The following is a 1,153,433-nucleotide window of genomic DNA, read 5'->3' on the forward strand; positions in this document are numbered from 1 at the left end:
ACAAATCAGAAGGAACTTGAATTCAACAGATGGCATTCAAAAGACACAAAGCAGTATAACTTTTACTATCAATAAATATCAGATCAGATTTATTACATACCCTACCCAAAGAATATAAGTCAAGCTACAAATCCTAGAATTGCACTGAAAATCCTTTCAATTCTTCATACATGGTTATGTGACTGTAGTATTTTACAATTTCTTTCACATCTTAAAATTCTTCACTGTTTCTATACAACATTGTGAATTCATTCAGTTATGAACAAACCAAACTTTTGGAGATCTTCCACCATTTTGTCTTCGCAAGTTGGACTTTATCAAAGAACAAACCATCGGACGTGGAGTAAGAGAGAATTTCCTTTGATATTTCAGCAGACTTTGCAAAAACAGATCCGGGACATAGGCCACTCTCGCAGACTATCTGCATTAATCATAAATTAATTATTAAACTTTATGTTGCTCTTAATGATATGAAAACCAATGTACATTCAGTTCAACATTTTCCAATATATATTTCAACATGATACTAGGTTAAAAATATACAATTATGGATTCCTAATCTCACTTTACAAACTGGGTATCAGCTTGAAAGTAGAATTTAACATTTCTCTCACATCAATCTTTATACTCAATTAAGACATGTTAAGGTAGCAAAGATTTATCCACTTTGTGCAGCCATTGGAGGTGCACTGAGCACCTTGGGCACAGTGGAGAGTGAGAGATATACTGCAGAAACAGGCCCTTTGGCCCACCATGTCCCTGGTGACCATCAAGTATCCATCAGTAAACTAATCTTGGTGGGGCCAACCATGTTAATCTGTTTATCCCATCTCCACTGACCAATCCAACTGCAGAATCCACATCATCTGATAAAGGACTTTCAAACAAGCAGGCCGAGAGCACCTGTAGATGGGTGGAGTTCATTATCCTGCAAGATAATTGTAATTAAAAGCCCTCTTCCTCATTATCAGGTGGCTCCCATTGTATAATTTAAATCATTCTCATTTCTACAAATTGCTTGGGATTGATTTCCAAGCATGAGATATAAATTGAATTACCATCTGCTCTGACCAACAAATCTCAATATGTATTTTCTATTCTCCGCACCATCCCTTCAGCGTGGAACTTACAATCAATGGCAAAGTATGGGCATTAAGGACTCCATTCCTACAACCCACTGAGATACCTGCAAACCTCTATTTTAGTCTCCAAAGATAATACTTTCAGCTGTTAAAACCAAGTCTTCCAGCTTCCAGCCCAGTCCCGACAGCCCCACCAACCTTAGCCTGGTCCTCACCACCGTGCAGCAGCCCATTGCAACTCCCTTTCCCCACCAGCCCCTTTGGTGATCTGACTGGACCAGATCCCACCCAAATGAGACAGCAATTCTCCCTACCAAAGAACATAGAATATAGAACAGTTCAGTGCTGAAACAGGCCCTTCAGCCCATCATGTCTGCACTGACCATGATGTCAATCTAAGCCAATCCCATCTGCCTGCACATGGTTCCTGCCTGTTCATATGTCTGTCTAAATGCCTCAGATTTTGTTATTGTATCTGCTTCTACCACCTCCCCTGTAAGGGTGTTCCAGGCACCTACCACCTACAAACTAGCCTCAGACATCTCCTTTAAACTTTTGCCCTCTCATCTTAAACCTCTGCCCTCTAGTATTTGACATTTCCATCCTGGAAAAAAAGACTCTCACTGTCTACCTTATCTATGCCTCTCATAATTTTCCATATCTCTATCGGGTCACCTTTCAGCCTCCAACATTCCAGGGAAGACAATCCAAGTTTGTCCAATGTCTCCTTATAGCTAACGCACTCCAATCCAGGCAACATCCTGATAAACCTCTTCTGCACCCTCTCCAAAGCCTTCACACCCTTCATGGAATGTGGTGCACTAACAACCCACCTTGCAGACATCATAGATCACATGAGACCCATTCTGCAGCACTCAATACTCTGGGTCTCATGCACTGCAGAACTTTATCCTGGAGGACTCTCAAGTAAAATCTTTGTTAGCCTGCTGTGCACTGTCCTGTAAACATGCACATCATGGCACCCTACAATTTGTCAGCCACTATGTAAATATGTGGCATTATGAAGCACTATTTTTATACTGAACTGATGAACTTGAGGTGAATTTCAGTTCACAATTATGAGCAGGAACGTTCTATCAATGGAATATTTTGTATTTAGTAAGAGCTTTACTAAAAATGTAAAGCTTTTAGTGTCCTGTGTCTGTATTTTAAAAATCCATTCATAAGCTATTAAACCCATTAGGTGTCACTTTTCGAATGTTTTTCCATGCCTCTGCTCTTAACCTTCACCTGTTATTCCCCTTACATTGGGAGCTTCCTTACTGATGTTTCTTCCTGACCGTATCAACTCCAGCAAAATATTTCAGCCAATCTTTATTTCTCTCTCCTCTCTTAAAGGGCAAACTTGGCCATTATGTTTTTCCCTCAAGAGATTTTATTTCCATTTTCAAGAAGGTAAATCTGACTGTGTGAATGAAACACGTGGAAAGGAAGTGAAGCTTTTTCTTTCAATGGCATACAGACACCAACATTCAGGGCAGCCAATGACAACTGAAAAACTGCAGATGCTGGACATCTGAAGCAAAAACAGAAAATGCTGGAAACACTCAGCAGGTCAGGCAGTATCTGTGGAAAGAGAAACAGCTAATGTTTTAGGTTGAAGTGTTTTCATCAGAACTGGGATGGAGAGAAAATGTTAGTATGAAGTTGCAGAGAGAGTGAGGAACAGATGGATAAGACGAAGGGAATATCTCTGATAGGATGAGGCCAGGGTTATTCATCAATGAGGTCATCTTATAGATAGGTAAATGGGAGCTGTTAGGGAGAGAGAATATAGTCTTATGTTCATAAAAGTTATGGAATGAGGGCATTTAGAGAGTGAGAACATAGCCAAAGGATTGTAAAAGTTGCAATATGCAGGGCTGTGGGACATGCCCAGTAGGTTAAGTTGAGCTAATAGAGAGAGCAAACCTGAGCTGATATCACAGAACCTGACCCGTTCTGGTACAGACATGGAAAGCAAGTGATCTGAAGTTGTAGAACTTGATATTGAATCCCGAAGGCCGCAATGTGCCTGAAAGGAAGATGATATGTTCCTCAAGCTTATGTTAGGCCTTGTGATAACAGTGCAAGAGGTCTCCAACAGATAGGTCACAGAGGGATGAAGAATTAAAGTGACAGGCAACAGGAAGATCCGAGTCAACCTCATAGGCTGAAAGCAGGTCTTCTGCAAAGTGGTCAACCAAACTGTGTTTGATTTCTCCAATGCAGAGAAGACCACATTATGAACACTGAATGCAGTGCACTGGAACGAAAGAAATGCAAGTGAATCACTGCTTCACCTGGAAAGACTATTTGGGCCCTAGCTGGTGGGAAGGAAAGATATGGAAGGATGGGTTTTGCATCTCCTGCTGTTGCACTGTAAAGTGTCATGAGAAAGGGAGTGGTTGGTAGAGATGAAAGAGTAAACCAGGAAGTCATAGAAGGTATGGTTGCTTCAGACTGTTGAAAGGGGAGAGGAGGAGAACATGTGTCTGGAGGTGAAATCTTATTCAAGATGGTAGAGATTGTGAAGGATTATTTGTTGAAGCTGAGTTATTCTCGTGGTCTTTGTGGAGCATCGGCACTCAGTTCAGGTGGGTGAACGAGCTTGCTGTTGCCTGCCACTCTAATTCTCCAGCCCATTGCACTCTGACATAATGGTCTGTGACCTCCTGCACCAAGTGTTTTCCCAACATTTTCTGTTTTTACTTCAACCAAGCAGTTGATATTAGCACAAATATGTCCCTTTTCCAAGGTTTTATGTGTTCTTCAATCTGTAGACTAACTACAGGTCATACAAATAACTCCCTGGGATTCATTCAGCCACTTCAGATTCATTTAAGACTTTTCTTATTTTAATAAATTAAAAAGTGATTAGCTTTTGGGCATCACTGGTAAGGGCAACATTTATTGCCCATCAACATGTGATGGTGAGCTTCCTCTTGCACTGCTGCAAAACTTCTGGTGAAGCTGATCACACAGTACTGGTGGTAGGGGTTTAAACCCCGTGATGATGAAGGGATGACAGTATATTTCTGTGTTTTACTCTGTTCACTTCTGTCAGTGAAAAGTTAGACGTGAGTGTAAAGTAGGGAATCATCACATATGCAAAATTCAACCCTCTGAATTCAATCATTTGATTTGCCTGGGCTACAAAATGTATCAGTTAAAACCACTCCATTGTCAGATGTTTTACTTTGAAAAATAAACAATTATTTGTCAGCTATAATTTAATATTGTTATGCAATGGGTGACATCATATGGTTTACTCTGTTGGAGAAGCCTTTCTAACAGGTCAGTGCTTTAATGATGTGACTCCATCCACTCAGCACTCTGGATGAGTTAAGCAGTCTACTGGGAAAGCAAGACTGTTAAATTCACCTTTTGGTGAAATACAAGCTTGTTCATGCTAAACCTCCTCACACACACCACGTTTAAACTTAAATTCCTGATCTTGCTTATAACTGCTGACTTTCCATTTCCACGATCAGGATAAGGAGTTGAGGATAATTTACGATTCTGTGCTCCCAGCGGAGAAGATGGTCAGGAAATGCAGGCAATGCACACGCGAGTATCCAATTGTAACGTTACCCCCAGAGGCAGACATAGCGCATAAGAAGAACACCATGACAACAGAAGAATCTATCACCAACAGTCAGAACTGTACAGGGAGTTCAGTTGCCGTTTGTTCTCAATGTTGCTTTGTGACAGATTCTGATAGTGAGAACGCAAGCTTATTTTTAAAAAAGCTTGCTACAGCAAACATGTCAAATAATCACTTATGTTTATTTGTTTGTTTCTGGGATGCGAACATCATTGGCAACACCTGGATTTATTTTCTGTCCCTAATTTCTGCTAAATTGAGCAAGGCAGTTTGGAGTAAACACATTCTTGGTTCTGAAGTCAGAGCATAACAGAGCAGTTGAGGATGGGAGATTCCCTTCAGAGAGTATCATAGTGTCATAGGGATGTGGAAATAAGCCCCTTGGCCCATTGAGTGTGCACTGACCAGGCAACATCTATTTACATTAACTCTACACTAATCCCGTTTCATTCTCCTTGCATTCCCATCAACTGCCCCCAGATTCTACTACATCTGCACACCAGGGGCAATTTACAGTGACCAATTAGCTTACCAACCCACACACCTTTGGGATGTGGGAGGAAACCGAAGCACCTGAAGGAAAACCACACAGTCGCAGCAAGATTGTGCAAACTCCATGCAGAGAGCATCAGAGGTCAGGATTGAACTTGGGTTGCTGGAGCTGTGAGGCGGCAGCTCTGCAAGTTGTGCCACTCTGTTCTCCTTCTCTGATGGACACGAGTGAATTAGGTGGGTTTTCCTGACAATCCAATGGGACCATTGCTGAGACAAACTTTTAAAATTCAAATAAACACAAAGTGCTGGAAATACACTGCAAGTCAGGCAGCATCTGCAGAGAAAGAAAAACAGAGTTAATGTTTCAGGGCAATTACTGTTCACCAGAATGGGAAAAGTGAGAAAACAAGTGTGTTGTAAGTTACAGAGAGGGGGAGGCATAGAGAGAACAAAGGAGGTGGAGACTAAGGTTGTCCAGGTGATACAGCCATCAAATTAAGCGAAGAATGAGAGCTGGGGAGAGTGAGAATAAAGAAAGGGCATGCTGGTAAAAATGAGAGGGAGAACACAGCAGCTGCTAGGAATATGAAACCAAAGAGAATGCTGGAAATACTCAGCAGATTAGTCAACATCTGCAGAGAGAGACAACCCGAGTTGAAGTGGATGACCTAACAACAGAACTGGCCATTTCCGACACAAACAGGAAAATTGGCTTTCTGAAGTAATCTACGGAAAGGTTTTCAAACTAAAAATTAACAAAGTTACGTTGATAGTTGTCGAGACTATAGGGAGCATAAAAAGGTTGTCTTGGAATTCTGACCAGGCCAGCTTTCCCAAAAATGCATTAGGCCCCTTTTTTGTATATTTGGGAGTCAAATTCTTCTTCATGCCTGCTAAATTGGCTGATCCGTTTTTTGGTTGGATGTTTAACTGTGACCTGGAGGTGCTGCATATTGGTCCATAAATACTGGGCCTAATTTATCTCCATAAAACTAGCACAGCCAGGTTCATATTATTCCTCTTTATATGACAAAGATACTGTAGAAACTTGCCCTTTGTTGCATGTACTGCATGCCTGATGTAGCAAAGTAAACATGTTGACTGCCCTGTTTCAAATGTTTCCACTGAATCTTATCTTATAAAAAAGTTCATATTTCATATTTATCATATTTCCTTACAGCAAAAGGAGACCATTCAGCCCTTTGAGGCTAAGCTAGCTCTCAGAGCAATCTCATCAATCCTATACTCCCACTTATTTGCCTGTCTTATTCTCTCTCACATGCCGTTACTCCCTCCCCTCCTCACTACCCACCTACACTAGGTCTAAATTTTTTTGGTAGCCAATTAACCTAATAACCAGCAAGTCTTAGGGATGTGGAAGGAAAGTGGATCAGCTGGGGGAAACACACACGAGAATGAATGTGGTTATAGACAAACTCCATACAAACAGGATTGAGCCTAGGTCGCAGGAGCTGACAGGCTGTGTGCTTGCCGTGCTTGCAATAAATTATATGCCTACCCCCACCTCCCCCCTCAGTTCTTTAGAAAGTTCCTGAAGAAATGAAACATCTTGAAAAGGTTGCCTCGTGGAATTATTATATCTGTTACTCCAGCTGTGTGGACTACTTCAGCAGGATTTTCTTACATAATGATCCATCAAGTGAGAAATGCCACTCATATTATCAAGTCCATCCCCACCACAATTCATTTGCAGATTGAATATCTATACATCATATGGATTTTTCCTCATTTCCTTAAATGCAGTAGCATACCCATTCACTGAATATACCATGGGAAAATGCTGTAGGAGGAAAACTTCCAGATTCCCAAAAGTATTGTGCAAAGTTCAGAACATCAATACATCCTTACATCTGTACAATCCAAGGTACTGTCCAATCTTTCAGTAGTACAACAACACTGGTGCTTATGGAATGCTTCATCATTTCCTCATTCTAGAGCCTTCTCCTGACAGCCCAGCCAAAATCAGAAGCTTACAGAACTATTTTATATATACTTGTGTGTACTAATTGCAAACAGCATATATCGGACATTATAAATGTGTTATGGCTTTGCATGGAGCTTTCTGAAATATCTGTATCATAACATTTTAATCTGTTCTATTCTTTAGATATTATCTTCCTTAGAAAGAGGACATTGACACAGGGGTATGCAGACACACAACGGATCAGTGCAAATGTTAGTTGAAGGGAAAGATATCTGACAAAAAAGTTTGTGTAGTTTTTGTACTTTGGGCGCTCTTTAAAATTGCAAACTGTTACAAAATGCTGACTGATGGAAGATGATTCAGGGTGGTTTTTTTATTTGGCAATTTTTCTCTTAAGTTCCAACTTGGGTGTAATTTTCATTCACATGACCATGGAGAAAAAAAATCATATGCAGGGTAGAAATTCACTCTCTGCTACCTGCTGCAGATTGTACACAACTTCCAAAAATGCTCATTTTATTGAAGTCTGTATTGAGGAAGCACAGATAACCCATTGCTGACACTGCATTGTGCACTTTGTGTATGGGGCTGTGGATGCTTTTCAACCAGGCTTTCAGATGATGTGTGTGTGGGTTGGAGTAAGGGGAGTGGTGGGGGAGGATTGTGGGGACTGCAGGAAACTGAGCAATTTAAAGATTTTGCTCCAAAATATGTAGAAACTTATAATTTTGGTAATGCTTGTAAAGGAGAGAGCTGCACATGGGCTTTCCTCAATTTGTTGAAAGCCTGAAGAATTCACTTCCCTTGGAAAGTGGGTGTCCTGTCTTAGATGGATTTCATTTAACTGCCTTAGTTCCTGTTTTAAACCATCAAAAGGCACAACTGTTTTTGGTACTGCGTAACAATATGGCACATAGAAGTGTATAGTTCAGTGTACCAAATACACGCTTTTGGTATGTCATCTGAACTATCTAATACAATTGTGTGCAAGTTCAGAAGCATGAGCATTTAGTCTGAAAGTAAAACAAATTGTGGAGCTCTGCAGGACTTCAGCCAATTGTGCAAAAATTGCAAGAGAAAAGTGAACGTACTGTGATGTGAACACTTCACGTTGCAGCAATCAGCCAATGAAATATAATAAATTAAGTTGGGATTTGAAAAATCGTTCTCTACTTCTCAGCTAAATTTTTAAAAGGGCAGCCTCAGTCACTTTTGGTTCAGTTGGCATTTTCTTCCAAGTTATCTTAATTTCTTATAACAGAATCGCACACTGAGGTGCTGCGATAAATAATTCATGGGTCGGGCTCTTTGTTGCACATCCCCGATATTGCAAGCTGGAATGCTGACAGCTGTGTCTGGACAAACACTGGAGATTTGACATGACAAGCAACTAACAAGTTTCTTTTCGTTTGTTCTTTTGGAACACAATGCAGTGAGCGCAAAAGCTCAGAAATCAAAAAAAGGGTCCCTTTATTTTTGCACAAGTGTTTGCCACATTAGCTAATATCTGACCAGTAACCTCTGGTCATTTACCACCCTGCCCCACCCCCTCATGCTTCACACATGCCCGCGTCCTTCACGCCTGTCGACCGATCAATACGAACAATTCTTGGAGAAATACAATGTATCCATGGCAACAAAGCCACATATTCTCGATGGAAGCCAATGAGACCAGTAGTGAAATCTCAGGAGGGTTTCAGTCTTACAAAGCAAGACATATTTTGATATAGGAATGTCTACTCACAAAAAAGCAATAATATTTTTTTCACATCAGAACCTGCTGGGTACAAGTACATTACATTAAACAGACCTTTAATTTTGGGTGTTTGAATCATTATGATCGACTGACAATGCAAAATGAAAGATAACATTTTTAAAAGGGATGCACGCAAGTTCGTCATTCAAAACCACCCTCCAGTTTACAGTTATAGGAAAAGGATTAGAGGAATATGCACTGAAACTCGGCAGCAATGCAGCCATCAAACTCCCGAGGAATCTAGGTTGAGTGGAGTAGCTGAAAGATAATCCTGGTGCCATGAGTCCAATCTGGGTTTGGAGATGACCTCAGGGACCTGACATGGATTTCAAACTGCACCCTTCCACTGAAAATTAAATCTCAGCAGCTCTCTTGTGAGATGGATCAGGGGACTGTTCGCAGCTGCCCCTGTCAGAGCTGGCTGGAAGATTTGGAAACCTCTTAGCTCAGTTGACAGGCCTCAGAGAGAATGAATCAAAAAAAAATGATACATGAATTGGCATACAGGGACTACCCAAGAAACTTAAGAAAGCAAGTAAAGAAATGATCACACAGAAACCCCAAACTGAATACAGAATAGAAACTCAAAGGGAGAGTAAAACGAGGAATTGCATAAAGAGTTTTCCTTTAAAAAACATGAAGAATTATAGGTAAACATTCTCAGTGTGGAGTGTGTGTTGTACTTTAGTGCAGTCATCGGGACATGAAGATGTCAAGGTCCTCTCTGCTTCCACAGCCACACAACCTCATGTCATATTCGTCACTGTACATTTCCCACCTATCTTTCAATGACTTTCACCTGGACTGTCAGACTCTTCAAAGGCACATCCATCAGCCACATCCTTGGGTCCTTGGTGCTTTGCCAGGTCTGGGCTGCAGTCATGTGTGACCATGTTGACTGAAGCTGTAGAACAATAGAAAGAGAAAACTATGAAAGAGCACCAGTAACAAAATATTTAACATCTTTACCAGGGGTAATCTTAACTCTGAACAACATGGATTGATGTGTTGAGTTATTTTAAAGAAAAATAAAAGTTGGAGCTGAAGCAAATATTGGTATACAATTAACACATTCCAACATTAACAGAAGAAAATCTGTGTAAATACTATCATAATTCTCACAGATGAGAAGTTATATGATACTCAAGAATGGTGCTTAAAATGTTGTCATTGCTTTTATCTTGCTTATTGCTTACTGAATGTGACCGTACATTTGATTGAATTTGTTGAAGATGCCCCATACACCCACATCTGAAATGTGACAAAATAGGGATATTTAAAGTTCAACCTGCAATTGATTAAAAATTGCATTGAGATTCTGAACCAAAAAATGAAAAGCAAGGCTGCTGTATTATGAAAAGAGATAACCAATCATAGTTTGGAATCTTTTATGCAGCTCATATGGGTAATTGGTGTAAATAATTCACCTCATACTCGAAGGAAGGAATTACTGTGATCAATTTGTGCAGTCAAATGATACAAAAATTGCTTTTGAATGCAGTTGTGACACTGCTGCCCACAGGAATCAGTGCAATTCTATCCTTCAATTCTCTTTCCATACACACTACAGGGAATGGCATAGAGTGTATGTCATGAGGTGTGTAAGACCTATCCACATTAAAACGAGCCACTCGTGTTTCATGAGCATCTCAGTGCAGGTACTTACAGATGAATATTAATTTAAGAGAAAAACAGTCCAATGGCTAGGAAAATCTGGTGCTACAGTTTTTAATCTCCACTACGTTACAAAATATGAATCATTTTCCCATGCTCTCTCACTAATTCTGAACCAAAATGCCATATCAGTTGTGGAGCAGAGGAGTGTGATTCTCCACATTGTGACAAAGGTGGGTAGATTAGAGTTATACCACAAAGTTGAGTCAGAGAGCAGTGGACTCTGCTCTATAAGAGTGGCAGAAACTGAAGCGTTCCATTCTCCCAGGCTGATAACAATTCATCTCAGCACAACAAATCACTGGCGGGGGAATGAGTCCTCTGAAAAGAAAGCTAAAAGATATAATACCAGGAAGTTGGAAACAGTTCGAATAAAGGATCAAGGACTGAAGGAAATGTATGATTTTTATGAATAGAAGTATGAGATTAATAAACTATAAATTATTAAGACGAAACAAAAATATAACATGTGAATATAAAACCGATACAATGAAGGCCAACTGTGTCCGTCGAATACCAGCTGTGTCCGTCAATTACCAATCCTATTACCAATCAACTTGGGAGCATTTACTGTGGGTGAGAAAAGTGGGAAGTGAAGCAAGCCAAAGAGAGGGAAGCAGTGAGAGGGCACAAATTAATCTTGGGTAAGTCTTAAAACTTTAAGCTCGGCCTGGCATACCCAGAAATACCACAAAGCTTGGTACTATGGGGGAATATATTGGTGCTGATGCTGCTTTGATCCAAGATGATGATTGGAAGAAATCATCTGAAACTCTAGACTTCCGTAATCACCTTCCAGTGGAATGTAATTGAATTAAACTGGAGAATTGAACAATGCAGGAGGATTTCTAGTTTGTCATTTATGGTGAAGTTGTTAGCAGGTTCTTCATATTCACATTTAGAACTCTACTGCCAAAGAAGGAAATGACAGAAAGCTTCTCAGGATGTGGGTGCTAATAGTATCAGTTCTGGCAAGATCTGGACCACTGCTCATGCTGAATCCACATGTTATTCCTTGCCACATGGGCTTTTTATGGTGCTATTGGCCCAAACATCCCGTATTCCCTCACTGATATTGCTGCCCTGTGAAGTGGAGCTGTCTACAAGCAGCAAATAGGCCTCAGGCAGTGGACCCTCCAACCCTGTCCTTGTACCAGTTGGTGGCCTTTTGACAGCTTGCAGCTACAAAAATCTTTTTAACTGTTTTTAAATGTCGCTGACGAAAACAGACATTTAAAATAGTTAAATAGATTGAAGTAATTTAAAATTATTCCAAGATGTTTAAAAAGTACATAAAACACTACACTTACCTTGAGAATACAAGTTGATAACCCCATTCAATTACATACAGTAGCTATGGTTGGTGCAAAGCTGAGGGGCCAGATATGAAGTGCAACCAAACCTTGGCTCAGCTTGCCCGAGCTCTGCCCCTGGTCTCAGTGCTGAGTTCAGCAGCACAGGTTAGATGCCTAACTGCTACACTACAAATCACAGGTATGGAAATAAGGAAACAATTGACCCTTGCACTTCAATTGGTGTTAATATTTCATATCAAGGTATGACAAATTTATGAAAATATTTCATTTTTAGATCACATTTTATTTCAACCATGACTACAAAGTGTGTACTGTATCAGCAGAATAGCCCGTCACCAACATCATGTGATACCCTTGCTGTCTTTTTCATAAGAGTGGCCTGCAATGCACAATGTTGGTTATTGGCAGTTAGTATTTGGAAATCTTGAATGGGCTGCAGGGGAGAAAGGCTCCCTGCCACCAGCATGATCCCCTTTCAATTAATTCTGGAAACAGATTTAAATCCCAGGACTTTGCACCAATTAATTAATGGACAAAATGTAGCTAAACATCACATAAGCACAAATACTGGACATTCAGAATGTTGGAAAGGCATCACTCTATTCATGGCAAAAATGACCAAAACAAAATGAGGACTAATAGGACCGCAATAAAAGATGATTGATTATTTAACTAAGGTGAGCAATGCGGAAATTCTGTTCAGATGGACGCTGTTTATATAATGACATTCAGAAAGTGATAGTATTAGACTGTGCATTCTATAGATAGCCTCCCTTGACAAGAGCTTTTTCCCATTCCTTCCTGCACTCTCTCTCTCTCTCTCTCTCTCTCTCTCTCTCTCTCTCTCTCTCTATGTATCTCTCTCTCTCTCTCTCTCTCTCTCAATCCTCTCATATGCAGAGGCACAGATGTGGAACTGAAAGCTAAAAACCTCACTTTTAAATGATCAGTTACCATTACATTGACAAGGAAACAGAGTTTGTTTCACAGAGTTGACATTAATGGTGACAAATTACACTACAGTGAATTAAAAAGAATCTGCACAAGGAAAACAATGCATTTGATCTCTGTAGAGTCAATTTTAGAAAAGACCCACTATACAAGGGTATATTAAAATGCAGACAAACAACTAATCAAATCCCTTCAGTTATTTAAAGAAATAATTCCAAAATAATGTAACTGCAAAGGTATGGAATAAAAATCTACTAATTATTGCATGGCATTCCAAATTAATGACTTCCAACCTGGGGGGAGCTGCAATATCAAGCTCCATATTTTGCAGAGAAATCCAGAGGGCAGTCTGAAGGTTGGCTAGAAGCTACCAGGATGAGAAACCCCAGCTGAGCATGCAGTACACTCCTGACATAGATTCCACTAAGTGTGTCACTATCTATTGGTGGTCAGGTGAGTCTATTATGTCAGTACATAGGAATTCTGAAAAGCCAATCCCTACTGAAAAAGAAAACATAAAAAACAATTCTTCAGAGATTAGCACATCTGTGATTAAATTGTCCAGAAGGAAAGAAATTTTAAACAATCTTTCGGTGTTGCACTGTGTTGTATTTTACACAGTAATATTCTCCGTGCTGTTGTTCTGTGACAGATGTGAGTTGGCTTGATATGAAACTGAAGTAAATGAAAAACAACTCAAATATGCCAATGTTTAGTTAAAGGAATTCTTTCCTTATCCAACAAGTGAGTCAAAATACAATTAATCACATCTAGGCACTTCCATGCATCAGTTCATCATCTGCACAGAAACAGTTTGGCAAACTTTGTAAGAATTGCAGAAGTACAAAATGAGTTTATCAAAAAATGCTATTGTTTAGTTCATATAAACATTCCACCACATGTATTTTAGGCCCTTAAGCTCTCACAAACTTCACTGATTTCCATTGATAAGGGAAGGCTGCAAAACAACAGAGCCTGGAGAGGAGGGGTGAATCACCAACAACAACTGCAGGATTTGCCTGTTAAACATCACAAAGCAATCGTTAGTTTTACAGTATGATGTGGCAAAAGTTGAGAGCTTCACTGTAATCACAGAAGTCCAGCTCAATATTTCCAGATGATGAAAGGTAAGCAACCTGAAATACTAACTCTCTCTCCAGATGCTGTCAGAATTGTTGAGTATTCCCAGCATTTTCTGTTTTTAATTTTGATTTGAGATCCATGCTGACAAGATGACATATTGCAATGGATCAAAACTTCCCCATGATTAGTATTCTACATTCCAAGATAAAGACACCTGGAAGATTTGTTCCAATCTCTTAGCACTGTGATTTAGATTGTGAACAACCTTTGAAATGTTTTGTCAAGGGTTCAGTTAAATTGGCCACAGCAGTTACTCCAAACAATAAATATAACAAGGTACTTCTGAATCAGCATTCATACCTCTGAAATCTAACCATTGGTGAAAGGATTTAACTTCCTTTTGTCTAATTTAAATGCAGGTTTTAAGTTTGATGAAAGGAAGTTAAATTAAACACAGGTTAGGCCTCAGTTGGGCCACTCTGCCCATTTCTGACCACCACATTTTAGGAAGGATGCCAAGGCCATAATGAGTATGCACAGATTTACTGGAGTGAATCCAACAATGAGGGACTTGTTGTGTAGAGATTGGAGAAGCTGGATTGTTCTCCTTGACACGAAAGAAGTTAAAGGGAGATTTAATGGAGCTCTTCACTTATATGAAGGGCTTGACTGAGTACATAAGGAGAATTATTTTCTACTGGTAGGATTTGCAGATTTAAAAGTATTGACAAAAGAACCACTGACAGGATAAGAATTTTTTTAAACAATGCAAGTTACAGAGTTGCAGTGGGAAACAGGATAGGGTCAGATTCAAAAGTAGATTTCAAGAGAGAATTTTAGTTGAACTTGTAAATGAAAAGAAAATTTGCAGTCCAAGGGAGAAAGAGCAAGGGATGGAGACTTATTCAACAGACCTCTCAAATTATTGACACACGCATGAGGGACTGAATATTCTCCTCCTGCACAGTATGATTCTATGGTCCTGAATGAAGCTCAAAGAGATGGAATAAAGGACAATAAGAGGATGAATCTTTCCTGAAAATAAAAGATTGAAAAAGGCTCAAAGATCCACCATCAGAATTTGACAAGAATGGAAGTGGAGGGGATGAGGAAAAGGAGAGTAAAGGGGAAGAGAAGGATGCTCAGCTGTCTGAATGCTAGTGTTGCAATGGATCAAAACTTCCCCATGATTAGTGTTCTACATTTCAGAATAAAGACACCTGGAAGTTATCTTGCATAAGACTGGCTTGCTGTGTGCTATCCCAAGGCCCAAATTAGCTGCCCTTAGTGCAAACATAGAGCAAGCTCCCACAGACTGCAATGTGCTAATGACCAGATTGTCATGTTTGAAAATGTTGATTGATGGCCAAGTACTGGGTAGTACATCAGAGAGAACTCTGCTCTCTTCTTTAAAATAGTGCCTTAGGATCTTTTCCTTTACTTGAGAGAACAGATAGGGACACAGCTTAAGAAAGACATGTAGCAAGTCTACAGAACCAAAGTTACATATAAACAATGATCTCTTCTGACTGAGGCGCAATTGGGTACCCATGTCATTTCTGCCATCGGCAATTTGGTTGATGTCACCGTGCCATAGTGCAAATAAGAGTAGTTAATTCATTTCCCATTATCATTTCCAGCTATCAGTGCAGTTATCAATGCTAAAGTCTACTTCAAAAAAATTTAGACCGGTGTCCCATTCAATAAATTCAGCATTAAGAAGAGGAGGATATCCATAAAAGAGCATTATTACTACATGAAGCAATGAAAGATGCAAAATAGAAAACTATTATTTAACAAGTTCCATCTTTGTTTCTGTGCCTTCTCAGTTTTTGGATGGGACCTTAAATCAAGATCTTATTTACCTCAACAGGTGTACATATAGAAGTGCCCGTGGTAATTGATGCTACAGGAAACAATTTGCCCAATTGACAATTCTCTTATTAATTTTTAAAATTCAATTTACATCATATTAAAATCTTCCTTTTTTTTCAAAAAATACAAGTCCAACAGTCAAAGTGTTGGTAATAAATACAGCATCCAGATGCACACTTGTCCACAATTGACCATTACAACAGAAAGCAATTAAATATTGGAAGGGGTTTTGCATGTGGTCACAAATGTATTCCTTTGGCTCAGAGGAGGCAAATAATGAAGTATCAATGAAGATTTTCACCTAATTTCTTAAAATCTCATTCACATGCTGAATGTAAATTTATTGTAAGTTTATATTTCCAATATTCATGTTTATTATTGTTAGATGTTCCAATAAAATTGTCACTAGGGTGGTCCTGAGCTCATTTTTTTCTGAAAACCTAATACAGCAACCAGTTCACTTTCCTGTGAGATCAATCATTTCATTATAAAGTCCACACCTCATGGATTGTATCCTGTGCCATAATGATTCTATGAACCTATTAGCTTGCATCAAAGAACGTTGAAGGGCATCAAACTTTATTGTCATAAAACAAAAGAGAAGTCCAGAAACTAATGATGACATCGTAACAGGAATGCTGAGTATCAAGTTCCTCTCTCCACTATTTTAATGGATGTAGTAACCTCTTTTATTTTAAAATCTGCTAATCCCTCTGTGATAATAAGATATTTTTATTTATTCACTTTTATTTATTCAGGAGCAGCATTCATTGCTCATTCCTAATTGCCCTTGAGAAGGTGGTGATGAGCTAATTTCCTGAACTGCAGCAGCACAGTGGTTTGCGAGACCATTCCAGAGGGCACTTCAAAGTCAACTACATGTGCCCTGGAGTCATATTCAACCAGACTGAGTAAGGATGGCAGATTTCCTCCCCTGCAGGATGGCTGAATGTAATATTTTGTGGTCAGCGTTACTAGTTGTTCTGTTTTACCAAATTACAGATGATCATCTTAGTTTAAATTCCACTGTTGCCATGTGGGATTTGAACTCAGATCTCTGGATTATTAGTCCAGGCCTCTGAATGGCTAGTCTGGTAATGTAACCACTATGCCACTACTGCACCAAATTAGTTCACACTTTGTTAAAACCTTGCTGACCTAATATTGAATACTTGCTGTCAATCCAGTATTTGCTCCAAATAAATATTTAGAATAAACCAAATACTTTGTTCTAGTTGGTATGCACATCACTGTTGGGCTAAAAAACAGTAAAGAGCCAAAGGGCTGATAAACTGCAGGAAGAGGTTAGGGCTATTTTTGCAGGATTTCACACTGGCAACAGCTACCATTAGTTAGGGCATGCCTGCTGAGGGTTACTGAATTGTCTGCTACATGTCTAGGATGATGACAACCAGATGAAAGATAACATCCAAGGTACAATAACCTCACATCATTGCACTGAACCTATCAGCTTATGTTTTTTTAGAAGGAAGAATGGACCTCTTAGCTTTGATAGTTATAAAAATGTGGAGAAGATGAAATAATTTAGCCAGTCATAACTCCTTTAAATGAACAAATATCGCACAAGAAGTGCCATGGACATTTTTTTTCAGACGGAAATTAATGGCTTTTCTACTACTTAGATTTTTTTCATTGAAGGGAAGTGGTGAGATATTATAATTAAGTATTTTCCATGCAACAGCACTGGAGAAAATCTTACAGTCTTAATATGCTTAATCTGTAGTTTTCTCAATAAGCTTATTGTTGAAAAATTTACAGGAGTTAAAAGAAATTCCTGAGAACAACGAAAATCAAATTGGTGGAGAAACACTTTCTCACCATTCGACAAGGACTCTGCTCCGAGCTCACAGAAAAATCAAAGATTTGAGCAAATGATTAGGAGCGACCAAAGATGACTTATTGCTAGTCATTGCAATTTTATATTTCAAATTTCAGTCACCCCTCTTTTTTTTTCCTGAATTCTTTTATGGCAATAGTTTCTAAATATCCATCTCACCTCAAGGCACCTCTATTAATTTTGAATCTATTGGGCTCTTGAAAAGCTATTTCTGTGAATAAGCATTTTTCTAGATTTGATTTAACCAGTTTAACTCAAATTCTGTGGCAATATCTTCTGGATTTGGGATTTTTCTAAAAGACAGGTTCAAACAAGGTGGTCCAGGAAAGATGGACAGGACCCTGGGAGACTATAATGTACCCAGGGACATTGGAGGTGAGAAGTAGATGCAAGGGTCAAGGTTTGAATTTTTGAGGAGAGATGACAGATTTTAAGGACATGCGGGCTCTGTCAATGAAGGGAGAAACTTTAACAGGGTTAAATAGTGAGGGCTTTGGAAATCCAAAAAGGAGCTGATTGAGCAGCAAAGACATTAGAAATTTTTCCTTTTCTGGATATGTACAATCAACATCGGAAAATGGTCTCTATCACTACCAATGGTTAAAAAAGATTTGCTGTGACCTCAAATGTTCCTCTTGCAGACATGGACATCAGTCCTCTGGAAGGCATGATTTTACACACCAGTTATCAATGGGTTCTTGGGCATCATGTCCAAGTGAATGTAGCTATGCAAACTAAAATATTCATTCACCACATTTTTAAAAAATGTGGTGATAGCTTTGATGATAATCGGACAAGTGTGTCCCAGGGACCTTCTTCTTGGCTTACTGGCTCTTTAGGAATTTGGTAAGTGTTATGCTATATCTTTTCCTCACTGCTTCATTTATCAAAAATTAAGACCCTAATGTCACCATAGAAAAGGGACAGATAAATGGGGCAGAATGTCAATGGGATAACCCTTAATGGAACAATCCAAATATAGTTGCAAGTGGGTTTGGACCACAGCACAAAATTGAGTTCACCAGAACTGCCTGTCTTAGCTTAGAAATGTCCAGTGAGTGAAACTTCATCCAGGTTCAGGGGAAAGTATGCTTTGAGCCTAAAGCCAAGACATATTACTGGAGTAAATTAAAGGAAGCTTCTGTCTGAATCTGTGTCTAATATCCCTCTGCAGGAACAATGAACAAATGGATCATAGGAATAAGAGAAGGGCATTCAGACCCTCAAATGACATGAGCTGAATGAAATGTGCCCCTGAAGTACCCTCCTTCATCCTGAGTATTGGGAAACCTAGAGGATAGTAGGAGAGCACAAAGCAGGCCATTCAATCAAACTGGCTCATGTTTCATGTAAGCCTCCTCCAACCCTGCATCCTCTAAATTTACCAGCATAACTTTCTATTCCCTTTTTATCCTGGAGATATGTTCATGCAACTTATTGATAAAACCAGCTAATCTTGTTATGTGTATCACAGTCTGACCTCTTAGAGCTTAAAGTTTCTCCCAAGATCTCCAATGGGTTTACTAGTGACTATTTTATATTTATACTAGTGAATGCATGATTTCATCTTCCTGGTTGGGTAAAGCAACTAGATGGCCTACCTACTGGAAGATAAAGAATATACCTTAAAGCAGAATGAAGTTTACACTGCTCCTGAACAAACCTTGCTTTTTTGACTCCAAGCCATATAATATTTTAGCAAGGAATGCATCAGCCGCAGGGAAATATTTTGGCATATGACGCAAGTTATGAAAGATGATTCCATAATTACGTGATTACAGTTTATTGACCTTGATACCTTTCAGGCTGCAGTCTACAAATGGTCTCATCTTCAGCCCCAAAGTTGGGTGCATTTATCTGGCTTTGGGATTGTATGGGTGGGGGCAGGGGAGTTGGTTCGTGGACATATCAGATTGAAGTTCCTCAGAGCTTGCCTTGCATATTTAAAAGTCCTGCTAAGTTGCATAAAATACCACAGAGTCAAACCCCTTGAGTTTCCAGTGATTTGAAGAAGTCCCCTGAAATATAGAAGATTTGTAAGTAAATATGTAAATAAGTAATGTGAGAATGCAATGTGATGCTGTCATCCATGTGATGTAAGTGTACATATGAATTGTTAGTTTACAACAAAGCACACACCCTTGTTCTAAAGCTCTTTGTTATAGATATGGACAGAATCTACTAGAAATGCTAGGCTAGCTCAGAGACACCTCTAAATACACTACAGCTGGCAACAAGGAGAGTAATGATCACCAATGTGGTCTGAAGAAACTCTTCAATCCAATTACTGAGCATTGTCGATCAATGACACACACCACAGGACACTCCACAGCCAGGGAGGGAAAATGGGTATATAGTGAGTTGAAATATCTGCGTAGGCAGCAGCAATTAAACAAAAGAGAAAGGTTCTACTGTTTAGTATAAAGCACGGAGAGAAACAATGAATATTGGAGACCAGATTGCAGCGGAGTCATTGTTTATGCAGGAAATGGGACAAAATGGCAGCTCAAGCGTAGGATACGTAGACAGCATTGGGATATACAACCAAGCATGTGAGTCAGTGGAAAGGATGGAAGTGTCAATGGCTATCATTATTGTTGAGGTAGAAGATCATGTTGAGAACGTTCAGGCATGAATACTTCTGTGGGAGAACATACGAAAGCTAGTTAATTTACAGAAACTGGCCCTGAGTTTCATGCACACTCACTAAACTGGTGGTTCCGCAAAAAGCTAAAGATCTTCCAATCATAGAAGTGGTGTAGAAGTTGGAGGGATGGTTTCAGCCCATAGTCTATAAATTCAGCAAAAGGAACTCTGGAAAGAGGAAAGCAGTGAACGACAATATTGTGCCATTGAAAGAGCTCTTTAGACATTGCAATTTCAGTGAGTTTGTTGACTGTGCTGTGGGACAGGTACGTGCGTGGCTTAAATGATAAGTGAATCCATTCCAAGTTGTTAGGCTTGCAAGATTACAACCTTGATGGAAGTGCCAAAGAATTCTGTTCAAAGCCAGGCACAAACCTGATGGTAGCCTTTAGTCAAAAAGCAGCAGGGAGAGTTCCATTTAGAAAATAGGGTCAAATCACGTGCGTGTGGGATGTAGATTATTGTTCCAGATATAATAGTAACTATTCACTACAATCCGTTCCTTTTGCTATATAACATGTGCCAGAAAACATGTCATATAGCAACAGGGTGCAAATCCAAAACAGAACAAGAAGTAGCAGTGTTACCAAAGCAACAAAATCAAAAAGTCAAAGTCGAGTTTATTATTATATGCACAAGTACGTGTATGCACAGGTGCAATGAAAAACTTAGTTGCAGCAGCATCACAGGCACAGAGCATCAGATAGGCAGCATTCACAAGAAAATCACAATTTAAGCATGAATTATAAACAATTTTTACAAGCAAGAACACAATTAAAACATAAAACGAAGTCCATTGTAGTGCAAAGTGGTCACAGTGTTGTTATATTGAGGCAGTGACTAGGGTTGTGCAGGTACATCCACACTGAGAGGAAAGTGCTCTAATAAGAAAATGCAGAGAAATATGCAAAACACCAAAAATGCTGTAGGCAATGCAGAATTTAATTTGTATGGCATCTATAAGCAGCAGTGACAAGATGGAACACCTGACATAGGGTCGCGACCCAAAATGTTGACTCTTCCTTTCCAGCCACAGATGCTGCTTGACCCACTGAGGTCCGCTAGCAATTTGTTTTTGTTTTGCTCCAGTTTTCAGCATCTGCAGTCTTTTGGGTGTCTGTCACCATGTTAAAATCATGGTGTTGATCAACGGTCAATGGGTGGAAATGCAGATTGGCACAGTTGTGATTGCTCTATCACTGGGAGAAATACTTACTGCATGACATTCAATCATCCACCATTAGCAGGATGTGTAGTCAACCTCAGATCCATTCAGGTGAAGTTCTGGTAAATGGAATCAATGGTATATTATAATGGGCAGTGATTAGAATTTCCTTTATTCAGAGCTTACTGAGTGACCAACTTTACCAAGCAACTTTAACTAAAAAAAACTAAAGCTCAAGTGAAAAGGTATATTCAGCATCCATGCACGTACTCTGAGATTGGCCTGGTAAAACTTTTATGCAAATATGATCAGACCTTTGAAAATGCCTCCACTATTATTGAATACAAGGCACATGTATGCAGCAAACCTGGTGCTTTATCAGTACATTGCAAACCTCAAGCACTGCCACATTCAGTAAAATGCCAGGTGGAATTAAGGTAAACAAAGTAGAAAAAGAAAACTGAATATGAATGGACAAATCCAACCATGGCAGTATCCAAGGGTGACAAGGCAGTTAAGTTATGCAGGCTCTACAAACTAACTCTCAGTCAAAGAGAGTTGACTGAAACTCTCAGAACAAGACTCTTCGCTGACATTTCAAGAAACATATGAGAAAATGACAGGAGTGCAATTTTTTTACACGGAGTTAGATGTGTTACACACATATGCATAGTTAAATGTAAATGAAGAGAGTCAATGACACATCATCATAAATATGCATGAGGGTTAACACTCTTATCCTGCTACACTGAATCAAGTCCTTATCGAAGATGACGCAAGATCCTGCAAGGCAATGCAACCAGGATGACCTGTTCACTGTTACTGCTGATGCAGAATTCAGAGGAGGTTCTTTTAGTTTGTGGTATATTTGCATGTAAACATGTAAATAACTCATCCACATAACATGCATGTCATGAAGGCACACATAGTAATTGTTGTTAGTCTGCCAAAATGTACACTCCCTTGTGCTACAACTTTTAGTGCCTCCCAGATATGATTATAATAAGGACTTACCAACTAAACAACATTGGCTCACAGACAACCTCCCATTACAGTACAAGTATTAGCACATCATATGTAAGAATATTTGTCATGGCTCCCCTCTACCAGAGCAATTGATGCTGGAGGTGTGGAAAGAAGTTGATGACCAGATTGGAGCAGCACTCTTTCAGCACACAGTAAGGAATAAAGACAGATTAGAAAAGCTTCATGGTTTCTCAAAATCATGTGCAATGCATAGGAAATAATGAATAAAGAACTGAGGACACCTGCTGACCACATTTAAGTATTTAATTAGGAGTAACTTCATTTTGAATCCACAGATTTTGCACAGAGATCAAGTTCTCTGCATGTCTTGCTTCTCAGTGACCTGGTTTTACTTTTAGGATGATAATGGGCCTTGTTTAAAAATGGTGACATCATCTACCCATAATCATGTATAAGGCTAAAGATGTGATGACAAAACCAGGATGACCAACCATGTCAAAGGTAGTGATTTGAAGACTTAAGTATCAACTAAATCAATTCAGTGGCTAGAATCTAAACATTGCTATTAAATATTATTATAAAATAATAAATAGTTCAATATATCAGTTAAAACATTAAAAATTGCACTGTTTTAATATTGCAAATTATGAATGAACAATACTAATAGTTACAAGTATAATTTGCTTTTAGGTACCCCATAATTTTCACATGCTGAACTGGCTGATTGGTTGAATTGGTTTATATTCTAAGGGTGCTTGCACTGCATGATCAGTATAAGCACAAAATCAAGCCCAACCTAACCACTGGAGGAGGAATCTCCCACCAGTTTGGCATGATGGAGTGTAAAATGAGTTAATGGAAAATTTAGTTTGGAAATACAAGTACGACAAAAATCTTTCTGATGTCATTTAACTGTTTATAGGACAGATGGTTTCTCCACACACCTCCCCCCCCCCCACCCCCCATACTGAGCATTACACTGAGCATTAAGCTTCCTGATAAACAAGATGACTGATGATAAAACCAGGTTGGAACTTCACAACATGCACAAAGCTCAGTCTGTCTTCATGTCCAGTTCTCAGATCAGCAGTGACAGTAAAAATGGAGCCGAGAAATCCTGAGGCAAGCAAAAGCCCCAGTTGTTGCTGATCAAAAGGTCACGCTTGTTGGTTAATCCTGCATGGTTCCAAGAAGCTAACATGGGTAAGATCTGCTTCTAGGTGGTTGACTGTCAGAAGTCAGAGGACTTATCAGCCAAGAAGCTAGTTACGCAAAGATATGGCTCAACGCTGACATACAGATTGACTGCTTCACACTAATTTACTTCACACAGTTTCCATTTATCTCCTGGAAGGTCCCCTGGCAGCGGCTGATAATGGTGTCTCCTAGGTTGCCTGCCTGCATGAGGTTTTTTTTTTGAAAAAAGCAGCAGGGTTTGATGAATCCAGATCCAGAAAACAGTTCACAGATTGAAGACTTGTGCAATCAGAAAATATCAGGCAGCACAGCTGGGACTTGCTTCACTGGCTGAACCAGTTGAGCATTAACTATGCTGGCTGTGATGCTGGCAGCCCCGTGTCACTGTGATAAACAGAGGCCCCCTCACGGAAGGAAACAATATAGACCAAAACCTGCAGAATTTGTTGAACTTTGGATTTAAACAGCAGCAATATATTTGATAAAAAGAACGACAATTCATTTTAAGCCATGTTCCACTCCACTGAAGTTTACATCAAGGAGTCACAGAAATTGATAGCTTTGAAGGAGGCCATAGGAGCAATTATGGACAAAAAGAGCTACTCAGACCAGGCCCACTTTCCAGCTCTCAGTCCGAGTTCCTGTAGGATAAGGCACCTTAAGTATATGTGGTCATAAGGCACCTTGTTCATCCTGGTGCCTTCTAAATGTTTTGATGGTTTTTGCCCCAACAGACTTTCATGCCGTAAGTTTAGGAACACCATCATTCTTTGGGCAAAAAATATTTTCTCAAAGCCTCTTCAATCCTCTGCCAGTGCCTTTCTTCTATACCCCATGATTTTTTTACCCTTCATGGAGAGAAATAAGTTCCTTCTACTCACCCTGTCCAGGCCTCTCATGATTTTATACACTTGAAGTCCCCCTTTAGCCTCTATATTTCAAAAACACCCCCAGCCTAGCCTATCATTCCTCATAATTGACGTTCTCAATCCTCAGAACATCCTCATAAATCTTCTCTGTATATTATCTCCTGTTATCCCCTCCATGTTATCTCCTCCTTCCCGTGGTATTGCAACCAGAGCTGTACAAAGCCATGGCCCAACTATTAATAGTTTTAACCCGACTGCCTTGCCCTTATATTCAGCACCTCAGCCAATAAAAGCAATTATCTTGTATGCCTTCATAATCACTAACTATTAATATGAACAATTATCCATACTATAAAAAAGCCAAAGACTACAAGAAGAACAGTACCTCATATTCTTCCTGCATAGTCTACAACCCAATGGTACGAACACTGAATTTTCCAATTTCATTGCCCTGGTTCCATCTGTCCCTCACCCACATATTTAACCCACTGGATCTCCTATCCCCTCCCCCACTGATTCCATCTACCCACCATCCCTCCCTTATCTGGTTCCACACATCACCGTCCTTACTTTTCAGATTCCAGAATCTGCAGCCCCTTATTGTCCCCACATTAATTTCCAACCACTGTTCAACCTCTGCCCTCCCTTCCCCCTACGTAGCTTCACCTGCCTATTTATCCCCTCCTCATCTGGTTTCACCTATTGCCTGCCAGCTCCTGCCTCACCACTTCCCCTCCCCTCTTTATATTGGCTGCGCTCTCAGTCCTGATGCAGGATCTTGACCTAAAACATTGACCATCCCTCTGCCTCCACAGATGCTGCCTGACCCGCTGAGTTCCTCCAGCAGTTTGATTTTTTTTTACTCCAGATTCCAACAGCTGCAGTTTTTTCTGTCTCCATTCTAATGTTTTACAGAATAGGCCTCATATAATTAATGTGGAGAAAGGCTATTCCTTTGAAGGTCTGAAATGGGTTTGGTTTGTGGCAAGTTGTAAGGGGCCCAGGGAGGAAAGAGGCCTTGAGTGTTAGCAAGTTGGGGGAGGTTAAAACCAGGACCCTGGGTGGGATTGCGGTCAATGGCATCTAATTCGACAGGGAGATTGGGCTGGTAAGGTTGCAGATTAGGGTTGGGTTTAAAGGCAACAGGGAGATTGGGGTGGTAAGGTTGCATGTAAGGGTTGGGTTCAAAATCAGATTTGGGTGTGAGGCAATCATGATTAGTGCGGGTTGGGATACCAATGGAGAGCCATTATGAGAGGTAAGTCTTTAACTCAGAGGATCTACTGAGTTCCAGTGCCAGAGGCCAATACGGGCAGCTCCCCTTTAACTAGTACGAAGTAATCATGAAGCAGACCTCGTGTATGGTGTGAAGGATCCCTCAAGAGTGACACTCAAATATGGACACAAATCACAGAAGTAGCATCCTGGTATTCATTACGTGCCATTAGATGCCACTGCACCTGCCCAGAAGCCTCCATTAGCATCTCAGAAGTATAGAAAAACATAAGGAAAAGCCCAAACCTCACCTGCCATAGTGCTCACTAGTTTCCTTAAAATAATTTTTTTCAGACAAATTATATGGTATAAACTCATGCAGTGCACTAGACTTTGCAAGCAATAGGTTATTCTGTTAAAATTTCAGCATCTTTTAGTATGTTTATTTAAAAAAGGACCATATTTAAATGACATGTAAACATTATTTTATCAATTTTAGTATTTACAAACAGGCAGCTCTAATCAACGTGTCATTAAAGTATAGCTTATGATTTATGATTTCCACACGTAACCCCACATCAAATTAAAAAACATTGCAATAAAAAACATTTATCTTCAGTATATTTGCAGAAATATTCTGTGCTGTTCACACGCAAGATCAAATCCGTTGAGAAAACAAATGCCATTATTAGATGCATGAAACAGACTATAATAATTTAAACCTTGCGTCTACTTGATTAAAAGTGGGATTAAACTCAACCTGATCATTTTGTCTGTCTGCACTTTAAGCTTTAAAACAGCCGAGAATCATCTTCTTACAAGCTCTAACCAAAAGATGATTAAGAAGATCTAAGTTCAATTAAACTCAAGCAAATGCTTGCAACTGTTGTGCTGATCCTCATCAAGTCATCATTAATGAAAAAAAACATAACTACGGGTTGTGCAGCTTCTTAATCTTACATTTTTAAAATGAACAGGCTGTTGTCCTCCAAGGCTGGACCAGGGGAGTACAAACCAGGTTGTGCTTCTTCAATGTAGGCCCATTTTGATACTATCGTAGATTATATAGCCTTGAATCCCACAGTCCCAATAGTATATTCAAACATTTGGCAGAGGCCCTGCCTAGACGTTTAAGAACTCAGTTCAATATCATCAAAACTAAACAGTTTAATCTGTGCACAGTTTAATCTTGGTTCTTTTATCTATTTTCTAGAACTAAACCAAAACTAACCCAGATGGTCAACTTTCAATTTGTTTTATGTTTATCATTAATGAGTTAATTCTACCTTTGTGAAAAAAAATCAATTATCTCAATGGATAAGACAGTAAATGAAAATTGCTGGTGCTATAAATCTTGAACATATCTGCTAAATATACTTTGGTGGGCAGGATCCACAGAGGTTAGTTGCTACATTAAGATTCAGTACTGAGGTATCACTCAGTAATTACTTTATAAAGGCATGGAATTTTTTCTTAAGTAATCATGCTTTTGGAATTTGGTATTAAATACAAATGGCAAAGGCATCAAAATGTGTAGAGAGCTTATAAGAGAGAATATTAATTAAAGAGAGGGAAAAGATGCTGGGATAATGGTACATAGAGCAGAGCAACAGTGCAAGTAACAACAAACCAAAGAACAAGAGCAACACACAAAAAGCTGGAGGAACTTGGCAGGTCTGGCAGTATCTATGGAGGGAAATAAACTATCGACGTTTCAGGTTGGTCTCAAACCGAAACATCAACTGTCTCCAGAATATGCAGACTCCTCTGTCTCCAAACTAAAGAACAAGTCCAGAACAATGAAGCCAAATGACAACAATGTTAAAAGTAAAAAAAAACAAGAATATAAAGGGATTAAAGGCATACAATGAGAGCGTCTAATCACATTGCTGTAAAATATTCCTCAGGGGCATCTCATAATGGTTCACACTTTAAAGAATAATTCAAATGCTACATTCATTTTGTGCACACTGCAATCCCATAAACTGCATTAGGAAGTGGTCTCAACAGAGACTGTACAATGGCTGGGCCTGAAAAAACATTTTAAGCCCAATACTGGTTGGAATAGATGGGACCAAGACACCAACTTCATGAATCTCTTATGTGGCCCTAAAAGGACAACGAAAGATCCATCAGTAAAAGGAAATACACAGTTTGTGAGAGGATATAGAGTCACACAGCACAGAAACAGGCCCTTCGGCCCAACAGGTCCATGCTGACCAAGACTCACATCTAAGATAGTCCCATTTGCCTGTCTAAGTACCTGTCTAAGTACCTTTTAAATGTTGTTAATGTACCTGCCTCAATCATTTCCTCTGGCAGCTCACTCCATATAATGACCACCCTCTTGGTGAAAATATTGCCCCTCAGGTTCTTATTAAATCTCTCCCCTCTCACCTGAAAGCTCTGCCCTCTAGTCCTTGATTCCCCAACCCTGGGAAAAAGACTGTGTGCATTCACCCTATCTATGTGCCTTGTAATTTTATACACCTCTATAAGATCACCCCACATGACTACGCTCCAATGAAAAAATTCCCAACCTGCTCAACCTCTCTCCATAACTCAGACCCTCAAATCCCAGCAACATCCTTGTAAATCTCCTCTGCCCCCTTTCCAGCTTAATGGCATCTTTCGTATGGTAGGGTGACCAAAACTGAACACAATATTCCAAATGCGGCCTCACCAACATCTTGTACAACTGCAACATAACATCCCAACTTCTGTACTCATTGTGCTGGCTGATGAAGGCCAGCGTGCCAAAAGCCTTCTTCACCACCCTGTTTACCTGCAAAGCCACTTTCAGGGAACTATGTACTTGTACTCCATGGATATGAAAGAAATGAAAACAATACCCTGAGGAGGGATGTAAGCCAAATACCTTGTTTCGGCTGCACAACAAGACAAAATTTCTGTGCACTCTGGAACCTCAGTTTCATTAAATGATGCCAGTGTTGTGAATTTCTCACCCTGTGGCTGTCTTGCATGATCCAATGATCACGTTGCCTTCGCTGTTTCTCCTTCCTCTTCAGACATTTCAACAATGTAAACTCAAGCCTTGGAAAGTGACTTCCAACTAGGATTAGGGATCAGGCACACATCTCTCAAGAGGAATTCACAAGCCAGCTGAGATTCAGCTGAAGTGAAAGTGTTTCTTCATCTTTCCATGAAGAACCTGCTCAGCCACTTTCCTAGTGCACTCCGTCTCCCCTTCCACCACACCACCTGACCTTTCCATTCCTCCTTCACCATCTTCCCTCCAAACCTGCCTCCCCATCTATCCACACGTGCCCACCCTTCCTACCTTCACACCCACTCAACCTACTTACTCTCAAGTCCACCTCTTTCAATCACCCTCAACCCCGACAACTTCAGCATCCTCCACCCAACAACACCTCCATTCTCTCTCCAAGCTCGCTCATTAACTGCCATCCCATCAGCACTCCGACCTGCTCCTCACAAACTCAACTCTTCCTTCTAACCCTCCCCATCACATTCCATTATCATGACAACAAACTACTTTTGAACTAATTCTAATGATTTTCGTTCTGGAATCAACCTGTCAATTTTCTTTCTTTATTGGAATGTTGCTATCAGTGACAAAACTGGCATTTATTGCCCATTCTTAATTTCCTTTGAGAAGGTGATGGCAAGCCACCTTCTTGAACCACTGAAGTCCTCCTGGTCGGGAGTTCTAAGATTTAAACTCAGCAATTCTGAAGAAACAGTGATATAATGTCAGTTCAGTCTGGTGTGCAAATTGGTTGGGAATCTGCAGAGTTGATGTCCCCATGTGCCTGAAGCCCATGTCCTTCTTAGGGTAGAGGTCATGGCTTTGGAGGTGCTGGTGGATTAGCCCAAGTGAATAACTGCAGTGCATTTTGCCAATGATCCACACTGCAGCCACTGTGTACCTGTAGTGGGGGGAATGAATGTTTAGATTGGTGGATGAGGTCTCAATTAAACAGGCTACTGGATGGCATCAAGCTTCCTGAGTGTAGCTGGAGTTGCAATGATCCAGACAAGTGGAAAGCATTCCATTACACTCGTGACCTTTAATTTGTAAATGGTGGAAAGGCTTTAGGGTGCTGCATGCAGGCTTTCACTGCTTTATTTGCTTAGGAGTGTGAATGGAATTGAACATTGTGCAAACATCCCCACTCATTATGGAAGGAAGTTTATTGAAGAAGCAGCTGAAGATGTTGGGCCAAGAGGATGACCCTAAGAAGCTCTCCCAGTGATTTCCTGGAGGTGAGATGTCTGACCTCCAACAACCACAAACATTTTCCCTTGTGCAAGGTATGACTCCAGTCACTGGAGTGTTTTTCACCTGATACACTTTAGCTTTAGTTTTTGACAGGGCTTCTTGATGCTGCAGTCAGTCAAAAGCCAGTCACTATCACATCACTCCTGGAATTCAGCTCTTTGGTCCATGTATGCACCAAGGTTGTGATCAGGTTTGGAGTTGGGTGGTCCTAGCAAAACCCAAACTGGGCATCGGTGAGCAAGTTATTGGTGACCAAGTGCTGCTTAATGAGCATTATCTCTTTGCTGATGATTTCCTGATGGTTGAATGTAGACTGACTGACCAGAATGGATTTGTTCTGATTTTTGTGAACAGGATGTACCTGGGCAATTTTCACATTGTCGGGTAGATGTCAGTGTTACAACTGTGCTGGAATAGCTTGGCTGGAGCACATATCTTCAGCGCTACTGCTAGATGTTACCTGGTCCCAAGGCCAGTGCTCTTGGCCATTTCTCGATATCATGTGGACCAAATCAAATTGGCCGAAGTATGGTATTTGGCGGTGGAAGCCAGAATAAATCATCCACTCAGCACATCTGGCTAAACATAGTAGCTTGAACCCTGCCTTCAGTGAGGATGTTCTTGGAGACTCTTCTGCCCTTTAATTGTCCACAGCTATTCACAAATAGAAGTGGCAGGAGTGTAAAGCTTTGATCTGAAGCATTGATTGTGAGGCCACTTAGGTCAATCTATTGCATGCTAATTTTGCTGTAACTTCACCAGATTGGCACCTTATTTTTTAGTTACACCTGGTGCTGCTCCCTTCTGCATTAGGTATTGAACCAGGGTTGATCTCCTGGCTTTATAGCTTTGGTACAGTGAAGAATATACTGAGCCATGAGGTTGTGCTGGTGTATGTTTCAGCTGTTCTATAGCATCTTATGGACATCTAGTTTTGAACTGTCAGATCTGTTCTGATTGTCCCATTTCGCATCAATGTACCACCAGTTCTACATGGGATATGAAGATGGGACTTTGTTCCCAAAAGGATTATGTGGTGACACTTCTACCAATTATATCATAGAAAGTTGCATGTTCCACAAGTAGAATGGTGAAGATGAGGTCAAGTAAGTTTATCTTCCTATTGATTCACTCACCAGCTATCCCACAACCAATCTGGTAGATACATCCTTCAGGGCTCAACAAGCTTGGTCAGTGGGAGAAATATCAAATCACTCTTGGTGATGGACATTAAAGTCTCCAATCCAGAGTATATACTGTGCCCTTGGCACTTTCAATGGTTCTTCCAACTATTGTTTGGTATGGAGGAGCACTGAGGGAGGAGGGTAGATGGTAAACAGGAAGTTTCTACCAAAGAGTAACATTATGGCATAAGACTTCATGTGGTCCAGAGTCAATGCTGAGAACCCCAGGGACTACTCTCTCCCACCTTTACACCACTGTGCCTCCACCTCTAGTAAGCTTACTAGAGATGGAGGCACAATGGTATAAAATGGGACAGGATGTACCCAGGGATTGTGATTGAGTAGTCTGACGCATAGTCTATAGGGTGAGGATGGCCATGTCAGAGTGTTGCCTAACTAATCTGTGCAACAGCATTTCCAATTTAAACATCAGGCCCCAAAACATTTGCAAGGTCAACTGGGCTGGAAGCAACTTTATGGTATCCAAACTTGGTGCCTAGGTCAACGCCAAGTGACATCAGGTCACTCACTTTTCGGGAAACCTCCTCCTGTTTCCCATTACTGTCCTCCTTTGGCTGTTTACATTTCTGTTTTTTTTTCAATGTAGCAATTATGGTGCAGCTGAGAGGCTTGCTGGACCATTTCAGGGGGGATTTCAGAGTGAACCACATTGGTGGGTCTGGAGTCACATGAAGGCTAGGCCAGGTAAGGATGGCTGATTTCCTCGACTGAACAACATTAATGAACCAGACAAGTTTTTAACAACTATCTTGTAGTTTGGTGGTTGTCATTATAAATGACTAGTGTGTTTTTGTCCTCTTAATCCTGAATTTAAATTCCACACCTGCCATTTTAATTACTGTTACATGGAGATTTCTGAGGAAAGTTCAACAGTGAGAGTGTCGAGTTACAATATGTTTCAGCCACCGCTCTTTGTGAAAAGTACAAGTCCGGACCTTGTATGATTTTTATCCATTATCAGTTTTCCTTATTCTCTGGGAAGTTATAATGTGAACTGTACCTGTGCCAATATTTTTGTTAATAACTACATCATTAATAAATTCACCATTATTCATTAAGCATTTGATAAAACATGCAAGTAATCGTTCTTATAAAATGTCAGTAAATATATTCCTCTATTTGGTTCCCTTCACTCTCTCGGCCAAAGCATTATTAAAGAGCCTTTATTAAATTATAATTCCTGGGCTATTCATCATCTGGACTGTCACGAAACACATGGTCACATCTCTTACAGATTGCTTGAAGGTTGAGACCTATACTGACCTTTGGCTTTTTGTTTCTTCTCCGAGCTTGACTCACAGTGCATCAATACAACCCAACTGCGAGGATAATCAAACCCATTCAGAATCATTTGATAGGTATTTGCGTTCCTTCCAAACTCTACAGATTATTTAAAATCTACAATATTTCAAATTTAGCTCAGTCAAGTTCCTGCTATAATGACCATAACTGCACAAGAATTTGTTGCTTCAGGTATCAAGGTTAAAGGTGATTTGCGTTCCCCGTTTTAGTTGTGCCGGTTTAATCACAGTTGTTTTACCAATGAAATAATTATGGGAAAACACTTAATTTGCTCTATTGGCAATTTTGGTATGATTTATTTATGAAATACATTGTTAATAGAATAACTATAATTCCAGCCATAGCATTGTTAATATAATTTAGGTTTGTCCAAAAAAATCAAGTTTCAAATTAAATGAATCTGTTGTTATTCAATTAATAACTCATTTTCCAATAAATTCATTACAAAATGAAAGCGCGTGAGGAAAATTATGTAAAGCTGCACCTAATTACACCAACCAAATATATTCATATTAAATCTCCTTGCAACTCTGCAAATCATAATAGTAAATCAAACTCTTTATGTTATAGAAAAATATATATACTTTTGACAATAATGTGCCTGTGCCCAAATTCGAGCTTCAGCTTTAAATCAAGCCCTCTGTCCCCAACTGATAAGTAATCTATTTTGGACAGCTCTCTATCATGTTTGGAGAAAAATGGACTAGCTATGTCCATCTTTTCCCATTTGCTCCATTAATCCGGTCCATTGGGAATACTATTCAGCTAACCGTTGCTGAAAAAGTGATGCAATGTACAGATAATTTTTTTAAAAAATAATACTTTTAGGCAAAGTCTGCTGCTGCTCTATATATATCACAAAAAAATCTATTTTATAATCTGTCAATCAGAAGGACCCATAAGATGAAGGGTGTAACACATCCGAACAATGAGAAGGTGTAAATGTTGTTGGAGAGCCTCGTTTGCCATTGTTCCTTAAAAGAGAGAATGTCAAAATAGATTGACCTAGCTCTCATAACAAACATTTCCAGTGAAGGGCACAAGAAGACAAAAGCTATTGGATTCAGTTCAAAAATTTCAACCAACAAGAATGCTGAATTTTCTGACCCAGCTGGAGAAAGGTCAGGGAGCAATTTTGAATAATAAATGAGAACTCCTGACCTTGCAACCTAAATCTGGCAGGGTCAGCAGCCGTCCTTTCACCAGATGTTGAAGGCAGATATTGAAGAACCAACATCCAAGCTAATGAGCTTCCCAATAAGCTACAGTTACACAGATATTTTTGTGTTGATTCATGTAGAACAGAAAAGCATTAACTACACAAGGATTAGATGTAACATGGACATTTAATTTATTCTAAATATCTACCTGCATCTTATAATATCAGGATTGTGGCTAATTATCCTATTGTTTGATTAAGCATTTTATTTCTTAATATGAGACCACCATTCATTATTTTGGATTTATCCATAAAGACACAAACATTTCCTTCTTGTTTCACATTAAAGTGCAAACTATCAGAGCCAGGTTTCAGAACACAATTCTGAATCGTCGAAACCCAATTTCTCTTCCATATCAATTAAAAGACTGATTAAATACTGAACTAAGCTTCTTGTCGCTTAAGCTAACAATGGTTGGGTGTAACAATGTGTGAAGTGGCACCAGGTAGTAAAGCAGAATATAATGACAACAAAACAATAAATAGCAGGATCTCAACAGGAATAAAATCAGCAATCTAAAAACCAATCAATGAAATACTTGCATGAAAAACTCAATGACAGGAATTAAAAGTTCATTTAGCAAATAGGAATTTCAGAGTAAATGATGCTTTGTGCTCATGCTGATTTTATATTGAAACATAATCCTACATCCATGCTGTCTCCTCTTGAATCCTTTTTTTCATTTTTATCTATTCTTTCCTGAAGATACTTAGTCTATTACTCTGACAAAGCAACTAACAATATTTCCATAAGTTACGGAGGTCCTGAGAAGTTTACGTTTTTAAAATTCCTTTTATGTAGAAAACTGCAGAAAGGGCGAAATCTTAATCTTTCAGTGAGGGAAACTGGCTACATTGGGCCAACAAACATCTGTTTATTTCCTTAACCAGTCAAATCGAATGATTGTGAAGTTCACAAGAAGAATTGACAGGGAAGTGTGAACTGGAATTCTATGGCCAATCAAGTCAAACATAAGAAATGCAGAGAGTGAAAGCAGGACAGTATTAAGAGTGTGATAGAAAAGAGAAACAAAATATGCATATATCTTCAAAAGTATACATTTTTAATATCTGCAGCAACAATTAAAACCAAAGAAGTGTAACCCCATAAGGCAGTATTCAGTTCTAGTGAAGTTGTTTGGCACACACTAACATTCATCTTAACATTGAAAGGATGTTTAGACTGAAGTAGACAGAACTTAACTTTCTGTAGTGACTCCAGAATGTAACTATTGCAGAAATGGAGCCATTCAATGTGTTTCAACAGTGAGCCAGATAGCCAGTTGCAGTTGTTGCTCGCTTTGTATTTTGGCTTTAATCACATTTTTGTCTTCATCTAGATCTGTTGCAGATTTCAAGCAGAAGTAACATTAAGCACTATTTACTATTTGCCGTTATCAAATTATGGCCCTGTATTGATTGGGCTACAAAAATGGGGACACAAGAGATTGCAGATGCTGGAATCCGGAGCGACACAAAATGCGGTGGAGGAACTCAGCAGGTCAGGCAGCATCTATGGAGGGAAATGGACAGTCAGAACTTTGGGTCGAAACCCTTCATTTGGACTTCTAATTAAAATGCTGATGAAGTCCAGATGAAGGGTCTCAACCCAAAATGTTTACCGTCCATTTTCCTCCATTAATGCTGCCTGACCAGCTGAGTTCCTCCATATTTTTGTGTGTTGCTACAAAAATGGGGTCCTGGAAATGCATCTGTGTCATTTTGCAGTGTTAATATTGTGTTAGGAATCTCCTGAATGCTCTTTATAAAAGCCACAAAAAAATTCCTGAGTTTGTTGGCATGAGTTCCAAAATAGCAGTAACAACTTCCTTCAAGTTCCTTCAGGAACAGCGTGCATTACGGGTTAAATTTCCAAAGTGAATGACACTTTTCCTCACAGGTCAGGATGTAGCTCTTTGAGATTCATATCACAGCGCAACAAGCACTTTTTTACCTGCTGGAGAGCCTTAGTAAGGAATGAATGCATGCGACAGTGATGGGAGGGGACGGGAAGATCCTCCCCAGGTAGAGGAACCTGCACAGGCTTCTGAAAAACAGTGGAGCGTCCTTATGCTAAGGGGAAGTGTTGAAAGCTATTATTAAAGCAGGCGCTTTCAAGGTCATTAGGGAAATTTGACATGGTTTTTTGAAAGGGAAGTTACATTTGGCCAATATATTGGAGTTCTTTGAATAAGCAACAAGCTGAGGATAAAGAGGAATCATTGGATGCACTATATTTGGATTTCCAGGAGGCATTTGTTAAGGTGTCATATTTAAGATTATTGTGGGAAGTCCTTGGGTAAGAGATACCAGGGTGAGATTGACTGGTTCACAGGAAATAGGGAAGAGGCATAAATGGGTCTTCTGCTTACCGGCATGATGTGATGAATGGAGTGCTGTGGCTTCAACGTTTTGCAATTTAAATGAATGACTTGGATTGAAAGCATTGTTTGTAAATTCACTGTTGAAACAAAGATAAGTAGGAAAGTAAGTTGTGGAGAGGACATGGGGAGGCCACAACAGGACATAAAAGGTTAAATGAGTGGAAAGTAGAATAGAAAGTGAAGAAATGTGAAAATGTCTGTTTTGTCAGGAAAGATAAAAAAAAAGCAGCATAATAATTGATTGGTCAGAGATTGAAAAGCTCTGAGCTACATAGATCTCTGAGTGCTCTATTGTATGCTTTATAAAAGGCCGTGTGCTGTTACAACAAGGAATAAGGAAAGCTAAAAAAATGTTGCCATTTATTATTTGGGCAATTGAATTCAAAGGTAGTAAGGTTATGTTTCAGTTTTATAAGGCACTGGGAAGACAACATCTGGAATATTTTCATTATTTAAGGAGAAAAATTGATGTTTTGGAAGCAATTCTGGGAAGGTTTACTAGAATAATACTTGGAATAGGCAGTTTATCTTATGAGGAAGGGTTGGACAAGCTAGGTATATCCACTGGAGCTTAGAAGAGTAAGAAGCAACTTGATCCTGTGGGGTCTTGAGAGGATGGATATGGGGAAGATATTTCCTCTTGTGGGAAAATCTAGAAACCGGGGTCATCATTTAAAAATAAAGGATTGTCTTTTTGCTCAATCAAGGTAACTTTTTTCACTCTCGAAAGGTCATGATTCTTTTGAACTCACTTTCTCAAAGGGCAGTAGAAGGAGAATCATTGAATATTTTTAATGTTGAGCAGACTGAGCAGATTGATACTTGATACACAAGGCAGTGAAAGATTTCAGCAGGTAGACAGGCATGTAGTGTCAACCAGATCAGTTTTAACCTTACTGAATGGTGGTGCAGGCATGAGGGGATAAGGCCTACTCCTGCTCCGAATTTGCATATTCATATGGCATTTCTGGCAAGACATTGTCAGGAAGGGGTCTAGCATTAGTGCCCTTTGTAAATACCTGTATTTTTCTAGGTGTGAATGGAAAAGTCACTTGTTTGCCACTTGAGAATTGTCTGTGACCTCTGAAAACACAGTACAAGTTCACACAAGTACCTGCAGTGCTCTCAGAGCCAAAATCAGGGTTACCTCACTCTCAGAAACCATGTCTGATATGCTGCCTCTGCTGATATTATCTATGTACAAGACTTGGCTGCTTACTGCCTCACAGTGGAATTAAAACAAAACTCATCTGGCCAAATGGGGAATCTTGGACTTTTGATCAATGCAAATTTTGCTCCCATTTTGTTTTGTCAGTTGATAAAGAAGTTTGTAGGCTTCCTCTAAAAACAATTCCTGCTGTGCAGAACATGTGCACTGCTTGAACCATGATGTCACTGGCTATTCAAAGGATGCTGACGAAAATGTGCTAAGGTGAGTCATGCCTGGATGTACCAGATCAATTTCCCCACAGTTGCTAATTTACCCGGAGATAATCTCTACTGTAATCTAATTTGCACAAAATAGCTTTTATACACAATTTGTACATTAAATTTAGGCACAACTGGGTCCAATTCCTCGGCAATAGCATTTGTTGCTTTCATTTCACGGTGCATACAACAACTTTATTATCCAATTTAGGCCATTTCTTTACAAACCTACATTGATTGCCTCAATCAGCATATATCATTCCAGTTGATCGATACTCTTAGCTCTTAATATAATCTCTAGCAATTAATGCAAGACTAAGAGGACAATACTAAACTTTTTTAAGGTGGCGATCTCTCGATGGTTTCCGATGCCAAAAAGATGCTATGTTATTGGTAAACTTCAGTAGAAATCAATGGAACTGAGTATTAAATGGGGAATGCAACAAACAGCTGATACTATAGTACCCTGTTTGGTGACCAGAGGTGAATTTCTATTTCTAAACAGTTTCACCTGTATACAGGGAGGACACTTTCCATTGTGTTAGCACAATGTATTTTATTTTAAATATGGATAGGTTTTCAGCTCACCGTGAATGGTCTACAGCAATTTAGTCATCTGGGCTACAATTGTGGTGGGTTCACTGTTATTCATGAGAAGGGGTGAGATGTCCAGAGTTTCCGTGTCTTGATGGGCATCTAACAACTCCTGCTGGAAGTACGTGTACCCAGAGAGGGTAGGAATGAGCTTGAATTTATACATCAGCTGAAAGTAAGATACTACATAGTGGCTACCTCATGTGGAACTATCCATCAATACTATTTAATGTCTTCAGTGGAAGAAAATTGGAACAGAAAGAAAAATAAAATTGCTTTCCACAATAGCTTTGCTGGTTAAGCTAGCACACAGCAGAAGTGCAAAGAATAAGAAGCATCCAGGTTGCAATGTAACAGTGACCACTTCCAATGATACAGTGCCTTTTTTGTGACAAAATGCCTCAAAGTGGTTCATTGGAATGTTATCAAACAAAATTTAACATCAAGCCACATCAGAAAATATTATGGCAGATAATAGTTTGTCCAAAAATATAAGTTTTAAGGAGCGACTTAGAGGAGACAAGAGAGGTTGAACGGCAGAGAGGTTTAGAGAGCACATTCCAGACCTTAGGTAGCAAATGGTGGAATGATTAACTTTGGGAACAAAAAAGAAATCAGAACTGGAGGAGAGTAGATTTCTCAGAGGATTATCAGGCTGGAGGAGATTGCAGAGACAGAGCGATGAGGCCATAGTGAGATTTCAGAAAATGGAAACAACTTTAAATCTTTTCCTCTTGACTTATTTATAAGAAATGTCAACTTTAGTCAGGGAAAACAAAACTTTCTGAGTTCTTCCGATAAGTTGATAATGTTTAATATGTAAAATATCCACCTACACTGTGAAAACGCATTGCGCAAACTTTGAAATATCACCATCTTAGTTAATTCACATGCTCTCCCTGTTGTCATAATATTTTGTATTAACACTTCATTGAGGCAACACAGTTGAGCATCTAATAAAAGATGATACTGAGAAACATTTGATTTTATCAAAATTGATAAATGTTTGAGTGTACATTGGTTCAGGTGCTTTTTTTCAAGTCACGAGCACTATTGTAGGACTTTATACCATTGAGCTAATGTTGAATGACTGAAGCAGCAGGATATGGAAATTCTTAATAACTAAAGACCACAGAGGAATTGTTCCACTGAGCCTTCACTGTGGCTTCCAGTTGTGGTATGCAGACTTGAGAAAATTATTTATTTAAACCTGTTGCTGTCAATAGGAGATGTGTTTGATCATATGCAATTATACATAAGGTATGAGAATTCCAAAGATCAGAGATTTAACCTGTAAAGTCAACAAAACTATAACAATGACAGAATTTTCTGTGCATTTCAACTTTAAGCAAAAATTATTAATTCTCTTTATGCTCAAATTAGTAGATTGCTATTCAATTTATTTGTTCATACAGTTCCTTTCCCCTTCCAGTTTATTTTTTAAATATATTTTTAGCAATTTAATGCCCACCTCCTCTCCTCAGTGAACCTGTCAAACTAAAGGCCCTGAACAGCCACTCTGCATATTCTCCACCCATTTCCCACCAATACCTCCCCTAGCATCCCTCCCCACCAGGAGGAGTTATTTGGCCTATCATACCTCTGCTGACTCTTGAAAGTGCATCCTATCAGTAGTACTCAGACACCCTTTCCCCATAGCCCTCCGATTTTTTTCCCTTTGATTGTTTATCTAATTTCCTGTTGAAATTATTCTTGAATCTGCAGGCACCACACTTTTATGCAGAAATTGTTTACCTCAGTTAATATGAAATGGCTGTAAAATGCTTGCAGAACAGGGTGCAAGGAAGTTCATAACCATTATTACAGAAAAGTTTTTAAGAATTTATGAACCCATCAGTAATGTTGTTGAAGGCTAATAGCATACATTAGTAAACCTATTACCGACAACTTGGAGATAAAACATTATGGTATTATGTCAGGGAGCATTTATTAACAGTGGGTAGCTCCAGGTCCCTAATTAAACATAGTTTCAGTGGTATAGAATACATTGATTGTTTTTGATGATCAAAATTAATATTGTTTTGTATTTTACTAAGCACTATCAGAAAGAAAATAATATTACAATCAGTTGAATTATAGTTTTGGAAATAGATTCAATCTCTCAAAGCTGGTTACAATGGAGAATGTGCTTAATGTGTGTTGAGAATGGAAATGAATTTTGAACAAGGAGGACAACATACTGTCATTACTAAATCATGCATCTTCCACCTGTAACTCCAAAGGAATTTCTTCTCCAATTATTAGAAGTACAATCTAAGTAGATGTAAAATATATATTAAAAATTCTCACAAATCAGTGTATACTTTGCCCTTTGTACTTCAGGCCTCCTGTCCATTCATCCTTTTCAATGGAAAAACAGCCAGCCATGAAAATTTCCAAATAAACCATTTCTAGGATTGTGAAATTTATTGGAACAGTTAAGGTAAAGTAATACAAGTTAGATAAAATACCAGGTAATTTTTCTGAAAAAATATAGGTTACTTCCTCTAACTGGTCTTGTACAGTAGATTAGCTGATGTTTTAAACAATATACTATAATTCCATGTAATCCTGACAGCTTTCATTAAGTACGCCAAGAGCACAGAACATGAGGTCAGGAGTAGGCCTTCCAGATCATGTGGAATGCTGAAAGGGGAGGGAATGGTGCTTAATATCAGTCAGGTAAAACATTAATGATGAGTAACACTATGACTCGTAAAACTCTTGGGTAAAATGAAGATTCAAAAAATTCCTCCCAGGATGTGGCCTCTATCAATGAGACCAGTATTTATTGCCCACCCCTTATTGCCTTTGGAATAGTGGTGGTGAGCACAAGGATTGCAGTCTTTGTGGAGATATTCCCACAATGCTATTAGGTAAGGATTTTCAGGATTTAGATTTAGCATTGATGAAGGAAGGGCAAGCGGCACGGTCGTGTAGTGGTTAGCGTAACGCTATTACAGCACCAGCGATCCAGGTTCAATTCTGGCCGCTATCTGTAAGGAATTTGTACGTTCTGCCCGTGTCTGCGTGGGTTTCCTCCGGGTGCTCTGGTTTCCTCCCACATTCCAAAGACGTACGGGTTAGGAAGTTGTGGGCATGCTATGTTGGCACTGGGAGTGTGGCGACACTTGTAGGCTGCCCCCAGAACATTCTACGCAAAGATGCATTTCACTGTGTGTTTTGAATTACATGTGACTAATAAAGGTATCTTATCTTATCTGTATGACTTAAAGGAGAGGAACTTCCACATGTAGCTGCTAGCCTTCCAAATGTAGAAGTCATAGGTTTGGGATGGTAGATTCTGTAACCATGCCTCACTGGTAGAGGAGGGATGGCAAATGTTTAAGCTAGTAAATGGGGTGACAATCAGGCAGGCTCTTTTGTCTTGGATGTTGTCAAGTTCCTTGAATTTTGCACTTATCCAGTACATCTTATTTTTCCATATTCCATTATAACATAGAAGGAGGCTATTTTGACCCATGGAGTCCATACCAGCTCATAGAACAATCCCATCCCCACTAATTTTCATTATAATCTATTCTCCACATATTTCCTTCAACTCCTCCAAGATTCTACCACTCACCTGCAGGGGCAATTTATAGTGGCCAATTAATCTACTAACTCATGTGCCTTTTGGACATGCGAAGAAACTGGAGTACCCAGAGGGTACCCACGCAATCACAGGGAGAACATGCAAACTCCACACAGATAACACCGGAGGTCATGATTGAACCTAGTTTGCTGGAACTGTGAAGCAGCTGCTCCTACCAGTTGCTCTATTGTGCCACCATTAAGTGGAAAGTATTCAATCACAATCCACCTTGCAGATAACAAGAAGAGTTTGAGGAGCTAGTGGATGAGCTTCACACAGGAGAATATCCAGCTTCTGACCTGCTCTTATAGACATGATGTCTAGTTTAGTACAAGCAAATAATGCTCCCAAAGTTGACCTTCAGAGTGTTGATGGTGGGGAAATTCATTCATGTAATTGTGGTTAGACATTAGGAAGAGGTGGTTATATTCTTTTCAATGGCTATGGTCAGAGGCTGGCATTTGTGTGGTCACTTACCAGTCCATGCCTGGTTGCTTTCTATGTCTTGCTGCAGATAGACATGGACTGCCTCATGTGGAATTGCAATCTGTTTGATCAGCACTCATGTATGTAACACAAATCAGATAAATTGATATTTTATGTTATATCCAGAGCATATTGCAAACTTGATATTGAAATTATCAAATTTTGACTCTGCTGATGAAACCTTTTTGACTGACTGCAACATTGTTTTAATCACTTTTGGCTGATTGCTGTTGTCTAACTGTAAAAGCAAGCTGGTTCAATATGTCAGTGACAGTATAATCTCCTCTCTACAAACCATGTAAGATGCCGTAGATCTGGTACACAACTGTTCTACTCTACCTGTTCTTTGTTACAAATGTGAAGATATCAAAATGTAAGGAAAAGGCAAAAAGACATTACTTGTAGTCTGAGATTAAAAAGCATATTCAATTTGTAATTGAACTCTAAATGAACCTAGCTTGCAACTCTAAAGAGACTCCAATTTTTTGTGAAAAACCTAGGTAATGTGGAAAAGAACAGATTTTTTAAAATCTGAAATTGTGTTTTCTTATTTGTGTTTAACGCATCATTATTCAAACTGATGGGGAAAAAAATTCATTATTTGAGCTGATTATAATAGCATCAGAGGGTGGTGAATCTTTGGAATTGGAATCATTGATTGGATTCAAAACGGAGATTGTTAAATTTCTGGAAAATAAAAGAATTGTGTGATGTGGAGTTAGAGCAGGAAAATAGTTTTGAGGTAGATGATCAGCCATCCTCTTATTGAATGGTGGAGCAGGCATGAGGGGCTGAATGGCCTTCTCCTTTTTCTAATGTTCACATGTTCTTATTATCTATTTACATTAGCTATAAATAGAAAATTATATGAGCAGAATAAATCAATGTTTGGACCATGGTGGCTTCACCTAATTACATTGATAAAGAGTCTATCGAAATAGGATAAAACTAGATGATAATGACGCTTTGCCACATGTTGTGATGATGAGAGAGAGAAAAACATCCCAAAGGAAGAAATGAATGAAGGGATATATTTATGTAAAATATCTAAGTACATCGCATGATATGGAACATAATGATATCATCATGCATGTATCTGATACAAGTACCGTATGTTGACATGCCAAGAAGTCAAGAATGAAGTACCCAGGCTTGTTTTGAGGCTCCTGTGTCCTGGAGATATTACCATCATTGGAACTTTGCAGAAGACCAGCAAAGTACCAGGCACATCCCAAATACATTACAAATGACAGCTTGTCATGGATATGGAAAAGCTTGTCATTGACATGCCCTAAAAATGAACTATTTGTATCAGACCAGTGACTGGGGAGATCTAGGCTCAGGAGGGAACCATGCTGGTGACATGTGGGGCTACAGCACAGTTTTTGCAAGGAAGTCCAACAACTCCAACTGCTCAGACTGTGAACTTTCAACTGATAACAACCATACATTTTGGAGGCCAGGGGTCATTCCAGCCACCAAGGAGAGCATTTGGCACTAATCAGATCATCATATATCCACTTGCACTCAGAAAGTTACTGAAGATTGGCTGGTAAACCCATTCTTCCAGGAATTCTGAAAAATGCCTCATCGAATAGTTGTATCTATTGCTGGACTCCCCAGAATTCTGAAAGTTATACCCATTGTTATTCCAGTGATGTATGTTAGGGTGATGGCATACAATTCCCACAATATTCAAATGGTTTAAAATGCTGAACAATTCAACCTTGTGGTGATCTGCAAGACTCTGTTCAGTAAAAACTAGTTAAGATCACCAGCAGTAATCATCCCCCAGGCCAGGTTTACGAAGGACAAGAATTATACTCAAACCTTTGGCTGCTAACAGTTACCCAATCCTCAATTTCAGTGAAACACTGGTGCAGACAATATATGACATACAAAGATCTGACAACAGGACTGTAAAGCTGACTACTGTTTCACTGAAAGAGAGGGCATCCATTTATTATGGTGTGCTGAATCTGCACAACATAGCCAACATAGGAAAATAGGAACAGGAGTAGGTCATTCAACCCCTCGAGCCTCCTCCACCATTCAATTAGGCTGTGGTGATCTGTGCCTCAACGCCATTTATACAATGGAACATAGGAAAACTGTCCTTCTGGATATCATGAAAGAACACACATCATGGTAGAATACATCTGTGCCCTGACAAGGGATGACAAGGAGTTCTGAGAGCCTGCTTTAGGGCAACCTCATTGAATAACACTTTGGTTGACAGGCAATTTTTTACAATGTGCTTTGGTCCATTAGGTATCTAAACTAAAAAAAAACTGTATGGTGTGACCTATAGTGAAGTATTTGCATGTTGTTTTATCAGAAAGTCAATAGATAACATAAGCTAATGCAATTTGCAGTGAGGTGCTGCTTCAAATTGGACTTTGCAATTCATTCTTTTGTCTCTCCATAGATGCAGTATTCTTTTCATTTTTAAAAGATGTATTTATTGACAAGTATTTGCTAATAATCCCTTGTAAAATGAAAGAACTGCCTATGCTGGAAATCTGAAATAAAAACAGAGAATGCTGGAAACACTGATCAGGTCAGTCAGCATCTGCAGAAGGAGTAATAGAGCTAATGTTGAAAACCCTTCGTCAGAACTTAAAATTAACTTGTTTTCTCTCTTTCCCAGTTCTAACTTTAACTCTGTTTCTCATTCCCACAGGTTGCTGTGTGTATCCAGCATTTTCTGTTCTTATTATGTGTTCCTGCTTGCCCTGAAATGAGAAGGTAGTTAAGGGTCAATTACATTGGTGAATTTGGAGTCACATATAGATCAAACTGGGCAAGGGCAGCAAATCTCCTTCACAGAATGACACAGCATGGAAACAGGCCCTTTGGTCACCAAATCTTCATTGACCATCAACCACCCATTGACACTAATCCCACATTCTCATCAATGCACCCTAGATTCTACCACTCACCCAAACATTAGGGACAACTTATAGTGGCCAATTAACCTACCAACCTGCACATTTTTGGGATGTGGGAGGAAATCAGAGCACCCAGAGGAAACCCATGCAATAACAGGGAGAACATGCAAATGCCACACAGACAGCACCCGAGGTCAGGATTGAACCCGAATCTCTGGCACTGTGAGGCAGTGGCTCCACTAAATGCAGCACCGTGCTGTCATTAAGGACATTTCTTGAAGTACATTGGTGAACCAGATGGTGTTTAACAACAATCTGGTGGTTTCATGGTATTTGTTAATGTTAAATTCCAGATGCATTTAATAACTCAAATTTAAATTCCCCAGCTGCCATGGTGGGATTTGTATTTGTGTATCTGCATTAAAGGTCCAGTATACTGGATGCTCGTCCAGTAATTTTACCGTTTAGCCGCTTAACCCCTGTTGGTATATTTTTGTACCACATCTCTGACGTTTAACAAACAACTCACATATATTTAAATCTATGTTATTAAGATATCTTTATTAGTCAAGTGTACATCGAAACACACAGTGAAATGCATCTTTTTGCGTAGAGTGTCCTGGGTGCAGCCCACAAGTGTTGCCACTCTTCCAGCGCCAACACAACATGTCCACAACTTCCTAACCCGTACGCCTTTCGGAATGTGGGAGGAAACCGGAGCACCCGGAGGAAACCCACACAGACACGGGGAGAACGTACAAACTCCTTACAGACTATGGCCGGAATTGAACCCCGGTCGCTGGCGCTGTAAAGCATTACGCTAAACGCTACATGACCGTTACTAGCTGATGTGGTATCCTGAAAATTTATGCTTTCCTTACGTGAGCACACCAATATTTATTGATGCCATTTTAAGCAGAGACTTAAATGCAACAAAACATGATGGTGATCTTCCCAATAAAGTATTACTTAAAAAAATTGCAATACTTTTTCTGCAGCTTTTTGTGGAATGGCCCAAAAATTAAGACCTGGAGACCACCGAGGGGGGCTGCACAGCACTGCAGCTAACGGAGCTACTGTCTCACAGCTCCAGCAACCTGAGTTCAATCCTGACCTTCTGTGCTGTCTGTATGGAGTTTGCACACTCTCCCTGCAGATTTTCTCTAGGTGCTCCATTTTCCTTCCATGTATGGGATGTGTGATTACTAGCTTAATTGGCCACTGTAAATTGTCCCTAGCATGCAGGTGAGTGGTAGAATCTGGGGGGAGCCCATGAGAATGTAGGGCAAATAAAGTGGGATTAGTGTAAATGGATGTTTGACGGTTGGTGCAAACTCATTGGCCAGGAGATCTATTTCTGTACTGTATGACTCTAAGCCTCCGCAAATCTTTAACTCTGCAGCAAGCATGTGCCTTCCATTGTATTTTGTATAATACCCAAAGAATCTCTGGGGAAGCAGCAGAGCTGCCTGACAGGATCTGCACATCTCAGTCCACAAACCAGGACCAGATTAGATTATTTCAACTATTTTTGAATAGCCTGATGCTCTCCTTAGCAAGATGAATTTAATATTAAGCATTTCTATCTGTAGAGGCTTGTTACAGGTCATTAAAATCAGCGGTAAAATATCATAGTACCTCTTATTATAACAGCAAAAGAGGAAAATATGGCTCTAATGCCTGATGGTGTGATCAGCAGCATTATTTCACAGATTTCCCAGGCCTGATGAAGTTGTTAAGTGATGTCTAATATCTCTGCATCTGCACGAATATACTTAGCATACAGCCCAGTACCTTTTAGACCCTCATTCTCTAATGGCCCTTCAAAGCTCGCCTTTTGTACTCAAAAATCCATTAAAAGGGTATGTTTTTTAAAATATGCAGGATGTTAGTATTCCCATTATAATAGTGCAAATTTTGGAGTGGGGTCATCTATATTCCAGCTGTTTAAGGTAATACTAGGGCAGAATGCATTGGACTGAATCACCATTGAGTCTATGTTACATATGCATATAATGCTGGGAATGGAGGAAGAAATACTTTAAGGTATCAATAGCTACAGAACAAATCCCCAACCTAAAATCCTGGTGTAAAAAAAAATTTTGTTAATGATGTAAAGGCACTGACTCTCTCAGTGGTGGACAGTGGGACCTTTAGACATTCAGGAATAGGGAGAAGGGCAAGGATTCATCAGATTGTGAGGACTCAGATACTAAAACATCCTCTCCTGTGGAAAGTGAAAGCAGTAACATGCATACTTTCACTGAGTCTAACCTCAAATCAATTAAAATTGAACGTTTTATTACAAGGCTAGTAATAGATAAACTCACTTTCTGACGACTACATGATTTTGTAAAGAGCACTATAAAGCATGTGCACACATTTCATGAAGAATCAGCCATCATTCCCTAAATCCCTCTAAGATGCTACTCCACTTTCAGCTTTAACTGTCCATCTTCAATTATTTCTTCAAAAAATTCCAATGTCTATTTCTGCTCTACTTATGGACTGTGGAACATCTTATGTTCCAGTCATGCAAAGTTTATAAATGAGCTCTTTGAAAGAGCTATTAAAGGAACAATGAGCTGAATTAACTTCAACAGTGTAAAGTTTAATGGTTCTGCCAAACTAAATTTTTAATAATGAAACCCCTCTCACTAGTGTTTAATTTTAAACCTGTTGCATCTTCTAAAGTTGTTGGGAAATAAATTTCGAACATGCTGGCACTCATTTGCAAGTATTCCACCAGGCAATGTTGAAATACTACATTTTTAATCAAAAAAATAGCAGTAGCCCCTTGAGTGTGTACAACCACTCAAATAAATGGGGGAGGATTCTACCTTTGTGTCTGTATTTGCTTCATACACCTTAGAACAAATCCAATGATCTCAGTCTTGAAACCTTCAATTGATCCAATGCCTGTGGATTTTCAAAGAGCATTTTAAGATCTCTGCTACCCAGTTGTGTGAAGTGAATCCAATTTCAGTCCTGAATATCATTTTAAGATTATGCTCATGGCTTTGGAGTCCTCCATTGTCGGGAAATAGTTCTTGTTATCCACCCTCTTCATCTATCCCTTTTATCATTGTGAACATAGAGATTAGACCATACCTGGAAAACTTTCCCCCTATAAAACAAAGCATCAGTTTATAAAATTGCCCATCCACTTAATGTGACTGTTTGAAAAATAAGTCTGGAGATAGCTGTTTACCCCACTTGTATCCTTACAATTGATGCAGTTGTACATGTCTCTGCCTGCTTTTTCACCGGAGCAGTAAACCAACTAAATCAGAAATATCATAAGCATACATAAGGTATTGTGAAAAGTCTTGCTGTACTGGTCCATCTGAGCTCTGCTCAACATTAAAATGTCAATTCAGTAAATGTGCCTGCCTCACAGCTATTGAGTTGTCTGAAAGAGAAAAGCACAGCCAAACGTAAATTTCAGCAATAGAACAGTGGACGAAGCTTTTGATTGATGGGATTAGATGATGCAAAACTGCCTGATAGCCTTCCACAGAATATAGTAAAGGAACTCAAGGTCTTTCATGATGATCTCTGACAACAGATGAACAGCTATTTTATTACAATATAAATGGAGGTTGCACCAAGTCTATTTTCTTGGATGCAGCCTACCAGTTCTTTTCAATCTAAAGGATGTGTATGACCTTCTGCCATCTTCACCATTCCAAGGTTACTTCACTAAGAATTAAAATACAGCAACTTAATAAAATGCTACCATTCAAAAGTGGGCTGAATCCTAACACCTAATATCAAAAATAACGACATAGTCTGTTTTTGTGGTGTTAGTTGAGGGAAATAATGTTGTCAGGGTACAGAGACATTCTTCCCTTTTCTTTGGTGACACTGGAATAAAGGGCTATCATCTGTAATGACCACAGAGCAGGAAATAAATAGCTGCTTCACTGATTTCCCATAAGGAAGTAAGTCTGCCACCCCAACTGTTCTGGCCTAAATGTGTCTGTGGACACACGGCACTATTGTTGACTCATAACTGCCCTCTGAATTGCTCATGCAAGCTATTCAGGTTAAGAGGCAATTAGGGCAACAAATGCTGTCACTGCTGGGATGGCCACATTCCGTTACCATATAACAACAAAAAGTAAGCAGGAAAGACATTTGATGGAAAAGGGATAAAATGACAAAAGAAACAGATCAAAACCAGTTTTTGAATCTGCACATTATTACGCTGTCACCAGATGACATGAAAATACTGCAAAATTACTTGTCTTACTTGTTGCCCTCGTCAGGTGGTGAGCCTGCAAACCTTTGGATTGGCCCATTGCACAGATTACTTGATGCAACAGCAAGCTACTTTAGTGAATTGCACTCTTTCCATTTTTTCCAATCACTTAGGATTGGGCATCAGTGAATATCATCAATCATCCCATGTGTTTTGAACAAATGCTGATCCTTCAGCTATCTAAAGCTTGGACTACAGCTGATACATTTCATGCTCCAAGATACAACCGTTGAATTACAGATTTATCTGTTGGGTAGCAAGCGTACTGAATTAAAACACAGATAGAGTTAGATATGATGCAACAGGACATCCTTTAAAGGATTCCAAATTGCATTACCCATCTGATAGAACAGCAAGAGGAATCAATCCGATTGGCCAGTAAAAGTCTGGAAATTTATATAAAGCATGAAATTTCTTCAATGGCCTGCAAGACACTGAATTTAAAATTGAATTCAAGGTTCACCTGTGATGTATAGTTATATGTGTTGGACTTTTTAAAAGAATGTCTAAATAGGGACAACCAATATTGAGTTGATTTGTGTGCTTTAATCTGCTGTCTATCCTCTACTGCTGGACAGGATTCATTAATAACAAAAGACGTACAAGCTCAATTCTCAATTTTGTAGATCCTCTCACCAGAAACATGATATATCACTGCAACTAACAAGCAATAAGCTAAGGTGCGTTAATCACAATCTAATGGCCATTATCTTTTACACAGGAGCTAAGCAACATTTATATTCTACTGTTTTCTTCCCTGACCTCTGAGTCTTGAGGTGCATGGTATCTCAATGCTCCTATTCATGGAAGATCCTCATAATATTATCAGTTAGTCTGAGAGTTCTGGCTGAATGGCAACTCTATCTTTGGAATGAACTTCATGACAGAGTTCAATGGCCTGAAGGTTGTTGTGAAAAATAATGGCAAGATTATCAGCACTCACTGATATTATGGTGAAAATGTGACCAAAATTTCTGATGTGTACAAAAGCACAGGTAAAGACAGAAATTCAAAGGTTTTTGATCCGCACCTGCAAGGTGTTCCAAAGACAATTACAAAACTTTTATGCCATTTTCTTCAATGTAATCTGAGGACATCAGTGAACCTGTGAGAACTTCACAGCTGAGAAATTCACAGTTAATCAGCAATACTAATTGTGCTATATGGTGCATCAATGCATTTTTATTTGCCTCCGAATTATGATTGAATTACAATTGAAGTGAATGCAATTAATTTTAGAGACAGATGTAACTATGAAATTTTACAACTACTAAGCAGCAAATGAACTTCTAAACCAACATTCCTGTGTGATGCTTTTCCTCCTCCTGCTGGACATTAGCTCTCAGGTATTTGCTAACAATCTTCTTGCTTAAGAAGAATGAAACTTTTACCATTTGTTACATGAGATTTAATTGATTTTACAGGCAAGCTGAGCCATAATAACTGTTTAACAACTTATCTGATTTTAAAGGAGTATTTTATATTGTGTATTTTCATTCCCTCAGATAATAAGAGCCATAGAGCATGGAAACAGGCCCTTCGGCCCAACTGGTCCATGCCGACCAAGATGCCCGTCTGAGCTAGTCCCATCACAGCCTGGTATGGAGCCTCCAATGCACAGGATTGCAAGAGGCTTCAGAGGGTTGTAGACTCAGCCAGCTCCATCACAGGCACAGCCCTCCCCGCCATCGAGGACATCTTCAAGAGGCAGTGCCTCAAGAAGGCAGCATCCGCCACTAAGGACCCTCACCATCTGGGACATGCCCTCTTCTTGTTACTATCATCAGGGAGGAGGTACAGGAGCCTGAAGACCCACACTCAATGATTCAGGAACAGCTTTTTCCCCTCCATCATAATATTTCTGAACAATTCATGACAACTACCTCATTCTTCCATCTTTTGAACTAATTATTTATTTTAGTAATTTACAAATTTTTATGTCTTTGCACTGTACTGCTGCCACAAAACAACAAATTTCATGTTATATGTCAGTGATGATAAATCTGATTCTGATTTGCCTGCATTCGGCCCATAACCTACTAAACCTTTTCTATTCAGGTACCCTTCTAAATATCTTTTAAATGCTGTAATTGTACCTGCCTCTGCAGCTTCCTCTGGGAGTTTGTTCCTTATACCCACCACCCTCTGTGTGAAAAAGTTTCCCCTCAGATCCTTTTTAAATATTTAAAATTTAAAAATTCCATGCTTCATAAAATAATTGTTTCTTGCAACATCCTTTTGCTGTTTTAATTTTCATGTTAATCACTTTTGTATGACTCAATTATTATTTCTTGGTCTGTAAAATACTTAAAAAGATAGCAGAAAAAGATTGTGCTTTCATTTTTTTTATTTGCTGGCCCTGCAAATTCCTTGATATGATTGGCTGCTTAACCTGCCTGATGACATCACTGTTGCTGGCTGTCACAAATCCTATGGGGCTGATGTCCTTTTCAACAGACATCTGGAGAGATGAAATCCACTTTACAGAGATTGCTAGATCTTTGTGGATGACGTTTGTTTTAAATACATGCAGAAATGGGCGATAATACTTTCACAAAATCAGGGGTAGAATGTAATTGGCATTGATAAGGAAAATGAAAGTAGAATATGAGTGTAGGTTAGCAAGAAGCTTAGAAACATTTTGTAAAAACGTCCATAAATACATACAAAGGAAAAAAAATTAGCAAATGTTAATGTGGGTCCCTTATAGATTCAGACGGGGAAAAATATTTCGGGGAATAAGGAAATAGCAGAGAAATTAAACAAATATTTTGATTCTATCTTTACAATAGGAGACACAGAAAATGTCCCCAGAATAGTGGAGGACTACAGGTTAATGAGCAACTTAAAGAATCAGTATTAGTAAATAACTAATATTGGGAAATTAATGGGTCTGAAAGGTAATAATTCCCCAGGACCTGACAATTTAATCCTAGGATTTTGAATATGGAGATAATGGCTGAACTATTTATAATTTCCCAAAATTCCATAGATTTCAGGATATCTGGGGTGATGTCCTCAAGCAAACTTTTATTTAAACTAGTGTTAGATCTAGAGCCTGAATGAACATGGTATTGCACTGATTACAATGATACTGCGAAAAATATTAGTCCAGATTTTGCTGCATTTTGCCCAGCAAAACTGTCAGCATTTACCCTCAAACAATTTGCAGCTTCGACACTTCCACATGAATGCTGAAATCATAAATCTTCTAGCTGAGCTCCACCAATGATTTCCTGGAAGTGGTCTGCCATTGAAATCAGCATGGAATTGGAGCTTGCTGAGATCCTCCTGCATTGATACTGAGATGTGTACTCTCAGATCCTTGATGGGATCCTCAACCCATTCATCAGAATGAAGATTTTATGGCTGCAAGGAAGAAAGATATGAATAATGTGTGATATTTTATTCTAATTATTTCTCTTTGCTTTTAATTATTTAAATTGTTTTAAGGTTTTTCCCAAACTCTTTTAATAATATCTTTTTTGAGATTTTATTTCTTTATAACAGTTTATAAACTATGAGGGACATTCAGACACATTGATAAACCTTAAAAGCTTTGGTGGAGAGCAAAATTGAGGCAGGGCTGCCTGTCAGTCAAAGCCTCTCAGAATAATGCTGCTGGAGACTGCAAATGATGGAATCTGGAGCAACAAACAATTTGCTGGAGGAACTCCTCCGGATGCTCTGGTTTCCTCCCATATTCCAAAGACATACAGGTTAGGAAGTTGTGGGCATGCTATGTTGGCACCAGAAGCGTGGCGACACTTGCGGGCTGCCCCCAGAACACTCTACGCAAAAGGTGCATTTCACTGTGTGTTTCAATGTACATGTGACTAATAAAGACATCTTATCTTATCTTATCAAGCAGCCTCTGTGGGAGAAAAGGAATTGTCAATGTTTCAGGTCGAAACCCTGCATCAGGACTGAGAGTGGAGAGGCGAAGTGGCTGGTATAAAGAGGAGAAGGGCAGTGGTGAGAAAGGAGTGCAAGGCAATTGGTGGACTGAGGAGGGGTAGAAGATGACAGGCAGGTTGTGCCAGGAAGGGGAGAGGAGCAGGGGTGGAGTTGGGAGACAGTGGCAGGGAAATGATAGATGGAGGCAGATAAAGAGAGAGAGGAGAGAGGAAAAAGGGGGAGTAAACACAGATGGAGCAAAGGTGAGGGGAGGAGAGTGTGAAGATTGGAGATCGTTGCTGGAGGGAGATAAGCAGGAACACAAAGGGCCACCAGTACTGGACTCTGATAAGTAAAGGAGGTGAGAATGGGAACCAATAGGAAGGAGGTGAATTGCAGATGGAACCAGCACCGGATAGGGGGGAGCCTGTGGGTGAACTGTGTGGGTATGGTGGATGGGTGGAACCAGGAGTCATTCTGCTTTTGGGGGGGTGAGTGGAGGGTCATCTTGTTCTGGCCTGCCAAGTATCTCAGTTTGAGGCACAGAGTCACACACCACAGAAAGTGTCTCTTCGGCCCACCATGTCCATTTTGACCATCAAGTGCCCATTTATATTAATTGCATCTACCAGCACTTGCTCAATATCCTCCTCTGCCTTGGCAATTACTTGTCTAGATACATCTTAAATATTGTGAGAGTGCATGCCTCCACCAGCCACTCAGGCTGTGCGTTCCAGATTCCAACCACCCTCTGGGTGGAAAATTGTTGTGAGAAATCCACATGGCTGTCACGTGACAGTAACGACAATGACCCCCGCTGACCGGAGGACAGCATTGCTCCTCTGATCGGAAGTGATACTACTGTCAATCAAGGTGCGGCTCCACCCACCCATCACGTGTGAGAGTACCTTTTGCCTCTGAACCTGCCTGACCAGTACCCTTTGTCTCTGAACCTGCCTGACCATTGGCTGTGGCAGGAACCTTTGTCTTTGAATCCCACACCATTGGCTCGTTCAAATCACAACAGTGAGGCTCCACCCAGCCTCCTAGCACCATAAAAAGGGCTGCATCCCCTAGCCCTTCCTCTTTTGAAGACCCCAGGAGTAGTAAGACAATGCTGCAGAGATCATTGGTAAGAGTGCATCACCACATGGTCAGGGAGCGTTTCACTCAGACTCAGGGAGCGTTAAGGGCCAATGCTAGTGTGGGACAGGCGTTGAAGTGTTATATCCTGAAGTTGTACATTGTTATTGTGTGCTTGTTTGTATCAGTGTGTGTGTGTGTGTGTGTGTGTGTGTGTGTGTGTGTGTGTGTGTGTGTGTGTGTGTGAGTGTATTTTACCCCAGCTGCAATTCCCCTCTCATGTTCATGGTATCCTGTGCGTGAGTGAGCGTGTGTCTGTTCCCATCCATTCTGTCCCATGTTTGCCTTTGTGATTAAACTAGTTTTGGTCGACAAAGCTCGTGTCCAGAGTCCTTGATCCTTAAGACAGAAAAGAACGATTTCACACAACAAAGATGTTCCTCAAATCCTCTCTAAATCACTTACCCCATACCCTAAACCTATGCCCTCTAGCTTTAGATATCTCTGCTATGGGGGACAGTTTCCTAATATCAACCCTCATAATTCTGTACACCTCCATCAGGTCACCCCTCAGCCTCCTCCACTCCAAGGAAAATTAACCCAGCCTATCCAATAAGTGAAACAGTCCATCCTGGGCAACATCCTGGTGAATCATCTCCGCACCCTCTACAATGCAATTACACTCTTCCTATAATGTGGTGGCTATACTTCAGCTGTGGCCTAACCAATGTTTTATTCAGGTATATCATGACCTTTCTGTTCTTATATTCTATATTCTGGCAAATGAAGGCAAGTATTCCACATGCCTTCTTCTTTATCTACCTGTGCTGCCACCTTAAAGGATCCTCAACTGGTACACCAAGGTTCTTGCGTTACTCAATACTCAATAAGGCCCTACCATTCACTGTGTATACCATACCCTTAATAGTCCTCCCAAGGTGCATCAAGATTGAATTCTATCTACAGTAGCTCTGTCCATCTTAATAACTAAGATAATATAAGATAACTTTGTTAGTGACGTGTACATAAAAACACACAGTGAAATGCATCTTTTTTTGCGTAGTGTTCTGCAGGCAGCCGGCAAGTGTCGCCATGCTTCTGACACCAACATAGCATGCCCTGCTGGTCAATATTACCTTGCAGCCTACAATTCTTCAATATCAACACTACTGAATTTTGTGTCATCTGTTGTGAAAAGCCCGGGTTCCTTGTGAGGCCTTGTCCCTTGCCACCAGGACAGTCTCGGCCAATCCTTCTGAATGCAGATTACGTAGGTGTGTGATATCAATGTACTTTGGTGATGAGTGTGAGCAGTGGCCCACTCAACAACATCCAGGACCTTGTGTCAAAAATCACACGATTAAGTGGACGTTTTAGATTTCCTCAGAGTATTTCTCAATTTACAAAAGGGATTTGCTGCTGGAAAATATCTTTGTTAAATTAAATATTGTAAATCAAAAAGGCTGAATGAAATGTAATCTGGCTATTTCAGTACACTGCAAGAAATTGGTTGGTAAATCGAGGACACGTATCATTAAAAACTCAGAGGCATTATGCTGAAAATTTGGAAATTAAACATATGTAAATTGAGGAATATCTACAATAAACTTATGAGTAGAGCAATTAATACATTACCACTTATTGGACATTGGGGACACTTTTGTTTGACTGTGTTAAAGTGTTAGAGAAGGAACCAAACTGGCAGAAACTCCCAGTGGTTGTGGGGTTTAAACTGAGAAGGCACAGAATGAAAATTAAATGTAATCGTTTCTCTTAACTCAGAATTTGATCCTCTCTGAGGTGGAAAGCACTACTGGATATGATTGAAACAGGGGTCATGTCAATATTTCAGGATTGGTTCAAAGGGGGATAAAGGGACATGAGAAAAGGCTGGATATATAGGATTAGGATTGCTGCTTGTGTGGAAAATAAACACCAACTCAGACTGATGGACTTTCCTTCTTGTATTTTTTTGTGTAATTCTAATAAGCAGGAAAGTCATGAATAGGAGCATGTTGCAAACTCTTTCAAACATTTGGTTTATCTAAAAACTGAACAGTAGCTATCTAATCACATACCATATAAAACTGGTATAAAACAAAAATGCTGTAAATACTCAGCAGGTCAGAGTTGATGTTTCAGGTTGATAAACTTTCATTAGAATATAAGAGGATGTAACAATATAACTGGTGATCAGCTCAGTCAAAGAAATTGGGGGAAAAGGGAAGATTTTCTCTCCATGATTTGTGTAAGAAAACTGTAAACTTGACCGTTAATGATGAAAGGGGTCTCCTACCCCTCACATTTCCACCCTAAGCTATGAAACTGGAAGGATTATTAGTATTCAGTAGAAGAAACACAGGAAGAAATTTGTCTTTGGCTGTTAGGGCGAAACGTGTGTGAGAATATTGGACAATGGTTGTACTTACATCTGCACGTTCAAAGATATTGAAGTTAGTGTAACTACGTGCCAGGTGTCCAGTGGAGCAGGCAGACGAAATTCTTCCACATGTTAAGTAGTGGTAATCATAGACGAATTTCTCCTATTTATACTACTTAAATGTTAATTTTTTAATCAATATAACCGAAAACAACATAGGCTTAAGTGGGGACAGATATTTTTCTTTGTTACTTGACATTAAGTAGAGACTGGATACAGTGCAGAAAGGAAAATCTATTACAAAACACAATGGGCTGGCTTTCCAATCATTTAAATGGAAGAAGTATCAGACCAGACAAAGTAAGGATACACTCTCCATCCCACCAGACTTCCCTCTTCATTCTTCACCCAGATAATGCTGAATGACTGGACACTAAAGTCAAAAAGGCATGGCATGTGTACATTCTGTCATAACAAGCTAACCACATACATTTCTGTCTCAGTTTTATTTTATTTGGATCAGTCATTGTGTGTTTGCAAGGCTAAGATTTTTGGACAAAAATGAAATCAAAGGATACAAAGATCAGGGAGGAAAGCAGATGTTGAGGTACAGGATCAACCGTGATCTTAATGGAACAGTCAAAGAACCTTATGGATTAATTCTGTTCCAATATCTTTTGATCATTTAGATTTTCCTGTAAGATTATAAATTAATGAAGATAATTAAGGAACACACAGATGCCTAGAAATTCAGCTGCTGTTCCAGTGATAAACATGCTATGTAGTCATATCAGCATGCTGTACTCTGCCTCCAAAATACATTCCATTGAATTCAATACAATGAATTTCAAAAGCAGAATCCAATTTACTCTACAACATTAGCAACACATTACACAGACAAAGGAGCTTAAATGTCCATTCAATGGCTACATCATTTCACCCTGTTACAGACATTCCCTTTATTCTACCCACTGCTTTTGCCCACCTTCTCTGCCACTTAGACCATTGCTTCTCTCTTTCCCAGCTCTGATGAGGAGTCTACGACCTGAAACATTAACTGGTTTCTCGTTCCACAGATGCTGCCTGACTGCTGAGTTCTTCCAGCATTACTGTTTTTGTTCTGGCTTGCTTACACAGTTATGCAGTGCTACCAACAGTGGGTTAAAGTCTAGGCAAGGATTGTGTTCTATGAAATAAAAATAGAAAATGCTGGAAGTACTCAGCAGGTCAGACAGCACCTGTGGAAAGACAAATCAAGTCAACATTCAGTTCCAAGAACCTTCACCAGAACTTTGTCTTCCACCTGAAACATTAACTCGGTTTCTCTTCCCACAGACGCAGCCTGACCTGCTGAGTATTTACGGCATTTTCTGGTTTCATTTTGGAATTCCAGCATCTGTAGTTTTTTCTGATTTTCATTTGTTTCATATGAAGTACTGCCAAGCCACTCTGGCTGGTGATTTGTTTGGGCTACTGTTTTATCTTTATCCACTCTCCTCTCCCTTTACCATCTCCCTCACTGACCTTGACCTGAACCCAACTCACAAATTAACCTGCTTTCCTCTACAGTGGAAGAGCACACGGTAGCACAAAGTTGCAAAGCCCGCGCTGTGACCTGTTGCACCTTGGGCCTTGTGCACAATGGAATGTTGCTGCAATGGACCCTTGAACAATATTTCATTCCTAGGGCAAAATTTCCCACCCTGAAAAATATACTGGGAATAGCTCAATAATTTACAATCACTGTTTTTCAACAAATCCAACTCCCTTTTGAATGCATCTGGAATTAGCTCCCTTCTCTTGAAATCTTTGATACACATACACAGTTCTTTAGTGCAAAGTAAAGGCTCTTCAATTTGTTGACTATCCATGAGGCTTGTATGTTTTGTATCTGTTTTTTTATTCCAGTGGTGATGACTAAATTGAATATCTTGCATAATTATTGCAAATTGAATTATTATTGCAAATTGAATATCTTGCATAATTGTTGTTTTAAAGATGTATATAATGCCTCATTTCAATCATTTTCCAGTAATAATTTTACTCTTACATCACAAACTAGATCTCCTGAAGCCTGTGTTCAGCCTTGTTGCTTTTTTTCTGAGACAGAGCAAGAGAGAGTGTGAGAGAGAGAGGGAGATTGTGTGTGCATGAGAAAGAAAGAGAGAATGTATGTGTGTGTGTGTGTGTGTGTGTGAGAGAGAGAGAGAGAGAGAGTCAGAGAGATAGAAGGGCAATCTGAAAAACTTGGAATAGAAATGCTTGGAGGTTGATTTTCATGTTGCTCTTCCCAGACCAGGATTAAAGATAAAAGGATCTATAAAGAGATAATGCTGAGGGGGATAGCAGCCAGCAACATCTCTGGATGATTCCTTTAGATCTGGGGTACCAGAATATCCCAGTGGCATCTGGTTGCCTAAGTGCCTGGAGCAAATGATTAGGCAGAATAAGCCTCCGGGCCACTGAATCCAGACAGCATCATTGTTTTTGCAGTTACTGAAGCAGGGATTTTCAAGTAATCTTGTGAGCCTATAACATAAACTTGTGATACAGAAAATAGAAATTAATCCCTGGAAATCCACACCGCATTAAGATTTAGTTTACCTAATCAAACACTGGTGTTGGTGAGCGAGTGAGCGGACCTGACACAAAGCTGCCTTAACCAGGTAAGGAGAAGCTAACCATGTACTGGGACTGCAGCTTCATGGTTGGGAAACCTATTTGTTAAAAACTTACTTTTTTAACATTTTCAAGCTAAGAAGCTGATGGCTTCCTTATTTTCTTTACTTCAAGTCCACAGGGAAAGGCTTATCCAAAGGCAGGCATTGTACTCAAACTTTCAAACTATGCAAACATTCAAGCAATGAATGTTCGACTTTTCAAAATTGCAGGCCAAACTACTTTTCACAGTCATCCAGGTTGTCAAATTCAACAGCTTCAGCATCCTTATCTCCAGTTTCTTTTCCTCCTCTCAAACTATTAACCATCCAGAGATAAAGTAGAATACTTCACCAAAATCCTTCAGCAGATTTTACGCTCCATTACACAAGATCCACAGTTCCGACAAACAGTGAGAACTGCTTTTTCATACCTGAGGGATAGCCCTTATTTCTTTTATAGCTATTGTGAATTCAAAACCTTATCCCTGCATTGAATTTATAAGAGCAATAGTTAGCTCCAGCTAGGTTGCAAATTGAAATCATTACTGCTGCAAATTCTTACCCCTAAACACTTCAAAAATTTCCTTTACTGAAGTGAATAGATTGCTGAAGATAAATATAATGGAGATTCACTAAATATTAAACATTCAGTGAAGGATTCCTCTGCTAATGCAGCCCAATATTTCCATATGTAATCTAATCCATTTGATCTGTTCTAATGGGCTGGTCCAGTTATTACTTCTTTCATTAATATTGAAGGGTTGATGATTTCTCGGTTGAAACCCCCTCAAGTTATACTGAACAGTTAGAAATTGATTCTTTCATGAGCAGTGCTTATTTCCTATGTCAAAGGGAGAAGAAAACTATTAAGTCTCCAGTATCAATTAAGTAAACTACAGTTACCCATCGCTTTAAAAAGTCAGAAAATACAATATCACAAGTTAAAATACATCCAGCAACAGTATGAATGAGGACATTTTCCAGATAAACATGGAGATTTTCCACATTTCTCTGTTGGATTTAATCATGCTGAAATAACAGTTAGTGCCTCCACTGAAGAACCAGCTAGAAGAATATTACATGAAGATTTTAAGTCTTTATCTAACAACTTCACCCACTTACAATTTCTTGATGTACCATTTTATTCCATGCACTTTATTCCAACATGAATCTGGCCACCTTACAGAGCTGACTGTTTGTCAAAACAAAATAGATCAGTCTTGCGATTCAGAAACAAGGGAATGAATCACAGCTACAGTCCTCTCTTGGTGTGATTGACATTTGTGCCAAAGATAGTTCGGCATTAAAATTCCATAGATCTGAATATTCAGAAATGCCGATTGATTGGCATCCAGCTCTCTTGGTGATATTTCCCATGATCCATTAAAACTCCCAATGACCCCAGTTCCCGTGCTCCCTTTAAAATACACCATGGTCCTAATTTCCACACTCCTTTTAAACTAACCAGGACCCTAGTTTCTGTGCTCCCTTTAAACTGACCAGAACCCTTTTTCTGTGCTCCCTTTAAATTGACCAGGGCCAACCTTCCACGTTCCCTTTAACCTAACCAGGGCTCTTTTTCCACACTCCCTTTAATATGACCAGAGCACTAGTTTCTGTGCTCCCTTTAACCTAACCAGGGCTCATTTCCCAAGCACCCTTTAAACTTACAAGGTTCACTGAAAAATTTACTATAATACTCTGTAATAGCAAAAAAAAGTGTATCAAAAATGTGTTGGGGTTTTGATAGGAATATCAGCCAATAGTCCAGAAAATATGCCAGTCTAGCACGATCAAAGTCTCGAGCATGTTGGATTATGGGAGATTTACTGTTTATGTGTGCAATATATTGCAATGTTTATGTGTGCAATATATTGTGGCAATTTTGTTTTGTTTAAGCTTTTAAGCACCTACAATTGAACTATGACATTTCTTCACAAACAAATCTATTAATTTGCCATATTAAACACATCTGAAAAATACATAATCTGCTGAGCAAAAGTACATTCAACATTTTTAGATGAGGACCTTTTATGCAACCATATGATTTACTTTCTATATCTGGCTCTTTATATATTTCAATATTATAAACAAATATTGTGTCTCAATGAGATGAGAAAGTAAACACAAGTGATTGAAAACTGAATGGTGCAAGTAAAGGAATATACTGGCTGAAGTGAAAAGTTCAGTAATACGCAAGCCTGAGTTTCTCCATCTGTCAGTAAGTCAGATGGGAAGAGGACCTAGAAGGAAGATCCTGGGCTTTGTGGAATTCACAGCACGTGTCGGTTTCTCCTTTTCATATAAATGGAACCAGAAAGTGCACAAAATCTTGGTGCTTTGTGATCTAGCTGCCAGGCAAATACCTTTCCATGGCAATCATAACATTCTTATAATGTACAAGAAAAAGAAGTGTGGTGTGGAAGATATTGATTGCCCATTGCACGTGGTGAATCTGGGGGCCGGGGGTGGGGTGGGTGAGATCGAGATTGCGCTTGTGCTTGTGTGGCGAGGGAAGGGGGGAGGCCAGAGAACAAGCAGTCAGGGACGTGGCTGTGGTCTGATGAAGGGTGATGAAGGATTGAAGCCCTGGGTAAAGTGGGTGGAAGAGCTGCCTAGAGAACAGCGCCTGTGGGTGGCCATGGGTGGGTGTGAGAGTATACGTAAGATCGTGGGGGGGTGAAGGTTAGCACATAACAGGTCCCCCGAGGTGAGCAGGTAAGACTGACATGAAAGTGCTTGGCTGGGTCAACTTGAAAAAAGTCTGAAGTCACAAAGGTAGAAGAATAACGAATAGTTATATGGGGGCTAATACCCTATTGTTATAAACAACCCATCAGAACTGCTATGTGAGGTCTGCAGTTGTCATGAAAGTGGTGCACCTTCATTTCCTGTTCATTATATAACATGCACTCAAAGTTCTGTGGGATACTTGTAAAAAGAAACAAAAACTCTTCAGGAGCAGAAAATAAAGTATGCAACTGAAATTCTGTTCACATGAACTCATTTAATGTTCTGTCCCTAATGGTGAGCAGATTCACATTCAACAGCATGGTACATTTTTTAATACATAATATGATACCAATGCTCTTCTAAAACAGCAGACCATCTGGATTACCGTGAATAAGTCTATGGAAGATCTACTCATTGGGTATATTGGCCCAGATTTTCCAATAAGCAGCAAGCTGCCCATATTCAGCATTAATCTGTGCACTCCCACACCAGCCCCACTGCCAAAGGCGAAGCATTGTGTGGTGACAAGGTCTTGCATGCATGATTTTGTGGAGGTGGGGGTGGTGAGCAGCACAAATATGTCCCTTTACACAACTGGAAATAAAAACTGGCTTCGTCTGCTGTCAAAAACGTTGAATGTTTCTGAATGACTCCAAAAATGAATCATGGTAATTATAAATATTTTTATAAAAATGGGAATAAATTAAGACATACTGTGGCCCCTCATAGCCTTTGCTGAATGGAGTTATTGTTCCTGCGCCAAATCTAACCTAACACAAGTTGTTTAGGCAGCTTTCCCATTGTAAGTGCTGTACTGCTAGATCCAATGTGGAATCCAATATCATTGCACGTTCTTGAAAAATATCCACTAACAGCTGACAACAACTTCGAAAGTTCCCAGCTCACACAAAAATCCCGAAGCTGCTGTCAGTTACCATTATAAATTTATAATGGAAGAATAAGACAAAAACATCAGTTACACGGGTAACTAATGATATCTTCCTGAAAAATATAGGCTCTTAAAAACGTTGCATCAGTGTGTTACATTTTAGACATTAACCCTTTTTGTGACAGAGCATTCAAAGCTGAGCAACAAGACCTGGGCTTACCAGCAACACCGATGCCCCAGGAGGAAATTTTTAAAACAAATGTAAGACTGTGGAGGCTTTTCAACCACAATCTAAAACTAATGAACATATATGCCTTGGAATTAATTTGCATAACATTGATTCTTTCACTGTTATGTGAATGAAAATTGATTTTTCAAGAGTGATGCACAATAATGAAGAATTCCAGGATGTTTCACATCACTCAAAGAATTCAGCCAGACACTTCCATGTACAAGTCACCTCTGTGCCTGGAAATAATTTTCATGTTAGGGCCAAATGCAATGACTTCTTTCTTGGGCAATGCTCCCATAGAGCACTGGAGAGGAACTTGGACTTTACTGGGCAATTGTGGCCAAACCAGCACATTGCCAGGCTGGGGCCCTGGTGGCTGATGAATAAACCCAGCCATGACGGCACATTTTCATGCATCGGCTGATGTGTTGCACAAGGCCTCAGTTTTATACCGTGGATCAACAACCAAAACAGTCAATGTACCCCATATCTCGGCCATACAAATGCACCATATTAGTTGCACTATAACTTCCAGGCAACAGTTTCCTGTTGAAATGATTGAGGCCCTAATCACTTTTAGAAATAGTTAGGAGTATACTGAAGCTATAAAAAGCAAATTATTTAAAATGCAATCAATAAATTATATCCTGCACATTTAAAGGGACAGACACCTCTAGTGGAAGATTATGCAGCAGATTACATTATATAATCAACCTACCTTTATAAAACAGTGCATCCTTTAAATTAATATGGGCTACACTTTGAGGTTGGAAATGTCCATATCTGTGCACCATTGTCAATTCTTTATTAATACCACACTCTTTGTTTACTCATCAGTCTTTGAAATGATGATGATCATTTTGACTGTTATGTATAATTAATAAGGGTAGATTCTTCAATACACAACAACTACTTGTCAAGGTGAACAAGCATCAGCCAGACCTGCCCACTGGGGCAAGTGAAATCGAAACAACAACAAATATGTCAGATCTCACTGAGCACTGTTAAAAAGGATCTGCATAAAAACATCCAATCACTTGTCTATTGCCAGTTTAAGGGGTGCTAAAAATTAAATGCCTTTTGATCAAACAGTTGATAAGTATGGGGTTTGAAATCAATTGAAAGCAACTTAATATAGATGTAATGCTGGTATTATGAATACAGTAAGCCACTTTCAACAACATTTTTAATGAAATAATGTCCTTACAATCAAGCTAGAAATTGCACGCATTAGAAATCCTGGAAAAAATTGACAGAAAATTCTATTTTATGCAAAGCAAACTCAAAGTAGCAATAGTAGCACAGAGAATAAATTTCTGGAAACAGACATTCCAATGAGTGGTCTATGATTTACAAATAGCATGGCCAGATATTAATAATTTTAATAATACTGTCTGGAACCTGACCAGTTTGTTTTCATATTTCCCTAAGAACATAACAACAGGATTATAACTGACTTTCATTTCAACACAATTTTCCCTGCTTTGCACCATAACAGACAAATATCCTCGCATGCAGAGTCACTGGGTATCAGAGAACTCGATCTTCCTACTAACCTCTGTGTGGAAGAAATTTTGCCTGATTTTGTCATTGAATAGCCCAGCTTTCATTCTAAGTTTCTGCTGCCTTGTTCTTGATGCCTATATCATAGGATGTACCCAATTGCATACTTTTAACACTTTGAGGTCACCCAAACTTCCTAAGCTCAAGGCAACACAAGCATTGTTATGTTACCTGAAAGTTTAACTCTTTTATGCCCTAGGATACACCCGTTCTGCTAATAAATGCTTCCTGGAACGTAGAATAATAAGAAAATGTAATGCTCTCTTCCCAATGAGAGAGACACTTATGCATTTGAAGTATAATTCCTTCCTGCTTATAATCCTTGAGATAAAGGCAGATGGAGACTGTGTGAGCTAGTCCCATTTGCCTGTGTTTAGCCCATATCCTTCTAAACCCTTCCTATCCATGTACCTATCCAAATGTCCTTTAAATGTTGTTATTGTACCAGCCTCAACCACTTCCTCCGGCAGCTCATTCCATTCACACACCACCCTCTGCTTGAAGAAGTTGCCCCTCAAGTTCCTTTTAAACATTTCCCCACTCACCTTAAATCTCTCTGCCTGTGGTCTCTTGCACCGTTTTGAGTGCCATTTGTACCTAGTGATGAGCCTTAAATGATTTTGCAGTGGGCTCCTAAATCCCTTTGTCCCTCTACAGCCCTGGTGCTTCTCTATTTTGATAATGCTCTGATTTATCTTTTGGAGACCAAGGTAAGCAACCTCATACCTGCCCACAATAAGCTTCACCTGCCACAGTTTTGCCCAATCACTTAATCTGTCCACGTTCCTTTGCAATGTCTTGTACTCATCTGCACTACTTACTGGCCCTCCAAATTTAATTTCATCTCCTGGCATTTATTCTGTTGATACAGCATGTTGCAATTGCTTTCAGCTTTTTTCATATCTTTGATCAATTTCAGTTGAGTATCAGGATGTATACTTTGAGAAGATATGGCAGCGTACATGTTGCGATTGTATGTGAAGTGGTTTTATGTATCCATTAGTATTATTACAAATGTTGAAGCTGAATTCTGAAGGTAAGCTACCATTTACAATTGTTCCAATTACTGAGTTTTTAAGCCTGCTGAATAACATTAGTGCTACCAAAATTTTACTTACATAAATGAAACAAACAAAGGGTATTAGAAGAAGGTAATAGTTTTTCAAATACCCGTAGGTCAGGACACGTGGAAGAAATCTATCTTAAGTTGGCAACACTAAGTACAGGTATTTGTTGCTGCTTGTACACAAATATAAACACAACCCAATTTCAAAGACAGCACAGGAACAGAGGGAGCTGGATGTGTTTGGATAGAAATCTTTGAAAATGGTAGTACATGTTAAGAAAATAGTTAGTAAAGGAATGGAATCCTGGCTTCATAAATAGAGACAAAGAGTAAAGTAGCAAAGAAATAATGTTGCATCTTTATAGAACATTGATAAGGCTGCAACTGGACCGTTGCATCCAGTTCTCATCACCACACTTTAGGAAGGGTGTGAAGACGTGAGAAAGGATGCAGAAGGGATCTGCTGGAATGGTTCCAGAGATGAAAGGTTTTAGCTGTAACGATAGCTTGGAGAAATGTGGTTCTCCTGGGAGCAAAGCACAAAATCATGATGGGTTCAGATAGGGTAAGTTGAGAGGGAAGCTGTTCACATTAACAATCTGATAAAGGACCTGTGGATACAAATCCAAAGTGGTGGGCTAAAGATGCAGGAGGGATGTGAGGAAGACATTCATCTTTGCACACAGAGAGTGGTAATGATCTCGAACTCACAACCTGTAAAGGTGGTGAAAACAGAGTCAATCAAGGCTTTCAAAAAGGAATTGGAAAGGCATTTCAGAGAAAATCATTTATAGGACCATAGAGTCATAGAGTTGCAGCACAGAAGCAGACCCTTTGGCCCAACTGAACCGTGCTGACCAAGGGCCATGGGAAAAGAGCATGGAATTAAACTGAATAGATTGCTCTACCATCAACTGACATGGACTTCATGGGAGAAAGAGCCTTCTGTGTCATTGTGGTTCTGTGATTTAGATCCATTTGGAACTCAACGGGACTAGCGGGTAATGTTGCGGCTGATCCCACACAGGTATTGCTGAGCAAAGCTGAATTTCTCTCCATCACCCTTTTATTTACCTATTGTGTGATTTAGTTATAGTTTTAAAACAGCAAAGATATCTTAAAGTGAGGCTGTGTGAGGCACCTAAGCAAGTTGGTGTCAGGTCCCTCCACCAACCCTCTCCCAGTAGCAACATTGTCTCACTAGGACCATTGTGTTCACCAGAATAGTTCACCAGCAAGTATAAATGTGCAGAAAAGTCTTCAGTACATTTGTTCTGTTGTTGTGGAGTTGGTGGAGGTAGGCTGCAGATTATGGTGGATGGGGCTATTTCAGTAGGATCAGAGGTGGAGAATCAGAGGTTGAAAGACAGACCATCGTAAAGGAGGGTAGGAGGATGAACACATGGGGGCTCTAACTACAAAAGCAGCAATGGGAAATGGGGAGTAAGTTGTCTATTCAAAGTGAGTACCAAAGAACATTCTTATAGGAGAACTGACCTGGAAGATGATAGATGCCCTGGACTCCCTAACAGTGGAACAAGCAAGCTTGGTCCCCTTTAACTGTTCCTAAAGAAGGGCTCAGCTTTTCAGTTAAGGTCTGCTTCGGTGTGAGTGGTCCACACTACTTGCTGGCCCTGAATACACAAAAGAATCTGGTGAAAATAATGCCTGGATCAAATGTCTGGAAGTGCACCATCCACACACAAAGAACCTGATTATGTTTAGTACCTGGGTTTCACATAAAACTCAGGGGAGAGTTCTTCAAACAAAATATAAAAATGATAGACATTTTTTCACAAGCCATCATCTGCTCACTTTTAATGATCACTCTTGGTAGAAGTTGCACCGTTTTAAACAGCTGGGAATGCAAGTTCAAATCAGGCAGAACATTGAACAATAAACTAGAGTATTCTTTCAATGGCAAGAGGTTAGCAACTACAGAAGAACAAAGGAATTTGGCTGCACAAGTAAAACAAATAATCAAAAACTAATGGAATGTTGGGTTTAAATCTCAAGGCAACTGGAAAACAAAGCCAGTTTATATGATTGCACAAAGCCTTGGTCAGACGTCTCCAGAACTCTGCATGATGGGAGGCTTTTATTGACCGCAAAGTGGGCTCAGTGCAGATTCATCAGTACAGCACCAGCATTTAAAGTGTTAAGTTATAGGAACAAATTGTACATGTTTGTACTTTGAGCAAAGGTTTATGCTCACATGAAACAAAGCATTGCTTAGAAGTAGCAGATTTTTTCATCAGTCAAGCCAGGGACAGGACTGATGCAGCTGCATTAATTAATTCTTTCCTTTCTGGTCCTTTACACTCACAAAATTAAGAAATAACTTGTGGGGCACAGGTGAGTTTGGGGGTGGGACAGTAGAACTCCGTGGGTGCCAAGATGTATACATGTACAGTTTCTTTGCCATTATGTTCAGTGCAAGATGCAGTCAGTCGGGAACTTGGGATGTTCTGGTAGCAGAACTTATCCCATTCTAGTTTCAGACATCTCCCGATTACCTTAAGGACTGATGCAAAAATGATATGCTGTAGCAGGCTAGAAAAAAGCAATTAACTGTGCATTTAGTTCAGATATGATCTAAATGTGTAGAAGAAATACAGAGCTCCAGAAACGTAACTGAATTCATAGGTTGCCTGAACTTAATGTTCAAGTGCTTTCCTGCACTCTGCTGCATCGTGAGGTGTAACTATTGGAAATTTATCCTTTGCAAAGCTATGAAGGAGGCTGAAGTGGCGCCTGGAAAATTTGATTTTGTTTTAAAAAATACAGACAAAATCTGATTTCTGTTGCATTAGGGCTTCCCCACTAAACATGTACACCCAAGATTTGAAAGAACAAAGACTTTAGTAAAGTGTATTAGAAATGCTCTTTCCTTGCTTCAGAATAGTTGCCATTAAAGCACTCTACAACAAAGAATACCTCTAATTGAAATATTAAATCATAAAACTGAACTCATCACCATAGTATTTTAGAATTGGCCTTTTACAGATAAACAAACCAGTATCAATGCTGCTTGTAGCAATATCCTTTCTGAATATATAAATATAAACGGAAGAATGCATCAAAGAGCAATGTGCATCTTAAAGGGAAGTAATACTTTAAAATGTCTGAGAGACTTTTATATATTCTGTGTATTTACTGTTCAATTATGTAACTTCAAACACCAGCTTTTCGTTTGATTTCTGAAGGGCAGTTAGTCATCTAAACAAGTCCAAAATTTTGAAATAAAAATGTAGTTAAACCAACTATAAAACTACGAGTGTCACTTGATAGGTGCATCAGTTGTTTAGTTTCAATATGTATTCACTGGCTGGAAGTCCCAGAGTTGCCCAAAGGGTGTGGTGTATGGTCACTGCAGTGATGTAATTGCTTCTGGAGTTGTGATCTCACTGCTACAAATTTCAGTGATACCCAGGGGTGGAAAACCAATAACCAGTTTAGGGACCTTCAGGAAAATGGAAGTTGAGACTTCAAGAGAGTATAGAGAACTTTGGTAAATCATCGGTGGTTGTGAAGAAGTTGGGCTCAGGCCTGTGCTAATCCAAGAGTCAGGGGAGAGAGCATGAGTGCTGGGGGTGGTGTTGGGACCTGGACTGATTGGAGAGTGTGTGGAGAGAATGCGGACCTGGAGTGATTGGAGGGACACGGTGGGTGATGGGGTGGTACTATGGGATTGCTGGGATAAAGGATTAGTCTGGGACTTACCTCAGTGGAGTTTCAGTCTGGTACTACAATTGCAAGAGCCCGGTTGTCCAAGGAGTGCACGGTGACAGCGTTACATGGACAAGACATCAACTGATACTAAAACCACATCAGACCCATAAACGCAGCTCATGACGTGAAATACAAGGCCAAATTTCCAGAGTGAGGAATAAACGGCCCAGATGTAATTGTGAGAACATTTCACTTCATGGTGAGTATACTTGCAACTGCATATCACTGAAATAAACAGGACTACTCCTTCCAGCAAATCAAACCCAATTTCCTCCATGGTGAAGTTGGACTGGGTCCTTGGCCCCAGCTGGCTCCCCATGGTGATCATTAACAAAACACTCTGATGTAAAATGAGGAACCCTGTCAGTGTGTCCCTTTGTAAAGCAATAAATCTGCAGAGGCTGGAAAACTGAACTAAAAGCAGAAAATGTTAGGGATACTCTGCAGGGCAGGCAGCATCTTTGGAGAGAGAAGCAGTTAAAGTTGATGACCTTTCATCAGAACTGGAAAACAAGCATGTTTTAAATTGCAGAGGGGGAGAGGGGCAGAGAGAACAAAGCTCATGTTTGTGATAGGATGGAGACCAAAAGAGTCCGGGTGACCAGATGCTTTGGTGTCACCATCTGGACAGTAAAGACACCTACGTTAGACTATTGTTTATTGACTACAGCTCTGCCTTCAATACAATAATCCCAAGCAAGCTTGTCACCAAACTCCGAGACCTAGGACTCAACACCTCCCTCTGTAACTGGATCCTTGACTTTCTAACAAACAGACCGCAATCAGTGAGGATAGGCAGCAGTACCTCTGACATGATTATTCTCAACACTGGTGCCCTAAAAGGCTGCATCCTCAGCCCTCTACTCTACTCCCTATACACTCATGTCTGTGTGGTCAGATTCTGCTCTAACTCCATCTACAAGTTTGCAGATGATACCACCGTTGTAGGCCGTATCTCAAACAGCAATGAGGCAGAGTACAGGAAGGAGATCGAGAGCTTAGTGGAATGGTGTCATGACAACAACCTTTCCCTCAATGTCAACAAAAGAGCTGGTCATTGACTTCAGGAAAGGGGGCGGTGTACATGCACCTGTTTACATCAATGGTGCTGAGGTCAAGAGGGTTGAGAACTTTAAGTTCCTGGGAGTGAACATCACCAACAGCCTGTCCTGGTCAAATCACATAGATGCCATAGCCAAGAAAGCTCACCAGCGCCTCTACTTCCTCAGGAGGCTAAAGAAATTTGGTCTGTCCCCTTTGACTCTCACCAACTTCTGCCGATGCACCACAGAAAGCATCCTATCTGGATGTATCACGGCTTGGTACAGCAACTGCTCTGCCCAGGACTGCAAGAAACTGCAGAGAGTTGTGGACATAGCCCAGCGCATCACGGACACCAGCCTCCCCTCCTTGGAATCTGTCTTTACCTCTCATTGTCTTGGTGAAGCAGCCAGCATAATCAAAGACCCCACCCACCCAGGACATTCTCTCTTCTCTCCTCTTCCATCGGGTAGAAGATACAGGAGTCTGAGGGCACGTACCACCAGACTTGAGGACAGCTTCTACCCCACTGTGATAAGGCTATTGAACGGTTCCCTTATACAATGAGATGGACTATGACCTCACTATCTACCTTGTTGTGACCTTGCACCTTATTGCACTGCATTTTCTTTGTAGCTGTGACACTTTGTACTGTTATTGTTTTTACCTGTACTACATTAATGCACTCTGTACTAACTCAATGTAACTGCACTGTGTAATGAATTGACTCGTACGATCGGTACGCAAGACAAGTTTTTCACTGTACTTCGGTACAAGTGACAATAATAAACCAATACCAATACCAATAATAGAAGAATAAAGACACTTAAAGAGAGAAAAACCAAAGAAAAAGTACTGCTGGAACTCTGGGATGCAAAACATGGCAGTTGATAGAAATCTGAGATAAAAAAGAATGCTGGAAAAATGCTTCCTTTTAGGTATCAACTGTGCAGAGAGAAAAACTGTGATAATGTTAAAGGTGGATGACATTACATCAGAACTTGACAGTTCTGACACAAACAGGAAAGGCTGGTTATCTGAAATTGTTGAATTCAATGAGTTGCAAGGTCTGCAATGTGGTTAGACAAAAGATGAGGCACTGCTCCACAAGTTTACATTGGAATAGTATAGAAGGCCAAAGGCAGAGAGTAGGATGGAGACTTAAAGTGACAGGAGACTGGAAAATCAGGGTGACCCTTACAGAATGAACAGAGATTTTCAGCAAAGCAGTCATCCAAGCTGTATTTGGTTTCTCTAACATAGAGAAGACCACACTGCAAATGCCAAATGTCGTACACCAGAGTGGGGGAAGTGTGAGTCAATCACTGACTCACCTGGAAGGATGGCTTTGGTTTGTGGATGCTAGAAAGAGGTAAAAGTTCAGGTGTTGCAACTGCTGCAGTTGCATGGGTATATACCCACTGAGTCATTGAGGATACACTTGCTCTTGTAAATCTGGAAATGTCAGGGGATTGCACCGACAGCTGGCCAGGAGTTCCATGGCATACTGTCAACCACCTGCAATGTGTAGTGTGCTCTGGGCTTCTTTACCTGTGCACTGCTATGTGGAAGTTTGGAACATGCTGGAAGTCATGTATGGGTGCATGTGACCGCTTGCTCCACTAAGTCTGCGTTGTTCTACAACTTAATGAGGCAATGGGCCAGATGCACTTCCTATCTGACCCCTTCAGTTTCGTAAGCTGTAGCAAACATAAAAAGCAGTCACGTTCATTTGAATGGTGTCACCAACGTTCACTGGTGCTTTCCTAAAGAACTAAGGGAAACTATGTGATTTTTCTTTCATTCATTTATGCCAGTGACATTTGATTTTAAGTAAATTTATCATTTTTTTCAAACATTTAGTTTTTATTCGACTGTTTCTAAATATCTCCAATCATCAGAGGCACTTAGAAAGGCACGAGCCAGCAGAGGCCCATCAGGGCAGCCCATGGACAGGGTAGGCCATGGACGGTGCCCTATAATCCACAGGCTGCAGCCGAGTCACCTCTGACCTGCTCCACCTCACAGAATGACCGAGGCAGCAACACCAGCAGGACCACTGGAGCTGTACAGATACAAAGGATTATTGTGGGGACCTCACTCAGGCATGAGCCAGGTCTGTTGAATGACCAATGCAATACCATTAATAAAAAAGAACCTACTTTGCTGTATCCCTGCTAAAAAGTAACAAAAACTCCAAACGGATAAATGGATCTGGGATTTATTCCACTTTTACTGACCATAAAAAACGACCTTCCTCAGATTTCCTGATGTTAGCTACAAAATCTGGGAACCATTTGCGATTTGGGCATTATTTCACGAACAGCACAGTTACCCACACCAGCCTGATTTTATAACTTTTATTTATCTGCTAGTGGGAAAATGTGGTGGTCCTAAGTGAAACAAACATCTAGAGAGAGGAAGAAGGTAACAATTCTTCACATTCAATTATCCTGGGGCGTCCATTGTGATCAAAATAATGCTTAATTCAGCAGCATCATCAGGGGAGAAAGCTGGTGAAGCAATTCAGTTCGGTTAATCATTGCGTCTTTCAATAAAATTAAATATGTAACATTGGCTTGGGAGGCAGGACTCTCACCTCTGGGCCTGGAGTTTGTGAATTCGAGTTTATAATCCAGGCTGGCATTGCATCTTCACAAGTCCTGGCAATGCCATTCCCTGCCCTGGACTGATGCCAGAAACATACTTTTGTCTGTGGTTGGGGGGGGGGAGGGGAAAACACCATCATCATGTAACCCAAACTGTACTGTGACTTGGTCAAGGCTAGAAATCTGTATCTGTTAGATCCAATTGAAAAGGATAAAGGGAATGAGAGGCATCCTGTGACAATACAGTCCCGCATATTTGTCATTATTTCTTCTCGACATTTTTCATGCTAGAAATGCGATGAAGAGAGGAATTCTGAGAGTGAGCCCTTATGTTACGGAGAAGGGTGAAAACAATGGACGTGGTGGGCCGAAGGGCTTGTTTCTGTGCTGTACAACACTATGAATCTGTGACACTAATGAGCTGACCAGTGTGCCCATGGACACTTGCTGAAGTGTGTCTTCATGGGCCCTTGCAACTCCAGATCACAAGGGACCATTAAACATTAACTACTGGCTGGCTACTCAAATGTGAAGCATCATATCTGAGTCTGATACCATCCACACCTGATGATTTTAATATGCAGGTTTCCCACAAAATCTGTGATGTGCTATCTGGACCCTAGAAGTAATTTTAAATTAGTTTTGCCTCCTTGTTTTGAATCTTAATCCAATTTTAGTCATGATCCTCCCAAGGCACCAAACCCTAATAATTCTTCATTGAAAAGTAATTTTATTAATGACTATTTTTCATCTTGTTTCTACCAGTAAAAGCAGTGGGAAGTTTGCAGTTTTCTCATTCATTACTCATACAGTAATTGGAATAACGAATAACTTTCATCTTCACTGTTCGAGTGGGGAATGAGCAGAGTGGATCACCAGTCTAAGTGAGTTTCATTTACAAACATCCTACATACAACCCATTTGAGGTCAATTATCTCAATATAAACTGAGATCAAACCTTTCTGGTCTGTAAGGCGTAATTCCAGTCTAAAAATATATATTTATAATCTGTGCAACTGAAAGAGTGTATCCGGCCATTTTAGTTCGATCTTTGAAGGGATTTTAATGAAAGTATCTGGAAATTTTGGTCTGGCAACTATCATAGTCAGAATGAATGGTTGCTAAGGACCAGTGAACCTGCTTAATTAGAGTTTGCAATTTGGTCCAATCATAAAACCCCACGATGCTCAATTAAAAGTCAGGCCAGAATTTGTTGCGCCTGTCAATGGAACAAAAAGGGGGATTAGATGGCACTGTGGTTAAGCACATTGTCCCTTCACCTCTGGGACTGGAGCTCAGGTCCAACCTGGACTAATGGGATGAAAGTTTCATTTTTTTCCTGCTTGTAAGGATCTTGAGCAAAGGCAGTTTGGCCTATTCATCCTCGTTGCTTGTGGATATAAGCCCACAGTACAAAACTGCCCATATTCCATCTCTAATTAGCAATCTCAGTCAGAAAGGTCGGAAGTATGGCTGGTGTATGACAAGAGAATATTATCAGTAGGGGGTGTTGTAATGAGGTTGAGGTTAAGGTACATTGTTGGGGCAGAGCAAAGGGAGATGAAGTCTACAGCTGGTTTTGCTGTACCTAGTGTGTGATGGCCAAGTGCTGACACCAGATGCCAAAAGATGATAAGTATTCCATTCTCCAACACTGACACTCTTCATTTTGAACAGCAAGGAAGTCATAAAAAATCTGAATTTAAAAGAACATTAAAAACATACTTGGTTATTTCTCTCATATCGTCAAAGATCATTCAAGATTTATTTTACCATTTTACAAAAAAATCAGAAATATTGTTAAAACATGCTGACAAATTCATGCACTTTAACCAACCGCATTCTTTTGAGAATGTCTCTGTACTAAAGCTAATTGCTTCTGATAGTTCCAATTAATATTAAGTTTTGATCATTTCACATTGGCAGGTAGACATAAAAAGACACTCAGATACAAACACATAGACACAGATGGATGCATGCACACATGCAAGGATGCACAAGGACACATAAATGAATGCACACATATGAACACTTAGTCTTATAGACATATGAGCATACATCCTTAATCCTACATTTCCCTAATTTGGATTGGAAAACCTGCTTCAATCTGCAACAAATGCATTTGAACCCTGAATAGGAAAGTTGCACCATCCTGTCTGAAACTGTCACTCTTGTCAGTTTCACACATTCAAAGTCAGCCAACCAGAGCTTTGTCCTCTGACTGATCTTTTTAACAGGTCCATCTGAAAATACTGTGCTTGGTTGATTTTAAATGTTGTGGATTTGATGAGCAGGTCTGTTTGGAAAGGGATACAGCAGCATTAACGCAATCCCTGTACACCCAAGCTCTGCTGAAGTGTTATGAACCTGAAACAGAAGCCTCTAAATATTTTACTTCTTTTAGTAGGATTAGTCTCCAGATTCTCAAACACTCAAAGGATTATGAACAAAGAGCTTAAATTACTCCCATTGCTGTTCTTTTGATATAGACACTATCGATTCACATATAACACCATGTAATTACAGTCCGTTTTTACGTGCTGACTGTTAACCCAATTACTATATTTATTAGCTACAACAACGGCTTCTCCTGTAAACTTCACAATATAAATGTTCTCACTCTGGAATGTAAAACTTTTATGTTCATTGTCAACTTAACCTGTCCCAGCTGCTAATTCAACTGCATTTCTTAATATCCCAATAAAAGCTTAATCGAACCCAGAAAACCAAGGCTCACAAGTCATAAATCACTGTGTTCACTTTAAGATGACACCTTTATGGTGCAGAGCTCCAATTACAGTCAGCGGGATAACACTTATCAACCAGTGAACAACTACAGTGATCTGTGAACATCTTCTATCTCAGTCTATGGGGGGTGTAGATTATCAGCATGAATGGTATCGGCTATTCTAAACTAAATATAAAAATAAGTAGCATTTATTTTGTGCCTTTCAAGATTGCAGGACATCCTAAAGTACAGGAAAATAGAAAAAAACTGCAGATGCTAGAAATTTGAAACAAAAACAGAAAATGCTGGAAACACTCAGCAAGTCAGACAGAATCTGTGGAAAGAGAAACAGAGTTAAAATTTCAGACTGAAGAAGTGTCTTCAACCTGAAACATTATTGATATTCGTATTGGTTTATTATTGTCACTTGTACCGAGGTACAGTGAAAAACTTGTCTTGCATACCAATCGTACAGGTCAATTCATTACTCAGTGCACTTATATTGGGTTAGTACAGAGTGCATTGATGTAGTACAGGTAAAAACATTACATAAACAATACATTAACTGTATTTTCCAGGGCTACTGCCTGACCTTATGAGTGTCTCCGGTATCTTCTGTTTTTGACCCTAAAGGACAACGTGACAATGACCAGATAATATGTTATTTTGTCTAATGTTGACTGACGAATATATTGACAATTAGAGCTCTCCTGCTCTTCTTTGAAATAGTGCTGTGGAATCCTGAGGGCTGAGACCACAGCAGGCTCTCAGTTTAACACCTCATCTGAAAGACCATATCCTGCTAACACTCCCTCAAGTTCTTCACAGGACTGCCAGCCTGTTTTTTTTTAATGCTCAAGTCTCAGGAATGTATCTTGAACCCAGAACGTCAAGCTTTGTGGCAAAAGTGTAACAAACTGAACAAAATATTGTTTTTTTTCCCTTAATTTTAGAACATAGAACAGTACAGCACAGGAAGAGACCCTTCAGCCCACCTTGTCTGGGCCAACTATGATGCCAAATTAACTCATCCCATTTGCCCACACATGGTCTGTATCCCTCTATTCTCTGCCCATTCATATGTCTGTTTAAATGCCTCTTAAATGTTGCTATCATATCTGCTTCTACCACAATCTCCGTGTTAAAATAATTGCTTTACAAATCCTTTAAACTTTCCCCTTCCCACCTTTAACCTATGCCCTCTAGTATTTAACATTTCCACCCTGGGAAAAAAGACTGTCTACCCTGCCTATGCCTCTCATAATTTTATATATTTCTATCAGGTGGCCTCTCAGCCTCCGATACTCCAGTGAAAACAATCCAACTTTGTTCAACCTCTCCTTATAGCTAATACTCTCCAATCCAAGCAACATTCTTCTCTTCTGCACCCTCTCCAAGGACTCCACATCCATTCTGTGGTGTGGCAACCAGAACTGCACACAGTACTCCAAATGTAGCCTAACTAAAGTTTAACACAGCTGCAACATGACTTCCTGACTTTTATACTCAATGCCCAAACTGATGAAGGCAAGCATGCCATATGCATTCTTTACCACCCTATCCACATGTGTTGCCACTTTCAGGGAGCTTTGGACTTGCAACCCAAGATTGCTCTGTACATCAATGCTCCCAAGGGTCAAGGCTACTATATACTTTCCTCTTGCATTTGACCTCTCAAAATGCAACACCTCACATTTGACTGCATTAAACTCCATCTGCCATTTCTCCACCCAAATTTCCAGTTGATCTACGTCATGCTGTATCCTTTGACAACCTTCCTCATGATCCACAACTTCATCAATTTTCGTATCACCTGCAAAGTTTAGGTTTCAAACATGCTGGCACTATTATAATTATTTGGATACAAAAATCTTAAAACAAGTAAATTATATTCATGATAGCCTCCCTGATGACTGTCTTTCAGCTCTTAGTAGGTTGTAGCTTATTCTCCAGCTATTTAAGAACAACTCCTTTATCAAACATAGATGACTTTGCTTAAAGTCTTTTGCTTGAAGAAGCCTCCTGAACAATGTATGATTCATGCATGGACCAATCCTATATAAACTGCAGACTTGTCACATTCTATTTGATGGAAATTGTCCACAGAGAGAGAGCTACTTTATACATTGACAGATTATTTTCCAACTGGATCCCATTGAGAAAGAAAATGTAAAAGTAAAGAGCTGCAATATAAAGAATGATGAATTTCAATTCAAATCAAGGAAAAGTGTGTCAAAATAGCCAACGCTAATTGTTATCTATCCTCCACTAAGTACACAATAAGAGCAGGAGCATCACCCCTTGGAGCTTGTTCTGCCATTCAGCAGGATCATCGGTGACCAGATCTTGGTCTCAGCTCTACTTCTCTGCCTGTTCGCAATGCACAAGACTCACTTGCTATTACTCTTGCCTTATAGTTGTAAGGTTATGTATTCATTTCTCATTGCAGACCCAACCATAATGCTTCATTGTTGGAGGTACCATCATTTGGATGAGGCATTTAACCGCTCTCATTGTTGGATGTAACAATCTTATGGCATTGTTCCAAAGATCTGTAGGGAAGTTGTCTGAAATCTCAGAAAATCTGTTTTGAGCAGTATTGAGTGAGAGATAAATATTGATCAATACACCATGGATTCAGCTCTGTTATTTGTCAAAATGGTGCTATAGATAAGACCCTACCTAGGTTGAGGGACTTCAAAAAACTGGGCTTTACTGACTGACAGGAGGCACAAGAGACTGAAGCTGCTGAAATCTGTACAAAAAACAAACTGCTGGAGGAACTGAGCAGGTCAAGCAGCAGCTGTGGATGGAGAAGGGATTGCCGATGTTTCAGGTCGAGACCCTGCATTAGGACTGAGAGTGTAGAGGGGAGATGGCTGGTATAAAGAGGTGAGAAGGAGGGGCAAGGCAGGGGATAGGTGGAACTTGGTGAGAAGGGAGATTAGAGGCAGATGGAGCCAGTCTAGGGCGGGAAAATGAAACTGGGTGAGGGGTGGGGGCCCAGAGGAGAGATAAAAGGGGGACAGGGAGTGTGGGTTACCTGAAATCGAAAAATTAAATCTTGCTCTGCTCTTTTCTCTCCCCTTCTGGTCCCACCCCACCCCCAACACCCTATCACCAAATTTCATTCCCCTCCCCCACTTGCCTATCACTCACATACTACACCTTCTGGTCCTACTATATCCTGTCTCAACTGTTTCCATCTGCCCCTCATCATTATCTGTTGCCGCTTAACACCCTCCAGCCTCTTGTCTCGACCTCCACCCTCCCTCTCCCCCACCTGACTTCATCTGCCTATCATCTCCCTCCTCACCTGCCAGCCCCTGCCTCACCCCTCCCTCTCACTGACTATCTCTCCTCTGCACTCTCAGTCCTGATCTGAAAGGTCGACTATTCTTTTCCTCCACATATGCTGCTTGACCAACTGAGTTCCTCCAGCAGTTTGTTTCTCACTGACTGACAAAGTGTTGAAATGTATTATTTCCTTTAAATAATTGTGGCAATTTGCAAAAGTCAAGAGCACATTTGGTTCTGGAGGGGAAAACAACTTAGGGGGCATAAACACTCTGTACCTTTATAAAACACAAATCATACAATTAAATCACATCTGTGAAGAATTTTACCTCAAGAACTATCATTTTTATTTCATTACTCATCCCCTGGAGTTCATTGCTCCAATCCAGGGACATGAAAGAGTCTGTGGTCTGAGACTGGATGGGCAGATAGCAAACCCTGGGAGCACCTAAAACCCCAAGAATGATTGCAATGATCAGCCCATTGCAGCAGAGGGCTGATAATACAACTTCCATAATAAGATCTTTTATGGACACCCAAGACACTGCAGATAGAACCATAGAACCATAGAACACTACAGCACAGAAAACAGGCCATTCGGCCCTTCTAGTCTGTGCCGAAATGGGATTCCGCTAGTCCCATTTCCCTGCACCCAGTCCATAAACCTCCAGACCTCTCCCGCCCATGTATCTATCCAAATTATTCTTAAAACTCAAGAGTGAGCCCACATTTACTACATCAGGTGGCAGCCCATTCCATACTCCCACCACTCTTTGAGTGAAGAAGTTCCCCCTAATGTTCCCCCTAAACTTTTCCTCTTTCACTCTAAAGCCATGTCCTCTCATACTTATCTCTCCTAATCTAGGTGGAAAGAGCCCACTCACATTAACTCTGTCTATACCCTTCATAATTTTGTAAACCTCTATCAAATCTCCCCTCATTCTTCTGCGCTCCAAGAAATAAAGTCCTAACCTGTTCAGTCTTTCCCTGTAACTCAACTCCTGAAGACCTGGCAACATTCTAGTACATCTCCTCTGCACTCTTTCAATCTTACTGATATCCTTCCTATAGTTAGGTGACCAGAACTGCACACAATACTCCAAATTTGGCCTCACCAATGTCTTATACAACCTCACCATAACATCCCAACTCCTATACTCAGTACTTTGATTTAAGAATGCCAGGATGCCAAATGCCTTCTTTACAACACTGTCTACCTGCGACGCCACTTTCAGGGAATTATGTATCTGAATTCCCAGATCCCTTTGTTCCTCTGAACTCCTCAGTGCCCTACCATTTACTGTGTATGTCCTACCTTGACTTGTCCTTCCAAAATGCAACACCTCACACTTGTCTGCATTAAATTCCATCTGCCATTTTCTGGCCCATTCTTCCAGTTGGTTCAGCTCCCTCTGCAAGCTTTGAAAGCCTTCCTCACTGTCCACTACGCCTCCAATCTTAGTATCATCAGCAAACTTGCTGATCCATTTTACCACATTATCATCTAGATCATTGATATAGACAACAGACAACAATGCCCCAGCACAGATCCCTGAGGCACACCACTAGTCACAGGCCTCCATTCTGAGAAACAATCATCCACTACCACTCTCTGTCTTCTCCCACACAGCCAATTTCGAATCCAGTTTACAACCTTTCCATGGATACCTAGTGTCTGAACCTTCTAAACTAACCTCCCATGTGGGACCTTGTCAAAGGCCTTACTAAAGTCCATGTAGACAACATCCACAGCTTTCTACTTTTTTGGTAACCTCCTCGAAAAACTCTACAAGATTTGTTAAACATGATCTACCACGCACAAAGCCATGCTGACTATCCCTAATCAGCCCTTGGCTATCCAAATACTTGTATATCCGATCTCTCAGAGCACCTTCCAATAATTTACTCACTACTGATGTCAGGCTAACTGGCCTGTAATTACCTGGTTTACTTTTAGATCCTTTTTTAAACAACAGAATTACATGAGCTACCCTCCAGTCCTCCGGCACCGCACCCATGGCTAAGGACATTTTAAATATATCTGCCAGGGCCCCTGGAATTTCTACACTAGTCTCTCTCAATGTCCGAGGAAATATCTTACCAGGTCCGGGGGATTTATCTACCTTTATTCGCTGTAAAGCAGCAAGCACCTCCTCCTCTTTAATTTCTATATGTTCCATGACACTATTGCCTATTTCCCTTCCTTCCATATCCACTATGCCAGTTTCCTGAGTAAATACTGATGCAAAAAAACTGTTTAAGATCTCCCCCATCTCCTGAGGCTCCACACATAGACGACCACTCTGATCTTCTCGGGGACCAATTTTGTCCCTTACTATCCTTTTACTCTTCATATACTTGTAGAAACCCTTCAGGTTTACCTTCACATTATCTGCCAAGGAGCTCCAGATGCTAGAATCTGGAGCAGAAAACAAACTAACATCATGGCTGGCCATCTATCACTTGCCAGCTCTTGCTCTACCCTTTCCCCTCACCATTTTATACTGGTTATCTCCCTTCTATCTTTCAATCCAAATGAAGGTTCGTGACCTGAAACGTCAGCTGCCTATTTCCCTCCATGGATGCTGCCTGACTCACTGAGTTCCTCCAGCAATTTGCTTTTTACTCAAGAGAACGGACCTGCCTTCAGTTTAAAGACCTGACCTCTGCCAATGTGGGACTCCCTCAGTACTGCGCTAGTATGCCAGCTTAGATTTTTGTGGGAATTGACTGCATAACTTGACTCAGAGCAAGAATGCTATGGAGTGAGTCAGCATTGATAAACACTTGTGACTTTACGCTGGTGTTCAGCTCTCTTCTCCATGTCTGGATCAAGGCTGTGATGGGGTCTGACAGGATCTGAAGTGAGCATTGGTGAGAGTAAGTCAGTGAATGGCACTATTGATTATTTTTTTCACATGTCAAGAGTCCAGTTTACTTGGATAATGATGTCCTGAGGTTGATGCAGGGGAGAAGGTGATCCAGGAAGTGTGCACTCTGGCTGATATGACCTTGTGGTTTATGATATAAATGTAGAATATACAGTCAACAAGTGATGGCCTCTCAATATTTCTTCAGACTGGTTACATCCGAAGTCTTAAGGTTAACTAAATATAATGCTGTTCATGTCAGTTTTGCTCAGGTTGGAATTTTACTTAATATCAGGAATTGACTTGTGAACTGCCATTCTAGTGCAGTACCAAGAAAGTCCTGTATTAATGGACAGGCTGTTCTTTAAAAGAGATTTTAAATTTAGCTCCTATCTCTTTGTCTATGCATTATTTAATGAAGAGCAAGGAGTGTCCTTCTACACTGGCCAAACTTCCTTCCTCAACCAGCACTACCAACAGATAAAGAACAATTAATCTGATTTGGTTTGTGGATTTAGTTTGCAATAATAATAACAACAACAATTTGCATTTGCAAAGCATCTGGAACATGGCAAAACTGTCCAAGTCAATTTTCAAGTGTATTTACAAAATGTTACATCAGGCTATGCACCAGGATATTAAGGAAGATGACCAAGGTATTGGCCAAAGAGGGAGATTCTAAAGAGCATCTTAAAATAGGGAGAGAGAGGTTTACGGGGGAATCAAGAACATGGAGTCAATGCTGTTGAAAGCAAGACCACCAATGATAGAGGAATAAAATTTTGAGATGACCAAGAGATTTGAATTAGAGGAGTGCAGATATTTCAGAGAGCTGCAGGGCCAGAGATTACAGGGATGGAGAATTGGATGGGTAAGTCACGAAGGGATGTAAAAATAAGGAGGAAGGTTTAGCATTTGAGACTGTAAATCAACAATCTGCAGATGCTGGAAATCTAAGATAAAAACAGAAAATGCTGGAAATAGTCAGGAGGTCAGGCTGCCTCTGTGGGAAGAAAAACACAGATGAAACATTCGCTCTGTTTCACTTCCCGTAAATGCAGCCAGACCTGCTGAGTATTTCCAGCATTTCCTGTTTAAATTCGAGGCTCCTTGATTGGGAACCAATGTGGGTCCAGGAGGTTTGGGAACACATGATGTGTGAGGACACAAGCAGTAGGACTTTGAGATAATAGCCCCTGGTGTAGAAACATTCTCTGATACATGTACTAAATGCAAAATATGGTAACCTACAATTCAGTTGCATTGACTGGGGATGCATTTTTTTACCCTTAGGTTTACAGAGAGTTCAGTAAGGGAGGCCCTCCAAAAGAACATTAGAACAGTAAAGTCTAGAAATAATGAATTTCATGGTCAAGATGAAACCAAACAGCTTACAAGGGAGACGGAATCAAACTAGAACAAATGTGAGTTCAAGCTGGGACAGGAGTAGATGTAGAAGTCTGTCCGAGTGGTGTTCTGGGTAGGATAGGTAATCAAATGGTCTAACTCTTGGCTACAATTAAGTCCACTTGTCCCTCATTCTTGTCATTGGAGGTTAATTTGGAGGAGACAGAGGTAAAAGGTTTATGAAGATGAATTGCAGGAGAGGAATAAAGATGAGTCTTTGCTTTTTAGGATGATTTTGGAATAGCAAGCAGTTTTCACAGAGGAGTCCCCATTTAACTGTTTTATGTGGTTCAGAAAAATATAACTGTTGTTTATCTTCAGAACAAGTCACTGAACTCCAAAAGAAGAATTCATCATGTGAACCACTAGGGTATATTTTGGGGCTATAATCATGCACAAATCCATGCAACTATCTCCTCTTTTATTTTAGCATGACATCATTCATTCGTAAAGGGTTTAGCATTAGAACAGTTGAGGAGCCGTGGAGTTGTAAAGCACAGAAACAGGTCCTTAAACCCACCACATCTACGCCGACCTTTCTGTCCATCTGCACTAATTCCATATGCCCACATTAGGATCATATCTTTCTTTGTCTTACCCTGTCTATTAAACATAGTAATTGTATTTGATTCCACCATCTCCTCTGGCAGTGCATTCCAGATATCAACAACAATCTGCGTAAAAAAACTTACCCTTCAGATCCCCTTTCAAACTCCTTCTTCTCACCTTAAACCTCTGATCTCTTGTTTTTGATACTCCTACCATGGGAAAAAGATTTTGACTATTATTACCATCTATACCTCTGATAATCTTATACACATCACTCAGGTCACTCCCCACTCTCCTTCGCTCCAGGGAAAACAAGCCTGCCTATCCTATCTTTCTCCATAACTAAAGTTCTCCAATCCAGGCAACATTTTGGTGAATCTCCTCTATGCTGTCTTCAGCACAGTTATATCCTTCTTATAGTGTGATGACCAGAACTGCACACAATATTCCAAGTGTGGCCTAACTGGTGTTTTATAAAGTTGCAACGGTGCATCCCAACTTTTATATTCTGTGCCCCAACCTATGAAGGCAAGCATACCATATGCCTTCTTCACCGCCATATCCCCACACGTTGCCACTTTCGGGGAACTATGGACTTGGAACTGTTGGTCTCTCTGTTCATCAACAATCCTTAGTGTCTGACCATTTACTGTCCTACCTCCACTTGACTTCCAAAAATGCATTACCATGCACTTGTTGGGATTAAATTCCATGTCCCAATGTACTGCCCAACTTTCCAACTCATCTATAGCCTGCTGTAGCCTTAAACAACCTTCCTCTCTATCCACAATGCCACCAAATTTTGTGCCATCTGCAAACTTAGTAATCATACCTTCTACATTCACATCAGAGTCATTAATACATATCACGAACAGCAAAGGTCCAAGCATCAATCCCTGAGGTACACCACTGGTCACAGACTTTCGATCAGAAAAGCATCCCTCCACCACCACCTTCTGCCTCCTATCACCAAGCCAATTTTGGATCCTCTAGTCTTCTGGTAGCTCACCTGTGGTTACCGAAGATGCAAAAATCTCCAGTAACAAATAATATGCTGGAGAAACACAGTAGGTTGAGCAACATCTGTGGCAGGATAGGAAGTGTTGACATGTTGGGTCAAAACACCGTATCAGGACATGCAAAAATCTCCATTAGGGCTGAGCAATTTCCTCCCTTATTCCCAATAGCATTCTGGGATAGATTTCATCTGGCCTTGGGGATTTACCCGCTCTTATGCATTCTAAGACTTCGAACACCTTCACCTTCTTATTACAGACATACTTCAGACCATCAACATATCCCTCCCTGAACTCACTATCCTCCATGTCCTTCTCCTTGGTGAATACAGGAGAGAAATATTAATTTAGGACCTCATCCACATCCCATAGCTCCACACATAGATTACCCTTTTGGTCCCTAAGGGGACTCACTCTTTCCGTGTCTACCCTCTTGCTCCTAATATACTTATTAGGTTGACTGAAAAGGATTACAATAGCTCGGCATTGGTCTGCTGCATGGAAATTAGGTTGTTACAGTCATTCTAATTGTTCCCCTTTGTGAACCACAGCAATGCAATGAGACATTTTTAAAATGGATGATGCACATTGTCACAGCGAGTGAGTTACTCACCCTCCTCTCACAAAATGCCACCAAGGCTGGCCAAGTAATAGCACAAGAATCACATGAAGCAGATTGTATTGAATGTCTAACGGTAAAAATAAAGCTGTTTATGAATGTTCTCTAAAAATTAAAATGTGAACAATATCAGATTTACAACAGAGAGCAAGTACAATTAAGGGAAATCAAAGCTTGCATATGTTCACCTACTTGACATGCCTGTTCTGGTATTTTTCTTTTTTTCCTGTAGTTCTATTTGTTCAAGCTGTGGCCCTGTCTGTGGCTCGCTGTTTCCATTCTGGATTCTGATCACAGGTTGGCTGCTGATTGATTTCTTAGTCAAAGTTCTCAAAACCCTTTGAACTTCAGCTAGTAACATAGCTTGTATTGCTTCTAACAGCTGTCAAAAGAGTCAGGCCAGATTTGCATGTGAATAAACACCCAAAAAGAATCAACAAATGTACACATTTCGGTTGATTGCAGTAACTTACCTCCACTGATTGGAATTGCCAACTGGTGATCAAATTGGCAAGGCTATCATAACTTGCTTCCTTGCTTAAGCTCCAATATAGGCAAAAGGATCTATCTATGGAATGGGAAAATGAAATTATGATATTTGGAAATCATTCAATTGATAAAAATCTGTGCTATATTTATATCAAGGGGAACATCAAGTTATATTTCAAAGATTTCAAAAGTATCTGCATATTAATCATTCACAATGATGCATTTTAATTTATTCACAAAAAGAATCATCATCAGATTTCTTGAATGTTAAATAAAGGAGTGAAGAAGTTAAACTTGTACAGAATACTGTTCGCCTTGAGGGCAGCTTGGGCCCAAGCAATCTGCAGGTACACCATGTTGAGCTAACACCTGAGATGTGCCAACTCGACTCTAATGCTTAATTACAGTGCTTTGCACTACTTTTCCAAAACAAAAGTAAGGGAATGAACTGACAGGAATGCTCTACAGAAAGCTGCCATTGACTTGATGGGTCAAATGGCCTCTTTCTAACTATTCTATGATTCAAGGAGTGCACTATTCAGATGTGCTCAGTTTCAGAAGTCTTCAGTTTAAACTTTATAATCCTCATGGTTGAGATAATAGATAATGCTCCATAAAAATCTCGAGTAAAATGGCATAGAGGAAATAGTTCCACACAATGGAGAGTGGGAGGTACAAAGTCAGCAGTCATAAGTACACAGGCACCATTAATCCAAAGAAGAATTCAGGAGAATTTCTCTTACACAAAGAACAGTCAGAATGTGAAACTTACAACCACATTGAGTAGCTGTGGAAAATACCATCTGGAAAATAGTATAGATGCATTTAAGTGAATGCTGCATAACGATAGGAGGAAGAAATAAAAAGAAGGATATACAGATGGAGTTTGATGGAAATAGAATAGGAAGAGGTTCAAGTACAGATAATAACATAAGAACACAGGAAATAGAAGCAACGGTAGACCATTCTGTCCTTTGTGCTTGATCCGTCATTCAATGAGATCATGACTGATCTTTTATCTCAATACCACTTTCCTGCACTAACCTCATATCCTTTGGTTTGCTTAATATCTAAAAATCTTTCAATCGCTTTCTTGAAAATAGAGAATCCTCTTAGGTGGAAAGTTCCACTGCACCCTGGGTGAAGAAATTTCTCAATTATGCTCTGAATGACTAACCCCTCATTTTGAGACTGTGACCATGGTTCCGGATGTCCCATCAAAGGAATCAACATCATCCTTGCACCTACACTGTCAAGAATTTTGTGAGCTTCAATGAGATCACTTCTCATTCTTCCAAACTCAAGGGAATATGGGCCAGGACTTGTACAAAAAACTCACCATCCCAAGAAACAATCGAGTCAAACTTTACTGCACTCACTCTGTCACAAGTATATTCTTCCTTGGATAAAGACAGCAGATCTGTACACAATATTCCAGGTGTGATCTCACAAGGGCTCTATATTATTGGAGCAGATCTCTCAACTCTTTAAATCAAATCCTCCTGGAATAAAGGCCAACATTTTGGGTTTGCCTTCAGAATTACTGTACTTGTCTGTTAATGTTTAACCACTCATGTACAAGGACATCTCTGTGATCACCGGCACCTTTCAAATCTCTCACCGTGTACAGAATATCCCACTTTTGCATTTTTGTTACCTCACAATTTTCCACATTACATTCCATCTGCCATAGTTTTGCCCATTCATTTCACTGTCTATATTCCCCATGAAGCCTCTCCATGTCCTTCTCACAATAACATTTCCAACTATTTTTGTATCATCAGCCATCATGGACACATTGGACTTGGTAACCTCCTCCAAATCATTGATATAGATTATGAACTCCCACCAGCACTAGTCAGCTCTCAAGCTCTCCAGTAGTATTAAAGCATATGGCAGAGAATGTAAATGAAAAGATTCAAGGTTTAACTGTTGCTTTGAGACAGTATGGGTGAATCAACTACACTGCCTCAATGCCAAGACTGCAGGGGTAAGTGGTCTTTCAGAAGGATCCTGTGTGTCTATATGTCTCTGCCACCACGCATTGTCTTGATTCACACACAAAGAATGACCATTGGACTAAGGTACCTGAGGCTCCCCATTCCCTGCGGAGCCTTCCGCTCACCAACCATGAACACCTTCAGGAGGAGAAGGGGAAACATAGGGAGGGAACACTTATCATGTTGCAGCCAATACCTCATCCAAACTGGCCATTCTTCATGTGTGAGCTGGAGCAGGGATCATTAGAGCTGGACAATACCCTCATCAGGACTATATTTAGCAGCACAGGACATAATCACAGCTAAATAATTAAATATCTTGGAAAAAAACTAGATACAGAGGTAATGACACATACATTACTGAAGTATGATGCTAACTTTAAAAAAATGCATATTATTAAACAGTGAGGAAAACCTTATGACCTTATTAACCTAATCACAGCTTATTGTATTGTTTGATTTCACAAAGAAAATAATATATAAATGCTTCTGAAATTATGACCTTATTAACCTAATCTTTGCTTATTATGTTGATTGATTTCACAAAGAAAATAAGATATAAATGCTCAGAAAGGTTCAAAGATCTTGTTCACACCAATTTAGTATTTTCCTCCAAAGTGTAATGAACTTCACAATCTTTCTGCAGAAAGTTGGTTCCTTCAGCCATTTCCTCTTTGTGAATCTGCACTTACTTTGGGAAGCTTCTCCTGTAAATGGGGAGATTAACATCTGTGATGTATCCCCTCCTTTTCCTCGCAGGCAATCCACTTTCTGCTGTCTGCAGAATAATAATATATTGCTAGTTACCAAAGAAGATCTACATGTGTACTCCACATTTTGAGGACACAACAAAGGAGATTTCTTATTTGAAATAAAATTGTCAATTCAAAGCTTTGCAAACATTTAACTGTCAACACAAGTGCAAGTTCACAACTTAAGTAATACAATCAATGAAAGACTATTAATACTTGTACTATAGAGTAAAAGAAAGCAGCCAACATTCAGTTCATACTCAATTCATACAAACAGAAATTCTATAATTTCATAATATTTCCAATTTTTCTCAAGTGTTTTATATTCCAAGTGTTTTATCATCCCCATCACTAAATAAAAATGATGAGTATCCCATGTTTCAGCATGAAATTGAACAAATAGCTTTTTCTTTGAAGTCAATGTCAGGATCTGACCTGAGGAAGCACAATTTATTTGACCACTTTTATTCACAGGCTTAGTGCAATGGAAGTGGGTGGGGGAATGTAGCTGTTGAAATGTATTAGTTTTAGGAGTCACCACAGTCTATTTTCTTAAAGTGTCAAAATGGAGTTGGAACCTTTGTCCTTGAAAGCAGCACCACTCTCCCTCTGACACAAAAATGCAGTCGACAAGCAGTGTGCAAGCCAGATCTTATTTCTACATCCCTGTACAATCATTCTGTGAGCCAGCTCACAAGCCTGCCATTACCAGAAATATTAGAAGCAAATACCACAAAACAAATAATGATCAGTTCCTATTCATGGAAGCATTGTATAGTCACGTGCAATGGCAAGATTGAGGGAACACGTTTTCAAATTATCCATTCACAATAGATCAACTAGATTTTCCCATCATTGCCTGAATATCTTAACAATGCTAAATAAAGTGTTGTATTAAATAATCAATTATATCCATAATGGAGAAGTAAAGCAGGCAAGAAAATGAACTTCTGTCAGTCAGCTCTGAGTTTCTGAAAATGAAACTATTTCCACACATTGTAAATCCTCTGAGCTCTGTAGTGAGAGAGTAAAATTAAACATTATGGAGTTTATGCTTCCAGCACAGATGGTGTATTAAGACATCATTTCCTCTCCTTGGCTTTCTTCCACCATTTGAAGATGGATCATTAGTAATCTTCAAGTCAATGATATATACAGAAAATATGATTCATTGTAACAGCAATGTTTGAACATATAAATATGATATAGTGCAACAGCTAATTTCATGCATTATGAAATGCAGTTTGGTGATCTGAGTGACAAATGAGCTGTAGTAAAGGGCCTGTCTCAGAAAATTAACCTGAACACCTTGATGCAAATTTGCAGAATTAAGTTTTTGTTACAAATATTAAATCCTGGTGAAACAGCCAATGATATTTGCAATTCAGCAAAGTGGCACACAGTTGTTGGAAATTGACAAACCTGCTGCATATGTCTGATTGTACAGGAAATCCATACATGTAACTGCAAGCCAAAACCTTGCGAATTTCATTAATATTTCTTTATTTTACATAAATCTTTCCAAATATACCTCAAATCATAAAATTTGGGAGGAATTTAATACTTGGTCTCGTGTTGTTACTGAAAGGCTGTGCTTGAACCAACAGATCAGTTTGTCTTAGAAACAACCACTTCAAGAATTCTGCAGGTGCAAACCCAACGTTAATGACAGAAGGAGTGCATTGCCTCTCTCACTGGCCATCCCATCAGGCACCTCCTTTCCCATCCAAGCCAGAATCTGCACATTAGCCTCATGAGCCATCTCAGAACCTACACAACTGGAGTAGAAGCAACTCATCCTTGATCCCGAGATAGCCCCTAATGATCTGAGTGTAATGTACAATCTGGTACTGGACATTGAGGGAATTCAGGGACATTGTGATAGCGTTGGAAAATGATGCTGAGACAGAAGATCAGTCATGATCTTGATGAATGGTGGAATAGACTCAAGTGGTCAGATGGCCTACCCCTGCTCTTTTTTTTTATGTTCTTATGATTATCCTTTGGGCAGTATGAGGATCTTCAGCACCTTTCCATCATCATCCACCTAAAACTCCATCCATCCCAGCACACACTCACAAATAATGCTAATCCTTGACCAGAATGACAAGTTAGATGGCTTGAAACTTCAACTTTCATAATGAAAGGAAGAATATTTGGTGCATGCAATAATTAATTTAAAAATGCAAGTCAGCACAGAAAGTAAATGGATCTTTTCCAACTATCATATAGATTTGTGCTACAGTAAATTGCATTAATCTGAAGCTAGACAATTTAGTGTGTACATAGCTTAAGATGCCAAGTACCAAGATATTAACTACAGCACAACACAACAGAAACGGGAACTGACATTGTTTAATGGAATATCTGCTGACAAGAATCATTGAAATTTTCAATGCCACTCAAAAATTGATTGGTACCTCCAACAGCTTTGCACATTACTATCAAATACAGAGGCAATGTTTATTTTCAGATTACCTAGCAGCCTTGGAGCTTCGAGTCTATCAGATAGCAAACACTGCAGAATCCATAAGGTGGTTGTTGCTAAGACAGCAGCCTGGTTTGTTGGTTCAGGCTCAGCCCATTAAAAATAACACTATTAAATATTAAATTTCCCCATAATTAGATGATTCAACATTATTTTCTTGGAAAGACACTATTTATGTTAAAGTTAGAAATGGTTATTAAATTATCAGTCACTCATAAAGCTTCTAGCCCACAGTTACATGTATAGATTTTCTGTCATAGTCTGGATAAAGGTGAATACTTAATGTCCCAGGATGTGCTTTTATGCAGAAGTTACTGTTTATATAATTTGAATCTGACCCTTTTTCTGTTCTGCATACGAATTTATTTAGTGCTTTAAATAATTAGCCTTGAAACCATAGTTATGTTTTCAGATTAACCAGTTACATAATTAAAAGTATGAGCAAACTGATATGGACTTTGTTGGTAAATGCTGGCAGTTCTGCTTGGGAGTTCCTACATTTTTCCAATGTAGGTGCCCAAAAGTTTCAGGACTTTTGGTGTAAGTGTGAAACTCCCAATCATACTGCCTGAGCTCTACCAGCCATGTCCTGGCTGCACTTGGCTGCTGCTCTCCGCATATCCTGGCAAAAGAGAATGATCTTACTGTGGAATGTGCTTTCAGATCCCGTGGTTCAGGATTCATGAGCTTATTGATCAGGCTATGGCAAAGAAGGGGGAAAAATAAAAATTTGTCGTAGTGAAATTATATGTGCTTCCAGTAATGTTCTTAATTATTTGCAATTGATTTAAGTTGATTTTTAAATAACATTTTCATTATTTTAATGTTTTTAAATTCTGTATTTCATTTTTATAGTTTTTAAAATGATTGCAGGTGGAGTAACATCATCAATAAATTGCAATCTCACTACTTAAATGAATGAAATGTTCACCCAAATTCATACAGGATATACAGGCAGCTTTGGAGTGCACAACAGAGTACATGAGTCCTTCACAGCATATGTAAAGAGAATGGAAATGTTTGTACTGCTGATAATATTCTGGAAATAGAGGACCACACAGAAAATGCACAGGCACTGAATTCAGTCTCAAGGGAGTACAAGGAGCCTATTCAATAGGCAGAAATCAGCCCTGAGACTCATTACATGCTCACTAATTCGGTAGCCCCAAAGAAAGATGAAGATATTCCACTCAGAGGTAAAGCAGAAATTGGAGGGTTATTTCAATTATACAGCCATTTGAAATAGCAGCAAGTTGCTTATTTGGCATGAAGATGAGAGAATAAGTCAGCAATCATATCGTTGCATCACTGTGTGTGGCTTAAGTGACAAACAGATTCAGACCAAGTTATTAAGCACCACAGAACCCTACATTCAACCTGGCTTGCAATATCGCAACCTCAGTGGAAATGGCAGGGAAAATTGTCAGGGAATTTCATCCATCACCAGGCACAAACATGGCTGTGGTTATAATGAGAAGGAGGCAGTGAATGCTCCATTTCTGAATCAAGGGCAGCTGCATGGGCACAAGTGGTGGGAATTTTTGTTATAGATGCAATGGCAGCCATTCACTACAGGTTTGTTTCTTTATGAAGGGAAAGTGTTATCTGTGTCAACATAGGGGATATATAGCAAAGGCCCTTAAATCCAAGCCCAGAACAATGAATCAGAGCAGCTCTACAAGTCTAATCTCCTCACAGAGAGGAGATTTGCCCAACATAAAAATACAGAATATGAGTCTGCATAACATTCAAGTTGATTCAGATAGAGCAGGACTAGGCTTGTGTGGCATCAACACTGCTGGTCGAAACGGCAGGAAGCAGCAAGATGTCAATAAAAATGTAGATGGACAAGCAATAAGTACAAATGAATGTAGACGTCATAGCAGATTTTGGGTAGAGGTATCTATAGCAGGAAACTCAGTCACCTACTTTTGAAAAACAGTACCATTAGTCTCTGGTGAAGTAGGGAAGGCACCAGGTCCTATACAATGTATTGGGAGTTATAATGGGTCATGATTACACAGTCATGGAGTCAACATGGGACAAACATGGGTCAACATTACAAAGCAAAGGTTAGCTTATGAAACTAAAGATCAATCAGAAAGATGGGTTTAGTGTCCATGCAGAGACTGCAAAATCACACTTGGAAACGTTACACAAATATGGAGATATCTTTGAAGATGCTTGTGCTGGCACACACACACATCAAACTTGATGCTAAATTGGTATATTGTAACCTTCAACCAGTGTTATATTGCCCAAGAAGCTAGGTGAACAGAACACCAAACAAGGCAAAGAAGAATGCAGCCTTGTGAAAATGAATGAATGTAGATGGTAAACCTCAATTGTGGTACTACACAGGGCTGACAAGAGGGTTAGATTAGGTGGAAACTATAGTGACCTCAGCTAGGCCCCTGATTATGAGCAATACCCATTATAAACATGCTGTGTCACAAATGTACAGAAATAACAAAGACACTCCGACAGAAATCGAATGGCAAGCATGACCACCTCAGGGAGCCCACGTTGATTTCTATCAGAAAGGCAATTTCTCGTCCTTGTTGATTTGAAGTGGATTGAAGGTTGACATGTGGGATCATGCAAGCCAGTGGAATATACAATTGAGGGAGTGAGATGATTTTTGCAATTCAAGGTATTTCTAAAAAATTAGTATTGGAAAACACACCTCAATTCACAGCATGTCTATTTGAACATGTCAGGAGGTGCAATGGTATCAAGCATTTATTCATTCATTCCCTTGCCACCCAGCCTCTATCAGTATAGCCAAAAGGTTGGTATATATTCTGAAGAAAGCTTGAAGAGACCAGTTTTCCAAGGTTGTATGAGTCTAGCCATGAAACACTGTTCAGTTAACTTCTTATTCAAGTATTATACATTCTACCAAAGGACTCACCCCAGTACAGTTGTTGATGCATTGCAGAGTTTGAATGCATGTGAGCTTAATACAGCCCAGCTTGGAGCAAAATGTGGTGGGGCAGCAGTTGAAATAAAAGCCAAGTTATGATTCACATCCTAATAACTCATTGGGAAGAGGCAAAAAGAAGCAGTTCAAGCAACGTGAGAAGATGGGAGCATTAAGACCACAAGCAAGTACAGCATCAGAAGTGGGATATTGGCAAGATGGCATCGCTCTGAAGTACAAAACAATATTTTATGCAACTCAGAGGTAAAGTCAGAAGTGTCCACCACACCAGAGGACATTGGTGAAAAACGTGATGATAAATTTACTCTTGAAATAGATACAGAACCAGTTACTGAAGAGGAGGCACAAGTCAATGATGAAATGAATCAGAATGTCACATATGTTTCAGATCCAGAAGTAACTACAGCACCAGAGAGCTCAAAACATTGAAAAGGTCCAAGAAGACAGTGTATAGGCTGAAGCTGTAATTGTACATATGTGAAGGGAGAGCAGTGTAGTATATTTGCCTGTAAACATGTAAATGAGTCATGTGTGTGATAAATTGTCATCACACATGTGAAGTAAGCTTAAAGAATTAACACATGTTCTGAAACTCCTGAAGTCTCATAGAGGTTGGCAGAGCTCACCAGCTCTACAATAGCAACTGACAGACCACCTCCTAATATTGTGTACTTATTCAATAAGGCCCATGTTTGTTTCCAGATCTGTAGTTATGAGGTTAATTCCTAACTGGCCTCTGAAATGACCTGTCATGACCCTTGGGGACAGACAATATATGCTGACCTTCCCTGCCAAGTCTACAGTCTTTGAAGAAGTAAAATAAAATGCAACTAGAAAAACTTTGGGCCAACTTGTCTTGGACCCAGACTGCCAAACCTGCCATCCACAGTGCCGATCATTTCAAAGAGCTGAGCATTCTGTATGGAAGACTCCTCCACATAGTGGAGTGGGTCACAAGTAGTGACCAAGTCTCGGGGTTTGTCAAAATAATAAATTTAAAATCAGTTTGAATAAATTTAAATAAACATCATTTTAAAAAAGTAAAATATAAAGATAAATAAAGCACTTTACTGCACTTCAAATGGTTTACATAAACTTTGAATTTGGTCTCTCGCTCAGCTCATTGGTGCTTCTTCAGTTCAACTCTGACTCTCACATTTCAACATATTGGCAGAGATGAGCTGTTCAGCAAGGAGGAGGCAGGCAGCAGTTCTCTATGCAATACGAGCTAGAGATTGGCACAATCTAGCCCGTAATGCACATGCGAATGATTTCTGGCCATCATCATCTAAACAAATAGATGTGTCCTGCAGACTCCATAATTCTTCCAGAGACTAAGGACTTGTCCGTGATTCTGTAACTGCCCCAATTCCCCACACTCACACCCAGCCCCAACACCTCTCCTCCTACCAGTAGGGCAAGTGTTTGCAGGAAATATTGGAATTTGAATTGCAATTCCTACAGGAGATACAGGACACAACTATATTTTTGGGAGGTCAATTATGTTTACAAAATAGCTTGAATTTTTTTGAAAATAAATCAAACATTTAACTTTTTAATTGCGCTGTTTTTGAATGTTTATTCCCTATAATTAAAGCAAATGTAGCCTTTCTTCAGAAAATGTATTCATGATTTACTACATTTGAAAAAAACATGAAAATCTAAGAGGCTGTATAAAATCCCTATGATCTTATGTCTATTTTAATTAAAAGAGCTGTTAGGAGGATTTATCCAATGAGTAATTATAGTAATGGACAACTATAGACTAATCTCTGAAGACATGACAACTGAATAGGAGGCTACACTTATTGAAATTATGATGGAATTTAGTTTGCCTAAAACACATTAACACTCCCCTGCATTATTTTGACTGAGGTAGATCATTTTCAAGGGAACACACCCCTCTCATTTTTAACCAAATCAGTAGTTCTACCTATAACAGTAATCTCTAAATAATAAAATGAACTTGAAAGGGTTAATTCACAGCATTTTCTAAGTTGTTAGCTGTTAGCAGGACCGCACATTAATGTTCAATATTTAAAATGACAAGCAAGTGGTAAGGTTTAGTTGGCTTTTGTTGTACAGTTAGATGATTAAACTCAACTGTTCTTACCTCACTATGTTATGCATTTCATTCCCCTTGGACAGGGAAGGCATTCTCATCTGTCGGTTGACTAACAAGATGACAGATAACAAATAGGATGTCATTTCTGACTGAAAGTTTCCATCTGCATCATCATTCAAGGTCTCCGCCACAGAAATAGTACAAGCCTGGGTAATATTTGAGACTTGTTTTGCAAGTTCCACAACTTTATTTGATATCTTGCTGCAGAATACATGGTCCTTTGTCACCTCTCGATTGAATTGATACCATCCCGGTAAAAGGAGAGACAAGTAATCATCCTGTGACAAAAGGCCAAAGGACACTGGACAGCGAGGCTGAAACATGCCCAGATGCTTAATGCAGAGTTCATCTAGCTCTCTATCCACACCCCAGGGAAAGAGACAGGAAATTAGTAACTTAGCTGCGTCTGTGGCCATATTAACATCCACTTTTTTCACTGCTGATGCTGTAACCTTTTTAGTACCTTTGGGTTTTGTTTTTTGTTTGCTACTTCCAGCTCCTTCCCTTCCAAATCCACCTGCATTGTGCTCGTTGTAAAATAAATGCTCACGGACCAAATCTTTTACTGAACCATTTGTCTGACTGAGATTTGTCGGTGTTTTGTTTCTTTTTAAAGACATTGGTGGTTTTTTGCTGTCGATGTTAGCTAGTCTTTTCAACACCTCATAGCTTTGGACAGTATTCGGTAATCTGGGTTCCTTTTCTTGATATGAGAGCAGCTGCTCACAGATGGTGCTGACATCAAACAACAAAACGTGGATGGTGCTGTCACTCCATTTTGCCTTCACTGGTCGGATAGTGAACGCCTGCGGAATGGGGTCTGGAAATGCAAACTGTAATTTAAAAGCAAAAAGTAGTGGTTAATGAGACAAGTTAGAAGCATGTGCAAAGAAAAAGATATAGAAGAAAATAATGGTGCAGCACATAGTCACAACGTATACGGTAACTCTGTAAGGTTTGTGAAAGAAGTTACCACAAGTGAAGAGGGTTACCCTGATCAGGTGTTCTATGTTTGAACTCTGTTCTACACTGAATTAGCTGATTTCAGCCAGGGGCATTATGACTGGCTGCAGTGCCCCAGGTTTAAGGAAGGATAACAAAATTAAATGATTGGCCAATGCTCACACTTTGCTCCCAACTGCTGGAAATATATACCATTGGATGAGGTACATGGACAAATTCAGATCCAGTTCTGATGTTCCTCACAGTTGAGTGAAGGATAAACACATTCAGTGTCTTGGGTTAATAACTTCATCTTTCAGTGAGATAGACACTTAGCAAGGAGTCAAGGCCTTCAGCCAGTCTTAGAAAATTGATAAAATTGAATTGGTAAAATTGGTTTACTATTGTTACATGTACCGAGGTACAGTGAAAAACTTTGTTTTGCATGCTGTCCATACAGATCATTTCATCACATCAATACATCGAGGTTGTACAAGGAAAAAGCAATAACAGACTGCAGAATATAGTGTTACAGTTACAGAGAAAGTGCAGTGCTGGCAAATAATAAGATGCAAGGCCATGACAAGGTAGATTGTGAGGTCTAGAGTCTATCTTATTGTACAAGAGGTCTGTTAAGTAGTTTTATAACAGTGAGATAGAAGGAAAAAAGGTAAAGAAATAAAAATAAGAATAATTGTCAGAGACTTAAAACAAAACAACACAGGAAGTTTACCAGATATCATCTACCTCCACTGGCTCACACAATAATCTTCAGAAAGAGAAGGTTGCCTTCACTGTGCAATTTGGCAGTTTATTATCATGCTTAAATATTAGTGCTTTGGGTTTGCCTGGGGCAAAATACCAAATTTCTGAAAACTAAATTACATCAACATAAGAAATAAACATTAAGAGCATTGTCTAAATCATTTGACAATCAATTTTGCTTAAAAAGTCATATTGTAAAATTTTTAAATAATTAAACTGTGAAGGTTTTTCTTCTTTTGCACAATGGTGATTACTGTTCATTTCTGTCACTTGTTTTGGACGGAGCAGGACTGAGTCATACTTCTTCATATGAGTCACTCTCTCCCCTGCAGCTCATGTGAAATGCTTCTGATATGCTTTGATAAGCTTTGGCTTTGAAGCTCATTAGCTTTATTTTTTTCTTATTTTCATAGCCACCTGAAAGTCTTTTCAATTGCTATAATGACTACCATAATAAAGGTAAAACATGTAAAACATTGATATTGGATTATTGAATTAAGAGTGAAGCAAACAGTATGTATTACAGTTTTTATTCTATTACTCGTGTAGCAGCCACATAACTTTCACCGATTCAAGTCCCACTTCTAAGAATTGAGTACAAGGATTTCGGCTGATAATTCCAGTGCAGAGATTAGGGATTGCTGCACTATTGGAGGTCCTGAATCAAAACTATTCCGTATCACTACTGTAAGAAACAGCAAGGGAATTATCCCAGGTCAATATATTCCCCTCAATTGAATTCACAAAAGACAAATTATTTGGTTCCCATCATATTGCTGTGAATGGTCTCCTGTATGTAATTTGGTTCCCTTGTTTTCTACAAGTGGTTACACATAAAAGTGCTTAAACAACTGCAAAGCATATTGGGACATCCTGAGAAAGATATGAAGGATGCTATGCAAGTGCGAGCCTTTCATTTCAGACAGCTTTTTCAAACACTACATTGGAAAAACACCAGCCTTGAGAAAGGTGATCAGAAACTGAAATAGGAAGGTAAACAGCAAAAAGAGGTAGTTTCCAAACATTACAAAGAAAGGCATGGTAATTGAACAAGGCCAATGCAAAAAACTAGTCAAGGGTAATTTAGGGCCCAATGGTCAACATGTGGAATGAGCTTCAGGTAGTGAAACAAGGGCAAAATACATGATAACTAGATCAAGCGATGAGGAAAATTGGTTTATTTCCAGAAAGGTGACAAGGTGAGATGAATGTTCTTGCTTATTTTGTGATCAAATACACATAGCAAGAAGTCGTAAACGCTCAAGTATTTTACACTGATTTATGAAAATATAGGAATAATCTTTTAGAATTAGAGCTGTAAGCAGGAGAGCTATCAGCAGTTGGGCTTTCACCAAGATTTGCCAAAGAAATCAATGAGGAATTAGGAATGTCCTTGGTTAATATTTTAGCAGCACTGTAAATGCAGGGCTCTAGCTAAGGAACATTATGGAATAATACTAGTTCAATATGCAAAAAGGAATGACACTTAAACCAAAAGATTAGGGACCAGTTGTTCTAATGTTTATACTGTGCAGCAGTTCAAGAGCATTGAACAGGAAATCATCAACATTTACTAGAAATGATCAGGGACCCAAAGTAATGGTTAATGAGATTTTTCAAACCGTAATCTCCCTAACAAATTAGGGTGTTCTTTGAAGAAATAATTCAGTTTAATGCTTCATGCTATCCTGGGAACTCTTAATAACTTTTAATAAAGTTCCATACTCTTGGAATTAGTGAGCTGATTTGGCAATCGAAAGCATGTGTCAATAAGCAGAAAAAGGCCACTTTGAAGGCTGATGGTCAGCAGTACTGTGGAAGGAGCTAATTATTATCATATTGTTATGAACAATAAGAGGAAAGGTACTTTTGGCAGTAATAGAACTGATCTATCCTGATAACAGAAAGATTACCAGTGTTTGATAGCCTTTGCAGTGAGGATGTATCAGTAGGATATATGGCAACTGTAAATTATCCCCAGTGTAGGCAAGTGTTAAAAGAATCAAAGAGGAGTTGATGGGCATATAAATGAGGATAGATTACAGGTAAATAATAGGAGTGGAACTGATGGGATTTCCCTTCTGGAGGCTGGCAAGGACCCAGTGGGCTGAATGGCCTCCTATAGCCTAATAAGTAAGTAAGTAGGATTTTAGTGTAGGTTAAAATAGCAGACCAAACCCTTGGGACATGGTTGGACAGCTACTTTCAGGCAAGTGAGGAACACATTGATGCAGCTTCACACCAGTCCAGATACAAGTCTGGAGCTATGGCACATTATGGAATATAACTCTTGCCTGGTTTTCAGCCAGATATTCCGATAAAAATTGTTTAGATGATTAGTTGGATGTTCTAAGCATTTAATATGCTGACTTCAAAGCCTGTGTGAACTTTACATGTTCTCCCTTTGACTGCAGGTTTCCTCCAGGTGCTCCAGTTTCCTCCCACATCCCAAAGATGTGCAGATTAGTGGGTTAATTGGCCACTGTAAATTGCTCCTAGTGTTTAGGTAAGGTGTAGAATCTGAGGAAGCTGATGGGAAAATGGGGAGAATAAACTAGGATCGGTGTAGGATTAGTGTAAAAGGGTGCTTGATCGTGGGTGCAGGCTCAGTGAACAAAAGGCCTGTTTTCATGCTGTACATCCATGACTCTTCTATAATGATTTAAGATGATGGATGTTTTTGTCTGACACTTAGATTTACAATTATTGGACAGAAACATAATACTTGCATGTTTCTAAACCAGACTATGCAACAGGGCTCATGCCATGATAGGATTCTAGATCCCTGGTCTTCTGGTAATACAGTGAAGATAGAGCCTTAAAAATGAAAGCCCTTGTTATAAAATTATTTGCAGTAAGGCTTATTAGATTCTTTTGAGAGAATTTGACAATGAGTCAGAAAGATAATTTTTATCCTAAATGAGTGATTGGTATGAAATATAATTCTTATTCTGGCTAGTGTCACTTTGTATTGGATTCAAACTAAATTGACAAGGGGAGTTTTGAATGTAGGGCTCAGCCTTATTAGTGGTAACTCTCAGAATGGGAATAACACTCATTGCAGAAAGGAAACAAATGCCATTTAAATTCCAGTTGAAGCAGCAATTACAAAACTCCTGCAAACTCGAAAAGCAGCCAGAGATTAATTTTGCTAAACATTAGATTGTTTTCATGAACTGCAACATTACAGCATATCTGTTCTGTAAATTTGCAGAATTATAAAGCACATACAGTGACCAGCAGAGGTCATCAAGGAGCATTGGGTCAAATGGGTGTGCAAAGCAGACCTTGAATTTCCTTGCACCAGAGGTAAGTCTGGTGCCAAACACTGCCAACAATTGTATTGATCATTAATATTGCAGAGGCTACAACAGACATTTAGCAAAGGAAATGCCTTCAGGAACTTCTGCTGCAGATAAAACCAGGGAATTCACTTACAACAGAAATGGTACATATTTTTTGATTGCCTCAGTGACTGCATTCTATGTTCAAGTATGGACGTTTATGTTCCAAGTGTGCAAGTTAAAGACATCAGCAATGGAAATGCAAGCAACATTTCTTGACAATCTAAGCTGTGATGGTGCTGAAGGTGTCAGTGTTTGCCTCATCTAGCAGGTAGATATAGCAATGCCGTGAATTGGATAAATGCTGCAAGTCTCTGGTATAAAGCCAATAGTGCCCCTGTACACAGCAACCCTCACAGAAAAGAGAGTAACAGATGTCCATCATTTTATTGATAAGAGCAGTTTGCTAATAAATGTTAAAGTTAAATTTCACAGAAACTTTCTGTTGTTTATGCCATTTTATTTATTCAATTTAGTATCTGTCCCAGGAGACTATTATCCCTCTGCCCTACTTACCTGCAGCTTCACACCCCTACAAAAGCTGATCATTAATTTTCTCTTACTTCTAAAAGTCAGGGTGGGGAATGATTTTTTTCTGAGGATTAATCCTCAAATGGGTTATTAAACCTCAGAGAGTATGGGGCAATGAGCACCACCACAACATGTTGCTTTTTACTTGATTTCACAAAACCTGGCTTTTTTTTATGTCAGCAATGAGGTTGTCCCCATTAAAAAAGGTCATTCTCGGTCTCAGGAAAGGGCAATCTTCCCCTGGGTGTTTTTCCCTAAGCCATATGGGCACCCAAGGTATTGGCTTAATCAATACTTGAGGATGGACCTCTATTGAGCTCAAGGGGATCTGGAGTCCAGCACTGCCAGATGTCATGCTTGGCCTGGCCTTTCTACTTCTCCTTAGCAGATGGTTCTCCAGTGGCCTGTGCCTCAGGCTGACAAGTATAAAGAAACTGAAATATAAATGCAAAAAGAACTAACCCACATTGGAAAGGTTGAGGGTTCTTTGCCAAACTCACTAAGAAACAATAAAATTAAGAAGTTTGGAAGACCGAGTACCTTATGCAGAAATCCCAGAAGGCCAACCATCTACATTGTAGCACTCCCCGTAAGATTATGTTTCAGCTTGCTTATCAAACCTCAAAGCTCCTGTTGCAAACTTTACACAATTATATGCCTTCATGTCATTTAGAAAAGTTCACATAAAGCAACATACATTTGTGAGGACTTCATTGCAAATAGCTAAAGTGGGCTATATCCAGGTGTGGTTTTAACTTACTCCGAACATTCAGGGTGTTTTAGTTCTAACATTTGTTACTGATTCAGGCAAAATTATGTTTTAGCTGCTTCTGTAGGTACCAGTTTTCCTAAATTCTAAAACAAGGGTCTGTTCCTCGAAGGCAGAAAGCAAAATTTCTAAACACAGAGAGTTGCAAAGGTCACTAAGTTTGTGCAATATCACTTCTTGCAGGTTACAGGAGCAGTATAAAGCAGCTCCTTAAGCTCGTTTATATTTTATTGCAACATATATGCTTCTCAGTCAAATTTAACAGAATGTGTTTGCTGCAGTCTGTTTGACCCTGTAGTGCTATATTCTGACCCTGAACCAGCACACAAAACACTCTTGCTAAGATCAAAGTGAAACTAACAGTAACAATAAGGGAAGTTGAAAAGCTCTTTCAGGTTTAAAACATGAACTGGACAGGCAATGGAACCTCAATACCTTTTCAGGCAGTAAAATGCCTCAGAGTGATCTGCTGCACCACTCAGCTCTTTTGTTAATTAGATGCAAAAGGGGTTACTTGGTGACAAAAAAACAAAACTCCCCCTTAATGACAACCGTGACACTAAAGAATGAAAGCTTCGGGTCGCCTCTTCTGAAATCCTTTCTCCTGAGGTGTGGTGCAGGACTGAGAATATTTTGAACGGTAACGATTGAATTCACAAATACACCCAAAGGACAGCAGCTCAGTGATTGGCAGCACAAATAGAAGAGAGACGAGAAAGCCCTCAATTTGCAGCTGATGCACAGGAAGAACATGGTGAGTTCGGTTTACAATAGAGAAAACATTACCAAGCTAATGGCACAGGCAATCTTCTGACCATCATGCATCTCTGTTAGCAGCAGGGCATCTATTTTCAGTTAAGTGCTGGAGTGCCTTTTTGCTTTCTTGAACCACGGCAGGGGTATACAACCTACTGCACAAAACCAAGTGACTGGTAATAAATTACTATATTGGATACTTTTGTTGCCTCTCGCCAATGATTTCACTACATATTCCTGCTATCGTTACTAATTAAAGCAATGACAGCTTTGGCAATTTTTATCCTGCTGTAGATCACGCCTTCACGTTCCAACTGCTTCAGTAGGACCCAAAGGGTCAAGAGGCCCTTTTGACCTCTGTCAGTTAATATCCATTGACCACTTGCTACTTAGTGCAATCTCAAATGAACAGATGGACACCTTACTGCAAGCTACTATAAAACCCAGAAAATAAAGATGAATGATATTGTTCTTGGGTTTGAAAATGGTTTGTGAGGGTAAAATTGGGAAGGATCTATTTAATAAAATCCTATTCCCTTCAAAATGCATAAAGTAGTCAAACCTGTTCCAAGGCTGCTGCAGTTAAGGGTCTGTATTGAAGGATTTTATCTTTACATTCAAATATAACTTTGTCCCTTTCATATCTTCTAAATAGCAGGCAGTAAACCTCATAACTGAATTACTATAAAACTCTGACTCATGTTCTAATTTGACATTTGAGCAATCTTGATGATCTTTCAGTCCTCATTTTATGTTGACCTGCACTGCAGGAGAGCCAGGTCTAATTTCCATAGTAAAATTAAATTTCAGTCCGTTTCCACAGAATTTGGGCACCAAAGCTGTTACTTTCTGTGTCTGTGGAGAAGAATAGGCTCTGAAGACAGTGAGCCATTTTAGCATTCTCCACGCATTTGAAGAAACAAAATTGTGTGTTCTTCAAGAGTTAAGATGTAAGAATTTAGTGACAAAACCATTTCTGATTATACATTTGTTCTAAAAGCAAATCAAATTGGCAGTGTTATGGTGTGGTTGTATAACAGAAAGCATGTCTGAAGAAAGTTGCTGAAAAAAAGTGATTTTGTTTTTTTTTAGTGTTATTCAAAGGCTGATATGTTCAGCCAGAAGGCTGCTGTGTATGCTGTATCACTTTCATGGCAACAAGCACAAGTTCATGTTTTTAAAACTTTGTGTGTTTTACTGAGAATAACAGATGGCTCAATGTATTAGAAAGAGACTTCAATATATTTTTCAGCTTTGAATTGGTTTGGGACTAGTTTTTGAACAACAGACAAATACATGAACAAAGCCAACAAACAACTCCAATCACTAGGTTATTTTGTTTTAAATTGTGTGTATTATTTTCTGTCACTGATAAATAAATCTGAGGTGGTATGGTTGAAGAACTAAAAAAGGCAGCAACCCTGTTTTAAGCATGACATATTCTTAAAGCTCATTTTACTGAACACCTTTTACCCAATGAGTACTTCTGGATTTGCACTTGCTTTTGCACCACTGCTTTCTTCTGGTAGGTGAAAATGTGAATCAGTTGAAGGGAGGAAGAGGAGCTTCAGGAAAAAAAACACTGAATTTGCTGGAATTAGATTGCTGAACATGAACATTAGCAATGATATAACTCATCTCTGCTGGTTTTGCTAAAACAGAGTTTGTGAAGCAAAAATCAGTTGATTAGCCCACATGATAATTTCACAGTCTCTTTGTACAGCAACAACTACTGCAACTACCTTCATTTATATAGCACCTTTAACTGACTAATTCTCCTGAAGTAATTAAAAGAGCAGGAACAGATTGCCACCTGTAGTTTAAGAACTGGGAGAGATGAAGAAAACAAAAGTGCAAAATAAAGTGCAAATCAATAAGTATTACATTCAATGAGTAAAAAGTGTTCATTGAAATGAGAAGAGCTTTTAAAAAGATGGCAGCTATGGGATAATTGCAGATTATCTATCAGAGATATGGTCACTTTACTTCCTAAAAATATCATTGTAAAGCAGAGAACAAACCCTTTCATATTAATTTAAAAGAGCTAATCAATTAGTATCACATCTTACACTTTCTCATTGCCCTGTAAGTATATATTTTTTAAATATAAATCCCAAATTCCTACTGAATGTTACCATTGAAGCTGCTTCTGTCACCTAATGTACAGTGTCCAGTTATAACACTTCACTGCATCATCTATATTTAAATGAATTTACTATAATAAGTGCTTTCATCTTTCTGCAGAAGCACAGAGGAAGTGTCTTCTTAAGAAATTCCCAGCTGATGCAGGCAAAAGAGCATCTCTCAAAGGTGAAATAAGTTGTGTGGAGCATACACACATAGAAGCAGGAGTGGGACTTTAGCCCCTTGAGTCAATTACATCATGGCCGATCAATGGCTTAACTCCACCCCATTTTTTTCATATCCGTTAATACCTCTGATTAACAGAAATCTATCAGTATCAGATTAAAAACTGACTGAGCATGAATTGCCATTTGTATCCAAAGATCCAAAGTTCCACCACCTCTATCCATTTCCTACCTTCACTCCTGAAAGGCCTAAAATCTTTAAGGCTTCGAAATTGGTGGAAATAGTTTATCCAGACGTTTTCAACACTTTCCCTTCTTTTCTTGTTAACCGTCTCAGTTCCAAAAAACACAGCCATGATTTGTGTCACCTCACATCATGATTTAACACTTTAGGTACCACTGTGGTATATCTGCACTGTTCTCCCTCCAAGGCCATCATATCTTTTCGAACTGTGGTGCCCAGACCTGGTCATGGTGCTTCATGATCTTGTACTGCTGCATACAACTTGTATATTAGTGCTTTAGACACAAAGACCATCATCTCAAAAGTTGTATTGGTTATTTTGTGAGCTGGTCAATGTCATTCATTTGATTCAGGTAAATGGACACCACAGTCTCTTTGTACCACTGTTGTTTCTAGCTTTTCACTATTTAGTAGGTAGCTATTCCATCCATTAAGACCCAAATTAAGATGACAATACATTTGCCTATATTTCATATTATTTTCATTTCAGATTTCCTTATGGAAAGAGGCAATTTGGTACACTGAGTCTCTGTCGGCTCTCTGAATAATTTTATCAATCCCACTAATCCGCTTACTTCCCTGTAACCTATTCTTTCTCACATGTGATCAACTCCCTAACCGCCTACACTATGGGTCAGAACTAGAATCAGAATCAGGTTTACTACCACTGACATACGTCATGAAATTTGTTGTCTTGCGGCAGCAGTACAGTGTAAGACATAAAGACATAAAAATTACTACAAGTTACAAAAATAAATAAATAGTGCAAAAGAGGAATAATGAGGCAATTTACAATAATGGGGTGATTTACAATAGGTAATTAACCTACCAACCACAACATGTGGGAGGAAGCCAGAGGTCAGGCAGAATCTATGGAGAGGGAAACAAGGTTTCAGGTCAACGACTCTTTGTCAGAACTGGAAAATTGCTGAGCATCTGTGTTTCAGATTTCCACCATCTTTAATTTTTTAAAAACTTTTCAAAGAAGCTAAGGGCTGGCTGAGAACCCTTTTTTTCCTTTGTGGATAAGATGAACAATGTGCCTAGGGTAAGCGATTTAGAGGTGCACTAACTGTACCACTGTGGTGTCATTATTTAGCAGTTTTGCTCTGTGTCACTGCTGTATGGATAGATTTTCCATGACCAACCTAATGGTGATGTTCCTTACCTACTCTATTAGTGGGCACTGGCAAATAGCAGGCACAATCTCTCAATGAATTTGAGATTTGCGGCCAACAGTGCCTCACCAGTAGCAGAGTTTTGGTAAATTTACCTTGCACTATGAAATGCAGCTTAAATGAGCGATGTGGAGTGGAAATGCCCTCCAGAGAGAAAGAAGAAACAAACTGTACCAGTCTCTTTGGATGGTTGATGAGCAGCAAGACAGAATTGGAAATCAGCTTAGAGAGATCACTGATCAAATGGCTTTGCAAGTCCTCAGCTCAAAGCTTTCGGGCAAATTAACTTGGCTGATGTGGTTTACTGGTTGAGATTCAGCTCCCCTGGTAGGCGCTCAAGTGTCACTGTTAGAAGGTCTTAGAGAATCTTTTACCAATATCAACAATTCATCTGATGACACTTTGATCTTCTAGCTGAGAGAAGGATACACTTGCTTTATAGCAGGTTCACTAGATTGATTCCTGGTTTAAGAGGGTTATAAGGAGTTTGAGCAGAAAGGATACATGTTCTCTGGAGTTTTGAAGAATGAAACGTGTGAAGTGTTTGGAAGGATTCCAAGGGTAGTTGCTGAGAGGCTGTGTTCCCTCACCCAAGAGCCTAGAAACTGTGTTAATTTTAAAATAAGGAGCCTTCCCTTTACCATTGAGATGAGGAGAAATTTCTTCACTCAGAGGATGTGAAACTTTGGAATTCTCTATCCCAGAGAACTGAGACATCTAGTTCTTTTTTTTTATTTACAGCATGGTAACAGGCCCTTCCGGTCCAACGAGTCTGCGCCGCCCATTTTAAACCCACGTTAACCTACCCGTACATCTTTAGTTTGTTCAAGGTAGAGACTGATGGAATTTTCACCTTTGCCTGGCAGTCAATAAACAATCTTATGTTATAAGATTAATGTTGCTGGTCAAATGGGATGAATGGTCAGCGATAATGACCTTGGATTCCTTGAGAAATTTGCACAATCTTGTTTGCTAGTGGAATCAGGTACTGATGATTGTGTGATGTGATGGCTGATGATTGTCTGTGCACAGGAAATCAACAACTGAGACAACTAGGCTGTGGCAAGACACAAACCATGTAACATCTTGCCAATGACTGCCCGCTGATGCTCAACACCAGACTGCACAAACTGCACACAGCTACTGTAGACACATCACATGGCTCAGGAACTACTCATGGTACCTAAATGAGGGCCAAATTAAAGAAAGAGTGGATAGTGGAGGAAATAGAGTGGATATAGAAGACTAGTTAAATGGAGGAGGTGCAAGTAGTCCTACCATCTACTCCACATCTGCTACGTACTTCTGTAAAATGCCCTTTCTGTATAGCATGCCATTGGCAAAGGTGAGAAGGGTCAACTAATGAAAATAACAAGAGCGCCCAAAATTACCCAGCAAAAATTTGGAAATGATACATTGTATGGAAAAATATTGGGAAAAGAGGTAGGGAAATAGATCCCTCCCAGCCATCTCATCTCCCAGCAAGGGCAAAGCAGATGCAATCAGAGATCCTAATTTAACTGCACAACAACGGCATAGTCTCTTCTGAAATGGCTTCCTAGTTCCCTGCTGCACATTTATCCAGACTGATTGATCTACAGTAGTAGATGCTGCTGATTAAGTTCATACCAGCCTTTGGTCTAGAAAAAGATGTAAATGTAGCACCAACTACCTCGGGGAGACTAATGATGTCAATGGCCACTTTGGAACTGGCAGTGGCAGCAGTTTGTACTGGCCACACATTTAGTCAATAGCAAACATGAAGATGACACAAAGGTTGGAGGAGTTGTGGATAGTGTAGAAGATTGTCGTAGGTTACAACGGGATATAGACAGGATGCGGAGTTGGGCGGAGAAGTAGCAGGTGGAGTCCAATCTGGAAAAGTGTGAAGTGATACACTTTGGAAGAACAAACTTGAAGGCGGAGTACAAGGTTAATGGCAGGATTCTTAGCAGTGTGGAGGAATAGAGGGATCTTGGGGTCCACGTCCATAGATCCCTCAAAGTTGCCGCGCAAGTTGATAGGGTAGTTAAGAAGGTGTGGTGTGCTGGCCTTCATTAGTTTGGGGATTGAGTTCAGGAGCCACGAGGTAATGTTAGACCACACTTAGAGAATTGTGTTCAGTTCTGGTTGCCTCATTATAGGAAGGATGTGGAAGCTTTAGAGAGGGTGCAGAGGAGAATTACCAGGATGCTGTCTGGATTAGAGAACATGCTTTGTGAGGAAAGGTTGAGCGAGCTAGGACTTTTGTCTTTGGAGCAACGCAGGATGAGAGGTGACTTGATAGAAGTTTATCAGATTATGAGGGGCACAGATAGAGTGGACAGCCAGCACCTTTTCCCCAGGGCAGCAATGGCCAATTCCAGAGGACATCAATTTAAGATCAGAGGAGGAAAGTTTAGGGGAGATGCCAGAGGTAGGTTTTTTACACTGAGAGTGGTAGGTGCCTGGAATGCACTGCCAGGGGTGGTGGCAGAGGCTGATACAATAGGGACAATTAAGAGACTCTTAGAGAGGCACATGGATGTAGGAAAAATGGAGGGTATGGGCTGTGTAGGAGGGAAGGGTTAGATTGATCGTGGAGTAGGTTTATATAGGTCGGCACAACATCGTGGGCTGAAGGGCCCATACTGTACTGTACTGTTCTATGTTCAAACTCAAGTCATTAGTTTTGATTTTCCCTACTAAACTACACATTTTCTGCAGCGAGCTACCTAACTCAATTCTGGTTCATGTTGGCAATTGGTTGTTAAATATTATGTGCTCCCCTCACAGCAAGTGAGATGGTGTAAAGGGACAATGAAGGCTTTAGAAAGAAAGTGAACTTTGTATTTCCATGGATTCTTTCACAATCTCTGTATTTCCCAATTAAGTATCTTTCAACATTGTCTCTCTGGTATTATGTAGGAAGTGTGGCTGTCACACTTGTATGGCAAACACTCCCAAACAACAAGATTAAAATGACCAGGTGATCTTGTTAATGATGTTGGTTGAAGGATAAAAATAGGTCAGTACCCAGCAGCTAGGTTCACTGCTGTGTTTTGTAATAATTCCATTGGATCTTTTACATCCATAGAGAGAAGGGTGTTCAGTGTAACATCTCATCTGAATGGCAACATTGCCAATAGTGTGGCACTCCCTCAGCACCAGATCAATGAACCAGCATAGATCTTTGTGCTCAAACCTGTCAAGTGAAGTGAGAAGGCAGTGAAAGCAGTGGACTTTATTTCCTTTCCCAGATCCTGTTAACCACTCGCTCCAAGCAAAAGTCACCAATAATCTAAAAGTTAACTGTTTCTTGGCTCATTAATCAACCTATCACTCTACTTGCTTTCATGGACCCAGAGTTTCCACTAGTAAAGATCATTCAGGTTCCTACAATTTTGCAGTGACAACTTGGTGTATAGGCATCATTGGACCTAACTGTGATGTCTTGTGAAGAGAAACCACTATTTTAGCTCACACATACAGAATGGCTAATCAACAAAGGTCCTGGAAGGGTGAAGTGTCTTTGGCACCATCCAAGCTGGTCGGCTCTGAATTAAAGCAGGAAAAGGAAGAGCAACTTTTTTTATATTTGGGAAAGCACTGCTGAGTTGGTTGAAGAAGAAGGCACTCTAAATAGCTTTCAAAAGAAAACTGTACGTACACTTGAAAAAGAAGAATATGGAAGACAAGTAGCAGTGTGGGGCTAATTGAGCATTTCTTTCAAAAAGCCAGCAGACACACAATGGGCTGAATAGCCTCCTGCATGTGATTCTACAAAAGCAAGTGAAAATTAAATAATACTTAATGATGGACGTTCTTAGATGTTGAAAAATGAATTTACATACAGCATAATACAAGAACCTGAACATTCAAGATCAAATTTCAAAGCAAAGCATTGATTTAAAATGGCATTGACAGTAGTTCGTAAGTCTAAACCCCGTGGATCCACACAAGTTCCTGCTGGTAGAATCTGTTCGAATCTCACACCCTGGCACGTAAACTCTGTGCTTCAGACTTGATCCAGATGGTACTGCCCTTCTCCCTTGCTCCCGGTAACGATTGGTGGTTCCTCTTTCAGATACTACACCCCTAGACTCTGCAATACTCTCCCAATCTTACTCTGCTTTGTAGTCTTTCACCTTCACAAGTCTCTTCCCTTAGGCATTTTATTTAACTTCTCTTTTTCTTCTTGCATCGTCCAATCTCCTGCAATGTGCCTCGAGCTATTCACAATAGGAAAGGAAACTGTATACAATTATATTTGTGATTTGATGAAGGATTGAGCAGAAGTATATTTTTCTACACTTACTCAATGCGACACAGAAATTTGAATAGTTCCATCAGCAGTTATGTAGCAAAAATACATTGAATCAAACAAAATAGTTATAAACAATCCATCCTCTGATCTGTGTACAAAATGTTGGAAATTCCTGGATGCAGTCAACTGCCAATGCTTGTCACTCCCCTAATCATTGGGTCTGTGTTTACTCAGAATGGATCTTCATTCAGCAACTTTGTCCATGAAGCCAACTTTAACTAGTTGGCAAGTCCTTCTGATCATACGTAGCATCACATGCCAGAGCCTCAGCAAGTCCTGCCCACTGAAGAACAATTGGCTAACACACTCCCACAGACATACTGGCTGTCAAAACCGTTCAGTACTTGGAATGTTTCTAAACAGTCAAAACAATTAAAATTAATCACACTATTAAAGAATGTTAATGCTGATGGAAGAACTAAAAAAATGAAATCGCATACAACCACAAGAAAACACTGAAATACAATTAAATACATTTAAGTCAACTCAATTAACTCAAATTACCTAATTTTACTCATACCTGGTCCTCGCCATTAAAATGAATGGAGTTACTAAACCTGTGCAGGAAGTTGTCTCTCTGCAGTTAGGCTTCACATCTAATATAGGAACGCTGCTAGTAGATGGCCAGTGAAGGTTTGGGACTTCTACTTTTCTGCACTGTTGTTTGTGATATATTTAAATGACTTGGATGAAACTGTAGATGGGTGAGTTAGTTGGACCTGATGCAGAGTTTTAAGTCAAAGCGTCGACAATTCCTTTCCTCCCCCGGATGCCTCTCAACCCGCTGAGTTCCTCCAGCAGATTGTTTATTGCTCCAGATCCCAGCACTCTCATGTGCTCCTTTTGAATGTTAGGTAATAACCCTGTTAATGGCCTCCTTCTTTACACAATGATTGGCTCATTTTCATAAGCATTTCATTATACAGTACAGTAGAAAGAGCTGATGTGCATTATTTTAAATTACACACAAATGGCTGTGAGTCATGGACTGCAATATAACTGAGATTTCTGCAGAGTACAAAAACTGTCCAGTATTCATTCTCCTAGTTTATGGTGTCACTGTAGCCTTTCAGTTGTTACAATCATGCAACACATTCCAACTCAACTGTTCATCTGTGCGTGGAATGATGCCCACAGGGAACAAAGCTGCAACTCAAGGAACGTTCAGGTACAAGAAAAACTGAACCACACAGAGTCAATGCATCACTGTGGTAGAGATGCCTATAGGCAAAATGTACTTCTCACAGTCCAGCAACTCTCTGTATTATAACAGTGGTTTGGTACTAGCTCTGTCCCGCTTTTAGAATGAAAAACAACAATTTGAAACACCAATTTGGTTTCTAATTAGCACCAGCAGGGCACTTCTGGGAGAAAACAGTTTGCTCAAGACAGCATTTAATCTCCAGTGTTTACTCAAGGACATTAACTATCTGTTATTGTGATGCCAGACCATCTCAGCCATAATAATCACATCCAGTAAAAGTCTGTTAATGTTTTTTTGAAGAAAGGTTGAATAATTACTACAAGAATAAGAGATTCTTAATAAAACTTAATAAAGTAAGTTTTATTTAAAAATAAAATGTATTGATAAAATAATTACTTTATTTTATCGAATTATTTAATTTAGTAATTGTTAATTCATGTTTAATTAATATAATCATAAGTTACTATTTAATAGACTGGTGATTTATTAAATTATTTGCTTTATTATACACTATATTATACATTGTACATACAATATACATTATTTATCACAAATAATATACATTATATACTATGCAGAAAGTATTTTATCAACTTACACATAAATGGCTGCACGTCCTTCACTGCAATATAAACAGATGTGTGCACACCTTGGACAACCAGAACTCCACAACACAACACTGGATTCAACCTCTAGAAGTAAGGTCGGGCTAACTTTATAAGGCTACCTACCCCCAACCTGAACTGAACCTCTGATATGACTAACCACCTCCCCACTTGCCCTTAAATTCCCTTGTGACCGCGCCCCCCCCCAATCAATCAAGACCTATGACCCACTGACTGGCTGAAGCCGATGATCCCTCATTTACCCTTGCCTATGACACCCCTAATGGAACAATGGAGGCCACAATTTCCAAACCACATCCCAACCATGCCACTTTCCAAATCATTGCCCCATTTCTCCACCCTCTCGCTCCTAGCTCTGATCTTGCCCACTGACACATACATCAATATTGCTTCACCTTTACATACCCCTCCCTAGCCCACAGCTTCCATCTTGCTCACCAACACTCAACTCATTCTCTGGCTCCTGGTAGCAAATCAACAGCCTATACCTGCTCAAGTACCTATCCATCAAGGGGTAAAGGTACTGGAGGGTCAGATGTTATATTGTGGGGATACTTGAATCAGAACACCATGGAGATATTGGTCAGGAGGTTTGAAGGGTTGGGTTGTAAGGTTATGATTTAATGTTGGGGAGGGAAAATTCAGTGGAATGCAGGGTATTAGTTGGGAAAAGTAAGAAAATTGGAGAGTTGGGGGGGGGGGTTGCTTGTCAAGGAATTTCATAAGACAGGACCTGGCTAAAGTAGACTGGGAGCAGCTACTTACAGATAGGTCTATGTGGGGCAAGTGAGAGTCATTCAAAAGTGAAATAATGAGAGTTCAGGGCCAACCCATTACCATAAGAGTGAAAAGTACTGACAAGTCCAAGGAACCCTGGATGTCAAAGGATGTTGAGGACTGGATAAAGTAAAAAAGGGAAGCATATAACGGAGCAGTCCTTCAGGAGAGTAGAAAGTGTCAGAGGGTACTTAAAAAAGGAATAAGGGCAAAGAGGGGGCACAAAATATCATTGGCAGACATTATCAAGGAAAATACCAAAGCATTTTCTAAGTATTTTAAGAGTAAGAGGTAACCTGAGAACGAGTGGGGCTCATTAGAAAACAAAATGGCAAAATGTGTGTGAAGACAGAGGATGTAGGTGATGCTTTAAATGAATACTTCATGAATGCTTCTCATCTGTATTCACTAGGGAGAAGGACATTGTAGTTGGAGAATTAGTGGGAGGGACGGATGGTGGTGAAGTTATAAAGTATGTTATCATTATAACGGAAAATGTATTAGTGAGCTTAACGGTGGATGAAATCACAAGGCCTGATGCAATGTTTCCAGGCTGTTGTGGGAGCTGTTAAGGGAAGCGATTGCTGGGGTCCTGACAGGGATTTTTAAATCATTGCTGACCAAAGATGAGGTGCTAGGTGACTGGAGGACAGCAAATATGATACCCCATTCAAGGAAAAATATTCTGAAGGACAGGATTATTCGGCACTTGGAAAGACAGGAATTGATCAGGAATAACATGGTTTTGTTGGGGGAAATACTATCTGACCAATTTGATTGAATTTTTTTGAAGAGGTACAAAATATATAGATGAGGGGAGTGCAGTTGACATGGCCTATATGGACGTCAGAAAGGCCTTCAACATGGGAGATTATTCCATAAAGGTTAGAACCCATGAGGATCCAGGGCAAGTTGGCAAATTGGATCCAAAACTGGCTTGGTAATAGGAGACAGAGGGGACTGTGGAAGGTTGTTTTTGTGATTGGAAGGCTGTGACTAGTGAAGCACCACAGGGATTACTGTTTGTTGTACATATTAACCATTTAGAAATGAATTTAGGAGATTTAAAAGTAGGAATTTCATGCCGGAACTATTTAAAGCATTAGTTTGGGCACTGCTGTTGTACTGCTCTGGTCACCATACCATAGGAAAGAGGTGATACACCAGAGAGGGCGCAGAGTTTATGACAACTGGAGAATTCTACTTATGAGTAAAGAATGGCTTGGCTGATGTTATTTTCTTTGGAATGAAGGCCAACGAGAGAACATAAATAAAATAAGAGCAGGAATAGGCCACTTGGGCCCCTAAGCTTGCCCCACCATTCAACATCATCATGGCTAACTACCCCAAGCCTCAACTACTTATTTGTGCCAGATCCCCAAAGCCCACAATCACAAATCTTTCAAAAGTTTAAATACTTTTAAGGAGCTGATCTCCACAACTCTCTGGGGTAGAGAATTCCAGAGATTCACCATCCTCTGAGACAAGAAATGTCTATGTACCTTGGTTTTCAATGACCGGCCCCTTATCTTGAACCTATGCCCCCAAGTTTATTCCCACCAGTGAAAACATCTCAACGTCTATGCTGTCATGCCCACTTATGATCTTGGATGTTTCAATAAGATTGCCACTCATTCTTCTAAACTACAAAGAACACAGAGCCAACATACTTAGCCTCTCTTGATAGGACAACCCTTTTGTCCCAGGAATTAGCCTGGTGCATCTCTTTTGGACTGCTCGCAATGCTACCATATCCTTTTTGAGCTAAGAGGACCAAAACTGTATGCGGTAATCCAAGCGTGGCCTCACCAACTTTCTTATTTCTAAACTCCCCCTTTTCAATAAAGGGCAATATGCCATTTGCTCTCTTAAGTACTTGGTGCCCGTGTCTGATAACTTTTGTGATTCATGCACAGAACACCTAGATCCCTTCATTTGCAGTTTTTTTTCCATTTCAATAATAATCTGCTCTTTGATTCCGCTTATGAAAGTGTATGACCTCACACTCTGCCACATTAAACTCCTTTTGCCAAGTTTTGACCACTAATTCAACCTATCAATATCCCATTGCAGAGTCACAATATCCTCATTGCAACAAGCCCTTCTACCTATTTTCATGTCATCAGCAATCTTGGATAAGTTACATTCTGCCCCCTCCTCCAGGTCATTAATATAAAGGGTAAATAACTGAGGGCCAAGAACTGATCTTTGGGGTATTGCGCTTGCTACATCCAACCTGAAAAAGATCCATCTATTCCAACTCCTTGTTTTCTATGTGTCAACCAATTTCCAATCCATGCTAACACACTTTGTCCAATACCATGAGCTTTCAACTTGTACACCAACCTTTCATGCGGCACCTTGTCAACTGCCATTTGGAAGTCTAAATACACTACACCTATGGTTTCCTTCTATCGACTTTGCTTGTTAAATCCTCAAAGAATTCAAGCAAATTTTTCAAACATGATTTTCCTTTCATGAAACCACATTGACTTGGTTTGATTAGATTAAGCTTTCCTAAGTGATAAGTTATTTCTTGTTTGATTATTGACTCTAGCATTTTGTCAACAATAGATGTTAAACTAACTAGGTGATAGTTTCCTGCCTTTTGTCTTCCTCGCTCCTTGAACAAGGGAATCACATTTGCAGTGTTCCAAGCCACAGTCAACATCCCAGAATTTAGTGAGTTTTGAAAAACTTAAAGCCAATTCCTTCAAGAGGTTTAAGTTTGATACATTTAATTATGGGAGGCCTTGGGAGAATAAGCAAAAGGATCTCTTTCCTTTCACAAACAGATCAGTAACTAGGGGGCAGAGATTTAAGTTCAGGAGCAAGAAACAATCTGCTGGAGGAACTCCTGATGCAGGGTTTTGACCAGAAATGTCGACAATTCCTTTCCTCCCACAGATGCTGCCTGACCCCCTGAGTTCCTCTGGCAGATTGTTGGTCCAGGTTCCAGCATCTACAGTCTCATGTGTCTCCAGAGATTTAAGTTAATTCATAGAAGGATAAGAGGAAAAATTATTTCACTCAACAAATGGTAAGGGTCTGAAAATTTAGCTGAAGTGGTACCAGGGATAGAAATCCTTGGCACATTTAGAAGGTGCTTAGTCGAGTTCTTATAAAACTACATGCTGAAAATCAGGAAGTGGAATTAAACCAAAAGTCTATTTTTACCTACTATGGACATGACGGACTGCTTGGTCTCCTTCTGTGCCATAAATTTGTGTGATTCTGATTTGGTCTGGCATGCCTTCAGCCAGCAGGTACTTCTTTAGGGACATGCAAGAGGCAAATTTGGGGGAGCTGCATGTCAGTGAGTGTGGACAGCAGGCAGTAAAATCTGAGCCAGTATTCCAAGCTGTGCCACAAGATGGATGATCCGTGCCACAAAGTGCCTACTTGTGGCACATCACAAGATCAAACAATATCTCCGGAAGTCATGGTAGCAGGAGCAGAAGTGGGCATCATTAGTATAATTAAGAAATAAAGAAATGCAGTTCATAATTTCTAGCATCAATATTTATAATTTAAATAATTAATGGAGATATTTAAAGCGAGACAATCTGGGGTTTTACCTCACATTTAAATTCCACGTTTCTTTTGCTCTTCACTCTCAAACAGCCAGTTTCATCATTCCCTTTGCAAGCAATGACATTAAACAAGTGGGACAACAATTTAGACCGTAAATTGAACAGAAGCCTGGTTTAATACTTCTGCTGTGAGAAAAATTTGAGGGTTACTAATCCAAATGCAAGCATTTCAATGGCATTTCCATCATGCCCCCTGCATTAAAGACTGTACCATTTACTGATGTGGTGAAGGAAAAGCTGTAAAAAGTGTCACATCTGAAAATGATCCTTTTAGTTCAGCTCTTTCCAGTGGCTGAGATCCATGATTCCTTACTTTTTTTATTATTATTCATGATTCCTTAATGGAGTACAGTCCCTGCTTTATATCGTAGCAATGGTTAGCTAAATGGAAATATTAACATTAATTTGACTAAACAATGTCCAAAAGAAGATGGAATAAAAATTATGTGGAGCTCCTTTCTCAAAGACAATCATTATTGGTTGTACCGGATGTTTTTTGTTAAAACAAAGCTTAATTGCAATGATCTATTTACCCACTGAAGGCCTTGCTTCTGCGCTCTTCGTCTTTAATTTCTGTGGCAGTCAAATGTGAGACGAAGTGGGGAGGTGAAGAGCCAAATGGGAGATGTGACAGGGAGGCAGGGAAAGTAAATTCAAAATGGGAGCCATGATATCTTGAAAGAGACTATAAGAGTTGTGATCCTTTGGTTTAATTCCCTCTACTGATTGGATGAAGGCACAGAATTAAAATGGCTTTGTGCAGAAAAACATATAGTGTTACACTGCTGAATTGTGAGTATTATCTTGTTTTTATTGAATGCTCGCACACTCTGAGAGGTCACGTTGATTATAATTGACTACTTAGGCATCACTAACTGTGGTTATGTAGATAAACATAGCTTCCACTTTGTGTACACCAAGATCACACAAGGAGAACAAACAGGTTAATTTCTTTTTAGTGCCAATGACCAAAGGAGGAATATTGGTCTCAAATTCCTCCTTTTGTTTCAACAATAACACAGAAAAGGCCAGAAATACTCAGCAGGCCAGGCAGCATCTGTGGATAGAGGAACAAAAAGGTTTATGAATATTCATCACTTCTGATGAAAGGGAGCTAGTCTGAATTATTACCTCTGTTACTCTCTCTCTGCAGACACTTTCTGACCCACTATTTCCAACATTTTCTGTTTTATTTCAAGTTTTCTATATTTTGCTTTTGCCTGAAACATTATGATGAACAGAGAAGTTTAACATCTGTCCTTAAAGGAAAGCAACACTTTCCATAATAGTGCTCTCCCTATGTACTGAACCTAAGTGTCAGTCTACATTACCCACTCAAATAATGCAGTCAGCTGTATACCTCCTTATTAGTGATAACATTTGGTATATTCTAATTGTACCCTTCCTTAATACTCCAAACCGAACATCACAGTGAGTCACAACAGAGTTTTAACATCAAAGGCTGTCATTCCATGATTCAGTGTAAACTTTTAAATATTCTAAATCAGCTACTGTGCAGTGATTACACTGCTTCATTCACCTAAGCCAGATGGCAATTATTTGTTTCTGATTATTTTATATTTCTCCTTCAGTCATGACATAAATGCTCTCAGACTAATTTCAACAGACACAACAATGGGTGGAAAGCAGTCCAGTAAATGTCGGCCTCACTGAGACTTTGAAGGGTATGGCCAAGGGTGAAATAAACCCCGATCAGCTGCCTGAGACTTCAGAGGAACTTCCACTGCAATTTTCTGATAATGGCAGTGGAGCTTCCCTGGAAAATTTAGGTCATGAAATTCATTTCAAAATAAAGAAAATAAAATGAATCAACACATAAACAATTCAGTATTAAAGCTGTTATGCCTACAATCCCTAAATGTTATAATCTATTAGTTACTGCAAAATGAAATGCTAGAATAAAACATAGAGTCCCTAAAAATCCAAATCTTCCATAGTAACAGCACCTGTGCAGCTTGTATCTGTAGGAGAAACATCCTAAGTCTCCCAGCGTTGGCTGAAGCAGTCTCAGCTATATCTATGGAGCCGCCGCCACCTGGCTTCCAATTGCCTTTACAGCAGGCCTTATTTACAGTCCCATCTTTAATTTATAGCTTTGACATTTTGTCAGGTGATGCCAAATTGGTGGTTACTGCACACTGGAGATTTTCATGCAACGAATGAAGGTCTTTAGTGCTGGAAACTAAAATGCAACCCTCCATCTTCATTTACATTACATGACTGTCTTATAAAGACTGTGGGCTCGCTTCATGGGAAGATCAATACAAAAGAGCTGCACAGAAAACCAGAATCTGGAATGTGAGATTGTGAAGCATTCACTGTGTCAATGCTTAACTCCAACTCCATTCTTGTTTAATTGCACATTTGGGGAAATTAAACCATCACCTTCAGTTGGTGCTGTGTATCTGTAAAACTGTTTAAGAGGCCTCTGATTATCATTCCACCCACTGATCGCAACTAATAGAGCTGACTTCAGCACATGTATTAATAAGTATCAATCAGCTGGGACAACATTGCACCCTACATTGAACACACCTTCAAACACTTCTCCTCAGTGAAGAAGTAATTAGAGACATCGATTAGTCAAATATTCACTGTTTCTGTGCAGGAATCACCTTGGATTTTAAGTCACATAAGAAATTTGATTGCGTAATGCTGCTTTTTTCAGCTTTATACAATTGGAAATTGACTTTATCTGGAGTGAAATATAATAACTAATTCCACATCATTTAATGTCATTCTAGAGATTCACCTGGACACTTTCTGGTGGTAGTTATCCTTGTCTTCAGTCATTCCCTTAGAAAAACTAGAGCACTGCAGGAGAAATTATGGAATACTCCCTGGACAATCATACTTTAGTGCAAGTGCTATATTAGCACCCCTGCAAGGTGAGTCCCTTACTTACCATTGATCCTTCTGGTCTACACCACATCCCCGACCCTCCCCAACCCAATAATATTTTCCACAACTCCCTGAAATTCTAAATGAGCCAGTGACTTCCAATGCCCTGGTTCCCCGAAGCAATGAACCCCCTTCCCCCTCCCCAACCATTCCCAGGCTCCAGCCCAGCAGTCTCTCAAGTCCCCCATTAGAGGCCATGATCTCCACTCTACTTAGCTGAGCACAACTCTTATCGCAGGCCCTGATCCTTCCTAAAGACTGCCCTCCCAGCCCCCAACTCAAGGCCCCAACTCTCACTGAATATTCCCTGCAACTTCTCTTCCTTGGTTACCTGACTCCAGGTCCCTTTCTCAGCTTTCAGTCATCTCCCTGCTCTCCAACGCATCCCCACACACCCCTGTACCTGACCACCTCTGCCCTCAATCCAAATATATACAATTAAGTCTACAACAAGGGCCCCACAATCGAGATCACTGTTAGCATCCCACTGCAAAGTCATCTAGTGCACATATTTAGGTCCACTGGATCTTCTAGGTCATATAGTGCTAGCTTTTCAAAAACACCATCTAGCAGTAACAAGGTGACATGAGATGAATGACATGCAGAGTGAGACAACACAATGGGCAAATAAGTTTCACAGCGGATAGTTTTAAATATTAAACCAGCACAGTTATTCCTTTATGCTCAGATATGTCTATATCTCATTACTCCATGTTAAAACAGATCTATGAGATTGCTTGTGGTAAGCCAAGCAACATAAAAGGAGGAATATAGCATTTATTGCACAATGCATAAACGTGCTGCTCTGTTGCTACTATCTTTACACTGTAGAAGTAACATACAACTGTTGCCAGTGGAGAGAAAAGTTTGCAGACGACAAAGGCAAGTCTATGGGTAACATTAGGGTGTAATATTTATCCCAGCCTCCCTCCAACCCCAGCTCTGCTGCAGGTTTTCTGTACTTTCTGCTTTTATTACAGATTTCCAGCATCTGCAGGACTTTTCCTTTGTTAAAGGAAGTAATTGGCTTTTTTGTTGTGTACTGCTGGCACACTGGACTGGTTATATTTCCATGTATTTTGTCATTATTGTACAAAATTCATTTTAATGAATTCCACAGACTGAAGGAGGAAAGAAGTTTGTGTCAATATCAAGTGAGGTGCAGCTTGTTAGCATCCTGCTTTACTAAGTTGCATAATGTGGAGCTCTCCTTCATAGCCAGAGCTGGTGGCAGAGCTGTGAATGGGCAGAGTGAAGATGATCAGCCTTGTCTTGGAATTTAGAACAGAGAGATTGTGTTAGAATTGCATATAGCATTAGTCATACAGCAATTGCATACAGCAATAGTCCTGTCATTTAAACAGTGACCATGCTATGCAAATGGCTGAAATTGTTTTTATACATATAACTTATGTCTAACTCATAGAAAGCATATGATAAATAAGGAGACCATTCACCCACTGTGTCCATGCCAGTTATAAAAGAGCTGGCACATCTAATCCTACTGTCCAGTACTAGTCTGTGGCTCTGTAGGTCACTGCTCTTCAAGTACACATCCAGGTACCATTTAAATGTTTTCTACCTCACCATTCTTTCAGACTGTGATTATCAGCCTCTACCATCCTCTGGGTAAAATCAATTTTCCTCCTCCCCTCTGATCCTTCCACCAATTACTTTCAATATATGTCCTCCCCCACCCCCTCCCACCCCCAGCCCCTACTGCTCCTGGTTTTTGTTCTATCTGCTTGGGAAAATGGGTCCTTTCTATTTACTCTTAGTAGGCACCTTATAATTTTATACATTAATTATTGCAATAGCTAAAATTCTCCAGTCCTGGCAATGTCCTTGTAGGTCTCCTCTGCACTATCTCTGATGCAATCACATCTTCCTATTATGTGGTGACCAGAACTGAACACAGCACTCAAGCTGTGGTCCAACTAGTGCTGTCTGCAATTCTAGCACAACCTCTCTGTTCTGAATTCCAAGACAAGGCTAATAGAGGAAAGCATTCTGTATGGTTCTTTAACCACCTGCTTGACCTGTCCTTCTGACTGTGAGCATACAGTCCCTTTGTTCCTCCATACCTCTCAATGTTCCCCCATTTAGTGTACTTTCCCCAACGGCACCTCCCTAAATATATTACCTCACACTTTGCTAGATTAGATTTCTTTTGCCATTTTCCTTCCCAAATAACCAGGTCCCCCTCCTTCAGTATACAATGTTCCTCCTCATCTCCTCGCTGTCAACAACAGCCAATTTCTGTATCAACTGCAACCTTCCTTATAGTACTGCCTACGAAGTCTAAATCTTCTATAAATACTACGAAAAGCAAGGGACTGAGTAATGAGCCCTGTGGAACCCCACTGGTAACAGGCTTCTAGTCACAAAAATACCCCTCAACCATTCGCATTTGCTTCCTGCCACTGAGCCAACTTTGGATCCAATTTGACATTCTCCCTTGGATCCCATGGAATTTTCCTTTTTGACCATTTTGCATGTATTAATTTGTCAAAAACTTCAATAAAATCCACACAGATCAGAACAAACACATGGCTCTCATCCACTTTTCTTGCTATCTCCTCGAAGAATTCAATCAAGTCAGAGGTTTAGAGGCATATGGGCCAAACACAGACAAGTGGGACCAGCTGAGGTAGGCAACTTGGTCAGCATGGACAAGTTGAAGGGCCTATTTCCATGCTGTTTAATTTGATGACTTGAAGTTAGTGAAGCACATCCTTTCCTTGACAAATCCATGCTGATTGTCCCTCAATAATCTGTGCCCTTCTAAGTGAAGGTTTATAATGTCCTTCAGAATGAATTCCACCTAACTGTTCACTTAGAGTCATTGAGTAATACAGAATGGAAACAGGCCCTTCGGCCCAACTCATGCATGCTGACCAAGGTGCCCACCTAAGCTGGTCCTATTTTCCTATGTTTGGCCTGTATCCCTCTAAACCTTTCCTATCCATATACTTATCCAAATGTCTCTAAAATGTCATTATTTTTTCTGAAGAAATTTCCCTGCTTTTTTTTGGGAGAAGTTGCTGATTATTCTGTTCTTTAAAGAAATTCTGTTTTCAGATTGAATTCTCTTTGTTGTGCATTTAAGTGTTTGCTATACATCATATACTGAAGGCTGCCCCCATAAATACCCCATAGGGAAAAGCAGCAGTTTGTTAATCTCAGCCACACAGTTAGGAAAGCAAGAAGTGCTATCTTCTCACTGAATGGGGGACCTGGGAAATGGAGGGAACAATCCGTAGGAAATTATTTTTCCTCTGCCTGATAGCAATATTGGCACTGGACCACTCCAAAGATGGTAATTGGTTGAGAAAGGGGATAAGGTGAGGGTGAGAGGGCATCAGATAGTGTGAAATAGAAGAATGACAAAGAGAGTGTGAAAATCAGAAAACTATTATGTTCAAAATATCACCTGTATTATAAGCATTTTGCAGTAACCTAAAGAGTCAATATCATGTGCAATGATGTGGGGGTTCTCTGTTGCATCACCACAGAACACAGGGAACTAGAAAGTTGTATTAGCAGGTAGCCTGAAAGACCACTGACTAAATATGCCACTGTTCTCAGGTAATGGGTAATCTGCTGACCCAGATCATCCAAATTCCCTTCTGATGCACAAGGCTGCCAATCTCAGTTTTGTTTCCTACACTCTTGCTGCAAGGGGATAAATCTGCCCTTAAATTTTGGTTGAGTAAGGCTGTTTCCCTTCAAACCCCAGTCAGATTCCCAGCCTTGGCCTTGAAAGCAAATCAGACATGGGGCACAGAAGAAAAAAATACAGATCCACTTTGTAACACTAACCTTGGCATGAGGCAATTACGTTCCTTTCAGTGCAAATTTTTCCATGACACAGAAACAGAACAGACGGCTGAAACAAAGTTCTTCCCATCTGAGGGGATGGGGGGGAGGGGGAGGGAAGATCTCTTTTGTTTACATTTCAGTACAACTATCAGGAAAGACATTTTCCTGTCAACCTCTCAGTTGATTGGATGAGTGACCAGTTAAGTTATATGAACACATCTCCCCAAGTCATCAGTCTGGTCTGCAGGAAGATTGTCTAAGGACAGATGCAAAATAAAAGTCTGAATGGAGTTTCACTACTGCAGTCCTGCTAAATGGCTCACTGCGATGTACCTTTTCAGATGTCAAGATTAATTTCTAATATCATCATAAAGTAGAACTGCCTTCTGTGATTCCACATAATTAAATATAGATTATGAATGAGAATGAAGTGATAACAAAGCACCATTTAACATGCAAGGGAGAGTAGTCAATCTTTGTCTGCTTTCTTGCAGAATTTCAATCGCATGCTTTGAATACTGAAAGAGGTATTTAAATACATTGCAGATTTGCTTAATGCTCTGTTCCCTGTGAATGCCGAGGCAGTGCTCAGGATTTCATGGCTTAGCTGATAGTTCAGCCTCAACTAAGACAGCGAGGGAAGGATGGACCTTCTGTAGGTACAGTGATGGAGGCAAGGGCCTTCTGTATCTATAGGAAGGGAGAAATGGATCTTCTGAACACACAAGGGATGAATGGACCTTCTGTACCGGTAGAGAGGGAGGAATGGATCTTTTAAACACAGCAAGGGAGGAATGGACATTCTGAGGGTATAGCAGGTACTTGAGAGGGGGATAGTGAATTGAAAGGCTGTAAATTTACAACCCACATTGATTCAGCTGGCATAACAAATCAATTCTGATCACTGAATATTTGAAAGCAACATTTCTGCTTTTGAAAAATGCCTTCGTGCAATACTGCAAAGGTGTCTTGGCAGGAATGCCACAACCCTTTTAGATTTCAGTACTACAGTTGAAACAGTTTTTAGAAATATCTGCTTTCCATTTTTCATCAAACTCTATTAAGGGAGCTACGTTATGAGATATGCAGTTAATATCAAATAAAGTGAAATAAGAGATTGGATTTTAAGGTTGCTCTCAAATTCCACTCTGGGCTACATGATCTACAGATTAGATCTTCCTTAGTTGCAGCAACAATTACTTCTCACAATGTTGCTGCTCAGTGTGTGTCCTTCACAGCTACTGTGTGAAAGCCATATCTTTGGTTAGACTCATATAACACAATAAGGATTCTAGAGAAATCAAATTTAGGAATTGACATCCTCCAACTTGTGAATCTCCAAAACCCATTAATGCTCCTTGTTAGCGAGGACCAGTCAAAGGTTTCTGTTCAGCTACATCGCATTTATTCCACTCAACCCAGGATAAAAGCCATGCATGTTTCTGGCATCCACAGCTTAAAAGGGAAATTTTATGTTATTGAGTAAATTTTTAAAAGGTATTTGCTGAGAAATTTGGTCAGAGAGTGCAAAGTTTACTTCCAATGTACAGTGGAATTTCAATGAAAAAATATATTGTAAAGGTTTTCGGTCTTACCACGTGGATTGAGAAGTCCTTGATTTTTCCTCTGTTCCTACATGCATCTAACAGACCAGAGAACAGAGGCACCCGGACACATCTTATACTATGTAACATTTATAATGACATAGAAGGAGGACCCTCAGCCCTTTTGCTCCATGCTGCTCCCACTAGTTCCATTCCCCCTCTTCCTATTTCTCTGTCACCCTGAAACTTATTCCCTCACACATGTACCCACCAACTCCTCTTTGATTCCATTTTGTCATTAACCCACTCTAAGTGTAATTTACAGCCAATTACTGTCTTTGGGATGTGGGAGGAAACCCACTTAGTCACAGGGAGAACGCGCAAACGCCACACAGACGGCAGCCAAGGTCAGAATCAAACCCAGGGTCTGCCACGAGCAACCACCTTGGACAGTTCCTTCTTCAAATTAAAGTTCATCCCTTGTGATGGTTCTGCTTCGGGACCACTCTAACCACAACCCCTTGGTGTTGGGTGTCTCCGTGCACCAATCTGTCAAATGCGCAGTGGTCACCAGAAGAAAAGTCGAAGACTTATCAATCCATGTTGTAACGCAGCAGCCATTCATAAACCCTCCAACAATCTGACCTTATCCTCAGCTTCACCCCATACCTCTCTCACACGGTATAATCCCTTTCCCCCACCTTCACATACACACCATGTGCCCCCTCCTCTCCTCCTCGATGCACGCTACTTCCTCCTTTAGCCTGCCACCATTTGTTTTCCATCATATACTCCACAATGAAGCCCTGGGCCTCAGACATTGAAGAATTTTGCAGTTGCAGGCCCTCATAAAAACACATCTGCTGGCCCACTGCTGGGTTTATTCATCTTTCCAGAGCCCACATGATTTCCAGGCCATTGTATTTTGTGAATAAACCCGGGATAGGCTCCTTCAAGAGTACATTTTGGACTTCACCAGCCACTGTCCTGATGATTCAGAAGTAGCATTTTTTATTAGATATCTTTATTAGTCACATGTACATCGAAACATGCAGGGAAATGCATCTTTTGCATAGAGTGTTCTGGGGCAGCCCACAAGTGTCACCACACTTCTGGCGCCAACATAGCATGCTTACAACTTCTTAATCCATATGTCTTTGGAATGTGGGAGGAAGTCGGAGCACCCAGAGGGAATCCACGCAGACATGTGGAGAATGTACAAACTCCTTACAGACAGCGGCCAGAATTAAACCCGGGTCGCTGGTGTTGTAATAGTGTTACGCTAACCGCTACACCACTGTGCCTGCCCCTTGGGAAGGATTTTTCTTTTTTTTCGGTTTTTCTCTCCTAGATGCATTTGGAGAGGTTTTTTTTCTGAACCAGCAGTGGGTCTGATATTTGTACTTGGTTCTCTTACAGGAGATTCTTGGACCACATTAGTGTAGAGTATCTGAGCCGGCTGCCTATTGCCATCCTCAGGCTTTTAATCCTTAGTAGCATCCCCTAGGTGGGCTGCAGCCAAGTCAAAAGAGCCCACAGGTATTTGTCCACATTGAGGTTGGCTGTGATGGGGAGAGGGGAGGGGCAGTCACACTCAAACTGTCCTCACCGCACAGCAGTCCATGGCAGCCTGGAGTGGAGTGCCAGCCTATCCCCTCCTGAATCAGGAATACTAACAGTGAACAAGTGCTCACTCTATCCAGATGAGAGTTCTGAGCTGGAGGTCTGAAGTGGGACTCCAGCCCTTCACTTTGCACTCCGAGGCAGGAGTGATACCGTTAAATCCAAGGCTTATGCCACAAAAATAAATATTAGTAGCTAAGTTTAGGTATCAAATGACATAAGTCACACTGTGCACTCTCTCTTTCTGAGTTCACAAAGAAGATTGAATAGTTAGCAGATTCAGCTTGAATTTATAAAACTGATCTCTTGCAGCTTGGAAATGCAGCCTTCCAGTGTAAATTATTCCAATTACTGCCTGCTTTTGGAAAACCCGAAAATGGCAGAAGTGAAAAAATTATGGCACGTTAATGTTAATATTTAACACAGAAGTGTGGGAAGTCCTACTTATGCACTGAAATAATAATCTGCGATTTTACAAACAGCTAGAGGCAAGCAAAAGCAAACATTTACCTCCCCTGCTCACTGGAGCACTGCAAAAGATCTTATTTCTGTTCTTCAGTATAATCATTAGTTTTGAAGGAGTAATGCTGCAGTTTAATTTGGAAATATCCCTTCTTAATTTAGAAATATCCTTTTAGCTTGGCCTTCACAACTTTCTATAAGCTTTATTCTTAAATGTACTCACTGGGAACTGGAGCATTCTCAGATGCAAGAATGGCTGAGGCGGCAGCCATATGTTACATTGGAGCTGAGATTCTAAATATCAGTGGAAACTACACAGCAGCAGAATGGCCCAGCAAGGGGTTTAATTCAATGATAAAATTAGAGCATGAGAACAAAACCATACAATTACAGAACATTCCAAAGGAAAATGAAAGATTTTCTTATATAAATCATTACAACAAAAAGCAGGTTGCCGAGTACAAGAACCAAATATTGATTTTTTTTTGTGGTGCAGTAAACCATCTCCTTGCTATTTGGTTGTTGTCAAAGACACAGTTTAACAGCTGGAGTCAAATTGCACCATTTACAACAAGAGCTCCTGTCAAGTGGACCATAAGTATTCTCTCAACATGCTATTCAAATGGTGCTTCACCACAAAAATCATCGACTTCGCTTCGGTCGAACCTCAGTCCACACAAGACACATTTCACAGCCCATCAAAGTACTAAACAGGTTGCATATTTTCATGAGTGAACTGAATGGCTATCTCAAAATGTTCACGTTTAAAATCCAGCACAAAAATTATTCAAGTCAAATCGCAATAACCGTACAGATGTACTGCCACTGTAATTCAACCAAATTTGTTACACTGCTTAAAAATCGCTCCACTACCACTACCCCCGACAATAGAGAGTACAACGGCACACGCGCCAACAAAGGCAGAGTTGAAAAAGTCAAAGCAGCATGAAATCAAAGTTTTCTCCTTTGTATTTCCAGCCAATTGTTGGGAAAATGACTTCAGACAAAAGTATGAACACACAATGAAAGAGGGGATCATGCACTGTTCAGGTTGCTTATGTCGAATGAAAGCTGCTCTTCGATATCCCATTATAGTAACGTTTAAATAATCAGACAATTGTCCACATTCTGCAGCAATCTCGCTACTAAGTTCCAAGCTTAATCCTTTCTCTGGTTACCACATTTTGTGACACAGTTTCTTTTATTCTTCTATAAAGTTGATTCATTGACTAAACCCTTCCCCATGGCAGAGGTGTCTAAAACCAGGGGGCATAGGTTTAAGGTGAGGAGTAGGTGGTTTAGAGGGGATCTGAGGAAGAATATTTTTACCCAGTAGTTGAAATTGGGAACACACTGCCTGAGAAGATAGTGGAAGCAAGTACTCCCACAACATTTAAGAAACAACTGGATGGGCACCTGAATTACAAAGGCACAGTAGGCTAAGGAGCAAGAGCTGGAAAATGGGACTAGGTACTTGATGGCTAGCATTGGGCTTGTTTTTGTGCTATATGACTTACTGAGAATGCTCTTCCGTGATCCAAAGAATTGGATGTAAGAGGGACTAGTAGAATTTACAATGAGGTCATTACAGTGACAAGGGTGAAAAAGCAAAATACTGCAGATGCTAGAAATCTGGAAAAAATCTGATGCTGGAAATACTCAGGTCAGGCAGTCTGTCTCTGGGTAGACAGAAACAGAGTTAATATTTTCAGGTCAATGACCTTTCATAGGAACGTGAAATATTAGAGATATTACAGGTTTGAAGCAATACAGAATTAGGAAAGAGCAAAATGGGACTGTCTGTGATGCAGTAGATATCTTGAGTGATTAAAAAATAAAAGAGCTTAAGAAGAAATGACAAGTGGCTATTTACACTTCCCCTACCCACCTTCTTATTCTTATCCTACTTCCTCCCCAGCACTTCATCTGTTTTACATTGGTTAATCTCTCCTGCTCTTCACCTTTCATTTTGTTCTTTCCTCCCCCCCTTTGTACCACCCACTGCCACCCCCATCTCCATTCCCTGCACTTAGTTAAAACTTGCTACATCTCTTTCATTTTCTAATGAAAAGCCCATCATCTTAAAACACAAACTCTCCTTTCCTCACCACAGTTGTTACCCAAGCTGTTGAGAATTTCCAGAATTTTCTTTTGCTTTTATTATAATATCAAGGGTATTTTATTTTTCCCAAACAAGGCAGTGGCACATTGCCAGACATCACAATGTGGTCTTTGCACAGGCACAGTTCCAGTAGTTACACTTTTCCCCTCACCCTTCAGTTTCAAAGGATTTTGGCTTGTAAGTTGCTGGAGTTCTTTTTCACGCTAAGTCACTGGAGAATTCACATACGTTAGGGTAAGCACTATTAAACTCACTAATGGTAGAAAAATCTTGGCATGCAGGAAAGGAAGTCATACAGCTTATAAGCAGAAATGGTATGATTACAAGAATAATGTTTATCGTGGAGCATAGGAGCAGTCTCTCAAGCACCTGAAAATTGCAATCACAGTATAATGTGTCCCACATTCAGTATCCTATCTTGTGTCAAAGTGGCAGCAATACACTATGTTACACCATAGTTTACATTATCTACAGAACATTACCAGAAATTGTAATTTTATATAGCTGTAATGTTTTAGATTTGTAAAGTATGGCACAATATCATTGTACGTAACTAAACAAGCCTATGAAAGCCAGGTTTGCATTTTGCATAAAAACATAACTTGAATCTAAAAATACCACTGATAATCCCATGACACCTAACAAGTTAATTCATTCAATCATCATAAATCCATAACCTTAATAATATATTATACATTTAGCAGCACAAAATATGAACGTTAATATGCAGGTACAGCAAGCAATTAGCATGACAAATGGCATGTTAGCCTGCATAGGAAAGGAGATTATGACATAAAAATAAGGAAATCTTAGTGCAGTTATATAGGGCTTTGAGCACAAACCTGGATTACTGTGTATAGTTTTGGTCTCCTAATTCAAGGAAGGATATACTTGTTTCGAAGATGGCAACTTGAATGTTCATCGATTCCTGAGATGAGAAGGCTGTTCTCTGAAGAGAGACCTAGATAGAATGCACCTATATTCTCTGGAGTTTAAAAAAATGAGAAGTGCTCTCTCTGAAACATACAAAATTACTTAAGGGCTTGATGAAGTAAATGCTGAGAGCCTATTTCTGTCAGGTGAAGGGTTTACAAATGAGGATCACGGTCTCGGGAAAAGTGGTTAGACATTTAGGACTGATGAGAGGGTAAATGTTTTCACTCAGAGGGATGTGAATCTCTGAAGTTTTCTACTCCGGTGTGCTGTGGATGCTCGGTCAGTGAGTACATTTGGTTATGAGATCAATAGATCTTCTGTGCACAGAGTTAATGTACAAGTTCATCCATGATCTTACTGAATAACGGAGCACCCTTGAGAGGTGGTATAATCCACTCAGGTTCCTTCTTCTTGTGTTCTTTTGTTCTAAAACAGTGCATCATCTGATGCACTACAAATCAAGGCACAGAAGGCTAGTTAGCAATAGATTTTAAGCATCTTTTAATGGTAGCAACACATTGCTCTGGTGCTTCTGAACTGCATACAGAAATTGATAAATTAATAATTTCAATAAATAATTCTGGAGAAACTTCACCTAGAGGGGCTAGAATGGGGAATTGGCTACCACAAGGAGTTAGTTGAGGTGGTATCAAAAATGTATTCAAGAGGAACCTAGAAAAATATGAGACAGAATAAAAGGGGAGGCATTGATGAAACTAGATGTGAAAGGGTGGAAGGAGGCTCACATGTATGGTACGAAACTACATGGCTGTGTTGAGCAACAGGGTCACTTTCTGAGATATAAACACTTCGTAATTTTCAATTTCCAAAATTTCATGACTGACCAGATACTCTACTCTGATTGACCTTTGCAATTTATCACTTTTAAGTATAAGATCGGAAAAACTGTAACAAACCCAGGTCTTACCTGAATTCAGAACTATTGTATACTTTTGCCTTAAATAGCCATACACTTACATTTCAGTGATTTTTAATAGTACGAGGCTTCTGTTCACGTGTATTCTGATTTACAATGAACAATGCCATAGGCTATCAGCTAGTAAAAATATAAATATGGTGCAATTGCTATGAGTCACATTTTGCTGTATGCATTTCAGGTACAACTTAATTAATTATTTTAAAGATCAGATGAAGGAAACTATTAGCAATGCTTAATGGCCCAGATTTTGCATTCACCAGTGAATCAATGGCACATCACGTTTAGGCACAGATTCTTTGGGGGGTGGGGGGGTGGAGTTCTTTAAAACTGTGACCTGCAGCCATAATAAAAATTTGTGCTCTATAATGATCAAAGTTTGGTCTCAACAGCAATTGTCTGCCCCTACAAAAGATAAGATTGAAGAGTCCTTACAGAGGTACAATATCTAAACCAGGAGGAGTGAATTGGAGTACTTAATTCAGTGCCATATCTTGCACAAAAAGCAAAATAAAAGGGAAGAAAATAGGTTAAGAGGTAGATATTTAACATTTAATTTTTAAGAATTTCCAGTAGTAATTAATTTTAAACTATTTTACACCTTTAAACTATTTTAAACTATTTTACACCTTTTTTACACCTTTGAAACAATTTTACACCTTTAAAAGTAAATTTTCAGTGCCAGAGGGATTGTTTAACAGTAATTTCACTGCCTTTACTAATTCACCTGTACTTGAAAGAAAAATCACTAACTTTTCTTGCATATATGGTGGTTATCTGGCAGTAAGTGCAAGAACCACCTAATTTCAGTATTGAAGGGGGAAATCCTGGGAAGCTCCTCAAACGAGGCCATGTGGGTGGATTTTAGAACAAAAAGGGTGTTGTCATTTTGCAGGGAGTATATTACAGATCTCACAATCAACAGGATATACAGGAACAGATATGTAGGCAGATATTAGAGAGACGCAATGAAAATAGGGTATTGTACTGGAGGATTCCAATTTCCCAAATATTAACTGAGATTGCCTTAGCGTTAAAGGCTCAGAGGGAGCAGAATTTTTGAGGTGTTCGCAAGAGAGATTTTTGACGCAGTATATAGGTAGACCAATGAGGAAAGGAGCATTATTGGACCTTGTTCTGGGCAAATGGCCTGTTTCCATGCTGTATGATTCCATGATTTCTGTTCTATAATTTCACCTCTTTATGTATCTAAATTTCAAGTCTTTTGGTGAGATATTGTTACAGTGAATCTCCTGTACAAATTTGTCAATTCAGACAACAGCTGGATTTCTGTAATTAACTACATTGGGGTGAATGCAAGAAACTGTTGTTGATTTACTCCTAAATAACACTGAGGACCAACAGCGTCGTTATTTTTGACACTAAGTCTAGGAAATGAAACACTCAATGCTACAGAATTTTGAATATACACAGCCTCCAATTGAGCCTATCATTCACCCTTTTAATAAAGAAAAGTGTGACTCTTAAGGGACCTGACCAAATACCAATGGCCCAGGTGGAGTTGGTGGGGGAGGGTGGGAGGGAGATGATGAGGAGTCTGCAGAGTGATGGAGGTGGAATGGTGTGGAGCATTAGGGATGGGGAATAATATTATTATTTTACTTTGATTTAAGATACCACCACCAGGCTCAAGGACAGCTTTATCCCACTGGTATGAGACCTATTGTAAGTTAATGATGAACTCTTGGCCTGACCATCTACCTCACCACGGCCCTTGTATCTTATTTCTATCGGCATTGCACTTTCTCTGAATGTGTAACTGTAGCACGGTGTTCTGCATTCTGCTATTGCTTTTCCCTTATGCTACCTCAATGTACTTATGTTTTGAAATAATCTGTATGGATGGCTTGCAAAACGATTTTTCACTGTATCTCAGTACATGTGACAAAAATAAACCAACACCAATACTACAAGGTCAATGTTGAAAATTAATTGGTGAAGATACAGTCAACATCTTGGCATTATGCTTTCGGTCATTCATCTTCTGATTCAAACAATAAGATCCTTTATTATGGAAGGGTGAGAATGCAAGTTACCTCTGCTGTGTGGAAAGTAGCTGGAGATGTGCTGAATTTGAAGGATCCATATTGCTTGCAACTCTTCTTTTTGACTGGATCAAGAGGTCTGGTTCCCATGGATAAAGAATCCATTGTGTTCATGAATATAGATAGTGAATCATCACAGGAACCAATGATCGCCTTTGCTACCTCACCAGTCTCATATCGATCAAGTGTTTCTGTCAAAGAGAACATAAGAACATGAGAAAGAGAAGCAGAGATAGGCCATTCAGTCCTTTGTGCCTGTTCAGCCATTCAATAAAACCATGGCTGATTCTTCCTATATTACCCCATGATCGGATATTCCCTTAACATCTTTCCATTGGCAAAGCAGAAGCAAGTAGCAAATGGTAGGGCCCTGGACAGTGTTGTAGAACAGAGAGATCTAGGGATACAGGTACACAGTTCCCTGAAAGCAACACAGGTAGACAGGATGGCAAAGGCGGCGTTTGACACAATTGCCTTAATTGGTCAGGGCACTGAGTACAGGAATTGGGGTGTCATGTTGCAACTGTACAAGTTGTTGGTGAGACCACACTTGGAGTATTGTGCACAGTTCTGGTTGGCCAGCTATAGGAAGGACGTCATTAAGCTGGAAACGGCGAAGAAAAGATTCACAAGGAGGTTATGTAGGACTGGAGGGCTTGAGTTATAAGGAGAGGCTTGGATTTTTTTCCCTGAAGCATAGGAGACTGAGTGGTGACTTTATCAAGGTACAGTATATATAGTAAAAACAGGAGGACCATAGATAAGATGAATGAAGGGTAGGGAAGTCTAAAACTAGATTTAAGGTGAGATGGGAAAGATTTAAAAGGAACCTGAGGGGCAACTTTTTCATAGGGGGTGTTGGGTAAATGGAACAAGCTGCCAGGGGAAGCTGTAGAAGCGGGTACAATTAAAATATTAAAAGACATTTAGACAGGTACATGGATAGAAAATGTTTAGAGGGATATAGGCCAAGTGCAGGTAAATGGGTCTTGCTCAGATCGACATCTTGGTTGGCAATGATGAGTTGGGCTGAAGGGCCTGTTTCCATGCTGTTTAACTCTATGACTCCATAAGACGCTGACTGCTCTTTTTCACTTTCTTCCCATTGAATAAGCATGCACAGAAATATATTGTTTTGGGCAGAGCATGTCTATAAATCATGACCATGCAAAAAATAAACAGAAGTGTTGAAAGTATTTCTAAAGATTCATAAACAAAAAATCTCTATTCACATTTAAAGTACACTCAACAAATCTCTTGTCATAGTAAGGTAAGTTTTGTGAGTTTGTATTCCTTTTTGATCCCACAGAGCTCAGAAAGTAAGGGGCATAATGCTCTAGACCTACTTCTGCTTGTGAAGGTCTGTACTGGGAAATGTCACCCTGTTTTCAAACAGAACATCAAGTTAAATGTGTTTGTTATAGGTTGTCATGACAAAATTAAAACCTAATTCCTTTCCTCTCTTCCCTTTATGCATCATGTCCCATTTCAGGCTAACAAAGTATATCACTGAGCTGTCGTATTTCTCTAGTTATGCATGTGGTAATATGGTAATATATTTTCTTTTAAGCTATTGGTTTGACCCAGAGTGAAATATTCATCTGTCAATTTGACTGCATTGATGAATGATTTCCTCACTAAATGATATGCTTGAAAACCTGAATAACCACCATGACTTCTTTAACTAAAATTGATAATGACAGGAATTTTGAACCAAATGTTTTGGAGAAATATGAGCAGCTCAGAGATGTATGAGATCTGGTAAAATGTCTCCATTCACTTGCAGCAAACCCTCTCAGATCATAGAAATGCAAAAAAAGAATACCACAAGGAAGACAGATTACAACAGGAATTTATTGGTTAACTAAAGAATGCTACCACTGGACCTCTGGGAAAAGTCAGAAACATTAGACGATGAACGCATCATATCTGGGCACAGTGCCAGCCTCGTCGGATATAATGTGTCTCATTGGTAGATCCTAGAGGATAACTGTTACAAGAAGTATAATAGAAACATGGTGGCAGTCTTTTCACTCAATAAACATCTTCCAAGACACATCTGAATTTAATAACATTTTAAAGCTCTAGTTTATAATGATGCTCAATTTCAGTGTTCTATTTTTCTGCCATCCCACCAAAAATCATCTGGTATTTGAGGTTGAGCAGGCCTATAAATACTGCACTACAATTGCAATGTCATACATGCAGCTTCCAAACTCCTGGTATATTGTCAAGAGTTAAAATGTTAATGTTATTTTTTTAAATAAAGTTCTGTCTTTAATGCATTTAACAGTTATTCCTACTTTGTGATGATTATTCTTTTGATTAAACTTACCCTCCTGTTCTTTACACTTTGGAAATAAGTCTACACATCATCTTGCATTGATACCAGCAAATAGTATCAGCAGACAATCTGATCACAGGATATCATAACCCAAAAACAAGAGATAGTTTCAGCAGTCATGGAGTACGAATGAGGGTGGGTTATCATGTTAACACTGTACAGTTCATACCTCAGGCAATGTTTAGTTCACTGAGCTTCAAAGAAGATATTCAAGCCTTGAAGTTGGTGTGGAGGAGAAGCACAAGACTAATGCCTAGACTGAGTTATGAGCAAACAGTGCAGCCCTTACACTGACTGGTAAGTTTATTGTGAGGATAAAATAAACCCTATGCAAATTGGGAGCAAGTCATAGCAGGATGAGACTTATTGTTGCAAACTAAAAATGACACTATTCTTTCACCAATCAAACACCTTTGCCCTCATTAATGGTAAGAGTTAAGAGAGCTTCAGAATTCTTGTGCTAATAAATACTCTTTTAAAAAGCTGGGGAATCATTATTCAATGCACCTATCACAGCTATGTTTCCCTTTCCCTTATTCTAATGCCCTTTTAATGCCAACCTCCCCAGCCTAATGGTAGAGAATATATTTTCTTTTGATTTTTTTACTATAAGTTTTAAAATGATTTATTTAATTAAACAGTGTTTAATGTAGCATAGCATCATCAAAATGTAATTATCTATTTAACAGATGACACAATGGGATAATAATCAGCAAGTGATACTTCACTTTTTTTTCCACCAACATCACAAAACATTTAATTGAGGAAACAATGAAAATGATCAAATTACAGCAGGGCCTGCCTGTTCCTCGATCAGAGTCCACTTTGCAGAACAAAGTATGTTTGACAGTTACCAAAATAAGAATGCCATAGATCACCTGAAACATTAATTCTATTTCAATCTTCAGAAAAAGTCACCGATTTGCTAAGTTTTCCCAGCACTTCCTGCTTTTACTCCAGATCTCCAGAATGCACCATATTTCACTTTTGTGGCCCTCAGTACGTTGTTAAAAGAACAGGTGAGAAGATGGTTAATCTCAGCAAGTACAACTTTTAAAAGTTGCATCACTTAGCTTTTTGTAAAAAAAGAATGTTTTTTCTTTCAAAATATATTTAAAAGTCCAAAATGCACATTCAACCTGAGCATGGAATAGAAATGTACAAAATAGTTGATCCCAGTCATGTTGGAAAAACTATTGCCCACAATTTGGATTGCTTAGTTCCACATTTTTCTGCAATATTCAATTCAATTTGAATGAAAAATTAAACATAATTGAAAATCTGGGACTTACTGCATGAATTGTAATTTTTTCTTCAGTGTTCTCTGCATGTCTGACATGCTAATACTCAGAGAAGTCAGATATGCAACGTACCTGGATGCCACTTCTTTAATTTTCATCCATGAGTCACTCATGTAGATGTAGGCCACAACTGCTTAAAATTTATCTCAGGTCGGTCCCCTTAGCCACATCTCCCTCAGGCCTCCCCACAATCCCATCCTTGTTAGCAATATGCATCATCACCCTTCCAAGCTCATGACCCTCCTTAAAACCCCTTCAGCTCATCGATCTGTCAACTGGACCTGGTATCCCTTCCATCTACTGATCAGTCTGTACCCTCTTGAACCAGACCACCTTCAACCCCACCCCTCAATCACTGACACTGACCTCCTTCTATTTCCTCATCCCAACGACCAACCACCTTCCTCCTCTCACACCTACTGGGCATCTCTGATTATCAAATGCATCTTTCAGCAAATGATCTTCACCTCAATCCCACTCAGTAGTGTAGTTTACAGCCCCAGCAACCCGGGTTCAATTCCGGCCACTATCTGTAAGGAGTTTGTACATTCTCCCCGTGTCTGCATGTGTTTCCTCTGGGTGCTCCGGTTTCCTCCCACATTCCAAAAGACGTACAGGTTAGGAAATTGTGGGCATGCTACGTTGGTGCCGGAAGCGTGGCGACACTTGCGGGTTGCCCCCAGAACACTACACAAAAGATGCATTTCACTGCATGTTTCGATGTACATGTGACTAATAAAGATATCTTAATACCATTTGCACTGACCTCTATTCTACCAATCCCAATTGTCCTCACTCTTCATAGACCTCTATTCCCATGACCCCGGTCTTATCCAATTTCCTTCACGTTCTCCACCATAGTCAAATGGATAAAGGACAAGCCCTTCCTCATGATCAGGCCCATTCAGCAGTTTGGCATGCCTTGGTCCTCATCTACCATTGAATGGCCCAGCAGCTTGCCCAGGAACAAAATACTTGATGGCCCTCCAGGAACTGACTGATGCATTTTCACAGGTGCTCACCATAGTTGTCCATGTTGTTCTATTGGACTATTTCATGTCCAATTAGTTTTCCTAACTTTTAAATATCTGACCAGAAGTTTTATTCAGGCTGCCAGTGTTTTAGATAAGGAGTTGAATGATGATGGAAACAGCTGAAGAAACCGAGGCCCATGTCAGTGAGGTAAAACAATGATTCAGTTACCAATTATTTGAAACTGTATGAGTCAAACAACGGCCTGAATTTTACAGGGAGGGAGAAATGCACAGTGCTCAGCATTCATGACTCTGCCTTTGCCCACAGACTTTCAGGGTGGTGCTTCCTTCAAGGAATCTGGGACAGGTCTGAGAAGGCCCAAAATAAATGAAGAGTCCATAGCGAGACAGGGAGGACCTGATCTTTACTGGGAGAAGGGAGAGTACGTTCATATTTCTCTGAGTGTGGTGGGCATTGATAGATTGGTGATACAGTTGGAGGGGGAAGGGAAGAGAAGAGGGTTTTCAATTGCAGCAATGGTGGGAGATTCATGACATAATGAGACAGGTTGGGTACCTCCAGGAAGGGAGGAAGGTTAGCAAGCAGGTACTGGGTAGAAACACTTCTGCTCCTACTGTACCAAAAACACTTAACTTTTGTTTGCGTGCATGGATGTGCAGGATGTGCATGCCCATGTGTATCTGTGTGTGTCTCTATATGTATGCATTTGAACATGTCCATGCCTGGACATGAATGCAAGTATGTGCATGTGTGTCTGGGTATTTGTGCACACACCAGTTTGTGTATCTGCACATATGAGTACCTACATGTGCGCAAACCTAGATGTGGCTATATGCGTGTGTTTGGTAAATTTTCTGTTATGAACCTGGTAAGAAGGTAACTGAACCACTGCTCTGTTGCCATGCTGAGCATTGCAATACTGTTTACTCCTCTAAATCACCAAGAAGCTATTGAACAATGTCACAATCAAATTTCAACAGCCCAACATATAAATTATTCACTGGAAGTGAAGAACTGGACCTAAGGTTGGTGTGTGTATAATACACCTTTGAAAGTCATACAAATTGGCAAGTGGCAGAAATGGTGAAGCAGTTTTGATGATTTTTATTCATTTACAGCCTTAGGCATCAAATCAGTGAGCAGCTACAGTTACTGAAAGGCTCCATTTTCAGGGTAGTATTTTGCTGACATTTTCAATTTTAACTCATCAAAACAAACAGAATAATATCACAAAAACAATTGAATACAATCAGTTCTTATTTAACAGTGAGCCACACTGTCATTCAGAGGGTGTTGAATGAGTCATTAAAGCAAGGCTCCATCCACCCTCACAGGTGGGTGTAGAAGATTCCATGCTGCTATAACCAGGACAACCAGGGGTGGGTACACACACTAGTGCCTGGGACAGTACTTATCCCTCAACCAAAATCACTCAAACAGATTAGCTGAGAAATTCAATTTCATAAGAGATAAGATATCTTTATTAGTCACATGTACATCGAAATACACAGTGAAATGCATCTTTTGCGTGGTGTGTTCTAGGGGCAGCCCGCAAGTGTCGCCACGCTTCCGGCACCAACATTGCATGCCCACAGCTCCTAACCCGTACATCTTTGGAATGTGGGAGGAAACTGGAGCACCCGGAGGAAACCCACGCCGACACGGGGAGAACGTACAAACTCCCTACAGAGGGTGGCCGGAATTGAACCTGGGTCGCTGGCACTGTAAAGCGTTACGCGAACCACTACACTACCATGCCTGGCTTTTTTGTCAGTAATATGCAATTGAGAATTGGCATTACCTGGAGTGAATCATATAAAGACCATTCCGTTTTTTTGTGACATTCTGGTACATCCCACAGTGATTTGCATTTGCTCATCTGAGGCAACAAAGCAGTAGTTCATCTTTAATTAACTTTCTCCTGTATCAATTGTTCGCATATTGTGCTACGTCAGGGAGAGCTGGATCCACCAGCTAGCACCACCATGTGGCTCAGCAATTAGGGAAGCTTTAGGTTGAATTGGGCAACATCTGCTCACTTTTTCTCTTCTGATAAAAGCAATGGCTGGTATGGCGCTCATGTTTAGTGGGCTCAGCTGTTAGTTAATATTCGGTATTTCACAACTAAGCTAATTCTGTTCTCAAACAATCAACTAACTTTTGCCTTTTCTAGCTTAGCAGCACCAATGGCAATGTAGTCTCTTCAATAATACTCTCTCCATTAAAACCGCATCATTCCAGGATTGAATGCCTTGTCTTTCAGCAGTTCCATGATTCATTTTCTTGTCAAAAGAGTTCAATTGCAATTAATTACAATTACATATTCACACTTCCCTGATCTTTGGCTGCATCTGAGGACGTAACACAAGTTACAACTTATAGCACAACCATTGTACTAATAATACTAAAACAGCAAATGCTGGGAACACTCAGCAGGTCAGGCAACACCTTTGGAAAGAGTTAGCATTTCAGATCAAAGCCCCTTCATCAATACTGTTTAACCGCCATTTAACTTAATCGGGAATTATATGGACGGTCGGGTGTGATCAGATAACAGTATAAAGGAGCACCATTACACATGCATTGTGCTGGCCAGCTTTCTATTGTTCTTTTTAATGGATTCATGGCAAAATTGTGCACACCTCAGAATTGGATCTTTAAATTAACCCTTCATTAAATAAAGCATTCAGCCTCCCTGGCAATTGTGCAAATGAACATAAACAAATCAATGCAGTAATATCCAGAACTTTAAATACTTATCCTAAACTTTGCAGCTCTGTAATCTATTCTAACTTGCACATTTGAGAAGTGATTTATATGTACATATTTTAAAAGTCAGGGTGCTACAATTTAAAACAAGGGAAATGTATACAAATTTGGAAAGCACTTTAACCGCTTTTAACAATATTGCTATTTTCCTCAACCGATAATGTTACCACAATAGTCCTGACACACAGCGACACACCCATGAATGCCACATACTTTAAAAGCTCATATTTTATGCTTTTGCAAAAGAACTCAGGTTTGGGAGAAAATAGTGTTGGACAATGATTGGAAACAAAAGTAACATTTTTATAATAATAATGTTTCCACAGCCTAGGTTGACAATCCCACAGTTTTCTCTTGAAATCAATAGAATCATGGGCTTGTATCATAATCATCAAATCCTCTGTAAGAAAGTATCTGGTATCTATTTAAAATGCAGTACACAACTTTACACATGCTGCTTTCAACGGTGGCAATAAGCCACAAAATGATCCAAGGTCTCACAATCAATCCTATCGCGGAAGAATCTTTCAGAAAAATTAAAAAATGCAAGAAAAAGAAGACAGTTTGCAATAGCCAGTAGTCAATCATGGATCCTGGTCACTCAGTCCAATTGAACAGGCATCGTTTATCATCAGTTACTGATGAAGTTCATTGTCTGGGCAGCAGAAACTCAGCACGCATCGACCTATTGTGCCCTTTCTAACAAAACCATTTCACAGTTACTGCACCTTACTCCTGCAAATATATAAAAAGGCTGAAAATCTGAGCAAGCCTCCAGGACCCTAAGGTAATAGAGTTAGTTATCTAGAAAATATGAACCCAAAACATGAAAACAGACACATAAATGCAAAAGAAACCATTATAAGATTTTGTTTTAATACAACTACACTGCATTTCACACACAAACTCAAAATTTTGAGAAGGCCCTGACTATTTCAGTTTACACGCTCTTGGTTCTGGATTAAGCATACTTTCAGGAGGTGGGTTATTAAATACATACCCAATCTTTGCATTCAGAAAACCCGAGGCTACCAAGAACATATTTAGAGAAATCAGTGACCACTACGACCTTGACCTGAGCTACACCATAGCCTCCAGCACATGAAAGGCAACTACAGGATTTATCAGCAGGGCCACATTTGCCCACTCAAATCTAATTCTGACCAATGACCTGGAGAAAAATAGAGGGAGAGACAATGATAGCAACAGTAAATCACTAATATTTGCAAGGACAAAAGGGTCAAAATGAAGGAATTATGATGGTATATAACAAATAAGTCATGGACGACACAGGGTGAGTTTTAAAGAAAATCTTTAAACCCTTAACATGTTTGATCTCTGAAACAGTGCACATTCCAGGGTTAGTAAATTGTCCTTTGCATGCACTAAAAACAGGAACAAGCTACATTAAGTGTTGTGCTCTCGTTCCAAAATTCCGCACCACAGATGTCAATGAAAGTGAATTTCGGACACGGCGTTCAACACACACACACACACACACACACACACACACACACACACACACACACACACACACACACACACACACACACACACACACACACACACACACACACACACACACACACACACACACAGAGCTCTCTATCCCTTGCATTTTATAACCCTTTCTTAAGATAGCCAGGGTTATATTTTGTTCTATATTTTTTTCCAGATCTATTGCATTCTGTCATTCCAAATACAAATTTATTATGGGACATGCTTATTGATGAAAAATTACTCAGGTGCACACAGGCTCAAAAGAGGCAGTATAACTCTCATCAGTCGCTTGATCAAGCTAACCTTAAGCAGTACAGGGCCTCCAACTCTCCATCCCACAGAACTAAATCACCGTCTCACACTGTTTTAAGTTTATGCCAGGTGCCTTATGACTGAAACTTGTTGCAAAGGCAGAATGTAAGCGTGATCTTCAGGCCTTTTAGGAACTTGTCAATCAGATTCCTCAATGTTTTGAATTGTTAGGAAAATGAGAATGTACACCGCTAACATCAAATGTTGGTGCTGCAGTTAGCGCTGCTGTCTCACAACCTCTGGGTTCAATCATGACCTCTGGTGCTGTCTGTGTGGAGTATGCATGTTCTCTCTGTAGTCCGTGGTCTCCTCCTATATCCCTAAGATGTATTGGCAAGTTAATTGGCTACTGTAAATTATCCCTTAGGGTAAAAGGAATCAGAGGGCAGTTGATGAGCATGTATGAGATAGAATAAACTTCGGGGTTATAGGGGAGGGTGGATGGGATCAATGGAATCGCTCTCCTTGGAGCCAGCATTGACCTCTTGGTCAAATGACCTCCCTTTGTGCCTTTATAAGTATAAAATCCGCTACCAGGACTGAGGAGCTATAGAAATTTAAAACTCACAACCTTCAATTAAAAGGTATAACTCTGGTCTGTCAACAACACGAGACACTTCACAGCTACGACTTCACAGCTCCAACAAACTGCAACCAATGTAATGTGGCACATCAATAGTCCTGGGGGAAGCCCACACTCAATTAAAATCCACATACCAAAATCTTCTTAGCTTCTTTTTAAAAGTAAAATATCACTTTTTTGTCTTAGCTCCCAAAAATGTTCTCCATATTAGCATGCAGTTTGACCAGAACACTGTAAGATTTTGGTTGGGGAGAAGGTTGTGGAGGGGTGGGGGTGCTGGGCTGGTATTCAGGAGCTGTAATAAATGGACATTTTACCATCTGCAAGAACAGCCCCTCATCATTAAGCCTGCCAACAATTTTACAGTGGTAAATTCTCATGCATGTGCCAATCTGCAATTGTATTTAGTTAGGAATTTATAAGATTCTGAACGTCCATAGTGGCCATAACCTCAGTTCTTTCTATTTAATAGAAACTGGTGCTTAAGTTTTCATATATATATATATAAAAAATCTGTTGAAACATCTGGGAGCAGGAGTTATGTTAATTATACCATTGCTGATCCCACCCATCTCGGTCAGTGATCTGTTCAGTAATTAAAAGTTAAATGGATAAAATCTTATCAATGCTACTGCACCTTGAATTTTATTTACAAAGCTCGGTGGTATTATTTTTCCTTCTGTCTCTCTGCTGAAACATGAGTACCTTTCTAAGCCCTTCGCAGGACTGAATTTCCAGGTTGCTGTTTACAGATGAAACCATTAAATTGAGGCTGTCTGCTCCCCAGGTAGATACAAAAATGCCGCAGCATTATTTGAAGAGCAGGGAGTTCTTCCTGATGTCTTGGTCAACATTTACTTCTCTACATATATCACTAACGTTTGACTGAGTGACTGGTCTAACTGCTGCTTGTGAGACTGTGCTCTGTAGAAGGTTCTGCAACTCTAATCTTCCACCTTTGTGAAGGATGGAAGTAAATTGGGAGGGTTGCAAGGGTGTGGGATTGGAGATAAGGTTTGCAGTTGGTTGGGAAGAGGGGGACAAGAAGAAGGGTTAGTAGGATCAGGCAGATGTTTGAGGGAACTGGGGCAGATGATCATGCGGAGATGCTGAGGACATCATTGGTGAGAGGGTGAGACTGGAGCAACCAGTGACATAGTAATTTAAAGGCAGCATCGGCCCAGGGATGTTTAATGCCTTAGACTCTCTGGCAGAAGCCCAGGCACTGTTGGCTCCTTTAACAAACACTGAAACATGCTTCTGTTTAATACCTTCCATAGTGTTCTCACAGGTCACAATAAAATTTTGCAGTGACATTGTCGGATCTGGTTATTTTCGAATCCGCAGGTTCTTTCAGGAGTCCAGGAACGAGTTGAAAACAACTTGGTGCTTCACAAAGTTTTATTGGAAAAGTTTAAAACAAAGAAACAGTCACAGAGCACATGGCATTAGCTTTACTACTGGGAGATGAGCTGAGACAAAAGGAACTAAAGATGAGCTAGGGCCAGGGTTGGGAGGGGGGGTGGGGGTGGGGGTGAAGAGAGCAAGAGAGAGATAGAGGCATGAGAGGGATTAACAAAAAAACGACACCTTTTATACCTGAGATAAGAGGTACTCGTCAGCTAACAATAGTCCAATCAAGAAACCTATTAGACACCCGTGGCCAAACCAACCAGTGAGAAAACATGTATTCACCTGATGGACAAACCAACAGGCTAGGAAGCAGCCATTCCTTGTGCAGCCACCTGAGGTGTATTAAACACTATACATGTTAAAAAACTACTTAAAACAGTCTAATCCAACAACATCAAACAAACACAGCGTCATAGAGTCATACAGCACAGAAACAGGTCCTATGGTCAGACTAGTCCATGCCGACCGAGGTGCCAGTCCTGCATTTGGTCCACATCCCTCTATTCCTTTTCTATCCATGTTCCTGTGCAAATGCTTTTCAAACACTGTGATTGTACCTGCCTCTGACACCTCCTTCGGCAGCTTGTTCCATTTACCCACCACCCTCTGTGTGAAAAACTTTTGACATCACTGTATGTGCCCAGAGGACCCTGTGCACTAACACATCATGCACGCAGGATCATCTTCTGCTCTGGTCTGAAAACAGCCCTCCAAGCCCAAAGATTTGGGAATCACTTAAGTACAAGACGCCACATAAAGTGTAAACCACTGATATTCCAGCATCACATGACTAGCCCTTAAAACATTGGGGTGTTAATTATTGCCAGTCATCCCTCATCAGTGCAGCATTCAACAGGATGCTCTCTGTTTTTCCATGATTTAAAATGGCTTTATACCAGCAGCAAAAATCTGTCAGCTGCATTTACCACTATTATCCAATCAGTGGAAAAGTAAATTATCCAGTGGTTCACTTTGTATTCAGTAGGTTAGAGTTGAACACGCATTTATGGTATTATATTTAAAGTAATATCAAGGCTGACACAGGAGGCACTTGGTAAAACTGCCTCACATCAATACAGCATCAATGGTACGAGTTAGCAAATCAAGCTGGCAACCTGACTGTAGAGCACAATAAAAGGAAGTGGTGTGAAGCCCTTCAATGAGGTATTCTCATACCACAGCGACTTACATCCAGTGCAAATTCTCCGCGATGTGGCACACAGCGAAGTTTTAAAAGCACTTTCTTTTTTAAAAAAGCACATTGTTCTTCATTTTAGCAGAGTCTCATAATCCCTCCAGCACTCTCCAAAAATCAAAAGTGTGACAAGCTTTTGGGAATGTGCGCAGAGTATTGCTATCGGGTGACAACAAAGCTGAAAATATAATTCAGCCCTCTCAACCCATGTCAAACGCTCCTGGCACTGCACCTTAATCACACATCCATTTAACAGCATTTGTAAAAGCAAATCAAAGCCCAATTACAGAAAAAAGACAAGCTTTATGTGTTCTTTAAATATGTGCATACTGTATATGCTACTTCATTGCACTGCAACATGTATTTGCCATGCTACTGAGCAATCAGAAAATCACTACTTCACTTGCTAAAACCGCAAGTTTTATTTCAAGGTTTTTTACTTTACACAGACCAGATGAAAATATACATAAACAAAGTAGCACAGAAACAGACCATTTAACCCAAGGTATCTATCCTCCACAATAATGTCCTTCTGCCCTTGGACTTCACATCCTACCATGCTATCCTTGCCCCTCATGTATCTATCCAGCTCTCTATAAGGGCAACCATATTAATATCCTCAACTATTCCTTGTGCAAACAAGTTTCACATTCTCAACAAGGGCAAAAAAATTTGGAAAAACTATCCCACAGGACTGACATCACAAAGCAACAGCTAATTTTCTGGAGGTGAACAATCATACATGTATTTTTTTCATCTGAAAACCGAGTGTTGCAAACACAAGATGCCACAGTAGCCCTGGCACTTAAATACCTCTACTCCTAGACAGTCATTACTCACTTGTGACTTTGTCACTCATGAATTATCTTGTCGGCATCACTCGTGAAACATCCATCATTTGTATTATGACCACCCCTGACATATCCTTAGATTCTTAATTTAAAAATTCCTGAAGGCCACATAAAATACAATTCTACTATGAAATTAATTAAATGTTAAACAACTAATATGACATGCATCAGTTTCAGAACATAAAAGCACAACAGATAACATCCATGTTAAAATCCCTAGAAGTAGATTGCACTGCTCAGAGCATACAGGAGTAGGCAATAAATCAAGTACTAGTATTGACTAATGTAACTGGTTACATTACAAGATGTCACACTTCTTAATTGGATGGGGATAGAAAATCATCAAAGAGAATTTGCACAAATGACTCTCTGTACTCAATCTTGATAAACAGTTCAAGATGCTTTCAGGACAGAAACTGAATACACTACTTGGAAAAGTAAATCATTCAGTTCTCAGGTCCCTGTGTTGAAACACCATCCATTTTGAAGATACACACGATGCCTGGAATAAGACAGGTTGCATCCTGTACTGAGGCTTTTCTTTTATTTGTCCACATAATGTGGGCAGTGCTGACGTGCCAATATTTATTATGCGTCCCTCATTGCCCCTGAATTGAGGAGTCAGTTAAATAAGAAAATGCTGGAAACACTCAGCAGGACAGGCAGTACCTGTGTAAACCAAAACATGTTTAAAGACTCTTCATTGGAACGATTCCTCTTTCCTGGTCAGCTGAGTGTTTCCAGCATTCTCTATTTTTTTCAGGTTTCCATCATCTGCAGTTTTTTTGTTTACAGACAGTTAGGTCAGCAGCAATGGTGAGTCTGGAGTCACATAGATGTCAGACTGGGTTCGGATGGCAGATGTCTTTAGTAAACCTGATACGTTTCTGTAACAACCTTGTAGTTTCATTGCTACCATCACTGAGACTATCACTATTAAAAGATCTACATTTATACAATGAATTGAATATAAATTGTATTGTTGCTGTAGTGGGATTTGAACATACATCTCTGAATTAGCATTCTAGAAATCTGTTAGTCCTGTATCATAATCACAATGGTGCCTCACACATCAAATTAACTCCACTGCCTACCATAAAAAATGTGCACAAATTGTACCTTCTTTTGTGGACTTCAGTTTTAGGAAAACAGCTTCTTTGCCTTTCCTCTAATAAGCTTTAGGTCAGTATTAGAAAAGAAAATCAGTTCAAGTGTTGAAACCTTATTCATTCCATTAATAATGTATTTGATACCCACAATTTCATTGCTTCAAGTTCAATAAAATATGAACAAACATGAAGATAGATTCATTTGCAAGCAGTGGTGTGAAAAATAAATCCTTAATTTTGCTGATCTTAATGTTATTAAATGAAGAAAACTGGCATTCAAGACACCTGGTGTATGTCACCAGCTCATTTTAATCCCCTTCAAATATACCAAGAAAGTAGACTTATGAGTTTTTACATTATACGTTTGGATTGCTGGGTTACATCGACACTAAACGATATAGAAAGAAAAACTTGCATTGATGTTCTATCTTATCACATATCTCAGAAACACCTCAAATACTTCACAACAAATTATCTTGAAGAGCAATTATTTTTTCGCAGTCAACAAGTAATGAGAAGAATGATCAGTTCATCTGCTTGATGGAGTGTTAGAGTTAGTGAAGTCCTGCTTGTTATTAACATCCACTGAGCCGGGGAAAAAGCCCTCTGTTTAACAGTTCTTTTGAAATGTAGCAACTCTGACAGCCTAGTACCCTATCCTTGTGGTTCCTGATTCAAAAGAATTTGCAAGAAGAGAGAAGTGGGGGAGTGGGACTAGACAGTAGAGACTCAACAGGCTGAATGGCCTTCTTCCCTCCTTCCTTGCTGTAACTATTCTATAATTATGCCTAAGTTCATCTAATGCAGCCACAAGACAACTCCTAAATGAGCCAGGCAACAGCTAATATAAGAAGCCTGTGATTCAATAACCAAGCGAATCATAATCATTCCTCTACAAGTCTTCCAAGATATACAATAATCTGAAACTTGTCTTTGTTTTTCACACAATGTCATTGTACTTCACTCTAAACTATCAACTGTCTGTATTGCAATAGAACGCCATCTTATTCAAGAACATCAGTATTTCTACTTAAAGGGAAGAAATTCTTTAAGTATTGTTGTAATTGTCAGGTTAGCAGCCATGCCAACAATTTCCTAATTGAAGGAACAAAACAAATTAGACAGGAGCATTCCTATTTCTTTGCTGAGCCCAAACATAAAAGAGTGTTGAATAAAAATTGCTACCCATCAATAATCAGGCCTGATTTCTTCAATGGCTTGTGAGATTGTTTTATAGTTTGTCAAACAATGATAGCTATGCTAGTTTATTTGGAGAGCATAATTGTTCTAGAGCAATAGGAACAAAATGTTTTGTGTACCCATACTTCCAACAGGGAGCCACATTCATAGGAATAATGAGATTAGGGAATTACACCTAAACAGTTCTCCAGAGGTTTCCCTCAGGCACTCTACTTTCTTCCCACTTTCCAGAGATGTGTGGATGTGTAGGTTAATTGGCCATGTAAATTTCTCCTCGTGTGTAGGGGAGTGGCAGAATTGAGGGAGATTGATGGGAATGTGGGAAGAATAGGTTACAGGGAAAATGAGTGATATGGCATAGACTCAGCGGGCTGAAATGGCCTCTTCCTACATCGTAGGAAACAGGGAATTTGCATGTAACAATGCTACACTTGACCTGGGAATACTTAAGGCTGATATTGATGGCCTGAACAGGACTGAAATCAGTATGAGTACTGTCCACCAATATCCCCCACTTCATTAACTCAAAGACAGGATTGTTTTTAACAGGCAAAGGACATCTCTACTTAACATTTCTTTTGAAGAATATCAGCTCCAACATCATTGTGTATTATCCCATCATTGCCTGGCTTAAGTACAAAAACTCCAGATAATGCTTGAATTCACTGAGCTCAGTGGTAAAAGAGCTCCCAAATGAGCCAAGAAGAAAATTAATATCAGTTGTGTGAAGTTCAAATTCTGAGTGAATAATGTCATTCCTCTAAAAATCTTCCTTGGCATACAGCAGTTCAAAATGGTTTTGCTTATCACACTAAGGCATTGTACTTCACTGCCATTTTTCCTTTCAATCTAAACGACTAATTATTCACATTGCAGCAGAGAAATATGCCAGTTCAGAACTTCAGCATTCCAAGCTGAGAGAAAACTTCCCTAATTACCATTGTGTTAGGATTCCTCAGTGGTGACTGGAAAAACAAAGAATTATTGCCTAGAAATTTATCCCTGGTCAGTAGCACTTAGTGCACATTATAATCAAGGTTATGCTTTCTACTCCATTTCCAAAAATCAGTTGAATTGAAGTCAATGCATGTGCTCCTGAGCACAGACTTCCTGAGCACATGTGGCCAAGAAGTAATAAAAGAAGCATTAATGAGGTGGAGGTGTGATGTGGAATGCAAAGCTATATATATCATTTTTATATATAAAACACTTTTCTGTACTGGCAGGCTATCCTTGTCCTAAAACAGCATTTTGTGATCAGAATGAGGAATTGGTATTAATGCCCAAACCCCTGTTTCAAATCCCAAAGTAATGAAAGTTGGAGAAGTCCAAAATGCATTGACATATGCACTAAATTATAACAGAGTATTACAGTGCACTGACCTCGAATGCTTGTCATACGGCTAAACTAATGATCAGAAGAGAGGGCAAATTCATTCTTTCATAGACCTCACTTAGGCTTAGTGTGACCTTGTGTAACATTTAGGCTTGACACTTTTATTGATTAGATCTAGCAGCTAATGCACTGAGCAGTGCTGTACCTGGTCCCTTCCTGAGGCATTTTTGCTCGACATCTCAATTTAAACTGCACTTTCTAAACCAGCAGCGAAGAACAAAAGAATTGGAGCTAACCAATATGGCTAGTGTGACTAACGAAAAGTATATCATCCTTTGCTGCAATAATTTCCACCTTCTTGATCCCTTTCATAAATCATAAGGGCTGCTAAAAATGATCACCTTATACACGTACACTACTTACCCCTTCACACCAATTCAGCCTAGGTCTGACAGTATAAATGAGCTTCAGATGGAAAGCTCACAAGAACTGTACATGGAGAGGCTGCAGGTCTGACACCAAGGATTAACAGTACAGAACCTTGCTTACTTTACAGATAGATCAGCAGCTTTGTTATGCATATTCTCTGTTTTGCAAAGTGGCAAATCTCCCACCATCCAATTAGCTGCAATTGTCTCAGATCTGGAATGGTAACTAGTCCAGTTGCTTATGAAGGACACAGATTTTTGAATTTTGAACTCCATTTATGCTCAAGAGGTCTATTGGACAATGTAAGATTTCCCGGGTTAATGGGGAAACAAAAAGACCTGCATTTATGTGGAATCTTGCCATCCTAAGATTTCAGAAAGAAATTCACAGCCAACAAATTGCTTTCTGTTTAATGACATTCGCTGTTGTTAGGTCCATAATGAACAATTAGTTTAGCAGTGACAAACAGAGTGCCACCATGCAAGGCACAGCAAAAAAGTTATTTCAACTCAAACACAACAAATTGGGGATGCTGGAAATCTGAACAATGCAACACAAAATGCTGGAAACACTCAGCTGTTCAGACAGCATCTGTGAAGAGACAAACAGTTCCTTAAATTTCTTCAGACGAGCTGAACATTACTGTAAAAAGCACCTGGATTGAAACTGCTGTTGACATGGCTATTGTACAAAAATATCTGCGTTTGCTCATTTTTAGAGTTATTGACAGATGAGGTAAGGCTCACAGTCCCCTGACTTGGGGAAATGCAACAATTGGGCCACATGACTAAGGATTCCAGAAGTTCCAGGCTAAACTTAGACACGTGTCTCATTGCCAACCTAGGAGGTCAAATAACTCGGCACAGAATCAGACCTGAGGGGAGAATCGATATACCACCATAACAATACCTTGAATGCAACCAATACCAGCATGAATCTGAACAGATCCAAAAGCACATCCTTCACTTAGACTAGTCAAAGTAGCTGATGTTGCATCAGTTCACATGTAATAATCGTTCAAGTCCATTCAATGTACCTTCGCTACTGAACTCTTTCTCGATGAATCATAAACTGCAGAACCTCAATTATTTGGCATTGGAGAGCGAACTCTGCAGGCAAAGAATGAAATTCTACACAAACTAATAAATTACAGTTGAAATTGAGGGATTAGATAACTACTAAATTAGATTTCAATCACCCATACATCTTATGGCCATATCAATTAGTAACTTGTTTAACCCTAAAGATATTACGTCTGAAACTTTATCACCAATTCCAATGTCAGAGGCAAGGAACAAAGAGCTTTGCTTTAGTGAGAAGTTCCCACGGTCACGAAATGCAACTGCAAGGCCACTCTTGGTGACTTCTGTCATTTTATTTCAACTAGTGCATTGAGAAAACTTAGTAGTGAGAGGGAAAGAAATGGTTTGAGGAGGAGAAGGAAGAGGGAGGTGAAGAGAAGGGGAGAAAGAAACAGATGATAAGGAAGATGAGGAACAAGGATTAAAAAAAGGAAGGAAAGATGGGGTGGAGACAGGAATGAATAGGAGAGGGAGGGGAGGGATAGAAGAGGGAGAGGAAGAAGGGAAAAGCAATGAAGAAGGGGAAGGAAAAGGGGAAGGGAGAGGAAGAGATGAAAAAGGGGAGGAGACTCAGGAAGTGACAAGGCAGTGAAAAGAAGTTCTGCTGGGAAACGGGTGGAGGGATGGAGAGCAATGGCAATGATCATGACATTTAGAAAGTCAGGGTGTGGATGCAAGAATGAGCACACAGATGATTGGCGAGTATAACAAGAAAGAATATTGAGGCATGCAATCTCAAGTCACCAGGAAAATAGGACACAAAGAAATGGGTGGGGAATGCAATAGAGCAAGGTTAATGAAAAAGGAGACATGGGGCAGATTAGATCATAGCTTCTAAAGGGGGGGCTGAGGCTAGGGAGCAAGAGCATTATTGGCCAGTGAATGAGTACTCAGTAGATACACCTGGTTTAAAACAATGGGACTGGTGGAAGCAAGGAGGTGGTTGATGGGGTAGAGTGGGGATCAAGGGAGATACAGCCAAAGTTCAACAAATAGATCCTTTAATTTGGCAGGTGCAATTCCCACCTTATTGGTCAAAAAAAGAAAAGACACCTGCTCTGCTGAGGTGTGATAATCTATATTCCAAACAGTGTGAGTATTCCAAACAAGTGTTGATGAATAACATTCAATTCAAAGATTGGTGATGGGGTGTCATTGGTGAAAGATTCACAATGTGATGGCTATAAATTAGGTCACTGGATTTTCTCCCTTATATAAACATGCATTTTCATTACTGCTATATTCTCTACTTACACTGAGGATTTCGCTGAGATGTCACTTGAGGTGCCAGGTAAACTGAGATGGAACTTGTGCTGTATTTCCAAAGGGTTCTACAACTTGACATTAACATCGTCACCTACAGGTTCAATTAGTTTACGATTCCGGAACCACCTGCCATTTGCAACACCCTACGGATAAATCTTACAGTTTTTTCCAGTTTAATACTGCCAACCCTTCCTTCTTGGTTATCACTGATTCTGATCATTGCTCCATTGGAGGCCATACCTTCATCTGCCCAGACCCAAGTATGAAATTCCGTCCCAAAACTTCTTCACCTCTCTAACTCACTTCCTTCCTTCAAGATACCACCTCCTTGGCCACTTTAGATAATATGCCTCAATATCTTCTGATGTGACTTGGTGTTAAGACTTGATAATGTTTTCATGAAGGCCCTTCTGAACTTTTACCTACAATGAAGGCATTATAGAAATGCAAGTTGTTGCAAAATTCAGAAAAGTGATTGCAGAATGTTACAATTGTAATTACAGGAGACTAGAAGACTAATAAACTGTGGTGGTATCACAGCTGAGATAAATTCTTTCCTAACCTAACATCCCTGCTGTGTTTACATTTCACATACTTTCCTGTGGACTTTCAGCACACCAGAAGCCTTCTATAAACAATCTCTCATGAAATAGCACAAACCTTTGTTCTGGAAGCAGTAAATAAAATATTTCACTAGGTGGTGTTCAGAGCTACAAAACAAGCAGATTTTTAGCAGTTACAGACTTAACTATTTCTCCTTGAAAACCAATAAAGCACAGTTAATCTGGTCCATAAAACATCCTGTATCCTGACGAGTACACAGCTCTTATATATTAAAATCTTTATTTGGCAGATTGTTACTGCTTGTCCAAGAAGCCTTTGAATTTTCCATTCATTGATTCATATAGGTTGTTCAATCGGAAGACAAGTTGAGAATTTTTTTTTTAAAAATTTGACCAGGAGAAAGGAAATTTAAGCAGGTGTTGCTGCCAATCACATGAACAAAACTACGAGTCACTCATTGAATAGAATAAAAGAAATGTATGGCTCTTAAGGAGGCCATTCAGCCCTTCATGTTTATGTTGGCTGAAAGGTGGTGTTGAGGCACACTCCACTTTACAGCTCTCAGTCCAGAGCCCTGTGAGTTACAGCACATCAAAAGCTCATCCAGGTACTTCATAAATGTGTCAGGAGTTTCTGCCCCCAACAATCTTTCAAGCAATGAGTTCTACCAGACTTTGGATGAAAAAATATTTTCTTAATTTCTTCCTAATCCTTCAACTAATTTATAAGAAAATGGGCCTTTGTTATTGATCTCCCAAATAAAGGACACTGTCTTCCTATTCACCCAGTTTAGACCGCTCATAATTTTATAATAAAATTAAATCACTCTGCTCATCCTCCCTCACTGGTCTCACCATTCACACTTCATGACTAAACATCTCCAGCCTTAGAAACATCCTCGTAATTCTTCCTTGCACCCTCTCTGTTGCTAACACATGCCTCCTATAGTGCAGTGATCATTATGGTACTCTGTACTTGAGCTATGGCCCACTTCGTGGTTTATAAAGTTCTACCCTGATCATCCTGCTCTTATATTCTGTTTCTTGGTCAATAAAGTTAAATATTCCTTATGTCTTTCCTCACCACATTATATACCTGCATTATTATCTTCAAGGATCCCTGGGCATGTATTCCAAGACACTCTGTTCCTCTACACGTGTCAGTTTGCTACTATTTATTGCATATCTTTTGTTTGTTTGCCCTCTCCAAATACGTCAATTCACACTTCTCCAGACTAAAATCCATTTCCCATCAAACTTTTCTGCTCACACGACTGGTTTATTGATATCCTCTTGCTATCTATAGCTTATTTCCTCACTATTAACCACGTGGCCAATTTTATATCACTTAACAATCTTTTTACGGTTTTCAATGTACGCCAGGGGTGGTCAAGCTGGGCCTCTTGAGCTGCATGTAGCTCTTTAATGTTTCAATGTGGCTCTCTGAGACTCAAACCAAACACACTCTTTGGTAGTCCTGCACAGTAACTTTGGTGGAATTGTCTTGGGGAGCTCAGATGTCTAATGCACGTTGCCCTTGAATCCTGGTAGATTGGCCATAAAATTCATCCCACCATCTTCTTCATTCCACAGTCTCCTCTGATTCAAAAGTGACTTCCACCAACTTGCAGGTAACTAGTGCCTCCCATTTAAGAGGTTCAGGCTCAGCTTCAATCACAGTAAGTGGATTCAACTGTTCTGACCACTCACAATGTCAGACATTGCGGATACATGTTGAGGCATGTTGCAGACATCACCATCTGGATTCTGAGAATATGACAATGAGATGTAAGTAGAAACCTCGTGTGAATCCTACATTGGTCAAGGTGATTGTGAATTGTGATTCCTGTGCTTGTTTTCCAACACCATCCAGTATAGTCCTTCAAGTATCTGTCAACCAGCAGAAAGACGCACCAAAAAGAGGATTACCACTTCAATAAATGGACAGAACTGAAGAGAGACCCAAGGGAGAGATGTAGTGCAAGGTTTCAGGCCAGACAGGTTAGGGTCTGTTGTTTTTTTCTACATAAACAGCAAAAGGCCAACCGTGGCACATATTTAGCATGTAACCAACCTTGTTATGAGTAAGTGAAAGGATAAACAATTTTTCATGAGGATATATACTGCTTTATAATAACAGCAATATTATACAGAGAATTACATGGGATATAGAAATATATCATTTGATCCTAAAAGGCAGTGTCACAGAACAGGATTATGTAAAAATGACAGCATTTAAATGGACTGATACAAGACCTTGCTTTAATTTTCATCAGGGATTTTTCTGAAAAAAGTTGGTAAAATGGTTTGCCCCTCACAACTTGTAGAGTGAACCACCTTCAACAGTGTAACTGTTGTCATAATATTGGCATGTGCGTTACTCATAGATAACCCCACAAACTGAGATGTGTAGATGGTAACATTATGGCCAAGGATTATGGAGACCATCTGGAGTGTTGCTACAGTGTTAGATTGAACGTGCTACAGAGGTTGCTAAGCAATAATCAGAGCTTCTTACATCGTTAAAATCTCACTTAAATCTCATGCAACAATGCATTACATTTTCATGTTTATGAGAACATACAAAACAGCGGCAGAAGTTGGCCACATGGCCACCACAGGAAGCCTGCTCTGCAATTGAATGAGACTGTGTCCGATCCCATGCTTTAAGTCCACTTTCCTGTATGATTCTCATATCCCTCGATTTCCTCAGTGCCCCTTAGTGCTTAGCATACTTTAAAGTGAGAATCCTTCATAAATATCGGAAATTCTAATCAATTCACTAATTTCTGGAAATAAAGTTGGTGAAGGCTACAACATCACACCCTGCAGAGGAGCAGAGGTTTACTTAAAGCAACTTCTGGTCGTTAACTGTCCACATACCTCCTCCTGAGGGTGTAGTTGGTTTCCCAAGTAAAGGTGGGAAATATGAAATATTTTGTCATTACTGCACCTGCAGGTTCTGGACCAATCACATCACAAAGAATACTTCAAATGGATTGGTTGAAAAGCAATGGAACATTGGAGATAAGTTGTCCAGAGAACTGTCTCAGCTTCAAGGGGGCTAATGACTTCCTTTGAAGTAATTACCTCAATGGCCCTCTTCTGCAGTGAAAGGTGGTAGTGACTATTTCTGGGACTGCAGTGAGTCACCCTTTCACCCTACTGCAATTTCTGCATCTGGAGTGCATGGCATGATGTCATTCCCCATGCAACTCTCATTTTGCAGCACTGAAGGTGGACATGGACTACAGTATCCTGGGGTTACCCACAACTGGGCACTCCTGGGGCAACCTGATCTTACTAGCCTGACCAGGAGGGATATCAGGTTTTGATCTTCATTTCCCATGCTGTACTAACCCCCACCCCCTCTATCTTTTGGTGACCTCAGGCCTCCCCTGAACACACATTACACTCCCACCCTGACCTACCAATCAGTTCCATGAACCCCAATTACCCCTTCCAAAAAACTATGCCACTTCTGGTCCCCATTTATACTGAGACAATTTCCCCCCATCCCACCACTCCCAACTCCCCTGACTACAATACAGGCCTAATCAGGCCTGTGGCCATTAACAACTTGAACCCAGCCTTAGGTAGGAGGACCAGGCAGCGAATTTTCAGTAACAACGCTTCATGTGAAGTTTCCAGTGGGGGAGAACTACTGATCAAATCACTCGTTTTTATCCTGCTGCTGTAACCATCTAGTACATCCATTAAAATGCACTAGAATTTCTGGTCAAATAAAATTCTTTGCATTTATGTTTCATATTTCTTCAATTCTGACTTGTTGTTGCTTTTGAATTTGAGCTAATTATATTCAATAAAATTTCATGAGAAGCAAGTTACATCATGTGAATAGCAGTAAGTGTAAAGTGTGAGCTTTAAAATATACCAACAGGAAGGATTTCCATTGTAAAAGCACCCTTCCCTTCTTCAGTGCATCGTGAAGGTCATGATGCACAAATCCCCTGAGAATGGAGCAAAGGTGTACCCAACGTTGCCCTTATCCTGATGACCACCTTCGTGTGTGGCTGCATCAGTCGGTGTGTGGACCCAAAGTACATGGGCACCAAGTGTCACTACGTGCTGAAGTTCTACCTGTCCCTGGTGTTGCGGAAGGTAGGCTTGGCCCCTCTACCATGCAACGCCCAATCAACTGGAAGTTCCCACACTACCTGTCCTTTGTAGAAGAGCTCTTCTAAGTAAACACCTTTGACCACATGTCCACCACACAGTGGTCAGCGCGGAATTACTGCAGACACTGCGGGACAGGGACACAACAGGTTCTGTGGGATTGTTCCCTAAACAAAGTCCAAACAATCTGGCAGAATGCCTCATCGCCAGATCTGACCAACAAGCACCAAGACCTCGCTTAACTGGCAGTGAGAGGTGCCCTCCCAGTCAGAGCCTTCCTCTACAGATGACACATCACCCCAAATGTACACTGTCCTCAGGACGGCTGCGGTGGATAAGAGGCAGTCACTCACCTCTTTGCAGACTGTGGATGTGCTAAGAGGGTGTGGAGAAGGATGCAAGGGTCCGTGCCCCGGTTCATCCCCAGCAGCTGCATAATAGAGGGCTCTCTGATCTACAGGCTGTTCCCAGGGACACACACTGAGACAGACATCAACTGCTGCTGGAAGGTCATCAATTCGGTGAAGGATGCCCTTTGGTCTGCACGAAACTTGTTGGTCTCCCAGCACAGCGAGATGTCCATAAGGGAATGCTGCCGAGTGGCACAGTCCAGGCTGCAGGAGTACGTGCTGAGGGACGCGCTGAAGCTCAATGCAGCCAATGCTCAGGCTCTGTGGGGAAGGACCACAGGCTGGGCTCCTTCCACTACTGCACATAGAGGGGCAGAATTCGGTGAGGAAGCCCCTCGAACAATGAACAATGAACCTCAGGGAGCCACATAAGTGGCAATGGTGCTATTCTTATTTATGTGTTCTTTTCTTTAAAATCTACACTACTGAATGTAACAACCATGAATGTTAAGGCTTTGTTTTTGCACTGTTTCTTCCTCTGTATATATTTTTTATGTATAAAGTTTATTTTTGAAATTAAAAAAAATTCACTTCAAAGTGAATTTCTTCTAACATGTAGTCTTTGTGTTCTAAATAAACATGGTAGCTAACTTGCACACAGTGCTGAGGATTAATATGCCTGACTCAAGCAAAAACATATACAGCAGCTGAACAATTTTCAGATGTTTGAAATATTTGAAGTACCAGACTATTGAGATGGAGACATGGGTATTAATCCATCTAATGGATTACTAGTGAGTTTAAAATGAAGTAATTATAAAAAAAAATCTATAATTAAAATGTTAGTCTCAGTATGGGTGACTATGAAACTACCACAATGCTGTTAAAAACCCATCTGGTTCACTAAAGTCATTCAGGAAATGAAATCTGCCTGGAGACACTGGACCACATCAGTATAGTTGAAGCTAAACAATGCTTTCAAATGATACTCAGATAAAGGGCAAATGGAAATGACGAATAAATGCTGGTCTCGCCAGTGATGCCACAACCCATGCATAAATAAATTAAATTAAAATGAAAGAAAGCACAGATGATCTAATCACAGACCATTTATCTTTGATTCAGCACTTATCTCTCCATTAGTACAGCCTGACTTGCTGGGCAGGTCCCGCACCCCTGGTATTAGCAAACAAAGTAGCATAATCACCCTCTAATTAATCCACTTGGCCTGATCTCACCCTATCACAGATAATCCCTTTGTCCTATCCAGTCCTCCTGCCACTCTCTCTGTAACATAAAATTATTTTTTATCTCTCTTTCCCAATTCTGACAAAGGGTCTCTGACCTGAAATATTAACTCTGTTTCTCTTTCCACAGATGCTGCGTGACCTGCTGAGTGTTTCCAGTATTTTATGTTTTTATTTCAGATTTCCAGCATCTGTAGTTTTTGGTTTCCAATTATCCTGTGTTTATCTCTCAGTGAACCTTCTAGATTCAATTTTTTTAGTTTCTTAAGAAACTGATATGTCACAAGACAATCCCATGCTAAGATGCTGAGAAAATTTACACATATACCAGAAACATTTAAAGTTCCTTTCAATAAATCATTCTAAATCGTAACAATCTCTAGCAATAATTATACCTTTAGTCCCTTTGCACACTATGAAAAATAAATTTCTTAGTTTATCCTGAAAAATTTCTTGATGCAGTATGCTTTGGAATAACTTGGAAAATAAAATAAATATTATTACAGAATGGCAAAAAGACTCTTGAACGTACTAAAAAGATCACACCAACATATCTGGCATTTTGTCAATGTTGCATATGAGTATAAATATTGATCAAGCCTTGTGTATAAATGATTTGGATGCAAATGCACAAGGCTTGATCAGTAAGTTTGTGGATGACACAAAATTAGGAGGCCTGTTGACAGTGAAGAAGGTTGCCGTAGATTACAGGAGGATCTTGATCATTTGGGGAAGTGGGCCAAGGAGTGCCAAAATGGATAAGTGTGAGGTGATGCATTCTGGAAAGTCAAGCCAGCATAAGACTTATACTGTGAATGGTAAGGCACTAGGGAGTGTAATGGAACAGAGGGCCTTGGGAGTACAAGTGGATAGTTCTTTGAAAGCAGTGTCAGAGGTAGACAGAGTGGTGAAAAAAGCATTTAGCATGCTGGCCTTCATCAGTCAGATCATTGAGTATAGGAGTTGGGACATTATGTTGCAGTTGTATAAGTCTTTGGTGAGGCTGCACTTGGAGTACCTGATCAGCTTGTTATAGGAAAGACATGGTTAAACTGGAAAGAGTGCAGAAAAGATTTTTGAGGATGTTGCCAGGATTAGAGGGCCTGAATTATAGGGAGAGGTTGGCCAGGCTAGGTCTTTATGAGAATGAGGGGCAGCCTTATAGAAATGTTTAAAATTATGAGAGGCTTTTCTCCAGGGTGGGGGGGTCCAAAACTAGGGGGCATAGATTTAGGGTGAGAGGGGAAAGATTTAAAGGGGACCTGAAGGGCAACTTTTTCACGTAGAAGCTGGTGAGTATCTGGAATGAGCTGCCAGAGGAAGTGGTTGAGGCAGGTACAATAGTACCATTTAAGAAACACTTGGATAGGTACATGGAAGGGTGGGGCTTAGAGGGATATGGGCCAAATGCAAGAAGTTGGGACTAGTGGAGTGGGCATGGTCGGCATGGACTGGTTGGGCCAAAGGGCCTATATCCATGCTGTATTGCTCTGTGACTCTATGCTTGGAAAACGCAAATTCTACTCAGAATTCTTCCATGTTATGAATGGGCAGAGAATTGGCTTTGGTTGGGGAAGGAGTATAATCCAGAACACCGGCAAAGCTTCCCCTTCTACTTCAAATTGTGTCATGGAATCTTGACTATACATTTGATGCACATTGCAAGCAAATGAAAATCTGGTTGAATCTCTCTTCCCAAAATGTTTCACCTGGGTTCTTATCTGCCCCACTGAGAGTGCTCTAAAGTATTGACCAGGGTGTCTGTGCCATTCACAATTTCAAATCCAAAAATGGCCATGTCCATAGAAATCAGCTTGGACATTGAATTTTATGCATTGCATGGACTGCTTAATGAAACATTTTGTGTATTGGCCTGCTAACTGAACAGAGCAGCTTTATGCTTGTACCAGGGCAATGTTTAATGTAATATCACCAGCTTTCAGACACAGAAGGAATTAGCTTTACATCAGTACCCCTACACTTGTACAGTGTGTGGTATGATTGCAACCGTACCAGTCCAACAATCATAAGAAAAATGAGCCTGCACACATGAGCCAGCTTCAAACAGCACTGAACAGAAATAGTGGTGAAAAACTGTGATTTTAAAATCCTCAGCTTTGCTTCATCAAATCCCCAATGGACTTGTCAGTTCCATTGCTATGAACCTCCTCCAGGCCTATAATCCTTTGAGATTTCTGCCCTCCTCCAATTCTGGCCTCTTCCACATCTGTGGTTTTATGGCTGTTTCACAGGCAGTAGCATCTTCAGAAGCCTTGGCCCTAAGCCCTGGAATTCCCTCCTTAACCCTCTTTACTTTGTTATCACTTTCTCTCCCTTAAGATGTTTGTTAAAATTTCTTTGACCAAGCCATCGATCACCACATCCTAATATCTTAGCATGTGGCTCAGTGTCAAAGGTTTTTAACTGGTGTTCCAGTGAAAGACATTTGGAACATTTTATAACATAAGAAATGCTATATAAATTCTAATTGTCGCTATTAAATAAAGATGGAGGGTCTCTGGCTCAGGATTGGAATGTCAATGTGCATTTGCCAGTATTAGTTTTCTCTGCAATGCAGCTACTCAAAATAAGTGTCAATAGCCCACTGTGTATTACTCTGCTGAAAAATGCACAGGAAATTAATAATCCATCATAAATAAACATTCAATGAGAGATTTTGCAAAGTACATAAGTGTTTGGGAGATATTTGCATACCAGTCTCAATGTCCCAGACATAAACTGCTCCATCTTTGCATCCCACTATCAGGAGGTCTTCTGCTGGGCGCCATTTTATTACCTTCACAGGAGAGAGATGCTTCCTTGCATGCATTATGCATGTTCGACACTGAAGACTCAGCAATGCTACAGAGTTATCATTTGTTACGCAGCAAATAGTCTGGTGCATCTCTGGCTAATGGAAGAAAAAGGGGGGCATGTTTAGTTCTTCATTAAATGCAACTCAACAAACATTCTTACCTCACATGTAGAAGAGCAAATAAGCATTATATTGTACATTATTTGGAAAGAGAATAGTGAGTTACTAATAAGTTGCCTCAACCACTGATCTGGTGACAAAAGCACAGAAGCTGGAGAGCCCTAAATCCAACTATTTACATAACTCTGGAATAAAAGGCAAGTATCACTATCATGACCACCACAAAACAAATGGACTGCTATGAATGCTATTCTAGTTTACTAAAGCCCCTCAAGGAAGGAAATCTAAACAGAATAATATGGTTGATTCTTAACTGTGCCCTAAAATATCCTTGCATGCCACTTAGTTAGGGGCCAATTAATAATGGAAAATAAATGCTTGGCTCACCAGCAATGTCCACCCATTAATGCAAACAAACTTGATCAAAAACAGCATAGAGGAGCAATCCTGGTTTCAGTTCAGACATATTGCTCTTTAATAAAGGAAATTCCCTGTAGGATAAGCACCTCCTCAATGGCCTACAACACTCATCTTTGTTAAAGATGATCATTGCCTTGGTTAGCCGTGGTTCCAGGGATAACCTTGAGTCATCTTCCAGTTCCTCACGTTTCAGAGACTGAATCTTCCTGTGAGTTGTGACAGTGCAGACTGTAAGGTTCTCATCACCATAAGGGAGCCTGACCCTGTCCTGGCCCAACAATGCACACATCCAGCAAGGGCAGCTGGAGAACAATTAGAGGCAGGGATCCTGCTGCTGTTCTCTTCCTCAGCCCAGATGAGGTGCTGCCAATTAGAGCTCCCCTACTGTGCCCTGACTGAAATGTCTAATAATAAAATTAATCTGTAATTGTCTCAGTTTGGTAAGGTAGTGCAGTTGGGGGGTGGGGTGGGGATGGGGGTGGAGGATTAGAGGAGGGGAAGAAGTGGGGTGATTAGGAAGTGACTATGGACTTTGCATGGATAAAGGTGAACCTGTGCAGAATCCTGCACTGGGACACAGCTCTTGTTACATTAGGCACTGTGCCAGCAAATATATTGATGTGCTCTTCCATAAGTATATCCAGCTAGGAAATGATTATAAACACCCCATTACTGCATGCATTACATCCATTTAGAACCTATTAAAATGTTAAATACAATAATGAAAATGTTTAGTCCATAACATTTTTATATCAACATCAATATCGTGATTTTTTTTCATCACTTAATCAATGGGTTATTATTGTCCCAATATGTCATAATGGAGCTAAGGACTCAATGGGAGAACATTCATTTACATACATCTTATCATTACTTACACTGCACTCTTCTGGGCACACAGACAGGTTCAGAACTGGGCCTGCATGCAGCACAAATTTGTGCAGAGCTTCTCCTTTGAACATATCCCACAAGATCACACACGATTCTTCGTCTCCTGAGACCAACCAGCTGGGGTCAAAGGTTGCAGATTTACTGTGTGGGTGGAGGAGGCAGGTAACTCGACCACAATGTCCGACCAGAATCCTGTGGGGTAACCAGGCTGAGAGAACAAAGGGTGATAGAGACATGGTCATACAATACGAAACAAGCTCTTTGCCCAGCTGAGTGTGTGCAGACCATAAAGCGCCCATTAATTCTAATCCTACACTGATCCCATTGTATTTCTCTGCACATTCCCATTAACTCCCTCCAGATTCCTCCACTTACCTGTACAGCAGGGACCAATTTACAGGACGACTTACAGTGGCCAATTAACCCACACAACTTTGGGATATGGGAGCAAACTGCAGCATCGGAGGAAACCCAGAGGGAGAATGTGCAAACTCCACACAAACAGCACCAGAGATTGGGATTGAACCTAGGTCACTGGAGCCATAGGACTACAGCTTGACTAGCTTTGCCACTGTGCCATCCCTGGATTATATAACTGCATTTTCTGGGTTTGAAACTCAGGTCCCTGCTTTGCAGTTGGAGGTCCAAATATCAAAACTACAAGGAGCAAAAAAGACATGTTTTTCCAAGTTAAAATCTAAATTTCATTAATACTCTGAGTTTTGCTAGTAAATAGTGGCAGTTTCACACACAAGACTCTGAATGGTGTCCATCTGTGGACACCATGCAGTGTTGCTGAGATTCCCAAGCACTTGCACTGTGGAATCAGCTGTTGGAGCTGGCCCCAGGATCCATGATCCCAGTAATTTCAATGGTAATTGCTGGCCTGCAGGGAAGGAAGCAAATGAAGCAAAGAAGGAAAGTTAAACAACAAACAATCTGCTGGAGGAACTCAGCGGGTCGAGCAGCATCTGTGAGAGGAGAGGAATTATCGATGTTTTGGGTCGAAACCCTGCAGTAGTACTGAGGGTGGAGAGGGGAGGTGGCCAGTATAAAGAGAAGAAGGGGCGTGGTGAGGCAGGAGTCCAAGGTGATTGGTGGACTGAGGAGGGATGTAAGATGACAGGCAGGTTCCACCAGGTCAAGGAGGGCAGCAGGGGTGGAGATGGAAGACAGTGGTAGGTGAATGATAGATGGAGGCAGACAAAGAGAGAAAAAAATATATTGAGAGGCAGATGGAGCAAGGTAGGGGAAGGGGAGTGTGAGGGTTGGATACTGCTGCTGGAGTGTGTATGTGTAGTGTGTGCAGTGGGTGGAAGGAGTTAGGAGGGGGAGACAGACGGTGATGGGGAGCTGAGTAGGGAGTGAGGTTGAGGGAAAGGGGACAAAAATGGGAGGACTGGAAGGAGAGAGAGAGAGGGAGGTAGAAGGGGGACAAGGGGGGGGAACCTACTGAAGGGGAGGGTTACCAAAAATTGGAAAACTCAGTGTTCATGCCATCGGGTTGTAGATTACCCAGACGGAATATGAGGTGTTGTTCGAATATGAGGTGTCATTCCTCGAGTTTGCATTGGGCCTCACCCTGGCAGTGGAGGTAGACAGATCGGTGTGGGAATGGGAAGGGGAATTGAAATGACATGCGTCTAGGAGCTCAGGATGGCAACTGTGGACCGAGCGTAGGTGCTCTGCAAAACAGTCGCCCAATCTGCGCTTGGTCTCGCCAATGTAGAACACTGAATGGAGGAGATGAGGTTGGAGGAGATCCACGTGAATCTTTGCCTCACCTGGAAGGGCTATTTAAGCCCCTTGATGGTGGTGAGGGAGAAGGTGTAAGAACAAGCGAGACACCTCCTATGACTGCAGGGGAAAATGCCAGGGGCCAGGGAGGGGTGGATGGGAAGGAATGAATGGACCAAGGAGTCACGGCAGGAGTGGAAGGAGGAAGGCAGAAAGGGCTAGGGAGGAGAAGATGGTGCTGGTGGTGGGATCTTGTAGTTGGTGGAAATGGTGAAGGATGATATACTGGATGTGGAGGCTCATAGCGTGAAAGGTGAGGACTCGAGGAACTCTATCTCTGTTCTGTCTGGGGGAGGAGGGAGGTGAGAGCAGAAGTATGAGAAACAGAGGAGATGCAAGATGCAATGTGGTTTCATTAACCACAGCAGAAGGGAAGCCACGCTTCCTGAAAAAGGAGGACATTTTAAGTTGTCCCGGATTGGAAGGCCTCATCTTGAGAACAGAAGGAAAGTTTCCTTTACTTAAACTTTGGTTTCGGCTGATATTTTGTGACTTTAAGTATTTATCTGTTTTAAGAGATTTTTAAACATTTTCTTCAATTTTAATAGTTTTTAAATACCCCTGAATGTTCAAGATATTCAGAGACATTTAGATTTCTCATGGCTTTGACAGCCAGCAAAGCTGGGAGTGGAATTTTGTCGACCGTCAAAACCTTTGGGGGAATTTCAGGGACAGCGCTTCTTCATTCAAGACTGCTGCTATAGGAGTCTAATAGCTCGAGTCTAGGGTGATTCAGACCACCTACGCATCAGGAGCAGAAAACTAGGGGTGTGGATGATCATGGGTTGTCATTGCAGGAAGCAGACACATTGCCTTGGGGTGACCATGGGTGGCATTTACCAGCCGTGGATCGATGGGTATGGGGTGACCATATGTGCGATTGCAGTCAGTTGCCCATGTCAGCAAGATTGGCCCAAAACATTCACAATTCTTTGGATTTTTTCTTTCAGTGAAGATACTACAGTTTGCCAGCTACAAATAACATCAAAGTATCCACTTTATAACTCCCTCTGGCAACAAACTGGTGCACCCTGCAAACATAAATCCTTTTATTCTTGACAACGTGAAGAAAATTCATTTAACAGGTCCCATGGCGCACACAAGGATAAAAGAATCACTGTGAACGTTGCTGAATTAGGTTAACACCTCATGGCCCCAAATGGGATTTTCTTGGAATATAGTACCTACTGATAAGTCCAGCAGTTTTTGCCCCTTTCTAATTGCTCTTCAGAACGTGATGATGAACCTTCTTGGATCGATGCAACTGATATGATTCCGTAGACAGCTTCAACAGACTCAACAGGAAAGTGATATATTCCTAATGACGGATTGTGTGCAACTTGGGGTTGCCTTTGTCCTTTGGATTATGAACTTTGTGGGCTTCGGATCTGCTGTCAGAGATGAGGTGACCTGCTGGAGGGTCTCCTGTAAATAGTGCACACTGCAGCCACAGTAAGCTGATAGTGGACGGACTGTTCTGTCTTAGAAGAGGTTAATTTCATCCACCCACTAAATGTAAAGTATTATACCCACAGGTGTGCAGAAGCGGTAGAGAAAAACACACCATAAACTCTCAAGCCACTCAGCTACTCTTTCAGCCCCAGTATTTATGTGGCTATTCCATAACAGCTAACCCTGGATTTTTCTTTGTTTTAGTGCAAACTGGCATTGCTTGCTTCAGTTACTGAAGAACCACAAATGGAGTTGCACAGTGTGCACTCAAGAGCAGACAACCCTCCTCCTAAAGGTCACTGATACAGTTGCTGAAGATAGTCAAGTCAAAGGCATTACCTTCAGGACGTCTTTCATCAATATGCTCAGTTTGAGATAATGTCCAATATTCACAACCAAAGTAACTGTCCTTTATGCTGGGTATGACTCCAGCCACAGAAGATGAATTTTCTTTTTCATCCCTTTTAATTCAATTCCATTTGGAGTCCTTGATCCCATATTCCAACTTGGTGTAAGGGCATTACCACTGGAATTCACCTGGCATCCATAGAGTCATAGACCTATACTGCAAGGAAACAGGCCCTTTGGCCCAAATGGTCCATGCCTACCAAGATTCCCATGTAAGCAAGTCCCATTTGTCTGTGTTTGGCCCATATCGCTCTAAACCTTTCCTACCTATGTACCTGTCCAAGTGCCTCTTAAATGTTGTTAATGTACCTGCCTCAACCACTTCCTCTGGCAGCTCATTCCATATGCTGATCACCCTCTGGGTGAAAAAGTTGCCCCTCAGGTTCTTATTCAATCTCTCCCAGACCTGGGGAAAGACTGTGCTCATTCACCCTATCTATGCCCCTCATGATTTTATACACCTCTAGAAGATCACTCCTCATTCTCGTACGCTCCACAGAGTGAAGTCCCAACCTGCTCAACCTCTCTCCATAACTCAGTCCCTTGAGTCTCAGCAACGTCTTCACAAATCTCCTCTGCACTCTTTCTAGCTTAATGGCATATTTCCTATAGCAGGATGACCAAAACTGAACACAATATTCCAAATGCGCCCTCACGAATATCTTGTACAACTGCACCATAACATCCCAATTTCTATACTCAATGCCTGACTGTCAAACTCTAGCAGGCCAAAAGTCTACCTGCAATGCCACTTACAGGGAACCATGCACTTGTGCTCCTCGATTCCTCTGTTCTACAACACTTCCCAGGGCCCTACCATTCTATGTTTGGACGAAGTTTGTAATAAGATCTGAAACTGAGTGGCGCAATGCCTCTTATAATTACTAGCTTTCTAGCTTATCATTTATCTTTCTGAATAACTGTGGAGGGGTCCTTTAATTATTTGCATCTCATCTGCATTTTAACACACATAAAACTAATTATTTTGTTACTTACATTGTATTTGTTTTTAAATGCAGTGCCTACCACCAATCTGTTGTCTACAGAGAAGGGTTGGTGTTTGGAGTAAACTGCTGTTTGAGGGGAATTAATTAAGGTAATCAACTGAGGGCTCAAAGCAGATTAGATCAAGATGGAGTAGATGACAGGTAGAAGTGAATGCATTTCAGATTCTGAAAATAACCCAAAATATTTTTAAACATATCAGTATAACAAAATATGTAATACATATAATAAAAAAAAGGTACCTTTCAAGAAAAAATGTTCTACTAGGAGTTGAGCTCGTGCTGCATGCAAACCCAAGGTAATTATTATCCGCCCGTTTTCACATCCACAAACAAGTTTTTCTAGATTTGGAATATAAACACTGGCTGTAATCAAACCAGCCTGAATTCCATTCACATGTACACCCAACTGGTCCGTTATTTCTTCTGTTGTGGTCTTGTGCTGTTCAAATGCTCCTTGAAGGCTCAATGTTCCAACCATCTTAATCTCTGAAAGTAGTACATATAATCAGAGCAAATAAAAGATCTTCAGCCACCTAGACTCCAAAACAGCAACTCTGTCTTCTCCTTTTAGGTTTGTCCTTATACAACTGTGACATGTCTAAGTGGCAACGACAAGTCATGAGTGTACTCAGCTGCCTTCAACAAGTCTCAATATTACACAGAAAAAACTTATCCGCAAGCTTAAAAGCTGAGTTATGCAGCTAGAGTTAACAGTGCAGCCTAAAGGCTGTGCTAGAATTGTACATGCAAAGGCTAATGACCATTTTGGTTGCTTGTCCAACTGCATCAAGTTCAGTTGCGACCACTGCCTTGTCATAGAGCTGGGCTCAGAAGATTGACCACATGTGAGGAGAACAGGACCTAGCAATGTTCTGGGGGACTGCAGATGTAAGGATCTGGGGAAGGGTGTGGGAGGGTGAGGAGGGATGTCCAGGTTCATGATGATGATGGACTGGGAGGCAGGTGGGTGGAGGTTGGTTGGGACTGGGTATGGAGGAATGATTAGAGGCCAGGAAACGTGGTGGGAAGGATTGTAGGGTTGGAGTGATACTGGAGATCGGAGCATGATGCAAGGTTGGTTTAAGGCAGGGGAAGGAACAGTGGGCAAGGATTTAAGTGAGGATTATACTTACCTAGCAGCTGTCCTCCAGCTTGATACAGCAGGAATCAGATCAGGTTGCTGAGGAGCTTAGTTCAAGTTAAAAGACATGCCCTGGATAACAAAAGGATTGCCTGGGAATTCATGTCATCCCATGTGCCCTGACACAGAGATCAGGTGGGCTTGCCAAGTGACTCATAACAGGAAGACCCCAGTCCAATTTTCCAAGAGCACAAAACAACCCAAAAATATTCAATAGCATGCCTCACCTACAGAAAAATCAATTTTCAATTGCATACAATGAAAAATAATTATTAAACTATTGTATTTCCAGGCGGTAACACCTAATGAGCAGTGGAAAGTGAATACATTTTTACTGCTCTTCTTCTGAAGCTGCCATTTCATTCATTAATGGACATAACAAGTCCACAGTTAGATGCCCTAACAAAATGGTGAAAGAAGATCAATTAAAGAAAAGAATACAGCAAACTTCACTTTTACCTTGCGGGGAGCCATCACGTTTGGCCATCGGAACATCAGGAATATGCCACATGGAAATTTTTCCTGATGCTTCACCACAGAAGAGAATCTTATGAAAAGGCTCCTTACGCTCATTGATGAAAATCAGAATTGCCTGAAGAAACTAAAAAGGTAGAATGTGGGGAAAAATAATTCCTTTTAATTCCATTTTCCAACACTAATTTTGCCAACTTCTTCAAAGTGAAAGTTGATCTTTTCTGTCTAATTTTGAAATGTATCAACCATTTCAAACTTAAATAAGACAGAACTGCTGTTAATACTCAGCATGTCAGGCAGTAGCTGTAGAGAGAGAGAAAAAAACGAAGATAACCCTTCAGGTCAATGACTGTTCGTGAAAACTGATCAAAGTTTTGATGAGAGGTCGTCAATCTGAAATATTGGCTTTTTTCTCTTACCACAGCTTTTGTCTGAATATTTCCAGTAAATTTCCTTTACTTCAGATTTTCAACATCAATAGTATTTTGCTTTTGAACCTTGCCTGCAATTTCATGTTTAGCTGGAGTTCTGCATAAACTGAACCCATAAAATCCCACTGTTCTGTCTTTCAGTTCATCAGATGTTGAACATATCAAAACCCGCAGCAATTATCAGTTCACAGGTTTGAGGAGAAAAAAATGAACAGACACTCCACATGAAGACATTTCAATCAACCTGCTCTCTCTCCCATCTGGTCTACTCGCTTTTTTTTGTTCAAAGAATAATTTTTAATAGAATTATAAATCCTTTCTTCATCTCCTGTACACTCAGTTTGGACTTGGAACCCAACACAGAAAGAAAGTACTGTTTGACCTGTTGTAAACTGCCTTATTAGGATTGTTTGCTCAGCCATTTTAACCCAGTTTAACCAAATGAAGAATGATCTTCACTTCCATTGTGCCACATCAGAAATGTTTGTTTTGTGTTAACTAATTTATACATTTGCACAGTTTTCCACTGGCCTCATGATCCGAGGCAAACCAGTGGGATAATTGTCATGATATTGTATTACTATATCAGAGAAAAGCATGTTAAAAACATATAGTTCTGCAGATTGATCATGCAAAAAAGGTAAATTGTCACTGCTCCCAGTTCCATTTATATAGTTAAGACTATATTAGCCAATGTTGTAAACTCATAAACACTCATACAACCTAACAACCCAATATAGCATGAGTAAAAGATAGATAATACTGGAAGATTTGTGGCTAGGTGGCAGCCCACTTTAAGTAGTGAGTTAATGAAACAGAAGATGGTAAGGATGCAGGGTCTGTGTTTGAGATACTCCCATATGGTGAGGTTTTAATCTTTGCCAGGTGCTTGAAAGCAACAGTGCTCAGAGGGAAAGGGGTAAATTCACAAATGAACTCCAGCCAAGATCTTCTGCTGTACCTCCTAATTACTGTTTTAAGTGTATTCCTAGAGGCTCAGCAAATTCCAACATTTTTAATTGCATCCAAGTGCCAAAATCAGGATTGTGCATGGGAAAGATGCCAAGCTCTATTCTATCTAACAAAAGGAAGTCAAAGATCTCTCCCACATGTCAAAAGAGGTGGTTTTTTCTGGCTAGGAGGCTTAAGTGTGCAAATCCTCTGTAAGAACTGGTGCTTTTTCTTTTAAAATCATAAGGTGAAATCATTCAAACAAGGAACACCTGTATTAAAAAATATTCTGCTTGTTGTTTATTTCAGTAGAAATGTTAAGATGAAAGAGATGCATCAGACACAACTAAACTGCCATTGCACTGTATCTTAACATAAAGATGAGTCTTAGTGATGAAATTCTACAAATATGTAAACAAAATTATCTGTAATTTCACCATTCATATTGTAGGATTTGGTCATGATGGATATCAGTATAAATACGTCTGTAAAAATGTGTTTAGACTGTTCTATTGTGATTTGGGAATGTGGCTCTTATCAATATTCAAATGATCTTTTAATTGACTGAGCTGTGCTCTTAAGGTTTATGTCATCTGAACCCTAAATTTATTGTGGCGTCTTTGATATGTTTGGTCTCCATTACTGTACATATTACAATGGTTACTGCATTTGGCTACACTCCATTCTCATCATACTATAAAAATGTCTCTATAAAATACTTCCTCACCCAATTAATTCCATACAGAATTTTACAGATAAGCACTCATACAACATAACAATCCAATACAGCATGAGTAAAAGATAGATGATACTGGAAGATTTGTGGCTAGATGGCAGCCCACTTTAAGTAGTGAGTTAATGAAACAGAAGATGGTAAGGATGCAGGGTTTGTGTTTGAGATACTCCCATATGGTGAGGTTTTAATCTTTGCCAGGTGCTTGAAAGCAACAGTGCCCAGAGGGAAAGGGGTAAATTCACAAATGGACTCTAGCCAAGAATACAGAATTTTACAGAAAGCTCTATTTATAAGAGAGGAGTACATTTGCTGTCAATAGTGGAAGCTCATCATCATTCTGACTTAGCAGTCAGATTCTACAGAAATAAACACTTCAGATATTTTTAGTCTATAAAAAATCAAAATATTTAATAAAACCTGCACTGCTTCAGTGGGGCTACCTAATGGTTTGATAGCCATTTTTTCTTACAGCGAGATGGAACTAGCAGATTGGAGTAATACTGTTGGCTCTGCATCAGGTAACAAGAGTGGAGCTCCTCATATTACAACTTGCATAAATGGACAGAGCACCATGTACAAAAGTTGAGTCTACAAAGCATTTAACCTTAAGCCAGCTCACCAGTTTAAAAAGAATAGCTGAGAATTTGTCATCATACATGTGTCTTTCTACTATCCCATGAAGGAGGGCCTGGGTCTGTTTTAGAGGAAGACCCCAGACGGTCATAGTTGAACACGAGCCCCAAGTTGTTGTGCGTCATAGAACACTTTTCCACCAGGATTTCCTGCCATTGCAGAGATTGAAGGTCATGGAGCAAGTGAGTTTGGGAGAGAAGTGGGGTGAGCAGGCAGGTCGGATTGAGGATCTGAGGGAGAAGATCCATGAGGGGAGGAGCTTTCCAGACTGGAGAGAGCACAGCACAGATGGAAGCGGCACTGCAAGTAGGAGGCAGGCAGACACAGATTTCACTTTTAGTTATTCAATTTTTGGGCTCTAGATGGTGGTGATGGGCCACCTTCTTATACCGCTGAAGTCCTGATTAAGATACAGAAATTAGACCCAATGCCAATAAATAAACACAAAGATACTTCAAGGTCAACTTAGTGTGCAACACGATGAACCTATATACTGTACATTCTGCCCTTGTCCTTCCTAGTGGTAGAGGATGCAAGATTGGGAAGTATTTTTGGAGTAGCCCAGGCGAGTAATTCTAGTACCTTTTGTGGATGGTACACACTGCAGCCACTAATGGAGGTAATAAATGTTTAGGGTAATGGATGGGACCAATCAATCAGCTGCTTTTTCACAATCATAGAGTTATAGGTCACACAAGAACAGAAACAGGCTCTTCCTCTCACCATGTCCATACTGACCAAGTACCCATTTCTCTTAATCTCATTTACCTGTACTTAGTCCATAACCTTCTTTGCCGTGGCAATTTAAGTGCTCATCCAGATACTTTTTAAATGTTGTAAAAATATCTGCCTCTTTCTCAGGCAGTGCATTCCAGAAATGGTGTCCTAGTTGGTGTCAAGCTTCTTAAATGTTGTTGGAAATGTACTCTTCAAGGCAAGTGAAGAGTATTCCAACACACTCCTAGCTTGTTTCAGGTGGTGAGTTACTTCACACAGGATTCCCAGTCTAGGACCTGCTCCTTAGTCACAGCAATTTTATGGCTGGGTCCTTTGAGTTTCGAATCAATGGTAGCCCTAGGATATCGATGATAAGAGATGTGATGGCATTGCCACTAAACATCAAGGATAAAAGGAAAGACTCTCTCATGTTGGAGGTGGTCACTGGCTGACCCTATTATGGCACAAATGTTACTTGCCACTTATCAGTCAGTCCATGCCTGAATGTTGTCTAGATCTTGCTGCATGCAGCCATGGACAGCTTCCCTTCTGAGGAGTTGCAAATGAAACTGAATATCCCCACTTCTGATCTTATGCTGGAAGAAAGGTCATGAAGCACCTGGAGATGGATGGGCCTCAGACTCTGCTTGGAGGAGTTCCTGCAGTGATACCTTGTGACTGGGATAATTTAGCATGATTGTAGTGCTGCACAACAGGATGCTTTGGTGTTAGACATTGAAATGCCCCATCCAGATATATTCCGTGCCTTTGCATCTTTCAGTGCACCTTCCACATATTCTTCAACAAGGAGGAACACTGAGCCATCAGCTCAGGGAGGACAGTAGGTAGCAGTCCAGAGGAAGTTTCATTGCCCATGTTTGACCTGATGCCATGGGATCTGGACTTAATGCTGAAGACTCCCAGAGCTACTGCCTCCCACCTGTATACCAATGTATTACTACTTCTGGTGGCTTGTCCTACCAGTGGAATAGAAGGTACCCAGGGATTGTGGAGGGTGAGTCTGGCACATTCTCTGTACAGAGAGACGCCCACATCAGGGTCAAGTCTCTGAATTTCAGCAACAGTCTCCAGATGTTTGTGTGGGGGACTTGAATGAATTGGTGCTAACGTCAATGTCAGGTGGTCCATCTGTTTTTTTCTCCTTTCACTGTTTCAATGTGGTAGTATAACTGAGTGCAGAGGTGATCTACCGTATTGGTGGGTCAGAAGTCACATATAGGCCAGACCAAGTAGGAATAGCAGATTTTCTCCGCTGAAGTGCATTAGTGAATTGTGGGATTTTATGGCAATCTAGTGGTTGTCGTGACTAATACGTTGTGGGTTTTGTTGTATTCCATATTATTAACTAAATTTAAGTTCCATAGATGCCATAATAGGATTTGAACTCTAGTCTCAGGATTGTTTGTCCTGGCCTCTGGATTACTCCTCCGAAAATTTACCTGCTACACCATGAATGTTCCTTCAGTTGGGGAATTGGTGGTGGGGTTTTACAAATGTGTTGATGCAGTTATTACTTATACTGTACGTAGCAATTTTGAGGCATATTTTAAAAGATATAAATGAAAGCTGCATGAAATATTAAACTTTCTACTGAGAAATATGCATTACCTTATTGCTAATATCACTTGACGTGTAGCAAAGCAGACGAGGTGTAACAGTCTCACTTAATGAGTGTTCACGAGAGATAAAGATGCCAGTTCTGAACAAACTGCTATAAAGACATTGAAAAAGTTTTGTGATCAAGTGTTGTGAACTGGATTTGTAACAAAATGTAAACAAAGCTAAACAGGTTAGTAACTTTTATGAAAGAAAGGCAAACAAATTGAAGATACAGTCAGCATTATTAATATTATTGTATATACTTAAGTTCTGCATTCTACTGTTTTATATTCTATTTAAAATTCAATTCTCCACTCACTTAAAATCACCAAATGATTGTAAAATTCTCTTTTGTGAAGGGAAGATCCTGCCTGACCAACCTATTGGAGTTTTTTGAAGAAATCACAGATAGGGTGGATAAGAGAGAGACGGTAGATGTTGTGTATTTAGACTTTCAAAAGGCCTTTGACAAGGTGCCGTATAAGAGACTGATTAATAAGATGAGAGGTCATGGAACTACAGGTAGGATAACAGAATGGGTGGAGCATTGGCTGGTTGGCAGGAAGCAAAGGGTGGGAATAAAAGGATCTTGTTCTGGTTGGCTACCAGTTACTAGTGGTGTTCCACAGGGGTCAGTGTTGGGGCTGCTTCTTTCTACCTTATACATTAACGATTTGGATGATGGAGTAAATGGTTTTGTGGTCAAGTTTGCGGATGACACCAAGATAGGTGGAGGAGTAGAGAGTATTGAGGAGACAGGAAGGTTGCAGAGAGACCTAGATAGTTTAGGAGAATGGGCAAGGAAATGGCAGATGAGATTCAATGTTGAGAAATGTGCAGTTGTGCACTTTGGAAACAGAAATAAATGGGCAGATTATTATCTAGAAGGAGAGAAAATTCAAAGTACAGAAGTATAAAGGGACTTGGGGGTACTCGTGCAGGATACCCTAAAGGTTAACCACCAGGTCGGATCGGTGGTAAAGAAAGCAAATGCTATGTTGGCATTCATTTCTAGAGGTATAGTGTATAAAAGTAAGGAAGTGTTGATGAGGCTCTATGGGGCACTAGTGAGGCCTTATTTGGAATACTGTGCACAGTTTTGGGCCCCATATCTAAGGAAAGATGTGCTGATGTTGGAGGGGGTTCAGAGGAGATTTACGAGGATAATTCCCGGAATGAAAGGGCTTACCTATGATGAGCGTTTGTTGGCTCTTGGACTGTACTCACTGGAGTACAGAAGAATGAGAGGGGACCTCATAGAGACATTTAAAATGTTGAAAGGAGTGGACAGAGTAGATGTGGTCAAGCTGTTTCCCTTGGTGGGTGAGTCCAGGACCAGAGGGCACAATCTTAGAATTAGAGGGTACCAGTTTAAAACAGAGATGAGGAGAAATTTCTTTAGCCAGAAGGTGGTGAATTTGTGGAATTCCTTGTCACGTACAGCAGTGGAGGCCAGATCATTGGAGGCGTTTAAGGAAGAGTTAGATAGATATCGAAATAGTCAGGGTATCAAGGGATATGGGGATAAGGCCGGAAATTGGGGTTAGGTTTTTTTTTGCCCCCCCCCTCCCAATTTCTCATTTCTTTTTCTTTTTCCTTTTCTTTGGAGCAGACTCGATGGGCCGAATGGCCTACTTCTGCTCCCTTGTCTTGTGATCTTGTGATCTTGTGAAATGGCAAATAAAGGATTCTCAGAAAAAAACAATCCACATATCTGACACCACTTTTGCACAGCACAAAATGCTAACACCCCCATGTTAATATCATAAAATTAATTTTCAGTAACTCAAACTGCACATATTTAAATTATTACTTTGCCCTCCTGAATGTTCCATTATTTTACATAGAGCATCGTAAGCATTTTCTCATGTTAATAAAACAAACAGATTTTATTTCTTAAGATAATCTTCATAACTGTGCCAGGAAGTTCTGGCCAATTATTCCTCGTCTTCAGACACCCACTGTGTGAGACAAGGCCCACAGCTGCCAAGTTCCTGACAAATGTCCCACTCTGTAAAGGCTTTGTCTGTGCTGGTCTTTTTATCATTTGTGACATGCTGTGATTTTCGTTGTGAACGAAGTGTTTGATGCTCAGTCCATACCTGAACTTCTCACGGGGTTTTCCCACCTGAGCCCACCTGTCAGGCAGCTGGTAAATATAGCTCTGGCCATTCTCAGTCCAGACAATTATCTTGTTCGCAGCTAAAACTTCGCCACCTGCCCAGTGATGACCATCTTTGCTGTTCACAAAGCTCAGCAATGAAAAGTCACAATAATCAAAAACCTAAAGGAGAATAATGAGAAAATAAGATGTCTGTAAGAGAAACAAAAAACAGCATTATACAGAACAACCTGCATTTGTATTGCATTTCTTATTAGTGTTGAATTTCTCAAGATGATTCATACCAGCATTTTTGGAAACGTATTGATAATGAGCCAAAACAGATGAGGTAGGTTATAAGTGCTCTCTAAAAGGAGGGAGGGGTGGAAACACGGAAAAGAATTTTGGAACTTAGGCTCCAGGCGATTAAGCATTCAGCTAGCACTGTCAAACTGAAGGAAGTGGGGACAAGATATTCCACTTCAAGTAAAGCGGGGGAACTTGGAGTGTTTGGGGCTGGAGTAGACAACAGAGAAAAGGAGGTGTGAGATCATGGAAGGATTGAAACAAGGGGATGGGAAGCTTAGATCCAAGATGTTAGTACAATTTAATTTGGATTAGATACCATTGCTTTCCTTACCCACCAGATGTATCAATTAATTTAATAGCAGGTTGACAGATAATTAACCTAATTTTAATCAACTGCCAAGCAGAATTAATTATCCCAATAACTACTTTTCAGGAATCGTTTGGAATTAAAAGACAAATAAGAGTTTATACATCGTGTCTCTTCAATTCTCAAAAAAATTTTTCATCCGCACATGCCACACTAAGTACAGTTACTTATGTTACATGGCCATATTTGGCTCCCTACAAACTACATCAAGCAGAACAATGATGATGGTCAAGTTAATCTGGTGAAGCTGATATTGATTGTTACTTGGATACCTGAAATCTCTACTGTTCATTGCATGAAGTCAGGAGATCTTCATCATCATTTGTTACAACTGGACGAGGCTTCAGTTTATCATCTGATTCAACTGATAGTTACTTTCTTAACGTAGTGTTTTCTTAACATTCCAGTGCAATGCCACCTAGTATAATGTGGTCTAATTCTGGAATGGGCTTGAGCCCATAACCTTCTGCTGCATTGGCCAGCTAACAATATTGTTCATTATACTTCATGGCATTTCCAGTAAGATGTTACCAAGTTACTTCAGCCTGACAAAAAACATACCTTCCAGCAATCAGAGCAAACTACCAACAGTAAGCGTTCTGTGTACGTGCAAAAGCAGACAGCTTGACAATTGAAACATTGAAGTGACTTGGACTCTGCTTCATAAACATTCTCTCTGGCCTGGAAAATACAGAAGAGTTATTAGAACAGGCAAAGGGCTGCCTGCACTGTGATAGAAAGATGAATTTCTGTAGTTTTGGGGCCATTTCTTGCAATGAACTGACCTGGACTCCATTGACTGATGATGACAAGTCCCACACCTTGAGCTCTCCTGTCACTGAGATGCCAACCAGCGAATCCTCTGCAAAATATAGAAATGCTTATAAGTAACAAAAAGACTAATGGCTCTCAACAAAGATGTTAGTCTAAAAGTGTAATTGTTTTCATGTTATTTCAACAGGCACATTTAAAAAATTAAATTAACAAGATTTAGGAAGTTACAAACCACCATTTATTTATTCACTGCACACACTCAAAATATGGTGTTGGGAATCACAGAAAATCCACCAGCGGCAATCAGATGTACTAAATATGTAGTACCATGTGCGTGCTGGCCTCCACTTCGAAATTTTGCTCCAGTGACTTAAATGTAACCATTTCTTGGAAGTGGAGTACAGTTCACATATGCTACTGTTCACGTTGATGAATGAATTTCCACCTCTGTTACAGAATCGCACAGCACAATGGAAGCTTTTCAGCACCGTGTGCCTGTTTAAAGAGTTGTACAGTTATTTTTGCTCTTCTTCTCTCACCTCATGACCTCATAAATTTTATTCTTTTCAGGTATGTATCTAATTACCTTTTGAAAATTGTTACTGAATTTGTTTCCATTGCCCTTTTCAGACAATGCATTTCTGATCATTAAAAAAAACTTCATATCCCCCTTGGTTGTGTTTGCCAGCTACCTTGAATCTGTGATGTCTGATCTTCCTGCAGCATTAAGAATGGAAGGAATGAACAATAACCCAGGAATGCAAAGTGTTCGAAGGCTTACACAGATAGGGAGGGCAGGTGGGGGAGGAGGTCAATTACCCCATTAAAATCCCTCCTGGTTATGAATTGCTTATTTCAGAAGATGGTTAGTGACAGTGAATGGAATCTGGAATGCTCGTTGCATTCCAGATAATCTTTGAACAGCAATCAGTTTCAGCAATGAAGAGCTGGGCCAGATGACATTGAATATGGTCTTGCCAAATCTGGTGATGGGTTCAACCACTTTCTGCTATAGATATTCCAACCTGCGGTCCTTGGACAGAAAGAAGCAGAGACAAGGGGTAGTGAGGATCCTGGGAAGCTTCCACTTTGGACTTAGTTTGCAATATGTCAAAGGCCATAAGACATAGGAGTAGAATTAGGCCAATCAGCCCACCGAGTCTGCTCCACCATTCAATCATGGCTGATTTTCTAAAAAGGGGTGATTCTCTGAATTGGAATTCTGATCATTTTTTGGATTTCACCGATATTTGATTGCATTTCTAACCCTGTTGTAAGATGCCTTCGGTACACAGTTGCAATGGAGGAGTGGAAAGCCCTGGGTCTGCCCTGATCAAAGGATAGAGACACCATTAGTAAACCCCAAGGACGGCATCTGTTGTTACCTTGAATTCTCTGGGAGCGGACAATGCACATCGAGCTGATCCAATCTGGAGTTGTAGATGAAACAAGAGCATGGAGAAGCTCCAAGCTACGTGCATCAATGACCAAGATGTCCTGATACTGTCCACAGCAAAGCAACCAGCCATCACCTGACATCCGAAAGGAACGGTAGTAGTACTGGAGGATGATCATACCAAAACAGACATTAATAAACTATGCTGAGTCACAAAGTATTAATGTGCAATTTAGAATCATGGACTTTTATAACGAGAAGTGGGTATTTATAATTATTAGATTAATTAATATCCTAAATAGATCCTCATTATTTCTTTCACATCATATTTTACAATGGTGTATGTGGACACATTTAAAATAAACTAAAAACCGGTAAGGAATCCTCCAAGCTGTAGTCTCAGAATCAGTTACAGAATTATCAAATATTACAATACATCAGGAGGCCCATTGAGTCAACTCTGGTTTGTTCAAAGAGCAATCCAGTTGTCTCACTCCCATGTTTATGCAATATTTTCCCCAATGCCCTTTTGAACGATACCATTGAATCTGCTTCCACTGCCCTTTCGGACAGTGGATTCTGAATCTGAACCACACTGAATCTGAACCACATTTGGCATTGAAGTGTTTCTCCATACATCGTTTCAGGTTTAGTTGCTAGTAAACTTAAACTTGTGCACTGTGGTTATCAACACTTCATACTGGAATTTGGTTCTCTATATTTACTTATTCATATGCTTGAATACCTTTCTCCAAGCACTGTACAGTCTTTTTTCCCTAAAGAGAACTACATTCACTTCTCCGATCTATCCACCTGTCCATAATCTCATCCTTTTAACCATTCAAGTAAATATCTCTTCCATCTTCTCCAAAGCCTTCACATTCTTTCTGAAGAATGGTGCCTAGAACTGGTCAGAGAGGCATTTGTGCACATTTCATTGAGGGTGAGAGAAAAGGACATTGTAACTTACCTTACACGCAATGGGTTTGATGGGTAAATGGTCAATTATTACAGTCAATATTCTAACATGCATCAGTGAAGCATCTGAAGCAGCTATCAGAAATGTTGTTATTGGTATTGGTATTGGTTTATTATTGTCATTTGTACCAAGGTACAGTGAAAAACTTGTCTTACAAACCAATCGTACAGGTCAATTCATTACACAGTGCAGTTACATTGAGTTAGTACAGAGTGCATTGATGTAGTACAGGTAGAACAATAACAGTACAGAGTAAAGTGTCACAGCTACAGAGAAAGTGCGGTGCAATAAGGTGCGAGGTCACAACAAGGTAGATCATGAGGTCATAGTCCATCTCGTTGTATAAGGGAACTGTTCAATGGTCTTATCACAGTGGGGTAGAAGCTGTCCTTAAGTTTGGTGGTACGTGCCTTCAGGCTCCTGTATCTTCTACCCAATGGAAGAGGAGAGAAGAGAGAATGTCCCAGGTGGGTGGGGTCTTTGAATTTGCTGGCTGCTTCACCAAGACAACAAGAGGTAAAGACAGAGCCCAAGGAGGGGAGGCTGGTGTCCATAATGCGCTGGGCTGTGTCCACAACTCTCTGCAGTTTCTTGCGGTCCTGGGCAGAGCAGTTGCCGTACCAAGCCGTGATACATCCAGATAGGATGCTTTCTATGGTGCATCGGTAAAAGTTGGTGAGAGTCAAAGGGGACAAACCAAATTTCTTTAGCCTCCTGAGGAAGTAGAGGCGCTGGTGAGCTTTCTTGGCCATGGCTTCTATGTGATTTGACCAGGACAAGCTGTTTGATGTTCACTCTCAGGAACTTGAAGCTCTCAACCCTCTCAACCTCAGCATCACTGATGCAGACAGGTGCATGTACACCGCCCAGTTTCCTGAAGTCAATGATCAGCTCTTTTGTTTTGTTGACATTGAGGGAAAGGTTGTTGTCATGACACCATTCCACTAGCTCCCTATCTCCTTCCTGTACTCCGACTCATCGCTGTTTGAGATATGGCCTACAACGGTGGTGTCATCTGCAAACTTGTAGATGGAGTTAGAGTAGAATCTGGCCACACAGTCATGAGTGTATAGGGAGTAGAGGGCTGAGGATGCAGCCTTGCGGGGCACCAGTGTTGAGAATAATCGTGCCGGAGGTGCAAATGAATCCAAAGTTCTCACAGCCAAAGTTCTTCTCCCATTCAAGGTTTTCCACATGACAGTGACTTAGCCGTTCTCAGGAGCACTGTAGTTTCTCCTATCTCACAGCTCCAGTGATTGGATTTCAATCCTGACCTCTGTTACTGTTTGTATGGAGTTTTGTCCTCCTTGTGACTGTACGGGTTTCCTCCAGATGCTCTAGGTTCATTCCACATCCCAAAGAAACTTGAGTTGGTAGGCTAATTGACCATTGAAACTACCCCCAATGTGTGGGCTAGTGCTAGAATCTGGGATGAGTAGATGGGAATATTGGGAAAATAGGTTACAGGGAAAATTAGTGGGGAATAGGATTGGTTTGTGAGCTGGCAGTGACTCAATGGGCTGAATGGCCTCCTCTATGCCACAAGGAGATATGGAAATAGGTATTGGCAAATTGTACCTTGCAGAAACAAAATAGTTCAGCTTTCTAGTCTTAAATATTCCACAATGTGGTCCCAAGACTGCATCCAGCAGATGTTTCCTTCCCCAGATTGGTATTGTGCAATCAGATGCAGCTGCCGAAACTGATGCTCCTATGCGTGTTTACCACTCAAATTGGGATGAAGGCATCACTGGCAATCTAGCATTTATTTCCCACCTCTAAATTTGCTTACAAAGTTAGTGGTAAGGCCCTTCTTACAGCATTGCGGTGAGCGTGGATCCAGCGACAATGAAGACACGATAATTCATTTAACAGGGTCAGGATTATCTGTGAATTGAAAAGCAACAGGAAGGGGGAGGTGCTCCAATATGACCAGTGCTCTCCTTCTAGAGGTTGCAGGCTTAGATCGTACTGCCGAAGAAGAATTGGTGAATGACTGCAACGAATTTTGTAGGTGGTAGACGTGGCAGCCATGATAGATGTGATGGAGTGAATGAATATTTGCTATGGTACATATGGTGCCCGTCAAGTTGCTGCTTTGTTCTGGATAGCATTGTGTTTATTACATCATCCAGGCAAGTGGAGACTATTTCACTATTCATATGAAGTGTTGCCTTGTAGATGGTGGAGAGGTCCAAGCGAGTCTTGAGGTAAATTATTCATTGCCTCAGACCTCTCTTGTAATCCCCAGTATTTACGCAGCTGGTTTAGTTAAGGTTCTGGTCAATGGTGATGCCCAGATCGTTATGATGAGAGATTCAACAATGGTAATGCTGTTGAGGGGAGGTCATTGGACTTGCTGGGGATGATCACAGACGGGCATTTACCCAGTATAAATGTTATTTATCAGCCTATGTGCCATGCAGCACAGTCTAATGAGCTACAAATGGAATAGAATGCTGTGTGATCATCAGCAAACATTTTCAGTTCTGACCTTATGATGAAAGAAAAGTCATTCATGAAGCAGTTGGAGATGGTTGGGTCCAGGACACTGTCCTGTACTGAGGTCCTGGGCCTGAGATGATTGGCTTCAACAACCACAAAAACATCTCTTTGTGCAAGGTATGGCTCTGGTTAGAGCAGTTCTCCTCCATTGACTTCAAATTTTGCAATAGTGCTCAAGTCAAATGAAACCTTGAGATTAAGGCCTGTCACTCTCAGCTCATCCCTGAAGTTCATTAGGTATGTTTGAACCACGAGGTCTGGGGCTGACAGGTACTGTAGGGCACTGCTGATTCGGTTACTGGTGAGTAAGTGCCATCTAACAACACTGTTGATAACATTTTCCATTACGTTGTTGATGACTGAGAGCAGATTAATGGGGTGGTAATTAATGGATTGGATTTGCCCAGCTGTTTGTGGACAGGTAATCTGGGTAATCTTCCACTGTTTGGCTGACGTCAGTAGAGCAATGCAGCTCAGCTCAGCTAGTGGAGCACTATAACCAGGAACCATGACCCTGGTCACATCTAGTGCACACAGTCATTTCTTGATGTGTCATGAAGTGACTTTAATTAGGTGAAAAATGGCTTCTTTGAAAGTGGGGACTTCAGAAGGAGCCTGTGATGGATGATACAGTCGGGAAGTCTGGCTGAAAATGTAACCTGCCTTTGGTTTTCACTCTCGTGTTTTGGCCTGCACCATCACCGAGTATTCATGAAGACTCCACCTCCCATTGTTTATTTGTCAACCACCAATCATGACTGGATGTGGCAGGAGCGAAGATCTTTGACCTGATCTGTTCACTGTGGAATTGCTTAGCTCTGTCTGAAGAATGCTGCTCTACAGTGGCATTTCAAATGAAACTCAACATTGGTTGAGTGCGACATTATAAATTGTGAACTTCCGGAATTACATCAAACCTTAATCTTTGGCCATATATAGTAAACTAGCTCTGTGTTTATAAGAAACAAGAAAAATAACTATAGGTTATGTAGATACTCCCAAATTAAACTGGACATCAATGTCAGTTTCAGACCTTTACAGTGATCTGGTGTTCTTTCTAAGCTCACCATGCTTTCACAGAATATTAAAACAAATGCTTTTCAAATCAGTAAAGTTAATACCAATCTTTCAAAAACTCTTTAAAAATCACAGACTTCAGTTCTGCACTTTCAAAATTCAATGCATGACAGCAACATATGTAAGTGGATTAGATGCAGAAGTGTCACATCAAATGTCGGAGTACTTACATAGATTGCAGTGTGAGTGAAGGGCAGTTTTGTATGTTCAATGCATTGGCCACTGGTGACGTTCCAAAGGCACATCTCCCTGAAAAGTGAACCTCATATTTTATTTTTTACAGCATTTCCAGTCAATCAACCAAAATCATTTTATAGCGTCAAGATTTTTTTAATACTGCAGTTAAAAGTGGACAAAGTATTTATTTTTTTTGTTATAAATTACTGGGCATGAAGGTGTTCTGGCCATTACTTAAAGGTGAGACATATCTGCTCCTTGCTGTCGAAGTAATTACATCCCGCAGCTCAGTTTGAAGCCTAGTAACTAACCTACATGCAGCCTGTAGCAAATTGCAGGTAAACCAGCAATATGGGTTGTCAGTGATTTAGATTGTTCATCATTTGTATGAGTCACATCCAATTAACAAATGCTGCCTTTCATCCAAATTAAACCTGATATTCTTGAAAGCACCATGCATCCTAGAGACTTTCAGTTTTATTTATCTTTCAGCTGTCTGGTTGCCAGGTTTAGGTTTTCCTATCCTTCTTTAAAAACACACTGCCACCCCCTGGAAAATCTTTTACAGTGCATGTATTTCTTTAAACGAGAAAGCTTGCATTGTCTTCTTCATGTTGTAAAAGCAATAATATACGGTCAAAAAATAAGATGGAATCTGTGTTCTAAACCAGGTCATGATACACCAGTTTACTCTTAGGTAGTGGGAGGCATAATATTTGAATAGAACAAGCCCCATTGATGATCCAGTGAATTTTTATTTTCTCCTTCATTTTAATAATCATCTGAAGTTGTATTGCAAAATTTAACATTTGGAAATATTTTCATGCCACAAGCAAATGACATTGTTAGTGGGCACCAAGCTATCTTGCAGTTCTTTCCCTATCCCTCTTCCCCTCCAGTTGATATTCTACCCTGTTAAATGTCATTCCTTCCTCTCAATGTTGTGGGTGATAAAAGAATTGCCAATGATAGAATCGATCTCCAATCAAATCAATGGTACCACATCCACATGGAATAAAAGGGAAAGATCAGGTGGAGACACCTGGGGCACACAAGAATAAAGCTGGTGGAAAAGGGAAACTGTGAGAAGCTGAGACTGTTGCATCTTCAATGAGTTGACTCGTGAGATTCAATGATGAATTAGCCACTGTAAGTTGCCCCAGTACATATAGGTGGCAGAAGAATCATGAGGAGGTGGGAAGGGAGGGGTTGGTGATGGGCATGTCAGAGAAAATAGGTTGCAGGGAAATTCATGGGGGAATGGGACTGGTGGGAATGCTCTGAGAGCTGACATTGATTAGATGGATCAAATGGTCAGCTCTCATAGAGTAATACAGCAATACAGCATGGATACAGGCCCTTCGGCCCAATCAGTCCATGTTGACCATAGTGCCCACCATGCCAGTCCCAATTTCCTGCATTCAGCCCATATCCCCTGAGTCATGCCCCTCCATGTACCTATCCAAGTACTTCTTGAATGATACTATTATAGCTGCTTGAACCACTTCCTCTGGCAGCTCATTCCATATACTCACCACCCTCTGTGTTAAAAAGTTGCCTCTCAGATCCCTTTTATATCTTTCCCCTCTCACCCTAAACCTTTGCCCTCTAGTTTTGGACTCCCCTACCCTGGGAAAAAGACTGTTACCATCCACCTTATCTATACCTCTCATAATTTGAATCATTTTTCATGTTGTAAGAAAATAAAAAAACAAAGAAAATTTAATGGGTAGAAATGTATCTTTGGTTATTATAGGAGAATGAGAGCTAATGGTACTGACTCCATTCTATCCACCTCCCAATATTTGGTTTCGTTTAGAGAACAGGATTCAACTTGGTGACTCCGAGATGAACTTTAGGCCACGCCACCAGAACATTGCTGAGCCACCCATAACCACTTCCAAACATCACTCAATTCCTCCCCTGCCACAGCTCATCTACAACAGAAACCCTCACCAAACTTTGTTATCTCTGGGCTTGACTATTTCAACCCACTTCTGACCAGCCACCCTCTTCCTGATGAAAGGTCAGTGAGATGAAACATCCCCTCTCATGACTGCTGCCTGTCCTGCTGAGCATTGCTAGTGTTTTCTGCTTTTATTTCAGATGTCCAGCATCTGCAGCTTTTTTTTTTGACTTTCACTACCTTATTCTACCCTCTGTAAAAAGCACTAAATAAATATAAGTTGTTATTAAGACTAGATCCACTGGGTAACCTTTTGCTGATGTGACATGATATTCCAGTGCCATAAAATCCACTTGCTTAATGAAGCTTAAACTTTAATTAGAGAATGTTCGGCTGATCATCGGTGAGGGCAGGCTCTGTGAAACGTGGTCAATTGCTTGCTTACATTCCTGAAAGTGATCAAAGCTCATATTCATTCTCCATGTGTTACTGATAATTGAAAGAAAAATTAGCGAAAACTTTCCAAACTGGACCATCTTAAGAAGTAATTGCAGCTGACTTCATTGTTTTAGTTGGTCATGATGTATTACCTTACTGAAGGCCTGTTCCCTTATTGTGCCACTGATCTATTATTTAACTCTTGCTTCCTTCATTTACTTACTGAAACAAAAACAAGAAAAGCTGGAAATACTCAGCTGGTCAAGTGGTATATGCGGAGAAAGAAACAGAGTTAATATTTCAGGTCAAAATGCTTCAAATTAAAGGTTATTGGCCTGAAAAATTCACTCTCTTTCCACTATAGAGGCTGCCTGACCTGAATTTATCCAGCACTTGCTATTTGTAGTCATAAGGTCATAGAGAGATACAGCACAGAAACAGGCCCTTCTGCCCATCAAGTCTACACCAACCATTTACACTAATCCTGCATTAATCCCACTTTTTTTATTCTCCCCACATTCTCATCAACTCCCTCCCAATTCTACCAGTCACTGGTGCCAATTTGCTGTGACCAATTAGCCTACCAAACCGCATGTCTTTGGAATGTGGGAAGAGACCAGAGCACCTGGAGGAAACTAGCATGGTCATAGGAAGAATGTGCAAACTCCAGACAGACAGCACCCGAGGTTAGGATTGAACCCATATCGCTGGCACTGTGAGGCAGCAACTCTACTGGCTGTGCTGCTGTGCCACTGTGCCGCCCACAATTTTAATTTCAGATTTCCAGCAGCAACAGTATTTTCATTTGGATTCTTCATAATTCCAGATTCAAAATATATGGACGTTATCAATAATCAATAATTGCATTTACATTTCAATTCATTATGGAATCTCTAAGCAACATCTCAAAACTCCGAGAAATTTCTTTAAGACATTTTAATGATATTGAAGCAGTAATGCGGGTCTCCCTTACACAATTTTTAAAAGACAATTGCCAGGTTTTTCCAAGTGGTGTCATGCTGTGTTAGCTTCAACTATTGCAGTTCCAGATTTTTCCAAAGATCCACAATTCCACATTTTTCAGACTAGGGAGCTGATGCTGCAGAAAAATTTTGGACTATGCACCACTATTGATATAATTTAGCTCAGTTTTCTATTGGCATAAAGGTGCTAGCATTTATGAAAATCCCATAGAAAATTAGAACTTGAAGTCCTTAATGTGCATTAATGCACCAAGAAATGGTGTAGTGTTGTCTACTCTGGATTTTCATTTTCAGAATAGTTTAAGGGTTGCTGCTCCTGTGGTTGCTCTTTGAGAAATATTCAGGGGATTTATTTGATATTGGATGAAGTGTGATTAACGTGGCACCAGAAGCAACACACTTCAATAATCGCATAAATCAAGCAACTGCCAGTTCTTCCAGTGCTATTGATTTTCAGCCTAAACTACAGCGGAGTGAGGAGTGGCTTAAATATAGCAAAGTAGCTATTGCCTTTCTCAATAAGTGTTTCTACAGACTAACACCCAAGTCTCAGGAAATTATAGAGCAGTTAAAGCACTGTCATGAGGTCACTCATACCATAACTTCCTGGAACTGAACAGTAGAATGGTCAATGGTGTACCATTTCTCAGCCAATTCAAATGCATAAACTCATTCCTAAAAAGAACTGGTTTTACAACAGTATCTGGTCTCTCCATCTGCACCTTCAGGTTCATCAGTGTACCATCCTTCACCTCTACACAGAAGCTCCAGATCAGTAACCTGGACCCAAACCACTATTAGGAATCCATCAATGTATAATTGTAAATATTTTACATAATGTAAGTTTAAAATGCAAGATTGTGATTGGATCTTGAAGTCTAATCAAACCTCCCGAATAAATTAATGCTTCGCTCCTCCAGATATCTACATCCCCACATATGTGGTGACCCCAGATGCAAGCTTATAGCAGAGTCTGTGGCAGACTGGAGTGATGTGGTGTGGCTTCATGTTCGCAATAACCTCTTTTGTTGAGTTCTCAAACAGAGTTGACGTGCTTGCTAACAGGATAGGAAGGAAGTTCTTGGAAACAGAAGCCATCTAGGAGCATGAGAAAAGCTGGCCTCTTTTTGTCACATTTAGTGCACCATCAAAAGTATCTATATGAGGTGCTGCCTCAAGAAGGCAACATCTATCCAAGGTCCCTACCATCCGGGCCATGCCATCTTCACAAAGCTACCATCGGGCAGGAGGTACAGAAGCCTGAATTGCCACACCACCAGGTTCAAGAACAGCTACTTCCCTTCAACCATTCGGTTCTTGAACCAACCTGCACAACCCTAATCAGCAACATTATGACCACTTTGACAACTTGCACTGAAATTGGACTTTGATTTTTTTTTGTTTTAATTGTGCTCTTTCTTGTATAATTTTGTATAATTTATGTTTAAGTTATGTTTCTCTTGTGAATGTTGTGTCTCTAATGCTATGTGCTTGTGATGCTGCTGCAAGTAAGTTTTTCATTGCACCTCACATACATGTACTTGTGCAAATAACACTAAACTCGACTTTGACTTTGATCTTCTGCAATGCATGGACTCCTCATGCAGTGCTCAATGAATCCATTTAGTCAGGAAGACTCACCCATTTTCAGCTGCACTGACGATGTATGGTTGTTTCTCACTTGCTTTACCAAGGGAAGTAATTGAAGCAGTGTGACCAAACAGCAAGATCCGAGGTAAAATCTAATGAAATAAAAAAAGTGCTCATACATGCATGTGAAACAAACTTGATTTTTCTTTTTAACATATGTGACTAGAAATCAGAGTTCACTCTTTTTGGTGTGCTAAACAGATCATGAGTAAAGTGCCAGCATCCAAATGGGTAATCTACAAAGTATCAGAAAATTGGCAAAAAGACACAGTTGAAAGGTCTTGAGGATGGTTTTTAATCTTGAATAATGCATTAAAACTTTACCTGCATAAAGCATGTCAGAGCCTTAAAGAACCTCTCTCCACAGTAACTGCTTGAAGGTGAGAGAAAACATGGGGGAGGAGAACATAGGCCTCAGGTATCTGGCCACCACCCCACCTCATCCCACAATGCACACAGATCAAGTCCCATAGCACTGCAAGACATGGGCACATCACACTGATGGAGATGGCATTATGTATCTGTGTAGTGAATAATGTACAAAGGCTGCAATCAGTAATGGGACCTCAGTAACGCTATTCAGAACATTCTGGGCGATAAAATTAGAGAGGAGCAATGGACAGATGGGACTTTGAGGTCCCTTTAATTCTCATTTGTCATGGCGGGTGGCTCCTTGTATTTTTGTAAGTTAAAAATGCAAGACGTGGATCACTCCTTTCATAGCCAATTTCTGTCGGTAAATGTGAAAATGGTCACAGCACACTTGCTGACATCATTTGGATGCACATCTGGCCTTGGGCAAACATCAGACTTAAGGTAAACATAGCCAGGCCATTTCCTCAATGATCATCAATTAATTGGCATCATACATGAGCAAAATAGCTTTCATGCACAAACTATGCATAAAAAATATGCACAAGTAGCTGCAACTTCTCAACAATCGAGTTTAGGAAGCAGAAGGTTAAAAATTAGTCCAATTTCTGTATGTTTTTACACACTATCACTTCTGGGTGAGATAGTGCCCATTGTGAAATTGACTGGGATACCTCAATACACGATTCATTCTGGCGTAGCTGAGATTTTCCTGGTCTCAGGTGCACACCAAAATGACTTCAAAGGCGACGCACTACATCTTTCTTCCTATGGCAGCATAATCAGGAGCTCGTGGTGTGTACTATGATCTTCGTTGACCACACACAAAAACTAGTAGCTCATCACACTGGGGGTGGCAATCAGATATCAACTAAAGGGTCTGCACTTTGATGTCAATATCCAGAACGCAACTTCTGCCAGCCTTGGTTTTCAATGCTCAGGATAATGGAAACTGCATCAGTGGTATTCCTTTCACTACTTGTAGCCCCTTCTACAATTCAAATCTGAGCTGCATAATGTGATCACTGTCCTATCAGCGACAGTCATGGTATGAGGCTCAATTGGTGTAGACCATTGCTTGAGGGGCATCCAAACACAGAGGAGATCACCATGTCCCCTCTTCCCTGCATTTCTCTCAGCTCCATGGCACCTGCTTAGTACTTTAATGTCTGATTGTCTTCCCAGTGATTAACAAGGTAATTACATAGCAGGTACAAACTCTTCATTGAGCTCCAGATGGAAATACACTGACCCTGTTTGAGCATTTGCTTCCACATGCAAAACATCTTTTTCTTAGCAAGTTCCTCAAAATTAAGGATGACTTGTTTCCACTCCAGCTTTGTGGGTTCAAAGGTGACTGATGAGACCATTGTGGGAACCGCAGACAATTCCACTGATGGAGTAAAAGGTGCCTGACATACTGGGCAGGTGGGTAGTTTGTGAGGTGATGTATTCCTTCTATCATTTATGTGGGGCTTCTGAATGGCCCCTGTGCATGGAGTTGATGTTATCAATATGATCACAAATTTTCCTTCTCTACTTTGTGTGGTCACAGGCCATGGATTTCCAAGAATCAGTGAGGACGTTGCATTATTCGAGGAGGCTATGAGCATACCCTTGAATCTTTTCTTCCATGGCACCACTTTTAACATATTTGTCCCAATACCACCAATTTTTGAAGGGGATCAGCCACGTGATTACCACAGCAAGAGAAGTAGAAACCTAATTTCTGGGCAATAGGCTTAGATTTCAGAGCAGGAAAGATATGGATGAGATTCCTAAGAATTAGCTTTATTAATATTTCCAACCTGGTATCGATGTATTCCTTCCATCTGAACCAATTGCAGGGCTCAGATTAAGGAAAAGATTATTTGAGCAGGAATGGGAGTTAACTGGTGAAAAAGTCTAATTTCTGAGAATCATTCATGAACACAGAGACCTTAAGATGTTTGCAATCTCTCTAGTCCAGAAGTGGGCAGCAACATTGAAAAGGATGGCCTGGGATCAGTGATTCCAGTGATTGATGGTAATTAAGCCGTAGCTGGAAGAGCAGGTTGGTTGGAATGCCATTGATGTTATTATAAATTTACTTTGACTTTAAATGACACATGCCCCTGTGTTATGATCACAGCAGAACTACCACCAGAAATATTATTATGAAAGCAAAACAAAAATGAGTTAAAATGTTTTAAAAGAAAACAAAGATCTTACATGCCATCCACAGAGTATTCAAAGCAAACACTTAAAGGACCAAGCGCATGATATCTTCTACTTGAAAGGATGACTTGTGAAATAATATTGTTCTGAATGATCTTTGTTCATATAAGTTCCCAATGTTAACTCATTTATTAAACTGGCATAAATGTTACAATGCAATTTCCCATCTTTCTTACTAAATTATTTCAAGAAATGATAAGAAACCTTAAATTGAAGAATTTTTTCCTCCTTTTGCAATGGGTTGCTGTCGGTCCACCACAGCTATCAATAACTATCATAGATTCCTGACCAGAAACAACATTTAACTGACATTTCAGTCATGTCAACATAATGTGCCTGCAGGTCACTTAAAATTATTTCAATGCATTTTCTATATAGAGGGAAATTGCACAGCTTTATAAAAAGCTGGTGTATAATGGTAGCCTTTTGCATCTAGAAACACTAAATTATGAGCTTTTTATGCTTCATAAATCCAATTTATTTTCAATTGAAAATATAAAACATAAAGCTATAGGTTTCTCTCTCTTGCCCCTATATCTTGTATTTATTTTTCTACTCTTTCTGATTTGTACAAAGTAAATGAATAAATCAAACATTTTCAAGAAACTTCTACATTCACAAACAGAAGCAATGAGAAGTTTTCATGCAAAATACTAACCTTGAAATCAGGTGACAGATTCCAGAGGCAAATCTGTCCCTCCCAACTTCCTGTCACTATAGTTCCCTGGTCATCAGTGAGCATTAGAGAACAGATTGAATGAGACGGTGCTTTCCTTCCCCACACAGCAATTGGCTGCACAATGCTCTTCATGGTGACCAAACACCTGGAAATGATATAAATGTGTCAACATGTTCCTTGTACTTCAATACAGCTTAACATGGGATATATATTACAATAATTAATGAAGAGGTATATTTAAATATCCTGTCGATGGCTTCCCCACTTCATACCTGTCAATCTATGAGATTGTCATAGTGAATAATAAACAATCTGCTGGAGGAACTCAGCAGGTCGAGCAGCATCTGTGGGGGGAAAGGAATTGTTGACATTTCAAGCCAAAACCCTGCATCACGACTGGACAATTCCTTACCCACCCACCCCCACCCCATCCCCAACAGATGCTGCTTAACCCAGTGAGTTCCTCCAGCACATTGTTTGCCGCACCTAATTCCAGCATCTGCAGTCTCTTGTGTCTCCATTGTCATAGTGAACAACTGGTTAGGGCGTTTGAGGTTTTATGAATTCACCTAAAATCACATTATCCCCTAAATGTGATTTCATCTGATTGTGGAATGCTGATCTGCAGACAGAGAGATGAAAAAAAACCTTGTTAAAGGCTTGTTAACCTCATGACAACCAGAAATGTGCTTGCAGAATATTCTCACTGCAGGTGCTTTCTCTTCTATTCAGATAGCTTTTGAACCAAGCTGCAACCCTCCACCAGACCTGCCTGGAATTGAACAAGGACCATGGAATTCTACACTGCCGGAAAGCACATGTTAAACGTGCAGCATGAAGTGGTCAAGCAAATGCTTTTTGGGAGGACCCAATGCTACAAAATTCTACTGCACTCTTGTTTCAAGACCTTGCATGTTTAACACACTCAAAATTTTTTCTTCTGTTCACTATACCTTTGTTAAGTGGTGGGAGAAAACATGTTCATCATGGGAATGGCTCACAGATTTGTAGGTTTGGACCAGAGTGGAGTGGCTTCAGTGGGAAATCAGCAGCTAGATTTCAGGTTGGAGCAGCAGGTGGAATATCACTGCCAGCTGCTGGGAGCAGAGTTCAAACTTATGATAGTTGGGCATTACAGGACCCAAAGAAGAGTGAAAGCAAGGAGTAAGTTTTTTGCTCATTTCCCAGTGCTAGACTCCCTGCCCTTGTTCAGCCTTTAACTTAAGCTGCAGCTGCCCTCACATCTTCTGTGAAGACCTGTTTCTGTGTAAGTGCCCACAGAGAGTTACAGCCACAAAGAAATATCGAAACAGTGTCTGGGTGCAGGTTGCTCATTGTTGGACACTACTATGCCTGTTCAGGTGTCTCTGTGCACTAGCGTATTACACAAATGGAGAAAACTGATGGGCTTTGCACACAAAGCAGTAAGTACTGGATCACACTTCGTGATCGGTTTTCCAAGAAGTTCTTTACGTTACACATTTGAATTTTATGGGCCAAAATATTTTCCTTACAACATAAACCATCACCATAAACCAGCAAAATTAGTTGAACATCACTTAAACTGTATGCACTCTAGAAGACATATGTCCAATATTTAAAAAAGGTCGCACCACCTGCCTGCTGTTGAAATACCACACACAAGTCCCCCCTGACCCCAGGGAGTTGCAGCTTTGTGTGAAATATTATTGTATTTTACTGCAGGACAAAACTGCATTCACAGCATTAAAAGCACATCTGTGACAAACTACACTTGGGAGCACACACACTGTAAATTACTCTCCTGGTCACACAAATAGTCATTGCCTTTAACAATATATTGTACAAAGTCACTAAATTGCACAGTCATAAATGTAACAAGTCGTGCTCTTCAACGTAATCGCTCATCAAGATTCAACTGTGTGCTTGCCCTAGAGTCATCCTTTGCTGTTGAAGTGTTAACTTGGTTGCAACCAGCCATGCATTAGATTGCTCAAATGTGACAATTATAACTTAGTTGACCAAATGAAAAGAGGAATAACCGACTCAGGATGAACAGACTGGTGAATCAGTGGGTGAACATTCATCGCTCTCCAGGATTCCCAATCAGTCTCTCTTTCAGCAATGTCGCCAGATTGGACAAATGGGGCAGCCTTGTGAACTTTATCAGATTCAAAAAAAATGGCAGTTACCAGGTGAAACTGAACATTTTCCAAATCACCTGCTGCCATTGTTGTTCATTGTTCATATGCCACAAAGCAGTAGAATTGGTCCAAGGCCAATTAGGTCTTTATGACCCGGTCAAAGATCCATTGGGACTATTTTCAGAAAGTAAGCAGAGAGAACATGTTAAGATGGTTCGTACTAGTTGCTTCCACTGAGCAGTTTCTAAACAAGACAAAGATACAAAGAAGGATCTGATAGGATTTGGATTGGACGAGAACAACAATACAACTTGTGTGCTTGGTTTGGGAAGAACTGTCGCAAAATATTACATTGTCGGGTAGTTTTCAAAAAGGTAGCTTCACAGCTAATATAAGTGAGATAATTGTTAGTGACTTCTAGTTATTGGATAGACTGAATGGTGACCACTTCAACTTTGCAGAGTACTGGTTTGAAAACTGTAAGACTGTGATTTAGGGCATAAGCTAATCACTAAATGTTAGAATCACTAAAAATGTATCAATAAACTAAGTCAGAAAGCCAAAAATCAGATCATGGTATTATGCAAGACACAACTATTACTTATCAGAATAAATTTTGATTGGGTTTGCTAGAAACAGTATGTTCAGCCCAACTAGTCCACGGCCAGTATTCATGTTCCACACAAGTTTCTTCCTGCTTCTCTTCATCTAACCCCATTGGCATGGCCTTCTAATCCCTTCTTCTTTGTTTTTGTCTGCCAATTCCGTAAAAATGGAAAATAACAAATTATCACATGCTCATGGGACGGCATAATGAGCAGCTCGTAGAGGTGCTATCTCACAGTTCCAACAGCCCGGTTCAATCCTGACCTCCAGCACTGGAGTTTGAATGTTTCTCCTGCTGCTCCAGTTTCCTCCCACTACCCAAAGATGTGCTGGTTGTTAAGTTAATCAGCCACTGAAAATTACCCCTAGTGTGAGTGTGTGGTTGAATTTAGGGGAATTAAGGAGATGGGGATAGTGGAGCGGGATTAGTGTAAGTGGGTGTTTAATGGACTTGGTGGGCGAAGTGCTTGTTTCTGACTCTAACAATGAAACCAAGTCTCCAGTTGATCTTCCTCTGGGCTTCCTGCTATTCTTTCTCATTCTTTAATGGTGCCAGGATTGTTCAGTTGGGACAAGTTCAGCCAATAAATCCTGTTTAGAAATTAAACCAGGAACTAGGGAAAGTATGTAGATAACAATCCATAGGATGTCAAAATTAAATAGCAATGAGTTTCCTCAAAAGCTGTACCTAGGCTAATACTTACCCAGGTGTACTGGCCTGCATGTGAATAGCCTGTGGTAAATGCATACAAGCACATCTGATCAAAAAGCTAAAATGGACCCCTGCCTACTTAATGGGTGCTACTAAAACCTACTTATTATATAGTTGTGACAGCTCTTTGAAATCAATGAGCAAACCAAACAGGTAAATAAGGATAGAAAAAAATCAATGGCTTTGTTACAACTGCGACAAATGTCCTGTACCAGTTAAACAGGCTCAAAATAAATTCAGGGATGTAGCATTTATCCCATGGTGTAGGAAGAGACAAAAGAAGAAATTTGAGAAGCGCTGATGATCATTAGGAAGGAATCGCTGGTTGGCAGGATGAGGAAGCCAAAGAAGCTCGAAAATGAACTACTATGAAGGCTGTATTCAGACAGAGAAAATGTAACAGGCACTGCCCTATTATTCACACGGCTATTCTATGTAATGCAATGAAACTGAATATTAGGGTTACACTTGAGCATCGATCATAAAGGAAAAGAGAGATCTGGATTTATGTGGTGCCTTTAAATTATTAAACAACAAAAAGTGATATTAAAAAGAATTGGGTAGGATTAGAAGGGGAAGTGTGTCTGATCAATTCTTCAATACCTTGCAAATGTTGTGATGTGTTTTGATTTCCAGAAGTCAAAGTCCCACCTGAGAAGCTGTTAATTAAACTCAGTGCAAAGCCTGGGAATGAGTGAGAAATAGGCTGAAGTTTAGAAAACAATGAGTTCTTTTTATGGAAGGAAGATAGCACTACAGGTCGTCCCCAGGTAATGAATGCCCAACTTATGGATAGCTCGTACATACCAACGTTTGGGAGACCGGCGAGATCGATGGGGATGTATTTGTTGGTTGCTGTGGGGCTGCAGGCATCTTCTGTTGGATGGGAAAGGCGCACTTCCGCATGCCTTCTCTCCCCATTCCTACCCCCTCACCCACACAGCCACAACAATCAGGGGCTGGGTCGAGCCGAGCAGAGCTAGCAGTGCTGAGCAGACTCGCTCACTCACTGAGTCAGTGAGGCCAGCTGGTGGCTGCTCGTTCTCCCATTGCAGCTGTTCCTCTTCATTTGTGATGTACAACCAGTTCAGGTTATGAATAGTTCTCAGTAACTGAACCCTGTCATAGCCTGGTGGCTGCCTGTACCAAGTAGAGAGCCACAAAGCTCACTACTGGGACTACCAGAGTTTCCTAATTCAGACCTGGATTCTAAAACTCAAACTTCAAGTGTTTCAGTTTGTAGACAGTATCGAATGGTGCCAGATGGAAACTTAATGGGGGCAAATGTAAACTCTTGCAATAGGAACCATAAAATAGGTGGTACTTTACAGGTGGTATAAAACCAGCTAAGAATGATACTGTGATGAAGTTTCAGTAAACTTGTTTTTAGACAACTCCAACTTATGTAATGCATTAAATAACACAGACAAACAGCAGAATACAAGTCAGTGGAGGCAAATGAACACATTTGATAGTGCTCAAATCAAATCCCAACCTGATTACGACACCCAAAACTAGCCACCAAGAAACAGGACAGAAAAAATATATAGTATTGGAGGCAACACAGACAAGGTCACAAGATTGATCCATTATGCTTTGTTTTCTTATTGTTTCATTCATGGATGTCACTGGCAAGACCAGCATTTGCTGTCCACCTCAAATTGCCCCAATGCTGAGTGGCCAGCTAGCCCATTTCAGAGCTCAGAGATAAGATAAGATTTCTTTATTAGTCACGCGTACATCGAAACACACAGCGAAATGCATCTTTTGCGTAGAGTGTTCTGGGGGCAGCCCTCAAGTGTCGCCACGCTTCCGGCGCCAACATAGCATGCCCACAACTTCCTAACCCATACGTCTTTGGAATGTGGGAGGAAACCGGAGCACCCGGAGGAAACCCACGCAGACACGGGGAGAACGTACAAACTCCTCACAGACAGTGGTCGGAATTGAACCCAGGTTGCTGGCGCTGTAAAGTGTTACTCTAACCGCTATACTACCGTGCCTGTCACTTTGGTTGACTTTTGAGGATCAGTTGCAAAAGAGAAGGAAGATTCTCATTCATATAGCATCATTCAATTAGGGTACAATAAATAATGGCCTTTAATATCGATGACCAGGTAGATATAAACCAGGGAATGTATCGTTGACAGATTTTCCTTTCTTGAAACACATTGATGAATTTGATGGGCTTTCTCAATAATCAAGGAGATTCGTGCTCCCACCACTAATATTAAATCCAGATTTAATTTACTCACCAGAATTTAGATTCCTCAGTGATAGGGATGGGATTAGAATTTACATCTTCCAGATGAACATTCTTGGCCTTTACATGCTAGTCTAGTCCAGAAATTTAATCAGTCCACTGCCAGGAAAGAATGAAAAGCTCTGGCTTTTACAGTAGAGGAAAGAAGTGACCACAAGTTGAACTCGTATATAAAAGTACATAAGATTACAAAATGGGGCAGGTCTTGTTCTGTATATCCTATCCCACAATATCCAATAGAATTGTGTTTATATACTGAAGAGATTCAGCATGTTGTTTCTTTGTGCGAGAGACAAATAAGATTCAATGGACTTGGCACTGGTTTACTTCGGATCTTAGGCAGCTATTACTACGTGCCCAGGCATTACTAAATATTATCTTCCAGAGCCACAACAAGTTGTGAGCATGTTTAAGCAGCAAGAGAGAAGTTTAAACCAGCTTGATTCTTGCTAGCTAACCAGTAACTGTCCACAATCACTTGACAAAACTGCCACATAATTAAAATAGCATCAATCTGGAGTGTTCCATGAAAAACAAGATCTATGGGATCACATTTATTGATCATCAGCTGGTTGGTATCATTGCTGTACATGTTTGTGGAATGAAATTTTCTTACAAAATAGTAGGTACACACTTTGTTGTGATAAACAGACTGCCTGCAAATTAGTGCTGGTCAAGGAAGTAGTTGTATCTGATCAGATTGTACCTATAATAATTTCCTGAACAAATGAGTCAGCAAGAAACATATGTAATGAAGGACACTAGCTACCATGCTTCAGTAAACTTTTGAAACTGATAGACTTTGTAAACAGCCTTTAACATAGAAAATATCAAAAGACACTTTACAATGAAAAACATTTACATTGAAGGAATGATACATTGAAGGAATGATTGAAGGAATGATTACATTGAAGGAATCATAGAATCATACATAATTACAGCGCACAATGACACTCTTCTGCCTATTCTTTTCATGCTGCCCAGAAATGCACTAGGTTATTCCCATTTCCCAGCTCTTGATCTTTACTCCTGCAAGATATGATTCTTCAAATGCTCATCCAAGTACGTATTAAAATGTGATCTAGATTTCTGCCTCCATCAGCCTTTCAGGTAGTAAGTTCAAGATCTCCACCACTCACTGAGTGAAATAATGTTTTTCAAACTTCCTCTAATCTTTCTACCAATTAACATATTTATGATCCCAAGTTACTAATCTCTGTGCTAAGAGAAACAGGTGCTTTCCGTATACCCTATCTAGTTCTCTTATAATGTTATACACTTCAATCTCCTTTCGTACAAAGAAAACAACCCCAGCCTTAACCTGTCACTCCACTATGGCTCTGCAGCCTTGGCAACATCCCAGTAAATCACTGCCTAGTTTGATTGCCAAGAGCTTGATTGGAAGAATGGGTTTGAGAAGGACCTAAAAATGGTGGAGATAAGGTGGAAAGGTGGATTATGTAAGGATTTTCACAGGACCCCTGCAACCCACCAAATGAGGCTCCCCTTCAGTTAATCTGGGCAGATTTGACCACATCTTGAGATAAAAAGTCAGTCTTGAATCCTTTTGCTTCTTAAGTATGATGGATTAATTTGTTATATATCTTGATAACCTCTCATATGGGAACATATTCAAATCTAACCTTTTTATTAACAATTCTAACACTAGTCTTAAATGTCTCCATGCTAAGGATTCATTGACTAATAGAAATACAGTTTCCCCTTACCCTTACATAATCTTGCACCTCCCTGAAACCAACCCTGCTACAATTCTAGTTTTCAAGTCTCTCATCTCCACTATTCTCCCAACTCTGAGAAAATCCTCAGAGATCCCCATCCAAACAATAGTTTCAATACCATTTTCATATAGCCCAACACCACGCAGTGTACTCGAAGGCATTGGAATTTGGGTCATGCCTCATTAAGTACTCAGAATGCCAAGGGATGTTTCCATTCTAATGAATTACATCTGAAGTGACGTATGAAGCAAATGCTGCAGCCTATTTACACGCTACAAGATTCCACAAACAGCAAAGCAAACAGCAAAGTAATGAATAATTGATAAGGTATGGAGTTGTGGTGGGTGCAGTGTGTGGTTAGGTGGGGAAGGGTCTGAGAACTAGTGGTGCTGGAAAAGTACTTGGAAACACGAATTATATTATCCCAGGCAAGCCACAGACAGGATTAAAAGAGAAATCCTTTTACAGAAATTCAGAGCACTGTAAAGGTGAATGTGTGTTAAAAAAAAATTAAGAATATTTTTGAGGGTTAGTTTTTTTCACAAATATTACCCTTGAATTCTAGCTTAGCGTTGTTCGCTTTGAATGAATTACATTGTGATAGCAAAAGCATTTGCAGGAACCAAGCAGCTGAAAATGGGAGAGAGTGCCCCCACATTTTAATTATTACAGAAGTCATGGAGCATGATGGACAGAAAATGCACTACACACCTAAGCCCAGAAACTCAATTGCACTTAATTTGTATGTAAAGTCACTCTATACATCAAAATCTGCACTTTCTGACCAAGCCTATGATTCAGGCTTGCTGTTCAGTTCTGGTATGCTTGAAGGTTTGCCAATAGCTGTTAAGAAATATACTTACAAGAAATAAATTGCTCTTTATTGAGGAGACTGATTATTCTGATAGGTTAAGCATCACTCTTTGGTTCTTTTGTTCTCACATAAAAAGAAATCTCGCTACCTGGCTGCTGCTGAAAGTCACAGCTAACTTTATAAATCATTTGAGCTTTCACATTCTGTAAGCCTTTGTGTGTTAAAACTCAATATCCAACTCCAAGCCTGCTTTTGTATTTGCAGCTCCTTCCTGCATACTTGCTGTTTTATTTAGCACCTAATAAATTTTTAATAAAATTTCTTTTGAAGAAAGAACTGCCTTTTCTTCAGCCAACATACTCTGCCCATGTTGTTTGGTGTGTTTGCAAAATACTGTTTCATCCTGCAAAATTCAATGTTTTAGACTCAGAAAAGTTCAATATATCCAGTACTGCTAATTACTTAAAAAAATGCCAGGCTATTATTTTGGGTCAACTATTAATTTGATATGCAATGAGTACTGAGAGTGAGTTAGAGTCATGGAGTCATACAGCACAGAACAAAACCCCCCAGCCTCCCATGTCCATGTCAACCATTTTGCCCATCTACATGAACCCCATTTCCTTGCATTAGGTGCATACCCTTCTATGGCTTGCCCGCTCAAGTGCCTAAGTGCATCTTAAATGTTGTGATTGTATCTGCCTCCACCACCTCCTATGGCAGCATGTTTCAGATGTCAACCAGTCTCTGTGTGAAACATGTTTCTGATGGGAGTCTACCATGAATTCCACACTGGAAGAATTTGAGAACCTTCAAAGAATTGAATGGGTTCTATAACTTACAAGCTAACTGTCCTACAGAGAGTCGGGATTCAGCTCCTTAGTCTGCACCAGTACAGACCATGTCCTTCATCTCTTAACACTAATCGTTCCACATTTTGGTCATTATTATTATGGTGAGGGATTGTTACAAGAACCTCCTGTGAACAGCAGCCAAAACAATTTCAAAAAGCAGTTGCTCAATGTGGGAGTGGATGGAAGGAATTGTTGGACCAGGGATAGAGAATTGGGGTAAAAGATCAAGGAGAATGACGGAGGTGGTGGCACAGATAAAAGTAACCAGTAATACAGTGCTCCTAAATAGAATTAGATCTGTTAATTAGTACATCTACAAATTAAACAGGTACTCAAACTGGAAAACTATTTTTGTATAGAAGATTATTTAGAATGCAGATTACACACCGGGTGTCAATATGGCCAATCTGAGATATCAGGTGAAAGCTTTTCACATTAGTGTGGACAGGTCCCAAACAAGTCTTAATGGGCCTTCTTCAAGGTACCTCTCCCTACTCAATGTGCATGCGATAATTTGAAACCTCACATGACAAAATGGATTGCAAAATAGATTTAATCCTCAGCTCAAGTCATAACCAAGGAACATTTATTTCATACAACTCATGGAGGAGACACAGTCACAATGAAGAAAATTAACAGCTCAACACATTACAACAAACAATAAAATTGAAGGCTTAGTAACCAAAGTTCAATAATATGCTTTTGGCTTGGGGTATAACACTTGGCTTTGCACTGCAAAGTGTGTTTTTTTCTGTGTTTTACTTGAAGGATGAGAATATTCCCTTAAAAGTTAATAATAATTGATCTTTTGCAAAAGCACATCGCTGCATTATCTAATTGAGTAAATCAAACATTTACTGTAAAATCATTTGTCAAGGCTCCACACACCACTTGGCAAAAGTCAGCAAAGATTGTGCAACAACAGCAGGAAAGACCATTTAGTCCCAGCAGAAAGGCACAGTTTGAGTGTCATGGTAAATCAGAAAGGTAGAAGTTATAGTCAGCAATATCAAGTGGAAAACACATTCGAGAAAGGCCTATGGGCCAATTTTCATATAGAGCAATTTCAGCAAAATTATGTACCACCGGTCAGCCACCCACCATAAGGGACCTGTCCTTAAATAACCTCGCAATGCTGCAGGCGGTCATCAATAGCGGGAAAAACCATCCAGCAAAGCTGACTGGAAAAAGCAAAGCACAAAGGAGAGAAAGATACAGATGGACAAGGAGGAATGAAGGACATGAGGGCGAGATAGAGAGCAACAGAAAGAAGCAAAGTTTAAACAGAAGAACAGGCCCTTTACTATTCTATATTCCAATTTCATTCAGCTTTCTTTAATATTATAATCAGTCCTGATTTTCTGGAATCATAGTTTCTGTTTATGATTCCAGTCAAACCCTCAAAGGAGAAGTGCAACTATTCCACAAGCAATCTATCTCTGATAGTTTGGTTCCAGTGCAACCGCCACCCCCAGCCCTCAATAGTGGGTGGATGAGGTGAATTACAAGGTGAATATGTATACTCTCAGGTGAAGTGATTTGAATGGATTGAGTGGATATTCAGGTTCAAAAGATACAATGCATCTCTTTCCTGGGTCAGCAGCAGCCTTAACTTCATATTGCAAAGAAGTGGGAAGCATTTTCATGGCTCACATTCCTCTCAAACATTGGTGTCCAATATTACTGTTATTAATAGAAAGAAATACATCTCTGAATGGGTAAGTCAAAACTTTTACCTGACTTTGAAACAATCATGTAAAGCACTGGAACATAGGTAGACAGGGTGGTGAAGTAGGCATATGGTATGCTTGTAATCAATGCCCTGACCAAAGGCAAGAGGTGGGACATCATGTTACAGCTGTGCAAGACGTTGGTGGGACTGCACTTGGGGTATTGCATGCAGTTCTGGTTGGGAAGGATGTGATTAAGCTAGAGAGGGTGCAGAAAAGGTTCACAAGGATGTTGCCAGGATTGGAGGGCTTGAGTTATAAGGAGATACTAGATAGGCTGGAACTGTTTTCCTTAACCAAGGAGGCTGTGTGGTGACTATATAGAGGTTTATAAAATCATGAGGGGCATTGATAAGGTGGATGGTCACAGTCTTTTTCCCAAGATAGACAAATCTACAACTAGAGAGCATAGGTACAAGGTGAGAAGGGAAAGATTTAAAGGGGACCTGAGGCAGGTTTTTCCACACAGAGGATGGTGGATATATGAAACAAGCTGCTAGAGGAAGTGGAAAAAGTGGGTACAATTACAATGTTTAAAAGACATTTGGACAGGTACATGGATAGAAAAGGTTTAGAGGGACATGGGCCAAACACAGGTAAATGGGACTAGATTAGGTAGGCAGCTTGGTTGGCACGGACAATTTAGGCCAAAGGGCCTTTCTCTGTGTTGTATAACTCTATGACTGCTCAAAGCTTCAGATACTAATGTCTCTGCTGCACTAATCACCAATGATAGCAATGTTATATTAATAATTGCACATTTATCTTGGCTGATGCCATCATTAAAATAGCAGAGAAGGAAATTTGATAGACCCTGCCTTCTTTCCCTGTGACAGCATTTGCAAAAATAATTTTACACTTGATATTATTGTTTAATACCCTTGGGGAGATAGTAAACAGGCAATGCATACAACTAGGAGGTACAGAGCTCATATAATATGTTTGTGTATTGAATATTTTGACAAGGAGACATGCCAAGAAAGAGGGAGGAATCATCACCATGGTGATCATCAATGCTACTCCAGGCAACGGTAGGAAGTGGATTTTTTGTGTGCACAGCATATCAAATATTATCAGCTTTCCACAGAGCCTCACTGCAAGCTTCCTTTCTTATTATTTCTAGTCTGGTTGAAACATTGCTGAGGTACAACTTGAACAATCCTTCAAAATAACTTCCAGTAAATAATCAGCTGGTTGGTTACTCAACAAAAGGATCTTCAGATACTAGTTCATTTCTGTCCCTCCTCACCCAGCAACCACATGCACATTGCCACCTGGAGTTATTGGAAAATACTCGAACACATGTCCCCTTAACTCAACACAGGGGCTTGAGCTTCCTAAACCTTCTCCTGCTCAAATCAGTCAACACATCACAGACTGGGGCACAGGACATATGTGTGGCTGATCTGTATGCTCAGTGCAGTGGCCCTGCATGTAGTGCAGCGATCTCACATCTCCACCAATCTGGCTTTGATTCTGATCTCCTGTGCTGTTTGTGTGGCTTTTCTCAGGTGCTGCAGTTGCACCGCACACCCTCCCCATATCCCAAAATCTGCTGGTAGATTAAATTGCTTCATTGTGTGTGATAGGAAAATCAGAGAGGAGTTGATGGACATGTGAGACCGAATAGGTTACAGGGAAATAAGTGGATAAATGGGATTGATGGAATTGCTCTGAGAGCTGGTATAGACCTGATGGGCCAAATAGCCTCCTTCTATGTATTAAAAAAATATTAAAACATGAAAAGAGTCATCAGGTAAGTTAATATCGGTTACTTCCTACATTACCACAACGACTAAACTTCAAAAGTCATTAATCAGCTGTTTCATAGAGCACTTTGAAATAATTGGAGATTGTGAGAGGTGCTAAATAATTAAAAGCATTTTCTCTTTAATAGAAATACGACTGCAAAACCCATCCAGTGGCTAAGCAAAAGTTCAATTTCCTGCTCCATTCTGAATTATACCATCCAAGTAACACAGGTAAATGGCTGTAGCCCTGGGGGGCATGACTTAGAAGATGAAGAAAACAAATATAACCAGGCAGACTCCACTCCCGTCAGCTACCCAGTGGGATGTGCAATAATGTATTTGTAAAAAAGGGGAGGGGAGGGGAGATGATTAGGCAGGTCATGGTGACAGTGACCAGAATCTTATTTTTTTGTTTTTCAAAAATAAACTTTATTCATAAAAATATATATACAAGAAATACAAAACAGTATGTCTTTCTTTACATTCACAGTGACATTCAGTCTATACATTCATAGTGCTGTCATCCATACATTTTTGAACCTCTTTGAACAATACACCATTGCACAGGACCCAGCCCTTCGTGCCCAGTGGTGCAGGACCATAGATTGAAGTCCTTCCCCACAACACCTTTGCTTCAGTACGTCCCTTGCCACATACACCTGCAGCCTGAAGTGTGCCAGATGGCAGCGACTAGGATCAGATTTTTCCCAAATCTGCTATTGGGGCCTACGTAAGTGGGTCCAGTAACAGAGGCCTGGTGGTACCAATGGAACAACACATTCAAGAGAGCATTGAGGAGAATAATTAAAGATTTGTGATATGTTTTCTATGTATGTGCGCAAAATTAATTAAAATCAAATCGCAGGGCTGCCCCTGTTTTTAACTATAGAGTGATAACAATTTTCCTTTAACTTTATACAGGAAGGTAGACATTACACTTCTTGATAAACTGTGTGCTATGCAAAATCATACTGAATGTTAGTGAGGACTGGAGAATAGATTCAGAGGTCAATTAGGTTAACTGGCAACAATTCCAATTTCCTGGTTGTTAATTTTAATGATCAGAAATATTAAGAACAGCACAAAATGGGCACATTTATTTCACTAAGATTTTAAGTCAGGACCCCTCCATCAAAAAAGAAAGCCACCCTCTTGATCAGATTGGTTTCTGGCAATAAAATAACATGGACACAGGCATCAAGCTTTTTTAAGCACTATTTTTACAACTATATTCTTTGGTGGATACACAGAGTCCCAATTTGCACACCAAGTCTCAGCTACAACTTGCCAACACAACAGAAAAAAGCTTTCAACAGAAGCTGAACTTCCATCAACTAAAGTTAGGTGTAAAAGCAAAGTCTCTGTGATTAGTAGAGAGATTTGAATTTTGAACTGCACAAAACATAAAAGCTGTTGCAATTGTTCATTTACAATAGAGCACCCTCCACAATCCATTTGAATGGCTTTACAAATTGTCTACTTCATTATCAAATGCCTCATTCATCATCTACAATGAATATGGAACAATAACAGCACATATTTCTGGAAGTAACTTGACCTTGTCTGAAAAATACTGATGTATATGTTTATATTTTAGTTGCATTTTTCCTTGTAAGAGAAAACTTGACGAAGGAACACATATTTCAAAAACACCTAGCAAGCTATTGTTCAGCCTTCTGGAAGATCAAAAGTTCAGGAAATGGAACTGCATTTTGCAATATTGGCACTAAGAAATCACCCTGTATGCTGCTTCAGTCAGCATGTTAGCCTGGGTTGATGGTTTGTTAAAATAGTGCACTAAATGATTTCACCTTCATTGCTAGTATCTCACAAGAACATTCATTACCTTTTGAAAACTGCAACGAATTAAGGAATTACAATGAATTAAGAAATTACATAGAATACACAGCACATGAACAGGTTATCCAGCACAACTATTGTAGAATTACAGAATCACAGAAACTTAAAGCCATTCAACCAATCTCTATTCCAGCCAAATCAGATCTATGCTCTTCCCAGCACTTGGTTCATTACCTTGCAGATTACAGGACATTAAGTACGTATTCCATTATACTTCTACTATACCATCAGACAGTGACTTTCTGGTGGTGAATTCCAGATCTCCTTATCACTCTCTTGATATGTAATCCTACTTTCCTGTAAAACAATGGATTTGTTAAAAACAAGCTTCTCACTATTTTATGTGGCTCATGAAGACAGACTGTCAGGAGGGATGGAAGGTTTAGAAGGTATAGCACTTCATTAGCACTGCCATTACATGTACCATCTGAATTGAGTGGAAATGCATCAAGAGCAAAAAATAGTAATCTACCGGGGAAGGTCTGTTTACCACAAGAGTATGGATGTTTCAGACACAGCTGGGCAGATTATAGTCAGGCTGGAAAGGTCAGGCAGCAGAGCAGATGGCTTGAGTGACATAAACTCACAACAGGTAACATCTTGAACAGGTGGATAACTACAATTATCCAACTGAGTATGAAAGGGAAACTTCCGACAGGAGTCATAGTTTCATTAAGCCTGTTGTGTCTGAGGTGTGTTACCTGGGGCAGGGAGGGTTGGGAGAGAAACCCTTTTGTTTGCTTCTGTAACCACATGTGGGAGTATCAGCTGCTGCATGTACTCATTATCTACATATTCTGTTCTGAACCAATGGATTTAAATCAGTGGAAGGAACACAACCAGCAACCAAAGCCCTCTGGTGTGTTCAACATCTTGATCAAAAATGAATTTCCCCTCCCAGTTATTTTTGAATATATCAAGAACTATTGCTTCCTTTCACATTCATACACACTTTGTAATGCTTACATCTGTATCTTTCATTTGTAGTTTGTTATAAATTGTAAGACATCTCTCCAAATTTAAACAGTAGTCACAAATATTTAGCACTGGAAGCACTTTGCATCCAACATTAACTTTTCAAAGCTTTTGCAATGAGATGCATCTCTCTTTAGCCTACACCCTCCTCTCATTTGGGCCTATTTTGTTCTCTTTCTTTATCCTCCTTGCCAATCATGCCTATACATTTGGAGGTGACAGAGCTCACCTTACTAAATTGATGTCCTTAAGGCAGAGGTAGATAGATTTTAGATTTGCATGCACGGGAAAGGTTACTGAGGGTAAACAGGAATGCAGACCGAACATTCCAATCAGATCAGCCATGGTCTAATAGAATGGTGAATCAGGTTTGAGGAGCTGAGTGGTCTACTCCTCCTCTTAACTCATACATCATATATAATTTGTTTTTTTAAGTACCAGTATAGTTAACCAAATCACATCATATGTGGAAAATTCAGAAGCACCTAGCTGCTTCCAGTAAAATGTTGACTGTCAGATTAACACCATTGACATTATGTCAGAGAGAAATTTAACTTTGGGCCCGATTTTATTCAATGGATTAAATTACTTTATTTATTTCCTTCTGCCTGTGTTCTTACTAACTTTCAACTTTCTGAACCTTTTAAATTCCAATGCAGAACTAGACAGGGATGCCCTTTGAGCAGTTTGCTATTTGACCTGGTCCTAGAACCTTTAGCTATCGCTTTTCGAGAATCTACAGAGATTGCCGGTATCTTTAGGAGAGGTACCACCCATAAAGGTTCGCTCTATGCTGATGATTTACTGCTCTTCATTTCTAATCTTGAGACTTCGTTACCTTCTATGCTTTCTTTACTTTCCCGTTTTAGCCAATTTTCAGGACATAAACTGAATTTACACAAGAGCGAACTTTTCCCTTTGAACAATCTGATACCATTCGATATTAACCTTCCTTTTAAAATTTACCTATTTGGGTGTAACTATTACTAAAAATTATAAACATTTATTTAAAGAGAGCTTTCTTGCTTTACTGAATTATGTGAAAAGGGTCTTAGCAAATTGGTCACCCCTCTCTAGATCGCTGATTGGCCGCATTAATTCTATTAAAATGAATATTTTACCTAAATTTATGTATCTATTTCAGGCTTTACCTGTTTTTATTCCTAAGTCTTTTTTTGATTCTCTTGACTCAATTATATCTTCTTACATATGGGAAAATAAACATCCTAGATTAAATAAAGTTCATTTTCAGAAAGCTAAAAATAATGGAGGCTTTGCTTTACCCAACTTTAGGTTTTATTACTGGGCAGTCAATATACGAACTCTTACTTTTTGGTTACATTATATTAATCATGAGGCCTGTCCAGTATGGGTTTCTTTGGAAGCTAATTCTGTTAAAAAAATTTCTATTATTTCTTTGTTTGGCTCTTCACTTCCTTTATCAATAAATAAACTAACTGATAATTTGGTAGTTAAACATACTTTGAAGATTTGGTTACAATTTAGAAAATACTATGGTTTATTGAGATTTTCTTTGTCTAGTCCCATTTTTGCTAATTTTTTCTTTAAACCTTCTATGACTGACATAGTTTTCAAAGAATGGGATAGATCAGGTATTACTCATTTTCAGGATCTGTTTGCTGGAGGAAATTTCTTAACGTTTGAACAATTGTCAACTAAATATAATTTGCCAAAAACTCACTTTTTTCGATATCTGCAAATTAGAGATTTTCTCCGATCTCAAGTACATACCTTCCCTATAAGTCCTGATAAGAACTTATTAGATGTAATTTTTAATTTGAAGCCTTTTTATGATGCTTCAATATCTAAGATTTATGGTAGGTTATCAGGAACGAATAAGGTCCCTTTAGACAAAATTAAAAACACTTGGGAATGTGATCTGCAGATTTCAATTTCTGAGGAAACTTGGAATCAAATTTTTAAACTGATTAATACTTCATTATTATGTGCACGTCACTCTCTCCTTCAATTTAAAGTGGTCCATAGAGTTCACTTGTCCAAAGACAAGTTATCGCATTTCTATTCGGATATATCTCCTTATTGAGACAAATGCAATAATGGAGAGGCTTCTTTAATTCATATGTTTTGGTCATGTCCAAGTCTGGAAAAATACGGGATAGAGGTATTTCAAACTTTTTCCGTACTTTTTACAATAAATTTTAAGCCAAATCCTTTAACTGCATTATTCGAGATTGTTGGGAAAAAAGATACAATTCTGGAGACTTCCTACTTACACATATTGGCCTTCATTTCTCTTATAGCCAGGAGGGCTGTATTGCTTAAGTGGAAGGAAACTACTTCCCCCATTCATGCTCAATGGTTACGGGATGTTATGTCATATCTAAATTTAGAGAAGATCCGTTGCTCCATTTCTGGATCTATTCTGAACTTTCAAATATTATGGGGACGTTTTTTGAACTACTTTCAAAACCACTTATTTGGTGCTTAAAGTACAGATATTGGCCAATACTACTATGTCTTTAGGATGTTACAAACAGCTTCGGTTCTGGTAGTGGGGTTAGATTTTTTATATGATGAAATTATTCCAATTTATCAATATAATTGTTATCTTTTTTGTTTATCAATATGAAGCATTGTGATTTCTAGTGTGATTCAATATAACCTATTTTGTAACATTTTGTTTTTTTTCCCCTTTGTTTCATGCACTTAGTATTTTTTATTTGAAATTAGTAAAAATATTGAAAAAGAAAGAAAATTCAGAAGCACCTAGCTGCTTCCAGTAAAATGTTGACTGTCAGATTAACACCACTGACATTATGTCAGCCTGATTATTGCAAACTTCTTCTCAGAACAAACATTTCTCTTTGTTCTGGCAGGAGCTCTACAAAACTTAGTAAATTTAATAAATAAACACCAGGAAATACCAAGGAACTCTGGAAAACCTCAAGCAAAGTTCAAACAAATCCCTTGCATCGAAAGCTCTGAAACATAGTCTCGAACTGAAACAAGGCATTGTCATTGGCTTTTCACTCAAATGAGCAGGGCAGTTACATGCATAGCACCCCTGACTATGGAAACAGAAGGTTGTGAGTTCAAGTCCTACCCCAGAGATTTGCGTACAAAATTCCAGGCTGATATTCTGTGCAGTAGTGTGAGAGTGCCAAGTGTTAACTTTTGTATAAAAGACACTGTCCATCCTCTCAGAATTTTAAAAAAAGGCACAGTTCCATCTCAAAGAACAGGTGAGTTATCTCCACAGCCCTAACCAATATCTATCCTTCAAGCAATTGTACAGAAACAAGCTCTCTGATAAGCTCTCTGTTGCTTTGCATAAATTGGCTGGTCATCTTTCACAAGATCACAAGACAAAGGAGCAGAAGTAGGCCATTCGGCCCATCGAGTCTGATCCATGAGCTAAACTAATACTATTCCTATCCAGCCCCAATTTCTGGCCTTATCCCCAATTCCCTTGATACCCTGACTAATTAGATACCTATCAATCTCCTCCTTAAACGCCCCCAATGATTGGGCCTCCACAGCTGTACGTGGCAAAGAATTCCATAATTTCACTACCCTCTGGCTAAAGAAGTTTCCCCTCATTTCTGTTTTAAACCGGTACCCTCTAATTCTAAGATTGTGCCCTCTAGTCCTGGACTCACCCACCAGGGGAAACAGCTTAGCCACATCTACTCTGTCCAGTCCTTTCAACATTCTAAATGTTTCTATGAGGTCTCCTCTCATTCTTCTGTACTCCAATGAATACAGTCCAAGAGCCGACAAACGCTCATCATATGTAAGCCCTTTCATTCCTGGAATTATCCTCGTAAATCTCCTCTGAACCTTCTCCAACATCAGTACATCCTTCCTAAGATAAGGGGCCCAAAACTGCGTACAGTACTTCAAATGAGGTCTCACCAGTGCCCCATAGAGCCTCATCAACACTTCCTTACTTTTATACTTTATACCCCTCGAGATGAATGCTAACATAGCATTTGCTTTCTTTACCACCAATCCGACCTGGTGGTTAACCTTTAGGGTATCCTGCACGAGTACCCCCATGTCCCTTTGTACTTTGAATTTTCTCCCCATCTAGATAATAATCTGCCCATTTATTTCTTTTTCCAAAGTGTACAACTGCACATTTCTCAACATTGAATCTCATCTGCCATTTCTTTGCCCATTCTCCTAAACTATCTAAGTCTCTCTGCAACCTTCCTATTTCTCCAATACTCCCTACTCCTCCACCTATCTTGGTGTCGTCTGCAAACTTAGCCACAAAACCATTTAATCCATCATCCAAATCATTAATGTGCAAAGTAAAAAGAAGCGGCCTGAACACCGACCCCTGTGGAACACTACTAGTAACCGGTAGCCAACCAGAACAGGATCCCTTTATTCCCACCCTTTGCTTTCTGCCTACCAGCCACTGCTCCACCCATTCCAATATCCTACCTGTAATTCCATGACCTCTCATCTTATTAATCAGCCTCTTGTGCGGCACCTTGTTGAAGGCCTTTTGAAAGTCTAAATACACAACATCCACAGCCTCTCCCTTATCCACCCTACCTGAGATTTCCTCAAAAAACTCCAATAGGTTGGTCAGGCAGGATCTTCCCTTCACAAAACCATGCTGGCTTGGGCCTATCTTGCCTTGCACCTCTAGGTATTCCATAACCTCATCCCTGAGGATCGATTCCAATAACTTTCCCACCACTGATGTCAGACTAAGAGGTCTGTAATTTTCTTTATGCTGCCTCCCATCCTTCTTATACAGCGGAACTACACTTGCGACCTTCCAGTCCTCCGGAACAATGCCAGAGGCAATTGATTCCTGGAAAGTTATCACTAATGCCTCCGCACTCTCTGAAGCCACCTCCTTCAGAACCCAGGGGTGCACCTCATCCAGTCCAGGAAACTTATCTGCCTTTAGTCCATTTAGCTTCCTGAGCACCTTCTCTCTAGTAATCTTAACTGAATTCAGTTCTATCCCGAGACCCCTGACTATCCAGTATATTGCTGATGTCCTCCACAGTGAAGACCGATGCAAAATACTCATTTAGTTCCTCTGCCATCTCTTTGTTATCCATTATAATCTCTCCCACACCATTTTCAATTGGTCCTATATCAACCAGTGTCTCTCTTTTACTTTTCATATTTAAAAAAACTCTTGGTATCTTTTTGAATGTTATCTGCCAACTTCCTTTCATAATTCATCTTTTCTTTCCTAATGACCTTCTTAGTTTTTTTAAGTAAGTTTTTAAAAGTTTCCCAGTCTTCTGTTTTCCCACTAATTTTTGCTTCTTTGCATGCCCTCCCTTTTGCTTTTATTTTAGCCTTCACCTCTCTCGTTATCCACATTTGTGCCATTTTTCCATTCACAACCTTCTTTTTTCTTTTCTATGCTACAACAGTGCCTAGACTTCAAAATTACTACATTGGTTGAAATGTGTTGTTGGATGACCTGACCACAACAGGCAAAATACAAGTTCAAATCCTTCTCCTTTTTCATCCAGAAATTATTGGATGGAGATCGCCCCTATTTGTCCTTCTTCCATCAAGGAGCAGAGATGGTACCATTGCTTTCCTTTGTTCTTGAATATGAGGTTCTGAGAACCTTTGGCAATGTAGATGTGGAGAGGATGCTTCCTCTTGTGGGAGTGATCACTGTTTTAAAATAATCAGTGGATATGAGGTGAAGTTTTACTCTCTGAGATTCACAAGTTTGAACCTTTGATTGTCCATCTATTTAATTCCCTGCCTCACTGCTTCTCTGTCCTGGCCTTCTACACTCTTCCAACGAAGCTCAATGTAAGCTTAAGGGACATCATCTCATACTCCAGCCTTCTGGACTCCACGTTGAGTTCAACTCCTTTTGATAATAATTCCATTGTTTCCATTTGCACTTCCTCAAGATGCATCCTTTGTTTGGTTGCTTGTCACACCATCAGGCCATTTAGTTTGTACCAATCCCATTTAATCTCACCTGCCGTTTACCCTATCACACTCCGTTTGCTCTTCCCTACCCTCACCCTTCCTCTGAGTCATAAATTATGATTTATCCTTCTCCTATTTTTGTTAAGAAGTCATCAACTTAAAAACCAACTATTTCACTAGCCAAATGTTTCTTGACCCACTCTGTTTTTTCAGCATTTTCTGTTTTTGATGTTGATTGAAGAGTGAGTATTGGCCAATGCACAAGGAAGAATACTGTTGCTCTTCTTCAAAGTAGCTCAATGGGATTTTTATTTCATTCACATGAGAGGACTGGAGGATTGGATGGTGGTATCATTGACAGTGAAGAAGGTTATCAAAAATTACAGGGGGATCTTGATTAGCTAGGTAAGTGGGCTAAGGAATGGCAAATGTAGTTTAATTCAGATGTGTGAGGTGTTGCATTTTGGAAAGTCAAATCAAGGTAGGACTTTCACAGTAAACAGTAGGGTGCTGGGGAGTGTTGTAGAACAGAGGGACCTTGGAGTTCAGGTACATGGTTACCTAGAAGTGGAGTCACAGGCAGACAGGGTGGTGAAGAAAATTTTTGGCATGCTGGCCTTCATGAGTCAGGGTATTGAATATAGAAGTTGGGAGGTTATGCTACAGTTATACAAGACACTGGAAAGGCCACACTTGGAGTATTGTGTCCAGTTTTGGTCACGCTGTTACAGGAAAGATGTCATTGGACTGCAGAAAAAATTTACAAGGATGTTGCCAGGATTCGAGGGACAGAGTTATAGAGAGAGGGTGGACAGGCTAGGACTTTTTTTCCTTGGAGTGTACGAGTCTGAACTTATAGAGGTATATAAAATCATGACAGGCAATAGATAGGGTGAGTGCACTCAGTCTTTTTGGGTTGGGGAGTCAAGAACTAGAGGGCATAGGTTTAAGGTGAGAAGGGAAATATTTAATAGGAAATTGAGGGTTTTTTTTAAACACACAGAGGGTGGTATGTATATGCAATGAGTTGCCAAAGGTAGTGGTTGAGGCAAGTACAATAACAAGTTTTAAAAGACAGTTAGACAGATACATGAATAGGAAAGGCTTAGAAGATATGGGCCAAATGCAGGCAAATGGGACTAGCTTGGATGGGCATCTTGGTCAGCATGGACTTGCTCCTGTGCCGTATGACTCTATGCCTCTGTGAGCCATGAGTTAAAGTCTCAAATGAAAGACACTTTAACCATTTTCTCCCGCCATATCAGAGGATGGAGATCAATAGCATCATTCCTAATACTACCTTGAAATCTTCCAGCAACATAAGCTTTGGAGATCTACTTTGGAAGTTCACATATCAGCAAGAGAGCTACTCAGGATGTTCTCATTGAACCATCAGGGATGCTCATTATTTTTAATACATTGCAATCCTTGCAGTTTTACCTGTGCTTTCGCTTTTCTACCATTGGTTTGGGAAACAACAACTCACAGAATAACAAATGAGCAATGTTACACAGGGCTTCATTAGGGAATTTTGGATGGTCTTTCCTAAATGCAGAAATTTGTATTGCTACACAAGAAGTACCAGCACTATCCAACAGAAAGATTCATGCATAAGTTTCAAGTATGTTACTGCACATTTTGAACCTGGTTCAAACAGCTCCTTAAAAGAATTCTTTTCCTGCCTTAGAATGCAAGTTAAGTTATATCATATTGACCCAAAGAAATAAACTCACAATTCTTTTGCCACTGGAGTCGACTGCAAGCAATATGCCTGGTTAGAGCTGGCAGTGGGAGTGCACACACTGTGTCTTTAAAACCTTTCCAGGCTGCTCTTAAATCAAAGGCGGAACAAGAGTTGCAGGCTTGAGCTCCTGGTGAGATCCAAACTCTAGACAGTAAGCAGGAGCTGCCCCAGGCTGGTTCAACTGTATTGACGAAGCTCGTTGCCTGTTCTGCTGAAGGCAAGACTTCTTCCCTAAGCGGTCTGAATGTACACTTCTCACTATCCTAGTACAGGATGATGCAGCACCGTCAACTGCACAACTCCCTAGCTTAATGCTGCTCAAAGATTTGACTCACCTTCTCTGGTGGGGGGGGGGGGCAGTGGGGAGGTTACATAAATTGATGGTGTCAAACAAATCATTTGAAAGCTTTTGACCACATCACAGGTTTCTTATTTTCCCTCTCTCTCACTTATTGTCAACCTTGTGGTTAATTTTATCATTGAAAGTCCAGAAATTGACTCTGAAGAGCTGAAGCAAGGACCCAAGCTGATCATTGCCTGAAAATAGATATTTTAGACAAATATTGACAGTAGTTGAGGGATATAGCAGTAAACTATTGATGCAAGAACTTTACAAGTAGCCAAGAATGTGTTAGTGTGTTTGAATGCAATTATTATTACACAGTTGACTTCACATCTGTAACACCAGGGGCAATGTTTTACTTTGCAGTCTCATAACTTCACTTTCTGCAAAACCCTGTACTAAAGCACTGAACAAAGATTTCTGAATACAAGGAACTACCAGAAGTCTGGCATGAAAGGAGCATTGCCCAGAAATTTTATTCCTTTTGCGTTAACCTTAAACCCAGTCGCTAAATACAATCAGATCCCTTTTGTCCAGTCATATAGTTGCTACATTTTTTCCCCCACTTTCTCCAAACCCATGATGCACACACTCACACGGGATGCTTGGCATGTGCAGTGATGTCAAATACCACACAAGGCATGCTTTTACACCACTTGTACTACATTCCATTGAATGTCCATGGTTCTTTAGTGGTGTGTGCCCCTCACACAGCTCGAGGTCATATCAAGCCTGTCAAGGTCTGTTTCTGTATTACTTAAAGGAGACCAGCACTGTTGATCTGTCACTGTTGTGTGCGATGCATCGATCTTCTCTCGGGTAGATCTTAATTTAAGATCTTCTATTAATCTTTGCTCCTGTCTCACCCAACACACCACACTTGCTGTCAATGTCACTTGGATCACTTCTCCCACCACCTCCATCAAGCAGTTCATCAATTTACTTCTCAGACTCTTCCCCCTCCTCTTGCATTCATGACACCCATCCTCCACCACCCAATCACATTCACAGCCCTCAAAGTTCCAGCCCAACCCATTTCTCCCACTGCCCATGATTCCAAACCTCCCCATAGCATAGCCACTTACTACTAACCATGCCCCTCCCACTGGTATCCCCAACCTACCAACAGGGAGTCATTGCAGGTTATGTCTTTGTGTTTGTACAAGCAAGATCTGCTTATCATACACAATGTTTTGGGCTTATTATGCGATAGACTATAATTGACAGAAACCTTGCCCAATATTGATATTGATATTGGTTTATTATTGTCACTTGTATTGAGGTACAGTGAAAAACTTGTCTTGCATACTATTCGTACAGATCAATTACAGTGTATTAAAGAAGTACAGGGTAAAAGCAATAACAGAATACAGAGTAAAGTGTCACAGCTACAGAGGAAGTGCAGTGCAGGTAGACAATAAGGTGCAAGGTCATAACAAGGTAGATTGTGAGGTCAAGAGTCCATCTTATCGTATAAGGGAACCATTCAATAACAGCAGGATAGAAGCTATAGTGGTATGTGCCCTCAGGTTCCTGTATCTTCTGCCTGATGGGAGAGGGGAGAAGGGAGAATGTCCTGGGTGGGTGGGGTCTTTGATTATGCTGGGGGCTTCACCAAGACAGTGAGAGGTAAAGACAGAGTCCATGGAGGGGAGGCTGGTTTCCATGATGTGCTGGGCTGTGCCCACAACTCTTTGGAGTTTCTTGCAGTCCCGGGCAGAGCAGTTGCTGTACCAAGCTGTGATGCATCCACATAGGATGCTTTCTATGGTGCAACCATAAAAGTTGGTGAGTGTCAAAGGGGACATGCCAAATTTCTTTAGTCTCCTGAAGAAGTAGAGGCACTGGTGAGCTTTCTTGGTCATGGCATCTACGTGGTTGGACCAGAACAGGCTGTTGGTGATGTTCACTCCTAGCAACATGAGGCTCTCAACCCTCTCGACCTCAGTACCATTGATGTAGACAGGTGCATGTGCACTGCCCCCTTTCCTGAAGTCAATGACCAGCTCTTTTGTTTTGCTGACATTGAGGGAAACGTTGTTGTCATGACACCATGTCAATAAGCTCTCTATCTACTTCCTGTACTCCGACTCATCGTTATTTGAAATACGGCCCACTACGGTGGTATCATCTGCAAACTTGTGGATGGCGTTAGAGCCGAATCTGGCCACGCAGTCATGAGTGTATAGGGAGTAGAGTAGGGGGCTGAGGATGTAGCCTTGTGGGACACCAGTGTTGAGAATAATCGTGCTGGAGGTGTTGCTGCCTATCCTCACTGATTGCAGTCTGTTAGTCAGAAAGTCAAGCTTCCAGTTGCAGAATAAGGTGTTGAGTCCCAGGTCTCGGAGTTTGGTGATGATTGGCCCAGCTCCTGCTTAACTGTCCACTTGAGAATTTTTATGCCTATAACTGCACACATCCTAAGTCTGAGTTGCTGATAACTCTTGGATCCATGCCTCAGACAAACCTTCAGCCTAAGAATATCATTAATCAAATAATTGTTGATTATAGATACTGTAAGTGAAACATTGAAATTAGCTTTAAACTTAATAGGTGATGCATCTTGAGATGGATGGGAATTCTATATGAAAGTTTGACAACAACGGCAAACTTATCTAGTCTTAACCACCAATGCCAATAAAACAGAAAATGCTGGAGACACTCAGCACATCAGGTAGTATCTGTGGAAAGAGAAACAGAGTGGTCTCAGACCCAAAACATTAATTCTGCTTCACTTTCCACAGATGCTGCCTGACCTGCTGAGTGTCTCCAGCATTTTAGATTTTTATTACCTTAAACCATCCATGATGCTTCAAAGGAGTGTTATCACACACAATTTGAGACCAAGCCACAGGAAGAGATAAGAGGACAGGTACGGTAAATTTTAAGGGAAATCTAGAAATGGAATAAGAGCTGCAGAGAGAGATAAAAAAAAGAGTCTGGAGTATCATGCCTAGAAGCTGACAGTATAGCTGCTAATGGTGTCTAATAGTGGAGCAGTTAAAATAGAGGATGTACAAGATGCCACTATTAGGGGACTGCAGAGATCACAGAGGGCCCTAATAGAGGTAGAAGTAGATAGAGCTAGAATCCTGAAAGTATTTACATCAAGCAGGCACCAAGATATCTGTTCATTTGTTTCCCATGCTTACTGGTGTATTTTTGGTGTATATATTACGTATAGCTTGAAGATTAGTCTTACAGGCCACATAACTGGTCACAAGTTTGAAAGGTGAGGACAAAATATTAGTAGAACTTGTTCTCTCAAGTTTTAAAATTAAATGATAATCAGAACAATCCTGGTGGTCAATGTCTCTATGCCCTGAGAAGGAGTCATACAGGAATTCATGGATTTAACTCCCCAGGTCAACAGTGAACTAACAATTCAAATGAGAAGATCTCCAGCCAATCAGTGCAACAAAAGTCATCAAGATAACCAATGTTTTTCTAAGGGAAGAGGATTGAGTGAAGGAACCAGATGACGAAGTTGATGTTAAGAAAAATGGGACAGGATTTTGGGCCAATTTGTCTTTTCATCCTAAGATTTTCCCTGACTGTGGAAGTGCACCATTATGTATGATAGCAGGACCAACAACACTGGGCTCCGGTGTAGGATGTGGTAACACAGACATTAAATTACTGGACTGGTAATCCAGCAACCTGGACTAATGATCCAGAAACAAGACCTCAGACTCCACCATTGCAGCTGGGGAATTTAAATCAATTAGTTAAAGTAGTCTGAAACAAAAAAAAGAAAATACTGGTAATTATGTCCATGGAACAACGTGAACATAGAAAGCACTGATTTGCTGATGTCCTTTTGGGAAGGAAATCTTTCTTCTTTACCTTGTCTGGCCAAAATCAATGTGGTTTATTCTTAACTGCCCTCTGCAGTGGTCCAGAAAGTTACTCACTTCACAAGCAACTGGGAACAGAAAATAAATGCTGACCTAACCTGTGACACTCACTTTATGTAAAAGAATAAAAACAAGCTTACTGACATAGTTGAACAACCAAACCTACCATTCCTCTTGGGTGAGCATGTGTATTTCAGTAAGGCTCATTACTGCTGAGCAACTCACCATCAGGAAAGACAAAGTGGGAAAGTGGATAAAATAAAAAGGAATTTTAGAAAAATAAGCTTTATCAAGAAAACTTGACATTTAAATTTGAAGCCAAAATTGCTGTTGCCAAGTAATCTCATAAGAGTGGTAGCTCGTGGTGACTCTTATCAGTAGCACTCTCACTACTAGGTGGTGGATGAAAGGCCCACATTAATAAGTGAAATCAAACAAAGAAAAAGTGCTAGAAGCTCTCAGCAGGTCAGGCAGCATCTACGGAAAGAGAACCAATGTTCCAGGTCATTGATCTTTCATCAGAACTGGGAAAAGTTAAAAATCAAATGTGCTTTAAGTTGCAGAGAAGGGGAGGGGTGAAGAGAACAAAGGGCATGTCTGTGATAGGATGGAGATGAAAGACACAAGTGGTACTGCCAGCTGAGAAGAGGTGTTAACTGCTTATTAACTGCAGCTGATCTGACTGGGGGGGAGTGAAGGAGAACAGAGGAGAAAGAGAAACAATACCGGAAATGTTCAGCAGGTCTGGCATCATTTGTGGATAGAGAAAAAATGGCAACAGGTTACTGATCTTTTATCAGAACTGGTCAGTTCTGATGCAAAGTGGAAAAACTAAATTCCACAATTTCAGATACCCAGTCTTGAGTCCTGAGCAGCATAATGTGCCTGGTTGAAATCTGTACCTCAATCTTATGTTTATTGGAACCATACAAGATAATAAAGATAGAGGGTCAAAGCCAGGGACGGATGGAAAATTTAAGTCGATCGGAAACTCAGAGTCATGTTTGCAGGGTGTTCTGCAAAGTGGTCATCCAATTTGTATTTGCTTTTTCCAAAGTAGAGGCAACCACATTGTGAAAACAGAATATGGTGCCCTAGATTGGAATGAGCACATGAATGTTGCTTCACCTTGGGTATGGGAAGTGAAGAGGTAAGAATGCAGGTGTTAGACCCGCTGCAGTTGCATTGCAAGATGCCATGAGAAGGGGAGTGTGTGGTAGAGATGGAAGAGTGAACCAGGGACTCACAGAAGGTATAGTTCCTTCAGACTGCTGAAAGAGGTTAGAGTTAGGGTAGGGGAGAAGAAGATGTGTCCAGTGGTGGCAGCATATTGAATGCATCAGAAACTATGGAGAATTATCTGTTGAATGTGGAGGCTGATAGAATGGAAGATGAGGATACCGGGGACTAGGTGGGGGAAGGGGGGGATAAGAGCAGAAATGCCAGAAATGGAACAGAGGCAGTTAAAAGCTCTGTCAACCATGGCTGGGGGCGGGGGAACCACATTTAAGGAGAAAAGAAGGCATTTTGGAAGCGCTGGCATGGAAAGCGTCATCACCAGAACAAATACAATGGAGGTGAAATAACTGGGTAAGTGCAATGGAGTCCTTTCGAGAAGTGGTGGAAGACGAGTAGTCAAGGTAGATGCGCAAGTCTGTGGGCCTGTGAAGGACGTTGATCATTAGACTACTTTCTGAGATGGAGATAGAGAAGTCTAGATAGGGAAAGGAGGAGAATGGACCATGTGAAATTGCGAGCAAGGTGAAAATTGGCAGCAAAGGTGAAAAACTTTTAAAGCTGAAACTTTTGGCACTCCAGGGCAGTGTTTAGGCAGTGTTGCATTGTCATACTCTGAAGCCTCAGCTTATTATGCAGGAGATTCAGTCAAAATCACATATCCCTTGACAGTATCCAAAAGAAAACAGATTATTTGTTTATTCATCTTAAAGCTATTTTTCCAAACACTGCAATGGTTGCTACTACTGCCCTCACATCAGTGTACCGAATAAGCAAATCATACTGAGTTGTTTGAGACATTTTCGTGGTGATAGGTGCAGTAATATATTTTCTTTTTTCTCTGTTTATTTCAGCTATATATTTCCCTGGCAAGGCACAAAAACAAACATGCTTACACCCAAAACACAAAAGGCTCCAAAAGCAACAATAGAAAAAAGGCGAGGTAAATTAACTCCACAAGAATCTGGCCTACACTGAACTAGACAGTGACCAGCTCCAGCTGGCCTCTGCCTCTCCCCCTCTGAGAAATGAGAAAGGGTTTACACCACATGGAAAAAGAGAGAAGGGAAGAGCAGAAGTGGGTAATCCACATTCTAGGACTAGTTGTGTCTCTTTTTGATCAATATTGCAGGTTTTTCTTTTATTTACAGTCTTCCATCTATAGAATCACAATTTTCTCCATACAGTTCTCTGAACAGCAGTATTCCTGATAATAATTCTGAATCAATAAAGTACTAGAGGGAAGAACAAAGGATAAAACCACTAATAAGGCAAGGATTAATTTTTAATGAGGCAGATTTCAGTCTCAAAGGTTTCGTCTTTGCTGTTCTCACTGTTTTCAGGTTTTAAACCTGATATTCTTTCAGGTTAACTGCTATCCTGTTGATCCCAGCAAGTGGACCTCACATCCCCTCTGATCCAGAAGACATCTTCTCTTGTCCAGTATCTAGATTAGCAATATTGAGGCCCACAGAACAGAGTGTTGTCCAGACACTTAAAAATCTCCTCTTTGCTAAACATCACACTGTGAAGATGAAATATGACTTCAAAGCAATGAGATGTGAACAAATGGAATATAGTTGTCAGTGAGGTGTACTTCTTGCTATCTTCACTTAATGAAAATATCAAAGTGAAATGTGCAATAAGTCCAGGTGTTCTTTCAAGCATGCACTTTTGAATTAACTGGTTTTCAACTACAGGCTGTTCAGATTCACTGGTCCATTCTAATATTCTGATAGGGAATAAGAACAGAGTTCCCTCACCCAAGAATCTGCTTTAGGTGCTGGTGTTTGGCCCAAGAGCTAGCAGTCATTGACAGTGTCAAATTGGACCCATCCTTAAAACTCTGGGCAATGACATATTTGGCTTAATTATATCCGAACACCCACTCAGCAATCCTGAAATGGATGCTCCTTGATAGCCAATGTCTAGTCATTTCAAAGATTGGCATCATTCCAAAAAATCTTCAAAAACCTTCACATCGTGGGCCAAAGGGCCTGTTCCTGTGCTGTACTGTTGTATGTTCTATAAGCACTTCTGATGCCAGCATCGGTCTTTGTTATCCAGTTAACAGTCCAAGTTATGGTGACAATCAGTGCAATTTTGTGCCTGTGGCCTGATTATTCAGACATCAACTGAATTTAACAATAGACAGGCAAAAGTCAAGGTGTTATAACTCATATAATCCTCTGACTCTTCCTAGAATCTCTGAGCCTAATGGGCAAATGTTCTTGATTCTCAAAGTAAGGCTTAACAATGATCATTATCTTTTTATGGACGTGAAACCCAGACTTCTGTGTGCCACATTACAAAAAGCTGGAAACCTTTGAAAGGTTTCTTTACCATAGGTTTTGCATAGGCTGGGTACTTCATGGCAAATAGCTGTGTGCCACTGGGCAGGATGAAACAGAGATGATTATAATGGAAAACCACATGGAAATCACTAATAAATAATAGAGATAAAAAGTAGGAAATGGAGCAAGAGGAGGCCCAAGATAAATATAGGTTCCGCCATAATACAGATGGAGGGATGCTTGTCATTCAGACCATTGACTTCCAGATGAGACTTGATGTTGGGAGAAGTTCAAATGGTAATGTGAGACTTCTTAATGATTTTTGATTCAATCATAAGCAACCAGTCAAAAAATAATGATTGAATGTTAAATATCTTCAAAACTAATAGAGATTGATATTTATTGAAGTAGCACTTTATAAAATAAGTGGAAAACAGATTTTGTTATGCACCTTAAGTATTTGATTTCTGTTTCAGGAATCATATGTTTAGCAAATAAAGAGTTAAGTTTTTGAGAGTGCATTATCTCTCCTTGGATCTGAATCTATATCTGCATATGACACACTATAGCTTGTGATGTTCTGGGTTCACCGCTACATAAATTGCCAACAACATAACCTTCAAATTCCTTACAGTCCAAGAAATACAACATGGAAACAAACCCTTCCATCCACTAAGTCAACATCAACCATCAAGCACCCATTTGTGCAATAATCCTACCTTAACTCATTTTATTTTCCCCACATTCCCATCAACTGCCCCCAGATTCTACCAATTATCGTCACACTACAGTCAATTTACAGTGGCCAATTAACCTACCAATCTGCACAGTTTTGGACGTGGGAGGAAACCAGAGCACCTGTTGGAAACCCATGCAGGCACAGGAAGAAGGTGCAAACTCTACACGGACAGCACTGGAGGTCAGGAGTGAACCAGAGTCTACTAGCTGTGTCACTCTGCTGCTCCTTATGCTTTCTATATTGCAATCACCCAAATCCAGCTGTAAGTGAGCACTTTACAACATTTATTTGAGATCAGAAGGTGCACTCAGAAATTACACCTTGAAAAATCCCATGGAAATTCCACCCCTAGTTTGTATGTCACAGTTTCTGTCATTACAGAAAATGCTGGAAATTTTCAGCAAATCAGACCGCAGCTATGGGAATAGAAAAAGAGTTACATTTCAGGTTAACTCTGTTTCTTTCCACAGATGCTGCCTTTTAGCACTCTGTTTTTATTTTAGATTTTCGGAATCTACAGTTTTTTTGATTTTCAGTTCTTGTCATTGTTCAGCACTGATGAAACTACATATTGGAGTTCAAAGCACTGTGTTTCATTTAATGGCTAATGATGGTGTAAACTGTGGACTCTAATAGAACTAATTAAGAAGTTTTAGCTGGTTCACCAAACTGTTTCTCCCCCACACCTCATCTCATCCCTCCCCACCATCGGTTGTATCCACATGAGGTGCAGCCTCAAGAAAGCAACATCTAACATCAAAGATCCCCACCATCTGGGCCATTCCATCTTCTCGTAGCTACCATCCGGCAGGAGGTAGAACCTTGAAGTCCCACACCACCAGATTCAAAAACAGCTACTTCCCTTCAACCATTTGGTTCTTGAACCAGCCTGCACCACTCTGCCTCAGTATAGCAACACTATGACCACTTTGCACTACAATGGACTTTGTATTTTTTGTTCTATCTGCATTCTTTCTTGTAAAATTGTTGTATAATTTATGTATAATTCAATGTTTTTTGAATGCTCTGTATCTGATGCTATGTGCCTGTGATGTTGCTGCAAGTACATTTTACATTGCACCCATGCATACATGTACTTGTGCACATGACAATATATTCAACTTTGACTTTTGACTCATCAAACTGAATATTTCAGCTCCATCATAGCACCAGATTTCCCATACTTGCTAATTCCACCTTTCTGCTCATTTTTACCGCTATTTGCATCTAGTAATTTTACTCTGAACAACCTGTATTTGGTCTGCAGTTGACATTTATCTCATTTTAGCTGCTACCAGTTGTTATAACTCAAACTTGTTCCCAGTGCTCCAAAACGTTCCTGGGCAAAGCTGAATCTGTAATAGACTGAGGGTTAGTTTAATGCATGCAGTGAATGAGATGTAATGTGCCTTAGGCTAACAATCTGTGCTTTTGTTTTTGGGTCACACCAGATACAGTGGGGATTGCTCACTGTACATGTCTGTTCCCTCCGATAGTCAGGAAAATACTATGCTGACAGCCTATATTTTTCAAGCAACAGTGAGAATTGTTTATTTCAAGAAAGAAATATGAGTACTAGTTATCCCATCAGGTGGTTCCAAGTGAGAAATAGTGCTCATTGAGGGTACAGTTGTGAAATTACAGCCCTTAGTGAATAAGTCCAGAATAAAGAGCTGGTATCTGTAAACATGACCTTGAAGTGATCAGATTGTCAGAAACACTTAATTTAGTTCAGCAATGTCCCAGGAAAGTAAACTTGCCATCCTTATCCGTCTGGCCAATGCTTGACTCCAGTCCCACCCCAATATGGGTGCCCTGCTCTCTAAAGCAAGACACTCATTTGCACCAAACTATTAAATGAATGGAGCATAAAAGCCTGTGGGCCCTTAATTAGCCAGCCAGCACTCCCTGTGAGCAGCCAGTCAGGGAATCAATCCCAAGCATAGATATAACTTAAGGTCAGAAAAATGTCAACATGCTATTTAACTTACCCTGGTCCATTTAACAGTTTTCTGACAAAACAATTGTTTTAGAATGCCAGAAGTATTTGCCTCCAGAACTTCAGATGAAGCATCACAAAGTCACTACATCCCCAAAATGTTGGCAGTTAATTGACTTGGATAAACAAATTTCAAGTCAATTTAGGATAAGCAGCTAAATTGTGGCCAGTATGCAAATTTTGCTGCAAATCTGGTTTCCCCACATAATTCCAGGAATAATTTCATGGGTGAGTCGATTTCTCTGGAAAACTTTGTCTGGAACTAATTGAACCAATTTTGTCTTGTTTAGCATCTTTTTTCGAAGTTGGATCTTACTAAACTGGTCCCTGCACATCCACCACATCCTCAGGCCCAGCAGTGAGTTCTGGAGGCTGACTTGGCCACAGATAGCATTGAGCAGAGGCTCTACCTCCAAAGCCCTGCTGACAAGCTTTGACAGCTGGTAAATCTTAGGTGGAGCTTGGCTCCTCTCAATGTTGTCATTGCATTCAACAGTTTTTAAATATTTCTGTAATTAAGGGACTTTAACGAACCAATAGAAGTCAAAGTAATTAAAACTGAAACTTCATTTCTTTGCAAAATGAAAAATTAAGTTAGTTGAAAACAAACACAGAAATAATTAAACACATTAAATTAAAGCAAAATAATTAAAGGAGGAATAATTTAACTTCCCTTTAGCCTCCGAATATGCAGGTTTACAAACCCAATGAAAATAATAGGAGTTTGGATTCTATACAGATCTGACCTTGGATAGGATCTGAGTGTCGATTCTGCAGTAACACAGGGCTGCGCCACATCCCTTAGTAAATCCCACCTCAAAGCCGAGTCTGGGACTTCCTTCAGTTTGAACAGTTAAATGACAACAGGTCCATTTGAAAATGTTGTTCCCCAGCTCAGTACACTGAAGCCTGCATTTACACTGCACACTTTTCATTTCCTTATGACACAGAAGGCCATTCAGCCAATTGTGTCCACACTGGTTCTGAGAACAATCCCATCAGTCCCACTGCCCACTTATTTCCCACTAATGTATTCCCTGTCACATGCCTATCAACATCCTGATTCCCCAATCACCTACCTACACTTGGGTAATTTACAGTAACCAAGTAATCTATCAACCAGATGTCTTTGGGATGTGAAGTGCTATGGGAGTACCAGAGGAAACATTCACAGTCAGAAGGAAATTGTGCAAACTCCACACAGATAGCTCCAGAGGTTAGGATTAAGCCCAGGTTGCTGGACCTGTGTGGCATCAGCCCTCCCTGCTGCCCCACTTCTAAATTTTTCACTCTGAAATTAAATACTTTCTCCCAGAAAGCAGCTAACAGAAATCAGTTTATATCTGTTATCAGAACAGGTAAAATGAGTTAACAGAAACTGCTTTAAATTTGACACTAGAAAATGTAAACAAAACTGCACTATGTAGAAATGTTATAATTTGAAGCACACCACTCGACAATGCATCACAAAGTGGAGACATTTTCTGATATTGTCTACAAATTCCCAGAGCTCCCACGATAGATACTGCAGAATATGTTCTTCGTCATAACTAATTTGTAGGTAGTTGTGTGTGTGTGTGTGTGTGCGCGCGCGCTTCTGTGTGTGTGTGTGTGTTTCTGTGTGTGTGTGTATATATATGTATATGAGTGTGTGTGTTTCTGTCTGTGTGTGTGCGCATGCTTGCATGTGTTATATGTAGTGTTGTGTGTGTTTTGTGTATGTCACGTGTGTCTGCAGTATGAGTGTATGTATGCACATGTATTTGTGTGATATCAGTTTCTGTTTGGCTCTTGGTCCTTTCCCACAATCCAGCAACCATAAATAATTTTGTACAGCAGGAGGCTATTCAGTTCCTCATCACCGCACCTGCTCTGTGTTATCCATCCATTCCCCAGATAGGGAGCAGATACAATATTCCCTTTGGCTGGTGTAACCTTGCCTGCCTTTATAGAGGAGGAGCAACACAAGCTGCATTTAAGAGCCGATGAAGGTATATCCTCCTCCACTTGTACAGTGCATCTATAACGCTGGGAGCTTCCCACTGAGTTGACACTTTCAGGCTGATGGATACAAATGTCACTTGCCTCATGCACAGCCTCCCTATGACAGATGTGGGCATCGACTGGAGCCTATGACTTGCACAGGTCAATATTGGTCACTACAACGTATGCAAATACACACACACATATACCCCTTTCAAAGTACAGATTCCGTAAAAATACAGCAAGCATTGTCCATACCAATGTCATATAGGTTCCAGTTTTAAAAGTATAACTCAATCCATTGCTCTTCTACCCCTTCAGGAGAGAAATTTACATCAGCCAATAGCATTCATGTAACCACTTCCACCTGTGGAAAACATCACCAATGATTGTTCCAAACAGCCATGGGTAGGCACTTTAGTTTGGCACACACCTGCACAATATGATAATCTGGAGGACCAACAGGTTCCTGGAAACATCCTCTTGCTGCCTTGACAGGTGGGGGATGGGTGGGGGGCACTGAGGGATGACAATACTCCCAGGAGGTGACTGTCAGAAAAGTTTAAGCTTGTGCTCCCTCTCATCCAGGCCAGTCACAAGGACTGGGATATGTCACTGCTGGTGAGGACACTTCCTTCCAAGGCACCGAGAACACTCTCGTAATCAGATAGTGCAGTCTTTGTGGAAAAGGGAAGCAGATTTGGGAAGCAGATTTTTTCCAAAGGGGGAAGGGGGGAAAATGAGAAGTTTTATAATCAAGTTGGAGCTGCCATCTGATTCACTCTGCAGGACACTGATTAGAGTAGATGGAGCACAGAACACACGTGGGAACTCACCTGAAAAGGTTGTTCAAGAAACTGTCAGAAACTGTGGAAGAAGCCACACGGCCAAGGCAGCAAGAAAAGTCAACGATCTCAGCACACAGCCAGCCCTCAAGCTCCCATTTCTGCAGCTTCCACTTGCTCTTCCACTAAGAGTCCAGACTCCTGCTTAAATTCTGTGATTTCCCAACACCCCACATCTTGTGTAATCATCTACTACCTGCTCAACGATTTAAATTTGTGCAAGAGCTGTTCAAATTACCACAGCCCTGCAGGTGTCCCTTTCGCTGTAGTCTGGGCATTTCTGTCAAATATTTGTTGCAACCAAAACATGGAAAGGCAGAGCTGTGAAAACAGTGGGTAAGTTTTAACCAGATTAACTGCAGCACCTTGTAAACACTGGGTTGGTGAACAGACTCTAGCTGCAGTTATGGGTGAAACTAGAGATCATGTGTGTGTTTTAGTGATGGGCAAGGGTGAAGCATAACGGCCCATAGTTTTATCATTAAAGGTGCAACTACCACAAGAGTCATTTTCATATATAAATGAAATGCCTTCTTCTTAAAGGTGTTGACTCTTTCCTGGAAATATTTTGGCCTAGGAACACTAAAAGACCATAATGGGTCCCCATATGCCTAGCACTCCAACTGCAGTTCTGTTCATGAGGCCACTGCTGTAAAGGTCAGAGGCCCCACTACCCCATCCACCTCTACCCAACCAGGTCTTGAACTGCCATATTACTTTACCTGCAGAAAATGTCCTGTCTGAGACCGAGGCTGGGTCCAAGAGGCAGAAAAAGCCAGCAGTCAGAGCCTGAGGGAGAAGGACTGTTGCCAGTCAGAGGATCAAATCCATTGGACAGTCAGAGAGTCAGGAGACCAATGGCCTGGGGTGAGGGTAGGGAATTAACTGGATATCATTGGTGGAGCCCTAAGGACAGAAGATGGGTATGGTTGCTCCCAGAGCAATGTGGACTAACTTCCACAGCAATGTCTGAAAGTAATGTTGGATAGGAAATGGTGATATTTGACATGTAACACATGGCAGGAAGAGTCGGTAGAATTTCTGTTTCCAGACGTAGAAATGTACGAATTAGGAGCTGGAGTAGGCCACTCGGTCGCTCCTGCCTACCCCACCATTCACTAAGTTTGTGACCGATCTGATGTAACCTCAACTCTGCATTCTCATCTGTTCTTGTTAACACCTCATCTCCTTGGTTATTACAATCCTCTCTCGTGCATTTGATTTCATCCAAATTACAATTTTCAATTGTGTAGCGATGAAGTGCTACTTCATCAAATTCTTCTCCAATGAAGCCCCACAATTTCTGCCGCCTACACTCAGTGGGGAAATTTTGTGGGAAGACTTGGTTAACACTCTCTATCGGCCCTGGTAATAAATGTGTGCAAGGAACTTTTAGCTTCTGCTAAAAAGAATGCAAATTCCTCAACCCAGCATTCTGGATTGGAAAGGATGATAATTCCTTTTGCATCTGTTCAAGGTTCTTGCTGATTATCACATTCCAGTGCCACTGCTGACACTGAAACCCTCTGGACAAGAAGTTTAATGCCATCCAGCAAAAAAAGAGTCCAGTAAATTGGTTCCACTCTCTGAATTCAATATCCAATCCTCCACACTGTGGCTGTGGTGGTATATTTTCCTTACCAACAGGATGTGCTCTCACTCTTTCCTTAGCAGACTCTTACTTGTATCACTACCTCAGACTGCTTCACCAGCACCTGAACCCCACCCCTATCCACTAAGCAACAAGGTATGGCCAGTGCATATGTTCCAGACCCCATGCACATAAAACGGTCCTATTTTTCTCAGAAAATCCTGTTTTTTTTCCTCAATTCCTTGCTCAGGTTTAATGCAAGTTGTCATAGACATATAAACCCATGCATCACTTGACAAATTTTTGTTTTCCCCACTGCTTTAGGTGAGCAAAGCCCAGGTCAAATAATGAATCCAAAAGACATAGTGAATAGGCAGTTTACATAAAAATTGTTCATTTTCACATGGTTTACTTTCACTAAAGATTATTTTTGAAAAATATTCTACTGTATAAATTGCTTTAAGATTCCAATTTTCATTACTTAAAAAAAGGACAAAGTACTACTGTGTATCTTACTTTCATAGGTTTAATTGAAGATCTATAATTGGACAAAGAGAAAATCATTAACCTAGCACTGGTCAACACCACAAATCTGAATTCTGAACTTTATTAATGTTATCACCTTTGTAATGACTGGAGTAGGAAAATGCATGTGGAAAATTTTGGTTAAGTTTACGAAGTCAGTGATCTATTAATGCAAGTCTTGCTAATGTGGCAATCTCTAAAGAAATGGTTTTGTCCATTGACGTATGGTAGTATTTCTTTCACAACGCCTTTAAACAATAGCCCAATCTGAATCATTACTCATTGTACTTTAAAATCCTTTCAGAATGGTAATTTTTAGAGAATAAGCTGACAAAAAAGTAATCATTAACTTTCTTGCTGGGACTGCTTTCACACAATGTACTTGGATAGAAAGGGATATAGGCCTAATGCGGGCAATTGGGATTAATGTAGGCAGGCATCACAATCGGCAGGGACAAGGCGGGCCTAAGGGCCCACTCTGTGCTGTGTAATTCTATGATTCTATGAATGTTAAAATCAAGGCTCCATTCTTTCCTTCATTCTCTCCATGGATCTCACAAGTGGTGAGAATGTCCTATCCTTGAGTCAATTTAAAAACTGATCAGAAGGCTGTTAATATTAAGTTTTTAAGTTCAGTAAACACCCTAATAATATCCCATTCCCTCTCCCATTCTCTTCAAAGCTGGTGGGATCCTCTGTCTGTCAGTTTAGAAAATACACTTCGTAATATGAGGGATCACAATACCGGACAATGAGACCCTGCTCTTCCCACTGCCCTCTCCCAGTTTAATGGCACATTAGTCAATCCTTAAAGTTGAACTAGGCACAGTTTGGATAAGGGAAGGCAATTAATTTGTAGTTTTATTAATTATTACTATAGAGACATTTAAGATTTTATGTCTGGTGAAGATGATTATTCTTGGTAACCTTATCTCCCATGAAAGCAAATTCTTCCTCCCCTCCCTTCTAATCCACAGTCTATTCTCTCATTGCTGATCTTCTAAAGTCAAGAGGCGACAGCCTTTCTCTCACTATTTCTCAATATTTCTCTCACCTCTGCTCCTGTTTCTGTTACAATCTTCCTATCCTCTCACCTGGCCATAAATTCCTCCTTTACCAATAATCTAATCTGCCAATTATACAACTACCACTGGTTGTTATTTAAGTCACCATTATTTCCAATTTATCTTTACTCATGCAAGTTTAGGCTCTCATCCCCTAGATAACTTACACTACTTTCAACCCCAGTCTGAATTTAGAGACTTATCTACATAGTGCCATTCACCATCAGTAAATCAGCAGAAGCAGCACTATGGTGCAGCTAGCAAAGCTACCACCTCAAGCTCCAGTGACTTAAGTTCAATCCTGATATCTGATGCTGTCAGTATGGAGTCTGCATGTTCTCCCTATGACTACATGGGTTTCCTCCAAGTGCTCCGGTTTCTGTGTTATTATGTGTTATTATGTAGTTATAATAAAGAACTACAGTTCCCAGCAGGCAATGCAAGGGGTCACATGGGGGAAACAGGAAGTGGCTGAAAAGAGCGAGAAAGGTCAGCCAGCCTGTCTGTTGTAAGTCTGTGCAGTCTGTTGTTGTTTTAATAAATGTTCAGATGTTAAACCCACGCCAAGTTCGTCTTGTGATGAAGAACAAACATAAAAGTTTCTTCCACACCCCACAGACGTGCAAGTTGATAATTTACTGGTAATTGCAAATTCCTCCTGGTGTGTAAGTCAGCGGCAGAATCTGGGGCAACACACACAAAATGCTAGAGGAACTCAGCAGGTCAGGCTGCATCAATGGAGGGAAATAAACAGTCGATGTTTCGGGTTGAGACCCTTCATCGGGACTGGGGAGAATCTGGGGAGAGGTGATGGGAATGTATGGGATGATAAAATCGGGCTTACAGTAAATGGGTGCTTGATGGTTGGCACAGACCCAGTGGGCTGGAAGACCAGTTTATATGTTGCATGATTCCATGACTTTATAGCAGGATATAATGTCAATTTTTAAAAACATATTCAGAGACTGAGCAGATGTTATTTCACTTTTCACGATCTTCCTTAATAAGTTCTTATAACTTTGCCCATGGTATCAGTCTTGCCTTTGAGTCGAAAGGTTCTAGATTCCAGCCCCACTCCATGGACAAAAATCAAGGCTGATGTGCCAATGCAGCACTGAGATGTCATCATTTGAATGTGACATTAAACTTTGGCATACTTGTTCTCCCAGGTGGATGTAAAAGATCCCACAAGACTATTTTGAATAAAATATGGGAATATATCTGATACTCTGATCAATATTTAAACAATTAAAATTATATGAAGCCAGAGCTTGTTGGGAAATGCCATTAGTTTTGTACTGAATAGTCAGTATTAGTGGTCACACTACTGGACTAGCAGCCAGAGTTGTCAACCATTGATACAAGTTCAAATCCTACCACGGCATCTGGGGAATTTAAATGCAAGTAATTAAGATCTGGAATTTAAAGGAGGAAAAATATAGTCTCAGTACCTATACCCATAAAACCACTGAATTGTGTTAAGAACCTATCCAGTTTATGAATGTTCTTCAAGGAAAAAAATCTGTTGTTTTTACTTACGTGACCTGTATGTGACTCCAGACCCACCAATGTGGTTACCTCCTCAGTATTGGGGCAATTGGAGATGGATAATCAGTGCCAGTGATGCCCATATCCTGTAAACGAATAAGTAAAAATATATTTAGATTTCCACATGAATGCAGAACTTAGAAAAGTTACTCTGTGCAAACAAAGCTCTGATGTTCGCTCCTGGAAATCTGACTGCTGAACCAATGAGGGGCAAGATTAATATAAAGCTTAAACTTCTAAATATTAACATCTAATATAAAGTTCCAACATAGGTGAGTTCAGAGAATACAGAGTATGGTTGGATTACCACAGGCAGCAAGTTCTAACTCAGAATCATTTCATATAACTGTTCATGGAACTTGCTGTGCAAGTTGACTACTCCATTACTTAACTCTCAACAGTGACCACCCTTCAGAACTGCTTCATTGGCTGTAAAGTCCTTTGGGACGTACAAAGATCCATAGAAATATATTTTTATAATTGTGTACGTCCTGGTGCAAGTGTGAGAAACATGAGCAGATTCATTTTATTTCATTACATTAATGAACAAAAATGGAAAGTATGCAGATGTCATTCACAGCATCCTTGACTGAATAGTAATTGATGCAGTAAATCACCATTCATGTGTGTACCAGTCAAATTTCAGCACCAATTGGATGAGATTCAAAGAATATCCAGTGCCCCTCTAAAAAAGATGATTCTCTTAAAATATTTCATAGGCACAGAACTGATATTTTCTGTTCTTCCTCCTGTGCTTCATTTCCATTGGATATGGTAGCCTCAGCTCCATCTGTATCTGATGCAGCTGATGATTCATCTGACAGCCAGCTTTGATTTCAAAGTCAGAATAGAGAAAACACTCTTTCTGCTTCACAAGGTCTTATGTCACCGAATAAAATCAATGATGTTATTAAATCGCAAAGTAATTAGTTCCGTCAATTCTTTAGCATCTAGCATGAAGCTTCTTTACTTTGAAGTAAACCCTTAAACATGCATAAATAATTTCTGATTTAGCAAATGATAACAAAAAAATTAAAATTTCCCAAAAATTAAATCTTAATAATTTGTTCAGCAAGAAGTTTTCATGATGAACTCCGTTGAAGACAAACAGCTGTTTTCCTTATTGTTTCCTTAATATTGTTAGCATAATCCTGATCAAGAAATCTAAGTGGTTGAATCTCCTCTGCTAGTTTACCTGAAAAGAAAATTAACCAAAAGGAACATTCATTACAACGCACAAGTTACATTAATTGGCTTCAGCGATTCTCATTTCACAGAGGTACAGCAATATTTCAAGTGTCCTGTAGAGAGCAGTATAGCACCACTTTTTTGATGCACTGCAATTGTTTCTCCGCTTTGCTGTCAGCTTCCCTTCTTTGCAATTATGCATTTTTCTTGTTTAATACAGTAACATCATTTATCTGGCATTTGCCAAACTTAACAGGTGCCTATTTATCAAATACATTGGATCATCAGGAGTTGCCCAGCCGCTCCATTACGACTTTTCCCATGTCAGTCCAAGTGCTCTGTTGATGCTGACCCTCCATCGGTCTGGGCACTGTCCCTCCATTGGTCCAAGCACCCTGGGGTGCTGTCCCTTTCTTGGTCCGGGCATCCCTTGGTGTTGTCTTTACATTGGTGCAGACACCCCTTGGTGCTGTCCCTCCAAGGGCCTGGGCACCCCTCGGTGCTGTCCTTCCTAGGGTCTGGGCTCCCCTTGGTGTTGTTCCGTCATCAGTCTGGGCACCTCCCACGCTTAGTGCGATTCTGTTGTCCCTGGTATTCTCTTGGCACTACCCAAATGTTCCTTTGAATTGCCCTAATAGTAACCCTCTTCAACGCCAGGTATTGAAGGTTTCAATTTGTAAAATTCCAGATAATTAATCTTTACTAAGTTACTCTTTGTTTATTGAAAAAAACAATGATGACTTGAACTGTATGTATGTTATAACAAAGGAACTCACATCAAATTTTCCGGATAAATTTTGTCAGCATAAACCCCGATCAAGAAACCCAAGTTGAATCTGTTCTGCTAGTTTATCTTAGAAGAAAATTAACCAAAAGGCACATTCATTACAATATGCAAGTCACATTAACTGGCTTCAATGATTCACATTTCACACAAATATGGCAATACTTTACCAGCATGCTACTAGAATCAAGACTTTGTGCTGTTGTCTTCAGTATAATTACAATCCTGAGTGGCATAATGAAAGGTTACAGTTTGTAAATTTTCCCATTGATTTAAATAATATTTTGTGGCTCAAAACTTAACCCACCAAATAAATACATAAGAAGTTATTTGGTTACATTAAAACAAATAAAATTTTTAATGTCATTTCCCCCATTTTATTCCAAGGCATTTATGAAATGTGTTTCTTTAAGCAAGCAAGTCTGTTATCCGTGTGTCTATGTGTGTTCATATTGTTAAATCCTGATTGGACAGGAAATTCATGTGGTGTGCCTGCTTTGTAATAATGTTACAGGCAGAATCTTTGGCAACAGCTTAAGGACTCAACATACAAATAGGCAGGATATTCTGCCTTGCTAAATATACTACTACCTCTTTGGATACACATACCAAGTCAAAAATTACTTTGTGAAGACTTTACATGAGGTAATTCTTTATTTGAAACATGATTTATTCATACCCCAGCAATATGGTGAGATGTGAATTTTCATTTTAATAAAAACTGCAAAGTACTTGTTTTTCATCTGTAATTCATGACCCCCCTCCCAGTTTCCCCATCCACCCATGAAATCACAGCATTGTACAGAATTCATACATCAGATTGCTGACAGTGAGTTTGGATACACAGGTTGCTAATTGCAGAAAATAGATATTTTCTCATTTGTTCACGGAGGAACATCTACTTCCCAGGACAGTTGATTAGCTGTCACACACCTCTGCACTAACCTGTGAATTGGTGCATGCACTCTGGAGAGGGTGACGGGTAATTTGCATGAAGTAAAGACAGTCCATGGATTTGAGGGTGGATGCAGCAATGGGTGAAACTTGTTCACCATTGTCAGCTCATGGCATGAAATTCACCCAGAACTGAATACTAAATTCTGGCTTTCTTGGGGGGGGGGGGGGGGGGGGGAAGCCTCCAAGGGTAGGACGCGAAAAGTTTGGCTTCATTTGGTGAAACAATCAGTTTGTTCAGTAGAGCAAGGCTCCCAGTTTCATCGTTTACTTTTTGCATCCATTGAGTTAAAATTCAGGAGTGCAAGGCGAATCTGAATGTAACCAATTCAGTAAAAGTGAGATGAGTGATTATAAAGGCAAATTTAAAATCACAAACCTACCATCTAAAACTTGCTATGTTTTGAATTCAGCATCAATATTATAATCAGACTTAAGTCCTATGTAATTAAACTCTAAGAACCAGTTAGGCAGAAATATTTTATGATCTGATTTTAGTTTTAACAGAAGATAGAAGAGATAACAGATGGGATGAAAATTCATAAGGAGCTGGTACCAGAAAACTGACTATGCTTAAAGTTGATGTGTTACTCAGTCTGGATGGGACACTTCCCATGTTGGTGAAGAAAGTGGGGTTGGAGATGGCAGAAGGAACCACCACAATCTTGCAATTCTTTTCAGGTACAGTGAAGGTGCCAAAGGACTGGTGCCAAACACTACACCCTTTCAAAAGGATAAATCCGGGCCTATCGGTTCAATTTTTGTAGAAGGGAAACTTTCAGAAGCAATAATCAGAAAAAATAGTAGTCACTTTGTGAAAGCAAGTTAATAAAGGAAGCCAGTACAGATCTGTTAAATACAAATTGCTTTTGACTGACATGATTGAGTTTTTTGACAAGATAACAGGTTGACGAAGGTTATGAAACAACTGTCATGTGTATGGATTTTTAGATATTTGATAAAGTCTCACATAAGAGACTGATTAACAAAGTTGAACCCATGAATAAAAGGGTCAAGAACGGCATTGAAAACAAATCGAATTAAGGATAGAAAACAGAGTCATGGCCAATGATTATTTTTCAGTTTGAAGGGAGGTAGACAGTGGTATTCCCCAGGGGCCAGTGCTGTGACCACTGCTGTTTTTATTATACACTAATGACGTAGACTGTGGCATGTCAGGAAAAATTGAAAACTTCCTATTGACACAAAATTTGAAAGTGTGGTAAACAACAGAGGACAGAAGTCGACTGCAAGAGGACAAAGACTGTGAAATTGGCAGAAGCACAGCAGGTGAAATTTAACACAAGGATGTGCAGAGTGACAGATTTGGCAAGACAACTCTTGTTCTTATTTCTTCTGTCCTTATCATCTTAAAAGTGGTGAGGACTTGAAATACACCATTGAAGGACCAGTAGAAATATTCAGAAGGGAAATGAATAAGAAAGAGTAATTGAAGGTTATGTAAGAGTGTGTGTGATCAATGGTAACCAATCTTGCATAGAAATGGCACAGACTCAATAGGTCAAATGGCCTCCTCGGCTGTAACCATTCTGTACTTTGGCGATTTATGCAGTGAGTAAATTTGATCTGGAACTGCACTGACTGAAAATTTGGCAGACACAGATTCAATGGTGGCTTTCAAAAGGGAATTGGCTAGATATTTGTGTATGCTGGTCCAATGTTTTAGATCCAGGATTGGATATAAGGTTTCCTTCCTATACTCAATTACTTCACGATCCATACACAGGGACATGCATGGAAATTTAGAGACACAAGAGATTCTGCAGATGCTCGAAGCTGGATCAACACACACACAGTGCTGGAGGAACTCAGCGGGTCAGGCAGCATCTATGGAGAGAAATAAACAGTCGCTGTTTGAGGTTGAGACCCTTCATCAGGACTGGAAAGGAAGAGGGCAGAAGCCAGAATAAGAAGGTCGGGGGAGGAACACACGCAGGCAGGTGATAGGCGAGTGCAGGTGAGAGAGGGAAGGTAGGAGGGTAGGGGAGGGGGAAGATGTAAAAAGCTGAGAGGTGATGGGTAGAAGAGGCAAAGTGCTGAAGAAGAAGGAATCTGGTAGGAGGGGGCAGTGGACCATGGAATAAAGGGAAGGAGGTGGGGAATTGATGGGCAGGTCATGAGGGCGGGGGAGGGGGAAAGAGACAGGGGGGAGGGGGCCACAGGAATGAGGGAAAACAAATGAGGGGAAAAAATGGGGGGAGATGAGGGGAGGAGTTACCGGAAGTTAGAGAAATAGATGTTGAGGATGTCAGGTTGGAGACCAACAGGGTGGAATATGAGGTGCTGTTCCTCCAACCTACATTTGACCTCAACGTGGCAGTAGAGGAGCCATGGACAGACATGTCAGTATGGGAGTGGGATGTTGAATTGAAGTGGGTGGCCACCTGGAGATCCTTGTATCAGTAACGCTCCCCAACTCTTTCTACACTACATTGACGACTGCATTGGGGCCGCTTCCTGCACCTGTGATGAGCTCGTCAATTTCATCAACTTTGACCCCAACTTCCACCCTGCCCTCAGATTCACTTGGTCCATCTCTGACACCTCTCTCCCCCTTTCTGGATCTCTCTATCTCCATCTCCGGAGACAGATTAACCACTTCTACAAACCCACTGACTCCCACAGTTACCTTGACTACACCTCTTCCCACCCAGTCACTTGCAGGTATGTCATCCCCTTCTCCCAGTTCCTCTGCCACATCTGTTCCTGTTATGAGGCTTTCCACTCCAGGACATCTGAGATGTCCTCCTTTTTCAGTAAACAGTGTTTCCCTTCCACCACCATCAATGCTGCCCTCACCTGCATCTCCTCCATTTCCCACGTCTGCCCTCACCCATCCCCCGCGCCCCCCCGACATAACAGGGACAGGGTTCCCCTTGTCCTCACCCACCACCCCACAAGCCTCTGCATCCAATATATCGTTCTCCGCAATTTCTGCCACCTCCAACAGGATCCCACCATTAGGCACATCTTCCCCTCCCCCTTCACTTTCCGTAGGGATCACTCTCTCCGCAACTCCCTTGTCCACGTTCGCCTCCACAGATGACCCTTCCAGCACTTAACCCTGAAACCGCACTAAGTGCTACACCTGTCCCTACACCCCCTCCCTCACCACCATTCAGGGCCCTAGACAGTCCTTCCAGGTGAGGCAGTGCTTCACCTGTCAATCCGAGGGTGTCATTTATTGCATCCAGTGCTCCCAGTGTGGCCTCCTCTACATCGGTGCGAGCCGATGCAGATTGGGTGACCGCTTCGTCAAGCACCTTCACTCCGTCCGCCACAAAAGCAAAGATCTCCCAGTGGCCACCCACTTCAATTCCACATTCCACTCCCATATGGACATGTCTATCCATGGCCTCCGCTACTGTCACGTTGAGGCCGGATGTAGGTTGGAGGAACAACACCTCATGTTCCGCTCTGGGAGTCTCCAAACTGACGTCCCAAACTTCGATTTCTCTAACTTCCGGTAACCCCTCCTCTCCTTTCCCCCCTTTTTATCCCCTTCCTTTGTCTTCCCTCATTCCTGCGGCCCCCTCCTCCCTTCTCTTTCCCCTTCTTCCATCCTCCCATCTATTCCCCACCTCCTTCCCTTTATCCTATGGTCCACTGCTCTCTTCCACCAGATTCCTTCTTCTTCAGCCCTTTGCCTCTTCCTCCTATCACCTCTCAGCTTCTTACATCTTCCCCCCCTCACCTGGATACGCCTATCACCTGGACTTACCTACACCTGTCTGCGTGTGCTCCTCCCCCTCCCCGACCTTCTTATTCTGACTTCTGCCTTTCCAGTCCTGATGAGGGGTCTCGACCCAAAACGTCAACTGTTTATTTCTCTCCATAAATGCTGCCTGACCTGCTGAAATTTAAATTAGATTACTTTTGGAGGAGCACATCAAATATGCACATGTACATATGTGTATATGCGTGCGTCTTTAACATGGTATGGTTACTGTGAGACAGCCCCATGCCATATTTGCTAACCCCACCCCAACCCCCAGATAAATGTACACAGAGATTTCCCTATATTTTAATCTACCGCTTAACAGAGATACAACCAACTGAAAGGGGAAAAACAGAAAATCTAATATTGAATTTTAGTGTTACACAATTCTGGCTAATGTTGTATCATCACTTGATGTAACAGTATCAGACTCTGGTTCTAAATCCCAACTCTAGCAATTCATGGACAATCACTCAACGTATTGTTGGTTTTGTATCGTTACCATTTCAATTACACCACATGCAAACCTTGTATGCTTATCGTCAAGAGGCCACTCTGATTTTTGTAGTACATGGCTTAGAGAGAGAAAATAAGCTTTTAGTTCAGCAAGCCAGAAGCAAAAGGTCAATGCAATTAGGTTCTGAGTGAGTGTATGTTCAAATTTTTCAGATCTAATTACATATTTAATTAATTTAGTGAAGAATAAATGGCATGGTTGTTGGCTACAAAAGGGCAGTGAAAATAATTAAAATTATTCCATAAATATTGACTCCATAAAACAAGGTTAGGAAAACTTGTAGAATGATGACAGGAGATTTAGGAGCATGTTCATTGATATTCAAGGATTTGAAAACATGCCCCTGCAGTACCTTTGTGGCAAATGGTTTGCAATGTGCAACTGGTATGCTGCTTCAAAGAGTTTTGTAGATTATATTAGTTCACAGTCAATCACATTAATGTAATTGGAAATATGAAATGTAAAAAATGTTGTTTCTGTAGATGTTTGAAGTCAAGTAATACACTTATTTTTTAAAGTAGTTAATAATGGCTTTTATTGTCAAACTGTAGATAAAAAGCTAATAAATAATGCCCAAATGCCTAAAGTAATGAAACATGTATCCCCAGTTTTAAAGGCTTCATTCCCAAATTAAATGTCCTTTGGAAAATTGTAATCAGGGCAACAGCAATATTCTCATATACTTCCTTTAAAACCCAGTGATGGACTTGGCAGTCTGAAGTGCTATTATTCATAACTGTTTACTCATGTTAATTTGGGCAGGTCTCTATTCCTGATTTGGTGTCAGTTTCCTTGGGCTGTACGGATTGTTATTCTCTTCCTGGAATGGAAGTACTGACACAAGTCTACATTTTTATTAACAATGCCATTATGGTACCTTTTAGGAGACTTCCTTTCATTTACTAATACACGTTTTGTTTTTGATAATCCTTGCATCTGCTTGCAGCTTTTCCTCTCTCTTTTGTCGATTTTTGGTACTCCCTACATCTCACCTACTCACTAAAATTTGTGCTCGTTTGCCTTTTTGTATCACAGTTCATTTTGCTTTATTCTTATATCTTCAGTCATCCAATGTTTTTTGTTTAGCAATTAAGAGTTTTTAGTTTGTAGGAGTATATATATCATACCAAGTTATTTTTGAACAACCTCCTCTGCCTTGCTGTGGTTTTACCTTTCAGCAGGCTTGCTCTCTTGATAAGCCTCTTTTTCATGACATGGAACCTAACATAAACTAGAATTTGTATTTCTCCTTTTCAAAAACTCATTGATCTTGACTGCAAATAGATAAAGATGTTCACACACACCTTAAGTGGCTGTTAACTAAATTTGCCTTATTACCCATTACCAAATCCAATATGGCTTGCACCCTCATTGCTCCTCGGACTAAGTACTTCAAAGAGTGCTGTTATAGCATACTTACATGATTTGTTACTTTAATTGTTTGAACCCATCCCCTAACAATTTAATCAGGCACTGCTTTTATTCCGTAAGCCATCTAACTGTAGATTAAATGTTTTTAATATGGTAGGGCCTAGTAAAACAAATACACCAAGGTAATACTGAATGCTAAATTGTAATTAAGGTATCCTTTTCTTTCTTAGTTGATTTTCCCATACAACAAATGGATCAGAATCAAATTTATTTTCACTGATTTATATGTCATGAAATATGTTGGTTTACAACAGCAGTGCAAAGACATAAAATTACTATAAACTACAAAATAAATAGTGCAAAAAAAAAGGAATAATGAAGCAGTGTTCATTACTTCATATCCTGATGGCAGAGGGGAAGAAGCTATTCCTAAACCATTGAGTGCAGGTCTTTGGGCTCCTGTACCTCTCCCCGATGGTGGTAACAAGGAGAGGGTGTGTCCTGGATGGTGAGGGTCTTTAGTGATGGATGCTGCCTTCTTGAGGGGCCGCCTCTTGAAGATGTCCTCGATGGTGGGGAGAGTTGTGCCTGTGATGGAGCTGGCTGAGTCTACAACCCTCTGCAGCCTTTTGCGATCCTGTGCATTGAAGCCTCCATACCAGGCTGTAATGCAACCTGTCAGAATGCTCTCCACCATACATCTATAAAAATTTGCAAGAGTCTCTGGTGACATACCAAATCTCCTCAAACTCCTTATGAAGTAGAGCCGCTGGCATGCCTTCTTTGTGATTGCATCAATGTGTTGGGCCCAGGATAGATCCTGAGATGTTGACACCCAGAACTTTTAGCTGCTCACCCTTTCCACCACTGACCCCTCAATAAGGACTGGTGTATGTTCTCCCAAATTCCCCTTCCTGAAGTCCACAGTCAATGCCTTGGTCTTGCTGACATTGAGTGCAAGGTTGTTGTTGCGACACTACTCAACTAGCTGATCTATCTCACTCCTGTACACCTCCTCATCGCCATCTGAGATTTTACCAACAACAGTGGTGTTATCTGCAAACTTATAGAGGGCGTTTGAGTTGTACTTAGCCACACAGTCATGAGTGTAGAGAGAGTAGAGCAGTGGGCTAAGCACACATCCTTGAGGTGCGCCTGTGTTGATTGTCAGCGATGAATGATTTAGACTTACAAGAGTAGCTTTCTTTTAATTTACTTACATCCTCAAAGCATTCCATCAGATACATGAACCATGGATGATTGTTTCTTAAACCTCTTTTGTTATCTTTGCTGTTTGATTCAGCATTGATAGCCCATTGTAAAATGCTCTGGTGCATTTTGTCCCACTACTATTGTACCAGGCAGTCTAGAATTCATTGATTAGCATCTCACTCCCATGTTAAAAGATTTAAGCCAGTTCCAGAGTCAACAAACTGATGCAATTTATGCAAGAAATCTACATTTGGTGGGTGCCTTTTTGAATGTTTTAACTTCACATGAGAAATTCAGGAAGAGGTCTAATTTATCGTGAAGTGAAAGCTTTCAATAACATCTCAACAGTTCTCGGGGCTAAGTCGTGTAATTGTGGAGATCTAAACAGACCATTGGCTCCTTGGTTCAAATCTTCTGCACACTGGATCGCAGTCAATTCTCAGTGAACACAATAGCACAATTTTTGATTAACTAGCAATGTCATAGATCACACTGAGTCAGGCAGAGTTTTGATATCTTATGTTTTAAGCTTCCTTGAAATTTCTGGTCCACTTTGAGCTGTTTAAACACACCAGGGAAGATACAGGAACTTCATACACAGGTAGAAAATAACAAATAGCCCCAGGTGAAGTTAAGACTAGTCCAGTCAGAATATGGCTCATTGTTATTGTAAATAGCCCTTCAGTAGTGGTATAAAATCCAACCTGAAGCCAGAATGGATCCTTCATATCGACTTACAACTCTAAACTGCAGTTCAGTCTGAATCAAGCAGAAGAGCTCTTTAAAATATTACACGTTTTAGGGTTAATGGTTTATTTTCAAGGCAGAACATTTGAACTACTTACGTGCTGAAATTTTAAACTGACATACTGAATGCTCTGGATGTGTCTGGAACAATGTTATTTTGCAGTAAAACAGGCAAACATGGCTGTCCTGTCCAATCAGGATTACAGAATGAACACACAGATGCTCAAATAAGAACATACCTGTGCTTAAAGATACACTACAGGGGGATAGATGTGAAGTGATCCAGATTTTACAGAACTACTGTTTGCAGCACATCTTTTGATCTGATCTATACGAGTATTTTATAATGAAGTAAAAGGTAATTAAGCCTGAATAACAGGCTTAATTTTTCTCTCTTCTTTTTTTTCCCCCACCCCATTTCTTTTTCCCTTTTCCTTGGAGCAGACTCGATGGGCCGAATGGCCTGCTTCTGCTCCCTTGTCTTGTGATCTTGTGAACACTAAGAATAATGAATTGTGATGAAACCAGTGACATCCACATAATACCTGCAGCATTTTTATCTTCTCTCTAGGGTGAAGGGTCATGCTGACCAGGAATTCATGTTAACCACAGACAAATGAGCAAAGATTCTTGGAGACATTAGACAGCAGATGCTGGAATCCAGAGCAAAACAACAGGCTGCTGGAGGAACTCAGCAGGTCAGGCAGCGTCTGTGGAGGGAAATGAACAGTGGACATTTCAGGTCAAGACCCTTCATCTGGAGTGTCAAGTTTCTTGGTGGAGGAAAACAATGTTGAGCATACAACCAATGATACAGCCAACTTCCTTTATCCACAAGCACATGGAAATGCAGATATTGACTAGTTACCTCAATATATTAGTACCAACATCATCCAATTGTTTGACACAAACCAAGTTAATAAACTGACAAATTAAAATTGTATCCATAAAATTTTATGTGCATTGATCATTCTGACATCCACAATGTTAGGCTTGTTGTACAGGGAGAAAATGTTTGGAAAACTGATTAACTGATGTATGGCTGTTAGGAAGCTCTATTCTCTGGATGACACTATCAATCCGAAATATAACAAATTTCATATCACAGGGGTTTACAGCAGTGGAATGGCTATGTATGAAATGAATGTTATAAATCAAAAAACATTTTCAAGCCCTCGAGTTCACTGTTACAAATTAAAAATCACCATGAATATCCATTAATTTTGCTCAGAAGTGCTGATCCTATAGCCTGCCTGAAATATTCCTTGGATTAAATCTTCTCTTATTACTGGTGTGATTGGGGTGAAGGAAGAGGAGTTTGTCATTGGGAAAGTAATAGACTGCACCCTTGGGTTTTAAAGATTGAGATTCTATTATCTTGGCTCCACAAGGAGACAATGTGCTTTGCAATTGTCTGTGCCTATTTTAATAGATTCCACACTGTGCAGGAAGAGTCTGTGATTTAGTAAGTATCTCTGAAATCCTAAGCCCCTTGTAATAGATAAATTGAAAGGTGCGTGACCTGTGTTACAGCTTTAAAGTGTGAGCAAGTCTAAAGTGTGCACACATACAACCAGCAGCAATTAAAATGTGCCTCAAAATGGAGGGTGTAAAGGGACTTTGTTTAAGCTCAAGCAAGTTCATCTGGTAATCAACTGAGCCATATGAAGAAGGTGGAGACAAGAAAGATTGCAGATGCTAGAAATCTGGAGCAACACAAAAGGTGCTGGAGGAACTCAGCGGATCAGGCAGCATCAATGGAGGGAAATGGACAGTCAACATTTCAGGTCAAGACCTTCATCAGGACTGGAAAGCAGGAGAGAAGGAGAAGGTAGGCAGGTGGGGGAGGGGGAAAAGAGTGGGAATGTAAGAAGCTGGGAGGCAAAAAGTGGGAGTGACAAAGATGGAATCTGATAGGATCTACATCTTCTGGCTCTAAAAATTAAATTTATGCATCCAGATTAGGATTCTGAGATAGTGATGCACTTGTGAAATAATAATTTTCAATCCTTCAATAAAGCTGTCTGATATTTCAGCTTATAACTCAACTTAATTTGTTGTTCCAACATTTATCTTTGTCTCTGTAAATTGTTTACATTATTTTCTAAATTTATGTTTTTTTTTCCTTACCAGTTTGCCACTGGCAAAAAAAAAGCTTAAATGTGAATGGCTGCTTAACCTGACTGTTGATGTCACTTGCAGGATACAAGGGGTCCTCAAATTAAAGCCTGACAGCAATCAGTATTAAATAATATGAACCCATAGATGACAGGAACCCACACCAAAGCAAACATATTGCAAAGTGTATTTAAATTGAATCCTACTGCAAACTCTATCTGTATAGGCAGCTAACTTCAAGGTCATTGGTAAGCTGCAAAATCCAGGCCTTTGACCAGCTCTGTGACCAACATCAGTGACAGTAAAACTGCCTGAAAGTGTTGATTGAGCTAAAAACAGTACAAATGCAAAGATGCTACCTTGATTGAATAGGTTGTCAAAGCTCACATGAGCAATAACCAGTTAGATTATGAATAGGAGATTACATTTCCCATACCCACTATAGGAACGGTAGCATAGATGAGTTAAGTTTAAAAAAAAGTAACAGTTCTGTGAAAAGAAAATGAGCAAACATTTTATTGTAATAAGTGGACTAAAACAACCCATTTGGAACATGCCATTAAAAATATTAATTGAAGGGACTTTTGACCTTTCACCTTGATTTGTTGAAATATAGCAAAAATTAAATGATTAAACACAAAATGCTAAATTTTAGTATTAAATATTAAACATGAAATATTAAATATTCCATATAACAAAGCCATGAATTGTACATTACTTTTAAAAATCTTAAACAATATTTTTCTGTATTAAGTTAGTTAAATGTCACTCAGTTTTGTCAAAAATATAATCAAACATCTCCCACACAAAATAGTAAAGAAGCATAGGTGTTGCCTCATCCCCCTCCCTCCACCCAACTCCTTGAAGTTGCACATATTTAATGTACAGGCAACCCCCGAGTTATGACAGTTTGGGTAATGGAAATTCTCCCTTACAGAATTCACAAATCACTACCCAAAAAAATTGAGATTCACTCTCACAAAATTTAAGTAAAAAAAATAAACAAAATTCTCTTTCTTCAATTTGCATTGCTTTATGCATGCACAGATGACTTGGCTTTGCATTACAAAAAATTGATATGGATTGCTTACTAGGAATGTAACTCTCACCCCCTGCCACCATTACACAGGGGTCGCCAGTAGTAATATGCAGTTCAATGAATATAGTTGATATTTGTTCTCTTCCAAGCCAGCAGTGGTCATGATGCTTTTGGAAGCTTATCTTGTGTTACTGTTTTTGGTCTTTGGCAGGCTCTATTTTGGTTGATCTCAGCAAGGGCAGCATTTGCACACATGTGCACTCCTCATTTAGTTTGGAAGTTAAGATATAACATAAGTATATAAGTGTGAAGTGATACACTTCAGGAGATCAAATTTGAAGGCAGAATACGAGGTTAATGGTAGGACTCTTAGCAGTGTGGAGGAACAGAAGGATCTTGGGGTCCACATCCATAGATCCCTCAAGGCTGCAGCACAGGTCGACAGGGTTGTTAAGAAGGTGTATGGAGTGTTGGCCTTCATTAGTCAGGGTATTGAGTTCAAGAGCTGCGAGGTGATGTTGCAGCTCTATAGAACTCTGGTAAGACCACACTTGTTCAGTTCTGGTTGCCTCATTATAGAAAGGATGTGGAAGCTTTAGAGAGGGTGCAGAGGAGATTTACAAGGATGTTGCCTGGATTGGAGAGCATGTCTTATGAGGATAGGTTGAGCAAGCTAGGGCTTTTCTCTTTGGAGAGGAGGATGAGAGGTGACTTGATAGAGGTGTACAAGAGGCATAGATCGAGTGGACAGTCAGAGACTTTTTCCCAGGGCGACAATGGCTTACACGAGGGGACATAATTTTAAGGTGACTGGAAGGAGGTATTGGGGGGGGGGGGTGAGGAGATATCAGGGGTACTTTTTCTTTAAAAAACAGAGTGGTGGGTGCATGGAACGCACTGCCTGCAGAGGTTGTGGGGGCAAATATATTAGGGACATTTAAGGGACTCTTAGATAGACACATGAATGATAGAGAAATGGAGGGCTGTGTGGGAGGGAAGGGTTAGATAGATAGGATAAAATGTCAGCACAACATTGTGGGCTGAAGGGCCTGTACTGTGTTGTAATGTTCTATATTGGCAATGCAGAAAATTGTTCCTGAAGTCAGGCAAGATTGAAGATAAACTATTTTACAAAACAAATCCACAGAGGGAGAAATCTAACAACTATCTGCTTTCATAGAAATAGATAATGCAGTAACCTTGGGGGCTGCATTTGAATCTCAAACCCAGACAAGGGAGGAATTTTGGAAAATACTGTTAATTTTCTTTGCTGCAAACAACATTGATGATAAAGATAAAGGACGGTCTATCCTGATTAATGTGGTGGAAACCCCTTCAATAGTTTAATGACAAACTTACTCAGTCTGGAGAGGAGTGCTGGAAAATTAAAGAACTGGTGCATTTATTGAAGAATCACCTAACCTAAAGCCAAGCAAAACAGTGGCTGGATTTGTAGCTGAACTGAGGAAGTTATCACAAGATGGTAGTATTGGCAAGACAGTCACAGAAGCTAACAAACAGGTTCATCTGCAGAATCAGTGATGTCTGGATTCAGAAATGGCTATTATCAGAAGTGAACCCAACCTTTGAGAATGCACTGAAAATTGCCCAAGCAGCAGAAGTGTCAAGTAAAAACTTGCAGGTCAGACCAGCAGTTACTTGCAATAACATGCATGTGGGGCTGGAAGCAAAACACACTGTTCATTTTTAAAAGGTGAACAAAGTCTGCTACTGCTGTGAAGGAAAACATGTGGAGTCAGAATGTTGGTTCAGTAAGAACAGTGTCACATTTATGAAGCCATATTGTCAAAGCTTGTAGGAATAAGAGTAAAGCTGAGCAAACAAAGTTAAAAGTGCTCACAATTACCAGTTTCCACTATTCTCACCACCTGAAGATAGTAACTGAAGACTGTTCTGCAGAGGAAATGTTCAGAAAGTTTAATTGAAAACATAAATGGAAATGATGAGAGACAAGACAATTGAGTTTGACACTGGGTGTAGCATTACACTGATGAATCAGATTGAATATGCAGTTGGGTGGCCAATAAATACTGTATCCAAACAAAAAGATGCAGCTGAATCCAAAAACATATTCAGATGAATGGATTGAAGTATTTGGAGTTTCTGACATGACAGGGAAATACCATAAACAGGTTCAAACATTACCACTGGTAATTGTTGCAGGCTCTAGACCAAAACTGATGAGCCAGCCTCTCCCCAAAGAAATTCCCCTGGATTGGAGAAAGATTAATCATGTTAAGTCAGGTGAGGCTGGAACATTAGAGGAAGACCTAATGAAACTTGAAGTTTTCACAATGAGCTGGGCTTGAAGGGCAGCCAAACTTGAAAATCATGTTGATCCCAACTCTCTATACAATTTTCCAAGCCAAGGGCTGTGCCTTATTCATTGACACCAAATTGGAGAAAGAAATTGATGGACTTAACAGGTTCAATTATTATCTCCCTGAGAAGTATTCTGAATGGATAGCACGCATTATGCCAGTGTTAAAACTGGATGATTCATCAGGTTTTGGGGATATTACAGGCCAGTTGTTAATTGTGGATCATTTCTGGTCCCATTTCTAAACTTATTTGCAGTTTTGTAACAAGGGACTGGGTATCAGAAGTTTTGACTCTCACACACAAGGGCTTGTTTCCATATAACAGACTACTTTTGAGTTTCATCTGCACCTGCCATCTTTCAGAAAATCACTTAGGGGATACTCCAGGTCAGTTCCAGTGTCACTATATACTTGGCTACTGTAACAAGAATATTCCCCTCAAGGGAAGGACAGCAGCACAATCTGGAAGAATTGTTAACCAGACTGTTTTTAAGAAGAAGTGTATTTTCTTTGCAGTGAAGTAGAGTACTTGGGACACCAGTTGGAAGTTAAAGGACTACATCTAGTTCAAGAGAAGGTAAAAGTCATAACCAAATTCTCCTGTCCCAACTCCTAACTGAGCTGGAAGCATACATGGGATTGTTGAATTATTACAGAAAATTCTTACCTAATCCAGCACAGTCCTTATTTCCATTGCACAAATTGCTGCAAATGCATGTGGACTTTAGCTCCAACTAGGGCTTCTGCATCTCAAAGAATTTCTACAGTCTGCAGATATGCTAATCCACTGCTCAAAGGGTATAGAATTAATCTTATCTTGTGACACATCAGCATACAATGCTGGTGCTCTGTTGTCTCTTTGGATGGAAGATGGTTTCAAAAAGCCAATAAGGTTTATGTTGAAAATACTGACAGCAGTAGAAAGTACTCCACGTTGGATAAAGTATGTTCAGCCACCATGTTTGGAGTGCAATTGTTCCATACTACATTCATGTACGTCTCTACATCATTTATCTGCATTAGTTCACTCAGTTTCTCAGTCTCCCTCAGTTTCTGTTCCATGCCTCAATTGGTTCTCCCACAAGTTCAAAGATGAGTTTTGAGTTTGAGAGAAAATGAATACGCTATTGTTTTCAAAGTCAGGAGATACCATGGAAATGCAGTTGCTCTCAGTCATCCTCTGTTAAGCGAGACAACTCCTGCCAAAATAAATACAGGGCCAAGTCGTAATGATGGATCTTCTGGATACTATGCATGAGTACTATGTAAATCCAACAATGAACAGCAAAAGATCCTGTTTAGTCTCAATTTGAGTATGTCATGTAAGTGTGGCCTATAGAAGAAGTGCCATAATCAATGCTCTACCATTCCCAGAACTTAAAACTGAACACAAGAGTATGATGCGTCATGTGGGGAGCTAGAGTTGTCTTGCTCCCACGAGGTCAATATTTTTTCTGAAACAACTTTGTCAAGCACACCTAGAAATTACTAGAATGAAGACACTAGTCATACCTAAAGCGGATTCTGATATAGTGAAAAAAATGTAGCTTTCCACCAACTGTGAGGAAAACAGAAATACAACTGCTTCTGTTGTCTTGAACTCTTTGGAGTGGCACATGCAGCCCATGTTGATTATGCTGGACTTTTCATCAGGAAGATGTTCCTGAACTGATGCTCAGTGAAAGTGAATTAAGGTCGAGATTGAAAAGCTTATCCAAGTTCAGTACTTTACAGATTGTTTCACTTTAGCGTCAAACAACAGAAGTTGCTTCACAAGTACAGAATTTAATGAACCAAAATGGCATAAATCATGTGACATCTAACCTGTTCCTTCCTTCCTCAAATGGAACAGCAAAGAGGGCTGTTCTGACTTTCAAACAAGGAATCAAGAAGATGCAAGGAGGAAGAAGCAAAACCCATGTGTCTTGGTTCCTTTTCAGTTACCACATTACTCTGTAGACTACAATTGGATAGCCTTCTACAGAATTACTGATGGTAAGGGAATTGAGGTCAACTTTAGATTTCATCATTCTCAACCTAACCTGGATACGAAGCTTGTTTGTACTGTGGTTGATGGGAACACAGGCCCGTCAGGATGGGAGCACAGTAAATAGACAACTCATCCATTGGCATGTTGTCCAGGCAAGGGTCACTGGATTACCATGGGTCTCATAGTACATCAGGTCTTGAAAAGGTCTTTGAATAATTGTAGACTATGAGGAAGTTGTTCTGATGAATTCCTGCTGATGCATCTACTGAGATGGCTGGGTCAGAGGAAGTTTCCACATCAGACAAGGAGATTGAAAAACACCAATAGTATAAATAAAAGATAATCTGCCTTGTTATTTCTGTCGATCGAAAGTAAACATTAGCCAGGACACCAAGAAAAACATGGCCACTCCTTTTCAAGAAATATACCCGAGAATATTTTACAGTCACCCAAGGATATTAGGGCTTCAGTTTAACATCTGAACCAAAAGGCAGAAACTCCAACTAAGGGCGTGCTGAACTCTGGTGCCACTCGAAATGAAGTAAGTGTCAAGAGCAGAAATAAAACCCGTAAACTTCTAACTCAACACCCAACTCGGCCACAGCTACCACTGAACCACAATGAAGTAAATTTTGTGATCTGGTCTTTGGCTTGCAGTTACAGTTCCCCAGCCGAAGGAGAATACTGAATAAAGTGTAGTAGTATTTAATAGGTCTCTCTTACAACTAGCATTCCTTATGTCACGTCAACTCAGACTTCTGTAAAATTTTATCTTTCCCAAAGACTAGGATACCCCCATTTCTTTCTCAAGAGTAAATCCGGAACTTTCTCTATCCTTCCCCAAATCAACCAGGACAGCCTCAGAAAACATGGGAAAGTAGAATGGCGAGTCTCCCTACAGATTGCTTACCACTAAGAAAGCCGTCAACTACACTAAGATAAGTGATGAACAAACTTCACACACCATTTTCGTTCCTTACCGATGCTCACACTACCCATCGCAGGATTTTCAAAGAGACCTTAATCCCTGTCCGTATGAAAGGATCCTCAACCCTGATTGGATATTTTCCAGAAAATTATCACATGACGCTAGCTTTTCCCCCATTGGTCCTTTTATATGTTTCTACTTGTGCTGCCCACCCTTCGATCACCCCACCCCACCCCACCCCGTTGGATAGGGAACAGAAGTCTCGTAACTCCATTGGATGATCCCTGATTGTCAGACAGAGCCCCTTGTTCCATGTGCAATAAAATGTCTCGAGCTCCATATGTCTACTTTAAATTACTTCACAGTTAATACCTACATCTAAGTCCAGAGCAACCCTGGTGGGTTAGCATCACGGTATTGGTGGTAAGTCCTTTATGTTGTTGGCTGGGGGAGAGTGATTAGAAGCGATTTTAATTCAACCACAATAGCTTTAAACACCAACCTACGGAAAAATCTCTGACCTCTTCCAATAGCTCGCATTTACATTGTTCTAACCTGTGGCGGACTCCCTGTTCGTTATGCAATTTTTTTTCTGACAACTCTACCCACTAGGAGCCCACCGATCCATTAAGTGGGAAGTGAGTTGGAAAGTAGGCTGGAGTGATTGTGAGGTCTGCATGAACTTCTGAGGGGGAGAAGGGAAATCCAGGCCGTGTTTTGCTGCAAACCAAGATTCTTCCTGTCATCTAGACAAGTATATAATCTTAACTCTGTAGTTTACAGATGCATAGTTTAACTGCGGGAAAATGCGAAGGACTTGGCTTTAAGGCATTTTATTTCTTTTGTGCATTACTATTTCAAAATAATGCAACTCTGGGTGTGTGCAGGAATTTAAATTTGACTGCTTTAAAGGCAGTTGGGGGAAAAAAGACGTTCATGTATACACGTCTTTAATGTTTAATGATTATTATTGGGTGGCACAAGTCCCTTCTGTCACCACCCCCACCCTATGATGTCCCTGAGGCAACAATATTTTGAACAGTGGGAGGTATGTACCATCCAAATTCTTGAATGTGCTGCATCTTTAATTGCAGTCCTGTCACCATTCACCAACCTTCAGGCAAGAAAGGATTGCCGTTCCTCTCCATTCGAGTAGTGTGCAATTACCAGCAAAAAAAATAATGCAAGCCAGCACTTGTTTTACAGGGAATGTTCATGATGCAGACCTAAAAGCATCTGAGACTCTGGTACAGATTCAGGCCAGTTAGCATATTGTCTCTTTGTTGTTCTCCATATGAACCATTAATTCTAATGTCATTCCCGTGCTCATTTAATAGTCCTTTTTTTTCCTGTTCTTTCTTTTTTAAATTGAAAACATTCTTTCAACAAGAAAGAAGAAACCCTGAAGAATGTTGCTCCCCTCCCCTGAGGATTTCACCTGAAGTAGCTGAGACCAATCACATTCCTACTGCTGCCAAAAATGATATTGGCCCATTTAGTTGGAAATCAAAGCCTCAATGACTTGGGTATACTCTTACCCTCCAGGGCATTTGTAGAGCTCCAGAAGTAGTTATCTTGAGGGAATCCAAAGGTCTCCAGCTGTCAAAAAGTCAGTTGACCCCAGGGATACATGATTATCCACCTCAAATATTAGTACTTCAATAGGATCCCACAACCACTACAGGTAAAACCAAATAAATGTGGACTCATTAAATGCCTCCAATATTTAGTGCTACTTTGCAGTGTGACCCAGTGAGTTAGCAAAGTATTTGTAGATTACAGAGATGCTTGTGAAATAGTCATGCACTCCAAGCTTTCCCCAATAGGGAGAACAAGGGACTGTCCATTTTGTGAATATGTCTCATATTTTCTCACAGAAACCCAGATATGAACTCAAAGGACTTTGGACCAGACCTTTTAAATATTCAAATTAATTCCAAACTGGTCTTAGATAAAAGTTTATTGCTTTACAATATTCAACGTTTATTTCTCCATGGTGGGTTGAAAGGCCTGTTCCTGTGCTGCACTGATCTATCTTCTAATGCAAGTCTGCTTATCCCAACAGCATATTTCTATAATCCCTGAAGCCATCCACAATAGCCTTCATCAGATCATTAGGTTAAACGAGCATTGTTTTCTTTCTGCACAACACAGCACTTCTTTGTTGCACAGTAGTACTGCTAAACTGGCTAAGCTTTGCAGTCTCAAGTTTCCTTCACCTTTCAATTTGATGAGTGAACAGAAATTTGTTTCCATCTTGCTCCCACTTTCAAATGATCCATATTCAAGTCATCCCTTGCTTTTTTTTACTGTCTATTTCCATTTCAGGATAAGTTGGCAATTAGTGCCCATTACAAGACCACAAACTCCCACAGCTATCTTGATTATCCTTTTCACCCTGGTTTGCACAAGATCTTGCTCCATTCTGCCTTCCTCACTGCAGTCCTCCTGAGATGTCTTCCTTTCTCTTTAACTGCAGTTTATTCTCCATCAGGGCTTGCCACTCTGAATGTTCCACTTTTATACTTCTGCTTCCGTCTTTTGCTTCCATCCTGACAGGAGTAGGATCTCATTGTCTTCAGCTGCCACCCCATCAACCTCCATGTTTGGTGGCTCTTCTTCCATAACTTTTGTCACATTCCCCTTGGCATTCTGAAGGGACCATTCCCTCCAGGAGGTTCTGGTAAACTTTTCCATCTCCAGTGGCCCTCCATTCTCTTCTCATGACACCTTTCCACACAATCGCAGGCAATTCAATACGTGCCCTTTTACCTCCTCCCATCCCATTGTCTAAGAACATAAACACTCCTTCCAGATGAAGCAACAAATCATTTGAAATGATTCCATCTTGCTATAGCCTTCTAGTTTCTATTTGCGTGTTGCTTTAATTCTCCACTCCCACTCTGACCTCTGTCTTTATCTCCTACACTATTCCAACTGGAGCTAAATAGATACTTGAGGAACTGCACCTCCATCTTCTGACTAGGCATGGTACAAGCTTCTGGACTCAACAGTGAATTCAACAACTTCCAGGTAATCATTCATTTCAGACACTTCCTCTCTCCACTTCTGGTATTTCAGATTTCATTCATCTCCTTTTTTAGTGCCTCTTCCTTGCATACCTTTTACCACCCTTTTTCAGCTGGCACCACCATTACTTGTATCCTTGAATCCCTCACGGCTCTCATCATATCACAGGTCTTTCTTATTGTTCTCTGCTCCTCTGCCCTATGCCTGCAACTTGAAACTTGATATATGGAATTTTCTCAGTTCTGATAGAAGCTCACCAGCCTAAAACATTTTGCTCTGCATGGATACTGTTTGACCTGCTGAATACTTCCAAACATTTTCTCCTTGCATAACAGAAATCACATGTCAGAAATCACAAGCTTGTTAAGCTGCCACTCAATTTTAAAGCTTTCATTTCCCTGTTTAAGAATGTTATCCGGTAATTTGGTATTGTCTTGAGTATTTCCTGCATACTCAACTGTGAATTCGTAACATTGCCAGAAATACTCAGTAAGTCCAGCAGCCTCTGTGGTGAAGGAAGTAATAACATTTCTGCCCAACACATCAAATTTTCAACAATTTCATAGAATCTGCCTTTCCAGTTTGTAGCAGAACTGACCATTTCTAATGAAAGATCATTTTTCCCCTCTCCACAGGTACTGCCTGAACTACTGCATATTTCCAGCAATTTTGTTTTTAAGATTTCTAGGTAAGCTAAGAGGTGATCAAACCCTTGTTTGAACATCTGAGTGAATCACTGTGTAGAATCAGAGTTCACCTTAACCAGATCTGTTTTTATCCACTATGAAAATTATTTTTTTAATGATAATTGCTGACATGTTCAGACAATATGTTCTGTGGGTCAGAAGCATCTGAGACTAATAATGTGAAGAAAGCAAGTTAGCATGCACAACACAAATTATGCAATTACCAAAATATTTAGGCGTTAATTATTGTGTCTGCTAGCGTTAGTTCAGCTTTTGCACATCATCAGACTCTGGAACCCATCCCCCAAATGTGTCTTACTCAGTCTCTACAAAAACAAATTTACAAAGCCAAAATGGGAACAAATCTAAAGGATCTAGAATGTTGAGTGCTGGAAAAATGCCACGCAGGGTAGAAGCAGGGATTAGAGGACAGGCTTGGCTGAAGACTGAGAGACAGAGCCTGCAGACTGGGTGACAATTGGGTCAGGTGCAGTGATCTAGCAAGTGCCAGTGGAGAGGGGATCATGATTAGGGGGCCTTGTGGAATTGGAGAGTTTGGTGGGTGGAGTATTGATACTTTGTGGTGGAGGAGCAAAAGGGTTAAAGGCAGTTCTGGAACATCCTTTGGTGGGCTCCAAATGTGGTGCTGTGGTGACCAGATTATCCCAGGCAACTCCCAGATCAATATGGTCTAATTCCTCAAAGAGCATGATGCAATTTCTTGCACATCTGACAAGAAAATCACATCGAACATAGAAACACAATTCACATCAGCAAGTGCTCAGTGATGTCAAATAATAGGAAATGGTAGTTACTGTGTTACACTCCTCCTCCTATATTTACTTTCAGTGAAGTAGCACTGAAATTAACAGGACATGATATAACTGCTCACTAGATAACTTGAATGATAATTCTTTCCAAATGATCATGGTAAATGTTCCTTTCCCAAGCTTCATGAGTTCACCTTATACACAATCCCAAATGAACAAGTAAGTCATTGAACCATCGAGAAAATGTTTAATCCAAAGTTTTCAGGCAGAGTGAGCAGTAAAGCTGGCACTTGAGGGACAATCAGGCCCTGTAAAAACTAGGCAGAGCATGTGTTACCTCCTGGTCTCCAACGATTTAATTGCTAACAGACAGTGAGTTGGCAGACTCAGTGCTTTGTTGAAAGCAACTATGAATTTTTAAAATTTCTATTTCAAAAAGCCTTTTTTTGCTTGTATAAAGAAACTGAATTAAACTTGAATAAATAAATGAGTTGTTTATATTATAGGACTTGATACTCTCTAAAATTGTCTAAATTTCTAAATACAATGAAATTGCCTGGCTTGCATTAAAGAATGCACTAAACCATTAATCACACTGGTGTAGTTCATGATTGAGCTGTTTTGAATTCACTGATTCAGCCTGAGCAGAGGAGATGGTCGGGACATTTCAGTAGCCATCAAAGGTGTCTGAGGAAGTCATCAAGGTTCATCCTCCTGATCATTATATGGTGATGTTGCTGGAGACCATGCCAAATAAGTCAACAATTCCCAACCTGTGAGGCATGCCAAAGGTTATAGTGGGGCTTTAATAATGTTGGAGTAGTTTTGCTTGTTTGTTTACAAGAAATGTGAAAAATAAAAATATACTTGACAATGAGTGCCCTGCCATTGGGGCAGTGAACAGTCCATGGGACAGTCCCAGCTGCTTAAAGGAGCAACTTGGGTGATACTGAAGTTGGAGAGTGTATCTTTCAATTAAAGCTTTCACTCAAAGGTTGAAAACTCTGCACCAGGCAAGAACTAGATGAGACTGGACTATAACTATCAAGTGAGACCTGGATTGGCCTAAACGCTGACTCTATGTGCAATTTTAAAAAGTAGAAAATGCTGCAAACACCCAGCATGTCAGGCAGCATATATGCAGAGGGAAATGGAATTAACGTTCAGATTGATGACGTTTGATCAGAATTGTGGTTTTTCAGCAACTGCAACATTTTGACTTAAATAATCACGATGACTATACTATGATACTAGGTGAGAGATGGATTGGGCAGCTAAAAGAGTTAAAAACAGAATTCTGGAAATGCTCTTCCTGTGGCATCTATGGAGAGAGAGACAGTTAATGATTCAGGCCAATGATCTTTAATTAGAACCTCTTTTATCTCAGAATTCCAGCATCTGTTTATTTTTTTTGCTTTTCCATTTAAACAAGATGCTTTGACTGTAATTAAGCATGGATACATTGGCTTTATTGCCAACGCTGTATTGCTATATGGCAGTGTCAAAACATTAGCATTTGGTTTTGTTGCAATTTTTCCTTGATTCAATATATGAATTCACTGGATTGGAGCTGATGTCAGCTTCATAAATGTGCCAAGACTTATTAATGCTGATGGCAACATTTGTAAACTTGAAGGCTCCATTATGTCTACACAGTAGTGCTTCTGGTAACATGTAGCAGAAATATCAATCTACTTCCTTAGGAAACTGGAGGCTATTCAGCCCATCAAATCTGTGCCAGATCACAGGACAATCACATTACTGGACTTATTTCCCCATAACCTGTTCTCAAAAATGCCCATTCACACCCATCCTCACCCATTCTTCCATGAGGGACAATTTACAGTAGCTAATTATCCTACCAACAAGCACTTCTTTGTGATTTGGGAGGAAACAGCAGCACCTCGGGGCAATCTGTGTGCTCACAGGAGTACATGCAACCTTCATACAGACTGCACTGGTCAGGATGGAAATTAGGTTGCTGGATCTAAGAGATAGTTGCACTTCCTCAGAGCTGCTGAGCCAGTTTTAGATTATTGAAAGTATCCTGACTGGTTGCATCATGGTACGGCAATGCCAATACACAGGAATGCAAAAAGCTGCAGACAGTAATTGACACAGGCCAATCCATTACAGGCACAGCCCTCCCCACCATTAACAGCATCTACAGGAGGTGCTGCCTCAAGAAGGTGGTATCTATCATTAAGGATCCCCACCATCTGGGTCATGCCCTCTTCTCACTGCTACCGTCAGGCAGGAGGTACAGAAGCCTGAAGTCCCACACCACCAGCTTCAGGAACAGCTTTTTTTTACAACCATCAGGTTGTTGAACCAACCTGCACAACCTTCATCCTACCTCAGCAACGGAACACTATGGACCACCCCTTGCGCTACCACAGACTTGTCTCTGATTATGTTTTTATTTTGCATTAATGTTTTGTTTATGCAATTTTTTTTCTCTCTCTTCACTGTCTTGTATAATTTATATTGGGTTGTCTGTACCTACGTGCCTGTGATGCTGCTGCAAGCAAGTTTTTCATTGTACCTGTGTCTCACTGTACTTCTGCACATGACAATAAACTTGATTTGATTAAGTAAAACTGTTATATTTGGGAAGAAGGACAAAAATGCAAATCATATGGCAATAAATGAGAATGGAGTCTCCACAGACTCCCTTAAGAAAAGGAGGCCTGATACCAATAAATGCTTCACCCACATTGAAATTTAGTGAAGGTGAGGTCAAAATCAGAAGGCAATTCCCTTCCCTGGTTTTGGCCAAAAAGATTAGGAATATGCAAGTGGAGAGTGAGCTCTCTGGTTCTGATATGTCCCCATGGAATCATAGAAAATTTGCAGCACAGAAGGAAGATGTTCAGCCCATCACATACGATATGATCAGGAGGGAAAAAGGGCTATTTAAATTTGTCCCAGTTCCAGCCTCTCAATCACATCCATACAGGTTGCAGAACTTCAATGCTGATCTGGAAGCTTTGTAACTTTTGCATATTTCTGCCTCCACCGTTCTTTTAAACAATGAGTTCCAGACATCCACTTCTCATCATCTCAGCTCTAAAAGCAATTTGTACAAAGATTAATCAATGTCTAAGAAAATGGGTTACTCTGAATAAGCCTCCAATAATTTTACATGCCTCGATTAAATCTTCCGCTAACCTCCTCTGTTCCAAAGGGGGGATGATCGCTTCTCATAATGCGCATTTTCCAGCACTGCAGTTTCCTTGTAAAGCTCCTCTGCATCCTCTAGTGCAGCGGTTTTCAACCTTATTCATGCTGCGGCCCCCCAGAACATGTCCTTGTCAGATGGCGGACCCCCAAAGCCCACAAAATCAAACAATCGATAATTCATGCATACAACACTTAAATTACTGCACATAGGCCCTATTGAAATAGTGACTATTTTCAATCATCGATAATTACCAGTGGTGTCTTTCAGTGTTCAGTTCAATGTGAAGGTTGTGCCTGTTTTGCACTGCAGAATTTGTCCAAACGTGAGGGTATGTGCGACAAACATCCTCGCAATATTCAGTCTTGATCTGTATTAGGTTTTCATGGCAATGACTGCAGAAAATGCTATTTTGCACAAGTAAGTGGTTGCAAATGGTAACAGAACATTGACTGCTACTCCTGGAAACATGCTATCCAGAACGACAACAGTGACATTCGGTTGAACTGCAAGCGCAAAGTCCTGTCAGATGACAGTTCAGCCAATTCTTCTTGTTCACGTCCAGTTAAATCAGTAAGCATGCATTCAAATGGATTTTGAATCCAATCAAACATGCTCGTGTCATCGTCGCCAAAATACTCATGGAAATTATGTGACAGCCGTTGAAATATGGTTCAAAATGGTGCTCGCAATGGCCTCTGTCTTAGTCTCGTTCACTGTCAGAAAGTTAGCCAGCAACAGAAACATATCATAGACGCCTTGCTCGCATCTTCCCTTCCAGATACGGAGTTTTTTCTGGAAGGCATTGATTTTGTCATGCGTTTTCAGAACATTTGATCCAGGTCCTTGCAATGATAGATTTAAGCTGTTCAAAATGTTGAAAATATCTGCAAGATAAGCTAATCTGGCAACCCACGTCTCATCTGTCAAGAACTGTGCCAATGATCCGTTATGCTCATTTAGAAAAATGAGCAGTTCATCCCGTAATTCATATACACGCTGCACAACATGGTCTCATGACAGCCATCTGACTTCTGTATGTAGCAACAAATGCTTATGCTTGGCTTCCATTTCACTGCATATGTTTTCAAACAAACGATGATTAAGCGACCTAGCTTTGATAAAGTTAATGATTTTAATGCATGTGGAAAACACATCCACAAGATTTTCATTCATATCCTTTGCAGCCAAAGCCTCATGGTGAATCGTGCAGTGGGTTGCTGCTACATGTGGAGCTACTTCTTTCACTCGTGCAACTAGACCCGACTTCCGTCCCATCATTGCGGCAGCACCATCTGTGCATACTCCAATACACTGTGTCCACGTCAATGCCGATTGTACAAAAAAATTGTCAAGCACACGGAAAAGTTCTTCACCAGTTGTACGCCCTGGGAGCGCCTTGCAAAACAAAAAGTCTTCCAAAGCCTCTCCTTCTGGCAACGTCAGTACTTTCATCGAGCTGAATCGCAAATCTGACTTGCTGAAGACATGCTATCAGCTGGCTCTGTATATCTTCTGCTATATCGCCAATTCTTCTGCATACTGTGTTATCAGACAGTGGAATGGCTTTCAGTTTTTGACTGGATTCTTTTCTCAGTACAACTTCACACGTATCTACTGCTGCAGGCAATATAAGTTCTTCTCCAATTGTGTGAGGCTTTCCAGAACATGCTATTCATAATGCTACCAAATATGATGCGAGAAGAGCCTTCTCATTTACAGTGGCGCAGGCTGTCATTTTGCCTTTCTGCTTGAGGTACAGCTCCCTTTGCCGCTCAAAATATTCCTTCGGCTTACTGGCAATATCTGGATGCACTGTTGTTAAATGGCGCTTCAATTTCACTGGTTTCATTGCATCGTTGGACAGTGTTTGCAAACACACAACACAGAGAGGTTGGTCCGCATTTGTCCCCACTGTGATGAAGCCATATGAAATGTATTCAGGATCGTACTTGCATTGTTTTCTTTTTCGGTCACCCTTATCCCCTTCATCATCAGAATCTTCCGGTTTCTGGTCAGCTTTTCTCTTCAGAAATGTCTCCATACTCAGCAATACACACTGGACAGTTTAATTACTATTACTGATAAACAAAATTATCAAAACTAATCTAAAATTTATAGGCTTGTGCACTTTTCGTTTAACAGTGACGTCACTGTGGCGTAAATACACGGTAAGTAAGCAATATTATTAAGGCACACCAACAACGTCACTCAGTCTCGCTAACACTACAGTGCACAACAGCATAGTAGTGAGTAGTGAACACTACTGACTACTCTGACTACACAAATCGAATATGAAGCGGCAGCTTACCAGAAGGGAACACTGTCTAAGTCTCTAAGATTGTCGCCTATAGCAGATAGAATAGATATGGCCAATTCTCTGAATAGCGGAAAACTGGAGCAAGCAAGTAAGCTACGTCTTTGTAACAGGTCGCTTTTCCATTTTTTTTCTTGGCTTGCTCGCGGACCCTGTAAACCTCTGTTCTAGTGCTATCGCATCCTTCATGTAATGTGAGCAGAATGGAACACAGAACTATAATCATGGCCTAGGTGGTATGTTATGTTAGCATGGACCCCCTGCTGTTGTATCTATGACTCAGTCAATAAAGTATAATGTATCTCTTCTTAGCCACTTTATCTACCTGTCCTGGCACATGTGGAGACCTGTGGACATGCATGCCAAGGGTACTTTATACTTCTCATTGCCCTAACTTTAGCATCTTCTCTGTCCTAGTTTGTCCCACAAGTTTTATTTAGCCCTTCTATAAATTAAATTCCAATTGCCTCTTCATTGCCAGTCTATTCGTATCTTCCAGAAGCCTAAAATGTTCTTCCTCACTCTCATCTACTCTGCTAATCTTAGTATCAATTGTAGACATTTTGATCATGGCCTTTATCTTCAAGCCCAGATCTTTGACTTACACCATAAAAAGCAAGAGACATAGCCTTTTGGAATCCCATTGCTATGTTTCCATTGATTTCTATTGATCATTTCTGCCATTGATCCAATTTTGGATTCAACTTGCCATTTTCTTCTCAATACAAAGAGCTTTTACTTTTCTGATCAGCCTGTTATGCGGAACTTTGTTAAACACCTTGTTAAAGCCTATGCACATTATATCCAATACACTTCCTGCCATGGCTGTCAATTTTTTTCATTACTTAATCAAAAACAAAAAAAATTGTAATATTTGCATGGAATTAGAAAGGATGATCATAAATACATATTAAATAACTATGTTAATGCTTATCATTTTAAAAATTGAGGTTCTAAGGAATTGCGATTCTGAGGACTTGATCTTCCATGGTTATATATGGGACCAGAAAACTCTTTATCGGTAATTTAGGCTTCATGTACTGGTGAAAGTTGTTATTCCTCATTCAACAAGGCTGAAGGGTCTCAGTGTCTTTTTATATAAGAGTAGTCCATGTTAGATCACTGATTCTATCTTCATTGCATCTGTGGATACTGCAACTGTACACCCTATGAACAAGCAAAGTATTCTTCACAGCTTCCAGACCTCCATGCTCAGTTGAATGTGTGCAGGCACCAGAAGTTGCAATAAAGAATGGCAGTGAGAGCTGACAGTTTCAATACTTTGAAACAGCTGGTTGTAGCCATTGAATTTGAATGATCCACAAAATTGTTTTTAGTATTGTGCCAGAGGAACTTTCTCTCTAACCTATATCTGTCAAATCAAGAGTACTTTGTGAATTTTATTCTGTGATATGCATGTTTAACATAATCATAACATTTTTATACAAATTATATGGAAGTCATTCAAACATAAAATAGTCAGGAATTGATGAAGGAACTAAGTTTATTTTAGAAGTTTAAAGAGCAAAGTCATTCTGGTTCAGTGAGGAGGTGACAGAAATGAACGTGGATGCTGACATAAAACTGAAATATAGAGGGAAGGGGAAGAAAAACACAAGGCAGTGATAGGAGTGAAAGAATATTAGGAATGAGATTTATTACCAGCAAAAGTGACACTGTAAACCCTTTAAAGCTGTGTTTTAAAGTAGCATGTATCACAATGTCAGTCAAGTACAATGAAGATGTACAACCAGAGTGTGGGAAGAGGATATATACAAAGAGAAATAAACCAATGAGAAACAGCATCAATAGAAGCAATCTTCACAATGTTATATATACTGCACCTGAAGAAAAATTTAAAAAACAATTATCCTATTTATAATAAAATGACAAACAAATCACCTGGAGGAATGTAACCAGCATATTGAATAAGTTGAAGTTCATGATATTTTGAGATTTTTTCCAACCATGAGCCCACCAAAGTTTCTGAAGGATCCTAGAACATTTAAAATACCCAATCCTGGTGAAATAATCACTTACGTAGATTGAATTATAGTTGAATATGTTGTTCAATTGTCTCAATGAATAAGTCTGTGGAAAAGCATGTAGGTGCAATGGTTCAACAGTGCTTCGATTTTGATTCATGTTAGGATTCTGATTTCAGGCTTTCTGCTAAAAGGAGATACTGAGTTCACATATCAGGACTAGAAGTAAATAAATGAATGGACTCTGAATCATCCTTGACCATTGAATGTACTTCACAGAAACCTGGTGAAAAATGACTGCCTGATATCTGAATCATGAATGGTGCATGCAGTAAATTAGCAGAAAGAATCCAGAAGGCTATTGCTCTGTTGAAGAAATACTGCTGCATTTGTAACTAACAACATACACCCTTCTGTTTTATTTTCTTCTCCCTAACTAAAGATATAGATTACATATTTTTAAATTTTATGCTTTAACAATGTTTTATACTGTTTCTTCATAATTTCAAAATGAATGTGATCTGTGAAATCGCTTTTGCATGCTACATACTGTCAAAGTACCAAGAAATAAATAGATAATTAACAGAAAGTATTTTGGGAATACGAGAACCATCCTGAAGGGACATAATGTTTTCTTCCACTGTTGCAAGTACCAATAAAAGCAAAATGCAGCAGCTGGTGAAAATATGAAATGAAATTAAACAAAAATATGCTGGAAACTCTCCACACGTCAGCATCATCAGTTAATGTTTCAGATTTAACTGGATTGGAGATTTACCAAGTATTATCAAGAGTGGAAGGTTGTTGTGACTGAATGACACAAGGTACAATGGTATAAGCAAAAGATTTGTAATGGGAGAGCTAAGGATTCAACAATGAATAATTCAACAATGTTGGATCACAATGAAGATTTTGAACAGCAGGTGTGAGCAATGGTTTTGCTGTTGCCACTTACGGGTTCTCAAGACCCATCTATAATCTCTTTATTTACACCCCTTTTTGCCTTTGGGACACCATCACTCATTTAATCTGCCCTTCTTCCCACCTTGTCACAGACCTTCCATTTTGGTCTTTTGTTCCCTCACCACCCTGCTATTTGCTTAAAAACTAACAACAGGTCCTTAACCTCAAATATTAACTCAGTTTCTCTCTCCCCATAGATGTTGCCTGACCTGTTGGGTATTTCCAGTAACTTTTCTTCCTATTATACACTGACATGATCACGTTTGCCTGTCTTGCGAATTTTGAGGAGCCCAGAATGCTGAAAATGTTGATCTTTAAGAATTTTAATATTCTCTGCATTTCTACATTTTTAAAAAAAGGTGTGAACTTTATGGATCCTCAAGATCCAGGAAATAAGTTTTGAGTACTGGATATTTTTCCCCACTTCGGTTCACCCACCATGAAAGAACCGCAGCAAACTCAACTAGTCCATATCACTTGACCATATTTAAAACGTGGACTTCCACCCCACACTTCCTCTTTTACCCCAATGTAAATCCATCCAGTCTGCACCAGCCATCTTTAGGGTGTGTGGCTGAGATTACCAGTTTCTGCCTGCTTGAAAATAATTATTGTAGGTCCCTTGGCATTTTAATGTTTCATTTTCAGGAACGTAATAGTCATGATTCTGTACAGGGTCTGTGTTTGTGACAAAATGTGAAATCGAATTCACTAAACCCTTTTCTTGTCTAACCCTACAATTTACTTACCACACATTGTGAAATTGACTCCTCTTGGGGGGGAAATCTACTGCTGAGATCTACAGTCAAATAGGCCCATAACTGGGCTATACCTGAGCAAAAGCTGAAGTGCAGCCATTTTACAGCAGAGTACCAGCTCTGGAACACCTGCACAACAGTGGTGGTCACCACATGGAGTCCAAAAGGATGATGTGAACTTGCATGGTTAACCCAGCTCTCAGGCTGGGAAATGTACCAGCTGAGCTTGAACTGGGTTATACCCAGCACAAGTGCAGAGATCCAATTCAACTGGAAGAAAATGACTGCTGAGAGAAAGGTAAGGAGAGGTTTTGATTTAATTTTATCATTAAGGTTAAATGCTTGGGTATGTTTTATGGCCTTTCAATGTTTAAGCTTTTTTAAAATTATTTCAATGTTTTAACATTTTTATGTTTTAACAGGTTGTAGTTGATTTTGGAACCTGTTAAAACACAAAAATGTTTAAAATAAAAATTGTCATTCACAAACATTAAATATAATTGACAGCTTTGACAGATGATAAACCTCAGCTGGGCATTTGCTTACTTTCGGAGCCTTATCTGTGAGTGCAGCCAGCTGTCTGAAATAAGACTGCCTCTATACTCTGGTATGCCATGCAGGAAGATAATGCCCAGGATCAGGCTGGATGGAGCTGTCTGGCCATGGGAGGTGGCTTGTCATCTCGGAGCAGTGCTGGTTAGGGATTATGGCGATTGGGCAGGAAAGTGGAGTTAAGGGCAATGATCTAATTGAATGATGGAGCAGGTTCACAGAACCATATAGGCAACTCCTACCCCAATTTCTTATGTGTCTTTGAAGTGGACTGCAAACAACTCTATTAAAATAGATGTGGCAACGCTAGATGAACAAAAAGTAGAGCCTTTCCAAAGAACATAGAACAATACAGCATGGGAACAGGTTCTTTGGCCACTACATCTGTGCCGACCATAATGCCAATCCAAACTAATCCCATCTGCCTGCACATGGTCTATATCCCTCCATTCCCTGCCTGTTCATATGTCTGTCTAAATGCCTCTTAAACGTTGCTTATCATATCTGCTTCCATCACTTCCTCTGGCAGCGTGTTCCAGACACCTACCGCTCTCTATATATTAAAAAAACTTGCCTCTTAAATCTCCTTGAAGCTTTCCTCCTCTCACCTTATCCCCTCTGGTATTTGACATTTCCACACTGGGAAAAAATAATTTATAAAAATAAATTTTAAAAAATCAGCTAGCTTGTAGAGAGGGGAGATTTTCATTACGCCTCAACCATGAAGAAGCAATGTGTTAAATACAGCATGAGAGAAATTAAAAAAATACTTTCATTTATATTACACCATTTGTGATCTAATTCCCAAAGAACTTAAGTCAATAACCATTCTCTTTGTTATAGAGGCAAAAAGTAACATTTTGTTTGCACAACGCAAAATTCTACAAACAACCAGGATAAATGACCTCATAACCTGTGTTAGTGGTATGGTTTGAGAGATAAATGTTAGCTGGAATACCACGACAACTGTCCTTGCTCTTGGGATGTTTTGCCTCCAGCTGAGTCAATAAATAGGCCTGTAACTAATATCTGATTCAAAAGAATTAAAACAAAACACCACCAATATTGCAGCGTTCCCTCATTGCTGCAATGACAACTGTCAATCTTCATCATGTGGAGAGGGACTAAGAGTAAGCATCTTCTTCTGAAGGTGATCCTACCATTATCAAAAACAAGCAGTAAGCTTAAGAGAACATTTCAGAATTGGGAACATTTCAGAATTCAACAAAGGAGAAGCAATACATTGGAAAAAAAAAGGAGGTAGCAAGAAACAGAAACAGATTGCAGGAGCTTCAACAGTGATATAAAAAGGAAATGATTAGCCAGAGTAAATATGGCTCTTTTACAAACTGAGACAAGAGAAATTGTATTAAGGAAATGGCAGAGAAATGAAACAAATATTTTGTATCTGTCTTCATGGGAAAAAAGTGAATGGGAAAGCACAAGGAAATTTACATTCGTAAAAATAACAGTATTAAATAAATTAATGGGACTGAAAGTCAATTAATCCCTAAGACGATGACTTACATCCAATAGCTTTGGAATTGATGGCCATGAAAATAATGGATGCTCTGGTTTTCATCTTTCTTATATTCTAGAACGATTCCCACAGAGTAGAGGGTAGCAAATGTAACTCCACTATTTTGGAAAGGGAGAGGTGGAGTTGAAAGAAATGGACCAATTAGCCTGACAGAATCAAGAGGGAAAATGTGGAATCTATTACTAAGGAAGTAATAATAGTCTTGGAAAATAATAATAGGATTGGGCAGAGTCAACATAGATTTGACAAAGCTTGTGCAACTTTTGAGGATGTGATTAACAATAGATAATCACAAGTAAGTTGATATGGTGGATTTGGACTTTCAGAAGGCCTTTGCTCATGTGCTTCATGGAGATTATTAGACAAAATTAGAGCACACTGTATTGGGAGTGAAGCACTGGCATGAATTGTGGATTAGTTAACAGACAGAAAACAGGATAGGAGACTGACATCTGACCAGTTTATAGGGATTGCAATGTGGGATCCTGCTTACCACAATCTTTATCAATAATTTGGACAAGGAAATCAAGTGTAATATTTTTTATGTTCTTGATCACTGAACCAAGTACCAACTACCTGAAAACATAACTAAAAAAAAACATACCTTAAGGAATAAGATTTAAAAAAAAGTTCACAGTCATGGGAAAAACTGCTATGCAGCCTCAATTTTGTTTTAAAAAACTTACTGGCAGCTGGCATTGATGACTCATGTCCTAGAGTGGAGATGGGCATTGTTACAGAGGTGGAAGTGGTCACCTCTGTGGAAAAGATACCTCGGTGGAAAAGATACATGGTCCAATGTTCATCTTGGAGTCATAAATGCCTGAAGTCTGGTGTGCAGTTCTTTCCATTGTTCAGCTGGAGGAAAATTCTGCTCATTTATTATTAGGTGTGGACAACCAGGCTGACAATTTGGAGGTAGTGAAGAGGGTCGAGCAATGAGATTGAGCTGGGTGTTGTTAGCAACAGGAAACTGATGTGATGAAATCCATGAAGACAGTCCTGAGCTGAATGAACCTGAAATGGACGTTGTTCAATTTCTGGCTTCACCTCCGACCAGCTCTCCTGAACTTTGGCCACTCAGTGGGGAGGAGGAGGCAGGGACTTGCTGAGATGGCCAGCAGTGTGCCCAGGTTAGATGTAATCCGTGGGGGAATTCACTCTGATTAAGTGACCACCCTCTTCTGTGGTTTATGTCAGCTCATGCACAGGAACATGGAACGCCTGACAGAGAGCTTGACACCTTTTGTCCAAAATCAGCCAAGTATTTCCAGTATTTACTGTTTGTATTATTGTGCTTTCTGTGAATGGTGCTGCTGAAAATTCAATTGCGATCACAGCTACTTGCTTGCCTTCACTTTTTGTACTTTGCTGTTATTAGTTGTGGGCCTTTTGGGAAAAGGGTTATTGCTTTTACCGGACAACTTTAATTTGTGTTGATGACACTAAGGTAAAATAGGGGTTACCTTCACAGCACAATAAAAAGAGTAGATTGATTCTGATGTAAAAGGAATTGGGCAGGAATATAAAATATAGCAATAATAAATTAAGGGGTGGGACGGGCCAAGCCTGAACGTCTAAATTTGGGCACAGCCCTATTCTTAGTCACAATATAAACGCACCCACAATGAATTTGGAGGGCGAATGCCAACAAGGCATCGCCCACAGTTCAAGGAGCCGAAGGTGAACGGGAGTTTACAATGGGACTGTGACAGGAGGAAGAACTGTGTCCTGTCACTTTGTGTCTAATCTTTGGAGATCAAACGGACTTGCTCGGCGTGTAGCCCGTTTGGTGTAACTCTGGTCCGCAGAAGTGCGCCGGGCCGAGGGAGGAAATGCTTTCTTCCCCAAGTGCACTTAAAATAAACGAACGGTTCAAGAGCTCGAGTGCGACTTGTGGACGATGTACATTTGCGAGGCAACCTCCCCCCTCCTCCTCCCCTGCCCCCACTCACCCCCCACCCCAACCCCTCCTCCCCCACCAACCACTTCCTCATCCCCTCTTCCCTCCTCCTCTCCCTCCCCCCCTCCCCCCCTCCCCCTCCCCTCCCCCCCACTCCCTCCCTCCCCCCTCCCCTCCCCCCCTCCCCCTCCCCTCTCCCCCTCCCCCCTCCCCTCTCCCCCCTCCCCTCCCCTCTCCCCCCTCCCCCCCTCCCTCTCCCCCCTCCCCCCCTCCCCTCTCCCCTCCCCCCTCCCCTCCCCCCCCACCAACCACTTCCTCATCCCCTTCCCTCCTCCTCTCCCTCCCCCACTCCCTCCCGTCCCTCCCCCCCAACTCCCCCCCTCCCCTCCCCCCTCCCCCTCCCCTCCCCCCCTCCCCTCCCCCCATCCCCTCCCACTCCCCTCCCCCCTCCCTCCCACTCCCTCCCCCCTCCCCCTCCCACTCCCCTCCCCCCTCCCCTCCCCCCCCACTCCCCCTCCCCCCTCCCCTCCCTCCCACTCCCCTCCCCCCTCCCTCCCCCCCCTCCCCCCTCTCCCCTCCCCCCTCCCCCCTCTCCCCTCCCCCCTCCCCCCTCTCCCCTCCCCCCTCCCCCCCTCCCCGGGCACGACAGGATGTCATTAGCCGAAGGCCAGTGCTTCCCTGTTACAGTTCGGGGCTTTGTTCCTCTCCACATGGACGCCTCTTCAGCGCCCCCCCCCCCCATCAAGCCGATGCTCCTTCTATCGATGTCGAGCCCCCACCTCATGCAGTCCAGTTTTACCATTCCCGGACTGGCCCGTGCTTCCTTCTTCATCAGGCCAGTGTCTCACTCTCTCAGACAAGCCAGTTGCTTCCTTCCTGCATGAACCAGTATCTCCCTGATAAGCCAGCCTTTCCCTATGCAGATGCCGCTGCATGGTTTGTTGTACAAACCAGTGTCTCACACCCCTGTGTAAACCTGTAATCAACCACTACCTTCTGTGTAAACCAGTGTCTTCCCTTCCAGACCTGCCAGTGTCACCATCTTCTGGAAAACCAGTGCCTCTATTTCTTACTGTACAAGCCAGTGCTTCCTTCTTGGAGAGGCCAGTGCCTTTCCTGTATAAGCTAGGGCCTTGTTCCACTACTTGGACCAGCCAGTGCCTCCATTCCCTTTATACAAGCCAGCGTCTCCTTCTGCAATCCAGAGCCTCACTCCCCTGAACAAGCCAGTGTTTTCCTTCCCCCGACACCCTCCAGTGGAGGATGTCACTGTCTTGTCAAGTGGGGGGGAGGCCTGGATTGTACAGGGAAGGATTATCGCCTAGAGGGAGACAACGAGCGAGATTGGGGAGGGATGTACTCCCATCCTATCAGGAGGAAGGCTCCGACTTGTCCAGGTTGTGAGGTACTGGCCTCTCCCTGGGATGCTCGTGCCTCGCATCCAGTGTCCGTATCTCCCCATGTTAGAGCCAGTGTCCGTATCTCCCCATGTTAGAGCCAGTGTCCAAATCCCCCCATGTAAAGCCAGTGCCTGCATCTCCCATGTAAAAACCAGTGCCTATATTTTTCTCTTTAATTCTCCAGTTTCCACTGAGCAATCTCTCTGCCCTCCAGTGCTCCGAGAGCCGGAGTTTCTCTCTCGCTCTGAGCTGACTAAACCACGTTTGCAACAGCTCCGGTGAATTCCGCCCTCACTTCTGCACTGACTGGTGTGAGGGTGGCGAAGCGACGGGACCCCGGTGAGTATCACGTCGTGCTTGCTATGGGTTGGAGGAAGGGCGCATTCCCTTCCTGGGGAGGCAGAGCGGGGCGGGGAAAGCAGGAAATCCGCTCCAGTAAGAGTGGAATTGCAAACCTAGTCCTCAACTTCGCAGTCGAAGGGCTGTGCCTCTTGCAGTAAATGACCGCTGGCGACTGGTCGGGGGCGCAGAGTTACTGAAAGCAATTAACCACTTGACTGCTGTGTGGTGTGAAGAGGCAGGGGTCGAACACAGGAGGCTTGGATTGCTTCTCTGCTTGTGTAAAGGTGAAGGTCCTTGAAATCGAGGAGGCGAAGGTTTCCGTTGATCAGCGGGCTGCTCGCTGGTAAATATGTAAACACTTATAAGAATGTACTCATCGTTGTGGGGTTATGACGGCAATCTTACATGTCGCTTACAAATAAACAGGCAGAATATTACCCACAGTTAGTCAGTTTACTTGGGAACTACCATTTTTTTGTAAATCCCAACGTAGTCTGAGAACAGCCAAAAGAAAGGTAAGCTATTTTGTGAATGGGGCAGCTGTGTGTATTTTACAATGCACAGTAGAAAAGATGCCATGAATTAATACCAGGCTAGTTACAATTCTGGGAAGTTTGGGAAACCCAGGTTAAAGTTAAGTGAAGAATAGGAGATAAAATTGTCTGCATAATATTAAGATTATTTGCGTTCCTTTATCCAAAGAGTGCTGGGGATTGAGAACTGGTGTTTGAAAGTGTGGTCGAGGCAGAAACCCTCATCTAAGAAATACCTGGATGCACTTGAGATGCTCCAATCCATAGGGCTGCAGGCCATGGGTTGGGAAGTGGGATTATCGTGTTTTTCATTGCATAGCACCACATTGGGGTACCTTCCCAGGCTGTAAACTTTAATGACCAGTGAAGGAGATCAAAAGAATTTCTTATCCAGAGTTAGAGGAGATCAGATAGCAATATAACCAGCATGAGTTGAACCTGATTGCTTCATCAAAACAATCTCAACTCTTGGCTGGTTGGCCATATGCAGCCGAGTAAACCATTCTGTAAAACATCACAATTTTTATTTCTCATTTTTTCCTTTGTTTAAAACAGCCAGGGATATTGCTGACACTTAGCACGTGATCACATTACCTAGCTTGTGCAAAAGCGAGAGTTTGAGATTTTCCTTAAGTGTTTGCTTCTGCTTACAGTATAAATATGTGCATGCATTGTAATGCACATTTATATAATGTATAAAGGGGAAGAGACTGCGGGAATGTTCCAAAGCAGCAATGGATCTTGGGGTTTAACTTAGCTATACAACAGAAGCATAAACTGATATAACACAGAAAGGGTCCTTCAGCCCATTGTGGCCTGTGCTGCTTCTTGCAAACTAACCAATTAATTCCCTTTCCTTTTATTTATTATGTTTTATTTTGAAAGTTACCATTAATATGACACATTTGTGATTTTGTATCATCTCAAATCATATCATATACTGTGTATTAGCCATGTCTCCCTGCTCCCCATTCCTTCAGTCACACAGATAAGTTTAAATACCCAGATGACTAGAAGAGTCTGTGGTTATGTGTAATGTGTGAGATTTCTTTCAATTGTTTTGGCTGCTACTACTTTGTTTTCCTGGTGAATTTGCTCCTTGCTCTGGGACTTGTATATATTTTAAGAATAAAATTGCAAACTAAAGAAGAAAATCTGATGATTTTTTAAAAAACATACTGCTATCTGAGTTCTTGCAATGATGGAGCTTCGGACAAGGATCAAGGTAAAATACCCTTACAACAAACTTCAAAACAAAATGTTCTAAAGTTGTTGAGGTACAGAGCACTATACAATGACTAGCACAATTTCTTGTACTATCGCCTCAGTGAATAGACCTGGAAATAATGCCAAATACTGGTGTTTGATAATAAAAATAACCTGCTTTTTTTTCCTTGCATAGCATGCTTTGGGTCAATTGTAAGAATTAAGTTAAACTATATATAACTTGCAAAGGTTAATAGCACATCACTGATTTTCTTCAGTATGATGTGATCAAAACATGACTAAATGTCATTAACTTTATTGCAGTGAATACAATTGACGTTATTACTTTTAAATTTAGACCTCCTTACCTGCTGGACACTCAATTAACCTAATTTAGGTTTTGCAATAGAAATTGATAGATATTTGGAGATTCCATCACAAATTGCTATCTTTTTATTTATATTATACAGGAACTGAAGGAAGCTATTTTCATTAAATATAGTAGGCCATATTAGCTAGATTGTCTGTATAAGTGCAGAATTGCAAGTTGGCTCTAAACACAAAATCCATAGGGTGAAATAACATATTGCAGGTTTAAGATGATGTCACAGATGCAGTTTAATTGGTTCAACAGTGTCAACTCAACACTTTTTACTCCAGTCTAAATGGTATCATTTCTCACTTTAATTCGTGTTTGGTTTCAGTGTGAAACTGTCCAAAAACAACTTCCAAACTGTTTCTTTCTACCTTTCCATGGACAATTGATTGTCATTTTGCTGGAGGGCTATTATAGCAGACTGTGACAGATGGTCTACCTTTATATCTTGTGACTTGGGTGATTTGTACTTTATTTGGCAGAGTGATGTACTCTTGTGAAGAGTGAGTTTCCAAATATTTTGTTTCTACGCTGGTGCTGACTCTCAGAATTACACATCGTTGTTTCGAGTAAACATTCCCTTCATATCCAAAGATGAGGGAGCTTTTCCTTGTGTTGGGTCTTGCAAACTTGTAAATATGCTTCAAAAAATTGAATGAGAAATCACTTCTTCCCTCGAAGCCTAAATATGCCACTTCACAGGAAACAGTTACATTTCTCACTTCAGTCCGCTTTTGGTTTCAGTGGGATATTGCTAAACTGTCCATAGTTTTGGCAGTTAACTTGTGCTTGTTGGCATGGAATTAAACATATCTCAAGTGTTTTTTTTCTCATTACTGACTTTATTTTTGTGAATATAGGATCAGGATTAGGCCTTTCAGGGCTTCAAACCATTCTGTTAAGACAGAGCTTTTTATCTCAATTCCATAACTTCTGATTCCCTTTCCTAAACAAAAATCTACCATCCCAAATTTCAATTGATCCCGGGTTTTGGATATTTGAGTTCCTGGTTTCCACTATTCTTCATGTGAACAAGTCTTTACTCATTTCTGCTGGGCTGCTTTAATTAAGATTATGCCTGCCTTGTTCAGAGTTCTTGCGCCAGAGGGCATCTGCTGTATCCAGTCCCTTTTTCATTTCTAATATCTAAATTAGATCAACCATGAATTTTCTGAAAGTGAGATTTTTGGATGCCTGACATCATTTTTTAAGCCCCTGATATCATTTTAATGAGACTACAGTGAATCCCTTTCGAGGGCAATGTGTCTTTCAAGATGTGGTGTCCAGAACTCAAAATAGAATAAGGTTCTGTACAACTGAAACATAATTTCCTCCCTTTTGAATTCACCTTCATAATGTAAACTTGATGAAGTAGAGTCTTTAGAACAAACAGATCTCATTTTATTCGGCTTGGATGAATTCTTCCTCAGGCCCTAGAGGTCAAAATTCAATGTGTTAGTTTACTGTGCCACCTTGTTCCCCCTGTCCCCGAATGAAGGCTTTTAATTGTTTGTTGCACAAGTTATTTCAGTTTGTGCATGAAATGGGATGAATCATTTACAATATGTGCTGATTCCAGCATAAACAAAAGTCATTTCCTTAGTGCTGCTCTGCGACAGCAATGTCAAGTTTAAATGACTGACTTATTCGGTTAAACTACATTTATTGTTGTAATAGGCCAGGAGTGAACTTTTAACCCTTATTAACTTTTATTTGACTTTTTTTTGCCCAATTCCTAAATAAGAAAACTTTGAACAAAGCAAAGAGGAACTTGTAGCATTAAAAGACATATTACTCATTCTCCATAAATGCTGCAGACTCTGCTCCCTCTCCAGGGACACCCAGGCATGGACAGGTCTGTGCAATGGACTATATTAATTCAAAAGCCATTGGTATTTCATTTCCAAAATATAAGACAAAGTTTTGGATTTCTGATCTCTCACAGATTTACCTTTCCTCCCATACAGCAGCAAAGCTGGGATCTATCTTGGTCAGTGAAGTGACTCAGTGCCTTTTGGCATGTCATCATTGCAAAGTTTTATCTTCTGTTCCGGTAAGTTTGGAGCTTTTGGCATGTTATCAATCCATTGTTACAAAGTGATGGAAATCGTACAGTAATTAAATACAATCATCTATCTTGGGGACTGATTGTGCAATATTCAGTTGATGGATGTGGTTTGTACATGTATCTAAATTTGTATGTTGGCTTGGTGAAGATTGTACATGGGTGGTCATTGATGGAGGTTGGGAAAATTTCATGAAACTATGGTCAATGATACTTTTACTTTTTTGCTCGGCTAATGTGGCCTGCTGTTCAGCTTATTGCGTTAGAGCATGATGTTGTTAACATCAATATGATGGGTATGATCTCTGTCTGGCCCACGATACTACTTCCTTTTCAGTTATTAGAATTAGATGAAGAGAATTAGGATGAGGCTCAGGTGGAGCATGGACCAGTTTAGTTGAATGTGACACTTTTGCATTGTTAGTTTTGTATATAAAAGAAAGGCATGAGGGAACTATTCGTGCCTCCAGTGTGACATGGGGGGTGGTGGGGGGAAGATCTATGTAGAAGCTTTCAATGCCATAAAAATTAGGCCATGAGCAAACTCTAGGGAAACAAAGTCTCATGAAATGAGGGACTTTGTGAAAGTGTGCAAGGGACTAGAGGAATATGGTAAATCTGGATCTTGATGATAAGGAAAGTTAAAAAGGATTAAAGGGAATTCAATTTAGGACAAACATTTGGAAGAATGTCTTTGTATGAAAAAACATTTGAAATTTTTTCTCAATTACAATGATTCAGAGCATAATAAAGTGACATGACTGCCCAAAAATTAATTTCTGGTCAGTGGTGCTAAACATGCTATGCAGTCACGTTTGTGCATTGTACTCTGTCCTTGAAGTTAATTCCATTGAAGTAAATTGAATGAACTTCAGAGGCAAAGTACAATATGCTGAAGCAACCAGACAGTGTGTTTAACGCTATCAAGGCATATGGTCTTTCTTTTAATGGGTAAGAAGGGGGTTCAATAGAATTCCGTTATCTGTTTCATTTCATCATTGTCGACTAACATATAACCCTTTTTAAAACAAAATGCTGTTGGTAAAATTGCTGTTATATCATGAGCCACAATCTGCCACCTCAGATGTTTGACCATGGAGTTGTATTGTGCCGTTCGAACTTGGTGTGCACACAATACATTGATGATAGAGCTTTTTGTATCAATTGGAATAGTTCATGTAATTGAAATTTACTTGACAGTTCGTTAAGGCTGTTTTGCATTACCATATTTCAGAGTTTATACATTGATTGGAATGTCAGGCTTGATAGATGTCCCACCGTTATCATATTTCTGTCAATCTTTTGAATGTTAAAGTACCTATTGAATTACAGTAAAAAGATAATGTGTGCAGGTTGTGTTAAATGATGGGTTAATACGAGGGAGAATAATTTCCTTGTAACATCAAAGTCAGCATATTAAACGTCACTTTAGTATCTCATGATTTTAATGCTGAGGTTTCCAACTTTTTGTGACTTTTTACCTCATTAACATAAAAGTCTTTATCTTAGTTAAATAGCAGCTAAATGGGAATTTTGTTTGAAGATGATAAAACAAGATTTTGCTTTGCTTTCAAAATAAGTCATTGACTCAGAAACATTTAGAACAATTTTAACTATAATCAACAAGCATTGTCTTTGGTAATGTATTGTAGGATTAGATGTATTTAATGTAATTACATTAAAGGTTTTGCCCTCTCAAATTATTAGTCAATTGGACATGATAGCATTCAAAATATTATTGAGGTGTGTGATTGAAAGGCAGAAAATGTTGGTTTCCTGGATGTCATGAATTCAGTGTTGTGAATTGGCTTAGTAATAGAAGGTGGTGGGTGATGATCAAGGACTGTTTTTGAGATTGGAAGCCTGTGACCAGTGGGGTAATATAGAGATTGGTGCAGGTAATCTTGCTGTTTGTTATGTGCATGAATAATTTGTATATGAATATAGGAGATACTGTTCATATCATTCACATGATGTGAAGATTGGTAACGTTGTTGATGGTGAGGTGGGTAGACTTCAACTAGGGAATGATGTTCAGTAGTAGGTAAAATGGCTGAAAAATGGCAGATGGAATTTTAACCCTGAAAAATGCGAGGTTATGCATTTTGGGAGGACTAATAAGACTGGAATATGCACAATGAATGGCAGAACTGAGGAACAGAGGGACATTTTGTACATGTCCAAAGATCCCTGAAAGCAGCAGCTCGCAGGGTCCGCAGGTATTTATCATTTAAATAGCAAAAATGCAAAAAAAAACTTACTAATGAAATACAGAAAAAGCAAATTCATAGAAACATGAATATTGTTCTGTGAATTACCATTTTTGCTTTGTTGATATATTGCTCAGACTTCAATGAATCCTTGAATCCTATATTGAGTCCATTTGCTGTGTATTATGGGATAGTGGTCAATCACTGTATATAGCATAGAAATATGCAAAACTGATCAGTACAAACTGTAAAGAGTTAATTTAAAAACTGTGCATATTTCTTCACAGTTTAATGAGTTTAGTTCTCTTCCTTCAACCACAGGCTGACCATAAACTCAACCACCAACTTGTGTTGACTGGGAAATCTGAACTTCTGCTGCAACACCTGTGAGCAACTGTTGCCAAATTGTGGGCCTAGGCTTTGATTATTCAACTCTCTGAGCTATGATAACTCCATCATTATATGTGCCTCTATTTCTGAACTGAGGCTGCTTTGTTCAATGTGAACATTGTGGACCTGGAGCTTTGTAATAAGTTGGATTCAGTACTGTTGGTCACTAGTAGGAAAACCTGAGCACTGAAACTTGCTAGAAGCAGCAAACTGAGATAAGCAGAAGTCTCGTTTATAGTTTGTCATGGGTGAGATTGCTTTTGCAGCAGAAAAGGCCAAGAGACCTTTTGATAGAAATATTTATCAAGGGTCTGGACAGAGAAACTGTTTCCATTGCCAGTAGGAATAAGATCCACGGGACACAAATGTAAGGTGATTGGCAAAAGAACCAAGTGTAATGTGAGGAGATTTTTTTTTCCATGCAGCAAGTAGCCATGATTTGGAATTTACTTCCTGGAAAGGAAATTGATACAGATTCAATGGTTGCTTTCAGAAGGAAGTTGGGTAGATCCATAAGGGAGATAAAGTTACAGGACTCCAGAGAAAGAGTAGGGAAATGGAACAAAATGGATTGCTTGCAGAGAGCCAGCAAGGACACGAGGGGCCAAATGGCTTCCTTGTTGTAATGATTATGTGATTCCACTGTGAACATTAACTTAAACTTTATTTGTGCTCCCAAGCTTTTATAGCATACTCCATGACTTCATGGAACAGAGTTTTCAGTCTTATCATTGCTTGCTTTTTTAATGTGTTTTGGGCATTTTTCTATTCAGTAGGAAGACTAAACCACTAAATTCTTGAGAAATTGTAAGTTTGACCTCCCTCCAACCTGCCCCACACTTTGATTCCACCATTTGAAAGAAGCCTTGTGTAAATCTGCCTTTAGTTTTTTCTGCTGCACGGTTCTGAACAGATATAAAATGGCTGATATGTTTAAGAAGCTACTTTACTTCTCCATTTCAAGAAAGCCATACTGGGACAAGTTTTCTTTACTGAGTAGGTAGAATTCCAAAACCTGAGTATTTCATTTGCCCTTCAGCATCATTTTATTGCATTGCTGACAAAGCTGCATTATATTTTTTTTCAAATCTGCTCAAATTAAATGTGTGTAATACAAGACTATGTTTACTCAAGATGTGAAGGGCATTTAGTCTCCAGATGTTAACTTGCATATCACAGCAGCTTAATTTATATTTCATGCTCTTTTAAACGCCAGAACAACTTGAAGGATTATAATTTTTGAGGTTATTTAATGATATGAAAATTATTCATAAGTATGTGCTACCTCCCTAACAGTTTTGGATTTTACTGTTAGCTGTACTGAATATTGTCTGATTACATGGTTTTCTCTAAACTGAAAAATTTAACAGAGATGAAAATAATTTGGGAAAGTTCATGAGAACAGCGCTACTAGAAAATCATTGCAACCATAAGAGACATTGCCGTTTCGGTTTCTTTTTTTATTGGAGAAGATATTATAATTGTGTTTTTTTTACAGCCTGTCCATTTAGCTTCATTTTGTTGAGATTTTTTGTTTCATATATAATTTTGGGAAAAATTAGTGCTGATTCAGCCCACTGCCCGCCCTCACCCATCTCTCTTTTCCCCACCCCTGCTTTTCCCAAAACCATAATTTATTTGCAGCCCTAGATGATCATGAGTTCGCAATTTCTGAAGCAGGGTGGGCCGTGAATGACAACTTGACTTCAGAAGTCAGGTCATTAGGCCCTGATGGTATTTTGATAACTTGCTCCTGTGAAAGGACTTTTAAATTGCTTTTAAATTTCTCTGGTGACCAGACCCATTTTAAAGCAGTTCGAATAGATTTAAAAAACATAAAAGTACATTTACTTAAAAATATCTGAATGCTGTTGAAACTTTTTAAAAATATAAAGATTGAGTAAAATAAAGGAAATTAACAAACCTGTAAGCTGCATTTGACTCTTCAGTCAAGGAATGCCATTGCCTGCAGGTTTCCCTTCAAATCGCACACCATTCTGAACTGAAAAAAAATTGCTGGTCCTTCATTTTTCTGGGTCTACATCCTGGAATTCCCTATCCAACAGCACCATGGATGTACCTTCACCAGAAGGACGGAGTGGTTCCAGAAGCTGGTTCACCATCATTCACTCATGGACAATTGGGAATGGACAATAGATGTCGGCCTTGTCAGCAATGTCCATGTCCTAAAAAGAATTGAAAACAAAACTCTCTTAACTCAAATTTTTGAATTCCTTACTTTAAAGTTGAAAATAACCTTACATATTTCATAATAAATACTTTTATAGACCAGATTTAAGATTGAAAAGCACAAACCGGGCCATCCTGGAGCTTGTGTTATTGTTGTGGCACATCCAAGGTATAGGGACCATTGACCTGTGCAAAAGGTGGAGAAAATTATAGAATGAGGGACCAAAGCTAAGAAATTTTCCACTCCATATTTTTTCAGGATTTCTGTCATTCCAATTATTATTGGATAATTATTGAAAACATTCCTATAGTTCAACTCCCCTTCAGAACGAGGTTAGTGCACTAAATGGTGAGATTTAGTGTGTGTGCTACCAATCTTGCTGTTTTAGAAATATTTGTCAAGTACATAAAGAGCATTTTCACTTTCCTTGGCGAGTTTTCAAGAAAACTGCATCTCTTTAAAGGTTCAGCAGATTTGGAGACTGTGAAAAGTGGATGTTGATGGATATGTTCTTCCTTGGATCATTTAGAAGTTAAAATATTCATCAATTATCATGTGATGTTTTTCCTGTTTCCAGTTCAAAAAGCCTGTTGCTATTATAAGAATATTGCTGAATACAATCCCCTTTTAAAAGCATTGTTCTCATCTGGCTCACTGAAGATTTTGGAAATTCTTTAAATAAGCTTTGTATTTTGATTTAAGTAGAAATTCTCCTAAGGATATGACCCATGCAGAGCCTTAGGGAAACCTTACCTGTGATGGACAGAAATAAACATCTTGGCATTGGTTCACAACAGGCAAGCAAGAATTGTCCTCCTCTTAGTTTCAATCTCACGTTTTCAAAAGAGAGCACAGAATCACAGCTTTTTAAGTTTCTATCATTTTGCATGGTTACGGTGGAAGATAGTAAAGGAATTACAGTATATTCTTAGAGAGAAAAAAGTCCTAACAGCTTATTAAGACTAATTCTATTGCTAAAGATTTGGCAAAATTTCCTTTTCTTTTAAGTTTGGATTGATATTCAAAGTTTCAATTGATGTAACATCAAATACCCCACCAATATGTCATGCATTCCACCGCATACTAAGATCTGATGTAGCACAATGAAAATGCTCATTGCCTATCGGTAGTTAAGGGAACATATGTATTTTATTTTGCTGCATTTTTTTGTACAATGGCCCTTCAGTGGAGGGTGCTGGGGTTATTTCATGATAGTTATGTTCAATTTAAGTGTGGCATTGTTTCTTAAAAGTATATTGGATTGCTAAGAAGAGGTGAAGGAATCTAATCCTATCAACAAATTCCAGTGATAGACAAGGACCCTGCCCAAGTATTATGTGACGAAGGCATTTCTCAGCCATTGAATCCAAATAAATGGCAATGATCACTTTTATTTCCAGTTCCAGTTCTTGTTCCTGATGATAAATGTCAATTTTGACATTACTGATATGATGTTAATGTCCTGACGTCATTAATAGAGCATACTTCCCATCGATTAATGTGAATGAACAACAGCTTTAAAATATTTTTTCCAACCAAAAGCAAATATAGTATTATACAGGTCAGTCCGGAGACTCAAAACAGCTCTATGGCCTGTTGGAATTCTGACTCTACACTGTTACTAGCACAGGGGATGTTAGATAGTCATGTCAAATTAAGTTATCTGCAGTCTCTTGTGTTTCCTGCGAATGCTGGAATCTGGAGCAAAAAACAAGTGCTGGAGGAACTCAGTGGGTCAGGCAGCGTCTGTGGAGGCAGAGGGATGGCTGACATTTCGCTACATCAGGCCCAAAACATCGACCATTCCTCTGCTTCCACGGATGTTGGCTGATCCACTGAGTTCCTCCAGCACTTGTTTTCTGCTCTAAGTTATTCCCATATCTGAAAAGTCAAAAATATTCACTCCTAATTTCTATCATTCCCGGTCTCTTAACCTATCTCTGTAATACCACCATTAGATGTAAAAAAAACACCACCTCCATTTTTTTGAAAACAACCAAAGGAAATTATGTCACTTCAGAATCAATTTGCAATGCCTCTATTCTTTGTACATTGTTACTAAATAAATCTTGCTGCAATCTATCCCCTGCTTGTGTGACTTGAATCAAAGCAATTATGCAATTCTTTCAGCAATATTCAATTCCGTTGCTATCTGTATCACTGTTACTACAATTGACACAGTCCCTGTGCCTCAAAAACCTGCATTACAGCAATGCAATAGATACCGTGTGGAATGACAGCAGAAGTAACCACAATTGTAATTTTGCCATTGATTGTATTGTAAGAAGCTGTATGTTCCCAACATGAAAGCAGTACCAGTAGAAGCTTTAGATAGCGTCAGTAAGAAGAACAACATATTGGTGCAACACCTTTCTAAACATCAAAAATGCCAGAAACACTGAGCAAGTCAGAAAAAAGTCATCAATCTTTTGATACTGGGTGAATGGCCTGAAAGGTTAACTGTTTCTCATTCCCTGCAGATGTTGCCTGACCTGGATATTTCCAGCCTTTTCCATTTTTATTTCATGTCCACTGAAGCCTGTATGTTTATGTTTTATGGTTAATTGCCGACTTCTGCTTAAAGGATGAATTTGTTTAAGCAAAACTCTAATACACTTGAGGTGAGATCTTTAGTATCACGTAATGTTATAAACATTGTTTTTTTTTACAGCCAGACCAGTGGGCTATCTGGTTCCTTTTCAAAGCTGGTCTGGGATTGTATGACAACCTGTGCCAACCCTGTGTATGGTTGAATATGTCCCCAGGGTCAATGGCTCAAGTGGTACCTGACCCTGAAGTCATACTGAAGTTAACACACAGTGCTGGAAATGCACAGTCACTTTTGTCGATAGATTAGGGAAAAGGCAAAGTAACATTTATTATGTGTATCAGCCCAAAGGTACTGCTACCCTTGTATCGGAAAGTGTCTTGTATCAATACAATGCCAGCAGTAACTGCAGAATATAAACCACAACTGAGAATTAGGAGTTGTTTCAGTTACCATCTTTGTGAATCTACCTGCCTGTTCAGATTTTACAGAAAGAGCATATTTAACTAGGGTGCTCAAAATGTGTTAGATAGTAATTTGATGTCTTTGGTGGTGTGAAGCTAATATGCCTTACAGATTGACCATAGGTACTAAAAGGTGAGAGACAACACAATTTTCTCTCAACACAAACAATCCAGCAGGCACAACGAGAATCTTCTGCTTGAGGCAACTTGTGTTTTTGTTGCTGACTTGCAGCTGAATAATCAATCACTGGATTCCCATATATTGGAGCCTAGACAGTTGTCCTGCACTCTGTGCCACAGTTATAAAGTCATTGAGTAATAGATTCATACAGCATAGAAGCAGGCCCTTTGGCCCACCCTGTCCATGCTAACCATCAAGTACCCATCTACACCAATCCCATTCACCAGCATTTGGTCGATTGCCTTCAATGTTTTGGTGATTTCAAGTACTCAAGTGCCTTGCCTGTGTTTCTGCAGATGCATCAATGAGTTCTTGCCAGCAATGAAAATCTAAAGTGTGTCTTCAATTCTGTTTTTACTTTTATTAGTTAAATGGGTACACTTTGTATTTAATGATGAATACCATTAACATTCAAACTAATGGGTAATGGTTACTGATCCTCCCTCCAATCGGCATGCTCATTAGCTGGACATGATATAGAATACCATACAATGGTTGGCCCAACCAGTCCACTTACGCTACACCCATTTTTCTTCAGCTCAATCAATCAACATAGCCCTCTATTCCCTTCTCACCTGATGTACTTGCCCTGCCTCCCTTCAAATACATCTATACTAATCACTTCAAGCAATCTATTTGGTAGTGACATTAGGTCACTGTTTTCTTCAAGCACTCTGGGGTAGTGACTGTCTATATCACCAGTTCCCTTTTTATCTGCCACAAACTTTTAGCCCAGTCTAAAATCCATTCCCATAAAACATGCAGCAGCTGTTAATTAATCACCATAATTGTAATTCATGCTGTTCTCGAAACTTAAGTATTGCAGTAAATTTGATCACGTGAAATGAGCAGTGAGAATCAGGCCAGAACTAGATGGGGAAATAATTGCTCAATGGAGGATAGGTTGTAGTTATTTTTTCCTATGCTTGTTTGTATCTTTGTGAGGTATGTGGGTTTGCATGTATTTGTGTGTGGATTTGTACGAGTTTGTGTCAGTGTGAGGTGTATACGGTGTGTTGGTTTGTGTGTGTGGTTTTGCAACTGTGTGGGATGCGTAGGTTTGTATCTGCAGGAAGAGTGTGGAATTATGTATGTGTTTGCATTTTGTGAAATGTGTGGCTATGTGTGTGATTTTATCTGCAGGGTATCTGAGGTTGCATCTGAATTTGTGTTTGTGTGTGAGGTGTGTGGATTTATGTCCATGTGAGTTGCTGGGTTTTGTGCACGTGTGCACACATGAAGTTTGGCTGCATTTTATAACCAGCACTTCAAGCATGGAATATGAGATTTTGTTTAGGGATTCCAGTTTTGTACTCTTCTTTGGAGATGAACACGGGATGAAGACCATCATGAATATGGAACTTTGCATGGAGCTCAGTCCAATGCTGTCATGAAAGACAACCAAGGCAGGCCGTGCTGGTTCTTGGTGGGGAAGAGTGGGAAATTGAACTGAATGCTGATCTGCCAGAATCAGCAAGATCTCCTATGTGCTTCACACAAGTGCAAACTGACAAAAATGAACAAGACAGAGATATTAGGACAGCATTAGGGAAGCATAGTCAGTATAGATTTTTTCTCGAAGATGAAGGTAAAGCAAGGTGATTTGGAAAAGAAGTTCTAGAGCCCCAGGCTGAGATGGCTCTTGGCAGAGCTGCCAGTAGTGAGGAGGAGAAGGAATGGGAGGGCAGCACAAAATTGGAGGAGACAAAATGCTATAAATCTGGATCAACACAAAGGAGCTGGAGGAACTCAGTGGGTCAGGCAGCATCTATGGAGGGAAATGGACAGTCAATGTTTCGGGTTGAGACCTTTCATCAGGACAGATAAAGTTGGAGGAGCTCAGTTCTGGAGATGGAGAAGGTTACGTGTACAGAAGAACAAAGCTGGAGAGATATTTGAAATGATAAAGTGTGTTGAGATTGAGGTATTGATGGATGGCAATCACAGGGGTGGTGGATGAATGTGGCATGGTTTGGGGTGGGATACAAGGCACCAGATCTGGTGCTCAGCTGCAAGTAAGTTGTCTGGAAGTAGAGAGAGGGAGGGATCAGGGTTTGTAATGAGAGATAGAGACAATGTTTAATTGGAAAAAATTGTTCTAATCTAGAAATGGATATCAGAAGAAGTCTAACAACACACAGGTGGCAGAAGGGATAACCGAGATGGTGGGTGTTGTCAAGTATATGGGCAAAGAAATTGTTCATGTGCATTACATGATCTCCCCTAAAACAAAACAATTGTGGAATGCAATCAGGTTTTTAATCACACCTTTGCCACAACTCACGATTGTGCTTCTGTCTGTTCTGTGCAAATGGCATGTCAGGAGACAGAAAAACCTGGCATGTGCTCAGTGGGATTTTGACCTCCAACAAATTCCATTACAGAGTGTGCAGACTGAAACACCTGAGGCATGAGGATCTGAGATGGGCCAATGTAGTTCACTCAGGGGCTCTTCACAGACTGACCCTTGAACTTTCAGTACACTTGGTTGCAACCCAGAGAGCAGTTAATCACTGACACAGCCTTGAAGGGATGATGGCCTTCAAGCAATGATAATTGTTCACAACCATGTACCAACTCTGCACTAGTTTTCCTATTTTTAAAACAAAATAACTTCATATACTTACAAATATAATCAGGCCAAATTTTATTTTACACTCAGCAATCTTCACATTCACAGGTTTTGATAAAGTTGGAGATTCACTAGGGGCTGTTGAAGTGTCATCCACCTCCAGAGTAATGTTATTTTCAATCTCATCAAGACATAAATCGTTGGTTCTTCGTGAGTAACTGTGGAATTCAATTCATGAGCTTCAGTCTCATAGACTTTTTTTGCCATGCCCAGAGGTATTGTGTGATAGGATTAAATGGTCTGTGTGGATACTTCTGAATTTGCCACTGATGTTCAGAAGATTATTCTTAGAACTGCAAACCTATATTTCTCAAGTATCCCTTCTCACCACCAACCTACCAGGAAATCTTTGTACTTGAACTCTATTGTGCAGACTGAACTTCACCTTGTGGCTAGGTATCATGATGCTTATTCTATTTGAACTGCCTTTCCAACTCCTTTAGTCCCAAATCAGGCTGAACGAGACTTGACTGTATCTTAAGTCTTTGCAACAGCATTTCTGTAGAAATGTATCCCACTGTAACATGTGGCATTATCCAATAGCTTAGAAGAAATGCTGCAGGTCAATATTTCAGGTTGAAGTTCGCTTGAACTTCTGTGACCTTTTCTTCAATGCCTTCTTAACAATGTGAACTGATCTTTCTACTTTGAAGCTTGGTGTCAAGGAAAAGTAAAATGGTAAATGACAATCAACACCTATAGCTGCTGGAAAACTGAAATAACAAAACAAAAACATTGGAAACATTCAGCAGGTTAAGCAGCACTTAGTGAAACAGTTAACATTGCGCTGATCTGCTGAGTGTTTCCAGTAATTTCTGTTTTTATTATAAGAGAAAAAAATTTTTGTTCATAAATTATTCAAAACAAATGACCTAAACTGTGTTCTTTTATCCAATATTACTCCTTCCAGCAGGCTGTGTGTGGCAAAGATTGATGTTAATTCTTCTATTATGCATTCTGATTTGGCATATAATAATCCCATATGCTTTATTTCTAGCCACTTTGGCTGTTGATAAATGCTTAAAAAGTTGTCCCTACATTTTCTACAATAATCAACAGGGTCCCGATGAAGGGTCTTGACCCAAAATATCGACTGTCCATTTCTGACCATAAATGCTGCCTGACCCTCCACCAATCTGTGTGTTGCTCAACAGGGACCTGTAGGAATGGTTGTGTAAACCACTTCCACATGTGGAATGGTGCTTTAGTCTGCATTTTTGACTTCTGAACACTTACTGGTTAGGTTTCTATATTTTTGACTATACTGGCCGATATACAAAACCGCCAGTCACTGCCATTGTATTCAGCAAATCCAAGATTTATTCCATTGTTTTGTGGTTAGTTCTGTATCACTGCTCTGTGTCCCCATTTTATACACATTTGTTCGGTAAGATATTCACAACGTTCTTTGGTCCTGTGTTATCCACAACAGTCCATCTTCTTAACATGTGTTGGTATGTCAAAATCTTTTTGCATAGCTCTCATTATTTTCACAGGCAAATAATCTTGAGGTGTCCATAGAGTACTAGTTTTGCTCCCTGTTCATAAGCTGGTCCCAGCAAGGTCCAGCATAGTGATTTGTTTGGATGCTCCATATGAGATGTCATAACCAAAATTAGACAGTTGGATGGTTCACCTCTGTATCCTTCAAGTCGCCATCATGGGAATAGTAAACTTTGGCACCAGAATGGCCCACAGTTTTGATGTCAGCAACTAGCAATAATTGGTGAAACCTTGTAATTCCATTCACAATCCCCAACATCCCCTTCCCCACCCTTCTATCTGAGCATAGCCCTTTTGTCTTTCGGTTAGTGTTCATGTGTTGTATGTGATGCCCATTGCAACAATAACAAAGCTTCACAGTCACCACCCAGATGCAATTCAGATCTCCCACTGGTGATCCTGCTATTGGTCCATATTTTGTGTTCACACTAACATTCTATGCACAGTGGTGTTCCAGTTCCAGGGACCCAATTTCAATCCTGACTTTGGGTGCCATCTGTGTGGAGTTCTTCCCTGTGACGTGTGCATTTCCATGGGGTGCCACATTTCTTCCCACATGAGCTAGTAGGTTAATCGACAACTGTGAATTATCCCTCAGTGTAGGCAAGAGCGAATGAAATGGGAAGTGATGGCCATGTGAGAGAGAACAAGTTTTAGGGCTAAAGGGAAATAAGGAGTAAGGGAATGCAGCTAATGGGATTGTTCTGCTGGGAGATGGCATGGATCTGAAGGGCTGAATGTTCTCCTGCTATTTCATAACAATAAGTAAAAAAACAAAAATTCCTTAATATTTATAGAAGCCTTTCTTTACATGGGTGTTTAGTAATTTGGTCTGGATTTGCTCATAGGATAGTCCATACACAAACTTATTCCACAGGGCATGATCCAAGAACACTTTGAAGTTGAAAGGCCATGCCTGTGATATTGAGAATTATCTTTCCTCAACTCTAGCTATGGGTTCCAAACATGTAACTGTCCACAATCTCTGGCACTGGATTGAAATGGTTTGGCAGCTTTACTTTGTTAAATGTGACATTGATTATCCAGCAGGGAGCAAATATGTTTGTTGGAATGGTCCAGAACTAGATAGCATAGTTTCAGAATAAGGAGGAGCCAATTAAGATTGACATCTGGAAGAATTCCTTCTCTGGGGGCTGTGAGTCTTTGGAACTCCTTTCACAGAGACACCTGGGGACAGAGTCCTTGGGTATATTCAAGGCTAGGGTAGCTCTTCTAATCAGTAAGAGTTATGGGAAGAGGACAGGAGATGTTGAATCAGCCGTGATCCTATTGAATGGTAAGAGCTGGATGTCTGACTCCAGTTTTTCCTACTTCTGGTCTTTAACCCTTGTGATTCTATGATTCTGTTCCCCTCTTTTTCCAACTGCCCTCCCCCACCCCCCCTCCCCCCCCAGCTCATCACCTCAGCCCCACAGACCAGAACCCAAGCCTCCCGAACTCTGCAATCTGAAGCTGTGATATACTGTACCTGCCTACCTCCACTCACAGTGCAAAGGCAGAGCAAGGGTAGAATAGGCTGATGACGGTGTTATTCATAGAGGCCTGCTCTATTGTGCCTTGGCCACAAGCACTTCGGAATTTTACCGCAGTTAGCCCTAGGATAGAACATGTTGGTCTGCTGAGCATTTCTCACTTAACGATCCTTTCTCTGTGTGGCAGAATTGTCACCAGGGCATTGTAGAAATGAGACATGGTCGAAAGTTAGTCACTGGAATGGAGAGGGATTGAAGTTAGTTGGAAGATTGGATGCTATCAGCTTGAATCACTGATAGGCTGGCATTCAGTTTGGAGACTGATGTGGAGGGGGAGCAAGTCCTGTAGCCCTCTGATGAGCAGAATATCAAGGGGAACACAACCAGAGGTATACCTGTAGGAAGTGCAGAGATATGGGCAATGAACAGTTGATTTAGCTGAATTATGGCCTTAGTGATCAGTCTTGTCAGGATGAGTAATCGACCAAGGGCTATTTGTTTCTCCACTCAATAAAGTTATGGCTGATTCCCTATCTTAAGGTCACTTTACTGTCTGACTTTAACCTTTTGATTCTCCTTGCAACTAAAAGTAGATTGATCTTATTCTGAACGTTCATAATAATTGAGCCACTACAGTCCTTTTGCACAAGTAATTCCAAATATTGACAACCCTTCCAGTGGAAGAATTTCTCCTTGTTCAGTCCCCTGTGGCTCAACCCTTGTCCAGAGACTCCAACATGGCAACAGATTATGCCCTCTGCCCTGTTATGTATTCCAAGAATTATGTGAGTTTTCATGATATTGCCTCCCATTAGTCTCAACAATTTGAGCTCATTTTACTCAGCCTTTCCTTGTATCTTGCCCAGGAGTCAATTTAATATAATGTTCACTTGCACTCACTCACAAGGCAAATATGTGAAACCCAAACTGTACACAGTACTCCAGACGCCATCCCACCATGATCTCAATAATTGCAGGAAGACTTCCGTCCCATTTATACTAAAGATTAATACACAGTTTTCCTTCCTGCTTATCAACCATACCTGCACATAAGTGTACAAGAATGGCCAGATCCCGAACACTTGCTAGTGTCTTGCCTTTTTACCAGCAGAAGGATGATTCTAGTCAGTAACAGTGGTTAACAGGGGTAAACAAAGAACTGAGGTACAGTTGGGGACTAGTGATACATTTTGCAAGCATGTCACTGAGCTATTGTTGCTACCCATAAAGCTCTACTACTCATAACTCTTGTCTTTGCCTTTATTGAATTTCAAATTAATAAATAGTCTTCTGTTTCCCAAGGGCCCATTATTTGTTACACTAGGGATAAATTAAATTTTCCACAGACCTCGCTCTGCTCTCTCTCGCTCATGTAATTTTGGTTTAGCTTGTTCCCATCTTCCCTGTTTCATTTTGTAGCAGCCTTTCACTTCTGCAAAAATGCTTTCTTCAGATGTGAAGATTATGTATCTGAGTAGCTGATGTTAAGGTTATAATCAGGACCAATCAGTTTCTCTCAGAGCTGGTATCCTCCTCCCGATAAGGAGGAGATCTAATGTTAGATTTGCACTGTACAAAACTGGAGAACGGCTTTGCCCTCTGTTCAGTAGTTAGATTTTAAAACCATTAAAAAAATGTTCAATCAATAATACATTATTTGGCCTCCAGTGACATCATTCTGTTAATCTTCCTGTGTTAACAGTATATTGTTCTGTAAGACTTTCATGCAACAGGACAATTCTTATTTAATTTCAATTCTAAAATTCATCATATCTTGAGGTAACACAGAGGGGCAGATATTTAATAATTATGTTTATAAACTGCTGCTTATGTGGTTAAATGGCATGACTGATTTTCAACTGTTACAGAGTTTTCTTAATTTTTTTCTATTTTCAGATTTTTGAAAGGGAAGAAATTCCTGGTATTTAAGGAATTATTAAGACATTAATAGCCAATAATCCTGATTAATAGAGTTGAAACTGTACAGGTGCAGCTCTGTTGCTTTCAGTGTTGTTCCTGTTGATGTAGTGAGAGTAGAGAAAAAGCATGCTACTGCAGATGATCTCCACAGATGCTGCCTGATCTTATGAGAATTTCCAGCATTGTCTGTTTTAACTTTGTGTAGAGGTCAAATGGACACAAAATTAAATTGCTACCCAAACCCAACCTGACCAGAGCCATAGAACTAGCATTTTTTTAAAAATAACTCACCATGAAACATGGTATGCGACAGCTCACAAGCTGTGGCATGCATCCAAGTCAACCCAGCACTGCAAGGCTCCCATAAATGTCCAAGTTTTAAAACTTGGTTCCCATACTAAACCCTCGTGTTTTTTGTCATCCATCTCATCATCACATCATATTAGTCCACTCTGGAGTTCTCCCAACTGTGAGTCACATCTCCTTCCTCTTTTTATCAACAACTTCTTTTCCAGCACTTGGTTACATATGGCCGACTTGTTCCCGGAATCCTTGGAGACCACTTCATTCTGCTGAGCAGTGAGTCAGCACCAGGGATGAAAGTAATATGAATTCCTTGTGTAATCATAGTTCTAGCCATTTTCAGACTTGTATGTTGTCCCAGCCTCTATCAGTCTTTCAACTCTGCTCTGCACACTTGGTGCCAAACCCTCCCCCAAATAGCTTAGACAATATAAAGAAGCCCTTCGTCAGATTAACAGTATCTGTGAGTAAATCCTAATGACTTTATCTAACTTAATAACTTTGCTCTGGAAACTTCATTCACATAATCATTTATAAAGCGCCAGCTACTGCTGACCCATCCAAACCAGAGGGATTCCCAGTTTGAGGACCTGTGTTTTGTTTTCTAAAGCTGACCTGACTGGGACCTGATAAAGTCAGGCCCATGCCGTCTGGGCTTGGATTGCTTAGTCATTGATCTGGAGCAAGTCAAATCAGAAAGAGGTACTGAAGCAACAGGGAGAATCACAAAAGCAGAAATGAAAAAGTGCAAGGGGCTCCACCAGTTGTACTCTGACCTATCAAACTTTAATCATCAACTGGTCTAAAGTTCTCCCTTTTGGTGTTTTGCCAATTGTATTTCAGAGCTGCAGCTTTCCTTGATAATTCTGATTATTCTGACATTAAAAGAATGAGTTTCCTGCTGTCTTGTTGTCTTCCTTTCTCCTGAAATATGTTAAAACATTCCAGAAAATTGCTTAGAAGGAAGCCACTCAATATTCTGCATTTTTAAATGATGCTTCAACTTAACTAATTTTCTACAAAGTTTTCAAAACTGCTGTTGCACAAAGTTTTTGTACATTTTTGTGTTCATAATTTACCACACTGTTCAAACATTTGTTATAAAACTCAGTTAAAGGATCTGGATCCTGCTACTAGCCCCACCCATTGTCCTTTCCCACCAAGGTTAAGCAAGTTGCATCATCAGCCAAAATGACATCAACCAGCAACTCATATCATACCTAAAATCAATAATGTGATGAAATAAAGGATTTGTGTTTGAAGCATGGTGCACTTTACATTTCTTAATCTGATGAAAGACTTGTATGTAGTGACTTGGTATTACAAAGCAACAAAGGAAAGTGGTCAATTTATACCTAGTAAGGTCTCATAATTGGCAACTTTAGCTAGGATGTGAGGTGAACTCTTTTGTGCTTCGAAAAGAGCCACAGGATTTTTTGCATCTCATTTGAAATGCAGCACTCACTCATCATGGCACTAAAGCACTGGCCTAAGATTTATGCTCTCAGATACCCACAAACTTGTATACTCTTATAGCATAGAAGAACGACTTTTGGCCCATCATCCATGCCAGCTCTTGGAACAACCCATCAATTCCATTCTCCTAATTTTTTCCCCTGTCACCTATGCTTCCTGTCAAATGCCTGTCAACTACCTCACACCCCCTGAACCTCCTGCCACCTAGCAACACAATGGGCAATTTACAGTAGCCAGCAATGAACCCACTTGTATGGTTTTTTTTGGATGTGAAAGGAATCTGGTGAACCCAGAGGAAACCCACGTGGTCACAGGGTGGCTTCTGGCTTTGATTCAAGCATTTTCCCAACTGAGTTACAGCTAATATGTACTCCTTTTGGAAAGAATGCAAGTCACTTGACCACCATTTCTGTTAGCAGATGCTATGATACTTGATGAAAGAGTCTTTTTTTAGGAAAACAAATGATTATATATTGAATGAGCATTGCTTGAAGAAATAAAAATGATAATTCATGTGATATTAATAAATGAAACATGCATCTATTTCAAGAAAATGTGCCTTGTGTTGAATCACCAGACAGGAGGAAGCATGTTGGAAATGATATTTTATAATTTGAACAGTGCTGAGCTATAAATAAGTTAAAAGTGCTTCCGTAAGTTTTCTTATTGAAGTAATTATTGGAATATATTCCTCAGAAGCTGTATCTGTTACCTGAACTTCAAAGTTTACACCGTCAGTGTTATTTGCCTGTTCATATATTGTATGTTTTACCTACTTTTTTTTGCATCCCTACTCTGCTGACAAGTCTTGCAGTGGGGTTTTGGACTGCTGACTGACCAATGTAACCCACTAGTTGAGAGCATTGTTGGGATTCTGACATGTTGACACCCAGGCTATTCACTGGTTTGGGCCTACTGCCACTTGTGATGCCTACCAAAGTCAAAGTATCCCCCACAAAGTAACGGAGACAAATTCAAGGAATTAATAGTGGAAAATCCAACAAAAATCTGTTTATTTTCTCTAGCACTTATTCTAAGTTCTCTAGTGTTTTACTTATAATTTGGATGGTGATTCAGTAAAGTTTCTTTTCATATTTGGTAATATCCTGTGTGGAGTATGATGTAATTTCTTGGGAGTGTCCTAATATAATCTCTTAAGTAAGCAATAGGTCCTTTTCAAAAGTTGGGTGCACAGCAGCAAAGTGGCTAGTACTGCTGCCTCACAGCTCCAATGACCCAGGTTCGATCCTGACCTCGGGTGTTACCTGTGTGGAGTTGGCACATTCTCTCTATGATCACTTGCATTTACGTTTGTGCTCCAGTTTCCTCTGACATCCTGAAATCATGCTGGTCATTTAATGGGTGACTGTAAATCACCCCTAGAGTGAATGAGAGGGGAGTGTTAGGCAGGTGAGAGAGAATGAGTTGCACAGCTACAAGGAAATAAGAAGAGGGGGAATGGGACTGATTGGATTGCTCTGCTGAGATCCAGTACAGACTCAATGGGCCAAATGGCCCTCTCCTGTGTTATAATGTGCAAGTAATTGTATGCCAATACTTATGTGGTTATCCTGACATCTTTGGTCTATTATGTTACCAGGCAAGAATCCATGCATTTAGCTTGTTAAAATTTAGACTTCACTTCCGTTTCATTCTGTACTCTTCATATTAACTCCACAAACCTTAGTTGCTTAAACAATATTTTAGATGATTACAAGCTTGTTGTTTTGTTATTGCGCTGAATTTACAGCACTAAAACAGGTCCAAGTGGCCGATAATGTACTTCACGTGAGCCTTCTCCCACTAGCCCCATCTGCATATCCTATTTCCTTCTCCCACTTGTAATTATCTGCTTTTTTATTTTTCCATTTACCATAAAACTATACAACCTGCAATAGTGTCTTTGCATTTAAAGGATGCACCCGTCTTCAGCACCATTACTCAAGATCTGGAACATTGTGGGGATCTGTTAAGGTGAAGCTGTCCCTTTTAGGGCCATGTTTCAGGAATTCCCTTTGAAGAAATGATCTCAATAGTTACAACTGAAGTTGACCAAAGTTTAACTATTGAAGAAAGATCTCTAACACTGATATTAAGAGAGAGAGGAAAAATTGTTAGCAAATATCATCAAAAATTGGCTGACTTTCTCATGTATATTTTTCAATTTTTGGAGCATGACCTGTGTGCCAGATGGGTGGTATATCAGCTAATGTGTGTGCTTATCTGTGTTTCTTTTAGATCACCAAATCCAATTGCATCATGTTAGTTCAGCCTGCAGTCTAGTGGAGGCTAACTGCTGCTTGGCAAAGAATGTTTGCAAATCAGGAGCTGTTCATGTATTCCTGGCTTCAGGTCAAAAGAAACAGAATGAAATGGCTGGCTCTTTGATGTCTCTTTTACAGTGGTTTCTGTGGGTTGGCTGCTAGTGTGGAGAGTCACATACTTCGTGCATATTTTTAATTCTATTCTGGCTTCATCTTAAGTAATCCTTTGATGTTGTGACTTAATTCTGTTCCAGTTCTGTGGATTCAAAGGTCACTGATGAGGCCATTATGGGACCTGCAGACTCTTCCTCAGGTAGAGCGGGAGGTATTGTGGTGAGTGAATGGGTCTGCGATCAGGACACCTCCTTCCATTTTTTACACTAGGCTTTGTGTGCTTCCTTAACGCTGGATGCTCCTTCTCCATTTTGAACAGTAATGGGCCGGGGTTTCCCGCAATTCAGTGCAGATGATATACTTTTTCAAGGAGGCTTTGAGAACATCTTTGAATCATTTCCCCTGTCCAGCTAGTAATTTCTTACTATGACAGCTGTGAATAGGAGGTCTGTTTTGGGAGTCTAGATGGGAATGGGAATGACATGGCCTGCCTACTGGAGCCAACTGTGCATTATAGGGACACGGTGCTGGCACATTATTCTGGGTGGGGACTGTGGTTTTGGTTCATTCATCTTGCCATTGGATTTAGACAGTTTTTCAGAGATGGTATTAATGATATCTTTCCAGGGCTTTGAAATGTCTGCTATGGTTAATCCATGTTTCAGAGCATACAGAGGGCATGCAGAAGAACAGGATGAGCTGTCTCAATGACCATCTCCTGGTAGCACTTGCATCTACTGTGATGAAGTGCATTGAGAGGTTGGTCATGGCTAGAATTAACTCCTGCCTGAGCAAGGACCTGAACCTGCTGCAATTTGCCTACTGCCACAACAGGTCTACAGCGGACGCAATCTCACCGGCTCTCCATTTGGCTTTGGAGCATCTAGACAACAGCAAAACATGCGTCAGGCTGCTGTTTATCGATTACAGCTCGGCGTTCAACACTATCATCCCCTCAGTACTAATCAACAAGCTTCAAAACCTGGGCCTCTGTACCTCCCTCTGCAACTGGATCCTTGACTTCCTTATCGGGAGACCACAGTCAGTGTAGATCGGTAATAACATCTCCTCGCTGACAATCAACGCAGGCACACCTCAAGGATACGTGCTTAGCCCACTGCTCTACTCTCCCTATGCTCATGACTGTGTGGCTAGGCACAGCTCAAACGCTATCTTTTAATTTGCCAATTTCACCGCTTTGTTGGCAGAATCTCAGATGGCGACGAGGAGGTATACAGTAGTGAGATAGATCAGTGCCTCAAGAAGGTGGCATCAATCATTACGGACCCTCACCATCTGGGACATGTCCTCTTCTCGTTACTATCATGGTGGGGGGGGCAGGGGTGGTGTGGAGTGGAGGTACAGGAGCTTGAAGACCCACACTCAACATTTTAGGAACAGCTTCTTCCCCTCCGCCATCAGATTTCTGAACGCTCCATGAACACTACCTTGTAATTCCTCTTTCGCACTATTTATTTATTTACTTTGTGGCTTGTCATAATTTTTACGTCTTGGACTGTATTGCTGTCGCAAAACAACAAATTTCACAACACATGTCAGTGATAATAAACCTGATTCTGCTTCTGCCTGGTAAACCATGAACTTTGTGCCATGTTTAAGGTCTTGATCTTGAAACACTCCTTTCTGCAGACAGTGGTGAATTTCATCATTGTTCTGCCTTCGGTGAGAATTTGTTCTCAAGATATGGGAAATTGGTCCATGTTCTCCAGAATCCTATCATGGACCTTCATTTGTCAACGGGTAATGTTGTATGGCAGCTGGTAGGGCACCTTGAATTTGTGGGTGTTAAGTGTAAGTACCATTCTCAGTACTCTTCCAGTGGATAGGTTGACAACGACTTGGAGCTTAACTTCCCAACCTACACATAAGCAAGCATCACCTGCACATTGCAGCCTGGTGACTGGTGTGACTTTGGCTCTGGAGTGAGGCAGTATTGGTTGAACATTTTCCCATTTGTCCTGTAATTTAGCTCCTCTCCAAAAGGAATTTGGGTGGAAGTGAAACGCAGCATAGCAGCAAGAAAGGTTGAGAAGCCTTGCTTGACACCAGCCTGCACTTGAGGCCGGCTCTGTGGTGGTCCCATTAGTCTTGATCACAGCTTGCATGTCATCATGAATCAGACACAGAAGGATGTTACACAAACCCTCTGGACTGATGGAGTCAAAGGGTTTACCAAGTCATAAAAGGCCACACATAATGGTTGGTTCTGCTCCCTGCATTTCTCTTGCAGCCACTAGGATTGAGAAGGACCCTGTGACAGAGATACCCCAGATCAGTTGCTGCAAACAGACTTGTCTCCTTAAAGATTGTCAAGACTGCAATATCTCTGAGGTCCTCCTCTTCCCAGACGTGGAGGTGATATTGTGAATTTGTGTCTAAAAATTCCTGACTACCAAGTTTAGAACTTCTGCTTCTGAGGCCTAGTTATTTTACATTTGGCATGTGGCCTTTTCAGTTTCTTGTCAATGTGGTGTGCTGGTGAGGCTAGACTGGATAATTTGCTGTACTGTGGAGTCAAGGGCATCTACACCAAGAACAGAGTCATGGTTGAGGAGTTCTTTCAAAAGTTCCTTCCAGTGGATGCTGACTCTCTGTCCTTGAAAAGTTCACCTCCGTTCTTGGTTATCAGTAGGGTGGGTCATTGGATGTTTGGGCTGTGGGTGGCTTTGAATGCTGAAGAATCCATGCATGCCATGGTTGCAGTGAATTGCTGGATATCCTGTGCCCTTTCCACCCACCAGCTGATCTTATGTTATGGGTTTTTTGTTGGACCTCAGCTTTCAGTTGCCTGTAGAGCTGTTTCTTTTCCCTTGAGATCTGATCTTTTCCCTTGAGAGCATCCAACTGAGGTACGCCTTGCATTTGTGTTTAATTAGCTACTAGATCTCCTGGTCATTCTCATCAAACCTGTCCCAGTGTGTTCTGGGAGAGAAGGCAAATGTCTATTTACAAGCTCTAATTGTGGTGGATTTTGGGGCAGTTCAGATGTCGTGAACTCTCTTTGGTTTGTTGATTGGCAGTCATCAAATTGCCGTTGATGTGTTGTCTGAAAAGAGCTATTGTTCCAGGTTCCTTGAGATCGTTAAACACTGATATACTTTTGGCAATGGTTCCGTTGATGCTGTTGGTTTGGGACCAGGCTGATGGAGCTAACGTAGCAGATTGGGCTGTGGTTAGTCATTGGTACTTGTCACAGCATGGGTAAGACAAATAACCTGATACGTTGCTTGGATGATCGAGGATGTTATCATTAGGTCTTGTCTCTGAGGTCAAAAAAACAAACAGAAATGACAGGATTTTTGGTATTTCATAGAACGGTACAGCACAATACAGGCCCTTTGGCCCACAATGTTGTGCCAACCTTTAAACCTCACCTAAAAACTATCAAAACCCTTCCCCCCACATATCCCTCCATGTTAAGTTTCTCCATATGCTTATCTAGCAATCTCTTGAATTTGACCAATGTACCTGCCTCCACCACAGCCCCAGGCAGCGCATTCCATGCCCCAACCACTCTCTGGGTAAAAAACCTTCCTCTGATATCTCCCTTGAACTTCCCCTCCCATTACTTTAAAGCCACGCCCTCTTGTATTGAGCATTGGTGCCCTGGGAAAGAGTTTCATTAAGAGTATTCACTTTCAAATGGTTCTGTGGGTCTGCTATTGGTGTGAAGTATCTTTTACTCAATGGTGCAGGTTTTTAATTATACTGGAAACCTTACTTCCTCCAGAGCTATCGTTTGTAAATTCAACCTTCCCAGATCAGCATTTTGAGATTAAACAGTTTGAAGGAAAATATTGCAGGAAATCAGTTTCTGTTTGAAGCTTTAATATCTGTCTTGATAAAGTAAAATAACTAAGATATAAAGGTGGATTACAGAAGAAATTTTGAAACGTAACTGGAAAAGCTTGCCCATCATCGCAGATTCATGGCAAGATCTTTATGTGGAACTGGGCCTGTTTCCACACATGTGAAAAAGATCTCTTCAGGGTCTGGAGTAAGGTGCTCATTAAATCAAGCTCATTTTACAAATGTTGTGACCTTCATCATCTTCCACATTTACTCCATCACAAATGGTAAAACACTAAGTGCAGCTCCTCCCCATCTCCCCCCACCCCCCACCACAACTGGATGTGGTTCAGCTTTTTGAAATGCAAAGGTGGTTTACACATGCATTAGTACATACAATGAACCCGCTTATGATGACTAAAAACATCACAGAACATTGACTTCAAGAGTATCTTTTGTGTCTGACTGAAATACTGTGACAATCTGCTAGTTTATCAGTGCTCTTTTAGTTAAAGTAAATGTGAAAACAACCTTGTGAAAAGTGACTTATTCCCTTCCAAAAACCTGCTTTTATATGGGTGTTCAGTATAACTATTGCCCAAGGCACTTCAGAGGCACAGTAATTCAGGGCTTGGTCAAAGAGATGTCAGTCTTCAAAGGAAGAGAAGAATGTTCAGAGAGGGGGAAAAAAAATCAGGCATTAAATTTAAAGAGTATGAACTTGCATGATGGATTGAACTCCTGTTCACTGCTGTAAATAGGTGACCCAGTCCGATAGAATAAGCTTCACACATAATGGTTGTTTCTGGTTAAGTGAATGTTGGTGATTGTGTGCCAACAAGTTCTGCTTCATTTGACCTTTGCTGGAAATGATTGACAACAAGAACATCATCCTGCCTGTCTGAACTTGAAGAAAAAGGAACTTGTAAACAAGTGGTTATAATAGCCATGGGACCTAGTTAATAGGTCACAAATTAATAGGAAGTCATCCATTTTTAAAGCCATGCTGAATTTAAAAAAAGTGTAAAATGCAATGTAACAAAAGAGCAATGTGACAATAAAATCAATGTTTAAATATACTCATCAATTGGTTTGTGATGATGAGATACGCACATTCTTCATTACATCTGGGTCCCCGTCTTTCTTCTTTTCTCGTGACATTGATGTGGTTCCTCCCTTCTGTAAAAACTCCATTACGTTCTCCCAGTTTCTGTCTCTGTTGCATATGTTCAGACATTGCAAATTTCTATATTTATGCTTATGTTATTTTTTTCCTTAACCCACAGTTCCCCTTCATTAACTTGGACAGGGGCCTCATCTGGGACCATCCCAGTCCCCACACTCCAGCACGTGAGCCCTATTCTCCCGCTCCAAACTGTAGCAGAGACTGCTTTCCCCTTGCCTTTCACTCCACCAACCTCCAAGGACAAAGGTGCCTGTCTGCCACCTCCAGCGGGGTGCCACCACCAAGGGTCTCCCTCCAATGGGATCATTCCCTGTGCAACACCTGCTCCTTTCTCCTATCAGCACCGACTTTTCTCCCCTTCTCATGACACCTTAACAAGGAAGTGAAAGCAATGCAACACCTGTTCTCTTCATCATTTGGGGCTCTAATTACTACTTCCACATGAAACTGCAGTTTACTTGTAGTTCTCTGTAGCTAACTCAATGAACCAATAGCTTTGCATTTTTCTTCACTTCCATTGAGTCCACAGGAATGATCCTGAGCTACCCTTTGCTTGTGCTTTCAAGTCCTTGTCACTTTACCTCTCAGTTCATGTGTTTGGTTCCTGACAATCTCAACGACAGTTCCAGAAACAGAATTAATTTTCTGAGAAAGCACTTTACAACCTTCTGAGTAGTATAATAACTTAAGAACAATATTTCCACTTGATGATGGCAGTAATTGTTCTGCTGTTGCCACTTACACATTCTCTGGACCCCTTTCTTTTGTTTCTTGTCACAATACTGTGCAATTTTTGCCTTGCCCCATATTTCTTCTGTCAATCTCTTCTCTCTCCGCCCATCTCTTCTCCTCTTCCTCCTCCCACTCCCCTTTGTCTGCCTCTCCACTTGATTAAAATGTTTACATTAACTACTTAAGTACTGATAAAAGGACGTTGACTTGGAACATTAAGGCTTTGTAATGTGGGTGAACAGTGCTGAGTTTTTTTTTCAGCACTTTGTGGGTGAAAATTGATTTATTTCCCAGAGTGGAACGTGACTGCCAGCATTTCTAGATCAAAACATGCCCCCCAGCAACTCAACTGGCCAACACTCCCCACCCCCATCAAGATTCAGTCCTGTGTATCTGACACAATTTCCTCATCAGGCACATATTAAGTAATGTCATTCCCCATGGAATGCTCCTTACAGGAGTTAGTCCATGTTGTCCTGAGTGGCTGTTGTCAGGCATTCCTGGGACAATCAGGTGTTAATAACAATACATAAAGCTTGGATCCCATTCAGATCAGTCTCCTTACTTCTTAAAGTATCCCCACTCAGCACCTACCGACTTTTACTCACGCTGCAACAAATTGCCAACATCTAGCCAATCATCACCCCCTCAGTTCAACCAACCCTGACCATCAGACCCTCAGACCCTCCACCTCCCATCCACCCTCAGTCATTAGGCTTTAGGTGAAGCGGCCATAGGTATACCACAGCACACTGTTCAGGCTGCACAAGTTTCAGAACACAATTGTTTTCCCTCTTCGCAGATGCTGCCTGACTGCTGAGTACTTCTGGCATTTCCCTTTCTCACTTTACATGAAGAGAAACCACAATATTTTGCATTTATGCCTCTGTTATGTTGGTGAAGAATTAGTAACTTATTGTACAAATCTGATGAAAAGTCAATGACTTGAAATGGTTACTCTCTTTGTCTCTCACAGATGCCGCCTGATTGGCTGAAAATTTCCTGGATATTTCAGATGTTTTTGCTTCAGCAGTTTTGCTTTTATAAATGGGTTTGTGTAGATCAAATGGTTATTCAATTGATCAAACTTGGAATAAATGCACATACTCAGAGGTTCAAATAGAAGACTAAATTCTTCTAAACAAAAGAGTAATGAAGACTAGACATGAAAGCCCAATCTTAAACTGAAGTTATCTTTAGCTTACAACATTTGTAGTAGTGATTCAGATCAGGAATATAACTGTGAACTAGGTTGATGCTCTGACGGAGCACAAATGCAGAGAAAATCACTCTGGTTTCTCGCTTTCTTTCTCGCTCTGCAAGTACTCTTATAGCACTGATTTACCAGCGTTGAATGTACAAGGTGTCAAGTCTTTGAATATGTGATAGCAGAACTATTGTCATTGCTAAGAATTGTTGTTCAAACCAGAAACCCTTTAGCAAAAGACTGTTCCTTTACTTTTCAATGTTTGCTTTTAGCATGATGAATATATATGTATTCATCATATTAAAAGCATGTGGGTGTCTTATTATGTTGGCATTCATTATATGTGCATGCACTGGAATCTGGAATTGCCAATCAAATCACATCAAATTCTAGAAATTAGACAGCTGAGTTTGATTCCATGTAAGCACTGCACATTTTAAAGTGAATTGGTGCTTGATAAGCATGTTAGCAGGTGATGTGTTGCATTTCATAACTTTGTTTGAGTAGTTTCTCACTTTCTCAGTATAGTATTTAATAGGTTTTGCCTGTAGCGTAACATTTACTGAACAGGGTTATCACAGTTGGTTGCGTGTTGATAAGGGAACACTTCATTACATGTTCAACACGCCTTGGGAATGCCGGTTGGCTCTGAGTTAATTCTTGACTAGCATCCAAAGACATCACAGTGACAATCTTTGCTCGACACAGATGGTTTTATTTATTTTAAACCTTTCAAATTTGCAGAATCTTGAGTCTTGCATTGCTCTGCTGGAAAATTAGCACTAAGAGTGAATTCTGTGAACAGCCTGACAATATTGCTAAGCTTTATGCTTCAGGATATTAAACACAGTCAGTTTTCCAGTGTTTCACTGATTTACAAAATGTCTATTTCATATTTAGTCTGCATCTGGAAGTATGTCCATTTATATTAGATATTCTGGATCTAGTCCAGATTGGTGGTGATTGCTAGTTGTCCAAGAAGAATAAGGTAAATTCTTTATTTAATTGTGTCGCAGTGGTTTACTTTGTTTAAAAGGAATTGCCTAGACACTTCACATATTATAAGTTACCTTGAAGTGATTGTTCTGGTGCAACATTTTGCAGACAGATCACAAGTCCCGTGTAATATGTGAATGTGTAACAGCTGGGAGTAATTTTATAAGAGCAACACTCTGCAGCTTGATTAATTTAAATGGTCCTTCTCAAAATAACCATCACTTGAAAATGATTAGTAGCCAGTTACTGTATTGAAGTGCGACGTTGCCATTTTAAGAGCAGCCTGGGTAATGAGGCTGTTCTTAAAATGGCAACATCATACCTTATCTTTCTCATTCAACATTCATTTAAGCATCTTATTGGACAAACATGCCTAGAAATTCAAACACATGATACTCCTTTTAGCAGTTTGTGATTGAAAGTTTTTTTTGCTGAGAGTGAAATGTAATAACAACTATGTCAGATTTGTTTTGTGTTACTTGAGAAATTTGAACCCTTGCGCCTTGACATGATTTCCAAACTTACAAGTGCTGGGTGGCATCATACCCCAGTCAAAAAATCCTTTCAGAGCACCTTCGGGGAACTTGGGTCATGTTGTTGCTGGTATGACCATTGTTGAGTGCTCCAAGGACAAGCTGGTCTTCCCAGTGCTGAGCTGGACAGTGATCCTTGTGTGGGAAATCTTTTCCTTATCATTTCCCTTAAGCTGTCTTGGTCAGCCTGCACTGTAGCAGCCTGTCAACACCCCCAAGGCCCAGAACACAACCCTCCAACTCCTGACAAACCATCCCACTCTGCAGAAACCCCTGAAAGAAGCTTCAGTATCTTTTTTCATCTTTGCCGCAATCCCTCTCGCACCTTCTAATGTTACAATACAACTAGTGTGCCTCCCACCCAGCCCCCCATCGCCACGACCACAGAGATTCTGATGCCCTTCCTCTCCCTTCTAAGCCTCCACCATAGTGACAAAGCAAAATGCACCTTTTCACCCAACTCCCACCCCTCACCCATGTTATCCTACCACTGCAATGTGGTTTCCAATGGTTTCCCCCATATCCCTGGACACAGGACTGCCCTTGTTGGCCTGCATACCTTGTCCATTAAGACCATCATAAGAACCGAGCCTTTGGACTGACTACCAGGGAGAACATTTCCAGCTGAAAAAATTATGCAAAGTCTATTCAAACTCAAATGGTTATTGGTGCCCCATTGCAACATCCACATCATTCACCCTTTGGGATCACTGTAACTTTTCCAATACGCTCCATATCACAGATGACAAATTATCCATATTGCTAGTTTATGCACAAGTACTGACCAAAGTACTGTACAAAGCAGTGCAGGAGCAAGATGTGATGGTCCTTCTGTTCAACCACTAGCTTTTCACTATTAGATGACCTCAAGATTGATGCTTTCCATGAGCTGGGATCAACTGTCTTGATAATTGTTGTCCTTCACCAGTTTTTGAATAATTGTCACAAACTCTTTACACCATAGTGTAGAAGTATGTGCTTTGACAAACACGGTATCTTCTGAAGCAGAGTGATTTGCAAGCAACATCAACATCATTCTTGCTTAATCTTGGTGCTGAAGATTGAAGTTGTTTGTCAGTCTTCTGGTTCACTTTTTCTTCTGTCAAGGCCTGCATTCTTGCCCACAGCTGATTGTTCATGACAAAATGTTGGCGCTAGTGTGGCACAAATTAGTTGTCCATTTATCTGAATGCTGTTGACGTCTTGCTGCATGCAGTTGCTGGTGCGTCATTGTTATTAGGTGCTGCAAATGGAACTGAATCACTGGCAAATACCTTGCACCCATGATGGTGAGAAGGTCACTGACAAAACAGCTGAGGATAGCTGATCCTAGGGCATTGCCCTGAAGAAGTACTGCCCAGGAGCTCCTTCAGTGGGCATCCAGTAAACACAATCATTTTCCTGTATGTTTGACTTCAGTTTACTAAGGTTCTTTGATTCCACACTCGGTCAAATTCTGACTTGACATCAAGGGCAGACATTTTATCGCACCACAGCTCTGAAACTGAGCTCTTTTGTGCATGTTTGGACCAGGCCTGCGATGAGATCTAAGTGATCCTTGTGCGACACAGTGAGCAGACTATTGATATGTCATTGTCACTTGATAGCACTGTAACTTTGATGATGATATGGATGGGGCAGTAATTGGCTGGTTGGACTTCTCCAATATTTTATGAGCAGGACAAACCTCGACAGTTTTCTACTCTCTCAGATAGATGACATTGTTGCACCTGTACTGTTTCAGTTTGACTACAGTGTGGCTATTTATCACCTGCAGTGAATGTAATTGGCTGAAGACTGGCATTTTGATGGTATCCTCCTGATAGTAATTTAATCATAAGTGGTTATTTTAAATGGTAAATTAACCATCTGAAGAGATTACTGTCAACAAAATAATGATGGTCCACATGTCCTCGTTGCAAATGAGGAACAGTGTAGGGTCAGTGGCACTTTGATACAGAAAGGATATAGTTGATCACAACCCAGAGTTTTATCCTTTGTGGAAGTCAAATTTGCAATTCAAAACTCGTTTTGATGCACAGCTAGAGTTTAGATTTACAGTTCGGAATGGGACACTGTGCTTTTTACTTTGGAAGGTTGCCACTTGGAATTAAGAGAAGCTCAGAAATTGCTGCATCATGTTGTTGAAATTATTGACTATTGCTGGTTGTTTTTTTTTGTTGAGCTGCTGACTGGGCTGCACTTGAGATGGTTTCAACAACTTCTCAGTGTTTTGCTCCCATGTGCTTTCCATAACCTTTGATGTATTCAACATTGCACTCACTTACCTAAAAGTGTTAAGTAAAGTTTTGATTTCTTCTGGCAACAGGAATGGTATTTCCTTCCCAATTAGAAAAAAACAGTGAGAAAGCAACTAGTTCATCTAAGAAGCCTTTCAGAAACTGGGTTTTAAATCTCGTTTTTGGCCCAAAGCATTATTTTTCTAGGAAATTGGATTTTAATTTGGATGTGAACTTCCCTTCCCTGAACCTTATTTCCTGTCCTTACGAGTTACCGTCACAGTTTGATGTCAACATTAACAGTAAATGGAGTCGGAAATATTGAAATAACAATTTTATTACATCCATTGCCACACTGTAGTTGTGGCTATAGCCACTAGGTGAATCTGAAATGAGTTTCAGAAATCTTTCTCCCAACTTGGTTGCCATCTTGCTTGATTTATTGAGTTGCTACTTCGTGCATCCATGTGAAAGAGACAGTCAAAGGAAAGAGTTGATGTGTTTTTCTTTAAATTGCACAAACAAATTGCTTGTGATTCTATGCACAATCTATTTATGAGGGCAAAATGAAAACTTGTAAATGAATAAAATTGCAAGTCTTAGTTTTCTATGGGAACAATGAACCTTGTATTAATCAACTGAATCACAAAGCCTTTAGCTTGTACAATAAACAATGTAAATGTTTCAACAGTATGTGTGTGTATGTGTGTGTGTGTATATATATAATATCTCTCTCTCACACCATGCCAAATAGCCAGTACCTATCTTTGCGGATCCCCTTTTGCACTACTTGGTACGTAATCTTCTCTGCGTTGATGATTCAAGTGCTTTTCTAGGAATGTCTTAAATGTTGTGAGAGTAGCTGCTTCTACCTCCCACTCAGGCAGTTCGTTCCAGATTCCAACCAACCTCTGGGTGAAAAGGTTCTTCGTCAGATCCCCTCTAAACCTCTTATCCCTCACGCTGAACTTGTAGAACATAGAACAGCACAACGCAGGAACTAGCCCTTTGGCCCATGATTTTTCTGTCGCCATGATACCAAATTAAATTAATCCCATCCAGCTGCACATGGTCTGTATCCCTCCGTTCCCTGCCTGTTCATGTGCCTGTCTAAATGCCTCTTAAATGTAGCTATTGTATCTGCTTCTACCACCTCCCTGGCAGCACGTTCCAGTCACCTACCACCCTCTGGGTAAAAAAAAACTTTGCAAATATCCTTTAAAACTTTCCCTCTGTCACCAATTGTTCAGTTTTCCAATGACAAAAACAACCCTCCATCATCACCCTCCACCTTTTATCACTTTGTTAACTTGTCCTGGATCAATGCCTCTTTGAAAAAATTCACTCAAATTGGTCAGACAGGATCTCCCCTAACAAAACCATGCTGAATATCTTTGATTAATCCTTGCACTCTCAATTGCAGATTAATCCTGTCCCTTAGAATTATGAGAACCATGAACTGCGGTACAGGTACGTATGGAGACGGGTCTACTGTTGGTTATTCCCTTGACAATAGCTTCAAAATATAGTTTGAGGTTAAAGAATCCACTTTAGTTTAAAGAAAAACATAACTTGCTTTTGTTACACAAAAGAGATTTTCAAAGTCAAACTATATTTGACTGACTTTAAGCACTTGCTGGACTTTTCACCTTATCTCTGATGTTAGTAGATGTGAACTAAACATTACAATACTTCCATGAAGACTACCAAGCCATCAGTGAGGGTTAAATACATTTAATTTCACAATGTTGGTTTTTATGTGAGAAATTTTACTACAATTTGGCATTCCTTTCTTGCTGTGCTCAAAAATTGTTTTTGTCATGACCCAGATGTTTGGCAAACTCTTTTAATGAAGGCATTGTTTTATGTGAGTTTGCTATATGTAATTTGGCTAAGCTTTTCCAGACATTACAACAAAAATCTTCAAAGGCTTTTCATTAGCAATGATTTGCTTTGCAATATCGTGATACTCTGGTACTATGTAAATGTGAATAATTCATTTAAACCTACATGACACTGACTAATTTTCTTGAAATAAGTTAACGTTTCCATTGCTCAAGACACAGCTGTCTGTTTTCTACACAAGATTTCAGGAATATTTGTGTGGGACTGTTGTGATCGTGCTATGTTATTGGAAATTGTGAACACAATTAAAATACTGAAACTCCCTTCCCAAAGCATTTAACTTTTTGGTTTGAGTATTACATAGAAGACATTTAAATAATGGAACCTTCTGACTCAGACATCTGATTCCAGCGCTTAAAACAGCATTATAATGTGTATGTATGCTTATTGCTGGTTTCATGTAGATGAAAACAACTTGCATTTATATAGCTCCTCTTTATCATAATAGAGCTGCAGAATTTGACATTATACCAACAAGAGGACTTTAGGAAAGATGAGGTCAAAGAGATAGGAGTAACTATTTGTTTTGGAAAGGTGAAGAGTGGAAATGTTAGCCAAGGTGGTTCCAGAGCCACTTTGTTGGATTCCCTTTTGTCTGGCTTTTGCCTTGGCTGCAACTGAGATTGCAATGGTCAAAATGATTGTAAACCATTTTACCATGTCACCCACGTCAGTGTTATCAACCTACAGGCATTCCATGGGCATGGATATAATTGACCATTTATCACCTTCTTCACTGTTTCTTTATGGTACACGCTCATCGTTGTGCTCCACAATGCTCATCAATCCTACCCATTGCGGGTTAACTGCATTCACCTTTTGCACTTTGCTGACAAGTTCCCACTCCTTCTCTAGCCCACACTATTGACATGGTTAACCCATATCTATGTCAATGATGTTCAGCTTTACCTTCTTTCACCACACTCAACTCCATGAATATTATCATTTAACTCTTTGATGTGAAGTCATGAAGAATCTGGAACTCTTTCCAACTTGACTGGATCAAAGTCATCAATGCCACTTCCTTTCTCTGCTACTAGTTCAAGACGCGCCCAGGTGTGCTCAACCAGCTTAAGCGGGGCTCAGTTTCAAACTCCACATTTATTTCATAGCCAACATGATTTGCTTCAACCTCTGTGATATTCACTAACTGTATTCTGATCTGGCCTCTACAGGAAAGCTCATTATTCAATTGTCTGTAGTGGTCATCTGAGCTTCAAACCCTCTCATTCATCTGCATCCTATCCCATGCTGCCTGTCAGCCAATTGCACCTCACCTGACTTCCATTGGCTCCATGTTTTCTTTGCCATTGATTGAAAACCCTATATCCCTGTTTACCAAGCAATCAATCTGCCTTTTCTACATCTTGTTCCAACCCCATAATAACTACATTCTATCTCCTCTACATTCAGCAATCAGCCATTATATTTTTTAATCCTCTTCAAAATTAAGCCCTTCAAATTCCATTGGTCTATCTTCCATGCTTGTTCTGTGTTTGCTTTCTAAGATTTAGGTAAAAACAATCAAGTCCTCAAGTAGCCTAGGCTTTAACTTTGTTATTGTTGCAGTAATCCGGTTGCATCTTTTCCTGCTAGATGTGGGCTTTGTGCTACATTGATCCAATTCACTGATTCCACAGGGGAGTGGGAAAAGAAAGGAGAATGTTGTCCATTGCTCCCTTCTTGTAAAGGGAGGAACTGGAAGCACCCTCACTGGAATGGGGATGTTTGTTATCCCAGAAGCTTCCATGTAGTGTCAACAGTGGCTTAATAGGACATAATAATTGTTCAGTAGCAATAAATTATTGACTTGTTCTCTCATTGTTTAGAGTAAAAAAAAAATGTGCTTGTGAAGAAAACATTAATCAGGTTAATTATTGAGTCCAGTTGAACATTTATTTCTGAGGGACTAAGTTTTAAGACTGTTTCTCCAATAGTCAGTGTTCCATCTGTGGGCTTTTATAAATGTGAAACACTTGAGAATTATTTGAAAACATGAATTTCAAATAGCAGGCAGGTTTCCTCAGCAGCTGAAAAATGACTAACACAGTGATCTAATCTGCCATTTCCGTATCTCTACTTTAAATAGGAAGTTCCTATTTGTGAGCATTGTGGTCTGATCCTGTACAAATGACATTGCACTTTCAGCAGAATTAGAAACTAAGCGCCAGAACCCAAAAAGATGGCTTTTACAATGACCCTTGTTGAGTTGTGCCAATATTTTGTTTTATTAATTATCGTAAAGAAGGACTTTTAGTAGAGAGACCAGGTTCAGAAACAGCTACTTTCCTACAACCATCAGGTTCTTGAACCGCCCTGCACAACTCCAACCCTCCCTCAAGCAACGGGACACTACAGACCACCTCTTGCACTACCATGGACTTAATCTCTGATAGTGTTTTTTTTTTGCACTAATGTCTTTTTCTTCACTCTCTTGCAAAATTTCTGTGTTGTGTGTTGTCTGATTCTACATGCCTGTGAGGCTGCTGCAAGCAAGTTTTTCATTGAACCTGTACCTCACCATACTTGTGCACATGACAATAAACTTGACTTGACTTGGAGTGAAGAATAATTCTACTCCTAATCTCCAAATAAATAGATTTGAGCATGTGGAATGGTGGGAGCTTTGGTGTTGGGTCACTCAATGGTTATTGAATGTAGACAACCATGTTGCAGCTCTTTTGTTACCCTGCTTTGTTTTTTAACCACACCTCCCAAATCACCTAGAAAGGCAGGACTGGTCGGGGACATCATCACCTCCATACTCCTGCCCTGCCATGCACCACCCTAATGGAGATGCATAATGGCTGGGTCAAACTCATGGAACTTCACGCATTTTATTTCTTTTGCCTAGTAAGTCTCGGGGACCACTAGACATTAAGTGCCAGCTTGCCTATGTCTTGAGAATCTTGTTTTACATTTGAGGCTAATAATATCCTTCCTATAAAGTAAAGATTAAAGAAAAAGGGTTAGTGGCAAGAACCTGATTTAAAAAGAGCTGGTGTTTATTCCATTGATTTTTTTTTTTCATTTTAATCATTATTTATAGTGCAGGGTGCTGTCAGGATGCCTCAACGGCTGTGCACCAACCTGTGCTGTGGACTGGGATATCATTGCTAAATATCAGCAGAGTCAAGCAGCCAACTACTTCCTCACACATGAATTCTTATTGTTTTGAAATAATAAACATACTCCCCACTGGGATTTCTCAGTGCCCAAACAACACTCTTGAAACGAAAACAGCAGGTGGAAAAATGGATTTCTACCCTGTCCATTTTGAGCATTGGAGAGTGGGTGTATGGCCAATACCAATAACCAGTTCTGATGTATGTTGCCACCATTCTGTATCTGCAGATAGATAGCAAAATATCTTTGTTTTAATGTAATCTTTCTGGCTATAGAACTGTAACAAATACTTCATTTGAATTTTAAATTGCTAAAAGATTTATTGTGTGTTAATATAAAAGATCAGGATATAAGAACCCCATTCAGTAGGGAAGTCCTAATAGGCAGAGTAGATTGGCAGTTGGTGTGCAGTATTCTGGCTGCTGGCAGCCTTCACAGATGGTCTCTGTCTTTAGATGGGATACCCTGACACTTTCTGCACAAGGTGAAATGAGTGGATCTGCAGAGAGCAGCTTGCAATGAGTCGCCACGTTCTGGCGCAATCAAGGTATGTGGGAAAGGCTGAATAAAGAATGATGTCAGAGCAATAGCTCCAGTAAAAAGTTGGAATGAAATGAAACTCAAGAAAAAACTTGATAAAACTAACAGATTCCAATCCTAAGGAACAATAAATTGCTCCCTGACGTTAACTATTGTATTGCTGTATGTGCACAAGATTATGAGTGGAAAGAGAGAAAGGAAAATAATCCATTATTGTCAGTCATTGCAGATGGTGGATGCAACCTATGTCGGTCTGGTGCTATGTTTGTTGAAAGATTACACGATTACTGCTGCAAGTCTTTTATACCAATACTTGCAGCTGTTGCAAAATGATGTGCACAAAATTCTGTCAAGAATCTAGAACTGTTGGAGCATCAGATGCCATTTGGGAAAATTTCAGCTGTTCTTGGTTTATAATCTGAAATTCCCTGATCTATAATTTAAAAGCATATTATAAGTATTTGCTTTTTGCAAATTTGCCATTCATAGCCTCTGTTTCCTTGAGGTTATTGACTAAACCACATCACTGATATGGTGTAAATAGAGTGCTTTGGCTGGTAGTGGAGTACATACCGTAAGATAAATTGGGGTTTGACTTTTTCGGTTTTAACTGATTAAGAACAGCAAACAACCTGCAAAGGTCTACTTGGAAAAATGTTGGCAAGTGGGTCTCGACATGCAACAGGTTGCTTTCACAGTGCATATAGACTGTTGACCAATCCTGTTTAGGTAGTCTGTTTAAGCTAGTTGGTCACTGGCATCACGAAAAAAACTGATAGCTGGTGGAAAAATCTTAGGTAACTGGTACAAACTTTGTGTATATATTGTTATCTTTACCAACTTAAGTTTCATTATCCTTTATAAACCATGTCAGGGAAAATAAAAATTAACATATTGTGGCGACTCACCTTACCGGTATCGAACCGGCTCCCGAGATCGCGAGCGTCGTCGGAGCCCCTGACCCAAGATGGTGTGGGGCCCTCCTTCTTCTCCATCGTTGGGCTAGGAAAGCCCGCGCACGGGAAGGTCAAGTGACCCGCGTGTGATGTCAGTGCGGGAACTGAAATGCGGGAAGAGTTTCGATAATCAAAGGCGCACTGTTCCCCCTGTCGAGCAATCGACTTCTGACTCCAAGCAACTGACTCCGTGTCTTTATTCTATAGTAGTGTAGCTAGCCGCTACAACATCAGTTGAACAAAGTTATTTTTTAGTAACCAAAAACATTTGATTTTATCAAACACTAATGAAAAACGAAAAAAATTAGAGCAGAGTCAAAATTAAAAACTGAAAATGTAAACCCTGGATATATTTGACATTTCTGCCTTATCATGTGTTAATTAAATGCTTAATTTATAATAATTTAATGTTTTTTTTAATCTAATTAAACCCTTTTCATGGACTCTATAATGTTTAATCTTTTTGGTTTCTTCTCTGTGTACATTATTTTCATTTGCCAAGGCAAATTTTTCCAGGATCCAGTTGTTTTCCATGTTTTATACTCTATAATTGGGCCACAGTGTTTAGTACATGGTGTATATGGTGAGTAAATGTTGTGTGAGGGGCAAGTAGCATAAAATCAGAGAAAGTCATTTGTGAAGAGTTAGTGGTTTTCATAAGTACCTTCTGTTGAAATGTTTAACTTCTTTTCAGTCCTGATGCAGGGTCTCAACCCGAATCATCGATTGTCTCTTTGCGTCCACAGATGCTGCCTGACCTGCTGAGTTTCTCCAGCAGTTTGTTTTTTGCTCCAGATACTATCAATTTGTAGTCTTTTCTAGCTCTATAATTTTTCCCATGTATATCATTTTCCATGTTAATTAACAGCAGATGCAATTACTTATCATTTCAAAAGCAGTTTCTAAAGCTTTGGAAACATATTTTGGTTAACATCGGATGCCAAAGTTGCTCCATCTTTTTTGCCATCTGTTCTGAGAGTATTAGGCATACCCTAATACACAACCTATTTACAAAGTATGTGACAATAATATGTCTCCATCGTGATGCAAATTTGAGAGAGGTTTTAGTACATAGAACACTACAGCACAGTACAAGCCCTTCAGCCCACGATGTTGTGCCGATATTTTATCCTGCTCTAACATCTATCTAACCCTTCCCTCCCACATAGCCCCCTATTTTTCTATCATTCAATACAGTATCTGAGCAGTACAGCACAGGAACAAGCCCTTTGGCCCATGGTATCTATGCAAACCATGATGCCAATCCAAACTAATCCATCTGTCTGCACATGGTCTGTATCCCTCCATTCCCTACCTTATCATGTGCCTGTATAAATGCCTCTTAAACATTGCCATTATATCTGCTTCCACCACTTCCCCTGGCAGTGTGTTCCAGGCACCTACCTCTCTGTATGTTTTTTAAAAAAGCATACATGTAAATCCTCTTAAGTATTCCCCCTCACCTTTAAAGCTATGCCCTCTTGTATTTGACATTTCCCCCTGGGAAAAATACTATCTACCCTATTTATACCTCTCAGAATTTTATAAAATTCTATCATGTTGCCCCTCAGTCTCTGACTCTCCAGAGAAAACAATCCAAGTGTTGCTAATCTTCATAGCTAATCTTTTTTAATCCAGTCAACACCCTGGTGAACCTCTTCTGCACCCTCTCCAAAGCCTACATATCCTTCACGTAATGTGGTGTCCAGAATTGCCCACACTACTCCAAATGTGGCATCATCAAAGTTTTATACATCTACATCATGACTTCCCAACTTTTATTCTTGACACCCCGACCAATGAGGGCAATTATGCCGTATGCTTTCTCTTACTTTCCTATCTACTTGTGTTGCCACTTTCAGGTAGCTATGGACTGGCACCATCCAAGATCCTTCTGCACATCAATGCTCCTTAGGGTTATACCATTTACTGTATGCTTCCCTCTAACAATTGTCCTCCCAAAGGTGCAACATCTAACAATTGTCCAGGTTTAAACTCCATCTACCATGCAAGGCTGCCAATAGCAGAAAATGAAGAGAATTTCAAATTAAGCCATTGCCCTTGAGGACTAGTTATCAGTTAGCACCATCGAGAATTAAATGTTGTGTGTGCACTTTACAATGTCAACTTTATTTTGGCTTTATTTTAAGGCTGAAAGTAACAGGATCTATAATGTAGAAATTACCAAACATAATTAGCAGAGTAATGTCTGTTGTGTAATGGTGCAGACTAATTCTGTTACATTGGGTATGGTGTTCTATGCACATACAGTGGTTCATTATCATTCTCTACCTTTACTGTATTATCCATGACTTAAATAAGGGCAGAATTCTGTTGAAGAGGCAGCATCAAAATATTTGAGATACTGGAAACTGAAATAGTCACTGAAGATGTTGGAAACACTCCACAGGTCGGGATATGTGGAGAGAGAAATGAAGATAATAATATTTCAATTCAGTGATCTAAATGAAAAATTGCCATCAGTGTGGAAGTTTCCATTTGTTTCTCCACAGTTGCCCTCTGACATGTCAAGTACTTACAGCATTTTTTGTTTTGATTTCTGTGGAAGAGGTGCCTGTCAACAGATATTGCTGCAGCATGTTAAACAGGGCCTGGAGACTTATTTAGTTGTTCTGTTTATTATGTAAAGGCACACCTTTCACTACTTCATCAGCTAAATAGCCTTTAAGGTGCATTCCAAGTTTGTTTTGTTGGCATGCCAGAAGTCCATTCATATTGGAAGAAAAAATAGCCTTGAGCGGCAGACCAGAGATACTGAGGCAAATTCTTCCTAAAAGCTAAAAGCTGAATGATTGATAAAGTCACAGAAAGTAAAATGTTGCTGAAAGCGGCAAAAGAACCTAAGCAGTAGGTACCTCTGCGCTCTCGAGAGACCAAACATATAATCCTCCATTTCACCTTGCAATAGCTTAGTGTAATACTGAAAACAAATCAGTGATAATATGATTAAACTTCTATTAAAATCGATTTTTTTTCTCATCCAATGTGAAACGCAGTAATGGCTATTTCTATGTTGTTTTGCATGACTCAAATTCGATGTTCACTTCCAATGTTTGTGTTGGGGTGGAAAGGATGATGTTATTCTCCATGTAGTGTTTCCTTTGAGGCATTGTGGGGGAATGTGGGCTGTATTGGTCTGGGAGCCACTGCCTTTGTCACTCCAGGTACAACTAAGTCAGTAGTGTAGCGGTTAGCGTAATGCTATTACAGCGCCAGCGACCTGGGTTCAATTCCGGCTGTTGTTTGTAAGGAGTTTGTACGATCTCCCCGTGTCTGCGTGGGTTTCCTCCAGGTGCTCCGGTTTCCTCCCACATTCCAAAGATGTTCGGGTTAGGAAGTGGTGGGCATGCTATCTTGGCACCGGAAGCGTGGTGACACTTGTGGGCTGCCCCCAGAACACACTATGCAAAAAGATGCTTTCACTGCATGTTTCTCATGTACATGTGACTAATACAGATATCTTATCCTAATGTATGTTCTGTTGGGCTCCTTATCAGTTGGTCCCTACCATATCTGATCAGAGTTGAGTCTAGCTTTGGGAAATCCTAGTTGTGCTTGGACAAGTAAAGCTCCCAGTTACTTTTCATCCCTTGGGCACCCCTCCCAATCTCCATCCTGACACTGAGGCAAAGACCCTGAATTCTGGACCCTGTGATCTACCTAACAGCCCTTGATGGAGGCCTTGATCTCAACCACCCCAACTCCCAAACATGTCTCATCACCAGCCTTATCCTTGGTCTGTTTCACCGCCTTCTCCTTTCCCATCCTCAACCAGAACTCCCCACAGGCACTAGCCCTTGATCATTTTCCCTACCACTACCCACAACTCAAGGCAAAACTTCTGTTCCCTCTTCTCCACCTTCCTCTCCCATCACACACAGTATCAGCCATGATCAGATACCTCAACCTCATGAACCCAGCTACAGATCACACAACTAAGCAACACATTTGCAGTTCCAAAGACAGGCAGCAACTCTTCCTCTGTCCCAGGTGCATCTGAATTTTGTGGTGGGGGAGCCATGGACAGCTGTGCTTTTTGATACTTAAGAGTTGTGCCAGTCCACTTCAGACATTGAGTTGCACTGGAATTTCTGGACCAGCTTGTAATGTATCACCGGCTATTATTGGAGATTCTCTGACCCTTGGAAGAAGCTAAAACAAGAGGTCCTTGCTATTATAAATGATGGGTTGAGATAATACCTTTGGTTTGTTTTGTGTCACTAACAGAGCAGAGAGGAAACTCCTTTCTGATGATTGAGGCTTGCATAGAAACATAGAAAAACTACAGCACAATTCAGGCCCTTCGGCCCACAAAGCTGTGCCGAACATGTCCCTACCCTAGAAATTACTCGGCTTACCCATAGCCCTCTATTTTATTCAGCTCCATGTACCTATCTAACAGTCTCTTGAAAGACTCTATCGTATCCGCCTCCACCACCGTTTCCGTCAGCCCATTCCACGCACTCACCACTCTCTGAGTGAAAAACCTACCCCTGACATCTCCTCTATATCTACTCCCCAGCACCTTAAACCTACGTCCTCTTGTGGCCACCAATTCAGCCCTGGGGAAAAGCCTCTGACTATCTACCCGATCAATACCTCTCATCATCTTATACACCTCTATCAGGTTCCCCCTCATCCTCCGTCTCTCCAAGGAGAAAAGGCCGAGTTACCTCAGCCTGCTTTCATAAGGCATGCTCCGCATTCCAGGCAGCATCCTTGTAAATCTCCTCTGTACCCTCTCTATGGCTTCCACATCTTTCCTGTAGTGAGGTAACCAGAACTGAGCACAGTACAAGTGGGGTCTGACCAGGGACCTATACAGCCACAACAATACCTCTCGGCTCCTAAATTCAATTCCCCGATTGATCAAGGACAATACACCATATGCCTTCTTAACCACTGGGTCAACCTGCGCAGCCGCTTTGAGCGTCCTATGGACTCGGACCCCAAGATCCCTCTGATCCTCCACACTGACAAGAGTCCTACCATTAATACTATATTCCGCCAACATATTTGACCTACCAAAATGAACCACTTCACACTTATCTGGGTTGAATTGCATCTGCCACTTCTCAGCCCAACTCTGCATCCTATCTATATCCCTCTGTAACCTCTGACAGCCCTCCAAACTATCCACAACACCCCCAACCTTCGTGTCATCCGCAAACTTACTAAACCCACCCTTTCCGTTTCCTCATCCAGGTCGTTTATAAAAAATCACAGAGCAAGGGTCCCAGTAAAGACCTCCGAGGGACACCACTGGTCACCGACCTCCACTCAAAATACGACCCTTCAACAACCACTCTTTGCCTTCTGTGGGCCAGCCAGTTCTGGATCCACAACTGCAATGTACCCTTGGATCCCATGTCTCCTCACCCTTTTCCATAAAGCCTCGCATGGGTACCTTATCAAACGCCTTGCTGAAATCCATATACACTACATCCCTGCTCTCCTTCATCGATGTGCTTAGTCACATCCTCAAAAAATTCAATCAGGCCTGTAAGGCAGGACTTGCCCTTGACAAAGCCATGCTGACTATTCCTAATCATATTATACCTCTCCAAATGTTCATAAATTCTGCCTCTCAGGATCTTCTCCATCAGCTTACCAACCACTGAGGTAAGACTCACTGGTCTATAATTCCCTGGGCTATCCCTACTCCCTTCTTGAATAAGGGAACAACATCCGCAACCCTCCAATCTTCCGGAACCTCTCCCGGCTCCATCGACGGATGCAAAGATCATCGTCAGAGGCCTGCAATCTCCTCCCTTGCCTTCCACAGCAAACCTGGGGTACATCTCATCTGGTCCCAGAGAGATATCTAACTTGATGCTTTCCAAACGTTTCAGCACCACCTCTTTTAAAATATCTACATGCTCAAGCTTTGTATGTCCCCACTACAATCCCACAGATCCTTTTCCGTAGTGAATACTGACGTAAAGTATTCATTAAGTACCTCCGCTATTTCTTCCGGATCCATAGACACTTTCCCACTGCTGCACTTGATAGGCCCTATCCTTTCGCATCTCATCTTACTCTTCACATACTTGTAGAATGCCTTGGGGTTTTCTTAATCCTGCCCGCCAAGGCTTCTCATGTCCCCTTCTGGCTCTCCTAATCTCTTTCTTAAGTTCCTTCCTTTTAGCCTTGAACTCTTCCAGATCTCTAATATTACCTAGCTCTCTATACCTTTTGTATACTTTTCTTTTCCTTTTGACTAGATTTATTATAGCCTTCATACACCACAGTTCCTGTATCCTCTCGTGACTCCCCTGTCTCATCGGAACATGTCTATGCAGAACTCCACACAAATACCCCCTGAATATTTGCTACATATCTTCCGTACTTTTCCCAGGGAATATCTGTTCCCAATTTAATCTTCCAATTTCCTGCCTGAGAGCCTCATAATTCCCTGTACTCCAAAGTAAACGCCTTTCTAGTCTGTCTGTTCCTATCTCTCTCCAGTGCTAACGTAAAGGAGATAGAATTATGATGATTATCACCAAAATGTTCACCCACTGAGAGATCTAACGCCTGACCAGGTTCATTTCCCAATATCAAATCAAGCACAGCCTCTCCTCTTGTAGATCTATCTGCATACTGTGTCAAGAACCCTTCCTGAACACCTGACAAAACTTCACCCCATCTAACCCCTCACTGTCTGGAGATGCCAGTCGATGTTTGGGAAATTAAAATCCCCCATCACAACAACTGTTATTTTCACACCTTTCTAGGATCTGCTTCCCTATCTGCTCCTCAATAACCCTGTCACTATTGGACGGGCCTATAAAAAACGCCCAGTAAGTTATCGACCACTTCCTGTTCCTAACCTCCACCCACAGTGACTTCCGTAGACATCTCTCCACAATGTCCACCTTTTCTGCAGCCGTGACACTATCTCTGATCAACAGTGCCACTCCCCCACCTCTTTTGCCTCCCTCCCTGTCCTTCCTGAAAACATTTAAAACCCGGTACTTGAATCACCATTCCAGCCCCGGAGCCACCCAAGTCTCCATAATGGCCACCACATCATAGCTCCAAGTATCGATCCAGCTCTAAGCTCATCCACCTTGTTCACAATACTCCTTGCGTTAAAATAGACACATCTCAAGCCTGTCTGAACACTTCCCTTCTCTATCACCTGCCTATGGTACTTACTCCTAGCTTCCTCTATTTGAGAGCCAAACACCTCTTCCCCAGTCTCTCCAGTATGGATCCCACCCCCCCAACATTCTAGTTTAAACTCTCCCCGGCAGCCTTAGCAAACCTCCCCGCCAGTATGTTGGTCCCCCTGGGATTCAAGTGCAACCTGTCCTCTTTGAACAGGTCATACCTGCCCCAAAAGAGGCCCCAATGATCCAGAAAACTGAATCCCTGCTCCTTACTCCAATCCCTCAACCACACATTTAACCTCTTCCTCATTCTGTTCCTATACTCACTGTCGCTTAGCACAGGCAGTAATCTGGAAATTACTACCTTTGAGGTCCTGCTTCTCAACTTCCTTCCTAATTCTCTATAGTCTCTTTTCAGGACTTCATTCCTTTCCCTACCTATGTCCTTGGTACCAATATGTACCACGACCTCTGGCTGTTCTCTCTCCCCTTCAGGATATCTTGGACGCGATCTGAAACATCCCGGACCCTGGCACCTGGGAGGCAAACTACCTTCCGAGTTTCTTTCTTCACTTGTCTGCCCACCTAACTATAGAGTCCCCTATCACTAGTGCCCTCCTTACTCCTTCCCTACCCATCTGAGCCACAGGGCCGGGCTCTGTGCCAGAGACACTGCCACTGTTGCTTTCCCCAGGTAGGCTGTCTCCCCCAACATTACTAAAACAGGAGTTCTTATTGTCAAGGGGTACAGCCACAGGGGTACTCTCTAGTACCTGACTCTTCCCCTTCCCCTTCCTGACTGTGACCCAATTGCCTGATTCCGATGGTCCCAGTGTGACCACCTGCCTATAACTCCTCTCTATCACCTCCTCACTCTCCCTGACCAGACGAAGGTCATCAAGCTGCATCTCCAGGTCCCTCAGGAGCTGCAGCTCGACACACTGGGCGCAGATGTAGCCTTCCCGGAGGCAGGGAGACTCTGGGAACTCCCACATCTGACACTGAGTACAGGAAACTGCACTCATATTCCTTCCTTAACTCAAGTCACCTACCTTTCCTCGCCCCTTTAGCACCTTAGCACCTAAGCCCCTTGAGCCAAAGCCCAGAACACTCTGCTCCCTCTCACTCTGCTGCCCGCTGGATAGGGCGGATCGCTTTTTAAACAGCCTGCGCCTTACCTGCTGATGTCATGCACCTGCGCAGTCCAGTCCCCACTATTCCCGATTAAAACTTATTTAAAAACTTATAAAACAGAACCTTACTCAACTAAACCTTACAATAAAAACTCTATACAAAAGAAGGAAAACTTATCTGTCCTGAAGTCCTGACCTCTGCCGAAGCGAAACCCACGAAACCTCGTCTTGACCCATTTGATACTCCCATGGTTCAATGGAAATTTCTTCTTGAATTTACGCTTTCAGTGTGCAGTGAAAAACCCAACTCTTTACTCGCTAAAGCAAGTTTGCATAGTTTAAGATACGCAACAATAAAACAAAAGTGATGTTGGTGGTTCATTAAGAATAACATTGCATCATCCAGCTGTTTGCTGCGGAACAGTACTGATGTTGGCAAATGGACAACTCCAGACAGATCAACCTGAACAAAGGTGCTTCATAAGTACTTTCACCTTTTTAAAACAAAAACTGAATGTTGAATTATATCACCATTTGAAGATGAGGGATAATAAATCTTATTACATCGAGAGTATGTCAAAAGGAAATAAATATTCAAAAGAAACCTAATAATAAGTGAACTATTCAAGTGTACAAAACTAAGTGCAGAATACTGAAGGAGGTTGGAACTTACCAAGGATTTCCTAAGGTGTTTTGAAATTAGATTTGAGCCCAAAGACAAGTGATTAGCTGTCAGTATTGGAACTAAATAGCCAAGCAAGCAATTCAGTTATACCAAGCTATGACAAAATGTTACAATGCAGGCTACAGTGGTTTGAGAAAATGATCGATACCACCTTCTTATTGGGTAATAAATGCTTGTATTGCCAGTAATATCTACAGCACCTGAATGAAAATATTTTTTTAAAAATCCTTTTTCATCAAATGTAAGGAACGTAATGTGACAAGAATGTCACGACATGAACATGGGAGTGAGACCGCAAATGATACAGTAAGCAGGGCATAGAACAGTACATGATGCCAATTTAAATTGCATATCTGCCTGCACATGGTCTACATCCCTCCATTCCCTGCCTGTTCATGTGTCTATCTAAATGCCTCTTAAACATTGCAATCATATCTACCTCCACCACTTCCTCTGGCAGCACTTTCCAGGTACCTACCACTCACTACATATATAAAGAAAAATTACCTTGTAAGTCTCCTTTAAACCTTCCCCCTGTCACCTTAAAGCTATGCCCTCTGGTATTTGACATTTCCACCTTGGGAGAAACACTGACTATCTACCCTATCTATGCTTCTCATATTTTTATATTCTTCTATCAAGTCTCCCCTCAGTCTCTAATGCTCCAGAGAAAACAATCCAAGTTTGTCCAACCTCTCCTTCTCGCTAATACTCTCTAACCCTGGCAACATCTTGGTGAACTTCTGTACACTCTCCAAAGCCTCCACATTCTGTAATGCAGCAACCAGAACTGCACACGTACTCCAAATGTGGCCTGACCAATGTTTTATACAGCTGCAACATGACTTCCTGACTTTATTCTTGACAGCCTGACCAATGAAGGCAAGTATGCTCTACAACTTCTTTACCACCCTATCAACATGTGTTGCCATTTTCAGGGAGCTATGGACTTGCATCCCAAGATCCTTGAAAGATGTGTTATGGATTGATGTGATAAGGACAATGGTATTCCCCAGAGACTGATGCACTTTCCATTTAATATCAGACATATGCAGTTTCCTCTATTTGTGTTTGGAGGTTTTGGGGTGGATGCCAAACTGAGAAAGAATGCAGGAGTCATGGCTAGGTAAGTGTCGGGAGAGATGTGAAGGATAAAGTTTAATGCCAAGAAATGTAATCACTTTGTAATAAATTTAAGTGAAAAGAATTTTACTCTGAACAGTGAAAGGGCAAGAGAAAAGCATCAGATTAATGGTAGATGACCTTCCATCGGAACTTGGGTCGAGACCCTTCAATGTTTACAATGCCTTAAAGGGTTGGCTCTGTAATTCTTCCCACACGCTGTAGACACGAAAGGGAAAATGATAAAGGGCCAACGCTTGACCGGTGTGACATTGCTTTTCCGCCAGCAATGTCTTGCTGAATGGCATCATCCATAGGGCCCACTGGTCAGACATTTCTGGAAGTGTGAATTGGCACTACTCTTTGACAACACAGACTGCCTTATGATTCTAAGGTTTTTGTGATGCCACCTCCGTAAATGTAATGATCGCCGTCCCTTTCTCAAAAACACTACTAGGAGATTTGGCAGAAATGATGGTTAAATTGCTGGCCTTATATCCAGAGGCCTGGACTAAAGATTCAGAGATATAAATTCAAATCCTCCCCCATTGCTGCTGGGAAATTTAACTGTGATTATTCAAATGAATGTGGAACTAGAAAGCTAATGGCAACAGTTTATGAAAATTACCAGCTCTTGGAATTGTAAAGCAAATTTCCAGTCACTCTGGACTGAACAGCCCAACCTCCACAGCCATACACGCTCACCTTGCATCGCAGCTCCACATATGCCCAGATGAACGCTATAGCCTGATAGAATTTCGGGTCAGCTAACTACGGAAGTAGCTGGTATGCAATATTGGAAGATCCTTGGCTTCCAGACCAGGGCCACTGACACAGCAATGCCTTATATTAAAAAAAGAGACAAATATTTACTGGTGACTTAAAATTGGGAATCTGGGTCATTCATGTTGGTTAATCAGGGCAGGAAAACAAATATTGTGCTTTTTTTGAGTGAGATGTTATTGCTTGTATTGCTGTTTTATTTTAGATTAACAATGGATGCTTTCATGCAGTCCAACATGTTCTTGGTCATTCTGTGTGCTTTCTGCAGTGCTTTGCATTCAAAGTAAGCTTTGTTGATTTTATGGGGAATAACACATCTGACCTTTTGACAAGCCTCCATTATGCACATTTTTGATCTACATCCAGGAAGAAAGTAGCTCAGCATAAAGCTGCATTATTTATAGCCTTTATATTTTAAAACCAAAAGTTTAGTCAGTTTTTATCACCTGCAAACCTATGAACTAAATCATATTGAAATATATTTGCTGTGCCTTGTATACAACACCATTTAAAGCAAAGCCATCCGTAAAAATTAGAAACAAGAATACAACATTTGGTCCATCGAGTTTGCTGTGCCCTTCAGTAATATCAGGCTTGATCTTCTTCAAATCCAGCTCCTCTATTGTCCACATATATGATTTCCTTTATGTCCAAAAAGCTGTCATGGTTTGCCTTAAGTATAGTTAATGACTGATTTTTCACAGCCCTTTGATGAAGTCAAGGAATCACAACTGTTTTCGGTGAAGAAGTTTGTGTTCACCACAGACCCAAATGGCCAGCCACTTATTCTATGTCTGTGACCGCTATGTCTACACTCCTCAGTTAGAGGAAACATCCTTCTGCACCTCATCATACACAGAAGAATTTTCTATCTTTAAATGAAATTATCTTTCATTCTTCTAAAACTTGTTTAATTTCTCCCTGTGGGAAAGCACCCTCATTGCATCGAATTTGATATCCTTAAGGAATCATGCACATCCATCTTTAAGGTGCCAGGACTATACTTAGAACCGTACAAGACCCTGTATATTTGCAGTAAAGCTTTTTTATATTTATTGAAAAGGAAATAAAACATGCTGGCGACAGATAAAAGAAGAAAATGCTGGAATAACTCAGCAGATCAGGCAGTATTTGTGGAAAGAGGAACAGTTAATTTTTGGGATTGATGAAAGATTATCACCGAAAGTCATATTGCATTCCATTATAATAAAAGCGTTAAAATACAATTTTCTTTGCTTGCTGCTTTTGTATGTTAACTTTCCATGATTTACATGGAAGGTCACCTGAGTCCCTTTGAATACCAACATTAACTTGTCTCACACCTTTAAAATTGTTCTGCTTTTCTCTTTACCTGTCCAAAGTTGACTCTTAAAAATTGAATCTCGCAGTGCTTGTTTGTCAACTCTGTCCAATGCATAGTCGAGATGTGGCATCTCCTGTGGTTGTAGGGAAAAGTGTCATAAGAAGGGGAATGGTTAATGGGGGTGGAAGAGTGGAGTCACAAAGGGAACAGAGGTGGAACATTGTTGAAGTTGGCAAAAATTGTGAAGGATGATCCTTTGGATGTAGAAGCTGGTGGGTTGGAAATAGTGGGGAATTCTATCCTTGCTGTATCCAGGAGGAGAGGGGGTGAAATGAGATCAAGGGCTCTGTCAGCTTTGCTGGTTGGGAAGCAATGGTTAAGGAAGAAGGAAGACATTTCAAAGGCACCTCGGTGGAAAGTCTTACCACCAAAACAAAAACAATGGAAACAGAGGAACTGGGAGAATGGAATGAATTCCTTGCAGGAGGAAGTATAATTGAGGTAGCTGTGGGAGTCTATAGGGAATTAAAGGGTTCTGACATCACTACATGGAACACCACATCAGCTAGCCTTTTGTGCATTATTCGAGGTATTTGCAAACTCATTATTGTTTAGTCCTTCAATTTCTGCAGCCTTTCTATGTAATGACCAGATTTCAACATGCGGCACCTTGCGGTGTACTATCAGCCACTCACAGCTCGAGACTTCATCAGGACAGATCCACACGAATACACTGGGTCTGTAGTTGCCATGGTCTGTGTTCCTTTAAACACAGCAATTGCCAGCTTTTCATGCTGCTTCTGGTGGGAGGCACACAGCTGAAGACTTGTTGCTCCCTTTGAGTGAGAAAATGCAACAGTGCACTGTCAAAGAGCTCCTCATCCAATTTAAAGATTTTGCTTCGTCCTGAACTGGCATTAGCATTGCACAAAATCCTGAATCCCACAAGCTATGGTTTTCCATCACATTTCTTTTGCTGCACCTCTGTTGAATGTCTTTTGAAAATCCAAGTTAAGCTATACTCCTCTGATCCACTCTTATCAAACCCACTAGTCACAACCTCAAAAGGATTCCACTGGTGGAGCAATTAACCTCCAGGGTGCACAGCAGGCTGAAATTGGGAAGACGTAATGATTCCAAGGCTTGTAAGGTTGCTGGGGAGCTACAGGGGTAAGAAGAAGCACAGGCATATCAGGAGTTCAATCCGGAGAAGTGTGAGGTGGAACACTTTGGAAGGACAAACTCCAAGGTGGAGTACAAAGTTAATGGCAGGATCCTTGGTAGTGTGGAGGAGTAGAGGGAATCTGGGGGTTCATATCACAGATACGTTGAAAGTTGCCCCACAGGTGGATAGGGTAGTTAAGAATCTTATGGGATGTTAGCATTCATAAGTCTTGGGATTGAGTTTAAGAGCCGCGAGGTAATGCTGCAGCTCGACAAAACTCTGGTTAGACCACACTTAGAGTACTGTGTCCAGTTCTGGTCGCCTCATTATAGGAAGGATGTGGAAGCATTTCAGGGTGCAGAGGAGATTTACCAGGATGCTGCCTGGTTTAGAGAGTATGCATTATGAGGAGAGACTAAGGGAGCTAGGGCTTTACTCTTTGGAGAGAAGGAGGATGAGAGGAGACATGATAGAGGTGTACAAAATATTAAGAGGAATAGATAGACAGCCAGTGCCTCTTTCCCAGGGCACCAATGCTCAATACAAGAGGGCATGGCTTTAAAGTAATGGGTGGGAAAGTTCAAGGGAGATATCAGAGGGAGGTTTTTTTACCAGAGAGTGGTTGGGGCATGGAATACGCTGCCTGGGGTGGTGGTGGAGGCAGGTACATTGGTCAAATTCAAGAGATTGCTAGATAAGCATATGGAGGAATTTAAAATAGAGGGATATGTGGGAGGAAGGGGTTTGGTAGTCTTAGGGCGAGGTTTAAAGGTCGGCACAATGTTGTGGGCCGAAGGGCTGTTCTATGATTCTGTGAAGGTTCAGAATTATATAATGGAAGCCAATGTGCGTTAAGTATAGGGAACTGAGATCATTCAGTTGGAATAAGGAAAGCAGAGCCTTAGATGAGCTGAAATTCATATAAGGTGGAAGACAGGATGTGGGCAAGAGTTACAATGGTCAGCTGAGTCTCACAGACAAAGTCTTGTGTTTCATGCTCCTTACTGAGGCATCCCTCCCAGTGGTGAGGAGTTTCAGCTATGGGAACCCTACCGAATTTTTCCAAAGTCCTTGGCAGTTAATGAATAGTGTGCCTGTACCCGCTATGTGATATCGGTGATGAGTGTGCTGGTGGCTCTACTTCCATTCCTTGCCCTATCCTGTGGGCAGTTATAAAGAGCTGGCAGCTGAAGTATGCAGAGAAGTGAAAGTATACATGTGGGAAATTTGAAAATAAATAGCAGGTCTGTTGGCATCAAGAGATATTTATCTTTTCTCCTTCCAATGCTGATAGTTCCAGATCCGATTACACCTTTTTCCTTATGAATCCAGAGTTAGTCTAACAGTTTAAAGATTAGCTTCGTTTAATCTTGCAAAGATCTTGCTGTTTTCATTTCATAGTTTGATGCTGTTCTCTTCTATTACAAAGTCACATTTTTGTGGCTAAAACAATTAATATCATATTTACTGCATTAATCACAGAAGGTCTGTGTTGGCTACAGTTGATAGCTTGCTGAATCCATTGCCTTGTTGGGTCTCGCTGGTCCATCCTGTCGTAATTTTATTGGGGACGCAGTCCTGATGCAGGATTCGACCTGAAACGTTGACAATTCCTTTCCTTGCACTGATACTTCTCAACCCGCTGAGTTCCTCCAGCAGATTGTTTGTTGCTCTTAGTTTTATTACGGGTGGGAGGGGTTGATTCACAGCAGTTCAATACAGCTAAGTGGCTTGCTGGGCCATTCAGAAGACAGTTGAGTGTCAACCACACTGCTGTCGGTCTGAAGCCATATATAGGCCGGACCCAGCAAAGACAGAACACATAAGGACATTAGTGAACAAGGTAGATTTTTATGCCAGTCAAGTAGTTTTACCATCATCATTACCAATGCAAGCTTTAATTTAAGATTTAATTAGATAGATGAGATTTCTTTATTAGTCAGATGCACATTGAAACACACAGTGAAATGCATCTTTTGCATAGTGTGTTCTGGGGGCAGCCCGCAAGTGTCGCCACGCTTCTGGCGCCAACATAGCATGCCCACAACTTCCTAACTCGTACGTCTTTGGAATGTGGGACGAAACCAGAGCACCCAGAGGAAACCCACGCAGACAATGGGAGAACATACAAACTCCTTACAGACAGTGGCTGGAATTGAACACAGGTCACTGCCACTGTAATAGTGTTATGCTAACTGCTGCACTACCGTGCCTGGAAATAAATTTGTGGTAGGATTTGAACCCTGGGTTAATCCAGTAATTTAACCATAATGTTTCTCTTTCACGGTATGTATTCCTGTATCTAAAGAAAAGCTTAATGTTAGGACCTCCTTGAAGACCTGTAATTGAATGCACTAAGCAGGAAAACCTAATGGTGATTCATTCATTTGGGGGTGGGGCCAGTTTTCACGTAAGCACAGATGATCACAGGAACTAGATTTCTGGGCAAATGTACTTTGTGCCTGAAATTACATGACCTTTTACAAAGGTTTGGTAAATTTTGAGTAAATTGCACTGAAAATACCCAAGAAATCTTGCAGATTCTCTTGACCAATATGCTTGGAAAAGGCAATAATTGATGGTAATTCAGGTCTGCATCTGATGCGGGCGATTAGGAGCTCATTATCTCAATTCCCCTTGGAACTGTTACAAAAACAAGGTAGGAAAAACAAGTGGTAGGGATTCTTTTAACGCTGCACTGTATAGACACGTAAGACATATATAACCATTTTTTTTGGTATTTTTGCTGTAATGAGTAGTCAACTGGTTTAAGTTCCTGTGAATTTTGCATTATGTTCTGTACTGTTTATGCTTTGCTTACCTGTTGTTGCACACAGACTTACCTATTTGCTTGCTCTCTCTTTCTCTGACCTTGCACAATAAGATGCAGGGTCTCGACCCATAACGCTGACTGTCCCTTTGCCTCCACAGATGCTGCCTGACCTGCTGAGTTCCCCCAGCAGTTTGTTTTTCTTTTGCTCCAGATTCCAGCATCTGAAGTTTCCTGTGGCACAATAAACAGGTTGCTTGTATGAAAAAAGAATAAACTAATCTAATCCAGTTTTGTTTTGTGCCCCTACGTACACTTTTTCCTGACTGATTTTTGTTTAGAAGGAATTTCTTCCTGCTTGCTGATCCCACCTTAGATGCTGGTAAACGTAGTAATGGCCATGGTTGGTGTTTTCTTGGCTCTCGTACTTGTGCACCGAAACATTATTGACTTTGCTACAGTTATTGTTTGAAACAAATGCTTTGCTCCTCACATGTGAGAAGTAGATAAGGAAGTTAAGATCACATTGGGCTCGAAATCCCAAAGGTTTTTGGAGATCAGTGTGGAAATATCTCACATCCACATACTATTTGATAGGCTGATCAAAGAAAGACTGGCATCTATGTACCACCATTCACATCCCTTTCAGTGCATCTCACCGCACTTTACAACCAATAAAACACACCCTCCAGCGTAGTCATTGTGATAACAGAGGTAATGAGGCAGGCACAAAACAATGTGATAATAATCAAATAATCTGTATCGAAAGATTACTCGAGGAAGAAATATTGGCCAAGGCACTGGGATTACTCCCCTGATCATCTTCAGAATTGTACTTTTACGTGCACAAGATTACAGAAGATGCCAGTATAATTTGTCATTGGAAAACCTGTACCTCCAGTAGTGCAGTACCCCCTAAGTATTATCACTGCAGTGTGTTGGCTGAGAATTCTAAGCTTGTCATTGTAGTGGGATCCCACAAACTTCTGATAAAAGCGCTACACACCGTGCCACCGAAAGTGGAGTGGGTGTTGATGTTGATGTTGAATAAAAGGCACATATTAGCATGCTGCACTTTGAGCAAAATTTTCTTGTTTCGCATCAAAAAATAAACTGATTTTATTTGATAAACTCCTGGTATTTTTGACTTTTCAGGTATGGCTGTAAAGACTTGGTTTCTGCACGTTCTTTAGGTGATGTTTCTTTTGCTTCTTATTTCCCTATTAATAAACAAGAAACAGAACGTTTTTTTTGTAATGGGAAGATGAGACTCCATTAACCCAGAAATTGGGTGTTGTAGTGCCTATTTTCATGTGCAAATCACCCATGAAAATGACTTCATCCGGGCCTGACTACGGTAGTGATCATTTCTGGTTGAAAATGCACCCACTGGGAAACCTTACTCAGGCATTTCAATGCACATTAACCTTGACATGGCTGGCAATCACTTGTGTCGGTTTCACTCCTAAAAGCATCACAAGTGGAACGTGAGTCTTCCCAAAAAAATACTGGAGCTTTTGGTTACAACCTTAACCTTTGTTTAACAATCACAATAAAACTAGGGAGTGCAAGCCTGCTGAGGTTGCTGTGGAGACATTCATCAAAAGGTCTCCACCCTGGCACCAATGTTTTACACACAGCTCAGAATAAGTGAAACCTCAGCACTAACTGTTCCATCACTGACTGATCTTTTTATGCAACACACATCACAGCTCTGTGCTGTGATCCAGAAGATCATAGTGTTCCCATCCCTACATTATTCCTTGCCTCCTTGGCAGATTTTTATGTAACCGTTCCACAGCTATTTTTTTAGGGAGGCAAGATTATTTAAGGTCAAACATCTTTCCTAATGAACAGCACAGCAAAGGCATTGCTATCACAAGCTTTTCATGGAGCTCCCAGCAGGAACCACACAACTCCCATTTTATTGCTTCATTTTGGTGTAAGCCATCCTCACCACTGTTGTAAATGGCTTTTTGGCCAATTTCAGTTTTTGAGGTGACCTGAATGGTTGTTTGCAATCGGCACAGCACAGGTTCAGCACACCAAAAAAACACCAAAAAAAATGGTCCAATGTCTGCACATCAATTTTGCATTGGATTATTCAGTGTCCCAACTGAATGAACTCTAGTGATACAGCTTCAATCCTGAATCTCTGTCTGTGTAGAGTTTGCATGTTTCTCCCTGTGACTGTCGGTTTCTCCAGGCATTCTGGTTTTCTCCCATAATCCAAAAACATGACATTGGTCAGTTAATTAGCCACTGTAAATTGTCCCCATGTATAGGTGGTCTGTAGAATCAGGTGGTAGCTGATGGGAATGTGGGGAGAATAAAATGGGATTCATGCTTGATGGTTGGCTCGGACTCAGTGGGTCAAGGGGCCTGTTTGTATGTATGACTCTACGTGGCACTTTGTTGTGTGGCCACCATCCAACTCTAACAGCTCCTTTAGCAAATATATTGGTCAGGGTAGATCCGAAGCAGAGGGAGCAGGAAGGTGGATCATCATTTGGTTTGGAATCCTGAGTTAACTACTTTTGACTAAGGTAATAACCAGGGTTATTATTTGTCTGTGTCTGACTTGGCAATGGAAAGGGGCAAACAGTTGCAATTTCTGCCCAGTATTCTGCTGCAGGATGTGGATTGTGTGGATATTTGATGAAGGCAGCTTTGGGTTGTCTGTTGTGCTCACCATAAGCTAATAACACACAACCTCCTGGAGATCATTGTGGAGGAAGCTTGTGCATTACTCACCCAGACTACTCTGACAGCATCTCCCCAACCCACATCCTGTACCACCAAGAAAGAGGAGACCAGCTAGTACAAAGGAACATCTGCAAGTTTTCTACCAAGTCGCACACCATCCTGACGTGGAAGTACAATGCTGTTCCTTCATCATCACAGCACCTAATTTTACCACCACCTTCTCAAAGGCAATAAGGGATGAGCAGTAAATGTTGGCCCTGCCAGCAACGTCCAGGACTTAAAAATGCTTCTAAAATAAACCCAAAGTGCCATCTGGTCATTGATATCTCTAAAATAAATAACTTAAAATAGGTCCAAGGAAATGTACCAAACTGCTGTGTTATTTTTGAATATTCCAATTTAAAGAGAAGTTTCATCACTGAAAAATCAGTCTTAAAATTTAATAGCATAACACTTCTGCCCCAGCATTATCTAATGGAAAATAAAATTCGGACTGAAATGTTAATAACAGCCATTTTCCTGCTACCCTTGAACTTTGGATGCTTTAGCATGGAATGATGTCAGTCACCTCGCAACTCTCCTTTTGAAAAATGCAGGGGAACTTATTCCCAGGTTTTTTTTGGAGCGACCATCATTCGGCAGCCTTGGGAGAACTTGTTCATTACATCACACTGATAGACTGGGTTTATTTTCTATCCTCTGGCACTCCTATCTCCTCACTATACTTACCATCACCAGCATGAATAGCCAAAATCGGCTCGCACCAGTGGATTCTCCAGACCACTTGCCCCATCCTGCAGCCTCCTAACTCAACAATTTCCCCGAGTCACCAATCTCCAACCTACCCCTGCCTCCCCTTTGATTTTCCTGTACAAGTAAGGCTCTAAGTCTTCATGGATTGAAGCCTCAATCCCGGGCTTCAAGTCATGTAGAGACTTGATCGTACGACACTCCCCTGATCCCTGACCCAATGCACCAGTAGCTCCTCATCCTCAACCCCTCCCCAATAACCATCTGTGGAAAGAGAAACAAAGTTAATATTTCAGGTTAAAGACCCTTTTTTCTTTCCATCGATGCTGCCTGACCTGCTGAATGTTTCCACCATTTTCTGTTTTTATCTTGGAAGCCTTTACCCCTGTGTCCATATCCACTCTGCTCCTGCCGATCCACCTCTCCCTGTAGTTCAGTTTTGTGTCACTAACTGGGCCTGAGCTGCATCTGCATTCATAAGGAGAAGGAAATCTCTATCGTACTGGTGACTACCCAGTGTGACAAGAATCAAAAAAGAGTGTGGAAGAAAAGGAGGAGCAAGGGGGGCACATTGCAGAGAAGGAGTGCTGTGGAATCTTTTTAAATTGCAGGAGACAATTCAAGAGAGTGGGAGAGTGCCGGTCAAAGCAAGGGGAAAAAGTGTAGGGAATGGGGATCGATAGAATGCAGCAGGAGTGTGGGAGTATGAGAAGGATGGGCATGATCTAAGGAGGTATATAGCCCCCTTTAATTTTAACTTATCTACTTTTTAAAAAAAATAACAAGTCACAAAACAAGATATAGTCAGTGCAACATACTGGAGAGTTCCCTCAAGTTAGTAACATAGGGATGTCCTGAAATTACATAGCTGTTTGAGTGTGAGCAGACTGAAGTGGCAATTACTGGGTCGGAATGACTTAAATGGGGTGGGGGGGGGGGGTGCACTTGGGTGCTGGTTCTGAGACTTGCCAAAATTAGATCTGGGAGAACTAATGTGAAATCTGTGGGAGCTGAGGGTGAAGCAAGGGCTGGAGTCAGCAGGAATGGGGAAAGCAGGTGGATTCTGGAAAAAGGGCCACCGGTAGCTGAAAACGTCCACCTACATTCCCTTTCTGTCCTGCAGTAGCTTATAGAATGGAGGCATAAAAATCTTTAGCAATGGGAAGACTGCAGTAATCTTATGGTGTGACAGAGGGGGATAATAATCTGGAACAGTGGTGTCCCTCTTCCTCAGAATCATATGCAGATTCAGTATTCACTCACAACTTCTAAATCCTAGGTTTTCTCGCTCATTGCGATGCGCTTGCCTGCCCCGTGCAACTTCCCACATTATTGTGCGGTGCCCAGTAATGCCAGCTGCAGTGCAAACAGGAGGGCATTGGGGATGGCAGGAGTGAGATGGTTAATAAGAGCTGGGAGCCAGTGCCACATGAACCAGGTTTATTGGCAGCAGTGGTTTGTACTGAAAAAAAGTTCTGTATTGATGACAATACATGAAGCAAATATTGGAATAGTGTTTAATGTTCTGCTGCCTTAGAGTTCAACAAGTAATTCTTCATGCAGGATCAATCAGCTCTGCCTCTGGGTGCTTCCTTGTGAGATGAATCACCAGTTACCCTAGCCAGGTTTATTAATTTACTCAAATAACCGTAAAATTTCCTGTGCTGGCTTCTTGAAATGTGACTTCTCTCAGGCTCTTTGTTGTTTTGAATATTTCCCCTGATTTGTAAATGTGGGACCCAGAAAGAGAACTAGTGTGTGTATCCAAACACCTGCATGAACCTCAGAACAAAATACTTCCCTACTGCAGCTGGATCTGTGGTAATAATGACTGAAGTAAAACACAAAGCTCTGTGGTACGTTGCTAATAGGTTAACAGCTAACTGTTCGAGCTTTGGGCCCAGTTAGTTCCATAATGGTCAGAAACCAGAATTAGAAGGCTTGTTTGCTCCATTGTATTTTCTTGCAACTATGTTTAAAAGTTCTTTAAACAGTATTCTTGCTAGTAGCTGAAAGTGTCCGCCAACATTACTTTTCTGTGCTTTTGCAATATGATAGCAGTGTCTTTAAAAATTGCCTCAAAATGTTTTCTTGACAAATCCCTCTTTTTCTGTGAGTTGGCTGAAAGTGTATATTCGAATACTCAAATAAGTGTATATTCGCACGGCCAGAATATACTTAACTATTTTTAACAACATCCCCCTTCAACAAAGCAAAATCAGATATAAATTGAGGGTCTGAGTTATAGGGAGAGGTTGGGCAGGATAGGACTTTATTCATTGGCACGTAGGGACTGAGGGGTGATCTTATAGGTATGTATAAATTTAAGAGAGGCATAGATCGGGTGAATGCACATAGTCCTTTTCCCAGGGAAAGGAAATAAAGAACTAGAAGGCATAGGTTTAAGTGAGAGGGGAAAGATTTAAAAGGGACATGAGGGGCAACTTCTTCACGCAGAGGGTGGAGCACATATAGAACGAGCTACCAAAGAAGTGGTTGAGGCAGATACAATAAGAACATTTAAAAGATACTTGGACAGGTAGGTACATTGGATAGGAAAGGTTTAGAGGGATTTGAGCCAAACATGGGCACATGGGACCAGCTTAGATGGGCACCTTGGTCGGCATGGATCAGTTGGGCCAAAGAGAACCATAAAAGGAGAGTTAAGAGTGGTTGACCAAAGAGGGAGATTTTAAGGAGTATATTAAAGGGGGAGAGAGAGAGATATGAAGAGGTTTGTAAAGGGACTTCAAGACCTGAGAGATGTTTCAGCTGAAAGCCTAGCCACCAGTGATGGAATATTGAAAGTCAGTCATGATTGATGAAAGTAAGATGTGCACAGATGCCTCAGGGACACATAGAGCCGAAGAAAGTTACAGAGGCAAGGAAGCGCAGGAGCATGGAGGAATCTGTAAGCAACAGTTCTTAGAGCTTTATGCTCTTGTGCAAATGGTTTATGAATCCTGCCAGCTCGTTGGCATTTGAGCGTAGTTTATGCCTACATGCTTCCAGCCTTTAGAATATTCATTGACAGAACGGCTAATGGATTGCAAGTCTAAACTTTAAACTTTACTTTTAAACTTTATTTATACACCACAGTATCAGACTATTCCGGCCCAATGAGCCCGCACCGTCCAATTACATCCATGTTAACCTACTAACCCGTACATCTTTGGAATATAGGAGGAAACTGGAGCACCCGGAGGAAACCCACGCAGTCACAGGAAGAATGTACAAACTCCTTACAGACAGTGGCAGGAATTGAACCCCAATCGCTGGCGCTGTACTAGCGTTACACTAACCACTACGCTGCCGTGCCACCCTGTTCTTAGCTAGTGCAGAACCCTCTGTCAATGGAAAATCTGAACCTTCTAAGTAGTGAAGAAATGAAGTCGGCCTCCTCTCGGTTGAAGAGAAGGACAGACTCAGGAGGATATCTTATTCAACGTATTCCCTACTTTTAAAGGCGTGACACTTGGCTAGAATTGTACATTGGGCAATGTTTGTTTGTGCTGCACAAATGAAATGTTATTTAAAATGTGAATGGTAAATGTATTTGTTGTTCACAGTTTTGGATATTCATTCTGGGTGGACTGTGAGTTTAACTGCCCAGCAGGCACAGTGACATCAATTATCATGCAGAGTACACTTAATATCACTTGTACAAAATTCTTCCGTGCATTTGATACCAGTCAATAGTCTAGGACACTCACACTGGTGGTTTCATTATCAGTTAAAGGGGTTTCAATGCTGCTGTGGAATCTTTGGTACTGGTATTGGTTTATTATTGTCACTTGTACCGAGGTACAGTTTAAAAACTTGTCTTGCATACTGATCGTACAGGTCAATTCATTACACAGTGCAGTTACATTGGGTTAGTACAGAGTGCATTGAAGAAGTACAGAGTGCATTGATGTAGTACAGGTAAAAACAACAACAGTACAGAGTAAAGTGTCACAGCTACAGAGAAAGTGCAGTGCAATAATGTGCAAGGTCATAACAAGATAGATTGTGAGGTCAGAGTCCATCTCATCGTATAAGGGAACCATTCAAAAGTCTTATCACAGTGGGGTAGAGCTTTCCTTAAGTCTGGTGGTACATGCCCTCAGGCTCCCGTATCTGTGATGTCTTTGAGTCTGTGATGTCCACCGTCTTATAGCTAAGATCTTGGCAAATCTTGGCAGATTTTCTGTGTAAGTCTGTAGGCCAGACCTAAGGGCAGAAAAGCAGTGAATGTCCTGGGACTGGGTATAAACAGTAACCTTTGTCACTGCAGTGCTGTGAAGGGAGTAGAGGCTCAGAATGATGTTACCGCATGAATCTGGGTACATCCATTTCAAATTCCTTTAGAAGCATGACTTTAATTTACCAATTCCCTTTTGTTTCATTCTGGCCTTTTGTGCAATTTGAATTAATCAGAACTTAGTCTAAGTTGTCCATTGAGGAGAATGTAACACTAGTTAAAATTCAGTTGTACCTAACAAAATACTTCCCTTTCAATAACAGGGAAAGCATTTGTTTTCGTGGTTTTGCAATGGAAGCTCAGTTTGGTGCGCTTCAAAGAACTAGAACTTCATGTTTGAGTAAAATGGACTGGTAAACAGCTCAATCCTTCTGTTTCTTGTACTGCTGCAGGCTTCACTGCAATGAACAATTACCGCTTTTGAATGTCTTCGTAATATTCTGGTGCTTGATTGCAGTGACTGTTGGAAATGGGTCAGCTAAAACCACCTCTTACTTACCACTTAAATAGTCATATTAAGACAAAAGTATATTTAGAATCACCCAGAGGAAATTTAGCTCAATCATTCAGTGATCAAGAGTAAGACGTTGCTCCATTTAAGAGACAATTGACTGCAAACTTTAGCTTGATTTTGCTCACTAGTGATTTTAAAATCTCCTGTTTTCACAGTCTGGTGCAGTGTCTTATTTGGCATTAAAAGATACTTGTGTCCTTAGAAGTATCTTTGTTATAATGGTTTATTGCTTGCATCTTTCTTGCATCATACTCAATATTAACAGCTGGAACAGGTGATCGGTTTAGTACTCCAGAAATTTACTTGCTCTGTAGGGATATCAAATGCAATTTTCACATTGAAGTATTGTCTGCTGATGAATTATCCTGCAACATTTTGTGTTTTGCACTTTGTAGTTTAAGGAAGTCCAAAATAGTTTCTTTTTTTTATCAGATTATTTTGTATTACAGGTTGAAATAATCAAAGCGATTCTCATTTTGGAATTAAAATTCCCCAGTTCCTAAGGAATATCACGGAATGGTCATGCTGACGGCAATGTGGTTGATGCCTAAAATTGTATGTGATAGGAAAATACACTGTGCCAAATTAGGAATTCCTGCCTTTGAGTTTGGAGCTTTTAAGATGGAGGCTCTTTCTTAACTAAAATAGACAGAAAGGAAATTATAATGCTTTTTCTGGTGGAGTTTGGCCTAAGCTGGACTGCTCTAACATAATCATGTCTACTGAACAATGGGAGCTGCAAAACAAGTGTAACTGCAAGGTGTTCTGATGTGATGCTTGCATCATACATACATGTGATGATAATCATTGCATTCTACCACCATATGATTGATATGCATATTATGTATAAATATACCAGAGAAACTGTCCATAACTTGAGCCAGGATTTGCTTAACAGCACTGTGCTGATTTTGCTGTCAAATGAATGTAGAATGCTTTTTGGAATCAAGACATTGGGGTAAATTTGATTTACATTGTAAGTGCACAATGGGCTGCTAGCAAATCAGCAGTCCATTTTAAATTTAAATCTTGAATCCCTTCCTGCCCTCTTGTCTGTAACCACTCCCAACCCCATGAAAACCCTTTCCCTTAACTCTCCAGTTGTTTGAATGGCTGTATAGTGAGTCCCACTCCCCTTGGCCCACAATTGGCAAATTTACCCTCAGCTACCTTCACCAAATGGTCTGGCATTTCCTCCCAAAGTCTCAAAACCTCTCTACTTACCTCTGATTCTTCAGACCCTGCATAAATCAAACCCTTTTATTTCCTCCACCTCTTTATTTTATTGCCCTTTTGATTACTATTGCAGTTTTGTCAGTTTCCATGGAATGGTCATCTGCATTAAAGGCACTGTATAAACATGGGGAGCAGCTGATTAACTGGGTGATGGTGTCTATGGTGAGGAAAGGATTGTAGAATAGTAACAACCATTCTCTTGTTGTGCTACGTTTATTCTCCTTTTGAGTACAGATCCAGTTCCTTTCTAACTGCCGTGTTTGACTTGGCTTCACAGCTTGTCAAACAACACATTAGATGTCAACCAGTTTTAAAAAAAAGTTTTCCTTGTTTTGCTATTTTGTTTTTTTTTTCACCAATCACTTTAAATTGTAAAGCAGATTATGAATTAAGCCAGAGTTTTAGATAATAATTTGGAGCACTGTAGATGAGTAATTGAGATTCAATGTGTAATAAGTGTACAATGTTCGGAAAGCACAACTGACTTTGGCTTCTGAATTTCTTCACCATTGGGATTTCCCTTGAGTATATTTAGATCTGCAGTGGGATAATTGATAGATTTTAATTGCAATGATTAATCAGCAGTTCCATTATCATCATACCATACAACTACCAGAAAAGTAGATGGGGAACCAGAAGAGCCTTGGTCTCTTGTCAGCTCACAGTTCCTGTGGTACTTAATCACTTGAGATGATTGAAGATATGGAAAGCATCCTGAAGTATTCATTGCAACTTATTAATGAACTAACTATTTTTGTCAAGCTACACAAACTCAAACAAGCTGTTGGTTAATCGGAATCCTGGTTACAAAAGCTGCTGGCCCATCTACATGAGCAGGATGCGTTTCTGGTGTGTAAATATCTTTAAGTACTGTTGCTAAAAATTTATAAGAATAGATTTTTAAGCAAATTTCTTTTTTGATTTTGCTGCTCGTAAGAAAATGAAACAAGTTTTGTTTTATTCTTGTCAGTCCAGGTGTTACAGTGGTTTTGTGTATCTTTGTGGTACATTTGCCACCAAAAATGATAATTTTCCTCCAACTTTGCATTGAGTAAAGAATACTTGTGCCTTCCTTTTAATTCCAGCAGCCAAATTTCTGCCTTAGAATGCACAGGAGAGTAAGCTTTACTCTTCCACCCAGCTCAGTTCATGCCAGACCTCGAGATCTAGTTGATGCTTGAATAAGCCCTTGTCTTTTGCTGGAACTTTTCAAATTAGCTGAAAAATATGGTTAAACAGTTTCTGGATACATTTGGCCTAGTTCATTGGAGGCATTTTCCTTCCCTATTTCTTTGGGCATGTGGTGATGATGAGATTGGTACAAGTTTTGAAAAAAGAGTCCTCCATTTATTTCTGAAAAGTCTTCAAGTGGGCTAGAGGGACTCTTATTGATGTAATATGAAGTGCTATCTCCAACTCACCAATTCAAAAATGAACCTTGTTTTGTTTGGATTTTAAAATGGTCTCATTATTGGCCCAGAATGAGCTCCTGATTTTAAAGAAAATGTGTCAATGTACTTTGTAAATGTAAAATTGATAGAAAAACAGGGATCTGAATGCATTTATGAAGGGAAATAAACAGTCGACATTTCAGGTCAAGACCCTTCATCAGGACTGGAAAGGAAGAGGGCAGAAGCCAGAATAGGAAGGTGGGAGGAGGACCACAGGCTGGCAGGTGATAAGTGAGTCCAAGTGAGAGGGGGGAGGTAGGTGAGTGGGGGAGGATAGATGAAAGGGAGTGATGCAAGAAGCTGAGAGGTGATAGGTAGAAGAGGCAAAGGGCCAAAGGAGGAAGACCTGCTGAGTTCCTCCAGCATTTTGTGTGTGTTGCTCCAGATTCCAGCAGCTGCAGAATCTCTTGTGTATCTGAATACATTTGTCTTGCATTTCCATTAAGTACCAAGACTGAATACTTTGACCAGTTTTATCGTACTGTGAGGTACTCTTTTATGTTTGTTTGTAAAAGTTGAACTAAAGCTGATGATACAACTGGTTATTATTAGATTCCACTTAGGAGCTGCATGTTATCAGTGTTATTTAATGTCATTGTGACTTGCTGACATGATCTATTTTGCTTTTGTTTTCCCTAGGCCATCATCTGGGCCCAAATCTAAGGTAACCTGATGCTATGAAGCTCTGTAGGGATAAATTAGTAGGTGAGTAAATCATCTTCCATTGAAATATAAATAGACACTGGTCATGATTGTATGTTTCTGTCAATTGCTGTGATAAGCATAACAAACATCAGTGTGTGGACAAGAATGCTGTGCAAGTGTTGGAAGCTGTAACAACTCATCAAGGCTTTTATCTCTGGGACACGGAGCCCAATGTGACCAAGGTCTATTATGGCCCAAGCAGGCTGCTTTCAACTACACAACAAGCTGTGGCAAGAGATAAAAGGGATTATACGTTTTGCTATAAAGATTACTGTTCCATGTGGTAATTGGCATTCGACTCTTTCTAGCTCATCATCAGGTCCTGATACATTACGTAGTTTTGGCTACCTTACCACTTCACTTCAGTGAGCTGTAAAGTAACTTAAGAGAACACTCCTTGCTGCTTCATAGCAACCTTTTCATTTGTTGTTTGTGGTTTGTAGACTTCTTCAGTAAAGACTGTTGCCTTTGAAAATAAGGTGCTGCTGATGTTTTACCTATGTATATCCGAAGGGTTCGTGTGAAGCCTGCAGGTAGAATGCTTTATTGTTCAAATATATATCTATTCCTACCATGTAGAAGCATTAACCTACAAGTTTGATGGATTGTAGTGTTGTACCTGGGTAAGGCTAATAATGTTGCTTGATTGATCGCATAGGTCTGGTGATTTTATCATTATCAGTGCAGATAATGCTACTTTCGTGTCTATATTATCTAGCTATTGAAATAGTAAGTAGTTGAGTTGTAATGAATTGCATTTTTGGGGATTCCTCTGGCTCAGTGGCTTTTGCAATTATTGTTGTTTTTCAGATGTAATATTTTCTAACAGTCACATTTGATTGTTGAAGTTAACAAGAACATCACCAGTGCTACTTCTGCATCTGGGAGATTTTCCTCAATCCCATTGCTCAAAGATATTAAAATGCAATCAGGACTAATACTATTATGTTGGAATAGTTATTGCAGTACAGTCATCAAAGTCTAATATTGTTCAGAGATGAGATTTATGAAATGGGTGCATTAAGCATGATTTGTTTGAGCTAACAGAAGGAAAACTTTTTCTTGATCTCTGGCACTTGATAGAGATATGGGTTCAAATCCTACAAAGGTAGGTGGGAGATTTAAATTCAGTTAATCTGATAATATGAATTAAAAGAAAATGTGTTAGTGATTGTTACCACAGATTGTCTTTAACAATCTGTTTTACTGGTGCACTTCAGAGAAGGAGGCCTGCCTCCCTACCCAGTGTGGTCTACAGATGACTCCTGACCCACAACAATGTAGTTGACTTTTAACTACTCTCTGAAATGCCTCAGGAAACCAGCTAGTACAAGGGCAATTTGGGGATAGGCAATAAATGCCAGCCTTGCCAGTGATATCAACATCCTGTAAATGAATACAAATAAACGTGGACTCATCATTTCAGCCAAGTGTTATGCAAATATCAAAGTGGGAAGAGCTGAAAATTCAATTTGAATGAACTCCAGTCTAGGCTCTAAATAAGAGTTGTAAGCCTTCATAGAACATAGAACATTACAGCACAGTACAGGCCCTTTGGCCCATGATGTTGTGCTGACATTTATCTTGCTCTAAGATCTATCTAACCCTTCCCCCCTCCCCCATAGCAGTTCTTTGATCTGCCATTCCAAACTTAGCATGAAAGGCACTTGAGCACAGAATGATGGCCCCAATGTCTCTGACTGATTTTTCTGTAGCTCTGTTTCCTTTCGAATACATGTTGTACAGCATCATGTGCATTCTTAAAGTAATAGTCACATTAGGAAAAAAATTGTGTGAAAAGGTAGCCATTTCCCATTCATTAGTCTGCTGCCACACAAACTCAGAAAAGTTTGTCATATTTGAGGAACATCGTATTTAATATCTTTTTACTTCTAATAAATAAACAATCTGGTTAATTAAAGACATACTGTAGGAGTATGATGCATCATCAATGTCTTTGCACAATTAAAAGGACTGCATTCTCCCCAAAGGGTAGTTGTGCCCTTCCATAAATTTCATAATTTTTTTTGCAAATGTGGTTTATGACCAGCAATTTCTAAGGCATTTTCTACACACCTTGTTCTATGAAAGAAAGGATATGCAACCATAAAATACGATTAGTGCAAACTTTTCATATTGTCACTTAATGAAGGAACGAATTCTTGTTGGTAAAGAATGGCCGGAAACTTTAATGTGCTCATAGTACATGTAAGCTGTTCTTAAATCACTGAATGGGTTAACCGCAAGCACAAGGAATTGTTGGAGGAATATAGCTGGTATCATTAAGTATTTGAATGTGAGTGAATGAAGTTTCTTTGCCTAATAATGGCACTGGAGAGTGAGAACGAGTGGCCTGCTCCTTCATCACCTTGATGGCAGGCTTTAGGTGAAAATGTTCGGCTTGTACCTTCTTGACAATCAAGTAAGGCACAGAGACTTGAAACTTTGAAACAAAAGCAGAACATACATCAGAAGGGTCTTTGACCTGAACCGTCTTTCCACAGATGCTGAGTATTTGCAGCATTTTCTGTTTTTGTTTCAGATTTCCAGCATTTGCAGTTCTCTTGATTTTTCAAGACCCAGAATGTCTTGCCAGTTAATGCAGATTAAAGCCACATTCTTTGATTCCTTGTTAATGATCATGAAAGGTATTGATTACCAGAAGCACAGCCATTATGCAGTCTGAAATAATTTACCATTTCCTGTCATCATTCTTTTAATGGTTATTTATTCTCAAGCTGCATTTCTTTAGAGATGCGTAGCTTTATCCATCATATGCTCCTGCAAAGAGCCACTGGCCATGAACAGTACTTAACATTGTTAGAATATCTTGCATGGCAATTATCAGAATCATTCAGCTTTTTTTATTACTGATTCTTACTTCAGTCACTCTTTTTAATAAAGTTGCATTCTACCGAATAACCTTTTGAAAGTTTGCATGTTATTAAATGATTTAAAATCATACTCAAAACAATATTTGCCATACTTGCTGTATTTTGTCTTTGATAATAAGTCTGATTTCTAGTAGCAAAAATGATTTCATGCTGGGGATTTTGGATGCATAATGCATTTGTGAAATTCCTTTGTCCCATATTTTAAGAGGCCTTAAACTATTTAAAGTGGAGTTAATAATCACATAATTTAATGTTACTTGTTTTACTGAACTTCATCAAAAAAGTGACCAATTGAAGTCCAAACTAAATAATCTTGAAAATGTTACATTGCTTGAGAAACTTCAGCTTTGAATTTTTTTTTTCACTGGCTGATCTTTCAATTTATTTTGACCCCATGAAGAAGTCCGTTCACTAGTTTTCAGATGTTGTTGCTGAATTGAAGCCACATCTGCTCTCTCAGGTGGGTGTAAAAGCAGTCATGGATTCTTTTGGGGGAAAAAATAAACAGACGTGGGGGTATTATTTCCTGTGCCCTGGCCTCTTTTAATCCCTCAATGAAAATCACTAAAACAGATTATCAGGTTATTATCATACAGCTGTTTGGACAAGTTTGTTATGTGTAAATTGGCTGCTGATGAATTCCTTTCCAATGGTTACCACACTTTCGAAATACCTCATTTGAAGGCAAGTCTTTTGGAGGACTGAGACACAAAAAATTCTGCAGATGCTGGAATCTGGAGCAATATACAAAAATGGATGAAATTGGATGACTTTAGCCTGTGAAAAGCACTTCAAATATTTAAGTCTTTTAGAATGATTTCTTTATGTCCTGGTTTTTCTTTTAGCTTTTAGTCTCTCAACTACTTTTGTTTAAAACTTCGTTTAAAGCCTCCACATCCTACCTGTAATGTGGCAACCAGAACTGCATGCAATACTCCAAGTGTGATCTCACCAAAGTTTTATAGAGCTGCAACATAATTTCCTGACATTTGTACTCAATGTCCCGAGCGATCAAGGCAAGCATGCCATATGCATGCTTTACCACCCTATCTCCTTGTGTTTCCATTTTCAGGGAACTGTGGAGGCACCACAAGATCCCTCTGTACATCAATGCTCTGAAGGGTCCAACCATTTACTGTATAGTTCCCTCTTGCATTTGACCTTCCAAAGTGCAACACCTCAAACTTGTCCAGATTAAACTTCATCTGCTATTTCTCTACCCATTATTTCCAACTGATCTATATCCTCTGACAACTTTCCTCACTATCCACAACTCTGCCAATTTTTGTGTAGTCTGCAGACTTACTAATCAGCCCACCTACATTTTCATCCAATTATAAGATATCTTTATTAGTCACATGTACATCGAAACACACAGTGAAATGCATCTTTTACGTAGAGTGTTCTGGGGGCAGCCCACAGGTGTCGCCATTCTTCAGGCACCAACATAACATGGCCACAACTCCTAACCCATACATCTTTGGAATGTGGGAGGAAACCAGAGCACTTGGAGGAAACCCACTTAGACACAGGGAGAATGTACAAACTCCTTACAGACAGCAGTCGGAATTGAACCCAGGATGCTGATGCTGGTGCTGGTGCTGGTGCTAATCGCTACTCTACTGTACCTGTAAAGTATATATATGTTGCAAACAACAGAGGTTTCAGCACTGAGCCCTGTGGAACACCACTGTTCACAGGACCCCAGTCAGAATAATACCCCTCCACCTCTACCCTCTGTCTCCTATGGCCAAGCCAATTTTAAATCCAATCTGCCAAGTTACCGTGAACCCCATGAGCCTTAATCTTCTGGATCAGCCTACCACGAGGGACCTTGTCAAATGCCTTACTAAAGTCCATGTAGACAACATCCACTACCCTACCATCTTTGTCACCTCCTCAAAAAAACTCAGTCAGAATCTTAATGCATGATCTTCCCTGCACAAAGCCATGCTGATTATCTCACTGTGCTCTTATCTCGGGTAATAACCTTTTATGCAGCACCTCATCAAATGTGTTTTGGATTTCCAAAAGATTACACTTGCTGGTAGCCCTTTATTCGTCATGTTTGCTACATCCTCAAAGAAGTCTACCAGATTTATCAAACATGATTTCCCTTTTTATTTTAAACCATGTTGACTCTGCTTGATGGTCTTAACCGTTTCTAAATATTTTGCTAATACCTCCTTAATAATGGATTCTGACATTTTCCACTGCTTTTGCTATTTGAATGGAAACTTATTAATGGGAAGGCTTAGTTACTGGAAATCTTGAACCTCAAGTTGCTGTAGCTCTCAACTGGTTGTGATGGTGGTGGTTTTTCTTTGCTTGTGGTCTTGTCTGAGTGTGGAGTTTACTTCTGTGCACCAGAGCTGAAAATGTTAGGTTATTAGCTGAAATACAGCATCCTATTTATGTGAGTTACAGCATCCTATGTACTGTATGTGTTTCAGGTTCAATTGTGGCCACAGCATTTGGTAAAATGGAGCAATTTTGTCCCAACTAGTGTACCTGTCAAATCTGCCTCAGCCTCCTGCATGTGCCCAGTATATGCTGTGTTCTGTGAACTGGGATCTGTGAATAGGCACTTAGTAAGTTGTATCTCTACCTGAGAATTAAGCTCAATTTGAGCATGGCTTCCTAGTGGGATTTGGATAAATACCCTCAACGCTGAAAGGTAATGAGTAATATATTAATAAGAGAGTGAGAGGCAAATCTGGGCAACAACTGGTTGTGCATCATAGAGAATTGCAGTTGTACATTTATAGGCTGAATCCCTCATCGAACAAATTGTAATGGTGCAGATTGTGAAGCACTCCTTGCTGCAGTTTTAAATTTGGGCAGGAAAATTCCTTGTTGCTCATTGAGGAAAATCAGCATAGATATCTCCCCAGTGCCTATTGCAGGTAGTTTGTAACTGGAAGCCTACAGCCTATTGTTAGAACATAGGACATAGAACAGTACAGCGCAGGAACAGACCTTTCGGCCCACAATGTTGTGCCGAACCAATTACATTAGTAATAGAATGCCCAACTAAACTAATCCCTTCTGCTTACACGATGTCCATATCCTACCATTTTCCTCACATCCATGTGCCTATCTAAAAGCTTCTTGAACGCCCCTATCTAATTTGCATCCACCACCACCCCAGGCAGCGCATTCTGAGCACCCACCACTCTCTGTGGGGGAAAGAAAACATGACCCACACATCTCCTTTAAACTTTCCCCCTCTCACCTTAAATGCATGACCTCTGGTATTAGACATTTCAACCTTGGGGAAAATATACTGGCTGTCTATCTATGCCTCTCGTGATCTACAAACCTCTATCAGATCTCCCCTCAGCCTCTGTTGCTCCAGAGAAAACAACCCAAGTTTGTTCAAGTTATCCTCATAGCACATGACCTCTAATCCAGGCAGCATCTTGGTAAACCTCTTCTGCACCCTCTCCAAAGCCTCGATATCCTTCCTATAATGGGGTGACCAGAACTGAATGCAATACTCCAGATGTGGCCTAACTAAAGTTTTATAAAGCTGCAGCATAACTTCCGAACTCTTGAACTCAATGCCTCAATTAATGAAGGCAAGCATGCCATATGCCTTCTTTACCACCCTGTGTAGCCACTTTCAGGGAGCTATAAACTTGGACCCCAAGATCCCTCTGCTCATTAATAGTGTACTGTCTCTTTACATTTGATCTCTCAAGGTGCAACACTTCACATTTGGCTGGGTTGAACTCCATCTGCCATTTCTCTGCCCATACCTGCATCTGATCTATATATGACTGTATCCTTTGCCAGTCTTCTACACTATCCACAGTACCATCAATCTTCGTATCATCTGCAGATTTACTAGCCCAGCCTTGTACATTTTCATCCAGGTCATTTATATGCATCACAAACAGCAGAGGTCCCAGTATGGATCACTGAGGAATGCCACTAGTCAGAAACATCCAGCTAGAATAAGTCCCATTGACCACTACCCTCTGTCTTCTCCGGATAAGCCAATACTGAATCCAAATGGCCAATTCATCTTGGATCCCATGCATCTTAATCTTCTGGATGAGCCCCCCATGTGGACCTTGTCAAACGCCTTACTAACATCCATGTAGACAACATCCACGGCTCTACCTTCATCAATCACCCTCGTCACCTTGCCAAAAAACTCAATCAAGTTAGTAAGGCACGACTTGCCCCGCACAAAGCCATGCTGACTGGCCCTAATTAGGCTATAGTTTTCCAAATGCTTATAAATCCTATCCCTGAGTATCCTTTCCAGTAATTTCCCTTCCACTGACGTGAGACTCACTGGTCTATAGTTTCCAGGATTATCCCTGTTTCCTTTTTTGAATAATGGAACAACATTAGCTACTTGCCTATTCCTCCGGGACCTCGCCGGTGGCTAGAGAGGACATGAAGGTATTGGTCAAGACCCCAGCAATCTCACCTCTTGCCTTTCCCAATAACCTGGGGTATATCCCATCAGGCCCTGGGGACTTATCCATCTTAATGCTCTTTAAGAGACCTGACACTACCTCCTCCTTTATCTCAAAATGTTCTAGCATATTATCATGCTCCTATCCTCCACATCCTTCTCCTTGGTAAATACTGATGCAAAGTACTCATTAAGGACCTCACCCACCCCCTCCACTTCCAAGCACATGTTCCGTCCTTTATCCTATTGTTGTCCAGCAGTTTTGTGCTGGTAAGAGGTTTTTGTCTTTAGACACCTTTTTCCTCAGATGACCAAAGGCTTTACTGCCACATCCAAAGTGACATTGAATGTCCTTATCAATGACTACCTCTTTGAGAGGTAGCTCCTCAACATGTGGGAAGCAGTCCACATTTTCCAACATCTTATTGTGTTGTTGGGAGGTGCCTGGTTCAGATTGGTAGGTGACCTTTGTCTAAAGATGTTGAGTGTAAGGTCCATCTACTCATATGTTTCAGTGAACAAGTTGATGATGGCTTTCAGCTTGGCTGCAGTAGGGCTCTTACCAGCTACCAACCGAGGTTTGTGCTTGATGGTTTAGGGTGAAACGACGTGGAGAAGTTCAAGAACATCTCCAGACACATCTGCTTAACGTAGCTGGGGAAACAGTTACAATACCTGACCACCAAATTTAATGGGTCAATTTAAATAAGGCAAAATCTTGACAGAACTGAGATCCATCTCAAGCTTTTCATCTGTCCTTCCCTTTTGCAGAGTGAACTGTCAAGTGGCTGCACCTCTAAGTCAGAAGGTTTGTGCAGGAACAGCAGCCATCAGAAGAAAAATACCATTAACTTCAAAATATTTCCCAACAGCAAGCGAATTTAGTCCAACAATCATTGACAGTCATGCCTCAATGCCAACAAATATACCTCGCCTATCCCGGGGCCTGACGGAATATTCCCCAGGGTGCTCCTCGAGGTGAGGAAGGAGATTGCTGAACCGTTGGCTAGGATCTTTCAGTCCTCGTTGTCCACGGGAATGGTACCGGAGGATTGGAGGGTGGCAAATGTTGTCCCCTTATTCAAAAAAGGTAGTAGGGATAGTCCAGGGATTTACAAACCAGTGATCCTTACGTCTGTAGTGGGCAAGCTGTTGGAAAGGATTCTTAGAGATAGGATCTATGATCATTTAGAGAATCATGGACTGATTAGGGACAGCCAGCGTGGCTTTGTGAAGGGAAGGTCACGTCTCACAAGCCTGATAGGCTTCTTTGAGGAGGTGACCAGGCAGATTGACGAGGATAGTGCAGTAGATGTGGTCTACATGGATTTTAGTAAGGCGTTTGACAAGGTTCCACATGGTAGGCTTCTTCAGAAGGTCAGAGGGCATGGGATCCAGGGAGGCTTGGCTGTGTGGATTCAGAATTGGCTTTCCTGTAGAAAGCAGAGGGTTGTGGTGGAGGGAGTGGATTCAGATTGGAGGGCTGTGACTAGCGGTGTCCCACAAGGATCGGTTCTGGGACCTCTACTTTTCATAATATTTATTAATGACTTGGATGAGGGGGTAGAAGGGTGGGTTAGCAAGTTTGCAGATGACACAAAGGTCGGTGGTGTTGTGGATAGTGTGGAGGACTGTCGAAGATTGCAGAGGGATATTGATAGGATGCAGAGCTGGGCTGAGAAGTGTCAGATGGAGTTCAATCTGGAGAAGTGTGAGGTGGTACACTTTGGAAGGACAAACTCCAAAGCGGAGTACAAGGTTAATGGCAGGATTCTGGGTAGTGTGGAGGAGCAGGGGGATCTGTGGGTTCATATCCACAGATCACTGAAAGTTGCCTCACAGGTGGATAGGGTAGTTAAGAAAGCTTATGGGATGTTAGCTTTCATAAGTCGTGAGATCAAGTTTAAGAGCCGCGAGGTAATGATGCAACTCTACAAAATTCTGGTTAGACCACACTTGGAGTACTGTGTCCAGTTCTGGTCGCCTCATTATAGGAAGGATGTGGAAGCGTTGGAAAGGGTGCAGAGGAAATTTACCAGGATGCTGCCTGGTTTGGAGAGTATGGATTATGAGGAGAGACTAAGGGAGCTAGGGCTTTACTCTTTGGAGAGAAGAAGGATGAGGGGAGACAAGATAGAGGTATACAAAATATTAAGAGGAATAGCTAGAGCAGACAGCCAGTGCCTCTTTCCCAGGGCACCAATGCTCAATACAAGAGGGCATGGCTTTAAAGTAATGGGTGGGAAGTTCAAGGGAGATATCAGAGGGAGGTTTTTTACCCAGAGAGTGGTAGGTGCATGGAATGCGCTGCCTGGGGTAGTGGTGGAGGCAGGTACGTTGGTCAAGTTCAAGAGATTGTTAGATAAGCATATGGAGGAATTTAAAATAGAGGGATATGTGGGAGGAAGGGGTTAGATAGTCTTAGGCATGGTTTAAAGGTTGGCACAACATGGTGGGCCGAAGGGCCTGTATTGTGCTGTATGTTTCTATGGTTCTATGGTTTTTAATGAACAAATATGTTCCATCAACCAATAAATATATCCCAACAAAGAATTGTACCTTAACAACCAACAAGTGAACTCCAACTAACAAACATACTCCAACCTACAAATTTACTCCAACTAACAATGGTTCTCAAACCAACCAACAAGTATATTGTGTCAATCGCAAAATCTAGCCTGACAACTGACAAGCGTACTTCAACACCTGACATATACTGACCATATATTAATTATAACTCATTAACCAGCAAATATTTATACTTTATATTTGTACAAAGATATAAAAAATGGGATTCAGTAAGATCATAGCTAGTCCTCAAGGTCAGCTTCATTTTCCTACCCTATCTTTTTGATTACTTTGAGCCTCCAAAGCCTAGAAATTCGACTGAATTGACTTGAACTGAATTTTGGAAGCAGAGAACCACACACATCCTCCACTAGGTCTGCTCATTTGGTTGTCCTACTGCAAAAAATATATTAAATCTCAGTCATGTTTCTGCACAGTAACGGAGCAGCGAGCACTCTGGAGTAGAAGGATCCAAACATTCACAAATTTCTCCTTATCTCAGATCTAAATGGCGAACCTTTTTGCTGAGATTGTATCTGCCAGGGAAATGTCCCCTCAGCATTTGCCCTTTGAATTCCTCTCAGAAATTTATATTGCAATGAGAACAACTCTTATTCTTTTAAAGTCTCCAAATACCATTTTTTTTAAGTAGTTAGCATATTGGGCCAAAACACACTGAGCATGCAGTTTGGTTGAGATCCACCAGTGATGTCCTTGTTAGTGATGATCAAATAACTAGCTTTTTTCTGGTGAGATTGGTTGAGGTCCAAAGATTTATGGAATCTTTGGACCTCAACCAATCTCACCAGAAATTGGTGCTAAATGGGAGAGAACCAATAGTGTGACATCCCCGACTTGAGAGGGCATCAGAAAGGAGCTGAAGGTCCAGCATCTGTCAGTGCCTCTCCCCTCCCACTCCCTGCTGGTCTCTCCACTGAACTTGAGGGCAAAGCACAAATACACCGAGCTGAGGGGCTGGTTGAAATCTGTACCCAGCTCGTCAGCTCTCCATCAGAGATGGCTGGTATATGCAGCACAACCCCATTCATTCACCACTCACTGAACTTGAAAATCCAACACTTCATTGCATGTGCAGTGTTTTGAAAGATTTCTGGGCTGGTAATTGGTCAGGTAACTCCAAGTTCTTTTGTATTTCTTTCTTTGGTACACTAGAACATCCCTATTAGCCATCTCCCAACCAATTCAGTTGACTTGCAGAAGTTTTGACAGTTTCCTCATTTTGTGAATATCAGTAATCCATCTTGAAAATTCATCATTGTAAATCAGAACACTGGCACTAATATCGACCCTGCAGATATCAATCAAGAGATCATACTTTGGATGCCTTAGTACATACAGTACTTCTCTAATTTATTGCTTTGTTATCTAGTTTATTGCTTTGCTTTTCTGAAGAAATGATGGTCCTGCTTAGAAATGTTTTGATAGGTCTGATTCTCTTCGATATAAAAATCCTTCAAATCATATTGTGGAAAAATATTTGCCCAACGGAAAAAGTGAATGCAAATTTATGTACAAGCCTCTGAACTTGATGCAATATAAACAACTTGTAATGGTAAAATATTCAGAGCCTCAGATGACTGAAAAGAGCAGCATTTTAGCTGCTCAGTTGGAATGGCCTATTGCATTTCCACCCATCCCCTAGACATTTTTCTAGATGGAGCTGTGACGGGCACACAGCCTGCAGCCCTTCACATAACAAGTTTGCACCATTGTGTTGCATACAAGAAAATGGATGATCATAGTAGACATTGCTATTTTTAATAACACATCCACAATTTGCCTGCCAACATTTAGAATTAAAATATTTCTAATGTCACAAAAGTTGCATTTATTCTCTGATCAACTTGAATTGATGGCTCTCATAATGCATATTGCCCCATTCACATTATTAAAGGTGTTTTGCAGTCATCTGTTTATGATCCTCAAATTGATTCAGATCAAATTAGCTGTAATAAATTCCATTTGTTGTTCAGTCAAGTTAATTGCAATAAAAGGGAACTACAGGTTTTGTACTTTAAGCACTGACTCCCTAACACAAACCCTCCCCCTTCTTTGAGCAGATCTGTAATAACTATTCCTTCCTGGGGATTTTAATACATTTGCAATAAATGATTAATCCGATACCAGGAAGCTGTGCTCGTAATGAAATAAGTTAGCTCAAGAGAAGTTCCCCCTACTGGTTTGATGAATGAAGGAGCTATTTAATTAGAAATGGATTTTGAAGTGTATTGACATGCATTATGACGAGGTGTACTGTTAAGTATGCATACTACACTCTTATCAGCAATAAAATGTGTAGCGTTGATGTATTTGGCATTCTGAATCACCAGCCTTAAGTTATTGTTCTCTGATTAAAAATTCTCCGTCACTTTGTGTTGAGTACATAATTCTGTTTCTGGTCACAAACTATTTGGAAAGAATTAGTTAGCAATAGTTGACAGGTAGCATTACTTGGACATGTTGTAGATCAGTAAATACCTATTGGAGGTCCTCCCCAGGTTACGAACACCTGACATAATGAGCAGCCCGTACGTACGAACGACTGTTTGGGAGACCGGTGGGATGGATTTGCCGGCTGCTGCGGGGCTGCAGGTATCTTCTGCCATGTGGGAACTCACTTTGCAGCAATGTCAGTGTACCTAACAGAGAAATCCAAATGGTTGAGCTAAATTCCCTGGTGTAATGACACGCTGCCCTTGGTTGGCCTCTTGTTTTTATTTAAATATATTGCCAGGCGCATTTCCAACTTGCAAACTGTTCTCAGGAACGGTTATGAACAGTTCTCAGGGACAGAACCCTGTTGTAACCTGGGGAGGACCTGTATACAGAATCCTCTTGGGCCAACCATTTATAAAGATGCATTTTATTCTACCAGTTCATTTTTTGTTAGTACCAGTTGCTCTCTGATTGGTATCTCAGAAAGATGTTAGAGCTCAGACACTATCAGCAGGTTATTCAGTGCAGGAGTGTATTCAAGTTCAATCCTGACCACAAAAATCTACAACATCCGTTGAGGAAAGTAGCCTGACCAGTTGTTTTTTACCTCCTCCCTTTCCTTTCCAAAGTGGGCTGACAGTTGTTGCATTGTTCCACGCAAGAAACATTGATTCCTTCCAGCTCTTAGAACAACAGCTCAACAAACCATTTCACATCTGTGGATGAGTCATAGTGAGGCACTCTTCCAATTAACAGAAATTAACTTAAGAAATTTAACTTTAGAAATTTGGTCACTAAATGTTTTATTTTAATTTATTTTTTTGGAATGTGGGCGTTTGTTGATATTGCAAGCATTTACTGCCTATCCCTAATTGTCCTTGAGAATTGCCAATCTTGAACTTCTGCAGTCCTTCTGGTGAGAGTACTCCCAGAACACTGTGCAAGAGAGTTCCAGGATTTGGAGAAAGTGACAATGAAGGGCAAGTGATATATTTCTAACTCAGGGTGGCGCATGACTCAGAGGGGAACCTGGTGGTGCGGGTGTTTCCATGAGTGTACAGCCCTTGTCCTTCATGATGGTAGAAGCCATGGGTTTGGCAGGGGCTGTAGGAATATTCTAGCTGAATAACTGCAGGGAGTATCTCCAGAAGATGAGTTTGAAGGAATTCATTATGAGATGTACCACTGTAAGTTCTGAGGAAGAGTCCCAGACCCAAAACATTAACTGTCTTTCTTTCCAGAGATGCTGCCTGTCCTATTCAGTGTTACCAGCATTTTCTGTTTTAATATCTGATGTACAGTATATTGTAATAGGCCACACAAACAGAAAGTTGCTACATATGCTACCTCCTACTCATGGAGTGGTATTGTGCTGCTTTCAGTTTCTTCAGACCCAGGAGGGCAATGGAATAAGATCACAACAATTCCTGTCTTTGATCAATGCCCACGTTAGTTTCAATAGGCCTGAACTCTGATGTTAATAAGTCACCTGGGACATGGCTGAATGAGCTGTTCCTCCATAATCCTCAGTTTTCGAGCTAAACTCAGCAGGGTTTGAAAGCTATTTACAAGTCACTGATGAGTCTTAAAGCCTGCAACACCCTTCTATGAAACTAGTAAAGCTTTGTTAAGATGCAGAACTGCTTAGCTTGGCTTCCCAGCATAAGCAAGGTAATCTAAAATGAAATGTGCAGCAAAATGGCTTAGCAAATGTGTAAAAAGGGTTGCCATGGCTTGATCTGTCTTACAGACTTATTTATAGAGTAATGTCCACCTTTAATGTTCCCACATTTTAGCAGAACCAACTCTCTTCATTGGTATCCGGGTGTTGCATACAGCGAATGTTAATCACATTTATGGTTAAAGCTGTCTGTAATTGAGGTGGTTGAAGTGATTTAGTCTCTGCTGCTCAAGTTTCCCAGCACTCAAGCTGACAACTCTTTTCCATATCTACAAGTGACTAACACACTACATCAACCATTACTGACCTTATTTTGAGTTCTTTTCACTTTGCTATTGCAGATGAAAACAGTAAACTTTGATCCACACTGGAAAGCAGTGGAAATTCTTGTGCAAGAGAATTGTGATTCTCTCTAGGGACCTTCCTGTTTTGGGTCACGTACTAGTGTCAACTCATCATGTTTTTTGGAAAATTCTTCTATGATTTTACAGCAAGCTAACTTGTTTGAGAATATCTCTTCTGTGTAAGGTGGAACAATTGTAGATCCTGGAGCAATCAGTTATAATGAAAAACACTTTTTTCCTAGTGTATCAGTAGAACCTTTATTCCACTGGATCTTATGGAACTAAGGATGCCTTTGAGACATTAAGCATGTAACACATTGTACTTCTGACTATAAGCTTTTCGCAGTTGCTGTTGGAGAGGTCAAAATATATAGTACCTGTAGTACGGACAGAGTGCCACAATGTTGAGGCAAAGTAGCCAATATTTCTGAATAAATAGATGCCCCTGAGAATTTTTAAAAATGTATTGTTAATCCTGCTTGTGCACCTTTGTTATAGTTCGGATAGGGATAATTTGTGCTGGGACCGCAACGATAGGTGGCTGCTGGGAACTGTAGTTCTTGGCACACAGAGTGATATGACAGGGGGAGCAAAATAACCTGTTCCATTGTTCCTTTCACAGCCGTATTAACCCACTTTAACTGCATGACAGTTTTGCATTACGTCTGAACGTAATTGGAACATAATTGGGGGCAGGCACAGTAGTGTAGCAGTTAGCATAATGCTATTACAGTGCCAGAGACCCGGGTTCAACTCCCCCCGCTGTCTGTAAGGAGTTTGTACGTTCTTCCCGTGTCTGCATGGATTTCCTCCGGGTGCTCCGGTTACCTCCCACGTTCCAAAGGAAGCGTGGCGACACTTGCAGGCTGCCCCCAGAACACTACGCAAAAGATTCATTTCACTGTGGGTTTTGATGTACATGTGACTAATAAAGAAATCTTATCTTATCTTATCTACTCCAGTATTTGACTTCTGAAATGGCTGCAGCAAGAAACTGTGTTTATACCTCCTGGGTGGAGCCTTGTTAACCTGATGCTTTCTCAGAACTTCAGTTGATGTTGTTCTTGGTCTCGTCCCTTTACTTCATCTGTGCAGCATTCCAAATGCTTTCTTTGTGAATTTACTATTGTGAGAAAATGTATTCTCCAGATCCCTTTCAATGTGAAAATTGCCCAATGCCTTTATCAGTGTTAAATTAGAATTAGTGCAGAGTTGGGAACTAACACTGCTTGTACGTGAAGTTAGTCATTGCGGCATGTTTTGTTTTAGGAAGACCTCAGCTTCTACAGGCTCTTTAAAGTAATGTCGCCTGTGGTTGTTTCAAATCTTGATGCACTTTCAGTAGCGATAGATACAATAGGACAATCATGCTAAGGTTGGGTGCCAGTGTGCCATTGACTTGTAAATTCTAGTTTGTTTGCAACTTTTGTGTCAAATATAACTTGTCAGTTTATGGAAACAAAGCTAGCGGTTGTATATTGGCTACAAAGGCATGAAATTAAAAGCTCAGAGTTGATCTGCTAGTAATGTCGTGCTGGGTTCTCACAAACTGATTGTTGCATTCAGGTGCTCCCAGGTGAGTGAATCGCAGAATTGCACAGATCTGCTGTAAACCTGCGATATGTCACTAGATTCCACATGGAGAACAATTGTGCTGGGATTCCTCAACATGGCACTGGGGAAACCACCCTGTAGGATTCGAGTCTGCATTCATTCAAATGGAGATTTGTGGCTGTGAGATTAGGAGGAAAAAAGTAAATCCTCTTCTTATTTCTTAGTGTTTTAATGAGATTTTAATTTTTATTTTTGTTCCTTAAATGCAGCAGAATAGTGGAAATAGTGCTAGAGAGGAACTTGAAGTGGGAAGGGAACAATCCAGTCCATGTGGGAACCAGTGGCTTAGCCAAGATGAAGAAGGAGTTCTGCTGAAGGAAGCTGGGCAGCTGAGATCCAAATAAAAAAACAGAAGTACAAATGTACGAATCTCATGGTGACTAAATTAGAAACTGTAAGAGACAAAAAACATTGATGGAACTTTTACATCAGCGCCCTTGCAGTAATGCTAATATAGAGCGTAGTATAAATCAGGAAGGTTTTTAAAACTTCCAGTCACTAGAACACATCACCCTCTATTATTTTTAAAGCCTTGTCTATAGGCCTAGTTATTTGACTAAAGTGAAGTCCATTCCAATGGAGCAGCCTCATTCTTTCCCCAGCAGTAGTGCCAATAACCCATGAATCAAAACCCATTTCTCCCCACTAACCCTTGAGACACATTCAATTCTCTGAACTTGTGTCCCCTATACAATTCAGATAGCAAGTCAAGAGAAGGTAGATAGTGTTAGATCAAAGGAAAAAGCTTATAACAATGCCAGAAAAAAGTAGTAAGCCTGAGGATTGGGAGAATTTAGAATTCATCAAAGAAAGATCAAGGTATTGATAAGTAAAGGGAAAACAGAATAGTACAAATGCAAAATTGAAGGCTCTTTATCTGAATGCATGTAACAAGGTAAGTGAATTAATGGCACAAATAGAAGTACAGCTTATTAGCTATTAGAGAGATGTGGCTGCTAAATGACCAAATTTAGGAATTAAATATTTGAGGATAATTTTAGAAGATAGCCAAAATGGAAACAGAGAGGGTAATGCTGAATTTAAGGAATAGAATAAAGGCAGGAGAGAGGAAGAATCTTAGTTCAGAAAATCGAGAAGTAGGATCATGTTGGCTAAGAAACAGCAAGGGTGAGAAAACGTTGTTGGGAATTGTATCTAGCAGCTGCATCCTCACTCCCACTACCCCTCCCACCAAACAGTATTGGTAAAATACAGCATTGCATAATTAAGGAAATTAGAGATGCATGTTACTAGGGTAGTACAATTATCTTGGAGAGTTTTAATCTACAATTAGACTGATCAGTGAAAATTGGCAGTATTAACGTCAGGGAGGAGCTTATGGAATGTGTAAGAGATGGTTTTCTAGATCAATCTGTTAATGAACCAACAGGCGAACAGGCTCTTGTGACCTTGTGTGCTATTGAATTTGCACATTCTCCCTGTGACCACTTGGGTTTCCTCTGGCTGCTTTGGTTTCCTCCCATGTCCCAAATATGTGCAGGTTGGTAGGTTAATTGGCTGCTGTGAATTGTCCCTAACGTATAGGGGAATGGTAAAATATGGGGGGTGTTGATGGGATGTAGAGAGAATAAAATGGAGTATTGGATGCTTATTGGATGCTTAAATGTTGATGGGATGTAGAGAGAATAAAATGGAGTATTGGATGCTTAATGGTTGGCATGGACTGAGTGGGTCGAAGGGCCTGAATCTGTGCTGTTTGAGTCTATGACTCTATACATCTGAGTAAAGCAAAGGTACCAGGCGTAAGGTGGTTATGTAAACTGAGAAGCTATATTAAAATGTATGAGAGTAAACCAGTGATGTCTAATATTTAAGGGAAGTAATATGCAGTATATATCCCTTTTAAGGCAAAACCACCAACAAAAAATCTGTTATCTAGCAAAGTTAAAGAATATTATTAAATTAAAGGAAAAAATCATAAGGAGTGTTGCAAAAATAAAAACAGTAAACTTGAGGACTGAGAAGATTTCAGAGTTCAGCAAAGGAAGACCAGGACATTGATATGCAAAGAGAGTTGAATACAAGATTAGAATCAAGGAATGGATGATTATGGAGAACTGGTGCAGAGAAGAAGTTGAGACCAGCACAGGTAAACCGTGATCATATTGAATGACAGGGCAGGTTTGAGGGCCCTGGTGGCCTACTCCTGCTCCTATTCTCTTGTGTTCATGAGGTTAGACCCGGGAGAAATATGAACACATGGCAAAAGCTTCTTAGGTTAGTCAAAAGCAAAATGTTAGCTAAAGTTAACATGGGTTGCTCACAGACCAAGACAGGAAAATTTATATTCAGGAAGAAGAAACTGGTAGAGGAATTAAACAAATATTTGGCATCAGTCTTCATGGAAGAAGCGGGAAACATACCAGGGTAGTGGAGGACTAATATGCATCTCCAGTCAGAATAACAGTGCTGCACCACAACCCTCTGTCTTCTATGGCCAGACCAGATTTGAATCCAATCTGCCAAGTCACCTGGGATTACATGTGCCTTACTCTTCTGTTTCAGCCTACCATGATGCACTTTGTCAAATGCTTTACTAACGTCCATGTAGGCAACATCCACTGCCCCACCCTTATCAATTATCTTTGTCACCTCCTCAAAAAAACTCAACCAAGTTTATAAGATGCGATCTCCCCCGCACAAAGCCATGCTGACTATCCATAATAAGTCCATGCTTTTCCAGATGTGAGTAAATTCTATCTCTAAGAATCTTCTCCAGTAATTTCCCTGCCATTGAGCTCACTGGCCTATAATTTCCTGGTTTGCCCCTATTGCCCTTCTTAAACAAAGGAACAACACTGGCTATTCTCCAGTCCTCTGTGACCTTGCCTGTGGCTAAAGAGGATATAAAGATGTCTGTCAAATCTGTTAAAATTTTTTGAGGTTGCAGCTACCAGAATTGATAAGGATGATCCAGTTGATGCAGTGTGCTTTGACTTCAGTCCTGATGAAGGGTATCGACCCGAAACAGCAACAATTCCTTCCCTCCCACAGATGCTGCTCGACCAACTGAGTTCCTCCAGCAGATTATTTAATGCTCCAAATTCCAGCATCTGCAGTCTCTTGTGTCTCTACTTTTAGCTAATATTCAGGTTCAACAAACAGTTAGGAAATGTATGTGAATATATTTGAGTACCAATGTAGAGATATCTTGCTCCAATTATGAAGGGCTCTCCTGAGACCCGATCTGGAATATTATCTTCAGATCTAGTCTCCCTATGTGAAATTGAGGCAGGGCAGCAATGATTCACCAACTGATTCCTGGAATGACGGGCTTGATGCATGAGGTGAGATTAAGCAGATTGACCCTCTAAGTCCCTTGACTTTAGAAAAATGAGAGGTGATCTAGTTTAAACATGCACAGTTCTTAAGGGGCTGAACATGGAAGATGTGGAGAAGATGTTTCCACTAGCAGGTTTGCTTAGAGTCAAGGGTCATAGTCTCCAACAAGGGTCTGGCCATTAAGCACAGAAGAAATGTCTTCACTCAGAGGATAATGAATTTGCTTCATTCACAACCCAAGAGGACTATGGAGGATCAGCCATTGAGTACATTCAAGACAGAGATTAACATTTTGTGGGGTTTGAACATGCAATCAGGGAGAACACTGAGCAACATGGTCAGTGAAGAGGAGGGCATTGACTTGAAAAGAACACCAAGCAAAGTGGGCCCACCTGGCAAAAGACTGATAGGTCAGACATGTCAGCAGCCAACATAAACAGGCTAGACCCATTCATCTAATGCAGAAGCAGTCCTCAACCCTCCAGTAAACGTCTACTCCTGTATTAGTGGCCCTATGTGCATGAGGCCTGGAATGGATAACACACCCAAAATGCTGGAGGAACTCAGCAGGTCTTTACGCAGCATCTATGGAGAGAAATAAATAGTCGACATTTCGCGTCAAGACCTGATGAAGGGTCTCAACCCAGAGTGTCGACTGTTTACTTCCCTCCATAGATGCTGCCTGACCTGCTGAGTTTCTCCAGCATTTTGTGTGCGTTGCTCCAGATTCCAGCATCTGCAGAATCTCTTGTGTCGATGGAATGCATAAATTGTGTCAAAGCTCACACAGCAGGATATTTGATACCATTGCACATGCTCAGTGGTCTCTGCACTTATAGTGTCATATAGCATGGACATAGGGCCTTTGGTCCACTGAGCCTGCCAATTATCAAGCTGATTTATGATAATCCCATTTTATTTTCTCCAGGTTCTCATCAACTCCACCCAGATTCTTTACCATACCTACATACCAGGAGCAATTTACAGTGGCTGATTAGCTGACCAACCCGCACATCAGATTTGGCGAAAGTGCAATAGAAGGATATCAGATTGGAAACTAACCTTTCTTCTCTTAATTACCTGGATCACAGATTTAGAGGAGACATGAATGAAGCCTTAAAAAGTGATTAGATTTGATCTGATGGGATAGATTATTTGAGATGAATAAAGATGATTGGATTAGAGGCCATGAATATAAGATCTTGTGCTAAATTAGCCTCTCAAACTATTACTGTTTTGAAGGGATTCAACACCTCTGGATTAAACCATCCAAGCAAATAGGTGGCTAGTGTTCACTGCAATATTTGATAAAAGAACTTGGCATGTTCATGAATGAACAGGATGCTTCTGGTTATACAACCTAAGTATCTCACTGTCTGTGATGTTGTAGTAATGGATTGTTGATGTCTTCTGGAGGGAGCCTTGTTGTTGGACTTGCATTCGAGAAATCGAAAGAAACTCGAGTATTTTCTCTGCTGGCCATGAAGCATTTCTTTGCTCTCCGAGAGGATTATGTAGTTAAGTGAATGGGACATTGATTCATTTAACAGCTGATCTTGATGGGTATTGAAAATCTCCTTTTTTTGGTGTGTGTGTGTGCGTGTTATGTCATTCTCACAGTAAAGCTAAGCTATTAATCAAAAACTGACAGAAAAGTTTGTAACTTTAATAAGTAGGTATGCTTTATTTGGAACTGTGATGTAAAAGAAGTTCCCAAAAGACAACCAATAATCTTCCTCGCTCTGACAATTCTTCCTCTTTGGTAGCTTTTACCCATCAAGGGTCAGTTTCAGTGATCATCTGAATTGCAGACATTTCCCTTGCTTTGTTGCAAATTCATATCAATTTTCAGTTTCTCCGTATCCAGTCATAGAAGTAGTCCTCAACGGTGGGAACAGAGGAGGAGGAAGAAAAATTACTGAAGTCAATGCAAATTGAGGAGAAGGAATTAGATTTTAAAGAAAAGCACGTTTAAGAAATTTAAACCAAAGTGCCTATTGCAGCCGAACTAGCAGGCAGTGCACCCTTTCAGCATTGATATACAGCCATCCCAGAGTCTGGGTGTGGAATGGCCATCATCTACCAACCAGATTGCATCTTTCTGTTGGTTGTGCGGGTGATGGGGGATATTTGGACAGATCAGCAGTGTTTGATGATAGGGAAGAGGTTCAGGAGACCTGATGAAGGGTCTCAACCCAGAGTGTCAACTGTTTATTTCCCTCCATAGATGCTGTCTGACCTGCTCAGTTAGATAGTAATGGAGGCTTTTGGGAGATGGGCAATGCTGATGGTGGGGAATGGTTTGAGAGCCGGGCAGTGTTTGATGGTAGTGGAGATGTCCAGGCAATAGTCAGTGGGATGGGTTTTGGGCGATAGGCAATATTTCATGATGTGGGTGGGGTTCGGGAAATAGGTTCTGGAGATAAGCAATGTTTGGCGGTAGAGGTGTAGGTCATTGATCGATGCTGGAAATCTGAAATTAAACAGAAAATGCTGGGAATCCTCAGCAGGTCAGGCAGCATCAACATTTCAGATTGATGACCTTTATTCCTTAATGATAGTGAGTGTTGGGCTTGCGTAACTGGCATTGTTTGATTATGAGAGTGGGAAAATCGGTGGGTGCAGGAAGGTGCCAGACCATGAGATCACAGGCTTGGAAATACCATTTAAGGATGTGCGCTGTGTAGATCAAAAGTCATGTTCAGGGACATGGGGGGGGGGGGGGGGGTGGTTTGGGGGTCTGAACAGTGGCCCAAGAGTAAAGGTAAGTTACTGATCTATGTGGCCCCTGTGTTCATCCAATGCTGTGCTGGTTTGTCGATGTTGCCCTAGAATTGCAAATAATTATTGCTACCTGGGCACCATGTTCCAAGAACTCTGACTCCAAAATGATCACTGTACATAGATTGACACTATCTAGTCTGTCCTTGATGTGGAAATTATATCAGGTCCACAAAAGTAACTTGCTCCTTGAAGAATTGTGAAGCCACCCATAAATAACAAGACTCTGGGGAAAAAACAAAATTCATCTTCAATTGTGTAATAAAGAACAATGTTACATAATTGTTTTTCTAGGCAATTGTGTTTGCTCTACCAAGGCAAAGATGCAGCATCTATTTGTTATGCTCAACAAAATTAATTTCTTCAGTGCTCCAATGTGAAATATGAATTTGCTAATATATTCTTTTAAGGTTAGTAACCCAAGGGAAACTGATTACCTGGCTGATAATGGTCTGTAAGTCTGTCCAATCTGTAAATAAAATTTTAAATTATATGGTAAAGGAATGAAATGGAAAATTATCTAAATAATAATTGGAACATCTATGAATAATTAGAGTAAAAGCTGTAATATGATTAAAATATTTAATAAAATAATATCTTTTTTAAAAGATTAAAAATTTAGTTGAAGGAATGACAATCCATATAATTTTCTTTCCTGGGTATCAATTATTTTAATAACACAGTGACTACATGACCTTTCTCTTTGGTGGTGGGGGGTGGTGGGAAGATTGGGGTGGGGTGCAGGCAAAGATGAGGCATCAGTGGCAGACCAACAAACCTCCTTGCTGATCTCTCTTAAAAACTGCCCAATTGGTTCTTGCAATCTTGATGGCATCATCGTTAACTTTCCAAAACATTGATTGTTGACTGGCATCAGTTGAAGGCAATCTCCTCTGTCAAGCAGCAGAGATCACACTGCTAAGCAGCCAATCCCATTAAAGAACACGATAGACTGCGTAGCAAGGAGAAAAAAGCCAAATTCTGATAAATTCTAAACATTTTACAGAGCGCTAAATAAACATGCAGAGATAATTAAACCAAAATATGAAATAACATAAATAAAAACTTTAATAAAATAAAAGATTTTAAATTCCACTATATTTTGATGTAGGAGGAAATCACAATCCACATATATAAAGTATTGTTTTTAGGACCAAAATGTTTGCTAAGCTGGTACAATGGATTAAAACTCCATTAAAAATTCAATCAAACATCAAGAAACAAACCATAACACTTTCATTGTATTTTACAATAAGATTAGTTCACAAATATCTCAAATTTAACTTGTAATGACTGGTTTCATTGGAAGAGACTGCAAGCAGTACAGCCAGAGAGGAGGACTAAGTCTCTGACAGCAACATTTTGATGTTAGATATAGGTGGTCCGAAACCCAAAGGTTGTTGTCTGAACTGTGATGCACTGATAGTGAGTAGTTTTGCACCAACACTACTGCAAAATTTAGGCCAATATCTTTGTGCTTCCACCTTCAGACTCTATAACCCAATGATGACATCTTAGAAAATAATTTTAAACACTTGAAAACAGCACCTCTTTTAACATCTGAACATATTTTTTTAACTCAGTACTTCAGACAAGATGCGTTGGGATTTTTGCAGGATCACAGGAGGATACCTTGTGTTGCAAAACAGTTGCTGCTGAACATGATCACATGGTTTATTATTACCGTGAAACCCTATCAAAATTCTGCAGAGAATGTCATTGTCCAGGGCCGGAAGATTTCTTTCAAATTATTCACATGGAAAGTTAAAATAGCCATGCCTTGCAGTTACAATGCGCACAGCTTAAAATGTATGTTCCTTTAAATTTATTTACAAAGCATCTGCTCTGTTGGGTTATTTTCTTGAGATTTAAAATTCCGGGTCTTGATAATGGAACATTCTTTAATTTTGGACAACCAGTGCTGGATTAAGAATCCCCAAGACGGCTTGATGTTCCAAGAAGAATCAAACCTCCTCCACTCTGCCTTACTGCAACTTCAGAAAATAGCTTCCACTACAGATATGACATTTCTTACTTCAGAGGTCAGATCTGAACTGCTTTAACAGAGAAATTCAAACCAATGGCATTTGTTTTGCCCACTCCAGTTCTAAAATGCTATTACACAAATGATGTGAAAGCAATATGGGAAAATAATCAACCCATTCCTAATCTTGATCTATATTTAAATAAAGTAGCTGAGATATTCAATTTTAGTCTTGTTGGTCTTTAGGGTTTCCCAGGAGACCATCTGTTCTTGATCCAGATATTAATCTAATTTCTAATTATTCTTTCACTCAGCACAAATGGGCAATGTGACTCAAACCCTGTAACGTTAAAATACGCTGTATATTTATGGCTGTAGAGAAGTTGAGGATCTGTCGGTGGCATTCATGATCTGCACCATAGGTTCAACTGATAGAAGGTAATTAGTTGAATATCAAATAGCAGAAGATCCCTAGGAACAAATAGTGACTCAGATTTTCCTGAGTGAAGGTCTTTGCCTGCACTGATCTCCCACGTTATCCATTCCCCTGATTCTCATGGGCCCAGATGATCCAAGTAGAAACTAGACTCTCAATTGATGTATACGCTCAGTTAATTCTCTCCCTTGACTCATTTGTTCCAAAGAAAACAATGGTTAAAAGGAGCTCATTTTCATTGTGCAGTCAATGAAGTCACCAGTTTACTAATTCAGTCAGTTAGCTATCTTGAATATTCCTTTGTTTACCCTTCTGTTGCAGGGTTGAATTAAGATGGCTGGCACATCAAAATGCACATCCTTTGGCATTCATCATCAACTAACGTATAATTACAATCACAATCCAGAGCTGTTCCTTTTGTCTTAATACTACAGATCCTTTCACTTTGTCACACACACAAGTATATATTGTAACTGGATGAGGACAAGCAAAACTGTATTTTACCAATATTGATGGAGTCAAAAGGAATGTCATGCTGAATGTAATACTGAAGGATGCTGCATTATCACAGGTGCTGCTTCTAAGCTCGAAGGGTTTCTCAACTGTAGATGAAATACCCCATAGTTTTATTTCAATCTGTTTAGGGCTGTTTTCCTCATACATGCCAACAAAAATTATGACGTCACACCACTTTTGATGGGCCTTACTGTGCAAATTGGCTGATACATTTCCCCACATTATAACAATGTCCACACTTAGAAGTACTTCATTGCCTTCTGAGATTTCGAATGTAACTATATAAACTCAACTACTTTTTTTCTCTCTTTCTTTTCTCCTTTTCCACCTCTCCCTCTACCCACCTATCAATTGATCTGGATATCTATTCCTGCCTGTCTTTCTTTCTAAATATCTATCTTATTACTATCTGCTTGAATGTCTATCTTTTCAAAACTTTTACCACAAAGAACAGCTGCTAGTGTGGTGAGTGGAACAAGAGTCACTAATATAACTTAATTAGTGTAATTTTACCATTATTCGAAGAGCTCTGCTTATCAGCTTTTCTGTTACTAAACTGAAAAGTATATGTATTAATTTCTTTTACAAGATGTTGTAACATTGTTTAAGATGGTGCATAAATGAACCTAATGTGTACATCTGAATGAGAGTTTACCTGAGAAAATAAAGCTGCCTAATTGTTATGTTCCTGTAAAAGCCGACTGCTGCAGCTCCAAATTGTTTAGATTCGCAAAGCCATCATCTTTCCTCCCTTTAATTATCTGGGGATGCCTGGAGAATTTAGCAAATCTATACTGCGGTTGTATTAAGTTTGTTGTGTCCTTCCACAGCTTCCAATGGAGCGACTGCATTTTCAAAAATTGCATTCTTTTCTCATCCGTCTGTAATCTTAAGGGCTTCTGCAAAAATGACATTGTGATCTGCCTTTGCACTAGATTTCATCACTTGTCTTGCTCCATTGGTTCCCCTTTCCGATAAACGCAAGGAAACGGGAATGTGATTTGTTCTCCCAAACGCATGACCATTAAAGACAGTTTACACATCAGGAAAGTTCAATATCTATTGTCAATATCAATGTCAACTAATCTCAGTGTGGATAGTAACAGCCTCAGCATTTTAAATGCCAAAAGACTCTTGCTCCTGATCACAATTCAGCAATGTATTTCTGAAGAGTCCAGATGAAGGGTCTCGACCTGAAACGTCGACTGTCTACTTCCCTCCATAGAACCTCCCTGACCCGCTGAGTTCCTCCAGTGCCGTTGCACATTGCTCCTGATTTCCAGCATGTGCAGTCTTTTGTGTTTCTATTTCTGAACAGTAATGAATTAATAGATGTATGCACCCAGATACAAATGGTTGTGCACATGATCACACTCACATTTTAGTTTGCACTCTGAGAGTCTGTCATCCATGAGCTCCAGTTTGCATTGGAAATTTAGTTCCTTTCAATGGATTTGGAGTCTGCTGTAACGTTTAGGGAGTCTGATTTATAAAACTCAGTGCTACATTCCAACGGAAATTTTGACTATGAAATTGCAGCAACAGAAGACACTAAATGGTTATGTGTACTGAATGAGTAGAAGATTGGGCTTTTCTACATTTGGCCCCACATTTACATTCAACATTCAACTGGAATAAGGGGTTAAAAACCAGTAACTTTTGATCTAATCTTTAGTCATGTGCTCCGTCTTCTTTCCACAGCCATACTTTGCTGGTGATCCACATGTACAGAACTCGGTCAGTTAGCTTTCTTGAATATTGCTTTGTTTACCCTTCCACTGCAGGGTTGCAGAGATAATGACTGAGAAGAAAACGTGCTTCTAAAAGACAAAGGTCAAAGCCTTCCCTCGGTGAAATTTATCCATTGTGTAAATTGTATGAGATGTAAATGTGGGTTAATTGGGTGTCTCTTGGGGTTCAAAGGTTTCAGGAACTCAGCTAAAACCTTTAAGTTAATGTCAGCAGACTTGGGCCCAGCCTTGGGCACTGATCTTTGTTCTTCCCCAACCTACTCTCCTCCATTCCCTCTCTCCCCCACTCATCACTTTCAGCCCCATCCTCTACCTACATGGTTTAGACCACCAGCCTCAATCCCACCCCAATCACTATTTCACCCTTGTCAAGTATTCCAGATTGCCCATATTTCATTCAGATTTTTAAAAATGCTTTGTAGTCTTACAACATTAAGACGGAAAACCTGTTATAAAAAGTCAGACAGATGTTTTAAGATGGATACGTACACATATGACTCTGAGAAGGTCTGGCACAAAGTAGCACATGTGAGGGTTGATGCCAGGGAATGGGTGCTCATAGTAAGGGATGGAACAGCAGCAGGGAGCAGGAAATGAAATGAAACAACAATGGGACGTTGGAAGGGTGACTAGCCTGCTGTTGTATCATCCCATGGTCAAGGATGTTGACAGATTATCCTCCCGGACCAGAATGATGTAGAACTAACCACCCACTAGACCAAAGTTGAGCTGAAAAGTGTCAAATGGCATTTAATCAGGAAACATTTGAGGTAATGCAATGAAACATTGGAGAAAATATGGAGGAACAGAATGACCACAGAGTCTTAGAGGTAGTCCGACAGGTTGATAAGGCAGTTAGAAAAGGATTCTTTTCTTTATTAGCTGAGACACAGAGATGAAAGCAGCAAGGTTATAGGACGTAGAACACTACAGCACAGTACAGGCCCTTCGGCACACAATGTTGTGCTGACATTTTAACCTGCTCTAAGATGCCCACATTCCCCTCCATTTCTCTATCATTCATGTGGCTATCTAAGAGTCTCTTAAATGTCCCTAATGTATCTGCCCCCACAACCATTGCCGACAGTGCATTCCATGCACCCACCACTCTCTGTGTAAAAAAAACTTATATCTGACATCCCCCTTATACCTTCCTCCAATCACCTTAAAATTATGCCTCCTCGTGTTAGCCATAAAGAGTCCCTTTCATCAACCCCCACATGTACTACTTTGCGCCAGACCTTGTCAGAGTAATATGTATACATATCCGTCTTAAAACAATCGTCTGACTTTTTATAAAAGATGTTAGAATTTTACAGGGCTTGTTAGGTCAGAGCCTGAGTACTGTGTGCATTTCTGGACATCACACTGCAGAAAATATGTAATTGCTCTGGAGAGACTCCAGAGGACATTTATGAAGATGTTGCCAGGGCTGGAAATTTTTTTTGCTGTGAGGAAAGATTAGATAGCTGAGATTGTGTTCTTTGCAACAAAGGAGATGAAGGGTAGTCTTAATTGAGGTGTATAATATTATAAGATTTTGCTTAGCAAAGGGGTCAAAAAACAGGCCAAATAGATTTAAAGCACTTGGCAGAAGAGTTAGAAGGGAGATGAGGAGAAGATTTTTTACTCAGATGGTGTTAGAGATCTGGACCTCATTGGCTGAAAGTGTGATGGACGCAGAAGTCCTTGTCACATGTTGGATGTGCATTGGAGACCTTCAGAGCTGCAGACCCAGTGCTGCTCTCACCCCGATGGAGGCTTCTCACCGCTCAGCATTCCTGGTGCAACAGAAAACTCTATGGAGCCTGGATTACTGATAGAGGAGGCCTCCCACCAAAGCACAGATGGGGTGAGGAAGCTCCCAGTGATGGCATGGGGGGAGGGTTGGTGAGGGACCATCATTGCCAGCAAGCGGCCAGTTGAAAGGAGGAGTGCTTGTGAATCTCTCTTGGGTTTTGGTGATCTGACCAACTTCTACCTGGAAAAAATTGGAAGTACCAGAAATTATAAAGATAAAAAAGATATCTTTATTCATCACATGTACATCGAAACACACAATGAAATGCATCTTTGCATAGAGTGTTCTGGGGGCAGCCTGCAATTGTTGCCACGATTCAGGAGCCAACATAGCATGCCCACAACTTCCTAACCTGTAACTGCCTGTAATGGCTCAGATGGTCTCGCCTGTCATGTGATTGTGATACTAAGCTTCGTGCCCTGTTTATGAACAGTGTGTATTTCCCTTTTAAGAATTTTGTACATGTTGCAGCACGTGCAGGAGCAAGGCAGTAAAGAAGTGGCTGTGATACCGCTATTTACTGCTCAGCAATATACATGTTTAATCACTAATATAGGAGTTAAATAGCAATGGTTTTCAAAATCTTTGCTGCAATAGTTTACACACAGAAAGCATGTTTAACACAGCAGGGTCATAAGTTAATGTTGGACAACTACACAATTATACCCAAGGGTGTTGGTGGCAAGTTGAGTATAGATGCTTTTATTTTATAGCGTAAAGCACTGAGCAAAGCAACGTAGATGGAATCTTGGAGCATGCTGAATTTGCTTTTTCAGCCATTGAACAGCCGTCCAAGGCCTCCTGGGCTTGTAAACATTGAACTATTTTTCTAGTGTAGATAAGACTATTTATCTTGCGTCCATAAGGCTGCAAGTTGCAGTGTGGAACAGCATGAGTAACAGGCGGAACTTAAATGTATTTGTGATTTCTAATTCTTCTAGGGTGAAGTAACAGCCCTCCGTACAAATGCCTATTTTAAAACAAGCAGGGTTAGCTGTCTCTTTAAATCATTTCTTGTATGAAAGGGGCCTCTCCTTTCCTTGGGTGGTCACTGGCCTTTAGCCAAGGAGGAGGGTTCTGGGAACGTTTGGAGTTTTTCCTGTTCAACAGATTGGAAGTATTGGCAAAGAAACCAAGGGGAGCCAATGAGTTTTTGTTTTTTGAACACTGAGTTATTCTGGTCTGGAATGTGCTGCATGAAAGGGTGAAGGAAGCAGATTTAGTAATAACTACCATCAGGGAATTGGGGGGATTTGCAGGGTTGTAGGGAAAGTGCAAAAATATGCCACTGATTGGATGGAATTAGATTGCATAGAATTGCATATTTCCACAATATCCACAATAACAACCATTTTGCAATACTCTGAAAATGTAATTAAACACCTCCTAGCATGAGGTGAGCCTGCAACTCAAGCAATATCATTCCCTGTGCAGGAGAAGTTAGTCCATGTTATCCCAGGAGCACCGTTGGTGCTCTGCCATAGCAACTGTGCTAGCTTAGGACCCGTGGACGTCATTCAGGCTGAGACCCACATATGGGATCTATGGGCATCGTACCTGCGTCTCGTCCCGAAACGTCGACTGTTTATTTCCCTCCATAGATGCTGCCTGACCTGCTGAGTTCCTCCAGCACTTTTAGTGAATTGTTCCAGATTCCAGCACCTGCAGAATTTCTTCTGTCTCCATACTTCTTCCCCTCCCATGATATCGGAAACGCCGCTCCTCTCACTGCCATCAATCACCTGATTGCCGCATGGCCCTGATAGTCCAACCCTGTGACGCACCAATGGCCCCGATTCACATCAAGCTCCACGTCACCAGCCCTGGTCGCCTGACTGTGAAGGCCCCAATCTCCACTATTAGCCTCACCCTGACCCCAAAGGATGCAATGTGGGTTCAGTGGTACCACTGAGTTTTGCCGTGGTGAGCCCTCAACTAAAATATGCATCGGCACACCACCCAACACCATGGCCCTGATGTTGGTGTTTCGTAACAGTGAAGTGCAATTTCTAGCTCTTTGACACAGTTCGGACAAACACAAAGGGCTGAATAGCCTTCTCAGCTATCAGATTCTTTAATACTGAGAGGCCATTGCCACCAAATCCAAATGCAAACACAACAGAGGGTCCACCGTGGCTTTGGCTTATCAAGCACTTTAAATCTATAATAAGAATGGGGACGATAGTAATAACAGTGTCAATTACTTTTAGATTAAGAAATGCACATACATCTTTGAGCTTGACTTATTTTAACTGATGGGAATTAAATGAACTGAAGTGTGAAGCTGTTTAAAGGGTTGGATTGTCATTTTGGGTCATTTTTCTGGAAGACTTAGTTCTTCATATAGCCAAGAACATTATGTGTTCTAAAGTCAGAGGCCTCTTGGGAGGCATACATGGGCAATTTAAATCTGCCACATTAGCTGCTGTGTTCCTCTCTGTAAAATTGACTTAATTCTGTAATAATTTATCTGATTTTCTGAGGGCTGTGTGTATGTAAAACTGTGCCAGTGATGAAGGCTCCCGCCTGTTTGATCTTTATTTGTTACTGTGTCTATGGGTGGGTCATGTCTCTAAAGACAAAATCAACACAGCCTCTGTATCCCAAGCATGCTGATTCAGGCGGCAAGCTAGCATTATTGGAAGGATTTTAACCTGGAGAAGTGCAGGCCTTTTTTTTGTTATGAGCTGTGAAGGAAACATTTTCACCTTTCACCTTTCGTGCGGCTTGTCGGCACAGAGCTCATGTCATCCTGTAGCAGTTTGGATTCAGAGCCCCCTGCAGGGGAAATATAAAATCTGCAGGTAGGGCAAACAGCTGGGAACTTTTCAAACAATTCAAATTGTATTTTCACAGACCGTTGGATGTAAAAAAAATACAGTTTAAGTATTTAAGATAATTTAAGGGAAATATCTCAAAACAACAAAATTCAAAAACAATACTTAAAAATGATTTTAATTTTTTAAAAGGTCATCATTTTCTGCTGAGGGAATGGGACTTCACACTGGTTAATTTTTCAGAGGCAGAGAGGTTGTTAAGCTTTACTTAGCCTTTTAAAAACATAATTATAAGACTTAAATTGGGCAAAGATTAAACTGTTAGTTATCGATTATTGTCATTCAAAGGCCAGTTAGCCTAAATTCACAATTCAGACAAAGATTTTGGTATAGATTTCATCAGCAGTCTTGAAGGGTGCAAGTCAAATTTTGGGATAAGTTCCCCAAGTCATCAAAGGTGGGAACATATCACTTATCTTACAATCATATCCTAATGGTGGCATCTATGGTGCTATTGAATACCTGAAGAAGACTGAAATAAAACAAAGTGTGGAAACACTCAGCAGATAAGGTATCTGGGGAGAGAGAAACAGATTTAACATTTCAGGTTGTTGACCTTCCATCAGACCTTTCAGCAACTCACCTGAATGAGCATCTAGCTGATCTGAAAGCAGAAGGTGCCATGGCTTAACCAAGAGAAACAGCTTAACACATTTCTATCCTTCAAACATATCCATGGGGATACTTCCCTCCAGTAAAGATGAAAAGCACAAAAACTTTTTTTTCCCCAGTTTGTTGGTGAAGTCATTATTACCACGCCTATTAAGGCTGTGGCCATAATGATGTAAACATAGATTAGAATGTCCAATCCATCATTGAACAGAACGGTGCAGCACAAGAACATGCCCTTTGGCCCATGATGTCTTTGCCGAGCATGATGTCAAATTAAACTAATCCCTTCTGCCTGCGCATGTTCCATATCCCTCTATTCCCTGCATATTCATGTGCCTATCTAAAACCCTCTGGAATGCCACTGTCATATCTGCTTCCACTACCACCACTAGCAGTGCATTCCAAGGACCAACAACTTTCTGTGTAAATAAAAAAAATTGCCCCGCACATCCCCTTTAAACTTACCCCATCTCACCTTAGAGCTATGCACTGTAGTATTCAACATTTCTACCCTGGGAAAAGATTCCAGCTGTCTACCCTACCTATGCCTCTCATAATTTTAAAAACTTCTGTCAGGTCTGTCCTCAGCCTCTGATGCTCCATTCGATAGTATTGCACAGTGATTATTTGGATAGGCTGTGTATTTGGAAATTTGCTGTTCTAGCATTACATTTCTCAATGATCTATACAGGGATTAGTTCAAAACTGAAAATAACTTGCTGGCTAATAGTTTCAATATTACATATTTTGTCTGAACATGCACCTCCACTGGGTGAACATCATGTAGCTAAATTTTAGTGTGTTGAAATTTAGTACGACTTGGCAGAAGATGGTGAGGAAAAAAATTATGGAGTTAAATTGGTCAATAAATTAGGAATAGATCACTGGGCCATCATTGCTACTGATAACTGAAGAAGAATTTACATGAACCAAATAGCACGTGAACTAATGTGATTACCAGCAGCTAGTGGAAAGAGGATCTGGAACCAATGGTGAGAGATTTCCTGGTTACTTTGTTCCAGCAGATTAGTTGGTGCAATAGATTGTGATACCGACCATTGACCAATGGGATTGGGAACATAGTCATTCACACAAAATAAATGGTCAAGTCTTACCTTCTTCTAAGTGATGATTGTGGTATCACTTTACTGGAGAAATGCTGAATTAAGGAACACATGGCAGGCATTTTTTTCACAACAGAAAGGCCTTTTAGTGATGATCACACATGTCTGACTGTCTCAAGTTGTTGAACTAGATTTTTCTTAGCACACATTAAAGTGAATAACCTGTAACAGCTTTCAATTGTAAATGCCTTTGAATGGAAGTGTGGCTCTCTCCAGTTCACAGCTGGAATGCATGAAGAGATAACACATATGGCAGTAAGACAAAAACAAGAGCAGCATGTTTTTGGAAGGTACAGCTCTTTCATTGCCAACAGGATGAGTCGTAGATAAACATAGGACTGACAATAACCTACTGTGTGGCCTGACTTTTTCTAAGTCAATCCTGAAAGGCAACTGCTTTTCTCTTGTAAATAGGGCAAAGTAATCAATTTACATGATTAAAATTGAGAAGAAATGTCCAATTTTAAACATATGAAGACTAAACTTTTTTAATATTTCAAAAATCAAACAAAATAATGAATTTACAGTCAAAATTGAGAAGAAGTATGCATGTTAACCATCTAAAAGCACAAGTTTGGTATGTGTAAATATCTAGATATTCCATTTTCTTTTTATAGAACACCAGTTAATGTGTTTATGAACAAGTTCAGCATTTGGCTATTTTAAGTCATAGAAGAACCATACAGCGCAGAAACGGCCCTTTTCAGCCCACCTTGTCCATGCGAACTGTGCCTATCTATACTATTCCCATTTGGCTGCTTTAGACCCTTATCCCTGTACACGTTTCCTATCCAAGTCCCTGTCCAAACACCTATTAAATATTGTGACTGTATCTGTCTCCACCACCTCCTTTAGCAGCTTGTTCCAGATGTACACCACCCTCTGTGTGGAAAAAACTTACTGATCTCCTTTAAGTTTCTCCCCTTTCACCATAAACCTGTGCTCTCTAGTTCTAGACTCACCTGACCTGGGGGGAAAAAAACTCTGACTCTCTATTCTATCTATGCCTATCATAATTTTATAAACCCCTAGAGGTGACCCCTCAGCCTCCTTCATTTCAGTGAGAATAAACTTAGTTTATCCAATCTCTTCCTATAACTACAGCCCTCCATTCCAGGCAACATTCTGATGAATTTCTTCTTCATTCTATTGCTACCACATCTTTCCTGTAGTGTGGTGACCAAAGCTGTACACAGTACTCCAAGTGTGGTCTAACCAATGCTTTGTACAACTGCAACATGACATCCCAACTCTTGTACTCAGTACCTTGGGTTATTAAGGCAGGGATACCAAATGCCTTCTCCACAATCCCCTCCACCTGTGTTGCTATTTTCAGGGAGCGATCGACATGCATCCCAAAGTCTCATTGTACATCAAAGCTTCTGCCATTCACTCTATATGGCCTACCAGAATTTGACTTCCCCAAGTGCATTACCACACTCTTGTCTGGAATTGTCATTAAACAAGTTTGCTAAATTACATTATAATGTACAAGAAAAGTTAACACAATTAACTTTGTAATGCTAACAAGTGTGATTCCTCGGTCCACCACTCTTCTTTGACATCAGCTTTAGTTGACCACATGTTCAATACAAAATATTCTCTTTCAGGTTTGTGTTTAATAAGGAGGTAAATCCTTGCCATTAGAAGCTTACATTTAGCATTGAACAAAGACTCTTCTTGCTATACTTTGTTCTGGACTAAGCTGATAAATACAGGATTTCTTAGCAACTTTCAAATCATTGCTGTAACTTCCATGTAGTTATAGAATGTCTGGATTACTACTGTATATTGGAATTCATGCTGATAGGCACTGTTTGATACTTTTAGCATCTGCTGGTTGTGGTCATTGGACGTGAAATACTAGGTAACACTGGGATTTATTTGACTTGGGACTGGAGTGACAAAATCTAACCCATTACATTGTTGTCCAACCAGCCAATCGGAAAATATTACAATGACCTGGGATACATTTATTATAAACCTCCCAGCTTGGAGGGATGGATACATTGGGACAGCAGACAGTGCTGCTGACTCACAGCTCCAGTGACCCAGTTTCACTTCTGATCTCTGGTGCTGTCTATGCTGAGTTTGCACGTTCTCATTGAGACTGCATGGGTTTTGCTCAGATGCTCCAGTTTCCTCCCACATCCCAATGATGTGCATTTGGGAAATTAACTGGCCACTTTAAATTGCCTCTGGCATCAGTGAGTGGTCAGATAATGATGGCAGGTTGATAGTTATGTGAAATAGAATTGATTAAAGGGAAATGTGTAGAGGAATGGGATTGCTCCAAGAGCTGGCATGGACTAGATGGCCACCTTCTATTGCCATGAAGCAATGGGAGAACTAGGTAAGGCAATGGGAAAAATAGGAGTATATTATAATAAGAAAGAAATCTACACAGGACATGATTTTAGTTTGTAGAATGAGAAGACTTATGGCAAGTAATACAGGTGTGAAAAATTCATGCCTTCTGGCTATAATCACAGATCATTGGTCCTGATCGCATATTACAAGGTGAAACATAGTAAGATCCCTGAGGGAGATCCAACCACTGACTGTACTCTGCTACTAAATGTGAGAAGTTTGTTCCTTCAGGTCAAATAGTATTTGGCCGCTCCTTATTAAAAAAAAATCATCTCTTATTATGAAAGACAAAAGGTAATCTCCTATAATCTAGGCAAGTGATCAAACTCAGCCTCATCTGATTAATTAGGAAAACCTCAATTAGGTTAATTACTTTGGATTAAAACACAAGTAGGAAATATGAAGGGAATAAATAGCCACCAGTAATTGCATCTCCTGCTTTTGACTTGTGAAGGTAACTTGTGAAGTTACATTGCCAAAATGGCAATGTAACTGCAGTATTGATGTTTCCACTTGCCATGAAGAAGCAAATACAATAGGAAAGCCATTGGAGCAAAAATCAGCAGATGCTGAAAATCCAAAACAAAGTAGAATGCTGGAAGCACTCAGCAGGTTGGACAGCATCTGTGGATAGAGAAGGACAGTAAGAGTTTCAGATCAAGAACCCTTCATCAGAACTACCGTTCTGAAGTCCTAAATACTTCATGAAGATTGTCTTGTAATTAGGCTGTTGGTTTGAAATTATCCAATGAATGTGCAGCCAGGAATATAACAGCCTGAAATTTGCTGAAGTGCCTCACTGCCCTGGTATCCGGAACCTGTTTGGCGATGACTTGAGTGGTGGCAGAGCACTGCATGGTGTTGCTGGTCATATGGAAGGCAGAACAAGCCTTACCTACAAATGGCCCACAACCTTTGCCAGCTGTCAAGTTTTTCAATGCTTCTGAATACCTCTGACTTACAGAAACTATTAAAAATCAAATTAAAAAATCTAAGATTTAAAAAAAATTTGAACATAAAACACTTCAAAATTAAATACACTTTTATACAGTTATAAATATGAAACCATACAAGTAGTTACTTAAAAAATACCTTTCTTACGTTTTATTCTTGTGGTTGTGAAATTTGCATTCAAATGAATAGGCTCATGGATTGGTTGTGCAGTTAGATAGATCTACCAGCATAAATATTGAGGAATTTAGTAAGGTCTTGCTGTACCATTAGGCCTTGTGTGGAGTTCAGTGGTGGAAATCATGGGCAGAGCTCAGCGAGCATGTTCTGGACTTCTGCATTGATGCAGGAGTCCTGAACTCATTGGCACTTGCCAACAGTTCACCAAGGAACCAGCAGTATTTCCCAGCAAGTTCCACCCCCTAATGGCACAGGCCATATGTGATGGATATTGTTGTCTGAAATGAAAGCAGTGCAGTGACACATCAATCAGCACTGCTGCCTCACAGCTCTGGACACCGGTTTAATCCTGACCTTGGGTGCTGTCTGTGTGGAGTTTGTCATTCTCACTGTGACCTGCATGGGTTTTCCCCAGGTAGTCTGGTTTCCTTCTACGTGCCAAACATGTTGGTAGGTACGTTAATTGCCCACTGTAAGTTGCACGTTGTTAAGCTGGGAGGCAGGAAAATCAGTTGAGGTTGATGGGTGTATGAGAAGAAAATCAGAAAATCAGTGTAGATGGGTGTTTGATAGTCAGCTCAAACACAGTGAACCGTGTGCTGTCTGACACTGAGTATGACTTAAGTGTATTGGGAATACAGTTCTGGAAATAATGAGGCTTCTAATGGAAGTATATCAACTTTCTTTTAAGTATATGATCTGATTATGCCAATTCTTTGCACTGTTTGTACATTTTAGATTTAATTCTGTTTTCTTTTCCAGAGGAGGAGAGGCGAGTGATAGCCAACAACCGTGAATATAATGAAAAATTTCAGTATGCTGTAAGTGACAAATTACTCTTTATAAATATTCCATCCATAATCTCCTTGTTACTGATAAGTTACTGATATTATTATAGATTTCTGATGAACCACAAACTAACCTCTTTGGAAGTTGGTATAATTATTGGATACTTATTATTAGCAAGTGAATGTACTTATTTGTAAGTTTATCTGTCATTCCACAGAACAAAAGAGTTTAAAGCTCTTTATATAGGAATTCAGCAAACCATGATAAATATTATTACCAATGAACCAATGTTTTATATATCCATTAAATTAAATACCAGTAATTTAACCTGTCCTAGGTTTCAAGCTCAAGGTGAATGGCTGGTTAAGTGTTAATTCTTACGTCCTCCCTGGTGTCATTCTTCTCCCCGGTTACATTAGAAGCCACATCATCTGATACATCATCTCACTCAATTAGCAGCAATAATTTTGGCTTGAACCAAATAATTCTCAAGCATTCACCTTGTCTGAAGAGTCAAACAAGTCAACAAAAATGTGGCTCCAATAGCACAGAACATCCCAAAGCATTCATAGAACATAGAACACTACAGCACAGTACAGGCCCTTCAGCCCACAATGTTGTGCCGACATTTTATCCTGTTCGAAGAACTATCTAACCCTTCCCTCCCACATAGCCCCCTATTTTTCTATCATTCATGTGTCTATCTAAGAGGATCTTAAATGTCCGTAATGTATCTGCCCCGACAACCTCTGCCAGCAGTGCATTCCACGCGCCCACCACTCTCTGTGTAAAAAAAAAACTTACCCCTGACATCCCCCTTATACCTTCCTCCAATCACCTTAAAATTATGTCCCCTCATGTTAGCCATTGTCGCACTGGGAAAAAGTCTCTGACTGTCCACTCGATCTATGCCTCTTATCTTGTACACCTCTATCAAGTCACCTCTCATCCTCCTTCTCTCCAAAGAGAAAAAGCCCTAGTTTGCTCAACCTAACGTCATAAGACATGCTCTCCAATCCAGGCAACATCCTGGTAAATTCCACAAGAGTGTTTTCAAACAAAATATGCCATCAGAGTTATTGGGGCAAATGAGCAAAAGCTTAGTTGAAGAGGTAGGCTTTAAGCATCTTAAAAGGAGGAATTGATATAGAGATGCTTATGGGGGGAATTTCAGAACCAAAAGAAATGGCAACAAAATAGCACAGCCATGAGATTATATTTGAGGACATGTTCAAATTGGAAGAAGTGGAGAGGAGTAGGTTTCTCACAGGATTTTAGCACTGGAGGAGATTACAATGACAGGAAGAGCTAAATCCTTGTAGGTAGTTAAAAGAGGGATGGATATTTTAAAATCAGGATATGGCTTGACTGGGAGCCTGTGCTGATCAACAACCATAGGGATGGAGAGTGAATAGGATGAGGTGCAAATTAGGTCGCGGTCATCAGGGATTTGGATGGCTTCAAATTTGAGGAAAGGACGGGGGATGCAGGCAGCAATGCATTGGAATAGTCATTTTTGGAGGGAACAGAGACATGGATGAGCTGATGTAAGGACAGAGACAAATGGTACTGTGGAACAACCATCTTATTGATAGTACAGGCATGTGGTCTTAAGCTCACCTCAAGTGAAATGGCATCGAGTTACAGGCAGATGCGAAAGGGTGGAATTGATAATCAGGGAGTTATGTTGGGAGCACTGGAGAGGGAGGAGCTGGGTCAGGCAAGGAAGCCCCTTAAATATTGTAAATGTGGGATTGGGGCAGCACCCCAGGGAGCCACACGAGTGGCATTGGTGCTGTGGTTTTTTGATAAAAAGGTAACACTAATGATTGATCCATACACGAATGTAAAGGTTTGCACTCTTTTATTGTTGTATATAGTTTGTTTTTTTATGATGAATAAAGTTTATTTTGGAATAATAAAAAAATTTTTTAAAAAAGAATCTCTTCAGACTTGCCTGCATTGAGCTGGTATAATTCTCTGTGCATCCAGTATTTAATATTAGTCAAGGAGTCTGATTGTTTGTTGACAGTAGAAGGGCCAAGAGAGAGAGAGAGTGGTGCAATAGAGCTGAGTGTCATCAGCATGCTTCAAAACTGCTGCTGTATTTTCAGAGAATGGTCATGAATAGCAGCATGCAAGGTAGGTCCTTGGGAGATACCAGAGGTAACACAACTGGAAGAAGCCATTGTTAGCCATCCATGTTGGATAGTGTGGAGCCATCCAGTAGAATGGGATCCAGGCACTTTGGAGGAGGATGGTGTGATTCATTATCGTAAAGGTTGCAGATAGATCAAGAAGGATAGATTATCACAGTCACATGTTCAGTCAATTGTGACTTTGATAAGAGTCGTGCAATCCTGTGGGAAGGTGGCGAATTGATTGGAATGGTTCTGACTCGGAGTTGCAAACTTGCAAATTTGGAAGGAGTCAACACATTCAAAACCTTTGGAAAAGACTGAGGTTGGAGATGAGATGGTAATTTGCAAAATGGAGGGGCCAAGGACTTTTTGGAGGAGAATGGTGATAACGGAGGAATAGGAGAGGAATGAGGGGAGAAAGCTTTTAATAACCACAGCTAAACTGGGGCCAGAAAGGGAAATCATTTAGCCAGGGGCCATTACAAAGGCCCTCCATTGGAGTATTACACCTGTCCTTAGAGGAGTCACAGTCTAACACCAAAGCTTCTTGATGACAAAGTCAGGCCCATGAATACTTCACTGCTGAGAGACCTGTGCTAAATCTGAAGGCTGAAAGTGAAACTGAAACTGAAGGTTCTGTCTTCTATATGAAGTTTACGTTAAAAGGAAAAAGCTAAAAGTGAATGTGTGGAGTGAACGGTTTCTGTATTTTGTAGAAATAGGGTCAGTGGCACATGGACTACATCTGAGATCTTTGCAGTCCAACCAAAACCAATGAGCTATAACTTGCAGCCAGCTGAAAAGATTCATTGTGTTACTCAATATGCCGAGAAATTCATCCCTCTGTTAACTGTGTCATAAAATGACATTCTTCTCCCCTCCTGACTTTAATGAAATTGAGTTTTGGAAATAAAGTAAATTGGATTTCACTACATTATAGCACATTTGACACTACTTTTTAGGCATTTGCCTCTAATGTTGAGATAAGTTTTGTGGAAAATTGCAAAAGCTCACAGTGGGATATCCAGCTACAGCTGTCAATCCCAGATGGTTTACTGCCTCTGAAGTTATGAGAAACATTTCATATTGGAATGGGCAGAGGAGATTCTGAAGAAGTAAAGTGAAGCAGCTTGAATAGGTCGTTCACATTGGAAGAATGGGTGGAGTTCTTGCTAAGGCATTTCAAAGCATTCATGTGTTAAATTAATAGGTCTGTGACTGTAAACTCATGATTACTACTGGTACAGTATGCTAATCTAGAGTAAAGAAATTAGACAAATTACCATGAGGCCTATAAATGATGGTGAAAAGTATAAATAAAAGTGAAAGTTCTAAAGTAATGAAGATCAACTATATGATTGGCTCCACTTCATTGCAATGGTAAGAGTACTGTCATAGAGGGTAAGTGAAGCAGGGAGAGAAATAAATCATTCTTTAGTCACCAGGGTTAACCTTGTGCAGCCACCCTGGCTCTGCTTGCACTCACCTCTGCACATTTATTTCTAGTGTGGAACCAGGCTGTGAATACTTCCAGCAGCAGGTACTCTTGCATGCACTTGCCAGGTGGAGAAAGGGCTAAGCGTAAGAGTAGAAAATAAGAAGAAAGCATTCTGACAATATTAAAGGAGAATGAAAAAAAGAATAGGAAGATGGTGCTGGGGAGTACAAGAGTGCGGGGATTACACTGTTCAAGTGTAGATTAAAAAAATGCTGTGATACAATAATTAGATCTGAAGAGCCCTTTGATGAAATCATATCATGTGGAAAATTATTTGGTATCAAGTTTTCAGAGGAGATGGTGAAAGGAAAAGTAGATGCATACCTGGATAATATTTATTGATAGGGATGCTTGGTGAAGGTGTCTGTGGAAAAAGACCTGATTTGATATCTCTTGGTAATTAAAGATGTTTGAAGGGTCATAATCACAGAGAGTCATAGAGCACCTTCAACCCTCTAAATCCATTCTGACTATCAAGCACCCATTACGCTAATCCCATTTTATTCTATGCACAATCACAATCCCTTCAACTCCACCCCCACCCCCCCCCCCCCCCCCCCCCCCCCACATTCTGCCATTTATCTACATGCTCAGGGCAATTTACAGTGGCCACTTAACCTACCAATCCACACGTTATTGGGATGTGGGAGGAAACTGGAGCACTCAGTGGAAGCCTGTGAGGTCACAGGGAGAACACGCAAACTGCACACAGACAGCACTGGAGGTTATGGTCAAACCCAGGTCACTGGAGCTGTAAGGCAGCAACTATACTAGCTGTACCACTGAGCTGCCCCCAAGTGATAGGTGTTCTTAACTTTCCAATAATAGATTTGGGTTAATGGGAAGGGACTATGTCCTTAAGCTCTCTGTTCCATGATTCTAGTTACAAAAGTAGGTGAAGCAAGTGTCCTGAAGGTGGGAAACACTGATTATAAACTACAACGTTCAAGTTGAAAATAGACAATACAGAAGAATGCAACATTCACATACTTAACTAGAAATTGTTAGTGTCCGTTAGGTGGAAAGGATCTCAAGCTAAGTTAATGGAGTTGGATTTTTGACAGCTCAAGCAGTGAATAGGTATTGGAAGAATCCTTTTTTGTTTGAGACACAGGCATTATTAGTGAGGCCAACACATAGTACCCGCCCCTAATTGCCTTTCTGAAGCTGGTGGTAAGCTGCCCTCTTGAAATGATATGGTCCTTGAGATGAAGGTACTCCCACAGTGTTGTTGGGAAGGGAGTTCCAGGGTTTCTGCCCAGGTAACAGTGAAGAATAATTTATTCCAAGTCAGGTTTTCATGCATTGGCATGTAAAATAGATAAGCTGTAGGTTTACTACATTCTGACGCAACAAACGAGAATTAATTACAATTAGAGCTCCCTTCAAAGTATATCAAAAGCACTGGATCCATGGGCATTAGAGGTTAGAACTGCATAGAGTTTTTTTTAAATGCGCATAAAGCGAGGGGACTAGTGAAGATGAAATCTGAGGACAATTATATATATGTATATATAAAAAAACAGATTAATTAAATTCAGGAGGAGCATAAAAGGCCAAGTCTCTGTATAAGTAGAAGAAACTGTTTTCAGAAGCACCTGGGCTCAATAAAAGAAAGAACGAGAGCATGAAGTGATGAAGCTATGCTTTTGTTTTGAAGAGAAAGAAGTGGTAGAAATATATTATTTTCAATATGATTTTACAAAGAAAAATGGAAGTTGAATTTTGAGAACCTCTGTAGCAAATGCAAATGAGCCACAACTGAGGATATAAATATTTCAAAAGGATTAAAAACTAAATGGAGGTAAAACGAGGCAGTCACCAAGTCTTCATTGTGTATGTGCAGAATACTGAAGACTGCAGGGGGTGAGATAGCTGAGGCACTAATCAAAGTTTGCATTGCAATATGTACGAGGAAATAGTATAACACAAAATACATGAAGATTAGGCAGATTGTTTGAGAGCTAACGTAACTGCAAGGGGATAGAGACTGGGCTAAGAATCGAAAATGAAAGGTAAGAATAAATGGAGGTTTAAGGGATTGGAGAACTGTGACTAACTCAGGAGCTCGTCAAAGGACCTGTTTTGTTTTCTATTTGTATAAATATTTTGACAAAAGGTTTAAACAAGTGCTATAACTATTTTGGTGCCAATTTAGAAGGTATAGCTGAGAGTATGCAAAAATGTGAGAGTACAAACAGGGCAGCAGCATGGATAAGTACAATTTGGGAAGAAAGAGGAGTTCCACAAAATTATTATATTTGTAAGCAAGTGATGAGTCTGACGTAGACTGTCGCAGATATATAAAGCATTGTTGTAAAAATGACAGTGCACTTTGAAACCTTAATAAAGCAAATTGTGATTTTTGGGTTTTATAATAGCACTTTAAATTTTGACATTGGTTAGGCCACAACCAAGTGATTTTTCACTCAATATAGGTTCACTCAACTAAGGAATGTTACACTGAAGATTCATTATTATGAGACCTGGTACAATTTGAAAGGTTAGGCCTTTTCCATTGGAGCAGAATGCATGAAAATGTCTCAAATGAATCTTTGAAAATTTTACAAAAGCTTTTGAAGGGTGAATAGTGAAAGATTGCCTGCAGCAGCTTCCAAATCAGTATCTAGCAGGTATAGATTTAGAACAAAAATAGAAATGCTGGAAGAACTCAACCAGTTGAGCAGCATCTGTGAAAAGTGAAGCTGGACCTTGCCTCAGAACTGGGGAGAGAGTGGAGGGTGTACAGTTTTCAAAGCAGAGCTGGCGGAAGAGTGAGGTGTAAGACAAAAGCCTACACAGAATTAGATTAAGACAGATCAGATCAGATAAGATAAGATATCTTTATTAGCCACATGTACATTGAAACACACAGTGAAATGCATCTTTTGCGTAGAGTGTTTTGGGGGCAGCCCTCAATTGTCGCCACTCTTCCAGCGCCAACGTAGCATGCCCACTACTTCTTAGACCATACGTCGTTGGAATGTGGGAGGAAACTGGAGCACCTGGAGGAAACCCACGCAGACATGGGGAGAATGTACAAACTCCTTACAGATGGCAGTGGGAATTGAATTGGGTTGCTGGTGCTGTAATCACGCTACGCTAACCGCTGAACTACCATGCCTGCCTATGATTAGAAGTATGAGTACTGACTGTGAGCAACTCAGTTTAAAGAAATGGGGAGAAAAGTACCTAAGCATAATAATGGGGAAACAATGAGAGAGCAGTTACTGAAGATGGAGAATTTGGTGTTCATTCCAGAGGGTTGCAAAATGGCAAGATGGAAGATATAATATGGATCTTCTAGTTTATGTTGGGCTTCACTAGAGCAGTGGAGGATGCCATAGATATACAGATCAGAAAGGAAGTAGAAATGAGAATTAATGTGGTATGTAACAGATAGCTCAAGGTCACCCCTGTGGACTGAGTGCAGGTGTTCCGCAGAGTGATCACTCATTCTACGTTTGGTTTCTCCAATGTAGAGCAGGCCACGTTGTGAAACCAAATGCATTAGACTGGATTGGGTGAAGTGCAAGTGACCTGGAATGACTGTTTGGGGCCCTGCATGGTGGGAAGGGAAGGGAGGGGGTGAATGGACCGATGTTGCATGGGAAGGTGCCATGGGACAGGGAGTGGAGGGTGGGATCAGGGAGTCACAGAGTGAGCGGTCCCTACAAAATGCAGAAAGGGGAGAGGTGAAAGATATAACTGGTGATGGGATGATGTTTGAAGGACTCTTTGAAGTAAAAACTAAATAATAAGTGGAATGTCAGTTTAGTTGTCGACCACACTTTCAAATCACACTAATTCAAAAGAACAGAAATAGACCAGTGCACTATGAGCACTACAGCAACTTGCTGAAGGGGTTGCCCATTTGTTCCCATTCCCAGACTTTCTCCCATTTCCCATATAATTTAAAAAAAAATTATTTGCAGAAGATGCAGAAGCAATTTACTAGAAACTACTAAAGATGGGAGGCCTCAATTAAATGTAGAAGTTGTTTTTCTTCCTGTGGGATAGAGAAGGTTAAGAGGAGATTTGATAGAAGCCATTAAAATCATCAATGGCTTTGATGTTGGATTTAAGTAACAATAGGATTGGTAATCAGAGGACACAGATTAATGGAATTGACAAAAGAAATGGACACTGTATGGGCAAACATTTTAGACGCAAGTTGTGGTGGTCTTGGATACCTTGACAGAAAAAAATGGTGGAAACAGATTCAACACTAATATTCTAAAGGCTTTTGAATAAATACTTGAAAGGAAAAGATAATACACGGCAATAAGGGTCAAAACAAGGTCGTCGGGCTAGTTAACTAGCAAATATCTCTAACACAGGGCTGTCACGATTATCATTCCATGAATCTACAATTCATCTGCTTCTCTTTTAATTATTAACTTAGCAGTTCGGTTGACACCATTATTTCTGGTAAGTCATTTCATATGTTAACGGTCTTTTGAGCAAAAAGGTTATTCATAATCTCTCCCTTGATGACAATTATAAATTGAATCTCAGTGGAAATGATTTTTCCTGAAATAAATACAAAAATGCTGCAGGACGCAGCAGACTGTTCAGTGCCACGAAGAGACAGATCAATGATTTTTTCTGTTTGACCCCTCATAGAAATAAAATCAAACCATTGTATTTGGGTAAGTGTCTCAAGGAGTAAGTTAATCAAGTGAAAGGAAATGGATAGCAGCAAGGTGGGCCTACTGGATGATCCAATAGTATTATGCACTAAAGGACTACAGGATCAGTCAAGTTCAAGTCAAGTTTAACTTTATTGTCATAGGCAAACGTACCCAGGATATAAATCCCATGAAAGCTAGCTTTTTGCAGCAGCAGCACAGTACACTATGAAGATGACAAACATAAGATAACATGGACTTAACATAAAGTACACATAACTTGCATGACAAAAATAAACTAAAATAAACATAATGACATTTGTGCAAATCAGAGAAAAAAGAAATATAGTCCAAGGTAGTGTCAGGGTTTTTCAGGTGGGTTCAAGAACCTGATGGTAGTGGGGAAGAAGCAGTGGGAGTATCTGTGGAATTACAGCAGCAAAATAACTGGTTAAGTAGCCTGAATGAAGCAGCTGGAGAGATCCTGGAAATTAATCTACAGCCAGGCTTCCCTGTGTCAAAGAAATAAAATATTAGCATGAAGTAGGGTTTTTCTGTACTTAGTTGATAAAAAGACATTGGCTTAGAAATTCATGGCCTCCATGGGGTCGTTTAAACCCTTCGCTGGAGGGCATATCAATAACCATCTTGATTATGGGCCTCCAGTAGGTGTTTGACCTGTAACATCTGTTTCTTTTTCCACAGATGCTGCCTGACCTGCTGAGTGCTTCCAGCATTTTCTTTTTCTATTTCAGATTTTCAGCATCTGTACTTTTTTGATTTCCCTTCATTAGGGCCTGCTGCTTATAAAATTTAGGACAGTTGAGGCACGTTCCTTTTTCCATTGTGCGCTTGTGTGAAGGAAAATAGAAGGCAAGTCCAGCACCAAGGGGATATGGGGTAAGAAAGCACTGTGTCAGGGACAGGGACAGTGGGTTGATTGGGATGGTATATCAGGTCCTGTGGGCAGCAAGCAACCGTGGATTCGGGGCTGGGTGGTATTCAGGGCATGACCGTGAGATCATAATGAAATCAATGGTCAGGGGGTTGCTTGAATGGATACCTTTTGGGCAGGCATGTTAGGAGATTGGTAAGTAGTGGTGGGGTCAAAGGATCATTGAGTGAAAGAGCTAGGGTCAGGAGGTGGGGAAATCTGAAATTGAAACAGAAACTGCTGGAGATAACTCAGCAGGGCAGGCGGTATCTGTGGCAAAACAAACAGTTAATATTTCAAGCCAATGATCCTTAATTAAAACTGAAACTGTGTTGCCCATTCGAATTTCTAGGCTACAGCAGTGATGGAATGGCTCTTGTTGCTTATCTCACGAGCAGCTGCCCACAAAGTTTATGAGTTTAGAGCAGTCTTGCTGTCACTGAGCATTATCGGGTTTGGCAGATGAAGGGTTGACCAGAACTGCATGATTCAGCGAATGGAGGGTTGGAATGGTGGGATTTGATTTACTGTGCCATAACTGGCAGAGGTTAGAGACAGGCTGGGGTCTGACATCAGTGAATGAGGTTCACAAATTGGTCTGTACCCTGGGGAGAACAAGAAGCTTACAGAGTCTGCCTCTGCCAATGTGCATCTGACTCCAGAAGAGACTCCAGTTGCTGCCTGACCTGCTGAGTGTTTCCCGTATTTTCTGCTTTTATCCCAGAAGTGTAAATAATAGACTATTGAATGTTTTTAAAAATTCATTGTATTCCAGATATTGGAAGTTCATGTTTCACAATGTTTTCATATCAAATGATTTACCTTAGACTTAAAAAGTACATTTATGATCTTTTGTGTCACTTGACAAGTGATTGGGATGAGACCTGGAAAAAGTGAGAACTTTCTTGTGCATAGCCTTGAAGTTGTTCATGATAAGATTACAAAAGTTACCTCAGAATGGCTGTCTGATAAAAGTTCTGATAATCATGACAGATAGTTATTAACTTGTTTCAAAAAATGAATCCATACTTCCTTAACTGCAGTCTGGAGATCTTATCAACACTCTGCTGTGGTGGCCATTCCAACTGCTAATCGTAATATTTAACCTTTATTTCACAAAAGATTATTTGCCTCAGATAAAAGAGTATTGAAATACACCATCTAGAGATGTGAGGGCCAAAACTATTAACCATGCTCCCACAGATTATATTAGGCAGACTCACTTTTGGCTGATGTATTTCCTGTACATTGTCTATTCCCCATTTTTATATAAAGGCACAACTACATTTCACTAAATTCAGAAGTTTTTTTGAAATAAATGCATTGACTCCATCTGGTGGGCAACTGTGAACTGGTGGATCCATTTACCAGCATTATGTTTCACCTCAAGCATTTGTTTTGTCTTGTAACTGTAACACGTGTAAATGTCTTTTCCTAATATGTACTCCGTGTCGTGTTGTCATTTGTCCTGGCAAGTCAGCAATGGGAAAACAGATTATTTGGCCATTATCACTGTGTTGTTTGTGAGAGACTGCTATGTGCAAATTAGCTGTGGTGTTTCCTACATTACAACTGTAACTGGACTCAGTGCGTAATTAGCTGTAAACCGTGGTGTTTTGACCTGAGTCTGTGAAAGATGCCACATAACTGCAGATCTTCTTGTCCATTGATTAGGTAAAACATTTTGGGTAAATGACATGGGATATTGTTTCCATTTGTTATTATTTATCCCAATATTTTAGTTGGGATATATGTTTACTTACTAAATCAAATTAGATGATTGTGTCTAAAATTGTTTAAATTTAGCCCTTTCTGAATTCTGAACATAAATTGGTGAGCAGGGAGACGCTTCTCCAAGGAATTTCATTGCATAGTGTTATGCAAGATAATTTAATCCCAAAACTGAATGTTGTGAATAATGGTAATGATAACAATAGCTGCAATTAGAAGACTTTCAAGTTGATCAGTCATAGCCAGTAATATAACACAGACACAGGCCATTCGGCCCACCACGTCCATGCCGAGCATCAAATACCTACCTATACTAATCCCATTTAGTCATTGAGTCTAGAATCATACAGCATTGAAACCAGCCATTTGGCCCACCACGTCCACTCTGGAGACCCATTGGTTATTAAGCTCAGCTTCCAGCACTTGGTCCATAGCCTCCTATGCCTGGGTGATTCAAGTGCTCATCTAGACACTTCTTAAATGCTACTGGTGACTCTGCTTCCACCACTCTCCCAGGCACAGCATTCCAGGTACTCATCACTCTGGGTAAAAAATGTCTACCTCAGATCCTCTTTAAATCTCTCACCCCTTACCCTGAATCCTTGTCCTTCAGTTTTATTTATCTCTGATATGGGGAATACTTTCCTGCAGTCCACCTATCTATGCCCTTCAAATTTTATATACCTCTATCATGTCCCCTCTTAACTGAAACACTCCATCCCAGGCAACAGCTTGGTGAATCTCCTCTGCACTCTCTCCAGTGCTATTCCATTTTGGAATGGAACTGCACACAGTACTCCAGCTGAGGTCTGACCAATGTTTTATAAAGTTGGAGCATAACTCACTCCCTTTGTATTCAAAACACCAATTGTTGAAGGCCAGCATCCTGTATGCCTTCTCAACCACATTATCTATCTGTGCTGTCACCTTCAAGGATCTTTAGACCTATACACCCTCTGTTCCTCAGTACTCCCTACAGTTCATAGTGTATGAACTAACCTCATTGGTACTTACCAAAATGCATCGCCTCACGTTTGTCTGGATTAAACTCCCATCTTCCACTTCTCAGCCCATTCCACGAACACGTCAAGATCACCCTGTAGTCTGAGACTACCCTCCACACTGTCAACAACTCCACCAATCTTCATGTCATCTGCAAGCTTCCTGATTGTGCCACCTACATCCACACATGTATTTTACAAACAACAAGGATCCCAACACTGATCCCTGTGGAACACCACTAGTCACAGGTGTCCAATCACAAAAACAACCCTCTACTGTCACTTTTTGTCTCCTACTGCTAATCTTCAGTCCATAGCCTTCTCTGCCTTGGAAGTTCAAGTGCTTGTCTAGGTATTTCTGAAATATTGTAAGAGTGCCTGCTCCACCAGCCACTTAGGCAGTGCGGTCCAGATTCCAGACATCCTCTGGGTGGAAATAGTTCTTCCTCAGATCCCCTCAAACCTCTTACTCCTTCCCTAAACCTATGTCCTCTGGTTTTAGATGCCTCAACTATAGGGAAAAGTTTCCGTTTGATGCCCCTCATAACTCTGTACACTCAATCAGGTCCCCTCGCAGCCTCCTCCATTCCAAGGAAAACAAACGCAGCCTTTCCAGTCTCCCCACAGGTGAAATGCTCCATCGCAGGCAACATCCTGGTAAATCTCTTCACTGTCTCCAATGCATTCATGTCTTTCCCATAGTGTGGCAACCAGAACTGTACACAGTACTTCAGCTGGGCTCTTCCATGTTTCTACTCTGCTCGTATTGTTGCATTAATTTTTTTGCTTGTTATCAAGTAGTTATTATTGGAGCTGTGGGGACAGAATATATTGCCAGATTTGTGTGAGGTGAAATTGGATTTCATTATGGGCATTTTACATGTTGAAAACTGGTGCAGTGGGGCCCAATTTGGGGGCCACTGTCCAGCAACAGCCCAGAAACCCACTTGACCGAATATTTGTTGGAGTGTTGTGGAGGAATTCTAGCTATGCTGACAAGGGGCCTGCTTTAGTACTCAACTCAGAAATTGGTTAGCATCAACCTGATTGCATCAAGGTTGCCCATACACATGTCGATGTAGAGGATGCCAACAGGGTAAGGCATCAACCAGCAACTGGCTTCTTCCTCCATCCCAAAGATGTACAGGTTGGTAGATTCTTTGGCCACTGTAAATTACCCAAGGTGTGCAGGTGAGTGGTGGACTTTGGGGGAAGTTGATGGGAATGTGGGAAGAATAAAATCAGATTGGTGCAGGATTAGTGTAAATGGCTGATTGATGGTTGACATGGACTCCGTTGTACAAAGGGCCTGTTTCTGTGCTATATGTGTTAAAATAGGAGGAGGAATTACCTTCATGCCTCCACCTCTAAACTGAAGGTTGCTGCCATCTGGCACTGAACATACTTCAACTCCCCCATCACTTTTACCATTGCCAGCAGAAATGCCTCACTATAACCTAGACATTGATTAGCATCAGAATCAGGTAGTCATCTGCTTTGTTAGAATGGTAGTGTGGCCATGGCTTTTGAGTTTACATGTCAACACTGACACTGTGTCTTGAGCTGATGCTACCAAGGTGCAGAGATAACTGAGTAGAATCAGCCAAGGGGAAGTTCATGTTGGATTTAAGAGGTAAGTAATGTTATGGTAGGAGGGAAGCCATTGTCTTTCAATATTGTAGGTGAACACCGGGCATTGCACCAGTAACATTGAGAACTGAGGATACAGTAAAGACTGAAGAAAAATGTGATGAAGATTTGTAAATAGTAACATTAAAAGCTGTATCAGTGCACAGAAACTGTTTACATTGTTTTATGTAGCTGCTGTGTGAATAAATTATATACGTATAAAATTATTTTTAAAAACTCAGCTGTAATTGTCAATTATGTTTAAATATTGTTGAATTATTTATTTTTATATTATTTCAGAGTAACCGCATCAAGACCTCAAAATACAACATGATCACATTTCTGCCTATTAACTTGTTCGAGCAGTTCCAACGGGTTGCCAACGCGTACTTCTTGTTCCTGTTGCTCTTACAGGTTTGTATTTTTAAGAACAAGTGTGGAGTACATCCCTAGCCTGTTGTTAATGCATATTCTAGAGCTTGTTTTGCACTTCGATAGGAGGAGGTTGTTAGAGGCAAGGTATTTAAGGTGCTTCATTTAATATCAGGAGAGGCCCTTTGGGGATACAGAAAGTATGTGGGGTGGGGTACTTAAGAGATCAGGAGGGCAGAGAGGGGGCATGAAATATCACTGAGAGGTAGGTTTAAGGCATAAATCAAAGATTTTATATTATGGGAAAGAGGGTAACATTAGGGACCAAAGTGCAATCTATGTGTGAGGATAGAGAACATAGGTGAGGTCTTACCTAAGTTCTCCTCATCTGTGTTCACTATGTGAAAGGACAGTGCATCTGAAGAATTCAGGGAAGGGCAAGGTGAAATTCTGGAATACTAGCATTAAAGAGGAGGAGATATTAAGTACCTTAGCAGGCTTAAAGGGCCTGACAAGACATATCTTGGGCTGCTCTGTGAGGCAAGGGAGGAGATTGCTGGGGCCCTGACAGAGACTTTTATATCTTCTCTAGTCACAGGTGAAATGCCTAATGACTGAATAAAAGGCAGCAGAGATGAGCCTGGTGATTACGGGCCTATGAGTTTAATGTCAGTGGTAGGGAAGTTATTGGGGAAAAAAAACTGAGGGACAGAATTAATCTACAGAGACACAAGAGACTGCAGATCCTGCAGTCTGGAGCAACACACAAAACGTTGGTGGAACTCAGCAGGTCAGACAGCATCTATGGAGGGAAATGGACAGTTGACGTTTTGGGTCGAGACCCTTCAGCTGGACTGAAAGGCAGAGTGGAGATAGCCATAGAGTCATAGAGCAATACAACATGGACACAGACCCTTCAGCCCAACGAGTCCATGTCAACCACAGTGTCCACCCAGCCAGTCCCAGTTTCCTGCGTTCAGCCCATGTCCCTCTAAGCCCCTCCCCTATATGTAGCTATCCAAGTGCTTCTTAAATGATACTGTTGTACCTGCCTCAACCACTTCCTCTGGCAGCTGATTCCATATATTCACCACCCTCTGCATGAAAAAGTTGCCCCTAAGGTTCCTTTTAAATCTTTCCCCTCTTGCCCTAAATCTATGCCCCCCAGCTTTGGACCCCCCTATCCTGGGGAAAAGACTGTTACCTTCCACCTTATCTATGCCTCTCATAATTTTAAACATTTCTGTGAGGTCGTCCCTCATTCTCCTATGTTCCAAGAAACAAGGACCTAGCCTGGCCAACCTTGCCCGGCCAACCTTGCCCTATAACTCAGGCCCTCTAGTCCTGGCAACATTCTCGTAATTCTTTTCTGCACTCTTTCCAGCTTACCCACGTCTTTCCTATAACAGAGTGACCAAAACTGTACACAGTACTCCCTAGTGCGGCCTCACCAATGACTTGTACAACTGCAACATCAAGTCAGTATAAAACCTTGGAGGGAAGGGGTGGAGCAAGAGCTGGTGGGCAATTGGTGCATCCAGGTGAGGAGGGGTGATAGGCAGATGGGGGAGGGCAGAGTGGAAATAACGCCAGAAGCTGGGAGGAGATAGGTGGAAGCGACCAAGGGCTGAAGATGATGGAATCTGATAGGAGAGGAAAATGGAGCGTGGAATGAAGGGAGCGTGTGGGTGAGGGGCAGATGGAGACGGTGGAGGAGGGGAAAGAAATAGGGTGATTGGGGCTGGAGTGAGTGTAGAAAGAACCAGGTAGATCAGGAGGAGAGAAAAAAGGGACGGGGGAAGCAGGTTACCAGAAGTTGGAGAATTCAATGTTCATGCCATCAGAATATGAGGTGCTCTTCCTCTACAGTTGGAAAGGCAGGGATTAATAAAAGATAGCATAGCTTTGTTAGGGGGAGATTCCATCTGACCAATTTGATGAGTTATTTAAAGGCATAACAAAATGTGTCGATGGTGGCAGTAGGGTTGACGTCGTCAACATGGACTTCAGTGATGCCTTCAGCATTGGAGGCAGGTCTAAAAGATAAAAGCCCATGGGATCCGGGGCAAGTTGGTAAATTGGATCAAAAATTGGCTTGGTGATAGAGGGCAGAGGATGATGGTTGAGTGCACTTGTTGTGATTGGAAGCCTGTGACAAGTGGTGTGCCACATGGATCAGTGCTAGGAACCTTACTAATTGTCATATATGTTCACAATTTTGGGTGTGTATATAAGAGATTTGATTAGTAAGTTTGTAGATGACATGAAAATTGATGGTGCTGTTAATAGTGAAGAGGATAGTCTTAGGTTACAGATCTGTTGGTAAAATAGAGCAATGGCAGATACATTTTAATCCACGTAATGGCAAGGTGAAGTTTTTTTAGTCGGACTAATACAGGTAGGACATTCACAACGACTTGTAGGGCCCTAGGAATTATTGTGGAACAGAGACACCTCGGTGTATAAGTTCATGGATCCCTGAAGGTGGAGCATAGGGAGGTAAAGTGGTGAAGAAGTCTTATGGAATACTAGTCTTCATTAGCCAGGGCATAGAATATAAGAGCAGAGAGGTTATAGTACAGCTTTATAAAACACTGGTTGGGCCACCACTGGAGAATTGTGTGAGTTCTGATCACCACAGTATAGAAGGAACATGATTGCACTGGAGAAGGTGCAGAGGAGATTCACCAGGATAGTACTTGGAATGAAGTGTTTCATTTCTGAGGAGAGATTGGAGTTGATTTCCTTGGAGCAGAGAAAGCTGAGGGGAGACCTCAGGTGTAGCCAGGCAGGTAGGGATATGAGGATGTTCTCAAAGGCTCCTTGGAAAATAAAACATTCCCACTCACCCTTGACTGCTCAAAGTGAAGAAGATGCATTCAGGAACATTGATAACCTCGAGTCCATGCATCTTGAACTCCAGCATAAATAGTGGAAGGACTGCACCACCTCACAAATTACCGACCCACCTGAACAGTCAGGCATTTCCCATCCCTTGTACAACAGAGTCTGTGGGTATCACACTAGTCTCACTGGTCACCTCAAAACCCACATGGCAATTTATTCTCGATCCTGAGGAACGGCCTAAAAATAAATTAAGCATATTAAATTGAATTTAGCAAATAATTGTGTCTTATCATTAAGGATTAGAACATTACCAAACCCACTAACCCTTGTGAAATGATTAATCACCACCAAAACTGATGGTATAATCCACCTACTTATGTTCAGCTTTCACTGTGCACTTAATATTTAATGATGTGGGAATGTAAATTATCAAAACAAAAGGCAATTTAAGTGGATTTACAAAAGAACAGGGAATGCTTCATTTTCGTTTCTCCTGGGCATTTTCCACAGCCATCCCTACGTTCCAGCCAAGTAGGTTAGGGAGCTGGAACCAGATATGCAAGAAAGCAGATGTTGCAATGGGAGGGTGGGAATATTGTGACAATTTAAAGAGGCTTCTTTTCGGGAGTGCAGTTTCAGACACATTTAATATCCATGACTCTGAATTGGTTGAATGGTCCTTGAGCTATTCAGTATTAAAGACTTTGAACGTGTTGTCTTAGTTTTTCAAAGCTTTAAAAGCATCAGTTTTTGAGCAGTGTTGAATACAAAATATATAAACCAATTTAAAAGGATAATTTAAATCTATGTTTGTTGTAATTTTGGATTTATAATTAAGAAGTGAGACATGTAAACATAAATATTGTTTCTGTTTGTTCATAGAGATTATGTGGAAGCAATTTCTTTCCAGCCATTGGCATTAAAAACTGGCCAGCAGTTATACACACCTGTTACACAGGGTGGGAGAGAAGTGAGAAGAAATGAAAAGAGGGAGAGCGGGGATGAGGGGGGAGTAGAGTAATAAAATCACTCATGGGCATCTTCACACAGGGAAGCAAGTCATCTTCAACCCAAGAGATTGTCTAAGAGGAGACATTTAATTCTATTCAATGATCTTAAATATTCAACTCTGTATCCTGAGTGTGCCCTAGTTCTATAATTCTCAATTTTTAACATTATATTGCTTAATTCAAAGCACTCTATAAGTTTTTTTGTAAGATATGACCGAACCATCAAAAATACATTGAGCTAAGTGTCTTAATAGTATCCTTGTGAATTGTTTAACATAATTTTCTCAAGTAATTCTTAAAATGTGTTGATGCGGATGGTCATTTCTCCTTCATGTCTGGTTTACCAGACAAAGTTAGTTCAAATGATTAACTATTTGTTTTTTTTTCAAAAAAAACAGTGAGTTATCTGAAAATGGTCTGTATTTACATAAAATTGTGTAGATAAATTTATATAAATAAAATTTATAAACACTGACAAAGACCAGATACGTCCAAAGAGGAAAACAGGTCCTTGGACACATCTGGTCTTTGTCAGTGTTTATACTCCACTATATTTAGAGTCTACATACTGAGAGACTATTTACTTAATTGACATTTCATATTCAAGATAATAATGTACTTTAGGTTCGATATTAACTGGTCATAAAATGCACTGATTATTGAATTATATGTTGTAAAAATATATGTACTCTATCCCTGTTAATTCAGTTATGTAATTCATGTTACTGGATAGTTCCAATTTTTAATATGAAATAAAACAGTGTTGTTATTTACATTATTTATTTTGAATTACATTATCATTTAAATTTTTAGGTGAGAAATGATTGGATTATCAGGGATAAGATAAAATAAATTTTGTACAAGTACATCTGTGAATTGTTTAACATTGTCATTGTATAAATCTGATTTTTTTGTTCTGCAGCTAATCCCTCATATCTCCTCCTTATCCTGGTTTACCACTATAGTGCCTTTAGTATTGGTGTTAACAATCACTGCAGTCAAAGATGCTACAGATGACTTTGTGAGTACCAAATGAATTCTGGATTGAGAGGTGCTGGAATACCAGTTTGTATTTGATGTTCAAGACGGTCAAAGTGATAGGCACCCAGAGAAACGTCTCCGAGTGCTCCAACCACCAGTCTGTTTAGTTCATGTTTGCACAGATTTTATCTGTGGCTGAGATGGTTGTTGACATAAGCTATAGCATGCTCTTCTATTTTGAGGACCTTTCATTAATACTACTTCACCCAGATTAGATGGATTACTCTCTTTCCCATGCAGGGCATGAGACTGAGAGTTCTATCATCTCATAGCACTGCAATAAGTGCCATGCATCAGTTAGTCTTGGGTAATAAATGGAGATGGGCCTATGTAGCCTTGCATAGATAGTACAAGGAAGAGCCAATTCATATATATAATACACATCATATGTGGGTATTTTTTGGCATTAGGATTTTCCATTCCATTTTTTTGCAGTTCTTCTGTCAATGTTTATATGAGATGTTGGTGGCCAAACTTTTAGAGCTACAGCCTCAAGGAAATGAGCTATAGACCCTCTTCATGTTTTTACTCAGATCTAGAAGGACATAAGAACATTATAAATATAAATAGTGGTTGGGCATATGACCTCTTGAGCCTACTCTGCCATTAAATAGGATCGTTGTTGATTTGATCTTAGTCTCAGCTCCACTTTCCTATCTATCTCCTATAAGTTAAACAAGCTATATCGGCCTTGAAACTACTTAATGTTTCAGCATCCATAGCTCTGTGAAATGGTTCTTAAACAAAGCTCTAGGTTTCCCCATGAGAAATTTCCCCATCATCAACCTTGTCAAGCACTCACAGAATGTTTCATGTTTCAGTAATATCGTCTCTTAACCTTCAATGTTGATAGACCCAGTCTCCTCAATCTTTTCTTTTGTCAGCCTCTTCACCATAGAAATCGATCTAGTCGACCTATTCTGAACAGCTTCCCATACAAGTATTTCTCTGCTTAAACTAGGAGACTAAGAAGACAGTAGTTGAAGTGTGGTTTCATCAATGCCCTGCACACAGGTGAGGGTGAAAGGTGGTGATAGCGAGTGGAACAAGGTTTCATTGGAGCTGAGGCTGGTGTTTTATTTCAAGCCATGGTTTCATTTTCATTTAGCAGATACCTGCAATGCCCCAAAGAGCTACCCAAGATCATAGCCTGAACCTTTACAGTCTCCTCACCGATGCAGCTCTAAATAGATGCTCAAGGTCCTACTGAAGTTACAGGTCTCATGGGCTTATCAAGTGCAATGGCAAGGCACTTTAGCTCAAGGCTGGAGGACACTTTTAAACCAGAACAGGACCAATTGTCTATGATAACAGGTCAGAAAAGCTACCAACCCAATATTAAGGCTATTACTGCCCAGTTAACCTGGAGATAGGCAGTGCAGGTTGAACTTGGTGAGCTTCCACTGACGTTAGTTGTACAGATGGTACAGTAATTTAGTAAACTAGCAATTGTAAGACCGAGTCCAATTCTCTTTTCTGCAACTTGGGGAATCTGGCAATTTGTGGGTTAGAGAGTTGACAGCAGTCATCTGCAGAAAGTGAGGTGGATGGACTACTGGTGAGAAAATAACTTACCTCAATTTACAGGCTGTTCAACAATGGTTTCAAAATTAAATAATGAAAGTTTTTAAGGTAAAAGTATTTCCTATTCTAATTAAAAATATATGAACACCTAAAGTTTGAAACTGAATGGATACAGTTTTTTTTACTTTTTAGTTTCGCTACAAGAGTGATAATCAAGTCAACAATCGACAATCTCAGGTCCTCATCGACGGCAAGTAAGTACAGTGCCAATTTTCATCCTGCAAAGGTAACTCTGAACCAAATGTTCTTCTCCTGTTCGAAGTATAAGCAGCCATGGGCCATTGGGTGTCTCAATGCCTGTTCCACCATTCAATAAGATAGTATAGGAAGATCGTTTACCTCACTGCCTCATTCACCACGTAACCCTTTGATTTCTATAATATAACAAAAATCTATCCATTTCTGTCTTATGTATACTTTGCAATTGAGCTCCCACAATTTCTTCAGAGTCAATTCTCTCTAGGTGATGAAATTTCTTCTTACCCCTCTCCTGAATGGCCAACCCCTTATTCTCAGACTGTGACCCTTGATTCTTGATACCCAGCCAAGGAAAACATTATCTCTGCATCTACCCCATCAACACCCAAAAGACTTTTGCATGTCTCGAAGAGATCACCTGTCATTCTTCAAAACCTGAAATTCTATACCCCCAGTCTGCTTCACCTCTACTTATGGGACATTCTCCATCCTTATTCCCCATCCCAGGATCCAATCTGGTGAACTTTCACTGCACTCCCTCTATTGCAAATATATTCCTCTTTGGGTAAGAAGATTGTACACAAAACTCCAAGTGTAGTTTCATTTGGGCCCTGTATAATAGCAATAATGAATTTATTCATAATTAGTATGAAGTTTCTATATCTAAGTATCTTAGTTTCTGTAGAAAACCACTTACTGTACTAGTGCCATGATTTCAATGATACCTCTGTGTAAATATTTTTGCTGGTGGGTTCAGTTCTTTGTCATCCAACAATAATTAACACCAACTGAAAATATATAAAAAAAACTGCAAATGCTAGAAATCTGAAATAAAAACAGAAAATGCTGGAAACACTCAGGCAGCATCAGAGAAACAGTGTTTCAGGTCAGAGGTCTACAGCAGAACTGTTTGTTCTAAGCAAGGTCTCTGATTTGAAATGTTAACTCTGTTTCTCTTTCCAGTGATGCCACCTGACCTGCTGAGTGTTTCCACATATTCTGTTTTTATTATTATAATTAACTTTACATTTGTTGACAGTTGATTGGTTAAAAGCATTACTACATTTATCAGGAAATATTGATCAGCTATAAATGATCAAATGCTCTCCAACATCCTGACTCTAAAGCAGAAAATAACAATAGCCCAGCAATCTGTCTTTGGTCAGCAAAACCTGCTGTGCATCAGCATCAGCAGGTTGTATTTATCCTCTGATGTGGAATGCTGAACACTACTGACTAGTTTAGCACTCTGCAACCCAAGGATAAAAATCAAGGCAAACATCAGCAGGTAGCAATCAATAAGTAACCTTACTTCAGAGAAATATGAATTAATGCCAGCAGAGAATTCATTTGTTGTGTACGCCACATTACCCAGTGGCTTGTGCTGTTCCTGAATTGGCTAATTCCCCTTTGGATTTGAATGGGACTATTTTCTAATACATGCGGTGATTCCCTATGTCTAACCCTAATGGAGCAACTTGAGTAGGAATGAGCCTGGAAACTGCATATTTTCATTGGGAAGAAAACCAGATTGTTTCATGCTAGATCTGGGAATGTGTTAAACTTTAATAAGCCATCAGAAAATATCAGCTCATTTGCTCATTGAGAGAATAATCTCACAAGGAGATTCCTATTGCTTGCATTGTTCTGTCTTTGGGTTTTTATGTACTTCTAGATTTTAGATAATTATTTACAAGGTTTCTTGATGGAGCTTAAGAAATTGCTGCTTCTGGAGATAGCCAGGTACAAGCTTTGCGACAGTGATTAAAATAAAACGAAGCTGCTCCAAGCACATGAATTGAACTCTCTTTAATGGTAACATGGATGTACTTCCTGGACAATCTGCATTTGTTTCGGAGTGACTGGAGGTTTGGCAAACCAGATCTGTTAGATAAGTATTTACCTTACTTCCCCTTCACACTCTTGTACTGCCAGCAGCTTATTTTCTAAAACTTAAGTTTAATTCCTTTAGCTCCGAAATGTATTTCAAATAACATTATCAGAAGCATTCTTGTTTTATTTATTTAGATATATGAAAATGTAGGATATAAGGTTCTCCAAATAACCATTGCTTTATAGTGCAGTTAGACGTCTTTCAGCTTGTTGTGATTATGCTGATGCAATCAAAACTAATCTCATTTCCTCTGTCCTTTTTCCATGCTCTCTTATACTTAGGTAAATACATATTCAATTTCCTTCTAAATTATTATCAATTTCCTTCTAAAGCAGTCCATGTTCTATGAACCTTCTGTGTGATTCCTCTACCTCCATTTATTGCTACAGTGTAGTTACCTTTTTTAACCTCTTTAGGACTGCATGTTTTGCAAATGTTGCATTTCTTTTCAAGTGCCTCAATCTCACTAAGCTCAGGGCCACCTTGTACAATTAGATTGACTGTACCCAATGATCAGATGTGGACATTCAGAGGGAGAACATATAGGCTTGTGATTTCCTAGACATCTGCAGAGGGCTGTTGAACAGTTGTTGCTTGGTAGGTCAATGAGAGTTTTAGTCACGAAATCCAATAACATCTGGGAAACAATGCACCTCATGCCATTGAGTTGACCTTGCAGGAGGTAAGGCCTGAAGGAAACAGGTCAAGCGCACGAGCACTGCTAGGTCTGGGTGGCAGTGGTTAAAAGACGGCTGGAGAATGAGGGGTAGGGGGTGGTACAGGCATTCTGGGGGAGAGGCACTTGGGGAGAAGAGTCATGAATTTTAAGGTTGGGACTTGGCACTCTGGGTGAATTGGGGCATGAAAGAGAGCTCAAGTAAGTAGCTAAAAGGGAACTTAGCTGAGTTGAGTTCCCATTGCCAGGGCCTGCTCAGAGTGGTACCCTTTAAGTTGCATGGAATTGGGCTTCGCATGTGCATGCATTTGTGGAATGGCCCAGGGTAAGGCTGGGTAACCGCAATATGAATTAAAACCTTGGAAGTGGAATCTGGAGGACCTCTTTCTACTCTATGCTCTCCCCTATTTAAAATTTACAAACATGCACACCTACAAAACATAAGAAAGTATGGATTATGAGCAGCCATAGGCCATTCAGCCCCTCAAGCCTGCACTACCTTTTAAGAAGGCCATGGCTGATCTGATTGTAAAGTGAACTCTGCATTTCCATTTACCTTCTAACCTGTAACTGCAGCTTAATCCTCAGAGCTGGCTGCCATGCTTATCAGTTGTCAAAACTGTCACAAGACTTTGTATTCACAGGCACTGAAAAATATTTAAAAACTATTAAAAATTAAATCTCTTAAGACATGAAAAATACATTTAAATTAAAACACTGGACATTGCTACTTCTAACTATATTTAACAGTTAAATATGGTTAAATGGTCATTTAATGAAAAACCGATGCAAATTATCTGAAACTTAACTGCATACTTCAGAGCCAATCCATCCCATTGAAATGAAGGGAGTCATTGAGACTGCACCAGGGCTAACGATGCAGGTTCAGCAGGTAGGTTTCCCAGAATAACTGCAGGAGGTTAGTGCTTTACTGCTGGAGTCCTTGAGGACAACAGGATCTGAATGACAGTACCATTCATGAAGTTCAGAAATTCTACATTTGTGTGAGCGGCCCTTGGAAGTGGTTTGGATTGTCAGTCTGGCACTCCCCACAAACACGCTGTGAACATAGAACACTACAGCACAGTACAGGCCTTTCAGCCCACGATGTTGTGCCGACATTTTATCCTGCTCTAACATCTATCTAACCCTTCACTCCCACATAGCCCTCCATTTCTCTATTCATGCTGACCCATGTTGTGGATCACTGATTTCAACAACTACTTTAAACTACTTTTTGGAAATAATCTCCAGATGATGAAAGCTTTATTTATGTATCTACTAATTAGGATGTCACGGTCTGATTGCACAACAGATTTCATTAATATTTGCATTTGTCAGCATCTCTTCATTGAAGGTACATCTGAAATGTTCTTTGCCAGATGGTTGCAGTGACTTTGCAAAGCGTTAACTGATTGTTGGAGAAACAAAATGCAAATGAGCTTATGTGCACATGTCACACCTTTTGAGCAGAGAGGCTGGGGCTGGAACCCAGTCTCATGCTTTGCCCTTGAGGTTGTGAATAATTAGTTCAATCCTTGTAAAACTGTTTTATTAGACTGGTAGATTGATATCTAGTATCTGTAGGATGGCTCTGTGCTGATACAGGACATATTATTGTGCTGGTGTTGTCCATTTGGAGACCTCTGCTAGAGAAATGTGTACTTTGTGGTAGTTGGTGAGAATTTTCTTTTACAACCTTGGTATATGGGCAATGCTATTTTCCAAAAACTCAAAGAGCATTAATAATGGCATGAAATGTTGGATTTCAATCATATGCAGATGAGATCTGATTCATCATTCCTTGACTCATGAAGGGATATGTTCCTGGATAATATTTAATTGAGTGAAATTTCATAAATAGAAAGGCTGTGCAAAATGGATTAGTCATGAACACTTTTAGTCTTCCACCTTTTGAAATGCATTTCCATTCAGAATGAACAACTTTAATTAGGTTTCTATTCTGGGTTATTTAGGGCCAGTGGCGTGTTTGTTATGGGGTAGTTACCCAAGATGCATAATCCAGAGATCAATTTGAGAATTTGAGTTCAGTTTAAGGAAATAAAAATCAGTACCAGTAAGAAAAAATGACCACAATGTTGTCAAATTGTGTAAAAACCTATTGATCAATGGGGAAGGGAACCTGCCATGTTCACTCTTGTGAATTCAATGCACTATGATTATCTTTTAATGCTGACTTAGCTGTCTGAACAAGACATGGAGTTGCATCACCACTTTCTCAGGGGTACCAGGATTGAGTGATTAACAAAATCCGTACTCGTGGCTTCAACAAGCTAAAAATTACTAAAACAAAACGAAAATTGGTTTTCCCAATGTGTTTAACAACATTATCACAGGTGAATGCAAATCAGGGATTTTGTGCACCAGTCTTAAGATATCCATCCAAATTCAATTCTTGCAATCAAATAACATCACATTCTTCAATTGCTCAAATTTCACCTTTACAACTTATTTTGTAACTTTATTTTGGATATTTCTAACTCCATGTGCAGAAAATTTGACATTCACCAACATTCCCTTGCCATTCCTCTATTGCCTAGAAGTTAATGTTCAATCTGAATATGCAACCTTGGCCTGATTAACATTTACATTTGCTGCAAGCATCATGTGAAGAAATTATCCTATAACAGAATGTAATTCTCCATTGTACCTCAATGTAACAATTTTTACATAAAGTAGTAACAGAAAATGCTGGGGATGCTGAGCATTTGTGGAAATAGAAGCAGAATTTATGTTTCAGATTGAAAATCCTTTGCTAAACTGAAAAAGATAGTGAAGGAAGTCTGGATAGGATAAAAGGATAACATTTTCTTGATAACGTGAGGTTGCCATAGTGATAAGCTATAATAGGTCAATGAGGGTGGTTAATAGAAAGAACACAAACAAAAGGACATGTAAATATCGTAGGAAATACTCAGGAGGTCAGGCCGTGCTAGTGGAGAGAGAAAAGCAAAGTCAAAATGGCCAGTTCTGATACAAAGAGAAAATGAGTTACCTGTAGTTGTTGAATTTGATATCAAGTTAGGAAAGAGGCAATGTGTTATATAGAAGGTCAAGTGCTATTCTTCAAGCTTACATTGGGCCTCGTTAGAACAGTGTAGATGGCCACAGACAGAGAGGTCAGACAGGGAATCAGAGAAGCAGGCAACCAAAAGCTCAGGGTCATATATGCGGACTGAGAGCAGGTGTTCCACAAAGCAGTCACCTAATTTGAGTGTGAGTTCTCCAGTGTAGAGGAGACTTCGAAATAGTACACTAGATTGGGAGAAGTGCATGTGAATTTCTGTAGAGTTAACGTTTCAAGTCAGTGGCTGGTCATCAGTTCAACCTGAAATGATAACTCTGCCCTTCTCTCTGTACAGATATGATCTGTGCCCTATTACATTTTCCTTCCATGCCTTCCCCTCCTCTACAACTTAAAGCATGTTTGTTGGCTTGTTATATAACTTCTTCTACTTCCGATGAAATGTCATTGATCTGAAATGGTAATTGTTTCTCTCTCCACAGATGTTCCCTGAGGTAATGAGTATTTCTACCATCTTCTGTTCTTGTTTCAGATTTCCAGCAAGTACAACTTTTCACTTTTCAAAGGAAAAGACACATAAGTTTCTATGGTGCTGTTCATAAGTTCATGGTCTCCCAAAGAACTTTGCAATCAATCTCGTGTTTTCGTTGTGTATTCGGCGTTATAATTCCAGAAATATGACAGCCAAGTTTTGTACAGTAAGCTCCAACAATTTGCAATGTGAACGTGGTTTGTCAAGCTGACTGAGAGATAAATATTGGCCAGAACACCTGCTTCCTTGAAATAGTGCCATGCGGTATTTTATATCCGTGAGAGAGCAGACTGGTCCCCTGTTCAGTGAGCCATATCATTTGAAGATTTTGTAGGTTCATAGAGTTTATAGATTCATAGAGTTATACAGCATGAAAACAGGCCAATTCATTCATGCCGATCAAGATACCTATTTAAGCTAATCCTATTTGCCTGCATTTGGCCCATATCCCTCTGAACCTTTCCTATCCATGTACCTGTCCAAATGTTTTTAAATGTTGTAGTTGTGCTTGCCTCAACCACCTCCTCTGGCAGCTCGTTCCATATACCCACCATCCTCTGTGTGAAAAACCTGTCCTTCAGTTCCCCTTTAAATCTTTCCACTCTCACCTTAAACCTGTGTCCTCTAGTTTTGGACTCCCCTAGCCAGGGAAAAAACTGTGACTATCTACCATATCTACGTCCCTCATGATTTTATAAACCTCTGTATGGTCATTCCTCAGACTCCTTTGCTCCAGGGAAAACAGTTCCAGCCCAGCTGTCATTATAATCAGGCCCTCCTGCCCAGGCAACACACTTGTCAATCTTTTCTGCACCCTCTCCAGCTTAATCACATCCTTCCTTTGGAACATAGAACAGTACAGGATGATGCAGTTTCTCTAATTAATTCCTCTGCTATATCCTTGTTCCCCACAACTATTTCCCCAGCCTCATTTGCCAAAAGATTTGCGTTAATTTTGACCTCGTAGATTTTATGTGCTTATAAAAGCTGACATAATAGTTTTTAACCTCTCGGTACTTTCCCTCATTGTTTATTTTTTTCCTTTTTCTTTATATCATCTTTTGCTGGATCCTAAGACACACCTCAGACTTGTGCTGCAAACTGAGGAAAACAGATCTGAGTGGCACTGTGATTATTTCTTTTTTTTCTCTTACTTCTTAACATTATAGAAGGAGACCATTTGGTCAATTGAGAAGCTTGCATAGCAGTTCCATCAATTCCTTTCCTCCACCTATTTCAGGCCCACCAGTATCTTCTAATACCTTTTCTGTTTTCTTTTTCAACTTAATGCCCTCCTTAACTTACTTGCTTAGCCATTGTTGGTTCATCCTTTTAGAATCTCTCCTCCTCATTGAGATATGCTGAGAGTCATGAATTATCTCCTTAAATATCTGCCACTGCTTGTCTATTATCTTAGCTGCTAAATCTTTCAAAATTGGTTTGGAGAAGTTATATGCCACTGTGTAAAAATATAACTTCCCATATTGGTCCTAAATTTGCCAGTTGGGATTAGTGTTACCTTGCCCTATGTTGGTTGCCTTGAAGTTGGTGCTTAAATGTAATCTTACATTGCAATCAATTGTTCCAATGCATTGTGGAAAAAAAATATAATGAAACATAGATGATTGATGATACAGTGAGTGAACAGGCCCAAACCCACAGCAGACTAGGGACAATTATAAATGTCATTGGGGCATTAATCATCTTAATTTGTTTCCATCATATGCTTTGCAGTTAATACTTCCTACTATTTTGTTTTTAATTTTGAGGAACACCTGAGAGAGTATGAGACCCTTTAAGACTTCAGATTCGTGTGGTTTGCAGTTTCAAGCAGAAATCTGAGGGCATTAGTTAGAGATCTAGAATCAGGCTGATTTAAAAAAAAGAGAATAAGATTATAATGTTTAGGTGTTTGGATTGAAAGTGTGAGTTGCAGTTAGCAGAACAGTTCATGCTGTGGTACTCAGTGTTACTAGCATTGTCAGTCTTATTCTGGCCACAAGGGCTTGTGCTACAAACCGAGAAAAACATGTCTCAGTGGCACTGTAGCTATTTTCCATTATTTTCTTAACAACATTGAAGGAGGCCATTTGGCCTATTGAGTCTATGCTGGCTCTCGTAGCAATCCCATCAATCTCTTTCCCCATCCATTACTGTCTAACCTATTCTCTCCCACATGCCAATTTACAGCAGCCAGTTAATTACTAACCAGCATGTGAGATTTGGGAAGAAAATGGATCATCCAGCGAAGCCCACACAGCCTTAGGGAGACTATGCAAGCTCCATATAGACAGTGCAGGATATCAGGATCAGGTCACTGGAGCAGTGCAGCAGCAGGAATACTTGCTGTACCACTGTGCCACATTACAGCATGGCATTTTCATCTTTGGAATCTGTATTAAAACTTGCCTCTCATCATTGGAGTGGAGTAATGTGTCAGTCCCCTGATAGTAAGGAAATACGTGAATTGTGTTTGAGCATCCCAATCTATTTCCTACTGGGTAAATTTACACTGGACAGAACTGGTGCTAGTTTGGCACTGATGCAGCATTCCCCCTCAAGTGGATACAGGACAGTGTGTGATGCAACTAAAATAAATGTCCCCTGGTTTGTTTTCAGAGTTCAGGACCAAAAATATGATTTGGAGAAAAGCATGAGGAGTTTTATCCGGCCTAGTTTGATGCTGGTATTGAATGTTTTAAATGGCAAAGAGATCATGTCTTGGCATTTGTGCTGACCTCAACAAGCAAAAATATTTACACAGGTATTATTGAAATCATGGCATTAGTACAGTAAGTGGTTTACTACAGAAACTAAGGCTGTATTTGGGTACGTAAATATAGCCTTGTTAAATTGAGAAAGGTAGGATAGGCAGCAATACCTCCGGCACGATTATTCTCAACACTGGTGCCCCACAAGGCTGTGTCCTCAGCGCTCTACTCTACTCCCTATACACTCATAACTGTGTAGCCAGATTCTGTTCTAACTCCATCTACAAGTTTGCAGATGATACCACCGTTGTAGGCTGTATCTCAAACAGCAATGAGTCGGAGTACAGGAAGGAGATCGAGAGCTTAGTGGAATGGTGTCATGACAACAACCTTTCCCTCAATGTCAACAAAACAAAAGAGTTGGTCATTGACTTCAGGAAAGCGGGAGGTGGGGGTGTACACGCACCTGTCTACATCAGTGGTGCTGAGGTTGAGAGGGTTGACAGCTTCAAGTTCCTGGGAGTGAACATCACCAACAGCCTGTCCTGGTCAAATCACATAGATGCCATGGCCAAGAAAGCTCACCAGCACCTCTGCTTCCTCAGGAGGCTAAATAAATTTGGTTTGTCCCCTTTGACTCTCACCAACTTTTACCGATGCACCATAGAAAGCATGCTATCTGGATGTATCATGGCTTGGTACAGCAACTGCTCTGCCCAGGACCGCAAGAAACTGCAGAGAGTTGTGGACACAGCCCAGTGCATCACGGACACCAGCCTCCCCTCCTTGGACTCTCTCTTTACCTCTCATTGTCTTGGTGAAGCAGCCAGCATAATCAAAAACCCCACCCACCCAGGACATTTTCTCTTCTCTCCTCTGCCATCGGGTAGAAGATACAGGAGCCTGAGGGCACGTACCACCAGACTTAAGGACAGCTTCTACCCTACTGTGATAAGACTATTGAACGGTTCCCTTATACAATGAGATGGACTATGACTTCACGATCTACCTTGTTGTGACCTTGCACCTTATTGCTCTGCACTTTCTCTGTAGCTGTGACACTTTGCTCTGTACTGTTATTGTTTTTACCTGTACTACATCAATGCACTCTGTACTAACTCAATGTAACTGCACTGTGTAATGAATTGACCCGTACGATTGGTATGCAAGACAAGTTTTTCACTGTACCTCGGTACAAGTGACAATAACATACCCATACCAATACCAAACTATGTGCAAGAAATGGAAAAGAATAAGCTTTCTGCCATCAACTTTCTCTGTCACCATAAGATCAGGAAAACTCATATATGCAAAAATGTGCTGAATGTGTACTCTGAAACGTAGTTGTTGTATACTGCCAAGTCCTTCCATGATAACAATCTTCACATGAACCATAACTATTCTGCTTTCATCGCAGTTTTGTTTGGCTAAGTTTAACTCAACAGCTGCCTCCATGAAAGAACTATCTTTAAACTTTAAAATACACACAGAAGTAAAAGTACAGAGCTGGAAAATTATTCACACTACTCCTGAAAGAATACAGTGGTCATCAGCCTGTCCACATTCCTCCAACCCCTGGGTACATTCTCCCATCACTACATAGCCTCTCATTCAATAAAGACTCATCCCAGTAACTGGCGGAATATTACTTGCATCGTGGCATGTCTCCTGAATGCTGGCTGTAAAGATTGCACTTATGGTGCTTCATGCTGAGAATTATGGAAACTTGTAACACATCAGTAGAGAATGCTGTGCTGAAACTGGCAATGTCAGTTCCAGCATTGTTTTACACAGGGGAACCCTGACTGCGCTGTTCTGTAACTCTCACACTTGACGTTCTTGCTCTTTTTTGAAGTTCACAAAGAGCGTTGCTTTAACACCAAAACAAAATGTTGCAGAGCAGTTTCTGGGTCATGATATTTAAATCGGCCCAGTTACCATTCTTGCCAACATTGATCTGAATGCTGTAGATTCCCCTTTATACCAATCTGTTTAGATCACATAAAAATTGGAAGTTTTAAAGGCCCACCAAATAAAAAAAACTGCATTTGCTAAAAATTTGAACTAGAACTGACAAATGGTTTAAAATGTACAACCTACTTGGTGTTCTCTGAATAGGAGATTCAACAGCTGGTGGATCTGTTCTGTGTTAACAGCAGTCACTTTTTTGGCTTGATGCTGATGATTTAGAAAATTCATTGGTCAATGGTGGGTGGGCAGTGAGTCATGATATATTTAGTCCTTTATCAGAAACCAAAGTATGTGAAAGCCTATACCACATTGGCTTTGAAAGTGGCTTTGTACACAGTGTGAAAAGAAACTTAATTGCTGGAAGAGTCTGAGTTTATCAGACACCTGAGCTTGTCTTTCCAATTTGGTGCATGGTAATACTTAACTTATAAAAAAGCTATTTTCATCACTCCATAAAATAAAAAAAAACATATTTTGCTTCATGATATTATTTTCCTTTGGGTAACTGACACCATGTATTGGAAGGTTCGATAAGAATAGCCAGCAATGTGTTAATATATCCCTAGACAATATTACTTTATAATACCGAAGGAGAAATGGTTAATATTTTAGGGCCCAGTCCTTTCATCAGAACTAGGGAAAGAGGGGGAAAAAAAACTAGTTAATTTGAGGTATCAGATGCATTTCAGAGATGATTCCCTTTGTGATTCCCTGGTCTGTTCTTTCTTCCCAAACTACCACTCACTGTGTTATGCTCTTTCCCATACAATCACAGGAGGTACAACACCTGTCCTTTCAGTTCTTCCCTTCCCTTCGTTGAGTCTTTCCAGGTGAAGTACTGATTCACTCTCACTTCTTCCAACATAGTGTACTGCATTCAGTGTTAATGCACAGACTGGGTGATCGCTTTGTGGAGCACTTGTGATCAGCCTCCAGGAGTGACCCTGAGCTTCGACTGTCTGCCATTTTACTTCACCATCCTACTCCCTTTTTGTCCATGGCTTCTCACACTGTCACAATGAGGCCTAACACAAACTTAAGGAACAACACCCCATCCTCCATCTTACAGCCTTCAGAACTTAATATCAAATTCTCCAACTTCAGCTTGCTCACTTTTTCTTACTGTTTGTATTTGAACCGGCCACTTCATCATTTTGGCTCAGCTTTTTTTTGTCCAGTCTGGCCTACAGGAATGTCCTGTAGCTTTACCACTAGCAACATATTACACAGACAGAGGAGCTGAATCTAATCTTAAATGCTGCTTAAATGCACATTGTCATCTGGTCTCACCTTATCAGAGATATTCCCTTCATTCTACCCATCCTTCCCCACCTTCTCTGCTACCTAAAATTAACTTGTTTTCTGTTCTGAATCCAGTTCTGATAAAGGGTCCAAGACTTGAAACATTAACTACTTCTATTCCCACAGATGCTGCCTGACCTACTGAGTGTTTCGAGCACTTTGTTTTTACTTCATTTTCAATGCAACTTCATAGTTTACTCCAATTGCTCATAATATTGATATTAACACAACCAATATAAATTGCTCATTCCCTTCTCTAGTATTTCTGTATCCACTTAAACTATTCATTAATTGAAATTTAATAGGAAAGAAAGGTTAGAAACCTAAAGGGAATTTAAATCGTGCAGTTGTTCTATGCCTTTCAGAGACTGTCTTGATCCTGTTTGGTTCTTGAATCAGTAGTGCATGACTGCATTTGAATGCAGTTGGTAGTTATGTATTCAAGGATTTGTGCAGGATTAGGAAATCTGTTTGGTTGAAGCTTTGAAAGGACACCTTTGAAATTAGGGAGCGTGAGAAGGGTGCATACAAGATAGACATTTGCCTCAGTCCAGATAAAGGATCTTGACCCGAAACTTCGACTGTCCATTTCCATCCATAGATGCTGCCTGACCTGTTGAGTTCCTCCAGCATCCTGTGTGTTGCTCCAGTTTCTAGCATCTGCAGTCTCTTGTGTTTCTTGTCAAACATTTGTCTTTGTGCACCAGTGCAAAACAATCTGCCACAATGGAGCTCATCTCCTCAGAGTCCATACAGGGCAATTGAACTGAATGTTGGGGAGTGAGTACAACCAGTAGCCCATTTCTGAGCATGTACTTAGTGTTGAGGAACACAGACATTCCTAAAGTGTGTGTATCATGCAGGACCAAAGCAATAAGTGGTGGGTGAAATAATACTTTATCCATTATTTTTCACAGGCTACAGAATGAGAAATGGATGAATGTTCGAGTAGGAGATGTAATCAAATTGGAAAACAATCAGTTTGTGGCAGTAAGTAATCGCTGAGAACTTAGTATTTTACACTTGTTCTGGATTTATGGGCAGTCCTGGCAAGATGGTAAGCTCGTCCTACTTACACAGGGAAGGAATCATTGGACTTGAACAGATCCAGTATATTGTATAGTACACTGTGCCTCTGTTTATACTTTTAAAATATATTAATTTGTCATTTTTCTAGTCTGGGTAACTGCCTGACCACATAGGAATTAAACCATAATTCAGCTGTGCCTCTTGTTTATTTAATAGTGTCTGCGATTAATTAATCCCACTATTTCCAATCTGATATTGAATTCTTAAAGCAACATGCATACATACCTTTGAAGCAGTTTTTGTTGGGTATGGTATAGCAACTTTGTTTTGAGGCATGGTTTATTAGGGAAGGTATCTTCATGTGCCCATGTGCTGTGTTAACTGTTGATGAAGATAATCGTTAAAATGATGGGCATTTCTCAGCTGAAATCCAAAACTGATGAACACATTATAGTTTTCTGAAGTTCCTCTTGGAACGAAAGACAAACTCTTGACTGGCCCATTCAACTGTTGTGGTCTGAAAGGGACTCGCCATTTCGAACAGAACTCTGCTTTCAAGTTGCAGTGTTGCAATAAATTGAAATAGTTCCATCATGATAAGACAGTGGACCAATATATTCACCATATTACAGCAGGACCTACACACCCCAAGTGTAAATGCAATACCGGCTTCTTCTCGCTCTTCTGTCATATATATTGTTTCTATTTTTAAAGGCATTTCTTCCATTTTCCTCTGGTTTAACAATCATGTGACATTTACTCTCATAGGAGTCCTTTTGAGTTTCAAATCCAAGCACTATTCTATTCTAACTGTCTTGTTTGTCTCCCCAGTGTACCAAAATCAAATAAATTATGCAAGGTAATTATTTTAGTGTTGCATCCTGGTCAGTCTCTTCCAAGGCCACACTGCCTCTAATTGTGTTTCTTGCCTTCGGGCATTTTTCCTAGTCTCCTGGCAGTATGACCTTCCCCTTCATTCTCTCTTCCTCACCCTCCTGATGCAATCCAGAACTCCAAAAAAAAACTTGTTAGCTTTACCTCATTCCAATGTGTTCCACACCCCCACTTCTACCATGTCAGATATACCAGTGGCTCTAAACCTCACAACTTCTTTATTCTCTCATTTTGTAATAAAAGAACAGGGCTACTAAATAAATTATGAAAAGAGAAATGTTTTGTTAAATAAAATACAGACTAAGAGCCTCAGTAAAATAACTTAAAGACTGCTATACATTAATTTAGTTGAATGGGAGAAATATATCTTTGTAGTTTTTTTTATTTGATAATTGGTTTATTATTGTCACATGTCCCAAGATACAGTGAAAAACTTTGCATGCCATCCATACAGATCATTTCAAGACATAAGTACATCGAAGTAGTATAAAGGGAAACTAAACAACAGAATGCAGAACATAGTGTTAGATTTACAGAGAGAGTGCAGAGCAGATAGACAATAAGGTACAAGGGCCACGATGAGGTAGATTGTGAGATCAAGAGTTCATCTTTATTGTACAAGAGGTCCATTCAAGAGTCTTATAACAGTGGGATAGAAGCTGTCCTTGAGCCTGATGGTATGTGTTTTCAAACTTTTGTATCTTCTGTCTGATGGAAGGGGGGAGAAGAGAGAATGACCAGGATGGGAGGGGTCTTTGATTATGTTGGCTGCTTTCCCAAGGCAGCGGGAAGTGTAGGCAGAGTCCATGGAGGGGAGGCTGGTTTTTGTGATGGACTGAACTGTGTCCACAACTCAATGTAATTTCTTGCAGTCTTGGGTAGAGGCAATTGCCATACCAAGCTGTGATGCATCCAGATAGGATGCTTTCTATGGTGCATCTATAAAACTTACTAGGGGTTAATGGGGACATGCTGAATTTCTTTAGCCTTCTGAGGAAGTAGAGGTGCTATTTTTTGGCCATAGCATCTATGTGGCTGGACCAGGACAAGTTATTGGTGATAATTACACCTAGGAATTTAAAGCTCTCAACCACCTCCACCTCTGCACCATTGGTACATATAGGGGCATGCGCTCTACCCCTCTTCCTGAAGTCAATGTCTAGCTCTTTTGGTTTGCTGATATTGGGGGGAAAGGTTGTTGTCTTGACACCATGCCAATAGACTCTCTACCTCATCCTTGTAATCCACCTCGTCGTTATTTGAGATCCAGCCCACGATGGTGGTGTCATCTGTGAACTTGTAGATGAAGTTAGAGCAGAATCTGGTCACACAGGCATGAGTGTATAGGGACCAGAGTAAGGGGCTGAGGATGCAGCCTTGCAGGATACCAATGTTGAGGGTAACCGTGGCAGAGGTGTTGCTGCTTATCCTTACTGATTGCAGTCTGTTGGTCAGGAAGTCAAGAATGCATTTGCAGAGGGAGATGCTGAGTCCTAGTCCTAAGAGTTTGGAGATGAATTTGTTTGGAATTATGGTATTGAAGGCGGAGCTGTAGTCAATAAATAGGAGTCTGATGTAGGTGTCTTTGTTGTCCAGATGCTCCAGAGATGAGTGTAGCGCCAGGGAGATGGCATCTGCTGTGGATCTGTTTCGATGGTAGGAGAATTGCAGTGGGTTGAGGTTGCCTGGGGGCTGGAGTTGATGTGTGTCATGACCAGCCTCTCAAAGCACTTCACGATTTCAACAATCTAACTCTTCTTGGAATATTTTTAAAATTATCCACTTCAGATTGGGTAGATAGAAGGAAATGTGCCCCTATAGCTGAGGTAAATAAAACTAGGGAGCATGAGTTTAAGGTAAGAGGTAAGAGATTTAGAGAGGGACAACAAAAGAACTTTTTCACCCAGGTGGTGGTTGGAATCAGGAACACACTGCCTGAGTTGATGGTGGAGATGGATACTTTCACAATCATTAAGAGTATCTTGATGAGCACTTGAATCACCAATGCTGTTGATCAAGTGCTGGTAAATGGGATTGGTATGGATAGGTACTTGATGGTTAGCATGAACATGGTGGGCCGAAGGGCCTGTTTCTCTGCTCCAAGACTCTATGACCTGTGCCTCCCCAGTTTCCATGGGTACAGGCTTCACTGGAACTTTCACTTCGAGTGCAATCCTTGAAATTCTCCCCTTTTCAAAACTATTACAAACTCACAGTTCCATATATCAAATGAGAGCAAAACTATGCTTTCAAGTGGCAGGAACTCTGCCAGCAAACTTCACAACATTTTTACCATTCAGTCCCAGGAATCCATTGTCCATTTTTAAAGCTGAACCATAATTATAGCAGAGCACTATCATAGACTCAGGATGCTAATCGATTGTGTGTTGTGGAATTTGATTTCAATTGATTTTTGTTTTACCTTGTCTTGTCACATTTGATTTCAGGCGGATATCTTGTTGCTCTCAAGCAGTGAACCTCATGGACTCAGTTATGTTGAGACGGCTGAGCTTGATGGGTAAGGTTCCAGAAAGAAGTCCTTGCATTTCTGTAGCACCATTTTTTACGGCCAATGAATTATTATAAAGTGAAGTCACTGTTGTGATGTAGAAAATGTGGCATCTGACTGTTTAAGGGGACATAATTTTAAGGTGATTGGAGGAAGGTATAAAGAGGATGTCAGGGGTAAGTGTTTCACACAGAGAGTGGTGGGTGCATGGAATGCACTGCCTACAGAGGTTGTGGGGGCAGATACATTAGAGACATTTAAGTGACTCTTGGATAGACGCATGAATGATAGAAAAATAGGGGGCTATGTGGGAGGGAAGGGTTAGATAGATCTTAGAACAGGATAAAATGTCAGCACAACATTGTGGGCTGAAGGGCCTGTACTGTGCTGTAGTGTTCTATGTTCTTTGTTCACAGCAAACTGCCACAAATAACATGGTGACATTCACCGGCTAATCTATCGTGGTGATATTGTTTGAAGGATGAATGCTGACCAGGATTCTGGGAGAATTCCCCTGCCATTCAAAATCATGTCATGGGTTGTTTTAAGTGATCAAGTAGACAGGGCCCAATTGAACATCACAGCTCAAAGGCAGCCCCTTGCACAATGTACAGTACTGTGCAGAAAGATCAGCCTGGATTCTTGTGTTCAAAACCCTGGAATAGGACTTGCACCCACAAATTTCTGAAGTGGAGTCAAGAATGCTATCAACTGAGCCACAGCAGATCATTGGCTCTTTCCAAGGGGATTGAGAAATGCTTCTAGGGTGTCCTCAAAGCTTTCTTGGAAAAATAACATCCTCATTGACTCATGGGAATCTATGGACATGGAGATGGAATATCCAGGAAGGAACTGAGTGCCTCGGGTCTCTATAATGGTAGCACACAGACACCATGAGTAAACACGAGAAGAATTGCAGAATCTCCCAGATTGACCTACCATTCTGACTGATCCATCAGTCACTTTCAATCTCTGGAAGGTTCAGAAGATCACGTTTGAGCCCCATAAAACCATCTAAGAACCTAAAGAGCTGGAGTAGAAATGTCATCCTAAACCCCAAGGAACTAATGAGAGCTGACACTAGAAAGGGACTCACTGCAATCCCATGGAATCAGCTTACTGATTGGTGGAACGGTGAACTGAAGTGAACCTTTTAAGTGTAGTTAACAAGTAATTAAATAGCTCGTGGAACCAATGTAATATTATCATTTTTAGTAACAGATCATGATGTTATATTTTTATTCCTCTTCAGCAGTCAAGTTGGGTGGGAAAGTTAATTCCCTTCCTGCCCAGAGGTATGCCCGCTTTAACTCGCTTGGCATACCAGTAGAGGTTGGTGGTGTGGGGGAGCCAATAGTGGTGATTTCCATCAGTGCATCAACCTGCAGTCAACTTGCTTTTAATGAAAACATTTACAAATCTGCTACACCAACTTCACAGAAAAGACTCTCTACAGGCCCTTGATATCTTCTCTTCTCTTGCTTGTATGTTAGTGTGGTCCAGGTCACAGGCTTGATGTGGTCAGCATTATGTTATGACCGGCTACTAGAAGATGCAGTGAAGCAAAATCAGATCTGATCATCTTGTTCTCGTTTTTGGGACTTTATTTAATAATCCAATCACCAGCTGACAAAACCCACCTAATACAGGCAATTGAACAGCAGCAACAGGCAGTTCGGTACTACAAGCTCCCAGTGATTAACCTGATGTTCCTGGTGCCTTTGTTATAGAAGAAGAAGCAGGAGCGAGCCTTTTGACTCCTCGAGTTTCCTCTGCTGCTGAATGAGATCATGCATGAACCTGTGCACAGGCCCACTTTGCCATCTGCTCTCCGTTTCCTCTGATTCCCTCAGGATCCAAAAATCCTAGCCCTGAGGACACTCAACAACTGAGCATGCACAACCTCACAGGTGAAATTTATCTTTGCCTCAGTCCCAAATGGCTGGCCCCCACTGATTCTGGACTCCCCATCTAGAGGAAACAGCATCTCTGCATCTTTCCTGTCATTCTCTTTCAGAATCTGTTATGACTCAATGAGATCATCTGCCATTCTTCCAAATTCCAATGCTTATAGGCCAAATCCCAAGTCACTTTTGTTAATAAACCTCTCAGTCTACTCTGTCTTAACAATCGATGCATCTTCCATTCACCCTGAGACCACACCCATTCCTCCATCACCCCACACCACATACAGCATACAACATTCCTGAAATATCTGCCTCTTACAAGATTGGTTCAAGTGTTAGTTCCATGAACTACAGAATTATTTGCCCAAGGTACCTGAAAGATTTGCTTCAATTCAAGAGTTAATGGTGGCACTGTCATCTCTCAGTCAGATTGCGGTGAGTTTAAGGCTTCACTCTGGAAAACTTGAGAATAAAATCTAACTGATATGGAGTGTTATACTGAGTGAGTGCGTGTTGTCAGAGGAGAGGACTCATCTGCTCTCCCAGACAGATACAAGAGATTCCATGGAGCAGGGAATTCTCCCAATGTCCTGGCCCAAGTTTTATTTCTCTGCTAAGTCCAAATTGTCTGATTAGTGTTGTACAGGCCGGATGTGTGCAAATTGGCTACCTTATTTCCAACATTACAGCAATAACAAGGCTTCAGAAGTACTTCATTGGTTGTAGAATATCCTTAAGGTTGTGAAAGGCATAATCATTCTCCGTTATCTCTTATCATCATTTCTTCAATGAAGAACAGAGAAAAATTGCAGAGAAGACTGTAATCGAAATGAAGAAGTGACTCATCCTATGTTAGCTGCAGAATGTATAATGAGCAGTAAACCCTGTGAATACGCTGCCTTTATGAATTAGAGTATTATGTTATAAATAGGAGTTGATGAATGTGACACCTAATTTTTCGAGGCTAAATGTAATGTGTACAAAATAGGAATATAAAGATAGTTGAATATTTCATTTCCTTTTCTTATTGGATAACCTGATTTTAAACAAAGAGAAAAAAATAACATTCTGCAGTGCATTAAAATTTCCGTTGAATTTCTCAGAGCCACTTTTCCTAGACTTTTATTGATTTACAGATACCAAAATATACCTCGTTCTCTTCCATAAAATGATCTGATGGTTGTTTCTGTTTCTGGATTAATTTTCCCACCTGCAGCCCACAAGATTTTGCAAACCCCTTCAAAAATGTTATTTTTGCTTCAAAGTAACTGAGTATGTAATTGTTTTAAGTGTTTTGAGCCATGCTGAATACTTTGACAGTCCCTCCCTGTTCTGTAAGACTCCTTATCCTGAACCACATTCTATGTTTTTTCTCTCCTGTTCCCAGCTGTCTGCATTGCAAATAATTTCAATCAATAAAATCATCACTGTGAAAATGATTACTAATGAACTGCCTTGGCAAAGTCCCTGAACAACAGCCAGTAGTTATAAGGATAATGATCAGATTTGCTGGTGGTTATGAGGCATACTTTTCCTACAGTTTTTTCTCTTTTCACTGGCAATTGTGCTTTAGTCAGCACTGCATTGTAATTGTCAACTTCCGACCTTTTTCATTGCACTGCTTAACATTAACAGCTGATTACTGTAACAGCTGGCCTTGTGCAGTTATTAAATGTGAGTGCTGTCGGTGGTTCTACATGCAGTAACCTGCTAGCCAGTTTTTCCAATCTCCTTTAATATTTGGTGGCTCAGAGTGAGATCAAACACAGAAGTGGAAACACAGAGACAACCTGCATTTACATGGCTTCTGTTCGTGCACTCAAGACTTCCCAAAGCCCCTCTTACCCAATAAAATAATTCTGGACACTTTAACGGTGTTGATTAAAAAAATACAGCCAGTTTGCACTTAACAAGCTCCCACAAACAGCAATACGACACTAACTAAATAATCTTTATTTAAGTGATGTTCGTTGAGAGATAAATAAAGGTCAATGAAAGAGAAATAAAGGTTAGCTCTGGGGAGAGTTCTCCTGCTCTTCAGCTAGGGTCCCTGCATCTTTTACGTCCGCCTGAGCTGTAAGATGAGGGATAAGTGATTCTTCTGAAAATGGGTAACTCCAACATTGAAAGAGTCAGCTGTGATTTTGTATAGAATTCTCTGGTGTGGGACTTGAACCTCTTGATTCTAGTGAGACTGCTACTAACTAAGCCACAGCTGAGACCAGAGTCAATTAGACTCCGAGTTGTTCTCTACAAAGCTTTAAGATGATTAGAACTGATCCATTTTGAGGTATGCTCTTTATTGTGTTAAACATTGATTTTGCAAGTTGGATTATAGAAGAGCTTTCTGCAGAATTGTGGAGCTTGGAATTTTCTTTTGATATTTTTAAGCTTTTAAGGTGCTTTGTGCTAAAATAAAGATATTACCAGCAGCTGGGTTAAGAGTCTTTAGAGAACATGGCACAAATTTGCCATAATACAGTTCTTCAGCTGTGCATTCAATTGTTTTATGGATATTAAACTAGCTTACTTGGCCAGCTACAGCATTTATTCAATGCTTTGAAGACTCTGAGAAAGTTGAATGTGTCTTTATGTGGATGTGAAAGGCACAAAATATGCTCCAGATCCTGTAATCCTCAATATGGAACAGTTTTTGGTTTGAATTATTTGCAGTGTTCTTTCTTAATTTATTCAGATGTTCAAATCCTTGGATGTAGACCTGCTTTTATTTTGTCTAAGCTGGAGTACTAGTTTCTTATTTACTTATTCCAACAGGGAAACCAACTTGAAAGTTCGACAGGCGCTGACAATAACATCAGAACTCGGTGCAGATATGAGTCAATTGGCAGAATTTGATGGTGAGCCTGACATATTCTATTAACGCTGATTACACATGAAACACATTCTGCAGGGAGCTATGCACTGTGGGGATTGGGCTACGAAACCTTGTGTACAAATTCCACCCAGTGAAATAACTTGGTGGATCAAGACCAAAAATTGCATTAAGAAAAGTTCAATCAACTTCATTGCATAAAGAATGAACAATATTGTTCTTGGCTGTGCTTCAACATGCCACATTCACATCATAGTCTTTACCATGTTTATACTTGCCATTTCACACAGTTGTGCGCTTAGGTCATTAATTCATCACCGGTGTCATCATACTCCCACAGAAAATGAGAATGTGTGGGATTTGAAATGATGTAAGGTGCCACATAATGAAATGACTGTAAATGAACAGGGAAGATGGGTGTGTGCTGATCTCATTCATTGCAAGGGCTTAAGACTTGCAACTTGGCCATTTTACCTTGCGAACTCAGTTTTCAGATCCAGCAATGACGTTTGTCTGTGTTGCACATTCATCAAAAATTGAGGGTTCCCCGCCATGACAAATGGCTCTTTATGATGTCTGTAATACAGCTGTCAGGTTTTATTGAATATTCTGATAAATATAAAGCAAGTATGTGTTGTCCATGTTCTTGATGAATCATCAGACAACTCAATTGATGAAATGTACCTCAGTAAGCTTAGGTTGTGTGAGTAGAATTTAATGTGCTTAATGCCTCCTTGGAGCAATGTACTTGGAACCTCACCTTTCTGCTCCTCTCCCCCCACCCCCGGCCCCGTATTTCACCTGAAGATTGAAAATAAGAACATAAGAAACAGCAACAGTGGGTTAGACAAGCCCTTGAGCCATTTCCAGTATTTAGGTAGATCAGGGCTGCTTCCCTACATCTACTTCAATTTCCCACCATACTCCCATATCTCCATATACTGTAATTTAATTGTTAAGTGTGAAGTTATTGATCAATATTGAACGGCTCTGTGAAACAGTTAGTTTGTACAAAACTGAGGGAAGCAATGTGAAGCAACTTGAATTTGTTCTCTGTTTCTTTCCATGGTATTAGCTTTGTGTCATCACATCTGTGTCCCATGTTCCCTTGCCACCTCCCTGCACTGGCAGGCTGTCTATTGCTGGTGGGGTTGTAGGATACTGAGATTGATCTCCAGTCACGTGAAAGATAGTATAATGCCGTTCTGTAATAGGACAGATTCCTGAGAATATCTGCCTGTAAATGTTATGTTGACAATCTAACTAATCTATCTAGAAGCTGTGAAATTGTTGAAGGATCAGGAAAGTTTTAAAGCATGCCAAATAAAAAGCTTTAAAGAATAAAGCTTATGATCACAGAGCTTATTACCATACACAGAATCTTGCAGCAAGCAGACCAGAATTTTGTGTTGCCACAGGATCATTACTGAGCTAATTTTAAAGGCTGCTGATCTTTTACTACTAACACGTATATCAATTTACCTACAAAGTAAGTGTTGGAACAATGTAGTTGCAATACTCTACTTCCTGCAATATCGTTTATTATGTAGCTTTTAAAGTCACACAAAAATCGAGGTCACTTAGGTGTGGAAATGTTGAGGTCATTTAGGTGTGGATTATTTTGGTTTTATTGCTGGTGTATCACCAGGGGAGATGCCTTCTGGTCTGTTTATAACATTTATTGGAACAATTGAATCCAGTTTGTATTGGAGCCAGGAAAAAGAAAAGGACTCAACTAAAGTATCCATAACTTCCCTTGGGACTTTTAATCTCATAACAGCTGTCTTAAACATTCCTTGGATTAAAGGCTCATTTCCCAGAATAGTGAGCTATAAATTCAGTTGGACAAAATCCAAGGTACTGCCTCTCACCAGATACATTGAGAACCCATGGATGGGTAGTTTACACAGTTTTCTGGCCACTAGGGTTAAAATATTGGCCAAGTGTGGTTTTACCAGTCATTAACATGATATCTTATGTTTTAAAGTGGAACATAGTTACCAAATGTGAATTCCTGTTTCAGTGTGATCTTCCTTGACCTGATATGACACCATTTTTAAAAAAATTAAAGGTTCAAAACAGCTAATTGCTTTGAGTTGAGCTACTGATCTCAAACAAAAAGGAAACTGTAATTCACTGAGTCAACTCAAATTGAGTCCTGCCACTATTGGGGCAGCTTAAACACTGCAATGTGTCTTTTTCATCAGAGGTGATATTCAGGCAGACTAACCTGATGGTCCCATCTCCTTTCCAGGTGAAGCCTCTATACCAGTTACTCCAATGTGATCCCCCATACAACTGCTAGCTAGGCCTGAGTCAGCTCAACTTTTGAGATTAGAAAGGATCCTGCATTTCCAGACCAGAGACACTGTGCTAAAAGTAGTGAAGAAAATTATTTACAGAGTAATGTAGCTTTTCGAAATGTTAGTGAAATGGTTGGGTCTCTGTCAAATCCTTCCTTAGAGACCATCAGATATAGGAGCAGAATTAGGTCATATGGCCCATCGAGTCTGCTCCACCATTCAATCATGACTGATTTTTTTTTCAACTCCATACTTCTGCCTTCTCCCTGTAACCCTTAAACGCTGGGATGCAATCTTTAAGTGACAAGGAGTATTTTGCAGCTTCACAAGCTCTTCAATTAATTAGATTAGCAAACTGTGGATTTACAACTATTACCTATTTTTATTTGGCATCAGTTATTTAGTGATTTGAGACTAAGAACAATACAGGTTAAAGTGTTCATTTACAGTTTGTGCCAAAAATTGATTCTAATCAATCCTCTCCTGGATACCTCCCAATGATAATTCACCTGTTACCCATTAATCTGCACATGTTCCAGTGCCTTGACTCTGCACTCCACTGGGGTGACAGTGAGTTTCAATGCTACCTGAACCTCATATTGATGTGAAGGTCTGTTCTGCATGAGTGGCATGAACCAATCACAGGCCCCACATGCATAAATGAATTTGGTGGAAGTGATGTCAAAGCGTGCCCTATGAGAATAGCAAAGTAAGTACACAATTATGTTTTACAGATGGGTTGTTGATTAAATTCCTTTGTGTGATGCACAAGTTTGTTGCGCTATGCAAAAGAAATTCAAAGGCCACTGTATTAAAATGCACAGCGTCCCATTTTTCTGTCATTCTTTTAATAGTCGTAGAATTGTTACAGCACAGGAGGAGGCTCTTTGGCTTGGCCATTCTAGCTGTGGGATTGTTTGCTGCTTTGCAGATTGGTCTATGTTCTGCTGATTATACTTCCAGTTTTACAAACAATACATGTCTGAATACTGACTGATACCATTGAACATGAAGGCCCATAGGATATGGAATCCAATTAAAGCTTGGTTATCTGGCATGTAACAGACTTAACAGGTGTCAGTCAATCAAGAGTTATATTACCTAATAAATGTATTAGTTTGTTATAAAGTAGATTATCTGATAAAAAGGCCAAGTGTGACTCTATGACTCTATATGGAAATTAAAGAGAGGTTTCCAGTAGCACATCTACCAGCAGTATCTGAAGCTACACACAGTAAATTCAAAGTCAAGTTTATTGTCATATGCACAAGTACATGTGTGCACAGGTGCAATGAAAAACTTACTTGCAGCAGCATCACAGGTACATAGCGTCATATAAGCAGCGTTCACAAGAAAAAGATAAATTAAATATAAATTATACACAATTTTTGCAAGAAAAGAAGCACCATTAGAACAAAAGTCCATTTTAATGCAAAGTGATCAGAGTGGCCATAGTGTTGCCAAACTGTATTGGTGATTAGTGTTTTGGTTGGTTCAAGAACCAAATGGTTGAAGGGAAGTAGCTGTTCTTGAACCTGGTGGTGTGGGACTTAAGTGTTCTGTACCTGGTGCATGATGGTAGCTGTGGAAAGATGTCATGGCCCGGATGGTGGACCATGGTGATGGGTGTTGCCTTCTTGAGGCAGCGTCTCCTGTAGATAATACCAATGGTGGGGAGGGATGTACCCGTGATGTATTGAGCAGAATTTACTATTCTCTACCGCTTCTTATGTTCCTGTGCATTCAAATTGCCATACCAGACCATGATTCAGCCAGTCAGGATATTTTCAACAGTACACCATAGAAGTTTGTTAACTCTTAAGAAAATAAAGACGCTGGCTTTCCTTGCAATTCACCAGAGAAAGCTATCGTAATATGTTGGTTAGATCCAGTGAGAATCTCAGGTGCTGGAGACTGGTGAACTGTGTTGAGAGATTTCTGAAACTACATTTGCTGGGGTGTGCCGGATTATAAAATGCTGGATAAACAAGCTTTTGTTGGACCTAGGTCTTCTCTTGATGAATGACCTTGGTCATGGTTGCTAGTGCAGTGACCTAAGTAACTGACTTGGATGGTTCAGCTATGTGCTGGAACTGATCCAGAAATAAATTAGGAGTTAACTAACTAATGAAGCAGTAAAACCTATTTGTTGTGACAGCCCTTAAATAGATTTAGCAGCACATTCAAATTCAGTCTAAGCATTTGTGGTCTCCTACTAGGTAACCACAATGTTATCATGTATATTAAGTTTGAAACATAGCTTGGCCTCCAGGTGCAATAAGGCAGGAGTTGCACTGCCCACATTCTTGTTGATAATGTATTCACATCAGAATTTATTTGCCTAGAAACTCAACCCTACAATGTAACACTGACTGCTTCACTGTGGTAGTTGTGCCTTCTTTTCTACTACTGAGTCAGTTCCATTGAAGTTAATGGATCCAAGCATCAAAGGCAGAGACAAATCCTTGGCAGCAAAGAAACAGTGAATGAGAAGTTGAATGGATTTGGACTGGACAGAGTTAACAAGAAGAACAGACAAAAGGCTGACATTTAGCTTTCATCTCCAAAATAGGAGCATAACTTGTAATTGTTAAAGGTCAACTGATTTGACAGCATTTCTAGCACAATGATAGTTTGATTCAACATGTCAGCACATTGATAGGACAAAAATCTTATTTCAATTTGCACACTAACGGAAGACATATAATCTCCTTCCACAAGTTGCTCAAATTATGCAATTTAGAAGAAGAAATCAAGTGAATTTTCATTTCATGGATGTTCACAGTAATTTTCAGCATCACTGAGAATGTTGTTGAATGAGTAATGCATTGCATTTTTAATCATTTTTTTACATGAAAATCAAAAATGCAATGAAATAAAATGTCCTGTTTGATAGAAAATAGAAGGCTGTCCATTTTTCTCAAAAATTAAAGAATGCAGACTTAAGTAAATTGCAACAACCTGTACCTTGAAGCATGTGATATTATTTGCATTTTATTCAAAATGGGTAAAACCCATGATATATTAAGGGGAATTCCACCAAAACATATTTAAGTTATGTCTAATACCTGTTTTTAAATCTTTTTTTTCTCATTTATTGATGAAGTAGCTTGTGTTAGCTGCAATGTTTTCTTTGGTTTCTCTTTCTAATCTAATGGCCTCTTAAAAGAGTTTCTGTGCATGAGGGTCATGTACATGTACAGTACATATGTGACTTGGTGAACTCAGAATGAAAGCCACAGATGACTTGCCATTCATTTCAATTTCCAAATTTTCACTTGCATTTCTTTTTTCACCAAAGTTCAATCATGTTGCACACAAGAATGTGTTCCAGTTTGGTAACTCAGTGTTTGGTAACTCAAATCTCTCCAGCTCAACAACTATTGAAAACATTAATACAGGAATTAAATCCATGTTGCTTACCTAAGAAAATATCAAAAGCCACTGTGCGTCCCATTGTCATCAATCTATTACTTCATCGGTTGCAGATAGGGCAGAGGAATGAGTAGGTCTGATAGGTTGGAAAGAAGGAGTTATTAAATTACAGCACAAAATTGAGCCTGCTCTGATCGCCTCCCAGCTCTCCAATCTATCTGTCAGCATGACCCTCATTTTTGTTTGTATTTGTTCAGGGGCTGTAGGTGTCACTGGTTGAAACAGATTGTCCGTCCCTAATTGCCCTTGAGTGAGAGACTTGCTGCACCAGTTCAGAGGGCAGTTAAGAACCAGTCACGTTCCTGGGGGTCAACAGTTGCATATAGACTGTCCTATATAATCTCTAGATTGCTGAACCGCTTGTCCAATATCCAATGCTACTGACAAGGTACCTGTCATATGTTCCGTTCCCTGACTACAATGCTTCTAAATGTAAATAACATCACATGCTTCAAGGTACAGGTTGTTGCAATTTACGACTCTGCATTCTTTAATTTTTGAGAAAAATGGACAGCCTTCTACTTTCTGTCAAACAGGACATTTTATTTCATAGTATTTTTGATTTTCATGTAAAAAATGATTAAAAATGCAATGCATTACTCATTCAACAACATTCTCAGTCATGCTGAAAATTACTGTGAACATCCATGAAATGTCTCACAACTATCTGTTTAAAACAAAACCAGACTGTTAAGAACCTTTGTGTTTTACTTGACCCACAGATGAGTTTCAGACCTTGTACCCACACCATCACTGAAACCGCCTGTTTCAACCTTTATAACATCCATGCTACTGTAGTTCATCTGTTCATGCCATCCTTGTTACCTTGAGAACACAGGAAGCAAGTATGGGGCCAATCGACCCCTCTAGCCTGTTCCACCATTCAATAAGATCATGGCTGATCCAATCTTGGACTTAACACCATTTCCTGCTCTCTCCCCATACCTCTTGTCATTCCCTGCCTTGAATATGTTCAATGGCCACACTCCCACAGCTCTCTGGGTTAGAGGACAGTATTACCTGTTGTTGGCCTCTAGTTTTGCACCTCCCTATAAATGAGAACACTGTCTCTGTGTACACTCTCTTAAAACCTTTCATAATGTTACACTTGGCTTTCTCCTGATGGGTATTTTCTTCTCTTTCTGATCACCATGGAAGTCTTGTAGTCCCCTCTCTCCATTCTTTGATAATGTGATTGCTGGATAATGTTGAAAGGCAGACAGGAGCGGTAATGGGAAAAATAAAAAAAAACTACATATGAGTTGAGAGGAAAGTAAATACCATCAGCGGAACCATTACCTGCACTGACTGACCAAGAAAATGGGAGATGAGGTTTTCATCTGAAATTGCTGAATTCTTTGTTAAGAACAGCTTTTGGAAAGCACCTCATCTTTCAATTAACGTTTGATCAAATATGTAGTTTGACTGAGTCAGTGCATTTCTTATTTCACTTATTCGCGAATTCACCATCTGGTGTTGGGAAACTTACCAAAACCTGACCGAGGAAAACTGTCTGCCTTGGGAAATTATGTAGCGAGCAAACAAATCTGATCTGCAGAGGCCCTAAAACATTGAACAGATTTTATGCTCCAGTCCCAACATGCCACATTGTATATATGTTTTATCGACTCCATTAGTGGCTTGTAAAAGCTGGAGTGAAATATTACATCATCGTTTTCAAGGGCCAAATAAAATGTCACATTTAAATTAATATTCTTTCATACTTTATTACAACATAGGAAACCATTCAGCCCGTAGAGTCTATACCAGCTCTCAGAACAATCCTATCAATCCCATTTCCCCACATATCCCTGTCACTTATTCTCTCTCATATGCCCAACAACTCCATCCTAATTATCCTTCCACTCACAACACAAATAACCAACTAGCAACCAGCACATCTTTAATATATGGAGGGAAGCCCTTGAGGTCACAGGAACAATTTGAAAACTTCACTCAGACGGTACCAGGGGACAGAATCGAACCCAGGTTACTGGGGTACTAACTGCTGTGTCACTGCTTCCCAGAAACCAGGCCCATATTTTGTTAAATGAGACACTCCTGATTGCCATGAGGTCATCCAGACAGAAAGAAGAGCAGCCAGCATATTGTGTCTGTGCTGCCATGGATGGAGGGAGTCTGTGAACTAAATTTCCTGGTTCAAAGAAGCCTTGATTTTTACAGAAGCATGCGAGTATTTTTTCCTAATAAAATATTTCATGGGAAGATTTTTTGAACACAGTAACAAAATCATGGGGTGGGTCTTTTAATCATGCATAATTTACTACTTCCAGCCAGTTGTACTCCTGGTCTATTGTGAGTTAATCTCGAAAGCTGTAGATCACAACCTCTTGATCCGATTTCTGTCATTAAATAATTAAAATGAGCCATGCAGGTTGACGATGTTATCAATAGCAAGAAATGCAACAAACCAATGAAACCTGAATTAGCTCCAGTTTCTCAGTATATGGGGCTTCTGCCAGAAATGGGTGTCAAAGGTTAATTTTGGGGTTTTTTTGTATATAAAAAGCAGGCAAAAATTGTTCCAATTTCTGAACAATTATGTTGCTGAGGTACTTCGTGCACTTTATTTTCATCAAAAGGAATGTTTAAATTAGAAAATAAAGATTGCATTTGAAGTGGGAATAATCTTAGACCTAATTGGTATGTATTTCACTTAAACAAAGGGGTAATGCTGGTGAAAGGGCAAGTGTTGCAGTGTTATTGAACAAAGAATATCATTTGTGAAATGAATGAAACACATAAAACTTGGATGGTGGTTGGATTGTTAAGAATTTTTTTAACGTTGAGCTGTTGGATAAGTTTTGTAAAAGGTACTGACGTATTTGCTTTCTTATTTTGTGGCAGGGGAGATTATTTGCGAGCCACCCAATAATAAATTGGACAGATTCACTGGGACTCTGTTTTGGAAGGACAAAAAATATCCACTGGATAATGAAAAGATGCTCCTTCGAGGCTGTGTGCTGCGTAATACAGAATGGTGCTTTGGTCTGGTTATCTTTGCAGGTAAATCATGGGTTAGCACAGAATGAAACATCATAATACAGAAAATGCTGGAAACACTCTGCAAGTTAGGCAGCATCTGTGGGAAGAGAAACAGAGTTAAAGTTTCGGGTTGCAAGATCTTCGACCTGAAATGTTGCCTGACCTGCTGAGTGTTTTCAGACAAACAGCATCTGCAGTTTTTGTTTATTTTCATTTACATTAATACACATTGGCAGGAAGAACAAAGGGAACCAATATAGATTAAATGGCACATTTTTAAAGAGTATCTGGAAACAGAGAGACTTGATACATTTCTGCAATATTCCAGGAAAGTGGCAGTGCATATTGAGAGAGTGGCTTGTAAAGCATATAATCTGTATGGCTGGCATGCAAAACAAAGTTTTTCACTGTACCTTGGTACATGTGACAATAATAACTAATTTATTGAATCTTGTGACCTATAAATTGTGGCATGGAATCAAAAGACAGGAACCTGTATAAAGCATCCAGATAAAGGGTCTCGACCCTAAACGTCGACTGTCCATTCCCTTCCATAGATACTCTCTGACCCGCTGAGATCCCCCAGCAGTTTGCTTTTAGGCCAGACTTACTGCTGGCAGCAAGCCACCAGCACTCACCCTCACCACTGGCATCCATACCATTAATGGACATTACTTTTTCGGATCTGCCAGTGTCACCCTGGTACCTGGAAACTGTCCCAGTCCAAAATGGGTGGACCAATACTAATTTGGCCAGATATAACAATTGACAGGTGGTTAAGCCATATCCCAGGCTCTTCCAGGTATGAATGCTTTGAATGTTGCAAAATGACCATAACATTTAAAAAAAATCACGTGTTTAAAAAGTTATTAGTTTATTTTTTAAATGGGCTATTAACTTTAAAAACATAAATCATTTAGATCACTTAAAACACTTACAAGAAGTATTTAAGCAAACTCCATTAATTAACTTGGCATTTGACCTTGTATCTACTCCTCCCTTGCAGATGTTCCTTTCCCTTCCGATGACTTAGCTCACTGTTCCTGCACCAGGTCTAAGCCATGCAGGTTCAGTGGGCAGATCTCCTACCACAACACAGAAAATTTGCCCTCCTCCGCCAATGTTAGAAGGCAGCTGCCAAATCACTAACAAAGCCCGGCCAGCGACTTCAGCACTTGTGCACACAAGCTGGAGTCCCATACTTCCTGGTACTAATGCTGGGGTGCCAGCATTTCCCAGCCTGTTCCATCCTTATCTATGCTTATGCTTAGCTAATCTGTTCTGGTGGTGTTGGTTGAGCAGTAAATGTTGGGTAGGATACTGGGAATCTTTTATTTCTAGCTGAGCGGGCAAATAGCACCATTATTCACAATGGCATGGCACCTGGTGCATCATTGGAGTCACGAGGAGTTACAGTATGGATACATGCCCTTTGGCCACCGAGTCCACACCAACAATCAAGCATCCATTTTTACACCAATCCTGCATTAACATATTTTCTTCTCACATTTCCATCAATTCACTGGCATGGTAGTGTATGGGCAGACACGGTAGTGTAGCAGTTAGTGTAACACTAATACAGCGTCAGCGACCTGGGTTCAATTCCGGCTGCTGTCTGTAAGAAGTTTGTACGTTCTTCCTGTGTCTGCGTGGGTTTCTTCTGGGTGCTCCGGTTTCCTCCCATATTCCAAAGATGTACGGGTTAAGAAGTTGTGGGCATGCTATGTTGGCGCCAGAAGCATGGCGACACTTGCGGGCTGCTCCCAGAACACTCTACACAAAAAAATGTATTTCACTGTGTGTTTCGATGTACGTGTGACTAATAAAGATATCTTGTCTAACTCCTCCCCAGATTTTATTGGGCAATTTACACTGACCAATTAACCTACCATTCTGTACATTTTTGAGAAGCGGGGGGAAGCCAGAGCAACCAAATGAAACCCAGTTGGGAGTTCAGTATTGCACAAGATTTGAAACCTAAGCATTTGGAGAGCTTTCTAACTTGTAACTTTATCTTATAGGGCCTGATACCAAGCTAATGCAGAACAGTGGCCATACCAAATTCAAACGAACAAGTATAGACCGTCTGATGAATACTTTGGTCCTATGGGTAAGTCAATAAGACTGTGTGAAAACTTTCACCTTATCACTTGGGGCTATGAAGGAAAGTATACTTTCCGACTGATGCCTGGGATGGGGTTTTTGTCTGTTAAAAGGAGATTGGGCCTATAATCTCTTAAATTTACATTAATGAGTGGTGATCTCATTGAAACATGCTGAATTCTTATGGGATTTGATAGGATGAATGGAGAAGTGAAAGTGTGTAGAATCAGGAATCATGGTCTCAAAATAAGGTGTCGGTCATTCAGAGGTGATATGAGAAGAAACTTCTTCACCCAGGGGACTATGGATATTTAGTTACTGAGTATACTTAAGACAGAGATTGTTAGCTTTTAAAGGATTTTAAGGGATGTGGGGTTAGTGCAGGAAAATGGCCCTGAGGTAAATGATCAGTCATGGACATAGGCAGAGCAGGCACAAGGGGTCAGATGGCCTTCGACTGCTTCTATTTCTTATGTTATTGAAGTCTGCAGTATCCAGTAGAGGTGAAGCAACACTTTCTTCCAATCTGGCCAGTTCTGGTCATTAGCTCTGTCTGATATAATATGAACTGAATCCTCAATTATTTTTAATATCCTGCAAATCAATGCTTGGAACAACTGGTAAATGTGCATTTTAGTGGAGGCTAGATGAACACGTGAGGGAGAAAGGACCAGAAGAATATGCTGAAACAATTATATTACGTAGAGTGGGAGGAGGTTTGCGTGGAGCATCAGAACAGACATAGTTGGATTGTATAGCCTGTGCGTATGTTATATACAACATAAGTTGCTTGGAGTGGTAACACTGTATTAACATATTCAAGTGCTTTAAGAACTGTCGTATCTCAAAATTTGATACCAAACCACATATTTATAGAGATAAGATTTAAAGAACTTCTCAAAGGTAAAAACAAATAGAGAGAGGGACAGAAGTTTAAGGAGGGCCTTACAGCCTTGGCAGCTGAAGGCACGGTGTTAGTGGTGGAGTGACCAAAGTAGGAGGTGCTCAAAATCCAGAATGTTAGGATCCCAGATCAGAGGCTTGTATGTCTGGATAAGGAAAGATGGGATTTTTAAAATAGGGACATTGTTGGTTAGGCACAGGGGTGATGGATGAACTGGGTCATTGGTATGAGCAGGACACAGACAGGATCATTTTGGAAGGCCTCAAATTTACAGATGGTACAATATGGGACGACAGGCAGAGCCTTGAGGAAACAAAAGCACGGCTGAGGGTTTCAGCAGGTAATGGGCTGAGGCCGGGGCAGAGCTGAATGATGTCATGCAACTGGAAACGGGTAGATGTACAACTGTAACTGAGTGTACATCAGTTGTCAAAATCATTGATAAAAATGAGTTTTGTAATTACTCATAAGCGTTTGTTTCATTTTTCTATTAAATAAATGTCCCAAAGGTGCCTTTTTTAATGTTCCCCGCCATTCCCTATTCAGCCCTCTCTGTTTGCTTGGCAGAGGGATTGGTACATTTTTGAGTGTTGGTTTGGGTGCAACATTGCTGACCCAGCAGTAAGAGAGGATCAACCTGCTATGAAACAAGCAAAGTCCAGTGCTCCCCTCTAAAAACACTTGCAAAAGAAAATTCTGCTTTTATCATTACTCAATAACAACAATAATTCTCTTTTCAGATCTTTGGCTTTCTTGTGTGTATGGGAACCATTTTAGGAATTGGAAATTCCATATGGGAAAATGAAGTTGGATTTCATTTCCGTATTTACCTGCCCTGGGACCAATGGATGAAAAGCGCCATTTTTTCAGGATTTCTAAGTTTCTGGTCGTACATAATTATCCTAAACACAGTTGTGCCAATTTCACTTTATGTCAGGTAAGCCATTGTTATCAATAGAGTAGGCTTATTGAGCTATCCTCTCATGCCTTGTGTTTCGTATTAAAATTTGTCAATAGTAACATTAATTCCAGAAAACATTCATGCGCATTTGAAAATACCAATAAATTCACAGTGGCATTCATCAGATATTTTTTTAACTTAGGCCATTCTGAGGCTAACTTGCAGTTGTTTGCAATGGGTTGAATGCACAAGGTCTAATTGCTGTTCCTAACCTTTTCCCAATACTTTGTAGCATTGGCAAAAGTTTCTCTGTAGCTTGACAAACCTGCAAGGTACAAGGAGTCAGCAGAAAATGATGTGTTTTCTATTTTGTTTTAAGCATCATCGTAATCTACAGTGGCACCAATGTGTAAGAGGTATACTGTAAAACCTTCTGTGAATTCCCAACAATCAGAGAAAACAATTTGATGGAAGAAATTTGCCTCTAATTAAATGTGAGATGTGTGACACTTGAATGTGAAATAACGAACAGGGACGCATGTGTATATTACTTGCATGCTAACACATGAAAAAATATATAAAAGTCTGTTTAGGTGAATATGTTTAATTTGATTGCATCTTTGGTGTCGCTTCTTTGAAGTAACATATGGGCATATCTGTTGTATCTCCAGTTACTTACGTTGCAGGCAACAGAACCTTCCATTTTTTAAAATATTACTTTTGATTTTTTTTTAAACAGTTGACTTTGAACATTCATTTTACTGCTGTTTGTATGGTGATACTTAAATTCAAAATGTATTTGATGTTTTGCTTTGATTTGTATATTGTTGTTTCCTGTCATTTTTCATTAGTATCTATACTGTGACCTCAATTTCCTTCTGATGTTTGCCTTCATTTAAGTGTTGAAGTCATCAGACTTGGACATAGCTACTTCATAAACTGGGACCGGAAGATGTTCTTTGCCCAGAAAAACATTTCAGCCGAGGCACGGACCACAACACTCAATGAGGAACTGGGCCAGATAGAATATATCTTTTCTGACAAAACAGGAACACTTACACAGAACATAATGATTTTCAACAAATGCTCAATAGATGGAAAAACCTATGGTAAGCACCTGTGCACTTCTTAAACAATCTGCACTTTATCTTCTCAGCTTCATTTAAAAGGAATGGCATTGCAAGGAGTCCAAGAGTCAGAGAGTCAGACAACATGGAAACAAGTCCTTTAGCCCACCAAATCCATGATGGCCTTCCAGCTCGCATTAATGCTAATCCTACACTAATCCCCTTTTATTCTCCTCCCATCCCCATCATCTCACCTAAGATCCTATCACTTACCTATCTTGGGGGCAATTTACAGCAAGCAACTAACCAACCAACCTGCACATCTTTGGGATGCAAGAAGAAAGTGGAACACTGGAGGAAACACACATGGTCACAGGGGGAACATGCAAATCCCACACAACAGGTTAGGATGAAGTCGGGTCAATGAAGCTGTGAGGCAACAGCTCCACTTAGCTGTGCCACGCTGGTTCAAAGATTATCCCCTCCCTCACCTCCAAGCTCACTGTCATATTTTACTATTTTGCTGCATTTTCTTTGTAAAATTGGCAGTCTGTGACCAAACGGGTGCACTTGGCAGCCTTCTTGTTTCCTGGATCTTTCCATTTGTATCATTAATGTGATTCACAGAACGATTACCCGAAGTGGTTCCATAGGGAAAGAGGGGAGGTCGAAGTGGCGCCATGTGTTTGGCCCAGACTTCAAATTCATCTGGAAACATATGACTCCAGCAAATGAAGTTTTAGGCAATGCAAGTCATAGCAAGATACACCTCTTTAAAATGACACTTGAAACAAAACCTACTCCTCTCATTTCCTTTCATGGTTTATGTCCATATTTAATCTCAAATCATTGTAAAGCATAGCTATATGTTTTAATAATTTTTCAGTGTTAATAGGCATATCAATTTCAAATATCCATATGTGCCGTTTTATTGTACAATACACTTACGAGGACAACTAGTTATCGTATTGTGTTTCCATCTTCACTTCAATTTTAATCATGTGTAAATGAGTGCCAACTAGTGGAGGTTAAAGGTAGAACATGCACTTATCCAGACTACATACTGAATAAACAACACCATGCCATCCAGTTTCAAGGAGTGTGTGCAGAAATGCATGCATAAAGCTCTTGGCAATATGAGGGTTACATTTCCATCTGTGTCTGCTACTCCTATGCTGAATGTTAAATTTTCTATCCTGTTAAACCCCTTGTATTTGTTTTAATTTATATGATGAAAATCGGTTTATTCTGCCAATTGTGTGCAAAAGCTTCAATGGTTTTCTTTATAATCTTTGTTTAGGAGATGCTTATGATGAGCTGGGACATAAAATGGAAATATCTGAGGTAGGACTCCAGTAAACAAGATATTTGTGGAATCATTCAATGCATTGCTGATTAGATTTTTTAGTCTTTTGTCTAAATTGAAAAATGCAGTACTGTCGTTAGATTATTGATCGTATGTGGTGAAAAGTATAGTTCATAGTCGAGTCTCTGTCCAAACCCTGACCTGAAATCTTCCTGTTCCTTTTTATACCCTAACATGCGTGATTAAAATCAAACCATAACACAAGTGTTAGCTTGGTCTTGTCAGTAAAGGCCATATCCTATACATGAATAAAAACAATAGGCTTGGTGGCCTCTGCAGGGATCCATGACCATTGTATGGGCAACAAATTGTGTTCCCTTTAATGAATCCAGCTGAAGAAATTTTCTGCACAGATTCAGCACAGGGAGTATAAATGAGAATATATAATTCAATGTTAGGTTATCTAGGAAACTGAAATGATGAGAGGAGAGGTGGGATTAAGACAGAGTGAGTTATAAAGGACAGAACGGAAAGATAAAATCTTTGCAACTGAGTCTCCACATTTGTGAAAAACAGAATTGTCCTCTAATCATTGCAAGTGCACATGCCCATTAGAAAGTTTATGGGCCAGTGCAAGCTGATAAACAACTTTTGCCACTGTCCACAAAATCAGTGCCAATTTGAGCTCTTTGATGTGTCATTTGATTGATGTGCTTTTAGGTGAAAGGGATATTCAGCAGATAGTCATCTTAATATTGTTGGAATTATGGTTATTATTTATAATCTATGCAGAAAACACTGCCTGCTATGGACATTTCCTAGGTGAAGCATTCCATTATTACAGAAATTATAATTGAAGTGTTATCAACTTTGCTTAATATTAACAATGACAATATAAGGAAGAATAAATAGATCCACAAAACATTTTGTTACATAGAATGGCTTGGTGGTTGCCGAATGAGGTTTGGCTGTCTGTTGTGACATTTATAGAAATCCCCACTGAATGTTAGCATTTGTAAAAGACTCAAATATTAATAAAATGTTTAAAAAGGACAAATTAGTTGTTGCTATAATTTTCATAAATTTAATTTTTAACAGCTTGGGTAATTATGATGCATAAGCAGCATTTGTTTCTGTAATTAGAGCACATTAAATGTGCTGTATTCTCAAGGTCAAAAGTTTGTAATGCAAATTCATCATGTAAGAGCCTCAAGAAACCTTGTAACCTTGTACCTTGTTGGTCTGAATAAATAACTTGCAACAGATCCAGTCCTTGTCTAATTTGGTGATAGACCACTGGACTACATATTACCTTATTAAAATGTATTCTAAAATTGCTGTAGTTCATTTTGTCCACATTATTGGGTAAATTGTTTCTGTAATGCAAATGTCCTTTTGAGAACAATTGCCATGCATATATAATACTATACAGTCTTGTATACTCAAAAGATACTGGCAAAAGAATGGAGTTGTTACAGTTCTCACCACAAAATGTAAATTTCTGATAATGTGGAAAGTGCTGAATGATCCTAGGTCTGATAAAGCCTTGGAAATTTATGTTGAATCTTTTTGCTTTTCAAATCTCATTAAAACTTCCAGGATAGTTCCCTATTGTAAAATACTAGATAGCTGAATGGAGGTATTGAGACTGTTAATATTGAGCCTGTCCTCATTCTAAGAGTTAAATCTTGTATTTTAAATTGTTATGATTAAAAATGAAACTTCTATGAACTGATGCTTGCACAATGTTCAATTATGTTTGCTAATCCTCAAACAATTAAGCAGACCACAGCTACATGCTGCAAAGTCTAGACAGTATTGAGCCATACGATGATAAATGGCAAGTAACATCTGTGTCACGCAAGTGCCAGGCAACAACCATCTCCAACTGAAGAGAATCTCTAACCAACTACTGCAAAGGCAATGTACTATCAATGTTGAACTGTGAAATAAAAACATAAATCCTGGAAATAATCAGCATGTCAGGCAGCCTTTGGGAAGAGAGAAACCAAGTTAACATTCCAGGTTGATGACCTTACATTGGAACTGTATTAACATTCCGATAATTTTTTGAACAAGTCTTTTTGGTTTGAGCTTAGCTGAACTCCAAATAAATTGAGAAAGTCCAATTCCAGAATCTAAAGAGGAAGACCTAAGATCAGAAATTTGAATTACACAACATATTGCATTGATCTACTATCATTGAAAAATAAAGAGCAAGTTTGCTGAGATGTTAATCTTACTCTCTGCCATACGGAACTAGCTTCATTCCTTTTCTCTTTAATTTATAGAAAACCTCTCCTGTGGATTTTTCATTCAACACTTTAGCAGATAACAAGTTCAAGTTTTATGATAACAGCCTGGTGGAAGCGACAAAATTGGGAGATCCGTCAGTGCATGAATTTTTTAGGCTGCTTTCTCTCTGCCATACTGTCATGTCAGAGGAAAAAAGTGAAGGTAAAATTAATAACTGCCAGCTGGAAAACAAAGCCAGCTCTCCTCAAAGTGCATAATGTTTATTAAAAATGATACTTCTTGCTCAATGCCTGTGTATTAATTGTACCAGAGTCAGCACAATTTGAGAAAAATGGTATCTCCAGTCATTTTGAGACTCAAGCCCAGGGTTAACTAAGCAAAATTTGACAAGATCTATTCTACTTATTAAATGGAGCAATTTATTTAAATGTGTATACACAAACAGATGCAGTTTCTTTCACAGTAAGAAGTAGTGAATTGTGAGGTGACCTTTTATTTGACTGTTCTGCCAGAAATAAATGAAAGTGGATCAGACACACTCTTCATTAGTTGGCACTGTGTGAGATTTAAGCTCAGGGGCACAGATTTAATGAGGACACAGCGATGCTGCGTTATTGCCACTGAGCTCTGTTTATATGTTTTATGCCAGTGTAAAGCAATTGAGCACTGATTAGAATCCAGTCCCAGTGAATGGTGCTGCTGAGGTATCAACAAGCTGGATTTTACAGGCTGCTTTTGTAAAATCTCCTGGCTGATGGTCAAAACCTTGAGACCCTGATTTGCTGCTTCCTCACCCAACTGAGTAGGTTTCATTTATTTTCAGCCAAACCACCAATGGGAAGTTTGCCTGGTCCTATTAAGGCTACTTGCTGTGCTTTCTGCTGTCACATTGTGTATTATCAACAGGCACAGAGTGATCTTAGTCTCCTTATTTATTAGTTGTGTAATGACACATAGCCTGCAGAAAAGGGTTGGTGTCAGTTGACGAGTGGAAATCTGATGGAGGTAAATTTTAAAAAGTAGTAATTTATTGTAATTTTATGTCTTTGCACTGTACTGCTGCCGCAAAACGACGAGTTTCACGACATACAAGTCATTGATAATAAACCTGATACTGATTTATGAACTGGGGTTCATCTTTGAACCACTTCATTAGTGAATCACATATTCATACCACAAAGGGAGACCATCCAGCCCTCTAAGTCCATGCTAGCTCATAGCGGTGCCATCCCATCAGTTGCATTCCTCCTCCTTATTTCCCTGTAACCCTACAGCTTATACTCTCTCATATGCCATCAATTCCACTTTGATTCTTTTGCTATTCACCAATACTAAAAGGTAATTTAACTATCAGCACATCTTTAGGATGTGGGAGAAAACCAGACCACCCAACAGAAATATGCAGTCACAAGGGAAATATGCATCTGAGGTCAGGATTGAACCCAGGTCCCTGCAGCTCTAAGAGAGCAGCACCAAGTGCTGAGTCACTTTGTCACCTGAAAATGACCCTTCCAGCCGTATCCCCTTTCTCAGTTCTTGGTCTGTAAGTTCATAGGTTATAGCAGATCAACTCTTTATCCAAAAACTTGTTTCTGCTTGTACCACTCTCTCCGTCAATGAGTTTTAGAACTCTAATCCTTAATGAAAAAAGTACTTCTGACTCTCTTTTATCCTTCTGCTGCTTGCTTTAAACCTGTGTCTCCTACTTACTAACCTGTTTGCCTCCTATCCTATCTTTCTTGACTTATCATTTCATATATTTCAATTAAGTTTTGTCTTTAATTTCTCTCTTGTTCTGAAGAAAACAATACCACCATAGCCAATCTTTCCTCAAAACCAAAAGATTCTATCACTGGGAATATGCTCATAAATCTCTGTACCCTCCCTTCTTGCTATAATGTGGCCAGAATGGTACACAGTTGTCTCAGGGTGTGATCATCAATATGATTTTAGTTAATAGAATTAAGGCTTGCGGACAGCTCAGTGAATCACACAGCATGGACCGTCAAGCACCCACTCACACTAATCCTAACTAATCCCATTTTTTTTATTCTCCTTGCATTCCCATCAACTTCCCCCAGAATTCTCCTCTCACCTACACTAGGGGCAATTTACAGTGGCCAATTAACCTACCAGCCCGCACACATTGGAATGTGGGAGGAAACCCACATGGTTACAGGGAGAATGTGCAAAGTCCACACAGACAGAGCCGGAGGTCAGGATTGAACCTGGGTCACTGGGGCTGTGGGGTAGCTGCTCTGCTCACTGTGCTAGTCTGCCACCCGCAACTATTTGCAATAATCATACTGCTCATCTATACATTAATTTCATTTCTCCTTTCAGAAACATAGTTTACCTGGAATTCTAGGTCTTTATATAAGCAGATGAATATTCAAGGTACTAATTACATTGTCATCTGTCAATTGCTGCCCATTTTGGATTTTAACAATGTGCAATAGTGGATGTCTGTACTAGGTGTGCTGAGTATGCACTGTATGTTTTCCGGCAGATTTTAATGGGTTAATGCTGGTGCTAAAATCAAGGACAGTCATCTGATTGTGCAAAGCTTTTATCCAATAATATTGACATCCAGAAATTTTGAGGGATTTAGACATTTAAAAAGTGATAGATTTAAATACAAAGATGAACATTTCAATGATTGTGGTGAAATAAATGATTGTGATCTCAATCATCTATTCATTCTACAAAATCTAATCTAACCTTGCATCATAGTTGTCATCTGATGATTCAATTTTACTAACACCAAGTTCCCATTTACTTTGATTCAGATAATTGGATAATTCACATCTTTGGTGTTAACAGTAGCTTCAGATTATCAGGAGTACATGTCTAAATAAATCATCATGTTATTAAAAAATAAAAGTGCAGTGCAATGTGAAACAATAACTACTTGTTGGGTTTTGTTTCCAGGTGAACTCTTTTACCAAGCCCAGTCACCTGATGAAGGGGCATTGGTCACTGCGGCGAGGAACTTTGGTTTCGTCTTCCGATCACGTACCCCGGAAACCATCACTGTGAATGAGATGGGCAAGCCAGTCATCTATCGACTGCTAGCCATTTTGGACTTCAACAATGTGCGGAAGAGGATGTCTGTGATAGGTGTGTTGAATCTGGATGATAATGTCTTATACATTTGTTGTTTTCCAAAATAATTATTATTCAATTTCTGCTTTATATTTTTTTTTACCAAAAATGAAATTTAAATGTGTCCTTTTTGTAGCATTCATGTTGTAAATGGTAACTTTTTGTGCTTTTGTACTCCAGTCAGAAATCCTGAAGGACAAATAAGACTTTACTCAAAGGGAGCTGATACCATTTTGTTTGAAAGGCTTCATCCTTCTAATGAAGAATTGATGTATGTGACCTCAGACCACCTCAGTGTAAGTGCCTCCTCCCTTTTTCACACATCTATTAGATATTGGGATAGGTTATTGAAAATCATAATGATGATTGAGCGTGACCTGAGCAGACATAGTTGTAATAAAACAAATCCTGCTTTCACTTAAAGTCTTCTTTTAAACTAGCTGTTCTGTCATGTCAATTTCTTTGTAATGCAGGGGATCTGGGAATGACAAGTCATGCAATTTCTTGGTGTTCCAACGCAGACATGATTCCAGTGGCAAGATGGTGCTGGAATCAAAAGACTCAAAGGATGAACTAATTCAGTCCTCGGTCTTCATCGGTGTAGTTTACCTGATGGAACCCAACAAGCAGTGAGCAGAGGAAACAATAGGTTGAGCCAGCCCACCAGTGGCCCACAGCTGTGTAGTGAATCCAGGAGAAACGATTCAATCCAAAGCATACATTTTGTAGCCTTTTCATGAGGGGCCTCCAGTAGCAAGACCAAGGACTGCAGGCCTGTGCATTGTGAGCTACAACAGCCGTAAATAAATTTAATGAACTGGTTTTAAATGGGGCTAGAAATGAAGTCAACCCACAGTTTAGACAGCTGCCAGAATCGCTCAAGGAAAGATCTGAACAAGTTAGAGATGACCTGAGTAATCAAGCAGATTTTGCTAGTCTGCTCACCTACCAAATTGCCTTTTAATGCTCCTCAAATATGTTAGATTTGGGCTCCCTATCTGTTTATCTGATGGAAATACATTCTCATGGTAGTTGGAGACACAAGAGACTGCAGATACTGGAATCTGGAGCAGCAAACAATCTTCTGGAGGAGCTCAGTTGGTCGAGCAGCATCTGTGATAGGGAAAGAAATTCTGAAGTGTCCTGATGCAGGGTTTCGACCCGAGATGTCAATTCCTTTTCCCTCACAGATGCTGCTCCACCTGTTGTGTTCTTCCAGCAGATTGTTGGTTTCTCATGGTAGTTGATTTGTGTACATGTTTGACTCTTCAGACAATCTTTATTTTGATTGATGAGAATTGCAGAAATAAATGGCAACAAAGGAGTAAATGTCACTGGTAGGTGGAACCATGACTTGAAGGCCTCAGAGCAATGGCCAGTCAACTTGGTATCGTTGCTTAGAATTATTTAACTGATCACAATGCAGTGCAGGTTTTAAGGCTCATTGATGTTGTTTCAGCTATTAAAACTACCACTGTGAATGTAAAAGAAAAAAAGCCTCATTGAAACTTCATCCCACTTGTTTCCTAGAGTATGATTTTAATTGTCATGCTGTGTTCTGCAGATGCACTTAAAAATATTAAAGTAGCAGGACTGATGTCATGAACGCTGGAATAAAATATTTTGCTCTAAGGATCGTAATGGGCATTGAACCAATGGAGATAACCTGGGGGTAGAAGGGAGTTGATACTGTCATCCTGCTCTCACTCTGTGTTCATGGGGCAACTTTGTTTTTTTTTATTTGGAATAGTTCTATGAACTCGAAGCTTGATATACAAACATTTTGTGTGTGTCTGTACGTGTGTCTGTGAATGCATCTGTATGTGTGTTTTCTACCAATAGGGACAAAAAGCAAATGTCACCAATAGCTGCACTGCTTCTAGAAGCACTCTCTCTTTCCCAGCTTGTTTAGTTCATACTTGGATTATTACCAAGAAAATATTTTGTAACTGAAGAGCATATTTTGAACCTTGAGGGAATTGAGGATGTGGCATAGTTTTTTCCTGGTGGTTACTGACTTGTCCCCTCAGCAATAAAGTGAAGGCAAAACATGCAGGTGACGCTTGTGTATGTACACACTCAGATACCAATCTCATCATTGGTTCCTTCGCTGAAGCACATGAGAAGATGGGCCTTGCACAGGTCCTCTTCTAACCTGTCCCCACTGTACCAACACCACTCATTAAAGGTCCACAGCAAGACCGTGGAAAACATAAACCACTTCCCATATTGCAGAAGCCACCTCAAGAAATGCATCGATTGTTAAATTCACTACCTCTTTGTGCACCAGTGCTGCCTTTGGGTATCAGAGGAAAAGAGTGTTTGAAGATCAGGACTTCAAACTTCCGTACAAGACCTATGGGCTAACAGGCAGCAGTGATCCCTGCCTTCAATATGCTTCTAAAGCATAGACTATCTACTGCAAACACCGCAAACCCCTAGAGAGATCCCACCAATGCTGTGTTTGCAGAATCCTCCAAATCCATGGGCAGGGTAAGCAAACCAATGGCAACATCCTTCTCCCAGGTCAACATCTCCAACTTTGAGGGCCTGATTACATTCATTCAGCTCCATTAGACAGGCTAGACTGCCTAACACCAGACTCTCAAAAGAGACATTCTATCATGGAAAGAATTACCAAATGGACAGAGGAGAAGATTTGAGGATGTTCTCATCAGCTCCTTGAAGAAATGCAACATCCCCAGCAGCACTTGGAATCTCTAGCCCAAGACCACTCAAAGTGGACAGGGAGCATTCAGGATGGTACTGAGAAATTCCAGTCCGTGATTTGGGAGTGTACAGAAGCCCAGAAAAAAGCAAGAGAAGGAGTGCATCACCTCCCAGGCTAAATAACTATCCACCTTGCCAAGGATGTCTTGCCCACCAGTGGCAGAGTCAGGGTTCCAAAATGGCCTTATCAGTCACCTTAACAAGCATAGAACTGGGGTGGAAGAAAGTTGATCTCAATCCCAAGGGACTGCTCAGAGAACATAATTTGACCATATTGATTCACTTCCTGCCAATGGGTGAGGTACGAAGCGATCAGCAAATGCACGGTGACTACCTGGTGCGTGCCATTGTAAATGCAGTAGAAACATAGAGTGCTCAGAGATATACTTAAAGACTCCTATGGATATTTCAATAAGATAACACACCTTCACTCAAGATTGCCTCTTGGTAGCAATATCACCAAATATGCTTCAGGCAATGCCCATCAAGTCCTCAGGAATATCAAAGGCAATTGCGCCTATGTCACGTTGTGTGGTGAAAAGATCGTTCCAGCCCAGGCTTAAGATGGGAAGAAACAAAGGCTGATCACATGAAAATAGCAGGAGTTGGTCGTCAGGCCCTTCAAGCCTGCCCCACCATTTAATAAGATCGTGGCAGATCTGTGCTGGTGTCAACTCTTCTTCTTTGCCATTTCTCCATCCCTGTCTATTCCTCGATCTATCAAATATTTACCCACCTCCACTCTAAATGCTTCTAAAGATCCAGCTTTCACCAGCCACTGGGGCAGAGGATTCCAGAGATTCACCACCCTCTGCGAGAAGAAATTCCTACGTACCTCAGTTTTAAATAGAAAATGACTGGCCCCTTGTAGTAATGTCCCTTTGTTCAAAACCCTCCTATTAGTGAAAACACCCCAGTCTACCCTGTCAAGCCCATTAGGATCTTACATGTTTGAAAAAGGTCACCCCTCATCAATTTGTTGTAAAGCCAGAGGGCATGTTGGAACAGCTGCTCATTCACTGAAGATTCTCAAGACCTCTAATATGGTTGAAGGTGGAGACACTGTTTTATAGTTATTACGCACCTGGGACTGAACCTTCTTGCAGTGTCTGAAGCTTTTACTCTTCAACAGCAGATTTGATGAGGGTGTGTTTTAGCTGCTTGATAAATCATGATTTGGGTATTAAACACCATGTCATTTTTATTTTTCCTGCAACTTTAGAGATGCATTAATTATCAATGAGAGTTCCAAAAATGTACATGAACTGACACAAAACAGCCCAAACAAACTAGCTTTAAATTCTCTTAAGACTGAATTCCAATTGTGGTGAATGTAGTGTCATTTTCTTTACATGCCAAAAATAATTCATTATCTTTCATGAAATTGAAGTCTAATAGTAAGTATTACTACTTAATTGCCTTATAATCTTCAAATGATATAAGTCTGAATACTAGTGTGTGAGACACATCTTGATTTCAAGGTTTATGCCTCAGTGCAAGGGTATCCTGGGAACAGCCACTTGCTGGACTCACTCTCTGACATTCATGAAACAAATATTGCTGCCATAAGAACATCTTCTAGTTAAAAATGTGCCTTTGGAGCTTGAATCTGACATCTATCTAAACATAACATTCCTGGTGTCATTTTCTAAGAAGTAAGTTGAAGACTCGAGATTTTACACATTACTTTGTTGATGCCTTGGAGTTATGGGAAAAACTTCAGTGGTATATGATTGTTCAAAGTTCAGTGCATCCTTATTTTACAAAATATGAAGAGTTCATTCATTGTTTGAAATGGAGTAACGAATTAGATCATGAACTTACAGTTCAGAACCATCTTTGTGACACATGAATGATTTAACGTTGAGTGAGTTTGAAACTTCTGCCTAGAAATTGGATTGCACAGCAACACGTTTTTGTGCTCTTACACAGTGAAATTTGAGTGGAAATAAATATAATGGAAAATACAGAGTCTGTGATTTTCATTCTGGATCCTCTCTGTACTTGATGCAGGGAGGATTCTAGATGTGGACAGGGGCATTCAATTGAGTGCAATATATGCCTGGTCACCACTTATGAGATGATTGTCCACATGTGCATGGCTCATACTGACCGCAAGACATTTGTGCAGAGACAGGTGTTCACATTACTTAGGAGGTCTGCATCAGGGCTACTTAAAGGGATCCTGCATCTGTTTGTGAAGTGCTTGAAGGTTTTTGAGGAAAATGCAGAAGAGTGCTATATAAAATTATTTATGTTGAAGTTAATTACCAGCACTGCTATAAGTATAGTTGCCTAGAAAATCGTTCCTGGTCAGTAAACTAAACCTGCCATACAGAAGCAGCAGTTTTGGAGGCATATTGCATCAAAAACTGAGTTTCATTTTGTAACTTTCTGGAGTTCATTCTGCCCCCAAGAAAATTCTGAGTTAATTCTTATCATGTTATTTTTACATAGGAGTTTGCAGGGGAAGGACTGCGGACATTAGTGCTTGCTTACAGGGACCTGGATGAAGCTTACTTTAATAAATGGCAGAAAATGCACTATCACGCCAGCACTGCTCTCGAGAACCGTGATGAACAACTTTCAGCATTGTACGAAGAAATTGAACAGGACCTGATGGTATGGCATGCAGGAGTTGATTTGTTACATTGCAGCAACTCTGTCCCTGAACTATGTATCATAACTGTGACCTGTGAAGCTGGACATGTTATGTAACTGACCATGCTTATCTTGGAATATAGTAGTTATCACATTGCATTGGCAAAGACCAAACACAATTATCTTGTTTAATAATGGAGAAATTATAAGGGTAGCACAATGTTTTTTGGGCTGCATGCAATTACACATAGTAGCTGGCGGGCACACACGGTGGCAACAAATGTTTTTACATCATGTGCAAAATTCATCTCTGCATATGTGGCTGTAAATATTACAGTAAGTAACACCCAAGGTTTATTTAGGCCTGTATCTGTGTAACTTAAAGGGGAACAGCCTTACCTTGACGTAACCTTTCGATTGGAGGCACCAATCTTCTCATAGTTAGGTCCAGCTTTAAGAGTTTTCCCTCAATGATTGCTCTCATCTTGCTGATGATATCTTCTGATTGTTATTCCAACCAACAACATGACAAATATCACACACACACACCCCACTCCAACCACCACTACTTGACTCCAACTCAATGACTTTTCTAACCCTGCTCCACCTACCCACCTGAATGATCCACAAAAGCATCACACTCCGCATCTATGTCCCCCAAAGAGACATAACCCTACCCAGCCCTCGAAGCACTGACTCGACCTCTATTTGCTAAATTTGATCCCCTGTGAAACGTGATCTATATATTTTCCTCCACTAGGTCTGCTGTGGCAGTACATGAGGAGACAATGCAGTGAACTGGTGTGCATCTCCACATGGTTCTGGTATAATGTACTGACAGCATTCCAGTGTTCATGGCAGACTTTCAGTTACACATTAATAACATCTCATCTTCAAGTGCATGTGAAATCCCATAAGAACAAAGGAATACAGGACAAAAAGAAGCCATTTTACCCTTGAGCTTGCACCCCCATTCATGAGATCACAGCTAGTCTCTGATTGAGCTCCATTCACTTGAGTTTTAAGCACATCCTATATCTACCAGTTTTAAATTTAAAGATGTCCTCTGTGTACTGAGGCGTTTCATTTCTGAAAGGCCTGACTCTAATTTTATAACCATAATCAATTGGCCTGGCCTGACCAACCATCTACACTTTTGGTGCCCTTAATATCTTGAGAACTTCAATCAAATCACCTCTTAATCTTCTAAATTCTAGAGAATACAGCTTTGGATTTTGTAATATCTTCTCATAAGTGAACTTGAAAACATGCACCCCAGGTTCAAGGACAGCATCTACCCTACTGCCATAAGACTCTTGAACAGACCTCTTGAACTTTGAAGGTGAATTCTTGACCTCACAATCTATCTCGTCATGGCCCTTGCACCTTATTGTCTACCTGCACTGCACTTTCTCTGTAACCGTAACACTATATTCTGCATTTTTTTTTACTGCTTTTCTCTTGTACTTCCTCAAAGTGCTTATGTTTTTGAAATGATTTGTATGGATGGATTTTAAAACTAAATTTTTCACTTTCTAGGTACATGTGACAATAATAAATCGATACCAACCATGGGTTCCAGTTATTCTGGTCAAACTGCATTGGCACTCCAGTCCCATCATTGTAAATGCCAGCAATCCATTGGCACTTTTGATTACCTTCTGTCCCTGGCATCATATCTTAATGGAACCCTCCCCAAAGACTCTTTTGATCTTCACAGCTTCCACCTTTTTGCCAACATTGTTCAGAAGTAGTGTTTTAAAACAGTGGTAGAAACCACAAAATTTCTTCAAACTAGGAGTTAATCATTCCATTTACTTATTTCAGAAAATAACATAGTTAAATAAAGAAATAAGCTAACAAAATAACCTTAGGACTGCACCATACCCAGTCTTGAAGTCTATGAAATACTGATCGGTATTGCAATGGCAAAGGTTTAACGTGAAAACAAAGCTTCTTTGTAAGTTCCATTAATTGTATACCCAATTCTGTTTAGTTATTAGGTGCCACTGCAGTAGAAGATAAACTGCAAGAAGGAGTTTCTGACACAATTGCCAACCTAACCCTGGCCAATGTTAAGATTTGGGTACTGACAGGAGATAAGCAAGGTATGGTAAATGGTGACCTTCACAAAAGATTAATTTCTACTTCCTATTAAAGCTGAGCCTCGTTTATTGTAAGGGATCCAAACCTTAAGGTGATTGTGAACTCACAGCAATTATGCTTATCAGAAACACATGGAATAGAATGAAGTGATTGATTGAACTAAGTTTTTTTCGACTTGTTTTTGATTTTTGGATTGCAACAAAATATCATTTGCTAGTTGATTGAGTAATATCTAATATATGGAAAACAGGTTTTTACAATCCTCTCATCATTTATAAAAGTATTACTTCAGTTGAGAAAGCTGATGTATTTTTTTCTTGAACATGAATTGCATTGTGCACAAAAGCATGTACAACCTATTGGGTCAATTGGATTGGGTACTTCATGCCTTTGTGCACGATGCAATTCATTTTCAATAAAAAAATACAAATGAAGATTGTTGACCTACATGAGTTCCACAAAGTTCATAATTTCCCTATCAGGTCCTCCTTAAATCTGCCACGCTAACATACCAGGAAGCCTGATGTGGATGATGGCTTCCAATAGAATGTAATGACACTTCTGTGATTTTGGCCCATGCATGCATGGTTTATGGACAGTGTATGCCATAAATTAAAGGCAGGACTTCACAGTCCTTAGTTAAAAGGGGAGTTGCCAGGCCTCAGAGACTGAACCCCCCTCACAAAAGTAAAATACTTACTTGTCACTGTGGCTGTCATTGTGAACCAGGCCTCTCCCCCCTTGATCTCCCACCCAATCCTCCTCCCGTGAGTCCCTTGCCCAACTCCACCCCCACCTGACCCTGCAGATGATTGCACCCAATTTGCCTAAAGCCAGTTTCCTATTTTATTTCATCCCACCCCCCCAACCACTTGCTTGAGCACCCCCCCCCCAAAGATCTACCACCCAACCCTCAGAGGAGGGTTCAATTCACAACCGCGCCCCCCCATGCCAATGTCGGTACCCAACCATTGCAATCCCAAAAAATAAATTTAATTTGTTATTATTTAGGGTTTTAACCTTGCATCAAAACTGGAATCTAGAACAAAAACCATTTCATTATACTCAACAAGAAAGGCATGTTGTGGGGTTAGTGGGGGCTGGATGTGCAAAAGACACAAGTGGAAAAAGCTTTTCTCCAGCAACAGTTAGTTTACTTATTAACCAACCATCAGGTATTTGAAAAGAGGCAGAAACTAATGGCATTACAGTCAGGCATTGGAAAAACATTCAAGAACAAAGAAGCAGAAAACAGGTGAGGGACTGAGAGATAGATAATGAAACAAGGTCTAAAATTCCTGTGTGTGTTGGAAATGGAAAGCTGCAACATATCCAAGACAAAGGCAAGACTGTATTTGTGAACTTTACTTAAATTTGATTAGAACATTGTTGGAGACCTCAGAGAGTACACACTTTACTGGATGAACCACAAGGCGATCAGGAATTCAGCACTGAATGGAGATTCTATGAAATGGTCCATCGGTGACCTCAGTGTAGAGATGATTTTAGACATCAGTAACTATGACAAAGTCCATAATAATTTTTATCTTTCTTTCCTGGTTCTTAGATAATGACATAGGAAAAATTAAATGAACATTTGCATTTGTTTTGGTTGGTAGCGTCAGGGACATGAAAACGCCATAGGAAAGGAATGGACCTTTCAGAAAGGAGAAGGTTGATGTGAAGATGTCCAAGGTGATAGAATCAAGCTGGTCAACAACAGAAGTGTTGAAGTCATGAATAGAAAGGGAATCTATCATCGTAAGATGGATGAGAATCAAGGCTTTAGAAATGGGGTTGTGGGTAAGAGTGGGGATTAGGCGCAGTCACTGAGATACAAAAGGGAGAATGTTTGAGAAACTCTGGTCTGCAAAGAGAGATCACCAGCAAGGTACCATAGAGGCCCAGACGCTGGCAGATCTGATGGTATCTTCAAGTCGGGGAGAGGAAGTATATTGCTGCTGTCAATTAATCAATTGCAGAATAGGCAGCTGCTTTGAGTGACGGGGGCTGGTAAACACTGATCCTGAGGGACAGCAGGGTGTATGTGGTGACACTAAAATTAACAGCAGCCTGATGAACTATTCAATCTGCAAAGAAAGGAATGGCAAAATCTAAGCAAAATCCTACAATTAAACCAATGCTTTTCCAGGAAATAAACAGTTCACTCAAATGGATCCAAGCATTTTCATATTTTATGGATATTTCGTTCTTCTAACATCCTCATGAGGACAAACTAATTTTGCTGGAAGTTGAGCTTTATAGAAAATTTGATTTTTCAAAATTAATTACTTTTCCTTCATTCAATCAATGGACTTGCATCCATGTTTACTCCCTTGAGCTTCAGAGGTGTCCTGTGGCAAAGAGCTCTGATTTAGATATTGACCAGTGGGGGGAGAAAAAGGCTCCTGAATGAAACTAGCCCACCGCATTCATGCATGTGTGTGAAAATTCCAGAATGAAGTGTCCAAATCCACGCCATTAAACGTTATTGTTTCCATTGAGATTTTGGCTGTGGTCTGGGGCAGGAATGGTTTGGTTGCCACTAGCCCCACTTTACCACCCTGCCCCCCCACCCTTACTCCTCTCACCCCAGTAACACATAATCCAATTTGTTATGTGACTTAGTTGATCACTGATGCTGACACTGGAATGAGCCCAACTCTGGTCAAAGGATGATGCATTGGTAAATCAATATAACATTTTCTCATCTACTTATACTGCCAGTGCACAGTGGGTGCTCTGGCACCTTCTGAATGCTTATGTCTTCCATCATTGTCTGTGTGCCTGTCCTTGGATAGTTGTGTTGATTATATCAGAGGAAATTCTGTATATGTGACTTGGCTGCTATAGTTGAGTCACATTGACTGATGTCACCCTGAGGACTCGGAGCTCGAAGCTTTAATGAGGCCATGAACTTGATGTAATCTTCCAATATGAACAATTGTTGAAGCACAAATGCAATCTTGTAGTGAGAGTATAACACAGTATTACCTTATGTAGATGGTTTATGTGTGAACTAAATTGGATTTATGATCATGGTACAGCATATTGAGGTGTGACAGCTTTCTTAATATGTGTTAACCAAACTAGAAGATTGGATTGTCACTGTATGCACTTTTCAGGATGGTACATGGCTTTTGTGACCTAGAGGCTAGACACATTAGATTTATCACATGTTACATACCAAAGCAATATATTTCCCCTGACAATTGATATATTGATTGTCCTCAGGAAAATGACACTATTGTTGATTACCTAATTCTAGAAAAAGCTAAGTACAGTTGGATTCAGAATAAAACCTTGAAATATTATAAAATATATTTACCCTTTCCATGACCTCTCAGAAACTGATCCAAATAGATCTTTTCTTTAAGCTTCCTTTGCCCTTATGCCATGCTGATTTTTCCCTTTCTACCAACCAAGAGATGGCAGACAATATAATAATAATTTACTAATCCCATCAATTTTCTTTTTATGTGATTTACGAGGGGGGAGAAATCATTGAATGAGATTATTGACACAGGGTTCCTTTGATTATGGGCTTTACTGGGAAGTTTATGTTTGCTCAGGATGAGGCCTGTTCAATCGAACGCTGTGTGGCAAATAAAAATAACAGCCATTCTTCCCAAAGGCAACACAAAAGTAAAATTGTTTTTGGAAGTAAAGTTAAATTAAATGTTTTATATGCAGTGTGAGTGAGTTAAGCATTTGTTGATCTTTAAACAATTTATATCATGCTTATTGTATTCTACCTGTAATACCTACAAAATCGGTTGATGGTAAAGATTAATGGAGATATATTAAGGGAGAAGAGAACTTCTGAGTCAAAAAGCAACAGGTCGTAGTATTTGTAATTTATTGTGTTATGTTCAAACTGGTTACTGCAACTGCTTTAGGCTGATTTGTTTGAACTTCTGAGCGTTTTTCAGGGTTATGTAGCAAATTCTGAAATTTGTACTATTACTGTTTGGAGTACCTTTAAAACAACAGTTGTACATATTTAAGCATACCATTCTGGTTCCACTGTATTTGATTCATAAAAACATACTTAAAAGGAGGTGCAAATTAACTTAATTGGCGTATATACTTTTAGGATTCATCCAAAAAATTTCACCTAACTTGTTCCTACACTAATATAAAATGCAGAAGTAGATTATGTAACAGGGAAGGGAAAGATTGGCCTTATTGTTTGATTACCTAATCCTGGAGCAGAAGATGATTACAATGGTTTCCACCTGGAATCAACCACTCCAGAAATTTCACTGGACACTTCCTGTCATCAATCATGCTTGGGTTTTCTGTTGTGGACAATCAAAAGATAATGTCATTTCCAATGTAAATGCCTGTTTGGTTTGTTGCTGGGGCAAATGGCTTACGGGATCCCAAAGCCTGCCTATTGTTGGAGCTTTTCATGCTCTGCAGCACAGGGTTGGGACCCAACTCAGGTATTTGTCTTTCCTCCTTTGTTACGCCCTCCTCCCCCGACCCAACCCCATGGTTTCATCCCCTCATGCCAAATTCATTACCCTCATCTAACTCCCCCAATCTACTGATCTCCCAGCTCCGTGACTCCAGTCAGTCTATCCAAAGGCCCCAATCAGTTCAGCCGACATCATGCACCAACCACTCCCCTCCACGTGGACACTAATTTCTTACTGACACACTCCCAACCGCCATTACCTGACCCTGATTCACCAGCGTAACTATGAGTCACAGACATGGTCACAGTGCATTCCCTTCAGACATGGAGTTACTAACATATACTTCCAAATGTTGTTAGGTTGTGCATTTTTTAAAAGTCTGCATGCTCTGATTCTATGCATGGAAATTAATTGTTAAACTATATCCTGTACAATACCCAGCACAGATCAGTGGGCTAAATGGGAGCCAATGCTGGAACAGTTCTGTAATTCTATAGAAAAGTCCTTTCCGTCTTTGTGTATACACTGCAGACACATCATCTGAATGCTGGCAGAGCCTTCCACATGGGCAGCCTTCTTCCACTGTGCAGGGTATTTTAAGGTACAATGACAGTAATCAAGAAGAACTCTTTGAGGAAGGCAGTTAGGATGAAGGAGTATTTGTAATTTAAGTCAAATCCAGAATGTGGAGCTCAACCCTGATGAAATGAATAATTAATTTGCTTTGTATATGCCTCAATTGATTATTGCAGATTAGCTTGTCATTAATTAATTAACAAGCCATTCATCAATTATTATGACAGATTAAGTGGTCATTTGTCTCGCTGCTCTTTGTGGGATGTTGCGGTGTACAAATTGACTGCTAGGTTTGCCTGCAAAAGGTTGACTACATTCCAAGTGTAATTTGTGTGAAGTGCTTTGCAACACTTTGCAGATGTGCTGGGCTGTAGCACAAATACAAGTTTTTTGCTGGAAGTGCAGTTAATTTAGGTCCCTGTAGTTATGGGCTCCATGTTATCGTACATATGTTCAGGGAATAGCAATGCTCCAGTGCAGATTCACAAAGCTATGGCCTGATATGAGTCTTTTTATACTCTGGAGAGTGAGACTGTGTTGTGAGAAATCCACATGGCTGTCACGTGACAGTAACGACACTGACCCCTGCTGACCAGTGGACAGCAATGCTCCTCGGATCGGAAGTTACACCACTGTCAATCAAGGTGCGGCTCCACCCATCCCTCAGGTGTGAGAGTACCTTTTGTCTCTGAACTTGCCTGACCATTGGCTGTGGCAGGTACCTTTGTCTTTGACCCCCTCACCATTGGCTCATTTAAATCACTCAGTGAGGCTCCACCCAGCCTCCTAACACCATAAAAAAGGCTGCAATCCCCTAGCCCTTCCTCTTTTGACCACCCCAGGAGTAATGAGACAATGCTGCAGAGATCACTGGTAAGACTGCATCACCATGTGGTTTGGGAGCGTTTCACTCAGATTCCAGGCAGTCTTAGAGCCAATGCTAGTGTGGGTCAGGCAATGAAGTATTATATCGTGAAGTTGTACATTGTTATTGTGCTTGTGTGTATCTGTCTGTGTGTGTGAGTGTATCTTATCCTAGTTGCGATGCCCCCCCCCCCCCCAATGTTCGTGGTCTCCTGCATGTATGTGAGTGTGTGTCTGTTCCCATCCATTCTGTCCCCGCGTTTGTCTTTGTGATTAAACTAGTTTTGATATCCAAAGCTTGTGTCCAGAGTCCTTGATCCATTTCAAAGAACCATTTCACACAACAGACTGCAAAATGCATTATTGAAGCTTGTGCTTGAAGCAGACTCTATGTTAACATATCCTAACTGGCTGATAGAAAAGGCAATAAAGATAGAGAAAGAGGGTGGACCTTGAGTTGGGACTGCTACCCCTGTGGAGAATAAATGCCAACACAAGAATTGGGCCTATTCCTGCGTTGTATTTTCCGTGTAATTCTACACACTCATTATAGTGTCTCTCCTAAACTTACTTAATGTACAAATCAAGAATAATGTCATTCCAATTAATTCCTTGACAGAACTCCAAACTTTGATTTGTGGCTTCCTCTTGTCCATCCTTCTTCTAAACCCGGTCTTCTAATTCCTGATTTACCTTTTCATCCATTAAAACATCTTTCCTCCAGATATGTTTGTCCTTAGCAAAAGTCGGTGTTTATAATCCATTCCTCATCATCTCAATCTTGATTGTGCCTTTGTCAGTGGATCCTAATTTTTACATGATGAACCACAGAAGACATGTGGATTGTTGGAAAAAGGCAGCAGCATTGATCTTGAACTGTCAGATCATCACATCTCACATTCCTGTTCCCTCACAGAGACGGCAGTGAATATTGGTTACTCATGCAACATGTTGACAGATGACATGAATGAGATATTCATAATATCCGGCCGCACAGTTCTTGAAGTCCGCGATCAAATCCGGTAAACAAACCCTAAATATTTTTGCATGCCATAAATCATTCAAATTTATTTATGTAGCTTCTTTCTAAAAGAAAGGGCATACTTCATCATAATTATTGACATGTTTCTATTTTTTTATCATTATCTTTCCACAAAAGAATTACTTTACTGTTTTTGAACAAAATGTATCCTATAAGCTTAAAACGAAAAGTGTCAAGCATATGCTGAATGGAAATTGGTTCCCACAGAGTCTGAACAAGCGATTTGTTGGCTTGATCAGGTAATCAAGCACACACACCTTTTGGAAAAGACTATGGGCCCCACGTTGGCCACAGAACCAATGGAACAGGAGTAGAAGCCACTCATCCTCGAGCCCGAGGGATTGGATAAGATGATGAGATGACACACATTTTAGACTCGTTGTGTTGGAAAGGGTTTAAATCCCAACACAATGTGAGTCTGCTCTAACAAGATACTGGATGCTCAGACCACATATGGCTGATACCACTGAACCCATTACAGTACCTACAGCAGAATCTGTAACAGATCATTTACTGAGGCAGGTCTCACTCTAACAGATGCCAAAAATTAGTTTGAGTTGCTGACAGACCAATTGTCTCTGATCTCAGTGATGAATGCTTTCTTTGTTGGCAAAGCATATGCTAGCAAATTGTTTACCACATAGTAAGTGACCATATGACACAACAGACTTGTGAAGCTCTTTGGAATTAGTTTTGCTTGCTTTACCGTTCTCCCTTCTACCCACTGTTCTGCATTCTGATTCAAATATTTATTTACTTCTCAGTTACAAGAGGCACTGGCCTTGACCTCAGTTACTTCCATTAACAAACCAATATGCAGCAAATGTCTGAATCTCTCCTCCAGTTCTTCAATTACAGCTTTATATTGACTTCTCATTACCAATTCCCACTAAAATGTCATCCTCCCCATTCACCTCATAAAAAAGTGTCTTGTATTTCTTTTTCTCCAGCTCCAGGCCTGCTCCTATCTCTTCCGTTCGATTTTCCACTATCCCTACCCAACCCCCATCCCCCATTCTAAGCGTGGAGAAAATGTGTAGCATTGCATATAGTCTGGCCTTCCTATAATTTGCAAAAGCCTTCACCTGAAATTTATTTAAAGATCAAGAAATGATGACCAACTTTTGCCTCAAAGTAAATTCCGCAAGGAAGAAGGAAAAAAATGTGAATGCCAGTAAAATGCCAAAGTGGTGACATTTTCTCTGAAGTGCATTTTGCTATTTTAAGTGGAAATAAATTACTTTTGTGCTCAGTAATCTTTATGGGCCTAATACTACTTGAATGAATCTCTGCAAAAGTTTAAGAGAAAAGAATAAACACCCACAGTAAGTTATTTGTCATCACTGCTCCAGAGATTTCAAGTCTGAGGCTAACATTTGGAATTTGCTGGATGGATTAAATGTGCTTCGTTGTACTAACAAGTTTGGGGAAAAAAAACTAAATGTAGAGGTTGTATTAGTTGATAAACTATATATTAAAAAAATCATTGAGTTTGTGAAGCTAAGCACATTTTTTTTGTTGTTTGTGAAGACAGAGGAAATGCAAGCCCTCATCTCCAGAGGGGGTCCCTGTTGTGTTTTAAATGTACTGGAGTTTAGAATTTCCAACTGCTATTTTTATAACACTGACTGGAATATCTGGGCAAGTGTGGAATTTAGAGTTTCATATACAATAATGAAGTACTTAAAAGAATTTACCTTGCATTCTAGAACAGCAAGAGAGCAAATGACTGGAAATCCTGTTTGCAATGGACACGCTTTCTCTGAAAAGAATGTGACTTCGCAGTTAAAATCAGTGGTTGAAGAGACTGTTATGGGAGACTTCGCATTGATTATTAACGGGCACAGTTTAGTAAGTACAAAGTGTGTCATAAGGGTTTATGTGCAAGTCATTTAGCGTTCAACAATGCTGAGCCATGGAGACCAGGAAATTATCAGAGTCATCATCCAGTAACATCGAATTCTTCTCAGCTAGGGTAACATCAAGGATGTGACAATTGATTTTAGCCTTTGGATTAAGGAGGAAAAAGTTGGTTAGGTTTCCCAATCCTGATTGCAGTTCTGACTCCCTGAAGTGCTTGTGTGGATTTGAGTAAAAACAAGTCTACATCGGCTGTAAAAATTAACCCCTTCTTTCCCTTTTTTTAATAGCATTTTGCTGCTTGTTGGCAATGCAATACATAGTTTTCTGGGTAATGTGCAGGAGGGTTATTAACAACTAAGGAACCAGCACTCCTGAAAGGCATTGATGCCTTCAGGAGAGGACTACAAGAGACATTTACTGGTTAATGAGCAAATGGCTTAAAGCAAGTCAATATGCATATGGAAAATCCTTTTGTTATTTAAATTGGTGTACAAACCAAATTAACTGTGCATTTAAAACACTTGTGTGAGGAATTGTGCAAAACTATACTGCATAGTAGGACAGTATAAAAATTAAGATTCACTGACCAAGGCACAATCAAGGTGGGAGTGAGGGATAGAGGCTAGTAGGTGATAGATGGAACCAGATGAGGAGGAGATGATGGGCAGATGGAACCAGGAGGGGATAGTGAATGGGAAAGGGGATAAAAAACAGGTGGACAGGTGAGTGGTGGGAGAACATTGGGGGTGTGGGTTACCTAAAAGTGGAAAATTCAGTGTTCATACCAAGCAGAATATGAGATGTTGTTCTTACTATTTGCATTCAGCCTCTCCGGAGAAGGCCAAGGACAGACAGGTTGGCGTGGGAGTGGGAAAGAATGAAAATGACATTCAACCGGATGCTCGAGATGACCATTGCAGACAGAGTCCAAGTGCTTTGCAAAATGGTCGTCTAGTCTACGCTTGGTTTCACCAATGTAGACGAGCCCACATCGGGAGCACCAAATGCAATAGACCAGGTGGGAAGGGGTGCAGGTGAACCTCTGCTTCACTTGGGATGGCTGTTTGGGTCCCTGAATGGTGGTGAGGGAGGAGGTAAAGGGACAGGTGTTACAAGTCCTACGGTTACAGGAGAAGGCCCAGGGGATGGGGAGGCATGAGCAGACCAGGTAGTCACAAAGAGCGTGATTCCTGTGGAAGGCAGAAAGGTAGAGGTGGGGGGAGATGTCACTGGTGGTGGGATCATGTTGGAGCTGGTGGAAATAGCAGAGGATGATGTGTTGGATGCGGAGGCTTGTGCGGTGAAAGGTGAGGACCAAGGGAACCAGAAGGTGAGTGCAGATGTGCAGGAAATGGAGGAAATGTGTGAGGGCTCCATGAACTATGGCAGAGGGGAAGCTATGTTTCTGCAAGAAGGAAGACGTTTCAGAAGCCCTTGAACAGAAGGCCTCGTCTTGCAGTGAAGACAGAAAAATTGAGGAAAACAGATGATATCTTACAGGAGGCAGGGTGGGAGGAGGTATAGTTGAGGTAGCTGTGGGAGTTGGTGGGTTTACTGAAGATGCCAGTTGCCAATCTGTCTCCTGAGATGGAGACGGAGAGACCCAGAATTGTCAGAGATAGTCCAGATGAATTTGAGGGCAGGGTAGAAGTTGGTGGCAAAGGTGATGAAATTGATAAGTTCTGCACGAGCGCGGGAAGCAACACTGATGCAGTAGTCGATGTAGCAGAGAGAGAGTTAGAGGGGGAGGTGTGGTTAGCATGCAGGAATAGACTTAAAACAAGGACTGTTCCACGCAGCCAACAAGAAGACAGGCATAGCTGGGGGACCATGCGAGTGCCCATGACTACCCCTTGGTGTGCTTGTTGACTTCTCTAAAAGACTGGACAGGTTGACTAAGGTCCCATTATTGAACTGGAATATATTTCCATCCTCTTTACATTTTTTTTAATCATGCACAAATCAAAAGAAACACACTACCCCAAAAGGAGCTTATTCAGCCCATCCTGCACTGTGCCAACTCTCTAGCTGTAGCTGTGTGTTGTATTATCTCTTCCTGGTAGAAAACACTGAACCACTTGGCTTCATTTCTTGTGTTTGTGTTGTCACAGGCACACGCGCTGGAAGCAGACATGAAGCAGGAGTTCCTGGAGTTAGCCAGCATGTGTAGGACGGTAATTTGCTGCAGAGTCACGCCATTACAGAAGGCTCAGGTGGTCGAGCTTGTCAAAATGTACAAGAAAGCCGTCACCTTGGCAATAGGCGATGGAGCAAATGATGTCAGCATGATTAAAAGTAAGATAAGTCACCATGCTACTCCAATTATTAGATTAAAAGTTCAGAGATTTGTTTAGTTTCAATTTCATTACTGTCAGTTTATTTTTGATGTTTTAAGACTGTTTCCAACAATTCTGCAGTTTGGATCATCACATTCAAGAAAAGATGTTGACAGCATTGGAGGGGCAGCAAAGGAATTCACAAAGATGTTGCCAGGGCTGGAAATTGTAGCTATGAGGAAAGATTGGATCAGCTGGGGTTGATTTCTCTGGAATAGCTGAGGTTGAGGGAAACTCCTATAAAATTATGAGGAGCCTAGAAAGTGTAAATAGGAGGGACCTCATTCTTTTAGCACACTGGTAAAGAAATGAGGGGGCACTGACACAAAGAAGGAATATAGGGAAGATAAGTAAACATATTGATACCCAAAGCATGGTAGTAGTCTGGAATTCACTGTCTGAAAGGGTGATGGATACAAACACTGTCATCACATTTCAGAAGTACTTAGATTTGCACTTGAAGAGCCGTGATCTGCAGGTTATGGATATAGTGCTGGAAATTGGGATTACAGTAACTCCTTTCCAACTTGCATGAATGAAGTAGACCAAATGACCTCTCTCCATGTTGAAAACTTTCTACAATTCTGAAGATCGAAGGTTGCAACCCAAAGCAATGATGAGAAGAGGTCACCTGACTAGTTTGTTCTGAAACCATTAAATCATCCCTCCTGTCCCCCACAGACTAAATAATTTTTATGTGGCAATTGGACCAAATATTGAAGGAGCCCATATTTTTGTGGTAAGCAATCTAGTAGGCTGTTTATACAAACCTCAGGGAAAAAATATGTAAATCAATTTTTTTTAAATCAACAATAAAATTCTGCCAATTAGAGATGTGTGAGTATTTATTCGGTATGTTTTGCACGTAGCATGGAGTAGCTTGCCTACAGTGGTAGGTTTGAAATATATAACGTAATGTGTTGATACTGATAATGTGGTAATAATTATTATTGAACAGCATATTTAATAAACTATCTTGTCAATGCTAACCAGAGAGTTTGTTTATCCTTTCTTGTGAAGTTCAGTTTTGAAAATAGCCCGAGTAATTTTTATTTAAATCTTCTGCTCTGTCCCATCATGTGCCAAGCACTCAATGTGTTTGCTTTGCCCACAGCTGCACACATAGGAGTTGGCATCAGTGGACAGGAAGGCATGCAGGCTGTTCTGGCTAGTGACTATTCAATTGGACAGTTCAGATACCTTCAAAGACTTCTGCTGGTTCATGGGAGATGGTCCTATCTTAGGATGTGCAAGTTCCTCTACTACTTCTTCTACAAGAACTTTGCATTCACTCTCGTTCACTTCTGGTTTGGTTTCTTCTGTGGCTTCTCTGCACAGGTTAGTAGTTTCTCTGAAGAGAGAGCATTTTCCTTAAATCCCAGGGTCAATGTATCTGCTTTGAGAGCATCTGTTGCTGAGCTAGATTACAAGACTTTGGTATGTGCTACTGACAGAGTGGCCAAGGAATTGAATGGCGTCTATTTAGGAGACAGATCCATGAACCTTTCCCGCCATTGGAAGATTTGGTGGTGTACTTTATGCCTTTCACTAAGAAAGCCTGACCCTCATCTGTTTTGCCCTTGTAGATTGACAAAGGAAATTGGATTAAAAAAAAAAGTCTGGTTTTTGCAAAATAGGGGAGTAGCAGGCACAAGGAGGAGAGAGTTGAGGACCAGAAGAATTATCAGAGGAGCCATGAGCTAGGGTCAGTGGAGGAGTTGGGCCAGGGATGAGAAGGAGGGTTGAGCCAGCAGATTGGTGGAGGGTTGGGACAGGCAGCCTGGTAGAAGGGGTCAAGGCAAGAGTCAACTGCTTGGAATCTGTCTGGAGAATGGGTTCAGTAGTCCAGGGGGAGGGTGGTTGAGACAGCAGATCATTGATTGGGAAGGAGGTCAGATTGGTAACTGAGGCTGTTAGGTTGGGTTGGCGGTTAAGAAATCATGGTTGGCAGTAGGAATCAGAAGATTGGTAGAAGGATTGGGTTGAGGTTGAGAGATCGGTGCACAGGGTGAGAAGGCATTGCACAAAGTAGTAGATCAGTAGTCCTGATGGGGGAGGGGTCAGTGACAGATTATAGGCTGACAAACACGTCTATCGCCACCAGTGTTGAGAGTGGAAGACCCAAGGGAGAACCACCTGTGCATTTCACTTAATGGGGCCCTTCCTGAGGTGAGTTTCCAAATCCAGACTCTCAGAATGGGACCCTGAAGGAAATTTGGAGGCTTTATGCAATTCATAGGAAGTCCCCAGTTTTCTCATTTTTCAATGAAGATGAATCACCAAGTGCATAGGAAATAATGTGATGTGATCCAATGTCAAGAGAAGTTCATTTTAAATGTGTTCTAACATGTGTGAGATTCTTTCTGTAACTTTTAATTATGCATTTCCACATAATTTAGCATGTGTAATTCTATACATAGGAAAGTGAGGCAATCAATTCCAGTTATGTCACAGTAGAAATAAAATTAATGTATTACTGACATTCCAAAGTTGCAATAAATGTTAACAAATTAATTTGCATCGAAAAATGCTTCATGCATTTCAGCTACTTTTAAATTCATTTTTTACTGTACAATACAGCAGAAATATTTATTTTGAAGATTATAAATGTGATATGCATTTACTGGCATGAGTGTATGTTGATAGCTTTCTTTGTTTTTGCAGACTGTTTATGATCAGTGGTTCATTACCTTGTACAACATAGTTTACACCTCCCTTCCTGTTCTGGCCATGGGTATATTTGATCAGGTAAAGTAACTTATGAAGTTGTTTAAATCTGTTTGGAATGGTCTTCTAAAATTCTTTTGTTTTGATGGCTGTTTATGACCTTAGAATTTTGCTGAGATTAGGAACCTATCTGAAACTCGATTTCAACAAACTTTCCAAACACAACTGAACAGAAAACTAAGTAGAACTTTTTAAATATCCTAGTGTTATTACAATGAAACTAATACTGACTGCACAATTAGGAAGTATTCTTGTGTTGACCACTATCACTGCAGCTGTCATTTGGTCCAGGCATGCAATAAAGGTCACTCTGCTCTGAACCAGTGCTTCAATACTGAAATTTTAGATCAATACTTGTTATTTCAGTGGTGGATGACTTCCAGAACAGTTGTGCTGAGGGACCCTAGTAACTTTGTGCTGAATTCTGAACATTGTTGTGTCTGGGCCTCACCTAACTAAAAACTAGGAAGAAATAAAAACAGAAAATGCCATAATCATTTAAGATCCTTTGACATACAAAAGTTCTAGGAACCTGTAAGGTTAGCTGTTTCTCTTTCCACAGATGCTGCCTGACCAGCTAAGTGTTTCTCGCATTTTCGTTTATTTCAGATTTCCAGCATTTGCAGTTTATCTTGATATTCAAAAGAAGGATGAGACTACCAGAATTAATTTACTTTAACACATTTCAAATTAAAAGCAGGGGAACATTCCCCCGTGCATTTTAAGAAGGGTGAACGATTTATACTGTCTCCACTATACAGACTAAACCAGACACAGAGGAAACAATATTAACAGTCAAGCTAGAACTTGCAATATTTCTTTTCACTGATATGTTCAATGATTTGATTTACAAGGAACACAACATGTTCAAACTTTTCCCTCATGACTGTTACATTTGGTTGAAGTAGAAGAAACAGTACTGTTATGATTATACATTCCAGACCTAAATGTTTTCACTGTAGAGTATGTTGAAAATCTAACAGTGCATTTTTGCCCAATTTTTTTATTCTTTGTCACCCCAAAACAAAGCCAAGTTCAAGAGCTTGGTGTGTTTCTGCACAATCTGTCAAACCAAAATGCTTCACCATCGGGCTATCTACATTATACATCCAGTTTTCTTCCTGCCCTCCTTGAGCAAATGACTTTTGCTGCAGTATAGTTCTTCAGGGACAAGCCACTCTCCAGTGTTCTACTCAGATGACTATCCTAATGTGTGAACTTAGATGCCAAGCACTAACAAACTATTTGACCACAGGAACATCACAAGAAAGCTTGATCTGCTCCTTGCCGAGTATCCACTTTCTATTGGTCTCCATTGGATTCCAACCAGCTGGCTTGGTTGTTTCTGCCTCTGAACCAAATACATATCCAGTGAAGATAAACTAGTAGCATAGATCCGGACTGAAAGCTAGGTTCTTGCTGATCTCTGCATAATTAAGTAGCTTCCTGGTAAATCCATCATAATAATCTATCTTGGGATAATTAATTAAGAGCCAAATATAGCTTCTGTTTTCAATCAAAATATCTGTCATTATTGTGACAGTGTTCCTTTGTGAATAACTCACTGCTGGTATTTTACTGTTTCTCCCTAGGATGTCAATGAACAGAAAAGTTTGGAATACACAAGACTCTATGAACCTGGACAACTTAATCTGCTTTTCAATAAGCGCGAGTTTTTCATCTGTATAGTCCATGGAGTCTACACCTCTATTGTCCTCTTCTTTGTCCCATACGGTGCATTTTGTGACGCAACAAGAGATGATGGGCAACATTTCTCAGATTATCAGTCATTTGCTGTTACCGTGGCAACGTCTCTGGTGATTGTGGTCAGTGTGCAAGTAAGTTCAGATTTTAAAAGGTCTGCACAGGATGTAGTTTTCCTCAGCTTGGCACCGCTACTGTTTTCTTGTTTGATTTGACTATCACCATTGACCACAAATCATATTTCCAATGACTTTTATAAGTTTGGCAGCAAAGACCAGCATTTCACTGGTGTACTTAATAAATTTATAAAAACATACTTTCTTAAGATGTTGTGGTAAAGAACTGGCAAGCTGATATTTAAGAGGGGTAACAAAAGTCTCAGCGCCTTATCCTCAAGATCCATTTTTCCACTAACTTTGATAAAATTACAAAGCTTAAAATTCAAACACTCAGCCACAGGATTGTGAAAACTACTCATGCAATCCATCAATAGGAAAATTGTGTCCCAGAAAATGAATAGTCTTCATTGTTCCCATTTTTCTTTAAATATATTTCTACTTAGGCAAAAGTCTCTCAGCACCAGAGCCATCTCCTACATGAGATATAAAATCACAGTTCAATTAATTCTGTATAAATTCATATTCGTACAATTTTCAGATGGTATCCAGTCTTCAGGTTTTCAAATTAGCATTTCTTTGAGGTGACTGACAGTCACAAAAAAGGAAGAAAATTATTCAATTAATTCTGAATAAATGGATGAATTGCCCAAGTTTATAATTCCTACCCACAGTTGCTATTGTATAGAAGTGCCATTCAATCCTGATCGATTTAATATTGCCTGGCACATTTGCTGCATCTTGTGTCACAAAAGAGGGCTAATTTTCCCTTGAGTAACACAGAAAACTGAGAGAAAATGAACATAATCATTTAAATCTGACCTGAGAAAAATATATAAGATTATGAGAAGTGTGGGTAGTCAAATTCTTTTTACCCCTGGTAGGGGTATCAAAAACAAGAAGGCATAGGTATAAGCTGAGAGGAAGGAACTTTAGAGGGGATCTGAAGGCTAAGATTTTTTACACAGAGAGTGGTTGATATCTGGATAAGGGTGCTACGAGAGGAGGTGGTGGAGTCAGATACAATTACTAGGTTGAAGAGGCATTTAAAGAGATACTGAAATAGGCAAGGTATAGAAGAATACAATGCGTACAAATGGGTAAAAAGTTGGTATGGACATGGTGAGCAGAAGGGCCCATTTCTGTGCTGTGAGACTAAATGTATCATGCAAAACAGCTCCAGCTACATAAACATTGTGTCATTCATTAATTGATATATATTCAAATGCCAATGGACAATGAAGTAGAACAATACTCATTTTATTCACTGTCTAGGCTTAAAGAGTAGATGCTGTTTTTAGAGAAAGCTCAATTAGTGATCAAGTTAAACTGGCCACACTAGAATTAAATTTGTGTTGGATTGCACATTGGTTCTCAATTAGCTTCTGACAGGGTGATTGCAATGGTTGCATTTGCAAAAAGTAAAAGAGATTGCAAAAAGAATTTATGATTTCTATATTAATAATATAATATCTTGCTATTTTTCCAATAAAGTGGCTGTGAAGTTAATAGATTCGAAGCTTGCAGAGAGAAGAGTGGGGGAAGATTTGATGCGGCACTTAGCTGAATGATGCGGCTGTGGTCACACATCTTCTGACAGGACTAACAATCCTCAAATGAATATTATCATTCAGGGAATGTATTTATGAAAGACACTCAGAATGTTGGCCACAAAAGCATATTATGTCATGAGCTAAGAATCCAGACTGCCTCCACCTGATGATAAGAATCCGGATGGAAGTGGATTTGGGCTATGTTTTCTATTAAAAAATTGCCAAGGTTAAATTGCCTGTTAATCCACAGTGAGGGGTGTTGAAAGATGGAGTATTTTGCTCAAATTTGACAGCCAATATCAGCACTAAGCAGTCTGAGGTCAATTATAGCCAGTCAAAAGGGCAGAAGTATTTTTAATAGGATTATTCAATTGCATATGTGTTTAATATAGAGAGGCAGTCAAATCAATTCAGAAATCTATAACTAGCAGAAGTGATGAAACATGATCAGTAAACCTGTACAAACAGTGACCTCCAGAAACAGACACCCGTCAAAAATCCTGATATATTGATAGTCTCAAATAACTGGTATTATAATCGATACAAGGTGCACCTTGAAATCACAGACACCCACAAATTATGAACTGTGGACAGGCTTCAATGTATCAAGTATAATTTTATCAATATAAAAGGATCTGAAGGGTTACAGGAGAGACTCGAGGCATCTTCCTGTGCCATAATTTCTGTATGTCTTCATTTTAGTGGTTTACCAGGATGCTGCCTGGATTAGAGGATGTGAGCTATAAGGATATGTTGGACAAACTTGGATTGTTTTCTCTGGAGTGTCGGAGGCTGAGGGGAGATCTGATGGAAGTTTATAAAATTATGAAAGGCGCAGATAGGATAGACAGTAGAATCCTTTTCCCAGGGTAGAAATGTCAAATACTAGAGTGCATAACTTTAACATTAGAGGAAGTGTTTAAAGAGGACGTGCAGGGCAAGTTTTTTTTACACAGTGTTAGGTGCCTGGAATCTGCTGCCGGGGTAGTGATGGAAGTAGGTACGATAGTGGCATTCAAGAGACTTTTAGGTAGGCATATGAATATGCAAGGAATGGAGGGATATGTATCATGTGCAGGTAGAAGGCGAAAACAGAGCAGTTCATGCAAATTCCTAAAAGAAGAGACTACATTAAATGCAAGACCTCCAAGAAAATAAATGCTATATAAAACTGCACTATCCTTCCTTGCAGATTTAGTTAGTTAGAGGATATCTGTTCAACTTTAAATCCCACATTATTCAATCAATTTCATAGAAACTTGAAATTTAAAAGAAATGTTGACAAGATGCACAGGGCCAAGTCACATTTCGACCTCTCATTTATATGTTGCCCACATCAAAACTGCATTTTTCACTTGCTGTTTAATTTGGCATCATGCTCGGCACAGACATTGTGGGCCAAAGGCCCTATTCCTGTGCTGTACTGTTCCCTGTTCTATGTTCATCAGCTCCTGGCTGACTGGTTTCTAGAAGTTCTTACGCATCACTACAAGCTGCCACTGTGTGAGATCCACAATTAACATAACAGTCTCTCAAGACAAAAGACAATCAATGGGTTGGAAAACCCAACGAGCAGAGAACTGAAACCACATCCTTCAGGCAGGGTCCAGAATTGAGACCGTTTCAAGTGAGAGTGGGAAAGGAGGAATGCAGAAGATGTGATCACTCTCAGGGCAGTTGGTTCGTTGTACGTTTCACTGTATTGTGACCATTTTGAAGATAAAAATACAAGTTCTTATGTTCTCCTTTAATTTCCAAGTAGAGGTGAAAGAAATTAATGGGCTAATTGCATATAGAGTACCTGTAATAACCAGAATATGACCTTGAATTTTTAAAAAAAGATTGAAGCAGTGGTTAATTTTAAAGCCTTATGTAGTTGGGCATAGAATGTTAGACGACTTTTTTTAACAGCAAGTGAAAGATGCAGTTTTGATGTGGGTAACATATAAATGAGAAGTCGAAATGTGACTTGGCCCTGTGCATCTTGTCAACATTTCTTTTAAATTTAAAATTTCTATGAAATTGATTGAATAACGTGGGACTCAAAGTTGAACAGATATCCTCTAACTAATCAAACCTGCAAGGAAGGAGAGCACAGTTTTACATAGCATTCATTTTCTTGGAGGTCTTGCATGTAATTTAGTCTCTTCTTTTAGGAATTTGCATGGACTGCTCTGTTTTAGCTTCCATTGTGCATAATCTGCAAAAAGTGTATGTGTAGGAAGGATAAATCTTCATCTGTGCTCTTGGGAAGCCATGAACTTTACAACCAAATTATGGTACCAGCAGGTAAGAAGGTATGTTGAATTCTGAGACTGAATCATAAATGCAGTTCGAAGGATTAAAATATTTTTCCACCTAACAAAATTAATGCTTCAAGACTAGATGTGTTTGTAAGATGATTCTAATGATAACCTTGAGGCATCATGAATGACCTTGGTCATTTTGGCTGCAAACTGCAACTTTGGAGGATTAGTGCAATCATAAATTGCAGAAAGCCCTCTAGTAACGTTATTTGACAGTGTTAAATGATATATAGAGAGTTGGATACTAGTCTGAGAGAAGAAGGGATACCAGATGCAAGCTTTTTCTAAGCAAGACAGATTTGACTTAAAAAAAAGATCATTCTTAAAAGGTGCAAGGCTATTAAGCAGTTAACAGAGATGGAACTAGAAAGACACATAAGTGCATAGCTATGTCTAGAAGTGGATTGTAAATGCTTTTAATCTTTGTAAGAACTGAATGTTTCCAACCTTTTTTCTTGCAGAGGTTGAACTTCATGATTTACAAGAAGGCAGGCAGTGAACCAAATAACTATTCAGGTTATCTGTCACACCTTCTACAAATAGTATCAATCTTCTTAGCAATATTTCAAATCATTTAAACCATTCCACTTGTGTATCCCCAACATAACTGATGGTTGCTCAGGTAGTCGGTTTGGGTTGAATATACTTTGAGTTCGACACACTAGGTTGACTCCTCCGAATGACTAGGTCGACACAGTTTGGAAACAAATTGAATAGTTTGTTTCAGACAGCAAAGTTTATTAATCTACTGTTCCCTTGTGAATTGTAAAATTGTCCTTCAACTGTTAGACCAGAACAGTCCAAGGTTTTGGTCTCGTAATTTTCCACAGCTGTCCTTTTCACTACAAGGGAGTTGTTTCCCCCCCAGTTTAAACATTTGGAGGATGGGACAATAATTCTATACCCTGTGGGCTGGTAAGCTGTCCTTTTCAATAGGTGTAAACATCTTGCATGGATGGTGTATTCCGCTTTCTACTTTAACAGTCAAAATTTTTACCTCTTCTGTTTATCCTGTTACTATTATCCTGCTACCATACTTCTGTTTATCCTGCAACTATGCAGTGAAGTGGATGTTCTGGCTTTGAACTGGATTCCTTAAATATTTGGAATACTCTATTAGAAACAGAAGAGAATTTCCAACTTTTCCTGAAACATGTTGTAAACATATAACTATTTTTGAAAAGTATTCTTTAAACAATATTGAAAACATAGGCTTTTCCAAGGTAACTCTTGAACAGTACAGCAAGCAAGTGAAACCCAGCTCAGTTAATATGAGAGCATCATCTAGTGGTTCCAATAACATCTGGCAAGTCATTTATTTTTAGAGTTAAAGAACGCTGTGAAAGAGCTTTAAAGTTAACAATAAACTGCTGCACTATGCCCACATTAACTATTACTTGTACTAGCTTCTTTGTTTGATTTACCTGGGATTATCTCCTTCCCACTGTTCAACAGACACTCACAGCCACGTTTGGTATCGCATCACACATTCCAGGATTGATCTGCTAATACTTGATCCAGTATCGCTGCAGCACTGAGTTAATGCCTTGATTTATTTATAAAGAATTATCAGCGTGTTCTCTTTGTATACAAGTGTTTCTGAAGTTAGCCATCGTTCTAGGACCACCATTAGATTTTATCCAGCTTTTGACTGGATAATAAGAGTAAACCTAACTGTGATGCCCAGATCAACGTAATGTGGGGAGAAAGTGTTAGAGGAATTGTCATTAAAACAGAAGAACCTGGGAAATTTAATGTATAATGCCACCTTTCTCTGCGTTATATAAAGGAATTTTGTCAATAATCTAATTGTGCTCATGGTGTCTGTGGCTCTGACATCCACCATCAGTAAGTGCTTTGAGGGGCTGGTCATGGCACGCATTAACTCCAGCCTCCCAGTAAACCTCAACCCACTGCAATTTGCCTACCACTGAAACAGGTCTACGGCGGACGCCACCTCCTGGCCCTACACTCATCATTGGAGCATCTGGACAGTAAAGACACGAATGTTAGATTATTGTTTATTGACTACAATAAAACTTCAGTACTATCATTCCAAGCAAACTCATCTACAAACTCCTAAACCTGGGACTCAACACCCCCCTTTGCAACTGGATCCTTGACTTCCTGACCAACAGACTGCAATCAATGAGGATAGGCTTCGACACCTCCACCACAATTATTCTCAACACTGGTGCCCCACAAGGCTGCGTCCTCAGCGCCCTACTCTACTCCCTGTGTACTCAGGACTGCGTGGCCAGATTCTGCTCCATCTACAAGTTTACAGATGATACCACTGTAGTGGGCTATATCTCAAATAATGATGAGTCAGAGTACAAGAAGCAGATAGAGTGCCTAATTACATGGTGTCGTGACTACAAGCTTCCCTTCAATGTCAGCAAAACAAAAGAGCTGGTCATTGACTTCAGAAAGGGTGGCAGTGCACATGTTCCTGTTTACATCAACGGTGCTGAGGTCAAGAGGGTTGAGAGTTTTAAGTTCCGAGGAGTGAACATCACCAATAGTCTGTCCTGGTCCCACCACGTTGACACCATGGCCAAGAAAGCTCACCAGCGTTTCTACTTCCTCAGGAGCCTAGAGAAATTTGGCATGTTCCCTTTGACCCTCACCAACTTTTATTGATGCACTATAGAAAACATCCTATCTAGATGCATCACAGCTTGGTATGGCAACTGCTCTGCCTGGGACCGCAAGAAACAGCAGAGAGTTGTGGACACAGCCCAGCGCATCACGGAAACCAGCCTCTCCTCCATGGACTTTGCACTTCCAGCTGCCTCAGTAAAGCAGCTAGCATAATCAAAGACCCCACTCACCATGGACATTCTGTCTTCTCAGCCCCCCCCCCCCCCTCCACCATCGGGCAGATGATACAAAAGTCTGAAAGCACGTACCACCAGGCGCAAGGACAGCTTTTATCCCACTGTTAAAAGACTATTAAATGGTTCCCTATTATGATAAGATGGACTCTTGACCTCACAATCTACCTTGTTGTGACTTTGCACTTTACTGTCTACCTGCACTGCACTTTCTCTGTAACAGTAACACTTTATTCGGCATTCTGTATTGTTTTTTCCTTGTACTACCTCAATGAATTGTCGTAATATATTGATCTGTATGGATGTTATGCAAGACAAGTTTTTCACTGTACTTCGGTACATGTGACAAAAATAAACCTACTTACCAATTTAGTGTGATGGTGGATTTTTATTTTGTTCTTCAGTACACATGATACGTGCACTGGAGGCTGCCAGACCTGTGACCAGGGCTCAATTGGAACTTGCTTCGGCATTGGTTAAAGGGGACCTGACCTTACTTTGTCCACTACTGTGGAGTCCAGGCCTCTATCATCCTCCAGATATGTTCAGCTTTAACTGTGTTTTCTTAATGATTGCTCCCAGCTGCCTCTCCCCCTCACTAACCATGTTCTCAGGACCTACATAATCCTTTGCCAAACTCTACCAGATTGTCATTTATCCCCTCCCTACCCTGGCCGCCCCAATCTTATTTGCCTTCATTCGATAGCTCTGTAGAGGCAGGAATTCATGGACATGTAGACAGTCAATGTTGACTGTTGACTAAATGTTGACTGTCTTTCTCTACGGATGCTGCCTGGCCTGCTGAGTTCCTCCAGCATCTTGTTTTATTTCATCTAGATTCCAGCATCTGCAGTCCTCTGTTTCTCATTCATGGACAGGTGGCTTTAGAATGTGCAGTTATGCATGGTGCTTGGATCTCATGAACAATAGAACAGAGAGTTGCAGAGGGTTGGGAATGCAGCCCAGTCTACACTTCCCGCTGCCTCGAGAAAGCAGCTAATATAATCAAGGACCCCCCCCATCCTGGTCATTCTCTCTTATCCCCTCTCCTGCCAGGCTGAAGATAAAAAAGCTTGAGGGCATGTACCACCAGACTTGAGGACAGTTTCAATCCCACTGTTATTAGACTCCTGAACGGACCTCCCATATACTAAAATATGAACTCTTGATCTCCCAATCTACCTAGCCATGGCCCTTACACTTGTCTACCAGCACTGCACTTACTCTGTAACTGCAACGCTATATTCTGCATTCTGTTTTATTTTTGCTGCCTTGATGTAATTATGTATAGCATGATCTGTCTGGATGGCACACAAACAAAAGCCTTTCACTGTATCTCGGTGAAGGTGACAATAGTAAACCAATTCAACAGTAAACCAATATAATACATTTCTATTTGATGAGCCTGCACAATACTGATGCTGCCACCCCTCAAATGGCAGCAACTGTTTACCAGACCTGTTCAGATGCAGAATCACTTCTAGCCAATTATCTTAGGGCTTAACATGTGGCTTTTCAATGTGCAAATTAGCTGCTGCATTTCCAACATTGCAACCGTGAATTTTCCTTGAAAGTATTTATTTGGTTGTAAAGCATTTCTAGATATGCAAGTTCCCTTTTCTTCCAATCTTTCCTTTTCCCTGGCAGAATAAATGCACGTGACAAGGAGCTTCGGTGTATTCTGTATATTATTATTTTTGCAGAAATGTGAAACATGATTTGCATAACCAATAACACAGTGCAATCAGCATACTTTACTGCCACCTGCAGGAGAAACGATGGCAGCCACGAATCAATTGAAAATCATAACAACAAAAGAGACTGCAGTTACTGGAATGCAGAACAAAAACAGAACTCTGAAAGAACTCAGCGGGTCATGAGACATCTATGGAGGGAAAAGGTGCAAGTCAACGTTTTGGGTTAAGATCCTTGCATCAGGACTGAGAGGGAACTGAAAAGATTGCCAGTGTATAGCAAGATGTAGTGGTGTAGGATAGAGGCTGGTGCAGCCGGATGGGGAGGTGATGATGGGCAGATGAAACTGGGTGGGGGAGGGGGTTTGGGATAGAGGCTGATAAATGGAGCTAGGTGGCAAGGGGCTGATGTGCAGATGGAATTAGGTGGGGGGGGGGAGCGGGGATGGGAGAACTGAACAAAGGGAGAAGAAAACTAGGTGGACAGGTGAGTGTTTGTGGGAGGAGGGCACTGGGGGTGTAGGTTACCTGAAACTGGACAATTTAATATTCATACCACAGGGCTGTAAACCACCCAAGGGGAATAGGAGATGTTGTTCTTCCAATCTGATTTGTGTTTGGTCTCTCTGTAGCAGTGGAGAAGTCCAAGCATTTCCATTCCTGCGGAGAGGCTCAGGTAGCAACCCTATGGCATGAATATTGAACTTTCCAATTTCAGGTAACCCACATCCCTGGTGTTTTCCTTCCACACCTTCCTGTGCACCTTGTTTCCTTCTGCATTTGTTAAGCCCTCCCATCCCCTCTCCCCACCTGGTTCCATCTGCTCATTAACCCCTCCCCCACCTGGCTCCACCTATCACCTACCAGCCTCTGCATACTGCTATATACTGGCAATCTTGCTGGTTCCCTCTCACTCCTGATGCAGGGTCTCAACCCGAAACGGAAACTTATCCCTTTTACCTCCACAGATGCTGCTTGGCCTGCTGAGTTCTTCCAGCATTGTGTTTTTATTGAAAAATCATAAATTCATTTGCATAGTGCTATGCTTTTTCCTAGATTGAAACATGGTAATGAGCTTTTTGGGTTGTTTTGTAAAGCCCCAGAAAGTCAACCAAGCATTTCTCGGTGAGAAATAGAAAGAGTATCCTCAGCATCTTAGGAGAGTGAAACAAAGGCAATGTTTCAGGTTAATAACCTATCATAAGAACTGACGAGTTGTCACCAACCTGCAATGTTAACATCGTTGACTTCAGGAAGGCGAAGGAGGGCGAACATGTGTCAGTCTACATTGGGGGATCAGTGGTGGAGAGAGTCAGCAGTTCCTGGGTGTTAACATATCGGATGACCCGTCCTGGGCCCAGCACATTGATGCAATCATAAGAAAAGCATGCCAGCATCTTTACTTTCTTAGGAGGTTAAGGAGGTTCGGCTTGTCACTGAACTCTGACAAACTTCTACAGATGTACTGTTGAAAGTGTTCTGACTGGTTGAATCATGGTCTGGGAAGGCAATTCAAATGCGCAGGAACGCAAGAAGCTGCAGAGAGTAGTGGACTCTGCCCAATTCATCACAGGCACATTCCTCCCCACCATCGGTAGTATCTACAGGAGGTGCTGCTTCAAGAAGTCAACAAACATCATCAAAGATCCCCTCCATCAGGGCCATGCCATCTTTTCGCAGCTACCGTCAGGCAGGAAGTACAGAAGCCTGAAGTCCCACACCACCAGGTTTAAAAACAGCTATTTCCCTTCAACCATTTGGTTCTTGAACCAACCGGCACAACCCTAATCACTAGAGTTACAACACTTTGATCACTTTGCACTAAAATTGACTTTTTTTTTGTTCTAATTGTGTTATTTCTTGTATAAATTGTTTAATTTATGTTTTTCTTGTGAATGCTGCTTATATGAATTTTATATTTTTTTGCGAATGCTATGTGCCTGTGATGCTACTGCAAGTAAGTTTTTCATTGCACCTATGCAAACGTGCATATGACAATAAACTTGACTTTGACTTTTACTCTCTGCAGGTGCTACCTGACCTGCTGAGTAGTTCCAGTATTTTCTGCTTTTATTTCAGATTTCTACCATCTGCTTTGTAGTTTCTTTGTTTTACAGTTTCTGTGCATGAGTTAAACTTGCACTCCTAATGTGATTTCCATTTCAGGGGTGCAGCAGGACCCCTGATGTCATGCCCCATGCAGTCCTATTGGGACAATGTAGGGGGACTTTGTCTACATTGCCCCAGGAGCAACTGTTGACTGGCAGTCCTGGGACAATAACATGTTCCCAGTCTTACCCTTTCGGGTAAGCCCCTTGCCGTCAGTTGTTCTGACCACACATCTTCACCTCCCTTCCCCCACCACAGATCACACGATTGGACAGCAAGTTTTCATGACCAAAAATGAGCTTCCCTGTTCAGTAGTGCCCAAGGCTTTGTGCACCATTCTGGATCACTAGCATTGCTTAGCCAATTAACAACAGGCAGAGTTCCATGGGAGTTTGGCCAAACAATGAACATGGTGATGTAATTCTGTTATTTGTTCCCTCTCTCCTCTCGCCTTATCCCAAGTCCTGCAGTAGAGTATGATATGCATTACTGTGCACTGGGGCACTGTGCAAAATGCTCATTGTTGTATCATAGCGGAAGAATATTATGAAAACAAAATGGCGCAGTGCTCATTATCGATTCTGAATATTTCAGTAGTTGCAAGCTGGTAACGATCTAATACAAGTGGTAACTAACATGGGAGAAAACCAGTCAGGCTAGGGCTGCCATTGGGCCTACTGGCACATTCTGTGGATTATTATGCAGGAGCATCAAATGAACGGTATAAAACAAGCTGCCCTGTCTGCATGGTATTACTGGTCATAACTGGATTCCAAATGTGGATGGCCATTCACAGACAAAAAGATTAAAGCATTGTGTCTGTTCAGGACTAGGCAAAACTAATCATCAGGGCAATATCCTATTAAAAAAACTTGCTATAGCAACATACAACAACAACACTATTTATAAACCTAACATAAGTCATCATGAAAATTCTTCCAGTAGTTGGTAATTAAGGTAGTAGTAGCAGCACACAGAGAATCATTATGTGATTAGGCATCTTTCAATGATGAATCAGTGTGGCTTTATAAAAAGAAAATCATCTTTGACAAATTTATTGGGCTGAATCTTGCTGGTTTCAGGCAGTTCAACAAAGCAAGCAAAACGGGACCTTTGGTAGTGGCATATCTATACATGGAAGTCCCGAACTTGCTGACAGATTCTGGTTTGCACAATCTGTCAATACAGTCCACTGCTGTACTCCAGGTCATAAATGTGCTGTGATTTCCTGCTGTTTACCCAGGGGAATCTGTTCATTGATTCTGCTCACTCAATGTGAGCCCACTCATTTGAATGGAGATTTGGTGGAAGAAAGCAAGTTTTTTAAATTTGCATTTCTAGTAAAAAAAAATTAAAAATTAGGTGCATCGAAGTGTTTTAGGTTACATTTTAAATTTGTTTTTTTCTTTCACTTTTAATCATTTTTGGAGCTTCTGAATATTTTTGGGCCCTTCAAAAGCATTCCAAAAGTTTTATAGCTTGTCAGATAGCAAAGCTGGAGGCACAGCTCATAATTTTCCCTGGGGTTTTGGGATGGGTGGGGGCCTTGTTCTGGCACACCAACATGGCAAATTACAGTACTTTAGGTCTCACCATTGTATTGGACTTTGCAACCAGGTTCAGGAAGCATTTAGACTGTGACTTTGGCCTTATGATTCCAGGCCATTTGAATGTGAGATCGAGCTATGGGGCACATGAGTGGGGCACTTAGCAATGATCCAAGTTCCTGGAGTTCTTTGAAGATGTAACAAGAATGGTAATTAAAGAGGAACCAATGGATGTAATGTATTTGGCTTTCCAAAATGTATTCAATACGGTGTCATGTACAATGTTACATGCAAAGAGCTCATTGTATTGTCTGTGATACCGTATATTAGCATGGACAGAGGATCGGTTATCTGGCAGAAATCAGAGAGTAGGAATAAATCAATCATTTTCAGGTTGGCAACCTGTAACCAGCAGGTTGCTGCAAGGGTCAGTGCCTTGGGGTGAATGCTGTGCAATTGTCAGTGAAGAAATGTTGTATTGTATCTTGTTGTCAGCTTAAGAGCTGGTTTAATTGAATTCATTTGACTTGTAAGTTTGTATATAATTATAGCATAAATGGGTTAGATATTAATGGTGGAGAAACAAAGGACTGCAGATATTAATGGTAGTGTAGGGGTTGTTACTGATCTAGTAATTCAGATACCCAATTTACATATGAGAAAATATGAATTCCAATCCTATTACAGAATTTTGAGAATTTAAAATTCAATGTTTCAAAAATATAGGAAATTAAACCTTATGTGATATCTGAAAATAGATCATAAATTGTTGAAAAACTCTAAATCTTTCACTCAGTTACTGTACTTTATGGAGGTAAATCTTAATGAATGCTGTCCTTATTGAATCCAACTTGTATGGACTTTAGTTCACACCAGAGTGTTTGATACTTACATTGATCTAGCAATCTAGTCATGTACCAAGCCATTAAGTGGCTTTATGGGACCATGTTGCCTTTATGGACTGTGGGGCTTCAAAAATCAAGCTCCAAAATTACCTTATCAAGACAGTTAGGGCTAGGCAATAAATGCAAGCAACATAATAGATGTTAATAGTTTTCAAAAAGTTATTTTTTTTCTGATTCTCTTCACAGGTTGGGCTTGACACCAGCTATTGGACAGCAGTCAATCACTTCTTCATATGGGGCAGTGTGATGGTCTATTTTTCCATCTTATTTGCAATGCACAGCAATGGATTGTTCTCAATATTTCCAAGTCAATTTCCTTTTGTAGGTAAGTCTCCCGAGTCTTAATACCATAATGCTGGAACCAATTTATCTGATGAGGTGTTGTCAAGCGTATTTTATCACCAACTGCACACAGTAAGGTTTAAAGCTTAAGGATGCCAAAATTATCATCTTGTGGATACTTTTGGACTTAATACCAAATGCAATCCTACTTGATTCTGTAATTATTTTAGTTTGGTGCTAGTTTAGATATTATTGCTAATTTGACACTAATAATTTAGGAATAGTTATATTAAATAGATTTACTTGTTCATTTTGAAAGGTATAAAGTAAGAATATTAAATTTCTGCCAACATTTCACAGAACATTTTCTTGTACTGAGGCAATACTTTTAGATTAAGATAATGAGATTATGAGAGGCATAGATAAAGTAGATACCTGGTATCCTTTTCCCAGGGTCAAAATGTGTAATACTAGAGGTCATGCATTTAAGGTGAGAGGGGGTAAGTTCAAAGGAGATGTGCGGAACAAGTTTTTTTTACACAGAGAGTGGTGGGTGCCTGGAATGTGCTGCCAGGGGTGGTTGTGGAAGCAAACATGATAAAGGTTCTTAGATAGGCACATGAATGTGCAGGCAATAAAGTGATATGTTCCATGACTTCTGCTTCTTGTAGTAAATTCATTAGGAACGTGTTTACAAATTTATTAAAAGTATCAAACAAAGTTCAGAAACAAAACTTTGGAAACTTAAGCATGTTGATTATTTTAAAACTTTTTTCTGCTTCCAGGAAATGCTCGAAATTCCCTGATCCATGTAACTGTGTGGCTAGTCATAATAGTAACCACCGTGCTGTGCATTGTACCTGTGGTGGTGTTCAGGTTCTTGAAAGTGGATTTGAAACCAACCTTGAGTGACAAGGTACTGCTCAGCTCTTTATTTTGCATTGTTTTTCATTAGTGCTGGAAAAAAACAAACCCTTGCCTGTCTGCTACAATTTCCTCTAACTGAGTTTATTTCCAACCTTGAGCTTAATTCTCCTGTCGATATTCACTGAATATATTTTACCTTTGTCATCTCATTTGACAGATTGTTCCAAATGCTTAATGCTTTGAATGAAGAACTACATCCACTGACAATATCTCCCACTAGTTCCAGGTTATGTCCCAAGTCTCCTTTTTTATTGCTTTAATTTAAAATAATCTAGCTGTATCCTTTCTTTTTCTAATATTTTGTGCAGCTCATTATTATTCCCTATGTCCCCACTAAATGCTATCTTCTACACCTATATCTCTCAAACGTTCTTCATATCTCATCTGTCTGCTGCCTTGCATGTATCTTTTCCCATTCATTTCATATTGTAATAATAACCAAAGCTGAATAATTACCTTAAAATGTTGTCACATTGCTGCAGAGTAGTGGAGGAATGGGAGTTGTGAAGGGCGGTGTTTGTCCCTCAGTCCTGGTTGATATTTTTTCGAATATGTCCTAAAATGTTCATTATTACTTTGTTCTTTAGAAGAGCTTGCTTTCTGCAAATTTTCAACCTTACAACAGTGACTTGATTCAAAGGTACTTCTAAAAGCACACTGTGAAAGGTGCTGTATAAATGCAAGCCTTTCTTTCCAAATGATCCATTGTGGACTGCAACATTGAAGCAACATCCAATTTATTTCTTATTGAAAAATATTTTTGGCAAATTTGGACAAGGCCTATCTTTTAAAACAAAACTTAAGCAATACATTTATTATAAAGAACCCAGTAAAACTCATGAAACACCTCAGAGAAAATGGTTTCCAAACATACGGCAGTTTTGTTGTACATTGCTAAGGATCATCAAATTCTTCATTTTCAGGTGCGTTATCTGCAACATGCCAGAAGAAAACAGAAGCCAACGCAACACCGTATGCGACGGGTGAACCGTACCAGTTCACGGAGGTCAGGCTATGCATTTGCTCATCAAGAAGGCTTTGGTGAGCTCATTACTTCAGGAAGGAACATGTGGTTCAGTAATCCATCGCCAGCAGTGACTGGGAAGTCGATGTTGAGCAGCACCAGTTGGATTGAAAATTTACGGAAGAAAACAACAGAAGTCGTAAACATCAATAGCAGTGAGAAAAATGTTAAACTGTAGGGTAACAGCTATCTGGAGGAAAAGATGCTCTTCCTCACTTAAAACTTGGCCATAGTTTGCACTGTGCTGTACATCTGTAGAGCTTGAAATCATTACCTGGTGAAACGTCACAAAATAATGAACTCTCACTTTGGAGATGTTACATATCAATTTTATAATGCTGGATGTTGATTATAGTTGCACGGTGGACTTTCTGCCCTCTGGTACAAATGTTACCAGGTGAGAACATCTACTTCTGTAAACTTGGGGATGAAATTACATTTGGTTGAAGCACTTGTCAGTATATCTGCTGACATCCCCGTTAAAACGCAGGTTTGTATTACTGAGCTGTAAATATTTTTTAATCTTTGGAAACCATTTTTATAAATCAAAAGAGCAACAGTTGCTTTCATGTTGCTCAACCTAAATAAGCATATGCAAGCAAGATTATGGAGCTTTTGAAATGGAGGATTTACTTTGCAATTGTATGTAATATAAATCATTTATTTCACTTAAGGGCCCCTATTATATTGTATTCTGTCTAAGAATGTTACCCTGTGGTCCTGTAGCTATGACCTCATTTGAGGAATTAGTGCCTTTAAGGTTTCCTTTCACAAGGAAACAAATGATTTTTATTTGAATGTATGTATATTTTTTGAAAAACCATACTCCACATTTACAAACACTTACTGCTTTTCACAGTTCAATGTAATTTCACATTTTCAGTAGCTTCCTTCAGTGAAATACAGTAGTAACCTACACAAATTGTTATATTTGCAACGTGCTTTCTCCAAGCAATTGCTCTATACAGTTATTCTTAATATCTCAGTAGACTAGGACCATATATTTTCCGAAGTGGAAAAATCAAAGTGGAAAGGTCTGTTTTAAGACTTTTGGACACATTAGTCTGCTTGCTTATTTTCTTCCTTGTTCAAATGCATCTTTTTAATCCCATACTGGTTCTAACTACCAGCAATATTTTTATTTCAGATTTCCATCATCTTGAGGTTTTTGCTTTTCTGTCAATGAGTCACTGTTTATTTTTCATGAAGGACTGTCTTCTTGCTGAATACAAGTGATTTCCTCCTTTTATTGGGATTTGCTGTGTGTGTTATCAGCCCTGTTTCCTCCAACATGGCCAGTGGGTTAGGGTAGGATTAGTGTAAATTGGGTGCTTGATGGTTGGCCTGGACCCAGTGGGTCAAAGGGCCGATTTCAATGCTGTATCTCGCTCTGTGACTCTTCATGTGGAAAGCTTTGTGATGTCTTGTTATGAAAGGCACTTTATAACTTGCAAGTTCATTCCTTCTGAGGAAGGAGCCCATCTTACACACAGGGCTGAAATACCCTCTCTGAAACAAGTGCATGAAGTCCTACAAAATGCATTACTGCCATGGAACCCCAAGCAGCCAAGGTCAGAAACAAGAGGTTGGCCATTCTCTCCTCACCCACCAGCCACCATCCCATCACCACCACTGAGAAGCAACTCCCCTAGCAACTTAGAAAATGATCTCTCCCGTAGATCTTCATCTAAAAATATCCTGACCTCCCTCTTTTCGTCCCTCCCCTCTCCCTCTCTCCAAATCCCTTTCCTCCATCCCGTGAGAAAAGCTGAGTACCCCAGAACTCTTCATTATTCTCTGGCCTCTGACCCATAACCCCTCTACCCCTTCCCAAACATGTCTCCTCTGCCCCATTCTTTCTCTTGACTTCTTACACCCATCCTCTGGCCCAAGTTATCCCACCAGCTCCCTGTGAACAGCTCCACTGAATGGCTTAAGGAACTATAATCTCTCTGCAGTATTATCTTTGTTTAACATCCTGACTGTGATTCCTGTCTGTCTTATCCTTCTGTGAATCCTGTTCAGTTGCTGCTGACAAACAAGTAGCACTTGCCTTTCTGACAGACATGTGATCTTAAATATTAAACTTCTAGGACTGTCTAAATGTACAAGGTGTGCATCAGAAACACAGAAGAGTCAGTGTGGATCAAAAATATCTCCAATGATTCCAAATTTGTGGAAAAGATTTAATCCATTTAAGTCTGAATCACATCAAAAAACTCTAAATAGTGCAAGTTGTTCCTCTTGAAAAGGGGAGCTCTCAGTAAGTCTTGCTTTTTGAAGACTTCATTGCATCAATTTTGCTGATGCAATGTTCTGATGCAGGTTTTCGACCCAAAACGTCAACAATTTCTGTACCCCCACAATTGGTGCTCGATCCACTGAGTTTCTCCAGCTGTTTGTTTTTGCTTCAGATTCCATCATCTGCAGTCCCTTGTGTCTCAATGTAACTGTTGTCTTTCCATCAAACTATTGGTCTTCAAACTGGAGGGTCAAAGTAAATGTAGAAAGAGGTGCCCTGTGAAATTAGCAAGATATGTTAGGCTGCTGGCAAATTTCAGCTTAACCTCAGCTTAGATGCATTTTTTCAGTCATGCAGAAGCAAATCAGGCTTCGAGTTCCAAATGGCTGCTCAGACTACCCACTTGACTGCAGCTATGTTTAACTGTATCCATCCAAATTGACAGGATCTACTGGAAAGTTATCCTTGACTGACCAAGCTATGTGTTATTTACTTCTTTTTGGTACAGTGATTTAACTAAATGGTTGTGATGCTCTGACTTGGCTTATATTTCCATGTGGAAATGTTATTCGTTGTTATATCTAGTGTGGAGAGTGGAATGAAGTGGGGGAAAGAGGCAATTAAAAAAAACTTCTGAAGTAGGGCTAAGCAAGAAAATGTTTGGGAACCAATACTCATTTATCTGTTTGGTTTTCAAAGTTTTTCAATTTTGTGTATTTTCAGCATTTTTGAGCATCCAAGCCTCTGTTGAATGACTTTCAGCAGTTTCCCTTCTCAAATAGCTCTAGGCAATATCCCTTAGCAGGATCCCTTCTCAATGGCTCTGGAGTAGAGTCTCTCCTCAATGGCATTAGGCATTGAGGAGAGACTGATGGAATTCTTCATCGACTGATGGAATTCTGTAAAATCCTGCTACTAAATGAACATAATTATACTCAATTGGGCCAATTTACAAAGCTCCTCTACATGATGGAAGTCAATTATAATGGAGTCCATTCAACTGCTTATCAATAGAGCAGGTATGTTGTCAGATGGACATTACATTTATCACATTTATTTTGGTATGCTGTGTAAACTGAATGAAGCATTAAAGCCACAGATGTGTCCTGGGGACAAAAACTCCCCAGTATCATTCAGGTACATAGCACTATGTGACTCAAATCTCATCATAGAGCCAATGCAATTATGTTAACATGATTCTCATTTTCAGCACGTTTGCAATCTCCTGCACACTTTCCCAATTCCAGATCAATCACATTAGTGGAAAAAGATGGACAAACCCAGACGTCCCATTTATTTTCCAGTTCCCAGTACAGCTTCTCCCGTTGCTTAAGACTTTGACTGCACACAAATTGGCTGGCACTTTGTAATATCGCTCTTTACCCTCCAGAGTCATACATATTCTTGTTCATAAACAAATGTATTACCAACTAAAACAGTTGAGCAAGATGCAGTTCTGGGGCCTTGTCTGTTGTAAATAAACTTCTTACGCTTAAAAGACAAATATGCTCTAAGGATTGAACAGGGAAGGTGTGCATGTGACATGTTACTCTATTAAATTCAGCAACCTTAAATCAATCATTTCCCACCATCTCTACAATTGACTAACTGGATTCAATCCATTAATCTGTAACAATAAAGCTGTCTTGTCTATATGCACATTTGGTAATCTGTGTTCACTGATAGTGAATTATACATTGTAATCTTTTGATTACTTCAGGTCTATCAAAAATAACTTTTGGTAGATTGCAAACTAAAAATAACTATCAGAATGAACTTGAACTGTAAAAACGTTTCAAACTTTATTATTTTGAAGTCAAGATATTTATTTTGAACTCTATGACTCTTTTTATTTAATGTGGCAAATCAGATCATCTTTTAACTATCTTGGAAAGAAAATTATAGTCCTTCCCTGTTCAGTTATTCTCCATTGAGCAATGTGTTATTGCAGCTGTCTACTGGAGAAATTGGATTGACAACACGAATCTACAACACCACTTTGTAGCAAATATTACAAGTGTTGTGTGATCCTCCTATTCTGTGCTATGCAAGTGCAGCAAATCTTAGTGGCTCACAGTTAATTTCCTGAGCTTTCATGAAATTAATTCAAATCATGGACCTTGGTATGTGATGCTTGCTTCCTGTTTTCTGTTCTTCAGCTTATATTTTTAATACATTTTTGTTGTCGGTTCAATATTTGCTGCTTTGAAGTTCTTCAGTACTTTCATTTTTCAGATTCTCTCACTGGCTTGGTTTGTCATTACCATTTAGCCTTATTACCATTTCACTTCACACTCCATATGAAATTACCCTTCCAGTAGCTGATGCCCACTACTATTGCCTTACCAGTGGTCTACCAGACAAGAGAAAGCTCTTTTTTTTAAGTTCCCATGCAATAAACAATCAATTTGAGATGCTGAAGGAATAAATTGAACTTTCAGATCAGAATGAGGCTAGTAATTAATTGGATTAGGTTGCAATATTCAATTTAAAAATGCTTTGAATGCCTCAATGAGCTAATACATAATTGAGGAGATAACAGGAATTCTAAGTGGGAAAGGCACAAAAGGTAAACAATCTAATGATTTTATCATTTGATGTTGGAATATGCACCAGAAAACAAAAGCTAGCTTTGACCTTCATACCATTCCTCAAAAATAACCTGTTGTTATTACAATGGATGGAAAATTTGTCAGCCAATTTTATGCCAGGAGCTCTCAGTAGTATGAATGAGGGGTAAGTTATTATAGTTTATTGTTAGTGTTAATGATTGAGGGATAAATGTTAGCTAGGACACTAGAAGAACTTCTTGTTCTTCAAGGGTCAGTGCAATTGTTTTTTTAAGATTAACTCCCACAAAAGCAGGTGAGACTTTATTTCACTATCTGATCTGAAAAAAAGTTGCAGCCTTCTCTCAATTAAAAATCAGTACATATGATGCACCAAAATCTTTGCAGTGCAGTTTGAATCCTGAACTTACTGGCTCAAATATATTGCCACTGAACTAAAGATGATAATTATTCATTTCTAGTTTTCTTATTGTTTATCCCGCATGTTTGGATACTGTCAGTTATATCACAATATCCTAAATACTGATCAGGTTACAATTTCAAACTCGCTTTCGAAAGTATAAGGAATTTCACATTCATGTCTATAGCTAAATATTGAATGAGGACATGAAATGGACTGTCCTTTCAGTACTCATCTGTCGAGGGAGCCTTTTCCCTCTTTGACAGCTTAGGGTTCAATGTTAAATCAAAGTCTCATATATCTTCTCTAAATGGCACAGTAAGTAGCACTGATTCTGCATAAATATTTATTGTTATCTATCGATAAGCACAAAATATTATTGTATTTTACTCAACATCTATGGAGATAATTCATAAGATTCACTGTCCATGTATCTGTCAAAATTGTCACTCAATAAAGCATGAGAATATATACATCCTTATAAAAATATTTTAATTTTGAATACTCACACATATTGCTTTTGCCTTTCCTCTTGTGACATATACACGAGAAATATATTTCCTACGTCAGACGTGTAGATAATTAAGCAGGTTGACTTCTATTGTAGAAATCTGTATTTCTGCAAAATATTAGATCTTAATTAAAGCAAATGGTTATGAATTCTCTTGTTCTGTTATAATCAAGCCTACATATTACGAGGATGCATATTTGAATACCAAAGAGATATAACATTGGAAAGCTAGTGTTTGTATGTCATGTATTCTATCATATATTTATTTATAAACAAAATATGAAGCATCACTGCAGTTTCAAAAACCTTTTTCTTGCCAATTATGTTTTCTGCTGTAAATATATTTGACTGTTAAAAATGTGTGAAAAGGATGTATATTTTGTATGGGTAAAGATGGTTATGTGTGATTTGAAAAGCAAAATTATTTTTAAAATATTGCACTATATTTGAAGTCTCACCATGATTGCCCCAACCTTTGCTCTCTCATCTTCTGACCTGGTCCAATAAGAACATAAATAGAAATTAGATATCTGCTTAAAGTATGCAGGATGGAAGGAATGGCAGAAATAGAGAAATGGACTGCTTAGACACCTCTTTATAAGAGAGCACAGGAATAAAAAGCTAAATTATCTTTCCCTGTGATGTAAGTTCTATGATTTATATCTGATTAATTTTGATGCATCCCTCTAGACATTTCTACTGACTGATACACCAGCATTTAGTATACTGTGTGGTAGAGACGAAAAAAATCAAAGCACATACTTTTCACATTTCCTTAGCTTTATAGAGTTGATACTTGTGAAATTTTCAATTCTATTTATTTGCTATTTAGAATTTTACACCAAATCACCAGTAGAAAAACTGAAGATGAGATTTGGCATATCTAAAACAATTATATCATCCATGTGTAATTCATATATCTCTCGCACAGAATTGAATATCTCTTGTATGTTTAATAACAGCTAGTTAAAAAATAAAAAAAACATGTTTGCACATTTAGTGCTCGCTTTCCAGCCAATGAGGCTGAACCACCTGTGATTTTCCTAGTTGCGATCAATGTTGTTCCCTTCCTGAGCTACCTGTACACCACTGCACTTGTGAAATGGATTGTATCAGATTTTAGACCTAATTACATTATGTAATATTTTTCATCTGCCTCTTGTCTGTCCAATTGAATAACAAATCCGAGTCTTCACAGGGCCTTACCATCTTACTCATATTATGGTCAGCAAATATCAGTTTTCAGTTTGTTTCTCTGCATTAATCTAATAAGAGTTACCCCTTAATCTGACGTTATAATTATCACTTGCTTTATCTTGCCACATAAAATCCAAGGTAATTTTGAAAAAGATAGGGTGGTGTGGAAATTAAGGTCCTAAAGTGGGGAAGCTGATTTCAATATCATAAGACAGGGCTTATGCAAAAGTAGACTGGGACCCACTTGAATGTAGGTCTGCATCTGTCAAGTCAGAGTCATTCAGAAGTGAAATGAGAGTCCAGGGCCAACATGTTCTCACAAGGGTGAAAGGTACGGAGAGCAAGTCCAAAGAACCTGGAGTGCAACAGCTGGATAAAGGGGAGAAAAAGAAGCCAATGACAGGTACAGGGAACTGAAAACAGGAGAGGGCCTTCGATATAGAAAGTGTAGGGGGGCAAAATATCACAGGCACACAAGGTTAAGGAAAATCCATTAGGCATATTAAGGGCAAGAGAATAACCAGGGAAAGAGTAGGACCCTTTATGGATCAAAGTGCTAATCTGTGCATGGAGCCAGAGGACGTACATGAGACCTTCCATCTCTGTTCACTACGAAGGACAGTGTTGGAGAATTCATGGAGAGGGGTAGTGAAATTCTAGAATATGTTATTAAAACAGAAGTGACTAGATTTCTCAGTGGGCTGAAGGTTGGATAAGTCCCCAGGGCCGGGCCTGACGAGATGTATCCCAGGCTGCTATATGAGGCAAGGGGGAAGATGCCTGAGACACTGACAGAGATTTTTAAATCTTTGCTGGCCACAGATGAGTTGCCGGGTGACTGATGACAGCAAATATGGTATCCTTATTCAAAAGGCCAGCAGGTATAAGTGAGGTAACTACAGGCTTATGAGTCTTATGTCCGTGGTCGGGAAGTTATTAGAAAAATTTCCGAGCAACAAGATTAATCTACATCTGGAAAGGCAGTGATTAATTCAAGATAGCCAGCCTGGTTTTGTTAGTGGGATATCCACTAACAGGTTACAAAATGTATAGACATGGGCAGTGCAATTAATATAGTCTCTGTGGTCTTCATTCAGGCCTTTTAAAAGGTCCAAGAGACCAATCTAAAAGGTTAGAGGCCATGGGATCCAGGGCAAGTTGACAAAGCAAACCAGCTTGGTAATAGGCAGAGGGTGGATGATGAAGGGATGTTTTTGTTTCTGAAAGTCTGGGACCAAAGATATACCACAGGGATTGGTGATGGGATCCTTAATGTTTGCCATTTGCATTAATGTTTTGGAATGTGAATGTAGGAGGTATGATTTGTAAATTTGCATTTATGATATGAAAATCATAATATGAAACTCAGTGATATTGTTGATAGGAGGATAGTTGTAGGCCGCAGGATAATGTTGATCAGTTGGTAAGATGGGCAGAACAATGGAAAATGGAATTTATTCCTATTACGTGCTCAATGATGCAGCTTGGAAGGACTTAACAGGGGTAGTCCTTCCAAGATGAACGGTAGGGTCTTAGGGAGTAATGGGAAACAGACGGACCTCAGAGTACAAATCCAAAGATCCCTGAAAGTGGCAGCAAAAATGGATAAGGTGGTGAAAAAGCATGTGGGATATTTGCCTTCATTAGTCAGAGCATAGAATATAACAGCAGGGAATTTATGGTACAACTTTATAAAGCATTGGTCCAGGCCACAGTTGGAGTACTGTGTGCAATTCTGGTTGCCACACTATAGGAAGGGTGTGACTGCACTGGAGAAGATGCAGAGAGGATTCATCAAGGTGTTGCCTGAGACAGAACATTTTCTTGGAGCAGAGGAGACTAATGGATCTGATAGAAGTATACAAAATTATGAAGACATGGATAGGATTGATAGGAAGAAAATTTTCCCAGTAGCAGAGTTATCTAAAATTAGAGGGCATAGGTTTAGAGGAGATCTGAGGAAGAACTATTTCACCAAGAGTTGGAATCTGGAATGGATTGCGTGAATGGGGGGTGGAAGCATGAAATCTGGCAACATTTAAAAAGTATCCAGATAAGCCCTTAAGTCATCAAGACTTAGGTTATGGACCAAGTGCTGATAAATGGCATTAGTATAGATGGATCAGCGTGGACATGGTGGATATGTTTCTCTGCTATACAACTCTATTACTCCATTCCCAAGAACTTGAAGTACATCGAATGAACTGTATCATTAGAAATGTATTTCAAGAAATGAGTGCACGTCGGCCCCAAGTAAAGAGAGAAAAACCTTAATGTAAAGAATAATAAATCTCTAAAGGAATACTGGCTAACAGTGGCTCAGACACTCTGTGGTCTGATAGTTTCTTAATCCTCTCTTTATCTCAAAAAGGTTTCTTCTTTAAAACAATGTTCAGAATTTCTTACAAAATAAACCAGAATCATCTTTTGATGTCAATTTTGAATTGTATTATTTCACTCCCAACTGAACACACTGACTCAAGCTTGGGTTCTGGTTTCATCATTAGTTGGGGAGATAAGGCATTATTTTTCTCTACCTTTTTCCAAAGCATTAATTCATAGAATGAATTCTGGAAGTCAGTCATGTGCAAACCAAAGGACACATTTAGGACAATGATAGACAGTATTAAAGTTGGGTCAGGATGGTAGTGGAAACAAATGACCTGCACGACAGAGAGGGTATACTGTGGAATTAGCTGCTACATTCCTGAAGCAAAGCTCATGATATTTATTGAATGCACTGAATTCCTTAGAAAATAATAAAAGGAGTAAGGTAATCAGGATTAAACTTGCTGGTTTGTAGGGGAAAGCACAAGTACACCCAATGCATTGAACAGACTAGTTCTGCACTATAACAATCTATGATTACATAACTCTTTCTTCTTCTTAGGCAATTCCTCAGGATCAAAGGTGACTTAACTTCCACAGTGGTTTGAGGGATCTGAAGTGGTTAATGAGACCAATGTGGGAACTGCAGACTCTTCCATAGATGGACCAGGTTGATGGTTAGGTAGTTTGAGGTGGTTTGCTTCTTCTGGCCCTTATGCAGGATCTTTCTGTGCTTCTGATGCTTGGCCACAAGGTTCTCAACACCATTCCGAATGTTCCCTCTCCACTTTGAGTGGTCAGGAACCAGTAGGGATATTGCATTTCTTCAAGACGACTTTGATCACATCTTTGAATCTTTTCCTCTGCCTGGCTGACAATTACATTGTATGACAGATCTTGGAATACAGTGTCTGTTTTAGATGTCTGGTATTGGGTGTGCAAGCAATCTGGTCTGCCCAACAAAGCTGAATGAATGCAGACAATAGACTGCAGATGCTGGAATCTGGAGCAAAGAAAACAATCTCCTGGAGGAACTCAGTGGGTCGAGCTGCATCTGGGGGGGGGGGGGGGGGAGCAAGGAATTGTCGACACTTCAAGTCATGACACTGTATCAGGAACAGAGACTGGAGAGGGGAGATAGCTGGCATTGGCGAGGGGGGGGGGGGTGAGATGGGCCAGTGTGTGAGATGTGTACCGTGGAGAGGTGAAGGATGATGGGCAGAAGGAGCCAAGTGGGGGAGGGGTGAAGTTGGGAGAAGAAGCAGCTGAGTGTTAGGTGGAAGCAGACAAGGAAAACCAAGAGGGGGAGGCAGAGGAGGGTGAAGGTGGAGACCTTCATCCCACCCCACTGAAATCTGAGGTGATAATGGGAACCACTAAGGGATGGATGAAGGGAAGATGGAACCAGATGGAAGAGGGGATACAGTGGGTGAGGTGTGTGAGTGGTAGGTGGATGGAACCAGGAGGGGAATGAGGATGAAAATGGGTGATGGGGGGAAAGTTGAATGAATGTAACTCAGGCCTAGGAGAAGGAATGACCTTGGTTCACATATCCTGCCAGTGCAATCGAAGGGTTTTGTGAGCGAAAGGTTGCAGGTATTTTCAATGCTTTCATGTGCCTGCTGTAGGTAGTCCAGGTCTCAGGAGGGAAGTGATCACTGCTGCCTGGTGGAACATGAGCTTTATGCCAGCTCTGAGACCTTGATCTTCAGATACCCTTTTCCTTGATTGACTAAAGACTGTGCTGCCACATTGAAGACACTGGAGAATACCATCAGCAAGGGATACAGGGTAATAAGAACAGGGGGAATGGGACAAATCAAATGGCTTCCTTGAGAGCTGACATGGACTTGATGGGCCAAATGGCCTCCTTCTGCATCATTACGAGTAAGGGATAAAATATATAAATAGAGTACGGTGCTGGTATCATTATTTACAGAAGGGTGTTAAGCAGTTCAGGGAGAACTTACAAGACTGAAGTCTAGAATGGGCAGGTTATTTTATAAGAACAGATTGGACAGGGTAGGCTTGTATCTTCTGGAGTTTAGAAGAGTGAGAAGGGACAGTCTAGTACAAGACCCTGAGGGTCTTGAGAGGGTGACCTGGAGAGGATGTGGGAGAATCTAGAACTAAGTCACATTTAAAATTAAGAAGATTATTCATTTAAAAGAAAGAGATAAAGCAAGATTTCTTTTCTCTCATAGGGTTGTGAATCTTTGCAAATCTCTTCCTTAAAATGCAATAGAAACAGAGTCTACAAATATATTTAAGGCATAGATAGATCAATAAACAAGATGGAATGGGAGATGGTTACTATGGACAGATGGGAATACATTCAGACCTTATTAAATGGCCAATCAGGCTCAAGGGCCTGAGTGTCCTACTTTTGCTCCTAGTACATATACTTATGTGCCAATGCATATGTAATGGCGCTCTGGGATTGATTTGGTCAGATGATTTTGAACTGTAGGTCAAGATTACAGTATTATGTCATGAAAGGAAACATTGTAACCCGGACTGAAATTGTTTCTTTCAAAAACAAGACATCATTTCCATTGTAAGCTGTTCAGTAAATATTGTTACAATATAAAATCTGTGGACCCACTTTTTTTTATAGTACTTAAGAGGTTGTATTTCGAGATACATCACTGGGGTTTTCTAGTGTCCAAATTCATGACAAATGTCAGTAATCAATTCATGAACAAATTACCTTAACGTTTTATCTAGAAGTTTGTTCTAGCATAAAATTAAAACCTGACTTGAACACAACCCAACCACAGCTGACTGAACATGACCCAAGAATTCATTCTACGTCTAATCTGACATCACCTAACCCAGCATTTGCAAGATATCAGGAAAGAAAAACTTGCTATGCTGCACATACATTGTTACTGATCAAGAATTGAGGACACATATTATAATATTCAGCAAATCAACCTGACCTGAAAAAGGTACTGAGCCCCCTCAACAATACATGGCCTGACATGACCCACAGCGAATATGTCTAGTCAGAACCTTGCAGGCACTACAGTCAGGCACTAATTTTATCAATGACGCTGTGGTTGGCATGGACCAGTTTGGCCAAAGGACCTGTTTCCATGCTGTATTACTCCATGACTCTGACGTTATACAGCATGGAAACATTTATTAAAATTAGGTAGCAGATAACAGATCTCCAATAAATGCATGAGGAAGAAGGAAATAAATAATGCTGATAGGGAAGGTTACAGTAGGGCAACAGGAGGCACACAAAGCACTTGAATCTCAGAAGAGACCAATTTGCCTGAATGGCCTTTTCTTCTGCTCCAGAACATAGAACAGTACAGCACAGAAACAGGCCCTCTGGCCCACCATTGTCTGTGCTGACCATGATGCCAATCCAACTAATCTGCCTGCAAACAGTCTGTATCCCTCTATTCCCTGCCTGTTCATGTGCCCAAATGCTTCTTAAACATCGCTATTATATCTGTTTCTATCAACTCCCCGGCCAGCCAATTCCAGGCACCTACCACTGTCTGTGTAAAAAAAAAAGCTTACCTCTCCCATACACCTTCCCCCTCCCACCTTCAATCTATGCCCTCCAGTCTTTGACATTTCCACCCTGGGAAAAAGACTCTATCCTATCTATGCCTCTCATAATTTTGTATACTTCTGTCAGGTTGCTGCTCAGCCTATGACGCTCCAGTGAAAACAATTCAAGTTTGTCCAACCTCTCCTTATAGCTAATACTCTCCAATCAGGCAATATCCTGGTGAACCTCTTTTGCACCCTCTCAAAAGCCTCCACATCCTTCCTGTAATGCGGCAACCAGAACTGTACACATTACTCCAAATGTGGCCTTACCAAAGTTTTATACAGCAGCAACGTGACTTCCCGACTTTTATACTCAATGCCCAGCTGACGAAGGCAAGCATGACATATGCCTCCTTTACCACTCTATCCACTTGTATTGTCATTTTCAGGGAACTATGGACTTACATCCCAAAATCCTCTATACATCAATGCTCCTATGGGTCCTGCCATTTTCTTTTTACATTTGACCTCCCAAAATGCAACACCTCACACTTGTCCTGATTAAACTCCATCTGCCATTTCTCCACCCAAATTTCCAATTGATCCATCTGTTGCTGTATCCTTTGACAAGCTTCCTCACTTTCTACAACTCTACCAATTTTTGTGTTGTATGCAAACTGTCTAATCAAACCACATAAATTTTCATCCAGATCATTTATATCTATTACACACAACAGGTCCCAGAACTGATCCTTGTGGAACACCACTGGTCACAGACCTCAATTCAGAGAAGCACCTTTCCACCATGACCCTCTGTTTTCTATGACCAAGGCAATTTTGTATCCAATTTACCAACTCACCACTGATCCCATATGGCTTAATGTTCTGGACCAGCCTTCCATGAGTTACCTTGTTCAATGCTTTACTAAAGCCCACGTAGACAACATCCACTGCCCTAACCTCTTCAATCATCTACGTCACTTCCTCAAAAAGCTCAATCAAATTTATGAGATGAGACCTCACCCACAAAAACCCATGCTGAATTTCCCTGATAAGTCCATGCTTTTCCAAATATAAGTAAATCCTGTTATTAAGTGATACAAATTTACTATCCAATACTATCAATTTCTTCAATGTTTATTTCAGGACAATGAAATGGAACTGCTGTGGAAGCTTAGAGAAAGCTAATCTTGAAGCTTAAAGAAAATGAGCAATAATGTCCAAAAACTATAATTGTCATTTTCTTGCGCTACTCTGGCCCTCGGGAGTGCAGTGAAGGTGTTAGTTCAAACACTAATCCTGGGTGCAGTGAAAGGATTAGTGTATGTACTGATTCTGTGGAGTGCAGTGAGCGTGTTAGTGCAGACTCTTATCTCAGGTGGTGCAGTGAGGGTGTTATCGCAGATACTGACGTTGGTTGCAATGGGGGTGTTGGTTCAGACTCTGATCCTGGGGAGTGCAGTGAGTGTGTTGGTGTAGACAGATTCTGGGTGCATTGGGGGTAGGCCTTTGATACAGACACTGATCCTAGGTTTTGGAGGGGGCAGGGTGGTTACTGCAGACACTGGTCCCCGGTGTCGGAGGGACTGGGTTTACTGCAGACACTGATCCCAGATATTGAAGGGGGTGGGTGGGTGGGTTACTGCAGACACTGATCCCAGGTGTTGGTGGGTGGGTGGGGGTGTGTGTGGTTAGTATAGACAGTGGTCCCAGGTGTTGGGGGGTGGGGTTTAGTTCAGGCAGTGATCCCAGGTGTTGGGGGGGGGGGGGGTGTGTGTGGTTTAGTTCAGACAGTGGTCCTGGGTGTTGGGAGGGGGTTCATGCAGCAAATGGTCCCGGGTGTTGGGGGTGTTCATGCAGACAATAGTCCCAGGTGTTGGGGGGCACAGTTAGCGCAGGCAGTGGTCCCGGGCGTTGGGGGGAGGGGGTTAGTGCAGACACTGGTCCTGGGTGGTGCAGACAGGGAGCTAGTCACAGACTCCTGCCCAGGCTTTGGTGAGGGTGAGAGTGAGAGTGCACTAGCCCCGGGGTGGATGCAGTGAGCGTTCAGCACTCACCCCAACAGGAGAACTCCTCCACCAGTACCGAGTGCCGCCGCCGGAATCACATGAGGGTTATTTATGGAAAGGAAAGCGGGCGACCGGCGTCTGACGTGAGTGAAGGTCACAGGCTGTGCGGCAGGAAACAGCCTCCCTCTTCCTTCGCTTCCCCCTCCGTGTCCCGGCTCGCTGCAGGACCGGGACCCGCTGCTGGACTCAGGTCGGTGCGGTGACGGAGGGGAGGGGGGCGGCTGTGCCGGGGGTGGAGGGGGCGCGGCTGGGGATGTTACTGCGTCGGCGGGCGGACAGGGGTAGGTCCGGCCCGGCCCGACGCGGCCCGGCTCCCGGTGCCAACCAATGGGCCCGGTCGGCAGCATCGATCCCAAAGGCAGCTTGAAGGTTATTGAGGAGTTTTACTCAGTTGCACGGTTGCTGCAGCCGGATTAGTCCCAACGCAGGGGTTTGCTTTGCTTTGCTTTGCATTGCATACTGTTTGAAATGCAACGTTGTTAAGCTTTGGCCTGGTCCTTCCTTTGGATCCGGTCACTTTCATTCATTTTCCATATTTTGCATTGTTTAATATTGGCCTCATCCTCGAATGCTAACTCTCGAGGAGTGGACACTGCAGATCGAAATGTTTGTTTTGACACGTGGAGCAAGGATTTTCACTTTTTTTTCTTTCTGCATTTGCCCTTCTCTCTGTCCTTCCAGCCACTGCATTTGGTCACCTTGGAGTCTTTCTCGCCAGCGCTGGGTGCTGCGGTCAGACTCCCCCTTCCAAAGACTCCTGAACAATACCTGAATTGTATAATGTTCTTCTGCAAAGTAATAGTGTTTCAAAAGCAAACTTCATCATTTACTACATGAAACCAAGTTTGTTTTTCATTTCCCACAGATAAAACAATTTCCCATAAAATGGTGTTTGGAATTAATTGATGCTGTTAAAAGGGATTTGAAAAGATATCTGTTGGAAAGAAGGATTGAGGTTGTTTAAAAAGAATTATTAATCTTACCCTGCATCTCTTAACCCACAGCCTGGATGTTATTATGTTGGTGCAAGGTCAAAGGAGGAAATTGTCTTTAAATCACAGAATCAGTTGATAGCAGGGGGCTTTGTGTAAAGCTTGCATTGAGTTTTGATGAAAGGTCATCAGGCTGAAATGTTATCTGTTTCACCACAGAAGCTGTCTGATTTGCTGAGTATCTACAGTATTTTCTTTATTTAATTTTTCCAGTATCTGCTGTCCTATACACTTTAATTACACAGGGGCAGTGGATTGACAATACTCAGGTTAGCTGACCTTTGTGCAGACCTTGTAGTGTGGCAGCAAACTTTTCAAAGTGATCACTTCTGTTTGTAAACAAAATTAATAGCTCTGCTTAAAAATGTGCAATCTGTCAGCAATTCAAAATGTGCCCTTTAAGAACTCTCTCACTTTCAATTTGCCTCAAGTGCTTGAAACTAATATTTTCCAAGAAATAAAAAGATGAATTCTTCATCTGTCAGATTGATGAGCTTTCTAGGAACTTGAATAAAACTGCTCAGGTTGATGTCATACAAAATCTCTAGAGATGTCAGCCTTTGTTCCATATTTGTCAGCATTCAAATGCTGGTAATGGAGGTGAAAGAACAATATAAATATGTTTAGGTATAAGAAAATGGGTCAATTTTCTCTACCCTTCGCCTCTGCTAACCTTTATCCTGTACCCTTGGTTGGCATGTTTCATTCCACATTGTGGCAACACAGCTTGTAGAGCTACTGCCTCACAGCACCAGAGACCTGGGTTCAATCCTGACTTCAGGTGCTGTTGGTGCATTTTTTTGCACCCTCCACCTTGTGACCACATGGGTTTTCTCCAGGTGCTCTGGTTTCATACCACATTCCAAATTCATAAGGGGTGGTAGGTTAACTGGCCACTGCAAAATGCCCTGAGTGTTTTGGTGAGTGCTAGAATCTGGGGGGAGTTTGTGAGAATGTGGGGTGAATTAAAAAAGGGATTAATGTAGCATTAGTATAAATGAGTGGTAAGCATGGACTCAGTGGGCTGAAGGGCCTGTTTTTGTGCAGTATCGCTTTATGACTTGTTATATGGAATACGTGATGAATCTATGCCAGTAGTTATTGGCATGTCTGTATATTCATCCTAAGAGTTCGGGTCATTTTCTTAAGCCATTTATCTTGGTACATTAATATTTGTCTAACAAGTTGCAATTATATTCATGAGCCACATTCTTACTCAGTTTTTTTCTTGAACGTTCAATCATTGATAAATTTTAATCCATAGAATAAACTTCACGATAACAAAAAATCATTAAATATTAGGAGTTTGCATAATCTACTAACAAGCTAACAAAAATTGTAGATATTAATCTATCCAAGTGTAGCACTATTATTTCCTGGATGAAGTTATTGATGCATTGTTTGAAGAAGTGTGGGAGAGACATGGGAAAACAGCTTCAAATTAAGGACAATGTGGACAGTGCAGGAATTGGACATTGAGGTAGAACTGACAACATGGAAGAGGTGAACCACTGGTATAGCTACAAGTCTGAAAGAATGAGTTTTTAATGGCAGTTTTATAGTAATATTTGCATGAATTTGGAAGGAAAATTGTCTACAAAAGTCACCAACTATCCATATTTTTAAAAAAACATTAGAATTGTTTAGCCTCAGAAGTATCATTTTATACAACAATAAATTCATTTTATTAACAACTGAAATATAATCAGATCAGTAAGCCATAATTTTTATCATACGTCAAGGGACAATTCACTTTCTCTTCTTTTGAACTCTTATCTTCCAAATACACTTGCATCAGGATGTCATTTATTGCTTTTGAGTTGCAGAGTCAGCCTTGTAATTGATCAAGATAAATTTCCTCTTCTTTTAAAACGTGTTGGCACTAATTTATTGTATTTGGATCAGAATCACTCATGCGAGCACTTCAATCAGCTCTTTGCATGTGTGGATAAAATCAATAATGGTTTCATTGACAAATTCTGCTATCTCAGTGCGAAACTGTGCTGAAAAGATGTGTGGATCATGTGGTCCCATTGAAAATAGCATTAACAAATTTATTCCACAAATCTTTTAACTGGAGGAGCAGAAGAATGGCCAGGTGAAAGACTTAATACAAATCATGACAACAAAATTTTGCAGCTTTTGTTTTTAGTCATATATGTAAAATTGCTTATTTTAGCTAATAAACAAATGGAACTTTAATAACTTTATTACTGGGTATATAATATAATGTCATGAAGGCAGTTCATGAATAAGACAGTTATCATTTAACCATCTGTAGTTAGCTTTGAGGAAAGACTGTCTTTTATATTACAATTTTTTGCAATTTCTCTACCGGGTGGCTTGAAGTAACACTGTTTCTGGTTCACAGTTCATCATGGCCAGTTTATTCCGTGGTGCGATGTGCTACTCTTTACCATTACTGCAGAGTGGACCAGCTGTAACAGTTAAGCGAGCACCATGCAAACGTTACTTTAAGACTTATCGAGTTTTGTGGAACCAGCAAGCAGTTAAAGGTAAAAATATTGTTAATTTGATCACTTGCCTTTGTAATTTATCTCACTTCAGAAGAATTGAGTCACTTCCAAGCACATGCATGCTCTTTTTTTTTAAATCCTTGATTGTTTGTAACCCTCTAATTATTGCAATACCTTTCCAAATTCCAGTCAATGCTATTTGTTCATGTTCAGGAAAATTATAGAGTTCTGTATTCGCCAAACAATTTCAGATGGATAGTCCGAAGGTTAAGGAGAGTGGTGATTGCAATACTGACTTAATTGTGAGATCAACTTGTGCCTCATTTTAACCAGTATGCAATCTCAAAGTTGTTTTCCATGGGCTAGTAAAATATAATCCATATTTTAGAAAAAGATAACATTTATTGCAATTCAGCTATCGTTAACGTGCCTACCATTTTCACATTGTCATTTTTTTTAGCAACAGGGACAAGTTGTACTAGTTAAAATAATTATTGTGGGACTGACATTAACTGCTCGGCCTTTCCCAGCCCTGTATTAGGCAGGGATCCCAGCAGCTGTTTATATTAACTGGAACTTGAGTCGGCACCCTGTCTATAAAGTAATGATATGTGAAACCAGCATATGTGCGGTAAAAGGGTAATGCTGAGTACTATACATGATGCTTGCAGTACTATCTTTGTTTCAGTATCTAGAGTAACTTTCAAATTACATAAGACTGAAATGCAGTTTAATTAATTGCTGCAAGTCTTATTCAAGTTATGGAAGAAAGACAAAATAAAACTATAAAAGTTTACAACGTGTAAGGATCCTTCCCTCACTAATGCTTGTGTCAGCTTTTTGCTGGAACCAATGATTTTTTAATATAAATTAATCCTTTAGAATGTGGACACTTGTGGTATCCAAGGCCCATCCTTGGTTACCCTGAGCTGATGGTGAAGGATCTGCTTTATCCCTTTAACCCTGAATCTTCCTCAGCATCTAATACTGAATCACTTTTCCTTTTTAAAAAGATACAGTTGATGGCATCTTGCAGCACATCATGATCCTGTGCTAAGGTATTTGTCCTGTACTTTCTGTTTCATCTTGGTAACAACTTCAAATATACATTATTTCAATTTAGTTTGTGGTTGTGGAATGTTAGAAAGTACTGATGAAACCCCCCAGTACACTTCTTACAAACGTATGCTATCGATATCAACTGTGGCCAAGAAATTCCAGCTCAAGGCTGTGTCAGGGGAGAGAGGTGGCCAGTAAGAGTCGGCTAATGATTGGAGCCTGAGGTCGAGCAGAATAAATGGCTGCTGGAGGGCAGTGGGTTTCTGTGATCAAGATCGGGGGGAGGGCTGGTTAGGAGTGAAATTTGAGTATGGGGTGGGGGATGGTTAAAGTAGCAAAGGTTAGCATGGTACCCTACTTGCAAGGTTCCAAAAGAGTAAAACTTCAATAATCTTTGCTATCTGACTGTCCCAATACCTTTACATCTTGCTCACCAGGTAATGTTTCCTATGCTCCCTTCCATCTCACTGGAGCCCCAGTTTCTGTACTTCCTTTAAACTTATTGGGACTGAGAAATTTATCATAACACTGCGTAACATCTTTTCTTTTTTAAAAAAAAAGTGAATTAAGGGTACTACATTCAAAAATCAGAAAAGTCTGCTAATGCAGCACCACAAAAGCTCTGAGTGTACTGAATTATCAGAGATCTATTGAGACCCCTAACTAAAGGGAAACATTGATTGAAAGGGACAGGGTCTACTACTCTTTGTCATGGTTTATTCTATTCTGTTTAGCATGATCTTTCATCATGTGGCAACCTTGGCATGTTAATAGCTGTGTTCAAATGTTATTGAGAGTGGAATTTGAACTTGTAACTATCTGGTTGGAAGTCCAATAACATAAGGTCGGTATAATATAATGTAATATAAAATTCTCAATCTACTTTGAAAGGCAATTAGCTTTGATAATTTTATGCACTGATATGAAACTGTACTGGTAAAACTACAAGATTAGCAAGCCAAAATGTTGAGAGTTCAACTCCCATTATGGTAGTTGGTGAAATAACAGGGTTGTAATAACATAGTGGTCATGTTACACAGGGTTGCCTGGATTTTTCCCGGTCGGCTCCTATGAGCTGTTGGGCATGGCAGCGGTTTAAAGAGTGCCAGATTACAGTGATCTAGTAATCTGGAGGCCTAAGCTAACAATCCCGAGAATGAAAGTTTACGTTACACTGTTTGATTTGAGAGTTTAAATTTAGATTTTGAAAATCTATTTTGATGAAAAGCTATCAAGAAATATGACAATTCAAAAGCTTCACAGTCACAAAACCCAAATGTTTCAGGGGACTCCTTCCATTTGCGCTTGGCCTATGTGTGACCATAGTCTTCACCTCTATGTATGGCTCTTTGCATCAGAGCACTGTGGGAAATCAAGGCAGTCTTTCACCATTTTCTGAAGAGCAAGGTGATCGTCATTGATGCTTGTGTCCTGAGAATGAAGAGCATAATTTTTGGGACCACAACACGAGCAAAAGTTCACATGGGAACCTCTCAACTTTGTCCATTCCAAAATGGATGTGATCATAATTTCCATACTTGACTTTCAATGATTTTTTCTATAAAGTGGTGTTAATGTAGATAAATATCACCTAGTACCTCAAAAGGGGATGATCAGACAACAAATCGATGCCAGTTTGGAAAGAAGAGATAATGGGTAGAAGCAAAAACTTCATCGAAGAACTTGATTTCACAGAGGTGGTTTAGGGCAGGCATTTCCAGAGTGCGGCACCTAGAGGTCTGAGTGGGATGAAGGGTGTCAGCAGTGGGATGAAAGGAGAGGAGAATGCAGAAAGGATCAGAATCTGTCGTTATATTTGAGGGAAGTGAGTGGATGAATTCATAGGGATAGAGAGGGATGAGGGTGAGCTTGTGTCGGGCCAAGATTGCAAGTAGCCTGTCAGATTGGAATGGTGCCTTTGTGTCACAGTGACCAGTCTGTCATAGTGACCAGGTCTAAACTCTCTATTCCAGCCAGAGCAATGTATGACATTCAAGGATATGAACCAATGTGATCTGGTATAATAAACCACAGTTGTATTTGCTACCTCAGGCTGTTCAAAAATAAAGAGCAACATACACTTGGTCAAAGAGATTTTAAGTAGCTCCTTAAAGGAAGAAAGAAAAGTAGAGAAATCTAGGGAGTGAATTCCTGAGCTTAGAGTGTTAACAGGTCAATTAGTGTCAGCAAATTAGATTGAAAGCCATCAGGAGGCATGCAATGCAGCATTAGCTCTCCAGAAGGAAAGCATTACTGACATATAATAGATGGAGGATATTTGAGCATTTAAATATAGTTTAATAAATGATCTAAGCCAATGTAATCTGATTATAAATGGGAGAAGATAAAGTATTCTGGTATTGTGTTGTTAAGCTTTTAAAGTACTTGGCTCGCCATTGTGCTAATTTTCTGTGTGCAAATGGGAGCAAAAATGACCCAATTTTTCAGGACTCTGTTTCCTGCTCCAGTGAACTCTGAAAGTAGCACACCATGTAGGACAACTAATGCCCAACAGAAGAACTAATGTCTGGAGTCCCTGTCAGAAATTGGACTGCTTGGACTGGAATAGGTGCCCAACCTGTTGTATTTGGGTTTACCTGGTGTGTGCTGGCTGCCAACAAATAGGTAAGTTTAAAATTTTATTCATGAATTTCTGTGGAGTCAGGAGGAGAGCTGGCAGGGCTGGCATTTATTGTACCTCCCTATTGTCACTAGAAGATGATAGTGACCCATTATCTTGGGACCTCTGCAGTCTTGTTCATGAAGATATTCTCACAGTGCTGTTAGGGAGGGAATTCCAGGATGTAGACCCAACTAAAGGAATTGTGGTTTGATTTCAGGTTGGGATAGCGTGTGGCTTAGAGGGGAACTTAGTTGATAGCATTCCCATGTACCTACAGCCCATGTCCTTCTTGGTGTAGGGGTTTGGGATATGTTATTGATACTTGCACCATTTCCTTTAACCTTCCCCCTTGACCAAACTGTTCTTTAACACCCTTGCCTCCCCGAATTTCAAGCTCTCTGTGATGCTGAGGTTTTTTGCTGTTGGGCCAATCCTCCTGTGTCCATTTTTCCCTGGAACTCTTGTTCTGGCCTGCTAACAAGAACTGAGGTTCTTCTCCTTGGCAAATGGACCTCCAACCTGTAGATGGTAGTGGTGGCACAGTGGTTTAGTTAGCAGTGTCTCTGATTTACCTCAAACAACACCCTGACTGGGTCTGGAGTCGCTTAGTCTAGAGCAGCTGAGGGTGGCAGATTTCTTTCAACCCTCGCTCCCCTACTGAAAGACCTTCATGAACCAGATCGGTTCTTACAGTGGTCTGGTAGTTTCATGATTGCTATTGCTGAAAGAAAAAAAATCCTAGACTTATTTAATTACTTGAATTTAAATTGCCTAGCTTCCAGGGTGAAATTTAAACTCTTCTGGATCAGTGATCCAGGATTCTAGCTGCCAATCCACTAACTTCACCATTATGTTCCTGTACCCTCTGGGCTAACTGGCACGTGGCTTAGTAGAGCTACTGACTGAGCTGGCCAAATACACAAGCACACAGCTATCAGACTGTTCCTGAAGCAAGTAATGAGTCAACCAGCATGAGGGATAAACCTACTTGAGCTCATCCACACCAACCAACCTATTACAAGTCCTGCTGTCAGTAAATAGCATTGGTTGAAGTTATCATTGCACAGTCCTTGTGGAGACAGAGAGTCACTTTCACACCAAGAACACCTTCCGTTTGTGTTGTATGTAAATATTGTGCTAAATGGGAAAGATTCAGAACATATCTGGTTGCTCAGAACTAGGCATCCGTGAATGCTGTGGACAATCAGTCACAGCAACAGTGTATATGACCACAGTCTGTAACTTCATGCAGTGGCAAATCCCTCACTCTATTGTCAAGCCAAGGAATCAGTCCTGGTTCAGTTAGGAGTGCAGTAGGGCATGCCAGCAGCTGGCTCAGGCATTCCTCAAAATGATATCGTGGTAAAGCTGGTACAGACAGAGCTATGACAAACCTCTAGAGTTCTGTAACATCTATTTGTGAATAGTAGTGGGCATTTGAACAACTGGTTGTTCAAGAGGTTGCCAAGAACATCCTGATCTTCAGTTACGGTGAGGTCAGCGTGTAACTGCTAAAGAAAGACTTGAGCTTTTGCAACCATGTTCAACCTGAAGTGCTGAGTGGGGTGGCACAGTAGCAGAGCTGCTGCCTCACAGACCCAACAACCCAGGTTCAATCCTGTCCTCTGCTGTTGCCTCTGTAGAGTCTTCCTGAGACTGCATGGGTTTCTGCCAAGTGCTCCAGTTTCCTCCCTTATTCCAAACACGTGTAGGTTGTTTGGTTAACTGGTCACTGTAGATTACCCCCAGTGTGTAGATGAGTGGTGGAATCTGAGGAGAGTTGAGGTAAGGGGAGAATAAAATGGGACGTGTGTTTGACGGTTGACGTGGATTCAGCGGGCCAAAGGGCCTGTTTCCTTTGTAGAATGACTCTATGACTGGATGAACAATTTTGGCTTCCTGTCAATATGGCCATCAACGCAGATGCTAATCTTCAGCCAATTTGATCACACTATATGATATTAAAGCACAGCTGAGAGATAGAACAAAGGCTAAAGGACCAGGCAGCAATCCTGCTGTAGTACTGAATCCTTGCACTCTAGAACTAGCTGTGCCTCTAGCCTAGCTACTTCAGTACAGTTACAACACTGGCATCCACTCAGCAATCTGGAAAATTGCTCAGGTATAGCCCGTTCACCAGACACAGGGCAAGTTGAATCTGGCTCGTTAACACCCATTCAGATTGCACTGAAGCAATGGTGATCTGTTGGATGATGTCACCAACATTCCTATCAAGTAGCTTTTCTTCACAACTGGGCTCTCTCATGCCCAGTTTGTGTTTCAGCAGGGCTGTGTGTCTCCAGATTTCATCACAGCTTTGGAGCAAATGTGGACCAAAGAGCTGAATTTCAGGGGAAGTTGCAGGTAGCTTTACAAGAAGGCCAGCATTTGACTGAGTGTGCTGTCAAGCTGCCCTGGTAAAACAAAGATCGATGGTGAAATGCTGCATTAGAGTTGTAGTTTTCCTAATGGCAAATGGTTGTAGTTATTGGAGGTCAATCATTTCAGCCCCAGGACATCACTAAGATGGTCTAGTCATCTTTGTGATTCGTCACTGACCTTTCTTCCATTGTGAAGTCAGACGTGGGGATGTTGACAGATGATTGCATCATACAACAACTGAGCATGTGAAACAGTCCACACCTGCAAACAGCAAGCCCGAGGCAACGTTCAGACATGGGCTTGAAATGGCAAGTAACATGTGCAGAAGAGTGCTAGCAGGTAGCCATTTCCAGCAAGAGGTTGCCTAACCATCTTCCCCTTTTCATCCAATGGAATTAGCATTGGTAAGGATCCACCATCAACATCCTATGGGTTACCATGGAACAGATGCTCAACTGACCCTACCACCTAACTGCTGTGGCTACAAGAGCAGATAAGAAGCAAGGTATCTGTTGAGATGACTCACTTCCTGACATGCAAGATCCTTTCCACCAAATAAAAGGCGTAAGTTTGGATTGTGATAGAATATCACTTGTCTGGATGAGTGCAGCTCCAACAGCACTTGAAGCTCCACATCATCCCAGACAAAGCAGCTGCCTGGTTGGGAGCCTAAACATTTATTCTCTCCACCCAACCTAAGCATCGTGAAAATATCTTTTTCAGAAGTAGTACAGCAAGGTGACTAATAACCACCTTCTTGAGGGGCATTAAGATTGAGCAGTAAATGATGAAAAATGAATGAATAATAAAAAAAAATTGGAGGTTGGATACCAAACACATGATAATGGCTCTGCCTCCTCCAGGACTCTGACCCCATCAGTGAATATAAAGCTCTCATCTCCCAAAGGATCAATGACCTTTATTTCTTCTTGTGATCTTCCATTAGCAGCTTCCAACTTGTTAGTCACACAATTCTTCAACTTTTCATTGCGAAATGTTGGCATCTTAATTCTCTTTTTAACACTCTTTTTGTGTGTTCAAAGTCCTCTGAAGTTGGAGGATTCTTCTCTTGGGTCCAATTCTGATATAATATGTGCTGACTAGAGGTGCTGTCAGTATTTGGCAAAAGAACCTCTAACCCATGGAGGCTGAAAGCCAACTGTGATAACGTTTGTTCTCTCTGTCCCTCTCCCCTGTACCTCCCCCGCCTTCACTGCCTAGACTCGCTAATCGCAAGATGTTTAGTAGTGGGGTTATGTTGCTGTCATGTCCCAGAGGTTTGACGTTTTGCCCAAGAATCTTACCCTCAGCCTGGCCAGCAACTTCTCCAAGATCCAAGAATATACTTCCTTTACAGCCTGGTCTGTCCAATAGGAAGTAATTTTCTCTTGAATCCATTTTCTTCCTGCCCATTTCCAACCCACCTGCATCCACAGCTATTCTTGTACCTTCTCTCACTTTAATACCTTCACTTTCTTCTTAACTGCCTCCTTTTCCTTCACACCAGCAAAACGACTCGAAGACTTGGCCATCTTCCTTTGGCAGCACCTTGCATAGTCTTCATCCACCACCTCTACGTTACCAAACTAAATGTTCTTGCATTAAAAACTTTTCTTTTAACTCCACTTATGCCCTTCAAATAAAAGACAACCTTTAAAAATCCTGACTGTTGTCGCCTTGCTTGCCTTTTGATATAATATGCTTGTTTCCTGTCTTATCTGGGACACTCCCCAATTTACTCTTGGGAATATTGATGACTGCTCAGCTCAGGAAGCAATTTTCTTACGTTTCTCTACTTTTCATAACCTCACAGACAGTTCCTATGTAGCTTTAATATAGGCTGGAGGAGCTGCACTTCACTTATTATTCACTGCATAATTTTGTTGGCTTGGTGTTCATGTTAACAATGTTGGACGTAGGTTCTGATAATGTAGATCAGCATTATTATAATCTGGGAGATGCACACCATAATGTTAAATCCCTATTTATGTAGGTAGAAAGGTTGCCCACTGCCTGTCATCTGCCGCACTCTTGGACTGCAAGAGCTGAGAGCTTTCCTGCTATTCTGTTGTAATCATTTCAGTATCTACTTTGCACATATGTAGTTTCTCTCCTCATTGTATCCTTTTACTATCATCACTTAAATAACTCAGATAGCTCCTGTCTGACACTACTTTGTCCCTGAATGGAGCCTACTTATGTTGTTCCTTGTCTTGCATTAATCTGATAAGATCTTATCAACCTGAAATGTTGATTCTATCTTCCTAACCACCACAGATATGATCATTTCTACTGATTATTTTTGTAATTTTCTGTTTTTAATGTACAATTATGGCTTCATTATCAATTTTTAATTGATTATACAAGTTGTTGCTGTTTATTCAAAGAACTTTAATGACTCAGTTATGATTCAGTTTTATAATGCATTCTCTACCATTCATCTATAAAAGTGATGGGGAAACTGCCAAGATAATGTGTTTCAACCTGCTGATCTGTAATTGAATGGATAATTTTTGGTTCTTTGTGAAAGCACTTTGAGATTGATACCTTTGTAGCCATATCACAGATAAGTTCCAATGCTCTATAAGTAAAATATTTTCTGTTACTCTGTAATAGGTGTCCGTTACAGAGACTTGGTGGTTGGCATTCCTAAGGAAATTTACAAGAATGAGAAAAGGGTGGCAGTGTCTCCTGCAGGTGTCCAAGCCCTTGTCAAGCAGGGATTTACTGTGAAAGTGGAGACAACAGCTGGTGATGGTGCCAAATTCTCTGATGACCAATACAGAGAGGCTGGGGCCATTATTAATGATACAAAAGATGTTTTTGGATCAGATATTGTCCTAAAGGTTTGTATTCCACTAGTAACTAATGAAAAGTAAACACACCTTAAAATAATTAGATAATGCAAGAACTACTACTAAGCCATTTACTTCACTTTTTCATTACTATCAGAAACTTTAATTTGACTTATATTTTGAACAAAATTTTAAAGTTTGCTTAATTTTATTGAGCAGTTTAAGATTTTAAAAGTTTACTTTTATACACAGTATCCCAGATGATGATAAACCATCTGTCCCTATGTTGTGGAGATACCTGTTCCTGCCCAAAAATGATGCAAGAAGTGAGGTAGTTCCAAAGTAATAGACTAGAGAGAAAATGCAATGTCTTGTGATAAATGATAGTTCAATCTCCCTCCTCTAACACCTGCATTGCAGTACTGCAAAAATCTATAAAAAGCTTCAGTGATCAATTTCATTACCATCATCACCTCAAACCTTGTAGACATAATGAAGGAGAAGTAAGCAGAGGTCATTGGTACCACCTGATGGAAGTTATCTGTTCTGCTGATTGAGAGTGTATTGATAAGGCACCTTCCCACTGAGGTGAGGTGGGCTGGGAGCACTGGGAGCAGCAGCTGAAAACTCACCAGCAAAGGGGCCTGTAGAGAGAAGGAAACAAAGATTTTTGGGGGCTAGAAAAACTTGGGAGATACAGGTGGAGGAGGTAACATTACAACTGTGGTGTAGATTTGAATAGGATGGTCATTGTGTATTTGAGATAAAAGGCTATGCGAATTGAATGTGTCTCAGCCAGTATAAGGGCATTCAGTAAAGAAGAATGAGAATTCCAATTTTGTTAACTTATAAACTGCAGTAATGAGGTAAATTGAACTAAATTTGTAGTATACAAAATATGCCTCATTGCAGTATTTGATTAAATATACCAAGTACCTTCCATTCACACAAGTACTTGTTACAGGGAAAAATTGTGGTCATTTTTAATAAACTGCTTCAACTGAGTTGCAAAATTAAACCAGTTGCTTTGTATCAAAGCCAGAACCAGAATCCAAATGAATCCTTATTGAATTCCTTTGCAGTATCTGGTTGTTGTAAACAACTTGGTATGTCATTGTTAGATGGCGACAATCATTGTTCATCAGGAAGTTCATTAAATTGTTTACTGATCTGGGTTTACATTTTTGAACAGGACAATATTATTAAAAGGGAAGGAAACTTGTAACTTGTAGAAGTTCTACTAACTTTCTTTGAATGAATAGGATATTCTGGGCACTGCATTAGAAAACAGGTGGTTGCCTGGCCACTAACTGGCTAGATGGTTAATTGCTTAAACTCCATATCATCACTCTACATCTTGGGAAATTTTCAGGGTGCTTTCTTTCGGCCATACGTTTGTGCAGTTTTGCTGTCCATCCCTGCTCCTGGTTGTGCAGATTCCCTGTTGTTCATACTAGCGGCCAGTTTGACATGCTCTAACACAAGCATGAACGTGGAAGTCTCATACTGTGTTTCCTTGCTGCAGTTATTGTGATTACATTCTGACCAGATCAGCAGTGGAGCACCAACCTCCTGCAGTTTTGTGGTGGTTGGACCCAGGTTAAGCAACTCTGTTTTCTCTGATTTTTTTTTAAAAAAAACACTTTAATGTGTTTTAATAGAATTTTTAGAAGTTTGATTATTCATCTCTGACAACATAGATATGGCTAGTATTTGAGCTGATCAGCCGGGGTGGGGCTGGGCAATTGATTATCTCGATGTCAGAGCATTTCTGGGGATGAGACTTGTTACTCGGTGGGAAGGTCCTATGATCTACAGAGCCTTCCTGTTCAGAAGCCAGCTTCTGGGGTCAGGCTGTCACTATATACAAATAGCACAGTGGCAAGCACAGGCAGCTCAACGCTCACTAGAACAGCTGTATGTAACCATCTTGGGCTGAATCTAGCCCTGGCCATGACCTGTATTGCTGGAGTGCTGTAGTTAGAAGGAAGATATTAAGATTTAAATTGTATTTTAAAGACCACAATTTTCTAATTTTTTTATTGGTGGAAAGGGAAAGGATTTCCATTAAACTACATGATAGTTTTTAATTAAATGCATCAGAAAAAAAGCTTTTGAAGCAAAATATTTGATTGGTATCAAACTTGATCAAAAGTTATCTCTGGAATAACCTGCTTGGGTGTGACTTGTGATGCAAATCCCAGTAGCATTACGAATTCTTTTCTATCCATCATAAATGATACATATAAAACAGCAGATGCTGGAAATCTGAAATAAAAATAGAAAATGCTTGAAACACTCATCAGATCAGGCAGTATCTATGGAAGGAGAAACAATTTAGCGTTCATATCCGTAACATCAACTGGGTCTCTATGCACATATACTGCCTGACCTGTTAAGTGCTTCCAGCATTTTCTGTTTTTATATCTTCTCTATCCACGTTCTTTATCATGTTTGCTCAATGCCTGAGGCACTCCATTCCCCATGATATTCATAACATTAAAAATATTGCAAAGGCAAATTGCAGTTGTTTCCCATAAGATGTTTCAAACCTGTCCAGCAAATGCATATGTGATTTCAATTTTGTTTCTTGTTCACCTTTTACCTTCTAATGATTTCAAGAATTTACAAATTTTCTCTTTTTTTTCCCGCAGGTCAGGGCTCCAGTTTTCAATGAGACCTTGGGAGCTCATGAAGCAGACCTGCTAAAGGAGAAATCTACTCTTGTCAGTTTCATCTATCCAGCTCAGAACGCTGATCTCATGAACAAACTTGCTCAGCGCAAAGCCTCTGTCCTGGCTATGGACCAGGTCCCTCGAGTTACCATAGCTCAGGGATATGATGCCCTTAGTTCCATGGCTAACATAGCAGGGTATGATGGATTTCTTTTGTTTTTTTTCAAAAAAAAGAAAAATGGGATTTGGGTGCCTTTTTATAGCAATTATTATTTTCAATTTTACTCCTATTCATGTTTGCCTCAGTGATCCAATAAGAACAGACCTTGAAGGGAAGAACTTTGATATGACTACAGAAGAAATATAGATTTGAGCAGAACTGCAACAATGGAAATACAATAGAGATAGGTGCATGGTTTTGGACATTGTGGGGGGTGGGGAAGAAACTTTAGAGACACATACTCGGTCAATGGTGGTGATTTAGTAGGTAGAAAGACTGAAAGAGGAGTGATAGTTGACTCAGTACATTCTGTTCCCTCTGCTGTTGTCATAAGATGCAGCAAAGCAAAGATTACAACAGAAATCACTAAACCATTGAAGTATAAACCATTGTGCTGAATTTTTGTTTAGTTCTGGATGCCACGTTCTGGAAATAATACCTAGTGCTTTGAAGTAGTGCAGAGAAGCAAGTGTAAGAACCTTAACTGTAAGAAAATCTATGAAAAGAGCAAAGTGGACTAGATTGAACTGTATGAGATGCATGATAGAAAAACAATCTGCAAAACAATTTAGGTGGCACAGTGGTGCAGCTAGTTGAGCTACTGCCTCACAGCTCCAGAGATCTAGGTTCAGTACTAACTTTGGGTGCTGTTTGTGTGGAGTTTGCACGTTCTTCCTGTGACTGCATGGGTTTTCTCTGGATCCTCCAGTTTCCTCCCACATCCCAAAGATGTGCGTGTTGGTGGGTTAATTGGCCACTGTAAATTTCCCCTAGTGTGTAGGTAAGTGGTAGAATCTGGTGGGAGTTGATGAGAATGTGGGGAGAATAAAAAAGAAAGTGGAATTAATGTTAATGGGTGGTTGATGTGGACTTGCTGGGCCGAACGGTCTGTTTCTGTGCTGTATCTCTGACTCCATGACTATGAAAATCATTTGATATTAAGCCATGATTTGGAAAAAGGGGACATAGGCACATTAATAATCAAGTTAGGGACTGAATTAAGATCTTCTGGTATGATAGTGAAAGCAAGAGTTCTGAAATCATTTAAAATACATTTAGTGCCAATATGGATGGCAGTGCCTTGGGAGGAGGACTGTAGTGGATTCTAGCTCTCAATGGACAGATGTCACTTGGGCAGAATTGTCTCTCACCTGCATTTGTCTTTATAAAATGATTCTGCGCCTTGCTCTTAGGATTTGGTAGTGTAGTTTACGGTGTTGGATCAGCAGTTTAGCATGCCAGGTTGAGACATTCACTGCAATAAATTGGAAATTTGTGAGCTGACAACAAGATAATAATTATCCAGGTTGTCGTAAAAACCCAGCTGGTTCATTAATATCCTTTACCTGAAAGGACAAATTTAATATCTCCATTCTATTTGGTCTGGCTTAAATGTGAATTCTGTCCTGCACAATGCAGTTGACTCACTTAAGGAGCTACAGCCAACCAGGGAAGAGAAAGAAACATTGTCTTGATCACATTACTCATATCCAAAGAATTTCTTAAAACTTATACAGATATTCAATGCAGGGAATATTTTCAGCTGGCAAACATTATGTCAGTAAACAACATCATGCTGTTTTAAATACTTAATCTTTTAAGATGAAGCACTTGCAGCTAGGATGCTATGGACAATTCCATAATATAGGAAGAGTGTGATAGCATTACAGGAAATGCAGAGAAGATGTTGCCAGTGCTGAAGAATAATGGTTTTGGGCAGAAACTGCCTAAATTGCATTGCTTTCTTTGGCATTAAGGGAGCAGAGGGGTACAAAATTGATAGCGAGGTAGACAGAGTTAACAGCAAGTACTTATTTCAGAACTAGCTGTCATAGGCTTGAGTTAATTGGTAAAATGATTCGATGGGGGGAAACATCACCCAGTGTTGTGGGGGCCTGGAACATGCTTTTGGAAAAAGCAGAGAGGTGGGCATTGGGAGGGGGTGGGGCATAAAAGTGTAACCTGCATGCTTCCAGACCTAGAGCTCAGAAGGCAAGTAACCATTTCTCACCAGATGGACACAATTGCCTCAATGTCCTCCTTTCAGCACAGTAATTTTTCTATGTTTTTATTATGATGCTGTGGCTACCAACAGATGTTCTTAAGTGGATGTTAAATGTTCTCAAATTTTTCTTCCAGGTACAAGTCTGTTGTGTTGGCAGCAAACCATTTTGGTAGATTTTTCACAGGTCAAATAACAGCTGCTGGGAAGGTACCTCCGGCAAAGGTAAAAATTGTTCATGGAATAGTGCTGTGGAATTTATAATTCTCTGCAACTATATCTACAGTACTGAGTTGTTGCAAATCTAGGTTGACTATGGATTCTCCTCAAATGTGCAGAATTGTGCATTTCCATCCTAGAAGATCTATTTTAATCAAAACAGATGGACCCCATTAACTGCTATTACTATACTCTGTACTGGTTAGCAGCAGTTAAAATTGCTCTGCGTTTTTTTTCTTAGCTCAGGCTTTAATAATCCCATATGATCAGGATTTGACCATCCCGGGGTATCCCCTTGAGTTGATTAATTTTAAGCTTGTTCGCAATGTTTGGGCTGTATCACTGGGAAATGGGTGCAGTAAATTTTAGGGTTGAAGTATTTTAGAACCAGTCTCTACTAATTTTGAACCTCCTGATCCTTTCTCTTGGAAGCTCAGCAGACTTGGGACTGGTTAATACTTGGATGGAATACCTCCTAGGGACACCAGGTACAGCAGCCTTTACTTGGAAAGGAGATGGAGGTCACCTGTACACTGATAATTGGCCATGAGGCAAAGCACATTGCAGTGGGTCAAGATTGATTTTGACTTTGATTCTGGGAGCTGACTACCATTAATTAAAAACAGTCAAGATAGACTTGTATAGCACGAACTTTGGCATTGGCATAATTTGAAAAGTATTCTCTCTAGTTCCCAAGCTTAAAAGTGTTATCCATTTGCTGATATCTTGTTCAGATGAAGAAGAGTCCTGGAGATGTGCAACAGGCTGATCTATGAAGGCAGGTTAAGTGTCAAGTACCATTTCTTGCTTTAAACCTTAGCCCAAGACTCTGACATGACTCTCACTCTTTTAGGTTATGAGAAGTTTGCTATATATCTTTCCCTATATCACATTTCAAGTGTTGATTATGCATTTCAAACATTCCGCTATGCCTATTGAAGATTTTGTGTAGCACAGTATGAGGGAATCTTATTTATTATAAGTGGGTATTTTGTGCACAAGCTGTGGAATTTCCAAAACTAGGCAATCTATGTATTTGAGTGGTGGCTATTGAGCATGTTCAGTGACACACAACAGCATACAACATGTGTTTTGGCATTACTTTTGTAAAATGAATTTGTTTATCTTGGACCTGTGAACAGACCCAAGCCACTTAGATTGAAGAAGGCCTTAACAGGGGAGTCGAGGCCTGTTCTGAGTCAGAGAAAGGGCACCAGCTTCCAGCCAGGGAGCCTATTTTCTGTCAGATAGACTCTGTTTAAAGTATCTTCCTTAGTGTTCACTTCACAAGCCCTTCCCAACCTCACTACTTTTGATCAGTTTGATCCCCTTTTGCTTTGCCTCATGAGCCCCCTCCTTTCACTCCCTGGCATTCACTCAACCATTGGGCATTATGCGTGGTAAAATGTAGTTGCCTGGGGATACGTGAGAAGGAGGGGGAGGTTTGTACACAAAACAAGTTTAATGCACCTTTCTATGTGCTGAGAGGATTCCCTGCCTTTTACTTTCATATGACATCTTTTACTGCTTCTGTTCTTTAGATGTAAATTAGTTGCCATGGTTATATTTTATTATAGCTGACAAGAAAGCTGTCTGTTCTTAAGACCTTTTCCAAATGAGCCCATATTCAGATTGGAGATGACTTTGAATGTCCAAACCAGCATTGCACATTTTCACTTACCGAATTGCCAGGAATCAGGTAACAATTGCTGAGAGAAAAGTTGTCATTAAAGAAGTCATGGCGAAGTGACTTGGGAATGTGGGAGAGATCCAGTACTATTTCTCTCTTGCTGTGGACAAATGAAAGATCCTCCAGGCTGGTTGATCACTGAATAAGGTTATCATAAACTGATCAGTTTTTTAGTGATAGTCAGGCTCACAATTGCTTTCTTCAAGTTATTTGATGAAGAATGTTTTGCTTATTGATGGCCATTAATTTTGTGCTGTAGAATTATTGATCACTTGCAATTATTAAAATGATGTCAATGTTCTATCCGATAGAAATGAATTTTTTCCTGATTTTATTTTGTTAATCATGTTAATAAGTTTGAATATTTCTGCCAGATCTCTAAATCTTTCCTTCATGTACAGTTCTTCCCCAGGTTGCAGACGCCCAACTTGTGTACAGCCTGTACATGTGAACAGGCGTTTGGGAGACTGGCAGAATATATTTGCAGGTTGCTGTGGGGCTGCAGGGATCTTCTGCCGTTTGGGAACTCTGTTGGCGGCAATACCTGAATGATTGAACTAAGTGCCCTGGTTTAACCACACATTACCCTTGGTTGGCTTATGTTTTTATTTTACTATATTGACAGGCAGCCATATTTCCAACTTGCGAACTGTTCAGCTTATTGAATAGTAATCAGGAATGGAATCCTGTCGTAACCTGGGGAAGATCTGTTGTTTCTTTAAAATTAAAGCCTCTTGACTTTGGTGTCATCTTTAGTGCACCTTTTCTGCACCACCTCCTTGGTTTTGGTGTCCATTTCTGAGTATGGAACCCATAAGAGGCAACTGTAGTATGACTGTGGACTTGTATTGATTTGCTATAATGTTGGCCATACTAATTGTAATTATTTTTTTCTCTCTGTGATTCCCTCTCATTTACAACACAAGGTCTTGGTTATTGGAGGTGGTGTTGCTGGTTTGGCTGCTGCTGGTGCTGCAAAATCATTGGGAGCCATTGTTCGTGGTTTTGACACGAGGTAGCATTTCTTTTACAGAAAGTATGTTAGCTATTGTATCCATGGTACAAAGCATGATCATTGTGGTCAGAACATTTGAATTTAAGCAACAATCCGTTGGAGGAACTCAGCGGGTCGAGTAGCATTTGTGTGATGGAAGGAATTGTCGACATTTTGGGTCAAAATCTTCCTCCAGCAAATTGTTGCTCCACATTCCAGCATCTACATTTGAATTTAAACTCCAGAGAAAATTGTTCATGGAAAGGACTTGTTTTAACTTCATGGGCTCAGCCAGAAATTGTTGAGAGATTGATATTAAATTCTTCTGTATAATAGTAGTGGCTAAAGAATTGAATGCAGGAGTCAGCATAATTAATTGGCATTGCTTTCTGAATCGGGAGCATCAAGAGTCAAGCCTCAGTTAATCCAGTTACCCAAAAAATTAATCAATTTAGAAGAGAAATGATTGATTAGTTGGTTAAAAATAGTTGGAATTGACTTTTTGAATCAAGATTTCAATAATAGGTTTGAAAGGGTGGTTGGAGAGCTTTTTGCTGCTCATTAGTGAGAGAAGTTTCTGAGGCCATTATAAATATTCCAGTCGTGAATTACAAATGTTTTTCCAGTCATCAGTGAGGATGGAGAAATGTCCAATTGTGTTTTCTAACCAGTTGACCTAAGACAATCTATCTTGTATAATTCTTGTAGAGATGCAGCCCTGGAACAATTTAAATCTTTTGGAGCAGAACCTCTTCATATTGATGTGGAGGAATCTGGTGAAGGGACTGGTGGATATGCTAAAGAGATGTCAAAAGAATTTATTGAGGCAGAAATGGCACTGTTTGCTAAACAGTGTAAGGACGTGGATATTATCATTACTACTGCACTTATTCCAGGTAATTACAGCTTCGAAACTCAAAATATAAAAGGCTGTGTATGTAATTCACTAAAGATCTTGACATTCTACTTGCAAAATTTCTTTGAGAGTTTGGGTTTTCCCAAAAGATGCATGGAACACTTTTCAATTGTGCAAATTAAAGCCTAGTTTTAATGTGCATGGTATTTATCATCCGTCTTCCTCCTTTGGGAAGCTAGTGCATTTGTTTTGGTTGCATTGGACTGGCAAGACTAAGGTTCTGTAATATAACCCAGATATGTTAAAGGAATGTAACTCTAATTATCGTTGCTTTCTTTTGGTACATACTTCTCTTTTGATGCAGTGATAAATAATAATATGTAACATCACCTATTTAACAGAGTACTGTCCCATATTGAACAGGTATGTTGTCTGCAAACTGGGGCCGATGCCTGTCACCTGGAAGGGGACCTGTTTATTCTTACTCTCTCTGCTTTCTGTCTGACAGCTGGATCTCTGTCCATCCCTGCTGGTGTGTACCTCCAATCCTGTGCTTTGGTGCCAGCTATGTGGCGTGGCACAGTTTGTAGAGCTGCTATCTCGCAGCTCCAGCAACCTGGATTCAACCCTGATCTCTGGTGCAGTCTGTGTAGAGTTTTAAAGTTTTCCCTGTGAGCACATGGGCTTCCTTCCACATCCCAAAGGTGTGGACTGTTTTGGTCACCCTGCTGTAGGAAAAATGCCATTTAATCTAGTAAGAGTACAGAGGAGATTTACGAGGATGTGTCTGGGACTCGAGGGACCGAGTTGTCGAGTCAATTTGAGCAGGCTGGGATTTATTCATTGGAGTACAGGAAAATGAGGGGCAATATTGTAGAGGTGTATAAAATCATGAGGGGGCATAGACAGGGTGAATACACACAGTCTTTCTCCCAGGGTTGGGGAATCAAGAGGGCGTAGGTTTAGGGGGAGAGATTTAATAGGAACCTGAGAGGCAACTTTTTTTTTTACCCAGAGGGTGGTCCATACGTGCAGTGAGCTGCTAGAAGAAGTGGTTGAGGCAGGTACATTAACAACATTTAAAAGGTACTTGGGCAGGTAAATGGATAGGAAGAGTTTAGAGAGAGATGGGCCAAACATCGTCCAAAGTTTGGATGGGAATCTTCATCAACGTGGATCAGTTGGGCCAAATGGCCTGTTTCCCTGCTGTATGATTCTATGACTGGTAGGTTACTTGAACACAATAAATTGCCACTAGCGTATTGGGAGACTTTGATGGGAATTTGGGGAGAAGAAAATGGGACTGTGTAGGATTTGTGTAGTGGGTTCTTAATGGCCAGCATGGACTCGGTGTGCCATCTGACTCTGACACACTCACCCCCTCTTGAGAAGGATCTATTTTCAATGCAGGTAGGAACATGCTTATTCCCAGTGTCACAGTGATCAAATATCTTTCTGATATCCATTGCAGAGCAATTTATGTAAAGAAAGGGGAACTCAGTAAAGTGTCAGAAGACTTCCAGAATCAAGGAAATGTAATTTGAGCCTGGCTACTCCCAAGTGCACATTGGGTTGGGGTTGGGGCCGGGGCAGCTTTGGAATAAAGCTGTAGATCACAGGGCCTGCATCAAATTGGGTGGGTCTGTCAGCCACCACCTGTTTATAAATAAACCCATTGCACTTGAGGGCTGAGGTCTGAACTTCAAATGTTTGACACACAAACCTGGAGGCGAAGGAGTCCTAGCAAGAATCCTGCTCCAGCTGTGTTCGTGAGCTGGGATAGGATTCTTGGCAAGGGTCAGATCGGATAATAAAACAAAAATATGGTTCTTCTGGTTGGGTTTGGACTGGCTGATGTTGGGTTGGATTCTGGCCTTGTATTAATTTTGAACCCAAACTGACCTCTAATCATAATATAAGACTGTACTTTGAAGATGAGATGCAATGTAGGAAGAAATACATATAAGTACGAATTGATTGAAGCATCTTTGCTTCAAATGGAGCAGAATATTTAATTGTTTTCAGCTGACTGAATGCAGTATGTGGAATAAGTGGAAACAATGTAGAGCATGAAAAGTATATGCAACCACACTTCTGTTAAAATTTTTGCTCTTTCAGAATGGAGTAGGACAGATTCATGCTTCGACAGGCATGGACTCATTGGGCCGAAGGGCATGTATCCATGCTGTATTGCTCTATGACACAATATTGTGTTTCTCAAGTCATGCAAAAGGAAGGCCAACCGGTTAATGTTTCTCTAATACTACTTGATATGTGGGCTTACAGGAAAACGGGCACCTGTTCTCATCACCAAGGATATGGTAGAAACAATGAAGGATGGTTCTGTCATCGTTGATCTTGCAGCTGAAGCTGGTGGAAATGTAGCTACAACAAAACCTGAAGAAATTTATGTTCATAAGGTTAGCAATTCAAAAGTAATTCAGAAGATTTTTTTGTTAATTGTTTTCTGTAAACTTCAGCTTTGTTAACTCTGTTTTCTGATTTATTAGGGTGTGACCCACATAGGTTATACGGACCTGCCAAGCAGAATGTCCACACAGGCCAGTAGCCTGTACTCAAACAATGTCCTGAAATTGTTGAAGGCGATAAGTCCTGACAAGGAATACTTTTACTTTGAGCCCAAAGATCAATTTGGCTATGGTACAGTTGACCATGTTATCAGAGGCACTCTGGTAATGCAGGTGGGTATTCCTGATGTATGCAGTTTTGACTAAATTATAAAAAGACTCAAAGTAGTTAAAAAAAAAAAATTAAAATCTCTTGTTATGCAATAAATTAAACTTGCATTTTAGTTTAATCATTTTCCTAAAAATGAGGTTGAATTGGACAGTGTGATACTGGTGTAAGATTATTAAATGGGCTGTACTATCAGCAGGGTGTACTCTCCTTAAGCTTCTCTGCTGACCTACAGAGAACCTTCATGTGTCAATTCATTCCCATGGTCAGTTCCATATTTAAATGATGCCTTTCTCCCCTCAAATCCAATTTCAGTTCAGCTTCTACTAAAATCAGAGAGGAAATGTAAAATCAGGAGTGAGAGATAATGGGCATAGTAGTGGATGAAATATGGTGCGTTAGCATATGTGTGAGAACTTTGGTCAGTTGAACCTAGAATAAAACTAATGGATCACTTTAATTTTGGTTTTATATTAATTGTCCATTTTGTATTATCGCAAAAAATGTTTCAAATCAACCAATGATATGGAGCAATCTCATATGCATGACTAATGGTAACAATGATTAAGTTGTCTTTCAATTACTTGTCTATAAATGTGTGGGAAATTTTCAGATTTATTAATTAAGGAGGTTGTGTTAATTATTCCATATTAGCTGATAATAAGTAAATGGCTAACTGATCCACATAATTGAAAGAAGAATCAACTGATTGATAGGGTCGAAAATTTGACATTGTGTTTAAAAGAAGTGCCTATAAGGCACACACATTCATTGCATGAAGTGAATGTGTGTCTTGTAGTCATGTGTATGTATTGTGCATTTACATTTTGTAGCTGTAGATGTGCTACAGATACAATTTGCAGCTTTACCAACCATTTGACTTTGCTCAACCTCTAACCCACTGACCGGTCAAATTCAAAGACCACCTTCTTCCACCATATAATGTTCCCCCTCCAGAACTTTGCCTATATCCAACCCGTGGCATATTACATTTGCCTATCATTCTAGCGGTTTGCGTAATGCTATTACAGCACCAGCGACCCAGGTTCAATTCCGGCTGCTGTCTGTAAGGAGTTTGTACGTTCTCCCCATGTCTGCGTGGGTTTCCTCCGGGCGCTCCTGTTTCCTCCCACATTCCAAAGACTTATGGGTTAGGAAGTTGAGGGCATGCTATGTTGGTGCCGGAAGCGTGGCGACACTTGCGGGCTGCCCCCAGAACATCCTAAGCAAAAGATGCATTTCACTGTGTGTTTCGATGTACATGTGACTAATAAAGATATCTTCTTGTTACTTGCCCATATACTTTGGCAATTGATGCCTCAGTTTTAAAATTTTCATCCTGTTATCCATCTTTTCAAACTCGTCCAGCCAATGGAATGTTTGTGTTCCACCAACACTCTACCTTTTCACACTTCCTTAGATCCCACCACCACCCCACCATTGTTAGCAATGGCTTCAGCTGTTTAGGTCCTAGGCTCTGGAATTTCCTTCCTGAAGTGCTCTGCCTCTCTTAGGTTTTATCAAGGGTGACAAACAATCTCTGAACAAGTTTCTAATATCACCACCTTTGCCTCCATCAACTTAATGACTGATTGTGGATTTTTGATGTACTTTGGGTGTTTATGTCAATGCAAATTATTTTAGATTGAACCACTTTTGATTTCGAACAAATTAACTTTAGATGTGGATTACAAGTGAGGCTAATTAAGCCTCATATAGAATGACACATTTGTAAAAGTGATGGAATTGTGAAGATCTAACACTTTCTACTTTTGCATACAGGAAGGCAAAAACCTGTTTCCAGCACCCCAGCCTTTAAATGTTCCAGAGAGTGCACCTGTCAAGCAAAAATCTGTGGCAGACATTGAAGCAGAAAAGGAGGCCATGATTTCTCCTTTCACAAGGACAATGACCTCTGCCAGTGTTTATACAGCAGGTGAGGGAACGAAGAACATGAATGGTATTTAATGTTCATTAGACAATGGTCTGATTTTCCTGGTGTCATTAGGCAAAAGGCTGGACTGAAAGGTACCTGCTTTGCAAGGACTCCATAATGTAACTAGTGTCAAATTTACTGAAAGAACTATTCTGTGACTTCGGAGATTTTGTTGTTTTGATGGCATGTTTGTCACTGCAAATTCTCCATCCCCCAAGAACACCCAAGAGTGCACAAGGGAATAAAGTTATAAACATGCAGAGAGAGTTTTCTCATGGGTTTTATTTTGTGCTGGTGTTCTTGTATGAATTCTCATCCAAGTACAGAATGGGCTAAATTCTGGTTAGCTTTTGAGAATGTGCATTTTCAGAGTTGCATGCCCTTGAACAATACCTCTTAGCACAAATGTGCTAACTACTGTTTCATCATTTAATGTTGTGATAAACAAACTCCTATTTGATTTACACATTCTTTAAATCAGATCAAAGTAATTTGTATTATCGATTTATTGATAATGGGGATGCATTCAATAACATTGAGTTGACATCTCTGTACATAGACAATTGATGTATTGTTACAATATTTGATCAGTAAGTAATACGAAATTCATAATGCTGGTAATTAAGTGCCTATGAAAGATTTTGATTAATGGAGTATTACTGGAAAAGCACTAACTAATGTTGATTCACAGGTTTGGTTGGAACATTGGGATTAGGAATAAGCTCTCCAAATGCCGCTTTTACTCAGATGGTCACAACGTTTGGCCTAGCAGGCATAGTAGGTTATCACACTGTGTGGGGCGTCACTCCAGCTCTCCATTCGCCACTAATGTCGGTCACGAATGCTATCTCAGGTAAGTAGTTTATAAAGTGACATACAGTGTTATTCATAGTGTTCTTACAATATATTGTACAAGGCCCTAAATTGGACTGCGAAGCCCAGAAAATGGGGAGGGAGTGTGGGCAAAGTTAATTGTGAACAATACATTTTTTTAATTAAAAGTGATGATTTGTAAATTATCAGTTGGCACATTTGTTTCTGAGGAAATAATTGCTTAAATCCTTTTTCTTAAATTGTTTAAAAACCTTTTCCACCTATCCTTTGAGTTGAGGTATGGAGTTCGACACTAGGGTTGTACACGACGCCCATTAGGACTGCATCATAGGAAAATTGTGACTGCACTGGGGAGGGTGCCCAGAATATTTACAAAGGTGTTGACAGTACTGGAAAGTTGTAGTTATGAAGAAAGATGGAGAAGCTCGGATTGTTTTCTTTGCTGAGGGGAGACTTGACTGATTTGTATAAAATTATGAGGGGCCTGGATAGAGTAAATGGGGGGGGGGGAATCCAGGGCCATAGATTTGTAGTAATTGGTGAAAGGGGAGATGATGAAAAAAATGTTTTCAACCAAAGAATAATGGGGGTTTGGAACTCGTGCCTGAAAGCATGGTAGAGCCAGAAACCTTCACCACAGTACTTAGACAGCTATGGCCTGCAAGAATATCAATATAGTGATGGAAGGTGGGATTGGACTGGTTAGTCTTTCTTGACTGGCACAAATACAATGGGCTGAATGACCTCCTGTGAGACCCGCTATTAACTATGTTGTGGCTCCTATTGCTGTCCTTCCTCCATTATCAGCCATTATTCTTCAGCAAGAATCAGATAGTGAGCAGTTTGGCACTCTGCACTGGTGCCCCAGAGAGGCATGGGTGGCAGATTTGCTTCCCCTTGTATCTGTGCTGAGGGAGACATGACGTAGCACTTCCTGATCTAGCCCCAGGTGCAGTTCCCACCTCCCTGCTGATTGCTGCCCTCACCAGCGGGACAGGCTGATGCCCAGAAACCTCTGCAGGCAGTCCTCCATTTATCCCTTCATCTGGGCCTGCACATACTAATCGCACTAATTCCTTTCAATCTTAACTGCACAAGAATCTAGTAATTCATCATCGATTTAGGTGTCCTGTTTTTAGAAATTGCTGATAATAATCTGTAAGCACTGTGAGCAAATGCCTAGGAGTATTTTTTTTTTAACAAGGATAACTTAAGCAGATGCCATCACATCTTTAGCCTTTGATATTCTTTGGCCTCCCTTGGCACCATTGTTATTCAAATACCAGGATATCCACCAGAAAGTTTCCTGCCTATGCCTTGGCCTCTGATTTGATGTTAATGGGATGTTAGTGGATTTCTATCCTGCCATTCTAGATGTGCTTGCAGGAACATAGTTAATAACATGTGCATGGTGACAGCAGGTATTAACCCCTCTAGGATAACTTGTATTGGAAAATGATACTTATATTGGTCAAGCAGACTGTGATCGGTAAATGAATGGAACCAAGTTTTCTTCCTTTCAGTTTAGAATGTTGTGTTTCCAGCTTCTAATAGAATGTGACCAGAAATGGCAACACAGTGGGACTGAATTTCTAAGTGCCTCTCCACAGGGCCTCTCAGTAGGAGAAAATATAGCCCTTTGTCCTAGGATATCATAAAGGACTTCAGAATCAGATTTATAATCACTGACTTATATGTCGTGAAATTTGTTGTTTTTCATCAATGGTACAGTGCAAAGACAAGAAAATAATTACAGTGCAAAGACAAGAAAATAATTAAAATTACTATAAATTACAAAATAAATAGTGCAAAGAAAAATAGGAATAACAAGGTAGTGTTCATGGACCATTCAGAAATCTAAGGGGAAGAAGCCATTTTGGTAAAGTTACACAGAAAGAAATAAAAAAGTGATTTCTAAAAATGAGTTTTCCTTCAGTTTGTAATTTTGCTCTTGTGCTCCCATTTTTAGGACTTACAGCTGTAGGTGGTCTAGTTCTAATGGGAGGAAATTACTTGCCATCAACTGTTCCTCAAACGCTTGCCCTGTTGGCTGCATTTATATCATCGGTTAATATAGCAGGTAGGTTGTAAAGGGTGTCACTATAACCAATGTAAGTGAATGTGAGTAACTGAATTGAGATTTAGCCCTTCAGTCCATTATTGAACCATCTTTCTTACACAATTAACAAAAGGGATTAAGTTTCTTCTTCTTTGTTAAAGTTTCAGTGCAGTTAGATCAAAAAAACCTGAAGTCCATAGAAACATTAATGTGTGGGAAAGAGGATTGGGTGATTTTCCAGAGTTGATGTATAAGTCATTTTAAATAGTGAATGAGAATGAATGTGGGTTGCTCTTTCATTTGGGAAACCTGTGAATTGTCAGAGACCATCCCCACCTTCAGTAGGATCTCTCTCCTGAGAGCAATTCATTTTCTATGTTTTTGTTTTGTAGGGCTGAGCCAACAGAATCTTGCAATTCCAAATCAACACCCCCACACTCCCAATATTTGTACATTATTTTTGAAGTGTTTTTTGATAGTATTTAAATTTAATTTTAATTTTAATTTTCAACCAAGGGAATCCTGACTTTACCCCAGACTGGGTACTTAGCACCTTGGTTCTTTCTACACCCTTGTTTCTTTTCCATGAGCAGCTTGTTAAGTCTCTTCCTAAAGGATTAGCGTCACCATACTTCCCATCAGGTTTAGATCTTATAGTACCACCCACTACACAATATTGACCAAATCACTTTATTCAGTGATATTGAAAAGGCATTTATTTAGATTAGAAGCAGTTTGCTTTAATTCATTAGCTGGCAATGATTTTTTTTAAACCCTTTTAATTATCCCCACTTGCCTGATGTTTTATTTCACTGCAAGCACTGGAGTTAAAATTATATTTGTAAATGTGCTATTTCAGGTGGTTTCCTTATTACGCAGAGGATGTTGGATATGTTCAAACGTCCCACAGATCCACCCGAATACAACTATCTGTACTTGCTACCTGGAGCGGCATTTGTTGGTGGCTATGGTGCTGCTTTGGCCAATGGATACAGCATAGAGCAGGTTGAGTTTGTTTCCTTTTTGTTCATTGCTAATTCCAGCTTGTTTCTGATTGTGTTATTGAGTATATTTTGTGTTTTGGTTCATTGCATCTCGTTTCGTATTTTCACAATTCTTGTTTCATTGTATGCACTAATGGAACAAAATTAATAATCACCCAAAATATCTTTTTCTTTATTATCTGATATTCTAATCTAGCAGGTAAGCCATCGAGGGTTGAAATTTCTGTATAATGCTTTTGGTTTTTTTGTTAAATTGATTGGTATACTGTTTTAAAACCATTCAGAATTGAATTGTTTTAATCAGTTTACTGGCTGCACTGGAGTTCTTCTAATAGAACTTGACATGAATGCATCAATAGTTCTCTACCAGAGAAAATATAACTTCTCCAAAGCCCAAGCCATCATCATGTCTATCTCAATTAGATAGTTTACATTGGCTAACATTATTGTAAAACAGCTGCTTTTGTTCTTTTCATTAACTAGCCGTATAGTATAAATTCTGGTTAAGCAGCAAGCTTAATTCGTTTTAATTCAGCATTTTGGTTCAGTTTGATTTTACACTTGTTTTCAATTGTTAGCAACTCATGTAATAATGAAGTTGGTTGTTTAAAGGAAACCAAAATTCAATTTAAGTTTCATTTCACCTGAGAAATGACCAAACATCAGACGTCCCTCTTAATCCCTCAGGCTTGGTTTACCTTTTCCCTTTTGGAAGTATCATGGCTTTTTTTCTTTTACAATTGAAGTGCTATGTGCCCATGGTTTGTTGTTCCTATTGGGCATTACTTAGGATACCAAATCTGAGCCCTTGACTGGTAAAATAGATCCCTTTGTATCAGCCCTAAGAGTTCTAGCTTGTGTAAGCAAAATCCAGGTGTTCATTGTATGCACTAATGTAACAAAGTTAATAATCAGCCAAAATATCTCTTTCTCTTTATTATCTGATATTTCTAATCTAGCAAGTAAGCCATCAGGGGTTTAATAGTCTGTATATTTATTTAGTTGGACAATGGGGCAACTATTTTCTAAATAAAAATGTATTCTGGCTTGAACGTGTTCTAAAGAGCTAATAAAATTCAAGTTGTATAAAAAGTGATATTGTAAATGAAGATCCCTGATTCAAGGTAGCTCCTAAGTATTACCAATTTCCATGGCAAAAAGGAACAATCAAGTCCAAACATTTCTTATTGGCAACAAAACTACAATGCTTAAACCCAGCTGGAACACCAAATTAAGGACAGGTGAACAATTTTTGAAGCAATTATGTCCTTTTAGGCTGTGCAGTATTTGTGATTCTCCTGTTTAAACTTGTTTGATCTGCCCACAGTACAGGAAACAACAAAAATGAAAAATGCATCCAAATAGTGATTATTACAAGTAGCTCCACATAAAGATGAGTTTTTTTTCTACGTAGTACTAACTTTTTGGAAGATGTTTAATTATTTTCTTGTCTTCTGTTAAAACTGAATGGAGTATTTGAAGTATTGGGTTTATTAGTGTGGGCATTAAATTATCACTGTTATTGTTATGATAAAAAATATTATTGTAAAATAATATATTTTTTGCTCTTGCAGATGATGTATCTTGGTTCAGGCCTGTGCTGTGTTGGTGCACTGGCTGGCCTTTCTGCACAGAAAACGGCCAGATTGGGAAATGCACTGGGCATGATTGGTGTAGCTGGTGGTCTGGCTGCAACCCTGGGTGCAATTAAACCCTCACCTGAGCTCCTTGGTCAGATGTCTACTGCCATGGCAATGGGTGGAACCTTAGGTGAGAAAACCAAAATTGTTTACTGTGACTGCCAAAGAAGATGCTTTCTGAAAGTTAGCATGACATCTTCAATAATTATTTCTTAATCCCACAACTGCTTGACCTAGATCTGTCTGGCATACTTTCAGTTTTGTTTAATTTGGTTAAAATGATGCGTTCAATTTTATGGCAAAGTAAGTGGAATGTCATCTGGAAAGAAAATTTTCCCTGGCATTCTGCCATTGAAGGTGTCTGTCTCTGGTACATTATCCTCACTGGCAGCAGTTCACCTCCAGTGTGATATTGCTAAAGCAATTGGCTGATTTTTTAAAGCCAAATAATTTTTTGGTTAGAAGCAAGATTGAATCACAAGGGTCAAATGGGGCGGATGTGGAGTTGTTAGGATTATGTGCGTGCTAAATTGCAGAAGGCATCAAATGGTATGGATTGCAAGATAAATATTCTGGAACATTGGTTGATTCCCCTTTTGAGGTTCAGCGTGAACCCAGATAAAGGTAAACTCTTTGCCCATCCCATTTCATTTTTTGAATAATGGTAGACATACACACATCCAGTGGTTAGAGAATATTTCACAGTGGAAACTAAACCTGCTAAGGTTGGTCGTCTCAGAGTGAGAGTACATTCAGTCCATTATGTAGTCAGGCTTGACTACCACTGGGTCTTCCTGCTTACATATCCACAAAAAAAAGCTGCAGATGCTATAAATCTGAAATAAAAACAAAATGCTGAAAACACTCAGCAGGTCAGGCAGCACCTGTGAAAAGGAGTAACAGAGTTAATGTTTCATATTGATGACCTTTTGTCAAAACTGCTACATATAAAGTTTTTTGGGAGAGAGGCAGTGATCTTCTGCTTTGCTGGTATTGAAACCATTTGACAATAATCTGTAATATAGATGCAATTTACATTGCAATAATACTCCACATGTGCAGAATGAACCTCCAAGACCTCCAGCATTACATGGACAATCAGGAAGAGGGAAAGGGCAGAGTGAAAAGTTAGTCTTGGGGAGAGGTGGTAAAGCAGAGTGACTGAGTGATTTAACACTCAATTGCCTGGACCCTCTTAGGGTTGTGAGAGGGAGATGTGACTGACTGGCATCAAGGCCCTGGAGGTTAGAATATTTTAGTTAGCAGGGATCAGAGGTCTGTGATGGTGTTGGGGAAGAATGGCTTGGGACTAGCAGTTGGTAGGACAGACTGTGGCTTAGCAATAGGGAGAAAATGCATAGGGGGTTGAACATTAAAGAGTTGAATTGGAAGACTGCTATTTTCACTGGAGGGGATTTGAGCAAAGTAGGGCAGCAAATGCTGGGGGTAGGAGAGGTCAGTGCAGTGCAAAGTTAGGAGGACCCCGAGGGTGAAGCTAAGTCATCCAATTTTTTGGTAGGGATCCTAGTCCAGAACTGCACAAGAACAAGTGTGTTACCCTGGACTGCCCAATGGTTAGTGCTCCCAGGACAATGTAGTCCAAGTGACCCCATATCAGGACACAAGAGTGACTTGCAGGTGCCTGGTCAGATCTCAAGAACAAAGTAAAACAAATTGGAAGTTGTTCTTGCCATATTTCACTCTGGGAGGGTGGAATTGATTTTCATTTGTATAATACTGGAAAACAACAGTGTTGTGCAACTGAATTTCTCGGCAATTGGATCTTTAAAAGGGGAAATGAAAGGCTGGTGGATAAGAAGGAATATAGATAAATGTTGGAGGAGAGTATGAGCGTTCACAAAGGTATTGGTTTATTATTGTCACTTGTACTGAGGTACAGTGAAAAACTTGTCTTGCATACCATTCAATTTATTACACAGTGCGGATACATTGAGTTAGTACTGAGTGCATTGAGGTAGTACAGGTAAAAAAAAAACAATAATAGAGTACAGAGTAAAGTGTCACAGCTACAGGGAAGTGCATTGCAGGTAGACAATAAGGTGCAAGGTCACAACAAGGTAGATTGTGAGGTCAAGAGTTCATCTCAACGTGTAAGGGAACCGTTCAATAGTCTTATCACAGTGGGATAGAAGCTTTCCTTGAGCCTGGTGGTATGTGCTCCTCTATCTTCTACCCGATAGAAGAGGAGAAAAGAGAGAATGACCCGGGTAGGTGGGGTCTTTGATTATGCTGGCTGCTTCACCAAGACAGCGAGAGGTATAGACAGAGTCCATGGAGGGGAGGCTGGTTTCTGTGATGCACTGGGCTGTGTCAACAACTCTCTGCAGTTTCTTGCAGTCCTGGGCAGAGCAGTTGTTGTACCAAGCAGTGATGCATCCAGAAAGGATGCTTTCTATAGTGCATTGATAAAAGTTGGTGAGTGTCAAAGGGGACATGCCAAATTTCTTTAACCTCCTGAAGAAGCAGAGGTGCTGGTGAAGGATATTCTGGAGGGGGAGTGTAAACAGCTGGTAATCACAGTACATATCAGTGACAATGTCAGGGACGAGGTCCTGCAAGCTGAATATGTGGAGTTAAGAAACAAAAGGACAACAAAGATGGTCATCTCAGGATTAGGAGGATATTATGGGAAGTGGGAGGATAAATGAGGTGGTTTGTGGAATGGTGTATGAGGGTGGAATTAAGATTCCTGTGGCATTGGGACTAGTGCTGGAAAAGGTTGGATCTGTACAGGCTGGTAGGACCGCGACCAATATCTTCACTAGGATGCTTGTTGGGAGAGTGTAAACAAATATGGCAGGGGATGGACATCTGAGCAGGGAACTAGAGGAGAGAACAGCAAGGATAGAAATGAGTCAGAAGAATAGAAAGTAGAAGAGGAAGGCAGGGAAGGAAGACAGCCACGACGGAGAGGAAAGGTGGTAAAAAGACAAAATTAAGAGATCCATATCTAAACGCCTGCAGTATCTAATATCAGTGAATTCATAGCGCAAATGGGGATAAACTGGAATGATCAGATAGCTATCACAGACATGGTTATGAGGAGATCAACAATGGAAATTAATTGATGATATTTGGGAAGGACGGGTAGCTCTGCTAATAAGAGATGAAATAAGTACAGCTGTGAGATTTAGAGTTTACTTGGGAGGAGACTTTAAGGGAGAAAAACAGGAAAGAAAACAGTACAGTAAAACTGTTAATCTGACACCATCAGGACCACGGCACTGCTGGACTAGCAAATTTTTTGTGCTATTAAATGTCATTCAACTTTTTAGATGTTACACAGTCGAATGAAGCAAATTTTCCAGTAAACTTGTAAGCTTCAAGGGAGCACAGGCATCAAAGACACAAAGTAGTCAGGGAAGCATGGGAAGTAGCCCAGGTGATCCAGATGCCAAATGATCAGGATTTCTGAATAGTTGAATAGCGGATTGTCTGAGTTTTACTGTCAAGGAAGTAATGTACATGGTAGCCACACTGTAAGGTACAGTACAAATCAAAAAGTAATCAGGGCATGTAACAGAGTAGTACATTAATCATAGGTGACTTCAGTCTACAAGTAGATTGGGTTAATCCAGTTGGAAATGGTAGCCATGAGATTGCATTTGGGATAGTTTCCTAGAGTAATATGTTACGGAACCAACCAAAGAACAGACTACTTTGGATCTGATAATGTGTAACAAGATAGATTTAATAAATGATCCCAGGGCAAAAGATCCCCTGGGAACAAGTGATCGCAGCATGACAGAATTTAACATTCATTCTGAGAATGAAAAATCTGGGTCTGATATCTGTGTTAAACTTAAATAAGGGAATTAGGAAAGAATGGGGATAGTTGGCTAAGGTGGCCTGGTCAAATAGATAAGTAAACATGACAATAGACGAGCAGTGGTGAAGGTCAGAGATAGTTTGAGTCCCAGGAAAAATGTATCCTAGTGAGGAGGTAACATTCCTTGAGTGGATGAACCAGCTATTGGAACATTGAGGGCATAATGTTGAAAAAGAAAGCTTAAAAGGTGGCAAAAGTTGGTGGTAGGCCTTAAGATGAATTCAGAATCCAGCAAAGGAGATCTTTTTTAAAAAAAACAAGTAGGAGAGAATAAACTGAGGACTGAAAAGTGAGAAATATAAAAACTGACAAAAGGTTGAATGGGTTGGGTCTGCATTGTTTGGAGTTTAGAAGAATGTGAGCAGATCAAATTGAAACATAAAAGATTCTTAGAGGGCTTCATGGGATAAATGCTGGGAGGTTGTTTCCCTTCGTGGGAGAGTCTAGGCTCATGGCATCATTTTATAAATGAAGGGGCACCTTTTTAAAACTTGGATGAGGAAGAATTTCTTTCAAAGGGTTGAGAGTTTTGGGAACTCCATGTCTCAGAAAGCTGGAGGCAGAATTCTTGAATATGTTCAGAAACAAAATTAGATTTTTAGTTGGTGAGGGAATCGAGAGTTGTGGAGACAGGATGGGACAGTGGACTTCAGGAAAGTTGGATCAGCTGCAATCTCTTCGAACGGTGGAGCAGGCTTCTGGGCTGAAAGGCTTACTTTTGTTCCTTTTATTTTGAGGTCTTAAAACTAGTGTACTATAAGGCTGTTTTGAAGCAAAAAACAGGATATTGGTCAGCTTGGAGTACAAGGATTAGTGAAGCTTGTCAAAGGGAGTGCTGTACTGTTCTCTGGTTCTAAAACTTTGTGGGGATGTTTGAAGTACAGACGCTCATGGGAGTTGATAAGAGATGAGAGAGAAGGGCTCATGAGAGATGGTGTTGGTTTTCCAGTACTGTGGAAATGTTGGTACATTCAGGTCCAACAAGACAAGCAGGGGATAATTTTGAAATAATTTGGGAATCAATGGAGAAGGCAGGGTGACATAATATCAAGATACAGAAAATGACTTTGGAATAATATAAGCAAGATGTGAAGACTAAAAGCTGAAAGAAAATGCTCTATTGTCCATCAGAGGTGATGGTTTGGAGACTTGAGGTGCTTGTTGGAGGGGATGCAAACGTTATGTTAATTAAAATGAATAGATACTGGTTCCAAAAACTAATGTGAATAATGCCTAGGTCATGGTGAATATAAGTCACAGTGTGTTTAGAAAGGTATTTGATTGCAAGCCCCTTTTTATTAGCAGTAGATGGTGCTGTTGCTGAGAAAATAAGATCAAAATATTTTGAGCAATATTCAGTGTGTACTCAGAATTCCATAGTCAAATACAGTGAAGGATTTGTTTATTCACACTGTCTGAAAGTCCACCAACGGATAATCAAGTTGGAGTAAAAGAATATGCCTGCCATTCATTATAACATCTCTGTCCCCTCATTTTATGCATTCTTTTAAATGATCTAAGGCTGCTAAGCTGTGTCAATTGAGCTTGCTTTAGTTCTGCTTGATTACTTGGAAAAAACAGTTATTAATGTTGTATCAATAGAAAATCAAGTTATACTTTTCAATATTTTCATTTGCTCAAAAGACAAAATTCAATGGTACAAATATATGTTATTACATCTTAAGATCTAAGATTTCTTTATTAGTCACGTGTACATCGAAACACACTGTGAAATACATCATTTTGCATAGTGTTCTGGGGGCAGCCCGCAAGTGTCGCCGCGCTTCTGGCGCCAACGTAGCATGCCCACAGCTTCCTAACCCGTACGTCTTTGGAATGTGGGAGGAAACATGAGCACCCAGACAAAACCCATGTAGACACAGGGAGAACGTACAAACTCCTTACAGACAGTGGCCGGATTTGAACACAGATACATGAATGTTGATTAAAACAATTGGTGGTTTGGTCATATGTTGGTTATACATGAAATGTTCCAAAATTCCTCATCAAATTGACTAGAAGTGAATGATTGGATGCTTAATTCTTGTATATTTATTTTCATTTGTTTAAGATCTTAAATATTGTCTATTATATAAGATCATTGCAAAACAGTGCATGATATCCTTCCCAGTATCAGCCTCCCTTAGCTTTGCTTTACAATGCAGTGATTCTAGGTCATTTCTGCAAATGAAACAGTTAACATGTTTCCACCAGTCAGTGAAGCAGTAATAAGAGGATATGAAATTTTATGATAGTTGAGAAAAAGAATGAGGTTAGCAAAGGAAAACCTAGCCTAGCAGCAGAGGATAACTTAATATATAATGTGGTTCTGAGCTGAAACTTGAACCAATCTTGCAAGCCTTTCCCAATGACTATTACAGTTTAACTTGTTTTCTTTGGATAAAAAAGTAATCAATATCCTTAAAATACAAGGTGGCACTGATAATATGGTTATATGTGATTTGTATGAATTATACTGTTATTGCAGAACAAAAGTAAAGGAGCAATACAAAGAAGCAATTTCCCTCAGAACTGTTTCCAAATATTTTCCACTTAAGTTTTTAAGCTTTATGGAATATATTTTGCTTGGACTTGGTAACTTTGGCTGTTCCCATAGACATCTCTTGTATCCCCTATGGATTAGTCTGTACTTTCATATATAGGTACATGTATCAAATCCAAGAGGTTGAATAGAAAACCATTCTTGGTGTACTAGAATGGCATTTTTCACAAACTATGGTAGATACATGTATTCATTTGACCTTTTGAAATAAACATTGAAACTCCCATGCAACTTTGCTCAAAAAGGTAAGCAATTGTAAGGATGCTGTCCAAGATTCCTTCCTCGGCCAAAGCCACCAAAACAGACTACTTGGCCATTTGTGTCTCATTCTCTTTTATAACATCTTGATGTAATTGTCGCTAGACTCCAAAGAAATTTATTGTATGTGCAACTTTATGAGACATTTTATGAGAGGCATTGTAAGGAGTTTTTTGGTTCAAATGTCAGGATTATGGATTGGCTTTTTTTAAATGAACTCATTCCTAGACTCCATTTGTTTTTGTGACCAGAGTAGTGTCTGAATTTTGGCCTAGTAGAATGCACTTAATCTCGGTGTTTGAATTTAGTTTTTGCAAGAATTGTGAAAGACACTGTTAATTTTAAAGTAACACAAGCTTTCAATAACATTGTGGCAAGTTTTGTGATAGATATACGATTTGCTTCTTTCTCTATAGACACTGCTTGGCCTGCTGAGTATTTCTAGCATTTCCTGTGCCTATTAACCATTGTACTATTGTGATAAAACAATGGAACATTTTTACAATTCCTGTATTAAGTTATCAGCATGCCACTAGGCATCTCTAATAATGTGGTGGAGAATGTTTTGTGCTACATTTGTTCACACCAGATCTTACCAGGCGTGCTTGATATTGAAGCTAGGTCCTTAAAGTAGAAAATGTTGCATTTCCCAGAATTAGTCTTTCACTTGGCACAAAAATATGTTGGATGAATATTATGAGGAAGAACCACACATAGTGATATCCATTTCCTAAATTGAAACAGATGGTTACTTGTGCAGTAATTTGACAATAGAATAAGTTAGTAAATTTCATTATGCATATCTGATTTGGACTTTTAAAGCAATCTAATTATTTTAGAATGAAGGATAGGTAAAATAATAATGCTAATTTGTGTTTAGTTACAAAATAACTTTGAGGAAAATGGATAATGCTTTTACTAAGGTTGCTAACTAATGGGCATTCTAATAATGGAAACATTTGTTCAAAATTTTGTTAAATCTTTCCCTGTAATACAATGATTTCATTGTAGGTGCAGTTAGATAAATGAGGTGCTGTGTGCTACCAGGGTGTTCACATATTTCACCTCTTTACTGCTAGGGGAAATAGCATAATTGTTTTGAAACTCTCCATCTTATTGATATGGACTAGCTGTAACAGTTTTTAATGGTACCTAGAGTCCTGTAAAAGTTTGGTATCCAGACAGATTATGTAACTATAATAACGATGACAGAAATACAACACATACTTTGCTCCATTAGAAACCCAACACTGTAGCCTTTGGATTTTTGGAAAATACCTTTCTGGAAATGTCACTTTGTAAATTAATGTTTTAAAATGTATTTTTGGTGTTTTATTCATTTTGTGCAGTGTAGCAATTTATTTCCCCACGGTTTCCCAAACGTGCAGTCGTGGATACCAAAATTCAGTGCAGCTGGCAGAAGTACTAGCATACTCCAGACTGTTATATTAAAATAGGTTAGCACAAGGCCACCAGTGTTAGAATTCACGTACAGTTGAAAACAGGATCAAAAATATACTTGGTCTTAAGGATCTGTACTCAAGATACCAATGGTAGCAGCAGCAGTTAAAACAAACTGAATTTTCCTTATTTTCCTTTCTTTGCTTTGCTTTATTTAAATTTGTTTGACTAGTTCTAAATTTCCTTTGCTTTTTTTTTTGCTTTGCTTCACTTCATTTATTTTTGCCTCTCTTTAGATTTTCATGTTTGACCCTCTATCCACATGCCCGTTCCAAATTGAGACAAAGGATCTGTGTGATTTACAATTACTGTCTACAGATTCACAGAAAGACAATTGGAGCTTTAACCCAGAAAGAAAAGGGGCAGGATAACTTGTTGTATCTTTGAAACCTTATGAGGGGAAGTGGATTCATCTGGAAGCTACAGAAGAGAGACGACTATACAGACAATTTTAATGGTTAGACAGTTTCTTCACAAATGTGACATTAAAAAATGGTAGTCTCGCTCTGCAGGTCAGACAGCATATGTGGAAAAAGAAACAGAGTTAACATTTTAGGTCAAAAGAGAAACCAAGCCTAATGTCTTGTAGTTTTTCTGATTTTTTTTCCAGTTACTGCCACAGTGATGTTACTTGATGACAGCAATTCTCCATAATGACTTTAGCCAAACTGCTAGAAGTATGCAGTTTGTAGAATCTGATGCTTCCCAACTGGGAAAGTGGAAGATCTGAGAGAAAATAATCTTTCTGCAACTTGTGCATCATTTCATCTCCAGTTGAAGAACTCTTTAGACAAGTGACAGAATTCTCATGTGCTAAACCAATAAAATGGGAAACAAAAGAGATTCCTGCTTGCACTGTGCTGTTGAGTAAGATGGTAGCAAACTAGGGTTACCCACATAGTTGTGGAGGTTACTCTTATATAAGCTGATGATTGTGCTGGGGCAGCATGAAGTTGAGGAAGGAGGGGGGAAGGCAAGGATAAGTCTTCAGAGGCGAGGTTGTAGAGGTGAAAAGCGAGGAATACTGGGTTGAGTTATCCAATTGTGGATTGTGTAATATAATTATCTCAGTCTTTTGGGAAATCTTCCTTCCCCAATCTTGTCTATATATGATCAAAACTGAATCTTGATACTATTAGAAATGGGTAATAAATATAATGTTGCCATATTTTAAAAGAATGTATGTCATCTGTTAATGAACATGTAATCTAATAGTGACTGCTTATCCTCCTTGGGATGGGCAAGGATAAAGATTTAACAAATTCACAGCTAACAATGCTGTTAAATATTCCATGTGTTTATAAATGCCATTTTTGCGTTTTAGGTCTCACCATTGCCAAACGCATTGAAATATCTGACCTCCCCCAGCTGGTTGCTGCATTCCACAGTTTGGTCGGCCTGGCAGCAGTGCTCACCTGTGTTGCCGAGTATATGATTGAGTACCCACACCTTGATGCTCATCCTGCAGCTAATCTGATTAAGACAGTGGCTTATCTGGGCACATACATTGGTGGTGTGACATTTAGTGGTTCTCTGGTGGCTTATGGAAAGTTGCAAGGTAACTGATTTTTTTTCCCCTCTTAAGTGCTTAGACTAAACTACCCCATTGTGAGAGCTTTAGCTTCAACCTTTTTAGGATATTTTTGGATAAAGATTTTAATTTTCAGCAACTAAGTATTAAAGATAACTTTGATAGATATTTATTCATTAGTCACATGCACATCGAAACACACAGTGTAATGCATCTTCATGCGTTACTGAGAATGTGCTGGGGGCAGCCCGCAAGTGTCGACACTCTTCTGGCGCCGACATAACATGCCCACAACTCCTAACCCGTACGTCTTTAGAATGTGGGAGGAAACCAGAGCACCCGGAGGAAACCCACGCAGACACGGGGAGAACGTACAAGCTCTTTACAGACAGTGGTGGAATTGAACCCGGGTTGCTGGTGCTGTAATAGCATGCATTGCATAATATATATCCATATAGGAAAAATGTACCACAATGATTGAACCTAAAGCTTTTATAATGAGGTGGTTGAGTGTGAATTTTAAAAGTATACTGAGCAATGGGAGTTGGGACAACTCCAGATATAAAATAACTTTCCAGCCAGTTAGAGCTTGTGACAACTCCAGCTCCTTGATTGTCTGGTACTTGAACAATGCCCTGCAATTTGGAGAGAGAGCACACCTGTTTGAACTGAAATGTAACACGTGCACTCACAAGGTCACCAAAGTGCTTGGAAGTACAGAAATACTTGTTTAAAGGATTGCAGTTTTCCATTGATGGAAAGTGGCCAGCTTTCACAAACGGCCTAGGAGATGAATCATGCTACTTAATCATAGCAATTTTTAGGAGGAAATTGAAGAAAAAGATCCAATAATGCTTTTTTGGCTAGCTATGGAGATGAGAATTTAATACAATTATTGAAGATAAATAGCTGTAGCAATAGCAAAATAGACATTTACCCTTTAAGCTGGTTCTCTATTATTAATTTGAGAGTCAAGCAAAGTCACATAGATCTATTCATTCAGATGTGATTTGTGATTAAAAATTATCCCACTATCTTTTCAATTGAGATATACCTGGTTGAAGAAGTTGCTGAATCCCTGCTTCCTTGGTGAAATAAAGTGGAGAGGCTCGCTCTCAGACCGGTCCTAGAGGGATGCAGCACGGAAAAAGGCCTTTCGGCCCATTGTGTCTGCACTAACCATCAATCATCCATTTTACACTAATCCTACCCTCTTACCCTACATTTAATGCCTTTTTTTTAATTCTCCGCACATTCACTATAACTTCTCTCTTCTCCCCCCCCCCACCACTTCCTCCATCCCTCCCCCCGCTGCCGATCCTACCATTCACCCACACACTAGGGGCAATTTGCCTACAAACCTGCATGTCTTTGACCTGAATGTAGGAGGAAACAGAGCACACAGAGGAACGCAATCACAGGGAGTGTTCAAACTCCATGCACGCAGCACCCAAGGTCAAGGTCAGGATTGAATCTGGGTCTCTGGCACTGTGAGGCAGCAGCTGTACTAGCTGCAGCACCGTGCCACCCATAGCAGTGTTGCTCTGTGTGTCCCAGGTTCATAGCTATGTGCAAGAAAGTAGGTGAACACTAAGATAACACTGAAAACATTTTATGCTAAAATTATTAAATAACTACTTCAGTTTTTGCATTCTCCAAGAAGCTTGCTTTATTGATTACTAAAGGTTCAGAGTTGCGATCCCCTTTTTAGCTGGCTTGGGAGTACAGTTTCAACATTTACGTGCATTGCCGATACAACAGGAGTGCATTTAAACTTGTGCATGTGATCTGTAAGCTGAAGATTATTTATTGCCTGTGATGTTGTGAGCCATGCAAAGCTTTTTATTTTCAAAATTGACCTGACATTTTTTTTTAAACTCATAGTCATTCACATGGAAACAAGCCCTTTGGCCCAATTCATCCACACTGACTGTGTTGCCCAGTGAGCTAGTCCCATCTGCCCAAGTTTGGCCCATAGCCCTCTAAACCTCTCCTATCTATGTACTTATCTAAATGGCTTTTAAATGTTGCTCATCTGCCCACCTGAACCACTATTTATGGCAGCTGATTTCAAATACACACCATCCTTTGTGTGAAGCACCTGCCCCTGATATACCTTTTAAATCTGTTGCCTCTGATCTTAAACCTATGCCCTCTTGTTTCTAGCACCTCCTCCCTGGGAAACAGACTAAGTGCTTTCACCCTGTCTATGCCCCTCATGATCTAGTATACCTCTATCAGATCACCCCTCAGTCTCCTTCTTTCCAGGGAATAAATTCTTAGTCTATGCAACCTCTCCTTCTGGCTCAGGCTCCTAGTTCCAGGCAACATCCTGGTAAACTTTTTCTGCATTCTTTCACCAAAACTGTACACAATACTCCACATCTTAAATAACTACAATGTAACTTTCAATATACTGCAATATAACTTTCCAACTGCTATACTCTTGCCCTGATTAACGAAGGCCAGCATGCCAAACGCCACCTTCACCACCCTATCTACCTGTGACGCTGCTTTCAGTGAACTATGCACTTTCACTCATAGGTCTCTCTGTTCCATGACACTACCATTCACTGTATAAACTGGAATAGTTCCAAAATATTTTGAAACTGGTTAAGTATAGTCCAACTTAGGATTGTAGTTTCTTCATCCAATTTACCAGTGATTAGCTAAGCTTGACTTCTTGCTTGTAGGTTTACTGAACTCTGCTCCACTTATGTTACCTGGCCGGCATTACCTGAATGCTGGATTACTTGCAGCCTCAGTGGGTGGAATAGTGCCATTTATGCTGGATCCCAGTTATACCACAGGCATGACTTGCCTACTAGGTGTCTCTACACTGTCAACAATCATGGTAAGAAGGTCACAATGCTATCTGTTTGTTTAACAAACTGATATTGATGAAATATTTCTTCTCAAACAATATTGCCAAAGCTGATTTTAGAGCAATAATCAAGAAGCAAGCAAAATATTGAACTCCAAATCCATAGAGCATAAGTCAGATGAAATTAGCATAGTATTAATATTAGTTGAAGTGTACCATGTGCTGTTGGTAGCCAAGCTTTGGTAAAAAGAGTAATATGTTTACAATAAGTCAAATTTGAACTGCAGTTAGAATGGTGAAGAAAGGCTGGTCAGTCAAAATAATTCAGCCTTGAAGATGAGGCATATCTCTAATTTACTATTTAAGCCATCTGTGAATTAGAACAAGAAGCATAATGGGTAAAGGGCAATTTTAGAATGGGTGTAAGAAACTTTTTTTAAGGAACAATTTTAAAATGCAGAATAGATCTACACAGGGTAATGGAGGCAAAAGCCTTTAATTGTGGTCGTTATTTGTTCTTGCCAAAATGAAGGTAGAGATAAATATTGCACTATTATAATACTATTGTATCCCATTTTGTGTCTAGGGTGTGACTCTAACAGCAGCCATTGGTGGAGCTGACATGCCTGTTGTGATCACTGTGTTAAACAGTTATTCTGGTTGGGCCTTGTGTGCAGAAGGTTTTCTCTTGGACAACAATTTAATGACAATTGTTGGTGCCCTAATTGGATCTTCTGGTGCTATACTGTCCTACATCATGTGTGTGGTAAGATTTTATAACTCGGCTTGTTTTTTGTTTAGTGTTTTGGATTTTAGCCATTGTGGATATAACTCCTGAGGGCATTGACAAAGTTCTTCAAGTAGGTTTATTAAGATTTTTTTTCGTCTCAGCAATTTCTAACAACAGCTACCTTCATGTAGACTGTTTGCTTGTGCAGCTACAATTTGACAGCTTTTCTTCTGGATGTGTCGTAAATGCATATTTAGTGAAAGGTTTCCAAGTTGAAAGCTTAAACTGATGTAAGACAAAGGTGCCTACTGAAGTACAGGAACATCTAAATATGTACATAAAGTCCTGCCACTAGATTGAATTTCAACAGATTATTTTGAACAAGGAATATGGAAGCACTTGGAATGTTCTGAAAAGTCATTGCACTATGCAATGGAAAAATGGGTTTACATTTTTAACCTTGAGCATCAGTGAATAAAAGGATGCTTAGAATGTGATGGTGTCTTTACATCATACAGATCACTATTTTGAAGACGTCACACAAGCTAATGTGGGTCCCTTACAGACTGAAATGGGAAAAATGATATTTTGGGAATAAGGAACTGGCATAGAAATTAAACAAATATTGTTGCATCTTTGCCTGTGAAAGAAAATAAAAGCCTTACTGGTAATAGTGGAGAACAACAGGCCTGGAGTGAATGAGGAGTTGAAAGAAATTTGCATTAATTTTAAAAAGCATTGGCAAAGTTAATTGGACTGAAATCCAAAATATTTTCAGGATCTGATGACTTGTATCCCACGGTATTGAAAGAGGTCACACTGGAGGTGATTCTTGTTTGTCATCTTCCAAAGTTCGATAGATTCCAGAACAGATCCCATATATTGAAAGGTAGCATATTTTACTCCACTATTGAAGAAAGGAGAGAAAGGAATAGGGGAACCACAGACCATTTAGCCTGGTTTCAGGGAAAAACACTGAACTTTATTGAATTGGTAACAGGACACTTAGAAAATAATAATTGGATTGGGTAAAATCAACATGGATTAATGAAAGGAAAATCACATTTAACAAACCTGTTAGCTTTATGACATTGCAACTAGCAAAATAAACGAGACCAAAGCAATAGATGTGATGTATTTTGACTTTCATTAGGCATTCAGTAATATGCCACATGAGGTTATTTATTTTTTAAAAAAAATGAAGTGCTAAAGGGTTTGACAGAGTAGATCAAGATTGATGTTTTCTGTGAGTGGGTGCCTGAAATCGATGGTCACACTCTCAAAACAAGAGATGGACCATTCATGACTGAGATGGGAAAAGATTTCTTCACCCAGAGAATCGTGAATCTTTAGTTTTCTTTTCCCAAGAGGGCTGTGGAAGCTCATTTGCTGAAGATATTTAAGACTGAGATTTTTGGACAATAAGGGAATCAAAGTGTATGGGGGTAAGGAAAGTGTCATTGAGGCAAAAGATCAGCATGATCTTGTTGAATGGCAAAGCCAGCATGAGTGGTGAAATGGTCTTCTTCTCTTTCTAATGTTCTCAACAATACTTCTCGTGAAAGGTGTATGAGTTATGAAAGCCTAGTGAATGTCATCCCTGAAATATTTTTAATGCATAGATCTTTTTTGGCTTTGTAGCATTGACTGGTTAATTCCAAACCACAGCTGAATTGAAAGTGTTAGAGGAGTATACTAGTAACATATATTTGTATGTAACCAGTAATGTGAAACTCTCATGTTTTCTTTATACCCACATGTCTTGGTGCTTTACTTCTCAGGCTATGAATCGTTCATTACCCAATGTTATCTTGGGTGGATATGGAACATCATCCACTGGCACAGGAAAACCCATGGAAATTGTAGGAACTCACACTGAAGTTAATGTGGATCAAGCCATTGAAATGATCAAAGAGGCCAACTCAATCATCATTACCCCAGGTAAGAGTTTCTGAAACCCCTGCTATTAGTTTTTAGACTACTGAAACTTGAAACAGATATTAATTTCTTGTTCATTTAAATGTAACCACATCTGGCAATAATGATGTATAACATAAACATTTATCAGGACTAGAAATATATTTGCTTAATCAGTTTTTGAATTTATCCAAATGGTATATTTATTTTTTTTTTCTTTTAATGCTATTTCAAGCCAAATGGTGGTAATGTAGAAATGGCATTTCTCTAGTTGGAGGTAAAATTTCATTGATAATATCTGGTAATTATGGGGGGAAAATAAATTAATACAATCAACATAGAGAGTTATTAATTTTTTTATATCTGCACTATTACATACCATAACAATTCCCTTGACTCAGTGGAGAAACAATGTGCAAAACATTTTTTGATCAGATGTCAAAATTTTGAAGGGTTAGAGAAAATGAGGAAATCTGTTTTCACTGGCAGAAAGCTTGGTAGCCAGGGAACACAAATTGAAGATAATTAGCAGAAGAATTTTAACATTTGTATGTAGACCGCTCTACACCCTTTTACTTAAATTATCTTTGTAAAAAGCATTGAGGGCTAATTTGTTACAACAGGAAAATTAACAGCATCCACCGTTTGGTAACCTTGCTCTTAACTTTAATTGCAGTGATATTTTACATGACAAGTTGCTGAAGATGTGAACCAATAATGTCACAGCAAGGATCTCAAATTCAAGTGAACAATTAAGTAATCAGATTTGCAGATTGTCAGGAGGTGACATTGTCAAGTAAGAGAGTGTAGGTTAGCACAAGTGATCTTGGTGCCAAATTAAAGATCAAAAAAGAATTTGAGAGTACAGTTTTTCAAAAAAAAAGGATAGAGGGGAAAAAGAGTGCCAGAGTGTTTGTTTGGCAGTTTTCACATTTTTAAAAGTCAACGTACACTGATATAAGGCTAGTCTTTCATTGGTAAGTGTTGTTGGTGACTCCTGTGAAGTACAGGTACTTAATGCTACTAAATACATGTTAATAAGGCAGCACCAACTTACACTTCTTGAGGGTCCAATAAAGGTGGAATATACACCATGAATGGTAGGACCCTACGGAGTATAAGAGGACAGAGGGACCTTGGTGTACAAGTCCATAGATCCTTAAACGTGGCAGCAGAGGTAGAACAGATGGTGAAGAAGGCAGGTGGGATGCTGGCCTTTACTAGCTGGGACCCAGAAAATAAGAGCATGAAGGTCATGGTGCAACATTATTAAAATTTTCGTTAGGCGACAAATGGAGTATTGTGTGCAGTTCTGGTCATCACATAATAGGAAGTATGTTTACTGCACTGGAGAGGGTGCAGAGTATTGTGTCTTGTCTGTTCTCTGCGTCATCTGTTCCACTCTTTTTCTTACCGGTGCAAATGCCCTCCCCAGTTGTCTCCATCCCTGATTTCTTGGAATCTCTCTCTTTCATTCTTATGTTTTGAAACTTCAAGTGCCAGGAAAGAAGATATTTTCCACAGATCTCTTCAGCCTGCTGCAGAAATCTCACCTTTTACAGGAACGACATCTCAAGGACCTTCTCACTCTCACCTAGCTTGTTTTACTTTTAAGTTACTATGCATTCAGTATAAATTGGTCTATACAGCACCTCCTTTTGGCTTCTGTCAGCCACTGAAGTCTCACTCTCAAAAGATTGCTCACCCTACCACAGCTAACTTCTATATTTGAAGGACAAGTGGCGTGGTACAAGTGTCAGTGTCCCTCGATGTCAGTTTATTCAAGAGTTACTTATTGAATCTAAAATGCATCAGTTAGGTGAACTGTTCCTGGAGCTGTGAGCATTTTTGATTTATAATTGAAAGAGATATCATTAGCATCCTACAGTGCCCTGGTAGTATTAAATTAATGTCAAATTAGAATAAATATCGACTGTAGTTAACACTGGAATTTATCATTAAAAAAAAAAATTGAGTTTTCTATTTGTGGATTTTACTCTCTGCTTTTTTTTTAAGCGGGGTAGATGTGATGATAAGCAGTGGGGAGGGAAGGTTACTGCTAATGATCAGGACTGTCGAGTTGTGGTTGCAGTCAGATCTGCCATTATCATATATTATCATTCTTATATTGGAGCGAGTTGAGGGTTGAATGGCCTTTTGCTGCTCCGAATTCACATGTTTGTATGCCACCTACCTTGCAGACAGCAGCCATCACTGCAAATGATTAAATCCAGTATAAAGTTTCATGTTTGCTTATGTTCCTGAGTGGTCTTGACAGGGTGAATGTGAAGAGGAAGTCTTCGCTTGGTAGCATCAAGAACTTGGGGATCACTGTTTTAAAAATAAGGGATCACCCATTTATAACAGAAATGCAAACTTTTCTTCTGAATGTTGAGTCTGTAGAACTCTCTTCCTCATTGGCAGTGGAAGCAATGCCTTCATCTGTTTCTCCTTAACATATTCAAATACTTGATCAGTAAGGGGGTGAAAAGTTACCAAGGGTAGGTGGGGAATGTAGGGGTGAGGTTGCAATCAGATCAGCTGTACCTTGTCAAATGATGGAGCGTGCTTCAGGGGCCAAATGATTCATATGTTCATATATACACTTCCTGGAAAAAAAATCTTCAACTTCAGGGGGTAAAACTCAGACAAACATTGATGTCAGTAATGAAATTTATGCTGCTATGTTGTAAAGCGTCAGAAGTGTTCAAAACAAAGAAGTAAAATAGTTTAATTTGGAAGCAAACCTATCTGTGCTCTATAATGTAGGTTGGGGCTTATGTGCTGCCAAAGCTCAGTATCCAATTGCTGACATGGTGAAGATGCTTATTGAACATGGGAAGAAAGTCAGGTAAGAACTCTTCTCCAAATGGAATTGTGCTTTTAATTGTAGATGGAAAATAATTTACTTAATTCCCTTGATTGGTTGCCATAATTTGTCAGGTGATCTCTGGAAACACAGATATCCATTAACAAATGATCTGCTGGAAGAACTCAGTGGGTCAACCAGCATCTGTGGGAGGAAAGGGATTGTTGACATTTCGGGTCGAAACCCTGCAGGGTTTTGACCTGAAACTCTGACAATTCCTTTCCTCCAACGGATGCTGCTTGACCCGTTGAGTTCTTGAATTCTTCCAGAGCATTGTTTGTTGCTCCAGATTCCAGCATCTGCAATCTGTTATGCCTCCAGGTGTTCATTGACTTTCTGTGAAAGCTGTAACAGCTGATTCAGAGAATCCATTGTTAAGAAAAAATAGCATATCCATATTTGTCAAATCTGGAAGGCACAGTCATACAGATCTATGTTAAACAGTCAACAAGTACATTAGATAGGATGAAGGAGGCACAATTAAACATTTAGTATCCAACATCCAGTAGAAAGGCAAGTTTGAGAAGCAGATCTGGTGAAGTCAAGTAGTTTTAGAAGTTCTACAGTGTATAGTTTGAATCATGGATAACAATACACTGAGTAATATACAGAGTAATACACTCTGAGAGGCTATCTTTGCCTTGGTATAAGAGATTATGCCCAACTATTTCCTGAAATAGCCCAGTGAGCTGTTCAGTTGTACTTGAGCCCAGCTCAACCTGCAAGATCCTTCCTTGACCAAGGTTCATTTTGATCTGTGGGGGAAAAAAATAAAAGCTTTGTTACAGTTAGAGTTATTATTTCAAGGTAGCCTCAGTAATTAATTGAATTACAATTTTGCAGATTTGGAATACATCCCGTTGCCGGTCGAATGCCTGGTCAACTCAATGTACTTCTGGCTGAGGCTGGTGTACCTTATGATATTGTTTTAGAAATGGATGAGATCAACGAAGATTTCCCAGGTGAGGCAAAGACATTCTAAGTTCAGAAGCATCACCAACCTAGCTCTATAATTACCCTGTGCCTACCCAGAGAAAACATAACCTTCTGAGTAACTGTGAATTGTTTTGTAGACACGATGACAAAGATGTGCTTTACTAAAATATGAGAGAATGTTTGGTGTTTCTTTATCCAAGTTGCATATTGTAGGTTTCTTCAGAAAGCAGTGTGGTTCTGTTAGAATCCTTGTCTGTTTATAATTAGCATGATTGTTGCTCAACCTGTGTCAAAGCTCACATGGTCACTTCACAGTACATAAACTAAATTGATATAACTTTCCTTTCAATGTATCTGCATTTTTTAAAACAAAATGATGCAACATATCCTCTGCTTTTAGAATAAATGCAGTTGTTTAGTTTGATGGCTTATTCGGTAACATGTTACCAAAGAATTAGACGTCAGTTAACAAATATGCTATTTTAAGCTGTTCAGTAAGTAGGGTAATATATTGACAGCAATGCAAGATGTAACACTAAAACAAAAGTTTCATTTCAGATTGATTCATGCACAGTAACAAGTGACATTTTCTTGGAAGTAAGTGTAAGCAATGGGCATTGAAGGATGCTGTTCCTTCATGTAGTGAGAGGTTTAAGTATAAACATTTGTTCGTTATTTATTACAAGGTTTTTGTTTGCCTCTGATTTTTGTTTTTGAATGCAGAAAAAAATGATCAAATAAGATCGTAGCATAAACTAGAAGTACTAACATCCTATCCTCTAGATTTGCACATAGTTTCCAGCATCATCTAAGGATTTCTAGAAAGGTACTGAATGGATGTGAATTGCTTCCTTGCAGGAAGACAAAGGACAGGGAAATCAGAAAGCAGTTGACGCATTGTTCCCAAGCAATTGGTCATTTCTTTGGCAGACACCCAGGAGCTGGCTGCCTTCCAGTCATTTCAGTTGGAAAATGGTACTACTTGTGTGGCAGGAAATCTGCCACATAGGATCTGTGGAAAGAAACTTATTGAATGTGGTGTGGATGTGGCTAACATCGTCTGAGAGACAGAATTTGTATGCATTTGGAAAGACTAGGACTGATTAGGGATAGTCAGCATGGCTTCGTGCATGGGAAATCGTGTCTTATGAACCTAATTGAGGTTTTTCAAGAGACGACCAAGAGGATTGATGAGGTCAGGGCGATAAATGTTGTCTACTTGGACTTTAGAAGGGGGTTTGTCAAGGTCCCACTGAGTAGACTGGTCCAGAAGATGTGATCGCAAGGGATGCAGGGTGAGTTAGCCAGTCAGGCCCAAAATTGGCTTGATGGAAGGACTCAGAGTGGTAGTTAGTGGAGGGTTGTCTTCCAGCTTAAAGGCATGTGATCAGTGGTGTGCTGCAGGGATCAGTGCTGGATCCCCTGCTGTTTGTCATGTATATCAATGGTTTGGATGAGAATGTAGGTGGCATGATTGTTAAGTTTGCGGATGACACGAAAATTGGTGGGGTGGTGGACAGGGAAGAAGGTTGTCTAAGGTTACAACAGGATCTCGATCAGCTGGGAAAGTGGGCAGAGGAATAGCAGATGAAATTTAACTTGGACAAGTGTAAAGTGATACATTCTGGGAAGTTAAACCAGGGCAGGATGTACGCAGTAAATGACAGGGTCCTGGTGAGTGTTGTAGCACGGAGTAACCTAGGGGCACAAGTACATAGTTCCCTGAAAGTGGCGACTCGGGTAAACAAGGTGGTGAAAAAAACATATATGGCACGCTTGCCTTCACTGGACGGGGCTCTGAGTACAAGAGTTGAGACGTCATGTTACAGTTGTATGGGACCTTGGTGAGACTGCACTTGGAATATCATGTGCATTTCTGGTCACCGTACTATAAGAAGGATGTGATTAAGCCAGAGACGGTGTCGAAAAGATTCACAAAGATGTTGCCAGGACTGGGGGGGGCTTGAGTTATGAGGAAAGTCTGGAAAAGCTAGTACTGTTTTCCCCGGAGCAAAGGAAGCTGAGGGGTGAACATATAGAGGTTTATAAAATCGTGAGGAACATTGATAAGGTTAATGGTCACAGTCCAGGGTAGGGGAGTTTAAAACTAGAAAGCATAGGTTAAGGTGAGGGGGAAAGATTTAAAAGGGACCTGAGAAGTAATTTTTTCACACAGAGGGTATATGGAACAAGCTGCCAGAAGAAGTAGTAGAGGCAGGTAATTGCAACATTTAAAAGAAATTTGGGCAGGTACATGGATAAGAAAGGTTAGAGGGATATGGGCCAAACACAGGCAAATGGGACTAGCTCAGGAAGCTACCTTGGTCATTATGGATGAGTTGGGCTGAAGGGCCTGTTTACATGCTGTATAACTCTGCGGCTCTGAGTTTTGAAATGGGTAAAGTTCACGCAGCATGTACAGGGGAGTACTTCCCTGTAGAGTACTGAAATATGGTAAAATTCCAATAATCCATTATCTGACTGTTTTGGAATTCTTGATGGATCAGTATTTGGCTCACTAGCTAATATTTATCAGTTCCCACCCCCCCCCCCCCACCCCCCAACCCTCTGTTCTTGCATTCCCTTTCAACTTGCTTGGTTCACTAGATGACTTATTATTGCATGGTATAACATCTTTAAAATAAAAAGTGAATTAAAACCTTGTTGAGGTATTAATAAAAATAACATCCAACAATCAGGAAAATCCATTAATTTGGCCCCACCAGAGTCCAAGTGTGCCATATTAGGAACTTTTACTGTTGTAATTGAAAATGAAGAGGCAAGAAACAGTACGTTAAAATAGCTGAGACTGAAAATAACCAAGTCAAGTATTTGAGCAGCAGATGGATTTGGAGCAATGGCCATGGTTGTGAACTGGGGTGTGTACTCTGAGAAGAGGTGTGCAACAAGAGAATCTCCCCTGCACCCGACCCTGCTTTCCCCAATAATTGTTGACACGTATCTTTGTGTCTGTTTAATACTCCTGCAAAAATAGTTAAATTCTTGCATAGTTTTACAGGTATAGAGGTGAGGTGTGATTGGAGGCGAGGGTAAAGTAGGATGGTAAAGCAGTAAATGGTCTGGGTCAGCTTGGGCAGTGGCCAGTGAGTGTAATGGAAGTAGTGGGTTATCATGTCTGGTGTGCAGAGTTTGTGACAGTAACTGAAGGTGATGTTTTTAGCCTTCAGTGTTGAGTTGGAAGAAATCTCTGCTTGTGAAACACAGGATTTTAAACATGGTAATTGTCTTGATGCACTCCAGTTCTTACAATGATTGTGCTTCAGCAATAATATTTGGAATTTCCAGAATATTTATCCAGACACAGTGAAGGGTCAACAATATATATTCAAGTAGTATGGGGTGTGTATTGGAGGGGTATATGTGAAGGTGATGTTTTTTTTGCACCTGTTGTTGTGGCAAGTGAGGGAGATGGAGTTTAAATAACATTAGTGAACTGCTATTTAAATGAATACATGGTCCTGGATGCTGTTGAGCTTCCTGAGCACTGTCATAACTATGATCATCTTGGACTGAGTTAAATATTCTAGAAGTGATACTGATAGACAATGGGGAAACTTGGGTCCTTCAAATGTTGTCAGCCAAGCTCCGTAGGCAAGTATGAGCTGCTGTGTTATCTTGGGAGTTGTGAAGGAGATAAGTAATTTCAGATAGCCCGACTCCTCAATTTATGACTGTGTGTAGGTTGTTAGTAAAGGAATTGATTTTTATCTTTCAATGAGAATGAGCAGTTTCCACAGTGATCTCCTTGGGCTATGATGTGTGTTCTCTGATAACCACAGCCATCTTTCCTTGCATCAAGTCTTAATCCAGTTACTGGAGGGTTTACTAATTAACTGCTTTTGACTTCAATTTTTCTAAGGCTCCTTGGTGCTGTACTTGATTAAATGCTGCCTTGATGTCTTTCATCTGTCCCAGAATAAGGTTTTCTACGTGGAATGGTAACTGGAGTTAATCAGCTTGATTCCTCAGGCATGAATTAATGGCACAATCTTCCTAAAGGTTAAATTCATATTTTGAGATTTAAGATGGCTAAGTGTAAATGATGTGGATTCAATATGATTGATATAAGGTCCACATGGTCTCTTCTGTGGTATTTATTATAACAGAAACTCATTTTACTTGATCTTTGTAAGTGTTCTGGGTGTTCTCTTGTGGAACAAATAGGCTTGGGTTTCCAAAATAATAAATTGTAGATATCTTATTTAAAAACTGTCTTCTGTAGCAAAGCAATGATGTCAAATCTTTTTCTTTTTTCCCAGAAACTGATTTAGTTTTGGTTATTGGTGCCAATGACACAGTGAATTCAGCGTCACAAGAAGATCCTAATTCTATTATTGCTGGCATGCCAGTTTTGGAGGTCTGGAAATCTAAACAGGTGAGCTGAAATGTAAACGTGTCTTTCAGAGTAGAATGATGTTTCAAGCAGTACTGAGTAGTTCTCTTTCATCTTAAGTACTTTGAGCTATCTGATTTATTATCACTCATCCAGTTTGGTTAGGAGTAATAAATTGGAATGACTTATGTTAATATATATTAAAAAAATGTAGGATGTTTGGACTCTTGTGCCAATCATAACTTGGATCCAAGCACAATATTTCTTGCAAAAAATGCTGTTCATTGCCAATAAAGTATACACATATTTTAGGAAATCTAAGATTACTACTTGGGAATGTTATTAAAATCTGTGTTTTCAATATTGTAATGGACTGGGGAGTAAACAAAGAAGGCAGATCCTGAATTGGATCATCTTGAAGAGAATGATTTCTTCAGGATATAGACCAAGTTAGTGTTCTTAATCACTGTCCTTTAAGACATAAAACTGAGAATTAATACTTCCAAATCAGGGCTGCGATTTGGGGTTTTAAAGCAAATCTTGTGATCCATGTTTTCAAGAAGAAACCCAGACTGCTTGACTGAATGTATTCTTGTTTATTGGCTACACTTCATAGTTACTTCAGTAAAAGTGAAAAGAATGATTGGGACTTGTTCAGGAATCTGTCTTGATGTGTTCTCATAGGAAAGTACATGCAAGTACAGGGTCACTGGCCTGGATTTTACAGTGAAGAACAAAATAAAATCCAGGCTAGTGACCTTGTACTCGTATGTACTTTCCCAGTTCTAACGCTGAAGAATGCTGGCCAAAAATGCTTGCAATCTTTGGTGTGGATTTTAGCTTTTCTGATGGTACTTGCTATGAGGCATCACTGTTAGAGTGATCTCAGCAAGCTGGCTGATCAAGCACTCACACTGAAGAACACTTTGGGACAGCAAAGCAGGAAGGAAAAATGTTTTTGCTTGTATTTTAAAAGGTACATACTGACGTACATTTTGTAATGTAGAAGGTAAAAAATACCTTGAGCAAATAAAACTTTTAAGACTTCCCAGGTCTTTATATTTAGAAACATTCATTTCAGGGTATTACAATTTGCACATAAGAATTAGTCTTTTTGGGCCAAGAATTTGCTAATTCTGGCTTAGTACATCCTCACAATAAAGCATAACATTTTTAATGTACTTTTTGGCAAGTATAGCCTCTGAATAGTTTTCATCAGTTTGCTCATTTCCAGAGACTGTATTGGAGAAGGCTGCCTGTAGGAATAATAAACAGTAATGTCTGAATTTTTATTCTGTATCTGGGCATCATAATTGAGTCTTGTATTTATTGCCTATCCCTAATTGTACTTGAGAAGATAGTGCAAGACTCTGCCTTGAACTGCTGCAGTTTGTGCTGAAGGGATTCTGATATTTATATTCAGCAGTCCTACAGGAAAGGCAATTTATTTCTAAGCCAGAAAATTATGCACCTTGGAGGGGTACCTGCATGACGTGCCTCTCCAATATGTCTCCTGCCATTATCATTGTTAGCAATGGTTACAGGTTGAGAGATACTGTTAGAGTATCCGAGCCAACCAACTGAATTTTCTCATTTTATTGGGCAGATACGGTTTCCAGAAACTGCTGTCAGTTTCCTCTTGTGGTTATGACGAAGAAAGATTTTTATTTCAATGTCATTAAAGCTGCAAAGTCTGAGCTACTATTACATTCTGAAATTTGTTTTTTTTCTCATTGGAGTTCAGGTGCCCATAATTCTCAGGAGTTTAGACACTTCAACTGAGCTTCATTCACAAACTCTCGTGCCCAAGCTATCCCAGTGGAAAAGTAAAACTCAGAGCTCCAAATACAACCACATAAAAGTCCACTTGAACAAGATGCATCAGTAGATGTTGGAAAGATGGCTTCCTTCCAACGTTCACTTCCCAACCCTTGACAGACAGACTAAAAATTAGAATTGGGGTCATAAATAGTTATCAATATTATTTTTAAGCAAAGAAAAACAATGATCCTTACACTCAAGTGTAAATTCCCAGTTGGACATTTTGCTGGGAGGCAGGTGACATTTGCTTCCCAAACCATTGTTTTTATTATTGCAGAACGTAACTACTCAAAGCTTAATTGTATGACAGATCTGAAACTGTACATTTTTTTTTCATCTGGAAAGACTTTTTAATCCCTCTGCCAACTGAGGGATCACAGAGTTGTGCTGAAGGAGTCAAAAAGTAAAGGAGATCATGTTTTCTCATGTATAATGGCTTTGTATGCTTTGGCAAAAAAAAGATCCCAACAACTCTGACAAAATTAATTTGAAAATACAACAGAAAGAATCCCAGACTCTCGCCCCTCCCCTGTTTTCAAGAACATTAGGGCTGATGAGTCTTATTGAGCATATTTTCACAGCCTTTTTCTTTGTAATTCTAATCTCCTGAACCTTTTGAAATGGTTAATATGTGGTTAATTAATATTATAATTCTTGAGCTTTGTTGTCGTCCTTCTCCTGCCATGTTATTGTTCGAAATACAAAAGGAATCATATTTTTAAATTTGAAGAAACAAGGTAGTTTCTGTTGCATTATGAAATAAGAGGGGATTCAGCCTGTGGTATCCCTGCTCGTTGAAATCGAGCCACCTAACCTCATCCCACTTTCCAGCACAATGTAGCTGGTGGATTACAGCTCTAAGTATATGTTGAAGGCGTGTTTAAATGTGATGAGATTTTCTACCCCTGTCGTTCTGAGTGCATGTTCTTTTTCCACATTCCTACTTTAATTCTTCTACTAATTATCAAGATAATGAATTGAATTTTACATAAATTGAAAGCATTTAATGTTTTTATCCAAGCATAACACCTTTTGACAAAAGATAAATATTATAACAGTCGGGGTAGATTCTTGGAAATTGTGTGTACATTTTCCTCTTATTATTCTTGACAAAATATCCAGTGGGATGTGGTCATAATCAGGCATTTAAGAGACGTCAGTACTGGAAAATGTAATTTTTTTGTTGTACTTCTGGCATCCAGCATCAGTGCTAAGTACTCTTGAGGTGGATGTAGCATAAAAAATGCAAACACTCCTCCAGTGTACTCCAGAGATACATTAACCCAAATCTCCAGAGCATTACCCGTGGCATCAGTGGTGGATTTTGTGTTTCTGACATCAACCATCTCTTACGACAAAGTTGCTAATGTATCACCAGATAGAATCACGTTACTGCATTTCTCATTTGGCATCATTTTGCTCCATCCTCAGCAGTTTTTGGCACATATCTTTTGGAAATTATTTTTTATGAAGCTAAGTTAATTATTCTCTTCTTGAGATCAAAGCTTTTCCCACTTCCCCAAAGGTATTTGTGGGAAATTTAGAGAATTTGCACTATTTCAGAGGGGAGTGTAATTTGAGAATGAGAAAGCTTGGGGTAGAATTTCACCTTTGGTCAAGCATAATGTGTAAAGGGTATTGGTCAGTGACTGTATTCCTTTCATGTGATTCTGTTCCAATACTGCAGGTGAATCAGATGTCATTAGCAGTGTAAAGCAGGTGACAAATACTCTAGCAGTTGTTTAATACAAACAGCCAAATGCAAATTCCTATTCCATTGTCTCCTGCAGTGTTCCATATGTTGTAATAGCTATTCCATTGGGGATATAGCTGAAGGGTCATGAAATATTCCAGAGTTTGGCTTGCCTAAACTGGAACAATGTTTGCTTTCTGCATTATTTACCAGCTAGTCTGAAAATATTCTTGCAGTAATTGCTCGAGTCCTGAGTTACAATTTGAATAAGATACAGCAATTTAAGATCATTCAGACAGATTGGTCCCTCTGTGCCGTTATAATTCTGTGATTAAGTGCCCAGCAAGGCCATCTGTCCTTGCCCCAACAAAATCCCTGAGCCAAATAGAAAAATGTGCTTTGCTACACCTGTCCACTTAACAAACAGACTGACTTGCAGCGATCATGATCTGTCTTAGTGGTCTGTCGGGGGAGTTAGTGGACACTCTGAACACACAGCTAGAAAGGAATAGGTAAGAGCTGATTTGAGATAATGGGAGAATAAGGTAAGTAGTTGATTCCCAAAGCTGTATTAACATTCAATAAGTCAAGTTGACCCAATAACTAATTTATTTCCAAAATGATTGCCTAGTAATTCTTGCACACCCCAAATGCTCGAAATGGACATTGCAGTGGTATGCTAACAAGTGCTTTGGTCATGGGCCCAGCACTACAGATCGTGGGGTCTTCTAAGGCCTTGATTGCTTCTGGGACAGTCTAACCTAGCTTCATTCCCTGTGCAATGTTGCTTTGATGTCTTTCTGTATATGACTGATGCAGAAATTATGTAAGGCTTGACAGGATGAATTACTCCAGGATGTACCAGGTTGAATGTCGAGAGTAAGTTGAAACAGCCTGAAAATGATCATTTTCGATCCTGATTAATTTCCAGTTACATAATTCTGGAAAAAAAAGACACATTACACTATTAAATTTCTGGGCCTTTGTTGTAAGTAGAATCTGTGGATTATGACAAGTAGAAGTACGACTAGTAAAGCGACAAATGTTGGCACGGTAACTGGTTCCATTACAAATGCTCAGGAGCCAAAAGGATGTATTTAAATGATTTTTTTTGTGCATGAAAGTTTAATGAGGAGCTATTTATTTGGAATTCTCATCCTCCAGGTTATTGTGATGAAGCGAACTCTAGGAGTTGGCTACGCTGCAGTTGACAATCCCATCTTCTACAAACCCAACACTTCAATGCTGCTTGGTGATGCAAAGAAGACATGTGACGCTCTGCAGAGCAAGATTCGGGAAATGGGAAATTAAACATCGAGACAAAAATGTTACACTGAATAAATCAATTCACTTCCAGAATTCAATGGTTTGAAGATGACAGAAACAAAAAGAATGCATAATCCAGAGGAAATATGAAAATAAATATTTTACTGTATTATTTGCATTCAGGTTATCTGTTTATTATTTGTATTGCTTTTTTTTTGGAAGTTCCAGTCAGGGGACTTGCATCAAATCACAATGATCTAATTCTAGATTTCATCAATAAATACTGACATAGTAAGGAAGGGTACTTGATGGTTGGCATGGACAAGGTGGGCTGAAGGGCCTGTTTCTTTGTCTATGACTCTATAACAATTATCTATGTACTACTGAACTTCTGTTCCTCATTTGGATTTTTCATTTCTAGATTTTTTAATCAAATATTTTAGTTTTATTTAGGAAAAAATTGGCGGAATGAATTAAAATGAGGGTGAATGAAAAGGAACTTTCACACAAAGCTGATCAAAAAGCTTTCCCAATCTGCTTTAATTGTCTTTTATTGCTAAATGCTTTAAATCCAGTGTTTTTTGGGATAGATGGAATTAAAGATTTTGTCTTAAGTCATTTTTTATATTCCCCAAACAATCAGGAATGAAATCCATATCGGAATCAAGTTCTATCTTCTAGATTAGAACATAAACAGAATGCCCTGGGTATCCACAAACCTGCCCAGCCATTCAGTAAGGTCATGTCTGATCTGCCCACTGTTTAGAATCCCATGTAGTTTCTGTGTCAGCCCTGAAAATTGGCATAGAGAATTCTAAAAAAACAATCACAACTCTCTGAAAAGAAATCCTTCCTCCTATTTTAATGAGAAACCATTCTTGTGACACAATCCCCTCTGGTTCTATACTGACCTACTCAGGGGATGATGGCACCTATGTAGTAACCCACCTCAAAATCATGATTCTTACAAATTCCAGAAAGGGATGCCCATTCGAGTTGGAGGCAATAGATGCTGTATGACCAAGCTGAAGGTAGGATGAAGGTGTTAGTGAATGGGAGGGTAAAGGTTACAGACAAAGCAAGAATGCTAGGAGGGAAACTCAATAGTTGTAGCAGAAAGATATCAGCAATAATATTAACAACCATCATTTGTGTGACCAGCCTACTGATGGTATCCCTCAGGAAGATGCCAGCTCTTTAATTATTGATGCGAACAAATTAGTTTACAAAAATAACATTGGATAAAAGATGCTTAATAAATGCATGTATTTATGATCTCAAGATGCCTCAAATGACATTTAAATACTTTTTAAGTGTAGATCCATTTGTAATGTTCACAGCAAGCTCCTACGTACAGCAATGTGATAATGTCCAGATAATCTGTCTTTTTTTAGTGATGGCAATTTGAAGGTTAAGCATTGGCCAGAATACCAGGGATGGCTCATCTGCTTTCCCTCACTATAGAAACATGGGATCTTTTACATCCACCTGAGATGGTGTCTTAGCTTACTGTTTGCATGTTGGCACACTTCACAGTGCTGTTCTCTCACTTCTGCACTGGAGTGTCAACCTAGATTTTTGTATTCTGGTCTCTGGAATGAGATTTGAACTAATTACCTTTTAGGCATTCGATGCAAGAATGATTTTAATTGAGCCATGGCTGATGCTTATTGGTAGGTAAGTCTCTTAAAACATGTTCTGTTTCTGAATAAGTTCAAAATTTCAGTAACAAATGTTAAATTACAGTATGGCCTTTCGCATTCATGTGACTTTAGCATAAGACTAAATTATATAAAAGACAGTTTTATTGTTGTTAACCTTTGGTGTTGATATTAGCAATGTAAACTGAATATGACTGATATTAGCTTCATTCTATAAAGTATGAATAGAAAGAAGTTGCTGTTAATTTATTTTAAATTATGGGACAGATTTATTAGAGATTTCAATGGCATTTGAAGGAGAAAATGTCACTTTGGGAAGGCCTTCAATAGAAGTGAATTGTGACGATAGTTCTCTATATTAGCAGAATCAGAACATAATGTAACTAGATGGGGGTAGGAAAATAATGTCAAAATAAGCTGAGAATAATGAATTGAAAAGGAATAGAATTATACATTTGTACTTAAGTTGGCTTTTGGAACAAGTAACAATAATCACTTTTAATTGTAAATGGATATCTTGAACAGACTTTGAAAACGTGCTTCCATTTTGTACTTTCAATGTGAATGAGCAATTGCTAATTATAGAAAAGTTCTATATCAATATTTTCTATTGTCATCATTATGCCTTAAGCCAAAGGGAGTTTTGTGGAGTATAGATAGTCTTGATGATTGTTTTAGCTCAAAGGAGCCTCATTTCATGAAAGGATAAATGGAGGATTAAATATGACTAATAACATAATCCAACATCCAAAGCCAAGCAGATGGTCCATGTTGTTCAACATTATTTAATTCCATGACTCACCAGTGCAATTATTTTACATTTGGGTTCTGTTTAAAATTAAAATGGTCTGGAGTTTGCAGTTAAATACAACAGTGTGGCTGTTGATGCTTACCATTACTAAAACAAAAAGTTAATTGATTAACAAGGACATCTGCTTCATAATGTGGCTAAACTGTTTCCCTTGGTGGGTGAGTCTAGGACTAAAGGGCACAGTCTTAGAATTAGAGGGTACCCGTTTAGAACAGAAATGAGGAGAAATTTCCTTAGCCAAAGGGTCATGGATTTATGGAATTCTTTGCCACATACAGTTGTGGAGGCCTGATCATTGGGGGTGTTTAAGGAGGAGATTGTTAGGTATCTAATTAGTCAAGGTATCAAGATGTATGGGGATAAGGCCGGAAATTGGGGCTAGATAGGAATAGTTTAGCTCATGGAGCAGACTCAATGGGCTGAATGGCCTACTTCTGCTCCTTTGTCTTATGATAATAGAGGCTTTTCTGTAACAGTCTTTCTTAGTTCACCAGGATCAAGGATGACTTGCTTCCAGTACAGTCCTTAGGAGACTGTCAGTGTGGGCACTACATACTCTTCCACAGACAGGATATGAGGTATCTAATCAGATGGGGGTCAAGTAGTTTGTGAGGTGGCATGCCCCTTCCACTTTTTACACAGGGTTTTTGTGTGCTTCTGATCCATGGACTTGAGTCAGTGTCATCCTGAATGCTCTTTATGTACTTTGAGTGATCAGGGGCCAGAAGCTCCCAAGAGTCAGAGGGAATACTACATTTTTCCCCGAGGAGAATTTGAGAGCATCCTTGAATCCCTTCCTCAAGTCTTCCAATGTAGCTTGGAATAATGCGTTTGTTTTGGGAACCTAGTGTCGATTAACGTAGCCTGCCCAATAGCTGATTAAGTGAAATTAGGTCCTGGAGCTGTTGGGTTGCTTCTCCTTCCGATGGATTTGGACAATACTGTGGAGTGGGGGCAGTGATATTATATCAATGCCTTGAGGTGCCTGTTGAAAGTCGTTGAAGAAAGGATAACTGACACCCAGTAGACCATGAATTTTGTCGGGTTTGAGGTCTTGATTTCAACATCCCTGTCAGTCAGTCGGAGGCTGTGCTGACACACTGAAGGCGATGGTTTCGGTGTTGATGGCTGCCTTCGCTGAGAGGTGGCTCTGTGTTTTCCAGGATCTCCCCGTTAACTTTTATTATTGAAGGATAGTGTTGTACTGCAGGAGGAGTTTGGTAGTGGACCTTTTGTCTTGTGGATGTTGAGCATGAGATCCATACTCTATTTATGCTTCAGACTATGAAATAGTGGTTGGTCTCCAAACGTGCAGATGCAGGCTCTCTGTGCACTGCAGTTTGATTACTGAGTTTAAGGATATTTTAATGTCTCAATTAGACAATTGGCACTAAAACACATGGAACAGTTTACATAATGAATGCACACTAAACTTGCCATAAAAATGTCGGTTTGAAGTAGAAATAGACTTTTAACAATGTGATGAACATTATTTACTGCTAACCAACCGCCTTGGCACTTTTAAAGGTGTGAAGTCTCTTTCCTTTGTATTTTTACATTGGAGATTTGTCTTGAAAATTAAACTGTCTATTTGTTTTATGTATCCTCCTGCCAAAATCTAATTTTTCTTTCCCCTTCAATGGACTGAGTCTTCCTCGGGTTCACTCAGCCATTTGAACCCTAGGGAGATCGCCTTGTGGTTCCTTCCTCAGAATCTGAGACTCTATTTCAGTGGAGTACAATAGTATCATTTAAGAAGCACTTGGATGGATAGGTACATGCAGGAGCAGGGTTTAGAAGGATATGGGTCAAAAGCAGGAAATTGGGACCAGCTGGGTGGGCACTGTGGTCAGCGTAGACTCGTTGGGCCGAAAGGCCTGTGTCTGTGCTGTATTGCTCTGACTTGATTCTGGGCTTGAGGATAAGGTAGACGGGGTGGGGGGGGGGGGGGCGGCAGCGCAGTTTTTTGAATTATTTTTAATGCCTTTTTTTTAATATAACGTTTTAAAATTTCCAATTATTTCTTTTACTTTTAATAGCTTTAAATGTCTCTGAATACCAAGGACATTTAAACAAAAAAAGCAACTATTAAAATTCTTCAGTTTTCATAGCAGATAAAGCCCCATCCCCAGCTTTGTCGGTTCTCAAGTGTATAAGAGGAAGGCCTTGCTGCATCATGCCACCTGGGACCACTTGCCATCGAGACCACACCACTGGACTTGACAGTATAGAAGGCTAGCAAGGTTATCTGTACCTGGTCGTCCAGGTAAGTGCAGATGTGGGACTACAGGATGTTCCAGTTCAGTACTATCTGGCCCTTAAGTTTGCTTTTATGTACTTGATTTAGCATTTAATATTCAGCTTCCAGACTCCCTAATGAGAGTGCTGGGTTGAAATGCAATTGTAATTACGAAAAGTTCTTGGGGGGGATGAATCTAATAGGCAGGCTTTCACCCCTCTGTAAAGTCATATAAATGGTACAAAGGAGGAAGGTTGTTATGGTTTGGGGAAAATTTGCAAGATGACCTACTTGAAAGCTGCAGCTATACAACTTTACAATATCATGGAGGCATGTTCCTTGACCACAATACACTCACTGCTCCGCTTGTATAGAGCAGGAAGAAATGAATCAAAAAGCAAAAGCTGCAGATGGTGAAATCTGAAATAAGGATGGAAAATGCTGGTTCAGTTGACTAGACAGCAGCTGTGGAGAGAGAAACGGTTCATGAATTCTCATGAAAAGTCATATAACCACTTATCTCCCTCTGTATTTGCTGCCTGATCCATTGAGCATTAACAGCATTTATGATTTTTATTTCTATGAACAAATCAATTTTTACTTCTGCTTGAAGAAAACGTGACAGTAAAACTGTAGTGAAATAAAAACATCACTGCAAAGAGAGCAGAGGGGTTAATGTTTTGGGTAGAAAAGTGTAGATTTATAAGGGTTCAAAGAATTAAAAAATACAACTGTATGCACTTGAACTTATCCTTCAGATACTGACCTCTGTCAGGGGGAGGTTTTTCACCCAGAGAGTGGTTGGTGCATGGAATGCACTGCCTGGGGTGGTGGTGGAGGCCAACACATTGGACAGGTTCAAGAGTTTGTTGGATAGGCATATGGACGAATGTGAGACAGAGGGATATGCGGGAGGAAAGTGTTAGATAGTGTGAGGGTGGTTTGATGGACGGCACAACATGGTGGGCTGAAGGGCCTATTTTGTGCTGTGTGGTTCTATGGTTCTGTCTTCCCATCTTTTTTAAAAAAACTTTTTGTGAAAATGATTCTGTTAATACAAGGGCTGAGAAACCAACTAAATTGTTTTATACTCTCCAATTATGTGGTACTGTGAGCAACATTTTTCTTCAAATCAATCTATGGTGCTGAACACCGGGGCCATCTGCAATGTGTAACCAATAAATCTGGGTAATAAATCTAGCTCAACAATTCAAAAATCAGTAGTGCTAAAAGTCAAAGTAACCACTTTTTCCGTAAATGCTTTTATCAACATGTTGCTTCATCAAGTAATTAAAGATAAACAGCTATGCTAAACTACAAAGCATTAACAATTAAGTGGTCAGTGAAAGAAAAATATCTTTCATTCTAATCTATTTCAACCATTGATTAGAATGTATATGAACCAAATTCCGAAGAAAATTAGTACAATGCCAGGCCAAGGAAATCTGCCCATCCTATTTAACAACATAATATTTTTACCATACAAGTGTCATCTTTAATGTCAACCAATTATTCTGTAATGCATCATGCACATTAATAAATAAATGTGCATGGTGCACAATTAATAAAAAAAAAGCCTTTCAATGCATGTCTAACTCTATTGACTTCAGTTAGATAAAACCTTCACTCTGAAGCCAGATGAAAAACTGTTGTTGCTTTTTAATCATTACCACTTGCATGGTTTTTTTTAAAGCTGCAGGGAAAGAAAAAGATTCTCTAGGCCCCAGTGGCACTAATCCAAGTTGGCAGTCCTGAGACATTATGGCTCCAAATCCTCAACCTGAAATACTGTCAGGCCTCTGGCCCCAGTCCAACCTGCATATCTTCAGACAATAAGATTCCAGATTTGATGAAGAGTATGTGCTGGCCCTGGTTGCTACAATCCTCCAAGATCCCGAATGGAAGCAAGAAGCATTCCTGGCATGGCTACTTCCAGAAATCCCTCTTGGTTTGTTTCTGCTCCATTGCCAATCCATAATTGACTAACTCTATCACCAGCTGCAACTTGGTGGTTCTTATTTTGATTCAAACTCCCATCAAAAGCAATAACAATTTTTTCAGCCTTCTGCACTCTCCAAAAAATGCCATCACAATAGTGTAATTTGAGGACAACCTGTATAAATCACGCATGCATCTCAAAATCTTTTTCCTCCGTCTTTATAGTAAAATCTTATGAGTAATTAGGAGGCAACCAATAATTTTTTTAAATATTCAGAACTAGAGAACAATACAGGCCCTTCGGCCCACCATGTTGTGCCGACCAAACCACTCCTAAGACTATCTAACCCCTTCCTCCCACATATCCCTCTATTTTAAATTCCATATGCTTATCTAACAATCTCTTGAACTTGACCAACGTATCAGCCTCCACCACCACCCCAGGCAGCGCATTCCATGCACCAACCACTCTCTGGGTGAAAAACCTCCCTCTCTGACATCTCCCTTGAACTCCCCACCCACTACCTTTAAAGCCATGCCCTCTTGTATTGAGCATTGGTGCCCTGGGAAAGAGGCACTGGCTGTCCACTCTATCTATTCCTCTTAATATTTTGTATACCTCTAAATATTCACCTGCATTTTGTTATTTTGTACTGAATTTAGTTGTAAAAATAAGTAAGGCTTAAGTTTAAGAACTAAGGATAAGCATATCTCATAAGCACTTTTCAATGTAGTGTAAAAGATGTCTTTAATTTCTGCTAAAGAAAACATGAGTTTAAGTGTAATTTGCTGTTGTGTAAAAGGAAAAAGTTATTTTGGTACATATATTTTTGTTTTTCTTCACCAATGATCTATCATTGACCAATGTTTCTCTTGTGCTTAATGCCATATGCTCACTCCTGTAAATGAGCCCTCTGTTTTCTTTAAACCAGACAATAAGTGATAATCCCCAAAGATTGAATTTAAATCTGCTACACGCTCTGAAGACCATGGGAAGGAAATCACAGAGGGCTGTAACAAGTGCTGCTCATGGTTTAATAATAAAAAAAGTTTCTAGCTTTTATAATTTTGTAATGTGACAGATATTCCTTTCCATTCCTCCAGTTTGATTTATCACAGTCCATAGAGAAAATATGTGAGCCTAGAAATTGAATTGGTTAGTACCCATTTTTCTAGGTAGCAACTGCAAAATCTGATTTCACCCAGAACAGACCATGCTAGCAATCATTTCCAGGTGAAATTGTATCAGTTGTGAAATTGAATTGGTACGTATGTCTACCATTTATGTTGGTGGCCATGACCTTTTCATGGCATCAGACCTAATGTCATCACATGCTCCAAAGTAAATTGGAGCAGGCTTAATATGAGTCACTTAACAGTCTTGGTCCAACTGGTTTGCCATGCAAGTCTGTTGCTTCTCTGGATATTTAGAAAGGACAGTCTGCTGATGGAGGGTGGCCTCGCAGGATGGCTTTGAACTGACTGCGGGCTGCTCAGACATCTTCCAATGTTCACCGACAGTTGTTACGAACCAGCAACAAAAGAAACACACCGAGTCATGTGTAAGTGTTTAAAAACTATTTTATTAATAACTACTTATGATAATAAGAAAAATAAAAGTAAAAATGTTAGAATGTTAGAAGTAAAAATGTTAAATCTTAAACATTAAACCCAAAAACTAAACTCGAAGTGTGTGTGTGGCAAATTCCCAAACTCCAAGTCCAGGAATATTTCTCAAAGTTCAGTTCAGCAAACCGTAAGGTGAAACATGAGCAAAGGCTTCTTCAACAACCACCGTTGACTGAAGACGAAACATAGAGAGAAAGTAGAGAGTAATTATGAAATCCAAAAGATCCACTTTGGAACCCAAATGACACCTCAGTGTTTTCTTTGCAGTGACCACTCCACCGCATCTTCCTCACCCCGAAAGGCACTCGAATCGTGGCTGTCCACACAAATACCTGTTTCCTTCTACAGGTCAACAACAAAGTGAACTCCACTGCTTTGTTCCGAAGTATCTGCCACCCCAAAAGGCATCCGAGATGTGGCCATCCACACAAATACCTGTTTCCCTCTACGGGTTAACGACAAAGTGGACTCCACCGGATTACTCCAAAAATCCATACCCTCCCCCTCCCCCTCCCAACTGCTTCAAAAACGTCATTACATCCTTTATCTTCTGTTGTCGCAACCACGCCAATACACACACACACCACCACTATGCTCTATCTTAAAGGGACATTCACCAATAGTAACCTAGTCTGTAAGACAGTGCTTAAAATGATAACTGGTGTTTCTTCCTCCACTAAGTTACTGAGATAGTCCATGCCTCAATAGTGATGCTGCTGATGTAGATGCAACTGGACACTTGGGCTATAATGGGGACCTCTGGGCAGCAGGCAAATGTGCTGATCAATGAAAACCATGGTCCCAGAAAGTCTTTGTGGATGCCATATTCTGCCTTGGCCCCTTTGATGGAAATGCATTTATGGGCTCAGATGATCTAAACCTGCCATCATTATCTGACTTTGGTGAGGGAAAACCCTCAGCCACATTCTCATGCCTGGACAGTTTGCTCTGTGATGATCAGCATCATGATTTTTAAGCTCTTGCCACACAACTTTCCAAGTGGCTACATCAGATATTTCTGCTCAACACTCCACTAGAGCAAGAATCCACTCATCCAATTCTCAAAGAAATTATGTTGTTAATGTCAATTTCAGTGAAGGGAAAATGATAGTTTGGTGCTGGGATTTACTAGCATTGCTGCTTCACAGGAGTGCAGCTAGCCGTAAATTGCACTTGTGCTAATAAGGGCTCCACTAAAGGCTCCACTGGAGCTTTTCATGAAATTGTGGATCACAAGAATTTGCTTGTGTTGAATGCCATGATTCATACACATCCCCATCCTGAGAGTGTCTGCACTGTTGGATGACAGAAGAGCTGGATCTTCGGGGACAAAGGGAAATAATTGCCCTTGAGGTACTGCAATGAAGATTCACCAGATTGATTCCTGGGATGGGGGAGGGAGGGACATGATCTGTCCTATGCACTTTCTTCTGTTTAGAAGAATGATTACTGATCTCATTAAAATTAATAATTATGCAGCACATAATAACAATTTAGCATACCTGTTGACAGCAGCGAGTGCCAAAAGAAAAGCAGCTGGGAGACCCAGAACCTGAAGTCCATGAAGAAGCGTGTGAAGAGCAGTAGGAATGGGAGGAAGGCAATGGGTACTGGGGATGTTACTACTCAGAAGCCAAAGCTCTTCTCCATGTTGAGTGGAGATGGGAGGCATTAGACAGAAGGGATAAAAAGGGAGTCTGTGATGAAGCTGATTCCCTATGGAGGGCAAAATAATGACCCATGATATAAGCCAAATGACACTCTTCACATTCTAAACATTACCTCCAACAGTGTACACCAGTGGTCTCCTGGGAGAGGATGGAACCCCAACAGAAAAGAAATTTAAGCAGGAGTTAATCTGAGTGCCATGTTCTGCTACTAACCCCATTTCCTTTGATGTCTGAAGTGTGTGTCATTTATGTAGTAATTGATAGTTGTTCTCCAAGCCAGCAGAGATCATAGGTGCTTTTGGTGCCTATTTTGTGTCACTGCTTTGATTTTTGGAAGATGGCATTTTGGTTGATCCCCAAAAATGACTATTTGCAGATGTGCACTGAACAGGCTTGAAGAAGATAAACAAGCTTTGTAAAGAATGAAACTCTGTCTACGTTTTTTTATGTTAAGATGTAACAATTCCCTTGATATCCAAAAGTTCAGTCCTCAATGGCAGACCCCTTATTTTGATAATGTAACATCATCCCTGGCTCTACCCTGTCAAGCTAAATGAGAATGTTAGACATTATAATGTGATCATTTCTACATAGTACAGAGGTCAGATCAGGTCCCTCCCTCCCTTATCCCAGGAATCAATCTGGTGAATCTTCAATACCATACCTCAATTGCAACTATTTCCTTCCTTGGGTAGAGAGACTAGATTTGTACACAATATTTCAACTATAGTCTCAACAATATAATTGCAGAAAGCCATCTTAAATCCCATATTCAAATTCTTGTGTGATAAAGGCCAATGTATGGTTTGCTTTCCTAATTGTTGCTGTACTCACATTAACTAGCACAAATTGGTGTTTTGTTCCCTCTAAACAACATAATCTTGCAATCTCTCACCACATCCTCTTGTGAAGGTCCAACAGCACTGAACATAACATACAAATGAATCTTTACTCCAATTGCTTAAATGGCTGGCAACAACATCTCTGCATTTCCTGATAAGTGGCACCTTTCTTAAGGAACTCTGACTTTTGCCTTTCAAGGGGTGATGTCCTTCTTTGCTGCACAGCAAAGTAGCAGGAGCTTTGTGCGATTAGGTGAGGTCCTGATGGTAATCAATGAAGTCCAGCTTTAAATCTTTTTTTTCTGGGTGCAAACACCATTTTGCCATTTTAAACTGGACTTTGGCTAATTTTGCAATTTTTTTGCAGCAACTCAATTGGGTGTTAGTGCCAAAGATGACCACATTTTAGAGCACCAATTACTAGACCAATTTCTTGTTGAGTGTATTAGAACTAGCCTTGCCCATCTTGCAATGAAATCTTTTGAATCATTCCATGGGATTGCTGAAGAGTTACCTTATCAAGAATTAATTGTGCATTTAAAGATGTCAGTGAAATAATTTGCTTATAATGCAATATTAAAATTACAGAGTACTGCATTTTAAAGATTTGAGTGCCCAGATTGTGTGCTCAAATCTTTAACATGTTCATGTGCTGTCACTGTGACTTAATAATCAATAAAAGTGCAGATGATCTAATTGGATGCAAACCACTGTTTGGAGTTTGCCTTTTGACGAGGGGAAAGTCACTTTCCAAGACAGCTTAAAAACTTGCATCAGCTTAAGGAGGTAAATGCACCAGTAGCTTGGTGGTTACGTTACTGGACAAAATGGTCCGGGGACAGGAGTTCAAATCCCACCACTGCAGCTGGGGAATTTAATTCCATTTAATGAAATAAATCTGGAGTATGCCAGTAATGGTGACTATGAATTCTCGTAAAACAAAACATCTGGTTCTCCAATGCCTCTTAGCAATGAATATCTGGCACCCTTACCTAGTGTGGGCCCATTTTTGATTCCTGACCTGCAGCAACATAAGAGTCTGTGGGTACGACAGCTAACTGTCCCTCTGAAATGTCCAATCAAGCCACTTGTGACTTTGCTCAAGGGCAAACAGAGATTGACAACAAATACTGGTGCCAGTGATGTCCTGTGAATGAATACAAAAATCAAAATGGAATGGATTCAAATATAATTTTCTAATCTATATTTTATTTGTGTAAGTGGGAGAAGGGAAAATTCATTTAACATTTTCCCCCTGATGTGGGTTACAAAATTGAATTTCCAAAACAGCATTTCTTACATGTTTACCGTGATTTGGTGTTTGTTTATTGTATACATTCAAAAAAAATCCTTGTTTATAATGTTGCCCTTTTTTTAATGCTATTGCTGGGTGTGGGTGCTGCCAGTTCCCTGTGATTTCTAAGGGTGGGGAGCCCCTCAAAATAACACCAGAGGTGAGAACATTGGTGGATGTTCATTTTAAGAGAACTAGAACATAAAAGCAAGGATGTACTGCTGAGGTTTTACATTGCTCAGACCACATTTGGAATATTGTGAGCAATTTTGGGAAGGATGTGCTGGCCTTGGAGAGGATCCAGAGGTTCAGAAGAGCGATCCCAGGAATGAAATGCTAAATGTATGAGGAGCGTTTGATGTCTCTGGGCCTGTACTTGGATAGAGTTCAGGGGGAAGGGGGGATCTTATTGAAACCTACCGGATACTGAAAGGCCTGGATAGAGTGGACGTGGAGAGAACGTTTGCATTGGTAGGAGAGACTAGGATCTGAGGGTACAGCCTCAGAATAAAGGGATGTCCCTTTACAACTGAGATGAGGAAGAATTTTTTCAGCCGGAGGGTGGTGAATCTGTGGAATTTGTTGCCACAGAGGACTGTGGAGGCTTAGTCATTGGGTGTATTTAAGGCAGAGAGTGATAGGTCCTTAATTGGTAAGGGGATTAAGGGTTATGGGGAGAAGGCAGGAGAATGGGGTTGGAAAAAAAACAGCCATGATTGAGTGGCAGAGCAGACTTGATGGGCGGAATATCTTGTATCACTGCATCCATATTCACATTTGGATACTATAGCATGGAACATTTTGCTTCGCAGGTTCAGATAATTAATAACAATAGTAAGGGTACTTGCAGTAGAATTGATCCATATACCATATAGGCTACAGACACTTAACATCCTGTGATGGAAAGCCATATAAGATGCCAGACTGGGGGATAACTCGAGCAAACAATGAAGCTAATTTGGCATTGTTTGTGGGACCTTGATGTTTGCAAATTGCATGCTGTGTTTTCCACATTACAACACTTCAGAAAGTTTTTAAATGTCTATGAGGTGTTGGGATGACCCAAGGTTGTGAAGGTACAATATAAATGTAAGTTCATTCTTTGCCAGCTCATAAATGTAAATTTTCTCAGCTAATAAAATTCATCTGAGGCAAATCCTGAACCCTCAGGCTGGACGTGCTTCACTTACTTGTCTTTTAACATTTCTTGGACTGAGCACAAATTTAACACTTTTTTTTCTGCAGGTTGGAAATCACTCCATTTTTGCATTGCTTTCCCAAGACATAGATTAATTGATGCTGAAAGCAAGGTGAATGGACTATTTGCACCCTGGGCTGTACCAACATTACCAGTCACCAGAAGACAATTGTGAGAGCCAATTTTTTTCTATGAATTTTCCCTCACGTGGGGATAGCTGTCTTCTGGTAATCAGTCCTTCACCTGATGAGATTGGAAACTCAGCCTAATGTACTCCACCTTCATTCTCACAAATTTTTTCCTTCAATGTTCTACACCACCATTTGTCAAGCACTGAAGGTTGTGAGTGCCCTATTTCCATTTCCATAAGGATTGAAGCACATGACAGAAAAATAAGGTTGAGAAGATAAATTTCAGATGTTCACATAAAAATTGTGCGTGATGTCTGTAAGGAGACTTTGGCAGAAATTGCAATGCTGTGGGTAATTAGTCCTGTGCTTGGCTTCTGCTCCAAACATTTTGCTAGTGAGGGGTGTCATTTTGAAAATTTAAGATAAACATCTCTTATACAATCATTGCAAATATCCCAGGAAAAGAGAGTGTTCTTTAGCTCTGCACCTGTAATAATCATGGTTTTCTCAAGTAAATGTTCCAGAGAGAAAAATATGATGGAATCTTTGGGTCTCAATTACAACACAATTCTAACAAATGAGTATGGGTGGTCTTAACGCAAAGCAGATCAGTGGCAGTATGGATAAAAAGAATTGGCTCAAGACAGAAAGCAGAGTCATGGTAAACAGTTGGTTTCATAGACTGGAGGCTGGTAAACAGTGGTTCCCAGACATCATTGCTAGGATATATTACTCAATATATTTAAATGACTTGGATATGGGAGTGCAGAGTAAAATTACAAAATTTGCAGAGTCTAAACTTGGAGGTGGGGTAAGCAGTGACTGTAAGACTATGTGGATGGGCTAGCAGAACGGGCAGGTAAATATCAGATAAAACCTAATACAGAGAAGTTTAAAATGGCACATGATAGCAGGAAGAACAAGAATTGTTCGAATTGTATTGCAATTTATGGCCAAAGGTCCCATCATATATTTTTGTTCTCATTGTATTTTTTTTGTAAAAATTGTGTATAATTTGTTTTTCTTGTGAATGCTGCTTATATGATGCTATGTGCCTGTGATGCTACTACAAGTAAGTTTTTCATTGCACCTATGCGTACATATACTTGTGCATATGACAATAAACTTGACTTTGAGACAATATAGACTAAATAGCTCAGTACTGAAGAGCATGTAGTAACATTGGCAGTTACAGTGCAACCTCAATGTAACATGGGTGGTGGAGGAAACTTTAGCAGCCACACTACAAGGTGTCTGCGTTACAAGTGAAACTAATATTTACCTGATTTCCATCTTAGGGGACATGATATTACCTGTATACCTGAAACCATGATGCAATGAGGTGTGTTAGATCGAGGTCGCACTGTATGTGCATGAATACTTTAAAGTTACAAGAGAGAGTGGCTGGTAAAGCATACTGAATCTTGGGCTTCATATGTGGGAACATGAAGTACAAAAGCAAGGTTATGTCAAACCTTCATAACACCAGTTAGCTTACAACAAGTGTACTATCCCAGTTTTGACCACCACATTTTACAATGGATTTGAAGGACCTGGGTAGTTGAAGAGTGACTTATTGGAATGGCTCAGGGGACAAAGGTCAGTGAAGCTGAGGTTATTTGCCTTGTAGGAAAGATGATTGAGACTTAATAGAGGTATACAAGATCAAACTGAGTTCAGATAGGGTAAAAAGGAAACGCAAGAAAAAAGTTTTTAACACAGACAGCAGTTGTGATTTAGAGTCAAAGAGCATACTGCAGAAATAGGCCCTTCAGCCCAGAATATTGATGTCAAACATTAATTTCTCATCTAATTTATTTACCAACACTTGGTCTGTAGCCTTCTATGCCCTGGCAATTCAAGTGCTCATCTGGTTACTTAAATGTTGTGAGAGCACCTGCTTCCACCAGTCAGGTAGTATGTCCCAGATTCTAACCATCCTCAGGCTGAAAGAATTCTTTCTCAGATCCCTTCTAAATCTCTTCCCCCTTATCCTAAACCTATGTCTTCTACTTTTGACATTTCTGCTATGGGGGAAAGTTTACTACTATCTATGCCCCTCATAATTGTATATACCTCTGTCGGATCCCCATTCTGCTTCCTCTGCTCCAGGGAAAACAAACCCAGCCTCTCTGGATAACTGAAATGCTCTGTCCCAGGCAATGACCTGGTGAAGGAAGATTTAAAATAAAATGCAGATGCTGGAAATCTGAACAAAAACAAAAAATGCTAGAAAAACTCAGCAAGTCAGGCAGCATCTGTGGAAATATCCTGGTGAATCTCCTCTATATGATTTCCAGTGCAACTACATCATTCCCATACACAATACTCCAACTGTGTCCTAACTGATGTTTTATGAATTGTACCTGCTCTTGTATTCTATGCCCTGGCTAATGGCTGCTTTCTTCACCACCTTATCTACCTATGCTGCCACCTTTAGTTATCCTTGGACTTGTATGCCAAAGTGTCTCTGTTTCCTCACTACTACACTGGCCCTACTATTCATTGTTTTTGGAATTTGTTGCCTCTAAGAGTGTGAAAACATCTCGTCAATGGTTTTAAAAAAGGAATTTGATAGCCATCTCTAGGAAAATAATTTGTAGAGCTGTGGAGAAATAGAAGAGAGCTAAATAGATTGCTCTAAACATGGAGCTTGGTGGGGATGTCAGGAAGCCTCCTTCTCCCAGGACTTCAGGCTGAAGGTGGTTGCTAAGACTCCAAACTTAGAAAATATGTAATAATATCTCAATCAAATGCTGTTTTGAAAACCTGCTCTTGTCCTGTGTGATTAGCTCCAATAGTTTATGGTTCACCAGGCAACAGTGATCCCTGCCTTCCCATTGTGCCGCCACAGGTGATGCAGCTGTCTCACTGCTCCATTGACCTGAGTTTGATCCTGACCCTTGGTGCTGCCTACGTGGAATTTACATATTCTCCTTACTGAGCTCCCTAACCTCCAATGACCAGCACATTGGCAACCCTCAATAATAAAGCGCCTCTTAGAACTTGTTTGTAATAAGTGTACAGAAGCAGAACTCAAAGTTAGTAACTAACATTTATTTTGCTACAGCTGTCTTTTTCGGGTCCTATGGAGAATCTGACAAGCTCGCAGCAGCAAAACTTCTATCATTGTATGGAAACTGCACATCAATGACCAAAGCATCAATACTTCTACTGATTGGCTAGTTTGTAGTTATACCACTTTGAGGCACTGGCTAAAACAAACTACTTTGGTTGTGATTACTATCACTGATGGCACATGGAGTGATTTCTTTACATTGGGTTAAGGACAACCGTGGAAGTCCATCACTGAAGGCAAACTGTAATATGTAGACTCTGATCTGAATCAGCATACTTATTCCTTCACAAGATCACAGCTGATCCCTTTTCTCAGAGAGTTGATATCAATTATTTATGAATTTTGTTATTGCTCAGTACAATGTTACCAATCAATGCCTAATTCATACCAACTCATGGTTTGAAAATCTACATTAAACATTTAAAGTTCATTTCTCTAACCAAACTGGTAGTTCAAAAACGTCAAGGTAACACAAACAGGGTGCTTTACTTTCCTCCAAACCTAATGAAAGAATGTCAGCTATATTTCATATTACCTGTTGTTATAGAGAATACATTTATTTGGAAAAGAACAGGCAATGCACTTGTTAAAGACCTTGACTGTTTGAACTGACAGGTGACTTCATTGCAGGTGACTTCAACCAGGCCAATTTACCAAAATACTAGCAGTATGTCTCCTGTCCCACCAGGAGCACCAAACACCCTTGACCATTGCTGTACAACCATTGGAGATGCCTACCAAGCCATCCTCCCCACCCTACCTCCCCCGCCCTAACTTTGGTAAGTCAGACCATCAGGCTGTACTCCTTCTCCCTGCATACAAACAGAAGCTGAAATGGGAGGATCTTGCACAGGAAGTCATACACTGCTGGTCTGAGGAAATAGATGAGCTTCTACATGACTGCAAAACAAAAGAGCTGGTCATTGACTTCAGGAAGGGGGGAGGTGGGGGAGTGGTGCACATGTTCCTGTCTACGTCAACAGTGCTGAAGTTGAGAGGGTTGAGAGCTTCAAGTTCCTAGAAGTGAGCATCACCAGTAGCCTTTCCTGCTCAACCACATAGACGCCACAGCCAAGAAAGCTCACCAGCGCCTCTACTTTCTCAGGAAGCTAAAGAAATTTAGCATGTCCCCTTTGACGCTCACCAACTTTTATTGATGTACCCAGAGGAAAGCATCCTATCTGGATGCATCACAGCTTGGTACTGCAACTGCTCTGGCCAGGACTGCAAGAAACAGCAGAGAGTTGTGGACACAGCTCAGCACATCATGGAAATCAGCCTTCCCTCCATGGACTCTCTCTAAACTTCTCACTGCCTTGGTAAAGCAGCCAGCATAATCAAAAACCCCAAACACCACAGACGTTCTCTCTTCTTCCCTCTTCCATTGGGCAGAAGATACAAAAGCCTGAAAGCACATACCACCAGGCTCAAGGACAGCTTCTATCCCACTGTTATAGGAATACTGAACGGTTCCCTTGTACGATAAGATGGATTCTTTGACCTCACAATCTACCTCGTTATGACCTTGCACCTTATTGTCTACCTGCACTAAACTTTCTCTGTAGCTGTGACACTTTATTTTGCATTCTGTACTGTTTTACCTTGTACTACCTCAATGCACTGTGTGATGAATTGATCTGTATGAATGGTACACAAGACAAGTTTTTCACTGTACCTCGGTACATGTGACAATAATAAACCAATTCCAATTCAGTATATTTCAAATGTATTTTGTTTTATTTTTAAACACCCAGCACTGACAAAAGTAAAAATGTGGAATTTAGAATTTAAGATTCAAACAATAACATTTTTAAACAGGCCATTCTAAGTGTTGGTATTAAATGCCTGAAAACAGAATTTATACTGTTTCTCTGAAATGTCATCTACAGAAGTATCACCACTTTCCAAATAATTGTTCAGTTCAGTTTACCAGCAGCGTGTTTAGCCTTGTTGATTAACCTGTACATAAATGAATAAAAAAAAAGTAGATTGTCATATTCACCATTGTACTTCTCTTTTAAAAGTAGTCTGTGATAATCAACTAGAAAATAGTAAATGGCCTCAATTGTAGCAAGATAGGTATCTGGCTTTCCTTTCTGATTACGCCAAAAATGTGTCTTTTGTGTTCTTAGCTCAACATGAAGTAATTCTGCAAAGAGAAAAAAAGTATAGGAAAACATTTAAATTTTCTGAAAACAGCTTTTACATTCTTGTTATGAGTACGTCACTCATATCAATCAAAATTTCATAGACAATAAATCTTATAGAAATAAATTTCATATAAAATAAATGATATGCAGGTGGTTCTGTCAGATTTATGCTCTTTCTGACTCATAGAGATGTCAGTTCCATTATTAAGAGGCTTTATTTCCATGCTTGTAGCTGGAGAATGTACAAAAAAATGTTGGACTTGTCTAGAATATGGAATTCACTATAACATGGAGTAGCTGATGTTGTTGGTGTAAATGGAGGTAAAGAATGCACAAGAGACAGGAAGGAATATAGGGTTATCCAGATAGAATTAGCTGGGGACTCCAGTGCAGCACAATGGTATTGATTGGCTTGGCTTTATGGGACACCTTTGAAACCTCAATTATATCATGTGGTAGTAAGTTCAATATTCTCACCATCTAGATAAAGGAGCTTTTTCTTACTGTGTATTTTTCTATTAATATAATTAAGGAAACACAAACATGGGGTTCAATAAGACAGTAAATAGAACATGAAATAAATCTGGAAACAACTGAGCAACTAACACTCAAACTTTGTTCCCATCTTTCTCTGCCTTCCTTGTTCCCTTTGAGCAATATGAGTATGGGGCCAAACATGTGTAAATCATATTGGTATTGGGTTCAAAGCTACAATCTATATCTTCTGTGACTGAAAGATTACATTATACATCTACTTTTGTTCTGTAAACTGTGAACTACCAAGGTAGATAATCTTCATCTTAAAATTGCTTTGACAGTGCAAGTTATTGAAGTTGATTTTAGCTGCTCCTACCCGTTTTACACCTTATCCACTCTGGGTTTTCATTTGCTCAGCAGCAATAGCAGCACAAAAATCAAATGCAGTAAGGATCTCAAGACACTTTACAGAGCATGAAAGCAAACAGGGCACAGTTCTCAGACCAAAGCGTACAGAAAGTTGGATGTAGAGCCATATACAGTCAAAAAAGCCTAATGGGCATGGGAAAGGGCCATAAAGGTTGGCAGAGTGGCGCAGCAGCCAGTGCTACTGCTAAACAGCTCCAGCAAACAGTTTGAATGAACTCCCTGTGCCCATATGGTTTGCCCTGGGTGCTTAGTTTTCTTCAATATCTCAAAGACATGCTGGTAGGTTAACTGGCTACTGTAAATCACCCTTAGGGTAGGTAGATGGCAGGAGAATTGAATGGCATATGAGAGAATAAGTTAGAGAGAGATCAATCGGCATGGAACCAATGGGTTGCTCTGCAAGCCAGCACAGACTTGATAATCCAAATTGGTTCCTTTCTTGTCATAAGGAAATATGGAAAAAATCATTTAGGTAAAATATATCTAAAAATACATTAAAGCAGCCGGAGAAAATGCCACATACATTGATTAGCTTTAAAAAAGCTCACGGCAATTACTTCACCGAGTTAAACATTTGTTAGTTACTGAATCAGTGTTTGGTGATCCTCCGTAGAAAATGAATTGAAATCAATGACGAAGTCCGCCACTATTAAGATACACAGTACCTTGTAAACGCTCATCAGTAATTATTTTGTTTGTTTGATTCCAGGTGCTGTCAATAAATATCACTCTTTTCAGTGGGGTCAGATTTGTCTCCACCTCTCCAGCATCCTGCTCTGTTATTGGATTTTCTCTGTCCAAACTGTGTTGATCTTTACGATCACATTTTGCACGTTTAAATGCTGGTCCTTCGCATGTAATGCACTCATTGTGACTGAGGATATTTTTGGAAGATTTTGTATGAACAGATTTCTTGTCGGCAATGTTAGATAAGTACTTTGGAAGATCAGCAAGAGAAATAGACTTTGGACCAGGGAACACCACTACAACCTAAAATGGGAAAAGATAAAAATTAAATAAAGCGTACAACAGAACAAAAATATTATAAAACAGACCATTTCTTAAAAAAGCCTTCAGGTGCTCTTATATGAACTTTCTCTAACTAGCAGAGAGCAAGGTCTGAGTCAAGATTAGACTATTTTAATTTGAATATCACATTATCTTGTCACAAACTGATGCTTCTGTGGAGGATTCAAAATAAGTCATGTAACTAAACAGTACGTGATATCAAGCTAAAACAGAGAGGTAAACATAGCATACGATCTTAGATAAAGAGTTGGTGCTTTTTGATAACTTACTTCATGGTTTTCATCCTTGTATTCTGGCATGCATGGGTATGTGTAAATAGTAACATCATCTTGGGCCAACAGTTTTGCATGTACAGCAGTACTTTTACCATCAGTCTCATTGGGATGTTTGATAATATCAATCTTCAGAGGGAGCTAGAAATGAAAAATATGTTAACCTTCTTAACAAGACAGACAAGAATTAACACAGCGTAAGTTATTAAGAATAAGCTACACATTTGCAATTTTATGTCACAAAGTTGATTTTTATGGAAATATGGTAGCAAATTCATGTAAATAAAGTTCTGTAATACAAGTCAAGTCAGGTTGAGTTTCTTGCCATATGCACAAGTATGGTGAGGTACAGGTGTAATGAGAAACTTGCTTGCAGCAGCATCTCAGGCAAGTACAAGAAATGTCTTTATATGATATGGGTAAGAATGCAGCTCTAGTTGCTTTAAGATTGCAGTGACAGATGTTCTGCAAGTTCACTTCAGGGCAAATTAAAAGTCAATTTCTCTAGTGAGATTAGGATCATGTGCATCAGGTTAGTATTAGGTTGTGCTTATTGAAGTATTAATGATGCCAGCTGGAAACATCTTGTATGTTCACATTTTTAATGCATGAGATTAGTTTCAGCTGTGACTCTCATCTGCATGAATCAGGAAAAGGGTTATCAAGATCAGTATAGGCCCTACAATTAAAAATAAGAAGATGGTGCACTTGCTGAATGATGGTGGAAAAGGATTAAAGAGTTAAATAGCCATCCATTCCAATGCACCTCTTTCTTGTTAAAGTTGTGGCAAAAGTTTTACATTCCCTTTCACCTACTCTATGAGCAACTATAAAAATGTTATTTCTGGGTGAAATGCCGTATTTGCGTAATTGACTGAAAAGAAACTAAAAATTCAATGATTTAAAATGGTGCAGCAAGCTTATTTTTCATTGCTGAGATCACCAACAAGGCCAGAATTTATTGTTCTAGAGCTGACCACCCTAGTGGGCGTGGAGTCATACTTAGGCAAACAGAGCACGGATAGTAGATTTGGTGGACCGAAGGTCATTGGTGCACCAGATTGTTTTTTTACGACAATCTGATAATGATGCAGTTAATATTTCTAAGAGTAGCTTTTTAAACTCTAGATTTATTTAATTGCTCAAATTTAGATCCCCCCAGCTGTTGGTGGAGTTTGAACTTGTCACTGGAGCAGTGGTCCAATTGTTAATCCAGTAATTTAACCATTGGATTATCATACCCCTTAAGCACAATAGCTAGTAAAGAACTTTAGTTACTAACCTTAACCTGAGGTATCTTGTCAGAGCTGACACCATCCACCAGAAGGAAACATGAATAACAATAAAACATCCTTGAACTCTGGCACTTTGGACATTTAGATCGACCATTTTGTTGGAGTGTTTCTAGAACTGTCTGTGAAGCCAATTTCAAATCCTTAAAAAAATCGGAGACTTCTTGTTTGTCAACTTCACTTGACTGAAGGCTCGGCTTTTCAGAATTTTCATTTTTCTTTGCATCTGTGTGAAGTTCTCCTTTAACACTTTCAGTATTTTCCAAATTTACTGACATCCTGGGAAACAGTTGTGGCTTTATTTCTGGAATTCAAAATAGATACATAATATTGCTCATGTACATATGAATTTAAGCTTTAACAATTATCACTCGAATATTTTACCCTTTCTTTGAAACTGCAAAATATATCCAGAGGTTACCACACATTCTGGAAGCCGATAGTATGGTCACTTGCCTGGTTCCATTATTACTTATCTAGTTAGAGCCAGAGAATCACCAACAAAATTTTTCTTCCTGTTTATACACCAATACTTTGCCCTCTGTTATTTATCATCTCCATGCTATCCCTCAGCAACATACCCGAAAAATATATTTTCACATGTACACCAATGGCACCGCCTCCAGTGGAGATTTGGCTATCCAAGGAAACAAATAATCAGAAATCAAGAAGTCAAACTCAGCTCCAAGCTCATGGTTTACTGGGCAGTATTTTCCCTCATCTTCCTGGATGCTTCAGAGATGCACACTACCTAATGCAAGCACCTCAAAATAATTGAGAGATGCCAGAAACATTGTCTCAGCAAAATCTTTCTAATCCATTGTCAGAGGAAGTGAGCCAACATACCCAACCTCAAGGGTTTCATCATTTTCAACCAGCTCAGATGGAAACATCACATCACCTGCATGACTGATATCAAACTCTCCAACAATTACTTTGTGATTCTTCATGGCAAGAAATTTTCATGAGGACTTGCTTCAAGGTTATTATCAAAGTCTCATTTAAAAGATGCAATATCCTCAGCAACTCAGAACATATGAACAGGGAGGTTATGGTACAGCTTTATAAAACATTGGTTCAGTCACAGATGGAGTATTGTGTGCACTTCTGCTAACCACACTAAATGATGTGATTGTATGGAGAGGCTGCAGAACCAATTCACCAGGATTTTACAGAGACTGGATAGGGTCAGTTTGTTTTCCTTGGAGCAGATTAGACTGGAGTAGGGGGGAAACTGATTGAGGAATACAAAATTATGAGGTGCATATACTGGGTAGATCGTAGGAAACTTTTCACCTTAACGGAGGTGTCAGAAACTAGAGGATATGGATTTAGGGTAAGGGGTAAGAGGTTCAGAGGGTATCTGAGGAAGCTTTTTTTTACTCACTAGAGGATGGTTGGAATCTGGCACCCACTGCCTGAATGAGTGGAGGTGGCAGGTTTTGCTCGCAATATTTAGGAGGTACCTAGATGAGCACTCAAATTGTCAAGGCAGAGAAGGCTGCGGACCAAGTGCTGTCAAATGGGATTACTATTGATGGATGATCGGTATGGACGTGGTGGGCCGAAGGTCGTATGATTTTAGGACTCACGGGAATCGCTGATCCATGATTGCTCAAGATAGAGAAGGAGCAGCCAGGAAGGGCACTGAGCATCTTGAGTCTTTCAGACTGGTGCACGGGGATGAGTGTGAATAACGCAAAGGACACAGACAACTCACTGTTCAGACCTCCTGCCCCATCTGTAGCAGAACACACAAGGAACACTCTGCACCCACTTTAAAACCCCCAGAACTGGAATGGAGGTAAGTCATCTCCACCCCAAGGCAATATCCAAAAAGAATCTCTCTCATACCAATAGATGGGGTGGTGAATTTTAACGTAAAATAAGGAGTGTAGTTGTTTCTTCCAAATATATGCAGAAAAACCCAATACCTTAACATGAACTGTTATTATAACAAATTACACATCTTGATGCGAATTCAACACAACCAACACGTTGACAGATAGCACATGATATCTACTGTTATTTTATTACCCACGGTCTGTGTTGATAGTTTTTGGATTGCTGTAAGGTGCTATATGTAAAATGAAATAAAATAAACCGAACGTGAGTCTCCATCGGCGAAATGTTGAGCCATGCTCGGGCCTTCCCTCTCAGGCGTTGCTTTTCTTCTCAGTTTTGGAACCCAAACATGGTTTACTCCCGATCAGGTTACAATAACTTCGCCCTTTTTATTTTACCGCAGTTTTCACCACACAACATGTACAGCCGCCGCAATTCGGCGAAACGATCGCAGTTCTTATTCAGATTACGTACGTATTCCCCGGACTAGATCGGAACGATTGTTGTCGGAATACCGTGCGCGGACGAAGAACGAGGTGTACCCTCCGTGCCGGAAGTGGCCCGTTGTTAGGGATGCATAGCAACGGCTCTGCACTGAGGCTGTCGCGCAGTCACTCCGTGAATGCATCAGAGCAATTCACTGCAGTAGCAAGATATGCTATCAGCAACTAACAATAACCTGGGCAAGAAAGGATTCCTGAAAACAATTTAGAGGTAGTGCTTGTTTTATTTACCTGTTTTCCTATTAGCTTAGCAAAAGTGGAGATGTTCTGTCATTAAAAAGGCTTCAAACAAGAGGTGGATCAACTTTCAGCCTCTATTAAGTGCGACTAAATTTAAATAAGTAATAATAGCAACAGGAGTGCATTCAAAGTCAAATTAACTTGATAAAACTTAACGCCATTTATCAGGTCGTCACATCACTGACCAACACATCCACACACAAATGGTGTTGGTCAGTCACTTTTCCATGCTTTCTGGAAGTCACTTGTGGCATAACAAAATAAACACAATTAAGTATTCTGCATGGCTGACATTTATTGCTGATGCAAAGTTTTTTTTTTGTTTTTTTAACTTATCCAAGAAATTGAAGATGCTGCAAATCTGACGTAAAGACAGAGAATGCAGGAAACACTGAGAGTTTCTGCAGAGAGAGAAACAGGCTTAATATTTCTGGTTGACAACATTATGGGAGGCCTTTAGAATTGGTTCCCTGGCAGATTTTATTAGTTAAAGCCATAAAAAAAAAGTTTAGTGTCTAGGGCATGTTTGTTTGAATTGATCCTCATTCAGTAGGTTTAATAATTTAACCTTTTTTGGTAAACTGTGGAAAAATAAAGAGTTGCATTTGTATAAATGAGCTAATAGTCACATCAGGTTTTCAGCATAATCTCTTAACACGTTCCTTAATGTACATTCTGAAATTTACAGTTATTTCCTCAGTCAGAATCCATTGCTGTTTGTGTTAGTCTCTGGGAAATAATTGAGATCTTTCAGCTGCCCAAAAATGATTCTCCACGTCTTGGATAGTCATAAATAGTTATGCTCTTCCTTGCCAAGGTATCAAATTAATCATATTAGGAAGGACAATGGAAATGTAGTTACAGTGAATAAGCTTTAAATTTTAATAGCAGACCAGTAGGAAAAGAATGACTTTAGTGTAATAAATCCAACAAATGCAGAAAATGCTGGGAACACACAACAGGTGAGGCAGCGTCTGTGGAAAAAGAAACAGTTATCACTTCCACCTGTAATATTAACTTTGTTTTTCTGTCCACAGACGCTGCCTCACTTGCTGTGTGTTTTTGTTGCAGATTTCCAGCATCTGCATCATTTTTGATTTCTCATGTAATATATACAGTATACAAGTTTGCTGATGACATAAAGCTGATGGCAGTGGGTTGTGAAGAAGTTGCAGAGAGGCCTCAAGGAGCTGAATTGAATGGATGAGTGCGTGGCAGATAGAACTAAATGTGGAAAAATATGCAGACATCCATTTTAGTTGTAAAAAAAATAGAAAAGTGGTTTTTAACTGGTGACTGATTGGATGGTATTATTATTCAGAGGAATTTGGGTATGCTTGTACATGGAATCACTGAAAGTTAATGTGTAGTTGCAAGCAATTAGGAAGTGAATTTATAACAAGAGGATTTGAGTACAAGAGTAAGGATGTCTTACTGCAGTTATATAGGGCTCTAGCAAGATTGCACCTGGAATATGTTGTCTGTTCTCCCTACTTAAGGAAGGATATACTTGCAATAGAAGAGCACAATGAAAATTCACCAGATTGATTCCTGGGATGGGAGTTACTACCCTGTGAGGAGAGATTAAACAGACTGGGCCTAAATTTCCTTGAACTTGGAAGTTTGAGAGGTGATTTCATTGAATAGTACAAAATTCTCGTGGGATTTGACAGGATAGATGTGGGGAGAATCTTTCTTCTGGCTGGAATGTCTAGAATCAGGAGTCACAGTCTCAAAAAGAGGTCAGCCATCTAGGACATCAATAAAAAGAAATGTCTTCATCCACAGGGTAATGAATCATATGAACTGACTTCCCAAGAGAGTTGTGGAGGATCAATCTCTGAGTATATATTTAAAACAGATTCAGGACTGAGATTGATAGATTTTTGGATATTAAGGAAATTAAAGTATATGGGGTTGGTGCAGGAAAGTCAGGCTGAAGTAAAACATCAGCCATGGACCTAATGAATGGCAGAGCAGGTATGAGGGGCAGATTGGCCTATTCTTACTGCCGTTTCTTACATTCTTGTAATTCATGCATAGTATCCATGATGTAATGATTATGGAATTTTATTCACTGTCATATCTGATGTATACACAATTTCAAAAGTGAAGAATTTATACTCTTATCTAAATAGAGATCTGTATAATTTATGGTTAAGGAACCTCTTCCATGCAGTAGATGCTATGTTAAATTTAAATTTGTTTTCCCTCTACCTTAATGTACTGAAATATTGAAAACCACTTAAAATCGATACCATTTTAAATTCATAATTTATTTAAAAAGTAAGTCATTCTTATTTGCTATAACATGAAATATTCTTCCTGCTTTAATGACTCAGTAATTTTTAACAGTTTCTCATTGTAAATATTTATAGAAAATGGAAAATCTGCCGAAAACATATGAAGAATTTTTGCAATTTCAAGATCTGGTAAGTGACTTTACACTGCTACTCCAGAACTGAGAAATTTAAGCACAGAATAAGTATAGTCTATTGTACATGTGTTGCTGCTGCACATCATAGCCACTCATTCCAAACATATTCCTGTTCACTTCCATTGTTTCGTAATAATTTTCTTGTTCAGATGCTCAATTATCATTTGCTGTAATACGATTTCTTGACCCTATAAACTCATCTGTAATCTGCCTCGGCCATCATCAGATTCAGTTTACTTAAAGGACTACTGCTTGTAACCTTGATCACTTTTTAATATATATTGTAGAATATTTTGCTACCACTGCCCCCTCCACCACATCTTTGCCCCACAGCAGAACATTGTAAAAAGCTCACTTTGCACATTGTCCTCATTTTGTGTCCACACTACAGATTTCCTACATTCCATTTGACATGCATTTCTTGTTCTGAATTTTTAAAAAATATGCCTATTTAGATTTATCTTTGCCAAGTACAATTAAAAACTTGCTGATCCCAAACCTGTCTTTGTCCTTCTGTCAACTGCCAAACTTTTTCTTATAAGAAGATTTATCACGATGCTGTGCTTGTAACTTCATAACGTTTGTGGATCAAAACCATAATTGGGAAGTATTTTAGCTGATCTCAAATTTATGTTTCTTGTTTTAAGGTTTCTGGATTTACAGCATGCAATCACTAAACTGACATTTTCCAATTTCATTGGTTCTAAATGGCTAATTTCTGAAATCATTCTCCTCCTCATCTAAATTCTCACCAATGCATTATTTGCTTTGTAGGGGTAGGTTGCCAAACCAGTGTGTGTCATTGTACGTTGGTTAACAAGTAAGGGTGGCTTTGGCCTTTGTACTTTGCAAATAACATACTAAATTGTAAAGTTGATATGCCCACAGAAAATAAAGTTGATCCAGCAGCCCCTAGCAATTAAGCAAGTATTATAACATCTTTATTAAACCTGTATTTCTCAGAGTTACATTTTTCACTTTAGTAAAAACCATGGTTATTTTAATGATCAAGTTTGGAGATCAAATATGTAACTTGACTAAACTCTTTTTATTCACTTTTTTGAATCAATGACATATATAATTTGGTTTAGTAGAAATATGCAAAGTATCTCAGTCACATAGCTTTTTTTGTAAATAGCTCACTTATTGCTTTAATTCGATATTATTAGATTTGTGGCGTGAAATTATGCATTTTCATTTATTAATACAAGCACAAGGTGTCATTCCTATATCCCAATAACTTCTAAATGCTTCTAAAATTCTTATCATTGATCAAAGCAACAACTTTGTGAGATGTTCGTGGCCTACAAGAATCAACCATATCACATAACAGTTCAATGTGCTTCTCTTGGACCCTAGAAGTTGAAAAATAAGCATTTCATGGAATTGAATGAAGGTTTGTTTAGAGAGTTTTGAAGGGAGAGATTGTGATGTTGTGGATGAAAATTATCTTGTATGACTCTGATTACTGCAATGCGATAGTACGTGCCAGGCTAGAGGGAAATATTAAACCATGCAGAATTAAAGATTCCAGCCAAGTTCCTTCTAAGATTTCCAGGGAAGTAGCAGCATCCTACAGATTTTCATTTACTTTGCTAAATTGTTTTTTTTTAATATATGTTTAAAATATGGGATATTTAACAAGCAATTGCAGTGAAATAGTATACACAAATGCTGTCAGTTCAACTTAAATTCAACTTTCCTCTGCTACATTGCCCTCAGGACTTCTTATGATCTGGAACACATTATGCAGACATAAAGCAGGAGGCTATAAATTCATTGCATTATCACAAAACTAGTGAGATCCTATGGTGTTGCCCTTGGACCAGAAGGTTGGAGGCTAAGTTATGAACATGTCCAGTGATGTTTATAAATCAGTCAATTAACTGAGAACCTCATGTTCAATCTTACATCATCAGAATTGCATCTTAATTTACTGAAGTTCCATCCCATTTCCATTCAATGAGATGTTCCAGTGTAGTCATTTACTGTTATATGATTGACAAGAATTGCAGGCTAAGGAACAGACAGCATGCCCAGATTGTGTAGCTGGTGGTCTTAGAGCTGCTTACTTAACCTTCCTGAGAGATACTGCACTAAAATCAATGAGTTGTAGTATTCTGTACATGAGCTAGAACTGGCAGGGGCATTGGCAAGAGGGGAGCTAGGACACTGGCTGCCAATATGGTAAAAGAGAAAACTGATGATGCTTCTGCCATACCACTCTTTACCTGAATCAGTTGATAGCACTGCCCTAAATTTTATTTACAATCTACAGCAAAACTGATAACCCGATGTCTGATTTTTCAGAAATCCTGATGGCTCAGCATCTGGCTGACCTGGTTCTGCTTATGGTGCTCTCCTTAAACGCACTGGAGGCTCCATTCTCCAGGCACCCTTTAAACTCACTGGGGTTCCCCCATTTCCCAAGCTCCCTATAAGGTCACTGTGAATCCCAATTTCACACTCTTAAATTCACTGGGGCCAGAGGGGAGGGAAGGGGGCATTTCCCATACTCCTATTAAACTCACTTGGTTCACCGGAGGATTTATTATGCAACTGTGTAACATCTAAAAATATTGAATTAAAAGTGTGTTTGTGTATTAATAGGAGTAATATCCAATAACCTGGAAAATCTGCTAGTCCGGCAACACCAAAGTCCCTACTGTGCTAATTATTGGAGCTTTACTGCAGTCAGTTAAAAGCATTCAATGATAATGCTACAGATTAACACAAATGAAATAATTATGTGATTAGTATTGGCCAGTGAGTTTGTTTATAGACATCACTAGAATTTAGTGGCCCCTTGATCATTATTAAGATAAAGCAGTGATAACGAGGACAGACCTTGCACTTGACATCCACAAGACAGATTTTTTTTTATTTCAAAAATAAACTTTATTCACAAAAGTATATACATTTTAGGAACAGCTTCTTCCCCTCTGCCATCAGATTTCTGAATGGTCCATAAATCCATGAATACTACCTCGTTATTCTTCTTTTGCACTAGTTATTTATTTTTGTAACTTATAGTAATTTTTATGTCTTTGCACTGTACTGCTGCCGCAAAACAACAAATTTCACGTTATACGTCATTGATAATAAACCTGATTCTGAGGAAGTCAAAAATAGTTCATGGCTTTCTTTACATTCATAGTGTCATTTCAATGTATCTGTTCATAGTGTTATTGGTTCTATACACTTGTAGCGTTTGCACATTTTGTGTACCAAGGACCATTGCAGCTCATGGCCTCCTTGGACGATACAGACATCAAGTGTTTGGGAGGCTTTTATACAGGGCATAGCCCCTCAATGTCTAGTGGCAGCAGGACCTTTGCAGTCCTTCCTCACCAAGCCTTTGTGTTGGCTGCACCAAGCTACAGTGCAACGCTAAGCACATACTCCTGCAGCCCGGAATGTGCAAGTCAACAGCATTCCCTTACAGATGTCTTGTTATACTAGAAGACCAGCAAATTTCAGACAGACCAAAGTATATCTTTCAGAGTTGATGATCTTCAGCAGCACTTGATGTTTGTCTTGGTATGCTCCTTGGGAGCAGCCTGTAGATAAGAGTTTTCTGTTACACAAGTGCTCAGGATGAACCTTGACAAGGACCCTTGCATCCGTTACCAGACCTTCTTAGTAAATCCATAGTCCACAGGGAGGTGGACGATTGCCTCATCCTCATTGCAGATGTCCTGAGGGTAGCGTGCACTGTGAGTGAGATGTCGACTGTGCAGGAACAGTCTGCAAGAGAGCCCCTCTCACTGCCAGCTAAGCAAGGTCTTGTTACTCGTTAGTGAGTTCTGGTGATAAGGCAATATGTCAAATGGTTTTGAGCTTGGGAAATCATCCCACAGGATCCATCATGTCCTTTTCCCACAAGGCCTGTAGGATGTTCTGTGCTGACCACTACCTGATGGACTTCTGGTCAAGGGTGTTTTCCTGAAAGAACTTTTCCACAAAGAACAGGTAGTGTGGCTAGGTCCGACTGAATGGAACATTGCACGGCAATGAAAGCAGACCCATCCTTTGTAACACTAGAGTCAGCATATAGTGACACTTGTTACTTGCGATCTTTGGTTCTCACTCACAGCTCGATGCAGTCACAAACAAAGATGGCCATCAGGACAAGGGTGATGTTGGATATGCTTCCCTCCTCCACCTTGACCGGGGACTTGTGCATCGAGACCCCCATATGAAACGAAAAAATAGCTCAGGTGACTGCCGCAGCGGTGGACCGGGGTATGGGCCACACCTGCACCAAGTACAGCAACACCAAGACCAGAACAAACTTGATCTGATTGGCGGTGACCTTGGATCCATGTTTTTACAGATTCCTCTACCATCCTGCCCATGCTGATCTACACAGGTTCATCCAGGAAAGCACAGCCCACTTCCCTTGCCTTGTGAGCCATCTCTCAGTGAAGGCAGATGTCTAACCTATCTATGTCCCTCATAATTTTATAAACCTGTCTAAAGTCACCCCTTAGTCTCTTATGTTCTAGTGAGAATAAACCCAGCCTATCCAATCTCTCCATTCAAGGTGAATCTTTTCTGCACTCTCTCTGTTGCTACCACATCCTTCCTGTAGCGTGGTGACCAAAAATGTACACAATACTCCAATTGCAATCTAACCAATGTTTTGTACAGCTGCAACACGATATCCCAGCTCTTATATTCAATGTCTTGGCCTATGACACCCCGGTGTTCCTTTCCCACACACACTCACCTATCGAGCTAGGTTTCTTCTCACTTTGTTTACCTTTCTCGTTTCCCCCCTCCGTCTATCATCCCTTCCCTCATCTGGTTCCACCTATTACCTACTGGCCTCTGTCCCACCCCCCCAATGTTCTGCTATATACTGGCAGCATTTCCTCGTCCCCCTCAGTCCTGATGCAGGGTCTTGACCTGAAACATCAACATATACCCTTTGCCTCCTCAAATGCTGCTTGACCCACAGAATTTTTCCAGCATTCTGTTTTTTGTTCAAGCATACCGTTTTTTGTTCAAGCATACCAAATGTCTTCTTCACTATCCTATCCACCTATGTTGCCCCATGGACTTGCACCCCAAGGTGTCTCAATGCTCATAAAGTTTCTGCCATTCACTCTCTATGTCCTACCAGAATTTGATTTGATTTTTAATCTCTGTCATGGGAAGAGATTACCAGATGGGCAGAGGAAAAGATTCGAGGATTGTGTTGAAAGCCTCTTCGATGAAATGCAACATCCCCACTGACTCCTGGGAATTCCCAGCTGTTGACCACTCAAAGTGAAGAATGAGCTTTTGGGATACTATTGAGAACCTTGAGTTTCAGGAAAACAGACGTCCTATGGAAGCTCTAGAAGGAGCAGACCATAGCTGTCTGCCTCACCAGCCCATTATACAAGAGCGGACGCAAATTATTCTTGATCTGGAGGGATTAACTAAGAAGAAGACTAAGATTGAGGGTGCTAAAAATAGCTTGAAGATTTGGAAAGATGATGTAGTTACTATCGTGTCCCATGCAACAGAAAAACACACAAATTGTTATTGTTATAAATAGTTTAATCATTGGTAAAATATTTTCTAAAAATTAAATCATGTTCATTTCTAATTTAACATGAGCTTTCATATAAAAATATTGAAATATGCAACTGAAAATATTTAAACTAATTTGACTTTTTTTATATTTCAGGAAGATTGGCCACAGTTACTTCCCGATGAAGAACATTTTAACATGAATATTCAGCCTGACACATTTACTTCATATGAATCACTATCACAATATATTCATGAACATGTACCTTTCCGGATGGAGCTTCTCATTAACATGAGGCAAAGAATTGATGAGTTTGTATCGCACTTAGAAAAATATTCTTCAAAGATCCTGCCAGCTGAGCCCAGGAAATCCAAGACCAAAGATCATCTTTTCTATTTACCAACAGAGAGTAATTAGTTCGTGATTTTTGTAACATTGCATTTATAACAGACATAACATATTTATATTGTACCTTTTAATGAGGAGAAAACACCCCAAAATGATTCACAGAAGCATGAAAAGGGAAAAAAAGACATAGAGTTTAAAAAGGTCAGGAGAGATGAAACCAAAACATTGGTCTTGGGCATGGGTTTTAGGAGGAAAGCCTCGAGGAATAAATGAGGGCTTTGGGGAAGACATTACAGAGAATAGGGCCTAAAAGCACCTCCACCAACAGTGGGGCAAAGCAGAGGATTTATAGGAGCATGGTTCAGAAGAATAGGCTGACAAAATGGGGTGATTTATCTTAGCATTTAGCAGGAGAAATGAGGTATTGATTTACCTTAGCATTTAGCAGGAGAAAACTATAGATCAGCTTGAGTGAAATACAACAGAGTAGGACTGATGGCAAAAGTGAGGGATGGTAGAGAAATTTCATCAATGTACACATTTGACAGAAAAGAAGACAGAAAGGCCACAGATAATTTTAAACAATAGAAAGAGAATTCTAAATATTTCAAGTGGGATATTGAAATAGGAAACCAATTTAAATTGTCAAGGATGTTAAAAAAAAATGAACAGGATTTAGTGAAGAATTGGAATACAAACAACAGAGCTTTAGATATGCTGATTTTTATGGAAAATGGGAGGATGACCAGAAAAGCATTGGAAAAATTTTGTCGTAGTCAAGTCCTCCTGAGAGTTTTAGCAGCAGACAAAGTGGAGCTGAAACAAGTAAAGTTACAAAGCTGGCAATTGTACATGTTGCATCAGCTCCAAATCAGTAAGCATGATGTAGAAGCGATGGGTCTTTCAAGAACTCCAGAGGTGATATTGTGAATGGAGGAGAAGCTATTGGTTCAGATAACTAGGCAAAGACTGTCTCATGGTGTTGAACAATGGAGGAGGGTAGTGTTGGATGACAGTGTTATCAACTGTGTTTGCAGGCTGCAGACAAGTTTAATGGAATTGGAAGACCAGTGCAGTATAGACAGAATCAGAGCATGTCGTTGTCACTTGGGTTATGACTGTACGGATATTGAGAAAAAGAAATTCCAACATAATAATTGAGAGGGAAACTGGTATAGATCTGAAATACATCAATATAGTTATGGGTTGTGGGAATAAAAGGGAATGTTGTAATTGAATTGGTTGTTAACAAAGAGAGAGATTGTGGATGGGCTTTCTGAAGAAGGGTGTATTCATGCTATGATAAATTTAGCCATTGGTTTCCACAGAAGTTTAAGTGCAGTGGTTCCCCATTAAAGTTTACCTTTTATGATTTTTATTACTTTCTTAGATTTGGCATTTATGTGAAATGCTTAAATTCTAACCATCTGTATTTTGCACTCATTGTTCGTGCATATAGATAAAAATCAGTGAAATTTAAACTTACCATGTCACCCATGAGGTCCTGGCTCCTATCTGACACTACTAATGAACAGGTTTCTACTTTGCTAAGACTGAAGGAAACAAAGATTATGATTGAAAATTGCACTAAACAAAACTGATCTGTCTGTCTACATTAAATTGTAACAGGTTTAATTAATATTTGAGGGGAATGGTTAGGGGTTCTTCATCTAACACTGGTTAGGTGAGATCAGGTATCCTCATGACCACTTATGATATTCAAGGGGACTGTTTGGCCCATTTGGGTATGTTGGGTGTATGGGATTGCTCTTGAAGCAATCCCATGCCCCCAGTTACTTCATTTTCTTTCACATATATCCATCAATGTACTAAGATATTCCCACCAGGCACTGACACTAGAAGTAATTTACAGCAGCCAAATAGTCTATCAGCCAGGTATCAGTACATCTTTTAGATATGGGAGGCAGTTGGAGTACCTGGAGGAAATCCAGTGGTCACATAGTGTGCAAACTCCACACATCCAGCATCTGAAATCATGAGGCAGCTGCACTCCCTGCAGTGCCCCAATATGCGTGGTCTGAATCAGTGAATAAAACAATAGGAAGAATTATTTGTTGAATTGTGAGAGGAAATTTGGGAGAAAGAATTATAAAAATGGAATATAGAATTACTGGGTAAGATGAGAGTAATGTGTCTCCTTTGTTAAAGTAGCTTACCAATTAGATTTAAGAGCAGGAAGTACATATATATATTCGAGCGGAAATGCTACAATTTTCCATTGTACTAATGGGGATACTCAAGATGTTCATTTTATCTATGGCAGGACAATACTTTGCTGTGCTTTTGGCGATGATAGCTGTCATTTTGGGATTGTGTCACAGTGAGCCTAGGCAGATTTAGGGGTCGGAATTATACAAGTAAAATTCAGAGATCATGCGATATCTCATTATATATGGACTTCAATTGCCTGTACAGTAATTGTATTTGATGTCAGCAATTGAAATTATATCCAGCTTGGGCTGTTTGGAAATGGATGAGAGGAATGAAACATGTGAGCCAGTATGTTGTTGTAAAGAATAAATATATTTTCTGGAATGACTTTGTTGTTTGACACTAAGCTTTGCTCAAAAAGAAAGTGAGTTGAAAATGTAGTTTGTTACAGCTATAAATTTGATCCATGTTTTCTTTTAGAATGGACCCTTACTGGGAGTTATCCTCAAATAACCATCTGGCACAGTTGTTAGCACACTTACCTTGGAGGTTATAGTTTCAAATCAAATCCAGAAATTAAGCACATAATATGAACCAATCCTTCAGTGTATCACTTAAAAATTTCTGCTATATTAGATGTGTCATCACCAATTAAGACATTAGACCAATCTCATTCTTCCTTTTTAGCTGGATGTGAAATATTTCATGCTATTATTCAAGAAAGTGCAGGAAGTTATCCTGGTATTATTGAGAACTTTACTCTTGCATCATTGGGGAGGGAAAATGGTTAAATTAGACAGTCATCTCATTTGTTCTTCGTGGGGCATTGGGGTACACAGATTGGCTGTTGTAATTAATTAGATATAAAATACTTCAGGATATCCTAGAAATGTGATCAGATATATAAATGTAAAAAGTTCCTTCCTGAATCTTGTCCATATGATTTGTAGTTTGTAAAGGGTTATTCATTAAGGCATAATTATTAAACTCATATTATTTTGTTTCAGCTGTTATTAGGCAAATGAAGGACTCTGATGCATTACTTGCACATCCCAGTAGAAAGGTAAAATCACTGCAGTGATGTTTATTATTTTAGTAGTATTTTACTGATCAGCTTTGGTGTTTATGATCACTGTCTAACTGCATTTAAAAAAAAAGCCAAGACCAGATATTTTGGGGTATATTTCTTCTAGAGCTCCCCTCTCAGTACTTTGGCAGAGATTCTGGCTATGGTGTTACTGCCAAAGTTACAGCTTCACTGCAAGGAAATCACCAAAGTAATTTTCACTGTTAATACTTCTATTATCCAATCAATTGGACACCAAATGTGATATCTAAATATCTCACATATTTCATACTTCAATGTTGCATGGAAAATTTTAATCAGCTGCTTAATTTAGATCCTGATGAAGATGCTGTCCTGAGGAATTCCCCTGCTATGTAGGTGATCCCTCCATAAGAGTGATTAATGATAAATTCCAATAGGCCATTCTGAAAAATTGGTGTCAACTTCGGTCAGATGTTATGGTTTCAAGTTCTACTCCAGAGACCTGATCATATTAGAGTCATCGAGTTGTACTGCACAGAAACAGGCTCTTCAGCTTATCACATTCATGCCGAAATGTGGCCCTTTGCATGGATCCCATTTGCCTGTATTAAGATGGTATCCTTCTATGCCACGCCTGTGTAAATGTTTGTTGCAATTAGTATGTTTAAAAGGCAATTTATCTGTTTCCACCACCTCCTCTGGCAGTGCATTCCAAATATCAACCATTCTCTGTGCAAAAAAAGACTTTACCCCTCAGATTCCCATTCAGAAGAATTATTGCGATGTTAGGCATATGTCTTTCAGATGAAGCTGAGTTCTCAGCTGTCCTTTCATATAGCCTAAAAGAATCCCATGGGATTATTCAAAGAACAAAAGAGTAGTTCTTTACTAATTCTGAATCAGTAACATAGACGTGCCAAAATACATAGAATTAAAATGACTGCAATGAAGAAAGAATGGCACTAAGCAGTGACCCATCCCCAGGACCAGATTGTTTCCATTCCAGAGTTTTAAAGAAGGTAAAAATGTTGACTTTTGCAGAAAGGTTGAGCAGGTTGCACCTGTGCTACTTGGAAGTTAGAAGAACAGGTGATGATCTTATTGGAACATGTAAGATTCTGAGATGTTTCCTTTCACTCGGATATCTAGAACCAGGGACTGTGCATTCAGAGTAAGTGGTTGTCCACTTAATATGGAGATGAGGAGAAATTTCTTTGCTGAAGATTATGAATCTTTGGAATTGTATTCCCAAAGATTTGTGGAGGCTATTTCATTGAATATATTCAAAATTGAGATAGACATTTTTTTTGACCATGTGGGAATCTAGGATTATGGGGATAGGCAGGAAAATGAAGCTGAGGCAAAGATGTCATAATCTTATCGTGGGGTAGGCTGGAGGGGCCATTGGGTCACCTCCTCCTGTTTCCTATCTCGATATGATCTATAGCAGCATTTTTGGGCCTTATTGATGCTCAATCTATTCCAATATGGCATCTGGTTACACACATCACTACTTTTATGATGAGGAAATGAGTATGTGTGTAACTGATGCCCCCTGGAGGTGCGCTAATGGTGATGTTGGTGATGTCATCATCCAATGCTGCTTTGACATCAGTACTGCCATATTGGACCTTAGCACTCCCAAGCTAAAGCCTTCCCAGGCTTGCCCTTGGTACATTGTTCCATCCATTCCAAGCACAATACATTGAAGACACTGTGTTATCAACTGCAGAGGGTGCAGACGAGGCTCAGCAGGATGTTGCTGGGAATAGCACGTTTCGCTTCTAATGAGAGAAGGGATAGACTGGGTTTACTTTCCTTGAAGTGGAGGAGGTTGGGGAGGGATCTAATTGAGATATATAAAATTATATAATGTTAGATACTAAGAAAGTCTTCCCCATAATAGAGGTGTCTAAACTGGAGGATATAGATTTAGGATAAGGGGGAAGAGGTTTAGAGTAGATTTGAGGAAGAGCTTCTTTTACCCAGAGAATAGTTGGAACCTGGAATGCATTGCCAGTAAATAGAATTAATATAGATAGGTAGTCGATGATCGGTATGGACATGGTGAGCCAAAGGGCCTGGTTCTGTAGTGCATGACTCGATGATTTTGTGCGTGGGAAATAGTGTCTGACAAATCTGTTGGAGGTAACCAAGAGGATAGATGAGGGCATGGCAGTGGACGTTGTCTATATGGACTTTAGCAAGGCTTTGACTAGGTCCCGTATGGTAAGCTAGTCTGAACATGGGATCCAGAGAGAGCCAGCTAACGGGATTCATAATTGGGTTGATGTTAGGAAGCAGAGGGTAATGGTGGAAGGTTGTTTCTTGGACTGGAGGTCTCAATCTAGTGGTGTGCCACAGGGATCAGTGCTAGAATATTTGTTCATTATTTACATAAATGATTTGAGTGAGAATGCACAAGGCATGGTTAGTAAGTTTGCATATGATACTAAAATAGGTAATACTGTAGACAGTGAGAAAAGTTATCAAAAATTGCAGAGGAATCTTGGTCAGCTAGGTAAGTGGACCGAGGATTGGCAAATGGCTTTCAATTCAGATAAGTGCGAGATTTGGCATTTTGGGAAGTCAAACCAGGGTAGGACAAACAGTAAATGGTAGGGCACTGAGGACTGTTGTGGAACAGAAGGATCTAGGATTACAAGTACATAGTTCCCTGAGAGTGGTGTCACAGGTAGACAGGGTGTTGAAAAAGGCATGGGGCACATTGGCCTTCATCAGTCAAGGTTTTGGGGAGATGGGATGTAATGTTGCAGTCATAGAAGACATTGGTGAGACTGCACTTGGGATATTGTGCACAGTTTTGGTCACCCTGTCATAGGAAAGGTGTCATTAAGCTGGCAAGTGTGCGAAGAAAATTTACGAGAATGTTGCCAGGACTCAAGGAGAGGTTGGGCAGGCTAGGGCTTTATTCCTTGGAACATAGGAGACTGACAGGTGATCTTATTGAGGTGTATAAAATCATGAGGGGCAAAGGTAGGGTGAATGCACAGTCTTTTTCCCAGAGAAAGGGAACTAAAAATTAGAAGGCGTAGGTTTAAGGTGAGATGGGAAAGACTTAAAGGGGACCTGAGAGCCAACTTCTTCAGGCAGAGGGTGGTGCGTATAAGGAATGAGCTGCCAGAGAAAGTAGTTGAGCCAGTACCATAACAACATCTAAAAGACATTTGGATAAGTATGTGGATATGAAATGTTTGGAGGGATATGGGCCAAACATGGGCAAATGGGATTAGCTTAGTTGAGCACCTTGGTTGACATAGACGAGTTGGGCCAAGGGGCCTGTTACCGTACTCTATGACTCAAAAGTGCTGCCAACGAAAGATTCAAAACTCCTCACTGTCGAATTGTTGTGATCCTGTGATCTGGTGTGTCATACAGTTCACTGCCTGGTATCATTGATCAGTCATGTCTTCATTCTGTGGTATTGTTCTGTGTCATCTACACTTCAGCTATCACAACAAACCAAAGGGTAGCTACCAGATGACGAGGTCTATTCTCTAATGATGTGACTCTTGTCTATGATACATAATCCACATACACAAGGCACATGTGATGATACATGAAATCTAATAGACCATTGGCGTGCTGAAACACCACTTCTAGGTCATGCAACACTGGCACTTGACAGAGGTGTTGTCAAGATTTGTTATAGTCTGGTGCACATCTTCATAGTGGAAGGGGAAAGGCAGCAGTACCTTTACAGTGCTCTTCAATTAAGGCTATCCATCAGCAATGTTTAAATGGGATACCAATAACTACATTTCCACTTGCCCATTCATCAGCAACACATAATATCTTATCCCTGTTACTGACCATCACAGTGGCTACTTGGCCAAATAAAACAAATAAAAGCAAACACAAATTATGTATGGAATGTTTATTTTGTAAACAAAACCATGCCAAATTGGTATAGAAACATCAACTAATCATCCTTCTGGGGCCTTTTAGTGCCTGCTTTCAATATGTCATTTTTCTAGGCTCCAAGTTCTCTTGTATAGGACTCTTTCAGTGACTGAAGCTTCACGCCACACTTTTCAATGAAGGAGACTGGAGATGACCTTGGAGAAGGAGCTTGAGCAACTCTAGGCCTTGAAGCCTAGGTTTCAGATGACTGTTTTATGCTTAGTTTTGTAATAGTTTAAAACACATGATTTTATTGTGGTGTAATCCCACAATGTCTGGCCAAATGTGCATTCAACTATTTCTTTGAAAGCCACATATTTTGATAATTTTGTTAGTGGCTACAAGTTAAGAAAAAAATGAAAATTGAGGATTTAATAGACCCACATTTCTTCTCTCATCAAAAATGTAGATAATTACATAATTAAGGAAGTATGATTGATAATCTTTTTTTCTCTTTAATAGCTTTCAGAAGAACTTTATATTGCACACAAGAGCAAGACCGTGGAGGTAGGACTTGAAGGATAATAATGAAGTTTTTAATACTGCAACTAAATATTTTTAACTGACATAACCTTTAAAGAATATTGGCCTCAAAAAACTGGCACTTTGGCAAAACTGCTGGTAATATTGTAAACTATGCAACTGATGAGGTACAGAAACTATTTTAAATAGGAAATTATATTTTGTAATTTAAAGACAGAGCATAAAAGTTAATCATTTTTTTTCTGATAAATTCCTATTGAACCTATCTAACATATGGAGAAGCTTTTCAGGGATAGCTGTATAATGTCTGCATCACAAATTTTAATGGTCAGATTTTTTGGCAACCCATCCACCAATGTTCTGTGAATTTTTTTTCCCATTGAGATATCTGGTAAGGGTGGGAGAGACCATGTCTCTCATCTGTATTTTAAATTGCATGCATATTTAAACAATGCACGCTATATAGGGTCAGAAATCCCAATGTTTTCACCCCTTGGCCATTATTTTCAAAGGTCTAGTTTAAATACAGAAGAATGAGTTACAGTCTTCTTGAACAGTGAAACATCGACATTGTTATCCATTTAAAAATACTAACTGGCTGAAAAACATTTGCTTTTGTCTCAGATCTGCCTGGATATTTCATGTTTTGGTTTGGGCAGCTGCTCATTTGAGCTTTCATCTGCCAGAATGAAGGGCCATGAGACATCTTGACATTTTTCATTTATTTCCCCATATGATTTCCCTTTGCTACCTCGATTGAAAAAAGGTGAACTAAAGAAATCAAAATAGGTTGAGCTGCAAGGTAGGAAATGCTATTGGGGACACATCAATCACCTTGACTTCTCAACTCTTTGGCCTGCTCAAACCTCACCTCCTCCGAACGTGCAACCTTCCATTTAATTCTCACCAATGACAACCTAGTCATCAAACCTGCAGAAAGGTGGTGCCATTGTAGTCTGGCAGACTAACATTAACCTTGCAGAGGCCAGACATCTCTTGGATTCCTCTTCATCCCAACTCCTGGACCATGACCTCACCAAGGAACACCAGGCCACTATCTCCCACATTGTCACAGATCTCATCACATCAGGAGATCTCTCCTCCACAGCCTCTAACCTGATAGTGTCACAGCCCCACACTTCCCGCTTCTATCTCCTACCCAAGATCCACAAATAGGACTGTCTCGGTAGCCCCATTGTTTCTGCCTGCTCTTGCCCCACCAAACCTATCTCCTCATACCTGGACTCTATCCTGTCTCACCTTTTCCAATCACTTCCATTTGGGACACCTCGTGTGACCTCCACCATTTGGACAACTTCCGATTCCCCAGCCCCCACAGCCTCATCTTCCATCCGGAAGGTCTTCAAGCTTCTTTCTACAACAAAAATCCAACAGTGCCCCTCTACCAACACCCTCATCCACTGGCTGAACTTGTTCTTATCCTGAGCAATTTCTCTTTTGACTCCTCTCACTTCCTACAAATCAAAGGTATAGCCAAGGGCACCATTGTGGGCCCTAGCTATGGCTATCTTTTTGTTGGCTACGTGGAACAGTCCCTTTTCCAAATGTTCAACCGTCCCACTCCTCAACTGTTTCTCTGTTACATTGATGACTTCATTGGTGCTGCTTGCTAGACCTGTGGAGAACTCATTAATTTTATCACCTTTGCTACTAACTTCCACTCTGCTCTCAAATTCACATGGACCATTTTTACACTTCTCTCCCTTTTCCGGATCTCTCTGTCTCCATTTCAGGGCTTAAACTATCCACTGATAGGTACTATAAACCCAATGACTCCCACAGCTACTTAGACTACACCACTTCCCACCTTGTCTCTTGTGAAGATGCCATGCCTTTCTCCCATTTTCTCCATCGCCACCGTTGCTGCTTTCAAGATGAGGCCTTCCATTCCAGGACACCTGAAATGTCCTCCTTTTTCAGGAAGCGTGGCTTCCCTTGTGCTGTGGTTGATGGAGCCCATTCTCGCATCTCCTTTGTTTCGCATACTCCTGCTCTCACCCCACCTCCCTCCAGACAACTCTGAAATAGAGTTCACCAAATCCTCACCTTTCATCCTCTAATCCTCTGCATCCAGCATATCATCCTTCATCATTTCCACCAGCTGTAACGAGATCTACTCTCCGCCTTCAATACTATAATTTCAAGCAAACACATCACCAAACTCTGAGACCTGGGACTCAACACCTCCCTTTGCAACTGGATCCTTGACTTCCTGACCAACAGACTAAAATCAGTAAGGATAGGCAGCAACATCTCCGCCATGATTATTCTCAACACTGGTGCTCCACAAGGCTGTGTCCTCAGCCCCCTACTCTACTCCCTATGCACTCATGACTGCATGGCCAGATTCTGCTCTAACTCCATTTACAAGTTTGCAGATGATACGACGGTAGTGGGCCATATCTCAAATAACGATGAGTCGGAGTACGGGAAGGAGATAGAGAGCTTAGTAACATGGTGTCGTGACAACAACCTTTCCCTCAATGTCAGCAAACAAAAGAATTGGTCATTGACTTCAGGAAAGGGGGCGATGTACGTGCTGAGGTTAAGAGCTTCAAGTTCCTAGGAGTGAACGTCACCAATAGCCTGTCCTTGTCCAACCACATAGATGCCATGGCCAAGGAAGCTCACTAGCACCTCTACTTCCTCAGGAGGCTAAGGGAATTTGGCATGTCCCAGTCGACCCTTACCAATTTTTATCAATGCACCATAGAAAGCATCCTATTTGGATGCATCACAGCTTGGTATGGCAATCGCTTTTCCCGTGACCCCAAGAAACTGCAGAGAGTCGTGGACACAGCTCAGCACGTCATGGAAGCCAGCCACCCCTCCATGAACTCTGTCTATACTTCTCACTGCCTCGGTAAAGTAACCAGCATAATCAAAGACTTCATCCACCCTGGACATTCTCTCTTCTCCCTTCTCCCATTTGGCAAAAGCCTGAAAGCACGTACCACCAGGTTTAAGGACAGCTTCTGTCTCGCTGTTATAAGACAATTGAACGGTTCTCTAGTACGATAAGATGGACTTGACCTCACAATCTACCTTCTTATGACCTTGCACCTTATTACCTACCTGCACTGCACCTCCTCTGTAATTGTTACTCTTTATTCTGCATTCTGTTATTTTACCTTGTACTACCTCAATGCACTGTGTAATGAATTGATCTGTATGAACAGTATGCAAGACAAGTTTTTTTACTGTACCTCGGTACATTGTGACAATAATATTCCAATTCCACCACCAGCCACATCTTCTCCCTACCCCTTTCCACTTTCTGCAGGGACCACTCCCTTCGTGACTCCCTGGTTCGCTCATCCATCTCCACTCACCCATCCCTGCTCCTTGGTAACTTCACCTGTATTTGAAGGAGGTGTAACACTTGAACTTACATCTTCTCCCTCATCACCATCCAGGGACCTAAACAACCCTTCCAGGTGAAGCAAAGATTCATGTGCATCTCCCCCAACCTCGTCTACTGCATTCAGTACTCCTGATGTGGCCTCCTCTGTATCGGTGAGACCAAGTGCAGACTGGGCGACCATTTCACAGAGCACCTACACTCAGTCCGTGGTGACCATCCTGAGCTCCCAGTTGCATGCCATTTCAATTCTCCTTCCCATTCCCACACTGACCTGTCCCGCTTCAGCCTTCTCCACTGCCAGGATGAGGCCCAAAGCAAACTAGAGGAAGAACACCTCATATTCGACCCAAGTAGTCTACAAGCCAATGGTATCTAATGGCATGAATTTTAGGTAATCCTCACCTCCCCCCTTTCCACCTGACTTCCTTTAACTTTTTGTCCTCAGGATCCTTTTCCACTTTTTCCATTGCTTTCCTCACATGCTTCTTTCTGTGGTAGATTATTAGAAGCAGAAATGAAATTTATATGGATATGAGTACACAGACAAGGTGATGACAGCCTGGTAGACTACACTGACACCTTGGTCTTTTAAAATGCTATCTCTTACAAGCCACAGTTTCCATGGAATGCAATAGTTTGTACTTTACAGTGGCATCCTTATATGTAAAAATGGGCTGCTTTCCCCTGGCATTGTGTTGATGATACTTGTTGGTGGCCATTTGTAAGAGAAGTCAAAGCCAGGATGAATGAAGATGTGAGAAATCACAGTTGAGTTGCAGTTGAATGTTCTGACAAAAGCTATATTGAAAATCCACATTGCTGACTACCTACATGCCTCCAATACTCTGCTGCTACCATAAGTTGCAGCAGATGTTCCTTCCCTACAGCAATTCACTACCATACATGGGAATTCTTTTTCTTACCCTCTGTCTAAAATTTAAATGAACTACACTCACAAATTGTTTCAGGAATAGTAGTGCATTCCATGCATGGACAAAAGATCTGTTCTTATATTACTGCAACACAATACATTGCTGATTTTAAGACCATATAGCTCAACCTATTGTAGACTTTATGCACGCAACTGAAGACAAAGCATCCAAATGTAAATCTGAAAATTTTGACAGATTCTTTAACATTATGGAGCAAATCTCTATGATATTAATCAATTAATTAATGAAGATTCAATATTGAAATCTATGCTCCAAGCTCTTGTAATTGTGTTAAGAATTGAAACAATCAAAATTCTGACAGGGTAGAAGCAGGCAGGATGCTTCGCTTGGCTGTAAGATCTAGAACCGAGGACTATAGTCTCAGGGTAAGATATTTTGGACAGAGATGAGGAGAAATTCTTCACTCAGAGGGTGGTGAACCTGTAGAATTCTCTAATACAAAAGACTGTGAAGGTGAAGTCAATGACTATATTTAAGAAGGAGGTAGATAGATTTTGAGACCCAAAAGGCATCAAGGAGAATTGGAAGAGAGCAGGAATATAATATTGAAGAAGAAGATCAGCCGTGATCATGTTGAACACTGGAGCAGGCGCAAAGAGACAAATGGCCTAATGATGTTCCTATTTTTCGGTGTCTCTTTTTTTCTGTTTGTCAGATTACATTGCCAAACCTAGAATTTGGAGTCACATTTTGCCCTAATGCCAAAATAAGCATCACCAAAATGTTCTAAATTGGGATGCCTTCACCACGAGAAACTGCTATTGTGATTTGCTCCCTTATAAAAGCATTAGAAACCAACTTGCACGATTACAGGCACCAACTGCTACCTCATTCCTGGAAAGCAGGTCTTTAAAGTTAAAGAGCACTTTTTGTGGCAATCACACAGACTGCCATAGGGAAGAGGAAAACAGAGCACATGTATAGAAAACTGAGAGAGAATGGGAAATGAAAGGGAAATATTGGGAGGGAAAATTAAGCAGAAGGGTGGAAATTAAGACAGGAGAAAGGATAGGTGCAGTTGGCTAATGGCCTCTCCCATGTTATGAAGAGGACTGATTGGACAATCAAGCTACTCAATAGTGATCATTTGAAGCCACAGGTCTCATGCAGTCTTTGATAGTGCTGTCTGCTTGTGTATCAGTCTGGGGAAAATCAATGAAAATAAAATTGATGTTCCAGGAGATCCTTTAATTCATATATGGTTTCCGATGTCTGATGTACTGTTTTGCTGTGAGTGAAAAATGAAGGTTATAGTTTGCAATTCGTGATTCAATTTTAGTCAGAATGTCAGAAATGTGATGGGGAAATGAAAACTAAATATAGCCAGTCCACTTTCCTGCTGACAGTACATATACCAGAAATGTAAAACATGCAAAATGCTTTTTCTGTGTGATTTACAGCGTACAAGAGGTGCTAATAGTTTTGAACTAATCCATTTGCCAGTCTGTTGTTGTTTCATCAGGATTGAGATGATAATGTTCCACTATATATTTACCCTTTTATGAAATGTATAACATATGGAATACATAACCTTAAATTACTATCTTCACTAAACACCTTTAAACATTTTTTATACAAAATAATTACAAAACAGTCTTGGGAGTCTTTTTCCCAATACCATTTTCTTATGATCACTTGTTTGTGAAGTGACTTTGTAATTTTTATCTCAATGAATAGTGCACTGTAAATGCAAGGAGTTGTTTTCAACAAATTCTCTCCAAGGATACTACCTAGTTTTATATTCCCTTTCTCTGTTTCAGAAATGCTAAACCTTGTAAATCATTGGCAGAATCTAATGAAATCATACTCAGCATTTTCTATCATTGGTGTTAGATTGATTGGTTTATAATTTTATGATTCCTATTATGTGGTTTTGATTTTGAATGTTTCTGCATTTATTTTGTAGGCAAGAAAATTCTTTACCATTTTCTTTACGATGCATTGTGTGCCATCTGGGCCCATTTCCATTAAAGCTTTGATCTTTTATATTTCATGTATCTTGTAGGCTCCTGAGTCAATTTGACATTAAATAGAATTCTTTAATACCTTTGGGAGCTAGGACTTGTGTTCTACTGATTCTTTTTCTATATTTGAGCATCATGGAGAGTGAAGAATGCTAGTTCTGCAAAGAGAGAAATGACAGATGGCTGGATAAACAGCTAATTGTTTATTATTGAAGTAGGAGATATACGAACTATTCCTCTTGCCCTTTTTTCCATTGTGGGGAATAGGTTATCACAAATATATACTGTATCTCTAAACAAAAAGCCACTGTTTTCTTTGCTTTAATTTCACCATTGTTTCCCATTTAGTCTCAAACTTTTCCAGGCTTCAAGCCATTGGAGTTTACAGAGCTTCCTGGACAACTGGAAGCAATGCAATTGCTAAACTGGTTTAGAAAGACGCAGAAGTTTAACGTAAGTGAACGTTGGAGTTGGAGTTTTTCCTCATTACTTATATTTCTCCATTTGGCTCTGTTGTGATAATGTTAAAGGTTTGAGAATGAGATTCTTTGAGGCCCTGACAAAGGAAAAATCAGTTCTCTAAGTATTGCAACAGGTCCAGGAGTGTTTTAGATGAAATAAAGGAAATAACAACATGCCGATTTAATTACTTCATCACAAACAATTTGCATCCATCTCAGAGTTAACTAATGCCAAGTCAACATTAACTTGCTTACAGCTTGGATTTCAAACTACCTGGAAGAAGTTAATTCTGTCAGAACCATCTGCGGCCATTCTTCAAGATGCATTTTGGTGGTTCTTCCTTTACAAATTTAAGGTACAGCTATATCACCAAACATTTTTTTTAAATACTTGTCTGGATGTTTTATTTATAATGGCTTATAAATACTGGAGTAATTTTTCATCCTTACCACTCTCTCTAAAGTGGTTTGCCTGGATGGAATTGTGTATACCGCATCCATAAAGGATCATGGGTTATACTATTCATCTTCTCAATATAGGTTTCTCATGCTGAAACCTGGAGGCATTGAAGATGAAGTGTGCCTGTTTTTTCCCATTTTGAATAATAGATTCATAGAACACCAGCAGCTTGCTTAATATAATATCAACACAGTAAAACTCAGGTAGTCCAGCATCCTTTAGGAATTTGGTGGCCAGACCAACAGATTTTCCAGACTATTGGATGTTGTTCCTGTTAATACTCAAACACACTTATTTCACTTATTTTACATGTTACATGACATAATAAATTTTCCAGTGAATCTGGTGAGTTTAAAGGTTAGTTAAAGTTTAAAGTTTAGTTTTGGGGTTAATGTTCAAGGTTTAACATTTTTACTTATAACATTCTAACATTTTTACTTTTATTTTTCTTATTATCATAAGTAGTTATTAATAAAGTAGTTTTTAATACTGAATCATGACTCAGTGTGTTTCTTTTGTTGCTGATTCATAACAACATGCCAGATCCCAGTTCCAACTGTAAATCTACTGATGTGCCTGACCCCTTATATTTCGGATCCCAACCCCAGCTCTGGTCACACTTCCAGCCCACAGACTGGAACCTGATCCCAGCAGCACTCCAGACTCCCTGCTCACGTTCCATAAAAATGAGTAGCCAGATACAGCACCATCAGAATTTCTGAACAAGTGGATGCTGGATTATTGGAGTTTTACCATATTACAATCAATACTGGCTGCTCCTTAACAAGTTGTAGTTAACCCAGGGATACAAATCAGTAATTATAACACTGATAATAGACAGTTCTATATAGATTAGCCCTCGTGTTAATCCTGCAGCCAAAAATGGATCAGTGTAAACTGCAAGGACAAAGCCAATTTCATTTGTCAAGGCCCTGTTAATGTTAATCCATGGAATAAATCAGAGTTATGTGATCAAATGTAATTATGTCTATGTAAAACCAAATCAAAAATCAGAAAATTTTGATGCGTGAAAGTGGTACTGAAGTTGAATGATCTTGACAAATGGCAAAGCAGGCTCAAAGAGCCAGTTGGCCGAATCCTAATTTTTATGTTCTTCATCCGTAATGATATGCCTGAAAATGGTGCATTTGACATTGAAAAGGATATTCCACAGTGATATAATTAGGTAAAAATGGATGCCAAAGGAAAGAAATATTGGAAATATTGACCAAAACTTTCCTCGGACAGGTAGGTTACAAGGAGAGTCCTAAACTCTGATAGGGAAATTGGGAAGTGTAGGAAGGAACTTTCACAGCACAGGGACTTGATGGCTGAAATTAGAGTTGCCAAAGTTCAGGCAAAGGAAAGCTAGATTTGGAGGAACATAGAATTCTGGAATTTAAAGGCAAGTTGAGAATTTTAAATATGTGGCATTGGAGAATGGGAGAAAATGTTTGTAAGCAAGAACAGAATAATGGTTAAGCCGCCAAAGAACTGTTTATCTGAAATCTTATGTTCAATCTTTCTTTTGATTTCTTTGTTTATATTTAAAACGTTCAAATGTTTGGCTTTTATAATATGTTCAAGCTTCTGGTTTATCTAATTGTTTGTAACCTTTTAAAGTGTTGCACTCAGGCTTTATCCTTCTCATTAATATGTTATTTAGGCATGGTCCCTGTTTACATTTGCTCTGATTTTCAGTTATATTTACCTTATAGAACTATTCATTAATGAACATGTGACTTTAACAAGTTATTTTTATTTTGATCATTACAAGCCTTCCAGAGAAGATCAAGATTACCTATTTAGCAGAATTGCTGACAGCTTTGTGACACTTCTCATGATTGCCCCTGTTGAGGTGCTAGATATGTTTTTCCAGGTAAGTTGCAAAATGTATAAATTTGGTGAGGCTTATTACCATATTTACTATTCAACATTGATTTTTCTTTTGCTAAAATATTACTCTGGTTTATCAGAAGCACCAACTTGCTGCCAGGATATCATTGCCTAGACATTGGACCCAATTGCACTAATTCTTATTCATAAATTGTATATAAAAAGCAATTTGCACCTGTTTTAAAGAGCTTGCACCCATTTCTTTTTGAAGTTCTATTTAGTGGAAACCAGACAGAGCATTTCCTGTCACATAGAACAAAGAACAGTATAGTGCAGGAACAGGCCCTTCAGCCCACAATGTCTGTGCCGATCATGCCAATCTAGCTAATCGCATCTACCTGCACAAGGTTTGTATCCCTCTATTCCTTCCTCTATTCCCGTTCATGTGCCTGTCCAAGTGCCTCCTAAATGTTACTATTGTATCTGCTTCCACCACCTCCCCTGGCAGCATGCACGAGGCACTTAGCACTCTCTATGTAAAAATGCTTGCCTCATAAATCTCCTTTAAACTTTCTTCCTTTCACCTTAAATCCATTCCTTCTATAATTTGACATTTCAACCGTGGCAAAAATAGTCTGAATATCTACCCTGTCTATGCCTCTCATAATTTTATATACTTCCATCAGGATGCCTCTCAGCCTCCGACGCTCTAGGGAAAACAATCCAAGTTTGTCCAATCTCTCCTTATAGCTAATACTCTCTAATCCAGTTAACATCCTGGTGAACCCGCACACTCTCCAAAGCCTCTGCATCCTTCCTGTAATGCAGTGACCAGAACCACACGAAATACTCCAAATCCATCAGGCCCTGGGAACTTATTGACTTTAATGTTCTTCATGAGCCTCCAACATCTCCTCCTCCTTGCTATTAATATGCACTAGAATATTAGAACATACCTCTCCCTGAACTTGCTGTCCCCCATGTTCTTCTCCTTGGTGAAGACTGCTGCGACATACTTGCTTAGTACATTGTCCGCTTCCTTTGGTTTCAGGCATAAATTCCCTCCTTTGTCCTTGAGTTGTCCCTAGTTACCCTCTTGCTTCTTATGTATGTATAAAATGCCTTGAGAAATTCACTTGAATGCAAATTTCATTTCCCTGTCACATTTTGCACCCGAGATGTTGTCATGACTTGCATCACACATTTTAATTACTTAATTTCAAAAACCGGGTCAATAGGTCATGACATACGACCTTCAAAAATAATTTTAAGTAAACTAAAGAGTACCTTTAAAAATGAAAGCATGCAGTTTTTAAAAAAATGTAGTAACATGCTTCTGTAAAAATTGAGTCTTCTGTGAGCTTGTATGTGCAGTTCACAGACCCCTTGATCTGTCAACCCAAGGGCTGCTGCTAGCATCCACCTGTGACCCCCCCCCCCCAACCATGGAGACCCATGGGTGGCTTACCCCCATCCCCTTTCTCTCTTGTTGAACCCTCTTCCCACCATATTCTCCCTCTTCCCTATGGCAACCAGAGAAACTGGTTCAGAAAACTGACCCACTTTCTGTGGGTCAGCGTGAGAATGATAAGTATGATTATTAAAATGAGCATTATTTAAGGTTTCAGCATTTCAAGGAGATGTTTGCAAAAGTGGAAACTGAAGATCAAAAAGGAAGAATATGAGTGACATTAAACAATTCTCCCAAGATCTTCTGGTTACATCTGGTTTATTTGAAATTTATGGCTGCATAAATAACAAAACTCATTTTTAATATTTAGCATTTCAAAGATTTTAGTATCTGTGTGCTTTTTAATCCTAAAGAAATTCTGCATTTTGTTTCATTCAAAAGAAATTCATCATAATTATGAGTATTTTTTGTATATTAAATGAATTGCTGAATATGTTATAAGGTACTAAGTACTCTTTTTCTTGAAGGCATCTAAGGCCAAAAATCCCAGGTACAGCATTCTGAGCAAAGAGATAGGAGAGGCCCAATAGAAACTTAAAACTAATTGCTAAGCTTTGTCATCTTTATTTGGTGAGAGTACACCATTAAGATGCGCACTAATTCATTGCCCTTTAACTTTAATGCTTTCTGACCTTTATGATTTTTGCACTTGTGATAATATGCTCATACTATCTGGACTAAACATAGAGAAGATGGTTCCACTTGAGGATGTGTTGGTCAGGGTTGGGTGTTGGTGTTGAGGTTTAGAGGTTTCATAAATATAAAATAGGCACTAAAGAGCTGAATCATACTGACTAATAGCAAAGATTCTGATGGGAAATGCTAGCTATCAGCCATATGCACCCCCAAGAGCCTTGGACTTCCACCTTCCATCAGACATGTACAAAGGTCTGAAATCATTTGCTGGTGCATCTGATTACTTCAAGTCATTTTGAGATTAAAATAGATTGATTCATTTTTCTGACTTAATACTGCGACTTAAAGCTGTGTTTCCGAAGTAAAATCCACAATACTAAGCTGCAAGCTGTAAATTGTTGTAAGTTTTAGAAGTTATCAGACACACATAAAAACAGTTCAAAAACCTCTTAGTCAGTGAATTGTCAAAAACTACTAGGCATTCTGGGCAAGAGACCTCAGTTCCACAATAATAAAAACAGGACATTCTGGAAATACTCAGCATCTGGGAAAAGAGAAACAGAGTTAATTTTTGTCAGTCTGAGACTGTTTGTCAAAATTGTTTTTATTTTTGTACTTTATTTCAGATTTCTAGCATCTGCACTTTTTATCATTCTCAGTTCCACGATACCTGACGCCTGCTTGTCACCTCAGGTGTGGAGGTTCATCTCAACCAGCTCACTACATCTGGGAAAAAATAAGTTTGGGCAGACACTGCGGATATTAAGAAAGGCTGGTGGGTTGGGGGCAGGATGATCCAATCCAATAAGAATTTAAGATGAAATTATTTACCAGTGAGTGGTGTACATGTGGAATTTGCTATTGCATCAAGTATTGAGGCCAAAAGCATTTTGAATTTAAGGGGAAGGTCAATCAGTACATAAGTGGAACAAAATAAATTGAAGGATAAAGCAATGGAGTTAGATAAAGTATAGTGGGAAGAGATTCATATAGACCATAAACAGTAGTACCTCTAGTTAGGCCTAATGGTCTATTTCTGCTAAATTTTGTGCAATTCTATCAGTTCACTTTGGCAGTGAATATTTTGTTTGATTGCCTTTGCTATTGCTGTTTCTTCTTAATCTAATAACCTTAATGACCTCGTTTCTTATCAGCCTGCAGTAGAATACGGTAAAACTCTGATAATCTGGCATGTTCGGGACTTTGGTGGTGCTGGAATAGCAGGTTTTCCAGACTATCAAATGTTATTCTATTAAAGCTCCATCACATATTTAATTCACATTTTCTTTATATGTTACACTGAAAATAAATTTTACAGTGAATGCTAAATTTAAAGGGAGCACAGGTAACAAGGCCCAGATAAATTTAAAAGGAGCAAGGGAAACAGAACCAGGTAGGTTTCAAGGGAGCACAACCAACAATTTAAAGACTTAGAGCATGGGAACCAAGGCTCCGGCAAGTGCACCGTGAGCACAGGAACCAGGACTCTGTGAGTGCTTGGGGAACGCGGGAAGCAGGTCTCAGCAAGTGGTCGGGGAACATGGGAACCAGGGCCCTGGTGAGTGATCGGGGACTGCCATAAAATATCATCTACAGAATCTTAGGTAATCAGTGGTGCCTTTTACTAAACACTAGTTTGGGCAGCTGCACCTGCCCATTTGCTTCATTCCATTCTTCACTAGAGCTGGATCGTGAACCATTGAGATTTTAGATGATGAACCAGATGACGAATGATTAGGACTTCCGAATAGTTGGATAATGGATTATTGGAGTTTTGCTCTGTGTCAGTTTTGCATTGTGCTCTGCCACTTACTGCTTGTGAAGGATCTTCTATCATTTACTTCATTCTTAAAGACCATATAACCTGTGAAAAACCAGAAAAATAGGTAGTGCAAGATACTGTAGGGCTGTAATTGGAGAGCTGTTTGACACAAAAGCAGATTCAAAACTGAAATCGCACTTCACATCAGCACTTCCATCCTAATTATAAATAATAGAAACTTATCATTACGCAGCAACAAAGACATTTACTTTCTTTCCAATTTTATTCCAAACAGCTTCCAAATATGTAGCTAATTGTAACTTCTGGATTTTGTTTTTCTAACACATATTATAATTTATGGCTGCAGTTTAGTCTCATGGGTTTTAGTTTAGAAACAGTTTTGCTGTGTGTAAACTGAATACACTGAATCAATCTGTTATTCTAATTTCAATAAGACTGAGTGACTGTGATGACTATCCATGAAACGCACTTACCAGAATAGAATAAGAGGTAATTGAACTTGTAGCTTTTCTTGTTAGAATTTGTAATATTTAGTCGTTAGTTGCACAGATCAAGGAAAAGAAATAGACTGTGATTCAGACGAAATACTAATATAGCAAGACCAGGACTGAGAGGAGAACAAAATGTTTCCTTGTCATTTGGATACTGATTCATTGTTTTTAGAAATAGTATATGTTTTTCCGTGGCCAAACAGAAAACAACTGTTCTGAGTAAGACCACTAATGAATTGGTACATTCCATCAAATGTTATTGGGTGCTGAACAATATCACTTCTTTTAGGAATATGGGAAAATAGAGAATGCTTGTTATTTTCTTCTCTCCTTCCATATCAATAGGATTAAAAAATAAACACGTTACCTGCAGTTTCCACCAGGCTGATATTTTGGCATTGTCTGTACATTGTACAAAATAAAATATTGAAAGCCCTATTTTTCTTTTTGGGATGCTGCATGTTTTCTCCATATTTTTGCTGTTCTCCATACATATGCTGTTTATTTCGTTTTGTCACCTCCCAAGTTGAAACTGAGTAAATGGGTCTTGCATTTTTGCAGACTTATGAGGATGGCATCCATGGCCTGTTAACATATGATGTTTGTTATACCTTTAACATTTGTTGCAAAGTAAAATGAATGTTACACAGATTTATGGGCTACAATGGCCAAAATATGCATGATTAAAAACTGTGAAACTAAAGGCAAGTAACATTGCCAATGATTTCTATTAGTGGTACTTTCAGTATTCAGTGTTGATATTTGAGTCCTGGTGAGACTTAGAGAATATCAAGGTTCTATTGCAGATCCAGCTAGAAGTGCAGCAAATTGAACGTATACACATTTCCCCGGTCAGCTTGTTTTTATTGTTATCTAGTTACCAATTCATCGTTAGGTTTACCCGAGAATGGGTGTAGGGATGTTATCTCTTAAAGGTGAGTGGTCATAGAACATAAAACATAGAACATAGAACAGTACAGCACAGGAACAGGCCCTTCTGCCCATGATGTCTGTGCTGACTATGATGCCGAATAAAACTAAACCTATCTGCATACAAATGATCCATATCCCTCCATTCCCTGCATGTTCATGTGCCTATCTAATTGCCTCTTAAATGTCACTATTGTGTCTGCTTCCACCACCACTCCTGGCAGCATGTTCCAGACACCTACCACCCTCTGTTTAAAATAAAACTTATTCCGCACATTTCCTTTAAACTTTCCCCCTCTCACTTTAAAGCTAGGTCCTCTAGTATTTGACATTTTTACCCTGGGAAAAAGACTCTGACTATCTACCCTATCCACACCTGTCATAATTTTATAAACTTCCAACAGGTCTCCCCTGAGCCTCTGACACTCCATGGAAAGGGGAATTTTTCTTTTGACCTTTACATTAATTCAAAAAGTGTTTAAATGACTGAAAGGGAAAGGTAGAAAGTAGGTCCAAATAAAGAACCACAGAAAGAAAGGTATGCAATGAATTGCACAAAATGCAGTGCAGTGTATAGGTGTTATCTGGTAATCTGAGAACGTGTTTGCCCCTTTGGAATTTTAAGGTGTCATCTTAGTTTGACAGAGTAGAATATCAGCAATGAGTAAATAAATGCTTTGGAATCACTGATCTTCAGGATTATGGCAGAACCATAACTATGTTACAAGTTCACAGCAGGGGACAGTGTAGAAGACAATAAAGTTGTACTCTGGCTCTTCCCCTTTTCACCAACCTTCCCATTCAACGTATTATCCTTCGCAATGTCCATAGTGATCCCACCACCAATCACATCTTCCCCTTTTCTCGCTTTTCTGCATTTCGCAGGGACTGCTCACCCGGTGACTTCCTGGTTCCCTCTTCCATCCCCACCCACAACTCCCTGTCCCACGCATCTTTGCATGCAACTGAAGGAGATGTAACACCTGCCCATTCACCACTTCTATTCCCAACAAGGAACCCAAACCATCATTCAAGTGAAGCAGCAATTCACTTGTATTTCTTCTATTCTAGTCTACTGCATTCAGTGTTTACAATGTGGCCTCCTCTGCATTGCAGAAACCAAATGCAGATTGGATGACTGCTTTGTGGAGCACCTACGCTTAGTCCACAGGGGTAATCCTGAGTTTTATATCACATGCCATTCTAATTCTCATTCCCACTTATATTTTAACATGTCTGAATGTAGCCTTCTTCACTTGCACAGTGAGGCCCTACATAAACTATATGAGCAACATCCTATCTTCTTTCTGGACACTTTGCAACCTTCTGAAATGAACTTTGAATTTTCCAACTTCAGGTAAACTGCTCTCTCATTGTTACCCATTATCATGCTTATGTCCCACTGTCACCTTGTATTTATAAAATAAGATACTTCACTAATGGTCAGTACTCATGCTCCTTATTACTTGATCTGCCTTAATCATTCTCCATATAGTCTTTTGTTTTACACCTCACTGCTTTCCCCAGCTCTGCTTTGAAAACTGTAAACCCTCCACTTCTAAGGAAGCGTTCCTGACCCAAAACATTAAGTTGTTTCCTTTTCTACTGATGCAGATGGACTGGCTGAGTTCTTCCAAGGTTTTCTATTTTTGTTATTGGCTCTTAGTATGCCTGCCAACACTGTTTCCTTGGCTAATGACAAATGGTTCTGCCAGTTCTCTGGGTTGGCTTTATGATCGGGAAGCCAACATGACTTGAATATTGAAAAGCTAAACAAAGACTGTAGATTTGGGAAATCTGAAATAAAAGCAAGTACTCAGCAGGTCAGGCAGCATCTTGGAGAGAAAAAAATTAGAATTTTCTGGTCTACAACCTTTCATCACAACTGGAAAAGTGAGAAAACAGGCTTCTTTCAAGTTGTAGAGAGGGGGAGGGGTGGATAAGACAAAGGGAACGTCTCTGATAAGGTGAAGATCAAGGTTGTCCAGGTAACAGAACTGCTACTGGTGTTTGTTAATTAAAGCTGATCTAGCTGGAAGATAAAGCGAGCTGAAGGGAGGTGAATGAGGGGGGTAGAGAGAGATAAAAGAAGAACAATGCAGAAAATGTTAGATGCAGAGCATATAATGTTGCTGGACATCTGAAATAAAATAGAACATTGGAAATAGTAGAGACACATCTCTTTAAGTCCCTCCTACATTTACTTTCGTCTTGAACCATTTCCATTGTGAATTACAATCTAAATTTTGGATACACTAACTGCCAACCAAAGGATGTTGCCTTATGGTTCCTTGAGCTCCTTTGAAAATTGTTACTGGAAGAACTCTTAACTTTTTTGTTTTTCATTCCATTTATTTCTGGTCATTTGATATCCTCCAAACGATTTCCCTACAATTCACTTTCTGATAACACAGTGAGCAAGAATAAACTTTTTCTGAGGCATTCAGAAAATGAATAAATATTATGAATAATTAACTGTTTAATTATATTGGATGGGAAATCTTTGCAGTAAAAGCAACACCATATTAAAATGGTGCTGTTAGCATTTACAAAGTAAAATCAAGTTTGCGTTGTTCAAACTAAAACTGTTCTCTTGAGGAATTTACTTGCATATAGAGATTACATGGTCTTCAGTCAAAATAGACTTTGTAACAGGAAAGGGAAAAATTATTAATTTCAATATTTTACATGCATTCTTGGATCTTAATATAAAATGCACACAAGCATACAAAGTATCTGTGCAAAATAGTTCAAGTAAGAGGCAAGAATTATATGGTTGAAAGAAGGTCAGGACTGGCAACTTACCATCCAGAGTATAGAAGTTTCAGGCATAATGGGGAAGGCTATGCATTATTGATCAAGGAGATCATCAGTGCAGTAATGAGGGAGGATGTTTTAGGGGGCTCTTCAAATGAGACCATATGGATCGAACTTAGAAATAAAGAGGCGATCACTTTAGAGAGTCATATAGCACAGCATTGGGCCCTTTCGCCCCTTTTATCTATGCTAACAATTAAGTACCTATCCACACTAATCCCATTTTACCTTGCTGTTTGTTATATACATTAATGGCTTAGTTGTGAATGCAGGAGGTAGGTTGACACAAAAATTGTCGTTGTTGATATTGGGGACTGTGGTCTTAGGCTGCAGAAATATATTGATCAGCCTGTAAATTGGACAGGACAATGGCAGATGGAATTTAATTCTGATAAGTATGAGGTGATGCATTTTGGATGGTCTAATAAGGGTAGACATATACCATGAATGGTAGGACCCTAGGGACTATTGAGGAACAAAGGGATTTGTTGTACAAGCTCAAACATCCCCAAAGGTGGCAGCACATGTGGGTAAGTTAGTAAAGAAGGCATATGTGATGCTTACCTTCATGAGCTGGGATATAGAATATAAATGCAAAGAGATCTTGCTACAACTTTATGAAACATTGGTTAGGCCACAGCTGGAGTATTGTGTACATCTGTGGTTGCCACACTGTAAGAAGGACATGATTGCACTGGAGATGGTACAGAGGAGATTCACCTGGATGGAATGTCTCAGTTATGAGGAGAGACTGGATAGCTGTGTTTGTTTTACTTGGAGCACAGGAAGCGGAGGGGGGATCTGAAAGAGGTATACAAGATTATGAGGGGCATATAGTGAGGAACCTTTCCCCATGGCAGACGTGTCTAAACCAGAGGGCATAGGTTTAAGGTGAGAAGTAAGAGGTTTACAGGGTACCTGAGGAAGAATTCTTTCACACAGAGTGTGGTTGCATTTGGAACAAACTGCGTGAGAAGGTGGTGGAGTTATTCTCGCAACATATAAGAAGCATCTGGCTAAGCACTTGTATCACCAAGGCATAATAAGCTATGGACCAAGTGCTGTTAAATAGGATTGTATAGAAAAGTACTTGATGGTTGGCATAGATGTGGTGGGATGTAGGGTCTTTTACTGTGCTCTATGGTTATATGGCTATATATACTCTACGTAGAATTATAGAATTATTATGATCTGGAAAGAGCCACCTGGCCCTTCAAGTATATTCTGGCTCCCGGTAGAGCAATCTCGTCAGTCCCATTCCTCTGTCTTTCCTCATAGCTCTGCAAATTATTCTCTCACTGTGCCTGTCCAATTTCCTTTTCAAGGCATTGGTGATTCTGTTTCACCATCCCTATCAACAGTGATTTCAAAATCAGAACTACTCTCTGTAAAAATTGCTTTCTTTTTACATCATATTTTTATCTTCTGCCCAAAAATTTGTTGTTGGAAACAGCTTCCCTCCATCTAGCTTATCTAAACCAATCATGGTGGTCCTGTACACCTCCTGTCAACTTTCTTTGCTCTGAGCTTCTCCTAATTTGCATAGTACATGTGGGAACAAGCCATTTGACATAAAAATTTACAGTGTTCTATTAATGTTTTTAATTTTATTTTTAATTAGGTGTATCCTGATTGTATATCTCAAGCCATTTTTGCAGTTTTCTACAAATCTTTCCCAGAATCTCATAACAAGTTTGGTGATGAATTTAAGAGTGAGCTAACTGAACTCATCTCATTATGGATGACAGGTAAGAATCCCTTCATTCTGAATCCCAGTCTTTAGTTTTTAATTAATATTAGTGGTTTTTAATGGTGTAAATTAATGTCTGCATGATCTGGTTGCTCTAAGACTGCAAGGGGCCTTTCATTTATTTTTTCTTATTGTAAACAAATTTCTGAGCAGCATTCATTGATGGTTTCTAATCTTGTACCTAGTCATATGTACAAAGTTAATATCACACTTCCTTGAAGACAGCATAGCTTTAAATCTAGATGTATTAAGATTCATATTAAGAAACATTAATAAACATTTGAGAGCTGATGGCTGATTTAAAAAAAATAAGGCCTCATATACTTTAGAATGTAACTAAGCATGAAACAAGATGTGACCTCTCTTGTAAATTATTTTAAACAGAAATGCCAACAAAATTTTAATGTGCCCTTTTAAAAAATAAAATTCTGTCTTGCACCCTTCATGTTAGGAGTTGCAATCTGCTCATAGATCCAGAGGCACATAATCAGGCTACAGTCTTTGGCATGAATAATGGAGCATCTCTAGTCATTGCTGGTTGTGGGATTTTTGTTTGTCATGTAGCACATTTCATAAAAATGGCAATTTACTTCATAACCATTTCCAAAAGCCATACTTGCACCTCAAACCAAACTTCATATAAACTGTTGAACATAATGGTTAAACAGTTTGCAGCTGTGTGTACTTGCCAGTTAATCATTCCCAACAACAAAAAAATAAGTGTGCATATAGGGAGCAGCGATATTTACTTATAAAGACATAACACATTATTGAAATTCAACTCAACTCCAGATCTTAAAAAGTAAACACAACATGCACAGTTTACTACTTTTATTTCCTATTATTTGTAATTTCTGGGTAGTGAATTTGGTATTTTTATATTGGGATTTCCAGCCATTCATAGCTTTTCTATAATTGAAGTAAATATGGTCAGTGGATGAATTACAGATGTGGATGGAGGTTCTTGTTGGTTTTGTAATTGTTGTGCATATCTTGGCCCAAAACCAACATTAAGCTGCACACAATGCCTTTAGCATTTATTACTGTGTGTGTGTGTGTGCCTGTGCGTGTGTCTGCCTGTGCATGTGTCTGTCTGTATATGTGTCTGTATGTGCATTTGTGCGTGTGTGTGTGTGTGTGTGTGTATGTGTCTGTCTCTGTGTGTGGCATGTGTGTGACTATATGGCCAATTCATTTTAACATACATAATCAAATGATATTTTTCTTGGCTTATTAACAATATTTGCAGTTTTCTACTTATAATACATAATTAAAAAATGCTTAATAACAATTTTACATGCACAAAGAAGGAACTAATTTCTTCAGGTTCATACTTCTAAGTTTTGCTGTAATTTTCAGGGCTAAAGCCAGAAGAATTTTCCTGGAGAAAATGGAATTTGCAATGGCTAGAAAAGTCAATGAGTAAGAGAGGTCCTGAAAGAAAAGAAAACATTCTGGCAGAAATAGACCTCAAAGCAAGTAAGTATATGTGATACAGCACGAAGAAAAGGTAAAGGAATCTGATACTCATGGAGAATCCTGATTCCCTTTTCATATCCAGCTTGGAAACAGTAGGAACAAAGGAGTGTGTTTTGTTGATGTACAGAAAATTGAAGTCAAACTTAACTGTGAAAGGAAAAAGGACTTGTATTTATAAAGTGCCCTTCATGTCACTTTGGTTGTAAAGCATCCCATAATGCTTTACAACCAATGAATTACTTTCTTAAGACACAGGAGATTTCTTAAGTGCAATTATGATTGCGATAAAAGTGAAAAACATGACAGCCAGTTTGCATGTAGCAAGCTTCCACAAATAGCATTGTCATCTGTCTCGGTGATGTTCCTTGAGGTACAAACATTAGTATCCATCTGCAAGTGCAGATATGGTTTAAGTTTAATGCCTCATTTGACAAACAGCACCTCTGACAGAACACTCCCTTAGTTCTGCATTGTAGTGTCAACCCAGAGCCTTTCATTCATAATTTTGGTATGGATGTAACAGATCCCATGGTGTTATTTAAGAGAATGCAGATTGTCCCTTGGTGTCCAACAACTGCTGCTAACTAAAAGTGACTGCTAATACAAGACTTCTAATATTTGATGTACAACTAACTCAAGTGAATATCTTTGTTTTCCATATTGCGGTATATTATTTGCAAACTTTCTAAATTGCATAGAATTTGTTTTCAATTCCTGGTGAAAGGTGGTGTTCTTTCTCCTGTAATGTTTATATTTTGCTATAAGTAATTGTAGCCTAGAAATTACACTTACTAGATGGTCACCTAGCATGTTTTATGATATTTTTCTGACCATCATTTTAGTTTAACAGCTCTCAAAGATGACAGGAAATTTGGAATGATCTGTTGACGTCACCTATCAGCAAAAATTTCAAGTTCATTTTCTTTAAAGTTATGTATCCTTTTAAAATCAGAAGGTCAATCAAATAACTTCTCACTGTTCACAAATGAATACAAATCCCATCTACCTATCATTTCTGTGCTTCATTCCCCCATCTTGGATCCAGGCCAAATGTCTTGGTTTTAAAATTCACATCGTTTGTAACACTGTATTCTGCATTCTGTTTTTTTTTCCCTTTTGTACTACCTCAATGTACTTATATATGGAATAATTTGTCTGGATGGCATGAAAACAAAAGCCTTTCACTGTATTTTGGTGCATGTGACAATAATAAATCAATTACCAATTACCATTTTTAAATATCTCTACTGCCAACCCTATACCCAATCCTACCTTTATAACTTCCCGAAACTGTATTATCTTCTAGGATCTCTATGATCTTGTGTATTTTCAAGTTAGATTGTTCCGCCATAGGTGTCCATACCGTCAAATGCCTAGGCTTGTAAATTAATTGACAGTTTTAGGCTGCACCTCATCACAGGGATTATCTCTGTTCTCTGCACCTTTCCACCTCTCTGCAACTTCATATATGGTTATCTTCTCACTTTTCTCATACTGACAAAGGATGCTTGACCCAAAACATCAACTCTAATTCTCTCCCCACTGATGCTACTTGATCTGCTGACCACTTCCAGCATTTTCTATTTTTGTTTTGGACTTCCAACATCTGCGGTTTTTTGCTCCTATTCTTCAGCAAAGCCAATATGCTCAGTATATTGGGTTTTTAAAGGGTGATTAAAAAACAAGCTACAGCACCCTCTCCCAGTAAATCATGGGTCATTTCTGTAGGAAAAATATAATTAATCATTCTAGATCACATAATAAATTACTACAACAGTGTCATAAACTTGATTATTAAGGGAATGACTCAATCATCTCCATTCTGGCTGGCTCTAGTTCTTGCACCAAATGCAGTCTAATATATTAACAAAAAAGGTTAAGAATTAATGGTCAAATATAAACTACAGAGTAGATTAACTTGGGTATTGCCAAGATTTTGAGATTATAAAAAAGGGATTGAGAGTTAATTTTAATTTCAAGATAAGACCTAATTAAGGTCTTTGAGATTATGGTAAGTAGTGATGGATTGTTTTCGTTGCCTATCAAAACTGTAATAAAGGGTCTAAATTTAGGATAATTGTATACAGAGGCAGAGATTTGATAAATCAAGTAGATTTTTCTCTGTGATATAACATTCTATGATTCAATATTCATGTCTGGAAATTATTGGAGGCATTTTCTTTAAATCCATACAGTTCATAAACGTACCATATTTATGGTATTAGTTGGCTTGGCTTCATAAGCCATAAATGTCATCTCAAGAGCTTAAATGCTAAAATGGTTTCCTATTTTTGGAAAAAAGACTTAGTTATTTTGGATGGAACATGATGGGAAATCTTACACTGTGGATGAGAAAGATACTTATTTGAAACAAAAGTTACTTGCTTGCAGAAAATTCATGCTGCAAAGCTACTTACAAATGGTTCATAGTTTTCTGATTTGTAAAGTTAAATGGTTGGTGGTCCTGGGACAATGAAAAACAGGAAAGTCTCTCTTTACAATGTTATGAAACAAAAGATGTTCAGCAATTCTCAAACTAGCATAAACTCGAGATACCAAGTTTCCTTTGAAGTCATCAAATGCATATTTTTGACCAATTTTTGGTTCATTACAAAAAAAAGGCAACTACTACCTAAAATAACATAATTGGAGGCCATCCAATTTCTTGATAGCTCGAAAAATGTGTGACAGTCAACAGTTCTTAGCAGTGGTGTCAGAAAGGATTCTGATGCATGATTGTCAAATCTTCCCCTTTTCGGTTTATATGGTGCTTCCTGGCTCACTTGTAGGCTTAAGCCTGGCCTTTCTGGTGGCTGTCCATGCTGACTGCACCAGCCTAGACCCTGCTTCTCTAGCCACAGCTGATTTAGACAGAATAATTCTAGTTATCAGTTTGAAAGCTGAATTTCTTGCAATTGTATTTGATTTTGTAGCTTGGGCTGGTTGTAGGGCATTGCTTTCAACAGATGATTTTAAGGCATGCACTGCACGTCTCTAGCCCGTCAAGCATTTATGATTCCAACAAAATCTGCAGAGATCATTGGGCAATTTGCTCAAGGATCTAATTTTTCAGATCTGTTGGTCCCAAATGACAATGATTTTTCTGAGACGTCAAAAAGCAAAACGATTCAATCTCTGCTCCTGCCTGGAAAATGTGACCTGGCTTACACAGCTGCAGAGCAAAGTATCTGGCCCATTAAACAGATATCAACTTGTCAGTTGTGCAAGAGTGATTCATGATTGGATGTGCAGTCAAGTTTGTGGAATGGCTTGTTTCAGATGTTATAAAAAGTGGCAAGTGTGTTCTCCAAAAAAAAAGATAGATTTTCAATCATTTAGCAATGTAAAAGCAACACTACACATTGAATTTCTGAGCAATGTCTACCAATTTGCACCATTCTAAAACAGAAACAGTATTGAACCAGCTTCAGGAGTGTGTAGACATCTTTTGAATGTTGAATGACATGAGATAGCTGAAAGAGTGATAAATACTATGGCATTATTAGAGTGGCACATTGGTGTAGCAGGTAGTGCTGCTCTCTCACAGCTCTGGAGACTCAGGTTTGATCCAGACTTCAGTGCTGTCTTTGCAGACCTTGCGAAGTCTTCCTGTGACTGTGTGGGTTTTTCCCAGATGCTCCGGTTTCCTCCCACATCCCAAAAATGTCCTGGCTGGTGAGTTAGTTGGCTGCTGTAAATTACCCCTTGTATAGCAGAGTATAAGAGAATCAGGGGACGTTGATGGGCATGTGAAAGGAGAAAAGTTATGTATATAAAGTGGGGAATGAGAGTGATGGATTGCTCTGAAGGACTGCATAGGCTTATTGGGATGAATGACCTCCTCCTATGTTGTAAAGAAATACAAGGTGTTATCATCATTGATAAAGGGGAAAGTTTTCCATACCAGTAATTGTCACTAAGCTAGTTAAATGAAGCACATGAAGGGCACCTGAGAAATTTTCCTGTTTTTAATCTTATTTTCTCTTTGGCTGTTGTTTGCTTCTCCTCAGTTAATCACACAGCAGATGGTGGACATGTGAGTAAAACTCTGGTTAGGAATGGACACCTAATTGTGGTGCTCCAGATACTATGCTCTGTGAAGCAAGCTTGTTAATTCAGTATCTTTGCAGCACTACTACAATTAATATTCTTACTATAAAATAATTTGTGAAAATTGCAATTCTCACCTTTCAGAATATTTTTGCTATTCTACATTTCCTTCACTGAAACCAGCTCTGTAAAAACTAATATTAACAGATGATGGCGCTGCTTTGTATCTGCTATAGCATATACAGAAATTATGTTCAAAGACATCTGATATGAACCACACTTAATTCTTTATTCTTCATTGAAATATTTGTATTTACATGTATGTTTAAATATATATTCAAATACTTCATGATCTCTATAAAATATTATAGCTTCTATCGTTCGATAAAATAATCACCAGTGCATTTCCTGCATTAGTGTTATTGCTTATGTACTTGTAGTCAGATTTGATCACCTTATCCTAAGGCATTGTAGGCTATGGACCAAGTGGTGTTAATTGGGATTAATATAGATGGGTACTTATGGTCAGCATAGACATGGTGGATCGAATGATATCTCGTAAGTATAGGAGTATACCATACAGAATTATCAGCAGTGGACTTGGCTGTAGGATATGTGAACACTAGGAAGGGGAACTGGACTTTCAGTACAAAATGAAATCTTCTGTGTACTATAAATTTTGGGTTATATAGATACTATTTTGAATTGGTGGCAGCAGTTGTTCTTGTAAGTATATCCCATTTCTCTATTGACTAAAAACAAAATGCTGGAGAGAATCAGCAGGTCAGGCAGCATCTGTGGAAGGTAATGAACAGTCCATGTTTCGGGTCAAGGCTCTTCATCTGTATCCTTCCACAAATGCTGCCTGACCCACTGTGTTTCTTCAGTAGTTTGTTTTTTCCTCCATATTCCAGCATCTGTAAGCTTTTATGACACCCTTTTGACTAACACAGCCCAGTATAAAAAAGGCCACTGGAGTGAGAGCACATCTAGAGGAGTGTTCTTGGTGTCTTTCACAAATTTTCAAGAGCAAATAAGGATCACCTTCCATCACTGGGACTTTACTCCCAGGATCTGGCAACAATAGGGAACAATAGTCTGAGGTCCAAGTAGGATGCAAAGAGGTATGGGTTGTTCTTGGGGTCTATGAGCATTGAGTGACTGGTATAGTAGGTGGTGTCTCTGGATCTCAGGGCAAGAGTAGACAGTTGAAACAGGAAATCTCGGGGAATCATGTCCAAGGAAGATGGTCTTGAAAAATTATTGCGATATGGAGCCAGTAAGCATGAATAAAGCCAGGATTTGGTATCATTGGAAGAAGGCCCTGTTGGTCAGAAGCAGGGATGTTTGCTGATGATTGCACAATGTTCAGCACCAGTCGTGACTCCTGAGATAACAAAGCAGTCTGCATCCAAATGTAGCAAGGCCCTGGGCTGATAGGTGGCAATAACTATCACATCACACAAGTGCCAGGCATTGATGATATCCAACAAGAGAAAATCCAGCTGTCGGCCCCTGACATTCAATGGCATCACCATCACTGAATCCCCCACTACCAATATCCTGGGAGTTACCATTGACCAGAAACTAAACTGGATTAGCCATATACACTATGTGGCTACAAGACCAGGTTAGAAGCTAAGAATCCTGCGGCAAGTAACTCACCCCCAACTTCCCAAAGCCTGTCCGCTCTCTATATGGCTCAAGTCAAGTCAAAACAACACTCAAGAAGCTCCACACTATACAGGACATAGCAGCCTGCTTGATAAGCACCACACCCACAACCATTCGCTCACTCCACCACTGGCGCACAATAGCAACAGTTTATACCATCTACAGGATGCACTATAGCAACTCACCAAGACTCCTCAGACACAATAGCAAGACATAAAGACATAAAAATTAATAAATAGTGCAAAAGAAGAATAATGAGGTAGTATTCATGGGTTCATAGATGATCAGAAATCTGATGGAGGAGGAGAAGAAGCTGTTCCTGAAACATTGAGTGTGGGTCTTCAGGCTCCTGTACCTTCTCCCCAATGGTAGTAACATGAAGAGGGCATGTCCCGGGTGGTGAGGGTTCTTAATGATGGATGCTGCCTTCTTGAGGCACCGCTTCTTGAAGATGTCCTTGATGGCGGGGAGGGTTGTGCTCGTGATGGAGCTGGCTGAACCTATAACCCTCTGCAGCCTCTTTTGATCCTGCACATTGGAGCCTCCATACCAGGTAGTGATGCAACCAGTCAGAATGCTCTTCACTATAGATCTGTAGAATGTGTGGTGACACCTTGAAACAGCCAGGTGATAACATTTCCAGTTTGTGGTAAGTAGATGGACATGTTCATAAAGTTTGGTAAGAGCTGTGTTTTGACTGAATAGCATTCAGCTTGTGTCAAGGTCTAAGAATTTATAACTTTCATACTTTGTCCATTTACTTGACAGAAGCACTGGTAAAGAATTGGCTCTCACTTTGTGGATGATGTAGTTTTGACAAATTTACCCTATAATGAACCCTTGGACAGCCTTACCTTGGTAAACTTCAACAGCTTGGTACCATGATAAAATGCCAAGGATGCTGGAAATTTGAAATAAAAACCTACAATGAAGTAAGCACTCAACAAATCAGGCTGACAGAAGTAACCAATGTTTCAAGTCAATGACCTCTCATCAGAGCGGAGAAAACTTAGAGAAGTTATTTTTAAAATGCAGAGATGGGAGGAAGAGAGAGGACAAAGACAAGATCTATGATGGGGTGGAAGGCAGGAGTGATTGAGTGAAGATGACAGTGCAACGGGAAATGGTGTGGTAATGGACAAACTGAGGGAACAAAAGCAGAATGATTATCAAAAATTACCAGAAAACTGAATTGTGTAGATCTGAAATGCATTTATGAAAATGATATTAGTTGAGTTTGCAAGACTGTGATGTGATGAGTCAGAAGCTGAGTACTTTTCCTTGAGCTTCCTTTGTGTTTTGTTGATACAGTGTAGGAGACCAACAACATGGAGATCAGAATGGGAGTGGATGGAGAATTAAAGTGACATGCAGCTGGAAGTGTGGGGTCACATTTGGAGGTTGAATGGGAAAGAACACAGGCAGTTATGGAGATGGCAGAAGGAAGCAGGGGGTTCTTAAGTGAACAGTCACTCAAGGAGAAAAGAAGATGTGACCATTGGTAACGTCATGTTAGAACTGTTGGAAACTGAATGTGAAGTCTGGAGGGGTGAAAGGAGAGCATAAGGGGAACCCTGTTATGGTTCGAGGTGGAAAAAGTGGCGAGAGCAGAAATATGGGAAAAGGAATATGTAGATTTGAGAGTCCAATCAGCTATGGTAGAAGGGAATCCGTGGTTGAAGGAAAAGAAGACATATCAGAAGTACTGGTATAGAGCATGGCATCATCAAAACAATGTGATGGAGACAGAGAAATTCAGAGATTGGAATGAATTCCCATCAGGAAGCAGGACATTTGAGATGTAGATATAGGTTGCCAGTCTATTCTCTAAAATAGAGATAGAGAAGTTGAGGCAGGAGTCAAACACTGGCCATATGAAGGGGAGAGCAGTGTGTCAATTTGATAGATGCTTGAAAATTTTTATTTCTCTTTAAATAGTTAACCTCTTCAAAATCTTGTATTGTATGTACAATAGAAAATCTTGTATTGTATCTATAGCTTTGAAATTTCATCAGTTTAGCATCAAGTTGTGAAAAGTAACCCAAATATTGATTGTCACCTTATTTAGGAATGGTTTGCCTGAAGTTTTAGACATTGGTTTTCCAAGTTATGAAATGACAAGTTATTCTAGATCAGTTATTCCTGATTTGATTTCATTGTTTTCTACTCCAAATTAAGTGTTTTCACTCAATGAAATGACCATTGTTCAGGCATGCATTAATATATTGTTATGAGATATCAATCTTCATATTGTAGCAATGAAAGCCTTTTATTGGCTTTATTATGGCATATTTTGGGAACGGTTAAAAGCCCAGCACTTGGCAAAATAGTTTATTCCCAGTAGGTGAGTTTAATGTAGTAATTTGTAAACGTTCCTTCTTATTATGCTGAAGACAAGCAAGTTGAGGGTTGGAGATACTTGAGTACAAAATGTGATGACTTTCAGACTCCATAGGAGTTAGGTCTGCAGTATGTTAATGTATGATTGGCAGTGCCCCATATCTTCCCATAATCTACCAGTTCATAAGCTGTTTCCTTAACCAAGAGAACGTATCACCCTCTTAAACAATGTAGAGCAGCACAATGATGCAGCAGTTAGTGCTGCTGCCTCACAGCTCCAGAACTTGGGTTCAAACCTGACCTTAAGTGCTGTATGTGTGGAGTTTACATAGGAAAGGGAACTTGGTCTGCCCATTTTTGTCCTCCTTCCCATATGCCCCCCCCCCCCCAGCTTCCTATCACCCATTTTCATCCCCTACTCCCTCCTGGTTCCATCCACTTACTACTCACACATTTCACCCACTGCTCGCCCACCTCCCCCAACTGGTTCTGGTTCTGCCCTTCATCCTTCACCTCTCCTTCAGTTTACCAATTTCCTCTGGCCCCTTTTTCACCACTCCCCCTCTCTTTATACCGGCTATACTCTTCACTCTCAGACCTGATGCAGGGTTTCGATCTAAAACGTCAACAATTCCTTTCTCCCCATAGTTGCTGCTTGACCCATTGAATTCCTTCAGCAGATTGTTTTTTGCTTCAAAAAAAGGCAGAGGGATCCAGGGGAGGGGAATAAGAGGGTGAAGTTAGAGATAGCTGCTGGAGGGTGTTAAGTGAGAACAAAAAAGGCTACCAGTTCTGTAATCTGATAAGTAAGAAAGGTGATAATGGGAACCATTAGAGGAGAGGTAGACAAATGGAACCAGATGGGGAGGGGGGGATCTGGTAGGTAAACCAGGAGGGGGATGAAAATGGGTGATGGAATTCTGAAGGCAGCGTATTGGAAAGGAGAAAAGAATAGGACAACTGGAGGTGGATTGGCAGTAGAGAGAAGGGACAGGTGTGGGAAACACAGGAGGGAAGGGTTACCCGAAATTGGAAAATTCAGTGTTCATACCATTAGGTTGTAGACTACCCAGGCAGAATATGAGGTGTTGTTCCTCTGGTTTGTGTTGGGTCTCATCTTGGCAGTGAAGAAAGCCAAGGACAGATAGGTCGGTTTGGGGATGGGAAGGTGAGTAGAAATGCCGTGCAACCAAGAGCTCAGGATAGCCATTGTGGGCAGAACCCAGGTGCCCTACAAATTGGTCGCCTTGACTGTACTTGGTTTTGCCTATGTAGAGGAGGCTGCATCGAGAGCACTGAACGCAGTAGGTAATGTTGTGGGAGGTGCATGGGAATTTTTGCCTCATCTGAAAGGACTGTTTAGGTCCCCTGATGATGTTGAGAGAGGAGGTATATGGACAAGTGTTACACCTCTTGTGGTTGCAGGGGAAATTGCTAGGGTCAGGAGGGGTGGGTGTGGAGGGATGAACAGACCAGGGAGCCATAGAGGGAGTGGTTCCTGTGGAAGGTGGAAAGGAGTGGGGTGGATAAGATGTGACTAGTGGTGGGGTCTCCCTGCAGCTGGCAGAAGTGATAAAAGTAATTGCACGTTCAGCGTCAGACACTTTAGTAACATGAAGGATGTTTAATACATCCTTTACAAAAGAAGAAAATAAGTATTGACATCCTCTAATAAGAATATTCACAATTCCACCAATTTGACGGATTATTGTTTCTTCCAAAGTTTCATACCGTTTTCCATCAGACTTTTCCTAGCCTTGTCACCCCCTCCCCTCTTCTAATGGTAAATGGACTATTGTGACACACCTTAATTATCTTTGATTCTTTTTTAGGAATTTCTTTTATGTTTACACTTGGTTGTTTTTGGAAAATTGTTCATTTTGTGAGGTGCCTGAATGTGGAGCATTTTTAGTTGTAAGAGTTCTTTCTCTTCTTCTCATATGCAAGGTAAGATTATTTAATCAAGAGCAAAAGTGAAAAGAGAATTACATTTATGAAATTTGTAATGAAAATCTTCCCTGTCTTTGCATTTTGTCCTTTGTGTAGCTTATGGCATCATCCTGGCTGCTGAAGGAGCTTGGTTGTACTTGTCATCACACAACTTGACCTATGCTAGTCAATAAGTTGTGCATTCTCTTCTGTGGCTCTTTGCAGAAATACACTTTCTATCTTTAAGTTATTCTGTATGATATTCTGTTCTGGGTATATTTTATCTGTTATTCATTTATATTATGATTTAGGCAGTGTGGTCCACTAAATAAACTTGGCTGCTCTACAAGCTAGCTAGCTTGATCCAGTTGGAAAAAAGTTAGTTTAGTGGACTACTACTAGGTGCAGTGATTCAAACAGTTTGTTGAACTAAGTTTGCACGACAGGATGTGAAACAGAGCTGCAATCGTTTTTGATTTATGGTGTATGTGTTTTCCCTGTTTGAAGTTACTCCTTCGTGTCACGGATCCCTTGCTTGTTGTGGCAGATTTTACAATGTGTTCCAGCAGTGCATGTTGGATAAAAATTGTGAACTTAGTCATGAATCCTGAAATGAGAAAGCCACATCTGGATTCGATTGATGATGCAGCCAAGTCTAACAATCAATATGAACTTAAGACTTCCAGTACTTTTAACCATGGATTTCTCATGTAAAGATTTTGATGGTATGAAGAACATTATCTTTTGTTCTTGCTCCTTTTGGCAGTCTGCGCTGATGGATTCCATAAAAATTGCAAATTTAAGAAGGAAGTAATTCCAACCTAACTTTATCACACACCTGAGTTTGCTTCATTTCTCCCGAATTATTTTTGAAATGTTTTTCTGCTTTGTATAATAACATTGCATAAAGTTTCATTTTGGATGATCTACAACAATAAATGGAAATATGTAAATACTATAAAATCAGCATTTAGAATCATTTTACATTCAATTCATTGCAAAAGTAGACCATAGAAGTTAACTTCTTTTAAAAAAAATTGCTTTGCTTATAACATGGATCACGTTTAATGCCACTAGGTAAAATGTCAACTTTTTTCAATCCCTGTCTTTTCTCAGCTTTCAAGCACATCCATTCTAGCTATTAATTGAACCAAATGTATGGCATTTCAATCAGCTCATTTGAAGCTCTGGGGTAGCTTCAGAGCACTTCTGCACACTATTTTTACCATTCAACAGTATTCAGTTGGTTAATTACACAGTAGGAAGGATGTGATTGCACTGGGTAGGGTGCAGAGGATTCACTAGGATATTGCCTAGATTGGAGCATTTCATTTATAAAGCGAGATTGGATAAGCTGGGTTTGTTTCCCCTGGAGTAGAGGAGGCTGAGGAATCCTCAACCGTACATAGTATTCCAGGTATGATTTCACCAAAGCCCAGTAGAAAGAAATGTAGACTTATTCCAATCGGGATGTAAAAAGGCCAGTGCACTGTTTGTCTCCTTCATGTCATGCTGTACTTGTAGGTTTATTTTGTGTTCTCTGTGCATCAACAATCCAGATCCCTTTAAACATCAAGATTTACTAGTTTTTTGGCATTTAAGTAATATTCTTCCTAATCTTGCTGATATGAATAACCTCAATTGTTCCACACATTACCTCCTTGTCTGCACATTTGACCTGTCTATGTCCCCTTACAAACTCTTTTCATGCTCCTCATTATGTGGCTTTTCCTGCCAGCTTTGTGTTATCAGTAAATCTGAATAAGTTGCACGTGTTCTTTCATCTGATTGCAGAGATCAGGACTAATACTTACAGTACCCTGCCACTATGCCATCCTGAAAGGACCCTTTTATTCCTACTCTTTGTTTTTTGTTTTTTTAATTAGTCCTCTGTTGATGTTAGAGATGTTACAGATACAAGAGACTGCTGATGCTGGAATCTGAAGCAACACGCAAGATGCTAAAGGAATTCGGTAGGTCAGGCAGCATTTATGGAGAGAAATGGATAGTCAACGTTTCGGGTTGAGATCCTTCATCTGTCCAGATGAAAGGTCTCGACCGAAAACATTGACTGTCCATTTCCCTCCATAGATGCTGCCTGACCTGCTGAGTTTCTGTTGATTTATTATCTCTAAACATAGGAATTCTTAGTTTACGTAACAGCCTTTCATGTGGCTCCTTATGCCTTTTAGAAAATCTGGATAAACTACATCTATTGATTATCTCCCCTACTGCTAGTATCTCAGAAAATAATCAATAAACATTTCAGACATGATGGCCCAAATTTCTTTCAGTGGAGAACTGCCTGCTATCTGAACTGGTGATGCTGAGCCAGTTTGATCACTCAAGCACAATGAGGCGTTGTGTGGCAGCGAGACCTTCCAAACTTTATTGGATCATGTGGAGTGGTGAGACTGCGGATGGGGTGGGTGATGGAGAGTTCTATGAAAAAAACTGATGAATGGTTATTGACTTGCACATTGGAGACTCGAGAGACTGCAAATGCTGGAGTCTGGAGCACAAACAGTCTGCTGGAAGAACTCAGTGGGTCGAGCAGTATCTGTGGAAGGAAATGAATTGTCAACGTTTCGGGTTAAAATCCTGCATCAGTCCTGCAGAGATGTTACTCTGCCCACTGATTTCTTCCAGCAGATTGTTTGTTGCTCTGCATTAACTCTTTTCATGTCTCTGTAAAAGGTAGTTGACCCATTGAGTATTTCCAGCATTTTCTGTCTTATTACAGGTATCCACTGTCCAGTGTTCTGTTTTTATAAATCTAAACCATTCCCTCTTTTAGGTTGGGTATTTTACTCCCTAGTTTTGAACACAACAGGATTTCAATTTATTTGGAAATATAAATCCTGCAGGATCAGCTGTATGAAGAGAGAAATATTGCAGGCATTTAATTGAGTTAAACTTAGGTTGATGACCTTTTGTCTGGACTGAGGATACAGCGGCATAGTGTTTATGTTACCAAATTGATAATTCAGAAGCCTGGACTGATGATCATGAGTTCAAATTCCACCAAAGCAACTGGGTGAATTCAAATTATTTAATAAAATATCTGGAATGAAAATAGTATTAGAGGTAGTGATCACTTAACTACCAGATGGTCATTAAAATCCATCTGGCCGTTTAAGGAAGGAGATTTACGGTTTGTATCTAGGCTGATTTATATGTAATTCCAGACCCACAGCAATAGGCTTGAATCATAGCTGTCCTCTGAAGTAGCCTAGTAATACATTTTCTCCCAAGGCATTTAAGGACTGACAATAAATGCAGATCTTGGTAGCAATGCCCACATCTCATGAATGACTAAAACAATGATGCTGCCTGAGTATTTTCAACAATTTTTGTCTATATTCAGATCTGCAATTTCATTTTCAACCTTACTATTTTCTTTAAGAATAGAAAGGTTGAAAAGGAAGATATACCCAAGATATGTGAATAATAACTCACTTTGGTGCTCTGTTGTCCAAATGAAATGCTGTTTGTCAATTGAATATCTCCTTGTTGATTGTAACTTTGTTGTCTCTAATGTTTACATTGTCTGTAATAGGGGTCTTAATCCTTCTTTATGTAATAGTGCAAGATCAATCATTTCAGTGTTCTATGCTAAATTATGTTCTAATTCTTTGGCCAGCCCTTTCAAGATACTATTCTCATTACCTTGTATTAGTTCTCAAAAATTCCATTTGTATCAACTTCATTCAGCTTTTAAGGACTCTGGCTTCAGACAAGTGTTCTTTTGAAAGTGATTGTACACTTCAGACGATAGAGTAAAACTACATAGTGTGAACAAGGATCATGTGTAGATGATTTCCCATCTCTGTTCTTTTATAACATTTTGGCAGCTTTTGTGATCATCTTTTTTGGTGTTTGTTTTAAAACTGAACACTTTACCAAAAACAGATGTTGGACTCGCTGGTCTGTATTTCCCTGGGCACATCAGTGTCCTTTTTAAAACTTTGGTATTTAATTGTTTTGCAGTCCTCCACAAGTTGCATGATCTATCAATATCTACTCTTGAAGTATGATCCATTGCTCTGTTTTGCTCCATCAATATTTTATAAATTATCTCTTTACCTGCCTGGTTTCATTTTTAATTACCTACACTGCATAGATATTGGTATGCCCAATTCTGCTGAGGTGTGCTTTATTGATTGTTCAGGCCTAGAAATCTGGAACCGTGATGATGTTGTTAATATGCTCTACCATAACTTATTCAGTGAATGGCATCAACCTTACACTCAAGATCTTGCACTTAAATTCATAATCTACTGTAAAATCCAGTGTACAAGTCTCAACTATGTAGTTCACTGATTCTACCCCCCCCCCCCCCCACCAAACTTTTGGGGACATCAATTTTAGGAAAATTGAAAAATCCCAGCATTTTTTCACGGATTGCTTTCTGTTCACATAACGGAGAATTGCTCACTTTGCCATCAGTACAGAATATCGACACATTTACTGCCCAGGTTACAAAATTTGAAAAGTTTGCCAAGCAAAGTTTGAAACCTACACCTCTGCCTGCATGCCAACAAGGTAAGTATCATAGGCCTTCAATGTATAAAGTGGAATCCCACAGTGAAGGAGAGACAGTTCAGCAACAGGTGAGGCCAGTCTAGCGGTAGGTGAGCAGGTGGTTTGATACCCTGGGTATCATGAAGGCTGAATATGACCCAGCTGTGTAATGACCTAGGGTTTGGAATCAGTATCATTAGGCACCCTGGTGTACAAGTCATTTTTGGCCCCTTCAAAAAGTTCCTAAAAAGTTGACTTATAGACTGAATTTTATGGTAATTCTTCACAGCTGCTGTGCTAGCCCTGCATGTTACTTACTTCACTGTCATTATTTCCATTGTTAACCACTGATGAGGTGTTTCCCTCCCTTTTTAGAAATGTTTCCACCCATTCAGCTAAGGCCTCACCCAGATATCTGAAGACAGCATGCCATTTCAGAAGCCCAATAATACTTTAGAACAGACTAACCAGACCTTAATTATAGAACTCTCCCACATCTACCACATGCCATTCTCAGAACTGGAGGAAGCTAAATTCAATAGTTATGTGGGGATCATGATGCACAATTAACCCATGCCTGTTACTTTAATACATAATTTATGCTTTTAGTTCATTCGTATGATTTTTTTGTTCTGTTCACTCGCTGCCTGTCTCAGAAGGGACAGATTTAATGAGTGGCAAATGCCACTGAAGGATAGCTTACGGTACTTAAAGCTAGCCTAAACATTGTAAAGGTGAATTCTGGTTGCAAGAAGTGTTTTGAGCTTTTTCAAAAGCGACTCTGAGCTGTAATTCTTTGATCAATGGCAAAACACCACACATGGGTTTTTACAACAGTGTAGCGGCTCTTGTAGTAAACATTTTTTAAAAAATCAATATATTTGACCAAAAGCAAATATGAGACTCATGAACCTATAGTGTAATGGTGCACCATAAATGCCCTTTTATTTAAAGTGGTAGAGTGATAAGTAAAACTCTGTTAATCCAATCTTCAGGACTTCAGTGATGCCAGATTGGCAGATTTGCCAGACTATTAAATGTTAATCCTATTAATAGCCTAAAACATTTTTATTTAATTTTTTTAAAAACTTGTTACAAAGTAGTCCAATATTGGTAAGTATAATAACACTCTAAATGAACTGTACATAACAACATTATTTGGCCTGTATGATATTGTAATACACTAAGTCTTCGTAAATTGCGAGGGATAGGGGCATGGACTTCCTGCAGATAACACAAAAACCACTAAAGTTGCTAGAAATGACCTCTTTCTCCCTCTGCCCATGGGTTTTAGCTTGTCAAAAAAGGATGACACTACAGACTCCCATTCTGGTAGCATACCTGGCCCAAGCTCTGGATTCCCATGGTTCTGGTGCTCAGATCTGGCCACACATGTATCCCACACTCTGAAATGACTTCACTAGAGATGTGCATTCCCACTCTTTCAGATGACTGGAATAAACCTGTTTAGGTAATGATACCAATGAGTGAATCAGGTGCCAAACCATTATGATTTCTGAACAATCAGATACCTGATTATCAAAGTTTTGCTTTAGCTACAATATTATTCTGAAAGAGAAGGCTCCAAGGTTTTTTGAACCTCTATTGTGTGAGAGGGAAAAGAGAGGAAATTTGATATATGTCAAGGGTGCAGGAGCTCTCCAAACAAATTCTGTAAAGGCATTGAGATCAAATGGCTGTGGCAGTCAGTGCCAGAAATCAAGTCTCAAGGATCAGGATGCAGTGTTGCAAGACGTACAGAGACCTCACACGAGTGCTAAAGGTGTAAGTGCAACTTTATATATCTTATTCCAATGGCAGCAACTGTAGCCAACAATCTCTATCACTCAAGGTATTATCTTAATATTGTTACCCTTTTTAATTAACACTACCTACAAACCATATCATCAAAATATATTGCATGACACTCACTGATACCACCAGCAATTCCAGCCACAATGCACCAGAACTGAGCTCTGATGAAAGGGATATGATCTGAAATATAAACTCTGTTTCATTCTCCACAAAAGCTGCTTATCTGTTGAATACTTCCACCAATTTTTGTTTTTATTCTCTTTATGAGGTGCAGGCTGACTTTAATCAGTGCAAGCTAACTTGAACTGGTGCAAGCTTCTCAGGAAATAGGCTCCATAAGGATACACAAAGGCACTGAATAATGCTGTTAGTGTTGGTTAGATGGTGAGCAGGCACCATGAATTTCATATGCATCCTGGATTAGTTTTTTGTGCTTTGGTTAATCATGCATTGCAATTCTAGTGCACGTTTTCCAATTGTTGTTTAGTTTAGCTCTAGAATTTTTTTGTTCTGTTCTAGAACTATTCTATTTCCTCCTCCTCTTACTGGTAGAAGTTGTTCATTTCTCTTCCACTCTGACTCGGGTTGCATAGTGGAGCAGCAGGTAGAATGTGCTGCTGCCTCACAGCTTCTGTGACCTGAGTTCAGTCGTGACCTCAGGTGCTGTCCGTGTGGACTTTGCATGTTCTCCCACATGCTCTGGTTTCCTACCACATCCCCAAAGAAGTGTGGGTTGGTAGGTTAGTTAACTGCTGTAAAAATGCCTCTGGTGGAGGTGGAAGAGTAGGAAAATCAATGGGAAGTCAAGGGGTGTGTGAAGAATAGGTTATGTAGATAGGTAGGGAATGGGAATAGATGGGAATGCCACACAGATAAAACTATAGAAACAAAACTGGTCTCAGGTGACTCCTTTAAGAACACCTAATTAGCCCACTAAAAATGAGAACATTCCAATGAAGCACGGGTGGTGGAAGCTGAACACAGTTTTAGTTGGTCCTACAACCAGTGTAATGACCACACCTGGATATAGCCTGTTTCAAATTTGCCAGTTGGCACACTTCCAGTGGAAACCTGAGGATGCAAGATCACTTGAAGTTTTCCTCCAATTTCAGTAATTTTCTCAAAAAACAAAAGGAAGTAAGGTTGAATTTCTCCTCCACTGTCCTTTATCCAACTAGTACTTATAATGTTGTTGGAATTCAAATAATGAACGTCCCCATCTCAACATGGTCCACGCATCCTTAAACAACCTTAACCTGTAACTAATCACATACCTGGTTGACTACATCTTCAAACATACTCATGAAAAATCAACTCAGAGCTCTACAACAGAGGCATTATGCTACACTGCTGACAGTTACCTCAGGGCAGGGTTTAGGAAAGTATTAAACTCTATGTCTTATTAGGTTTAACATCTGACTTTGATGTGTATGTCCAATGCAATTCCTTTCCAGTAAAAAGCAAAGCACTTTTAATTAAAAAAAATGACTACTAACATTTTAAGATTCCATTTTTTATTTTCTTTGAATTTTTATTTACTTATCATATTTAAAATATCTCATGACATTTCACCCCTCTCATCTTACTCTTTCATGCATGAGTTCCTATCATCAGTGGCTAGGGTTAAATTGAGTAACTCCTGAACACGAGCAAGAGTATCATGATGGAAAGTTAACCTGAGTCACTTCTGTGTAATGCAGGCAGCGAGCCAACTTTGTGTCACCTGCTCATTCTAATTATTTCCAGTGTGCAGCTAGCAGTAACTGCCCTGTTAATTGGCAGCATCCATCAGCATCAGGACCAATATTGTTGCAACTGACTACCAATTTGTATTACTTAAAACTAACCTGAATCTCTTAAAGCAGAAATACACTGTGGCTGCAGTTGTTCTACATTTGAATCAACCACGTGCAAGAGTAAAGATTAGCTGTCATAGGAGAGAGTGAGTGTCCAGGCTTTTGGACACTGCAGTAGACATCTTCATGGAGGAAATAGAATATCCAGTATTCCCTTTGGATGGAGGCAGCGATGGCAATAGGCTCTCTAGAGATATAATGAGAAGGCAATAGATAGAACTCAGTCCGCAGAGATTTGGCCCAAGAACCTATGCAGAGTGCTGCAAGAAGGTGAACGACTTCATGCCTATGGGCAAAGTCATTGAATACATCTTCAAATGCTGTATCTTACCACTTGCATTACGAGCCTCAGACACTGCTTACTTCATGACATTACAATTTTTCATCTACCAAAACTCTATTAACCAGAATTCACTGTCAATATAATTTTATATGCTTCAAATTATATGGTTGCAAGCCTCATATCAAAGTTTCACTGCCAGCTGTCAGTCATGACAAATACATTATCAAAACATCTTGTAGAACAAACACTAACGTCTTATTGTAATATATTTAAATGCTTTTCCACAAAATGTATTTGCAACTGTTCAATTGTGAAACTGGAAAAATAAGAACACATAAATAGATAAAGATCACCTCATCCATCAAGCCTGTCCCATCCAGACATGGTGTGAACTTTGTGCACATCTCAATGCTCTTAAATCACTGAGCAAAGCAAAAATAAAAGAGAAAAGTCTTTTGATCACTTTTTAAAAAAAACTCAGGAAAGATTTTTCTTCAGTTTTCAAAGGTGAACAACCACTCAACTATCTACTATAATATGAGATGCTCTTGACTCTCAGGAACTGTTTCCAGTTCCTTTCTAAAAGATTGTAGTGAATTCTCAAGGTTCAAAATCTTACCTTTTCTTTCTGACCAGTATTTTCCTTCTTTTCTCATGTGGCATAAACAAATGATATAAAGCTTAGAAATTATTATCTGTAGTATTACTGTACAATGTGCCCCTATTATATTCCATCACTGCTTTTGAAAAGGCATTTGATTCATTTGATAAATAGGCTTCTTTTCATCAGAGGACAGTGTTTAATGTGAATAATTAATTCCCAGCTAAAGCTTTTTGATAAAATTAAGAGTACATATACATTGTCTGAATTCCAATTGTATTGTGGGTACACATTCATCCACATTCATGGACGAGTGTGTACCCACTAAAATATTCCGAGTCTTCACCAACCTGAAGCCCTGGATGAACTAGGCCATTCATAATCTGCTGAGTGCTAGACCTGTGGCGTTTAGGGATAGCTATCCAGAGTCGTATGAGAAATCCAGGTACGATCTCTGGAAGGCCATTGCCAGTGCACAGGGACAATTTTAGACAAAACTGGAATCACAAGTGGACACTGGACAGCTGTGGCAGGGCTTGCACAGAAAAGAGGTGGTGCTGAAACTTTTGGAAAGCATCAAGTTAGATAAGTCGCCGGGACCGGATGAGATGTACCCCAGGTTGCTGTGGGAGGCGAGGGAGGAGATTGGGGAGCCTCTGACAGTGATCTTTGCATTGTCCATGGAGACGGGAGAGGTTCCGGAAGATTGGGGGGTTGCAGATATTGTTCCCTTATTCAAGAAGGGGACTAGGGATAGCCCAGGAAATTATAGACCGGTGAGTCTTACCTCAGTGGTTGGTAAGCTGATGGAGCAGATCCTGAGGGACAGGATTTATGAACATTTGGAGAGGTATAATATGATTAGGGATAGTCAGCATAGCTTTGTTAAGGGCAGGTCCTGTCTTACGAGCCTGATTGAATTTTTTGAGGATGTGACTAAGTACATCGATGAAGGGGGAGCAGTAGATATAGTGTATATGGATTTCAGCAAGACGTTTAATAAGGTACCCTATGCGAGGCTTATGGAGAAGGTGAGGAGACATGGGATCCAAGGGGACATTGAAGTGTGGATCCAGAACTGGCTGGCCCACAGAAGGCAAAGAGTGGTTGTTGAAGGGTCGTATTCTGAGTGGAGATCGGTGACTAGTGGTGTACCTCAGGGATCTGTACTGGGACCCATACTATTTGTGATTTTTATAAACGACCTGGATGAGGAAGTGGAGGGGTGGGTTAGTAAGTTAGCAGATGACACGAAGGTTGGGGATGTTGTGGATAGTTTGGAGGGCTGTCAGAGGTTACAGAGGGACATAGATAGAATGCAAAGTTGGGCTGAGAAGTGGCATATGCAGTTCAACCCAGATAAGTGTGAAGTGGTTCATTTTGGTAGGTCAAATATGTTGGCGGAATATAGTATTAATGGTAGGACTCTTGGCAGTGTGGAGGATCAGAGGGATCTTGGGGTCCGAGTCCATAGGACGCTCAAAGTGGCTGCGCAGGTTGATTCTGTGGTTAAGAAGGCATATGGTGTATTGTCCTTCATCAATCGGGGAATTGAATTTAGGAGCCGTGAGGTATTGTTGCAGCTATATAGGTCCCTGGTCAGACCCCACTTGGAGTATTGTGCTCAGTTCTGGTCGCCTCACTACAGGAAAGATGTGGAAGCCATAGAGAGGGTGCAGGGGAGATTTACAAGGATGCTGCCTGGAATGCGGAGCATGCCTTATGAAAGCAGGTTGAGGGAACTCGGCCTTTTCTCCTTGGAGAGACGGAGGATGAGGGGGGACCTGATTGAGGTGTATAAGATGATGAGAGGTATTGATCGGGTAGATAGTCAGAGGCTTTTCCCCAGGGCTGAATTGGTGGCCACAAGAGGACATAGGTTTAAGGTGCTGGGGAGTAGATATAGAGGAGATGTCAGGAGTAAGTTTTTTTACTCAGAGAGTGGTGAGTGCGTGGAATGGGCTGCTGGAAACAGTGGTGGAGGCTGATATGATAAGGTCTTTCAAGAGACTGTTAGATAGGTACATGGAGCTGAGTAAAATAGAGGGCTATGGGTAAGCCTAGTAATTTCTAGGGTAGGGACATGTTCAGCACAGCTTTGTGGGCCGAAGGGCCTGTTTTGTGCTGTAATTGTTCTATGTTCTATGTTCTAACTCCTACAAGGCGAGATCAGTAAGCATAAGTGGGAATGACCCATTACTCCTGGATGAGCTCAATGCCTTTTATAAAACTATTGAACAGTCCCCTGGAATGATAAGATGGACTCTTGACCTCGCAATCTACCACTGTAACACTTTATTCTGCACTCTGTTATTGTTTTACCTTGTACTACGTCAATGCACTGTCGTATTGAATTGATCTGTATGATTGGTATGCAAGACAAGTTTTTCACTGTACCTCGGTACATGTGACAATAATAAACCAGTTTATCAACTTTATTCATGCTTTGATAGGGAAAATTATGACACACCATCATGAGTCCACACGTCTACGGATGACCCTGAAATCTCAGTGTCTGAGGCTGACATCTTGGCATTCTTCAAGAGGGCGTTCCCTTAAAGGCATCTGGTCCAGACAGCATACCCAGCTGAGTACTAAAGATCTGTGCGGACCAACTGGCTGAGGTTTTTACGGACATATTCAATCTCGCTTCTGCAGTCTGAGGTTCCCACCTGCTTCAAAAAGACATCTATTATACTTGTGCCCAAGAAGAGTGTGGTGACCTGCCTCAATGACTACTGTCTGGTCACACTTACATCAATCATAATGAAGTTCTTCGAGAGGTTGGTTTTGGCACAAATCAACCCCTGCCTCAGGACAACCTGGATTCGCTTCTATTTGCCTATCGCTACAACAGGTCAACAGCAGATGCGATTTCTCTGGCTCTTCGCTCAGCTCTGGACCATCTGGACAACAGAAACACATAAGGCAGGCTGTTGTTCATCGACCACAGCTTGGCAATCAACACAATCATCCTATCCAAACCTACCATCAAGCTTCAAGAACAGGGCCTCTGTACCTCCCTCTGCAGCTGGATCCTCAACTTCCTCATTGGCAGACCTTAATCAGTGAGGATTGGTAACAACATACCCTCCTCACCGACCACCAACGCAGGTGCACCTCAAGGCTGCATGCTTAGCCCCTTGCTCTACTCCCAATACCCACATGACTATGTAGCTAAGCACAGCTCCAATGACATATACAAATTTGCCGACGACACCATTGTCGTTGGACGAATCACAAGTGGTGATGAGTCAGTGTACAGGAGTGAGATAGGACACCTGGTTGATTGATGCCGCAATAACAACCTCTCGCTCAGCGAAAGTAACACAAAAGAGCTGATTGTTGACTTCAGGAAGCGGAAGGAGGGCCAACATGCACCAGTCTACATTGATGGATTGTGGAGAGGGTCAGCAGTTTTAAATTGCTGGGCATTAACATATCAGATGACCTGTACTGGGCCCAGCACAAAGATGCAATCTCAAGGAAGGTGTGCCAGTGTCTTTATTTTCTTAGAATACTCTAACAAGCTTCTACATATCTACTGCTAAAGGCATCCAAACTGGTTGCATCATGGTCTGGTACGGCAATTCAAATGTGCAGGAACACAAGAAGCTGCAGAGAGTAGTGGACTCGACCCAATACATCACAGACACATCCATCCCGACCATTGGTAGTATCTACTTCAGGCGCTGCCTCAAGAAGGCAACATCTGTCATCAAGGATCCCCACCATCCAGGCCATGCCATCTTCTCGCAGCTACCATCAGGCAAGAAATACAGAAGCCTGAAATCCCACACCACCTGGTTCAAGAATAGCTACTTCCCCACAACCATTTGGCTCTTGAACCAACCTGCACAACCCTAATCACTGCCTCAGTCTAGCAACACTATGACCACTTTGCTCTACAATGGACTTTGTTTTCTTTTTTGCTTTAGTTGTGTTCTTTCTTGTAAAAATTGTGTATAATTTGTTTACTTTATGTTTTTCTTGTGAATATTGTGTATCTGGTGCTGTATGCCTGTGATGCTGCTGCAAGTAAGTTTTTCATTGCACTTGTGCATACATGTTCTTGTGCATATGACAATAAACTCGACTTTTGATTATTGCACCGTGTTTAAAAAGAAATTGTGCTCAGAAATGTTCATATGCTTCCATTTTCAATAGTTCCATCTCAACATTTTACTGCAGTTATAATATAACAATTATAAATGCAAAATGCTGCACATGCTGGCAACCTAACTAAAAATAGAGAGCTGAAAACATTCAATGGTATCTGTGGCATGAAAAACGACTGACATTTCAGGTCAATGACGTCAATAGAATCGGAAAAATAAGGGAAATAACAAATACTAAGATGCATTTCTCTGTTTCTTTGTCTTAGATTATTGTTTTTCAGTGTTGTTCCAACCAGAGCCCCAGACTATTTTATATCAAACAAAAATGCTGGAAGAACTCAGTCAACGTATTGGGTCAGTGACCCTTCCCAATTTATATCGTTATAATTTGTCATAATAATAATTTCTAATCAATTATAATCATTTACAAATTTTATGTCCTTAATAATTTATATCAAAGTTTCATTAGAATATCAGAACTTCATTGCGTGCATTGTGAAAGTAAAATGTTTCCTTTCAACCTATTTTACAGTCCATGTACCATTCAATTGTCTTACTTTATGTGTCTAACATTATGCCATTTGTATTCAGCACATACTTCTTTTCCCTTTTAAAATCTACTATTTGTGGGGGAAGGACAGTCTTAATTTCTTTATTTTTTCTCATATTTCTTATCTTCTACTTTTCAGATGCATTGCAATGCCAGTGTGCATTTAGTTTTTCTACCTCAGATATCCTTTTGAATGTGCAATTACTGTGCATTTTCGTAAACACTTGATTGAGACTAAGCATTATATTCGGTCTTTTGTATCCATTAGCTCTGAGATTTATCAATGGCTACTCAATTTTTTTTTAGCATTTTTTGCAACTGCCCATGATTAACCTTTTATCAGCTGCCCTCTGCCCTCCAGCACAGCAACTTCATGAGGCTTCTTCAGTGATAACTCTCAAACTCAGAAGCAGGTGCATGGGAAAACAACCAGCTTCAAAAATCCTGCCAAAGTAAATGTCATTTTGATTTCAATATATATATAGCACCCTTTGTTAATCAACATTAGGTAAAGTTTCTAAAAATCCTTTCCTAGCAACCTTCTGGAAGTTTTTTTCATCACTTTCTACAGACCCAACACTGCTCTCAAGGTCAATCAGGGATGGACAGTAAAGGCTGACCTTGCTGGTGATGGCCATGTATCCAGAATGAATACAAAAAGACAGGGTTCATTGGCTTGTGAGCAGTGATGGACAGATAAGACCACTTGGACTGGTCAGCCTGCCCCACACAATCTCACCCTTAATCAGATGATCTTCTGGGAGAGGTGAGAAGTCAGCTAAAAACTCAGAGCAATGAGGAATGTATATGTACAAATACATATTAGATAAATCAATTATCAGCTATATTATTAGCAATGAAATTCATCCCTGTTTAGTCAAATTATAGGCCTAAATGCATGATCATTTGAAAAATATTAGCTGGGCCTCCAATTATATGTTTGTGGTATCCATTTTTAACACTGTGAAATGGTATGCAGAAATATTAGTACCGTATGCCTTGGGCTGTCGCATGTCATTTCAGTGGTAGTCATGTATTACATTAATTTTTGTTTCTGAAAAGCTGTAAAAACCCTAAAAATGTGCAGTTATTATTTTCAGCTCACAGGTGTTTCACCTTGTCTGATAATAAAAGTAGCATATTACAGTTCATACAGCCATCTGTAGCAAGAGTGAATTTTAGGTTTCGTGCTAAGATATACTTAGCGTGACTTGGCACCGCAGCAACACGTTCATTTGGATGGTATTTATAACAGGTAACTTGAAAGTTCGAACTCCTGTGTTTGGCTTTATCTCTGGTGCTTCATTTTGATCCAGATGTGAGCTGCATCATCAAATACATGGTCTAATTTCTTCTATAATTCCATCTGCTTGGCAGTTAGCCAAGTGCTCTGTTGCATGTTTGCTTTTGATAGGGTGTAATGTTACAGTGAAAGCCCTTTTTGTAGATTTCTCTTTAGATGTGCTGTGAAAGTTTGATCTTTGGCAGGCTTCTGAAGAGTTTTAAAAAATGTTTTAATGCTAATATGCAGACTAGAAAGTTGTTATGTCAGCCAATTAGGTGAATGGAAATGAATAAGACAATTTCAACATTCTCATACTTTGGAGGAAGTTTTTTGTATGCAAATTAAGTGTAAAAATCAGATTTTATCCTTGCATTAAGCATTGGGAAGTAAATAAGCAAAAATAACTATTAGAAATGTTATCACTGAATGAAGTCATTTGGAAAAAAATCAAGTGAATATTGCACAATAATAACTGAGGGTCTACCAGAAGTGCATAAAACAATTGCCATTGAAAGTTTTAACAAGATTCTTAGTCAGTCTTCATGCACCATCAGATTCACTAAATATAAAAACAAGATTTTGATTAAGATATTCCATTTGAAAATATACTTGCATTCCATCTGCCCAATGGATACAATCATGTACTGTATTCCAATCGAGGTTTTGAAATTTATTATTAAAATAACTACAGCATTTCATTTGGCTGAATAATGCTGGTGAGTTGCCAATACCTCTGAAGGAAACTACCGGACATCTGCCGCTCACCCCTCAGAAGTCCTGGACTTTGCACGTGCACTTTCTTGCATGGAAGTTCAAGACTTGAAGGGTCAGGTGCCAATACATTTGAGTGTCCCTTCGCTGCTGGGCTTAATTTTGAGTTCAGCGGCAGAGCAATGACCCCTGAGGAGACAGTCCAGATGCACTTGGCATTCAGCCCTCAGCTTTACACCAAGGAGGAATGACATCGGAGCAACAATCCCATTTATTTCAAAAGCAAAATTCAGCAAATACTGAAATTTGAAATAAAAGAGGAAATGCTGTGAATATATTGATGGGAACTAAAGCTCTCTCTATTCTTCTGACCACAGATGCTGCCTGACCAGCTGAGTATCCCAGCCTTTTCTATTTTTATCCCATTCATTTGAATGGGGTTGCTGACTCTGTTGGGAAAAAAGTAGCTAATTTTAATGTTTTTAATTATTTGTTTGTATTTCATTGATTCTTACATAATGTTTTACATTTTTAATATTTCTGTTTGAACAGTTTTAATATGATTACATCAGAGTCACTTACAGCCTCTGTGTACTCCAGATGAAGGGTCATAAGGTTCTCAGTGACTCCTCCACTTTGAGAGCTCATGGACCATGGACTCCCACAAATTGGTGAGGATGTTACACTTCTTAAGGAAGATTTTGAGACCATCCTTGAATCACTTCCTCTGTCCCTCCATTAATATCTCGCCATGACGGAACATGGAATAAAATGTTTTGTGTATGTGAATAATGTGGCATGTTTAAGATGGTAGGACGTTGAAGTGGGCTTGATGCTGTTGGGCTGGGAGAGGTCATTGATGTTGATTCTTTAATCCTACCAGTGAATTGGGAGGATATTGTGGAAATATTATTGGTGGTACCTCTCCAGTGCTATGAGGTGCGTTCTACAGGCAGTCCGTATCTCAGAAGGGTACAGGAGATTGCGGAATCACTGCTGTCTGGCAGACATGGTTTTGAGTTTGAGGTCTTGATCTCCAGACACTCTTTCCTCTGGTGGCCAAAGGCTGTGTTGAGCACTAAAAGTGATGGTGAATTTGAAGATCGATGTTTGCCTTCATTAAGAGGTGCTCCTGAGATATGAGAAGAATATGAGAAGTGGTTCCTCTTTTCTAAGTTCTTGTTGTGGGTGTAGTGTTGTGCAGTGGGGGCAGGTTATAAAGAACCTCAGTTTTGTGGATGTTTAGTGTAAAGCCCATTTTCTTGTATGCTTCAGTGATTAAGTCAACATTGACTTGGCGCTCAGCCTCTGAACATACACACATGCAAGTGTTATCTCTGCTGCAGGTTGATGACTGATATTGGATTAACCTTGGTTCTGAAGTGGAGGGGACATAAGTTGAATAGTTTTCCATTTATCCTGTGGATTAGTTCCACTCTAGCGGGAAACTTATTGGAGGTGTCATGCAGTTTTTCCATGAGAATTGATGAGAATTATGACATAGCCTTGCTTGATAGCAGTCTTCACTGGTATTAGGTCTGTTGTGGGTCCACTAGCTGAGTTCACGTCTGCCAAATTTGAGAAGGATAATAAGTAGTACCTCACAATTGATGGTCAAAAGTCTTTGCAAGGTCAAAAGTGCCCACGTATAGGGAACACTGCTGGCTATTCTCTCCAATACTCATGGAGTTGTCATGCCTTGAAGACCCTGGTAATCATTATAGGGGGAGTCCCCTACAGATTTGGCCCGTTTCTTGCAGACAGTCACAACTATAGGGTCCATGAGCATGTTCGTCTCTTCCCAAAAGTGGGAAACAAGAATGTGAATTGGTATCTGAAGTTTCTCTCCACTTTGTCAGGGATAACACCTTGCTGTTTATCAGTTATCATAAAGCTTTTTTACCTTTTTTATTGTGCAGGGGTTATGATAAGAGGACAGTTTATTGTGGAATGGAATCAGTGTCAATCATGTCAGGAGCAGAGTAATGGCTGAGTTTTTCCAACTGCTTCTTCCAGCAAGTGCTGTCTGCCTCTTTATCCTTGATAAACTCTCTTCAGTTCTTGATTCTTTAGCTGGGAAAGCCTTGGGAGTTTAGGCAGTGGATTGTCTTGGCAGCACTGAAGAATCTGCACGTGCTGTGGTTATTAAGGTGCTGGATCCCCTGCACCCTTTCCGTGCACTATTTGTTCTTCATATCACAAGTTTTCTGTTGAAACAGCCTTCTGGTGTCTGTAGAGCATTTTATTTTCCACCATGACACAAGACAAAGTTTATCTGTAACTATTGAAATCATTGAAGTCCATGGTGTATGTTTACTCTGTCACCTGCTTTATTATATTAGAAATAGAATTTTCTAATTATAGGCAGGGGCCTAGAAATTCTCTTGGAATTATTCTATCTGGCCAATAGAATGGGGAGACAGATACAACATGAAAATGGGCCATTTGGCCCACTGTGTCCATGCTGACCATTGGCCACTCAATTGTGCTCATCCTACCCTTAACCCATTTTATTCTCCCCATTTTCCATTAACTCCCCTCCTCTACTCCCAAATTCTCCCGTGACAATACTTTTTAATTCATTTTTTGAGATCTGGGTGTGGTTGGCAAGGCCAGCATTTATTGCCTACCCCTAATTAGCCTTGAGAAGTGGTGATGAGTCTTGAACTGTTGTAACCCTTCTGGTGAAGGTACTTCCACATTATTGCTAGATGGGAAGTTTCAGGATTTAGATCCAGCAACGTTGAAGGGCTGGTAATATATTTCCAAAGTGAGATAATGTGCGACTTGGAGGGAAATCTGTGGGTGCTGATGCTCCTCTGCGCCTGTTGCCCTTATCTTTGTTGGTAGTAGATTCACAGACTAGGTGGAGCTTTTAGAGTAGCCCAGGCAAGTAAGAGGAGTACATTATTTAAATTGTACTCACTGTATCCAATATGTGCTAGTGGTGGAGGAAGTGAATGTTCTGGGTGATTGACGGGGTTGCCAATCAATTGGGCTGCTTTGCCTGGATGGTTTCAAGCTTCCTATGGGATTTCAAGTGCCATTGTGAAGAGAAAAATTATTGAAGAGAAAGTGGAAAACAAAAACCCTTAAGCAGTTGAAATCATGTAAACACAGAAATATGAAAGGGAGCCAATTCAAACTTGCTCCACTCAAACTCCCTTAGTCTCAACTTCCAATGCAAAAGTACTTTATATCTGCCCCATCAAAGAGATCATTTAAATCCTGTGTTCTACTCAATAAGGTGGAGTCTCACTACTTTACTTCTTGTTGAATCAACGAAGAAGTTTACATAGCAATGTTATGTGGTGTTTATTTTTTTATTTAGCATGAATATTAAGTATTGTTGATCACTCTGGACTCACGGGGATTAATAGAAGACCATTGCTGCAGTCTTTACTCCTGTCATAGTTCAAGTCCAAGTTTATTGTTGTCATAGGCATACATACACAGGGTATAAATGCCATGAAAATTAGCCTTTTGCAGCAGCAGCACAGTACGTTACAAGACGAGGACAAATATAAGTTAACATAAACTTAAATTAACATAAATTATACATAACTTTAATGTGTGTAAAACAAAACAACAAAATAAATGTGACAGTAGTGCAAGGTTGAGAGAGAATAAAATATATAGTCCGAGGTTGTGTTAAGGTTTTTCAGGATTTAAAGGATCAGCAACTTATTGTATGGGGCCTTCATAGCATCATAATTCTGTCTAAGTTAATTTAATTGGAATTCAATTTTAATTTGTGTCAAATTTTTTTTCACATCAACACAATGTACAGTTCATAATACCCAAAACAGATAGCTGTTGGTAATTGAAGCTTATAATTCTGATGAAGTCTTGAATGCTTCAGACAACAAATGTTCATGTGCGTGTTTTCAAACCTGCTGGAACTTATTAAGATTAGTTTAGATTGTGTGCAGCCTGTCAGCTGTAAAGGTTGGGGATTCCTTGATCATAACAAGAACCATTGAAAAGGCTCCAGCACAGTACATAGTTCAGAATCTTGAACATATATTTGAATCAGAGAAAAGAGCTGTAGGACTTTGTTTCAATGTATTAGAGTTACATGTGGCAGGGAGTTGGAGCTGATGGTATTCACAGAAACAGAAAATATGATATGCTGGTTATTCAGCTTGGTTTGTCTGATGACAAGCATCCTTTTCATATGTCCAGCATAGGTCTAAGCTGCAGGTATTCTAATTGAGAGGCACCCACCAGTCACATTCATAAAAGTTCATGAACCTTTTGGTAGCAGTTTCAGAAAGGTAGGAGGAGCTTTGCATAGAAACAAGGCCCTAACTTTGGCATTCACTGAAATGTACTTATTATGACATATTAAAGGTCAGTTGCATTCCTCCCACTCCTTATTTTCTGAATCCCTACAACATATTCTATCCCTCATGCCCATTGACTCCCTATTTGATTTTTTTGCCACTTATCAACACTTACGGTTGCCAGTTAATGTAGCAACATAGTCTTTTGGATGTGAGAGGAAACCAGAGCACCAGCAGAATTCTATGCAGTCACAGGGAGAACATGCAAACTCCACACAAACAACTCCCAAGGTCAGGATCAAACCTGAATTCATAGAGCTTTGAGGCTAACTGCAGAACGAACATAGTTACAGCACAGGAGGAGATCCTTCAGCCCGTTGAGTCCAGAGCAGCCTTATGCAAGAGCAATGCAGCTAATCCATTCACCTTCTCTCTCCTCATTGTCCTGAAAATTCTATCCTTTCAGGCACATTTCCATCTTTCTTTTGGATGCATTAATTGAACCTGTCCCTACTTCTACGACTGGAAATGCATTCCAGACCTTAATCACTTATTTGGAAAAGAAATCCTCATATCCTGTTATTGACCTTTACTTTGTTGAATTTGTTTCACATGCTGTTTCTGAGATTGATAACAATGATGCTAAGGATTTTAACAGACTAAAGCATCTGTGGCTTTTTTTTTTACTGAGTTATATTGCCTGATTTTTTTGCCTGAAGGATTGAAAATGTGGCAGTCTCTGTTCTACTGGATTTCCACCAATTTCACCACCATTTCTGCTGTAGACAAGCCCAGAATAAAATGGTCAGTGAGTTAAATAAATTGGGTGGGATACATCAATATCATATGCCCCATTTTTAGCATTTCCATCTCAATTCCACCCAGACATCACACCTGTACATGACAGGCATCCATTATCACTATCAAGGTATAAATAGTCCTAAAGAGCCTCGAGGTTATAATGGAGAAGTTTAGAGAATTAAATTGGATAGTATGGTAGATAGTCAGGGACAGGACAGTGTGTCTGCAGAAGATGCGAGTAGAGGGATCCAAGGGATAGTTTCAGAGAAGTCTCAGCCCTTAACCTTGTCCAACAGGTATGAGATTCATGCTCCCTGTATGGACAAAAGTGTGAAATGTAGGGCTGACATGCAAACTGTCCATTGCACCTTGGCACAGGGAGCCATTCAAATAGGGGGAGGAAAAGTGAAATGTAGTAGTCATAGGGAATACCAAAGTTAGGGGAGCAAACACTTTTCTCTGCAGCAAAGGCAGAGAGGCCCAAAGGCTGTGTTGCCTGCCTGGTGATAGCATTAACAGCATCTTTCTGGGCTGAAGAAGAACTTGGAGTGGGAGGGGGAGGATGCAGCTGTGGAAGTTCGGAGCAAAATTGAAAATCAGAACCACAAGGGTGATAATCTCTGGATTATTACCTAAACTGTGTACAGATTGGCAACTGGTAAATAGAGTTAGAGAGGTATATGCATGGCTCAAAGCATAGAGTGGTAGAAATAGATTCTGATTCATGGGACACTGGCACAAGTCCTGGGGAAGGAGAGAGCTGTTTCGCTGGGTTGGGCTGCACCTGAATCATGCAGAGACCAGTGTCCTTGTGACTTGCATAAATAGGGTTGTTGTCAGGGCTTTCATCTAAATAGTAGGGAGGAGGACTCCAAGAACGGATTGCTTAATAAATCAAGAGAAAATGAATGAGTGGTGGCACAGGACAGTGAGGGGGAAATTGACAAATGTGTGACAGGCTGAGGCAGAAAATGTAAACAAAAGTATGTAGCACAGAACAAATTCAGTTGGTAAAAACTGAAAATATCAAAGCTTAATGGTTTTTATTAGAATGCACATAGCAATTGCAATAAGATAGATGAGTTGACAGCACAGATAGCAACATATAAGTATGATCTCATAGCTATCATGAAGATGTGGTTGCAGGGTGACCAGGACTGGGTGCTCAGTATTCCAGGTGTTATGATGTACTGAAAGAACAAGTCAAAAAGGAAAGGAGGTGGGGTAGCCTTGGTAATGAAGGAAGGTATTGGAGGGGTGTTGAATCATGATACAGAGGCAGTGGATGGTAATGTAGAATCAGTTTGGGTTGAAATCATGAATAGCAGGGGGAAGGAGACATAGGTGGGAGTAGTCTACTGGCCCCAAAATATGACCTCGATAGGGCAGAGCATAAATTAGGAAATATATAGAGCATGTTTGAACTGCATTTGTCATAGGAGATTTTAATCTACATATTAATTGGATGAACCAAACTAGCAAGGGTATTGTAGAAGAAAAACTTGTGGAATGCATTAAGGATTGCTTCTTAGAACAGTATGTTATGGAAACTACCCAGGAACAGGCTATTTTAGATTTGCTCATGAGCAATGAGGAAGGATTAGTAAGAGAACTTGTGGTTAAAGATCCCCTTGGCGGAAGTGACCACAATATGATAGAATTCCAGATGAAGTTTGAGGGTGAATTCCACAGGACTGTAACCACTGTCTTCAACTTAAATAAGGATAATTATAATGGTATGAAGGTGGAGTTGTCTAAGGTGGACTGGAAAAATAAGCTAAGAGACAGTTCAGTGATGAACAGTGACAGATATTCAAGCAGCTGGTCCATAATACTTAGCAGGTTTTTATCCCAATTAGAAAGAGGGATTCCATGAGGAAGAGACACAATTTGTGGTTAACAAAAGAAGTCAAGAATAATCGGGGTAGGTGAGAGCACTGGGAAGTTTTTAGGATCCAGCAATAAAAGACTAAAAAACTTATGAGAAGGGAGAAAATTGATTTTGAGAGAAAACATGTGTAATATCAAGACAAAATGTAAGAGGTTCAATGAATACATTAACAAAAAAAAATGGCTAAAGTTGGTGTGGGACCTCTAGAGAGTGAGACTGATGTATTAATAACAGGAAACAAAAAAATGGAAGGTATGTTAAATTAATTTTTTGCTTCAGTTTTTACTGTGGAGGACACTGCAAATATCCCTGATACCAGATGGCCCAATTTCAAATAACAGGGAAGAACTTGTAAAAACTCAGTCACAAGGGATACAGTTTTAGAGAAGCTCACAGGACTAAAGGCGGTCAAATTGGGAGGATAAACTCAATTAAGTTTATAAGATGTGATCTTCCCCACACAAAGCCATGGTGTATATCCATGCTTTTCCAGATGGGAGTAGGTCCTATCCCTAAGAATCTTCTCTCATAATCTCCCAACCAATGATGTAAGGCTCACTGCCTATAATTTCCTGGTTTGTCCCTGTTGCCCTTCTTAAACAAAGGAACAATGTTGAACAATTCTCCAGTCCTCTGGGACCTCACCTGTGGCTAAAGAGCATACAAAGATCTCTCTCAAGGCCCCAGCAACCTCCTCTCAGACCTCTCCCAATAACCTGGGATGGATCATGTCAGGCCCTGGGGACTTATCCACCTTAATGTTCTTCAAGTGACTAAATGGTGGTATAAAGGTAAAGAAAGAGTAAAGATAAAAAGAACACTTGATTTGACTCCAGCAGCCACCAGTACATACGCCCTTTTCATATGAACTGTGCAGATTAGTTTATGGGTTGAATCTGTATCCAGTGAGTCACCAGACATGAGGGGCCTGCAGCCAGGATTGGGAGTCAACCTGCCAGATGCAAATTTATCGGATAGTGAGATCGCATATCAGTTTAGTTGCATTGGACTTGGATAAAGATTTCAACCGTGCAGCCTACAGAAGAAGGCAGTAAGTATGCACAAGGAAATCCTTGGTGCATTGGCAGGCCTGCCTGAATCCTGGAAGAAAGAGCACTAACTTTGTACAGGGCTTTGCATAGCTATTTGAGCTGAAGTATGCACACTGAAAAGAAGTGTTAGGCTTCTCAGGCGCCATCAGAGGCAGACAACCTTAGTGCCTGATGAGACATAATTTATACATGTTGGGTTCGGATTGATTCAAGTGTCAAAAAAGTTATGAATCCTTGGATTCAGGTGAGATAGGACTGGGCCTTCTGTTTATAAATAAATGCACTAAACCTCAATCAATATAGGTGGCACGGTAGTATATAGGCAGCACGGTAGTGTAGTGGTTAGTGTAACACTATTACAGTGCCAGCGACCCGGGTTCAATTCCCGCTGCTGTCTGTAAAGAGTCTGTACGTTCTCCCCCTGTGTCTGTATGGGTTTCCACCGGGTGCTCCAGTTTCCTCCCACATTCCAAAGATGTATGGGTTAGGAGCTGTGGGCATGCTATGTTGGCGCCGGAAGAGTGACAACACTTGCGGGCTGCCCCCAGCACATTCTCAGTAACGCAAAAAGACACATTTCTCTGTGTGTTTCAAGGTACGTGTGACAAATAAATATCTTAATAAATATCGTATTTATTTAGAGCCCATCCATTGAACAGGAGTCCACCAGGATCTGTATATGTTGGGTATCAAACAAAAACTTTGGGCTTTAGTTTGATTTGTATTGGATGTGGTTGGTTGGGATTTGATTCAGGTTTTAATTTTGTTTCTGAGCAGATCTCTGCATCATACCCACTCACCTGTATGTGCAGACTTCATGCCTCTACATGATGTAGGAGCAGAGACTCTATCTTCTAATGAAAATCATTGTACGACAATGCTACCAAATGTTACCCAAACCAACTCCTCAACCACAGATATTACTCTAAATAATTGTAAAGAACATGAGTTTATTACTATTGAGGAAAATTATTTTGTCTGCCTTAATTCTTTTGTTCAGAATAAAATTCTGCCATTTCTACATCCATTGTTTGTTAAAAGATTTCACAAGTTTGTCACGGTTATTCTTCCTTCAGGTCTACCCATATTGTGATAACTCTGAATAAGGAAGTAGTCCCTTACTCAGCCTGATCATTCCCTTGGTACTGGTGGCTTATCATTCTATTGTCTTGAATGAAAAACACACACCAATGCTAAAGATGCTGGAAATCTAAAACAAAAGCTAGGAACATTCTGCAAGCATTTCCTGTTATTATGTGCATTGATTGAATATTGATTGTATTATTTTCTAAGAGTCCTGGGTCTGGTTTGGTCTCATTCTTGGCTATTTCAAATCCAGTTTTGGAGCCACAAATTAACTGATATTATTTCAATGTCACTAATCATGTCAGTCAAATTCTTTTGCAACAGACATGCTGATACTGCAATATTGAAAGATTGAGGCTTCTTTGTCTTAGGTTGTTACATTTACAAATTATGTTAAACTTCTTGCAACAATGAGTACATGGTACTGATGCTGACTGCAAGGGCCACAAGCTGCAGCTCTTCTTGATGCACTTTTTTTCTGTTCACTGAAGATCTCCTTTATATCCCTAATCTCCTACAGCAGCACTTAACCATCATTCACAGTAAATTACGAGGCTCTCCCTCTGCATTAGATCTTTGACATTTGTAAATGAAGAAACTTCTTAACGCAGACTTGACTCAGAACAAAATTTTGTGTTGTGGCCTCTTTTGGGGCTAAAAATGTTTAAATCCTGCAGCAATATGTTTCCTGCACAGATATGGGAAATTGTTTGGTAATAAATGTGGACACAAAGGCAGCATCAGATTATACAGTATCTTTGGCTAGGCTGAAAGCTTACTCTGCCTCAGTCCTGATGGGAAGTCAGACCTTCATTTAAAATAATTGGTTGTGTCACTGGTAATAATAATTCTAGTAAGTATTCTTAGAATCAAGAAGTACTTCTCATCCCAACTTCACCACTTTGCAATTGCCATGTTCTTTCCTCTTGTTTATCCTTTCTTGGGAGAAGATTATCTCGAGTTCAAAAAGAACATCACACGTGCAAAGATAATAAACAGACAGGGTGCAAGATTCTAAATAAATAGTGGAGCTTGATTCAACTATTAGTGCATTACCAAAGGGAAAATCTATTTAATGCAAATATAACACTCGTGAAAGCCAGCGACCCGGGTTCAATGCCGGTTGCTGCCTGTAAGGAGTTTGTATGTTCTCCCCATGTCTGTGTGGGTTTCCTCCGGGTGCTCTGGTTTCCTCCCACGTTGCAAAGATGTACAGGTTAGGAAGTTGTGGGCATGCCATGTTGGCGCCAGAAGCGTGGCAACACTTGCGGGCTGCCCCCAGAACACTACACAAGAAGATGTATTTCACTGTGTGTTTTGATGTACATGTGACTAATAAAGATATCTTATAATAGTTGGGATTTAATGAGTTGATGTACCAGTATGTTTTTTGCTGATGTCATGTAATAAAAAATGATTAAGAACTGAAAGAACTCATTCCTAGCTATATGGATGTTTTAAATAATTTATTGCGCTGATGCACCAGATCATCCAAAAACTTTTTTTAAAGTCCTTGTATTCAATGATTCATTTCAAAGTGGGATCATTCCACTGAAGTTTCTCATGGTTGTTGTAGCGACCATTTCTGTTAGAGGACCTAGGTAACTAGGTTAATTTATTTACCGGTATCTCTCTGAGATCTCCAATAATGGCTTTACATATATTCCTAACTTTTGTCCTTGACCTCTTTGACGGGGTCCATTCAGCTGCCTCTGCCTCAAGCTGTGGAATTTCCTTTGCTTCACTACCTGTTTTCCCTCCTTCAAGATACTTCTTAAAATTGTACCTTTGTGACCAGTCTTTTGATCACTGTTACTTATACAGTAGGACTCAGGGTTTGTTTACTGTGCTGTGGAGAATGTTGGAATGACTTACCTTGTTAAAGGCAATATATAAGTGTTGTCAATGTGTTGGGGTTGGTATTAGAATGCGTTGGCTGTGGTATTAGTGAGTTGCAAAGGCAGCAGATTAGAGCAAAAGAAGGTTCATGTTGCTGGAGTAAAGGATGTATAATGGTTGTTAGTGTGGGAGTTTTGGCATTATATTTGGTTGTTTGATTAATGATTCAGTCCATTATGTGGGATTTTTTGAAGTTTTTTGGCATAGTCACAATTAAAAGTCCAAAACCACTAATTGTTTTCAGGGTTGGGACGTGGTTCTTAAACGGAGAAAGTAAAACCAATACATCTTGACAACAAAATACAATATAATTGAAGTATTGGGTTATTTCCTCCATTAATGATGACTTGTATCTATGCCTTTTGATAAAATGTTAGAATGTGTTGCAAATTGTGTCCCCTTCATAAAAATATGAAAAGCACATAGTTACTATAAATTTATTTATTGATGCTGCAAAGTTATGTGGTCAGGTGATTAATGAAATTCTGACTAATGGTATTCCACGATCAGAACAAGTATAACAAGCATGCTATATTGTGCAAATACACATTCACTGTTGACATGGGCAAAGCTGTGGATATCACAATGAAAAACATTATTCTTTGGTCTATTCCACCATGCCTCCAATAGTTTCTTTTACTTCAATCATGTCAACTTGTTTCATCCTACCATTCCTCTCATTTAAAAATCATGTTCTTTATCATCCACCAATGTTTCATGCCAAGTTTTTAAATGGAATTTCTTCTCTGATTTCCTCCCTCAGCCTCTTTTCTGTGTGACTTCTCATCCTTAGTCACTTACATTTTCATTTCAACAACTTCTCTGAGTTCATTGCCATCCTTTCCTTTCTAAATTGCTCCCTACATGTAAATTCTCCTTCCAGTGTTCATGGCCAGCTCTCAATTTTTCTATTTCATATGGTCTTTCTTCTCTAATCCTAACTATTGCTGATTCAGCGATCTCTGATTATTTTCTGGTTTTGCTCTCCACTCATATTATCCCTTCCCTGCCAAATCCTAGTTCTCCAAGTTGCCTCTGGAAAAAGAAACATTTTTTCTCAAAACCTTTGCAACTACATTTCCAAATTCTCAACTTTTCAGCCACTGGCTAGGGTTTCATTTTATTTCAAAAATACTGAACTGTGTTCTTAACACCCTGTCCCATGCCTCCCAATATTGGTGTTAATAACATTTAGTTCTCATCCGCATTTGTCTGGAGTGTTTGTTTATTGCAGCAATCAGCAACCCTGAAATCTTCTTGTGCAGACATGAAGAAATCTTTGTCGGGCAAGTTGAAGTTTTTGCAGATTTGAACTTTACCTTTAATTAAATCAAGACTGCATCTGTTCCATGTATCTGTCCTCTGTTCTTTCCCAGTACACTGAGTGCAAGTGGCACAACTTGCACATTTTTCTAGTTTTTTTCCCTATCTCTGAAGCACATACATCTGTTTTTCAGTGATGGATTTGGAAATATCATTTCTGGATATTTCAATCACATCTTGACCAGTGCAGAATTCCTGTAAGAGTGAGTTATTTCTCAGATCCACCCCATTATTAGTGTGACTTTTTCTATCTTACGATCTGAGAATTGAAGCCTCTTACAAGGGCTAACAAATTTCAACATCTTCACTGTTTTTAGTAGAGGAATCAATGCATTTGTTTTGCATATGTTCCTCAATACTGCTGGACAAGATTACCCAAGTGACTTTAAGTAAGTTATAATTTCTGGCCAGCTTTTCAAACGTTGATCGACTGCTAGATTCAGGTTCAGTGATATTATATTCAAATGCTTCAATAGCTCTTTCATATTCACTCTCAACAAATTCAAAGAAACTTCTTCACTGTTTGTTAGCCGGCACAGAAAACAGTTCTAAATTTTCAACGGAACTGTTTCAATGTCATCATGTGGCTAATCACTTGTATACGTACAAGGACTGTACTTAATGTTTGTAAGGCAGTTTATCATCACAATAAAGTAATTTTCAGTACATAACAACTGATTTACCAAATTATATTTGCCATAGCTCACATTTGTATTATTGATAAGAGTACTCAGTAATGCAAGGAATGTGTGGTTGATATCTTGCTGGCAGTTCATTATAGAATAATGTAAGCCTTTTGAAAATTCAGCACTTTCTTCTGAAAAATCAGTCAGCTTGTTTAGCCATCTGATATGATACAGTTCATAGGCAGTGCAGAAACATCATCTTGCTCACCTGACTTGAGGCATCAGTCACCACCAGAAAAATACACTGGCTTTTCTGGTTGCAGTGGTTGTAAATCTTTCAAGCAATCACTTGCTGACTTTTGTGTTAAAGCACTGAACACTCATTACTCTGCTTTTGCATTTACACGGCACAATTTGTTCTCAATCTTTCACTGTAAACTAATTGCCACATTTCATGACATTGGTAACTTAGGCTGTGCTGAACTCCCCAAATTGCAGCGTGGATCCCATCAAAATGGAGGCACAGTGGACATGATCTTCATTGCATGAAAGCTCCAAGAAAGATACAGGGAACAGTATTAACCACTTACATGGACTTTTTTTTTTCTACACTAAAGCTTTTGACTCTATCGATAGTAGGATGGCGGAACATCCTCCTCAAATTCAGCTCCCACAGAAATGTTATGTTTGCTTCATGATGGTATGCAAGCCATGATGCTAACCAGTGGGTCCACAACAAAGCCAATGTTGTTGAAGGCTTGTGTTAAACAAGGCTGCATCATTGCCCTAACACATTTTCTTAATCCTTCTTAATCACCAGGGATTCAATTCATAAGGTTTTGAAGGAGATGGCTGTGGATATAATAGATGGCTCTAGCTATCATCTTGAAAGACTTCATAGATTCTGGAACTGTTCTCACACACTGGAAGGAGGGAGATCGAAAACAGGGGTCCACAGACCAATTAATCTGACAATAACAAGTATCTAGAGAGCATTTAAATTGCCATGGCATAGAAGGCTACATGTTGGTAAATATGATTAGTACAAATGGGTACTTGAAGTCATTATGTTTATGGTGGGCTGAAGGGACTGTTTCTTGCTGTCTGACTCTATGACATATAATTCTGACCATCCAAGATCTCTCTGGCCTGCTCCATTGCCTCAGATTTATTGCACTATGTATCTGATATCTGAGTTTGGAGGAGCAGAATTTGCTGCAGGGTTCTGATGGAATGGATGAAGTTAATGGCCTTGCCCCATGACACAAACTTAGCTTTGCAGCCTGATGCTCTGAAGTTCTTCCCTTAAAATCTTATGGCCTACAAATTCTTCAGTGTCCTAAAAAGTGAGTTAAGCTGTTGCAGCACTGGGACCTTGTGTCAGTTTTGTGCAAGGAGCTTCCAGATGCAATAGTGTATCTTACAAGGCCCAAAAGCCTGTGCTTGTGAAACCAGATACAAAGCCCTTTCCTCTACTGTTGGTGGGAACGGGAGAGAGGAGTAATGCTTGGGGAGGAGAGAGGAAGTGGGATCTAGGATGGAAAGGGTGAGTCAGAGACATTGGAGGATACAACACCGTGCAATGAACCATCGAAGACTGAGACATAAAGGGTCAGGTCTTGGGTCTGGATATACAATGAGGTAGTAAGGGGCTGAGGTGGGTGCTGGAGGCATGATTGGGTGGTGGGAGGAAAGGTTCAGTGATACAGCAGGTAACCCAAAAAGACATCAGCTGAGGTGGGACAGAACAGGGTAGAACAGACAATTGAGCCCTTAGACTTACCAGCTGCTCATTGGTCCTGGATGCACGTTAATTTTGTGTAAGTACATTAACATGCAGACATGTGGCCTTTATGCATATTTGTACGATAAGCATGGAGGACCCAGAACCAATTTTAGAAATGTACTTAGCAATGGAATTTTAAAAATAAATTCCTTTGTATTATGCAAAATTGTGCTGTGCAAAAGAATTCCTAGTCCTATGCTTCACTATCTTTCCAACTTTAAGATGTTCCTCAAATCCAATTTGTTTGACAGTCCTTTTGGTCATCAGTACTGATATCTGTTTCTAAGTGCTGGTGTCAAGTTTAGGGAGGGAAGGATGGAAATTTTTGTTATGATCAGTGGAATAGAGGGAAAGACCAGGATAGAAACAAATGGAAGAGGGAAAAGAAGAGGAGACAGAAACTCGGGAGGCCAAGCTGATGATCTCAACATTCGAGATAAAATAGTCTGTAAACATCTCACACTTGGCATTTCAGGTTAGAATAGTTTGGCAATGCTTATTGTCTAGACTCACTTAGAATGGATATGTGCAAGCACTAAATCTCCTGAAATACAGAATATTTCAAATGAAAGGAATAGAGCTGAAGAAATTTGGAGTCGTAATGATTTCCTAAGTTGTAAGTTTGAGTGTGTTTAGTGATTATTTGTTTTTTGTTTGCAGTTTGATTGTCCACAACTACATATCAACTACCAATTGTATTCGTTCCTTTCAGTTTAATTTCTGACAGTAGGGTAGTTCAGTTTATTGAACAATACTTTTATCAACACTCCTTTTAGTGATTATGGCCTGTTTCTTTAAGAATTATGCAATTGAAAATTGATTTTTCCATGAGTGAAGCATGATAATGAATCATCTGGGACAATTCACATCACTCTGGGCTCTTCCCAGGCAACCCCAAAGTGATTTCCATGTCAGGGCTATATTGGATAATATCATCCCTTTTTGGAGCACTGCAGGGAAACTTCTGCGCTCCAGGGACAACATAGTCTGACTCCCACAGGGCCAACCTGAAAGGTCTGCAAAATAATTAAAAATACAAATAATTTGGGTAAGCAGAATACTTAAAACTAAAACTACCGCCATGTCCTCTCATCTTCAGGTGGCCCCCAAGCTCCTGATCCAGCAAGTTTTCCAATCCCAACAACCAACTTCCTTGCCTCTGACTCCTTTTCCCTTCAGAGAATCCTGGCCTCTTGAATCCTGATCACTTCTGGACATCAGTACTTATGACTGAAACTGTAATTGTGCTGACAGCAAATTTAAGCTATCTACAGTTACATGTGAACAGATGCTTTTGCTATTTGCCAGATTAGACTGTCAAATCCTATCCAGATCAGTACAGTTATAGGTGTGGGTGTGCTTTGTAATTCAAATGTTTAAAAAGGAGCACCCATGTATTAAAAGATTTTATGCAAGTGTTATTTTTGTTGGACTCTTGACAAACCCTTGGGTTGACACCAGATAGTTGTTAATAGTTTGTCAGAATGAAATTCTTAGTCTTCCTAGCAGATCATTACCTACTTGGAATTGGTTTCTTCTTACCTAAAGAAATGCCGTGAGACCTTACTAAGCATAACACTTTTTTGGTTATGGTTTGAGCAGTTTGTTAGATTAAGTTAGTTGAACAATATTTTAAATCCTCATTCATACCATGAGGAACAATTGTATTTAATTTATATTTTAAAAATGCTGGCATAGAAAATGCAATTTTAGGTGTATTATGTGTTCAGGTTTTGGTATACAGCAAGCTCTAATGTTCTGCTGCATACACAGTCCAAGGTGTGCTTGGTAGAACAACACCAAATGCCCATAAAGTCCTTTTCTCTGCAATCTCCTATCATTGAGGAGAGAAACAAACATTGAGAAATTGTATAGGAGAATGGCTTACGGGTGATGAATGGTACAGGTTTGCATTTGGGGCTGGAAGATCGGGAGGGAATTGTGAACTGGAGGAAGACCAAGAGTGCGGGGAGAGAATAGATCACGTGGGGTTGTGGTGGGAGGGGAATATACAATTCAACGAGATGATAAGTGGGTAGTGGGGGTAGGGGTGGGTGGAAGCAGAGAAATTGTGGGGGTGCCAGGAGATGATCTGAGAGGACTGTTAACTGTAGGATGGTAGTAGGTGGTGCAAATGATCTCTAACTATGAAGACATTAATAAACCACATCCCTGAAGAAAATTGTGTGTCCCAGGTGCCACAGGGGCAACTTGAGTAGTGTCAAGCCCTTTAACTCCTGTCAATTAACACCTACTCCAGTGTTCAAAGCCAATGGCGTTGATTTTGTATGCAGATCAGAGATTTGCACGCGTCACATCAAACCAACCGTTATAAACCATTTGACATCACAGCATATTCCCAGAGGCTTCCTTGTTTATGCCCAGACTGAAAACCCCAATGTGCATGATCAGTGCACAAATTACCTGATCAAAACAGTCGGATACATTAAAATATTCCATGGCACAGTACTTAAAACATTGCTCTATGTAGTAGAATATCTGGCCGGCTGTATTTTGGTTTCCAAATATCAGTTATGGAGTCTACAACTAATTTGCTAATCCACATTTTTCATAAATTGAACATTGATGGACTTGAAAAATCCATGTAAAAAGCATTAACTTTTATTGAGCTGAGCAGCACTGTTGATACTGTAGAATCATTATTTTCACCAGTCATTTACAACATGGCAAAATCACAGATCATTCACAAGATTGTTAAACACACTCCATCTTGTGAAAATCAAAAATACTACAGTAACTACATTTAATCTCTTTGAAATACTGAATTACAAAAATTAAATGTTGTATGTAAAGCTACACATTCATCACTAGACTCATATATTATATGATATTTAATTCAACAATTGTCTACAGTGCTTCTTCAAGGAATAAATGTATCAGTTTGAAGGCAAGGTGTCTTAATGTAACAATGATTATTTAGTAAACGCATGTAGTACTGTTTATGAATGAAGTACCATTATACCACAGAAGTATTATTTAAGAAGATTTTTTTTTACAAGGTACTTACTCTTTACACATTTGATTGACTGATCAAACATACTCTTTCATCCAACTGTTTCTCAGACAACTGTTCAGGAATAAATTTACAAAACTTCACCCTTTACATCTGTTGTGACATTGGGTTGCATAGAGTATAATCGTGCAAAATGATAGGTACATTTTCATAGCAAAGCGCAAGCCCAGCTTGTCCAGATGTCAGTAGTATTTTAGCTTGTGTGGTTAAGGTTTCAGTGATACATGTGCAGAGATGGAACATCTTTTATTACTGGGATTGATGTTCTTATAATACTTTGTTATGATATTGCCATTGGAAGGAAATGAGATGATTTACTTTCTTTCTTTGTCCTCTTGCCTCTAATTGTTACTCCCTTTTGGTTCAAGGCTACAAACATTTGTTGGCCATTATGTGTCCACTTTGCAGAAGCATATGTATTGTAATTATTTTCCTCTATATGCTCTCTAAAATTGCAGTCTTCATTGCAGTTTTTCTGTGGAAACATGGAATATAAAATTTACATTATTACTGTGGAAGCATTAGATAACAATATATGCAATTCATGATGGTGATACTCAGCAATTATTCTTCAATCATATGTTGATTCCATTTCATTGATCATACAAATGATTCCAATTAAACACTGGGAGTGATTTTAAGCTTATCTGTCCAGGTAGGCTTTTAAAATCCCCCAAACCTCTTACCTGCCTTGAAGCTGCAAGGGTTCCATTGTTTTAGTCTGTGGAGCAGGTGCCAAGGATGCCTACCCAGAGCTAGTGAGTTTTTTTTTACATTACTGTAAGGGGTCCTGAGCCTGTAATTGGTACCTGAGTGCAGTTTTAACTCCTGTCTAAGTGGGGAAGCCCAGATGGTTTTCTCACCAGTCTAACCTGGGACACGTAAAGATGTTGGAAAATATATTTTATTTCCTCTGTGGATCCAAATGTGGCCATAATATTCACCCATACCCCCAAAGAATGTTCAAACCTCTCGTGGCTATAGGTGTTTTCCAAAGGAAGAGTTTGTGTCATTCCCTCTATGAAGTTAATGAATTGTTTGGACACATTGCACAATTCCTGGCAACTATGATCACAATGTTCCATAGAAGCATAAGAATTGAAACACTATCTTTCTTCACCGATGTCTACAAACCTAGAATAAAATTAACCATGTGGTTGTTATGATGTAAAAGGATGAAAAGATACTGATTTATAAAAAGAGGAGCAACCTGTGTTTGATGACAGGTTTATTTAAACATCGATTAGCTATCTATCTCTGGCCAAAAATCAGAGACATTTCATAAAAGCACTAAACAATAGCATGAATCATATTGTAGCAGAGACAGCTGTGGTCCAGCCACACACAGTAATCCTCGTACTTTCACCAAACATTTTTGTTTGGCTTGGTTGCTAGGAGAGATGAAATTTCAGGACGATATTAGTCTTTGTACTAGGTCTTTAGAATTCCTCCTAAAAATTTGTAATATTGAGACTCTCTCATTATAATAAGTGATAGGACAATAAATTAGAAAAATAATAGGAACATTAGATTTTAGTATTCCCTGATCAAAAAACAACTAAGCCCAGACTTTATTTCCCATTGTTTTACATAGTGGCTGGTTTTGGCATTTTCAATCTTTTCATCCAACGTCTGTGTTTATTACTTATTTTATTAATTTATTACTTATTACTTAAATATTTATTACTTTAATATGGTTTATGTAAAGATTAATATTATCAATAAGTTGGTCAGTTTCTGTTGAATTGCTAATGTATATGGAAAGGTTTGGATTCCTGTACTATCCTCCATTAGCTGTGTACTGTTTTGTCTCTTCAAGTCAAAATTAATTAAATAAGTCCATCTTGGAGCACAGAAGAACTGTTTTATATATGGAAATGAAATATGGAAAAAAATAATATGGTTCTGTTTGGGAAAGATTTAAGGAGGCAAAAAATCTGAGGTCCTTCAGTTATGAGGCAGAAGTTAGCCTGTTCATAGGTACATTTTTTGTGTTTCCTTCCAAGTGCAGGTACTTGCTAAAATTGCTGTTATTTAAGCGGTAATGGCTGTGAAAGAAAGTTAGTAATCTGTTACTATCAATCCTCTAACTGTTGCCATTTTGACAGACCCTACCACTTTGTGTCAGAAACAATCGCCCGTTTCACTTAATGAGCCTCTTAATATATTGAAATTGGTGATCTATTATGTGGATAGGACTCCAGTTGCTGTTTAGACTTCTCAGTTCTAATGAAAGGTCATTGACCTGAAATGTTAACTATTTTTCTCCACATAAGCTGCCTGATCTGCTGAGTGCTTCTGGCGTTTTCTGATTTTGTTTGCTATTTTGACAGACGGGTCTGACCATGTGCAGTCTATTCTCTGATCAATCTTACTGTCAACACGGCTGAAAAGGCTTTAGAAAGTTAAATTTTAAAATATTTTTATGCTGCCAGGAGCAAAGGAATGTTACTCTGGGCCTCTCAAAGATAATGTAGGCTTTTGCCAACACAGGCTCTCTACCTCCTCCAATAGCTCCAGCCTGAAACCGCCCTGGCTCAAATCCAACAAGCTGCATCAGCCCATCTGTTTTAGGGGAGCAAGCTGCTCGTTCTGTTTAACTGAAGCAAGAGTCCAGAAGTGGATTTTTTTACCCAAAAATTAAAATCAATCTGACTGATGTTTGAAGCAGATGATAGACAAAAGCTACATGTCGTTAATTGATCTTTTTCTTCATTGGAGCTAGATCACTTTTATCAGCTTGCATGGAATGTATTGATTGCGCACTTCTTTCACCACTACAAAATGAAAGATTTAATGCTAAAAATTTTGGGGGTTGAATTGGATACTGCTGGAAAAGAGCAGCTGAGATTGCAATTCCCAATTAATCGAAGTCCATTTGATGTTGCAGCACACACAAAATTAGAGTGGTAATGTCATTAACATGAATTTATCAAAGCCACACTTTTACATGTCTGTGTGCCCCAGTTTAGTGAGTTGCTTGCACCAGTTTCAACTAGCCTGATTAAAACCAGCCTGCACCTGCTTTGTGGCTCGAGCTAGGGAGTAAATCATCAGACTACGGTAGTTTGCAGGAAGATATGGCAAAACACATACAGGAATGGCTATCACGATTTACTGATATGATTTTAAAGACCTCCTTGCCCAGTTGAGAGGAGGAGAAAATTCTCCTTACATCGAAAGTCAGACAGCCCTCCCAGCTCACTGTGAAGTGGGAGTGGTAGGTAACAACACTTGCAGCAAAGATGGCAGTAGTAGTGGGAGGTGGCAGAACTTGATACTTGTGGCTGTCAGCTCAGTTAATAATACCTCCTGTAGAAATTAGTTTAAAATTGTTGAATAATGACGCACAAGTGGCTGGCAGTCAGGACAGGGAAACAGGGTCAACTGGGTGCCAGCATATTAGACATCATGATTGTACTTGCACTCTGTTAAAGGGGCCTCAGATAGAGACTTCAGGGTAGTCTTTGTATTTTTTTTTGTGTGATTATTGGATCTGGAGGGGTGGTTTTATAATTAGCAAGGAAATGCTGAGTTGAGCAGCAGCAGAAAGGTAACATGGAAACTGCAATAGAATGGGGTGTTGGGATGATGATCTGATTGCTCATTTTTGATGTTGATACCGCCGTATTGTAGGCTGCCCAGGCAGAATATGAGGTGCTGTTCCTCCAGTTTGCACTTAGCTTCCACTGCCAAATTGAGGCTAAGCACAAACTAGAGGAACAGCACCTCATGTTCCACCTGGGCAGCCTACAACCTGGCGGTATAAAGATTGAATTTTCCAACTTCTGGTAACTGCTACCCTCCTTCCCCCATCCCTTTACTCTCTCCTCCCGATCTACCTAGCCCCATAACCATGCCTCTTGCCCTTCACCACCTCCATCTGCCTATCACCCACTCATCCCACTGGATCCCCTCCGCCCTCTCCACCTCCCTCCCTTTATTCCATACTCCACCTTCCTCTCCTGTTTGATTGCATCATCTTCAGCCCTTTGTCACTTCCACCTATCACCTCCCAGCTTCTGGCATCATTCCCAGTCTCCCCTCCCCTTTCTGCCAATCAACCCCCCCCATCCCCCTCACCTGGATCCACCTATCACCTGCCGCCTCTTGCTCCACCCCTTCCCTCCACCCTTTTGTGCTGGCTATCTCCCCCCTATATTTCAGTCCAGATGAATGGTCTCAACTCGAAACATCGACTCTCCATTTCCCTCCATAGATGCTGCCTGACTCGTTGAGTTCCTCCAGCATCTTGCGTGTTGCTCCAGATTCTAACATCTGTAGTTTCTTGTGTGTTCATTTTTGATTGTTTGGCATTATCTCATTCTTCTCCACCTCCTTTTCTTCCTTCTCTTCACTTTTCTCTTCTTGTTCTTTTTTTCTTCCTTCTGTTTGTCCCAGCTGATGCCAAGGTCTGAGATCATGTTATTAGCAAATTGAGGGGGATGCTGGGGGTAGTAATGAATTTGGAGGCCTGTACACCAAAGCACCTCCAAAGCAATAATGTTATTTGTTACTGATGATTTGGACAACCATGTTACAGTTGGCTACATGACTCTTATTATATAAGCATTTTGTTCTTGTGTAGGGAATTTGGACAGGTGGCAGGAAGGAGGTGGTTAAAAGATATCCCTTGTCTCTATTTCACCATCCTTTAACCTGACATTCTAGTGAGAAGTAGTCTTCAGAGTAGACAGCTACAGGATGAAAAACTCTCAATGGCTCCTCAGGCAGCAAGCATTGACCACTTTGACCTTTTTGCAAATCATTGTAGACTGCCTGGAAAAAGGAGTAAATCTTCTTGTGGTTCCTGCAGATCTCTGGATTCTTAGTGTATTTTGCAGCTCCATGTGCTATTGGGCAGTCTGCAGTCCTAATACAAGTACTGACCTGATGCTCTGCCCAGAGAGGAGGAGATGTTTTGAATCTCTTGGAGTACAGAGCCTCCGATTCTTCTCTAAGTAGTGATGTGATTATCAGGTTTGCTCCACTTGGAACAACACAGACATGATGGACAGAATGGCCTCCCTCCAAGCAATAATTTTCTGATCCTGCAAATCACTGATCCTGATCGCCTTCACTGCCACTGGCCATCCCCTGTGGTTGCAGCACTTAGTATGCCTTAAGGAACACCTCCTTGGAGAATAGTGTCCATGTTCATTGCTTCTTGCTGAGGTGAATATATGATTACAGTTCTCTAAACATGTTTGGTGGATAAGCTGAATATTAACTGTCCAGGATTGGAGGCATTCCTCTTTCAGGAAGTTGATGTTTAAGGAAACAATATAACTGATAACTAAAAGAACACTGTGTTCTATGTGCAGACTTACCTTGCTATATAACTTCCCAGATTTGTTCATTGCTAGGTAATAATCACTTTCTACACCTCTAATAGCTACCACTCCAACGGCTACAGTTCTGATTTCCAGAATACCTGAAATAGATTACAATATAATTATTAACCAATTTACACACATTGTAAATTATTAATTATTGAAGCATGACATTTCCAGTCACTATTAATTCAAAATTAATCAGCAGCACCTTCTAAGTTCTGATTAAGAGTTATAATATAGTTAAGATATCTTATTAAAAGACTGTCAACAGTACAATTCCACATATGCATGGCAGATTTTATATTTCAAGGGCAAAACATAATCATAGCCTTTAAACCAAATTACAAAAATGAATGCAGGTTAATGAAATATTGTTTGAACCAAAAGCCTCCTAAAGCAAGTCCTCAAGGAAACCCCTTAGTGTTTCCTATGATCCACAGACACCTCTGATCCAACCGTGTCAGTTAAAGGTCCTGGAAAATGTAGCAACTCCATCTAGCAATAATGATGATGTGCTGTGGACATGGTGCAGGCACCTCATACAATTATTTTTCAAAATAATATGTTTGTACCACAATAAAACAGATTTCATGAAAGTATACCATGCACTTTACCAGATAATAAGTGGAATAATTTGAGTTATTAAAGGCTATGTTGCAATTGAAATGTAATCCAGTGAGTTCTTATAAAGAACATACTTTACAAAGATCTGGTATGAAGCTAATGTTCTGTTGAACAAATTATCCATTGGTCAGCCTGTGAGCTCTACTGTAAGAATTTCAGAATTTTGATATAACACAGTAGTAATTAACAAAACTTGATTGTCAAAATTTTCATAGCTGTAAAAATACATTAATTTGGCATGTGTAAATTACTTGACATGCGCGTGTGTAAAGACAGACCCTTGATTTGAAAATCAGTGCCAATATCCTTTAGATTTAGAAAATAACTATAAATACAAAGGGTAAGTTTATTAAATTTCATCAACTTTAAAATTAGTGCGATTCAGAATCAACTACAAAAATAGGTACAGTGACAAAATTAGATGCCACATTTTGTATAGCTCACTTTTATATTTTGTTATAGTATTGTGAGATGGTGACTGTCAAATTATTGGTTTATTACATAATTTGTGGTAGAATTGTAACATTTCAATATGATTATCAATTTGATATCAATGATGTACATTGAATTTTCACAAGTCAAACTCACTCAGACTAGATATGATATGGATTAAGTAAAGAGGTAACCATCCTCCCATCACCTTCTGTTTCCCATGGCTTAATCCTTCTTCAAAAGAATACCTCCTCTGTTCCCATGCAAACTCATTTGCATGGCCATTCATTTTCTTCAACAAAATTGCCATTTTAATGTCAATTTTTGTGACAAATTATAGACAGGTATCTGCTTTTAAACATGGCTGAAAGATGGGAATTTTAACCCATATGTCAGTGGTATTTGATTCAAATTCATGTCTAAAGGACTATACTGCTAATCCATGCACTGCATAAAATTAAACTGATTTTTTTTCTTACTGTTTCACCTTTTTCTTAATTCAAAGGGGTCTAATATTATGGAACTATATCCTGCACTCCAAGGGCATCTGAAGAATGTCCAGTGCTAGATTGCTTCTGGTGATATTTATATCTCCCTCGTGGCTTCCTTACACAGCAGTTAAGCCTTCGCATATGATAATGACACTAATGGAAATTATCAACCAAATTATTATGTTATTTTAGAACGAAGAATTTTTTTTATTACTGTAGTTTAATTTGAATATTCTGGAACAACTTTTATAAAACCTGTAACTACTTTTTATACTTCAATGTGATCACCATTCAATTGTCTCTTTGCTACATTTAAAATGTGAATGCTTGGAAATGCTATTGATATGGACAATTTTGGATCTTCCTGGTGATTCTCCTCTGCAATACTTGGTGGTCTGAATATCTCCCTGGTCACTCAAAATCCAGTTCTCATCTAGGTTGAGATTTAACCAGAGCTCCATGTAGTTTAATTATGCCTTCTGCTAGCATTTCTGAGTGTGTAATTTAGCATTCTACTACTGGTTATAGCTTACATTAGTTGAGCCTTCTCAGATTACTATGTCCCTTTCATTACTAGTTTTGTTTTTAACACCACATTTGGAGTAAATATATTATCCCATTTTGTTTTCTGTGTGCAGTATTTTATACTTACTTGCATAGTATGATATATGCTGTTGTTCAATCTACTTAAGTATTTTATCAAAGTTGATTGCAGTCTCTGAATTACCTCCACTGATTCTATTGCACCTTCCAGTTTGATATTTTCTGCAGATTTGGCCAATTTGCTTTGAATTTCTGAATCCAAATTGTTGTTGTAAATTAGAAACAGTGGTTGTCCCAGCACTGAGCCCTGGGGCAACCTATAGTAATCACCACCAAACTGAGCATAAGTTATACCTACATTTTTTAATCTAACATGTAGCCTTTGGAATGGAACTTGTCTTTGGAGATCTAAGTAATATTTAGAAATTTTATAGCTTTTCATAGGCTCAAATCCAGCAAATTTTGAAAAATTATTAATTTGTTTGTGTGAAAGTAAATATCACCACTACCATATGTCTATAACCATCTCGTTTGAAAATCATTGTAGACTGTTTCCCTCATTACATAAATTGTGCTGAACTACTTTCATATGCTTAGCACATGCAAGACATATTGCTAACTTTTTAATAAATGCCTCATTAATGTTTGAATTCTTTGTAAGCATTCAAGTTTAATTAACTGCATCTCTGCGCTTCAAGTTTCATAGCTTTAATTAGCTGTGACAGGGCTACTGCTCGTACACCTTCAGGAATAAAAAAATATGAATTGAACATTTTTCTCTCCATACAAGGCCTGCAGCATTCCAAGAACAAGGTTCACTCCAATGGCAAATGGGAAGGGCATTAATTGCTGGCCTTGCAAGCAACAATGACATCTCATAAACAAATGTATAAAGGATTTTAGATGCCATAGTTTTTGCCACTGATTGACACATTTCTGAGTTAATTCCCACTCCAGAGATCTGAACACATAATAAGATGACACTTCACAACATTACTAGGGGGGAGCATTGTATACTCAGATGTACCATCCTTCAGATAGTATTTTAAACTATGGATTTGACTGTCCTTCAGATTTGCAAGATCTCATGGCACCATTCAAAGAGATGGTATCTGTTAAACAGTTTTTTTTAGGTTAGATAGATTCTTGATAAGAAAAGGGGTAAAAAATTACAAGGTAGGGTGGAATGTGGAGTTGAGATTACAATCCAATCAGGGCATGATCTTAATGAATTGCCATTCAATAAGGTCATGTTCTGATTGGATTGTAATCTCAGCACAGACCTCAGGATTCAAGTACTCATTCCTGTTCTTAATTTGTATGTTTGCATGTAAAGTCCAAGGAAAAATTTACATTGTAATTACATAGATTTGCTTTTAGGACTTTAAGGGAAAACGATATCTGCCTGTGGAATACCAAGGATGCTCTGTATGTCAGAAAAGTATACTGAAAGACAAAATGTCAGTAAGTAATTTTTAATGAATAAATACAATGTAATTTTAAATTACTCAGATTTAAAACAAACCTGATATGTGCCTTCTAAAGAATCCAAAATACAAATAATTTTTCTGAGCAAATAAATTATGTGTCAACACGGCCAGATTAAGGGGTAGGTAACCTTATGAGGAAGGTTGTATTCTTCAGGATGGTGATAGAATCTAACAGGTGCCAGTGCTTGGATGTGGGGTGTTGTCATGACATGCTTGTCCCTCCAATGAAACAGGGTGTACATTATAACAAGGCCAAGCTTTGAGCATCTTTTCAAGAGAATGTTTCCATCAAAGTTAGTCTTCCCTGCAGTATCCCTCAGACAATCTGTCAGCTTTCAGCCTACAGGAGCTGCAAGATGTCCACATCTTATGGGTTCTCCTGAAATCCACCATAATTGGCACCTGCAATGAGACTTTTGGTTTCTCTACCAAGAAGAACTGGGACTGGTTTAATGAGACAGAGATTGAGAAGCTATTATAACACAAACATAACATGTTCCTGGATTTGAAGATCCACCATTCTTCCACAGATCCACAAAAAACAGCTCTGCAATTCCTGAAAGCAGAGGTAGAAAAGCCATCCCTTAAAGAAAAGATGGCGAATGGAGAGGGCACAGGAAGCTCAGCAACTTGCCTACAGCCATGGTGAAGTGCCCAAAGCCTCACCCCACCAAGAGCCAAGTACAGGAGTGAACTCATCGGGGACAGAGAGACAATCAGCACTCACAGGAAGCAAGACTCTGAATACCTGAACTGCAGCTTTGTCCTTGATGCCAGAGCCTTACTTTGGCCAGCCTTGCCACCACTCTGAATTGACAAGAAATCAGAAATGCCATATCCCAACTAAAAAATAAAAATGCCTTGAGAGCAGGTGGTATCCCCAATGAAGTTCTAAAACTCAATGTGAAAAGCTTCAGCCATGAATCTGTAATATTATCATCTGGGAAAAGGAGAGTATACCAAGGGATGTCAGAGATGCTATAATCGTGACAATCTTCAAGAAAGGGGACAAATCCAACTGTGATAACTGCAGAGAGAGATCTCCCTGCTGTCTGCCGCAGAGAATGTCATCACCAGGATCTTTTGGAAATGCTTCAAACCGATAGCTGAAGAGCTGCTCCCCAATCACATTATGGATTTAGTCCATCCAGAGCACAGTGGACATGAACTTCACTGAGTGACAACACTTCAAGAACAATGGAGCAATATGAGCAACATGTTCTTTTTTAACCTCACTAAATAAACCCTGTGATTCCATTGTTTGGGAGGGACATGGGAACAAATTCGGTTGCCAACAGAAATTTGTCTCCATTTTACATTTGCTCTGTGATGTCATGCAAGCCATGATACTTAACCAGTCTCAGTGAGGCTCTGCCATTACCCCAACACTTTTATCAATCATTCTTCCTGCAACGTTTCACCTCATCTTCAACAAAATTCGTGTGAGAGTGGACATAATCTTCAGAAGTAATGGGAAATTCTTCAACCTGCAGTGACTACACTCCAAAACCAAGGTCACAGGATCCTCAGTAGTTGAGCTGCAGTACGCAAATGATGATTACAATCACATATGTTCAGAAGCCAAGCTCCATACCATCACTGACTTGGTCACTGAAAGATATGAAAGGATGGGTCTTGCACTCAGCCATTGAAAGACTTGAAAATAACCTACTGCCACTTTGGGGCCAGATGCAGGTTGGAGGAGCAGCACCTCATATTCCGCCTTGGTAGTCTCCAACCTGACGGCATCAACATCAATTTCTCTAACTTCTGGTAACCACTCCCCTTTCTTTTCTCTCCCCCCATCTCTTTGATTTCCCTCATTCCTGTGGCACCCTCACCCCTTCTCTTTCTCCTCCCCCACCCTCATGACCTGCCCATCACCTCCCTCTGGTTCCCCACCTCCTTCCCTCAATTCCAAGGTCTACTGTTGTCTCCTGTCGGATTCCTTCTTCTTCAGCCCTTTGCCTCTTCCACCTATCACCTCTCAGCTTCTCATGTCATTCCCTTTCATTTCCCCTCCCCCACCTTCCCCCTCTCACCTGGACTCACCTATCACCTGCCAGCCTGTGCTCCTCCCCCTCCCCCTCCCCCTCCCTTTTCATTTTGGCTTCTGCCCTCTTCCTTTCCAGTCCTGATGAAGGGTCTCGACCCGAAACATCAACTGTTTATTTCCCTCCATAGATGCTGCCTGACCTGCTGAGTTCCTCCAGCATTTTGTGTGTGTTACATAAAAAGAAACGAGTTTAGATAGTATGGGTAATTTGACAGATGGCGTGATAAATGTAGATAGCTTAGAAAACAAGTTTATTTTGTGTCTTTTGTTCTAGATGTTCTCTTTCATTTGGGCTTTCCTTATATCATGCTTGGGTGTGTTGTGGGCTGACTGATAGAAACTGATTGCTATGACATTTAAACTGCTCGATTTTCATTGTATTCAGTGACTATCGTAATGGTAGAAGGTGATTACATGTAAAGTAAAAAAACAGAAAATGCTGTAAACACATCGTAGTTTCATCTGATTTCATCTGTGGAAAGAAGAGTTCAGATTTCAGGTTGACAAGACTGGGAAAGAGAGAAAACAAGGTAGTTTTAAATTGAAGAGAAAATGTGGGGCTCGGTGTGGGGGACAGATAGCACCTGGTCAATAAGTTAATGTGGGCAATTTAGGGAGTGAGATTACCAAGAAGCGAGGATAAAAGGTTCCGAAATGCAGGGCTTAAAGGTAACGAACAGTAGTTTAGGCTGTGCTAATAGAGAGAGAAAAACTGAGCTAATGTTACAGATGAGTGACTTACAGAAATGGGCAGTAATGATACAGACAGAGGAAACAAATTACCTGAAATTGTTGAATTTGATATTAACTCCAGAAAGCTGCAAGTTGTCTAAACAGAAGATGAGGTGATGTTCTTCAAGCTTGCTTTAGGCCTCAGTGTAACAGCACAGGAGGCCACAGACAGATAGGTCAGAGTGGGAAGGGGATGGAGAATAAAAATGGCAGGCAGAAGAAAGCTCAGGGTCACCACTGCAGATTGAATGCAGGTGTTCTGCAAAGTGGTCACTCAATCTGCCTTTAGGGTTTGTTCCAGTGTGAGGTGATACATTGTGAACAATGAAAGCAGTATTGGACTGAAACAAATGCAAGTGAATAGTTACTTCACCTGGAAGAACTGTCTGGATCACAGGACGATGGAAAGGGAAGAGGTGAAAGAATAGCTGTTGCATGGGAAAAAGCCATAAGAGGGAGGATAGTTGGGGACAGAAAAGCTGACCAGGGAGTTGCAAGTGCAATGCTCTCTTCAAAATGCTAAAGGGGGAGTGGTGGAAAAGATGCACCTGGTGGTGGAATCTTAATGAAGTTGGTGGAAATTGAAAAGTATGATCAATTATATGCAGAGCCTGGTGGGGTGGAAGATAAGAACTAAGGGAACTCTATACTGGAGGAGAAAGGGTCAGATGTATCTTGGTGCTTATTTACCCAATTGCTCTTATGTTGCTATAGTTTTCTTAGTTTTAAAGAGCTGTCAAATTGAATGTGATAAAGCTGAGAATTACTCAGTAAATCTTTAATTAAAGTGCAAATTGAAAAATGTTTGCTCAGATAGAGAGAAACAAAAATACTTTGTATTTTTTAAATGGTAAAGACTGGGAAATGTTGATATTTATGGGTCCCTAGGTGTCCTTGTACATAAGTCAATGAAAGCTAACATGCAGATGCGACAGGCAATGGTATGTTGGTCTTTATTGAAAGAGGATTTGAGAATAAGTCTGAGGATGCCTTGCAACAATTATACATGACTTTGGTACAACCACACCTGGAATATTGAGGATATATTTCCTATAGGGAGAATCACAGCTGGGGTTCACCAGACCAGGATGCCATTAGAGGAGAGATTAAGTAGGCTAGGCTTCTATTCTCTAGAGTTTAGAAGAATGAGGATTTACTTGATTGAGACTTGCACAATACATAGAAGGCTGAACAGGGTAGATGTGAAGAGGATGTCTCCCCTGGCTAAGAGGTTGGACCATAATAAGGAACAAATTGTTCCTCAGAGGGCTATGCAGTCATTGATCATTTTCAAAATAGAGATCAATAGATTTCTGGATATTAAAGGAATCGAGTGATATTAGTTAGGGCAGAAAAGTAGTGTTGGGGCGGAAGATCAGACATGATTGCTGAATGATGGAGTTGGCTTGAGCAGCGGAATAGCCTCCTTCTGCTACATGTTTTTAACTTTCTTAAAAGGATAAACCTTTTTATGCTGTTATTGAAAATGTTTAATTTAAATTTAACTTAATCCTGATTAGTTCCAAAGATCAGTGACATAGAACTGCTGCCCCACAGCATCAGTAACACAGGTTCAATCCTGATCCCCGGTGCTATTGGTGTGGAGCTTACATGTTCTTCCTGTGACCATGTGGGTGTCCTCTGGGTGCTCTGTTTTCCACCCACATCCCAAAAGCATGCGGTTGTTAGGTTAATTGGCTTCTGTAAATTATCCCAATTGTGTATGTGAGTGGTAGGATGTTTGGGGGGGGGGGGGGGCGGGGGTGGGTGGGTAAGGTAGACTTGATGAGAATGTAGAGAGGATGAAATGAGATGCTGATGGTCATTTTGGACTTGGGTGAGCTGAAAGGCCAGTCTCTATGTTGTATGAGTCCATGATAAATGACAAATGATATAGTGTAAACACTTACAATGGGCACATATTGTGTTTTTGGAAGAGAAGATGAAGTAATAATATTTTTCCATTCTGTTACCAAGAAATTGTTTATCCTCTGTATATTACAAAGAAATTAACAGACAGCTGTACATCAGGTGGAAAACAGCTGCCACAGCAGTTTAATATCATGATTGTTGAGTTAGGATAAATAATAGTATAGGGTCAATGATTTTCCCATTGTATGCTGCACAATTCAAAAACTGAGGTACAAAAGGGATGGGAGTCATCTATTGCATCCGGCGCTCCCAGTGCGGCCTCCTCTACATCAGTGAGACCCAACGCAAATTGAGCACCTTTACTCCATCCGCCGGAACAGCCAGGATCTCCCGGTGGCCAGCCATTTTAATTCCACTTCCCATTCCCACACTGAGATGTCTGTCCACGGCCTCCTCTGCTTCCAAGTTGAGGCTAAACACAGATGAGAGGAACCACACCTCATATTCCGTCTTGGTAGTCTCCATCCCGACGGCATCAATATTGATTTCTCTAACTTCCGGTAACCACTCCCCTCCGTTTATTCCACCCTCCTCCTTTTGGTTTTCCCTTATCCCCCTGTCCCCTTTTCCCCTTCCCCACCCTTACAATCTGTCCATCACCCACACCTTCCTCCCTCTGGTTCCCCACCTCCTTCCCTTCATTCCATGGTCTACTGTCCTCTCCTATCAGATTCCATCTTGCTCAGCCCTTTGCCTCTTCCACCTATCACCTCCCAACTTCTCACATCATTCCCACTTCCCCCCTCCCCCACCCCCACCTACCTGTCTACCTTCCCCCCTCACCTGGATTCACCTACCACCTGCCAACTCGTGCTCCTCCCCCTCCCCCACTCTTTTATTCTGGCTTCTGCCCTCTTTCTTTCCAGTCCTGATGAAGGGTCTCAGCCCGAAACATCGACTGCTCATTTCCTTTCATAGATGCTGCCTGACCTGCTGAGTTCCTCCAGCATTTTGTATATGTTGTTCTAGATTTCCAGCATCTGCAGTCTCTTGTGTCTACAAAAGAGATAATGCAAGGGCAACACTTTTAAATGATGGCAGAATGTTATGTCCACTCTACAACAGCTCTTCTGTCCTTTGCTGTCCAGTATTAACATCAAACCTTATCTGGATTTCCTAATCATAAACTTGTAGAGGACTCAAAGCCTGGCTAGATTTCTTTATCTTCAGGAAGGATGTATCTAGAATGGGACTCTGTTCTCGTCAGTTCTACTGGTCTGCAAATCAACTGTCCTTATTTTGTTAACTTGCCGGAATAACAAACAGAAACCCAGGAAGACAGGAGACTAATCAGTCCAATTGTCAAATTCTCCCTTGAAGAAGTCATGACATGCTAGTAACAGTGACCTTGGTTTTATGGGGCAGCAGTATCCAGTAAACTCAGACTTGGGGATTAGTTATGATTATGCTATATCATCTGGTGCATCAAGGTTTATATGAACAATCAAATATTTGCACAGCATATCCTGTGGTCAATAATTTATTAGGTACCCACAGGAGACATCAAAGTTAATTGTTTATTGGTAATGCTACCGCTGGCATCTTTTGGCACATACTCAAGGAAATTAAGTTTCACAGTGACAATACTGTATTTTTAAACAACCAGTTGTCTCACAAAGTTATATATAATTGACTGCATTGATATAGTTATCTAGTATCACTGACCATTATACTGTATGTCAAAACAGGAAGGCAATGTGAAAATAATATGTGGCCACCAGCAAAATGCTCTGTATTTCAATGCATGGTTCTCAAGAAAACACCTGATACTTGCATTGACCATTTTTGATGGGTTTGAAAGAAAAGGAAGGATGGGCTGGCTGTTTGGTAATATAACTTTAGTAACTATTATGTATTAAAGATCAAGTAAGCCAATATACAGTATGTGAGAAAACAAGGCCACTCAGTGTGCAGAGTGTAATCTTATAACTGAATTTCTTCTCTTTTCACATTATTACTATTTCTGGCTCCATCACTCTACCGAGCTACGAGTTTATAATGCTTGTCAGCCTGCATCAATATGATACCTGTGAGTTTATTGGGAAGCCAACAAGGTCCTGAAGTATCTAGAAGTGAACGTGTCTTTGTATAGTTACCCAATTTTTATTGATTTAATTTTAATTTAATATTAATTTTATTGATTTTCCTTGTAACTGAAGTCTCTTGTCATTAGAATCAGTCCAGCAAATGTTTGCTTCACATTATCTAATGACTTCACATTCCTTTCTAAAGTGAAATGCCCAGAATTGTGGCCCGAGCAATGTTTATAAAAGACTTTTCCTACATTTGTATCCTATACTTCTATCAACATTGTTTCTTTTAACTGTTTCCCGGCCATCCCTACCTTCAAAGTTTTGCGCACATATATTCACTGATCTCCGTTCCTACCTTTCCTTTGGATTATATTGAATCTCCTCATTCATCCTACAAAATACATTTCTTCACACTTGTTTGATTCCATCTGCTTTGTGTTCACCCATTACTTCAACATTTCAGTCCCCTCTTGACGTCTCCCACTATTCTCCACACTATTTAAGACAAATTTTGTGTTTTGCTATTGTCCCTGTACAGCCAAGTCCAAGATATTAATATACCGTACATTAAGAAAACCTATGGCCCAAACAAATCTTCACCACTTATTCTCTGTTTTCTGGCTCAAAGCCAGTTTTGTATTGTATGTTGCTCTTGCCCTTTTCAATAGGTTCCAGTTTTGCCAAAAGGCTTATAATGGGTTGATGGAATTGCATTCACACACACAATTGGAGAGAACTCGATTATACTTCTGATGTTACCTGTAGATGATAGAAAGGCTTTGTGGAGTTGAATTTCTTGATGCAAGGTATTCAGTTTCTGCTCTGTTCTTTTAGCCACAGTATTTATATTGTTGATCCAGTTAAGTTTCTTAACACTGGTGAATCCTAGGATGTTTATGATAAACTCAACAGTGGTAACGCTATTGATTGTCAAGGGAAAGTGGTTAGACTTTCATTGGAGGTGGCCATTGTGTGGCATTATTGTGGCACAGATATAACTGGTCATTCATCAGGCTGTACCTGGACATTCTCCAAGTCTTGCTGCTTACAAAAGTGGTCTGCTTCATTTTTCAAATAATTGCCATTGGAATTTTTCTTTACTTTTTCTTACTATGCTAATGTATATTTATTTTAATTTTTTTTACAAAATTCAATAATTTTTATTTTAATCATTTAAGTGTCTCTGAATATCAAAGACAATTAAAAGAATTCATTCCTAGTGATGAAACCCTTCCACCAACTTTGTCTAGTGTCAAAAACTTGGGAGATTCTGGGGACAGGGCTTTAAATCATGCTACGGTATAGATCCCAGCTGTGGGGGTCAGCAAAATGGTACCCTCTCCCCCTTCACCCCCTCCCCCCACCCATTATCCAGACCAGGTGAGCATTCAGGTGAGAACTGCAGATATCAACTATGGATAGTGGGCCAAGTCCCAGAAAATTGAGCCAATATTGACATTATCTCCAGCTTTACAACAAAATGTCCTAAAGGGTCACAATCATTGCTAGAAATCTTAGATGGCCTGAGCACAATAATTATGCATTATGTTTCCATATACATAGTTTTATGATGATCTGAATATGAATAGGTGCATTCCTCACTGTTCAGCACTGCCTGATGGTCTCTCCTCGCATTACATAATCATGTTCAACAGCAATGATCTTTATGGATGCGTTTGTATTCTCTTTTGCTTTTCAAAAGTCAAATCCAGTTTCTTAGCAAGTAACGCAAATTGCCATATCATTTTCTTTAAGATCTGAGTCCATTCACATAGAAGAGAGGCTGTACACACTGATGGAAGATAAAATTCACCAATAGCTTGTCTTCTGTTTTTCACATTGCCCAGTTGTAGTATCTATAGCTTGTTCATCTGTGCACAGTAGGCTAATCCTCCAGAAGATTACTACTACTTTGTGCAGATGCTGGGTATTGTGGAAATGTTGATGCGTGGATTTGGGACATTGCTTATGCTCAGTTTTGCATTTCCCTTGAAGAGAGTTGAAGAAACATTACAAGTAAACCTGCTGACACATTTTGCCAATTGACTGCACTTCAGTTAAAAATTTACCCTGTACACACATATTAGCATATACAAATGAACATCTTTAATGGAGGAAAATGTAACCATTTATCTCCTCAGCACTGAACATAAAACACTATTTGTCTAACCCTTGTACAATTCTTCCAATATCTACTTTCAGTACTTGATTTCTCTTCAATTTCTGATGGAAGAGTTTATCAATGTGTGTCAGAGAAGAAATTAATATTTTCCTCTTCAATGCCACTTATCGCTCCCGTTGGTAAACTTGTGTTCTGGAATTAACTGGCATAGTCTTAAATTTACAGATGAAATGCCATATCCTGTAGGAGGGATATTAACAAGAGTACTTGCTTGTGATTTGAATTGGATAATAAGTTTATATGGTGTTGAAACAACATTTTGAAAAGTAGACATATTGTTTCAGTTTGAGGTCTGTGTAGGAACCTACAGGAGAAGGCAAAGAGGCATGCACAATGAAATGGTTGATGATCTTGCAGATATGGAGTTAGACTCCATACAGTGTCAAGAACTTCAACTACAATCGCGCACAGTTGCACAGAGTTTGGAAACCTTTCTTCCCAACTATTAAGCATAGGGTAATGATATTTGCAGATCCACAGACCCAAATGCATAGCAACAGGTGGCTCAGCTTATATTGCAGCACAAGCAGAAGTCACACAATATGAGGGTACTGCACTGAAAGCTCAGATTTATTCAAGTTGCTTTTCGATACAGTAAGCTCAAACTGCCGCCACCATGGTTGTGGGCACTATCGCTCAAGGGTTGCTCAGGGTATCACAGCTATCCAACAGATTACAGATTGCTGGGTTGTTTTGGCTCTGTGGATCAAAAATATGCTGTCCCCTTTCAGGATAACAATATTATTGAACAGATATTACCACCAGCCAGTGTCTTATCAGCAAACAACCCAAAAAAGATGCCATTCATGCTGAGGAAATGCAGTATGAAGCCAGGCCTGCTAGGGTAAGGATTGCTTTTCAAGGATATCTGCTCTTTGAGAAGAATGTAAGAAACAGAAACAGACGTAAGTCCCACATATCTGCTTAACCAGTCAAGATTGTGGCTGATCACTTACCGTAGTGCCACTTTTACTCAAATGTATTCCTTGATTCCCTTAATATTAAAAGATCTATTGATGTCTGTGTTGAATACACCAAGCCTCCATGGCTCTCGTACAAAGATCCGCTGTTCTCTAGATGAAGAAACTTCTTTGCATTTCAGCCCTGAATGGCTGACATATTATTTTGTGACTTTCACCCCTGATTCCAGATACCTCAACCAGGAGAAACATCACCTCTAGATCTGTCATGTCAAGTTACTGGAGAAATTTTTTACATTTCAATGAGATCACCTGTCATTGTTTCAAATTCCAGAGAACCGAGGTTCAGTCTGCTTAATCTTTTCTTGTGCAACAATCCCCTTATCCCATGAATCAATTCAATGAACCTTCATTACACTTCTTTTGCTGCAAATAAATCCTTCCTTAGGTAGGGAGACCAGACTCACATTTCTATTCCAGATTCGCTCACCAGGGCCTTATGAAACTGGAGAAAGAACTCTCTTCTCTTCTACTCAAATTCTCTTGCAGTAAAGGTCAAAATTGATTAATTGTATATTGCACCTGCATGTCAACTTTCATTGATTCATATATAAGGACATCCAGATTTCTCTGAACACCAACACTTACAATCTTGCATTTAAAAATATACTCTCCTTTCGATTTTTTTTCTACCAGAGTGAATAACCTGATTTTTTCCAAGTTATATGTCATCTGCATGTCCATAGCTGTCTATATCCCCCTGAAGCCCTGCACCATCCTCACAGCCCACTTAGCTTTGTATCATCAGCAAACATCAGTTACACTTGAATTCCTCATCTACATCATAAATATAGTTTGTGAACAACTAGGGTTGGGATGGGATGAGGCAGCAGTTATCCCTCCAGCACCCACCAGCCACAGTCTCTTAACTTTAAAATGGCCCATTTATTACTTCTCTGTTTTCAGTTTGATAACCAGTCTTCAATCTATGCCCGAATCCCATGTACTCTATTCTTGTTTCATAAACTTTTGTGTGGCGCTTTATCGAAGGCCTTCACATCCACTGGTTGACCATTATCAATCCTGGTAGTTACAACTTCAAAAACATCTAACAGGTTTGTCAAAGCTGATTTCTGTTTCATAAATCCATGTTGTTTCTGCCAGCCCTATTATTTGCTCTGTTCCACCATCTTAATAATAGATTATAGATTTTCACATTTTTCTCCACTAAAGTCAGGACGGTTCCACCAGCCATACTGCAGCTGCTGATGAAGAATTGCATGATTAGTTGATGTTTTTATGCATTGTAGCCTGGCTTGATTTATGAAGCCAGATTACACTGCATAAAACATATTAGATTTTTTGTGTTTATTTGCATTGCGGTTTTTATGGGCAAATTATGGTCAAATCTTCCTTTGCTTCCATTTCCTCCCCCTTTTCCATCTGCTGTGCAACCTTTCACTGGAATTTCAGTGTCAAGGACTGAGCTCACATTACAGTTGTGTAGCATATAGCAGACCGCAATGAATCTTAAAATCCACTCTGCTAATATTTTCTGAATCATAACAACAGCTAGTGAAAACCAATCTGAACTAGCCTGCAAGTTGATAATCTGTTGAAATATTATGTGTGATGGGTGGGGTAGGGTTGCTGTTCTTGAATGCACATTCAGCTTTGCAAAGTTAAGAAAGTGCAATATCTGGAACATGTGGCTCCAATTTGGCAGCAGTGGCATCAAATCAGCATTGCATTCAGATGTCAAAACATGCTCATTCTGCTTCCTATAGAGGATGGTTGAAATCCATCAATCTCAGGGCTTTAGACTCAGCAACTTGTTGTGCAGAACTCGCAGAGTTCAAAAGAAAAATTACAAGGACACCCTCAAAGCATCTCTGAAGGAGCTTGTGATTGACACTGAAAGTCAGGAAGCTCAAGCAATATATTAACCACTCTGGTGGCAGCATTAATATGAGGGATCCTCCCACTTTGAAGAACCACTTTTGTCAGGCAGCAAGAAAAGGAGAAGGGATAAACAGAGACCATAGGCAAGTATCCCCTTGATCAATATGTGTGACATCATTTTACAGGTTTGTGCCTCAAAGATTGGGCTCATAAGCCGCAATAAGACCTATAAACTACATTGATTTTGAATAAAGATGACATGAAATATAGCATTCCTGTTCTCTGAGGGATTTAACACAATTCTGCATACTTCTGCCAAGTGATGGTTGTCATGAGCTGATGCCACTTCTAAAATTGTGGTTCTCATAACCTGCAATGCACCTGTGCATGGAGATTGGTCTTAAAATTGGAATCAGTTGGGAACTCTTGGCACCTACTAAAAATACTGCAGTGGTGAACTGTTGGCAGTAATATTTGATAATACCATTCAACGTTAGACTTAACATCAGTGGTGAGCAATTAATTTAAAAAGATGTTCTGAGGGACAGGATAAATCAGCATTTGGAAAAATGCATGTTAATTAAGGGTATTCAATGATATTTATGCAAACTTCATTAAACGCAGTGTCCTTTAGTGACTCATGTTTGACTGAATCTCTTTAAGAAGTCATTGAGTCACTAAGGGTACTGTATTTGATGTAGCTTGCATCAGTTTTAGCAAGGTGTTTAATAAAATGCCACATTGCATACAGAAAATTAAAAACCCATTGGATCCAAGGGAAAGTAGTAAACGGGATCCAAAATAGACTCAGTGGCAGAAAGCATAGGGTAATAGTTGATATGAATTTCAGTGAATGGAAGGATATTTGTAGTGGGGTTCGGCAGGGCTCAGTGCTGTGACATTTGGTTTTCGAGGTTTATAACAATTTTATTTTGCTTAAATGCTCAGGTCACAATTAAGAAGTTTGGTGCTACCAAAATTGTCAGTGTGACTGATAATGAAGAAGAAAGCTATAGGCTGCAGGAAAATATTAATGAACTAGTTAGGCAGGCAGAAAATACAGAGGTGGAATTTCACCTGGGGAAGTGTGAAGCAATGTGTCTAAAGTGGGAAAGCAAGGTGAGGATAATCCAATAAACAGTAGATACTTAGAAGCATAGAGTGATCATACGTGGATATCTACAGATCTATTAAAGTCATTGGACGGGTAGATAAAATAGGTAAGGAAACATTCAGAATTTTTACTTCTGTAATGTGATTTTTGTAAATGGAAGCTTGTAACTGTAGGGACCAGTGCTGGGACTCTTGCCATTTGCCATATACACTGATGATTCAGATATGAATGTGGGAGGTTTGGTTAGTAAGTTTGCAGATGAAATGAAAATCAGTGGTGGTATTGATAGAGAGGAAGAAAGTCTTAGGTTTGCAGAAAGAAATTGATTAGCTGATTAGTTGGGCTAAGCAATGGCAGATGAAATTTAATCCCAGTGATGGTAAAATGATGTAGTTTGGGAGGTCTACTAAGGGTAGAACATACAGCATGAATGGTAGGGTTCAAGAGAATATTGAGGAACAGAGGAACCTTGGTGTGCGAGTCCATAGATTCCCAAAGGTAGTAGTGTAGATAGTGAAGGTGGCAAATGGGATGCTGGCCATTGTTACCTGGGATATTGAATATTGGAACAAGGAGGTCAAGGTACAACTTTATAAAACCCTGGTTCGGCCACAGCTGGAGCATTGTATGAAGTTCTGATTGCCAATTATAGGAAGGATGTGAATGCTCTGGAGAGTTTGAAGGAGAGGTTTACCAGAATACGGCATGGGATGGAATGTTTCAATTTTGAGGAGAAACTTGGTTTATTTTCCTTGGAGGGAGGAGGTTGAGTGTGGACCTAATAGAGGTGTAGAAGATGATGACAGGCATAGATAGGGTAGATAGTGAGAAACTTTTCCCCATGACAAAGATGTCTAAAACCAGAAGGCATAGGTTTAAGGTGAGGAGTAAGAGAGTTAGGTGAGATATGAGGAATTATTTTTAATCAAAGAATGGCTGCAGTTTGGAATGCATTAATTGAGAAGTTGGTGGAGGCAGATATTCTCACAATACTTAAAAAGTGCCCAGATGAGCACTTGAATCGCCATGGCACAGAAGGCTATGGACCAAGTGCTGGTAAATGGGATTAGTATAGATGAGTACTTGATGGTTGGCATTGATGTGGAGGGCTGAAAGGCCCATTTCTATGTTATAAGACTCCATGAATCTCTATGGATTGATGAAAACATGCTTGAGCACTTTAAAACAGCTAGAGCATGATATTTCTGGTCAACACTTTACAGGAAAATTGCACGGGGGGGTGGGTGAGGGGTGGGTAGAGGAGATTCTTATATTGTCAGAGAGGAGAATTTTACTTACATGGAAGAAGCTTGCTTTGTTGCTTCAGAACAAAGACTGAAAGGTAATTTAACATAAGTGTATAAAATTCTGAGAGGTTTAGACAGGGTGATCAGGACAGAGAGGTAAATAACTAAAGGATAGATTCAAGATAGATAAATTGAGGAGAATTGAGGAAAATGAATTTTGCCAAAGATAGCAGGGAACTCTGCCAGAAATGGTGATGGAGGTAGAAACTCTCTTCACAATTAAAAATACCTGGATAACCATTTGAAGTGTCTTATGCTACCAGGATATGGACTGAAAGGTGGCAAGTGGGATTGGTGCATCCAGGGTCTTTTCTGTCCTTGCATGGACATGAATTTTAAAAAGGCTTTGCTCTGTAAATTTCTATGACTCTATTCAGAATTCTTTACTCAAACAACTGTTTTTTTACTTTATTCCTTTTGGTAAAGATTAATTTTATGTCCATCCATATACCAATAGCCACCACTTTTTTGCTGTAGAAGATTCCCCCTCCTCCAAAAATCACATCATGCTTGGACCTGCAGGGACATGCCAATAAAGGTTGCAATTTTATATACTGGGCTTCACCCATGAGAAATAATAGCTCTGTAAAACACTTATAGCTGCAAATGCCCACATGACAGTGGTCAGATTGACTCTTCAAAAATTCCCTTCTGTCTATACTTTGCTGTAAAATGCTTTGGGACATCCTCAAAAGGATATGAAAGACACTATAGAAAAGTAAGTCTGTCTTTACTTCTATAAATGAAAGAAATTATATTTCAGAAAAATAATGCTTTGGGAAATTACTGATATTTCTAGCCCATAGTATTCTTATGCAGCTTCTTCATTTGACTAGCTTTTCTTTCTCCAGGTTCATGCAGTTTCTTTGAACCCATTGGCAAAGACCTACTGGATATCTCTAATACGCTTTGTCATAGTGCATTCAATATTGCCATATAGTCAGTATAAACATAATTTTAAATCTTTATTATTATCATGCATTTTTGGGAAGTTGATTCTGGACGTTAGTATCACTCAATTAATTATTACCTACAGACAACACACTCCCTTATCTCTCATTCGCAAGGCAATACAGTGAATTCAGTGGTCCTCTCCAGAGCAAAATAGTTGTGAAAATTCTGGTGAAATGACAAGAGATCCAACCTATTGTTTATAAGTAGTTTCAAAATACAGCACCCTGCTTTGAACTTGAATATCTGCCCATTTAATATCAAACATCATTTCAGTTTAAAAAAATTAGGTGTAATCCAATTTCTTGGCTATTTTTGGTGCCTTAAAACATGCTTATTTTTAATACTAGTGCTAAATCTAGCAAAAAAAGTGAAGAAATTGTCAAAAAAGATATTTGAAACAGTGTTAAGGTGGTTTGCATCCAGAAAGAAGTACTAAAATAGACCCTGCATGGTTCCTGATGGGATCAGGCTCATTTAAACACAGCTTCTGACATGTCCCAACAGGGCAATCGCAGAAGAACATCAGCCTTTAAAGATGCAAACACCATGACAGCCAAACTCCAATACATTGGAGAGGAAGGTTACAGCTATCAGGGAGAGAACTTATGGGTTTTCATAAAGAACCTTGGAAGTTCTAGATTCCAGTAGGAAGGTCTTGTGCTTTGGGGTAGGGCAGGAGATCCACCAGGAACACTGCCAGAAGACATGCCTGGAAGTGCCTCTAGAAGTGAGAATCTCCACAACAGAGCAAAGCTGTAAAAACCGTTATGATCTCACCAGATACATCACGATGAGCTTCAAACCAGCAAAAATATTGATTGGTATAGTCACACACAAACTATTAATCGCACTAACTTTAATTCCATTGACTTCCCCAACACAATTTACCCTCTCCTATACCAGACCCAACATTCACCCTACCACTGACGTTCTTCTTCCTTCCTCCCACTCCCTGCCCATGTAGGTTAAGTCTCCAAAGAGATACTTCTCTTCCTCATTGGCTGAGAGGGCACCAAATCCTCAACCATCATGTGAGCAGAAGCTACATGAAATCTGCCAGGTATGCTCACTAGCAGATTCTTGTTATGATTACTACAGCTCCATTGATTTGACCCTCAATACCTCCTGAGCTGCAGCATCACCATAACATTTTGGAACAGTTAGAAAGGACAATTATGAGAACCACAGTGACATTCTGCAGTACCACCTCAGAGACTGTCACCATGATGGCTGAACAGACAAGGCTGAAGAAATGCACGTCACAAGTAGATGCACAGGCACTAAGTAGGTAGCAATCCAGCACTAGTTGTGGGGAATTTAGTGCAGGCTCACCAGTGGATTGGACAACACATCCATACAGTGCTGGAACAGTAAGGTAAAGAATATGTTTAGAATACTTACATGACAAGGCTAATGTGAGTACAAAAAGAAATGGCTAGTCCATTGTCAGGCCTGCTTGGCCAAATGTGGGAAATTACAAGGATTGTGGAGAATTTCATCTCCATGTTCTCTTCAGGCAGACCTGCGTACTTCTTTGCAAGGTCTCAGCAATGATATTATTCACATAATGCCTCCTGGTACAGATAACAGCTGTTATGGACGTATAGCAGGAGGCAACATAACCTTACTGCTTCTAAGCTGCCTTTCCCTGATCCAGCTAGAGATCCTGCCTCTGACATTACAGAAGAAGCTTGTAGCTCTAAAGAAACAGCAAAATTCTCAGCTGTGCTCGAAAGCCAGCCATCTCTGAATTGTGCTTTCAATTGACCTTGGCCAATGGACTGAGGCTGTTCTGTCAAGGGAAGAGCTTCTGATGGATCATCACAGACATCCATGCAGGATCAAAGAGAAAGTGACCAGCCTTCCAATAATCTGACTACAGCTACATAGGGGACGCTGCAACACGGCCCAAGAACATTGAACCCAATGACTTTTGCCGAATGGGAAAGATATTAGGGTGTGAAACTTTACAAAAAGGAGTCAATATTTTCAGTGTATGCATTATTTGATGTTCCTTTGTTAGAAATATTGCACTGTTTAAATGCATTCTCATTTCAGGAAATAATATTATGTGAAAATAAATCACACAGGTATGGCAGCTGCTGACATTAATTCAGATCCTGAGGTGCCTTTGCTGGAAAGGTTTCTAATGTCAGGTCAGTGACCTTGATCAAAATCTTAATTGTCAATAGACATTAAGCAATGGTTTCTCATTTAAAAAAAATACTAGTCTCACTGAAGTGTACCACATAATTGTGAAATAGTTAGACTCATCCCAAAGTTGTCACGAAATACCAATGGTATTTGATCTCCAATGCAAAGTTAACCACTAATCTCACTCCCTGCTTGTTTTGCTGTTACAATACTGATCATTGCAACCATTGATGGAGGACCACCTATGAGAGATAGAAGTATAAGGGAGGTTGCAAGGTAAGGTGAGATATCTGTTCCATGCTGTCTCTTCTCTGGGATCCTCCCCTTTATGTGGGGGATTGAAAATGACTAGAATAAGTAAGAGAGCATTTGTGAAAAGTGATGGTTTATGTAGGAAAGCATGACAGTACAATGATTAGATCCACCTTTTGTGACCCAGGTGAAACACTACACTTCTCTTAGGATTGTAACTTGAAATGATCAATTGGTGGAAAGGCTAGTTAACCTAATTTGGAGACTTGAGGGATTTCTCATGACTGAATGATTGTAGATTTCATTGGCTTGAATTGTTAGCTTCTCAATGCTGGTCTAATCAATAAGTTGTTATGTGCATAGCTTTCAGCTGCTGAGCATAATTGCTGATTAGCCATCATTGGCATTGAGTAGCAGTGCAAAGGGTTCAAGGTTTCAACTTGCAGAATGGAACTGATCTGAGGAAAATGCATTTTGGGTAGAGGTTAGAGTTCTTTAAGTAGGTATTACTCATTGGGAAATAAATTAATTAGTAACAGAATCATTCATTGATGTGTTATATTTTATGCAGGCAGACTTGAACAGCAGGTGAGAGGAAATTTTATACATTATTTGGGCTTTCTTGGGTATTCTTTATTGGTACCAATGATTATAGTTTGGGGAGGATCACTGGGCTTGTATTGTGGATGATACTGTAGATTTTACATAAAATTATCTCTTGGCGAAGGAAACCATTATATCCTACCACCCTCCTCCATTCTGTTGTTGATGTTCATCTATGACTTACCAGGGAAGGCTTGCTGTTCTCTTGCTCTTTTTGTCATCGCTGCTTTTTGGGCTGTGCCTTGTGTCCTAGGCTCTAGGTCTGTGTTGTTGTTCTTCCTCTAGCATAGCTGCTGTCTGTGGTTTGGTAGGTTATGCAGCATGCTGCTGTAGAGTATCTGCAACCTAGGTTCACACTTTACAATGTGCCTCCAACAGCTGCAGGCAATAAAATCTCACTTTTAGATTGGTGGGGTTTTCCATACAAGTTCTGGTACTTGTATACCACTTGTTGTATGGGTGCTCAGTTGCTGTGTATAAACTGGCATGAAGAACCAGGGAAGAATATTCGGGATTCTTTAGGATTCATCCTTCTTGGATTATTCACAGGATTTCAGTCAGTGCACCTGTGGGAAGTCAGCATTTACCAGTGCCCAGGGTGCTATCTGTTCCTCCTTGAAGTTAAAGTAGGTAAAATTCCTTATTTGCAAATATGCAGGAGAGTGACCTCTCTGATGCAGTTAAGAGGAGCAAATTGGAAAGATCAAGTGGTAAGGAAGTTGAAAGTTAGGTTGACCTTAAACTCCACAGGGAGAACAGTCCAAGGAAAAGGAGTGTGGCCACAAGTCCACCCATAACTATGGTATACTACAGTTGCAGGTGGCCACAAGGAGAATGAAAATCTGAGTTTGCAAAAATCCTGGTAATCAAAGTCATCCACTTTGGATGAGTCATTCTGAGTGCCCAGCCACAGCTATTACAACACCTCTAGGATGATCACCAATGTAATTAAATGCTGGGGAAAGCATTTCTTCTCAGTTTAGCGCCTTTCATTGTTTCAGAATGTACCAAGTACTTTACACTGTCGTACTGTAGGAAAGACTGCAGCTAATTTGTGCAGCAAGCTTCCACAGATAGCACTGTGGTAATAATCACTGTCACGGGATGAGGACACTGAGTAAACAGGAATAAAAACAAAATGCTGGAAACACTCAATGGATCAAACAGCATCTGTGAAAAGAGAAGCAGTTATAATGTTCCGTTTCATGGCTGAGTGAGCTGCTATGCTTCTCAGAAGAGTCCTGTGGATCTTTTACATTCACCTGAGCAAGCAGATTGAATCTTGCTTTAATTTCTCATATTTTTAAAAGAAAAATCAGCACCTTTGTCAGTGCCACACTCCCTCAGTGCTGCAATGAATGTCAGCCTAGATTTTCTGTTTGGGTCTCTGGAGTGGGACCTAAACCCACAACATTCTTACTCAGAGGTACTAAGCCACAGTTATAATCCTAACAAAGTACACTGATGTGCGTTTGACATTTCACAGTCAGAGTCATATAGAAATACAACACAAACATAGGTTCTTTTGCCCACTGAGTCCATGTCAACCATCAACCGCCCAATTACAATAATCCTACATTATTTATATTTTTAGTCTCCTCAAATTCTCATCAACTTCCCCAATTCCACCACTCACCTATGCAACAGGAACAGTTTATATCGGCCAATTAACCTACCAACCAGCATGTCTTTGGGATATGGGAGGAAACTAGAGGAAATCTACAGTCATATGGAGAACATGTAAACTCCACACAAACAGTACCTAAGGTCAGGATTGAACCCTGGTCTCTGGAACTGTGTAGTAGTGGCTCTACCACCACCACTGTGCTGCCCACTGTATAATGTCTCCAGACAGCTGGAGGTCAGTACTCATGATGGAGTGAACATTATATCAAGTTTCAAAGTACTTAGCACATCCCAAGTAAACATTATCTAATAAATACTTGTAGTGCTGAAGGAGGTATTTAAGCTGGGACACTGCAATACTGGCAGGAAATCACAGATTTCACCTGAGTAGACAGCATAAACATAAAGACTGTGTAAAAGCACCCCATTCCATTTAAATTGCCTTTATTGGGTATAACTCAACAAATAAACAGACTAGCAGTAATCCATTGATATGGTAGATTATTTGTAGAAAACTAACATACTCAGCAAATGTAACCTAACTTCAGTTTTACAGACACATTGTGCATGAAGTTCTCAAGGCTAGTTCATACATGATAATCTTGACTTTTTCCATTTTCCTGTTGAATAATTTACAAATACTTTTACCGGTAATCTTTTAACGTTCTGACTCATTTATGTTCTTTATTTTTTAGGGCACTGTAACTGCATAAGTTTTTGTTTACAAATGGCACCACTTAACTGAGTACTTGATAAATAATTGCACGGTAGCTTTGAAACCAAACCCAAGCTCTTCTGTCATAGAAACAGTGTCTTATGAATTTGGGTGTGTCCATTATTAGGTGCAAACAGTCAGAAAGGTGAGGCCTAAAGCAAACGTATTGTGTCTTTCGCCTACATCAATGAGTCAGCAGGCTGCAAACTGTAAAAAGCATCTTCTTGTTGATATCACTGGAGACTAGTCTTTTATCTTGTTATACAGGCAGGACAAGTAAGTCTTGACACTTCAAACAATTATCTACTTCTTTTGAGAACAAAAATTTAGATGAAACTATTGTGAAACAGAAATCAGCAAATGAAATAATCTCTGGCTTGGTGACAAAATTAAAGTTCATTTTATTGAGAAACTTATTGGAACAAGACGTAAATGGTTCCTGTGGAGGTCATGTGCAGTCCATGTAATTTTATTGAACAATTCTAAGACCATAAGACATAGGAGCAGAATTAGGCCATTCGGCCCTTTGAGTCTGCTCTGCCATTCGATCATGGCTGATTTATTTTTCCCTCTCAACCCCATTCTCCTGCCTTCTCCCCATAACTTTTGACACCCTTACTAATCAAGAACCTATCAACCTCCGCTTTAAATATACCCAATGACTTGGCCTCCACAGCCACCTGAGGCAATGAATTCCACAGATTCGCCACCCTCTGGCTAAAGAAATCACTCCTCATCTCTGTTCTAAAGGGACGTCCTTCTATTCTGAGGCTGTGCCCTCTGGTCCCAAATTCTCCTCCTACTGGAAACATCCTCTCCACGTCCACTCTATCCAAGCCTTTCAATATTCGGTTGGTTTCAATGACATCACACCCCTCATCCAGTGAGTACAGACCCAGAACCATCAAAAGCTCCTCATACATTAACCCATTCATTCCCGGGATCATTCTTGTAAACCTCTTCTGGATCCTCTCCAATGCTAGCACATCCTTGCTTAGATATGGGGTCCAAAACTGTTCACAATACTCCAAATGTGGTCTGACCAACACCTTATAAAGCCTCAGCATTACAACCTTGCTTTTATGTTCTGGTCCTCTTGAAATGAATGCTAACATTGCACTTGCCTTCCTTACTACCTACTCAACCTGCAAGTTAACCTTCAGAAAATCCTGCACTAGGAGTCCCAAGTTCCTTTGCACCTCCGATTTCTGAATTCACTCCCTGTTTAGAAAATAGTCCAAGCCTTTATTCCTTCTACCAAAGTGCATGACCGTACACTTTGCTACGCTGTATTCCATCTGCCGCTTTTTAGCCCATTCTCCCAACCTGTCCAAGTCCTTCTGCAGACTCACTGCTTCCTCAACACTACCTGCCCCTCCACTATCTTTGATTTGATAGTTCAGGAATGATGAGCACATATGGAAATGAATAAATGAGAAAAATGGGTGTAATCTTATTCCTTTGAACAAAATTTAGCTTTCACATGCAAAGCTCTGCACTGGTCTCCCTACTTGATTTGGCAAAAGTTAAAGATTCCTGCTCATGGCTATATTTGTGTACTGTTACAACTCTGTTTCTTCAAGACATAGAATGAAAGGTCCCAGAACAAGTCCTTGTATATCAGATAATACCAAATGCCTAGCTAAAACATGGATTATTTTCAAACGGTCACCAGTCCAAGTAACTTTCATTCTTCATTAGATGCCAATTTATTATTTAGAACTTTGAATAATGTTGAATGCCCACACTGGATTCTATTGCCCAGATTCTTGAAAACTAAGTAAAGTTATTACTTCAAAAGGTCAGGTATTCAAGACCAGATGTACTTGATGTTATCTCAGGGATAGTTAGATACTAGTTAACTTGCCTTTAAGGGATATACTGTTGAGGATGATATTGTCCTTTACAATGTCAGTTTCATAACCATTATAAATTAAATCATTCATCTACTAATATGGTACTACTCCTGGCAAATTTCTTCCAGAACATTTTGTATGCATGTGATGTGCATTTCCCAAATTATGATGAACTAACTTTGTGGTTTGGGTTTTCTCTTCATTTGGTTTTCAAATTTGTTCTTTAACTCTTTACTTTGTTCTGATTATTTATAACTAACTATTTCTGTAACTTGAGGCTGAGTTTGTGGCTGGGTGTAGGTGTGGTCTGAAATAACTAATTTAGCTGTCATGCAAACAACATTTTGAATCTTATTTTTGATGTCTTATCCCAGCACAAACTGTTAGAGTCATAGAAATTTGATGGTAACTAACAGGATGAACGTTTTCAATGGGCACTTTCGAAAATGAACTTTATCGACATTTTACCTAACTGCGACCACAGATGTTTACAGATTGTCAGGAGATCCCAGAGCTCACATATGGAGTGCAAATGTTTCTTTATAGAATCATTGCTGTTTGGAACACTTTTATGAGGTTTTCCTTCAGCTTGAGTAAATTTATCTAGTTATTTAAGACTGCCTCTGGCAGTATAATCTAATTTGTGACTGTTCTGTATTTCTATTAATATTGATAACTTAAATATTCCCTTTGCATTTTGCTTTGATTTATTTTTATGTTGCATGTACAGTATTCACAAGTCATAAAACCCTTTTTTCTTAGCTTCAAAGCTCGGGTCTGTGTAAATATTCATCAGTAATCGTACAGAGTGAACTGTCAAATATTGCCTTGTACTAAATATTAGCATTGACATATATATATCTGTGCAGTTATCCCTTCTTATTGCTGCCTGAGATGTAGCAAGTTTTCTATGCTCCCAAAGTAACTTGCTGTTTGTATTTTTAGTCTGCTTTTATCATGCCCTGTGTATTAGCCAGTTTACCTTTCATTAAAATATCAACTTGAGGCACAAGTAATATTTAGAATAGGGAATGTATAAAGGCAAACTAAGGTGACTTTCAAGAAGATTTGCCCACTGCAAGTTGTATTTTTCAGCAGGTGCTGGTGAAAGTTACTTTGAGCAGGCTACAGATTTTGAGAAATTCATCTGTTGATTATTGTCAGAACAAGAAGCTTAAAAATTTGTACATGAGTAGCTAGGGATAAACATGCTTCATTATTCTTGGTTCAGCAAATTAAAGTATTTACCAAATTGAAACAAGCAGTGAAAGAGTTAAAATCCATGACTGAAAGCATCTATTTTACAGGCAGATTGAAAGCTTATGAATTCAGTTTAGGGGAATCTTTCTTGTAGTTTATTGGTACGGTATGAATTCCTGGAGATATGATGAGGTCAACCTATTCATGAGTTGGAATTCAAAGTTTAAAAAATGCAGGTATATTAAAATTAAAAAAAGCAGATCTGCTGCCATAATGTTAACAGGTCTACAGCGGATGCCATCTCCCTGGCCCTTCACTCAGCTCTGGAGCATCTGGACAGTAAGGACCGAAGGGCCTGTTTTGTGCTGTATGGTTCTATGGACACTTACGTTAGACTATTGTTTATTGACTACAGCTCTGCCTTCAATACAATAATACCAAGCAAGCTTGTCACCAAACTCCAAGACCTAGGACTCAACACCTCCCTCTGTAACTGGATCCTTGACTTTCTAACAAACAGACCGCAATCAGTGAGGATAGGCAGCAATTCCTCCGGCACGATTATTCTCAACACTGGTGCACCTCAAGGCTGTGTCCTCAGCCCTCTACTCTACTCCCTATACACTCATGACTGCATGGCCAGATTCTGCTCTAACTCCATCTACAAGTTTGCAGATGATACCACCGTTGTAGGCCATATCTCAAACAGTGATGAATTGGAGTACAGGAAGGAGATAGAGAGCTTAGTGGAATGGTGTCATGGCAACAACCTTTCCCTCAATGTCAACAAAACAAAAGAGCTGGTCATTGACTTCAGGAAAGGGGGCGGCGTACATACACCTGTCTACATCAATGGTGCTGAGGTCGAGAGGGTTGACAGCTTCAAGTTCCTGGGAGTGAACATCACCAACAACTTGTCCTGGACAAACCACGTGGATGCCATGGCCAAGAAAGCTCACCAGCGCCTCTACTTCCTCAGGAAGCTAAAGAAATTTGGTTTTTCCCCTTTGACTCTCACCAACTTTTACCGATGCACCATAGAAAGCATCCTATCAGGATGTATCATGGCTTGGTACGGCAACTGCTCTGCCCAAGATCGCAAGAAGCTGCAGAGAGTTGTGGACACAGCCCAGCGCACCAGGGACACCAGTCTCCCCTCCTTGGACTCTGTCTTTACCTCGTTGTCTTGGTGTAGCAGTCAGCATAACCAAAGACCCCACCCACCCGGGACATTGTCTCTTCTCTCCTCTTCCATCAGGTAGAAGATACAGGAGCCTGAGGGCACGTACCACCAGACTTAAGGACAGCTTCTACCCCACAGTGATAAGACTATTGAACAGTTCCCTTATACAATGAGATGGACTATGACCTATGACCTCATGATCTACCTTGTTGTGACCTTGCACCTTATTACATTGCACTTTCTCTGTAGCTGTGACACTTTACTCTGTACTGTTATTGTTTTTTTTTTACCTGTACTACATCAATGCACTCTGTACTAACTTGACGTAACTGCACTGTGTAATGAATTGACCTGTAAGATCAGTTTGTAAGACAAGTTTTTCACTGTACTTCTGTACAAGTGACAATAATAAACCAATACCAATACAGGCAGATTGCCAGAGTTGGTTGAAAAATGAAATATGATACTCACCAACTAAATTAGTTCTAAGTAGAAACTTTGTGATTTGCAACCTGATAAAGATCCTTAGAGGAAGTGATAGAATGTGGAAAGTACATTGGAAGCCATGTATAGGGACTTTCAGAAAGCTTTTGACAAGGTGACTACTCGAGGCAAAGAGTCATACAGCACAAAAACAGGCATTTTGATTCACCATGTGTGTGCTGGCCATCCAGTACCTATCTGCACTAATCCCATTTTCCGGCACTGGGTCCATGACTTCCTATGCCATGGCTTTTCAAATGCTCATCTAAATCCTTGTCCGATATTGTGAGAGTATCTTGTTCAACACCTCTGCAGAAGAAGATCAAGGGGTATGGAATTAGAGAAAGAAAGTAAAACTAGATTAAAACTGGTTAAAAAAGAGGAAAATAGAGCATAGTTTAGGGCATTTTTTGAACATGGGTACCTGCAGAATTCATTAGGGCTGTTTGTGATTGAATGGAATTCATGAGTAAGCTCTGCCGTAGTAACTTCACTGGAATTGTGGTGAAACACAAGTTGATTCACAAATAGTTCATCAGAAGCTCACAACCCAAGTCATTAAGAAAAGTTAGATAGTGGATGGGATAAGCAAAATTAAAAGGAAATGGTAGTAGAAGAGGCACAAGGGTTCAGGACTGTTGTGTGGGTGGGGGTTAAACATCAGTACAACTGGTGGATGTACAACCGGTTCAGTATTGTAAATGTCTGTGTTGAGCCTATTACTATCCTGGATAGATTGCGAGGAGCACTGAAAGTTTGTGGGTTAATCATTATTTTCAATCCAAGTTTATTATGGGTAATTGAGAGGAATGAATGTTGTAGGCCTGGAAATGTGAAACTTAAATAGATGAGAGAGTGTAGATATGTCAAAAACTCTGCAAGTCTTTCCAAAGACACTAAAGAATTTTCAACTAATTGGCAATCTTTGCCAAGGCCAAAGCTTTGCCTCAGTTCACCTTTTGTTCAAACACACATTGATACCTTATATGACTTCAAATTAACAATTCCAATGCACTTCACAACAGATTTAATATTGCAGCACATTTGGAAAGGAGTGGACACAATTTTAGTTGTTTTTGCCAGTAAGTTTGTCTCAAAGTTCTGCTCACCATAAAATTGAGGTCAACTTTTTTTTGTGCTGACTCATAACAAGTACCTGTTGTGACATGGAGGGCTATGTGGGAGGGAAGGGTGAGATAGATATTAAAGCAGGATAAAATGTTGGCACAACATCGTGGGCCAAAGGGCCTGTACTGTGCTGTAATGTTCTATGTTCTAAGTCCCACTTAGCAAACCTCCGTGCTTGCTGAACAACACTGTTTCCTGTTGAAACAATGCCTTGCTAGTAGGTTAAGGTGCTGGCTTTGGTGAACACCAGCCTTTGGTGAGAAAGTTGAGCAGCATTAAGGTTAGGCAAGGTAAGATTTTTCCTTTCTCTCAAGTCTAAAGGGACAGTAATGGCAGTCAGTGGAGCAGTATACTCCTCCTGTGAGATTTGGGAGTTGTCAAATGTCTCTGACAACTATGACTGATGAATATGTGTCCAACTGCAGCTCCTCTCATCCCATGGATCGGTTGGAACGGCATTTGGACTCATTGAGGAGCACAGAGCAGGCAGAGAGTATCATAGGCACAAGTTTCAGGGAGGTGGTCACACCAAAGGTTCAGTCAGGTAGATAGGTGACTGCCAGGAAGGGCAGGAAGTGCAGGATTCTCCTGTGGCTCTCCCTTCTCAAACAAGTATACCCATTTGGTTATTGTTTGTGGGGGGGGGGGGGCGAATAGCCTCTCAGGAGAAAATGACAGCAGCAGTTAGGCCAGTGGCACCACGACTGGTTCTTTTGTACAACAAGATATGTTGAGATGTAGGTGAGCAATAGTGATGGGACTGTTCAGTCAGGTGCACACTCAGGCATTTATGTGGCAGCAAGCAAGATTCCAGGATGGTGTGTTGCCTTGCTGGTGCCAGGGCCAAGGATGTCTCTGAGTGGGCCAGGACACTCTGAAAGGGGAGGGTGAGCAGCCAGAGGTCATGGTCCATCTTGGCATTAACAACATAGGCAGGAAGAGAGATGAGATTCTGCAAAGAGAATTTAGGGAGTTAGGCAGTGTTAAAAAACAGGACCTCTAGGGTTGTAATCTCAGGATTACTCCCTGTGCCACGTGATAACAAGGCAGGAAATTGAAACATAGTTAAGTGCATGGCTAAGGAGCTGGTACATGGATCACTGGGTTCTCTTCCAGGGCAAGCATGGTAGTGTATCGGTTAGCGTAATGCCATTACAGCGCCAGCAACCCAGGTTCAATTCCGGTCACTGTCTGTAAGGAGTTAGTACGTTTTCCCCGTGTCTGCGTGGGTTTCCTCTGGGTGCTCCAGTTTCCTCCCAAATTCCAAAGACAGGTTAGGAAGTTGTGGGCATGCTATGTTGGTGTTAGAAGTGTAGAGGCACTTGCGGGCTGCCCCCAGAACACTACGCAAAAGGTGCATTTCACTGTGTGTTTCGATGTACATGTGAGTAATAAAGATATCTTACCTTTATCTTACAAGAAGGACGCATTTCACCTAAACTGGAGGGCACCAATATCCTTGTGGGGAGGTTTGCTGGTCCTACTCGGGAGGGTTTAAGTTACCATGGCAGGGGGATGGGAACCAGAGATTGAGGGGAAGGTGGAGGTCAGGTTGGAAAGAAGGACAGTCATAGCCAGGTTAACGAACAAGGTAGGGCTGATCGGCTGAAGTGTATTTATTTCAATGCAAGGAGTGTTATGGGTAAGGTAGATGAACTTAGGGCCTGGATTAGTACATGGACCTTCAATATTTTAGCCATTACAGAGACTGGGTTGAAAGAAGGGCTGGACTGGCAGCTCAGTGTTTCAGGATTCAGAAGTTTCAGATGCAATAGAGATGGATGTAAAAGAGGTGGGTGAGTAAATTTCAATGGATAGTTTATCTCCTGAGATGGAGACAGAGAGATCCAGAAAGGGGAGAGAGATGTCAGAAAGAGTCCAAGTGAATTTGAGGGCAGGGTAAAAGTTGGTAGCAAAGTTGATAAAACTGATGAGTCTAACATTGGTGCAGGAGGCAGCACCAATGCAATCATCAACGTAGTGGAGAAAGAATTGGAGAGTGGTGCCAGAGTAGGCAGAGACTAGCTACTGTCTATATAAATAGTTTCACTTTCATATTTCTATTCAAGCAGCAATGTATTTAGTAGCCTTGAAAATATGATTAACAGTGTAAGTTATCAAAAACATGCATTGTGAAGTAGTGGGATGAGGTACTGCATGAGCTTTTGGTAAATGGCCAGGGACCCTTCTACTCCACTGTACTTACACACTTACTGATGACTGGCTAAAGGAAGGCATTGGCAGAGCCTTGAAATAGGATACCTGCCAACCCTCTTGCTAAGGGGAATATGTGACCAAAAAAGAAAAGAAAATTGCAGTAAATGTTTGAATGTAATCATACTTAGTATATAAGCAGACACACAGAAAACATAAGATTTTCAAAACCTAGATGAGTTACAGTTTTAGGCCTGCATTTGATAAGGCCCACCAATATCAGAATATGCTACCTATTCTCTCTATTTCTTCCTTCAATTTCCTGTAACATAGACCATCTCTGAATGGACCTTTTCCAAGTGCAAATATAGATGATATGTACCAGTGGGTAATTGCCCTCGGGAATAACATAAATGAGTCTTAAGATGTGCTCACCATAGTTGACTTCTAAATAATCATCAATTAATGGAAAGTATTATTTGTTACCCTCTCTTGAAATAAAAAGCATAGGCAACTTCTTGGTGTGTTTAACTAAGTCTTAATCATCCATGCCATTGGGAAGTTACCATTCTGATTTTAAAAAAAAAGAGCTGCAATTTAGAAAAAACAGTCCACCTTTGATTGTCCTTCATTGATAGGAAAAGTAACAGATGGAACAAGTTTTCTGGCAGTGCAGAAATATGTGGGCTATAACATGTAGAGTTATGAGTGACTGAATAATAGATGAGTTTCTTAGGGGTGTCATTTGTGTTGATAAGTTGAAAAATAAATGTATTTTCTACATATCCTTAGTGTATTTTGAAACTGATTTATAACGGATCGAACACATTTAACACAGTCCTTTTTGACAATGCTGTTGAGTAATTGCTGACGGTATAAAAGGTACTTCGTTCTGTAATCTATTATGAATGTTAGGGAGCCTTGAAGATCTGCTATAACTCATCGTCAAGGAATAGATGAACTCTGCCTTTTTAGAGCTCATTTTAAATACAAATGTTACTTTATCATTTTGAAGCTATTGAAATGAGATAATTTAAAATAAAAGGATGCTTTGAGAACTCCCGTATTCCTATGCTTTAATGTTGAGTTTGGATCAGAGAATCATTGAGACAATTTTGCAACTCTTTCTCCAACCCAATTCTCCTCAGAGATGCATATCATGCCTGAAAGAATTGTATTTATGCTTGAAAGAACATTCATATAATTCTAATGACTCCTACTGCAATATCACAAGATTGGTTTATTTTGCTAGCTATTATGAATATACTTCATGGGAAATTTTAACTTGAATGGAATCTTATTTGAAGACAAAACTATCACGATCAATCTTTGCTCAATAAGATAAAACTGCTTTTACCAAAATGATTGAGAATACTAACTTAAATGGAAAAAATAGCCTAATATTGGACATCAATGTGGTAAAATACAATAAATACCTGAAGATTACAAATATGACATCAGTAATGCCTTTCAGTGTCTGTACAATAATTTGCCATTCAGATAGCAAAAAATAGTTTAAGGCAAATTTGCATTTAAGATGATATTTTGTAATACCTTATGGTATTTTTCATGTAATGCTTCATTTTTTTTTCCTGTGGGCCTTCTCAAAAATGGTATGAAGTATCCATTAGTTTTGGTGAAATGGAAAATCCTAAGTCTTTGAAATTTGAAAGGAAAAAGATTGATGTTTATCATGTTTTCACATAGAATGAATGAAATTGGAATGGCATGACAGCATTGGAGAAAAATGTGGCACCCTGCTCTCGCTAAACAAGAAGCAACAAGGTAGAGTAAGGTGAAGGAGTGGTTATTTCGTTTTTGAAAATTATTCTTTGAGGAAGGGATTTGTCTCACTGGTATCATGGTATTGTTATATATCCATTAGAACAAACATGAGCTTGGATTAATATCCCATTCAAATGATAGAACTTCCAACATTACTGCATTTCCTCAGTACTGCAACTTGCAAATAAAAATTATATTTGTATTACTTGAAATAGCATGAAGTAATGAAGACTAATTTTGAAACAATTTGCAGCAGTTAGCATTTTGAACATGCAATTTAGCAGAGCATCTGGAATGACACCAAAGAATGGAGAAGGAATGGTTCCTGATTCCATATTTTCAGCACCTTTTTACATTTCATTTGTGATGAAGATCCTGTTGCAGGAAAGCATTGCACATTATAGATTTACCAGTTTGAAGATCTTTCGCAAGTTTGCACTTGGAGATGGTACAAAAAGAACGAGTCCATGAGATCCAAGGCAATTTGATAACTGAAACTGGTTTGGTGATAGGGGGCAGAAGGTGATGGTTGAGGGTTGTCTTTGTGATAGGAAGAGATGTACTGCTGAAATTGGTGCTGGAACTCTTGTTCTTTGTTATATACTTTAACGATCAGATGTCAGTGTAGGAAGTGTGATTAGTAAATTCACAGATGGCTTGAAGATTGGCAGTGTTGTGGATAGCAAGGAAGGTAGCCTTTGCAATCAGTTGGTAAGATGGTCAGAAAAATTCCAGACAAAATTTTGTCTTGGAAAAAATGGGATGTTACATTTTGAGAAGACTTGGGCTAGGATATGTGGAATGAATGATTGGGCCCTAGGAAGTATGGAGGAACACAGGATCTTGGTACACATGCCCAAGGATCCATGTAGGCAGAAGCACAGGTAGATAATATGGTTAAGAAGGGTTTAGAATATAAGATCAGTGAGGTTATGACACAACTATTTAAAATATTAGTTAGGCCATAGCTGGAATACTGTGTACATGTGTTAAGGCATAGAAGGCAATGGACCAAGGTGCTGGTAAATGGAACTCATTGTCTGAGGTAATGGTGGAAGCAGATAACATCACAAGATGAGCACTTGAAACACCACGGCATCGAGGTTAGAGGCTGAATGCTTGGAAATAGGTTTAGTTTAGATAGGTATTTGATGGCCAGCATGGAGCTGGTAGGCTGAAGGGCCTGTTTCCATGCTGGATGACTCCAAGGTTCTAGTTTCTATCTGGGAAATGGATTTTAAATTCATTTTTGAAGTCTAAAGCAATTTTTGCACTCTATTGGTACAGAATTGCACCTTGCCAGATAATAGAAAATGATAAAACTGCAAATGTTGTGACTTAACTAGTCATACTAGTACTCACTTCAGATTTGAAAAGGAGTATCCTTCAAGAGAACTTTACAATGAATTTACATGGATATAAACTTGCAAGTTTCAGTACTGTTAAAAACTTTGTTTTTGATGCATCTTTTGAAACTCTAACATCACTAAAATTGACACTATCTGCTTACAATATTCATTTTTAGGATATCTTGCTGAGTGCAAATTGGCTGCTATATTTGGCAACAAGGTAACAGTGATTAAACTTAAGTGCCTTTGGCAGTAGAGGTGATGGAATATCTTAAGAGTACAAAAAGTGCTACTTTTTCCTGTAGATTTTCTGGCAATTTTGGAAAGACAATAAACCACATCTGTCTCCCCTCTTTGGTTAACATAAAATCAAGGGAACAAAGAAGGAAAAACTTGGGAATTTCCCTGCTGGCTTGCCCAATGTCACTAAAGCACATTAGTCATTAACATTCTGCTGTTGTGGTTTCTTGCTTTCTATAAATTTGTCGCTATATTTCCGATAGTAAAATAGTAACTAAATTCAAAAGTATCTAATTGGTTGTAAAATCAATTGGGAAATCCTGAGGTTATGAAATTTGCTGTGTAAGTACAAGCCTGCCTTTCTTGCTTGCTTGCTTTCACAAATGTTACATTGAATACTAAGGATATTTTGTACTTTAATCAGTTATGGAGTCATTGAATTGTACAGCACAGAAACAGGCCTGCATCAAGCACCTATTTTTGCTATTTCTATATTGGTCCCAATTCTTTCTTCCCACATTCCTATTAGCTCCTCTCAAATAATGCTACTCGCACACTAGTTGAAGCAACTTGAAGTGGCCAATGAGCCTAACAACTTGCATGTCTTTGGGATATGGGAAGAAATTGGATCATCTGGGGAAAACCTGCAGTTAATGGAGAGAATGTTCACTCCACACAGACAACATTGGTGGTCAGGATTGAACCCAGGTTGCTGATGCTGTGGAGCATCTGCTCTACCAGCTGTGCCACTGTACTGCCTAGTTATTTTTCTCCATGTCCAAAAATTCTTGGAAAGTTGATGATAGCCATTGTGGTAGGCAAATTAACTTTTGTCAGGCTCTTTGCTGTAAATGTCAGTGTTTCTGACACAGTAGATAATTTGGTAAAGCCAATTCATCGTAAGTCTTTGAGTACTTTAATTTCTACCAAACTCCACTAAGGAACAACCAGTATCTGTACCCACATCTTTATCAATGCCACCCTTGATTCAGCAACTCAATCATAATAAATAGAGGCCTGGATTTATATAAAGCCCTTTATTTCCATTTTGGATATCACAATATGCTTTAAAGCTAGTAAAGTACTGTTCAAAGTATAGCTACTCTTGCAATCTCAAGAGCTACGTGCATGGACCTTGCATGGGTTGCTTTTTTTTTTGTAGCTTGCATAATTTATATTGAATCAGCTTATTACAGTGCAATAACACCTTACCTACTTCTACCTTGTATATCCTTTATGAATTATAATCTAATTTTATGTTTGGCATTTTATCAACATAAAGTAATCATTCCCAGATTATTTTTCTGTGGTCCCTTATTCACAAAATACATAGGATATTGTGTGCTTCCAGCATATGAGTAATTAAAATGAACAAATAGAAAGGATGTCCTCAGATTTGCAACTTGTAGGTAGACTCAAGTGCCAAGAGATTTGCAAATTATAGTTTGACTCAAGTGCCAGTAACTATCCTAGTTCACAAGATGTTCGAAGATATGCGGTGGGTTCTCTAAGCGTAATTGCTATGATGTTCTAATTGAATAAGCTAATATTTTCACTTGGTATTGGACTGCTGTGGGAGATAGGAAGGTGTGACAATATTTCAACCATTTGCTGCTTGGTGACTTATTTGTCTTTAGAGTACACTAGGTGACATAAGACTCTCAATCTCATCATCCCAAGGAGCAAGAAAATTTTCAGACCAATTTTCAGTATTTTAAAATTGTCAAATTTGGCTTATCAGCTGTGTGGTTTTGTTTATAATTTAATGTACTTAGAGGAGTTGAATAGCCTAACAAATGGAAATCCTTCATCTTATTCAATACCTACACAGGGGACCCTTGGGGAATTTTTATTCTCATCAATGACATCATGAATGTTATCAAAACTGGAGTTCTTTTGTTTGTGTAATCATTCTCCAAAGAGTGGTTAAGTCCTCCCCTAAAAGACAAGAGGCACCCAAACCAGTCAAAATGTAATCACAGAATCTGATGATGAAAGAACAAGTAATATAGTATTTTTGGAGCCAGGAATGCCATGATATTGCTCACCTACTTCTGTAATCTGTAGCACAAACTTTATTCAAGTGGAAAAACATTTAGATCTTGGCTGGGTAAGAAAACTTTATCCATTTTATAATGACTACAAAATCAGTGATTAAAACCTGTAAGTTCAATAACTGCAGGAAACAGACACTTGGATTGTAGTGTAAGATGAACCTATGCCCAGTGATATCAAGTAGACAGCATGACAACTTTGAGCTGCCTGCTCATTTCAATTTCAGTGTCCTGTAAGCGCTAACTGCATTCTTCATTGCCTGGACACATCAGCAGGGGTCAATGTGGTAACATCTAGCTCCAGTTAAAACAATTATCCTGGCTGATTGGTCAATACTTCTTTTGAGGGAGATGCATTGTGGCTAGATTAGTGTTGACAGTGACTTTGACCTGGAAAGCATTGAAGAATGGCACAAAGTGGGAAAGACCAGGCTGAGAGATTTCTGCACTGAAGGTCTTGGTAAAAGTAGTGCAAAAATAGACTCCTGCATGGGTTCAAGCAACCCACCCGTCTCATATCCAGAGAGCTGTGGTAGCAGATAATCCTGGAACTAAATGCTAGGCTTCAAGCCACAGGGCTTTAGATTTCAGTGACCTCACACAAATGGTCATGGGCAGTGAATGCATTTTTTTTACATGTCAAATCCCATCAATGGACCTTTAGGCATGGCTATTGCTCAATCCACCACACCTGCAGCACTTGCCTAGTAACAACCTCAGTCTATTGGAACTTGTATCTAACATCCATATGGTCCACTGCATCTTTACACACATCTATATTGCTAAGCTTTCACACTCTGCCAATGACTTATCCACATCACTCAGACAGGTTGCATCACATTCAGAAACATACTTTCCCCTCCCATGTGGTACACAAACAGGGCCAGGCATGACTAGGGGTAGGATGCTCATGCCTTAACATCATGGAAGAGATGGGGCTGGCCATTATTAGATTGCCCATTTAAGTTGCTAGCATCTTCAGGTGAAACAGTTGAAGAAGCTGGGATTTTCATTAATAATCCTCCTCTTCACATTTTCCCATCCATTCAACCCTGATTTACAACAGCAAACCACTTAAGCACATGACTCGTATTTGCACGTCACTCTGCTATTTAACAGTCAGAAGACGAAACCAGCTTAACCCCTAACATCTGTGGTCTATAATCAAATATAGAGTAACTAACACCTTGAATATTCAACTGACCAGAGAGAACATAGACTTGTAAAAGGTGGGTTGTACCTGTCAAAACTTCATTTTTTGTAGAGTTAGCTGAAGCTGAGGGGAGGAGAATGTCTTGTGTTTATGAACTTCTAGAAGGCATTTGACACAGAGTTGAAGTTTGGAAATTAAGGCAAATTATTGACTGCTAGGAAATTGTTACTGGTAGTAAACATGGGGATAATAGGCAGGTACTGAAATTGACAGATTGCAACCAGTATGGTCCTGCAAGGATGTGTATAACCAGTTATATTTGTAAACAAACAAATACTATAGAAAGCCACATATACAGGAGTCCCACAAGGGTGGATGGCTCTGTAAGCAACATAAAGGGAAATATTTGATTACAAAGAGACAATAGATTAAGCGTATGAATTAAAATGATATGGACACATATAGAAAATTGTTAAAAAGGTAAAGCGAATGCAGGCCTTTGTATCAAAAGGAGGGGCGATTTGGTGGGAGGGTGGTTGGATGTGGTGGTAGAAGCTATAGTTGTACAAGACCCCAGTTAACTAAAAAAGTATTTCAGAGCACCATACCTTAGGAGGGATATATTGGCTTTGGAGAGAGTCCAAAAATTAACATTTCTGATGGCAGGGAGTCTAGGGCTGGGGGCAGGACATAGTCTAAAAAATGAAAGCCAGATCTTTCAGAAGTGGTTAAAAACATCTATACAATTAAAAACTTTTTTCCACAATGGTAATTGACTCTCAGTTAGTCTTTAATTTAAAATCTAATATTGATAGATTGATGGGTGGTCAGTAACTTGGGGAAAAGGCAGATATATGGATTAAGGTCACATATCAGTCACAATCTCATTTAAATGGCTGGAAGGATAAATAGCCTGCTTCTCCTCCTCCTATCTTTTTGTTATTGGAATCATGCTTGGATGTGTATTTTACTGACACCATTAATAGAATCTGGTTGGCAGATCTCTTTTCAAATTACTAATAGAAAGATGCTACCTCATCACTTCCACTGTCCTGTGATGATATGAGAAAACTGGAATAATTTAACCAGATAATCTGTCACTTACTAAATTATGATTAAAACAGAAGTTTCTGGCATTTAACATACATCTTTATACTTGTGTCATAAGCACAACATATCCTCTTGTTTTCTGTATCAATACAAAGTGTCTATGTTAAGTTTAACAGGGAAATTATCATAGATACTGCCTGTCACAGTGCTGACATCTGGAACTCTGTATTTTATGCAGAGATTCAAATATAATGTTAATATTTCCTTACTAAACAAAGGTTAGGGAAGAACAAATTAGTCAATTGGAAGTCTCTGATTTGTGCATTGGGTAACCTGGTGCAATTTTTCCTTATTGCAGTGCTGCTGACTCTCCAGGTGTTATTCACTCCTGTTGTATAGGACATTAATAAAGTGACAAAAACCAGACTGTGGGCTAGGAGTCATGGTGCTCACTGCGTATTTATTCTTTTTAGTTATGCTACAACATTGAAAGTATATGACAAATGTACTATTTTAAAACTAGAAACTCAGACAAATAATTTTTATTATCTTCTAAATTAAAGGCATCTGCATTGCTTCATTTGCTTTTGTATGTTTGTTCTTCTGAAGTGATTATATCATGCACTCATTGTTGATATGGCTATTGCTTGATGAATATCTCACCATACTGAAAATAGAAATAATGTCAGGGAGCTGAGTAATTTCAATGCTATTGCCCTTTTATCCTCACTAAGGAGTACAAATAGAACAAATGTTTGTTGCCAATTTTCTTACACCCTCCCCCACCACCACCCCCTCCCCCCAAACCATGTTAAACTTTCTATGCTGTAGTTCCATGGGCAGGAATTCCTTGCCAATGTGGTCATCTTCCTTTCATGTATGTTCAGACAGTTTATGAAGCCAACTTATTTTACCACAGGGCCAATTCAGTCCTCTCGCAATGCCAGAAATATATGCTTTCCAGAAGAAGTCACACGATAACAATCAGATGGTGAACTTTGGCTGATTTTCTCTCTGCTTAGCCTAAGCACTGAAACTAATTCTAACAACCCAATCGCAGACCTAACTGAGATTGGCTCACTGAGTGTACACTACTGATCTAATAACCCAGGACCTCCTGATCTGTGTACCTATAGTATTGTATTCAAAGATGGCATTACCTAATGAGGTGAGAGAAGGGATGCCTGCTTTTGAATTGATTTGAATGGGTACTTGCTCTTGTTGCCGTTAAGTTCAGGGAAAGCAAAATGAAGAAAAAAATGATTAAATCAGTTACATGGATTGCTCACCAGTCTCCAGCTGCTACTGGCTTTTGTAAGCACAAACTTATTGAGGATTTAATAGTTGCGATTACTCTGCAGCCTGCGCAGTGTTTATTGTGTTTTACCCCTTTTAGCTAGACTCAATACTGGAGTTAAACCATTGATTTCTGCATTAATAGCATTTCTACCTTGCTGTTGCACCAAATCAAAATTAAAGAGAATTTCCACTGATATTAAACATAACTATGACATTGATGACTTAGAGCTAACTGCTTTTGGCTAAGATTTGTTACTTTTTTCAACTGAGAGACAAACTGGATTAGTTGCAATTCCTTACAGGTTTGACTTCTGGTGTCTTCAGTCCTATGAACAGAGGAAATAATCTGCTAAAGAAAAAGGGTTTCCTTGCTTCCTGTACTCAAGTATGTCTCCTAGTGGGTTGCATAAGGAACTGGTGACGTTCTTTGGAATTGTCAAAGCCCATGTGTTCAAACCAGCCAAATGCACAGAGCAGGCTGGAGTGAGGGAGAATGATATGAAAAAGGATTATAATGTTGTGGATCAATGTTACAGATGATCTGTAATTTCATGGAGCAGAAGTGTAAGAGTCACAAATTGATAAGTTTATTTGTCGTAATCTCGGTTGAAATTCCCTTTCTTAAAAAACAGTTAATTTATGGGTTTTTTTTTACTTCGGGATAAAAATGGGAAATTTGGGCTGTCTTGTCTGTATTTTTCCCTTGTAATTTGCATCTTTATACGCCAGCACTGTCAGTTTCTTGGACAGATGTGTTTTATTTTCCCGCATCTAACTTGTTGCTTTACTACTAGCATTTTATAATAGTACTATTAATACAGTGTCCTAGTGTATTGTTTGAATGTTAATGGGTAAAATATACAATGTTTTATTTAGCTATCATATGGTTTATTATTTTGTTTCTTTTTAAGTAATGTATTTGATGTTGGTGCTGCATTAACAAAGCTCCATTTGGGAGTTCATAAGTTGTTGCTTGTGATCCATCACAAAATCTACAGCTGTTGAAGGCATAACTTAAGTTGTTGAGTAATCACACCTTCACCTTGCTACATTTATAGGAATAACGATACCTCTTTTTTTCTTAGTTTCAAAATGCTGTAAAATTAGAAAGGATATTCCCTCAAAAATCATTCCTTTTTTCAATTAAAGCAGTTCTGTAGTTCTTGAAATTTGGTTCTCTAGTGACCTCCTCATAAATCAATCCTTGCTAACCATCTTTAGACCGTGCCAGAATAATGCTCCGGTATAGGTATAATGTCATTTAAGCCATAATCCATATTGGGAACAACCATCTCTGAATTCTAACCTAACTTGAGTAAAATCAAAACATTTTAAAAGGAATGTATTTTGAATGCCAAATGCATGATGACCTATTATTTTTAAGTTGTATAGATACAATGATTTGGTGTGCTAATTGTTTTAAATTTCCCGCTAAAGAAATCTAGCCTTAAAAGCAGTACATTCTGAGGCAAAAGGAAATGTCGCGGGAACTCACTTTCCCAGTAATTTACTTTTCAAATGTCTCCACATGAAAAACAGATAACCCTAATAATGATTTTTACTTTGGTTTAAAGTGTTATCTGATATCTGTTCCTTGTCAGTTTGAATAAAAGGGATAATTTCTGCAAACGTTTACCAGCTGTCAACTAATACATTAGCAGAACTAAAATATGCTGGTTACGTATCGCTAAGAGCTACACATTTTAAAAAAAACGAGCACCAGATGTTTCGAGCTCACATAAATGATTTTGGATAGATTCTCAATTTGCTTTATAAAACCTAGTAAACTTGAAATTATGCACTTATTTGGTTTGTTAAAGCCTTTAATGTGTATCCTTCCAAGCTAATTAAAGTATTACTTACAGTAATTGCAGCTGGGATTAACTGTGCCTTTGATTTTGCCCTTTTTATCAATCCTCAGATAAAATTGTGTTCGACAGAAAAGTTTCCTTATTCTCACATCTCCACCTTCCATATAGTCGTAACTTCTCGTGTGCCGCTCAGGACTGGTGGAACAGTTCACACTTGCAGCTAGTTGGTCTGGAGTCATGTCATTGCAAGCGATAGACGCATTCCCTGCTAGAAGGATACAATGAAAGTATAGTCTGTACAACAAAGTTGGCAGGATCCATGTCTGCATCCATTTGCGCATTATAGTGCACTGCTCTGGGTTCTCATGAACGACATACTGCAATTTAAATTACGAATCAGATGAATGCTGCTAGTTTGGGGTCTCAGCTTCTGCCTGGACTCCGTGACCTTGGATCTCTTTTATTTGTGGCACTAGCAGTTTAGAATGTGTGTAAGCTTTCCTGAGAAAGTTTATGGTGCTGAGCCAGGGTTTCTTCAGAGAAGTGATGCACTGTCAATTTCCACTATAAACAATTCAGGTTGCAGTACTCTTGAATGTCTTGATCTTCTTTGCTATTAGTATTTTCCTTTTGTACAGAGAGCTTTGACGATAATAAAGCTGCAAGCAGAAGTATCACTTAACTTTAACAAGCCATTACAGTCAGCTGTTACAAATAAATTACAACCATAGCAACAAGCTTGGAGGTGTATACCAATTTTTTTTTAAAAGTTCTAGTTAGTTGCCAGTTCCTACTTAAAAATATGTAAAGCCAAAAAGTAGAATAGGTATCTTGTTTTCAAAATGTTGCTGTTTGCTATAATGTTAGTCTTTTACCTGCATAATTTAAAAAGTGTGATGTCTGTAGCATAGAATGTGTTCTACATTACTATTCCACTGCTGCTTTAACTGCTCCGCTAAACCCTGTTACTTAATCAATTCCCCAAGCTTCTGTACACTTGTCATCTTGTATGCATTCATTCAAAAGTAATCACGACATAGTTCATGTGGTAAACCAAATGCTTTCCATGGAACTTCCCATGTTTCCTACACATAATTCTTGTTTCACTGTCTAGACCGGCTGGAAGCATTCACAACTACCTCAATGTCAACTACACATGTTTAATCTAAGCCAGTTTAATTCAAAAAATTCTTATGGCAAAATAGGTTTGTAGAAATAAATATAATAATAGATGATTTGTGATTAAAACTTACTTTTGTTTATGTTGAAGACAAACTGTGCACAGAAAAAAATCCATTGTTTTCTCCCCTCACATCATCAGCTTGTGTGTCATTGTGGACTATATCCCAGTCCAGGAAGATTCCAGCAGAATCATAATTGTTTCCATAAATCAAGTGTTAACACGAGAGGGATTTTCTGGGCATCATGAGCCTGTTGTTGTGCAGTTCTGTTCGATAAATGCCTTTCCCTGACCTCACTTGGAAGTAATTAGATCTTAGCCAGTCAGCTGTCAGTTGGCTACACGAACAAAGAAAAAATGAGGTTCCCTTTGTCAGATGTCCACATGGTCATCAGAGGGAGCTATGAACTCGGAGAGGGCTTTCTTATTTCCACACGATGTCACAATTCTTTATTCTCTGCTCAGTAATTCCAATCTGCTGCAATCGTGGGAGAAAAAATATGCTCTGTTTCTCTAGATATATTTCCATCTGGGGGGGGGAGAAAACACAATACAAGGATGAATCAACATAAAAACACACATTTTCCTTCATACTCATTGTGCTTTTAGGAACTTTGTATCAACCACAAAAGATAATTGGGTGCCTTGTTACAATGTGTTGAAAAGCGTAAAATTTAACCTGTGCTAAAACAATAGAAAATCTTTTATAATTGGTCTATTATTGATTGCCTTGATACAATAACTTTAAAATATTTTGCTCTGTCAAGTAAAATAGCAGCTAAGGAGAGTATACCATCTAGCTGTTCTTTCTAATCAGAACACTGAATGCTTCATGCAATGCCTATTGGCATATTTCCTTCTGGGGGTTTCTAATACTTAGTAGATGCACTGTCGGGGGAAAAAGATTTTCTTTCTTCATGTTCTAACCTTTTTGAAGGTGCACAGTTATTATAACCTTGGATTTATCTTGCATATTGGTTCACTCTTCAATTGGAGAGTGAACCAATAATCTTAAATTTAAATTATAAGCCTCTACAATAAGTTATGGCAGTGGTTTTATGAATAAATGTTATTGCCATAAATGAGTTACGTGCTTTCATACTAAGGAAGAATGCCTGGAATTATTCATTGAATGAAAATTTTTATGGATATATGGTTCCAGGTAGGATCAAAAATATCTGTAAATTAATTGAAAACCATGGTAAATTATTACTTATACAGAATAATACTTAAGGAATATGTATATAATTAGCAACCAATGTTACAGAATGGCATCTTCCCTCATCCCTTGCACATTTAATCCAATTAGTACAATGTTTTAAAAAAGGCTGATTTATTTTATCTCCAAGAAAACAGATTGCTGAGCTATAAAAGAAAAGCTGATGATAAAAGTATCTGTTTTATATAGCTGTAAAAGAAGTTTCCAACAGAGCAGCATATGTTTTTATCTCCATTATATTTCATCACTTGACACATGCAAAACTTTCCTATTGTAAATTTATTTTCCTATCCATCCCACTGTGGAAGAGCTATGAGTTAAGAGACTGACATACACCAGTCCAGAAATATTTCTAGAGCTACCATCATGAACCACTTGAAGGTAGTACTGAGCAATGTGCTAAGTGACCACATTCTGACACATTTTTTCTCTCCTTTCAGATTTGGTCTCCTTTTCTCTGGATAACCCAGCCCAGTACATTTGTCTTCTGGACTCTGTGTTTAATTTCTAAAATATCACTTGCCTCTATTTCTTTAGACAGCTTCATAAGAAGAGGATTAAGTTGATGAACAATTAGCAGTCTGCAATATTACCTTATTGTGACAGAACTTTGGATCGCCAAAGCCCCTCAAAACTTTGTAAATACCCTTTAACCTACTTGCTTGTGGTTATCATACAAGTAGTCAAGTAATGATAATTGGCTAACAGTTTGTGACTCGAGCAATAACTCCAGCCATGACAGATGTTCACACTTGGCTGTCAGTGGGTGAATTTTGGAATTCCTTCACTTATCAGCTAGACCAAAGACTGAAGAGTGCATGAGTGTCTCACATTGGATGAGGAAAATAACTTGCACATTTAAAACAATCACATGTTATGATCTTAAATATTTTTCCGTAGAAGTTTGAAAGACACAGACTGAAATGTTATTTAGTTTATGACTATGAGAGATTGGGTGAGATCAGAATTAGATATGAGATGAAATGAAGATTTAGAAGGCATGATGCATGAAGTGTTATAAATATGGGAGGCATGCTGCAATTGCAAAACTACGTGAGAAAGTGATGTTGCTCCTGGGATGATGGGATGGTCCTTTGGGGAATGTGGGTCTATATTTTCTGGAGTTTTATAGGAATGACACATTATCTAATTGAAACGTTTCAAGATTCCTTGGAATCCTCTAAAGTGGATGCTATGAGGAAGCTTCCTCTTTTGGAGGAGTCTACAGTGAGGGGGTGTAGTCGAAGGATAAGGAATCAGGAGAATGAAGAGAATTTTCTTCTGAGGGTTAAGAACATTTAGAATTATCTACCCCATCACGACAGCAATTGCTGACTCATTAAACATATTAATCTTCTGGATTATAAGGGAATTTGGGGATTAGGCAGAAAATTAGAGTTGAGGTCATCGGTCAAATCGATTATGATCCTCCTTAGATATGTGAGTGATGCCAAAGATCTGTTTTTTAAAAAAAAATTACTTTTAATGTCTTTGTTCAAGAAAAAAATGATAAACCCAGCAACTCTATGCCAATAAAGTAACCTTAGCTGTGGGAAATGCAATTGAACTGTCTAACAAGGACAAATTCAATGGTCACTTGCACAAGTATGGCCTAATAAAGGAAAGTCAACATTGATTTATTAAAGACAAATCATGGTTAATTAACTAGATTGATTTTTTGATAAGGTCATTGGGAAGGTTAATGAAATGCAACATAATAAGGTTATAAACAAAACTGAATCTAAAGGAATATAAGTGGTAATATGGATGAGACAGGATATGCAATGGCTTATGACAGGAATGGAGAGTAGTAGTGAAGAATTGTTTATTAGATTGAAGGCATGTGCAATCTTCTGTTCCCTGGGGTTCAATGCTAGGAACACTGTTGATTTAAAAAAAAATTACCTATCTGATCTTACATGTGCAGATCTCAATTTTAAAATGTGCAGATGGCACAGAACTTGGAACAGTGAGGAGGTTAGTGATAGACTACAAAAGGTGAATAGTCACAGTATTTTTCCCCAGGGTAGGGGAGCCTGAAAAAGAGGGCATAGGTTTAAGATGTGAGGGGAAAGACTTAAAGGGAACCTGAGGGGCAACTTTTCCACACAGAGGGTGGTGGGTATATGGAATGAGTGGAAGTGGTAGAGGCGAGTACAGTTAGAACAATGAAAAGACATTTAAACAGTTACATGGATAGGGCATGTTTAGAGGGATATGAGCCAAATGCAGGCAAATTGGACAGGTTCAGCTAGGCAACTTGGCCAGCACAGACGAGTTGGGCCGAAGGGACTGTTTCCGTGCTGTATAGGTCTATGACTGCGTGAAAAGAACAAAGACAGGCCAAAGTAATCGACAGATAAATGCAGATGAAATTTAATGTAGTAATGCACAAAGTGAGCTAATAAAGCAGGTATGTGCAAATCTTTGAATATAGCAGAAAGCTTTTGAAAACAGTTAAAGTAATGCATGGTATACAGGACTTTACTAGTAGAGGCAAGTGCATAAAAGCAAGGAAATTGTGTTGAACCTTTAAAACACAGGTCCAGCTGTAGTTGGAGCATTGTATCCAATTCTGGGCATTGCAAATCAGACAGAATGTGACGTACTTAGAGTCCAAATTTACTAGAGTGGTTCCAGGAACATAGGACATGAGTTATGATGATTGACTGGACAAGCTGAGATTTTTAACTCCAGAAGAGAGAAGATTAAAATTTCATTTCATTGTTCAAAATCAAGAAAGGTTTGGATGAAAGTAGAGGGAACCCAATCCAATTCCTTAAAAGGTTCAAGGACCATAGATTTAAGTTGAATGGCAAAAGAACAAAGGGCAATATGAGGACTTTTTTAAAAAAACAATATGGAATTATTTGCCCAAAAGATTTGTGGAAGCAGTCTAAATTATGGATTTCAAAAGGGATTTTTCTTTTAAATTCATTTTTCAGGATGTGGCCATTGTTGGCAAGGCCAGCATTCATTGGCAATCACTAATTTCCCTTGAGAAGTGGGTGATAAGACACTTTCTTGAACTGCTACAGTCTTCCTGGTATGACTATTCCCACATTGCCATTGGATAGGGAGTTCCAGGGACAACGAAGGACTGACAATATATTTCCCAGTGAGGATGGTATGTGGCTCGTAGGGGACACTGCAAGTGTCGGTATTCCCGTGTGCTTGCTGTCCATTTTGGTGGTGGAGATTGTGGCATTGAGAGGCGGTAATCTCTACAAGTAATTACAATGAATTTTACAAATGTCACACACTGTAGCCATAGTTTGGTGCTAGACAGAATAAATGTTTAGAATTGTAGATGGAATACCAGTCAAGTGGGCTACTTTATCCTAGATGGTATAGAGGTTCTTAAGTGTGGTTAAATCAGTCAAGCAAATGAAAGCTATTTGATCATGTTCTTGATAAATGCTGGAAAGGTGCTGGATGTCAGGAGGTTACTTGCCTTCCAAATCAAAACCACATTTTGCCGGAAGTACTAAGTGCTTGGTCCTTTTTGGCTTCCTCCAGAAATCCCCTATCACAGAAGCCATTCTTCAGCCAGTTTGTTTGCCCTGGTAAACTGAATTCAAGGGCAAGCCATTGCATTGGTTGCACAAAGGAAAATGGTTGTCTTTGTGGAGGTCAATTACCCCGGCCTCAGAAAATTGCTGAAGGACACTGAGGGCAGTATCCCAAGTCAAATCATCTTCACCTGCTTCATCAGTGAACTTCCTTCCATCAGAAGTTCAGTAGTCATCGATGATTGCACTAATGCTCAATTCCATTTGCAACACCTTAGCAAAATACAGTCCATGCAAGACTTAGAAAGTATTCAGACATGGGCAGATGAGTGGCAAATAACATTCACACCAATGACTACCTCCAAAAACAGAGAATCTAATCAGGTACCCTTGATGTTTAATGACATTACCATCAGCAGACCTTCCAGTGCCCTAATATCAATATCTTATGAGTCATCATTGACTCAAATAAACACTGCAACTCCCACACAAGGTCAGAGGCTGGGTATTCAGCAGGGAGTGACTTATCTCCCAGCACCCAAAGACCTTTCACCATGTAATGTCATGAAACAGGAGTGTGATGGAATATTCTCCACCTGTCTGGATGAGTATAGCTCCAGCAACACCAGTGAACTTCAGCACCATTCAAGACAACACAGCCTGCTTGATTGCTACCCCATCCACATGCATTCCCTTCACCACTGGCACATAATGGTTGCAGTGTGTATGGTTCATTAAAAACATTGCAGTTATTTGACTAGGTTATTTCAATAGCACCTTCTAAGCCCTCTACCATCAAGAAGAACAAGGACTTCAGAGACATGGGAATACCACCACCTGCATATTCTCCAACAAGTTGCTTCCCATTCTGATTTGGAAATATATTGCCATTCCTTCATTGTCACTCCTTCTCCAATAACACACACCCCAGAGGCATGGCAATAGTTCAAGATGGCTACCATCTTCTAAAGGACAATTAGGGATGGGCAATACAGCTGGCCTTGCCAGTGATGCCCAGATCTCAAAAAATGAAATTGTTCAAAGCTGGGATACTCGGTGTCTGACCACTTTGTTTATGTGTTTGATTCTAATGAATTTCTGTTCAGTGGTGACCCCCAAGATGATGATGGTGGACTCAACAATGATAATGTCATTGGATATCAAAGATAGATGATCAGATTCTTTCTTGTTGGAAGCATCAATATTATATGCTATTTCTCAGTTTATGGCTGGATATTGCACCATTGTCTGCAACTTGAGCAGCACAAATATGCCATTTATCAGCCTATGCCTGAGTGTTGTCTAGGCCTGCAAGCCTGGGCTGCATCATTTTCTGAGGAGCTGTAAAATAGGATTGAAGTTATGTAACCATTGGTGAATATCTCAACTTCTGATTTTATGATGGAAGGAAGGTCATTGATGAAGCAGCTGCAGCTGGTTGTGCCTAGGACACTGCCTTGGAGAACACCTACAGAGATGACCTGGGATGATTGACCTGCAATGTAGCTTTTGGGCTGTTCTCCCCTTGATGCCCATTGCTTTTAATTTTACCAGGGCCCCATGTTGCCATATTCTGATAAATAATGCTATGTTGTCAAGGGGCATTAATCTCACTACTAGAATTTATCTCTTGCGTCTAAGGCTGTGCTAAGCTCTGGAGCCAAGTGGTCCTGGAGAAACCCATATTGGATACCCAAATGGATTAGATGCTCCCCAGCTCCAGAATAGAAAACTGACTGAAAGAAATACAGGCACTGCTTCTTTTGATTACATCATCCTTTGTACATAATACAATGGAATTCTCAATCCAAACTTGACATATAGAATTTGTTTGTCTTTCTGTGTCAAGCTTGCATTGAAAATCATCATGAAATATGGAAATGATTTTCCTGTTACTGTTACTGACAAATTAGAGTCAAAATCGTCCCATTGAATATAATACTATCCAAAGTGTGCATGAACTTTAGAGAAATTGAGATTTTTGGTGGATTAAATCAATGAAAAAGCTCAATGAGTGAAGGAGCTACCTACATTGCCACTATCTTAGATCCACATTAAACCATGTACTAGTATAGTCCAAATCATCATAAAGGAACATTAAAAATTTTACACTTCAGCTTAAATTCTTGTTCTTTGGGTTTTAACTCAACCCTTGACTAATATTATATTCTGCATCAAAATAGAATTGGGAATATATGTATTGTCCTAACCTGAAATTGGAAGTTTTGCACCAATAATAGATTGAGCCATCCAGGCGGTTTTCCCAGCGACCATTAACTCAATAGGATTAAAGCAGTATGATAGTGTCAGAACACTTGGACTTCTAATTAAAAAATAAAGTCAATTTGCTTTCTGCCATTCTGGACAATGTTTGATATAATAATAATGCAGTTATGGATTAATCATAACAAACAATCAACCTCTAGCCATTGGTCTGTAAGATATAGGCAGGAGGAAGTCCTATTTTTTTTGACAGCTTTGGAGAACCACTGGTCTAAAGTTATTATTTTTTTCTCAATAGTGCTGCACTATGACATACAATAATCCCAAACTACTCGGGTACCGATTCCGAAATTTTACTTCCTAAAATGCATCGTTTTAATTTTGTTTGAATGAGTGGTCAGAGTATTAAAACAGGTTTGTGCCTTTACTGCCTTTTGATGCCAACTGGAACTGCAAGAAAGAACTGGCACAAAAATTGCACTGTAGATAAAATACATTTTTCTTTGGAAAACTTTTAGAACATTTCACTACCTGCTATATCAAAGTTTGAAAATTTATTGTTCCCTTTCTGCACCACTTAACCAGAATGTCATGCCAGGATCCTTAATGACATAATTACCACTGCAATGGAAATCTGTCACAACAATATCATAAATTTGTGTGATTTTTGCTTGGGAGATTCATGACCTATTGTGGCCTGTTACTTTCCCATCAGTCTAAAGCTTATACCAAATGTAGGTCAACAAACATGTACCTATTAGTCAAATTCCTGTCTGATTTCATATTGCACTTAAACTAGAACTACATCAGAATATTTTCTCAAGCATGTGGAGGAGTGTGCCTCTTGCCCCTGGTTACAGTGTCTGTTATCAGTGTATGCCAACATTATTTGGCTGTTATTTTTTTCATTAAAAAACAAGAAAAATTAAACAACTTGGTTAAGTGGTAAATAAGACCTTTCCTGAAGAAAACAATGATAGTTTTCTAATTCAACAGGAATTCCAACTTGCCTAAAACTGACCTATTAGACGAGTTAGACGTTTTGGGAGTGTCATAGAAGTGAAAGTGAGAAACTTTACTCCTAAAAGGAACTGATTAAATGTTAAGTTCATCCAGTAACTTGTATGATATGAAGAATATCTGGGGCTAGAAATGCAATTGTGGGATTCAGCCTGTATGCTCAGCTCAAGCTCAGTCCAGGGAATATGGGTAAGTATCTTGTATTTCATGTTTCTGTGTGATATAGAAGGAGGCCATTTGACCTATTGATTCTATGCTGACTCTTGGAGCATTCTCAGTAGGCCCAATGCCACACTTTATTTCCCTGCAACCCATTCACACATAGGCACTTGAACTTCCTCTGGTTCTTGCCTCCTGCTAAACCCTTGGTAACTTATAGCAGTCATTTAACCTACAAACCAGCACATCTTTGGGAGGTAACAGGAAACTAGAGCACCCCACAATCACAGGAGTTATGTGCAAATGTCACAAACAATACCCAGGGTCAGGATTGAACCTGGGTACCTTGATCTGTGTAACAGCAGTACTAACTGCTGTACCACTATGCTGTCCTGTTGCTATTCTGCAGCTCCCTACTTTTTTGGCAATACATACCAATGAAATCTAAATTAGTTTCGAGCTTGAGGATGGTAAGAATGAATGATTTGGTTGATAATTTGCAGTTGTTTCCTCGCATCTACAGTCCTTTTCAGTGATAGAGAATGTGTACTTGGGAAATGCTGCTGGAGAGACATGGGTGAGTGACTGCAATGCATTTAATCCTTGATACACACTGCAGCCACAGTACACCAATGATGGAAGTGGTGGATGGGGTACCAATCAAGTATGTTGCTTTAAGCAGCGACATAGATTATTCCACTAACAGGCCTTGCAGATGATGAAAAGGCTTTAGGGAGTTGGGAACTGAATTTTCCACTTCAACTTAAGGCCTGTTCTTTTAAACATAGTATTCATTTGGCTGGTCCAATTAATGTTTCTGGTATAAAGTGAATCTTAGGACGTTGATGGTTGGTAGTTCCATTAGAATGTTTCTTGCTGGCAGTGATCATTGCCCAGCACTTTTGTGGCATCGATATTACTTATCAATCATCGGCCATTTATTTATTTTTGTAATATATAGCAATTTTATGTCTTTAAACTGTATTGCTGCTGCAAAACAAAATTAAGTCAGCGATGATAATTCTGTCTGAATGTTGCTTGCATCTTGTTGCAATCTTCATTTTCTGAGGAGTTAAAACTTGAAAAGATCAATGTGGTCACCAGCAAACATTCCCACTTCTGACCAAATAATGCAAAATCTATGCCAATAGTGCTGACTTAGTTTTAATTATCTGTATTTTTTAAATTTCCTTTTTCTTGCATTTTGATATGTTAGCCAATCCTCTTTTACCTTAAATGTTTATTAGTTTTTAAATATGCCAAGTGTTGGCACATCAAAGACCTTAAGAAGAAAACACTAAATAATAAATGATTAAAGTTTGCAGTAGCAGAGGAATTTTGGAGCCTAAAGGCATAATGGCCCCCTTGTGTGAGTAAACCTCATTAATTTCTCCTTTTTGTATGGTAAATTTAGTTATTGACAAAAACATAAGAATTGCACATTAGAAAATGGTTCACTCAATAAAAATTACTATACCTGACAATCAGCTGCTGTTGCAATTGCTCTAAAATTTCCTAAACTCCTGAATAAATCTTTTTAGCCTATTGTAAAGTTGCATGCCAGGGAAGCAGCTATAAAAGCATGTCTCTTGTGATGGAATTAAAACTCTTAATGTGATAATTTCAACATAGGATTCCAATGTGGCATCATGGACACACAGCATGAATTTTCTTGTTTGAAGTAATTTTGCATTTATAATTCGGTACTATTCTATATTTTAAGTCATTAGAAGTGTAAAATTATGCCTACCTTTAAAAGTAGCAAAGTGTTTTAACGTAGACTAGATCTGCAGCTTGAACACTAAAGACACACTTAGGCCAAAAATATGGAAGCTACATTTTTAAATAGAATAAGAGAAGTTTAAGGACACAGAAGAGGGCCACTCAGCCGTCATCAACATCTGTGCTGGTCAGAAAAGAGTTACAGAGTAATCCTACCTTCCAGCAATAGTCTATAGCCCTGCAGGTCACAGCTTTTCATGTATACATCCAAGTACTCTTTAAATCTGTTGACGGTTTCTGTCTCTACCACCCTCTAGATGAAAATATTTTTCCTTGTCTTGCTTTTAATCCTTCTATCAATTATTTAAGACAATACCCCTTGGGTTTTGACCCTTTTGCTGAGGGAAGTAGGTCTGCCCTATGTCTAGCCTCCTCATAAATTCATATCACCACAATTTAGATTTGCCTCAAGCTCCTCTGTTGCAACCTTTCCATTCTTTTCCTCGAATATAGTGACAAGAACGATAAACTGTATTCAGGCTGTGGTCTAACTAGTATTGTACCCAGTTCTAGCATAATCTCCTTGGTCTTCTTTTCTTAGCTTCTTACATCTCCCACCCACCTCCCTCACCCTCCTACCTTCCCCCTCTCACCTGGACTCACCTATCACCTGTCTACATGTACTCCTCCCCCAACCTTCTGGCTTCTGCCCTCTTCCTTTCCAGTCCTGATGAAGGGTTTGGACCCAAAGCATTGACTGTTTTTAATCATCAGCTACCCTTAAGGCATGTGCTCCAATGTCCCTCTGTTCTTCCACACCTCTGAGTGTTCTCCCATTTACTGTGCATTCCCTCTGTCCTATTGAACCTCCCCAAATGCCCTACCTCAACTTAGAACATAAAACAGTAGAGCACAGGAACATGCCTTTTGGCCTACAATGTTGTGCCAAAATAATTAAACTAGTAGTCTAGACTAAAGAAGTCTAAATTAACCTTCTCCAAATTGCATTCCATTTACCACTTTTCTGCCAATTTGACTTCCCTGTCAAAACTACTGACAAATTTTGTATCACCTGCGAACTTAAATCTAAATCACATCATATTACAAAAAGCAAGATTTGAGTACTGAGTTGTATGGAAACTTATTGACACTGAAGAGCTTTTTAAAATATGATCTGGGTTTTTTTTTGATCAATATGTGCAATGTTCATTCATCAGCTTTGGTCCAGCAACCTTCTCATCTGGACTCAAACACGGAGTCCAGATGAAGGGTCTCGACCTGAAATGGCGACTGTCCGTTTCCCTCCATGGGTGCTGCCTGACCCTCTGAGTTCCTCCAGTGCTTTGTGTGTTGCTCCGGATTCCAGCAACTGCAGTTTCTTGTGTTTCTGGGGTGCTCTGTTCTTATGGCAACATAACGTAATATTCTTCACCCATCTCTTGACTCGAATTACACATTAGATCTTCAGTCATTTTTGTTTTGCAAAGTACTTCCTAGACTAACATAACCACAAGACAACTGGATAAGGTAATTGGTTAATAGATTTGAATCTTTCAAGAATGAACAGGGCTGTGTTCTATATGTTATTGCTATTATTTTGTCCATTCTTGAATGCACTTTTTGTTTTTGCTATTGCCGGAAATTCACTGTCACATTTACTCTTCTATCTCCTTCAAGCTGTTTAGAGATCTAAATGCATTTCCAGAAATGTGAACAGCCCTTTGTTGTTCTAAGTTTAACACATGTAAGTTTATTTGATAACCCTTGTAATCCTGCAATCCTTCTCACCGATGTAACTGTCTTGTTGGCCATTTAATACCAACGCACCTGTTGCCCTTCCACCTTTGTTAGATCCCTGTTTCTATCTCAAATGAGAAACCTGTAACCAGGAACATTAAACCGACACTCCTCCCCCTCTTTTAGCCATGTTTCAGTATTAGCTAAAATATCATATTTCCATCTGTGCCTTTGGCTTACCTGCCTTATTCAACATTTTATGTATATACAATTAAATAAAGCCAGATCTTTCGATTATCTATTTTTCAACCTTTGCCTTCCAAACTTTCATATGACTGAATTTAACTGAAATGTTTAAAAACTCCTTGATATAATAAATAGCTCATCCACAGGTGAATTAGAATTTAAAGATTTGCTTTTTACATGGATTATGTTAGGGTTATGTTAACCCTAGATAGTGTGCTTGATTTCTTAAAAAATGTTATTTCGTGTAATTATTTTTCTTAGCTTCCTGGAGTACTATGAAAAATCACCTGTTCACTATTCATACTATTTACTTATCAAAAATGAAGTCAAGCATGACATCTGTGGGAGGCTCTTTGTTAGCTGAAAAAAATCTCTCTGTAAGAGCACTATAACATTTTGGGTAAGAATAAAGCCTTGTGTCTAGGCAGCTAAAATGCCTGTCATTAGCTTGTCTATTTGCTAGGCTTTTCATCTAAGTAAACTATTTAGATCCTTCTAATGGTAACCTGTCTAAACTCACCAGGGAGATAGATATTTGTGTGACTATTTTGGCACAGAACTTAAGACTGTTGCTTTGATGATATATTTCAATGATGAACTGAGTCCTTTAACTTCAAATAACTGAACAAAGGTTGATTCAAACAGGAATATTATATAATGTTCTTAAATTATCAATATCTCTTTATATTCCTAATTAAAAACTAAGCCAAGTGTAGAATCTGACATTTAATAATGTATTCTTACCAATGTAAATGGTTAGTATAGCCCTTTGATTTAAAACTGGATGCATTCCAAGGTCAGGTATCAGGCTTGCTTTAAAGAAGATTACACTTATTGGTATTCAGAGACCTAGGCTACATGACTTGATACATAGTGGAAAAGGATTAAGACATAAACATGAAGAATATTCAATTTTAATTAGATTTCATGAATATTATATAATATCCTTAAATTATCAATATCTCCTACAGCTACCTCAACTACTCACTCACCAGCCTCCTGCTCCAAGCATATCATCCTTCTCTATCTCCGCCAGCTCCAATGTCATCCTTCCACCAGTCACATCCTCCCCCTCCCATCCTTTCTGCTTTCTGCAGGGGACCACTCTTTGCGTGACTCCCTGGTCCATTCATTCTTTCCCATCCATCCCGACCGCTTGTCCTTTCGCCTCCTCCCTCACAGTCATCCAGGGACCTGAACAGTCCTTCCAAGTGAGGCAGAGATTCACTGGTGCCTCTTCCAACCTGGTCTGCTGCATTCGGTGCTCACAATGTGGCATCCTCTACACTGGAGGAACTAAGTGTGGCCTAACTGACCATTTGGTGGAACACCTTCACTGTGTCGGCCACGGCCATCTCAAGCTTGGATTACAACCCAATGGCATGAACATTGAATTTTCCATTTTCAAGTAACCCACATCCCCCCCCCCCCCCACACTCACCTTGTCCACCTTAGTTTCTTCTCCCTTTGTCCACCTTTACCATCTCCTCTCTTTCCCCACCTGGTTCCCTCTGCCAATTATCACCACCACCCACACATTCCCCCCCCTCCCCAACCACCTTTCACCTATCAGCCTCAGTCCCACGCCTCCCTCATACTGCTGTATACTGGTAATCTTTCTTCTTCCCTCTCAGTCCTGCTGCAGGGTCTTGACTCGTAATGTTGACTTCCACCTTTTGCCTCCACAGAAGCTGCTTGACCCGCTGAGTTCTTCCCGTGTTCTGTTTTTTGTTGTAAAAAATAAAGTAGCTGCCTAGAAATTGGATCATATGAATTATAGTGCTCTGCAATTGAATTATGATATTTGTGGGAGTAAATATTGAAAAAATGGTCATTCTCCAAGAAATGCACTGTTTGGAAAAATGAACTTAGCATTTCTTGTCACAGTCTCCACGAGTGCATGGAGTGACATCATCTGTTGTACAGTATTTGGAGTGTTAGCTAGGTCATATTCTTCTGCTTTGCTGGCCATTGCAGTGACTCACAGATGTCTTTCTTTTATGGTGCTCCATTCACCGTTGTTGTTTCATTTAAAGGGTTTCTCAGCCATTTGCTACTTCTGCAGTCTGGTGGCTGGTTGAACATTAAAGTGACTTTACCCTGTTAATTCTCTACTTATTACACCTTCGTGAAGGTGTGTCCTGTGGTGCTTGCACAGGCCTTGCTGCGTGAGCTGGAGCTACAGGACAGACATTGCAGGACATTTAACAGCAAGATACGCAGAATTAATCTTCCTTACTTGGTTAGTATTCAGGCATTTGTGTGGATTGTAGTCCGTTTCTTGCAATTTTCAGTAAGAGCATTTCTCTGTCAGGATCTTAATTAAATAACTTGAATGAACTGCTGAGAAATTCTCATGCATGTAGCTAATGAAGAAGCTATCTCCGTGGTGCCTTAATTAACTTGGTACCATCAGTACTGAGTTGCTGTTTAAGACACAGAATCCTTTTCCAGTTGAGGCAATGACTGATGGGTCATGTTGTACAGGTGCAGATGAATGCTCTCTCCTTTGGTGGCAGCCGTTAGCCGCAATGACAGGCTCTGTGCAACCTGCTGCAGCTCTGGCTATAGGAAATGGATTGATTGTAGTTGAGGCCTATTAGAAACAGACATGTAATTATTTAAGTTTTGTGGTTTACTAACTAATATGTATAACACCAACATGTTACCCAGCTGGGGAGATTGGCCTACCCTTTTGAGTTTCAGGATTCACTGAGTACTGGGCATAATTTAGACATACATGGTGCACTCAGGCAATATTGTCATGTCACTTCATTTAGTCATTCACAGGATACGAGTTTCATAGCAGAAGCATCTTTTATTGCCCGTCATTAATTGTGCTTTGTGGTGGACAATGAATGCTTCAGACTGCATGGTGAGGTTACTCTACACCGATGTTAGCAAGGGAATTCCAGGATTTTGACTCAAAAATGGTGGAAAAAATGGCTGTATTTTCCCCAAGTCAGGATGGTGGAGGAGAGAAACTTAAAGGTGATGGCATTCTCGTGTACCTACTGCTCTTATCCTTCTGGAGGTTATGAGTTTGGGAGATGTTGTTGAAGAAGTTATGGTGAGTTGTTATTACTAGCTGTAACTTTCTTGCACTGGTAATAAAGGGAGTAAATCTTTAAGGTGTAGTTAGGATGCCAATAAAGTGAGCTGCTTTGACTTGGAAAGCATTGATCTTTGAAGCTACACTTCCAGCCAAGCGTCTTATCCTGACTTGTGCTTTGTGGATGGTGAAAAGACTTGAGGAGCCACATGGTGAGTCATTAGTTGCAGAACACCCAGCCTCTAGTTTTCTCTTGTAGGCACAATATTCATGTGGCTCAGTTAAGTTTTTGGTCAATGATGACACCAAGATGTCGATAGTGACTGATTTAACACTCCCTCCCCACGATGTTAAGTGGGTAGATGGTGATTTCTAAACATCCAAGCTACCAGCTTGAAATAGTTGAAAAGCACCTTGACTATGCTGACCATGGTCCTAACACCCAAATTCTTTCCCAAACAATGTTTTTCTTAAAATGCATATAAACGGGAAACACTGGCACAGCAGGAAGTACTGCTGCTCACAGCTCCAGTGACCATGCTCAAGACTGACGTCTGGTGCTGTCTGGAGTTTGCATGTTCTTCTTCTGACTGTGTAGGTTTCCTCTGAGTACTCTGGTTTCCTCCTGCATCCCAAAGATCTACTGTTTGGTAAGTTAGTTGGTTACTTTAAATTACTTCTAGTGTAGTTGCATAGCGGAAGAATCGGGGTAGAGTTGATGGGCACGGGAGAGGAGATGGGATTGATTTCATGTCATCACTTTAAACACCAAGAAATAATACTATTAAAAGAAAACTGCATCTGGAGAAGAATTGCCAAATACTTAAATCTTTTAATGAAAATAGTTGTGTTAGATCATGTTTTTGTTTTAAATTCAGTGAGTGTAAGAGAAATAAATGAGTGATATTAAAACTTCACTGTGGATATACAGTGGACATTAAAGAAGTATAAGTTAACTTCGAGAACAACTGAATTTTTAATCCTCTGCTCTGTAGAGACTACAAATGCAGGCATAAAAATATATTGTGTCAAAATAAATATATAATTTACATTTTGCACTATTTATTTTTATGTCTTCTGCTGCAAAACAATAAATTTCAGGACATATACAGTAAATCAATGACAATAAACCTGATTCTGTGTCTGACTCCTTTCTTCCCTTTCTATTTGTAGAGGTGGATAAGATTCTACATTTTGTTAGTCCTGAAAGAGCAGAATGATTTTTCCTTTTAAATTTTGTGAAATATTACCCAAGTGATCTTAGGAATATAAATATGCATCTCCCTGTCATTACCAAATATTGTCCACAATGACCTTTCTCATTTTAAAGTTAGCACTGCTGTCAATTGTGGTTTTGTGGTTATTCTACTATTAATTATGGCAGCTGAAGTAAATTATTGTTGCACATAGGCAGCATAATAAATTACCAACTTAGAGGTCCTTTAAAGTTGTATATCAAACAAAGTCCCTCTATCAAAATAATTCCCCACTGAGCAGTAAAGCATAGCTTTCTGATGATCAATTCTTAATTTCATCCAACTCAACTAGTACAGCTGATAAGTGCCACTTTTACAGAAGGGATATGGGTTTAAAAAAAGATTGCATTTATATAGAACCTTTCACAAAGCACATTGTAGCCTCTGAAGTACTCTAAAGTATAATCACTGTTGTGATGCATGAAATGCAGCTGTCTGCCAGACACATCTATGTGGTAATCAATGATGTTGGACGGGAGGCAAAAAGTATGAAGGACAAACTCTTTGAAATGGTGCTATGGGGTCTTTGATATCTCTCCAATGTGGAGCTTCAGTTTCACAGCTCATGCAAAAGGCATCTAGTGTATGTTACGGACTCAGTGAAAGTCCCTTTAAGATAGAGAGTGTGTGTGTGTATGTGTGTGTGGGGCGTGCTTACGTCAATAGAAGATAAAGGACGTAATGACGTGGAAGAAGAGAGAGAGAAGGGAGAGAGACACCAGCCTGCTAGTGTTCTCTATCGATGGATGAGAAACAATAACTGTGTCTGCCACTGAAATCCATGTATGGAAGTTGGAAGTAATCCGGTGGAGTTCACTTTGTTGCTGACCTGTAGAAGGAAACAGGTATTTGTGTGTGGACGACCACGATTCGGATGCTTTTCAGGGTGAGGAAGTCACTACCGAGTAAACACTGGAGTGTCGTTTGGGTTCCATCGTGGAACATTTGGATTTCGTATGTACTCTCTCTCTGTTTTTCTACGTCTACGTCTTATCTTCAGACAACGGTGGTTGTTGAAGAAGCCCTTGCTCATGTTTCACCTTATGACTTGCGGAACTGAACTTTAAGAACCATTCCGGAACTTGGAGTTTGGGACTTTGTCACACACACACACGAAGAGTTTAGTTTTGGGGTTAACGTTCAAGGTTTAACATTTTTGAATTCTAACATACTAACATTTTTACTTTTATTTTTCATATTATCATAAGTAGTGATTAATAAAATAGTTTTTAACACTGAATCAGGCTCAGTGTGTTTCTTTTGTTGCTGGTTCGTGACAAAATTGGGGGCTCATCCGGGATAGTTCCCAAGATTGACGAGATTCGTCCGGGATCCAATCCAAAGATTAACGAGTGTCGTCTGGGATCGTTCCCCAGATTGACGAGATTTGTTCGGGATTCAATCCAAAGATTGTTGAGGGAGGTCTGATAAATTCTTTTTAATTGGCTTGTGTGTGTGGAAACCAACAGCAATGGATATTAAGGCATTTTTGGAGTCACCAACCCAAAAGGGATTGGAGGTGGCGAAAAAGGATGATCTGATAAAGATTGCTACAAGGCTAAACCTTACAGAAGTAAAGCAGTCTATGAGAAAGGCAGATATTCAGAGACTGATAGCTGGCCATTATGTGGAAAAGAAGGTGTTTGAGGAGGAAGTGTTAAAACAGTTTCCTGGCAGTGAAATAGCAATTTCTGAGGCACAGGTGCAGATAGCAAAGATGGAGTTAGAACAAACACAACTGAAGTTCGAGTTGGGACAAAAGAAATTAGAGGCTGAACGAGAGCAAACCCAGTTAAAGATAGAGGCTGAACGAGAGCTAACTCGGATGAAGATAGAGGCTGATCTAGCAATGAAGCAGATGGAATTGAAGAGGATGGAGCTGGATAGTGAGGAGAAGGAGAAACAGAGGCAGCATGAGTTACAAATGAAGCGAAAGAGTTTGGAATCTGATTCTGATGATGGGTTTTCAGCCAGCAGGGAGGTTCGATTAGTCCCTCCTTTTGAGGAAGATCAGGTTGATCAGTATTTCCAACATTTTGAAAAGGTTGCTGTGAGTTCAAACTGGCCAAAGAAAGGATGGGCTCTTATGGTACAGAGTGTGATTAAAGGGAAAGCTCAAAAAGCTTATTCTGCTTTGTCTGCTGAGGATGCAGCTGATTATATCAAGGTAAAACAAGCTATATTGAAGGCCCATGAATTGGTACCTGAAGCTTATAGACAAAAATTTAGAGACTTGAGGAAATCTGCAGATCAGACTTATATGGAATTTGCCAACGGAAAGAGAATATGTTTTGAACGATGGTACATGGCTAAAAATGTAGACGGGGATTTTGATAAATTGAAAGAATTGATACTAGTGGAAGACTTTAAAAGATGTGTTCCAGCTGAATTAACAACATATTTAAATGAAAAGGCAGTGGAAACTTTACAAGAAACTGCTAGGTTGGCAGATGATTATGCTTTAACCCATAAATCCAAATGGGGACAACCTAAAACCTTTCAAAAGAGTTACAAGGACAATCCAGGTAAACTGGAGATTAAACTGGGAGGTAATCAAAAAGGGAAGGATGAAAAGAAGCCAGGGCTGGAGAAACCTGTTGAGCGTACTTGTTATTACTGTAAGAAACCTGGCCATGTGATATCTAATTGTGCCCTTTTGAAGAAAAGGAAGGAAGCTGTGCCCAATGCTTGCTTTCAGGCAATTAAAAATCAAAAAGGTTTAGGAGATGCTGTTAAAGATCAGTCCTTGCAAGAGGTAAAAGCGGAAAAGTTGGAGAAGGTGAGAAAGGAATTCCGTTCTTATGTATCAGAGGGTTTTGTTTCACTGAATGATGAGTCACCCCAGGTGCCAGTGAAAATTCTTAGAGTTACTGGGGCTTGCCAATCTCTCTTGCTGGACAGTGTTTTAAATTTTGGTGAAGAAAGTGACACTGGTGAGGTAAATCTAGTGCAAGGCATTACTGATGACACCATGTCTGTCCCTTTACACAGGGTGATTTTAAAGTCAAAGTTCGTAGAAGGACCAGTCGAGATAGGGATAAGACCTAGGTTACCAGTGGAAGGAGTTTCTTTGTTATTGGGAAATGACCTTGCGGATGGAGAAATTGTTCCTGTGGTACGGTTAACGACCAAACCAAGGATTGATGAGTCTGAGAATGATCCAGATGTTTACCCATCATGTGCGGTGACTCGAGCTAGAGCTAAAGAATTAGCCAAGACAGACAGTCCGGTGCAGTCTGATGTGGTTCCTTGTGACAGTCCTAAACAGGAAGAAAATTATGATGCCTTATCTGAGACTTTTCTGTCTTCACTGGAGGATCAACATCCTTATAGTGAGCCTGAATTTAAAGATTTGTCTTTGTCGAGGAAGGATTTTATGGTGGAATAGACAAAGGACCCTGAGTTGACAGAATTGAAAGAAAAAGCACACTCATGTGAGGAGATTGAAAAAGTGCCAATTGGATATTATGTCAAAAATAGAGTGTTAATGAGGAAATGGAGACCTCCTCATGTTCCTGTTAATGAGGAATGGGAAGTTATTCACCAGGTTGTTGTTCCAAAAGTTTATAGGGATGAGATTTTAAACCTGGCCCACAGTATGCCTTTGGGTGGTCATTTTGGGGTGAATAAAACTGTAGGGAAGATCTTGAAACAATTCTATTGGCCTGGTTTGAGAAAAGATGTGGTGATGTTTTGTCGAACCTGTCACACATGTCAGATGGTAGGCAAACCAAATCAAAAACCCCCTGTGGCTCCGTTGAAACCAATTCCTGCTTTTGGGGAGCCCTTTTCGAAGGTGATTGTGGACTGTGTTGGCCCCTTACCAAAGTCTAAGACTGGAAATCAGTATTTGTTAACCATCATGTGTGCCACTTCTAGATTTCCAGAGGCAATACCCCTTGGAAATATTAAGGCCAAGACGGTGTCAAAGGCTCTTTTAAAATTTTTTACCTTGTTTGGTTTGCCAAAAGAAATCCAATCTGATCAAGGTAGTAATTTTATGTCAAATTTTTTTCAACAAATAGTCTATGAGCTGGGAGCAAAGCAAATTGTATCATCTGCATATCACCCAGAATCTCAAGGAGCTCTGGAGAGATTTCATTCTACTCTCAAAAATATGCTGAAGACGTATTGCTTTGAAAACACAAAGGATTGGGACGAAGGTATTCATTTACTTTTGTTTGCCGTTAGAGAATCAATCCAGGAGTCAATAGGATTTAGTCCGTTTGAGCTTGTATTTGGACATAGGGTGAGAGGACCTTTGGAGTTGTTGAGAGAGCAATGGGTTAATGAGGAAGTGCACTTGAGTCTGTTGGACTATGTCCAAAAATTTAAAACTCGGTTGGAAAGAGTCTGCCAGCTAGCGAGAGAGAATTTGAAAACCAGCCAGATAAGAATGAAGACATATTTTGATAGACGTGCTCGGCCTAGGACATTTGCAGTGGGGCAAAAAGTGTTGGTATTTTTCCCTAGCCAAAATAATCCCTTGCAATCTCGTTTTTCTGGACCCTATGTTATTGAATCTCGAGTGACTGATTTAACATATATAATCAAAACACCAGATAGACGCAAGAAAACACAACTCTGTCATGTAAACATGCTAAAACCTTATTATGAGAGGGATTCAGTTGTGGCCTTGGTGGATGATGTAAAGGTTGTTTCTAGAATGCCTGATGTTGATGTTGAGGAAGGCCAATTTAGACCAAATATTGTTCCATCGAAACTAAAAAACCAAAATATCCTGGAGAACCTTGAAACGAAGTTGGACCATTTACAAGTTTCACAAAAACAACAGATGAGAGAATTAATTTTAAAATTTAAAAATCTGTTCCCAGATGTTCCAAACAGAACATCGATAATTACCCATGATGTTGATGTTGGGGATGCAAAACCAATCAAACAACACCCCTATCGAATGAATGTGGAAAAAAGTAAACTTGTTGATCAGGAAATAAAATACATGTTGGAAAATGATATTATTAGACATTCTACTTCAAATTGGAGTTCGCCCTGTGTTATTGTACCTAAACCTGATGGAACTGTTAGATTTTGCACAGATTACAGGAAAGTGAATGCTGTAACAAAGTCAGATGCTTACCCTATTCCTAGGGTGGATGATTGCATAGACAGAGTGGGAAAGGCAAAATTTCTTACAAAGATTGACCTATTAAAAGGGTACTGGTGTGTTCCATTAACAGATAGAGGAAGGGAGATTTCAGCCTTTGTAACCCCTTCTGGATTGTATGAATACAATGTTTTGCCATTTGGAATGAAAAATGCTCCGGCAACATTTCAAAGAATGATTAATTCAGTGATTCATGGGTTAAAACATACAGATGCCTACATTGACGACTTAGTGACTGGGAATGATACTTGGGAAGATCACATCTCTGCGTTAGAAAGGTTGTTTGAAAGACTTTCCGAGGCTAACCTTACAGTTAACTTGGCTAAAAGTGAATTTGGCCATGCCACTTGTGACGTATCTTGGTTATGTTGTAGGTCAAGGCAAGCAAGCTCCTGTTCAGGCAAAAGTTCAAGCAATATTTGAGTTCCCTATTCCCACAGGTACAAGGACTGTTAGAAGATTTTTGGGAATGGTTGGATATTACTGAAAATTTTGTAAAAATTTTGCTGATATTGCTCTTCCCCTAACTAATCTTCTGAAGAAGGGAGTAAAGTTTGTTTGGACAGATTCTTGTCAAGAAGCATTTGAGAAGCTGAAAGCCATTTTATGCTACCATCCTGTGCTCAAAACACCTGACTTTGAAAAGCCATTTTCATTAGCAGTAGATGCCAGTGATGAAGCTGCAGGAGCTGTGTTGTTGCAGAAGGGTGACCTTGATGATATTGACCATCCTGTAGCTTACTTTTCAAAGAAATTTAATGAGCATCAGAAGAATTATTCCACCATAGAGAAAGAATTACTGTCGCTTGTTTTAGCCTTGCAACATTTCAGTGTATATGTTTGCACCGCTCAGAAACCATTGACTGTATATACAGATCATAACCCATTGGTGTTTCTGAGCCGAGTCAAAAACAAGAACAGAAGGCTGTTAAACTGGAGTTTAATTTTGCAAGAGTTTGATCTCATGATAACTCACATTAAAGGCAAAGATAATGTGATTGCTGATTGTCTTTCCCGATGTTAAATGGGAAACATGTACCTGTACTAATCTGATAGTCTGTAGTTGTGTAGCATGATAATTATTAACATTACTAACTGTATGCGTGGGTAAATTTTTCTTGGGGAAAATTTTTTTTTAGGTGGGAGGTGTTACGGACTCAGTGAAAGTCCCTTTAAGATAGAGTGTGTGTGGGGCGTGCTTACATCAATAGAAGATAAAGGACGTAATGACGTGGAAGAAGAAGAGAGAGAGAAGGGAGAGAGACACCAGCCTGCTAGTGTTCTCTATCGATGGATGAGAAACAATAACTGTGTCTGCCACTGAAATCATGTATGGAAGTTGGAAGTAATCCGGTGGAGTTCACTTTGTTGCTGACCTGTAGAAGGAAATAGGTATTTGTGTGTGGACGACCACGATTCGGATGCTTTTCGGGGTGAGGAAGTCACTACCGAGTAAACACTGGAGTGTCGTTTGGGTTCCATCGTGGAACATTTGGATTTCGTATGTACTCTCTCTCTGTTTTTCTACATCTACGTCTTATCTTCAGACAACGGTGGTTGTTGAAGAAGCCCTTGCTCATGTTTCACCTTATGACTTGCAGAACTGAACTTTAAGAACCATTCCGGAACTTGGAGTTTGGGACTTTGTCACACACACACACACGAAGAGTTTAGTTTTGGGGTTAACGTTCAAGGTTTAACATTTTTGAATTCTAACATACTAACATTTTTACTTTTATTTTTCATATTATCATAAGTAGTGATTAATAAAATAGTTTTTAACACTGAATCAGGCTCAGTGTGTTTCTTTTGTTGCTGCTTCGTGACATGTAGAAATTCTAGCAAAACACACTGCATAATGGATTTTTAAAAAATACACTTCTGGATTTTCAGTCTGTGTAATGCTTTTTGTTAATATCACTTGAAAAATTGTACTGTGCATGTGACATCCACAGGACCTAAATGAAGGATGAAGGCTTGCTTTGCCACTTATTGAAATATTTGAACCTTTCTTGGAGCATTGCCTGGGAATCTGATGTGTTCCCCCCATCCCACTGTGGCTAACTAAACCTAAACAACCACCACCTGACCCAATCCTTTCTATAACCCTTGATCTTCCCCCACCCCCAATCTTTTCCCCTCTCCTCCCCATCCCATTCCATCTTGAATCTGCTCCTGAAATCAACTTTGTCTGCAGTCTTTGCATTCTGCAATAACAGGAAGTTGTGGAGGAACGTGCATTAGAATAACTCAGCCAGTGGGCATTGGCCTAACACAGTGAAGCCCTAATGCACATCTTTAGATATAACAGTTTCTAACCTTGCATTTTTTTTCACAGTACAACATCACCTCAGTACTACATTATAGTTTCAACCTATGCCTAACCCCTCATGCTTCTGAAATTACACTTGAACCCCTGACCTTCTGACTTGGTTGGGTGTGCTAGCAACACAGCTGTAGCTGATACCTGGCAAGGCAACAAGACAATCTGCTGTATCCAGGCTTCCCTCTCTATGACACACTACTGAAATACATTTCAGTCTGGAAGCAGTCTGTTATTTTGCTCAGAGAATGGTACTTGAATCTGCATGTATTGGATTATAGGTTTAAATATTGTGGTGGTGTTATTTTGGAAGAAGACATTTTCCAACATAATGTCCTAACTGCTATGAGTTCCATAATAATAACTAAATGTTCTGTCTTACTTTTGAAATTACAGTGAAAAAGCTTGAAATACGTTACAGCTTGGATACAATACTGTTGTAGAAAAAATGTTATTTTTATTTTTGTTTTTGAAGAAACGAGTGGAACCAATAGGATAATTTCTTTGGCCTGATACTGATTTTAGTTTCCTATGGCTGAGGTTTGGAGCTGAAATTATCATTGCCACCTGTGAGCCATTGTGGAGAAATGATTCATGCTCTTGACATGGTCTAGAAACATACCAGGAGTTGATTGTTTTGCCATTGAGCCTGAAGAAGAATTCCTATAAAGTCATTAATTTATATCTTGGTCTAATGCTCCACTGCTTGTCATTTTATGAAACTTTGTGTTGAATTCTAGCTAGATCAATAAAATGCTTCTGATTTGAGCAGAGAAATTTTGTAAAACACAATCAATAATGCTGATTTTCTTCCTATGGAACAGCAGTAATTTTGAGGTAATTACTGTCCCCATTTAATCCTAGCTGTACAGCATTCTTTGGATGTTTATCATTGCTGTGGATGCCATAACTATTTGATCTAACAGGTAATTTGGTATCCAAACCCAGCAACTTTTTATATTTATATAAACTCCACCTCTCAGGTTCCATTATTCCTTTGCAGATTTTGCTTAAGTCCACAAGAGTTTTCCTACATTCAAAAACCAATATGTACAACTTATCTTTGGGATCTGGAATCTTGTGACTATATTTTCAGTTCCTCATGTGATCTAATACATTTACAAAGAAGAAATCAATTATGATTTACTCCAACTGTCCATAGGTGAACATGGGTTTACATTGTTGACTAGTAATTGGGGTAGACTGAAGGATTATTTTTACTTGTTTCCTATGTGGATGGCCTTAACATGGCAGCATTTAATGTCTATCACTAGTTGTCCTAAAATATATGTATCTATAGGGCTTCTTAACCATACAATGACATGACTTGCTACTTCACCTCAGGAGGATACCATGAGTCAACCATCTGGTGTGAAATACAGTCATGTGCAGCTAGATCAGATCAAGATGGTAAATCGGCATCCTTGAAGGAAATGAGTAATTGTATTGGCGGTTGTAATTGCTTTTGTATTCATTATTTTTTGTACCATTCACAAATAGCCAGATTTGTTGAAATTGCTTCAGAAGTTATCATGATGGAATTTGATATTAGTAATTCTGGATTACTGGTCTAATTAATGAATCTAAAACCATAGCCACACAATCACATTGCATTTTACTAGCTTCATACCTGAACACTGACAATTGTTTTTACACAGTTGTTTTTGCATTATTTTGGCAGAGCATAATTCAGGAATCTTTTTCCCACTAGTCGATTTTTTCTGAATTTGCATTTTAAGTATTGGCACTGCTGGTAGACAGAATAGAATTGCAGGTTGTGTTTACCTTGGATTTGAAAATTTTACTACTTAAACGGAATACCACGTTCTATAATGTTAATGCATTTTAAATAGTAGATTAGATTACCAATAAGGCAAGTTCCCTTTGGAGCCACAACCGGTATTGATAGTTTGCCATGATGATTTAGCTTATACTCTTCTCAGTCTTCTTCCCATGTGAAATGAGACATTTTAAAATGCTGAACTATAGCAGATGATTTTATTCATGTGTTGGTTCAGGCTTCTACAACATGAAATGGTGGCATACTTGGCACAGAAATAAAACTACCATAAATGCATCACATGTCAAAGTTCTAGGGGCTACAATGTGGCTTTGTTTTACTTCAAATGAATTATAGGTCTGAAACTATAGAATAAAGTCTATTTAAGAACATGCTTTGAAGATCAACATGTACAGATGGTACAGGTTTCTTTTCAGCTTCCTTCTTGGAAACAGGTAAGGGCCCTTGGTGGACAGGAATCTATAGAATTATATGCTGTAGTTTGGGTCTGAAAATCTTCTAAAATTTTACTTAAGAAAAACCATATTCTGAAAAATGCATACAGTATTATCATAAATGAGGCCTCAGCTATTATTGTACCCTCACAAATCTGAATGTTGTTGTACTCTGGTTCTGCAAATATCTTGGAGAACAGGTCCCATGAGCTAAACTAGTCTGCTATTGTTCAGATCCTGGTAGTAGAGACTAGTTTACCAATGTTAAAGGTGTATTTTATTCTATTTTAATTCAGACTATAAGGGAAAAATACTAACTTAAAGATACTATATGTATTACCTTTATAAAAATTGTGAGCAAAGATTTCCTCAGTACCAAATTTGTGGTTTTGCTACATCCTAAATTCATCACTTAGCTTGCTTCAATGGTGCTTTCAAAAAATCCTTATCTTTAACCACGTCTTCAGCTCCACTGTAATTCTGTTCCCTTTTTTCTTTTTCTCCACCTTGTGCCATTTGTAGCAATTTGTGATGCCTTACAGGAGCACTCTAGAAATGTAAGTCTTCTGATATTTTCCATGTTTCAATGACATTGCTGTTTCCTGCTTTTGTTTCTGAGGGGAAAAATGAATTATTTTTTGTTTGAATTACCTATAAAAAATCATTCAGTAATTTGCCCTGTTTGGATGATTGATTTTTTGTCATTTCATGAGAGACAGGGTCAATGATTGGTAGCAGGATCTTGCCAAAGACCAGCCAGGATCAAGATTTTGTAACAACATTTCAGTTACTTCTTCACCATTTAAATTGATTAATTTAACTGTTTGATTCTTTAAAACAACATAGAATGTTCTAAATGTAAGAACCCAAAAAGTTGGGTACTTTAGAGGGGATGAATATCTTGGTGGTATCCTGCAAGATTGCCTAACCCGCCAACATTTTCATAGCATGTGAGACAATGGTTGAATATCATAATGACACATCAAGGCATATACCCATATTCTACTACACCACATGCACAGGAACCATTGATCACTGTGTAAATGGGGAAGATATTTCTTCTTTAAGTGCAGATGGCTAACCACATTTGTCAAGGGCCAGAATGGTAGCAGGGACTGAGTTTATTTGGTGCCTCCTTTTACAAGGAGGAAACCTGGGACAAATTACAAATTATTCCTTGGTATTAACAGAATCTGAAAGACAAAAGGTAATCTCAGAATTTACACTGAATTACTGGAGTTCCACCATTTTTGACTTTGCAACTCAAGACGTTTCAAAGTATTTTACAGCCAATGAAGTATTCTTGACGCATAGTCAGTATTGTAATGTAAGAAACGTGGCTGGCAATTTGTGCATAACAAGCACCCACATTCATCTGTTTATACTTGTCAGTCAGGGTCCATTATTGCTAAAATTACATTTGAGAAGTAGGTGTCAGACCCTTGATTGTAGCTAAGCAGTTCATGACAAAGAAGAAAAGACCATTAATGTTATTTTCAAGAACAATTCTTTAAATATTTGTCAGATTCTACAGCACAATAGTTTTTAAAAGAACAACATGTTCTGAGACTTTGTTTAATGGGTTTTAATCATGTAAAAACCAAAACTAAGAGTGAGGTTGGCCTAGATTTGGTCTTGTTAGGCATATATAATCAGAACCAAGCCCTTGAAACCCAGTAGATTTGATTAGAAATGGCAGAAACCAGATGTGACAACCCCTTGTGATACAGAAATGTTATCCGAATGAAACATCTCTTCATTGAAATGATCTAATATGTCATGAATGCTCATCTTGCATATGGTGTCACTTTTTTTGTTGTTTTGTAGCCTGTTTTTGGAATTAGATTTGATGGATTTACTCTGATGTCAATCTGATTCAGTCTGCACGCCCATAATTAAGTAATAATGAGGCATGTATAAACTGTCTAATTAAAAAGAGGGTAGGCTGCGTGACTGAAGGACAAGACCATAGGTTGATTCTATCTGTCTTCGAGTCTGTCCCTAATTCAGTAAGAATACACTTATGACTGATATTTTATATTCAGATACAACCTATGAATTCCTTAACACATGTAAAACAAATCCAGTTTGTTATTACTCTTTCTTCATGTTACTCTGAGATATGTTCAAACTGCTAAGTGGTTTAGGTTATGTCATTCTAATTAGAGTTTGTTAGTGGAAGAAAACTGTAGCTATGATCAATTTTTCTTTTGCTTTAAGGCTAAATTGCAAATAGATATATTTAACCTAGATACTATCAGCTGATGTTCCTTATGATTAAACTATTTGTGGCATTTTCCATTATGTCTTTGGGTGAAAGTCCTTTGAAATTAGAATTCAAAAGCAAAAATATTAAAAGACAAAATGATTAGAGGAAATGCCAGTTGAGACTACAATACCCAATGTAATAAGATTCCATTGTTCCCTAAAACAAAAGTAAAATGTTCTTAAATTTTACCTACTCTTCTGTTTTCCTTTTTCTAAATTGTCTTGGTAGCTTCCTTGATATTTTTCTATTATCTTACCTGCTTCTTGATTGCATCTTTGACAGAAACGATCTACAAAATTGGCAATAACAGTCAAGCCACACAGCTCCAGTGATCTGAGTTCAATTATGGCCTCTGGCAGTGTCTGTGTAGAGTTTTCCCACTCTCCTGGTGATCCCATGGATTTCCCCAGGTGCTCTGGTTTCCTCCCATATCACAAAAACATACAAGTAGGTTAATCGGCTACTGTGAATGGCCCCTTAGTGTTGGTGGGTGTCGTGAGAATCCTGGAGGAGTTGATGTGAGAGGGAGAAGGAATGAAGTGGGTAATGTGACAGTGAATATTCTGAGATCCGGCATAAACTTGATGGGCTGAATGGCTTTCTATGTTGTAAGAAAATATGAAAAATCAATATATCTCCACTGATGTTACAAGCAACTACCTGGCTCATTATCGTTATGTATCATTAGTACAGTCTAGCACGATGAGAAACCTCACCTCTTGTTCACCTTGGGATCAACAAATTTCCTTGCTTATTTTTTTAAGTTACTTTAACTTAGTAAGTAAAGTTTAAAATATATGTGTGCATTAAATATATATACTTTGTTCATCATATCAAATTAAAATGATCTAATTCAATACAATCAAGTTGCAATCTATATCTGTATTTCTGTTGTGTTCAGGATTTAAATGTATTATGGAAAATAGCAATTTAAGTTCAGATATACAAGAATTTACAAAAATGGCAATATTTTAAAATTTTTACTAGCTTAGACCACTGAAACTTTGTGAATTGAATGAATGGAAAATTATACAAATAATTAATGGAATAGTTTCCTAATTAGTGGATTTTTTGTTGTTGCTGTTGACTTTGTTAACTTGCAGCCATTGGGTACTCTGGAGAAGATACCAGGCTTTAAGAAATAAGCCCCTACCCCTCCCCAACCCCCAGCCGATGCATCCTGTCAATTACAAGCCTCCTACGGATATATTTAATAATACTTATTGATCATTGTCCTTATGAAATTATCCAGTTTTACAGTGTTCAATGCAGATTATTATTTTCCTTGATTCCTTCCCATTTTTATTTTGTTTTAATATACTATCTTAAAAGCTTTATAAAACAATAACTTTCATTCATTTAACACTTGCCATGCCCCTTTCAGAACATCCTGAAGTGCTGTAGAGCAAAAGAAATGCTGCTGAAGTTTAGTTACTCTTGTAATACAGTAACACAGCAGCCAATTGGCTCACAGCAAGCTGTCATAAACAGCAATGTGAAGATTTATTATTTAAGCTGTCATTATATTCCCAGCCATAAATCTGTTTTCTTCAGCAGCATGCACGCCAAAATTGACGTAACCTAGTGTAAATCACATGAGCAATCATTTTTTTTGCATAAAATCACAGTAGTCGCAAAACTGCAGCAGGTCCTTCCAGTCAGGAGGCATCCGATATTTTCTCTGCATCAGGCACACACCAGTCAGCAATCATACAATGGATGTTTTGAAGCCTTCCCAAGATAGATTGAAGCTTTCAGGGGCAAAAGATGACTGTTGTTTGGCAGTCAAAAAAAAAGCACAACTTTACACTCTACGTTTAGAAGTCAATTAAAAGCTCACTCATTTCATAACGGGCTACAGGTGTCTCTGTGTCGGTTTTTACTTCTGTTCCTGTGTAGTTGTCACCTTGACTTACCTAGTGATATTTTTTTCAGGTATTGATCTATCATGCATGGGTTCTCCCTCTTGGTGTGTTTATCAGTCACCAGCACTTCATTGTCTCTTTCAGAGAACTTTGGTGCTCTCTCCAGCCTCTCTCACCTCCATGTTACCTACGCTGTCTGTTGCTGTTGTCTGTCTGCCATGGGGGGGGGGGGGTGTGCCTTTAATAACTGATGCCCTTCTCTGTGCTGTGCAGCAAAGTGGAGGCAACTGCAATAAATTTTGTGTGCCCCTATCTGCACCTGTGGGTCATGATTTAATGCTTCTGAGTGGAAACCATGCTAATACTGTTACACATTTGTTCCCAGCAAATTCTGTCATCATTTTGGGGGGGACCCAATTTAACACTGCTTCCAATTACTAGGCAATTGTGTGGATCTGGAGACATGTATAAGCTCAACTAACTTCCATTTCTGGTCTGAGTCCACATTTATTGAATAGAATTTCACAACATTCCTCAAGCTGTGAGCTCATGCTGTCTGGATTATTTGACTGTCATCTTTACAATTAGGCTAGTGTACATCAGTCTTTTTTAAAATTTATATATTCTTCACTGAAAATAATACTACATTATTTTGTGTCAAAGCCATCACTGTCATTAAGAAACTATTCTGCAACTTTTTAAGCAGCTTAGTTTCATTCAGTGGTTTATCTTCTGTCTGAGCTGACAAACCTTTGTACATATACATTCAACTAGATTCATGGGGAACCATGTACCAGCATCATTTGATATCAGTTTCTTATATTAGGGGAATTTGATAGGTCAAGTTCTTAATTAATAATAGGTGATATGCTTGCAGTGTGTTTATTTTGTTTATATTAGCAGCAATATATTATCTTATCAAGATGTTCTCACTATATTACAATGTACACCGGCAATTTTTTATGGTGTCATTTTACTCAGTCTACTGGAAACCTCTGAGTGGCAATGCTACCAAAAAACCTACAAGTTTCAATAAAAGTGACCATGAACCTGCCAATTCATGATATTAATAATCCAACTTAGTTCAGCATTTGAAAGTTCTAGCTGGTTTTCTATGACATTTAAAAGACAAAGTTTTAAGTTCCCATTTGCAAATATTAATGAAAAGTGAACAAGAAAGTAGGAAAAGAATAGATGGCTGAAATGGAGGGAAATATTTGCTCAGGCTGTTTCTGTGTTAATTTGTCTGTTTCCCTGTTATATAAGTGGTGCTACATAGCTTTGTTGTGGCAATTTCAAGAACAAAATAGTATCCAGGATTTATTACTTAGTGATTCACTATCTTACCGATGTGCACATGTAATGAGTCTCACAGCAGAGTTAATTTGAATATTCTGGATCCCCATTCCAGAAAAATTGCCTTAAACTTTAAGATGGAAGTGTAATATACTTAGACATACATAGAGTGCTGCAGGCAAACCTAAATTTGAAACCAAACAGCTCCTTCAAAAGATTAATCCAAATTCTACATTTATCAGTGAAGCATTATGAATGGTTTAATTGGTTCTTCTGGTCTCCATTCTGCCCGCTATTTCTCTTGATCAACCTTTATATTTCCTCGGGTCAGCCTATCACTTGCACACACTTTATTTTAATTACCCTTTCACCACCACTCCCATGCATCCTGATGTCACAAATTCGTGAAGTGTTCCATATTTTTAAAATTATGAACAATCATTAAGCTTATCAATGCAAAACAAAATATTAAATCAGGAAATGGTTTGATAGACTGTTTCCTGGTGCTGCCATTGGAGATGATGGCTGCCCAGCTTCTACTATTAAGAGCAGCTGTTAAGAATAAGAAAAATATTTCCTAATAGGCTTTTCCCAGAAATGACCACATTGATTTTTTTTTCTTACCCTTAGCCATCTATAAATTTTCTGTGCAGGACTCATTCAATATAATTAATTGAGAGTCTGGTGGGAGAGATCCCAAGTGCCAAACCTCTATGAACGATTGAATAAAGTATGCTTTGTGTTTCCCTTTGAGGAACAGAATTAAAGCAAAAGAGGTAGAACAGTAAAAAAAAGACTGAGATCTTATGATTTCTGATGTTGATATCTTGCACAGCAAGTTGCTAATCTTTTGAATTAAAGAATTATTAAAGTTGTTGATCATATTTTTCTATTTTCTAGCCACATTCAATTTCAGATTTGACCTGGATGAGGAACTAACAAATGACGGTAATCTGAAAAAGAGAGATCCATCAAGTCTAAACCCCTCGGCTACATTTCGTAAGATCGAGGTACGTTTACCTTTTATGGATATGAGCAGCAGGGCACTGCAGTTTAAGGGCCAGTGAGGACAGTTTAGAATTGTGGCAGCAAAGGAGTTCCAATCTACCAAGATCTGAGTGAAAATCAAAGCCAATCTAACAGTGGAACGATAAGATGTTGGCAATTTCAGGAGGCTGCTTGACAGCCCTCATGTCAAGTATATGATATTAAAATATAAAGGAGAGAAATGTGGTAGACAGGACATTTCCTTCACATATTCTCTTAGCTACGTTTGACAATAGATTACATGTCAGGGTCTTGGAATGCTGTGCTGCTATTTATTGGGAGGGAGGGGGGTGTTGTGGATTTTAAAAATATGAAGACTTGTTTTTGTGATACTTTTGCAAGGAGTAATTGTGCTTTTTCTAAGAACCCCTTACAACAATATAATAAGATATAAGCAAAATACTGTACTTTCGGTAACAGACTCGTTCAGTTTTGGTGCACATACTTCAAATCGGAGCTTTGAGGTTTCTAACCTACACTAGGGTTTGTGCATATTCAGTAGACTATCACTTCAGTGCAATCCTGCCTTCGTTCAGATGGCATACTAACCAGTTCAAGTGAATGTAATAGATCCCCCATCACTTCTCCCAAGGTCTGGGTGTTGCTCCTGTTTAGCTAATCAACATTCAGCCCTCAAAGATAATTTATCTCACTACCATGTGTGGAACCTTTCTGCATCTGGTATTGGTTTATTATTGTCACTTGTACCAAGGTACAGTGAAAAACTTGTCTTGCATATTGATCATACAGGTTAATTCATTACACGGTGCAGTTACATTGAGGTAGTACTGATTAAAAACAATCACAGTACAGAGTAAAGTGTCAAAGCTACAGAGAAAGTGTAGGTAGACAATAAGGTGCAAGGTCACAAGGTAGATCGTGAGATCAGAGTCCATCTCATCATATGAGCGACCCGTTCAGTAGTCTTATCACAGTGGGATAGAAGTTGTCCTTAAAGTGGGATAGAAGCTGAGTAGGACATTGAGTCTATCTGCAAGTTAACATATTAAAAGGCAGCACCTACATACAAATTCTTTCTTACAATAATTTATTTATAAAACATTAACTTAAAAGCATCCTATTTCCGAGTTCTGATGCAGGACCTTGGACTTGGGACTTTAACGCTGTTACTTCTTCCACAGACACTGCCTGAGTGTTTTCAGCATTTTCTGTTTTTATTTCAGAATTCCAGCATCTGCAGTTTTCATGATTTTTCATTCCTGTTTCAGGGTACTTGTTGGCAATATCTCATCAGCCAGTGAGCTGGAAGCGGGGGTTGTGGGACGTCATAGGACTGACAGCAAGCAATCCATTGCACAGCAAAATTAACTTACGAAGAGTGGTTAAAAATAGAAATTGCTGGAACTTCTCTTGTTAGTAGCAAGTGGAATGTGGAGGATAGTTACAGATGAAAAACTACTTAACGAAACTGGGAATGCAGTAAAGGCCAGTACTGGGGGAAAGAAAAAAGGAGTTCTTAGAAGGTTGTACAGCTGGAACAGTTTACAGTGAAAGGAAAGTGCCCAGGTAGTCACCAACCTTTTCTTAAAATTACCTAAACGGACATTGTTGAATATTATGTCTGAAAGATGGAACCTCAAACAAAGTAGCATTCTGCCAATAAAACAAGCTGGAGATCCTCAGCCGTTAGCTAATATCTAAGGAAGAAACCAAATTAATGGACCAGATCTTGCTGGCCTGATCTTCTCAACTTGAATCATCACTTATGGTCGCCCCATGCTCGTAATTCAGCTCTAGACGCAGAGGCCTACCTTGCTGGCCTAAAGCATCCTAGACTCCAGTGACGTGATCTAAACAGCAGCAAAACTTTAATACACTGACGAAGTCTCATCCCTGAATCTGCCCTGAAAGCATACAGCCCTGGAAAGCCATAAAAGCTGTAAGCATTATTTAACAGGTTTTGAGTGCCTGCAAAGATCGGGAACAATTAAAAGTGAATACTTTAAAAATCTATAATTATCAAAAAAATTTTAAAGTAGTCAATTAAAAATATTTCTGAATAATTAAACACATCTGAATAAACAAGTTAAGTTTAAAAAATCTTCCTCTTTGCCTCCTATTCCACAGTCCCACAATAAAACCAATAGTGCTTTAGCATCTGGTTTCAAATAGGATTTGCTCACATTTGGGAAAACGTGGGCTTATAGGGGATAGTCAACATGGCTTTGAGTGGGGCAAATTATTTCATCTCAACTTGATTGAGTTTTTTGGGAGGTGACGAAGATGATTCATTAAGGTAGGGATGTGGATGTTGTCTACATGGACTTCAGTAAGACATTTGACAAGGCCCCTCATGGTAGTCTTTGTCTTCTAGATCAGTCATATATGAGATACAATGACTTGGTGGATTAGATTCAAAATTGGCTTGATCATTGAAAATAGGGTAGTGGTGAAGCATGTTTCACTGACTGGAGGTCTGTGACTAGTGGTGTTGTGCAAGGATCAGTGCTGGGATCTCTGTTTGTGATGTATATAAATGATATGGATGAAAATGTAGATGAGCTGATTAGTAACTTTGCAGACAACACAAAAATTGGTGGTGTTGTGGATAGTGAGGAAAATTGTTAAAGGATTCAGCAGGATATAGATCAGCTGGAGATGGGGATGGAGAATTTAGCAGAGGTGTTGCACTTTTGGAGGTTAAGTGTAAGAGGAAAGTATACAGTAAATGGTAAGACCCTTGGGAGTACTGATGTCTAGAGGGATCTTGGGGTGCAAGTCCATAGCTTCCTGAAAGTGGCAACACAATTAAGTAGGGTGGTAAAAAGGCTAACGGCATGCTTGCCTTCATCAATCAGGGCATTGAGTATAAAAGTCAACAGCTGTATGAAACTTTGGTTAGGCTACACTTGGAGTATTGTGTCCAAGGGCAGGCATGGTAGTGCAGCGGTTAGCGTAACGCTTTACAGCGCCAGCGACCCGGGTTCAATTCCCGTTGCTGTCTGTAAGGAGTTTGTACATTCTCCCCGTGTCTGGGTGGGCTTCCTGCGGGTGCTCCAATTTCCTCCCACATTCCAAAGACGTACAGGTTAGGAAGTTGCAGACATGCTATGTTGGTGCTGGAAGAGTGGCGACACTTGCAGGCTGCCCTGGAACACTCTACGCAAAAGATGTATTTCACTGTGTTTTGATGTACATCTGCCTAATAAAGGTATCTTATCATTTCTCATTGGCACATTACATGACGGATGTGGAGGCTTTGGAGAGAGTACAGAAGAGGTTCACCAGGATGTTGCCAGGATTAGAGAGTATTAGTTATAAATAGAGCATATACAAACTTGGACTGATTTCTCTAGAGGGTCAGAGGATGAGGGGAAACCTGATAGAAGTTTATAACATTATGAGGGGTATAGAAATGGTAGATAGAGGCTTTCCCCAGGGTGTAAGTGTCAAATAGTGGGATTTTTGAATGTTAATTTACTTATTATGAAGCTGATTGGCTCAATATGGATACTAGTGCATTATTGACTTAAAAATGGCTTGGTGTATTAGTACATGTACTACTGCTCTTTAATATGAGAGGATAGCACCTTAATCTATGCTTTCAGTTGGAAAATGATCAATTACAAGATAATAGTGTTCAGATGTAAAGCAGATAAAGGGCTAGTAGAATAGGAGTGGAGTTCTTGGGACTGCTGCAGCAATCAGAGGGCTGTGGACTAATATGGTTGGGGGGGGGGAAACTAGAAGATGAGGGAGTTGGGTTCAATGACATTTTTAAGCATCTCCATTTTTTTTTGAAGGGATTATGTGATGATGGGAGAAATGGGATTTGCAAGACTCACTATGAGTGCACCCTCGTCTTTCATGATCTCTGACCGTGACAGGAACCCCATGATTTCCTCTGTTTAGTGACCAAACATAGGCAATGTTTTTGCAGGTAGGGGGTGTGCACTTCCTTCTCGAATATAAGACAGACAGCATCACATTTGAGAACCCTTTTTCTATGTGATGTGCCTACCATAACTAAATTGCTGATAATGTGTATGAGAATTGTGCGCTTGGGATCATTAAGTATCTTCTTCCACTGAGACCAGGTCTTTGGGGCAATACTCTTCAGGTTAACCTCCCTGACATCCTTCTTCTATTGGCATTTCATTTTCATATCTAGAGGCGTTCCTTGGTATATGGAAATACTCCACTGGCCTCCCACCTCTTTAAAGCTGATTTTGAACACAGCCATCTGGAACTGAGGCGCCCACTGCTTTGTTGAGCTTGAAGGGAATGCTTCCCAATGACTGCGCAATGACTTTCTGCAGTGATCACCAACACTGTAAGAAGCATTGTCACGACTTTAACAATGCCAGTTATGTGCACTTGGTGCTAGACATTCTGAAATTAAAATCAATACACAACATTGGCAGGAATGGTGCTATTTAAATGTTGGAATCATCCCACAAGGAACATGAGATTTTGGCTACAAGGAACATGTACCAGTTTATCACTGGAAGGCACAGGTCACTGGTATCACCATTTCAGTGTGCATTTTCTTGTGCAATTCCTGGGCTAGGAACTCTTGCATCAGTTCTAGAATGGAGTTCAAGCACAATTTTTAAAAAAAAAACAAAATTTGCCTGTAGAGTGATGAACATTAACTGAAAGATCCTGCAATACCTCGTTTCTTGAAGAAAAACAAAACTCTCTCAATGGGATGTGTTATTATACTGTTAACCAATTAGTAATACTTCTTATCTTTACAGTCATCTTATGCTGGCCGAGGCCCAGAATTCAGACATATCCTTTTCAGATTTTCTGGTCGAAGCCCTTTGGTTGCTCACTTCCTCAATATGAAGAAGATAATGGGTAGAAGTTTAGGCACCATGGGACCAAGCCTGAGACATACTGAAATTTCCAAAGATCCATATCCTTTTACTGTATTGAGTTGATATGTTTTTAAACAAAATATTGTTTTAAATCCTATCACTGGTCAAAAGTTATGCACTGATAATACTCGGCCAGGGTGAACACAATCTGATGACCAAAGATCCTTTTGAAAGCCATTCAAGAGGATTTAATTTTTTTTATAACTACTAAAAATGAATTTATACACATTTCAGTGATAAAACTGAACTAAAACATTAAATAAAACTTACCTGCTCTTCCCTTTTCGATCAGGATAAGCAATCCCATTCAAAACAATGTGTTTGCAGAACATGAACCAGCCATGGCTAGTGTAAAGCTGAGGGGCTGGATGCAAAATGAATACGGCCTCTCATTTCAGTGTGTTTGTGCTCCGCCCCTGGGCTCAGTGTTAAGCCAAACAGCGAGCAGAGTGGGAGGTCAGAAGCTTTGGCATCTGGTCTCCAGCTGGTCTCTAGATTTCTATGCTGCAGAGCACAGACATGGAAGTGGGAGATGAGTGGATCTGCAAAGAATGACCTCACCAGTAGTACTCTACAGAACTTTAATAGTCCTAGACAAATACAGAACTGCCTGAAAAGTATATGTTGTGATGCTCTGTAGGCTCAAGTAACAACTGTTACATATCTCAATGAAATTGTGTACACTTTGAATGCATAACTATTTTATGCTGTTTAGCTTGGTTAATACAAGGTCATTCAAAAGGTAGGACTCAAAAATGTCTAAATCATCAACTTAGTATTGATGTAAACTAAAATATTTGAGGGATATAATGGCTGATTATTTGTACAGTCGTCATAAATTTTGTATCAGTATTGCCATCCCCATTCATCAATAAGATTAACAAGGGACTGGAAAGATAATAAAGATCTTAACATGATTAGTCACACAACAAGACATGAATTTGTTAAATTAGCTTGAGATTCACATCTGATTTAAAATAGTAAAAGTGGAATTACCCAAGGTAGATAAAGTTCTTCAGATTCTGATAAAGTTCTTCTTCTATAAATTTATTCTAAAAATGCTTAATCCAGGAACATTTCAGTAATGTGGACTTTGTTCTCTACCTAAATTACACTTTTTAAAAAATAGTTGAAAATTTCATTACTGAGATTTTCGTATAATTTACAGACCATCATTATGGAGTATCTCATTGGAGGAAATGTGAAAAGTACACTGTAGGCATGTTGTCCTACACCAAATTACATCTGTTGTCCCCTGATACAATGTAGGCATCATTGTTTACAAATTAAACTAATGTCTTTCGGAACTAAAGATCATCTTAATTAGTATTATCCTTCCTAAATATTTAATTGCTTCCAGCAGGCAGGTTTGCCAGATAGTCATATCAAATCAAGGTTTAGCTGTTTTCCCAAGGCAGTCTCTTCATTCAAATCATCTTTGCTGTTATCTTCATAGCAATCGCCTCCCTTTGTACAGCAAAATACTCCCAGCAGATAGTTTACAACATGGATATCTGCTTTAACATTTACATGAATTTTAACCCTACCAAACATACAAGTCCTACGCAGAAAGAAAACCACTAGCACGTAATCTTACAAATTTTAGATTGTTTTAAATTCAATGGCAAGGGTGGTTTAAATACAAAATATTCATTTGTGTTTCCACAATGTCAAAGTTGTCATTGTTCTTTTTTTTAGTGCAACTCAAGAGTTAACAGTATTTTTCTATCTAGTCTTATTAAAACTGCACGATGCTTCTGGCATTTCAAGCTTTGCAAAACAATTCCAGTCATCTTTATGATTGCTTAAGGAAAGGCTAAGTAGCTGATGCATTAACTAAATAAAATGCCATACAGTGAGATCAGATATGCAGATTAATGTACCATTTAGTGAATTGTTTGGAAGTAATCTTCAAATTAATTTAAAAATTAAAAGATGGCAATCTGGTACAATGACTTGTCATTCAAGTTTGTAAATCAGATTGTCTATGTTGCTTCCTACAGCAATCTTTTTGACATGCAAACATTGATGTTTATTTACTTGGGCACTATTAACTTGTTGGTCAAGATTTTTGAGAAGGATGGAAATCCTTAGGTAAGATGAAGTTATGTTGTTGAAATGTGGTGCTGCTGTATTACTGTTCAAAGGAATGTAGGAACAGGGGGAGGCCAGTTAGTCTTTCAAACCTGCTACATGGATGTGTGGGGCATTGTACATCAATGTTGGCCCTCACTTGGCTATGAAGAACAACTGCATAACTAACCTTTGCAGAGAATGTCCCATCATCTATTCTGTTTAACTCTGCTATTTGCAGATAAATAGCACATGCTTCTTTGTAGGGCTTGAAATGCTTTGAATATGTCTTCTTGCCACTAAGTGAGGACAATGCTATTTGCAGAAATACCAAAAGAAACTTCTGAATATCTCCAAATTGGCTCCTACATGTTAACTTGCAGAACAAAGGATTAGCTTTGACAGTATTGACTGCTTTCTTGAGTTGTTTTCTAGCATGACTTTGATGCTTAAGTACATAGAACAGTACAGCCCACGACGTTGTGCCAATCTAATTAAACTATAATTAAATGTCAAACTACACTAATCCCTTCTGCCTGTACAATGTCCCTATCACTCCATTCTCTGCACATTCATGAGTCTATCTAAGAGCTTATTAAATGCCTCTATCATATTTGTTTCCACTACCACCCCTGGCAGCATATCCCAGTCACCCACCACTCTGTGTAAACAAAAAATAACATCTCCTACATCTCCTTTGAACTACCCCCCCCCCCCCCACATTAAATGCATGCCCTCTCGTGTTAGACATTTCAACCCTGGGAGAAAGATACCAGCTCTTTATCTATGCCTCTCATAATCTTATAAACTTGTGTCAGATCTCCCCTCAGCCTCCACTGCTCCAGAGAAAACAACCCAAGTTTATCCAACCTCTCCTTATAGCACCTGCCCTCTAATCCAGGCAGCATCCTGGTAAACCTCTTCTGCACCCTCTCCAAAGCCTCCACATCCTCCCTGTAATGGGGTGACCAGAATTGAATGCAATTCTCCAGATGCGACCCAACCAGAGTTTTATAAAGCTACAACTTAACTGTCGGACTCTTGAACTCAATGCCTCGACTAATAAAGGCAAGCATACCATACGCCTTCTTTACTGAGTATAACTATATTGTATTAGATGGCCATCATCTTAGCCATATTTCAGCCATGGTATGATAAAACTGGGAGGATACTTATGTGTAATTTTAAAAAATGGATCCAATCTTGAATGCATTTCCAATTTACCTACCAAGTTATACCCAAACAAGGAAATCAGGAAATGCAAAGCCACTTTCTCAGTTATTAAGTGGTCATTCTTTCTTTTACCTTACCATAAACACATGGACTATTGAAACAGTAACCCACAGAAACCCACTGCTGCATTCAATTTTGTCATAGGAAATTCAGTGAGAGCTCTCAGCTAAAAAAAACCTTAAGTAACTCATTAAACAATACCAGAATATGGTACTATAATGAAACAATGCTTAATAGATTAATAGCTATTTGGAACCAGTCAGGAATGTTTGGAGTGTTTAAATACTAGTGAGCTATGGCGGAGACATTTAACTGTTTACAACCTATGATAATGGGCATGCTGCTTCTCAAAAGGTATTGGATTAAACAAAAATAAGCTTTTTGGAATTTGGATTTCTTTATTAAAAACAAATGTAATATCCATATTTTATATGGATCAAGCAACTTTATTAACAATACTGATTTAACAAAATGTGTTTTGATGGTTATTAAATAGAAAAAAATATTATTTGCTGAACAATATTGTGAAAAGCACATTTCTAAGAGAGAATTTCATTTTAAGACCATTTTTAGAACCAAAGTGGCTCAGTGTCTATTGGAAGTTTGTACTAGGGCAGTTCATATTTCACAAGTTTGCTAACCAAATTAGTTACGATAATAAAGAAATTATTTTTAAAGTAAATAATCAGCAGTTATGTTGTAGTTGTACCAATCTGTTTTAAAGTTAAAGATTATCCTTTCTGTTTTACCTTTCCATCAATCTGAACCATTAATTTAACATCTGTTGTCATGGTGGTATTAATTTGTTAGAAACTAGCATATAGCTGAAATTTGGCCTGCAGCACAAGGGTCTAATTTGGGTCTGGATTTAAGTTTTAAATTAATTTGGCGGTGATTAAGCTTTCAATGCTAAACCTTGACCTTTAACAAAGCTGTGTTCATATCCCAAGAGAGTTCAAAATTGCATTGACTAGCATTTGGACCCCATTTTTAAAAAATTTGTCCATGTTATTTTTGGCACTATTTTGTTAGCTTGTCTTCTGTCTTTAAGCATGAAACTGCAAGATTAATGAGAAAAAATAATGAGTTAATTACTGTCTTACGACACTAAATAGTCCTAAAATAGTTACCGTTTAAACTTTAACTGAAATCAATGCACACCACTCCATCCAACCTACCAAGATGTTATCAAAGAAGCTGAGAAGGTCAGCAAAGATCTTCACCAGAAATACATCAAGTAAGTTTAAAAATAATCACTTTTTTTGGTTTAAGGCAATATTATCTCATGAGAAGTTTAATAGTCCATTTTTTAAAGAATATACTTGAGTAAAATGAATTGTTGTACAGGAGGTAATGTGCAATTAATACAGACAGGCATATAGAATAATTGTTAAATATTTAACACAGACTCATTTGTTAGCCTTTTATCTTCTTATTTCTTTTAGTCTACATAAGCAAACCCAAAAGGCAATTGCAAAAATAAAGTGGGACCAGATCCAGTTTAACAAAAAAATTGACAGGTTTGTACTACTTTTGATAAAAATGTTATTAGTCAGCGCAAGATTTTTTTCAATGCCTGAAGTAATGTGTCAATTGCTGACTGTATTAGCTTTAATGAACACGTGAATGGTGAGATGAGAGAAATGCACACTATAGATGTAGCCCCTAGGTTCTGTCAATACAGCACTTATTCCTATTTAAAAAAGATGTCATGCTCTGGCCAGGAGAGCTTCTTCTTAAAATATTTCAGTGGTTGTAAAGATACACCAACAGCAGTAACAAATAGACTGACAACAGAAAACTGTATTAAGATTTTAATTGACTTATAGGAAATAGTTAACCTAAAAATTGTTTAATTCACCCTTCCTTATTCTACCCTCTCTCACCATTGCAGGATTTATTTGGTTCTTAAACATTTCCAGGGATTTTACTTCTATTTGGATGTTAATTCTGCGTGAAGAATTTCATAATAGAGTAAAACCGGTCATCTGGCATGCTTGGAACTTTGGTGATGCTGGACTATTGGATGTTACACCAATTAATCCATAAACATGCTTCTATTCCACATTTTTTTACATTACATAATAGTATAATACATTTTCCAGTGAACCCAGTGAGATTAAAGGGTGCAGCAAATATACAAACACTCCAGACCCTGGCTCCAGTCTCAAGTCAACCCATTGTTCCAGTTCCCCTACCCCCTCCCCAAGGCTTTGGTTGCACAGACCACTTACACGCTCGACCCGGCTCACAATTTGTAATAATAAATGAGCTGGATCACCGGGAACAATTGAATTATGCATTATTAGACGTTCACTGTATATATTTACTTTTTAAATAGGTGGAATTTGTACTCTTTCTGCTACTTCTCTAACAATGCAAGTTTCCCAATTTCTCTTGTATGGCCTGCTTTCTTAAGTTCACTTAAGACTGAGGAAGTGGAGAAAATTAATCTCTTGGGCTTTGTCTATCTAGACGTTACAGTTTTTTTTATGAGGTAGTGCAGTGTCGGTTACTTTGCAAGATAGCATAATATGATTAGGGAATTTGATACACTAGGAGTAGGATTTAGCTCCAGTTCCACAGCCAGTTCCACAGTTGTAGTTAATGGATGTGGTTTAGCCTAGAGGCACATGGTGGTGTCACCCAGACTTGAGCTACTGTGTACCCATCTTTGTGACTTGGATAATATTAATGTGAGAATTATCCATAAGATTGGAAATGATAAAATCGCTGCAAGGATTAAAACGATAGAGAAGTAATCAAGTGCAAAAAAATTATATGCACTTGCAGGATCAAAGAATTAACAGCAAATAGTATTTGACAGATAAATGTAGTGCCAACAAAGGACACATTTTTTGGTGTACAACTAAAAGTAGTTGACAGAGTTAGGTATTAATATGAACAGAATATTAAATATTCATCACCATTTATATAAAAAAGAAACTGTTGCTAAAGTTAACAAGATATTGTATTGGGTTTTATTTAAAGAACAATGCAGACTAAATCAAAGAACACTGGTTTGTCAGGCTTATGAATCACAATGTATTGGGACTACACTACCCACTTTTGGTCCCTCACAGAATCCAGAGGAGATGTGTGAGAATAATTCTTGTGTTAAAAATATCTTGGTTAGATAATGTTACCGTGCAAGAGTCAAGACTAGGAAATAGACAAACTGTTTCACATAAAGAAGGGTTGAGCTTTTGAACATCCAACTCAAAATTGCATGTTGTGTGACTAGGTTCCCCTAAACTACGTGAATATGAAAATATCATTTTAGTACTGACAGCAGCCTTGTAAATTTAATCACAAAATGAATCATCACTTTTAGAAAGGACCAGGAGAGAACTAAATTGGAGGGAGAGTTTTACCATACAAAAGATATATAAAAACCTGTTAGTCATGAAAAAGTGTCAATTTTGAATTACAAATTATAGAATTTGTATATTTCCCCAGAAGGAAAGAAAATTAATGTATTTTCTCTACATCATGCAAGGCTGAAAAAAGAGCTCTCCACTAATACAGATGTATTTGAATACGCAAATAAGATGATCCCCAGCAAACTGGTAAGTGTGCATTAAATAATAGTTATAATTGAACTCCTCCATCATTGATGCTACTTATGAATTCTTTTATTCATTGTATGTAACTGATACATTTAGCACCATTCTATAATTATGCAGTGGAAAGAATGCCTCTATTAGTATGACTCATTTTTAACCAAAGGTTTCTTTCTAATGAGGCATTAATCGCAAAAGGCCTGGCTCTGTTTGTTAATAATTATCATGTTTCTTACATTTTAAATTCATTTATTGCATCAAATATATTCTCTCCCTCTCTTTTACGTTTTATTTTTGTTGTAAGACTATGGAGTTTATTACATAGCTTCAATTACAATACAGAAAGTAAACACAATACATTTGTAGTTCTTTGCTGCGATACATCCCAAAACTGTTTCAAAAATCATAAAATGATTTACTTTTGTAGAATGTATAGAAGTGTCTTCAGAAACAGTTATGTTTTTACAGTAGGTATGAATGCTGATTTTATTATTACAAAATTATGGAATTAACAAAAATTCATACACACATCTTACAGCATAACTTATCCATTTTGCTCCACTTCCATATATACAAACTTCACTACCAGTCCACACTTAAAGTATGGGCTTGCCAAACGAACTTGAGTTATATTTCAAGACTGTACAATAGTTATATAGTAGAGGATGTGCTATCTATGTGATGAGACTTAATCCTTGTGTCCAGTTTATATTAAATTGGCAAAAATATTTTAGTCAAAGTTTAATCAGAATAATACCTGGCACAGTATACCTATGTTTAAGAACAACACTATTTCTTTCCTCTCGATTAATCTGTCATTAGAATACAGATGAACCTAGTGAGGAACAGTGGAAATCGAATTCGCCCTCGCCTGAAGAGATTCAGATACAGGAATGATTTGTACAGATCAGAATCCTCACATCAATTACTATCAGGTATAATTTGTTAAAGCCTCTAGTAAACCATTAAAAGCTACAATAATTATCTTGCTACAAAAACAACATTTTCAGGAATGGTATGAAGAAAGATTAAAAGGGTAACTGAACAAATTATATTGTGATCAGTTCTATTCTCTTGCAAGAATATGAATTTTTCCTTTGAATGAATGCATCATAATAATAATCAGACAAAAAGAGGGAGAACCTCATTTACTCATCCTGGCACTTTATTTAAACCTCATGATAAACTGCAGCTCCTCCTCCAGGCTGGGTGGCAAACACAGTTTGTGTCTGCTTGGTTGTTCTTTGACCATTAGCTTTGTAATAGACTTCTTGCACCTTGGCCAGAAAGCTATCCAACTTGTTAGTGGGCACCATTGACACTGTGCAGCCCCCCCATCCTGCACCTGTTAGCCGTGAGCCAACAGCACCAGATTGTCTGAAACAGACAATAAATAAATACAATTAATGTTGTCAGGCAGAAAATAAACCACTCTTGTTTCTAGATTTGCAGGAATTTCTTGTCTAATAATAATCATTCTCCTCTTGTTTTTTTTTGTATGGAGCAAGGTGAAGGATGTTGGTGCTAAGGAATGGAACTCCCCACCCACCCATGGTCAGCAGGCCATTCAAAGTAGGCTTTCATATTATCAGCTTGTGATCGAAGCAAAATTAAATCAGTAGTTGTTTTTGTCAGAAGGGAGAAAAGAGGAGTTAAAGTTTGAGATCAGTAACCTCTCACCTGAACATTTAATTCTGTTTCTCTCTCTGTAGATGCTCCCTGAACATCTCCAGCATTTTATTTTTTTTGAATTTCCAGCATTTGCAGTTATTTCAATTTTTCCTTTTCACATTAATGCACATATGCCTAATTTACAAGGCAAAATGATCCATACAGTAGAATGCACTTTAAAGGAACTTCCATGTCCTTTCCAAAATTAAGTTTAAAAAGCACTGCTTATGATCTTTAATTAATGTCATAAAGACTGATAAAAGAAGCAAGGTTACATATTCTTTCACACTGCATACAATCCATTGAAATGGAATTTAATATAAAACCCAATCAAATTCAATCAGGCCATTTGCATGCAAATTGAAAGATTTGCAAAATTATTTTGGTCCCTGTGTACCTACAAACTTATCCAGGGGATGTTAGGGCTTCACTGACATCAAACCATGCATTGCTTGTTGTTTAATGTCATTTGGGCATGCATGGGTTATGAAAGGCATGGGTCACTCACAGATATAGTCTTAACATGACAGTTGAGTCCTGCTTCTGTGTTAAAGAGGGCTAATCTTCCACACTAGAGTTACTTGGGCCCTTTGAATGCATTCCTTTCCACCCCCCCATTTCCCACCTTGCCACTCCAGCACAATTACAACTGCCAATCCCAAGCCCTCCCCAAATGTCCTGACAATGGCTAATGTCAGTTGTTGTATAAATACCTTAATATACTTAGTATAGTATATATTTTGGAAGAAAGTACTTATGGTATTTTAGACAAAGACAGTCTGGGCTTGCCATTCCTCCTGTCCTTTTTTCTTTCAATTATATATTCTGGCCTGCAGGGCACGTCTCAGTAGTCCAGTCTATGCAACATCACCCGGCACTCTCAACATTGGCAATACATTACACAGACAAAGGAGCTTTACCTGTCGATTTAATGGCTACATCATTTCACCCTATTCTACACATTCTTTGTTTCACCCTTTGTCCTCCCTGACCTACTCTTCTAATTAGTCTAATTTCTCTCTCTCAGTTCTGATTAAGGCTCTATGACTTGAAACATCAACTGCTTCTTCTTTCCATAGAAGGTGCCTTACTCATTTAGTTCTTATAGTATTTTGTGTTTTTGAGTCAGAGCTAGGTCTGAATTTTGTAATTTCTCTTGCAATTTAGAATCAAACGTTATTTTAAAATAAAGTCCACCAGATAAGCAACTTCCATTATGGATCGGGGGTGACTAAATTATATCCAAGAGATTTTGAGTTGCACCTATGTTGTAGTATAAACAACGTTTCACTAAGAATCGTGTAAGAATTACTGATCCAGTGATTGTACTTGTTTCTGGTTAGATTAAGAGGCTCTAGGTCTGTTTCCCAGGAGTCCACTTGCAATATATGAAGCTCATAAAATTTAAGTTGCACCACTCTCATACATTGTTCTTACTTTAATGGTTCAATTTGATAAAACCAATCCTATGGTAAATCTCCACAGTTCAACTGAGGCTCTTGTCACCATGCTGTGGTGATGGCTGTTCTCAGTGGGTGACATATGGAACAAGATTGCCTCCCCTTACAAAAGGGGTTTGCTACAGAGCCCTAGTACATTTCCAACAGGCAGTTAACCACAGTGGCAACCTCTCACTTCACTCCAATTTATGGGGGTACAGTTTACAGACAGGAATTTTATAAACATATTTGCACCCTCATGTGGTGATTCTGTAGTGTAGTGGAGATATTTTACAATTTAAAAGATTAGCTATACAATTAATACCAGGGTCATTGCCTACACTAATAAGGGAGAGAGTTTTCAAAATTATAACTTCTTGGGCAAGTGCAGAGGGTATCAGGCATAACAGGCAACCATGACCTACTGCTACTTCCCTCTACCCAAGGTGAATTACATAACAAACATGGAAATATTATCAAGGTGCAACATTAAATATTGCTGACAATGTTTAAATTGGTGGAACCCTGTTAAATTAGTCCGGGCAAGGCAACAAATTAATGCCCATCCACTGCAATGGCAATTCTTGGCCTGGATGCCAATGAGATCGCATTAGTAGTTTAATGTCTTCAAGCAATTTTCACTGTTTTTCAAAAATTTAGTTTAGAGTCCTTTGAGAAAAAAGTAAATAAAATAGTTATGTACTAAATGAATACAAGCAGCTTGCACAGCTACCTGATCATTTAGATACATTTGTAATCCATTCTCAGAAATTCATCTAAGGACAGAGCCCCTCTTTAACCAGGATCATGTAGCAAATGACTCTGTCAGTTAGCATAGTACACTTTTTAAATGGAGAATGACATATGTGTCTGGTATGCTGCTTTTTTAGGTTTCTAGTCCCCCAAAACAAAAGGTTCAAAAACACAGATTACCTTTCAAAAGTCTAGAATTCCTCATACTTTTGTGTCCAGCAATAATCTGCAGGCATTCAGGTCCGTGGGAGAGGTTTACAGGACACCTGAATCTTTGCATAAATTGCATTATTCCATAATGTAACTTTTCCTTTCGGCAGCTCATATTTTCTGTTTCTCTGACTTGAGAGTACCAAATTAATATTGCTTAGAAATGTAACAAGAACAATGCTTCCTACTGTCTGGGCCAGTTACTTATTGCATTTTTCTTTGACATGATAAAAAGATGGATATTCAGAAATGTAGCAGAGTTAACTCTGTGACTGCTTGCTTACTCACACAATACTTGCATCTGAATTATGGAAGATACCTTAATCAAGTATTAAATTGTTAATAAAACATGATTTTTTAAACTTCAGATCTGTGTTGATGTACTTAAGTGTTTAAGGTTTTTTGACCTAGATTTTTGAGGTCTGGAACACACCCAGAGTTGTGTTCTACCTTGTTGTGACCTTGCACCTTATTGTACTGCACTATCTGTAACTATGACACTGTACTCTGTACTGTTACTGTTTTTACCTGTACTACATCAATGCACTCTGTACTAACCCAATGTAACTGCACTGTGTAAAGAATTGACCTGTATGATCGGTTTGTAAGACAAGCTTTTCACTGTACCTCAGTACAAGTGACAACAATATACCAATACCAGAGATTTTTTTCAATGAAACCAACAGGAAACACCTTTTAGATTTACAAATTTATGCTCGACAAAACATTTTCCCAGATTGTGACCCCTTCGTAAATGAAGGAATACCTGCAGAGCAGTGAGTTAACTGATTATTCAGTATTACAGGCAGTTATCTTTAAGTGTTATTTGTAGCCACTAGTATAGTCTTGCCCTTAGACACAAAGTTAGCTTGCTGAAAAGGTGCACATTGGATCAAATTTAAAATGACAAGCAAACTTAAGTTGCATTAAGGGGAAAAAAACATTTCAGCCTTCATAATGCTGCAAAGGAAATGTATACATTAGTCTTTGTTAAAGTTACAAGGAAGCAGGAGAGAAAAGTGTTAGTCAATAATGAATTGCACAAAAGCATGAAGTGTTTTCTGTTGGCAAGTGATGTAGTAGTACAATATCTTTGATAGTTGACAAATAATGTGCACAGCGTTTCCCATCAGTCTGTTCCACGCCTATTCTCACCAATGTTAAAGCTTTACAAAGAAAATATTTTGCACAGAATTTCATCTCAGTAGGATGTGTTCAAGCTGTAACATGAAATTCACAGCATTTCTGCACATTACATTTCATCTGAGATTGAATTAAACTACTAACTTGTCCAATCCTCCCAAAATCATTTACATTCAATCATGGTCCCTATTTTTCTGGCATGTTCAAATGACAATACTCTGTCCCAAATTTACAAGTGCAGATCCCTTTCATATAATAAGCAATGGCTCCAACACTGATTCTATGAGGAATTCCATTATTTAACATCCACAGACCTGGAAAATATCTATTAATCACTTTGTTCAGCTTCTTGAATTTTAACCACCTTATCTTGGCTGGCACAACCTCATTGATACCTTGTGCCTTCATTTTTATTCATTGCTCTCATACAGAACCTTTCAAAAGCTCAAAATGCAATATCCACAGTATTTTCTTTATCAATATACAAATATTTGGTTAAAATAACTTTGCTAATCTTGTCAGATATAATTTGGCCTTTATAAATTCAAGTTAGTTATCCTTAACTTATGTCCTAATAATTTCTTTGTGAATCAATTGTGAAAAACGTGCATTTGTGTAACATCTCGTTACCATCACAGGAAGGAAAAAAGGCTTTATGGCCACATGTATCTTTTAAACATGATTCTGTTGATGGTATGCTAACATCAGATGTTACAGAAATTGTATTTTAGTGATTGATTTTGTAAGCTGGAGGTAAGGAACATTTGGGTGAATTTGAAAGTGGTGGCTGTGGGTAAATATCATGAAAATTTACTTTGGAATCCAAATGAAAGAAGAAATAAACTGTAGGTTGCAGATCCCCACTTTGTTGTGAATTCAGAGTCAGATCAGGGAACTCATTAACATCAACTGTACATAATGTCAGTTTAAGAGGAGCCCTAAAAAACAACTAAAGAACATTGCTGGAGGAGCTATTGTTGCAATGGCATGATTAACAACAGTACTGGCAAAACTTTGATGGGGCAAATTAACCACACAAAATGCTAGTGAGACTTTTATAATTTTTCATTCTTAGTAACTACTTTCATGTTTAATTCTTTGTATTTCACTATCTAATTTATATACGTATAAATATAGTAATTTTGGTTTCTGATATTTTCATCATGTGGTTGAGATTGGCTATCCTGCAATGCAAAATTTATATGAAGTTACAAGTAATTATTAAGCTTGAACCAAGATGCTTCGAAAACTGATCACTAGAAGGCCATTTCCCATCAGTCTACATATTCAGCCAGTAGATCAGTTTCTCTGGAACAATTAAGGGCACACTCTACTGTCTGCAATGGTTGCAAGTGGTTTCATGTCTACACATTTTTGTGTAAATTTGTAAATTACTTTTTGTAAATATATCTTGAATAAATGCATTTATTACACTTTCCTTCTCTGCAAAACATCTTTGTATAAATATATCCTACTCAGTTCAGCACTATTGAAGCAGATCCATGGAAGTGAATTTGTAAAATGTTTCCTAATCTATATAAAATAGCCCAGGGCAAATAAATCAACTCATTGCCTTCCATCTGTATGCTTATATTTCTACACTCCATTTTTTTTTTGCACCAAGTTTTTGTTCCAAAAATAGTTTTCATACTGGCTTCAAAACTGAAGTATTGTGGTTGCATTGACATAAAACAGACATATTCTAGGATTATGCTCTGAATTTCATGTCTAAATTACTGCTTCAATAAACTGAGATTACTCCTTGTAGTTTCTCTAATTCTTGGCTAAAAACAAAGTTTTGATTTTGTTGTGTTTGTTCTATGGAAAATGTGAAACAAAATATTCCTAAGTAACTAATTAACATATAATCAAACCACTTAAGTCTTACTCTTTTGGAAAACTTACATACAGATGTCTACCAGTTGATCAAGTTCTGGACAGCTGCATTCATACATATCCCTGCAGCTGATATGGCTCTGATTCATCAAGTTCCCCAGCAGTTGCAATGCATTGGCAGAAGTCTCATCACAAACTCTCTTGAATTCTAGGACACGTCTGGCTTCACTGTAAACATGCTTAGCGCGCTGATAAACTTTAAAAGATGTCACTGAATAAAATAGAGTAAAATAAAGAAAATCATTCAAACAACATATTGCCCACTAAATAACAATTGAATGTAAACAACTGAAATTAACAATGCAGTTCACATCACCATTGGAGCTCAAAATGATGAACATAGAGATTAAGGAAAGAATTCTTTTCAATTATGACTGACTGACAAGGTTCTGTTCCAGCTCTGCATTGCTATTTCAGAAATGTTTTGTTTCTTCATGACCACTTTTCTCCTCTGTAATAAATTCCAGTGGTCAAAACTCAATTTGTAGCAACATAAATTTACAATCACCAAAAAGTCTGTTTTTAAAAAAATTGAATTCCTTAATATTTCTGGAAAGTTCATAACTTGAAAAACTGCATGATTTCTGATTTATAAGGCTGAAGGTAACCAAAGAACATTTAAACATCTCAATATAATAATGTGAAATGAACAATGAGACATGGAAGGGAAATCTATTCAGTCACAAGTTATTATATTATGATTAAACAATGATGGTTTCTGGTTCGGCTGCAATTTAATGGTTGTGAAAAATTTAATTTTTAAGGTAATGGTCAGTTTTATTCTATACAATACCCAGAACAACAGTCACTATGAGAGCTTGCACTCCCCTGGAAGAGATGAAATAAATAATAACACGATGTACACATTAATGTCCTTATATTAAAATCTGGAGTTAAAAAAAAATCAGAAAGATCTACAGTTATGAATACTGTTTTAATAAAATCGGGGAACTGAAGAAAAGAAAAGCTGGTATGTACATAGGAGATGTAAAGCATTGGGGGCAATCTGTGGTAGATGTAATAGAAGATAGAAATGATGCAGCAGCACAGAGCTGAAACTTATCAGGACCAGTGTGCTGGGATCCACACATTAGTGAACTCTACTGCTGATTTTGTCAATATATGCAGGCAAGAATGGGTTGTTTACTTAAATATTTAAGAAGATTTACCTGCCACTTGGGGTAACTTGCATACCCAAATTACAGAACACATCAATTGCTATGGAGTCTAATTGCTCCAGAGAATCCTGGACACACCAGAAATAATTGGAAATATAAAGACAATGGTGATTAGTATGCAAGAGGCTGTCACTCATCTTGTGGAACCTCAGTTTTTTTTTTACAATTTATATAAATGACTTGAATGAAGGCACTGAAGGTATGTGGCCTAAAAACCAAACTTTTACAATAAAGTGCTAATGACCCCTAAAAGATATTTACACCTTCTTAAAAATTTATAAAGATTCCATGCATAATCTAGAAGCAATGGACCCTGCAGGATCTAGTGAAAACAAGTGTGACAAAGTTAAAGACTATTTAGCAGTCTTAAAATGGCACAGACACAGTCCAGTCATTGCTGCATAATCCTCCCCACTAACAACTCAGAACTGTTGGAAAAGCTGTCCTATGGAATAGTCAATCAATAGCCTGACAGTCACTCACATATTCACACCAATCATTGCATACCCCTGATTCTTCCCTCAATATCTTTTGCTATGTCCCATTTCACTCGTATGACAGACCCCCAGAGGTGGGAGCACAGAGATATCCCGCAAGGAGGCTAGTGTTTCTAGAAGCTCCCAAAATTAACTCCAGACTCCATGAAGTCTCTTATTTTCAGACTAAACATAGACAAGGAAATTTTGTGCTCCCTGATCTAATGATTCACCACTCTTCTAAACCGAGTACTGGTACTCTTTAAAATTCTTTTCACATAAAGCAGAAAAATAAATCATCATGGTTTATTTAAATTACAAAATATCTCAAAAATTTACTACACATAACTTGAGAAAACCCTTGCATATGAAATTAGTTATTTTCAATACATAAACAGATTAAATGCCTGCTGATGCAAACATCCACTAAGAAAATAAAAATCTTGCACTTCTGTTATATCGTTCACAACCTCAGGACATCCCATAGCTCTTTAAAGATAATTAAGAACTTTTAAATAAGTACAACAGTATTGCAGCAAATGTGGCCGATAATTTGCATACAGTGAACTTACACAAACAAAATTGGGATAACTTGGGAAACTGCTTTGACAGTCATTGGTTAAAGTTGTTGGGGGGGCAGGAATAGGAGAGGGGCTGTGGATTGAGGGAGTAGAAGAGCAAAAGAAAGTGGGAGAGACAAGGGCAGTGTTGCTGAGCTTAGAAAGGCATACTCTCACAGTATCTTCAGAGATACCACCTCCTACCTGACTTCTTCAGTGACTTCACAGGCTCATATTTTCCAAGGATGTCTTTGTTTATTTGAAATGCTGCATGAGGCATTTCATCCATAGTTCTGTGCAATAATTGCTCTTTCTGTGGAGGTCTAGGTCAACTTGACTCTCATTTGTCATGGGACTTTTCAACCATCATTTTCATCATTAGCAAAGGAGACACAGGTTTTCCTTGCAGACAAATCCATATTTCCTGGCAACACCCAGGTCACCTTTATCCTTGGAAAGAGCGAACTGTAAGACTCAGATCACTCCATCATTGTCTCAAACTGGAGGTGGGTTGTCTGACACAACCCGAGTCACATGTCCCTTGTTGATCACAGCTAGCTGTTCATGTGCAATATCACTTTGCTCATGAGCCGATAATGGATAGGATCTCTCTTCTTTGCAAGGTCATTAATCTACTTCCTGGTAGCATGCTACAGTTCCTTTCATGCTCTCAGATGCACCTGTGTGGCAAAGACCAGGCACCTAGCTGGATCAGGATGAGACTGAATAGAGGCATAAAGACTTTGCAGCTTCCATCTGTTTCTCCACAGCAGAAGTTACCTTCTCAAGTAGGCAGTGTGTGGGGAATGATGATCTGCCTCCAGAGTGGAGATCATGGCATCCTGGTGCCACACATTCACCTCAGAAAACATGGAAAAGGACATCTCATCATTCAGGCTGGCCTGACAGCATGCTCACCATCTCAGTGTCCATCCAGATCAGCCTCATCGTGAAAGGATTCCAATCATCACCCTCACCTGAGATCCCTGAGCAGTATGGATGCATGCTCCCTCTCCTGATTCCCTGCAACATGTGTGCTGCTCCTCCATGGAACCAATCCCCAAGGGTAACAGATACTACAATGCAGTGTGTTTCATCCCCAACTACTCCTCCCTAACTGCCACCGACTCCTGGGGCTCTTCTTGGTTCATCTCTCCATGTCGGCACAAGAGGAAGAAAGGTGGCCTGTGCCGATACCTTACACAGAGAAAACAAAGGATAGTTGCACTTGTAAGCTGTGCAACAACACTTTTACAGTAATGCTAAATTGTTTAAGGCCCTTTTGGGAATGGCACAGGTCCTGTTTTAATGGATGATTCTGAATACTGTATTATCTTTTATGAAAGAAAATTGTTTTTAGTCAGTTTTGTGCTGATTTTTCAGGGCAAGTGGAGGTGCAGGGAAGGGAAGAGGCCCGATTGGGCATGAGTATCCATTTGACATAAGGGTAATTTCTAATTTTTTGGCATATGCTTCTTAAATATCTCATGGAAAAACAGAAATAAGGACCAGGATTAGGCTACTGGTCTGATCATCTAATTCCGTTAATATTGTTACAAATATTATTAAACCACCTTTTACAGTTGCTCGTTTCACTATATTTGGAAATCCAGTCTTTATCAGAGCACAAGGAGGACACTAATTAAAAACAAATCATTTGAACTTTTGCACTTTCCTACTCATCTTTGTAATTTTGCCATAAAGCCATTAACTTGTGGAAAGTTTACCACCTGCCTGAATGCCCCATATAACTAAGATACACACTCTGTATATCAGACTTTACAGTAGTGGCTTTGGCAGACCAAAGAGACAGCAATGAACTCAAGACGTAAATAACAAGAATACTGCATGCAAATATTATTACAAAATAACTAGAAAGAAAATAGCTTTTCTAATTAGTTTTGTCACAGTCTGCTCTTTTTTGACACTGAATTGCATACTGTAAAAACATCAGCTTTCAGAAGAAAAATTTACAGCTGTTTCAATTTACTCCAAAATTACTTTCTCCTCTGGGATTATATACCTACCAAAAAGCCAATAACTTAATTCTTTAATTAGTTATTTAAGAAAGTCTTCTCAAAAACTCTTAAGTTAACCAATTATGATGAAATTAAGAATACTGAAATTATGAAAGCAATAAGTCTTTAACTTTAGAAAAATAACTGCAAATTAGTTAGTAGAACAACAAACTAAATGACCAGGGGCTAGCATGAATCCCACAGGATATACTTACCCATGGATGCTTTCTCTATAAATATATTTCTCAATAGCAAGGCTGTTATTATGAGGAAAGCTGATTTCACAGTGCACACTCATTCAAGGCATATCTGAGTTGCGTGAGAGATTTCCATATCTTACATACTCTTGTAAATCACAATTGAACAGTAGTAACCCAAAGAATGAAGTAAACTATAGCTGGTTTTAATTTTAATGCAGCATCCTTGCCAATGACTGGGACTGATTCAGAGGCTACCCTTTGGTAAAGCAAGGCTTTATTGGCCAGATCACCTTAAAATACTTTATGATTTCGGCGCTCTCGTCACGTTATGCATTATGAGCCAGAGTGGTGTTCCAACTACTGGCTGCATATCAAAAATTACTCAGGAGGTCAAGCAAGCTGTTTAGCATGATCAATCTTGCAATTTGAGACAAACAACATACATCAACTGTACACCACATTTCTCTTTAAACATCATTGAAGTTCACAATAAACACTGCTTGAAAAAAGTAGAAAATTCAAATAAATTTCTTTAAAGTTCAGAATTTGTTACTTTTCACAAACACAGACTAGTCAGCATCCACTGATTATATTTTTCAAGATATTTAAGACCAGGTCAAAGGATTCAGAATAACCACAAAGGCAGTTATTACTCATAATGCCACAGACATCGAAGTTAGATGTCCCTGTCATCAAGTCCCAGAATATAGGTTCACATGTCTGGTTACCCTACAGTCGTTTCCAATTGGTTAGGTTGCCTGGGGGAGGTGCTACATTGAAAAAGATCATCTCCAAAAAACAAAAGTAAGAATGGCAGGCATGCCAATAGGGGTCACAAAGTCCTAAAGACTACTAATATACAACATGTGCATTGCCCAAAGGATAGTTTGTCTGTCAAATTTCTGGAAAGAGCATAGTGTGTGGCAAGAGGAAAATTGACATTGTATTTATGCCAGGGATATAATTAGATCTAACAAAAGGCAAAGAAACAAACCAAGACATCTTATTTACAGAAAAAAGCACATATTTTGGGATGACCAGTGTTAATCTTTACTTGATGGCCTATACAGTTCTATGGTCAAATGTTTGCTTTACAGCCAGGGGGTTCCTGGCTCAAATTCACTACCTAAGTATCCCTCTCTCATACATACACAAGGGAATTACTGTAACTGTGCTCCAATCTACTGAGCTGCTAAATGAGTATTACCATCTGGTTTGAAATGAATGCTAGTTTTGCTTAAAAGACAAGATCCAGTCCACAGAAACTGCACCCTCTTTGCTGGGCCTAGTTTTAGATAAAAAATCCGCTTACTTTTTGCTATTTCTATAAATAAGTATCTGAGCACATTAAATTATGTTCCCTTTGCATTTGCTACTTTTCCAAAACATTGCACCAAATCAGTGAAATAAAGTCATTCTTTTAAACACTAAAAGCTACCTTTAAATAATAGGAAAATTATAGAAGACTCCGTATTTTTTTTATGTGGCCAAATACAAAAACACACAAAATTACTTTAGAAAATTTATATTTAAAGATACATTCTCAATATGTATTACGGAAAATAACATTAAAGAGAAAATGTGGATCTGTTTTATACTGTGGGACTACAGCATACAAAATATCGGACTGATGACTGATTTATGACAGTTGCCAAATTAGTCCACATTTTCCATCAGGAAAATCAAAGGATATACATTTATACATATTTGTGCATAATTCTCTAATACATGATTTCTGTAAGACTCTAATAAGCATGCCTAATCAAGATCTTGAGAGGATTTGTTGAAATCATATTCCATACAATTTTACTGTAGCTGCTGTATCGCACATATTAAGGAGTTTAGTGGAAATATAGAAAAATACGGCACAATACAGGCCCTTCGGCCCACCATATAGATTTATGAAATTGTATAGTAACTTTGTTTTCAATGGTATGTGTATTTTCCTTCACGTTGCCATATGTGAAATGTTAATCTCATGGGGTTCAGCTCCAAGCATTAAGTCATGCAGTTACGTTTTTTTTTCTGAACTATCTTATCCCAGCCTGAATCAAATCATTTGCTTAAGACAGGTGGCTGTTGAATGAGATGGCACATAACCAAAAGTCTCCAATTCCAACATCATTTACTATTATATGTTTGTGCGTTATACACTGTGAATCAGATACCCCTTCAAATCTAGACAGTGAAAAAGTGGATTAATTTTATCCCCCCAAGGTTTTGGTCATTTTGGAGTAGACTCAAGTGAGAAATGGTGATGAAGATTTGCTGTACTAGTTCCAAAATACAATTCATTACAACACAGACAACTGTGGTAAGCAATAAAGACTGAGGATAAAATTCTTTAATTCTGTTAGCAGTGTCACCCAGTTCCTGTAGCAGGAACCAGAGATAATCTTCACCCTTCCAACCCACTCCAGAGGTAAGACCCAAAAGCAAGTGTGCCAAGAGTCTTCGTTATTTTAATCATGCAATTTACTGCCATTAAGTCAACTTATACTCAGCAGACTGAGAAAAATCTGGGGAAACACCTCCTCCTAGGTTTAATGGGCAACTACATTTCAAAATGTGATCTGCTCTAAATATTCATGAAAGATCTGTTTTCATTTCTAGTTGCCTGAGAGTTAGTGGATCTTCCAATTGACTGCAGCATTCCTGGGCTTTGATATTGCTAGAGGAATGGTTTGGGGGGGGGGGGGGGGTGGGAGGGGGAGAAATAGCCTCCAATTGCTTCCAATGTCCTACCTGAAGGTGTGAACATATGGCCTTCAGGCAACACCAGCAACATTTGGCTGCGGTATCCATACAAATAGCCCGCTGACACTTTACATTCATGGATGAAGACTTTGTCAAATGAGCACTTGGGTGAGATATTGGAGCGCAAATCTCAGCTGACGGTCAGCAGCAATTACCAAGGATGGAAGGGAGAAAACTGGACACATGGCCTCTTCTGTATTATACAGACTTAGACCTTGGCTAATCTTCTTTTCTCCTATTAAAAACCAAGTTCAGCCTCAGAAGTCACTACTTGTAACTTATGATCTCATTCTTACCGCTCTTCACTGAGCCCTGTTGATTACAATTTTAGCCTCACTAATAGTCTTAAAGAAATAACTTAAATTGTTTTGAAAGAGTTTTTCATTTTTGCCTTTAAAAACTTACTGTAAAATACCAGGTGTTGACTTTACATAACTATTACACATTGAAGGTGACAGAGAAAGTTCTGATCTTCAGCCTTGCATACAGGTTACTAATTTTGTGACAAAATCTTACAGTCCTTTTCAAAATGTTGGAAATACTGATCATACTAGGGGTATGATTCTCGCTTGGGATGCGAGAGGTCCTGGGTTCAAATCCCGGACGAGCCCCCAATTTTGTCACGAACCAGCAACAAAAGAAAAGTCATGATTCGGTGTTAAAAACTATTTTATTAATCACTACTTATGATAATACGTAAAATAAAAGTAAAAATGTTAGTATGTTAGAATTCAAAAATGTTAAACCTTGAACATTAACCACAAAAACTAAACTCTTCGTGTGTGTGTGTGTGGCAAAGCCCCAAACTCCCAGTTCAGGAATGGTTCTTAAAGTTCAGTTCCGCAAGCCATAAGGTGAAACATGAGCAAAGGCTTCTTCAACAACCACCGTTGTCTGAAGATAAGACGTAGATGTAGAGAAACATAGAGAGAGTAATTATGAAGTCCAAATGTTCCACGATGGAACCCAGACAACACCTCAGTGTTTACACGGTAGTGACTTCCTCACCCCAAAAAGCATTCGAATTGTGGTCGTCCACACAAATACCTGTTTCCTTCTACAGGTCAGCAACAAAGTGAACTCTACTGGATTACTTCCAATTTCCATACATGGATTTTTGTGGCAGACACAGTTATTGTTTCTCATCCATCGATGGAGAAACTAGCAGGCTAGTGTCTCTCTCCCTTTTCTCTCTCTCTCTCCCCCTTTCTTCTGACTTCTTCAACGTCATTACGTCCTTTATCTTCTGTTGGCGTAAGCACGCCACACACACACACTCTATCTTAAAGGGACTTTCACTGAGTCTGTAACAATATCCAAACAATAATTGAAATTCTGTCGAAGGACAGTTTCATTATTCTACTTCAGTAACATCTGTTGTACTGTGCTGGGAAGTTAAGAACAAGATCATCAATTGATCAAAAACATTTTCCTTACACAATGGACTAAGCTTTTGCTCAACACATATGGACAATGTGGCTGATGAGTGAAAATTAAATAAACATGGATGTTTAATACCAATTCTTGCAAGAAGTGAACTGATGGCACCAAGCATCCAGCACATAGCATTTAACTCTTAACATCACCACAACAAACAACTGCAGTGTTAAATGGAAAAGGGCACTAATATGGTAATGAATGCTCTTCTAAAGTAGCACCTTGGACCTATATCTCAGCAGAATGCAGCAGGTTTTAGTTGGCCTTCACCCTAAGCCAAGAACCCTTGATATCAACACTAGGACCAAAATTCTTCCAGCACGATGTCAGCCAGTTGTCTTTTTCTAAATTTGTACAAATACATGATTCTAAGTATTCTGCACCATTACAGGCAGATTTATCATCAATTCATTACATGGCTTGCCACTGGCTATAACTATTTCAACTATAAATTAATATTACTTACAATACATCTTTACATATTGCACTTAGTCAATGCACATATATTTCAAATTCAATTTTCAAAAAAGGAAAGCATTTCTCCAGAAGCAATTACTGGGATCTTCTGACCAAGAGTCCAAAGTATAGGAAATACATTTAATACCACAAATAAGATTGTGATTTCAAATGAATCACAACTAAAATGGTAGGACTACTGCATAGTAAATGACTAATCACATTCTGCAAGCAATATGGCAGGACATTATACAAAGAAAAACAGATCTCCAAAGCATACTGGCCAACATTCATCATTTATCGATGCCAATGGGAAGAATATGAATTAGTCATTTATCTGTTTGCTTCTGGTTGGGTACTGCTAACACATTATGGTTATGGTATCTGCTTACACAATAAAACACCACATTTTCATAATATTTATTGGGGTCAGGTACTTTGGAATGTTTCAATAATATTATAAGGTGCTTTTTAAATAGATACAACAAATTTGCAATAATCTAAATGAATGCCACCTGGTGGTGTTTAAATGCATTACATGTGAATGATTTAATGGGGTAAAAAACTATACTCAACTTGAATGAAAATTAAGATTAGTCATACGCAGATAACTACAGTTGAGGAAAGTCATTTTACCTACCTTAGCTATTTATCTGTAAGAACTTGAAAAGAAATCCTTCACTAAAGCATCTGTTTTTTTAAACAATTCCAGGGTCCTTGCCACCACTACTGATGTTGACTCCACACAGTGATTACTCAGAGTGAAAGACTTCCTGATATCAATTCTCAATTTACACATGTGAAAATTTAAATTAGTTTTTCTTTGTCAATACTCAAATACTTCTTTATGATAACCTTTCTAAAGTCCAAATCTCAATTCATAACTCACATGCTAACAGAGAATGTGAAAGAATAGACTGATTACATCTCCAATGCTGAAGATTGGAGCAGTACATCAAGGATTTCTCAATAAAATGATAACATTTGATTTCCAGCAGATTCAGGGAGTTTAAGTTCAGGCTTCTGATGGACTTGACCTTTCAACGGGAAATCCACAGCTCACTTTGCAACTGTTATTAGACAACAAAAGCAGAAACACTAGAAGTTCTTAAGGATTCTAGAAATGTAAAGTAGAAATGTGATTTTGCAAACGTACAACCTTTCTTCCTCATATTAGCTTAATTATTTACTCAAATGTGAAAGTGGTATAGCTATCCAGTTGCAATTATGGATCATGGTTAGATTTCACAAAGTGTGAATACAACAAGCAAACAGAGCGGTCGTGCAGACGTGATGATCGGTGCAGACATGGTGGGCTGATGTGCCTGTTCCTGTACTAATATTCTATGTTCTATGATGTTATTACTTCATCTACAAAGTTAGAAAGTGCAATTTACAGTAAAATGTAGAAAACCAAACAAAACAAAGCAAAACTAAGCAGGTTGTAGCTCAGTGGCTCAGTTAAAGAACAAGCATCAAAGGCCTGGATTATCGATATAGAAACATAATCAAATCCCGCTGGGAAATTTATATCAAAATAATTAAATGAATAAATAGTATCAATAAAGATGACTATGAAACTTATTAAAGATGATCATGTAAGATGACTATGAGCCCAGTGTGTTTTTATGGATTATCATAAAAACACATTGGGCTCACATGCCTTTGAGTAAAAAAAATATAGTTCTTATCTGCTGTTTAATCTTTTTACTAGTACTGATGTTGATAGGGATAAAGTACTGGCCTCTAGAATAGGATGTGCACCATTTGGCTTCAACTGAATCACACAACCAAACTACCCACTCTCCTTATCACCTGTGGTCCAATAATTACCTATTACCTAATCACTTTAATATCAGCTGATCTTATCACTTGCATTTGGTTTAAAAATACCAAAGCTATTACAACAGTTATTTAGCCAAATCAAAGACAAAGGTGGAGATAAACTATTTCCTCTGATGGGACAAAGAAGTATGATGTTAAAATTAGAGTCAGACGGTTCTTAAGTGATGTCAGAAACCACTTCTTCACAGAAAAGATGGTGGGAATCTATAAGGAAACCTCATCCTTGTATTCTCACCAGCCCCCCACCCCCAAAACAAAAACACGCACACACACAACTAAAGCAGATTAGGACATATTAATTCAACATTCCCAAACTAATACTGAATTTTCATTTTAAAAGTTAGGGAACCATGGAAAATGTAATTAAGAAACAGATCAACTATCATCCAGTTTAATGGTAAAGCAGGATGGAGGTCTAGTTCTTATATACTGCATAGTCTTCACTGCATTAAGCACATTGGAAAAATATATCCAACTAAACAAAACAATGAGCTCTGCATTTTTTGAAAATTTGATAAATACTTAACACTTGCTTTTCACTATCTAATGTGAGGAATTGAGTATTTTGCTTTTCATACCTGTTAAACAATAGGAGTGCACCAAGATTTTTGCAATATTTAGTTACTCATGACCAAAAGAATGCAATTAAAGAAAATTTTACCAGCACCTCTGAAACTGTATGACTAGAAATACAGTTCAAGGCACAATCATACTAGTCAGAGTTTGACCAAGGACTCACCATCCTGTGTGTTCTGACTCAGGAAGCTGCATAGTTCCTTTTGGCTGATCCCAAGGCACTGACAAACTTCCTCCTTACTGTAAGGTTCAGGGTGCAGCTCTTGTTCCACAATTGAAAGCATCATGTCCAGATCAACACCAAGCTCCTGCTGTAAGTCTCCCAATTTTAAAACTTTCTGCCACTCAAGACCTTTTGCTTTTGCTAGAACCTAAAGACCAAAAGAAGCCACACCACTGTTAGTTTTACATGAAAGAGTCTTAAAGAATTCTCCTGTTACATCATAAATAGCTTAACATGATAATTCGGTTGGGTCAGTCTCCACTCAATACCGGACAGTTATTTTATATAACCACCGAAACCCTAACCATTTTAGAAGTTTCTGATCTGCTGATAATTCATTAGAAGCCAGCATAGTGTCAGCTGCAGATGTGTATAACACTCTCACCTCATAAAGCAATGGATTCAAAGCCCACTGCTGAGATGGGAGTATAAAATCCAACCTAACCTCTATGTCCTGGTCAATATTTATCCATAAACCACCATTACTAAAACTAATTATTGCATTGCCGTTTGCACAAACTGTCTGAATTAAGGATGACAATGCTTCAGAGGTATTTCATCAGCTATAGGGAGATGTGAAAGACACTATATAAATGCAATTTTTCTTTACACCCAAGAAATTTTGATTCAGCCTACTTTTGTAACATGGCAGGAGATAATTTAGAATCACCCCTCTGCACATATACAGTGGCATGCAAAAGTTTGGGTGCCCCTGGTCAAAATTTATGTTGCTGTGAATAGTTAAGCGAGTAAAAGATGACCTGATTTCCAAAAGGCATAAAGTTAAAGATGACACATTTCTTTAATATTTTTAAGCAAGATTACTTTTTTATTTCTATCTTTTACAGTTTCAAAATAACAAAAAAGGAAAAGGGCCCGAAGCAAAAGTTTGGGCACCCTGCATGGTCAGTACTTAGTTTCACCCTCTTTGGCAAGTATCACGGCTTGTAAATGCTTTCTGTAGCCAGCTAAGTGTCTTTCAATCCTTGTTTGGGGGATTTTTGCCCATTCTTCCTTGCAAAAGGCTTCTAGTTCTGTGAGATTCTTGGGCTGTCTTGCATGCACTGCTCTTTTGAGGTCTATCCACAGATTTTTGATGATGTTTGGGTCAGGGGACTGTGAGGGCCATGACAAAACCTTCAGCTTGTGCCTCTTGAGGTAGTCCATTGTGGATTTTGAGGTGTGTTTAGGATTGTTATCCTGTTGTAGAAGCCATCCTCTTTTCGTCTTTGGCTTTTTTTTTATTTTTACAGACTGTGTGATGTTTGCTTCCAGAATTTGCTGGTATTTAATTGAATTCATTCTTCCCTCTACCAGTGAGATGTTCCCCGTGCCACTGGCTGCAACACAAGCCCAAAGCACGATCGATCCACCCCCGTGCTTAAGTTGGAGAGGTGTTCTTTTCATGAAATTCTGCACCCTTTTTTCTCCAACTATGCCTTTGCTCATTGCAGCCAAAAAGTTCTATTTTAACTTCTTCATTCCACAGGACTTGTTTCCAAAATGCATCAGGCTTGTTTAGATGTACCTTTGCAAACTTCTGACGCTGAATTTTGTGGTGAGGACGCAGGAAAGTTTGAAGAATGGGCGAAAATCCCCCAAACAAGAATTGAAAGACTGTTAGCTGGCTACAGAAAGCCTTTACAAGCTGTGATACTTGCCAAAGGGGCTGTTACTAAGTACTGACCATGCAGGGTGCCCAAACTTTTGCTTTGGGCCTTTATCCTTTTTTGTTATTTTGAAACTGTACAAGATGGAAATAAAAAAGTAATCTTACTAAAAATATTAAAGAAATGTGTCATCTTTAACTTTATGCCTTTTGGAAATCAGGTCATCTTTTACTCGCTTAGCTATTCACAGTAACAGAAATTTTGACCAGGGGTGCCCAAACCTTTGCATGCCACTGTATAGTACATACTGGGAAATATCCCAAGATGCAACTTTCTCAAGTGTACCAATGCACCTATAGAATTTCCAGCTAAAAATGTTTTAATTTCAAAAGAACTTTCAGTGAAGAATAGCTTTATGGGTTAAGTTTTCAAGATCAATATGACCATCAAGTATCATGGAAACTAAAGTCAATTGAATGTAGTTCTGTGGAACACTGAGAATTTTTTTGAAAAAAAATTATTTAAGCTTATCAAATTTAAGCAACTTGAATATTCAATATAGCACTTACATACTTAGAAATGAATATTTATTTGTGATAGATTATCTTCTATCAAGATCAGGTCAGCCCTCGAGCTACAACTAGATTACACAGTGCCATCACTTCATGTCATTTGCATTCTTCTGTATTATTTGATCCACTGTGTGCTCCATTCTGTTTCTCCTCCTGCTCCCATTCTATTGCACAAACTCAGTACCTTCCCATTAATTGTTCTTCTAGCAACTATTTTTGTCTCCTGTCAACAATGTTTCCTTAATAAAAATCTAAATGCAATATATGAACACCATCAGTAATGTTCATATTTAGAAGCTTATGATGCAAAAGCATTCAAGTCAATTCTACAGGCTCACGGAAAAATGTTTTACTTAGTTTCACTCTCTCAGTTTCTTCAAAACAGTTAGGAGTTTTCTTTTTCAAATATTTATCCGGTCACCCTTTAAAAGTTAGCATGGACTCTGCTTAGGTATTCCATGTCATAATATTGCTCAGCATAAAATGTAACTTTCACACTTTTTTTTTCCCTTTTGATAATGATTTTAAATGTACCCTGTTACCAATTCACGAGCCAATGGAGCAGGAATTGCCCACTTACCTTTCCAAACCTTTTCATTAACATTTCTATCAGATTAATTTTCTCTGTTCCACCTAAAAGAGCCAGTGTTCCAACACTTAACTAGGATCTTTGGATCAGCAAATTTCTTCTGCAGCCTCTCTATGGTCCTTAAATCCTTGGTACACTCAAAATGGCAGTAACTTTATAATTTGGCCTAACAGATGAACTACAGAGGGTTAACTCTCTGAATTTTTATTTAAAACCCTTTTTCTTAAAAAATAGATTAGGCAAGCTGTAAAGCTGTTGGCTCTCAATAAACACACTAACCATTTGTCCTAGTAAATTAACCGATTAAGATCAGAATCAGATGATATAGGGCAACAATTGTAAGGTCTACTCTATTAGGAAGCTGGTTGATGTTAGTTGTTATTGGCAGAATTCAGAAGAAAGAGCTTTTGGATAGGAATGCATGTTGGTTGAAGTCACTTGCTACCTTTAGACTGTTCTATTCCAGTTCTTGCCAAGCTGGCTTTCTGTTCTGCCTTTTCCATAAATGCAAACTTATCCAAAACTCTTGTCTAACTCAAACTAGCTCATTCACTTTTTAGGCAGTGCTACAATTGAAAAATTCTTTTCTTTGTTTTAAAGCTCCTTTGTCACCTCACCCCTCCTTATCCTTATAACCTCCTCCAGCCCTAGAACCCCAAAGAGATTGCTCTCTTCCATTTCTAGCCTATTCTGCATTCACACTTTTCTTCTTTCCATCACTGATAGCAATGCCTCCAGCTATTTCAATCATAAGTTCTGAAATCTCTCCACAAATTTCTCAGACCCTCCTTTCTCTTTTAGGAAGTCCCTTAAGCACCTCTTTATTGAAGCCCTTAGCTATCTCTCCTAGATGCCAATTTTTTTCCCCCCGATTTACCTCCTTCAATATTAAGCTCATTATCAGTGTGCTCTTCACAGCCTTCCTAACTTCTTTCTCCCATCAGTAGAAAATTGACACCTCATCCAAAAGAATTATGATACTGCACACAGCACACCACTATCATTTTGAATACTTACCAGAACAATGTAATAAAGCAACTTAAAATATGCAGAAAACCTCAGCTCTAGTAGATCAATCCAAATGCATTCCTCTAGAGATGTCTCAAATATTTTCATCTTGATTAATGGATTTCAAACTGACATCAAGGGACCATCCATGTTCCCTCCTTCCCACGTTTCCTGCAAGCCCACCCTCTAACCATCTGCCTAATCTTGACAGTCCATTGAATAATTTTGGTACTGTCAACTAATGCAGGATAAATTAATCATGCCAACATTAGGGGTGTCTGGCATCCATCTGCATGTTGTAGTGCCAATGATCACGTAGAGCCTAAAAGTTAACGGGAAGCCATAACATTGCTGAAAAGAGGTTAAGAGCTTCCACTGATGAGGCTTAACATTCTTGGGAATGCAGCCATTGGGAAAAAGTGCACAACCCTCTCTTCCTAATATATGCATTCCTTTAGAAAACTGATGAAGTCATCAAACTTGCCAAGCAATGAATCAGTGAACAGAACACAGCAAAACATTGCTCATCTGTGAGCTCTGTCATCACAAACAACCCAAAAGGAACCCGTCGCACAGACTTTCAAAATTGTAGTAACCTTAATTAGCATAGGCAAAGCCAACCCTTTCCTGAACAAACTTGACAAATCATTTCATAATATTGTGTATGAAAACATGCAGCAATAATTATCTGGCTTAGATGTATTCAACTTTTTTGTGACCAGGACATTATTGGGTGGATGTCAGTATTACAGTGCTCTGGAACAGCTTTGCTAGACCACAGATCTCCAACACCGCATTTAGAGTGCTGTTGAGAGGCATATGGTGCACAGGTGCACCTCAAGGCTGTGTGCTTATCCCCCTGCTCTACTCTCTTTACACCCACGACTGTGTTGCTAAGCACAGTTCCAATACTGTCTATAAGTTTGCCAACAACATCACTGTTGTTGGCCGAATCATGGGTGGTGATGAGTCGGTGTACAAGAGTGAGATAGAACATCTGGTTGAGTGGTGCCGCAATAACAACCGCAAGCTTAACATCAACAAAACCAAGCAGCTAATTGTTGACTTCAGAAAAAGGAAGTCAAGAGACCATGTATCAGTTCTCATTGGTGATTCAGAGATGGAGAAAGTAAGCAGCTTCAAATGCCTAGGCATTAACATCTCGATGACCTGTCTTGGGCCCAGTACATATATGCAATCACAAAGAAGGCATGCTAATGTCTCTACTTCCTTAGAAGCTTAAGGAGGTTTGGCACGTCACTATATACACTAACCTTTACAGATGCACTGTTAAGAGTATCCTTACTGGCTGCATCGCAGCCTGTACGGCAATTCCAACGTACAGGAACGCAAGAGACTGCAGAGAGCTACAGACACAGTCTGGTCCAGCATAGTCATAGTCCTCCCCACCATTGACACCATCTACAGGAGGCACTGCCGCAGGAAGGCAGCATCCATCATCAAGGATCCCTACCATCCAGGTCATGCCCTCTTCTCACTGCTACTGACAGGCAAGTGATACAGAAGTCTGAAGTCCCACACCACTTGGTTCTGGAACAGCTACTTCCCTACAACCATCAGGTTCTTGAAACTACCTGCACAACCCCAACCTAACCTCAGCAATAGAACACTAGGACCATTTCTTGTACTACCATGGACTTGTCTTCAATCATGTCTTTGTTTTTATTTTTGGCACTAAGGTCTTGCTTTTGCGCAGTCCCCCCCCCCCACACTATATGGTATAATTTTTATCTATAATTCATATTCCGTGTTGTTGTCTGTACCTACGATCCTGCTGTAAGCAAGTTTTTCTTTGTACTTTATCTCACCATACTTGTATACATGACAATAAACTTGACTTGACTTGATCCCATGCACCCAGCTGTTTCTTGATATTGTTTGGAGTGAATCAGAGTGACTGAAAAATGCCATTTGTATTGATGAATATCTTAGGAGAAGGATAAGAATAATATTCACTCAGTCCATCTTTCAATTGTGGGCAATGCAAGCAAAGTCACCATTTTTGCTCTAATTTGAAAAACAAGAAAGCAAACTGAATACAATAAAGCATCCAGGCACACAAGCCAGAAAAGAGGAGGTCTCACAGAAAACAGTTAAACTCACTATTGAGAAACTCACTTTTAAGGGTCCTTTCTTGATAGTCTAGAGCTACCAAATAAATCACAGTGAACGAAGACCCTGCTAATCTATATGGCTTTAATTTATGGACTTAAAAGCAACACTCACCTCCCGTGACACATCACATCTCTGCTAGAACCACAGTAGCACAAGATCTATAGTACTGCACAGAACATTTTACTCTATTTGTCCTTTCCTCTTGCATAAATACTCCCTGTTGCTCCAATACATTTAACTAGTTGCTCCAATACTTTCAACAGGGCAGGCACAGTACTGTAGAGGGCAAGCACGGTAGTGTAGCGGTTAGCATAATGCTATTACAGCGCTAGCAACCCAGGTTCAATTCCGGCCACTGTCTGTAAGGAGTTTGTACGTTCTCCCCGTGTCTGCGTGGGTTTTCTCCGGGTGCTCTGGTTTCCTCCCACATTCCAAAAGACTTACTGGTTAGGAAGTAGTGGGCATGCTATGTTGGCGCCAGCAGCGTGGCGACACTTGCAGGCTGCCCGCAGAACAGTCAACATATAAGATTCATTTCACTGTGTTTTTCGATGTACATGTGACTAATAAAGATATCTTATCTCATCTTAGTGGCTTACAACAGAGCATAACAAATTTACTGCAATTCCAATGCCTATTGTTGGTTTTTGTGAATATGATATTTTTGTATTATTTCTATTTAAGTTTCTTAGAGATTTGCCTTGCATGCATTTTTTTAATTTCCTATTTTTGAGATGTCCACTGCCACTAATCTATTTATAGGTTCTATCGTTTTGATTGCTCATGTTCATGAAAGTGCTATAGGTGTGACTTGCACTTTCAATTGTTCTTCCTTCCACAGCTCTTTCCAATTCACCTTCTGTCAGCACTAGAAAAAAAATCAAAAACTGCACAAGGAATTGTAGGTCTCAAACTACATCCTTTCAAGTGCTGCACCACCACAATGCTGCACAGGGCACTGGTTCATATAAGCAGCTTTATATGGTTATGAATGCAAGATGATTTAAGCATTGGCTAATAGTACTAGACCCATTGGCAGTCATTTAAAGTGTTAAACATATACAGTTCTTTACTTTAAAAAGAAAAACAACACTTTGCCATTTTTTCTGGGTTCAGGAGAGTAAAGATGAACAGAAAATAGGCTTATTATGCTGATCGTAATCTTTAAGATAACATATCAGCAATAATAGTATTTTATGCCTTTTCCTGCTGGTGGAAAGCCACTCAGTGTTAAAAAAAAAGTTGTAGACAATGTTATAAAAATTTATACATTTTGTATACAAATGTTCAGTCTATTATAAATCGGATGTACTGACATTTCAATGGCATACATGGGGAAAACAAAAAGGTTAAAGAAGAGTGATGTAGAAAACGGATTCTGAGTAAATGAAGAAGCCCTAATTAACATGGAATCCAGAAAGTGCATCATCTTACTGAACTTGCTGATTATTTATCCAATAAACATACTTTGACCTGAAATGTTAGTTTTGCTTTTCTTTCCACTGTTTTGTTGCCTGACCTGCTGGATATTTCTAGCATTTTAAGATTTTGCTTCAGATCTCCAGCGTGTGAGTTTTTTTAATTTGCACTTACTGTTAAATTTACTGTCACTTCTCTTCCAGGAATTCCAACCTCAAAGGAGAGCTCCTCTGCTCTTCAGTGGGATTTCCATTTGTCTCCTTTGCCTTGTTCACCCTCAGTTGTTTCCATTTCTTCTCGTCTTTGGAAAGGTTTAGACCAAAACTTGCTACCACAGCCATATCTCTTTCCTCAGTAGATGTCTCGGCTCCAATTCATCCTGCATGTATTGCAACTCACATTCCGGACCCACCTACCTCAATTCTGCTTTGCTTCATATCCCCAGTAACCTTTCACCTCCTTCTTACCAAGTATTCATCTACCTCTGTGTTAAAAAGTCAAAAACTCTACTCCTACTGCCCTTCGAGAAGTCCCAAAGAACCCACAAAATCAGAGTGGAAGTACATCATTCTTGATCCCTAGGAACTGACGAAGAAGTTGTTATACAAGGCACTGATGAGGGAGTGATGAACATTAAGATGATGATGAAGCTGAGATGACAACAAAGACCCTCCAACCCCTCTCCATATTGGAACTTTGCAAGTTCTCATAATTTAGATAAGAGCCGTCCCTGGGTTATGAACGCCCAATTTATGGACTATTGTTCATACAAAAAGTTCCTGTAATATTATTAAATCCAAAAGTTCGACATACATACATCTGTTTGTTCCTACAAAATACAGAACTAGTTTCCCCTCTCTCTCCATTTCTAGTAATTGTTCTTTCTTGTCAATCTTTTGTGCTTTTGATGTCATTCATTACAATACTGTAAGAGGTATGGTTATCATATCAAGGGAGTTTTATTTTCTGACTTAAGGACAAAATCAACTTATGGATATCTATAAAAACAGAACCTGCTTGTTACCCGGAGTCAGCCTGTAATATGTTTTGTTTTCTTTCATGTCAAAATGGACAATTTCACATTTTCCAATATTATATTCCATTTGCCAAATAACTCACTTAGTCTGTACCATGTAGGAAAATAAGGTCTATTCCTTCAACTTCTGAATAACTCGTATAAAAAAAACTGGCTTAATGAGAGTTAAAAGGTTAAAAAAAACTCAACAGATATGTTAAGAAAAACTCTCATTTCTATTATAACATCACATCTGAATTACACAGATAGACATTTATGCTGAGAACTATTTTATGAGCCATAAATTCCTATAAAATAGTGAGATAAATAATAAGGAGATAAATAACCTTGGTGCCATTGGTTGAAGGAGGAATGTTGTTCAGCACAATGGAAAAAAGGCAGGAGATTGTCTCTCTGTGCAATAGTGCCCTTAATGTCTACTGGAACAAACATTCAAATTAAAATCTAATCTAAATAATAACACAACTTTAGTGCTGAATTGATTAAGGGCAAGTGGTTGATTGCAAAAGCTTGTGATAGATATTATCATTTGGCCTGAGTTTTGATTGCACATTGTAATCTGTAATGCAGATTTGAGTCCAGATAAAACAACATCAAGCTGACATTCGGGAGAAGTGGTTTGCCACAAAGATCTAGGGTTCATTGTGGGAGGCCCAGTATTTTCTAGTTAATCCTAATCACCTCCCAGAACGTTGATACAGAGGGAGCATAGTTATAAATGTCAATGGTGGGTGGTTAGACTCTCTTGTTGTAGATGGACACTGCTTGATGCTGCGTGGCTACTGCGTCCCTTGCCGGTATCTGTCAATGCCTGAATGTTGCCTAGGTCTTGTGGCATGCAGGCATGGAGTGCTACATTATCTGGAGGAATTGTGAAGGCCTTAGTGCAATAATCCGCAATCATCCCCCCTTATCTTTTGATCAAACGCAAGTCATTAATAAAACAACTGAAGATAATTGAGCATAGGAGACTACTCTAAGGAACTCCTGCAACCATGTCCTGGGGCTAAGATGATTGATGTCCAATAACTACAACAATCTTTCTTTGTGCAAGATAAAACTCCAACCATAAAAATTGTTTCCCCTTAATGCTCTCTAACTTCAGTTTCACTGTACTTCGACAGATATGGCCTTTATGTCTCCTCCGAAGTTTAGCTGTAATGATAGAAAACAGAATACAGCACAGGAATAGGCCCTTCAGCCCAAGATGTTGTGCTGAACTAATTAGACGCCTAACTAAACTAATCCCTTCTGTCTACACAATGACCACATCCCTTCATTCTTTGCACATTCATGTGACTCTTAAACACCTCTATCACCCCTGGCAGTGCATTCCAGGCACCCACAACTCTGTGTAAAAAAAAATTGCCTCGCACATCTCCTTTGAACTTACCCACTCTCAGCTTAAATGCATGCCCTCTAGTATTAGACATTTCAACCCTGGGAAAAGGATACCAGCTGTCTACTCTACCTATGCCTCTCATAATCTTATAAACTTCTATCAGGTCTCCCCTCAGCCTCTGCTGCTCCAGAGAAAACAACTCAGGTCTGTCCAACCTCTCCTTATAGCACATGGCCTCTAATCCAGGTAGCATCTTGGTAAACCTCTTCTGTACCCTCTCCCAAGCCTCCACATCTTTCTTATAATGGGGCGACCTAAACTGAATGCAATATTCCAGATGTGGCCTAACCAGAGTTTTATAAAGTTGGAGCATAACTTCCTGGCTCTTGAACTCAATGCCTTGACCAATAAAGGCAAGCATGCCATATGCCTTCTTCACCACCCCATCAACTTGTGCAGCCACTTTAGGGAGCTGTGAGCTTGGACGCCAAAAACCACTCTGTACATCAACGCTGTGAAGGGTCCTGCCATCAAATGTGTACCGTCCCTTTACATTTGACCTCCCAAAGTGCAACACCTCACACTCGCCCGGATTAAACTCCATCTGCCATTTCTTTGCCCATATCTGCAAATGGTCTATATCCCGCTCCATCCTTGGCAATCTTCTACACTATCAACAACACCAGCCACCTTTATATGGTCTGCAAACTTACTAACTCGCCCATCCATGTTTCATCCTGGTCATTTATATATACACAAACAGCAGAAGTCTGCAGAACACCACTAGCCATGGACCTCCAGCCAAAATAAGTCCCATTGACCACTACCCTTTGTCTCTATGGGCAAGCCAATTCTGAAACCAAATGGCCACGTCACCATAGATCCCATGTATCTTAATAATGTTTGCACTTTGGCTACAAGACGTCTGGAGGTAAATGGTCCTGACAAAACCCAATATGAATATCAGTGGACACGTTATTGACTTGGTGTCAACGACACCTTCCATCAGTTTACTGATGATTGAAAATAGACTGATTGGACTGTAATTACCCAAACTGGATTTATCCCACTTTATGAAAACTGTACATACCTTGGCAATTTTCCACATTTTCACTTGGAAACCAGTACTGTAACTGTAGTGGAATAGCTGAATCAGAATCATTGTTAGTGCTAGTGCACAAGTTTTCATCACCACAGCCAGGATATTGCCTCATCCACGGCTCTCAGTCTTACAGTATTTTAGTATTAGGTGAGAGGTAGAAGACTAGATTCTGTGATGGAGGGGATTTCAAGGGGACATTGAGATAGACGATCCACTTAGCATGTGTGGATGAAGATGGTTGCAAGTGATTCACTTGCTGGGCTCTGTGGAAGGACTGGAGGGCTTTTATCTGATTGATTGTTAGTGGGATCACCTAGCTATATCTATTGCATGCTGTCTTTTTTTATATTTAGTACACTTATTCATGATGTTGCAAGTTCATCTTTATGTTTGCCTGGTGCTGGTTTTGGCATGCCCTTTACATTCTTCAATGAAATGGCATTACCAGAGGAGTTGAGCATAATTTTGGTTTAACACGCCATTAAAGACTCAGCTACATCTCATGCAGCAAAGCATAATATTCTCAAAAGGTTTTTGCAGCACGAGTACTTTTTAAATACCTGATGCCCTCATCAGTTCACTGACTTCTGCAGATTCTGCAGGAGAATGCTGAACACTTCTGTATGGAGGTGCAGGGACAGAAAGTTCTGTCCTAAAAACTTTTAACTGGACATATGTATACTTCCAAAATTTCTGTTCGATTTCCTACAGATAATTGTGAGCACCTTTAATTGTGCCTCACCTTTATTTCTCATGCAAATTCTGAGCCATTATGTAAATTGTAGTTTACTTTTCAAAAAGAAATGCAAAAAATGGTTCGCTGGTGTATTCTGGTGTAGTGTCATTCTTTGCAATACTTTGAGAAATAGTTGTTACACAACAGACAAATGTGATGTTGTTTGTCAGGAAAAGACAAAATTAGCAGCAATACCTTTGCAGCAATGCGACATTCCATTACTCTGATATTGAAATGAGTTGTTGCAGCTTTATTCATTTCTTTGCAACTGTTTGCAATCACGAAAACAGCTCCATTTGGAACCTTAACATTGGTGGCACGGAGTGGGTTGAATTCAATCAACTTGGCCTATCGAAGATAAAATGGTAATTTATTTTAATGAAACTGGTAACACCATTTGACATGTACATTCAGGACAATCTGTACAAAGCCTTGAGTTGTATGACAACAATGTCACATACACCTAGAATATTCGCAGCTCACTGCTATATTGACAGTTAATGGTAATAATCCCTTTATTTTAAAGGTGCTTTAATTCCAGATTAAAGAGGTTACGATAATAGGCAATTTGAGCACAAAAACAAGGAAATAAATTCACACTCAGCAGCTCTCAGTTAGTCAATCAGAAATTGGATGGGAGTAAGGCCGGCAAGGCTGTTTTCATTAGAAAAAAAGGAAGTGGTGATTTCACAGAGATGTTTGAGAATATAAAGAGATGTGTCAATAGAAATAGGCTACTTTCAATCATTCACTTAACGTGAAAGCATTGATACTGGATTATTCATAAATGATTTAGGAAAGGGAGGAAGAATACTTTAAAAAAAAGTATAGAGAATAAACAGTTCAGATAGGTAGGCATCAAAAGGAACCAGAAGTTCAGCATGAGTCTGCATTTTCAGTAGAACACAGGTTGAAAAAATAGATGTTTGTGGACAATTTTTTGGCAGAACTGGGAAAAATATGTTTTTATTTTCCACATGTCCCTGTTCTTCTGAATCTGAGTAAGAATACGGGCAGGGAACAGATGTACTATGATGATCCTGGCATTCATGGGTGCTCTAAATAATCTTAAATTTTCAGTTGACCCAGTGTTCCACCCCATGTGATTTAAATTATATGTTCAAAGATCACGCACTGCATGAATCTCAATTAAAAACATGAAAGAAATGTACCATGATTGCTAGGGTTGTAGATGGGGGTGCTTTTAGTTGGCAGCATTTCCAACTGTTGTACAACTTGCCAAGTCTTTTACAATGGAGTAATTGTGGCAGCAGAATGATTCCTATTAAAAATATTCCTTTTGTATTCCATCTGAGGGAAATATACATCAGTCACTGCTGGTACTAGAATTGCATTAAATAATTTGCAAGTTATAATAAAAAAATTATTGCACATTCCTACAAAAGGGAAACTAAACACTAAAATTAAACTGCAATTTAATGCAAACTTCTGAGACCTTTGACCAGTGCTTAAGAATTCAATTTTAAAACAAGCTCTGCTCAGCAAGAGATTGAAAGATTATCATTTGTCAGTCAGTATGAAATTGATGCACACTGTCTATTCACCGTTCATCATGTTTCATCCTGGACTCTATCTCACTCATTTTATCCTCTAAGGGCAAAGACTTAATAGTGTCTGTCGTCCAAATTTATCAAACGATCACATCATATTATCTATTCTACACAGACAGGACACCTTCGATAGTTGAGCAAAAATCTTTATGCTTTATGCAGTTTATGGTGACTTTGGTCTGTTTTGCAAATGATTGAAATGGGTCTGTAAATTTAATTGATTACTTAATTTCCTTGTGCTTACTACATGGAGAGACATGGAATCATCATCAACTTTTCCAATTATATGAACACACACATAAATTCTATGAACAATATTAGACTTTTAATCAACACACAAATGAGCTGGAGGAACTCAGTGAGTCAGGCAGCATCTATGGAGGGAAATGGACAGTTGACGTTTTGGCTTGAGACCCCTTGTCACGACTGGGGCTTTGAATGGTCCTTTTCTTAAACCTACACACTATTGCTCTAGACTAACTATTTAATACTGGTTCATAGTGTCGAGACTTACCTCAATCCATCTAGCTAAACAATTAACAACTTCATGACCATGTGCATTCTATGAAAATCTCACAAAGAGCTATATTAAAAACTTTCTGAAAATGAATTTCTCTCATTCTGTTTGAATTGAATAACAGAGTTGCTATTACTATAACCTGTTGCTCCATTCAAATCCATATGTTGTTTAGATGAACATAGACAGCATCTCAGAGTGCTTCCAGACATTTCTCCTGCTACATTTCTAGGAGTAATAGATCTAGAACTTGCCAGAATCATGCCTGTATCTTTTCTCAAAATAGTGAAAACATTGTTCACAGTCCAATCCCAAGATGCATCCTTGCTTTACAATTGTGACCTCTCTCATTTACTCGAAGATATTAGGATACTTTGGGAGAAACCAATTAGCTGAAATGCAGCATATAACCTGAAGAGGGTGGCGTGAGGATCTCCTGACTTTTCAATACTATTAATGAGGCTGAGTAGGTTGGACCACAGAAGTAACTTGCCATCATCAAGTGGCCAGATCACCATTTACAGCCTGACCTGCTTGCAAAATGGTTGTTAAACCGAGGCCTTGAGAACAGCAACACAAAATGTGCAGCTGCAGGGCTGCTGGGGCCAGTTGATTGAACGTGATCCAGACCATTGCCATTCTGGTTTTAAAAATTACTTTGTATTATCTTTTAATGCAACATTAAAAGCTGTTCCAACTACTGGTTTTACTCATTTATGTTTGGGATTTAGGCTTTGCTGATAAAGTCAGCATTTATCGCTTTGAGACGGTAAGGGTGCGCCATTTTCTTGAACTGTTGCAATCCTTCTGGTGAAGCTGTTCCCACAATGCTATTGAATAGAGCTCCAGATTTAGACCTAAAAGAGTTGAATTTAATATATTTCCAAATCATGATGTTGTACAACTTGCAGGGGAACCTGCAGATAGTGTACATTTTAATTTTGTCCTTCTTGGTAGCAGAGAACCCAAGTTTGGCAGGCGTTGTTGGCATGACCGAGGTGAGTAGCTGTAAAGAATTTTGTAGAATACACATGCCATAGCCATGGAATACTGGTGATGGAGGGAATGTGTATTTATGATGTTGCATGGGGTGGCTATCAAACGGGATGCTTTGTTCAAGATGGTCTTAAACTTCTTGACTGCTGTTTGAGTCACACTCATTCAGGAAGGTGCCTTCACCACCCTCCCTCAGCTGGCACCACCCTGTCACAGACATTCTCTTTGTTAACTCCATGCCTCACTCTCCTCTGCCACTAAAACATGTTTGATGTCTAACTTTTCCTGGTAGTAACGAGGAGTCATCAATCCAAAATATTAATTATGTTTCACTTGCTCCACAGATGTTCCTGAACTGCTGAGTATTTCCAGTACTTTGTTTTTATTCCACATTTCTAGCATCTGCAGTTTCCTGCTTTTTGACGTGAACAGAGTCATAGAATTAATGAAACAGGCCTCTCAGCCCACCACATCTATGCCGACCAGTGGGCACTCGTGTATTAATCCCATCTTCCAGCACTTGCCCCATAGCCTTCTATCCCTATGTGATTCAAATGCTGGAAGATGGAATTAATACAGATGGGTGCCCATTTCTTAAATGCTGTCAGCGACTCTGCTTCCACCTCTCTCTTACATAGTTCAACATGCCTCTGATGTGCTTAGTAAATGGTGGAAAGACTTTGGGATGGCAGGAGGCAAGATGCTTGGTGAAGGATACCCAACTTCTAACCTGTTCTTGTTGGCATTGTATTCATGTGACTGGTTCTGTTAAGTCAATGGTGACCTACAGGTCGTTGATGGTGGAGAACTCAGCTATGGTAATGCCATTTAATATCAAGAGTAGATGGTTAGACTCTCATGTTGGAGATGGCCAATGCCTGGCACATTTGTGGAATTAATCTTACTTTCCAGTTATCAGCCCTTGTCCGAATTTTATCTCAGTCTTGCTGCACACGTATCAATTGCTTTATTTGCTGAGGAGTTGAAAATGGAATTGAACTTTGTGCAGTCATCAGCAAGCATCCCACTTCTGACATAATAATGGATTATAAAGAGTATTGTAATTACTTCAAGTAAATAATGATGAAAATTTGAAATAAAATAATTACCATTCCCTTTTCTGCCAAAAATGAAATGGATTGGTCCATACCCCCACCTTCAGTTCCAATGTAGCGTTCGCATCTTGCGCAGATTTCTGCAAGTTCCACCTATAAATAAATTGCAAAGAATAATTAAACAAACTTCGTGTACAAATCAGACAACAGTGAAATAAGATTACTTATTTGTAATCTGAATATATACTGAATCAATGATTATATAACCAAAATAAATATTCAATTTACAGAAAATGAAAATAATTAATGTGGTGCAATGATTATATGTACAATGCATAATTCTAAATCAAATAAAAGTCCAATTTCAAACAATAAACCACTAAGAATAAACCAACTGAAGCTCAGACTACATATATAATGTGAAGATAAATGATTTAGGGACTTGATGGCACAAAGCAATGCCACATTGTCACTTTGCAGAACTACAGCAAATCCAGGTCAGAATGTTGCTCTGACCTATTGGCTTTAAACTTCTTCTCAAAATAGATTTGGACAGTTTCAAACACAATTTTATTGAATATGGACCATAGCTCTAAACTTCTGACAACTTGGCAAAGAGATCACAAGATATATCAGTGTTAAAAGTAGTAGTATATATACTACTATTATTATATATATCAATTTCTTCTTCATTGTCATCTTCTTGTTGGACAGTCTTGAAGATGAGTTATTTCTCTCTACACTCATGACTGTGTGGCTAAGCACAGTTCAAACAACATCTATAAATTTGCAGATGACACCACTGTTGTTGGTAAAATCTCAGATGGCGACAAGGAGGTGTACAGGAGTGAGATAGATCGGCTGGTTGAGTGGTATCGCAACAACAACCTCACATTCAACATCAGCAAGACCAAGGAATTGATTGTGGACTTCAGAAAGGGGAAGTTGGGAGAAAGAACACCAGTCCTCATTGAGGGGTCAGTGGTGGAAAGGGAAAGCAGCTTTAAATTCCTGGGTGTCAACATCTCAGAGGATCTATCCTGGGCCCAACACATTGATGTAATCATGAAGAAGGCACGCCAGTGGCTCTACTTAGTTAGGAGTTTGAGGAGATTTGGTATGTCGCCAAAGACTCTTGCAAACTTCCATAGATGTACGGTGGAGAGCATCCTGACTGGTTGCTTCACTGCCTGGTATGGAGGATCGCAAGCTGCAGAGGGTTGTAGACTCAGCCAGCTCCATCATGGCCACAACCTTCCCCACCATTGAGGACATCTTCAAGAGGTGGCATCCATCACTAAGGACCCTCACCATCTGAGACATGCCCTCTTCTTGTTACTACCATGAGGGAGGTGGTACAAGAGCCTGAAGACCCACACTCAACAATTCAGTAACAGCTTCTTCCCCTCCGCCAGATTTCTGAACAGTCCATGAACACTACCTCGTTATTCCTTTTTTTTTGCACTATTTATTTATTTTGTAATTTATAGTAGTTTTATGTCCTTGCACAGTACTGCAGCCGCAAAACAACTAATTTCATAAGCCAGTGATAATAAAGCTGATTCTCTTTCCACTCAGATTGTATGGTTTCTGAGATAGCTATACAGTCAATGTGGGAACGACAAACTCTTCCATGAATGGGACAGGTAGTGGGTAACCTGAGAGCTGTTATAGACTTATAGCATCACACAGCATGGAAACAGGCCACTTGGCCCACCACATCCGCACCAACCAGTGGGCACCCATCCATATTAAACCCACGTTCCAGCACTTAGCCCATAACCTTAGAATCATAGAAACAGACAGCACAGAAAAAGGCCTTTTTGGCCAATCTCATCCATGCTTACTGTGATGCCAATCTGTGATCAACCCATTTGCCCATTTTAGGCACAGATCCCTATGCCTTTGCTGTCTAAGTACTGATCAAATGCCTTTTAAATGTTGTAATTACATCTGTCTCCACTACCTTTTCCTCAAAATCTCTTTTGAAAAACTTTTGAATCTGCTCCCTATCAGGCAGTGCATTCCTGATCATGACAACTTGCTGCAGGGAAACATTCCCCCTCCTCTGTGGTTCTCTCACCATCCTCCTGATCAAAACCTTTCATAGGCAAAGAACTAATCAAAAATATTCCACAATGTCAGTGAAAGCATTTACTGCCTGTTCGATAGCGCAGTGCTCCATTAGTAATCCTCCTCCCACAGTTCAGCAGGACCACCATGATTTGTACTTAATGAAGGTGTGCAGAGCTTGGAAAATCAATGATTTGGAAATGAAAATACTGATTAAAGTGACATTTTTTCCCCAATTACACTAGTATTGGTTGGTAGGAGAAAAGGAGAACCACAAACCAAGGGGAAATCACACCCTATGTAAATGAAACAATGTTGTTTGGAAATTGCACTGATAATGTCAAATTAAATTCAAACTGACAAGAACAAAGTGATAGGATTAGTCATAGTACATGGTGCTGACATTATACTGTGCATTGACTTATCTTCATCTTAGGTACTGTGCATGATCTAAACACTGTATTAAAGAAAGAATATCATAGCACAGGAGAAGATGCACAAAGTGCTCAAGTTGTCAAAGATATCTTGAGCCTTGAGGGTACTAGCAAGTAGAATCATGTCCCTGAGAAAAATAAGAATGATGGGATGAGGCTCAAAACAGATATTGCCACTCCCTGAACGCTATTAAGCTCCTTAACTCTTAATGCAGTAGAACTCCGATAGTACGCCATCTCACTATTCAGAAATCCTGATAAGATATCTTTATTAGTCACATGTACATCGAAACACACAGTGAAATGCATCTTTGGCTTAGTGTTCTGGGGGCAGCCCACAAGTGTCGCCACGCTTCCGGTGCCAGCATAGCATGCCCACAACTTCCTAACCCGTATGTCTGTTGTAATGTGGGAGGAAACCGGAGCACCCGGAGGAAACCCACGCAAACACGGGGAGAACATACAAACTCCTTACAGACAGCGGCGGGAATTGAACCCAGGTCACTGGTGCTGTAATAGCGTTACGCTAACCGCTAATGGTTCAGCATCTAGTTCATAAGTAAGAATTCCAGGCTCCCCTGAAACTCACTGAGGCCCCTGTTCCTAGACTCCCCCGAAATGCACCAGGGAGCCGATTCCTGTGCACTGTTTACACTTACCAGGTTCACTGGAAAACTTATTACAATACTTGCAACATCAAAAAAACGTGAATTGTAAGTGCATTGGGGCATTAATAGGAATAACATCTAATTGCCCAGAAACTCTGCCAATCTGGACCAAGTGTGTCACATTACTGGAGTTTTACTGTATTATAACATTGGCAGATTTTGTTGCCCCATTTTATTTGTTAGAAATACTGATTAGAAGTTGTCATTTTTTTTGCATACTCTACATTCAAAATTACTTTCCAGTGCCATCAATGATAAATTCTACCCATGATCATCTCCATTTAGATCTATGGGACGGATCTGTGGAATGCACTTTACATTCTAGAGCGTAATGTTTTCAGTTTCATCCAGGAAATAGTTTATCAGAAACTGGTTAGCTATGTTTGTTTCATTTGTTCCACAGATATTTAATATTCTGCAGAAAACCCTTAATTCTGTGGCAAGTTCCACGGCTACTAGTTTTATAAAATTGTATGTGATCCTTGCAATATACACATGACTAAATCATCAGTAATAATCTTTTTTTCCCCACTCTAATCAGAATTTATTAGCCTCAAAACAATGGCTCAGCTATTGCTGCATTTCACTGGGAGATCTACAGTGAAGCTGCATTAATATCAGAAAATTGGGACTTCAGCATGTGTCCAAGTGTGTAAATCCCAAAATTGCTTACAAACTTCTGTCGGCTCTGCTATGTATTCCACACGGTGTTCATTGGGACTGCACAAACATCTTGGAATCCCCCAGCAAATAAGCAGGAAAACCTGCTCATGGATCTCTTTTGGGATATGAGCCCATTCATCAGAATACAGATTTCACATTGTAAGGAAAAGATGGCAAAAGGTGTTACATTTTTTAAATAAAAATACATGTTTGTTCTAATGTTGCAATTTTAAATGTGATTTTTAGGATATTTTTTAAGAAAAGCTTCTAAGTAATTTTTTAATGATTTGATTTTTAGTTTTTGAACATCTTTAAATGTCAGAGACAGATACAAGCATTGTAGAATAAAGCCTCAGAAGGTTTTGTCAATCAGGTCAGATGATATTTGTCCAACAAGTTCTTCTTTACAGAGGTATTGAATGCAGGTGTGGGGCAATTGGGTATTAATTCACAATTTTGATTTTTTCTATTCTTTTGCAAGTTGTGGGCATTTTACTTTGCCCATTCTAAATTTAACTGAGTGGCTTGCTTGGCTTGGCTATTTTAGATAGCATTCCAGCATATGGCCGTGGTTGATGAGACACACATATGCCAGATTGAGTGGGATGTCAGATTTCCTTCCACAAAAGGTCATTAGTGAACCACATAGATTTTTTACAACACTTTAATAGTCACCATTACTGGCATATTCCCAGCATCTTCGGACTTTGCTTCTATATAGCCATTATTGATGTCATCTTTGCATGTCAGATTTATCTCTTTTAACCAATTAAACTGAAATTCCCCTACTGTGGGTTAGAATTTGTGTCTCTGTAATACTAGTCCAGAAGAATAACCACTAAACAATATGGATTGCAATGAATTCAACATACATTTCAATTAATATTTTAAACATTGCCTTAACCAATCCATGGGAAAATAAAAAAAAACACAATCCTTGACAACATAGATGAAAGGTTACTGAAGAGGTTTACCCATAAAATTTTAAGAGAATTTCCCATTATTTGTAAAGAGTTCTGACTGGCCAATATTAAGTTGAATTCAAATGAAATAATGTGACTACTCTAATTTAATATTAAAAATGCATTTCTCTGGGGCTTTCAACCTGCCAAGGCTTTCTCGCCAGTGAGAATGACCACTGAAGAGAGAGCTGAACTGTTCTCCCAGTGCAGTAGATTCCTTGGATAATTACCCAAAAAAACAAGGCCACCCACTGTTTTGGATTAAGTCACATGTAATTGCATTATCCTACAATTTTCCTCATGATTGTGTGTACACACAGGGCAAATCTAAATGTAACTAATGCTACTGAGATATGTGGGCAATTTAAAAGGGGCCAATTGCAGAGATTTCCATTTTGAAACCAGTGGCAAATATTTTATACTTATTACTTTTATAAAACACTTTGTAGTGCAGTAACTTAAACAAAACGTTAAAAATGTTATAATTTTGTATTAAAAAGCATTAAAGGTCAGCACAAGCAAAGAAATCAGAAACATGTACTGAATTCCCATAGGTCACAGCTTTAATACATATAATTTGAATGGTTCCCATTGCAGCACCAGACTTAAAGAAACCACTCAACTACACCTATTGAAAAGTTAATATTTTCTAATTACATCAAAGACACACAATTCAGTTACTAATTTTCTTTCAAATGACATACAATCTTATGAATCATTAAACAACATATAGATTTTTTTGTCCTGCTCTATGCCTACAATTTACAATATGCTTTATTTTTTCTTCAAGTTTATGGCAGATTAAAATAATTCTTGAAAATATGTTTGAAAATCCCCTAGATACCTTGAATCTCAAGGCTACATTACATTATATTATCAACATAAATTTTTAAAGGGCAAATATCAAACATTTGCAGATCAGTATCCTGTTTTGACATGACGGCATCAGAGATGCAAGCCAAACTCATCTTCAATATATAAACTCCATATGGCTGAAAAATTACCAATTATAACCAACTCTCAGCCAACTTCAAATGCCTCAATGCATAATATGGGGATGAAGACAGATTAAAGATTGTAATTTGGAAGAGGAAAGGATCACAAAAGATAGGTTAAGATGAGTACAAAAAAAAACTCGAAAAAAACTACAAGAAAAAGCATTTAGGTTCAGAACTTAAATGTTTTTTTTGCCAAACTTGAATTTCTGAATTTGCCAGATAATCTACTAAACGGCTTGTAACCAAGTACTAGATGCCATAAGGACACAGATTCAATCCTCAGGGTGTGATGAGATAGCTGATCTCAGTTGTATTCCAGTGGACGTACTACTGACCTTAGTGGCAGAAACTAGAAAAATAACTTGTATATCTAAACTTAGATCCATAGATAGATCCAGAAAGGATGGTCATGAGATAAGGACCAGGCTTGGCTCTGATATATTCATTCCTCCTACTCTAATATTAAGAACTAACCAGGAAAGGGCAATCATAAAATCATGATTCAACAAGAGGCTGCTACTTCAAGAGAGGAATGCTAGCAAATAAAAGATGCAAGTACAATTATTCTTTATTTAAAAAAATGGAAGTGCTGGAAAGGATCAGTAGGTCAGGAAGCATTTGTGAAAAGAGAAATGGAATTAGTGTTTCAGGTACATGATCTTTTATCAGAACATAAGAGAAAATAAGTTACTTTTCACTAGCAGAAAATTTGGAGGAGGAATGGGTAGAACACAGGGAATATCTCTGACAGAGTGAGACCAAATTAATTAATACGGCAGTTAGGATCAGATTATGCTTCTTTATCTATGATTTACGTTGTCAACGGTAAAGCTATGGGACATGCTCACCAAGCTGGACTGCAGGAAAGAAAAACTGAATCAAAATCAGACACAGACGACTGGCAGAAATGGCCAGTTCTGACACTGACAGAATGAAAGAAAGCAAATTACCCAAAGATGGAGAATGTAATAATGAATCCAGAAGGCTGCAAGATGCCCAGATGAGATGTTCCTTAAGTTTGCATTGGGCCTTGCTGTAACAGTGTAGAAAGCCACAGACAGATAGGAGAGAGTGGAAGTGGGATGAGGAATTAAAGTGGCAGGCAACCAAAGCTCAGGATCAATCCTGTGGACTGAATGCAAATACTCCACAAAGTGACCATCCCTTCTGGATTTGGTTTCTTCGATGTAGAGAGGACCACATTGTGAGCACAAAATGCAGTAAGCTAGATTGGAAGAAGTGCAAGTAAATCGCTGCTTTACCTGGAAAAACTGATGGCGTCGCTAGATGGTGGGATGGGAAGAGGTGAAAAGGACAGGTGTTGCATCTCCTTCACCTTTTCTCATCCCTCCTGCCATCAAGATTAAATGTTCATGATGAAAGCAACAGAAGATGTTTGAGTCACATGAAATTTAACCATGTTTTACTTGAATACCAACATCACCGAGCCAGATAAATATTTCATCTGTGTTCACCAATCCACATCTAATTCCACTAAATATTTAAGGTCATTTCTATCCAGTCACATTGTAACGAAGTAAAATTCTCAGATACTGTTTCCACAATGATTCATTATATCCAAGCTAAATATTCCTTAAAGGAAATGACATGTCACACTCCCCATTATAACATTCAATAGTTATGCTATAAGAAATAAACTCATAATAATTGGCCAAACCATGTTAATATTTTCTACTGATAAATTAGAATATATGCCTGTTTCAAAGCATTACATGAAAAAACAGGTAACATCACCCTGGGTGAAGTGTTAAAATGAAGTAGGTTAGACTTCGATATGAACTGTTGCTAGATTTAAGATCTCAGATGGTTTATGAATTGTGGTTCTTTGAATGAAACTTGAGATCATGAGTTCATAACCAGTGCTAACATTTTGACAATCAAAATAGGAAATGAGATTTCTGTGGAGGGCATAATTCTGCTTTAGGTACTTGGAATGCTTTTACCTTGTTTGTAGACAACATCTAGTGCCTTACTCCTGACAATCCTCTTGACTACCTCTTCAAAAAAACTCAGTCAAATTCATGAGACACAGTCTCCCACATACAAAGTCGTATTGATTATCCCTAATCAGTCCTTGCCTTTCCAAATGCAGATAGATTCTGCCTCTCAGAATTCCCTCTAGAAACTTTCCCACCACTGAAAATATAAGGACTAGATAATTCAGATTAAGAAAAGACAGTATGGATATGTGTGTACCTGTTGCAATCACTGAAGGAAACCGAGAGAAGACATAGATGTTTTTTCTTCTGGCTGCCAAGGTGTAAGAGTGCTGTGCCATGAGATTGGTGCTGTAGCCTCATCTTTTTAGAACTTGTATAAATAACTTGGATGAAGGCACCAAATTGTGCTGTGAAACTTATTGATGACACAAAGACATATATAAATTAAGTTGTGAAGAGGAATAAGGAGGATACAAAAGGGCCATATATCAGTTAAGTGAGTGGACAAAGATCTGGTAAATTGAGTACAATGTGGAAAAATGAAAAATTGCATATATTGACAAGAAACATTTTAAAAAGCATATTATCTAAATGGTGTGTGACTGCAGAACTCAGAGGTGCAAAGGAATGTGGGTGTGCATGATTCACAAAAAGCTAGTATGCAGGTACAGCAGAAAAAAAATTAGCAGTGTTATTGCCTATTGGTAAAAAAAAATTGAATACAAAAGTGGGGAGCATGGCATTGCTGAGACCACATCAGAAGTACTATATATAATATTGGTCTCTATTTCAGGAATGATGTAAAGGAGTTTGAATCTGTTCAAGGTTTACTTCATTGATACCTCGAACGGATGAGCTGTCTTATGAGCAAAGGTTGGACAGTTGGGCTTGTTTCTGCAAGACTATATAAAAGTGACAGGAGACTTGATTGCTAGAAGAGATACTCAGGGGTTTTGTCTTGGTGGTCATAGTAAGGATGTTTCCTCTTGTGGGAGATTCTAGAACTAGGGGTCAACATTTAATAACACCCAGTTCTAGATTTTCCCACCTAAGACAGTGATGAGGTAATTTATTTTTTTCTCTGAGGATTGTGTGACTTTGGAACTCCCTCAGAAGCAGATTCCTTGAATGTTTTTTAGATAGAGATTCTTTATAAGCAGGGAGCTGAAAGTTCACCGGGGGGGGGGGGGGGGGGGGGGGGGGGGGGGGGGGGGGGGGGGGGGGGGGTGGTTAGGTGGAAATACAAAGTTGAGGTACAAAGCAGATCAGCCATTATCTTATTGAATGGCAGAGCAGGCTTAAGGACCAAGTGGTCTTCTGCTGCATCTAACTTGTACTCCTTGCTAATACAGTGGTGGTGTTGTGATTAGGTTACAGGACCAGTTACCCAGATCAACAACCTAGAAGCACAAATTCAAATCCCAGAATAGCAGCTGTGGAATTCAAATTGTGTCAATAATCTGGAGTCACCATGAAATTACCAGATAGTGTAAAAAAAAACTATCTTATTCACTGATGCCCTTTAGGGAAAGATATGTACCATTCTCACTTGGTCTAACCTTTGTTTCTCCAATCCCCAAGCAACGTGGTAGACTCTTAACTGCCAGAGCAGGCTGCTCAGTTGCATTATTACAGTAGGTTAAAATGGAAAAATGATAAAACCAGAAAGACCAGCAGATGTTGATCTAGACACTGAACTCAGAATTCAAACATGGCAAAGTTACTTCCCAGCCCAGTCACTCTTGCAAATTCCTTGTCACAAACATCTGGAAACTGATGTCTAAATTGGGAGTGCTGCTCCACAGGTTAATTAAGAAACAGCCTTACATAGTCTTACCTCACAGAATCATACTTTAAAAGCAATGTGCCAAACTCCATCATCACAAACCCTGGGTACAGCCTGTTCCACTGGAAAAGTAGATGCAATAGAGAGAAAGCAGTAGTGTACATGTGGGAGGGAACAGTCCTCAACATTGATTCCAAACTCTATGTTCCTGTGAGGAAGAAAGACAAGGATGGCAAGGTTCAGGAACCTTAGGTGATGAGAGATGTTGCGAATTTAGTCAAAAAGAAAAAGGAAGCATTTCAGAGGTTCAGGAAGCTGAAATTGAGGAATATAAAGGAAGCGGGGGGGGGGGGGGGGAACTTAAATAGGGAATCAGGAGGGCTAAGAAAGGTCATGAAATGACTTTAGCAATTTGGATTAAAGAGAATCCCAAGGCATCTTTTACATAAGATAGGACCACTCGAGCATAACAGAGGGAATTAAACAGTTAACTTCAGGTCTAATGTTGTGGGGACAAATGCAAGTGCTGAAGATGCAATTGTTGTTCATCTATTTTACCACACCATCAGGTCCCACTTGGTTAGTTGTGTTTCCATTCGTTTCCATTCCCATACTTCTCCTCAGTAAATAATCTGCATTTAAATCACCCCATTCATGAACTTCAGATTCCTCGTAGCACCTTAAAACCAATGAAGTATCTTATCTCCCAGGAACAGTGGAATACAGCAGGTCTAGGCTGAAGAGTTGAGAGAAATTAGTAGTAGTATAAAAAAAAGCAGCCTTGGAGAAAATAGTGGAAGTAATGAGTAACATTTTACTACATACATGGTGGAACCCCAGATTGGAGAAAGCAGCACAAGGCAAAATACGATCATGTTTGATATGCCAACAAACCAATGCTAGGAAAGGGGTGAGGTGCACCCCAGGGCAAAACCCCCTTGCCAGGTGGTCCTTTTGTATGTATACAACTTGACTTTATTGAATTACCGCATAGACATTGTTATAAGTACTGTCTCGTTATCGTTGATGTATTTAGTAGATGGATTGAAGCTTTTCCAACCACCAACAATAAGGCGTCAACGGTGGTGAAGTTATTGCTTACCGAGATTATACTGAGGTTTAGGGTACCCTGACAGATAAGTTCAGACAATGGTCCCCACTTCATAGGGAAAATAAATAAGGAAGTGTGCAAGGCACTACATATCGAACAGCAGTTCCATTGCACCCATCACCCTCAGGCAGCGGGTGTAGTAGAACGAGCTAACAGCACCCTGAAGAATAAACTAACTAAATTAGTATCAGAGACAGGTCTAAATTGGCTGAAGGTTCTCCCCTTAGCATTATACCACATGAGAATTACCCCCCCCCCCCCCCACTCGGCCACCGGGGTGTCAGCTGCCGAAATCGTCTATGAACGTCTGGGAAGAACCCCATGGGACACTGACACCCAGCCCCTCACCCAGGTTGACCTTAATATCATGGGGAATGAACTACAAAGGTATTTCAGACAACTTGCGTCCTCCCTAAAGTTTCTTCATTCAGAGGTGGAGAGTGCCTTTAAACCACTGGAAGGACAGAACGTGGAACTGCCTGACCTGGAAATCGGAGATTCGGTACTGATATGAGATTGGGAGTGCCCTAAACTGGGACCTCGGTGGAAGGGCCCCTTCCAGATACTACTCCAAACTCCTACAGCCGTAAAAGTACAGGGCCAGGAATGCTGGATTCATCTGAGTGACTGTAAATGATGGCCACTGGAAGAAAGATGATATTTCTTAGATTTGGACTCCTTACCATTACTAGTACCCTTGCGTGGGCATTAGAGGATAATTTGTTTTACAAAGCACATATGCAGCTACATGGGAATCGCACTGTTTGCTACCCCTTGGCAGAATCAGTGGAAGGTCTTTTTGTAGCCACACCAAGCTGGAGTCCCAGGGCCCTCTTAAAGTATGAACACTCAAAAACAAAGTGTATTGGGGAGACGGGAACTTACGGGAGGGTGCTGCCGGGTAAATGCTTGCAAAGAACAGTAACAGGTCCCAGTAGCACAACTAACCACCAGTCGTTCTCCTGCTGCTTCACTGGTAAAGGATGGGGTTGTAGGATAGCGACCATACAGCACACGATATCATGTGCCACCACTAGTCGTACAGAGAGAAAATGTGGATTTAGGGGGGGGGGGGGGCGCGGTGGTGGTGATGGTTTAGGTGTGAGTGCGCTGCCACTAGGTGTGTGACGTTACTTGCAGGGGAACAATGGGTTTGTGGGGAAGGGAACGGGACCAATGTGAAATTGTCTAATGTCTCTTTAGAATGGCTAACCAAGGAGAATTATCTGAGAGAGCATGGGAGAAATGTTGTTGGAATCTCTTGGTATTCTCAGATGCTTAGTCCACAGCAGTCGGGTAATGTAACCTGTTACCCGGCTAAGGAAGGGTATGTGTTCCTCTTTAATGTTACTTACACTACTGCCACCCCCACTCTGCCAGCCTGGTTTGCAATGGGAACAATTGGGCTGGTCACGGTCCCCTGCCCCCCAGAAGGCTCACGTCCGATGAAGACTTGTGGTGTGGTCAGTTAGTGAGGGGTTCTGTGAGGACTGGAGGGATCCTATTATGTTGGGATCTCCCTTATCGTTGTTAGGCTATGGGTTTCTGGGTACTCTCTCTCTGGGGGGTTCGGCAGGAACTATAGCTGCAGAAAACCAGAACTACCTTATTTGTGGACTGGCCCTGCTGGGAAACAGTACAGTAAAGGGGCTGGAGGCAGTGCACCAGGAACTGGTGGAGCTTCGACTTTATGCCCAGCAGACCCGGTATGCTGTGGACTACCAGTTGGCTCAGCAAGAAGGAACATGTGCCATAGTAGGGGACAAATGTGTCACCAATGCGAGAGATAAGTCCTACAACATTTCCCATGCCATTCAGGACATTCAGAAGCAAGTAGATAGCTTTAGGCAGGGACTTACAGGAGGGGCGGGTTGGTTGGGGTGGCTACTAGAAGGATCGTGGGCATCATACCTGCTGCATGGAGCAGTGGGGCTAATCGTTATTATAATAGTATGCTGTGAGGTGCTGGTCTGTTTAAGTACCTGTTGCAAGGTCCTTATTAATAAACTCTCGGCCCCATTCTTGGCACCCCTCTAGATTATCATGTAATGATAAAAAGAGGGAATGAGGAAGGGTTTAAAAAACTGTAACTATACATATAGCTGATGGAAAAATACCTCGCAAGCAAGAGCAGGCAAGTCGCTGACTCAATAGACAAGGTGTTAATTGTGTCTGGAACCTTGGTTTCAGACCAGGTATGCTAGACAATAAGGGTACTGGGTGCAATAAACGAGTGGGAAGCTTGTCCTAAACAATGAGGGGTGATAACCGTCTTTGAATCTCTTGATTATAACTCAATTATGCTGGACAATAGGTGCGAAGTCTGTCCCGGGATCTCTGTGGCCTGACTGAAACTCGCGGCGCCGCATGCATTAAGTGTGCGTGACAATATCTGTATAAATTTCTGTCTGCTCCTTTGTACAGGGAGACCTCTGGAAGCGACTCTTAAAGAGAGTGCTGAAGAGACCTCTCCTTAGCGGTGCACTGCTAATAAATGCATTTTATCGAATCAACCTTGTAGCACTGTGTTACTTTACAACGGACAGAAGTGAAAACTTAATTTCAGGACGACAGTAAAATCTGATAAATCCCCAGAACCTAATAATCTGTATCCCAAAGTTTTAACATCATAGATACATTATTTGTCATCTTCCAAAATTCTATAGATTCTGGAACAGTTACCCCAGAATTACAATTGGCAAATGTAATCCTGCTAATTAAGAAAGGGAGGAGAAAGAAAGAAAGGAATTACAAACCAGTTAGCCAGAATTTAAGGTTTAGCAAGTGGTAAAAGGACACATTGAAAATAACAATAGGATTGGACAGAGTGAACGTAAGTATGTGAATGGAAAGTTACGTTTGATAAATCTGAGAGTGTAGCGGTTGCTACCGCGGAATAAAACAAGACTCACTCGGAGGATTGCCAAACAGAACTGGTTTATTTTCCCGCCTTGCGCGGGCCCTTTAAGGGAGAAAACTCCCGCCCAAAAAACCGGCAATGACGTAAGTCCTACGTCATCAGGACTTTCCCGCGCGCGGGTTCTCCCTGTCGCTCGGAAAGATGAGGCCCGCCGCCATCTTGGGCCTCGTCGCTCCGACACCGTGCGACCCGACTGCCGAGCCGGTTCGCCCGACTAGACGGTGAGTCGCCACACAACCCCCCCCAGAACCGGCGAAACAGTCCCCAAGGTCCGTGGGCTGTGCCAGCTGCCGCTTAGGGGGGCGGCCTCTGCGTCGCGGCGTGGCAACCTCGACAGGCTGTTGCAGATCCAAATGGGCCGGTTTGAGGCGGTCCGCCGTGAAAACCTGTTCCCTGCCTCCAATGTCCAAAATAAAAGTGGATCCGTTATTCTGTATGACTCAGAACGGTCCCTCATATGGTCATTGCAATGGCGCCCGAGGTGTGCCCCTGCGAACGAAAACAAACTTACAGTCCCGTAGTTCCTTGGGCTGGCAGGATGGGGCTTGACCGTGCCATGAGGTGGGAATCGGGGCCAAGGTGCCAAGCTTCTCACGCAGTCTTTGTAGGACTGCTGGGGGTTGTTCCCCTTGGTCCCGAAGGGCAGGTATGAAATCCCCAGGGACAACTAGTGGCGCCCCATATACAAGCTCAGCTGACGAAGTGCGGAGGTCTTCTTTGGGGGCAGTGCGTATGCCGAGCAGGACCCAAGGCAGCTCGTCAACCAAGTTAGGACCTTTCAGGCGGGCCATCAAGGCCGATTTTAGATGGCTGTGAAAATGTTCCACCAACCCGTTTGATTGAGGATGGTAGGCCGTGGTGGTGTGCAGCTGCGTCCCTAGCAGGTTCGCTAATGCAGCCCAGAGACTGGAAGTGAATTGGATGCCTCTGTCTGAAGTGATGTGGGCCGGAACGCCAAAACGTGAGACCCAAGTTGTGAGCAGCGCTCGGGCGCAGGAATCAGTTGTGATGTCAGTCAGGGGGGTTGCCTCAGGCCACCTCGTGAACCGGTCCACTATAGTAAGGAGGTACCGGGCTCCTCTTGAAACCGGCAGAGGGCCCACGAGGTCGACGTGTATGTGGTCGAACCTCCTACGGGTAGGCTCGAACTGCTGTGGTGGGACCTTGGTGTGTCGCTGGATTTTTGACATCTGGCAGTGCGGACAAGTCCTGGCCCACTCACTGACCTGTTTGCGCAGGCCATGCCAGACAAACTTGCTGGTGACCAGTCGGACAGTAGATCTGATGGACGGGTGCGCCAACCCATGTACCGAGTCAAAAACACGTCTCCGCCAGGCTGCAGGGACTATAGGGCGGGGCTGACCAGTCGCAATGTCGCAAAGTAGGGTCCGCTAACCTGGACCAACCAAGAAATCTCGGAGCTGTAGACCCGAGACTGCAGTTCTGTAGCTGGGCAGTTCGTCGTCGGCTTGCTGTGCGTCAGCCAGGGCCGTGTAGTCGACACCCAAGGATAGGTTGTGGATGGTTGGTCTGGAAAGTGCATCAGCAACAACATTATCCTTTCCGGAGACATGTTGGATGTCAGTTGTGAACTCGGAAATGTAGGATAATTGTCTCTGCTGACGAGCTGACCAGGGATCGGAGACTTTGGAGAAGGCAAAGGACAGAGGCTTATGATCGGTGAAAGGCCTGCCTTCTAGAAAGTATCGGAAATGCCGGACCGCCAGATACAGCGCTAGAAGTTCCCGATCAAAAGCGCTGTACTTCAGTTCGGGCGGTCTAAGGTGTTTGCTGAAAAATGCCAAGGGTTGCCAGCGGCCTTCGAGTAGCTGTTCCAGTACCCCACCCACCGCGGTGTTGGACGCGTCTACCGTGAGGGCAGTCAGGACGTCAGTCCTGGGGTGTACCAGCATCGTGGCGTCTGCCAGGGCGTCTTTGGCCTTAACGAAAGCAGCCGCAGCCTCGTCAGTCCAGATGATGTCCTTGCCCTTACCAGCCAGCAGCGAGAACAGAGGGCGCATGATACGGGCTGCTGCAGGGATGAAACGATGGTAAAAGTTGACCATCCCAAGGAATTCCTGTAGGCCTTTGACTGTGTCGGGGCGGGCAAAATGGCGGATAGCATCCACCTTGGCGGAGGTGGGAAAGGTGTTCCTGGCGGTTACGGCTGGCGATCAGTATGTCGTCCAAGTAAATGAACACGAAGTCCAGGTCTCGGCCTACCGCGTCCATCAGCCGCTGGAAGGTCTGCACGGCGTTTTTAAGGCCGAACGGCATCCGAAGGAATTCGAACAGGCCGAATGGGGTGATAATCGCAGTTTTGGGGACGTCATCTGGATGGACCGGGATTTGGTGGTATCCCCTAACGAGGTCCACTTTGGAAAAGATGCGGGCCCCGTGTAAGTTCGCTGCGAAGTCCTGGATGTGAGGGATGGGATAGCGGTCCGGGGTGGTGGCGTCATTCAGCCTGCGGTAGTCGCCGCAGGGCCTCCACCCTCCGGTGGCTTTGGGGACCATGTGCAGGGGGGAGGCCCAGGGGCTGTCTGACCTGCGAACAATCCCCAGCTCCTCCATGTGACGGAACTCTTCCTTTGCCAGGCGGAGCTTGTCTGGAGGTAATCGCCGTGGTCGGGCACGAAGGGGTGGCCCTGTGGTAATGATGTGGTGTCGTACCCTATGTGTGGGCCTAGAATTTGTAAACGAAGGTGCCAAAATCGACGGGAATTCGGCTAGGAGCTTGGTGAAATCGTCGCCAGAAAGGGAAATGGAGTCCAGGCGCGGGGCTGGTGGGCTGATTTCTCCCAGGGGATAGGTCCAGAGAGTGCTAGAGTGAACTAACCGCTTCCTTCGCAGGTCGACTAACAGGTTGTGGGCCCGAAGGAAATCGGCTCCTAGGAGTGGTCGGGCGACGGTGGCAAGGGCAAAGGTCCAGGTAAAACGGCTGCCGCCAAAGTGTAATTGAAGGGTACGGGTGCCGAAAGACCGTATCATTGTACCGTTGGCGGCATTGAGTAGAGGACCTGGTGGCCTGTCACGAGTGTCGCGGCCTGTCGGGGGCAAAATACTGACCTCCGCTCCAGTATCAACGATGAAACGCCGTCCAGATTTCTTGTCCTGAACGAAGAGGAGGCTCTGTCGGCGGCCAGCCGCCGTAGCCATCAGCGGCGGCTGGCCCTGGCGTTTCCCTGAAACTTGCAGGGTGGGCGGCATCGACGGGCCTCCGCACCCCACCTCTGATGGTAGAAGCACAGCTGGTCACCCGTGTCGTCATCTGCGTTCCTGGGGCGTGGCTGCTCGGTTGCTGGGGCCAGGCGAGGCGGGCGTTGGGCTCGCGGCCTGGTGATTTGACTGACGGACGAACCGCTCTCGCGCTTGGCCCTCCACAGGACATCTGCCCGGGCGGCCACCTCACGGGGGTTGCTGAAGTCGGCGTCAGCTAACAACAAGTGGATGTCATCGGGGAGCTGTTCGAGGAAGGCCTGTTCGAACATCAGGCATGGCTTGTGTCCCTCGGCCAATGCCAGCATCTCATTCATTAGGGCGGATGGGGATCTGTCCCCCAGGCCATCCAGATGAAGCAGGCAGGCGGCGCGCTCACGACGGGAGAGGCCGAAGGTCCGGATCAAAAGGTCTTTGAAAGCCGGGTACTTATCTTCCTCCGGAGGCGACTGGATGAAGTCTCCAACCTGGGCGGCTGTCTCCTGGTCCAGAGAGCTAACCACATGATAGTACTTCGTGGAGTCGGAGGTGATCTGCCGAAGGTGGAATTGCGCTTTGGCCTGGTCAAACCAGACGCTGGGCCGAAGTGTCCAAAAGGTGGGCAGCTTGAGGGCCACTGCGTTGGCTGCTGCGCTGTCGTCCATTTCGCGGGTCCAAAAGCCGTTTGGACCATCGGGGTCACCAATGTAGCGGTTGCTACCGCAGAATAAAACAAGACTCACTCGGAGGATTGCCAAACAGAACTGGTTTATTTTCCCGCCTTGCGCGGGCCCTTTAAGGGAGAAAACTCCCGCCCAAAAAACCGGCAATGACGTAAGTCCTACGTCATCAGGACTTTCCCGCGCGCGGGTTCTCCCCGTCGCTCGGAAAGACGAGGCCCGCCACCATCTTGGGCCTCGTCGCTCCGACACCGCGCGACCCGACTGCCGAGCCGGTTCGCCCGACTAGACGGTCAGTCGCCACAAGAGTTTTTTTTTTAAAACGTTTGTTACTATTAGAATTAGTAAGGGTAATGAGTAAGAGTGATATTTTGATTTTCCAACATTCCTTTGATAAGGTGCAGCAGAAGAGGCTATTAAACTAAAATGGAGTACAAGACATTGAGGCAGAGTGGTATTATGACATTGTCTGAAGATTGCTAACAGACAGCAAGCATTCAATTCTGAGGCCCTTGAGTTTCACAATCTATATCAATGATTAAAATGAGAGGTCCAAATGTAACATATCCATTTTGTGATAATACAAAATTGGCTGGCAGTAAGGAGAATGATGCAGAGAGATTTCAGTAGGGAAATAATGGAGAAAGTGGAAAAATGTGCAGTTATGTATTTTGATAGGAAAAATTTAGAAACTAAGAGAATCTTTTACACAGCGAGAGACTGAAAGATGCTGATGTTCAGAGGCATTTGCATGCACTTATCCATGAACCTCTGTGCAGGTACAGCAAGCAATTAGGATTTCAAATGGTATATTGGGCAAGAGTATTTGAGTACATAAGTAAAGGTATCTTATGTGCATTAAAACAGAGCCTTGGTGATACTAAAATACTGAACCTGAGATATTGCATATACACCCAAGGTGGGGATGGTGGGGGGGGGGGAGTTGTGGGGGTTAAGGGGACAGAGACCAGACCTGTACAGTTGAAAAGAATGAATGGCTATCTCATTGAAATATGTAAAAATTCTTGTGGGACTTGACAGGGTAGATGCAGAAATGATGTTTCTTCTACATAAAAGGTATGTAGAACCAGGGATCAAAATGAGGTGTCAGCCATTCAGGACTGAGTCACAGAACAAAAACGTAACAGATAAGGCAAGAAAACATCTCCGGTGAAAGTCTACCCAAACTTTTTGGAACTTGCTTCCAAATACCAGGAAAATATTGTCAAGCATTTCAGCATGAAGCAATTAAAAGAGATCCAATGGAAGCACTAAGATGTCAGCGTTCTTTACTCTCCTGTTCCCTCCCTCTCAAAAGTATAAAATTTTTGTAAGAAACATATCAATGACATTAGTTTAGTACTAATAAACATTCTATTATACCCATGAGGTCTACAGCTCTTATAATATTCAAATTAAAACTGCTTTTGCAAGCAATTTATTATTTATAAAGAAAACTCGTCTAATACAATTTAGTATGAGCTCTGCTACTGGCCTTACAGGGAACAGAATAGCGTGCCTTGTACGTATAAATCAGGAAAAGTACTTCTGGGTAAAGCTAAAAACAGTTAGTTCTTATTATACGCGAGACTAATTAAAGTTACCATCTGCTTCGACTTTGCATGCTAAGTTCCAATTTCCTGTTATTTCACATATGTTGTATGGTAATGGCACTTACTTTCATCAGGAGCTGGGACATTATCTGGTTGTCATCATAGCCACCAGAATTAAGCAATGATGTTATCTATTAACTTTTGCTCTCATGTCTCTACTATGCATTGCTCAGAGTGTTTGATGCAGATTTGCCACAAGTCTGGTTTCAACATGCTTCATTTCTCGTTTATGTTAAGAAATAAACAAGTCTGACACAAAGGCTGCTTTTCTGTGTAACAGAATTCCACATACACTTCCACGTATATAAATTTGTCCTGAATATTTAAAAAGACAATTTTCTAGATTATTTACAACTTGAATAGATTGAAAAAGGGTAACGTATGTTCTGTTCATCAATCCATCCATATTTAAAACAAATTCACAAAATGCTGAAAATGTTTGAACAATTTTACTCAGAATAAAAACCTGGTTTTCCAATGTTTTTTTTAATTTAAGGGGCCTCTTACATAAAATTGTTTCATAGCCCATACACTACAAACTGCAAACCATTTCTCCCACCTTTCATCTTCTCCCTTAAAAGCATTCTCCTATCTTCTCCTACATTGCTGCCTTTTCAACCTGGCTGCCTTTTATATTTCAAAGCAAAGCAAAAAGCATTAATTATACAAGTTCACAAATTTTGAGACACCATTTGCATCAGTGAATTCATTGATTACAGGACAATACTTATCTGTAGCTGCCACTAGCTGACTACCTATAGGCATCTTATAGGTGATTTATAGCATCAACTGTTTCTAGGATTGACTTTCCTACTGATTACTTTGTGTATTAAGTCTTATGTTCAAAAAATATATTCAAAATGTTGCTTTACGAATAAATGATGTCTTATCTTGAAATATTTGCTTGCCATGATCATTTCGATTTTTTTCTTACAGGAAGCCATGCTTTATTTGAAAGATTCATTGTTGTAAATATTTTAAAGAATGCTACATTTTCATCTCAATACTGTAAAATTAATATAACCTTCTTTAAACAAAGTACTGCAAATGCTGGAAACCTGAACTGGTATTTTAGAAAATTAGAACAGTAACAATGATCCTCTCTTTTACTTTTTCCCCTTTGTCTCTCACAAAATCTGTGAGGTCAGAGATTTGTGCCTCAGATTTTCCACTCCTAATGGAAAGCACAAATTTTGTCTAATTTCATCAAATAAGCAGAATAATCTGTTCAGCTGTATGGCAGCAATACTCCTTTTACTCTTGCTGTTTGGTGCGTTTTAATTTTCTTTCCTCCTTCTTTGTAGTTTGGAGTACACGTAAATGTTTAACTTTTTGAAGAAAATTCATTATTCATTATTTGCAACAATTGCCTAAGTTGGCATAGCACATATGGTCATCTCCTTTTACAGGTTTAAAATTAATGTAATCTTCATTGAGGCTGTATGGGCAGCAAAACATACTCTCCATTTGGTAACTACAAATGGTCTATGCCAAGGACTAAAAATGTTCTGGAAATGATCCCAAGATCTGGATCTAAGATAAAGGAAGACAGAGAAGGCATACAACGTTCTAGCATAGTGGAAGGCTGAAAGAGGAATTACAGGATATCAAGTAGGCAGTGAGCAGAAAAAATGGAGAACAAGTAGATATGGCAACAGAAGACAGGAGATTACTGGAAGATAATGATGGTGATCAATATTTTTTTGTGAATTTTTTCTATTATTATTTTAAGAGCATTTTTAATAGGAACTAGCTCAGCAACGCAATGTCACAAAAGTTCTTGCACAACAGATTTTGCTTTTGCTATTGAGCAAAATCAAAAATGATATTACATGGAATACCCTGGGAAGTGATTAATTTGGGGTCTAGAATCTGTTTTCGTTGAATGTCTGATTCTGCTATAAACGTACAATACCACAGCCATAAAAATGTATTGAACCAATGGAACCCGAGCATTCAAGGATGCTTAAAATCACTAGTTAATTACTTAAACAATTAAATCTATATAAATTTGCTCAATTATTTCAAAAAATTCTAATTTATTTTTTCCCATTTTCCAATGTCAGAAACACTCAAGTATTCAAATTCTTTGAATAGTTTAATAAGAGCCCATTGGTGGTGATGATGGGGTGAAGGGGAGTGTTGTGGCTTTGCTGGATGTCAAAACATTTCCCTGGGCAGGGCCTTAATTTCTAAGGTCTCCAAATAAACTCTCAGTCATCACCACTAAATCTACAGTTACTGCTTTCTGCATTCTGTAAAGTACCTTTGCTATGCTGTGCTTGATATATTAAAAATCCAAAGTGCATTGCTGCTGATCAATCAACTTTCTCATAAACAACATATGCAGTAACATTCATTTTAGTTATATTAAATGCATAGCTAGTTTATACCTTTGACAGGACCTTTCCATTTGCTATCACGGTGATGAGACCTGCGCAGCACACCAGTGCACTAGAGCTGGAAAGTCCTGAGCTGGCTGGGATTGTGCCATCAACCATACAGTTTATTCCAGTAGAATCAGGAAGGTTGAAATGTTCCTGTCACAAAGAAAAAAATAATCATGGAATGTTATGTTATATCTATGCAGATAAAACAAATTCTATTTCATATGTGGAAGTTTTAAATATGTATTTCTTATAAAGTATTTAATCCCAATGTGCAGCAATAAGAGACAATTAACATTAAGGATTTTGGCCCAGAATTAATGGCAGCAGTGAGCCACCCGCACTTGGGGCACATCTACCCATTAAGCCACAATATACCTTCTGTACATCTCCCAGTGAGAAATTCTTTGCAAAAGCCATCCTTATCTTTATTAATTAGGCCTTGCAATGCACACAACATTTGAGCCATAATTCTAACATGTCAGAGGCTAGTCACACGCCCTGGCTTGATGCACTGTCAAAAAGTTTTGAACTTTTTTTGAACCTCAGAGTCATTGAGCAATGCAGCACAGAGACAAGCCCTTTGGCACACCATGCCCAGGCTGATCATCAAGTTCCTATCTTTACTAATCCCATTTATCACCATTTGGTCCATAGCCTTCTATGCCTTAGAGATTCAAGTGGTTGCCTAGAGACTTCTTAAATGTTGAGAGAGTATCTGCCTCCGTCACCCATTGCATTCCAAATTCCAACCACCTTCTAGGTGAAAAAGTTCTTCCTCAGATCCCCTTTAATCCTCTTACCCCTTACCTAAACCTATGCCCTCTCATTTTAAGTTCCTTTGCTATGGGGAAAAGTTTCTTATTAACTACCCTGTTTGTGCCCCTCATAATTTTGTTTACCTTTATCAGGTCCTCCACAGCCTCCTTTACTCCCAGAAAAACCTATACAACCTATTTAGTTGCTCCTCGTAACTGAAATGCTCCATCCCTGCCAACATGATATTGAATCTACTCTGTATCCTCTCCAGTGTAATCACATCCTTTCTATAGTGTGGTGACCAAAATGTATACAGTACTCCAGCTGTAGCCTAACCAATGTTTAATAAAGTTGTACCATAACCTTCCTGCTCTTATACTGTTTGCAGAGGCTAACAAAGGTCACTATTCCATATGCCTTCTTCACCACTTTATCTACCTGTACTGCCACCTTCAGAGATCCTTGCACTTGTGCACCAAGGTTTCCCTGTTCCTCAATACTCCTTAAGCCATTGTTTGATGTCCTACTGTCACGAACCAGCAACAAAAGAAACACACTGAGCATGATTCAGTGTTAAAAACTATTTTATTAATTACTACTTATGATAATACGTAAAATAAAAGTAAAAATGTTAGTATGTTAGAATTCAAAAATGTTAAACCTCGAACGTTAACCCCAAAACTAAACTCTTTGTGTGTGTGTGTGACAAAGTCCCAAACTCCAAGTTCCAGAATGGTTCTTAAAGTTCAGTTCCGCCAGCCATAAGGTGAAACATGAGCAAGGGCTTCTTCAACAACCACCGTTGTCAGAAGATAAGACGTAGATGTAGAGAACATAGGGAGAGTAAATACGAAATCCAAATGTTCCACGATGGAACCCAAACGACATTCCAGTGTTTACTCGGTGGTGACTTCCTCACCCCGAAAAGCATCCGAATCGTGGTCGTCCACACACAAATACCTGTTTCCTTCTACAGGTCAGCAACAAAGTGAACTCCACCGGATTACTTCCAACTTCCATACATGGATTTCAGTGGCAGACACAGTTATTGTTTCTCATCCATCGATAGAGAACACTAGCAGGCTGGTGTCTCTCTCCCTTCTCTCTCTCTCTCCTAACTTCTTCAACAACGTCATTACGTCCTCTATCTTCTATTGACGTAAGCACGCCCCACACACACACACTCTCTATCTTAAAGGGACATTCACTGAGTCCGTAACACTACTTTTAATTGTTATGCAACAGTGAGAAGCATAATGGATAAACTTAGAATCCTGATACCAATATATTTACAAATGAACCAAACCAAGTTTGTTACTTATTTAAAACTATATCTTGACATTATCTACATCATTAAATTTGACATGGCATGCTGGTGACAATAAAACTTAGAAAACAGAGACCTGGGTGTATGAAACAACACTGTACAAAATTCACAAAGGTGTTAACTCTTAAAGAACAATTTATCAAATCAAATATACTTATTTTCAAAATAAATTGCAAACCACAGAAGATGTAGACAAATATAAAACAAAGTATTTTGGGAGGACAATACCAAAATACATTCCAGGAGAGTACATTTTGCAGCATCAAATGGCACCCATTTAGTTTCTAATCCATCTAAAGCTACAGAAACCTTTATCAAGCATGGGATCAACAACAAGCAAGGCACTGGGAGTATCAGTGGTTTTTATGCTGCACTATGCTCAAACCGTGACTTCTAAGAAATACCAGCCCTTCCAACAGTTCATTTAATTTTAACTTATCAAATGCTGTCCTGCCTATACACTTACAATTAAGTTTAATATTCAAGATGGCTACAGGTCAGAAAAGTTCTAGGTTAAATTCCCCATCTAAGTCTTCTTTTCACATCAATCAGTGAGGTAATAGAAGGATGGAAATTGTACACCCTTTTTAAATTTGGATTGGGAAAAACTGACATCAGATTTCAAGATAGTCATTTCTGTTGGAATACTCAGTAAGGCCTACGTTGAGATGAGCTTGGATCTTAAAGTATGAACCACCTTCAACTAAGAGAAAATGTGGAAGAAGAAATTTAACATTTGGTGACAAAAACAGTGAGTAAGCGAATTATACAAGATTACTAGTAACTAACAATATGACATTTAAAAAAGTAGATTTTAAAATCATATGCATTTTAAAAAACATAACTTTTTAAAGCTGGTGCAAGGATATGTTTCTAAAATATAGCACCCTACTGCAGATAGCAATGGAAAAGGCAACAGAGAAAACAAAGGGAGAGTCTACGCAGGTTGTTTAACAAGAGTCAACATAAATATCACAGATTTTTTTTCAATATTTAAAAAAAAACAAATCATAGCTTCTAATCATAGCCTTATGCTTGCAGCATAATTTTAAACAGTATTTAAACATCTAAGTACCAAACTTTTCCTCACTGTCCAGGTAAAATTGTTATACAATTGCCAAAGCAAGACTGTACGTGTGCAAAATTGTGAAAGGCAGCAGTAATACGAGGTCAGCCTACATGAGATACAAATACAGAATAATTATCTGAAATTAGCAAGGGAATGTGGAGCAAAGGCTATAATGGGCCTAGTTGGAAAATGAGGTACTGTTCCTCATCTGGACTCAATAATTTCAGATAATCAACAATTCCAGCATTTTTATTTCTGATTTTCATTATTCATGCTGCCACTTTCTCAAAGTATTTAAATATTTGTGATTTATGAAACACTTCTCAGAAATTAAAAACAATAATCACATTTATAGCATTCCTTTTGTCTGCATGCTTGATGGTGTTCTCAAATTCACTAAATTATTCAAGTATTATCTGCCCTAAATATTTCAGTGCTCACTGCCCTTAAATGGTCCATAACTAATTTTACCAATCATGTGGCTAAATAATCGATAATTATCTGACCTTTATACATCCTCCTTTACGAGCAGAGGTGCAACACTGCGGTCTGGCACAATTCCCATTTTCAGAAAAATTTGCACTGTTATAGTTAGCATTTCTATTTCATCACCAGCCCAAGCAACCCCAAACCTGTATTCCACTGTGCAGCCACAAGAGATTCTGCAGACGCTGGAATATGGAGCAATATACAAAATGCTGGAGGAACTCAGCAGGTCAGGCAGCATCTATGGAGGGAAATAAACAGTCAACATTTTGGGTCGAGACCCTTCAGCAGGACTGGAAAGGTCCTGAAACGTTGACTGTTTATTTCCCTCTATAGATGCTGCCCGACCTGCTGAGTTCCTCCAGCATTTTGTGTGTGTTCCACTGTGCAGCCTTATCTATAGGTTTTCTTTAAAAGTTTACTTTTTAATATTGGCATGTTAGTTGGTCTATGTCTTCCACTGGTGTCCTCCAGTTCTTTATCATTCTTATAAATGTAATGGTCATGTGTCTGGTAAAAGTAGATTGGGAGCAGCTATTTACAGGGAGGTCTACATTCAACAAATGGGAATCATTCAAAAGTGAAACAATGAGAGATCAGGGCCAAGGGTGGAGGGTGACATCAACTGGTCCAAGAAATCTTGTACATCAAGTAGTATTGAGGGCTGCATGAAGAAATAAAAGGAAGCATGTAGAAGGTTCAGTCATGCGTAGCGGTTAGCGCGACGCTATTACAGTGCCAGCGATCGGGGTTTGATTCCCGTCGCTGTCTGTAAGGAGTTTGTATGTTCTCCCGTGTCTGCGGTTTCCTCCCACATTCCAAAGACGTATGGATAGGTTAATTTGGGTTTAAAAAGTGGGCGGTGTGGACTCGTTGGGCCGGAAGGGCCTGTTACCACACTGTAAATAAAATTTAAAATTTAAATTTAAACAAAAAATGGGGGTGACCTGACAGAGTATAGATACTTTAAAAAGAAATTAGAAGGACAGAACAGGAATAGAAAATACCACTGGGGGCAAGATTAGTGAAAATCCCAAAGCATTTTTAACTATATTAAGGGCAATTGGGTGACCAGAGACCAGAGCTAGGGGCAAAGGTGGGGTCATAAATGAATAATTATCACCTGCATTCACTGAGAAGGATACTGGAGACAGTATCCCAGCTGTAGTATCAGGGAGAGGGACACTGAAATTCTAGAACAAATTACTATTGAAAAAGAGGAGGTATTAGATGTCCTAGCAAGCTTAAAGGTGGATAAATCCCCAGGGACCGATGAGATATATCGCAAGCCGCTACGGGAGGCAAGGGAGGAGATTGCTGGGGTTTTCACAGAGATTTTAAAAATTTGCTGGCCACACATGAGATACCAGATAACTAGAGGTTGGCAAATGTGGAACCTTTATTCAAGAATAGAGTGCAAATATAAGCCAGGTAATTAATGGACAGTGATAGATTGGAAAAAAGTCCTAAGGGACGGATTTAATCTACATCTGGAAAGACAGGGATTAAATAAAGAAAGACAGCACAGCTTTGTTAGGGTGAGATATTGCCTAACCTATCTGATTTTTTTTAAAAGTGATATTGATGAAGGCAGAGCAGTTGACATAATCTAAATGAACTTCTGTAAGGCCTTTGACAAGTCCCATATGGGAGACTGGTCCAAAAGATTTGAGCTCTAGGGATCCAGGGCAAGTTGCACACAGGATCCAAAATTGGCTTGGAGGCAGAAGGTGATGGTGGAAATTTATTTTTGTGATTGGAAGCTGACTAGTGGTACATCATAGGGGTCAGTGCCGGGACTTTACTGTTTGTTATGTGCATTAATAGCTTGGATTGCCACTGAGGCAGGTGGAGGCCAAGGCAGAGATTGATAGGTTCTTGATTGGTAAGGGGGTTAAGGGTTACAGGGAGAAGGTAAGAGACTGGGGTTGAAAACAAAAAATCAGCCATGATTGAATGGTGGAGCAGACACAATGGGCCAAATGGCCTAATTCTGCTCCTATGTCTTATGGTCTCATGGATGTGAATGTAGGCAGTATGGTTAGTACATTTGTAGATAACAAATCTACAATGACAATGAGAGATAGACAGAGTACAGGTTGATATGGAATGTTGATAAGATGGCATGTAGAATTTAGAACTTGTAAACATGAAGCAATGCACTTTGCGAAAAGTAATGAGCTCGGAGACATGCAATGAATGGTATGGCATTAGAGAGTATCAAGTACCTTGATACACAAGTTCAAAGATCCCCGATGGTGGCAGCACAGGCAAGTAGGGTGGTTAAGGCAGCATTCTGGATACTTGCTTGCATTGCCACATAGATTATGGCATCTTTGAAATGCATCTGCATAGATCATAGAAGATGTAAATACATGATGCATAAACAGAAAGTAAAAACTTCTCTAGTGCAGTCATCAGAAACAGACAATGGAACATAATGATTTATTGCTAAATCTACAAACACAAAAGAGAATTAATGATGGAATCTGCAGCTCCTAATACAATTTTCTGGTTCAAACATCTTCATGCAAAATTAGTTGTTGCTCTACAGCTGCACTAGGCATAAAAATAAAGGCTTTTTACTTTCTCTTCTTCAAGATTGTTTACTTTGCACACTAACGGTAATCTCTGATATCTGCTACTTTCCTTTGTTTCTGCTTTATCTACTCCATAGCTGAGAATTTAAACATGTATTATAACTGCATGTTAAATACTGTCGTCTCTTACCTTCAAGCAGTTCACCCCCTACCAGCATCTACACTTTTATGTTCTCCAAACTACTACCTCGAATGCATTTCACAGATCTCTCCCAATATTGAAGACTTATTAACTTAATTTACTTGTGTATAATTAAAGTATGTCCGACTTGAATGACGATGCCAAAATATTTTGATAGGTACAGTGCTTAGACTTCATTACTAAAAATCAGATAACAATAGTTATTGCCAAAAATAAATATCCATCTGTAGAAAAATAAAAGTTATATAAATGAGGTCAGGCCACTCAAAATGTTGTACACTTTTCACCTTCATAGCAAAGATTCCGTGACAGAGCTATTTTCCCATAACTTAGTTAACCTCCTTAAATTGGCTGGGTTGGGGAGGAAAATACAATTATGGGTAATATATTTTACTCCAGAGTAAACTGGGTATTTAAGTCTTAAGATTTGTTTTTTGGGTCAGGACAGTTGCACAAATAATAATACGGAAATTCTCTAGTGACCAAAAATGTTGTCCTTTGCCAATATACATAAGCACAAAAATCCCTTGGATATAGCTCTTTTTGGCAAAAATATGCAAAAAAGTAATACAAATTCTTGAAATTTTAAGAAGATAAACAAGTTTATTTTATAGAACTATACCCAAATGAAATGCAAGTAAAAAAGTTTGAAATTCTTTGCGGAAAATACAAAATTGAATGAAAATAACATTTTGTTATAAAAAAATTAGTAGTGTTATGTCTGCAATTCCCTTGCCAGCTTGAGAGCAAATTATGAGTTGATATATAGATGCCAGTTATTTTGTCTTAAAGAACTCTAGCCAAACCCAATATGAAAAAAAGTTTGAGTAATATTCTAAGTACTGCTGATCCACAGGGTTCATCCCTTGCATGAATGTAACTTATAAAACTATCACGCAATGTTTCACAAAGTGCTTTAGTTTCAGAAAATGAAGGCTGCCAAGTATTGCTTTACTTGTATCCCAGTGGAGTTAGAAATTCAAATTAATATAAACAGGCTATACCCTTGGAACCTTTTAACACTCTTATTTTAGTCTGTAGCATTTCAAACTACTTTAGGGACCTGCTCTGTAGTGTAAAAGCCTGAGCTATGTGATCACCCCCCCCAACACCACCCCCCAGTATAGTGTACTGATATTCTGCACAATGGGGGCTTTCAAATAAGTTTGAGGTTTTAGTCTGCAATTTCTCCCATTAAAAATTTCTAATCTGAGCTAAGTGCTGCCAAATAGAAGAGAAATACTTACTCCAAGGATGGGAGTAATTATGATAGAACTAAACCGATACAGGTTTCAGAACAATTCTTCACAAGTAGTCCAAGTATGTCACTGAGAGACATCCAGAACCCATGATGAACAGTAAAAACACCATTTCGTAAAGCACAAGGAAATGTAAAGTCCCACATTACCATTATTGACCTATGCATAGATAAGAAGCTGGTTTCTGGCAATATAAGTAGTCGGTACAGTTGCACTTGTTTGAGCTTTCCTATCCCACATATTATTTGTGACCACTTTTCCAGGCTTTTTCCCTACAGGATCAAATATTTATTTCGACCCAAAGCTGTAAAATTAAGATGCCAAAGCAAAGTTAGAGGAAACTTTCAATCAAACAAATTACTAGTTTGCCACTGTTCTCAAGCTCTTTAAGTGTCCAATGTGGCACCCAAATGCAATTCTGTCCCACATCTGGTGTGCACACATACACACATATATAGAGGAGATCAAAGGAAGTCATGAACAGGAATGACTTCCACCATTCAATGGGATGCTAAACACAAATCACCAGAGATCAACTATATTATGTTTAGCCTCGAGGTCTTCTTTTAAATTTATTTAACTTTATTTGAATTGGACCAACGACTATGAAATGGGAGAAAGGAAAAAAGTGTATGGGTGCTGGCATTCATATTTTAGGCTACCACACAATTCCTTTCTCTTTTTCATACCATGCCAATAGTCTAGCAATATTTGCACTCGTCAAATAGTGCTCAATTAATGAACTTCCTTATTATTATCACTCAGCTTCCCAGCTCTGCCTTACATTGAAGTGAATTACTTTTAGGATAATCAAGTGGTGTGCTGGAACAAATTCACTATTTCAGGTGTTCCCACATTTTGTTTTTCAACATGTTTCTCATGTGCTCAAAGTATATTTTTTTCTGTCCATTACAGGGAGATCAAAATGTGAATTTGGAAAGACCACCAATGACTCTTTCACCTTTTTGCATCACACCTGTCTGGAATATTACTGCAACAATGGGACAGGTATCTATGTTGAATTAGAGCTGGTGGTACAAGTTCAAAGGAATCCCAGAGATATTCTGCATTATGAAGTCAATATGTCCTCACTTTTAAAACTAATAATCTTATAACTGCATTTCACTTTTATTTCTATCAATTCAATAACAACCTAGCAGATTAAGACAATGGATATATCTGCTGAAACATTTGATCCACTGAAAAACAATTGGAAACAAATTGGCATCTATCTGGCAAATTGCCCATGTATGCACTATGCACAAAAACAGATCAAATATAATGCAGTAAATTGCTGTCCTATCAATCTCTTAATCATCAATTAGCTAATGATGATATCATAAATAGCATCAGCAAATGACACTCTTTCCAAATACTGTTCACTGATGTTTAGTTTGGATTCTGCCAGAGTCATACTACAAAATAAATCATCACGGCTTTTGTTCAGGTGTGGATGGAAGAACTGCATGCCAAGGATGAGAAGAGAGAAGTTGCCCTCAACATTAATGCAGCATTCAGCCAATTATGTACAAAATAGCCACATCAAAATACTCAGTGACATTAAAGGAAAATCCTCTTTCAATTCATATTATTCATTGCACATCCTTCATTGCAAGGCCCACAAACAATTGCCTGTTCCAATCAAACCTGCGGAGCTCTTGAAGGAGCTTGAGGTTGAAGTGTGGCTGGGAATGTGGGCAGATGTACAGAGAGAGCATGACCAGGAAGAGGACAGACGTGTAGGCTGTAGTGGGGAATGGGACCAGGTGCAAGGCTGGGAGTCAGAGACCACAGCATCACTGGGAATGGGGGCAGGTTAGTGGACGGACAGTAGTGGGAACAGGGTCAGGTGTGTGGACAGAGCATGGGAAAAGGTAAGGTCAGATGTGTGAATGGATCACCACGAGAAACCTGGAAGCCAGGAGGCCAGTACTGTGTCTACAGGAGTATGGGAGATAGTCCAAAATCTGGGGGTTGAGGGGTGGAAGGAAACTCTAAGAATTCAGGAAAAGAGAGGACTGAGGATGTTAATGATCATGGGGAGGGTTGGCATGGTGAAGCAAGGAGGAAGAAAATGTGCAGGGGCACCTGTATCTCAGCCCAAACATGTGTCTGTGAGAAATTGTGAGTGCATACATGTGGGTGGCACAATGTGTGCCACTAAGGAATAGTAAGCAATAATCCACTCTGTCTGCAGTAACGTGGTTCCCACATTGGAGGATTTTTGTTCAAGTGGTCGCCACTTGAGAAACAGTGAAGTCCACTAGCCTAGGATATCACTACAAGAACGTCTAATCCAAATCTCAACCACTCCACCTGTTTGTTCCTTCACTTTATAAAGACCAAGCGTGAGGCTGTTTTCTAAGTTACCCAGTATTTGGCTTCATTCACTATTTCTCTTATTATAAAGCAATAGACCATTATCTACACAAGGTCAGGCATAATGTCTAATTTAGGCTGACTAATAGCAGTTATTTTCACAAGTGTGAAATTATGACCGCCAGGGAAAAGAAAATGCTCCATTATCTTCTCTTAAAGCTCAATATCACCCTCTTACTCAAGAATCCTACCATCACTGATCAGAAATATAACTGGAATAGCCATGTCAACATTTTGGCTGGTCTCTTTCATTGCATATTGTGATATTTAAAACCAATCTCCACCATCAATCAGGCTCAAGTCAGCACTGTGATAAATACTCACTGCTGGTGCAATCACATAACATCTAGGCAGAGCAGTTTGTTGCCCTCATCCCAAGAAAAACAATGAAAGGTCAATTTTTCATACATGGAATTGCTTAATTCCAAATTATGCTGGAAAACAATTTGATAGCTTCCTCCGCATTTATTAGAAATGCTCTGGATATTCAAAACAGAACTGTTGAAACATTAGACTCTATCCATTTAATCTCCACGAAAGCACTGAACCACCATTTCATCCAAGAATGAATCATTCAGTTGGCCCATGACAAACCATGGTATACAGTAATCGACAACTCTACTCCAATGGACCAGATTTCACAGGACCTATCTCATTGCATGGACTTGCCACTGACAGTGCCTGCCAACTAGCGCTTTTTGCGGATGTAGATATCTCCACAAGATAATACTCCTCAGAGATAAGTGAGTCAGGGTGAGTTCCCAACAGCAAATGTGCCTTGGGAATCATATCCTTAGACTCTACCTCTGAACTGTGCTGGCAGCTTTTGTCAGCTTGTTGTCAGTTAAACTATTCAAATAGATTTAAACTTTTTTTAATAATATTTGAAAAATATATTTATAAAACACAAAGTACAAACAAACAAATAAATGTAAAATAAAGACAGTCAAGTACTTACCTTTTTTTTTATAGGGTTCCCAATCCCATTCAAATGAGGGGTTGTTATCCCTATGCTAGTCCTCTCTGTTATAACGCTGAAAGTGAGATGCAAATTGCAACTGGATCCACTCTTCAACGTGTCTTTGTTTTACTGCTAGACTGGATGTGAATTCAGCCCCAGAGCATTAAGATGTTTTACCCATTCACTGAGGAAAGAATGGCCACCAGTTCTTGATTCTGAAGGAACCTATCAGTCAGCACGATTATGGTTAGCAGCCTGGTCAGAATAGGTTTGCCATGTGATCCAAGCTGGTAGCATTGAGAACAATGCTTATGCACCCATTCTGATAATCAACATCTTCATTTTCTTCCTCATTTATCATCTTTTTGATTCAAAAAGATAGATTTTAAAGTTGCTTAGGCAGCCAGAGTTCATGGTATGCTTCTAATCATCCTAATTGATGGGGCTTACCACAAGTATTTGAGTATTCATCTCCTAAATGAAAAATGGATGGAAAGAACTTGATGTATGTTGGGATTTTTGTTTAATCTTTGTAACCATGCTCTGGAATCAAGTCAGTTATTAATGTATACAATTGTCTGTTAAATGCTATAAATTGCATTTTGTCCTCCCTTGAGTACAACAGGATGCATGTATTTGTTATATATTTATAGATTTATATATTTATATGTCAGAGAGTCGTACAGCACGGAAAAAGACCCTTCAGCATATATGTGTCCATGCCAACCAAGCTGTACATTCAAACTAATCCCATTTCCCAGCACTTGGCCTATATCCCTCTAAACTCTTAACATCCATATCCCTGAGTACATACTTCTTAAATGTATTTAATGTACCTGCCTCAACCACTTCCTCTGGCAGCTGGTTCCATATATCTACCATCCGCTGTGTAAAATAGTTGCACCTCAGGTTCTTAATAAACCTTTCGCCTCTAACCTTAAAACTATGTCCTCTAGTTTTTGATTCCCCAATCCTGGAAGAAAAGACCGCTCACCCAGTCTATGCCCCTCATAATTTTATATGTCTGAGATCACCCCTCATTCTTCTATGCTCCAAGGAGTAAAGGCCCAGCTTGTCTAACCTCTCCCTATAACTCAGTCCCTCAAGTCCTGGCAACACCCTTGTAGGTCTTTCCTGCACTCTTTCCACTTTACTCACATCCTTCTTATAACAGGGTAACCAAAACTGAACACAATACTCCAAGTGTGGCCTCACCCACGTCTTGTACAATCGCAATATAACTTCCCAGCTTCTATATTCAATGCCTTGACTGAAGAAGGCCAGCATGCTAAAAGCCTTCCTCACTGCCCTGTCTACCTGTCTCTCCACTTTAAGGGAACTATGCACCTGTTCCAAGTTCCCTCTGTTCTACAGCAGTACCCAGGGCCCTTTCATTCAATGTAAAAGTCCTACCTTGATTTGTCCTTCCAAAATATAACACTTCACACATCCGAATTAAATTCCACTTGCCAATCCTCAGCCCACCTACCCAGCCGATCAAGATCCTGCTGCAATTCTTGATATTCCTCTTCACTATCTACAACACCACCTATTTTAGTGACATCTGCAAACTTACCAACTATTCCTCGTATACTCTCATCCAAATCGTTAATAACAATGACAAAGAACAATGGGCCCAGCATCGACCCCTGGGGCACACCACTAGTCACAGACCTCCAGTCTGAGAAACATTCTTCCACCATCGTCTTACCATCCAGCAAATTATATATCCAGTTTACTAACTCCTCAGATGCCATGCAATCTAACCTTCCAGAGCAGCCTACCATGCAGAATCTTATCAAAAGCCTTACTGAAATCCACGTGTACGATGTCTATTGCCCTCCTCGTCAACCCTCCTCATCACTTCATCAAAAAATTCAATCAAATTCGCAGAACAAGATCTCCCATGCATGAAGCTATACTGACTACCCCTAATCAACCCCTACATTTCCAAATGTCAGTATATCTTATCCCACCGAATACTTTCCAGCAACTTACCTACTACAGATGTTAGGCTAGCAGGTCTATAATTACGAGGTCTATCTTTACTACCCTTCTTAAATAAAGGCATAACATTTGCTATCTTTCAGTCTTCTGGGACCTCACCAGAGGATAGTGATGTTGCAAATATCTCATTGAGGGCTCCCGCAATTTCTTCTCTACCTTCCCATAGTGTTCTTGGATATATCTCTTCTAGACCAGGAGATTTGTCTACCTTCATACATCTTAACACATGCAAAACCTCTTCTACTGTAATATGGACTGCTCCCAAAACATCTCCATTAACTTTGCCAGGTTCCCAAGTCTTCACATCTTTCTCCAGGGTAAAAACAGAGGAGAAATAATCATTGAGATCTCTGCCCATCTCCAATGGCTCCACATGTAGATTTCTGTCTTGGTCTTTGAAGCACCCTACTCTCTCCCTAGTCACTCTTTTTCCTTTAATATATTTAAGAAATCTCTTAGAAATCTCCTTCATCTTTTCTGCCAAAGTCATCTCATGCCCCCTCTTGGCTCTCCTAATTTCCTTCTTGAGTATACTCTATATACCTCCAGTGATTCACTTGATCCCAGCTGCCTGTATCTGATCTAAGCCTCCTTTTTCTTGACCAGAGTTACAATATCCCTTCACATCCAGGGTTCCCAACTCCCGGCAGCTTTGCCTTTTACTTTAACAGGAACATGTAGTCCTTGAACTCTTGCCAGCTCACTTTTAAAAACTTCCCACTTGTCGGAGGTCCCTTTGCCTGCAAACAACCTATCCCAATCAACCTTTGCAAGCTCCTGTCTAATACTGTCAAAACTTGCCTTGCCCCAATTCAGAACTCGAACCTGCGGACCCAGTTCTGCCCCTTTCCATAACTATTTTAAAATTAATTGAACTCTGGTCACTGTGCTCCCCTACCATGACCTCAGTCATTTGCTCTTCCTTATTTCCCAGGAGTACATCAAGCTTTGCCCCTCCCTGTTAGGGCCTCTATACACTGCCTGAGGAAACTTTCCTGAACACATTGAATAAATTGCATCCCATCTTGACCTATAACACTATGGCAATCCCTGTCAGTGTTAGGAAAGTTAAAATCTCCCACGATGACAACCCTATTATTCTTATAACTCTCCCCAATCTCTCTGCACATCTGTTCCTCTAATTCTCCAAGGACTATTTGGGGACCTATAGTACAATCCCAACAAGGTTATCATTCCCTCCTTATTTCTCAGTTCCTCTTTACACTAGTTCGACAATTAAACTAATTGTTTGGAAATCCTGATGGTGTAGTATCTGGATCACCGGGTGCTTATTCCCAAGCTCCCTTTAACACATGGGGGCCCCAGTTCCCACACTCCTTTTAAATTCAGCAGGACCCCACTTCCACACTCCCTTTAAACTCAACTGGTTGTTTCCTATGTTCCCTTGAAACTTATTGGGTTAGCTGAAAAATTTATTATCCTGTGTAACATCTAAAAAAAAAGGTGAAGTGAAGTACTCATAGGAATAACATCCAATAGTCCAGAAAGTCTACCCACCCAGCAGCATTGAAGTCCCGAGCCTGCTGGATTAATGGAATGTTACTGTACTTGAAAAATTATTGTCCAGTTTATCTTAAAATGGAAAAAAACACTTCAGTATGCAATGCTAGAAACCTGTTTTAGTTCAGGCTTGGAACCACTTTGTATTCATTCATTTGCACAGCAGTTTGTAGTTAGCAAGATCACCGAATTCACAGAAGAGGCAAGCATTTGTTATAATGTCTGATAATAAAATGTAAGTTATATGTTGTACTTGACAGTATTTCATTCAAATTTAAGAATGCAAATTTTCTAAACTGTTCAAAGCAGTGATTGAAAACTAGGGCAAAATGACCTAACACATTGTCATGATTTAAAACAAAGATGGAAATTATTATTCTGAAACAGCCTTTAAGTATATAAAATCCAGCAGTTCTGACAAATAGAAATTCAACATTTATGTTATTAAAAGTCATTTTTTATTGCAGTGATTTCTCATTTTAGTCTGCATTGCACAGCCAATGCTCCTTCAAAACAAACTAAAGTAAAACTATGATAATCTGTTGAAAATAAAAAAAAACTGAAGATGCTAGAAACCTAAAGTAATCCATGAACCAACTATTTAGAAATCCCAATGTTTTGGCAACCATTGATGTTTCCTGCCCTCCCTTTAAATTAACCCCGGCCCTGGTTTATGTTCTTCCTGTAAACTCACCGAGGTCTGGTTCCCATGCTTCCTATAAAGATCACCTGATCCCTTTAAAATTCACTGGGGTCGTGGTTCCCCTACGTCTTTTACACTTAGTGAGTTAATTGGAAAATGTATTACAAAGTTTTGTAACATCTAAAAAAAAAGAATTGGAAGTATGCTACGGTATTAATAGAAATAACAGCTAATAGTCCAGAAAATCAGACAGTCAACCGAAGTCCCAAGCGTGACAGATTATTGGAGTTTTACTGTATTCTAAGACCAAACAAGAACATAAGAAAATACACTTCCATTTAATTCTAAAATGAGGCAATCCAAGAACTATGAATATAGTTTTCATGGATTCTTAACAAATTAGCTTGTGGAAATTAGCTTTTGAAAATAAACAAAATGGAAGGAGACTGACTCTAGGCATAATGGTGCTAATGAGCAAACAGAAACAGGCCATTGGCCCATAAATTTATTTTCACACATTAAGCACTGTCTAATCCCATTTTTGTGTTTATGTTTACTTTTTGGTCTAACTTTCTCACCAAAATATACAAATGTTATCTCAATAATTATTTTTAGCAATGAATTCCATAATCTAACTATAACCATGAAAATACATTTTTATTACCATCTCAGTGAGAAACAGAACATATTTACCATGTCGTAATTTCATATGTTTGAGTATGAAATTACTTTGCAGTCAATTGCTTTTATATAGTTCCCAGATTAAATATCTTGGACATTGCACAATATTCCAATTACATCTTAATTAAGAGCAAGTTCAGTTTAGCATGATTTCCTCACATGCAATATAAAATTGTTTTTATACATCCTTGCTCACCTACATTGTCACCTTTAACTAAGGAAATTCCACAAAATCTTACTAAATGAACTGTCTTTCCCTACTTCTACACCCAAAGTATATTTTTAAACATTTCCCTATATTAGTAGTTTTTCACTGATCTGCCCATCCTCTCATCCCTTTTACTTAAACTAATTTGTTTTCTTTCTTTCCCAGTTTTGACAAAGGGTCTTCAACCTGAAATGGTAATTCTTTTTCTTATTCCACAGATACTGCCTGTCCTGCTGAGTGTTTCCAGCATCTGCAGATTTTCTCTTTATCCTTTCTACTGGCTAAATCATACTGGACTTGGCCTGCTATCAACAATTTCAGGAAACTTACTTTCTCCATTTGTATCAGAACCAGCCAGATCTACTATAGGTTTTCCATCTATAACATTAATTCAGTTTTTCTCTCTCCACTGACACTGCCTGATCTGCTGGGCACTTCCTACAGCTCTGGCCTGCTGCTTTGTTTGTTTTTTCTCTCTTTAGTGGCCCTCATTAATCTAATAACCAGATGATTTCATCAACAGCAAAGCAACCCTTTGGCCTCACCATATCAGAGATATTCCCTTTGTCCTATCTATTTCTCCCTCATCTGTTCCTCAATTTAAAACAATTTTTTTTTCCTCTTTCCCAGTTCTCACAAAGGGGTCTTTGAGATGAAATGTTGACATGGTTTCTCTTTCCACAGATGCTACTTGACCTGCTGAATGGTTCCAGCATTTGTTTTTATGCCTGTAATCATCATCTCCAGGCACTGCACTTAACTGGACTAGAGGCAGAAGACCCATTTCGCTGGCCTTCCACTCTGTTGAGACCAGTGGCAAGGTCCAAGTAGCAACTTGTCTGCAGGTGGTGTAGTACAGAGGCTACGTTTCCACATGACAGACATTAACAGCTGGCAAAGCTATGTGCCTGTGCAAAGCAATTTAAATGTCTTGGACTTTTAGAGATATTTAAAACCTATTAGTATTGAAATAAATAGTTAAAATATTAAATGAATAAATAAATACAAAAATCATTTCGGGACTGCTACCCTCTCTTAGCATGATTCATCCATATACCCTACATTGTGTCACAATCTACAATGCAATTTACCATGCCATCCAACTTAAACATTAGCAGCACAGTTTAATATTGTCCCCACAATGCCACAGCACATAACCTAAATGTGCAATCCCAACACTGATCACTGTGAAACATCATTCAAATTTTTCTCCCTTTGCTCCTAATTTTACTTTCTGCCATCAAGTCAACTAAACAGATTATCTTCAGTTCCATGAGCCATGATTGTATCATCCTTCTTATGTAAATCTTATCTAATGCTTTAATTATTAGAGATACCATTCCCAAGCACTCCTATGTTCACACCCCCCACCCTAATAATAAAATTAGATAAGTCGCCGGGACCAGATGAGATGTACCCCAGATTGCTGTGGGAGGCGATTGTGGAGCCTCTGACAATGGTCTTTGCGTCGTCCATGGAGACAGGAGAGGTTCTGGAAGATTGGAGGGTTGCGGATGTTGTTCCCTTATTCAAGAAAGGGAGTAGGGATAGCCCAGGAAATTATAGACCGGTGAGTCTTACCTCAGTGGTTGGTAAGCTGATGGAGCAGATCCTGAGGGACAGGATTTATGAACATTTGGAGAAGTATAATATGATTAGGAATAGTCAGCATGGCTTTGTTAAGGGCAGGTCCTGCCTTACGAGCCTGATTGAATTTTTTGAGGATGCGACTAAGCACATTGATGAAGGGAGAGCAGTAGATGTAGTGTATATGGATTTCAGCAAGGCGTTTGATAAGGTACCCCATGCGAGGCTTATGGAGAAGGTGAGGAGACATGGGATCCAAGGGGACACTGCAGTGTGGATCCAGAACTGGCTGGCCCACAGAAGGCAAAGAGTGGTTGTTGAAGGGTCATATTCTGAGTGGAGGTCAGTGACCAGTGGTGTACCTCAGGGATCTGTACTGGGACCCTTGCTCTTTGTGATTTTTATAAACGACCTGGATGAGGAAGCGGAGGGGTGGGTTAGTAAGTTTGCGGATGGCACAAAGGTTGGGGGTGTTGTGGATAGTTTGGAGGGCTGTCAGAGGTTACAGAAGCACATAGATAGGATGCAAAGTTGGGCTGAGAAGTGGCAGATGCAGTTCAACCCAGATAAGTGTGAAAGTGGTTCATTTTGGTAGGTCAAATATGTTGGCGGAATATAGTATTAATGGTAGGACTCTTGTCAGTGTGGAGGATCAGAGGGATCTTGGGGTCCGAGTCCATAGGACGCTCAAAGTGGCTGCGCAGGTTGACTCTGTGGTTAAGAAGGCATATGGTGTATTGTCCTTCATCAGTCGGGGAATTGAATTTAGGAGCTGAGAGGTATTGTTGCAGCTATATAGGTCCCTGGTCAGACCCCACTTGGAGTATTGTGCTCAGTTCTGGTCGCCTCACTACAGGAAAGATGTGGAAGCCATAGAGAGGGTGCAGGGGAGATTTACAAGGATGCTGCCACCTGGAATGCAGAGCATGCCTTATGAAAGCAGGCTGAGGGAACTTGGCCTTTTCTCCTTGGAGAGACGGAGGATGAGGGGGGACCTGATAGAGGTGTATAAGATGATGAGAGGTATTGATCGGGTAGATAGTCAGAGGCTTTTCCCCAGGGCTGAAATGGTGGCCACAAGAGGACATAGGTATAAGGTGCTGGGGAGTAGATATAGAGATGTCAGGAGTAAATTTTTTTACTCAGAGAGTGGTGAGTGCGTGGAACGGGCTGCCGGAAATGGTGGTGGAGGCGGATACGATAGTGTCTTTCAAGAGACTGTTAGATAGGTATGTGGAGCTGAATAAAATAGAGGACTATGGGTAAGCCTAGTAATTTCTAGGGTAGGGACATGTTCGGCACAGCTTTGTGGGCCGAAGGGCCTGAATTATGCTGTAGTTTTTTTCTGTTCTATGTTCTAACCCCGACAGAAATCCTCAAACTTTTGACACTCCCATGCAAGCTTGTTATCATGATCTTCTGACCCTGATCTTACACCCATTAGTAATCACAGCGTAACTCGCGAAGTGTCAGCGGGAAACCAATGAATAAGGTGCCTTTGCATTTCCAAAAAGATACCACATTGAAACTTACTGCTCACTGTACTGTCAGCAAGATACTTTAGTATGGATAGAATATTGCCTAACTGACTGAAAGCACAATATAGATAAATGGGTCATTTTCAGTTGATTGAGGAGGCACAGGGTTCAGTAGAAGGTTCTCAGCTTTCAGAATCTACCTTAATGACTTTGATGAAGACGGCAAATGTATTGTATTGAGGTTTGCTGATGATACAATCATAAGTTAGAAAATAATTTGTGAGGAGGGCACAGAGTTTCTGTAAAAAGATATAAACTGGTTAACTGAGTTTGTAAAACTATGGTAGATAGAGTATAATGTGGAGAAATGCAAAGTTGTTCATTTTGGTAGGAAGAATAGAAAAGTAGGACTTTATTTAAATGAGACTATTGAATGCTGATGTTCAGAGACATCTTGGTGTTCTCATACAAAAAAAAACACACAAAGCCAGCAAGCAGTACTACAGGAAATTAGGAAGGTATATGGAATGTTAGCCTATATTTCAAGGATAATGGGGCCTAAAAGTAGATAAGATTTTCTACAAATGGACAGGAGTTATGAAACCACACTTGGAATATTATGCACAGTTTTGATCTCCTTATTTAATGAAGGATATTCTTGCCTTGGAAGTAGTGCAGAGAACCTATCTCAGATTATTCAGGATAAGGGTCACTTGTTCAGTACAGAGATCAGGAAGAATTTCTTCTCTCAAAAGGGTCATGAATCTTTGGAATTCTGTACCCAGAGAGCTGTCATTAAAAATATTGAAGTCTGAGATTTGTGAATTACAGGTGAACAGGCAGGAAAGTGGAGATGATGCTACGGTCAGATCAGATATGGTTTTAATGAATGTCAAAACAGAGTCAAGGGGCAAATAGCCTATTTCTCTTTCTTAGGTCGAGGGATAGGAGAACTTTCCCGAACTTCTTTAAAATATTGTCATAGGCTCTTTCTTGTTCACTTGGAAGTGCAGGTGTAGCCTTGGCTTTAACAGTTCATCTGAAACATTTCATATGGACATACATAGCACTCCTACAAATTGCACTAAAGTTTCTGGAGTGGGACTTGAACAAATTTGTGACTTGAGAGATGGGAGAGATACCACTGAACCACATATGACAATCTATAACTACTGTTTCAGTTATTTCTTTTATACAACTATAATAAAAAGTACACAAGCATTTACTTTCATAAACATCTGGATAAATGTTGATGTTGGTTTACTAAATGCAAAAACTGAAATTCCTTTAAAAACGCACAGGAAAAATAATTGTTTTACCTTACCTGAATTCCTTTAAATCCACAAAGAAAGTAGTATTGCCAAAGGGGTTTAGTTGTATCAATGTGGATCTTGTTTATATGAACATTATAATCCCTGCAGAAATAAAGACCACTGTTGAAGTATGTTCTAAGAATAACTAACTGCTGCCACCTGTTGGCTAGAAGCAAAGGTCACCAACAATCTTGTCATTGTCCTAATCAAAAATACAGTAAAATTCAGTTAATCCAGCACACTTGGGACTTTGGTGGTGCCGGACTGGTAGATTTTTATAGTACATTATTTCAATCACCACTGCAACACTTTTAATGTGCTTTCATTAAAACAAATGTTACACAGAACATAAGAAATTTTCCATCAAACCCAGTGAGTTCCAAGGAACACAGCAACTGGGGTTGAGAGGGAGTGCGGGAATCAGCACTCAGCAAGAGAGATCTAATGGGATCTCTAAACAATTGGGTAGTGGATTAACAGAGTTGCACTGTAAATCCAATCGGTGGATCAAAAGCTCAATAATCTAAAAACAATTAATAATTTAAAAGCTATTGCATTTTTTAAAATAGAATACCAGTCATGAGCCTTAAATTATCAAATTGATAGAAATAATTTAGCAATGCTGGTTTAGCTTTTTTTTTTATTTCAATACATTTTGAAATGGGGTAACTTGCAAATATTCAGAAATCTCCCCACTGTAGCCCAAGGCCCCTAACATTTCTCAGATGCTTTCCAAGAAGAGACGAGAAAAACACACCGTCCAATCTCTGTATATACTCAAAAAGATCCATAGGGTCAGATGTGAAATATCGCCAATCGTCACATTAAGATTCAACTATCCTCAACGATGATTAACATGAAAGGGGAATCTGCAAGGTGGACTGCATTATTTCAATAATGCTATATTTATTACTCTTTTGCTGTACTTATAAACAAAAGCCTATCATAAGATGAATATAATAACTTTTTTTTAAAGAATCACATCTCCAAACGATCAAATCAAGAACCAAAAATCTAGATTTCTTCAAGCTGCCGTCATTTCACATTGACAAATCAAATATCCACTTGACTAAATAAGGATGCGTCAGAAAGGTAACAAAAAGGATAAAGGAGGAAGAAAAAAAGCATGAATTATTTGATCTGTAATGTCCCAAAAAGCATGTTCTCTCAGAGGGTCATGAGTATTTGAAAAGCCAGTGGAAGGAGAGTTTCTAAATACTCTTACAGCAGAGATGGATAGATATTTGATAAGCAAGAAGGTGAAAAGCAAAACGGTGGGTGGGGTTGAAATTACAATCATATTAGTCATCATCTTATTAAATAGCAGAACAGACATGGGGGGCTAACTGGCCTATTCATGTTCCTAATTCATATGTTTAGGGATTTGTATACATCACAGATTGGTCATATTGACCTAAATGATCAGAGCAGGCAGCCAGGTCCCTGATTTATCACATTTCCCACAGGACAACACTCAAAGAATGCAGAAGCCCTTTCAATTTTGCACAGATTACATATCAACACAGATTACAAATGGGACTTTAACCAACAATTTTCTGAGTAGGAGGTGAAAGTATTACCAACTAACCCAAGCTCTTAAATTGACCTTACTTAATTAAAAACAGAGAAGCAACATTCACCAGTAAAATTGTTTTTCTGAAAGCAGAAATATCTCCTTTCACAAGTTACCAATACACAAAATCTAATCATATTCATCAGCTAATTCTTTGATTGCTGACTTGGCATTTCCTTTATTGTTGATGTATTTTTTTTAACAATATGAAAGATATTATCCAATTAGATGCCTAACAGATGCCTAACCTGGCCCATGAAAATGGTTGTTTAATGTTATAAATAATTAAAAAGTCTCCTCCCTCTTCTGTATGGGGTTTCATTTAAAAATGACACCTAAATTTGAAGCTGGCCCAATACTTGTTAAACTTGAAGCTGTGAACAAAAATCAGTTATGACAAAGTTGTAATATGATTACTTCGCTCTGCAGGAATTACTATAACCCTAATGAAATCAGACACCACATTTACTGATGAATGAGTCATGAGCAGTGTGGAAAAAAATTACATTTTTCTGTGTTTTATATAATCAAAACCTCAATAAAAAATCTGGAGCAAATGGTGGTGCTTGAAGTAAGGTTTTTATTACCTTGTGATGGTTTTGCAAGGGTTAGAAGGGTACTTGCGCGAAATTTTCTTGTTGACAGATTCTATAGCTGGAGTGAGGCAATGAAGCCCACACCAAGGAAATCCACCAGCTGTGAAACTTGCATTTTAAAGGACCTCATTTTAAACCACCTGACCTGTTGCTTGATGTTGGTTGTATATATTTGGAAGGTTGAGGGGCCCATTATTTTCTCCCACTGTCAGTGTTAAACATACTGCTAGCTTGTTCTCAAAGGGGAACATGTACTATAAACTTTATACACGAGTCGGGCTGAGAGCCCAGTCAGCGGCTGGAGTGGGAGAGAAACAACCACGATGATGTCGGTCTGAGGTTCAGGTGATTTCTCCACTTAAACGTCCTACTGCTAATTTCCGCTTAAAACTCACTAGACAGGTGGCGGGAAAGAGGAGAACAGACAGCTTCAGGTTGCTAGTAAGTACCTAATTAAATGGCAATCATCAAGGTAAGTGTGGTCTCCTCCTGACAACTGTTGTTGAAGAAGGGGAGTGAGGGCAGAAGGGGGCTGGGGGAAGAGAAGAAAACTGCAAAATTAACCCTGTTAGCTAGTCTGCATCTTGTGGCTCGCAACAAAATTTGCCACTAACTTTAATTGGCAGCTTTCCAGTTGGACTAATTTGTGCTTTTCAGAATTAAAAGATTTTGAACCAGAGTTACATTATTGGACCATGATACTTAAATATCTGAAGATGCCCTGTATATAGCAGGCTGTCTTGACACTTCTGAAAATTACATTAAAATGGTGAACATAGCAGGTCAAACAGGCAGAGTTGAAGTTAGTGCTATCCATGTGACATCCTTAATCACTTATGCTCAGTACTTTCATTTTACTTTAAAATATGCGTTAAGTGCAGTTATCAATATCTTTGTCAATGCCCCATTGTGCTTGTTTTTTTATTCCTGAACTACTTTATTAAAAAAAACTCCAGTTAAAACGAACTTGTTACTTCCCTTTGATTAAAGATTGAGAAGTTAGATATTTTGCTTGAGGTACCCTTTTTTAAAATCTATTTTCAACCCAAATCCAATCAAAAGTTTTCAAATACAGTCAACGAGTGTTCAACTGCTCCTAATCTAATTCTCTTCTATCAGACAAGATGTGACCAAGTTTCAGAGGGTTAACCTTAAGTCTCAAAGTAATTGTGCTCCTTGGGTAAACACTAATCGCAACCATTACATAATTCAGTGCGAGAAGTGGAATTCCCACCTACATTTTTTAATTCTTGGCCTATTTTTCCCCACAGTTGTCAGGTATCCCTATAAAAATATAACTGATATTCAATTTGTTACTTTCCATGCATTTCATACCTTGGCCTACATCTCAAGTGTGCCAAATCTGAAACATATAATTAGGAAATTCATTACTTTCCAATTTTTCAATTATCTAATTTTCCAGGAACTCTAAATCTAATTCAGCAGGTATACATCCAATGTGCAAAATATAAATGAAGACAGAATTCAACAAGTCGCTAATCAATGGAAAACTGGTGTCCATGGACACTGTTTAAATTTAGCAAGAGTATACTATATCTTGTTACCTATGGTACTTGGTGGTCGGCTAGGTAAAATGTAATATGAGATAACTGGAGCTGAGTGGCTTTAAAAGGAAACAGCAAAAGTAAGAGATGGGTACCTAAGCTAAGCAATGTAAACTACATTTAACAACATCCAAAATGTTCTCTAAACAATACGTAGCTTGAATAATATATATTTTAAGTAGCTTAAATTATGTAATCTTACTACCATTTAAAAATTGAAGCATAAATAAACCCTAATAATATACTTACAGTTAAAATCCAGCAAAATTCAGACTTCATCAACATTTTTGCTATTTCTGAATCGTTCCTTAACACACTTTTTATCCTCGCCCCAAGAAAGAGTTTTAACTAAGTATCATTATGAATTGCTTTTATTTTCCCCATACCATACAGTTTCCTACCAATTTCTTGGTCAGGTGACTCATTCCTAGACAATCGGTCAACTAATTTATGTTATCTGGCTGCTCAGAGACCTACAACAGCAACCCAAAGTAATATGTCTCCAGTTTTTCTTCCTCCTTCCTTTGGCACTTATTCCAAAAGCACAGCTTTGATCAGCAATCCACCTCATGGAAAACTTAGAAATTTAAACCAAGATCTTTGTAACCCTGTAGTGTACCCTGCTGTGCTTAAAACACTTAAAACAAAACCAAAAAATGTAAAATGTTAACTTTAAACATAACTGTACAGAATTCAAATTTAGCACTAGCAAGACATTTCAGTAAACACAATGCCCCATTAAGAAACTGGAATGCAAGCTGCAATAGTTCTCCTTTATTCCCGTTTCAAATGAAATTGCTCACAGGTATACAGGGTTAGTGTTTGCCAGTTGGATGATACTTGTTTGTGTTGGTGTGACAGCTGCCAAGATATCCTGTTCTAAGGCCATTGGAAGCACAGCATAGCCACAGTAATCAATATGTTCACCTGCAAAATATTTAAATGATTACAATTATTATCATCATGCAAGCATTTCATTTTTATAACACAAAAAGTAAGGGATTGCATAAGTTATGTAAGTAAAATCATATTTCAAGAAAGCTTGTCAGATTTCATGTTAATTAATATTGAAGGTGGATATTTTCTATCCCACTTCATGATAATACAGAAGCAAAATAAGGTTTAATATCCCCCAAATATCAGCATCATTTTGTTCAAGTAGCCATTCTTCAGGCATACTAGCTGATCAGAGCCATTAGATTGCTAAAGTGTAGCTTGATCCTGTCCTCTTACATTTTCTTAGATAGTGATCAGATGGCTGGTTTGTACCCTTCCACCAGGAGTGTGCATGCCAATTGGCAATTCAAACACCATATAGATTGAGATCATCTTATACACCATAAACGAAGGATCTGGGTGTTATGCATAATTCAGCAATGATTATGGTTTCCCACTATGCCATTGTACAAAGGGAAATCTAACAACTTTGAACAACAACATTTGGACCTAGTCAAAGTATTGAATGTTGAAATCTAGTTATGTAGTTTAACGTATTATCCTAATATGGGCTTAATATTGATAAATTCATATGCTAGCGATAATAGTTTTTAAATCATCCTCACTTAACTGCCTTTGTGGTTTAGTTGTGTAACCATCTGATTTTCATCTTTTCCAAGAAACAGTACAGAATGCACATTTTATGCTGTTCTCAGAATCTGCCTTCAGATCATGTTGGCCCTGAAAGAATCAGTAGAATGCTGGAAGAATTCAGCATATCAAGCAGCATCAGTGGAGACAAAAGGTGTAAGCTGACGCTTCAGGTCAAGACCCTGCATCAGAACTGATGCAGGGTCTCAACCTGAAACACTGACTTGCACCTTTGCCTCCGCAATGGGTCCTCTTGACCCATTGAATTCTTCCAGCATTCTGTTTTTGTTCTGGATTCCAACATCTGCAGTCACTTTAGTCTTAAAGAATCAATAGTACGCTAATGTAAAACTAAACATCTATCCAAATTTGTTTGATTCAGATCTGAAATTTATCAGCTTTAGCTCAATACTTAGCATTCTTGCTCTGGATTCAAGAGAGTTTAAAGCTTACTCCAGAGTCTGACATAACATGTTCCAGGCTGACATCTCAGTGAAATATTAAGTGCTGTATTATAGCTTTTTAGATGAGATATTACATTTAGGTCCCATCTACATGCTCAGGTTGGTGCAAAAGGTCTCATGTTACTCTTCAACAAAGCACAGGAGAATTTTCCTGGTAGCCTGGCCAGCATTTATCCCTGAACAAACACCATCAAAATCATTCAGTTAATCATTTATTTTATTGCTATTTGCAGTTACATGCTGTATACAAACTTACTGTCATGTTTTCCCCACGTTATAACATTGAACAATTACACTTCAAAAGCAATTAATTAGCTACAATATACTTTGGGATAATTTGCAGTTCTTTATCATCTATAACTATTTCACAAGTGTCCATCTTTGTGGACTGGCAAGAATTAAACAAATACATCATGCATCAATAATAATTTTGCTGAGAATAAACAATATTTAAAAAAGCTACTGACATCAACCATTCACAACAATAGTCATTAACTTTTGTTTACTTTGGCTCACTGGGTCTTTCCAAATATTTACTTTTAAGCAACATGTGTTGAGAATTGGCTCTGATGAATTACTTAGTCTGACAACAGTGGCACGAACAGGGAAGTACAGTCCTGCCAATTTAAAATAATATCAGGGGAAGCAACCACTGCCCATCTTGTGGCACTTTTCCATGAAACTGCTGGAGATGTAACATCTGCCCTTTCATCTCTGCCCTTCCCAGCATCCAGGGACCCAAACAGCCTTTGACGTGAAGCAGAAATTCACTTGCACTTCTTCCAATTTAGCGTATAATGCTCAGTCCTCACAATGTGATCTGCTTTGCAGAATATTTCTATTTAGTTCACAAGACTGAGCTTCCAGTTGCATGTCACTTTAATTCTCCATCCCACTCTCTCTCTGATCTCGCCACCATTGAGCTCTTACACTGTTCCAGTAAAGCCTAAGGTACATTTGAGGCACAGGTCTTCATCTTCCATCTAGGCACACTGTAGCCTTCAGGACTCCATAATAAATTTGATTATTTCAGATAACCAGACTTTCCTGTTTGTGTCAGAACTTGCCACCCAGCATAACCTTAACAGTTTTGCCTTCTCCAAAGTTGCTACCTGAGTATTTCCAGCGTTCTCTTTTACTTCATGTTTCCAGGAGCTGGTGTGTTCTTCATCTTGCAGTTCCAGCTTTTTCTTTTGTTTTTCTCCATCTTTTGTCATCAATCATCTCACATTATTTACATCTACCATCAGATCAAGTGTGATTAACAAGCCTTCACCACCCTCTCTTACACAGCACCAGGAGTATTTGTGTAACCTGGATTCTCCTGGTCTCCACCCTATCACAGACATTCCCTTTGTTCTCTCTACTCCTGCACCTTGTCTCCAACTAGTTTTCTCACTTTTCAACTTCTAATTGAAATGTTAACTCTTTTCTCTTTACAGTTAATTCTTGACCGGAGTATCTCCAGCCTGTCCTACTTTTAAGATTTCCAGTGACTGCATTTTTCCTGCATTTTCCCACCCCGCTTATCATTGAAGGCAGTGCAATGATGGCGACTGCAAACCATTGCACAGTTACTTCAGGGCTGAAATGATTTGAGACCCTGAAATGACTGAGACTCTGAGACCCTCTCACATCCTGAATAACCATTACTATATTCTTTTGTGCTAAATTTGTTCCCAGTTACAGGCAAGTGTTGTCCCTGGTTGTAAAACAAGAGTTGATGACAAGGACTACATGGCATTAGCAGTGGTTTACTAAATCAGTACACTGAGGAACTAATTATGGAAAAGGCTATTTTGAATCTAGTACTGTTTAACAAGAAAGGATTCATTACAAATCTTGTAAAGGCAACACTTGAGATGGAAGTTCAGCCATAACCCTGTTGAATGCTAAAGCAGACGTGAAGGGCCATGTAGCCTACTCAGAGTTGTACAGTCATACAGAAACAAGTCCGCCATGTCCTTACTATCAATTACCCATCCACACTAATCCCAGTTACCAACTCTTGGTTCGTAGTCTTCTTTCCTTGAGTGATTCAAGATACTTCTTAAGTGTTGTGATTGTACCTGCCTCCACCACCTACTGAGGCAGTATGTTCCAGATTCCAACCATCCTGAAGTTGAAAATAATTCTTCCCGAGATCCCCACTAAAGCTCTTACCCTTTATCCTAATCCTATATCCTCTAGCTATTGACATGTCTGTTATGGGGAAAGGTTCCCTACATTCTAGCCTGTCAATGCCCCTCAATTTTGTATACCTCAACAGGGCTCTTCCACTCCAAAGAAAACAAACCCTGTGTCTCCTCGTATGTGAAATGCTCCATCCCAGGCAATATCTAGTATATTCTCCCTTATTACTGCAGTAATATACTCCTTAATCAATATTGCAATGCCACCTTTTTTTTTATATACACACACCCTCCTGTCATACCTTAAGATGCTATATTTTGGAATGACGAGTTGCCAGTCCTTCTTTCAACCATGTGTCTATGATAACAACAATATCATATTCCCATGTACTGAACAATGCTCTAAGTTAATCTGCCTCACCACTCAAATTACTTAGGTCAAAATAAATGCAATTTAGCCTTTCCTTTCTCCCATATATCTTATCATGCCCATGTTTGCTCTGCCTACTGGACTGATTTAGTTTCCCTTCAATATTTGACTGCACCACCCCCTGAGCTCCATTCCTCTTCTTAATTAGTTCAAACCCTCCCCAGCAGAACTAAAAAACTTTCCCACAAGGATACTAGTCCTATTTTGGTTCAGGTGCAATCTGTCCAGCTTGTACAGGTCCCACTTTCCCAGAAGTGGACCGTCCCAGAAATATAAAACCCTCCCTCCTATATCATTCCTCTAGCCATACATTGATCACACCGATTCCTGCTTCTACTTCTCATGTACCACATAATCAAATGCTACCTTGATGCCATGGCTATCACCCCCAATAGACCTTTGACTTTCATCTCACCTTCACGGCTGGACCCACTACATCACTACCATCAGGAAGCGTGCAAACAATGAAGACACATGAGACTGTAGATGCTGAACTCAGCGGGTCAGGCAGCGTCTACGGAGGGAAATGGACAGTCGGCGTTTCAGGTCGAGACCCTTCATCCGGACCGTTCCACGTTTCAGGTTGAGACCATCCATTTCCTTCCATACGTGCTGCCAGATCTGCTCCAGTGTTTTGAGTGTGCAAACAATTCCCATCAGAGACTTACATCCTTTATTGCTCTTTAGTTGCTTCCACTGTTTTAACTCCCTCTCATCTTAACTAAAGTCCTTTCTTTCTATTATGTTATTTATTTCTTTTATTAATTGTGCTACTCACCCTTCGTCTCCTATTGGTCTTTCCTTAAAGAGATAATCCAGAATGTTTAGCTCAGAATCATGCCCGAAGTGTTTCCTGGATGCTAATTGTTACTCAATATCTTACAATCTAAATTTGTTTTTCTGGTGCAATTGCTTTACTTCTTGGGCTGTGTAAACTCATGTTCAGAACTCCTTGTTTGTTAACATCTCATCTTGCCTCCTACCTGACTTCAAAATATATATTTCAATTTTTGGCCTGTCGCTTTCCTTGCTGATATTCTGAGCAATTCCATGCAGGCAATTCCCTGTATCCTTTGTTTCCACTGTCCCTGTACTGTTTTTAAAAAAAAACTTCCTTCCTGTAACCTTTTCAGTTCTGGAAGTACTTACATTATTTTCAACCCTTTTCCTATTTTTGACCTTTCCATATCTTTTAGTTTAGTGCAGTAATATCACACCATATACACTATTTACACATCAAGGCCTTCCTGCTACCAGTAAATCACAGGCATTTTGAAAGAAATTGGTAATGTAGCCAATGAATTTCACTCACTCATTTTCCTGTCTTAAATAAATGTAAACATGTTGTTATTGAATGTACATGAATCACTAAGGCAAATTATGAAGACACATATTTTAAATCAATTATTTATTTTAATTTAAAATACTCTTATTATTCATAACTCAGAACACATTGCTATGGACAGCTATGGTAAAATTGTTACTCAAGGTTTATCAACAGTCTGTAGAGTACAAAAATGCATTGTTATATGACATTGGAGTTGTTGGAATCTGTTTAACATGTGGCAAAAATAGCAAAATATTACAATTAGATGTGAGATGGTAAAAGAAATTTTAAAAGGTGTCAATAGTTCGTTCAAAATTCATTAACATACCAATTAAATTGACTCGACCAGGAGCTCGTGCATAAAATGTAGGTGGCATGCCATATTTAGAAATAAAGGCTTCTTTTAATTTCGTAAACCTGAAAAAAGTAATGACAAAACATAAATTATTTTTGCAATGTTTGGCAGGCAGTAAAAGAAAAAACATTATATCAATATCAAATGATGAGTACAAAACAATAAAGCAAAAATCATAGTAAATAAATGCAGCAAAACTCAAAGTAAAGAAACGAAGGAATTCCCCAATAAGACAGAAAATGCTGGAAAGGTTCAGCAGGTCAGGCACATTAGTGGAAAGAGAAACAATTAATGCTTCAGGTGCGGAACCTTTCATCAAAACTGGGAAAGAAAGAAACAAGTTAGTCTAGACAGCATAGAAGGTGGGAGAACCAATAGGTGGAACAACGGGAATTTCTCATTAGGGTGCCTGGCACTTTAATTCACCATCCCACTCCCATTCTGATCTTGGACCTCCTACACTGTTACAACAAAGCCCACCACAAGCTTGAGGAATAATACCCCATCTTTTGTCTGGACATATTGTAGCCTACAGGACTCAATGTCGATTCTCCAAGTTTAGATAATTCACTCTTTCTTTCTGTTTGTATCAGGATTAGCCTTATTGTTTTACTTGCCATCCCTTTTCTCCTATTTCTTTTTTGTAGAATCTGGCCGGTTATGCATGTCAGACTATACAAAACACATGTTACACAGATAAAGGAGTTTACCCGTCTCATAACTGCCATTTTTTCCACCATATCAGAGAAATTCCCTTTGTTGCACCTGTTGCCCTCCCCACCATCCCTACTACCTAGATTGATTTGCTTCTCCTTTTCTTAGTTCTGATGAAGGGTCTCAGGCTCACCCATCATCCTTCACCCCTCTTCAGTCCACCAATCACTTACAGACCCCTTAGCTCACCACTCCCCCCTCTTCTCTTTACAGTGGTTATCTTCCCTCTCAGTCCCGATGCATGGTCTCTACCTGAAACATCAACAATTCCCACCACCCCCCCCCCCCCCACAGATGCTGCTCGACCCACTGAGTTCCTCCAGCAGATTGTTGCTCCATGTTCCAGCACCTGCAGTCTCTTGTATTTTCATGAAACATTAACTGTCTCTCTTTCCACAGATGCTGCATGATCTGCTGAGTTTTTCCAGCATTTTCTGTTTTCTTTCTGATATCTGGCATCTTCATTCTTTTTTTTTATTTTCAAGGAACTTTCCACTTTAGTTCTTGGTCATTTCTCCTCATTATCCTAGCATTCATTTTGTAAACTTATACCTACGAAGAAGTTTGCAATATTTTCTCTGTTAAAAATCATTGCAGTTATTGTTGTTATTACAATAGATCTACTAGAATGGTTGGCACCTAGACAAAATTACAGTAAGTTTTGGTTCAACTCTCTAAATTGAAAGGAATTTTGAGAATCCATGAAAAGACTGTCTTCCATGTCTGGCTGGGGGCAAGAAAAATCTGATGAAAAATGTCAGTGGTAGCTTTTCTTGACTAAATGGGTAGTCTACTTAATTCTGGCAGTGGCAAGATTTATAAGCAATTATTTAGTAGGTTATTTATCCAGAAAGTCAAAAGAATGTGGAACTTGCTGCCATATAGATTAAGTTCAGTGAACTGCATTAAAGAATTTAAGGGGAAGCTACTTAAGTCAAAAAGAGAGAAAGGAATTTAAGAATGTCCAAACAGGGCAAGATCATCAAGGATGTGAGGAGCATCATGTAGAAAATAAAAAAAACAAATAAGCAATTGGTCTGAATGTCCTGTTTCTATGCTGTAAAGGCTATGTAATTCTGCATTTTATTTTCTGTTACAAGACAATATAGTGAAATTGGAGTAAGTAGGTAGATATACAGTAGATTAATTTCTGAGGATGGCCTTGTATAGTTTGGTTGCTTCTTTAAATTCTTAATGGAAATTAGCAGTAGATTACTAATTTTCTTGGATTCCCCCCCCCCCCAGTAGAAATGCATCAAACACATTTTAAAACTGTTATAATACACCAAGAAATATTGTTACAATGCCTTTGGAATAGGATGTGTAGAATACCAAGGAAAAATATTTGGAAATTGTTTCAGAAAGGCATGTACTTAAGAAGTAAAATATCTTTATTGGTTCCTGAAGAGCAAACCTTGCCTGTTGCAGATAAATATGTTCTAATATATTACAGATGCATATAGAACATAGAATAATACAGCAAAGGAAGAGGCCTTTCAGCCCATGATGTCTGTTCTAACCATGATGCAATTTAAACTAATTCCATCTGCCTGAGCATGATCGAGATCCCTCCATTCCCCGCCTGTTCATTTGCCTGTCTAAATGCCACTTAAACATTACTATTGTACCAAATCTAAGTGGAGTTTATTATCACATGCACAAGTATGTGTATGCACAGGTGCAATGAAAAACTTACTTGCAGCATCATCACAGGCACTTAGCATTGGAGGCACAACATTCAGAAGAAAACAATCATACTTAAATTATACAAGAATTATACAAGAAAGAACACAATTAGAACGAAAAAATAAACTAAGTTTATTGTAGTGATCAGAGTGGTCATAGTGTTACTCTACTGAGGTAATGATTAGGGTTGTGGAGGTTGGTTCAAGAACCGAATGGTTGAAGGGAAGTAGCCGTCTTGAACCTGGTGGTGTGGGACTTCAGGCTTCTGTACCTCCTGCCCGATGGTAGCTATGAGAAGATGGCATGGCCTGGATGGTGGGGATCTTTGATGACAGATGCTGATTTTTTTTTTGAGGCAATGCCTCATGTAGATACTTACAATGGTGGGGAGGGATGTGCCCGTGATGTATTGGGCTGAGTTCACTCTGCAGCTTCTTACATTCCAATGCATTTGAATTGCCATACCAGGCTATGATACAACCAGTCAGGATACTTTCAACAGTACATCTGAAGAAATTTATTAGCGTGTTCGGTGACTTGCTGAACCACCTTAATTTTCTAAGAAAGTAGAGACACTGGTGTGCCTTCCTTGTGATTGTATCTATGTGCTGGGCCCAGGACAGATCATCCAATATGTTAATGCCCAGGAACTGAAAACTGCTGACCCTCTCCAGCGCTGATGCACCAATGTAGACTGGCCCACGATGGCCTTCCTTTCTCTTCCTGAAGTCAACGATTGGTTCTTTTGTTTACTGACATTGAACAAGAGATTGTTATTGCGGCACCACTCAACCAGGTGTCCTATCTTGCTCCCGTACGCTGACTCATCACTACCCGTGACTCATCCAATGATAGTGGTGTCATTGGTGAATTTGTATATGGCATTGGAGCTATGCTTAGCCACAGTCATGTGTGTGTAGAGAGTAGAGCAAGACCTAGAGGTGCACCTGTGTTGATGGTCATCGAGGAGGAGATGCTGTTACCAATCTTCACTGATCAACATCTGCCAATGAGGAAGTCAAGGATCCAGTTGCATAGGTAAGTACAGAGGCTCAGGTCTTGAAGCTTGAAGGTAATGATTGTGTTGATCACCAAGCTGTAGTCAATGAACAGCAGCCTGATGTATGTGTTCCTGTTGTCCAGGTGGCCCAGAGCAGAGTGAAGAGCCAGTGAAATTGCATCTGTTGTTGACCTGTGGTGGCAGTAGGCAAACTGAAGTGGATCCAGGTCATCTGTGAGGCAGCAGTTGATTCACACCATAACCACTGCTCAAAGCATTTCATTAGTGATGTAAGCACTACCCACAGGTGTCACTGAGGCAGGCCACCATGCTCTTCTTGGGCACGGGTACATCGGATGTCTTTTTTAAGCAAGTGGAAACCTCAGACCACAGAAACAAGAGTGTTCCCACTCTCCATGTGAAAAAAAACAAACTTGCCTCATAAATCTCCTTTAAACTTTCCCCTCTTACCTTGAAGCTATGCCTCTAATAGTTGACATTTCTACCCTGGGAAAAAGATTCTGACTATCTAGCCTATATATGCCTTTCATTATTTTATATACTTTTATCAGGTCACCTCTTAGCCTCCAAAGCTCCAGAGAAAACAATCTAGGTTTGTCCAACCTCTCCTTATAGCTCATGCTCTCTAATCCAAGCGACATCCTGGTGAACCTCTTCTGTACTTTCTCCTAAGCCCTACACTCCTCAATCATCTTTGTCACCTCTTCAAAAAAACCCAATCAAGTTTGTAAGGCATGACCTCCCCTGCACAAAGCTATGCTGACTATCCCTAATAAGTCTATGCCTTTCCTGATGCAAGTGGATTGTATCCCTAAGAATCATCTTCAACAATTTCCCTAACACTGTTGTAAACTCACCAGCCTATAATTTCCTGGTTTGTCTCCATTTTCCTTCTTAAACAGAGGAATAACATTGACGATTCTCCAATCCCCTGGGATCTTGCCTCTAGCTAAAAAGGATACACAGACCTCTGGCCTCCCTCAATAACCTGGAATAGATCCCATCTAGCCCTGGGGACTTATCCACTGTTATGTTCTTCAAGAGCCCCAACACCTTGATATCCACATGCCCAAGAACATCTGCACACCCCTCCCTGATCTCATTTTCCTCCTTGGTGAATACTGATATGTGGAACTCATTTATTATGTTTCCCACTTCCAATACCTCCAGGTATAAATTCCCTTCTTTGTCCTCACTCTAGTTACCCGTTGGTTTTTAATGTACATATAAAATACATTGGGATTCCCTTTAATCCTACTCACCAAAGACATTTCTTGGCCCATTTTAACCCTCCTGATTCCCTGTTTAAATTCTTTCCTGTTTCCTTCATATTCCTCAAAGGCCCTGTCTGATTTCAGCTTCCTAAACCTTACATATGCTTCCTTTTTTTTGATTAAATTTGCAACATCTTTCATTATCCAAGTTACCCAAACCTAGCCATACTTGTCTTTCTTCCTCACAGGAACACATTGGTCCTGGATTCTGACCAGTGATCTTTAAACAACTCCCAGATGTCAAATGTGGATTTACCCAATAACAGCTGCTCCCAATCTACACTCCCCAGCTGCGACCTAATACTGTTGTAATTAGTCTTTGCCCAATATAAGGGAATCTGACCTTTAATTAGGATATTAAACAGCTGAATCATACTTCTTCTCTAGATGTAAGAGTTGTTTAAAAGCAAAACATGTTTCACTGTAACAATACTTAGTCAACAAAAGGCTGAATTAAAGACATTGGATAATGATTTTTTTAAAATGCTAATCCTGAATAATGGTACCAGTAATTAGTATCCTTTTATTAATTAATTTTACTGTTGGCTGCATTCGAGTTCTTTAGTTGCATGAGCAAGCAAGTTGTGGAGTGATAGCAAACAAAGAAATTATCTAATCTATTATCCCTGATGTTTTCCCTTAAGTAGGTTTTGATTACAAACAGGAAATTTTTAAAAAAAAATTTTTAATATAAAAAAAATCACTTACTTAATCATTGAACATCTTTAAAAAATCTTTGAATTACCATTGCTGCTTTAATAACTACATTTCCCAGTTTTACAGCATATATTTTCCATTTCTTCTTAAACTTCTTATACCATGAAACACTACTTATACCAAAGACGGACAAAGGGCTTGCTTCCAGACTTCTGCCGAGATTTACCTGTAACCAGACATTACCATCAGACTTTCACCCCCTCTCAAGGGAAGAACATTTGGCCCATGTTCAGTGCCATGTAAACAATAACACAGCAAAGGTAAGTCACAGGATGTGGTACTGAGGCCTGAATGCACATTCCATCCCTCATGTCACATACAAGTGCTTCATTGCACATCATTACACTGCTGATTAGCTCAGCAGAGACTGCAACAGTGAACTTCACAGAAAACAACTACTGTGTTTCTGCATTGGCTGCCCCCCTAAACGTTGGTGACTCCTAACTGTAATTTCTTACCAGATGCAATCTATGTCAAGCACGCCACATCAAAGAATGTTAATATCAGATATGGGAGCCACTTTGCACTAAAATGGACTTTGTTTTATATTGTTTTAATTGTGTTCTTTCTTGTAAAAATTGTATTTTATGTTTAATTTATGTTTTTCTTATGAACACTGCTTATATGATACTATGTGCCTGTGATGCTGCTGCAAGTAAGATTTTCATTGCACCTGTGCATACATGTACTTGTGCATATGGCAATAAACTCGACTTTGAACATTACATCTCCTGCTATTACTACGTAATTGGTTTAAGATTTCAAGAATGTTCCTGGGACAAGTCAATAAATTCTTAACATTGGCAACCTGCTGAACAATTAAGTAGTTTACCAATTTATGTCTTCCACAACTAAGTGACTATGGTAACCAGATTAGTGGTGTTAATTCAGCCATAATTTGAGTTGATGTAGCAAGTAACAATGTGCTAATTAAATGCCCAATGAGACAATCTTTCCTTAACATTGAACAGCATAACCACCACTGAATTTACTATTAGCATCCTTGGGCTTGACATTGATACAAAAATAAACAAAATCATCCACATAAAAACAGTGGCTACCAGTGCAGTTCAAAGGCTAGGTATCCTGCAGACAGTGGCTAATCTCCTAGTTCTGAATAGCCTCTTCTTCACTAACAAATCATAAATCAGGTCTGTGGTGGAATATCCTCACTTGATATAACATGCAAGAAGCTTAACAGTCTGGTTAATCACTCATCCTATCCACCCCCATCATCATCCATCCATTCTAAACGCCAGAGGCTACTTTGTGTACTATTTATCAGATACTTTAAAGCAACTAACCCAGCATTATGAAAAAGGATAAGGATGGTCCAGAAGTTGTCCTGAATTGAGAGAAGGCTGATCTCAATATTTTAAGAAAGGATCTGGCAAAAATAGGCTGGGAGCAATTATAAGCAGGTAGATCTAGATCTGACAGGTCAGAAGCATTCAAAAGTGAGGTACAGTTCAGGACTAACATGCCCCCATAAGGTACAGACAGCAAGTCCAACAAACTCTTGTTGTCAAAGGATATCGAGCACTGGATTGAAAAAAAAAAGCACATGGGGGCAGGTGTAGAGAACTGAAAACAAGGGGAGGACCTTCAGGGGTATAGAAAATATAGAGGGTGCTTAAAAAAGAAATGGGGAAGGCAAAGAGGTGGCATAAAATATCAACGGCAGACAAGAATAGGGATAATCTTGAAGGATATTATATACATCTTAAGCTAGAGGATAGCCAGAGAAAGAGAAAGGGAAAGGCCCATTATGGTCCAAAATGGCAATCCGTCTATTTAGCAGGAGGATGTAGGTGAGATCTTAAAAAAATTTTTTCATCTCTATTCACTAAAAGGAAGGACATTGTAGTTTGAGAATTCAGGGAATGGAATGGTGAAATTCTAGAATGTGTTATCATTAAAACAAAGGAGGTATTAGATGTCTTAGAAGGCCTGAAGCTGGATATATCCCCAGGGCCCGATGAGATGTATTACAGGCTGCTAAGGGACTCTGACAGATTTTTAAATCTTTGCTGGCCACAGGTGAGGTACCAGATGAGCGAAAGACAAAAGTGTAGTATCCGTATTCAAGAAGGACAGCAGGGATAAGCCGGGTGCTTATGGGCCTGACTCTATCATCAATAGCAGGGGAGTTATTGGAAATAATTATGAAGGAAAGGATTTACCTGCACCTGCAAAGGCAGGGTTAATCAAACAGTCAGCATGGTTATTAGGAAGAGATCCTGTCTGATTAATTTGCTTGAAGTTTTCAAAGAGGTATTGCAGTTGGTGCAGCTTACATGGTGTTCAGTAATGCCTTTGGACATTGTCCCGCATGAGAAAGTGGTCCAAAACTTTAGAGCCTGTGGGATCTGGCAATTTGGTAAATTGGATCAAAATTAACTTGAAAGCAGGAGGCAGAGGGTGATAGTGTAGGATTCTTGTTGATCTTTGGACATCTGTATCACAGTGATCAGTGTTAGGACAATTACTCTTTGTCATATCCATTAATGATTTTGGATATGAATGCAGGAGATATGATCAACAAGTCTGCAGATGACACAAAAAAATGGCAATGTTGTTAGATAGTGAGGAGGATAGACAAAGAATGCTATTGATCAGTTGCTAAGATGAACAGAGTGACGGCAGATGCAATTTAATCCTGTTAAGCGTGCAGTGATGCACTTTGAGAGAACCAATTAGGATAAGACAAATGCAATGGATGATTGGGTCTTTGGAAGTTATGATGAACAGAGGTACCTTGATGTACAAGTCCAAGGATCCTTGAAGGTGGCAACACAGGTAGATAAGGTGGTGCATAAATATGGCCTTCACTAGCCAGGCCATTAAAATAAAAGAACTGGGAGGTTCTAGTACAACTTTATAAGACAGTGGTTAGGCCACAGCTGGAGTACTGTGTACAATTCTAGTCACTACACTCAAGGACGGATGTGATTGTACTGAAGAGGGTACAGAGACATTCATCAAGGTGTTGCTTACGATGGAGTGTTTCAGTTATGAGGGGAGATTGGAAGGGCTGGGTTTGTTTTCTTTGGAGTGAAGGAGGCAGAGGGGAACCTGATAGAGGTATACAAAATTATGAAGGGCATGGATATGGTAGGTAGTAGGAAACTTAGATTTGTATGCCATGGCGAAAAACTAGAGGGCAAAGGCTTAGAGCAAGGGATGTTCAGAGAGTATCTGAGAAATAACTTTCACACCCACATAGTGGCTGAAATCTGGAATACACTGTTCCACGAATAGTGCAGGCTGATACTCTCACAAAATTTAAATAAATGGGTAAGCACCAAGCACTGGTAAATGGGATTAGTATAGTTAAGTACTTAATGGTCACCATGGACATAGTGTTCTGAAGGGCTTGTTTCTGTACTGTATCACTCTATGATTCTGCATCAGCATTGCCATCATCCAAGAGGGCATACAAAATGTGTGGGAACAACAATCTCCAAGTGACTCTAAATCTATAAGCTGTCCTGATTACATACAAACATATTAATTAGGAGCAGGAATAAGCCAACTGGCCTCTCAAGTCTCCTCAGCTATTCAGTGAGATCGTGGCTGACTTGACTGTAAACCTAAATTATGTACTTGTCTGTTTGTGGGAATCTTTCTTTCTGTTGCTTATCAAGTGTCTACCTACCTCTGCATTAGAAGTGCTGAGAGTCTGCTTTCACCACCCTTGAATGATTACAGCTTAAAGGACTCATGGCCTTCAGGGTCTTTGCTGTTTCAACTGTTTTAACCTGGCACAGTGGTGGAATACCCTGACAAACTACAGGGAGTGCAACATTTTGAAAAAGCAGTTTGTAACCTTACTCAAAAGGCACCAATATTGCTCTTAGCAGCATAATCCATGCCTAGGAGGATTTATTTTTAATTGCCTACTCATTATTGGACCACGACAATCCAAACGTTTTTTCATCCATGATCTCTAACGAGCAACACACCACCCCCCCCCCCCCCCCCCCCCCCCCCCCCCCAATGAACTTTGCCTGTCTGAGCAGGTTCATATCCAAACAACTGTGGGTCTCATGTCAGGATCACATTTAATCTGGTTTGAATTCAAGTTTTGGTCCTGGAGATGGAGTCAATTAAACTATGGTTACTCCCCATGTGTTTATTGATTTGTTTTAGTAGTAGAGTTTCTGCTATTATAAATCACAGTCAGAATCAGGCATGGAAGCAGGCTCTTTGGCCCATCAAGATTACATCAACCATCAAGGACCCATTTATAACTAATCCCATTTTTTAAAAATCTCCCCACATTGCCAACAACTCTCCCCTCCTCTTCCACACCTGCCTATCACTATCTCCTACCTGCATCTACCTATCACCACCCCACCTCCCCTCTTTTGTCCACCTATCACTGCTCTGTTTTCCCTTCTATATATTGGGTTTTCCCTTTCCTAATTTCAGTCCTGAGGAAGGATCCTGACCCGAAACGTTGACCACCTGTTTTTCTCCACGGATGCTGCCTGGCCTGCTAAGTTCCTCCAGCATCATCGCTTTTTTCATCTAGATTCCAGCATCTGCAGTCCTTTGTTTCTCTTACCAACAATTCTCCCAGATCCTACAACTCACCTACACCCTAGGGGCAATTAATCAACCAACAGGCACATCTTTAGGATATGGGAGAGAATTTAAGCACCTGGGAGAAACACATGCAGTCACAGGGAGAATTTGCAAACTTCACACAAACACCACCACAGAGGTCAGGATTAAGCCCAAGTCACTAAAACTATGAGGCAGTGGCTTTAGTAACGGTGCTTTTCATTTTAAGCCAAATGTTTTCCCTGTCTTTTCAGCATTTAATTTACTTGGGCATTTTTGAGCTTGGAATTTGGCACCTTTTAATTTTGACGTGAGAAATCCTTTGAGTTCTGTTCATTTTTTTCCTCCATGCTAGAAGGATTAACTCTTTAAAATACATATGGCAAAAAAAGGTGAATGCATTAGCTTCATTCTTCCTTTTTTTTTGCAGAACTGTGGAATGGAAAAACTGCATGCAAAAATTATTTCCTGCAAGGCGGCATGATTGAATTGTGAATATAGTCTGACCGTATCCTGGAAAGTTTGAGCACCATTTTAAGAGTCCACTCTCCACAAATGCTAGCTGTTCTATCTTGCTTTGGCATCATGCACCCTTGCTCACAATGTCCAAAAGCCATGACGAAACTAAACAGTGTGAACGGGTTCGGCTCGTGACAGTTCATGCGCACCTCGTGACTTAGATCCAATTTTTATCTTTAAAACTATTTAAACGATTGAAAACGATGATGAATTTAAGTGTCTGGGTAAGAGTGGTCTGCTAATTAACTAAATGTATGCAGTTCATCCAATAAACCAAACCAATTATGTTTTATGTAAAATAAATGAACCTGAATGATTGAACTGACCCGGTGACCGTGACCACGTTATGTCAGGGGGTTATAACGACAACTGACCACATCTTGTCAGAAAGATCATGGGCAGCGCCCTGGGAAAAGCAGAAGTTGACACTCTTGTTTGTTAATGAAAAAAGTACAACTGCCCGCTCGGTGATTAATAAAGCCTGAAATTATCAGTCTAGTCCGGAACCTCCGGATTGGTAACAACCACCAGTGAAGTCGTAGTAAAAGTGCGAGGAGCCGTTACCTTTCGCTCTCTGACACCTGCACCAACTGCTGCGGCGGCGCCGCGCTGTCCGCCATCCCTCCTTCTCGGGGTCGGCGCTCACTCCCCTTCCCTACGATCCCGCCAGCGGCTCCGTCCACGGCCGGGAGTGAACAGGCGCCCTGCCCCCGGTGCCTACTGCAGCCTCCCAGTTCCGCTCGCCACGGATATCCTGCCAACATCTCCTCATGGTGCCGGGATCACTCTGGGTGGGGGGAGAAAGTGGGGAGGGGAGGAGTCGGGGGCCATCGCATGAACCTCATCCCCATGGCATACTCTACACTTCCAGGAGGCAACATCAAAACCCACTTGTGGTCTTTTTAATCTCCTTTGCGGCATCTTCACAAGAAAACGATAGCACACACGCACCATCACACTTCCGCTCGGTTGCTAGGGCGTGTGTAACGTCCAATAGCTTCCCCCAAGCCTCACACTGGAAGCTGTTGCGGGATTGTGGGCAGTGCACACACCAAACTACTTCCAAGATGTCTGACATGGAGGATGACTTTATGTGCGATGATGAGGAAGACTATGACTTGGTATGGCTCTCGTGTCGTGGTTCCTCAAAGAATCAGATCCCATTTCCTTTTTAGAAATAGTTTCTGGTGATCATCATTAGTGGGACGGGAGAGGTAGGCCTTAGACTTCCTCCTGGAGCAGGAGCTTTGGCTGCAGTGTGTGACCGAGCGGTAACATCTCAACCTTAGTAGTTAGAAGCGGAGTCTCATTGCGAACTAAAACACAGTTGGGTTTGTAGTGAGTCGTGTTTGTTTCAAAACCGTACCGTTCTGGGTGGGATTTTAGTTGCCAATTCCCAGATGAGTTGTAACCTTGTGCGGCGGGCCTAGTCCGCTGGGTTAGGCCGAAACAGATTTGGGCCTGATCTCACTCCACTGACCCAATACTTAAAAATTATCTAATTGTGTCTATTGTACAATTTCAATTAATTCAAATTATGTTGGTCCCAGTATGGAAAGTGTAAGTCTGATTTAGAGCTTCATAATTATCCTTAACATACTTAAATAATGTACTTCAACAATTTAAACGCTGATACTGAAATTGTAGCAATAACTAAGTGAATGATGTTAGTTGGTAATATAATAAGACTGTAATTATCTGTCAAACATGTATTCTGTATATTTTGTTAAATTATTATCATCATGTGTATTTATCTATCACTTATGTGTATGAATATGCATTCTTTTGAAAGCAAAATTAAGCAGTTAGTTAAAATTAAGTTAAAAAGAGCTTGTGCATGAACCTTGAATGTGTTTTATAATAATTTAGAATTGATCTTCGGAACATTCTGAAAAATTATGGCAGTCAGATTAATGAAAATATGAGTCTTAATAAATTTGAACAACTATCAGCATTATCACTGAATTTTAGGAAAATGTACTCGAGCAACTATAGTTAATCAAATGATGGAGATGATCGTTGTTTTTGACATAATCTGTGGGAATCACCCATAATAATTTGAGCTTTGTGTAAGTCCTAAAGTCTTAATTCATGGGACACTTCTCATGACTCTGAGGATGTAAAATTTTTAAAAATGTGCAAAAGTGCCACAGTTTGATAGAATCAAATGCTTATTCCACTGATAGCCATTTACTGACATGGCCAAAACATACCATCAATTAAATGTGTTACACGTACAATGTTCATATCATTAAGATACTATTAATATATACTGACCTTGGGTATCAAATTCTCTGTGCCTCTCGATTCAAAAGATTGATTTTTATTTTGTTTTGAGGGTTTCTTTTATATTGGCTTTTATTCGAATATTTGGGGTAGAAAATAAAAAATAAATTCTTGATTTTATGGCTTAATGTTCTGAATTTTGCAAGGAACTGTCAGCATTTCCTTATGTACATTCCATCAGGATTTTTTTTACAAAGAATTATTAATAATATCCATTCATCTATTCTTTATTTGAATTAAATGTTTTTCCACTCATTAGTTGATAATTATATTTTAATTGTTAATGGATGAGCCATGTAAGGAAGCCAAGTTATCAGTAAAGGTATAAATCAGTAAAGGTTCTGCCATCTTACGATTTTCACCTCCCAGTGTCATCAGATTAATACACTTCCTTGTGAAATCCATTTGCACTGGTATTGAGCATACACTGAGGGGGAAAAATAGTACTAAGTTATTTGAATGTTGAAGCAGAGCACTTTTGATTATAACACTATCCGTCATACAAAGCCACCTATGTTATTTGCAATAGTTTATTTCACATTCTGTCAAACTCAAAATGTTATCCCAGCAGTTGGGTATGATTTTGTTTTAACTTTCAGGAATATTCTGAAGACAGCAACTCTGAACCAAATGTGGATTTGGAAAATCAGTACTACAATTCCAAAGCATTAAAGGAGGATGATCCTAAAGCAGCGCTTAGTAGCTTCCAGAAGGTAAAATATTCTATTTTATCTATTAAAATATGTTTTCTAATCTGAGAAGGGAACATTTCATCAATTGCTGTTTTTGTTGAACTCTGAAGATGGTAATTTTATGTACATACTGAAAGAATTTGGTTCTTTTATTCTGAAATCATAGACTGTCACAGCATAGAAATGGATTAATTGAGTAATCGGATCTGCACTGATCTTGTTTCCTGCGGGAGACACTTTATTTAATTCTAGCCATTGCTGTCCCCATGCCCTTTGAATGCTCCTTTGTTCAGATATTATCTAGTTCTCTTCAAAATAATTTAATAAATCTGCTTGAACAATAATTCATGGTTAATAATATTACATTCTTGCTATATTTCCATTAACTCATTTGCGGTTATCTTGAATTTGTAAATTAATTTCACAACCATTTCACCAACTAATCTCCACAATCTATCATTATTTGGTTTATTGTAGGCTTCTATAATAAAATCTATTGGGTCTCTTAACTTTATTTACTTCAATGGGGGGGAGAAAACCCGCTAGATTTGCCAGTCCTGGTAGTTTCCGTAAAAATCTATGTTGAATATTTGTGTTTGCTTTTGTGACCCTGGAATAATGAGGTGCCCATAATTTGCAATATTCTAGTATAGTTTAATTGAGCACACAAGTAGTGTAAATTATTTTGTACTCTGTACTTCCAGATACTAACGCAATGTTGTCTTTATCTTTGTTTAACAGCCTTCTCTAACTCTGAGACCTTTTAAATAATTTATAAATTTTCATGCCAAAATTCCTCTTGTCCATATAAAATAATAACATTGCTATGTTTTTCCTTCTACTGTGTTTTTCTACATTAAGCTTCATCTGTCAACCATCAGCCCATCCTGCTGGCCTCTCCATATCCTCCTGCAGTCTTTTACCATTCTTCTCATGATTGTCAATCCTCCTCCTCTGATTTGTTGTTATTCATCAAATCTTCTTTTCATGTACATCCCACTGGAAATTTATCTCTATGACTCATAAATATGTGGTAGCTGGAATATAAATTTACTCTGTCAACTGGGAAGTCAGTAGAGAGCATACTTTACGAATGGATTGGTCTAAATCCTGATGCAGAGTTTTGACCCAAAATGCCAACAATTCTGTTCCCCCCCAGAGATGCTGCTCAATCCACTGAGTTCCTCCAGCAGATTGTTTGTTGGTCGAAAGTAAACGTTGCTGTTAATTTAAACATGTAGAAAAACCAATACCAAGACTCTGTAGTTGATAGTTTAAAATATAATCCATTAATTATAGTAGGATTTTTTTCTCATTTGCCTAACTTCCCTAGATTTGTAATTTATGATCAGTGCTATATTAAATTTGTTTTGGAGGAACCTGTTGTGTGGAATGTTAATATGGTACCAATTTATTAACCTCCTCAGCTCAAGAGTTTTGTTTGCAAGCTACAAAGTTGGAGTTTTTAATTAAGTGAAGATGTGAAAGTGCAGTTTCTCCTGTTGACAATTTCTTAAATGTTTCCCTTGTGCATGAAATTCATTAGGATTACTGGTCATGAATATTTACTTGTCACCAGCAATTTTCGTAAAACATGAGAACAGCCTGCAGGCTGTCATATCAGTAGCTAATTGGATTGAAATAACTGCATCGGACTTCTCAAGTATTAGTTTTGTTTGTAACTACGTCCATTTCACCTGATAAAGTGCTTGTTTAACTCTCCATTAAGGTAAAACATTGTAATTGTTCTATGTAGTGTAACTAGCACAACTAAAGAGGTTATTTCAAAACACCTTTTTAACTATTGTGATTCATTTGTGAAATCCATCTACTGTGAAATGGGCATCCATGTAAATCCTCCCTTTTCACTGATGTTAGCTCTATTGATTTGAATCAGTATATCCTGGAAATAATATGTTTGAATTGAATATTGCTTAAAATGCAATGTGTTTGAAATGATTAGTCATTGCATTCTGATTCAAATGCTAATGCAAAAATCAAGTACTTGTCAAAATTCAATAATCCCTTCACAAATCATTGCCCAACTCTGCCAAGTTTAGGAGAAAATAACCTAATGTTCATCTTCCACCACAAAGTAATCACTTATCAGCAGTTTAATCTACTTAAAATGTTACACCATTGGCAAGATTGAAGCATGGTATCGTACATTAAATTCACCCCAAAATTATGATAGTACAAAGAAGTTAACATGTAAAAGCATCTGGAATCTGGACAGAGAATCTGATGTGATTCTCTAGCAAAAAATATTTTGCTTCAATGTAATTTCAGATTGTAGTGCTTGATTTACGGTATAATTGTTCAGTTGGTGTAGAATGACGGTTGCTTAGTGCCTCTGCTGAATCACAGTCCTGAAATTTTTTTGTGTGATAATACTTAATTCATTTTGTTACATGCTGTAACTCCCATAATTCAGTACGAAAGCAACTATTAAACGTTTGAACACTCAGTACGTTTAGTCGGAATGGCAACAACATAGATTCAAATAACTTACTAAAATAATACTTCAAAACAATTGGTAGTTTTACAATGCAAGTAACTTTGAACTCTTAAGAATTGTGGAATAAACAATTAAGGAACAAGTGACTATTTTTTCCAAATACACGAAACAGAACTAGAATGTTAAACAGTATAGCACAGGAATAGGCCCTTTGGCCCACCGAGTCTGTGCTGATCATGATGCCAATGTAACTAATCCCATCTACCTGAGGTTTGTCCATATCCCTCTATTCACTGCTTGTTCATGTGTCTGTCCAAATGCCTCTTAAACATTGCTATTGTATCTGCTGCTGCCACTTCCTGTAACAGCATGTTCCAGGCACCTTCCACTCTTTTAAAAAAAAACTTGCTTTACACAGCCTCTTTAAACTCCTCCCCCCCCCCTTCCCCCCACTTTAAATCTATGCTCTTAGTATTTGACATTTCTGTCCTGCGGAAAAGACTCCAACCAATTATGTATGCCTCTCATAACTTTATACTCTTCCATCAGGTTGCCCTGGAGCCTGTGATGCTCCAGTAAAATCAGTCGAAGTTTGTCCATCCTCTCCTTATAGCTAATATACTTCCATCCAAACAACATCCTGGTCAACTTCTTTTGTACCCTATTTAAAGCCTCCACATCCTTCCTATGGTGTGACCAGAACTGCACAGAATACTCCAAATATAGCCTAACCGAAGATGTATACAGCTGTAATATGACTTGCCATCTCTCATACGCAATGCCCCAGCTGATGAAGGCAAACGTGCTGTATGCTGCCTTTGCCACTTTATCCACTTGTGTTGCCACGTTCAGGGAGCTATGCACTTGCACCCCAAGATTCGTCTGTACATCAATGCTTCTAAGGCTCCTGCCATTACTGTGTACTTTCTGCTTGCATTTGACTTCTTAAAATGCATGACCTCGCAATTGTCCAGATTAAACTCCATCTGCCTTTTCTCAGCCCAAGTTTCCAACTGATTTATATCCTGCTTTGTATCCTTTCACAACCTTCCTCACTATCCACAGCTCCACTAATTTTTATGTTTGCAAACTCACTAATGAGACCGGCTACATTTTCATCCAAATCATTTATAAATATTACAAATCGCACAGGTCCCAGTGCTGATCCTTGTGGAACACCCCTCCACCACTGCCTTCTGTATTCAAGGATCAAGCCAATTTTGTATCCAACTTACCAATTCACTGTGGATCATATGTGACATAAATAGGTAAAACTCTCTTTCTTTCTGCACAGGTATTGGAACTGGAAGGCGAAAAGGGAGAATGGGGATTCAAAGCACTCAAGCAGATGATTAAAATCAACTTTAAGCTGGTAAGAACATCCATAGAGTACCATTTTACTTAGAACCTTAACAGAAATTCACTGTAATCATACTGTGCCTAGGCATTTGAAAGAAAAAGAATAATTTGAATTTTATGGATAAAGTAATGAAAAATGCACTGGTTAAATTACTTTATTTTGTCAAAATTGGGGGTGCCAATTAACCAGAAACTCAATTGGATCAGTCAAACAAATACTGTAACTACAAGAGCATTTCAGAGGCTGATTATCCTGCAGTGAGTGACTCGCTTCCTAACACTTCAAAATCATTCCACCCTCTCAGTTACACATCTCAAGAAACTTTTAAGCCCTCTTGATTGGCACACAATCCACCACACTAAATAGTCATCCCCTCCCCATTGACCCATAGTGGCTGCAGTGGGCACCAAATGCACTGCGCTTACTTGCCAAGACTACTTCAATAGCATCTCCCAAACCTGCAACCTCCACCGTGACGTAGGACAACGGCAGCAGCTCCAGGTGAGCACCACCACTTGCAGGTATCTCTCCAGGTCTCTCACTGTTCTGACTCGGAAATGTTTGTTATCACTGGGCCTAAACCCCAGATCCTGCTGCAGGACTGCAGTGGTTCACAAAGGCAGGTCACTGCCACCTTTTTGAGGGTAACTAGGATGGGTGTGAAATGCTGTCCTTGTCATTAATGCCCAGATCCCAAAAATAAATGAATTTATTTTTTTAAAAAAAACTACTCTCCAAAGGTTTTGACCTTAGTGTAGCACTTTTGATGACATGTTTCCTTGTGTATGTTCAACTCTTTAATTCTAAATGTTTAATTATAAATATGGTCAATTAAAGATACAAATGGAAGATAATTGAGGCTTGTCCCACAGGGTAACTATCCAGAAATGATGAACAGATATAAGCAGCTGCTAACGTACATCCGGAGTGCAGTTACAAGAAATTATTCAGAAAAATCAATCAACTCCATCCTTGATTATATATCCACTTCTAAACAGGTATGCATTTAAAATTCATCTGGAAGAACTTTGTTATTAACATCAATGTTTCCCTTACCATTTCATAATGGAGTGATATTCCAATGAAATCCATATGGATATCCTGGCTGATAATGCTGTAACCTGGGAGTGCAGCCTTCGGGAACCACTAGCACTGAACTGGTGACTAGAGTACAACAGGTCATCGCAAACCTCTGCACATCTCCCAGGCTGCGAAATCTGTTCGCTGAATCAACGCCAGTTAATCTTGCATAAGCACATGAAGTGAATGGGAGAAATTGGCTGCAGGAGAAAGATATAATTGGTTTTAATTATTTTTAAGTACATGGTTTTACTTTTAAAATTTTTTTTTCACAGATCCCGAGTGATTTTGAATGCTTGTGCATGTTAATGGGGCTCACTGGCTGTCAAAGCTGCTTAGTCAGCATTGCTAGTCACTTGCCCTGGGTCATTTCAATGTGCTGGGAGCCAGCTTCCGAGTGGAAGACTGCGCCCGTGACCGTGCTGGAAGAAACAGCATGATTCAGTGTGTGAACAAAGGTGACGTTGGAAAAACTCTGTCAATAGTTAATTGAATCCACAGCTGTAACAAAATTGTGGATATATAAACAATCAATGATGTAAATATGCCACTTTTCAAACCCAAGTCTTAAGTCCGTTCTTCAAGCAATAAATGAAAGTGCAAATATTCGTAAATAGTATATTTTTATGTTGGGTCTGTAAGGCTGGCAGTCAAGTGGTCGATGACAGTAATACTCGGCCATGAGAAACAGAGAATGGCCATAATTTTATGCTTCTGGGACTCCCTGTATATGATTTACAGAATCATTTACAGCATGAATTGTCAAATAAAGAGATTAAATCTTGTATTCAATAACTTGCAGTGAAAAACATGTTTGATACGAAAATTTATCCAACGGCACTTCACAGAAACATGAACCTGACAAAAATCACCACCATGTTGCCGAAGAACTATGTACTAAGAGCAGTTATTAATAGATTTGACAAACAAATGGGTATTGCATTAGAAGGGATGAATGAAGAGACATGAAGTTGGTGCCTACATGATTGAATATACAGGCACTGGTTGAATATAAACAAGTTGAAGCTAAACCTATCAATAGTGGGTTGAAAGGAGACACTGATTGACAAGAGGCAAGTATTTTAGGATACAGAGTTCCTGGGGAGAGATGAAGTCATGTGCAATTTAAAAATGGAAATACTAATTTTAAGTCAGAGGCTTTGGAAGTTAATGCAAATCAGTGCATGAAGCTGATGAATGAATGTGACATGGTGCCAGATAGGATAGGGTGTAAAATTTTACATGTGGTTGGTAGATTAGCTGGGTGAACACTTGAATGAGGATTATAGTAGCAAGTGAGCTGATGCAGAAATGAATATAGAAGTACATGATTGTTCTAATGAAGAGAAGGTTCAGGTTTGTAAAAGCCATTAAGATTACAAGTAGTGTAGTCAGTCTGAGGGTGGTTGCACAAGGTAGATGGAATCTATGCTAAGGATTTGGAGTTTGATGCAACCACTGAAGATGATAGTTTTTGGATGATGATGAGTGTTTATTTTGAGGATTTTGTGTCTCATCCGAGGCCAAGAACACAATAGAGTGATTAAAGTTTACATTGCATTTTGATTGCTGCAGGATCTAACAAGTGAATGCACTTAAAAAGTTGTTTCTTTTTGCTGCTTGGTGTAATTTTCTTTGACATTTGATGCAAGTAAACTTGTACTTTTCCAAGTCAGTTTTCTGAATCAGAAAACTGGGTTTAGTTATCAAATAATACTTGCACATGTCCCTTGTACATTTCAATCAGTTGTTTTTTGTTCAGCCATGAGTACATCATGGAAACGATTGAAGATGATCTCTACACTAATATTGTTCATCAAAACAGTGAAGAGATGTTCCTGTCCACACATGGAAAGTAGCTATTCTGACCATTCACATTTTCCTCCATTCAATCAGAACTTTTTCTTCATGTTTTTAACAGGTTTAACCTTGATTCAGGTTGCTTGAATATAGACCGAGAGTTTAGGGCAATTTTTTGTTACAAGTATGGCATTGGGGCATTTTGTCAGGATATAATTTTATAATTACTGTTCTGTGATGACTGCTGGAAGATATGGGCACAGAATGCTGTATTCCAGTGTTGTATAATCGACTAGCATTTAACCCATTGGCTCTTGGAAAGAGCAATTATTTGGATGAAGTTCTGGAGGACTGTAGCATCAAGAGAACTGTAAATGAGCATGACTCATAGAAAATTGACAACCAGAGGCTATTTAGACCATCATGTCAATGCCAGTCAAAAAAGCGCTGCTTAACATAATCCCACCTTCTTGCCATAGGTCTGTAGCCCTGTAGGGTAGTGTCATAAAATGAGGAAGATCTGTGTTTGATTTCCACAAATGTTTAAAGCAGAGTGACAGCTTAATTTATCCAAATTAATGAAATACTAGTGGTGTCCATGTATGTCCATATTTTTTGGTATGCCTTCTGTTTAGCATGCTAAATGCATGTCCCACTGTTTATTTTGATCTTCTGCACCATGTCAATTATAAAGGCAAATATGAGAGTTTAGAATTAATTGAGCAGTTCAGTTTGCCCCTGAAATGCCAACTTTTCTGTGATTTGACTGTCAGAACTTGTTACAATAAATATTCTCAAGTTTCAAAAACTTGTCCTTTCTCTAATGCTTTTTACTTGAAGATTTCAAAAGTAAACTTTTTTTTTTGAACATAGAACATTACAGCACAGTACAGGCTCTTTTGCCTACAATGTTGTGCCAACATTTTATCCTGCTCTAAGATCTATCTAACCCTTCTCTCCCACATAACCCCCCATTTCTCTATCATTCATGTGTCTATCTAAGAGTCTCTTAAATGTCCCTAATATATCTGCCCCCACAACCTCTGCTGGCAGTGCATTCCACGAACCCACCACTCTCTGTGTAAAAAAAAAACTTACCTCTGACATCCCTCTTGTATCTTCCTCCAATCACCTTAAAATTATGTCCCCTCATGAAGAAGATTTTCATTTCTGCAATCCTTGAATTTGAGATGCATGTCCAATTTTGCAATCCTTTATTTCTGACTAACAGGCCAAATTTTATGTATGGAAAGGAAAAGGTACTTTTTAGTAGTTTACAGCCAATGCCACACTTTTAAAATATAGTCACTATGTAATATAGGAAGTTATGGAGCAAATTTTCTATAGCAAGATTGTGCGAACATCAATTATACATGAATCCGAAGGATAAATATTTACAGAACACCACGAAATATCTTCTGTACTTTGCATGGTGCTATGAGATCATTTATATCCATGTAGGATGGCCAGGGTCTTTTTTTAAATATCTCTTCCTGAAAACATGCGTTCCCACAATACTCACCCAAAATTTCATTCTGGAATATCTGTTCAAGTCCCAGAGTAGATTATAAAATGTAAATCATTTGAATCTGGTGAGAGTCCTATGACTGACTCTTGCCAGGTAGAATTCAGATCTTTGAAGCAAGCAGCCTCCCACCCCCAGCTGTTAATTTCCAAGAAGTACCTTGTTATGCTTCTCTTCATGGTAATACTAAATAAGGTGCAGAATTTGTAATCGGAGTTGGATTAGCAAATGTTAAATTTGATGTGTCTTGTGGACATTTGTTCAACTTATTGCAAAATCACGATCTAGAGTACGTGCCACCATCAATGATGTATAACAGTTTAAAAAAAAAGTTCCCAGTTAATTCCTTACCACTGCACTTCCTGAAAATAATGTAACATAATGTAACTGGTGTAACTATGAATTGTAAAGGACAGTTTTTGAGTTGTCTCTGGATGTCTGTGTGTAAGTGTGTGTGGATTATAGAGCATGGTTTACTTTTGAAAACTTGTTCTTGGTAGCTTTTCTTCCACCACCTGGAAATCAAAGTTAGCTTCCGATCCAAAATGTTCCACAGTATACCATTAATTATATCTGTATTCACTGTAGAATTACCCCTACTGCTCCTGCCCCAACACTCCTTCTTAGTACATGTATTATTTGACAGCATTAAACTCTGGTTTCATGCGGGGTTTGTTATTAGAGCCAGGCTAGATGAGCTTCAACAGAATTATTTTTCTTTGCCTTGTTTGTTTGACACATGCCCGTGAAAACGGAAACATGGACCACCATTCCATTCCCTTCAGCCCTTTTCCTCCAGAAACTACAAGTTTCATAACTTGCTGTAATGAGGATATTAGCAAGTTGGAAGCATTCATATGTGTCCCTAAGCAAGAATAGGAGGGAGAATGACAAAAGGGAAGCAGTCTAGGAATCTTTAATATACTTTATTCCATTCTTCTTATTCTTCTTTCAATTTTGTTTTGCCTGCTTTTGCATTTTATTTGCTTTTCATTTTTATTTCTGATCTTGTGTTTATTTTAATGTGGTGTCTTCCCCTCCTGAACCTTTTCTTTTTGCCACATTACTTTTTCTTCCCATTTTAACATCTTTCTGTCCTTTTCATATTTTTATTTCTATCTCCTCCTTCCCCTTCCCTTTTTTTTCCCTTACCTGCCCTCTCTGGAACCTGTTGCAACTACCTTGGTCAAGCAGCAGAAGTCGATGAAGAGGCAGGGTAGCAGCGGGGAAATCGCAGAAACGGACCTGAAAGCTTGCTTTGGCGGGGAAGCTGAATCAAAGGTCAGAAAAAGATTTGCATAATGTCAGGAGGCAAAGGTGTGGACGAAACTTTAACATCAGTACTCGCTTTTACTGGTGCGGATGGTGATACGATTAATTAAATCAGAGTTCAATCTTGTATCAGTCATCTAATTGACTTAGTAGTATGTACAAGCATAGACGTCTGGAAATTATGGAAATTGCAGGATTGTAAGCACATTTAAACTTTCCACTGTTTCAAGATAATGTAAATCATTCATAATTTAAAGACTTATGTTGTTGAGTATGCCTCATAATAAATCAAGACTTCTGGTCCCACTATGATAGGAATGGTGAGATTGGCCTACGCATGAATTAACTTCAATTGTACAGTAAGTTCCATGGTGGTAATACAGAGGGCTGATCAACATAAATAAAATAAATTATAATTCCGCAGGCTGTCATTTCTGCTTCTGTGTCCCATTGTATTTTCACAGTGCACTGTATTTAACAGTAAACACTGAATCTTCAAAAAAAAATAGCCTTTGACTCTGTCAAATTAGTTAGATCTAAACTGAATATGCTACAAATATTTTTCCACTGCTGAAAAGCTGTCTGTTAATTTTAAAATTAGAAGTAAATAAATTGTTCTTAAACTAAATTAAATGTAGTGCTCTTTCAACCCACATCACCAAACTTGGAGGAAATGCTTTATGAAGAATGAACCGTCAGTAATTGCAGAGTGTGGAATTTCTTTTTCAAAACTTTGGATTGCCAGTGAATGACACCTAATAGGTATTAAAAATAAAATGTGGCCAAAATAATAGATATGTTTTGATAGGTAAGGGGGGGAAAGAGTAACAAATAGACTATGGCTGCAACATGTCTTGAATTGGGTTGAGGAAGAAATGGCCTTTTCTCGTTTTATTCCTTTTTACTTAATAATGAACAGTTTTACAGACCCAATGTAAAGATTTAATCCACTCTTAAAGTTATAAATAGCTGGTGATCCAAATCTAATCACTTTCAATATTTTAAAGTGGATAGTGATCCTACTCCAGAAAGCTACATTGGGGGAATGCAACTCTTTGTGCGTTTATTTTTCAGATGGACTTGTTGCAAGAGTTTTATGAAACTACCCTTGAAGCTTTAAAAGATGCAAAAAATGACCGATTATGGTTTAAGACAAACACAAAGGTAATTCTTGCCAAATTTCTATTTGTTGCATTGGATTCTAATCAGCTTACTATCCAGGCCTTAGCAAGTATTTTGAGTGATACTTAATTGATCACAATATATTTATTTTCAGCTTGGCAAGCTATATTTGGAAAGAGAAGAGTTTGGGAAATTACAGAAAATATTACGCCAACTCCACCAGTCATGCCAGGTATTCTGATCTTCTGGAAAAGTATTGTTAATGGATTACGATTAGGACGTTGTCCAGAGATCTGTAAAGAAGACATAGATTAAGTAACAAGAGTTTTGTTGGGAATAAGTTTTTGATGTGGTCCACGTATAAAGCAAGTCACCAAAATTACCTGACAATAAATCAGGCACCCTGGGTACTTCAGTACAGGGCTGGCAGATTTCCAAACTGTTGGATGTCACTCTTATTACCCCAAACCACATTTTGTTCTCCTCATTACTTATTCAGAGTACTAAACTTTCCAGTGAACCAAGTGAGTTTAAAGGGAGCAGGAAACTGAGACTTGGAGAGTTCAAAGGGAGTGTGGCAAATAGACCTTGGTGAGCTTCAGCTTGTCAAATCTGCCCACTTTCCTGACCCTAATTCCAGCCACACATCTGGCCCACACTCCCAATATATATGACCGATCTATAGATCATAAGTAAGGAGGACTTAGCATGCTGGTTAATGAGCCGGATGCCAACCCATGGTGGTTTCCTAATAATCGGATAATGGATTATTGGAGTGCAACTGTATTGATTTTGTGTGACTTGCCCTTTTTTGAGATTACATCAGAGACTGTGATTTGGCCACATTGAAAATCTTGTGTTTGAACCTGCATTTGATTGTTGATGTTATGTAGACAAACATATGTTATTTCTAGTTAACTGCTACATTAGAGTGAAGAAAAAAATAAATGGTTTAGTTTAATTTCCTTGTTTCACTAGGAATGATAAAGACAATGATAGTTTATCTCCTTTTCAGACGTAGTTTACAACCGCTTAATCATATTTAAACAGAATCCTTGCTTTAAAAAAAACTATGAGAATTATTAATGGGCCCAGCAAATAACACCACTCCAGCAGCCACATTTAATTTGCTAATTTTACCAATCAGCATAATTAATTTTTTTTGCATTAACTTCATCCGTTGCATTATGCCTTTCAAACATATTGCCTCAAAAGTATCACAATAGTTAGTGACAGGCTGAACAAAGGATTTGCTATTAAGAGGGGGAAAGAAAACTTGCCTCTTAAAGACTGGAATGCCTGTAAGCATTTAGCAGCCTTTGAAGTCTCATGAAGTCAATTTACACATGGCATATTCCCAAACAATGAGGTAAATGACCAGAGAAAATTTGGTTAAAGACCTTTCTGCTGTCCTTCAGATAACACTAATGATTGCAATTACAAGTTATTCAGTTGTAAAATCGCTTAAAATTAGCATTACAAATATGTAATGTCTTTTATTTATTACAATCTATATGGTGCACAATATTTCTACCTTAGTATTGCAATGTATTTGGTTAGTAAATATTTTGTCAATAGCCAAGGCATTGTTGTATTTGGGCTGCAGTAAGCATGAAACTGCAGTCCAAATCTTGCACTAATAGATTTTACGTAAAAGTTTCCAGTATAGAAGGGGCTTCATCGCTACCTTGCATCTACATACCAGTTAAAGGAATTCTATGACTATGCCTTGTACAGATTTATCATTACTTATTTACTTTAGCAACTGGTGTCCCACATAATAAAATCAAAAATACTTCTGGCATTGTTAATGGTTTTAAGTACACTTAAGTGTTATTTTCTGGGAATTAAAATGCTGACACGACACTCCCAAATCCCAGTTATATAGTCGATTGTAACAAATCGGAGGACCCAGGCCACTTGTAGATTCCATCATCTCTCTATTTCTCCTACAGACCTAGTCCTCCTGCAAACCATTAAAATCACAACACCCCTCTCAATAATAACATAGACTTCCTACCTATCTACCTACATATAATTTGGAGTAATCTGAATTAATTATGTTTTCACAAAATACTAGTTTCCCACCCAAATGAGTCAAAGTGCAATTGCATCCCCACTCTCCTTAACATTTCCTTGCCATAATTTCATCTTTTATTCTTCATAATTTATCAGTGTTGCACTTTTCAGATTACCTTTCATAAATCAGTATTTAGTATTATGCAGTACTAAATCAGGCCCTTCAGCCCACCAAGTCCTGCTAACCATCAAGTATCCATTTATACCAGTCTTGCGCTTAACCTGGTTTATTCTCTACACATTCCCATCAAATCCACGCCACCCCCTCCCCCCCCAAGATTCTACTACTCACCTATACATTAAGGGTAACAGTGGCCTATTAAACCCCCATCCACACATCTTTAGGATGTGGGAGGAAACCAGAGCACTCAGAGGAAATGCCAGGACACTGTTCAAACTCCACACAAACAGCACCTGATCTCAAGATCGAACTCGAGTTGCTGGAACTGAGGCAGTGGCTCTGCTAGCTACACCACCCCTGCTGTTCTTAACCTGTTAAAGTTGCTAGGAAAGATTAATTAGTAATAAATGAAAATAAGCACGATGCAATATTGTAAAATTTTCTCATTATTTCAGTGCAATGGTTAAGTCTTTGTTTCCAAGTGCTAAAGTTTTATCCATTTAGGAATCTTGATGTTTTTGTGCGCAAATTGCAAAAAGTTAGCATGTAGCATGTGGTTAGGAAGGCAAATGGGGTATTGCAAGGGGGGTTAAAGTTTATGAATGGGGAAGTATTGTTACAATTGTACAGGGTATTACTGAGACCACACCTAGAGAATGGTGCACAATTTTGGTCTCCCTTTTTACAAAAGGATATACAGGCATTGGAGGAGGTTCAAAATTTTCACCAGGCTAACTCTGGGAATGAGAGGGTTGCCCTGTCTTATTAGATCTGTATTCTAAAAGAAATTATATCCATATTCTTTGGAGTTTAAAAGGTGATTTCATTGAAATATCTGAAGAAGGGACATGATGGGGTAGATGTTGAGATGTTCCCATTGGTGGAAGACTCTCAAACTAAGGAACACTGTTACAGTATTAGGGAATGGTCATTTAAAACTAAGATGCATCATAATTTCTTCTTGTGGAGGGTAATGAACCTCTGGAATTCTCTACCACCCTGTAGAATTGTGGAAGCTCAATTATTGGGGATATTTCAAGAGGAAGTAGAGACTTTTTGAAAGATCTGCCATGACCGTATTAAATGGTAGGCAGGCTCGAGGGTCCAAGTAAACTACTCCTGTTCCTTTTCTTTATGTTCTTTTGTTCCAAGATTGCTTTTATTGTTTTGTAGACTGATGATGGTGAAGACGATTTGAAGAAAGGGACACAACTTTTAGAAATTTATGCTCTGGAGATCCAAATGTATACCGCACAAAAGAATAATAAGAAATTAAAAGCACTATATGAGCAGTCCTTGCACATCAAATCTGCTATTCCTCATCCGCTTATCATGGGTGTCATCAGAGGTGAGTATTCAAATAACTGGTGAATAAATCAAAACTAATTTCATGGGCGTGCGCACATAGGCTTTTTAGGCTCTTGGAATGTTGTACAAGTTGCAAAAGCAAGAACTGGTAATGTTCAATTAAATAGTGTGTCTGCAAATATTTCCGTCTTTAATTGGATTTATATACTTTGTGAAATTGTAGCATGCTTAGATAATATCATTTTATTATGACTGGAGTAATTGCTGCATACAGTATATGGTCACTTGTAATATTTTGCTGCTAGAATGGAAGTATGTTTAAACTGATCTATCAATCCCTTTGCTGTAAAAAAATAAGAAAACTGATGTTGCCTAAAGTTAAGTACTGAATGAAATTTCTTCATTTCCAAATGTAAATTCCATGCTCCAGGCCAATTTGGTTATATCACTTCGAGAATCAAGTACCTGAACAAGAGTGATCGTTTTAGTTTGTGAAAAATGGTTACTCAGTCGCAATTCGTTTTTTTTTTAGATGCTTAAATAATAGGAATGTTTCCAAAAATGTGCCTTTCTAATGAAAGGTTGATATGTTAATCCTTGGTAGTTTAAAACAGGATTAGTTCTTAATCTGGCCTGACCTCTTAAAACTAATGTTCAGGTGTTTCCTGTGGGCTGGTCTTTGCTGGCCTGAAATCAAGCAGAGTGGATTCATTGTTTTGAATGGGAAATTGCCAAAGAACAGCATTGCCTTTCTTTGTATTGTTGGCATCTAGTCTGTGATCTCTGAAGTATAATGAGACGATTGTTTTTTTTTAATAAATAGATTGCCATTTGGGACCTCAATTGCGCAGGCAATGTGCTTCTAGAGTTTACACCAATGTATTCTAAAGCTGGTGTGTAGAAGTGACCAGGGTTAATACCATGCTTCACTGAAATTCTTTTGTACTGCATTACTGGCCATGTAATTTCAGTGTTTGATTTAAATGGCAAATTGGAAATTTACTGATTATCTCCTTGTATATCACCACGTATTTTGTTTTATTATAAATTGTCAAGATTTGTGTGTCATTGTCACTGAAACAAAATGCAAAATCTGTAAGTTGGCACAGAAGCATTGACTGCAGTGAACGTCAATAAACTGAACTTCAGATGCAAGCAGCAGCATTTTCAATGGGAATTGTCTCTCTTTTTAAGAGAGATTTTATTTGAATGCTTTGATTTGGGACAACTCATAAATCTAAATAAGAGAATTGCTATATTAAAAGAATTCATGACAAGGAAGTTAAATGTACCTAATGCCATAGATTCCTTGCAGTAAAGGAGGAGGCCATTTGGCGAATTGAATTTGTGCTCAACCTCCATAGAGCAATCCTGTGTGAGACTCATCCTCCTTTATGATATCTTTCCAATATCTTACCTTAATATCTATCTAATTCCCCCTTTGAAAGCTACAACTGAAACTTTATCCACCATTCTTTCAGCGATTCATTGCTATTCAGATTATATTATTAGCTGCATGTTGTTTTGAAACATCTTTCCTCATGTCACCCCTAAACAGGAACAGGCCCTTCGGCCCATGATGTCTTTGCCAGACACAATGCCGAATTAAAGCTTTTACCAGACTCTTTTAAAATTCTTTGTTCCTCCGCTAATAGGAGCAGCTTTTCTTTAATTATCCTATCTCAGCCTTTCTCTATCAAATCTCCAAATCTTTTGTTTTGAAAAGAGGCCATCCACAGATTAACTGAAATGTATTGTTACTACAAATTTTCTGTACCTTCTCTCATCCTTTTTATAAACTAGACCCAGTACTCCAGCTGTGGCCTAACCAGTGCTCAACAAAATCTCCTTGAGTTTTTGTATTTTATATATCAATTCATAAAATCTTGCTTTATAAGCTGCCTCCAAGATTTATGCACATGTACGTACTCCCAAGTTTCTCTTTCTGGACCCTATTTAGAAATTTAGTTTATATTGTATTTCTTCATTCCACTTGTACTTGGAATGCAAGATGAAATTTAATTCAACAATGAGGAATATACTTCTGTCCCCCTCATAGGTTGACACAAGCAGACTTAAACCTTGCAGCCCAGAGAACTATGTCACTAATATACATCAAAAATAGCAGTGGTTCTAGCACTTATCTCTGGAGAATATCTCTGTCTTAAAAAAACCCATTTTTACCCTAGGTTGGTGGTAGACTGTTTAAAAAGAATGGACTTTGCAAACCAGCTTTAGGTGTGGAACTGTACCATTTGCTTTCGAAAAGTCCTAACAGCCCGCCTATTGCACTAAATACTGTAATATTCCAGAATTAGTTATAACTTTCAAAATGGAAATTGATCTATATTTGTAAGTAATTTTTATTTCTAGGAGCTGAATTTCAAATCCATGACAGGATGAAAATTTATACCTGTTATTTCAAAGTGTATCTATAATTTATTGCAGAATGTGGAGGTAAGATGCACTTAAGAGAAGGAGAGTTTGAAAAGGCCCACACTGACTTCTTTGAAGCATTCAAGAATTATGATGAATCAGGAAGCCCCAGACGTACAACTTGCCTGAAATACTTGGTTTTGGCTAACATGCTGATGAAGTCAGGAATTAATCCCTTTGATTCTCAGGAGGTAAAGTAATAAATTAATTGTGTTAGTGTTTTGAATTTTGGTCTAGCATTTTATTACAGTACTTATTTATTGTATTTTCTTCAGGCCAAACCCTACAAAAATGACCCAGAGATTCTTGCAATGACAAATTTAGTAAGGTAAGTGAAATGGTGCATAAATATGTCATTTTCCTGAGTAGTCTGTGCAATTTACAAACCAAAAACAATGAATTTAGTTGCAAGGTGCAAAAGGCAGTTTAGTGTGTGCTTTTTTTCCTAGTTTGAGGTAACATTTTCAATTTGGCAAGTAACTATTAAGTTATGTTTTGGTTGCTGTTGTATTGAAAACATTAAGCTGGGAGAAATTGTTGCTATCCAAGCCTGTGATTGAAGGTTTTGTTGGAAGAATTGGGTGAAAACAAAATTACTATATTTAACTAAAACTAAGTCCACGTAATATATTGGGAATAAAACTGATGCCCAAGAAAACAGTAAAAGAAGGCTTTTTGATTGATTTTTGGCTCATCTGTTTGGAAAACCTTTCTCTTTTCCCCATGATATCGTATTGAACTATCCCTTAATTAATTGCAGGCTTTTTTGCTTCACTGCCATACACTACATGTAGAAACATACAGTGTCATACAGCACAGGAACAGGCTCTTCAGCCCATTGATTCCATGCTGACCATCATCCACCCATTTACTCTAATCCTACACTAATCCCATTATATTCTCTCCACATTCCCATCAATTCCCCTCAGAATCTACCACTTGCCTACACGCGAGGTAATTTACATTAGCCAATTAATCTGCCAACCCACATGCCTTTGGGATATGGGAAGAAGCTGGAGCACCTGGGGGAAGTCCATGCAGTCACAGGGAAAACGTGCAAATGCCACACAAACGACACCAAAGGTTAGAATTGAACCAAAGTCACTGAAGCTGTGAAGCAGTGTCACTGTGATGTTGTAACTTCCAAATTTGGCTTTTAATGGTATGAACTTATCTCTCCTTTGTCTCATTGAGATGGACCAGAATTTACTGCCAATGGAGTGTTACTTGCACTCACTGTTGACCTGCATGGTCATCATAAATAAACTTGTGTGGATCTGCTGCTGTGAACTTCTAGTCCTGAAAGCTGAGACCCAGTACAGTTGCAGGATCTTATACAATGTATTGTCACTAAGTATTGGATAAGAAGGGTCAGATAATGTACCTTCCAGCTCTCCTACCTGTCAAAAATTGACATCCAAAAACTTTTAAAATATTCAAAGCTAAGTAAACTCTATGCAACAACTTAAAAAAACTATTAATTCCATTGTTTTTAAAAAACATCAACCACTTATGAAGGTTGACAAGTTTCATGGCCAGGAGAATCCTTTTACACTTCCTTAACATAGCAGTTTTGTAGATTTGATGGACACACTCATAAGAGATCATATTATTTGTGGAATCCGGGATTCTAGCCTGGGGAAGTGGCTGCTGCATGAGACAGAGTTTACTGTAGAAAAGGGCATATACACCTGCAAGGTTGTGGAGACATCCACATCTGGGCTTGAAATATTGGCTGACTAGCTGGGGAAATACAGAATGTAAGCACAAAATAAAAATCAGAACTGATAAAGCATTGCCAAAATGACTTAGATATTTCAAGTATTGTGGACAGCAATAAGTAGCTGGGAAGTGCATATGGGGGGGAGAAAATGACTATGGTGTGGTTTGAAAAATTATTTTTACAAGCAATGAACATCAGGACTATGGAGTGGATGAGATAAGCCAAGCAAGGACAATTTCAGAGTGCCATTGGGCACCATGATCATGGTGAAGTGAGGAAGGAAAGCTCACTAGATGTCCTTGTACCAATATCTTGGCTTAGATACAAGCAGCGGCACCTCAGTGATACAAGAACAGTGTGTAATGTTTTTCTGAATCAACCCATCAATTTCACGGCAGTGCAGTTTTGAACCAACAAATTCGTTGTGGCTATCCCTCGAGGTTGAGGATGATGGTCTTCATTCTGTTGATCTATTTATGGGCTCTCAAGTGGCTTATTGAGTCCAATCTTGGCTCTGAAAGTTCTTCCACATTTAGGACAGGTAGCTCCAGATGGCAGATCAGGCTTTGGTTGTTTCTGCCTCTCTTTCCATTTTCTTCTCTTTTCCTCTAATTCTGCACATCTGTTGGCTTCGAAAGTTGCTGTTCCTTCTCGGATGATGGTTTGCCAGAGTTTCCTGTCCCTGGCACTGGTTTCCTAATTGTTGATGTCGATGTTACATTTCCTCACGTTGGCTTTTAAGACTTCTTTAAATCTCTTCTGTTGTCCACCTCTTTTACGTTTGCCTACTTTAAGCTGGGAGTAGAAGATTTGTTTCAGCAGATCTTCTACTTTCATCCGAACAACATGACTGCTCTGTCTTAGTTGGTTCTTGATAACGTTGGCTTCAATGCTTGTTGTTTTTGCTTCATTTAGCACGCTGACATTGGTTCTTCTATCTTCCCAGCTGATATTTAAGATATTTCGAAGACAGTGTTGATGGAACTTATATATTGTTATATTTATAATTATATTGATGTACAACAAGGTTATATTGAAGACAGCTGGGGATACTCTCTTAAGGTGATAAACTCAAAAAATCAAAAGAGCTGGTTGTAGTAGACCAGAAAGAAATCTCATATGACTGAAGGTAACACAGTGGGACTGATAGAAATGCACATGACAGGATATTAAGAAATGATTTAATGCAAGTGCTCATTTCAGCTGCACAAGTCACAGATAGAAATGCTGATGGAACAGGGAAGCCAAAAATGCAAAGGGTGCAGGAAGGCAAATTGAAATAGCCAAAAGCAGACTGATACACTGCTACTACAGAGATGCTAAAGACTGTAGCACCTGGAGGGGAGTCAGTGAGGATGAAGCCTTCAATTAGACAACACCAAATGTGGTGGAAAGCAGTTACGAGTCAACAAACACCATACCCCAATGATAAGAGGAGATGATGGAGGCGGGCATCCCATATTGTTAGCACAGGTGTCATCTCAGGAAGACTATTAAAGAGGCCTGCTTGAAGGAAGCAGGGGAAGATACCAAAGGTGAACCGCAAACCCAGCAGGACAAGATCACTGTAGCTCAATGTCAGGCTCCAGAACTGCAGCCAGTTAGATCCCAAAGCAAAGTTCATCAACTTGTATATCTGAAGGGCTTTCTGCTAATGTACACCAAGGATTTTGTGTGGGTTTTTTTTTCCTTGTTATTTCTCGCTATTAAAGGATAGATCTAATACATGTGCTTTAAATAATATTGTGTTTCCCTTTAAAAATTGTAGCATGTGACCAAGTGCTCTTTGAATGTTACTACAAATGCTTCAGTATTGAACTGTGCAAAACCAGTTTGCCACTTTGCTTGTCTCTCGAAGTTATTTTGTTTAAAGCACTTATTATTTTGATTTACCAGATATTCTTCATCATCTCAGTAAGTGAATGAACATAAAATACAGGGAGAGGGTGGATTGGCCCAATCTGACTGGTCTAATTAAAGTCCATCATAACAAAAGAAAACATAATGTAATGGCTGTTGTACCAAAATCTTAAAATTGTGATAATAAAGATAACTAAGTTTTTTTTCATTGTGTAAAATCACGCATGGGGGGTGGGATCTGACTTCAGCTCAAACTCTGCTATTTCAATTCTGTCTGCAATATAAGACAGACTGATTCCAGATACTCTTAATTTCTGGACAATCTACATTTTTAACAGGCAAAATTAATTTAAATTAGCAAACTGGTGCTTGAACCTGTTCACTCTAACAGAATCATGAATTTTTAATACATTTGATTTTGGAAAAATGGCCTTGTTCAGCCAACACATATTTGAAGAGAATTGAAGTCAAAGTATATTTTTTCCTCAGTGCCTATCAAAATAATGACATCACTGAATTTGAGAAGATTCTGAAAACCAACCACAGTAACATCATGGATGACCCCTTTATAAGAGAACACATAGAAGGTATGGCTCGTGTATTTGCAACTTTGTATGCATGCATTTCAAAAATCTACACTATGAATTGTTTACTTCATGTTACTTTTGGGAAATGTTTTATACAGTTATAATTGCAATGCCACTATTTTCTATTATAGCAAAGAATTTAACATACTGATGGTATTTCTGAAAGCAATAAAAATCCTTCAGTGTACTACAGTCTGATGTGCCTATATATATTAAATTTCATTAGCAAATAACTATATCATATGTTTGCATTCATCTAAATAAAAGCAAGAATAGAATAGTGAGGATTTAGAGCAACTCCTTTAACCACTTGCAGACACACTCTTCATTTGTCTTTCCTTTGCACATTGTCCTGCTCTGACCAAGTTTAATTAATAAGTGGAAACCACATGAAGAACACACTTCTAAAAATGTGCATCAGGATATCCACCCTGCATAAGCCCAGGAAAGGTTTACAATTACATAATTCATCCATCTTTTTCTTCATCCTACCCATCTTTTTCTGCATCCTCTAAACTATTCTTCATCCCAAATTCTTTGCTCCTGGTGGCATTATTCTTTATCATCAGTTTGGAGTTTTTAAAGAAAGTTAACAAATGGCAATTATTTGTTGTGTAATATACTGTATATCTGGTGTGTTTAAGGAGTTAACCTTATTAAATTGTCCCTTTACAGCTGTGGCTAAATTATTTTGCTTTTGCCTAATCTTGTGGTCATTCGGATAAAAGGATTTTTGTACACCAAAAGTAAACCAACTCATTAGCATTAATGAATATATATAAAAAATATAGATGTTGGAAACCTGAAACAAAAACAGAAAATGCTAGCAATACTCATCAGGTCAGGTAGCATCAGTGGAATGAGAAACAGGTAATGTTCCAAGTCAAAAGCCCTTTTTCACTTGGAGCTGGATGTTATCTGTGTATGTTAGAAAACAGAGCCCCTGTATTTTTTGATGATATCAATAGGGGCTGCATGTGTATGAGGAAAAGTAGAGAGCCAAGGATGGATCCTTTGGTATACTTGGTTCTGCAGAGTATTTCCTGCATTTTATTTCAGATTTTCAGCATTGTAGTTTTTTTGCTTGTAGATCCTTGGATGCCTGGAGGTGACTATGCAGGTCAACAAAAAAAGTGAATGCCAGAAATGCACTGGCATTGAATTGGATGGATTTGCTTAAAACCAAGCAAGAACTGTTCCTCTGAATTTTACAAGAGAGGCAACGTAATTAAAGCTACAGAGAAGTCGAGGAAGAGATATTGTACCACTTCGCATAGTGTCATTTGTCACATTGATTTAGGGCCGTCTTGGTTCGTGGTGGGCCAGAAACTTGCAGGAAAGATGGGCACAGATTTGATGATCATCATTGTTCAAGAATGTTAGTAAAAACAGGCACGCTGGTGATGGGTCTGCAGTGTTGAAAGGCAATGTGGGCATGGAGGGAATTTTGCATGGTGGGAATACTTTGAAGGAAGGACTTTTCCAGAGGAGAGGGAACATTTCCAATGTTAGATTGCATGGGGTTAAAAAAGAAATCTGAGTGGTCAACTTTTTCTGTGAAGATGGGATGAGTGCCTGTGTCATGATCCTCATGAATCCAGGATGTTTGGCATGATGGGAGGCAACCAAGCCAGAGTCAAAGGTTCAAATTTAGCTTGACTAGATGGTTCACAGACTCCTTGCACATACGACTGGTTGAAGAGGACTGTGGAAAGGGATCTAATGAGGCCGATGGTGTGCACAAAATATGCCAGGAGATATCTCAGCCCTACAAAATAATTGTGAATGAGGGGCTTTGGCAGAGGAGATTAAGGCCAATTTGTAGTAGATATATTTCAGAACAAGTGATGTATGTATACATTAAACAACTGTTCATAGATTTATTCCCTTGAACTAGAGAGAACTAATGTCGATATTAGAGAGTTTCATACAGTTTTTAAATGTTAGAATCTCATTTCATGTCAGGGTATTGCGGGCTCACATTTGCCACGCCATTTTCCAAATTCCAAACTCAGAGAAGTGTGTTCTCTGCAAAAGCCTATTAAAGGAGCAGTTCATAATTATCCTGGCAAGTTAGTTTGTTGCAGTGCATGCAGTTTCCTGTGCTCTGCTGGAAGTGAGAATGTATTACCCAAATATTATTTATCTGTATTCTTCCTGATGATGTATTTTTTACCCCCACAGAACTATTGAGGAACATCAGAACCCAAGTCTTGATAAAATTAATAAAGCCTTACACTAGAATACATATACCATTTATTTCAAAGGTGAGTTCCTATTTTACAGTTAATATCTTGTCAGATTTTGTCAATATTCATTTGGTAAAAATATCCAAAAATACCCACTAGTCATGTAATCTTCAACAATTTCAGGTTTGGCATTCAATTATCCAAATTTCAATACTATCTATTCCCAAACTGTTATTTTAATCATCGTTGTTGTTGTGGTAATGTATTCTAAATCAGTGGTAATAGAAGTATAAAGCCCCTATACTTCGATTGAAAACTTTATGCTTAATTTTGTGGTCCAAAATGATGGATGTTGATTAAATAGCAAACTGAGCCATTGAATGATAGAGAAAACTTCTAAAAATCATCCTTCCCATTTAGAATTGATGGCTGACCATGGGTAATAGTGTATTTGGATTATCTTGCCCTCTAGTCTTTGGACAGCTTTGGATGATGGGGTTGTAAGTGGTTGCATGTTCTTTGAAGTGGAGTTCAGAGGCTACTAACAGGATAAAATAATTGTTGAATATGTTTCTAGCCATTTCACTCTTTATTGCCTTGTTTGACTTTCTGTATAATTTGTTTCTCTTGAACCATTACTGTTTCAATTGATTCTGTTCCACCTACTCAATTATGAAACAAATTTCATTGAAATCAAATTTAATTTTATTAGCAATTTTTGAAATTTTATGTAATTTATTCTGTTTTATCAATCCTGTGTTTTGCCTAGGAGTTGAACATAGATGTAGCTGATGTAGAGAGCTTGTTGGTGCAGTGCATACTGGACAAGTAAGTGCTCTTCTTGATGGTGATGTATTTCTTTGTATTTCTTGAGTTAGTAGGTGAAATATTTCCATAATCCATCAGTTACAGCAAGGATACAGTAATGGTTTTGTTTCAAAATTGATTAAATATTATTTTCACCCACGTTAAACATTGCCTGAAATTTAACTAATTGAAAATGAATTGAATGATTCATGGTTACCTAATTATTAACATTATTTTAACACTGCATTTTTTTTAGTTGAACAGTAAATAAAGCTATAATGGAAAATTACTATTCAATCTACTGAAAAAATGTTTTGCTTTACTTTTAGCACTATTCATGGGCGGATTGACCAAGTCAACCAACTTCTTGAATTAGATCATCAGAAGAGAGGCGGGGCCCGATATACTGCATTAGATAAATGGACCAATCAGCTTAATACACTCAACCAAGCAGTTGTCAGCAAATTGGCTTGATGCAATTTAAGCTTCTACAATAATACAGTGGAAAAGATGCAGTGATTAAACCTTAAAAACTGAGAATGGCTGAACTGCTGCTGTTGGTTGGCCCTGAAAACTACCAGAGCAATGGCAGAAGTGCTTTTTGATCAACTGGTTCGTGTTTTGTTGCTGCATTTGTCCCAAGACCACAGCTTTAATCTGAAGAAAACCAAACTGCTGCAGGATTTATGGTGTATTGACATTGTGCCCTCCATCATAAGGGAACTGATGGTCAGAGAGCTGTTTGTCATAATTTAAAAACACAGACTCTTCACTTTGACATCTAAGTATTTTATCAGTTTAAAAAAAACTCACTGAAATGTTAAACAAAACTTGCAATAATTTGATATGCGTACTAGTTTTTGAAGATGCATTCTTTCATGTACGATTTGGCATGTTTGCGTCTTTCTGCAAAATGTCATGTCAACTTCCAAGTTATGTGGCCCATGAGTTTTCTGTACCTGCAGTGTAGTAAAAATTAAGACAGGAACCTTCTTCTGTGGCATACTGTCACATCAGGTTTAAAGCAGCAAAATAAAATACAGCTCGGAAATGGGAAATGCTGTAATTTTGGAGTGCTTCCATTTGTTTTTTTTTCTCTCAACAATTCATATGAAAACCATGCGCATATTCCATCTCTTTGGCCCCAGTAGATCCACATATATCGTGAAATAGAGCATTCGTTCAGACAAGTCAGAAGTAGGTTTCTCAACAGGAAAAAAACTTAAGTTTACATTTTTGTCTTGTTCCCAAGTAGTATATTAACTAACCCAAGTACATATAACTGAAAGCACATCATTTAGTATATATTCTGACAATACAGGACTTGTGGGTTTTGTGTGCCATAGTACGTTCAACCTGTGCAAAGCTTTAATTGGCTGAGGCTGTTTGACTGCAATTATTCTTGAGGGTGCTGCCTGTGTGAATAGTCAAAATACAGCACTTTGATTTTGGATATTACGAATGGCTTTGTTTTTTTTAAATATGTCTTATACTGATAAATCAGAAAAATAAACTAATTATCACAATCGTTCAGTACTCAACATGTTGTTACCCCAGATGGGGTGGACAAATCTTCAGTTCTTCCATGTTTTCTAGTTAATATTATTGCCTGTGTTACTAGGTTAAAAATCTCAACATGCCCAATTATTTCCTGGTTATTTGTCTTGGATGAAGAATGACCTTAATTTTTTATATTCACATTTGAGGCTTTCATTTATAATTTTTTCCTAACCATTTCATTATATCCATTGCATGCTTTGACCTATTTAAAATAAGAGGTCCTTTTCTAAAGCAAAGTTTTAACTTTTATGTTGTACTGTGCTAAGCATGATGTATGCTACTGTTAATTTTGGTTATGCAATTGGCATTCCTGTTCTAATTAATTTAACAGAAGATAAATGTACATGATTACAAATTCAGATAGTTTATATATGATGTGGTAAAGTTGCAAATGAATTTTATTATACTTAATGTATTTCATAACATGCTTGAGAGAACTTTCTATAAAGACAGCAGATTACTGACCTGGAATGATCTGAGTATTCCAGGTCTTGGACACTACATTTATATTTTGTATTTAAAAGTTTTAATTTATCGTTTACAACCAAAAGGAATATGCCCAAGCTGAAAGTTTTTTCTAGTATTTTCAGCAACATTAAAATTTATAATTTTATATTGAATGTTTAGCTTTGCATTAATAGTTTTCCAGCTAATTTTTATATCTAGGTGTTTTGCTGTGGGCTTGAGCATGAGAAACTCAGCTTAATTTCCAAAGATTTGATTTCCATTAAAAAGAATGGCTTTCATTTAATCAAAACCGCAAAAATGGTTTTGGTATCGTTTGCCGCCTTGCAAGTTTTGCTTCCTTAAAGTGAGAATTTCTACAAAAAATAAAATGGAAACTTGGCAGAAGCAAAGATTAAAAACTACAACATCAGGTAACTTTTAAAGTCGGAGTGATGGACATGCAATTAGCAGCCTCCAAATCTGGAAGTGACCAGTCAACTTAATGTCTAGTCCAGAAGAAAGACTGGAGTGGTTTATCCTGCCTTCAGAAGCAGTTCTCTTGCTTATCAGTGCTATTTATATAATATCATGAACACGTTTCAATTTTATAAGAAAATCAAGACTTGTGTAAGATGATCCTACCCTGCACAGAGCCAGAGCAGAAGATGTGATTAATCTAAAACCAAACATTAATGCAGTCACTTTAGCATATAAATTCTAACATTTGTGTAACAATCTCATTTTTATTATCATTTACTGCAAAAAAAAATGGATTTCAGGTACATGTCTGGAAAGTAGTAAATTCATGGATGATTTACCCCTTTTTTTTTACTGGGAATAAAAGATTTGCTGTGCAAAATAGCATACGGGTTGTAATTGGGTTATGGTACTGTAAAAGGCTTTCCTTTGTACAGTTTAAATACATGGTATTTTGACATTTTAAATTATTTCTCATATACAAGCAAGGAATTAATTGAGGGCTTGAGCTTGTAATAGTTTTGTGGACATTAATGGATGTTTTATTATTTATGATTAGATGTTCTATCTGTCCCTGTATCAGCCACATTCTTAAAATACTAAGCTCAAACATTTAGGTTTGTTTAGTGTGCACTTGACAGCACTAAAGAGCTCTTCATACCCAATTTGAAGTGGCTGCATGGTTTCAGGCTTATTCAAATGCTCATTGTAACTTGCTATTTTTCCCTTGCTATTTACAATCAAGTTTTTTCCACTGCATAGTTATTTCAAAAGATGTTTTTTATGTGTATCATTCAATAGATTTCATATGTTGAATGAAACCTATTTTCACCCATTGTTGATGTTGTAGTGGCAGTTAGCAACGAATAGACCTAAAGAGGGTAAGAAGCCAGAAGGTGGATCAAGAATTCTGGAGGTGAGAAAGGATCCAGAGTCTAGGGTGAAAACCAGGGAAATTGTTGCTTGAATGTGATACCAGAGCACACTCTTCTGGCAAGACAACATATTACATGAGAAAACCTATTATTATTTTGTATCCCACTGCATTTTTTTTGTATTTTGCATCTTCCATTAATGTGTGTTAGTGAATATCATTAATTTGCATCGAGGTTAGTGTAAGATTAGACTTTGTGAAAATTAATATAGCACTGTAAAAGTTTGAACAAAAAGTCCGTAATTAAGACAATGGACAACCAGCATCAGTACTGTCAGGCATAAGAAACAATGAGTAATCTAAATGTCAGTTGGTACTGCCTCAAGAACTACAATGTGATTCATTATAAATATTAGAGAACAATATTAACCCTATTATTTACATTGATCAAGGAATCAAAAATAGCTGTGGCTACAATTTTCAGTAGTTGTTCTGATATGGGCCAGAGCAATGAAGTAAGCTGATCTAAATAAGCTGTTTTGTGCAATTATCTGTAAATTGTGAAACTCAAAAAGCTAGGTGTCCTAAGCTCTCATTACCTAGCTCTCTCCCTAGGAAATACTTGTCTGCATTTCACAATAGCAGTTTGAGTTTCTGGCTGATCAGTATTTGCAGCCCTGTATCATCAAATGCTCTAACATCAGCCCTAACTGGATGAAGGAATCTCTTCTACACTGGTGTGGCTTTGTGATCAGAGATCTTGTTCACAAGTTCCTGATGTAATGGCACTCTGCCATGTGCATAATTCAGCTTTCAGTAAAGATGCATTGCAGATGATGATCATATAATTTGTACAGGAGGATGAGTTTTCAACATGTCAAGGGTATAAGCAGAGGATTAGATGACATTTGAACTAAGGCAGTAAGACCAGACATTTGGTGCTATAGGTAGGGAAAGGATAATAAGCTTGTATAATAGTGGCAAGAGCTACTGAGGAGTCATGGATAGAGCACAGAAACAGGCCCTTCAGTCCAAGTTATCAACCACCCTTTTACATTTGTCCTACATTAATCTCATTCCTTATTCTCCCCACATTCTAATGAGGGGCAATTTATTGTGGTCTAATAACCTACCAACCTGCATGTCTTTGGGATTGAACCCAGATTTCTTGTGCTGAGGCAGAAGCTCTGCCTTGTGCAAACTGCCATTCTCTGGATTTTGAGGTTAGCAGCAATTGTACTTGCACTGATCAGCAAGAAAACTATTGATAGATGCAGCAATGTGGTATCCCATGCTGGTTATTGTCAAGTGTGAGTTCCAGTAGATTTCTGGCAGTGATGTTTTCAAGCAGACTGAGCAATCAGATTAAAGAATTCTGACAGTAAACCAGGAAACAAACAGAATTTTTTTTTAACTTGTACTTTAAACATTTTACAGAGCACAAATTAAAGACCAGCAGCTGCATGAAGATTATTGGGTGAAGTACAAAACACAATTTTGAATAAACAAAATACATTTTATTTTAAATTTCATGGAATTTAAGATCTGTAGGAATGACAAGACACATATAAAATTGGTTTTAAGGGTCAGCTTGTTGAGCATTTTGTTGTAAGCAATTGAAAACTCAATGCCACAATATGTGGCATTTTCAGTGCTTTGTTACAGCAGGATTAGGGTGGTTCATAAATGCCTCAGGGTTTTGTTTTACAGCAAATATTGCAAAGCAGCACAGATCAAAGAGCAGGGAATTACTGGACTTCATCACTTAACTGCACAGGTGAACACTCCAGCAATTACAGGTTTCCTTCCTCCAGCGTAACCATGAGCACCAATGGCACAAAAATCCCACAGAAAGGTCAACGTGGCATGCTGTGCAATTTCTGTGGCAGGGTTATTACATAAGGCTATCTTACCCCAAATATTTCATTTTCTAAGACTTTCATATCAGTAGATACAATTCCAATTACATGCCTTGCTTGAAATTTGTTAGTTCTGTAATCATCACTGCTACATTCACTGGCCAAGTCTGCATTTATTTATTCCTCAATATTTCAGTGACAATGTTTGCACAAAAGACACAAATTCAGTTCAATTGGTTGTCTTCATAATAGATTCCAAATTCCATCATTCAGCACTCTCCAATGTTGTCAATATGCCTTGGTAATGCTGTACCAAAAAAAATTAAGGTTCAACACGTGTCAACTTTTTTGATTTAACAGGAGTTGCTTTGCATACCTAAAAAAGATTGATCCATACATGTAATACAACCACATTTTTGCCTTGATCAGTCTGGTTACTGAAAAAAAAAATCACATTTTGTCTTAATGATCTTCATTTGGCTACTTTGCCTGACCTTTTGAGCTAAAATATAACAAATGTCTTTGTCAATCGTTTTTAACAATCAGATTGAATTCAGTTTTAACTCCAAAGCTTTATTATCACTCAGTCAATTGTTTAATAAGGGTTTTTATTCCAAAACAGTTATCAGTACAACAATAGTTAATTTTCAAATGACATTCTGGACAATTGCAGAATGCTATTTTAGGACTCTTCAGAAACAATGAAGTTATTCAAGTTTTTAATCTTGTGCCAAGATTGCCACTAATTTGATTCATCCCAAAACACGAGGTGGGGAGCTGGAATATTGATTACAAAGACAGCAGAGGTCAAAATCAATGGCCTTCCATCTTTCCCATGTGTGGCTAGTTGAAATTAAAGCTCATCCAAAACTATTTATCAAATTACATTTGTTCCAAGGATTTAAGATGGTTAGAGCTGGGTGGCAGAATAAGCAATCACATTCAAGACAAAGTTACATCTCAGCTGCTTTTACTTGCTAATCTGATAATCCAATTAGGCATTGAAATTTTCAATTAACCCAGCATTTTACAGTCCAGATGTCCAATAATCTGTTTCTCAATTCCCCTCTTGAATTGTCCAGTTTCGTTAGACCCTCTCAGTTAGTAGCTTTATCTGCTCTGTATCTACACAGCTATGTATGGTAGGTTAAATCACCCAAGAGCTGCCTCATTAACCATCTAAACTCAAATACAAGTCTGGCTCAATGGTATAAATCAGTAGATACAACCCATTGTGCCCTGCACCTATCAATTCCACTCACCTCTGTACATCTAAGCATTTGTCTCATTCTCTTTAACATTGAACCACAATTTCAGCCAATATCTCCAGAATCCCAGGTTCTTTTTGCCAGTTAGCTTAAGACTGCCTGTTCATCACCTACCACCTTCTGGCAATTCATTCCTATTTATCAGAGCCTCTATTATCATCTATTAAATGCTTTACCCCTTATACTCTTAACAAGTCTAGCCTCGCAGCTTCTCTCATTTCTATCCAGCTGGCACCATTCTGGATCCTCCAAGGCCTTCATATTTTTTCTTAAGTGTCATATTCAGTGGAAGATATTCTTCCATTCTGATCAATGATTTCTAACCACAGAATCATCCTGTGTAACAATCCTTGTTCAGCTGTCTACAAATGACATGACCATATTTGGGCAGAAGTGGAGGGGCCCAAGGATTGATCTTTAGGGGAATTTTTGAATGAATCTTTTTATTTTCCACAGCAAGTTTTCTTGCAAGGGCCAAATAATTGATCAATGAAAGACCATGGAAAGTTATGGTCAAATGCATCAGGTGCAGAGTTTGAGGAGGGCAGTGACATCGTAACATTCACAGCTGCACTCAGGGATTGTCAGTTTTGAGATGGATAGTAATCAGACTGAATTGTACCAAGCCCTGCAATTTCTCATGATTCTGAATGTTGTCATCAGGATGAGTATCACCTGTGAAGATAAATGACTCATTACCATAAATGTGTAACAGCCATAAGCAATCTACAAGGACCAACCAACAATTTGAAGATAGTGGCCTATCCTAATTCAGAAGTTATGCAGAAATAGGGACAATCAAAGACTGAGGGGCTAAAATACAAAACCAAGGGATGTTTTCCAGTCAAGGTTATGCACAAGTACACTCCCAAACCTCACTTTGCACAGCACCAGTAGACAGCCATGAGTAACCACTGGTAGCAATTTGGGCCAATATGCTAGTATACTTTTAGATCATCCACAAAGTTACCCAGAAGAGAAAAATGGGAAGCTACAATTCAGACACTTGTTTCCTGCAGCCATCAGTACATCCAATTATTTAACCGTTTGGCAGTTCAGGCAGGAAAAGAAATTAGAAAACAGGATGTCTGTGACTTTATCAGATGCTATCACTGGAACGTTTGACCCCTACCAGATAACAGTTTAAGTTCGTTCCTGGTATTGCAACTACCACTCAAAAATGTACAATTTAGAAACATGGAAGGCTGTGCCTTCACTTCAACAGAATAGTTCCATATACTGCACTTGTTTAATTGAAATTAAAACCCCCATCTGATGAGATGAAACTGAAAATGTACAACATGCTACAAAGTGGCTCTGCAATACAGTGCATTGCAATCAGTTTGGTTTAAAGGGGTTTATTGTTCAAAATGTACAAAAACATTCACCAGTACAAAATAAGATCAAAACAAAACCTGGATTTCTGCCCCCTTTTGATTCAGTAACTCATTGATAGTGCATCGTAAAATTGATACAGAAATGGGACTGGTATGGCAGACTTAATCCTCTTAGAAGTGACTATACCACCACCAAATCTCTAAACCCAACCCCTGGTTCCAATTAATCCTTGCATAACAATGTTAGCATCTGAGCTGCTTCCAGTCATTTACAGGTCTTCCTTGTCCTTCTTCTTCTTCTTGGATTTCTTTTCTTCCACCACAGCAGCCAGAGGATGTGTAGATTCTTTCTTCAAGTAGCTTATGAAGTCATTAACTTCACGGCCTCCCTGGATTTAGAACACATTTGTCAGTATTTCACACTTCAGCTAATACAATTAACTAGGATTTAAACAGCCATAAGAATTTAGAGATTTAAGTTTTAAACCAGGTCTTTGGTTGAGCAATGCAAAATATGTTAACGTGATCAAAGTTCACTTAAAAGATCTAGGTTCAAAATAAACACCTGCCCTTTTCAAATCCATCTTTGTCCTCAAACCAAGTACATCAACCATACACTCATAGTTGGGAAGTCTTGGAAACAAAAGTTAGTACTGAAGATGCTGTGGACATTATCCCTTGCCGTAGATAAAATGAACAAGTGGCTACTGAAAGTACACAGCAAAAGAATGGACTTTATAACTAAAGATATCTCCTGGAGAGAAGAAACATGCTGGCTACAACAGATTGTCCTTTCCATGCATGTTGCTGTAGATACTTTCTTGGTGGTGGTGGTGGGTGGAGGGGGTGGCGGTGGAGGGAATAAACAAAGTTTTCCCCCCAATGTTCTTCCACAGTGAGTGCTAGAAATTGATGTCCTTGGTCTGTCCTTAATTGGATGTGGAACCAGCAGACCAACAAATACTTCTTAATATGAATTATTCATATTGAATTGGTGGTAAGGTACTAATAGATTGGACATAATCATGAAACTCCTGAACAACATTAAATCTATTTAAGAAATGTGAAAATCCACAAAAGAATGTTCAAGCTTAGGTCTTTCTTGCTGCAACATGAACTGATGCAAGTTAGTCTGTTATTTTAGTTTTTGCTAGACATTATTTACAGCAGCTTATACATCTTGTTGTGAGAGTGTGCACAGTGTAAATAAAGCATCTACAAATATGTGACCAGTAACCCTTTTCTAAAGACCACGTGCAAGATTACATATCAAATCTGAAAATATGTTTGGGTATCTGACAGCTTCTGCCAAGTTAATGATAAACAGAGGAAAGATAACAGAGGAAAGAGGGCAAAAAGAAACCTAATTTGGTACAAGTAGAAACAGTACAGCACCCTACCACGTTAAGCAATCTGGCATGGTTAAGATCATACAACAATGCCATTCAGCACTGCAATATTTTGCCCCTTACACAAACCTGCAGGGAGTGCAAAATCCTCTAACTCCATACAAGTGAAACCTTTGCTGATCTTCCCATATCATGCTTCAAGTCACTGGAAAATAACATAGCTGAAGAATGCATGGGTACCAACACCAGGCTGGTTACTGGTTTGAAAATTTAACCCATCCTTACCCATGCTTGAAAATCTAGCGATCCAAGAATACTTGTCTACTTAATAGGCAATCGGAGTAATCATAACTTGGAGACATTACTAGTGAACTGCAAGTTTGGGGGGGGGAAAGAGAAGGGGTAGATGGAAAGAAAGAGGAAGAGGAAGAGAGGTGGAGTGGGAAATCTCTTCAAAAAGGTCCCACAGAATCTCTAGCAGTGGCTCTGCACTCCAAGTTATTGACAAGCTGAGCCATAACACCTCATCTGCAGGTGGCTCTGAAAGTTCAGAAGATTCAGATTCTACCAACTGCCAGAGAGCAAAAGGTTAATTTCAGGGAAAGCCCTATCCTGTGTTTGGAAAGTAGCAAGTCTAAAATTCAGAAAAATAGGGAAAATTAAACATTGCAACTAAAACCACCCACTATATTTATAAGAAAATTTGCCTAGAACACTCTTCTGGGGGAAAAGTGGAGAAATTCCATCATCTGCATCAATGTTTCAAAAGTGGCAGCCACATTTCGAAAAGTCCAATCCCTATAATCCAAGCAGGATGTGCAGGCAATTTCTGATTCCTTAACGTAGATGACACTGTGTGGCTGTTGTGCATGGTGTACAACTTTGTAGCTTGCCATTTACTATCAACTGGTTTCTGAAGAGATGTTTGATCTTTGAAACAAAAATATCCTGATACTCAAGAGTCTTCTGCTATTAGAACAAAACTACTATGCAACTTATCAGCCATGTGGAAATGCTCTATAGATGGCAGTTTCCCAACTACTAATTATCAGAACCGAAAAGGAGAGTGGAAAGGATACAGAGGGTTGGACACAGACAACTGAAGTTCTTTTGTTGAATGATAGCGCCATCTTCCAATAGAACAATGATAGAAAGCAGAAGTAGCAGGTTAAACTTTCATTCCTTTGCCATTACAATCTTTAACAAAATAGTGACTGCATTGCCAGTTTTATTGCCACAAATGACTCAAAATACTGCAAAACATACCTCATATTTCTTTGGACTCTTCTTTTTACCCATTGGCGCAAAATAAATTGTGGGGAACCTAAATATTAAAACAAAAATTCAGAAGCAGTTCCAAATAGAGATTTAATTTAAAGAAGGAAAATTGCTATTTTTACTGCTCTTACCCTTGAACTTGATATGGTGAAGGCACATCATTGGCTGTAGCATCCATTTTGGCAACGACAATATTGGAATCACTGCTCACCTGATTAAAAGAGTATATAACAAGGTATTAAAAAGTGCAAAAAGTCCACTTTCACAAATCAGATCAGACAATAGAAGAGATTCTAACCTTTTCTGCAAGCTCTTTATACTTGGGCTCAAGGCTCTTGCAATGGCCACACCAGGGGGCATAAAATTCAATCAAGACATCCTTTGTTTCATCATTTACAATGTCATCAAAGTTCTCAGCTACTACAATCTGTTAAAAGAAAGTTTATAAAGCAGATGAGCAGCTACAGGAATGAACAAATTGACAAAACTAAACAGAGTTAATAAATCAAATCTGAATAGAAAGCTAGCACCAATAAGTGGTAAGCATGAAACATTCCTCTTAAAAATCCTCTTTATTCATGAATGTTCATGGAGAAAGCCTGCTATTGTAACCTTATAATTTTTCACAGCTCTAAACCGACTACAGTGTGGCCTACGCTCATCTACAAGAGCCCAGCAAGCCAGCTCCAGAGAAATTAGGGATGGACAATAGATCCTGGCTTCACCAGCCACACACTTCGAATGATTTGCAAACCAAACTGACTGCTATATTAATTCAACAACTACATTACTTTTGTTTCATCCAGCCACCTGATTACAAGATGGTCATATTTGGGGGAAAGAAATCCACCCATTCCTGTCAAGTTTCTCAAAACACCCACTGGTGGGTACCAAAAGAAACAAAGCTAGTTCTCTCAGCGTATATCAGAAAATATGAAAATTAATACTCAATGTTATTAGTATAATTTGCAGTATTGGATAGTATAACTTTAGTACTGAAAAATTTAAATATTTAAAACCTAACATAAATTCACCATATTACTGATAAATTTAAATATTTAAAACCTAACATAAATTCACCATGCTACCAAACAAATTAATTTTCACAAAAAATGAAGTTTCAAGAGACTAACCTTCACAGGACCATCATTGGTCTCTGGAACTGGCTCAGACTTCAGGTAACGTTTCAATTTACCAGCAAAGTAGTCCTCAAGAAAACGCTCCAATGCTTTTCCATCACGCCTAGAAACAACAAAAAAAACTCTCTGAACATCAACTTACAAAATGTTAATGTTACTTATGAAGTACTAATTAAAGATGTCCACAGTGAAGCACTGCACAATTACAATCAAGATCTACTATATTTGGATCCATGAAACTTGCAAGTAGCTAATCAGCAATCACAAGACCATGGGCAATTCCATAAATAACCTTTAATGTACCAGCAAAGAACAATTATTTTTGTTAATTGTTTAACGTAGTTAACATTCTGCCACCAATTCAGTAACTCCCATTACAGAAGATTATGTTAAACCCAGGGGATCCCAATTATTCTCAGGTTGGAACACAAGAGCATGGGCTGCAATTGTTGGCAATGCTTTCAGTTCAACATGCAGTGACATCAAGTATGCATACTAGCATTGTGTGCAAATGCATTTAAACCTCACGAGAACATGGAAACAAATTATATCTGAAGGGCAGAATCCTGCTTTGTGGTTAAAGGGTAACACCCAATCTGGGCAGCCACCAGAGCCAGAAGCATGCATCTTCTTCCAGCAGAGGCAACCTTTAATTTTATAATATTTATGATGATAGTTCACCACCTCCACACTGCTAACGCTCTAATGTCCAAAGACAAGATTTTAAAATGCAACTTCACAAGATAGAGAAAAAAGGAACTTGATTCTGAAATGCTAAACATTTCATTTCTCCTAAAACTGACACTCATGACCAAGACACTTAACCACAGAAGATAAAACTTCCATATCTGATTTATGATACTTACGAGAACTCCTCTTGCATTACATATTTTTCATCTTTTGCCGTTTTGATAGCAACTACAGGAATGTCACCACTGACAGTATCCAAGCCAAATTCTGAAAGCTCATGGCCAAAGGTTTTATGACTGGCAACGGCAAAACGTAGCTTCTCACCAGCTTCCAGGAACTTCTGAGCAACCTTCATCACTCTGTACAATTAAAGTCATGTGCAGCAAGTGGGTTAATACTGTACAATGAAAGAAAATTTTAAAAAACATGAATTATATTTTTCAATAACTCTTTTCCCAAGAGGGTATGCATTTAGGGGAAGGGGTGAAAAGAACTTTCATCCAGAGTGGGGTTGAAATCTAGAATGCACTGCCTTATTGGGCAGAGGAGTCAGGTATTCTCAAAGCATTTAATAAGATGAGAACATGAATCACCAAGGCATAGAAGGCTACAGGCCAAGCAGACAAGTACAGATGAGGTACAATGGTTGGCATGGACATGTTCGGCCAAAGGGGCTTTCTTTGTTATTTGAATATGATTAAACCCACTCCAGTTCCATCATATATGGGCTAGTTCAGTGAGAAAAGTATTACAGGTACTGCTAATACCTGTATAGCAAAGGCCAAATTAAATAACTGCACTTCTCCCATCTTCAAACATATCTATCACTCTTCTACCATCTCCAACATTACAATTTTAGTGCTCCCAACTGATAAAAAAGATAGAGAAGCAAATCCTAACCACCCTTCCTCCTCATTCCCCCTTTCCATCACCCAACACAAAACTAAATAAAACTGGTAAACAACATGGATTTAAAATGAGGCTTCTGACCAAGCATCAAATACAGAGGAGAAAAGCTGTTTGGTTCACCCAAGTGAGCATCGTTTAGAAACTGATATTAGTTGCCAAAGAACCTGAAAATACTGCTCAGTCTCAACATATGTAGTGTATTTGAGTCGATATTCACACTTTCTCATCCCAGGATGTAGAACCCATCTCTAAGAGCAACTGCAAATTATTTCTGGTATACCTCATGAGGAAAGACTCTGGTTAAATTCAGCATTCTGACAATTACAGCCAAGGATGCTTCCAACATTGATCGTCTAAGGATGTTTACAAATCACTCAGACTTGAATCCAAGTCCAAGGACCCAAACGCATACCAACATCCAAGTAAATATACAGGTTTTGTTTTATGCACAGTATAAAATTGTTGCAATTACACCTTAAGAAGACACAAAAGGAAAAACTGTATTAAGATTTCAATCAGTACTAGCACTGTAATTATCCATTAATTAGATGGTCAGTTAAATTTCATTACCACCGTTTGGTTAGATTCAATCTAGAAGGTGAAGTCAACAAATTGATTCAAATCTTATTCATTTTCACTATTAAGTTTGTAAAACTTGATTGGATGGCACAATAAAATGAAACCGAACACCAGATATTGTAAACATGAAACATGTTGCAGTGTAAATAAAAAACAGAAGGCATTCGAATACTTGAACCATCCAACTAGTTTTGCCATGAAGCCAGTACCTGTTTCTCCAGTAGTTGGAACCCTTTGGATTCTTTTCATAATCCACATCATAGTATGCTACCAGCAAGTCCTTTCCCTTTAATTGGTCTTTATTATCTTCGGTCATAAAGGGGCAGATACCAAAACTGCAATTGAACATTGAGAAATTAATGCAGTAGCTTTGCCAAAATATTTGTTACACAATGCTGAACCAAAATCACAATAGACCTTAAATTTTTTTTTAAAAATTAAAATTTCGTAATATGATTACATGCAATCAATTACCTATGCAAACATGATGAAACATTGGGGTAGAGCTTCAACTAAACCTGCAACTATTCTAGTGCAACAGCCCAATGGAGATCACTCCCAGGTCCACCTCCCCACAGTGTCTCTCAATTCCTTTTCCAGTTACAAACCCTGTAATTTCCATTCTTTTTCCTTCATTTATCTCCACAAGCATTCCAGGAAACAAAAAAATCATGTGCAATCCTATTGTCAGTCTTAAAGTCACTTACGATGTCAAAATATCAGATTACTAAATATCCAACCAAGGGAAACAAGAATTGTATGAGGATTGGAGAGTGATGAAAGTGGCATGTCTGTTTAAACCAGGTATAAACCAGGGTAACTGCAGACCAGTAGAAGTTGGGAAGATGCAAGTCACAGTAATTAAACACAAGAGCATATTTAGAAGATATACACAAATGTCGTGAATTAGCAAACACTTAAAATTTACACAAATGAAAAGGAATGTTCTGGGTTTAACAAATTTTGACTTGTGGCAAAACAAAGACTCACTTCAAAAACTTAAGACCAAAATATAGAAAAGTAGCAATATACCTAAAACATAGGAATAAATGGATTATCTCTTCAGATTAGTGGTGCAATTAGCAGATAAAACAGAAAAAAGTATGCAAATTTTACAAGATACAGTACATCACCAAAAGGAAAAGAGATAATCATCACAAGCCATTTACTGGATTTTTCCCCTTTCAACAAGTTTTGAAGCCCATGTGACCATAAACATACGATTTTATCATTCACAACATTATTTATCTTTTTCTCAGCAATAATAGAAGAAATGCAATGATACAAACATCACTATAAAATTTAAAACAAGATCTGAACTTACATGTTGTCTTGAACAAATTTTTTTATTTTTGCATTTGAGAACTTTGCCTCCGTATACTGCACAGTGCTGCTCTCGAATTTGTTTGCTAATATCGGAGGTCGGAACAAGATAATGCCTCTATTTAAAAAAAATGCTGGTAGTTAGATTCATGATTAGCAAGACAACTTAAAGGGATAGTACACAGAAATTCAACACAATTTGTTATTAAATTTACTTGTTTATCAAGAGGTTTTATTTTTTTGGAACTGAAGTTGTTTGAAATTCTTCAGAAATTGTATCCACTGTCCTATCTATCATGAAGTGTAGCTGCTGAGATGCAACTACATTTTCTTTCCAACAGTTAGTGAAGTTGCAAATTTTCAGGAGAATTCAGTCACTCCCATTTAAAAATATTTCATCCTTCAAAGCAGTCCTACAATTAATAAATAACCCAACTTGTGTCTCAAGTGCTAATCACCAGGTAGAGAAAAAGCCCTGCTCTAGTGTGAAAAAGCTTATTTCTACCAAAAAAATTGGAGTTTAAAATTATTTGCAATTCCATGCAAGCAAATTGTTTTCATCCAATTACAAAATGTGTAAGACAATTTCCCTTCCCCACCAACTAAGACTACAAAGTTAATGATTTTGTTTTATTATTTATCTAATGCCCTGCAGAATATTTGATCAGAGTTCAAAAGTCAAATAGTGTCCTCTGGGTTGCTTTTCAGTCAAAGCTTGCATGTTTATTCATACTGCGCAATTGTTTGTTCCACATTTCCTATCGTGGCATGGAAGGGTAGGCTGGATTGCTGCCCCAATACATACGTTTCTAATGAAACCAAATCAATCACAAGTGATTGAGATGTTTAAGCCAAAACAACATGACCTTTTCAAAAGAACATTGCCCACAGATCTGTTTAATGCCCATCTGAAATTCAGCACACGATACTCTAAAACTCAGTAATACATGGAATGCTAGTGTAAATTTTAGTGTTCATGTGTCTGGAGTGTTTCAAACTCAAAACTTTCAATCTCACAGCCATGGCTGACATTCCATTTGTTAGTCATTACAGAGCAAAATCCTGCTTCCCATTCAGTAAGATAGCTGAACAAACTTCAGGTTTACTCTCCTTTTATGTCTATGCACTTCAATTCTTTTAGTGGCAAAAATTAATGTGATAACACATCCAATGACTCAGCATCCACAGCATGGAGATGCAGAATTCCAAAGCTTCATAACCCACATTACAATTTATGCTCATCTCAGTTTTGAAGAGTTCCAAGATTAGTCCTGGTTCAAGATTTGCCCAATCAAGGAAAATCTACCCTCCAGCATAATCCAAATAAAAAGAGCATTTCTCAATTGCAACTTTTGAACTAAATTGCAAAATTTCTAAAACCAAATTCTGGCAGAGCTCAAGTTTTTAGAATATCCAGGGAAGACTGCCAACATGGATCTGAGTTAACATTGAAACTTATGTATTGAGAGATAAAATGGTCTTCCACTTAGAAGATTAGGAAACTACTCAGAAAAACAAAACAAAATGGAAGTGAAGCAATTTAAAAGTGATTTTGAACTTTGTTAATGTTTTGAAATTCAGCAAAGCAACACCAGGTGTTCAGATGCTAATATATTAAAAGGAAACTCTCCATATGTAGAAAGAACCCATTATATGGGGCTTAAGGTCTACTAAAATGGCAAAAAAACAAAAACCTACATTCAAGGAGCTAAGCATATGAAAAAAGGCTCTTCTGAATTACTGCTTTTTAGTCAGAAATGGCTGGTCCCAAATACATGTCAGTACATACTCATTCTTAATGTCATATTTTTTAATTAGTTCTTCTGTGTTGGTGTGAGCAAAACGGTAGTTCTCCCTCATTGCACTTGCGGCTTTAAGAAAATCTGCCTGGGGGGTACTGGCAGGGTCTTCGAAAAAACCTGGAAAATAAGCATGTACATATTAATACTCAAATCAAACTAATTAACCATTGAGAAATCAGCATCAGATTTCAGGTAATGCACATTTATAATCTTTTCTTCCCCCCTCACTTCTAGGGGGAGTCACTAGTGGGGCTATATTATAGAGCCCCCAGTAGTCAGCAGGAACTTGAGTTGTGTGGAGAGAAATTGCTCATAGTTGTAAGAATAATAGGGTTGTATTAGTAGGAGATTTTAATTTCCCCAGTATTGACTGGACTACCCAATGTTAAGAGCCTGGAGATGGTGGAAGTTTGTGTAATGTGTCCAAGTTTCCCGAGTCAATATATAGGGGACTCTACTCAGGAAGGTGCAATACTGGTCCTTCTATTAGGGAATGAGGTCGGGCAAGAAACAGAAATGGCGGTCAGAGAGCATTTTGGCTCTAGTAAACATAATTCTACTAGTTTTAAGATAGTGATGGAAAAGGACAGGACAGGTCCACGGGTTAGGGTCCTAAACTGGAGCGGGGTTAATTTTGGGGGAATTAGGCAGAGGTCCATTGGGTGAGCCCGTTTGAAGGGAAAGGAACGAATAGCAAATAGCAAGTGTGTCATATCAAGAGTCCAAGAGCAGCATGTTCCTGTTAGGGTAAAGGGTAAACCTGGCAAGTTTAGGGAACCTTGGCTGACAAGAAATATTGAGGCTCTGGTCAAGAAAAAGAATGCATGTCAGGTTTAGGAGGTCAGGAATGAGTGAATCCCTTGACTATAAGAAGATTAAGAATATTCTTAAGAGGGAAATCAGAAGAGCAAAGAGGGAATGAGATAGATCTGGCAAGTAAAGTTAAGAAAAATCCCAAGAGGTTCTATAGCTATATAGAGAATAAAAGTGGCTAGGGAGAGTAGGTCCCCTTAAAGATCAGCAGGCCACCTGTGTCTTGAGCTGCAGGAGATGGGTAGGATTTTTAACCTAATATTTTTCCTGAGCAGAAAAATCATAGTTGCTCAATAGACAAGGAAATGAGTGGAGATGTTTTGGAGGAAATTCATATTACTAGGGAGGAAGTATTTGCAGCCAGGATAAATCCTCAGGGCCTGACCAAGTGCATCCTCAGACTCTGTGGGAGACTAGAGAAATTGCAGAGGCCCTTGTGGAGGTGTTTGCTTCATCGATGGCCACTGGTGAAGTTTCCAAAGACTGGAAGGCGGCTCATGTTGTTCCATTGTTTTTAAGAAAGGTAGCAAGGACAAACCATGGAACCACAGGCCAGTCAGCCTGACGTCAGTGGTGGGGAAGTTACTAGAGGGAATTCTGAGGGACAGGATCTACTAGCATTTGGATAGCCAGAGTCTGATTAGGAGGAATCAGCATGGCTTTGTGCGTGGAAAGTCATGCTTGATGAACCTTTAAGAGGTAACCAAAAAGGTGGACAAGGGTAGGACAGTGGAGGTTGTTTATTTTGACTTTAGCAAGGCCCTCAACAAGGTCCTGCATGGTAGGCTGGTCTGGAAGGTTAGGTCCCATGGAATCCAAAAAGAGTTAGTTAGGTGGATTCAAAATTGGCTCGGAGGTAGGAAGCAGAGGGTGGTGAAGATAGTTTCTCTGAATGGAGGGCAGTGACGTGCTGCAGGGATTGGTCTTGGGACACTTGTTATTCATTATTTATAAAATGATTTGGCTGTAAATATACAAGGCTTAATCAGTAAGTTTGCAGATGACAAAATTAGGTGATGTCAATAGTGAAAGTTATTGTAGATTACAGGGGGATCTAGATCAGTCAGGGAGGTGGACTGAGGAGTGGCAAATGGATTTCAATACAGGTAAGTGTTAAATGATGCATTTTGGACAGTCAAACCAGCATAGAAAACTTGTACTATGGCACTGGAGAGCGTAATGGAACAGAGGGACCCAGGTGTACAAGAGCATAGTTCGTTGAAAGCAGCATCACAGGTAGACAGGATGGTGAGAAAAGAGTTTAGCATGCTGACCTTCAGTCAGGGCACTAAGTATAGGAGTTGGGGCATTATGCTTCGGTTGTTTAAGACATTGGTGAGGCCACATTTGGAGTACTGTGCACAGTTTTGGTCACACTGTTTATAAGGATGTGGTTAAATTGGAAAGAGTGCAGAAAAGATTTAAGAGGATGTTGCCAGGACCAGAGGCCTGAGTTATATAGGGAGAGACTGGCCAGGCTAGGTCTTTATTCCTTGGAATGTAGGAGAATGAGGGGCGACCTTATAGAAATGCCTAAGATACAGACACATGGATAAGATGGATGGTAACAGTCTCTTCCCCAGGGTACGGGAGTCTAAAACTAGGGGTCATAGATTTAGGGTGAGAGGAGAAAGATTTAAAAGGGACCCAAGGGGCAACTTCCACCCTGCACCCCCCCACCCCGCAACTGAGGGTGGTGAGTATATGGAACAAGCTGCCGGAGGAAGTGGTTGAAGTATAATAGTATCACTTAAGAAGCACTTGGATAGGTACATGGAGGGATGGGGCTTAGAGGGATATGGGCCGAACAGAGCAAATTGGGACTAGCTGAGTGAGCACCATGGTCAGCATGGACTCGTCGGGTTGAAGGGCCTGTATCTGTGCTGTACTGCTCTATGACTCCATCCACCAACATACCAAATTTCAAGTTCAGTCAGGAAAAATATTCCCATTTCCAATCAGCTGTAGATGAAAATAGAAGACCTGCCACATTTGTATGCCAGCTGTAGCACGAAAGACATCTAACACCTTAAGATTAACTAAACAGATGACAAAGTTCTTCCAGCTCCATTAAATAATTGTGCGAACATATCTTCCACAAAAATATTTCACTCAGGCATACCAATTTTTTTTTCCCAATGGGAGAAATATTAATTGAATTTGACAATTTCCTTCTCCCTTTGTATTTACTCTAAATATCAAACCCATATAGACATGTCCACTTTACTCAAATTGTCAACCCATTACTGGCATCAAGTGCTGCCATAGTAAAGAATGTGCTATTTTCCACTAGCATCTTGAACACAACTCATTTTTTTTTTAAAAACTGAATTTTACAGGCAGCTACTTACCAACAACTGAAGCATCAGCATCATTAATGAAACTCTCCAATTCTTCCAGTGTTTTAATTTCTACAGAGCTGGGTCCTGCCTGTTTCTTCAGATGGCTGACAATTCCGTCTGTGCAAATGTATCAGATAGATAAGTTACTGCAGACATAAGACAGCCTTACAATCAAGTAAGCGAGTGTGATAAGCCCAAAGAAATCACTAGACGAAAATGGACTAAAAGACAATACAGAAATTCTGAACTGTTGATCATTCAAATTGATGGCATTTCATAATGGGCCACAAGCTAGAGTCAAAGAAACTCAAAGTTCTTGGAATGTCTGTTGTTGAGTAGAAGAAAAGGCCAAGAGCTTTAACTGGTGCCATTATGAGATGAGGATCTGAAGGTGGTCAGCAAAGATGGGAGTGATGACTGCAGGACAGGATGCACGTTTGGATGATCTTGCTTCAGGCACAGAACAAAATGCCAGCTAGGAGATAGTCAAAAGATGCTTTGATGTGACGTCAATTGCAAAAAGGACAAGAATGGGGGAAGGGGAAAATGGCAGGAAACATGAGAGATAGAAAAGTATAATCTTTTCATGGAGATGAGATCACACCGAAGACGTGGATTGGAATCGACAGCGATATTTTATTTTAAAGGAAGACTGGACTATAACTGATCCAAGATTTTTAGGACAAACAGGTGATGGAAGATTTGAACGGAATGCACTCAAATACATAGAAATAGAAAGCATCACTTTCCATGACGGCAAAAAAAAAGCAGCATGGATGCATGGAAGGCTCAAGAACCAGCTTCTGAGGAACAGGGGTAACCATATTAAAACAGAATGAGAAGCATTTATTAAAATTGGTTGAACCACAATAACAAAGCAATGGTGGTTCCACTCACCTGGTTGTCAGATAGAGGGCATGGTAAACTGCCTCAGAGTTGAGGGAGCAAATGGTAATGGAATCAAGGCAACAAAGAGGGATTCACAGGCAAAATAACATTGACTGGAGAAGGATGCAAGAACAGGTAGCTGACTTAGAAACTGAAAAGAATTTTAATACCAACTTGATATGCAAGTCAAGGTCTAAATCAGAGTATAGATAGTGGCCCTAAGTCCCTCTCAAGCACCTGCCCACAGGCATTACAGAATCTTACCTGCTGTTCTTGGACCATCATAAGACCCAGATTCTTCACCATCACGGAATATCTTCAAAGTTGGATACCCACTAACTCCATACTTGGTACATGTGTTTGTATTTGCAGTGCAGTCAACCTTGTTAGAATCATCAAAATATAGCACATCAGAATCTGAACTACTTGAAAATACAAATTCAATATTGCACATAATTAAAATTCAAGAAAAATTCCTTCATTGAAAGGGTATCTATATTTTGTTTAAAGTATGAGATTAAAGGTACAAATATAACATGAGATTTAAAATACAATGACTACTCTCCACAGTACCTCAGCATTCACAGTTCAATAAAAGCAAATACATATAATGAAATACAAGAAATAACTTGATTTGGAATAACTAGCTAAATACAGTTGTTTATACAGCTCCTTAATTATGATGCTGCCACACATTTTTCAGCCATCTTCCCTTCTCTCGAAACCAAGTAGCCTGTGTTGCACTATATATTATAGTACATTTTAGAATAAAAACTCAAGCCACTCTCATTAATCATTGCATACATTTGCTGCAAGACAAGAAGCCTCAAAATTCTAACAGAAGAAAGTGGCCATTAGTATTCAAGATATCCCTTTATACAGTCTGGTGCTTAAATTTCTAAACTCACCACTCTAGCAGACAAAAACAATTCAATCTTCAAGTAACGTTATTCACAAGGAATGACCACCTTCTGTCATATCTCAAGGAATGCTTACGTTTTCCCCATCTCATACAATTTAAGAACACAGCATTACAATTTAACTAGTTTTTAAAATGTTTGGTCCTATTCATCCCATAAGATATAAACTATAAAAACAGGTTAATATCTAGAAGTATGTGCATGTTTCAGCCAGCAATATTACTAAATATTTCACTCATTAGAAATACCTTTCTGTAACTTGGTATAGTTCTTTAAGATTTCCATTTCTTAGCAGCGCACAGTTGTTAAAAACTAGCAACAGCTAGCCACATAATACTTCACGATTAGCAATAGTTCAGTTCATGCAGATAGCCTCAGCAACTCACTTTAATTAGAGGAACTTTTCCTTTCAATCTAGTGGCAGCAGCTTCATATTCTGGGGCCAAACGTTTGCAATGGCCACACCTGCAGAGAGTGAAAAAAATCCTTAAAACATAACTAGAAGATACCACAGTTACCCGTTTACACTGTTAGGTTGGATCAGGATTTTTATATGGCACAATGAAATGGTGACAAGAAACTATATAACAAACTAGGGTGTTCTGATTAAAAGGTTATCAACCTAAAATGTTGCCTTAGATACTGCCTACAATAAGCATTTCAAATTTCCTTATGACATCAAAGGCCATTCATCCTATCACATGGCAATTCCATTACCACACTAATTACAGTCATCAACTGACCTATCATGCTAAACATCTTTGGGATACGAGAGTGAAGTAGAGCAATGTGGAGGGACAATCACAGGGAGAATATGTAAATTCTACATATGCAGCACCAAAAGTCAGGATCAAAACTCAGTCACTGAAGCAACTAAACTTTACAAAACACTGATCAGACTGCCAGTTGGAATATTATCTGCAGTTCTAGTCACACCATAAGGATGTGGCTGCACTGGAGAGAATACAGAGGAGATACACCAGGATGTAGCTTGGACTGGAGGGCTTTTGTTACAAGGAGAGATTGGATAGGCCGAATTTGATTGCCCTGGAGAGGAGGCTGAGAACTAATCTTATAGAGATAGGTAAAATTATAAAAAGGAATAGTATATATGACTGAGAGTTAGAATCTTTTTCCCATGGTAGGGAAATTTTTTTTACAATATGTTTAAAAGACATTTAGACAGGCACTTAAATAGGTATGACTTTGGATAAGGACCTCTTAATGGGAAAAGGTCAGCCTGAACATGGGCCAAAAGGCCCATTTCAGTGCTGTACATCTGAAGTTGAGGCAGCAGTTTTGCTAACTGCACAACTATTCTATTCCGTGGAAGAAGGTAATTTAAGCCATCAAGTCTATGCCAGCATTCAGAGCATTCCTGTCAATCCCATTCCCCTGCAAACTCTCACATGCCCCTCAACTACCCCCCCACCCCCCACAATTCTCCTCCCACCTGTACCGGTGGGATTTTGTGATAAATTAAGATGTTTTGATCCTCTTAAAAACCAAGGAAATAATGAATCAAACTTGATAGAGTTTCACAATTTGTGATTATTTTTAGTTATCTTGGAAAAATAACAATTTAACAGTCACAAATGAATCCAAGTGGAAGTTTAAAGGCCTGACTACAATATCAAATTCTATGTTGCAACCAGTTTGGAAAAATTAAATATTAAAGGAATTAGTGCTCAAAAGAAAATAAATGTGGAGGGTATTAAACAATGACAAAAAAAAATCAGCAGCACAAGCTCAATCTGCTTGTTTTACACCCACACTCCACGGCACACGTGTACAGATACCTTGATGTCATGCAGAACCTTATCACTGTGAATCAGAATCACTTTCTGGCAAGCTCTCTGGGAAAACTGCACAAGGCAAGGGCTAACTTTATTCACAGGTCAGCAGAATGAGTAGCAGCTCAACAATGACTGCAAATCCTAACCCATTAATTATTTGAATGTCTTCAGCACACATGACATGTATACCAGGACTAGAGGATAATGCTAATCTAGTAAAACAGTGGAGAACGTTTTTGGGATGGTACTGAAAAACTCAAAGCACTGCATGATCAAATGGAAGAAGCATACTACCTTACAAACGATCAAATGCCTGTGCCAACTGAGGAAGAGTCTGCAGTACCTACTGGCCTCAAGCCACCTCAAAACCAACAAAAGCACAGCACAAGCAAGTCATCAAGAGACTGCCAAGATGATTTTAACACAATGTCCATATTACCATGGTACAACCTAATTTTATCCAGTTTCATTTTATAAGGGAAGAAACAGAACTAAGTTTAACAAAGTAAGTGTTACAAGTAGCAGGCAGGCTGATCAGACATTTTCACATTAGTAAGTTTCATAAGAGTTATCCTTTCCAATTACATAATACAAGCAGAGAAAAGAGCAATTTCTTCTTGCCTTCCACTTATTTGAAATGTCTAAACATACTTAAGATTCCCTGGTGCATTAATGTAAACAAGATGAGAAAGTACATTAATCTAACATTTACATACATTGAAATGCATCAGCAATCTATACATAAATGCCCATTTTCCAAGTGTAAAGTACATCAAAACAAGCTCATTCAGCACATTAGAGCACCATCATCTCAGTGCTGGATACAGCTTCATGGCTGTTTGCTTAAATTCATCTTGTAAACAGTACAGCAGTTCCTTATAACAGCTTAGGGCTGAAAAGTCCAATTTTAAACCACGTGCATTCTGAAGCTGCACCAAAACAGGGAACAGCAGAATGCTGTCATCCAGCTTCATGACAAGGACATGCTATTATGGTCAAATTATTTATTGCCACTACAAAAGTAATCCCTAATTAATTTTAAAAAAAGCAAAGGTGAAGGATTTCCTACAGGCATCTCCAATTTCACACCTAGGTTCTAAATCAAGATTTCCTAACCATTCACATCAATGGTGAATGATTTACAATAATTGGCAACATGTCGTCGTCATTTGCAAGCAACCCAAGAATTATGACAGTTTTATCAAACATTTGCTCCACTTCCTCATCCTCCAGACTATCAATGCTACACTCAAGAAAAGCTCATGTCTCCGAACAATTCTAGCACTTATGTGATTAGAAAATGTTCACACATTTTATAAATGTATTCATTGAAGGGATGCAAGCTTGGCAGACAGTAGCATTTAATTGCCCACCACTAATTGCCCTTGATAAGGTGATGGCAAGCTGCCTTCTTAAAATTTCAAAACCTTATAATCTCTCAATTTAAAAATTGCATTTAAATAGTAATTCACCACTTTTGCACTGAATATGACCTGTACAATTTAAAGGCATCTCCTCCAAAATGCCAACTCCCTTGTGGGACAGTATTTTGTCATCCTCCCCACAAACAATATCCAATGAAGAGACAGCATTGATGTTACAAAGTGTTTGCAAGTCCTACAGTCTGGTGCCATGTTCCACTTGAGTCTGTGAATGCTAGACACTTATCTATGCTTTGATCTTATTCAAACTTTCACAGTGTGTTATACATGTTAGCCACTTCCTCTTCATGATTCATTGACATAATTATTTAATAAAATGGTGCATCGATTTCTATAATGTTGGTATGCAGTGCTCAACATCAAAGTGCCAGTGAGGGGTCAGATTTTATCCTCACTCCATCATCCTACACAGTCCTTGGCCCACTGCAACATGCTTCATGCCGGATAAGTTGCACAAAATTCACAGAATAAAAAAAACATTGTTACACGACAACAGTAAGATCATAAATCAAAACTCCAAAACAGGCAACAAAATATTTAAAACTATCCCACTCCTGGCATTGGGCATAACGAATTGACCCAAAATCAATAATCAGATTAACCAGTATACGAAATCACAGCCCTTGGCTTCTCATTTATAGTCAATCATTCCCATTATTTACACATATAAAGATTCATAGTTTCAACAAGCCTCTCCTTGTCACTTATTTATAAATCATCCAATTTCAAATTGAAGACTAATTCACATTATAATCCAAAGTCATACTCTTGACAATTCAAAATTAAACAAATTTTGATTACTTGAAGCCTGAATTAATTTAACTCAGCAGAACAGGGGTGGTGTCACTTTTACAAGTTATTTAGCAATTAATATACATTTACATTGCATCAGATCTGAAATCTCACTCTTCTCTAGGACTTGAACACAGATCTAGTCCAATCTTCAGCAATATGTTCTTTGATCAGCATGTCACCTTTCAGACAACTTTTTTTTAATGACATGAAAGCCATGTAGGAAAGTTATAGTTACAATTATCAGCCAGAAAATAAAATGATTGAATCATGAGCAATTATATAAATTGGGTTTGTCTTCATTTAAAAACCCAAGATAAAGATGATACAATGGCTTTCTTCTTAGGATGCAAAAGGCAGAGAAGCCCATGATAAACCATTCATGAACCCCATTTACTCAAATCAGACTACATAGACGGGGGGGGGGGGGGGGGGGGGGGGGGGGGGGGTGATTTCAAAACAAATCTTTCACCGGGTTCACAAACAAGTGATAATGGAAATGACTCCTGGTGAGTAAGAATTGATTCTTTCAAAACAGTATTACATAATTTTCTAGGAAATAATATTTTGGGATAAAATACATAAGTAATTTGAGGCATACTGAAGATAATCATGCATGGGACCTGTTCTCCATTGCTTCCACCACTGAGGATTTATCATTTCATGACTAAGTCTGCTGCAGATGAACAGCAGCTGATTGAGACTAATAGTTAATATAAATCCAGGTGGTAGTATAGGATGTGTGAATGATGCAATGAAACTTCTGGGAACAGGCAGGCTAGGCAAGAACAAGGTAGCTAAAATACAACTGGAAAAAATTAAGGAAATCCAATTTGGCATGAGACAAAAAAAAGTGAACTGTTTTTCTAATAGCAAGAGATTGCTGGGGTTGTACGTTCAGAGGGACCTAACGTCTTCATCCAAGAATCACTGAAAATTAAAATGCATGTTCAGTAAGCAATTGCAAAGGCGAATGGCATCCTGCCTTTCAAGGAAAAAGAGTACTTGAATACAAGAAGTATTTTGCTCCAATTATATAGAGCATCTGGAATACTGTGCATAGATCTGCTACCCTCTACCCAAGGAACTTGTTACCAGATTCTGCCTCTGAGTTATTAAAAAAGCATCATAGAGTAACTTTGCACAAATGGATTCAAGTTAAACGCAGTGTTCATTCTGTCGCTACAAAGAATCCATGAACAGGCAAGAACCATAGATTTTCACTGCTGTAACCCAAAAGGCAAATAATGCCCTTATAGTTACCTTAGAGTTATTCAAGCAGAAAGACCAGTCTACTCAACTGAAGACACTTCATTGCACTATTTTTGTTCAGCTCATGCCATTTACATCGACCATCCTTTGCATACATTCTGCATTCGATAAATGCAAAGCTACTGGCTGTTGCTAGTAACCCATTAGCTATCCTGGTTACCTACCACATTTGCATCAGTTACCAGCCTATGATACCATCTAGAATTACATCATCAATATGGTTGATAAATTATAGAATTAGTTAATTTGACATATTTCCTCGGTGCCTTATGATTGGACACGCTGCTGCCAGGAATGCAGCCAGGTCAGTGCCCCAGGGGTTGCCCTGATGCCTGTCACACAACCCCACCACCATTTAGCCTCTACATCTCCAGTCAGCGCCATGGCCGCGACTGGCAGAGGAGTAACGAGCCAATGAGAGTCGGCCACCAACTCCCCGCCAACCAATCGTGAGCGGCCACGAGCAGCGCCTCCATCATTTCCGCTTTGCGATGCGGCGGCAACACAAGAACGCCGCCACCGAGCACGCTGGGTATTGTAGTCCGGGTCGCCGCGGGGAGGGCGAGGACCCGCCGGCGGAGGAACTACAAGTCCCGAAATGCACTGCCCGCCGCAACCGCAGAGTTCCATCACAGCCGACCCGATGGATGGATGTGACCCATTACTCGGGCTCTGCCCCCAGAAGCTAACCTAACGCACCCTTTCCCCTACGGATAGCTGGATCTGCGTGATTAATGGAGCCGCTCTCCAACCCACAACGAGTGACGGCGGGGCGGGCACCCAGTGAGGGGGGGGGGGGGGAAGGGGGCGACATACGGGGGGAGGGGGAGGGGAACCGGACCCCTTTCAGAGACGGACTCCATCAGGCTTCACCGGCAGGGTAGCGGCGGTCAGCGGGCCGCCGCGCCCCGGACACTCACCAGGGAGCGAAGAACTCGACCAGGGCCAGGTCGTGGTCGTCGATCTGATCCTCGAAGTCGTCGTCCGTCAGCTCGATCACGTCGCTGGCCAGCGCCGCGCCGACAGAGCAGGCAAAGAGCAGGAGGCGGATCATGGCTGGGGCTCGGCGTGCGTTCGCTCCTCAGCACTGGTTGTGTGCGCGGCCGCCAGCCTCCGACTCCCAGCGCGACGGCAAAGTGAAAGAGCGGACGGAACAGGACCCGGAGTCAGAGTGTGGCGCCTCGCCATTGGATCGTTTACGCCCACGTGGACAGCGACCCGCCAATCACAAGGGGCGAACCAGCGCCTCGCAACGTCGATCTGGACCAATGGCGTTAGAGCCTGGGATTCTGCGCAATCTCATGTGAGGGTAAAGCTGCTCTGTCATTCCCCTGCTAATGTGATGCTGCAGGCTGCCCTGCCCCCGGAGTGACATTGCATCAGTGAAAGTATTGAGAAAGAGTTTGGCTAGTCTAGCAGAAAAGAAACCATCTGGCTTTCACAAAGTATACGCGCGTAGGCAGACCTTTAAGTGAGATCCTCTGCTGTAAGTTCCACCATGTTACTTCATCATAACTGGTACATTAAAACCTGCTTTATGTCTAGATTTTTAAAACAAATGATAGTGGAGATGTTAAGTGGGTCAGATTAATTGTGCACCCTGAGAAAAGGTACTGGAAAACTATAGAACTGAATTTGCAGTCTTGCCTACCCATTACAGTTTAATCAATGTAAAATTAACCTAAACAAAATAAACATTCATGTTTTTGTAAAATAAAATTATTACATAATTATTGCAAAATCTGGAGTAAAAGCACAATCTTTGGGATCTCTCAGCAAGCCAGGCATAAGAATATATGAAATAGGAAAGAAAATGGGCAATGTGACCCTTGCTGCCAGTTCCACCATTCATTATGATCATATCTGATCTTTTGCCTCATCAACCCTAGGGAAAAGATACCAGCTGTCTATCTATGTCTCTCATAAATTTATAAACTTCTATCAGGTCTCCCATCAGCCTCTGCTATTCCAGTTTGTCCAACCTCTCCTTATAGCACACACCTTCTAATCCAGGCGGCATCCTGGTAAACCTCTTCTGCACCCTGTCCAAAGCCTCCACATCCTTCCTATAATGGGGCGACCAGAATCGAATGCAGTACTCCAGATGCAGCCTAACCAGAGTTTTATAAAACTGCAACATAACTTTCTGACTTTTGACTCAATGCCTTGACTAATAAAGGCAAGCATGCCATATGCCACCTTTACCACCCTATCAAATTGTGTAGCCATTTTTATGGAGCAATGGACTTGGACCCCAAGATCCCTCTGTACATCAATGCTGTTAAGGGTCCTGTCATTAACTGTACTGTCCCTTTATATTTGATCTCCCAAAATGCAACACCTCACACTTGCCCGGATTAAACTCCATCTGCCATTTCTCCACCCATATCTTCAACTGATCTTTATCTCTCAGTGTCCTTTGGCAATCTTCTACACTATCCACAAAGCAACCAATCTTTGTGCATTTGCAAGTTTACAAATCCACCCATCCATTTTTTCATCTAAGTCATTTATATATATCACAAACAATGGTGGTCCCAGTACGGATCCCTGCGGAACACCACCACAATGGACCTCCAACCAGAGCAAGACCCATCGACCACTACCCTCTGTCTTCTATGGGCAAGCTAATTCTGAATCCAAATGTCAAAATCCTAAACAGCCTACCCCTTATTTTGAAACTGTGCCTTCCTAGTCTAGACTCCTCAGCCAGGGGAAACATCCTCCCTACATCTTTTAGAGTTTTGTATCTTTGGATACAATCTCCTTTCATTCTAAACTTAAGAAAATACAATCCCTGTCTACTCAATCTTCCTCATATGGCAAACCTACCATTCCTGTAACCAGTCCAGTGAATCTTTACTGCACTATCTCTATGGCAAGTACATCCTTTCTTAGGTAAGGAGACCCAAGTTTTTGACTATCTGTTGTGAAATAGGTTGATGTCTAATTTTGTTTACTGTGCTCTGAAGTGACTTGAGACACTTTGGTTTTGTTTGAAAAATTAGTCAACGTAATCTAATTGCATTCATCTTGACTCCATTGCTTAGCCAAACTTGATCAAAATTAAAAACTGTTAGTTTGCTAATTGTAATGATTAAGAATTAGCCCTCAAGAGCTTTATTTCCACTTATAGGAAAAGGAAGTGGAGAATAGCGGCTCAGGTGTGCCAGCCTGCGCATCTCAGACACAAATGCTACAATGTGTAAAACGTATTTGCTTGGACTATGCAATCATTTGATGGTTGACTAAGATTCCTTAAGCAGACCAAATTAAACTCTGCAAAGTTTTATAGACAGATTTGCAAGTCAATTACAAAACAGAGACAGTTCTGTTATTGACTGTGAAGGCACAGCTGTGTTAAACTTTTGCTGCACGAAACCATGGCAGATATATGTCAAATCTCATCTCAATGCACCATTGTATCATGTGGGTCACTGAAGCATCATTTGCTGGATTCAGTAATTTCATCAGTTTCTCTTTAATCATTAACAGAAAACAATGTACTACCTCTACCACATTGTGGATTCATTCTAATTGCAGTGCATATGTGTCCATAAATATAGAATCATATTTATACCTGTTCCTGATGCTATACGACTGGAAAATAAGAGGTCACTCACGTCTTAAAAACTAAACTAATCAGTAGATTGTGAATTTAGGTGTTTGCCTGTTATCTCCAAAAAGTGTCTTTAATTTTTAAAATAGTCACCTTATCAATATTATTTGAAAAGTCAAAGTGGCTTCAATTCAGCTGCTGGGAGAAAAGGTTTATAAACAGCAGATGTAGTAATACAATCCATACATTTTACTACGAACAGAAAACATATATGTTCTGTTTCCTGTCTATCTACATCACTAACTATTTAATAGATTACTGTGTGTGCTACAGCACAATTTAGCCCAGATCAACAAGATTATTGCTGCCTTCTTGTGTCCTGTACAATTTTCACACTTTATTAGTGCAATAACAAGGGTAAAGAGAAAGATAACAAAAAGCAAAAAGGTCCAAGAAATTGTTTGTTAAATAATTGGCTCAGGTGGTGTAAATGAACATGAAGTGTCTTTATAACCAAACCTTAACTTAAATGCCTCACATTTCCAAAGCAAAACTGTTATTTCTACCCATGCCCGAAACCCTTGCCACATAAATCCTTGATTTTATTACATCCGTAACAAAAATATCTGCATCATTTCTTCCCATAACAGGGGGCATATAAAGGTTAAGTGAGTATAATTTTTTGTTCAGTAATTACTTTCCAGACACAACACTGAAAGTTGCAAAGCGAAGAACTGAGGATGCTTGAGGTCTGACATTAAAACAGGAAATACCATAGATGCACAGCAGGTATGGAACATCTGTGGAGAGAGCAACAATCAACAATTCAGGTTGATGAAATGTTATCAATCTGAAACATTATCCCTGTTTCTCTGTCCATAACTGCTCTCTCCACACATGTTGAGTACAGAGTTTAATGTTTCTATTTCCTCTAAAGGTTAGTGACTTCTAACATTTGATCATATGCTCTGAAGTCATTTGCATGCTAGATGGAGGATATATATGGATGTCAGTGTGCATCTGTAAGATTGGAATTGGCTCAGTAAAAGATAAAGATCAGAAAATGGCCGAAACTTGCTTCCTGGTAAAGTTACAATGACTACCTGGGTTTTCTTGTTGAGATCACATTGATAGTAATTTGAATAGGGTCGCATGGAAGCTCCAGTGTCAATTTGATTGAAAATCTGATTCAACTTGTAGCATTCCTTCATAGCAGACCAGTGCACTGAGATAAATTCCTGTGTAATAGTAGCCACAAACTGTCCTGTCATGTTTGTCCACATAAGCTTCAATAGATTGGATCTGAAGGTCCTTCAGGCCCCAGTATGCCCTCTCCAGGAGCTGTTCCTGCAGACCTCCCATTCCTTTTTATCTGCATGATAAATGCAATGACTCCCTGGGTTTTCCCCAATCATTGCATTTATCATGCAGATAAACAAGCAATGGGAAGTTTGCAGGAACAGCTCCTGAAGAGGGCATATTCTCCATTTTGTCTCCAAATCAGCTAAATGTGTTTCCAATGAAGGTAGAGAGCCCTCCATTGGTGGCTCCAATCTGTACAACCTGCCTGATCATTTTTTTGAATGAACCCAAGATATACTGAAACAGAGCTATCAAAGTAAAATTGTAAGAAGGCTTTATGAATTTCCAATCCTGAAATAATCAATTAAAAGAAGGCCCTGAATAGACCTTCTTCATGCTACACCTCTTGCAATAGAACAACCATAGAACCATAGAACAATACGGCACAATACAGGCCCTTCGGCCCACCATGTTGTGCCGCCCTTCAAACCACACCTATGACTATCTAACCCCTTCCTCCCACATATCGCTCTAACTTAAATTCCTCCATATGCTTATCTAACAATCTCTTGAACTTGTCCAATGTATCAGCCTCCACCACCACCCCAGGCAGCGCATTCCATGCACCAACCACTCTCTGGGTGAAAAACCTCCCACTGACATCACCCTTGAACTTCCCACCCAATACAATATGTGCTTCCCCTTCAACTTCCTGCTGAGGATTTAATGTGTGCTTTGGTGCGCTCACAGTTAGACAGACCTTTGAACAGTTCAGTGCCCAAAGTGTTGGATTGTGCTACATGTATATGCTGCATAATCTACCCATTGGATGAAGAGAAAATGAAATGCAACTATATCATATGTGGAAGTGTGAAGGCCTCTGGAGTTAATATTTCTGCAATCATTCCTTTACCTCCATGTCCATAAACCTTTCTGCTCTCTTCTAATTACAAGTTTATGATCATAACGTTGACAACCACACCTTACCTTTTCAGTTGCATTCTTGTGCTGAGTCCTGTTATCTGAAAATTTTGGCAAACAGCTAAGGAAGAAGCTTATACTGAAAGCAGAGAAGTGAGAGGAGAGATATGCCACTTAAGAATGCAGGACTCTATTCACCCTCTGTCACTATACAGAAATGAAGCCTTAACTTTATTTAGACAATATGTTTGCCAAATAGAACAGAAGATGTGTTCAGCAGCTTGATAAGGCTAAATTACATGGTTGAACAAACCGTGCATTTAGAAAGGTGATCAGTTGTTTGATATCAATGCATTCTTTGGTGGCTCTGTAATTTGTTTCATTGTGTTCTATCAAAAAGTCAGCCTTTTATTCTGCAAGCACAGCTATAACTTACTCGAAAACTAAACTGGCATAAAAGTTGAATCAATGGTTTTGAGAAAAAAGGAAGAAAGTCAGATAAAATAGTGAAGGACTTAGATTAAGTTATGAGTACAATAACAGCTAATTAATGAACACAATATAAATAGGGTCAGAAGTATGTGTGTGTTTCTGTAGAGATCAGAATGGTAGTGAGAAAATGGCCAAGTAGGGTCAATTGCTCTGATAAGAAATTTAAATTGGTCCTAATGAATTGTTTGTGAAATATCTTATGGTCCTCATTTTGGAGTTCTAAATACCATTCTAAGTACTGTTCCTTTGTGACGTCATAATATAGTGAAGTCACCATGGCCAGAGATCATCTTTTGATATGAATCATTTGAAAATATGTTTGTCTTACATGTATACAATACACCAACAGTATGATATTTTAGAGACATAATAAAAATTCTGCTTCTCTTGTCAGGACCTTAGCAATCAGGTAAGACGAAAAAAGAAATTTGCTATTACCCAAAAGTCAGAAAAATCGAACCTCATGAAAAATACGTGATAAATCAGTAACAATAGATTGTAATAATGAAAGGCAAGAAAATATTTTTAATTTCCTGAGGGACAGAGGAAATTCATAGCATCATAGAGAGATATGGCACAGAAACAGGCCTTTTAGACTACCGGGTCCACACCAACCATCAATTTACACCCATTTACAATAATCCTACATTCATCCTATTTTTAATTCTCCCCACATTCTCGTCAACTCCCCTAGATTCTACCAGTCACATATATTAGGGGCAATTTACAGTGACCAATTAACCTACTAGGTCTCTAATGCTGTGAGGCATATTCTTCTCCCTTTCTTAACAAAAGTCAATTATTTGATAATTTGTTAGATTCATGGTTCATGAGCAGTGATATTTTGCAGTTTTCACTCCAAGTGGCTATTGGTTACAGGAGTCTTGATTGTGAGTTGTATTAAGATATTGGATTACAGGAGATATTATACCCAAGTTCATTCTTTCCTCACCTATCTCAATTGTTCAAAAAGTGGGTTTTAAAATTTATAATGAATATGCAGATAATGTGTATTTCCCAGTATTACCTGGCAACAATAGAATCCAGACCACTTGTCATTATAATTTGGAATGTTAATCAACAAAGGTAAATGATGTGTACATTCTCAAATATTTAAACTATAATGATAAACTTAATTGCTTATGACATTGTGACAGCTTCTTTTTGGCAGGTTCATGTATTTAATTGGGTACTTTGCTGAAGTGAATATTTCCATGTTCCAGATTCTCATATCAAAAGGGAGGCATTTACATCAAAGTGATAACTTTATTGTAGGCTAAGTGACAAACTCTCCTTTAAGGAGGTGGATTTTCCACTTCATTTGCTTTCACTTTTGAAAATAGGGTGTAAATGGCAAATTAATTTCCATATAGATAATTGTGAGGAGGTGCATTCTGATATGACAAATAAGGAGCTACTCCTTAGAAAATAAATGTATGAAGGGGATACAGGTAACAATTAACATTCCATGTTAACAAGACTATGAAAATCAAAAGAACACTGGACTTCATTGCATTGCACATTTTTGATGTGAAATTTAATAGACCTACTTAAAAAAGCGTACTAAGAAGATTCTTTGAACAACCTTAGGTGATTTCCTCATTGTTTAATGAAGGTTGATGAATTCTCTTGATGGGAATATTCCTTTCTTAAACAATAGTACCAGAAATGAATGAACCATTACTGCATCTGGTTTACCACTTGTGAGTCTCTGCCAAGCAGAAATAACCATTGCCCACACAATGACAGCAAATGCACTTCAAGATAATTAATTGGCCTTCAAATACTTCCATAATGACAAATTCTTTCTTTACATAGATTTTTTGCTTTTGTTTCTTTCCAACAGATATACAGTACCAACCATATATACTGTGGATTTTTTGGCTGACTTCTCGTAAGGAATTCATGTGACATCCTCTTGTGTTGTTATTTATTTCCATATGTAACTTTATATATTACAGGCAGGATATTACTGTCATTTTGTTAGTATTTACACTTTTCTAACGAGTTTAACAGGAAGGGAAATCCTTTACATTATTGGACAATAAACAGTTTTGTTCATCTTTAAGTAACAAACACCATCATGAAGTGCTTTGAGAGGTTGGTCATGGCTCGTGTCAACTCTAGCCTACCAGACAACCTGGACCCATTGCAGTTCGCCCATTGCCAAAACAGGTCTATAGCAGATGCCATCTCCCTGGCCCTACACTCAGCTCTGGAGCATCTGGACAGTAAAGACACCTACATTAGACTATTGTTTATTGACTACAGCTCTGCCTTCAATACAATAATCCCAAGTAAGCTTGTCACCAAACTCCGAGACCTAGGACTTAACAACTCCCTCTGTAACTAGATCCTTGACTTTCTAACAAACAGACTGCAATCTCCCTCCTCTTCCATCAGGTAGAAGATACAGGTGCCTGAGGGCACATACCACCAGACTTAAAGACAGCTTCTACCTCACTGTGATAAGACTATTGAATGGTTCCTTTATACAATGAGATGGACTATGACCTCACGATCTACCTTGTTGTGACCTTGCACCTTATTGCACTGCACCTTCTCTGTAGCTGTGACACTTCGTACTGTTACTGTTTTTACCTGTACTACATCAATGCACTTTGTACTAACTCAATGTAGCTGCACTATGTAATGAATTAACCTGTACGATCGGTTTGTAAGACAAGCTTTTCACCGTACCTCAGTACAAGTGACAATAATAAACCAATACCAATACCAAATATGCTGGAGGAACTCAGCAGGTTGAGCAGGGATCTGTGGGGGGAAAAGAACTGAGAAGTCCTCCACTGTGCAATCTCATCCACTAATTGTGCATCTGATGCATAATGATCAGTTCTGTTTACCTTACTAATTTCTGATGAAATTCACAATTACACACATTGTTTCACAGATGATGAATCAAATAAATAGTCAAAAATTGGCCATGAAGTTGCAGTTTCTAAGATATCAGCTAGGTTTGTGTTATTTGATCCCTTGTTTCAGCAAAAGAGTCAGTATCTGCCAAATTCTTTCTATTAGCCTAGTTCATTACATTGACAGAACAATCAGAAGAATATTGAGAATCTGAAGACCTTGAATCAGGAGCAGACAGAAACCCTCTGTATCCAGCAGAAGGAACATATCACCTCACAAACTACCCACCTGTCCACCCCCTCAGCCACCTCCTGTCAAATTTGTGGAAGGGTCTGAAGTTCCTGCGTGGCCCTCACTATCTCAGAACCCACATAACCCAAGTGGAAGCATGCATTCTTCTATCCTGAGGACTGCTTAAGAAGAAGGGTTAACTTATTCTAGACATTTCACTAATGAGCACTGTCCTAAACAGAAGAAATAGAAGCCACAGCAGGCCATTTAGCCCTTGTACCTTCTCTGCTATCCAAAAAGATCGCAACTGATCTTGATCTACGCACCACTTTTTCCTGCACTATCCCCATCTCCCATGATTCCCTTAACATATAAAAATATATTGGTCTCTGCCTTCAATATATTTCTGCATCTGAGCTTCCACAGCCTTTCTTGATAATGAATTCATAAGATTTACCATCCCTTCCATGAACAAGTTTCTTCAGATCTCTGTCCTGAATGGCTGACCCTTTATTTTGAGACTGTGACTCTTGGTTCTGAACAACCCAGCCAGGTAAAACATCAGCCCCACATCTACCCTGTCAAGGGATATACAAATAGTGGCAAAGAAAGAGTATAACCTGCGGATCAGTGTGCAGCATTTTCACTTCTGAGTTTCAAGATTGTGAGCTCAAGTTCTCAGCCACAGACTTGGGCACAAAACTCCAGGATGATGCTCCAAAGCAGTACCCAGCGTGTGGTGCACTGTTGGAGATGCTATCTTTTAGATGTGATATTAAACTGAAGCTCTTTCAGATGTATAAAGTACTATGGCAGCGTTTTGAAGAGCAGGGAAGTTATGCTGACCAATACTTTTAAGAATTAAGTGCAATCCTAAAATAGATGGGGAAGTATAATCACGTTTCCATTTCTTAGAGTTTGCATTGTGCAAGTTGGGTGCCACATTTCCAACACTACATCAGTAACTACACTTTAAGAGTTCTTCACTGATTATGAAGTATTTTGGGACATCTGAAATAGATCGGCAAGTATTTTTATAACTCCAAGTCTTTAGAGTCATAGAGTACTACAGCACAGAAACAGGCCCTTCAGCCCATCGAGTCCATGCTGGCCTGGTTTTCTGCCTAGTCCCATCTACCTGCACCCGGACCATAGCCCTTCATACCTATCCAAATGTCTCTTAAATGTTACAATTGAACCCACATCCACCACTTCCGCTGGCAGCTCATTCCACACTCGCACAACCCTCTGAGTGCAGTAGTTCCCCCACAGATTTCCCTTAAATATTTCACCATTCACCCTAAACCTATGACCTCTAGTTCTAGTCTCACCCAACCTGAGGGGAAAAATCCTGCATGCATTCACCCTATCTATGCCCCTCATAAGTTTGTATACTTCTATAAGATCTCCCCTCACTCTCCTGCGCTCCAGGGAATAAAGTCCTAACCTATTCAACCTATCCCTGTAACTCAGGTCCTCAAGTCCCGGCAGTATCAATGTAAATTTTCTTTGTACTTTTTCAAGCTTATTGATATCTTTCCTGTAAGTAGGTGACCAGAACTGCATACAATACTCTAAATTTGGCCTCACCAATATTTTATACAACTTCAACATACATCCCAACTCCTGTACTCAGTGCCTGGATTTATGAAGGCCAATGTGCCAAAAGCTCTCTTTCGACCCTGTCTACCTGTGATGCTGCTTTCAAGAAATAATGGATGTGTATTCCCAGGTCCCTTTGTTCTACTGCACACCTCAGTGCCCTACCATTCACTGTGCAAGTCTTACCCCGGTTTGTGCTCCCAAAGTGCATCACCGACACTTGTCTGCATTAAATTCCATCTGCCATTTTTCAGCCCATTTTCCCGCCAGGTACAGATCACTTTGCAAACTTTGATAGCCTTCCTCACTGTCCACTACGCCCCCAATCTTGGTGTCATCTGCAAATTTGCTGATCCAGTTTACCACATTATCATCTAAATCATTAATATAGATAAGATAACGTTATTAGTCACATGTACATCGAAACACACAGTGAAATGCATCTTTTTGTGTAGTGTTTTGGGGGCAGCCCGCAAGTGTTGCCACGCTCCTGGCGCCAACATAGCATGCCCACAACTTCCTAACCTGTACGTCTTTGGAATGTGGGAGGAAACCAGAGCACCTGGAGGAAACCCACACAGACATGGGGAGAACGTACAAACTCCTTACAGACAGTGGCCGGAATTGAACCTGGGTCACTGGCGCTGTAAAGCATTACGCTAACCGCTACACTACAGTGCCTGACGATAAACCGTGTGTAGATGATAAACTACAATCGACCCAGCACTGATCCCTGTGGCACCTCTAGTCACAGGCCTCCAATCAGAGAGACAACCATCTACTACCACTCTCTGGCTTCTCCCGCTAAGCCAACGTTGAATCCAGTTGACTACTTCATCCTGAATGCCAAGCTACTTAACCTTCTGGATCAGCCTCCCATGTGCTACTTTGCAAAGGCCTTGCTAAAGTCCACGTAGACAATATCCACTGCCTTCCCTCCATCAAACTTCCTGGGAACCTCCTTGAAAAACCCTATTCGATTGGTTAGACATGACCTGCCATGCACAAAGCCATGTTGACTATCCCTAATCAGGACCTGTCTATCCAAATACATACATATCCTGTCCCTCAGAATACCTTCCAATAATTTACCCACAACTGACGTCAGGCTCACCGGCCTATAATTTCCTGGCTTATTCTTAAAGCCTTTCTTAAACAATGGAACAACATTAGCTATCCTCCAGTCCTCTGGCACCTCACCCATGGCTAAGGCCGTTTTAAGTATCTCTGCTAGGGCCCCTTCAATTGTAACGTTTAAGAGACGTGGGTTCAATTGTAACATTTAAGAGACGTTTGGATAGGTATGGAGGGCTATGATCTGGGTGCAGGTAGATGGGACTAGACAGGGCAATTTCTGTACGAGCCTTCCACAAGGCCCAAGGGGATTTATCCACCCTAATTTGCCTCAAGACAGCAAGCACCTCCTCTTCCATAATCAGGATATGATCCGTGACCTCACTACTCTTTTTCCTCAGTTCTGTAGACTCTGTGTCTTGTCTCCCGAGTAAACACAGATGCAATAAATCCATTTAAAATCTCCTCCACCTCTTTTAGCTCCACGCATAGATGACCACGTTGATCTTCAAGAGGACCAATTTTGTCCCTTGCTATCCTTTTACTCTTAATATAGCTATAGAAACCCTTTCACCTTGTCTGCCAAAGCACCCTCATGTCTTTTTTTAGCTCTCTTGGTTTCTCTCTTAAGTGTTCTCTTGCATTTCTTATACTCCTCAAGTGCCTCATTTGATCCTAACTGCCTATACTTGATATGCACCTCCTTTTTTTTACTAGGGCCTCAATATCCTTTGATAACCAGGGTTCCCTAAACCTCTTAGCCTTGCCTTTTATCCTAACAGGAACATACAATTTCTATACTCTCAACATTTCACTCTTGAAGGCCTCCCACGTACCAAGCATCTCTTTGCCGGAAAACAACCTATCCCAATCCACGCTGCCAGATCCCTTCTGATGCCATCAAAGTTAGCCTTTCTCCAGTTTAGAATCTTAACCCTAGGACCAGTCCTATCCTCTTCCATAATTATCTTGAAACTAATGGAATTATGATCACTAGATTCAAAATGTTCCCCTATACTCAATTCTGTCACCTGCCCTGTCTCGTTCCCTAAGAGGAGATCTAGTATCTCATTCTCTCTAGTTGGGACCTCTACATATCGATTAAGGAAACTTTCCTGAACACGTTTGACAAACTCGATCCCGTCCAGTCCTTTTACAGTATGGGAGCCCCAGTCAATATGTGGAAAGGTAAAATCACCTACTATCATAACTTTATATTTCCTGCAACTGTTTGATATCTCTCTACAAATTTGCTCCTCTAAATCCCACTGACTATTGGGAGGTCTATAATATAGTCCCATTAACATGGTCATCTCTCTTTTATTCCTCAGTTCCACCCAAATTGCCTCGGTAGTCGAGCCCTCCAGTATGTCTCCTTTCTTGGTAAAGAGGTTTATTATGGAATTCCAGAGCTTAGGGATTGTGCAACTGCAGACACAGCAGCCAGTAGTGGAATAATTCAAATTGGTAACCTGCAAGTGGTCAGGATTGGAAAACAAAGTCATCCTTATAGTTTGTAGATCTAGAGATGATTGTAGATTGAACATTTGCAGAATGATTGAACTATATACACTTTTTTTTCTCTCTGTTCAATAGATTCTGAAAAATGGATGCATCAAAATCTATTTTGGAAAGTAAAGGAGTTTCCCAGATATATTCAAAGGACAACCCTCGGGCAGAAGCTATCCGATCAAAGCTCATTCAGGATTTTAATTTATTGGATCATTTTCAAGGATTAATTATCAATGATCCAAAATATAATATGAATGATATCAAAGGTACTTTTATGAAACATTAAATTGACAAAATTGACTTTGGTTATTCAAATAATAATGAAAGAAAAAAAATCAGTCAAAGTCAAAAGTCAAAGTTGAGTTTACTGTCATATGTACAAGTACATGTGTGCACAGGTGCAATGAAAAACTTACTTGCAGCAGCATCACAGGCACATAACATATATAAGCAGCATTCAGAAGAAAAACCTAAATTACACATTTTTTTTTACAAGAAAGAATACGATTAGGACAAAAAAAGTCAATTTTAGTGCAAAGTGATCAAAGTGGTCATGGTGTGGCTAAGAAGTTATGCTGTGGACAAAACACAGTAAAATTGGAAAATTAATTTAAAGGGTGTTGTCTCTTCACCTGGACTAGAGTCCGTGTGGACAAAGTGCAAGATACATATGTTTACACATGAGGTGGAAGCATTATGTTACATTGGTAAATGAAAGAGAAAGACACTATCTTTCTGATCTTTGATATTCTGACACTAGAAATTGTATGCACCTTAGTTTTAGCAGCAAACTATTTTTCAGGACATAAATACTTATCTGGGAGTTGACTTCAAATTTAGTGAGTTGAACTTTACCACATTATAGCTTCAGGCCAGTCTTGGATAGCATAATGATTATATGAACCATAATTTATATACAATGAGTGAATTCATTTTGCAATTATGATATACTCTCTTGAAAATGAAATCACTTTACCAACTAATGGAACTGCATAGCTATGATCCAAAGGCAAAATAGTTCATCTGTTCTGGCAGCAGAAGAGACAGAAGGTTTAAACAATCTTCAAGAAAATGAAGCAACATTAGTATCATACAAATTACCAAGAAAAAATTTGATGTTCCATTGATAAGAGGGCAAAGTTTTGAATGGTTTATAACTAGAATCTCAATTTCAAAACAGACTATTACCTAAAAATATTGATGTTAAAAATACTTAAAAATATTTAAAATGTTCTGGTAGCTTTACAGAGGTAGTACTTGTATCAAAGAAGGTCTGCTTAGCATCCATTGCTGTGTCAAGTGAATTAATTGCCACGCCATCTTCAGGTTCACTCAGCTGCTGGCTTAAACCTTAAGACATATTCTTGTCATCACCCAATCATCTTGCTGTTATATGAAGAAGATAATTTGGTTATGAATGCAGAGCCAGAGTGAATGAAAATTGTGCAATCAGACTTGATTGATCCTCTGACTGATTGAAGAAGTCTTATTATACCATAGCACCATTAAGATATGTTCACATAGATACAAGGTTCTCACTCTACTCACTTAATTCCTGCAGCATTATATAACTCCTCCCAGTAACACCTTTATGTTAGATGCTGTGCTAAATACTCAGCCCCAAACTGATATGCTCTGACAGCACTTTGTTTGTGTCATGTTACTAGTACAGTATTTTTAACACCTGCTGATTAGAGCTGCCTTATCTTAGAATCAATGAATATAACTGAAGAGATGGAGACCATTGGTCCATCATGCCTATGCCTTCAGGTTTCTAAAGGTATCCACTTCACCTTACTCCCTAGTGCAACTTAATAGGTAAAGTTATGTGGTGCAATCTGTGAGGCTGGCAGTGCAGTTGCTGTGAGATGTGATTTAATAACGTTTTCCCTGATCTTGGCCAAGCATAGGTAAATTTCTTATACTTTTCAGAAATATTCAAACACCATTAGAAATATTCACACAATAAACAATATTTTCAAAAATTATGTGACCAAAATAAAATACTAAAATACTAAAAAATATTCAGAAACAATTAAATACATTCATGCAATTGAAAGTAATTTTTAAAAGCAAAATAATGTAGTTGCTGTAAATCTGAAATAAAACCAGAAATTACTAGCAATATTCAGGTCAGGCAACATCTGTGGAGAGAGAAACAGAGCTAACATTTCAGATTGATAATCTTTCATCAGAACCAGGAAGTGTTAGAAAATAAGTATGTTAAAATTGAGGAGAAGAGGGAGGAGTGAAGAGAACAAAGGGAATATCTGTGATAGGGTGGAGACCAAGGTAAACAGGTAGTGTTGGTGCCACTTGAGAGGGGAAATTAAGGCTTGTTAATTACAGACACACAAGAAATTCTGCAGATGCTGGAATCTGGAGCAATACACAAAAAGTGCTGGGGGAACTCAGCAGGTCAGGCAGCATGCATGGAGGGAAATAAACAGTCGATGTTTCAGGCCAAGACCCTTCATCAGGACTGGAAAGGAGGAGGGCAGAAGCCAGAACAAAAGATGGGGGGAGGGGAAGAAGTACATGCAGGCAGGGAATAGGTGAGTCCAGGTGAGAGGGGGAAGGTGGTGGGTGGGGGAGGGTAGCTATCACCTCTCAGTTTATTACATCTTCTCCCCTTAAAGGTGGTGGGTGGGGGAAGGGGAGAAGATGTAATAAACTGAGAAGTGATAGGAATGTGTGGAAGCTATAAGATATATGCGAAGCTCGAACTGATGCTGAGTGCATGAGGGTACAAGGGGGCATAGGAATGTTAGTTTGGAATCCTGCTGGTGATTTTAAATTTGACTTTATAATTAACAATTATACATATTAAAATGATAGAAGGCATTTGTTGTAAAATATGTAAACATTGTAGAAAGTAATGCATTTGATGAAAATGCTTGTAATAATGGATTTTCATTATTTCAAAGACCCAAAGATGTTGACCAAGTTGATGATTGAAGATTCGCTGCAATTGGTGCGTTTTGATTTTAATCCAGTTCGAAATGTAAATATCTCCTCAAATCACAGAGAGAGAAATTGTCTTCAGAATCGCTATGTCAAATACCCACCACTCAATATGTGGGCACAGTGGATCTTAGAAAGTATCCTTTATCAAACCTATAACATATTGAATTTAAAATTCTTTAACAAAATTGGAACGTAATACTTTCTCACATGATCTAGACAGTGGGTCTATGGTATCGAGGGCCTACCTCTTCATCAGACTTAATCACTGAAGGTCCACTGAGAGGGAAGAAAAGAACTTAATGTTTTATTTAAGGCATGATCTCAGACATTGCAGTGTCAAAGTGCATCACCTTAGTGTTAATGTCTTTGGAGTGGGTCCTGAACTTACAGTCTTTGGAGATTCGAACTCTGCCAGGATTAGCAGTATTGCTGGATATTATGAGACATAGTTCTTGTCATGAACGTGGGAAGTGGGCTAACAAATGGCAGATGGGATTTAACATGGACAAGTACGAGGTATTGCATTTTGGTAAGTTAAACCACGGCAGGACTTACACATGGTAGGGCCCTGGAGAGTGTTGTAGAACAAAGGGACCTTGGGGTACAGGTAGCTAGTTCCTGAAAGTGGCGACACAGGTAGACAGGGTAGTGAAGAAGGGTTTTGGCACACTTGCCTTCATCAGTTAGTGCATTGAGTACAGGAGTCGGGATGTCATGTTGCAAATGTACAAGTCATTGGTGAGACCAGACTTGGAGTATTCTGAGCAGTTCTGGTCACCCAGCTATAGGAAGGACATCATTAATCAGGAAGGGTGCGGAAAAGATCCATGAAGATGATATTGGGACTGGAGGGCTTGAGTTTTAAGGAGAAGCTGGATAGGCTGGGACTTCTCATTTTCTCCTGGAGCTTAGGAGGCTGAGTGGTGATCTTATAGCGATATATGAAATCACGAGGAGCATAGATAAGGTGGATGGTCACAGTCTTAGTGTAACACTATTACAGCGCCAGCGAGCCGGGTTCAATTCCCGTCGCTGTCTGTGAGGAGTTTGTATGTTCTCCCCATGTGGGTTTCCTCCGGGTGCTCCAGTTTCCTCCCACATTCCAAAGACGTACAGGTTAGGAGCTGTGGGCATGCTATATTGGCGCCAGAAGAGTGGCAACACTTGTGGGCTGCCCCCAGCACATTCTCAGTAATGCAAGAAGATGCATTTCACTGTGTGTTTCAATGAACATGTGACGAATAAATAAGTATCTGAATATTTTTAAGCTCGAGGGCATAGGCTTACGGTAAGACGGGAAGGATTTAAAGGGGACATGAGAGGCAAGTCTTTCACAGAGAGGGTGGTGGGAAAGTGGTAGAGGTAGGGATCTAAAACCAGAGGACTCAGACTTATAGAGAAATATAAAATCATGAGGGGTGTAGATAAGTTGGATGGTCACAATCATTTTCCCAGGTTAGGGGTCTAAAACCAGAGGATACAGATTCCCAGGTTAGGGGTCTAAAACCAGGGGAAGACTTAAAAGGGACATGAGGAGAAACTTTTTCACACGGAAGGTGCTTGGTATATAGAACGAGCTGCCACTAGAAGCTCTAGAGGTGGGTACAATTACAATGTTGAAAAAACATTTAGACAGGTTTATGGATAGGAGATGGTTAGAGGGAAATGGGCCAAACACAGCAAATGGGAGCAACTCAGGAAGGCACCTTGTTTGGCATGGACAAATTGGACCAAAGGGCCCGTTTCTGTACTGTATAACTCTTAAGATTCGATTACTCTTCTGAGCACAGCCAAAATTAGTTAGTACACATCTAGAGATTGAGAAGAGGAACATAGCTTAGAAAATTGTCATTTTGACAAATCCTCGAACATAGCATACAGCATGATGAAACGTGGTTGTATAAGCTTAGCTGCCAGTCAATGAACAGCTGTAAGAATTCTGTGCATGTTTCCTCTTTGATAATGCGTCAAGCTTATATTTGATAAGCTATCAGTTTACATGGTAAAGTGAGATTGCTAAATAAAAAGCTCAACAATGAGCAGTTTGATCTTGGTAAGCTTTTATAAACCAGCAAATTTATTTCCGATCTGTTTAAAATATTTACTTATTCTGCCATCCCTGTCCAGACTTGATGGGAAAGAAGACTCTCCCAATGCACCATCTACTCCCATCCCCCCACATCCCATCCAAATGTGATCACATTTCTGTGAAGCACATTTGGTATCATGAGCTACAAAACTGCATGCCCAAAACTGACTGTCATCTTTTTTGAGCTGTTAGCTCCATTTTCAATCCTCTCTACTCCCCTTCTAATCCAGTCTCTATCTAGCCTGATCTCCCACTTTCATTAGCATCACAATGGGGGCCACAACATTTGCAAAGAATGTTTCATCTGCTTGATCATGTGCACAAAAGAATATTCCTGCAGGAGATTCAGATAAAATTGTTGATGGCTCCCCACACAGGACCACTTTAATGTTTTCCTTCAGAGTAGTCTAGTACCTTTGAATGTTTGCTTGAACAAAAATCATTAAATGATATTGAAAAATATAATACTGCAGGGTGAAAGGTGAAATGCTGGGCTAATGTTAATTCAACCACTAAAAGATGAGATAGTAAGATATTACATTGTCAACATCATTATGTAGATATTTCCTTAAATATGATTTTGATACTTCGAATAATTCATTGATTGGGAATAATACCATGTACATTTTCCTGATCGGATTCAAATAGGTTCATTTTTCAAAAATCTTATTCTGTACCTCATTATCATCAATACTATTGTATTCGGCGTGTTAGTAGGTAAGACAAAGCAACTTTTCTCTCCTTCGTTGTTTCCTAAAAATCTGTAACACAAATAACAAAACAGCTCACTGAGCCATTAGTTTCTAGATATAATTATGTACTTTCTAAATGGTAACATATACAAAAATTATGCCAATCTACATAATTTGAAATTCATTCCATGTACAGAGAAGCCACTGCTTACATTTATATACTATAGTGAACGTACTAACGCTGAAGTTCACATTAACAGTTTTCGGGACTAGTAAAATTTCTATAATTTGGTTATATTCATTTGTGACTGTGTGAAAGTGAAAAGGAGTTCATCACTGTTGTGATACCTCCTCTACCCCTCATAGACAGGCTCTGTATGGCATGCTGCCGAGATTTTCTGCTGGTAGAAATTCTATTTCTCCTCATGCTATCTTGAAGAATATCCTTTAGTTAATTTTATACAATTTCAGGACATACTAATTTGATGTTTTATCTATCAACTAGTCACAAAGGTGCCAAGAGCTGCAAAGATTTAAAAATACCAGCTTTGAAATCACATGTGGCAAAAAGACAAATTTATGAAACGTTTTATAAACACACTGAGTATCTGTACAGTGAAATAAATGAAAAATGATGATAGCATTTTTGAGTTAGGTGTACATTGTTTGCTTTAATTAAGTTACAACTACAAAGGTATGTTTGTGCTACTTCCTCAGATGTCTCTCACAAACCTGGAATGAAGTTCACTATCATAATGAACATGTTGGTGATCATCGACTGGTGCATCCTCTCAGTACTGATGAGTGAAATTATACTTAGGTGGCTTCACGATTTTGTAAAATTTTGGAGCATCGGTTGGAATGTCTTTGACTTGACAGTGCTAATTATTGTAAGAAAAACATGTTATATAATTTAGGGGGCTGTATTTTAATTATTTCTGTTGCCTTCCTCCTTCAGTTAAATAGAGGCTTAATTTATTTCAGATATTTGTGATGTCCTTGGAAAATAGAGTCCTACTGAGTATCTTTCCAGTCTTAATGCCTGTCAGTGCATTGGTTATAATCAACTGGTGCTGTGATTCCTTAGACAGTGTCAGTGCCTTCTGCACTTTCTGTACTAATTACAGTATAAGCATCATTATCATTTCAGATCCAGAGACTCTGATATAAATGTAGATGGATAAATACAAGTAATTAGACTGATGGAGAGAGAGAGAGAGAGAATAGGAAAATAGATGGATGGATTGGTGGATTTTAATTAATTCATTCCAGATGATCCTTTCACCTATTCCTCCCTTTCTCAGCATCTTAAAAATTGTGCATCTCTAATCATTTCACTTATAATGAAAGCTCATCAGCCTGAAAGGTTAACTTTGCTTCTTGTTCCACTGATGCTGCCCAACTATTGAGTGTTTACAGTGTTTCCTGACATTCATTAAGATAACCACATCTGTAGGACTTTGCTTTTGCACAATTGTGACTGTAGTTGCCTGATCTCTCTTTTGTTCCCCTTTTTGAATTAGTTTACAACTTATTGTTACCTTGCTATCCAGATATCCTTGCACAATGATTATTGGTTCCTTAACAATCTTTTACCCTGTCTCTTCCAACATTCTGGGACAAAGCAAACCTGGAGCTGATTTGTAACTTTTAACTTTGCATTTGAATTTTGCTTAGGACTTAATCTCATTTAAGCAAAGTCATTAGTTTTGTTTAGGTTTTCTCCATTTGGAAAGGGCATGTTTCTCAAATCATATTTCACAACAATTTGGAAGAAGCAATTTTTCAGAGTGTTTACTATTGTGTGTTCATACTTCATTCTGTTCATATCTTATGTTTCTCACATCGTATGATTTTTCCTGCAGTTCAGCCATTCCTGCTTTGCGTTTAAGTTCCTTGTTGAGAGCTGTGATATGATAAAGGTGAACTCTTCAGCTCTCAATCTACCTCGCCACGGCCCTTGCATCTTATTTTTCTACCTGCACTGTACTTTCTCTGTAACTGTAACTCAGCACTATATTCTGCAATCTGTTATTGCTTTTCCCTTTGTGCTACCGCAATGTACTTATGTTTGGAATTATCTGTATGGATGGCATGTTTTTCACTTTATCTCAGTACATATGACAATAATAAGCCAATTACCAATTGTTGCGCTCTGATCATTCTTTAACAAGTTCCTTCATTTTTCCATATTCATCTCAGTGTGTCCCTTCCCCTATTATTCTGATGGAATTTCTATATTTCTTCTGTATTCCAGTTATATTCGGTGTCACACTTGATTACCTTGAGTTTATTTGTTTTAAAAAAGTAATTATCACATATGCTCAAGATTATACATTTGAATGCATTCCAATTTTCAGCTGACCACAATGTTTTTGCAATAAAAATTGAAAAAGCTCTAAATACTCAGCAGGTCAGGTAGTATTTGTGGAGAAAGAAACAGAAAGGTTGAACCCCCATTTCTTAGAATTTAGTCCTCCTCAAGCTGCACTCTTTGTTGTGACTGTGAATTGTCACAGGAGACACTGAAGCAGGTAGATATAAAGGTATAAAACAGGCATTCTCTTGGAGACACTCTCAAAGTATGTCAAGTTTTTTTAAAAACAAAGGTAGTAACATGTGATTCATTACAATTTCAATAGCTACAATGACATCATTTACTTCAATATTTTGAGTCTGACAAATGGTTCCATTGAATTATATATTTACAATGCGAGCACACTACTTGACTAGACACATCTGAGTGTTCAAACACCTTTGCTGAGACAAAGTAATTCACACGGATGGTCTCAAACCATTTCCTTTTCTGTTCATTTTGTCTTCTCTAAGCTTTTTACTTTGAATGTTAACTTTAATTCTATTTTTTCAATTTCACCCCATTTTAGTTATTTCTATTTTATGTTTATTAAAACTAATGGCTTTAATAAACCAGTCTGAAGAAAATTCTTTTCACTCAGTTAATTGTTGTTTCTACTTTAATGGCAACCCACAGGTTGTAAATGGAACAGAAGTCAAGGCTCTCCTTGGAAACTTGCATGTGAGAAAGAAGTTAGAATTGGAAAAAGTTTGAGATGAGAGGAATTAGGACACTAGAGCCAGATGGATTGATCCTTTTGTGGGTTTGTTGGAAGGACCATCAAAGGTTGGGAAAGAATGGCACTTGGGATTTGGAGATCAAAGCTTTCTACCTGTGAAGTATTGTGCAGGCTTTGTCATAAGCAGAAATTATGTTAATAGAAGTTTGCTCATCAAAAGCTAAGTGGATTGAAAAAATTCACCATATTTATCATGTTCATAATTTTCTGATTCTCTTATGTAATCAGTCTATCATTCCAGAGGTGGTCAAGAGAATTCATCTCCAAACTGGCATTGATCTTGATTTTTTAAAAGTTATTCGAATCTTCAGAGTTTTACGTTCTTTGAAAAGAATGAGAAGATTTCATCAAGTGCGACTACTTTTGTTGGCTATGACAAAAGCATTAAAGGTAAAATTATATCAATTGCCTCTATTTTGTCAGCAATGATTCTGAATGATTTCATTGAAATAAGTTGAGTGACTGTGTAAAACTCTCTCAACAAAGGAATTCAAAGTAGTTATGTGATTAAGCCCAATGGTGACACAGGTGTGAACTCACCATATAATAATAAACAGTATAGTTAATGATTTATTTTTGGAGATGATTGTTAAATATGAAATTCACACACATACCATGACACTATGCTTATACTCTAGTAGTATTTCCATGACAGATTTCAATGAGCACTATTACAATGGGAATTGCTTATATAAAACATCTTTATCCCAGGATCCATTACAATATCGCTGTCAGCAGTGATGTGTACCAGTAGCATGGAATGTTTACCCCCAAGGCCAGTCCCATCATGGGAATTTTTAATGGGAAATGAAATATAAGGACAGAAGATAGAACTTCAAATTGCATAAGTATTTAAGAAATGGGAGCAGGACCTTTGGAAGCTTGCACAGTCATTTAATATCTTCACTGAATTTCTCGTTGAAATCTGTTCGATCTAATGCAGGTCACACTTGCGACTTATTATAAGGATTGAACCATCTAGCAAGTGTCAACCCCATTGTTCATTAAATTAACACATGTATGTGCATTATTTTAAGAGTTGTAACTATCCGGTGCTGGTTGAAACATAGTGGACCTCTCAAAGGGGAGGTCCTGAATGATTCCAATCGCTGCTGCAAGATAGTCTGCAGATTCTGGGCCGGTGCAAGAGAGTTGTAACTATCCGGTGCTGGTTGAAACATAGTGGACCTCTCAAAGGGGAGGTCCTGAATGATTCCAATCGCTGCTGCAAGATAGTCCGCAGATTCTGGGCCGGTGCAAGAACCCAGAGAGAAACAAGAGGAGCAGCATGGCTTTTGGATGTAGCTCTGGAAAGAGAAGAGACTGAGAAAGATCCTTTATGTACTGGGGCCCAGGAAGTCCTACAGATTTACAATGACATGCTATTGGCAGGAGATGGCTAACAAAATAAACTGTAGGAATGTCTTGGCCAGGACCTGGAGTCTATTCCGGAGGAAGTTTATCTATTGCACCAGCAGTAAGCTCTGCTATATAAGTCTACCACTCATATAACATCTATAATAACTGCAGTAAACGTAAGTTTCTATCAAAAGTCTTACCTAACATTCATTTGTCCCACTATACCCAAATCACACAACGTAACCACACTGCCAGCTGGTCAACCATAGTAGGCACATCACATTGACACATTACAACACACTCCTTGATACATTTCCTTCTTCCTTGCACACAATGACTTCCAACAACAACAGGCTGGTATTGACCAATGCCCAGTCCATCACTCAGCTGCCTAGAGGAAACAACACTAGTAGTTATTGGAAAGAATGGCACTGAATTCATGTCCAGTGTTTGCATAGACATAATTGAAGATGACACTTTGTTAATACTTCCTGCCTAACTGGCATTCCACTTCCTCCTTGTCCCACACTCCTGGTTTCAAATTGAAGATGGCGTGACCATGCACCCCTACTTTCCCCTTCCCCCCAGATAGCCAAGAACTCCCACCTGACCAGACCCAGATGCTAAGTGACAAGATATTCGAAAAGGTGGCACTACGGTACTCACTGATAACTGGAGCCATGAACTCAGATATCCCAATCTGTGTAAGATAAGTTACTAGGGTATATGAATATGAAGAGTTTTCAGGCATAAGTGGTCTGCAGTCTGGTTAGAGAGGAAAAGTATTCTTCCAGGAGTCAAGGTAGCAGGTGAGTTATGCTCTAGAGGATTTAAATGAAAATTATGAAGGGATGGTCTCCAGATGAAAACTGATAGGTATTCACAATGATTAGTGTACTGACCCTGTCTACAATCTATTTGCACATTCACAGAGTAAAGTTCTTCCAGTATACAGTCTATTCCCTGACCCATGGTACAGCTCACTATCTTGATCTCTATCCAAGGAGCAATTAAATCCCCTCCTCTCTAGAGACACACCTCAACATTCTGAAAACAATAGCAGGCTGCAAACCGTGACGTGCAGCTGTTATCTGCTGCAGCTCCCTGGTATGGGCTGAAGACAAAGAAATTGAGGGCCACTAAGACCTTCACTGTCAAAGGCAGAGTGATCCGGGCATTCCTCTGCAACTGGAGTTCTTCCTGCAACAGATGGAAGCCTGTGACCACCTCATGAGTCACTCAGAACAAGTTGTCAAGCAGATGTGAATTAAGATATCCTGATCTGCAACACCAAGGTCTTGCTCTCTTTATCCGCCTGATTGGTTTTATGCTGCTCTGTACACTGCTGGATCTCATGGTGCTTAATGGTTATAATCAGGGTACACATACATGCCGCAATCTCTGCAGGTTTATGTGCCTGTACCTTGTAATAGTATGGGTGCTTTGCAGAAGTGACTTTATCAATGTTGGGAATTGCAGAGGGAACTGGTGAAAGGAGTGTGGTCACAGAGATTAAAAGCACATGACAAACCACCCCCCCCCCCCACCCCCCCATCATTTCCCTCACCTCCAAGGCTGCCTTATGCTGCTTCACTTCGACTGCCAGGGTAGGTGTACTTAAAGGTACCGACCTACTTCCCAATAGTCAGTGTGGGAATGACCTGGCAGCTGCAACCTCTGTATACATCTGCTCTGGGAAAATGCACAATGTTTAATGCACCAAAGAGAGGAAAGTACATGCTCAAGATTTTTAAAGATAAATTTCAACAATTTGGCAATATTTTGCAGGTGTTTGGAATTAAATGCATCACATAGTGCATCAAAAATGGGTGAAATGTAATCTCTCGATTTATATATGTTAATAATTTGGAAGAGATATTGAGGATTGTGTACAGTGAGTTATGTACATTGGAGAAGGAAATTACAAGAAGGGCATAAAGATTGAGCGGCCAAATAAGAATATTTTCTTAATGATGAAGAATTAGGAGCTGTGGAAAAGCAAAGGAATTTGGATGTCCATGTTTAGGCATTGATAAGAGTTAATGCAAAGGTATAAAATATAATCAAAATGGCCAATGAGGTATTACACCTGTCACAAAGGTTTGGGTTTAAAATTGAGTAAAAATAGAACATTATTCAAATACCGTCAGGAGTACTGTGTTCAATTTTGGGCATTGCATCTCAGTAATGATTTGGTGGGATGGATGGTGAAACTGGCTTGAGTGGCTTGCTTCTCTTCCTATGTTCTGGCATGCCCATTCAATTTACACTCCTCCCCACAAGTTCCTAGATTTCTAGTCTCGAGAGGTGACACCAGGAGGAATTCTTACTTTGGAAACCAATCCCTGCTTTGACACTTCCAACATTATTGTCTTTCTGTAGAGCATAGGAAGGTTTTGTTCACAAAAATTCACCAGGATTCTGCCACCGTGCTTTCTTGGGATAAAGCACTTTTGGCGGCTGCCTGATTATCCATCCTCTCTGCTGTACTTTTTGGCTCCTTTATCCTGAAAACAAACACCAGGACTCAAAGAAATGCAGGTTCTTCACACTTTAAAAAAAAGATTCCCTTTTCTAAGTTGTTCCAGAAAAGGTAGTAATTTTAATATATTTTGGCATCAGTACTGTAATTTTCCAATTGCTCCTTGTTTCATTTATTTCCATAATGAATAGAACGAAGAGAAAAAGCGGTATTGTACTTATCTTTCTGTGTAGCAAATTGACATTCTGATTTTTATCCATTCTAGGCAATGACTTTCATCTTGCTGTTGGTGTTGATATTTGCCTATGCTTTTGCAATACTTGGAGTGTCACTTTTTCGGAGCTACACAGAATCTAGCAATCCTGGTCGTATCTATAAGTCAGCTTTTGTGTAGGTGCATTTTAAAAACTCTCAAAAACCTGAATTTATTTAGCTTTGAAAAATTATAACACTTTGCATGCATCATTTTTCTCAATTTTTGGAAGTAACTTAATTATGGACAATGTTCTCCTAATTAAGTCTCATTAAATGTTTTCTTGAAACGTGAGAAGTTCTTCGAATTTTTAACCAAAAATAGATTGCGCTGCAAAAAGCAATAAAAACTTAGTCACATCATCTGCACTCCAAGTCAAGCATTAGTTGTAGGTGATCACTCTCACACTATTCCATAACCACAACCACAGCAGGGTTCTGAGCATTGTATTTGTATGACATCCCTTACACTGGCACAATTGTGGGCTCCACAAAAAACTAACAACTTTGACCTAATTATCAGAAGTTTCTACTCTGCACTATGTTTGCTAGAAATGGTTTCAGGCAGGTCAGTGTAGTAACATTACAGCTATTAAAAAGGGGAGGAATTCACATGATACACACCCAGTGTTTTCATGTTCTTTTATTAACAGGTATTCTGATTTTTTTTTGTTGTTTTAACCACTAGTCATGAGTACTCCCAGTGGGTTTTAGGATAAAACCCTTTGGCAGAAATTACTTAAAAGATTATTGTTACTTCACAATGTATCTCCACTAATGGATCAATCAACTCACTCCATTTTTACTTTTAATTAATGGAGAAATGAGATAACAGAAATCGAACTTCTTATTGTTTTCAGCTAACAGACTGCAGATCATTCTCTACCAAAGTCAATCAATTTTTCTGCAGAGAAGTGAAATTGGGAGTAAATATTTGTGTAGACAGAACTTTGCTCCTGCAAAAAAGAACTCAAGTTCTCACTTTTTCCAACAGTTTCCCTTTAACCATTGGCATACACAGACACTGAGGGAAAAATAAATGGGAGGCTTTTACCCCCTCCAGCCAGTTGTACTGTTCATGATATCATAGTTGGTCTGTAACTTCCTGGAGATATAAATCTTGTTCCAGGAAGCAAGTCTGTTGCAATGTCAATGTGGTATAATGATAGACTACAAATAGCTCTAGCTAATTAGGAATTACTACCAACCCTTTGAAAACCTGATGTTAACTGTCAATCTATATGGAAATAAAATATCAAAGTAGTCATTTCACTTTTGCTTAATTCAAGAATTAATAAACTGAAAGGCAGGAGGACCATTAATGATATGAAGGAAGGAAAACTGATGCAAGAAATGCATATTTTGTTTGTATTATTATGTAGTAGTTGGAAGTATTTAATTTAACTTTATTTTGTTTTGCCAGTGATATCCTGCATGCATTGCAGACCCTTTTTCAGCTATTTACCCTGGATCATTGGAACGCTTTGCTTCTCGATATATGGGAAGTAGAGGAAGTTAACAGAATTGCAAGTGGCATCTACATAATATGCTGGATCCTGATTGGCTCCTTCATATTTAGAAATATAATTGTAGGAATAATGGGTAAGCAAAAGATACTTCTGTTTAGTTAACCATCACCATATTAAAAGAAAAGGTGCCAGTTGCCGTATTACCTACTTGTTTACAATGGCTACAAAGAGCAACAATTTGGAAGAGCATTTTGGAAAGCTCACTTTTTTGGCACTCTCAGTGACTAATTGTCTTAATTTTATGTTAAGGAGTATACATTGAAATGTGTGTTCAAAGAGACAGAAAGTCTTGCATTTCTATAGCAACTTTCAACACCTCAGACACTCCAAAGTGCTTTACAGACAGTTGAGTACTTCTGAAGTATAGTTTTGTTATAGGAAACACAGCAGTTGATTTGCATACAGCAGGGTCCTGCAAATTGCAATGCAATAATGTCCAGGTAATGTTTAAGGCAGTTACTTAAGGGATAAATATCTGCCAGGACACTAGGTATAACTACCCTTCCCTTTATCAAAGTAGTCTCATGTGATCTTTTATTGCCACATGATTAATGTTTGATATTTCAGCTGAAGGATGGTAACCCCTTTAGTAAAACACACTATCAGTACTGTATTAAAATGCCAGCCTGGATTTTACTGCTCAAGTCTCTGCAATGGAACCTATAACCTTCTACTGTGATATGAAAGAGCTACCAGCTGACTCCTGGCTGTCACAATGTCTCAGGCAAAAATCAGTCAAGGTTCCAGCTACCATTAAGCAACCACTGTACTTGAATAAAGAAATGTAACCTGGAAAAATTCTTCACTTTACTGAGATGTTATATAACTGTGATGATGTGAAAGCAGACCAAGGGCCCCCCCCCCCCCCTTTCCTCAGGAAGAGATAGCTAAAATAAGACAGTAGGAACAAATAGGAAAGGCTGTTGGCAAAAAATGGCTTTGTTTTATTTAAAATTTAGCCCCAAATGAGTAATACAATAGGCTTTATTTGTGAATATGCCAGAACTCATTTTATACATAAGTGTGGTACCAGTAGCCTCTACTGGTTCCAGTCTGCTAATTGAATCTACACACGGATATGCATGAAATGAACAAAATAGAATGAAATGGATTATCTAGCATTTGTAATCAAAGCTTTCATTCAAAGTGCTTCTTTCTTCCTTGGTCCACTAGGTTTGATAAATAATTCTGGAATAGATTCATGATGATATAATTAAATCAGACAGTGAAAAACCACCATTGCTCAATATAAGCCATGAGACTACTATTGATTTCTATTGAGGGGATTAGTGTTACTGAAAACTTTGAGGAATATTAAAACCTGTTTGGGAACCCTCAGATATTGTAGCAGTAAATCAATGCCTGCAGAATAGGTTCACCCGTGGAATGACAGGATAATAATGCAACGCAGCACCCATTTATTCATCTGAGGAGTCATTCAAACCTCTGCAATACAGTAGAATAAACCACACAGATGTTTAATTTGCACAAGGCAGGTCACTGAATAACCTGGAGATGCAAAAGGTTCTGCAGATGCTGGGATCTGGAGCAACACACACAAAGTGCTGGAGGAACTCAGCAGGGTCTTGGCCTGAAACGTTGACTGTTTATTTCCCTCCATAGATGCTGCCTGAGCTGCTGAGTTCCTCCAGCACTTTGTGTGTGTTGCTCATTGAATAACTCGTATGGTTACCACATGCTTGAGTGTCTATGTGGGAAACATGAAAAGGAAGTCCTCTATGGCACAACTGAGTATTGTATATAATGTGATTGTTACCCAAAGAAACATGAATTATTTACACCTGTTGCTACTGGCAATTCCATAAAGCCGACCAACAAAATCTTTATATTATGCTGTAATGAATCATGCTGGGTTCAACCACAAAGGAGCAGTGTTAGCATCCAAGAAAGAGTGCCGCACATAGCCAAAACGCAATAGGAGACATCCAAAAGGTCCTTATGTACTAGATAGGAGAAATAATTGTAATGCAATTTAGCTGCATGATGCATATTCATTTAGTGTCATTTAAAAGTGTTTTGAGAAGGGATAGCTGTGTGGATTTATCCCTGGAAACAGGATGACATAGAGCTATTTTCTTCCTCGGTATTATTTTACTGAAGAGCAGTTAACCCAGAATGGGTCATGATTGTGACCATTTCAAGGTGGCACTGAGCAAATCAGTAAATTCAACCAGCCACTTACAGGAGGGATCCACACTAGCAGAACTGATGTATTTTCTGCGTCAGATGTGTACCTGATGTCATTAGCTGTCACACAGTTTTCTTAGTGTTGCTAACTTAAATTGGAACTAACAGGTTCATTCACAACTGTTAATTGGCAATTGGTCTCCCTGCCACTTTGTGCTTCATATGTATGGCATTTAAAGGGCCAGTCACATTATGTAAGAAGCTTCAGAGGGTAGCTTCAGACCTTTCTAGAGGCTATTTCCACAGTTTAAGAAATATTCAGAGTATTTACATAAAAAATAATATATTGCAGTGGCAGGAGTAATTGAAGATATTAATTTGATGTGGCCTCCTAACATTCACTGGGTCCCACTTACAGCCACCACACAGAATTCAGCCGGAAGATGCAATTTGTGTTAACAGTGGCTCTAAATCAGTAGAAAGGGTGAAAAGCCAACTAACTTTTAAAAATTCATTCATTGGATGTGAGCAATGCTGGGAAGGAAAGCATTTATTTTTCATTCCCAATTGCTGAGCCATTGCAGAGGGTAGCTATCAGTCAACCACATTCCTCTGAGACTGGAGTCTCATTAGACTGGGCAGAGGTAGCAGATTTCCTTCCATAAAAGACATTAGTGAATCAGATGGACATTTACGACAATCTGTGGATACACCATCACTATTGCTGATACTAACATTATATTTTAAATGTATTAATTTAATTGAATTTAAATTCCCTGACTGACATGATGTCATTTGAAATCATACCTGGGTTTTCAGTCCAGATATCTGTATTACCAGTTGGGTAACACAACTACTGAGTTACTCTGCATTATGAACATGATAAAATAGAATATAAAATTTCAGGACTTTATGATTTCAAAATTAATATGCAATGCCTTATTATAGCTACTAAATATTTAAAAATTTCATCAATAGTGAGCAATTTTCAGACCATAAGGAATGACTTATCAGCACAAGTGCAGCAGCTTGAAGACCAACGGAAGGCAGAGCATTTTAAACTACAGATAATGCAGAGGTAGGTGTCAAGATTTTGTTATAGTTTGCAGTGTAGGAAAAAAATACGAAATACATTAAACTTCAATTTATATCTTGTTACATGATTTTAGTTTAGTCAACTAGCTTCATTTTTTGAAATGAATCACCATCCACAGCTCTTACACCCAGTATTAAAGTGAGGAAATTTGATGCCATGATTTCTACTCTTGATTGTTGTATAGTGATCTTTTCTAGTTACTATTTGCTGTGAAAAGAGAAATACATTTGCAATATTTACAATTTCACTAGAAATAATTATCTTAAGGAATTCCAAGAGCCTCCTGCACTGACTCTTTCAAGGCGTACACCTGCTTCTGTGAGTAGTCTTGAAAGATTGATTTTGAAGAAGAATCACCAATTTGTTAGTATAATTTGACAGGCAGTGTCAAATATGGATGGCATTGAATATGCGGTTGGCTTTGCTGAACAGAAAATAATTATTTATACCAAATTTATACATGTACTTTGAAGGGAGAGCTTTAAGAAATATTGCGATTTATCCAAAAAAATTCTATATCGCTGCTCCATGAATATTTCCCTAAAGAGTAAATGCTGGGATTTAAAACACTGAGTGGAAAATGTTACTTATAAATGGCAGACTTCAAGAACATCAAAGGTATCTGCAGAAACCTGTACCCTCTGCTTTCCTCTGTCTACCTTCACCATTGTTACTGATAAGGAAGGGCATATCCATTACCAGACTCCCAAGGCAGGCACTCCACTCTGAGTTCTGTCATGGCAAAGGATTACCAGGGGGATACAGAAAATGTTTCAGGGATGTTCTTAAAACCTCCTGAAAAAAATGTAACATCCTCATTGACTTGTAAGGATCCCTGCCTGGTGCCTGATTAAGATGGAGGAGTATCCAGGAAGGCACAGAGAATCTTGAAATCCAAGCAAAAATAGTGAAAGGAATATACCAAATGAGAAGCTACTACCCATCGCCTACTTTGCTTTTACCGAGTCTGTGGATCCTACACAGAACTCATAAGACCACCTCAGAGGCAAAAAAATAGGTATGAAAACAAATCAGCCTCCATTTCAAGAGTCTGCTTAAGAAGAAGAGATAATAACAGGGCAGATATCTTGTTCTCCTCTCTTGACACTTAATATTGGCTCACTATTATTGATATTTTGAGATAAAGATGTTGCTTTTTAACAGAGGAAGTTATGGGTTTTATGCCAGATGTAAAAGGAAGTGACTAGTTTCAGTGCTATTCTAAGATACAACTGTGGTAAAAAGAGAAAGAACATTGCTTTCATTAGAGTAGTGCCTTCTTTATCTCAGGACATCCCAAAATGATGAAGAAGGAGAAGATGAAAAAGAAGAAGACATTTGAAGTGTGGTCATTTTTGCAATATTGGAATCATGCTAGTCAATTTGTGCACACCAAGCTACCAATAAACAGTAATGTGATAATTTGTTTTAGTACTATTTGTTGGGGAGATCAATATTGATCCTGGCATGGCTCCTTGCCTTATATTGCCTGGTTTCTTGATGATACACTACCTGAAACCTAAGAGGAAGCTGTTAATCCTTACTTTTGGACTCAGAGAAAGGGGAGTTGTGGATGGGCAGGTAAAAAGAAAATTACCTACTTTCTTATTTCTTATATGCAGGAGAATGAGTCAGACATTGGGCTTGAAGGACTTTTTGGGAAAAGGGTAAGTTATTTGCCATTCTGATTTATCAAAATGATTGCAGAGCTCTGAGAATGACATCACAATTGAGAATTTTGTAATAGAATCAGGAATATAAGACTTAAAATGAAAACTAAAATATGCCTTGCTCAGCAAGGAATGCCTGATAATTTTTCAATAAACTTAATGACAAGCTATTATCTGAGTACCTGCAATTTAGCACAACTCTAAAAGTTCTCACAAGTAAAGGTACTTTTATTTATCATATCGATGGACATGAAACTCACACTTGATATATACGATGGCATATATTCACTACTATCACAATGATTTTCAGAAAGAAGCACTTCAGTATTCTCATCCTTTGTGATTATTTGCCCTAGTATGCTCACATATATTTAATTTAGTGACTTAGAAAGGTTTATCATACTGTTACACGGTTTAGTTTGACTATAACTACCTTTTACAAACCATTGTCCATATAAATGTACCATCTTAGTCTCACTGTCTACAGATTAATTCTTATACTATCATCTCCAAGCCACAAAAATATTTTCATTCTTCACACAGCTGAATGTAACATGGTTCTATATAGAAGTTTTATTTATAATTTTCTTTTGCTCACAAAGTGGGTTTGCTTATTCACACTTTTGCATGGAGATTAACACCATTTTAGATGGATGTGTTGAAACACCCATGGAAGTGTATTGTTGTTTTAAACTGGTGCTTAAGTGTAATCTAAAAAATTGGCTTTTCTGTTCTACTTCAGCCACATTATAATATTTAATTTGTTTTTCCGAATTGTGGTGAAGTCAATTTCTTGCATTTAGAAAAGCTTAATAACATAAGGATGAAATATAGGGTAGAGAGAAAATATGGATAAGATAAGATATCTTTATTAGTCACATGTACATCGAAACACACAGTGAAATACATCTTTTGCATAGAGTGTTCTGGGGGCTATCAGGGAGAAGGAGAACCTTCTGCCATTCAGTAAACCTTTGCACATGGAAAACAGGAATTCAACATTTTGTCCCTTGTATAAACATTTTCATTAATATTATCAGCAGAAAGAATTTCATTCTTTTGTTGAAGAGAGGTTTGGACCAGATCATGTTGGCAGTGGTCAGCTCAATTTACAAGGAACCTCTGGCCACTTGGGTGAAGTTCTAGAGGGTGCTTCTAGAAATGAATGAGCAGCCTCAGTTGTGAGAAAAAGGTGGGGAAAAGCTAATTTGTAACAGAGTGCATTTTTACTCCCTTCTATGTGCAGAAAGGGATCTTTGGAATCTGAATTCGCTGGTCCCAGTGAAATTAATTTTATAGGGAGCAGTGGTGGGAGTCGTTCAAGTGATATATCCTATAAGCCCACCGCTAAAGGTAAGAGAGAAAATGCAGCTTAATGAAAACAAATTTTAAATATCGATTTGTTTTACAAGTTCAAAATACACTAACATCATAACCTTAAAAGATCTTACAGTAATTGACTTTTTCCATTTGTATTAAACAACCCAATTTCTTTCACAATGCAGATTATGTTTTGTTTTGCAGAGTTATTTCGACTTGGATTCTGTATGGGTACATGTCTGTAAGGCAGGCAGTGGAAATCTTTATTGTTAAATATTTATGTGTTATTAAGTGATGTTATTAAGTGATTAACTAGGCACTTCAATTTCATATTTCCACTTGATATATATACATTCTTGCTTGAATGTCTCTCAGTGGCAAAATTATGCAACTGTGAATGATCGCTGCACATAGCAAACTGCAATATATATATATATATATATATATACACACACACACATATAGATACATACACATACGTATATATGTATATATATATAGATACATGTGTGTATGTATCTATATATATATATAAACACACGCACACACACACACACGTGTGTATATATATATATATATATAGATACATACACACATGTATACACACATTACATTTAAAACATTGATAATGTGAAAAAATATATACATATATATATAAACACGCACACACAGACACGTGTATGTATCTATATATATATATATATATGTATATATTTGTGTATATATTTTTTCACATTATCAATGTTTTAAATGTAATTATTTTGTACATACATAATTCTCAATTTGAAGCTCTGTAAGATATACCCATAGAAACCACATTTCAGACAACTGGCACTGTTGTAACTTTATGTCAGAACTGTGCAAGGGCAGCCTCGTTACTGAAAGTGATTGCTACTCCTTAAAAGGGTGTATAGAATGAAAGAACTGACTTTCCTGTTCTTTTACCAGCTAGAAAGCTAACTTATTAAATGTGAAAAGAAGCAGAAATTAAAACTGTATCAGTTTCTTTTCTATGTAGATTGGGAGAGCTATGTTCGTAAAAATATCAAACTAATGAAATATCACCCAGCAAGAGAGAAGGTTATATGGCCAAGGGACTCCTTGTTTCGTTATTATGAACTACTGGAGCAGCTCCAATATAATCTGGAGGAACGGAAGACCCTGCAATTTCTAGCAGGTTGGTGTGTCACTTGTATTTAAAGAACTCAAATTTTAATCACTAATAATCTTATTAGATCATATAGATGATAGAATTTGCATTCCTGATCAGCATAAACTACAGAATGTTTTAGTTTTATAATGAAGAATTGGAGTAAGATGAATATAACTTTTTTCAACCAGAGAACTGTGAATCTTTGGAATTCTCTGGGCTGTGAATACTTCATCAATTACACGGAAGGCTGAAATCAATAGTGATCTGGAAACTAAGGGTATCAAGAGGTAAAGGTGGCATGGAAAAGTGGAGTTGATATTCTTGAAAGGCTGAGCAAAGTTGAGAGGGCCTATAGCCTAGTGCTACTTCTAATCTTTATACTCTTAATTTTAAATCAAAATAAAATTGGAAAACAGAAGCATAAACACAAGGGTTTAATTAAAACTATCTTTCCTCTCATGGTCTCTAATGACATCCCATGCTCAACACCAAAAGGTAGAAAGGTAAATTGCTGAAAGACCTTTGGCGGTACAAGGTGGCGCGATGACTCAGTAGATGGTGCTGCTGCCTCATAGTCCAGCAACCTGACCTCTGGTTCTGGCTGTGTGGAGTTTGCAAGTTCTCCCTGTGACTGTGTGAATTCCCCTGGGTGCTCCAATTTTCTCCCTGCATCCCAAAGTCATGCTGGTTGGTGGGTTGATTAGCTACTGTGAACTGTCCTTAGTGTAGACGGGTGGTAGGTGAATCAGGGTGGATTTAATAAGCATGTGAGAGAGAATAGGTTATAGGGAAATAAGTGAGAGAATGGGATTGCTCTGCAAACCAGCAGAGACTTGATGGATGAAATAGCCTCCTAAATAGTAAGAAAATATAAAAAAATGAAGATGAAAATATGGGTATTGCTTTAAAAGTTTCACAATTACAAAGTGGGCTGATTCTTCCACTCTCTGTTCTCTGTCTGACATCTGTTTGGTCGCTTTGGTCCTGACTCAACACTGGCAAGATTTCAAATCCAAGATGATAATCATCTTCAATCTTACATTTATGCCTTAAACCTCTAATACAGTAAATTACTTAGCTACTACATATCACTATCTGTAATAAGTTCCTTACGCTTCTGAAGTTCATAAGTTAAATACAATGTTCCATGATCAATGTTCCAGATTATGGAACTGTGAAGTACAAGTACGAGAAAGGCCTACCCTACAAATTACATTAAATTATCAATCTACCAACTGTACTTGATGTGTTGCTTATGTTTTTTGCAGCTCAAGCCCTCATGAATATACATGATGTATAAACTGACTTCATGTCGTGAATGGCCAAATGCTCAAGAAAATAAAATATGTTACTGGTAAAACCTGTATTACTGGTATTCATTAAATAACTTCCTACTATCTATTGTTGCATAGCAATTTCAATTCTACTTAGTTTGCCATATATTAGATTTATATATTTACTCTCATTCAATCAATCACCAGTACTGTAGTGTATTGAGATCATGTCATCAGTTAGCGTACAATGTTGATTTAATGCCAGTGTTGCCATGTCAGAGGTGAATACCAGAGGTAATGCTGAATACGAGGTTACCCAAGAGAAAGGATTGCCCTGCCAGTACCATTTGGTCAATCTACAGAATTTTCTTAGTTTTTAAATATATTCAGGACATACTTAAATAGATTTTTTAATGCAAAGGGATTCAAGGAATATAGGAATTGGGGTTAAAGAGCTGCCATAATTTTATTGAATGGGAGAGTAGGTCCAAGGAACAAAAAGGTCCACCTTTCTCAATTTTTTTTTGTTCTGTTGTTTCTATGTATAGCCCAGTCTTCCCTACCTCGGTAAAAGGGGGACTTCCTGAGATGAAGAATTCGGAAAAAATTAATTGGTGTTTGGAAAAGTATTGATTAACTGATGAAAAGTTAGTATGGATTTGATACAGGCAAATTGTATTTGACTCACCCTTATTGACAGTTAAGACAAATTTGAGAAGATTAATGAGGTTTGTGCAGTCGACATTGAATTCAATAAATTGCCACATAAAAGGTTGCTACACAAGGTAGGAGTTCAGGGCATTGACATGGATAGAGGATTGGCTAACAGACAGAAAGCAGAGCTTCAGGATGAATTGCTCTTTTTCAGGTTAACAAGTTGTAACTAGTAGGGTTCAACAGGACTTCAACTTTTTATAGTCTATCTCAATGACTTGGATGAAGTGACCAACTGTATTGCAGGTGGGAAAACATCTTGTGAAGAGAACACAAAGAATCTGCAAAGGGATTCTAGAGTGCATACTTTCAGAATAATGGGTTGCCAATTTAAGACAGAGATGATGAGGATTTCTCCTTTAAGAAGGTCAAAAATATTTGGAAATTACTACTGCAGAGAACTAGCAAGCCTGACTTACTGAATATAATCAGGACCAAATAGACAGATTTCATGTTTATAGGGGAGTCCAGAGTTTGAGAGGAGAAAAGTGGAACGAAGACCAAAATCAATCCAGCTATATTTTTGTTGAATGGAAGATCATGCTTATGAGGTCAACATGGCCTACTCCTGCTCTTATTTCTCATGATCTTATTTAAAAACAGGGGTGTGAAATTTGATAATTCTTTCAAAGCCTTTTTGGGTGCTTTATAAATATATGATTCCATGTGAAGCTGCTGTGAGGTCCAACACCATATAGGTTAATTAACATGATAGAATTATGTGTTTGGGCATTTTAAACCAATTATACTGCCTATTTAATTTAAAGGAAGAGTACATTGAAGTTGCTCTTTACAATTAATTCAGGTTTTTAAAAAAATTATTAGTTCACAGTCCATAGACATTGTTGTCACTATTTACTGTCCACCCTGAATTGCTCCTGAACTAAGGAGGCTGTTATGAGTCAACCTCATTGGTGGGTTTGCAGCCCACATTGCAGATGAGACTAGATAAGCAGATTTCTTTCCCTGAAGGACAATGATAAATCAAGTGAGTTTTATATCAAATCCAACTTTAAGGTTACTATTGCTGACATTAAGTTTTAATAAAACATTAATTCAATTGCAATTACCATGCAGTAATTCCCTGGCTGATATGGTAGGATTACAACCTTCTAATTAATAAGGATCAGTAAACAAGTATATGCCACAATTTTCAATGAACTCCAGAAAGCGGAAAATCCAATTCAGGACATTTTATAGGACATGCATACCGAATATTAATCCAAGGTAAGGTTACAAATTTAGTTTTAATATATACAGATCAAACATACAGAGACAGAGATTCAGCTGCACCTCCATTAATATCATCTACTGCATTCGGTGCTCCAAATGTGGCCTCCTCTACATTGGTGAGACCAAACGCGGACTAGGTGACCATTTCGCAGAACACCTGAGTTCTGTTCATAACTGATCTGCATCTCCCCATTGCCTGTCACTTCAACTCCCTCTCCCACACTATCACTGATAATGTCAGTCCTTGGCCTCCTCCACTGCCAGGAGAATTCCAAGCGCAAGCTGGAGGAACAGCACCTCATTTTCCATCTTGGAACCTTGCAGCCTAACAGCATGAACATTGCATTCTCCTACTTTAAGTAATCCCCATCCCCCCTTTCCCCCACCAGGCTTCTTCTCTTCTTCCTTTTACTTTTCCTAACCTATCTCTTTTTTCTATCTTTTTTTTCCTTTCTCTCCTTACCTTTGACCCATCCCCCAGTGGATCTGCTCTCCCCTCCTCCCCCGCACCTGCCCATCATTATCTTTTACCTGCATCTACCTATCTCCACCCTGTGCCCACACCGCCTCCCCTCTTTTGTCCACCTATCACTGCTCTGCTTTTCCCTCCTATATATTGAGCTTCCCCTTTACCTGTCTTCAGTCCTGAAGAAGGGTCCTGACTTGAAGCGTTGACCACCTGCTTTTCTCCATGGATGCTGCCTGGCCTGCTGAGTTCCTCCAGCATCATAGTGTCTTTCATCTAGATTCCAGTAGCTGCAGTCCTTTGTTTCTCTAAACATACATTTTTAAACATTATCACTCAGCTCATACCACTAGAACAGAATAAACAATCATTTATCAAATTTACTGTGGGTTCTTTGCTATATGCAAATTAGCTGTAGTATCTGTCTGCATAGGAAGTGTCTAAATTCCAAATGCAGTCAGCAATCTAGCTATTCTCACTAGCCACTGGCTGGCCACTTTCAGTGTCGATATTATTTTCAATTTTAATGAAATTTACCTGCTCAGTCTGTGCTGAAACCAAAATCCAGACTACTGATAACTAACCAGACAAAATTCTGAAGTATAACTGGCAGGCAAGAGCACCACAGTGGTTAAGTCTCTAAATCAGGTGCAAACTGCAATGTATTGACAGTGATGAAGCAGAAACTAATAATGATGTCAAATTCCTGACTAAGTGTGGGTTGTATACTAAATATCCACAATGATGTAACTTTATTAAGACAAAAACATTTTAAACAGTTTGTTTCACTTAATAAAGATAGATCTAAATATTCCTGTTGGTTCTATTCACAGGTAAGCGCAAGGCTATTTAAAATTTCATGGGAATATACACACAGTGTTACTTGCTGCTTTTAGGAGTATAACTCTGAGCTTTGTCACAGCTGCCTTTTGCAACTGGCAACTTATAGCCTGGGATGTTCTTTTTCTCTTCACCTTCTTTGTGGGACTCATTTGAATGAAAGGAGGATAGACCTTTGAAATCTGACCACATAGTCCTAAGCTTACAATGTATACCTGAACTGTAATAATGTCTTTCAGGGAATGAAATTTACTTTCCTGACTTGATCTAGCCTTCTATACCCTTCAAAGTGGTTGATTCCATTGGGGCAGTTAGGGGTGGACAATAAATGATGGTATTACCAATGAAGTCCACATGTGTGAATGAATAAACAAAAGTGGTGGAATGCAAGGCTTTTATTGCATGTTTTAAAGCAGCAATTAATTTAAATCATCATACCTTCTTCAATCACATTCAATTATCTGAGTGGTCTGAAGGTTACTGAGGTCATTGAAGAGACCAAGGTACTTGAAAATGTTCCAACAATTATGACTATCTATAATACAGATTACACAGTGGATGTTTTCATCAACTACCATGCAGTAATTTAGAAAGCTGTTGTTTGATCTATTCAGCCAGTGAAATGATTTGACTAAGAGAAACAACATCCCCTAAGTGTGCAGACAACAGTGACACCTTCTTGAACTATTTAGACAAACTGTTCTCTGGAATAATTTCTTGGTTTCTATTGGTTTTAGCAACCTTTGGTAACATCTGTCTAATATGGAGTATGAACTTGCTTATGAATATATCTGAAAGGGAAATTTTTGCCAACATTTATCATTTTTGATTACAAATGCACAAGGCAGTGATACAAATCATTGCGAAATGATCCATCTCAACAAGAGCTTAACACACAATTGTGTGCTTTTCTCATGCACCAAACCAAGTGAAAGCTCCAAGTTAAATTTCAGAAGTCACTTAGGATTGATCCTGTTTTACTGGTGTGGAACGGACACCCCCGTCTAGAATCCTCAATGAAATATGCAAATATTCCACCACTGCTCAGCATACTGATGAATGTTCTTTACAAATGTCAGGTTCTGCACTTGAAAATGGCATTAGGTTTTTTACCTTTGCAGTTAAAAGGCCTTTTATTTGTTTTAGGATACATTCTTGATTTTAGATGCCTAGTTGAATCCAGCCAGCCCTATGTCTCTCAATTTGATTATTTTCCTTCCACCAAGAAGTATTCCTTGATATATTACAGCTGAGAATGGATTTACCTTTAAGGCTTCAAATTGCATCAGTGGCTGCTTGTGTGAATGAACTGAATTGTGTCTGACATCAAACGTATGCAGAGAAGGGAAGGCAGTGGCAAGATTACAGTATTGTAGATTAATACTCCTGCCATCACCCCACTGCACTTAACTTAATGTTCAGCTGCATGAACAACCCTGATTTTACCCTGATGAACCCCGAACCCTCACAATTTGAAGAGATCATTGACCACATACTGCTTAGTTGCTTATTGATTTCACTGGGTAACCCATTGAGTACTATACTTGTTTCATGTTGCAAAAGTCTGCAGGAAGTGTTGTGGCAGGTGCTGAAGTTCTCTATCTCAACTTAAAGGCTTCTGTGCAAACAGTTGCTTCCAGTCATGAGTGCATAGTAGTGACTTCCCCTGCAATAAAGCACAGCTGAAAGAACACAGGGCCTACAGTACGAGACAAACTGCTGGGGGATCAAGCAGGAAAGGGAAAGGGATCCTAATGCAGGGTCTCGGCCATGTCAATGTACGGAAGTAGCAAGAAGGCAGGTAAGTTCTCTGTAACACCCACTGAGATGACCATTTTGCTATTACTGGAACAGTAATTGCTTTTTGCCTCTACAGATGTTGCTTAAGTTCTTCCGGCATTCCGTTTCTTGTTCCATATTCCAGCATCTGCAGTCTCTTTTGTCATCATACCTGTGCATATATGTAAACCCTGCTCTGTAGCACAGACGAATTTCCCAACCTTAAGGTCCAACTGCTTTGTGACCACAGGTAGCAAATCTTGCAATTCCAATATCCCGACAGCAATCATCATGCCTTCATTCTCTGGCAGTCTGCCGTACTAATTATGTCGAGCCATATGGAGAAAGCAAAGAGTGACTGATAGCATACCTGATGATTCTAGTGCCCCATTCATGCACCATGCTTAACCTGCAGTCAAAGCTATCCTGGCACATCGCTATGCCTAAAGCACTTTCAGGGAAACCTTGGGTGAGTATTGAGTGGTCTGATATATGCTGGGTAACCTCACCATTGTGAGGAAGTATTTCTTGCCATCAGCTACACTTGGAGAACAGAAGAATGGAAAGGAAGAGGAAGAATAAGGTGGAAACTATGGACAGGTGCACAGCCTAGTAACTGATTAATGTACAATTCCTTGGCCACAATTTAAAAATAAAAGCCACCATAAAATACATGCCCCAGACTAAATTTGTAGATGGAATCTCGTCACACTGCATGCAAAATTTAACTAAACATCCTTAAGCATGCTTTTAATTCCTATCTACACTGGTACTTTCTTCTTGCTCTTCCAACACTTTCCAGTCAGTTTGCACTGTCTGGGCATCTGAAAAGAAAAAGACAGAAGGATAACATAATGGAGGAAATAAGTGCATTGCGTAGTTTGTAAATCAGAAGGAATTTTGTAATTGAAAATTCAAAAAATTACAGATGCTGAAAATCTAAAATAAATAATTTAGTAACATTGGGAAATAACATGTGCATTGGAGGAAGAGGACTGTGGGTACAATCACTTCCAGTGATTTGGCCCTGTGTCAGCCATGCCTCAACAATTACTGTTCCAGTGACAGCCAAAATGGTCACCCCTGTGGCTGTTGCTGAGACTCACCTGCCTCCTTGCTGCTTCTATTGACCACCATCTTGCCTTGCCAGAAAGAAGGATATAAATCAATTAGTGCCACTCAATACATTTGCGATATGAATGATACCTCTGTTGTGAAAAAGCTATGGGTGTGAGGTTTGTGGCAGTGCCAAGTGTGTGTAGTGTGCTGGGACACATGAATGATAGGAATGAGTCTTTATTTATTAGGCAGATGAGAGATAAGTGATTGGATTGATATGAATATTGTTATGACTGAGGCTTGTATGTGGTTGGTAGGATAAGGAATTTAAAAATGTATCCATAAATCCTGATCTTGCTTGTGCAGTTATTTAATCCCTTGCAGCACTGCAGACAGGTCCTTGGAATCTGATAGCTAGCCTCGACCTCCGTAGCAATCTTCTTCCTCTGCCTTCTGAGCATGTGTATGGAAGACTTCCTGATGCAGAACATTACTCTTCCTTTCCACTTCTATCACCTTGGTCTAGGTGTTTGAAAACCTTTTATTGCCCTCTCTTATTGTCCCAGATTTCATTGTTTTCTCAGTCAGAGTCATGTCCTGTCTGACTGAACTACAAGCCATAATACAACTTCTCGTTATTGTAGAACAGGGAGACTGAGGAGCACAAGTACATAGTTCTTTAAAAGTAGGGACACAGGTAGACAGGGTGGTGAAGAAGGTGTAAGGCACACTTGCCTTCATCAGAGGGGGCATTGAGTACAAGAATTGGGATGTCATGTTACAGCTGTACAAGATGGTGGTGAGACCGCACCTGGAATATTGTGTGCAGTTCTGTTTGCCATAATATAGGAAGGATATGATTAAGCTAGTGAGGGTGCAGGAAAGATTCACAAGGATGTTGCTGGGACTGGAGGGCTTGAGTTATAAGGAGAGACCAGATAGGCTAGGACTGTTTTCCTTGGAGCAAAGGAGGCTGAGAGGTGACCTTACAGAGGTTTATAAAATCATTAGGGGCATAGGTAAAATAGATTGTCAGGGCCTTTTATCCAGGGTAAGGGAGTCTAAAACTAGAGCGCATAGGTTTAAGGTGAGATGGGAAAGACTTAAAGGAGACCAGAGAGGCCAATTTTTTACAGGCAAGAGGTGCCTATATAGAATGAACTGCAGGAGGAGGTGGTAGAAGCGGGTACATTTACAACATTTAAAAGACATTTGGACATGTACATGGATGGGAAAGGTTTAGAGGGACATGGGCCAAATGCAGGCAAAGGGGACTAGCTCAGAAGACGCCTTGGTCAGCATGGATGAGTTGGGCTGAAGGGCCTATTTCTGTGACGTATAACTTTATGACTCTAGTTTTAAATAGCACAATCAATGGCTTTAGCGGTTCAAAATCTTGGCCTCTATTGATGCATTCCACCAATGGACAGTGTGGCGAGGGCTGGCCAGACACAGAAATCAATCGAGTGAGCTAGCAGCATAATATTGCCATACCCCCTGCTTTGTAATGTCAAACACAGGTTAATTATTCATTTAAATCCCTGTGTTGGATTTCAGAGCCCTCCAATTTCATCCATACTGAGTTTATCCAATCATATATTGAAAAGCAAAGTACAGCTAGTGCTGGAAATCTGAAATAAAATCTTAAAAGACTGGAAGTTCTCAGGCAGCGTAAGTACAGAAAGAAACAGTTAATTTATCAGATCAATGACTTCTTATCCACTGAGTATTAACTCTTGTTTCAATATCTTACAGATGTTGCCTGATCTGTTGAAAAACCAACATTACAGCATTATTCATGGTAAATCTTCCAAGTACAGAATATCAGAAAATACAAATAATAAATCTACAAAGTTAAATAAACATGAAGTGCTCACGTATTTTCTCAGTGCGACTAATAAGTGCAATAATTTGCAACCTTCTTTACATTGATCAAAATCTAAGAACAAATTAGAAAAAGGAATTTTCTGTACTTATTTCACTTTACCTCTCTCTTTGTACTGAGTGGTGGAATTTGATGCTGTCACTTTAGTGAAGCAAAAGGGGCAGCACAGCGGTGCAGCCAGTAGAGCTGCTGCCTCACAGCACTAGGGACCTGGGTTCAATCTTGACTTCCAGTGCTGTCTGTGTGGAGTTTGCATGTTCTCTCTATAACTGTGTGGGTTTCCTTTGGGTTCTCTGATTTCCTTTCACATCCTGAAGAAGTGCAAATTGGTTGTTTAATTGGTCACAGTAAATTGCCCCGGTGCAGTTGAGTGGTAGAATGTGGGGGAGGGGGGATGGAGTTGTTGGGAACATGGGGAAAATTGATGGGGAATGGGATTGCTCCACAAACCAGCATAGACTGGATGGTCTCCTTCTGTGTCATAAGGAAATATGAAATATGCAAATCAGTGCTAGCGGACCATTTGTCGCAGAGGAAGTATGGCAGGTGATCCATAACAATGGCTGTGGTGAGGAAACATGGATTGGAGATGGGCTGATACTTTACAAAGATAGAAGGTTCAGAGGTTGTTTGTTTTAATGGGGTGATGACATCAACTTTGTATTGGAAAATGACAGGAAAGTTTACAGCTGGGTTAGACTCAGTGCAATAGAATCGCCGGAAAATGCCGGAAGCACTCAGCTGGTCAGGCAGCATAACTGGAAGAAGAAACAGAGTTTCAGGTCAAAGATCCCTTGTTAGAGGTTTGTTGGTCAGGAATTTAGTGGAAATAGGGTTGAGAGGACAGGAGGTTGGTCTTATGAAGAAAATGAACTCATTAGTATTCGTATAGAGAGAAAATAGCAAAAGATACAAAACAAGCTCATTGAAATACTACGTGAATCATTGAGGGGAATTTGTTTTGACGGTCTGGTATAGGAGTACGCAAACTGTGGTAACTATGCCCCTGGGGCATACTCGGGACGTCTCATTGATAGACAAGAGAAATTGTACAACAATAGATTTTTATGAGTTTGGGTATTTGCAATAGGACAGTTGAAGAGAGAATCATGGTGGAAGGAAGGTGAGATGACTGGGGTGGGGCAAACGATTGGGGCAATAATCAGGAAGATGATTTTCAGGATGGGAGTTGGGGGGGGGGGCAGTGCAGAGTCAGGCGGATAGCCGGGGAGATGATCAAATTATCGGCTGGGTGGGCAGGTGATTGGGACAGACAATCTGACAAATGTTTAGAAGGAAGATGATTCAGATAACTATTTATGGGATGGATTGGGCAGTGGTTTGCGGAGGTGGACGTATAAAAATTAGAATTAGAGAAGCGAAAGTATAAAACACATGCTGGTAGGAGTATGCAGGCAGCTCATAAATCTGAAATGGGGTGCTCATTAAAGGAAAGAATGGAATCTCTAGGCTAGAAGATCACATCTGTTTCCTCTGGAACCTCTGGAATATGATTAGAAGCAGCAAGAAAGAAAATATCTACTTTCATACAGAGCCAATGAAAAATGTAACATTTTCTAAAGAATGTCACAGTTGATGAGAACTTTTTAAAATGCAATCTCTATCTCAATGTAAGGAAATGTGGAGGCCAATTGCCAAGAGATCCAACTTGTTTTTTTTCTTACTTGCTCTGGTGCCCTCCCACTCTTTGAGATGTGTACACCTCTTTCATTGTTGTAGCTCGGAGTATTTCATTTTATGGCTCACACCAACTAATGCATTTTAAGGCACTAGGAGGGGATGTAAATGTGCCATCAAATCATTAATTGTCTGCCTTACTATCAGGCAAATGAAATTGCTCAGGTGTATAATAAATAAATTACCCAATTCTTATATGTCTTGTGAATGATCATTTGATTTCTTGCTGCTGAGCCCTTTGGTTCCCATGGAAATCATCTATAAAATTGTATCTCATGTTTTCTCTGATATTGTACTCTGGGTAACAATGACATATTCAGCTGAATTCAACAAATTTAGGTCAAAAATATTAGTTACGGGATTACTAATCCTTTTATGATTGATTTGTGCATGAATGTTGTTTGTGCATAGAGCACCTATAAAATTGGCAAGAGTTTGTGGCACATGTAACTCTCTATTTTGTTTGAAAGATTCAGCTGAAATATAAACCAGCAGGTACTAAAGACCAAAGCACAATAAAAGGAAGATGATGTTTGTGACTTCCTGGTGGCCACTGTGAAATATTGTCTTGAACCTTTGGGTGTCTGACAATTCACCTCATCTATGATGCCTGTCCCTTGACTTCAAGTCCCAGAAAACTGCTACCCATTAATTCCACCCTGCACCCCCCATCCCCCAAACACCGCATACCAATACTATCTCACATTGAAAGGCTCCACTGTCCTCAAGTCCTGACCACTTCCCCATCAAAGCCATTGTCATCAACTTACTCCTCACCCTCAAATCCTGTGTCAGTACAAACCACAACTCCTCACTAACATTTGCAGACTGGAGATAGCACTTAGGCACAAAAACAAGTTGTTCAACTCAAAACTGCTATGCTGTTATTTATTCTCCAAATCTCTTCAAACCCTTCTTCATTTTAACTCATTAACATATCCATTTAATTATTTTTCTCGATACACAAGAGATATGAGATGCTGTAATCTGAAGCAACAAGCAATATGCTGGAGGAACTCAGCAGGTTGAGCAGCATCTGTAGGAGAAAAGAAATTGTCAATGTTTTGGATCAAGACTCTGCATCAGGACTGAGAGTGTAGAGGAGAGATAGTCAGTATAAAGAGGAGAGGGGGAGGGGTAGGACAGGGGCCAGTAGATGACTGGTGGACTGAGGAAGGATGAAGGGTGATGGGTAGATGCATTAGTTTTCTTCCAATGTGTTTATCTTAACTTCTCCTTCAATGCATTTATGCTACTTGACTCAATAATTCCTCATGGAATTAAATTCACATTCTAATGACATTCTGGGTAAATAAAACAAAATACAGAATTCCCTATCAGATTTAACATTCATTATCATATATTTAAAACCCCATGTTATGATATTCTCTGCAAATGTAAACATAATTTCTTTTGCCTTAATGACTCTCATGTCACTTTTCAGCTTGTTTAATTTTTGATGATGCATCTCAACTTTCAGTTCTTGTATCCTCTTGGCAAATCTTTTGTATACATTCGATGGTGTTTCTGCATCCTCTTTTATAATATGGAAACCAGGTATGTTTGCAATATTCCATACGTTACCTGAGCAAAGTTCAAATTTAAGTCTACTTTCTTGCATTTCAATTCTACCTATCCAGGAGTGATTCCCAGTGTTTTTGCTTTTTATGACACTCTTATCATTCACTTGTGTTGACTTGAGTATTTGTGTCTCCTTTCCTCAACCAACCCCTTGTTTTACAAACAGGGTACTGTACTTATCTTGCTTTCCCTACCCTTCCTTCTAAAATGTACCATCTCACACATACCTAATATAGGTTTATTCTGCTTCTATTAATGTCTTACTATATTCTGTGACAGTCCATGCTCTATTACTTTAACTCCCATTTCTCACATGCTAGCCTTGACTGGTAGTTAGTAATCAGTTTATTATTGCCACGTGTACCAAGATACAGTGAAAAGCTTTGTTTGCATGCTATCCAGACAGATCATTCCATACATAAGTACATTGAGGTAGTACAAAAGGAAAACAATAATGGAATGTAGAATATTGTGTTACAGTTACAGAGAAAGTACAGTGCAGGTAGACAAGTAAGGTGCAAGGGCATGACAAGGTAGATTGAGAGATCAAGAGTTCATCTTTATCTTATATGAGGTCCGTTCAAGGGTCTTAGAACAGCGGGATAGAAGCTGCCCTTGAGCCTGGTGGTACGTGTTCTCAAGCTTTTGTATCTTCTGCCTGGTGGAAGGAGGGAGAAGAGACGATGACTATGTTGGGAGGGTCTTTGATTCCATTGGCTGCTTTCCTGACTCAACAGGAAGTATGGACTGAGTCAATGGAGGGAAGGTTGGTATTTAGGTTAGACTGGGCTGTGTTCACAACTCTCTGCAGATCTTCCAATTCAATAATCTTTGATCTCAAAATCCATTTTCTTCCACCTTTGTTGCATTGCCAAGCTATGACCATCTGAAACATTCATCTCTGTCTCTTCACCTCCAGGATCAATTACTTCAGTACTCTCCCGGTTCCACTTCCCATAAACTTCAACCAAAATTCTGCTTCCCCAGTCATATTCTACTCCAAGCATGCTTGCCTATTACCCCCCACATCTTTGCTGACCTACATTTGCTCTCAATTTCCAGACAGCTCCAATTTAAAATCTATAATCTTGTGTTTAATTCATTTATATCATTACTTCTCTTTCACTCTCTTCTCTGGCACTTTTACTCCACCCTTGTTCACTATTCTTTTAACCATACTCTTGTGCACTTGATACTTACCTGTTCCTTCAGCCACTTTGGCCTGATATTGTTAAATTCTCTCTTTAAATTTCTCTGCCTTTCAATTTCCTCTTTAAGAACCTCCACACAACCAAACATTTAAAGCAAGCATTTGGTAAACTTACCTCCTTTATTAATACAGTTCCACATCAAATGCAGTCATTACGTATCTGTAACATTTTTGAGTATCTTTTCTATACCTATGTCCAAAATCTAATCCAAAGAAAGCAGCATTAGGTAGTCACCTCAAGGCAAGTCCTGAAGATTTGCCACAATTGAGAAGGGCTCTGGAGCCTTTCTTTTGCTGCCAACAGAACATGGGGATCACTCAGCTGTGGAAAAGGCTTATATTGCATCTTGACAAAGGTCCAGATGAAGGTCTCGACCCAAAACGTTGACTGTCCATTTCCTTTCACAGATGCTGATGCCCTCTGTTTGTTCCTCTGAAACCCACTGATTTCCTCCAGCATTTTCTTTGTTGCTTCAGATTCTAGCATCTGCAGTCTCTTGTGTCTCTCTCTTTATATTGCATCTTTCTTGGTCTTAAACATGTAACCTTGCAATTACAATCATTGAAGTAATTTTCTCAAATGAAGGAAGTGCAACAGTCAATCTAGCACATAGCAAGATCCCATAAATAGTAATCTAATTTTATTGATTTTGGTTGAAGATTAAATATTGGCAGGGATACTGAGGAGAACTCCCCTACTCTTCTTTGAAATAATAACATAGAATCTTAAATCAGGTTCTAAAGGATAACACCTCCAACAGTGTGGCATTCCCTCAGCGTGTCAGTCTCGACACCGATCTCGATTCTTAAACCAAGAAACAACAACCTTGACGTTATTCTCAATTCTGAAGTGGGATTAAGACAACAAACAACAGCCTAGAAATCGTTCTCAATTCTGGAGTGGGATTAAACCAAGAAACAACAGCCTTGGCATTATTACCAATTCTGAAGTGGGATTAAGACAACAAACAGCCTAGAAATCATTCTCAATTCTGGAGTGGGATTAAACCAAGAAACAACAGCTTTAGCATTACTACCAATTCTGAAGTGGGATTAAGACAACAGCCTAGAAATCATTCTCAATTCTGGAGTGAGATTAAACCAACAAACTACTGCCTGACCGAGAAGACTCTGGCCCATTAAGCCAAAGAGGGAGCAGATAGCATTTAGAGAAGGAGAGTAATGTCAGCATTGATCACAGGGCATTGGAGCACTGAGGGTGTGCCTTCAACGGACTACAATTCCCAAAATGCTAAACTAGGTACTGACCAATCAGAAGGCGCTGTGCTTCCGATATGAGATTCTGGTAGTTTAATTGACAAAGATAAACGAATCAGAAGCTGGCTTGGGGCACGGTTGTTGTGGGACGTGTCGGTGTCACGGTTAGGTGAGGGTTATGTTGTTTTAAAATGTCTGTCCGTTGTGTGTGTTGTCTGTGTGAGATTGAAGGGGCCCCACTGCAGAGTAGAAACCGAGAGTAGGGCGCCAGCTCTGGGTCTAGTGTGTTCACTGTGGCCTGAGGCTTGACCAATGTTCCACTGGGCCTCCGCACCGTTCACATCTCCAGTAGGTTCTGTGCAGTCAGCTATTTGTTTAACACTGCAAAAACAGCACCTGATTTTCTCTGCATATTACAACAGCGACTTTCAAAAGTGCGTCATAGGCTATAAGGTGCATTGGGAGATTGTGGAGATACTATATGTAATGTTAAAGATGCGCGTTGTTTCTTTGGCCGTATTTCTGTTGTGTGTAAGTAAGTAATGATAGAGTATGCATTTCCCTGTGGGTCTGTTATTTAACGAACTAACGCACATTTGAACTGCTGTGATGGTCACTCTGATGATTTCTCTCCTAAGTGTTCCCTGCACTTAAATGTAGACTTTGTATTATAGGTGAAGAGATATTATCTTTACTCTGTGGTTTGTATTGTTCATGTTGCTTCCTTTGAAATTATGGATCTCTTTCTCTGGGTGAGATGGGACTAATTAATAAACTGTATACTACATCTTGGGTTTATGGCAGAGATCATGATTTTTGGAATTGAGTTAAATAGCTGAGTAGAAAGCAATGGAGATGCAAGAGACAGTGGATGCTGTAATCTGGAGCAACAAACAATCTTCTGGAGGAACTCAGTGGGTCGAGCAGCATCTGTCAGAGGAAAGGAATTGTCAAGTTTCAGGTTGAAACCCAGCATCAATACTCCAAATGCCAAATCATGTCCTGATGCAGGGTTTTGACCCAAAAAAACAAACTGCTGGGGGGGAGAAGGAATTGTTGATGTTTTGGTACCAGATACCAGAGAAGGTATGGAACAAGGACTGGTCCACATAGTCAACAGAAAGACAAGTGTAGCTGGGGCCCATTGCAAGTATCCATGGCTACATCTTTGGTTTGCAGGAAGTGAGGAGTCAAAAGAGAAGTAGTTGAGGGTATGACCAAGTTCTGCCAGGCAGATGAGAGTATTAGTGGAGGTAAACTAGTTGGACCTTTGTTGCAGGAAGAAGCAGAGGGTGTTAAGATTTTCCTAATTAGGGAAGGGAGTGTGGAGGTGGATAAAGACTGGACATTCATCATGAAGATGAGATGGTGGGGGCCAGGAAATTGGAAGTTGTCAAAATAGTGGAGGGCATGCGAGGTGTCCCAGATGTAGGTGGGAAGGGACTGGAAAAGGGGATGCAGGATAGAGTCGAGGTATGGGGCAAAAATAGGCAGAAACAATGGCCCTACCATCAGCGTCCTGTTTGTGGATCTTGGGTGGAAGTCGGAAGTCTGGGGTTGGGGCATTATCAATTTGGAGGCTGTGGAGGGGACATCTGATGTAATGAGATGTGTGAGAGATAGTGGCCTCGTGTTCATTAGTGGGGTCGTGGTCCAGGGATAGGTACGAGGAGGTGTCTGAGTGTTGCCGTCTGGCCTCTGAGATGGAGGCTGGTCTGCCAGATTACAATGGCACTGCCATTTTCTGTGGGTTTGATTAGGTTGGGATTGTTGCAAAGTGAGTGGAGAGTGGCATGTTTGGATGGGGTGAGGTTGAAGTGGTTGAGGGGAGTGGAGGAGTTGAGGTGGTTGATGTCGTGATGGCAGCTGGAGATGAAAGGTCAACAGAAGGGAAAAAAGGCCCAAAGGGGTATCCTAGAGGAAGGGGATAATTGGAGGTGTGAGAAGTGGTCATCAGTGAGGGGTTGAAGCCTCCATGCCAAAGAAATAGGCATGAAGGCAGAGGCAACAGAAGAAGAGCTCAACATCATTATGAGTTTAGAACTCATTGGAGCAAGGCATGGGAGGAGGGGCTTGGGTGGGGGTGTGGAGTGTGCTGGGGGGAGGGTGGGAGCTCAGAGGGGGGGAAGAGGGGAGGAGAATGGGGGAAGGATGGTTTTAGAGCTGTGGGTGGGATATGAGGTCAGAGGAGGGTGGGGTCCGTAGTGAGAATGGTGGTGGGGAAGAAGGAGAAAGACCCGGTGGAGTGTTGGGAGCCAAGTGGTACTGGCGGAGCTTCAGCAGCCTGAAGTCAGGCTGGAGAGCGAGGAAGTTGAGACAGAAGATCGGGAGCCTGGAGTCGGGTAAGTTTCTGGTTCTTTGCTGAAGTCAGGAACACGAGGAACAGCAGATTGAAAGAGTGCATCCAGCGGTGGAGGAGGAAGAAGAATTGTGGATCCCGGAACACTTGGGAAAGCGAGACCTGGAGCTGTGAGAGGAAGAGAAAAGACCAGAACGCATGGCGGAGATGATAGAGCATAGGACACAGAGGGAAAACCACAGGGAGAAGTGAATGTACATACCTGAGATCCTGGCTGGGGCCGAAGTGGGAGGCCTGAAATTGGAGCTGGAAGCTATGCAGGACAAGGTGGCAGTGAAGGGAAGTACTGAGGAAGGACACGTGGCTGTAATAACGAGTCTTAGTAAAAATTTGGTTGAAGAGCAGTAGAAACCACAAGAGGGGAGCAGTGAGAGAGGGAATCACGGAATTTATGTCAAAGAGAGGAGGAAAACATCTTCAAAGTTGGCATGTCATGAAGAGACTTCGCAGTGGAGTAGTAAAATGGAGACACATGAGAATGCAGTCGCTGGAATCTGGAGCAAAAAGCAAACTACTGGGTCGAGCAGCATCTGCAAGGAGGAAAGGAATTGTCAAAATTTTGGTTGAGACCCTGCATCAGACTTAAAGATCAATTTAGTTGTGAGTTTACAAATGTGGAAGGAATGTTTCCACTTGTGGTTGGCTCCAAAGCTATTGGCCATGCATGCATGAGAGATTTCTGGAGAGACTTATCTTTTCCAGGTGTTTAGAATGTGATTTGCAACCACAAGTTGAGAGTAATTGCTTAGGTACTTCCAAATGGAAACTTAAACAAGTAGATGTGACAAAAAGACATTACAATGGTATGCTGAGCAGTAAAGTGTAAACACCATGTCAGACAAGTTGAAGTGAAAGTTTTTAGTTTTTGTGCTATTCTAAATTATCTAGTTCCTTTCACTTTGCTGCCACAAGCTGCCTGATTTTACATACTGCTGTATGCTCTTAAAAATACACTTCCCATTTCAGTTGGAAGCATTATGAAGTGAATGACTAGAAGATTGTCGCATCTGTCCATCAAAGTGTCTGTATGAATGAAACTTTGGCCACAAACCTGGCTGCTTCAACTCCCATATCATCAGGTTTTACTTAACCTTGCTGAGCCTTGCATTTTCTAATTTTTTTTTACCCCCAATGTAATTTTTGGTACAAAAATAGGTAAGATTAAAAATTGAGCTTTGTCATTTGGAATTTATTAAAGTGAAGAATATGAGAAATAGCAGGAGTTTTCCATAAAGCCCCTTGAGCCCAGTTAATATCATGGCTGATCCCATGCCTTATGAATTTGCTGTTCACTTTTCCATATTTTATGATTTCCTTGGTGTCCAGAAATCTATCAATCTCAACCTTGAATGTACTCAATAACTTAGCTCCCTGAGGTGGAGGATTCCAAAGATCACCGCATGGGACGTGTGTAATATATTAGCATGGATACTGAAATGGTTAACTACCAGGAAAGAGTCAGATTAAGGGGTTTCTTTCACATTAGCAATCAGAAGCTAGTGGGTGCTTCAGAGATCACTATTGCAGCCTCAACTATTTATAATCTATATCAAAGATTTGATTGATGGCACTAGGATTTAGTGGAAACTAGGATTTAGTGAAAACTAATGAATGTCCCCTTTTGTCATTTATGGGGGAAGTTATAATTGGGAACAAAGAAATGGTAAAACAAGTAAACACATACTTTTATTCTGCCTTCACCAGGGAGGATGCAAATAATATCACTGATGTGTTTCTGTTGTCTTTTGTCAAATTGCAATTTCTTTCCTTCGTGTGCCTTTTTGTTATTTTCTAGTCTTTGCAACATTGTCTGTCTTCAACCTACAAAACAATCATTTTTTTTCTATGTCTCACAGTTGTCTATTGACACAGTGCAGTTTTTTTTAATCTACTTAATAGCCACATTCTAGCATACTGTAGGGTAGCAATGTGTATAATTTTTCAACAATTTAATATGGGTTGGAGCAGTTTTCATCTGGCTCAAGGCATACAGCCTCTGGTTGAGAACCACTAGATGCATCTTCTCTGAATCATGCATGATTGAACTCTAAATGAGTTTAAAATGGGACAAATAAACTTAGTTTGTTCCACCTAAAGTTCATTTGCTTAATTGGAATATCTTCATTTATATTTGCGATTACTCTACTCTAGTAATGAAACACCCTATGTATGCATCCAGCAAAATCTGGACTGTATTCAGCTGTGTGGTTATGAGTGTTAAGTAATGTTCACTCACAGGTCAAAAGTGCAAGGTTATGAGTACCTGTAAGATTCTAGCCACCCTCCCTTCATATTCAATGACATTGCCAATGATGAATCTCCCACCATCAAACATCCTTGGAGCTAATAATTAACCATAAACTTAAATAGGTCGATTGAATAGATACTGTGCCTCTGAGAGCAAGTCAAAGTTGAGTTTATTATCGTATGCACAGGTGCAATGAAAAACTTATTTGCAGCAGCATCACAGGCACATAATATCATACACGTAGCATTCACCAGAAAAACATAACTTAAACAAAAATTATACACAATTTTTGTAAGAAAACACAATTAGAACAAAAAAAAAGCAAAGTCCATTTTTGTGCAAAGTAGTCATAGTGTTACTAAACCATGGTGATTAGGGTTTTGCCAGTTGGTTCAAGAACTGAATGGTTGAAGGGAAGTAGTGAACCTGGTGGTGTGGGACTTCAAGCTTCAGTGCCTCCTGCCTGATTTTTGAATTCTCATTAAGAATTTCTGCACGGCACATCAGGAATTGAACAGAATGGAATTGTCTCCATTTGTTTAGATGACTGCAGTTCTAATGACACTCTAGAACACCATACAACTTGAAGCAACGCACTTGATTGGTACTTCATCCACCATCCTAAATGTTCACTTTCCCTACCATGATGCACCATGACACCATCTATAAAAGGCACTGCAGCAACTTGTCACGGGTGCTTCAACAATGCCTCCCAAAGCAGCAATTTCTACCATCTAGAAGGACAAAAGCAACAGAGGTGTGGAAATACCATCACATCCAAATCACATACCATTCTAATGTCGAAATGTTATGCTGGAATTCCCTTTACCAAAGACTACCTGTTTCAAGGATGTAAGCATTAAATGCTGGCATTGCCAGTGATGCCCAAATCATGTGAATTAATCTAACAAAAAATCATTATCTTCCATGAGCCAGTCAATTGGACAATATGTTAGATATCATCATGCTCTTTTATTTACTTTTCCATTTAAAAAGTATTCCTTGCATTATAAACTGAAGGGAGTTTTTAATATAGTTGAGTATACTTTCCTCACAAGTCAGTATTTTTAATGGAGACACAAAAGATTCTGCAGATGTTGGAATCTGGAGTAACACACACAAAATGCTGGAGGAACTCAGGTCAGGCAGCATCTATGGAGGGAAATAAACAAGTCAATGTTTCTGGATGAGACCCTTCATCAGGACTGGAAAGGAAGAGGGCAGAAACCAGAATAATAGTGTTCAGTCCTTCACGTCTGAGTAATTTCATTTCAAATGGTGTATAGAATCAAGTTTGCTAATGTAGTAAAGGAGGGTGCAGAGGGGCTTCAGGGAATATTGGCAGGCTAAGTGAATGGGCAAGGACATGGCAGATGGAACATAATATGGAAAAACCTGAGGACATGCATATTGGTAGGAAAAATAATAAGGTATATTTTAAATGGTGAGAGACTGAAAGGTGTTAGTATTCAACAGAGTTGGGTGACCTTGTATAAAAAGGTACCTAGATACAATGAGCAGTTAGGAAGTTTGGCCTTTATTGCAAGAGGTTTGAATGCAAGAGTATTTGAACTTGAGTAAAAATGTCTTATTACAATTACGTGTAGAGCGTTGCAAAAGTTAACCAAATTGGTTTCTGGAATAGTGGGGGTTGGGCACTTGTCCTATGAGGGGAGGTTGAGCAATCAGAGCCTGTACTCTCTTGAGCATGGAAGAATGAGGTGTGATCTCATTGAAGTGTACAAAATTCTTCCCGGGTAGGTGCAGGTATGTTGTCTTCCCTAATGGGGTCACATTCTCAAAATCGGTCTGAAATGCAGTCTCAAAATCAAATTTAGGAAGAAGATCAGAAGAAATTTCTCCACCCACTAGATTGTGAATCTTTGGAATACTTTGTCTAAGAAGGTCACGGAGCTTGGCTACAAAGTCTATTCAAAGCAGAGGAGGATAGATTTTTATTTATTGAGGGAATCATAAGATGGGAGGATTAGTGGTATATTATTAAATGTCACAGTGGGCAAGAGGGACTGAATAGTCTACATATACTATTTCTTAGGTTCTTATTTCTTTTGATTAATTTGGCAATTTCTGTGTCGTATATTAGTCAAATTAATTAGTAACTAAGAATTTATTTGAAAAATATTTAAATTGTGCTCACTTGGTGCTTGGGTATTAAGAAACTAGTGCAGTTGACAGAATCTTCTAATTTTGCCTACGATTGTGGCCAGTTTTTGTGGGTGTGGCCTGATCTGATTTGATTCTATCTTGGACCAATTTAAAGGGTTAGATTGTAAGAGCATTTGGGTATGTTTCACATGTTTAAAATTATTCTTTGGTTTTGCAGTGGTTCTACAGCAGCAACTCTATCACTTTGTTCCTGGTGTGTATAATAATTAAGAAGTAAATGATGCTGTTGTGTCTTTGTTATTTCTTGTACCATGATTGCTTGTTACTTTGTTCTTATGTAAGTATATTTTAAATGTGGGTATATTTGAATAAGATTGGAAAATATTTGGATAAACTCAACATTGACAAAATGTGACCCAACACCAAGGGTATTTTCAGCTGTAAATTTTAGATTAGAACTGAGTTGCTTGAATGGAAATGGTTCTATGTCTGATCTGAGGTAGCTGATTACGTACAAGATGGTGGCAGGGATACTAACAAAAATGACAAGGGTTTCTGTTGCTGATGACTTCCACTGTTAGAAATTTGTGCTCAAGCCAGATAAGGACCATCGTGCTTCTGTAGTTGAGTAGCATCTTAACATGTAATAATTAAGTGGAAAGCTTCAGATAAATATCCTGCAGTAAGTTAAATTGGAAAGAGCAGGAAACCTGTAACCACATAGTAGGACTGCTTCATAAACGAATGATCTCTATTTTTATTTTATGAATTTCTGTCAGGCATAAAACCAGAGGTGACAATAAGCTAGTATGATGTACTGGTAAGAAGCTATGTCTGCAATACAGGTGAAGCTATGTCTGCCATACAGTTATACAGGTAGGACATTTGCATGACCATACTAGTAAGAAATTTGAGATACAGGCCTTTCAGGTTACGGAAATTCACCCTTACAGAATTCACAAATCACAACCCAAAAATTTAACATAATAAAATTTGCTTTCATGGAACTTATGTGTAAGTAAATACTTGGATATAAGTTATTTTCGATTTGCATTTCTTGACTCTTATGAAGATGAAACATCTTTGTGTTATAGGAAATTGCAATACGCACCATTTTCTAGGAACATAACAAACAAACCCCCTCCTCCTCACCCCCCCCACTTTAGTAACATGGTCACCTGTATTTTCACTTTTGCATTAAGCTAAACTTGCTTTTGCATCAACCTGATCTACTTTTCTTTTTCAATCTTTTTATTAGTTTTCAAATTAATACAGATTGATATATAGCATCAATATTTATACATGTAATACAAAGAGATCAGGATAACAATCATAGCATATATAATCATAAAGAACAATAAAATATAAAAAAAATCTGTAGATCCAACGATCTCTTAGTAAATGAATATAATATAAAAGAAAGGAAAGAAAAAGATTTATTATATAAATTAAAAAAAAACCCAAATCAATAAAAAAAATTATAAACAATATAAACGAAACAAAAAAAAACTTTTCAAAAGAAAAACAAACAACAAAAAAAGGGAAGAGAAAAAAAACTGGGCTAAAATTTCTCAGTAGAAACAGAGCAATATGTCGTCAAGTCCGTTCCTCCAAGTTGGAAAGTTATTGAAAGGGGATCTACATCATGTGAAAATATTGAATAAATGGACTCCAAATATCTTCAAATTTAAGCAAAGGATCAACAGTACCACTCCTAATTTTTTCCAAGTTTAAACATGGTATATTTTGAGAAAACCATTGAAAAGTAGTAGGGGGTATTGGATCCTTCCATTTAAGCAAAATGGGTCGTTTGGCCATTAATTTAACAAAAGCAATCATACGGTTAGCGGAAGGAGATAAATGGCCAGACTCTATCCTTGGTAATCCAAAAATTGCAGTGATAGGGTGAGGTTGTAAATCGATCTTCAATACGTTTGAAATAATGTTAAAAATGTCTTTCCAATATTTTTCCAGAAGAGGACAGGACCAAAACGTATGTGTCAAAGAAGCCACATTCGATTTACATCTATCACATATAGGATTTATATGGTTATAGAAACGAGCTAACTTGTCTTTGGACATATGGGTCCTGTGGACTACCTTAAACTGTATCAACGAGTGTCTGGCACACATTGAAGATGTATTGACTAAATGAAGAATTTTCTTCCAAGTCTCTATAGGTATAGATGTCTGGAGTTCACTTTCCCATTCATTCTTAATTTTGCCTAATGATTCTAGACGTATTTTCATAATTAAATCATAAATTATCGCTATCAAGCCCTTCTGATAAGGATTAAGACCTAAAATTTTTTCCGTAGTTTCAATTTTGTAAGGTGTCGGAAAAGAGGGTATAGTAGTTTTAAAAAAATTTCTAATCTGCAAATATCGAAAAAAGTGTGATCTGGGCAAATTATATTTATTAGACAATTGTTCAAAAGATGAAAAACAGTTATCACTAAATAGATCCCAAAACATACTATTCCCTTCCTTTTCCATATGGAAAAAGCTGAGTCAGCTCTAGATGGATGGAAGAAAAAATTAGATTGAATGGGACTTAACAAATTAAATTTATTCAATCCAAAAAATTTATGAAATTGAAACCATATTCGTATTGTATGTTTAACAATTGGGTTAGTCGTATGTTTACTTAACTTGGTAAGTGCAAAAGGGAGAGAAGCACCTAAAATAGACACTAATGAAAAGTCAGGAACTGATTGTTGCTCAAGGCATACCCGTTTCGGATTTGTTTAGAAGTGCAGGATTTGATACAGATCTATCCATGGAAGGATTTAGACAACAGTTAAAATCTCCACCCATAATCAAAGTGTATTCATTTAAATTAGGAAAAAATGCAAATAGATGTTTAAAAAATTCAGGGTGATCTACATTGGGTGCATAAACATTAACCATAACAACTTTTTTATTATGAAGCAGACCAGTGATTAATAAAAACCTACCATTTGGGTCTGATATTGTCTCATGATGAACAAACGAAATTGAGGAGTCTATAAAAATAGAAGCTCCTTTCACCTTTGCTTGTGAATTCGAATGGAACTGTTGACCCCTCCAAAATCTAAAAAAACGTTGATTATCTTTCTTCCTGATGTGAGTCTCCTGAACGAAAATAATCTGAGCATTTAGTCTATGAAAAACTTTAAAAATCTTCTTGCGTTTAAGTGGATTATTTAAACCATTAACATTCCATGAAATAAAATTAATAGTCTTATCCATTTTAACAGGTTAAAAAAATATGGTATGTAAAGGGTTAATCTTAACATTTCCAAGTCTTATGATGTACTTTTCTTTGTCGGTTTATACATTTAAAAAAAAATCTGAAATTACTTGTGTTGCACCTGAAGTATAATGTAGTTATTCAAAATGTGATTCCCAGAGCAATATTAAAGAGGAATTAGGTGAACAAAATTTTAAAAAGTTTTTCATGTTTTGCTTACTGTATCTTTTAGATAATTGTTTCCTGTAATTATATGTTCTTTTATTGTCTTTGGTTAATGATGGTGGTGAATTGCAAAAGTATTTCCTTTGCTTTTTGATTAACCTAAGTCTATATTATTTTTTTCCCAAAGAAACCATGAATATATGATGTAGTGACTACTGTTTAAAACAATTGAATCATGAACACTGACCTTTGGAAAACAATCTCAATTGCCAAGCAGGAGAAGCACAAAAATCTATACCTAAATTACAAGAACCTTCGCAAATTCCCTCATGAATTACTGAAAGATGGTGGCGCACGTCACTTAGAACATCTCTATATGAAGATGAATTCATTAACAACACTGGTACATTTAACATTTCTAGTACTTGGTCGATTTATGTTTTTAAGACAAATAACTAGATTGTTTGAAAAGCTTATGAGCAAGTTTCAGGTGCTTTTGTGATTCCAACTTTATTAGATTTAATGGCTGACAGGTAGATTTAAATTGCGCCGAGTCAACTTGAACATAGAATTGAAAAAGTTTCTACGTTTGATGTGCAGTCTGATCTGAAGTAGCTGATTGCAGACAAAATGGGGGTAAAGATACCAACAAAAATGGCAAGGGTCCCTTATTGCTCATGGCTTTTCTAGTCATGATTCATGACTATTGGAAATTTGTTTGTGTGGAAATCCTACTTCTGTAACTGAGTGGCATCTTGACATGTTTTATTGTCACAAGCGAATAATGTTCACTTGGATAAGAGTACAAATATTGTGCATGAGGAAAGACTAGAAAGGAGGTGGGATAAATATCAATGAAGGAAATTTTAAGTGAATTCTGCATTGTTTAAAGCTACAATACACGTGGAAAAAATAGGAATTATTCCATTAGCCAAAGATAGAAGATCTTGTAGCTAAATTTGTTGTTTCACTTTTGCTTTCTTTAGATATGTGTATGCTAATTGCCATTCAGTTCATGAGAGCTGTTGACTGAATATCTTAGCTTTGGGGGAAATAGAGGACAGCAATTTATATTTGGACTTCAGCATTTTGCTCTCTTGTACAGATGAAATTGCCACATAACAATGATTTTATTTATACCAGGGAACATATGCGAACACATCGGTATGGAAATCTTTAAACCAGCAGTGACAGGCAGATTGTATTGTAGTTTTGTGTAGTCTGTTGTCATGCCATATGGGGAAAATATGAGATTGATTTTGTAAATTCAATTTTACACTTCCAAAAGGTCACCTACAAACTGAAAGCATGAAAAAATAATGTGCAATATTTTATTTTTAGCCAGAAAACCTTGGACAGAAGCTTCCAAATCTTACTGAATTGTGAGTACCAGTTTTTTGTTCACTTACGACTTAGTTCACATGAATTTTGTTTTAGCATATCTTGGTTGGCACCATTAAGAAAACAGCATAGTACTTAGCTATGAACTTAACCAGAAACTGAATTGGAGTAGCCATATACACAACGAGGCTAGGAATTCTGCAGCAAGTAACTCACCTCCTTACTCCCCAAAGCCTGTCCACCATCCATAAAGCTCAAGTCAGGAGCATGATGAAATACTGTGTGATGAAATGTGTGCAGCTTCAACAATACTCAAAAAGCTTGACAGCATATAGCAGCCCACTTGTTAGGCACCCCATGCACAACTATTCACTCACTCCACTGCGCAGAGTAGCATCAGTTTGTACCTTCTACAGAATGCACTGCAACAACTAACCAAGACTCCTTAGCTGCACCTTCCAAACCCACGACCTCTACCACCTAGAAGGACAAGGGCAGCAAAAGCATAGGAACACCACCACCTGGAAGTTGCCCTCCAAGCCACACACTATCATGATTTGGAAATTTATCACCGTTCCTTCAGAGCTGTTGGATCAAAAACCTGGAACTCTCTCCCAAACAGCATTGTGGGTATATCCATGCCTCAACAACTGCAGCAGTTCAAGAAGGCAGCTCACCACCACCTTCTCAAGAGCAACTAGAGATGGGCAATTAAATGCTGGCTCAGCCTGCAAAGCTCACATCCTTTGAATGAATATATTAAAAAAAGAATACAATCTACACATTTAAACTGCTTAATTGAAAATATGATTTGCCTACAATTAACGCCATTTTAGACCTCCTTATCGTACTTTTGTGTTGCTGAATAATAGTTTTGCTAAACTTTGTTTTGCATTGAGTGCAATGCTATATTACAGGATTTTGTTGCAATATCTTTTTAGGTTGGATGGTGTGTTTGAACACCACAGGGGAAATAGTTTGGACAGGAAAATTACCTAAAATGAACCAATTGAAGAGTATTTTGCGAAGACATTTATTTCCAATGAGTTAATCAGTACATTATGGAATCTGGAACCCATATGCAACAAAAGTGCACTTAGAATCTGTTCCTTATGCTAAACAATTCATGTGCTACACTTAGTTTTTGTTTCTTAACTGGTTCTTGAAAATCTGTTTAATACAACAAAAGCTTTCTTTTATTCAGAGCTGTGAATAATAATGAGCAGCATAGGCTATATTTTATAATAGTTAAGTACTATGCTGTTTTCTGTAATATATCATAAACTTTGCCAGAATACTTGCATTATGTAAATTATCAGAATGAATTGTTCTTCTCTGAGCTAAGATGCAACTCATTTCCTTTTCTAGATATTTGCATTCCAATAACATCGAAGTCATTCCAGAAGGTGAGCACAACTTGTACAGAAAATATTTGATGTTTTGGTAGTCAGACACTTTCATATTACTACATTATTGGCAGAGCCAGTATTGATTGGCTCTAAACTGCTGCAGACTTTATGGTGAATGTACTTCTGGAGTGCTGTTGGAAAAGGAGTTTAAAGATGTGGATTCAGCATCAATGAAGGAATAGCAATATATTTCCAAATCAAGTTAGTGCAGATGTTAGAAGACTAATTTGTTATCTTCACAGTATTTTTTTAAAGGGGGCAAAAGCAGATGTGAAGGAGAATAAATCATTCAGGCCTACGATTCCTTCAGGTGAACGAGGGATAGTTTGAATTGAATTTTTGCTTCCTTTTCCTCTCATGGTCGTCTTCTTTAGTAGAATGAAGATAGATTTTTTTAATACTCATTTGCATGTATTGGCTATTGTAAATAAGCCAGTGTTGGACACCAGTACCTAATTGGCTTCGTTGGTGAACTACCACCTTGAACTGTTGAAGTTCACTTGAAGATACTTCTGTATATGTGTGACCTAAAGGAAGTGGAGGCCCTGTGTGCTTGTTGTTCTTTTTCTTCTTGGTAGTAAATATTTCAGGCTTAGAAGGTAGTGTTGAAGAAATCATGGTGAGTTGCTACATGCAATTTGTAGCTGGTCAACACTATATCCAAAGTGCACACAGTGGTAGAGCGAGTGAGTAGTCACAGGATTTGTGTGCCAATTAAGTGGGCAATTTTGACATGAATGTTGCTGAATTTCTTGTATACCTTCAGAGCTCTGTTATCCAGGATGATAGAGAGGAACATTCCATTGCACCTACTGCGTGCTGTGCAGGTAGAGGAAAGTGTTCAGAGAGTCAGTATGTAAATCAGTTGCCACAGCATTCCCAGTCATGGACAGTGGTTTATGTCGATAATTCAGTTATGTTTCTAGTCAGTGGTGACCCTCCGGACGTTGATAGTATTTAAATTGTAAAAGCAGATGGATCTTCAATTATGATTGTGATTATGGTCTTTCTGGAGCAGACTAGAAATGATATAAAAAAAAGTGTGCTTAAGAGATTCATGGTTAAACCATTGAGGTAAGATATTGTGAAGAGTAGTCACTGACTTCTTTAAGTTGAGGTCCGCAGGATGAGAAGCAAATCAATGCATGCACATTTTTAAAAGAGAAATAGTTCAATTCCATGAAGCTATGGTTTATTTTTAGTTACATTTCATAATCCAGTAAAATAGAATTTCTTCTGAGAGGTAACCTGAAGGGGTATTTATGAAATAGTAATTGCCTTCAAAGTTATGATTGACAATATCTTATTTTCAGTATGTTAACATTAAGTGGTGTATTTGCATTGTGTAATGTTTGGTTTATAAATAATTGATTGCAGCTAACCTGTCTACTCAGCATGTGTAGTTCATTTAAGAACAGTTAGAAAAGTGGTTAAACATGAGGACTAGGTCGTCGTTGTCCAACTAAAAAAAAATCTTTGATATAATAACATAACATAGGTTCATGTTAGGGCATTTGACTCATCAAGCCTGGTTCACCATTTGTCATGATCATGGTTGATCTTCTAATTCAACTGCCTTTCCCTGCACTATTGTTATGCCCCCTCATTCCCTGAATATCCAGAAAGGTATTAATCTCTTTGAATAAATGCAATTATTGATCATCCACAGCCTTCCAGGGCAGAGAATTTCAAAGATTCACCAGCCTCGACATGAAGAAATTTCTCCATGCCTCAGTCTTAAAAGGCTTACACTCTTCAGCTAGGAAAGCATCCTCCCTGCATCCTGCCAGTCAAGCTCTGTAAGAATTTTAGGTTCTAATCAGATCCACTTTCAATCTTCTAAACCTAAGAGAATATGGACCTCAGTTTCTTCTCTATTTGGCCAATCAGCAACCCCTGGAACCAGTCTAATGACCTGTTCATCATTCTCCCCCCATGGCAAATAAGCCTGATTTTTAGGTGTCACGAACCAGCAACAAAAGAAACACACTGAGCCTGATTCAGTGTTAAAAACTATTTTATTAATCACTACTTATGATAATACGAAAAATAGAAGTAAAAATGTTAGTATGTTAGAATTCAAAAATGTTAAACCTTGAACGTTAACCCCAAAAACTAAACTCTTCGTGTGTGTGTGTGACAAAGTCCCAAACTCCACGTTCAGGAATGGTTCTTAAAGTTCAGTTCCGCTAGCCATAAGGTGAAACATGAGTAAGGGCTTTTTCAACAACCACCGTTGTCAGAAGATAAGACGTAGATGTAGAAAAACAGAGACAGAGTAAATACGAAATCCAAATGTTCCACGATGGAACCCAAACGACACTCCAGTGTTTACTCGGTAGTGACTTCCTCACCCCGAAAAGCATCCGAATCGTGGTTGTCCACACAAATACCTGTTTCCTTCTACAGGTCAGCAACAAAGTGAACTCCACCGGATTATTTCCAATTTCCATACATGGATTTCAGTGGCAGACACAGTTATTGTTTCTCATCCATCGATAGAGAACACTAGCAGGCTGGTGTCTCTCTCCCTTCTCTCTCTCTTCTTCTTCTGCTTCTTCAACAACGTCATTATGTCCTTTATCTTCTATTGACGTAAGCACGCCCCACACACACACACACACACACACACACACACACACACACACACACACACACAATCTAAAAGGGACATTCACTGAGTCCGTAACATAGGTGACAAACTAAAACTCCACACAGTCTTGCCAAGGCCCTATATGATGGGAGTAAATCATCGTTACCCCTGTATTCTAATCCTTTTGTAATAAAAGCCAACATACCATTTGCCTTCCTAATTGCATGCTGCACCTGCATGTTGACTTTCAGTGATTTGTGTGCAAGGACACCTAGTTCTCTTTGAACATCACCATGTTCAACTTCTCACCATTTAAAAATACCCAGCTTCTTGTTTTGTCTACCAAAGTGGATGACTTCACATTTTTCCATGTTATATTGCTTTGCTATGTCTTTTCCCCACCCACTAAACCGCTCTGTATCCCCTTGAAGTCTCCTCATATCCTCATCTCTACTCTCAATCCATCAAGTTTTCTATCATCAACAAACTTGGAAGTACAACATTTGGTCCCCTCAGCCCAATCTTTGACACAGATCAAGAATCGGTGTGATCCAATCACTGATCCCATCCTCTAGTCACAGCCTGCCAACCTGTGAAGAATCCATCTATTCCCACTCATTGCTTCTGCAGGCTAACCAATACTCAATTAGTATAAGCATATCACCCTAATTCTGTATGCTGTAGCTTTGCTGACCAACCTCTTATATGGAACCTTATTGAAAGTCTTCTGAAAATCCAAATACACCACATCCACTGGTGTACTAATCATATATATTCCACTAGTCATTTCACAAATATACATAATACATTATTTGAATTCCAAAGCATGTAAAAATTGTTGTGATGATAATGTTAACTTGTGTACTTTTTTTCCTCCATTGTAGCAATTAGCACCCTGGTTAAACTTCAGTCATTGGATCTTAGCAATAATGCATTGGCTATCCTGTGCCCTGAGATTGGTCAGCTGAAATCTTTACGGCACCTGCGATTGGCAAACAACCAACTGAAATTTCTTCCTTCAGGTAAGGAAGTAGCCCTAAGTTTTATCTGTAAAAGACATTGGAACTGTTTTCTATTTACCTATGGAGAGGCAGATATCTGAATCTGATATAATTGAAAATATATATGTACACTAATGCAAGTAATATTTTCATTATCTTCAGTGTTGTTGTACATGTGTTCTTTAACTGATTGTGCTCAACAAAATTAATCAAATTATGAAAGATGGCTGAATATTAATAAGGCTTACCAAACAATATCTTGCATTTTAAAGGGAGGAAGGTGGTTCGAATGTTGATGTTTTTGTCTTCGATATTGAATTTACAATATTCATTACATTTTACTAATCATTTCATGACTGTGTACTGATCTTATGGAAACATCTGCATAGAAACAGAACTAATGTCAGGATTTTCGTTTTTATTTTTCTGACTTAAGCCATTTGTATGCAATTCAACTTGTTGATTATTGGTGCAAAGAGATTGGGAGTTTTTCCTGATTTCCATCTTTTTTACGATTCATCACCAAATTCGAAATGTTACCTGCTCTTGTCCCTGTTTTACCCCATCCATAATACCATGGCCTGCATTGCTTCTTTCGCAAAATCACACTTGTCATTTGTGACCTGCACTTTTGATGGCTTTGTGCTCTTCAGTTTTCAGTTCCTTGATTTTAAATTTATGTTGTGCATGTGTTAAGATTTGCACTAATTAACACCATCTTATGTTTGCAACCTTTTCCTGCTTTACTATTTGCACCCTCTGGTCTTCTTGGCATTCTGATCCTCTAGTTCCAGACTCCAGCCATCTTGATGCCATAATCTTGAAAAAAATATATGCAGAATTTTTTTACACCTTTCCACAGGTTGAAAAGGATTCTGTAGAAGTTAATTATTTGAACATTGGGCCATTCTCTAACTTCTCATTTTTTAAGAAGTTGCTGTGAGATACCTGGGAAAAGTTGCTACATTGAAGGCACTATATAAATTAACTAATTAGGAAGATAATTACTTTTTCCAAAGAAAACAAATTTAGTCCATCTCATCCATTAAGTGGCCTCTTCTATGAAAATTGTAACTTTAGGCCAGCAGATGGCAGAGGTACCACAGTGTAAGATTCCATGTCACTTGTGGTTTGGTTTTCAAGCAAGAATTGAAATGCTCTTTAATAGAATGTCATGTGCTGTAATTATTTATATCTACAATGTTACACGCTAGAAATTTTGCATAACTATTTGGGTTTTCAGTCATAGATTTTCTAGTATTTAAACATTTGATTTTTGACACAATTCTAAAACAATGTTTAATACCTTGTTTAGAAATAATTCAGATTTTGTTTTACAACGAGCGGGATTGCACTGCTCTTTAGATGATCGGTATTTAGAGAACCACTGACTTTGCAGCTTATTCAGCTCATGACATCTACTCCTGCAATGGCTCTTGACAGTGTAATGCAGAAGTCAGGTTTGAGCTTGAGGTCAGATGTTGTACATCAGATCTCCTGATCCACCAGTGGGCTCAACGCAAGCATACCGAGCTCAAGAGCCAGAAGCAACTCGCATTCGACCCCTCAGTTTCATACTAGGTACTGTTGGCACGTATATGTATAGGGGCAGGCACGGCAGTGTAGCGATTAGCGTAAAGCTTTACAGCGCCAGCGACCCGGGTTCAGATCCGGCCACTGTCTGTAAGGAGTTTGTACGTTCTACCTGTGTCTGCGTGGGTTTCCTCTGGGAGCTCCGGTTTCCTCCCAAATTTCAAAGACGTACAGGTTAGGAAGTTGTGGGCATGCTATGTTTGTGCCGGAAGCGTGGCGACATTTGCGGGCTGCCCCCCAAGTCACTACGCAAAAAGATGTATTTCACTGTGTGTTTCGATGTACATGTGACTAATAAAGATATCTTATCGCAACCCTTGATTGAAAAGATATGTTTTTTATTTTACCTAATCACAGTTGTTAAATGTCACTGGTCATCATCATAAGCACTTAAAATGGTTCAGCAGATTTTGGCAAAGTGAACTGTCAAAAGGCCATCAGATCGGTCCAAGGATGGGGCTTCAGTGTCCCAGTGCCTAGTTGCAGGTTGTGGACCACTCCACTTTGCAGGATAGTAAGGGCAGCTGAGCCAAGATTGGATCCTTGGGGCCGCATAAAGTTAGTGCGGCTGTGGGAATAGTGCTTACGTGGCTGGCCAGAGTAAGTACAATCTGTACAGACTTAAAGGGTATGCTGACCCCTCCAAATCCCCTCCTCTATTGGCGTAGAAATAGGGCCCAGACCCATCCCTCTCTCTCCTTGGGCAGGGCTCAAGGCTGGTCCCTCTCGTCACTGTGCCACCTTGCTACCCGTTTACTTGTGAAGGCCTATTACTCACCCACTACAGTTGTATTCATTGATCAATAGTAGCCTGAAAGTTCAGACAACAATTGCACTCTGCACGTGGAAGTACACAGATTGAAATGGAGATTTGCTCAGATATAAAGTTAAAACCCACTCTCAGTCTGACGTTTTTGAAACTTCGCCTGACATAAACCCAATGCATTAATTAGGTCCCGTTGGGCTTGATCAGCTAGCCAGTCTCAAACAAAGAAATGGGGATATTGGAATGATAGGGGAATTGCTGTTATTCCCTGTAATATACATGGGTAATGTTCAACCTTAGAGCTGTGGAAGACTTATCCAAGGAGAGTGTTATCATGCCATCTGCCTTCTAATTCCATTGATGTGCAGCCAGAGTCCAGATCCAGTTCTCTCTCGTGTGTAGTTGACAGAATATTAACCTTAAGATGTTATGAAAGACCATCCTCATTGAGCAGAGTTTATTGGCTAATGTAGTACAGTGGGGAGCGGAAGTTTATAAGGTTTAATATTTTTAAAAAAATGAAATGATTGGATTTGCATTAACTTTGTTCAAAATAATCAGGTCATTGAAATAGATTGGGTTAATCTGGATTGGAAATGCAGTCGCTCATCAATCTGAGGTGCTTCTTAGTCGATTTTGATGAAAAATAATTGATACATTTTCATCCTTCAAAAGTTTGATATTGACTGGTCATAATTGTTTTAACAGTTGACTTGTTTGTACTGAGAACATTGGCCTAGACTTTACAGGAAAGTACAAGAGTCGACATGCCACGTGCCCTTTGTATGTGCAAGTGAGCATTATTGCAGAATCAATCCTGAATTTGCTGGGATCTACTTGCTAATGATTTCCTGGCTGTGTACCAATATCGGATTCTACACTTTCATGGGGGAGTACAAATTTGTAGCATTTCTTCAGTCACTCAAATGGAGAAGAATAGTGGTGAGGGACCAAAATAAGTCTTAGTTAGTTTGCATATTTTTAAGGTAGCTCAGTTTAGTTAAGTATTCTTTAATTGTAGTTGCCATTAGTTTTTCATTTTTTTTAAATATTAGTTGATTTCTTTTTTTGATAGCCTTTGCAAGTTTCTAAATGTTAGAACAATTCAGTAGTTTCCAAGTTTGATAGCTGACCTAGGCAGGGAATGAGACTTGGCTCACTGTAAAAGTTCTTTCAGTTTCTCACCCCACCTCCACTCCAACCCCCCACCGAACTAATGAAATGGAATTTATGCAGATAGGGCCCTGCCGTAATGAGGGATTTCGCCATTGAGAATTGGGCAGGCACTCTGCAGCAAGTTGGTGTCAAAGGATCACTAAAGATGAGTGTGACCATAGCTATTCAGTTAGAATGTTTGCAGCTGTCTGGAAATTCTAAAATGTGAACTGCTCAGTATTTCACAGTATGACTCTGTGACTTTGCTAATTAAAGAATCACAAGTAGTACCATCTTTGGAAAATTAATAAACCAACCTGTTTGTAGCTCAGGTTCCACCAAATAAAAGTGAGAAAAAGCTCTGGACTTTCTTCCTTAGGTCTTTGTGCCATACTAACTCTTATTTTCTTTTTCTCAGTAACTCGTTAATACTTCAACTCTTCCACTATCCCTTCTGGTATACACTGATGTGAAGCACTCTGATATTTTATTGTGATGAAGGCACCATTTTTAAAAAATACTATACTTAAAATACTATCCCCTCTAAAACTAGTTCACAGTGTCATTGGGGCTCCTTGGAGCGCAAGGTGGCTGTTAAATAGAAATGTTTGCTGTATTGGTGATTGCAGAGGTTATTGAAAGAGGAGATTCTAGGGGTCTTGATGAAGATCTCTGTCTCTTCTTTAGCCATAAGTGAAGTCCCAGAGGATCGGAGAGTAGCCAGTGCTGTTCCTTTGTTGAAGGAAGGCAATAGGGACAAACCAGGAAATTATAGGCCAGTAAGCCTTGCATCAGTGGTACGGAAATTATTGGGAGAAGATTCTCAAGGATAGGTTCTACTCGTATCTGGAAAAGCATAGACTTATTAGGGATAGTCAGCATGGCTTTGTGTGGGGTAGGTCATGTCTTACAAGACTAAGTTTTTTGAGGATTTGATGAAGATGATTGATGAGGATAGGGCAGTGGATGTTGTATACATGGACATTTGGCAAGGTCCCTCGTGGTAGGCTGATTCAAACGATTAAGCACATGGGATCCATGGACACTTGGTAGATTGGATTCAAGATTTGCTTGGACATCGAAGAGGGAGGTTAGTGGTGGAGGGGTGTTATCCTGACTGGAAGTCTGTGACCAGTGGTGTGCCACAAGGATCAATATATAGATATATTTGGATGAAATGTAGGGGGGCTGATTAATAAATTTGTGGACAACACAAAAAAATCAGTGATGAGTGGATAATGAGGAAGGTCATCATAGGATATAACAGGATATTGATCAGTTGGAAATATGGGCTGAGAAATGACGGATGCAGTTTAATCTGGACAAATGTGAGGTGGTGTACTTTGGGAGGTCAAATGCAAGAGGAGAGTATACAGTAACTGGCAGGACCCTTATGAGTATTATTGTAGAGAAAGATCTTGGAGTGCAAGTGCATAGCTCCCTGAAAGTTGTAACATACATAGACAGGGTGGTAAAGAAGTGTGAATGGCATACTTCCCATCATCGGTCAGGGCATTGAGTATAAAAGTTAAGAAGTCCTGTATACCGCTGTATAAAACTTTGGTTAGGCCACATTTAGAGTATCATGTCCAGTTTTGGTCAGCGCATTACAGGAACGATCTGGAGGCTTTGGAGAGGGTGCAGAAAATGTTGCGTGGATTAGAGATTAATGGGTATAAGGAGAGGTTGGACAGACTTGGATTGTTTTCTCTGGAGCATCAGAGGCTGAGGGGTGACCGGATAGAAATTTATAAAATTATGAGAGGCATAGGTAGGGTGGGTAGTCAGAATCTTAATAGGGTGCAAATGCCAGAGGGTGTAGCTTTAAGACGAGAGGGAGAAAATTTAAAGGAAATTTACAGGGCAAGTTTTTTTTTACACAGAGAGTGGTAGGTACCTTGAAAGTACTGCCAGTGGAAGTGGTGGAAGCAGATATGATAGCAATGTTGTGACAGGCAGGGAATGGAGGGATATAGACCATGTGCAGGCAGATGGGGTTAGTTTAAATTGGCATCATTGTTGACAGTGGCATCATGGGCCAAAAAGTCTGTTCCTGTTTTGTACTGTTCTATACATGTTCTATGAACAAATTTCATGCCAACTAATGTTCATAGTATACACAAGCCCACTTGTGTTTGCCACATTCCTATCTTAGTACTAAACCAAAATGAACTTGCAGTACTGAAGGCAGTTCTTAACTGCAGAGAAAGGTAATCATGTGGTATGAATTGGGCCAGTTGAACTTTTTAAAGATGGTAATCTCAGAGGGAGAGCAATGGTAGCTAAATTCAACAAAAAGGCATCAGAAGTGACGTGGTTGGATGCTGAATGTGAAAGAACGATAGCATCTTGGATAACTAATTTTATATTTTATCTCTGGAAGTGCAGGAGAAGTAAAATTTAAGAACTGGTAGGATTGCAGAAATTGTAGCCAAACTCTCAAAATACAGAAATGCAGAAAGGATTTTGTTTAAATCAGTAGAAGTGGTCCACTGAATTGTGTAAAGTTAGATTGTTCTATAATGGAAAACTGATTAATACTAATTTTGTCCAATGGAAGTTTTCATTCTCTACTATTACTTGCTCTTAACTAAATCAACTCATCAATTCACTGATCTTCTCCTACCCACTGTTTTCTCAGTCCGTCTTCAGAAAATGTGAAGAAGTACTCTTAATAAAAAAAAATCAGTAGATTCTATGACCTGAGGCTGTAAGTGATGCTGCACAAATGCAGGTTTTTCTTGTGCAGTTCTAAAATATTTTTGTATTGAATAAAGCATTATACCTGTAATTTTTTGTTACAAACATAATAAGTTTTAGATCGGCTCTGTGAGAGCTTTATTCTGTGTTTGTAAGTATATATTAAGGGAATTTGCATAAATATGTGAGGAAGAAAGAATAGAAAGACAAGTTGTTAGAATGAGATGAAATAAGTGGAATGAGGCTCATGAAGAGACAAATATGCCATAAACTTGAAATGTTAAATGATTTGTTTCTATATTGTAAATGCAGATTGTGCATTTAATGTGCTGTAACCAGTGTGAGTTTTTGGTGTGCATGTCTATCTGTACTGAGTCCTTTTTAAGGAAGGATGATTTAAAAAGTTGAGAGAAAAAAGCAATGGGTTTGCATGTGGTTTAACTTAATATCTACTGAGATTTCCGGAGAAATAATTTTAGTGACATTCCATTTGGTATACAATTGATAGAGGTAAACTGTGCTTTTTCTAATTGGCACTAGTTTGTCTGCTTCATTTTTGAAATACCAGAATGTGCTATGTAGATTAAGATATATTCCAGTTTGTTATTTCTTGTACTATGCTATGGAAAGTACTTGCTCTTGAGAATGCAATATAAAGGACAATGAATACCTTGGTGAAAATGTAGGAATCCAATGAGAGACCATTACCTATATGTGTAATCTCATTGGATGTTGACACTGGCAGGTTTTCAGCAGTAATACATAGGTGTTTTTGTTTATGGAAAGGGCTTTGCACTCCCGAGTTAAGTAGTACAGCTTCACACACAAAATGGTGAGAACATAGCTTGCATATGTATCCTTTGGAGTAAATCCTAAAACTAATTAGTCAGTATTTTAAATTTGCAAGAGTATAATTCAAGAAGTGCTTTCATTCATTTTTACTATCTACTGATCTTGAACAACAGTTAAATCTCAGAATTTCCTGAAACCAAAATACATCAGTGACCACAGCAGTAAAACTCTTGAAAGGTATGCTCAAACGTTCTTATTTTGGCTGGGGTACAAAAGCCATTTTCCTAAAGTTTTCAGGACATGTCTGGAAAAAAAATACTGTCTCTCACAATACTGTATACTAAGAAAATTATATGTTTCTACTTTTATTTGAAGGCATTTACAAGTTCAAAATATTGCAACAATAAGACACACAAAATAACTTTGTTTACCCCTGCCAATATTATGGGCACTGAATGCATTGCAGCCTGGTAAATATTCTACACAGGGGAAGCACAACTGAGTTTTTTTGTTTTCATTTTATTAGAAGTTCCTATGACAACACTGGTCAATGCCTGAAGTTCAGAGTAGGTACACTTTTTTTTGCTAAGTGTGGTGCAGAGTTTATTTTAGAAAAAGTTTAGCATTTGCCTTTCTATCTTCCAATCTTTCTCGTCTGTCTTATCCAAATGCTAATAATGTAGTGCATCCCTTCCCAAAGTCATTCTGCCGGAGGCATGCGTAAGCGAGTGGATGACCACACCTTCACAAAGATAGTCTCTTCAATGATATCAGTTAATGCTGCCACTTCTTGAGATCCTTTCTCATCTCCTACCCCACAACTTGCTCAGTCCCTGATAATCCTCCTACACTTGTCTTTAATTTAGTGCTGCTTTTCTTTCCAACATCTTTACTTGCAGCTGTTACTTATACTGCAGACCCCTTTATCACCCCTCGCCCCCTCTCCCTAAATTGTACAGCCATCCACTTCCATACATCCATGCAGTTTATACCCACCTCATCTCAAAGCACTGATTCCCAATTAGCATTACTTCCCTTTTCTCTTCTTCCATTCCCCATTCACCCAATTCATAGCCATCGCTCTTTGCCTTACCTCCTCCTCTTCATGTCACCACATTGCTGCTAATGGAAGTGATCTTAGTCATTGCACACTGCAGTGGAAACTCCTGTTTCATTTGCATTCACCTTTGTACAGTGAAGCATCTGGAATTGCTTGCATTAGCTGCATGAATTGGGTGGAATGCGTTCTGAGAGGGGCAGGAGCCCAGTTGTGTTTTTGATGATTAGGATGAATGGTTGCTCTCAGTATGAAAACATTTAAATATAATTTCACATTACCAGTTAGCATCATTGCAAGGATGAGGTCTAAAGCGGATGCCATCTTATTCGTTTTCCATTCTGCTTTGGAGCACCTGGACAACAGCAAAGCATATGTCAGGCTGCTGTTTATTGATTACAGCTTGGCATTCAGTACCATCATCCACTCAGTATTAATCACCAAGCTTGGGCCTCTGTACCTCCCTCTGCAACTGGATCCTCGACTTCCTCATCGGGAGACCACAGTCAGTACGGATTAGTGATAACACCTCCTCGCTGACAGCACAGGCGCACCTCAAGGGTGAGTGCTTAGCCCACTGCTATACTCTCTCTACACTTATGACTGTGTGGCTAAGCACAGCTCAAATGTCATTTATAAATTTGCAGATGACACCACTGTTGGTAAAATCTCAGATGGCAACGAGGACGTGCAGAGGAGTGAGATAGATCAGCTGGTTGAGTGGTGTTGCAACAACGTCAACAAGACCAAGGAATTGATTGTGAACTTCAGGAAGGGGAAGTCAGGAGAACACGCACCAGTCCTTGTTGAGGGGTCAGCGGTGAAAAGGGTGAGCAGCTTTAAGTTCCTGGGTGTCAGCGTCTCCAAGGATCTGATGCAGTCACGAAGAAGGCACAACAGTGGCTCTACTTCATTGGCAGCATCCATCATTAAGGACCCTCACCACCCGGAACATTCTGTCTTCTCATTACTACCATCAGGGAGGAGGTACAGGAACCCAAAGACCCATACTCAATGATTCAGGAGCAGCTTTTTCCTCCATCATCAGATTTCTGAACAGTCCATGAACACTACCTCATTTTTCCTTTTCTTTTGCACTGTTTATTTTGTAATTTATAGTTTTTATATCATTGCATTGCACTGCACTGCACTGCACTGCTGCTGCAAAACAACAAATTTCATGTCATATAAAACAGTGATAATAAACCTGATTCTGATTTGGTTTCATAACAGGGCTGTAAATGTAAGTCAGCTATCAAAGGCTGAACTAACTCCAAGATCAAGCTGAAGAAGTAACATTTGTGTTCCAGCTGCTAGACTATTGTGTTTCGGATGTGCTATATTGTCAGGATGCAGGTACCTAAAGTGGCACTTCCACATCATTTGCAGAGTATAACATAAACAACATGAAGTGTCATTTTGGAAGTGCCTAAACAAATTCTTTAAAATAAGAAGTGCTAGCTTTAAATCATCCTCTCATTAGTTGTGTAGAGAGCAGAGTTTGTGCATGTATCTGGGCTTCAGTTGTTGCATTATGTATTGCCCATAGTCTGGATATAATTCGGGTCTGTTTGTTGTACTTTACATTTCACAATACCTGCTAAAGGTCTACAGTTCATTTAATTATATTTAGGAACTACTTATTTTCTTGGAGTTTTTTTTTTGCCTTTTGTGCATGAATGTTTACAATCTAATTTCAGTTTTGATGAGATTTTGTATTGTTTCCAAACTGAAGTCTAAGCCAACTAGACAATTACATTTTTAGCCATGGTCCTTTCCGAAGTTAGTGCTTTGCTGCTGATAGCCATGTTATTATTTCCTTGAAGGAAAAAGATTGATTTAAAAGGTTTGGAGATAAAATATGGGAATGGCCCATAAACTTATGATGTTTGTAATGTCATAATTAAATGTAAAAGTGACCATATTTAAAGTTATGCCTCTGGTGTTCAGGAAGGTTATCCTGTCCTCTGTCTGTAGTAAATATTAAAATTATGATAAAAGTTCAATGGTCTGGCAATACTAAATGGACTGTTTCATTTTGCAGTTGTGAAATATACAGAGTCAGACTTGATATGATGCAAGCTGACCTTGTTATCCACTTGGGCATTTATCCTGTTCTGGTATTCTTCCACCCAACCAGACTTCCTGAGAATCATAAACAGACTTCCACTTCTCTTGCTTGCAGATCATTCAGTGAATAGAATAACATCCTTTCAGCAGTGGTGCATCTGACAGCAAAGGAAATGGGGCCTGACTGTAGTTTAGTGCCTTTGTTTCCACACACACAGGCAATGATTTTAATGAATCTGTTTTTTCCCTTTTACAGTGTGTTACATATTTGTTTGATATTCCCTGAACTGTAATGTTTCATCTGTCACTGTCCCATCAGTAGGGGAAAATTGGTGTAATTATTTGTCAAATAAATTATCTACTGGGTTGAGAGTTTGGTATTGAGTTTGGGACAGTTATTTATTGTGTAAAATGCAGCACTGTATTGGAGACCTTGATAGCTAAACTCTCATGGCTCAAGGAAATATTTAAAGTAAAAATTCTGTAAATCCTATATCTGTCCTGTTTTGTTTTGACTAATAACTATTTCTTTAAATTCCTCTTTGAATTCCTTCCAAGCTGAAGCCCTTGGTCCTTTTTTATGTTCCTGGTAAGACTACTTGCATATCCTACTTCCCCTTTCTTTATCAATGTCTTGGCCCTTCTTCCCTGAACTCTTATATTTCCCCAATCTTTAACTTCCCCTGATAGCTGCAGCTGGACAACTTGTCCATTTGGCTTTATCTTGTATTAATGGAATATATATGATTTGCATGCTGTGTATTAATTCCTGAAATGTTGGTTAACTCCTGTCTATTCTCATGACTTTTAATTAGTTTCTCAATTTACTCTAGCCAATTCATGCATCTCACCTTTTGTAATTTCCTTTATTCAGATTTGAGACTCTCCCTGATTTTTGACTTGAAACAAATCACTTCCAATTTTAATATTACGATCACTATTCCCCAAAGGTCCCTTAAGCACCAAATCATCAAATAACTTTCTCTTATAACAAGATGCTAATTCTAAAAAACGTGTTCCTACAGCATATTGAAGTTTGGTCAGTTAGAAGGTGAGGACAAAGAGAACCAAGTTATGCCTCTGGGAAGGAGAGAATGGGACGGCAGTAGAAGTAGAAGATGGCAGTATGGTATGGACAAAGAACAGTCTTATGGTGAAATGTATGACCCTTGGACCTCTTCCCTTTCCACTCTCATACTCGACACTCCCCTCACAAACATTATTTTCTCCATCCCTTCTCCTGTCTGCAACTTAAAACACACTTTTTTCCTCACTGTTCCAGTTCTGAAGGACTATTGATCTGTAATATTAACACTGTTTCTCTCTCCATAGATGTTGCAGTCCCATTGGGTATTTCCAACACTTTCTGTTTTTATTTGAAAAAGTGATATATTTTTGCTTTTTTTTCCAACTGTATATTGTATTTGGCGGTCAAAATTGTGCCTTTACATTATAGAGATCAAACAGAGATTGTGTGATTGTTTTGCAAAACACTTCTATTCAGACCACAGGTATGATCCTGGTCTTCCAGTCACTATATTTCTTCAGCACACTATCATTGTCATCGTTCCTCAACTTCCCAGACAAGTTCTGAAAAATTTAATGTAACCTTGAAGAATGGTACTTAATTTTTCAACCAGGCACAACATAGCCTTCAGACTTGACAGTGAGTTCAACATTTTCAGATAATGACTTACTTCAGCTCAGGGCCCATTTTTTTTTGTTACTTGTCCCACTACTGCTCTTTTTCCTTACAACACATCGCTTTTGGCATTTAATCTTGCCTGCCTTCTGGACTATCACAGAGTTGAACTTTTGTTCTTTCCTTCCCTCATATTTTTGTTTTGCAGTGCAAAGCCATTTTGCTTTGAAATTCCATGGCTGTAAGGGTGTAGATATGGAGGGCCAGGGTCTCTTGGGTTTCCAAATGAAATTTCGTCTGTGACTGACGTCCCAGGCTTTGGTTGCAACAGTTCAGCTTTTGCATGTGAAAGTACACTGTTTTGTCCTCTGTCAGTACAGGGTTTGCAAGATTGCTCATATACCCTGATCAGGCCAGATTAGAAATTACTGAAACCCAGCATTTTTTTTGTAGGAGTGGGAAAGTAGAAAGAATGTTCATTCATTGGGAATTGGGAGGGGAGTGGCAACTATGATTCATCGGGGTTAAGTGAGCTGGTGTTACTCACTGGGGATCTGGGAAAACATTCTGCTTGTGGATTGGGGGTTGGGGTGGGAGTGTGGGCTAAGCTTAGGATCGGGGTTAGTTGGTGCTATGCAGCCAGGAGGGCCTAAGGGTGTAAGTAGAACATGGAACAGTACAGTACAGGAACAGGCCCTTCGGCCCACAATGTTGTGCTGAACTAATTAAATTAGTAATCAAATGCCCAACTAAACTAATCCCTTCTCCCTACACTATGTGCATATCCCTCCATTTCCTGCACATTCATGTGCCTATCTAAGAGCCTCTTGAACGCCCTTATCATGTTTGCCTCCACCACCACCCCAGACAGCATATTCCAGGCACCCATTACTCTGTTAAATAAACAACTTGCCCCGCACATCTCCTTTGAACTTATCTCCTTTGAACTTATCCCCTCTCACCTGAAATGCATGCCCTCTCGTAGTAGACATTTCAACCCTGGGAAAAAGACACTGGCTATCTACTCTTTCTATGCCTCTCATAATCTTATAAATCTCTATCAGGTCTCCCCTCAGCCTCCGTTGCTCCAGAGAGGACAACCCAGGTTTGTCCTTATAGCACATGCCCTGTAATCCAGGCAGCATCCTGGTAAACCTCTTCTGCACCCTCTCCAAAGCCTCAACATCTTTCCTATAGTGTGGTGAACTGAACTGAATACAGTACTCCAGGTGTGGCCTAATTAGAGTTTTATAAAGCTGCAGCATAACTTCCCAAGTCTTGAACTCAGTTCCTCAAATAATAAAGGCAAGCATGCCATATGCCTTCTTTACCACCCAATCAACCTGTGTAGCCACTTTCAGGGAGTTATGAACTTGGACCCCAAGATTCCTCTGCTCATTAACACTGTTAAGGGTCTTGCCTTTGCCAGTCTTCTACGTTATCCACAACATCACCAACCTTCGTATCATCTGCAAACTTACTGACCGACCCACCTACATTTTCATCCAGGTCATTTATATGACAAACAGCAAAGGTCCCAGTACGGATCCCTGCGGAACACCACTAGTCACAGACCTCCAGCTAGAATAAAACCCATCAACCATGACCCTCTATGGGCAAGCCAATTCTGAATCCAAACAGCCAATGGATCCCATGCATTTTAATCTTCTGGATGAGCCTCCCATGAGGGACCTTGACAAATGCCTTACTAAAATCCATGTAGACAACATCCACAGCTCTACTTTCATCAATCACCTTCATCATCTCTCGAAAAGCTTAATCAAGTTAGTAAGACGTGACTTGCCCCGCAAAAAGCCGCGCTGACTGTCCCTAATTAGGCCACGGTTTTCCAAATGCTCATAAATTCTATCCCTAAGAATCCCTAAGCATCTGCGATGTGGCCGTCCACACAAATACCTGTTTCCCTCTACAGGTTAACAACAAAGTGGACTCCACCAGATTACTCCAAAAATCCATACGTGGATTGTAGTGACAGACACAGTTACTGTTTTTCATCCATTGATAGAGACTAGCAGGCTGGTCTCTCTCCCTCCTCCTCCTCCTCTCCCCCTCAAAAACAACACTACGTCCTTCTGTTGTCGTAAACACGACACACACACACACACACACACACACACACACACACACACACACACACACACACACACACAGTGCTCTATCTTAAAGGGACATTCACCAATAGTGACCTAGATGTGAGACTGGTCTATAGTTTCCAGGATTATCTGTTTCCCTTCTTGAATAATGGAACAACATTAGCTACTCGCCAGTCCTTCAAGACCTTACCTGTGGCTAGAGAGGAAGCAAAGATATTGGTCAAGGCCCCAGCGATCTCATCTCTTGCATCTCTCAATAACCTGGGGTATATCCCATCAGGCCCTGGGGACTTATCCACCTTAATGTTCTTTAAGAGACCCAACACTACCTCCTTTATCTCGAAATGCCCTAGCAAATTAGCATGCTCCGCACTGATCTCCCTATCCTCCATGTCTGTCTTGGTAAATACTGATGCTAAATACTCATTTAGGACCTCACTCACATCCTCCGACTCCAAGCACTTGTTCCCTCCTTTATCCTTGAGTGGTCCTACCTGCTCCCTAGTTATCCTCTTGCTCTTGATGTATGTATAGAATGCCTTGGGATTCTCTGTAATTCTACTTGCGAAGGACTTTTCATGGCCCCTCCTGGCTTTCCTAATTCCCTTCTTGAGTTCTTTTCTAACTTCTTTATAATTCTCAAGGGCTTTGTTTGATATTAGCTTCCTAAGCTTTACATATGTTTCCTTTTTCTTCTTGACTTAATTCACCACCTCTTTTGATATCCAAGGTTCTCAGATCTTGCCATCCTTGTCCTTTCTTCTTACTGGAACATACCTGTTCTGTACTCTGTGCAGTTGGACTTTAAGCAGAGTGTTGTGCTTATCTGGCAGGCTCTGAGTCTCTTGATGTGCAGGAAAGACCATATTGTTCCGGGAGTGCATAACGGTGGGTTTCCCCAGAACAAAATAGTTCAAGTTCCCTACAGTGCTCCAAAAATATATGAACAGTTTGGCTGAAGAGACTAATTGTCGTTTTTCAAGTTTGCTGATGATTCTAAATTAGATGGGTTTGTGAGTATGGAGGAGGATATAAAATGGCTTTAAGAGGAGATGGACAAGCTGATTGAGTGGGTGAGAACATGGCAGATGGAATATAATATGGCAAGGTATGAGGTCAATCACTTTGGTGCACATGACAGAAAAATAGAGGCATTATTAAATGGTGACAGAGTAAGCGGTTAATGTTTATGGAGACCTAGGGGTGCTTGCATAAGTTACTGAAGGCCAAAATGGAAGTACAACAAAATGAATAAGAATACTTTTTTAATATATTCATTCAAGGCATGTGGGCTTCACAGGCTGAGCCAGAATTTAATTGCCCATCCCAAGTTGCCCTTGAGAAGCTGGTGGTGAGTTGCTTTCTTGAATCGCTGCAGTCCTTGAGGTATGTATATACCTACAACGCTATTAGGGAGGGAGTTCCAGGACAGTGACGCAGTGACGGTGAAGGAACGGCAGTATACTTCCAAGTCAGGATGGTGTGTGGCTTGGAGGGTCACTTACAGGTGATGGTGTTCCCATGCTTTTGCTCACCTTGTCCTTCTAGCTGGTAGAGTGGTTGGAAGGATATGGGATATTAACCTTCATTATGAGTAGATTTGTTGAAAGGAGTAAGGAAGTCTTATTGCAATTGTATAGAGCCTTGGTGAGACTGCACGATACAGTTTGGATCTCATTATCTAAGAAAGGATGTATTTGCCATAAAGGAAGCGCAGCAAAGATTTGCTAGACTGGTTCTGGGGATGGTGGGTTTGTCATAAGAGGAAAGATATAGTAGACTGGCACTACATTCTCCAGAGGGGAGAAGAATAAGAGATCTCATTAAAATGTACAACATTATTAAAGGTGTTAATGTTGGATACAGGAAGGATGTTTCCCCTGGCTGAGCAGTCTAAGACGAGGGGCAGTGTTTCATAATAATGGGTAAGCTATCTCAGACTGAGATGAAGAGGAATTTCTTCACAGAGGGTGGTGAAATTTCAGAATTCTACACCCCTGAGCTCAATGGGAATCATTGTATTCATTAAAAACAGGGATTGGTGTATTTTTGGATGGTCAGGGTGTGGGGTTAGTGTTGGAATGTGGCACTGAAGTAGACAATCAGCTATGAGGCTCCAAGGGCTCTAAAGCCTACTCCTGCTCCTTTTTGTTTTCTATTGAAATAAAATGAAATAAAGGAGTTGATGTAAAATGAAGTAAGGGAGTTGATGTGTCAATGATATTCAGCCATATTTTAATGATGTTTGGGACAGACAATCAATGAAAATGCAACCGGTGAATCAGGTCTGAAAAGCATTATCAAAGTACTCAAGTCGTTTTGGTCCTTTTGGTTGGAGATGAGGAGGAGGAGGATTCATTTTAATTCTTTCAGAAGATGTTACTTGTTTCATTGAAAATTGTAGAATGAAAATAATATAAATGCTTTACGATTGTGATTGTTTATCTTTCTCCTAAACAGAAATTGGAGACTTAAAAGAACTGCAGACCCTCGATGTCTCAGCCAATTGCTTGACTGCATTGCCAGAAAGACTTCATTTATGCTTTTCCCTACAGTATTTGGCTGCCGACCGGAACCAACTTAAAGATTTACCCAGGCAGCTTTGCATACTTCCAAATTTGAAAGAACTCTCTGTAACTAGCAACAATTTAAAATGTTTACCACAAGGTGAGTTTCATGTATTGTCTTGTTAACGAGTAATACATTAAAAGGTTATTATCCAAACATGGTAAATTCCAGTTAACCTTTATTCCACTTCTGTTAACTTTTAGATTTTTAGTTAAAGATTCATAAATATTGAAGGAAAATTTTTTTAAAAACTGCAGATGCTAGAAATAGTGCCAAGTTATACTTGCAAAATTTAAAAAGATTAATTCTCAAAATTGTAGTTCACCCAAGTGGGTGTTACTGAACTGATGTAGCATATTCTTTTAATTAAAGATTGGTCAGGATCAAGGTTCAGCATTAATGGGTTAAAGACTGAGGGGCAGGATGATCAGGTGACAAGGATCGGGGTTGAGATCAGGTCACCTAGAAAAATTAGTAGCTAAGGTGAGGTTGTTTGGCCTTCAGGAAGGTGGAGTTAGGGGCAAAGAACAGAGGCTGGGGGTTGGGGAAAGACAGTGTGGACTATGTCCTCAGTCAAGGGTCCTCAGATATCTCTGAGTAGGTGAAATGGGTTGTCGAAATTTTGGTGGAAGGGGTTTGTAGCCTCTGAATTGGGGAAGTAGATGCTAGGGCCTTTGTGCACTGGAATGATCTTGGGGGGGGGAGGTGGTGGGGTGGGGTGGGGTGGGGGGGGGTTGTATTGTTGGGATATTGAAGGGGCCATGGTGTACGAGAGGGTCAGGGTGTTGGATTGAAGGGCCTCCAACTTTGGGGCAAAAATTAGTTGGCAGTCAGATTATGGGGGTGGTGTGTGTGGGGAAAATAGATCAAAGGAAAATATGAGATGGGGGAATATTTTGGGAACAGTGACCATAATTCTGTAAGTTCTAAGGTAGTTGTGGAAAGGGATAAGTTGGTTCTCAAGGTAGGGTCCTAAATTAGGGAAGGCTGATTTAGGTGAAAGAGAGAACTGGTGAAAGTGGATAGGGAACAGATGATTATTGGTAAAATAACATCTGACAAGTGGGAATCTTTTGAAAAGGAATTAGTAAGCTTTCAGGGCAAGCATGTTCCAGTAAGGATGAAAGCAAAGACAGTATGACTGGGGAGCCTTGGATGACAAAGGATATTGAAGGTTTAATCAGGGAAAGAAAAGGAAGCATTTGACCAGAGAAAGAAAAGGCAGCTGGAATGGAGTGAGTCTCTGGAGGAAAATAGAGGGTGGAGGAGAGAACTTAAAAGAATTAAGAAAAAGGGGCCATGAAATGGCAAGTAAGATTAAGGAGAATCCCAAGACATTCTAGAAGTATATCAGGAGCAAGAGAGTAGCTACAGAAAGAGTGGGTCTCCTTAGGAATCAAAAGAGTAATCTATGTATGGAATTGGATGAGGTCCTAGATGAATACTTCTCATCTGTATTCACCAAGATGATGGACTTGGAAGATATTGAGTTCAGGGAGGGTTACATTGATAGTCTGGAGCATATCAGTATTAAGAAGGGGAGGGTGTTAGATATCGTGGAATGCATAAGGGTTGATAAGTCCCCAGGGCCAGATGAGAACTATGGGATGCTATGGGAAGCAAGTGAGGAGATAGCTGTGGCCCTGATGGAGATTTTTGCATCTTCGTTAGCCACAGGTGAGATACCGGAAGACTGGAGGATCTTTAATGTTGTTCCTCTATTTAAGATGGGCAACAGGTAGATACATACAGAGCGGTGAGCCTTGTGTCCTTGATAGGGAAATTGTTGGAGAATATTCTAAGGGGAAGGATTATGTACATTTGGAAAGGCAGTGCTGATCAGGGACAGTCACCATGGCTTTGTGCAAGGGAAATTCTGCCCCACTATTTTGATTATGTTTTTTGAGGAGATAACTAAGAAGGTCGATGAAGGCAGGGCGGTAGATGTTGTCTGTATGGATTTTAGTAAGACATTTGACAAGGTCCTACGTGGTCGGCTGATTCAGAAAGTTAAAGAACATTGGATCCAAGGAGAGCTGGCTAATTGTATCCAAAATTGGCTGGTGATAGGAGGCAAGAGGGTTGTGGTGGAAGGTTGCATTTCTGATTAGAAATCTGTGACTGATGGTGTACTGCAGGAATTGGTGCTGGAACTCATGTTTGTGATAGACATCAACTTGGATGTGAATGTAGGAGGAATGATTCGTACTTTTGCGGATGACACGAAAATTGGTAGTCTTTTGGATAGCAAGGAAGGTTTTCTAAGGCTACAGCAGGATACAGGTCTGATGGAAAGTTGGGCAATGCATTGATAGATGGAATCTCATCCTGACAAGTGTGAGGTGATGCATTTTGGGTAGTCAAATAGGGGGAGGATATGTGTAGTAAATGGTAGTGTGTTAAGGATTTGTTAATGAACAGAGGGACCAGGGGTTTAAGTCCATAGTTTTCTGAAAGTGGTAACACAGGTAGACAGAGTGGTGAAAAAGGCATATGGCATACTTGCCTTCACAGGTCAGTGCATAGAATATAAAAATTATGTTGCAGTTATGGTTAGAGAATTGTGTGCAGCTTTGGTCAGCACGCTAAAGGAAAAATGTGGTTGTGCTGGAGAGGAGATTCACCAGGATGTTTCCTGGATTGGAGGACTTTAGTTATGGGGAGAGATTTGGATAGGGTGGGCTTGCTTTCTCTGGAGTGAAGAAGCATGAAGGGTGACCTGATAGAGGTACCTAAAAATTAAAAGATGTATAGAAAGGGTACATGGTCAGAATCTTTTTCCCATTAGGGGTATCAAAAATGAGGGCCTAATTTTAAGGTGAAAGGAAAGAGTTTTAAAGAGGATTTGAGGGGCAAGTATTTTTTTTTACATTTTAGTATCTGGAATTTGCTGCCAGAGGAGATGGTGGAATCAGATATAATCATGATGCTTAGGAGACATTTAGACAGGCACTTGAATAGGCAAGAAATAGAAGGATACAGACCTAAAGTGGGCAAATAGGATTAGTCAATGGGCAAAAAGGTTGGAATGGACACAGTGGGCTGAAGGGCCTGTTTCTGTGCTGTATAACCCTATGACTCTGAGATCTACCTTACAGCAGTCCCAGTACAGCACTTTGTTAGTAAGAGATGGCTGTTTCCAACAGCGGCCCGGGTTGGTCACTCCAGAGATAATCTGATCTAAATTCCCTGTGAGTGCTGCTGAGTATGACTGTCATCAGGCATATGTCATGTGTGGTACTATTGTCTTGCTTTGACTCAGATTCAGGTTAGGATTTCATTCTAGATTTACACCACCTGTGTAGCCTTGAGCTAAACAGAAATTGCTTCACATTCTGTGAAAGTAACAGCATGAAAACACCTTGGAGCCAAAATAATTACTGTATTTCAGTAATGAAATCCATTTTAATTGAACTTCTCATTATGAACCTTAAAGACTTGTACCATATGAAAAGTGCACAATGGTTTTCTGTTTAAATGCAGAATACAATTGAAATCCTGATTTTATTAATTTATCCAACAATATAAACGTATCAATATGAGATCATCTTTTTATTTTTATACTAATTTACAGCTTATTAACCAGATAAATTATCCATTGCAGCTGGAAATGAGCCATGTCTAAAGTCGTCATCTGTCTCATTATTTTTTGGCATTTAGCCTGTGAAGTGTGACCAGTTAGTTGATTTGAAAATTATTATGTGCATTACAAGTTGAATCAGTTTTGAGATTTGGCTATGTACATGCATTTAATATTTAATGTTAGTTATACTGTACATGGCAGAATGTCTTGTACCCTCCATTATGAAATGGTAAAGAATTTGTCATTTTGTTATATAGTACAAAACGTTGAATATCATTTAAAGTTATTGATTAATGCTGCTGTTGTATTCCCTCTAGAAATTCTACGTTTCTGCTTAGAAGTTGGTTATTATTTAATGTTATCAAGTGCAAAGATTGCAAATCAAATGTAAAAAATTCATCTTATTTCTAGAGGTTGGAGAATGGAATTTTTGATAATCAGGACCAGCTGCTTCAGCTCTAGAGACAAAACTGAATTGTTCAAGAATCTAAATGATAGTTGAACGATACAGTGTAAATTTTCTTCCATTAGGATTTATGTATAATTATAATCCTATGGTCACAAAATCCTATCGTTCTTAGAATCACCAAGAGGATAAAGTATGTTCCTTTATTGGGATTTCTGGTGCATGAAGTAACAATGGCTTCCTCTGCAATGACCACAAGATGTGAAATCTCTCTTGTGTACTGAGCCAAATAGTAGTAAATTACAGTGCATGCTACTGCTTATTAATTGGCCGGTACAGATTGGTCCTATTGGGGGGGGAGGGGAGGGGTAAAATTCTCCATGAAATTTGCTTCAGCAGAGTGGAAATGGCCTCATTTTACTTCCCAAAGGTGCCTAGAGTTAATTGACCTAAATAGCACTTAAAGTTGCCCCATCTAATTCCTTAAATATACAGTCAACTAAGAGAGAAGGTTTATGCATTGTTAATAATCATGTCTCTGTGGGGTGACAGAGTGTGAATGATTTTGAGCAGACTTTTTGGATTCTAAAGCAATTCTCCATTATGTTAACTTCCATGACTTGCTTTACAATATGTTCCTGAATTCATTGGAGAAAAAAAGGAGTAATTTGCTGTATCCTATAAGGGAAACAAATATAATTTCCTTAGTTATGTATTGCTTTTGGAATTGGGTAATGTTGATGAAATAAGCAGCTGGACATGACATAGTTGCATAGAACAAGTTATTTTGCTGTTTGTAATGTCATTTTTTTACTCTTTATATGCTTGGTATAGTTTATTATAACTTTTAAATAAGAAAGATGAAGTTTTAAAATTAATGTAGTATTCTCTGTCCTCATTGCACCTTCATTTTCAGCATTTGCCAAACTTCCAAGCACTTTATCCTAAAACTAACTCCTACGTTTTGCTGAACTTATAAGGACCCTTGGCTGGTTGATTGGGAAGTTGCCTGGTTTCAGTTGCTTTGTGAGAATGGTAATGTGGATTGGTTGTACTGAAGTGGTGATCTGGGGCTTTTTTGGGGTTTCATAAAACAAGTGGGAACACATTTGTGGTGACAGAACTTTGGGTAGAATACAGCACATGGCAGCATGAGGGAAAGAGGCAAGTGAATTTGGAAAGGTTTTGTAATGCTCCGCAGAATTATTGTGTTAAGCATTTTTGTGATTACTTGTTACAAAGAAAAGCTTTCAGATCCCAATAATAACTAGATTTTAAACTTGTGTGCCTGGAAATTGTGTTATTTTTCATCCGCTCATCCTCTGGAAATTCAGTCGCAATCCTGGACATGTGGGTGATGCAGCTGCTAGTTTATGCCATTTCATTGATGTTTACACCAGAATTTTAGTAGAGATTGCAAACCCCACTTTTATGAAGCAAACTCTATTTCATGTTTGCTTTAATAAATGGCAAACCTGTGCAAATAACTTTGGTCAGAACTAATATCATTAAACATTTTTAATTATACATTTACAATCGGCATGTTAATCCTTACTGAAATGCAGTCAGTTCTGGACACACTCTGAACAGTTTAGATGTTAATTTTTGGAATTTTGTGCAAACTTGAGTCTGATATTAAATTTTAGTCGAGAACAAAGGCATTTGTGCTTCTTTACTTGATTCCAAAGAGTGAGGACTCGTGAACAACAATAAATCATTTGGAAAAAGAAAGGAATTTAAATTCTGCAACAAAACCATGAAACAGTCTCTACAATTGCAACAATAATCTTATTCCCATGTTCAGATTGTACAGACATAAACTATTACCTGTGAGGAAAAATATCAAGGTAAGCCTCCATGCTTTCTAACAGTTTGATGCCTTTAAATACAACCCTTTTCCAAAGGTGCAAAAAACATTATGTTTGACCTAAATCCTGAGGTGAACCATCTAAACGTTTAGTACTATTATGAAATGAACTCTTAATTTGTTGACATACTGAGGTAGTAATTGAAAGATGAAAACAAAGTTTACTCTATTTGATTGGTTTAGTTTCAGTTTTGATTTTACATTGACCATGTAGTCTTCATTTCAACCAGTCAAAAAGTATGATCATATAGGTGACAGCTGAGAGATTTTTTTAATTAATATATATTGATATGCACATTTAATATCACTTAATTATGTTCACTTCGGAATAAACACTAAGTGATGAAACGACAGCAGGTTCACTCCCCATAAATTTTATTTCTTCCTGTGAAGTTACACCTGCCATTTACTCCATACCTACTCTCAACAGCATGGAATGCACCACATGCAGAATGAAAGAACAAATCCACATCCTGTCTCAAATGGAACAGAATGTTAGAGTTCCAACATGCTGTGTCACTACACCTGCTGATCTTGAGAAACATTTTTGTTGTTAATCTACTATTGAAGCTGTTTTATAATATGAAAATTGAGAGATTCCATGGTTGATACCTTCGTGATTAGTGACCCAATCACTTGTTGACTCTTCAGGTCATTTTAGTTTTGTTTTCTTGGAGTTTGCACTTGTTTCCATTCTATCAATCATTTAATGGTATCTTAACCACTGGTTGGAGTCTTCTCACTTGGTTGAAGAAAGATATCTTTTTGCACTTGTTAGTTAAACACACTCTTTTTGTAGGATTATAACCTAGGCCACTTCTCCATGAGGTGTCAGTAACGTAAACAATAAGTTACTGTCTGGGAAAATAAAGAGAATAACACATGAAGACAGCTAGATGCACAACAGAACTCCTGATTTTAGTTATTAATTAATCTACTGGCAGAGTTCCTCAAAGTCTGGATTTGCCATTATTCATGCTTGGCACCCCCTTGAAGTTCTGGAACTGTTGCTTCAGGCAGTCCATAGTACTAATAATATTTATCGTCTTATCCAATTCAATGAACTATAAACTGCTCCTCTAGATTAACTATTTCCCCCCATCATATCATCACTAGGGTTTTTGTGTATTTTACTATCCCTAACCCCTTATTTAAGGAATCTGTCTATGAATGTGGAAGGTTACATCTTAGAGTGAACATTTATTTCTGTAAGTAAAAATGGCTTTACTTTCCTCTGCCTTTTTTTTTGCCGGTATTAACTTGGATCTTAAAATATTGGAGCAATTACAGCTCAAATCTTAATGTTATTAATGCAACCTCATCATTAATATTATCACTGTTCCTGTAAGGTTGCCTAGAAGGCAAACCAATGCAGGTGGCGCCCATGTTAGTGGGGGATGGGGGGGGTGGTGGGGTGTGCTTTTTGAAAATGGTCCAGATCATGATCTTCCGTAACATGAAGTTCATCATCTGTGCATGCATCAAGAAATGTGGGTTGAAAAAAATGAAAATGTGTTTCTTTGTATTTACTTTTTTTTTACCCACACAAATTCCATGAGAGTGAATTTTAGTCTGTATCTCAAATTTTTGGACAGTGATTTATCGATTTTGTAGTGGCAAATTTCCATTACCCAAATGGCTGTGATGTGGGCTTACCGGTATGTCAGCAATTATTCAAATTAAAATTATTGCTAAAATAGCATTTGATTATACCCACTATTATTGTGGTTTTTTTTGGACACCTAGCAGTTACTGAGATGTTGAAATGTATATAGCTCTTTATTCAGAACAGACAATCACACATTAGTCATTAGGAACCATCACACAACAGATAATTTACATTATATATAGAAAAGGTGTGTATTTTTAATTTTTATGTCTTCGTAATGTTTATTTTCTGTATGTAAAGTCTTCCATCTGTATTGTGACTCCTAAATTGCTGGTTAATACTTTTTCTTCATGAGATATTAGTTTAGTACTTCTGTCTTATTCTCTGATGTTATGAAATAGAAACATGTAATGGACATTTGTCCCTTCAAGTCTGTTTTGCCATTCAATAAAATCATAGCTAATTTTCTACCACAGTTTTCTACCTGTACTAATCTAAAAAAAGCCAGTTCTGATGTTAATAGGTGGAGATCTAATTTGATATCTTCCAATTTCTATAAGATGAGCACTGGGAAACAAATTATCAAAGAGAAAATGATGATTAAGAAGATGTCTAAGCACTTTTGTTCATTCTGTGAAGATGTGAGATGGGGGAATGTTGAATTTAACGTTTAACAACACTTTGAATCACCCTTTGAATTTCAGGACAAATGTTACTTTAAACAGTTCAATATAGGGACATCTCACTCAAAATAAATTTCACTTTGGCATTCAAAGTCAGTCAATAATTACTATTGTATCAAAGAGTCAATAATAGATGGGAGCAATCACTTTTTCCATTGTGCACTTCTGGTCACCACACTGTAGAAAGGATGTGGTGGCACTGGAAAGAGTACAGAAGAAATTCGCCAAGATGTGGCCTGGAATGGAGGGTTATAAGGAGAGATTGAATAGGTGTGGATTGATCTTACTGGAGTGCCAGAGACTGAGGGGTGACCTTGTAGGGGTTTATAAAATTATATGGGGTATAGATAGGGTAGATTGTCACAGTCTTTTTTCCCTGGGTAGGGGAGCCTAAGGTGAGAGGGGAAATATTTAAAACTGATAGGCAAGTTTTTCACACAGAGAATGATGGGTATATGGAACAAGCTGCCAGAGGAGGTGGTAGAGGCAGGTACAATTGCAGCATTTAAAAAGCATTTGGACAGGTATATGGACAGGAAAGGAATAGAGAGATATGGGCCAAATGTAGGAAAATGGTTGGCATGGATGAGTTGGGCTGAATGGGCTGTTTCTGTGCTGTGTGGCTCTATGACTCTCTATGAAGGGTATCAGGAGTTTGCACTAGGCTTCATTGCTTTCCAGAATTGCAACACTGTCAAGAAAAGGACCTCTGGTTTCTAGAGAAAAGAGTAACCATTACACCAGCAGCCAATTCAATTGGAAGGATTCTTTCAGCAAGTTTCCTAACAGATTTAAAAGGATTATGGGACAAATGCAGGCAAATGCAACTTGCTTGGATGGGCATCTTGTTTGTAATAGACCAGTTGGTCTGAAGGGCATGTTTCTGTGCTGTATGACATTATGACTACCACTTTAATTCTGGTTGACAATGGGAGTTTTGTAATGAAATAAATTTATTTGATTCTTTTGTGTTTTGTTATATGTTTGTTTATTTTATATGTTTCCTCTAAGATCTGGGGCGATATCCAGAGCTTCAATACGTATACGTAGACAACAACATTCAATTATATGGACTACCTTCTTATCTCTATAACAAAGTTATTGGCCACAGTGGGTAAGAACATTTTGCTTTTCCTAATGAGTAATTAATCCTTAATTAACAAATCTTGATGCCATTAAGTGTGCAAAATGACATTTGAGCAGATTAACTCGACAATTAGAATTTGTTTATAATCAGTAGCTGTGATAAGATTCATAAAAACTGACTATCTTATGTAGCTGGGATGATAAACAGTGGAAAAAGTCATAGGCAACTATTATCCTTAGTCAATGGAGATGCTGGAGATGTTGAATATATAGATGTTCAATATGTTATTTTCATAGCTATTTTCATTTGTGAATAAAAAAAATTTTGTGCAGGTTGTGACATTAGTTTGTGTTGATGCAAAGTAACTTCCTTTAGTGTGTTCTCCTTTGTGACATTAGTGGAACAATAATCAATGAGGGAATTGCAGCTATGAAGTAACATAAGTATGGGATTTAGATGAGGTCATAACTTATATCACTAGAGCTCGAACGTGTGTTGCTCAAGGTGTGGAATTGTCAATTCTTTTAATTACCTAGTGAGTTTCCTATTTGAGGATTAAAACACTGAATTTGATTTGGAGGTTTTGATAAAATCTTAAAAACCATGGACAGGAAAAATGTAGAATGTCATCAAGTCTTTACAGCTTTGTCTGTTTGTAGTTCAGTGCTGTGGGGGTGTGGGTTACTCATTGGCTGTGGAAGATGCAAGCATCCTGAAATGACCATAGTTTATATGGTCATTCTTTGCTAGGATAGTTACATTTTAGAAATGATAGACAAAACGAAAAAGGATAGACCTGATATAAAAGATTGGGATAAAGGCATTAGAGTGGAAGGATTTTAGCAAATCAAGAGACGGTTATTTTGGGTGCAGCTAAGAAATAGCAAAATTCAGAGGACGTATTTAGAGGTTGTGCTGGTAATGTACAACAAATTATAAATCAAGAAATTAGAGATGCATGTTACAGAGGTAGTATAATAATCATGGGTTACCTTAATCTCCATATATATTAGGCAAACCAAAGTAGCTGCAGTATGTGGAGGATGAATTCATGGAGTGTATAAGAGATGCTTTTTCTAAACTAGCATTTTGATGAACCAATGAATGAACAGGCTATTTGAAACGAAAATAGAAAATGTTGGAAAACTCAGCTACAGGAAAAGAAACGGTCTGTATTTCAGGTCTTCAATATTTTATCAGAATTAGAAAAGAGAGCTATATAAATTAGTTTTCAGTAGGAGGAAAGATGGGGGAGGGATGTATAGAACAAAGGGAGTATCTGTGATAGGATGAGTTGAAATGGCTTATTGGGGACAGTTAGCAGCACATTAAGCTTCTAGGTTTGATTAATGAGTTACTTATTAATAGTAAGGTGGTGGGCATTCCGGTAGCCTAGACTTGTACCTGCAGGATAAGGAAAACTGAGATGCGTGTGACGATGTGATAATAAAAACAGAAAATAGAAAATGTTGGAAAAATGAATCTTGTCAAGCAGTATCTTTGGGAAGGGAAATATTTAACATTTCAGATGAGGAGCTGTTCATCAGACCTGATGTCAGTCTATGTAGCTGTGAAATATGAGTGAAACGGAGGGAATCTCTCAGATAGTGTGAATACATGTGGCACATGGGATAAGGTACAATGTTGTGTAATTTGTTGCTGATGTGGTTCTGGAATACTAGGACATGTTCAGCAGGCCAGATTATATACAGAGGACAAGGAAAAAAGATGGCAGGCAGAAATGGTTCTTGTATAGACTGAAAGAAAAAGCATGTTGTCTAATTGAGGGTTATGGGGTACTGGCACCGAAGAGGAGTTGAGGCCAGCATAGATCAGCTATAGTCACATTGAATGGTGAGGCAGGCTTTAGGGAGCTGGTGGCCTACTTTACACAGAACACAATAGGAGCAAGAGAATTTAATGTTAAGTCAAGAAGCTGCAGTGTGTCCAAATGGAAGTAGAGGTGTTGTTCTTCAAGCTTACATTGGGTCTCCTTGCAACAGTGCAATAGGCCACAAACAGAGAAATCAGAGTGAGAGTGGGATGATGGATTGAAATGGCAGGTAACTGGAAGCTTCGGGTGATTCCTGTATACTGAGTGCAGGTGCTCTGTAAAGTGATCACCCAATCCACATTTGGTTTCTCCAATGCAGTTTTGAGATCTGGTACAGAACTAGTACTGGAGAAATTAATGGCACCTGAAAGGCAATAAATCCCCAGAGAATCCAGAGTTGCTGCCCGAATTCTCAGCATTTCCAGCATTTTCTGCTTTTATCTTGGACTGCTTATGGCTCGAGGTTGCAGTATTATTTTAATCTTGCTTTTCATGAGTTTTGTTTTGAAGCAAATCATTAAGTGATGAATTCTTGATTAACTTTATTTGGAGTAAATTTGTAGATTACTGGAATATGGAACCATTATTTACACAAATCAAATATTTTAATGTGTTGGGCCATATTTGTTGTAGAAATAATAGTGACAATAAGTTTCCAGTAAATCAGGAAGTTGCAGTCAGGGATGTCCTGCTCCTACAGAAGCTGCCCAGGATCAGTATCTAGACACTGAAATACACAAAGCAGTGTGAAATTCCTGTACTTGCATTATATACATACAGTTGGCTAACCAGAAAATCCTCCGTCGTAGAGTAAATCTGAAGTTTTATTTTCTGCCAATCAGCCTTCTGGGACTAAAAGTTAGCTTTCATAAATGTGTTTCATTCATTTAAATATTAATTACTGTTGGAGATTTAAAATAAATAAAAGGCTTTAAATAAAACCTTTGAACTTCTTATCTCCCCACAGCCATGTCTTCTTTTTATCTTGTTTTTTTCCTAATTTGATAATGAATTAAATATTCTACCTGACCATTCCCGTTTCAAACTTACTTTCACTTATTAACAATTCTTCAAACACTTTGATTAGTTAAGGAGGTATGCACTTGTTTGCCAATTCACATAGGTCTCAGGTTCTCTGTAGCATGCGTAGGTTTGGTTCTCAATTTACAGCAAGCTTCAGTGCAAAGTCCCATAGAGACAGTCTGTTGATAAGTGTAATAAATAGCTGGAATTGCTCATTTGCTGCTGATAGCAGAATCTGGCTCAATGTAATTAATTCATCTGACCCCATATATAAACCAAATTCTTCACATCATATTTGCAATGCTTTTCTCTCTCACGAAACAGTAAAATATTTATTATAGGTTAAGGGAAGAAAATCAGTGTGGAGAAGAAATTAAGTCTGCAGAAAAATTGCAGAAAAGAATAAATGATCTACAAGATATTAGGAAGTGCAATATTAGAAAAGTCTTCACACACAAGTAAAAAATCCTGATCTGAATCCAAAATTATAGTACCTTCAAAAAAAAAATAAAGGTGACTCAAACAGAATATTGACTTATGGATATAATTTTCTTTTCTATTTAATCATAGTTGTGGTTCCTTAACACAAGATGAAGAAGTGAAGCTGTCGTTCTCCCATAGGCAGATGACCATCACTCTGCCAGATGAAATCCTGGGAATAGGAACAGAAAATGACCCTGTGCCAACCCTTCAAGAAATGGTTATGAGAACTATCTACAGTTTTTTCAGAATATCTGAGAAAGGCATGTTTAACTAGTATTCCCTTTTATTGAAAATGACTGAGACTGAATGCATGACCAATTTTATAGTTTTTAACATTAAAAATGCATTTATCACAGTACTTTAAGGATGAGAAACATTGCATCAATTTTCTAAAAGATACAAGAAATAGGTTAGGCAGGAGGCTGTTTGGGCCTTCAAGGCTGTTCAATCTTTCCATAAGGTAGTAGCTGACTTGCTTTGCCTCCGTAATTGTATTATCGCCATTTTCTTTAATTCTTTTAGCATCCAATGGTTTACTTATCAATCCACTACTCTTCATTAATATTGCAGTAGTTTTTTACTCCTTTGTAAAGAGAAACTGTTTCCAGTGGCTGAAGAGTCATTAACGCTAGATGATTGGCAAGAGACGCAGTATAAAGGGCCAGTCTTTTCATCATTCCTTATGTGCCATTTCCCCCACCACCAAATCAATCCTACTCAGTATAGTCATTGCACATCCAATCAAAAAACGCATATCCTTCCTTGGGCAAAGAGTCCATTTTGTACAAGGTGTTCCTGGTGTGGTCTCACCATGACTATATATAATAACAGCAAGAATTCTTTGCATGCTATTACCTTCCTGTTTACGAATTGGTAACTCGGGACAAATGCTGTATCTTTCCAACAATATTATTCATTCTATGTATTTAAGCATGATAAAAGTAGCCTATGGAATTTCAAACAAAAAACTTTTAGATTTTCTCCTCATGGATTCCACTTTCAAATTGCAATGTAAGGAATACACTAGGAAGTCACTGATAATACATTTTGCATGTGCATCTCAGCAACTTATTTTATGCAGATCCTTACCACATTCATCTACAGTACATTCTAAGGCTAGAGAATGAAAAAATATTGCTCTGTTAGTCACGTGTTGCTTTGCTGTAGCAGTGTACTGGGCCATGAATTGATTGAATTCTTTTTTTTTACTGCCCTAACTCTTCTCAAGTGGCAGGTTCCTGACTTCAATTACGACATTAGAAGGAAGAGCAAACTTTGTTGGTTATATAGAAAATTTGAAGCAGGTATTTGGACCTCCTTTTGCCTGTATACTGATTGCTGTTTTAAATGCATATTTGTTATGCTTTCACAGAAAACAACAAATAATGTGATTTGGACTCTGTTCAAATGATCTGAAAATGAATTCCTGTGCCCATTTGTGGAAACTAGCATTATGCATTGCCTTATCACTTACAAACAAAATTATTTCACTGCAAGTGAACTATGTGCATTTTAAAACAACAGAACAGACCTTTTGCTTGAAATTGATGAACATCATCTGATTTTCAGTGTTCCATGAACATACCAATGGATTCTGATTAATTTAAAGCTGTATATATTTATTGAGTAGATGCATGAGCTTTGTAGAACATTTGTCAAATTAGCAGCAAAGTAATACAACTTGCATTATGTGTAATATTACCTAATTTTCTCTGACCAGTGCAACCCATGCTCCTGAAAACTAGATGTGCCCTTTGTTTCAGGTCTGCTGTTGTGTACCTTCAGGCATTCACCCTGTGATTTTTAGTAGTATTTTAAAGGTGATTACATCTTGTGCTGCAGCCAGTGATGGTGGGGGTGGGGCCTATTTTGGAGAGGGAAGAAAAAGATAAAATTTTTAATAATAGTGGGGGAACTTTTAAGATAGCAGTTCAAGTCTAATTGGTACGTTTGACTTGTATTAATCAGATTTACTTCTTTGCCAATCAGGTAGAAGCATTTAAACAGAAATTGCAGATTTTGGTGTTACAGACATCTGATGTGTGATATCTGAAATGCGGTAGACAGCCATGCACATACTCAGGAAAATTCTGTAATATCAAATCTCTAGGAATACTTGTGGCAAGTTATGATGCACTGATTTCTAAGGGCATGATTGCTCTATCATATAAAACATTGAAATTCAGTTGTTAAAATGTAGTTGTTTTCTAGTCAAGGCAACAAAACTGTGATGAATAATCATTATGAATTAATTCAAAGGTTAATTAATTTTTAAATTGGAAATTAAAAGCTTTCATTTTGTAAGAAGATCTGCTAAAAAGCCTGCAGATGTGATTTTAGTATTCTATATTTATGCAAAATTTCTCTGTGCCCTCTTATTTTGCACAGGAAGCAGAATTTTGCATTAAATAATGTGACAAATGAAATGTGATAATTGAAATAGATGCCATAGGTTAGATACATTTTTAATACATTTATTATATTATGTATATTCTATTCATATGTAATGCATATATTGTCTGTCATATTGGTTTCCCAATCTTTGTGTATGAACAGCACATTTATTCATTTACAAGATGTGGGTATTGCTATAAAAGCCAGCATTTGTAGCCTAACGGTTATTGCTCCTGAGAAGTTAATGGTGAGCCATTGTTGGTGTGACTGGGACTAAGGAGTTCCAGGATTTGTATCTCATGATGATGAAAGTCTGGTGATATATCTCCAAGTCAGGGTGATGTGTGACTTGGAGGCGACTGATAGGTAGTGCTTTTCCCATGCACCTACTGTACTTGTCCTTCCTGGGCGGCAGAGTTTGTAGGTTTGGGAGACTCTTGGAGTTTCATAGGTGGGTAACTGCAATGCATTGAGATGCTGCACACCACATCCATGGTGTGCCAGTGATGGAGGCAGTGAATATTTATAGTGGAGGATGGAGTGTCAATCGAGCATATTACTTTGTCTTAATTAGTGTTGAGCTTCTAAATGAAATGGGCCAAAATTTATTTCTTCAAGCTGCAGTGGGTTAGGATTGTATTATTTATACACATTTTGTTACCTTTTATTAGCAGTGTCTTGGTTGTTTGTACTTAATGGATTGATAAGTGTAAAAGATACCTAATGTAATTCCAGTTTTCTAATTGACTATTATAAATACATACAATTCAAATAGTTTTTTTAATTGCTTAAGAATAAGTGAAGGTAGAAGAACAATGTATATAATTTTGTGCTTTCACCATCCTTTGAGTTCATAGTGATTTGGCACATCTTAGTGCATTTTCATCCAACTGCTGAATTTCAGAGAATTATTCAGTGCTCTTATGTATAAATGTTCAAGCTTGAATTAGAGTGATTAGATGTGAGGGGTACAGCAGCAATTTTTTTGTCCCCATTTACAAAAAGTAGACTCTGACCAGAAATTGCATGCTTTGTCACAATGGGAGACATAAATTGGAGGAAGGAACAGAGATAAATACGACTTATTGCCCCAGTATTTTTTTTAATGATCGGGTTTGGTGGATGTCAGAGAGCAGGTAATCTACCTATCCTCTGATCTAATAAAGTAGTTTGTGTTATGATATCTGATAATGGGAGAACAAGTGCAAAGAAAATACCAAGATTTGTTAGTATCTATTTAGTATACTTCCAGTAACAATACTAACTGTAACGTATTTACAATAATTGAAGCTGTGTTTTTATCTACAGCAATTGCTATGCAGGTTTGGATTCGAACCATAATGTTTGTACAGCTGCTGCATAGATTTACAAAAATTAAGCTGCATTAAATAGGATGATGATTGCAAAGAAATTTACAGTGTTATGTTCTTCTGTAGGTCTGGATCTCTTGTCCCCAATCTCATTACCTAGGAATCTGTACAAGTTACTATTCTACCCACTGGGACATTGTCATCACTGCGGCAAGCCAATGTTTACAATTGTCTATCCTAAGTGTTATCCTCTGATGGAGACCCCTATGGCTGCCTTGTATAATGGGTAATTATAGAGAAATTTTTCTTGTGTTTCAAATATCCATTGAGATTTTCACTGAAAGGAAAAACATCAGTACCCAAAGGGGAAGCGCACACTTTTCAGTTGATTGAGAAGCTAGTGTATTTAGATTGCAACAAAGGCAAAACAATTGCGTATTTTCATATAAACTGCAGAAATGTTATTTCAATCAAATTTTGCACATTCTTGCTACTGAGGAATACTTTCATAATTTTTGCATTAATTAGGTGTAATATCCCAATGGAATTTAAACCATGTATCTGGAGCTTTCCTTAAGATAATTAAGATTCTCTGTGTCATGAAAATTTGAGCACAGTAAATCTGTGTTGTCTTTGTGAAACATTCACCATTGTTCCAGAATGTAGTTGAACATCCACAATTCACAATTTACTTTTTATGTCTGTGTAACTAACTAGTCGTGGTTGTTAAAAGATCTTCCTTCTGAGTCAGGAGATCATGTGTTCATGCCTCATATAAACACATGGGCATATAATCTGAACTGATACTTTGTGGGGTTGGAGGATTTCTGCAGTTTCATAGATGAAATCATTTAGATCAGATGTTAAAACAAGACCCATTTCATTTGTCTATGTCTGTGGCTTCAATGGATCTTGTAGCACAATTTGATAAACAGTGTCATGATCACCCTTCGTCCCACAGATAACATTAGTAAGAACAGATGGACAATTCATTTGTTCAGTGATTCATTTTTTTGAACCATGTTTTGGGATTTTTATAGTTACCATATAAATGCAAGTCATTAACCTCTGTCTCCTTGCATTTTTCTAAGAACACTGATGTAGTGACTCAGAATGTTGCATTGTGTGATGGACGTAACATTTATTTTGGGTCATCACTCAAATTCTCATTTTCAGAAAAATCCCAAGACCTCAATTCCCTAATAAACCACAAAAAGCACAGGTATTTACAAAAAGATAGACCATATTTAAGAAATTATGGTGAATTGTTAACATTGAGATACTTCGTTATGAAATAGAAATTTAAGGACACTGTTATTCCACTATTCATGCTCTTTTTAGAGTTCTTTATTTAAAAAAAATCTTAAGTTTTTTTTAAATAAAACTCTGTAGAGTCTTAACAGAAATTCAAGAGAGAAGTTGAAAAAAAGTTTCAAACCTCTTGATTAGCTTGGATAAAGCTGGTATGCTATGACGTTCTTGTCCTCTTAAAAACAGCACACTCTAATATCATGAACAAAGAGGAAAAACATTGCATTCATATATTCATTCATGACCTCAGAATGTCTTTTTTGTAACCAATTAAATATTTATGAAACATAGCCACTGTTGGCTTATACAGAATCCTAACAATAAATCTGCGTTAATCAATTTTTCCCAGCAGCAGCAGTAAGATTAATAATCAGATATCCTATTCTAGTGATGTTTGTTGAGGGAGAATTAATGTGGGACCAACCCATTAACTTCACTGCATAGTGTTATGCTGTCTTTTACATCCACCTGGGAAAAGTGATGAAATCTCAGTCTTAGCTCAGACCTGGCAATCCTATCAATGCCGCGCACACAAAGTGCTGGAGGAACTCAGCAGGTCAGGCAGCATCGATGGAGGAAAATAAACAATCGACGTTTCAGGTTGAGGCCCTTCATCAGGACTGGAAAGGAAGAGGGCAGAAGCCAGAATAAGAATGTCAGGGGAGGGGGAGAACTACAGGCTGGTAGGTGATAGGTGAGAGGGGGAAGGTAGGTGGGTGGGGGAGGGGTAGATGTAAGAACCTGAGAGGTGATGGGTAGAAGAGGCAAAGGGCTGAAGAAAGAGGAATCCGGTAGGAGAGGGCAGTGGACCGTGGAATAAAGGAGGTGGGAAATTGATGGGCAGGTCATGAGGGCTGGGGAAGGGGAAAGAGAAGGGGTGAGGGGGCCACAGGGAGGAGGGAGGGAAAAAAGGGGGAAGAGAGGAGGGGTTACTGGAAGTTGGAGAAATTGATGTTGAGGCTGTTGGGTTGTAGACTTTCCCAGACGATAAGTATACTAATATAAATTTAAACAACCACCTTCACTGTTCACTATATCTCCAATTTTGGTGTCATCTTCAAACGTACTAATCATGCCACCTACATTCTCATCCAAATCATCAATATATAATGAACAACAGGGGACCCAGCATCAATCCCTGCAGTACACCACTAGTCACAGGTGTCCAATCTGAAAAACAACCCTATATCACCACCCTCTGCCTCCTACCACCTAGCCAATTTTGTATCCAGTTGGCTAGTTCACCGTGGATCCCATGTGTTCTAACCTTCTGGACCAGTCTACCATGCAGTTCCTTGTCAAAGGCCTTGCTAAAGTCCATGTAGATGTGTCTGTTGCCCTGCTCTCGTCAATCCTCATCACCTCTTCAAAAAAAACTCAAATTCGTGAGACATGATTTCTCAAGCACAACACCATGGTGACTACCCCAATCAGTCCTTGCTTTTCCTAATGCAGTAAATCCTGTCTCTCAGAATCCCTTCCAATAACCTTCCCACCACTGATGTAAGGCTCACTGGCCTGTAGTCCCCCTGCTTATCCATGCTGCCCTTCCTAAATGTACCACATTAACTATCCTTCAGTCTTCCAGTACCTGTCCTATGGCTTACAAAATAACACAAATCTCTGTCAGGGCCCTGGCAATCTCCTCCCTTGCTTCCCATAATATCCTACACCTGGTCAGGCCCCGGGATTTATCCACCTTTGTGCATTTCAGGACCTCCATCATAATGTTAATATGCTCCAGAATATCTCTGTTCCTTCCCCTGAACTCTCTGGTCTCCATGTCCTTCTCCACAGTAAATGCAGATGAGAAATATTCATTTCAGACCTCACCCACTTTCAGTAGCTCCACACATGGGTTACCATGTTGGTTCTTAAAGGGACCTACTTTTTCTCTGCTACCCTTTTAATATACTTATAGAATCTTTTATGATTCTCATTTGTCTTATTGCCAAGGATATCTCATGTCCCCTTTTTACCCTCCTGATTTCCTTCTTAAGTGTAGTTCTACATCCCTTATACTCTTAAAGGGACTCGCTTGGTCCCAGCTGCCTATATCTGACATATGCCTCCTTTTTACTGACCAGACCCTCAGTATCCCTCTTCAACCAAGGTTCCCTAATCTTACCAGCCTGCCTTCATTCTAACAGGAACACAGTGGCCCTGATCTCTTCTTATCTCACTTTTAAAAACCTCCCACTTGCCAGACATCCCTTTACCTGCAAACAGCCTCTCCCAATCAACTTTTGAGAGTTCGTGTCTGATGCTATTGAAATTATCCTTCCCTCAGTTTAGGACTTTAACTTGAGGACCAGTCGTATCTTTTTCCATGACTGTCTTGAAACTGATAGAATTATGGTTACTGGTCCCAAAGTGCTCCCCCACTAACACATCAACCACTTGGTCAGCTTCATTTCCTAAGAGAGGTTGAGTGTAACCCCTTCCCTTCTCTAGTCGCAACATTTACATATTACTTCAGGAAACTTTCCTGGACACACTTAACAAATTCTGCTCTATCTAATCCCTTAGCACTAAGGCAGTCCCAGTCAATATTAGGGAAGTTTAAAATCACCTATTATTACACTCTTATATCCTTACACCTATCTGTGATTTCCCTACATATGTGCTATAATTCCTGCTGACTATTCGTATATGTTAGTTTAGATTGTATGATGACATCTCTAGAGTGGGTATTTAACCCAAAGTTGAGCCAAGACTGAAAATTGTGGAATATTTCCCAATTTTACTGATTTTGTTTTCCTCTTGTTCATAATGATGATAAGATTTTCAAGAATTCATTTTACTTTCGAAATTTCTCATCACTTCTGTTCTGAAGGCAATGACTTGTGCTTTGGGTGTGATATCACAACCTCTAATGCCTCTCCTACATTGGAGTACTTTAAGTATGAACCTATATAGATTGCTGTTGACCATCTGAGTTTTAGTCCAAAGGCCTTTCAGAATTTTAATGTCTGATCTGCCTTTCTCAGCAGGAGCTATTAGATTATATTTGGAGTTATGAATCTTGCCTTTAATTTTACTCTGATCTTGGAATGCTGAGGTCACTTGTACATGCAGCCTCCTCTATTAGCTGTGATTAGCTTGGTAGATAAGTAGATAGGTGGGTACCTATTAGTAGATAGGATATAATAGATAGTAGTTCTGAGACACCAGGTTTGTAGTGACTGATATTCATGACATTTATTTACCATTTCTATTCATTTGCTGGAAAATACAGCCCTGTTAAATATTATCAAATGCTGAAGTTCTCAAAATAACAATTCTGAAATGTAAATATAACTTGATTTATATAAGCTAAAACAAAAAATGGTCAAAAATCTATACTGTCTAAAAATAAATTCTCCCTTAGATATGGAAATAGTACCTGAGGAGCAAGTATTATTTAAGTAAAAATAAACTCAGTAACCATAGCTGTTGAAGAAAAATTGAACCTCATTTCATCCATCAAAATATATCTGATGAGTACTGTTATGAATTATATGTCTTCACAGGAGAACAAAAATGAGCTTTGTAGCATACTGCTGCTCTGTCAAGTGTCTACAGCTTTTTGACTTGCTCAGATGATAGATCTCATGATGAGGAATGAATTACTGTCAGCACTTGGAAGAGACATTTGAAGGTGCAACTCTCTGTGACAAGCACAGTTCATCAGTAAGGCCTCTATGATTTGCAAAAACTGTGTCAAGTTTTTGGGACATTGCGAAGATTATGATCCTTCTTCAGTTTGAACTAAAAATTATTACAACTCCAAGCAGTTATGAAATTTACTGTCATAATTAAACATCAAGACTGTTTGAGAGTCAGTTACCTGTAAGCTAATGAATAATGTAAGAACCAGGGGCAAATCTGCAAGCAAGTAAATAAATGAAACCATTCTGGGTCAATTATTTCAAGGGCAAAGGAAACTTTGTTTGAAGTGGTTAATTACAGAATTTGGATGACTTTCTCCATAATTGAACTTCTCTTTGTTGTTAAAATCAAGGCATTACTTTTTATTTGAGAATGAAGTAGTGGTTTATTATCAAATAGAATGCATTATGAAACAGTTACAAGCAAATTGTACATTACGGGCTACTCCTACATTATTGGGGAGTGGGGTGGGGGAGGGGGTGTGTTGTTGGACAACAGTCCGTATCACAATTTTCAGTAACACGACACTCTGAAATCTGCGCATGCGTCAAGAAACGCAAGTTCAAAAAAATTGTGTTTATGTGTTTACTTTTTTTTCCCCACATAAATTCCATGAGAGTGAATTTCCATCCTCTTCTCAAATTTTTGGGTAGTCATTTGTGAATTCCCTTGCCCAAATGGCTAATTTTACAACCATGTGCAGATTGGAGGGTTGTTTACAAATAGTCTTAAGTAATTCTTGTTGAATAACTACTCCCAAAAGACATGGGGCTATCTTATTTGTTACAAGTAACATTAAAAATTTCCATACTTAATGACTTATGTTTCAAATATTACTGTTTACAAGAGCAGTTACCACTTTGCAAGGTTACTACGTTGTAGTAATGTGTTCACGTGCCAGCTGCTACTGGCACATAAAAGTCATGTGGATTGGGAGATCAGAATGGCACTAACTGGTGTGTTATAAAACTACAGACTATTGGTTGTTGGGTTTGATCCTTCATGTATACAAATTAAATTGATTTCATCCACAGTAGCAAAAGAAAGCACAAAATTTTGTCCCCTGAAGAGACAAATGAGACATGGGCGGTAATTGTTAGCCTGCTACAGTTAAAAAGTTAATGACCAAGATTTATAGATTTTCATGATATACCTTCACAGGATTGAACTCCCTTTACTTACCCCTGATCTTTTACAAGTTCATTATGTACAATGTGAGAATGGTTTAAGGAGGATTGGTCTAAGAGAGGATTACAGACTAATTTGGGCATTTCCTAAGTGGAATAAATTTACTTTTCATCAAAATATGAACGAATCATTGTCAAAGCAAATAGTGCCACATCCACTTTCTGTCATGCATTTTTTTTCTACAGGGTAGTTTGTTACACTTTTTAAGAAGTATGGAACAGAGTCTTTCAGAGGGGCAAAGCCAGAATGCTGTCATGGAAGGAGTAATTGGACAAAGGCCTGTATCTGAACAATGCCCTGAAGCCGATGATGGGCCAATTCACTGAAGAGAGTCAGGTTGAATATGTTTAATGACAGCAGTGTTTTCCTGTACTCACAGTTCAATGTGTGTCTGAATAAAAATGAAAATAATTGGCTTCAATTACTTACTGGAAATGGCCAGTCATTGAACTGCAGTAAGGTTGTGCTGCTGACCTGGTCTGTTCTTTTAAATTTCCAGGTACAGTCTATGGAATACTAGGTAATTAGAGCTGCTTCTAAATTCTTAGCATGAATTACTCAACAGTCAGCTCTGGGTTCTAGGTCAATACCTGGGAGGAAATGCCTCCCTTGCTTTTTTTAAATTTTGTGCCTGTTTTCCTTCACATCAGCCTCCATAGTTGTGAATCTCTTTCTTCCTCGTCTCCAGTTCTGGTGATGTAAGTCACTCCCAGTCATCAGCTTTCTGCTGGACAGTGAGTCCCCCCTTCGCTTTTGTATTGTCAACCTTGTGTCAACAACATTTCTGTGGTATTGCTTATGGACTTCTGCTTAACTGCAATGAAAAGACTCCTGTGAGTCCTTCATAAGCTTATAGAGCTTGACCCAGAGAACTAATTCAATGTTTTTCAGCAAGTCAGATATTAGCCTGAACCAAAAAAATACCATAAAAGCTGTTATCTAAAATACCATAAAAGCTGGACTTGACAGGAGCCTGAAAATTGAATATGTCTCTTAACCCAATGCCAACTTGGGTGCTACCTCATTGTTAGCCTGGGTGCCCATTAAGTACTGCCCTATTGTGAGCCTGGGCCTCAAAAGCTGGTTCAGTGTTGGCCATGGTGCTCCCTCTGAATTGTAGAGTCATAGAGTACTACTGCACAGAAACAGGCCCTTTGGCCCATCTAGTCCATGCCGACCTGACCTTCTGCCTAGTCCCATCTACCATATCCCTCCAAACACCTTCCATCCATGTACCTATCCAAACCTCTCTTAAATGTTACAATTGAACCTGCATCTACCACTTCCGCTGGCAGCTTATTCCACACTCACACCACCCTCTGAGTGAAGAAGTTCTCCCTCAGATTCCCCTTGTATATTTCACAGAATTAGAGCATACTGTTCTGGATAACCGAGCTTTTGCTGCATCTTTTTTTTAAATCACTCATGACTTCATATGGAATTGTTGTCTCTGTTAGAATTTTAGCTGCTAGTACACTGAGATGGAGAGAAAGGATCAGAATTGTAATGCATGCCACCTGTTCCTAATGGATGAGGCTCTTTTATTTCTGAAAATTCCCTGGCCAACAGTACTGCCCATGAGCCATTTTTGCAGGGAGAGGAACAGCCTAAAAGCTCTCAGTCATTACAGACTAGAAAAAAATCAATGAATATTAATACTGAATGTAGTGAAAAGTTGACCAGAAAGGTCGTGATAGTTTAAGTAATATATGAGGTAATCTGCCAAATGCATTTTACACTTTGTGTTTTGACCAATTTTTATTTACCTATCAAAGCAGCTGTTCAGGCAATTGCCCAAATCCTTCTCGTGACGGATCTATCTTGTTCACCACTTTGTTGATCTGGAGGTTAGTTCATTATCCATTAATGACTTTGCTCATAGTCATTACATAATACAGTATGCTGTATTCCTTGAAAATGTCACTTACACTTGGTGGTTGCGAAGAATCTTAAGTGTGCATTAAGCCTCCATTATCTGTTTTCACATTCCTTAATGCTAGCCAAGATAGTCGAGGTGAGATATTTTGAATGGAATTCTCTGGTCAGTGATCTGAATATAGAAATATGGCTTGTGCACTTCTGGCCCATTGAGTGGAAAGTGCCAAACTGTCTCTGGTTCCAAACTGTCACTGATGAAAAGAACTGTTAAACTTGAGGTATTTCTCTTGGAAAGATTTATAGTTGTGCAGCACTCAATGAAATGGATTTCACCTTAAGCCTAACCTCTCCTTTCACTGCTTGAAAAGAACAACCATCTACTTTTCCCTAGCCCAATTATTGGCATAATAAATAGAAACCGTTCCACAGCTATTATGTTGGTGTAGGGTGAGATTTAATCTCTTGATGCCTCATAGTCACAGATTCCTCTTCCCAGAACGATCTGAGAATATAAACATTTCTATGGATTAGTGTTGCAGTAAAATTTTGAGAGAAGGGCCCTTTTTATAGCATGTGGAACAGATCAGTCACTTGGCATTTTTTAAAAATTGTGTTCTTGTTCCAGTTACTTTACTAGCAACAGCACACATTTTGGCAGTAGTGAAATGGCCACAATCCAACAATAGCAACAGTTGAGCAGCACCTAAACCCTTTTTTTTGCATGATTACAGTAACTACTTTCATATGAGTAAAATTTTGCACACCACGCAACCAGAAGCACACCAACAATATCATTATTGTAGGATCCATCAACTTGGTTTAGTACTTTCCACTTAATTTGCTGCATGTGATTTGATACCAAATCCTGTGGATTTCTCATTATCCAGCTGGTTGTTTTTGGAAGGGATCTCATACCTATTGAATTGCCTGATTTAAGGATACAAAGTTACAACCAACAGAGGTGGTGTTTTAAAGCATACTCTCACATATTACCGTCAAGGAGGCTTCATTTAAGGTCGTCTTTCAACCTATTTGGGTCTTAAAAGCAGCAGTCACCTGGATTGTAAAAGTAACAGCACAATGATGCAGCAGTTTGTGTTTCTGCCTCACAGCTCTAGTGACCTGAGATCTCCAGTGCGGTCTGTGTGAAGTTCGAACATTTTCTATTTGAATGTGTGGATTATCCTAGGGTGTTTTGGTTTCTGCCCACATCTCAAAGATGTGCTTGTAGGTTAATTGGCCATCATAAAATACCGCCAGTGTAAGCAAGTGGCTGAAGTATCAAAGTGGAGTTGATGGGCATGTAGAGAGAGAATAGGTTACAGAGAAATAAGAAGGGAAATGGAACTGGTGGGATTGTTTTGCATGAACCCAGGGGATAGAATGGTCTCTTCCTGAGTCATAATAAATAAGCAAGCATGATGTATACATTTCTCAGCTTCCCAAAAGGACTTAATAATAGAATCAAACAAAACTACAGTTTAAAAAGTTACAGTGTACAGCGTTTAATTTTTTAAAACTCTTCTCCCCCCTCAGTTGCAACATATTGGGGTGAGCATATGCTATGGGGCAAGATCACAAGTGCAAAGCATATTGCAGGAATTCTTGGATTTGATGAAATGTAATTTGTTTTTGGCTTTCTCAGTTCAAGCCTCAAGTTTGAAACCATACTTAAGATTTATGGGAGCACACATATTATGTGTAAATTTATCAGTGCAGTACACTACAGTGTGAATATGCCATCACTGCATTTGATTATTTAAATGACGTGTTAATTTTACATTATCGTCTTGTAATCCTCAGCATTGTGGCAGTCCTGCCATTTAGTAAGAAAACAGGTTACAGTTGGTCAGATAATTGCTCTACAGTTCTTGGTTCCTTTGTTCAGTTTAGCTACAATTTCATTCATGGCTGTCATTACGGCTAATCTGAATGACGATGGAATGAGTTGTCTTAATTCTATTTTAAACTATACCCTGTAAGCAACATTACTGTTATTTTTAAATTATGCATAAATGTTTAGTTTGTTTTTGTACTGATGCCTCGATTTCCTCCCTTCTTCCAAGGTAATTCATGGTTTTAGATTTGTTGCTTAGGTTAACAATATTCATGGGACCTTTTAAATATTAAATATTGCTTTGATTAAAGTGATTGGTCACCTTGTTCTCTTATGCCATATACACCCATTCTCTTACATGATTCAGGCAGATCCAGGATAGATTCCTTTTTTACCTCCTGTGGTGGCTAGTTTTAAGCAGGCACTTTTAAGCACATCTGTCCACAACTAGTTTGGAATTTTCTATATTTACCAGACTGATTCTGAATCCCAATATACAATGGGAGGACAATCTTTCACCTGGACTTTTCCTTTCACCATCTCTATATCTGTATTCTTGTATTATCATCCTGGCCAATTGTGAAGGATTTCCTGCCAAGTCTTGCTGGCTCCAGCTTCTTCCACTTAACATGGCCTATATCAGACAAAACAGATAGGGGAAAAAAGACTGACAGAACACAGTAAAATGGAACAAAAGCAGAAATGATTGAATAAAGCCAAAAATTGTGTGAATAAAATGATAGAAAAGGTTGAGTATAAATGGAAAACAACCACAGAGTTATAATACAGATAAGAAAAGATATTTTTTAAAGAACTTACTAAAGGGACAAAAGAAAATGGAATAAAATCACTTATACCAGCAATTAGGACCAGCAGGGAAGATGCTGTGGTTGGCTTGGACCAGTTGGGCCAAAGAGCTTATTTCTGTGCTGTATTACTCTATGACTTGAGGAAGGAAAGGATTCATTTCTCACATGCTCAAAATCTGTAGGTTTGCAGAAAGGAAATTTCTCCTCTTCATTGAATATCAAAAATTCTCATTTGCCAAAATCATAGTTTTGGTTCTCTCATGCACTTTCGGAGCCTGCCACCTTGCTCTGAGTTTCTCAGCCTTCCTGTACTCTATGTCCTGAGGCCCTTTAAAATTTGGAGCATACTACTGCCAACCATCAATGATCAGAGCAGTTTCTAAAATATTTTACATTTTGACAGGTTGGAAGGAAGTATTTCAATGAATGAGGTCACCTGATGCCTGTGTATATTTTCAGACTGAGTAAACAGTATTACAACACACATGCCTAAAAATTCTTCAATAGAACCTACCTTCAGAAGCAGGATTGAACGTGTAGCCACTACTGTAAGATATGTTTTACACTACTGAACTGGGATGAGTTTCTGGGCAACTGTCTTCATAAATACTTTTAAGTAGTATTAAAGCTTTAGATTATAATCAAAAATTTGATTTTAAACCTAACCTTTGATATATAAAAATCTAGCATCTTTTTATATAGATGTTATAAGTGGAACTATTATATAACCCATATCAGTCAAAAAAGATTTTTAGAAAACTGACAACTTTTTTAATACTCATTTTCAGGATGAGGGCATCACAGGCCAGCATTCATTATTCATTACCTAATCCTAATTGCCCTTGAGAAGGTGGTAGTGAGACTCTACATTGGCCTCTGCAGCCTATGTAATGAGGACAGTCCGAAAATGTTGGTGGAAATTTCATTATTTATAGTAAGTAGAAATCAAAAAAGCAAACTGCAGATGCTGGAAATCTGGCGGGGGGGGGGAGCGCGAAGGGGGCAAGAAACAAGGTGCTGGAAACATTCAGCAGATCAGACAGTATCTGTGCAAATAGAGCTCATATTTCAGGTTGAAGACCTTTTGTCAGAAAGAGAAAATAAGTTCATGTTAAATTCCAGAGAGCATGGGGGAAAGATGGGTAGGACAAATAGAATTTCTTTGATGGGGATGGGCCAGCATTGCTGTAGTGACGACTTGCTCATGAAGCCATCTGGTTGATAGGTCAATGAGGGAAGTTGGAGAGATGGAAAACAAATAGAAGAATATGGTCTGCAATTTTAATAACAGTACTCATTGTCAGCATTGTATGACCCAATAAATTGGAGGTGGTGGAGGGGGTGGGGTGTGTCTCAAAGCAAATGGTTGCTTGTACAGCAGGCAATGTCATCAGTAAACAGTTTGTTTAAAGAGCAAAAAGCACTGCAAATTCTCCCAGTGAAAATGAGGTGATTTCTCCAGAAAAATGCATTGAAGGATAGGTACAGATAATTTATCTGTGTAAAATAGTCACAGCAGTATGGTCACCAAGTTTGCTTACCAATAAACTCACTCGCTGTAGCATTATCACCAATCTGCAGCCATACAGTTGAAAAAAACACTGGGATGAATGTTTACAGGCCTTCAAAAGACATTGAATTATCACCTTCCTCCATTTTCAAGCATTAATTTGGCATTTGATCACCAGGAGTATGTCTGACAAAGTCATTCTTCATAAGTTCTTCCATCTGCAGTTACAATATCGCAGTAAGAATTCATTATTGAGCCAGGAACAATTGTGTGTAGTTGTTGAAAAATTCAGCAAGGCAGAAGAACATATAAGAATAATAATTTTCAGGGAGCTTTTTAGACAAGTCTTCAATCATGTATCCATCTTCTCTTTGAATCATTCAATCCATTTTTTGTGTAGAAGTGAACATAATTCTCTTTTGAAAACCATTTTTATTGTTCATTTAAATGGTTTTATGTAGTACATTATTGTAAGTATCTTTCTTTTGTTAAACTACTGTCTGATATCCCTGACTTTGCTAATGTATTTTTTTTAAACTTGCCTATGGTATGATATACTTTAATGAACTATCATTTGGATTTGCGAACTGCCTTTTAACATTTCAAATAAAATACCTCAAAGCTGTATCCTGTAGATTGTGAGAAATATATTCCCAAGAGCTGGTGTGATTTTCATTGCTGGCAATTGTACCAAGCAAAACATTGATAACTTCTAGGAGTCAATTGCTTAGAGTTTCTGCTCAGCTTTATTTTAAAACTGTTGGAAGCTGAACATAATCATTGGTGTCAAAGTCATATTTTTCAAAAATCTTAAGCTAAAGTGTCTATGTTGAGAGAGCCCCCAAATTAATAAATAAAAAATACATTTCACAGAGTAGTATAAATGGAAGCCACCTTGCCCGATTTCAAAATGACAGCTTGGAGAAGAATTGCTTGTCAGACCAGAGCAGGTTAGATGAGCTTTGTTAGATGGTCTTGTTCCAAGTGAACTAACAAATCCTCAGGAACTGGACTAAGTATAAGTGCCTGTTCATCATCATCATCTGTTCAATTTAACAGTCATGATTAACTAATTAGAGACTATTAGACTGAAATAGAGTGCATTTTTGGATGTACATTAACAAAGATGCACTCATGTCATTTGGTAACCCATTCAACTTGTCAGTGTTCATCAGTTCTCGCAGGTCACTGAAATGATTCACTTAGTTACATCTGGAAATGTACAGTGCAACCTCATGTCAGCTGTCTCCTTGTCTTGCATTTCTTTTCCATTCTAAACACTTAAGTTCTTTGTACATCTTTTATCTTGGTCAACAGGTATTCCGCATAGCAATCATTCCTCATCAAAAAGGAATCAGTTTAGAAGGGTGTATATACAGTATGTTGCTCACAGGACCCAAGTAAATTCAAAAGTAAGAGAAAGTCATTCAGCCCACTAAAGCACATCACTGATAGCCCAGCTGTTCACTAGAGTCATAGAGTTATACAGAACAGAAGCAGGCCCTTCAGCCCAATCCATCCATGCTGACCAAGTTGCCTACCTGAGCTAGTCCCATTTGCCTGTGTTTGGCCAATATCCCTCTAAATCTTTTTTTTAAACCCATGTACCTGTCCAAATATCTTTTAAATGTAATTGTACCTGCCTCTACAGCTTCCTCTGGCAGCTAATTCCACATACCTACCACACTCCGTGTGGAAAAAGTTGCCCCTCAGGTCCTCTTTAATTCTTTCCCCTCTCACCATAAGTCTATGACCTCTCGTTGACACCCTTACCCTAGGGAAAAAAGACTTTCTATTCACCACATCTCTGCTCCTCATGATTTTATATACCTCTATAACGTCACCCCTCAGCCTCCTACACTCCAGGGAAGAAAGCCATAGCCTATCCAGTCTCTTCTTATAACTCAAGCCCTCCAGTCCTGGTAACATCCTTGTGAATCTTTTCTGCCCCTTTCCAGCTTAAAGGCATCCTTCCTGTAGTGAGGTTACTGGAACTGCACACAATACTTCAAGTGTGGCTTGTACAATCGTAACATAATGTCCCAACTCGTGTACTCAGTGCTTTGACTGATGAAGACAAGTGTGCCAAATGCTGGCTTCACCACCCATCATGTAACCAGTAGTATTTTTAATAGTTTAATGTCCTTGGTTCCATCTGATATTTCTCCAAATATTTATTGCAGTTACTAAATACATTCATTCTAATTTATTTTGTTTATTTTTCATGAAATGAAGTTTATGTCCTCTGCTCCTCTTTCCCAGGTTATATTTATAATAGATGTACTATAACAATATATTTAACACCTTGTTGAACTTACTATGCTGCCTTGACTTCAATAAAACTCCTTACAAATATGACTGTACAGCTTGAACTTTTTTTAACCCTTCCTCCAACTCTTCCTCTTTTAAACCACAGCACCCTGCCCCCCACTGCCCCGAATGTAGAAATTTGTCTGTATAACCCCAGAAAAAATAGCAGTGCTATGCTGTTGAAAATTGGTGGAAAACAGGAGGAGCCCATTGACCTATGGAGTCCTTCCCAGAAGAACAATCCAATCATTCCCATTCTGCTGTTCTTTCCCCATTTCCCTGCACATTACCCTCTCTAAAGTGCTTACACAACTCTCTTTTGAAGGCATTGATTGACCTTTTTACCATCACCCTTGCAGGCAATGAATTCTGGATCTTACTGTTCCTCTTGTATCTTTTACCTGGAATTTTAAGTATGCACCCTCTTGTCCTTGAGCTATGAACAAGTGGGAGCAGCTTCCCTCTATTCACACAGCCTAAACTAGTCATTGACATGTCCACCTCCTTCAATTCTCTCCGCCTGCTTTGTGCCAAGGTGAACAACCCAAGCACCATTCTAGCCTTTAGAGCTGAAATCTCTTACTCCTAGCAATATTCTAGTTAACCTTTTCTCTGCTCTTTGTTTAGAATCCTTGCTAAAGTGTGGAAACATGAGACAATTGGTGAATTTGTCATCTCATTTTTTTTGATGGGGTTTTCTTTCTCCCTGGCATACTTTCCATTGTAAAACTCCCTCAGTTGTTTCAGCATTAGTGTAGCACACTTAATTTGTTTGCTGTGAGATTTTAAACCTCATTTAAACTGCACTTTCTGTCTTCACTGAGATCTCTTACCTCCTAGACCTCAAGTACAACACCCTGCACTGGACAGCTTTAACTAAGGAGGTAAAGGCATGGTTATTCTCAGCTTCGTAGATTCAAGGGCCTTTCTATGTTGCTGTCACATCTCACTGTTTGACCAGAAGATATAGGAGCAGAATTAGGCCACAGTAGTGTAGTGATTAGCATAACGCTATTACAGCGCCAGCGACCTGGGTTCAATTCTGGTCGCTGTCTGTAAGGCGTTTGTATGTTCTCCCCGTGTCTGTGTGGGTTTCCTCCCACATTCCAAAAGACGTATGGGTTAGGAAGTTGTGGACATGCTATGTTGCCCCCGGAAGCTTAGCGACACTTGCAGGCTGCCCCCAGAACACTCTACGCAAAAGATGCATTTCACTGTGTGTTTCAATGTACATGTGACTAATAAAGATCTTATCATTTGGCCCATTGAGTCTGCTCCGCCATTCAATCATGGCTTTTTTTTAACCCAAATCTCCCGCCTTCTCCCGAAAAACCTTAATCCCCTTACCAATCAAGAACCTATCAACCTCTGTCTTAAATACACCCAATGACTTGGCCCCCACAGATTCACCACACACTGGTTGAAAAATTTTCTCCTCCTCTCAGTTTTAAAGGGACATCTCTTTAATCTTAGCCTGTGCTCTCGGATCCTAGACTTTCCTACTAATGGAAACATCCTCTCCACTTTCTGATTTGCTGCATTAGGGAGGTCAAGGAGAGAGACCTTCTACCTCTCCTTCAGCCCACAGAAGCAAGGAAAACAGGCAGGACATTTGCCTGCATTGCAGGTCTCTCCAAACTGAAAACACACATTATCACAAAAGGCCTTCTGAGACTGCCACTAGAGTATTTTGTATAGTTTTGACATCCTATCTTAGAAGAGCGATGTTTGCCACAAGGAATGCAGCTGAAGATTCACTAGTCTAGTTCCTAGTTGGTAGATATGCTGTCTGGAGAAAGATTGAATTGACTCGAACTGTATTCTCTTGAATTTAGAAGAATGATAGGAGATCTCACTATAATATAGATTCTTACAAGGCTCAACAAGCTGGATACAAGAATTTAGAACCAGGGTCATGGTCTCAGAATAAAGGTGAGATCATTTAGAATATTCTTTACTCAGAGGGTGCTGAACCTTTGGAATTCTCTGTCCTGGAAGGCTCTGGAGAACTTCTGTAAGAAGGTGGGTGCCTGCGCTTTGGAGACCTCGTCCGCTTTGCTTGTTCACATGAAGTGAAGGCAAAATAGACAAAATCTCCTCTCCTTGACTATGGAGTCTGGGGGACCTCCCAAAGCAGCAGTGAACAGTACACTGAGATGTTATTGAGTTCATTGAAAATAGGTTGACAGACAGGAAATGGGCAGCAGGAATAAACAGGTCTTTTTCCAAACAGGTCGTAGGCATTGACTAGTTGACGCTGAAGGGATCAGTGCTTGGGCCGCAGCTATTCACAATAGAGATTGATGATTTGGATGAGGGATTGAAATGTAATACCTCCAAATTTGGAATTGATGCAATGCTGGGGGAGAGTGTGAGCTGTGAGGAGATTGCTGAGAAGATTGACTGTGATTCAGACAAGTTGGGTGAGAGGTCAAATGCATTGCAGATGTAGTTTAATGAGATTAAATGTGAGATTATCCACTTTGGTTCTGAAAACAGAAAGATAGATTATTATCTGAATGGTGATAGTTTGGAGTCCTGGGTGTTCAATTTGTACACCTGTCACTGAGAATGAGTGTTCAGGTAAGCATTTAGGAAGTCAAATATACGTTGGCCTTCATTGGAAGAGGATTTGAGTACAGGAGTAAGGATGTCTCACTGCAGTTGCAGAGCATCTTGCTAAGACCCCATCTGAGGCAGTTTTGGTCGCCTTTGGTGAGGAAGAATGTTTCTTTCAGCAACAGAATGCAACAAAGGTTTAAAGGACTGAATCCTGTGGTGGCAGGATGGATGTATCAGAGGAGATTTGGTCGGTTAGGCCTGCATCACTAACGATAGAAGAATGAGGGGAGATCTCACAGACCATAAAATTATGACAGGACTAGACAGACCACATACAGGGAGGATGTTCCTGATGGCTGGAGAGTTCACAGCCAGGAGTTCCAGCCTTGGGCTACTGGGTATGCCAATTAGAACCAAAAGGAGGAGAAATTTCTTCACCCAGAGGGTGGTGAACCTATGGATTTCTGTACCACATAAGGCAATGGAGACCAAGTCTAAATATATTTTAGGAGGAGATAGATACATTCCTCAATGTTAAAGAGATCAAGGGATATAGGGAGAAGGCAGGAACATGGTACTGTAGTGGACAATCAGTCATGATCATATTAAATGGTGAAGCAGGGCCAAATGGCCCATTTCTGCTCTTGTTTTCTAAGCGTCTATGATATATTTCTAGATATTAAGAGAATTGGGGATATGAGGATAGTGCACGAAAATGACACAAGGGTAGAAGACTAGTCATGTTCTTTGTGAATGGCGTAGCAAGCTCCAAAAACCAGATGGTCTACTCTGGGTCTTATTTCTTATGTTCTAAGTGCAGATGTCTCTGGAAGCATTCTGGTAGAAGCAGCTGGCTGTTGGTATCTCTGTTTCCCCCTTGCACAAAGAACGAACCATCCTCCTGCACTGTTCTTCAAAATCAAAGTCGAGTTTATTGTCATATGCACAAGTACACGTAAGCACAGGTGCAATGAAAAACTTATTTGCAGCAGCATCAAAAGCACATAGCATCACATAAGCAGCATTCACAAGAAAAACATCAATTAAACATAAACTATGTATAATTTTTTTACAAGAAAGAACACAATTGAAACAAAGTCCATTTTAGTGCAAAGTGATCAAAGTGGTCATAGTTTTGCTAAACTGTAGTGATTAGGGTTCACCAGCCCGTTCAGCTCAACCATTTGAAACAGAACTAGAACCCTCCTCTCAACCACTTAAAACATCTTGCTACCCACCCCCTATCATTGCAAATCCATCCATTCATAGCAACACACCCCTGTGGCCAGAAGAGAGTTATTTACATTGTGATCTGTCCTTTTAAGAGGTGACTTCAGACATCACATCTCCTATGTTACACACCAAGAATCAATAGGGAACATCACACTGAAATCGACTATGAAACCACAAGGAAACCGGACAGTACTGTTCTGTGAATCTCATAACTGACCTTTATGTGACCTTCACTAATAATGATAGGATAAACCATGAGATGGTTTAAACATTGCAAAAAAAGCCAGCATGGATCAATTTATGGGCTGGGATCCACCATGTTGGCATCCAGTGGAAAAGTAGATTTTGGTTTTATTCACAGGCAAGTAGTCATGACTGAACCATTAAATCCTTAACACTCCATACTAATTATTCCAATCTTCTGCTTGCTTCATCACATTTACCAAATGTTGCAAGTGATGAACCTACCCAGTCCTCTCCTGCCAGTTTAATGTTATTCATGGTGTACTTTTATATGCAATCGCTTATCACCAAATTTACTTTGTCTTCACGATACAATTCAATCTAAATCACTCTGCAAATAATTTGCTACAACCTCCTTAATGCTTCTGCTATTACTGAAGTTGAAAAGCTTCTGTTTGATTTTGATTTCAAGGTCATTAATGTAGATTAAAAGCAACCCATGCACCAATCTTGTGGAACTGTATTCAATATCTCCCTTTGAGTACGGTGTGCACCTCCAATGGGTGTTGTGATATTTGTTTAAATTCATCTTTGTAACACATATAAGCTTGCCTAAAATTCTTGTGAGTAACTGCAAAATTAGCTGGTCTAATAACAGAGTTTAACTGGGATGTTTCTGTTCCTACACAGTATGAAGCAAGTACGAAGTAAACACATCTGTTCTTCAATAGGGAATGATGGATTTGACCTTCTTATCAATTTCCATGTGCCTAGATCATGTAGCACAAATAACTTGGCTCTTGCAGATTCTTGTGAAGTTTTACATTGCCCAAAGATCATATTGCAAAATTTAATGGATGGGATTGCAATTTAAGCCCTTGCCATGTGTCTGGTTGGGGAACAATTGTACAACCAGTCAAACTGAAACTAGTGAATGCACTGTGTGCCATAAATCAGCATTTACTCAGTCTGCTTGTCCCCCTTGTCCCATTTCACTTAGCTATACTTAACAGAAGGATTTTAGATGCACAGATTAAATTAATTTTTTAATTGAAATGCAAAAGACAAATGTCATTGCAAATTTTAGCACTAAAATAATATCTAGTGATAAAATTCCAGTCAGAGCTAGTTTCATGCCAATTTGTTTTTTATTTTGGTAAATAAACAAAGTATGGACATGCAGAAGTAGTTAATTAGGATCTGAAAATAGACAAAAATATATCCTTCTTAAGAGCTGAGGTTTTTTTTGTTTTTACTTCAAAATTCTAGTGTTTGCAGTTTTTATTTTTACCTCTTAAATCTTTCTCTGGTTGAATGTGTAATTCACCTCAGCCTGAAGGCTTGATTGTTCTATGGAATGTTGCCAATTTGGTGTAAAATTCTAAATGCATTTAAAATACAGTGAAAACCAGGTTGATTATAGGTTTATGGTAACTGTCAAATTTTCCAGTAGATGCTTTAATTTAGCTTTACATTTAAAAATATGTAAGTGTCTAATCTTGAAGTTGATTTATGATTAAGTGGCAATTTAAATTAAGAGCACCAGGTAGTTACTCATTTCATCAAAATGGAGGATTAGATTGAGCTTTTGTGAATGCATCAATCTGAATGTAGCAGTCTAACATCCGCTAACCCCTTGTGGTTTTGTAATTATCATCAATTTTATTTTTATCTGGAAAATAAATGTGTTTATTCTATTCAACATTAAAAACTGTGCCTTCCATTTTGTTTGGCTATACACAAAGGTTAAGCTGTTATATCCCAAAATTATGTTATTTTATTTCTTTGTTGTAAAATGTATTTTTCTGTACTGATTTTCAGAGAAGTACGGCAACATACATGAATAGACATTATTTTCCCCTTTTAATGACAGTGGGAATGGTGGGGCAACATTAGTTGAAACTCCAACCCCAGATTCAGAACTTTTTATCGTAACTTTTAAATGAGCTTCCTGTATGTTTCCCCTTTCAGTTTGCTCTGATTTTCCAGTAACGTTTTGCCCTGTAGTATTTAATATGACAGATGGTAAGTTGCTTCCAATGTGACAACATGTGCAAATCTGTAGTACAGACCATGCCAACTGCCCTGTTCACCAAAACTGTTGAAGTTTTACAGCACTGAAGGGGGCCATTCAGCCCCTTGTGCCTTTGGGTTGAAAAACCGCATCTGATCTTCCACCTCTTGATCTGCAGATCATGGCTCTTCGAGTACACACACATTTTTTTAAATGTGCTGAGGGTTTGTGCCTCCACACCCATTCAGGTAGTGAGGTCCAGATGTCTACTACCCCTCTGGCTGAAAACATTTATCCTCAATTCTCCTCTAATCCTTCAACCAATTACAGAAGAGGATCTGTTATCTGGCAAGTGCTGGATATGACAGGGGTCAGTTAATTAATATGCCAATTAATTAATAGCCAGACGGGCTACTCCCCCAGTCCAGCTGCTTCCATTGAAATGCTGCTTATTACAACATCCTGGATTGTGAAGTGCAGCATAACCAAGTTTTTATTGTACTTTTAGATGTGCGCACTCTGGTTTTTGACCTGTCACTTTAAGGAAATAAACCTTTCCTATTTACTGCATCTAGGCCCCTTATAGTTTTATACTCAATTTAATCTTCCATAAGCTGCTTCTAGTCCAAAGAAAATAAGCCTACTTTATCCAGTCTTTCCTCATAACTAACATTTTCCAGTCCTGGCAACATCCCCTTAAACCTCCTCAACACCATCTCTCCAGCATAATTACATCTTTCCTGTAGTCTTGAGTCCAAAACCATACTCACTACCCAAGTTGTGACCTAACAAGGATTGTATACAATTCCAACATTACCTTCCTGCTTTTATATTCTCTACCTTGGCTAATAAAAGAAAGCATCCCCATGTCATTTTAACATGTGCTTTGTGGATTTGACATTGCTGTTCCCAAACTAGAAATCTTCTCTTGACTTTGCATTCAGCTTTTGGAATGAACCCACATCAGTGCAGTTTAAAGGTTTTATCAACTGCTTGCCAGTTATTTTGCAGATGAATTGCTGCAGACTTTAACTGTAATTCTGGTTTAGTGCTTTCTAAAGTTTTTTCATCTTTCTGAAGACTGCATTCAAGGTGCGTTGCTAGGTGCTGAAGGACTTTTTATGCTTTTGCTCAAACCAGTTGCTCCCAGATGTTGATGCAATAGTGGGTGTTCTGTCTAGAGTTTCCATGCAGGAGACTGCTGATAGTTTTGAGCACAACCTTTGGCAGCTGTGGGTCTGGTAAGTTCAGGTTCAACCTTAGTTACAACAGCCTTGGCTGGCTATTTGACAGAATGCTAAAGGCACTAATGAGGAGGAAGGGGTAAGATCACAAATGTTGTCATCCTGAGGCTTTCTTGCATGCCGCTGTCTTCCCTTATCTGCTGTTTTGTCTTGCAGGAGAGAGGGAAATGTGCCAGTGAGTTTCATGGAATCTGTTGGAATGATGCAGTTTTCATGGTTGAGTATCTGGCAATATGTGCAAGATCTGAGATATCAGAGTGAGGCTTGTAGTACTGCTCAAATACCATAGAGACATACAGTATAGAACAGAGAAAGGCCCGTCAGCCATCAAGTCCATGCCAACCATTGAGCATCCATTTACACTGATCACATTTTATTCTCCTCACATTTCCATCAATTCCCCTCAGATTCTACCACGCAACCGCACACTGGGGGGAAATTACAGTGGATAACTAACCTACTGACCTACACCTCTTTGGGATGTGAGAGGAAACTGGAATGCCTGGAAGGAAACCCACCGGTCACAGAGAAATGTGCAAACTCCACACAAAGGTCAGGATTGAATCTGGATCGCTGGAGCTATGAACTTGACTAGCTGTGCCATGTGACTAATGGAGAATGTTGGGTGTCTTTACATTGTGAGTGTAGAGTTTGAATTCTCCCACTTTAAGTAATCCCCACACCCTTCCCCACACCCCCCCCCCCAACCATGCTGCTTCTTTTCTTCCCTTTCCTAGCCTATCTTTTTTTCTTACCCTTTTTTTTCTTTCTCTCCTTACCTTTGACCTATCCCCCGGTGGATCTGCTCTCCCCTCCATCCCCACACCTGCCTATCACTCTTACCTGCATCTACCTATCACCACCTTGTGCCCGCCCCGCCTCCCCTCCTTTGTCCACCTGTCACTGCTCTGCTGTTCCCTCCTATACATTGGGCCTCCCCTTTTCCTGTCTTCAGTCCTGAAGAAGGGTCCTGACCCAAAACATTGACTGCCTGCTTTTCTCCACGGATGCTTCCTGGCCTGCTGAGTTCCTCCAGCATCATAGTGTTTTTCATCTAGATTCCAGCATCTGCAGAACTTGGTTTCTCTAGACTTTGAAATAGTTAGATATAGTACTTGAAGATGGATCCACTAACTTTAATCACTGCATGAAATTACTGAATCTAGCTTGTCTAGTGTATGTGTCAGCATCAGATGTGGCTCAGTGCATCTCTCCTTTAGGAGATACCCACTTGTTTCTAGTAATGTTGGCTAACTAATTTCTGGTAGTTATTAACAAAATTGGGCCCCTGAGGCTACCAGTTCCAAGTCATTATAATAGGCAGATAGTACAAATATTGTGTGCCACTTGAATCCAGTCAATTAGTTGAGGATTAACCAAGCATTACTATCCCAATGTCCATTTTCAGGAACTAATCAGTTTAGCCCCCCAGAGTATTTGCTGTTTTTTGGCTATTAACATCATTTACCTCTTCCTGCTTGTGTTAGATTCTTACTTATAACAAAGTGAGCTTGTTAAAAGTTGGATAAATATCTCAGCACTGAAGTAACATCTTAAACTAGTGCAAGGTATGTTCAGATATAGAGATTAACTGATGGCATTTGATCTAATATTGCTTTTCTCTGACCAAGATTGCCTTGACATTACATCATACAAAACCTAATTTAGTAAAAGGTACTCTGTGCATTAATTTCCCCTTGATAGGCAAAATGTCAGTTTGACACACTTGTAGTGCTTTTGGTTCTCGATGAGATTTGTGAGTTCAGATCCTATTCCAGAGATCTGCAAATAACCTGTTTTGATGTCTTAGCACTATGCTATGGATCTGTTGCATCATCAGAGATGCTAAACAAAAGCAGAAAAATGCTAGAAACGTTCAGCAGGCCAGGCAGTAAATGCAAAAAGAGAAACAGAATCGACATTTGGGTCCAAGACCCTTCATCAGAACTGGGAAAGAAAGAAAGCAAGTTGGTTTTTAGTAGTGGAAAAGTGGGGGAGTGATGCGTAGAATGGGGAATAATGTTGGTCAGGCCAGTGCAGAATCATGGACACTGAGCTGATGACTCAGGCAGCAAGCTAGGTCCAGCACAGTCCATCCCAGTGGAAATTTGCAATCATTATTTTGCTTTCCTGTAAAGTCACTTATATTTTCACTAATTTACAACCATTTTATTTACTCAAGGTGTTGATTCCATGTTTTAGTTCAGTTTACCCCTGTTGACCTCTTGTATTATAGTCACATGTGAGGTATGATGGTGAACATTGATTAGGTCCTCAATGATGACTAAACAAAATAGGAAATACATACCTTTAATCCGCTAACTCTTGTCAGAGTCATTGCTTCAGCTGAATAGGCTGTGTTTAAACCAAGGGCCTTCCTAATTTATATGGCATAGATAGTTGACTGATAAATTTTAACATCCACGTGTCATGAGGGAAATTATATACGCAACTAACTTAATTTTTTAATACATACAATAATTTTGAAGTAAGTACCTGAGTAAAATTTATAAAGAGGCTGTTGCAAATGTAACTCTCTACTATATCACTATACTTTCTACTATATATGATTTTGAGTGTTTCAGCAAAGTGGTGCAGCTGGGAAAGCTGCTGCTCACAGTTCCAATGACCCGCGTTCAACCGTGAGCTCCAGTGATGTCTTTGTGGAGTTTCCATGTTGTCCCTGTGACCACATGGGTTTCTCTCAGGTGCTCTGGTTTCTTGCCATATCCCAAAGACATGCAGGTCAGTAGGTTAATTGGCCACAGTACATTCCACCTGTTGTATAGGTGAATGAAAGAATCTGGAGGGAATTGATGGGAATATGGGGAGAATAAAATGGGATCAGTTTAAATTGGTAGTTGATGGCTGGCGTGGGCTGAAGGGCCTGTTTCTGTCCTGTAGACTGTCCTGTTCTGTCTCTGTCCTATGATTCAAACAAATCAGTTGCCCAGATTTTGCACTTTTAGAAATATGAATTAATTGCCAATTTAAACACATTGATTCTATAAAATTCAAGTTAAGACAGACAGTGTCCTTAAATGGTCCAGAATCCAAATATTTCCTAAGGATGTACAGTGAGGCCCTAGGGTTTGATTTTTCCTGTTGTATCTTCATTCCAAGGAGAAGCTTCCAATTTTTATTACTGAAAGCACCCCAGGAGGGAGGCAGTTGCTGGTAGAAGTTGACCTTTTATTTCTAGTCACGGCTGAGTGAGATTTCATGCGTCTGTACTCCAGCTCCAGAATTCAGTGTAAATTCTTATCACAGTGAGGTGAAAGGAGTAATTTGTAATCTGATTCTCTCAAATGACGTGCGAAAGTACTGAGGCAATGAAAATGAACAATGAACAGATAAAACTGTAACATGATTTTAAGTTATCTTTCAAATCCTTCAGCAGTTTCAGTTCAGTTCCCATGAAGGGATCTTGTACCTCATGGTCAGAAAGCCGCACTAAAATGCTTCTTGCAGGCACAAATCCAACAATTACCCCAACTGCAGATTTGATTTAACCTTTCAATAAGTGTGGAGCTAGTCATTTCTAGGCAATTGACAGACAGAAGAAAGCAGAGTTCATGACATAATTTCCATCCACACAAAGTACTAAAACTTCATTAAAGTATTTAATTCCTCTCTCATAGAAAGTCTCAGACAAAGTAGGAGCAGGAGTAGGCTACCAGGCCCCTCAAGCCTGCCCTGCTATTCAATAGCATCATGGCTGATCTATGCTGGCTTCAACTCTTCTATGGCAGTTCCCCATCTTTCGAATATTTATCTATCTTCACCATAAATATATCCAATGATCTGGCCTCAACCACCCTTAAGGTACAGAATTCCAGAGATTGACTATCCTTTGAAAATGTTTTAAATACACCTCAGTTTTAAATGACCTGCCCCTTATTTTGTAGCTATGTCCACTTGTTGTGTATCTCTCCCACTAGTGAAAACATCTCAACATTGACCCTAAGCACCTAATACGTTTGAATTAGGTCACCTCTCATTCTTCTAAACTCCAAGGAATACAGACCCAAACTGTCTAGTCTTTCTTGACAGGAAAACCCTCTCATCCCAGGAATTAGGCTGGTGAATCTCCTTTGGACTGCCTCCAATGCTACTATATTCCTTTTTAGGTAAGGCGACCAAAACTGTGTGCAGTGTTCAGCCTCACCAAACCCCTGTACAACTCTAACAAAACATCACTTTTCTCAAACTCCAACTCCTTTTTGCAAAGGCCAGCATGTCATTTGCCTTCTCAACTATTTGTTGGACCTGCCTTCTAACTTGTTGTGATTCATGCACTAGAACACCTTGATCCCTCTGAACTTCATTCAGTTACAGTCTCTCTCCATTTAGATAACAATCTGCCTTTTGATTCCTCTTATTGAGGTACGTGACCTCACACTTTCCCACATTAAACTACATTTGCCAGGTTTTGCCTCATCACTCAATCTACCTATATCCCAATGTAGAATCACAATGTCCTCATCGCAACATGTCTTTCCACCTATTTTTATATCATCAACAAACTTGTAAGCCCTACCTCCAGATCATTAATGTAAATAGTAAACAACTGAGGGCCAAGAACCGATCCCTGAGTTCCCCACTAGTTATATCCCTCCAGCCTGAAAAGGACCTATATATTCTAACTCTGTTTTCTATGTGACAGCCAGTTTTCAATCCATGCAAACACCCTTTCTCCAATAATTTGGGCCCTTAATTTATGCCCCAACCTTTTACATGGTACCTTGTGAAACGCCTTTTGAAAATCTAAATACACATCTACAGTTTCCCCTCTATCAACTGCCCCTGTCACATCATCAAAGAATTCGAGCAGATTCGTCAAGCAAGATTTACCTTTTATAAAACCATGTTGACTAAGTTTGATTATATTCAGCTTTTCTAAATGAGAGTAATTTCTTATTTGATTATTGACTGTTGTATGTTGCCTACAATAGATGTTAAACTAACTGGTTGATAATTCTCCACTTTCTGTCTTCCTCCCTTTTTGAACAAGGTATTGGTATTGGTTTATTATTGTCACTTGTACCAAGGTACAGTGAAAAGCTTGTCTTACAAACCCATCGTACAGGTCAATTCATTACACAGTGCAGTTACATTGAGTTAGAACAGAGTGCATGATGTAGTACAGGTAAAAACAATAACAGTACAGAGTAAAGTGTCACAGCTACAGAGAAAGTGAAGTGCAATAAGGTGCAAGGTCACAACAAGGTAGATCGTGAGGTCATAGTCCATCTCATTGTATAAGGGAACCATTCAATAGTCTTATCACAGTGGGGTAGAAGCTGTCCTTAAGTCTGTTGGTACGTGCCCTCAGGCTCCTGTATCTTCTACCCGATGGAAGAGGAGAGAAGAGAGAATGTCCCGTGTGGGTGGGGTCTTTGATTATTCTGGCTGCTACACCAAGACAATGAGAGGTAAAGACAGAGTCCAAGGAGGGGAGGCTGGTGTCTGTGATGCGCTGGGCTGTGTCCACGACTCTCTGCAGCTTCTTGCGGTCTTGGGCAGAGCAGTTGCTGTACCAAGCTGTGATACATCCAGATAGGATGCTTTCTATGGTGCATTGGTAAAAATTGGTGAGAGTCAAAGGGGACAAACCAAATTTCTTTAGCCTCCTGAGGAAGTAGAGGTGCTGGTGAGCTTTCTTGGCCGTGGCATCTATGTGATTTGACCAGGACAGGCTGTTGGTGATGTTCACTCCCAGGAACTTGAAGCTCTCAACCCTCTTGACCTCAGCATCATTGATGTAGACAGGTGCATGTACACCGCCCCCTTTCCTGAAGTCAATGACCAGCTCTTTAGTTTTGTTGACATTGATGGAAAGGTTGTTGTCATGACACCATTCCACTAAGCTCTCTGTCTCCTTCCTGTGCTCCGACTCCTTGCTATTTGAGATACAACCTACAACGGTGGTATCATCTGCAAACTTGTAGATGGAGTTAGAGCAGAATCTGGCCACACAGTCTTAAGTGTATAGGGAGTAGAGTAGAGGGCTGAGGACACAGCCTTGTTGGGCCCCAGTGTTGAGAATAATTGTGCCGGAGGTATTGCTGCCTATCCTCTCTGATTGCAGTCTGTTTGTTAGAAAGTCAAGGATCCAGTTACAGAGGGAGGTGTTGAGTCCTAGGTCTCGGAGTTTGGTGACAAGCTTTCTTGGAATTATTGTATTGAAGGCGGAGCTGTAGTCAATAAACAATAGTCTAATGTAGCTGTCCAGATCCTCCAGAGCTGAGTGTAGGGCCAGGAAGATGGCATCCGCTGTTGACCTGTTTCACTGATAGATGAATTGCAATGGGTCCAGGTTGTCTGGTAGGCTGGAGCTGATGCATGCCGTGACCAACCTCTCAAAGCACTTCATGATGGTGGATGTCAGAGCCACTAGTCGGTAGTCATTGAGGCATGTTACCTTGCTTTTCTTTGGTACCGGGATGATAGTGGTCTTCTTAAAACAAGAGGGAACCTGATATTGAAGCAGGGAGAGGTTGAATATGTTCGCAAATACTTCTGCCAGCTGATCTGCACAAGATCTGAGCATGCGGCCCGGGACACCATTGGGCCAGGTGCTTTCCTCATGTTCACTCTCCGGAAGACTGATCTTACGTCCTCCATTGTGACCACAGGTTCAGCTGCGTTGGTGGCTGTCAGGGTGGGTGGTGACAATCCACTTCCCTTTTGTTCAAAATGCGCATAGAATGCGTTAAGTTCATCAGGAAGGGATGCGCTGTTGTTAGCTATGCAGCCTGACTTCGTCTTGTAGCCTGTTATGGCATGTAAGCCCTGCCATAACTGACGGCTGGTCAGGGACTCGATTTTGAGTTGGTATTGTCTCTTGGCATCCCTGATAGCTTTTCGAAGGTCATACCTCGATTTCTTATACAGATCAGGATCACCAGATTTGTGTGCAGCAGTCCTCTCCTTCAGTAGGGAGTGGATCTCCCGGTTCCTGTTTGGGAACACCCTGGTTTCCAATCTTCTGGTACCCTCCTGCAATTTAGCAAGTTTTGAAAAATTTCACCCAATGGATCCACTATCTCTGCGGCCACTTTCTTTAAATCCCTTGGGTGCAGGCCATCGGGTCTTGATGATTTGTCTGCCTTTAGCCCCATGAGTTTCTCTAATACTTTATCCTCTGTGACTGGGACTTTTACAACTTCCTCCGTGTTATTTGAAATCAGCCCATTTGTTATCTTAGAGATATTTGCAGTTACCTCCATGATGATGACTGATGCAAAAAATTGACAGCATATCATTCATTTCTTTGTGTCCTGTTATTTCTTCGCCAGCCTCATTCTCTAGAGGTCCCATGTCTCCCTGAGCTGCCTTCTTCCTACTTGTATATCCACAGAAACACATGTCAGAGGAAAGTATAAGCAGTTCATGAAACAGTTTTCCTTCCCTTTTCAAACTAGGAGGAAGCCTATGAGCCTCAGGGCTTTGAGACGCTTCCCCTCATGAACAAGAACAAATGTATTTTTATTTGACTGATTTTATAAGGTTGAGGTTTATCTTGTGATTTTGCAATTAACAATGAGATTGCTTGAAAAGTGAGATATCTTTTATATGGGATATTCAGATTTTAAAAGAGGCAAGATAATACGCTTTAAACACAGAAAGGAAAAAATTCTCACACACACTTACATGCAGCCAAAACCATAATGTCAATTATCTTTAGGCTTTAAGCCAATATAAAACCTGCCTATCTGCAAGAAGAGAACCACAGTACAATGAAGTCCATCAATTAAAGCAGCCGCCTCTGTCCGGATTTATCAATTAGAATTTCAAACCAAATATCCAAAATGCCACGTAGGAAGTCCAGCTAGACTAAACCAGCTGGCACCTAAATTTTAAATTGACAATGTAGGATGTGATATGCAAAAGATTAAGAATGATATACTATTTATTTCAGGCTTTACCCGTTTTTATTCCTAAGTCTTTTTTTGATTCACTTGACTCAATTATCTCTTCTTACATATGGGAAAATAAACATCCTAGATTAAATAAAGTTCATTTTCAGAAAGCTAAAAATAATGGAGCGATTGCTTTACCTAACTTTAGGTTATATTACTGGGCAGTTAATATACGAAATCTTACTTTTTGGTTACATTATATTAATCATGAAGCCTGTCCAGTATGGGTCTCTTTGGAAGTTAACTCTGTTAAAAAATTTTCTATTATTTCTTTGCTTGGCTCTTCACTTCCTTTATCAATAAATAAATTAACTGATAATTTGGTAGTTAAACATGCTTTGAGGATTTGATTACAATTTAGAAAATACTATGGTTTATTGAATTTTTCTTTGTCTAGTCCCATTTTTGCTAATTTTTTCTTTAAACCTTCTATGACTGATATAGTTTTTAAAGAATGGGATAGATTGGGTATTACTCATTTTCAGGATCTGTTTGTTGGAGGAAATTTCTTAACATTTGAACAATTGGCAACTAAATATAATTTGCCAAAAACTCACTTTTTTCGATATTTGCAAATTAGAGATTTTCTCCGATCTCAAGTACATACCTTCCCTATAAGTCCTGATAAGAACTTATTAGATGTAATTTTTAATTTGAAGCCTTTTTATGATGCTTCAATATCTAAGATTTATGGTAGATTATCAGGAATGAATAAGGTCCCTTTAAACAAAATTAAAAACGCTTGGGAACATGATCTGCAGATTTCAATTTCTGAGGAAACTTGGAATCAAATTTTTAAATTGGTTAATACTTCATCATTATGTGCACATCACTCCCTCCTTCAATTTAAAGTGGTCCAGAGTCCACCTGTCCAAAGACAAGTTATCGCGTTTCTTCTCAGGTATATCTCCTTATTGTGACAAATGCAATACTGGAGAAGCTTCCTTAATCCATATGTTTTGGTCATGTCCGAGTTTGGAAAAATTTTGGATAGAGGTATTTCAAACTTTTTCCATACTTTTTACAATAAATTTTAAGCCAAATCCTTTAACTGCATTATTCGGGACTGTTGGAGAAAAAGATATAATTCTGGAGACTTCTGACTTACACATGTTGGCCTTCATTTCTCTTATAGCCAGGAGGGCTGTATTGCTTAAATGGAAGGAAACTACTCCCCCCACTCATGCTCAATGGTTACGGGATGTTATGTCATATCTAAATTTAGAGAAGATCCGTTGCTCTATTTCTGGATCTATTCTGAACTTTCAAATATTATGGGGACCTTTTTTGAACTACTTTCAAAACCACTGATTTGGTGCTAAATGTATAGATATTGGCCAATACTACAATGTCTTCAGGATGTTACTAAACAGCTTTGGTTTTGGTAGTGGGGTTAGGTTTTTTTTAATAATAAAATTATTCCAGTTTATCAATATCAATTGATTTTTTTTTGTTTATCAATATGAAGCATTGTGATTTCTTGTGTGACTCAATATAATCTATTTTGTAACATTTTCTTTTTTTCCTTTGTTTCATGCACTTTGTACTTTTATTTGAAATTAATAAAAATGTTGACAAAGAATGATATACTATTTAAATCTCATTAATGGTTTCGTCTCCAAAAATTATATGTGGGTACATGTAAGTACATTTTCACTTTGCTGCCTAAGAATGAATAGACTCCCACTCCAGCAAATGAAAACTCGTATAATTGAGTGTCTCTGTAAAATTATTCAAGATTTTATTGATTCTCTCATATGATCCTTTCCATTTAATTTTTCTGCAATTAGGTGGTGACCATTTCACATTGCAAGCCTGTTTTCAATTAAATGCAGTTAATCTACAGGACAAACAGGAAACTGTTAAATCTTTATTGCCTCCATTCCTGAGCATTGATTTGTAGTATGCAAATAATCCATGCAAACTTGGAGATCAAGTCACTGGGACATATGAGGAGAGGCTGGACCTTACACTTACATGGAGGATTAGGGTCCTCCACCACTTTCCACATCTCTGGAGCCACCTCTCATCAAAGGCAGACATTGATGACAAAATTCACTACTGTCTCCAGCTGATTGAAAAAAGTGTTCAAAGAACAAGGTCTCAAACCCAGCACCGAACTCATGGGCTGCTGAACAGTAGAGATTCCTGTTTTCCATGTGCTTTGGAGATATAGACAACTTATACAGGCCATCCCCAGGTTACGAACACCTAACTTATGGACACCGCTACATATGAATGAGCTGACTTAAAAATTTTCAACTTTATGAAAATTTTCTGATGAATAGTTAAACAAATTTTCAAACAAGTGTACAATTGAAGTTTATCTTGCGATAATGCAATTAACCCTAACTTTATAGCAGGGCTTCACAGGTGAGTGTGAGGTGAATCAAGAGATTTGGAGTTAGCCAGTGTGGTTGGACCCTGATGGTGCAGCTTTATGCTGCTGAGGTGGAGGCAGAAGCGATATTTTTGGCAGGAATTGATGGTTTGAGCTGCTATGCTGGCTGTTTGGAGTCTGTATGGGGACGGATTTGTCAGCTGCTGTGGGGCTGGAGGCATCATCTGCCAGGTGGGAAAGGGGCATTTCCGTGTGCCTTCTCTCGCCAACCCCACTCCATCCTGAGTAGCAACAATTGGGGGCTGGGTCAAGCCAAGCAGACTGGTTGTGCTGAGCAGACCCACTCGCTGACTAACTGAGTCAGTGAGGCTGGCTGGCAGCCATTCTTCCCACACCTGCTCAGTCTCCTGTATCAGCTGTCTCTGTGATCCTCTCCCACACACTGTTTTTGTTTGTTTCCCACTTATGAAAAATGCAGGTTACGAACAGTTCTCAGGACTGGAACCCTGTTGTAACCTGGGGACTGCCTGTAATTGGCACCTCAAAGCACCAACAGTCTCCACAGTTGGAAGGATAGACAAACCAATGTCAATGTCCTCTCCTGGGCCAACACTAAAGCTTTGACCATGATCAATTGGCTCCAGAGTGCGGGCCATATCTTTTGCATGCGTGACCCCAGACGCCCAAAACGAGAAGTCTCATGCAAACTCCATCATGGTGAGCAACTTCCAGGAGCACAGAGAAAAAATTCCGAAGACGTTAAAAAGTGTAACGTGCTCACTGACTCATGGAGTCACTGATCCATGACCACTGAAAGTGGAGGAGCATCTGGGAAAGCACTGAGCACCTTGAGTTTCCATCATGAAAACATGCAAAGGCCAAGCGCAAACAGCAGAAGGAATGCCCAACATTCAAGCAACCCGCCAACCTTCCCTGTCAAGTTCTTTCTGTACTAGGATCCACAGATCCTGTACAGAGCTCATAAATTACCTCAGAACCATAGAAATGTAGTGGAAGCAAGTTATCATCCACCCCGAGGGACTGACTAGGAGAAAGAAAATGCACACAGGTACGTATAGTACTGCCACTTATTACGAATGTTAAAACTTCGTTTTCTTTGGGAAGAGATAGAGAAAGTGTTTCCATGTTTCATGGGACCAGTGCCTTTCACATCCTGATTAATTGGCAATTGTATAGGTATTGGGCTATTTCTCACATTGGACTAATATTAATGGGGTAGCATTGTTTGTTAGCCAGCAACAACAGCTCATGCAGCTTTTTTAAAATCCAGCTGTCCCTGTGTAGCTTATCGACTGCTGATGCCCTCATCCATTCCTTCATTGCCTTTGCATTTGACCTCTAATGTTTTCCAGCTGGTTTCCCATCATTCATCTTAAATAAACCAGTTCATCCAAATTTCAGTTACATTTAATTTGCACCTCGTCCCCAAGTCACCTCCTCTCCATTTCGTTTCACCTACACTTCATTCCTGCATCCTACTTTAATCTACTTTGGTACCTGGTCTGTACAGTTTTCAAATTGTCATCTTTACTTTCAAATTCCTGAAAACATTCTTTTTTTGCTGTTTTGTTAAAGATGTTGGTAAGTTAAAAATAAACTTTTTTATGTGAGGAAATTGGCAAAATATATATGAGTGACAATGCAAGTAGTTCAAATGTATTGAAAGCAAATCACTATGGTCCAGAAAATATTCGGCCACTGGAAGTGTGGATTAAACATGCAGTGTGTGGTGGCCCAGAAGAAATTTTCACAAAGTGCTGCAGATTCTATTGCATGTGTATTCCGGGGATGGGGATATAGGAGTTTTAGAGTGTCAGTAGGGGTTAGAATGGGGAGGGATTGGATTGCAATGCTGAGGGAGTGTTGGATGTGGCTATTGGGGTCAGGGTTGAGGTTGAGGGTTGGTAAGGGTCAAATTAATGTAAGATGGGGGTAGGTTGGGGTCATGTTTGGGGGCAGTTTTAGGTTGCGATGTGGTCAGTGGGGAACTTAAATGTGAGGGTATGGGTTGAAGTTGAGGTCCCGAGGTAAAGCTGCAGTGGGAGATAAACATGGTAAGAGTGGTACCTGGACTTTGCATGTGGATGAGTGCATTAGGGTATCATACACATGTAGAACCCGAAAGTTCTTCTCTCTCTGTTTCTCATAATTCTTGATCCACTTGCTCTAGAAATCTACCTTGGTCTTGAAGTTATCTAAAGACTTACCCTCTGCTTGTCTTTGGGTAGAAAATTCTGAACATTCATGACATTTTGAGAAAATAAATTTCTTCTCCTCCATTCTCATTCCTCCATCTTAAATGAGCAACTCATTAAATGAGTAACTGAAACAAAACCAAATGGATATCTCCACAAAGGAATATATCCTTGCAGTATCTATTCTGTCAAGTCCTTTCAGAATAAAATCTGTTCTGTAAAATTCCAATGATTATAGGTCCAACCCACTCAACCTTTTCTCACAAGACAACCTCTTTATCCAGGGAATTATCCTAATGAATCCATTTTCTACAGTTTCCAAAGCAAGTATATCCTTCCTTATGTAAAACCAAAATTATACACAACAAGATGTGGTCTCACTATGCCCCAGCACTGCTCCAGCAAGACTTCCCTACTTCTACACTATATTCCCATTAAAATAAAGGTCAACAATCTATTTGTGAATTACTTGCTGTATCTGCATGCTAAGTTTCTCTGTTTTACAAATGAAGACCACCCCCCCCCCCGCCAGATCCCTCTGTACTGTAATATTCTATAGTTTGTCTCCATTTACACAGCATCCAGCTTTTCTATTTTTCCTACTGATATGCGCCACCTTACATGTCCCCACAACATGTTCCATTAAATTGTTAATGGACCTGTCTTTGTATCACCAGCAAATTCATTTCTAAATCATGACAAGTTGAGGAGCCAGCACTGATCCCAGTGATACCCCATGAGTTACAGCTTTCAAAGCTGAAAATGACACATTTATCTTGACCCTCTGTTTTCTGTCCACTCAAATCCTCTATCCATGGTATTACATTGTCCCAATGCAATGAGCTCTTACCTTCTGCAGTAAACTTTTAGGTGACATAGTATTCAGCATGAAAATGTTTGAGTAATTTCTCCATAATTTGCTATGCATTCCCACAGGCTTGGGGAGAATTAAAATTAAAATGCTGTTTCAAACTGAAATATTCAAAAATTTGCATGGGGCAGAGAATGTCCTCCCTTAACCTTGCTACATCCCTTTCATCCTTTAAGTGACTCCTTAAAACAAAACTCTTTGGCCAAGTTTTTGGCAAGTGCTGCGATATCTCCTCCTGTGGCCTGTTGTCAGATTTTGTTCAATAACTCCTGTGAAACCCTGGGGCTTTTTGCTATATTGAAGGTACTGTATAAAATTGTTACTGCTGTGGAAACTGGGTTCATAAAGCACAGCATGGTGGATTTATCATTTCCCATTTCAGTGGGGAAGAGTGACTAATACGTGCAAGGGGCTGAAAGTGGATCAGAATTACAATTTTGTGAGATTATTATCAATTGGCAAGATTTAATAAAATGCTCAAACTACAGAGCTAAAGTTGTATTTCCATAAATAAAGGAAACATCCTGCACAGGGAATATTTTTTGTGCAAAACAGTATCTGTTCAAAACATACAGTAAACCTGTATGTTTTGAACAGAGAATTTGTTGAATACTGCAAATGTAAATGGTGCATATTTGCAACAACCAGAAAACTGAACATTTTATATTTAGTGATCAGTTGGTGCAGTGACAGTTTCTTACCACCTGATGTCTTTAGCACACTGCTGCCTGTTATGAAATGATGCAACTGTCCCTCATTACAGGTTCATCTTCCACTGTTATTTCTGACGTTTCCTGAAACTGCACCAAATTTGCACTGTTGAACTGCTAAGCAGCATGAATTTGTGCAGATTCATTAGTAAATACATTATAATGTGAGAGGGTTGGCTACTTAGAGCTACAATGGATAAAATATATTGCATGCTAATTTGTTACTTTTAATTGGTCCATCATTGATGTTCATAACAAGTTCACAACCTGCTTTGCTCTTCAAAGACAACTTGCCAATCATTAATTCATTGTCTGCTCGTGGAGGCTCATTTCATGAAAGTAAAGATTTTCAGCAAAGAATCTGTACACTTATCATCAGGATATATTTCAGATAACATTTTCTAACAATTCCAATGGAACCATCAGCATTGTTTTTAGAATTATTGTCTGCAGAGGTATAAGCAAAATGTAGTTGGTAATGTATTGAAGAAGTCTATTTTAGTCTTTTTAGCCAATCATTAATTATAACAGTAAAAAAATACAGACTCTTGAAATCATCAGTCATGTTCTGCCTCTGGTCTTTTTAACGTTTACTTGCATTCATCTTTAAATATTAAAATGTAACTCCTGCAGTTTTTTTCTTCTTTTCTCCAACAGGAAAGCTGTCAGCCATGTCCATCAAGCAAGTTAAATACAACCTTTATACGCCTTTGACTGTGAAGCATAGAATAATATTGAGGATATTTGCATGAATAAAATTGCAAAAGGTGGATTCTGCTGCAGCAATTAGTGCTGTAGTGGTCACCATTTTAAAATAAAACAGCTACCTAATAGTTTAAGGATGGGCCACAGTTCCTCTACAGGATATAGTGGCTCCTGCAAATGAGGCCAGCTGGAGATAAATATTGTGGGTTGCAACTGGATGAATATCCTGCAGTTTAATTTTCTTTCGTACATTTCTGCTGTCATATACATTTACCAGTTCTATTTTTTTCCAGTGAAGATCACATTTCGGGACTGACAAGTAGGTGTGGGCAAGATCTTGCACTGTTCAAGGACCATGCTTGGGCAGACCGACAGATCAAATGACAGGTTGAACTAAGAATGAGGTTTTCCTGAGGAAGTGCAGGGGCTATTCAAAGCACAACTAGAAAGGTAACAACCTCTGTATTACTACAAGAACCACATGCAGATTTTCATAGGGTTGCCAGATTAGGGACTTGAATGATGGCTTAATGAGTGGGAGAACGTGGTTTTGAGTCCTGGGATACTGGCACCAGTGCCAGGGAGAGTAAGTTATTCTACTGTGATGGCTTCACTGGATCATGCTGGCTCATGCAGTGTCCTGGTAAATTGAATAACTAGGGCTGTGATGAGTTTTAGATTACATAGCGAGGGGCTGCGTTGTAGGTGAGAGTTCAGACAAAAGGAAATTTAGTAAGTTAAAAAGAAAGGGCAAGGTGCTATGGCATGCTAGCGATATGGGTAATGAGAACCAGAGAGTGATAGGAAGGACAGGGTTTATAAATGTAAGTATACAGCAGCAAATAAGGTCAAAATTTTTATAAGAAGTCAAAATTGAAGATTCTTTCAATGAATGCATGAAACATTTGTAACAAGATAGATCAATTTATAGAGATCTTTGGGGCAAGTGGGGTCAGAGGACAGGTATATAATTGGACCAGATCAGATGGTGATTGGGGCAAAGCAGAATCAAGAATGGCAGGAGAGAAGGTAGGGGAAGCTACTTCTGTTGAGGTGAGGTGAGGTGAAGTGAGGTGAGGTGAGGTGCAGTGAAACAAAATGCAAAAACTATCATTACTCCAGGATGTGAAGGTATCTCAATGGGGCAATCTGAGACTACCACAGCGACAGCAAGCAGACAGTTAGGATGAGAGGCAGGAGTAAAAGCACCTGAAGAAGGATACTTTCACATCTCAGGAGGGCTGCAAAACAAGCTCGATGGGAGTGAACTACTACAGGGTTGTTGTTGGTGGGGATTGAAGGGAAGTGTTGTCTGGAAGTGGCAGTTGCTACTTCTGAATAGCTTCAAATGTTTCCAGAATTGTTTCATAGGTGCAACATTATGGCTGTTTAAATGTATAAAGAAAACTTTACATTACAAACACCTGTTATAATTCTGTATGCTTACAATGGACATTGGTAATTTTGGTATTATTGAGATGAGATTGATATTGATGTTTTCAATGAAATTTAGAGTAGGGTGTCACATCTGTATGTGACTTCTGTAGAAAGTTTTCTATGGAAAGGATTTGCAAGTAAGCTGTATTTTTTAAGGATATGTTTAAACAAAGTGCATTCATGATATTTTTAAAAATGTGGCCAAATGGTAGTTGAAATGTTAATGAACAAAATTTTGTTGTTTCTTCTAAAGTTCTGAGTTTATTCATCTGTCTTGGCAATCATTAATGTGCATCACATTACTTGTTTTTGGAGGTCCTTAATGTTGGTTGCTCAGAGGGGAGGGTTTGTCATGAATCCTTCCATTTTGAGAATAGGGAGATAAAGAAAAATACACATTTGGTTAGATCTTTAAAAATAATGCGTACAAGATCAAATCTGCAGCAAGCTGAAATAGAATGTAGGAGGATACTTAGATTTTGTTTTCTTTTAAGAAAGAGAAACCCGTTACTTGTATATAATTATTTGAAGATAGGTTGTTGTACTGAATGAGTCTGGTCATATCCTTTATCTTTACTTGCAGGATAAAGATTCACATTTAGCTTTGTTTTACCAACTGTTATTTTAGTTTATGTTATAAGATTTGAGGAGGTATTTGGGGTCAATTGGGGAAGGCATGACTATCCAGTTCAGATTGCACATAAGGTACTATTGCTACACCATCACATAGTAAACATCAGTCGACAAAGCCATAGCAAACATAAGCACTCAGAAGAATAATGTGTCCATGAGAATATTTAAGGACAGATCCTCAGATTCAGGACTTAATGTCTACTTCTGCCATTCAATTAGGTCATAGATGATTTCTTAGTCAATTCCATCTGCCAATTGATCTTCTTATTTCTTGACTTGATTTTGTTTTCAGTTGATTATAGTTTTTCTGGATCTGGCCATCACGGAACCTATGGCCATCAGTATTGACCCTTGAGAGATGACAGGGAGCTGCCTTGCGGTCATTCTGGTGTAAATATTGCCACACCAGCACTCTGCATTTTTATTTTCAAAGATTAGATGTGAAATTTCCCAAACAATGTTGGATCTGTCATTTTTCCAAATTTTTAATATTTACTTTAGTGAGCATGTGAAGCTTTCTAGTTCCTGGTACTATCCAAATGATTAAGTCACCTTTCATTTATTCTGCAAGAAAGAACCAGGTAAGTGTCTTACCTTAGTTTTATACAACACTTTTAATTTAACAGAGGATTCCAAGCTACTTACTGACTGTTATCCATCAAAATTTGACTGAACTGTACAAGGAAATGTTAATGCAAACAGCTAAAGGTTTTATAAAAAGAGGTCAATTTTAACAACTGCCTTAAAGTGAGTGGTGGAAAGGCTTAGGAAGGGAAGTTAATTGCCCAGGTTACTCTGATAGCACCTTCCAAACTCATGACCTCTAGCACCCAGAAAAACAAGGGCAGCAGGTACATGGGAACATCACCACCCACAGATTCCATTCCAAGTTATGCACCATCTTAACTTGGAAGTACATGGCTATTTCTTCATGCTGTGTCCTGGAACTCCATACCCAACAGCACCGTGGAAACTCTTTCACCAGAAGGACTACAGCAGTTGAAGAAGGCAGTTCACCACCATCTTCTCAAGGGCAGTTAGCAATGGGCAACAAATACGTGCCTTCCCAGTGATGCCCAGATCCCGGAAATTAATTTAAATAAGTCCAGAGCTTGATTTTAATTTGCTGAAAGCACGCCCGTCAACAGTAGTTGATAAAAATTGAGTACACATGAGAAGCCGGAAGTGGCGGAATCCAGACATCTTAAGTATTTTGGGGCCAAGGATGAGGCCTTAGGGTGGAGTTGGCAAGGTCATAAAGGTTTATATTGGTTTCCTGTAAACCTTTGAGACAATTGTGGGAGTGTTTGTATGGACAATAATATGTATAGTGCTCTTAAGTGGCATGCATTCACTGTGATTTTCTTTACTAGGTTCTTTCACCGGAGGGAGTCAACCTGTCAGTCAACCTGTCAGTCACCAGCTGAATTAAACCCATTGTAAAATAATGGAATTGTACCCTGCCAAAAGTAATATTTTTGGCTTGTGTTGCAAGCAAGTAATTCACCAGCCATTAATGAGGTAAGAAATCAACGCCCAGAGTGAGAATGGTTAGGTTAAAGGTACTTCCTCTTCAAGCCAGCTCAGGAAGTACACAGGAAGTGGGGTGACTCAGCTTGCAGGAAGAAGCCAAAAAAGGAAAAAAAAAGACAAACCACACCATCATGACAGAATCAGACAGACAGAGGAGGCAAAGAAGGGAATCTCCTGTTACCCACACCAGATGACTGTGGCTGTGAGAAAGAAAATGACAGCCTTAAACCATAGAAGGCCATCAAATTAACTCTCTCTCTCTCTCTCTCTCTCTCTTTCCTTTTTCTTAATTACAAACTGTTAGAGACAGATAACGTTGAAGGCAGGTTAGTCTGATAGATACTTTTGGATTGTTGCACTACTGCCTTACAATTAGACAGTTGCACCAAATAAAGCATCAAAATAGAATAAAAGTATTTTTACATTGATATGTCTATATGCTTCTGTCATTGGAATGCAGGATCTGCAGACAAAGGGAGCTAATCCTATGTGTTTCTTTGGACTTCTATATTAAAAATGAACATTGATTTACCTTTCTGAAACTATTTGCTCAGGCAGAGGTGAGAGAATGGAAATTTGTTGATCTATATGTCCTTTAATTGAACTTCAAATTGTAAATTCAATATCTGGGCTCTTGGAGGATTTGACTATCTCCTTCCACATTCACTGGATCTCTCACTGATGCTCTTAACCTTTACCACATGAGTGTCGGATATAGCTCCATAAGCAGTATTTTTGCCTCTGAGTCATCAAGTTGTGGGTTCAAGCCCATTTCCAGACATCTAAACACTAAATCTAAAAGCCAGATTTGGGCATAAAATCTAAATTAACGCTCCATCACTGTACAAGAAAGTTCCACACAGTTAGTGCTGTAACTTTCAGTGGGTATATTAAAATGAGACTCCATCTTTCCTTTCAAGTGAATGTAAAAGATTATGTAGGGCTCTTCGGAAGACTATTCCTGGCTTCCTAGTCAACAGTTATTCTACAAGCCAAAACAAAAATACAATTTTGTTTTTATTCAAGGGATGTTGATATTGCTGGCAAGGCCAATTTTATTATCGAGACACTAGAGACTGCAGATGCTGGAATCTAGAGCAACAAACAATTTGCTGGAAGCAGATCATGTGTCCTGATACAGGGTTTCGACCCAAAACGTCGACAATTCCCTTCCTCCTACAGAAGCTGCTTGACCCACTGAGTTCTTCCAGCAGATTGTTTGTTGCTCCAATTTTATTATACATCCCTAATTGCCATTGAAAAGATGGTGGTGAGCTTGTGGAACTCTTGTGGTGAAAGTACTTCCAAAGTGCTAATTGGTAGGGAGTTACAGGATTTTGACCCAGTGATGATGAATATATATTTCTAAGACAAGATGGTCTATGATTGAAGGGGGCCTTACAAACATTTGGAGTTTCTGTGCGGCTGCTTCCCCTGTCCATCTGAATAGTTGATGTTATGGGAGTGGGATATGTTGCTGAGAAGCACTGGTTAGCTGCTTTAGCGTAGAGGAGGTGGATAACACAACCAAGGACTGCCAGTGCTGGAAGCTTCTTGAGTGTCACACTTGGTCAAAGGTGTCTTGATGCCTCAGGCAATCACTCTCACCTCACTTCTGAAATTCAGTTTGTTTGTTTTTGTTTCGACCAAGACCTCATGGAGCCCCACCTGATTGTCAGCGATTCATTTTCCACTAAAGAAACTCAAAACCATCCAGGGAAGCCTAAATGTCTTTCTATCTTCAGCCACTGGCACTCCTTTCAGCTGCGCTATCCATCTCCTGTGCACTAATGAATATCAATAAAACGTTGTTGGAGAGCACTGCTGACAGTAACTTCATTACTTCGTTGCTGATTGCAAACAGACTAATGGGCTAGTGTTTGGCTTAATTGGATGACTCTTTGTGGGTAAAATGGACCTGGGCAAGTTACAACTTTACGTAGTAAATGCCATTGTTTTGATGGAACTGGAACAGCTTGGTCTTTTTCACATTGTTGTTTCTGGGACCAATATGTAAATCTAACTAATCTAACTCTATCAGCGTAGACTTCTAATCCCTTACCCTTCAAATGCTAACCTTGTCCTTAAATGCATCTGTACCATTCATCTCAACTACTCCTTTTGCAAGGAAGTTTCATGTTCTTACTGTGCTCTGGGTTAAGAAGCATTTCAAGAATCCTCAATTTGATTCATTGGTGACTCTGTTCTATTGATAACTGCTCATTTTTCTCTTCCCAGAACTTGATATAGTCAAACATTCATCAATGAAAAATAATATTATTTCCAACACTAATTCATTTTCGGGTGAAGTGTCTTCTACGTGAAATGTTAACTGCTTCTCTTTCCACAGGTGCTGCCTGATCTGCTGAGTGCTTCCTTTATTTTCTTTTGTTGCAGATTTCCAGCATCTGCAGTCTTTTGGTTTTTGAGTCTAATTTAAGGAAAAGGGAAGAATATATAAATTAAAAATTCTATATTATTTGTTCACTTTGGTAAATGTTTGTTTGGATCAATTGTGGGAATCCACAGAGTGGGGTTTGGCAGCCTTGGGATGTAGAGGGGGAGGTTAATAGACTTGGAGCAAAAGCAACATGAGCAAAAGGAATTTGCTGGGGTGGTGCTAAATGATGATTGAAACAGACACGTGACAGCATGGTCTAATAGTTATTGTTTAGCAGCACTGAGATCAGGATATAAAAGTTTCATGAATTGTGTGCAGTTCTGGTCACCTAACTATAGGAAGAATATCAGTAAGATTGAAAGAGTGCAGAGAAGATTTACTAGAATGTTTCTGGGTCTTCAGGAGTTGAGTTACAGGGAAAGATTGAACAGGTTAGGACTTTATTCCTTGGAGCGTAGAAGAATGAGGGGAGATTTGATAGAGGTCTACAAATTTATGAGGAGTATAGACAATGCAAATGCGAGTAGGCTCTTTCCACTTAGATTAGGAGAGATAAGTACGAGAGGACATGGCTTTAAGGTGAAAGGGGAAAGGTTTAGGGGGAACATTAGGGGGATCTTCTTCACTCAAAGAGTGGTGGGAGTGTGGAACAGGCTGCCACCTGATGTAGTAAATGCGGGCTCACTCTTAAGTTTTAAGAATAAATTGGATAGATACATGGATGGGAGAGGTCTGGAGGGTTATGGACTGGGTGCAGGTAAATGGGACTAGTGGAATAAAGTTTTGGCACAGACTAGAAGGGCCAAATGGCCTGTTTTCTGTGCTGTAGTGTTCTATGGTTCTATTGTGCTCCATGTATGATAGAGTCTTAGAGAGAGACAGCATAGAAATAGGCCCTTTGTCTCACTGAGTCCGTGTCAACCATCAAGCACCCTTTTACAAACTAATCCTATCCTAACCCATCTTCCCCACCACTCCCCCCCCCCCCTCACCCCCACCGTGTCCATCAGCTGTTCTCGGATTCTACCACTCACCTGCTCACTAGGGGCAACTTACAGTGGCCAATAAACCTGCTGACCCGCACGTCTTTGAGATGTGGGAGGAAATTGGAGCACCCAGAGGAAAACCACATGGTCAAAGAGATAACGTGCAAACTCCACAGCGACAGCGCTGGAGGTCAGGATTGAACTTGGGTCACTGGAGCTGTGAGACAGCAGCTCTACCAGCTGCACCACTGTTCTGCCCAGTGTGATTTCATTATTTGTCAGGAATGGATGCAGTTCACAATGACATGCAAATAGCTTAAACCTACAAGCCAACCTTCACATAAAAATGAACTTCACAGTGTTCCAAAGAAGAGGACAGGAAGTTGGCAAGCCAGAGACAGGATGGGGAAGCAAAACGGTTTGTTTTTAGGAGAGCTCGTTTCAGAGAGGCTTTTAAAGATAAAGTCTGTTGACAGGATAATAAAATGATTGATATTTATAATGAATAAGAAATTGTTTCTGCTTGCATAACTTCACAATCTGGTTAACTGGATGAACCTCTAATTATACCTGAATAGGTAGTGATAGTTTGCATTTTTCTGTACAGCAGATATTTTGTTAAAACCTTCATTTATTTACTCAACACCAAACCATGAAATATAAAATATATTGCACCAGAAGGAGCTGATAACTCAGCAGTCACTGTGTGACTCAGTCCACTGTATTCAAAAAATTCCCCAGGGTAAGATTTTCCCCTGTACTAATTGGAAACCATTTGTCACATCTATATGTGACATACAATCGCACGGTGATGGTTTCATTTTCAACTTACTCATCTGGGATAATAATGGAAATCTTGGTGATTATAACTGGCAATTATAATCAGATACTTAGCAAAATGTTATCAATCAGTTCATCGTCTATATGGTGAATATTGATTCAGGAACTGAAAACAGCATAAACTAGAAGCTGTGAATTCTCTTGTGTAAAGGTACCTGTTGTCTGGGAAACCTGTCACCTCTCTGCTGTCAGAGGTGTGATTCACAGCAGCAATTCTGGCATGTTTGCATTGCATAGTGGTTTGGGGCAGTCATCCACTGTGGTCCTCAGAGTGTGCAGCAAAGCTCACAATTCCAGTTTTTTTAATTTAATCAATTCAATTGATATTGTGATTTTGAACAATTATTTTTTCTGGCCTTCTGTGTTCAAGTTAGGGAACATCAATGGCAAACCCAAATTAAACTTGCCCAAGCTTTCTTTGTCTTCAGTGATTACACACTTTGATCACAGTGGGTTGCAAAGAAATGGTTCACTGTACTAATTCCCCACCTGGTTCTCAAGTAAGTAGCATCTGCACATCTCCTAATGATGTGGTTGACAATAATGTTGATTTCTAGAACATCTAGAAGTTTCTCTTTAAAATTCTTGTCCATGTGATTTATACAGTTGCTATCTGTAGCTGAATGTCTTATTTTTCTTGGCTTCTACAACCTGAGGTATCCTGCTGTCTTTTCATCCAGGCATATCCCTGTTGAATCATAAGATGGCAGCATTCTGATGACAACATTTTCAAAAGATGCAAGTTTTCCACAATGAAGTTGATTTTGGTTAGCTTCAGAAATGTAAACTTGATGTGAAAGCTTGTTTATGCAATCTGTTCATATCTCCCAGTCCTATAATTGATTTTATTTGACCAGTCCAAGTTCAGTACTCAGAGTGTTGCTATGGCAATACAGTTACCATAACTACAAGTGATGGCTTCCAGAATCCTTCCAAATTCAACCTGACTTAATTCAGATATATTTGAATGTTTACAAATTAACCATGTTCTGCACTATCATTGTTTAGGCAACCAGTGTGGTTGCCTTTGAATCTTTTAAAGTGAGCTGCTTCTGGATTGGAAATGCATTAGAGAAAACTGAAAGATTTTTGGAAATTGTGAGTTTGATTCCCACAACTTTTTCGACCGCCTCCGCTTCCCAAAACATGGAATGACATGGCTTTTTTTGGAGTGGAGCCATTTCTCTAATGTTCATTCATGACTGCTGCAAGTACATTTTGCAAGCCAAGCTGACAAGCTGAGAGAATTTTCAGTCTGTTTAACCTTAAATTACGAAACACATGAAAAGAAAGTTGCAATGAAAGAACAATGAGGAGTTAAAGTATTAAGTGGCATCATGTGAAAGGTGGCTGATTGGTATTTAGATTTGTGAATATTAACTTGTTTGTTGGAAAGCTTTATTATGTGTAATCATTTGCAAGAATTGTAAGATTGAAAAATAACAGGGAAACTCCCTTTCTCTTCCAAAGGTTCAACAATTTACTCAATTTAAGATGTCTACTGCAGTTCCCAACAAGTAACCAAAATGAGCCGGTTTAATAGAGAAAAAAAACAGGAAAAGTCTTTCTGCTGTTTGGTCAGTCACTAAACAGAAGGCCTGATTTTAAGCTCCTTACTAAAACAAATGAAAAAGTTTGGTTGGAACAATTTTTGTTAATGTACCTTGTTATATTAATGAATGCCCTGCCACAGATCTTTTAGATAATTATTTGATTAAAAAAGGAATGAAGTCTAGGGGATTGAACAAGTGAATAACTATTTCAGAGAGCAGGCATAATAATTTGAACAACCTCATGTAAGTTAAGTTGTATAGTTCTATACATGAAGAAGACAAATCACATTGATTCATGAGATAAATAATCAATGTGGATCACACTGTTTACGTTAAGCAAAGTACAGGAATTTTGTACACTACTTAAAAATGACCTGGGGTTTGTGAGTGACGTATGGGATCTTAAAGAAAATGCATCTAATGCTGTTGCTCTTTGAAATCAGTAAAAGTTTTTATTTTATTTTACAAGCGCATATTGATTAAATTCTTCAATCAACATAACAGCAGCATATTGCTGGTTGTTCATCTCAACTACTACACCCACAACTGACAAAAGAAATATCAGAAATAGAATATAGAACCAACGCTTGGAGCTGACAAGCATCAGTCTAAATCTTTTCCTGTATTATTTTCCACTGGCTAGAATGAGTCATTTAAATATTTAATTTCAACTCTCCCACATTGCCTATAATACCAGGAAGGTAAGCATGGAAACTCATCCCAACTCATTAATTTATCTAAAAAGGCAGCATCTTTGGCAATGCAATGAACCCTTAGAATTACTCTCAAGTTTTCTGGGTTATTTGCCCAACAGCCTGAACTGGGGCCTGATATCAAATTTCTGTTTCAGATTTCTACCACTGAGCCCTGACTGACTATAAATTGTAAGACTATTCTACAAAATGAGAAAAATTTAATTCTAAGAGTCTGTGGACCTACAGCACGAGCAGATGCATGCTTTTTCTCTGAAGCACAGGGAGCTTTACTCTGCATCCACTACATTGTGCTTAACTTGCTGTCCAACAATGATCAGTTCCCTGCCCCACTACACCTGAAGTTATGGCACATTGGCTAGCTGATGATGAGTCCATAGTCGTTACATCCAGGCTTCTGTATATATCTTGTTATTAATCCCAGATCCTATCTTGGTGGTAACAGGAGTTATAAAAAGATTGCTTTGGCACCTAACAAATCTTTTGGTAGATTTTCCAGCTGTCAGGATCTGTGCTTCTGGCATAGAACAGGTATTCCAGCCTGTGAAATGAGATGGGTATTCTTTTTGCCAAATCCCTGCTTAATTCACACCACATGCAACCTTCCTATGATGGAAGCTAAGCTTCAGGCAGCTGCAAATTATAAACTCTGGCAGTTTATGTAGTTTTTCTTTAATTTTATAGCTTGATTTGCAAGTAGAAAAAGGTGAATGATTTTGAACTAACTGGAATCAACATGATAGCTCCTAACCCTTCAATATTATTTGCTGGAGTTTCAGAGAGGGAAGTTTGGTAAACATAGACCTTGAACTTAGATCTGCAGATCAACTGTTTTCTTTTAAATTAAGCTGTGTAAAAGTACAAATTGAATATGAAAAATCTAGATAATGTGTGGCATATATGGTCAGTGAGTGGTTATATTTTCCAAAAGTTCCAGTGTGCATATATCCGGGAATGATGGACGGTCTGATCATCAGACATTTTTTAAGCTGAGGTAAATATATCAAGCTTTTACCCTTAAACTTGGTTACTTTGTTCATGCATATTTCTTATGACTGTTTCAGAGGGGTTCCATTGGAAGCATCTAAACATTTTTTAAAGGATTCTGAAAAGACATTTCCAGAATTTCAAAAGATTTGTTATTTCAAATTAATTTATTATAAATATCATTTGATGAGCTGTTTTATCTGCTCCTGATATATTTCTTGTAATAATAAACTCAAATTAGTTTTAGCTTCAAACTGGTGGTCTGTCAGTGCAGTTATTTCCACCTGCTGGAAGGTTGGTTTCCTGAGTTCTTACTGGTGTAGAGGAAAATATGGATGAACAATCCGAAAGCACTGTTTTTCCAATCATTTCACACTTGGCATGTCAAATTTTAACTGGCTTTTGCCACTTGGGCTGTGCTTTGAAAACACATATGAGGCAGATGGATTTTGGTGCCATACAGGACTATCTCCCTGTCAATGGCTTTGTACAGCAACAGCTCTGTAGTGTCATATCCGCAGCTGCAGTGTTGGGTGGTTCAGAAAAAAGCTTGCACCCGTGGGAGTGCATACTAATCATTTTTGGGTAAGTGGTGGGAGTTGAAGTCTGGTAAGATTTTTTTTGATTCTTTATGCCACATTGTTCCCCTGCTTTGTATTAGCCTTATGACTTATGTGAGAGATGTCCCAGGACGTCAAATCAGTGTTCCGAGTGAATGTGCATGATAGAAAAGCTGTCGCCTTTTGTTCAGCCTTTCCACAAATCTTGAGGAAAGAATAGCCTTGGTTGGGAATTTGAGAAGAATGCACATGTGAAATTATTGCCTCTGTCTTCTAGACAAATCACAGTAAAGGAGACACATGCACACATTTGTAACATGAACCATGCTAGTCACCACTTGCAATGCTTTCAAATATTGGAAGTATGTGGAGTAGGCAGATTGTGGCATTTATCAGTATCCAGCCCTGATTTGGAGCCAGCACTGTTAAAACGAGAACTCTACCATGCAGTTAATGCTTTGTGCAGAGTCGAGGGTTTAACACCAAAACTGTTTAAAGAAGTTATAAGTTGCTTGCAGATGTTTAGCTGATTGATTTATGGAATGTTAATTTTATTAAGATACCATTTGATGTTTTAGGCCACATGGCAGTTAGTGAAGTCTCTAGAGAGCAGCGTAACTGAAAGAAGGCTTGTTTGTCTTCACCTCAAACCCTTGCTGCACCCAGATGTGTTGCTCTGGTTATCATTCATCGTTGATTGCGACATGATAGGGAGAGTATGGAGAGGACACTTGGAGAAAGGCAACCTACCAGGATGAAGCCCTATCCAACCTGACCTTTAGGGTGCAATTGTCCCCTAAGTGCAACTCTGTAATTAGCAATGCAATAACAGACCCTGCTTCAGTAAGGACATCCTAATCCCCCCAGAAAATTGTCACCTTCTGCGGCAATAGAGCAGGGTTAGAACCATCTTGCCAATGACTCATGTCACAATGCCCATCAGTGTTTACATTGGTGGTGCTATCGAGAGTGCAAATCAAGATGGCTGCAAATAAAATAGAGGGCTATGGGTAAGCCTAGTAATTTTTAGGGTAGGGACATGTTCGGCACAGCTATGTGGGCCGAAGGGCCTGAATTGTGCTGTAGCTTTTTTATATTCTATTAAGCATTAGGAAGGCTTACCCTCTCAATTCCAGCAGAGTGGAAGTCATTACTTTTCCTTGGTAGAATGCAGCATACAAAGCAAACCACAAATTGGCAAGAATTGCCACTTTCCTGATGAGTCAGGGTGACATTGTCTGCACTGACATTACATAGGGAAAGCCACATTTGAACACTGGGGTGTAATGCATCTGCTTGGGTTTCCATGCCCTGAGTGTGCATTTGGTGTGTGACCATATGGTGTTACCACATCAAACCAAAGGATGCCCCTGGGAGATGAGGGCTACCAGATCAGCTAGTTCTTAACTCCAACTGATAAGAGGACATTGTGCATACATAGAAGGCTAGCCAGTGACCCCTTGTAATACTGCGTGCCACCTATATCCTCTAATTCCCATTCCTCTGCATTATAAAGTAAAGTGGGTGTCAGGACTCATTGTGATCTGTTCTATGCTGCATTCATGTAGATTCAGACCTTTACAGTACCTATGAATCAGGAGAATGAAGATGAGAAGAGGAAAGAGGAGATACCACAGGGAGAACAACTGATCAAGCAGTTCTTTCAACGACCGCAGTCTCAAATTCCCCGTGTTCCGCTACAGTCCCCCTTTTAACTTTCCTCTGTTGTTAATAATCACAGCAACTATTTGACCATGTTCTCAAATGGAAGCCAACATCAGATTAACATCCCAAACCATATTTAAATAATCAACTATGAGAAAAATTATGCAAACATCAATGAATCACTCTTTGACGTTCCCTTAGCACATGTTTTCTGTGTATATTCATGTTAGTGCATCTGTGTGAATGCTTCCCTAATAGCTCTAGAATGGCTGTTTGAAAGCCACTAATTGTAAGAAATGGGAATAAGAGTAGACCGTTCAACCCCTTAAGTCTAGTCTTCTACTCAACAAGATAATTGTCGTCTTCTACCTCAATCCTACTTCTTGCCCTATCCCCTGATCCATTGATTCCTCTAATATACAAAATCCATCCATTTCTGTTTTGAATCCAATCACTGCCTTCCAAGGTAGAGAATTCAAAAGATTAACCCCCTCTGGGGAAGCATCCTCCCTGCATCCAGGAGTAGGTTGAGAACAGCCTTGTAGTGCTCTGGGCCTGGGAATATCAGCAGTCTGAGCTGGCTGACTGATAGGCAACAGCAAGAGCATTGCTGGAGTGTCAATGGTGAGATTTTGTCATTCTGAAAAGATATTCATCCTCCATTGACACACTGTTACCCCACCCACTTCCCTTCCTATCATCACTTCAGGTTGTGATTCAGCAATCCTTGTAATCTGCTGGAGGACAGCTTGCTGGGGAGCCATGACACCTTCACAGCTCCTTCAAAGACTATTATCTATTACCACAGTGGCTTCAATCTGAGCTGCTGGTGCAGAACCCAGAAGGTGCCTGGATCCACTTGTGCTGCTGTGGAAGGTGAGACATTGACTATCAAAAGATCTATCGTAGTTGGGACAACAAACACTGGAGGAACTCAGCAGGTCAGGCAGCATCTATGGAGGGAAATAAACAGTTGGCGTTTTGGGCTGAGACCCTTCATCAGGACTGGAAGGGAAGAGACATCTGCGGAATCTTTTGTATCATAGTTGAGGAGTTGAAATAGATTTGGTCACCACTTCCATGTTGGAAAGAATGAGCACAATGCTCTGAGTCAGGCCGGTGTTGGACACCAGCACACAACTTGATATTGCACACATGCTTGCAGGGAGAGCTGCCTGCATCGAATGTTTCATTGTGCCCACCTTGTACCTTTTTTCCGTAGGCAAACCCTTTGAAGTCTGCACCGGGGTCCTCTGTAGCAGAACTACCCTTCTGCCCTGCCCTGACTGCAAATCACTCATACAGGTTACTCATTGCCTAACGAATGCCAAACCTACCCACTGCAATTGCAGAAAGTGTTTGTATCTGAGCAGGTGGTTCCAAATGTCAGATTGAGTGGCTAAATCTTCACTCCTGTGCTGCACAACCACCTTCTGGCCAGGTTAGATTTCTAAGATGTCTGAAAGGAAAAAGGCATGAAAGTGGTATCCTGGTGAGATTGAGGGTAGGGAGGGGGATCTGAGAAGTGTATACTTATACTGCTTAACACCTATGGATCAGATGAGGTTATGAGATAAGGGGGAGATGGCATGCGAGAAGGTGGATTAAACATTAAGTGGTCTGACATCCACAGGTGTTTCTCTCCCCTTATCTTGGTGCTGGATGCCCTTTGTGCTCCACTCTGATTGAAGGGCCTGTCTGCCTTTTGACCAAGGGCACTAGTACACGGATACATTAGAAAACTGTGATGTCCCCTCTCGCCCATGTGCTGCCATCTCTTCCAGCCTTGTGTTAAGCCTCCTGAATGACTTCTGCTACCAGTTTCACCACAAGGCAGCCCTGCTGTACGAGGCGTAAGCTGACTTTAATGGACATAAGCTAGATTGTAAACTGACTTTAATGGACATAAACTAGGAATTATTTTTCTATTTTTCGTACTATTGGCACAGAACAGTTCTTCCGTCAGCATTTTGCCATGGAATTTGTTAGATATTCAAGCCATTTTCAATACTTTGTACTTGTCCAAGGATTTTGCACTGTTCTTTACAAGCTCTTTAGTCTGTAGCCTTCCTCCTTTTGTGCGTATCTCTATACTTCAAAAAGCGGCATGGCTTTCAAGATTACATGAAAGGTTAAAAGTAAAGGCCTCCCTATGATGTGTTGCTGGTTTGATTTATGTGCTGAAAGGATCAATTTGATGTCTATGTCCAAATTCTGAGAAGTGAAACTTCCAATTTACTTCCATGAAATAAATCTTCAGACTTTCATTCGGTTTATGCGTTTCTTCTAATGATTTTAGTGTGTTAATGGAATGAACTTGTCAATTAAAAGTTTTAATTATCTGCTCAGTTTTATTTATGAAACAAAAATATTTGATAAGATGCTCTTATTTGAGCTTAAGAGGTGACATTACATTGAAAGAAATGTGAATACATATCCTCCCCGAATGCAGTAAGTTTAGACATGTCTCACTCTGTTAGAGTGAGGTGATCCATTAGTTTATACTTTCAGGTGCCCTTTCATTTTTCAATTTGTTCTTAATAAGCTTAATTGCCTTTGTGCCAACTGATAATAAATGAATGCTTACAATCAATGTGTGTATAGTAAATCTTTGGGCTAGTTCGTGAGTATGTCATTAACAGTCTGTTTAATTTACTTCATCGTTATTGCCGCTGTTGATACATAAGAACCCTTCCTGCCCTTCTTCAAATAGAAAGGTCAAAAATTTGAAGTATTGCAATAACATCTGCAAAACATCTTAACCAAGCACGGCGGAGATGTCGCCACATTTTTCTCTAAGAATGTGAGCAAGAGTTTGCACTACTTAGTTTAGACCCCTGCACCTCCTGCTCCATTGCAGCCACTCTTGTCACTAGTGCAAAGACAGCAACTCCCTCTGTGGTGAGAGATAGTCACCAAATACATTCACACGCAAGAGCCTTTTGGCTGTTTGCCTTCATAAGGTAAGCTCTCATTGATGAGAGGTATCGCTTTTGTATATTTCAGCAGTTTTAATCCTAATATTTTTCATTGTGCTGTTTATCAAGAATGAATTTAACATGCACAGAGGTGGAGTAAACCTTCTCTGTTCATTGATGATAAGTGGTCTATTGCTGCAGTGTGTCTTTTTATACAACAAATCTGTTATACATTGCATATGGTTAAATTTTTATTAAAATACCAAATGTTATGTGATCCAATGTATAAAGTGCAGCAGAGAGGAAGTTCTGTATCTTCTGTCAGTGTACGTGTAGGACAGCTCTCACTCATACTATCTAATGACACCATCTTTCTGCAGCAGTTGCTTGCAAAGTCTGTAAAAAGTAAATCATAGATGAAGCAGTACATTCAGTGTCCTGTGCTCTAGTGCAACACACCTTCTGTAAGCACATAGTGCATTAAAAATGTGCATAGGTTCAAATTCTGCTTTCAACTTCAAAATAGAATCCAACTCTTGGCCTAAATATATACACATTGTATGTGTATTTGTAGGAGTGTTTCTGTTTATATACACATGTGCACAAATATATATTTTTTAATGGCATGGAATACAGGTGTCACAGGCAAGGCCAGCATTTATTGCCCATCCCTAACTTCCCTTGAGAAACTGGTGATGAAGCACATTATTGGGTCTGTAGACTTATATGCTGAAGGAATTCCCATTATACTGTTAGCAAAGGACTAACTGGATTCTGAGCAATGATTATACATTTCCAATTCAGGACTGTGTGTGGCTATGAGGGAAACTTGGGGTTGGTGATGTCCTTTTGTGTCTGTTATCCTTGTCCTAAGTGATAGAGGTTATGGATTTGAGGAAAATCACGACAAGCTGTGGCAGTACATCTTGTAGACGATACAATTTGTAGACATGGTGTACTTGAATCAGGAACAGTGAATGTTAGGGGGACTGCTTTCTCCAAGATTATGTATATCCAAGTTATCCTATTTGCTGCCCATATCCTTACTCGAACCATCTTGTTCGCTTGTAACCTCTGTGCTTGCTGGGTGTACTGACTCCTAGTTAAGTAACACTTCTATTTTAAAATTTTGTTTCATCCTTGTTTTCCAATCCCTCCATGGTCTCGGCATCCTCCCGTCCCCAGTACCTTTGTAAACTTCCCAAGCCCTTCACACCACTGACATATCTGTACCCTTCCAATTCTAGTCTCTTGATCTTCCCTGAATTGCGTCACCAGTGGCCTTCAGCTGCCATGACCTTGAGCTCTGCAGTTCTCTCTCAGAGTATCTCCATGCTCTCCTTCTTGTTCTATAAGACACACTTAAGACCTATCTCTTGCACCAAGATTTTGGTTGTTTACCTAAATATTTCCTTGCATGGAAAAGCTGCACAATTTGTGGTTTGATAACTCTTCTGTGAAGTGGCCCTTGCTGTATTAAATTAGTGTACGATGGAAGCTGCAGTTATTATAAGCTGAAAACAAGAAAACTCATGACTGGCACAAGCTAAAAATAGGTGTTTCCTATCTGTACTCATTTATTGATCATACTTTCATCCCTTCCTTTTGCATCTAACCAGCTATTTCTCTCCTCATTCCAAAAATTGGACCAGAAAATTAAATTATAATCGGAGAATGATTTAAAGACTTGAAAGTCAGGCAGAATCTGTGAAGAGAGGAACACTGCATTATTTGAAGTGTATGGTGAGCCATCCACACTCCCTGATAATCTGTGAAGAAATATCACACTTAACTTGTGCAGATTTCCCAAGACTAACTTACTGGAAAGTGTTTGCTCCAAGCACAACAGCATCCTAGCATCACGAAAGGGCCCTCTGCTCAGAAACCATGTCATGTGGGTCAGGTTGAGTGTGGGCAGAACAAGCCCCAGCTGCGCTCTTTGGTTTAGTTGGTTGCCAAAACACTTGAATGTTGTTGAATATTTCTGATATTCAGAAACTTCCAAAACATTCCAAGACTATTAAAAACTTATCAAGCTACAAAAGCTTTAAAAATGATGTCAGGGCAGTGCAGTATTGCAGCTGATAAAGCCGCTGCCTCATAGTTCGAGGGACACAGTTTAAATCCTGATCTCCGTGCTGTCTGTGTGGAGTTTGCACATTCTCCCTGTGACCACCTGGGTTTCCTCCCACATCCCAAAGCTTAATTGTCCACTGTAAGTGGCCCCTAGGTGAGGGGTAGAATCTGAATGAGTTGATGGGAATGTGGGGAGTATAAAATGGTATTAATGTAAATGAATGCTTGATGGTCTGCACCTACTCCTGTTTCCATGTTCCACGACTCTGTCTCCATGATTAGAAATTGGAACATGCACCGACATTTGAATAAAATTGAAAACTTTAAAAGTATTTAAAATTGCTAAAACTTAATTTATTAATCTCTTTGATATTTTTATAAATGACTTGGATGAGGATGTGGAAGGGTGGGTTAGTAAGTTTGCTGATGATACAAAGGTTGGTGGTGTTGTGGACAGTGTAGAAGGTTGCTGTAGATTACAACAAGATATTGATAGAATGCAGAGCTGGGCTGAGAAGTGGCAGATGGAGTTCAACCAGATAAGTGTGAAGTGATACACTTTGGGAGATCAAATTTGAAGGCAGAATACAAGGTTAATGGCAGGACTCTCAGCAGTGTGGAGGAACAGAGGGATCTTAGGGTCCACGGCCATAGATCCCTCAAGGTTGCCGCGCAGGTCGATAGGGTTGTTAAGAAGGCATATGGAGTGTTGGCCTTCATTAGGGGTATTGAGTTCAAGAGCTGCGAGGTGATGTTGCAGCTCTGTGGAACTCTGGTCAGACCACACTTGGAGTATTGTGTTCAGTTCTGTTCACCTCATTATAGGAAGGATGTGGAAGCTTTAGAGAGGGTGCAGAGGAGATTTACCAGGATGTTGCCTGGATTAGAGAGCATGTCTTATGAGGATAGGTTGAGCGAGCTAGGGCTTTTCTCTTTGGAGAGAAGGAGGATGAGAGGTGATTTGAGAGAGGTGTACAAAATGATAAGAGGCATAGATCGAGTGGACAGTCAGAAACTTTTTCCCAGGGTGACAATGACTAACACAGGGGGACATAATTTTAAGGTGATTGGAGGAAGGTATAAGGGGGATGTCTGGGGTAAGATTTTTACACACAGAGTGGTGGATGTGTGGAACGCACTGCCTGCAGAGGATGTGGGGGCAGATACATTAGGGACATTTAAGAAAGATAGCCCCCTATTTTTCTATCATTCATCTGTCTATGTGGGAGGGAAAGGTTAGATAGATCTTAGAGCAGGATAAGATGTTTTCGGCACAACATTGTGGGCTGAAGGGCCTGTACTGTGCTGTAATGTTCTATGTTCTATATGTTTTATTACAGCTATTCTCCACTGAAATCAGCAGAGAAGAACTCTTTGACATGGGTTCTTCAAGCACGTTCACAAGTATAATCCAGCTCTGTCACTGAACTCTGATTTTAGCGTCGAAACACAATAGTGAAGTTGCCGGCAGTGTCCGTGAGTTTGGGAATTCTGCATTCATGCATAGAAATCCAGAAAACTTTACTTGCTGGCATTTACATGTGGAAAAACCAAACAGTTCCATTCAGAACTGCCAGTCTTTAGCTACACAATCTAGCCCATTGTTTTAGATCAATGACCTTTCACCAGAATGAAAATTGAAAGCTTGTTTCATGTTTCACCAGTTTACTTAATTGTTGATAAATGTTATTACTTCATAGGGATTTCTTTTTGGATGAAGTTCACATGATAACTTTCTGACCAGCAAGAAATGACTTTAGTCAAGTTTCAGCACCAATGACAAGCAATTGAATTCTTTGGATGTCAGCAAGGAAATTAGAGGTGCTACTGAGTGGAATGAGCAAGAAAGGCGCTTATTTTCTTCCCTCTGCGCTCTTATCACTGCTGATTATGTGGTATCAGACATTAGGCAGCATTCAAATCTCCTGCCTCACTTCATCTTGTGGCAGTGACCAAGAATCTGAAGTAAACTTTATGACTTAATTTGTCACAAGATTGAATCAAGTAGTATTTGCCTTTGCTTAAACCTGCTCTTGTGTGCTTTAGTTTTTACAGTTTTTTGTGTGGCAAGTTCCTGAAAGTGCAAGCTTATAACAGAAGTAGAAATAGGGCAAAAGGTGAATAGGTCAAACTACTTCTACATCTCCATAAGTATTCTGAGGGAAAGAGTGTGAAATTAGCAGTTCCGAGAAAGAGAAGGATGTGTCAGTCCGAGTGGGCAGAATCATTGTCAAAGCAAATACAGAAAGAAAAATAGAAAGAAAAATGGGATTAAGAGAAAGGGGAAACAAAGAAGAAATCTGGAAAAAAATACCTGTACATTTTTTAAAATATCCACAGCAAGCAAAACCTGAAAGATGAAACTCCACATTTATAATGGCTAGTTTTCACTGTCAGTGAGTTTGCTTGCCAATAATTAACATTTCTCATGTCACGAAGAGAGTACGAAAATGAAGGAGACCTAACATTTTGTGTTGAGATATTTTGTTATTTGTTTCACCGGGACATTTTGTTGCTCAATACTTCTTGGTGGTGAACTGGACATCAAGATGCCGCTTCTGTGAAGCCAGTGGCAGAGCTACATATCTCTCTAAGACCATCTTTGACAGCTGGCTAATCCAAGCGGTGTGGGCAGGGCTTCTGTCCACCTCCAACCCTACTCTTCTTGGCATGGAGTGACTTGCTACTGCTTTTAGCATTTTGCTGTGCATCTGTCATGGCCAGAAATTAAATATGGGTGACCCCAAGCAATATTTATCTCAACAATATGTTGACAGACAGTTGATGTCAGATTTCTTTCTTTGTGCTAGCTGAAGTTATTAACTCCAAGATTATAATCGGTGACAGCATTAAAACTGTACCTGCTGATAGTGTCCCACCTTATCAACAAAGTAACAGTATGATAAAATGCACTGCAAATAAAATGAGGGCAGGTAAGTAGGGAAAATTCAAATCTAAGTTTCAGATCATTCTGACAGTATATTTGGAATATTTCTTTCATAAAAATATTTGTATGCAGTCTGTTTTATTTTGCAATTTATCTTTGGCTTTTATGCAAGCTGTACTTTATTCATTTTTTTCCAATTTTTCCATAACATCTTTCTCTTGTTTAGCATCTTGTTGACTTAATTTTCCATATTTTCCCCATAATGTATCTCAACTGTTCTTGGGATAGATTTCCATGACCTTAGTCACGAAGGTCAGTGCCTCCGCAGTATTTTCCACCCCTTGACCTGCATTCCTGGAATCCTGATGTGTCCTGTGTCATGTAAAGCACAGCACTGAAAAGTACTTTGAACAAAATTAATATCTATGTATGTTTTCCTCATTGTTTCAGGTGAAAGGATAACTTGACCAAAAGGTTTAGCAAGAAAACATCAATAAATGAACTATAGGCATGGAATCCAAAGATACTAGGGATAAACTGAAATGGAGAAAAAAAAGGTAATACATATTTAAATGAGCTGTCAAAATGCAGAAATGGCAGAGATAGCACAGTCATATCAAACAGAATTCCTGACAATCTAAGCATTCTGACTAATCTTTAAAGCCATTTCATAATACATTTCCATGCATGGAAGAACTCAAGTTACTGGTACACGCAAAATTAAAGGGTATGTGGAGATTAAATAGAGCACCTTCTATTTTGACTGAGAATTCAAGAAAGAGAAAGAAAAAGTAACTGCAAAGTGACATAGAAAAGCAATAGGAGAAAAATGATTTACCCAATAGAAGATGAACATTTTTAAAACTAGGTTTTATCAACACGAGTCAAAGATCGCAAATAAGCATAGTTTTTCATGGGACAATTTTGTGTGACAATAGAAATAACCTTAATTTGCTGCATCTGTAATAATGTGCCTTTCACAAGCAGCTGAGAAGCCAATTAACTGGTAAATATTGTCTTGCAATTGCCAGGAATACCATTTTCTGAAACTGCAAATCCCCAATGCCTTCGACTATAGATGTATAGCTGAAGGAATTTTAAGAGACAGATACTCTGGAGATCTTTATCTCCAAGAATAAATTTCTCGAATGTAAAAGATGTCAAGTGTTTGGGTTATCCAATTAAGGTTTATATTTTCACTAACAGTCGAGACACATACTTGTCCCTATTGATTCCAGGTTTGCCCCAATGAAGCCCTCTTCCCCGAAACATGTCTTACTATAACAAGAACTCTGTTGATTTGGTTCCTAATTTCACCCTGCCTCCCCTTTCCTTTATTCTTTAGAAAGCAGTAATTCATATCTATTGATCAACTTCAGCATTGCCTGTGATTTATACAGTATGTAAAACTATTAATGATGCTTCCAGTTTGCTGGGAGTTTCAGAGCTGGACATTCCACTCAGGAAGAATTATTTGAGTTGCTTTTTTGTTATACAATGTTATTTTCCTGTTCACAAAAAGTTGTTTCATGGTTTGGATCAAAACCTTAACAGTTTATTTCCATAATTTCTTCTTCCTTTATCTATCACATCTTAACTACAGAAATTTATGACGCTCACTATTTATCTCTAGCTGCCTGTTTTGGTCCATGCTGAAAAAATCCATAACTAATCCTGCTATCCCAGAAGGACTTCTCCCTTAGATCTGTACCCACTGAACCTTGCAAAACCCACACTGTTGGGTTTTTTACATGGGGCATCACTAGCAAGTGCAGCACTTGTTGTTCATTCCTAATTGTCCTTGAATTGCAACAGTTCACTAAGTGAGAATACTCATCGTGTTCTTGGGAGGGGATTTCCAAGACTTTGACCCAGTGATAACAAAAGGTTGGCAACACACACCCATTTCTGGATGAATTGGAGGTGGAAGTGTTTCCACTTTACTCTGAGCAAGAGTCATGGCTGAAACCAATTTCAGTTCTTTTTCAAACACAGAAAATGTTGCAAATACTCAGCAGGTCAGGCCGCATCTGTAGGAAGAGAAAATGAGTCAATGTTTCAGGTTGGAGACCTTTTGTCAGAACTCTGAAGAAGCTTGTTAAACTGCGGTCCAGAGTTACCACCGCATTGCCCCTCTAGAGGAGGGGAGGTGGTGCCTTGTCCAGCCGCAGCACGTGTTCAGCCCTGCTTTGCACCCAAGCTTGACCTATCCAGCCCTTAGAGCCAATCCTTATCCTGAAGTTATGGATCTGACTTGCTGATTTCCCTTACCTACATTGTTCCAACGTGCCAGAGGCTGTTCACCTTGGAGACCTGCTATAGATATGGATATGGCCAGGCGTGAGACTTGCACCTTCTCCCTGAGGGACCATTCTGACATCACCCACACACTCCTCCCACTGGTTCCCCTCCCCCACTGTTCCTCTGCCCTCCCCACCTCCCTCACTTGATGCCATGTTCCTATCAGATTCCATCATCTGTAGCCCTTTGTCACCTCCACCTGTCACCTCCTAGCTTCTATTTCCACTCTACCCTCCTCCATCTGCCTATCACCCCTCCTCGCCTATAACTTGCTAACTCTTGCTCCACCCCTTTCCTTCACCTCTTTATATTGGCCATCTCCCCTCCATCTTTCAGTCCGGGTGAAGGGTCTCATCCCAAAACGTCGACTGTCCATTTCCCTCCACAGATGCTGCCTGACCTGCTGAGTTCCTCCAGCATCTTGTTTGTTGATTCAGACAAGGATAGTTCCTACGGTAGTTGTGGAAAGGGAGAAAGGTTAGTCCTCAAGTTAAGGTACAAAATTGGGGGAAAGCTGATTTCAATAGCATCAGAGAGGATCATAGTTCGGGTAAAATCACTTCTGATAAGTGGGAGTCTTTTAAATGAGAGTTAGTAAGAGTTCAGGGACAGCACATCCCAGGAAGGATGAAAGGCAAGGCTGGTATGATTAGGAAACCTTGGATGATAAAGGATATTGAAGGTTTGATCAGGGAAAAAAGGAAGAAACGACAGGTATAGGCAAGTGGAATTGAGCAGGTCTCTTGAGGAATACGGAGGGTGTAGGAAAGAACTTAAGAAAAGAATTAGGAGGGCAAAGATGATCCATGAAATATTCTTGGCAAGTAAAATTAAAGAGAATTTAATTCTATAAGCACTTCAGGAGTGAGAAAGTACGAGGGAAAGAGTGAATCCCATTAGGGACCATAGGGGTAATCTATGTGTGGAGCCAGGGGATGTGAGTGAAGTCTTGAATGAATATTTCTCATCAATGAGAAGGATGAGGAAGATGGTGAGTTCAGGTAGGTATATGTTGATGGTCTGGAGCATGTCAGTATTAACCACGTGGAGGTGTTAGGTGTTATGGAACGCATAAGAGTTGATAAATCCCAGGGCCCAATAGGATGGAAAGTTGGGCACAGTGTTGGCAGGTGGCGTTTAATCCCGACAAATGTGAAGTGATACATTTTGATAAGTCGTATAAAGGTCATATTAGGATAGGACTTATGCGGTAAATGGTAGAGTGCCAAGGAATGTTGATGAACAGATAGACCTTGAGGTTCAAGTCCATAGTTCCCTGAAAGTGCCAACACCAGTAGATAGGGTAGTGAAGAATGAACATGGCATGATTGCCTTCATAGGTCAGGGCATAGAATATAAAATTTGAGACGATATATTGCAACCTTACAAAATAACTGCTTAGGGTATGTGTGCAGTTCCAGTCACCACACTATAGGAAGGACATGGTTGTGCTGAAGAGAGTGCAGAGGAGATTCACCAGGATGTTGCTTGGATTGGAGAACCTATGAGGAGAAATTGGATAGGCTGGGCTTGTTTTTCCTGGAGCAAAGGAGGCTGAGGGGTGACCTGATAGAGGTACACAAAATTATAAGGGACATAGATAAGGTAGATTCCTTTTCCAATGGTAGGGGTATGAGAAGCAAGAGGGCATAGGTTTAAGTTGAGAAGGCGGAGTTTTAAAGGGGATTTGAGGAGAAGGTTTTTTTTATACAGAGAGTGATCGATATCTGGAACTCTCTACCAAAAGAGGTGGTGGAATCAGATATAATCACTATGTTTAAGAGACATTTAGACAAGAACTTGAATAGGCAAGGCATAGAAGGATAGGGACCTAAAGTGGGCAAATGGGCTGAATGTAGATGGGCAAAAAGGCTGACGTAGATGTGTGGCTGAAGCACCTGTTTCTGTGCTGTATGACTCCATGACTCCGAGGATTTTACCAACAATTGGTAGTCAGCAACAACGATGCCTTCTGTTCCCTTCAGTGCTTCAGACCACCTTTGATGCACTACATTAATATTGCAGATTTGTTTAACTAAATCCATTGGATGCTGGCAAATAATCTGTGCTGTAGAAGAACAGTGTTTAAACGTATATATATATGTACACTGCAAGATAAGTCTCAAATTTGTGTGATAAACTATTAATGGAAAATTTAGGAAGCAGAAGAAATGGGACAGATCAATCACGTGTCTCCTCACTCAAATGTACGTAGGTAAGGCAAAAACACAGCACCCCTGAGATCTCTAATTGCGCTGAAAGGAGAGATTATACATGACTAGGCCCTAGGATCATTGGAAGGAAAAGTTAAAGCATGGCCGGCTTCTTTCACTTTATCTCCCCTAGCAGGAAAATGTTGGACCTTGAGTGTGGAATTTTCCAATATGTGGTCACAGCATTCAGCAGGAGTGCTGAAGCAGGAAGTTCTGACCAGGAACTGGATTAAAGCCATAAATGGTTTCTAAAATTTATTGGTAAATTGTTAGGTTACTCCTGCCAGGAACAGAGAGGAGGAGTAGAGAGTACACCTTCGTTTGTTCATGGAAGAAAGTCTGGCCCAGCTCCTCACTACAGTTGAGCTTCTGTCAGACTCTTTCCGGCTGATCAAAATGCTGTGGCCAAACTGAATAGCAATTACCCAGGGTGTTTAAAATAAGCCTAATATAGCTTTTTGTCCTTATTTTTGGAATGTATTCATTCTATGTGCGACTTCTGCTCAGTCTTGGCCTAGTATTGTGCTGAACCTTTTATACATCTTGTCCAAGATCTTAACGTACTTTGTATAGTTTGTGGAATCAAACACAAAAAATGGCTGGGGCCTAATCAAGTCCTTTATAGAGCTGTAGCATAAATTGCTTGATTTTATACCTTTGTGCATGTATTACTAAAGTAAATATCCCATTAGTTTTTCTAATAGTTCTTTTAACTACCGTGCTGCCTAGAGACTTGTGCACGTTCACCCCCAGGTGTCTCTGCTTCTGCACCCAATTTAAAATTGCATATTAGTTCACATTGTTCCTCCTTTCTCTTCCTAATGAAATTAAAACTTCCATGTGTTAAATTTCTTCAGTGTGAGTGCCATTTTACTAGTCAGTTTCTGTGCTTCTGAAGAATCCCACTTTCCTCAACATCTTTTGCTACATTATCAAGTTTTGTGCTATTTTTAAACTGTGAAAGTATGCCCAGTCTCACATCCCACTCATTAATAACAGCAATGGTCCAAATAACAACCAAAAGGGCATGTGACTGCATACTTCCTACCAGTCTGGGACATAACCATTCACTTCTACTTAGGGTTTTCTATCACTTGACCAGTTTTATGTCCTTATTGTAATTGTCCCTTTAATTCTATTGGCCTTTAATTTTGCTAACAAATCTGCTGAGAACTGCATTTTCAAATATTTCAAAAGTCCACCCACAGCGCTTCAATTGCATTATCCTTATTATTCCTTTTCATGACTTCATCAAATTAAATTAGTCAATTTCCTTTATCAAATCCATGATGCCTCTCATTTATTACCACAAACTCTCCTAAATACCAATTCATTTTGTCCTGATTATTGTCTCTAAAAGATTCTGCAGTATTGGTATGCTTATACAGTCGGCTGACAGGTCTGTAATTGTCAACTTTGTCCCTAGCCCTATCTGTGGAGGGTTTTAACATGGCAAATTTTTTCATGCTGCAACATTCCTTTGCCAGACATCAAGTAAAAAAAACTAGAGCAATTTCTTGTTTTCACAAACTTATTGATTTGACTTTTCTTTGGGTTTTGCCTCCTGCTTTTATTGGCCAATGCAACCTGCAGAAAGTCTGAAAAGAGATTTAAAATACATCTTTCCACATGAATTAATTTTGCAGTCCTTGAACAACACATATGTACAATCTCTCACTGAGTAATGTTGAGCGTAAAGTTATGTTTAAGATGCAGGCTGCTATCGACATGTTTAATAAAACTCATCACTTTATGGCACGTGTTGAAGATCATCACAAATGTTTGGAATATTCGCACCTTTGGCATCACAACCAGTAGAGTCTCATCTTGAACCTTCACATAAATGTCAAGAATCTCCTGGACTTGTTCTGTAACTGGGAATTAGACTACTAAGGAAAGTTAAGGCTGCTATTTTACCATGTAAGGACCCTGTTAAAGAAGTAATTTGTGAACCCAATCCCATTCAACCTTGCAGGCCTGGAAGGTGAGTGATGAACTATAGAGCTTGCCCTCTACATTAGTAAATTGACCCAATTTACAGGAATGAGGCTTCAGTAATGGATTTACGTTTGAAATCTAATGTAGTGAAAGGAACTTGAAGTAAGTAACTGTTGTATTTGAAGATGTGCTTCAATTAATTAAAAACCTAGGTTTTTTATTTGTTTTTGTCTTTCTTCACCCTCCCCTCCATCCATTCCCCATTATCTTGCTTGCGGTATGTAATTTTGTTCTAATTATCCCATAACCTTCTCTGTCATCCATGCTGCTTCTTTCTCTTTTGATTCCCATTGATTGAGGAGATAAACTCTTGACCCCATCATTCACCGAGGTCCCAGATGCCTCATTGACTCTGTTTCACTATCATCAATGTAAAGAGTTATTAAATTGTTGTGGCACAGAGGAGGCCATTTGATCCATCAATTTTATGCCGGCTCCAAGAAGAGCAACCTCATCAGTCCCATTCCTATGCTTTACCCACTTTGCCCTGCAAATTATTCTCTCTCAAGCACCCTTCTAATCGCTTTTCAAGACCCTGATTTATTCTGTTTCTATCGCCTTTCTAGGCAGTGAATTTCACATCCTAATTACTGTCTCATTTTTTTTAAAGGTTTTTCCTTGCCAGTCTCTTTTACATTTTGTTCATAACTCGATTTCAGTTCCTCTGGCCCTCGAACCATGTGCTATTGGGAACAGTGTCCTTCTGCTTACTCAACCTAAAAGAGTCCTAATCTTGTCCACCTTTACCAGACCTCCTCTCAATCTTCTTTGCTCCAACCATGTTTCTAACCTTAAATTCCTCATCCCTGCAACCAGTCCAGTAAAGCTTTTTTGCACCCTCTTTGAGACCTTCATATCCTTTCTGAAGAGTGGTTAGCAGAATTAAATGCAATAATCCAATTGTAGCATAACCAATGTTTATGTAAGTTTGAAATAACATTCCTGCTTTTGTGCTCTGTTCTTCGACTTTTGAATTACAGGATCCAATGTTTTCTGTAACCACTCTCACAACATGCCCTCTCAGTCTCAAGGATTTATACACAACGACACCCACAGTCCTCTATACTTTGTCTATATTGTCTCACCTTATTCTTTCTGCCAAAGTATCGTACTTCACATGTCTCTCTATTAAATTTCACTCTTCCAGCACTTTGGCCATAAAAATAGTAGGAGCTGAAGGGCGAGGAAAAGAGTGAACATTCAGTTTGCAACACAAGATTTCTTACCCAAATGATTCTGAGCCATTAAGATACAGTAAAACTGATAATCCAGCATCTGATTGTTTGAAAATCCTGACAGGCATCTGGCTCATTCACTATTTCACTAAGTCCTTGTTAGCTGTGGATTTATTATCCATGGGCTCACAAGACTGGCTGTGTATTACTAGGTCTGTGGGCCATGTGTGCAGCCCAAGCCAAGGTCAAGGTTGGAAACATCAGGGGTCAGAGCCCAGAGCCATGAACCAGAGTGCTTGTATTTTTCAGTACGTTCAAAAAGCTGAAACTTGTTCTGTTTCCTGTACTTCCTGTCAACTCACTGGGTTCATTAGAAAATGTATTACAAAACTGTGTAATGCATTTTTTTTAAAAAAAGTGTTGGAGTAAAATGAGTAACATCCAAAATTTGTCAGTTTGTCACAACCAAAGTCCCAAGGGTGTCGGATTATTGGAGTTTTACTGGAGATTATTGGCTTCAGTATGACAGTAGTTTCTAAGTGGATATTTGGAATCATAATACTTTTACTCCAGACTTTGTTTCTAATGAGAATCAGTATTCTATAACAATGTAAGTTAGAAAGTTATCAGTTATTTCCTGCCACCAAGTAGTGTGCTTGATAATCTCTAAACTGGAACTCTGAAAATGAGAAATGGAAAAATTTCAGGAAATAACTTACAATGGTTTTCATCACTACTTCAGCTCCTCCATATTTGACTAGTTTTAAACAAAAATTTCAATTCAAATGTAAATGGTTATTCACTCCAATTATATTTCACTGCTTCAGATTTCAAATGTAAGCCCAGTAGTGAAGCTGATTCCTGTAAGAGGTGCCATTCCCATACACAGACTACTTGAGAAGCCTCCTCTAACTCTAATCTGATATACAGTGATATATCCCGATCTCTTCAAATCTCTTCCATTGTTTGCTGTGAAAATGTAATAAATCTACCCTCAGTCTCACAGGAATGGTTGCCTGCAGTCAAGATTATAGGTCGCCAGGAAGAAACACTAGAAATCTCTACAGAGACAAAGAGAAGTCTGTAACCTGTCAAATGAGAAGTTAGAGATGATTAGAACCTATATTTGTAAAACAAAAGATTTATCTCTGTTAGAGGGGATCTGGAGCAGAGACGTGATTTAATTATTCAAATTATTAATTGTTCATGTGCGGTATCTAAAATCTATAAGCTTTACTGTATTTGAAAGCAGAATGCAGAAGTAGAATTTCAGGGTTGGGGCCACAACCTGTAATGAGTAGATTAATCTGATTTAATATTTTAATAAAATGTGTCAGCTCCAAAACTTATATTGAAAAGCAAATAGAAAATATGGTTACTGTGGAGATGTCAAAAGCACGTATCTTCTTATTTCAACGTCTTCTGAATAGAATATTGTTTATAGTGCGATGACCCTAGTTTATTTTTAATTAAGATGGCAAACATTGTAGAATTTACACTGCATAGTCTGGATACATGTGATTATTTGCTAACCTAAGGATGAACTAGGGAACATGTTTCACTCAGGTTAATTGTAACATTTTCAAAGGATCTCTGGCAGAATTCTTGCCATTGCCAGGTAGCCCACCCTGGGGAGCAGAAGGGAACTTGCTCGATTAGCTCTGGACTTCTTGCCGCAGTGTAACCAGCTAACTCCTGCAGGTAAAGTTCAGTTGTTTATTCCCCAGAATTGTTCAGTTTTCTATTCAATAAAGCACCTTCCAGTCAGCTGCCTGCAGGGAAGAGTGATTCTTTTTGAAGTAGAGGGTCATCTTTCAATGTCCTACCAATTCTCTATTTCACATAAGGAGTCAACAACAGTGCATACAAGCACATTCCATCTTCACACTGCTGCCGTGCCACTGCCCTTGCCCTGTAATTAAAATGGTGATAAGGTCCTTGGTTCTTATTTGATATTTGCCTGCACTGTTCTCAGAGTCAAAGTTAGGGTCACCCTCACTCTCAGAAACCTTGTTTCAGGATTCTCAACAGGCTGCCTTCACTGAGATATGCTCCACTGCTAACTTCTCCACTGCAGAAGTCCAGAAAAGACTCTACTGGTAGAGTGTAGATAAACACAACATTTGCATTCACATTTGGAAGTGCGACTTGGCTGCAGGGCTCCAAAAGTGCAGGCATTTATAGCAGGCACTCTTGTGTCCACCTTGTTAGCAACTTCCTTCCAGGAATGCCACCTCTCTTGACAGACATCTTGCATTCATTTCTAGTTTGATAAATGTGATACCACTTCTCTTCTTGCAGGACTTCTTCTGGCATAATCTTGAGAAAGACCCTGCCAGAAGCAGCTGGTGATACCATTTGGGTCAGTCTCTTTCAGCTTAGTTTGGAAGAGAGTTATGTAACTGCAGGAAAGATGCATTTGATCCTTTAATGTTTAGTTTGAGCCTTTGGTCTTATTAAAAGCAGGTTCTTTAGTGAATGAACAGTATCAGTTGTGATTCAGACCAATGTGGTTGAAAATCTCACCAAAAATGAATTTTCTGGACTGCACTACTATTGACACAATTTGGGTGAGATGGATGCCAGACAAATAGTGCAAGGATATATAACATCCTTGCACCAGAAGTCCATATTTTACTAACAGCTAGCATTAACTCACTCTGAAGTGAATTCGTTAATGTCATGGTAACAAGATTTTTGTCTGCAGGGTGGCATTTTTTGGGCATTACACAGATTTTCTTTTGGTTTTATGAAATAATATCAGGTTGATGAATGGATTAAAGTAATGGATAGTAAATGGCTGGATGTATAGAACAGTACAGCACAGGAACAGGCCCTTCGGCCCACCATGTTATGCCGAATTTGTTAAGCTAATTATACCTCATCCCTTCTGCCTGCATACGGTTCATATCAATCCATTCTCTGCATATTCATGTGTCTATCTAAGAGCTTCTTAAATGCCTCTATCGTATCTACCTCCACCACCATCCTTGGCAGAGCATTCCAGGCACCCAACACTCTCTGTGTAAAAAAAAACCTGCCCCACACATCTACTTTGAACTTTCCCCCTCAAATTCATGGCCTCTAGTATTAGAGATTTTGACTCTGGGAAAAAGCTGTCTATCTATGCCTCTCATAATTTTATAAACTTCTATCAAGTCTCCTCTCAGCCTCCACCACTCCGGAGAAAACAATCCTAGTTTGTCCAGCATCTCCTTATAGCACGTGCCCTCTAATCCAGGAGGCATCCTGGTAAACCTCTTTTGCACCCTCTCCATAGCCTCCACATCCTTCCTTCATGGGGCAACCAGATTTGAATGTAATACTCCAGATGTGGCCTAATCAGAGTTTTATAAAGTTGCAATCTAGATTGCAATCTAGACTGCAAACTAGAAAAGTTTCATCTAGATTGTCCCTTATAGCCATGTTGCAGTTATGTACCATAACCCATGATATTCCCACTCAAGTATAGGCACATAATCTCAGCAGAGGAGCTATGTGGGAGGGAAGGGTTAGATAGATCTTAGAGCAGGATAAAATGTCGGCACAACATTCTGGGCCGAAGGGTCTGTACTGTGCTGTAGTGTTTTATGTTCTATGGCAAAAATAGATCCATTTCAACTTGTGGTGAAGAATTTTGGTAATTTCTCACTGATCTTCAAAGGCAATTAAAACAAGTTTAGAGGATCACAGTGACCTTGCAAGATCACCTAACTGTTTTATGTATTAATATCAGCTTCGGCCAAGAATTTATCCAATTCCCTTCTAATTTTTTTTTAGTAATGAACCTCCTGTAGCATTTTTCACAATGAGGCAGAAAGTAAGGACAAGAAACATTGCATCTGGGATCCATACAGAAGTTTTATACAGATATATAAATTATAAAGTTATTCAATAAATACAGAACAGATGAACCAAGGGATCCCTCAGCTAACCTTTCAAAATATTGAATATACGTTTATTGTATTTCAAAGAAAAAAGTTAGCATTGGAATGTTAATGACTTCTTTTCAAATGAAGGAAGATAAATATATATTTGTAAGGTGATTGAAAACTAGGACAAAAATTAAGCGATTACTTACATGCACAAACTTAACTATTTTATTCTTTAAATTATATTTTCAAGCTGTATTTATAAAGACATCTCATTCTCCAGGTTAAATTACCTCTTTGACTCGAGCATCAGTGACATAGTGGATTGCAGCTGGCAGCTTGTTATTTGGTGTAGCTGCTTGAATTATATCACTGGAGAGTCATCTAAAGAATGTGCTTTGGCAGGGAGTCATTAGACAATAGCCTTGTTAATGTTTTCACCACTGTAATACATTCAACACAAAAGTGGAACCAGAAATAGTGCAATGTGAAAAATAGAAGGTGAAATGAAGCATGTGATAATGGACCATCACTTTTGGGGCAAAATAACCCTCTTTCATGATATTTTAGATCAGGCTGCAATAATGAAGTAAATAAGTATATTATCCAATTGAAATTCCATTGGAGGTATAGGATAAATAGACAATGGTAAGAAGAGTTAAAGGTAAATAAGGACGTAGTCATTTGTAAAAAAAACGCTGTGGGACAAAAGGTAATGTTTGGAGCAATTATTGTGCACATTGTATTGTGGGGATCCAGTGAACTGGACAAAATGAGTTAACAAGTATTCTAAGACATGATTTAGAAGTAAAAAGTAGACCATGACTGGTTTAGGCAGAGCACTTAGAGGAAGTGTTTCCCATGAGCAAATGGTTCAAAAGAGAACAAATTTAAACCTTTGGGGGGGGGAAAAAGATACACATGGGTTAAGTGGAAGAACTTATTTCAACAATGAGTAACTATGGTTTGGAACTTGCTACCTGAAGGACTGGAAACGTGAATCATTGGGACTTACAAAATGGAATTGGATAGGTATCTGAAAGTGAATAACCTGTGGGGTTATGGGGAAAGAGCAAGGGCATGGGACTCTCGGGATAGCTCATCTAGGAATTGGCATGGACTCAATGGGCTAAACTGCCTCCTTCTGAGCCATAATAATTCTATGAATCGATCTATGAATCCTAGATGGCAATGATACAGTGATCCAAAATGACTTAACTCTTGTAAAATGTAGCACAGTGCTGTTTCAGATTAAACTGTTATAATAGCAGTGTTTGCATTGTTATCTAAAACTGGATATGATCGACAAAGAGGTGAATTTTGAATGTCTAGTTGCTGTGCCAGAACTAAATGCTATCAAATTATTCTGATAACCAGGGTTGCCGTGTTTTTTTTAAGAAAAGTAGTTTCTAGTTTCAGTAACTTGTGTCCAACATCTGACAATTCACTTTTGAAAACTCTGAGAGGTTGTCAGCTTTGCCAACCATGGACCAACTATAGTCGTTTTACAACTTAGCTTTTGAAATCAGAATTAGTAATTTCTTTAAATGAAACATTCCAGAATTTATGCTGCAAGTCTGGATTTCAGTGTGAATCAAGACTACCATTCATTATTAAAATAACTCATGAAGGTATAGAGATACATCACTTTTTATGACAAAAATCAAAAGTGGAGGGAGAGAACCAGTAATATAAGAAGGCTCTGTGAGAAAAGGACTCTGGAGAGCAAGAATTTTTGAGAGAAGCTAAGTCATTGGCTTGAACTGCAGTATACTCTCTGAAAGTCACTTGGTTTCCTGTAATTTTCTCTAATTTGAACCGTTTTTATGGACCTCTTCATTGCTTTACTCATTTCCACAAAACTATATCAATTTCCCATAGTTTATTCCACATTTTCTAATTTAAAATTAATTATTTTGTCTGAACCAAGTAAATAAAATACTACATTTCGAAGCATAATTCATTTCCATTTTTCAAGATGACTGTTTTGATGTAAATATAATCACTTAGCTTAATGGTCAGATCTCAATTTTACAAATTATCTTATCAGACCTGAGAAGTTATTTGTTTTCCAAAACTTAGTAAACTGTTTTTTTATTATTGCTCTGCTGAACCAATTAAAATACCTACCCGTTAATAGGTCTAATGTTATGGTTGTTTCTTGACAATAAGCTGAGTTTACAGATTTTTAGCAGTGCACGAAGATCTCAATGTCGATGTTAAGGACAACTGGAGCATTGATAAATAGAAAATCCACTTAATGTAGACCAACGGTTTTATGGGAAGAATGAAGTGAGTGTTTTTCATTTAATTTCACCATGATTTATCTGATATGACATTCTTTAGCATAAAAACTTGGAATGAGTACAGAACACATCTCACACCTTCCTGCTTTGCCTGCACAGAGTCACATCTTCATCAGACCTCATAAATCATGCTGTTCAAAACAAGTTTAATCAAATAGGTGTAAATTTGAACTGCAAATTTGTTAGCTGCATTCAGATGGTGGTGAGGGGGTTGGGGGTGGGGGAGGTGTTGCAGTGAGGCAGATGCTATTGAGCTTTTCCAGGCAAATTGTGAAAAAAATAGAAGTACAGAGGAGTTATCTAGCAGTTATTAGCTTGTAGGTCTATAACGATCATTAAACCTGTTGACTGTGATATGGTAAGAGTATTCTTTTATTTGAATGAAAAAGTAAGTGCTATACATTCTGCTTAATGAAGGATTAATGTTGCTGTAACACCTAACCCAAGGTATGAGATATGACAATATGGTTGGCAAGGCAAAGCATAGACCGAATTGTCCTTTGCCATGTCATAGTCTGCAACAGCATCCAACACAAATAAACATTAAACCATTCCCAGTTTAGATCAATGCCTTTGGATATTTCAATGAGGTCATCAAAAAAAGGTGTAAAAAAATGTAAAGGTTCATTTTTGAAGGGGCTTGATTTGGTGAATGTGTTTCTTTTTGTTTTATCTCCAACCGTAATCAAAGAACTGTTGCCAGATTTCCATTAAGATCTGGAGCAGACCCAAAGCCATAACTCGGAGAGTGTATGTTCATTTGGAAAATGTGAAAGGTCAACGTGAATATAAAGCAGGAGTTCAGTTTTGTTTCTTATTCCCCATATAAATCCCAAGTGTCATGAAGTGGAGATGCTACCATGTGGCCAGTATAAATCGGTATCGGAAATGTTAGACCAAGCAAGAGTTGTCTTCAAGCAAGACTGGGAAATACAGAGATCATAAAGGCACAATAATTTGAAGAAAGTAATACTAAAATTGAAATGTAATCAACATATTTGGAATATATTCTGCCAGGGTGCCAATCTATTTTTAATTAAAATTATTTCCTCTGCAGGTTGGAATCTATTCCTTCTTTATCTGGATTGCTTGATTGTAAGAGCTGTTTTTCAAGTACCTATTTATCTTGTGAGCATGTTTGATGCTCAAAAGGTCCTTGAGTGGATCCCAAGTGCTCAAAGCTTCCTCATGTAAAAAGTTCTAAGAGCTTTTAGGAGAAGGCATCTATTAGGCAAACATCCCCAAAGGGAAAGGAAATAGTTAACCATCCCATTACCTAGCTTGGTAAATAAATAAAAGGCAGCTGGTTATGGAACATTGTATAACATAGATGCATCTGGCAACTTAAAATACTAGAATTTCCATCAGTACTAGAGCTACCGAAGTAAAATGCTATGGATACCCAAAACTGGAAATAAAAAAAGTCACCAAGTCAAAGTCGAGTTTGTCATATGCGCAAGTACATGCGCAATGAAAAACTTACTTGCAGCAGTATCATAGGCACTTAGAACAAAAAAAATACAAAGTTCATCTAAGTGAAAAATGATCAAAGTAGTCATAGAGTTTCTAAACTCTAGTGATTAGGGTTGTACCGGTTTGTTGAAGGGAAGTAGCTGTTCTTAAACCTGGTGGTGATGTGAACATGAAATATGAAAAATGTTGGAAATATGCAGAAAGCCAGACAGCATCTGAAGATGAAGAGTTGACATCTCAGATTGATCAGTACAACAGCACAGAACGTGCGGGTTTTAAGGTTGTCTTTTGCCGTCCCGCTAGAAAAAAAGGTATTTGAGTTTTTTGGGTGATTGGTGTGGAACCTCTAACATAAAGTATGAGGATGCTGTGCTTTAGGTGAGACAGGCTCATCAACTTGAATTATAGACAACCACGCTATTGGCAATAAGGAATAACTATCAAGTTTTCATCTAGTATAGTGGTTTATTCTTGAGCTGAACTTGTTAAATATACAGTTCCAGAGCAATTGGTCCTTCAGAGTTCAATGCAGCAATCTGCTTCATGTGTGTCTGACAAATAACTTAATAGTGAGTGGTTTAGGAGGTGAACTAATTTCAGAGGTTGACTCTGTGCCAAAATTATCCTTTTCTTTGACGAACCCGTGCTGCATTTCTGTTTAGGGTATATTCATCTCTGTGTGGATAAGGAAAGATAAATACTGCAAACTTTTACTTTCAACATTGATATCAAACTACTCACAAAATGTAAACATGGTTGAGTGAGAATTAATACCCAGTTTATAGACTCCCCTTTTGATGCAAAATTTTAAGTTTGGTATGAATTAATATGGAAAAGTATTTAAATAAATGATGCAGACATAAATGGCTGAGAAATGTTCTGTACTATGTTGAGCAAAGGTTTCTTGTGTGATGTGACCGAATGTGACAGCAGAAGAGACCTGAAAGTAATTGGCTGCAGGGCACTTCCATTCATGGCAAATAAGGAAGATCATGTGATTCTACAGAAAACTCTTAAAGAAGTAAGAGTCCAGGCAAGCTTTCTGTTCAATTTGTTTGCTATACAAATGACAAAAGGTAATAACTTGTGAAGAATTTAGCTATATTGGAAGGTGAATGAACATTATTGATAATAAACTAGAGGAAAGCCACAGGTAATAATTCAATTAGAATTTCAAATATAGTAGATTTACTCTGTCATGTCCTTGATAAAGAATGATATAGAAATGTCGAATCCAAGGATTCCTCAGTTGTTTTGGAAATTACTGTATAGGAATCAAATGTTTTCTGAACAGGCATGAGTTGTTTCCAAACTTGGGTAAATCCTATTAATATAAAGAGTTCTATTTTGGGCTTAGACTTTCCTTATTCTAGGTTCATAAGCTTTTCCATTCTCTCCCTTTTGGAAGGCACTGATTCCCTGGACAACTTTCTCCTCCCAAACACTAGCCCACTTCATTCAATTGCAGCAAACCTACTTCCACCCAGCCAAGATCAGCTCATTCAACACAGACGGGAGATTGAGCCTATTGGAGAACTGTGGTTTATAAACCTTATGTTACTTCTTTCCTTGCCAGCTCAGCTTGGAATCCATTGGCTCAGCAGAGTGTATCTCCTAGTTATGGCATTGCAAGTACATGACTCAACTTGCTTCTAGGCCAAAGGCAGGCTTACTCAAGCCCAAAATAACAATCTGTGGTATCTGTGGTATTCCTATTAGGGATAGATGTAGATAATGTTTAATTGGGAATTAAAGATCCTTGTTTATTATCATTTAGGTATTACATAATCAGGAGTTAGTCTTCAAACAGCATAGGATCAGGAAGTGGAGGCAGGTCGCTGTTAGGAAACCATGTCTAATTAGTTGATTACTGGTTCATTCATTTTTTTTGTCTTCCCAAAGACTTGAAAAATATTCATTTCCTGTGAATCAGTGCCCTTTCACTGGGAATCTTTATGAAAGGAGGGCAAACTGATTATTTGCCAAATAAGTCATTTAATATTGTTACAATGATATTATTAAATTGATTGGCTTCCTCAGGTTGTATAAAGGGACATCTGAGGTGAACTGAACACAGCATTATGGTAATAAATAAAAACCTTTCCTCTAAAGGCATTCAGATAAGGGCTGCTTTATTGATTTTTTTCTAACATGGTTAATGGTGATTTAGTGTTAGCTGGGTTGATAGTTCTTGAACATACAATGCTCATGTATAGGGAGAGGAAAAGGAGAAATAAATATTTATATTAGTCTTATTTAACTGTAAGAATAATCACAGTACCTGGTAAGACTTGGAAGTCGCTAATGTTATTTTGCAGTTGTAGACTGTAGTATGAACACAGAAGTGAAATTTCAGAAATTACTAGGGAACTAAGATTGTTAGAAAATATAATTAAGGTAATGAACAGTCTGATTACTCCAGTCAGAGTTTCCTGGCTAGATGCTTTGCACACCAGGGTACTTACGTAATTAGCTATTGAAATCTGTCAAATTCTAGTCAAATTCCAGTTGTTATTTTCTTGGATGTATATCACAGTAGAAGAAAGTGATTAGTCGGATTGGCTAATGATGCCAAGGTCATTACTGACTACATTTTACATAATTTGGAAATGGGGAGAAGACATGGTCTATGCTTGCTGATGTTACAAAATAGAATGACAGCAAATAACAGACTATAGGAAGACTGAATGCAAAGGGATCAAATATGTTGGTGATATCGCTAACTGCGGTTGAGCAATGTGATCAGAGGAAAAATGTTACCTGCAAGGCAATGATCTACAGAACTCAAAATGGAGGAAGGAAACGGTGGTCCTGGTGGATAGTTCATTAGTGTGCTGCAGCAGAAATTATGCATATAGTCTTGAGGTGGGTGATAAATTGTTTTAAGAGGTAATTCTCAGCTTCTATAAAGAGCTAGCTTAGCTCCACCTGAATTCTGTGTATAATTTTGGCTAGTGTGCTCTATTGGGGCACCATAGCCCTGGAGAAAGTGCACAAGGAAGCAACTAAACTGGTTTTAATTTCTGTATTTGGAGGATGTCTCCTCTATGCTTTGGATGGTTGCAAACTCTTGAACCCTGCTTCAGGTTGAAGATGGTTGCAGACTCTTCAACCTTCACTTTTGCATTCATTTTTTGCATAGTGCAATCATTGAGAATGGAGATGTTTCTGTGCCATTTCTCCCAATTAAATGTTTAATTCTTCATAACTGTATGAAGCAGGGCTGAAGAGCTTTGATCTGATCTGGTTGTTGCTGGATCACATAGATTCATATATTAGCTTGCTGCTTCTACTGTTTAGCATGCATGTAATTCTGCATTGTGGTTTCACCAAGTTGCCATTTTGTTTTTGGGACTGGCTGTTGTTACTCTTGGCTTGCTGTTCCACAGGCATAATTGGACGTGTTGATAGTAATGGTTGACTGAGATCATAGGTGATAGTGGAATACACTTCTCCTACTGTATGCATGCCCAGTTTTGAGCCACTAGATTTGTTCTGAATCTATCCCATGTAGCTGAATGTTAGTGTCATGTATAGTGGTGGGGGTGGCCCCAGCATTAAAAACAGGATTTTGACCCCACAAGATCTCTGCACTGGTCACTCTAACAATATGGTCATAGGCAGAGAGGCTTCAACAGATAAAGGTGAGGTCAAAGGTTTACCACTTGAATTTGTTCTCACACCACCTGGTGTAGTCCTGCTCTGCAGCCATGTCTTTCAACACTCGAGAATTCTGTGATGGTGTTACTGAGCCTTTGTGACACTGGTTGTTATTTGCCTATTTATTTATTTTCCATCCCTGAACTGTCTCTGGATTGCTACTCCATTTCAGATGGCAGTTATTAGTCAATCACATTGCTTGTGACTCAAGAATAACATACAGAGAGGTTGGAGATTTCCTTTCCTGAAAGATCTAATTGAACCAGATGGGTTTTTACGGCAATGACAATTACCAATACAATTTTTAAAATTTAATTATTTCAGTTTAAATTCCCCAGCTGCCATAGTGGGATTCAAACTCAAGTCTCTTAATCAAAGGTCCAGTGATTTAACCACTGTGCATTGCTACTTAATGAGGTGTACACAGAACACTTGTCAAATACACACCACTTGCAGTAGGTGTTTGGTGATGCTGGAGCAGCCCTTTTAAGGGCTGTAACCCATAGTGTTTGGTGATTGGACAAGCAGTCGATAGGTGTTTGATATTGGATTGAATTAACACCATATCCCACAGAAGGCATTTCCAACACAACGTTATGATTTTTAAAAGCTGGCAAGTGATGAAAGTGTTATTTCTATAATTCATACACATTAAATATGCTACAAAGTTTTAATAATGTTTTTGCATTTTTATTCAATGTCTAGGCAGTTCTCTTTCTGAAACTGAGTCCTTTTTATATACTGATCTCTTTGTCACGACTGGTATAGTTTCCTTGACACTTTTTCTTAGACTTAAGTGCATTTACATTGTCAAGTATTTCAGTTCGCCATGATTTTAAGATGTTTCTGGTTAATGGTTGGTCTGGCTGATCAATTATAAACTGAACGCATGCATTTTATTTCACATACTTTTTAGCCACACATTGACAAGTGCAGGACAAATTGATAATGTTTATCTTTTTGGTTCCTTTTTTACTTTCTTGTCAAACTTCCCTCTCAATTTTTTTTAACCTTTCCTCTTAACCTCAGGATGCTGATTTCTTAGTGAGGTCCAGCCATGAGCTTATGCATTATCGGTCAAGTAGTCAGTCCATCATTTGCGTATGAGTTTTGATAGTATGTCCCTTGGGATACTCCCCATTATCATTACCGCCAAACCTCTTTCTTCTTTTGTGAGTACCTCTCCAGCAAATAATGTTGGATAATTATCAGGAATCCTTGTGAATTACCCTTCCTAGTACCAGTACTGAGAACACCTACTATAGTCTTGACCAACATCAAATAATAACGTACTGAAAATCTAATTTTCATAAGAATAAAGGCAAACAACCTTACCACAAGCTCAGCAAGTTAACCCAATGAGTAACTGGACAAGAAGATCCTAATCATGATCTACTGAGTACCTTGAATTATTATTTTAAACAAAAGATATATTCTCTTTCCCATTAGTATTATCTGACCAATTTTCCTGGGGAATTGCATCATATTCTGACATAGGAAGAGGGTAAGAAGGTTTGCCTGCTGGTGTATTTTAATCGATATCTTTTCCTGGTCTCTTGAAGATGATATCAATTATAGGAAAGGAATGCAGACAACAGTCTTCCATTTAACAATCGACCAATGAAACCAAACACTGCATCTGGGTCACAAACCTTTGCCATTTTTGAAAGATACATTGCAACCCTTATTAATTTCACATGGTATCAGTTTTCTAAGCTTCCAATTCAAACATCCACTACAGATGATGATCAATAGGTACTTTTAACAGTTCAAGGTATGTAACTGTCCTTTAATGTGCCTTTTATAAATGTATCCTTATTCATATATATAATTCACTGCAATTGTATTGTGAAGCATTTGTAACAAATGATTTGAAATACCTTGGTTGCTTTAATATTAATCTGTTTATTTTAATATAGACTGATTAATACCACATTGTAAGAAGTTGATTACTAGAAGTAATTAAGTATTTTTGGATCGACATGATGATGCAAGGATTAAAATAACTGCTAATAACACCCCTATAAAGTCTAATCTTTTGTATTTCCTCACTTGACCATAGCCTGCATTTTTTTAATGCGTTATTGTGTGATGGTTTCTGCTCAGGACTGCCACATTTGCTGGTCTGCCATTTGTTACTTTCATTGATCTTGACAGCTGTCCTTCATGTAATCCCGTCTCTGACGTTTTCTAGTTGCGATCCACAGTGGCACCTTTCTCCAAGGGAATTTCCAACTGTTATGCTGTGATTTTCCACTCTATGATATCCAGTGCAATCAACGTCCAGGGATACACTCTTCTCATGTACTTTCAATCTACACAAATTAGTCTTTCATTTTTTCATCTTCTGCAATTGCTGTTGCCTTAATTTTTAATTTTTTTTTTCATAAACAAACCTGTCTTGCAGAGTGAAACAGAAAGTGTACAAATAAGAGCAATTGCAATATTAGATGGATGACTTGCCTTAAACAGAGGCCACTTTGCTCTGAAGTCTCTGCCTGTGTGTCCAGTAGCAGCTTGGAAATAATATTGTTGTTGCCCACAGCCACAGTGTAAGCATTAGCAGTGAGAGAGAAGATATTTGCTTCTTGGTGGAGTGTGCTCTGAAACTACACAGCCTTAATAGCAATAATTAAAGAAAGTATTTTGCTTTTGACATATTTTATGAGCTCAAAATATTCCACATTCGACTTTGCAGCCAGTGAAGTGTTCTTAAAGAAGGTATTATAGTAATGCAGGAAACACACCAATCATTGCAACCATTGTGCACAGTAAGCTTCCATAAACAGCAACGGCAATGTGCTCGAGCCTTTTTGTTATACAAGAACATTGAAACAATCTCATTTGCCCTTCAGGAGTATCAATGAGACTAAATTGGACATCACTGGAAAATGTGCGCTGTTCAGTGGTAAAGGACTTAGTTGGACCTGGTGTGGAACACACATGAATGCCAATGCTCCAACCTCATTATTATAAGTTCAGCATCCAGCCATTGCTAACTGCCTTGCTCAGAGTTCTCACTCCAGTTCAAGCTAGCCAATGCCGACTGAAGGCGTACCTCGCCAACTCTTGTAACCAGTTATAGAGTCATAGAGTTATACAGCACAGAAGCAGGCCCTTCAGCCCAACTCATCCATGCTAACCAAGATGTCTATCTGAGCTAGTCCCATTTGCCTGCATTTGGCTCCTACCGATCTAAACCTTTCCTATCCATGTACATGTCTAAATGTCTTTTAAACATTATACAGGTAATTGTACCTGCCTCTACAGTTTCCTCTGGCAGCTCATTCTATGTTCTCACCACCCTCTGTGTGAAAAGTTGCCCCTTGGGTCCCTTTAAAATTGTTCCCCTCTCATCTGAAACCTATACCCTCTAGGTTTAGACTCCTCTTTCCTGGGGAAAAGACTGTGACCATCCACCTTATCTACTCTCCTCATGATTTTAGGATAGATTTTATTGGTCACATGTGTTTCACTGTGTGTTTCGATGTACATCTTTTTGTGTAGTATTCTGGGGGCAGCCCGCAAGTGTCGCCATCCTTCCGGCACCAATATAGCATGCCCACAACTTCCTAACCTGTACGTCTTTGGAATGTGGGAAGAAACTGGAGCACCTGGAGGAAACCCACGCAGACACGGGGAGAACGTACAAACTCCTTACAGACAGTGGCCGGATTTGAACCCGGGTTGCTGGCACTGTAAAGCGTTACACTAACCTATAAGGTTATCCCTATGACCTCCTATAAGGTCATCCCTCAACCTCCTGTGCTCCAGAGGAATAAAGTCCCAGTCTATCCAGCCCCTCCTGATAACTCAAGCCCTCCGACCCTGGAGACATCCTCGTGAATTTTGCCTGCACCCTTTCCAGCTTAATGACATCTTTCCTGTAGCTGGGTGACCAGAACTGTGCACAATCCTCCAAGCATGGACTCACCAATGACTTACTTTGTTGTAACATGATATCCCAACTCCTTTCCTGCCCTGGTTTAACCAACCAAAATGCCACACCTCACACATGTCTGAGTTAAATTCCATCTGATGTTCATCTAGATCCTGTTGTAATCTTCCCAGTTAGTCTAGATCCTGTTGTAACCTTAGTAGTAGTCACTTTGCAGGTTTTGGAAGCTTGTTGGAAGAGATTGCAGAAAACCTGTGAGAATCTTCAGACTTGTGTCTGGATGCCTCAGTTGATGAGGCAGGCAGAGGACAAGATTCGTTTCCCACAGAGAACCAAGAAGCTCCCCTCAAACATAGTGGCACAGTGATGCAGCTAGCAGAGCTGATGCCTCGCAGCTCCAGTGACCTGGGTTCAATCCTAACCTCTGGTGTTGTCTGTGTGGAGCTTGCACTTTCTCCATGGGTTTCCACCAGATGCTCCAGTTTTCTCCTGTATCCCAAAGACATGCCAGTCCATGAGTTAATTGGACACTGTAAATTGCTGCCAGTGTGTGAAAGTCGATCCGTACTGTAATAAAGCAGACAACAACAGAACCAAGGAGTGTACAATAAGCGCTTTATTATTTTAACACTAGCGGGAGTGAGGGATACAGAGAAAGAGTAAACAGTGTAACCCGATCTCTGTACTGATCCCCACTCAGAGATTTACATGTTAGTGTCCCTCCTTTTATACTTAATCTAAAGAAGCCTACGTGCGAAGTTGCACATACTTGGGCAGTTGCTTACAGCAAACTTTTAGCAAAATAAGATATGCCTCAAGCACTTCTGTGTTTCACACAAGCACTTACACCTCTTGCTGTCATAACTATAGTCACGCCATGGTTGCAGCAATAACAGCTGTACATTATTATTAACCCTTATATTTCCAGTTACTTTTACAGTAGAACCTGGGGGTGTTAATAGGAACTTGGTGACAATAGGATGGGTTAGGATAGCATCTGTATAAAGATGGATGCTTGATGGTCAGCATGGACTCAGTGGGCTGAAGGGCCTGTTTCTGTGCTGACATTCTCTATGCCATGTAGCCAAATGGAAGTAGGCAGAAGTTGCAACACCTGGATAAGGTGTTTGTAATCTTCAAACTGGAGGTTCCTCAAACTGCCCACTGCTCTCAAACACTGCACTGTGCAATCACTCAGCAACCTTTGAGATGCCCCACTGTACCCTCACACACTTACCATTACTTCAAGCTCACAGTTTACAAAGATTGTCAGGTACCAGTTCAGTGTAGGCACGTCACCCAGACATCTCATGGAAAAAAATCTCAAAAATCTCATGAAAACATTTCACACTTTCATGCTGGAGAATAAGTCACATAACCTGATGCCAGACTCCCAGGAATACCCCCACTTTTGCCCCACTCCTTTCATATAACGCAAGAAACTGCAGAGAGTTGTGGACACAGCCCAGTGCATCACGGACAGCCTCCCCTCCTTGGACTCTGTCTTTACCTCTTGCTGTCTTGGCAAAGCAGCCAGCATAATCAAAGACCCCACCCACCCAGGTCATTCTCTCTTCTCTCCCATCACATAGAAGATACAGGAGCCTGAGGTCACGTACCACCAGACTTAAGGACAGCTTCTACCCTACTATGATAAGACTATTGAACGGTTCCCTTATACAATGAGATGGACAATGACTTCGAAATCTACCTTGTTGTGACCTTGCACCTTACTGCACTGCACTTACTCTGTAGCTGTGACACTTTACTCTGTATTGTTATTGTTTTTACCTGTACTACATCAATGGACTCTGTACTAACTCAATATAATTGCACTGTGTAATGAATTGACCTGTATGATCGGTATGCAAGACAAGTTTTTCACTGTACCTCGGTACAAGTGACAATAATAAACCAATACCAATACCAACACCCACCAACCCAGAGAGTGGCTGGTCATCGAGAAAGCATCCTACAATGGATCTAACGCTGGCACCACTCTACATCCAGTAGAGGGGAACACAGGAATGGGAGCAGCATGAGTTGAGTGATGGGAGATGAGGAGTCTACAGTCAGTGCAGGGGAAAAGGCTGCCCCAGGGTAAGGCCACATTTGGGCTCTGCTTCCTAAAATTCAGGTGAAGATTGTGATGGGGAAATTCACAGTGTCGCAGTCCTATCGGAATGCAGAATGAAATATGTGGTGCAGTGGCAGGCCTGTCAGTAAGCCTGTTTCAAATATCAAAGACAGAGGTCATGAGTAAATTACTGGACTCATAATCCAGCACGTAAGATGCAGGAACATGAATTCAAATCCTCCGCAGCAGCTGAGGAACTTAAATTCCATTGTTCAAATATCCTAGAATGAGGAAAAGAAATAGTAAGCGTCTGTGAGGGTGACCACTTGTTGGGGAAACTCTCTGGTTCAGTAATGCCACTTTAAGGAGAACATCTGCCCTTTTTCCACAATTCAGACTACATGTGATGGTGGATGTACAGCAATATGTTTGATTCCTGACTGCCCTCTGAAATGGCTTCAAAAGCCTTAGTTACTCCAATCTGCCACAACTCCCTGCCTCTGGGAGTACCTTCCTGCAGGGCATTTTGTTGGATCATGAAGGCAGTTCCCCAATGTCACCTCAAGCGCAGTTAGGACTGGGCATAAAATACTAACCTTGCCAGTGATGCTCAACCTATCCTGTGTCTGCACAGCCTCCAATGGTGGCACATCCTTCCTTAAATATGTAGAATAAAACTGTACGTCGCACTCCAGGCTGCTCATTAACTTTTCCTGATTCATGTACCAGGAACCCTAGATTCTTTTGAGCCACAATATTTTGTAGACTCTCTCCTTCAATTAATAAGTTGTTTTATCAGCTTTGCTTAGTTTCTTTTCTAGTGATGGGGATTGTTTTAATTCCTTCCCTCTCAATAGCCACTTGATTATACATTATTATTGTGACGTTTTTAGTGCCTTCTATCATGAAGACAATGCAAAATAATTGCTTAAAGTCTCCGCCTTTTTTCTGTTTCTCATTATTAAATCCCCAATCCTATCCTCTAAGAAGCAGTAGGACAGAAAAACACCATACAGAAGATGGGCACTGAGGGTTTGCTCATTATGTTTTAGACAGCGCATACATTTTATCTTGATTATGTGTATAGTTTGGTATATCGATTTTTGTATGGTCTTGTCCATAAATTGTGGAGCAATTGTAAACTCAAAGATCATAAAGAAAAATGACAACCCTCAAACTGAAACTATATAAGCATCACAACAGCTAAGACTCAAAATAAATACAAGGAAAATTTTAACATTTTGACAACACATATTCCACCAAGTAAACTCTCCTAAAATGTGCCCCATTGCAAATTGTTCATTTATTTTTTAAATAAATGAACTTTTGACCATTTAGGAATGTTATAGATTGGCAGGTAGGCATTAACGTAATGGTTCCTTTCATGAATGTAAGCTGCCCAATGATTAATGACCCTTGATAATTATAGCCTAGAATCTCAAAAAGCTGAGAAATTAGGTTGTATGTTATGCCGCCTTGTTGTGATGGAAGGTTGTTAGGATCTGATGTAGAGAACAAGCGGAATCAATAGTTGGCTGATTTGCAGTTCACCATAGAGAATGTCCCTCAGTGTTCTGGTAGTTATATAAGTGGGAATATGCTGCATTAGGACAAAGCCCCAAAATAATGGGTTCTACCATCCAAGTAGTCTGCAATCTGGGCACTGCTAGAGAAAGGATGAGTGCAGCCATTAAGTGAAACTTGTCTGACGTGGGTTAGGTTCAGGATCAAAGAAGGGGACTACAGCAGCAAGATGTTTGAACTCGAGGCAACATTCTGTATCCAAGAGCCCAATCTACAAGCCTCATTGACGTCTGGTGTGCCCATTGAACCTATTCCATAATTTTGTGCTCATTCATCATGCCTTAGTGTTCCTTTTGACAATTGAAAATCTGTGCAATTATTATAACAGCCTGTAGATTGTTATGATTGACCTGAATACCTGAGATTAGTACAAGTCTTGCCTTGGCATCGGAGAATGCTTTAACCACAATCACAAATTGTGTGGCCCGTGCCATTCTTTTTCATGTCAAGAACAATGATCACCATTCTTTCTTGGTCATATTTAATGTTGCTATCATTTTGCTGGGCTTGCCAAGTTGAGTCACTCATGAGCTCAACTTATAGCAGGCACATGCAAGTCATTTGTTAGTTTCTGAAAGTGCTCTGAGATTATGATTGATTAGATTAGTCTTTCCCACAATGACACAAACTCTATATTTCATGAAACATTTTGGAAATCATTCAAGAAACTTAAAATCTTCAGCTGGATGAAAGATTGCTTTGTGATGCTCTGAATCCTTATTTACAATTAAGTTCTCTACAAAGAACTCACAATTCCAGAAACTTGCTTTAGTCACATAAGTGCACATGTTGCTAAAGAGCATTTTGCATCTCATGTATTTGTTTCTGTACTATTCCCAGAGGCACTTTAATTTTGCACTTTGGATTTTTTTTGTGTTTGTCATTTACAAGTGAGATTGAAACAGACTACAAATAGCTGGCATAAATACATTCTGATAGCTATATAATCAGACAAGCTGACTGAATCTCATATTAAAATAAAGAATGCTGACTTTCCTATGTAGCATTAATGGGATCTCCCTTTAATGTGTGAGAACTTTTCACTACAGAAGTCTTCAAGAAGAAAGGGAGTTATTTTGAACTGGCAAAGAATATCCTCAAATATATTGGAAGAGCAGGAAATGGAAGATTGTAAGGAGAGGGCACAGTGACTCAGCAGCTGGTGCTATCACTATACAGCTCAAGTGACCTGGATTTGATTCGGACTTCAGGTGCTGTCTGTATGGAGATCCCCCCTGGTGCTCTCATTTCCTTCAACATCCCAAAGATATACTGGTTGTCAGGTTAATTGTCTACTGCAAATTACCCCTAACATAGGTGGGTGGCAGAAAAATCACAGAAGAATTAATGGGCGTGAGAGAGACAGTAGGCCATAGGGAAATAATTGAGGGAATGGGATTGATTGGAATCCTCTGAGAACCAACATAGACTCGATAGGTCAAATGGCTTCCTTCTATATCATATGAAGGAGAAAAAAATTTGATTAACCCACTGCCACACTAATTTTATGGCTATACTTAACTCTGTGGCACTTGCATGATGGAACAGGATGAGGCCTCCATTTTGCAGCCATCCTGTAAGGTGAAGCAGCTGTGGTCAGTGAGTCTCCACCCACAGGACCATCCGCATGGCCCCCTGACAACTAAACACTGTCAAAGGCATTCTCACTGCTTCTAAATGCCTGTGTAAAAGGATGGATTTAAAAATGTTTTAAAAAAATTAAAAGTAACTAAATAATAAATTTAGTTAAAATATATTGATCTACTATAAATTAAAATAAATATAAAACTAAATGAAGAAAAATAAACAAAATAAACTTAATTTTTTGATGAAGTTTGGCAACATTGCTTGTATTCCAGCACCACCCAGACTCAGAGACAAGACCTGCGGCAGAGCGAGAAGTCAGTTATACCAGTATCTGAATTCCAACACACTTCTGACTTCCGGCTTGCAGAGCACAGATGTAGAATTCAAAAGACAAGTTGGACATCAGAGGGCTGAATCACTATCATGAGAGAAGTTGGAAACAGATGAAAGCAATATAGCTATAAGGTTGTGAATCATTCCCATTCTTACACTCTCACTTTTATGTAGGAGTAGTTGTTAAAGGCATTCCTCAACAGACTGTTGGTGACACTTCATCACTGGGCCCATCCACTGTTGTAATCTTGACAACTTGTTCAGCAATCACTTTGTTTCCTTTGAGGAAGTGTTCTGACTTCACCCTGTATACTGACACTATTTCTGCTGATATAAAATTACATGTTGTTGGAGATGTACATGCCAATGACCTTCATATTTCTTGAAGAATTATTTGTGGGAAAAGTTGTCTCTGGTTGATGTTACCAAAGTTATTTAGAACTTAATCATACGGCATCCCCCAATATTTATTTTGGACATTGTTGAACACAGAGACCTTGTTGGGAGACTTAAAGTTCACAGTGATGTTAAAGATGGCCTAATCAATCCCATTAGCTCTAAGGCAGGTCTGCTGCTGGCACATGACTATATTAAAACAGAGATTATGCTACAAAAAAAATATAGCAATGGTTGTAAACTGTTGTGTCTGTCCTGTGGTCACAATGGATGCACATTTTTCTTTCATTATCATTGAAAATTGTAACCTGACATTTCTGCACAAACAGTTTTTATTGTTGATTAAATCATCATTAAGTGATGTAAATCAAATACCAAGGGATGCATTGCCTGAATATTAATGTGTTTGCATCACCGGCAGATGTTTTGTGTGTTAGAACATAGAACATAGAACAGTACAGCACAGTATGGGCCCTTCGGCCCACGATGTTGTGCCGACCTATATGAACACCTCTTCCATGATCAATCTAACCCTTCCCTCCTACATAACCCATAATCCTCCATTTTTAGATGCCAGTGTTAGCAGCCAACTTAAAAGGGCCAGAGAGCTAAGATGTTATTTTTATTTATCTATCTATTTATTAATTGATTGGGATCTGGGTAGCATTGGCAAAGCCAGCATATATTGCGAATCCCTAATTTCCTGTGAGAAGGAGATGGTAAGCTATACTCCCGTTCTGCTGTTGTGGAGGGAGTTCCAAGATTTACACCCAGTAACAATGAAGCGTGACAATATATTTCCAAGTAAGGATAGTGTGCAGCATGGAGGTAGTCCGTAGGTGATGCTGTTTCCATGCATCTCCTGCTGTTGGCCACCTTGGTGATAGAGGTCACAGGTTTATGAAGTGTTGTCAATGTAGCCTTGATGAGTAACTGCAGTGCATTTGCAGAATGTGCCCACTGCGGCCACTGTGCACTGATGGTGAAGGAGATGAATGTTTCAGGAGGTGGTTGTGGTGCCACTGAAGTGGATTGTTTTGCCTGGATAATGTTGAGATTCTTGAGCACGGTTGGAGCTGCACTCACCCAAGCAAGTGGAGAATATCCCATCACACTACCGACTTGCATCACACTCCTGACTTGTGCATTGTAGATGCTGTAAAGACTCAGGAGGTGAGTCACTCCCTACAGGATACCCAGCCTCTGACCTGCTGTTGTAGCTACAGAATTCATGTGGCTGGTCTAGTTGAGTTTCTGGTCAATGGTGAGCCATTGATTGTCAAGGGTAAGTGGTCAGTTTCTCTCTTGTTAGAGATAGTAACTGCTTGGCACTTTTGTAGTACAAATGTTACTTGCCAGTTATCAGCCCATGTCTGATAATTGTTTAGGTCTTGCTGCATGCAGGTATGTAGATAAACAGTTAGAATTTGCATCAACACAAAATGCATTCACAAAGAAGAAATATTGAATATGACCACACAAGGTATACAGCCCAAACCTCAAAGGTACAGAGCACAATATAGAATGCCTTGGACCACTTTGGTGAGAATGACAACCTAAATGGAATGCCATTTGTCACCATATTACATTCAATTATTATCTGAATACATATTTTCAATTTAAATATTTCTAATCATTATGTTGATCCATTTTATGAAACTGACTTTAGGAGCCTTATAGTTTAAATTGTTAATTTACATTTTTAGAGTTGTTTAATTTAAGAATTTACTTTTGAACATAAAGTTTAAGGCTTTCAGTATTTTTTCTCTTGTCTTCTCATTCTTTAGTACATTAGACAATGTACTCAAGAACAAAGTTCCAATATCCTGCCAATTTCCCCCACCATTTACATTCATTTCTACAACTGGAGCAGCCTTCCAGCAAATAGTTCTATTTTGTAACATTGGTAACAAACACATGTAGGGCCTAAGGCTAAGATGGGCTTATTGTAGTTATCACTCAGGAAGGTATTACCTGCTTCAAAGCTGCAGGACCACTCTTCTTTGCCAGGAGTTGCTCATCAGGAATAGAGAAACATTAAGGTATCACCGGGCCTGATTGTGCTTCTTTGTGGGAAGCAGTTTCTCAGGGACCGGGCCACCTGTAGTTTCTGCCACCTGCACTCAGCTGCAGTGAAGCACAGAGGATGTTTCAGGTGCTCAGCCGCTGGACACACCCATGGAACATATTAAGGTGAGGTGCCAGACGCACTTTACATCTGGCTCCACAGCTTTATGCCAGAAGCTACTCTATTTAAACAGATTTGAAAACCAGCATTAAAAAAATTGTTTGAGTTTTGTTTTTAATTTCACTGTATATTTATGTTTTTAATAAAGATAAGATATCTTTATAAGTCACATGTACATCGAAATACACAGTGAAATGCATCTTCTGCGTAGAGTGTTCTGGGAGCAGCCTGCAAGTGTCGCCACGCTTCTGGCGCCAACATTGCATGTCCACAACTTTCTAACCTGTACGTCTTTGGAATGTGGGAGGAAACCCACGCAGTCACAGGGAGAACATACAAACTCCTTACAGTCAGTGGCCGGAATTGAACCTGGGTCGCTGGTGCTGTAATAGCATTATGCTAACTGCTACACTAATGAATTTTTAACTAGGTTTATTAACTTTAGTAATTTTTAAATAACATTTTTAGGATCTTTATCCATTTCAATTGGTGTTAAATGTTTCTAGGACTGTTAAAATGTGAAGGAGTCCTTTGACAGGGTGAGCTGCCAAAGGCTGTCAAGACAAGAGTGGAGTCAGTGCCACAGCCTGGTTATAGCTGCAAGATTAAACTCACAAAACAAAACACAATTAATGAATTTACAAGTTTAAGTGGACATCTGTCACCATTTTGATGGCGTATCATTTAGTGGTAGATAGAAGCAATTGTCTTTTTTGTCAATGTAGTCCTTCCTAAAATGGCACAATATGCTATGACACTATTTTTCCTGAAATAAATAAATTATCAACTAGAATAAAAATTACTTAGTTTTATTTAAATAGCATCATTAATATTTTCAGAATTTTCCAAAATGAAGCAGTTTTAAAGTGTAATCTCCATTGTCATGTGGCCAAATACACCAGCCAATTTGCAAACAGCAATGCACCACAAATAACACCGAGATGGGTGAGCAGATAATAGGAGCAGAAGTTCTCGATCACTTGTGCTAAAGATTGACACCAATGGAACCAAATTTCAGAAGCAATGTCTAGCAGCAACGCTCTTGCACCAGTAACCAAGGATGTATTTCTACTGCAATCTACATTGGTGAGAGCGATTCAGTGTAAATGGTAACTCTGGGACTACAAATTATGTGGTCAGATCCTTTGCATTCATTTTATTGGAAATAAAGGTCTTGGCTTTACATCTTATCTGAAAAGCAACACCTCCAATAATTCAACACTTCTTCAGTACCACACTGAAGTGCTAATTTAAGTAATGGATTTAAATCTCATGGATGGAGATTAAACACAGGGTTGACAAATTCACCGGTGCATCAGGCCAATGAAGTTTTGCAGCAATATAAATCTGCAAGACTAATATTCATCTTCTCTACTTTTAAATAATCCTTCTTCTTGTTCTTTCCTTGGAGGCAGGAGAGAAAGTTTACGCTGACTTTTCAGAACAAATTAGATAAATGAAAACAGGCATTCTCTGTGAATATTTCTGACAACAGTGAACCTCCCCTTTTCATGATCTATTTTCTCCGAGCTGCAGGCAGTATTCATATGTTGATGGATCAGGCTCTGACTGTGTTTGTCATTCCAGGAGTTGAACATTTCTGTTGCTTCTCAGATTTACCACCTCCAAACTGAACAATGGAAGGCAAATCACCAACAGGGTGCAACTGTGCAGACAATAAACTGAGAACTGTCTTGGGAATGTGAGTTCACAACATGGAAAGCTTAGGTTAAAATGTGTTTCTCTATGAATCCACGTGAGATTTGTAGTATTTGTTCTGTCAAGCATATGTGTTCCTTGTTTATTCACCAGCACATAAATAATTGAGAACAATCCTTAATCCGGCTGCTACCATCTCTGTCAACATATTTAACCATTGCCTGATACGCAGAGTTAATAACATTTTATTTAAATTCTCCAAATTGTGCAGATAGCATTATTGAATCTTGATATTTTGGTTAAGTCCCAGTTATTGAAATATCTATATTTCAAGTCTTTAACCCAATATTTCCTTGAAGAAAAAGTCTAAAGTTCTGTGTTTTCTAATCTGTAAATGCTGGTATAATGCTGTGCTTACCCAATATTATTCAACAGATAAGCGTCTTTAATTAGATTGTTCAGGTGCATTGACATAGGGAAGGGCAAAGGGGAAGATTTGACAGAGAAGACTTTGTTTTAACCTCTCAGAGAGTCTAACACCAGAATTATATGGAAGGATTTACAACAGTATTTGCAAACATGTTCTCCACAACTTAATCCCAACTTGAACTAATTTGATTCAGCAAAAGTTGGTTAAGATTTTACCTTCTCTGCAGAAGGATGATGAAGAACTGAACAGAGAACAGAAGCATGTACAGATGCTTTACTGTTGCTGCTACGTGGGGACCTTTTGTGTTGATAATGAATGTTGTTATACAGCTTCTGTGGTTTGAGAGTTTCTTAAGCACGAACATCTTTAGTAATGTTCCTATTGTTGTTCTCTAGCAAGTGGCCACCATCATTAAGTTCCTAGCTGGCTAATCAACAATGCTAATATAGAGACCAGTAAACAGATTTCCTGTGTCTTGCATTTTGCACAGGTGGGACACATGTCTTATGGCAAGAAAAGGAAATAAGTAAAAAAATTGAGGATTAATCTCCATTGTTAATTAAAGGTGACCGTTATAAATTAACAGTGAATAAAAGATTGACGGAACCAATACTATTGAATGATCTTGAATAAAATAAACCCAGAAAATGCTCCTTAATAGGAATAAATGAGGACAAAGAGGAACAGAATATTCAAATTTATTTATCATCTTTTGGCAGTCCCTCAGATCGAGGATGAGTTGCTTGTGCTCCAGTTCTGTGGGTTCAGAGGTGCAGATGAGGCCAATGTGGGACCTGCAGACTTTGCCACCAGTGGGCAAGGATCATTGGGTGGGAATACTGGTGGGAATACTGTAGTCTTTCTGCCATTTTTGCTGGGCTTCTGCATGTTCCCAATGAAGACTCCCAGTTTTCAGTTCCTCTACAGATGCTCCATCTCTATTGTGATTATCACGGGCCAGGAACTCTGAGTTGGTCATCTGCTCCACCGGAGGGTAATTGAACAAAATTTGATACCGCACCTCACAGGGAGATTTTTGATAGATAACCAAAATGTTGCTCAAACAAACAGATTTAAGGAACATCTTTAACAGGGTAAAAGAAGTTTGGTGGTGCTGGTGGTGGGGGAAAATTCCAGAGTTTAGAACCTTATGGGGAAGCAGTTAGAGTTTCTGCTTTGTAACTCCAGCAATCTGGGTTCGATCCTGACCCCTGGTGATGTCTGTGTGGAATATGCACATTATCTCTGTGACTGTATGGGTTTCCTCCAGGTACATCAGTTTCCCCCAGTCCCAAAGCTGGCAGGTTAATGGGCTATTGTAAATTGGTCTTAGTACATGTGAGTGGCACAAGAATTGAGAGTTAATGCACGTTAGTGTAGCCGTTAGTGTAACATTATTACAGCGCCAACGACCAGGGTTCAATTCCCCCTGCTGTCTGTAAGGAGTTTGTACGTTCTCTCCGTGACTGTGTGGGTTTCCTCTGGGAGCTCTGGTTTCCTCCCAAATTCCAAAGACATATGGGGTAGGAAGTTGTGGGCATGCTATGTTGGCACCAGAAGAGTGGTGACACTTATGGGCTACCTCCAGAATATTCTACGCAAAAAGATGCATTTCACTGGGTGTTTTGATGTACATGTGACTATTAAAGATATCTTATTTTATCTTATCTTATCTTAATGAGCATGTGAAAGAGAATAGATTACAGAGAAGTAAGTGGGGCAAAGGGACTGATGGGAATGCTCTGAGTGCAGGCATAGATTTGATGGGCCAAATGGCGTCCTCCTCTGTCGGAAGGCAATATGAAAATGACTGCCAATAGTGGAGAAGTTCAGTTCAAGGATGATCATGTTAAAGTTGTTAGATATTTTGGAGGATTGAAGGGCAGGGAAAGCTGAGGCCAAGAGGAGACGTAAAAGAGAAGGAGAACTTTAAATCCGAGGTGTTGTCAGTGCAGATCAGCACACACCACTGGGAGGAATGAATGGGACTTAGTGCATTTAGGACAGAGGTGGCAGAGATTTGCATAAACTCAGCTTTACAGAGACTGGATTGAGGGAACCACTTGAACAAGTAAGTGTAAGGGAAATAAAGGTCTGGATGGGAGTTTCAGCAGCAGAATTGGGATTAAAGGAGTTGGCTGGAGGAAGGTTGTCTCCCTCTCATGATGTGATTCCTAGTAACACTGAAGAAGGCCATTCAGCCATCAAGTCCATACTGGAGAGAACCAACTTTATATTGAATTTTAGTGCAGGAGTCACACTGGCTTGGTACTTATAATCTGATCAGGAATAGGTAAATTTGTATATAAGTTTGTGTTTGATATTGACCTTTGCACCGCCTTATCGTGGACCAAACTGGCTAGTCTGAGGCCTACTCTAAGACCCTTGCTTCAACTATACCCAGAAGCCCAGGGTCACAAGAGGAGCATTTGATGGATCCATTAAACTGGAACCAGGGTGCTGCATTACATACTATCACCTGCTTAAATTTAAACTCTCCATTTGGGATCAAGAGTTTGCTTATCAAAAGTAACTTTGTGCTGAATAAGAGGAAATACCATGGATAATTTCACAAAACTGGACAGCGGTGGAATAGGAAGAGGCACACCATGCTTCATTTGACCCCCTGTCCGCACTCAGCCCCTGTATTTATCCCAAGGCTTCACTCAGCTACTGCAGCACCCATGGCTGAAGCAGGGCCTCAGGCAGTGGAATCTGAAGCTCTTTCCCCCTCCCCGTCCCTGCCCAGATGGCCTTTGACAGCTTGCTCCTGTTGCACAGAAACATCTAAAAGCAGTTGAAATGGACAAATAAAAAAATAAACATAATTAGAAATAACTTTATTCAAAAGCCCATTACACTATTGTCAGGTATTTGAAAACATAATTATACAATTAAATACTTATGTTTACCTTTTTAATGAAGACCGAGAACCCCGTTTTTTTGTGGTTGCTGCCACTGCATAAAACTGAGGGGCCAGATGCAAAGTGCATCCGGACATTCTGTTCCACATATTCCAGAGCCCCTGCAGCGCACCAGCTTGAGTTTCTGCTCCACTACTGGACCTGCCGCTTGTAAGTGAAGACTTGCACAGTGAATGGTAGGGCTCTGAGGTGTGCGGTAGAACAAAGGGACCTGGGAATACACATCCATAGTTCCTTGGAAGTGGCGCCACAGGTAGATAGGGTCATAAAGAGAGCTTTTGGCACTTTAGACTTCATAAATCAGGGCATTGAGTACAGGAGTTGGGATGTTATGTTGAAGTTGTACCAGACGTTGGTGAGGCCGAATTTGGAGTATGGTGTGCAGTTCTGGTCACCTGCTTACAGGAAGGATATCAATAAGCTTGAAAGAGTGCACAGAAAATTTACAAAGATGTTGCGGGGAAAGGTTGAATAGATTAGGAATTTATTCCCTGGAGCGCAGGAGAACGAGGGGAGATCTTATAGAGGTATGCAAGATTATGAGGGGTATAGATAGGGTGAATGCATGCAGGCTTTTTCCCCTAAGGTTGGGTGAGACTAGAACTAGAGGACATAGATTTAGGGTGAAAGGTGAAACATATAAGGGAAGCCTGAGGGGGAGCTTCTTCACTCAGAGGGTAGTGCGAGTGTGGAACAAACTGCAAGCGGAAGTGGTAAATGCAGGTTCAATTGTAACATTTAAGAGGGATTTGGATATGTACATGGAAGGGAGGGGTTTGGAGGGATAAGGTCCAGGTACAGGTAGATGTGTCTAGGCAGAAGATCAGGTTGGCATGGACTAGATGGGCCGAAGGGCCTATTTCCGTGCTGTCGTGCTCTATGACTGGCTTCTGGTCTCTATGCACAAATACAGAAATGGAAGACACGTTGAAGAGCAGAGAGCAGGTGGGTGACAATCCCCTACAGAATCACTGGCCTCAATGATACATCATCCGGACCTGTGTGATACTTGCCATAGTTGGGCCTACATTTTCCATGTCTGTATATTAATAAACAGAATCCACTGTGGCTAGGAATTATGAGTAGGACTTACATTTACTTAATGGTTTTCTGGAGCTCTAGACAGCTAATAAAGCACTTTTTGAAGAGGAGTTAATGATGAATCAATTTGCAAACAATGAGCTACCATAAAAAACAATGTGATGATGACTAAACAATGTGCCCTATTTAAAACTATAAGGTATTTTGGTCTCTGCAGTCTTGCTTTAATCATTAGATTGTGACATGTCAACAAGCATTTTGATTGCAAGTTTTGAAGCATCCTAGCCCAAGGTATCTGTGCAACTGAACTAGTCCTCACAAGGGTAAGGCATTTCCTTCACATACTGCTCCACTGCAGAGCAAATGAGGGAAAACGGGTAAATCCAAGGTCATGATTGGCTCCTGAGAGAGAGACTGGGTCTGGGTATGGATGGTTATTGCATCTGAAGTGGGGAAGTCTGTGTAAGGGTTTAGTATGTGGTGATGGTTTGGGGGGCAGTGATCAGAGATTGGGGGCAAAAGTGATGTTGGAGGATTGTGACTAATAGTTGTGGCCGGGCATGAGAGTAGTGTGGTCAGTAGGTGTAATTGGGGCCAGAAAATGGGAGATCAATGACTGGGTTTGGATTGGTTGAGGTTTTCGAGCTGGTGGAGCAGTGGATTAGGCTTGCACTGTGAAGGTGGGTGGAGGTGCCAAAAAACAGCAGGTGAGTGAATAAATTAAAGGGGGCTTATCTGAGTCAAGCTCCCAGTGCCAGGCTGGGATCTGTCCAAGAAGATCTCCTTTAAGCCGCATCATTACTGAGCATGCAACACAAGGCAAATGTCTTTTGAATGAGTGTATGCAATGACAGATGCTCCTCAAAACATGGCAAGAGGAGCAATGACATTGTATGTGTGTGTGATGAGGATGAACTGATCTGAATGCAACAGGAAGTGCACAGTCACAGTTTTTTTGAAATGACTTGATATGATCTGGAAGCCATAGTAATCACATTCCCTCCAGAAAACACCAGTGTTCACATGTGTCGTACTAACATAAAGCTGTGACACACCTTTGAATTTCCACACCATAGAATTTTTATTCAGTGTTGGTGTGGGCAATATTTGTGGAGATTTTATCCCCTAAATTTATTGCCCCAATTACTAAACTTGATTGTTTACTAGGATGGTGAAGGTGAACCAAGTAGACAGTGGTCAGTTCATAACTAGCTGTTTCTGTTTTTAATGAGGTGTATATTTTCTTGAGGTAAATTAATTTAAATAGGGATGTGGAATTGTTTCTTATAAGCTACCACTGCACTGCTTATTAATTCTTTCCTTGCCTGGACTGATTTGTAGTTTCAGTATTTGCCCAAGTGGTTGCTCAAACTGTACTTGTGGACTCATAGGAATATGGAACTAACACCATTGTGCCTGGCAGAAGCTTTCAGAGGTCCTTGGGGTATGATCAGGAAATCACTAGGGATAGACAAACAAGAGGTGACCTCTTTCCAAGGAAGTTTACATCAACAATGTTTCTTTTCTGATTTATTACCTATACCTAACCTTTTGTCCTGTTTAACTTCAAAACTTAATTTCTGTGTCATCTTCTAAATAATATATGATTTGCTGAAAAATGTTTAACATCATATAGCATAAGCTAATGAATGCAGAATTTTATTCAGCAAAAGTAGGGTTTGCAACTTTGTTTTATAACCAGTTCCTTAAAGTTAGCTTGCAAAACTTTGCATAGGTACTTTTAGTAATTGGAGTAAATGAATTATAAAACCAAAATATTGAAAGGAAATCCCTGATTCCTTGATTCAGGAAAAAAAAATTGCCCTTACTTAGTAAAAAGAAATAAATTATTATAGGAGGTTATTCAAAATGTAGAAAACTTAAGTTTGTAAGTTTGACAATGTATTTATGGACCACCGGTATTGTAACAGCCTAGAGCACAGAGTGAATTTTGCACAATGTAACATCCCAAATATGGAGAAAATTGATCAGATAATCTGTTTCATTGTGAGGTGAACATTGATCAGAGGATGAGGGGCCTCCCCTGCCCCTCTTCAAATGATGCCATTGGGACTTTTTCGTACATCTGAGAGTACAGACTGCAGTTCTGACAGTGCAATGTCCCCTCAATATTGGAATGAAATGTTAACGTCTCTTTGCTCAACCCTTCATCATAATCCGTAGTCAAAATATCACATTAAAACAAAGTTCACCCATACTGTATCTCCACCACACAGACAACTTGGTTACTGTAATACAAAGTCTGGTTGAATCAGGATTGGAAGAAATAATTTTTCATTGCTTAGCTTTGATTTTTTTTTGTCTCCTACAGTCTGTGGGCTCTTGTTTAATGAATTCACGGCAAACTTTAACATGGACATTTGCTGCTTCGCAGTGACTTTTGTGATAAATTAAAAGTCCTCCTCACTGAATCACTTTGGGAAATGTCTGCACTTCATGCGGCAGCTGGTTACAGAGATGTAACCTCCAGGGGCTTACAGGTCTGACAGCAAAGGTTTGAGGAAGATACCAAATGATATGGCTCACATCAGGATAAGAAAGACAGGGAAGGGATGCTGAAGAAGAGGATTATTTAAAAGTATAATTTCCTACTTGAAGGCCTATCTATTTGGCAGGAGTCCTACCTATTAGACAGGAATGTCTGTGATGCAAGGGACAGGGAAATTGTTGCTCCTGGGGAGAATGCTCATTATAACCACAACCATAGAACCATAGAACCATACAGCACAAAACAGGCCCTTCGGCCCACCATGTTGTGCCGTCCATCAGACCACCCTCACACTACCTAACCCCTTCCTCCCGCATATCCCTCTATCTCACATTCCTCCATAAGCCTATCCAACAAGCTCTTGAACCTGTTCAATGTATCTGCCTCCACCACCACCCCAGGCAGTGCATTCCATGCACCAACCACTCTTTGGGTGAAAAACCTCCCCCTGACATCTCCCCTGAACCTCCCACCCATAACCTTAAAGCCATGACCTCTCGTCTTGAGCATTGGTGCCCTGGGAAGGAGGCGCTGACTGTCTACTCTATCTATTCCTCTCAATATTTTATATACCTCTATTATGTCTCCTCTCATCCTCCTCCTTTCCAGTGAATAAAGCCCTAGCACCTTAAGCCTCTCCTCATATTCAATACTCTCCAATCCAGGCAGCATCCTGGTAAATCTCCTCTGCACCCTCTCCAATGCTTCCACATCCTTCCTGTAATGAGGCGACCAGGACTGAACACAGTACTCTAAGTGTGGCCTAACTAGAGTTTTGTAAAGCTGCATCATCACCTCGCGGCTCTTAAACTCAATCCCGCGACTTATGAAAGCCAACATCCCATTGGCCTTCTTAACTGCTCTTTCCACCTGTGAGGCAACTTTCAATGAACTGTGAATATGAACCCCCAGATCCCTCTGCTCCTCCACACTGCCAAGTACCTTGCCATTCACCCAGTACTCTGCCCTGGAGTTTGTCCTTCCAAAGTGTACCACCTCACACTTCTCCGGATTGAACTCCATCTGCCACTTGTCAGCCCAGCTCTGCATCCTATCAATATCCCTCTGTAAGCTCCGACAGCCCTCCACACTATCCACAACGCCGCCTATCTTAGCGTCGTCCGCAAACTTACTAACCCAGCCCTCCACCCCCTCATCTAAGTCATCTATAAATATCACAAAAAGTAGACGTCCCAGAACCGATCCCTGCGGGACACCACTAGTCACTGCCTTCCAATCCGAGGGCACTCCTTCCACCACAACCCTCTGCTTTCTACATGCAAGCCAATTCCTAATCCACACAGCCAAGCTTCCTTGGATCCCTTGGCCTCTGACCTTCTGAAGAAGCCTACCATGAGGAACCTTATCAAATGCCTTACTAAAATCCATGTAAACCACATCCACTGCACTGCCCTCATCAATCTTCCTGATCACCTCCTCAAAGAACTCTATCAGGCTTGTGAGGCAAGATCTTCCCTTCACAAAGCCATGCTGGCTGTCCCTAATCAGTCCATGATTCTCAAGGTGTTCATAAATCCTATCCCTTAGAATCCTTTCTAACAGCTTACCCACCACAGACGTGAGACTCACCGGTCTACAATTCCCTGGCCTATTCCTATTACCTTTTTCGAACAAGGGGACCACATTCGCAACCCTCCAATCCTCCGGCACCACCCCCGTAGACAAGCAGTGCTGTAATTGCTTTTCATTTCCACATCTGGACTTTCTTACTCTCTTTTACCTGCTGGAATTCCTAAGTCTCAGAAGTCTTGACTGAAAAGCATATTACTGAAAGGCCTAGATAGAGTGGACATGATGTTTCCATCAGTAGGAGTGTCTAGGATCCGAGGGCACAGCCTCAGAATAAAGGGACATCCTTTGAAACAGATGATGAGGAATTTCTTCAGCCAGAGGGTGGTGAATCCGTGGAATTCATTGCCACAGAGGGCTTTGGAGGCCAAGTCACTGGGTGTATTTAAGGCAGAGATTGATAAGTTATTGATTGGTAAGGGAATTAAGGGTTCCAGGGAGAAGGCAGGAGAATGGGGTTGAAAAAAATATAAACTATGATTGAATGGAGGAGCAGACTCGATGGGCTGCATGGCCTAATTCTGCTCCTATATCTTATGGTCTTATGGTCATATCAAGTAAAAAGCATGCTAAAATTAAGGTCGATAGTCTCCTTAAAAATCTTTTAATGATGGACTTGCCTCACAAGAGTGGACTAGATGCCATCTGTCCTGCCTCTGTAATAGTTTCCGAAACTTTTCAAATTTAAGCTCCTCATTAACCTAAATCCACTTATTCTTGGGATCAAAATTACCCTCATCATCATTTCAAAGAAGCAAAATGCTAAACTGGGTCATGTGATGTGGCAAGTGTTGCTCCTGCTGGCTGCTGGATGCTCTGTTGCTCTTTTGATAACAACCACAAATTTTTGAGGTTTTCACAAGCCCTCCTAATCGAGTGCAGCATCTCTGCATTGGGCTGAACACAATGGGACCTGCTAAACACCAGCATGATGCTACAGTCTTCCTCTCTTTTTGAGAAACAAGCTTTCATCTGAATCCGCACGCATCTGGGGGGGTTTGCAGCCTGTGTCACATTTGGGTGAGTGAGGCATTGGGCAATCACTTCTGGTCCTTTAAATTGTTGGTGTTGGGAAGTGCCAACGTAAGTCTTAATGTTCCAAGTCATGTTGCAGCTACCAATTGAGCTGTTCTGTTGTAAGAGTTCATCCAAAATACAGAAGGGCACATGTCACATTTACAGTCAATTTTTCCAACACCCACTCCTGGCAGCCTTTGTGTGATATGGTTGTTAATTCTGCTTAGAATTAGCACCCCTACAACACCCATTTCCAACAGCCCTGCCCCTGAACCATGCCCTTTCTATTGGTCAACTGACACATCCATCTTCAACAATAAAAATAGCAAATACTGGAAACACCCTGCAGGTCAGGCAGCATCTGTGGAAAGTGAAACAGAATTAACATTTCATGATGGAAACCCTGCATCACTTCCAATGAAGGGTCTCTGACCTGAGATGTTAACTTTCTTTCCACAGATGCTACTTGGCCTGCTGGGTATCTTCACCATTCTTTGTTTGTATGTCAAATTTCTGGCAGACACAAAAGATTCTGCAGATGCTGGAAGCTGAAGCAACACGCACAAAATGCTGGAGGAATTCAGCAGGTCAGGCAGCATCTATGGAGGGAAAGAAACAGTCAATGTTTTGGGTCGAGATCCTTCATCAGGACTGGAAAGGAAGACGGCAGAAGCCAGAATATAAGATACCTTTTTATTAGACACATGTACATCGAAACACACAGTGAAATGCATCTTTTTGCATAGTGTTCTGGGGGCAGACCACAAGCGTCGCCACGCTTCTGGCGCCAACATAGCATGCCCACAACTTCCTAACTTGTACGTCTTTGGAATGTGGGAGGAAACAGGAGCGCCCGGAGGAAACCCACGCAGACACGGGGAGAACGTACAAACTCCTTACAGACAGTGGCCGGAATTGAACCTGGGTCGCTGGCACTGTAAAGCGTTACACTAACCGCTACACTACCGTGCCTGCCATAATATCACAGAATATCAGGACTCACCTATCACCTGCCAGCTTGTGCTCCTCCCCCTCCCTCTACCTTTTTATTCTGGCTTCTGCCCTCTTCCTTTCCAGACCCAAAATGTTGACTGTTTATTTCCCTCCATAGATGCTGCCTGACCTGCTGAGTTCCTCCAGCTTTTTGTGTGCGTTGCTTCGGATTTCTAGCAGTTTTGTAGCTTTTTTTTGATCCAATTTCAAGATGGACTGCCTTTCCACAACAATTGGAAAGTGACCAGGCTCTTCCTTACCTGATTGGGTAAGGAAGAGCCTGAATGATAAACCCCTTTTCTTCTCACCTGTTATACTGCCATTCAAGGAAAGCTGAAAAGCATGATTTTTAATATTCCTGCAACTTTCTTGAATAATTGCATATTGCAATATTCTGGAGATTCCTCTTACATTCTAGGTGAACCAGAACACACTGGGAAGATTGGTAACATTTGGAGGGAAGCTCTGTCTTGGTGGCCATGTTAGGTTGTGAACTCACAGTGACTGGAATTGAGGTTGACTGCACAGCATTATATCTAGCTGGATTTTCAGCTGTGCCTTCAGTGAGTGAGGTCTTTGATCCCACGGGATTGGATTTAAACTCCGACTCAACAACTGAAAGAGTCAGTATGCACAGCGATGCATCATGGTGTGTTTTCTCAGCTCACCCTCACTGAATTATGAAGAATTTGTTAAAAGGATAAAATTTCTCTAAAAGCAGTGTATCAAACTGTGGTGTCATTCACAGATTCACCCAGCCTCAGGATCCTAGCCCATTCTTCACACCTAAGGCAAGGCAGTGAGTGTTAACAGGTAATTTTCACCAAATGGCCCATGAACCCATGAACACTACCTCTTTTGCACTATTTATTTATTTTTGTAACTTATAGTAATTTCTATGTCTTGCACTGTACTGCTGCTGCAAAACAACAAATTTCACAACATATGTCAGTAATAATAAACCTGATTCTGATTCATTGACCTCTTCACCTCCTATAATGACCAGAAGCAAGTGCCTGGTATTTGTCCTTCCTGGTCCAGGACACTGCAGACAGCTGAGAAACCCCAGGGCTACTTCTGTTAAAATCAGCTGACTCAGCTTGGGACAAATGGACCTTGAATCTTCTCAGTCTGAAGGTAACAGCACACAATTCCTTACCAGTAAGTTCTGCTGTGAGTGACTTGTGAACAGTTTGGTAAACTAAAAAATAACTGCCAAGAAACGTGCCTAAATAAATGAATGTGATTCTTGCTTCAGGATTGGATTAAAGCTTTGTGGTCCTACCACATCCAGTCATGGATGGTGATGGACAATTAGTTAGCTAACCGGATGAGGATGCTCCACAAATATCCCATCATCAATGATGGTGGGCCACAGCATTTGGATGGTAAAGGTACAAGACTGAAGCATTCACAACCATGTTCAGTTAGAAGTGTTGAATAGATGATCCATCTTGGCTTCCTCCTGAGATCTCCACCATCGTGAAAAACAGTGTCCAGGCAATCTGCACATGATATGGAGAAATGACTGAGAGCACTGGACACTGCAAAGGCTGCAAGAGCAGACAACATCCCAGCTGTAGTACTGAAGACCTGTGCTCCAGAACATGCTGCACCTCTAATTATAACACTGGCATCCACCTGACAATGTGGAAAATTATCCAGGTATGTCTTTTTCACAAAAAGCAGGAGAAATTCAATTTGGCTAAATACCACACAATCAGTCTGCTCGCAATCATCAGAAAAGTGATGGAACTTGCCATTGCTATCAGTCAGCACTTGCTCACCAATAACCTTCTCACAAATGTCGGGATTGGATTGCAACAGGACCACTCAGCTCTGGACCTCATCACTGGCCTTGTTCCAAGTGTAGACCAAAGAGCTGAATTCCAGAGGAGAGGTGAGAATGACTGCTCATGGCATCAAAGCAACACTTGACTGATGTGGCATCAAGGTGCTCTGGTGTAACTGAAGTCAATGGGCATCAAAGAGAAAACATGCCAGCCAGGTTATCACTACAGGAGTTCATCAAGGCAGTATCCTAGACCCAACCATCTTCAGCTATTTCATCAAAGACCTTCCTACCATCATAAGATCGGAAGTGGGAATGTTCACTGATGATCGTACAATGCTAAATTCTAGTCATAACTTCTCAGCAAATGAAGCATCCCATGCTTGCAGCCCAACAGTCAGTCACGGGCTAATAAGTGGCAAGTAACATTTACACCACAAAAATACCATGCATTGACTATCTCCAACAAGAGAGGATCTAACTACCCTTCATATTCAATGGCATTGCCTTTGCCGAGTCCATATCATCAATAGCCTGAGGGTCACTATTAACCAGAGGCTCATAAATACTATGCTTAGGAAACCAGGATCAGGGGCTGGGTCTCCTGCAATGATTGACTTACCTTCTGACACCCCTAGGCTTCTCCAGATTTTACATCACTGTGATATGGGGATATATTGTTGGTCCTTCATCATTGCCATGTGTAATCCTGGAACTCCCTACCCATTAGCACTGTGGGACCACCTTCATCAGAAGGACAACCATGGTTCAAAATGGCAAAATTAAGTATAGGCAATGAAGTCCAGCCTTCCAATGAAGCCCAGATCCTGAGAATGCACAAACAAATAAAAAAATCTCTCCCTCCCTTGTCAAAATAATTCCTAAGGAAATAAAATTATTCACATAATAATGAACACTGAAGGCTTTGACAGTATGTCCTTTAGACAAGATCACAGACAAATATAAACCTTTCTTTTTCCTACTTTGAGACCATTTGAAATAATCTTACCAAACATGGAAGCAAAATTACAACACAAAGGAACAAATATATTCACTTCAGTTACCTGTCATACTTCCTCCACATTGAAGTATAAAATCTTAAGGTAGCCATGACTTTTTAATGATGTTGTTTGGACATTTCCAATGCTAACAAGTAAAAGTGGAAATACACTTGACACAGCCAATGACTGTATTCTGAGGAGTTAACTAAAAAGGTTAAATTGGCAACCTCCCAGCTAAGCTAACTGAGAACAAGGCAAGTTCTTGGAAGTAGATTGGGTTTCATACTTACTGTTAAAAGGTTAGACACGGTACAACATTTACTGACTTCCTTTCTTGGTGGTTTGGCACTGTGGAAAGGGTGTCACTATTCATCATGGTGGTCAGTTAGAGGATTTTTAGCTGCCCACATTTGTATATTTTATTTCTAAAGCACTTGAGGGAATGAGGCAGTGACAATCAGGGGCATTAGTCAGATTTTAGTACCTTTTTCACAAACTTTCTTTCCTCTGTGTGTAAATTGAATGGATTGTACAGTGCACAGAGACTTCATAAAACTCACAGGAGGTGGGGAAAGCCCAGTTTTAGTACACTGTTAAAAACTGTTCTTTTATCACTAATAACTTTAAATTTGATAACTCACTGTATGAATTCATGCAAGTTCCACCTTCCTTTGTCACATACAATTGTTCACAGACTCTTTATCCCCAAAACATCTACATGACTGTTAACACAATCATATTTGTCCCAATGGACAGCGTTCTGGGTAACAATCATAATGGGTGACGATTTTGCTCATAAAGTGAAGTCATTCTATTAGGATGTGCTGGTAAATGATAAAAGAAAACTTCCCCAACAACTAATATTTTTAAATATGGACTTTCAAGAAAGAATTATTTTACAGAAATTCAAACTCCTTCTCCAATGCAAATGCTGGGAAATGTAAACTATTCACCTATTTTTCCTATTTTTTCTCAATTGCTAGATATTAAGTTATATTATGACATACTTGCAACTAAGTCAGCAATGCTTCCACAGCCATTTTCTCTTAAGGATGTAGAAGAAGGCCATTCAGCCCATTAAGTCTATGCCATTTCCCAGAGAAATCTCATCGTCCTAATTTCCATGTAACCTATTCTCTCAGCTATGTCCCTTAACTACAAGAGTGATAACTTACAGTAACCAGTTAACCTAACAATCAGCACATCTTTGGGATGTGGAAGGTAACCCACAAAATCACAAGAAGAACATGCAAATTCCACACAGACAGCACCAGAGGTCAGATTCGAACCTGAACTGCAGGACTTGTGAGATGTTGCCTTCCCTGCAATGCCACTAAACCACCAAAGAAATGGCACCCAGTACTTTTTTGTCAGTTTGTGTTAACTTTTTTTTTAGTGGCTTTTGTTGAAGGATTCTGATTAGTGACACTCAAAGCTCACAAAAGCATTTATAGGCAGATAGTCTGATAATTATTCTTCTTGCTGAGATGTATTCTCACATTGTATTCACATTCAAGTCTCCAAGTGTTCTGTTTTTATTTTATTGTCATTTAGCAAAATAAAAACAGAGAATGGTAGTAATACTCAGCAGGTCAAGTAGCATCTGTGGATGAGAAGTGCAGCTAGTGTTTCAGGGAAGTGATATTTCATCACACCTGGAAGAAGTTAAAATAAGGCTCTTTCAACCAAGGGGACAGTCAGAGGAAGGGGAGATAGTGCAAGTAGCAAAATTAAACGATTGTGAAATGATTAAATAACAGAAGTGCTGATGGTATAAGAAAAGAAGATGTCGAAGATACCAAAAACAAGAAACCAAAGCACAGAAGGCAACAGTCCAAGGGCAGATAGATTGGGGTTAGTATAGACAGGTACTTAATGATTGGCATGGGCCTGTTTCTCAGAGAGTCATAGAGTCATACTGCAGGGAAACAGGCGCTTCGGCCCACTGAGTCTACACTGACCATCAGGCATCCATTTACAGCAATCCTAAATAATCCCATTTTATTCTCCCCTCATTCCCATCAACTGCCCACAGATTCTACCACTGACCTATATACTAGGGGCAATTTGAAGTGGCCAATGAACCTACCTACTTGCACGTCTTTGGGATGCTGGAGGAAATCGCAGCACCTGGATAAACCCATGTAGTCACAAGGAGAGCATGCAAACTCCACACAGATAGCACCTGAGGTCAGGATTGAACCCAGAATTTTGCTGTATAACTCTATGACTCCAAATATTGCAACATACATCTGCTTAGCTTGTTGGGAAATGCAAGTACCCTCTTTAATTTTTTCAAGGAGGCAGACTGCAATACCAAAAGCAAGAGAAATATACAATTATTGTACAGGGATAGAATTGGTACATTTTACTTGTTCTCTAGAGTAAAGCCTATTATCACTCCCTGTTTAACTTTTTTTGACAAGAAAATTAAAAACAACACATGGTTTCTTTGAAGTTCTACGCTGAAAGGTAACGATATTGTTGGTAAAGTTTTTAGTCCAGGATGTTAGTTGTGGTCCAGGCTTTGAAGATTCAGCCTCCACTATCCTGACCTTGAGAGCATTATTTATCTGCAGAGGATGAAGAAACTATGTCAGGGTGCCACACAGATTTAATAGTAAGTCTGACATGGAACAGAATGTATTTTTCTGTTCAACATTAGAACATAGAATTTTCAAACTTAATTGCTAAACTGTTTTTCTCTTTGATCACGTTGACACCATTATAGGACACCTGGAGCTGAGTCTAAACATTGTGAGTTTGAGAATCCAAGCACAAATTCAGATAGGCACTTCATGGCAAAATCTTGTAAGTACACCAATGTGGGAGAAATGCCTTTCAAATTGTTAGGATGCTACAAAGGGCTTCATGGCTAATTAAGTGTTTTTTCAAATTGAAACTGAAAATGCTGAGTTGCTCAACAGGTCAGGCAGTATCTATGATGAGAGAAGCAGAGTTATGTTTCAAATCAATGACCCTTCATTAGAAGAGGGGAAATAAGAAGACAAGCAGAGAGGAGATGGGTTTTTAAAATGCAGTATAAGAAAATACGGGATAAAATTTGCACAGTAATATTCCACCAGCAGCAATGGACATGATAATCAAATAATCTTTACTTATGTTGACATGGAAAATCCTTTGCTCTATGAGTACTGTATAGGATATATTATGAGAAGGGAAACCAGCCTTGACTAAATATTTCATTCAAGAGAATGCTCTTTCAACAGCAAAGTAAGTTCTCAGTATTGCATTTGTCCATTCTTAGGAATTCATAACCTTTTTCAGGGATATGCATGCAACCATTTTGGCTGTGAAGGTCTAGTGTTTATCCTTACCTGGAGATTTAAGACCTTTAGCCAATATTTAAAAAAAAATTCCTCTCTCTATTCACACCATCATAAAATTCTCATATTTCCAGTCCTTCGGAGAAGATATTGTGACAGGGCAAAGTCGTTTATTGACAGATAAGCAAACTGGAAACCACAGACCTTTAGAGAGGGCATGAAGTTAATTCAATTTATCACAAATTGTATGCAGCATTTTTCATTCTGCAGAGTGTCCAAAGTGTCATCACTGAAATGAAAACTAAGTTTAAAAAAAAGTTACTCAAGTGCTAAAACACAAACTTGGTCTTCACATAAACACCATGAAACTTCTACTGCTAACTCATTTCACCAAGCATATCAAGAATAAAATGCTGTTGAGTATCATGAACACTATTCTTAACACTGTCGAAAGTTCAGTTAAATGTGTCACCTTGCAAAACCCAGAGGAACTTTAAGAGCTGTAGTGTTATCCGCTTTAGCACAGAAATTTGCAAGCTAAAGGATTCACTTCAGCAATGCCAGTAAATGTTGTAAAAAAAATGTGGATCATTGCCATGCGGTAGGTATTTTGTCATGAATTATCCACTGATTTTCAAAGGAAAAATTAACATTTCAGCCAATAGAATTAAAAACAAACAAGAATTGTGAGCCAAGAATTCCCAGCTCTGGCACAGTTGCAGAATCCCACCTCTCTAGGAATAAAAGGCTGCAATGGGTTTTGGATATCAGATGTGCTCCAGAACACCAGTGCCATTGAGGATTCCTTGGATTTAATTTTTTTTCCCAAAAGTAACACAAAAGTCTACAAAATCAATCATCTGGCAGTCAACACCATGTCTAAAGGTTGCCATTAAATTTTAATTTTTGATTCCTTTCACCACCAGAACAAGCCTAAGTGTTAGGGATCCACAAAACAACCTCCTTTGATATTGCTTGTCTCATCAGAACTTTGTTCAAACACTCATGTAGCCCTACATTCATGCTTTCTGCTTCCATTAGGAACACTTATTACAGTATCCACACTGTAGACAAACAGACTGAAATCTTAATCATGAAAGATTTGAATGGGCACTTTTGAGCACCTTTCCAAAGACCTGTAATAACACAACTAAGAATGCAGTGACCAAGCCAGTTAAGTAAGGAGGAATGGTATTGGAAAATAGGCTTCTAGAGATGACTGGAAATACATTCATTAATCAAGCCTAAAATAAGTATATTGAGATTCAGCAAAGCAATTTCACAGAAATGAGCATGTGAAAAAGTAAGTGATACTGACAAATAGCATCCTGAAGGAAAAGCCAAAAACTTGTACACAACGTAATTGGAGAAATACAGTGTTTTGCAGTATTTTTAATATTATCGCATATTATTGGGAAAGTGTTCTAGATTTACCAATATACTTAATATTTTATATATTTTTTTGAATTAGAGAATGCTTCACTGAAAGATATGAAATCTCCATTCATGTGAAAGGATCATGGAGGTATCTATTAGTTGTAAATAGTGAATGTACCAAATTCAGTGAAATTGCAAACAAACTTGCTCCTGATACATGCGAATAAGACAACAAATTAACTGGAACTAATTCCCTCTGCTGATACTACAGAATACATAGTACACGTTCCAGTGGTTTATAAGTTAAATAACTATTTTAGAGAAGGTAGCTTAAGGGAATAGTACAGAATAAATAAGAAAGATAGATGTGGCACAATTTAAATAACTTGATCAACTGGATTTTGGTACAACATCACCAAGACATCACCAAGATGATAGTGTGATATAGTTAAATGTTGCTCATCGAATCCAATGCTCTGGAATGGTTTCAATTATTGAAGGTGATCTAAGGTTCTAGCCCAGAAAGATCACTGTTATCTTCAACTACAGAAATTAAAGCGTGGAGGTAATTTGTTAGAAAGACCAAAGTAAATAGCTTAAAATTAATACATTTTTTAACCAATAACATTATGCCAGCTTTACATTCAAGTATCCAAATTATTAGTAAAATTTGTTTTTTATATTTACTATGATTAATGTTCCACATTACAATGAGATAAAATGGTAAGAATTAATGTTTTCCCCCATTGTCTAATGAACAATGAATAATGAAGAAAATTAGCTGGAAAAAAAAATTGATAATTTGCTTTAGTGTGCCCAGAAAAAGATCAAATCATAATATACCACCTTCGACAAGAGGAACCTGGCATGTCTTCTGCCTCCACTGACTTTGACTATTATTTTATGAACCAGTTTCACAATTGACTAATTTTTGATCAGTATAGGATTGACACATTATTTAAAGTTTATTTAAAAAGGAATGTTTAGGTACTTCTGGTCAACATTGTTTGATTTTTTTCTATGTTTAGTAGTCACAAAATACCTACACGTTTGTTTTCTAACTACTATTGTCAGTTTTGTTGAAAATAGGCAAATCTTCAACATATATCATCATAAATGTTTCTGAAATGTGTTTTGTTGAAAGGCAACAGGGTCATAATTCCCCTGAGGAAACTGTTGTGTTGGGAAAAGGTAGCAGTCTGTAAGCTAGCAAAGTAACCATAAAGGGAATGTATTGTACCATTGGGCAGCTGAAATTTTTCTCTTTTAAGGTAGGATTCTCCATGTGGGCAATAGGTATGGCTTCTTCATTTATCTCATAATAATCCACAAACTCATGGAGAAAGTAACATTAACCTTGCATGTCAGAAGAATTGCAGATTTGTACAGGTACCAAATAAGCCCAACTGCAATAAGTACTGTAATATTATGGACAGTTGTCACTGGAGATGTTTTTCATAAGGTCCAGCAAATATTTGTGCAAATATCTCACTACATTAGTATGATGCCAATCAGATCTCTGTGACAGGCAGCTCAAGGCTGTCTTGAGGGGAACGTCAGAGCATCACTAAGTGAGGCTGCAGCTGATGTGCCATTAAAATCTGAGTGAGTCCCTCTGAAAAGTCCTTCTGCCGAAGGTGGTTCCCAAAACTCTGCATTGTGGAATTTGTAAATATACTTACAGAAATAAAATTCAAACTTTGCAAAAGTAATCATTCTGAATAATGTAATAATATTGTCAAGGTTTATATAATGAAATTACAGCATCCAACAAATGTAAAAATACAACATTAATTACAATGGGTAAATTATATTATAGATCTGGCACTCACAAGAACATTTCATTTCATTCTGTATTACAGACTGAGATTTACTAAATCTGGTTTCTTTAATTCTTTTCAGGGTGAAATGCACAGTCTTTTTCCCCATGCAAAGGGAATCAAAAACTAGACAGCATAGGTTTGTGAGAGGGGGAAGATCTAAAAGGGACCTGAGGGGCAACTTCTTCACACAGAAGGTGGTATGTATATGGAACAGGCTGCCTGAGGGAGTGGTTGAAGCAGGTACAATAACAGCACTTAAAATACATTTGGGCAGGTACGTGGATAGGAAAGGTTTAGAGGGATATGGGCCAAATGCAGGTAAATGGGACGAGCTTAAATGAGCATCGTTTATTGGCTGAAGGGGCTGTTTCTGTGCTGTATTTGATGATTTTATGACGCTAAAACCATTTTTTTTTTGGTTTCAGGAATCCCCAGTAAAGCTTGAGCTTGTGGCTGTGAATCTACTTCTTGAATCACCATTGTCTGTGTGCTGAAAGTACTAGATAAGGACTTCCAGGATGTTAACCCAGTTTTTAAAGAATGGTGACACAAGTTCAAATCAGAAAGATGTGCAACCTACAAAGGAACAGTGTACACTGCACTGCTTTTGGTGGAAGTGCTGTCAAAGAAGTTGCAGGGGACTGCCACAATGAATCCATGGCTGAGTATAAACTTTATCCATAGTGTGCAGATAGTGGGGTGGATGTTCAATGTTGTTGATGGCTGCCAATAAAACTGCCAGTGGACTTCAACCATGATCCTCACCGTATTTAAGCTCCTGGGGTCAAACTAACTTCCAGACAATCATACTCCTGTTCTAAGGGGGAGAAGAAGAATTTGTTATGACATGTTGGTGCTGCAACCGAAACAGTAGAAAAGGAGAATGGCCCAGATTTAAACTGTTCCAAGCAGTTGGGAAGTGATCAGGTGTAGTCAGAGCAGATCTACAGAGGATGCAATCTCACTGGCTCACCACTCAGCTTTGGAGCACCTAGACAACAGCAAAACCTACATCAGGCTGCTGTTTACCGATTACAGCTCGGCGTTCAAATACCATCATCCCCTCAGTACTAATGAACGAGCCTCAAAACCATGGCCTCTGTACCTCCCTCTGCAACTGGATCCTCAACTTCCTTATTGGGAGACCACAGCCAATGCGGATTGGTAGTAACATCTCCTCCTCGCTGACAATCAACACATTTGCACCTCAAGGATGCGTGCTTAGCCCACTGCTCTACTCTCTCTGCACTCATGACTGTGTGGCTAGGCACAGCTCAAACGCCATCTATAAATTCACCAATGACACCACTGTTGTTGGTAGAATCTGAGATGGAAATGAGGAGGCATACAGGAGTGAGATAGATCGGCTGGTTGAGTGGTGTCGCAACAACAACCTCACATTCAAATCAGCAAGACCAAGGTATTGATTGTGGACTTCAAGAAGGGGAAGTCAGGAGAACACACACCAGTCTTTATTGAGGGGTCAGCGGTGGAAAGTGTGAGCAGTTCAAGTTCCTGGATGTCAACATCTCAGTGGATCTATTTAGGGCCCAACACACTGATGTAGTCATGAAGAAGGCACACCAGTGGTTCTACTTCATTAGGAGTTTGAGGAGATTTGGTATGTCACCAAAGACTCTTGCAAATTTTTACAGATGTACGGTGGAGAGTATTCTGACTGGTTGCATCACCACCACCTGGTATGGAGGCTCCGATGTGCAGGATCGAAAGAGGCTGCAGAGGGTTGTAGACTCAGCCAGCTCCATCACAGGCACAACCCTCCCCACCATCGAGGACATCTTCAAGAGGTGGTGCCTCAGGAAGGCAGCATCCATCACTAAGGACCCTCATCACCTGGGACATACCCTCTTCACATTACTAGCATCGAGAAGGAGGTACAGGACCCTGAAGATCTACACTCAACTTTCAGGAACAGCTTCTTCCCCTCTGCCATCAGATTTCTGAATGGTCCATGAACCTATGATCACGACCTCATTATTCCTCTTTTGCACTATTTAGTTATTTTTGCAACTTATAGTAATTTTTATGTCTTTATGTCTTGCACTGTACTGCTGTTGCAAAAGAACAAATTTCACGACATATGTCAGTGATAATAACCCTGATTCTGATTCTGATGTTTACAAACCTGCCAGACTGCAGTTCTGTCATGATCTGGTCCTGGCATGTGATTTATGCTGGTTTGCAGTGCACTGTTGAACATCTGAGGTAGAACTGGCAAGATTTAGGATGCCTGGCATCATCCCACCAACCTGTTGCTTACAGCAATGTCATCAGAGAAGGGAAAATGGGAACAAGAAGTGAAGTCCCCATAACTTCCTGTGGAACTTGACCTTTGGAGAATCTGTGGAAAAATATGACATTAGATCGTCCCGATATTCAGTCCCATTCTCCACCCTCCACTATTTCCTAGAGAAACCAAAAAACTCTCAGACTCGAAATTCCTTCCATAAAATTGTTGAGATAATACTCAGCTGAGTAAATTTAAAAATTGACTATAGGTAGATTTAGAATGATGAAAGTAGTTTCAATTCACATAGCTAAAGACAAAAAAATTCAGTATGTGAAAAACACTTCACAAGCAAAATATTTCTTCCACAAAGTTTAATTTTCTACCTGGTCTAAATCAAATGAAAAATTCAAAGGCACTTGGAGAATAGTGTCTTAGAATAAAACACATTTTTAAACAAGGGTGTGGATATAAGAAACATGGCCATTGTATTGAATTGTAATTAAATGTATTGAATACATTACAATTAAAGAAAGCAATATTATTTTGTTATGATTATATTCACTGAATGGTTAATTAACCGAGGCAGTACATCAATGCTCCATAAACTTTCCTTTTTATTTTCAAAAGTGAGTGTGGAGAACAATCATTTTCCATGTAGATTGTGAAATCTGCCAAGACCAAAAGTTCTCATCCTTGAACGTATTTTCCTTATCGAATTATTTCCATGGTACACCACTTCCTTGTTTTGTACTGGTGACTAAATATAGCACCATGAATGATGTCATTCGCATCCCTCCCATGTTCCTTAAATAATCCAATGTCCTTAAATAATTAGATGTCAGAGCATTTTGGTTTCCCTGCACGTTCCAATACTTAAACCTATGTTGCAATTTAAGTCAAAAATACTCTTCAGTAAACAAATAACATCAGCACTCACTGTCTGTTGATTTAAGATAGAAAATCTTGTTCTGTGTAATTAATGAAAATTTGACATAATTGCATCTTTGCTCTGCATTCATTTGTCAGCAAAGCCAAGACAATAAATGTGCTGATTCTGGCACAATATTGTGGATTTCCAACCTGTAGCACCATAGCATAAAGGAGAAGAGAAGTTCAACTTGTGCTACTAATTTCCTGAACTTAGCTTTATTCTTTATGGAGACATGGAAGCATAGATACTACCAGGGAAAATTGTTAACGTTCAGCTCTGAACATCCATCCTACTCAGAGGCTGGTTCTTGTGCAACCTCCCTCCTTCTCCCCACACATTTACAACCTTCAGCTACCTTGGTCTGGGATTCCCTTGCCAAACTTTTCTGTCTCTCTGCCACACTCTCTTCCTCTAAAGTAGTCCTCAGAAGATGCCTCTTTGACTCAAGACTGCTAATATTTCCTGACATGGCCCTATGTCCATCTGTCTATTAACACTCTGTGAAGTTAACACAGTGGCACAGCTGGTGGAGCCGCTGCCTCGCAGCACCAGAGAGCTGGGTTCAATCCTTACCTCTGATGCTACCTGTGTGGAGTTTGCATGTTCTCTCTGTGATTGCATGGGTTTGCTCTGGGTGCTCCAATTTTTTTCCACATCCCAATGACATGAAGGTCAGTAGGTTAATTAGCCACTGTAAATTGCCCCTAATGTGTAGGTGAGTGCTAGAATCTGGAGGGGAGGGGGGATTCATGAGAACATGTGGAGAATAAACAATGGGATTAAGGTAAGATTAGTGTAGATGGGTGGTTGAAAGTCAGCATGGACTCAGTCGGCTAAAGGACCTCTTTCCATGTTGTGCCCCTCGATGCCTCTATGTGCTCTGGCATGTTTTAATACTTTAAAGGTGTTATTTTACTGGAAGTTGTGTTTGCCCAGAGCAAGACTGGCTGGAATATGGGAGTGCATCTAATATCACTTTCACTGTAAGAAAGGGAAGGAAAATATATACCTAATTAATAAAAAGGCATTTTAATAGAAATTATAGATTGTCTCCCATAATAGTTGGTAATGGAGTTTGAGAAGAGATCTGTTAAAGAAGGTTTGTTCATATGAAACTATGAAGATATCTTCCTTCTTTGCACTCCCATTATCTAAGCAAGCATATTTGGGAAATGGCTGTACTTATCCTCAATTAAAATTAATGAAGGGAAACTCACTGTCAGCAAAGTCTACAATTCCCAATATGCAAGGGGAGAAGATAAGGCTCTCTTACAGTAACAGAGATTAGAAAATTTTCCACTAAAGTATATTCCTTTAGGTGTTAGATATCAGGGCCCAGCTGGGATGTGAAGTGACTATAATGGCAAGATAGACAGCTGCTCCTCACAGCTCCGGCAACCCAGGTTTGATCCTGACCTCTGGTGCTATGTGGAGCTTGCATGTTCTCCCTGTGACTGCATGGGTTTGCTCCAGTTTCATCCCATATCTAAAAGTTATGCAGGTTGGTAGGTTAACTGGCCACTGTAAATTGCCCCTATTTTGTGTAGGTGAGCAATAGAATCTGTGGGGGGGTTGAGGGGAATGTGGGGAGTATATTGTGGGGATTAATGTTGGATTAATGTACATGGTTGGCACAGACCTGTTTCTGTGCTGAATGACTCTATCACCTCCATGATCTGATTTTAATTTTTTTTAATGGACTAAGCAGCTGGTTGGCTGCTGGACAGGTAGAGAGCTGAGGAGGCAGAGTCAACCTTCAGGGGCTTAACAGAGTGGAGGGTGTTCCAGGTCAGATACTGGGTGGTCTGATAGTGGGAGGGTAAAGCAGATGGGAAGCATGTCTGCTTCTCCAGACCCTGGAGCAATGCTTGCCCTCCCTTCTACAGCCCAGACTGGAAACCCAGACTGCCACAGTTAAATATGAAGCAGGGAAAATATTGGAGACCTCCGACTTCATTCAAATATTTAACTTCTGCACCCACCTCAGGAGTGCAGCTTCTGACCCCAAAAACTTCCTCATGACAAATGAAGACAGCTTTTAGCATTTTAATTTAAAATTTTGTCTTCTGACATATCAATTCCTTTTCAAGGCATTTTCATTAAATCTGAGCAAAAAGAGGCAATTATTATTACCAATCCTCTTTGTTTATTTACATTTCAGTTATTTGAGCTAACAATGTTCATAAAGAAAATAGACAAGTTGCACCTTCAGGAATTCATTTCCTCAGTGGCACACGGCAACAGACATCAGGCATCTCTGGCTCTGACCCATAGCTTAAACTGGAATAAAGATGGAAAAAGGAACATAACATTTAGTTTGAGCACACTGAGTCCTTTAGAAAACAGAAATAAAATCCACTTGTACCTTCAACGAGAATTGGTACTTTTATGGTAGAAGGAAAGTAATTAGGGGAGGAATGCAAGTTTTTACAAATTATCCACTGTTTGTAAAGACTCTGCAAAGTTAACTTTTACTATAAGTATTACAAGGAAGTATTCTGACATGGCACAGAATCTTAAGACGCAGAAATCAAAGTGCTTATGTTCTTGACATAACAACGAGATGAGTTCAAGTACTAACAACTCCTCTGGCACCATTCCAGTCACAGTCATGAAGACATATTAGTGTGGACACATCTTCTCAAAGTTGTGGATGGGAATTGGTTTCCTAAGACAGACTCCGCTGTTGGATTGTATGGAGTCCAGAATCCTCAGCAGTTTACTAAACAAAGCTGTTATATTCCAGCAGCAAGTCATTGTGGTTTTGTATGTTTTTCGTGTTCTCGGTGTGACAAGTGGGCACTGTAGGAATCAGTGATTCTGCATTCCACAATTCTGCAGTCCTGCACTTGCTCCAAATGTGTGCTGTGTTGAATAGTCCAGCATGTCGGAGAGAGGCTCATAAATATGGAACAGGGGAAAGAGTAGTGATGTTGGATGTTCATGAAGTAAATCCATATCATACTACAATATCAATGGAAGGTAGTAGATCAACCACATCAATTAATAAAATTTATTCCATTCTAGAGTATTGCACTTCGACTGTATATTTAAACCTAGAACAATATAAGGTTAAATACTGAGAGGTCCCAAGAAAAGTTTAGGGAAAGGTCCAGGTGCTTTACAAATAAATTACTTCCCTCAATCATTTAATTTGGACTTCCAATTACCACTTGGAAACCACTCCCACAACACTTTAATTTTTCATACTTTCAATCATTACCAGTGTATGGAATATTTTCATTATCTCCCTAGATAGAAAAAGCCTTTGTAAATATGAGATAAAAATAATAGCTTTACAGTGACATAATAGTCATCACTAACCTTCCCCCACTTCAGTTTAAATTATCATCACACATACCATCCAGCTGGCATTACTATTCACAACTTGGGTCGGAATTAAGGAAAATTTATTTTCCTATGGAGTTGCTCATTTCCATGCCAGATTTTACTAATATCTGTGACTTTGTCTATCACACAGGTAATAAGACTATTTGTATGGCTGATCACCAGGATGACCTTCTGATTAAGCTCCAAACAACAGGAGACATTAACAATGAAATCCCATCTCCATGGCAGCACAATTGAATGAGTGCACGGTATATGAGCTGACAACTAAAGTGAGCTTGCTTGAGTCACTCAAGGTTTTCATGTAGGCATTATATCCAGCAGTCATTGTCATAATTTTTTTGATGTGCCAGGGACAGCATTCTGGTTGAGAAATTAGTGGGGGAAGGGGGACGAAGCTCAATGGAAAAGTGTCAGACTGGCAGTATGGGGGAAGCCTGATATTCTTTGAGCTGGTGACATGGGAAATTCATGCACATATCTCATTACTGTTAATGTTAATAATCAGTCAGCACTAGTTGTACTATTGGTTGCAGAAATAAAGGAGTGGCAAGCACCAGTTAGAACCAGCCAGTGATAATTGAATTCATGCCTGCTCATCTTAATGGGGAGGTGCTTAGTGACTGCAAATATTGCTGGAAGACATTGCACAGATCACTACTCATTTGGGAGAGTGATGGCTGAATTTGGAACATAGCAAGTCCTCTGTTTATCTTATGATGCTCTTGGGGCACTAATGGATGAGATGGAGAGGAGGAATATCTGCTATCCGCAGAAGGAAATGTATCCTTTAAGATGCAATGAGTGGTGGATATTTAGGAAGTTGATACCAGAGGTCATGAACTAGGGACCAGGAAACAGGGCAGGAAGAAGCTGACATGTGGTCAACCTCAGTGAAGACATCTACTCTCTGCCACTCTCAACAAATACACCATTATCTTCACACATTGCTAATGCAGCATTGTTCACCAACCCGCCACCCAAACAGCAATCTCCATTTGACAGCTTTTGGATATAACATTCATTTTCCACTCACGCTTAACACTTCTCAATACAAACATCCACTGCCCAAAGCTTACACATGCTGCTGGCAACAGAGGCATCAGGGGCTTTACAATTGATTACTCATGTTGTTGATACACCATTCTGGGTTCCACTGATCTGCTGTCTTCTCACAGGGTGAAAACATTTATCCTCCCATTCTACTAGTCCCCTTGCTTTGCTCATCAGCCAGTCAGCCCTGGCCACTGCTGATTTGAGAGGAAAGGTGCTGGCGGAAGCTGAGCCTTCCAGTCTCAGAGCAGCTTGAGATCACCCTCTGATCCCATTCACAGCCTCCACCACTCCAATCAGCAAAGTTCCCTGAGCTATGGCGCAACCACAAGGGGAGCATTGCAGTGGAACAGGAGCACAGGGTTAGCCATGCAGAAGGCTGACATGGAGGCACAGGCTGAGTAAATGATGTGTGCATTATTTATTATTCTTTCAGGGTTTTTTTGATGGATAGAAACATAACATAGATATTGTGGTGTGATCTATAGTTTTGGATGAAAGGACACTGATGATGAAGTTTAGAGAGAGGGTAAGGTGGGTCCAGTAGCGGACGTGGTGTTTAAATGGAGAAGCTTTAGTTGAAATTCACCCAAAATAATGGGTCTCTTCCTGGCCAGAAAAGAGCCACTGCCAGCTGTCGTGGTCTATGCACACAAAATGCTGGAGGAACTCAGCAGGTCAGGCAGCATCTATGGAAGGAAATGAACAGTCAATGTTTCAGTCCGTTATGGTCTTCTATCTTCCAACAGCAATGGCTGAGCCCTGGGGATGTTGGATGACACAGCTGACAGCAGTGTTTCTCCAGATCTGTCCAACCTTTGCTTTAGATATTAGATATTAGATATTTATTTATTACTCACATGTACATTGAAACACACAGTGAAATACATCTTTTTGCATTGCTAAGAATATGCTGAGAGCAGCCCGCAAGCGTTGCCACTCTTGCAGTGCCACTGTATCATACCCACAGTTCCTAACCTGTACGTCTTTGGAATGTGGGATGAAACCGGAGGACCCGGAGGAAACCCACACTGACACGGGGAGAACGTACAAAATCCTTACAGGCAGCAGCGGGAATTGAACCCAGGTCGCTGGTGCTGTAATAGCGTTACGCTAACCGCTATGCTACTGTGCCACCGTGCTTCAGGACACCTATTGATTGATCAACTATTTTACAAGTGCCAAGGTAGTTGTCTTTAAGTGCCAAATCAGCTGTGGTTCTAGGATGACATAGTGGTGGCTTTAGCCATGCAGTTAGAGAGTCGCTCAGATCATCATTAAAAATATTGAGAGCACAGTGGGTTGTTTGAGGATAATAGCCTTATGCTTGACCCCTGGATGCACCAAGTTGGCCGTGTTGGAATCTCTGACTGTAGATCACTGATGGCATGAAATGCCTTGCAGCTGATCTGTTTCCATGGAGATGCAATCAGTACCACCTACTTTTTAAATTTAAATTTAAATTTTTTAGTTATATTTTAAATTTTATTTACAGCGTGGTAACAGGCCCTTCCGGCCCAACGAGTTTGCGCCGCCCATTTTTTAAACCCAAATTAACCTACCCGTACATCTTTGCAATGTGGGAGGAAACCGGAACACCCGGAGGAAACCCACACAGACACAGGAGAATGTACAAACTCCTTACAGAGAGCGACGGGAGTCGAACCCCGATCGCTGGCGCTGTAATAATGTCGTGCTAACCGCTACGCTACAGTGCCGCCCACTGCTCCCTGTAGTCCACTCTAGTCACATTTAGTCCACTGCTCCCTGGACTATGGAGCCTGGAGCACGGCTCATGGATGGTTACTGGTTTGGAGTGGAGGAGGTTGTGGATGGGAGCGGAGGGCCAGCCTTTGCAGTTTTTTCTCCATGAACAGCAGCAGTCTGGGCTTGCTGACTGATGGGCAAAGCAAGACAATTGGCAAAGCCTCATGCCGCCTGCTGCTCCCTTAGAAGGAGATAAATTCTGCTGTCCTGGCAAACAGGAGCCTCTGTGATGGATTGGTGGACTGCAGATTGGGATATGTGACAAATATCAGCAGCTGCAGTCTGGACAGATACTGTGGAATGAAATCCAACACCATTGTGACCTCTACTTCAATCACAGAGTGGTAATGGTCTTGCTGTGTGGTTGCAGCTGTGCCTATAGCATTTGGCAGATTTCTCTGACCACCTCCTTGGTGAAACACAACCTCTCTAATGACTGCTTCTCAATTAGATGCACATATTAAATTTCCTCTGTAGCCAGGGCCTCCTGTTCAGGGCTCTTCTCCTCCTCCCCTCTTGCAGAAGGTATTCCTGCTTGGGTGGGCCCTCTGCTGACCTTCCCTGTAACTCCAACAGGTACCCCATCAAAATGCCCAAAGGGTACCTGAAGGCTCCAGAAAATAATATTATTCCTGCCTCTAGCCAAAGTGAAAACCTTTGCGTGACCAACGAAACTCCGACTCGATTCTCAACAAACCTGTAGGTAACTGAATATCTTTTAATATTGAGCAGATTGGCTGAGGTAGTTGGTTTTGGAGGGGACTTAGTGAGCTCCTGCTGTTGAACCCTAGGTTTTGGAAGTGTGCATAACACAGCCCATTAGCTTGATTGATGCTTTGATGTGGCTGAATTTTGAGGGCAGATGTAATTCAGCTTTGAATGAGGATTTACACCATCAGCTAACTAACTACTCTATATACTCACAGCATGTGCATAGTGCACAAGCTACCACACTAGCCAACATCCTGGCCACCAGGAGTGGTGCTAAAAATATTGCTACATTTACAAATATTGTTACCTACTGCTACCATTGAAACTGGACAGAGCTTTTCACTCAGAATGCTGAACTAAATGGGGGTAATAGTCCAATTCCCCCTTCCCCAACCAGATGTTGGATGCCTCTGTGTAGGTGCTTTAGGGATGTAAGCCATCAGAATGGTGCACAGGAAGCAGACCTTGATTATGAGCAGTCTGCCATGTTAGTATATACAATATTGGTTGTGAACAGCAATTGTTACTTTAAGGCTGTCATCCTTTTATGCATTGTGTCATATTTGCTATGACTATGTTTGTAGAAAATTTCAGAGACTATATTTGAGAAGCCCTTTAATAAATTTCACACACTTTGTACGAGCTCCTCATGTCTTCCATCCACGTACATTTTGCAATAAACTTCTAGTAGAGATTAAGGACTCAGAGAACACATACAATGCAGCCAAAAGAAATAGCAAAAACACAGCAAGTATTATGGGGGTTGCATATACAAGTTAGGGGCTTTACGTAGACTGTATACCACAAAAGGAACAGAAGGATCTTGGGATACAAGTCCATAAAGGTGGCAGCACAGGTAGATAAAGTAGTGAAGAAGTCGTACGGGATGTTTGCCTTCATTAGCCAGGGCATAGAACATAGAGGTTGTGGTATAACTTGATAAAATTTTGGTTAGGCCACATCTGAAGTATTGTATGCACTTCTTGTCATCACACGTTAGGGAGGGCATGATTGAGATTGAACTAGAGAGGGTGCAGAGGAGGTTTACCAGGATGATGCATGGGAATGGAATGCCTGTTATGAGAAGAGACTGGGTAGCTCTTCTTGGAGCAGAGGTGGCTGAAGAGGTCCCTGCTAGAGGTATACAAAGTTATGAGGGGCATAGATAGAGTAGACAGTGAGAAACTTTTCCCCATTAAGAATATGTCAAGAACCAGAAGGCATAGATTTAAAGTGAGGAGTGAGAGGTTTAGAGGGGATCTGTGAGTGGTTGCAATCTGGAATGCAATCTGTCTGAGAAGATGGTGGAAGCAGGTACTCTCACAGCATTTAAAAAGTACCTGACTGAACACATGGATCACCAAGGCATAGAGGCCACAAACTATGTGCTAAATGGGATTAGTATAGATGGATAATTGATGGTCAGTATGAATATGGTGGGCGGAAGGGCCTGCTTCCAATCTGTATGACTATGACAAAAACATAGTGGAAGTGTATAACCTAACCAGGAACACTTCATCATTAATGAAGTAAGTCTTACTATAGTGTTCCCTAATATGGAGTGCTCGTCTTAATCTCATAGTAAGACTGAAGGCTGCAGTCAAAGTTAGCTCAGCTCCCCTCCTTACTCCATTTGACTGCTGGCTCCACTACTTTATGATTGTTACATTGTCTTCCCTCCCAAATACCCTGGTTGTTCCCTCCCAATGGTCACTTACGTTCTCAATTGCATACCCTTCCCCACACAGCGGCTGGAATTTCCAGGCCTCTTATACTGGGAACAGCCCTTTGGGCATAGTTTAGATGAGGCTCAGGATCAAATTGTTCCAGATGAGGGAACATTCTCTGCACCTAACTGGTCTAAGTAGACTGGCATGTACAAACTTCTAGGTTATTGAATTAGCATTAATTCACATTGAAATTATGCTGACAAATATTTATTTGTAAAAGGCCAAAGACCCTATTACCACATTCTAGGTTCAAGATCTTGCAGTCTGGAACATGTGTGGAACAAACTGGGCCATGTGATCTATTTAAAATTAAAGGTTTTGGGGGCATTTAACAATTGAAGGTTGAAGTCAGGAAGACCAAAGTTGTTTTGGCATTTCTTCCTTGGATGCATGCAATATTATCAGGATGATGCCTGGGAATGGAATGCCTGTTATGAGAAGAGACTGGGTACAAAAAAAATCTATATTTTCTATCTCTGTTAGCCACAAGAAGTTTGTAATATTTCTTTTTGAACTGCCATGCTCTTTGTTATGATGGACCTCCCATGATGATAGGAATTTTAGGACCGTAAGCCATTGATGATAAAGGGATAGTTATTCAATAAGGCATAGTGTGTGACTTGGAGGGAAGTTGGTGTTCATTGTCTTGCCAGTGACATTGTATGTTGGAGGTCACAGGACAAAGAGATGCTGCTGAGATAAGCTACTTGTTACTTTAGAACATCCTGTAGTAGTTAGTACATATAGCTTTAATCTGCACTGGCAATGGGGGGGGGGGGGGGGGTTCTTCAGAGTTCAGAGTTCTGGCTTGAAAAGTAAAGCATTTGTGCATTCTATTGTTTGTAATATTCTGTGTTAAAATAGATTTGTAAACTGGAAGTATGGTTCTCAAAGGGTTAATTGGGAGCTCTACTGCCTCACTGAACAAGGAGTCAGCTGGTTTTGTTTGTCACTTCATATTCAAAAGATTTCAGGAGAATTCCCAGTTGCATCTCTCCTGGAAGAATTTCTACTTGTGGGAGCACAGTAAATAGAGATCTCTAGCCAAGTGATGCAGTTATATATTGTTGGCTGAATTCCAGATGGATCTCAAAGGAATTATGTGACCAGTGGAGTGTGTAGTTTTATCAAATGTACAGCTATGTAGGTGTTTACAGTAATTCCACAAAGTGATTTGCTTAAATCTGTGCCAGCAATATAGCAGAGAATAATTTCCAGTTGCAGAATTAAACAGATTATGTTTTGCAGGTATTGATCAGTTTATTTTTAGAAGTCAATCAGGATCAAATCTATTTATAGTTGTTATTAAGACATCCACTATATTTAATTTTTGGATTCTGTGTTTTAAGAACAAAATGAGTGATAGACATGTTGTAGGTTAATGTAACTGCATGCTCACAGGCTTCTTCCTCACCCACCATCCCCTACCCCTCCTCAACCTTTAGGAGCTTAGTGGGTTTTTGATCAGAGCTGGCTGCTTTGCCAGCTTTGATGGCTTTTTCTATATAATTGAGAGGTGGTGTTTGTTCCAAGTCATTGATTGCTGGGGAAAAGCAGACAGCAGCTGAGGGAGTATCATAGACAACACAGGGTTCTTTGAATGGTTAGGCTGTTAGTCAAGTTGTCAGTCTGGATGGTACCATCTTATACTTCCAGGTTGCATCCTTTTAACAGGTTGGTCCGGGTGTTTCTTTGATACCATCATTGTTACCGTAAGCGTCCTCTTTATCAAAATAGATCAGAAACATTTTGAACACACCTTTTAACACCTCTAGCCATAATCTCTGGTGAATTTTTGGACAAAAGACTTAGCATCTTTGAGCTAGAGAATTCTGGACTTAGTTGGATTGTTTTGAAGCAGAGTTAGGCAAAAAAGGCATGCCAAAAATTCTCAGTGAGAAAATTCTAAACGCTTTTGTGCAATCCAGAGAATTTACCACTAAAATAAATGAGAAGTGGGATAATCAAATTTCTCAAAACAATTTTTGAAAGCTTTTCTCTTGGCCATCTTTTTCTCCTGAAGCTACCAGACTAAAGGGTTAAAATAAGATCTGTTACAGACTGAAGACCTATGGTGAAAACATATAGTGAGACTAATAGCAAACCAAATCATTTGTTATGAACAGACCAAGAGGGTCTTGCTCGCAGCCAGAATCAAAATGTCCTCAATCTTCACGATGCTGATTTCTTAACAGTACACAGCTGCTTAAAATGGGATTAATAACAGTCTTGGCCAATAGAAGGTTACACGCAGCAAACGAAAGCTTGAAACAGGGCACCATGGCAGTGTTTGACAGGCCCAACTCATTTGTTGTATTTTTCCTACTGAGGAGGAGCTGCTGTTGGTCAGAGCTGTCGTAGTTCAGCATTTTTCTAGATTTCCTGCTGTTTGGCAATTGGTTGCCCAGGTTGCTTGTTCCTCTGCATATGTTGGATGTGTGAACATCAGGTCTATTAAAACCCCTGGGTCTCTTTTGACATCATCCTTGGCTCCTTCAGCAGTACTCATGGATTGCAAGGTTGTGCATTCCCTTCCCCCATGCAATGCTTCGTTCTTGTCACATTAAATCTCTTCTGCCAATTGTTTCACTCTTTCCATGTTTTGTCTTCATCATTTTGGGATTTCTGAACTGCCTCCTCCAGTTTCAAAACTAATTTTTCCTGCCAATTTGTTTGTATTGTATTTATGCGTCCTATAAAACCAACCAATCAATCAGAAACAATAGTGGTCCCAACAATGATCTCATTTCTGGTTTTCTCAGTATGCTCCTCTCCCATTAGTCACAGTTATTCTACAACTCCACAATGGTGCCTGCCTTATGTATCGTTTATCATCTGCACTTATATTCAGAATATTTCATTTCTATATATTTTTGTTCTGAAGATGATGAACGATGAGTGTGAATGGCCTTTCTATTTCAGCCTCTTTACGTGAGATCAAACATGCCAATATAGCATAGGCAACAGATACTGAGCGAAGTTTCCTTCATGATAACCTGACAAAACGCCACAGCCTCTACTTCAGACGATCTTCCTAATCAGTTTCCTGCCATTTCCTATTTCCAGTGACAATCATTCTAATCGCTGTTTGAGTGACATTGAAAATGACTGCGCTTAGGTGCTGTCGGACTCTGTTCACTAGGAACTGAACTGAGGGTATTCATATCACAAAAGTCCCTAACAACGAGCAGACAGGGGACTTTTATCCCCATCCGTCTGGTCTGGAGTTAATCTGAGATCCCCGAAGCAAAATACCAGCATCCGTCTCACTGCAAGGTTTAATTCAGCCTGGACTTAGACAACTATTGTTTAAGAAAAGATTAAATTGTGATAGCTTTACTTAGAGCGAACCACCATCCAGTTGCAGCATTTATAAATAGCAAAATAACTGTCCAAAAGTATGCAGACTTCACAGCAGCAAAACAGAACATTTCAAAGCCTTTAAAGTGGAAAATCCGTAACTGCAGTGTCTGGAACAACATTCAGCTTTTCCTCACAGCAACTGAGGATTCCTTTAACCATCATTGTTAGTGGCTACTAAACACTGCCCTTTAATGCTGGGGAGAGACAGATATGGATGCCAGGGACTAAAATGCCTTGGCTTTGTCATTTGACTCCAAGTGGCTCCTGCCTGTTTTCAATGGTCATCTCTAGTATTTGGCTAAACATTCATGACAATGCTTCTAGCAGAGGCCTGAGTCTATGTGAGAAGACCAAGTGTTCCAGTCGTACAGATTTCCAGGTCAAGATCCATGAGGTGAGGTCAGCCTGATTGGGAGGCTGCATTCCCAGCATGCTCCACTATGGATAACCTCCGGAAAATTTCTTCTTATAGACAGCAAGGCAGCACATTTGCAAAGTTTATAAGCACTGTATTTTCACATAAATTTTCAAACGTGAAGTAAAGAATAAACTCAATTTTCTTCTGATTTCATGAATGTAATTCATTTTAAGTTACCATATGGAAGGATCATTTGCAGCATATAATGCCAATTTTAAAATAGTATGCATATAACTTGTAATGTACCATAAAACTCCAATAATCCAGCATCCTTAGTACTTTGGTGGTGCTGGACTGGGACATTTTCAGGACTATTGGAATATTACACATTAATTTATTACACCTATTACACCTATTACACCTATTAATACCCCAACAGGCTTTAAATCACCACATAAAATGCTGGAGGAACTTAGCGAGTCAGGCCGCATTGATGGAGGGAAATGGACAGTTGACGTTATGTGTTGAGACCCTTCACCTGGATCATTTCTTTTTAAAATGTTACACTTCTGAATAACCTGGTGAGATTAAAAGGAGGTGGGAAAAGGGGCCCCGGTGAGTTTAAGGAGAGGACAGAAAACAGGGCTTCAATGAGCTTAAATGGAGCATTGGATATGGGACCCAGTGAGCCAAATGCTGAATCATTAGGATTTTCAAACGACTGGACAGTGGATTATTGGAGTACTCTAAAAGTAATTGAATTGCTCCTGTGTATCAACGAGATTGTTCACATAACATGCAAATTTTCAGGAATTTTGAATGAAATTATTTCATCACATGTTTCTGAGAAACAAATATACACTAAAGAAAGAAAGCTTCCAATTAAAGTTATCAAACCAGATCTATAAGAATTTCCTCCACATTAAAGGAACAAACTCAGAGTAAATGGACTGTATAGAACAATAGTGCTACATTTTCTTTTGATTGTAATGGTACATATTGATTGATCTACTACATTGTGTCAGAGCAACATCAATTATTTATCTTTCACAAAACAATCGGAGACATTTACTTCACTATTTCTAGATCTGCCTAAATTATTTCAGTAATGAAGCAGAGCTCTTGACCACATCCATAATTCAGTACCTTCTAAAACAATGCTCTAACTTTCTGGCACAGACCTGCTGCCCATAATTGCTGCTCATGATCATTCCAATCTGAACTTAACTGGTTCAGATACAGATGGCCTAAAATGTTTGTCCAAGTCCTCCCAGCTTTTAGCTATGAGACAGAGCTTTGAGTGACATGTAGAGATGCTCCGCCCCAAAACCTCTGATGGTTCTGGCAGCTGGCAAAGCCCCTCTTCCTATGCTCCATCTCCAAATCTCCCAATAGTTCTGGCAGCTGGTGAAGCCTCATTTGTTACTTTGACACAGACAAAGATGTCAAGATTTTTACATGTTTCTGAGCTTTGGAATTTACTAGCAAAGTCTGGGCTAATGTAAACTGACTCTTTGTGAGCAATGCCACAGAAGATCTGTTTGTGATAATGTTATTTGCACCATGTATCTCCTGGACTGAAACTCACTGCCTATCACACACAAATATGTACATTTATTTCATTTAATTTGCTGGGCCGAAGGGCCTGTTTTGTGCTGTATGGTTCTATGGTTCTACGGTTAAATTTCATGGTCACAAAGCATCAAGCTCTAGAAGTACACGTCCTGAAGAACCCTTTCTCAATACAGAAATCGAACAAGTAACCAATCACATAACTTGGAGAAAATAATCAAAATCCTTTTAACAGGAACAAATCAGAAGTCAGAAATTATGAGAATAAGTAGTTATAAAATAAAACCAAGCTAATCAAACTGTTCAGGAGTAATTTTCCAAATGATCTTGGCCACAGTTTTTTTTAGTAACTTGAATTTCTAATACTGAAAATGTCATTCCATAAGATAGTATAAAATAAACATTTCACAATAATAGGTTTTGTATTTCTAGATTTCTACCTCAGATTCTACCTGACAAAACTCAGTAACAACAGCTTTATATGGAGTTCATGTTATGAAAGCTTTATGGAGGTTTGTATTTCTCAACCACTATTTATTTATTCATTTTTCAAGTTCTTGATATTGTTGACCCTCCATGATTGCCCTTCAGAAGATGGGTGTGAGCAGCCTTCTTGAACCACTGCAGTCTTTCTAGTGAAGGCAGTCCTGCACTGCTATTGGGTAGGGATTTAGATCCAGCAATGATGAAAGACCGGTGATCTATTTCCAAGTCAGAATGGTGTGTGACTTGGAGAGGAACCCACAGGTGGTAGTGTTCTCTTGTGCCTGACACTCTGGTCCTTTTTCATTAGTCATTTGGGAATTGCTTTTCATGGAATCTAGTTGAGAAACTGTAGTACATTTTGTAGCTGACACAAACTGCCGTCACTGTGCTTTGGTGTGAGAGGGAATGAATGTTTACTGTGGTGTCTTTGTCCCTGATGGTGTTCAGCTTCTTGAATATTGTTGGAGCTGCACTTATCTAGGCCATTGGAGGGTTTTCCATCACATTCTTGACTTGTGTCTTGCAGAACTTGGAAAGGCTTTAGGGTAAATGACTCGCACAGGATACCCAAACTCTGACCTTGCTCTTGTAGCCATGACCTTGGTCTTTATGTGACAGGTCCAGTTGAGTTTCTGGTCAATGGTGATCCCCAGGATGTTGATGGTGGGGAGCTCAACAATGATAAAGTAATTGAATGTCATGAGTAAGAGATTAGACTCCCTTTTGTTAGAGATTTCTATTGCTCGCACTTTTGTGGCATGAATATACCTGTCACTTATCAGCCATGCCTGAGTACTGTCAACCTCCTGATGCAGGAAGGCATGGACAGCTTCATTTTTGAAGGAATTATGAATGGAATTAAACATTGTGCTATCATTAGCAAACTAACTCCCATTTCTAACCTTCTGATGGAAGGAAGGTCAAAAGAATCCTTTACTAGTGGATAGTGTTCTAGAATACTTTTTATTTCTTTGAAGATTAAATAGGAACAAAGAGAAAAAAATGTGCATCACTGTTGACTCCATCAGACTGTCAGTCACCCACAGGATAACAGAGTGTCCGGGCAACTCAGCCATTATCTGTCATACAGAGGAAACCACCAAGTGGCTTAGGCAATTCAATAGCTTGGCTGTAAACGACTAGTAAGAATAAAGCACAAGTGCACCTACTCAAGATTCAAGATAAACCAGCTTCCAGCTGGTAGCTGCTGTTAATTGCAATCCAAATGTAACCTCCTTGCAGCAGCACTTTTGGATCAATGAATAGATCAAGAAGGTGAATGAGAATGAAATTTAATGCAATGTTCAAGTTTCCTTGTCACTTACATGTTGAGAATTATCAAATGGACTTTGTAATGTTCTTTAAATGAATACTTTCATCATGAAGTTACTATAATTAAAGTAACACACAAGCTTAGAGTAAGAGTCTGTTTATTTTGGACTAAGATCTGTAATTTCTTCTCTTAGAGGGTTGTAGACTTTTGGATTTCCCTACCCTGGAGGACTGTGGTTTTTCAGTCATTGAGTTCATGCAAAGTAATAGATTTTTGGACACTAACAGAGGTTGTGAGGATTGGGTGGGAAAGTGTACTGCAGAGTCAGCCATAATCTTATTGATTGAGGCATTTTAGGGCCTATTCTTGCTTCTATTTCCTATGTTCTTAATTAAAATTGTCTCTTGTGCCTTTGCCCACATTGATGTATTTTAATGATTGCAGCCTTCCTGATGATATTCTCCTAGCAATATCATCACACTCCCTAAAGCACATTTGCTGCCATTTCTAGGGATGCTGCATCAGGGCAGATTATCTGCCAGAATGCATCAGGGTGTATCTGTCAATGCAATACAGAGCTTCCTTTTCACAGTTGATAGCATTGTACAAATTTGTTTTTCCAAATGGTTTGAAAACCTGTCAGATACGTTCCATAGCCTTTATCTGAGGTAAAGTTTCCTCAGAACAACACTAAATATCTGTTCTGGTTACTGAGATGCTGTGTTGCCAATGACCTACACTAATGATCCACAGGAAAATCTATTGCAAATATCAGAGCAACTCTTCTGAACAAAGGTTCACCCCAGAAGTTTTCAGTGAAAAGCTGGCCTTTGGCTGCAAGGCTGAAGCTGGTCAAAATGAAACAGGATGGTTGTGAGTGCTACCTGGATTGGAGAGCATGTCTTATGAGGATAGGTTGAGCGAGCTGGGGCTTTTCTCTCTGGAGCGAAGGAGGATGAGAGGTGACCTGACAGAGGTGTATGAGATGATTAGAGGCATAGATCAAATGGACAGCCAGAGACCTTCCCCCAGGGCGGAAATGGCTAACACGAGGGAGCATAATTTTAAGGTGATTGGAGGAAAGTACAGGGGGGATATCAGAGTTTTTTTTACACAGAGAGTGGTGGGTGTGTGGAACACACTACCAGGGGTGCTGGTAGAGGCAGATACATTAGGGACATTTAAGAGACACTTAGATAGGCACATGGATGACAGAAAAATGGAGGGGTATGTGGGAGCGAATGATTAGATTGATCTTAGAGGAGGTTAAAAGGTCAGCACAACATCGTGGGCCAGTGGGCCTGCACTGTGCTGTAATATTCTATGTTCTATATTAATGTGTTTGAGAGGCATCTTGATTAGGGTAAAAAGTTCATAGGAATTTCATTTCAGTCCTTGATTGGAGAATGGACAGAAAATGCTTGGTCAGAATTCTTGATTTCATTAGCTGTGGCTAAATCAGCAATGTAGATTCACATGAGATCCTGTTGAACGTTGCTAGATGACCTCACAGATCCTTACATCACGGAAGACTTAGATTTCCCCTCAAGTACTAGGTATTTTAGTTCAGCTTTAACTTTTTCCAGGAACTACTTCAAGTCCGTTCCTCATAGTAAACCTGTGGTAGAAGTAAGCCACATTCCGTGGTAACCAAATTGTTTGTTTTCCCAGCAATATCACTATGTTCCCTTAAGCAAATTTTATGCCATTTCTAGGGACAGTGCATCAGGGCAGATTATCTACCAGAAAACTTCAGAATGCATCTGTCAGTGCAATATAGATCACACTCTTCACGGATTGTAAAATGCAGGTAGAGACTGGGTGAGAATATAAGTAATAATTTACTGAATAAATATTTGACACAAGCTTGGCCAGTCTTAGCTAGGCAAATATATTCCTTAAGGAGTTTTAGGCTTTGGCTTGCAAAATTAACTTGCATTTCTCAAAGGTTTCACATTGCAAAATGCCAGAGGACTATCAACATTGTGGATATGTCTCTGGATAGCACTACTGAGGTTTGTGCTATTTCATTGATTCTTGTGAGTGACTACAGTGCATCAGAACTGAAGTTTCAATGATGGAGCAGATTCCTCCTGAAGCTGCATTCTTTGCTTTCCTTCTGAGAGTAATGCTCAGAGTACTGCAGAACATTTCATCAAAGACTCTGCATGTCCCTTCTTTCCCAGAGTTATGGTTTGATACTATTAAAAAATAGATAGTAGCTTGTTGTACTGATCAACATGCAAGACATTACCCTTAAGACAAATAGTGATTGTCCATTCAAAGTGTCTGTCAGCTTTGTAATGAGTGGTTGGTCTAAAGGGTCACACATTACTAACCATGAAATTTGGCACTGGATCTATCTGGCAGGCAATAGGAGAAAGTTGAAAGCAGATGACAGGACCAAAGATCCTTACTTTGTAAATCATCAGCAGCTCAAAACTTTAGCCAATTAGGTAACTCATCTGCTAAACAATCATCTGTTAAGGTAACTTTCACGGGAAAAGAGGCTGGTCAAAGCATAAAGCTGTTACAACATTACTGACTATTAGAGAAATCAAGAGCTGCCAAGGTAAACAATGACATTGTGCATAATGAGGCCAGGGGATCATTAAGAAACTAAAATAAACTGCGTTGATTGTGTCCATTTGGAAAGCTGTACAATTAGACAATAATAACACAAAGCCTTAAATCTGACATCCGTGGAAACAGGATTCTTTGAAGCTTGCACCACTGACTGAGAAGTCTCATGCTCTTCAATACACCTACAAAGTCATCTTTGGGATCTTGGAGGTACACTATATTAACATGATTTTGGTATTAAAGTCTACAACAAAGAAACATTTGACAAAAGCGTTGTGGGCAATAATGAACTATCTTGATGAGAGGAAATAGACTCAGCATGCTCCCACGCTGATGGTTGTCTGGATTAAACTTAGGTCAAATCTTTGTAAGCTTTTCAAAATGATGTTTTGATAATTGAAAGTAGTGATGAGAGGGATGGAATGAATGAGAAAATAGCAAAACATTAGTAAGGTAAATTTGCATTTCCTAGAAGCTTCATGTTACCAATTATTGCAAAGGGAATGGAGTTTAAAAGCAGAGAAAACATGCTAAAACCATACAAAGTTTTGGTGTCACTTAAGGAGGATATACCTGAATTAAAGGCAGTTCAGAGAAGATTCACTAATTTGATTCCTGGCATGAAGGGATTAATATATGAAGAAAGGTTAAGCAGGTTGTGCCTATACTCATTGCAATTAAGAAGAATGAGAGGTGAATCTTATTGAAATATTGAAAATTCTGAGGAGGTTGAAAAAGTAGATGCTGAGAAGATGTTTTTACTTCTCAGGCATCTAGAACTAGGGGACAGTTTCAGAACAATGGAACACCCATTTAGCACAGAGATGAAGAAGAATTTCTTTTCTCAGAGGATCATGAGTCATTGTAATTATCAACCTCAGAGAACAGTGGAAGCTGAAAATATTAAGATATTCCGGGCTGAAATTGGTAATGTTTTGGTCTACAAGGGAATCATGGGGAACAGGAAGAATAGTGAATCAGAGGCCAAGGGCAGAACAGCCTTGGTCTTATTATACAGCCAAGCAGGGACCATATGGTCTATTCCTTTTCCTATTTCATGTGTTTATAATCAATTAAATTGGTTTATTATTGTCACATGTTTTGAGGTACTTTGTTTTGTGTGCCATCCATACAGATCATTTCATTACATCAGTGCATTGAGGGAGTACAATGGAAAACAATAAGTGTTATTGTTACAAGAAAGTGCAGTGCAGGCAGACAATAGGGTGCAAGGCCATAATGAGGTAGATTGTGAGGTCAAGAGTCCACCTTATTGTACTATTGTATTTCTTGCATGCATCCAAACAGCCAATTCAGAGTTCCTATGCATGCAACACAACTTATTTCTCCAGCTCATAGGTGAGAACCAAAACAAAGAATGTGGTGAATTTGTGGTAAAAAGAACACCAATTGTACAGGGATCGGGCTTTACCCTATAGTCGTGTGTCAATGGGTGGGTGTGGGGTGAGAGGGTGGAAGTAAGTAAGTCTGATGATGGGCACACTTATTTGTTAGAGCCTTCCACATGAGGACCTTGCTTGAGCAGTTGTTGATGAGGACATCTGGTGTATATCATTGGAGTTGGTAGTCTGATCAGAGTGGCTGAAGTGATGCACATTGGGGTGTGAAACCTTTCTAACATGCTGAAGGAAGCTGCCTGGTATACAGTCACGGTTTAGTTTTATGGTGATTGGTTTACTAAAACAAGCAGCTGGGGCTGGGTCTGTACCTCTAACTGCTGATATTACTGGGTCTCCCGACGCAGATTGGGTGACCGCTTTGTCGAGCACCTTTGCTCCGTCCGCCACATCAGCCAGGATCTCCCGGTGGCCACCCACTTTAATTCCACATCCCACTCCCATACCGACATCTCTATCCATAGCCTCAATGTGGCAGTAGAGGCCAGGCGCAGGTTGGAGGAACAACACCTCCACCTTGGGAGTCTCCAACCTGATGGTCTCAACATCGACTTCCCTAACTTCCGGTAACCCCACCCCTTCTTTTTCTTCCCTCCCACTCCTTTGTCTTCCTGTGGGTCCCTTCCCCCACCTTGATGACCTGCCCATCTCCTCTCCTCCCCTCCCCCATCCTTTATTCCATAGTCCATCGGCCTCTCCTACCAGATTCCTCCTTCTTAGCCCTTTCCCTCTTCTACCTATCACCTCTCAGCGTATTACATCTCCCCCTCCCCCACCCACCTATCTTCCCCCTCCCACCTTGACTCACCTATCACCTGGACTCACCTGTCTCCTTCCTTTCCAGTCCTGATGAAGGGTCTCGACCCAAAACGCCATTGACTGTTTATTTCCCTCCATGGATGCTGCCTGACCTGCTGAATTCCTCCAGCACTTTTTGTGTATTGCTCCAGATATCAGCATCTGCAGAATTTTTTGTGTCTCCGTTTTACTGGGTCTCTAACATGGTTAGGGTGATGCCAATACACATCAGTACTTAATAGTGAGTTGACTTGCTCATTGTGTGATTTGGAGAAATCCCACAGCTCACCCTGGGAGTGCTGGAAATATTCCTATCTGTTGCCTAACAATGGGCAACTATCTTTCTTTGAAGGTGGTTGAACTAAGTTAAATACTTTATGGAAGATTTGATAATCTTGGTAACTAGAACCAGGGAAGTTTAGAGAATGTCAGTAACAATCAACCAGTCAATATGAAATAAATACCGACATGCTGGAACTGCTCAGTAGGTCAGACAGCATCTGTTGAGAAAGAAACAGGATTAACACTTCAGGTCAATGATCATGCATCAGAACCTAATCAATCCAGTTCACTAATGGTACCTGGAATATTTGACTCATTACTGGATATTGCAAATCTTCAGATAACCTTGTAGGTCAAAGTCCTTTAGTGATGGATAATTGTAACTGGATGTGCATCAGGAATATGATCAGAACTCTGCTGGTAAGTTGTTGAAAGCCTAGCAGTGTCAGTGTAGAGATGCCATCTAAGTCAAGGGACTGACAAAATGAATGTAAACTCTCTTAATAAGTGAATGTGCTCCTTGTGAATATGAACTTACTGCTAGATGTAGATTTATCAGTGATGTTAACTGTAGACATTGATACTTAAATTTCTGTGTACAAGAAATCATTTGTTCTGAATAAAGATTTACACACTTAGAAGTGAGAAGGATAACGCTTACAATGAGCAGAACATTTACAACAATTTACACCAAAGAATTGTAAATAAAATATATTATCCATGTTGCTTATTTTTATTAAACCTCAAAGAAAAGCATAAATAATTACTATGAAAAAAAGGCTGCTATTTTTCTATATGTGTGAAGCTTCCCAGTTGAAGGGTGATTTCAAATTAGCTATATTTTTAGGGAACTATACTCATGTTGGAGAACTATATTGTGCGACGATCTTGGAATAGTAAAGTAACATTGAAGTATTTAAGCAGAGTACGTTTGGTCAGTAAGATGTGGCACGTGCTGGATCCATTGTGGTTGAGTTTAATCTGATGTACACAGCAAAAACCAGCTGAATGGTCAGTTAAAATCATCAAGATCACAAACCTGAAATGGAGATGCAGGAAGCTGATAATTCCTTATTTGTTCAGCTACTCAGCTGAATAAGCACCAAAGTTGGTGAAAATAGATTTTTATGTATTTTAGATCTGGTATTAATGTTAGAATTGAGTAATGAGAAAGTGTGAACAGGTTATTTTATATCTAGTATTGTGTAATGAGAAAGGGTCAAATGATGATCCCGTAGTTAGGGGGTGTTTAGGAAACAGTGGTCATGGTAAAATAGAATTTATATTAAGATTGAAAGTGATTTAGTTCAATCTGAATCCAGTGTCTAAAGTCTGAATAAAGCAAACTACAAAGGCATGAGGTGTGAGTATATATCTCCCTACCTCAGGAAGGATATACTCACCATAGAAAAAATGCAGCAAAAGATCATCGGATTGATTCCGGGGATGGGCAGATTTGATGTATGGGGAAAGATTAAGCATACTAGCCCTGTATTCTATAGAATAAAAACAGAAAATGCTGGAAACACTCAGCAGATCAGGCAGAAAGAGAATCAGTTAATGTTTTAATTCTGGGACCCCTTGTCAGAACTGGGGAAGACAGATAAACAAGTTAGTTTTCAGTAGCAGAGAAGGTGGGGGGAGGGATGGTTAAAACAAAGGGACTATCTGTGATAAAGTCAGTCCAAATGGGTTAATGTGGCACTTCTTTTAATCTCTTTGGTCTCGATAAAATATTGTAAATGGGAAGGCTGTGGGACATATCCAACAGGCCAGACAAAAGCAGTAGAATACAGTCTGTCCCCAGGTTACAAACACCTGACTTATGGACACCCCTATATATGAACGAGCTCCCATAACATTATTAAATTCAAAAGTCCGATATATGAACATACATTTGTTCCTATGGACAACAGAACCAGTTTCCTCTCTCCACTTTTATTAATTATCCTTTTTATCAGTCTTCTGTGCTTTTGATGTCATTCATGACAATATTGTGGAGGTATGGTTACCATATCAAGTGATTTTTGTGTATTTTCCACTTACGGACAAAATCAACTTATGGACATCTGTAAAAACAGAACCCATTTGTTACCCAGGGACGGCTTGTAAGAAAAAATGAGCCAATATGATGACAGGCAGGAATGGTCATTTTGGATGCAGACAGAAAGAGATTGTGCTACCTAAAGTTGGAGAATTCAATAATGAATCCAGAAGGTCCTCTTATTAAGGTGTTGGGTCGCAGTGATTCCTTGGGACCTGACCCCAATCTGGTAATCTAAGCAGTAAACCTGCCAAGTGAATCTACAAGGAAAGAGGAGTGAAACTTTGCACAGCTTAAAAGTTTTAGAATAGAATCATTATTTTTTTTATTCCAAAATAAACTTTATTCATAATAAAAGACAAACAAAATATACAATATTTTATACATAAAATATACCATATTCAAAATATACAATATATACAATACTGCTCATTTACAAGAATTATAAATATACAATTATAAAACAGTGCAAGCCTTTACATTCTTGTACAGATCATTCATTAGCGTTAACTTTTTATATAAAAAGCACAGCACCGATGCCACGTGTGTGGCTTCCTGGGGGCTACCCAGTCCCATATCTACAATATTTAAGGGGCTTTCTCGCCTGACCCCACCCCTCCCTCTCCAGTGGCAGAAGAACCCTAAACTGTAGTCCTTCCCCACCGAGCCCTTGCGTTGGCTGCACCCAGCTTCAGTGCATCCCTCAGCACGTACTCCTGCAGCCTGGAATGTGCCAGTCGGCAGCATTCCCCTACGGACATCTCGCAGTGCTGGGAGACCAACAAGTTTCGGGCAGACCAAAGGGCGTCTTTCACCGAGTTGATGACCTTCCAGCAGCAGTTGATGTCAGTCTGTGTGTGTGTCCCCGGGAACAGCTCGTAGATCAGAGAATCCTCTGTTATGCAGCTGCTGGGGATGAACCATGACAAGGACCTTTGCATCTTTCGCCACACCCTCCTTGCAAACCCACAGCCCGCAAAGAGGTGGGCGGCTGTCTCGTCCCCAGCGCAGTCCTCCCAGGGGCAGCACATGCTGGGAATCATTATGGCACAGAAGGAAGGCACTCATTCCTGCAAATTCATGATAAATCCTTGAGCATTAATCCTGACTAATACTAGAGGGCATGCATTTCAGGTTAGAGGGGTAAGTTCAAAGGAGATGTGTGGGGCAATTTTTTTACTCAGAGAGTGGTGGGTGTCTGGAATGTGCTGCCAGGGGTGGTGGTGGGGGCAAATACGATAAAGGTGTTGAAAAGGCTCTTAGAAAGGCACAAGGGTGTGCAGGTAATGGAGGGATATGGACATTGTGTAGGCAGAAGGGGTTAGTTTAGTTAGGCATTTAATTACTAGTTTAGTTAGTTTGGCACAACATTATGGGCCAAAAGGCTGGTTTTTGTGCTGTACTATTCTACGTTCTGACACTATTGTTCCCCAACTCGTTCCACATTTACTTTTTTCATTCCAGTTTTTGGTGGAGTGGAGGGGATGAGGTGCTTCTCTGGGCTTCACAAAGAATAGTTTTTGCTTCCTAAACATGAAACTTCTTTTCACTGTCTTCAGCAGCCAATACCAACACCACCCTGGTCCCAGCAGCTTGGATCTAGGCTGTGTACCTCTGGATGAGCTATTAAGCCAATTCACTGGTTGTTTCAGCTGATGTAATGGATCCCATGACACCATTTCAAAGAACAGTAGTTATCCCCAGTGCTCTGGCCAAAATACATCCTGCAACCAATATCATATAGAAAGTAGATTATTGGCCTGTTGTCACATTGTTGTTTGTGGGAGTTTGCTGTTTACAAATTGTTTGCTACATGTCCTATACTTGAGTAGTGATTGCACTCCAAAAGCACAAAAGGTTGCAGAGTGCTTTAAATAGGATGAGATTACGAAAGGTGCTATGTAAATTCAAGTACTTCTTTTATTTTATTTAGCTAGGTCCTAGCTGAATGAAAGGGAAGTTAGCTGGGGTTGAAATATCTTGATATTCATTTCTGGTCCAACAGGTTAGCTTTTAACCCAGAGTTAAAACAGGACAGCTTTTTTGAGTCAATTTTATTGAATATTTTCAGAAAAGGTGTGGGAATATAATTTTTTGCAATGATGTAGTTGTGTTCTTTAATATCATGTAAGGTTATCTTGTGTTACAGCAATTGCCTTGCAGTACAGTAACGCAATCCTCTTTAAAAAGACTAGCATCACATTGCTTAAATACTACTACAATTGTTCATTTAATCTAAACTCTCAATATCTATCTGGAGCTATCTTTCAGATTTTTGCATTGATCTTTTCCACTATTGCCTTGAAGCTTTAATGTACAACCAATCAGCAATTTGACCTATATAAAAACAGTTTAATAATTATATGAGATAAGTTAACAGATGGTAGTCATACTGATAGTTACAAGTACTACACGTTGGATAACCAAAACCAACAATTGTTCATTCATTGTGGTTTCACAAGTAGATTGATGGTAATTCAACTTGGTACCTGGTCTGAAGCATGCAGGAATATCAAGTTACTTCTGGGTTCTAAATATCCTGAATATTACAGCTTGAATTGATGAGCCACTTAACCCTCTTTAGGCATTTTGACATATTATCTTACAATATGTTGCTCTAACCAAATACTCTTTAGCAGAAAGAAAATCATAATGTGCTGGAAACACTCAGCTGGTTAGCCAATATCAGTAGCGGGAAGAGACAAGATGTTTTCTCATTAGGAACAGGAGTAGGGCATGTGGCCCCTTGAACCTGTTCTGGCATTCGATAATCTGATCTTCACTTCGTCTCTACTTTCCCATCCAGCCCCCATAACCATTGATTCCCCTAGGGTCAACAGGAAAAAGGGGCAAGTGCTGGAAAGAGGGATTACTATGGATGGGTTCCCACTGGTTGGTGTGTACGTGGTGGGGCAAATGGCCTGTTTCTATGATTCTAGGGATGAATAGCCATTATGTCCATCTATATATTCTGTTTCTCATGGCTGTGCTTGAACTGCAACAATTGAACTTTTCATTAGAATAAAAATATAGAAGTAGGAAGCCAAAAAGTGGAACAAGCTACGTTCTTAACAAAATACAACTCAATTTGACCTTCCATAGCAGTGAAGCAACAGTACTTTATCTGGCTAGATCCAGTCACTGAAATTTCCAGTGATTGACAATTCCACATGCTCCAGGCCTCAAAGAGACACCACTGTCATACAACGCATGCTCTAGATTTCTGCCTGTATTTAGGACAACCACCTATCTGCCTCTGTTGATGAAATTTCTCTTTGCATAACCACAGAAGACAGTGAAGCAGACTGTGAGGGAAACGTTCCTTTCTGGCCTATGTTGTAAAAGACTCAAACAAAACATGTTTTGTTTAAACCATTAGCATTGCAAAATTAGAATTATAAATGGCACTGAATATTGGTGCAAGAATAAAATACTGCCTTTTTCAAAAATTAATTCTGAATTTAATCAAAAAGTAATTTTTGTATCTGGAGCTCCTGGCTGCAAGTCATTTTAATTCCCCTTCCCAGCCCCACATCGACCTGTCTGTCCTCAGCCTCCTCCACTACCAGCGTGAAGCCAAACGCAAACTAGAAGAGAAGCACCTCATATTCCGTCTGGGTAGTCTGCAACCTGACAGCACGAACATTGATTTCTCCAGTTTCAGGTAACCTGCTCCCCCACCCCCGCTGTCCCTTTCTCTCTCCTGATCTATCCAGGAACTCTCACACACCTCCTCCTTTCCAACCCACTATCACCCCCTATCTCTTCCCCAGCTACTTCATCTGTCCATCACCCACACTACTCCCACTGGGACCTCTATCCCCTCTCCCCACTGATCATACCTGCCCATCTTCCGTCCTTTACCTGGATCCTCTTCACACTCCTTTCTTATCAGATCCCATAATCTGAAGCCCTTTGTTGTCTCCACATATCACCTCCCAGCCTCTGTCGCTGTGTCCGCCTTTCCTTCCCCATCTGACTCCACCTGCCAATCAACCCCTCCTCATCTGAATCCATCAATCCTTTGCCAGCTCTTGCCCCACCAACGCGAAATGTTGACTGTCCAGTTCCCTCCACAGATGATGCTTGACCCGCTGAGTTCCCCTAGCAGCTCATTTTTTGCTCCTAATTTTTGCAATACTTCAGTCTTACATTTAATTGACAGTTCAGACTGATGATGATACTGTATCACTATATAGCAATGCAGATTATTTATCCATTTTATTTTGCAATATTTTGTTAAGCATGTTGTGTTTTCAATTATTAGAAGTTTTAAATTTTGTTCTAACCAAATGTGAAAATATATAACTCAGATCTGGTTCAATAAAACAAATACTGGGACAATCTTTACGTACCCTGCAGGCCGCTCTCACAATTATTAGTATCAAAATGTAATGTGCACACACAATTCAGTTTCTTTCGTTCAGACTACAACAAAGCTGGGTGAAAGCCTAGCAGTTCACTGCAATTAACAGCTAGATTTTAAACAACTGTGTGTGTGTGTGTGTGTGTGTGTGTGTGTGTGTGTGTGTGTGTGTGTGTGTGTGTGTGTGTTTGTGTGTGTGTGTGTGTGTGTGTCAGGGTGTGTGTGTGTGTGTGTGTCAGGGTGTGTGTGTGTGTGTGTGTGTGTGTGTGTGTGTGTGTGTGTGTTTGATGATTCAGTCCAGGAACTGATGTCATATTTCCCATGGAAAACTAATTTACATTCTGGTTTCATGTTTGACCTTTTAAGTAGGAGTTCAATGACACTGCAATCTTTCATCATTTTCTTGCTTTACAAAAGATTTAAGCTTGAATAGGACTATGTTTTTAGAGACATATTTGCATGCAACCTGCATAATTCCATTTGGATGTTCCCACCTTGTTAAATTTGGCACCCCATTTTATTTATTCGTAAAACAGCTAAACAAGATCGGTAAGCTACTGCTGTCCACTGTTCACTCCAATAAACTATAGACTAAGCCATATTTTGGCTTTAATCAAACTGTTTAAATACATTATATTTTGCTCTCACTTCCTAGCCATATATCCAAGACTGTAAAGAGATCATAGGTTTCCTAACATGCTGCTGCCTTTATCAGCATCTCCCCTTTCCTCTGCCCCTAATTCTAACAATGGTTTCCCTTACATTATTTCCCTTTCACTTTACAGTTTCTCCCCCAACGTTGTTCATGTTCTTCCCATCTATAAGATTCACTTCTTGCTTTCTTGACAATTCACCTCTTGCCTACTTAATTTCCTGACTTCATGATTGCTGACATTGTTAATAGCTTCCTTCCACACGCACAGTTTCTTTCCCTGCCATAAAATCCACTTCAATGTTGTCATTTTTACCTTCTTCCTCAGGTGGAACAAGACCGTGTCAAAACCTGAAGCATTGTTCAACACAAAAAATGAACTTCAAAAACCATACTCCATAATTCATCAGACCTACTTACTTGTACTTTATTATATTGTCTGCTACTCTCTTTATCTCTCCTCCAGCCCTTTGGAAATGTTTATCCATATCTCCAAGAAATCCAGAGGACTGGATTGATGATCTGATGATTGAGAGACAAATTCAAAGCCGGGGAATAACTAAATAAAACCTCTTTCAACTCCAGATTATATTACTGAAGTCACTTTGCTGAGCTTCCATCCTTCAGACTCTTCAACTAGTCTAACATTTATTCCACCATGTAAATACTTGTTCATCCATCTTCCTGATCTTTATTGATCTGCATAGCTTCACTGCCTTCTATTGTATTCAAATGCCTCTTCTTGCCTTTACAAACCTTCACTGCCTTTTGTCAGCCTGTCTCTGAAATCTCCACCAGTCTTCTACTCTGCTCCACTCTTTGTCTTCTTACTTTTTACCATTAAGGACATCTTCAAAAGGCAGTGCCTCAAGAAGGGGGCATCCATCACTAAAGACCCTCGCCATCTGGGACATGCCCTGTTCTCATTACTGCCATCAGGGAAGAGGTCAAAGAGCCTGAAGGCCCACACTCAATGATTCAGGAACAGCTTCTTCCCCTCCGCTATCAGATTTCTGAATGGTCCATGAACCCATGACACTGCATCGTTATTCCTTTCTTTTTGCACTATTTATTTATTTTTGCAATTTATAATAATTTTTTGTCTTTGTACTGTTCTGCTGCCATAAAACAACAAATTTCATGCCATCTAAGTCAGTGATAATTAACCTTATTCTGATTCTGATATATATTTTCTTCCTTCTGTTCTTTCTGGTCCTATCCTTGCAATACCTTCTCTAAACGTCTTGGCCTCTCTGCATATTTATAAACTTTCTCAGATCCATACTTCTAATTTCTAGATTATTGCCACATTTCCAATCCCCTGTAATCTCTGTTTGCAATGCTCAGTATTTATTTATGTTTGTAAAGTGCCTTAGTTTTATTTACATTAAAGTTACAATAAAAATGCAAGTTGTTGCATTTATGTTGTAAATACAACATTGATTTTAAAATAGATGGAAACAACTGAGGGAGTGTGAGGTGATTTCATCTCACACTTCATCTGTTTTTGCCTTTGTTTTTATCATAACCCCTGTGTGGTTGAAATTCCATGGACTTGACTTGCACAACTACTACAACTCTGGCATGAGTGTATTAGAAGGGTGGCAATAATATCAGACTTTTTCCATGATCGTCTCCAGCTTCTTGTTAGAGTTTGTTGGGGGCTGGAATGGAGGCATGGGAGTTGAGGGGTTGGTCGTCCAGAAAATACAGACTTAGCTTTTCCCAGACAAAGCTGTCACAAGATGGTGTATACTTCCAATCTCTCAGAGGACTGGTGGCCCAATGGTTGCAGGACTCAAGTTGCCAAATGAAGTGTGTGAGCCATAGAAGCATAGAGTCATACTGCATGGAAACAGGCCATTTGGCCCACCACATCCATACTGACCAGTTGGCACCCATCTGTATTAATCCCATCTCCCAGCACTTGGCCCATATTTTTCAATGTGTAGGCAATTCAAGTGCTCGTCTAGGCACTTCTTAAATGCTGTCAATGACTCTGCTTCCACCACTGTCTCAGGCAGTTTATTCCAGGTACTCAGCACTCTCTAGTTGAAAATAGTCCCCCTCAGATCCCCTCTAAATCTCTTACCCTACATCCCAAATCCATTTCATCTAGTTTTATCTACCTCTAATTGGTATTGGTATTAGTTTATTATTGTCACTTGTACCAAGGTACAGTGAAAAACTTGTCTTGCATACTGATCGTACAGGTCAATTCATTACACAGTGCAGTTATGTTGAGTTAGTACAGAGTGCATTGATGTAGTACAGGTAAAAACAATAACAGTACAGAGTAAAGTGTCACAGCTACAGAGAAAGTGCAGTGCAATAATGTGCAAGGTCACAACAAGGTAGATCGCGAGGTCAGAGTCCACCTCATCATATAAGAGAACCGTTCAATAGTCCTATCATAGTGGGGTAGAAGCTGTCCTTAAGCCTGGTGGTACATGCCCTCAGGCTCCTGTATCTTCTAGCTGATGGAAGAAGAGAGAATGACCCGGATGGGCGGGGTCTTTGATTATGCTGGCTGCTTCACCAAGGCAGCGAAAGGTAAAGACAGAGTCCAAGGAGGGGAGGCTGGTTTCTGTGACGCACTGTGCTGGGTCCACAACTCTCTGCAGTTTCTTGCAGTCCTGGGCAGAGCAGTTGCCGTACCAAGCCGTGATGCATCCAGATAGGATGCTTTCTATGGTGCATCGATAAAAGTTGGTGAGTGTCAAAGGGGACATACTGAATTTCTTTAGGCTCCTGAGGAAGTAGAAGCGCTGGTGAGCTTTCTTGACTGTGGCATCTATGTGATTTGACCAGGACAGGCTATTGGTGATGTTCACTCCCAGGAATTTGAAGCTCTCAACCCTCTCGACCTCAGCACCGTTGATATGGGGAAAAGTTTCCTACAGTCTACTATACCCCTCATAATGTTATATACCTGTATATCACGATCCCCCCTTAACCTCCTCCACACCAGAGAAAATGGAACTGGCCATAACTGAAAAACTCCATCCCAGGCAACATCCTGACGAATCTCCTTTGCATCCTCCCCAGTGCCATCATGTTTCCTATAGTATAATGACTAGAACTTCACACAGTACTCAATTGAAGTCTGATCTATTTATAGAGTTGATGCAAAACCTCCCTACTCTTGTGCTCAACATCCAGAGTAATGAAGGCCAGTATCCTATATGCCGTCCTAACCATGTTATCTACCTGCGCTGCCACCTTCAAGGATCTTTGTACAGAAAGGTCCCTCCATTTGTCAGTACATCCTAGAACCTTACCATTCATTGTCTGTGTCATTGAGATAACTTCATCTGCCATTTCTCAGCTTATTTCATCAACACATTGATATCACCCTCTAGCTTAAGACTAACTTCCATACTATCGGCAACTCCAAACCTCATCTGAAAAACTTCCAAGCCCCTGAAGATTTCAGGTTTCAAAAAGAGAGACAGCTGTGCTCCAAGTGTCTTTTATGAACACTTAAATAAGATAACCTTCTGATGATTCTGTGTATACTTGCAATAACAGTGCTGGAAGGTCACCACAATTTCTAAGACGAAGCATTTTCTTTTGCTGATATTCAATTGTGAATACGCTGAAATCCTGAGACATAACCTTAGAAAATTGGCTGTGTAATGGAACATTTTTGTGCACTATGCAATAATATTCTATTGATAACCTGAAGGATAATGCAATCCAGTGCTGGTGGGTACCTTTGAGCTTTACAAATTACAGTGCCAATTATGAGCATGCTCAGTGACACAAGTTTGTGTACAAGAGTGGCGCATAAAGGCATGGACGTATACTGCACAAGTAGGTCTTATCTGGAAGGTTAGGGTCTGCTCCTGTGTTACTTAAATTGACTTACTCAAACTTTGTCATTGCTGGTAAATTTAGTAATGCAAGCCTTTCCAGAATGCATCAGTTTTCCTGAAGGTAAGTTCCTTTTTGCTCTTAACACTCTCATTGAACATCCTCTTTCACTAAACTCTTCCACAGGCTCCCTTTGTCCTCCTCCCTTACAATCAGTCTCCACTCCCTCTTGTTTCTTCATTCTCTTTCCACCTCTTGTGAACTCTTCCCATCTCCATCCCTTTGATGATTTCATAGAACTTCTCCATAGTGCACCTGATCTTCTGATCTCCTTCCAGTTCTCTGATCACATTCCACCAACCAATCTCCTCCTGGCCACACACTAGCTCTTTTCCCCAGTTCATTCTTATCTTTTCCCTGACCCTCACCCCTCGTCCTAAAATGTTCCCCAATTTCCATTCGGTCTTTCTCCAAACTGCTGATCCTCCTACCTGGTCATTCTTCCCAAGATGTTCTCTCCTCTCCTCTGATTGTCACTCTCTTGCCTCTGTCATGATGGGAGATCATACTGCAAGGTTGACCATACAGTTTGTGCTTGAGTGTGCAAGTAATACTGAGAATTGCTGGTTCTCATTAGTATAAATCTCTGGGCTTCTACTGCATATGATGTAATGGTGAAAATATTCTAGTTTTTGACCAACTCTTGAATTAAGAGAGCTTACTACAGGAAGTTAAACAAAGCCAAGTGATTGCAGATTAAGAATATTTTCATATTAAAGATTTGCATTTATGGTAATATTTCTTTCACAACATTCAACAGATAGTGATATTTAGTTATTTAAGGGAGAGCACAGGTTATAAAATACTATAATACTCACCAGAATCATTCCAACACATGAAGGACTGAAACCATTCTGTGCTTTGCCTGCAAGGAATTGGATAGGGCTAACCTGATTCATGTAAGATTCTTATTTTTAGCAATGACCTTCTTCTGGTGAGATTAGCCTTGACTTCAACCTGAGATCCCAAAGATAAAAGGACAGCGTATGGATGCCACTGTATTATTAATTTCCCAGAGTACAGTTATTTGTTTTTATATCTTTGAGGAGGAAGGTTTCCAATGGTTCTTTGTTTCCATTGCTCCAGACTGGATTATCCCAGGTGTTTTCCTCCTGGTCAGGAGAAAAGGCAAGCATAATAGATAGTTAGCCACATCTATCCCAGGTGCAGTACATGGGAAGATATTTCAAACTGCATCGTACATTTTGGTAAGGAAAGGAAATAGTTAAACAATTCCCAATTATACCTACAGCACACAACAAGTACCTTACAAACATTGACTTGTTATTGAAGTGATATCTTTTATGACTTGTAATGCAGTAGCTACTTTAGTGCTCAGTAAGATCTCACAACTGCAGACTAAATAAGTGACCACATCATTCCTTCTTAAGTTTTGGCTGGGCTAGGAGAAAAATTACCTTGCTCTTCAAATGGTGCCATAGATCTTTTATAGCTACCTGAGGAAATGGATAGGGGTTTGACTTAACATTCCAATCAAAAATTAGTGTCCCTTACAACACAACAATCCTTTGTTACCACACAGCATACATTACACTAGTGTACCCACAGCCTTTGATCAGAGACAAGATTACTGCCCTGCCAACAAGGTAAAACACTTATGTGAATGTCTAACTGACAGTATAATGGTCCATAAATACTGTTACTTTTTAATACACTAATTTCAGCATGGGTGAGAATAAAAATAATATTTGCAAATGAAGATGTATTTAATTATTAGTGACATTTGAAGGTAGAGCCAGTAAGCCACGTCTGTCTCATTTTACCAATTCAATGGTCTACCATAATAGAAATGCTAGTACAACTAAATTAGTGGCAGCAATTTACTTCCTGCCTACTTTCTTCATTTGCAGGTGGGTCATAACATGCAACCTCCTTTGAGCCTGAGGAACAGGTGGTCGAAGCCACACTTCTGTTGATGTGAAAGTGGTTTTAAAATATTGTAAAGGGGATGTTCTATGTGGTTTCTCTACTTGTAATGGAAGCAAAAGAAAATTTTGTTTGAGCTTTGGTATATTTGAATGCTACATGCAAGGAATGCACCATATAAAGAATATTTAGACAACGCCTCCTCATTATTATATTACTTTACATCGGGTGCAATTGGCATCATAACTTCTCACTAATATTTGGTAAAAAAAATGGGAATGAATAAATGTGACATAACTTTATTAGAAATTGCTTAAAAAAACATTGAAGACTTCTGCATCTTTTCAAAAATAGACTAATGCTCAGACACCAGTGAAACTTTATACAAAAACATAGATTTTATTTATCAAGGTGAAAAATATTTGCATGTCCAGATCAAACTTGGAACTGTTGAGCATAGTAGAAGATCAATAGATGAATAGTGCTGTAAGAACACAAGAAAACAGGAACAGCAGTAGGCCATCAGGCCCTTCAAGCCTGCCCTATCATTTATTATGATCATGGGTCATCCATGCTGGCCTCAACTCCTCTTGTGTGCTAGTTCCTCATACCCCTCTGTTGCTTGATCTATCAAATATTTATCCACTTCCACTTTAAATACTTCTAATGATCCATGGGTGTTATAACTGAGGTGAAAAGTAAAAAAAAAACTGCAGATGCAGGAAATCTGAAATAAAACAGAAAATGCTGGAAACACTCAACCGGTTGGGCAACATCTGTGGACAGAGAAATAGAATTAATATTTCAGGTCGAAGACCCTCAGTTGTATACCTGAAATGTTCACTCTGTTTCTCTTTTCCACGGATGCTGACTGACCTATTAGCGTTTCCAGCATTTTCTGTTTTTACTGCAACTGAGGTGATCCTAGTCCTTGTAAAGGAAATCAACAATTTGTAATACTTTACGAGTGGGCATCTGGCCACTAGTGTCTTCAACATTGATGCCACACGTGCTACAAGAGTTATCTTGGGGGTTTGCCTTCTAAGCAACTTCTCTTTTCTACAGAATGAAAGAATAATGAACTTCAAGACATGTTGAAAATAAACTAATTTTATTATTCATTGCAATTTTGTTGTAAATCTTCTGAGAGTGTCATGAGTTTCTTATTGTTGGTTGGTGCCTTACTATACATTTTATCCTTAATTGAGGGAACATGATATTCATGTAAACAGCTTGTGGGCTACAAGAGATACAGAATAACCAGTGTCTAACCCTGATGGGCGCTATTGTTTTCCATGACCCTGTTTTATCATCAGTTCATGGCTGATATAGAGTTATCACTGCCATAAGTGCCAATCATCTGTTCCTGTTCTATTCAGCATAAGTTCCACCATGGTATTCTATGATCTGAGTGCAAAGAAGTGAGTATCTATCATATTTTAAAATCCTAATCATTGCTTGCAACTATTGTGACTATATTGACAATAATATCTTGGTTCAGTTTTGGTTTCTTTTAATGCAGTGAAGGGTTTAAAGGTAAAAATTGCAGTTCATTATCTGAATCAATGTTTAGAGGAATCTGGGCCAAACACGGGAAAATGGGACAAGCTTAGGTCAGCACTTTGGTTGGCATGGATGAGTTGGGCTAAAGGACCTACTTCCATGCTATATTATTCTATGACTCTAATTACTTTTACATTTGTGTGAAGAGAATTTAATCATAAACTTCCCAGGGAATTTGGCTATGACATTTACATTGATCAGATGCATTGTGTTGATTAGTAATGTGATAAACTGATTTAAATTAAACCCATTAGCATTTGCAACTTTGAAAATCAGTCATGTCTGTAATTTAATTACATGACAAGGCCTGCTGGCAATACTTTGGGAAGAAGATGACTTACATCCTGAATCTATTCTACTATCTAAGATGGAGGTGTCTAGGAAAAGCAACAATCAGGTTGAAACGCCATATAAGGGATGAAGTAAATTACAACGTAGTAATTAGTAGTTGGAAACCTTAGTCACTTGGGTTTAAAAGCCTGCAAAAAACTCAAAGATTAAAAGAAGTAAACAGTTCCATAATGTAGAGTTTTATGAAATAAAATCCAGGAAATGCAATAAACTTCAATTTTAACATGGAGGGAAAGAAAGCATGACTTTCAGGTCAATGTACTTGGAACTTAGAAAGAATGAGAGGAAAATGGTTGTCGTGGCACTGACTACACACAAAATAAATACAAGTGAAAGAGAAGAGAGAAAGAATGGACTAATATAAGATGAACACAGAGTGGTGAGAAAGAGAATAATAACTAGATGAATAACCTTTTCTTGTATGATATTCAGGAATATGTGGGAGATGGTAGATGTATTTAGATAGGGAAACAATATACAATATGGCACTGTCAACAGATTTATTTTGATTTAAAATTGCCTAGCTGTAACAAATGGTTGGTATGAGACAGGAAGCTAAGCTGGTTAATAGACACTTTGGAAATGAAATATGGAAATCCTATTTGAAGCCAGAGAACGAGACAATGGCAAGAATGTTGACAGTGGGACTGAGTTCAGAGTCATCAAAGGGAAGAGATGATAAATGCTGGTATTAAGCATGAAAGCATGAAGCACCCATGCCAATCACAATTTCCATCCCTGAAAGGAAACGATTTCAGCATGTAGTAATTTCTTCCAAAAGATTTTTAAAATAGAAGCATTTTCTTACTAATCCTTTCTGTCTCATTTATCTCCTTATCATAACCTGATTTTTATCTGCCTCTATTTCTCTTTCTGAATCTGATTAGACTCAATAGCACATCATTTCTCTGCTGATTTTTTTTCTCTCAAAATCTTAAATTTCATTGGTTAACGAGATAGCCCTTTGGTCCTGTCTTCCACTAAGGTTTCAATTGCTTTTACAGATATGGTTATTACGCAGTGAAGTTGCCAATCAGTTTACACACAGTCCCACAGAAAAGTAATGAGATGAATCATTAATTTATCCGATTTTGTGGAGGAAAACAATTTTGAACAGGCTATGAGGAGAATTCGACAGCTTCTTCCTTAACTAGGGCTATCTGAACAATCAGGCAAGGCCTTGCTTTAATACCTCATCCTGAACAATGGTATCTGCAACAACGCAACACTCCCTCAGCACCACATTGAAGCGTCACTCAGCCTACATAATATTCTTAGTCCCTAGGTGGTGTTGTAAGATTTGTATCCAAAACCTCTGAGTCAAGTGGTAGTGTAGAAGCTAAGTCAAAATAGAAATACCTCAACTTTTTCAATATTCAAAAATACTTGAGGAAGTTCTTGTACATTGGAAAATTATATTTTTCAAATGAAAAGACCTTTGCAGATTAATGTAACTGACAATATCAAAAATTTAGGGAACACAAAACAGCTGGGCTATTATTAGTCAAACTTCACAAGTGTCCAGCCTCTTCTAAGTATGCAAGTGCTTTAAGATGTGCAGACTGATTCTGGTACATGTTCTCCACTGAATCATTAACTGTTTGTGGCTTGGCTTTCACAAAACAATTTTAAACAGTCATTTTTACTTTCATCAATTCCCATTATGTAATTAGAATATGTGTCATCCACAGATTCTAATAAGGCTTGAAATGCATTGACATTGCAATAGCAGTGACATGGCAGCAGAATGACCTATTCTTACATCCAGTAAAGTACGCTTGAGCCCCAGAAACAGCTAACTTTCACATCTCTTTTGCTTACATTCAACAACTTTGTGTGGAATCTTTCAAAGGGAAAATAACACTGCTGATGCCTTGAGCAAGGCGGCTCTGACTTCAGTTGCCCAGGCCCCAAGCTGGTAATCTAACCCTTAATCACCCTCTTTTTTAATTCAATCCTTAATACATAGCTCTTTGATTATGCTTACTAGAATTTATGTGGATTGATATCAAATTTTATTTGTTAACATTCTAAAAGCATGTTGGAACATTTTACTTACATTAAAGGCTCTATCTAAACCCAAATTATTTGTATTTTGTTT

At 39.5% G+C, this 1,153,433-nt stretch overlaps 11 protein-coding genes and 2 long non-coding RNA genes across 26 annotated transcripts; 7 read left to right on the top strand and 6 right to left on the bottom strand.

The window, feature by feature from the left end:
* Window positions 1–215: 215 nt before the first annotated feature.
* LOC127583893 (WD repeat-containing protein 72-like) lies at window positions 216–230,318 on the bottom strand. The gene is made up of 20 exons (XM_052040283.1): window positions 230,201–230,318; window positions 193,806–193,971; window positions 190,550–190,650; window positions 185,575–185,653; window positions 180,833–181,007; window positions 179,459–179,535; window positions 179,235–179,354; window positions 177,999–178,180; window positions 175,906–176,008; window positions 170,794–170,935; window positions 169,434–169,679; window positions 164,517–164,737; window positions 162,999–163,194; window positions 134,292–134,491; window positions 96,511–97,355; window positions 88,906–88,991; window positions 86,198–86,292; window positions 85,917–86,106; window positions 9,685–9,789; window positions 216–417 (listed from the first exon to the last, which is right to left on the bottom strand). The coding sequence occupies exons 2-20, from the start codon at window positions 193,956–193,958 to the stop codon at window positions 257–259; spliced, it is 3,477 nt and encodes a 1,158-aa protein (XP_051896243.1). The 5' UTR covers window positions 193,959–193,971; window positions 230,201–230,318; the 3' UTR covers window positions 216–256.
* A 42,778-nt stretch (window positions 230,319–273,096) lies between these two features.
* atp8b4 (ATPase phospholipid transporting 8B4) lies at window positions 273,097–480,290 on the top strand. Of its 4 annotated transcripts, none has more exons than XM_052040689.1 (29): window positions 273,097–273,290; window positions 277,376–277,461; window positions 342,030–342,095; window positions 379,494–379,552; window positions 393,386–393,499; window positions 398,237–398,335; window positions 400,072–400,133; window positions 413,187–413,259; window positions 416,640–416,710; window positions 421,384–421,466; window positions 430,048–430,206; window positions 432,207–432,295; window positions 433,933–434,129; window positions 434,994–435,202; window positions 436,461–436,504; window positions 438,758–438,923; window positions 441,654–441,842; window positions 442,008–442,123; window positions 447,015–447,179; window positions 449,155–449,266; window positions 456,045–456,150; window positions 457,880–458,021; window positions 460,145–460,328; window positions 461,484–461,707; window positions 463,034–463,117; window positions 464,689–464,934; window positions 478,054–478,192; window positions 478,935–479,065; window positions 480,000–480,290. In XM_052040689.1, exons 3-29 carry the CDS (start codon window positions 342,068–342,070, stop codon window positions 480,276–480,278), a joined length of 3,570 nt encoding a protein of 1,189 aa, XP_051896649.1. In that variant the 5' UTR covers window positions 273,097–273,290; window positions 277,376–277,461; window positions 342,030–342,067; the 3' UTR covers window positions 480,279–480,290. The 4 variants fall into 4 exon arrangements, with proteins under 4 accessions (XP_051896649.1, XP_051896648.1, XP_051896651.1 ...); XM_052040688.1 differs by lacking the exon at window positions 273,097–273,290 and adding an exon at window positions 273,405–273,636; XM_052040690.1 differs by lacking the exon at window positions 273,097–273,290 and adding an exon at window positions 273,753–273,808.
* A 2,181-nt stretch (window positions 480,291–482,471) lies between these two features.
* On the bottom strand, window positions 482,472–495,054 carry LOC127584114 (uncharacterized). Its single transcript, XR_007958348.1, has 3 exons — window positions 494,919–495,054; window positions 485,822–485,931; window positions 482,472–482,618 (listed from the first exon to the last, which is right to left on the bottom strand). It is a non-coding gene; the product is annotated as an uncharacterized LOC127584114 (long non-coding RNA).
* On the top strand, window positions 494,999–554,326 carry LOC127584113 (NAD(P) transhydrogenase, mitochondrial-like). Its single transcript, XM_052040692.1, has 22 exons — window positions 494,999–495,120; window positions 498,294–498,438; window positions 507,080–507,309; window positions 509,913–510,130; window positions 512,293–512,380; window positions 514,991–515,079; window positions 515,767–515,954; window positions 518,201–518,334; window positions 518,425–518,616; window positions 520,394–520,547; window positions 521,239–521,400; window positions 523,351–523,461; window positions 524,300–524,445; window positions 526,019–526,214; window positions 535,541–535,774; window positions 538,441–538,601; window positions 539,158–539,337; window positions 541,083–541,242; window positions 543,988–544,069; window positions 544,931–545,049; window positions 549,304–549,419; window positions 554,056–554,326. The coding sequence occupies exons 2-22, from the start codon at window positions 498,300–498,302 to the stop codon at window positions 554,200–554,202; spliced, it is 3,246 nt and encodes a 1,081-aa protein (XP_051896652.1). The 5' UTR covers window positions 494,999–495,120; window positions 498,294–498,299; the 3' UTR covers window positions 554,203–554,326.
* Window positions 554,327–572,388: 18,062 nt separating this feature from the next.
* dtwd1 (DTW domain containing 1) lies at window positions 572,389–578,664 on the bottom strand. Of its 4 annotated transcripts, none has more exons than XM_052040651.1 (5): window positions 578,408–578,664; window positions 576,289–576,602; window positions 575,004–575,147; window positions 574,371–574,695; window positions 572,389–572,798 (listed from the first exon to the last, which is right to left on the bottom strand). In XM_052040651.1, the coding sequence occupies exons 1-5, from the start codon at window positions 578,436–578,438 to the stop codon at window positions 572,566–572,568; spliced, it is 1,047 nt and encodes a 348-aa protein (XP_051896611.1). In that variant the 5' UTR covers window positions 578,439–578,664; the 3' UTR covers window positions 572,389–572,565. The 4 variants fall into 4 exon arrangements, with proteins under 4 accessions (XP_051896611.1, XP_051896613.1, XP_051896612.1 ...); XM_052040653.1 differs by having other exon boundaries at window positions 578,340–578,664; XM_052040652.1 differs by having other exon boundaries at window positions 578,336–578,664.
* A 57-nt stretch (window positions 578,665–578,721) lies between these two features.
* Window positions 578,722–745,294, top strand: LOC127583894 (protein FAM227B-like). Its single transcript, XM_052040284.1, has 12 exons — window positions 578,722–578,857; window positions 581,265–581,318; window positions 587,004–587,256; window positions 590,375–590,430; window positions 594,802–594,846; window positions 601,473–601,577; window positions 601,843–601,941; window positions 603,823–603,924; window positions 613,631–613,757; window positions 615,119–615,238; window positions 740,241–740,350; window positions 745,109–745,294. The coding sequence occupies exons 2-12, from the start codon at window positions 581,268–581,270 to the stop codon at window positions 745,292–745,294; spliced, it is 1,254 nt and encodes a 417-aa protein (XP_051896244.1). The 5' UTR covers window positions 578,722–578,857; window positions 581,265–581,267.
* Window positions 658,931–707,242, bottom strand: fgf7 (fibroblast growth factor 7). Its single transcript, XM_052040655.1, has 3 exons — window positions 706,954–707,242; window positions 664,089–664,192; window positions 658,931–659,233 (listed from the first exon to the last, which is right to left on the bottom strand). The coding sequence occupies exons 1-3, from the start codon at window positions 707,240–707,242 to the stop codon at window positions 659,039–659,041; spliced, it is 588 nt and encodes a 195-aa protein (XP_051896615.1). The 3' UTR covers window positions 658,931–659,038.
* Window positions 745,295–749,547: 4,253 nt separating the features above from the next.
* Window positions 749,548–753,037, top strand: LOC127583950 (uncharacterized). The gene is made up of 4 exons (XR_007958319.1): window positions 749,548–749,774; window positions 749,983–750,057; window positions 752,037–752,106; window positions 752,923–753,037. It is a non-coding gene; the product is annotated as an uncharacterized LOC127583950 (long non-coding RNA).
* galk2 (galactokinase 2) lies at window positions 752,376–849,794 on the bottom strand. The gene is made up of 10 exons (XM_052040397.1): window positions 849,595–849,794; window positions 838,504–838,592; window positions 833,039–833,162; window positions 828,513–828,603; window positions 808,088–808,234; window positions 786,682–786,780; window positions 782,684–782,836; window positions 770,879–771,086; window positions 759,222–759,423; window positions 752,376–753,477 (listed from the first exon to the last, which is right to left on the bottom strand). Exons 1-10 carry the CDS (start codon window positions 849,792–849,794, stop codon window positions 753,270–753,272), a joined length of 1,521 nt encoding a protein of 506 aa, XP_051896357.1. The 3' UTR covers window positions 752,376–753,269.
* Window positions 849,795–849,800: 6 nt separating this feature from the next.
* On the top strand, window positions 849,801–876,801 carry cops2 (COP9 signalosome subunit 2). 2 transcript variants are annotated; one of them, XM_052040399.1, is made up of 14 exons: window positions 849,985–850,151; window positions 851,916–852,029; window positions 855,761–855,838; window positions 856,699–856,824; window positions 861,426–861,512; window positions 862,578–862,667; window positions 862,780–862,857; window positions 865,999–866,173; window positions 868,582–868,760; window positions 868,845–868,897; window positions 872,642–872,739; window positions 874,924–875,006; window positions 875,698–875,756; window positions 876,065–876,801. In XM_052040399.1, exons 1-14 carry the CDS (start codon window positions 850,098–850,100, stop codon window positions 876,207–876,209), a joined length of 1,419 nt encoding a protein of 472 aa, XP_051896359.1. In that variant the 5' UTR covers window positions 849,985–850,097; the 3' UTR covers window positions 876,210–876,801. The 2 variants fall into 2 exon arrangements, with proteins under 2 accessions (XP_051896358.1, XP_051896359.1); XM_052040398.1 differs by lacking the exon at window positions 861,426–861,512 and having other exon boundaries at window positions 849,801–850,151.
* A 4,304-nt stretch (window positions 876,802–881,105) lies between these two features.
* Window positions 881,106–904,067, bottom strand: pdia3 (protein disulfide isomerase family A, member 3). The gene is made up of 13 exons (XM_052040300.1): window positions 903,812–904,067; window positions 897,976–898,054; window positions 896,934–897,051; window positions 895,791–895,898; window positions 892,614–892,743; window positions 890,826–890,942; window positions 889,711–889,836; window positions 888,190–888,372; window positions 887,318–887,426; window positions 886,483–886,611; window positions 886,316–886,395; window positions 886,173–886,230; window positions 881,106–883,946 (listed from the first exon to the last, which is right to left on the bottom strand). Exons 1-13 carry the CDS (start codon window positions 903,943–903,945, stop codon window positions 883,827–883,829), a joined length of 1,491 nt encoding a protein of 496 aa, XP_051896260.1. The 5' UTR covers window positions 903,946–904,067; the 3' UTR covers window positions 881,106–883,826.
* A 44-nt stretch (window positions 904,068–904,111) lies between these two features.
* On the top strand, window positions 904,112–939,610 carry LOC127583895 (cation channel sperm-associated protein 2-like). The gene is made up of 13 exons (XM_052040285.1): window positions 904,112–904,194; window positions 916,543–916,724; window positions 919,386–919,559; window positions 922,163–922,231; window positions 922,924–923,042; window positions 925,530–925,691; window positions 929,408–929,532; window positions 930,818–930,996; window positions 934,050–934,149; window positions 935,790–935,834; window positions 937,084–937,190; window positions 938,176–938,334; window positions 939,579–939,610. The coding sequence occupies exons 2-13, from the start codon at window positions 916,553–916,555 to the stop codon at window positions 939,608–939,610; spliced, it is 1,443 nt and encodes a 480-aa protein (XP_051896245.1). The 5' UTR covers window positions 904,112–904,194; window positions 916,543–916,552.
* Window positions 939,611–953,375: 13,765 nt separating this feature from the next.
* Window positions 953,376–1,013,113, top strand: lrrc28 (leucine rich repeat containing 28). Of its 7 annotated transcripts, XM_052040575.1 has the most exons (12): window positions 953,399–953,436; window positions 960,781–960,877; window positions 963,586–963,801; window positions 964,740–964,780; window positions 966,108–966,145; window positions 969,626–969,763; window positions 984,915–984,982; window positions 986,187–986,298; window positions 995,359–995,461; window positions 998,862–999,034; window positions 1,002,605–1,002,764; window positions 1,007,302–1,013,113. In XM_052040575.1, the coding sequence occupies exons 3-12, from the start codon at window positions 963,634–963,636 to the stop codon at window positions 1,007,372–1,007,374; spliced, it is 1,074 nt and encodes a 357-aa protein (XP_051896535.1). In that variant the 5' UTR covers window positions 953,399–953,436; window positions 960,781–960,877; window positions 963,586–963,633; the 3' UTR covers window positions 1,007,375–1,013,113. The 7 variants fall into 7 exon arrangements, 6 of the variants coding, with proteins under 6 accessions (XP_051896530.1, XP_051896535.1, XP_051896531.1 ...); XR_007958333.1 differs by lacking the exons at window positions 984,915–984,982; window positions 1,007,302–1,013,113 and adding an exon at window positions 1,000,003–1,000,078 and having other exon boundaries at window positions 953,406–953,436; window positions 986,092–986,298; window positions 1,002,605–1,002,747; XM_052040571.1 differs by lacking the exon at window positions 984,915–984,982 and having other exon boundaries at window positions 953,411–953,436; window positions 986,092–986,298.
* The last annotated feature ends 140,320 nt before the right edge of the window (window positions 1,013,114–1,153,433 follow it).

Source organism: Pristis pectinata, chromosome 28 (genome assembly GCF_009764475.1).
Source record: "Pristis pectinata isolate sPriPec2 chromosome 28, sPriPec2.1.pri, whole genome shotgun sequence".
NCBI classification, from domain to species: Eukaryota; Metazoa; Chordata; class Chondrichthyes; order Rhinopristiformes; family Pristidae; genus Pristis; species Pristis pectinata.

Bases quoted from the DNA above. Each gene is read 5' to 3' on its own strand.
- LOC127583893 (XM_052040283.1), bottom strand. From the start codon at position 193,958: ATGAAGAGCATTGTGCAGCCAATTGCTGTGTGGGGAAGGAAAGCACCG. The intron at 179,355-179,458 runs GTCAGTTCATTG...TGTATTTTCCAG, and splicing joins CATCAGTCAATGGAGTCCAG to GCCAGAGAGAATGTTTATGA. The intron at 88,992-96,510 runs GTAAGAACAGTT...ATTATTCTGCAG, and splicing joins GAAATGCATAACATAGTGAG to ACAGCAGAAAGTGGATTGCC.
- atp8b4 (XM_052040689.1), top strand. From the start codon at position 342,068: ATGAAGCTCTGTAGGGATAAATTAGTAG. The intron at 393,500-398,236 runs GTTTGTATTTTT...TTTGTTCTGCAG, and splicing joins TGTTCCTGTTGCTCTTACAG to CTAATCCCTCATATCTCCTC. The intron at 432,296-433,932 runs GTAAGTCAATAA...TTCTCTTTTCAG, and splicing joins TGAATACTTTGGTCCTATGG to ATCTTTGGCTTTCTTGTGTG.
- LOC127584113 (XM_052040692.1), top strand. From the start codon at position 498,300: ATGGCCAGTTTATTCCGTGGTGCGATGTGCTACTCTTTACCATTACTG. The intron at 498,439-507,079 runs GTAAAAATATTG...ACTCTGTAATAG, and splicing joins GAACCAGCAAGCAGTTAAAG to GTGTCCGTTACAGAGACTTG. The intron at 526,215-535,540 runs GTGAGAAAACCA...TTTGCGTTTTAG, and splicing joins GGCAATGGGTGGAACCTTAG to GTCTCACCATTGCCAAACGC.
- dtwd1 (XM_052040651.1), bottom strand. From the start codon at position 578,438: ATGGCTCAACATTTCGCCGATGGAGACTCAC. The intron at 576,603-578,407 runs GTTCGGTTTATT...TTTGAATTCCAG, and splicing joins TTTCGCCGATGGAGACTCAC to AAATAAAGCCACAACTGTTT. The intron at 574,696-575,003 runs GTAAGTTATCAA...TTCCCATTTTAG, and splicing joins ACAAGGATGAAAACCATGAA to GTTGTAGTGGTGTTCCCTGG.
- LOC127583894 (XM_052040284.1), top strand. From the start codon at position 581,268: ATGGAAAATCTGCCGAAAACATATGAAGAATTTTTGCAATTTCAAGAT. The intron at 587,257-590,374 runs GTAATTAGTTCG...ATTTTGTTTCAG, and splicing joins TTTCTATTTACCAACAGAGA to CTGTTATTAGGCAAATGAAG. The intron at 603,925-613,630 runs GTAAGTTGCAAA...ATTTTTAATTAG, and splicing joins TGCTAGATATGTTTTTCCAG to GTGTATCCTGATTGTATATC.
- fgf7 (XM_052040655.1), bottom strand. From the start codon at position 707,242: ATGCGCAAATGGATGCAGACATGGATCCTGCCAACTTTGTTGTACAGA. The intron at 664,193-706,953 runs GTAAGTAATACT...AATCTATTTCAG, and splicing joins TAATCCCAGCTGCAATTACT to GTATTCTGGAAATCAGAACT. The intron at 659,234-664,088 runs GTAAGTCTGCAC...ATGTTTCCACAG, and splicing joins CTGGGAAGTTATATAGCAAG to AAAAACTGCAATGAAGACTG.
- galk2 (XM_052040397.1), bottom strand. From the start codon at position 849,794: ATGTTGGCAGGATATCCGTGGCGAGCGGAACTGGGAGGCTGCAGTAGG. The intron at 833,163-838,503 runs GTATGTTAATGA...AATATTTTGCAG, and splicing joins TGGTCGAGTCAATTTAATTG to GTGAACATATTGATTACTGT. The intron at 759,424-770,878 runs GTGAGTCCTTGG...TATTTTATTCAG, and splicing joins GAGTCAGAACACACAGGATG to TGACATCTTTTAAAGTTTAT.
- cops2 (XM_052040398.1), top strand. From the start codon at position 849,801: ATGGTGCCGGGATCACTCTGGGTGGGGGGAGAAAGTGGGGAGGGGAGG. The intron at 856,825-862,577 runs GTATGCATTTAA...TTTATTTTTCAG, and splicing joins ATATATCCACTTCTAAACAG to ATGGACTTGTTGCAAGAGTT. The intron at 862,858-865,998 runs GTATTCTGATCT...ATTGTTTTGTAG, and splicing joins AACTCCACCAGTCATGCCAG to ACTGATGATGGTGAAGACGA.
- pdia3 (XM_052040300.1), bottom strand. From the start codon at position 903,945: ATGATCCGCCTCCTGCTCTTTGCCTGCTCTGTCGGCGCGGCGCTGGCC. The intron at 890,943-892,613 runs GTATGTACTGAC...TTTTTTAAATAG, and splicing joins AAATATGACATTAAGAATGA to AGGCATTATCTTGTTCCGAC. The intron at 888,373-889,710 runs GTACTGGCTTCA...TTAATTGTACAG, and splicing joins TCCAACTACTGGAGAAACAG to AGTGATGAAGGTTGCTCAGA.
- LOC127583895 (XM_052040285.1), top strand. From the start codon at position 916,553: ATGGATGCATCAAAATCTATTTTGGAAAGTAAAGGAGTTTCCCAGATA. The intron at 916,725-919,385 runs GTACTTTTATGA...ATTATTTCAAAG, and splicing joins TAATATGAATGATATCAAAG to ACCCAAAGATGTTGACCAAG. The intron at 938,335-939,578 runs GTTGGTGTGTCA...TGTTTTTTGCAG, and splicing joins GACCCTGCAATTTCTAGCAG to CTCAAGCCCTCATGAATATA.
- lrrc28 (XM_052040570.1), top strand. From the start codon at position 963,634: ATGAACACTGACCTTTGGAAAACAATCTCAATTGCCAAGCAGGAGAAG. The intron at 995,462-998,861 runs GTAAGAACATTT...ATTTAATCATAG, and splicing joins AAAGTTATTGGCCACAGTGG to TTGTGGTTCCTTAACACAAG. The intron at 1,002,765-1,007,301 runs GTAATTATAGAG...ATGTCTTCACAG, and splicing joins ATGGCTGCCTTGTATAATGG to GAGAACAAAAATGAGCTTTG.